Genomic DNA, 896,316 nt, shown 5'->3' on the forward strand with positions numbered 1-896,316 from the left:
AACAGTTTACTTCAAGGTCACTGTGCAAATCCATCTGTCTTGCAGGATCCCAGGTGGCCCTGGCAGTACAGCGCTATGCTGGATGACAGGGGTAATGTGATGTGACCGTGTTGAGAGGAACCAATGAGATGCATCGATGGGTAGCAGTGACAGCCCCACCTTTGCTCCTGGGACTGATACACTGTTGAGCTACAAATGGACCAGGTGGTCTCAGCTCACTGGGACACCCCTTTCCATCACTGAAGGACATTGGATTGAAAGAATCTCTCACCATGTGGCAAAACACTCATATATAGTGTGAAAAAAGCTGTATTCATATCTTTCTATTAGTATAAAGCATTTTGATGTCCCTCCCTTTGAAAATGAGTCAACATGCTCTATAAAAGGCTCTATCAAACTGTGTAGACTTCTAAACACCGAATAGCCCTTTTCTACATACTGTGAGTTATGTGCTGTCTACCTAATTGTATCATGTGGTTTCTGAGAATTTAGGATAACATTTTATTCATTTCTGTGTCTGAAAATGTTCTCACCTTAGTAAGAACTCAATTTTGTTGAATAATTAGGATTCCACCACATCATTGAGCATTTCCATGGTTTTAGATCAAATTCTCCTGCTGTTTTTAAACCTTCTTGGCTCACTTCAAACTTCTGAACTCCTTCCACCTTTCCCCTATGTTTTGGGCAAATAATTTCATCTTTAATTTTGTTAAAAACGTCTGTTTGGGACACATCACCGAAGCTCCTAGTTCCCTATATCTGCTCTCAAAGGACTTTTCATTAAAGTTATATTGGCATATGATCAACTATTTAAAGTGTAGGACTTGAGGTGTTTGGCCTGTGTGGACACCTAGAAAAGCATCACCACGAGCAAAAAAAGTGACGGTATCCATCACTCCCAGAAGTCCCCATGTGGCCCTTTGTGATGTGTAACTCCAATTCTTACCCCCGGCATCTGCCACAGGCAATGATTGAGCTGCTTTCTGCAGCTAAATACTAGTTTACTTTTCTTAAAATTTTATATAAATGGAATTATGCAGAACATGTTCTTTGGAGGGAAGAGTCTGGCTTTGACTCAACACAGTTATTTTTAGATTTATCTCTATTGTTGCGTGTATTAACAATCCATTTATTTTTATTGGTGTGCACTAGTCCACTATATACATCTGCTGCAGTGTGTTTAACCTTTCAGCTGGTGAGGAATATTAGGGCTGTTTTCAGTTTTGATGATTATGAAAAAGCTACCATGAATGCTTATAGAGAAGTAAAAGTAGGGATAGACATCTTAATTCCTCCTGGGTAATATCTAGTCATTGAGTGGTTGGATAATATTGTAAGCATATATTTAGCTTTAAAATCCAAAACAAAACCTGCTCAATTTCTTCCAAAGTGATTGTATCAAATTAAATTCCCACTAGAAGTGTGTGGAAGTTCTGTCTCTCCTTGTCAACACTGAAGGTGGTTGGTCTTTTCCATCTTATCCATGTGAACAGTAGGAAGGTTGCATCTCATTTTGGTTTAAGTTTGCATCACTAAGGATTAATGGTGTTGAGCAGTTTTATTGTCATGTATCTCTTTTTTGGAGACGTATTTGTTCAAACATTACACCTGGTGTGTGTGGGTGGGGGGTGTTTTCATCTTATTGAGTTTGAGAGATTTCTTTACATATTATGGAGAAAACCTCTCATCAGATTTATGATTTGTAAATATTTTCTCCTAGTCTGTGGCTTGTTTTTTATCTCTTCGTAAACTTAAAAGAAATTTTTTAAAAAAATTTACAAAGTTCAATTACTCTTTGTTTTATTTTATACACTACATTTTTGGTGTCATATCCAGGAAATCTTTGGCCAATATAAGATCAGAAAGATTGTCTCCTGTGTTTTCTTATAGATGTTTTATAATACTAACTTTTATATTAAGGTATGTGATCCATTTTCAGTTGATTTTGTGTGTGATTATATATATATGTGTATATATATAGCCATATATATATGACTTGAGTGTTCTTTGTGGGAAATTTTTAACTAAAATATCTGTTTAATAGATATGGGACAATTTAGATCATACATTTTTTCTTGGATAGGCTTTGATTAGTTTGTTTCAAGGAATGTGTCCATTTTTCTAAGTTGTCAAAATTATTGACGTAAGTTTTCATGTCATTTTATTGTTCTTTAGTATTGGTAGAATCTGTAGTTATGTTTCCTCTTTCACTTCTGATATTGGTCATCTCTTTGGTCCTTATCAAAATGTCTAGAGGCTTGTTGATTATACTATTTTCAAAGAACAAGCTTTTGATTCCAATGATTATTTTCAAATGATGATTTATCTTTTCTATTTCATTTATCTTAACTCTTTAGCATTTCCTTTCTTCTACTTACTTTGGTTTAATTTGCTTTTTTTTTTTTTTCCTCCTGGTTTCTTGAGGGAGAACCTGAAGTCATTGATTTCTTATTTTTCTTTATATTTCTAATGTAGGTGTTTTAGTGCCACAAATTTCCAGCCCCAAGGATGTGTTTTAGTGGCACCTAACATAAATTATTACAGTGTTTTAATTTTTATTTAGCCAAAAATAATGTCTAATTTTCTTTTGATTTCTTCTTTGACCTGGTATTATTTAGATCTGTTATATATTTACAAATATTTGGGGATTTTTCAGAGATCCTTTTGTTATTGATTTCTAATTTCATTGTATTGGGATAGAATAATGTATTGTGTATGATTTGAATCCTTTAAAATCATTGAAGACTATTTTCTGTCCCTGAAAATCATCTCTTTTGTTAAATATTCAACGTGCAATTGAAAATAATGTATATTTTACTATTTTTGCACGTAGTTTCCATAAACGACAATGAGTTCAACTATTCCATTTTGGGAGTTCCCGTGTGGCTCAGCGAAACAAATCTGGCTAGTATCCATGAGGACTCAGGTTCGATCCCTGGCCTCGCTCAGTGGGTTAAGGATCTGGCATTGTTGTGAGCTGTGGTGTAGGTCACGGACATGGCTTGGATCTGGCATTGTTGTGGCTGTGGTGTAGGTCACGGACATGGCTTGGATCTGGCGTTGTTGTGGCTGTGGCATAGGCTAGCAGCTACAGCTCCGATTCAATCCCCTAGCCTGGGAACCTCCATATGCTGTGGGTGCGGCCATAAAAAGACAATAAATAAGTAAATAAGTAAATAAATAAATAAAGATTCAGATCCTCATCAGTTCTGAAAATATTGTCTGTCCTGTGACAGGAGATTCTTAAAAAAAAAAAAAAAAACAGCTATTTTATTTTGTGTATTTTTGTTCATTTCTATGTACTCGCTCTAACGATTATTGAGAGGGGAATACCGAACTCGCTTGAACATAACTGTGAATTTCTCTAATAAGATAGAAAGTAGCACAACCTTATATTGATCATATTATGATGATCAATATAAATTAAATAATTGTCCTCTTAAAAGTAGACATATTGATACTGACAAAGGACATGTCTTTGAATAATATACGTATTTGTAAAAAGACCAAGCCACCCAGCACTCCTAGGTTTTGGCAAAGAGAATATCTAGATGTGCCATGAAGACAAAATGAAAACCAGTCATTGGAACATTCTCAGAAATTTTCAATAGCTGTTAAACCACCTGTTCAATTATATATACATATATTATAAATATACACATGTTCAATAATATATGTAATATAAATATATGTGACACATATGTTTGTGTACGTACGTGTGTGTGTATACACATATATATACATATATAAAATCAAGAAGTTTTTACTAAAAACAAAGTATTTGGCGAAATAGTCAATTTGACCAATCGAGCGACTTCTCTCTTCTAGTAATCCTCCCTTCAGTAAATGACAGCCCCTTAGTGGTGACGGACGCGACAGTCCCCCACACCCTCTAACTGTGACGCGTCACCGAGCCCTGTGCGCTTTACCTTTGGAACGTGTATCTCTCAAGCTCATCCCCTTCTCCCATCCCGCCAGTGCCCCGCTGGCAGTTACCACCTTCCGCCTCCTGGTGAATCTCACAGACTCTCGAGTCCTCCTCTGCCGGCTTTAAGGCGTCTCCCTCTTTGCAGTGAGGGACTAGGTGAGGGGGGCATAAAGCAACAAGCCAAACACCTTTGATTCGGCCACACCACCGCCCCTGTAGTGAACCTCTCCAGTTTCTCAGTGGACGTAGGTGGACAGGAGAAAGGCTATAAGCCTATGGAGACTATATGGCCAGGCCCTGGTTTGATTCTGCCTTTATCCCCCCTCATCCGTAGCCTAGAATATTCTCTTCTTTGTTCAGAGTTGACGTCTACATATCTTTCATATCTCACCCCCAAATCATTTTTAGCTTTATAAACCATTAAAAAATAATGGAGCCTATGTTAAACTTTTTTTTTCTTTTACTAATATGTCCGAGGATGGCTTCCCTTCTAATATTGCCTTTGTCACATCTCCAGGTTTTGATATACACGGTGCTCATTGGCCATTCATTTCTAATGGTTTATGATGTGTTTGAATTTCTTCTTCAACTCTGAGTTATATGAGGGAATTTACATTTTCTCATGAATAAATATATGTTCATTCTTTCTTTCTCTCTCTCTCTTTCTTTCTTTCTCCCTCTCTCTCTCTCTTTCTTTCTTTCTCCCTCTCTCTCTCTTTCTTTCTTTCTTTCTCTCTCTTTTTCATTTTATGGCTCAGGCATGTAGAAGTTCCCTGGACCAGGGATTGAAACAGAGCTGCAGGTGCAGCAGTGCTGGATCCATTAACCCACTGTGTTCAGTACGGGATCGAACCTGCACCTCTGCAGCAACCTAAGACACTGCAGTCAGAGTCTTAACCCACTGCGCCACAGCGGGAACTCCTTAATTTCTGAATTTATTGCCTTGTGGCTGTTGATAGTGCTATCCTAATTACTTTCTAAATAGCTTTTTCCAATTTACATTGCTACAGTCATACATGACATGTTTCTCCATTTGTGGGCAGGCAAATGGGGAGTAGGTAGACCGATGGCCTTATGTCTACAGTAGGAAAGCCTATTTTGTAGTTTTAAGTAAGTTTTCCGCTCTTAAGGCATGAAAACCGTTTCTCATTGTATTTAGGTATACTAATTTGTGTTATTACTAAAGTTGAATATTTCAACGTGTTTGCTAAATATACATTGTATTGCTTTTGTAAACTCTGTACTCATATCCCTGTACATTTGTCCACTGGAGGCTTGTATTGTTTCATGCATTAATGCTTGAGCTTTTTGTAGAATAAAGCTCATAACCCTTGGGAAATTATTTACTGAAAATACCAGCACATGTTTGCCTTTATAATTTAAGTTACTTTTTTTTTTTTGTAAAATGCACTTAACATTTTATATATTCAAGGTTGTCCATTTTCCCTTTTTGATTTTCTCTGTTCTAGCATTTAAAAAGCCAAACTTTCCCCCAGAGATTTGGTAAATGTTCAACACTCTTTTGTTTTTCTATGAGTTTTGTTTAAATGTTTACCTCTGATTGTTGAAGGGTCTACTTTGTTGCAAGTGGGGCAGTGAGAGCCCAGAGTAATTTTACTTCCTGTAAATAGCTCGTTATGCTTTCCGGGACTTCCCTTGGAACATCTGTCATTTGCTCTGCCATGTTGAATTATTTTCTGTGGAAGAGCTGCTGCCTATATTACTTCATAATTCTCTCTCTCTTAAAGAAGGATCACCTTCTTTACAACCTCATCTTCTTAAAAGATCGCAGAACTCATCAGAAAATGCCAAACGTGGAGTTCCCGTCGTGGCGCAGTGGAAACAAATCCAACGAGGAACCACCAGGTTGCATGTTTGATCCCTGGTCTTGCTCAGTGCGTTAAGGATCTGGTGTTACCATGAGCTGTGGTGTAGGTCGCAGATGTGGCTCGGATTTGGTGTTGCTGTGGGTCTGCCGTAGGCTGGCAGCTGTAACTGGGTGGATTACAGACCAAGAGTCCATGCAAACACCCATCTGGCGTTGCTGCAGCCGTGGTGTAGGTTGCAGCTCCAAACTTGGATTCCATCTCTGGAATCCATCTCCGGGACCTTCCATATGTCCTTGGGGTGACGTCAAGAGAAAAAAAGGCATAACTAATAAATTCCAGTCTCTCTTAGTGTATCAGGAAGAATAAGAGGAAGGGAGTTTCTTTTCAGCCAAAGCATCAAGGACATTCTCTGGCAAATGCAAAACCCCTACAACTCTATTTGGGTGTGAAGCACAGACTGATGTTAAAAAACACGTGTAGAAAAATCTGTCCTCTTCCAGGGTGATGCATAAGGACTTTCATGTATTTTATGAGAGCTGGAGTTCTTTAAGACTGCTTTAACTCTCGGAGGCTGCACAAATTAAGAAAAGTTGGGCTGAGTAAAGCTCATAGTGGAAGCAATTAAATGTTTTCTGGAGGCAGAGAAAGTGTACAAAATCAAGCAACTTTTGTGCGGGCTCTTAAAGAGTGAGTAGGCATGTTGCAACAGAAGAAAGGCTGGGGAAAAAATGTAATTGTAATGTATACATGTAAGGATAACCTGACCCCCTTGCTGTACAGTGGGAAAATTAAAAAAAAAAAAAAAAAGAGTGAGTAGGGATTTTAAGGCAGGGATAGGGAAAGATTTTTGAATTAGGGAAAGAAGTGAATACGAAAGTGTAAAATGGGAATGGTGTGGAGTGTTTATAGAATATCACCAAATTCAGCATGGTTGTCACTTATGATTCATGGGATCCCAAGCCAAGAGCCCAAAGTTTATCTTCTAAGGTGAAAGGAACCAACAATGTCTTTTCCAGTGGGCTTTATCTTTTTTTTTTTTTTTTTTTTTTTTTGCCATGCCCACACCATGCAGAAATTCCTAAACTAGGGATTGAACCTGCACCACAGCAGTGACCCAAGCCATAGCAGTGACAATGTCAGGTCCTTAACTGCTAGGCTACCAGGGAACTCCCCTACCAGGCTTTAGAGTCAACCATATTTATTAAATGCCCACTTTGCGCTGGACACTGTTTTAAGAAATTTATATCAATTAACCCATGGAATCCTTACAACAATCTTATAGGATAGGTGCTGGTATTAGCTCTGTGTCTTTACAGTTGAGAAGACTCAGGTACCGAATGTTAAATAATCCGCCTCATTCCAAGTTTCACAGGATTAAGGGGCAGAAACAAGATTTGGCCCCTGAGTGTCTGGAGCCAGGACCATATGACCTTAATGCCGTCTCTTTCCTCCTCGCCAGTGTCAGTGTCGCTCTGGCTTTACCTGATTTGGGGAAGAAGAGCCGGATGGGCACAGAGGGGAGGATGAAGGCAGTTGCTGTGCCTCTAAATGGATCGGAATTGAAGCGACAGGGAACATAGCCTTTGTACACTCAGATTTCAGAGCCCATCAATCAGGGAGCCTGGAAGGAGAGCAAATGGCCAAAAGCTCATTCCTTCCAGATAGTCCATTTTCTGTTCTTGTCTTTCCTATAAGTCCTCCTGGTGTGCTTCTGGAAAAATCATTCCTGCAGTGGTAAATAGTATTTTGTCTATGAGGGCTGGGGCATTTCCTTTCTGTCATCTCAGATTTCTGTCACGTCCAGTGTTATTTTGATCTATAAGGACAGGTCAGGTTTGAAAATGTGAACTCTAGAAAAATGATGGTTTGCAACCTGCTGTTTTGCCTAATTTATGGAAAAGAGCCAGACAGGGAGGCTGTGGGGAGAGATGCGCAGTTCCACCCAAACACGAACATCTGCTTTGCAGACCCAGCTCTGCGGACTGGTGCCGGTGGTGGACTCATTGTTTCCGCTTAGTGTCTAGCTCAGCGATTTCTAAGTTATTACAGTTTCTTGTATTTTACTCCCTAGGTTCCCAACCTTGCACAGCACTTTCAGACGTCTTCCCAAAATCTTATTCACATTTGCTACCTCTAACCAGACATTGCCCTGCACATGTCTCCTTATTTGAGGGTTTTTATTGTTTTTTGCAGGTGGACCCCGAGTTGAAACCCAGAGCTGACCAACCACCCCACAGGAAAATCCTACTGGCTATTTGCTATGCACAGACCATGAGGTTTTCACATTTTTAAGGATTGAGAAAAAAATTAAAAAAAACATGAACTTTATGACATATGAAAATTATGTGGAGTTCCCGTTGTGGCTCATTGAGTTAAGAATCTGACATAGAGTATCCTGGAAGAGGCAGGTTCAATCCCTGGCCTCACTCAGGTTAAGGATCTGGTGTTGCCACAAAGCAAGCTGTGGCTTGGGTCTTTTGTGGCTGGGGCTGTGGTATAGGCCTCAGCTGCAGCTCTGATTCGACTCCTACCCCAGGAACTTCCATGTGCCATGGGTGTGTCCCTAAGGCAACAAACAAACAAATTATGTAAAAATTCAAATATCAGTATCGATAAAGAAAGTTTTGCGGGAGAGTGACCACATACTTTTATTTCTATATCGTCACCTGCTGCTTCAGGCTGCAACCGTGGAGTTGAGCAATTGTGACAGAGACCACACAGCACCTCATGCCTAAAATGTTTGCCATCTGATGCTTTCCAGGGAAAATACAATTGCCCACCCTTTGTCTGAATCACTGCATTGCCTCTCAAGATACCCAGTTCCAGAGAGGACACACGTCAGGTGCTCGGGAAATTGGGCGGCACCTTCTGTGTTGCAGGCATAGATGTCTCATCGCCATTCTCAACCCCACCAAGACCATCCCTCCCTCTTTCCAGAACTGTCCCTGGCTCACTGTCCCTAACTCGTAGTGGACTGCGTATCATGCAAATGGCCCTGGGATACCCTGATCTCCTAGATACTCTCCATTTCTGGTCCCCACCTGACCCAAGGCATCCACTGCCCTCGTGCAGCTGGATGGAGGCTGGAAGGAAGCCTCTAGAACCTGTTTGCTTTCTGTCTGTCCCTGCTTTTGCTTCCCATTCCAGCAACATAACCCTGGCAATGCCTGTCCAACAAGGCCGGGTCAGTTTCTTCCCATAGCAGCATGTGATGCCAAAACGCACACACAGATCCAGCTGCCTACTTCATCATGTCTCTTCGGATACGTGAGTACCAGCTGCCCTCGTCACGTCTTTCAAAGTCCAGGACCGGGCTCTGTAGAGAGCCTCCTGGGAGTATAGATACCAGCATCTGCTCAGCAGCGTCACCTCCTGGAAGGCCTGGGTTTCCGCTCCCCTGAGTCCCCTCCTAACATCTAAATCCATCAATTCCAGAATATTCTCTGTGCCTCCAGCCCAGTGGTGGGAGTAGCTTCGTGAAGTTCTGACCTCTGTGATACCTTCGTGCTTTTCCCCTTTTGTTTCAATTTTTAGATGTTTAGTTAAGGATTCTTTATATCATATTTTCTCTGTTTAAGAATTTGGTGGGCTTCCTATCTCCTCACTGGATCCTGAATGATACAAGCATTGGGCAATAGAGTCAGTTTATCTGCACCAAAGTCTGTATCAGCTCGCTGTCCCAGGCGTACAGAGGCCTACTTCACTGTCCATTTATCTAAGTTTTTGCTGTTGTCGTTGTGGTCATTTCGATGGATCCTCCTGTGCCCTCAGCCACTAAGCCTCCGTGTGTATCTGGGAACCCACGTCCTGGTTTCTCCTTTCCATTGACTCTGGTCCAGATCCTGGCACACATTCTGGGAGAACTTCCTCTTCGCAGGTTGCATAGGAGAAATGTAAATTTGGTGTCTGCCTTCAGGGAAATTGCATGGAGGCAGGCGAAGCAATACTATTATTTTCTTGTCTTTTCTTTGCCCTCCTTGTCCGAGGCCCCTTTTTGGAATCAGCACTTGAGGGTTCCCATGACAGTGAGGACTGTGGAGATGGGGCCAAGGACATCGCCTACGGTAAGCCATGACTCCGAGGAGGTCTGGCGTGGTGCTTCGTTTAAAAGGCTCAGAGCAGTAGCCCGAGCGACTCCCACTTCTTTCTGCAGACTGGACGCGCAGCTAACTCTTGTTCTCACCGCCGCTGTGTAACCTCAGGATTGCCCTTTGCTCCTCTAGTCTTTTATCACTTATTAACAAATCCCATATATAAAAGTATTTCTATTAAAATTGCTCATGTGATTTCTGCTTGTTGGCCTGGTTCCCGGTGGTCCAACTGGGCATAGGAACTGGGGCTCCTGAATCTGAGTTCTGTACTTTCTCCCTAATTGTTGGGAAAGGTTCTCTGGTGCATGCTTTCTTCACCTGCCTCCCTGCAATTTCCCTGAAGGCAGACACCAAATTTACATTTCTCCTCTGTGCCGCATAGCATTGGGCAAGTGTTCTTTGATGGATTTAACAAAAGAAAAAGTGACAGGGTTCCAGAAATGTGCTACATTAATTAACTGCTCTGAACAGGTGCCAGGCTCCCCTGGTGTGCACATAGGCGCGTGTGTGTTGTGTCTATGTGATGGATGAGCACACATGTGTGTGATGTGTCGGTGATGTGTGTGTGTGGGGGGGAGGGGTGTGTGCGACGGCACCTGCACTGAGTTGAGCATCAAAGAGCAGAGGACAGAAGCCCCTTTAATTTGGGGGTCCTGCAATTTCTGTTTTTATAATTCACTTGCACTTCTCTAGGTTCACAGTAAAATATTGGCCCAAATGGGCAGTAGGAATAGAGAATACATTTTCTAAATGTATAATTGAAGTGAGCCATATTGTTTCCTGAGACTAATGGGATGCAGAGGTGATTCAGAACAGCGGATGATTGCGGTGTGTGCAGAGGGAGGGTAAGCTTGCAAGTGGAAAATGAAGGCGAGCAGGGTTGTGGCAGGTGCAGCCAACGTAGGGTGAATAATGAAACAATAGACCATGTAATTGGATGATGCACCGTTCCTGCTGCTGTGGATGATGGCTGCAGGCCCAGCAATGCACCCAGCTGCACCTGCCTGCCCTGCAAGAACGGGCAGTAGGCAGCCTGCTGGAATTTTAGGGATACGGAAAACTTTTCTTCTTTCCCAATACCTGTAAGAGTCTCTTCCTTGAAAGGTTTGTCTTATAATCTTTCTATTTTGGATTTAAAATATTACAAAGGAGAGGGTTACCTCCTGATTCGAAAGACCCATGGAGGGTAAATGAGTAAGTTTCTTCAGATTTATTTTTTAGCATAAGACACAACATGAACAACTGAAGCTAAAAAAAAAAAACAAAAAACAAAAAACAAAAAAACAGACTCGTTTGCAAAGCGTTCAGGGTTTGCCTAGGACCCGAGAATGGACATGCAGGTGGATTTCAGGAATCAGCTGGAATCAGGAACTTGAATCTATCCAAATCTTCCTGTTTCTTCTTTTCTCCTCTTTTCCTCTCTTTGCAAATTCTTTGTTCTCTCTTTTGAACAGCTTCCTCCAAGTTTCAAATCAATTGTGGGTAATCATGGCTGTCACCAATACCTGAGTTTTCCGCTTTACAACTCTGGGCACCCGAGCAATGAATCTGGCTCAGTTTTGATTTCAAAATTATGGAGTAAAGGAAACTAGATGACCTGATTGGGTCACCTATACATCCCTGGGTACATCAAAAGTCCCCAGGTTGGTGTCACGCCAGACTGACAGCAGGCTCTGCGGGAACCATGTGGCTGACGGTGTGGGGACAGTTGCAAGAAAAAGGAAGGTCCTGGAAAGATAAAACATTAGCTGTCCACTGAAGTGAGATATGCACAGTATATGCTGTGAACAACAATTTAGAAAATGTGCCCCTGGGTTATTGTGCCCTGATCATTGGTAATCAGTAAGTCATTCAACAAACAATTATGGAGTACCTTCACCATGCTAAACACTGGCTGGATGTGAAGACTTACAAGGCGGAAGCTGTGCCCTCAAAAAACTTGTGACTCGGCGGGGGTGGGGGGTGGGGGGGGAGTGTAAGCCTAACACTAATTTTTTTTAATTGGGAAAGTCTTCATATTTTGTCTTATTTTTTAGTTTTTTTTTTTTTTTTTAATTTTTATGAGAGTATAGCTGACTTACCTAACACACTTAACGAGACTTAGCTTTAGAAGTCTGAGTTATTTCATCTCTCACATAGGTGTGGTGATAATGTCATCCTCTGCCTGTCTTTTGGGGTTTTAATGTGTCATTTCTTAATCCTTATGGTTTTTAAGAATATTTTATCTGATACCAATAAGTATATCTAATCCTTTGGGATAGAACATGATAGCAGATAGTATGAGAAAAAAATATACATATACAGGCATGACTGGGTCACTATGCTGCACAATAGAAATTGGCAAAACACTGCCAATCAACTATACTTTAATAAAAAAATCAAAAATCTCATATAGAATTGCAACCCCTTAGAGATTTGAGGGAATGAATTTTATTTGACGAATGAAAAAACAAAACCAAAAACGCTCCATCTGACTTTCCCTGCTTCGTGCATATCTTTCTTGCCTCCAATTACTTAGAACATAACTTTATAGAGGTGATATCAGTTTAGAGGAGTTTCCAAGTTTGGAGCTACCGGGCTTGCACGCGCTATGACAGGCATCGTGGAGAGCATGGCAGTAGAGGTGTTACAGTCAGACCTGGCGCAGGTAGCTGTTCACATACGGGCATTTCTGGGGGGTGTAAACAAGTCAATATGGAGACTAGAGAGACTGGGTTTTAGGGCTATTCAGGGTCTGGGAACAGATGGTCAAAGGCAATCAGGACAGGAGAGAATGAATCAGAGCTCCCGAAAAATCCAGAAGTACACACCTGCGAGGCAGAAAGGGAGCCAAGCTGGAGAGTGGAGAGGGTGGAAGAAAGAAGCTTTGCTACTTCAAGGACCTGGAAGGAAATCTGCCAGAAGGTTGGGTGCACCTTCCACTGTCTTTTATTTCTGCCTCTTTCAGGTTTGAATAACTCCAGGCTTTCTGACCAGTGGCAAAAACAAAAACAAAAACAAAAAACCTCTATTTTGGAACTTGTCCATGCAGAGCTGCTTTTAAGAAGAGGTCAGAAAAAATAGAAAAATTAGTTGCTGGAATGGGATGTAACTGTTGAGGTTTTATTCATTGCGAAGCCAACAATTCCAGAATGTGGAAGGGAGCTGCTCGATAAAGCAGAGTCAAGCACACGATCTGTGGCTCATTGCAAGGACTGCATCCTTCACTTACTCTCTCCACAATTAAAGAATTTTTCCATTTGACACGTAACGTTGAATGCCGAGCACGTGTGAGAGCCCTTGCTAGGTGCTGTGGCTATACTGTTAAACAGGACAGTCGTGAATTCTGTACAGTAAGGATTTATGGGCTACTAGATGGTATTGAAACAAGTTCCTCAACTACCCAAAAGACATAGTATGCAACAACATCAAGTTCAATGATGCTATGATTGGGGAAAGCAAAGCGGTTTGTGTGAGAGGTTTACTAAACACATTGTGTGGTAGACAGACATTGGGGGGACCACCCCCCCATGACCTCACTGCTGTGGCCCTGGTGGCTGCTGTCACGCAAGTTCACACTGGCGCAAGAACTTGCACATGCTGGGAAGAAAAAAAAGAAAAAAAAAAAAAAAAGATGAGGCGCCATGCTTGTGCTTAAGCTGTTATACAAGACTCATCTGTTAACTGACTCTCTCCAGAGTCCTGTTCTCCTTTGTCCTAAGTCCTGCAACTCTAAGGAAATGGGTTCTGCCAACAAAGGAGACTGGACTCAGGTCCTTCTCCAGTGGAACCTCAGATGAGATGCCAGCCCTAGATAATAGCTTGAGAGGCTCAAAGCAGAGGACATAACTGTCCTGAGTGGAGCCTTGACCCTCAGAAACCATGCAATTAGACGACTTCTTTTAAGCTGCAAAATGTGTAATAACCTGTTAAGCATCCCTAGAAAACAGACACATAAAATTACGTCGAATGTCTAACTCTGTGCCAAGCACTGCACATGAGACCAGGAAGCAGGGATACAGAATCCAAGAATCTCCACCCACCACCCCCAGCCATGCTGGTGGTTTGTAAATGCAAGGCTTGTAAATGCAAGGACGAACCATGTGAGACGTGTCCGTGGCATTGGAGGTAACTCAGAGAAGTGAGCTCCCAGCGCTGCTTTGTGGGGTTCAGGTACATGCACCCTGTAGCAAACAGGTGTGCTGAATCTTGGTGCGTGAGAAGATGGCCATTTGCCTTCACCTCCAGGACCAGGAAGGCATTGAGCAGATGGCAGGGCATTCGCAAAGGGCAGGTCAAAGGCTGTGCATCCCATTGGAACTTCTGTGCCACGTTAGGGCCAAAAGAAACCCTAGAGATCTCGGCAAAGACAGAAAGAAACACACAGCCTCTGTTTACGGAACGATGCTGTGTATTAAAATCAGATAGAACTACTTGATTATTCTCCATCCCCATCGTCTCTCCCCCTTCGCTGAGTTACACACCTTTTGCCAATTTATGGCAGTGCCGACAGAGTTATTATCGAGCTAAAATTACCACCACCCACAACGGGAATTTCTGCTGTTATAAAACAAAAGCAAACGCCAAAGCCGGAGGAGAAAGAGCCTGTAGGAGAGGAGGCCTTTTGCATCTCTTTTCCGGCAATGTTCTTTTTATGCTAATACCTCATCGTTTCCTACCTTAATGACGCCATTAAATGCCATGAGAGTATTTGCAAGAGAAATTGGTACCTGGAGATGAAGATGTAAAGTTACGAAGTGTGTTTTGAGGAACAGAGAAGATTTCTCGGTAAAGGAGTTAATGTTCCGAAGAAAGCTTTGTTTATCCGACAGACTTTATGACTCTACTGTTTTCTTCACTCAGCACCTTAATTCTCAGCCACCATAAGGCTGTCCAGATGTTTAAAATAAAAAGCCCATTTGGGTATTATCAGAGATTACTGGGAAGAGATAGACAGACATGATGTTTCGCCATGCAACATAAATTCTCCGCGTATGTGCCATCCAACACTCTCTATCCTCACCCCGCTGAAAGACTGAACTAATCAATCATAAAAACGAGACGCAAGGCCCCAAACACAATTTACCTCCAGCCAGCTGCCATCGCAGAGGTGGAAATAACGGATGTGAACAGTGCCCGTGCCCAGGGCCCGTCCCTCTGCCTACCTCTGAGAATCTGTTCTGTCCCCGACCTTCCTCTTCAGACTTGGCACCAGTCTCATTAGACGTATATTCTGTTGGAAGCCACCTTGTCAATTTGTCAATCCCCTGCCAGCTGCCTTTTCTCGTCCCTGCCCCTTGATTGATTTCATTCCTGCTGCCTGCCATGCCTGGCCCGTTTAGCTCTGCCAAGGAACTTTCAACTCCTCTTCCAAGGTCTTTCTTGAGACCTCATGCGTCTTGATGCCCTCTATCGAACCCTGCTAACCAAAGCCACTCTCTCTCCCATCCTCTTGTTCATTAGCCTGTGTCACCTCGAAGGCCCTTATCATGCTCTTCCTCGAAGGTGGGCAGCACGACCCAACGGCTCTACGAGATTAAACGCCTTGAGAACAAGAAGCTTATGTTTGATTCTCTGTAGTTCTACTGACAGCAGCCATTCTGGATTCATCTACCTAGCTCAGTGAGTGCCCTGGTGTCCATGCAAATATTTGCTGTATCAACACACGTACAGATTGCTTGTGTTATTGTCATCATCACTGCGATTCTAAGAGGCTCAAGGCCATTGGTTTTGCTTTCTCAACAAGGAGAATGGGACCTGTATATGGGAAGTGTTTTCCGCCAGGTCACAGGCAGGGACTTGAGCCTAAGGTGTGACTCCATCAACACGGCACCATCAGACCTGCCAGGCCAGGCACGTGAGGGGTGATGAGAAACAGTTATGAAATGAATGAGAATGCAAAGCAGGCATGAATGAACACTCACATGGAAATTTATTTACTCTCCTCTAGGGCAGTACAGCTCACCATCAATTATTCTGACTTTCTGTTTTCTGTTTTTTGTTTTTTAAATCACCGGGCCTTTTTTTTGTTGTTGTTGTTGATACGTGAGTGGCCTGCTGACCATACCCCTTGGCTGGGTTCTGGCTCTACTGTAACCTTGAACAAGCCCCCTAACTCGTTCTTGCTAATCAAGAAGATAAGGGCATCGTTCACATGCTTACTTGATGATGAATACACATTGGTGCCACTTGTAATGGCCAGAGAGGAAAGGTCAAGAGAGGAAAACTAAGGAAAGGAAGAGAGTCTCGACCTTCACTGGAGAGGGTCCTTACTAGTTCTCAGAGCAGAACAGAGGGGCTGATTGTCCATTTCAGTGACTCTGCCCTCCAGAAAGACTGGTCAAGACATACGCTCCCCTTGACCCCTGATTAACCTGCTCCTGAAGCTGGATTACTCACCCGTCCGTCATTTACTGAACATGCCCAGTGAAACAGAGCTCTGTTCTGACACACAAGAAGGAATGGTTCTAGAAAGAAAGAAACGCAATTTCAAAACAGGGTTCTAGCCCAGGTCTGCCATTAGTTCTGTGCCTTTTTAATGCCTGAGCCACTATATAGGTAACCAGGCAGTGACGGCCGTCCTTTCAACACGCATCGTCTATGTGTGTGTATTCCTGGGAATTTTGCTACTGCTTCTTCTTTACAAACAGATGGCCCATAATGAGGATGCTCCTTGTCCCTTACCTGTAATTTCTAATTATACAGCAGAAATACAAATCTAGCTTTAATTCAATTAAGTGGTAATGAGGTGAGGAAATAATGCGTTAATGTATTACTGCAGTTTGGGTTGGTAAGCAATGGACGATAATATTTGTGTTCCATTCCATTCTGTGTGGGTATTTTCAAACTCTTTTCAAAATACACTGGCTGTAATAGCCTATTAGAAGTGGAAGAAAATAGTCAGCGAAAGACAAATATATACATCTTAGAGAGACCTCAGTTTGCTGTAATGATTACTTTTTGAGCCCCTATTAAGTGCAAGACACCAAAGGATACTGTATAGTCCTCACATCTTCAAGTCCGCTTGCCACGTTGTATCCGTGGGTATCACGCAGCCTGTATCCTCACTTCCGTGAGCCTGCCTTGCAACCCCCATGATTGGCATTTCCACTCGTGTCGTAATGACGTTCTTCCCACTACACCTTAAATTCTGCTGTCGGATAGCATAACTGTTACCCGAATTTCAAACCCATGTCTCCCTCCGGAACATAATCGTCTGTCCTTGCAACTCCCTCCTTTACCCACAGCACCTGTAAAGAGACGTCTGCGCCCATCCTGTCTTACATTCCCTGCTCCTAGTCTCTTGTCCTTCCCTCCCCAACCCAGAGCCCCGGGCCGTTCACCTGAAACTGTTGTTTCCCATGGGCTCTCGTCACTTCCTTAGCGTCAATCTCTGGCATCGCTGCCCAGTAAAATTCCAAACACAGAACAGAACACTTTTTATTTTGCCTGTTTGCATCTAAACGGTTGCCAAAGAAAATAATGAAATTCGGGATATTGTGTAACTGGGTCACCTTGCTGTACAGTAGAAAAAAAATAACGTATTGGGGAAATAAAAAAAAAAAAAGTCATACGCAGCCATCCTCTGCCTCCTCTACCCTCCAATGGCTTCTTTTTATGATTTTGTTGTTAAAAGCGATTTTTCTCTGGCCTAAGAAACCATACATTACTCCTTGATTGGCATCTAATCTATTCCTTAAACAACATTTTCTCCATTACCTGCTTTGTTTATTTCCCTCCAAACTTTTATTTTACTTTATTTTATTTTATTGGCTGTGTCCATGGCATGTGGAAGTTCTTGGACCAGGGATTGAACCCTTGCCATAGCAGTGACTGGAGCCACAACAATGACAATGCCAGATCCTTAACCCACTGAGCCAAGAGAAGCCCTGGTTATTGTAGTTTAATTTGATATCATTATCTTACTCATTTTAGAAAAAGTATTACTGCCATCCCTCTATAATAAACCTCATTGGCTTATTCTTAATATTAGACCATTCCTTACAGTGTTTTAAGTCTCAGCTCACATGCTTCATCCAGAGAGAGGATTCCTTTTTTTTCTTTTTCTTTTTCTTTTTTTTTGGCCATGCCCATGGCATGTGGAAGTTCCCCAGGCCAGGGATCAAACATGCATCATGGCAGCAATCAGAGCCACAGCAATGATCATGCTGGATCCCTTACTCACTGAGCCTCCAGGGAACTTCCCTGGCGGAACTTAGAGTACCCTATTTAAAGTACCTCTCGGAGTTCCCATTGTGGCTCAGCGGAAACGAATCTCATTAGCATCCATGAGGATGCAGGTTTGATCCCTGGCCTCGCTCAGCGGGTTAAGGATCTGGCCTTGCTGTGTGCTGTGTTGTAGGTTATAGCCTTGGCTCATGTCTTATGTTGCTGTGGCTGTGATGTAGGCCAGCAGCGGTAGCTCCAATTCAACCCCTAGCCTGGAAACCTCCATGTGCCGCAGGTTTGGCCCTAAAAAGACCCCCCCCCCCAAAAAAATGAAAGTACTTCTCACAGTGATGTTCTGTGCCTGAGTCTCCTTTTGTGTTTTCTTTTTTTCCTTATATCTGTTCTATGGTATTTATCTCCTTATCTGCTTAGGTTTCCTAACCTAGCAGAGTGTAAACTTCTGAAATAATAGGAAAAGAAGGTATTTCTTTGTTTAGGACAGTGCCTGGCACAAGGTAGAATTTTGAGGTACATTTGCTCAATGAATAAGAGAGGAAAAGGGGAGGAGAGGGAGAAAAAGAAGAATGAGGAGGAGGATGAAGAGGGAGAGGGAGGAAGGGGAGGGGTGGAAGGGGAGGGAAGGAGGAAAGGAGGGGAGGGGAAGGAGGAAGGTCTTTAGCTACTAGATAAAGACTCTGGAGAAAGACAAAATGACATTTCTAGGACCAACAACAGATTAATGGTTTTTACTCCGTTGATGTTTCAGATAGAGGGACTTGACTGCTGGAGATGAGAAATCTTCAAGTAACTTGTATTTGCCAGCCCAGCTCGTATAGGAGAATGGGAGCTTCCCTGATTGAAGTGAGATTATGCTCACAGACCCCTCCTCTTGCCCACGGTCGCTCCCACTCATGACATATAACAAGGAGGGGCGAAGTCCAGCCTGGCTCTGAAAGCATCCATCCTTCTCCACCAAGGATGGATGCGGTCAAAGCCACTGTCTGGATGCCCGGTCTTTCAGAATCCCTGCCCTCTTAAGGTCGAGTTCATGAAGTGGCCCTCTCCTGTTCTGCCACCTGCCTTTCCTCACATGATCTAAGTGCCAACTTTCTTACTTTTCTATTTTCAGCCAACATGAGGCAACACTGTCACAAAAGCCAGGGCTTCACGTGTTCGTGCATTTGGTACACAAACCCAGCAGTGTTCTAGACCCTGGGATATAGATCGGTCCAGGCAGCAGGCTCCCTAACCTCGTGTTGCCCCCATCTCTAGACGTCTTCACCCTGGTGGAGGGCCTTGGGGATGTCCTCTTTCTATATAACATTGGGCTTTCCAAAAAAATCCAAGTAGGCAGCTCATGCCTTATGAAGCTAGCTTATTAGCTATTAGTCTCGCCATATGTCAAGACAGAAGGATTGTTTATACAGGATTGCTATTGAGTTCCCTGTCACTGGAATAAATCACTATTGACCTTTCCACTTTTAAGAGCTTAATGAACTTAGGAATGGAAATTACCCACAGGAGTAACAACTGTAACCTTGGCTTCTATAATTAAAACACGTTGTCATTAATGTTCGCTCTTTGACATGCCAGGGGTCACTGCTATTAATACGGGTGAATCAAACCAGGCTAGAAAAACGGACAGAAAATCTAAATGGCCTCAATTCAAAGCCAAACAAAAGATTCTAAATGAAAATTCTACGTAGATGGAAGTGCAAAAAGACAGAGTGGCATGGAATCACAATGGACTTGCAGACTGTGAACTAACATGGGTTATACGATGACTGCTTTCTAAGCACTAGGCACAGTATATCCTGTATACAGAATCTACTTTGATCATTATTTGTATCTGTGAGTCATTATCTCTACTTTAGAGACGAGGACACTGGAGTCCTTACTGTGGTGCCACGGGATTGGCAGCATCGCTAGAGCACTGGGATGCAGGTTCAACACCTGGCCCTGGATCCGCCATTGCTGCTGCTGCAGGTGTAGGTCTCAACTGTGTCTCGGATCTGATCCCTGGCCTGGGAACTCCATATGCTGCAGGGTGGCAAAAAAAACCCCAAAACAAACAACAACAACAAAACAAAGGGGAAACTGAGTTCAGAAGGAAAAAACAATGTGCTAAAGTAATTTATTCATTTAACAGTACTTTGTCCTTTACTGAGGCACTACAATAGTCTAGGAGTCCAAGATATAGAAATACCTAAGACAGACTTCCTGGCTTGTCATTCTAAACCAATAACACATGACTTTTTCAGTGGTATAGTTTGGACTTTTCCTAATTGCATTGAGCCAACAAAGCCTTTATCTTTGAAATAGGAAAACTGGAGTTTCCCGATTCAGTGACTTGGGTACCTATGACCTTGAAAGGGATGTTAGGAGTTTCTTTGCACTGAGCCCCTTAAGTTGTCTGCACTATGAAGAAGTTAGGTTTTGTAATTTCTTGGGCATCTTCTAGGGAATCACCAGACCACCTGACCAGGAGGTTCTGGTGAAGGGTTAGTGTGTAACATGGGGGACTCTTCTGGTTTCAGATGACACCTCACTGGCTGTAGGAAGACCAGAGAGTCATCACAAATTCGAACATGTCATGACGGTAAAGCTGAAACCATCAAAGTGAGATGCGGAACCTATGTGCTCAGTGTGTGAGCTGTTTTGATCCCCCGTTGGGAAAGACTAAGGAACTACATGCTCTTGAGATTTACTGTCTGAGAGCTGGCTTCCATCACAGTCCCAGATTGCTGCTGAAACCTACCTTCCCAATCCAAATCCCAAGATCAGATCTTAGTGCATCAATTTGGTCCCTAAATCAATCAATATGCCCATGGTGGATAAAGGCACGGATTGGTGAACCTATGTCACATGTTCTGCCCCTGGAGCCACAGTCAACTTAACCAGAATCATGTGGATCCGAAAATGGAAGTCACTGGCATTTGGGACTGGGAAAGTCAGAACTGATTCGAAATTGTAACCAAATCACATGTAATCAAATACGAACGCTATTTGTAATCTATACATATACATATATATATATATTTTTTTTCTTTCTTTTTGGCTGCCACGTGGCATATGGAGTTCCTGGGCCAGGGATACAAACAAGCCACAGTTACAATCTATGCCACAGCTTCAGCCATGTCAGACCCTTTAACCCACGGTCCCAGGCCGGGGATCGAACCTCTTTCCTGGCACTACAGAGACCCCACCGATCCTGTTGCACCACAGTGAGAACTTTGCTATCTGTAATCTATAAATATTATCAATATTGTTTATGGCCAGTTTTTTTGTTATTATCTCTGTTGATAATAATATTTTCCATTGTGATTTTTCATCATACAAATTACTAAGCAGATACCTACGGAAGTTCAGTGACTTGCTTCTGCTTGCATAGCCAGTTTGTTTATATTATCATTTTTTCCAGGGTATTAAAAACATTTCTGTGCACCTGCCACATGCCAGGGATTATGTGGATTAGGCCGTGTGCGAGTCCATTAAACTCCTTTCGTATTCTCCTTGAGCTAAAGTCCACCAATGATATTACTCCTTTCATATGCTCCTTGAGCTAAAGTCCACCAATGATATTACTCCTTTCATATTCTCCTTGAGCTAAAGTCCACCAATGATATTACTCCTTTCATATTCTCCTTGAGCTAAAGTCCACCAATGATATTATCTGCTTTTAAATTTCGAGGGAAGGTTGGGATCTGGTTTCTTTTTTTCTTTTTTCTTTTTTGTCTTTTGGCCTTTTCTAGGGCCATACCCGTGGCATATGGAGGTTCCCAGGCTAGGGGGCTAATCGGAGCTGTAGCCACCGGCCCACGCCAGAGTCACACCAACTCGGGATCTGAGCGGCATCTGCAACCTACACCACAGCTCACGGCAACGCCGGATCGTTAACCCACTGAGCAAGGGCAGGGACCGAACCCGCAACCTCATGGTTCCTAGTCGGGTTCGTTAACCACTGCGCCACGACAGGAACTCAGGGATCTGGTTCCTAACATGATATATGTCTTAGTAGGCAGGTAGGCAGCTTTGTCCTCTTGAAATACGGAGAGCGTCCCCCTCTCTATCCATTCGGGGTATTTGGAATCTTGAGAACGACTTTATTACACTTGGTTGAACTCAGCTGTTCTCTACCCACTTATTTCTTCTGGCTTCTTTTGTGCTTTATAACATCATACGCCAAAATATTGTTCCTATGCAACCTTTCGTCCTCATAAAAACAGGTAGGGTGTCGACTCATAAAACATATGCAAAATGACCCTAATTTCATCCTATAATTTTGCTTTTGAATTGAGGGAACACAGAAACATTTCATAGCATAAAAATAAGATTTTTAGAAGTTTTTATATCCAGGTACCTATGGATTTAAGACCATGTCCGTATATGAAATGAATCAGAAAAATCCTGGAGACTGATACTAACTTTAGCAATGTAAGAATCATAGAAGAAATGACTTCAATTCCCATAAATAACACTCATTCCTAGTATGTGTTTCAAATTACACCACTTGCATCAAAAATATATTTTAGCATTTTATGATATATAAGAAAGCATCCTAAAATGTATCAGTTTATAAGAGGCATTTAATTTGTGCAAATCAGTTTAGGAACTGGGGCTAGGTGCACCTGGTATATTGTGTACTGGCCTAGCCCGGCATTGGTCACTGGCCTGTAATCATCGGGTGGCTAAATCGGGTCAGTTTGGTCCAAGACTGCCTGATGTCCCTCTCTGGTGGGTGGTGTAGGCTGTTGGCTGAGGCATCTCTGTCCTCTTCCACACGGCCTCTGCCTCTCCAGCAGGATGGCTCAGATGTATTCACATGGCAGCCTCAGGGCAACAAAGAAGCAAGCAGAGAGGCAGCCAGGACTATGGAGGCCTAGGCTGGGAACTCCGGCCAGGGCCTTTCTGCTGCAATTCACAAATTACAAGGCCAGAACAGATTCAAATACGTGAAGAAATAGAACCCACTTCTTTGAAAAATTTTTAAAATTAAATTATAGTTGATTTACAGTGTTGTGTGAATTTCTACTGTACAGCATAGTGACCCAGTCATATACATGCATACACACATTCCTATATATATATATATACACATTCTTTTTCTCATCCTATCTTCCATCTGTCCCAAGAGATTGGATAGAGTTCCCTGTGCTGTGCAGTAGGACCGCATTGCTTATCTATTCTAAATGGAATAGAACCCACCTCCTGACTAGAGAAGACACAAGGTCACATCCCCAAAGTGAGGGCGTATTGAAACACAAGGAATTTGGGCTCGATTTTTTTGCAGTCTACCAGAGTTTGGCCTATGGTTGCAAAATACTCGCATTTTCCCACAATCGATTTGAGTTTATCTCAATGGCCGGGCTTTCAAAACTGTTGTCCCAGTTAGATCAAATCCAGGCTTAAAATCCACTAATTCATCATCCGCATTAGATCTGGATGAGGCCGGGGTGTCTCTTCTTTGGAATAAGGTTGAAAGACACCTTCTTCCCGAAAGGAAAGGTGTCCCGCTCCCCGTCTCCAACAGACCCGCCCTCTGGTGGGCCTTCTTGGGATGCAGGTACCTGTTAAGTTAAATACAAAGGGTGGGGCCACCCCAATATATGATCATGCTGAGGGATGACATACAAGCATTCTGGAGTTCCTGTTGTGGCCTATCAGCAAGGAACCCCAAGAGCGCCCATGAGGACCTGGGTTCGATCCCTGGCCTTGCTCAGTGGGTTAAAGGATCCAGCGTTGCCATGTGGTGTTGGTCGCAGACGCAGCTCGGATCACATGTTCCTGTGGCTGTGGCTCCAATTCGACCCCTAGGCCAGGGAACTTTCATACGCTGTTGGTGTGGCCCTAAAAAGAAAGAGAGAGAGAGAGAGAGAAAGGAAGGAAGGAAGGAAGGAAGAAATACAAGCATTCCTACTGAAACAGGGAGTAATAAGATCTCAGCAACTGCAAGGCCATAGCAATGCTGAAGTCCAAGCTGGCCCACGTCATCCTATCTCCATACTCTGAGGCCAGGGAAATATTCCTGACTGGGGCCCAGTTTCCCTCCTACAGATTTGTTGAGTAGATGTTTAGTACATTGTTATTCTTGACTCCTGGCTCTGCTCTCTGGGCTCCGAGCGCTGCCTTCTGGGCAATTGGCTCCTTCCTCTGTTTCTTGCCTTCTTTTTCTTTTTCTTTTTTTTTTTTTTGGGTCTTTTTGTCAATTTTAAGGCTGCACACGAAGCATATGGAGGTTCCCAGGCTAAGGGTTGAATCAGAGCTGTAGCTGCCAGCCTATACCACAGCCACAGCAACGTGGGATCCGAGCCATGTCTGTGACCTACACCACAGCTCACAGCAATGCCAGATCCTTATCCCACTGAGTGAGGCCAGAGATTGAACCCTCAGCCTCATGGTTCCTAGTCAGATTCGTTTCCACTACACCACGATGGGAACTCCCTGTTTTTTGCCTTCTTATGCAGAGGAAACATCCCATTTTGCAGCAGAAAAGTTCCTCAGCCTGCTTCCTGCCCATAAACAGCTGACAACCCCAAAGTCTCTTTTCATTTCTAACTCTCTCAGTCCCTTTAATACCAGCTACCAGTGTTTTCGCCTATTAAACTCTCTTTTAAAATACTGTGGATTTCCTCTCTACAATATCAAATTATTCTTTCCCCTCTGGGTTTTGGATTTGTTTTAGATCAGGGACTCTTTATCCTCTCCCTTTTGGAATTCTAGCCTATGCCTGACCCACCATCATATTTTGGAAGCAGAGAACTTGTTTTGTTATTTTACAGCTCTACAGATGGGGAGGAATTTTGCCCATGGATGGGTTACTCTGCAAGCTGTTCCATCTCTAGCCAACTTTGATGTGGGCAGGGATTCACTTGAGGGACTATTTAATCAGAACGCCACGAACAGTGCCTTGCTAGAGGTATATTAGGGTGCCAGAGTCTCATTTATATACCTTATTTAAATGATTAAGATGACGAGATTTGGAACCTTTTGAGTTGATGGTATTTAGATGAGATTTCAGATTTAGCATTGATGCTAGAATATCTTAGGAGTTTGGGTGATGTTGGCATGGAGGAGCTGCGTGGTGCATGTGGGATTGATATGAATTTTAGGGGGCCAGATGGTGAACTCTAGTAGGTTGATGCGCGTCCTTGAAAAATTCATGTTCGCCAGAAACTTCAGAATGTGAACTTATTTAGAAACAGGATCTTTACAGATGTGATGAGTTAGGATGAAGTCATCCTGGATTCTAGTGTTTCCAGAATTCTAGTCAATTCAATGGCTAGTGTTCTTATAAGAAGAAGGACCCTCAGAGATACAAACAGAGGAAAGAAGCCCATTTGAAAATGGAGGCAGAGACTGAAATGAGGTGCCTCCAAGCTGGGGAACACCAAGGATTGCCAGGAACTATCAGAAGCTAGGAAGTGGCCTGGAAGGATTCGCTTCCAGGACCTTTGGAGGGAGAAAATCTCTGCTAAAACCTCACTTTTGGATTCCTAGACTCCAGATCTGTAAGAGAATTTTTAAAAAATTGTTTTATGCCACAAAGTTTGTAGTAATTTGTCATGGCAACCCTAGGAGACCCATGCAGGGGTACTGCCATCACAGCTCTAATGAGGATGCTGAGCCTCTGACTGCAATGACAGTGCCTTTCCCCTTGCCGTGTATCCATCCAAACTCTAGCTTTGCTTGGTCTTAGCTGCCAGCCACACCTAGGAATGATGGCTTCCACCTTGCCTGTTCTCCTCTCTTCCCACCATTTATCTGCAGTTGGAAAGGCATCTTTTTCTGTTTCCTAACTCTCTCTGAACTTACCTCTGGCAAGGCCCTTACCATGTGTTCTCCTTAATGATTCCCTCAAGTGAATTCCTGCCCACAGCACAGTTGGCTAGAGACACAGCATCCAGCAGAGCAATGAAGTTCACGGTCTTTGCAGCCAGACAAGTCAAGGCATGCAGCTTGTGTGCCATGTGACTTGGACAAATTCTCATCTTGTAGGTCTATCACCTCTCCCTCATCCTTTCTTTTTTTCTTTTTTTTGCTCTTTTTGGCTTTTTTTTGGGGGTCACACCCGTGGCATATGGAGGTTCCCAGGCTAGGGGTCCAATGGGAACCATAGCAGACAGCCTACGCCACAGCCACAGCAATGCGGGATCTGAGCCGCATCTGTGACCTACAGCACAGCTCACAGCAGTGCCAGATCGCCAACCCACTGACCGAGGCCATCACCCTCATGGATGCTAGTCAGGTTCGCTAACCACAGAACCACGGCAGGAAGTCCTAAAATTGGTTTTATTTTTATAAATAAAATTTTTAAATGGAAAGTGGTATTGCTGGGCTTATGTTTTATACAAATCACTCAGATGATATTTTGAGGAATAGAATGAAGATGATAGAAGAGGCTTCAAATACTCAGATAAGGAATAGCGAGGGGCTCAGACAGTGAATTGGGGTGAATGAGACAAACAGCAGGTACATATTTAATTTTTAATCACTCTCTAAGCAACATGAACAACATTTAACATTCCAAAATAAATTTCACCCTAAAATTGCAATTGTGATCAGAAAAGGGTCCTTGTACAGGGTCACTGATCTACCATCTCTCACATGCCCAGTTTGGGTGAGAAGGACAATGTCGCAATGATGACACCTAGGAGTTAGGGTTGCAGTGGTAGATTCCAAGAAATGTGTGTTGACTAGTAAGTGTTTAAGAGTCTGGGCTCCAGGATGAGACATACCTCGTTCTACCTCCTAGCACTCCAACCTCAGGAACTACCCTTAACTTTTTCATGACATCACCATCGAGTGAAGGTAATAACAGCATCTACCTGACAGCCCTCTTGTGAGGGTGAAATAATTTACCATATGTAAAGCATTTAGCACAATGCCCGGCAGATGGTAGATAGTCCATAAATGTTAGTGATTTTTATAATAAATGGAAGAATTGGTGAATTAATAATTCTGCCAAGGGCTAGAGACATGTAGCAAGGTGTCCCTGTTGTAGAAAATTTTGAGACAAATTAGAAGAGTTGAGGCGAGTGAAATGAGGTCAGTCTTGCCCAGAATGGGTGTGTGGTATCTGAGCAGGGGTTAGTCAAGGCCTGTCGGTGATGTCGGAAATGAACATGACCGCTCACTTCCATCTAGGAAGTGGCTCCATCGCCAGTGGAGAGGTGAACATCACTTGATTTTGAAGCTGAAACACCAAAGGCAGCGTGTCTGTAGTTTTGTTGATTGCTGGGTTTTTCCTTTGAAAAGAAAAGTTGGCTAAAGGAATTATCTGAGACAAAACCTTTTCTCCATTATCTGATCTTTTTTGGGACTGTACCTGTGGCATGCGGACGTTTCCGAGGCAGGGATTGAACCTGCACCACAGCAGTGACAATGCCGGATCCTTAACTTGCTGAGCACGCACAGACTTAGAGCCCCATCTGCTCTGCTTGGTCTCCCTTTCCGTTTGCACTGCAGGTAATCCAGAGCAGCATTTTCTGATCTGCTGGGAGACAAGGTCCCCACCCTTCTCCTCACTCCACTCCTGCCCCACAGGCTGTCTGCTCTCCCCCCGTGACAGGCAGTTGTGCTGTAGCATTGCCATTTTAACTCATGGATGCCAGAGACATTTATTTCCCTGTCTTCGCATGATGCATTGCATGTTAACACATGGTACAAACGCACCACATTCCTTTCCTTTGATAAGATTTGACTGATAAATAGATAGATGCTGGAGTTCCTTTCGTGGCTCAGTGGTTAACGAACCCGACTAGGAACCATGAGGTTGCAGGTTCGATCCCTGGCCTTGAACAATGGGTTAAGGATCTGGCGTTGCTGTGGTGTAGGTTGCAGATTCGGCTCGGATCCCGTGTTGCTGTGGCTCTGGTGTAGGCCAGTGGCTACAGCTCCGATTTGACCCCTAGCCTGGGAACCTCCATATGCTGCCGGAGTGGCCCTAGAAAAAGGCGAAAAGACAATAATAATAATAATAATAATAATAATAATAATAATAATAATAATAAAATAGTTGCTGTGGGTGGTCCCTTTGCAGTACAGCAGGTTAAAAATCCGGTGTTTGGAGTTCCCGTCATAGCGCAGTGGTTAACGAATCTGACTAGGAACCATGAGGTTGCAGGTTTGATCCCTGGCCTTGCTCAATGAGTTAACGATCTGGCGTTGCCGTGAGCTGTGGCATAGGTTGCAGACGCAGCTCGGATCTTGCGTTGCTGTGGCTCTGGCGTAGGCCGGTGACTGCAGCTCTGATGCAACCCCTAGTCTGGGAACCTCCATATGCCGCGGGAGTGGCCCTAGAAAAGGCAAAAAGGCAAAAAAAAAAAAAAAAAATCCGGTTTTGTCACTGCTGTGGATTGGGTCACTGCTGTGGCTTGAGTCACTGCTGTGGCTCAGGTTGGATTCCTGGTCCTGGAACATTCATATGCTGCAGGCACGGAAAAATAAACAAAATAAATGTTTTGCATTGCTAAGAACTCTGGATCTACTACAATCATGGGATAGCGGATTTTTAATGTTTGCTCTTTTTTGATAATGTAATTACTTTTATGATAAAACATATTGAAAAATTCATAAAATTATCTTGTGCAAAATTATTTTATTTAACTTTTTTCAGGAGTGCTGTTTTAGTTGATCCATTTACTCAGCAAACTTGTGTTGAATACTCTAGAGAATTGATAAGGTAAATAAGTGAGCGCCACCCCAAAACCCTGCCTGGCATTTCGTAGGTGCTAATGAACACTTGTTGAATGACTGATGGAGTGAATTAAGTAATGGTTGATGACTCCTCTTTTTTTTCTCCTTCCTTCCTTCCTTCTTTTCTTCCTTCCTTCCTTCTTTTCTTCCTTCCTTCCTTCCTTCCTTTCTTTCTTTCTTTCTTTCTTTCTTTCTTTCTTTCTTTCTTTCTTTCTTTCTTTCTTTCTTTCTTTCTTTCTTTCTTTCTCTTCTTTGGCTGGCCCGAGACATATGGAGTCCCCTGGCCAGGAATCAGATGCAAGCCTCAGTTGTGACCTATGCTGCAGCTGCAGCAATGTCAGATCCTTAACCCACTGTGCCAACCAGGGAGGGAACCTGCAACCTGACATTCCAGAGATGCCGCCAATCCCATTGTGCCATAGTAGGAACTCTGATGCCGCCTCTTTTTTTAAAAAAAAAAAATTTATTAGAGTGTAATTGATTTTCAGTGTTGTGTCAATTTCTGCTGTACAGCATAGTGACACAGTCGTGTATATATACATATATGGCTTTTCCTCATACTGTCTTCCATCATGTTCTGCTTCCAAGAGACTGGATACAGTTCCCTGTGCTGTACAGTAGGACCTCATTGCTTATCCATTCTAAATGCAATAGTTTGCATCTACTAACCACAGACTCCCTGTCCATCCCACCCCCTCCCCGTCCCCCTTGGCAACCCCAAGTCTGTTCTCCATGTCTGTGAATCTGTTTCTGTTCTGTAGACAGGACCATTTGTGCCGTATTTTATGTTCCACATATAAGTGATATCATGTGGTATTTGTCTTTCTCTGTCTGACTTACTTCACTTAGTATGAGAGTCTGTAGTTGCAGCCACATCGCTCCTCTTTGGATGCTCAAGTCCAGTGGAATAAAACGGCGTCTGACGCCTGATTAATGAGAGAGCTGGGGGAGAGTCTACAGCTCCTGAGAATTGCCTCACTTTCTTTCCACACCATTATACTGCCTGCTCATGCAAATAGAAGCAAGTAAAGAGTCTATAAATATTATTTATCAGAGCTATGAAACAATGGGAGGGCTTTTGTAGCAGATGGGTATTTTGGTGCAGATATTTCAAACAGACCTCTGGTGGGATTGGAATCAGCGATGCTGAGAGAGGCACAGTAAAAACAAACACGTGACATCGATCAATGAGGCAACTTTCCTGAGAATCCGGATACCAAATACAAGCCATCCTCGCAGAGAGAGGACCTAAGTTTTCCAAAAGCACGCATGGCAGAGGGAGGGGCACTGGGCAGTGTCTGGGCAGAGCAGGGACTTGGGACCATATTCCCTGGGGTCACATCTCAGATCTGCTATTTGCTAATAATAAACCTTGGGGAATTGTGTTCCCCTTTAGGAGTCCGGTCTGGTGCCTGTCACTGTGCTGGTCACTGCAGCACTTGGTGCTTTGAGCAGCACTTCCCCTGGTGTGGTACAGCTTTCCTTCTCACTGCTGCCTTCATCCATCCTGAACAGACTTGGGAAACTGGTAAATGAAATAGCTCATTCCAGGGGTGAGGAATTCGGCTCCACTGAATTATCTGAAATAGGAATAAGGGAGGTCTGACTGACCACGCAGGGGGACCTGGCTGGGGTCTCCGGTGGAGCTTCTTCCGCAGAGCTGGGACCAGGACTGCCGCAGCTCCCAGCTCACACTTCCACTGCCAGGAAGAGATAGACTGCACTGTCTCAGCTCCACTTAAAAAACTCCCAGGGAGAGATTCAGAGTGACCTGCTTTGATTGACACCTGCCTCGGCTGCATGCCAGGCTCCCCTGGCCCGCCCTCCCGCTGGTGTCCCAGACCCATCGCTGGCACTGCGGGTGAGGGAGGGGTTTTTGAAGGCCCATCAAAGGAAGCACTCGCTAGACTCCGAGAAGCAGCGTTGCTGGCTCATAAGGCAATGCTGTTCACAGAACAAGGGAATAGAGTGGAGCTGACAAACCAGGAAGTGCCTACAGGAGCACGTATTTCTTCAATAAATCATAAATGAATGAATCAGTTATACGAAGGATGAATATATTCTAATACTGACAATCCGCCTTCTTTCAAACTCGAGCGGTGCTCATCACTCATATGTGAGTCTCGGCAAATAATGTCTTCTCTGGACTCTGCTTTCCTCCTCTAGAAACTATGGAGGGAAAGTGATATCTTACTTTTACTGTGAGGATTCCACGAGGGAGTGAGTGCCGATGGTGGGCCAGGGTCAGATCGGATACAGTCCGTGTTAGATTCCCTTTCTCTTTCTAGCTGTTCTCCCACCTTCTCTCCCTGAACGAATGATCATTTATGCCTCACAACCACCCTGTGATTTACGGAAAGCACATGGTCACCACTTAACTGATTCATGCCACTCAGACATGGAAAGAGCCTCGTGGATGTATTCATTCAGCCATTCGGGTATTTAAGAGGTATCCACTGAGTGCTGCTGGATGTATGAAGATCAGTCAGACAGGGTTCTTGCCGCAGAGGGACTAGGAGAGGCAAAGTCTACACAGACCCTCCTCCTCCTCCTAATCGCATGCTCTTTCTGGGCTCCATCCTTCTCCTCAATTGCTTGGGTTGGTGATAAACCCAAGAGACCTCCCCCCTCTTGTGGGCTGGCCAAACAATTCAAAGAAGTCAACAAAAGTAAGCCTTAACATAGAAACAATAAATATACCATTTTAACAGAAGTTACCAGAACTACACAGAATTCTCTCTCATTAATTACAGTACTGTAGGTTTTTAACGCTTTAGAAAAATGACAAAAGAAGACCATTTCAAACGATGAGACTGACTGAGACAGAATGAACATAAGTGTAATTAAAGGACGCCAAAGACCTGCAGTTTATTGCATAAAGTTTCTAGTGATTTGACATCCTTATACTCTACAACTAGACATCAATCTCATTCCAAGTTCACTTACAAGGGGCCACATCTTTAGCTCAAAGCTGGTTGAAGCCCATTCGTTTCCACAGAGTAAATAAGATGACTTTTATGTTCCAAATTCTTGAGAAAGAAGGGGAAGCCTCTCTCTTTGAACATCTGCTTCCCTTCCATAAATTATCCGCCCTGCTCTCAGACCCAGTGTGATCAGGTAACCAGCTGTGGTCTTCTGCAATAATTCATTACCGCTAAAGAGTTTCTGGAGATGGTGGGATTTGCATGTGGACGTTGCCTGTGAGACAGGAAGAACCCGCTTGATTAATGCTGGTTCCTTTCCCAGTTCGGAGGGGTAGATGGCATCGAGGGCCTTCAGTCTGTGCTCCACTCCAGAGTGTGGGCTGGAGACACCACACCTGGGAGAGGGTGACACTAACACACTTTGCGTCCCTGTAATATGACAGTCACTGTGCAAAACATACTTTATTGGAGAGTCTCCTTTACTCCTCACGAGGGCCTTGGGAGGAGGTGAGAGAGGGATTGTTGTTTCTCTCACCAAGGAGGATGGATATATTAATACAATTTTGCGAAAGCAAACACAAGCAATGTTTTGTGGTACGGCTGGGAAGAACCAGGCGTCTGGATCCCACAGGGAGCTGCTTCGGACCCTTTTCCTTCAGCCCTTTCATTGCACTCTAATCATTGCCCTTGCGGAGAGGTCTGCTAAATTCAATAAATTATATTTGAAATTCTTACCCCAAGGAAAAAAAATACAAAAACAGGAGTTCTCATTGTGGCTCAGCAGGTCAAGGACCCAGTGTCATCTCCATGAGGATTCAGGTTCCATCCCTGGCTTCACTCAGTGAGGTAAGAATCCCGAGTTGCCGAAAGCTGTGGTGTAGGTTGCAGATGTGGCTCGGTTCCAGTGTGGCTGTGGCTGTGGCGCAGGCCTCAGCTGCAGCTCCTATCAAACACCTAGCTCGGGAACTTCCATATGACACAGGTGTGGTTGTAAAAAGAAAGAAAGAAACAAAACTCTCCCAAAACCACAAGGAAACGTTTAGAAGTAAAAGATATGCCTGTTACCTGATTGTGATGATGGTTTCACAGATGTATACATATGTCCAAACTCACAAATCATATATATTAAATGTGTGAGATTTTTTTTTATGTAAGCTATACTCTGTCAAATGACAAAACTAAAATTATTTAGTAATTGGATTGATGTCTATTACCCAAAGAAAAGCAATCCATGGATTGGGAGAGTGTAACACCTCACAATACCCAGAGTGGAGCCCCATTCCCAAACGATTTGGGGTAAGAGAAAGTTTTAAAGAGCTCTGGAAGAAAATCATGATGGGAAAAATGTGGTAAGCAGCTAATCCCTACATTGAACGAGGCTTAGATGTACTTTTAATAACGCTTGAAGAATATGCAGAGCTTACTTATGAAACTCAAAATATCTGCATTATCCTTGTACCATCAATCCCCCACCACACCATCTTCAGCAAGATGAGGTTGCAGAGATCCCAATAAATCAATACCGTTTTGAATAATTTTTTTTAGATACAATATATTTTTGACAGCCCCTGTCCTTTCTTTTAACAGCCTTTCAGATTCGTTATGGAGAAAAATCCCTCTTGGCTGCTGCTATTGTTGAGACCCTTTAATTGTTAATTCAACTTTTTTCATTCATTCGTTCAATATTTATAGGATTCTGTATGGATGGGATGTCTCTTAACTCCTTGTACAAAGGAAGCCAGAATCTGACTCTGGACATCTTCAGACCCTAGGAAAACACAAATGACAGGACAGGAGCTGGGGCTCAAGGACGTCAGAGGGCAAGACCTTGTGGTGGCAGGGCATGTGACATGATTGTTTGGGTTTTCTTAAGGTTTCCTCCTTGCAGGGAGATGATGTAACTGTGAGATGGTCCTGGAGAGTCTGATTCATAATGAATGAGAAATCCCATTTGCTGTCATATCATTTTCCTTTCACCTCAGCCAGCTACCTTGTCTTTAAATATCTTGGGCCTTATTTGGGGGAAAAGGAAGAAATTCAACATCATGGGTAGAAGGCATGCGTTCTTTCCTATAGCATTTCTACCTATTTTATTTAGTTAAGCCAACCCAAGAAGGTAGAAACCCTAGGAAATAACGTGTGGGCACTCTGGCCCTTTCTCAGTATTTGTCCAGGAGGTCCTAGCCAAAGATGATAAACAGTGCATCTTTATTAGGCAAATAACAGTGTTCTTTTCTCTCTTAAAAACTATACTCATGGAGTTCCCGTCGTGGCACAGTGGTTAACGAATCCGACTAGGAACCATGAGGTTGCGGGTTCGATCCCTGCCCTTGCTCAGTGGGTTAACGATCCGGCGTTGCCGTGAGCTGTGGTGTAGGTTGCAGACGCGGCTTGGAGCCCACGTTGCTGTGGCTCTGGCGTAGGCCGGTGGCTACAGCTCCGATTCAACCCCTAGCCTGGGAACCTCCATATGCTGCGGGAGCGGCCCAAGAAATAGCAACAATAACAACAACAACAACAAAAAAGACAAAAAGACAAAAAAACAAAACAAAACAAAACAAAAAAACAAACAAACAAAAAAAACTATACTCATGCACTTTCATCATGGGCCCAGGAAAACAAAGAGAATATAAGCTTGACAAGGGCAGGCCCTGCTGTTTTATTCACACCGAATTCTCAGTGGCGACAACACTCTCTGGAACATGGCAGGTGTTCAGTTCCATTTCTGCAGAGCCTGGGGGATGGGATCCTTGTCTCTTGTTCTGTGTTCCCTTTTATATCCCACTGACTACACGGCTTTGGCCTTCACTTCTAGCTCCTCCTGGCTCTTGAAATTTCAGGTAGGTTCCCCACTCGTCTCAGCTGAGCCAAACACAACGGGCCCAGGCTCTGCTTCCTTTGCTAACGCTCAGGTCTAATGCTTAGATGGTCCTGGAAGCTCTGCGGTGTTCGGGTTTCTCATCCATCAGGGGGATTGTTCTGAGTAGCTGGTGAATAATATGTCAGCCTTTCACCTGATATATACGTTGTGGCCTGAGAGTCAAAACCCCAGCTGGATACAGGAAATAGGGAGCTGACTAGGCCACAAGTCTGCCCAGGCCAAGGGGCTTGGCGTCTGGCAGGCCACTGTCACGATGAGAAAGCAAAATGGTTTTGTGATGAGCCCAGGTTTTGAGAAGACCCAGACCCATAATGTGTTTGTATTTCCAGCACTTCTGGTTAAGTTGCAGAGGAGTGAGTCATAACCAAGTTCCAAGAGACGGCAGGGCTGGTGGCCACAGACAACTGCATGTGGGAGACACAGAGTGGATTTTCCCTGAGATCTTCTAAATGTCGAGGTGAGAAAGGAAGGTGGCAGTTACGAATGTGGGGGCCGTTTCTGAGAAATAAAGATCAAAATGAGGCGTAAAGCCAAAACGTCTTCCCCTGCCCCACCCCCGAGATAGAATAGATGGTGCAACTGAGTTTTGCAGCAAAAAAGTGAGGGTAATGGAGAAATGAAGGTCTTTTCCCGCTCAGATTTTCCCCGTGAAACCCACAAATGTACATGATACACCGTTTCAAATTTTTTAGACCTAAAACTTTATGATAATTTTCACTCTTTTGTGTGCCTACTCTACAGAAGTATGTGTATGTCTATTATTTCTGGGCCTCTTTCCTTATTTAATAATAATCATTTCAAAGAAGGAAACCAGTGCTCAGAAACGAAAACTGGAGAGCATTGCCTTACCTTAATTTAACATATAATTTCTGTGCTGATTAAAATAATATATTAGAAGAGATGCCTGTGAGCCACTGTAGATAATACACCTGAACCAACGTTAGCGGGGAAACAGGAACAGTGCAGTGAGTGCCATTGTGTTAATTGTGCAGGTTGTGGGCTCCCTGAAGGCCGTGGAGGGTGAACATGACAACTCAGCTAGGATAAACTTCTTGTCTGCAATGTCCATAATTATGGTTAAGTTCCCTTACATTTTTTGTGCGCTGGACAGTGGATTGGAAGGAAAAAGCGGTGTTCCTTCCTCTTTCCCTCTTCCTTTCACCACTAAGATCATGAGCTTGGAGTTCCTGCTGTGGCTCAGTGGGTTAAGAACCTGACACAGTGTCCTTGAGGATGCAGATTCAATCCCTGGCCTGGCTCAGTGGGTTAAGGATCCGGCATTGCCGTGAGCTGTGGTGTAGGTTGCACACGCATCTCGGATCTGGCGTTGCTGTGGCTCTGGCGTAGGCCGGCGGCTACAGCTGCGATTTGACCTCTTGCTTGGGAACCTCCATATGCTGCAGCAATGGCCCAAGAAATGGCAAAAAGACAAAAAAAAAAAAAAAGATATAATTATCTTGCCTTGATAGTAACGGTAATGAAAACTAATGGTTATGAGGCTCTGGTCAGCAGAATACTCCTGGGTTATTTATGAGGACGGCTGCCACATGCGAGCAATTATGAGCACCATACACTGTACTAGGCTGTTTATATACAGAACCTCTCGTCTTCACAACCACTCTGTAGAGTATCCACCCCAAGGCTCCTTTTGTACATAAAACATTGAGGGTCAAAAAGGTCTGACTCTTGGGCACAAAATTTTGCTGGTGACACGCGTAGGATGTGAAACCAGCATCCTGTGCCACCGCCTTTCTCATCTGCAGCATCTGGATCCACGATTAACAGGGTCCCATCTAATTCTGACAACGACGGGAGCAGTGAGACTTGACCAAGCTTTGTACACGCAGGGTCACCGAGATCTAGAAAGATTAAGAAGCTTATTTAAGAGTCCAGAGGCAGGCACGAGAAAAGAACCTTTAATTGCCGTGAATGGATTTCTGGCAATTTTTAAGTTGCCATTAATGATGCCTAGACATTCTCCCAAGATGAATTCTGGGTGGTCCGAATTCAGCCTGAGGGAGGCGCATAACCTCTGTGATGAGACCCCTGACCTGGGATGGTCTCATGATTGCTCTGGACATGGTGACATTCTTTAAACTCGCACTATTTTAAACCATAGAATTGACGATTTTCTTGCCAGGTGACACAGGACAAAAGCAGCTGCAGGCTCTTCAAGTACCTGCTGCATCCGGTTCCCCTCTATGAAGTTCCAACCATGCTTAATTTTCTTTCTTTTTTTTTCTTTTTTGGCCATGCCTGAGGCATGTGGAAATTCCGGGGTCAGGAATCTGAACATACAACACAGTAGCAGCGACCCAAGCCTCTGCAGTGACAACGCTGGGTCCTTAACCTGCTGCACCGCAAGGGAAGTTCCACCCCCCCAACCATGCTTGATTTTCAAAAGAGCATCACATCAGGCTCCAAGATTTTTGTTTGGTAAAAGTCAGCTCTTTCCAAGCCCTTTTCCAAATAGCAGATGATGGGATGTCCTTTAAGGCAATGGTGCCAATCAGAGGACTGCATGCCATTTTGCAAGATATGATGGGAGTCAGCAAAATCTGATTTTCAGGTCCATTTTCTTCCTTCGTGAGCCAGTGACCTCCCGAACCCCAGATACAAGGAGTGGTGGTGTGGGAATGTTCATAGGACCTCTCTTCCAGGGCAGCTGAGGGGCACATGTTAGACAATGTGAAATTCCTTCCATGCGAATGGGTGTCCTCATTTTCTTCAGTTTTCGTTAAAGTTACTTTGTAGAATGTTCTCATTGTTCTTTGTTTGGTTTGTTTTTAAGAGATCCTTGGAGGCTTTGAATTTAATTCACATTGTTGACATTTCTTTCCCGCCAGGCTGAGTGAAGGGTGAAGGTCACCGCCGGGTCCACACCGAGAGGAAATTCAAATCCTTGAGTGGGGCTGGCCTCACCGTCCTCCATGTGGACACCCCGCCCTGTGCTGGGCCACACCTGTGTCCCGCGAGGGGGAGGAAGCCGCCCAGGCGACCCTCAGGTTTCTGACTCTGCTCAGACCACCAACTGCACAAAGGTCTGATTCTCTGAGTTGGGAACACAGAGGAAGAATGTGTTTGTGGAAAAAAAGTTTCTGGGGCCTATGGAATGTCTACCCCTGCTAAACAGGACTGACCCATCAAGACGCAGCTCTCCAGGAAGGCCCCTCTGCCCTGGGTACCCTCCAACCCCAGGCTACACGATGCACCCTGTGTACTGCTCTCAGACCGTTGTGACCGACATAAATGGTTAGACTTCCCATGATATACTCAAGCAGCGTGTTTTAGAATTTGCTTCTCTGAATCTTTTTCATCAAGGACAGAGTGATTTTAATCTATGCCCAGCACCTGCTACAAGACCTGACATATAATAAGCACATAATAAAGGTTGGTTGAATGCATAAAATAAATAACCAACCCATTGCTTGTGTCTTTTTGATATCGTGTGGTTTTTTTAAAACTTTCTTCAAATTAATGTCTGGTTTACAATGTTGTGCCAGTGTGTGCTGTCCCTGGCTTCTGTCTTCAAGGCCACTGTGTTTATACATGTAACACCATCTCTAAATATGCCATTACTTTCTGTGAGGCTCCACCTACTGTGGTTAAATCCACAGTCAAAAATCCTATCTCAGTTGCAGATATGGGGGCAGGGGCTTTGGCAGTGCATGTTTGGTGAATCAGAGCAAAGGGCCCTGAGACAGCTGTGGGTGCCTCTCACACCTTAATTTGGCAACTGCCACCTGCTCATCTTCTGCTCCTCCATCCTCTCGGCACAGAGCAGACACGCAGCCTCCTTTCCCCACCTCATCGCTAAAGCCAAATTGACAGCCTGAGCATCCCTGAGCTCCCGGCTGTATTTTTCCAGCGGTGTTTTTCTGTCTCTATCTTCATTTTATGATTTCTCACCTTGAGGGAAAAACAGAAAGAGCTATTTTTTTTCCCCTCTGCCCTGCAGGGAGTGGAGCATATTCTGAACAGTATGAAATGATCTTGCCAGGGGCTGAAGTCATTCTCAGATTCTCACCATCTATCTGTGTATTCAGAGGAATGGACAGGTTAAGCATTTCTTTTTCTGTCGGTAGAATACTGTCTTATTTTGGTTCAGTGGGAGAAGGAAAAAAAGAAAAGAAGAGAAAGTGTCAGCAATGAGGAAGGTTTATGACCAAGATCATTTTTGCATCCATTCAAAACACGGACACCTGCTTTTTCTCGACCAGAGACATGCATAGTTGAAGAATTCCTTTGACCTCCTCCACACTTTTTCTCTGATAATAGCAGCTTGCCTTTGCATAATCCTTTTCATTTGGCACAGTGGTGCTGCCTCCATGATCTCATCTTATTCTTTAAAGAGCCTAGTACAACTTGTAGGATAAAAGTTATCTCCAATGTTAACACCTGAGGAAGCCGAAGCTGGAAGATGGTGCACACTCACGCTTGGCCACAGACTCACGGCCAAGGGACCACCACCTGGACGGAGACCCTCCTTTCACCCAAACCCTCCCCTCTGCTGTTTCTTCCCACACTGTCTGACCTTTTGAAGTGCCAGCTAACATAGACTGTATGTGTTGGTGTTGTTTATTTGATTATAATTAAGAGAACATAGACTTATCCAAGTCAGGTTTCTATTTCTTGATTTTAAAGTTTGCTTTTTTTTTTCTTCCGTAGTGTTTAAATCGTCTTTCTTAAATGGCCGTCAAGTGGACTGTTTCATGCTTGATAGGAAGTATGAGGATTAGTCTTCAGGATCAAGAACCCTAATCACTTGTTCCTCATTATCTCCAATGGGCCATGCGTACAGCTGACTCTGAAACCCGACTTTCACCGAGTGCCTTCTCACTAGTCAAGGCCAGGCATACCTTCGAAATGCTTTTACAGCGTACCTACCCTACGTTAAGCTTACATATACAAGTCTGTAAGAATATGATGCACCATTTTTCTAGGGATACAGCAGCGGCATCGCTTGGGTAGCCCTTTCTGTATGTCTGCACATGTATAAGCTCACAGTCTTGCAATTACCCTATGCAGTACTATGATTCTTCCCACTTGGCAGATGGGAACTCTGAGGCATAGGAAAGTGAAATGACCTGCCCAAGTTCACACAGCAAAGTGGCAGAGCTAGCTGTCATACCCCGGTGGGCTTGTTCAGCCTGCGATTATGTGTTATGATAGACTGCCTCTCCTAGAATGCTGCTAAGGCATAGTGCAGATTTGGGGACTTAAGAACAGTAGTTTCTTGGGATTAAGGACCACCTGAGTCCTGAAGGGTAAGTACAAATCATCAAGACAAATACTTGGTGAGGCACTGCAGGTACAAGGAGCTGATGCAATTACACCTGACCTCTGCTCAGAGAAGCCTTAAAAAGTGGAGTCCAAAAGCCCACAGTATGTCCAAACTCCCTCGAAACAATGATAGTTTTTTTTCCCCAAATCATCATCATTAGCATCCTCATCGGTTTCATTAACACCATTAATTAAAAATGCACCCTGCACTTGACCCGGACACTCCCTATTTCAGAATCACTTCTTCAGCAATAAACACATGGGTCTCTAATAGCTGTGCTTTTGGAAGAACCAAACTCCCCACATTGAAGAATGTCTTTCAAAATGAGAATAAGCATATGATAGAAACCCACACCAAGAAAGTAATTGTAATCAAGAAAGCTGCTTAATCAATGGAATTTTACCAAAAAGGGGGGAGGGGGGAGGAAACACAGACTCTTAAAAAATGGGGAAAAGACCAAGAAAAATTATTTGTCAGTGTGGATTCAGCACCAGACAGGGGCTTGCTGCTGTCTCCTGACCCCAGCAAGATAATCTTTGCAAGAACCCAACTCCATTTTCTGGCCCTGAACTCAGGCTCTTCACCAAGCAACCTTATGATGCTAATGTAGTTTTATGCATAGACAAGCCCCACAGGGCAGAATGCAACATCAGTGGGCCCACAGGGGCCCGCAGCCGTTCTTATTTTTCAGTTTAAACATTAAATAGGCATTGGATTTCTCCATCTGCCCCAAGCACATTGGGTCACTGTAGGTCAGGTCTCTTGAGACTGATCACCTTTGCAATCTCTTCAAAACAGAGGTCCAGTACCCCAAGAGGCAGAGGGAACACTACAGAAGCAGTAGGATTTAGCTGAAGTGGTTTTGAAAGAGAAGGTTCCCTAAAGACATCTGACAATGTCTGTGGTCATTTTGGGTTGTCACTAGTAGGGAGCTATTACCGGCAGCTCGTGGATAGAGGCCAGAAATGATATTAAGCATCCTGCCGTGCGCAGGACACACGCCTTACCCCATCCAAGAATCATCTGGTCTGAACTGTTAATAATGCCAAGGTTTAGAATGTCTGTGCTACAACAATGGCAACCTCGGGTCCTGGTATGAGAAACTCGGGGCCATTTTCTCTGATTTCACTTAAAAAAATTATTGGTGTATGGTTGACTTAAAATGTTGTATTAATTTCAGGTGTACAGCAAAATGAATCATATTTATCTCCACCCATCCATTCTTTTTTCCCCCATATAGCTTATTACAAACTATTGAATAGATTTCCCTGGGCTACACAGTAGGTTCTTCTTAACCACCTGTTTCACACAGTAGGACGTATGTGTTGTGTGTGATGCCCACCCTCCCAGTTCCTCCCTCTGACCTCCATCGTTTCCCTTATGGTAACTATAAGATTTCTTTGGGGATCTGTGAGTTTATTTCTGTTTTATAAAAATTTATTTTGTGTCATTTTTATTAGATGCCATATTTAAGTGATATCCTGTGATATTTGTCTGTCTTTGCCTGACTTACTTCACTCAGTGTGATAATCTCTAGGTCTAACCATGTTGCTGCAAATGACATTATTTCATTCTTTTTTATGGCTGAGTAATATTCCATTGTATATATGTACCACATCTTTATCTGTTCTTTTGTTGGTGGGCACATCTTGGGCACACCTAAGGTTGCTTCCACGTCTTGGCTATTGCAAATAGTGCGGCAGTGAACATCGGGGCAGATGTATGTTTTCCAGCTACAGTTTCCTCCAGATATATGCCCAGGAGTGGGATTTCCAGATGACACGGTATTTCCATTTTTTTTTTTTTTTTGTCTTTTTGCTATTTCTTTGGGCCGCTCTGTGGCATATGGAGGTTCCCAGGCTAGGGGTCTAATCGGAGCCGTAGCCCCCGGCCTACGCCAGAGCCACAGCAACGCGGGATCCGAGCCGCGTCTGCAACCTACACCACAGCTCACGGCAACGCCGGATCGTTAACCCACTGAGCAAGGGCAGGGACCGAACCCGCAACCTCATGGTTCCTAGTCGGATTCGTTAACCACTGCACCACTACGGGAACTCCCCCATTTTTGTTTTTTTAAGGAACCTCCATACTGTCCTCCACAGTGGTTGTATTGATTTACATTCCCACCAACAGTGCAGGAGGGTTCCCTTTTCTCCACACCCTCTCCAACATTTATTGTTTGTAGACTTGCTGGTGTGAGGGGATACCATTTCTCCAATAATTAGTGATGTTGAGTATCTTTTCATTTTTTTTTCACCATCTCTCTGTCTTCTTTGAAAAACTGTCTATTTAGGTCTTCTGTCCATTTTTTGATTAGGTTCTATTTTTCTGATATAAAACTGCATGAGATGTTTGTATATTTTGGACGTTAATCTTTTGTTGGTTGCTTCATTTGCAAAGATTTTCTCCCATTCTGCAGGTTGTATTTCTGTGTGTGTGTGTGTGTGTGTGTGTGTGTGTGGCTTACTTTGAAAATTTAATAAAAACAAAAGCTCTTCTATATTCTGCTTTGTCAATTTATTTTATCCTTACTGGCATCTTGTGTATGGGAAATGCTTGCCAGCTCAATTTCTCAGATGTATCAACCAGGGTTTAGATGCCATGATGCTTGTTAAAATTTCTTGTATAAATTACTAATCGCGTTTCGGATTAGAACCCCATTTTTAGCTCCCTCATCTCTTTTGTTTTGCAGTCTGGCACATTCAGATAATATCCCTTGACTTTATGCTCTAGAGTTATATCTGAATGAGCTATTTGGTTTTGGTGACTGAACTGATTAAACAGATTATTATTTGTAAAACAGGTCAAATGTTTACTGTCAATGCAGCACATCACAAAGAAAAACTGAAAATAAAAGAAGGGAAACAATTCACTTTACGTCTGAGAATATACTACAGTTTATGTGAGCTGAAGTCCCTTTTGCGTCTAATTTGATACTTACCTTTTGGTGCAAAAATGTTAGTCTCCCAGCTCAGCAATGCTACAGCTGAAAAATCTGAACCATCTGCTGAAATGTTCCCCTGTTTTTATCTTTACCTCTGATTTATTTAATGTGAAAGAGGCAATCCTGCCATTAGGAAGGAGGGTGAGTGAACACCTCTGGAAATATCAGATACACAAATCACAGGCAGAACGTGGAATTGTCTCTATGCAAATCACAGGTGTCTTACCAGCCTTGTGGGTCTGAAGTATAGAGTCTCCGTTCTTCTTGAATCCTGCCATTCACAGAGTTGAAACCTTTTGGAATAATTGTCAGTGCCAGGACTAAAACAAGAGTTCTTTCTACCATATAGATATACCTACAGATCATTAGAGATGGAATGGTTTTGAAGGATTATCGGACATACGGAAATTTCAATGACCGATCCAGATTCCTCTCAGAAGGAAGGAATGGGCTCACAGTAAAAGGTTAGTGAAAGCCATGCCTGCTGCAGGAAGAAAGTATAGTCCCGAAGTGATGCTCAAGCAGGAAACAGAAAGAAGAGTGGCACCATCAGGGATGTGATCTCAGAGCGGGTGTCCGGGATTCCTGGGGTTTGGGGAGGCAGAGGGTGGTACCCAGGAGGTCAAGGTCAGGTTCAGAAAAGACTTTGGTGTAAACATAAGCAATGTAGAAAGGGTGTAAAGAGGCAAATACGTCAGAGTTTTGGGAAATGGGAGTGTAGAGAGATGGACCAAGGCCTCAAGTGATGCACCCACGGTGTCACTGGGTGTGCTTTCTATGGCGCCCAGTGTGAGTGTCGGCTCTGAAGGCAGAGGAGAGATTCCTGGAGTTACAGCAGGAAATTACAGCACTTTCAAGGAGCTGTAATGTGCCAAACAGCCAGACAGGTGGGAAATTTTGTCACTTAACTTTATGAATAGGCTTCAGTTCCTTAGCAAAGAAGAATAAGAACACAGAGTTAAGTTAGTTTCTCTTTCTTTTTAATAATTTTTGTCTTGGGGATAAAATGTACTGACTCTTGATACGTTTGCAATAATGATCATCCTTTTATCTGTTGTTGATGAAGTACAAGGGATAAAGTTAAGCAGGAAATATTGGGAAGAAAATGCGTTTTTCCAATTGCATTAAACATTGTTGGAGATCATCCCTTCTGTCTCTCTTCTTTACAATGTACATGCTAATTATTTGACGCACATCAGTTCATCCAGCAGCTTAGAATCCCTGGGGAATAATATGCAGAAGTCCTTAGAACAGGTCCATTGCATAACAGGTTCCCAATATACTTAGTGACTTTCTTTCCATCCTCTCTCCCTGAGGAAGTCAAAATCACATGTGCAAAATGGTACCAAAGACAAGGGGATTACAGCTACGGTCATGGTAATCGAACGGCTTTCTTGTTAAATGTTCCTTCTTCAAGCCCATGGACATCTACAGGGAGACTCTGGATACAGTGTAACATTCTATTTGAGACTCCTCTGGGTAAAGGCTCCCAGGATGAAGTCCAGCCAGAAACTGTCGCATTAACATATCTGGCACCACGTGCAAATATCTATAGCTTCCTTGTGTTGGACCCCAAAGGGAATTTCTATTAGTAGAATGAGCTATCTTGAGGGCGACAATTTTTTTTAGTGTCATTAGGGTAAATGAGGAGGTAATGGAAGTGCAGATTACAGCAACTTCAATAATTTATTTCACACTCCCCCCAACAGGGCAGCTTTTACAAACAGCCAGCGTCCTTAATTGAAATGTAAATGAATGGTAAATTATGAAAAATGCATTATGAAAAGTAAAACATGGCCCAGATAAGAGATCCGAAATAAAAGGTTTTATGAAGTTGAGAAGATGAGCCTGAAATGTTAATTGCTTGGCAGGGAAGAGCTCACGCCGTCTGGGCGTGGGGCGGGAGTAAAGAGAGAAAAGTCAGGGACAAAAGCCGGTGGCTTTTGTCCATGTCCTCCGGTCCACTACGCTGGAAGACGTTTGTGCAGATAGAGCCCTGCCAATTCCCTCTCTCGGAGAGATAATTGAAGGAAAAGAAAAGAAAGAAGAATCAAAGGAAAAGGATGACCTTGGAGGAGTTGGTGAGGACGTTGCTAAGGCTGCCAGGACACGGGGTCCTCTTTTGATTATCAATCCGTTGGATGGATAAAACAATTCAGACTTCGACAGAGAGCAGTAGCCAGTAGCACACTTGCAAATTTACCTGGCCCATGTTTTTCCCTTCTTTGTAGACTCTAGACCGTGTCTCTGCCCAAACGTAAGTCAGGAAGGATGGAGTTCACAGTATTTAAAAGACGGTATGACATCACATCACAGAAGTGACATCCGACTTCCACCTCATTCCTTCCCACGACAAGGGTTCCACACGGGGAAAGGGAGCACGCTGGGTTCTGTGTTGGACAGGGTGTCCTGCCGTGTCTTTGGAATCCCATGATTTACAGCTGCTTCGTGAGGGATAACGGTGTGCTTTGATAAGCAAGTATATTAGCTTCTTTCCTACCAACTTCATGACTTAAAGCAACAAAACTGCATGATCTTACAATTCTGAAGGTCGTTCATCCAAAATCAGTCTGAGTGAACTAAAGTCGAGGTGTCAGCAGGACAGATTTCTCCTGAAGGCTTTGGAAGAGACTCGGCTTCCTTGCCTTTTTCACCTTCTGGAGGCTCCCTGTTTTGTGAGTCCTTCTTCAAACTACCCCAATCCACTTCCCCCATCACCTCTTCTCCTCTCTGCCCGATCCACCTGTTTCTCCCTGACAAGGACCCTTCTGACTACCCCGTGGTCTGCAGGATAACTCAGGATAGTCTGCAATCTCAACATTCTTTTTCATTCTTTTTTTTTTTTTTTTTTTTTTTTTCATTTTTGGGCCACACTTGCAGCATATGGAAGTTCCCCGGCTAGGGATAGAAATGGAGCTGCACCTGCCAGGCTAGCCACAGCCACAGCAACGGAGGATCCTGGCCATGTCTGCCACCTATACCACAGCTCATGGCAACACCGGATACTTAACCCACTGAGCAAGGCCAGGAATTGAACCCGAATTCTCCTGGATACTGGTCAGGTTCGTTACAGCTGAGCCACAATGGGAACTCCTGCAGTCTCGACATTCTTAATCACATCTGTGAAGTCCCTTATGTCACATAAACTAACGTATTCACCGCTCCCGGGGGTTGGGACATGAACATCATTGGGTGTCTTTACTCCACCCACCCTGGGAAGCTATTCAGATATTACTCATACATGGGGCTGATTTTTAGGGAGATGCTGAAATACCTGTTTATCTCAAACAATTGGCTGAGGCAGAATAAAAGGAAAGGGCACGCAATTATGCAAATACACAACCACTCCTGGTTTCTCTCAGCTCAGGGACAAGGAGCAGATTCTAAAGTTTGTTCTTGTCTGAGTCACTTAAATGCGGAGTATCCAAAGCAGATATCTGCGAAGTTATTACAAATATATACCAGGAAATGAAAAGATGAGTCAGAATGGTCCCTACCTTCAAGATGCTTGATGTCATGTGATTAAATCAATGCCTTCAGTGTCCCACGACAAGTGCTAATGAAGAAGTATCAGTGTAAAGGAGAATAGGGCCCAGATCACCTGGGTCCACCATGGAAGGGTTGGTGGGAGACAGAGAAAGATGCGTAGAGCAACGGATATTTCAATGTAGTGAAAATGTCAGTCTGTCAGCCGGCAATAAAAGGGAGGGTGTTAGGTTTGCCGAGGGAGGAATGAAACAGGCCAAGTTGGTGAGGCAAGAGAAATTTTTGAAGGCATCCGAAGTAGATGTGCTGAGCTCAAGACAGCGCCAGCGCCAACTGATAGGAGATGTTAGGCTTATGGAGGATCTGTGGCAGGAGTTAATGGTGGGACCTTGTGTCAGGAACAATGAAGAAGGAGGAGGAGGCGGCCAGGGGAGGGGCGGGGAGTCGAGCCCATGACAGAGGGCATCTGATCATCTTTGTAGGTGGCCAATCTATGCAGGCAGTTATTTTCGGCAGGCCACTGTTTCTTGCTGACCAACTTGAGCCTCCACATTCTGGGAAAGGATATAAATCTTGCACCGACCATGCCCTTATCCTTAGCAGATCTCTGGGGTGAACAGCCACTTTGGGAGACGGGGGGGTGGGGGCTGGCTGTCACCATCCTCCTGGGAACTTATCAGAAGGATGTTAAGAAACATGTACTGTCTACTCTCCAAACTTCTTTCTGAATGTTTTAAAGGCTGCACATTGCATATGGCCTTGGTTGTACATTCCACCTGAGTAAGAAACGGGCGATACTTCCTGTTACTGTGTTACCCTTGTTGGTAGGAAGTCCAAGCCATTCGGAGCACCACCCCTCCCCCTCAACCAGAGGTCCCTTGGCCTCTCATCGTGAAAGACAACTCCAGCTAAAAGTGTTCGGTGTTCTTAGCTTCATTCTCTTTCCCACTCTGCTTACCCTCATCCTCAGACAGACGCCTCTTGCTTTTAAAAGTCAGATGTGACCCTGTGATTTAGGGTTCCTAGTCTCTGCAAAGGTGGAGACCAGAGAGAAGGAACTGAGCCAGCTGCTCTTCCTTTGAGAGGTCTGGATGAGTCCACCGGAGACCCGGTGGCATGTGGCCAATAACTCAGTCTTCCCCGGCCCGTGAGGCAGTGTGTGTGGATATTTATATATGTACCCTGCACTCGTGAATGTGTGAACTGGAGGCGGTTCCTACAGTGGAGGGTTCTTAATAACAAGGTCTGCCTAGCAGGAACTGTTTAACATTCTCCCACGCCTTGAAAAATACACATTTTTATAAAATGAAAACCATAATAAATATTTTGCATTTTAAAAAATTAACCTACAGAGGAAAATTAATGGAGAAAGCTGTTTGCCTTGTACTTTTTCTGCAACCGTTGCTGCTAGTTGCATGCATCTCTTGTTCCACTCTTGCCCGTGGCACACTCATCAATTAGGTTGTATTTGTATTTCTCTCCTCTACCCCCAGAAACACGCCTGTTGATTTTTTTTTTTTTTCCCTTCTCCTCTGGCGACTGTGAGGTGAATCCTTTCTTGCGTGATCAGGTTGCGGATAGATTTGTAAGGGTGTTTGCTGCATACAGTGTAAGCATTGTGACCGCCAATAAACTTCAAATGGTTTCTACCGAAAAAAAAAAATAAAAGAACGAAAGAGAGAAACGGGTGATGTTCATTAAACAAAGTGTCCAAGGAAACAACCATGGCTTGTCTGCGTTCTCCCACGTGTTTGTTATGTGTGTCCCACGTGGTCCGGATAGAGCATCTCGCTTGCTTCAAAGCTCTTTATTAATGCAGAAACAAATGCTAATGTTCTTACATTCTAACCCTGGAGTTCTTACATGCTCACATGTTTGGAGGCTGGATTTTTTTCACTTGATTTCTACTGAAGTTGTTGCCATAGACAAAATGCTCTGTGATCATAACAGTTGTGATAATTTGGGAGGCAGGTGATTGCTGTCTGAGTGCGGAATTTGTTACTTACTGACCATATGATACGGCATGTCTCACCTCTGCATGTATGATTTCCTTGCTGTGAAATGGAATTATTTTGAGGAAAACAGTGCTGTCCTGGGAAATACTGATTTTCACAGACAATGAACTATAAAACCTCCAGCTAATGTTGGTTTTCTTTTATTATTTTCATTGTTGTTTTTTGTTGTTATAGTAGGTACGTGCATTTGAAATTAAAAACAGAACGAAACAGGAGTTCCCGCCGTGGTGCAGTGGAGATGAATACAACTAGGAACCATGAGGATACAGGTTCAATCCCTGGCCCTGCTCAATGGGTTAAGGATCTGGCATTGCCATGAACTGTGGTGCAGGTCAAATACACGGCTTGGATCCTGTGTTGGTGTGGCTGTGGCTGTGGCATAGGCTGGTAGCTGTAGCCTTGATTCAACCCCTGGCCTGGGAACCTCCATGTGCTGAAGGTATGGCCCTAAAAAAAAACACAAAAACATGCAAATGGTGATCTGGAGTGGGGGATACTGCACGTAAGAGCTAAGGAAAGGTCACTTTTCTTGAGCGAATGGATGATGGTTATGGTGCATGCAGTGTGTGTGTGTATGTGTGTGTGTGTGAAGGGTGGAAAGAGAAGTGGGTTAGGGAGGCGGGCGTAAAAGACAGCCATTATATCATCTTCCTAAATCCTTGTAGAATAGGAGGTTTTCTTTCTGTCTTTCATCTTCTTGTTGTTCTTTTTTTTTTTTTTTTTTTTTTTTTGGCCATATTCACGGCATGTGGAAGTTCCTGGGCCAGGGATCAAACCCATGCCAGAGCTGCACAGCAGTGACAATGCTGGATCCTTAACCTGTTGAGCCATGAGGAAACTCCAGAATAGAGTAAATGTTTTCTCTCCTTTTTTCTTTTTTGCTTTTCTTAGAGCCGCACCAGCAACATATGGAGGTTCCCAGGCTAGGGGTCTAATCGGAGCTATAGCTGCCAGCCTACACCACAGCCACAGAAACGCCAGATCTGAGCCATGTCTGACCCACACCACAGCTCATGGCAACGCGGGATCCTTAACCCACTGAATGAGGCCAGGGATCAAACCCACAACCTCATTGTTTATAGTCGGAGTTGTTTCTGCTGAGCCACAACAGGAACTCCAGGCTAAGTGTTTTCAAATTGAGAAATAAAACATTGCCTTCCGTGTCAGTAAACAAATATCTTAATTATCAGTCAGCCACTCCCAAGGGTGAGCCCTGAGGAAACTCAGGCTGTGAAAAGGTGCATATCAATGGAGGAATTTGAATGAGCCCAGAGCTTGCAACTTCCCATACAGAGAAAAGCACTCATTTCCTTAACTTCAGATACCGGGTTTTCTGTTATTAAAAGTAATTTTTGTTCTGACTACCTGCCCATGGTTGTAAAACTCCTGTATATCCCAGCTCCCCCATCGCTTCTCAGAGTGGTTCTCTCAGGGCTACTTGAGATGCTGCCTCCCGGGCTTAAGTCCTCATTTTGCCCCAATGAAACTTAACTCTTCACTTTCAGGTTGTGCGTATATGTATATATTTCTTTTTTGGTCTTTTTAGGGCCACACCTGCGGCATATGGAGGTTTCCAGGGGTCGAATCACAGTTGTAGCCGCCGGCCTACACCACAGCCACAGCAATGTGGGATCTGAGCCGTGTCTGTGGCCTACACCATAGCTCATGCCAACACTGGACCCTTAATCCACCGAGCGAGGCCAGGGATTGAACCCACGTCTTCATGGATGCTAGCTGGGTTCATTAACCCTGAGCCACGACAGGAACTCCAGCGCATATTTTTTTAAGTTGACAAAATGCTTTGTACATTTCTGCTCTGACTTTAGCCCCTGTTAATACATTTGGGGGATTGAGTTTATCTATAGCACTTGTGGAATGACTCATCCTTTTATTGTAGAATTGTTTCGGTGAGTGGTCGTGATAATGCGTACGAAGCACTCAGCCCTGAACTGCCATCACAGACCGTATCGTGGATGCATATGACCTGTCAATTTCCTATTCCGGAGTAACAGACCATCCCCAAAACACAGTAACTTTAAACAACTATTTCCGCTGCCCATGACTGTAGGGGCAGTTATGTGGGCTGGGATCTCCTGAGTGATTCTTCTGCTCACCTGGCCTGTGGTCACCCCTCTAGCTGCGTCCCCTGCTGGCTCAACTTAATGGTGTAAGGTGACCTCACTTCAACCTCTGTCATTTGGTGCTGGCCGTCACCTGACCTTTCTGCCATCACCAAGCTCATTCGGTCAAGCTAAATTATTGAACGAAGGAAGCAAGAGAGTTGAGTGGAAGTTGGAAGGAATTCCCCAGGCTTAGGGAACCCCACAATGTCACTTCTTGCACAGGTGTCACCTGGCTGTTATCACATGATGTAGACGAGCCAATGGCCAATCCCCCTACCCAGGAGGCAATCCTGGAATTGGCCTGCGGAGAAGAGGAGGGAAAAAAAATTTGATAATATGTGTGGAGCACTTACTGTATGTCAGACTCGGTTCTAATATTGACATGCCTTATCTCAGTTAATTCTCAGAACACCTGTGGGAAGAAGGTATTATCATGTTTTCTTTTTTAAATTTAATTTTATTGAAGTATAATTGGTTTACAATGTTGTAAGGGTTTCAGGTTTACAGCAAAGTGAATCAGTCCTACACATAAATATATCCATTCTTTTTTTCCCATGTAGGTCATTACAAACAATTGAGCAGGATTTCCTGTGCTATAGAGCAGGTTCTCATGAGTCATCTGCTGTACACGATAGCGTGGATTCTTCCCTCCCTGCAGTGGTTTTACCTGCGGTAACCATAAGATTGGTTTTGAAATCCATGAGTTTGTTTATGGGTTTTGTTTGTCTTTTTAGGGACGCATATGGAAGTTTCCAGGCTAGGGTCCAGTCGGAACTGTAGCTGCAGGTCTATGCCACAGCCACAGCCACAGCCATAGCATGGCTGGATCCGAGCTGCATTTGCGACCTGTACCACAGCTTGTGGCAATGCCAGATCCTTAACCCACTGAGCAAGGCCAGGGATTGAACCCGCATCCTTATAGATAGTAGTTGGGGTCTTAACTCATTGAGCCACAACAGGAACTCCTGTTTCTGAAATAAGTTCCTTCGAATCATTTACATTAGATTCCACATCTAAGTGATATCATAAGATATTTGTCCCTGTCCGACTGACTTCATTTAGTACGATAACCTCCGTGTCCATCCATATTGCTGCAAATGGCATCACTTCATTCTTGTTCTGGCTGAATGGTATTCCATTGCGTATATGTACCACAGATGAAGAAACCAAGGCACAAAGAAATGAAAGTATCTCTCCTGAGGTCACACATCCTGTAGATGAAAGGGCTGGGGTTTGATTCCAAGTCCTCGGACTTCAGAGTCATATCTTAAACTATTTTACGAGGATGATAAGGATTCAGCAGAGAGTTTGGGATGCAGCAGCAGGTCCCCCCAGTTCTGTAAGAGGGGGCAGCCTGTTCAGACTGGCCGGGGTCAAGAGGCAGGGCTTGGAGGGGTGGCAAATGGGAAAATGCTTGGAGAGAGAGATGGAAATAGAGATCCTGGCTCGACCTGGAAGGACCATAGATACTGCATGTACTGCATGGAGGAGTTTGCTTTTATGCCTCAGCCATAAAAAAAAAAAAAGGGCAGAGAAAGGAAAGATCTGTGTTCAGCCATCGTGGTGATTATTCCATGTCTGAGTATTTGCCCTCCAGCATCGTAATTACAACATCCTGTGCCTTGAGGGTGACTGGACCAGGCAACGCTTTGGTCCACTGCTGTTACCTGTAATCTTTTGAGATTTCACTGTGTTCTACATTGATCAAGTCAGGTTACTTGAAGTCACCTTTTTGCAGCAACAACAATCTCCTTATCGAAAGCCTGCTCACGCCTTGCATTATCTCATTCACAGATAGCTTTTCTTTGAGCAAATATTTCAAAATCAGAAATTTAACAATTGGAAAAACGTCATGGGTCATGAGTTGGAAATGGTATTGAAACATCCATCAGGTATCTGAATATATTCCTCTCTCAGGTGAAGGAGAAAGAAAGAAAGAAAGAAAGAAAGAAAGAAAGAAAGAAAGAAAGGAAGGAAGGAAGAAAGAAAGAAGGAAAGAAAGAAAGAAGGAAAGAAAGAAAGAAAGGAAGAAAGAAAGAACGGAAGAAAGAAAGAACGGAAAGAAAGAAAGAAGGAAGGAAGGAAGGAAGGAAAAGAAAGAAAGAAAGAAAAGGAAAGAAAGAAAGAAAAGGAAAGAGAGAAGGAAAGAAGGAAAGAAGGAAAGAAAGAAAGAAAGAAAGAAAGGAAAGAAAGAAAAAAAGAATGAAAAGAAAGAAAAAGAAAAGAAAGAAAGAAGGAAGGAAAAGTCAAGAAACTAATAAAAAAATTGGTGATGACTCTGAGCAGGCGGGAGCCCAGCTGGGATTTGACCTATTTTAAGCATTTGAAAGTCAATAGAAGAATAGCCTCCTTAGGCCAAAGTGTGCAATTTCCCAGAGAAAGAAAAGACATACTAGGGTAAAAATTACCCACCAAGTATTTGGTAGTGCAAGGCTGTCCTAGTTTGAAAATATTGAATGCCGACGTCATTTTAAATATATCTGTACTCAAGTTTTTCAGAACTGTAGCCTGATCGATGGAATGGCCCCTTTTTGGACTTTCAGAGCTATAGGAACTCTACTTCAATGTCAGTTTCCTTCCCTGACATGGGGCTCTAAATTCAAAGCGCATGCGAGAATTAGAGGAAATTCTGTACCCCAAAGCGCTCAGAGGTGGCTCAGCTTGATGATGATCCAAGTTGGAACAACACTTTGGGACAAACTGTCTATGTTTTGCAAGCTCCTCCGTTGAGTCAGAAAGTTATGAAGCAATAGTTGTCCCTGGCAAAGGATGAACAGAGGGCAGAGGAAGACAGGAGCAGCATCCATGATGTAGTGGGTGGCTTCCTTACGCCGTAGAGAGGATGTCTGATCAGAGAAGGCTTGAGCTTTGGCGCTGGCAAGGGTCTAGAAAGTAAGGCTCTATCCAGCTTGCTCCCTGGATGTGCAATCTGCACACAGTGTGGAGATTACACGCAGAGGGTGGGGGAGACTGAGCTGCATCTGCTCAGCCCCAGGTGGGAGGCACAGCCAAGCACTGAAAAGTGAGGTGTGTGGGGATGAGGCTAGAGTGGATGAGGAATGAGAACATGGCATCTACGAGCCAACACCAGGGCTGGAGGAAAGGAGTCAGAAGAAACACATACCGAGGGGACTGAAAATGTGTTTCACGGCCACTAACCACCACGCCTGCTTCTGTTTTAAAAAATATCCCAGGGAGTGTCTGTCATGGCTCAGCGGAAATGAATCTGACTCGTATCCATGAGGACACAGGTCCCATCCCTGGCCTCGCAAATGGGCCAGGGATCTGGCTCAGGATCCAGGGTTGCCATGAGCTGTAGGTGGCAGACATGGCTCAGATCTGGCGTTGCTGTGGCTGTGGTGTAGGACGGCAGCTTCAGCTCTGATTCATCCGTAGCCTGGGAACCTCCATGTACCACAGTTGCGGCCTTAGAAAAGACAATAAATAAATAAAAAAATATCCTGCCATTTGCTATTTGAATACATTTTCCCCACATCTTCACCAGTAATCTCTCCTATATTAGGCTATGTGTATTAGACATATACGTAAGCTCACGTTGCGCTCCTTGAGTTTTTACTTCTTTTTCGTATTTCCTATCCTGTACGTCTCTCTATCTCTCTCTCTATTCTATTATGTATATACATATATCTACATATGGTCTATAATATATTTATTAATGTGTCAATGTAGATCTTTCTCATATGTTGTTTATAATATATACTAATTCTATAAAATATGCTAATAATATATACTACTACAAATACACAATACTATAATACATAGATTTATATATATTATTTAGCCTATTTTATATGGTCTTATATACAAATATAATTACATACATATAGCTGTACATATACACACATATATAAAGCATAATATTTGGGGGATTTCTCCAATTTTAAATTCCAGCTCATTATTTTTTTCTTACTTTTGACTGCCACACCTGTGGCATATGGAAGTTCCTCGGCCAGGGTGGAATTGGAGCTGCAGCTGCAGCCTACACCACAGCCACGGCAACACTGGATACTTAACTGAGTGAGGCCAGGGATTGAACCCACATCCTCACAGAGACAATGTCAGGTCCTTAACCCACTGAGCCACAATAGGAACTCCTTATTATTTTGTTTTTCTTGAACTCAGTTTAATATTCTGTCAGTTCTCACTTGATATTACACTGACTTACTTCAGCGGCTTCTTTTTTCATTCCAACATTTTCATTTGGTTCTTATTTATGGATTTATTTATCTGCTATGTTTTCTGTCATTTACTTAATATGGTTTTCTTCAAAAAATTACTCAATGCCTATCTCTTTCAGAGTTATGTGTGTACTTATTACTATTTTTATTTTTTTTTATTTTTTTGTCTTTTTGCCTTTTCTTGTGCCGCTCCCGTGGCATATGGAGGTTCCCAGGCTAGGGGTCTAATCAGAGGTGTAGCTGCCAGCCTATGCCACACCACAGCAACACAGGATCCGAGCCACATCTGTGACCTACACCACAGCTCACGGCAATGCTGGATCCTTGACCCACTGAGCAAGGCCAGGGATCGAACTCACAACCTCATGGTTCCTAGTCAGATTCATTAACCACTGAGCCACGATGGAACTCCTGTACTTATTAGATTTGCTTTGCAAGTTCCATCGCCAATGTGAGGTCTTTCCATGTAGTTCATATGCTTTGATTATTATTATTATTATTATTATTATTATTATTATTATTACTGGTAACTGCCTGGGAGTTCCTTTTTTCCACCAGGCTTTCCTTCTTTCGAGTGCTTTTGCACTGACACCATTTGACCTGCTGCGCAGTCCTGCATTTTGCATTGGGGGCGGGGGGCGTGTCTTTGGGGTGTTTGTTGGTGTGCTTTGGGGACTGCTATTCTGCTCAGATACGTTTCAAATGAAGTTCTTGTTTGCAGGATCACTTCCCTTTAGTTCCTGTGACACAAAACCAGGGACATTCTGACAAAATTGTTTCAGATCCAGTTCACCAAAGTAAACATAGTCCCAGATCCTCACTTCCAGTGGAGCTGCCCCCGGCTCCTTCCCACTGCGGTCATGTTTGGGTCCTTCTCCTTCACAGGCTTGAAGCCTTGATCCCACTGTGAGTGTCCAGCCTCGCGTGTCTGAAGGCTGCAGGGCTTCACGGCTCCCCCACGGCTCACCTCTGGGTTCCTCTTTGCTGTCAACCCACACAGATGCTTCTCTGGCTTCTGAGAGGTGCTACTGATCTTTAATTAAAGAGGAAAACATGGCATAATTTTGCAAATGAAACACAGAGGGGAGGATTATAGATTTTATCATCTTGACTGGACTAGACTAAAGTCTTTCCTTTTTGTCTTTGTGGGGCTGCACCTGCAGCATGTGCAAGTTCCCAGGCGAGGGGTCGAATCAGAGCTGCAGCTGCCGGCCTACACCCCAGTCACAGCAACGCCAGATTCGAGCCGAGTCTGTGAACGACACTGCGGCTCACCAGCAACGCTGGATCCTTAACCCAATGACCAAGGCCACAGATGGAATCCATATCCTCATGGATACTAGTCGGGTTTGTTACTGTTGAGCCACAGCGGGAACTCCTAGACCAGAAGTCTGTATTCCATTTTATGCTTCCTTGTTGAGATTGCTTATCTCCACCAGATCTCTCTAGCTTGGCCATTTTTGGCCTCTCTCCCACACACCACACACTGCGTTCACACTATGCTCCCAGGGTGCTTGCTCCATCCCTTCCCCTAGTTCTGGACGCTCTTCTTCCTCACTGTCTATTGCTACTCTAGCACTAAGGCTTAGCGCTATGTTAAACCCTGATTCCAGAAAGCACTTCCTGGACTAACTCCCTTCTCACCGATGAAGTTAGGTGTTTTCCCCAAACCCTTGTTTCCTAGCTTTATCCACACAGCACTGAGGATTTTAACATCTGTGGCTCCTCTAACGCATTGTGCCATGAGCTCATTGAAGGTACAGCTACCTGACGGATCTCTTTTCCCTCTTGGGTGAGTAGAGAGGAGAAAGAAGCAGAAATCAGGAGTTCCTGCTGTGGCTCAGCGGGTTAAGAACCTGACTAGTATCCATGAGGATGCTGGTCCTACCCCTGGCCTCGCTCAGTGGGTTAGGGATCTGGCATTGCTGCAAGCTGTGGCAGAGGTTGCAGATGTGGCTCAGATCTGGTGTTGCTGTGGCTGTGGTGTAGCCAGGAAACTACAGCTCCAATTCGACCCCTAGCCTGGGAATTTCCACATGCTGTAGGTGGGGCTAGAAAAAGAAGCCGCAGCAGAAGTCAGGTTGATAGAAATGATTGATCTTGTGCCAGGTTGGTAAAGCTCCCTCCTATGCATCCCTCCCACACAAACATCTGACTCTGTCTGTCTCAGTGGTGACAACTTGCTCCGGCACAAGGGAGCCTGTAGCATCAGGGAAGGGCAATGAGATCTGGTGTGGGACAGGTCACTTTGCCTTGCTCACTTCCGAGAAAGGAGTGCTTGACTGAAGACAACCCTGTAACTACTGAGGGACCTGCAACTATTCCATTAAGTTAGAACAATCACAGGAAGCCCCCTTCTCCACCCCCGACCCCACCCCAATGGGAAGAGACAGAAAGACAGAGCTTGTATGGAATACAGTTCACCATCTATTAACCATGAGCCCCATTCAAACCACAGAGACTCTGGTCTTAGAGCAGGAGGAGGCCCTCACCTGGGTGGGGTTAACCCTTGATTGGTGGATCCAGGAGGAGGCAGAAGGGCGGGACCTAGAGAGCTGAAAAGCAGTCAACTGAGTGTCTAGGGACTGTTGCCCTCTCCCAAGCAGCATGGACCTGTTCCATATTTTAACACGTCCTATACCAGTGAACACAGTATGGTACCCACCCTAGCTATCAAGCTAAAGTCCAAATATTTATTTCTTCCCAAAGACATGTCCTAAAGTTTCTCTTTTTCCCCGGTTCCAGAGGAGTTATGGCATTTAACACAAAGATTGATGATTTTGTGTTTCCATTCTGAGAACAGCAAACTTTCATTTGGCACATTCCGGGGACAGAAGTGGTGACATGGATTTAAATCCAAGAAACCTTGAATCGTTCCTTCTCTTTACTCCCCCTAGAGTGAAAAGAGATCCATCAGGTAGCCCTACCTTCAATGAACTCATGGCGCAGTGCCTTAGAGGGGCCACAGATGTTAGCATCCCAAAATCCTGCTTTTAGATGCAGGAATTCCTGGGCCCAGAGCACTGATGCCAGGCAGGGCGCATGTGCTGAGGACTTATGAGGAAGACAGTGAGCCTAATTAGGCTAATGCTTTTTTCTTCATTTTCTCTAAACAGAAAGACAAATAAGGGTTCTGGGCATCTTTAATGCAGATTAAATGACTGCAGACAGTCTTTACTTTGCTTGGAGGTTGAGACTTTCTGGCGTGAGGTGCACAAAGCAACACCACACATACACATACTCATGCTTCGGGGGCCATTGTTTCATTGCACAGGACTGGTCCATGGCCAGATCCCCAGTTGTTACTGAGTAAGCCGAGGATGACTTTGTACGAAGTGGTCCACAGACACATCCCCAGCTGCTACTGAGTAAGACAAGGATGACAATGTCCAGTGTGGTCCAGAGGCAGATCCCCAGCTGCTACTGAGTAAGACAAGGATGCTGATGTCTGATGTGCCTCATCCCTGAAATCCTCTCCTCATGAAAATATCTATGTGATGCATCAGTGCATATCCACAGGTGGTTTTCTTTACATGCATCTGGTCATGCTTGTCTTCAAATGTGTTCCTCTCATAAGGCCACCAAACTAAAGCAAGAGACCTTCCATCTTCCGTTCCGCTTTGGCAGCCACCAGTCTCTGCATCAATTCTGCCTTCTTGCATGGACATCACTTATCTTTGTCATTTTCTCTGCAGTAATTATTATGATTTGTCACCTCAAAAAAAAAGCTATTAATGTCAGTCTGTAGCAAAAAAAAAAATTAAATAGAAACATTTCAAAGAAATGTCACAACTGATTATAGTTCTAATTGTGCTTGTTCCCAAGTTAAGTACGATACTGCATATTACTGGGTAGAAACAAACCATAAATTATTGTATTTATGGCATGCACTGCAGCACAGAATTGCATGCCAAATTCTTATGACAGGCATAAAAGAATTATTCAGAAATACTTCTCTGTTTGGTGCCCAATTTAGTCATAATTTATAGCTGTCTGAATTTCCACACCTGCTGCACATTCCCTTAGGTCCTCAAGTTTTACTGATTCCCCAGTGGTGGAATTTGAAGAACACCTTTTTTTTTTTTTTTTTTTTTAACCTGTGATTCCTTTGCTCTGTCCTTCATTACAAGAATTGAGAAATCTAGAAATTCAGCCCTTGCCAAGACTTGACTATGGCTGGACCAAAACGCATCCTGTTTTCTTGGATTCTGGCAGGTCGCGGAGGGATCTGGTCTGACAGCCACCTTCCTCCATCTATTATGATGAAGGATGACTTAAAGAAAACACTAATATGGAGGAGAAATTAGGGATTTCATTTGTACCTAGGCTGGCTTACAACCAACCTTACAGCCATAGATTTAGTTAAAAGACAAGGAACACAGTTGTTTGGGTGTTTGTTTTCTCATTCAAATATGGTAATACTTATGAGTATATGAAATCCTTTTTCTATAATTTTGGCTACTACTTTCTATAATTTGTATCTACTCTGTTAAAACTTTTTTTCTAGTACTTCTAATATCATCATTGAAATTCAAGGAGCTGATTACATTTTAAGGAGGGGAAAACCCAGTAAGTTTATGAAATTTTCCCAAGGGCCCGTGGATAATGAGAAAAAAACTAACCTCAAGTGCGCACGCCATGTCAGGCCCGCTCTAAGCATCCACGGTTTAGGGATCTTGGCCTCAACCTCTGAGACAATTATTATTTTCCCCCTATTTATGAACAACATAGGAAAGTAATGTGATTTATCACAAATCTCACAGCTATGAGGCCTCACCTCTGGCAGTTGTCTCTTAAAACCTTTTATTCATCTTTTGGAGTTCCCGCTGTGGCACAGAAGGTTAAGAATCTGACTGCAGCAGCTCAGGTTGCTGTGGAGGTGCTGGTTTCATCCCTCACCCAGGGCAGCAGGTTAAAGGATCCAGGGTAGGTTGCAGCTGGAGCTCAGATTCAATTCCTGGCCTGGGAGCGTCCATGTGCCATAGGTGTGGCTATAAAATTAAAAAAAATAAAAACTTGTTATGAATCGTTAATATTTTTGCCTGGGTTGGAAAATACAACACACAGAGAACACTACTTCGTCCTGCATGGCTGTAAGGCTGACTGTGTTTAATGCCAGAGCTCTGATTTTCCTTCGAGAGGCCACCGCCGGGGCCTTGTGATGCAGTCCTAGCTGGCATGCCAGCCAAGGCACCCCATCCGGCCACAGGGCCTGGGACGAGGACCCAAGCTGAGACAGTGAGGGTGTCCTTGAACTTTGCATCTTGAGTTGGGCAACGCACAGACGGAACATGACTGCAGTGAATGCCTCCTAGCTATGGTGACATGAATAAAAACTCCATGACCTCTCTGGCAAGATTTTCAGCAATGCTGTCTTTTAACCAAGATGAAGCCCGTCACTGTGGGTTCTGTGTCTGCTTTGACGCAGAATCTTTGTATGTAGCAGAAGCTACACAGTGCAAGTTGCAGGCACAGCCCCTGATTGGACCAGCAGTGCTGATGTCCTTTCTCTTGGAACAGCTGTTCTTGGGAAGTTTGAGCTCAGAACCCAGATGCCATGGTTTGAGGAGCTCAAGCAGATCCACTGATGCTCAAGTACCAAAGTCAGCCCTTCGTATCCATGGGCTGCATCCCCAGATTGAACTGAGAGAGGTCAGTTAGGACTGTATTTACTGCAAGAAAAAAATCCAAGTAAAAGAAAAAAATCCAAGTAAGAACCACGAGGTGGTGGGTTCAATCCCTGGCCTTGCTCAGTGGATTAAGATCCGGCGTTGCCATGAGCTGTGGTGTAGGTTACAGACACAGCTCAGATCCCACGTTGCTGTGGCTCTGGCATGGCTGCAGCTCCGATTAGACCCCTAGCCTGGGAATCTCCATGTGCCACAGAAGCAGCCCTAGAAAAGGCAAAAAGACAAAAAATAAATAAATAAATAAAATAAAATAAAAGCCCTTCCTTTAAAAAAAAAATTCAAAAAAAAAAAATTCTTTCTTTTAGCCACAGATGATCACGTGCCAGTAGAGAGGTGCCAAAAGCATGACTGTTCAGTTTTCTGGAATAATTGGAAGAAACAGAACTCATTATCTTCTTGGTTCAAAAATGAAATCGTTTCTCCTACTCTGCCTTTCTAGGCAGCAAAAGACTGGGGAGAATCAAAAGAAAATAAAAAAAAAATAACGTTGACAGGCTAGAGATCACCTCAGGTGTGCAAGTGTGGTTGTAAATGCTTTCATTAAGACTTCAGAAAAAATACGGAATTTTAAAAAATTTATTTAATTTACATTTTAAATTAGTACTCTTTTTTATGGTGAGGGATTGAAGCCCACCCGCAGCTGTGGCAATGCTGGATCCTTTAACCCACTGCGTGGGGTTGGAGATCAAACCTGCACCCCCGCAGGAACCTGAGCTGCTGCAGTTAGATTCTTAACCCACCGCACCACAGCGGGAACTCTAAAAAATATAGAAAATTTTAACAGTCCCCCTGTAGAATATAAAAAAGCCTTCTAACAAAGTTAAGGGTATTTTTCTATAGTATGCTGATTCTGAGTTAAAGCCAAGGAGAGGACTGTCTCAGATCTGTGTGTGGGACTCTTTTCTAATAGACTAACTCTCAATAAAATGCCTTACGAACACATAATGTGCATCAGATATTGATTTAGGTATTCTTACTGTCGATGTTGTTGTTTTATCAGAAATACTGCCTGAACAAAAATGGACAGAAATAGCCAAAATGGACTATGAAAAATAGACCTCAGGCATCTACGGGCAGGGCCCAGGCCGAGCACGATGCAAACACAGGCTACTTCTGGTGGCAAATGGATGGATAACTCAGATGAGGGACCAAGAGCCACTGAGAACAATCAACCCTGGGAGCAGGGCTGGTCTGCAATCAAAACTGGCAACATGAGCCCAAGGGGCTTTCAGACTCACTGTAGCCTAGTGAGCACTGTGCGCCTTTCATCCTTTTCACAGGAAGGTCTATGGAATTAATTCTCCCCCCGAATTATGTCTGACTTACATGGAGAAAATGATTTGTGTCTTTAGTTCACGGTTTGTCAGATGAAGGTAAACTGTATGCAAGATGCTGATTCAAAGAATCGCTCCCAGGGAAATCTCTACGTCTGGATCCGATCTAGAGGACAAGACTCTGCCTTTGAGCTGAGGCTGTAAACGGGGTGAGCTGAGCTCCTGGCTTCCTTGGGGGAGGGCCAGGCACCGTTTGCAGGCGGGAGATCTGTGAATTGCTTTCAAGATTGCACTGTCTCAGTGTGGCCCCAGCAATGCCTCCCAGCCCACTTACTCCTCTGCTGTGCGGCCACAGGGCCGGGCCAGTTCCCTGCCCCAGACGAGGGCGACCTCTCCACGCTGTTGAGTCTGGCACTATGAGTTATTTGGCGGGCAGAATTCTGTGGAAATACTCTGCCCGTGTTCATCATTTCACCCAGGAACTTCTACTTCCTTTCTCATGGAATGTTCACTCTTGGGACGTGACCGCTCCACCAGGTTTGGGTTGAGAGAGATCTCGCTGGGCTTGGAGAAGCCCAAGCCACATTAAGAGGCCACACATAGACACTTTATTATTATTATTAGAGCATAGTTGATTTCCAGTGTTGGGTCGATTTCTGCTGTACAGGAGAGTGACCCAGTCACCCCTACATGTACCTTCATTTCCTCATACTATCTGCCATCACGCTCTACCCTAAGAGACTGGATACAGTTAGTTCCCTGTGCTGGACAGTAGGACCGCATTGCTTATCCATTCAAAATGTAATCGTTTGCATCTATTAACCCCAAACTTCCAGTCCATCCCACTCCCCACCCCCCACCCCTGGGAACCCCAGGTTTATTCTCTATGTCTGTGAGTCTGTTTCTGCTCCGCAGATAGGACCATCTGTGCCATATTTTAAATTCCACCTGTAAGTGATATTATATGGTATTTGTCTTTCTCTTTCTGACTTACTTTACTTAGCATGAGAATCTCTAGTTGCACCCATGTTGCTGCAGACTAGACACGGTTTGATGGCTCTATCTGAGCTCTCCATAACCCACATCCATCATGAGTCACTAGAAGGAGTCATCTTGGACATCATCCTAGTTCAAGCCCTCAGGAGACTCATCCCACAGCTATGATGGAGCTGTAACCACATGACAGCATCCTAGTGATTCTGAACCCAGTCACCAGCTGAGCCCAGCCAACTCAGGACCTTATGAGAAAAAATAACCTGCTGTTTATGCTGGTCAGTTTGGGGGGCAGTTTGTCACACAGCAATAGGTATCTGAAGAGTCTCTCTCATTCCATCACAGTGATGACTAATGAACTAACAGTGCAAAACCCCAGCATGATACTTGGGACAAGCAAGCAATTAATAAATGCTCTTTCTTCCCTTTTCAATTCAGATAAAGTTGAAATAAAACTGAGAATGATGTTGGAAGAACCTGAAATTATTCACACCTCTCTCTTAATATCTAGCTCCTGCTTGCGATCAAGTGCAAATTCACCCATTCTTGAGATAAAACCGAAAACTGGCATATCATTCTCCAGCCTTCCTTCAGCACGTAGTGCCACGTGATTCTCCGATTCAGTTGTCAGATCACCATCACCTGTGACTGGCTCCTTAGTGAGATTTGCAGAGAACACACTCTCAGGGCAGCTTTCAGGATTCATGGTGAATGTCATAGTCAAGGGCCAATGAAACACTGAAACAAAAAGAGATGCCCTTTACAGCCTAAATGCAACGTTCAGTCCTGTGACACATTGAAATGAATTCAGACGTTTGGATCGGGTGCTCACTTTCTGGTTATAAGCAGAGTTTATGTATAGAACATAAAGTCTACCTAACCCTTTGTGACAGTTCAATGCACATTTCCAATGGGACCATCTGCCTCCATGTGGAAAATTCCAAATGCCCAGCCGCGTAGCAGAAACACATCTTCAAGATCCCAACATTCAACACACAGTCAGTTTGCCATCCATAAAGTGAGCAGGATAGCGTATTTTAAGTGCTAAAAAAAATAGTCCAAAGAATAGGATTCCCTTCAATTTGTAGCTCTTTCTTTGTCAAGCTCAGAAAAAAAGCCCGGTCACTGTACACTTACATGCTAAAGCTTAAGCTTATTTGGATCAGGTTCTATGTATAAGAGACTCCTCAGTACTCCCCCCAAAAAACCTAAGTGTCCCCTCCCTCACCTTCCCTGCAGTGGCGTCTGAAGTTACTACATTATAGGAACCTTTCAGAGAAAATACTAAGTATCCTGCAGACAGAACATCACCTGGATGTCTGCATGCTCGCCAGCAAATGGTGCCACAAGGGGGCAGCAGAGGGCCGTGTTCCTGAGCCGGAGCAGCCTGTCAGGGCCAGTCCCTGAGTCCCCCTCCTCACCTGTCTGAGCCCCTCTGGGCATCTGACTGGAGAAATTACTAGTGTGGAAAGCCTGGAATTTCTTGTTTCTATTTCCACTCAGTTCCTTTTCTAAGGGGTTTATCAGTTTTACTTGTGGGTTGCCGCCTTCATTCACTGCAGCCTTCATCAGACACGTGTTCTCTCTTTTCTGGGCACAGTTAACGGTGGCTGCTGTCGAGTTTCTGAAACGTGCAAGCAGTGAGGGTGTTGGAGTGTTTACTGCATTCCTTCACTGGGAGAAAGAGCTCAGGCCGTGCCTTTAATCAGCAGGCACTCACGAAGGCCCTGGTGATGCGGCGGTGACCAGGCAAACAGAGGACCCATCCGGAGGGTGCCTCTGTTCTAGGATAAAGGGGAAACAATAGGTAAGTACCGTTAAGTATGCAATCTGTCACGTGGTGACTTGCTCTCCGGACGAGGAGTAAAGAAAGCTGAGCCAGGCAGAGGGGAGGAAGAGCAGAACTGCTATGCTTATCACTGAAAAGATAACTTTAGGAGGTGATCTCCATAATCAGCTGTCATCCATAGACGTGGACGATGCAGACTTGCCAACCCTCAAATCACAGAGTGGCCATGGGATGCTCCCTAAACCAGAGGACAGTATGCGAGTGGGTGGGTGGTACACACCGAGAATGGGGACTTGACCTTGAAACAAAGAGAAGGAATTAGCTATACAGGAAATGAAGTGGGGGTGGGGGTCCGAGCCAAGACAGTAGCAGGTGGAATGGCAGGGAGGGGGGATGGCAGGGAGGCGGGGTTTGGGGGGGGGAGGCTGATGCCTCTTTGGAGCTGTGAGCAGTGGCTGTGGTCTGCTGAGGAGCAGAGGAGCCACTCAGGGAGAGGCAGCCGTTGCTTTCCCTGCCCGCAGGCACTGTGCCGGGTGATTTACACACATTAACGCCTCGAAAGCTCATCCCGGCTCAATAAAGCAGCTATTGATACCCTCATTTTCAGGCAGTTTGACCTTTAGCCCATACACAATAAAAGCAAAAACTAATTTCTGTACACAAGCCTCCTTCATAGGAAAATATATTTGTGTGCTTGGGTGTGTTTGCAGGGGCATCCTGTCTGTCCAAAGCGACTCATGGTGCCCAGCTGGTGGTTCCCCATGCGGCCTGACTGATAGTCCCCAGATGTTATGTTAAGGGCTGGTTCCACCTGGTATTGATGGCTTAGTTCAGGCTGTGGCTCTTTTTTGCTGATTCCCATCCAGGCCTGCTTGGTACCACTGCACGCTGCTCCCTGATGTCTCTGGGCTCGCTCCCACCTTGCCTGTGCCCGATCTTCAAAGCAGCCTCTGATGCGGTGACTGCAAAGAGAATTTTAAGCAAGAGCAGCACCGGTCTTCTGGAGCAGGGGATGGGGAGGGTACCTTCCTGGGAATCACAAGAAGTCAGCCCATGGGACCAGTGGTGGGGGAAGGGGAGCATCCTGCAGCCGAGAGGAAACAGGCCATTGTGTGGGAGAAGCTGCGTTAGAACACACTGCAAGAGATTTATTGATTCTTGATCCATTTATTTATTCACATGTGTGCTCATCTATCAAGTGTTATTTGTCTTAGGCCCGGGGACCTGAGAAAAAGGGATGCCTTTTGTTCAATATCTCAGAGTCTACCAGGAAAACAGAAGGGTAAACAGACAGTCATATCTGCTTGGAACATTTTTAGCAACATTTAACATTTCTGTAAAATTTGACTAGCAAGCTTGACAAACTTAACATCTTTATGTCTCAATTTGCTAAACCACAGTATGGGAGGAATAACAGTGGTTGTCTCAAAGATTTAGCATGAATATTAAGATAATACAAAAGAAGCACTGGAGGAACATTAGCTACAATAATTATTGTTATTCGCATAGTTTGTTGACACGCTCATATACATGGCAAAGTTTAGGATCGCAGAAGATATGAAATACAGTGACTTCCTGATAACCATCTCCTCTAAGTATGGAGGAAGGAACAGAGACTCGGGGAAGGATACAAAGAAAAATGTACCTGCAACATTTATTTATTAAATGTATTTATTAAAGAAGTTCTGGAGCAAATGAGACAGAATGTTCACATCTGTTCATTTGACATGATTGCACAAAGGTGTTTATTACATCACAATATCTTTACCCTTTTGTATGTTTGACACTTTTAATTAAAAAATACAAAGGAGTTCCCAGTGGTGGCTCAGTGGTTAACGAACCCAACTAGCATCCGTGAGGATGCAGGTTCCATCCCTGGCCTCACTCAGTGGGTTAAGGATCTGGCGTTTCTGTGAGTTGTGGTGCAGGTCACAGATGCGCCTGGATTCTGCATTGCTATGGCTGTGGTAGCTACAGCTCAGACTCAACCCCTAGCCTCGGAACCTCCATATGCTGGGGGTGCGGCCATTAAAAGACAAAACAAAACAAAAACCTTCCAAAACAGTGAGAATAAGGTGTTGCAAATGAAGTAATGCTTGCCTGGGTCAGCTTGGGTTAAAAAGGGGTTTAGGATTCCAGAGCTAGGTTCAGGCAGGAAATGCCCTTCCATGTATCTGCAGACATAGGGAATCTAGGGTCTAGAGGAGGACTAGAAAAGAGACCACAGTTTTTTCACACTTACTCCATGCCAAGCACTGTGCTAGATTCTCTTTCGCTGGAACTCCCTTATGGGAAATGTAGTGACCGAGCAGAAATGTGCCTGACAAAACCAACCACAAACCACAGAGTAAACTAGTGATGTCGAGTGCCAGAAACTGTTCCCCGGAGGTCATGGGGCAAAGTCTAGAGGCACTTTTCGTTGCCACCACGGGGGAAAAGCACACTCTTGGCATCTAGTGAGCAGAGGCCAGGGAAGCTATTCCGTACCGTCAACACAAAGGGCGGCCCCACAACAAAGAATGATCCAGCCGTAAAAGTCAGTGGTACCGAGGCTGAGAAACCCTGACCTGAGCTCCACGCAGTCAAGAAATAAGACACCTGGAACTCTGGGACGGACCCGCGTTCTCTCTCCGGACACAGCCTTTCCTTCCCGCCCCCCACCCCAACCCCGCGCCTGTCCTGACCTTTACAACAACCCCGTTCTTACCCTTCTTCCTATTTTCCCACCCGAGTAGCATCCGTAGACTTCAGAACCTTACCCAGGCGCTTCTGCGACCAGCCGTACGGTCTGTCCTCCCGCCTCACTGGCCGCATCCGCAAAGTGGGGGTCCGGTCCCTCCTGCGTTCGCAGACCCCCCGCGGTATCACGAGTCGGGGTCCGCGCAGTGACACGAGCGGCGGGCGCCTCCGAGTCGTCCTGGGCGTTCGCTGTTATTTACAGACACCACCAAGAACCGCCCGGCTCTCCGGGCAGCCGGTCTTGACTGCATGTGAGCGCGGGCTGAACGGACCTCTGCCGGGGCATCCGTCTGCCGGGGCACCTTCACAGAGGGGGTGGAAGGCTCGGCTTCCACAGGACCCACTGCGGGGGGGGGCGGGGGCGGCCTGTCCGTCCAGTGAGCCAGGGCAGCCCCTGTGGTCGTCATTCTCTCGCCTCTTCCGGGACAGACGGGGGCCTTTAGACTCGGGAGATGTTCCGCAGGAAGAGAGTGTGGAACCAATTGGCATTAGCCTGAAAGAGGCTCGCCACTGTGTGAAGCTCTGGACTCCAGGCGCTTCCTCCGTGGCGCTGTCAGCCTCCTGGTTGCCTGCCTTAGCCCCGGCATTGTGCTACCTGTCTCTTGAAGGCTGCTGAGACACCCAGAACGCCGTGGCTCCATCCTTCGAACCAGGATTCCTGATGTCACTGCCTCCTGCAGGGTCTGCCACTGGCAGGACCGCGTGGGGCTTCTCTCAGCCCTCCCAGGGTACCAACTCCATTCGAATGAAAAGCAGGCTCTGTTGAAAGGGGATGGGCGGGACCTGGTCACTGCGTGGGGATGCCTCCCCTTAGTGAGTGAGTTAGGGGACCAGCCTTTTCACCGCTTTCACTCTCCCTGAGACGGTGAATCTCCTCTGCCCCCATCTGCCACACCCCTCACCCCCTCAAGGGTTCCCCCACTGCTCAGGTGTAGGCTCTACGGTAACCTGTTGGGGCAATAGAACTCCGGGCATGTAAAGGATGCTATGTGCTCCTCTCCCCCGTTCAAAAGACAGGTGCTAGTTCTCCCTGCTGCCGGAATGTCGCCCGCCCATAGCACACGACAGAGCTGGTCCCTGGGATCCCCGGAGCCTCAATAAGCAGCCTCGCCCAATGTTCTGTCCCTTTCCAGAGGCTGCCCACACCAAGAGTAGGCTGTTGTGTGTACCTGAAACCTCTCCCCTTGCCTCGGCTCAGGGCAGCTCTAAAGGGCTGCTCTGGCAGCAGAATTCCAAGGGAATCCACTGTGGTCTTTGTCGCCACATGAACGTCTGCTTCCCTCTGTTCATCCCTTCGAGTTAGGGCTCCCAAGAACACCCCACAATTAGCTTCCCTCATGTGGACACGGCCACTCAGGGAGCTCTCAGGAGTTTGGTCCAAAGAAGCAGACAGGAACACGGGTTTTGGGAATTGGTCCCCCTCTGTGGCTGGCAATGCAGATCCTGTTGCCCATGGATTAAGGAAGCCCCAGGGGTTAGGGACATTTGCCACAGCTTCCACCGTGGTGACCTGGGCGGGGGTGACCTGGGCAGCAGGTGCGATAGCTCAGGCTTTGGGGAGATTCGTGGGATGCGATGACTACAGGATTATAGAATTGAACAAATAAATGTGTGCGGCTCAAGGCAAAAGACAATCAAGGGCTGAGGATGATTAATCACTGGTTGAAAGCCAAGTGTGAAAGTCAGAAGGGCTCCTTGGAAAAATATAGGGGTGCTGTCACCAACTCCAAGCCAGATGGCAGAAAAGTAAGAGTCCAGACTTAATCGAAGGGTGTTGCTGTCTTCCAAAGGCAGTTCAGTTATCCATTTCAACAGGTCAGCTGGCTCACAGCCCCAGCCCTAAGCGACAATGAGAAGGACTCGGAGACTTGGGTTTAGGACATTCGGATCAACACCCTAGACAAATCTGAATCCATAGATTTCCTTGAGCCTTCTTGTCCTGGAGACACAGCACTGCCCTTGCTTAAAAAGCAAGCTCTTCCTTCTTGAGGTGATGCAAAAGCCCTGACTTAAGGACAGCATGCGCCTCTCAGAATAGAACTCCGCCTCCTTCCTGGAGTCGGGAGCAAAGTGATAGTTGAGTCATAACACAACCCACCCAGGAAAGCGCTGTGCCCAGTAGTAGGTGACAGAGATGAAGCCCCAGAGGAGCTGCAAGACAGAACCAGCCTGTTCTGGCAGGATCTGGGAGAGCACCCGTGAGACTGGCCCCTGGGTGTGCCAGATGGAGGTGGAGAAGAACGTAGGGTTTGGGAAGAGAGAGGTTAGAGCTTTGGGGGTATACTCTTCACAGCACAGCAGCCTCCTTAACTACAAGGAACCAGGGAGTGACTATGAAGCCATGTCAAGGCTACCACAGCAAAGACGCATCTTGAACTCCTAGCATGGTACCACACCTGACGACACCGACCAGCCACCTGGCAGCAAGCTGATTACATTGAAACCCATCCATTCTCAAAGGTGTGCTGATTGCAGGCTCTGGGAAGCAGACACTCAGCCAGAGTTGGGAGGGCAACAGGTTTCTTGCGTAACAATGGGAGGAAAAGGGGCAGGAGCAGGTGGGGGATGGAGAGCCATCAGACTGTGATGAAGAGCCTGCTGCTGGGAGGGCTGGCTGCTGCCAGCTTTCAGCGGAGTTCTTCCTTCCTCTGCCGAAGGGCACTGCCTCTGTGGGTTATGCCTTCTTCAGAGAGCTTGCATCCATGCCTCATCACTCAGCAGCACAAATCCCAGTCCCCTTTGCTCAACTGGGATGATTTTGAAGAGGGGTCCCATCTCCTGGGCTCCCCATGGGCTCTGCTGGGGTTTTTGGGGGGAGTGACTCTCACTTCAAATTTTCCTTTCAGGCAACCTTGTTTTCTTGGGTCCTTGACGGGTGTTGATCCTGAGATCATTTCCCAATTTTCCTCCTGCGCATTAATCTCCAGTGCAGAGAATCTGACCTCGATGTGGTTAAGCACAGACTGTAGACCAGCCAACCTGTGTCCAAGTTCAGCTCTACTGCTGATTAACTGCATGCCTTTGGGCAAATTCTTTAACCTCCAGATGTCTCCTTTTCCTCATCTGCAACGTGGAGATGAGAATATCTACTGTGTCAGGTTACATGGAAATTAAATAAGGTGGAAGTGAAGAAGTTAGAACCCTGTGCAACTGTGCATTATTACCTTGCTGGTAGCAGTGTTGTTACGACTGTAGAGGGTTTTGTTAAGAATGGAGCTAATGCAAATCAGACTGGGTTTGACTTCAGGTTTTGCTATGTATGAACTTTGTGATCTGGGCTTTGTCCTTACTTTGTCTCAATTGCCTCTACTATGCAATGGACCTAGTGCTTGTAGAATCGACTTGTGGTGACAATTCATTGAGTAGCTTTGGCAGAAAAACAAAATCACTTTGTCGAATCCATACTAAGTCCTCCATGAGTACTGGTTATGAATAGAAAAATAATAAAAACGAAAACATGCAAAGCAGTATCTATCAGGAGGTTTAGATCTCATTGACTTCCCTAACAACCTTATTTGAGAAATAATTTCTCCCCAACTTTTAGGGTTGCCTAGATGAGATTTCAGCCCAGGCAGTCTCAAACTGGTCACATTGTTGGTGCTAGAATATCCCACTTGTAGGAATTCTCCTCTGAGCAATGCCCCCTCCCCTCGCCCTCCCCAGCACATACTGGCGTAGGTTTTTCCATCTTTCTGGTGCTTCCGTAACCCTTCGTGCTGCCCATATCAGAAATCTTTTCACTCTCCATTTTCACTGAGTGTTTATCCAGTTGTTTTTCTGAGGTCAGGGGCTCTGTCTTACTTACTGTTGGGTCCCCAGTTGGGGGTCCAGCCCTTAGCACAGAGTCCACATCCTACCAAACGTGTCAACTTACTGTGATTTCAATGAAATTACATCTTATCAACCATGTGTAGACTTTATTCATCTTTTGTGTGCACTTTGAGGTCCTCTTTCAAGTGCCCTGTTGAGCTGTCTTCTTGGCTGGAGGACTATGCAAGATAGCACCTCCTCCCGTTATTAGCTGTTAAGATTCCTAACACAGCCGTTAAGAGGTTGGGATCACTGTCCAGCCCCTCCTGCATCTAACACCAATCTCAGAAGCTTGTCCTTTGAACCCTGGAGACAGACTTTCTCCAGTGCACCATCCAGAAGGGTTTCCATAGCAACCACTGCCACTTCAAGGGTGCCAGAATGTTCCCCTCCTACATCTGACTTTCTCCCTCCCTGTGTGCCATTCAGGTGACACCAAGCAGTTGGAATGAGCCTCAGGTCACCTTACCAAATGTTTCACAGCTGGCAGGAGCAGGTGCACCTATTAAATAAATTACTCAAGCTGGTGCATAATCTTCCTGCAACTCCAGAGAGAAGCCTGCTTTCATCAGCCCTTCTGTCCATGAGGAATCTCTGCTCTTAATCAGAAGGCTCCTTGTCTGGGGACACTGTACATGAGGGAGCTTCACAAACATGAGCCCGCAGAGTGAATATATATGTTGCTTAGTTCTGTGCCTTCTATACCCAATTCAACAGTGCATTTTCAATGCAAAGTAGAGCAACAGAAGCTATAGCATCACCTTCTCATTTTCAAAGATTGCCATTTTAAGGTAGAGCTTCCTCTCATGGTCTGTTGCAAGTGGAAGGGTCACTTGTTACCACTTTTTTTTCTTTCTAGGGACGAGCCTGCAGCATATGGAAGTTCTCAGGGTAGGAGCTGAATTAGAGCTGCAGCTGAGGCCTACGCCATAGCCACATCTTCAACCTACATGGATCTCGGGGCACTGAGCCAGCCAGGGATCGAACCCAAATTGTCATGGATACTGGTCAGTTTTTCAACTGCTGAGCCACAATAGGAACTCCATTAAGACCTGTTTTTTAATATACGTATCCTTCTATCCTGAAATTACATGTTTAGAGACACAATATCCCCCATACTATACTATCCAGCACCAGAGAGCCCCCAAACTAATGACTTAACTACATAACAGGTTATTATTACTTGTGCATCTGTGAGTTTCAGGGGCTGTTCATCTGGAGTTGGCTGGTCTCACTCTGTGTCTTTCATTTGCATGAGTTACATATGCCCCTCTGTGAAGCCTGGCTGGCCAGCATCCTGGGTGTGGACGTGGGCTGGCTGTAAACTGATGTAGGATGGCCTCAGCTAGTCTCCTCACCTTCCACAGCCTTCTAGAAGCCCTGTTCTCAGGGCAATGGCCAGGGTCCAAACAGGGAGGAAAGAAGTGTGTGCAAAAAGCACTTTCTCAAGCTTCTGCTTCCTCCAGTTTTGCTCTAAGTCACATGGTCGGTTTCCAAGTCATGTGACAGGCAGTACCCAAAAACATGAGTGCAAAAAAGTAAGAGAGTTGAGAGCCATTCATGTCAATTTCTAGCACTGAGATAACTGTCCTATGGTGCGAGAGGTATGTTGGATACCAGTTATTGGAAATTTTTAGTCTTCCTTTTTGGTTCAGGATGCAGTGAGATTTTGTTTTATTTTGTTTCATTCCATGCATGCTTGAGAATAGCGTGTGATCCCAGATGCTTCACACAGGTTCTATGTGCCCATGAAATTAGGCTTCTTTCGTGTATGACTCAAATCTCATACATTGTCATTAACTTTTTTTTACTTGATATAGTAGCTATTTGAGAGATGCATGCTGAACTTTCTTGCTATGACGGGGATTTCGTGATCTTGTCAATTTCTATTCTATATATTATACATATATTTTTGATAAGATAACTTACTGTGTTTTTCAACTTTATCGAAGTGTAATTGATATCAATGTTGCAAGATATTTAAAGTTTATATCATGGTGATTTTATATATGTATACACTGTGGAAAAGCCCCCTCCATCTAATTCACTAGCTTATCTACCTATATTTTTCTTTCTCTTTTTTTATGACCTCATCTGAGGCATCTAGAAGTTCCCAGGCTAGGGGCTGACTCTGAGCTGCAGCTGCCGGCCTTCACCATAGCCACAGCAATGGGGGATCCAAGCCATGTCTGCAACCCACACTGAAGCTTGTGGAAACACCAGATCCTTAACCCACTGAGTGAGGCCAGGGATCCAACCTACATCCTCACAGAGAATGCGATGGGTTCTTAACCTGCTGAGCCACAACGGGAACTCCACCATCTATATTTTGAGACTACTTTATCAGTACAGATTGGAATTGTATTTAACCATCCAAATTTATATAAAATGTTTCGGTTTTAAGGTCTTCATTATGTAACATTTAAATACAAAGCCAGCTTGATTCTGGTTATTATTTTTGTGGTGCATCTTTTTCCATATTTTTACATTTGTTGTTTCTGGGTTGTATCTCTTGCAAATAAAACAAAACTGTGGTTATTTTTTAATCCTATATTAAAATATTTCCCATAAAGTGGTTGGTCTGTTTGCATTATTTAGGGTATTTGGACTTATTTATAATTTTTACACTGTTTTGTTCAGCTTGTCTGGTCCTTTGCTTTTATTAGCATTGTTTTGAACTAAATATTTTTGACTTGTTTTCCCATTTAATTTATTGATTTTATTTTGTTCGTTTTACTGGTTTTTAAGTTAAACATTTCATTTATGTTCTTTTTTTTAATGCTGCAGGCTAGGGGTCTAATCGGAGCTGTAGCTGCCGGCCTACATCACAGCCACAGCAACTTGGGATCTGAGCTGTGTCTGCGACCCACACCACAGCTCATGGCAACCCCAGCTCCTTAACCCTTTGAGCAAGGCCAGGGATCGAACCCACAACCTCATGGTTCCTAATTGGATTCCTTTCCACTGTGCCACGATGGGAACTCCCGTTTATGTTCTTTCAGATCTTGTCATTGAATTTTTACACTGCAGAGTCTTACTCTTCCAAACAAGAGAAGATTTTATAATTCTCTTGATTTACACCTGAGAATTATTCAACATTTTATTAAAATCTTTTAAACCACAAATTCAATAATTGTAATAGTATTATTACAATTATTTAGACAATGTCTATTTATACTCAGATTAGGAAACTTTTTGTTGTTTATCTATCCTTCGTGTGTCTCAGATTTTTCTTTTGTCATTTTTATTTTTCCAAAATAAATATATGTTTCTGGGTGTTTTGTTTGTTTTGTTTTACTATTGAAAATTTACTCCTGGTCTAGTTAGCATTCTTTTATTTATTTATTTATTTATTTAATTTTAGGGCTGCACCTGTAGCATATGGAAGGTCCTGGGATAAGGGTCGAATCAGAGCTGCAGCTGCTTGTCTACACCACAGCCACGGTAATGCTGGATCCAAGCTGAATCTGCAGCCGACACCACAGCTTGCAGCCTTGCTGGATCCTTAACCCACTGAGTGAAGCCAGGAATCGAACACACATCCTCACGGACACTGTGTTGGGTTCTTAGTCTGCTGAGCAATGGGAACCCCTATTTACCATTCTTTAATAAATGATCTGTCTTTTCTCCTTGGCTACCTGTAACATTGTCCATTTTTTAATGGTGTTCTATTTATGAGAGTGTGTCTGATGTTGAATATCCTTTTATTTATTCTACTTGGCTTGCCTTGTGTTTCTTATATTTGAGGATTCGTATTTTGCACAGGTCTAAAAAACACTAGGAATTATACCTTTTAAATGTGCCATCTTGTCTGTTTTCTCTCCTTTCTGCTTCTAGGATGCTGATCAGATATAATCTTAGATGAGATACTCATCTTCTCTCCTCAGGGCCTTTTAATGCTTTTATTAAAATTGTTTGTATCTGTTCATATCATAATTCAATCTTCTTGAGAACTTCTTCAGGTCCTTTTTCTATGCACGGCTGCTGGCTTCTGCTGTGTTTGCTGGGTGTGGGGCACTGGCTCAGCCAGCCGAGGTTCCAGTCACCTTCTGGCTAGAAAACGTATAGTAGCAAAAGGCTTTGTTTCAATTATTTGGTTGAAAGTAGCGTCCTACATGATTTTGCATCATGGGTGAAAACAGGAAGTGAAATCGGGCCCTGGGTGTTGCCACTGGCTGAGCAGGATTGGGCCAACATGAGGATAGCTTGTCACATTCTGCTGTCCTTTCTCCAGCTTCCTGGGTGTTGACAAGCAATGGGAGTGGTGGTGACCATGGCTGTGATGGTGGCAGTTGCTTTTTGCTCAAAACAGTAGAAAAATTATGAATAGGTTGAAAACTCCAAAAAGTAAGTCCAAACACCCTAAATAATGGAATAGACCAAGCGTTTTATTTGAAACATATGATTTTATTATTCATTTATTTTTAGGCCATTTTTAGAGGTTTCCAGGCTAGGGTTCCAACCGGCGCTGTCCTGCCGGCCTACACCACAGCCACAGCAACATGGGATCCGAGCCAATTCTGTGACCTACACCACAGCTCATGGCAACGCCAGATCTTTAACCCATTGAGCGAGGCCAGGGATTGAACCTGTGTCGTCATGGATGCTAGTCAGATTCATTTCCACTGAGCCACGACGGGAACTCCTAGTTGAAATATTTTAAATAGGATTGAAAAATAACCACAGTTGTGTTTTGTTTGCAAGGGATACAACCAGATTTGATGAATTACTCTATGCTTTCTCTCTGCTTTGCCCTTATTTTTTCCAAAGATGCAAAAATGACTCAATATAGTATCCTTTTTTTCTTTCCTTCCCAATCTCTGTTGCAGGAAGGGGGGACCCTTTTGAGGGCCCAAGAGTGGGCTCTTGTCTAACACTCGGAAATAAATTATCGCAGGAGACCCACATGCTGACAAAGCAAAACACAATTTATCGGGAAGAGCAGCCGCGTAAGGGGACCCAGGAGAACTGCTCTGCCACATGGCGCACGGCCTCAGGTTTTATGGGAATGGGGTTAGTTTCTGGGTTTCCTCTGGCCAGTTGTCTTGCTCAGCCCATACTTGGTCTGGCTCAGGGTCCTCGGTGGCTCGTGCATCTCAACCAGTGGATTCCAGCACCAAGGATTCTGAAAGCTGGTTTTCTCCTCCCTCCTGTTGGATGCTCGTAAATTCTGTTAGTCTTGAGGGCAGCACCACAGTCCTTATCAGGGCCTCCTGCTCAAGCTGCTATTGTCCTGCCTGCCCAAGGTGGGCAGTTGCAGTCAATGGTGCCCTGGCATATTCATATTTGCTTTTGAATGTTCAGCATCCTTATTTTGAAAGTCCAATTAAGGGTAAGGCACCAGTAATAACTTACTTTGAGGGGAAGGGGCTTCAGAAGGGTGCCTCTCCTGCCCCCCCCCCAACCAGGAAATTGCTCACACCTACAACCAGCCCTTGTTCAACAAACATGTTAGATTTGAATTGTGCTCCCAGAGTCCCCTTAAACTCAGCTGAGTACAGGACACACTTCGGTAAGATGGCTTCATGTTTAATTATGTAGAAATACTTATTAAGATAATAAAGTATCGCATTTGTTACAAATCCTAATTTCAGTTTAGTATTCATAATTTAGAGAAGAGTAAATACTATAAATACTTAGACTTCGCTCTCACTAAAAATTCTTTTTTTTCCTTGTCTTTTTTTTTTAGGGCCACACCCACGTGGCATATGGAGGTTCCCAGGCTTGGGGTCAGATCAGAGCTATAGCTGCCGGCCTATGCCACAGCCACAGCAATGTGGGATCTGAGCCACCTCTGTGACCTACACCCACAGCTCATGGCAACACCAGATCCTTAACCAACTGAGCGAGGCCAGGATCGAACCTGAGTCCTCATGGATGCTAGTGAGATTCATTTTCACTAAGCCATGATGAGAAGTCTCTCGCTAAAAATTCTAATTCTAATCGAATTCCAGTTTTCTCTAAATGAAGTCTACTCTGAATCTCTTAACTTGGAGGTAGAGTGTTCTAGCCCATCAAGCCATGAAAATCAAGGGCTTGAGAAATTAAAGTGACTTTACTGGACTGCCTATTATGTGTTAAGGTAAATTCTCAATCTAGAAAATAAAGCTATGTGTCCCAGGATAACCTAGAGAGCAGGTAATTTTTTCTCCATTTCTACTCATGGAAATAGGGTGGGAAGATCAGCAAATTGTTTCTGAGGTCTTGGGTGCAAACCGCACCCCCCCTTTTTTTTTGCCATGCAAAATCTCTGCCTTAAATCTAGGTCCCTCCACCTCTGTCTTCATCTCTGGTAGCTCATTTTATTGGTCCTATTCATATAATTTTCATTCATTAGAACAAAGGTACAGCTGGTTTGAAGGGAATATTTTTTGAGACAGTAGCTTGCCTATAAATTCATTTGCTTCACAATAATTAATTTGAACAAACTCCAAAAATATGCTTTAGTAACTTCTCAGATCCCAATTAGGGCCACATAAACGGCCTCCATTTGTGGCAGAACCAATCTGATTAGAGGTCTTGTTTGGTGCGCTACAAGCATGCAAAATATGCACCCCGAGGGGCCCCAAGCAAAATCCAAATCTTCAGATTTATTTAACCACAAACGCATATTTATAAATTGCAACCGACTTTCCTAATTAATTTTGCATCATGCTAATGATTTTTCTTTGTAACAAGCCATTACATCAGGAGGGATCCCAGCCAGATCTAGAGCCGTGTGCAGTCACCGTTAGTGTACAGAGAAATGGAAGAAAGCAACTTTCAGGGGCGGGTTCCTAAGAGGTAATTACTGATTTCACCAAATGTCTAGTGAAGTAGCGCAGTCAGTAGCATTGGTTAGTAAGGCCCACTCCACTGCTTTTACAGCTAGACTTACTTGCAAGTGAAGTGTTTTCTGCTAAAGAAAATGATAATTGCAAAGTCTGTGTCAAGGTTATGATAGGGACGGAGTGGGCACAGGTAGTTTTAGAGGCTCATAGATACAGAGGGAAATTGAGTGGACTTTGGGAGATCTCTGTACGTTAATAAATTGCTCAAGGGAGCCGTCAGAACCAGGCAGCCTAGTGGAAGTGCAAGAATGGCCTCAGGTCATTGGGTGGGTGGGGGATGGGATGAGGTCTGCATTCAGATTCAGACCAAGGGTAAGCTTTTGAGGACCCTCCTTCTGCTGATTTGAATACCCACCTTACCAAATACTAAGGAGGAGCTGCTACTCCCAGAAAGGAAGAGGCAGGCTTTTCCAACCCCCACCTCCCTCGGATGATAAAACTGTAGCCCACCCGGATCCTCTGGGCAGAGGTTCCTTGCCTGCCCACTTGCATCTCTCACACGGATCCTATCCTAATAAATCTATTCTTGCCTATCACTTTGTCCCTCGCTGAATTCCTTCTGCGTGGAGACATGATGACCCTGAACCTCAGTGAATCCAGACACTGGGTGAGGGATTCTAATCTAAAACCAAGGGTTTATGTCCCAATCTGGGTTTAGGCTGGGTTGGAGTCCTGGCACATGGGTTCAAGTCCCAACCTGTGTTCTGCCTGGGTTCAGGCCATTAATACAGTCCGTTTCAGCTGGACATTAAAGATTATGAAAAGGCTCCCAATTTTGAGAAAGAGAAGGGGTGAGGACAGATCATCAGGCAAATATAAGGACAGGACATGGACAGAACACTGGACCTGGATCTTAGAGCACTTGTTCCTAAGAGGAGTGGTTTTGAGTTGTCCAACTGGAAGTATTGATATCAGTCCAATTTTTTAAAAAATGGGATGGGACTGGCATGAAAGAGTAGACTATGCCAGATGGAAGAAGTGATGTTTAGTGTAGGAAAACTAGAGCAGAGTCGCTAAAGGTAGTTGAGTCAGGCTGTAATGGTACTAAAGAGAATACCGCTAGAGATGGGAAGAGAATCCGCTTAGACTCTACGAGCACCTACTTGGAAGTAAGTAAGTGATACCCAGAGCGTCTCTGACGGAAAATCTCCGAACTTCTTCGCCCACCCGTAGCTAAGACAGCGAAGCCGTCCCTGGTGGTCGAGTGGTTAGGAGTCGGCGCTCTCTCATAGTTAAGACGGCGAAAAAGGTCTGGAGCTCACACAGGAAAGCTGAAGTTTGGGACCGTGATTCCTCATAGGTGGTGTAGGGTATTCTATCAATAACATTTTTTGTTGTTTTATTGTTCTACAAAAAAAAAAAAAAAAAAAAAGAGAGAGAGAGCGAGAGAGAGAGAGATGGGATTGATCTCCAACTAGAAAAAAATCTTGGCTGGTTAGTGAAAATTAAAGATTTTGGGCTCCAGCGACGTGTTCAAAGACTTCTCTACTCAAATGTCAGCACCTGGGAGGAGGCTGCGGAACCAGAAACTTTTGGACTGTTTCTCAAGAGGATGTTTGCAGGGCAGACTCTAACTGAGGATTCAGATTAGGTCAGGCTGGCAAATGGATAGACGGGGGTCAGAGTCCCCCAAACTGTCTGCTCAGCCAGACCCGGTCTGCTCAAGAGGGCTCTAAACTGAGGCTAAGGGGGAAGTGGGAAGAAAACAAGAAACAAACCAGCACTTGGTGTGTACACTTGTTCATATTTCCCTGGGGCCATGCTTTAGTAACCCGCTTCACTTTGCGAAACAAAGGGCAGTGTTTCAAGCCCAAGCGGATGCCTCACAGTCCCCCAGGGCAGGGATGTTGCAGCGGTCTGGTCCTGAAGGGAGATAAGGTTCCCAGGAGTCTTTTCTCACAGATCAGCAGCTCCTCCACCACCGCGAGCTGGTCAGCACAGCCTCAAGAAGCTGTCAGTCCTCGACTGCCCCTGTCTATCCACCCAACAGAGCAGCCGGACTGGCTGAAGCCTTTCAGTCCTGATTGCTGCTTGGTTGGAGTAGGAGCCCATTCCTGGCCATCAGGTGTGTGTTGGGGAGGCGGGGGGAGAATGCATGAGCACCATCAGCTTTTCCCTGTGGCCCCTTTGACGGCAGCCACTGGCCCCGGGACTGAAGCAGAGGGAGCACCTCCCCAGAATCTGACGAAGTTCCAGTTGAGACTCTTGGATGAAAATGTGTGGAATGAAAACGTGACTCATTGGAAAGTGAAGACAGCTTAAGACCTCTTTTACAAAGAAGAGTAACTAATTAACTGCTTAGTGGAGGAGGCTTTCAATAGGGCTTAAAAGGGAACCTCCACTGGCAAGCACTCGTTACCTTCCTTAGCTTACACAAGCGGACCAAGTACTCTGCTTCAGCACTCGAACGGGCACCCAGCTCCACCGCAGGTGAGGACATTGGCTCTTCAACTGTCAGAGTAGCAAGCTCACTCTGTAACATTGTCTGACACGTAGGAGCGACGCAACACTCAAGGGTTATTAGCAAGGAAAGTGAAGTGATGGCGCTGATGGCACCAGTGATGCCAACGCTGGCAAAGTTAATCACGCCCTACGTTTCTCCCCCACCACCAATACTGCATTAATCTCTGTAAAGGCAGTTACCACTTTGTATGTATTAGAACTGTCCATTTTTCTGGATCTTTACAAAGCAGAGTGTCTGGGCTACAGAGCCTTAGCCAACTTTCTGTCCCCAGTCTCTTCGCGTTATTAATTCTTTAATAGGATGTACGAATGGCCCAGATCAGCTTGAAAGAAAAAAAAAATGATGCTTCAACAACTGGAATAATTATGTAGTACGAGAATAAAAAAATTTAAAGGTAAACCCTGAGTTCCATATTGGATAACAATTATATGAACAGTTTGGCAATATAAAACCCATATTGTATCTGCTTCTATCGACAGAAATGCACGGAGTGTAATTGCACAGATTCCCCCCCACCACCCCTTTAGAGATTATTTGACTCTATCAATCTTATTTCCAGCTCAGTTATGAAACCAATAAGCCACACATACCATATATCCAAAAACAAATTTGGTCTTCTGAATATTAATTAATATTGTTTCAAAGAGACGGCCGCTGTTTATCATTGATTTAAATTAAATATTGAGAAGGAAATTAAAGAGATTTTTATTTCATTTATGCAGCAGCAACATTACAATTTATACAAATGAAGGCATAATTAAACAGTCTGCCATTAAATTACAATCTGCATCTCATGTAAGCAAACATATTAAAATTGAAAATGCTTGTCATGAATATAAAACCAACTTCCCTGAATAAGAATTATTCCAAATGTATGACACACATTTAAGCAACTGTTTTGTTTATTTTCCAAAAAGGTTTGGGTTTTTTTAAATATGCCCAGATTTATAGGTTGCATCACATTTAAGATATATAGTTGATAATGACAATTCTAATACTACTAATAATAGCTAATGCTGTGGTAATCCCTGGAAATCACTTAACTTACATCAATTAATTTAATAACCTAATTTACTAGAAGGGCATCAATACTACCTTTTTTGAAGAATGTCTGATGGAGCTGGTGTCTTCGGGAATATGTCTGAATCTTAAAGTGGCTGGTGTGTTTTTTGTTTGTTTGTTTCTTGCTTTATAGGGCCACACCCGCAGCATATGGAATTTCCCTGGCTAGGGGTTGAATTGGAGCTGTAGCCCCTGGCCTACACCACAGCCACTGCCAAGCAAGATCCAAGCCAAGTCTGTGAGCTACACCACAGTTCACAGCAATGCCGGATCCTTAACCCACTGAGCGAGGTCAGGGATCGAACCCACATCCTCATGGACACTAGTTGGGCTCGTTAGAATTGAGTTGCGAAGGGAACTTCCACGGCTGGTGTATTTTTCACTAGTTTATCCAGTGGCCTTACTTTATCTTGCGTGTGTTTGAAAGTCATCCATTCAGATGGGCGAAGAGGCCCTACTGCACAGCACAGGAAATTACATCCAGTCCCTTGGGATAGACCCCGATGGAAGATAAGAAATAGAATATGGAGTTCCCGTCATGGCGAGGTGGTTGATGAATCCGACAAGGAACCATGAGGTTTTGGGTTCGATCCCTGGCCTTGCTCAGAGGGTTAAGGATCCGGTGTTGCCATGAGCTGTGGTATAGGTTGCAGACTCGGCTCAGATTCCACGTTGCTGTGGCTCTGGCGTAGGCCGGTGGCTACAACTCTGATTAGACTCCTAGGCTGGGAACCTACATATGCCGTGGGAGCGGCCCTAGAAAAGACAAAAAAAAAAAAAAAAAGAAAAGAAACAAATAGAATAAATATGTATATAACTGGTCACTTCGCTGTACAGCAGAAATTGGCACAACAATGTAAATCAACTATACTTTTTTAAAAAAGTCACCCATTAGAAATTCAAACTCAAACGCAAAACCAACTGTCTGCTGCCTCCCTCTAGCCCCCTGTTTGAAACAATCTCCCCTTCCTGTTGGTTCTGCCACTTTTCCATCCCTTGCGTTGCGCCCCTGTTCCTGGTCTTGTTGTCTATGGCTCTTTCCCTGTCCTCCGTCATTTTCTGTCTGGATTACTGCTAAAGCGTCCTAGCTGCTTTTTCTGCCTCTTATCTTACCCCTAATGTATCCCATACTCTCCTGCAAGATTGATCATTCAGAATTTTTCTAAGTATCACCACAATCCTGGTTTTAAACTCTTTAATGATTCTCCATAGCCTGCAAACTAGAGACCGGATTACTTAGGGCACGATTTATAGACACCATGTCAGCTGGTGGTCCCCTCCAAACCCACATGCAGACCCTCTGTCTGAGGGTCAGCTGACCCACAACAGTGGGTATTTAGTTTGTGCAGAGTCAGCCTCCATCGCTGTGTATTTTACTGCAACTCACTTCCTCTGGAACATTTTTGCATCCCTACACAGTGCTGACAATCATATCATACTTACAAGATTTTTCGAGATTAAAAGTGATATTGTGCTCCATACATAAAAGGCACCCAACAACCCCTGTCCCCTTTCTCACCCTTGTATCTGACCCAGCCACGCGTCTTGCCCATAGCTGGTGTTCATTGTATTTGCAGGTCTGATATTGACATAATCACGACCTCCATATCCTTCTGGAGGCAATCACCATAAATTAGCTTTGATTCTCAAAATAGCTAAATGTCAACAGCACGTTAATTCTATTTTTTTCTCCTCTAATTACCTCTTAACTTCCTCCTGTTTTGAGGGCACATTGCTCTGTTTTTCTCCTCCTCGGACTACTGGATAATCGGCGGCATTTCCCAAAGCTGGCTCCTGGTCCTCCCTCTCATCCCGTTCCTGCTCTTCCTCTTCTGTTTCCATCTGAGAAGTAAGTCACTCCTGACCTTGCAGGTCCTCAAATACCACCTCTGACCCCGAGCAGGGGTCCCCCCTCTAAGGCATGATGTCAGCCGCATCCTTCTGTACACGCGGCTGTTTCACTTTACAAGCACCTGTGCAGAGCCTCAGCTGGCCAGGCACTGAGCGGAGGACTCTGCATGAAGGGATGTGTAGTGAGATTTTTTGAAACCTGGATGATCTGGCCGTGCCCGGAGACTTTGCCCCTGCTACTAACTCCTTCACGTACAGCGTCATGAATCATATGAATGATTCTGGACTCTGCTCTTTTCTCCTTTAAGAATGATTTAATTCCCCAAGACCCAGCTGAAAGGTCCGTTGTGTTGGATGCCACTGTGGCGGAATAAACCACCCCTCCTGGGTGTCCCACTGCATGGATTGGACACACTTGACGCTGAGCTGTATCCATGCTCACCCAGCACAGTACAGCTCCGTAACTCATAAGCTCCTTAATGGTGCTTTCAAGGATGATTTGTGGTTCCATTGTCTCATCAGAGCAGCTCACAGGGTATAACCTCCGACTTGAAGGGCCACTACATTCATTTCTCTGCTGTCCTGACAATGGACATGAAGAGCTTCCAAAGGGGCTTCAAGGACCTCAGAAACTCCCTGCTGGAGAGATACCTTCTGCATCCGTCTGCTTTGGAAAAAAAAAAAAATCAATCAACTGGTTGGACTTCTTCAGCAACTCTTTTATGAGAAAATGCTGTGCTCTCTTCTGGAGGCAAGTGTGTCAGAGTCAGGAAGAAGAGACTAGACCGGGACAGAACTCCCTTGGGGCATAACACAAGTTTCAGAAGTCATCCTGGGAAATTCCTGCATGATTTTCGCTGGCATTATATTAGGTTTATTTCTGTATATTCTGGATCTATCTAGTAAATCGAATAAAATGATTAGAAAAATATAACTAAATTCTGGTGTGCTTGGGTGAACAAGAATGGCAGTTCTCTTGGGGTAATTTCTGTGCTCAGGTTCATGGTCAGGAAATTCATAATGATGGAATTGAAGGAGCATCCATTCACACAGCACCCCTGACAAAAAGTGGGGAACAGAGACAGGAGTGCAAGTCTTGGGGAAGGGACAGCCTTGAAGAAGCAGGGCTGTCCAAATAGCAGCTAGCAGAAGCATGAGCAAAGGAATTGAGCCTGGAAGGACAGGGGCACTAGAAGATGCACTGTCACTGTCATTTGTCAAGAGCCTTCAACAGGCCAGGAGTTTTAAGTCCACTGTCTTATCTAGCCTCTACAGGAAAATTCTACACAGGAAGTAGTATTATCCCAAGTGATAAAAACAAAATGGCAAAACTGAAGTTCAAAAGAGATCCAGTGACCTGGCCAAGGTCATACAACACATGCCCTTGAACTAGGATCTGTCTGATTCCAGCATCCAAAAATATGCACTCCACCGGGAGGAGCTGGACTTCTCAGTTAAGAAGTAGCCTTATTTTGGAAATTCTTTCTGGGTTTTTAATATCATCTCGTGATGTGATCTACGATTCTAAGATTCCAGGCCAGCCCTTGACTTGACTGCGGCTTTGCGATACAAGATTCTTCTCTGCATCTTTTCAGCTTCTTTTTCTTCCCAATAATCTCAGAGCCCTCCAGGGCAGAGCCCCGGTCCAGGACCGACCTCTACATGCAGAAACCCATCCTATTCTCTGAATGTCTTCCCTTGGTCTCATCAGACTCTGCCATTGTCTTTTGACACCTGCTCTATGAAGACTGTATCTTCTCCAGCTAATGTGGCCACTTTCTTTTATGAAACCATTTCGTACTTTCTTCAATCTCATGGTGAACTTTCTTGGTTTGCTCCCACAGAAGCTTCTGTAGCGACTTAGGCAAATCTTGATCATCTGCCCAGGCATCCAGCCTCCCGCCTCCTCAAAACGGAACCCAAGCCATCTCTGCAGACCAGGCCCTGAATCCCCCTCACATCCCTCCTCATGCTGTTCGAGGCTCCCTCTCCCAGGAGTTTGGACCATTGGTCTCAAACCCAAAAGCTGCTGGTGGTGAACTGTTGACACAGATGTCTGCACAAACGTGCATGCGCTCCTCGCAGAAGGAAGCCACGTTCCTATGCTCCACACCTCCCCATTGTGTGGGTGCAGAAAGGTTTGCTCTTTCAAATGAAGATGAATTATTTAGTTTAAATTTGTACCTTGTCCACATTTGAAACAAGTATGAGAGACAACTTAAACTCAAAAAGACATACAAAATCCCTTACAACAAGAATATAAAATCTAAAACAATATAAGAGACTGGGAATAAATAAGTCAAATCCCCTGGTAGGTAGTTTTATATAGTTTCCATCTTTCAAAGCTTTAAATTTAATTCTGAATTTTCTGAAAGCCGAGGCAGCAAAGAGAAAATGGCACTTCATGTAATTCTCACTCTTAGGAGTTACTGTGTTTCCCGTCTTATCCTCTCTTTCCCATCAGCATTAGATCATAGTGTTGTGATAGAAAATGACCCCTGCACACCTGTTTTTCCCTGGTAGCTCTTGCAGGGCTGGGTTATACTTGTCTTTACTCGTTCAGGTGTGGCCTCTGTAAATATGGTCTTACTGGGTTCCAGAGCCAATCCTGATTACTTCTGAATTGCAAATGATGAAGGTCAACCAAAATTAGTTACTTAATGGTAATGACCTTGAGCCATTCAAGGTGAAGCTGCATGAGGACTTAGCAGAGACCCTCTGGAGCTTCACTTTCCAGTATGGGAGCTCAGATTTAAATCTAAATTAATTTGAATTTCAAATCCAACTCCTCAGTTGCACTAGCCACACTTCAACGATTCAGTAGACACATGTGATGCCATAGGCTGTGTTTGACAGCAGAGATATGAAACAATCTTATTGTCACAACAAATTCTATTGAACTGTGATGGAGGGCTTCAAGCATCAAATTACACTACCTGGAATGAAAGCCTTTCAGGGCAACAGTATATGTAAAACTCTATACCTTAGGTTAGATATTGTTTGTGCTCTTTTTATTTAGGTGCGGACAGCCAAACAAGGCAAGGCTCCATATGCAGGAGATGACAAGTTGGGATGTGCCCCTAAACTGGGGACAAAGAACTAAAAACACAGACAGTAAATTTTCTAGATGTTGCTGTCCATATCATCTCTGTTGTTACAGTTCAGCTCCACTGTTGTAGTACAAATATGGCCGTGGACAACACAAAAACAGCTCTGTTGCTTTGCTTCTGAGAATGAAATTTGAATTCCATGTAATTGTTATGTACCGCAAAATATATTCTCTTGATGTTTTTTCAACCCCTTAAAAAGGTAGCAAGCAGGAGCTCTCCTTGTGGCTTCATGGTAAGGAACCCGACTAGCATCCACGAGGACGTGGGTTTGATCCCTGGTCCCCTTCAGTGGGTTAAGGATCTGGTGTGGCTGTGACCTGTGTCACAGGTCTCAGACATGGCTCGGATCTGGTGTTGCTGTGGCTGTGGCTATGCTGTAGGCCAGCAGCTGTAGCTCCGATTCGACCCCTAGCCTGGGAACTTCCATATGTCGTGGGTGGGGCCCTAAAAATATAAGACGATAAAAATGTAGTAAGCATAGTCTGCCCACCCCTTCCTAAGGGCTCTCCCAGATTTGGAATAGCTGAAAAAAGAAGACCCTCTGACCAGTCCGCTCCAATTTCTGCCATCCAGCCTGCTAGCAGTAGGTTGCTGCCGTCACGTAAGTATTCATGCAAAGACTGCCATTGTCTTGCTCCACTGCCGCCCCCCCCCCACTGTCCTGGAAGTCCGCATAGCTTGGTGATGACCAGCAGAGACCCATTTATGAATACGCGCTTCGCTACTTACCATGCCGTTTCCAGAAACTTAAGAGAGTGCTTCACACTTCAGCTTTGTTGCTGCTGTTCTTGCTATTTTAAGTGGCAAAATATGGCAACATCCCATACCTCCCAGAGTTATTTGAAGGGTTAAATGACAAAATTTTGGTAAAACCCTTTGGGAAAATATATGTCAACTGTGTATTCTAAAGAGAAGACTTTGCTGCACACATTCATAGCACACAGGCATTAGATGACAAATGGTTGAAGTGGCATCACAGTTTGCACAGGTAATGATGTGAGAGCAAAGAGGTTGGACAGAACAAATCAGTTCTATCAAAGCCAGTACCGCTTAGAATTTTACTCCGAAGGCAAACATTTCTTCCCAAATGGAACAATCTTGAGGGTTATGCCAACTGCTAAATGTCACATAATACCAGGAAACTCGACTCATGAAGGAAGAGAAATTAGGTATTTGATTGGAATAGCGTTTCCTCCAATTTGCAGGAAACCATGATTAGTTTCCTGCAAATGAGGCTTTAATTGGATCCACTTCGAACTGATGAGCAGATCGTGGAAATGTATATTGTGTTTCTCAGGTGGACTTGGTCACACTTGGATAAATAGTCGAGGTTAGATTATGGTCCAGCTGTGAGCAGGTACTGAAAACATCGCAAGTAGAGGCTCTGGAGGGAACGATGCTACTGTTTCCTAATTTGAGAGTAAAAGCCCCTCAGATCATCCAAATTATAAAAGACATGACTTCAGCTGTTCTTTCTTTATTCATCACTTTATGGACAATATGGACTAAAAGGGTCAGCTCCCGTTTTCAATACATTATTTTCTTTGAGGCATGAAAATAAAGACTAAGTCACACCATAGCATTCATCAGAATGGCATATAAGAAATTCACAAAAAACATTCAATTCTGAAGAAAAATGTCCAGTTCAATAAACATTATGTGTTGAAAAAGTGTGATAGTGTGACAGTAGGCACAAAGCCTCAATGTATGCCTAAAGGTGGTCTGGCTCTCACTGCCATGAGCAGGTTGTTTCCTGGTTCAGGCTGCACGGGCTGGAGTAGGAGGCTGCTTACGTCAAGTTACAGGTCCTGGCACTGTTCCAGGCGCCTCCACAAGAAGGCAGGTGCACGGCTTTCTCTCTTCACAAAGGCGCAGTGTATATACCTAGCCTTTTTCTCATTGTGGAGAAAAGAGGGAAGGAGGAGGAGAAGGGGAGGAGGAAGGAGGGGGAGAGGAGGGGGAGGGGCAGCAGGAGGTGGTGGGGAGCAGAAGAAGAAAAGAGAGAGAGAAAAAGGAGAAGGAAGAGGAGGAGGAAGGTAAGAAAGGAGAAGAGAAGAAGGCAAAGAAAACAGAACACTTTGTGAGCAGCAGGTAGAAGGGAAGTATTAGAAAGCAGGAAGAGGAGTTCCCGTTGTGGCTCAGTGGTTAACGAATCCAACTAGGAACCATGAGGTTGTGGGTTTGATCCCTGGCCTCACTCAGTGGGTTAAGGATCTGGTGTTGCTGTGAACTGCCACAGGTGCGGCTCAGATCCAGCCTTGCTGGAGCCCTGGCTCTGGTTAGACCCTTAGCCTGGGAACCCCCATACCCCATGGGTGTGGCCCTAGAAAAGACCAAAAAAAAAAAAAAGGCAGAAAGACAGAAACAAAGGTCTAGAAGAATTCAACTCTAAAGTCAGAGAGAGCTGAAAATATCCTTGGCAATTGTTCACAAAGGGCAATTTTTTCTTCTAAAGGGCCAGAGAGTAAATCTGTTTTGTTTCGTTTTGTTTTGAGGATCACGTGGCCTCTAAAACAATTGCATGACTCTGCACCAGACACTGTGCAAAGAAAAAGGTGTGACTGCACGCCTATTAAATTTATTTACAAAAACAGGCAGCCTGTCTGCAGGTTGTCGCTTACTGACCCCTACATTCTAATCCACTCTTACTAACCCCCCAGCCGAGCAACCTGGCAAATCTTCAGCCAGGTTTTTGGTAATTTCACATATATTATCCCACTTAATTCCCATAAACAGCCCTGGGACAAAAGACCCTATTTTTCTCATTTCGAATGAAAAAATAGAGACTCAGGGACATTAAGCTTGAACAAGCTCCCTCAGAAGAGGGACTGGGTCTGAGTGAAGCTTTCGTCCCTTTCAGGCACCACGCTGTTTCTCAATTTTCTGAACCAGGGACCAGGGACTCAATTTCAACAGTGGACGAAATGGGAGTCTCAGGGACGTTAGGCGCCTTACTCAGAGGTTGTCAGGAAACCCATGCCAGTTTGGGGGCTACGACACAAGTGTCCTGCATCCCATGACAGTTCTTTGTCCCAAATATAAATGGACACCCTGCTGAAGCCTTAGGCATGCCCCAGTGTCCATGCGGCAGCCTGGACACACACAGTTCCCAGACAGCCTGGTTTACTGAATGTGCCTGGTTTTGGATTTTTTTTTTTTGGTCTTTTTAGGGCCTCACTCTCGGCATATGGAATTTCCCAGCTAGGGGTGGAATTGGAGCTACGGCTGCCAGCCTACATCACAACCACAGTTCCTTGGTATCTGAGCCACATCTGTGACCTACACCGCAGCTCATGGCAATGCTGGATCCTTAACCCACTGAACGAGGCCAGGGAGTGAACCTGAGTCCTCATGGATACTAGTTGGGTTTGTAACTGCTGAGCCATGATGGGAACTCCAAAATGTGAAGTTTTAATCTAACTTTTCTTCATCTAAAAAAAGCACATTTTCCCTGTGCAGTCGAAATGAAATGATTGCCTTGAATATTGTGAGAAACTGGCCGAGTGCCAGAGAGAATAATGTAATTCTAATTTACTGGGTTTTCAAGTTTTCTAGTATAGATCACTGGAGGCGGGTAGATGCTATATTTTTCTTTTCTTTTCGAGCATGAATGGAATATTTGCAACCTGAGATGACAGTTTTAGCAATCTGAGATGAGCTCATCTCCAAATAAACCTAATTTTCGGTATCATCCAACAGTCACAATCCATTCGTTCTGACCATTAAAACAAATGCCAAAAAACAATGAGCTGCACAGTTCAGGGACGTGCGACATCACTGATGCGATCAGAAGGGGGCACTACCACCCAGCAACTGTGAGGATTCAGGGCTCGGGAAGGGAGTCAGACACGGTAAATGCATTCAGGCAGAGGACATTCAGAGCAAACTGAGAAATGGACAACATTTCAATTGCAGCCTTGTCTTGCGTCTCATCCCATTTCATCCCATCCCATCCCATCCCACCCCACCCCATTTCTTCAGTTAAGTTCAGCATTGTTCCAGAATAGATACGGCGATGAGTGACAAAGAACACAGCAAGAAGATACGTTTGCTTTGATGTCAGACTTTGATTTATTCCCAGCTTGGCCACATATAAGGTATATAACCCTAAGGCATGGATTTAATCTCCTTGAACTTGAATATCTTCGTCTGTGAAACGGGGAAAAAGTGATTCTTAAGTCCTGACTTTAACACAGGCATGTATGTATAAGATTGTTGCCTTGTAGCCAACATTCTTTTTTTTTTTTTTTTTTTTCGTATTTTTAGGGCTGCACCTGAGGCATTTGGGGGCTCCCAGGTTAGGGGTCAAATCTGAGCTGTAGCTGCTGGCCTATACCACAGCCACGGCAACTCGGGATCCAAGCCTCCTCTGCAACCTACACTGAAGCTTGCCACAACGCCAGATCCTTAACCCACTAAGCGAGGCCAGGGATCAAACCCTCATCCTCATGGATACTAGTCAGGTTTATTAACCACTGAGCCATGATGGGAACTCCCAACGTTCTTAATTACTTCACTGCTCTCACTCTCAAGAAACAGGCTATGAATGAGACACCTTCACAGACTTAACTAACAGAGAGAGAGAAAGAGATACAGATGAACATTCAAACAAAGTAAAACTGTGGGAGTAGAAGAGAAGGGTTGCTGTTCCCCCTCACCCCACCCCCCTTGGATAATTAGGGAAAACGTCACATAGAAAATAACATTGTTACTGGGAACAAAAAGCACGAGTAGGACCTGAATGATTAAGGAAACAGTGGGGGACATTTGAGAAGACAGAAGATTGTGTGGCTGTGACGGCAGTAGCTTAAGAGATTGAGTTTTTCAAATTAACCCAATATATACTAATGCATCCGTATGTGGGATGGGTTGGGTCTGGGAGCTAGTGATGAGCAAGACAGACAAGGATCTTCCTTCACAGAGTTTACGTCCTAGCAGAGCAACAGACAATAAGCAGGTGCATTAAAAGCAAAGATTGTTTCAGGTAGCAATAAATAGCTTGTAGACAAAAGGTATGAATGAAATGGGAGTGGGTTGCTTATTTAGATCAGGGAGATGACAGGGGCCTTGAGCTGAGACTCAAAGGGGAGGAAGTAAGCATGTGGGGAGCTAGCAGAGGAGAGCCCTAGGTGGAATGTAGTGCTTTTTAGGCTCAGGTAGGCTGTGATGATGGATAAGCAGAAGGATGCTCGGTGTATTTGGGAGGGTAGAGAACAGACCTGAGGCAGAGTTGCGGGTAAGAGCTTGGTTCCATGGGTCCACTTAGGGCCACAGCAAGGAGTTTGGGTTTTATTTCTAGTGTAGCAGAGACCTGTGGCTGCTTTGCAATAGTATGTCATTTAATGCACAGCCCTTTGCCTCAAAGAAAGTATATAACTTGCCTTGACTTCTAATTGGTAAACAGTTCTCAGAGATTTCTGAGACACTCTTCCTGGGATGATAATCCTCAAATTTGGCTTGCATAAAATGTTCCATTTTTTTCTTAGATCGACTAATTAATTTTTCATTGACAAAAGCAGCTCCTTGATGTAGATAAATCATAGTGCTGGTATCTTTTATGGGTATAAATTAAAGAAATTCCTCTATTATAGATCAAATACCTGTCTTTTCTAAAGCTCGAAGAGTGGTGAGCTCATGGTCTCTGGATATAAATGCTCCCTGTATCTTTTAAGGCGAACTCAGGCAAGATTATTAGCCTTTTGGACTCAGTATTTGATCTGTAAATCAAGGTTAGCAGTGTCTGTTGGGGGGAATTTAAAGGATGGAATCAACTAACTCATGTAAAGCTCTAGGCAGAGTGAAACTGAGCAGGACCCTGGGGGCCCTCTGGAGTACAAATCCTTTCTGTGCCCCATTTCTTCTTTGTAGCAAATAGGCTTCCTTCAGCCTGCAGCCATTCTTGAGTTCCACAGGGCAGAGTCAAACATTTGCTGATAAGGGAAAGAAGGGAATGCAGCAGCAAAGAAGGATCAGTCAAAACAATAGTGCTGCCATGGGGCAAGTTCCTGGCTCCTCTTCAGGGAAGATACATAACAATGTATCTCTGAGTTCTTCTGCAGGAACTAAGACCCCCCACTCAGGTGGGGGTAATTTCAGGCTGAGCTCAAGGTCCTGGGACGCCTCCCTGTTTCCTTTCCAACTAATCAGAAGAAAGTCTGAACACATTGGAAGATAACACTTGGACACTTGACTCCCTCCCCACATGACTGACTGTCACTAGCCCTTTAATAACTTTCATGGTTGAGCAGACTCTTCAGAGTTGGTTCTTGGACATGAGTCCACCTTCTCCCCAGGTTGCTGGCCTCTTGAATAAAGCAAGCTTTCCTTTCCAACCGACACACGTCTCTCAAGTATTTGCTTTCCAGAGATGAGCAGCCAAATCTGAGTTTGGAGAAAAGAGTCAGGGATAAAATAATTCTCAGTTCCTTGGATCTGGCTCCTTAAGGATCAATTCAAGTACCCCTTGTTTCTCCACTAAATAGTTCTCCAGTATGAATAGTTTTGTTCTTTTTCTCCTCTGACTTGCCATCAGTCTGATGGTTTGCACTATGCGGTTATAAGTCATCTTAATTTCTTTGAACTTAATTGTTCATGCAGAAAGAAATTCAAGCAGCCCAGGTCAGAAGACTTGCTAGGCTGGCCCAGGGTATCTTGAACTGTATTTTTAGAACGCTTTTTAAAGCACTGGTTTTGGAGTTGATTTGTTACACAGTGAAAGCTCACCAATAAGGCAGGATGCCACATGTTCACAAGAAGAGGAGCACGGCTGTTGCAGCCTTGATGGAAGTTCAGGAAAGCCTTCAAGGAGCTTTGTGCCAAAGGATTTTTAAACCAGGAGTCCAATGACCAGATTTTTCTGTTTCTAGGAAGATCACGCCCTGCCCATTTGACTAGCAGATGGCTAGGGGAAGTTCCTTATCAGAGGGACCAGCTCCTGCAGAGGTAAAGGGCAGAAACTGAGTATTTAATGTGACTCAGTGCAGTGAGCAGAAGGAAAGTGTGGATTTGAGATGCTTGGGAAGCAGGCTGATCTCATCTGATAACCCTTTCTTAAGTTCAAACATTTTGCTCTCTCCCCTAATGTTTCTGAGGCTGGAGGTAAGAGGGCTCCAGGATAGACATTTACAACCAGCTCCTGCTTCTGCTTCAAGATAGAAACAACAACAGGCACAAGGTAGGTAATTGGAATTTGCCTTCTGTGGACAATTTAAGCAAAAGTAATGGTAGGGGCAGAGGGGGGCTGAGCCCTGCTTGGTCAAAAGATCAAGGGGTCACATAATTCCTATCTTTGGGGCTGGGGAGACCCCAAACTCCACATGTGCAGAAAGATCCCTCTGGGTCAGAAAGGGTGGGGGCTCCAAGCCGTATGAAGTCCTGATAACCATCCCATAACTCTTTGCTCTTAGATCCATCTTGGCCAAAAGATGCCCACGCGTATCCGAGAGAGCCCTGGGTCCATTCAGGTGTGAGAAATAAAACAAGATAATTGGCTAAAGGAAAACAAAGACCCAGAAGAACTGTCCCACATAAGTGGTTAAATTCGCCTCTCTGGGGCTCTCCTCATTCAGAGCAACGCCCACACACTCACACTTTCATCTAAGGTGTATTATCACTGCTTTGCTTCTGCCTTAGATAGACCGACTACTTCTCTCTGTGCTCTCCCCCATGTTGTGCTGTGCTGCTAATGATAAACTATGTACCTGTTTTTACAGTCTTGGCCTCCTTGGAAGATTCTTGATTTCCACAGGGAGCAAAAATCAGGGCAATTCTGCGCTTAGCCTCTAGCTAATCTAATGGTTAGGATTCCTAGTTTTCACCCAGGCTGCCCTGGTTCCATTGCTGAGCAGAGGCTTAAGATCTTGCTTCAAGCCATCACTCAGTGCTGTCTCTCTGAAACCATTCCTACAGAACTCTGTTCTCCCACAGCATGAACTTCAGCCTTTTGTGCACTTTGGTGAGCCTGGGCAGGTCATCCCCGCACCCCCCACCCCCGCCCCGCCCTGCTACCACGTGGAGGAGTAGACAGAACAGGAAAAGCACCTCCTTACAGACCCTTATCATCTCACACTGGCTGCATTTCTTGAAACTCCATAAATGTCTTACAACATAAGTCAAAGTGAACTTAAAGGGAGTTACATTGTCTTCGATTATGTTTTCATCTTCTGTCTCTTGTGGGAGAAAAAGGATCTCCCAGCACAAGTCCCGAGTTTGGGTGTTTCTCAGGGTCTTTGATTCTGATGCTGAGACATCCCCCACTTCTGTGAAATAAGTGCCCCATGGCTCTTTCTCCCTATTATTATTATTTTTTTCCTTCTAATCCTCAAATTTAAGTTTCAGTGTCTGCAGTGTTTGAGGTCATGAAATTCTGCATTTGAAGATGGCCAGCTCTCAGATATTTGGCCAGGGAGACACAAGTACTTCTTTCAATTCTGAGACTCAGCACTCCAGAAAATTAGACATGAATTCAATACACAAAAATAACTGTGCAGGGAAAATGGTTCTATGACTCCATCTCTAGACAGAGCTGGGCCTCCATGTGAAGTGTTTTTAAAAAAAAATTTTTTTTTAAATCTGATCGAGTCAGCCAGCCACAGTTCTCAATTCTCTCTTTCCAAAACTGTCATTTTCAATCAAGGGCAAGAGCTGGCCATGAAATTAAGAAATGCTAAGGAGAGTGAGGAGCTGGAGGGAAGAAGGGAGATATTTCAGAATTAAAATGTCTGGCATGAACTCCGTTGAAGTTAACAGTGTATTGGCCTAATTGCCTGAAAAATAGGTAAGTCATCTCCCTTTTATCCCTTAGGAGATGTGTCTGTGTGTTGCCTGTGTGTCTGTGGGTGGAGAAAGAGGGTAAGGCAGAGGAGGAGGTGGAGGGAGAGGAGATTGCAAAAGAATGTGTGATGGGGTGGTGGGAGGGATGATTTTTATCTCAGGTAAAGGAGAAGCTTTGCCTTCCAATCTCAAGCCTTTCATTTCATGGTATTGCCCAGCTGTGTGATCTTATGCCAAGTTGACTTTTTTGGTCCTCGCTTCAATTTTTCTAAGGAGGGATAATTCCTGCAAGTTCTCTCTGCCCTACTGAGTGATTGATATCCCTACCTTAAGTAGAATAACTTGTGCTTTGTTTATGTCAGGGATATTTCAGGTTCTTGATGCATTTTCGTTGACTGGTGTCATAAATATGAAATGTAAAGGGATTGAGCACTTCGGTTAAAATTGTTTGACTTTGTTACAATCACATGCTCAAATATTTAAGTGCTTTTTTTGAAATTTAAATTTTATTGGAATATAGTTTATTTACAATGTTGTGTTAGCTTTAGGTGTATAGCAAAATGAATCAGTTATACATATATCCATTCTTTTTCAGATTATTTTTCCAAAAAGGTTCTTGCAAATATTAAGTAGAGTTTTCTGTGTAATACAGTAGGTCCTTGTTACTTACTGATTTTATATATAGTAGTATGTAAATGTCATTCCCAATCTCCCAATTTCTCCCCTTCCCACTTCCTCTTTAGTAATCCTAAATTTGTTTTGAAATCTCTGAGTATGTTTCTGTTGTGTGAATAAGTTCTTTTGTATCATTTTTATTAGATTCCACATATTAGTGATCTCATGTAATATTTGTCTTTCTCTCCTGTCTTACTTCACTCAGTATGAAAATTTCTAGGTCCATCCATGTTGCTGCAAATGGCATTATTGTGCTCTTCTTTATGGCCAAGTAATATTCCACTGTATATATGAAGCACATCTTCTTTATCCATTCATCTGTCAATGGTCATCTAGGTTGCTTCTAAATTTTTTGCAACTTTTGAGCAGGAGGACAGAAGGCATTGGGCTGTGATGCTACTGGATAAATAATAAGCACACATTAATATATCAATACTCTGGCAAGGCAGACAGCACCCTTTAGAAACATGTTACAGATGGTTACTCTGCATAGCCTGTACAGTGTTCTGTTAAGAAAGTGAGCAACAATTAGAAGTTATTCAAATGTATATTTTATGAAATCAGGCTATCTTGTATTGAATATATTGCATACAAAATTACTTTATACGTTAGATAATGTGAGTATTTCTGTCCTTTATTTACTCTACATACAAAATACATTTTACTTTGTGGTATAAAGAATTCTGCTGCAGCTGTAGCATAGATGGTAACTGCAGCTTGGATTTTTTTCCCTGGCCCAGGAACTTCCATGTGCTGTGCAACAAGAAGAGAGAGAGAGAGAGAGAAAGAAGGAATTCCTAAGTCACACCTGATAAGTTCCTATTATATAGGGAAAGTAAAAATTTTTTTTCTCTCTCTCTCTCTCTTTTTTTTTGCTATGTCCACTGCATTTGGCATTTCCTGGGCCAGGGATCTAACCCACACCACAGCAGTTAGTATGCCAGGTTCTTAACCTGCTGCACCACCAGGGAACTCCTCAGTTTTCTTTTTTCAATTAAATTGAAACTAATAATGTTACAGGATGCGGAGCAAGTAATCCCTGGAGAGTCTGTCCTAGTCCCACCTCTTAGTTGAAAACTTTAAAATTCCAATCATGTTTCTGTTTGTGACCTTATTATTGTCTGACTTGAATTGTAAGTTTGGAAATAGTCATGTCCCCACAATTTGAAGTAAAATATATAGGATTTCAAGATAGGAACATTGGAACTATTTTTAGTTAACTTCTTTTAGTTATTTCATGTTGGTCCTTTTAGCAAGAGGAGGAGAAAGGAAGAGTGATAAAGGCTGGAAACTTAAAACTGGGCAGAAAGTCTGTTAAGCACAGGATACGAGTTTCTGCCCAGCTCAGATGTACCATACAGTCTTGGGCACATCCTCAAGTTCTTGCTGGATCCAAATTTCCAGAACATGAAATATGGTTCTGGAACAGATGCTCTCTGTGCTCCTTTCTGATTCTGATAGCCCCGGATCCAAAGTAGAGGTGCCCAGATGCTACTGAAAAATGAACATACGGATGAATTTCTGACCTGCTGGCTCATGAGCTGCCTCCTTCGTTTCCAGGCAGAACGAGCTCGTTATCCCGGACTTCACAGATGTCCCAGGGCTTCATTAGGCAAACTGTTTGGATCACAATTTCTTAAAAGGTTTTCAAAATATTTTGCTTTGTCTGTCCTTTGATTCCTGTGCCCTTCTGTTTTCAGGGATGGAAGGGTAAAATCGAGAAGAAGAACGAAAAAAGGAAATTACCATCACCACTTTTAAGGAAATAATACTACCTTATGTAGTGTTCTTTAGAGAGTCTTATAAAGTTATTAAGTTCAGATAAAGAAGCATTTAGGATTGTCTGCTTGGTGACCAGCTCAATGCCAGGAGGTGGGGTGACAAAAGTTGATAACATGAGTTCAATCTGCCGTGGAAGAGGGGCACTCACTGCAAATGGTAGTCTATTAAGTAATTACGTTAATAGATGTAATTGTTAAGTGATTTTCAAGTGTTAATAGGAAGGAAAACAAAGTTCTATGGGTCTCCCAAATCTTCTGGTTTGGGGGTTAATATATCTGCTCAAAGAATCTCCCGTGGTTGCCTTGTTGATCTGATGAGGTCATATGTAAAGAAGGGCTGGGCAAATGTCTTAATGGCTACAATCTCAATTTTTCAATTTTCACCAAATGTGAACTCCGTGAAGGCTCTTCCAAAGGACTCTTCCAAAGCCTTGCCCTGAAGTTTAAGTTTACTCATCTTTCTAATAATGTTACCCAGGGGCCCCTTATTCTAAAAGCATCAATAAGTGTTATCAAAATGCTCAATCAAGGCACTCAGACTGCAAGCATCAGAAAAAGATGTCCTGAAAACTTTGAACCTATATAATAAGTAATGGCAGACATGTATGTTATGGGCTTTAGCACAGATAGGGTTCTACCTTTTTTTTTTAAATTTTTATGGCTATACCTATGACATATGGAGGTTCTTGGGCCAGTAATCAAATCAGAGCTGCAGCTGCAGCCTATACCACAGCCCCGACAAAACCGGGTTGTTTTTGTTTTTTGTTTTTGTTTTTTGCTTTTTAGGTCTGCATATGGAAGTTCCCAGGCGAGGGGTCAAATAGGAACTGCAGCTGCCAACCTATACCACAACCACAGCAACACAGGATCTGAGCTGCATCTGCGACCTACACCACAGTTCACAGCAACAACTCCTTAACCCTTAGAGTGAGGCCAGGGATTGAACCTGTGTCCTCATGGATACTAGACAGGTTCATTACTTCTGAGCCACAATGGGAACTCCCTGAGACGCATCTTTGACCTATGTTGCAGCTTGTAGCAGTGCCAGATCCCTTAAGCCACTGAGTGAGGCAGGGAAACCTGCATCTTCGTGGACACTGCAATGCCAGATCCCTTAACCCACTGAGCCACAGTGGGAGCTCGGAGTTCGCCTTTTCACAGTGATGGTCAGTGACAAAATTTTCAGAGCCGCTCCCAAGGGAGGATTCATTAAAACTAACTCTCATCCAGGATGGGAAACATATGAGGCTGGGTATTCTCTGAACTCGTTACCTTTTCTCTGTTACCCAACTTCGAACCTCCCTACCCAAACCTCTCCCTTCCCCCGTAGCCTTTGTTAGATGCCTATATTGTGTCAGGCACGAATCCAAGTTAGAAAATTGTCCCAAGGACCAAAGGGGCCTCCTGGGGCACCAAGCATACGGAGAGCTCATGCTTCGAGTGACCAAAGTCAGGAGACTGCAGGGATCCTTCAGTCACACGTGGTGGGAAATCGAGGCAGAAACCCAGACGAACTGAACGGAGAAGAGGACAGGTAGAAGCCCAAGGGCACAAAGTCATTGTACCTCATTCCTTTTGCACAGGTCACCTGATGTGTAGAGCACCAAAGAGGAACTCTAAAGTGAAGCTTCTGAAAGACCCGTTTCCACACCCCCCCCCCCGCCGCCCCCCTGGCTGCATCTCTCCTGATTGGATTGGAGGCTTGGTCGGGTAGATGGCTGTCAGTCAAGTCAGCTTGGGAGAGCTGGTGAGAACAAAGCCAGGGGGATGCTTGAGCTCAAGGCATCAGGCCGGAGGTCATGGGCGTCTGAGTCAATGAGTCGTGCGTCCTGCTGACTGGCTCCTCCTCCCATGAGGCGTGTAGCGATGTAGACCTTGAGTTGAATTTGGGCTCAGTGGATTTTCTACTGAGAATTATTTGCCAAAAGATACCTGTATAAGCTTCCACTTTTTTTAAATCTCTAAATCTAAGACAAGTGCCTTGACGGAACCTGGGTTTCCCAGAAAGCAGAACTTGAAACAGAGGCTCATGTCTACTTTATTTGGGGGGCGGGGGTAACTCCAGGAGGAAATTTCTGACAGAGGAAGAGCCAAAGCAAAGATGCGTTACGGAGTTGAGTTACCCAGAGCTTACTGTCCTCCAGGCCCCGTGGTAGAGTCTGAGAATGCAGGGATAAGTAAGTCACAAGTTAACAAACGAGCCTGAGTTCTTCTCCTTGACCCCACACAACTACTTTAAGAGTCTTAAGAAAAGCATCACAGGACCTCCACCGAAGAGATGAGATGGGAAGGCATCTGCTTATTCATTACTCTATCAGTCTGTCGGCTCAGGTGTTATAACAATACCATAAACTGTACGGCTTAAACAATGGGCGTTTATTTCTCACAGTTCTGGAGGCTGTGAAGTCCAAAACCAAGGTACCCACTGATTTAATTCCTGAAATGATCCTCCTGCCTGGCTTGCAGATGACTTTCTTCTTGCAAGCCTTCCCACTTGCAGGTCATGGGAGGGAGAGGGGAAAGAGAGAAAATCTTTTGTCTCTTTTTCCAAGGACACTAATTTTATCATGAGCTCCCCCCCAACCTTATCCAAACATAATTACCTCTAAAGGTCTCATCCCCAAATACCACCACCACATTGGCTGTTAGGATTTCAATTTCAATAAATGAACTTTGGCAGGGGTGGAGAGGAGAGGGGTACAAACATTCCGTACATAACTGTTCCTGTTATCCTTGCTCAGAGTTCACTTCTGAGCATGTTAACTACCCTGCAGGTCCAGCTTGCATGTGGATAAACTGCCGGTGGATTCCTGTGATGTTCTTTGCTATCAAGTCACCAGAGAAGCCCCAGGAGGTAAGTAAGACTGCAAGGATCTGAGGTGAGGCGCTAGCTCGACACACCTTGCAGTACAGGTGGCTGCAGTGGTGGCTGGAATAAGGCACAGGTGTGGCTGATAGACTCTGAAATATCAAATAAAATGTATTCAATGCCCACACAGATTCTTAGGTTAATTCTGAGTATTAATGTTCAAAAACAAAGGTACAAAGAATCTCCCAGGGCTAAGTAAGTGTGAGCTCCCTTTGAAACTGAAAATACCTCTGACTCAAACCCAGCCTAAACCCAGATTAGTCCTTGAACTCACTTTTTAAAAATTAGAACCACTCACCTGGTGTCTGGATTTACTGAGGCTCTTTGTGTCTCAGCCCAGAAAGAACTCAGAGAGAGATAAAGTAATAGGCAAGAAATAGATTTATTACAATAGGATGCTTGTGAGAGATACAAGCCAGCAGGTGAGGAGGCTCGGCCCTGAGGATTAGGTGGGCTACACTTTTATAATCCAAGGAAAGTGGGGAGGGGGAAACGTCGAAACAAAGCCATCTTCCTCCTCATTCTTCGAGTAGGCATCAGGCTCACAGCACCAGCTCTTCCTGAGTATACAGTAAGAGAGTATTTGATGCTGTGAGATCAAGCTAGGACCAGCATGATGCTTACTCACATCAGCAGAAGGGTGGTAACAGATGCTAAAGTATGTTGAACCAGCGCAGGTTTCCATATAATGAGGGTCTCCTACTTTGGAATGTCCTCTTTCCCTTAAGTTCCTGCCCTTGGTCCTAAGGATCATTATTGTGCTGAACGTGAACACCAGGCTTGTTTTATTTTTCACTTAATGCCCTGAAGCATAGCTCCTTCTTTTATTTACGGTTTTATAGTTAAGCAAGCCTGTTTCATTCCAATATGTGCTGATGGCTTTCTGGAGCAATTATGAACTTATAGCGATCTCCCAAAGTTCCCTAGGGTTCCCTCTCTATCTATGGTTCCCTACTGGGACTTCAACCTGTGTAACCATCCTACTCCGTCCCTATCACTTTCTCCACCCTCTCTTTTCTCTGCAAATACTTCTTACAATTAAGGTCAAAATCCATTGGAAGAACAGCACCTAGAACTAATCACTAGCTATTGACAGATTATGGAGCCAAGGGTTCCACATAATGACAAGACCTGTGCAGTTCCTCCTTCTGTAACATGTGCTCTTAATAGCTGAGACATTTGTTGTGTTTTAATAATTTTCCAATAGCTGTCACCTTAGGAGCCTATATTAAAGCCATATCACAGCGGGCTCATCCCCATCAACTGCTCTACCTCAGTGAAAATGCCTTTAACCCAATTAGACTGTGCAAGTTGATTTGTTCAATGCAAATCACTGGGGCTTAACTGAATTCAATTGGATACAGATCAATAGAAATCAATTCCAAGAGATTAGCCCCCACATTCATCAATATGATTAAAGTGAATCTAGAGAAGATTTACCCAAAGCGCTGTCATGTTTCTAAAATGTCCTGCAAATGACTATGGTATTAGGTTGTTGGTGAGAGTTTTGAAAGTTATGTCACTACTGGAGATGGGAGATACACATAAAAAATAAATAAGGACAATACCATGTATATTTAATGAACAAACCAATGGTTCATCTTCCCAATTCCCAGAAAAAAGGGGAATATTGAGCTCATCTTTGAAGGTAAGAGTGATGCTGAATTATGTCGGGTGATTTCCTTATAGATTCCGAGAAGGCTGGGGTGTGGTTGCACCTGATGGTGTATTGATGTCTGTACTGTCTGTGACCCTCACATCTAACCTCTACCAGGGGACAATATCGATAACCAGTCTCTATGCTTCTGCTTCTGTCTTTAGCTGTCACGGGGTGCTTTTTTTTTGTTTTTGTTTTTGTTTTTTTTTGTTTTTTGTCTTTTTGCCTTTTCTTGAGCCGCTCCTGCGGCATATGGAGGTTCTCAGGCTAGGGGTCCAATCGGAGCTGTAGCCACTAGCCTGCGCCAGAGCCACAGCAACGCGGGATCCAAGCTGCGTCTGCAACCTACACCACAGCTCACGGCAACGCCGGATTGTTAACCCACTGAGCAAGGGCAGGGACCGAACCCGCAACCTCATGGTTCCTAGTTGGATTCATTAACCACCGCGCCACGACGGGAACTCCTCGTCTCGGGGTCTTTTTCACAACACCATCGTGATGCATAATTGTATGGAATGCAGACAATGCACCAAAGAGATAGAGCTGATCATCGGATCACATTTCAGGAAATTCGGATTTGGGCCCATCTCCCACTCACACCTATATCGTTTTTGTTGGGGTCTGGGAGCTGATATCACATTTAGTGATATCACATTCTTAGGTCATTGGCATTTCCAGCTTTCAATGCTGCGGCATTGACTTTCCAATGGAACTCCAAACCTTCACAACGTGCACTTTTAGTCTAGTATTCTGATAGTTTGCAGTTGAAAGCATCCTACCTGACTTACTTCAAAGACCTGTTGGGGACATAAGAAGCATTTCAAATGGAAATTGGACATCCAGGGTGTAGAGGAATGGAAGAATTCATGGGTCGTGAAAAACTGCTTAAGGCTCGCGGGTGGGTGTTAAAATCATGCTTGGAAGTGGCCTATTTTTCAATTTGGAGAGGTGAGACTTTTGAAAGATCTTCCTCATTAACTCATTTGTTCACTCATTGAAAGGATTCAAGATACAGTGAAATATTAGGCCTGATCTAGACAAGGTAGAATGGACTGAAATTAGTTTCCCTCTAACATACATTTTTTACCCTAATTTAGCTATCTAGAGCTCCACAAAATGAATAGCCTTGGCTAAAATTGTTCCGATGCTTGAAGGCAAATCCCATTTCTTCTCTTATAGATGCAGCGCCTGCAGGTTAACCCCGCTGCTCAGGTGACATTTCCACCCTCCTTATCACAGTCATCACTCTCCCCAGATGTACACGCAGCGAGTAGCTCCACATCCAAGCAGGTCATGAAGAAAAGAGACTAGAAACCCATCCCTTCTTGGGACACGGCTTACATTAATCAGATTACCTTCGAACATCAGCCCAGGGATTTTCGTTTGGAACAGAGAAGGCAATTGGAATGTTCATTATTTTCAGATATTGGCAGGACCTGCCATAGGGAAGTAGAGAAAATATTTAACTAGAAGTTGAAAAACATATTCCAAAAAATTGTCTTTATTATAAAAGGGGACCTTGGGAAAGCCACATAATCCCTCTGGATCTCTGTGTACTGGAGATACTAATAATAAATGATTTTTTTCAGTTACAGGTGAAGCTTAAAATAGACATTTCGTGCTTTAGAAAGTGATGTGTACTGCATGCACGTGGAACCAGTGCCACATCAGTGACCTGAGCCACAGTGGTGACAGTGCCAGATCCTTAACCCATTGAGCCATCAGGGAGCTCTTAAAGTTAATATTTTCTTGTTACTTTTGAGACTCCGGAGTACTAGAAAGAAAACATAAAAAATATTATTGAGGAATAGTTGTTAGGTCCATGTATCATTGAATTCTATTAAATCCAAAGCTGCCCACTGACTCCTCTATATCACTAAGAAATGAGCATCTGGAGTTCCCGTCGTAGCTCAGCGGTAATGAACCTGAGTAGTGCCCATGAGGACATGGGTTCACTGGCCTTGCACAGTGGGTTGGGGATCCGGCATTGCTCTAAGTTGTGGTGTAGTCACAGAATTAGCTTGGGTCTGGTGCTGCTGTGGCTGTGGTGTAGGCTGATGGTTGCAGCTCCCATTCGACCCCTAGCCTGGGAACCTCCATATGCCACAGGTGCAGCCTCAAAAAGACAAAAAGACAAAAAGAAGGGAGCACTTCACCACAGTAAATTTTATATTGGTCAATATTTTACAATGTATGTTGTCAAGTTGGTTTCGTACTGACGTTTCCTTCTATTATGTGAAAAAAAGTGGATAAGGATGAAGTTAAATTAGAGAATTTGGTTTTCAAAATATAAGTTGACTATGTCGGGAAGGTAACACGGGGATTTGCAAATGTGTTAAACCCAAAATGTCGATACCGATAAAAAAGTTGATATCCAGAAAAAGGGGAGTTCTGGCCCCAAGGACTCCACGTGCTTAATGTGTTTGGTTTAGAAGAAAAGGGAGAGAAGTCGTGAGCAGGAGGGGTGAGGATGGCTTTTTAGTATAAACAGAAGACATCTGGGCTGACTTGAATAAGACCCAAGAAGGAGAAAGTGCTACGGGAGCTGCAATATCCCAGAAATGGCCTGCGCAGTGCAGATAAGAGGAGAAATATCAATAGCATACACGTGCGTGTCCAAGCTCCTTTTGCATGCCCAGAAAGAGCACACGTGGGTACAGAGAATATGCTGGGGAATTAGATACTGTGGGGTGTGTTTACAGAGGTGTGGCTGGTGATGACATGATGCATCAGCAAGAAGAGGGCTGTTTCTGGGACGTCCGAAGTTGGTGGGCACTGCGTGTTTTAGATATCCTGTATGCGTGATCCCCTCATCACGACAGGCCAGGGTGGCTAGTAGAGACCTAGCACACTTACACTCAGCGAGGGAGGTGGTTCTAAATAACGAATCATGACTTCCCTGGTTGACCCCTCTGTTTTTTTTTTCTTTTTCTTAATGGCTGCACCTGCTGCACATAGAAGTTCGACAAGGGTCTGAATCCAAGCTGCGGCTGCAACGTACATTACAGCTGCGACAACACCAGACCCTTTGAACCCCCATGTGCCAGGCCAGGGGTTGAACCCTCACCTCTGCAGTGACCCAAACAGCTGCAGTCAGATTTTTTTTTTTTTTTTTTTTTTTTTTTTGTCTTTTTGCCTTTTCTAGGGCTGCTCCTGCGGCATATGGAGGTTCCCAGGCTAGGGGTCTAATTGGAGCTGTAGCCACTGGCCTACGCCAGAGCCACAGCAACGCAGGATCCGAGCCACGTCTGCAACCTACACCACAGCTCATGGCAATGCCGGATCCTGAACCCACTGAGAGGGGCCAGGGATTGAACCTGCAAACTCATGGTTCCTAGTCAGATTCATTAACCACTGCGCCCTGACAGGAACTCCTGCAATCAGATTCTTAACCCACTGTGCTCCAGTGGGAACCCCCAAGTTGACCCTTTTTAATCCTCTGCTGGTGAGACAGTGAAATGTGGTGTCTAAAGGCATGGTTTGTCTTCTAGCGCCATTTATTAGATGCTCATTGCGTTGGGAAAGTTACTTGATTACTCTGGACTTCTGTTTCCTCATCGGTAAAATGGGAATTCCATTAACAAGACTGATGTGGCTTAAAAGAGTATATCAAGTGTTTAGCTCAGAACTGGGCACAAGGTAAGCACTCAGAATGTTAGCCGAATAAATAAAAAACACAGTAATAACGTCAACAATAATGGCACTCATACTAATGACACTGAAACCTAGGCAGTGTCATCCCCTCTGAGTTTTATCCAAACAAAAAATACTTTCTGCTCATCTCTTTGTAAACTTGTGCAACAGCAAAAGATGAGCATTTGCAGATGGTTTTAGAGTTTACAGAGCCTTCTGCAGACAGTTCACTTACCAGAGTAACTTAGGTGCTGTTATTCATTTCCAAACTTTAGAAATGAAGTCACCAAGGCCAAGAGAAGGGAAATGACTTGCTTAAGGATACATAGACAGCAAACCACTGAGTGAAGGATTCTTATTTGATGCGCCTTTCTCCCCAGTAAAGGACTAAATATATAGGGGTATGTGATATAGTCGGAAAATAAATATAGAAATAAGTTCCAATATAGATCTATAAAGATTATTTGTAGATACTGCCTATCTCTATGGTCCACTTTGGATGGCTTTGTACTTTCAGATATCCGGCGCCCACAAGCTTTCTCCCTGAATTTCTCCCTGGCACCCTCAATCATAGAATATAGAAAGTGAATTCTATGAAGGACTTTAAATAAGATTTAATGCAATCCATTTACAGATGGAAAAAAAATTGGAAGACTTTCTCAAGGTCACTTAGCAAGACACTGACTTCTTTTCTCAGAGACAACTGTTTTTCTTCGTATTTTTGTGACTGTCTCATGCTTCTCCCATCAAAATCGATCTGTCCTGATTTTAACTGTATCCTACCCAGTTTGTAGAGGGGAACCAAAATTTAGAAATAATATATATTTCTTTTTGCTCAAGAAAGCAAGCCGTGACATCCCTATAACCGAACAACACTAACACCTCATATCGCTCAGAATTTAACTCATAAATATTAACCACTGTACTGCCATCTCCCATTTCTGCTTATAAACTAATAAGAGCAGAAGGTAAGTTGAAGCTATTTGAGCTTAATGTTGTATTTGTGCCCTCGTTTGTTTATTCATTTTATAAACATTATCAAGTGCCTACTCTGTGCACAGCCTCATTCTTAGTAATATGAATACACAGTAAACAAGTCAGATAGAATTGCTATTCTCATCAATCGTACCTGTGGAGGGAGAAGGAAATACATATATAAACAATAATTTTAAAACACACCAAATTCTAGGAAGGAAATAGAGAGGCATGCCTATGCGTGTATGTGTATTTATATCAGTCACTTTATACAAAGAAAGCATCTGTGTAAAGGTGAAATCTGAGTTGATGTTTGAATCTTGAGAAAGGTGGCCACTTGATGGGCCAGAGCAAAAGAACCTCAGGCCTCGGAACAACCATCACAATGTCCCTGATGCAGGAAATACCTTGGGATGTTCAAGAAGGAGAAAGGAAACCAGGGTGTCTGGACCAAGAGGAAGTTGAAGCATGCTTAGAGCTGAAGTCAGAAGTGTGGTCGTCACGGATCAGTCACGTGGGGCTTTGCAGGCAGGATAGGAGTTTAGATTTTATTCTGAGTATTTCAAAAACCATTGGAGAGATTTGATCAACAAGTTACCAAGACACACATTTTGTTTATTAAAGATCACTCTAGAGGATGAGGAATTATTAGGGCTAGAAGAAGAAAAATCAATTGGGAGACCACCACTGACCTTCATGTGGACATGGTGATAGTTTGACCACAGCAGCAGCAGTGGTGACAGAAGAGAACAGAATCGACGTATATTTAGATTTAGAACCTTTAGAACCTTCCAATGGGATGGATCTTGAGGAAGAGGGAAATGGAAGGATTGAGGGTTAGTCTTAGGTTTCCTGTTTAAGCAATTGGCGGAAAAATGAGTCGCTTTACCAGGATAAGAAAGATATGAGGGGGTTCCCGTTGTGGCACAGTGGTAACGAACCCGACTAGTTACCTGTGAGGATTCAGTTTCAATCCCTGGCCCTGCTCAATGGGTTAAGGATCCAGCATTGCCCTGAGTTGTGTGTGCAGGTCATAGACTCGCACACACAGCTCAGATCCCGAGTTGCTGTGGCTGTGGTGTAGGCAGGCAGTTGCAGCCCCAGTTTGACCCCTTGGCCAGGGAACTTCTGTATTCTGCAGGTGCAGCCCTAAGAAAAAGCCCAGGGGATAGAGTAGAGAGTAGGGTAGTAGGTCTAGGATAGAATAAAGGGCTGAAAGAAAACAAAAAAATTAGTGGAGCAGAGGAAATGAAAGCTAGATTGGCATGAGCTGAGTAGTGCATGCATAAATAGGTCTTGACTATAAACAAACTCCTGAGAAATTCTGCTATGTTGCTTATGCTATTCTAGCAATGAATTAGAAATTGATAGTTTTGGATTAAGAGGGCAGCTATCAGAGGGAAGGTCTTGAGTAGGTCCCTGGGGCTAGAACACACAGTGCTCAAACAAAAGTAAGTTGAGTAGCCTTAGATGAAAGCTACATATATATATATATATATATATATATATATATATATATATATATATAGATGTAGGTATATCATATATGTGCTTATTTATCTTTATTTCTGCTTTTATTTTTTATTTTATTTATTTATTTTTTGGCCTGTTTAGGGCTGCACCTGTGGCATATGCAGGTTCCCAGGCTAGGGGTGGAATCAGAGCTGCAGCTGCCAGCCTACACCACAGCCACAGCAACACCAGATCCAAGCCACCTCTTCAGCCTACACCACAGCTCATGGCAACGCTAGATCCTTAACCCACTGAGCGAGGCCAGGAATTGAACCTGCATCTTTGTGGATACTAGTCAGATTCGTTTCCACTGATCCGCAACGGGAACTCCCTATTTCTGCTTTTAGAGTACATAATTTCTACTGTTCTTTCTTTAAATTCAGTTGGATTTTTTCCTGTTGTCACCAACCTGTTTGTTATTCCAACCAACTGAATTTCAGACACTATATTTAATAGCTCTATTAATTTGCTTCTTCTCACTAATTTCCATGTGGTTTAAGACTTACAATTTGTTTATCCATCATAACCATTTTTTTTCTTTGTCCTTAAACATGTCATTGAGTTAATATCCTTGTCTAATCATCCCCTCTTAGTGGGCTTTTAATGACCAATACCCAGAATATATACATAGCTTTTACGTTAATGGAAAAATAATAATTCAAAATGAAAATAATAAAATAACTGCTAAAATAGGAGCAGATAATTTATAGACATATAGATGGCAGATGCTTGATATAATGTAAAATGAACTACTAGAAATTGAGTATGTACAAATTAAAACAATGGTCAGATGCCGTTGACAGACACCATGGATAACCCATAAAGTGGGGAACTTAAATGAAAACAAAATGAAAATAATCACCTTTTTGGTGGGGAAGTCTGTTCACTTGCACATGACTATAGGAACACAAGCTTCAGAAATGCTTCTGGAAAACAATGTGGCAGCCTTTTTTGAATTCAAAGTACGCTCCCCTTTTGATCCATAAATTCCTTTTTATAATAGCTCTCCTGACAACCCTGCAAACATTTCTCTCTCACCTCTCCTTTTCTCTCCCCCTTACTCTCATTGGGAGAAGAGAGTTGAGAAAATACACACAAAAAAGCTTGAAGTATTTCTAGTTTTGTTTTGGTTTTGTTTTGTTTTTTTCCGAAGGGGAAAAATAATCCTGGTGAAAATGGTGATTGTGCTGTCCACGTTGTAATTCACCTTCCGAATGAAAGGATGATGAATCCAGGTCTTCCTGGCCGTCTTATGTTTATTTCCATTTGTCGTAGGTGTGGCTGAACAACCGTAAAAGATGGTGTCAGCTCTTCCTCTAAAGAATTTTATACGGCCCACTGCCTTCCTCCGATCTGTCGCTGGCATACATAATGCGACCTATTAAACTAATTAGTTGTGCTCCTTTGGTACAATTAATAAGCAATAACCATACTGCTGTTTGAGGAGGCTGAAATTTTAATGTCCTCTTGTTATCTGCCTCACTTGAATGCAGAGAAACGGAATGGTTCCACCGAGCCATAAAGTAGCCAGGTCCCTTTTTAGTTTTATTGTTATTGCCAGTGCTAGCCTACTTTGGACTGTGGTGTGAAACCATTTCAGATAATTGAGATAGCTATAGGCACCCGGTAAGAAATAGATATGACATGCACGTGAGCACTAGGCGATTGCATTTTTCGCCCGTGTCTTCACAATTAGGATGGGAAATTTAGGGTAAGGAATTGTCCTTAGTTCAAACTTTTTCTGGCTATTTAAAGATCATTCACGACCCAGAAGGCCCCTAAAGTTTTGTTTTGGTATTTGTTATAGTCCACAGGTAAGCCGAGGGCACCTGCCAGAAAGTTAGTCCTCTGTGGTCTGGGAAGGAAAAGAAGATGTAATTACTCAGTTTTGACTTGTTCTTCATGTCCTTTCTCATTAGCCACTATTTGCTGGGCCCTCCTCATAGACCGGGGGCCATAGTCTTGGCCTTCTTGCGGCTTTCAGACAGAATCATGGAGTTCCAGAGTTGGCGTTGATACTGAAGCATGTCCAGGGCAACTCCCCATCGGCTGGTTGCTTTGCATAACCAACAACCTCACTGAAAAGATTTTCAGCCTGGGGAGGTCCTGCTGTGGTGCCACAGGATGGGCAGCCTCTCTGGACGCAGCTTCTATCCCCAGCCCAGCACAGTGGGTTAGGGATCCCACGTTGCCCCCGCCATAGGTCGTCGCTGCAGTTCAAACCTGATCCCTGGCCCAGAAGCTCCGTATGCAGTGGGGTAGCCAAAAGGAAAAAAAAAAAAAAAAAGTAAGAAGGATTTTCAGCCTGGAATTGGACTTTTCGAGTATGGAAGAATGCCTTATCTCTACATCAGTTCAACCTAATTTTTGTACAAATTGTATCCCTCAAAAAATATTTTATGAACTATGCCATGCTTTATTTCAGCATACAGTTTTCTTTGGGACATTATGAGAATTATGATGGTTCTTTCACAGGAAAATGTTCAGTTATTTTACCAATATGACTTTCCACCTGCCTGTCCATTCTTCTCTTTCTTATGCAATATGATTTAGACTTACTTTTTAAGACTCATACTAGTTAAGTCCATATGTTCTCCTGGGATCTATGTGAATTCTGGAGTCTAATGTCTAACATGGAATTGACTTGGGAGTTTCCGCTATAGCACATCGGGTTAAGGATTCAGCATTGTCTCAGTGGTAACTTGGGTTGCTGTGGAGGCACAGGTTCGATCCCTGGCCTGGTGCAGTGTGTTAAGGATTGGGCATTGCTGCAGCTGTGGCTTAGGCTGCAGCTGTGGCTTAGGTTGCACCTGTGGCTTAGGTTGCACCTGTGGCTTAGGTTGCAGCTGTGGCTAGGATTCATCTCTGGCCCTGGAACTTCCAGTTAAAAAAAAAAAAATGGGATTGACTTGCTTTAGCAGGATCTTATCAGTAGAGAGAGAGGGACTACCATCTCATTTATTCTAGATTTCTTTAAATAATGTTAACCTATTTCATGTTAGAATCGAAGGAAAAAAATTATACGAATGACCAGGGAACTAGTTTTGCAAAGGAACTGCCTCCACTCTGCCATGAGGTGATCCGCACAGATTTCCACTGTTGCTGAGAACAGAGAGAGAGAGAACTTTGAGGGGCTCGGAATGGCTTCTCTGAAGAAGTCAGTTTCCTGGGCCTTGGCGATACCCATGGGTAGATGACAGAGAGATCGGTTAGTGGATAGGAAACTTTTGAAAATGTCTGATGCTTAAGATAGGGGGAGAGAAGCCCCTTTGAATTATTCCAAAAGTGAAATAATCAGACCAGAGGGTGCTGATCCGCCTGGGTTACTGTTGGTTTGAAGACTGGGCCCTGCACATGGACAGCAGGGAGAGACGGAAGAAAGAGGCAGCCACTCCAGACTGGGGGGGTGGCTGGTTGAATAAGCAAAGAACTTGCCTAGGAAGCTTGTCTTGGTCCAAAAGACAAACAGATCTCCGCACCCACCCACCAGCATCGTCAGAGTTTATAGAGAGGCCTTAACCAGGGTGAGGCATGTGGCTGTCCCGAGAGTCTTAATAACACCTGGCTTCCAAGGCTGTGTCTTTGGAACAGCTCCCTCTGTGGGAACGAGGGGCAGAGCATATGTTTGAAGGACAGAGGAGAAGATGAGGAGCCTCCAACAGCCTGGGTCCAGCTCAGCTTGTGGTCACTTTCTCTCCGTGACCTTCTACAGCCATTCTAGGAACCCCATTTGTCCCGCAGCAAATCACAGCCTACAGGGATGGAAATGGGTAGATATCCAGTTGATAGGCAGAACCAGAGTAGATTGTGTTTAGTTAGCCATTGCTCTTTTCTTTTGGCAACACTGAGTTGAGAGTAATTCATTCCCTCCAGTGAGAATTCAAAAGGGTTTCCCTGAAAATGAAACAGTACCTATAAAAAAAATCGATATAATATATCGTGTGCTTATATTTTGCTGGAATGGTGCATGCTGTATCTTATTCCCTGCACGGAATCTGGTGGATAGGTATTTTTACTATGCCTGGTTTATAGATAAGGAAATCAGGAAGTCAGCGGGGCCGCGTAACTTGCCAGGGTCCCATAAATAGCAAAAGGCATAGCAAAGAAGGAACGCAGTTTGGCTCAAGAGCCCTCAGTCACGGCAACAAAACAGGAATCCTGTGTTTCTTGCAGCCAATCAATGACGAGTGGTTTATGTGGCTGCCATTAGCATTCAATTTACCTGAAATTAGTTTTGACACTGAATTATGGCTCTAGGCCGATGGGGGGGGTTGGTTTCTGTCAACAAAAACCAAAATTCCTCCAGAGGTGGATAGCTCGCTTTGCTGTTGACTTGCTGCACTGAAGTGTGTTTTAGAGCCTCGCTCTGTGGCGTCCTTTGCATATTCAGAGTATTCACATCCCAGAGGAGCTTGTTAGAAATGCAGAGGCTTAGGCTCACCTCAGAGGTACTGAATCAGAAGCTGTGCTCTGAAAAGATCCCTGGTATTTTGTCTGTTAAATTTCAGAAAGGCTGCTATGAAGGGCATAGAGGAGGCATGGTTTACATGGATATAAAGGGACAGAAAGTACAACCATCGCCCCAGCCTAACCATCTTGAGGCTCGATAATAAGCCAAGACATCAGCAGACATGGTGTTGGAGGTTTAATGTATTTTACCAAAAAAATTGCTAAGTTTGTGATGCTACCACAGAAACCGCTACGATTAACGACAACAGTTACCTTTATTATCTGATGATTATGCACCTGTCTACACAATGGGCTAGGATTTAGAGACGGAATACCCATACTTGCTGCCATCAAGGTTTTCATGGTGGCAGGCCAGTCCACGGGATGATAACTCTTAGTTTCTTATTTGTTCCAAAGACACAGAATGAATGTGATGGGAACAGAGAGAAGCGACACCCACTTCTACCCTCGGGCCTCAGGCATGGCCTCATAGATGTATCCTTTGAACTTGCAGTTGAAGGTGGAAGGGACATGGTGATGACGGCTCCTACTTACCAGTATTCACTGGCCTCCCTCCCTTTCCTGTCCTCCTTCTTTCTTTCCTGTCTTCCTCCCTCCCTTTCTACCTTTCTGGCCAGTTGCTGTTCTTCCTCGTGGCAACTTTTATGATGACCTGTCATCTGCATTCAGTAATGTTTTGGGCAAGGTTCTAGCGTAGATATCCATATGGAAAGGAAGCCCAAACGCATAATCTTTGATTTTATTCAGTTTCTACCCCAGTAGAGGTGATGGTTAATGAGATCTAAGAAGAACAATGGATAGATAATAATGAACCGTTGTGATAGGAGGAAACAAATAATGGGTCATAAGAGAGAATAGCATGGGTGCTTTTGTTCTGTGTAGCCTGCAGAAAATTCTGGGCCAGGGATCAAACCCATGCTGCAGCTGTAACCAGAGCCACAGCAGTGGTGATGCCCAGTCTTTAACCTGCCGAACCATGCGGGAACTCCCATGGGTGCCTATTTTTATAGGAAAGTTGGCATGAACAATATTTAAAGGAGAAAAGAAGACGGAAGGCGGCCAGACACATAAAGAGTAGAGGAGAGTATACCCTGAGCAAAGAGAGTCACATACCAGTGTGTGCAGTGGCCCCTGCGTTCTCTCTCCTGAGACCCTGCCTGCCTGCTCTGTCGAGTACACGTGGGTCCTCTAGGATTTGCCCCTCCGGTTTGAAATACCGTTGCCCCCTTGGGGTCTTGACACAAGAATACTGGGGTTGCCTGATTCAGGAGCCTGGTCTGCTCCAGTCTGCAGCCAGAGGGAGGACTCTCCCTCTACATATGTTGGTGACCAGAGAGCTGGCTCCATCCCCTCGCTGCACACCCGGCCTGGAACTCCTCGGCCTCACTCTTCGCCTCCCCTGCATGTACCTTGTCATGAAACAGAATCCTGTTGCCCATGACAGCCAAGCCTTACTTCCCCGGGGAGCTGCTTACGTACAGGATTGACTTCCAAAAGGATTATCCAAATATGTTCCTGCTGGCCTACTATGTGCCTGACTCGATGAGCCCTAGGGCTACAGGCAAGAGCGCATCAGACCAGGTTTCTTTCTTTCTTTTCTTTCTTTCTTCCTTCCTTTCTCCCTCCCTTTCTTTCTTTCTTTCTTTCTCTCTCTTTTTTCTGTTTTTTTTTTTTTTTTTTCCTTTGTATGGCCAAGTGTTTGGCATATGGAAGTTCCCAGGCTAGTGGTTGAATCAGAGTTGCAGCGGCCGGCCTGCACCACAGCTGCAGAAATGCAGGCTCCGAGCCACACCTGTGACCTCCGCCACAGCTTGAAACAACACCAGATCCTCAACTCATGGAGTGAGACCAGAAATCAAACTTGCATCCTCACGGAGACTATGCTGGGTCCTTAACCTACGGAGCCACAACAAGAACTCCAGACCAGTTTTCTATGTGTAGAAAGTTACCCTATTTATAGACATAAATCTGACAACACAGAGGTCACGTTGTGGGAAATGTGTTCAGATGCATAGATTGGGGCCAGACAATGTCAGGGATTTCTGCCAGGATAAGGGGTCTGGATCCTTGGGGAGGGGCGATGCAGTCCAAGACCACTTACTTGATTTCCAAGAGAATGTTTATTCTGATTTTGCATTACTAACGCAAGGTTTGGGGGTGCAATGAAATTATGCTTCTATCAGCCCCTCTCACCATGCTCAATGAACGATTATAAAATCATGCTGCGGATATTATGCACCCTGGTTTTTTGCAGTGACTTACCTTATCAGAGTTTGCATGAGCATTACCTCAGCTGATGCTCCTGTCACCCTGGGATGCACATATGGTGGGAATGACTATACCCAAGAAACTGATGAGGTCACTGATGACAGAGGACATCACAGAATGTGGGAAGTCACAGTAATTGCTTTTCACAGGGATGACAAATAAGTAGATCTTGGGCTGCCACATGTCTCCTGCATCCATCTCTTCTCCATGCCACTGGCAGACGTCACTAATTCATCATGGCTTTTCTCTGCTGAGCCCAGACGTCACATCCAAGTTTTATAAATAACCCTCAGGCAGGACCATGGCCAGTACCTGAATGGAATTTGGTGTATACATCAAAACGTATCTGCTCTCTATCGCTGGCTTGTTAAGTGATTGCTATTATGAGGGTGCCTTATATATACCATGTTATTTAAATCTTTCAACTGTTAAAAAGTGAAAAGTAGAGTCCCCATTATAGCGCAGCAGAAACAAATCCAACTAGTATCCATGAGGATGCTGGTTGGACCCCTGGCCTCGCTCAGTAGGTTGGGAATCCGGTGTTGGGGTGAGCTGTGGTGTAGGTTACAGATGCGGTGGCTCGGATCCCATGTTGCTGTGGCTGTGGTGTAGGCCAGCAGTCGTAGCTCCGATTTGCCCCCTAGCCTGGGCACTTCCATATGTCGCAGGTGCAGCCCTGAAAAGCAAAAAAAAAAAAAAAAAAAAAAGTGAAAAGTGACCAGACCCATATTCTTGTCATTGCTCCTTGAAGTTAATGTCCTTTTCTGAAGCGTAGCAAGAATGAGGCTAAAACATAGGTATTGTCTCACTCCGAAATGTGTATTGTCAACAATTTTACAGAATACAAACTTCAGCTAACATGGAAAGACATACTCAAATTTATAATCCTCACCAGAATTTGAAAAGAAATATTAAGAAGAAAATAAAGATACTGTGTTCAGTACCAGATATATCTCATTGCTGCTGAAATTAATATGCTCTCTCAATTTGCGTGATTCTTAGGACACTAAGAACACTGTTCATGGGCCTGAGGATTTTTAGATGAGGGGCTGGATGCTTGTCCAAGTCGAGGTTCAGCCAATTTCAGATGATGAGCAGGAATCCGCATAAACGCCAGTACAGCCCAATGAGATGCGCTGTCTTGAAAATGCTCAGAGGTGTCGTCAAGGGAATATGAACACCCGCTTCCCAGAACCATAGCAGAGGTATTGCCATTGAAATCTGCTTCTCGTGGACACAGCCCAGGATGCACAGTGGTGTAGCTCTAGTCTCGTCTCTGTCTCTAGGATTGTGAAGTTCAAGGGCAAAAGCTACTGGGAACTGTACGCTAACTCTACACCAGACAGTGTGCCACTCCTTGCGTGCAAGAGCATCCGGGATGTGACCCATCTCTGAAGGACAAAGATGGACCGGTTGAAAAGAACACACTAGTAGGAAGCTCAGAAAGCACAGATTTCTTAGGCTTGAATCGGCCTTCCAGTGTCAGATGCCCTGCAGTTACATATGCAGAGCGACAGAGACAGACTAACCCAAGGTTTCTGAAAGCAGAGCTTCCTGCCTTTCAGGGAAGAGAGCTTTTGTTTTTGTTTTCCTGCTGGCAGGGGAATTGTGAAATAGTGTCTTTTCTTTGTACAGAGTATTAGAAAAAACATTCACAACTTTTATTTTCTTCACGGAACCTGTTAGTGTAAAAAGAACAAAGATTCACCTCTACCAGGCCCGTCTCTTATCTCATCGAATCCCTTTGAAAACAGCCCCCCGTTCCCACTGCCCTGTTCCCGCAGAGCTCACAGCCATCGTAACCACGTCAGAAGATGCTTCACCACCTTCTTATGAAAAATGCCCTGTTGTGTTTTCCAATTATCATGCACGCAAGCTTATTAACATTCATAACGAATCTAACTTTCCATTTATGTTCATGATTATTGATTATCTTATTACTGGCTGCTTTCTTCGCTGCTGTATAACTTTCATGAGGGCGGGGGGTATCTATCTTTGTTTATCTTTGGTTCCTAAGTACCTAGTAGTCTTGGTTACTTGAACAAATAATTGTGAAAAACAATGCACCGTTTTACAGCTAAGGAAATAGGTTTGATACAATTATACAACATTCTACCCATCATAGAATTCATAAATGGCAGAGACTGATTTAGAACCTATGGTTTACATGATTCTAAAAGCCCACGTCTTTACCCCAACTCTTACATAATTGTGTGCTCCTTCACTTATAAGAAGGGCGGCCACCTCCGTCAGGACTTGTGTGCCGACACTACCTGGCGTGTGTAACTACAGCTGACATCTGGGTCCTTTCTCTTAGCTCATGAGCTACAGAGAATGTTTCTCCTTCTTTCTTTTTTTAGGGCCACACCTGCAACATATGGAAGTTCCCAGGCTAGGGGTCGAATCGGAGCTGTAGCTGCTGACCTACACCACAGCCACAGTGACACAGGATCTGAGCCTCGTCTTCGACCGGCACCGCAGCTCAGGGCAACACTGGATCTTTAACCCACTGAGCAAGGCCAGGGATTGAACCTGCATCCTCATGGATGCTAGTCAGATTTGTTAACCACTGAGTCACAATGGGAACTCCACGTTTCTCTTTCCAGCGAGGTGTGAACCTGATTTTCCCAGCGAGGCAGTGAGACTGGGACCACGAGACTGACTTACGTCCAGTGGAAAGTATAAACAGTGTCCTCCACGTCCGGCCAAGCCCCTCCGCCATGCCTGCTACCCTCGCATTCTCCTTGTGGGGCTGGAAGCACATGGCTCTCGGGCGGCAATGACAGCAGGTGGAAGGTCATCAGATTCCTTTGTCACCAGTCAGAGCACGTCTTCCTCTGACTGTCTGTGTGCAACAGAGTGGGGCGGGGGAGACGAGCTGTCAAATACGGCCTGGGTAGCACAGAGTCTGTCACGTGATAAGTACTTACTGAGCTTTAGCCAATTACAAAAATTATGAAAGCACAGTTGATTTGCAATGTTCTGTCAATTTCTGCTGTACACCAAAGTGACCCAGTCACATATACATATATACACACACACACACATATATATTCTTTTTCTCATGCTATCTCCCATCATGCTCTACATCAAGAGATTAAATACAGTTCCCTGAGCTGTACAGTAGGACCCCATGGCTTATCCATTCTAAACGTAAGAGTTTTCAGGAGTTCCCACTGTGGAAATGAATCCGACTAGTATCCATGAGGATGCAGGATCAGTCCCTGGCCTCGCTCAGTGGGTTGAGGATCTGGTGGTGCTGTGAGCTGTGGTGTAGGTCGCACATGCGGCTGGGATATAGCATCACTGTGGCTGTGGTGTAGGCCAGCAGCTGTAGCTCCGATTCAACCCTAGCCATATGCCATGGGTACGGCCCTAACAAGAAAAATAAAATCTAAATGTAATAGTTTGCAAATATTAACAAAACTTCTGCAATGTCTTGGGTGCCTTATTTGCAGACTAGAGAAGCACATAGCGACCTTGCCCAGCCGTGATGTTTAATCCAACAAGGTGCAAATATGACAACACAGGTGAAGCCTTGGACAGAGACTGGCGTAAAGCAGGGGACCAAAGCCTCGTAGCTACTCCGTGGATCTTCCTGTAGACCAAGAAACAGAGCCTGGCATCAAAACTAGCTTCCATTTTCTCACATAATGATACTATGGTGAGTCCCTAAGTAATTATATTTATCTCTTCCTGAGGCCACGTGGACAGATTTCAGATCCATTCAAAGCCAGCATAGCTTTTCAAACTAGATGTCACCCCGTGAAGGCAAATGAGGGCAGGTGCTAACACGTCACCAATTATCTCTCTGCGTTCCTTTGGTTTTTCCCCGAAGATGGAGCCATGAGTCGCCTGGAGATGATGTTTTCTTTTTAGAAATGTTCATACTTGGTCCCCACTTCTTTTTCAGGGAGTTACTAATTAGACAGAATGTTAATAAAGTGCTTACCGTTTCTGCACTTAAACATGAAAGAGGAAACCGCATTTCTGAAGCTTCCTTGAATGTCGTAGGGAGTGCCACTCACATTGGTTAGATCCGCCTGTCTTTCTACCACAGGTATTCAGTGGTCTTCAGGAAAGGCATATACGTATTTCTCACTGACATTGAAACATCTTAAGAAATACCGGCGAGCAGCCACCCACGGACTCTCAGATTTCAGGACACTCTCCCTCAACTTGCCCAAGGCTTCCTTTACATTTATTCATTTCTCTGCAGTTCATCCCAGCAAGTATTAATTAGGTTCTCACTGCTCAGTAGTGTGTCTTTGGAAGAGGATGTGGTTCAAGGTCAGACAAAGCTCCCATCAAACCCCCTGTGCTCTAACTATGACTGGGAAACTGCTTGCAGGGATGTGCTCCGATGCTTGTGCACTTCTCTAGAGTTCGTAGCAGTTCCTGACATTCGGCATCCTCAAGTCATCATAACAAATTTTATAAATGCTTTTATTTATTTATTTATTTTGTCTTTTCTAGGGCCGCACCCATGGCATATGGAGGTTCCCAGGCTAGGGGTCTAATCGGAGCTGTAGCCACCAGCCTACGCCACAGCCACAGCAACTCAGGATCCGAGCCACGGCTTCGACCTACACCACAGCTCAGGGCAACAACAGATCCTTAACCCACTGAGCGAGGCCAGGAATCGAACCTGCAACCTTATGGTTCCTAGTCGGATTCGTTAACCACTGAGCCACACGGGAACTCCTAAATGCTTTTAGCTTATATCTATCAATATTCTTATTTCTCAAACTCACAGGTGAAGCTTCCTGAATTATGCTTTGAGTTTTTTCTTCTTTCCATTTTCCATCTCCAACCATCACTTTCAATCCCCTGTAACTCACTTTCCAATTACTTTCCATCTTTTCTTTATAATTTAAGTTTATGTTTCTTATAATTTAAGTTAAAATTAAGTTTCGTAATAGAGAGATTTTTCCTGGGATCCTCCTTAACGTGTCTCTAAGATAAATACACACACAAGCACATACATGCAAATACCTCTAAACACATACACTCATCTATGCAAGCATATATATACATGTAAATACACGTGTGTGCACACACACACGTACATATACACATAAAAACATACATGCCTTCATTGGAATCCATAGTTTGGCTTGCTGCTTTGTATGACTTTATTAATTCGTTTGTTCAATATTTACTAAAGATGTGTTATGTAAGCCATTGGAAACAGCAGCGATCCATAAGAACGGCAGATTCTGTCCTCAGAGAACCTTGAGAAGAACAGGGGATTGCTATTAAGCAAAGATTTATTCAATGGATTAATTAGCTAATATTGCGGTAAGTACTACTAGCAGTTAGAAATTAGGTTACCAGTGGCGTCGTAAACTAACCTGAATGATGGTGTTCCTGTAGTGGCCTAGCGGTTAACGAACCCGACTAGTATCCACGAGACGCGGGTTCGATCCCTGGCCTCGCTCAGTGGGTTAAGGATCTGTGAGCTGTGGTGTAGGTCGCAGACTCGACTCAGATCTTGAGTTGCTGTGGCTGTGGTGTAGGCCGGTGGCTACAGCTCTGATTGGACCCCTAGCCTGGGAACCTCCATATGCCACGGGTGGGGCCCTAAAAAGACTGAGTAAATAAATCAACTAACAAACTAACCTGAATGACCTGGGAATGGGACTTAGCTTTAGATCTAAAGGATGTCAGGGTGCCTAGGAGTGTGTTTCCTGGAAGACCGTGCTCAAAGCTGCCGAGGTGTGAAGGCCTGTTAGGTGGGATCTGTACACGGGAGGGGGAAGACCAGGTGGAGGCTGTAAACAGCCTCACCATCAAGATCCCACCCAGGCTCCAGACACGGTCTCAGCTGCCCAAACCAACAGGAGCCAGACTCCAGCACAGATGAAGTCCCCCGGACCAAGATAATTTAAGGAGCTGTTAAACCTCAAAATAAACAGAGCCAAAGGGACTGTTACAGTTCTCACTTAAGGACTGAAATCCTCCTTCTCTGCTTCCCAAGCCCCCTTCCCCCTTCTCCTTGAGACGACGTGACCCTATCACACAAAACCCTAACTATAAAAAAGCCCTTGCCCCCAATAGCAGGGAGCCTGAGTTCTCTCTGCTCAGTGCTCCTGCCCGCCCTGCTGGTCGATAAACCTGCCTGCAATCTCACTGCTCCAGTCTCTGTTGTTTTAGACTCTGCTGTTCTAACAGAGCCCCTAAAAGAGGATGCTGAAAACAGAAGGCCCCCAACTCTATACTTGTGTGTCCACAGCATGGGGAGTACAGTCAAGGAAATAATATGAAACCAGCCTAGAATTATGGAAAAGGCCAAGAGTAAGGAAATCCCAGGAGACATGCAATATTTCAAATTTTGTTTTAAGATAATGGGGACGTAGTGACATTTTTAGAAAGGCTTTTGGCACAGTGGTATTGGAGACTGCAGTCTGTGAATGGATTGTGTTGGAGGAGTGGGAGAAGGGGTGAGGGGAGAGATACCAGCCCGGAGATCAGGAGACACCTTATCAAAGCCGTTTCCTTGGGAAGACCTACAAGTCAGAGCTAAAGAATAATTGAGAGTCTTGGCAATGGGTACACTAGAAAGGCTAAGGGGGAGGGTAGTTCAAAGAAGGATAACCTTGGGTTTTCTGGCATTAGAAACTTGCTAACAGTGGTACTACTTACAGAGATAATGAACTTGAGACAAATGAGAGGGCGGGGAGAGAGCAAGAGTCTGTGATTTCATTGTTCTGAGTTTGAGGTCTTGGGGTCTTATTGAAGATTCTGTATGGTGAGGGTAGTTATATAGAACCATAGCTTAGAAGAAAAATTTGAATCTGAAAGGGGCAAAACACTGCTGAAAAAATTGAAGGAGGAACTGAAAGTCATACTAGCAATCTGCAGGAGACATTCGTAATGCTTCCAATATTTCTTATATGCATGGAAGACTAGCTTTCTCATCCCCTTTCATTACGGTGGTTCCGTGTGAACAGTTCCTGGCACTTGGTTGCATCAGGAAGTGATGTGTGTGCTTCTAGGTGGTGCTTGATTTTCCACACTCCTTTCTCTTGCAGCAGCAATCCCCCAAGGATGCGTGGGATGGAAGTGACAGCCGCTTGAAGCATCCCTTCTCACAGAGTCACCGCCTGCAGAAAACTTGACCATGAGTTGACTGGACCTGCAGCAGATAAGGGAGCACAAGAAATGCATTTCTGTGCAGATCCGGATACACTAGGATTCGACGTTGTGTGTTATTATGCTATAGAACGTAATAACCTCTTGTGACCTTTGCAACAACTGGAGTTAAGCCTCCAGATATTAGGGACTTCAGAAATAAGCAGAGACCCAAGCTGCCCTGGTAAGGGAAGGTTGTGGCATTGGCACAAGACCTGTCTTGGGCAGAATCCAATGGAATAAGAGGTGCTTCAAACTTGATCAGAAGGGAAGAAGGCATGGAGCTGGTTTGAAAGGACTGAAATATGCTGAGCACAGCTGAAATTCCCCTCGGGATTCCCAGGGCTTGTCTGTTTTCCACAGAGGGTGTTGCTAAGGATGATGATGTTTAGAAATTGTTCTTAGGCAACCAAATGTTTGAAGTGGCAGGATCCTTGAGAAACTGGGTCTCGTCACCAGCAGGAGAATAATAACTTCTGAGTAAGAGAATAACTTCAAAGGAAAGGGCGCTCCCGTGAAAACACCTCATGGAGATAATTAGTATAAAGTTATAGAGAGACTTAAGTTAGGTTTTCAGAGCAGCTCTCCCATTTTTAACTTCTTTTTAAAGTTTTTTGGTCCCACTTGTACATATGTCATGATACCCAACACCCTGGGAATTTTGCCCTGAATTTCTTTCTATGTTCGTAAACTGGTGGACTTCTTTATGCAGAACATTCTACACGATGACCTATTGAGTACTTTCCTTTAAAAGCTAAAAGACATCAAGCCCTAAGTAAATGGCCTGTCCTTCCTTTTTCCTAGACCCTATTCTATTCTCTTTCTTACAAAGGAATATCCCTTGCTGTTGGAGTCCTGTCCATCAGTGAGTTTTATACTCTGAGTTGCCATGTAAATCATACTAAAATTTCGCAGCACAGAACCCTTTCAGCCACACATCGACACTGTATTCTAGGGACTTTTGCTGAAGTTCATGTTTCTCTTTTGGTGACCAGGATCACACAGAGAACTTTTAGCCTCATTAGCCACCTCTCTCTGAGCCCAGATGGAAATAAACCTTAGGAGATCCTATACCCACTCCCAGCACATTTTTAGCTCTTTAGAGGCTTCCCGAGTTTTCCACCCTTCCTAGGTCATTCCTGAGCTAAGGTTTAGTTAAGTCCTTTTTTCTTTCTGCTTTTCCCTCCCTCCCTCCGTGCCTTTCTTCTTTCCCTTCTTCCTTTCTCTGCAAACAGTTTTCTGAGGGGCTGTCACACACCTGCCACTATTATAGACAGTAGACATCTGGCAGTAAAAAGGTGAATTCATTGTTACCATAGATGACACATTCTCATGAAGCAACCAGAGACGTGCACGCAAGGATGCTGAAGCAGAGTAAAATCAGTCGGTCACAGAAGGTTCCCTTTGAGGAGGTGACATCAAGCTGGAAGCTGGGTGTCAAGAAGGATGGAGCCACGCAAGGATCTGAAGAAATCAGATTTATCTTCCTTTACAGAAGAAAAGAGGAAAGTGGTAGAAGTCTTTGCTAATTCACTTTTGTATTCAGAAGTAATTTTATCTCTGCTAACCAATGCCAAGTTTAGGAGCAGAGGAAGAAGAAGGAATAATAATGAAAGAGTGGCCTTGAAGTGGCAAAAGTCTGCTCTTTCTGAAGTTGTCACAGCAAAGGAAGAGACTGAATAAGAGGCAAGTGGTTACCAAGAATTATCAATTCATGGCAAGGAGCCTAGTGATCTATCTATATAGGCTTACCTAGTGGCAATGTAGCCAATTTTTACTGTAGTATTTACTTGCAAACTAAGCCATAAGGGGAAGACCTGAATAATTTGATATGATTTCAGTGATAGTTAATATAATTTGCCCCAAAATGTATTAAATAAAAATATAATCTTTTGAAAGTGTAAAATTGGTTATTTGGTATTCTCTCTATTCTACTTCAATCAATTTTCAATTTTTTCCCTTTTATGGAAAACCTTTTAGAACTGCAGGCATGTATTTACATAACACATGCAAAGAAATCTTGAAAAACAGCTGCAAAGGGAAAATCATAACAAAGATTCAATAAGGTTAAAATTTCCTATGGAAAGTGTTAAGTAGAAGTGGGAAAAACAAGTTGAACCAGAAATTAACAAAGGCATCCAGGTGTCCTTGAGTACAGAAAAATGATACTCACTAACTTGATGGGGAAAATTGGACTCAGGGAACTTAGGTAAAAGTGAGACACTGTCATAAGAAAGAAAGTCTCTTTTTCGGAATTCTGTGTTGGAATATGCCATAGAGCTAAAAAAGAGGCCTTAATATCAGAACTAAAAATAATAATAAGAGTAAAAGTAATAACCATAAAGAATAAAAGTCAATGGCTAATGGGCTTTTGTTTTCTAAATGTGTATTCACATTTTAATATAATTCAACAAATATTTGATGGGCTAATACTAAGTTCTGGAGTATTTCTCTCTCTCTCTCTATATATATATATATATACATATATATATATATTTCTCTCTCTCTATATATATATATATATATTTATAGCTCACTTAATCTTTACAGTGATCCGAAAGGGTTGGCACATTATCACCACCATTTAAAGATGAGGAAGCCAAGTTAGAGGGAAGTTAATTGGTTGAAAAGAATTAGTCTTACCCCAAGATCAACAGTCAGTAAGAGAAAAGGCATTTGGCCAATGGGAAATCTCTCATGCAAGCATTTTCAGAAGGATATAGAAGATTACACACACAAGGTGTGTGGTCCCAAGAGTCCAAAGAAATGGGACCTTCACTCTGGTCCAGAAAATTCAGAGAAGCTTCATGGAGGAGATGGAACTCAGAATTGACCTTCAAGGATAGAGTGGGATTTATTAGACAGAGGGAGATTGTTGTAGTTTGCTGTTCCCCAGGGGTGCAAGTGCTCATAGAACATTCCAGAGCTCATGGCACAACTCAGGCCCAATGGAGAGTTATCTAGAATGAGAAGAAGCACTCTTGCACATTAAAGCCCAATGACCATTGAGCGAGGTTTCTGTGCTGCTTAGGTCTTAAGCATGTCTTGAGTATAACAGGGAAATTAAGCACAGTGGCCACCATATACAGTACAAATTGTGTGCGTGTGTTTGTATATAATCGTATCTACACCATTTGTAATACACAGGTACACATGTATATGTAATACTAATACATTGTATAATACTATATATGCAACATACATAATAGATATATGATTTAAGCATCTTTTATACATGAAAATATTTCACACTAAAATTATATGTATGTATACTTATATCCTTATAGGTTGATATAAACATAATAAGAGAGTATTATTCTTCCTGGTATAATCAAGGGAACTGAAATTGCTGGGGGAAAGCATTTTGGAGGAAGGATACCCTGTCCCCTGAAATTTCTTATTTGGGGAAGCTTCTCCCTCATAACACACAGAAAATGACATCTGCTTCTTGAGTAACTGATGATTTTGTTTGATTTTGGCATGTTTATATATTTTTCATCTTTCTACAATGAAAACTGTCATTGATGAAATAAATACGGAAATGCTTTTGTGTAAGAAATACATTGTATGATAGCACACAACTTAAAAGGGTTCCGTGCACATGTATCTAACATGTGGAACATCCACCCATTTCTCTGAGAGGAGATCCCCCTTGCTAGGTCCTTGCGCTCCTGGGGACACAGAGGGAGTGGATAAGACACTAAAATTCAACTACCCAGAGCCTGCAAAGGAACCTGGTCCTGCCCTTCCGAGTCCTTCCCAGGGAACAGAGAATCAATCCTTCAGGCCCCGCCATCCGCGGTGGGTGGGGTAGGTTTTCCTCCCTGGGTGACTCCACAGCTGCCCTTGCTGTGACAATCTGATAACCTTCTTTCTCTTCAAGGGCAGAGGCGTGGGGACATGCAGGATCAGATAGGAGAAAATGGATCCTGACAGGGCACTTTCAGGTTTTCACAAGGCAGGTCTTCGTTGCAGCCCGATGTTTCATCGGGGTTTATAATCTTCCCATTATGAGAAAATCAAAAGGGGTCATTTGGTGAGGTTTTATCTTCCTCGTCTTCTGAGGAGCCCTTATGAAACATTTATGAGTTTTCTGACAGTATCAAACCACACTTTCTCCGCAGTTCTGTCTTCCCAAGCTGTGTCTTTCAGAGATGCAGCGAGCATGCGCAGTGCTGCCTCTGAAGGTTAACCCATTCACGGTGACGGTCTCCCTTTCTGCAAATACCCCGACGGTGATACGCCCAACTCCCCGAAATAACTAGTGCTAAGTTAGTCAAATGGAGTGGCTTAATTTTGGATAGGAATTTTCTATGGCGACTGCCTATTTTGAAATGAACCCCAAATCTGATGAGACAGCATGCAATCACCGGGGTATAAACTGACTTCTAAGTTAATTCTGTTCCCTGTTCCCTGTAGGTTCTAAGCCAGGATTCAACTCTTCCTGGTCCCAGCTTCTTCCTTTTTATATGCAAGGCAAAATGAAAGCGGAGAGATCCTATGCTGAGATATGGAAATAAAATATTAGCAAGTATTTAATAAATACTTGAGCTACTTAAAAATGAAAAAAGTTATCAATATTAGTGACTTCATTTTCCAAACATTTATTATTTATCACACATCAGGCCCCTGGCATCCTCAGGGCTGCAATTATAAAGATGTATATGCTGTGGAGTTCCCAACATGGCTCAGTGGTTAACGAATCTGACTAGGAACCATGAGGTTGTGGGTTCGATCCCTGGCCTTGCTCAGTGGGTTAAAGAATCAGGCGTTGCCGTGAGCTGTGGTGTAGGTCGCAGATGTGGGCTCGGATCCCGCGTTGCTGTGGCTCTAGCATAGGCCAGTGGCTACAGCTCCAATTCAACCCCTAACCCAGGAACTTCCATATGCTGTGGGAGTAGCCCAAGCAATGGCAAAAAGACAAAAAAAAAAAAAAAAAAAAAGGGCAAAAAGACAAAAAAAAAAAAAAAAAGCATAAAGATGTATATGGTGACAGATACTTAAGTTCTCATATAGGAATCATAGGAATAATGTATTAAATACAAAAATAAGTCAGAGGCATACAAGTCAATAGAAAACTATTAGCAAACTGCTCAAGAGGGGAGAAAAATGATTCAAAAATGAATTGAGCATCTACTCTGTGCCAATAAATTAAATTATTATTTCATTCATGTAGACCTTTGGTCCAATGGATCTTGTTATTTCCATTTTACAGATGAAAAAAGCCTATGCTTAGAAACAATCTGCCGGAAATGTCAAAATCCATAAGTGTGTGAATAGAATTTAAATAATTTATACACAACTCCAACCCTGTTCTTTTCCCAACACCCTATACTTCTTGGTTGTGTTATCTGCTTTATATAACATGATACCATTAAAAAAACAAAAACAAAAACAAATCTCTGCCTACACACACACACACAGCTTCCATTAATATAAATAAAATATAGATAGAACATCTTACTAAAAATTACCAGCTAAAAAATGAAAACGAATGTGCTCAATTCAGTTTATATCCAGCTCCAGAATCAAATGAAGAATCAATCAAGTGGGGTCTTAATATACGAAAATGATTTTCTCTAAAATTCATTTAATTACTTTTAATTACAAAATGCCTTGTATTTTGATTTACAATTTTGTGTGGGGTTTTCCTTTTTTTTTAAAAAAAAATTGTTCCATACTCACATTAAAGTGTGGGCTTTTAAAATCATTTCAAAAGATTTTATACTTCCTATGTCTTTAAGATGAGAGATATATAAAATTGAAGCGGTTAGATTTCCGAACAATATGTTGTTACTATAAGCAACTATGAAGGCTTGATGTAAGCATTATAAAGCAACATAATAGCAATTTAACAGTGCTGAAGTTTAAAATAGGGGGTGAATCTCAAAAGAATAACTCTCTCGTAGCAGACTATCTTTTCTAAGGAATTCGCCCTCCTATAGGTTTTCATAAACTTATCACTGCCCATCCATAGTTAAGGCTACATCCTGCATTTTAACCTAGTTGGACATTTGCGAATGACTGCCAAAACAGTAAGTCAAAAGGAGCCATGTAGGATGTCCAAAATTAGGTATAAATATGCTGTATACGTCTCTGTACATTTTTTGCAAGGACCCCTGTCTTAAAACCCAGCCCTCATACTGTGAGAAATCTCCAGAAGCCCTTTGAGAAGTATGTACAGAGAGGAACCAACGCCTCGAGCCACATTCTCAGTTGGGCTCCCAGAAAATGGCCAGCACCAAATTGCTCAGTTTTGTGCATGTACCATCTTGAAAATGAAGTCTTCATTTGCCAGTGATGCTGGAGCTGATGCTTGGTGGGGCAGAGATGAGGTTCTCCCATAAGAACCTGCCTAAATTGCAGATCTGTCGGCAATCTAAATAGTCCCTGGTGCTTTAAGCCAGTAACTTTTGAGGTGGATTGCTATATAACAATAGATAGCTGATTTGCATCCTAAGAGAAGTGCATTGCTGACACTATATGCAGCTGTAAGATGACCGTGTTGCTGTTGTCATTCACTATTGACTCATTATATGATAATCAGGCTTTCAGCAAGGACGAGGCTTATTTCAGGTGAAACTCCAGATTCTAGCACTGTGTTCAATTAGTCCGTTCAGAGACTGGCATACATCCCCCCCTGCCCAATTATATGTTGAGAAAAGTGAGCTCTGGAAAAGATGGTCAGTATTAAGGAATAAAGGATTCAGGAATTCCCGTCGTGGCACAGTGGTTAATGAATCCGACTAGGAACCATGAGGTTTCGGGTTCGATCCCTGCCCTTGCTCAGTGGGTTAACGATCCGGCGTTGCCGTGAGCTTTGGAGTAGGTCGCAGACTCGGCTCGGATTCTGCGTTGCTGTGGCTCTGGTGTAGGCTGGCAGCTACAGCTCCAATTAGACCCCTAGCCTGGGAACCTTCATATGCCGCGGCAGCGGCCCAAGAATGGCAAAAAGACAAAAAAAAAAAAAAAAAAAAAAAAAAGGAATAAAGGATTCAGTGGTCTTCTCGACTTATGAAGGACTTGGAAATCAAAATAATATATATATAAAAAAACCCACATACCATCTAATAGTAAACTCTATGAGAAGTCCAGCCAGGCAGGGCTTTCTTTCACCGAAATGTAATTCTGTTGAATATTTTTAAAAATTTGATCGATCAATAGTGTTTCTCTCATAACACGTTTAGAGCCATTTTTGAGGCAGAGTTGATGCTAAAAACTGCACTTATTGGGGTGGGAGGATGCACTGGGGTTGTGGGTTGGAATCCTATAAAACTGGATTGTAATGATCATTGTACAACCATAAATGTAATAAATTCATTGAGTAATTAAAAAAACTGCACTTATTTAAATTGCACAGTTCAGCAAGTTTTATTAATTGCATATACCTGTAAGAGCATCACTGAAGCAAACTAATGGACATGCCTGTCACCCCCAGAATATGGCCCTTGGCATTTTGTAACTCCTCTTTCCCAGATCTTGCCAGGTCCTCTTCCACATACAACCACTGATCTGCTTCTGTCATTATTGTAAAAAAATGAAGCTGACGGACATCAGGATCCTCGCATAGGATGCCCTGAACCATAAATTATCCTTATGATGGTCTTGTCCAAAATATTTAACTAAATATAATCATATGGCGACATTCAAATGAAATCCAGATTGTAGGAAATTCTCGCATGGAATTCTCTCCACTTCCTCTTTTTTTAAGCTAATGAGATTAAAAGTCAGTAAAGCAAAAGCAGTCCTATTTAATGCATAGAGAGGACTAAAGGAACACGTGAGACAATGAGAAGGTTGTAAGCAATGGGTCAAAAGTGATCATGTGACTTAACCAAGTTCTCCTCTAGAGAAGCAGTGAGGGACAATGGGAAATACAAAAGTCATCTTTCTGTGCCTACAAATTACTCATATTCTGTTGATGAATTTCCATCCAACTAACACCCCCATGGATCCAGGTTGCTTCACAACCAGTCTGCTTAAATCAGGGATGCACCTGCATGCTGAAAGTCTGGAGGCAGGGAAGTTGAAATCCAGAAGCATCCTTTACCACGGCCAATGGCAACCTTGGATATTGGGCAAATGGAAAAGCTTCTGACAGTTGCTTTTTCCAGAGTCTTCAATTATACTTGAGATGTCGCTGTAAAAACTGGCATTTGAGCAATAACAAGTCTTCGCAATTCTCTCTTTGGGACTGTAGATTCATGAATTATGCATGCCTATGCAGATTTTTCACCTGTGACAGGTGTAGTATGGGCAATTTCCCTAACATATTAAGAAAACCAGCCGTAACACCAGTAACGGATATAAATGAGACGTTCCCGTCAGTTTATTTAACTATTTCACATCACCATGTGGAGGGCGAATATCACAGCGTGAAACTCAATTATTGGTGGGAATCCTACAGCTAGCAGCCCCTGATGATGGAATTCTTAGAGAAAAGATGGACAGCTTGTGGCTTGTTTACAGCTTCATTTATTTATTTTTTGCTGCTGAACCACACCACCTGAGTCGTGGCACATCCCAGCTGAAAAACCAGCTGGCGAGCGCCACAGAATATTTCCCTGAGAGATGAGACAGATGTCAAAAAAAAGGGGAGAAAAAATTATCAGGCACCATACCCTCCCTGGATGCAGCTGCAGGTTGAAATGTTTTGCTTTCAGGCATCCGGGTAGCACAATTCCCCGTGCTGAGGTCCCCTTTTTCTCTATCATCACTTTAACTGGCAACATTTTCACGGACTTATATTTAAGGAAATCAGTTACTGCTTTTAGTACCTCATGTGAATGATGCAGGCGAAAGAGTAAGAAAACCTTTTCAAGGAGTTCCCATTGTGGCTCAGTGGTAACAAACCCAACTAGTATCCACAAGGATATGGGCCGGATCCCCGGCCTCGCTTAGTGGGTTAAGGATCTGGCATTGCCATGAGCTGTGGTGTAGGTCACAGATGCAGCTTGGATCCTGCATGGCTGTGGGTGTGGCTTTAGGGTAGGCAGGCAGCAGCAGCTCAGATGCGACCCCTAGCCTGGGAACTTCCATACACCTTGGGTGTGGCCCTAAAAAGGGGGAAAGAAAGAAGAAAGAAAGAAAGAAAGAAAGAGAAAGGGAGAGAAAAGAAGGAAGGAAGGGAGAAATAAAGAGAGAGAAAGAAAGAACGAATGAACGAACAAAAGACAAAGAAAAAAATCTTTTCGAAGTGAATGACCTCTAGGTCAGTGAGCGGATGCTCTGGACTGGGAAACTAGAGATTCCAGGACTTGCCCTGACTTTGGAACTGACTAGCTCAACCCCCTCCTATCTTCCTGTAAAGCAATACGACTTCCTGGGCAAGTCACATGACCTCTCTCAAGACAAGCTCCTCACTTTTTTTTTTTTCCTAAGAGAGAACTGGCCTATGCTGAGAGGCAAGGTACAGAAATGAACTTATAATTCAGCTTCGGATAAGATAATAAAATAAGACACATATACAGAGTTTGCTATGTACCAAGTGCCATTCTAAGTGCTTTTTGAATATTGAATCACATAATCCTCTTAACGCTATAAAAATGTAAGAGTCTCATTTTACTTATGGGGAATCTGAGAAACCAGCTGGAAATGAGTTCCTTAAGTTACAAGGCAAATCCAGCGTCAAAGCTGGGGTATGATCCCAGATCAGATGGGGCAATCTCCAAAACAAATAGAAAAAATACTCAGAATGTTTGAACAGCATATTCCTAAAAACTGGATGAAAGAAGACCAAGTCAGAGTATGTTGCTAGAGTCTGCTTTTTTTTTTAAGAAAAAAAAAATATTTTTAAGGCCACGTCTTCAGCATATGCAAGTTCCTGGGCTAGGTGTCCAATTGGAGCTGCAGCTGCTGGCATATGCCACAGCCACAACAACGCCAGATCCAAGCTGCATCTGTAACCTACGCTTGCAACAGCTTGCAACAACGCCTGATCCTTAACCCACTGAGTGAGGCCAGGGATCAAACCCACATCCTCACAGTGACTAGGTTGGGTTCTTAACCTACTGAGCCACAGTGGGAACTCCTAGATTCTGCCTTATTCTGCGAGAGAGCTGTTTTGGATGGAGCTAAATGTCTATGAACCGTCTGAGATGACCGGGAGAGGGCGATCCACAGGCAGGTCTGGTGTCAGTGCAACATCTCCCCTGTATGAATTGATTACCTTAAGTCTGGAGCCAACTGTCTTACACTCCTCTAGTAGAACATGCCCCACACTTAATGGGCTACACTTGCACAGAGAGGCAGTGCACGCGCAGCTAAGAACACAGCCTCTAGCTGGGTCCAGCTCCCAGCTCTTCTCTTTCTAGGTGTGTGACTGTGCAAATCAATTAACTTCATTCTAACTTAGCTTCTGCAACTCCAAATGGTGGTGATAACGTGCCAACCCTTTGGGATCATTGTAAAGCTTAAACAATTTATACACACACACACATACACACCGAGCAGTCCTCCAAATATCTGTGGCCAGCTCCTCTGTCTCCCACCTGCCTTCTACTTTTCCAAGTTGAATAGCTCCAGGTGCAACATCTGTGTTTCTAGATTGTTCAATATACCGTTCATCTCCTCTGGACCTGGTCCAGGTGGCCAACGGCTCTCTTAAAATTTAGCAACCAGAACGGAGCAATTCGTTAAATGAACATTTATCCACGCCCCTTATTTTTGCTAGCTGCCCTGTGTGATGGAGTGATGGATAAACCTTACTCATTCCCTTTACGGATGAGATAAAGTTTGGGCGACTTTGGCTGTGAGAATGAAAGAACAGGGGGAAAAAATGACATTACCACTTTAACCTCTGAGAAGGAAAATCAATTGTTTTACTTTCCCTCAACTACTTCCTTCCATGGTCAAAAAGTATAAGTTCTGTCTGGATATCAGCCAATAGGGAGAAATAGAGATAGAATCTGCTATACACTTTTTGTTGCACATAGATGCATATTGAGGCCATATCTACATGAATTCAAGTTGTTGGGAATCTTGGCTGGGCTTTCTACTATTTTTGCTCTGACCACAACTAATTGCAGGAGAAGCCTTATCCTTTCAAGTCGCCAAATCTTCGCTTTGGGTCATTCTCCTCTTGGTCAATCTCATAACCAGCAGAGGCAAAGCACCGTGTTGCCCTACAGTATCTCTGCACACCAAGACCAACTCACGCCCCCCTCCCCATACTTTCTCTTCTCTTCTGCTGTTGTGTATCTGTCTGTTCAAACACCCAGGGGTCCAGCTGCTTGATTCAGTTCTTAATCGGTCTTATCCCATTGAAAGGAAGTCACGCTGGGGGAAAAGTGGTGAAAATGAGATTGTGTGAAAGACCAAAAGGGGACTATTTTTAAATTCCAATAAGAAATGTTTAAAGAGGAATATTAGTGATCCATCAAGAAATGGATATAATTTAAACCCCTTGGGTTAATTTCCATCAACAATTTTTTTTGTGAGTTTAAAAACAGCATCACTGTAATTCAGCTCTCAGAGAAAGTCTGTAATAGACTCTATTTATGAAAGGGGCTGAGTCCTAAACCAAAGGTAGCTGTGAGATCCCACAGTGTCCATGAAGAATTACCTTTCACAGATGTACCTGCGGCACCCCTGGATCACAAACACTGTAATTAGAGCTACCAAGATAGTTGTATAGAGGTGGTGTTTTTAATTCGAAAAAGAAACTTTTATTTCCTTTAAGAAACAACCACCTGTATGATATCAAATAAAACCAATACCTACTTTTAAGCTTCTTTGCCTTTTGTTTCTTGGCTGGGACCATCAGGGGATTGCGTGCAGGTTTCTGGTTGGAAGGGCTGCAGCCATGGCTTGCATCTCCTGGTGAGGACCAGAGGCTCACAGCTCAGGGTCCAAACAGGGAGGATGCTGTGATGCTAACACCTGGATGTGCTCTGGGTGGGCCTGAGTGTAAGTCCTGAAGACGCCTGTCAGCACTGGGTTTCAGGATCCTCATGAAGAATGTGTGTGGATACTGAACCTTGGCGCCTCTAAGGTGAAGAAGGCTTCTCTAAGGTCTCGTGCCAACTCTTAACATTGTTATCTTGCAGCTGAGGGTGACTGGAGTCAGTACGTTTAAGTAGCGTTTTGATAAAAAAACTGACCCCTCAGCCACGCCCCCACTCAGACTTCACTCCCGAGAGCTGCCCCCCCCCCCGGGGGGGGCGGGGTTCAGCTTCCTGAAAGTCTGGCGCCTTACAAGTTGAAGGGACACTCCAAGGGCTGAGGAAGTGTTCCCCCAATTCTCTCAAGAGCAAAAACATCTGCCCCATCAGAGCAGGCCTCCTGTCACCTTCATTCCGTCACTAACTTCTCCCCGTCACACCACACACGCCCCTTTCGCTGAGGTGAGGACACTCCCAGGCTCTGAGCTCTGCGTATAAGGGCTCTTTCCTTTCCTCCCCTTCTCCGGAGTCTTTATTACACCCATTTGCTCTTTGTTAAGGGGGAGTCTTAGTCATTGTCCTCGTGCTCCGTCATTGCCCTTGCCCGAAAGAATAAAAAAGAATCACTTGTCCACTGCCCCCTCAGATATCAAGATTTTTTACTGCAGGCTATTATCTCACATTATTATCAGAAACCTTGGCACAGAAAAGAATTTGCATGTGAAGACCCGTGTAACGGATGGCCAGTAACTTATCATTTCTGACTCTATTTGAGATTTCACTCTCTTTTTTCCCCTTGGTTAGTCTATTTAAGGGATCTCAAAGAAACATCTGTACTCCCAAGTTCACTGCAGCATCATTCACAATGGCCAAGACATGGGAACAACCTAAATGTCCATCAAAAAAATGACACGATAATATATATTTATATACATACACACACACATATATATACACATGCAATAGGTTATTATTCTGCCTTAAGAAGGAAAACTCACCATTTGTGACAAACTAGATGAACCTGGAGAATATTATGCTGAATGAAATAAGCCACACTTAGAAGGACAACTACTTTTGTGATACCCTTTATATGAGGAATTTACAATAGTCAAACTCACAGAAGCAGAGTATCATTCGATAGTTGCCATGGTGGGGGGGGATGGAGAGATGTTATTCAAAGGGTATAGAATTTCATTTAGGTGAGATGAATAAGTCCTAGAAATCTACTGTACAGCACAGAGCCTTTCGTTCTTAATACTGTACTGGGTACTTAGAAATTTGCTTCGAGTTTGGCTCTCATGCTAAGTGACTTACACACGCAGATAATAATAATAGATGAAAAAGATGAGAAGAAACTTTTCGAGGTGATGGATGTGTTTATGACCTTGACTGTGGTGATCCATTTGTGGCTTTATACTTATCTCCAAATTCATCAAGTCATATGCATTAAACATGAATGGCTTTCTGTGTGTCAATCACACCTCAATTAAATGATTTTAAAAATTAATAAAATATCTTTATACATCCTGGGGAAAATTGTATTAAGAAGTTCTTTGGAATACTAGAGCACTCCAAATGGCTCAGTTCTGTTCTCCAGTTTTAGTACATTAAAAATGCTAGTAACATCCAGGGGCATATATGTCTTGGGCACTAATTGTGCTATTAAGGCAAAAGTGACTAGATCTACTTTAAGGTTGAATTATTGGAATTAAAGAATTCATTAAAATCTCTGCATAAGCCCTATTGGGAGATAAAACACACTGTCTTTGCAGTTAGCTCTGTTCAAATCATTCACTGGAGAGGTAAAGGAATATTACCTATTTTATGATTTCTGCTGTAAACATCACCCTTGAGTGAAATAAATGGTTTCTTTAGCTCTTTTTGTTCTGAATGTGTCTCTATATGTCTGTCTTTCTCTCTCTGGAGGCTAGTGACAAACCCTAGTTTATTTCCTTTGTGGTTAATCTACAGGTTCTTCCTAAACCTAGCTGTGAAAAAGCTGCAGGTTCATTTATTAACCAGACCTCTGAATGCACTTATTCTATGTCCGACCTGGGCTAGAAGTGAGAAGCACCTGGAAATCACTCTCTCATAGTCCAGAGAGATGACACATTACAAAACAAGAGAGAATGAGTGAGGATGCCACGATAGAGAGAAAATGAAGTTGAGGAAGGAAGCTAGAGAAGTCTGTGTAAATAGTACAGTCATGGACAGAGACTGGGGACATTGGAAGAGAGGGTATTTGGGCTGTTTGGGACCTACTGAAGTTCAGGACAGGAAACATCACGTTGACTGTGTCTGTTAGAACGTTGTGTACTTGGGTCTGGAGTCTGCAGTGCCTGCAAAGATGGAGATAATCTTTCCACGGTGTGTCCAATTAGCAGCTCTGAACCTCCGTCTCTCTTGTTCACCATTATTCAGATGCAGGGACATGAGAAAAGTGGAGGCAGAGAGGGATTTCTCATGTGCTAAGCTTGTGACTTTATACCATATCTTATTGTAACCTTCTCATTAGTTTCTGTTATACCCTTTATTCAACAAGAGGAAAATGAAGTTCAGAAAATGAGAGGCTCTTCTCTTGCCTGGGCTTACCCTGCAGTCTGGCAATCCCCACATTCACCTCTTCAATTACACTGAGCAGAGACCATGATGTCTTTCCAGGGAGCTGGCTGATGCCTGGCATTCAGGTGATTTTCATCTTTGGTGGCACTGCAAATATCTTAGAGATATTTGACATTACAGCACCTTGTCTTGCATGCAAAAAGGGGCTCCTATACTGGCTAAATGGATAGATGCGTAGATAAATCAGCGGTAAAAAGATTGACATAAAATCACCATGTCTACGGAAACCTCTCCAGTGTGAATTTGACCACATCACATTTCCCCACTGATGTCAATGTAAGAGTGGGCACCAAGTATTTTAAATGGCTCTTTAAACTCTTCTTAATCTGGTCCATATGTCTTTCCAGCTTTCCTTTCCCCAATTCCCGCTTATTGGCTATGACTCAGTTATCCACTTCTCCCACCGTTGCCTTTACTGAGTGGTATTTGTTCATTGCTTTGTCTGAAATAGTGTCCCCTCACTTAGGATCTAATTCTCATTCTACCTTCTTGCACTGGGACTCTATGAGAAACCATTTAGAATATTCGTCAGAAAGATCTACGCGAGACTAAGTGGAGGAGGCGTTTGTTGAATCCCATGCCTCCCCCACCCCCAATTCATCACTAACACTCCGGGGGGAATGATCCCCTCATCTTTCCTCAAGCTGCTCCCTCTTGCAGCAAAGAGGCTACAGGTCAGAGCCCCAGAGGCACCGTCAGTCGGATGCCAAGTTTGTCAGACGACACTTAGGGACCTCTGGCTGATACCACGATCACCGGATCAGCAAAGAGGGACACGAGACCAGTGGGATAGAAAAGATTCCCAGCACCCCCCATCAGTGCCACGCACGTTCTGTTCCAGCGGAATCACTGAAGGGAATGAACATCACCGCTTGAGTCAAAGTCTCAAGCTTGGATCACAATTTGGGGAAATAGCAGAAAAGGTGTGGGAAATGGGAAGATTTGTTTTTCTTGTAATGAGGAGAGAAAAGGGTCTGACTGAATACTATTTTCTGTTATAATTTCCACTTTCTGCAGGAGGGTCCTGTACTTTTCCTTTCAAGAAGGTGGATAATCCATAAGGGAGAGGGCACAATATCCCACATGAGGTCTCAGGAATTGGGATACCCAAGGTATCGATTTATTCAGCCACTTCCTAACTCAGGACCTTGGTCTGACCCCCGTCCCCTCTGAGCCACTTTTGTAAAAAGTAAGACTTTTATAGACTCTGCCCTACTGAAGTAAAAAAAAAAAAAAAAGTCTGGTGACATGGTCATAAAATTGAAGAGAAACTGCACAAACCACCCCTGCTCCCCTTCATGCTCGACATGAAATTCTATAATCTTATTCAGACCCTAATCCACTTTACAAATGAGTCTGGCAAAATGCCTCTGAGCTCCTTAATGCAGTCCCTTTCAAGAGGAAAAACATTTTCACACATTAAAACAGGAAACGCAAATGAGTCCTTCTCTCCCTGGTGACCAGACTGTTTATTCAGTAAACATTTTCTCCCCAGCAGTCCTTTCGAGAGTCCCTGCTGTGAGTTATCACTCGACATCTTATTACAGGAAGCCTGAGCAGCTATGACTCTGGACTAATGGGGTTGTAGCCAATCTATTTTGAGGATGGATTCATTAGATGCTAATTGCACAAAGAGTGTCCAACTTAATTCCCACCTCTTCTGTTTGTATATTCCTTGGCCCTAGACAGTAATAGCAAAAATCCATCTATCTCCATGGTAACAAAGGAAGCCATAAAGAACCAATAGAGCTTGACCATGCCAGGGAGAGAGAATCCGTAGGTGGATAATAATTGCATTTTAAGCAGGGTGTCAGCTTTCAGAATAGGAGCTTTGTGCTCAGACCAAGAAAAGATCTGCAGGGTCCCTAGACATTCACCCCGGGTTTGGTAGCCACTTGATAATAGCCTGGGGCGGAAAAGCAAGCATTCGGTAATGATACATCAGAACCAGGTGCTGAAATACAAGAGGTTTCAGAAAAAGGAATAAGCAGCAGTTTGGGCATCATTCACTCGGTTAGGATATCCTTATATATTGCCTATTACTACCAAGTATAATCCCCTACACCCGGAGGGTAAAATAAGTAAGCAGCAGATATGTGTGGTTCCCGTTCTCGTGAGGCTCGCATTGTTTCAGAGGGTGATGGGATTCAAAGGAATCTATTAACGGTATTTTAGAGCACATAATATTTGACTCAATAATTTATCCTGCGAGGAGCTTTTTAGGTAGATAGATACAGAGACATGTATTTTATAATGCTGTTCGCTAAAGGTTTACGAAAGCAGAAGCCATGTTATTTATCTCAATTATGATAGCTTCTCTTCTAGCTCGTGAGAAGCAGACACGAAGCCTTATTCGAAGAGAAGGGGGAACAGAGGTCAGGGAAGTTGCTATCATTTTGTCTGTCCTACAGCAGCAAAGCAGATGGTGCTTAAGAACTTTAAAAACTTCTGCTTTGCTTACCCTCTTGGAAAATTCCACCAGTTAACAACAGCGAAGTGGGAGGTGCCCCAGAATTTGAGTGAAACCTGATTCAAGGTTCATAACTGGTCCACATCTGCCTGTAACAAATCCAGAGAAGAGCGACTTTTCCCTCTCTTCCATGTTCCAGATCATGCACGTGTGTCTCACTGGCAAATCCTAATAAGAAGCCAGAGGAGGAAAAATATTCTGCGAAATGTAATTTGTGATGCAAAGGAACTTAAAAGGGAGTTCTGGTGACGCTGAGTTGACAACAGCAAATGCAGTGTAGAGGTTTATCACAGACTTTTTTATTATATGGAAAATGGAAAACTATCCAAAGTTTCCCTGAAAGGTGGACTGAATAAATGATTTTGGATATATAAAAGCATAGTCATTAAAATGAGAAGAGAGATGTGGTATGTACGTGTGAGTTTGTGTGTGTGATCTTCAAGATATACGGTTATTTTAGCTGAGAAGCAGACCTCTTGACAAGGATTTGGATGTGAGGGACGTGTCTGTAGATGATCTAAAGAATCTAAAGAAGCCTTAATAGTGGCGTTGAGAAATGAGACAGGAAACAGAGAAGGAAGGTAATTAAAAATGTGCCATTAAGTGAGTTACTGCTACTGTAGGGTGGTGGGGCTGAGAGCCCCAGGGATTGCGAGAAAACAGCGTAGAACTTGTATTAGGCTCTCCCGCCTAAGGATGCTTTTCATTCTTCCTCACCATGGGCTATTCAGGTAATAGCGTCACTGCCAAGTCCCTGCTCCACTCTGCATGGTCTGCCAATCTGTTAGCATTCAGCAAATATTTGTTTTAGGTAACCAAGATTTGTGTAAGGCTGTGTCACCACAGAAATCTTACTGATCTAGAGCAGGGAGTGAATTAATTTGACAAATCTGATTTCAAAAAAACAGGCGCTTTCTTTGGAATACATAACATAAGGCCAAAATTTGAATGAATCAAGTGAAGATTATTTTTAATATATGCCCATTTCTATTTTGGATGATAAATTCCCTTGACTTTTGTGGGATTTGGTTAAAAAAAGTATATGTTCCTTTATCCTTTTTTTCTTTTCAAATTATTTTCTAATTGGAACTATATTTGCAGGGGAATTCCAGGTATATATAATTCATTTATTTGGGTTCCAGCCATTCGTTATAAGCAGGAGGCTTCAAGTTTAAGGAGAAATCCTAAAATCCCTGTGTAATAGGCAATATAAGGGAATAGTCTCTGTACAACTGTGCAGGAAAACTGTCTTTCCTATTTCCGACTTTCCACTAATTAGGTTTGAGATGTTGGGGAATTCATATTCGTTTTCCAGTTTTGATATTTTTAATTGTGTAATTGAATGGGCAGAACAGAGCTGTGGGTTTTACTCTGCAGTTCGCTGGTGACTGGGTCACAGCCGATTGCAAAGAAGAGATGGGGAAAGGGAAATTGAACTGAGGGACAAAAGTTTGGGAAACTTCGCTCGATTCAACCAGATAAAAACCCACTTTTAATATATTTTTATTTTGAGGCTAGAGTTACTTTGTGAATGAGAGGCTCCCCAGCTAAAAACATATTTAAAGTCCATTAGCCTAAACAATCGTAAACATTCTTTCCTCTGCACTAAAATTTTCACAGACCCAAGAAAAGATACATTAAAGATTATGAGTCTGAAGGTGAAAATTACTTTTTTGCTCCTTCATTTTAATTTCAGCTTAAATTTCATTTGGGGTAAATGGGAGAGCTTTATCCTTACAGCAATCTATCTCTCCCATTCCATCTTTTGTTTTAGGTTTGGGATATACCTTCCTCCAGTTTATTATGTCAACTGCATGCTCCAGATTTGATGCAGACATATTATTGTTTTAGAAAAGTCTGTAAGCAATTACAGTCTACAATTTATGCCATACCTTAGATGGTAATAACTGTGATTCATTTTAGAAATGGCTGTTCTAGTCGAATCATTAAAATTCCATAACGAACTACTATTTGCAACCAGTAAAGTGAAACGGTGCATATTTTTAATTTTTTTTTTTTCAAATAGTGAAACTTGTTCTGTTAGCTCTTTGTTTTGTAGAAAGCATTAGGCCTCTTGGTGATAGGTTCCAAGAGAGACTAGTTTCTCTATGGTGGTAGCTTAAGCACATGAAGGTTAATGACAATTAATGACTGGGAGATAACTTTCTTAGGGCAAACATTCTCATTGAAGACATAATGGATGTACAAAAACATATACTATTATTTAAAAGTAGTTGACTGAAAATGATGATACCAAGAAGCTTTCATCAAGTGGAAGGAGTGCAGGGAAGAGTCCTCATTTGCTAACAGAAATAGAAACCACATATGTATGGAGTGAATTGAGGACGCAACCTGCAGACCAAATTCATCTCCTCCACAGTAAGATTTTCCATCTAACCTTGGAAGAGCAATGAATGTTTCCAGGCCACAGGTCTCCCATCTCTAAACCGGGATTGTCTTGTATTCCATGAAACACTTCAAGATTTAGAAGAATGACCATGCAATGAGGCAGTATGATATTAATTAAAAATAGTGTTCACTTAAAAAGTCAACAATGAATCAAACCATAGCATGTCCAGGTAGTGTCAAAAATCTTTTCAATACGTGCCCATAGCTTTAGCATAAAACCTACATGTTTACTTGATAAGTGTAGCTTCCTGTATAGCTAGAGGGACTTGAGAAAGGGAAAGTTTGTGTTAGGATACAGGACTTTTTAAGAATCATATGCAATCTTTTACATTTTTGTCAATAGGATAGCTACCAAAATGAAATCGTAACTGGTCTTAATTTGCATTCTCTGATTTTGAGGGAGAGTGAAGCATTTTTTTATGTTCACCAGCTGTTTCTTTCTGTCCTTGTACTCCTCTGCTCTTAAATTGTCCAGTTTTCTTGTTGATATTAATTACCTAAATATGATAACTGTTTCCTGTGTCCTTTTGCTATGTGCTGCATATATATGTGGATATAAGTTTCTCTTAACTGCTTACAGAATTGTTTGTTTTTACGGAAGTCTTTAATAAAATCTATTAATCTATTAAAAAAAAGAATCATAGGCAAAAGAAATAAATCTCTTATATTCCGTAATTTCCAGTTTTATCTGATTACTGGGAAAAAATCATGCTCTGTGTGAAGATTTTCTGTAAGGAATAAAGTTTCTAGATAATAGACACTAACTTTCATGGTATAGGTGCTCAATAAATAGTAGTTGTTTATGGTATAATGACAAGGTTTAGTTTCAGAAACTTGAGCACTAGCGTTCCCATTGTGGTGCAGTGGAAAAGAATCTGACTAGCATCCATGAGGACGCAGGTTGGATCCCTGGCCTCGCTCAGTGGGTTAACCAAACTGTAGCCACTGGCCACTGTGCTCTTCTTTGACCTAGTGCTGTAGTCAGGGGAGCAGAGAGAACTCTTTATATCTTAGAGGCTATGGGTACTGGTTTGTATTTACCCTCAAAAAGGAAGTTGGCATGGATGAAGCCACTGGGCGAATGGACATGAGCCACATGTATTTCTGAGGTGTCTACTAAGCCTGTTCATCAATGAACAATCTACATCTAGGTAGTTCCGAATCCCAGTGTTTCTTACAGTACAATCCCCATCCCTAAAACTTGCTGTGACTCGTCTTCAGCAAAGGCAGATAGGGGTTTCCCTTATCCCTTTGCACACAGCATCGGTGGGTTGGGGATAGAAGCCGAGTGTGTCAATGGGGACCGCAGATCCCTGGCCCTGTGAGTCTAGTCCTAGTTTTGTTCTTCATCAGGGCTTTGAGGTCATTTCATCTTCCTAACTCTTAGTTTCCACATATAGAGAGTGAGAAGTCTCCAACATAGGGTCTTTCCAACTCTATTTTCTTTAAATATATCTATAGGTCTGTTGTCTGAAGCACAGAAACATATTAGAGCTTTTCAGTAACATGTATTTTTCTGACATTATCCTTTTTCCTATTGAGACAAATATTTTCTCTCTTTTTTCCTAAAGTAAGCTCAATATCTGAATTACTATGAAGCCACTATCAATTACTATTATTTCCTGGGAAAGGCTTTTGATTTTCTCTCTAAACTCCTAGCTCTTGTAGGGGATAAATCCACCAGCTTCCTCTTCAGACTTAATTAATTCATGCTTTGTGGGTTTGCTTCTTTTCCTCTCTTTGTTCTACCAGCTCTTAAAATGGTCTTTGAAATGCTCAGGGTTTCAGGGTTTATCCTGGTTCTCACAATTCTCACTGAATTCAGACTCATGTGCATAGGCTTGTTAGATGTCTCGTTTCTACTCTAAATGGGTACCTGGAAATTTAAGCCCAGAGAGCACAGTCTATAGTTACACGTCGATTGGATACTTATTTTCATTAGAGAGAAGTTATAAAGGTATTAGAGAATCTAAGCTCCACTGTAGCAGGCATTGAGCCATGTTTCTTTTTACAGACACTTTAATTCCACATTTGTGTCCTGATAAAAATATTTGTGAAATGAGGGGGTGGGGGGAGGGAGAGAGAGAAATGGGGGCAGGTGGTATTACCTGGATGGTGATTATTGGTATATTCTTTCTTTACTTCCACCAAATTTTAAAGTTACACAGCAAAGACTGTTCCTAATGTATTCATAACTAGAGCCTAGCAGGGTCAAGTACATAGGTGATACTCAACAAAGAAATATTGAAGAAAAAAGGTGGTGCCACACTTTTGCAGATGCTGAGATACAAATATGGTGCTTTTCATTGGTCAAATAGTAAACTGCCATTTACTAGGCATTGTCTATATAGCTCATCACTATCTTCATAAGAAGAGATAGCCTTTGATTTTTAGTAGCTGAAAAATCCACTAGAGAGAGCCTCTGTTTATTTTTTAATTAATTAATTGCCTTTTTAGGGCCAAATTTGTGGCATATGGAAGTTCCCAGGCTAGGGGTTGAATTGGAGCTACAGCTGCTGGCCTGTGCCACAGCCACAGCAACGCCAGATCTGAACTGTGTCTGTGACCTACCTCACTGCAACGCCGGATCCTTTAGCACACCGAGTGGGGCCCGGGATCGAACCCTCATCTTCATGGATACTAGTTGGTTTGGTTACCGCTGAGCTTGCAACAGGAACTCCCAGATCCTCTGTTTAAATCACAGTTCTTTGAAATTGATTTTGCCATGTGATGCGTCCCTCTCCTCTGTCACATGCTGGTGTCACAATACAGATGTGAGTGCTTCCCCATTCCCACTTGCTAAGTGGCTGGTGAGCTAATAACTGTCCTGGCACATCATGGAGAGTGTCCCCTATGGGGTGACTAAACTGTTCCTTTGGAGCATGGGACACAGTTGCAGGCACTGCTTTCCCTTTATCATCCTCATCCTTATCATCACAACAGGATAGTGATGGCTACCAAGTTTCAAATGTTTACTTTGTTTCAGGTTCTGATGGAATAGCTTCCTCTCACACAGACCAGTGTGTTTTAGTATCTGCCATTATGTTTCAGATAGAAACGACAACAAAAACTGAAGGCAACAAGGGGATACCAAGTATCTTGCTTCAGGTCACAGCCTAGCAAGAGAAGAACTGAATTGAGAACCCATGGATCTTGACCTTGAAATGATCTGTGGGCTGCCCTGGGATGGGTGCAGAGATACTTCCCATTGAGTGAATATTTACTGTATGCCTGGCCTTGCTCTGCCTGTTATCTTTTAATTTAATCCTGGTAAGAAGCTCTGTGACACAAGCTTTTTTACTGCCATTTACAAATGAGGAAGCAGAGGTACATGGAAGGTACTCGGATGGTGATGCCACAGCCACACAACTGATTAGCCGAGGAACCGGGTTCCTGACCCAGGACAGGGTGTATCTTCCTCATCAAAACCAATCACACCGTGTAGCTTAGAGTGGCTCCCTACTCTGCCCTGCTTGCATGAGTCATTACATCTAATTCCGTAAGACCCCTATGTCACAACTCTTGGCTATTCCTGTTTTACAGAGGAGTAAAGTGAAGGCACAGAGATGTGAAGAAGCTCACGCAAGGCGCCAGAATTAACAAGCGGTGGAGGAGTTCTCTGGTGCTGCCGTGGCTTGAGGATCCAGCACTGTTGCTGCAGCAGCTTGAGTCACTGCTGTGGTGCGGGTTCCATCCCTGGCCTGGGAACTTCCGCATTCGGCGGGCAGACCCCACCCCCCCAAAAAGGGGCGGAGCTTGGCTGTGAACCTAAGTGAAACACCTCCAGGAACCAAGCTAGTAGTAACCAAGTTTAAAGATGCTAAACCATCTCTTAGATCTGGGGGCAAGAAGAGAGGACGGTGCCCGGGAGAGGGGATGGATCTGCTAAGGATAAGCACCCCTGTGAGGTGGTTACATGCTGCCTTAGGGTGCTCCGCCAGAGTCACCATCTAAAACAGCTTGTGCCCTCAAGCCACACTCTTGGAGCACGTCTTAAAGGGTCCTCAGCTGGCTGCTCCAGGAAAGCTCACACCGCAATAGCCAGACTGCTGGTCCCAGCACCTCCTATGCCCATTCTGTCCCCATGAATCCCTATTAGACTTTGGTCCTTCCCTGAAGAAAGGTCCCCCCAACAGCCCCTGTAGGTGTTTTGTCTCCTGCAGGGGTCTGTCAACTAGTAGCCTCTCCATTTACAATATTTTTTCTTTCTTCCTCCCTTCGTTCCTTCCTTCTTTCCTTCCTTTCTCCCTCTTTCTCATTCTCTCTCTTTCTCTTAACCCCTCTTAGAAGATAAAGAGGGTCTTGTTCTCAGAAACATATTAAATAGATAATGATGCCTCCTCTTAGTTTTCTTTCCTTCCTACCGACTGTCTTAATTGCAAATGGCTTCTTGCTAGCATGGAGAAACACACACACGCACACCCACATGCACGAGCATGCAAGCACACACACATATACACATACGCAGATGGCTTTTATTTGCAAAAAGTATTTATATTGCATTAAATCATTTCTCTCTCCCTCAAAGCCATCATATGATATCAAAAATATTATCTCTGTTTCCTTCACGGAATCTGAGATTCAGGGTAGCTGATGGCAATTTTCTTAGCGATGCTATGATGCGGATCACCGGTGGCTCATTTGAGCTCAGTAGCTGGAACTTCCTCTGCAGGTTCAGTGTCCTTCACGCTGTACCAAGTCACCTGGTGAATAATTCCAGGACAACAGAGGCACAAAAGAAGTGCACCCTTTCATGCTGCCAGTGTCCACACAGCACCTACTCTGTAACTCACTATATCTATAATTATTTATAGCTAGGAAATCAGAATATTTTAAACCAAGATCTAGAAAACTGCTTTACTTCTTGTGGAAACTGCTTCTGTATTTAAAACTTACCAAATTTAAATGGTAAGGATTTTTATTTCTTGTATTTCAATCAAAAGGATTTATGATAATAGGCACATATATATTCAAATCAAACTCTATTCTCCTTATAAAGTTGGGAAATATTTTAATAAGGCATGAAGGGTAAACTTAACCACAACAGAGTGGAGAATTAATTCGCTAGTAACCATGTCAATTTTACCAACATGCATATTTGATTGAGGATAAGAAATGCCTTTCACAGGGAGACACGTATACTCTATAGATCTCTAGTTGAATTATAATTAACACTATAAAATGTGGCAGGCTGAAAAATTTGGCATAATAAAACATGATAGCAGAGCTGACTTCCTTGATATCAAAGACAGAGTGTGAAGGAGCCAATGAGAGCAAGAGGAAATCTTATTTTATGGAAACTTCTCAAAGTGTGTCTGTATTAACTGCACTTTATATTGGAGGAGTCAAATCTCATTTTTAGATCATCTGCTGAGTTGCTGTTTTGAGTGTCTCCTAAAATGGAAACTTTTAAGGTACAACAAAAAAAAGGGACACTAGCATAAAATTCAAGAATAAAATGTAGTGTTTCAAATAAATCCAAGTCTTGACTGCTTATGTGAATTACATTCCTCTGTGCTTCTCTGAAATGATCGGTATTTACACAGGCAGGGGTGAGGTGGTAGGAGGTGGTAACTCTTGACAGAACTAGACTTCCTAGCCTGACAAATATCACCAGATATGCATTTTTATAGATAATTTGCAACTTGTGGCAGCAAACATTGCTTTGAGTGCCTTCTTCCAATGTGTGTGTTTTGTTTTCCTATGGTTCCTTTGTTTGTTTGTTTTGTCTTTTTAGGGCCACACCCGTGGCATATGGAGGTACTCAGGCTAGGGGTCCAGTCAGAGCTACAGCTGCCTGCCTATGCCACAGCCACAGCAACACAGGATCTGAATCATGTCTGCGACCTACACCACAGCTCACAGCAATGCCAGATCCCTAACCCACTAAGCAAGGCCAGGGATTGAACCTGAATCCTCATGGGTGCTAGTCGGATTCATTTCTGCTGTGGCATGATGGGAACTCCCATGTTTCACTATATGTTTTTTGGGTTTTTTTCCCCTCCCAAGAGCATGTAGACTGAACTAAATGTTCTGAAGGCTGTTTGAATTTGTACCACCTGAATGCCCTGCCTTGGATGATAATGGAGTTTTTCTCAGAGAGAATTGGGTACCCTTCTGAGATCTACTGGTAAGGCTGCAGTTTATGTGGATGGATGCACACAGCTGTCTTCGGGTGACCTCCATCAGCTTGCCTTTTTAACGCCTCTTTCTGACGGCCATCATCAGGAAGACTGTCTTGCTTTTCAGTGTGACAGGTGTTCGCTCATCGGACACAGTCTCTCATTCCTTCTGGACCACAATGCCCCTAAGAACGAGCCTCTTCTCAAACAACAAACTTTCCCCTTGTGCAATGAGATGGTGTCTCTTAATGTTATCACAGGCTAGTTCTTTTTCTTAGGCATGTAAAGAAGCCAGTCCTTGGGTAGAACTGCATTCCTTGGTGAGTATGCGGGCTATCTGGCCTTTACATGGATGATGTAAGAGAGATATGCAAAGTGGGAGGTGGACGCAGGAAGGTGTTTTATATCAGATTTTTTTTCCCTTTACATTCTGTGTTAATATGCATGCTTCTGTTTATTCTTATTAATAATAATAATAATTGCCCCCCTTTCTCTATTGATTTTGGAGTGATTTTATTTAAAAGTTGATAAAATACAAGTCCACAATTTAAATAAATTATTCTTATTGGACACATTATCATTTATTATATATATACGTTTAAAAATATAAAATATTTAGGTGGCTTTTCAAATGAACAAAGCCCATTTGTTCCTTTTATTATTATTATTTTTGTTTTGTTTTGTTTTTTAAGGCTGTACCCGCAGCATATGGAGGTTCCCAGGCAAGGGGTCAAATCGGAGCCACAGTTGCCGGCCTACGCCACAGCCACTGCAACGCTGGATCCGTGTCTCATCTGTGACCTATAGCACAGCTCATGGCAACACTGGATCCTTAACCCACTGAGTGGGGCCGGGGATCCAACCCAAATCCTCATGGATACAAGTTGGTTTTGTTACCACTGAGCCACAATGGGAACTCCTGTTTGTTATTTTAGGTTTTACAATTTCAACAAGATACACTACAAAATTAAATTTACAGATGTTTTCACATTGTTCTAAATGTCCCCGATTTTAGCCTTCTGTCACTATCTGTGGCTTTATCAAGCTTGGAATAGGTATCGTTGAAAGGGTGTAGCATTAGTTGCTCTCCCAAAATATACCCTTCCCTGAATTGGTTTTTTTCCTCTTTCTCTCTTTCTCCTCATCCTCCCACTCTTTGCCCCCTCCCCTCCCCTTCTCCCCCTCCTCCTTCTTCCTTCTCTTCTTTTCTCTTTCTCCTCTTCCTCCTTCTCCCCCCACCTCCCCCATGGCATACTAAATAGAAGTGAAGGTAAGCTTTAGACTCTTTTACATCTCTCTCTCTCTTTTTTTAAATTAGGATATGGATCTTCAAAACATTTATTCTCTTCCTTGGTAGAGTAAACAATAACCCAGACTCTACTTTCACATGTCTAAGGGATACAGAATCAGCTTCTAATTAGAGCAGCCAATTTAATGTTTGCACAAATCTAAAAACCCTTTTATATATATATATCATATTATTTTGACCTATCTCAGATCATACAATATAGAGGAAATGCAGGCTCAGATTTTCTTCATGGTTTACAAAATAATGAACATTAAAAGGCAATAGCGCACAATAATTTGATGACTTCTGATGAATTTTTAATCTTTCCAGTTGAAAACCAAGGAGGCTAACATTTTTTTCTTTTACATGTAAGCTTTTTTCTTTCCTTAATGGTTGCATACATTCCAGAGTCCATTACTCCAATCAATTACTCAATCTGTTATTCCTTTTGTCCTGCTTACCAAGTAACAGCAAGCAATGATTATGTCAAATCTGGCTTCTCTTTGCCTGTTTGCTTGACAGCTATAAACATCTGTCTTTTGAAGTGTGTAGCTAGCTGGGAAGGGATGCATGAGTTAGGTTGCAAAATTTGATAGTAAAAATAAAAACTCCATTTGTCAATGTGCTGTCATTGTTACTGGGTCCATTCCCCCAGCAATGGCTGCAAGTTTGGGTGCTGACTGATCTATATGTGCTTTTCGTTTATGTAAATGCAGAAGAGAACAATGCCTTTTAAAAGTTCTAAAATATTCAGCACATTCTTTCAGTTTCTACATTCTCAGTGCTGGAGGTCTTCTTTCCTCTGAAATAGTAGCAGAAGAAACGTGACACTTCTATTTCACTTATAATGAACTATGCAAGCTTTCCCCTTTGCACTAAGGTGATGTTGGCTGCTGCCTTTGCAAGTCTGATGCAGCGGCCCTCATGGTGGTGATGCTGCTCCTGGGTTAATCCCAATGGAGTCTGGTAACTATATAGGTAACTGTATAGGTACCAGCACAGGAGTGGCTCCAGGATTCCCTATACAAATGGGGTTAAAGGCAAGACTTTAGTGTAAGCAAGCGGGTTAGGATTATGGGTATAGGGAGACTTGTACTGAAACCGTGTTTGAATAAGCACCTGTCTTTACCAAGAGTGCCACAGTTTAATAATTTTGTATAATTTTTATGTAAAACTGAGAACACGTGGATTTTGATTAAGAACACTAAGTGTTGTGATATCAGGGGATGGAGAGGGTCATATATCTATACACAAAGAATCATGAACCACACCTTCTGTTGAGGCTGCCACAACTGGTCTCCAGATTGGATCGTGCTGTATCACCAGGTATCCAGGTAACCTATTCACCATTTCTTCTATCACTATTTGGCTGTCTGTGTCTGTCATGTCATGGATACATGTCAATTTGATCTCTCTTCAAGAAAAAAGTGCCATTTCTTCTTCCATTCAAGATAATACAACAGAAAATCAATTTACCTGACCACCTATATATAAGCATGGGATGGGAAGACAAGAAACTAATCAAGTCATCTCTATGATGGCCCCCAGCTTATTGCCTGGAGAGGATCCAGAGCACAGAATGGGGAGGGAAAATGCACGAAGAGCTTGGCAAGCTGCATGTTTAAGAAGGCAGGGCTGAGTATCAGAGAGTGAAGGACTAAACAGACAGAAAGAACCAGAGTTCTGACACCTGCATAAAATATCCTTCGAGCCTTTAACTGAATATGAACACTGTGTGAGTTAATGATCAGAGGGCAGTGAAAGAACTACCGGAAAGGATTGGAGAGGAAAAAAATCTTAGGCTCAAACAATTCTGGACATAGTATTCCCCACTGGTTAGATTGGAAAAACTCTTAATTCACGGAATTTGAAGAAACAGACTTCAAAGAGTGTTGTTTTAGAGACGGCACAAAATTAGCCCTAGACTCGATGAAGTTCTTGTCCTAATTAATGAAGCTAAAAAGCAAGTAACAAAAATATTTGTACTAAATTATCTGAGATCATAACAAAGTTCAAGAATATTTATAGATGTACAAAAATATCCAACACATAACAAGGTAAAATTTGCAATGTTTGGTATCCAACAAAATTATCATTTATGCACACACAAAAAACCCAGGAAAATGTGGGCCTTAGTGAGTAGAGTATCAGTCGAGACCAACCCAGAAATGACTAGTAGATAAGGACTAGTAGATAACTGTCTTTGTATTTGACGTGTTCTCAAGGTAGAAGGAATATTGAACATGTTAAGTAGAGATATAGGAAATATATTAAATGCCTAAATCGGACCTACTAGATGTGAAAAATACAATAGCTAAATTGAAAGGTACATTGGCCAGGAAGAGTTGATTAGATTAGCAAAAATAGGGTTGACTCTCAAAATAACTGTGCTGAGTAAAAGAAGCCAGACCATAATACATACATACTTGTAAGAAAATACCTAGAAAATGCAAACTAATTTGCATTTGGTACTAGAAAGCTGATCACCCATAGTTTTCAGGGAGGGGGTGGCTGTGAGAGCAGATAGCAGGATTTTAAGGAGCCACAAAGAAGATTTGGGGTGTGCTGTGTATGTTCACGGTCTTATTGCTGTGACTGATTTGTGAGTACATACGTATGCCAAAATATCATATGGTATATTTTAAACTTTTGCAATATATTGTGAATATTCCTGTTAAGAATCTAAAATATTATGAAACAAATAGACTGTGTATAAAGTATATAGGAGTAAATAGTAAGGAAATGTTGCATGTGAAAACATATGAGATGCAGCTAAATTGAAATTATGAGGCAAATGTATGACATTAAATGCCTATTCAGCAAAGAGAAAAGGCTTGCATATTATTAATATGTAGCCATTTCAATTAAAAAAATTGAGAGGCCATTCCCACAGTGGCGCAGCAGAAACAAATCCAACTAAGAACCATGAAGCTGTGGGTTCGATCCCTGGCCTCACTCAGTGGGTTAAGGATCTGGCGTGAGCTGTGGTGTAGGTCGCAGATGTGGCTCAGATTCTGTGTTGCTGTGGCTGTGGTGTAGGTCGGCAGCTGTAGCTCCCATTCGACCCCTAGCCTGGGAACTTCCATATGCCGCAGGTGCGACCCTAAAAAGCAAAAAAAGAAAAGAAAAAAGAGAGGAATAATTTCAGATAGAATACAAAACAGGAAAAATAATAAAGCTAAGAACAGAAGCTACTGACATATAAGCTCAAGGTGTAAAAAGAAAATAAAGTCAAAGTTATATTTTTTAAAAGGATTAAAGAAATAGGTCTCTGTTAAAACTGATCAGGGAAAACTAATCGAGCACAAATAAACATGATGAGAAACATAGAACTTGGCATGAGTGCAGATCAGCAGAAATAGAAAAGATGGATAAATATTGTGAAAAGATTTCTGCCAGTAGATTTGAAACTTTTGGTGAATTTAACAATTAGAAATTATAGCTCATTGATGAGTATACCAAAATTCTAAAGAATGAACTATAAATTATACTTCTGTAATTATACTATAATTATTGTTCACTTAAGATAGCAAACAAAAATCTTAGCATAGCAGATTATTTTACAGGTAATTCTCTTAAATATTCAATGACATAAAAAAGCCATTTAAAAAAATGACACTCATTTATATTATGAAGCTGGTATTATCTCTATACCCCAAATAGTCAAAGATATATTTTTTCCTTAAATCTTTGTAGCATTTTGTAGGATGTTTTACTCATTGCATAATTTACTGTCTGGGAACTGGTAGAATATGTCAGATAAGTATCTTAAAGTTCAACCCCTTTAAACAGATGGGTCACATTACTTTATCTCCCCCAATTTTTCCTTCCCAAAGCTCAACAACCCTCTGTCAAAATTATTTGTGTCAAGCCAAATTGTAATATACATAGAAAAGTAAGGCAGTAGTGTTCTCACTGATTAGAGTCGTTTTCTCTTAACATAATTCTTCAAAAGTTAAAATTGCAGAGATTCAATGGTGTAACTAGGAAATCAAGCTTATATCAAATATAAGGGGAAATACTTCTCTCTCTCTCTCCTCTAGGACAAATTCTTCCTCTAATGCCTCCCTCTCTGCCTCTATATCCTGCAGGTTTGGCTCTCTGGATTTCCTGCCTCAAGCAAGTTCTATCTCCATCAAGTCCAATTATAAGACATCTCATAAACAGGGTTTGTGTCCTAGAAGATCAAAGATGGCACTTCTTCTCATCTAAACCTATCTCCTTGGAACAAAATATCAGGTGCTCTGTGTGTGTGTGATCATTGGGTGTCAGTCTTTTTATTTTTGGTCCAGTGTCTAATTTTCTCAGAATGATTATTTTCCTTATAAAGTCCTGCATCGACTCCTCCCTACTCTCCCAGGAAGAGAGGAAGAGATATCTATGCTAACAGACAAATGTCTACTGAATATAGGAAACAATAGCAATATGTATCTTTCAGGAAATGACAGTCCTAAATTGGGGGAAGAAGTATCATGTGAATATGTCAACAACGATGATGCTTATTTTTATTTTGTTTCAATGTGCACTGGTCACCAATATTACCCATAAGATTATTACACATCCATATGTTTTGTATTATTTTAGCTATCTCTGTACATTTGTACACTTGTAAACCCCAGAATCCCATTATTAGCTGCATGCAGTATGTGGAAGGAATGTAGGAAAGGCTGCAGAAGACGCATCTGTCCAGAGTAACGAGTATCTATAAAGAACTACATTTCTGCCATCAGTGGATACCACTCCCTAAGAGATTTATGTGATATCTGAATCCTGTTAGAATTGTCAACCCTACAAACACTTCAGTTCATCAGAGAGTATCTTTGCTAGATGAATTCCCTCTGGGCAACTCTCTCATGATCAATGGCTTTGTTATCCAACAGACCTAACAGGTGCTTAATGGATCCCTTGCGTGTGGCGTTGTTTAGGTCTCATTTATTGCAACGTTGATCCAGGAGTTTCTTACTCCTGCTAGTCCCAGGAGTTTGGAACATCTGTCTTTTGCCATCTCCTGACTTTTAATGTCTTTTTGTACAATTTATTGCTACAAGTAGCCTGGTTTTTATGAGAAAGGTAAGTGCATGTATATACATATGCATGCCTTGTATTAAAATATTTATTAATCTTAATGGGTGATGCTATACACTCTCCATCCAAGAAACAGACCATTAGTAACACATTTGTTTTGAGCAAAAATCAGTCTCATTGTAGTATTCATTCTTTCATGCATATGTTCATATTATTATAGCTATGCATTTACCCTGAGGTAGGTCCTGTACAATGACTCTAAACGGACTCCGACCTGTCCTCATGGAACGTAGTATCTTGAGTTAAGTACTGTAATTACCTGTTTTTATGTCTGACATTTTGAGCCCATAGGCTTCATGGAAAATTGTATCTTCTGACAAGCTTGCAAAGAGTGTTTTTAAACACTGCCTTTTCTACTTCATTTATGGGGACTATTAAAGAAACCTGTCACTTATCCCCATTTGACAGCTGGTTATCTACCTGTCCATCTGTCGGTCTGTTTAATCTGTCTGAACGGACCCTGAGTCAAGGACTAGGATGCAGGTAGTTTGTTTGGGAGATAATTTCAGGAAGGACAAAGAGGAAGTAGGGAAGTGAGAAGGGGGAAGAGAAAAACCCATAAAGAGTGCATCTGTCAGTAGCTTTACCATTGTGAACAACTGGAACTCAAATCCACGATGGTCGTTCTGAGAAACATTAGCTTTTTCCCACCAATATCTGGAGAGGCTGAGGTCATTTATCACTGACTCCCACCCCCTTGCTGGTGAACATCGATCCCAGCAGTGTTAGCCCCCCTGTAGTTGGCAGGGCAGAAAAAACTTGTGTGTCCAGAGCAAGCCCTGGAACAACAAAGGCAGGGACAGACACATTTCCCTTTGCAGGCAATGACCTACCAGAACTACAGAATGAAACTCACAGGTAGTCACAAGAGTATGGATTGAAACAGACATTCGTGATAGACTATCTATATATTTTTACGTCTAATGAAGATCCCTGGTCATCTCTGCAGGTGGGAGGTGCTGATGGCAAAGAGGGAAGTGGTGGTGTAATATGTACTAGGTCACAGAGGAATTTGTAGGCAGTCAAGGACTAGAAATGAGAAATAATGAGTTTTGGTTTAAGCTCTGTCTATAGGAGAGCAATTCTTCTATTTTGTTACAATTTTTTTCTGCTCCTTCCCTTCCCCTCCCCCCTCCTCCCCCTCCTCCCCCCTCCTCTGTTATTGAAAACTACTGCTTTCTTACTATTACACAACTACTAAGACTTCTTGCTCCTATTTGCCCCTCTACCTACAATATCCCCATTCCAATACGAACTCACATATAGAATACATAGCCAGGCAGTGTTTTATAAACTGAATGGTAATAAGAGGGAACTGGGGAAATTTGAATGGAAATTGGAAATAGTAGGCAGAACTGAATTCACTATAAAAAAAGAAAAAAATAGTTAAACTCCTTCCATCCTTCTATGATTCTAATGGCTATTTGTCTCAAATGCACTCACATTAACCCCAAATTCCCACTAGACATATGGACCCTGTGAAGATTCAAAATGACCCTCTGAGAGAGCAACTGACTCTGCACCCCCATTAGATCAATGATCTGGAAAGGCAAAGGTCTGTGGTTTTGACATTTGATTGATAAGAATAATATGCTTGGTGTTTCCAACTGTGCTGATATGTTGATATTTGACTTTTTCAGAAAAAAAAATACAAAGGATTTTTTTTTTCTTAAAGGGAAAACCAACCAGTTGTTTTCTGATCTGTTAAAAAGAAATGCCAGTATTTCCCATTTTACCACCAGATACTTTATAAAGATCTGGGTTATGTATTGACCCAAAAAATCTCAATTTGGATGCAGCATGTGGCCGCTCAATGAAGTCTAACATTTTACACAATTTTCCACCTGGACTCACCAGAAAATACAAACCTCAATTTGATCTAAATGCCAAATACTCCTTTATGTCAGATTAATTTATTTCCAAACTTCCATAAGATGGTTAGGCTACCAAGTCCCTCTGCCTTAAGTTCCCATCCCAGCCCCCAGCCCCATGAAATCCTCATGCCAATAAGGGTTCCAGCATCGAGCTGCAATTCTTCATGAGGACAAAGGTGGGAACACGTGACTAAGAGGAAGGAGTGTCCTGCAGGAAAGCCAATGACACCATCTTCCCAGCCTCCTGTTCTTACCTGCCCTACAGTTCTCATTGTTGAGGTCACTTACATTGCCCATGATGGGAGCCGTGCGAACTCAATCTCTTCAGGGTTTCCTTTGCAGGGAGATCTGGGGGGCTGGGTGGTCTGGCCACAGGTTATGTGCCCAACGCAATAAATACTCACAGTCCACTTGATTATGTTGAAAGCTAGGTGTTTGTACCTGGTCAGCTCTGTTTAGTAGTCTTCATATCAACTGGACTGAAACTTTCATGAGGACAGCAATGCGACTCTCATTTATAACTCTAGATATTATGCTTAGTGCATGCCTGGCATATAAAGCTACACAACACATATTATGAAATAAATGAACAGCACAGCTAATTTGTTCCTTTAAGAGCAATGCTCTGATGAACCTCCACCTGCATCACCCAGTTCTCTCCCACTGCCTCTGAATTTCTGCCTTTGAACACTCACCCAAGGCTTGCCTCCAACAATTTTCTGGTCCCTTCAGGTGATCCCGAAGCTGGGAATCCTATGTATTGTTCTGGCTCCTTGCAACATATGCTGTAAGACACTTTGATGACACAGTATCTGTCCCCTGAGACCACGTGTTTCCCTGAGGTGATTTAACTCTTAGCTCTTGGGGTTTGCTGTTTCACTACCTACAGCTCCTCCTGTCATCAGCTATTTAACTCGACTTTACTTTTATCCTCTCACTATCCCCTTGAACCTCCAAAATAACCCTGAATGCTGTATCTTATTCCCTTTTTGCGCTTTGAAGAAATTGAGGGTCACAGGGCTGACATTGTTCACACACAATTAGCAAGAGGAAAGATAGAATTTTTATCCCTTTCTTTCAACATATTTCCAAAGCCATTCAATCAAAAATATTCTATCCTAATTCTCCTATAATAATTACACTGTTTCCCTATCTTGGGAAAAAGTTTGAAGTCATAGGACAAATTATGTGAGCATCATTTTATCGCCCTTTTAAAATTAAGCAGTTCTTTTAAAATTTAAGATAATGCATAAATTAACATGTAATTGTAAACTATAAGACAGAGAGATTCTATGTGCATTTTACCCAGTTTTAGGCCATGGAAACATCTCGCAAAACTACAGCACAATGTACTAAACTTGATAGAGTCAAGATACAGGACATTTCCATCACCACAAGGATTGCTCATGGTAAACTTACAGCTAATCCCCCTTCCATCACCCCCTCTGCTATCCTCAACGCTTAGTCAACCCTAATCTCTTGCTTATTGCTTATCGCTGTAACTTTATCATTTTAACAATGTTATAAAAATGGAATTGGATAGTATGTAACGTGAATTTTTTCCTACTCAAATGTGTCTGGAGATTCATCCAAAGGTTATATATATTAATGGTGTGTTTCTTTTTATTACTGAGTAGATCCCCTAGTGTGGACAGACCACAGCTTGATGAGCCTTTCACCCATTGAAGGACATCTGGGTTGTGTCAAGTCTGAGCTTTTACAAATAAATCTACTATAAACATTTATTTACATTTATGGACAGATGTGTGTGTGACCATAGGCTTTCATTTCTCTATGGTAAATGTGCAGGAATAGAATTGCTAGGTCAATGGTAATTGCACATTTATCTGTTGCAAGAAACTGGCACACTGTTTTCTAGAGTATCTGTATCATTTTACATGCTCGCTAAGGACATATTAGTGAGTGATCTCTTTTTGCCACCTCATTGTGATAATTTTGTGCTGTCACTATTTTTATTTTAGTCTTTCTGATACATTTGTAGCAATATCTAATTGGGCTTTTAATATGCATTTTCTTAATGTCTAACGATGCCAAACATCTTCTCATAGCTCATTTGCCATCTGTAAACTCTCTTTTGTTGACACTTCGTTTTATATATTTCATCTATTTTTCCAACTGGATTGTCGGTTCTTTACTTTGGTGTTGCCAGAGTTCTTTATTTATGTTAGACAGTATAATGTATAGTTTGCAAATATTTTCTACCAATCTATAAGTCATCTGCTTAATAGTCTTTAGGAGAGCAACAGTTTTTACTTTTTATGAGGTCTAATATATCAAGATTTTATATTATGGGTCACAGTTTTGGTGCCAAGCCGAGGAATTTTTGCCTAGTTCTAGATCGCTAAGATTTGTTCCCTATTGTTTTCCTTATAATCCTTTAAAGGTTTTACTCTTTACATTTAAATCTGTGATTCATTTTGTGTTAAATAACTTGTGAAGTTTAGGTCAAGACCTTTTTTTTAATCCAATGCCTTCAGCACCATTTGCTAAGAAGACTATTTTTCCCTTCATGAATTTCCTTTTTTACACTTTTGAAAAAGTCAGTTATGTGTATTTGTCTGAGTCTGAATCGGGTTCTGTCTTCTGCACCGTTGCTCTATGTGTATACCCACCTACCAGTTCCACACCTTGATTATTAGCTGTGTAATAAATTTCAAAAACTGGTAGGCTCTTCCCTCCATAATTTTCTACTTTTTCAAAATCCTTACAGCTATCCTAGTGTGTCTTCCCATGTAAATTTTAGAGTAATCTTATCTATATCCATAGATAATCTTGCTTGTGGTTCAATAAGCAAGGTGTTAAACCCATATATTAATTTGAGAGAAATTGAAATATTTGCAATGTGGTCTTGTCCAATCCATTAACATTATATTTCTCTCCTTGGCTTTATATCTTCATTGATTTCTTTCATTAGTGTTATGTAGCTTTTAGCATACAAGTCCTGAATATGTGCTTTTAAAGTTTACACCTAAGTATTTTGATTTTTAATGATTATTTAAATAGTATTATGTCGTTAATGTTGGTGTCCAAGTGTTCATTGCTAGTATACACAAATATATTGGTTTTTGTATGTTAATTCTGCATCTTGTGATCTTACTTATTTATTTATTTATTTATTTATTTATTTATTTTTTGTCTTTTGTCTTTTTGCCATTTCTAAGGCCGCTCCCTCGGCATATGGAGGTTCCCAGGCTAGGGGTCGAATCGGAGCTGTAGCCTCCAGCCTACGCCAGAGCCACAGCAACGAGGGATCCGAGCCGCGTCTGCAACCTACACCACAGCTCACGGCAACGCCGGATCGTTAACCCACTGAGCAAGGGCAGGGACCGAACCCGCAACCTCATGGTTCCTAGTCGGATTCGTTAACCACTGCGCCACAACGGGAACTCCAGATCTTACTGAATTCACATTTTACTTCTAAAAGTTATTGTCTATGTTTTTTGGTATTTTCTATGACATACCATGCCATCTGCAAACAGAAACATGTTTATTGCTTTCTTTCTCATCTGTTGGCCTTTGATTTCCCTTTCTTGTCTCATTATCCTGGCTAGGTCTTCATTATTATGTTGAATAAGAGCAGAGAGAACAAACATCTTTGCCTTGATTATAGTCTTAGGAGAAAAACATTAACTCTTTCGTTCTACTTTTAAATGTCGTACTATCTGGAGGTTTTTACAGATGTTCTTTCTCAAGTTAAGGAAATGTCCCACCATTTCTAGTTTTCTGAGAGTTATCTAGGATTGGTATTCGTTTGTGCCAGATGATTTTTCTCGAGCAATTGATTTATTATTTGAAGATTTTATTGATTTTTAGACATTAAATTCATCTTGAATTATGGACTTAACCACAGTGTTCATGTTATATACTGCTCTTTGCATGCTGACTCCAGGTACGAATACTTTATTAAGGATGTTTACTTCTATATACATAAGCAATATTGTAGTTTGTTCGGTCTTCATTTGGCTCTGATATCAGGGTGATATAGCTTCATAAACCTAAGCCATGTCCTCTCCTTTTCTATGCTCTGGAAAAGTTTTTGTAGAACTGGTGCTAATTCTTCACTGAACATTTGGTAGAATTGCGAAAATTCTGGTCCTTGGGACTACCTTTTTCGAAGTTTTTAAATGATAAATTGAGTTACATTAATAAGTATAGTTATTAAATTTGGTATTTCATATTGGGTGAGTGTAGATATTTGTGTTTTACCAGAACTTATCTATGCTAGAAAATTTCCCACCGTTTCTGTGTGCAGTTATGTGTGTATTCCTTTACCCTTTTAATCTTTGCAGAATCTGTAACAATATACCCTGCTTTATTTCTGATATTGGTAATTTGCATGCTCTCTCTTTTTTGCTATGTCAGTCTATAAACTGGATACAAGTTTACCAATTTCCTTTATCTTTTCAAAGACCCAGATTTATTAAAAAATTAATAGATTAAAATTAATCTATTGTTTTTCTGTTTAAAATTTCACTGAATTATCCTCTTATCTTTATTATGTTCTTCCCTGAATGGTTTCGTGTTCATGTTGTTTTACTTTTTTCTAGAATTTTGCTGTGTGAGTTTAACTGATTAATTTCAGATTTCTTTTATTTTCTAATGTAAGCATTTATTATCAGATTTCCTCTTGGCACTGTTTAACTGTGTCCCACAAATCTTTGCTATTTGTATTTTCATTTAATTCAATATATTCCTTGAATTTTTTCTTAAGGCATCCTTTCTGTTCCATTCGTGATTTGAGAGTTTGTTGTTCAGTTTCCTCTGTTTTTTTTTTTTTTTTTTTTCTTTTTAGGGCTACACTTGTGGCAAATGGAAGTTCCCAGGCTAGGGGTGGAATCAGAGCTATAGCCACTGGCCTACACCACAGCCACAGCAACACCAGATCTGAGCTGTGTCTGTGACCTACACCACAGGTCATGGAAACACCAGATCCTTAACTCACTGAGCAAGGCCAGGGATCCAACCCGCATCCTCATGGATACTAGTCAGGTTCATTACAGCTGAGCCACAATGGGAACTCCTTCTTGCATTGCCTTTTAGTAATATAATTGGGCCATCTATAGATGGTGATAGTTTTAATGACCATACTTCAATACAACTTAAAAATAAAATCACCCTCAGAGATAAGAGACTAATATCAACCTAAAAAATAAATATGATAAACTATTGAAATTAAAACTCTTGGGAGTTCTCTTGTGCTGCAGCAGCTTAAGGATCCGGCATTGTCACTCTAGTGGCTTTGGTTGCTGTCATGGCATGTGTTCCATCCCTGGCTGGGGAACTTCCATATGCTGCAGGTGCAGCCAAAGAAGATAATAAAAAATTAAAAATCTTAGGGTATAATATATGGCATATAGTAAGTCAGTTATTACTATAGATAACCCCAGCTTTATAAATATGAACTGTGTGAATAGGAGTTGAGTTGGCATCTCAGCATGAGCACAGAGAGACTAGCTTGATGAAAATAGAAGGTGTGGTTGGAGAACAAGAAATGATACATATTCATGGGTAAAGCTGAGCCACGGAAGATTACTTTAGCTTCAGATGGGAAGACAAGAGGGGCTGAAAGATTTGAATTGCAATAGTATGACAAAGAATGTATTTTTCAAAGATTAATCTTGCCCAGAGTGTGTGTGGAAAATGCATCAGAGGCTGAGAACGCTCTCTGACTTTCTAAGCCAATCAGAACCTACAGAGTTGACATGCATATCTCCTTGATTCATCTTTCATAAGAGCTCCTGAATAGATCAGTTTTTATAAAATCAAGCTAAATTTTCAAACAGCATAGCTGGATTTAAGGATTCTTTGTTCATTGCAAATAGTCCCAGCAATGAGAAGATTAATTTTCAACAACTCAGTACGTATGGTTGTAATGTGTTCCCTGAAATACAATTTTATATCATGCCACTGGAGGGGAACAGATTGAACTCAGTTCTTTCATTCTCTCCCTTATTATTGAAATATTGAAGCACAACAAAGACACCTTTTCTCCCTAATTGCTTGTTCTCTAGCTGCTGGCATACTGTTGATTCTCAAAATTTCAAATATTGATGTTGAAGTGACAATATGTATTTCTGTGCCACAAGCAAGTGTCAGAAATAAAGAAATTGCAAGGGAAAGCACATGATAAATCAAGAAATCTCCTACCACTGCACTTCCTTACCAGGAACAAACATTGGTCAAGAAAAGAGAAATAGAAATGCTCGACTCTTTGAAGGGAGAATGGAAGGTTCGATATGGGATCATCTATCATGTCTGGAAAGCAGCGCCTTCTGGGTGGCGGTGGGAGAGACTGCCACCTTGCCTGTGTATAAAGCCTGAGATCAGCAGAACCTTCCCCTGTAATCTATTTTGTAATGCCTAAGAAGAAATTGCCATAGATGAAAAAGAAATAGGAAGAACTGCCTGCTTTTGTTCTCCAATCAATATTTCCCAACGGTTTGCATGTTGTCCTGTCACAACTGAGGAATGTCTGTAAACACTGATAAATTAAAAGGAAAGGAAGAATCAAAGACAGAAAGGGAGAATGAATAAGAGTGTAACATATCTTTTATTATTCTGTGCTAATCCCCTCTAGGCTATTAGTCCTGGACTAATGCTTCATTGATACTTTCTTAAACCAATATGTTTGGTCTTTATAAGTAATATCATATTTTTCTATATCCTATCAAACTTCTACATCCATAATCACACTCAAAGGACAGTCAGCGGTGCTGAAATAAGTATTACTATGGATTGAATGTGGACATGGCCAATGAGCTCCAAGAAATATTCATCCAAAATAAAATCACAGGGACAGTCATTTGCAAAATGGTTCATTGGACCGCAACCTTGTGATTCAAAATCCAATGTATTTCTTCTACTTGTATCACTTTGGGAAATCAGCTGTCTGAAATAGAAGGGCATCTATGATCACAGTGTGCTGATAAATAATCCAGGTGGGATGATGGGATGGTTAATTTCTTTGTCAACTTGACTGGGCACATGGAAAGTGCCAGTCAAAGGGGTACCCAGAAAGCTGGGGGAACATTATTTCTGGGTGTGTCAGTGCAGACATTTCTAGGAAAAACTAGCATTCGAATCAACAGACTGAGCGAAGAAGAGCCACTCTCACCAACGTGGGTGGATATCATCCAGTCCTTTGAGGGCCTGAGTGAATCAAAAGGCAGAGGAAGGATGAAATATCTCTCTATCCTTGAGCTGAGGCATCCATCCATCTTTCCTGTCCTGGGCTTCTTGTGCCTCAGGGATGTACACCTGTGTCCTTCCTGCTTCTCCAGCCTCTTACCTCAGACTGAGTGACATCTTACTGGTTCTCCAGCTCACAGATGGCAGACTGCAAGACTTTTTGGCCATAGCACAAAAGCCAATTCCTATATATATCCCGTTATATAGGTGAGAGAGAGATCAGTGTATATACTACCGGGTTTCGTTTCTTTGGAGAACCCTGATGAATACAGATAATTTTCCAATTCCATGCCATTGATAAACTCTCATTCTCTTTTCCTTTCTCCTTCCAGTACCCCAACCCACTGTTTTGAGTATTTCTATCAACCATTTCAAAATTAAGTGTGTTATAACAGTAATAGTAATTATTATTATTTATATTTTTCTATACTGGGCTCTGGTTTAGGCATCAAACTGGTTTCTATCTATCTGATGTGGTCCCATCAGTTCTCAATACTTTCCGTACTTTCTGGCACAAGAGGTCCTAGGGTTGCCTTCTGCTTTTCCAGCTGTGGATTTAATATTGTTTCTTTATCCATGGAGTCTTCATCCCTTTTCCTGGGAAATGTTCTGTGGACATCAAGACCTGCCGTGTAGACATATTCCTTCTGGATTGTCCTAGGAGCTCCAAATCAAATCCAAACTATTGTATTCTTCCTCAGACCATTCTCTCCCACATCTGTGTATCTTTTTCTTTCAGAATTAGAGCCCTGCTGTGAGAGCATCGACGGACTAATTTTCTCTAACATGTAGTTTCACTGCACAGACACCACTGTCAACTATCATACTTAGGTTCTATTCAAGACTTTTCACAGTTCAAAAATATTCTCTGGGAGCTCCCGTTGTGGCTTAGTGGGTTAAGAACCTGACTAGTATCCACGAGGACGCAAGTTCGATCCATGGCCTCAGTCAGTGGGTGAAAGATCCACGTTGCCATGAGCTGTGGTGCAGGTCACAGACATGTCTTAGATCCCATGTTGCTGTGGCTGTGGCAGAAGCCCGCAGCTGCAGCTCCAATTCGAGCCCTGGCCTGAGAATGTCCATATGCCGCAGGTGCAGCCCTAAAAAGAAAAAAAAATTCTATGGATTACAATTCAGAAAAGGGGTAGCTACAGGCTAGGAATCAGCACAATTTATCTGTAAAGGCAAGATAGTAAATAATTTAGGTTTCGTTGTCACCTCAGGTCTCTATCATGTATTTTCCTTTGTTTTTTTACATATTTTAAAAAACCCATTACGAATATTATATATATGTACATATACATACGTGTGTGTATATATACATACACACCTGTATTATATACACACACATGCATGTATTTATACATATACAAACACATATGTGTATGTGTATACACATTATATATATTTTTGTGTATACACAAGGCAGATTTAATTAACTAGACCATAACAGCAGCCTTATTCTAAGCCACTGAAATAACATCACTGCTTCTTCGTTCTTTCTGCTGTATTTTAAGTGTTAAGAGTGGTTTTTATTAAACCACATATTTGATGCTGTCAAGCATGGATCTGAAACAATTTGGAAGAGGAGGTAGTTAGGAGATGAGTGAACCTGTCTTCATATAATATAGCTATGAACTTGGATGAGCACTGAGGCCATGGACTTGAGGCCACTGTCTCCACCTTCAATCTGTGCAAGGAGCAGCTGGCCTCATATTCTTAGCAGTTCCTCCCATTAGGACTGAGTGTACTTTCCCAGCCCTTGAAAGCACCTTTAGACAGGTGACTCATTTGGGCCAAGAGAACATTAAATGAAGGCAACCGGAAGCTGACAAGGCCGTACAGCTCATCACGCTTTCTCCCTTGGCAATTTGAACCTTCAGATTATCATTTGACTGAAGCGCCATCTGCCCTTTGAGAGGAGAAGAGGCCACTAGAGAGGCGCCTGGCCACTCAACTTAGATCCAGGCCATGGGAGTGAGAACATGCTAGATGATCCTGCCCCAGTCAAGCTCTCCCAACGCCAACCGGGAAAACTGCTCACACGCCCCATAGAAACACAATGATGTAATAGTTTTAATTACTATTATCACTTCATAGTTCTAAGTCACCAGGTTTTGGAGGCCTTTTGCTGTACAGTAGGATGGCTTTTAATTGTGTGAACCGGTTAGGGTTGATCTACATTTTACAGAATTCTCTTTCCTCTGTGTTTCCGGTTAGGATGGGCCACAAGGGAGATTCTTGCAAGATTTGGACGGCGGAAGAAAGGCATTAGCGGTTTTATAACTGATATACATCGTCCCCTCATTGGCACGCAGCAGCCTCTGGGCCTGCATTTACTCTACGTCCCCTGGAGTCTCCAAATAACCATTCCAGCTTCATCGGGGTCCCAGGGTGAGCACGGGGTGGGGGGGGGTCCTGCAGTCTGGATCCGAGCCGGAGTGATCTACATCAAAATCAAGCCATCTGCTAATCTTCATATCTGCAGGCAAGACATCGATGCCTACTGTGGTTTGCCCCTGAGATTCCATTTGTTTGTTACCCAGAGATGGCTGCCTAATTCAATAGTGTAGGGTGATGGAGTACTTAGTATTAAGAATGTGACCTGTTTCCTCGTGGCTGTCCTTCCAAAAACCCTGGAGAGGAGAGGTTGTTACATTTTACAGATGAGGGGACGAAAGCAGAGATGTTTAAGGGACTTGCTGAGTTCACACAGCAAGAGAGCCTAGATTCCAGCCCCTCAAGGTCAGAAAAGGTGAGACTGAAAATGCGGTTCAAATCTGGGAAACGCTGTTCTTTTAATCATCTTTCAAAGTGTGGATTTCCTCTTAGAAGCCCGCAAGGCACTGAAGACGTTTTTACCCAGTGAAGGCCATACTCGGATTTTGCTCCGATGACCCTCTAACCTCTGTGTCGAGCATGGACTTGAAGGAAGAAAGAAGGTTTGCAGATAGAAAGAAGAGATTGTCGGACTTGGGCTTGACCTGGGGAGACGGAAATGGGAATGACCGAAAGTAGATATTTAAAGAGGATCATGAAGGATTAACAATTCAATGGAGGAGAATTCAAAGAGTCTCAGGTTTCTGAAGAACGGGGTGCTGAGAAGGGGCACCCGGGAAAGTGGTGGTCGGGCAGAAGTGGACCATTTGAAGTACGTGTGAACAATGTCTAGGCGGACAGCCGATCCAGTGCCTTGATGGTTCAGGGTGAGGTCTGAGCTACAGACGCCAGGTTGTGATCAGAATAGAAATCTTGGGAGTGAATGAGATGGTCTGGGGAGAACATAGGAACACCTAGGACAGGGTCTGAACTTATCCGAGATCAGAAGATGGGCCCAGGAAATGCTGCCAGGAGGTCGGGTGGAAACCAGGAGGACGGGGTCCTGGAGAAGCTGAAACACAACTTCCCAAGAGGAGACAATCACAGTTTTCTAAGACTTTTCTAATTTCTTTTTTTGGTCTTTTTTTAGGGCCACACCTGTGGCATATGGAAGTTCCCAGGCTGGGGGTCAAATCGGAGCTGTGGCTGCCAGCGACATGACAGCCACAGCAGCGCCAGATCCGAGCCTATGACCTACGCCACAGCTCACGGCAACACCGGATCCTTAACCCACTGAGCAAGGCCAGGGATTGAACCCACATCCTCATGCGTGCTGGTCGGGTTCGTTGCCGCTACGCCACAACGAGAACTCCCTCATGCTGCTGAAATTTTAAGCCTATGTGAGGCTGAAGGGCGTCCACTTTCCCATCCTGGAAACCGAGTTGTTGACACGGATGCTCTTCATCCTCTGGCTCACAAAGCTGTCCTTACACTATGTGCTCCATCCATCCTAAATGAAGAAAATGCCCTAATGTGCTCTTCTCCGTCTTCGTCTGGGCAGAGCTGGCTTCATGTATATACAGTCCCTACAGCAGCAGTAGAGCCTCCCTCAGAAGAAAGGCAGGGTCGGTTTAATGTTCTGCTCTCACCATCTTAACATTTGGAATAATGGTGTCCTTGAACTTGTAAGTGAAGTTGGAAGGGACCCTGGGGCATGCAGGTGAGCAGAGGAGACATGTGATATGCAGGTCCCCTATTTCTTGCTGCCCCATCTGCATATAGCATTCTTTTTTTTTCTTTTTAGGGCTGCACCTGCAGCAAATGGAAGTTCCCAGACTAGTTCCCAGGCTGCATCTCGAATCAGAGCTGTAGCTGTGGCTTATGCCACAGAGATGTCAGGTCCAAGCCACATCTGTGACCTAAGCTGCTGTTTGCGGCAATGCTGGATCCTTAACCCACTGAGCGCAGCCAGGGATCAAACCCACATCCTCATGGATACTAGTTGGATTCTTAACCCACTGAGCCTGAGTGGGAACTCCCACCTTGATGTCTCACGGACACAGAGTTCTGGCAGACAGAATGCATAAGGATTCAGCAAGACTCAAAAAGTGTGCCATGTAAGTATTCTCACCACTAAGCGGGAGCGCCAACCGCCCTGAGAGACTGAAAATGAAGTAGAAGGAAAAGGAAAGGTCAGGTCCCTACAATTTCTCTTCCTTTCCATCCTTCTTTCCTCACCAGTAAACTCAAGGACCGATGATTGGTACAATGTCGATGCTTCAAAAAGTGAAACAAAAACGACATTAGTTTTGTTCAACCTCTCCCCAGGTCTGGTAAAAATGAAAGAACACATCCATGTGCAAACCACGAAATTAATGTCAGTGATGTTACCTAGCAGTTGAATGCTTTTATATCCGCAGTGAAACCTGGTATTGTGCAATATAAAGGTGAATGAATAAATTCATACTAATAATTTAGAATTTCAGTTTTTCTCTCCATAGAATGACATCAAACAGCAAATAAAAAACACTGTGCCACATGAGGAGAAAACCCCAGAAGACAAAACTTTTTGAACAAGGGGACCTTGATTTGCATGTTGCCCTGAAAATTATGCAGGGGGCCCTGCCTCTGGGTTTATGTATAAAAGGATTCTGCGCATATTTCAAGTTTCAGCTAAAACTTCACTTCTTCAAAGAAGCCTTTCTTAGACATTCAAACCTGTTTTGTTTTCTCTCCCTCTATGGTCCCTGCCATGCTATGTGCGTTCTTTTCCGTGTAGTCATTTCTGATTTATACGTCTCTGCTCTTTCTAGACTATAAACACCTCAAAAGCAAAGGTGCTATTTTCTGTACTCTTACATCCCAGAAACAGTGTATGTAGCTCATTTTTTAAAAAATACAAAGTGAATTTAACACGATATATTTACAACAAAGAAGTGCCAGATTTAATTTTCATTAAAAAACAAAACAAAACAACCCTCAGAGAAATGTGGGTGGTTTGGAGAGTTTGTGTGGAATTTGGAAAGATGCAAACAACAGTGCAATTAGTTGGAGGCTGACTCAGAAGCAACATGCATGCTGCTCAGTGTTGACTTTATCCTATTTCAAGGGAGATTTTAAGTGAGGATGTTTTTTCCTTATCCAACAAATGTTTTAGAGGGTCTGCTGTATGCTAAGTTTTGGCACTGGTGCTTGGGATGCACCAAAATCCCTGTCCTTGAGGTGCTTAAAGTTTATTGATTGGCATGAAATTTTCAGCTATGTATTTTAGGAAAGCCATGTATAAATATATCAGGAGGTCTCACCCTAATACGGCTATATTGTTGCTTTGAGATTTCCTTCAGGGATCTCATCTTCTTTTTTGGAAACATTAGAATCTAGTGGTAATCAGCTTTTGTTCTAACCCTGAAAGTCTCAAAACTTACCTAAGAATGAAAATCTCTTGTCACAAAATTAATGACTTACAACTAAGTCATTGTTGCCTTAAGTCACATTTGCCTTTCTCATTGATTTTTTTTTGCTTTTGAGGGCCGTACCTGCAGCATATGGTGTTCCCAGGCTAGGGGTCGAATTGGAGCTACAGCTGCCAGCCTACACCACAGCCACAACAATGCCAGATCCGAGCCAAGTCTATGACCTACACCCCAGCTCACAGCAATGCTGGATACTTAACCCACTGAGGGAGGCCAGGGATTGAACCCACATCCTCATGGGTCCTTGTTGGATTCGTTACTACTGAGCCACGATGGGAACCCCCTCTCTTTGAATTTTTAAACATCTAACCTTATGTGAATTCTTGAAAGATCAGGCTACCCTGTGATTTGGTCTCCAAGCACAACTCAAAATGTAGAGTTTGTCATGTTCTAGCTCAAGATGGAAGATAATATAAGAAAAATAATGTGTGTGTGTGAGAGAGAGAGACTGGGTCACTTTGCTGTACAGCCGAAATTGGCACAACATTGTAAATCAACTATACTTTAATAAAAAATTAATTTAATGGAAAAAAATATGGATTGTCAAGGGTTGGGGGGTGGAGAAATGCAAGATTTTGAAAGAGAATGATTTTATTTGCAGAGGAACCTAAAATGGAGGAAGAATTTAGAATAAGGAGAGTTTGACACACAGACCCCTGCCCCTTTACAGGAGGGTTCAGTCCTCTCCATAATTCTGTTCAACTATCTTGGTTTTTTAGCTCCCACACCATCAGCCTAGAGGTGATAGGTAAAATCACAAAAGGATCTCGGCTGTTCAACAGAAAGCAGACATTCCAAAGAAAAGAAAAGAAAAAAAATCGGACAAGGGTTAGAACAGGAGGAAAACTATATCTGAAAGAGAAACCAGAGGAGGTTAAAAAAAAAAAAAAAAAAGGCCAGAGTGTTCTCAGTGACAAGTGAGAGAATGCACGCATATCCAGGGGTTACAGAGGAGATAGAAGCTGATCCCAGTTTGGCTGCATTTTTGAAATGTAATTCTTTTTCTTAAGTGAAGAAATATCTTAAACTAGGGCTTCTCAAAACTTCTTGTGATCAGATCACCTGAAGAGCTTTTTAAAGGGTGTGGTTATAAGACCAGGAAACCCCCCCCCTTTTTTTACAAATCCCCAGGATTTTGATGCACAGCCATCAATAATGTTTTATTATTCTATTTTTTTGCATAAATATGATTTAAAGGAGCAATGGAATAGTGCCATCCACTCCTTGGGCACCTCAGAGTGGGCACAGAACACAAAAAATTACACCAAAATCTAGCAAGAAGAATGGATTTCCTCATTAAGCCACATCACTACCGAGAAAAAAAACAAAAACAAAAACAAAACAAAACAAAACAAAACAAAAACCCTGAGAAGTGCAGAACAAAATAGAACTAGTCAATAAAAAAACATGTTTTCATAACTGCCTAAATAGTGATTTTTCAGCACAGTCTTCAGAGCATCATAGAGGAGGAAATAGGGCAGCCAACTGAATTATGTAAAATGAGAGTAATGAATAATTGTTTTGTATTGTTCTGCTTTTTACGAGTTTATTAGCTGAGCGCTTCTCCCCTCTCAGATGACAGGCTGCAATTCCACATAGGATTCATTTGTTTGCTAACCTGACAGTGGGATGTTTGCCATCTCAGGGCGTGCTCTGCATGACGTGGGATTAGGCAGGGCAGAAACTAGCTTTTGCAGAAGCAGGCAGTGTTTTCCATGTGCAGCATAAAAGCCAGGGTTCGAGATGGAAAGAAGAGCTACGGTGAATGGTCAATTTCCTGCCATCTTTGATGACTCTGGAATCCTGTCCTTCAATCAACTCACTCTCCTGACTTGTCAGGGTGGCACTTGTCACTATATCCAGGCTACCTCCCTGGAGCTTCTGCTTGCACCACAGGAAACCAAATGTCAACACATCCACACCCGAAGGAGTGGACTTTCCCCCAGATCTCTTCTTGTCTTCACCATCCTACAGAGTAGAGTCTGTAGAATCACAAGCCAGCATCATCTTAGCTATTTTAATCTACACCCACCCCGTTTATTCCTCCTTCTTCGTCTTTTCTCTTACTGCTGTTCTTTCCCCAGCTGGCTCTTCTTTTGTACATGGCTGTTTGCTTAAATTATAAGACCCTTTGGTCTGAAGTCCTTTTCTTTAATTTCTCTCTACTCAACATACACATGTCCCTGTGGAGAAAATGGAGAAACAAAACTCGGATCAGATTCTTCTACGGTTCAAAAAATGACTTGGGAGTTGCTACCAGGTTGAAACTCAAGACTTGATTTCAAAGCTCCTTGGAGCCACCGTTGCCTTCTTTACTGATCACGGGGACCTGGGAAGTTGAATACAATGATGACAAACTCAAGTTCTAGAGTCAGTGGGTATGGATCCCTATCCTGGAATCTGCCGTTTAAGCTTTTGCTGGAATTTGGTGTTCCATGCTTTTCTCATCTGCAATATGAGGATGAGGAAAATGAGGAAGAGTCGTAACCACGAGGTTCTGGCTGGTAGTAGCAATACCTGTAAGGACTTAGACCAACGCTTAGTTAACAAGAAGCCCTCAGTGTTGGGGAGCATTATTTTTGCTTTTTAACTCTCCCCTTGAGTTCATCTTCATATTCTTGAATGTCCCTTCCTTACTCATATTTTTACGCATCTCCATATGTTTTTTGCCTTGTCAAGAAGCCCAACTTGTCCTCCATGCTAGTCTCAGCTTCATGACATTTCCCGGAAAGCCTTCTGCGGTTTATACCACACCACACCAACCATTTGTTTTAGGGGTCTCATCTCAGAGTTCTGTTTCAGCAGCCCCGTGTCTTGCTATATAATAACCATTGTTGTAACAGTTGACTTATTCTCGTCTGTCTTACATACATTCTCCAAGGACATCTTCCCTTAGTACCCTCCCAGCTTAATGCATGGTGCATGCTCAGGGTGTTTGTAAAAGAAATGAAAAAATAAAGAAATTGCCACTGTGAAGATCATAAAACTGAATTAAGTGGGGGACGCTTCGCCACATCAAAGGGATCATTGAACCATATGGAGGAATGGCAAATGTTTTATCTCTCTCCGCTAGCTAACTAAGGGGTCGAGAGTCTAATTGAGGTAATGAAGGCTCTATGAGATTTAATCTAGGGAGGGAAAAGACTCAACTTAGATGGAGAAATGAAGCAGAAGAGGAGGAGTGGTTAGCGCAGAGACATAGCCCTGAAGAGCTGCCTCCCAGAGCCATGATTAAGCCCAAATCCTTTTTCACTGAATCTCTATCTCTGTCTCTCTGTAGGGATCCACTCTTTGGGTGTGTGTGTTTGCACACATGCATATGTGCACACATACAAATATATGCATGTGCGTGCATACATATGCACTGTGTACATATAAACTGGTTCTGCTTCTCTGATGCAGACTTTTTCTTCTGTTGGCTCCTTTTTTTTTTTTTTTTTAATTTTCCCACTGTACAGCAATGGGGTCAGGTTATCCTTACATGTATACATTACAATTACATTTTTCCCCCACCATTTGTTCTGTTGCAACATGAGTATCTAGACAAAGTTCTCAATGCTATTCAGCAGGATCTCCTTGTAAATCTATTCTAAGTTGTGTCTGATAAGCCCAAGCTCCCAATCCCTCCCACTCCCTCCCCCTCCCATCAGGCAGCCACAAGTCTCTTCTCCAAGTCCATGATTTTCTTTTCTGAGGAGATGTTCATTTGTGCTGGATATTAGATTCCAGTTATAAGTGATATCATATGGTATTTGTCTTTGTCTTTCTGGCTCATTTCACTCAGTATGAGATTCTCTAGTTCCATCCATGTTGCTGCAAATGGCATCATTTCATTCTTTTTTATGGCTGAGTAGTATTCCATTGTGTATATATACCACCTCTTCCGAATCCAATCATCTGTCGATGGACATTTAGGTTGTTTCCATGTCCTGGCTATTGTTTCTGTTGGCTTCTTTAAGCTGTGTCTTCTGCACAGACTAAAATGTCTTCAATGCCTTAGTTGCTGTGTAGCCACACTTTGGTCATCCCAGTCTCCTCTGTGCCCAGGACCTTCTACATATTCTCACGCACATTCCTTTCAGTAGAATAATGGAAACAACAACAAAAGTAGCAACAACGACAAAAATTAGAAATCTTACTTTGCTTCATTCACAGGGACCAAACAGTGAGTTTTCATTGTTCTAAAAATATTAAGTATCTGGAAACTCAATAACTTGTAAGAAACTGCATGGCTTTGTCTTATTTCTGCTAACTAGAAATGCCTCTCCTTCTGGTGATTTTAGAAAGTCATGTTCTTATAACTTTCATCTGATGATTTTGCTGCTCCTTTCTGGAACACAAGAAAATAAGTCTAAGCCATTGTTTGCATATTAATCCTTTGGGAATCTCAAGGTAGTCATCGTGGCCCCACGAATCAAAGATTCTCCAAGTACTTAAACTTTCTGAACCCTTATTGAGTACTTGAGAGTGGTCCCAAGACTTTCCTCCCAACAAAAGAAATTGTGTTCCCCCTTCTAGGATACGAAGCCTGAAACAATCTCAAGTCTTTTTGGACGCATCGCTTAGAGAATAGAGTTTTGGCATCCTGTAGATTCATAATGCATTTTTGTATAGCCTTGAGGCATATATTCAAAGTGAAGTACTTAGTATCTCTGACATTACAGTTTATCTGTGGTGTGCTTTGAAATTAAGTTAGGAAAGCGGTACGATCGTGTGAACTCCCAGATTGGACATAAAGAAGCGTGACAGTTAGTTGGAGAAGCTCTAGGTTGATTTGTGGCACTCTTGTTGAGCGGCTTAGTTGTGATTATAAATAATAAACTCCCTAAACATAATGAAGTAGTAACTGACAATGGAAAATCAATAATGCATGAAAACATCCCTGTAATTTACTGATATTTAAGCCATCGCCACACTGTAGGGTTCAAAGCTGGTTGGAAAACCACTTTAAAGGGCCACAAATTGAGTGCTTATATGATAACATTGTGGAGGATGAGGGCATTAACTGACTTCACATTCACGGCTTAATAATTACCAAGATGACTCGATTCCCAATGGGATAGAGAGTTCACAGACACAGGTCGGCTAATTTATAGCATGGCCTTTGAATTGCAGCAGCGTTCTTTTTTAAATAGTGCCTTTGTTTATGGGAAATAATCAGTAAAGCAGTCACCTTGGCCTTGGCCATGGCTATTCTAAGAGAAACTCTCACATGTCATCTCCTTGAACGTGTGGTTTACAGGGAATAGAGCATAGGCTCTGTAAGGTGGTAGCTGATACATGGTGCCCAAGAGACAATAGAACTGCAGCTGAGATGGGGGGTGGAATGAGATTGTACAAAATGATTAAAAACAGTACAACCTTTTAGGAGGGTTTGGGATATCGTGGAGAATGAAAAAACCTTTGTAGGGAGGTCATCGGTGAGATAAAGAAACAGATGTTGATAAGGTTCTTTGAGGCCACCACTACAAATGTTTAAATTCCTTAATCCTTTCCTCCAAACCATACCACTAAGAGCTGAGCTAGAGACAACCAACTGTTTTGGAGTCAATGAAGAGGACTGAGATTGGCCAGCTGGATTACTCGGAATGGGTGTGTGCTGGTGCAAAGCCCTAGGGGAGGGGGCCAGTGCTGGGACCAGAGTTAACGTGGGCTCTGCTGCCACATTAAGGTGAGACATTTCTAGGATTCTGAAGTTTCAGTATTTAATCCTGAACTTCCAGGTCATTCTTTAGCTATATCTTTCAAGGCAGGAAGACAAATACATTTCCTGGTCATTGTGCTAGTTTCATTTATGAATTTTCCATGTTTAGATAAATGGTAATGGGGCTGCCATGTGTACCTCTGCCATAAGTACAAGTCTGTGAGCCCCCCTCCCTAGGTATTAACAGTCATTTTGTCTCTGTCAGAGTAAGGTTAATTCTCTTTCTTTTCCTTTCCTTCCTTCTTTCCTTCCATTTCTAAAGCTCCATTTTTCTTAACCTCCAAAACTTTTTGTTTATTGCATCCGTGGTTAGACAACAGCAGCAAATATTTTAAAACATTATGCAATAGTCAACAGATAAGAGACAACATAAATTCGAAGATAGGCATGCCAATGAGAGACTCCAAGAATATTTGGCTCAAAGACACGTAGAAAAAACAAACACACTGATAACATTTTAAAAAGCAATACTAAGACCACAGGTGGTAAGCGTCGGCTTTGAGAAAAAGTCACTCTTCAATGCATGGTGATTTTCCACTTAAAACCGAAAATACAAATCCCACAGCAACGAGGGACACGGAAAAAACGAATTAAATCAATATATACAAAAATATTGCTTGTGAAGTCTGATTAGAGAGCGTTTTCAAGGTTTCTTCTTAAATAAATGTGATTGACAGGGTAGCGTTCACAACAATAATGAGTAAAAGAAAGTAACGAGAGGTCAGGGATCTATTAATGCTGGGATGATGCTAAGGGAATAGAAAATATAATAGCTTCAATTCACTTATCCCAGCACCACGTTTTATCTCATCTCATCTTTTCTCTTTCAGCCAAATGAATTTCTCCAATAAAAGTGCTCTAAGAAATTTACAGGGGCATGAAGTTAGATATGAAAGAGTTTTCTCTTTTCTTAAAACTGCTGTCTTCCTCGTGATTCGGGTGGGGGAGATGGAGTTTGAAGCGAACCAGGAGAACTTTTGGAGGATGGTCCATGAGGCAGCACAGGGGAAGGTTCCTACATCAATGAGCTCGATCACCGGACGTGAATGAGCTAGAATTTGCCGAGAGTTTAGCACATTCTCCTGGAAGAATGGCATCCAGTAACATGGCGTTGAAGCATCTCGACTTCCTTATCTTAGCAGGCAGAGAGGGCTCAGTCCGTTTTCCACTTTCGAGGTTTTGTACATTCAGATGCTGCTCAACTCTCACCACTTTGTCCTCCTTAGTCCAGGTTCTTCCTTATCCTGTACGTTGGTTTAAAACTCTAAAGTGATTCCTTCCTGTCCTGGTTAGTGTTTGTGTTCAGTTTCCCAGATCCTATCAGACAATTTTAAACTCAGTCTCGTTAAGACATCTCTTCATCATTAGACCCTGCACTGGTTTCTCACCATTCTTTCTGGGTTTAACCGCAGCGCCCCTTGAGCAGCTCCAATAACAAAGGGAGCTCCTTGAAGCCTGGGGAGGGTTATGCACCTGGGCTTCTGCCTGGAAGACACCCTGAACCCTTTGCTCTGGATACTATGCTCATTTTCCTTGCAGAGCAGGCTCCCTGCAGACGTGACATCCTCTGCGTGGGACCTCACTCCCTGCCTGCACTCAGGTGCCATGAACCCCTTTGATGGCACACATACTGATGGCACACATGTCCTTCAACCCAGTTTGGGACATTCCATTTATGTTACCAAGTGAATTCCACAACAGCAGCAGTTTTGGTGGAAATGACCCTCCGTTGCCTTTCAGTGTGCTTGCTAGGCTCCTGGTCAAGGCTTAGACACTCACATCTGTCGCCCGCTATGAAGGCTATGGACTTGGGGATATTAACTTTATACTCTGCCACCTTGCTCAACTAGAGTTCTCCAGTTTGTCTTGCATTGCCTTTTCTTTTCTTTCTTTTCTTTTTGTCTTTTGAGGGCTGCACCCACAGCATATGGAAGTTCCCAGGCTAGGGGTCAAATTGGAACAGCAGCTGCTGGCCTACATCACAGCCACAGCAATTCAGGATTCAAGCCATGCCTGCAACCTAATCACCACAGCCCATGGTGATGCTGGATCCTCACTGAGTGAGGCCAGGGATTGAACCCACATTCTCATGGATACTAGTCAGGTTCCTTACCACTGAGCCATTGCCTTCTAGTAATATAATTGTTGCATTTACATATTGTGATAGTTTTAATGACCCTTTTAGAAATAAATTGCATTAATTGTTTTCTTTAGTGCAATAGTAAATAGTAGTGGTGCAGTGGACTTCTTGTCTTCTAATTAAAGGATGCGCTTCCAGGGTTTCCATGTTAACTATTATGTTTGTGTTTGGTCCCAGAAAAACCTAGTTCTTGGAAAAGCTTTTCAATGACTCCACCCTATATACTCTGAAGAATTTCATCTTTGCTGGTCCCCAAGATTTGAGGAAGTCTCTAAAAAGAAACCTGCGGAACCAACTGCCACAATCTCCTGCATAATGTCCTGAAGATTGTAGAAAACTAAGACCAATTGGGCTTCCCTCCTCGACTCAGATGTGCATTTTTGCTCATTTCTAACTCAACTTCCCTTCCTACCTTTCAGACCAATAAAACCTTAAATTTATTAAAATACCTGAGACTATGGCTTTTGTATGTGTTTTCTGTTTTATTTATGGGCAATTCATTTCTCCGTGGCCAACTCATTTTTAGATCATGTTTACACCTAAAGGACAATTATGAAATTGAGGACTTGTCATGAAAATGCCACCAGAAAGTTCTAGCAAAGTTCTGACCATCTGAGAAACAATTTACTTTATGAATCCTTAGACGGACTCCTGGAAATTCTCTCCAAGGCATCAAAGGCCTGTGGGGCAGAGACCCAAGGTGCCTCTGCTTGGCTCACATGAAATGGCTTGCAGATTCCTGAGGAGATTTTTGTCCCAGGAATTGTTTTAAGTTGACTGAAAGAAAGAAGACCTGGGTTTAATCACTTCTCCGCCCTCTCTTAGGTGAGTTGTAGAAGGCAAAATGGTGATACTCCCATTTAAATGGAGCTTTTCCTCTCTAAGAGGACAACACATCCTTTTTATCTCACACCCTTAGCATGAAGATCAGAAGACATCAGCGAGAATTTGAACTTTGAAGATTCACAGCTCTGTACAAATTCAAGTCTTCGTCTCCACCGTGAGGCCCAACAGGAGAAGGATTACATTACCCCGAATTATGTTCTTCTGTAATGTCTATCTCATGCCACCTCATCTTGTTTCCCAATCTGCCCTCCATGTTGTCATTAGATTGTCCTTCTACAAATGAAAATATGATTCCATTATTCCTCTATTAAAAATCTTTATTGAACCCTCAATGCTTGCCTGATGAAACCCAAGCTCATTTACAAAGCCAACCTCAAAGTCATTTTTCAGGTCCTGGTTCTGCCCGCATCCATATCACCACTCTTCCTTGGATCATGCAACAGCTCTCCTCTTCTGTGCTTTTGCAAATCCTGATTCCTTTCTGGATCCCCCATCCATCCTGGAGGCATTACCAGTGTTTTCCAATAACGAATCACCCCCTCCCTTTCCCTCTTTCTCCTCTCCCTCCTCCTCCCTCTCTCTTTATGGCCACACCCATGGGACACAGAAGTTCCTGGGCCATGGATTGAATCCATGCCACCGCAGTGACAATGCCAGGTCCTTAACCCATTGAGCCACCAGGGAACATCCACCCTGCCTTCTGTTGACCCACTACCAAACTACAATCTCTAGCCTTTTGTTTCCACATATGTCCCTGGAAGAAGTTTGGGCAACTTGATTCCTATAGAACTGAGGGGTGTCACTGCCAGGACCACTTATCTAAAGTGGTCCCTCTAAAACCTTTAGAACCACTTACCAGGATTCAGGGGAACAGGCAAAGGACTCCAAGAGGAGATGGCCGGAGGAACCTGGTTCCTAGGTTATGCACAAAGCTTATCCCAAGCTTCCAACTGAGGTACAGGTCCAGTGGAACGTGGAAGCAAAGTGGGCAAGAAATAAGCCTTAATTGCACTAAGCTTCTGAAATTGGCAAGTATTTATTAGAGAAGCTAGAATTACTTATCTGAACAGTGCCTCCTACTCTCTTCCGTCAGACAAGGTCTACATAGGGTCTTCCCTAGAAAACTTTCCAGCATCCTTCCAGAGCGAGAATCTGCCTTCTCTAGCATCCTTCATATTCACAGAACAGCTGCATCCTTTCCTACAACGATCCTTTTAAAAGACATCTTTAAAGATGTTCTATAACTCCCCTGAGGGCAGAAATTGTATCTTTGTACATTTACAGCAATATCACGTAGAAACTACAAGATTTTCAATTAATGTTCAATAGATAAGCAAAGGAGTGAAATGAATCCAAGGCATTTATTAAAATTTATAAATACAAAGGTGGTATGTAATAGCATACCCATCAAAAGCTGGCACAACGGCATATTCTTAAATCTGTTCCTTAAGTCACAGGCCATGTTGTTCATCATTTTCTGAGGAGCAAGCCTTATAGCCTTACTATGAATAATTTCTATTGTAAATATCCTACTTCAGTGACATTCCTTTGCCAGTGTTTCAGTCAGAGATAAAATTCCCTTGCCATTGAATGGGTTTATAACTCCACTGTATCTACTAAATTGAGGAAACCACGGGACTGGATTACTTCTGATCACTTTTCTAAAAGATAAACTACTCTAAGAAGAGCAATTTGGGAACCTCCATGTTCTTTTGTTTACGTGAGTAAATTCTAATTTCAAAATCGTTGCTGTTTTATGATAGTGATGGGCTTTGTCAATTGTTCTTGGTTCTCAGAGACACACAAAGGAAGAGTTTGTTTTGATAGATGCCTCAACTGTTATAGAAAGACCCACAGCACCAGATGGACTCAGAGCATCATTGCAGTGTTTACAGTTGTGTAATCATACTTATAGCTACAAAAAGGAGGGCGTCAATCACTCCCCCAAGTTTTCTTATGTCTACCTTTAAAAATATAGGATGACATTCAAAGAGGAAAGAGGGTAAATGAGTGAAGCTTGTTACAACTAGATGTCAAAACTTAGGGAAATAAAGTGAATAGTTTAAAATTTATTATCGTCTGAACTTCTTACCCTGAATACTAAATAGCCACATTCTTACTTGGTCCTGGGGAAAGACATGAGGCAGGGAAAGTAAGCAGTCTACTAACATTTGGACTGCAATAGAATTCATATTACCCATGATCTTTTGCACAACTGTGTTATAGTAATTATTCCTCAAGGAGGAAAAAAAAAAGAGACTAATGTAAACATTTACCAAGATGAAAATGTGGTACAAATTTGCTTTGCTCAGCTACAAAGGCAGAATTGCAATTTCCTTTTTTATTCCATAGACCTATATGAGTGACATAAATTAATGTGTGGCTTCTTAATAGGGCAAAGTCATCTTGTAGGTAACAGTGGGGTTAGATTTTACCATCCTCAAAGTTGCCTTTATATGTTATTGAAGCCTAGTATCAAATGGAAAATAATATTCATGCATTAACATTCAGGAGACATCGAGTTGGTCTTTGTATTTCACTGTCACTCCATCAGTGTTGATGACATCTTATGGTTTTCATATAATTTGCACACATAGCTATGATATGAGTGTGTTTCATCATTATGACTAACCTATTAATTATTATCATATAGAATATATCCTCAAAAAAGAAACTGATACATTTAGAGAAATTTTTCAATGTCACATGACTAGTCATCATCATATCTGGGTTTCTTTTTTGGGGGGATTGGGGGTGGTAACTGCACTTGCAGCCTATGGAAGTTCCTGGGCCAGGAGTCAAGGCCACACCACAGCAACAACCCAGGCCGCTGCAGGGACAATGCCAGATCCTTAACCTCCTGCTCCACAGGAGATCTTCCTAGCTGGGTTTCAAAATCATTTTTCTTCAAACATTGTATTTTTTTTAATGACAGTTACATAGCATTTTTTTAACAAAGAGCTAAACCAATGAAAAACCATTTTTATCACAAAATTTCCTCATTCTAAATTATTCACAATAACCAAATCATATTGCTTGTTTGGTAAAGTCTACTTATAACTTTCCCCCCCTAGGTTGTAAAGTATCTCACTCAATGCCTATCAAGCACTGCAAACTGTAATCCTGATGTTACAGGTACATAATTACTATAGGGAGTTTCTAGGAATTTCCCTTTTAGAATAAATCAGTTTCTAACCCTCTGTTAGTTTGTGATTTAGCTCTTTCTCCTGCATATTTTAAGTGTGTGAGAGATCTTGCAAATATATCTGAACTGGCCAATATGGTGTCTAATTTACTTGCATCATTAAGGTGATTTTAGATAAACCCCTTGACTTCAGGATTCTGTAGGCAATGTTTCTGCTATATTAGCTGAGTTCCCAATAGGAGGTATGTGGATTGAAGCCAGAGCTGGAGAAGGGGTCAGTTGTGGAAGAGGGAGAGGGAGGGAGAATTGGGGAAAAGGGCAAAAGAGCAAAAGAGCAAAAGGACAGATCCTCAAATCCCAAGTGACTGCAGCGTTCCGAGGAACATGCTAGACAAATCCTGCCCTTTATCATATGAGACTTTGCATTACATATGCATTCTGCTCTGCCTGTGCTGGGTCCCATAGATGTTAGAAGCCCTCCTTTTGCCAACCATAGAGGCAACTTTAAGCAGCTTCCACCTGGCTCCATCCTTGACTCCGTCTTGGTGCAGGTAATGTCCTAAAAATTGAGGGCTAGCTTAGAAACATCTTGTTACACCAGCATCATAGAATTTATAAAGACTGTAATTCCAAACTAAAATAAACAAATAAATAAATAAATTTAAAAGACCCACTTCTCCAAACCAGATGCCCAGAATCTTCAAACTCTATTCTTCAGCCTGGAAGTGGTGTGGCCAAATGCGTCCTTGCCCTGAAATCACTGAACTTCTCTCTTCCTTGGAGGACCAGGTTGAAGCCCTAGTAGACAGCCCTCAATTCTTCATGAAGGCCCATCGTGTTACAGGAATATACAGGGGTATGCATATTATTGTGGGTTTGTGTGTACAAGTTTGAGCAGACATTGAGTATTTATACGTACAGATACAAATGACTCCATATGTTATGTGTCTAGGTGAATGTGTGTGCGAATATTTATTAGAGAAAACCAGTGGTGCCAAATCTTTTTCCCTCTCTTGGATATTGAGCTTCTGGAGAAGCTTCTACCATGGTGACAGGCAGAGTAGTACTCAAAACATATCTCAAAGCTGAACATCTGTGACTAAGATTTACATGGACCAGAACTCTTTCCCCCTGGAAGAGCATTTTAACAGACTGTTAAAATATATAATGTGTGGTAACCATCTGAGTTAAGCAACAGCAAGGCAGAGGTAATATTACTAAGAAATATTAGACCCATCAGCTCCCAAATCATAGCCCTCATAGTCTTGGGGAATTTCTTCCCCTGATACCCCTTATGGTTTCGGCTTGTATTGATTCCTATTAAATGAAAGATTCAGGCATTAACAGGATGAATTCCAAGAATTCATAAGATTTTGGTTATCAAAAGGTGAAAAGCAGTCTAAGATAATTAGAGTGAGTAGGTCAGGGCCCATTTAATAGGAGAGGGGCTCTTCACTGCCAAGATCTTCTTTTAAATTGCCATCATCTCTCGTCAGCATTGATTCCATGACTATCAAATCGGTCCCTTCTCGCACTACCTGGATCCCCTCCAGGTTAGTCTCCATTGTGTGGTGAAAGTGACCTTAAACTATGCAAATCTGCATATTGTACTCCCTTCAAAGTCTCTCCATCACTTTTAAGAAGGAAATTTTGCTCCTTGTCTTCATACAAAAGCCCTTGGATCCAATTCAGAGCACTTCCTTTTTGAAAGGAGTTTGCCAAACAGAACTGCATCTAGAGGACAGTGATAAGGTGCATAGAATCCTGACGGGAAAGATGTCATGAAGAACTGAGGGACTAGAAATTGGGTGAAAGTCACAGAATCTGAAGAATAGTTGTGTGTATACGTAAAACTGAATCACTTTGCTGTACAGCAGACATCATCACAACATTGCAAATCAATCATATTTCAATAAAACTTGAAAAAATGAAAAAATATGGCACACATGAACTTATGTATGAAACATAAATGACTGACAGACATAGAGAACAGACCTGCGGTTGCCAAGGGTGGGAGTCAGGGGGAAGGTGCAGGAAGCATGACTGGGAGTTTGGGACTTAGCAGATACAAATTATTATTATATCTAGGATGGATAGACAGCAAGAAACCATAATGGAAAGTTCTAGAATGGATAGACAGCAAGAAACCATAATGGAAAGTTCTAGAAATGACGTTTTCAGCACGGTGTGAAAGATTGTGCTAGAACCATGATACAGCTACTTGGAGTCAGGCAGAAAGGACATATTAGTGCTCAAAAAAATTTCATAAACTTGGAATTATCTCCTTTCCTGAATGATTCATTTTTTAAAATTCTCTACTGGGCAGCATGCAATCGTATAAAACACTGTATTTTGTCTAGAGCACCAGGGTGGTTGTCTTCTTTTTATCCCCCCACCTCCTTTATGCAAAGACTCCCAAAGGGTCCCAAAGACTCTCCTCAGTGTCCACTGCCTACCCCCTCCTCGACCCTTCTCGACCAGTTTCTTTACCCCTAGCTTTCTGTTAAACTGCTTTTATTAGGAACACCCATGACAACTGTTCGGCAAAACCTAGTAGAAATTTGAAGTTCTCATTTGAATTGAATTCTGGAAGGCATTCTACGCAAATAATTACCTTTTTATTTCTTTTTTGGCTGTGCCCGCGACATGCGAAAGTTCCCGGGTCAGGGATTGAACCTGAGCCACAGCTGTAACCAGAGCCATGGCAGTGACAATGCCAGGTCTTAATCCTCACCTTTTTTTTTTTTTTTTAAATGAGACATTGTGTTCATTAGTCTGGGGTGCTCTCAATATTTTCTCCTACTTCTCGAATAATTTATTCTCCTTGACATTTGCTAATTCTTTTCCCTGTCTCAAGCTCTCAATATATTTTCAATCTAGAATTTTAAGCCAGGTTGTATTATTACATATGGATTTTTTAAAATTATGATATAAGCAAACAAGCAAAAATGGGCGGAGGAAGAGCTACATCATTCGAGACAATGAAAGTTAACACACAGTATAGAAGCAAAACTAATTAATTCCCAGAATCATATTTTTTAAAAAACCTTAATTATAACTGCAAAGTCAGTCCCAAGGCCACCCAGTCTAACAGGTTAGAAGATTCAGAAATCACATAAATAGAACTTTAAAATATTTGACAGTTCAGACTGGAGGGGAAGCAGATGGAAGAGATGTTTAACAAATTTATAGAGGACGCAGAAAGACTTAGATGTCAAATAAATCTAAGATCCCAAAAGTAAAGTGATTATTATTTTCAGAGATAATGCAATAGTTGTACAAGAAGAGAAATTTAACCATGATATACCACTTTACTCAGCAGAAAAAAGTTTTATAGTCAGAATACTGAAATCAGCAAGCATGTATTTAAAGCTGTTGAAACATATATTTTGGGGTATTGGGGTATATGAGAGGCAGCATAAATGAGCAAAGATTCTAATGTGATGGATAAACTGATGGAAAAAAAAATAAAGTCAGTGTAAGCAAAATGAAACTAAAAAGTAGGGGAGGGGTTTGCCTCTGGGAGGAGAAGAATAAAAGTGGGCAAAAGGCACTGTTTCTTGAATCTGTTGTGTTATCAGCCTTTAGCATAAATTACTGGTTTGTTATTGCATGTGATATTTTGACAATAAATATAATTAATGGTTAAGCTGAAGAAATCCAGATAATTTCCATCCCAAGTCAACCCAGTAATTTCCCTTCCCTCTGAACCCCACAGGGTCTCCTCTTCATCTTTAAGTATTGGGGTACCTCCCTGGCAAAAGGCACGGTCAGCCCCAAAGCTTATGCAACGGAGCACTAACAGAAGAAGAGGGGCCTGATCTCGGTGTATTACTCCCATCACATTTGTCACCAGAGTTGTGTTCCCAGGTCTGGAAAGCCTAGAGAGCAGGACTTTCTTGAGGTGCCTCGCCTTTGCTCTTGATACAGATGCATTTTTTTCTGAGAGGGTTGGTGTAGGTAGCATTGCTGTGATCACGATCCAGACTTTCTCTGCTTCAGAGGAGAAAGGAAATGGGGAGTGCTTTAAAAAAATAAGCATCTAGACACCACAGGTCCCATTTTTGATCTTAAAATTTTGTGTGTGTGTGTGTCTTTTAAGCGCTGCACCTGCAGTATATGGAAGCTCCCAGACTGGGGGTTGAATCAGAGCTGTAGCCACTGGCCTATAGCACAGCCACAGCAACGCCAGATCCGAGCCTTGTCTGCAGCCTACACCACAGCTCACGGCAATGCCAGGTCCTTTAACCCACTGAGCGAGGCCAGGGATCAAACTCACGTCCTCATGGATACTAGTCAGGTTCATTTCTGTGGAGCCATGACGGGAACTCGCCCCCCAATTTTTTACTTTAGAGAATGGGAGCAGTAATTCACTGCAGTTTTAAACTCTGCACTCTATCACACTGATAATTTATGACTGCTTCAATAAATGAACCAGTGAATAAAGTAAACCACAAATGCCTGAATGATTATTTTCCCACCATAGGAGGAAAATAAGACTTTCATAGTTAATTCAGGTGGACTCCAAAAACAATGAGGCAGCAGATTTTTCTCCAATCATTTTTTGATGCCAAAGATATGACTAAGCAGAAAAGTAAATAATCCATTCAGAATCTAAATTATTCCTGAACAGGATGGAGGTTTTCAACTAATTTAGTTTCTAAGTGAAGCTGCCATCTGAAATTTCATCAGTGTGGAGAAAATCTAATAGGTCAACCATCGCCTTCTCACATTCATAGATGCAACAAGGTAATCTATTCTGCCCATCACCCCATGCGTTTTGTGCAGTCAGTCTCTGCCGTTCTTGATGAGAAATTACAGATCCTTCTTTCAGAGGCAGAGAGCTTGTGAACCGCTGAATTGTCAACGTGAAATGTCCCAGTTTGATGGGACATTCGGGAGGCGAGTTTGGGTTTTAGTTTTGTTTTACTTAATTTCATTAAAAGCATTAAGTCTTTCACACAAGAGGAAGGAAACTATGAGTAATGAAGAAGTCCTGGGCTTGGAATTCTGAGATGTGTTTTCCGGTATGGTGGGTTCACTACTTGACATTTTTCAGTTTCTCTTTTCAATCCATAAAAAGATGAGAATAATTGTGAAGAATAGTTGTGAGATTTGGTGAGGTGCAAAATTACCGGATTATTAACTCCATAAATATGTTAAGGTACTAGTCACTGACATAACGTGCAGGTGTCTTGGTGCTCTTAAGGGGCTGGGGTGGGGAGGGCAATGCCTGGAACCCTAGAGAACAGGTCCCAAGGTCAGGTTAGTGAGGACTAGTTGGGAACAAGCAATGACACAGAGATGGCTCTTTCCAGGAGTATCGTATCAGAAAAGAACTATTACCGTATTTACTCTAGTCTGTGATTCAGAATCCCCAGACACCGAAGGAACGTGTTCTGATTTACAAGGAGGACAGCAGGAGGAGGGAGGGACGAAGGAGGGAGAAAGGGACTTGAATGGAGTAAGGAGGCCAGCAGTCTCAATTTAATCTATCTTCATGTGTAAGTGAGTCTGGAAGGGAACCATGCTACTTGATATTGTGAGGGTCAGTTTTCAACCCTGTATTTACCTTGGCTAAGTATGGCACCTAGCCCACCGTCTTCCCGGGGGCAGACGGAATACATCCACTGAGGTTTGTTCTAGAGTCTCCCAAATCCCTGGGTCCTAGATCTTTGGGCAGAAATGTGCCAGAGCTTTCTTCCACTCTTGAAAATTTCTTCACCTGGGGTCTCTGCCTTTGCATCTGCCTGCCACCTTGACATATAGGAATGGCCATCAGGTGGCTCCCTAACAATATATTTGCATTTTGAGCTGGTCTCCAAAGCTCTATTCAAATCACTGATTATTGGAAGGGATCTTGGGCAGGGTGAAGAAGGCTTCATACATGGAGCCTCCGGGAGCTGAATGAGATGGGAAGGACATCCCCAGACAGGGCTTCCAAGCACGGGGTCAGAGCTTGAGCAAAGTAAAGAGTGCATCTGCCTAGCAGGACCCAGTGGGCTCTGGGGAGTCATGAGAGTGTATGGTCTGGGAGAGGGTACTGGGGCAAGAGCAGGGCAAGAGAAGGTCCCCATGAAGGGGTGGCCCACTCTGGGGCATGAAAGCCCAGGGTGAGCCTTCTTTTTCACATGGAAAGTCCCAGTGCAAGATGCCAGAGACCAAGCGGGCTGAGGAGGCTTCTGTTTGAGGATGTTGTGGCCCAAAAGGGGGCCGTTGGTCTGAGTGTTGTAACAGAGTAGGGGTGAGAAAGAGTCAAAGAGTCCTGGTCACATTGGTCGATTTATCCATCAAAATAAATAATGACTATAATAGATAATCACCCACTGAATAAAATAGGAAGCTCTGAGTCCATACCGATGCCAATAAGTAAGTGAATAAAATCGCCTGCTTGATGAAGAAAGAGGTTTGGACATAGTAGTACATTCATACACAAAATATTTATTAACAAAAACATGAAAACAGGTTACCATGCAATGAAGAAGCCTGCCAGACATCACATTCATCAAGTGATCAGTGAGAAACTCTTGTCACCGGGCAACTTGAAATCACACACCATGTGACGGGATGCACTGAGTAGGACTGCAGTGACATTCCTGTTACAAGCTGCAGAAACTGAAGCGAGGCATGAAAAAGTCCCACACACGAGTGGAGGAGAACTCTTCCAAAAAAATGACCCAGGATTTTCAGAAATGCCAAAGGAATCAAGGGAAGACTAGAAACTTCCAGCCTGAAGGGAGCCAGAACATGGTAAGACAACGCAATGCTATGCACTGTGAAAATTAATAGGGAAACTTCATTAAAGTGAAGTCAGGATGCCAGAATCGGGAGCTCTCAAGTCAATACAGGTTGGCAGCTCTGGCAGGAAGTGACACTGCTCTACTACCCCTTGGAGGAGGAAGGAAATGTCCCTTCGCCTGGCAACAGCTCAGCCAATGAGAGGCCGCCACAACTCAGCCCGTGGAAAAACCGCTCTATTTCTAATTCTCAGTTTCCTCCAATGGACTTTTTATTTGTAACAGCTCCTCCCAGCTTTCCCTTCTCTTCTAGAGAGAGTTTGCTTTCTGTTATGGAAACTGCATGGCCCAAAGTGCGCTCTTTAGTGTTCTGGAAGAAACCCATTTTTTGCAGATAACTGCTTCTTTGTTTTAGGTTAACAATGTGATTCTGAACTAGGAACTTCTACTTTAGAGAACATTGTTGAGAGGATCGGCAAAACTTTAATAGGGTCTGAAGATTGAACGTGTCAGTTATGTATAATGGTCAGTGTTGCTTTCCTGATTTTGATTGTTGTGCTGTGTGTATGTAGGAGAATATCCTTATTTATGAGAAACGCACGCTAAAGAATTTGGAGTCACATAGTATCAGGTTTAAGAAAAAGAGCATTATTTGTGTACACTCGCAACCCTTTTGTAAGTTTGAACTTTCTTCCAAACCTAAAACTACATTAAAAGTATACAATTTTGGAGTTCCTGTTGTGGCTCAGCAGTTAATGAACCTGACTAGCATCCGTGAGGATGCGGGTTCGACCCCTGGCCTCGCTCAGTGGGTTGAGGATCCTGCGTTGCTGTGGCTGTGGTACTTGTAGGCTGGCAGCTGTAGCTCCGATTCAACTCTTAGCCTCGAAGCTCCATATGCCAAGGGTATGGCCCTAAAAGACAAAAAAAAAAAAAAGTACAATTTTGTTTTCATATAATTAGTATTTTGTATTGTGACATTAGTAGACAATTCTGAATATTTTTAAAGTACATTTTGAGGAATTCCCATCTTGGCGCAGGGGAAACGAATCTGACTAGAAACCATGAGGTTGTGGGTTCAATCCCTGGCCTCAGTGGGTTAAGGATCTGGCGTTGCCATGAACTGTGGTGTAGGTCACAGACGTGGCTCAGATCCTGTGTTGCTGTGGCTGTGGTGTAGACCAGCAGCTGTAGCTCCAATTAGACCCCTAGCCTGGGAACCTCTGTATGCTGCAGGTGTGGCCCTAAAAAGCAAAATAAAATAAAAATAAAAAAATAAAAAATAAAAGTACATTTTGAAAATACACATTTTAACTTTACATTTTAAATTATTCCATTTAATTTTAAATGAAAATATATTCAAATCTATATTATTATAATATAATCACTTTTTATTTTTTGACCCATAGGTAATTAATAATGAGGACAAGTTTGGATCCTGATAAAAATAGAACTACCCAAGTCTTTTGAGATAAGGAAAATTAATGCTTAAAATATAAAATCCTCAGAGAATTCTCATTAAATTTTTAAGAAATTCAGAACAGTGAAAATGAGCAGACTTCTGTTAAGTATGAGACATTTAAATCCAACCACAGGATATTACAGATTCCTAATGAAGATTTAATTACTGATTAAAACCAGGACATGGTAAAAGAGAATAATTCAAATCATGAGTCTGGCTTTCCCATTATAAAATGAAGAAATTTATACTCAGATTATATTAAAAAATTAAACAACATGAATTTTGTGATTTTAATAGATTATGGTCCTGGAAAATGGCCACCATGTTTTTCTACCAGTGTGAGAAATTTTCTAGAATAAATATAATGCCGTTCTGATTTAAATTAGTGATAGAAATTTTTCATTTGTCAACTATTCCAAAAATTCTAGTATTTAATTTTATAAAAAAGGGTTTTTTTTTCAAATGTAAAAAGTAATTGGTCTTTATAGACGGAAGATAACACATTTTTATGGGTTTCACAATAAATCTTTAAGATTGACTTTCATTAATGCAGATTTTGTGATCGTAGATATTTGGGTGAAATAAAACTTCCATAAAATTGCTAGAATAGAAAAAGAAAAAGAAATAGCAAACAATAATATTTTCAAGCAAGGCAAATAAACACTGATGCAGAACATTGAATAATTCAAAGAATGATAGTCTTTAAAGCATAATGAGGCTTTGCGTGGCACTGACAGTCCAATATTTATAGAAAACAATACAGTTTTATAGAAAACAATACAGGTTCAGCAGAATTGATTTTGAAATCTAATGTCAAAATGGCCAAAAACGTAAGATTCAGGCCAGGAAGAGGAGGAAGGGAGGAAGGAAGGAAGGAAAGAAGGAAGAAGAGAGAGAAAAAGAGAAATGAGGAAAGAAACAATGATTCCTATCTAAAATGGAAAATTTAAAATAGTGTTAATAATTTAGTGGGCATTAATATGAGACAAGGACATATCAAATTTTTAAAGGAAATATATTTCAGTTGAAGCATAGTTGGTAAAAGAAAAGGAATACAAGTCAGAATTTTGGCTAACATTACAGAGCATTGGCTGTGCCTTGCAGCATTGCATAATTTAAGTTTTTTTTTTTATCGGAAGGCGTCGTCCTGACTGTGCTGGTGGTGATAATAGTCTTTGAAACAGTTTGACGATTAGACATGATATTTTTGGATCTCTCTAAACATTTTGGGAAAAAACATCTATCTCAGGATTTTTTTTTTCCCTAGACAAGCATTCGAGCAGTGAGAATGGCAACTAAACGTTGCTAAAGCAATTCGATTTAGCATAGATGAGAAATGAGAGTGAGTAGAAGAATTAAAGCTGACCCATGGAAGATCTGAGAGTAGGACTGTGGTTCTGGAAGGAGCCAGGTGCATCTGGACTGGACCAGCCAGGGAAGAAGACCGCCTGGCCTCAAAGGGAAGGCAAGGAAAATAGATGCCATTGGGGCCCCCTGAGAAGGAGAGGACACCACCTGGAGGGTTTCCAGCAGAGAACTGAGGTGGTCTATTTGTATTTCAAAGGATTCCTGTGCAGACCAAAGCTGGGTACTGAGCACAGGGAGTACAGGACATAAAAGCCTTCAGAGTCCACTCTGGACCTTCCTCCTCTTTCTCCTCCTCCTCCTCCTCGTAGGTGGCACTGCTAGTTGATCACAAAAAGGAATAATCCGGTTACCTTCTTCCTCCAAATTCATGTGACGTCTTCCTTATTTCTTCCTATTCCTTTAACTTTGCGTTATTTTTCTGTCTCTCCCTCCCTGCTGCTCCCTCCTCTCTGCCTTCTCCATACCCACTTCCTTTCCGGTCCCTAGGCCTCTCTTTCTCTCCGGTCCCCTCCCACCCCCAAGAACAGCATAGCAAAATGAGGCAGTGCGCCCAAATAATGGGTCATGTTTGGTACGAAATTGCTTTACCCCACACGCAGCCCGCCCATGATGTGTGATGAATCAACAGCATAGGACTGCTGGAAGACAGCAGCTCCTGCCAAAATATTCTTCAATGTAGCTGAAACAGAAACAAACAAACAGAAGTCCACAATGCACATTTGCATGATAAAGAGCTATGTTGGAGTGAGATTAAAAAAAAAAAATACATCTACTAAAGAATGTCATTTTGAGACTCCCAGTTAACCAAACTCCAGTCTAATGATAAAGAAGGAGACACTTGGGATTAAATGCCACGTGGGATCCTTTTGACAGAGGCCTCCCCTGCTGCTGGCTGGTGGAATTCCTTCATCAGCTTGGAGCACCCCTGATGTCCTGGGGAGACTTCCTTATGGGAGGGCATTCCATTAATCAGGGCAGGGAACAAAGACTGGCGTTTCTAACTATGGCACCAGGACAGGCTCTTTCCACAAATAAAATTCTTGAGCTCATTTTAGGAGATGAATTTTTAATGAAGACCAGCTGTGCAGAGTGTTAGCATGGGGCAAGGGCACTGCAATGGGTCTTCATTCAAGAGGATTTCAATTTTAAAAGAAAGACAGACAGAAAGAAAGAAAGACATGTTTTAAAAGTAATCTTTTGTCACCAAAGGTTTCACCCATGCCATTCTGGAGCCGTTTGAAAGGGTGATGTTACGGGTTGAAGTGTGTTCTCTGCCTCCCACCCCACCCCCCACCCCCAAAATGTGTTTAAGTCCTAACTGTCTTGGTTTGTGTGCAGTCATAGCAGGGGTGACAAAAAGAAAACATTACTGAGATAAGAGATGCTGCTGGCGCAATGGGACAACTTCCCGATGATCATTGAGAGCCAAACCGAGCATGCACGGTCCTGCCTGTTTTTATAGCCCAGGGAGAGGCGGGATCTCTCGGCACACTAGCTGACCACTGATTGGTTGGGGGAAGAGGGGTCTTAAGATAAACTCCGTTGGGGATGTACGAGGCTCCTATGGGGCAGGGTGAGGAGTAGGCCCTATACCTTTCCTAGTAGGGGGTAGGAAGGAGGAGCCAGGTTGCTCAAGGAGGGGAGAGGGCATTACATTGAGGTGGGTGGGGTGATAAGGTCTGGCCATCCTTGTCTTGGCCAGAGGCTTTGAGTTCTGTCTCCATGGACAGGCCTTGCAGTCCCACACTAACCCCTGGTACCCAGGAATGTGCCCTGACTTGGAAATCAGGCCCTTGCTGGTGTGATCAAGTTAAGAAAGGTCATAAGAGATTAGAGTGAAGCCTGACACAATGACTGCTGTCCTTCGAAGAGGGAGATTTGGTGACAGGAAATACAGACACAGGGGGACGTCCATGCGAAGGTGGGGACAGAGATTGGACTAGGCACCTACAAGTCAAGGAGTGAGAAAAGACTGCCAGCAAACCGCAGAAGGTAGAAGACCAGCGCTGAGAAAATTCTCTCTCAGAACCTCCAGCAGTAACCAGCCTGGCTGACGCCCTCATTTCAGACTTTGGGCTTCTAGACTTGTGAGCAAATAAATTCTGCTGTTTTAAGTCCCCGGATTTGTGGTCTTTCATCATGGCAGCCCTAGGGAACTAATACAGATGGGCCATGAGAATTAAAATATTGCCACAGGTGTGGCCCTAAAAAGACAAAAGACAGGAAACTTATCCCACTAGGAACCATGAGGTTGCGGGTTCGATCCCTGGCCTCGCTCAGTGGGTTAAGGATCTGGCGTTGCCGTGAGCTGTGGTGTAGGTTGCAGACATGGCTGGGATCTGGCGTTGCTATGACTCTGGCGGCAGCAACAGCTCCAATTGGACCCCTAGCCTGGGAACCTCCATATGCTGCGGATGCGGCCCTAAAAAGCCAAAAGACAAAAAAAAAAAAATAAAAATGCCTGCCATATCAGTAAACACAGGATGTCACAGTCATCAGAGATGGCAGCTACTACCTCTGAGGGTGAGCCAGTGAGCCCTGAGGGGACTCAGGAAGAAAACGAAGAATACCTGCCATCTAGCAGCCATCAGATGGCAGCCACGCTCAAGGGTGAGCCCTGAGGAAACTCAGGCTGTGAAAACACAAGATATTGGCCCAAATAGCTGAGATGTGTGTCAAAGAAATGATTTCAGTGAGCCCAGAGCTTGCATCTTTCCATACGTAGAAAAGCCCTGGAGTTTTGTTTAGTTTTTCCATTTGACCATGTCCATGGCATGTGGAAGTTTCTGGTCCAAGGATCGAACCCACACCACAGCAGCAGGCCAACTGCTGCAGTGACAGGGTTGGATGCCCCAGCATACTGTGCCACAAGAGAATGCCCTAACTCCCCGTTATTGGTCATTTTGCTTCCTATCTTCCAGGAGAGTGTAGGCCTCATGAGTTCAGGAATCACACTTACCCTGTCATCATTACATCTCTGGAACCTAACTTAGCTCCTGTTGCATACACAATGCTCAATATTCATGAAACGTCCTCAATCTACCTTCCCAACAAATTCCCACATCACTTCCCACTTGCCAACACTCTATTCTTTCTTTCTTTTTTTTTTTTTTTCCATCTTTTGTCTTTTTTAGGGCCGCACCCATGGCATATGGAGGTTCCCAGGCTAGGGGTAGAATTGGAGCTGTAGCCGCTGGCCTACACCACAGCCACAGCAATGCAGAATCTGAGCCACATCTGCGACCTACACCACAGCTCACGGCAACACCAGATCCTTAACCCACTGAGCGAGGCCAGGGATTGAACCAGCAACCTCATGGTTCCTAGTCAGATTCGTTTCTGCTGCGCCACGACGGGAACTCCTGTTCTTCTAAGATGGGATTTTCTTACCAATTCCTGAACATACCATTCCCATTTGTTCCATGCTGTTCCTTTTGCAAAGGAATTCTTTTCCCTCTCTGTCTGATAAAATCCTGCTCTTTCATCTCTATCCCATCCTCTGACCCCAGAGTTAATCAGTCCCAGTCCTGCAGCCCCATGAGATCCTGTATATCCCTCCATCATGCCATTTATCCATGGCATCAATATTTCCCATTTATATATCTGTCTTTCTCTCTTTGCATTATTCTCTGAGACAAGGCATGAATTACTGTGTAGAATTCAGTATAAGAATAGTGTTTAAAGACTATTTGTTAGGATTGTACCATCTTTGGAAAAAGAAAGGATAAGAGGGAAGTTAATTGTCAAAATCAGAAGCTCTAACAGAATCTGACATAGAAGATGTCCAATAAATATTTAGTGAATGAAGAGATGCATGCGTAAATACCGAAAATCTTTACTTATGGAATGTATGTCAGTCAGAATCCTGTCAAGAAATAGATGCCACCCTCCATCAAGTTCATTAAGAGATGTTTAATAACCGGGTCACTGACAAAGGTCTGGACAAGATTGGAGAAAACCAACATGAGTTAATAAAATCCTTTGGGAAAATAACACGGGGACCTCTTATTGCTCCTAGAAAAGGCCAGTGCGAAGTCACATGAATCTATAAAATGGAAAAGCCTGACAGCAGCCCGTGTTCAGACAAGAAGACACAGCCAAACCAAGGAAGGCTCCTTAAGAATAAGTTTCCAGCCCTCTCTGCTCACACCTTGTTTGGATTTGTTGTTTTTGAATTTCCCTAGGAGTTAATGGGCAAGAGAGCCCAGAAATGCATTCCTAAAGTTGTTCATGAAACAGGAGGGTCTGGAAGGGCAGGTGGAAAATAATACAGAGCAGTGTGAAACGTACCCACACTAGTTTGAAAAGGGTGGTCAGTACCTCTTGCTATTTCCATTTTAGAGGGGGGACAACTAAGACACAGAGAACCAAATCCCCTGGCTCAACGTTGCATGATCAGTAAATTGCAGAGCTGGTCCTTCTGACTCCAGACGTACACACAGAAAATTCTTAGTGTGCATCAGTCTCTGCTTTCTCTTGGTGGTTATTTTAACTGTTGTTACTATTTTTTTCTTAAATGTCTATTCCGCAAGATCGGATAGTTGAACCAAGTTGCAGGGGATGTAATGGCTAGACCCACGTTTCTAACAAATTAATTGTGAATAAGACAACTAGAGGTGCGTTAATGACCAGCGTAGCAAACTGGAGGTGCTGGACCAAATACATACAAAAGCACAGCCATCGAAATCAGGAAAACGAGGTGGAGGGAGTGCGATGGACTGGGAATCTGGTTAATAGAGGCGAACTTTTGCCTTTGGAATGGATAAGCAATGAGATCCTGCTGCATAGCACTGGGAACTCTATTTAGTCACTTATGAAGGAGCGTGATGGAAGATAATGTGAGAAAAAGAATGTATATATGTATGTGTGACTGGGTCATCTTGCTGTACAGTAGAAAACTGACAGAACACCGTAAACCACTATAATGGAAAAAATAAAAGTCATGAAAAAAAAACAGGAAAATGAATAACTTGATACTGCTGTTATACGACTATCTAACTATGACCCAAATTAGATTTCATTGGTCATCCCAGTAATGTCTTTCATAAATGTTTTGTATATGTCTATTTTTTCTAAACATTTGAAGAGAATTTGAAAGCTGCGCCCCTTTATTCCTAAATACTTATTTCTATGCATTCTTTAAGAACAAGAACTTCCTCTTACTTAACCAACGTACAATGATCAAAATCAGAAAATTGAGTATGGACACAGTATTATGATTCATTTTAATTTCATCAGGTGACCCAACAGGCTTTTTTAGCTGTGTTTTCTGGTCCAGGATCCAATCCAGGACCACACGATGTGTTTAGATGTCAATTCCACATAGTCTCCTTTAATCTGAAACCATCGCTACCCTTTATCTTTCCGTTCTTGACCTTGATTTTTTTTTAAGGGGGGTAATGGGGTAAAAGTACAGGGCAGTGGTTTTGTAGAAGGTCCTTCTGTTTTAGTTTATCTAACATTTCCTTATGTAGATGTGGGTTAAACAGTACCGGATAGAATATAATTGACTGGTGGTGGGTGTCTCCCCTTCCAGAGCCGCTGTAGTGTAGATATCTCCCCACACTGGTGATGTAGCTTTGGTCAGCTGCTTAAGGCAACATTAGTAAGCTCTCTCCGATATAAAGGTACTGTTGCCGCAACTCGGCCTTTGTTCACCTGTGCCAAATAGAAACGCGGATTCAAAGTTTGGGGTAAAGTCAAAAGGAGTAGTTTTATTGTTTTGCCAGCTCCAGTTAGACCCCTGGTCTGGGAACTTCCATAGGCTTTCGGTGCAGCCCTAAAACGCAAAAAAAAATCCTGCAATTATTGAGATATACTATGTCAGGTTTCCTTCCCCTATTTATACACATTAGACAGATAGTAGCTATACAGGAATCCAGTTCACAGTATCAACTTTCTGTCCTCCAATCCATCCTCTTCATGGACAAAAATGTTATTTAGAACAAGCTTATTACTGGGCATGCAGTTTATAAAATATCCCTGAGAGGCTTTTGGAGATTTGTCATGCAGAGAGACTTCCCCAGCTGGGGAAGGAGCAGAGGACTTGAGTCACAAGAGGCAGAGGTGTCCATGGAATAGGAACTTAGTATCTTCCAGAAGCATCTGGTAAGGAGGTGAACATGTTTTAAAATATTGCAACAAATGGATTATAAATAACTATAATACAAAAGTAACACTAACCTTTAAGATTAAAGTTATTTTGAAACAAAACAAAATAAAAGGTCATATTTGCTATTGGCTGCTTGTGAATGCCCCTGAAGTGTCTGCAAGAAATACCAGGAAAGTGCTTTGTGGATTACCTCACACATGTTTTTTCTTTTTCTTTTTCTTTTTTGGCCATGCCTGAACCATGCAGACGTTTCTGGGCCAGGGGTCAAACCTGCACCACAGCTTTGACCCGAGCCACAGCAGCAACAATGTTGGATCCTTAACCCACTGAGCTACAAGGGAGCTCCTCCCTACACACCCATAAATTAAAAACAATATTTAATCCTCACTTTTCAATCTTTCTCCAAGGCTTTTTTTTTTTTTTTTTTTTGGCATTTAACTTTTTTTTTTTTTCTTTTCTTGCAGTATATGGAAGTTCCTGAGAGCTGCAGCCAAGGCTTACACCACAGCCACAGTATCACCGGATCTGAGCCACATCTGCAAACCAGCAACTTGTGGCAACACCAGATCCTTAACCCACTGAGTGAGGTCAGGGATCGAACCCCCATCCTCGCCAAGACAACAAACACAGAAGCACCACATGCGTATGTTCTTGGTGTCAAAAGCTATTTTTTTGAGTAGTGATACGTGCAAGATTAAAAAATTTAGAGTCACGAGAAGAGTGATGTATGATGGTTGGAGGGTGAGTCGCGTGGTTCCAGAGGGTCTCTGAGGAGGTGACAATTAAGTCAGGATTTCAAGGTAAGAAGCCCCTTGTATATCTGGGGAAAGACCAGTCCTGCCAGCGGGCATGAGGAGTAACAAGCTGGGGATGAACCAGGAGCAGATAGCAGAAGGCTAGTGGAGCCAAAAAGAGTGAGGCAAGAGTAACGGGTAGAAGGGGAGTCAGAGAGGCTGTGGGCTATGTTGTGAATGCCCAGAAGACATTATAAATACAGGGGCCACACTAGTAAAATCATAATAATGATTCATTTAGTACACATTTTATTTAAATATGATATGATTCCACTCAGAGACGTTAGGTGAATACTCACATAGTAGCTATGTCCCTTGAACTCCAAACTGGTGCTGTGCCCTTAGAGGGTACCACCCCTCTGGAGGTTAGCTGACATTGGTCAAAGCTACAGAGACATTGGTGAAAAAAGCATCCTTCAGTCTGAGTGTTTTGGCTCTGAGACCCTTCTAGCGTAAACACATTTATGTGCCTTTGAATAAAAGCCATTTATCGGAGTTCCCGTCGTGGTGCAGTGGTTAACGAATCTGACTAAGAACCATGAGGTTGCGGGTTCGATCCCTGCCCTTGCTCAGTGGGTTAAGGATCCGGCGTTGCCGTGAGCTGTGGTGTAGGTCGTGGATGCGGCTCGGATCCCTCATTGCTGTGGCTCTGGTGTAGGCCGGTGGCTACAGCTCTGATTAGACCCCAAGCCTGGGAATCTCCATATGCCAAGGGAGCAGCCCCAGAAAAGGAAAAAAAAAAAAAAAGAAGAAAAAAGCCATTTATCATCTCAGCTCACCGAATGGAGCTTGTTTTCCTCTTATAAGACTTTAGGAAGATAGTCATAGGCACTTTTACGGTAAAGGCCAAAGTTGGAATGGTGGTCAGATCTACTGATCACGCTCTTGCTGGAGAGAATTCACTTGTGGCTTTGGACTGGTTGAATTGTGATCCAAGGCATTCATCTCCAGGGAGCAGGCTCATGACGCCTCCTGTCACGGGCCTAAGCAGGCAGACGGAGAAGGCTCAGGACAGAACTCCAGGCTCTGGCAGCAGATGTACCAAGGTTGTCCTCTTGCCCTTTTAAACATCACTGGGATGTACAGAGACTTGCTCATCTCCACAGTGTCCAAGGCCCTGCTGCAGCATGGATGTAGGCTTTACACTAATAGAGAGCTAGAAACTTCTAGAATAGTAGTAGATGCCACACCATCCAATTCCCATCTCTTTCCTGTAACAGAGGATGAGATAGAGATCTAAAGAGATAAAAAGTCTTGCCCAGAGCTGTATACACATACTAGTAGACTTGACACCGAGGCATGCATTTCCACAACTGAAGACCAGAGCCTGCTGAAGCCAGCTCTTTGAAACAAAGGGAGAATATTTCAAAGTTTCATTTTTAAATAAATCATAGAATATATGCTTTTTAAAACACATAGTATTTAGGAGAAAAGGGCAATTTAGAAGTAGCATAAGACATGATATTAAATTTGTAAAATATAATAAAATATATTATATAAAATATAATATATAAAAATGTAATATAATAATAATAGTAAAACTCCCATATGCCTAGATAAACAACAGAATGATAGAGCCCAGGAAATTATCAGTAGTTATTTCTGTTCTTTACCTATAAAGGAAGTTTGTTCCCTTCTTTGTACTTTTCTAATTTTCCCTAAGTTTCTAAAATATATATGTAATATTATTTGTCAGTAGGGAAACAAGACCAACTAAAATTAATAAAAAGTTTCTGTTAAAAAAAGCTAACAGAGAACTGATGTTGTCTTTTCATACTCGCTTGCTATTTTTTTCTCACGTAGCAAAATAAAAACACAAGAACTTTCATATCTCTGCTCATTATTTTCAAAATGTAATGCAACACAGTACAAGCTATTTCCCCAGGAGCATCTTCTATTATGCACTAACGTTTTGAATGAAAGCATTTCAAATCATTATTTTTTGCCCCCAAACTGTTGCATTATATTCTCTATTTTTTTTCAACATTCTAGGAGATAAATGACTTTCTAACTTCTTGTGAATTTATATTATCTTTTGTATGTATTCAGCTGATGGTCAGCAGTATTCTTATCAACTCTCAACAATCATTGAATTACTGAATGATGATGGATATATAACAGAGATCCTGGAATAAAGTAGGTGCTCAATACATATTCTTGAAGAGGAAGAAGGAAGGAGGGTAGGAAGGAAGAAAGCGAGGCAGGGAAAGAAGAAGAATAAATGATGAAATAAATGTTCGATAACATGAAATATTAACAAGAGATGCTGGAAGCAAAACCACCCAAAAAACAACAGACTTGTTTTTCATGAGACTTGAGTTCAAGCCGTAGCTCTGGCATGAAATCAACACAATAATTGGAAAGTCATTTAGTCTTTTAAGTCTGTTTTGTATTTGGAGTGTGGATAATAATATTAACAATAAGTTTATAGATATGCTATGATTATTATATAAGATAAACCTTGAAAATGCTGTTTTTTTAATATATTATGATATATTAGTATTATAAAACTCATTTATACAAATTCCATTTTTGGTATTTTTTTAGCTCAATGCCTGGCCTGATGTCTACTTGAGGAAGAGGCAGTCTTTTCCCACCCCGAGTTCCCCTGGATTATAACAATGCAGCCCACCTGATCCTGGGAGCAGAGCCACCTCTCCTGCCCATTTGCATCTGTCACAAGTGTCCTGTCTTAATGAATCTATTTCTCACCAATCACTTTGTCTCTCGCTGAATTCCTTCTGTGCTGAGGCACAAAGAACCTGAACCTCAGTAAGTCCAGACACAGGGTGAGTGATTCTAATTTAAAAACCATGGGTTCGAGTCCCCACCTGGGTTCTGTCTGGATTCAAGCCATAGTGCTGTCGGTTTCAGTATCCTTAGGTGTAAACTCAATAAATGTACCCCTACTGTGTGACTGGGGGCGTGACAAAAACTAGAAATATAATATGTGACCAAAGTTTTAAAACCAAAGAATACTAAAGTCCAGATCTCCTGGCTAGCGTTTCAGTGTTATCTCCTCGCTGCTTCAGGGTCTGAGATCTACATTCTTAAGGAGACCTTCTTGTCATGTAAATATTTAGTAGAGTCTGCGTATCAGATTCAAATATACACTTTTTATTTTCAACATGGTCCTCATTAACTGCACTTCATATTAATTTCAAGTCAGAAAAAATCAAAAGATGCTATTCATTTAGGTTTCTTTTCTGTAGGTCATAGTGCACAGTGCAAGGCAACACTGGCGATCTGGTATTCTGCTAATGCAGATATACACCTTTATTAAATTAATGAGTTTCCCTACAATCTACAAAGTCTTGGCCAGATTTGTTTATTTGCTCATGTTCTGCGTGTGTTGATTAGCTTTTATGGGGTGTGAGCATGAGAACTTCTTTCCAAAGCACGTTGATGGAGTGCTTAACCTGTTCCAGGTTCAATGCTAGGGTTTAGGGACACAAAAATGAGAAGGATGGTGTTTAACAGCATTCAGTCCACAGAGGTAATTAATGAGAAAATAAACGGGGGGGATAGAGTGGTATAACTACAGTTGCAGAAGAATTTATACAACAGAAGACAGTAAGGAGCAGCATGTATTAGGCACCATGCCTGAAGATACCCAGTGGGAGTTTGTTCATCTTTGGTGGAGAGGTGGTATTTTCGAAGTTCAGTCTTGCAGGATATAAAGAGGAGATATAATGATGGGAAAGTCATTCTAGAGGCAAAGACAATCTTGAGCCTAAGCTCAGAGGTGAGGGACTAGGGAGAATCCAATGGTTCCTTATGCCAGGCAAATATTAGCCCTAAGTGGTAGAAATATCTGGAGACCAGACCCAGAAAATTCTTGTTCTATGAAGAAAAGACTGGATTTCCTTCCAAGGTAAAGACAAATGTTGAAGGATTTTAACCAGGGATTGGACCATTTAATATGTTTGTTAACACCATGGATATAGCAAAATTTTCAGTTGCATAGGTTTTTCCAGTTATACGTTAAGCTTTTATTTCCCCCCCATGTCAAGACGTCCGAAAGTCTTTTTATAAATACCAGCAAGAGGGCATTGTAAATCAATAATGAGAATTAACATTAAATGAACTCTTCAATTTATGTAAATGAAGCCTCCTCGCCTTCAGGCATAACTGAAAGATTTCTACAAAGTTCTGCCTCCAAAATGATCACGGGCCATCCATCAGTCAATAAGGAGTAGCTGAGAGAATTTATTTCAGAACATGTTGCAGGAGCAGACAGGGAAAGTCACACCTGCAGGGATAAGTTGGCTGAGAATATACAAGGAAAACATTTAAAATATGCATTTTCATTCTGGAAAAGATAGTTGTGGAAAAATGTCTCCTTTAGAGATGGCACACAGCCCTTGGTCAACCAGATTATAAAACAACATCCTCCAAAGGTTTCCTACTTACTCTTCCCCTTCACCTCTGCTTCATGAATTCTTGCTGCTCCTGTATCTCTCTAGCCAATGGCCAGGATAATCATCCCACTTTTTCTTACAGTTAATGGTATAAGCATATTTTGGAGTTCCTGTCATGGCTCAGTGGTTAACGACTCCAACTAGGAACCACAAGGTTGGGGTTCGATCCCTGGCCTTGCTCAATGGGTTAAGGATCCAGTATTGCCGTGAGCTGTGGTGTAGGTCGAAGACGCGGCTCAGATCTGATGTTGCTGTGGCTCTGGTGTGGGCCAGAGGCTATAGCTCCAATTAGACCCCTAGCCTGGGAACCTCCATATGCCGAGGGTGGGGCCCTAGAAAAGGCAAAAAGACAAAAAAAATGATATAAGCATATATAGGTACCTCTCATGAAATATTTTCACATATTAGGGACTTAGAAATATTTAATGCTTTAGAATTCATCAAAGGTACACCTTTTTGAAAAAAACAGAATATCATATTCTTTTCCCCTATTTTTTAATTATCACTCAGAGTCACATTAAACAAGCCCCAGGTTCACGGGACTAAACTGGTTCAGGTGCAGCCCTCTTTGATGTTGTCACTCTCCCAAACTTCCTCCCTTTTCAAAATGGATACATTGTTTTGCTACTTATTATACAATTCTATGCAATCATAGATATATATGATTTTCATAAATAAGAAAATGAACACCCTTATATCGAGCATTCAAACCCAGATCTAGACTATATCTAATAACTTTAACTTTTAAGCTACATCTATATCCCATGTCATAACTCCTCACAAATTTACATGAGGTCATCAATTCAATTCAATTTAGTATTAATTTACTTAGTACTTTCACTGGGCCATCCATTCCATTATTTATTAATTTAACACATTTATAGAACACCTACTGTATGCTGGAAACCCAAAGGCAAAATCAAGCTTGGGTGCGACTTACATTTCACTAGAATTCTAATAATGGAAAACCACTGAACAAATAACTATTAGAGAGAAACTTGTAGTCCCTCTTCTAGTACAGTTTATACTCCAAGCACTTCTGAATTCTGGTTAATACCCCTTGCTTATTATTTTAAAAACATAATCCTTTCTCCATCACCACCTTTTTTTTTTTTTTTATTCAAACCTCATAACTTACAGTGATATTATTATTTGGGATCTGAGTGTGCTTGATTTCTGAACCACTACTAATGAGTTGAGTTTTTTTGGTTGCTTTTTTTTTTTTAACTTGGGCAAGTGAAGTCATCTCTTCGAGTCTTGTTTTTGTTTGAAATAATTCCTGCTTGCCAACTTTGGAAGAATATATTGTTCCATGAGTTATACTAAAATAGCTGTGAATGTCCCTTGAAAAATGTGACCCTGCCAACTATGAGCATTATATAATACTATCTATCACATGTAATTCCATACAGACTCTTTTTTTTTTTTTTTTTTAGGGCTGCACCCGCAGCGTATGGAAGTTCCCAGACTAAGGGTCAAATTGGAGCTGCAGCTGCTGGCCTGTGCCAGCCACAGCAACACCAGATCCTTACTTAACACAATGATTGGGGCCAGGGATCAAACCCACATCCTCATGGATACTAGTCGGGTTCATTACCACTGGGCCACAACGGGAACAGACTCTTGTCCTCTCTCATTCACTGATCATCCCATGAAGGTGACCTGCGTTTCCGACAGGTGTCTCCCTGGGGTTCTATCTTCTGTTCTCTGCTGGAATGCTCTGTCTTGCCTCCACCTCCAGAAGTGCCATTCAGTCTGCATACACTAGCTGAGAAGCCAGCCTTCTCACTCCTCTGCCCAGTAGGCCATTGAATCCTCACAGGAACCCCGGTAACTTACAGATAAGAATCCTGAGGCAGAGAGATGAAGTAACTAATACAAGGTCACCTGGCTAACACTAGCATAAGAACCTGACCTTCAGTCTATTTCAAGAAAGAGCATGCATGATGGGTAATGGAGCCGCCAGTAACTAGGCTGAAGTGACCTTAAGACAAAGCTGCTAGGAATTCTGTGGACATCAGGACAGATCTGAGAGTTCCAGCTGAAATCCAGTCCAGTCTAAGTGAAATCAGATCAGATGAAGAAGGATACGATAGAGATAATGCTGTGTATTTGCTCTAAAACCATGATTCTAGCAGTAGGAGCATTCATGATGTCATGAATATCTACTGACAGGCTGTGAGATCCTTCTATGCAAAAAAATCCAAAACTGGGCGCCTCCTCTGTGTCCCTTATAAACAGAAAACACACCATTCCAGCAACTAATATTTTACCAAGTTTATGGCCAATTTTTTTTTAGCAACTTTCCAAAATTAGTTTTAAAGGTGACTGATTTTTAGTATTTTTAAAACTAAAATGACTGCATAACTAGAATTTCCTGAAGACTCTAATTTAGGATGCTAACGAAAAAAAAAATGTGGTTGCCATGCAACGCTCTTGTGAGCAACACTGCAAACTTCCTACTGTGCATGCATAATCAGAGATAATTGGGATTCTCATAATTTTGTTCTGACGTATGTCATCTGTACTGTCTTGGGCTGGTCCAGCATTTTGATTACTGCTATTTTGGTAGTCATTAATACCTAGGGTGGATGACGGTTAGTTTTAATTTTGCTGATCATTTTGTTCTGGTATAATTACTGTGTTTTTAAGGCTCTCAGTCCTATTTGCTATTTTCCATGTCTTTATCATCATTGAATTCCTTCCCTCCCCCCGCCCCCCCAACATCAAAATTGGAAAATAGAGGAGACCTATTTCTTTTTTTTGTTTGTTTGGTTTTTTTTTTTTTTTTTTTTTTTTTTTTTTTTTGTCTTTTTGCTATTTCTTTGGGCTGCTTCCGCGGTATATGGAGGTTCCCAGGCTAGGGGTCTAATCGGAGCCGTAGCCCCCGGCCTACGCCAGAGCCACAGCAACGCAGGATCCGAGCCGCGTCTGCAACCTACACCACAGCTCACGGCAATGCCGGATCGTTAACCCACTGAGCAAGGGCAGGGACCGAACCTGCGACCTCATGGTTCCTAGTCGGATTCGTTAACCACTGCGCCACGACAGGAACTCTGGAGAACTATTTCTTTGGGCTGATTTGCTTGTTGATTGTTGGTGCCAAGACGAGGCAGTTTCTCTTTCTCCTTATTTGTAATGGTGCCTATACCTTGGGGCTTTGGGGAGGATTACGCCTTGTCGGGATTATGGCACCTGACCTGGAAGACACACTCCATTTACATATTCTTCTGCTCTCTGGCCCTGAACTATTGATGGAAAATGACTCTTCACCTCTGCAAAGAGTGTAAACACTTAAAATGGCTTTATTCCAGTATCTCCAGTCACCTGAACGTTGAAGGGATCACAGATAAAAGAGTTCTCTTCTTTCTTTGGATGCCTAGTTGCAACTCTTTGAGGAAAGAAACACCCCACTCCCCCAACCGTCAGCTATTGCTGTTTTCGTTTCTAAAAGGAAATCAATTTGTGTAAACAAGCCGAGTGGAAACACTTCCAGAGTTCCTGCTGCTTGTTAGGCCCACTACACTTTTTATATGCAACTTAAAAAATTTATTTGTTTTTCTTTTTTTGGCCACTCCCAGGCACATGGATTTCCTGGGCCAGGGATCAGATCCAAACTGCAGCCCAGACCTAGGCTGAAGGTGCTGCAATGTGTATCCTTAACCCACTGTGCTGGGCCAGGGATCGAACCTGCAACCCAGCACGGCAGAGACACCGCCGATCCCACTGTGCCACAGTGGGAACTCTAGGCACTATACTTAAAAAATCTTTTTGGCGTTCCCTTCATGGCTCAGCAGCTAACGAACCCAACTAGGATCCATGAGGTTGCGGGTCTGATCGCTGGCCTTGCTCAATGGGTTAAGGATCTGGGGTTGTCGTGAACTGTGGTGTAGGTCACAGATGCGGCTCAGATCCCGCATTGCTGTGGCTGTGGTGTAGCCTGGCAGCTGCAGCTCTGATCCGACCCCTAGCCTGGGAACCTCCATATGCCGCAAGTGTGGCCTTCAAATAGAAAAAAAGAAAAAGAAAAAAACTGTTTTAATGTATTTATTTTTTCATTTGGCCCTTATAACCACCCAATGAAATAACTGTTACAACTCAGAAAAATGAGGCCACAATAAGTGTGTGTCAAAGTTTTTAATTCAGGTTTTTAATTCAGACACTGTCTGGCTCATGATCTTTCTTTGCACAGTGACAGGAATCAACAGACCAGCAACATCACTGTCCACCCTTCCCCATTCATCATCGCCACACGTACGGGCACCAGCTTGTGCAGGGCCCATTTAAAAACTCATTTCAACCGAGGAGAAGCATAATGGGTATGGAAGAGGTCAATTCAGGCGAACAGATGAGGCAAGCATTGCCTGTGATATTTTAAGATGCTAATTAATCACCCTTAATATCGCAACCATCTAAATACTGCAGGCATTTGCGCTCCATCTTTATCTAATTCTGATTACTTCTCATAAAGAGATTCATTTCGAAATGACCGTTTCCTTAATGTAGTGGAAATACGTTTTCCATTTTCTGTCTGCAGCCAACACCTCCCCAGTGAGGCTGAGATTTCACTGAGTGAGTCACTGAATGGGGTGACCAAGATAAATGGAAGGGACAAAAAGGTTCCCTCAGCTTCCCGTTACTTGTGCTTGAATTATTGGAATTAGTCATGAGATACCTGTGCATGCAAAAGATGAGAAGGTGGAAACCGGCCCCAGACCAAGAGGAAACGAAGCAAAGTGTAAATGGAAGGGGCAGTGGTTTGAAAGCTCCCTCTGTGTCGGTACATTTCACCGAGGTCCCAAAGGCAGCACTTAGAGGTTCCCGCCTCCAGTTCAGTCTGCTCATTGAGCAGTGCTTTCCCCCAAATCTGTTCTTGTTGGAGCCCCACGAGTCATTCCATTCTCAGTTCAAGAGGCCACCTCCTCCAGGAAGCCCACTCAGATGCTCAGCGTGAGGTGGGCTCCTGGCCTTTTGGAAACAATGCACGTGCAATGCATTGCTCTGTTTGGGGGTGTCTGTGCAGGCTTCTCCTCTCCTGGTAGTGTTTGTCAGCACTACCATCATCCTTCCCACGACGGAGCCATAAGGATAGAAAGCGCGGGTTCTTCACCTTTGTCCTCCTGCGTCCAGCAGTGTAATGCTGTTCTCTTAAGGACGGCTGAAATGACCTATTCTGACGGGTGTCACCCTGTCGGCCATTCTACACCAGCCGGCAGATCTCAGGGTGTTCAGTCCGCCTCAAAATCAAGCCAAGAAGCCATCACACAAAACCCAGTAAGAACAACAACAAAAAAGCCAGGTGTGATTAAAAAACCTTCTCTAGGTTTCCAGGGCAACAGAGGCACATGCCAATCCAGCAGCTGCTAGGCAGGGGCCAGCAAACGGTTTCTGCAAAGGGTCAGAGAGTTAAAATGTTTGCCTTTGTAAGCGCTGTGGTTTCTGTTGCCACTGCTCTAACATGTCAGGGGCCGTGAGAGGAGCTGGATTCTAATAAAACTTTATTCACCAAAGCAAGGAGTTGGCTGCCTTTTCCCTGCAGGCTATAACTTCAGCACACCTGTTTTTTAGCCCAATGGGTTTAATCCTTTGGGGTCCACGGAGCTTTCTGCTCCAGTAAAATCTTAGGTCTTTGCCATCACATTCACGTAATTATTGCTACATGCAGTGAAGCATCATTTTATGGGCCTCAAGTTGTCCATCTGCAAACCACAGTTTCTCTAGTTTCTTCTGCCTGTGCAGCTCTGTTCCCTTACTCTGTGGGTATAAAGAAGGCCATTTCTGAAACATCTTTCCTAACCCACTGAGCCACAGTGGGAACTCCTCGAACAAAGTACTCTCAATTCTTTCCTTAATGTTCCTTTGACCATAACGCCTCCCCGTCAGGACGGGATAGCAAAGAAGGATGAGAAGGAAGAAGAGACAGCATTGCTTGAAATAGCAAGGGTGAGCTTAAAACGGAATCCTTCCTGAGGGTGGGGACTGGGTTTTATTCAACCCTGTCATCTCAGGTTTGCACATGACGACTTTTTAAAAAAATGAATGTGGGAATGAATGAAGGAAAAGAATGACAATTCCTCTGCACAAGGAAAAAATACAGAAGCAAAACAATGAACATGACACTGCCCCCCCCAAAAAAAAGAAAAGAGAAAAGAAGAATTCACTCTCCCTAACTAAATGGACTCAGATCTTCATCCTTTGCCATGTTCATGTGATCTATGAAATGAAAGGATTTGGGAGCATCTCAGCCAGTGATTGCAGGCTGTCAACATCCCAGCAGGACCTGGTTCCACATCCCAAATCAGTGGCCCCTTCTTCTTCTCCAGGAAACGGCATGAGCGGTGCTCAGGTGCTCAAACCCTCCCCTCGGCACAGTCCTCACCTAGGCTGTTTATGGATCTTGCCATCAAGCATCAGCAGATGCAGCTACTCAGAGAAAAAGCTTGCTCATCGATGTCTCTGCTGAAATGAGGCTCATCTAATGAGCCTGACAGGAGAAGAGAAAATAATATGCAGGTACTGGAATAAACGACGAGAAGTCAGTTCCTGGAGAAAAAAGAATAATGTGTATAAACATTTAAGGGGCAGGTGCCTTTCTTCTCCGACTCTAATAGCAGATAACCTTGGTGGAGAGAACAGCTCTCTGCAAATTGTCTAGTCTGTCCCCGGCAAGCACTGATTCGAGGCTGGAACGAACTAGATAGAAGAAGGGGGCTATTCGGTGACCTCCTTATTGAAGCCTTTTCTCCATTTGCCCTGTCTTCTTTCCCTCTCGAGTCCTGTGTGTGTTTCCTGCTCATGCCTTTCATGTTGGTCACCCACGCCCAGCCCCAGCCTCAGACAGTAGGGTCTCCAGCTGGCTCTGTTCTCTCCTCTTCCCGCCTCTTCTCCTCCGGTGACCCCACTACCTGAGATGCTCAAATACATCTTTGTGGCTAAACTACTCTTCCTCCTGAGCCCCAGTCATCTCTGTGAAAAACAGGGGTGAGGGTGGGTGCCAAGGTTGGGAACCCAGCGGCAATGTGCCCCAAGGAGAAGCCAGAAGGGCTTTAGCTAAAGAATGTTAAGTGACATCAAAACCACAGGGCTGGAGAATAAGATGAAGAAGACGGAACATGGTGCCAGGCAGCACAGGGAAGGGCTCAGAGGGAAGACACGGGTCAAGGGCGGATGTCATTCTCGCTTTTCCAAAAGTTACCTTCCCTTCATCGATGCAAATGCTGTGCCTATTATGCACCTGTACCTGCGTCTTGTTTAACAGATAACGAGCTTCCCGGAACTGGAGCATTATTAATCATGTCTCATCCAAGTGTCCAGTTTGATGCTGAATGCACACAGGATTGATACACGAACTTTTTAAAACAAATAGACATTATCAGGCACACACAAAGAAAATCATAGAGCTTGAAAAATATCCCAATTCTCTATTTTCTTAGGTGCTCTGATGCCACTTTATGTATTAAGCCCTTTGGTCAACAATACCAGGGAGTTCCCACGGTGAGACTGTGGGTTAATGATCAGGCTTATCACTGAGGAGGCGCCGGTTCAACCCCTGGCCTGGCACAGTGGGTTAATGATCTGGCACTGCTGCAGCTGTGGCGTGGGTCACAGATGTGGCTTAGATTCAATCCCTGGCCCAGGAACTTCCATATGTCGAGGGTGTGGCTGCAAAAGAAAGGAGGGGAGGAGGGAATGGAGGGAGGAAGGAAGGAAGGAAGGAAATAATAAAATTTAAGAGTTCTCTTGAGGTGCAAGTGGGTTAAGGATCCGGTGGCATCACTGTTGTGGCACAGATTCAACCCCTGGCCCAAGAAATTCCACCTGCTGGGGGTTTAAGGAAAAAAAAAATATAATAGCATTCTAGAGGAGAACTCAGTTAGCCATCAGCCTTAGTTATTGTCAACAAACAACCCTCAGAATCCAAGGTCCCAGGGCTTTGTGCTAAGCCACGGCTTGAATGCCACTCTGAAAGGCATTCAACAGAGAAGCACTTCTAAACCCATATGCCCCTCCCATGTCATATTGGGAATCACATTAAAGCATTTTAGCTAGTTCGTATTTCTTGAACACTATTTATTACATCGAAAGCCTATTTCTAGAGTTTCAGATTCCATTTTTAAAGTCAATGATTTTACCATTGACAATTTATTTCTAACACTCATTATGCTAACTAGCAAAACATCTGGTGCTGACCAGAGTTACAGACAACTGAAATCCCTAGTTGCCATCTGTGGAGGGTATATTTCTGATTAAGCCAGGAGAAGACTTCTGCAGTTAGCTTGAACTATCACATACATGATATCAAACTTCGTGATAAAGGATTCTAAAGAAAATCGTTGATGTTTTAACACCTCTAATCCCATCTCTCTTGGAACTCTCTATCTGGGCAGCTGACAAAAACAATCTCTACTTGGTGGTCACAAATTTAATCCTCAAAGATTTTAAATTAAAAGGTTCTAGACGTGCTCCTTAAGGTGAAGAATAGCAACCTAGACCTTTAGACGTGTAATATACCAAGTTTTCTTTTCTAGAGCAGTGATGGGAGCAGAAGATGCTGAAGGCTCTGGACCTCATTCCAAAGTGGCTGAGGAGTCGGGGGGATTTCTACACCACCAAGCGATTAGGGGGTCCTCCGATTCAACTCAATGCTGACACTGTCTACTGTCGAGATCAACAGATCCTAAAGCTTAAGGGCTTAGTCCTACAAAACTCTTCCTACCGCCTTCAGACACCAATCACAAGTCCAGGTCGTCACCTGAGCTTCGGATAGACCTGCCGTAGATCCGAGGGGCACTGTAAACTCACCTATGTTTGTATGCAGGTGCATTCATATGGAAATACCAACTTTTGAGAAGATAGACCAACTTTACAGTAGCAGTAGACATCCCAAGCTTCCTCCTCACCTCCTCCTTCCTCCTAATTCCTTTTTCCTGCCATGGGGATCCCTGAGGAACTTCCACGGCATCTTAGAGCTCTTGAGAATCCAGTTAAACACTTATAAGTTAAAGTCAGTTTTATCAAAAAGATAGTAAAATTGGTTGAAAACAAGATGAACCTACCGCACTGTCCCTAAGTCCTCCAGCCCAGTGAGTGCCTTCCCAACAAGAGCAGAGAAGAACAATGCTGATAATCAATCATCAGCTCTGCTGACAGTGTTTGACCACCGACTGTGTATGCTCCATACTGGGCTAAAATTTTAACATATATTATTTCATTTAATCCTTACTGCAGGCTCATAAGAAAGACTGTTAAGATTTCTAGCATAGAGATGAGAAAACCAGCTTGGAACGGATAAGCAAGTTGCTGGAGTTTCCAAAGCTTGGAAGGGCAGAGCTAGGGCGGCCTGGGAGCAGAGCACGTGGTTGTACATAAAATGTGCCGCTGGAGTCAAGTTGATGACTCATCTTCTTAATGATCTGCTGTTCAAGAACAAGACTTTGCCTCTTCATCCTCCCAATCCCTCACCGCCCCCAGTCCCCGAGGAATTACTCAACAAAAGTAAACCGTTCTAAGGGAGATAGCTGGGCTGGGAATTCATACAAAGATGCTTAGCCTTGGCTGTGTGACCTTAGGGAAGGTACACAAGCTCTCTGAATTTCAGGTCTTCATTTCTTATGCAGGAAAATACTTCCCCTGCTCTGGATTGTTAAGCGGGATGGCGTGTTCCAGATGTCCAGCTCATCACAGCCCATGTTAGCGGGGGGGGGGGGGTCCCCTGATCCTCTGCCTCTCGGCCTGGACCCCTCTCCCCAGGCTCAGCCCATTAAAATGTGCTCAGCGAGCAGCTCATCTCATCCGGAGGCTGCCAGCTCAAATCAGATCACACACCGCACGACACTGTCTCCATCGCCACCTGTGCTTTGCAGAAATCACATTCCGTTCAATTAAGTTAAGTGGACTCTGAAGTGGGGAGTCACATGCTCCTGCCATTTGCCTGATTTGTGGGGGGCGGTGGGGGGAGGATGTTCATTCTGGCCTGCCAGCGTCCTGGTGTGAGGGCATAAACTGGATGCTCTTTCAGAGAGGAGACCTTTGCAGCTCTCCTGCAGTCTTGACATTTCAGTCCTCTAAGCCCCTCGAGGCACCAGCTCTGATTATAAACTTTTGGAAAATTGGGATAATGAAAGCCTCCCCCTATGGCGACACTGCGGGGACCTGGGTGGGGGGGGGGTCTGCAGAAGGACCACTGCGCTCAGGTCTTCCTTTGAAATTGTCTGTCAGCACCCAGGGCAGTCTGTGTTACATATCTCACCCCACTTCTGAAAAAATTCACAGCAGCACACAAGGACGAGGTCCTTTTCGTCATGTGGGCAGAGCCTCCCTGTGGATTCGAGGGTTCCCCATAGCATCTTCTCACTGGAAAATCTGAAAGCATCTGAAAAAAATACGGATGTGGATACATGTCTAATCGAGTCACTCCGTTGTACAGCAGACATGACCACAACTCTGTAAATCACCACGACTTGAATGAAACTTTGAATATGGGCGGGGGGGAGAAAGAAAATCTGAGATTGTCACGATTCTCTGAGGGGAGCAATGTTTCTCTCACAAAACGAGCATGGCAGTTGTAAATCCTTAGCTTGGAATAAGGTGAAAGTCAAATCATGGCGTGTGTGTGCAATTGCTTTGCAAATCAGGGAGTGTGGCACGTGTGTGCGCCTTTTTCCTTTAAAATGTCGGATTTGCATCCATAAAGGGTATTGGCTTTGCACAGTTGCTGTAACAGATTGTCAGAAACTTCGTGGCTTAAGACAACAAAACCATACTATTTTTCAGTTCTGGAGGTCAAGGGTCTGAAACAAGTCTGGTCAGGCGACAGTCACCCTGTGTGCAGACGCCTCCCAAGAAGTCCACCTTGCCGTCAGCCTCATGCATCCTTGAGCTCAGCAGCCTCTGAAGGCTCCAGCTCCCACACAGTCCATGGGCCCCAGTTTTAGAAAACATTTGACCTAATTATTGAGAGACACGATTTGTTCTCGCAAGAATTCCCACACGAATTGCGCATGCTTTTGAGTGGATAGTTACCCTTGAGGTAAACCTTAGAAATTTCCCAAATCTGCAGAAGAGAAATGTCTACTGACTCATTAAGATCCTGAATGTCGCAGCACTACCAGGACATCTGTGACCATTGTCATTCCACCCCCTTTGTTTCACACACAGGGGGAGCCCAGAGGGCAGGGGCTGGTGACTGAGCCAGGGTCCCTCGGGGGTTTGCAACGTGTGCAGGCAGATCCACCCTCCAGCTTCCTTGGCATCTTTTCAGAGGTTCCCCTGTGACAAACGATGCCATTTCTTCCACCTGACAAGAATAACAACCTTTTATGTCAGGGCTGCTCCCTTCCTCAGACTGGAAGTTTTCCAGAAACGGTGGTCAGGAGGCCCTTTTAACAGGAGCAGGACATTCGCAGAAATGCCAAGTGCTGACTTGTCTGCTCTCAGAACCTGAAGCAGCACCTTCCAAATGTCAGTAGCTCAGGGAAAGACGATACCCAACAGTATAAATCCAGTACCCACCTCCCTTTAATGGGGGTTGTGGAAAACCATCTCAGTGAAAATGGGAGGTCAAGCTTATTTTCTTTAGTTTTAAACCCCTGTTTGCCAGAGACACTTGCCCGTATTTATCCCAGTCTGGATCTTCTAGGGGCTGGTTCCACTCTGAGCCATTACCAGTTGCTGCTCTGGGAAACTTAACAGTAGTTTTCTGGATACCGTGGCTGATGCTGGTTCATAGTTTTAGGAGCTACCCCAGGAAACCCTAACTTTTAGACTTGATAATAAGGCATGGTTTCTCCAGGTCAGGCTCCCAAGACTCTAAGACGTGGACATATGACTTAAAAGGGGACAAAGAAAGAGATATGACATCAGGGCTGGGTCTGTGTCCCACTGCTTCATTTGCTGGCTGTGTCATCTGATGAGAAGTTCTGTCTTTCCTCTCTGAGCAATTCATGAAGAAGTGGTGACACATCTACCTCCAAGAGTTTGGTGCATCTATGTGACTGTCTGGGGCACCTTCGGCAGCCATGAAGTGCTTCCTAGCTGTGAGACTGGCATTCCTCTATTGCGTCCTGCGTCCCTCTGAAGGAGGACAAGGTCCCCGGGCAAGTCCCTGTGGCTGATCAGATTGAGTTGTCAGAGCCTCTGTGCCTTGCCTCACGGTGGAAGCATTTTGCCCACGAAGCCCCATACATGGGAAGATCTATATAATTAGAAGGATTTAAAAGTCACCACTTACATGTCACCACTTTTAAGAGTCTTCCAGAAATGTGGGTGCCAGGTTGTGGGAAAACTACCATCGGAGACCTGGGGGTTCCGAACCGGTGCTGCCCATCACTTCAGTAGATGGTCCTCAAATTGCATGGAGATGCCTTACGTAAAATACATTCCAAGGGTCCAGGTAAACATGACTTCAGGGGAACATATTCAACCCCCTACAGCTACTTTCTCTTAAATATCGGTAGAGTCACATAGCGGCAGTTTGTGGGGTTTAGAGAGAAAAAGACAGACTAGAGTTTAAGCTCCACATGATGCTCGGCCCATCCATATCTCTGCATCTTCTGAAGGCAGTAAGTGGGCAGTAACTTTTTGCTTTTGCTTTTGTTTTTATTTCTACCAGATTCAATAAATAGGGTTAAATAAAAAGTCAGTTTTGTAAATATCAGCGGGTGTTTTACCTGGAAGACCCACGTGTGATGCCGAGAGACTAAATAATGACTATCAGCTGGAAGATACACACACACATACACACACATGACAGAAGAGTTGTGCGTTTTTGTTGGTGGTTTTTTTGGCCACACCTGCAGCATGTGGAAGTTCCCTTGCCACTGCAGTGACAACGCCAGATCCTTTACCTGCTGTGCCACCAGGGAACTCCTATGAATTTAAGTTTTATTGAGCATCTTAACTAAGGACTATAGCCTGGGAGACAATAGCTCCATAACACTGAGTAAATTGCTCCACAGCGGTGGGGAGATGCCAGCATATGTGTAATTTTGGGCTGAGAACTAAGCACAGTCAAGCACACATCTTGGTAAAAGACTACAGCTCATCACAAAGGTCAGCTATCTTTTTGCTCATGATTTTCCTGTTTGTCTATGTTTGGGAAGATGCAAGCATCTGGGTTCATTAACATTCCTCCCGAGATATATATTTACCTATGTAAGACTCTGTCCAAAGCACAAAACATCCTGCTAGCATCTTAGTTTCTTCTTCAGCAAGTGCGTGGGGTTAATCCTTGCAGAACCAGGTGATGGGGATTCCTCACTCATCTCTCTTCTTTGTTTACAATGACTAAGACCCAACGGCAGTATTTTTCACGTTACCTTGAAACAGACATGTATCATGCATGCAAAAGCTTATGCAATGTGCACGAGTTTTTGATTAGTTTAAGATTAAACAAACAGACAATGACCATCTACTACTTACGGTCTTTCTTTATTTCTTCCCTTTTTTTAATTTCTTTTTTTTTTGTATTGTGCCAAATAGTTTCCACATGTGTATCAGAGACTGAGACTCCTGCAGGGCACTTTAGGTTGGGACCAAAAACAAGCTGCTAAATGTTCTTTAAAACACATAACCTTGAATCTTAGTTTTTGTAAGACAAAATAAGAAGGTTGAGTTCTAGGGTTTTTTTTTTGTTTGTTTTTTTTTTTTGCTTTTTTAGACCCACACCCTCGGCATATGGAGGTTTCCAGGCTAGGGGTTGAATCGGAGCTGCAGCTGCTGGCCTACACCACAGCCACAGCAACCTAGGATCTGAGCCACATCTGTGACCTACACCTCAGCTCATGGCAATGCCAGATCCTTAACCTGCTGGGCGAGGCAGGGATAGAAACTGCGTCCTCGTGGATGCTAGTCAAATTTTTTAACTGCTGAGTCACGATGGGATCCCCTGTGTGTATTTTTTTTAATGGCTGCACGCACAGCATATGGAAGTTCCTGGGCCAGGGATTAAATCTGAGCTGCAGCGTGACCTACACAGCAGCTGTGGGAATGTCAGATCCTTTAACCAACTACACTTGTCTGGGGATTGAAACCACGCCTCCACAGAGATCTAAGCTGCTGTAGTTAGATTCTTAACCCACTACACCACAGCAGGAACTCCCTAAATTTTTTTTTTAAAGAAAAAAATTTATCTGATTTGGGATCTTTGCTCTCTTTCCCAAAACAGGTTAGAATAAAATATTAAAAGTATTTTTTTTCCACATGGAAATCAAATAAAGTGATTTTAAAATTACAAATAATGGAAACCAATTTACTAAGTGCAATAATCAAATCCCCAGGGTGTGTCTCCTTCATCAGAACTCAGAGAACAATATGCAATGCTCCTTAATAAAGCACTGTTTCTTTCACTCATTAGCTGCATGACTTTGGGAAATTTACTTAATCTTTCTGAACTGCTTTCTTGAACTGTCATGTCTAGGCATTGTTAAAACCTCACAGGGAACTTTGCAAAGGTAGAATAAGGTTTCAGGAGTTCCCTCTGTGGCTCAGTGGTTAACTAACCCGACTAGGATCCATGAGGATGCAGGTTCGATCGCTGGCCTCGCTCAGTGGGTTAAGGATCCGGCATTGCTGTGAGCTGTGGTGTAGGCTGCAGACGCAGCTCGGATCCCAAGTTGCTGTGGCTATAGTGTAGGTTGGCGGCTGTAGCTCTGACTGGACCAGACCTCTAGCAGGTGTAGCCCTGAAAAAAAAAAAAAAAAGAGAATAAGGTTACACATGTGAACACACTCAGAGCTATGCCAAAGGTGGCGTGTGCCACAGTCTGATAACCCCTGACACTAAGTGCATCTACTTGAAGTCCGTCCCAGAAATGCAGGAAAATGATCTTCTTCTAGATCCCAAAGCCTCCTTCACCTCTGACAGTGATGTTGGCTGGGAGCGAGACTGTGGGGAGTTACAGGGTAGGTCTGATGCATGATGCAAATAGTCAAGAAATTAATTCTAAGAGACAAAATGGCAAACCTTGAGGGGCTTCTAAGTGGTGTATGTATATATATTTTCTCGTGAAATCCTCACACCAAGGCTAAGAAAGAATTCTGATTTGTATCCACCTCTTGGCCATGGGAACTGGGCACAGTGAGGTTGAGCAGTTGTAGAGATGGTAAGACAAGTTATTAAACCTCTTTGTCTATTGTGTTATCTTGAAAACATAATAATAATGATTGTTCTTTCATAAGGTTGCTTTTAGGATTGAATGAGAGGACACAAGCGTGGCATCTGGCACTGTGTCTGGTGCACGGTAAACCGCTCACCAAACCTTGACTGCTTATTATCTCCATGTTCACAGAGCCGAATGCAGAATTTTTAAAAGGTAGTGATTGTTCATTAAATAGGAGTCCAAAAGATATAACACAGAACAAGTGAAGAGCGATTTCCGGGAGCAGGTGGTTTACACAGAAAGCTGACTCTGCTTTTAGTTTTTCTATAATGAAAGCCCAGCTCCTTTATTTCCAAGTTGTTTCGAGCTGATGTGACACAGCGTGGTCAGTGGATAAATTATTCAGCCTTTGGAAAGAAAAACTCGCTAATCTGTTCTCCCTGCTATGGATCAGATATGTTTTTCCTCTTAAAAACATCTCGGTGCCAGAAAAGATTCTTGTCCCTCTGCCCAACAAGGACCATGCCTCTCTGACATGTTATTAGCAATCTGACTTGTCACAGCCTAGAGAAAACACCCACTTCTCCCAGAGGCCTGCCCGGATCCACACTGGCCGTGCTCTCTCTGCTCTCATTCCTCCCTTCATTCACCTAATACTTATTGCAACTCCATTTTGTGCCAGGCACTGTGCCAGGTATGCAGATAAAACGGCAAACAAAACCAGACATAATCTTTGCTCTCATGGAATTTTTGGTGTATTTGCAGATGGAGATTTTAATAAAGTCATCTCTCAAATAAATAAAAACTCACATCTGTACAAAGTGCCCATAAGAAGGAATGGATAAATAATAGGGAGAAAAGCTGTGTCCAGGAGCTTGGCATGGGGTCGGCTTACAGAGGAACGGTGGTGGAGCTGAAGTTTGAAGCAGGAGGAACAGCAGACCGGTACAGATATAAACGTGTGGGTGTGTAGACAACATAGCAGTATATGCAGGCGGTGTGCACCAAGAGCGGTGTGTTTTTAGAGCTTTTAGCCTGGGAAAGAGCATGCCAAAAGGAGGCCGTGACGTAAGAGAGGGAGGCGGGGCCATGCAGAGCACGTGGTCTGGTCCAGTCCTATCCAGTCTTCGCCGGGGATGGGCTCACATACTCCCGCTTCCAGAACAGTGCCGGCCTGTAGCATCTCTGAAGATATATACAAATGTTCTCTGGCTTTGCGCTCTCGAATTTGCCAGCTCGGACCATGTTTGGCTGGTCTACCAAAGAACTGAGCTTTTCATTTCATTTTAATGGATTCAACTATAGCAAGACCCATGGGGCTAGTGACTGTCCCCTGGATCCCCGAGTCTAGAGTCCCCGCCCCATAGACATACTAGAGAGTAAACACTGCGTGATCTCTCCCTGGTCTAACGTTTTACCATCCAGAGAGCCAAAACCTGTGACTCTCCAATTGAAAACTGATCTGATATCTGTTGGGAAGAAAAAGAGGAGAGAAAAGTACAGAAAAGTAGGAGTTCCCATCCTGGCGCAGCAGAAACGAATCTGAGTAGGAACCAGGAGGTTGCCCGTTCGATCCCTGGCCTTGCTTAGTGAGTTAAGGATCCAGTGTTGCCATGAACTGTGGTGTAGGTCACAGATGCAGCTCAGATCTGGTATGGCTGTGGCTGTGGTGTAGGCCGGTGGCTACAGCTCCGATTAGACCCCTAGCCTGGGAACCTCCATATGCCGTGGGTGTGGCCCTAAAAAGACAAAAACAAAAACAAAAAAAACCCCACAGAAAAATAGGTTGTGAGAGGAAAAAAAATCACCCTAATCTAGAATTTTCCAATTCTTATACTGTTGATAATACAAACGCTTATCTTAGTGACATAGAATTGCAACCCCTAAGCCTTCTATTACTAGTCCTAATATAGATTAAATGTTTACTGAGGGCTTTTATTTCTTTTTAAAAACATTTTTAAATTATAGTTGATTTGCAGCATTACTGAGGGTTTTTTACACACCAGTCATTGTTCCAAACACTGAACCATGTACCAGCCTGTGTTATCTGTACAATGTGCTGTGAGATAGGTATGATTTTTACCTCCTTGGTTTGTTTTTGGTCTTTTTAGGTCTGCACCTGCGGCATATGGAGATTCCAAAGCTAGAGGTTGGATCGGAGCTATAGCTGCTGGCCTACACCACAGCCACAGCAATGCCAGATCCAAGCCGTAACTGCGACCTCACCACAGCTCATGGCAATGATGGATCCTTAACCCGCTGAGCAAGGCCAGGGATCGAACCTGCGTCTTCATGGATGCTTGTCAGATTTGTTTCCGCTGAGTCAGGATGGGAACTCTAGCCATGACGGGAATGCCTATCTATTTTCAGAGAAGTAAAACAGGCACAGAAGCCCTAGTCTCTATCCAGGGTTGGTGTCTGTGGTGTGTCACTGACAACTGTTCGTTCATCAGCTGGAACATGTTTGAGACAAAAATCTCCCTGCCTTCTGGGGTCCCCCATTCCATTTTGTTGTTGTTGTTGTTGTTATTTCTTGGGCCGCTCCCACGGCATATGGAGATTCCCAGGCTAGGGGTTGAATCGGAGCTGTAGCCACCGGCCTACGCCAGAGCCACAGCAATGCAGGATCCGAGCCACGTCTGCAACCTACACCATAGCTCACGGCAACGCCGGATCGTTAACCCACTGAGCAAGAGCAGGGACCGAACCCGCAACCTTGTGGTTCCTAGTCGGATTCGTTAATCACTGCGCCACGACGGGAACTCCTTTTTTTTCTTTTTAAGGCCACACCCGCTGCACATGGAAGTTCCCAGGTTCGGGGTTGAATTGGAGCTGCAGCTGAGGCCTATGGCACAGCCACAGCAACACCAGATCTGAGCCGTATCTGTGACCTACGCTGCCGCTTGCTGCTGTGCCAGAGTCTTAACTGACTGAGTGAATCCAGCATCCTCACTGACGCTATGTCAGGTTCTTAACACCCTGAGTCACAACAGGAATTCCAATTCATTCCATTTTTGAGTGTCCCTGAAGGGTTCCTGATTTGCGGCAAAATACATCTCCTTCTGATTGCATCCATGGTCCAGACACTTGCCCTTGATGCAAAGTGGAACAAATTTAAATCCAAGTGGAAAAGCACCCTGTGGCTTGTACAGGAGAAAAGCCGGTTTCCACAGAATTGTCACGAGGGTTTGTGACGGGCTCCACGTGGTCTTCTAGACATAAATACCATATTCAGTCCCCCTAGAGGAGGCCAGCAGACGGACGACTTCAGGCAAGGGAAAGGGAGGCGCATGCACCGCCTCATCAGAATTCCCAGTTCCTCGGCTTCCTTAAATGTCACGTTCTCTGAGCTTTTCCTTTGACACCCCACCTCCGGGCAGAATTAATCACCGCCTTGGCGACATTCTCTTAGCCACTCAGCTGCCCCTCACACTCTATTTTATTCAGCACTGTGCCTCTGGCACCTAGAAGTGTGTGTGGCTCAGAGCGAGGTCTATTTGTTGAACGAGGGAGTAAGGAGCAATGGAGCTATTGTGTAAATACTCGTTTATACATCAGTCTCTCACGCAAGAGTATGAACAGCTTAATCCAGGGCTGTGCTGCATGGCTGCCGGGTCGTATCTTTGAACTGGACTCAGAGTTTATGTCATTTGTCCAACGCAGTCACTGCATCTTGGTGTAGACATGACAGGGAAATCTAGTTCGAAAAACTCTATTCTGCCTCTGCTCTACTGCATCCTCAAACCTATCCATGTATTATCTTGCCTCTCTGGCTAGTATACATTTGGTTCTAGTCATTTTCTGTGTTTTGGGTGGGGAAGGTGTGATAGATGGATATTTCAATTTCTTTTCTGTTTTATCATTTACACAAAGGGATTTACTTGTTCCTAGAAATATACAAAGTGAGAGTAACGACAACTGATACATAGGCTGATTTAGAACTCAACACCTCTTGTTAGAAGAGGGGCCGGGACAGAGTGGGCTCAGAAGGAAGGGAAGAAAGGGAGGGAGGGCGAGAGAGATAAGGGAACATTGTACTTGAAAGATGATAGGGTTTGATGCCAGGAAGATCTGGCTTCTCACATTGTGTGAGGTTGCAAAGTAACTTCAGTCTCTGCATCTCCTTTTCTGCATCTGTACAGGGAGGACAACAAAACCCATTTGCAAGAGTCGTTTTGAGAAGAATCCATAATCAAGAATGACGTAACTCTATCTACAGAAGCACGTGGCAAGGGGTAGTGGGCTCCCCTTCACTCTGTACTTTGTTCTGGGAAGGGGTTCCACTTGGGCTGAGTGTTAGATCATGTCTATAACGTGATGGGAGCCCACAGTGCAATAAATCTGATTGTCGATTTGCCCAAATCTGATTGCTACTTGCCCAAGTCTCCAGGATAAAGTAGTTATAAATTATTACTCCAGGCTCTCTGTTGGCTGGATTCAACCTGATAGGTAGAGATGAATCATCATGATGATTTTTATTCTTTAAAGACAATCTGTAATGGAAAAGAATCTTAAAAAAGGATGCACGCACACACACACACACACACACACACATAACTGAATTGCTTCGCTGTACGCCCAAAACTAACCACAACATCGTACATCAACTATATTTCAATAAAAACTGAAAAAAAACCCATAAGTAATACATGTTCTTCGTAGAAATGTGGCCAAAAAAAAAAAAAAAAAGGTAAGAATGGCAAACTAGACACCAACAATAATCCCATCATTCAAAGAAAGCCAGTCTTCGACTGTACTCTCTTCAAACGTGTTTCCCTTGTGTCTTCTTCTCCCTAAACCTATTCATTCTGTATGACCCATTACGTGTATGGAATCTAAGCTCCTTGAAGACAGAGCTCTTCACAGAGAGCTGTGCCGTTCGCGTTTCTGTTTCTGATTCCTACCGTCATGTCTGGCACATAAAGCAGCTTCTCAGAATACCTTCATTGGCGTAATGGCTATTTACATAATCGGGATTGCACTTTCCATAAATACACATCTTACATTTTCACTTGAGCATTTTTACCCAGTGCTAAACATCTTTGGACCTTTAGGTGCATAAAGCTAAACCTTTGGCCATACCATGATTTATTCAATTAATTCCTAATGTGGAGAAAAGTAAACATTTCTCATCTTTTCGAAAATTTTAATAATATTGCCATAAATATCTTCATAAATAAATAAAAGGGATCATTGAATGACAGTGTTCGGAATATTAGGAGAACACAAAACTCATATTTAACTATTTCATCAAGAGAGACTCTTCATACAGGTGCATCTAAGTTTCTTTGGGGGCAGTTGATGTATACAGTGAAACTGCCGTCTAGAAAGATTTAATATTTTTTACTTCTACCTCCGGCACATGACAGGGCTCATCTCGGCCTTTGCTTGTTACCAACACAGATTTTCATTTTTGCGAGTTTGCACTTGGCACATGGAACCATATTGTTATGTTCATAAGAAGTGTATAGTAAACCCAATTTTCTTTTTTCTTTTTCTTTTTCAGTTGCACCAGGGGCATACAGAAGTTCCCAGGCCAGCGGTGGAATCTGAGCTGCATCTGTGACAGCTGTGGCAATGCAAGATCCTTAACCTGATGTGGTGTAGTGGAAACTCCCTAATTTTCTTTTTATTAAAATTAGTCAGTAGCGTCAAGATGCTTTGTGAAGAGGCAAGTCTGTCAGCATCCACAGTTTACCTGTGTCTCTAGAGGAAACACCAACACAATTGGAAATAAACAATCAATCAAATAGTTCTGGCTTGAAGTCATGGTCGAGCATGCTGGCTCTGAGGAGCAGAGACTATTACGGTGCATAACACAGTAGATCCTCAAAGGGCATGGGTTTGAACTCTGCAGGTCCATTTAAAGGAAGATGTCTTTTCAACAAATGCGTCCAAAGGGTTTGGAGTTGGTTGACTCCACATGTGGAACCACAGATACAGAGAAACAGAAGACACGGAGGGGCCAACTGTAAGTTCTATGCACATCTTCAACTGTGAGAAGGACTGGGGACCTTACCCTTCACGGTGCCCAAGGATCAGCTGTATTTATAACTGCAGAGTGACAACCACAATAAGTCTAGGTAACATTCACTACCTCACACAATTACAATGCTGTGGGGAGGCAAGATGCTCTTGGGACCTCAATTCCTTCATCTGACAAGTCAAACACTTCGCAAGGGAAAACAACCAAATTTCATTTGTGTTATATACTCATGTATCGCCAGCCCACAGAACAGTTTTTAACATGCAGTCAATACTAAGTAAATGTCTGTTGAATTACTTGATTTAAGAAACCCTAGGTGCTACGATTCATCTTATTTATCTTATGGTTAAACTGAGGCTTATACTTGATGGTGAGTGCATTAATAAGAGTTGATTCGGGCTGTAATTCTTGGGTGGTACTGCTCAATAAACAATGCACCTGGTAAGATAAATACAACGAAGAATGTCTGAGAAAGTCTTCGTGGAAACTGAGCCTTGAAGCATGGGGGTGTTTAACTAGATAGCAGCGATTTTAAAAAATGGACTCATAAACATCTGCTCAATTTTTGCACATTCAGCACAAGCCATGCTAACTTCACGCATCGCCCAGCCAACTACACACACTGAGAGGTGCAGCTTTAAATAATAGGGCTCGACGTTTGGATTTATGAAGCCAGTGTTCAGTGGAATCGAGCAGAATGCTTAAGCACACAATTTCCCAGATCCACTTTTGCATTTTGAATTTTGTCGTATTCCTATTCCTGTTTTGTCAATAAAGTTTCTCAAATGAATGCACTTTTATTTCCCCAGGTTACTACTCTATAACATTAAATACAACTTGTGCCAGAACTAATCTTTGCAGAGCTTAATCTCAGCTGCTGGGGCTTTTAATTATTCCACTTGCCATTTTATTTCGCTGAGCTTACATGGTGGAAAAGGGGGGGGGACTGATAAACAGTAAAGTGAAGCCTACATCCACTTCACATACATATGCTTTGCACTAGCTCATGTCGACATGTGCACGAGACTCACAGTCTCATTAATCTGTGTGTCCAAATTAATGAGGGTCTGGTGCTAACCTTAATTCTTTCTTGGGTTAGGAAATTGGTAGAAACCTAATTAAGTATGACTGAGAAAATCCCGTAATCTTAATCCTTCATAAAACATCTCTCAGCAATTTGATCTGTTCCACATCATTCACAGGTCCAAAATATCTCTACTCGAAACACATTTCTTTCCCTCCCTGGAAATACCTACTCTTGGAAGCATCCTTTTTAGATAACTTGCCCTTCCAGGTCCTGGAATGAGCTGTCAACATCCTCCATGGCTTCCTCCTGTCACTCGGGTGATTATCAGTGACCTGAACTGGGTGATTCAATTCACTGATTAGACTGGAAATTTTGATTTTTCCTCCCTTGGGGATTATAGAATTGAGATATTATAATAATTCCAATGACTCATAGGTTCCAGACTAGGTAAAAAGATTCATGAAATTCAGGGCTTCAAGCAAAAGTGGAGTTGCCAAGATGGAATATACGCAAAAGAAGAGGAAGTACCCTGTATGCAAAAAAAAATTATATATAGCATATATTATTTGTGAATTTTGAGCCCTGCATGTACCAAATATGCTTTTCTGAAACATTTCTTTGTTTAACAGTGTGGAGAATGGCTTAAAAAATAACACAAGACGGGAGCTGGGAGATCTGATAGGAGGTGGAGGGATGGAGGGAATGATTCTATTTGCAGGTTTGCTGGGAAGGTAGACAGAGGTTCTTTTGCTGGTAGAATCTCTCAGGCTGGTGAGGATGTGACAGCATGGCCTGGAGACCGTAGAGGAAACGTTCTAGGGTGTAGGTGGTCAAGGTGTAACCAGACGGCAGAACTGGAAACAGCCAATGTGAAGAACAGTTGGGACGACGGGAGAACCCTGCCAGGACTTTTTGGTATTGTCGACGTGCAGCCAACGTGGAATCTGCTACAGCCATCTCTCAGGGCCAACATGAAGACATGGACTTCCCCAGCAGACTTGACCGAGTGAGTTCTAGAAGGACAGGAAGGAGTTTGCCATGTGAAGAAAGAAAACACATTCCAGAGAGAGGACTCCGCGTCAGGCTCACAGTGGAGAGGCTTGCCTCGGCCGAGTGTAGGAGGTACATGTCAGATACAAGAATCCGGAGCCGATTCCAAGCTTCTCTCTGCCTGCTTAGAACCATGGATGTTTTTGGCAGACAACGGAGGTGGAGAGGGCTTTAAACGTTGGTCTCATGATTCCTTATCCCTTCACCTTGCATTCATTTATTCTATAAATACGTATCGAATCACAGATAGTCTTTTAGGGATGATGATAACATTTAGAAAGAAAAACATAATAATTCTAATTATTATTAATAGCTAACACTTATGGAGGGCCTGTAAAGTGCTAGATCCTGGGGCAAGTCTCTTTTCAAAAGTAACCCCAAGATGCAAGAAGCAATGTTGATAGCATCCTTTTAAACAGGAAAACAGAGGTTAACCAGATTAGTTAGTGAACGGACCTGAAGTCACATCGCTGTAGAAGGAGGATCCAGCATTTGATCACTAGGCGATCTTGGGTCAGAACCTGAAATCTCAGTGCCCTGGTTTTTTGGAAGAGGACCCGAGGAAGAGACTACAGGCAGGGAAAGAGTTCTGCTAGGAATAGTTCTCTTTGACTGGTATACATGGTTTTCACCTAAAAATGGCTCAATTCTCTCAACGGAAAAATCGACACTCTTTTACACACATCTCTCTCCACAAGCCTGCAGAACTGATGGACAGCTGTGTATAAAACGCTTTCGCATCACCTGTGTTTTCATAAAGCTCATTAAATTAAGACTTCCAAAAAGTGGATATCCAATAGATACACTGAGATTGTACTTGCGATTTACAAGGGTTAGGAAGGCTGGTTCAAAACCTTGTTATATGTGGGTTCTTATAACTGGAGCTAATAAAATCGACATAAATCAAGGGTAATAGGTATTCTCTAGTGGGTACTTTCAAGAATTCAATTAATGCTTAAGCAATCTTTGTAGTCATTTACAAAACGCTTTGAAGATGAAAACCATTCTAACTTTTAAGTTGCAATGCGTTTGAGATGGGAAGATCAATTTCTTATGGAGACTTCAAGATGCATTAAAAATGAAAAGGTGGTATAATCATTATTTAAATTTATTCAAATTAGATTAATTAGATGACTTGTTTTATTTCAAGACTTTATTATATTGTATTTTATTTTTTTGCATCTGGGCATTTAAGCTTACTGAAATACAAGTTAAATATTCCTTTAATTATCCCTTCTTCTCTCTCTTATGCTTTCTCTCTCTGTGTTTATGTATGAATATATACATATATATACATATAAAATATGGATGTCAAGGAAATTTTATTGTTGTATAAAGTTTTCTTGTATATTTGATTCCTGTGTATTTTATATATATTCTACTGTCTATTCTTTATCTCAGTTGACCCCAGTTTACATTTCTATTAGGAATCACTTTTTCAACAAGATTTCTTGCATTTCTGTGGGCGGTTATTTTACCCTAATGTTCACTACCCTTTTATTCAAAATATTATCTACGTGGTAATATCCCCAGTATTCAAGCCCAGCCACAGCCCTCAGTGATGTCTTACACACAGCGCAGATGCTGGCTAGTTTTGTGTTGATATGCTGCACTGAAATTAACTGAAGTGACCTGGTGGTAAAATAGTTAAGCTCATAGATGTCAAAACTGTAATTAAAATTCCCGTTTTCTGGCTTTAAATTCTCTCCTGTGAAGCAATGTTAAGTGTCCTACTCAGAGGACATCTTTAGCTCCCAAGCAAATATTTATGTATTTGCGGGTCTGGTGAATGTCTTTTGTGCGAAGCGGCATACAGTTACTTTTTCTCACGTAGGTTACATTCTAAGCCCAGCCAAATTCACTATGGTATATTTATTGGACAGGAGAGAATACTATATTTTGAGAATGCTTTTCAAAACTGAATAATAAAAATTAGAGAGGCAGCTGCTCAAAACTTACCGATGACTCAGTAAATTTACATTCTCAATTTCAAGTAACACTTGTGCTACCCACCTGTCAAAGAATGATGATTTTTGCAGCTCAAAGCAGTTTCTCCTTCCTAATAATTAGGGACTGTGTGTATTAAATATGAATCTTTAATTTTTTTTAGGACTTAACTTTACATTCTACTGTAAATGCATTTTTTTCAAATAAAATGTTAGTTGATAAATTTCCTTTTGGGATTAGATTCTCTAGTTTAATTATTACTCTTCCAAGATCTTGGATATGTAACTTAATCTCTCTAAGCTATTGGCTCCTTTTTTTTATTATTATAGCATAATACTCCTAAAGTCCTTAAAGCCCTACTAATTTTATGGGGATTATCAGAAGATAAATATTAATAACAATACAATACTCTGATTTAGCTTTATAGTTCACAGGTCACTTTTACTTTCCTTATCTCATTTGATGGAAGTGTTTTTTTGTTTGTTGTTGTTGTTGTTTTTTTTTTTTTGTCTTTTTGCCTTTTCTAGGGCAGCTTCCCGTGGCATATGGAAGTTCCCAGGCTAGGGGTCGAATCAGAGCTGTAGCCACCAACCTACTCCAGAGCCACAGCCATGTGGGATCCAAGCCACGTCTGCGACCTACACCACACCTCATGGCTACACCGGATCCTTAACCCACTGAGTAAGGCCAGGGATGGAACCCGCAACCTCATGGTTCCTAGTCGGATTCGTTAACCACTGCACCATGATGGGAACTCCGGAAGGGTTTTTTTTTTTTTTTTTTTTTGGACTCTCATTTTTCCTGGGTTGTAATTTAGACTCCTTTAGAAATTCTGTAAATAAAATTATAATTATTTACTGCCAATATTTGAGAGACGGGGTAAAAATATACTATATGAATATAAAACATGAATCGATAAAGAAAACAGAGATACAAAATTAATTATACCAAATAGACCACTGACTCATCAACTAGGTCTGCCCCCAATTGAAATGCCGTATGGAAACACAGTCAAAACTTGCCAGTAATCAACGAACGTCAAAATTATAGCAATGTGCCTTTCATAACTGACAAGTCATCTAGTTTAAAGATGTGATGGCGCTATCAGTGAGAGTGTGATGACATGTCGGATAAATGTCCTGAATCAGCGAAAGAATGACTGACCCCAGAAAAAGTGCTGATAGGACTCTAACCCGTGATACAATAAGTTCGGTAAGAAAATCCGAGATATGAAATAAAATACGTACATGATAATCGTGGAAATGGCCCCACATGTAATCTTTGTTTCTTCCAGTTTAACCTGAGGCAGTGAAATGAGGCAGTGAGTGTATTAACACACACCGGAGGGAAACCAAGTTTTTCCCCTCTCTCCTCTTAGTGTTGTTTCCAGCTGGGTTTGAGAATTGAACTGACATATCACAGATTAGCAGGAGAAAAGCATGCAAATTTACATATGCTGTGCATGACACAGTGAAACCCGCAGGCTTTTCTATTACGTTGAACAAAGAAAGGTAATTGTGGAAAAGCAACTCAACTATGTGGGGAGGCTAAATAAAGATATGAGTTATTTCAACAAGGTTTTTTGTATGGAATATCTTCATCTCAAATTCTCATTGTTTTTTCCCTTTTATTGCTGCACCCATGGCATACGGAAGTTCCCAGACTAGGGGTCAAATCTGAGCTACAGCTGCCAGCCACAGCCACAGCAATGCGGGATCCGAGCCCACTGAGCGAGGCCAGGGATCGAACCTGCCTCCTCATGGATACTAGTCGGATCTGTTTCCATTGTGCCACAAGAGGAACTCCAGTATGCCAGGTTTTTAGCATGCTGGCCTTTGGTGGGAACCCCTCAACTTCTCCTTCTTGGTGACAGCGTCCCTTTCTTTTCGGAATAGGGAGGGAACCGGTTACCTGAGTGTTTGTATCTCCTTTTCAGGAAGAAAAGTGTAGACTGGGATGTCCTACCTGCATCTGCTGTTTTTCAAGTGCCTTTGGTTCAAAATAACCCATATACGGTAGTGGTATATCTTGAGATGGCAGGTTCTGCCCCCCTAATGCTTACTATTGCATTAACTGTAGATAGCAAATAGGGAACAAGGCAAAATTACAGTATTATGTGAATTGATATGATGCATTATGCTAGGAAAATATTATAAAAAATGGTAATATATCCTGGTAGTTACAAATGACACATACCATATGTTTACATGCTATTTGTATAAAAATGATAAGGGAATACTACGAACAACGCTATTCCTCCAAATTTGATAAATTAGATGAAATGGACTAATACGTTGAGAGAACATATCAAAACCTTCACAAAAAGGAAAACATACCCTACATTCACTTATACCATTTACATTAAATAATTTTAAAATCTTCCAAAAAAGAAAAACATCCAGCTCATGTGGTTTCTTTTTTTCTTTTTCTTCCTTCCTTCCTTTCTTTCTTTTTCTTCATTTCTTCATTTCTTTCTTTCTTTCTTTCTTTCTTTCTTTCTTTCTTTCTTTCTTTCTTTCTTTCTTTCTTTCTTTCTTTCTTTCTTCCTCTCTCTCTCTCTCTCTCTCTCTCTCTCTCCTTCCTTCCTTCCTTCCTTTCCTTCCCTCCCTCCCTCCCTCCCTCCCTTCCTACTTTCTTTTTCTTTTTGTCTTATCCGGGCCACATTCTCGGCATATGGAGGTTCCAAGGCTAGGGATCAAATCAGAGCTGTAGCTGCCGGCCTGCCCCACAGCCACGGCAATGCTGGATCTGAGCCACATCCGTAACCTACACCACAGCTCATGGCAATGCCAGATCCTTAACCCACGGAGCGAGGCCAGGGATTTAACCCTCATCCACATGGATGCTAGTCGGGTTTGTTAACCGCTGAGCCACGATGGGAACTCCAAGTGCATATGGTTTCACCGATGAATTCCATCACATATTTAAGGAGAAAAATACCAAGTATCCACAATCTATTTCATAAAATAGAGACAGAAGGAATACTTCTTAATTTAATTATCTGAATACTAAGTACTACAACTAGATAAGAGCATTACAAGGGAAGAAACCTAGAGACTAAAATCACTCATAGACATAAGCAAAAAAAAAAAAAATCATCGACAAAATAATAGAAACGTTAATCCAACAACTTATACAACTAATTATACACCACAACCAAGTAGGATTCATCTCATTCATGCAAGATTAGTTATACATTTGAAAATCTACCATTGCAGTCCATCATGTCAACATGTTATGGAAGAAAAATCACGTGATTATATCAACTGATGCTGGAAAATCATTTGACAAAATCCACCAGTCATCCATGATAAATTTATTCAGCATAACAGTAATATAGGGAAACTTCCCCATTTTTTTTTCCTTGTCTTTTTAGGGCCACATCCATGGCATATGGAAGTTCCCAGGCTAGGCATCAAATTGGAGCTGTAGCCATTGGCCTACACCAAAGCTCCAGCAATGTCAGATCCAAGCCACGTCTGCAACCTACACCACAGCTCACAGCAATGCTGGATCTTTAACCCAATGAGTGAGGCCAGGGGTTGAACTCGTGCCTTCATGGATACTAGTCAGGTTTGTTAACCACTGAGCCATGATGGGAACTCCTACAAAAATTTCTGAATAATACTAATAAATACGTATTGTAAGGTTACAGAATACAAGGTTGATTAAAAAAGCCAATTGGTTTCCCACACAACCAGCAATGAGAAACTTGAGTTTGAATTTTTTTAAAGTGATAGCGTCAACAGGATGAAAGCATATTAGCACATGGGACAAATCCACATAATATACAAAAAGCCTATATGCAGAAAACCATGGAGCACTTCTAAAAGAAATCAAAGATCTTAATAAATGGAGAGATGCTCCATATTCATGGACTGTAAAACTCAGTATTCTTAGAGTGTAAATTCCTCCCGAAGTCATCTATAGATTCAATGCAATCCCAATAAAATCCAAGCAAGTTACTTTTTTATATATCAAAAATGGTTCTTAGATTTATATAGAGAGAGGCAAAATTCCTAGAAGAGCCAACACACTGCTGATGGGGAAGAACTAAGTTTTAGGACTAACGCAATCTTACTTCAAGAATTATTACAAATCTACAGTATTCTCCACAATGTAGTATTGGTGAAATAATAAACACAGAGATCAATGGAACAAACAGAGAACTCAGAAATACTCATACTGAGTTTTAGCAACGCCAAGAATCTAAATATAGTCCACTGAAATTTAACAAAGACACAAAGGCAATTCAATGGAAGAATGGCCTTTTCAGTAAAGCTGTTGGCGAGTTCCCGTCTATCTCAGTGAGTTAAGGATCCGGCATTGTCAGTGGCTCTGGTTATTGGGTTTGATCCCTGGCCTGGGAATTTCTTCATGTCATGGGTGCAGCCAAAAATAAACAAATAAAGATGTTGGAACAATTGAACATCCAAATGAAAGTGGCAAAAGTAAAATAAAATAAGCCTGGACCGAGACCTTGCACCTTATATAAAAATCAACTCGAATGCATCACAGACCTAAATGTAAAATGCACAATTATAATATTTCTAAAAGAAAATGTGAAAGAAAATCCAACTGCCTTAAATTTGATGAAGAGTTTTTAGATAGGATATATGTATATTCTCTATACATATATTGATCTGCTTTGTGAAAGGCACTGTCAAGAAAAGAAGACAAGGCACAGACTTGGAAAAACATTTTTAAAACCGTGTATCTGATAAAACCTTGTATGCAATAGAGTGACTCTTAAATCTATATAAGAAAATGCTTCTTTAAAAATTTTTAAATGGGGATAAAATAGACACCTCACGTAAAAAGACATATACAAATGGCATATAAGTATGTAGATAGGTATTCAATAGTTTGGTCAATAGGGAAATACAAATTAAAAAAAAGAGATACTTATATATTCCCATTATAATGACTGAAAATAAACCTGACAGTATCAATTGCTGACATGGATGTGGTATAAGAGGAAATCTCATTCATTGCTGTTGAAAATGCAAAAAGTAGGAGAGCTATTTTGAAAGGAAGTCTGGTAGTTTCTTACAAAACCAAACATCATATGATTGACTAGTTTTACCTCGAGGTATTTATCGGAGTATTGAAAAATCTGTCCACAAAAACACATACAGGTGATGATTTCTAGAATTTTTTTTCTCATGGTTTTCCAAACCTGGAAGTCACCAAAATGACTTTCAGTAGTTCAATATATGTGTCTTCACGCATATGCAATGATTTTTAAATGCATATTTTAAGTGAAAAACCCCATCCGAAGAGGCGGCATACTGTGTGATTCCATTTCTACGCTGTTTGGAAATAAGGAAAACCATAGCGACAGTATAAACATTGTTTGCCAGGTGTTCATGGGGTGAGAGGAACAGAGTGCAGGGGACAGTCGAGGCAGCAAGTTATTCTACATGATACAGTAACGGGGAACGCCTGACACTCTGTGTTGTCAAAACCCAGAGAAGGATGCAGCACAAAGGGTACACCTTAATGTATGCAAATCTACATATCATTTAGGAGGGCTGGGGGCTCCAGGGCAGGTGACATCCTTTAGCAAAAGATTCTAACGCTACTTGTTTCTACAAACTTGTGAAACAACATCGCTGAAATGGGGAGGGGAGTACATATAATTAATTTGAAAGAGAGTCAGGTCTATGAGATTAAAGGTAAATGGAATTCTATTTAATCACGGCACTCATAATTAATAGAGTTGTTCCCCATTGGGGTAAATTCTGAAACCACGGTCCGTGACGACTTGAATTAAACACTTGGGTAAATGATGAGGATGCAGGTTCCATCCCTGACCTGCCTGGCTCAGTGGGTTAAGGATCCAGCATTGCCATGAGCTGGGGTGTAGGTCACAGACACGGCTCAGATCTGGTGTTGCTCTGGCTGTGGCGTAGGCCAGCAGCTACAACTCTGATTTGATCCCTAGCCTGGGAACCTCCATATGCCACAGGGGTGGCCCTAAAAAGACAAAATAAATAAATAAACACTTGCCTAAGTGAATGGCAGGAGATGGAGCCAGGTATCATTGTTGCTATGGGAGGTTACAATCCAGGAGAGGGGGGTTAAAATAACCCATGTTTTAGTGGATTCTGCTTGGAGACATCAGTAGGAGCTCATGGTTGGTTTAAACAGACACTACAGATATAGAAATAGTTACAGGTGTATGTACAAACAGGGTGACTATACACTACTCACATTTATTTCATAGTACTACAGGTTAAGAAGGCTCAAAAACCAAAAAACCCCAGGAGCAATGAGCCTACCTAGCACTCAGATCTTGTTTTTAACACAGTACTCCACTGAAAGAAACCAAAGTTTCACAGAAAAATGCCTGATTGGAGAATTTGGGCAGGGTACATACAAAATTATAAAGGAGCATGCTGTAGGGAAGAAAAGTAAGAATGATACAAAATACTGGTGGGTTGACTTTGAAAGGACACGGTGTATCTGGCACAGACTCTGTCTAACAATAAAAACTGAGGCCTTGTAGCAAGTAGGGTGCAAAGACATGTTCCTCGTTGCCCCGGACAACTGCAATTAGCAAGAACTCTTCTCACGTCTTCAGACACAAAACATGGTCCAATGTCCATTCAAAAGGGAGTAAACTTAGGCACTGGAAATGCCAGCACTTTTGGAGAGAATTTTTACAATTAATCAAAAAGAGCTCTCCCTTGCGGAATTTCCAGAAAGACGGCATGAAGTAATGGGCATCAAGCATACGGTCGTGTGAAATATGTGTCTTAAACAGCCCATCTGGGTTTTTCAGGAAGGGTCCTTTCTAGGGATCGGACAGATCACATTTCGTTCCAAAAAGATGTCATCGCTGAGCACAGGACAAGGCTGCTGTTTGTCCATGTGCACAGTGATGTTCTTTAATTTCCTAGGGCTTCCACACCCGGCGACCACAAATCGGACGCCTTACGCAACACAATGGTTTTTTTCTCACCGTTGTGGAGGCAAGAAGTCCAAGGTCAAGATGGACCAGCTGGTTTGGTTTATCCTGGGACCTTTCTCTTTGGCTTGCGGATAATCCCAGCCTTTCCTTTGTGTGTTCATACCTCTGGTATCCCCTGGGGGTGTTCAAATCTCCCCCTTGTATAAGCACTGAATTAGGGCTCACCCTAGTGGCCTCGTTTTAATTTAATCACCTTGTAAGGTTCCCATTTCCAAACACAGTCCCATTTTGAGCATCAGGCATAAGCCATCTACATATGAATTTGCAGGAGACACAATTCAGTCTGTAACAATGCTAGATTTAATAACTAAGACAATAGAAATGTTCTAAATATTCTACACAGGGAAAATGATCAAATCATTATATGATAACCACAAATTGAATATAACACAGCCGTAATACGTATCCATAATAATAAATTGTTTTTATGACGACTGTGGTTCAATGGCATTGTAATATTCTATTCAATATAGCCACCAGCTGGAATTTAACCAAGTTTAATAGCCTAGGAAATGCTCTGGCCAACATTCCCTTAAGTGACAATAAAGCAGTATGCAAACTTGGGTATAGAGAGGCCTGACTCTGTAAACAGAAGTACAGAAAGAAGGGTGCTTAACTAAGAATAATAGTTAATTATTCAGCATAATTGCTTTTATTTCTTTTCAAATGTATGCATCTTGCAGCTTTTCTGTAATGAGTTTGTATTATTTTTATAATAGTGAAATTATGTTAGGCCTTTAAACAATATAATAAAATTCATTAATTAAAATAAGCATGGAAATTGCCGAGACAACCTGGTTACATGCAGAGGCTCCTCAGGGTCAGCCATGGTCTCCGCAGCCACCACGGGCTGACGAAAACAGGGAGAAGATAATTGCATTTTCGGCCCGCAGTCCTGCAGTGATTTTTTTCTCTTTCTCTTTTATGGCTGTTTTCTTTGCCGAGGAATGGAGGCTGGATGCCAGTGCAGAAGATGATGCTAGGAACCCCCCATTCTTATTGTCCATAAAAGCAGTGATAAAATAGAGCATATATCTAGGAAAAATCAGCTTTTTTGCACAGTCATCCCTCCATATCTGACAGCGTTGGTTCCAAGATCTCCTTTGGGTACCAACATTCGCAGATGCTTGAGTGCCTCCTGGAAAGCTTCTGCACCCTTCTGCGTATCCTCCAGCATGCTTTAAATCATCTCTGCATTATCATACCTTACCCAATGCAAATGCTATGAAAATAGTCGGCCGTGGCAGATTTAAGTTTTGCTTTTTAGAACTTTCTGGATTTTTTTCAAAAGTATTTTTGATCCCCAGATGTTTGAATCAACAGATGTGGACCAGTGGATACAGAACTCATGAGTAGATTCAGAGAGGCTACTCTTGTTTGGAAATGAAGGAGAGCCCTGCAGCCACCCAAGGAACCTATTTTATTTTATTTTATCCTATTTTATTTATGTTACTTTTTACAGGAGTACCTGCAGCAGATGGAAGTTCCCAGGCTAGGGGTCCAATAGGAGCTACAGCTGCTGGCTCACACCACAGCCACAGCAGCATCAGATCAGAGCAGCATCTGGGACCTCTGTTGCAGCTCATGGCAATGCTGGATCCTTAACCCACCAAGCGAGGCCAGGGATCAAACACACACCCTCACAGACACTATGGAACTGGAACTCCAGAACCCCTATTTTATGCAGTCATCAAAACTGCATGGTACTGGCACAAAGACAGAAATATAGATCAGTGGAACAGGATAGAAAGCCCAGAATTAAACCCATGCACTTACAGCCAACTATCTATGACAAAGGAGGCAAGACTATACAATGGAGAAAGCACAGCTTGTTCAATAAGTGGTGCTGGGAAAAGTGGACAGCCACATGGAAAAGAATGAAATTAGAACACTCCCTAACACCATACACAAAAGTGAACTCCAAATGGATTAAAGACCTAGATATAAGACGAGACACTGGAGTTCCCATCATGGCGCAGTGGTTAACGAATCCGACTAGGAACAATGAGGTTGCGGGTTCGGTCCCTGCCCTTGCTCAGTGGGTTAACGATCCGGCGTTGCCGTGAGTTGTGGTGTGGGTTGCAGACGCGGCTCGGATCCAGCGTTGCTGTGGCTCTGGTGTAGGCCGGTGGCTGCAGCTCCGATTGGACCCCTAGCCTGGGAACCTCCATATGCCGCGGGAGTGGCCCAAGAAATAGCAAAAAAGACAAAAAAAAAAAAAAAAAAAAAAAAAAAAGACCAGACACTATCAAACTCCTAGAGGAAAACATAGGCCAAACACTCTCTGACATAAATGACAGCAACATCTTCTCAGATCCACCTATCAGAGTATTGACAATAAAAAGAAAAATAAATAAATGGGACCTACTCAAACTTCAAAGTTTCTGCACAGCAAAGGAAACCCTAAACAACACAAAAAGACAACCCACAGAATGGGAGAAAATCTTTGCAAGTGAATCGACTGACAAGGGATTAATCTCCAAAATTTATAAACACCTTCTGCAGCTCCATACCAAAAAAACAAACAACCCCATCCAAAAATGGGCAGAAGATCTAAACAGACATGAAGACATACAGATGGCCGAGAAACACATAAAAAGATCTTCAGCGTCACTCATTATTAGAGAAATGCAAATCAAACCACGATGAGGTACCACCTTACACCAGCCAGAATGGCCATCATCCAAAAGTGTACAAACAATAAGTGCTGGAGAGGGTGTGGAGAAAAAGGAAGCCTAGTACACTGTTGGGGGGATTGTAAATTGGTGCAACCACTGTGGAAAGCAGTATGGAGATTCCTCAGAAAACTAAACATAGAACTGCCATTGGATCCAGCAATCCCATTCCTGGGCATCCATCCAGAGAAAACCATGACTCACAAAGACCCATGGACTCCGATGTTCACGGCAGCACTATCTGCAAGAGCCAAGACATGGAAACAACCTAAATGTCCATCGACAGAGGAGTGGATCCAGAAGATGTGGTACATGTACACAATGGAGTATTACTCAGCCATTAAAATGAACGAAATACCAGCATTTTTTGCAACATGGATGAACCTAGAAACTATCATGCTAAGTGAAGTCAGCCATACAATGAGACACCAACATCCAATGCTTTCACTGACATGTGGAATCTGAGAAAAGGACAGACGAAACTTCTTTGTAGAACAGATGCTGATTCACAGACATTGAAAAACTTATGGTCTCCGGAGGAGACAGTTTGGGGGGGGTGGGGGGATGTGCCTGGGCTGTGGGATGGAAATCCTGTGAAATCAGATTGTTATGATCATTATACAACTATGGATGTGATAAATTCATTTGAGTAATAAAAAAAAAAATAGATACATAAAAAAAAAAAAAGCTGCTTCTTGGTAACAACAGTGATTTTGTGGCGCTTTAACCTACACCTGCCCTGTCTTCTACAATTAAGTGAAGCAACAGCCAGGAAGCTACCCTGCGTTCTGGCACTGGAGGCAGGAGAAGGGCCCTCATTCACAGAGAATTGGGAGGAAGGATTTGTTCTGACCTGCCCAGCGGCCCCTTGTTTAATTGGCTCAAATGGACTGTCACTATGTGGAACAATATGAAACTAGCTGAGCCGTGTGGGCCCTCGTAGTGAAAGGGGATGTGTGCAGACTGCTGTCCTGGCCGTTTTGCCCAAGGGGACAGAGAACTGTGGGTGCGACAACTGCTGAGCCCAGAAACCTGGGAGGGAAGGTTTGGGATGAGACCTCTGGGAGGCTTTTGAACCATTCCAAAACATTCCAGGGATCTAGAAGGCCTCACACCCATTCAGGGAAGACCTAAGAAGACCCGAGGCTCCTCCGTGGGAAAGGGAAGCCAAGGACCTAGGGGGTTAACGAGAGGATGGGACCTCAGGTTGACCCGAGAACTGGACCTGGGCAACAAAAGGCCCCTTGGCCCCTCCCTGCTCCCTGGAATGTGTGCTCCCCCCACAGTTCCCACGCAGAAGCTCTTCTCAAGGATGCGGCCTGGAGACAGCGTGTGTGGTTGAGACCATCTGGGTGTGCACCTGGCAGAACTTCATGAAGGCCTCTCTATAAACTTCGAAGATCCCACTGGACAGGGGTGGAGATCGACTTGTCCCGTGGCCCAAGATGAGCCTGGTAGACACGTTTCTCACTCCTTCAGCCGCTCTGGAGTGGCTGCCTCTTTCTTCCTTCTCTCCTGCCCTCTGTGCCCTGTGCCCAGCTTGTGAACCAACAATTCATCCCTGGAGAAATGGGTCTTGGAAAAGAGGCATCTGTGGGGGGAACCTTGGGGTGGCCGCTGGAAACTGTGAGAATGAGTATAAACAACATGCTTGTGAAATTCCAGAAGGAGAGGTGAAAAAGAAAGGGATAAGAATATTTGAGGAAAAAATGGCTAAAAATGTCCCATAGTAGGTGAAACCATCACTCCTCATATACAGCAAGCTGAACAAATCCCAAGCAGGATAAACTCAAAGTGGTCCATGCCAAAGCAAGTCATAATTAAACTGCCGAGTGCAAAGACAAAGACCTTTCAGAGCAACAAGACAGCATCAGCTCATAAGGGAGAAGGAGTCCTTAAAAAGATGAATAAGTAACTTCTCATTAGAAACCAGGGAGCCCAGAAGGCAGCTGGATGACGTTACTGAAATTTCTGAAAGAAAAATAGCTGGCAACCAAAGAATTCTGTATCTGGGCAAAACAATCCTTCAAGCCCCAAAGAGCAAGACATTCTCAGACAAAAAGAGATTTTTGTTGTCACCAGATGTGTCTTAGAACAAATGCTAAAGGGGGGTTTAAAGGCTGGGAAGAAAGGGCCTAGGCAGAAACTCAAATCTACATTAAAAACAAAAGCAAAACGGAAAAACAAAGAACGCCGAAATTACAATTTTGTTTGTAGTTTTTTTTTTTTTTTTTTTTCACATTTTTCGGGCCACACCCATGGCACATGGAAGTTCCCAGGCTAGGGGTCCAATTGTAGCTATAGCTGCTGGCCTACACCACAGCCACAGCAACACCAGATCTGAGCCAAATCTTCAACCCATACCACGGCTCACAGCAGCACCGGATCCTTAACCCACTGAGCAAGGCCAGGGATCGAACCTGTGTCCTCATGGATGCTAGTCAGATTCATTTCCACTGAGCCACGACGGGAACTCCTTGTTTGTAATTTTACTTTCTTTCTTTTCTCAGAACTCAGGATTTCAAATCTTGTGCTCACTTTTGATTCATTACAGGTTCCAAATATTATGAATTCTCTTGTAAATCCTAAATAGCCCTTCTGTCAAGTGATTTTAAAGATTCATTTCCTTTACACATTTTTGACGGTCTTGTTTCTCATGAGTTTGCTCTAACTAGGGTGAATCCAAGAGTCTCATTTGCAAAGTATTACGGTATCGTTAACTCAAGGATAATGCTAGGTCCTTGGGTAGTTTCAGTTTTCTCAGAATATTTAGGAATGATTCCAACGATCTTATTTATGGATATAATGCAGACAAATAAATATTGTAGGTGAATATTTAATCCTTGGGACGTTCTAATCCCTGTTATTCCAATGCAAAAAATGAGCAAACTAATACTTGAGAAATTCCCATTTAAAGAACGGTATTGACAGGCAGGATCATAGGCTGAGAAAGATTAATACGTGTTTGGGGAACAATCTCTCAGGGGGAAGAGTTGAAGAGACTGATAATGTTTATCTTAGAAAAGAAGAGATTAAAACAGTGCTTTTCAAAAGTGCACTTAAATGACCCAAAGCCTTTGATTTGGGGACCATTAAAATCCTAAATCACAAAGTTGATAAGAGGAAAAGTTACTGTGGTTGAAACAAGGTCAGAAGCCTTAAGGCCAGAAGCCAGTCCCTGGCGCTTAATTTTCAGCTCTTCTAACTCGGGATCCTTCCTGGGATTATAGAAAAGCACTTTGCTAAGAGAGTTTTAGATACTATACTGTAAGATACTATAAATTCCATTGTAAGGGACAAATAAAAACAAATTACATTAACTAAACGAGAGCTCCCAGACTGTTTTTTAAAGTATAACTGGATTATAATAGAACACATGGCGCAGTGTGTGATAATTACTTTAATAATAATTAATGATTTCTACCAGTTATTGGGTTATTATCATGGTTATGAGATAGGACTTAGAAAACCTGGATCCTAACTCTCCCACTTACTCATTGCATGACCTTGGGGGAAAACAACTTCAACTATGATGCAGTTTCCTCGTGTATAAATTAGGGATATCATGTAGCTTTCTCATTAGTTTTTTATGTCAAGTGATTCAATAATTTTACATCTGTGGTGCATTTCGAAAATGCGTGGCACCTACATAGTACGAGTTATGTCTTTGATGTAGACATGGAATAAGTAAACAAATCAATACACAAACTAATCAATCTACAAGTAAAAATTTATAAAAGAGGTTATTGTTTAAAGTTAATTATTTGTAAATTGAAGTCTTAGTGATTTAGTGATGAAGGAAGGTTTGTTTAAACCATCCCTGTTATAGCTAAAGAAATAAAATTTAACATCGCATCTGGCAATGATTTGTGACATTCTTTATCAATACCCTGATAGTCATCTCAATTCACTTCAGAACAAACAGATAGAAATTTTATCTTACATGATTCTGAGGTTTAAGTTCTGGGGAATATTTTGCTCAGATGAACCGCCAGAATTAGAGTCCTAAAATATCTGAATATCTTTCTAATAAACAATTCAAAGATCTGCTGTTGCGATCAGCTGGATCTGAGTGGAGAGGAATCAGCAAAATAGCAAAATTATCAGTGTTAAGTTCAAACCAGAAGATGTTCCCAAGTCTATGACAGCGGTCAGATAAATCACTTAAATTATGCAAGAACCTGGTGAGATTAATAGGACAAGAACTGAATTTAGAATGGAGGCATCTTGATTACTTTTCTTCTCTCCTTGTTGCCCTGATGGGAACCAACCACGTGTGTGTGTGTGTGTGTGAGGGACCAGGCAGACCTTTTCCAGGCAGCCTTCCCAAAGTGAACTTCATCCTAACACGACAGGGAGTTTGCAGTGGATTTGACACGATCCACTGCTATTTCATAACTTCCTCTTTGACATCATAACAGGATGTTAATCCAGTTAAAAGATCCCACTATTCCCAGAGGCGCCCTTTCTGTCTTACAGGTGGTTCTGAAAAGTTTATCTAAACAAAGCTCCCCTATCATAGGACTTCTCTGCTTACGCCGTCCTTCCACTGGAACTTACTAATATAAAAGAGAGTGAAAATACTAGGTATTTTATTTTCTTAGTAATTTTTTTTTCCTTTGCTAAGTGGCCTCACCATAGGAATCTCAGATTGCAGAACTCCCAGATAGGAAAGTCTACTTCCTTCCATCTGTGGATGAAAAAGCACAAAGTCCTTTTGCTTGGCTTCTAAGACGCCGCTGCTTCTGCGTGTTAGGACAAACTGTCCATCTGGCTGTAACAGTAGTGCTGTTAGAACCTCACTTCAAACAGATGGAATCTCGGATTAATAAGTTGAAAGGACCAGCTGATGTGTTGGCTCGAGAGTATTTTTTTTTTTTTACCAAATATAAACTGTAAAGAGTTGGAAATAAGTGTGGCAATATTTCTGACCCAATTATTATCACCTTAGAGGACCTAAATGCTATCAGGCAATTTAAAACAAACAAGAGAGAAACTTTGATTCTACATCAAAGGTCAGCAAATTTGGAAGGAATAAGACAATTGTCCTGACTTCTTTTTAAGAGTCTATGGTAGGAATAAAAATATTCAAGGTACTGAATAGTATGAACAAAACAATAATCACTGTGCCTATAGAGACTGTAACCATGAGAATGGAAGAAGAGAAAGTGGTTGTGTTGTTTGGTTAAGTGACGAAGTCATATATTCATTCACTCAGCAAATGGTTATTGGGTGTTTAAGTCTGCAAATGTTCCTCGGCCTCTTTTTCCACACTCATTACCTGCCATGGGTATTTGCATGTCCAGTGCTCTAACTGCATGGAATTAATTACAGTCTCTAGAAATCACTATGCCTTTTTATGTGTCTAAATAGTCAGGTATGTATTAGTTTGGAATACATATTTTTCTACCTAGGATTTTCTGAATCATTTTTTAAGGACTTTGTTCAAATTTTACATCTGTGATTATCACCTAAGACTGCATCAGTTGTACCTCTTACAATGTTCCTAAACTGATAACTTTGTTAATTAATTAATTTATTTATTTTTCTTGTTATGGCTGCACCTGCTGCACAGGCATATGGAAGTTCCTAGGTTAGGGATCGAATCAGAGCTGCAGCTGTGGTCTACATCACAGCCACAGCAACACCAGATCTGAGCCTCATCTGTGAAATACACTGCAGCCTATGGCAACACTGGATCTTTAACCCACTGAGGGAGGCCAGGGATCAAACCACATTCTCACAGACACTACGTCAGCCTCTTAACCCAATAAGGCACGGCAGGAATTCCTGATGACTTTGTAAATGCAACTATGCTTGAGAACTGAAGAGGAAAGCCACACATGTGACCTCAATGCCAACCACCTTCTCACACAGACATTTGAAGGAGAGAAAAGAATTGGTGGTGGAAAAGGTAATTCTGGAGGGGGGAAAAAAACCAGGAAATAGAAAATTCAAATTCAAAATTCAAATCAGAATCCTCCATGGCTTGGGGGACGATACTGCACACATAATTGAAAACCCTGGCCTGCTCCACAGCACAGGAGGCCAACACTTCCAGAAAATCAGAGCCGAGTTAAGAGGAATGGATGGGCTAGGGACTGGGGAAGGGGAGCGGCAGAAGGCAGCGCTCAGTTCGAAGCATTTGAGCTAATAAAATCTCTTCCCACCTACAGCACAGGCGGGTGATTCACAGCCCGTCTACCTTTCAAGCCCATTAATGCCCCATTTAGAATATCCGGGAGATGGATTACTATACTAACTACTTTGCACACGGGATTTACAGTCGAATATTTCTTCCTCCAATAAATCACGCTATTAATATCGATTGTGGTGCCCTGTATGCATCTCAAAGTTTAATGTGGATTTTATATATATATATATAAACGTAAAATAAACAACGACTGTTTCATGGAAGGGTTTGAAGAGGAAGGAGCTTGTCGAGAAAACAAATCTAGGGATGTGTTCTCGACTACATGCGAGGCCAGGGTTAGGCAGTGAGGGATGAGCGTGGGTCCCCGCGCTGCTGATTGGGACCAGTTTATTGGATGCTATACAAGTGCTACACTGCCTTAAATCAATAGTTTGCAAGACAGCAGAAGGTTGGGCGTAATAAGTCATCATCTTAATGAAATAGAGATTATCCCCAAACTATTAAACAAGCCGTAGGTGTCAGGAAAATTGTTCACTTTTCAGGGCTAAACAAAACCATCTATTCCAGAGGAGGGAAATCAATAGGTGTCTGTGGCCTGCTTTGTAGCCTGAATATATACATAAATGGACAGTTAAAATGACTTGCTGACACCTGATTGGGTTTTACTACCTTCACTGTTCCTTAGTTTTTGAAAAATAATCTTATAAGGAGCGTGCCGAAGTAAGGAATAGAGCAGATCCACATCCTCCGACAAATCTTCATTTTTCTCCCCTTTTCTCTCTCGTCTTCCTCTTTGCTGACACCCAGGAGCATCTATTAACTGTTAACAGATAATGGATACTGACCTGGGTGATCCGTGTGGGTAAATTTAGGTAATATTTCAAACAATATTGAGAGGAGTTCCCCAATGGCCTCATGGGTTAAGATCCAGCATTGTCACTGCTGTGGCTTGGGTTCAATGCCCAGCCCAGGAACTTCCACCTGCTGCTGGCATGTTTGACCTTCAAACGGAGCTTTAGGAAACTAGCCCTTCCTTCAATCAGACAGCACGATTGGGAAGGTGACATCATGCCATTCGGGCGAGATACACGTAATTCTTAGACACTTGGCATCATTGTTCCTCTCAACAGCCCATGATAATAATAATTTTCTACCAATCCGCAGCAAATCTTCTAAAGTATGAACTCAAAACACATTTATCTTTCCTGGCAAGCTGTTGCTCTTTTTCTTTTTTCTTTTATTAAGTAATTTGCTTCAGTCCTTTTTTGTTTGTTTGTTTTGGCCACACCCTAGGAGCAACAACACTGGATCCTTAAACTGCTGAGCCACCAGGGAGCTCCAGCTCGTTTCTGTCTTTACCTTGACTATCGGAATACTCCAGAATAAAGTGAATGTTTTTCAGTCACTTCCTCTGTTTTGGAGTTTTTGAATAATTGATTTCCTTGTTTCTTAAATCATTGGATGACAGATTTCAGCTTTCTTTTTTTTTTTAATTCGAAAAATTCATGTGTTTTTTGTTTTGTTTTGTTTTTGCTTTTTAGGCCTGCACCCGTGGCATTTGAAGGTTCCCAGGCTAGGGACTGAATCGGAGCTACAGTTGCTGGCCTACACCACAGCTCACCGTAATGCTGGATCCTTAACCCACTGAGTGAAGCCAGGAATGGAACCCACAACCTCATGGTTTCTGGTCAGATTCGCTTCTGTTGCGCCATGATGGGAAATCTGATTCATGTGATTTTTAATGCTGGCTGCTCCAGATCCCTTTCTGCATGGCGATGTGATGTGTACAAAAAGAAAGTTGATGAATGAACTGCCGGTGTTTATTATTTATCAATGCCTTTGTCCACATACATGTTGCCTAGAATTGTTAGAAATAAAGGGTATGTATCCAGTGTCCCTAGGATTTTGTTTCTTTGAAATTACTCCTCGATAATTTTTTTTTTTTTTTGGTGGTGATAGTATTTCACTTCTTATGGGCTATAAATTATTTGTACGATCTTATTTTAATAAAGGATTAATATAAAATTTAAGGTTTTCTTTGGGGTGTTAATTGACTACATCAAAAATGTACACAGTGTGTTGAACAGCAAACCAAGCTCACAGCCCCCACCAGTCTGACACCATGAGCCATTATAGCAACTATTATGGGGGCCTGGGCTTTGGCTACGGAGGCTTTGACGGCTGGGCTTTGGTAATGGCTTTGGATATGGCAGTTTCCAAAGACTTGGCTATGGCTGTGGCCATGGAGGCTATGGATATGGTTCTGGTTATGGTTCTGGTTATGGAAACTTTGGATATGGCTACAATTGCTGCCCATCCTTCTGTGGAAGATATGGATTTTCCAGCTTCTAGTGAATTCTATCCTAGCAGCCCAACATTTGAGGCCATATAAGGATTTTCTGGTTAAAATAGCTATACCAAACAAGATTACCCAGGATCAAACCAAGATCAAAAGTATTTAAAAATCTAAATTTTAGGAACTTTTATTATTTCATAATTGTCTACTTCTGATCTCTTAATGTCTCTTTTTTAAAAAATAATGATTTTTATTTTTTCCATTATAGCTTGTTTACAGTGTTCTGTCAATTTTCTTTATTTGTGTTTTCCATAATTGTGGAATTTCTCTATTGCTTCTGCAATAAAGTTTTCTAAGTTAAAAAACAAAAATGTACACAGTGGAGACACTTCCTATTGCTTGGTCTTCCTTCCCAACGAAGCCTGCCTCAGTATTTAAGAGTACAAAATTCCTGGCGAAACCTCACTTTGGAGAAGATGCCTGTTAAATTCTGTTCAAGAGTTTAGTGATCAGTTACTAATGTTAGAGGATTTAGCTTCAGAAATCACTTTTCAAAGTTATGACTTTCTTTCTGTTAAATGCTAACCAAGGTACCAAACACCTGTCTTCATGTTCACTCTATCTTTAACAGTCATTCTTTCTTTCTTTGCTTATAGTTTTTGGTACTCATTTCTTTCCTTATTTTCTTCTTCTAACAAAAGTATAAACTAACAAAAATAATAAAATTGATTTTGACTGTTAATATATTGCTTTCAAATAAAAAATGTATATTATTGGTTAAAAAAAAAAAAAAAGAAAGTGCACGTGTTGATTCACAGCCCATGAATGGTGATGTGGTTTTGACATGGCTTTAATGTGTGCAAAGAGTTCATAGTCTGGCAGGGTGATCTCAGGCAAGCTGCTCCACCCCACTACCCATTCCCAGGGACAAGCAGTAATTATTACCATGCTGGGAGGACTGAGTAATGCAATGACACCCAGTAGGCTGTCAGCAAGGGAGACTCCCTTTCCTCTTTAATAATTCCACTCATACCAAAGTATTTAATGATTCTAACCAAGGTAAGAGCTGACAGGACTTAAATTTTATTTCTACCACATGGTATTGGTAAACATAGAGGAATAAAATGCTAATGGAAATCGCCTCTAATTTCTCAAGGCTGCTAAATTAAGCTGAAAATAGCACAGCACCAGTATCCTTCACAGCCGTCTTCTGATGTTCAGCTGATTCTCCTTTCCTGAAATACCTCCCATCCCAGCTTCTGTACTTCAGCCTCACACTTAGAGTTCTGGGCCCAGCTGGCACACCAAGGAGTTAGAGGAGGAAGGATAAAATTATTAGCATTTAACCTACAGTGAACATCCCAGTTTCCTCGGAGAACAGACACCCAGGACGATAAATGTAGGAGATACTTTGGCACTTAAAAAACAAAAAACAAAATAGTCAAAAATAAATCCTTTGAGGCCCAATCAGTTTAGAAAATGAACTAAATAGAGATTCAAGGAGGGCCTTTTTCCTTCTTTTCTGGGCAAGTTTTCATTAAAATCCTTATTACTGGGTGCCCTATTTTAAGAATATTGCCTGCATTTCTGTAAGCAGAAACGCCTTGTTCTAACATCCCCGAGTCAGTCTAAGGAAATGTTAAAACACGGAATGTCGATATGTGGTTTCCAGATAATGAGTTTGTCTCCTGTCTTTGTGCACAGAATTCATTATATCTGGAATAATTTTTTCCTTTCATTTTCCTTGTGAACTCCCATTTGTCCTTCAAATCCCAGCTCACCTGTCCCCTCTCCTGAGAAATCACCCAGACCCCTTCTGCACTTACAAGCCAACGCTTCTTTGTTCAGTGTTATCATTATATCTACATTCTTTTTTTTTTTTAATGGCTGTACCCATGGCATATGGGAATTCTCAGGCCAGGGATTGAATCCAATCTGCAGCGGCAACCTACTCCCCAACTGTGGCAATGCTAGATCCTTTAACCCACCATGCCAGGCCAGGCATTGAACCTGCACGTCTACAGCGCCTGAACTGCTTCAGTCAGATTCTTAACCCACTGTGCCACAGCAGGAACCCTATGTTATATTCTAAATCATCCTCTGCCAAGCAAGGTGCGAGTATCTTACTTATACGGTGTCATTTAATCTTCATAAGAATGAATGCGTTATTACCTCCGAGGGGCAGGTATTGAAACCCACAGGACTTATTTGCCTGAGCTTATATGCACACCTAGCAGATATCAGCTCCCAAAGTAGAATCCAGATACACCTGGCCCCAGGCATGGGCCTCTAACCTACCCTACCTCACTCCCTTTTCTCAGAATTCCTTTCCCAACCTTGATGGGAGCAGACATATTACTCAAACCTATTACAATCCATGGCATTTTGACCGAAACAAAGAAACCATCACATCAGATGATGTAAGAACCCCCTGATGTAGATCACGGGATTTGCGGAAAGACAGGTCTGCATTCAAACTCTCTCATCACTTTGTGTCCTTGGCAAATTCAGTTAAACACTGAGCTGCGATGTCTTCACACGGAAAACAGGGAAACAAAATCACTTCACCCACACACGTTTACCTTATGATTCTGGGAGAGTTCATTGAGATAATAATACACAGTGATTTATAAAGTACCTGCACGGCAGGGTCAATGTCTGAGAGCCATAAAGATGACGGTGGTGGTTCTGAGTGTCATCGTGAGTATAAGAGATGTCAAAATGAGAAAGGAGTGACTCAGGAAATCTGAGTCCAGTAAACTGGTCTGAGCACAGGCAGGTGCCTCTCCTTAAATGGCCTGCCCCCTAACATCCATATTAATGTGTTCGTTCATTCAGCAAATATTTATTAAGCGGCACCATATGCCAGGCACTATTTTAGGGCTGGTTTAGTCATCTTTAAGGTTTGGGTTTAACTTTTACTTTTTTTTAAGGCAAGCATTTCCTGCCCTTTCTTTCTAAAAGAGGGTTCAACTCAATGTCCCAGTTTGCCTCCTTCATATGCGCGTATGATGCATTTTTTCCTCTCTGTTTACTTCTTTACGTCTAGCTCCACCAGGGACAACGGGAGTCAGGACTTAGGTGGTGCTCCGCTCACTGGAGGTATCCAGACTAAAGAGGGGTGGGCACGAACTGGAGGATCAAAGGGCTGTCACGCAGAAGGCGGCAGAATAACGAAGCCAAACAAGAAGATGCACGCCAATAAAATGGTAAACGGTCCAGAGACAAAAGCAAGACAGTGCAGTTTAAGAGCAAACGGAGGCGAAAGCTGAAACTAGATCAAGAAAATGCCCCTTCCGTCCAATGCCTAAGGAAATGAGCAAAAGAGAGTCAAAAAACAGTGAGATTATTTAGAAACAAAAATTAGACAAGGAAAGGGACGAGGAGGATTTGTGGCTAAGGAGTAGACACAATGTGGAGAAGAATCACCTCATTGCGATAAAATGCCCCACTCCTTTAATGTGCCCCCCTACAGCTTGTTTACACTCGTAGAGAACTGCCACCAGGATGGCGTCCGACTGGTTACTTTTGAAGCTGTGAGTTTTTCGGTGATTGATTGATTGATTGATTTTGGCCACACTCACTGCATGTGGGAGATTCCAGGCCAAGGACAGAACCCGAGCTACAGTAGCGACCCAAACGGCTGCAGTGCCAACGCCAGATCCTAAACCTAACCCGCTGAGCCACCAGGGAACTCCCTGCAGTGATTTATTTTTTATTTTCATCTTTTCTATAGACTGAAATATTTTAATAGCCATGCGTCATTTTTATGAAACAATAAAGTCTTTTTTCTTTGAAATGAAACGAGATGATGACTAGATTCCAGCAGTGATTCCTTCTGGGAGATGCGGATAAGGATTATTGTTACACTCTTTGCTGTAATTTTATGTATATGTTCCAACCGAAACTGAAATTTTTTTCAATCAAAAAACGAAGAGCAAATGCTGAATAAATGCTGAATTACCTGGAGCAATCTTACAAAATCGTTCCTGTGGTCCTCTTACGTTTCTATGCCGGCACAGCAGGACAGCCTAGGGGGATGAGGAGGTCAAGTTTGAAGGATTGGGGCAAAGTTATAAAGCTCCTTTGTTGATTCCTTCTTGGATTTACGACATGGCCTTATGAATGTATTTGTTTATAGGTCTGTTCTGCGGGCATATGAGACCCCCAGGACAGGAAATTCATCTTATTTCTTCACTTTGTCTCGAGCCTGATGGGCTTATTAATGGTTTCTTGAAAGAAAGTGCATTTCCTCAGCGCCAGCCTTCTGGGAAGTCTTAGCCATGCCATGTAACTTCGCTTTGTTCCTCTTGATAAAACAATCTCTGTTATTTTCCCCATCAGCCACATGACGAAGACTGCCCTGCTCCAAGAATCATGTTTTCAGATGGCAGAAATCCTTAGCTACCTCAACTCAGGTGAGATACTTGGGTTTCCTCCAACTAGAAACCAGGCTTCAGAATCTCATCACGTGCTCCATTTAATTACTTGCCAGTTCACCCTGCTGAGTTTCTCATGATGCTCATGGGGCCCCCGAGAAAGCAGAGAGAATGGTCTGAAATGTTCTGGTATTTTAATGGGGTTGGGGGTGGTGAGTGTTAGATATAATTTAATCTATAGGAACTAATAGCTTCTGAAATAACGATGCCTCTTGACTATCAACTTGAAAGCTACTCAGAGTAATTGAACACATATTCCAACGCACAGAAGTGTTGCTTACTTTTGTGTTCTTGATTTAAAGACTGGAGCGGTTGGTCGGCTTACACATTAAGAACACCAGTGGGCGGCACACAATTATGCCTTAATTCAGTTATCACTTAAAAAAAAAGGTTAAATGCACGTAAGCTGAAAATTAACATGCACCCTGCTACAAGTAGATGCACTTATATTAACATTACATATGTCTTAATGTGTTACCATTTATATCCATATCCATCCATAAATATATATATAACCATATCAAATACTTTAATTTTAAAAAGTGAGAAAGGTATGAATGAAAATTGCCGTATGAACAAATTGCATCGGGGATTCACAGACAAAAGAACGCTACCTCGGGGACCATTCGGTAATAAATGGCTTGAACCAGACTCTGTGGGGTAAATGCAGGCTCCGCCACCATTTTGCTCCAGACACAGAGACAGTTTTATCCTTCCTCTGCTTATTTTTTTAACATAAAATGCTCTTCTCCAGCGACCACAGACAGCAGCCTCACTGCCACTTCTGTACAGCACAGAGCATTGCATGTAGCTCTGTTTAGTCCCCTTTGCGTTTCCTCCCCAGGGTTGCATGCCTATTGCCCGTAAGAAATTGCTCAGAACAATGCTTTCAACCCAGCCTGCTGACTCCAGGAAGTTCCAACCAAATGAGACAGAGTATTAACTCAGGTAGTCAGTACAGGAGCCTGGGCTCTGATAGGATACATTCTTTGATAAGGCTATTGATTAACAATTGTGGCTTAAGGGCTCCAGGGAGTAACATCCCCAGAGGCCTTGTGTTCTGATGAGAAATGCGCCTTCCCCACAGGCTTTGTTTACTATAGGAAATGTGCCTTTCCCCACTCCTCAACTGACAGAAAAGACGTGATCTAAGGAAAGAGAAGGACAAAGAAACCCCATAAAACCTACTGGACATTTCCAACCCTAAAGCCCCTATTGGACAAGGACTGATACAGGTAACCGGGCAAGGCCAATGGGAGAAAACCACATCTTTCTGGACCCCACGTTGGTACCCTCCCATCTTTAAGAGATAAAAATCCCTACAGGACAATAGAGAGGGGGGCTCTTCTCCCCCCTCCCAGCAGCCCTGGGAGCTATTTGCTTTCCTTTAATGAAGATTTTGCTTGCTTGCTGCCTGTGTGTTTGTGGAGTTCATTCTTTGACTGCTGTGAACAAGAACCTGATTCCAGTATCATTTTTCCAGTATCACAAGGATCACAGGAATGATGATTGTGTTTGCTTTGTCTTGTGTGTTTGTTTTTTTTTTCCAAAAAATGTTTCTTGAGTTCTTCCTGTGTCCCCATGACTGGACTATAAGAAGCACTCAATAAACATGAGCTACTATGTTATTTGCAAGGGTACCTTGAGAGGATTGCAACATCCCGCTAAACAATAGTCTTTTGAGTGTGTTGTTACATGGATCCCATCCTGCTTGGATTCTATCATCATCTAAGGGTTATTGTTTTGTGACTGTTCTAAAATAGACACTATTCAGATTAATAAAATCCCTTTAAGATTATTTATATACACATTATTATTTTATATACACTGTCCCACATTTATAAGTTTTTGTTTAATAAGTATCCTAAATTTTGGTCTGGTATATTCTCTTGTTTTCTGATTTTTTTTTTTCCCTCAATTATCCTACTAGAAGGATTCCTGCACACAACTGCTAAAGGGATGAGAACATTTTAATGTAGCAAAACCCCACTTATACAAATAGTTGGCAAAAGGTCTGCCACTGCTTAGATGTGATCTGACAGGGTCCTTGGAAACTTGGCTTCCTCCTGGCAATAATTAAACCAGAAGAGAATACTGGTTATCACAAGACTGAATACGTATGAGGATTTTCAGAAAAGGAATATTAACTATGTACTGGCCAGTGTTATTTTTGTTGCCCAGCATCTAGTACCCTGCGCTTTAATCTCCTTTACAGTTTTATTCTTCGGAAATTAAGGTTTATTAAATGTGGGCTTCCTCTGATCTATGGATGTTGGATATGAAGGAAAACACAAAGAGATGTTCTTGGTGACAAGTGACAAAACCCCCCAAAGCCTAGATCCACAAAACCTCTTTCTAAGGCTTATGGGGAAATAGTTTATTCTCGAACTCCTTAAGCCTCAAGAAGAATCTAAATAAGAGCATACACAATATTTTCTTGATTGGTACCTACTACTTTATTGCAGGGTAGATACTGGTTCATTGTGAGGGTGATGGGCTGGGGGCTGGCTGCCCTGGGAGTTTACTGTCACACGTTTGCATTGGAAGAAAGTAGTAATTTTATATTTTTATATCCCTTTGTCAAAATCTTTCCCCTGTAACTAATTTTGTTCTAATGAAGCAATCAAAGGGAAGCCATAATAAAAATGTTTAGAAATATTTGTGTCTGTTGTCCACTGATCTAATTCTTTTTTACAGTACATATAAGGTTTTCAAAAGACATGGCAGAGAGAGAGAGAGAAATGGAGAAGGGGAGAGAGAGAGAGAAAGAGAGAGAGAGGAAGCTTTCAGAATCTCCTGTGTTGTTGAATAGCCATGTGACACACTCAAATTAACGCTGGATAAATTTATGAACAAAAAGATGTCTTTAAAACAATAAAGAGTGTGACTTTTGATGATGGGTTAAGTGGACTCCAATTCACAGAAAGCCCATAGAATAAATATGAGAGGTGTATTTTGTGTGCAGTCACGAAGGCTTACTCAAGCTCTGATTAGAGTTTGTAGGGTCGAAGCCCTGCCTGATTTGGAATTGTCTTTTGGGCTTTGACTTGCAGGTGTCTCATTGTGTTTGACCCACTGGTGGAACAGGGTTGGGCTGAGGGGCCTACTTAGGTACCCTGTAGTTTTTAGCTCCTACATCAGACAAAACACCACATCGTCATCATGAGAGGCACAGCCTCTCCTTGCAGGTGGGTCATTACTCAGAAACCTGCAAAAGCTGCTCCTCCAGCAAATGTGGTAAGTGGGAGGGGGAGAATCAGGGGGCACTTAATGGCTGCTCTTCCTTTGGTTCAATCTCCAAACAGACATTTGTACCCAAAACTGGTCAACAAATGAACACTCAACAACCAACCAAAAAAAACCTGGTGGTTCTTGCTAGGTTCGTCCCTGGAAGAACAAGACTTAGCTCTAGGCTCTTGCCCGGCTTCTGGAGAGACATGACTAAGTCTTTCCTGAAATCATGAGACCCAATCTTAAAGACCACCTACTCCCCAGGAGAGTGTCTAAACTTCCGTTCATATCCAACTAACAATTCTCCCAAACGGATTGGTCTGTTCCTTTTTCACCCTCTTTACGAAGTTTGTTGAAAGTACACAGATTGGTCTGTTCCTTTTCACCCTATTTACATAAGAAATGGCCAATCGGCTTCGGCACAGAGACCCCCTTTCTTGGCTTTGAGCACCACATATAACCTCCCGCCTCAAACGGCTGTGAGCACCCTGAGTGCCCCTTAGAAGGAAGGAGATTTGAATGGAACTGAAGTGGCACAAACAGGGGACAGACTGTTTAGGGACAGTCACGAGTGTCAGGGTTCAGGGCCACTGGGAAGCCCTCTTCAAAGACAAACTCTTCCCTTTGAAGCCATGAGGCCAGACTTCCCCCCCACCACCAGTGCCCACATATAACCTCCCTCCTCCAAGGGCTGACTGCTGACGTGCCCTTGTGAGCCAGCCCGGCAGTGCACCTGCTAATAAAGTCTTTTATGCCTGAACTCGGGTCTCGTCCTTTCAGCCGACCTTACAGTACTGAGGCCTCTGAACTCCCCCCTCCCCCACCCCCGACCCCAGTGGGGATCAGAGGCCCAAGGCCACGTGTGGCTGTGCCCAGCACGGTGGACTGAGCCACATCTGGTTCTGACCCAGGAGCCGGGGAGGGAGATGGTAAAGGGCTCAGGAAGCGAGTGGAACGAACAGAAGGCTGAGCCTTTGATGGCAGCTAAGGGGCCGTATTCTTTATGTAATAATATTCTGGTCTGTTAAATTTAATAAATCTCCTTTTGATATAGCTCCAGGCACTCATGGTGGTGAGAAAGTCTAGCCTCATGGCTTTGAAGGGAAGAGTTTATCTTTGAAGAGGGCTTCCCAGTGGCCCTGAACGCTGACACTCGTGACTGTCCCTAAACAGTCTGTCCCCTGTTTGTGCCACTTCAGTTCCATTCAAATCTCCTTCCTTCTAAGGGGCACTCAGGGTGCTCGTCCGCAGTTTGGAATGCGAATAAGTGTGTTTCTGCACTGGAAGAGATTTCTGTTTATTCATAATAGATTTATTGCTCATCTATCATTTGACAGGTATTCTGCGGGACCCTGGGGACTTAATATTAAGAGGAGGGGGAAGGCTCTGTTCTCAAGAAATGTGTGGTCTAAAAGGCAGTTCATGAAATTAGAAAAAAAAAAGAATGGAATGACCTATCATCATACTATGTGTTATAAAATTATTGTGTTATCACACAATTTAAAATGGTTTAACTTTTCTAAGGTAGCAACTTTCTTTCTTTTTTCTTTTTCCTTTTTTGGCCACCCCACAGCATGTGGAGTTCCCAGGCCAGGAATCAGATCTGAGCCTCAGTCATGACCTGTTGGCTCTGGCACCACTGGATCCTTTAACCCACTGTGCTGAGCGGGAGGGGAGGGGGGAATCGAACCTGTAGAGATGCCGTCAATCCTGTTTTGCCACAGTGGGAACTCCCTAAGTTAACAACTTTCAATGTGGTTAAGCAGCCCTCTCATGGCAGCATCAACTCAGTATTTAGTCTGAGATCTCTCTCCCTCTCTCTATATCTAATAGACAAAAAAATTTTATGTACCAAGCAGCATGAAAGGTACCATGACAGCATAAGACACTAATTCCTGTTTTCAGGAAGATGCAGTGGGATGAGACCTCTGATGGACATAGGAATGCTTTTTGCTAGGACCCCGTGACAAGAGCACTCCAGGCACAGTAAGGGTGGGAAGGAGGGCTTCCTGGAGGAGGGGAAGGTACACACAGGTACACACAGCCGTCAGGAAGTGAGGAGAGTAGGCAAATCAGCAGCACTGTCAGCAACTGCGACTCCTTTGCCTGTGGTGAAGGGCAGAGACCCCGCTGGGGACGGGACACATTTACATTCAGCAGAAACAAAAACACTGCCGGTCACCTCAGGCCAGAAGCCACCCACGTGTGACTTGATTTAGAGTTTGTCACCTGGAGAAGAAGGCAGAAAGGTGTCATGCTGGGAGAACCAGAACCGAGGCAAGACCCTTGAGGACGTCCCCATAATTTTGCCAACTTTGTATTTTCTAAATGGCTACTCGATGCTTCGTTAACAGCAGAGGATCAATACACATTTACTGAATTGGGGGAAAAAGAGGCAGGCCTGAAAGGTGAGAAGGAGCTGAGAGGGGCGCAGAAGAGCTAAGTCTGGTAGAAAACCCGGCCTTGTCTCCAAGACATTCCCTTTTTTAGCTTAAAATCTGGCCAAGTAGTCTCCTTGGTTTCCTTCCTATTGGTCCTGATGGAGACTTCATTTAAAGAGGGCATCACAGACAGGTATTGATGGCATTCCTGCTGTGGCCCTCTGGGGTCAGCACTGGGATGAAGGTTCAATCCCCAGCCCAGCACAGTGGGTTGAGGATTCTGTGTCGCCACATCTGTGGCGTAGGTCGAAACTGCGACTTGGGTTTGATCCCCGGGCCAGAGCTCCACATGCCTCCGGGCACCACCCCCCCCAAAGACAGATGCTGAGGTTCGGTTTATTCTACACACACTTTGGTCCCTGCTGGCTGTCTAGAATCCTATCCGTGAACCTAAAGTCAGCCTGGACACACCGATTTATAGATGCCTGTATCCTGCGGAAGACAAAGGCTCAGATGTGAGACCACCTACTCTGAAGGAGACACGGCAAAACGGTGCTGCCCTAGGGCACGGATTCTGGGGGATGCCTTTGGCACCTGCTTCCCCTTCAAACTTTCTTTTGCATAAACATTTGAGTTCTTTAAGACTCTGTTAAGTTTTGCTACTGTGAAAGCATCGAAAAACATACATTCTGCCACTTTCTCACCAAGACCCATTTCCTCAGGAGGCCCGAGTCCCGCAGCTCCAAATAAAGGCATTGATTTAAGGCAGGAAATGCCACACCATCCACCAAAGACAACACATTGGAGGCCTCTCTGTTTCGAGACAGCACTAATCTGGTTCCGGAAATGACTCATTTCCCGCCCCGCCCCCCAGCTCTGTCTTTCCCAGTCATTCTAGTTTCCACCTGCTTCCAGGGACATATTTTGTCTACAAGAAAACCAGGTGCTTTGCCATTGGAGCTTCCTTAGTGATTCCCTCTTCCGCCCTCATCTTCTAAATCTGCACATCTCTACTGCTCTTAGGTGCCTCTGTGCCTGAGAGAGCCAGGGACCATGGTTAGCCACGACCTCACCCTTAACCAGTTTGGAGTTGCCATCAAAATTCCTAATAGTATGTGAAAAGAACACGCTCAGAAGGAATGAGTCCCTTCCCCCCGCCCTTCCTTCCTGGGGTAAGCATTTGACAATCACTTACTCGGAAGATTATACTCTGATGAGTGAGACTGACCACCAATGAACTTCCAGGATTCATTTGGTTCACTGATGGAAAACCCAGGAAAATAATACTCGGCTGATTTCACCGTATTTCACGGCTGATGAAATGATGAGATTAGGCCTCCCGCGCTGTTCAGTAGGTGCTCCGTAATTTTCAAAGAATGTGTCATAGATAGGACAGACCAAGCACCTTTCCTAGCAGGCTGTGTGCAAGGATCACGGGACATCACCGGCCTGACAGAAGAGCAGGATACCTGACTTTACTTCCTCTAAGCTCATAGACCGATAGTGAATGCAGGGGCTTCACTCTTGGTGGGGGAATGAGCCATGGGAAATGAACAAGAGAAAGAACAAGACTATAAGTCTGTTTAAAAACACAGCAAGCACACCACCATGTGTTCCATGGGGGGGAAATGGGGGAAGTGCCCAAGTTGATGTGACTGTGCTTGAGCCGTCTCTCCAGGGTAGAGGTGAATAATGACAAGCTGGGTTGGGTATCAACCAGAAAAGATACAGGAGAGGGAGAGTTGAGAGCTTCAGGAAGAACATCCCAGGTTTGTTATGAAAGTGAGTCTGAGCATCATGGTTAAGGCAACAGAGCCAAGGAGGCATAAGAGGTGAGATGGAGTTACACCTGACAACTCTCCTTCTCTCTTAATGTTTATCATGAAAGAGTTTGCAGGATGATGGAGAAATGGTCCAAGTACTGGGAAGGAGAACAGGTGAAACATATATCCCTTGTCCTGGATACTAACCTCCAATACATCTGTCATGGATATAACTGTAGCATAGCATTAGGAGGGGACCACACGTCCTTGCCTCTAGGCTCAGGAATCTCTGGTGCCCCTGCCTTTCACCTGGAGCTGCATCCGGTGACACTGGGTAAATGGCAGCTATTTAAGGGAAGGTGCCCTGTGTGTCTCTGGCAGAAACTGGCCTCAGAACATCCTCAGGCTCATCCCTTTTAGGATCTGGAGACACATTAGTTAGCATCCAATGGAGAAAGAGCATGAGTCTCCTTGGCCCTGAGGAAGACTAAGGACAGCTACTGGTGAACAGCCACAAACCTTTGTTCCCTTGGAGGTATTTAACCTTTTCCAGTCTCCCGTGAGACTGTCATCTTCACGGCCATCTCCTTTGCAATTTGCTACTTGCCTGGAGAAGGGCCGGAAGTCATTTTCTCATACCTGGGCTGTCTTTCCATCTCTTCCTGCCCTCATAATAACGATAGCTGCCTTTTTTGGGTTAATATATTGGATATACATTGCTTCTAAGGATATCATTCTTTTTTGCCACCCTGTGGCATATGGAATTTCTGGTTCAGGTGTCAGAGCCAAGTAACAGACACAGGAACAGTTAATAATGGGTTGAGTACCTTTCCTATATCTTCCTGCTCTTTACAAAACCATCTCACCCCCTTGCTTAAGTGCGAATTTTTCTATCTTCAGAGGATGCAGCAGCTCTCAGCAGTGGAAGTGCTTGTTCTTACATCGCTCTTACCTTATGGACAGGTATACCCATATTGTTATGATTCTTGCTCTTACCTCCTAGAACCGCCTGCCCCAGGTTCCTGGGGGTCATACAATCCAGCCTCGCCCTCTGCCGTCCGCCTTTGTGTTACTGTGATCGGACCACCGACGCCTCTAATTCTGGCTCAGAATCTTCCTCCCCTAAAACCCCAGGTTTATTCAGTCAGTAGCACTTTCTTCCCTCAGGAACGCAGTGTCAGCAGATTCTCAGACCTAAGAAGCCACAGCCTGATGCTGTTTTAATAGAGCAAGAAATAGAAAACGTAATTAAGGAGAGTACAGATATCACATCCGATTTACTAAGTAGCCTGAGCCTTGTACGGACTGTCCTGACTACCAATAAGATGCCTTATGAGCCATGTAACACCGGTATCAAAGAGCAGAAATCTGAAAATTAGGGGAGCAGGTAAAAATGCGATATACCTTTAAACTATAATTCCTAGAACATTACGTGGGCTACAGAAACCATAGTTCATTACACTGAGATAAGCGATAAAGAACTCAGAATGTTTATTGCATACTGAAGTATGTATCTCTAAATTTTTCCTTTTTTTCTGTGAATTTCAGTGGCTGATAGACTTTAACAGAAATACATGAAATATTGGGTTATGTCACTCTGCCATGCTTACCATTGGTTTATAGCAGTGAATCCTGCTTGTGGAAGGCAAGGCAATTATTATGGAAATCAGAGTTGCTTACAGGACAGACAGTAGGATTCCTCTTTCCCAAGCCTACCAAAGTTAGGCACAAGGACAGGACTAGAGTCAGTCAGTACAATGAATAGAACTTATACGCACCACCTCAACAATGAGAGCAGCACCATTACGGTGGCGAAGAGGATGCCTTGGTTAAGGGAACAGATTCTCCTCTGGAGAAGCTGATGACAGTCACTCCCTACCTGAATAACCTTGGGCAGGTTATTTAAATTCTCCATGTTTCAGTTTCTTCCTTTTGAAACCCAGAAGAAAGCCCACTTAGAAGAACACATTCCCTAGTCCGTGTTAACGCTCTCTGGTAAAATGAAGGCATTCGAGGCCGTGTGTGATAATAGGAACAGAGAGGGTCTCAGAGCCTGATCAACATGTGGGACTTGCCAGTGAGGTCACATATGTGTGGACACAAAAGTTCAGATAATCCCAACACTTAGCAGTGACTGCGTTTCTCAATGGGAGGTTTCTGGTGCTAAGCCTGCTTCCCACAGTTCAGTAGCAACACCTGCCTGTAGGATGAGATCTCCAGGCTCCTCTCAGAGCTTTCTTCAGTTATTTTTGGAACCACTCAAAGGATCATGAGTTCCACAAGCCAGGCTGGCAGCTGCACTCACCTCCCAGCCCCAGCCATCACCCCACTTCTTTCCTGCCCTGACTCCCATCATCCCTGTTCCCCACTTATAAGTTGTTTGGACAAGACTCAGAGGTTGTGGCCCATCAGAATAGGGCTGTGGCCTGAGCAGGTGAAGGGGGTGTTCAGAATGCCTTTGTTAGTTCCTACTCTTTGTGACAAAATTGTACTTAGTAATGATTGTTATTATTGGTATTGTTCTTGAGTTTTGAACAATTAAAAAAGACACTGACATTCTACATAAACTTAGTGATGAGACCCTCTTCATTGAAAAACAACCAACCAAACAAACAAATAAAACAAAGCAACCCTTTTTTGGTCCTAGTTTTAAAAACCACTTCAGTTATTACTGAGTTCAAAGTACACACACACACACACACACACACACACACACACACACACACTCAACGTGTGTACACACATAAATACTTGCTTCCAATTAACACATTCTTTTTTAAAACCATTCTTTTTAATGGAAGTATCATTAAGTTACAATGCAGTGTTAGTTTCAAGTGTACAGCAAAGTGATTCAGTTTATAAATATGCATAAATATTCTTTTTCAGATACACTGTGTTCTTGGATGGGAAGAATCAATATTGCTAAAACGACCATACTGCTCAAGGCAGTCTACAGGTTCAGTGAAATCTCTATCAAATTCCCAATGCCATTTTTCATAGAACTAGAACAAAAACAAAATTAAATTTGTATGGAAACAGAAAAGACCCTGAATAACCAAAAAAATCTTGAGAAAGAAGAACGGAGCTGGAGGACTCCCTGACTTCTGACTATACTACAAAGCCACAGTAATGAAAACTGATGGTACAGGAGCAAAAACAGACATACAGATCAATGAAACAGGCTAGATAGCCCAGAAATGAGCACATTCTTATTACTCATCTTTTAAATAAAGACTGCATTCCACATACAGTTCAGTTATTAGGATTCTCAATTATAGAATCAGACCCTGACACTCACAGGGACTCAGCCACACAGGGTTGTTTCAAGAGTAACCTTACGAAAGTCCAAAATTGTGGAGCATGCTTTTAGCAAACCACAGCTAAAGATTCAAAAGATAGCATGAAGATTATAAAGACATGGTGATACTAACTGGCAGACTCATGCTTGATCAGCTTCATTGTTATTTTTTCTACAATTTCTGCAGACAGGGAGCCCCGTCATGGTCCACCCTCTGGTCAGACCACTCCCACCACTGCCCTGCCCCCAGAACAACTTTCCTTCCTAAGGAAAGTCTCTGTTTGCATTCTTTACTGATGGATGGTCAAACACTCTCTCTTCTCAATGCCTCAATTGATGCCCTGGGCCCCAACACAACATGGCAAGTCCCCAGATATTCTGGAAGTTTCTCTCGAATATCTGCAACAACTTCTGACTTTCATCGTCTGGACTGTGCTGTCCAGGTTGGCAGGAAATGGCAGAAAACTGAGGCTGCACTGGCCCATACTCCTTCCTTTCAACTCCTGGATGCTCCCTGCTCTGAAGTTTCTGCTGTTACAATCACAGATACCAGTTTCCTTGCACAGGAGTGGAGATGAGTGCTGATATACATGTGTGGATGTATGGTGGGTGTGGTGGTGAGAAGGAGGTGGAGGGAGGGTGACAAGTCAGAAGCAGCCTGCGAACCCAAGTTGTGTCAATGAGCTCCTAAGAAATCGCCCTTATGCTGCATCACCTATGCCCATAAAGCTGAGAGAAATCTATAAAATGCATACGCGTAAACAGATATGTATAGGGATGTGCACACATACATAAAAGCTTAGTGGTTTTCTCTCTCTCCAAACATCTGGGCATATAAAAAAGGATGAGACACACACACACACACACACACACACACACAAGAGCTTGATGAGGGCTTTATTGTCAAATCAGAGTGGCTGTTGGAACTGTGATAAGAATGTCGCCTTGCCACCCAGATAGAAGTGGTGACCTTCTCCTTTCTCATTCTCCCCCCACTGCCTAACTTTCTCTGGCTGCTATTCAGCCTCAGAATTTCCAAGTTCTAGGCATAATCAACTGAATTTTTAGAGTCTTCAAAGAAAAGCCTTCTGGACAAAATTTTTCATTAACTTATTTTTAGCCAGAGAGAAACAGGTGATAACCTTTAAAAATAAGTAAATGGAATGGCTGGTATAGAAAAGAAACACAAGGGAAATGAATTAGCTATTTTCATTTTCTACCATTTCCCTGAAAGTTTAACATTTTTTTCTGTGATTTTTTTTTTTTTTTTTGGTCTTGTTAGACATCAAGAAAGGACATGGTACCATAAGTGCAGAAAGGGAATCGAGTTTCTCATTAAACTTGGGCACCTGAGATAAACTCTTGGGGGTTCTCAGGAGACGAGAAGATTGTGGCAGAGACACATGTTAAAAGACTAATAGTTTGAACCACAGTTCAAAATATATCTTAGTGGAGACATTTTAATTAAATTCCTGAATATAACAATATTGAGAGCTAATATGTGCTATGCCTTTTAAAAACTCAGACTTGTACCCATCCACAGGGATCTTTTTGTCTAGGAAAGTGGTCAAATGGGATGGGACCGACTGTAGTTGGTGTCTTTATTGTGCAAGGATATTTGCATAATGGTTTTACTGCTTGCTACCATCCCACGATGGTGATGTTGAGTCCCTGTTTTGTCGTCAATTACATTCAGAAATGTGAGGAGATAAGGTCTCAACCACCCAGCTTCTTGATCGTTACACACGAGTCAGTGAGCCATAAAAAGATAACAGATACATGGGTGTGGTCTTTCTGAGGAAAGGAAAATAAGATTTTCCTGGAGTTCCCGTCGTGGCGCAGTGGTTAACGAATCCGACTAGGAACCATGAGGTTGCGGGTTCGATCCCTGCCCTTGCTCAGTGGGTTAACGATCCGGCGTTGCCGTGAGCTGTGGTGTAGGTTGCAGACGCGGCTCGGATCCCGCGTTGCTGTGGCTCTGGCGTAGGCCGGTGGCTACAGCTCCGATTCGACCCCTAGCCTGGGAACCTCCATATGCCGCGGGAGTGGCCCAAGAAATAGCAACAACAACATCAACAACAAAAAGACAAAAGACAAAAAGACAAAAAAAAAAAAAAAAAAAGATTTTCCTGTGGTGGGGGCGGCAGGATTAAAAAAAAAAAGCTTCAGAGTTCCCAGCATGGCTCAGTGGTTAACAAATCTGACTAGGAACCATGAGGTTGCTGGTTTGATCCCTGGCCTTGCTCAGTGGGTTAAGGATCTGGCGTTGCTGTGAGCTGTGGTGTAGATTGCAGCTGTGGCTCAGATCCCGCGTTGCTGTGGCTCTGGCGTAGGCCGCCGGCTACAGCTCTGATTCTACCCCTAGCCTGGGAACCTCCATATACCGCGGGGGCCCAAAAAATGGCAGAAAGACAAAAAAAAAAAAAAAAGCTTCATGGAAAATTTGGTTATTTAGACAATTCAAATGATATACAGTGGTTCAAACTGGGAGTTTTCTAACTGGGAGGGGGGTTTTCTAGTGAAGAAAATCATGAGACAAGCAGGGAGGAAATGAACATGGCACCTGTAGGAGGAATGATGTGAAACAGAGATGGGTTTGAGCAGGTGATGGTGCATGAAGGGGGAGAGGAAGAACAAAGAATGGAGAGGTTGGTCAGGCAAAGACTAGTTAGTCAAGCCAACAGCAAACCCAAACCACAGGAGTGTGTGAGCTAAGCAGTGGTGTGACCAGTACTTGCTTGGAAGATCAATCTGCCATCCATGCACAAGACACTCTGAAGGAGGAAGTCCTTTAAACAGCTCCTTGGGAAATACAATGGAGATGGTACATTTAGAACATTCTGGAAACAGAAGGCTTGGGTTGCATTCTATCTTTAGGAAGAAAGAACGGGTGTTGATTGAGCCTATGTCACATTCCGGGTTATTTCATGATTTTTATGATCCTCCCAAACCCTTCAAAATCCCAGGAGAAGGTAAGACGCCTGGGAAATACTGCCCTCCTGTTGGTTGAGGACAAAAACGAAATAATTTGGTGAAGACACAACATCAGCTACCACAAAAGAGGAGTCAAAGGTGACACTGAAGTTTCAAACTGGAGAGTTGGGAGGTGGCCAAGACCAAGACCAGCACTGAGTGATATCTGAGCTTCCCCGCCCTTCCTGAGCACGTGGGCAAAATGAACTCACCAGGCCCTCAATGCAAAACAGACCATTGCAAATGGGGCGAATGTTCGTTAAAACACAGAAGCCAAGGTAACTGGAGAGTCAAGCCTCGTAACTGCTGAGCTCATTCATGGCTGTAAACGAATGTACCACTGGCCTCCACAGGAACTTTAAATCAAACCTTGTATGAAAACACTGAGTTTTAATACACTGGTGAATATTTCATTATAAGGATCAGAATGGCCTTATTGAAAATGATGCAGCCTATTTAGAAGCCTGGATTCTAGAGTCAAATATAGCTTTTATTTAGCTAGAATATAGCTATTTTCTTTAAAATAGTCTAGAATATAAACATTGCAAGAATATATATATATATCATATATATATATATATATATATAATATATATATATATATATATATATATACACACACAGGTATGTATGTATAATGGAGTTTCTTTGCTGTACAGCATAAATTGGCAAAACCTTGTAAATCAACCATACTTTAATTAAAAAATAAATACACAAAAATATAACTTTTCCTAAATTATTTTTAAAAGGAAAAAATATATATACATATATATATATATATATATATATATCTGAGTCACTTTGCTGTAGAGCAGAAATTGACACAACTTTGTAAATCAGCTATACTTAAAAAAAAAAAAAATATACAAAATTATAGCTTTTCCTTCTAGCCCTACGTTTAAGGAATTGACAACTATTAAGCCTGTGCTTAATTGTTTGGATGCTGCATATGCTAAAAAAAAAAAAATAGGTATCAAAGAAATATCAGACAGTTTTGTTTAAATTAGGAAAAGAGTTAAATAAATTTCCTGAGGAAACAAAGATCATACAGGGTGAAGCCAAGTTTCAATATCGAATCACAGGGATGTGTGAGCATTCTGGCCTTGGCTCCTATAAGTGAACTATTACGGTAATTACTGAAGTCTAAATCTAATTTCAAAAGAAGGGGAATAACACATTTTTTAAGCTATGACATAATTACATTATGTAACTATTGCCGAGGGCTAAATTAATAAAACTAGAAAATGCTGTTAAAATTTTAAAACCAGAAAACAACACTTTGATTTTCTTTCTTTCTTTCTTTTTTTTTTTTTTTTTTTAACTAACTTCACTTATTTCCAGATAACTTTAGCTTTCAGGTATTCAGTTTGTAAACTAAGTTCTCAATAAATTCTGTCAGGATCTGGGAGCTGCTGTTGTGGCTCAGTGATAATGAACCTGACTTGTATCCATGAGGATACAGTTTTGGTCCCTGGCCTCGCTCAGTGGGTTAAGGATCCGGCGTTGCCATGAGCGGTGGTGTGGGTCGCAGACACGGCTCAGATCCCGTGCTGCTGTGGCTCTGGCGTAGGTCTGCAGCTACAGCTCTGATTCGACCCCTAGCCTGGGAACTTCCATATGCTGCAGATGTGGCCCAAAATAAAATAAAATAAATACCGTCACGATTCTTTACTCCCTCATAGCAGAGTACTGTACATCCACACCCTGCCACTGCTTGGGAGAGGGTGGAAAATGCTTCTTACCCTTTTTTTTGGAAGAGGGGGGCTCCCTTGGCCAGTGGTAATTCCAGACTTGAGGAAGGCAAACTGAGGCTTAAATATGCCTGTGTAGTGACACCAACCTCTTTGTCCCCCTGTCCTTTCCATGAAAAGATCATGTCACATTTGGCCTTTAGTCCCAGCAGAATGAGACGAAGAGGCCCTTCTTGGACCCACTTCACAGCCTGGAGCCATGTTTAAGAAAAAGCAGCCTCAGTGAGAGACCAAAATAAAAGCTTTTGGAGGGGGGGTGATGGTCATTTCTTAGCAATATTAACCAGACCAGCAACCTGAACGGCCCTGGGGTCTTTCTGCCCCTCAAAGAGCTTTGACCTATAGGATAGGATTTTTTGGTCCGCATCTACCTCTGCTCTTTCTTCCTTTCTTTTTTCTTTTTTCTTTTTTTTTTTTTTTTTTGCGATTTCTTGGGCCGCTCCCACTGCACATGGAGGTTCCCGGGCTAGCGGTCGAATCAGAGCTGCAGCCGCCAGCCTATGCCAGAGCCACAGCAATGTGGGATCCAAGCCGCATCTGTGACCTGCACCACATCTCACAGCAACGCCAGATCCTTAACCCACTGAGCAAGGCCAGGGATCGAACCTGCAACCTCATGGTTCCTAGTCGGATTCATTAACCACTGAGCCACGATGGAAACTCCTGCTCTTTCTTTCTTTTATAAATACCGAGGCCGCACCTACATGGTGTCACCAGCTCTATGAGGGGTGGTGGACGCAGGGATCACTAAGAAGCTTGATTTTTGTTTCTCTAGAATCTCAGTCCCGAAGAGCCTTTACATCAGCACATCTGCGCCAGGCAAGGTTGTCCTGCTCTCGGCTTCCCACACCAACCCCATTCACCGTGACCGCTCGGCCACGTGGTTTTCAAACTTGGCCTTGAGAAGACTGCTTATCACAGCGTGACGCCTCGGAGCGCCTTTAACTAAGGGAGGATGAGAGCAGTTCCTGGTAAAGCACTGGGCACCCACTTCAGCGCAGCCTCCAACACACCTGGAAAACCAGAGCACAGGCCTCACGCTTGGCTCAGCTCTGAGTGTGAACTCGCGTGACGGCAGTTGAGCAGAACAGGGCATGGGAACAGCCGGACTGGATCACAGAAGAGCTGAAGAACTGGACTGATGTTGACATCGTCACTCCCCGCTACGTCAAGTCGAAGAAACAGCAAATATGTTTTCTTGGGGAACTGTTGAATCAGCATCTCTGTGCTTCCACCTGAGCTGATGTGTGTCAAGTGCTCCCTGGCTCCTTCCTCCCACTCTGCTCTCCCGGAGCAGAGGGCACTTGCATTTCATAGCCCTGCCTCACCTCCTACGCAGCAAGGAACCAGCATGTCATTAAGTCTCTAAGTCCAGGCAGTCACATCCATGTGGTTTATTTCAAGCATTTAAGACTCCATCTCTCCCCATGTATATTTATATGCAATAATGCCCTGACAACGACCATGTTAAAGCTTGAAGTAGAAGTTCGGTGTTTTATTTGTTTGTTTGTTTTGCTTTTTAGGGCTGCACCTGTGACATATGGAAGTTCCCAGGCTAGGGGTCGAATCAGAGGTGCAGGTGCCAATCTATACCACAGCCACAGGAACGTGAGATCTAGAGCCACTTCTACAACCTACATCACGGCTCACGGCAATGCCGGATCCTTAACCCACTGAGGGAGGCCAGGGATCCACCTGCCTCCTCATGGATCCTAGTCAGCTTCCTTACCACTGAGCCACGACGGGAACTCCCAAGATGGTTCACACATAAGTGTATGGGTGCAAAAGTTCCTGTAAATCCATCCCCCCCAAAAAAGTTTTCATTTTAACTTCTTCTGAAGTTGGTTTTCTTTCCAAAGCATTGCATGATGCATAAGACGAACAGGAAATGAGTAAGTAAGAAAGTCAGTGAATAAATAAGTGTTTTCGAAGACAATATTTATAAAGTAAGACATTAATACCAAAATACACTGGAACGAATATTAGCTATGTTGCTTCTCTTTCCCATTCTGCCCTCAAACCACAAACTAAATTACACTGTGCTCTTTAATCTCTGGCATTGTCCAAATTGAAGGAAGCAATTGGAAAGCCTCATACATAATTTATTAGAGGTTCCCTGTGTAGTGTGTTTGCCCTAATTCAATAACATCTCACTATTATAATTTGACTTTTAATATATTATGGTTATTTATTAAAATTTTAATTAGTCTCAGAATTGCTTTTAGCAGACTCTAGAATCCATTTTAATAAGCGAACTGGACAGAATGAGCTGTTTTAAGTCTCTTGCGTCTTAGTGCAAGTTTTTAGAACTGCGGTCAAGTACGCAAGTTTTGTACCCACGCAGGACCCTGTGAAGTCTTCCCAGAATGGACCCCACTCACGCCCTTCACCTGCCTTTTTATCTACAGAAAACCTTTAGTCAAGGGATCAATTTGATCGGGGAAGCGAGAAAACACGGAGAGAAAGGGAAACAGTCAAGCAGGACAGAATAATGATAGTTTAGCCCTTCAGCAGCCTCGAGGGCCTTTAGTGAGTGCTTCTTCACAGCCTGCACATGATCTTGAGTCACATCCCTGGAGCTGTTTTGCAGGCAGGTGCTGAAGCCCCCACCAGGTGGCAGAACTTAACTGCATGCTGCCCTTGAGCACATGGACCCCAGGCCAGTTGGCACCAGAAGGTTGATGACGCTGACTCCAAATACCTAGCCAGGAACCCATGAGGAAAATCTCCACCAGCCGACCACACCCTGCTCCTCAAACACCGTGACTCCTCACTGCTACCTCCGAATGGGGAGCAGAGTCCTGGAGGCACGAGCCTGCTGTGTCCCCTCGGTGCCTGGCAATTAAAGCTACGTCTCTGTTTCCTCCAGCTCTGAGTTTTAGGTCGGCAGCATCGGTATAGAAACACAGCTGATATTTTGGTAACGGTATGAATGCGTGCGCGCGTGCACACACACCCACACACACACACACACCCCACACACACTTTCTCCCATGGCCAAAGCGGGAATGGAGCCTATTGTCCAGAGGAGAGGTAGACTGCTGCTAAATGCGTGGAAAGCTTGCATGTTAAAATTCTGTTCCAGAATAATTATATGCACCCTATGAAATGCTCAGACCTTCTTTGAACACATTGATATTATTGGAGAAAAAATATTTTCATTACTTTTCTTTTTTTTCCTCCACAAGGAAGTTTGAATTTCACAGCAGGAAGCAAGACAAGGATGGAGCTTTGTTTTCAGAAACATGTACTATCAACAAATAGGATAATTCAAACGCATATTATTATAATGCACACTAGAAGCCCTGCTTTATACATTCAACTTTTTCCTTTCCTACTTTAGACATCAATGGTGCCAGTACATCGACCACAGCGTGTTCATAAAAAGCCAACTTAGTCCCTAGCACACAGAAGGAAGCTGTCACACCTTTCCCGAAGGACTCTAGGAAGCGTTTACTGCACTGGGAATTTTTTTAAAAAATGCATTTATATGTTTTGTTTCCAAAGGTGTATTCCTTTAACTCCTTTTTTTTTTTTTTTTTTTTGTCTTTTGTCTTTTTAGGGCCGCACCCACAGCATATGGAGGTTCCCAGGCTAGGGGTCGAATCAGAGCTGTAGCTGCTGGCCTACACCACAGCCACAGCAGTGAGGGATCCAAGCCAAGTCTGCGACCTACACCACAGCTCACAGCAAAGCCGGATCCTTAACCCACTAAGCAAGGCCAGGGATCAAACCCACATCCTCAAGGATGCCAATGGTGTTGTTTCCACTGAGCCACGATGGAAATTCCATATTCCTTTAACTCTTATCTTCAAAAACATAGTGTCACTTGCCTTTGTTTATGAAATGAAATTCTTTTTTTTTCTTTATAGGGCCTCACCCGTGGCACATGGAGGTTCCCAGGCTAGGGGTCCAATCGGAGCTGTTGTTGCTGGCCTCCACCAGAGCCACAGCAATGCCAGATCCGAGCCACATCTGCGACCTACACCACAGGTCACAGCAACACAAGATCCTTAACCCACTGAGCTAGGCCAGGGATTGAACCCGAAACCTCATGGTTCCTAGTCAGATTCGTTTATGCTGCGCCACGACGGGAACTCCATGTTTATGAAATGACATTCAAATTCCTTTCAGACATAACCTGGCTTCTGTTTTCTCTCCAACCACCTTTTATGCGCCCTTGTTAATTCTGTAACCTCATGAATCAACTCCTCATTCCACCTTGCAGGCTTTTTAGCTCTCCTCAGATTGCGATGCTTCCCCCAAAGTTCTCCTCTCTTGTGGCTAGAATTCAAGGAAAAGCATCCCCCTTTTCAGAGCTTTTGCAGGCCTCTTGGCAGAATCAAGCAACTTGACATCTGTGTGGCTGCAGCTCCGTACATACCTTTTCCCTGTGGCAGCCGTTTCCGTAGTCTCATGTCCATTCGGTGTAAGGATCAATGCCTCATCAGACACCGAGCTTCCTGAGATTTGCAGACGTGTGCATTCGTACCAGCAACACCTGACACAGGTATTTTACAAAGCAATTATTTGAGATATATACATATATATGATTGTTTTATATAGATATATAACTGAATCATATTGCTACACACCTGAAACATTGTAAATCAATGATAATTTTTTTTTAAATTAAGCATTTTGAAATCTATCCAAAGAAATGAAAACGTACAATTTCTTTCAGAGTTTTGTGCTAATTTAAATATAGGGAAAAATACCATCTCCCTAAAGACATGCTATATGGTAGATGCTCAAGAAGTGTATTGAATAAACAATTCGATAAATTTATGAATGAATGGATCAGAAAATAAGAAATTAATGAGAAAAAAATGGGCCCCCATGTATTCCTTAGAAATGGCATTAGGGACACCAATAATACTCATAACAGATTTCGAACAGTGACAATAGAAGAAAATAAAACATTAAAAAAAAAGAAATGGGATTGCTTTCAAAATGACAACCATTTGGCCCTAAAGTAGAGGTCTAGGGAGTTCCCGTCGTGGCGCAGCAGAAACGAATCCGACTAGGAACCACGAGGTTGTGGGTTTGATCCCTGGCCTGGCTCGGTGGGTTAAGGATCCGGAGTTGCCGTGAGCTGTGGTGTAGGTCGCAGACATGGCTTGGATCCCATATTGCTGTGGCTGTGGTGTAGGCTGGCAGCAACAGCTCCGACTGGACCCCTAGCCTGGGAACCTCCATATGCTGTGGGTGTGGCCCTATAAAGACAAATACAAAAAATAGAATAAAGTAAAGCAGAGGTCTAGGTGCACAAAACAGAAAACAGACTGCCTGGGAAAACATCAAAGATAGGCTAGATTTGCTTTGTAATTCGAATAAAGGAGTGATGACGTTTTCATGGTCCAGTAATAAAACGTGATGGCTGCTCCCATCAGCAAAAAAGACAAAACGGACACACTCACATTCAGGGAAAAAGCTCTCAGCTCAGAGACCAAAACTATTTTATTTTATTTTATTTTTTCTTTTTGCCTTTTCCAGGGCCACTCCTGCGGCATATGGAAGTTCCCAGGCTAGGGGTCTAATCGTGGCCTACGCCAGAGCCACAGCAACGCCAGATCAGAGCCACGTCTGCGGCCTACACCACAGCTCACGGCATCACCGGATCCTTAACCCACTAAGCAAAGCCAGGGATCGAACCTGCAACCTCATGGTTCCTAGTTGGATTCATTAACCACTGAGCCGGGACAGGAACTCCAAACCAAAACTCTTTTAGACACAACTAAGTGAGTAGTTCCTGTTGTAGCTCAGTGGCAACAAACCCGACTAGTATCTATGAGGATGTGGGTTCCATCCCTGGCCTCATTCAGTGGGTTAAGGATCCTGCATTGCTGTGGCTGTGGTATAGGTTGGCAGCTACAGTGCCAATTCAAACCCTAGCCTGGGAACTTCCATATGTTGCAGGTGCAGCCCTGAAAAAACAAACAAAAAATAATTATACAAAAAAATAACCCATTAAAAATATTGAACTGAAAAATACAGAACCTGAAATAAAAACCCCTTAGATGGGCTCAATTACAGAACTGAGATAACAGAGGAAAAAGTCAATTAACCTGAAGATAGACTAACAGGCATTATCCATTCTAAGTAACAGGGAAAAATATTTGGGGAAAAATAACAGGACCTAGAGGCCTGTGGGAAATTTTCAAAATGTCTAACATACATGCAATTGGGGTCACAGAAGTCGAAGGAATATACATTGGTATAGGCCAACATTTGAAAAAATACGTAGCTGAGAAATCTCCAAATTTTCCAAAAGATTTAAATGTATAGTTAAAAAAAAAAAAAAAACTCAGTAAATTTCAAACGCAATAAACTCAAAGTTAGCCATGCTTAGACCGTCATGTTAAGCTGCTAAAAATTAAAAACAAGAAAAAAATCTTGAAATCATCCAGAGCAAGTGACATATAACAGAGAGGAGACTGAATTGCAGGATTGTGAATTTCTCATCAGAAAACACAAAGATCAAAAGAGAGTGGAAAAAAATTTTCCAATTACTCAACATAAGTGACATCACACTAAAATTCTCTATCAACTTGAGCAAAAATATTCTTCCAGAAAGACAGTGAGAAAAGACAGTCTCTGATAAAGGAAAACTGAAAAAGCTGTGTCACCTATAGACATTTTCAAAAACAAATTCTAGAAGTTCTTCAAGCTGAAGCGAAATAACCAGAGGGTCACAGGGATCTTGGGAAAGAAAGAACAGGTCTTCCCGTTTTTTTTGTTTTTTTTGGTCTTTTTGCCTTTTCTAGGGCCACTCCCGCGGCATATGGAGGTTCCCAGGCTAGGGGTCGAATCGGAGCTGTAGCCACCGGCCTACACCACAGCCACAGCAAGGCAGGATCCAAGCCGCATCTGCGACCTACACCACAGCTCATGGCAATGCTGGATCCTTAACCCACTGAGCGAGGCCAGGGATTGAACCCGCAACTTCATGGTTCCCAGTCAGATTCATTAACCACTGCGCCACAACGGGAACTCCAGGTTTTCCTTTTTTGATAAACATCTGGGAAATGGAAACGACTCCACATCCCTCTGGTGTTCTTTAAAATTCACATGCATCTTAAATAGCAGAACATGTTCTAGTGGTGTTTTCAGTGCCTGTAGATACAATGCATGTGACAAAGAGAATACAGAAATAAATGTTTGTGAGGGGGTTAGAAAGACCCCATCGTCTCGAGGGTTCCACACTGCAATCCTGTTTCTAATCAGACTGCGTGAGACTGAACCCATATCCCATAATCCCTGGAACAATCCCTGGAGTGAGAAAGAGACAACCAAAATGCCTGTAGAAAAATTAAAACGGGACACATAAAATGATTCAAATAATCCAATACAAGGAAAATAATGGGGAATGACAAATCAAAAACAGAGAGCAAAGTGAAGACAAATGATAAAATGGCAGGCTAAAATCCAACCGTATGGATAATTCAATTATATTTTAGTTGTCTACATATTCTAAATAAGAGGCAGAGACAGAGTGGAAAAGAAACAAACAGACAAGACCCTAATATAAGCTGCCTACAAGGGGCGTTTTGATCACAAGGACACAGATGGGTTGAAAGAAAACAGACAACAGAAGATGATCAGAACAGAAAGCATGGCTGGGTTCCTGAGATATCTGGGTTCCTAGATAACAGACATTGAGAAAGTGTTCTGCAGAGATAATGAGGAATAGATTATAAGGATGAAGGGACAAATTATCAGGAATTCATAGCATTTACAATTGTCTATGCCTCTAGTTAAAAAACAAACAAACAAAAAAAACCCCTCGAGTTATATAAAGCAAAATTGACAAAATTAAAGGGGAAAAAGAGAAGATTCCACAATCATCAGAGCCAATTGTGTTATCACTCCATCAGCAACGGATGTAACAAGGATAAAAAAAACAATCAGTGGTGACATATAATATCCGAGGAACCCTCCTTCCTCCTCCTAGCACTGGGAACCATGTCTCATCACTTATGGTGGAGAGCGGTACTGCGAGAAAAAGTTTGTATACATGTAGGTGTCACCCGGTCACCTTGCTGTGCAGTGGGAAATTGACAGAACGCTGTAAACCAGCTATAATGGAAAAAATAAAAATCATTATAAAAAAAGAAAAATAGACAAAAATAAAACATCCTAATACAATAATTAAAACTGATTCATAAAAATAAATAAATAAACTTCCACATTGCCAAATCTAAAAAAAAAAAAAAAAACAGAAAAAAAATTGAGGAAACCTAGCAAACGCTTTGAGGTACTTTAAAGCAAAGGATGGCCGCCTGCCAACCATGCAAAATACACACCCCCTTGAGGTGCACAAGATACAGTCACCAAAATGGTGCCATGATGGACCATATGACAAGTTTTAAAATTTTTAAAACCAACACTTTTCAAAATTCATGCAAAATATACTCTTTGATAAAAATGAAGTTAATTTAGAAATCAGTAATAAGATATCTAGAAAATCCCCAAATAGCTGGAAGTGAAGCAACATACTTCTAAATAATTCATTGATTGAAAATAAAATCACCAGAGAAACTAGAAAATGCCTTGAACTAAAGGACAACAGAGTTGAAAGGAAGAAAACTTAGATTTAAGAATGCTTAGATTAGAAAATAGGAAGATAAAATCAATGCTGGAAGAATCCATTCGAGTAAAAGAACAAAAACACCCTGAAGGAGAAGAAAATAAGTAATGAATCTTAAAAACATCAGTGAAATAGAAAGCAAAGGAAATAAAGTTAATAATACCTTAAAATATGAAGAAAGTTGCTAAACTAAACTGATTACAAAAAGGGAGCAATCATCTGTGTCAACAGTGTTTATGGCAAGTTTTATGAACAGCAAAAGGATAAAATGATACAACAGCAATCGTTCTACTGTCACATTTGCTAATGAGATCACATGGACACATGTCTTGAAATATACAGCTTACCAAATATGACATAAGAAGAAACAAAAACTTGAAGTCTTATTGAAAGAGTTGAATCTGTCAGTAAAACTCTCCCAAGAAGACAGTTCCAGCCCAATTTAACTGGTCGGATAAATACTATCAAATAACAAAGGGCAGATAATATAGAAAGAGAATTTATATATATATATATATATATATGTATAACCGGACTATATGTTTTAAAATGTTTTATAAATTTAAACAGCTATAATGGCTCCCAGATTAAAATATATTTACGATACAGCCTTATTATTGTTATTATTTGCCTTTTTAGGGCTGCACCGAAGCATATGGAGGTTCCCAGGCTAGGAATCCAATCAGAGCCCTAAGTGGTATCTGTTTTAAAACCATCCTAAAATCCTTCAAAGCATGGTGTATCTTGTGTTTCTCAGTGAACACTTAGACTTGAATAATTTCTAATAGCGATATACGTACTAAAAATGGCTCATTTAAACTAATACATGAATACTCTTGATATTGATTATTTTCACCAAAATTCTATCTTTCAATATTTAACTGAGATAAACATCAAGCTTATATATGAACATATGAATAAATCAGAGGCTTAAAACCAAATTCCATCCAGACCCTAAATCATAATTTTGCTAGGGTTTCCTGGTACTCCCACCATAGTATGCAGGTAGAGCTGCTGTATCTTTGTTGAAAATACCAGACAAATAATGCATTTAAATACGACTGAGACTGATAGCACTTATGACTTGAACTTAGCCAGAACCCAGACTGAGACTTAAACCCAGTTTTAAATTAGAATCACTCACTCTGTGTCTGGACTCACTGAGGTTCAGGCTCTTCATGTCTTTGTGCAGAATTGTGAAGAATTCAGTGAGAGACAAAGCGACAGGCAAGAAATAGATTTATTAAGATAAGACAGGATGCTTGTAAGCGATGCAAGCAGGCAGGCAAGGGGGCTTTACCCCCAGGATCAGGTGGGTTAGTTTTAGCCTCCAAGGGGGGTGGGGGGGGGGGAAGACTGCCTCTTCCTCTTTCCTGGAGTAGTTCCTCCTCCTTGGATCCAGTAAGAGAGTATTTGACCTTATAAGGTCAAACCAGGACTGTCATGGTGTTTTCAAATCAGAAGGGTGGTCCTTAAACACCAGCCTTGGTCTGAACTTGAATGCAGGTTTCACGCCACAGTCCCCCACGCAATGTCCTGAGGCACATCTCCAGCCTTCACTAGTCAAGCAAGCCTGCCTGGTTCTGACGGCTTTCTTGAGCAGGTATCAACTTGCCGGGATCTCCCAGAGTCCCCTAGGTTTCCCTCTCTATCTGTGGTCCCTGAGTGGGACTCCTGCAACTACCTGTGTAACTAGCCTAGTCCGTCCCTATCAGAACCGGTGACGGTGCGCGATGGAGGTTTTCATCTTTGGGTCTATGCTGATGCTCTTCCCTCCAGCTGAGGAGCCCTCTTTCTTAAATCACAAGTAGACCCCCAAATCTCATATTCCAGGTTTGCTTTCTCTGGTTTCTTTTTTTGTTTCCTGGCATTTTTGTTGTTTCTGCAAGGAGCTTGCTGCTTTTCTGGCACAGGGCAGACATAAAGAAAATATGAAATGAATCTGAAATGTAAAACAAGAACCCCTTTCAGACACTATGAAAGGATGACTGGAGAGCTGAGTTCTCTGGCCATTTCAGCATGTTTCTTGAAAATCAAGGCCCCATTCTATCCCTTAATATACTCTTCTAAACCAGATTTTCATAATATATTTGCAAAGCACCTTTAATGTCAAATGAAGCCCTAAACTCAACTTCATTAACATAAAAATGCCAGTTCTTCTGTTGTCAGGAAATCCAATTACTTATGAGAAAGGGGTTTAGATGAAAATTACAAAACCAACAACTGTTAGGGAAAGAAGGCCAGCGTTTTCTATAATCTCACCGGGCTTCTGAAAAGTCTGTATGAACACGGAACCAGGGAACCAGAAGTGAAAAGGCTTTGCAAAGCTTAGACCACATTCAGTCTTCTCTCTAATTCAATTTTTTGGCTTTCAAGAATAGCATCAGAGGGAGATGATTCCTAATTGTATTTTCTTTTTGATTAATTTGTCAGACTTGGAGGAAATGAGAGAAATTAAGAAGCACCCAGATGAAAGATCCGTAACAGAAGAAGAGGCTGTTTGAGAGCGTTGATTTGTCAGAAGGATTTCAGTGACCAGAGCACAAGGTTTTAAGGAAAGAAGGAAAGTGGACCACGTGAGGCAGCTCCTGGGGCAGCCTACCTACCCAGATGCCAAATCCTCACATACCTCCCCAAGGAAACGGAAAGAAAAGAACAGCCACTTCAAGGTGGCTTTGTTAGGGAAACAGAATTAAATGCCTTGAGGTAGGCAGTGCTGCAGTACGCAGTCCGCGGACCGCCAGGGACTTTCCAAAGGCAATTTTTGCCTTTAAACATTACTCCGTGTGTTAGAAAGTGTGTCAGGTTAAGATCGGGGATCTGCATGTGCTAGCTTTTTGAGCTCAGGCAGCTTATTCAATTACTCCACACCTCAGTTTTCTGGTCTGAAAACCAGAGATGACCGATCTTAGCTCTGAGGCTGTCCTGAATTAAATGAGACTGTGAATGAAATGTCTGGGATGCCATGAGGAGCAGAGCCAAAACTCGGTCCCCTGCTCCTTTCTCGCTCTTTCTAATTTCTTCCCCAGAGGCAGAGAAGGAGTTGAGTCACAATCACTGTAAAAGGTTCAATGCAGAGAATGACACCCAGGCAGCTTTTCCTTTACGGTAGATCTCATTCTGTGAGTCTGAGAACCACCCCTTTTCTTTCTGAATGGGCTCGTTATCCTAGCCTTCCCTTTTCCCACTGTGCTGGCCTGATGGTCTCAAAGCTCAAGGAACCAATGGCTCCCCTGGTCTGACTTTGCTTTTTGAAATTATCCACAGAGAACCCTTAGCCTTAATTTCGCCATCTGCTAGAGAACATTTCAGAGGCCTGGTCCAGGAGAAACACAGACCTACCTAAGAAAATAGACAAGCTGGTTAGTGAAAGTCTTGGGTGGAAATAATTTCCCCAACTTTGTCCCAGCAGCTGGTTCTAGAAAAAAAGGAACTGTTCGTTTTCCAGAGTTTTCTAAAACTAGCTTTATAATTAAATCACCTCAAGATACCGGCATCCTATAATTTGGGGGGCTCTGGAGTTGGAACTCTGCGATCAAATTTTAAAGATTAAAAATTTTAAAGTCGCAATCTAGAATTTAGCAGGCTCGAGGTCTAGGTTGCAGCTCTTATTTCTATATCTGACAAAGCTTTGAATATTTTCATTAATTCTCTAGAATCTACATATTACACCGGACTGGCCAGAGACCCCTCTGGGCTTCCTGGCACATCTCTTCTCCGTCCATCCGAGAATCAAAAAGTAATAACCCCTCATAATTCCACTGACAACATACTGAGTTGAATATCTATACACTCTTTTAAAAATACATACCAGTTATTTATTCCTTTACCGAAGCCAATTCTGATTTAAAATATAGCATCAGGGGATACATGCCTGATCCTGAAATAACTAGGGTTTTACTTGCACAAAGGCAACACCTAGTTTACTGTTATCTACCTCTGTGCCCTCCATTTAAAAAAGTCACAAATCTCGGATAACTTCTTCCTGGAAGTCCGCCTGGATTAACTAGGAACATTTCTCACACACATGAACTCTCAATGAAAAATCTTCCTTTAACAAAGCCATGATGTCATAATTCCATAAATTTTTGGAGTGCACGCTTCTCCTATCGAATAGTCTCCTTCCCACTGCATGTTTCCAGATGGTAAGATCCTAACCGCAGCCTAAATAAGGTGGACTGTGTACAATTTAAGAAAGCAACCACTAGGTGGCGGTGTTGTCATGCATTCGGGGGCAGGGGCAGCTCACACTCGCCAAAACCCCATTTGTTAGGGCAAAATCAATAAAGCCTTTCCAAACTGGTGCATTAGTTTTTGTCTAAGCAAGTGAATTGATCTGTAATGCCTACTCTCACACAGACGACATATTTTCATAAGGGATATGAAAAACAAAAATACCTGTCCTCTTCAACAAAACAGAGGGATTTTCCCAAGGGAAATAATCCCCCCCCCGCCCCCCAAATATCAGCAGTTTATTTTGAAGCAGAATTTTAAGCTATTTTTGTCACATGTGGCATATGACATCAATCTCTTGGCCTTTACATTGTCATTAGCTTTCTTTATTATTTAAAGAGGCTCTTGGCCGCGTCTGTGTTCCAGTCTGTATGTGAAGGTGAGGAGTCTGCTGTGCAGTCCTGCTTAAGGGACACAGGAATCTGAGACAGGGCCCCTGTGAGGAGTTATCTGTAGGCCCTGCAGGCAGGTTTTAGGAGCTGCCGCTGCACATCTTTTTGCCTCCAGCGCCCTGCCCCAGGGACTAGGAAGTCCCGAGGTGCAGGGAAGCTTCCTGCTGAGGAGCCGAGGTGGTACAAACGGTGGGGCCCCCTGGAATCTGCCCTGAGGAAGAGGATGCTTGACTTTCACTGTGAGCTGCATCATCAGATGCCAATACAGTGCAAACCGCAGGTGAAATTACATTTTTTTCTAATTGCTACTTTCTAATGAAAGTAAAATATGAATTAATGTCAATAATGCATTCCTGTGACCCAGTGTATCTAACACGTTATCAAGCCAGCATGCAATCAACATAACAGAGGTCCTAATGGGACAGTTTATATTCTTTGTCTTTGCGCTCAGTCTCAGACAGGAGTTTGTCTTGCACACTTTGAGCACATTTCCGTCTGGATGCTGTATTTTCGCAGGGATTATGTGATCTGTATTTAGAGTTCATTAAAATTGCAGTTGCCAAAGTAGATCCACCGGCCCAGGTTGTTGCCAACATAATGCAATGTTTTCCAATAACAGGATGAGGATCAGATTTTTGTTTAATTTAATTTAAATTAATTACAAGAAAATAAAACTAAAAATTCAGTTCTGGAGAGGTGCATGCTGTTTATCAAGGGCTCCATGACGATAAGAGACTAGAGGCTGTTGTACTCAAAATGTAAGGCATTTGCTGCATGAGAATATTCTCTAAGGATTTTTTTTTAATGATTTTTGTTTTTCCCGTTATAGCTGGTTTACAGTGTTCTGTCAATTTTCTACTTACAGCAAAGTGACCCAGTCACACACACATATATACATTCTTTTTCTCACATTATCCTCCATCGTGCTCCATCATAAGTGACTAAATATAGTTCCCTCTGCTGTACAGCAGGATCTCATTGCTTATCCATTCCAAAGGCAATAGTTTGCATCTATTAACCTCTGATTCCCAGGGCTTCCCACTCCCTCCTCTTCCCCCTTGGCAACCGCAAGTCTATTCTCCACGTCCATGAGTTTCTTTTCTGTGGAAAGGTTTATTTGCACAATCTCTATGGATTCTACTATAAAAACAGGAGACATTCATTCCATCACCTGCTGAGGGATTTGCTGAATTGAGAACAACTGTATCCTTGATGTAACTCATCTCCTTATCATGACTGGATATCTTTGGAAAGCAGACACCTTACATTTATGATTTTTTTTTGAATCTAACACAAAAACAATTGTATCCCGCTGCAGAAATTTGATAAATATGTGTAGATTTAAAGTGAATAATGAATCTCTTTGGAGACATCATGTATTCTGCGAAAATGAATGAAATTCATTAATTTTTATTAGGATGTTCCTGGCATTTGTCAAAGATGCCTACTTGTTGATTGGTATTGAGCTGAACTCTCCCTAAGACCCCTAAAGTCTCATTTTTAATGAAGTTCACAGAGGTGACCGTACTCGGTTCATCTGGCTGAGAGACATAACAAAAAAAGAAAGGAAACCTGCATTTTATTACATTTATATTCTTCCCCTGACAATTATCGAACTTTGCAAATCTCAACCTCATTACCTTTGGCAAGGAGCCACCTGTCTTCAGGAAAGAGTACTAAAAATTAATGATGGTGAATTGCTGGGGAAAAAAAAGTGGTGGAAAGAAGACATATGGTTAATGATGACATATTATTGCTGGAAAATGCAGGCGTTTGCACAAGTGCTGGCGACAGGAGTTGGCCAGGGGATGCTGCCAGCTCAAGGGGCAAAGTCAGGAACCTCAGAGGTCCTCCTGGAGCTGCTTTGTGAAACTGCTCTTCCTGGATGATCCTATCTGATGCAAACCCTTCCTTCCGGCCTGGGGAGGTTCAGCATGTAATGGGACCCTGTCTCCGAGAGGGCTTTCTCTTTTCAACTGAATCTAGCTGTGTCCGAGTTTAGCACCGACATATGGCACATGTGCACGTGCACACACCCGGCTCTCCATCTTGGTGCTGAGATGGCTGATTTATGAAATTCCCTGCCCAGAATAACGAAACAGTTCTTACTGTAGTCAGGAAATAATGAAATCCGAAGGAAAGGCATTTTCTCTTTTCCAGCCCAGGAAGGGCGCCTGTTTCAATGTTCATTAAAGAATGTCCCTCAGCGGGCTGTATTCAGATGCTTTGTTTTTGGGACTGGATAGAGGGCGCTTGGAGTTTATGGGGAGCAAAGACCATGGCAGACATAGAGTTTAGCTCATTGTGAGGAAAGACGATGGGATTTTTGAGAACACCCAGGCCCACGTTACCTTGTTTGTCTTGAGTCTCCATGAACCTTAAGGGAGAGACTTCCTCGTGATCCTTTAACTTGATGGGATTTCACGTATCCAAACCAAATAAGAGGTGAGATCAATTAAATTATCTTTAATAGTCTAAAAAAAAAGATGAATAAAATTAAAGTGGGATTAGGGAAATAGATTGCAGAAACAGCCCTGATCCGGCCCAAATCCACAGCCAATCGTATCTACAAAGCTCCTTAAAGCAGATGCAGAAGGCGGAAAGAATAACTCATCTATTAAAGGACATTTGCTTGTTAGCCGGGCTTGGCAAGCATTAGTGAAACGAAGATTTGAGTCTCAAAGCTGACCACGCTCTTTTTTAGAATCTTTTTGGAACCAGGTCAGCTCAAACCCAGGATGTATGGGTGGAAGAAGAAACACACACACACACACACATCTATGCGTGGAGCATTTAATACACAGCAACTCCTTCCTTTGGAAAAATGGGTCGATCGGGTGTTGAGACAGGACACATCCCTTCCCATGCATTTCTACCCAGCTGATGAATGCAAGGAAACCACGTCTATCTGACTCACCCCCAGACTGCCAAGATTTAGAATGGGAAGGAGAATCATCAAGGCCTCAGCAACCTGCCGGCCTGTGACCCCAGTCTCAGCTGCCGTCCTGAGAGGGAAGGGGTGGAAGAGCGTGGTGGAACACTTCGATCCCGCCTATTGTCCGTCTGGCCCCTAGGGGTCGCTCTTCCTCCCTCGTTGTTCCAGCTCAATCAACCCCCCATCTGTTTTCTCTTTCAGGCTGAGCAGTGCTGAGATGGACTGCACACGTTACTACTCTGTGATAAGTAGCAAAGTTCCCAGATGAGGAAGAGGACCCAAGATGTTTGCGTTTTACACAAAATGCAAAGCGATATGGCCAAGTTCTATCTAAAATCAACGTTTCCACTCATCCTGGCTACGGCCATGGAATTCCTGCGTGACCCTTCATAAAACAGGTGGCCTCCTTTGCTGCCTCCCTGATGAAGAATGACTTTCTTCCCCAGCGTCCTTGTTTTAGCTAAATGACAGGCCATTTTGTGGCCTCACTTGCTCTAGAGTCACTTATGAGTCTGCCTTCCTGCCTCGCCTGGTGTGGAACTTCTGAACTAGGAGGAGACATAAGCTGTGTCTTTTCCTACAGCAGCGTGATGCGGAGAAACAGAGAAATACACACAACTTAAACACACACGTAGAACACGATGCTTCAAACGCTCACAGGACACTGTAACTTAGTAGATATGTAACTTTGAGTTCATTTTATCTGTCTTTGTAATGGAAGTAAACATCATATCAACTTCATATATATATATATTTTTTAAGGGCCATACGTGTAGCATATGGAAGTTCCCAGAGGAGGGGTCGATTCGGAGCCACAGCTGCCAGCCTACACCACAGCCACAGCAACGCAGGATCAGAGCCACATCTGTTACCTACACTGCAGCTCACAGCTATGCCAGAACTTTAACTCACTGAGTGAGGCCAGGGATCGAGCCCGCATCCTCATGGATTCTAGTCAGGTTCTTAACCCACTGAGCCACAAGAGGAACTTTCAGCTTCATCATTCTTGAAAATGGCTGAATGAACCTCAACCTCCCCGGACGTAAAAAATAGTAAGGTATAATTTAATATACATTATCATGCAGTGCACTTTAAATATATATAATTATCTCTTCACATTTTATCACAATAAAAATGTTTACAATAGCAAATTATTACTCGTGTTTGTTAATTGACTGTACTACTGAATGAACAATTCGTGGGAATGTCCAAAACTACCCATAAACACTACGCAGGTGTATATGTATTTTTTTAATTTTTGAGATAATTTAGAGTCACACACAGTTGGAACAGATGACCTAGAGAGATCCACTGTGTATACTCTTTATCTAGCTTCTCCACTTGCAAAATCTATGTCGTAATTTTAAGAACCAAAGAATCCCCTGTTCTATCTTGATAGTAGGGGCTCAAGCCCAGTGAAATTCAAAGTGAAATGGCAAGAACTAGGATTCAGGGTGAAAATCCTGGCTCTGGCATCTTTATAACTGCCCCTCATCAAGTGAGCAAAGCAACTTCCAGAAAAAAATAAGGACAAGCATGCTCCTGAGACCATCTTGCTTCTCTCTGTCACCTGCACACTCTCCCTGTACCATCTAAGCCACCTTGTGGTTCATATCAAAGTCTTGGGTTGACCTGTTACCCCAGCCGCTCCAGGAAGAGACTGTTTTCTGCTCTAAGGAATGTGACAGTGTCATTCCGTCGGCAGTGGCAAAGCAAAGCTATTCTCCATCCCTAAGGGAAGTCCAATTCCACAGTCACAGCTGGAAAGCTGGGCACAGCTTGGGGACGAGTTCTCGTCAGCTCACACCCTTCCTGCCAGCACCTTACCCAGGATAAGGCCCCATGAACGAAAGAATGATGGCAGCAGGGGGACACGGCTATGCAAGCTGACACGTCAGATAACACACTGCGGTTCTGGTTTAGGTTTGGTTTAATCAAGCAAAAGGCTGTTTGGAGTGGCTGGAGTGGCCAAAAGAACTCCATTCTCCAAAGCACCACGTGGGCCTTCGTTCCTGGACCTCCGTCCCTCTTCTCAGTGCCACGCGAAGGCTGTCCTCTGCCTGGAAAAGTACACTGAGCGCGTCCACCCTGGTGGAAAGCCTTTCTCCAAGGTGTTTTCTCCACCCCCGACCCTCCCTTGAGCTTCCAGACACCCTGCACGTAGGCACTTAGGCCTCATGATATTGTTGTCATTTGCGCATGGATTTCCCCCTCTATTGAGCCAGCAGCTCTTTAAGGACAGGCACTGTCTATTTTACAAGTTTTTGTCTTCAGAACTTAGTGCTATTCAGCACATAGTACAGGATCAGTGAATGTTCCATTGATCCAAGGAAACAAAATGATGAAATTCTTATTCTACTTCCTTTTTTTTAGGGCCACACCCATGGCATATGGAGGTTCCCAGGCTGGGGGTGTAGCTGCCAGTCCATGCCACAGCCACAGCAATGCAGGATCCAAGCCACGTCTGTGACCTACACTGCAGCTCAAGGCATCGCCAGATCCTTAACCCACGGAGCGAGGCCAGGGATCGAACCCGCAACCTTATGGTTCCTAGTTGGGTTCATTTCCACTGTGCCATGGAGGGAACTTTATACTTTCTTTTCAAATTAGGCAATATTGTCTCCAATTCTCGATGGAATATGTGGTGAATTTCCAAAAGGGAACATTTAAATTAATGCAATTAAATTCACAACTTAGGACAGTCATGCCTCTTGCTAGTCTTAGGAAACCAGAAAGAGTCATTTGCTAAGAGTGACATTTCTACCCTGAATGGTACATTTGATGAGACTAAGTGTCTGCAGTTGGCAGGGAGGGATGTATATCATGCTGGATGTGGCTGACTTCACACGGCTTTTCCTCATTTGCAGACTCCTGACGTTTGGGCTGACACCACGTGTCGGGTCAGTGGATGTTGCCATGAAAATTGAGAAAAAAGCTGAAAAAGAGATGCTTGTTACTTCTCTATACATCATTACTTCCTCTTTAAATATTTGGGTTCATTTACTAGCTCATCTCTTTCATTTTGACACAATCTTTAATTTCTGCACGTCGACGTCCAGCTCCAGCTCCGGGCTTGTTTTACTTATTTCATTACAAGGTGGGCAAGTGGTAACTCTTACTTTTTCCAAGGAGCTCCATGTATCTTATTACAGAACGCATTGGACTAGGGTTGGGGGGGGGGTGTCTCCTTTTCTAGATAAAATTTCACGGAGGCTTAGGAAAGGATCTTAATATAGATCTTCCAGCTCCAAATACAGAGCTCAGCTGTGTGTATCCAAAGCTGCTTCATACGTCTACAAGTTCAAGTAAGTGGGAGTGTGTGCCAGCATTTCAACCTCATTCTGGGAAGTATGGGCGGTGGGGGGAAAAGGAGGAAATAAAAGGCAATGACTTTTTGGAGGCAGAGTCCCCCTCCCATTAATTTGTGATAGAAGCTGCTTATCGAGCAAAATCTCCAGAATGCCCAAAAGGCTCTGGGAGCTTCACGCTCCATTTAAGATATCATTGAAAGAAAGCGAGAGTGACAAGTATGGCATTGGGGACCCTTTGGGAGCAATTTATACGGCTAAAAGATAGGGTCAGCTTTCTTCATCTGATGTCGCTTTTTGCTTCCTTTCCCCTCAAGGTACGATGACAAACATGAAAAGCACTGGAGTATAGGAGACCCATATTTTACACCTCTTCTGCACAGTATGGTGGCCACTATTTGTATGTGATGGCTCACAACAAAATGTAAAGCAATTAAAACTAACTAAAATGAAAAATTCTGTTTCTCAGCTGCTCTACCCCCATTTTAGGGGCTCAGGAGAGAAATTTTTTTTTTTGGTCTTTCTGCCATTTTCTTGGGCCGCTCCCACGGCATATGGAGGTTCCCAGGCTAGGGGTCGAATCGGAGCTGTAGCCACCGGCCTACGCCAGAGCCACAGCAATGCGGGATCCGAGCCGCGTCTGCAACCTACACCACAGGTCACGGCAATGCTGGATCCTTAACCCACTGAGCAAGGCCAGGGATCGAACCTGCAACCTCATGGTTCCTAGTCGGATTTGTTAGACACTGAGCTACGACGGGAACTCCGGGAGAGAAATGTTTTACATGAATGTTCCCATCGTCACAAAAACGTTCTATGGGGCAGGGCTGTTCCAGATCCCAAACCTTTAGTTATGATCTGTAAAATCCTGGGCAAGGTACATGCTAAGCATTTAACTTTACATTTGTAAAATCCCTTCTTTCTTTCCTCCCCCCGCCCCATACTTTTGTAATAAATTCTCATTAGATTTGGAGATTCTGAGGATATAAATCCATTTTATTTAGACTGTTGTCATCCGTGGCCCATGTAGGCACGAAATGCACTAGCTGCCCTATATGTGCTTGTGACAAGAATACACTAATGTATGGACATGTTTGTGTTCTGATTAGTGCTGCCTTTCCAGTAGCATTTATCCAGCCAGTGCTCTTCATTTACTAGGAATACTATTCAACTGCTAAGCAAAGGGACCAAAAAGATATTCTATTCCTAAAGCTTAACCATGCATTTGGCTTACCCATTTATCATTTGATTTTATCTCCTTCAAGAAGTTTACAGAAGATGATAGCATCGTGTTAGGACACTGGCCCAGAAATAACCAGCGGATGAAGTCCCAGAACTCACAGTCAGGTCAGCCCCGTCCCCTCTGCCTCTTCTTCTAAAAAGAGCACACCCCTTGGAAGGACCAAGCACGACACACTCTTATTTAGAATTACAACTGCTTATTCGCAGTGTTTAAACATTTACAGACTGCTGCTGTTTCTGGAAATAAAGGGGCCCTTGACCTTAGGGACACCACGTTATCCTCAGGTTCTTCAAATCTTCCTCATGGTCCCCTTTCAAGTTTTCTCTCATAGGTTCATCTTCCACTGATCCAAACTCACAGGTAGGAACTCCTCAGAGGAGTTTCTTTCCTTCTCATTGAATGAGCCTTTTCCACGTGGTATCTTTTAAGATACATGAAGGCACAGAGATTGCTCAGCAAAAGATAAGCTAAAACACACCTTGGGCCAGAGACATCAGGTTGTGGTCACTCTAGAATCTTCCTTTAAGGGAAGCTGGAAATTATTCGATGCCATGATCCTGGTCTCACAAGTTTCATCAGCTGCTTCTTTTAATTTTTGACAAGCTCCAGCAGACACACGGTTCATCTAAACAATCCTCTCTCTTAGCCCAGATCATAGAGACAGACAACGCTAAAACACGAGAGACTTCAACCAATATGTATGGTACTCGACCACACCCCCTTTCTCCTGTCCAGAGGGACAGACACAAGGGCAGGACGGCAAAGTGACTCATTCAAAGTCCCATCACTATTGAGTGGAAGAGCCAGGGCTGTTTGGTTTTGTTCTTCTCTTGGTAGTATTTTATCTTCATGAGTAAGCTTAGGGGATGGAAATGAGGAACTCTGATGACCAGTTGAAGAGTTTGAGAAATGGCAATAAATCATCCAGCAATACTTTTGATCCAGCAAGTCACACAGTGACCTGCCACTCTGCCCACTGGCCAAAGTGATTTGTAAGACTCTAGGCTTTTGTTTTATCTTTGTCAAAACTCAGCCAGTGGTGTAGGCCAGTGGCTACAGCTCTGATTCAACCCCTAGCCTGGGAACCTCCATATGCCATGGGTGCGGCCCTAAAAAGACAAAAGCAAACAAGCTACCCCGCCCCCGCAAAACACCTCAGCCAGTTTTCGTCCCTGGTAAATGTGGCAATGACCGCTATCCCATAGTCGATAAGCCCCATGAACCTCCCTTTAATAGCCATCGTCTCCAGCAGACTCTACCATCACACAAGGGTGAGCAGGTCTGTTGTACTCAGTCCCACATCCTGAGGAACTGGCTCTAGTGAACCAAACCCTATCTGTTGATCTTTGCTGAGACAATGGATTCACACTGATGTGTGTATTTCAAAACCAAATGTCCAACATCAGACTTTCAGGCCAGAATAAATCCAACGACCATGACTCAGCCACTGATAACTAAGCATTTTCACATTTCAGAGCCGGAAGCCCACGTGGTGCTCTACTGATGGAATCTGACCTCTTACCACCCACTCTGTTCTCCCAGGAACCATGTGCATCGCATTTTTGACTTCCTCACTCCAGGACACCCCTGAGCAGAAGGAACTTTTCCTGGGTGACGCACGGCACACTCTTTCAGAAGCGGATTTGCATTTCTGCCTTTTCTCATTGAATTACGTACCTCTGTCTTCTTTCATCTCTGGCTGGATTACTAATGCAAACGGACCAAAGCTTGGCCAAGAGGTCAGATTCTGGCACTAATATGTGGACTGGGTCCCTTCTGGAATTCCCTTGGTCCATCAAGGAAGCAAATTCAAATGAATATCAATTAGATTCAGGGGAAAGGCTGTGCCTTTTATCCCCTTCTCTGTTCTTCCCTAACTTATTCCAGTTTTTATGTGACAATGCAGATCGCTACCTTGGACCATCTTTGTTTGTTCGGCCTGAAATATTTCTGCATGTTACTACCTGGAGTTGAGGTAAAATCAGAGGCTTCCATTTCCCCACTGTTCTCGAAGCTTCTTAAATAACATCTTTGCTTTGATTACTGTCCCTTCTGATCTCCTTCCCACCTTGTAACCAATAAAATATTTTAAAAATGTGAATCAGATTACACCATTCCTCTGCCTAAGGACCCTTCAGTAAATTCGCATTGCACTCATAATGAAGTTCAAACAGGCCATCCTTCTGAATGAGGACCCACGTAAGTACATCAGCCTTCTCCTCAATTCCATCTTATCCTCCCCTCCTGGTGCTGCTTTCACGCACGGCTCTTTGCATTGCAGGTGTTTACAGAGCCTTCTTCTTTGGGTGTTCAATATTTATCTAAAGTAGATCTCCTAATTATCACGCATCAGGACACTCTGTCTATTTCATAATTTTTTTTCTTTTCCCAATGTATATCTATTCAGTTCACGCGCTTATTGATTATTGGTGTTTTGACCTTTGCCCTACAACAGGTAAACGCCAGACTGGCATCTGGTCATTTTGACTTCTTCTCCATCATCACCTTCACGTCTTGCACAGAGAAGGCATTGGATACTGAATAAAGCATTATTTGGGTAATGCTATTACAAGCTTTTTTGTACTATGAGGAATTGTGTCTATTATCTACCGGATGACTTCACATCCAACACCGAGTGTTTTCTATTAGGTAATCAACACATCTTTGATATAAATGAATCGGTATGAGATCTGTGACGTCATTAGGATGGTTTTATCACCAGGGAGTTCAAGGATGCCTAAATCCTTCTCTGCCAATCACCTGCTTTTCTCTAGGGGCTTTCAAAACAGATGCACATATAAGCCACAATAGAAAAGAAAACATGTAACTAGCTGCTTCTTGGCTGTATTCATACCATCTCAGGCAAAATTTGGTGACCTGGACCAGAACACCAAGTCTGAGAAAGTAGCCACTCCTCTAATCTTATTCTACTCATCTAAGCATTAGAAAAAATGTGCCATCTGGAGGGTCAGGGGAATGAGAAAAGGGAGGGAGCAGATGACAGGGAGGGGCAGAGATGTGCTCCCCCTTTTCTGTGGTGGCCCTGACATAGTTGGGAGAAGAGACAAACCGTGTCCAAACTCAGGACCTTAAATGCCTGCGACCCGCTCCACTCTAACGCAATTCGGGGGGCACAGTATTCTTTTCTCAGTAGTAACAAGGAAGGGAAGTGAAAGTAAGAAATATTAAGAACCTCTGCCCCCCTATAATCTGCTCTTTCAGTGGTCCCTGCTGGCATGGACACTTATACTTTCGGGTAAAGACGTTAGTGACAGTTAGGTTGGGGGACAGGATGTGTCGGATAAGGAGGTCCTCCCTGATCACGTGACGTTTGAATGGACACCTCACTGAAGTGCTGGAGGAAACTATGTGGACATTGGACCAAGTCTTCTTGCAGGCAGAAGGAGGCTCAAGAGCAATGGCCTTGAGGTGGAGGTTGCTAGATTGTTCCAGGAGGAGCGGGAAGGCCAGTGTTGCCAGAGAAGAGAGAATGAGGCAAAGCAGTAGGAGGAGTTTCCATAATAAGCAAACAACAGATTACGTAAGAATGTAGAGAGTTAGAAGGTGTTGAGTTTTATTTGAATGAGATAAGAAACTCTAAATCATGTGGACAAGAAGAATAATTGACTTAATCATCCTTTTTGATAAAATATAAAAGAAGATGAGACTAGGAGGCAGGTTAAATGAGTAGACAGAGTGAACTCGGTCAGTAAAGGGAGGACCAGGGCTTGAATCCAGGTCCTCCTGAAAAGCAAACTACTATTCCAGTGCCTTTCATAGACTGGAGTAGCTTGAACAGAGGCAGAATGTAGGAAGTGCAATGAGAAAGGAAGAGGTCAGGTCTGGCAAAGCAGAGGAGTCACTGGACACAACAGAGCTATAATGTTGTGTTTGTGGTTTTAAGATTTTAACTGGGTGGCTGTCCTACCCCTTAGAAGGTAAATAGATGTCAGAGGTCCCCAAACGGCCATTTTTTTGGGAGAATGGTAAAGAGGCAGTTACTGACTGCATTTACCCTCTGACTCCATGCAGGCTTGAAATGGACCATTTTCACTGCCCCTGGCTGATTTCTGTCCTGCACTGCATGGGACAAAGGACAATCAGGACCACTTACTTTGCCAGTCGGGTTGCAAGACTGCTAGTCATGTCCAAAATATTTGTCTTTGTTGTGAATAGCTATTGCATAGCTTCACTAGCTGAAGATTTGATTTTATTTTACAGGCTTGAGAATACAAAATAAATAAGAAGACTAAAAGCCACCACGTCGGATACATCTTTCAAGGATTCTGCCAAGATCTGTCAACCTGTGCCTCTAAATAACTGGTGACAAATGTTGTGTTGACATATTTCTCCTTTTCCCAGTGAATAATTAACAGCAAATGTCAGGGAAGGCTGGCGAAATAATTTCAAACAAATAAAAACCCACTTCCAACTCATTTCAAGTATCCATAGCCCTCTCCCCTGTAGATACACTTACAAAACAAAGCAAACTATCTGCAAAATTATCAGAAAATGGGGGTGCCTTCTAGGTTTGGTGGGATTTTTTTCCCCTCTTATTATTGTTATAGTGACAATACAAAGAGAGTTAATGTGTGAAAAGGCAGCTGAAGACACCAGGAAAGGAGTCTGTTAATCCTACAGAGGCAGTGTTGTATGAAATAAGAGATCCTCTTACACTAAATAAACGCAGGTTCAAATCTTGGTACCAACCATTGTTGTTTGGTGACCTTAAGGTCCAGAATGTAGGTCTTAGTTTTCCAAGTTGTTAACCCCCTAGTTTGCAAGGCTGTCGGAAGTCTGAGTATACGTGTGCTCCCCTTGTGTGGGTCAGGTCAAGTTTGGGATATACTGACACTTAGATTCTCCAGGAGTAAATGAATAGATTGATGAGTGGAGATGCTTGTACCTCCCATAATACCTTGCACACATAGACACCCACAGATGGTGCTTCTTCCACTTTCTTTTGCATGGAACACCTCATCTTTGACAGATATTATCACGTATATTTTCCCCATGTTGTGGGGAGAGCAGTGGCGTGTTGAGGTAGGAATAACAGGTGAATGAAACTTTCTGGGAGTGTTCTTTCCCTATCAAGTTGAAACTTTAGAATCTCCCACAAAGGGTGCTTTGTTTATTAAATTCTATTGTAGTTAGACTACTATGTGACCTGGCTAAAAGTAAGTATTCAATCATGTAAATTACACTTGAATTATCTGAGATTCATGGGTTTTTTTTCCAGGATCATCAAATTTAGAGTTTGTTCCTTCTAATACTGAAAAAGAAAAGCTCTTCTCTCTAAGTACAACCAAGTACTTTTCACAGCAGAAAAATTGTAAAAATATATCTCACCTTGGTGGAGATTCATTAATTAGCTTTACATCTACTCTTAAATTATATAGTGCAGCCAAATTTCAGATCAAAAGAACATTAGCAATAAAGACTGAAATGGAAATTATTATGCTTACTTCCTGACTCTATGATCCCTAAAACTCTATGACTATTCCTTGCCCTATAAGATTTAAAAAAATTTTTTTAATTAAAAAGATGATTTTAAGGTTTATTTCCATAGCTGCCTTCCTGATGACAATAGAATAATTTTGCAGCCGGATAAAATATCATATATTTTAGAGTGGTACTTATCAGTATATTTGTCTGTCTGTTCATTTTTTAAAATGAATAAACAACCATAAGCAAATGAGACCAGACATAACCATTTTCACCTGCTATCATGAAAATATCATCTGAAAGTATTTTCAATTTTCATTTGCAATTTTGTTTTCTTTTAACCTACCTCAAACTTTAAAGTTCCTTTACCGGTTTTACCTCTCAAAAGTAGAAGACAGCCAGCTATAGCATTTCTGAATGGCCCTCAAAGATAAGAACAGTTCTTATACATTCAAATGGGTAAAAAAAAAAAAAAAAAAAAAAAGCCAGACAGAGAAAGATAAATATTATACGATATCACTTACCACCCCCCCCAAAAAAAAGCTAAAACAATCTTATTTCCAAGACAGAGACTCACAGACATAGAAAACAAACTTAAGGTTACTCACGGGGAAAGGAGGATGGAGGAAGGAGAAATTAAGAGGTTAGGATTAATATATATTCACCATATATATAAAATAGAAAACCAACAAGGCCCTACTGTAGAGCACAGGGAGTGCGACTCAAGAGTCTGTGAGAACCTCTAACGGAAGAGAATCTGAAGCAGAATGTACAAAACCGAATCCCCGTGCTGGACCTCTGAAACCAACACAGTACTGTATTTACACTACAATTTGAATGTATAGAATTTTCACCTATCACAGTAAAAAATTTTAAATCAAAAGAAGAGCAAATTTTTGTGATGGGTAAAAATTATACAAAATTCAAATTTCCGTGTCCCAACATAAGGTCAGGCTCATTTGTTTACACAGGATCTAATCTGTTTTCACACTGCAGTGGTAATGTCAACTCGTCGTGGCAGAGGTTGTACAGCCCACAGAGTCTGAAATATTTGTTATCTGGCCCTTAACAGAAAACGTTGGCGCTGCGATGTATTAAAAGGCTTCCATATATTCAAACATAAAGTTTGAACCAGGTTGGCAGCTGAGGCCCAGAGAATTTGAGCCTTGTCTAAAGGCACATCGCTACTCAGAGGGGTAATGTGCTGCACTGGAAAGATCTTCTCGTCGGGGGATTTGGTGAATAAAGATGTGAAGAAGTGATGATATCATTATATTAAAAATGCTCTATAAATTGCATGGGGAATTGATGAAAATTCAAACTTGCTAACTACGAATTTATCTGTGAATGTCTAGAGACTGCTGTGCTTGGCAAAAGAATTCCTTCCCAATTTAAATCAAATTTGTTTTCTTCTTTGTGGATTAAACATTTATGAGCTACATTTATTGGCTCCTGAATAGGATTTTCATCTGCTGATACAAATAATTTGTTGGCCAAGGGCTCCATCTGATTGATGCGCGGTCCTCTTCCCTCAGAATCCAAATCTTCGGGCTTATTGTGTCTGCTTTTCCTTTCGTGACATTCAGAAAGTTCAATCTCAAACAAGTGGGGGTGCTCAGGACAAAAGAGTAGCTTCATATTCAAAAATCTGATGAAGTTTACAAAACTCTGACCTAAAATAGGACAGTCAGGTGAATTTTGATCCGGTCACTCAGATTATTTTTTTTAATTAAAAGTATGATTTTTTTTGGATACAATTCAACTCTGGTACATTTGAAGGCACTAATTTTCTTAGTGATTTCTCCAGCAAGAACAAGGAAAATGGGTGTTCTGTTCTTTCCCTTTCGGACATAAAGGCTCAGAAAAATAAAAAGCCTATCTCCAGAACTCAGTTGGTTTTGCCATATCATTACAGGATCAGATAAGACTAGCAGTGAGTATGGGAGAGGCTAATTATGGGCAAAGTGACAGAGCTGATAATCTGATATATGCAGACACCTTGGCTTCTTATTCTTAAGACTGATTTAGAGGGACTCCAGCCTGTGCTTCCATCCTGCAGGTTTTGACTCTCTCTCTCGCCTCTTGGTTCTGTTTCTCTCAAGAACCCTAATATGGATTCTTAACTCTTAAAGAATAAAGAACTTCTCTCCCAAACGCTATAACATTATTTGGTTGAAAGCTGTGCCTGGAGTGTAAATAAATGCTTGGAGGAGACAAGTATCTGCAGAACTTAAAGGAAGAATAGCAGCATCGTTAAGTTGAAAGAGTCCCAGCCTTCCATTCAGGGACCACTTCTTTGCCCTTCAGTTGGCATTGAGAATTTCAGGCTTAATCATAGAAGAAGCCATGTAATAGGCACGTCTAATGGCCAGCTGGGAAGGAGTGAAAGCGGGGGAGTTCATACTTTGGTTAGCGGTGTCTGGAGAATGTCCATATTTCTTAATGGTTGGGACTGGTATCTTATTTAGTGTTTCCAAAATTATAGTGACACAGCGAAGGAGAATTCTATGAGATTACACAGTATTCTGTAACACACTTGACAGAAGATAAAAGTAGATGAAAGATAAACACATTCCTCTACACAAAGCATTCTGTGGTTGTAATGCCAATAGATTCAAGATTCATGACACGGGGAGTCAGGAGAAAGAGCTCTGCAAGGAAGTGTGCCAAGGACGTCTAGGCAGAGATGGCCAGTATTATTTCTATTTACAGTAGGCTGTTCGTGAGACCATGAGGCTGAGTCTCAAAGATAGGGCCGACCAAATGGACTGTAGCAACTGAAGACAAGTGACTGGTGAGGCAGGTGTCTCCAGTGGGTATGATCTGCTGAGTGAGGGCTCTGAAGGCAGGAGTGGTTGGGTTGAGACATTAGTTGCAGTGAGGCCCACGAGCTCTCCTTGGTTCTCCACGAGGAGGTGGTTTACATTAATATAGGACCCAGTCAACACACTAGGACTGTTGTCCTGGGATGGCCAGTCCCCTAGGCAGCGGTGGCGGGAGGCACTGCATGATATCAGACCTCCAGTCATGGAGACACTGGGATGCGGGACAGAACTTGTGACTCGGCGGAGAATTAGACTCCCATTTGTGATTCAAAGGACAGACAAAATCCCGAAGTCGAGGACAGATCTGGGGTTACAGGAGAGCATGTGGCCTTCTATGACCTTACCACAAGCTCCTATGGTCTGAGATAGGCAGCATAATGCCAGGTTTTACACTCCTTTACGGCCAGGATTGGTTTGAAAGGCTTAGAGACCAGGCAAGAACGAGTCTTGATGAATGAAGACCTTCACTCCAGGCAGTTCTGTTGGACTCTGGCTGACTGAGGCCAGTTGCAGGAGTAGAGACCAGACAGCCTAGAGAATCATGTACTCTGGGACAGCAGCATCTTCAACAGAAATGTGAGTCATTCATGTGTTGAGTATGGATAGAGGTGTAACATGCCTCAGATTTTATTATCATCAACTGATACTGTACTCTGAGATGGAGATATATATATATATATATATATATATTTCTCGTTCGTTCTGTAAAGCTAGATGAACAAGAACACAGCCTGGAGAATCGTAATCCTTGGTGACGTCAGTTCAACTCTTCTGGATGAAAACTACTACTACTAATAAAACTTAAAATTTAGGTTCCATTTGGTCAGTGCTATTTGGTTGTGGCTGTCATTTTGTTTCTTTGATTAAATGATTTATCAAGTCCTAATTAGGCAATATCATCTCTATTATCCATCTATGTCTACATATATTTATATATACATATGGTTTAGCCTCATGTACAGAAGAAAGATTCAGGGTGAAGACAATGTTATATTTCCTCCATAGAAGAGTCACACTTTCTTTCTTTTCCCAACGAGACTAAAGAAATGGCCAGGGATTGAGCTGGATCAAGACTGAATCATAGGCGTTCCCGTGATGGCTCAGCGGTAACAAATCTGACTAGTATCCATGAGGATGCGGGTTAATCCAATCCCTGGCCTCTCTCAGTGGGTTAAGGATCCGGTGTGGCTGTGAGCTGTGATATAAGTTGCAGATGCGACTCAGATCTAGCATTGCTGTGGTGTCGGCAAGCAGCTGTAGCTCCGATTCAACGGCTAGCCTGGAAACTTCCAAACGCTGCGGGTACAGCCCTAAAAAAAAAAAAAAAAAAAAAAAAAAAGATTGCATCACAGTTTTAGGTGGTCTCTATGCTCCTTTAGTTTGCCCCCTTTTTAGCCTAGCCCCCTCTTCAAGGACCACGCTGTGGCCTTTGTTGGAGAGTTTGGTCTGCCTCTATCCTAAATCCTGAAAATTACGTACTGTAGAGAATATGAAGCCATCTTTTCATCCCTCTGCCCTGTGCAGGCTCACATTCTGACAAAGTGCTGGAGGGTAGGATGGGCACAGGCTTATTTGGAGGCAGGCCAGTCCCACCAGCAGGACTTTGTCCTTGGTCCCCTTATGATCTCAAGCTATTCCCAGGCCAGCCCCCATCTGCGGCACAGCTGCAGAACCTCCTTTAGCTCCAGCTGGCCATGGCAGCAGGTGCAGCCAGCAGTACCTGCACTGGGAGATCTTTTCCATATAGAGTCCTCCACCTCTGGAGGACCATGGTCAGACTCAGAGCCTGTCCCCAAGAAAGAACATAGCCGGGGGAGGGGAGGTATCAGCTTCAAGAAGGGCTCTTCCTACTCTGGAATGTCAGTTCATAGAGCTCTGTTTCCACAAACATCCAAGAGTTGTAAACAGTACATCTCACAAGGTCTCTGTATTTCTGTATACGTATCTCTAGTTCTTGCGCTGCAAGTAACGCATCTCACTTAGTAAGGAAGGTGGGAAGACAAGGAATTGAATTCCCACGCCTGCACTTACCAGCACTGAGTGAAATTCAGGACAAGGCACTTCTCTCTGAGAGTCAGTCTGCTCGTTTACAAAACAGGGCTGATATTGCATTAAAGGTGTGACCTCCACCTAGAGTGTACAGAATAACAGTATAACATAATGTTACTTCCAAACCTACAAGTTTTCCTTTTTTCCCCACACGATTTTTGACCTTTGGTTATTAATTCACAGTGCCCTACTTTTAGGTTTGTTTTCTTTGGTAAGGAATTCTATTTGTGTCACCTGCTACATGGCGATGAAAGATTGTGAGCTTCTGGGCATGATATTCAGAGTGCGTGAAATATGAAATCACACCGAGAAGCGATATTGTGGAACACAGCACCAACCAACAGAGACTTGGCACCTGCAAACCCAACAGCAGCTTATAGATCATCCAAGGGGAAGTCAAGGTCAAAACAAGCCCAAGAGAGCATCATGAGTCATTCCTCGAACAACACAACCCCTGTGTCATTGAGTAGATTGATGTTCGGGCATAGTTTACAGGGAGGGGTTGAGTTTAAAGGGGAGAGAAATGAGGAAGGCAGTGAAAGAAAGAGAGTGGCAAACCATGAAAAGCAGGAACAGCCAAGTTACCAGGAGAGGACAGGCTGGAGAGAGCAGAGGTCAGACACGAAGCAACAAAAGATGTCTAAGGAAAGAGGCCAAGACAAAGGAGTGACCCACATGGTCAGAAGACTATGGGTGAGAAAGAGAAACTGACAAATGGAGACAGAAGGAAGGACAGAGTGAGGGCAGAGGAGAGGCACAGGGAGGCAGCTAGAAACAAGGAAAGAGAAAAGGAGAAGGACCAGGCACGAGGGACCAGGCGAGAGCCAGGAGTCACCAGACCACAGGGAAAGCGCTGCCAAGGGAGCAAGAGGACAGGAAACAGGAAAAGTTTTCAGTGACAGGAGGAGACACATGTAAGCCACACAGAGATACAGAGGGAATGGTGATACCACAGGAGAGAAAGGCAGTGAGAGAAAGCATGGAAGAAATAGGAAATGCGATTAACCTTAATATTTAATTTAATTTAATTAAACCATAGCAAGGTGCTAGACACCTGCACACGTGGGCTTCCATAATTCACCAAAACAGCATGCAAGGCATCCATTATTTTCTACACTTTATGAAGATGTAAAATATTGTCCCAAGTCATGTAGCTGGTGGTTAAGTTGGAGATCCATCCCAGGTCTGTGTGTCTAAAGATCACAGTCTTTATTGCTGTTTTCTTCTACTCTGCCAAGCACAGAGACAGGCATGTGCAGAAAGTGAAAAAGTGGCAGCTGTTAAAAGAGAGTGAAAGACAGATAGAGATGGAGGGGGCTCTGATGGAGGGTCGAGGATCCTAGGCTCACTTTGTCAAGACGGCAACTTGTCTTTCCCTAAAACACACAGAAATCACCAAGCTGATTTGCCCAGCGTGGGAATGTCTCCAAAGCAAGTCACAGCCTCTGGGTGTTAAGTCCCCTTGACCAGGGAGGTGGACACCTGACTGACTCAAGCTGGTTTAGAGAGTGTCTGTTTTCCAGCTGTCGCTTGGTGTCGGGTTGAATCAGCATCCTTTCCTGCAGGCAGCCTGGCTCCCTAGGCTGCCCCCTAGGGAGGGCCAAGCTGTTTGTCTCAGGGACATGCCTGAATCCACAAAAATCAAGGGACATGTTACAAGACAGCACTGGAGCAAGGGCGGGTTAAGTGCACAGACACATACGAAGGTACTCAGAGCCAAGGCGGTTTTGAAGACGTGCTGAATTCAGGACAGCGGTGTGACGAGACCTGCTCGTCAACCCATTTCCCAAAGTCAGCGGCGCCGCAGATTTAAGAAAGAAGAGACAAAGAAATAGAGTGGGGGTCAGGGGGCTCCCGCCTTCGAGAGGCAACAGCCACCGTCTGAGCCAAGTCATGACTTTTATTTGCTATTTCCTCCTTCCCTGTAGTTCCGGATCCCATGTGGCATCTACAATATTACTGATCGAGGCTACAGATACGCCAGGCACAGACCCTTTGTGTTCAAAGATGCTACAAATGATTAACCCCCCAGGAAGATTATTCTGTTTCTGCTGGAGGCTCTTACGCCCTTTCCTCCAGCTCCCTTAGGGTTCTGGTCATGAGAACGAGAACGTCAATGGCTTTCCATCGACAACATCTGGAGTATGTGGCCACTTGCTTTCAAGCAGCCCCTTATCCGATGTACATTTCCCGTCTCACTCCCTGTCCCCCAGGGGTCTGGGAAAGTCATATATTTTCAAGCCTAGATTGGCGTCATTCTTCAAGCGCCATCTAGTTTCTTTGATTCCCTGTGGCCTGTATGCATGCATATCTGGCAAGCCTCCAACCGCGATGTTGGAAAGGGATCCAGATGAGGCGAGAGGGACAGGAACGGTCAGAGAGATGCGGCCTCTCCCACCCTCCCTGCCCCTGTGCTGCTGCCCTGGCTGCGGTCATCTCCGCCGCATGGCAGTCCTCACCTAGTGGTCGCCAGGGCTGCATCCAGCCCTCCTCTCTTCCGTCTCTCGTGGCTCTCCTGCATCCATCCCCTGAAGAGCGGTCTGCCCATTCTGTTCTGTGACTCATTTGCTTCCCACTTGCTACCTTGACCGTAAAGGCATTTCACAATTTGCCTTAAAGAAAAACATTATATTCTTATCTCATATATTTTCCTTTGAAACACTTTAAGCTCTACTTGTGTTTTCATTTTCAGCAGTCCATGAAGATGCCTTCTGATAGCCGACTTGAAGGACGGGAGGGATTTGCTGCAGCATTGAATTGTCTGCCACTGGGCTTTAACAGTGAACTTGAGCGAGTGTTAGACTTACCTGCAGGCTGGACCCAGGTAAAGGCTCAGGGTAGTAAACTCTACCTGGCCGATATGAAGTCACAAACCCTCTAGGAGCAAGAAAGCCCAAGCATATCCAGGCCTGCTCTGTGGGTGCTTGGGTAGGTCTGGTCAAAGACTTTACCTGCCTGCAGGCATGGGATAGGGCACCTGGTCTCAGGGCCTGAGCTACTGTGTGAAAAGAATGTAAAGTACTTTCCAGGGCCATTGATAATTAGATGTCACATTCCTGCTGGTGTAATGCACATAATCAGAAAGAAGGACCAATCCCAGGTCACCTTCTAGACTTACCTCCCTCCCTCCCTTCCTTCCTTTCTTTCTTTTTTTTTTTTTTTTTTTTCCCGTCTTTTTAGGGCCACAGCTGCTGCATATGAAAGGTCTTAGGCTAGGGGTTGAATCAGAGCTGTAGCTGCTGGCCTACACCACAGCCACAGCAATGCGGGATCCAAGCTGCATTTGTGACACACACCGGATCCTTAACCCACTGAGAGAGGCCAGGGATCGAACCCACATCCTCATGGATACTGGTCGGGTTTTCTACCACTGAGCCACAAAGGGAACTCCTACCTCTGTTTCTTAGTGTCTGTGGATCCTTGGGAAAAACACTTGAATTCTTAAATCTGGAAAAAAAAGTTTTAATGTTAAGCTAGAATAAATAATTCAAAATTTATTGAACACTTAAATAAGACTAGCATCATTTTGTCATCCTAGAGCACTTTCCTATACTGAGAGTTCAGAAAGACCCCCCCACAATCTAATTAATGTTGCCACTAACTTGTTGGAATGCCATGGAATAAGAATGCTTATCTCCTTTAGGACTCGGTTACTCTCAACTGGACCAAACTGGTTGCAGACTGGTAGCCCATCTTTAATATATCTTTATTCTATTTTGTCTTGTCAATACAGTGTGTGTGTGTGTGTGTGTGTGTGTGTGTGTGTGTGTTGGCATTCAAATCTCAAATATTGTCAAAGTAAGCCGTTCATTAAAATTATTTTTGAAATATGTATTTTTGACAAGTTAGGGGATCTGGTAACAGTGGGTGTAAGTTTTTCAGGGAAAACCTCCTTGTGGATGCTACTAACTGTTTTCCAGCATTTTCGAGGTTACAACATGCCTTCTTCAGCATTTCCACTCATTTAAATTATCTGCTTAGCCCCCAAGGCGTCTGAATTTCTAGCACCTGAGATAATTTGTAAGATTCATTTTGCCTTTAAGATGCTGCAGATCTAGGGAGTTCCGTCGTGGCGCAGTGGTTAACGAATCCGACTAGGAACCATGAGGTTGCGGGTTCGGTCCCTGCCCTTGCTCAGTGGGTTAACGGTCCAGCGTTGCCGTGAGCTGTGGTGTAGGTAGCAGATGCGGCTCGGATCCCGCGTTGCTGTGGCTCTGGCGTAGGCCAGTGGCTAAAGCTCCGATTCGACCCCTAGCCTGGGAGCCTCCATATGCCGCGGGAGCGGCCCAAGAAATGGCAAAAAGACAAAAAAAAAAGATGCTGAAGATCTAAAGCATAAAACGTGACCTCTACTCTCCAGAACATATTTTTTAATCAATCAAGAAAATGATTGGGAAAAGAAAGAAACCAAGGACCTTGGGTGGTGTTTTCATGATTACCCACCAATTATTTTTCCTCTCCTGTGTATCTGGTGATAAAGAAGGCCTGCAGAGACTCCCTGACATTAATTCTACTGTTCATGTTAATATGACAGGTATGTAAAACTGCCACTACGAAATCGTTACAAGGGGTTTCTTCATCACAGCCCAAGCTGAGAGGTCTGCTAATTGTTAATGCTAATAAAAGTAGCTGCTATTACTTGGCTTTTAAAATATAATTACATGACAGGAATTCTCTGCTTCATTTTCCTCACACAGCCCATGTAATCACCATATAACAAAATTAGCAATGGATAAGGCTCAATGGAAGGCAAACTTAGCCACTCAGGAGATGGGAAGCGCCCCAAATTACTTTTTTTTTAAAAAAAAAAATTGCAACTTTTTTGGTGGAACCACAAAGAAATTAAAGCACAACCAGGGGGATCTTTTTTCTCTTTTTCTTTTTAAGGCCATACCCGTGGCATATGGAAGTTCCCAAGCTAGGGAACCAGATCCAAACTGCAGCTGTGACCTGTGCCGCAGTTCACAGCAACGCCAGATCCTTAACCCACTGAGTGAGTCCAGGGATCAAACCCACATCCTCAGAGACACTATGTCGGGTTCTTAACCTGCTAAGCCATAATGGGAACTCCTAAATTAATTTTTCATTGAGGTATAGTTGATTTAGAATGCTGAGTTAATTTCTGTTGTACAGCAAAGCGACTCAGTTACACACACACACACACACACACACACACACACACACACACACACACACTGTTTTATATTCTTTTCCATTATGGTTTATCCCAGGACCTGAGGGATCTTTGTCAAGTGTAAGTCAGATCAGGGAACTCCATCGCTCAAGCCCCCCACAGGGTTCCTATCCAGGACAATGTCACCAAGACCCCATCCTAACCCTTGCCTCATCTCACTTTGCTCCAGCTACTCTGTCCTCTTTTTATTTTTTTCTTGAAGCTTCCAGGCACACTTGCAATGCAAGATTTTTTTTTTTTAATTTTCACTTTCTCTTTCCCCCCCGTAGACACCCTCCTGCTACAATTGTATACACAGGTCTCTTCCTCGCCTCCGTCTGCTCTGAGCTCCATCTTCTCAAGGGGTCTTTCCCAGCCCAGCCCAGGAGAACTGAGACCCTGCCCTGCATTCCTTCCTACATCCTTGTCTGCTCTTGCCGCCCCAGCGCTGACCACTAGCTGACACACTGGGCGTCCGTCACACCCCACCATTTGTTTAGAATCTATCTTCACCTACTAACGTGTTCACATACCTTGACAACAGGTGTTTGTGGGCGATATGCTTAATGATAAAATAAGAAGAGTGCCTGGTATATAATAAGTAATCAGTAAATATGGGTGGAAGAAGAGTGAATATTGAATAATCATATATTTATCTAATTTCAAAAAAAGCTATTTGAGGGCGTTCCCTGGGAGTCTAGTGGTTAGATTTGGCGCTTTCACCACTGCAGCCCAGGTTCAACCCCTGATCTGGGAAACGAGATCCTACATCATGGCCAACAACAACAACAACAACGAAAACGAAGTGGTGTTAAAAAGTAATTCATGGAGTTCCTGTCGTGGCGCAGTGGTTAACGAATCCGACTGGGAATCATGAGGTTGCAGGTTCGATCCCTGCCCTTGCTCAGTGGGTTAAGGATCCGGCGTTGCCGTGAGCTGTGGTGTAGGTCGCAGACGCGGCTTGGATCCCGCATTGCTGTGGCTCCGGCCTAGGCCGGTGGCTACGGCTCCGATTAGACCCCTAGCCTGGGAATCTCCATATGCTGTGGGAGCAGCCTAAGAAATAGCAAAAAGACAAAAAAAAAAAAGTAATTCATGCATGTAACTTGATGGTGAGGGGTAAACTTGAAAGGAGAGAAATGTAACAGACAACTGAGATTATTTGGTTACTGGATTTGATCTGGAACTTAAGAGCAAAACCATCTTAAAGAAATTCCTTTACAATTCAAATTATGTTAAGCCTAATGCTTCATATAGACAAGCTATGGGCCACTCAGAGCACCTTGGAGGCCCCATGCGATCTGCTGGCCAAACCCAGATGTACACGCGACTTCTGTTTCTCCACTGGCCGCCCCGATGTCCTGAAAGGACACTGTGTGCCGGTCAGTCCCCATTTATCTCTTTCTCCCCAGTGTGTGCTTGGCTTCTTTGCCTGCCGAGCGCCGTGGATGGCACGGCCTGGGCCCCCTTCCCAGGTGACATCCGGGATGCTCCTTCAAATAGGCTCGTCTATGGGGGCCCTAGAAGGTGGGGGGAGGGGGCCTGAGGGACTTACTCTTCCCTGCTCTGGGGCGTTCCTGTGCCTGGCTGCCCCTCGCTGTCTAAGGAGTGCACTGGGAAGCTCATTTCAGGGCTCAGTGCCCACCCAGCCCAGCCTGCAGCCACACCTGTCCTTATCCTCGTCATTTGAGTGCCAAGGGTGGAAATGGTTTCCTCCGGCAGCATCTCTGTATCACCCGCTCACGCCCCCCACCCACCCACACCTCTTACGGAGCCCCTCCATTTAAATATCTCTCCAAAAATCCCACAAGTGTGTCTCCTTGTGTCTGTCTGTCCTTCCGCCTGCTTCCTGTCTGATCTGACACTTTCTCACGGATGCAGAGTCAAACCGGGCATGAACTCTGCCACGGGCCCACACTGCCACCCACAAATCATTTCTCTTTCCCAACACTGAAGGTAGCCCTGGGAGTTCCTGTAGTGGTTCAGTGGTAATGAACCCAGCTCGTATCCATGAGGACGCGGGTTCAACTCCTGCTCGCTCAGTGGATTAAGGATCTGGTGTTGCCGCAGACATGTCAGATCCCGCACTGCTGTGGCTACAGCTTTGATTCGACCCCTAGCCTGAGAACCTGCATATGCAGTGGGTGCAGCCCTAAAAAGACAAAAAAAAAAAAAAAAAAAACAAAAGGAAGGAAAAAAGAAGGTAGCCCTTTATTTATCTAAAATATGTCTCGAGTGCCTATTGCGTGTGTGGGAGGCAAGAGGGAAACCTCACCAGCAACCGCATTATTTCTAGGGTGGACAGAAACAGCAACTGACAGACATCACACAGCATCACAAGTGCACGGGTATAAGCAGCACAGTAAAGGAGAGTGACGCTTTCTATGAGGTCCATCCCAGAAGAAGGTGTTTGATTTGCTGCATCCTGGAGCATATGCTGAAAGACGGCCTTGGTTCCAGCAGGTGCCCTGGGTACCCGCAACAGCTTGTGTGCTAAGAAACAACAGAAAAGTCTTGGGAATTTCCTCAGATGTTGTCAGGATGATGCTCAGCTTTTCCAGGAGCCCAAGAAAGGAGGAAAAAGCTAGTCTTCATTGTCCCAACTTTAGCAGGAGTTTAGCATGGAAGGAAGCTACTACAGTTTTGTATTCCTTTCATCACGATTCACCTATCCACCATGAGTTTAATAATATCTGTAAATTCATCCCTTTTGTTAAATTTATGACAGGTTTATAAAAATAAGGAATAGGTAGGTGTGCTTATTTTTTAAAAAAAAACAAAACAAAACGATAATGCAGACTCAGCACTTCTACCTTGGGGAGGAGAGAATGGCTCTGAGCAGTGGAACAAGGAGATCCATTAGCACGCTACTGCCCGTGTAAGGCGGGGAGTCTTTGGTCCAGGGAATTGCTCTTTTTGCTTTCCTGAGTCTGAGTTGGTGTTCTGTCACTTGTTACCAAATAGCTGTGAAAAATCCAGCTGCGTAAGATTTTTTGTCCTCACTGTCTGGGATAACAACAATTCCCAACGATTTTTCAACTATCATTATTGTTAGGGTGCAAATGAAAAGCAAAGTTTATTAACATGTTTGTGAAACATAAAATCCTATATGGCCACTGCATATAATTCTCACTGGTGTTAGTTATGGCTTGGAAGTGGCTGACTCATCATATACGGAGTTTCCATGTTTTTTTTGGGGTTTGGTTTTTTCATTTGTTAGTTTGGCTTTTTGCTGCGCCTGGGGCATGCAGGAATTCCCTGACCAGGGATTGAACCCATGCCACAGCAGTGACAATGTCGAGTCCTTCACTGCTAGGCCACCAGGGAACTCCTCTCTGTTGATTTAAATAAATAGGTCCTCTGTTGACATTTTCCTGCACTACTTACCAGATGTAAGGCCTTGTGGAAAGGGAGGAAAGGGACCCATCGTTTTCCTTATTCTTTCCGCTGTAATCCTGATGCTTATGAAACAAGGTGCATGTCATTTGGCTTCAAAATCAGAAAAAGAAATTGCCTGTTCAGGATGACATGCCCTTGAAACCATGGTTCTTGGCACTGCTTGAATAAGATTACCAATTATTCATATTTGAATCATATAATAATAATATAATCTATGGAACTAACAAAGATGAATACGTTACCAAGGCTATTCTCTTGCGGTAGGTCTTGGGTGGGTGCTGTGTATCGGTATTTTTAAGCCTCTGTCTCTAACATTCTGACTTCTTCAGCAAGTGTTTCCGAGCTGTTTACTACATGTCTGACCCTGTCAGATGATGAGGGTAATGATGAACAAGACAGACAAACTTCTGTCCTTCCACAGCATAGAATGCCCTGGGTAGAGCCGCAAAATCTTCCTCTAAACATTCCCGCTGCACATCCTTCTCCCTGACCCATGGGTTCACTGGGACTCTGTCACTTTAAATCCCGTCCATGGCTCAGACCCCTGGGTGATATTCAGTTTGGCTAGCTAAAGTGATGCCGTTGGTCCTACTGCGTTTGTTATGCATGAAGTCTTTTAGAAAACTGAGCATTTTGTCATTGAGAATTTGAGGTAATAGACATTTTAGATTGTTTTAGAAAAACATAGCCCAGATCCAACAAAGGACTTTTCCCCTTCCCTGGGATTACATAGGCGTGGGACATACATAAATAAGTCTTGTGTGTTTTAATAGTTGATACTTTTCAACAGAGACTTGATAGGATGCTTGTACATTTTAATAGGAGAACCCAGAGAATCAATATCTGTGATCAAAGCACAGATATCTTTTATGTGAGAGGCCATGTAGGGCTGAAATTTCACCCCTGAGGGTGACTCACTAAAAGTTGTGACTTGGGGCGGGGGCGGGGGGGAAACACAGGACAAGTCAACGGATGAAACTTATCAACCCTCGGGTCCATGCAGTGAAAGAGACAAAGGCAGGGAACACACACACACACACACACATTAACGCCATTCTCATTGTGTTTCTTTCTACAAGAAAGACAAAGCCTTTGCCTGACCCATTCTGTGTGCTACACAGAACACTTATCTTTGTGCCCAAGAGAGATGGTGGAAAGATGCAGGGGTGATCAGGGACCTCTAAATTTTAGTCCTGACCCACAGCTACACAAAACATCCCTGAAAAATTCATGTCTTCAGTTTTCTCTGATGGAGAGAAAGGGTTTACGGGACACTCTCCAGCTCCGACATCCTGATTCCATCTGCTGCGTTGGCAAATTAATCATTGTCTCATCCATCAATTATTTACATAAAATCTTTTCAGATCAATACTTCTATAAATAAAAATCACCCAATTCTCCTATCTAAGCCACGGGCAAAACTGGGCAATGTTTCTACCCCCCCACCCCCACCTCAGGAGAGGTTCCTATTAAGCTGTTGCTGACAAGGCATGAATTGTTAATACCCCAGCAATGTTTACCTTGAAGAGGTTCAGTCTTCTCCTCTTGTTAGCTGTGTAACTTTGATGTCTGGAGTTCTGGTTTCAGATACAGTCAAGGAGGGTGTTGCATTTTATTTTTTGTGGATTAAATAGGTATTAAGTAATTAATATATACAAAACCAATCATCTTTACTAACTTATTTTTTTCTTTCCCAGTTTCCCACTTTAAGTTCTTCAAACGAGATTTTTAAGTGTTAGAAATTATGTCTCAATGGAAGAACCATTTAGGAAGATTCACTTAGCCAATGTTGCTTTATTGTAATGATCAATTATTTCATGTTAGCTGCCTGAGTATGCCTTGGAATTTTGGAATACTGATTACTTTTTATACCATGTTTGGTGTGTGATTACAGAATCAAATATTCTCTAGATGGAAAGGATTCTACTGGTTTGAAAATGATTCATGCTTTTTCTCCTCTTGGAAATGTGGCTCCTTTTAACTGCCATCAGCAAAGAAGCAATAAACAGATCATTATACTGATGATGTCATAATGGATTATGGAAAAGCATTAATTTTCATAACATCATTATTAATTATAGACAGCATTGAAATTCAGTGGGGCTGACTTGGTCTTATTAAATGAAGCAAATGCTTTGAAATATTAATTAATAAAATCAATCTCAATAAATTGGTGATAGGAAAATTTATTGTTTAAAAATTTTTAAGGAGGCCAAGTAAAGAAAGTTTTGTAGTTCAAGACGATGTCATTAATATAATTTAGCGCTTCCATTTTATATCACATTAGCCCTTGGAAAATCACTAAAGAATCCAAGGGAAGCCCTTTCATTTTCTTCCGTTTCAATTCTTATCATTAAAATGAAGATGACATGGCCTGTCTCGTACCTTAGTGTGTGGCTTAAATGATCACTAATGGAAAAGCATCTCTACATAATAAAATACCTTACCTCTGTGAAGAATTACTTATTATTCCTACAGACAAGGCAGGTTTGGCTGCGGGTGGTGGGGGGTACATCCTTCACTTCATTTCTGAAATAGATACACAGAAGATGACAAAGAGTCAACAGTCATCAAATAATTCTGTGTGTCAGGTACATTGTTAAACACCTTACGTAGCTTATTTTGTGTAATTCTCACAATAAACAGTTGAAGGAAGATAAAAATGCTCATTTCACCAATGAGAAAACAAAGAGGATTAAGGTGGCTAAGTTCCTTGCTCAAGGTCACAAGGTCGTGAGTGACGGCACCAGATCTCCTTTACTCCAGAGTCCATGACCTTAATCAAAAGGCTGTTCTCAAAACAGACAGACAGACCAATGGAACAGAATAGAGAACCCAGAAATAAACCCAGACACCTAGGGTCAATTAATCTTTGACAAGGGAGGCAAGAACATACAATGGGAACAAGAAAGTCTATTCAGCAAGCATTGCTGGGAAACCTGGACAGCTGCATGCAAAGCAATGAAACTAGAACACACCCTCACACCATGCACAAAAATAAACTCCAAATGGCTGAAAGACTTAAATATACGACAGGACACCATCAAACTCCTAGAAGAGAACATAGGCAAAACACTCTCTGACATCAACATCATGAATATTTTCTCAGGTCAGTCTCCCAAAGCAATAGAAATTAGAGCAAAAATAAACCCATGGGACCTAATCCAACTGAAAAGCTTTTGCACAGCAAAGGAAACCCAAAAGAAAACAAAAAGACAACTTACAGAATGGGAGAAAATAGTTTCAAATGATGCAACGGACAAGGGCTTAATTTCTAGGATATACAAGCAACTTATACAACTCAACAGCAAAAAAGCCAATCAATCAATGGAAAAATGGGCAAAAGACCTAAATAGACTGTTCTCCAAGGAAGATATACAGATGGCCAACAAACACATGAAAAAATGCTCAACATCCCTGATTATTAGAGAAATGCAAATCAAAACTATCATGAGGTACCACCTCACACCAATCAGAATGGCCATCACTAATAAGTCCACAAATAAGTGCTGGAGGGGTTGTGGAGAAAAGGGAACCCTCCTGCACTGCTGGTGGGAATGTAAACTGGTACAGCCACTATGGAGAACAGTTTGGAGATACCTTAGAAATCTATACATAGAACTTCCAAATGACCCCACAATCCCACTCTTGGGCATATATCTGGACAAAACATTCTTTGAAAAAGACACATGCACCCGCATGTTCATTGTAGCACTATTCACAATAGCCAAGACATGGAAACAACCTAAATGTCCATCGACAGACGATTGGATTCGGAAGATGTGGTATATATACACAATGGAATACTACTCAGCCATAAAAAAAGATGACATCATGCCATTTGCAGCAACATGGATGGAACTAGAGAATCTCACACTGAGTGAAATGAGCCAGAAAGACAAAGACAAATACCATATGATATCACTTATAACTGGAATCTAATATCCAGCACAAATGAACATTTCCACAGAAAAGAAAATCATGGACTTGGAGAATAGACTTGTGGCCGCCTGAGGGGAGAGGGAGGGAGTGGGAGGGATCGGGAGTTTGGGGTTATCAGATACAACTTAGAACAGATTTACAAGGAGTCTGCTGAGTAGCATTGAGAACTATGTCTAGATACTTATATCGTAACAGAACAAAGGGTGGAAAAAAATGTATACATGTAAGTGTATCTTGGCCCCCATGCTGTACAGCAGAAAAATAAATAAATAAACAAATAAGATGTTAGAAATTAAGGAATGTAAACACCTGATAAAGCATAAAAGCAAAAAAAAAAAAAAAAAAAAAAAAAAAAAAAAGGAAAGGCTGTTCTCAGAGTTCCCTTTGTGGCTCAGCAGAAACAGTCCGACTAGGAACCATGAGGTTGCGGGTTCGATCCCTGGCCTCGTTCAGTGGGTTAGGGAGGATCCAGTGTTGCCGTGAGCTGTGGTGTAGGCTGTCAGCAACAGCTCCAATCAGACCCCTAGCCTGGGAACCTCCACATGCCGCAGGTGTGGCCCTAAAAAGACAAAAGACAAAAAGAAAAAAAAGCTGTTCTCTCTCAGAGACCATCTAGGCACGAATTTTCATTATCACCATTTCTGGCTGACCAGTAAGCAGGCTTTCTGTAACTATTTCATTTGTATCAACGTGTGAGAAAGGAATCAATGAAGAAACTAAGACTGGAGGAATAATTTAGAGGGATGTAACTGGCCTGACACGTGTCAAAGGGAATTTTATATGAGAAGACTTTACATGGGCAGAGTCTCCAACTGATTGAATGCTAGTTTTGATATCATCACTGTGCAAGTACCTAAAATTCAACTTCCAACAAAATGTAGGGGTGTCCTTAGGAGCATATGGCATTTTATCTGACCAAGTAATTGAGGTTCATCCTTATTTTTTTAAAGAGATAGAGCTGAAAAACAAATAGAAGTAAATTTCAATGATGTGTGCTCCTGAGTGGCCATAACACAACGTGTACGTGTCTGCTGTGACCTTTCCTAGCTTGAATGTTACTTAGCTTATTTTCATGTCTTAATCTTGATGCCACCGTTTTCAAGAATTGGGATCATCACGCATTTTAGGAGTTAGAGTTAAGACACTGTCCTTACCCTTGAGGCCAGGTAGCTGTATGACTACAGGTGAATTACTTTATCTTTTTAAACATCAGTTTTCTCCTAATAAGATGGGACTGAAAGTAAAGTCAAAGTATAGGTTCCTTGGGAAGATTAAAAAAAAGAGATGGAATTTAATGTCTGGCCTGCAGAAGAAACTCCGGACATAGAGACTGAGATATGCCTATCTGTATGTTTGCAACCAGCACCTAGCTTGATGTGCGAAAACGTTCATTTTGAATTAACTAATTGCTTAAGTAATAGGCTGATGGTGCCTGGGACGATCCATGGATAAAACCACTTCCTATGAAATAGCAAATGTGCTATTGATAATAAGGGAGAGACTAGACACCCACCTGGAAGGTATGTAACAAAATATTCTTACACCAGATGATACCTGGTGAAAGTATAGATTCCATCTTGCCAAAACCTTAGTGTCTGTGATTCCATGAGCTGCAAATTAAATTCAGCATCATTTGAAATGCTTTGAGAAAGGCGATTCCGTTTGTCTTGGAAGTAATCAAACAGTGTAATATTGATATAATTTGCACATTAGCGAGAGGTTTATTTATAAACTCTGGCATATGCATGTAGAAATTTACGTTTTCATGTCCACTGCTTAAAGGATTGTGTTAGGAGCTATTTCTCAATCTCTTACTTTGCTAAGAAGATGGTTGTGAAACTAATATTCTCTGCTTAATTATTGATGCTGCATTGATTTGTTTTCTCACAGACCGTATCACAAAAGTCCGTTCAGAAAAGCAAGCAGCAAAGTTGCAGATAAAACTTACAGTTTTAACTCAAGAGGGAAAAAAAATGTAGCTGGATCTCATTAATCTTTCAAATTTAATTTCCTTTCCTTTAAATGGGAGGATATAAGGAATGGATTACCATTTTAGCACAACAATATAAATATTGAGAGTGTTAATAGCATCTTTTATTTAAAACTTGCCATGTGCTAAGCAAAGGACTAAAAATTTTTATACACTCTATAATAATTCATCCAATACATCCCTAAGGTAGGTTTGAGTATGCTTGTTTTACAGGTGAGGACAACAATGGATAACCATCTTCTTCAAGTTTCTATTTTTTTTTCTAAAAAAATGACAGAGTAGAGCTTGGTGAGACGCCAGTGCCTTTCTCTTTCCATTGTTACTTGTGGTTTAAATCATGATTTTTTTTCCCCACACATGATTTCCTGAATATTAACCCTGCTCTCTCCTTTACATGTCTACTGTGGTTAGATTAGTATTTTCCATGACCCTGGGTCCCAGCCTCCCAGAGGATATCTTCAGGCTTTACATAAGCAAAAGCAGAAAGAATGCGTATTTATTAAATGGAACACACAAGGACATACAAGTAAATTGGGGAAATCAGCTCAAAAGCCAGGGAGAGGGTCAGGATGCTAAAACAGAAGCCTAGTGTTCAAGTTCTCCCGTCTACAACAGAGCTGTCTAGTCCTCGACCGAAATCCATCCCTTCTTTCTCCATCATTGGATCTTGGCAAGGCCTGGCTGGACCTCATTCTATGTTCATCATTGTAGTTCTGTGTAGCCCGGTACCTAGTATCCATTCATTGGAGTATCAGCAGAAATGGTGAGTGCTGCTTAGGGACTGAATTTTAACAGTAAGGATGCTTCCTCCATGATCTCGCTCACCTCCCACCTGCGGATGCAATGAGTACGACTGAGTCTCTAGGAGAGTGAACTGGGCTCTAGGATTATCTTCTCTCTTTTTCAACATCTATGTTCCAGTCCTTCTGTGACTTTGTGAGTCTTCCTTTTTTTTTTTTTTTCCCTCCCTTCTGGGTTGTGCTTTGTGACCCCCCCCTTTACATAAATGCCATGAAGCACCCAATATTGAATACCTTTCTAGAATTTGTAGTGATATGGACTAGTTGCATCATCATTTAGGTCATCTCACAGTAGTAAAGCAGAAGCTATCCGTATCCTGACCCCAGGGATTGATAAATTGGTCCGGTTACTGGCAAGGGGAAATGCAGGTCTTGGATGGGGTAAATATTACTGATTGGCTGACTGTGAGAGAGGGAGGTCAACCCGGATGACCTCTGTGGACTCGGTGTAATGACAAGGGTCTTTGTGAGTGAGCGGCAGCCGCATCAGTCAGAAATATGAAGATGCTGCACTCCTGGCTTTGAAGATGGACAACGGGACCAAGAGCCAGGAGTAGAAGCAACTTCCAAAAGCTGGAAAGGTTAGAGAAAGTGATTCTCCCCCAGAGGCTGCAGAGGGTCAGTGCCCTGTTGATACCTCGACACCAGCCCAGGGAAACCCATTTCAGGCTCCGGCCACCAGAACTGTAAGATAATCTATTTGCGTTGCTCAAGGCACTCATTTTTAGTAATTTCAAGAGGAATGTGTTACATCAGCAGATGTGGGTCCTGTTTTTCTTATGGGGAGTGCCCCTCCCCGCAGGCTGGGGGTAGCCCTCTGAGCTACAGCCCAAAGGGTTGGGGGTGGGGGCAGGAGATCAGGCCCAGAATTGCTGGGGCTTGGAGGCCCCAGCAACCACATGGGTCCTCTCTCCTCCCCTGGCCCTGGGCTGGACACTCTTTTTGCTCGCAGGTTTAAATACACCTAGCCTGGTGCCCTCATCCCAGCCCCAGGTGCTTCTCCTCCACCTTGTCCCCACATCAACACTATAACAGCCTGTAAACCTGGGCCTCCCCCGTCCTCTTCCCCCCACCTAAGGCCATTCAGTTTTATTAATCAACATAGATTCAGTTCACAAACGGTCTAAATAAGACCTTTCACAATGGCTCTGTATGATTCTAGATCAAAATGCAGATGACAAGAATTCAGAAGCAGTCTTGTTCTTCTGATATAATGATCTGAGAATTAGGACGTCTATGGTTAACAAAATAGAAATTAATTATCTAGTGAAGGTGCATATACATTAATTTTATAAACTTTTAGGGAAAGGTTACCTACGCTTTTCTTGAATATCTGTGACAATGTCTTTATTTCAAACATGTCAACCAACATTCATGACTTCTTTTGCCTTTATGATAAGATATCTGGAAGTTAATGAAGTTGCTTCCAGTGTCCTTCATGGCGTGGCCCAAATTAGATCCTCAATGTGAGCAAGCCTGAGTTACAAAGTCCAACACGTCCCTTAGAACTAGTCACAGAAAATCAGGGCAGATATGTTTTAAAGTGAAACGTTACCCAGCTGCCCAAGCACAGCTTGTGCCAAATGATGTAGAAAAACTGAGTAGTCACAGTTTTTCTGGGTAGCAGCTTCACCAGGCACGTGCAACCCAAATTAAACAAGAGCCCTTGAAGTGAACCTTGTCATGTGCAATCAAAGTTTATCCAAAGCTTCTGGCCAAATGCTCTGATAAATACCACCGGACAGGTCTGGGACAGTTTGGGAAGGACGTGTCCACTGGACAAAGAGAAAGTCAGCGATGGGGCTCATCTTGGTCTTTTCATTAATACATCCACTGAGGTCACCAGTGCTGCCGAATGAGAAAGGGAAGCAGATGTGCACAATAGATGGTGTTGGAGAGAAACCCAGATATATCAGAACAGCCTTTGCCTTTTTACAGACATCATTAAAAGAGACACGTCCTCCTCACTCAACTTTTTGGCTCTTGTATTCTTTCCTCCCTAAAAATAATGTAGAAGTGGCTTACATTTTATTATTGTTATTAATATTACATGGAACGGTTATTGCAGTGCTAATAAAAAGGAATATGTCGTGCTTATAATCTCTCTTTTTAAGAGAAGAATAAGCCTCTCCTGAAAGTCCAGAGTAAAGCATTTGCATCTTCATTTTATGAGTATAATTAGCACATTTGTCAGTGCCGGCACCAATGATCATCAACATAATAATAACCCCTTATGTTTATCTAGCCATGTACAATTTACCCAGCGTTTTCCCATCCTGTATGATCTATATCCACCTGCTCTCTGGATTTTGTTAATGCTTCTTATGGGAAAGCGGGCAGAGAGGGATGGTTCCACTTTTTTGCTTTAAAGATTCAGATAGGGGCATCACTAGGTCTTAGGTTAGCCCCTAGTTTCCTAGTCTACTAGGTAGGCAAAGACACGTGAAGGACATTTCTCTGAAAAAAATGTTTGATTCTGGGAGTTCCCGTGGTGGTTCGGCGGCAGCGAATCTGACGAGCATCCATGAGGACTCAAGTTCGATCCCTGGCCTTGCTCAGTGGGTACAGGATCTGGTGCTGCCGTGAGCTGTGGTGTAGGTCACAGACACAGCTCGGATCTGACATTGCTGTGGCTGTGGCGCAGGCTGGCAGCTGTAGCTTCGATTGGACCTGTAGCCTGGGACCCTCCAAAGGCCGTGGGTGTGACCCCAAAAAGACAACAACAACCCAAGTTTCATTGAGGATGCTGTTCTACTCTCTAGGGACGTCTCCTGCCGGTGTCCCTTCTCTTCCCAATGGAGTTGTTCACGACTAGTAAGTCTTTGGTATGACTTCAAAGAAAGTCCAAGTGCCAGCCAGACTCTCCTTCCATATTTAAACCAAAAATGGATATAATTCCTTCATGTAAGTGCCTCTTACATCAGCTATCTCCACACAGAGGGAGACTTTCTAGAGACATGCTTCATTCCTATTACAGTATGATTTTAATAACTGGGGATTTGAGGGACCCTGAGAGGTCCCTGGAGTCATTGTCTTATAGCGTATAGACTATTTTGTAAGCAGAAATTAGTAGGAAGAGCATGGCACTGCAGAGACAGTCTTGGATTTACCTTTGGACAAGGAAATTGAATGCATATAATTTCCTTGGGCAGTATGGATAAGAAGGAGTTAATGATACCACTTTAATACCTGGTTGTGCAGGAGTTCCCATTGTGGCACAGTGGGTTAAGAATCTGACTGCAGTCGCTCGAGTTGCTGCCGAGGTGCGGGTTCGATCCCCAGCCCAGTGCAGTGGGCTAAAGGATCCAGCAGTGTCACAGCTGCATCATAGGTCGGCAGCTGCTGCTCAGATTCAACCCCTGGCCCAGGAACTTCCATATGCTGTGGGTGCAGTCATAAAATTTAAAAAATAATCCGGTTATGAAGAGTTAAATTCAATAATTTCATTTAAGCACGTATCAGAGTGAAGTTTAATTAAATATGTCTACCCTAGGATGGTTATTTTAATTTCATTGTCCCTCAAATAACAAACCAATTATCTCCAACAGGACCGTGTGGTCAAGTGTGTGAAGACAAATGGCCACTGGCCTCTACACTCTGAGTGTCCTTGTCCTTGGTTCTGTCTTGCTTGGTTTTGGAGCTGCTTTGTCTTTCTGGGAGCACTGCCACCTCCTTTAGGCAGCTAGTGTTGTCTGAATTCATCTCTCTTAGGTCATTTCTCACTAGCAGTGTATTCTCATCTCAGGACCAAATCGAGTGGGTATCTCAGATGTGAGAGGTACTGCTGGGCTAACACATGGCCCAACAGGGCAGCATAGTTCTGGCAACAATCATGACGGGCAATTAAAAAAAAAAAAAAAGTTAAAATCTAATATAAAGACATCGCTTGGAAGCCAGAATTCTCCTGATGAAGAGCAAGGTATGAGCCAGCACCCTAACTTCCAAAAAAAATCCAAGAAACTGGGGGTTCCCTGGTGGCTCAGCAGGTTAAGCATCCGGCATTGTCACGTAGCATGGGTTTGATCCCTGGCCCAGGAATTTTAGCATGCTGCAGGCATGGCAGAAAATTAACAAACGAATGACTTGAGCTCTGACTTAGCCAGTCTTTGTTGCTGCTGAGACTGGTAACTCGATCTATTGTGAATGACACGGACTTCTATTTCCCCTACCCGGCCTTATCTTCTTTCTAGATGGGAAGCTGTTAATCTTTGTCTTCTTTGGTTTTTTGTTTGTTCGGTTTTTGCTTTTTAGAGCCTCACCTGTAGCATATGGAAGTTCCCCCAGGCTAGGGGTCGAATCGGAGCTGCTGTTGCCGGCCTACACCACAGCCACAGCAATGCCAGATCCAAGCTGCATTTGCGACCTACACCACAGCTCATGGCAATGCTGGATCCTTAACCCACTGAGCAAGCAAGGCGAGGGATGGGACCCGCATCTTCATGAATACTAGTCGGGGTGGTAATCCACGGACCCACAAGGGGAACTCCTCATCTTGTTTGTTTTGAGCTTCTCTCCCCTTCAGTTCAGTGTCTGATGCCTTGTGAGTATTCATTATGTATTTGTACCTTTGAATTTGAATAGAACTGAAAACCAGGACAAGAGAGAGACAGAGAGATATTAACCCAAAGAGAGGCCTGGTTGACACCCTGAAGCATTAAAACCATATCATATTACGAATCCAACATCAGTCAAGCTTTCCCTTGCCTTCTTCCTCCATTTATAGATTAGCAGTATATGTTTATTAGCAATAGCTATCTTTTATTAAGCACCCATGCCAAATACTTTAACCAAAACCACTTTCATCTAATCTTTAGTGTGATATACCTTATTTTTTTTTTCTTTTATGGCTGCACTTGCGACACATGGAAGTTCCCAGGCTAGGGGTCGAATTGGAGCTGCAGCTGCCACCTTACACCACAGCTCACGGCAACGCCAGATCCTTAACCCACAGAATGAGGCCAGGGATCTAACCCATATTCTCACAGAGACTCTGTTGATTCTTAACTTGCTGAGCCTTAAGGAGAACGCAATGCCATAATATCTCAAGGAAGGTGTTACTGTCTCTGTGCCTTTAGATCAGGAAATTGAAGGTAGTAGAAGATAACTAACCCACTGTCACTCAGCCGATATGAGTAATTTGATTCCAAAGCCCACGGGCTCTTCTTGGTCATGCAAATGGGTTGTGTATCCAGATGGAATGGATTTCCTGGCACTCGTTTCTGGGTCTCACTGTTAGAAGGATCCTTCATCTTCCAGCTCATCTCCCAGCTCCAGTGCCCACTTGATTTTTCTAACAATTAAAACTATAAAAAAAAAAAAATACAGAAGAAGAAGAAGAGGAATCAGCAGTTTGAACACAGCCAGGAGTTCACTTCACTGCTTATAAACCTTAATTAAACCTAATTTGTAAATCTTAATTGAACCACATGTACAAGCATTAATGAAGCAGTATAATAACATTGCTCTCCCAATAAAACAACACACTAATACTAAATACTTATAGGCCTGGAAAATGCACTCACGTGGGCCTCATCAAAGCCTAATGGGGAGGCAGATAAACAATTAATCTCATTAATTGCAATCAAAGGACAAAAAGTACAAACCAGTTGCCTAGAGGAATCAACTTTGCCAGATTTCCTCGCAAACAGAAACGGTGCTAATGAAATGACAGTGTGAAGACGGGAACATCTGAGGAATTTTAAAACTCAGCTGGAATGTCAAGAGAAGGACATTCCAACGGGGGAAAACCAAGGCCTTCTCCTGCAGGAAGGAGTTAGTCCTTCACGATGCCTCTCAGATTCATTCACTCATTTTTTTTTTTTTCCGACAAATGTATGCTTGACGCTCACGTGAGTAATCACTAGCAATCCATAGGTGCGTCAGATCATTACGTTTGACACCTGAAACGTACACAGTTTTATCTCCATAAAGCTAGAAACGTTTAGTTTAGTTCAGCGACTTTTTTTTTTTTTTGTCTTTTTGCTATTTCTTTGGGCCGCTCCCTCGGCATATGGAGGTTCCCAGGCTAGGGGTCCAATCGGAGCTGTAACCACTGGCCTACGCCAGAGCCACAGCAACGCGGGATCTGAGCCACGTCTGCAACCTACACCACAGCTCACGGCAACGCTGGATCGTCAACCCACTGAGCAAGGGCAGGGACCGAACCCGCAACCTCATGGTTCCTAGTCGGATTCGTTAACCACTGCGCCACGACGGGAACTCCAGAAACGTTTAGTTTAAAAGCCACCCACTCCATAAGCTGCGGGTTGCTCTTGAAAATGAGGACTTAGCCTTCATTGAGACACATTTCTTGATTGAAAAAACAGACTCACAAGGAAGATCTAAGCACTATCTTGTGTCAGACATTCCCATAAGCATCTCATTCGATATTTTGTATTTGTTAGTTTCGAGTCCGGGTCCGGTGTCACTGGTCACATCTTACAGATAAAAACACTTGGAGGTTCAGTAATTTGCTCCACGTCATGTATTTAGTGAATGAATAGACAAGTGAGGCTGTAGAGACTCCTCTATCACCCAAGGTCATGCATAGTACACAGTCTGTCTGGAGCTCTTTTGGGTAAACGGACTTTATGCACGTATTCGTCTATCCCCCCTTCTTCTCCCAAGCTTCCGAGGCTGTACTGCAGGAAATCACTGCTCAGCTTTGATGACATTTACGAGCTGGAAGGGAGACACCCCCAGACACCTGCAATTGTTCCAGGCACCTCATGGATGTTCTTTCTTCTCAGTGCCTTCTTCATCTATTGCCACAAGACAACTGCAAACTTCCATATTCTGCTGCCATTTCCCCAGCATCCTTCTGGTCTACCCTGTATCTTTAGTCTAAAAGTGGTCCCACAATCCTGAAACTGGAGCATAACTTCTCCCATTCGGGGTCCACAGTGACTTGAATCTTGCCTGGTCACATTAGTGGATAGTGAGTGGATAAATAAAATTTAAGTATAGTTTAAATAGGTCCACTGTCTTTCTGCTCCAGATATGCATTCGGATCACCTTTCTTTCTGCATTTCTATCACCATATTTAATTTAATTTAATTTGGTTTAATTATTTAGTTTTTGCTTTTTAGGCAAATGGACGTTCCCAGGCTAGGGGTCAAATTGAAGCTGCAGCTGCTGGCCTACACCACAGCCACAGCAACATGGGATCCAAACTGGGTCTGCAACCTATACCACAGCTGACAGCAATGTTAGATTCTTAACCCACTGAATAAGGCCTGTGATCGAACCTGCATCTTCATGGATACTAGTTTGGTTCGTAATGTGCTGAGTCATAACGGGAACTCCCTCTATCGCTGTATTTTAATACTATGCTTCTTAACTATGAAATCCTTCAGACTAGGGGCTGAGTCTCACTTATTCTCATATGTCCCACCGCCTAACAGGGTAAGGGGCCAACAGTAGATAATCGCTGTGTTGTTGTGGTGGTTGTCGACGGGATAAATGAGTTTCCCTTTCCTTTTTCCCTGGGACATATGTGAAGTCCTTCAACAAGAGAACTTCTTTTGACTGCTGGGATTCATAGTCCAGACTCCCTTAGATAGGGGTTCACCTAGAATCTCCAGCTAAAATCTCCAGCTACTGACTGGGCCAGGCACTACTTAACTGCTCCCCGGACGCAGGTTCACTAATAACTGCATTAAGTAGGGCAACCCAAACAGGTTTTGGCCTTAACAACATCATCTACTTTGCAAAAGAGAATTTTTTTTTTGCTTTGCCTTACTGGATTGTTGTGAGTTGAACAAATAAAAAGTGTTAAAGGGTAATATATATTGTAAAATAACTCTACGAATGACAATGCATAGAAATGTCTTCCCTATGCCCTTCCAATGCTACTTGAGAGAAGCATCTTTTGTTCCCTACCTCTGTTTGCCTTTGACCCATGACACAAAGCTTGATAGGAAACAATAAGATAGACTCATTGTATCCTTTTCCTAGGGACTTTAAAATATAGTTTACATCTTTTGTCATTTTTCCATGATCTGATAGTATAAAATTAAAGACGCCTTTTGGTTATTAAACTCACTCTTGAGCTGTAACAATCCTATCTCAACATTGTATAATATTGAAGGCAGAACATTAGATTTTATAATATTCATTCATCTCCCAGGAGTGCATTTCCTTTGTCCTAGATTTTATTAAGTATTGTATCTTAAAAAATAAAGACAGATGGCTTGAACAAATGGGTGGAGGAGGCAAAAGTGAAAAAACACCATAAATCTGAGCTGGCTCATGGCAAGACAAAGCCATGTACAGATCCAGCTGAGTTTGGAGAAACCAGACACAGGGGAGAGGGCGAAGAAGCCTGTAGGTAGTGATGAGAACCATGCAATAGATGTGCCAAGCAAAAGAATCATGTCCCTGAGACAGCTTCCAATGTATAATTAGAAAATAAATGAAGAATCAGAGGAGCCAAGCTAATTCATGAAGCTGCCATATTGAATGTTGATCATGCATCAACCCTTGCTTTGGTCCAATAGATTTTTTTTTGTACTCTCTTTCTTTAATTTTTGTCACTTCACATTATCATCCTCAACTTAGAGATGAGGCAGTTGTCCCCCTGAGATGTTAATCAACCTTCCGAATGTATACACAAAGTCAAAGATTCTGGTTCCATCTGTTTGACTCTAGTCTGAGTCCTTAACCACAGCTCAGAGAGGCTCAGAGAGTGATATTTTCTATGATGGACTACTGGTTCAAAGGATCCACGGTTATTAATTCTAAACCAGGACACGAAAGAGCCAGAATTTGAGAGTAGTGTCCAATCTGCAATGTGTGTCTTATTTTCCCTTTGACAGTGGCCAGATAATCAGAGTTGCTACTCCCACCCCTGGCTCTGGACAGCCGCTTCTGACTATGACTCTATACTCCACACCAGAGGCTGGAACATAGTTTTGCAAGAAGCCAGATTAGTCAATGGTTTAGGCTTTGGGGACCCCAAAGTCACCACATGAAAGGTGCCATGGACAAAAGGTAAATAAATGAAGGTGATTTTATTCCAACACAAATTTATTTGTAAAAACAGGCAGCAGGCTGGATTTGGCCTGTGCAGCTTGGTGTAGAAATCTTTCAAGGTGCTGCTTTTCTAAACAATTTTGGCTCTACTGAGAGCTACTGTGGACCATTAGTGATAGGCATCTGAATTAGGTATGACTCATAACAGAGGTTCTCAGAAAATATTTCAGTCCTTCCACACCTTATGCACTTATTTTGCATTTTACTTTATTAAAAGAAAAAGTGCCAGGAGGAGTTCCCGTTGTAGCTCAGCATTAACGACCCCGACTAGTGTCCATAAGGACGCAGGTCTGAAACTTGGCCTTGCTCAGTGGGTTAAGGATCCAGTGTTCAGGGAGCTGTGGTGTAGGCTGTGGACTGGGCTTGGATCCTATGTCGCTGAGGCTGTAGTGTAGGCCTGTAGCCGCAGCTTCGATTTGCCCTCTAGTCTGGGAACGTCCATGTGCCACAGGTGTGGCCCTACAAAGCGAAACAAAAAAGAAAACCAAAAAAGTGGATCATAATTTCTTGCAAGAATCCTGAATTAAATGAAGCAACAATAATAAAAGGAGATGATCTTGGCTCTGGATGTGTCCCTAGAATACCTGACATAGGACCTGCTGTCCAGCATAGGGACCTCTACTCACTGTTCTGTGATAATCTATACGGGAAATGAAATTGAAAGACAAATAACAGCTTTTATTTTTAGGTTTACTTGCAGGAGTCCTCTAAGTATAAAACAATGAATAAATGGCACACTGTATTCCTCTCTTTACCTAGGTTACCTGGAAACCCAGAGCTAAATGTCATACTCTAAATTACTGTGTTTATTCATCTTAGGTATTAGATGTATCAGTCTCTCTCCCTCTTTAAAAAAAATTACTATTATTTTTTCACCACACCCATGGCATGCAGAAATTCCTGGGCCAGGGTTCAAACCCTCACCACAGCACTGACCTGAGCCACAGCAGTTACAACACCAGATCCTTAACCTGCTGAGCCACCAGGGAACAAACACCCTCTCGCTCTCTTAAAGTTTATTTTCTTTCTTTCTTTCCCAAACTTTCTCTTTATCATATATATATATATGTGATATCTATAGATATATAAATGTATATATGTATATAACCATATATACATATCTAACCAAATATATGTAGCTACTTTTACTTTTTTATTGTAAATAATATATATATATAATAACAACCCTCTCTCTCTCACACACACACACAACTGTTGCTATTTTTTGTAGCAACCATTTTGATATTTTATTTTTTAAATATTGGCCTAAATGTGACGATTTTAATTTAAAAATTAGTCTAGATGCTTTGCGAAAACACTTTGTAAAAAGTGTTTATAGCAGATAACAACTAAACTATCCTGCATGGTTCTTTTATTTCACACCAGTACTTCTGTTCTCACGACATCACCTCCAAAGAGAGATATGGCACATCAGAAACATATAGCGTGCTCACTCAGCTTCAATTTCAAATCAACAGTAAGTAGTATTTTATCATACGTACATCCTCTGCATTTACTTAGGTCATATTTACACTAAACATACATACGTTTTTAATTCAAATACAAATTTAACTGAATATCATACATTTAATCTGGCAACTCTACCCATGAAACAATCCTAAACTGGAAGCAATGAAAGTGAGAGAGCTTGAAAACGGAAGGGGGCTTTTCAAGATCCTCTGAAAACAAATGAATCCCTCTCCTGCCCTCTGTTGTCAAGAGCTCCAGTTCTTGACGATTTTATTGAAAGAATGAGTTCCTTTTTAGGACACCCACGGTATCGTGATTAAGGAATTTCTTATTTACCACTTTTCTCTACCCTTTTGCCGTGATCTTAATCCTGTGGAATCTGCAGGTACAAAATTATTTTTCTCTGAGAGGGTGTCTGGGGTCTAAGGTTTGATTAGAATTTTTTTTTTTTTTTTGAGAAGAAAACCACTACCAAAGCTGCAGCCTTGTAGGCTGGCATGACTCGCCGATTAGTCTCACCGCATTTGGTCTTGATCTCCAGAACCTTCACGGGAAAGCACTTAATATGCAACCTTCCTATTTCCTTCTCGGTTCATTAATTTGAACCATAATCTTATCCATTTCAGCACTGAGCTTTTACCATGCACTGTCTAGATGTGCTGTTCAGCCAATAAATCCAATGAAGTCATTTTCCAAAGTGGAAAGATTTCTCCCACGGAACAGTCTTGCAGCTAAGAGGTGACTGTTGCTGCCAAAGTTAAAGAGGGACAGAAACATGGAAACTTGTTTCTAGCTTCCTAAAGAATCTTTGATGGAAGCGAAGAGAGACTCGTTTTGGGGTGTCTTGTTTCTTACGGGAGATTTGGATTTTGAGGAATAAGACTCATTCCACACACACCCACCCCACTTAGTATATTGACAACCAATGGCCTTGTGCTTCCAATGAACGCTTTTCAATTTGGAAGGAAACTGCACGACCATCATCTCATCAGAACAATACATTGTTCTAAGCATCAGAACAATACATTGGTTAATGCTATTCTCAATGACCCTCCATGGACTGAGATGAAGTTGGCTGTGGAAGCTGGTTAGTTGTCCTGCCCTCCCCCCTGGGTGTAACAACTATGCACCGGCTGTTTGTGTCACCTTCAAACTCACAAATAAAAGAATGCTGCTGAGGATCCCTAATACTTTCCTTATTCTACTTCAAGTACATACTCGTGTGACTCTGCCCCAGTAGATATTCTGAGAGACAGGATCATTGTGAATCTAACTTCTTTCCCCACTGCCTTCTCCTGGCCTGAGTTTACTGAGGTCTGAGCTGACCTGGCAAATGTCTAGGGTAGGCAGGGGGGTCATAGCCTACATTTCCTATAAAGTACAAAACCGATAGCCAGAAAAAAACAATTCTGGAAGTCAAGTTCGGGTAAAATCTTTCATTAAAAGTTTGAAAATAAATTGTCAAAGTGAAGAGGCTGGGCAGAAAGAAAATTCTGGGAGGATCCAGAAAAAAAAAAAAAAAAAAGAAAGCCAAGAACCCAGGACCAGAGAGAGGTGGAAGTGTGGCATAAAGCGCTGAAACCTCATGCATGAGCATGGAATTTCCGGTCAAGGAGAACAGGTGCAGGACTATTGTCTGCCTCTTTTGGCTCTGTTTCCTTGGAAAGAGCGTTATGTCCAATCCCAACAGTTCTTACTTAACCACCTGATGACTCTATAATATTTTAAATGTGTTTCCCTTCACACCAAACCAATAGGGTAGATACTGTTTAGAGCAGTTTGCAAATAGAGATACTAAGTTTCTAGTTCTAGGTCAAAGAGTCACTGAGTGGCCAATACAGTACGCAAAATCAGACATCTGACGCCAGAACTCAGCTTCTTAACATCCCTCTAGACGAACTGGTGGAAAATAACCAATAATAGATTATAAAAGTAGTTATTGGTGTTAAATTATTATTTCCCTTCTTTAGAGGTTACAATCGGTATTTTTAAAACCCCTTCCATTTTCTCATCATATTCATGTTTTCCATTATACACTTGAGCATATGTGGCATATTTATAATAGCCATTTTCTACAAATTTCATCTGCATTCTGGGCTCTGTTTTCCTAATTCTTTTACTGTCTAGTAACTTTTAATTGGATGCATAGGCATTGCATATTTTATATTGTGAAGCATTCTGCTGCATTCCTTTAAAGAGTATTGGATTTTTACTGACAAGAAGTTGTTACTTGTGGGTTTACTTGATCTTTCTGAATTTTGCTTTTAGGCTGTTTTGGGGAAGATCAAGATTGACCTTCATTCTAGAGCTATTTGAGCTGCACTTATAAGGTCACTCCCGGCTCTCTGTTGACACCCCCATGTATCAATATGATCTTTCTACTCTTTCTTCTAGCTGGAAGAGATTCCAAGACTTTCCAGTCTTGCTTAAGCAATGGGAATTGTTCATCATACAGCTCCTGTGTTCCATGTAAATTATATAATCAAGCACTCAATTATTGGCCTCTGGTAACTGTTCTCGGAAAATTGTTCTTGTTTTGCTTTATAAGGTTCCTCTGTAATATGCACATATCGGTGTTCAGCCAAAGATGGAAGGATCTTTGTGGGTTCCAATAGGTTTTCATTGTCCTGGCTCCTCAAGTTTTTAATCTCTTCAGCGCAGCAAGACAGCTAGATTTTATGTAAGCAGTCCCATCTATGTCAGAGTTCGTAGGTTATTTCCTGGGGCAGAAAGCTTGAGTTCTCCTTGCTTGTTTCTTTTTTTTTTTTTTTTTCAGAAATTGAAATCTTGTGCTGTCTGTTTTCCCAATATCTGAATATATTTGTTTCTTGTATTTTACTGCCCTATTTTCTGGTTGTGTTTCACAGGAGTGTCATTCTTATTCCTTATTGGCAGAAGCAGAAATCCACTAATATTATAAATTTCTCAGGAAGTGGTACACTTACAGAGTGTTAAGTCCTTGCGTGGCATCTGGTTGAAGTCCTCACCCAGTCTGAAGATGTTGAAGCACACAAGGAAGACTTCTTGGAAGAGGTGGGGCTTGAGCTGGTTCCCCAAAGCCTGATGTGTTTTCAAATATTAACATTTCTTTAGTTTAATTAGCATGCTAAATTTAAAGAGAGCGCAAATGAGTGATTGAAATTGCTTGAGTTAATGAAGCCTTAATAATAACCCTAATTCAGTTTATTCGGCATCTATCACTCATAGATGAATAGCTAATGCCTTTTCTAATAAAACAGTCATAATAAAATAAAGGAAGCCATAAAATATATGATTTTTATTCTTTTAATCACATACTTTCTAAGTGAGGACACTAAATCCATTAGATTAGCTCTACAAAATGCTTTAATTCTTTCTCTTCTTTTTCAAATTCAAAATTGAATTTACTCAGTACCACAACAAGAACCATTAAATGCTGCTTTCCTATCCTGCTAGCAGCTAAATAAAAACAGATTCCAATTCCAACTCTACATACTGCCTTCTGGAAAGCGATTCTCCTTATAGGTGGAGAAAACTGACTGCATGCTCTAGATTTTGATTCCCTTCACCCAAACATCTTTCTTTTTCAGGAGCTCTCTGGGTCTACTGCCTTCATCTCTGAGTTCTGCAGAGCAGACACTTGATAACTTGTGCCCATGAATGGATACAGATGGTTGTGCCCTCAGGACTCCTCACAGTAGCTAAGACATGTCACCGTTCCAAAAAGAAAAGCTGAGAGTGAACAAAACATCATAATATCACAGAAAATACAAATGTTGCTAAACACATTCCGTGTCCCCAATAGTAGCTTTCCCATCCCACCATAGCTCAGTATCTGTTAGTGTTTGGAGTTTCTAAGCTGCTCACATCCTCCTACCTCAGGTTCGTGCCTTGCTTTCTTAATTCCAAGACTGTCCCAACATGGTGTCTGTAGATGCGCCTGGGCTCAGCCACCTGAAAATGACACCTCAGAAGCCTGGCCTTTTGGAATTGAGACACAAGGAGGGAAGGGAATTAAACTGATGGATCACCTCTAACACATATAATGTGCCAGACATGGAAGGGAAATACAGTGTCCCCTTTGGTCCTTAAATTCTGAGGAGCTGTTCTCATTTCATTTTTGATTAGTGGGGTCAAGAGAGTTGCCTAAAGTCACACAGTGAGTGAATGGCAGGCTGGATCTCAGTTTCATCTGCTTCACACACACACTTTCCTAGGCACACGCTCTGCCCAGTGTGCAGGCATTAAACCATTTCTTCCCAAAGTCACTCCTACTCATCACTCATTTCTGCCAGAAGGAACATGCCTGTGCCTTGACTTTCTTGTTCAAATCCATTGGGATCCTACCATGGATTACCCATGAGGCTACATGCCTCGAGGAGCATGGTGATAAATCCAAGCTCAGCACTTCAAAATATCACAGACTATAGGAAATGGGGAAAAGGAAATTATTTCCTGGTAGTGTGTGAGATGTGCTTCCGTAAAAGAAGTGTCAGATATGATGGGAGCAAAAAGGAGAGAAATTTAACCCAGCCTGACTTTTGGATGCGACAGTGGAAGTGGAGAGGCAGATCTCTGTGGAATGTACATTGGAGTCATTCCCTGAATTAAAAAATAGAGCTTTCCAGACAGGTGGGAATGGGAGGTTCTCAGAACAAGACCGATCCATCATAGAGGAGAGATCAGTCCTCTATCTGACCTCTTCTCTATGAGAGATCAACAATGGCTGATTCAGAAACCGTGGTGTATTTTATTGGAGTTCAGTCATTATCCCAGAGTTATCAAGGGGTGGGTTAGCAGTGGAAAGGAGGTTAAGTCTGGGAGAGGATAGGGCTGGTGTGCCTTTTTACTCTTCTTTAGGTCATATGCCATCTGACACATTCCCCATCTTCCTCTTCAATTGGTCACCTGTCATCTCCAGAATGATGTGAGTACCAAACATTCACTCCTTTGCCCACATTTCCACTGTGTTTTATAGCTGCCTCTGTGTCTGCCTTTATCCTCCAGACCAACTGGTGTGCCTTGTCCTCCAGCCCCTCTAGACTGTGAGCTACGTAGGAAAGGGAGAGTCCAGTTCTATTTACCTCTTAGTCTCAGAACCTAGAGAAATCCAAGTGCTAGGCATGGTGTGTCAATAGACACTGCCTCAATGCACCATTAAATGAATTTTCCACATGCCACGAGGAAATACAGTCATGCATTTCAATTTTTCCTCTAGAGCCTTGCAATCGGCTAATATATTTCCAGCAGTTAACATACTTTTCCTACCTCACCTTTTCACCCAATCTGCTCCTTCAGGTAGTATTCCTAGGACATTTGTTGCTTGCTGAATTTGTGTTTAACCAAATCCAGTTTTTCTATGGTCTGCCTGGGTCTCTAACCCCTCAAAGTCCATTTGTATTATGTCTCTATTCACTCTGTTGCTTTCTACATCTTCCAATTTAGTATAATTTGTGAATTTCATTAACATGCTATTTACTCTCACTTTGAAATCTCATGTACTCTACCTCCTTTCTTGTAGCTTATCACCAAGAGTAAAGTAGATGTCTCCTAAATTAAATGCGCCAGTGGTATTTAATTTGGAAGGGTTATGAATATAAAGGGAGAAAAATAAGAGAAGAGGATTGAATAGATTCTGAGGGAAAAAAAACCCTCAGCGATGCTTACAAAGAGTTATTCTTCAAAGAAAAACATGTTCAAGAAAAACAGATAAAGCATATGTGCATTCAAGGTGTGAAATAATTGGAAAATAGCCATTTAGAGGAAAACGGGAGAAGTGTTAATAGATAATGCAGAATTTACACTAACGATAAAACATAACGAATATATTAGAACACTAGAGTGTTGAACCTAACAGCCAACTCTGGAGATTATGAAATGTTTCCTTCTCTTTTTTATAGACAGGCGAACAAGCCCTGAGGGACTTGGTCAAGGGCACACCCCAAATGGTTACAGAGCAAATTCTAGAAGCCAGGTTTTCTGTTTCCTAATTTGCTACTCTTTCTTCTAAAGCATCATTCTTTTACATATGTAAGCCCTCAGGGCTTATACATGATCGACACATAAATCATTTTGATTTGTACAATATACTCGTTAAAATAGGCATGGTGGTCATCATTTTCCTTATTTGACACATTTTAAAACATCTAAGGCTCAGAGAGACAGTGAGGCTTCTAGTTAGTGGACAGGTCAGATCTGAGGCTCTTTTTTCTTATTCCAAAATTGGCATTCTTGCCAATAGACCAAACTGGCCCTGACATAAAAGGAATATACCATTTGAAAGGGACAGAACAATTAACTAGCTTATCTTCAGTCCAAAACCTAAAGAAACATGATGACTGCTGGGATGACCAAAAAATGAGTTGTAGAAATTTGCCAACAGATACAGCCTGGAGGGTAAAAAGCTTTCACCCTGAATTCAGATAACTCGGAGTTCTAATCTAGCTTTGGCGTTCCCTGTCCACGCTGTGTTATGGACAAGATCAACCACGCATCATCACCATAGACACTGTAAATGTGTCACTTGGGCAGGACTACTTGTGATGATTGTATTTGGTGGAGACCTCAAAATATAATTGACCTATTTCCCCATGGGCATCTGCGTGGCAGAATGGGTACCAGGAAGCACTGCCCTGCCTCCTACTGGTGTCCTCTCACATTTCTATGTAAGCATCCAATTCTGGGAACCAGAACACCAGGTCAATGGCATCGACACGTGGATGGGAATTTCTAGACTAGCTATTGAAATAGCTGATGGAGAATGAGACTGTCAGAGTAGGTGGGGGGAATAAGACGGGTGCTTCAGCAATGATTAAAATAGGCAGTTTTGAAATACTTTTCAGTTTACTTTGGATGTCAGCACTATTTGATTTTTCTCAGCACTTTATAAAAATGTGAATTCTATGCAACCTTGATGGTGCTCGTGTTTAGAAAAAAAATGTGCACTATTTCTATAGATAGGATGGCAATTAAAGCAAAAAGCATGTGTTTTCATATTGTGTCTTCATATACGAAAATGGATAAACTCTGACTTGAAACCCCCCCTCCCACATACTCATATTGCTCATCACGTCTTATTTATTTACATAAGAATTTAGGCAGAAATATTTGAAGACGTCAGCCCTTGATTTGCTTTAGAAGAGTACAATGAGATTCCTGTCCAGTCTCCTGCTGCTCTTGTCAGCCGTATTACCCTGAACTGGTCACTTGATTTTTCTGAATCCATTTTCTCAACTTTAAAGGAAAGAAATAACAATTACTTGAATCTAACAGAGGGTTGCTTTAAGTACTGATATAATTTGAGAATGTAAAAATAGTTTTAGAAAGCCTGAGAGGTTCTCAAGGTGCCCGAAGACAGGAGTTTCCCAAACGTCAGTTAGATTAAGGCAAGAAAAACTATCTCAGGGGTCTGGTTTTTTGGGCAGAAGATAGCCAAGCAATGCTTATATTCAAAATGAGGTTGTTGGTAACATTACTTTCCCCTGGGGTTTTACGGGTTAACCAGACTTCAAGCCAGTAACCTCAGAGGGGTAGTAGGGTTTGGTCACACCACAAGAGGATAGGCAAGAACGGATGTATTTCAGGACCCAAACGATGCATCTCCAAGAGGAAACTGGAGTACAGATATGGAGCCAGAGCTAAGGAATCCCCATGGTGGAACTTCAGGGGAGACCAGCGTCCCTAAGCACAAGGGTACACTGGATGCGACCTACACACAAAGAAGCCCTGGCTAACCCACATGGAAGGGAAGGTGAGATGAGTCACATGAGCCCATCTGATCACAAAGTTGAAATCAGATGAGCTGCAGAAGGTACAGGCTGCAGACTTATCCTAAGAGGATGTACAAAAGTAATTTGGAGAGATGAGCTACTGATCAAAGTGAAAAAAGAATCAAATAATTGTCACGGAGCCACAGAAACAGAAGATCTGATGAACAATAACCACAGGAGCAGGAGGGCACATGCGGGTTAGCTGAGCATGGGTGGAGGTGAGGGCACCCAAGCCCAGGACACGCCCCCTTTGTGGGGGCTGGCAGTTCAGGAAAAGGGCAAGTGGAAGACAGAATAATGCCCCTCCCCCAAAGATGCCCATCTGGATGGGTGGAACCTATGAGTATGGCAATACCCTTACCTTACAAAGGGACTTTGCAGATGTGATTAAGTTAACAGTCTTGAGATGAGGATGTTATCCTGGATTATCTCGGATTAGGTCTAAAGTAACCACGAGGGTCCTTGAAGAGGAGGCAGAAGGGTTAGTGTCGGAGAAGACCATATGATGATGGAAGCGGAGGCTGGAGTGATGGGCAAGAAGCCAAGGACTGGGGAATCTTCTAGAAGCTGGACAACTCAAAGAACAGAATCTGCCCTAGAGCCTCCAGAAGGAATGCACTTCTGGTAAAACCCTGATTTTACTCCTGTAGATATGTGTCAGTCTTCTGACCCCCAGATCTGTAAGACAATGCATGTGTATACTATTAAGCTCGTGATAATTTCTTAGAGCAGCAACAGGAGACTAACACAGGCAGATCAGCCCAGTTTGGAGACTGGTTCAGGGACTAAGAATGCTCCAGAGGTACTTAGCAGGTTTGAGGAGAAGCAGGAGAAGCTTAATGGGGAGGAGAGAATTAGGACATGCAAGAATAATTTTTAATAAGTAGAGGGTTGCCTTTCATCTTTTGGCAATCTAACATTAAGCTTGTAAATTCAATTTCCATGTAACATCACTGTTTGCAAAAGCCTGGGAAATGACATTTCTTTTCTGCTTTGGGAGAAATATGGATAGAAGTTAAATGACCAGCCTTGCAAAACATGTATTTAAGGCTTAGAAGAATGAGGACAATAAAAGACAAACTAAATTTTAGTCTACCTAATTTAAGTATCTCTAATTCAACAGCATGACTATTTCATCTTAATGGCACTATCTAGTGTAGTATTGTCATTCTCTTGCCAAAAATTGATTAGATGAGCTCTTTGTAAAAATTATGATGACTGGGAAAATATGGGCAAGTTTAATTTCATCAGTTCAGAAAATATGATCTCTTTTCCTAATGGAGTGTAACATTAAAAAAAAAAAAAGGGAAACGGAGAGCTAAGTTAGTTGCAGTAATTAGGGAGCTGGCCAAGAAACTAGAGTTATGGTTACTTAAGATACATTTCCATGGAAGTCTGATCAAAGGAAGCCTCAACTCTATAGAGCTGCAGAAGAGATATAGTGTATTAAGACGTAAGCGCAAAATAGACAAAGAACATTTTACTACAGCTTTGGCATTTTTAAAATTAATTACAGATTCAATGTTGTCAGGAGAAACTCAAACCGAGTGCTAAACTGAAACAGAGTTTTTATTTTTTATTGATTTTTTTTAATGTTCAGTGACTCTTTTATTTTTAGTGAATGAATTGGTGAAAGATTCTTTGGCATCTAGCTACTTTAGTTTACTCAATTTTTCAACATTTAATTGAAATCCATCAGAGAGTCTAGAATATATGAAAGACTTCATGAAGCCGTGGAGAACTATTAACTTTTCATTTCCCCATAATGAATATCTGGTAAGGTGATTAAAGGGCAGAATGAGAAGAACAGAGTTATAGTAAGATTTTGAAGAAGAATTTCATTTTCTTGATAAAGTCTTAAAAATTTAATAAATTTGATAAAACAGGTAAAATTTGCCTTGAGAATAGTCTTTCAAAGAATAGGAAAATGGGAAAGATTTGAGAAGCATGAGTATAAATCCAGGAGTAGAAAGAAGATGTTATTTCAAAGCTCAAGTTCTGAAGTCTTACTCTTTGACTCTCTGAAACAGAATCATCTCCTTCCATTTTTCAGCACTAACACATCATGAAAGGTCACTTAAATTTTTGAGTTTTCTTTATTTTGAAATCATGTCACGTAATTTTTTGCATTTGCTTCTAGAGTGCACTTAAAATATTAAGGCATATTACCCACTATAGGTCTCATACCCAGGGATGACACAAGAAATGACTGCCGACTTTCTTATGACTGTGTGGTATATACAACCAATGTGTGTGATCCAGAAGCTTGTTATCTCATATTCCTTACTTGGTTAATTAAGAACCAGATAGTAAAGGATGGGGCACATATATAGTCAAGAGAGAAGAGAAGACAGAAGTGGCCACAGGGAGAAATGGTGTTTTATGCTGTAATTAGTCAAAACCACATTCTGGTTATCAATACTGCTGATTGCAATTTCATCCATGTATAGTCATTTTAAATTACCAAAACTTGCACATTCTGCATACTGTTGAATTTCCCTAAAACTCTTCAAAGCAGGTGTAGATAATATTATACTCTCATTTATACACATGAATTGTCTCCCTCTCAGAATATTAAATGACTTTCCCAGCTAATACATGACCTATTCTTTCTCTCTCCCCTTTTTTAAAGTTGTAGCTATTATTACTGATTCATTTCTGTAGTATGCATGAAAATAAACATATAAAGCTTTTGGAAGGAAACTCAGGACAATATCTTTGCAATGTTAGAGTAGGTAAAGATTTTTAGATGGGGTATAGAATGCAATAAACATAAAATAACCAAGGATAAATTAGACCACATAAAAATTAATATTGTCAAACCCATCAAACGAGATCATTAGGAAAAGAACTACCAAGTCAGAGACTGAGAAATTATTCACAATACATATATTTGACAAAGGACTTGTATCCACAACGTATAAAGAACTTTCACAATTCTTCAATAGAAAAACAGACAACTGGAGTTCCTGACGGTTAACGAACCCAACTAGCACCCATGAGGATGCAGGTTCGATCCCTGGCCTCGCTTAGTGGTTTAAGGATCTGGCATTGCTGTGAGCTGTGGTGTAGGTTGCAGACATGGCTCAGATCCTGCATTGCTGTGGTTGTGGTGTAGGCCTACAGCTACAGCTCTGATTGGACCCCTAGCCTGGGAACTTCTATATGTTGCGGGTGTGGCCCTAAAAAGACAAAAAAAAAAAAAAAAAAAAAAAAACCAACAACCCACTAAAAGTGAAAAGTATTTGAAGAGTCAGTTTATACTTAAGTGAAGCAAATGGACACCAAATATATGAGAAGATGTTCAACTTCACTAGTCACTGGAAATGCAAATTAAAGCCATAATGAGGTACAGCTACACACCCATTAGAATGGATAAACTTTAAAAAAATTAGAAATTAAAAAAATTAAATTAAAAAAACAGTACAAAGTGTTGGGGAAAATGTGGAAAAACATGCATTGCTGGAGGGAATGCAAAATGATATAATTTTGGATAATCGTTTGGCATTTTCTTTTAAAGGTAAGCATTTACCAACCACACAAACCAGCAGTTTCACTCCTAGGTACTGTACACATCATAAATAAAAATACATATCTACACAAGACTTGTATATGGATTTCCATGGCTACTTCACATACATTAACCAAAACCTGGAATATGCACAGATGTCATTAAGAAGTTATATAAATAAAGGGGGGAGTGCCTATGCAATAATAAAATTACCACAATGTACATTTAAAGTATCTTATAATTGTATATGTCGATTTTATCTCAATTAAGCTGAAAAAATAAGTGGGGTATGTCTATACAATAGAATATTATTTGCCAATAAAATAAAGGAGCTACTGATAGACCTGCAACATGGATGAGGCTCAAAGAGATAATTATGAGCAAATGGCACATATAAAAATAGTGCATCTTCAGAGTTCCTGTCATGGTACAGCGGAAACAAATCTACTACGAACCATGAGGTTGCAGGTTCGATCCCTGGCCTTGCTCAGTGGGTTAAGGATCCGGCATTGCCGTGAGCTGTGGTGTAGGTCACAGACACGGCTCAGATCTGGCGTTGCTATGGCTCTTGCGCAGGCCAGCAGCTATTAGACCCCCTGGCCTGGGAACCTCCATATGCCATGGGAGCGGCCCCAAAAAGACAAAAAGAAAAATAGTGCATCTTCGATGATTACATTTATATGAAAATCTAGAGAATTAAAATCTCTTCTCCAGTGAGAGAATGTAAATCAACCTGGAGTTGGGGCTGGGGTGAAAATGGACACCAGGTAAACTTACTGAGTGATAAGAAGGTTCTGTATCTTGGTGGCAGTTACTGTATCCATTTTTCAAGACTCAGGTGCACTTACAATATGTGTGGTTTGTTGTATATAAATTACACATCAATAAAGTTGATTTACAAAAATGTACGGCATTGCACTATGGTTCTCTAAAACAGAATAAAACTATACATTGTATTTTAGAATCTTGCAGTACTTGTCTGTTAAGGTACAACAAATAACCCCCAAACTAGTGGCTAAAAAGCATTGATCATCTCATGCAGTTTTTCTGGACCAGAAACCGGAGAGTAGCATAGCTGATTGGTGTCAGCATCAAGGTCTCAGGAGGTGGCTGTTCAGTGGTTGGCTAGGGCTCTAATCACCTGAAGACTGCACTGGAGCAGAAGGACCCACTTCCTAGGCGGCTCACTTAATGTACCTGGAAATGCTGTCATTAGGACTGGTCATTTGCATGACATATATCCATATACATATTTATAATAATGAATATCAAGATATATGTATAAATATATAGCTGTACATATATATTGCGCATGCATGTATATTCGTGTTATATGCTTGCTTAATAACAGCTTAGTTCTAGTGGCAAATCTGGATCCATGTATATGCATATGTTTATATGCATCAAGAATTTCAAAGTAAACAACTTGCTGTTTAAGAAGTATTAATTAGAATACCTGAAAAATAACACTTTATTTTGCCAGTTACTTGTGAGGAGTTCCCCAGCTAAAACTGGGCATCAGAAATATCTTAGTTCCTCAGGCAAACAGCAGACAAATGCTATAATCAGAAAAAGGAAATGCCATCCTCATTAACTGCTGTGGGAATCCTTCGCTCTCCTCAACACCTTTCCTTCTGAGACAGCTTCGTCATTGCTCGTCACATGCTGCCGATGGAACGAACGACACTGTCTCTTGCCAGCATGTGAATGCCTTTGTAAGATGCTGCAGTGCTGTCTGCCATGTCCCACAGCTGTCTGTGCTTAAGTGAGCGGATTATGGTACAGGGGTCTGCTGGCATCTGCAGGGGATCGGTTTCAGGACACCCCCTACCCTGCCCCCTACCCTAACCCCTCGACCTGTGAGTATCAAAATCTGAGGCTGCTCAAGTCCCTTATATAAAATGGAGTGGTACGGGGGCCCTCTGTATCCGCAGTCCCCCATCTGTGGATTCAACCAACCAACCCTGGATGTGGAACTGACAGATACAGAGGGCTGCCTGTACACAGACGTTCCTGCCTAAAAGATTGGGTAGAGAACCTACCCCGGAAATGACCACTCCATCTCTGCGTTAGGCTTCAATCTTTCCAAGATTTTCATCCTGTGGTCTTAACATCCTAAGAACCTTAACCCCCTCAGATGCTTTATAGCGGAAGTTCAGTTCAGCTCCTTTGTCCCCTATCTTGTTTAAGGCCTGGCGCGATCAGAGCTTTTACTATTCAGGCTCTAATGTATGGAGACGTCTTTTCACAACCAATCAATACAATTTCTAATCCAGTTACTAATCTCCCGCACCCCTAACTGATCTCCAAAATGCTCTCCACTGAGCTGACTTTCCCTTTGATCAATTAAGCACACAATCAGCTCGCATCAGTGGTATCGGCAGAGCAGGGAGAAGACGCGTAGATCAGGTGACCTTAATATCAGCATCAGCTTAGCCAGACAACGTTTTTACATTCAGTGGGTTATTCAAATTCCAGAGCCTTCGGTTCTTTTGGCAAAATGACAGCAGAACCAAACCAACCACTTATACGTTGGTTAACTTTTAAAACTAGGCCTGGAACAAACCACCCCGGAATGCCAAGGGACGATGATCTGTGTGTGCATATGTGTAAATACACATGTATACATACATATAGATTCTGTATATATGTCACATACATACTGTACATATGTATATATGCATGTATATCATATATACATAGTATATGTGTATGTCTATATATATGCATATATCTTGGAAAATACATTTTCTTGGCCTCCTCCAAACAGAGGTTTGGTTTGGATTCTTCTAATTAAAAGCAGTTCAGGGAGCGCCGCTGTGGCACAGTCCCTGCAGCATTGCTGGTTTGATCGCAGGCCTGGCCTATTGGGTTACGGATCCCTGGCTCAGGAACTTCCCTACAATGCGGGTATGGCTGAAAAATCAATCAATAAATAAATAAATAAATAAATAAATAAATGTCTTAAAAATTACAAAATAAAAGCAGTTTGGTGAGATGAGAGTGGTAGAAGGAAAGCCAAGCCATCACTCTCTGGCAGCAGCAACGTGAAGACACTGGCAGCCAGTGGCCCTGGCTTCCCAGCTTCCAGATGTGCTTCTGAGAACTGGCGTGTTGTGTCCGGGACTCTGAGTGCACTGGGTCCTGCAACTGATGCATTTCCTCATCAATGAATAGGTGTCTCCAGGCCAGCAGAGGCGTCCCTGAACTCTGCTTCTCCAACTCCTCTGTCGATGGAATATCTCACTGCTCCAAAAATAGAGCTTTTTCTTGCTGAACCCAGACTAATAAAATGATGGATATGCGTATTTCAACCACACGCCATTGTGTCCTGTGTTACAGACCTAATCTGTGGATCAGCACAGACGTGCGTTAAGATGCAGTTTTGCGTCAACAGCTCCAGCTGGGAAATCTCAATCAGTCACAATGACGCCAAGTGGCACCAGCTAACGTGATGTGCATCACATATTACATTTGCTATGTAAATTATAAATTGGCATTTCTAAATCCCAATTCATGTTTAATAGTAAGTATTAGAAGGTATATTCTTGGGGTTCCCATTGCAGCTCAGTGGGAACTTATCCATGAGGACACAGGCTCAATCCCCGGCCTCGCTCAGTGGGTTAAGGATCCAGCATTGCCATGAGCTGCGGTGTAGGTCACAGATGTGGCTCGGATCCCACATTCCTGTGGCTGCAGGTAGGCGGTCAGCTGAAGCTCTGATTCAACCTCTAGCTGGAAACCTCCATATGCTGTGGGTGTGACCCTAAAAAGAAAAAAAAAGTACATAAAAAAGAAGGTATCTACTTGGAGGGGACACTGAGAACACCTTCTCTGCACACGTGGTGAGGACACAGGCAAAGGGGGGTTGAGTCCATACTGGAGGTGATCCTGTCCAGTCATTCCCGTGGGAAGCGGGCAGGCTGAGGAGGGAAGATGATGCCTTTCTCAGGCTTCTTCCTTGATCCTCCTCCTGGAGGAAGAATGACCTCTCACTCGGGGAGAGGAGATGAGCTCTCAGTGTGGAGGTGTGGCCAGTGTGGGTGTCCACTTACGGCTGGCCGTCTGGTTTTTCCCTCTTCCACCATCACCATCTATTTGAGTCTCCCCTCTGTGTCTCTCTCTGTCTCTTTTTGTCTCTTGCCATGAAACTCAAGCTCCACAGGGCAGTTTAGCTCTTCAGGATCTGGAACTGTGACTGTCCCATAGTTAGTGCCCAATAACTGCTTGAAAAAATAAGTAAGGAAAACTCTTTTGAGTAATTGTTTCTTAGCTCATCAATGCATTAAAATTCGAAACCATGCTGAACTTCAGAGATCTCTGCTTACTACACCAGTTGTAGAAACACTATGGTTGAAGATACATTAAAACCATTCTAGGGACTTCCTGCTGTGGTTCAGTGGGTTAAGAGTCTGACTGCAGTGGCTTGGGTCTCTGAGGAGGTGCGGGTCTGATCCCTGGTGCAGCACAGTAGGTAAAAGGATGTGGCATTGCCACAGCTGCGATGTGGGTTGTAGCCAAGGCTAGGATTCAATCCCTGGCCCAGAGATTTCTATATGCTGTGGGTTCGGACACACACACACACACACACACAAATCCACGGTAATAGGGAGGAAATGGAAAGAAAGTGGACTGATTTCACACTGCTCACTTGATCAGTAAATGCTGAAAGGAGAGCAGCTCTGTTCTTCTGCACAAAACGTCGACATCCCTGGGTCTTCCGACACCCCAGGCGTCTCTGCAGGGACCCTTTAACCTTCCCCAGAGTCACAGCAAGCATGTTCTACACCAGTGAAATTTCATAGAGAACACTGTGCGGTCCTCCACGGGGTAGTTTTAAGAAGAGGGGGACATTTTCTGCATGTCACAAGGAGTCTTCATTACGACATGTGCTCAACAGCAAAAGAAAAAAGAAGCATTTAAAGCAGACGAATGTGGATCCAGACCGTGCTTGCCATCAGCCCGGCGCATCATGCATTTGCTCTGCCACACTTGTTTGTTTTCTGTCCAGGGCGATCACCACGTTTTCGTCACAGTAGGAGGCCCAGTGAAGACCGTGACGACCCCTTCAGGGGATTCCCTCCCAAGATACCAGAGACGACGCCTCCCTCAGCCACTTCCGCCAAGCCAGACCCCGAACTCTTGATTGGAAGCCCTTTTAAATACCACAAGGACGGCTATGGCTGCAGTACGGGGAAAATCTGCCAAGCTGAGTGTTTCAAAGAATCAAATATTTAATGAGCAAGTCACAGTTTCTGAAAACCTTTCATAATAGATGAAGTTAAGCCTGTCTCTCAAGAGTGATGGAGTGATAATAAAGTTACCACGTGGCTGGTTTAGGCTGTCTGTGGGTCTGGATTCACCGACCATTGGCTTCTCTATAATCCTTGAATCTCAAGTGAGTCCTGCTTTGGGTTTAACTAAGTATAAAATAAGGAGAAATAATCCTTGACATTCAGATTTTATAAAACTCAAATTCTAAAGCCTAAAGGCTTTGAAAAGACATTTAAAAACAGATTTGAATTGAAGAAATGAATCTCCTGCCTTTTGGCCTCTTGGCAAGGAGGATCATCCTTCAACTAATTAGCAGAAGAAATGAGCCTGCCCTTTAACCTACTTACTTTTGAAATTAATCATCCCAAGTCTACCTGTTTTAATTAAGTGTATTTAAGGTTCACACAAAGGGATTTAATTAGACTTAGATACAGTTCCAAGCGGGGACTCCCAGAGAGGGTACCTGTGCCTTAACAAAGCACACCGTCACGGAGCAGGCTTGACTTCGTGACCCCTGGAAACACAAGCTCTGTGCTTTCCTTTAAAATGTAGAAGTCTGGATGTGTTCAACCTAAAAGTGTTCCTTTGCTTGCGTTTTGCCATTTAATCATTTTGAAAATGATGTATATGAGTGGATTCAGCCTAGAATCACGGGATGGTGTAATGAGAAAGGACCTTCAATGTCACCTAGTCCAACTCCTTTGTTTTTCCAATAAAAACACAGAAATTTTAAGAGAGTAAATACCTTGCTCGAGCAGGAGATAAATTGCATGGTGACAGAGTTTAGAACGAAATCCCGCTCTCTATACTCCAGAATCAATGCCTATTTAAACCACATCACATTTCAGTATTTTGAGTCCATGTACGCATTCGATAATTTTTGGCTGTTAAAAATTATCTATTCATTATTATGTGTTAATCATTTCCTCTTAATATCACTAACAATACTCTTGTAAATGAAGCCACCTTATTTTTTAAAAACCACACAGTGCTTCAGAAGTGTTTGGGCCAAATGCATGGACATCAACTTTGACGCTTTTTTCTTTTACACTTCAAATGTGTGATGCTGATTAGCTTCTTTTTTTGAATGATTTAGGAGAAGTAGAACACCTGCTACGACCATCAACAAACAGCAAAGTTGTTTGTGCCTTTAAGGCCAAGGCACGCAAAAATTATAAAAGACACTAACTTGGGAGAAGGCATGGAAGCCAAGGGTTATCAAATTTGAAGACGACACACCATTTCAGGATAAAAATCCAATTTCTCATAATTCCAGATGCTCCTCTGGGTATACACAGAAACACAGTTCATATCGACATAGAGAAATAGCTCAAAGTCCCACTGAATTTCATAAGCCAGTTGGAGAGCTACTTGGAGCTCCTTGTGGCAAGTGCTAAGATTTTCTTAACGCATTTCTGAGGGACAGCAACATGACCAGCTTGTACAGGGAAGGTAGACACCAGCGCATGTGGAGGGGTCTTTCCTGTCTTGGCTTTTACTAAAGGCTAGTGGCTCATTTTGTTCTTTTGAAGGCATTTTCTACACTCATAATCAAATAATCATTTGAATATTCAATTCTTTCATTTACTCACCTAATATTTATTGAGCATTTATGTGTCAAGCACTTCTCTTTGTTGTGAGTATATAGATATGAACAAGCGAAATATCTCCATATATATATATGTGTGTATATATACATATGTGTATATATACATGTGTGTGTGTGTGTGTATATATATACATATATATATATATATATATATATATATATATATATATATATATATATATATATATATATATGGAGTTCCCATTGTGGCTCAGCGGAGACAAATCTGACTAATATCCATGAGTATGGGGGTTTGATCTCTGGCCTTGTTCAGTGGGTTAAGGATCCAGGATTGCCGTGAGCTGTAGTGTAGTTCGCAGACGTGGTTCAGAACCCACATTGCTGTGGCTGTGGTGTAGACAGGCAGCTGTAGCTCTGCTTCAATCCCTAGCCTGGGAACTTCCATATGCCGTGGGTTCAGCCCTAAAAAGCCAAAAAAAAAAAAAAAAAGTTAGATCATAAATAAGGGAGTTCCCTGGTGCCCTAGTGGTTAGGACTCTGCCCCTTCACTGCTACAGCCTGGGTTCGCTCCCTGGTCTGGGAACTGAGATCCCATATCAGGCCACTGCACTGTGCAGCCAAAACAAAAGAAGTGAGGGAGTTCCCATCGTGGCTTAGAAGTAATGAACCCAACTAGTGTCCAGAGGCCATCCCTGACCTTGCTCAGTGAGTTAAAGGATCCAGGGGTGCCAGGAGTTGTGGTGTAGGTCGAAGATTTGGCTTGGATCTGGCATTGCTGTGGTTGTGGTGTGGGCTGGCAGCTGTAGCTGCGATTCAACCCCTAGCTTGGGAACTTCCATATGCTGCACTTGCAGGCCTAAAAAGAAAAAAAAAACCCAAAGAAGTTAGATCATAAATAATAAATGATAACACAATCTAAGCTCAATAAGTGATAAAATATAAGGTCAACATAAGCTTAACAAATAATAAGCGATAACGTCATCTAAGCTCAATAAGAAGACAGAAGTGACAAAACACTATTTCCCATGGGAAAGCCAAGGGATTTCTTTGGAGATGCTGTCTGAACAGAGGCCCAGATGAAGACAAGGAAAGTAACATGGAGATATCTGGGAAAAAAGAAAGATTCAGGCAGAAGGAGCATCAAATACAAAAAGCATGAGAGGGTCTCTGCTTGGCTAGATTATACGAATGATCATACCTGGTAACAGAAATAACTATCACCTCGAGTGGTTACTATCAGCCAGACACTGTTTTAAGCACCTTTCATACATTAACACATTTAAAAATCACAACGACCCAATGACATGGATATTTTCATTATTTTCCTCATTTGACAGATGTTAAAACTGACATGTAGAGAGAGAAGATTAATGATTTTCTCAAGGCCAGATAGGTAGAAAACATTTGTTCAGTAAATTAAAGCACAGTCAGATGAGGCATTACCAAAACTGTAAGTTTATGTAAACACGGCTTGAGTTATCTGGACTGCAGAAAATGCAGGGGATGAGTTAGAAGAAGGTGAAATGAGAGGCTGAGAATCAATTTAAAGAATCTCTGCAGCAACCCTGGCGAGAAACAGTGTGGGACTGAACCAAAGAAGCAGCGTTAGGAAATGAGAGGAGCGGGAGACTCTGAGCCATGCTCGTGAACCTGCGAGAACTGACAACTTGTTGGACATGGCTGATACGGGTTATGATAAAGAAAGAGTTCTTTAAAAGTTTGGGCAGATTGAAATAAAGCCATTTCCCTTCTGATTCTTCGCAAATTTGAAATGTTGGGCATTTCAGTAAAGGTTGAGCCGCAGACGTTCAGTTTTAGAGGGAATAATGCCAGTCTTGCCACCCTACATCCTTATTCAAAGATGAAGAGATAGAGGCCCAGACAGTCAGAGCGGTTGACAGTCAAGTAACAGAAGGGGGAGATTTAACACTAGAACGTGGGTCTCCTTTCGCGGTCTGGACAGAACGCGGGCGTCTGCGTCATCGCCCAGGTCCGGGTGCTCCAGATCTTTGCTGACGTCTTCTCCTCCCTCGATGCCCTGAAGTTCATTTGAATGTCCTGATAAAGTCATGCTGAGAAAGTTCGTTCACTCACTCTACAAACATTGACCGTTATCAACAACAGGGCAGGCCTTGCGCTGGGTCCTTAGATGGTCCTGGATGGCACTACCGCGACAACTGGCATTGAGTACCTATTGCATACCAAGCATTGTTCCAACGCCTATCTTCCCAGGAGGTGAGTTTTTATACCTGCATCCAAGTGCAAGTCAGTTTTACACCGAAGTCCATGTTCTTTCCACCAGGCAGGGAATATGAGGCTGAAAACCACCTTTGGGTTCTTTTTTCAGTAATTACCTGCTCCCCTGTTTCTCCTGCCTCTCCCCCATCTTATGCATTATAAGTGGCATTAGGTTTCTCTGTGCCACACGTCCTTCTCTTTTCCTTCCAGAGAAGAGGATTTTTTTTTTAATCCGTGTACCAGTGCAAATAATGAGTTCTTGGAAGCACAGTTGCTGGTAGGCACTTGGGGAGTGACCAGCATCCTGCAATAAAAGATGCCTTGTCCGTGAGCATCGCTGAGGGAGTGGCACAGACGGTGGCTCGTTCGCTCTTGCTGCTGGTTATTTATTTACAGAGGAGAGCTGGCCACCCTGCGTTCCGCAGAACCAAGGCCTTTTCAGTGACTAAAGCAGATTTTTATGGAAATTTCTAATCTTGCTGGAATTGAGGCAGGCCTTCACCACGCCATCTCCCACTCTCTAATTCATCATCAGGTTTTGATGAGGTAACTTTCTTGCCACCAGGGCAAGCTAACCCTCGGGAGGTTTTCCTGGGAAGGAGTTGGGGGAAAAGATTAAATGCTAACAGTTTCAACAAAGTCTATGCAAAAAACCCTTTAACCACCTCCATAAGTGGGGTCCGCTGTTATTTTGGAATGGGCCTGTAAATGATGACGCTAAGTCTATTTTTATAAGATCCTGCATCACCCTAACTACCTCCACAGTAAACTTGTCAGATGTCAACAATATGGGGGCTAGAATCTAGTTCCCAGGTTTATTAACTGCTGTGCCCTGTGGCATTTTCCCAGAATGACTGTATAACACGGAGCCAGAGGCCGCTTTTACTTCTAACATAAATACAAGAACAACCTTAATAAAACAGATGAATTACACTGCAGTGTAAATTAGACTGTTCTAGTGGACTCCGGCGGCGAACGCAGTGAGAGAGTAACCCATGTGATGAGGTTTTTACTACGCCAAAGACAGTGACTGTAAATCATGAAAGGCTGCCAATTTTTATTTTATTTTATTTTGCTTCGTTTTATCGGTTTTCTCATTCGCATCTCTCACCTCTGGAGGGAGCAGTGGATTTGCCCAGGGACCGGGGCGGCTTAGTCATTTGCCGTCCTGGGTCAGCCTTTCCAGGGCTGTGCTCAGAATGACAACACAAATGCAGAGAAAGTTCACAAAATCTGACTGGCCCCTGTGTTCTACCAAAAATTTTAAGCCCTTGCGTGTTGGGCCTGAACCTAATTTCTTCTGAGGCCTCAGATATGGGGTTTGAATTATTTATGTGTAGACGGTGTGTTCCTTAGATGTGAGATGTTATCGTGTGAACAGGTGTTTTGGAATCCCTTTACAGCTTTTGTCTGGGTGTGTGTTTGAAAGAAGGAGGCTGAGCAAAGGGAAGGCAAGCGAACCCCGTCATCAAAGGGGTCAGAGGTGTGTTTTCAAAGGCGGCTTCGGGGACTAGAAGTGGTAGGTGGGGGTGAGGGGTTGAGAAGGAACAGCCAGGGAGAAGTCACCCCCAGAAATGCAATTTTGTGGAGAGAATCATTTCTAAATTCTTCTCCAGAGTACTCAAACTAGAGGATAAAAGGGACAATCCAAGGGTAAGTGGAAGGACTTAGAGGGGACACAGTAAACTTCAGAAGGAAAGCTTTGGTAGACTTTCCTCACTAGAACAGAAACAAGAAAAGGAATTCAGCAATTTTTTTTTTTTTTTTTTTTAATAGCCGCACCTGCAGCATATGGAAGTTCCCAGGCTCGGGGTAGAATCGGAGCTGCAGCTGCCAGTGTATGCCACAGCCACAGCAACACCAGATCTGAGCCACATCTGAGACCTACACCATAGCTCATAGCAATGCCGGAACTTTAACCCACTGAGCGAGGCCAGGGATCAAACCCGCATCCTCACAGAGACAGCGCTGGGTCCTTAACCCGCTGAGCCACAATAGAAACGCCAGATTTTTCTAAGAAAGCTGTGGGTCCACCAGGGAGAAAACAAGTCCTGTGAGAAAGAATCAGAGACCACTCGAATCTTGACTCCATGCACAGCCTTGGGCCCAGAGGCAGGGCTTTTGAGCAGAACATGCCTGGCCTTGGTATCGTTCCAGCCTCCAGGGTGTTCGTAGGATGAGCACAGTGAGGAAATACAAGTAAGCTGGCTTACTCAAAAGTAAAGGGTACAGGAGTTCCCGTTGTGGCTCAGTGATTAATGAATCAGACTAGGCACCATGAGGTTGTGGGTTCAATCCCTGGCCTCGCTCAGTGGGTTAAGGATCTAGTGTTGCCATGAGTTGTGGTGTGGGTCGCAGACACAGCTTGGATCCCATGTTGCTGTGGCTCTGGTGTAGGCGGGTGGCTACAGCTCCGACTGGACCCCTAGCCTGGGAACCTCCATGTGCCGCGGGTGCGGCCCTAGAAAAGGCAAAAAGACAACATAAATAAATAAATAAAAATAGTAAAATAAAAAAAAATTTTTTTAAAGTAAAGGGTACGACGTGGCCTTGGTGGCCTTTCCCTTAGAACAAAACACAAAACCAAGAGGACCTTGGCCTTCCCGCATCAGGCTGCTGTCAGGCAGATGCCTCGAGAAATGGCTTATTTGTATGGGAAACATTCATGGAAATAGCAATTACCCATCTGTATGGAAACCATCCACGTTTATACACCTTCCTCATCAGACTACAATCTTCTTTGGACTAGAACCATATGCCGGATTGACCTCTGGGTCATACGGAGCGTGTGCTCAGGAAATGGACACTGATTTTTTTTTGCGGGAAGGGAGAACCAGGAAGAGGACATGGACTGTCAAGCATCCCGGGGCTGGACTACCAGGAAATGTTATTTCTGCAGGCTGAATGTATTCAGAGCAGGGCAGAAGGACAGGGAATTGATTTTGCCAGTTGCCCTTTGCAAAAATGAGGACGGCCAGGCGCTTGGACAGGCACAGGGTAACTGTGGGTGTGTCCCACAGGTCACTGTGGGAGACAATTAGACAAGGGAAGCTGATGAGCTTCGCAGGCCACATGCTGTGGGCAACTTGCAGTGGGCTCCGTGGACGGGGGCCCACTGTTGCATATCACGCCGAACACTGGGAAGGAAAGAGGGATGGCCGGGTTCCAGAGGAAGCCAGGGATCAAATATAGGCAATAAGCTGGATGAGCCCACCAACATCTGTGTCACAATCAGAGTCCCAGCCCTGCAGGGCAAAGTGGGTGATATCTAAACAGTCTTCTCTTCATCTGGGTAGGAAGACTCAGCCAGAGGCCAAGGTCAGACATGCTAATGGCAGAGCCAGGGTTGCAGATCAAGTTTCCTGATTTTTTTTCCCCCTTTCTTCCTTCCTTCCTTTCCTTCTTTCTTCCTTCCTCCCTTCCCTTCCCTTCCTTTTCTTTTTGTCTTTTTAGGGCCGCACCTGCAGCATATGGAAGTTCCCAGGCTAGGGGTCAAATCTGAGCTGTAGCTGCCGGCCTGCACCACAGCCACAGCAATGCAGGATCTGAGCCGTAGCTGCAACCTACATCACAGCTCATGACAACGCCAGATCTTTAACCCACTGAGCAAGGCTGGGGATCAAACCTGCAACCTCATGGATACTAGTTGGATTTGTTACCGCTGCGCCATGACCCAGATGAAGAGAAGACTCCTGATTATATCTTAATTCATTCAGTTCTTCATTTGTTTTTATCCTTATGTAAAACCTGAGTGCTACTCACTATTGTGTATGGAGTGGATGGTCAATGGAGACCTGCCGTACAGCACAAGGAACCCTACCCCGTATTCTGCAATAATGGGAAAAGAATCTGAGAAGGAATGGATATGTGTATATGTTTAACCAGTTCTCTTGTTGCCACAGAAATGACCACACTGTAAATCAACTAAATGTCAATAAATGAAAATTTAAAAAGTGAAAAAAAAGGCTTGGGTGCTACCAAATGAACTACAAATGCAAGTGATACGGTCCGCTGTCTGTCTCATGTTCCGTCAACTGTTTTCAACAGACATAAAACATTCCAATAAAAACGTGAGTCCCTAGATTGTTTGATACATATTGATTGAGCTTCAACTTGGCTTCAAGCTCAGAGCTTCTTGCTGAGACTACCACTGTGCCCAGTCCTCCTGCCCCCAATCTGTCCATAAACACACTTGCTCATGGATGTAGTGAAAAGAGGTGTGATGACGTGCGGATGAAGGGAAATTCAAGTGCCATGCTAATGTCTCCATCACCCAAGTGGAGTAAGACTTGTGGGCTTCGGGGGTGTGCTAATGCGGTAAAAACTGAACGGAAGGGGAAAAGGCACTGCTTTGTTATTCTAGATGAGATCTTAACTCACTCTGCCGTTGCCTCATACGAAGCAGCCTGGTTGAAGAAGCTCACCTTCAAGATCAAAAGACAACTGGCAAGTTAGGAACAGGAATTGTGGGTACCAAGGACGAAGATGCTGACAAAGACCAAAGTTTAAATAAAACATGTTCGGTGGAGATGAATCAATACCTGATTTGTTAAGGAGAAGTAAAAGTACAAAAAGGCTTGTACGACAGAGCATAAAAAAGTGAGAAATCAATTCCACTTAATTCAGAATGCTTGAAGAGTCACCTATGCCATTATGTATGAATAATGCAGAAACAGAAATTTATGGCAGACACATATTGTTTGGTTTGGATTTACTGCTGGCCCTCATTTGACCTAAATCCTGTAAAGAATGATATTCAACTAATTGAAATAACATTTTTCAAGCAAGACAATGCCTCCAGGGTATTCCTAACATGAACCTGAAATAGAATTGAGAAGATGAAGTATCAGATAAGATGTATTTAAATAGAGCAATGTTATAGCAAGTTAACTCTGACGAGTGAGGTCCTTTTGTCTGTCCCTTGTCACAGGTTAGAAAGGAACTGGAGGCAAAGGAGCCCTGTAGGTGCTCGTGGCTGCTTTTCTTCCCGCTCCTGTCAATCATGCTTAAGCAAAATCTGTTTTTATTTTCTGGTGCTTATGGGCTAGCCCAGTGGACACTGTCAAAAAGCAGGAAACGTCACCCAAGGAAGGACACAATAAATCAGTGATGAAAGGAGTACCGCTACCCTGCACATAGAGCACGAGGAAAACAAGTGAGTGCTGCTCATTGGCACAAATTTAGAAACGAAGCATGAGATTTAAGAGGCAAAGGGACTTACTCAAAGTCGTTCAGCCAGCCAGTATAGACTTTTAACCCCGATGTCTGACCCATCCTTATTTAGTTAAAATTCTCTCCAGCATACTGACATTCTACGGTTTGGTGGCGGTTGTCACTTGTACCACTAACACTGGGTCATCTACTACGAGCAGCTGCACCACAATGTTTTCTATATTATGTCAAAACCTGAGACCTCAGTTGGTTAGACTGTCACATAGGAAGGAAGTGAGATGAAGATGGCTACAGGGGCATACGTCACAGGGTACACAGCTGAGCGAAAGGTCAAGTGCCCTCCAAGAAGTGAACTTGCATACAAATCACCTGCACATTGTGCAACAATGCAGGTTCTGATGCAATAGGCCTGGGAGAGGACCTAACAATCTGCATTTCTGTTTGCTTTTTAGGACCACACCCATGGCATATGGAAATTCCCAGGCTAGGGGGCGACCGGGAGCTATAGCTGCTAGCTTACGCCACAGCCACAGCGATGTGGGATCTGAGCCGCGTTGGCCCTCCCAAGTTGACACACAAAATTAACTCTCAGAGTAGCCTGCTTTTGATGATAATAAACTGGAGAGATCATGTGCAGCTGGCTAAATGAGAGCTCTGAAGAGCTGATTTCTCAATTCAAATCCACCTAGTGTTGGATACATTAACTTTGCATGGACAGGACTTTGTTGATCCCATATCTTGCTGGGTTTTCCCAGAGAGCAGTAGAAATTCCAAAATTCTTGTGGTATATCAGTATCCCTTTCTTTGATCTTATTTTGGAAGAACAGGCCAGAGAAGTATCCTTCGTGATTTGGCAAACACCCACCTCCCCAGCCTGATACACCCATCTTTCAACACCAAGCTCTGCCCTGCCCTTCATAATCAGACCACATGGGATCAACAGGAACTAGCTTTCGAGAGTTTTGTTGCATTTTTTCCTTTCAGTCTGCCGGAGTACAAAAAAAATTGATTTTTTTTTTTTTTGTTATGGCCACACCCACAGCCTATGGAAGTTGCTGGGCCAGGGATCAAACCTATGCCTTCACAGAGACCTGAGGCACTAGAGTCGGATTCTTAACCCACTGTACCACAGTGGGAACTCCTAAGAATTTATTATTGATTCATTGAATGGAGAGTTTTTATCTCTTTGAAGTCAGTTAATCCAGTATCAGTTTCCATCATAAGAGCTAGATTGCTTGGTGGCTTTTCATAAATGATATCACGTGGAGGAGAGCACACAAACAGGTAAGAGATGACTCAGTTACATTTGATCTAAGAGAATTCTTGCAGTCGTAGGTGGCAGGGTTTGATACTAAAGTGAAAAGTGGTAGGACTTGATGACAAACACACCTTAGTCTTAATCCTGCGTCTACTGTGTTTTAAGTGTGTCACCTGAATGAAGTTACCTATCCGCTTGAACTATAAACCTCATCTATAATGTGGGAATAATAAAACTGACCCCGAAGGGTTATTTTAAGTCTTGAAGATTAAAGCCCCACCCCAATGTCTGCACGTAATAGGCATTCAATAAATTGTAGCTCTCGCTTTATTTACTGCTGTCGGGTGCTATACCGAGGAAGGTGAGGGTGAAGGTGGAATCGAGGCTTGACACTCTGACTCTCAGCCGGCTTGTAAATGTCCCGTCACATCAGATGTCATTTAAGGACGTGCTCTGGATCCAGGTCTAGATTTTGAAATCTTCCTTGTGACTGGACATTGCCCTGGTTTATATCACAGAAGTGCACACCCAATTTCCCACAATAAATTACATTGAACTTTTGTCTCTGTCTAGCATTAAAATTTTAAAGTGCACATTCTGGTTTGGACAATCATTTCTTTAACAGTGGTTGGGTTCCCTTTGCTGAGAGCCGGGGATGACCAAAGGAGGGTGGATGGAGAATCTGACTTGGTGTGTGTTCAACTGTTTGCACTATCGTTCCTCCTAAGGAGACGTTTGGACATTGTTTTCCGTACCCAGCCCTCCCCTGTGAAATTTTAATACCACACATTACACTGTATCTCAGGCAATGCACTGTGTGTATGTATCTGTTCTTACATGTTAAAAGGGAGAGATTTCTTGGCCCCCACCCCAGGACCAATATTTGCTTTCTTGGTGGTGATATTGCTCTTGTTTAGAAGGTATGATCAAAGCGTGTACTCGCCGGGTCTGTAGGGAGAGAAGAGGCTATTCACTGGAACCAGGGGTATCAGCAGGGCTATACATGGGAGCCAGGGATGAGGAATCCATTGCAGAGGGTGGCAGCCTTTCCCTCCCAGAAACCTCTGTATTCAGAAAGTCATTTCGTTCACGAAGAATTCAAGGAGAAGAGGAGCTAGATGGGACGCCATTTCCTCAGACAAAGTAGCAGGAAGAGATGTCAGGCCTGTGCTGTTAAATAGGAACAGAGCCTGCTCTCCCTGGGGTGTCTGTATCCCTGAAGTCCACACACAGTGAACAAGGCGAAGTCAGGTGGAATGGGCTGCCCCCATGTTTCCCTGATCTGCAGAAAGAGCCTGAAGCGGAGACACACATCACTCGCTAGTACGGTGTCATTATGAGACCTGCTTAAGTGTGGAGGTGTGTGGGAGCCACGGGGTTTAGTGACGGTCGTTGGGGTAAAAGTGGAGTCAATGGATGAGGTGGAGCTGGAGGCAGGATAGGGGAAGATCATGTGCCAAGGCGAAGGAGACGTCCTATGGTTTAGAAGGTCTGCAATAGAAGGGATCCCAGGGCAAGAGTCAGAATGGCTGTGATACACCCAGTGGCCAGGAAGATGGTGGGAACATCCTTATCCTTGGGGCGGCGTGAGAGCATGGCCGGGAGCTACGTCAGCATATGGCTCTGTGACATGACTATGTTCTCTTGGCTGTATCTTGCAGCACAGATGGAAATAAGGCAAGGATGACGATGGGGGAGGGCTAGCAAATAGAGAAGGAAGTGCGACGAGTCCAACCAAGAGAAGACCACGGGCGTCTGGGGAGAGAAGATGGTTACTTAGACCAAGGGGCTTTCATGACGGAGAAGAAAATATGGGCAATATTGAGGACGTAAACTTGATAAAATTGCTTTAGCACCTGGAAGAAACATGAGAAGGGGGAGTGCCATGGTATCTGTTTGCTTGACTGGATGGATGGAGGTGCCATCCTTCTTTAGACATGGGAGAGGGCCAAGTTTGGGGTGAAGGATTTTGAGTTTAATCTTAGACATCCTGAGTTTCAGATGACTTTGGAGCAATTAACAGAGATGTCATGAGGAAACTGGTGACACAGGCTGGAAGTGCAGGAAAGGGATCTTGATTGGAATTAAAAATGTGGCTTTTACCTGTGGCACAGATGCTAATTGACGTCACGCTCAAAACAGAACCTCGGATAGAATTGCCCCAATAAATATCAAGCAGCAAGAGAAGGCTGTGACTGAGGCAAACATAGAAGCGGCCTAGGAACCAGCAGGAAAATCTAAAAGCTGGGGCATGCTGGCAGGAAGGGAATGAAATTATTTCTAGCAGAGGAAGTGATCAATGGTGTCGAGTTCTGCTTAGGTCCCCAAAACACGAGGATGGAACAGTTCCCGTTGAATATAATGACACATCAGCCACCATCTGCTGGTAACTTTGTTCCCAAACCAAGAGGCAGAGTTTATATGAATGATGGGAAGAATGTCTTTGGGAGTCAGAATGGGAGAGAAGTGCCGGGGTACCCAGGTACAGGCAACTCTTTAAAATAACCTTGACCCCACTGGAGGTTTATGTGGCATGGAAAAAGCCTTTACAGGTGTTTGTTTTTAAAGTGGGGAGATTTAAGCATGTTCAAGGCAGAGGGAGAGGTGGAGAAGAAGGTCAAGGGCTAAATATCACAGAGCAAAGAGAATGGCAACACTGTCTCTGTGAAGGCTGACAGGGGAGGAACTCCAGACCCTAGGTAGAAGCTGCCCCCGTCCCACCTGTGATGGAGAAGACAGCTCCTCTGTCTAGGAGGGCAAGATAGAAGGGCAGGAAGCAGGACACAGAGGTAGGAGTTGCAAATATTCCCAGAAATTGAGAAGGTAGTCTGCTCTTTCGGAAATTAAATTTCAGCCCCAAGAAAGATGCGGCATCTGAAACCTTGGCTGGCCTCAGCACCAGCCTGAAGGAAGCTCCAACTCCATCATTTGCTATGACACGTCCATGCCCAGAAGCTCTACCAGGGACTAGTGACACCATCACCCAAGAAACTCGCTAGCCCTCATGGCTACCCAAAGCTTCCGAATGAGTATTGTGATAATGCCGGGTGGCAGTTTAGGGAAAGAAAAGATGCTCCAGTGAACGAGTTAAGTAGCTTGCAAATGAAAGTATAATTACACCAAACTTTAAAAAATGGATTTATACATCATTATCCTCCAGCTAAACTGTTCAGTGATCCATCTGCCAGAGCAGGGTGTTCAACTGATTACCTCTGCAACAATTTTGTAAAGAATCGTCCCTTTCATGGGGCACGGAGCATCATCTATTCATTAACTCCTGGAGGCTGTATCATGTGGTTGGTTTGGCTTCAGACAGATCCAGGTTCAAACTTGAGGCTGTCACTCACTATATGATCACTGGCAAATATCTAACTTTTTAAAAAAATTGTGTCTTTATTTTTACTTGCAGCATATGGAAATACCTGGGCTAAAGGTCAAATCAGAGCTGCAGCTGAAGCCTACACCACAGCCATGGCAACGCCAGATCTGAGCTGCATCTGCACTTACACTGCAGCTTATGGCAATGTCATATCCTTAACCCACTCAGTGAGGCCAGGGATTGAACCCACATCCTCACTGAACACTATGCTGGGTTCTTAACCTGCTGAACCACAATAGGAACTCCTAGATGTCTTTTTTTAATAATAAACATATAGAGCTCACTTAGATCGTGGCACATAGTAGGTGCTTACTAAAGATAAGGTCATCTTAGAAGGTATTTGTTTCAGAGACTGATAACTGCCTAAATAGCTGCTATTCTTTTTTTCTTTTTTTTTTTTTTTTGCAACACCGGATCCTTAATTCATGAGGGAGGCATAGAAACTTCATCCTCATGGATACTAGTCGGGCCTGTTACTGCTGAGCCATGACGGGAACTCCTCTAACTTCTTTCTTACTGACGGATTCATAATTTTATCCACAATGGTAATGTGCCAAGTTAAAAATCACAATTCCTGCCATGCAGTTGGGTGTGTGCATGGGATATAAGAGCAAACCTGATTTGGGGACAACCTGAAGTTTCCTTCAAAGCCACTGGGGAATCAGCTCCCAACTTCTGCTCTTATTTCTCCTTTCTGCGACATGGAAGTGGTGACCAGATTTCTAGCAGTCATTCAGAAAGTCATGCTGGAAAATGAAGAAATGACCTCCAGCCTTGAAGTCGTCGTTAGACCGCCAAGCCCCCAACTACGGTCCATGTGGTCTTAGGTCCCTCAACGTGAGGTTTTCCGATACAAAACCAAGACTATCGTTTCATCACTACACCAAACCAAACACGCCCAATTTCACTGAATTTCTCAACCTAAACTGAAAAAAATCTTTGCCTGCCTCTGTGCCTTTGGATGGGTCAGTCTTGATGCCAGAATTCCCATTCATGGAGTTCCCTGATGGCCTTGTGGTTAAGGATCTGGCCTTGTCACTATCATGGCTCAGGTTTGATCCCTGGCCTGAGAACTTCCACACGCCTCAGGCTCAGCTAAAAGAAAAGAAAAGAATTTAAAAGAATACCCATTCATACTGTTCCCACTCTCCACGAAGAGGAAAATTCTTACGTAACTTTCCAAATATAGATCATTGGTCCCAACCTCTGTGAAGCTCTTCCTTACCCTGCCCCCCCCCCCAAGCTACTAGTCACATCCTCCTTGGTATCTCTGTATTTATAGGAGAATTTACTATAACCCTACATCATAAAAATCAACTAACCTTTAAACACCTCCAAGGCTCAAGGAAAAATGTATGTGTGTGCATTGAGTGTTTGTTCCGGTAAAGGGCCTATGTTAAATCTCATACACACATCTATCTATCTATCTATATAAAGACACTCATATACATATGCATATAAACATATAATTTAGTATGTATTTATGAGCACGGAAGTATAAGGGTGCATAAATAAAACATGTATACGTGTGTGAACATGTATAAAATCTAGGGTCGTAAACAGATGCTTGGTTAACATTTGTTGAATGAATACACAATTCTCTTGAGGCTATAAACTTGTTAAAAGGAGCTACTATTTTTTCTTTCCTCAGTTAGAAAATTTAATTCTATAGGGATCTATGTGCATCTTAAATTAAATCTATAATTTAAGATCCATGTGGAGAGTCTGATGGCATGATGTAGCAATGGTGAAATGACTCAGTTTGGTTCTTGCCTATAAAATACGGGCTAGGGAGGCTTATCACCATAACAAGAATCATGATGGAATGGTTGAATGGATGATACTTTACTACCCGTCCAGTAGGAATAGAATATTCTCGCATCTAGTGAATAATTACATCGTCATAATCTCCGTAGAGGTAAGTATGCTTATCTTCTTTGATCAGAAGATGAAACTGAAGTTCCATGTTCAGTGAGTAGAACACATGTGGGCCCAGAATCAACAGTAAGGCTCACACACCAAGTTCACACACCTTCCCCAACACCATGATGCAAAAACGATGGCGTACAGGTGCTGGGCTAAAGAACGCCAATGTGAAGGTCACCCTCACCTTTCAAGAAGAAGTGTCCAGATTCCATCGGCTGCCAGATCTGACGTGCTCATCCTCATCGCATCCAGTGGTTGTGTGTTGTAGTTCTAAAACCTGACATCCCTCTAAGAATAAGACGTGCCTTGGAGTTCCTGTCATGGCTCAGTGGTTAGCGAATCCGACTAGGAACCATGAGTTTTCGGGTTTGACTCCTGGCCTTGCTCAGTGGCTTAAGGATCTGGCGTTGGCTGTGAGCTGTGGTGTAGGTTGTGGATGCAGCTCGGATCCCACGTTGCTATGGCTCTGGCATAGGCCGGTGGCTACAGCTCCGATTCAACCCCTAGCCTGGGAACCTCCATATGCCTCAGGAGTGGCCCAAGAAATGGCAAAAAAAAAAAAAAAAGGAATAAGACGTGCCAAAATAGCACAACTGCACAGCGAACCTCAGGATAGCTCTTTATTGCTGTGTCCAGGTGAAAGGGAGGTGACCTCACACAGCAAGAAAATCCCAGCACAGGTATGCAGCCGGTTGGCACTCAGAAAACTGTAGGCTTCACATGCAAATCTGAGGCTGTCCAATGCAAAGTATTTTAATACACCTGAGCAAATAATTCACCCAGGTAGGAGTTTCCAGGATTCCTCTTCTGACTATCACAGTGGCAGTGACCAGACGTGGAGGACTGATTCAAGGCACCGTGGAGGAGACGAGGGAGCCCAAGCTCTCTTGACTTGACTTAGAAGAGCATGTGGCAAAGGAGGGGTGCTCCACGTAGCTCTCGGAAAGTTTTAACACGTAGCAGCCCACGTCTACACCATGGCATTTTCCCAGGGTGCCATCCTTCCGCGACCTTCTGCTGACTCCCTCTCATACCTCTGGGTTTGTCCCTGCCACTTAAATAGCACACCTGGAGTTTCATTCGGTGACTTACCTACTTCTACCCCTCTCTACTGTTTAAAATCTGCCACCATGCATTTGGCTAATTTATCTGGGGAAATCTTTAACAATGCATATCCTTTGAGGCTTGATTTTCCTTTCTTCTGTACTTCTAACACTCTGTTTTTGTTACTATTAGATAACCCATCAGAGCATGGGGCTAAAGCATGAGTTCTGAAGTCTGTCTGATGGGCTTTTTGCAACCTGTGGAGAACCACCAGTGAAATGAATAGTATGCATGCCTGCTGATTCCTGCAAAGGATAAACAGTCTCTTGGGAGGGAGAGCGAATGGCCTCTGTCATTGCGGGTTGGGTGAGATGGTGTTTAGGTCATAACCACACCTGACTTTTTAAAACAGTTTTCTCCACGTAAATCTCCAGTTGCTATTTTATTTGGTACAATATGATATTAATCAATGGTACAAACGGGTATGAAGTTCAACAACATTTGAAAACGTGGCTGTGTTTCCGTGTGCCATTCAACCAGGGAATTCAATGGCTTAGAAACTGTAGAGATTATGATTTTACAATCCCTTGCACATCCGTCTGGTTTAGGTATTATCACTATTATCGTTCTTCTTATTGTTCTATCCATGTAAAAATCGCTACCAGGTGTGGGTGAGCACACATGCTCTTTTTTGTCTCCTAGCAACAAATATGAGAGAGGACAGTTCCTCCATCTAGGAGAATGATTGGTGGTACCTCGTGCTGAACAGTGTGATCTGAAGTCCCAGCTCTTCTCCTAACAGCTGTAAACCTGACCTACATTTGCCAATGAAGCCGTCATGTGCCACTTTCTCATGGGCCCGTGGTATCGTAAGAAACAGCTAGAAAGCATATCTTGGGTAGACACCTTTAATGCTACCTACTGATACAAGGGGCTGGAGTTGCATATTTATTCTAAAATCAGATCCAGGACCCTATGGCAGCATAAGAGAAACCAACTGACTGAACAAAATCACTGCTTACTGAAACCTGGAAATAACGCTGTTATTTGAGTTAGGAGTAGTTGGTTAACCAATTACTCACAAAAAGCGGAAGTATTTGGTAACCATATTTGGTAAAGAGGTAAAGAAAGCAAGTAAATTCTCATGCAGGGGAAGTTATTTAGCATTTGCCAGACATTTTTAAAGATCTGTCTTTCAGACCCTGGTCTATTCAGTGGGTGCAGAGATGGATAAAATCGAAACGAAATCTTTTTTCTCATGGACTTCTTGTCTAGTGGAGAAGGCAGACTGCATTCAAATAAATGGAAAATACATATAGTGATGAATAGGGATCTCTGCACCATTGTTTTTTCTCCTTGACATTATATGGTACACATGGCCAATGCCTGGATCTGATTTTTCTGCAAACTGATCCTTTCAACAGTGCAATGGGTGGAACATAGAAGGTGCTATTTATACATTTTGTTGAGTGAGAAATGAATGCATGAATGAACGGCTGTTTCTAGATAGTACCCTGAGAATAGACCTCTCTGGACAGCCTAATAGCTACCTCTTCCTAGCTACCTCTTCCCATTTAGGACAGAATCCAGAATCTTTTTATGTATTTGCTTTTACTTGAATGAGCCAGTTATTTAGCAAAACAATATTAGATGTTTTGTGAAAAAACTACAATTCAAGGGACTCTAGGGAAAAACAAGAAAATCCATATGCAGTAAGTGAGGGGAAGGCTAGGAGCACAGGCTAGAGAAAGGTCACATGACCATTCTGGGAGGCAGTTCCCTTGTCCCCTCACCTGCATAGGTTGCATGTGTTTTGGGGCGATTTGGGGGCAACATTTCATACCTTCATGGTTCTTCATTCTCACATGTCCTTCAGCTCTAAGAGAATTCCGGAATTGGGGCATTTCTCCATAAGCAGTTTTGCTTCCTCTTTGGATTATTCATTTGCTCCCTGGGGCAATCATAGAAATTTAGCCTTTATTCACTTTGAAAATAAAAAATATAAACAAATATTTATAGTATACCTTTAAGGTGCTAGCCTAATAAACTCCGTTATGGAGCAACGGAAGTAAAAATGGATAAAGGAAAACAGATTTATCAGTCAGGGAATCAGGGATGGGAATATACAGAATATATGGAGCAGGATTTCCACTTATTGTAATGCCATAGCTCTGCTTTATCACATGCCAGATCACGTTTTAGTGGTTAAAAATGACCAATAGTGAATTTTATTTTTTACTTTTTTTATTTTTTGCTTTTTAGGGCAACACCTATGGCATATGGAAGTTCCCAGGCTAGGGATGGAATTGGAGCTACAGCTGCCAGCCTATGCTACAGTCACAGCAATGCCAGATCTGAGCTGCATCTGTGACCTACACAGAGGCTTGCGGCAATGCTGGATCCATAACCCACTGAGAGATGCCAGGGATACGAGGTGGATTTTTAACCCAGCTGAGCCAGAATGGGAACTCCCTGTGGTGAATTTTAAAAATCAATTGGTATGATTTGCTGCAAGTGGATGAGTGAATTATTTATTTATTTATTTATTTGCACTTGAACTCATGCAATCCCTCAGGAGTGAGAGACGAAACTTTTTGACTCAAAACTACATACACGATATAGGTTTCTCCCATTATCAAACGGCAGAGCATTCCCATGAAACTGTTTGGAAGGTGAAATGGTGTGGAGTGAAGAGGCATTTACCTTAGGACACATCTTGCTAATGGAAGCACAGAAGAAAAGGAGATAAAACACAGATGCTCACAGACACAGTTCAAAGGTTTGGCGGCTTGATCCTGAGTGCCCGGGAAGGAGCCTGGCGGGGTGGCTCTCCCAGCTCAGGGTGCTCTCTGCCTCTATAAAGGCCCCTGGCAACAAGTGCTTTCCACCTGGTATCTTTTCTTTGTAAAAGTGAAAAACCCCTTTGGATTCCTTTCAATTAGCAAACACAAGTACTGACGTAGGTCTTTCATAAGAGAGAAGTGGCTTAAAGTTAACTTTTGAAAAGTGGGAGACGCCTATACGGTAGGTAGTCATTTAATATATTGACAATATTTAAGACCCTTTTCATCTAGGAAAGATAGATACAAAGTAGACAAAAGTTAATATTTATGATGTTTTAGGATTATAGGTTTTCAAAGAGAGGCTCCTTTCAAGTTATGGAATTTGTGATGTTAGCAAGAAGATACCAGCAGAGGGGCAAGGATGCACAGAAATACAAAGGTGAAAAGAGAAGGATATGCAGAAACTAGGGGCTGGTACCTCCATGGATGAAAGGGAAGGGAAGACGGGTGGATGATACTCTGAAAGCACATTCCTGTGAACTTAGTGGCTGTGACTGGGAAGCTGAGGGAACAGGCGCGGCTAAGCTGTCTAAGGCTTCTTGTTGGGATGACAGCCATCCTAGGGACCATCATGGGAGGACAGCTTACTCTGTAGGTCATGGAGAGTGAGACATCCCTAGAGGACACCCACTTGTTGACGTATTGTGAACTAGCAAGAATTTGCTGGAAATCAGTAGAAAATTGGAACAGGACCACACCGACTTGTCTTGGGCAACTGGGTGGTATTTGGGAGGCGATAAAATCTTTCTGAACAAATAAAAGTAAATGGGGCTGAAAGAGAAGGCAATAGGGGCAGACATATTTTTCAAAGACTTTGTTGTTGTCAGTAAGAAGCCATACAAAATATCAATTAAAATAGAGTTGAGTGTTTTTGTAAACTAAACCCAAGAACCAGGTGGAAGTCACTGGAACGGTAGAGATAAGGAATACTGTGAAACCCTAAGTGATCAAACCAGTATGTGTTCAAAGCTTAAAAGTTACAAGTATCGGTCAAGTAATTCATGTAGACAGTCACAGGTTTCTGTCTTTACACTATAAATGGGCTTAGGCAGGCAGGTTAGAAGCTGTTCACACATGAACCTCTCAGCTGGACAGCCATCTCTCCTAATGTAATTCTTAGTGTTGCTAATTTTACCACTATTATTAAGCACCTTGTGTCTGTCAGGTGGTTTTCCTAAGCTAATGGATCTAAGTGTCTTCAGACTATCACATATGTGTTATTTTTTCCAGTTGAGAGAGTAGCAAAATGAGATTCACCAACTTAGACGACATATCAAAATTTATGTGGCCGGAATAGGGAAAGGCCAACATGAGACGACAAGTCTACTCATCCTAGTTGATAGTCTTTGACTATCAGCTTTCACAAGATACCTGTGAGAGAGACAGATGGGAAAAGTGGGTGGTGGGTGAAGATGTGGCAGAAAGAGAGCAGAGGAATTGAGGGCAATGACACATGGCTTTTCATCGTTTCACGAAGCAGAAATCTACATGATGTCTATAATCTATAGCTCCAAAGTCAAATTATGAAAAGGCATAACTCCTTTGTCATTAAGCACGCATCATCATCTTATCCCTCTGAACAGATGTCCTTTTTATTAAGAGCACACAGGCCAAGGGATTATAGAAATGACACTGCTTCAGGAATGATGTCGGCAGGTATTTTCTGCAGCAGGGCCTGTGATATACACATAGACGTCTGGACCTGGCAACAGTAATTTTCAAACAACGTGACATGGGGGGCTTTGAACTTTCTGCTTTTGTGAAATATCATTGCCCTCAAAGTCAATATTAGGTAATGATAGGTTAGTCTCTTCGCATTTTTTTTTTTTCTTGGCAGGGCTAAAATACATACTCTCAGGCTGAAGTCCAGGCATAAGCCTGTTTTGTTTGTTTGTTTTCTGAGAGCAGTTGCACGTTTAATCACTGGCAATGCTGTCTACTGCCAGAGTGGGGTCTAGTTATGCTACTGTGCCTGGTGGCTTTATTTAACACGGCATCATATTAGCTGTAAAAGGTAGTCAATAGAATAGATCGATATTTATGGTGTAACTTATAGGATAGATATACACACAAAACAGAAAATCTTTAAGCAGAGGACTGGGTACTAGGTGTCTAAGAAGAATAGATTCCTACTAAAATGTACCTTTGAGATTTGATCATCTCTCAGAAAGCAGCGCTAAGCATATTTGAAAAGTATTTCACCTGTACAACTATGCAAATCGAGACCCATTTTCATGTAAATGTAGTCTTAGAAGATTCTGTATTTGTCCTAGAAATTTGTGGTCTCCAAAGGTATGATTTTTCTACCTAAATCACTCTAGGATTTAGCCTTAAATTTGTTTAATTCCAAAGGCTGTGCTATTTCCATTTTCTCCTACCACGGGCAGTATGAAACCAGCCATTACTTACTATCCTGTTGAATTAAAAAGTTGGCTCATTTATATATATTCTTTGTAGGGAGAGCTTTTGGCGAAAGTTAATTAACACCGTGCCCAACATCCATGGGGACAGTTCTCTAAAGGTAATTACATAGGGGAAGAAAGAAAGGGAAAACAAAGCTGTGCCAGTGAAAGGTCACATTCATTTTTACATTTATTTTTTCATGGACTGCAGCAACAAGCACAATATCTGGAGACCATGAATAGATTTTCCAGGGAGAAACTGCCACGGGTAAAATGCTTCCTAGGATCAGATAAAGGGAAGCATTTTTGATTGGCTAGTGGGCTTGAAGATTGAGTGTAATCTATAGACAAATTTAACAAGGCAAGACTAATTTAGAGATAAGGAAATGCCTGTTTATCAACAACCAAAAATGTATTTTAGAGGGCAGGGGTGCTTTATAGACACTAAATGAGCTACATAGAAAATGTAAAGTTGAGAAATGTTCAATGACCTTTCCAATATCAGCAGGCACTCATTTGAAGGGGTTGAAGGAGGCAGAAAAATCCACTTTCTCTGCTCTAATCTTTTCCCATTAAAACACCTACCCTTGGGCACTAGATGAAGACGGCTCACCCCAGCCATACTGACAGATTTAGGAATGCCTTCTTACTTGATGTTACACTTCTGAAAAGATTGCCAGCTTATTGTTATTATTATATTTATATGTGCAGATATAATGATATAATTATTACATTATCTTATCCCATAATTAATGCAAACATCAACCTTTATAGTTTCTCAAGGTAAAATATCTGCCCTGAGGGGCCAGGCTACCCTTGAACCCGTGGATGACCGAGATGCTGCAAACTCCCATTTCTTATCTCAAATATCAGGAGCTAGAGTTCCCATTGTTGCTCAGCGGTTAATGAACCCGACTAGTATCCACGAGGATGTGGGTTCGATCCCTGGCCTCGCTCAGTGGGTTAAGGATCTGGCGTTCCTGCGAGTTGCAGTGTAGGCCAGTGGCTATAGCTCTGATTTGACCCCTACCCTGGGAACCTCCATATGTTGTGGCTGAAACCCTAAAATTAAAAAAAAAAAAAGTATTAAGAAAATATATCTGGAACTACTTCTGGATGAGAGTCGGCTAGTGAGGGTGTCATGGAGGAGACAGGAAAATGAATGATGCTGGAGGGCCTGCAGTGTATCCAGAAACAGGCTGCTAGAAACTACACACCTCATACTGTAGACGTTGTTTTAGCAGAATTCACACGGGCCTTGTAGTCTTCAAGGCCTGTTTTCAGAGTCAAATTCCAATTGTGTGAACTTTTACAGTCTCACTGATTTCTTTTAGCATCAGTTTTTCATCTATCAGATAATTATAAGTGATATCTGAGTCACAGAGTAGACATGATTGTATTACATGTGAGCTGCCTCACATTACATGCAAGCATGCTATCTATGTAAGCATATGTAAGATTCCTAGTGTCTGTGTGATAGCACACATGTCCTGAGAGTTCCCATTGTGGCACAATGGGTTAAGAACCAGACCGCAGTAGCTCTGGTTGCTGCCAAGGCGTGGGTTTGATCCTTGGCCTGGTGCAGGGGGTTAAAGGGTCCAGTGTTGCTGCAGCTAGGGTGCAGTTTGCAGCTGCAGCTCGGATTCAATCCCTGGTCCCCAGGTACTTCCATATGCCATGGTGTGGCTATAAAAAGAAAAAAAAATAGCAACACTTAACTGCGTGCTTTGTTGTTATTGTTATTATTATTACTGTCTTTTTAGGGCCGCACCTGTGGCATATGGAGATTCCCAGGCTAGGAGTCAAATTGGAGCTGTAGCTGCTGGCCTACATTGCGGCTCAATGGCAACACCGGATCCTTAACCCACTAAGCAAGGCCAGGGATCGAATCTGCATCCTCGTGGTTCCTAGTCGGATTCGTTAACCACTGAGCCACGACGGGAACACCTTTGTTGTTATTATTATCTTGGCTGCTTAGCTCTCTAAAACAGTTTCCAAAAAAAAAGTACCTACCACAAAGGTTCTTATCAGAATTAAGTGAGTTATAATGTGTAAAGCCCTTGACACAGAGTCTGGTAGGCAGTAAGTACTATTTAAGTGTTAGTGCTTATTAATATTATACTACAATAATTAATATAGCATTTTAACTCCTATGTCATGTAGGTGTATTATATTCAGTTCAGAGAGCAGAGAAATACCTCCTAAGGATCTGAAACAATAAATAACTAGTGACTAACGAGGCAGACCCTTTAACAGCCCTGATCTCTACATTTCCGGGGGGAAAAACAGAGATTAGGAGAGCGTGACATAAACATGGACCCACCATGGGCAGCCTATAAGGTGGTTTTCAACCCGCCCCCCTTCTGGTAACCCTTGTAATCCTGACTTACTCAAATGAATAGAATATGGTTGAACCAATGAAATGTTATTTCTGAGACTGGGTTATAAAAAGACAGTGGCTTCTGTCTTGGGTGCACGCCCTTTCTGCAGAACCGCTCCCTCTGAGGGAAGAAAGCTGCCGTGTCTTGGTGATGCTCAAATAGCCTGTGGAGAGGACTATGTGGCAAGAAACCGGAACCCTTGTTCTAACAGCCCGGGAAGCGCCAGGTCTTGCCCAAACCACATGCATCAGCTTTGAGGGGAACCCTCAGGCCCCAACCAAATCTTGATGGGACTATGCCTCCAGCTGGCAGCTTGATGGCAACTTCATGAAAGACCCTGAATTGGCATCACTCTGGTAAAAATGTTCTGCCGCAGATGGCATGGCTTCGCTTTAAAAGCATAGAGGTTTATTTTATGAATAACCTCTTGGGGTCCTCCAGACAATGCACAGGCATCTTTTTCCACCAAGAGATATCATAGAGTCTGCAGGGCCATGGGACTCAGACGGCAGAGCTTATACCTGCTGCCAGGACTTTGACCACTCTCACCCCGCCTGAAGTTTCTAGGCTTTCCCCTTCCAAACCATTCAGAGAAGGGGTCTGAGCAGTATTCCCAGAATCCCTTCCTGCCTAGAAACCCATGTGGTCTGCCAGGCATTGCGTTTTCTTCTTCATGGTGAAAACTATGAAACACAGTGATGGGAGCTCTACGTTGGATGACTGGCTATCACTGGAGTGCTATAACTTCACAGGTGCAATAGGTCTGAGAATCTTTGTAGCGTTTCTCTCCCATTCTTGGGAGTGTACGTGTCTGATCAAGAGCTCCAGCACACTTGCCATTTCTTGCGCATCTGGCTCTATTAACATGAGGCCTTTGATGTACTGGACACATGTGATGTTTGGCACATGTGGAGATGGCCCAGGTTTCTTGAGTGTGTATTATGGCAGAGGATGTGAGAGGTAACCTCCTCAGGGCCAGGCCACATCTGTACACCATCGCTGGCTCCATAGAGATAGGAACGACTTCTGAGCCTCCTTCATTATAGGGGTGGGAAAGCTTATTTTTGAGGTCACTGTCTGCATACCGTGTAGCTGATTTGAGATCGCACGACCTAGCCAAGATACCGTATTGGCACGGAAGCTATCCTTGAACGTTCTTGTGTGAATGTGCATTAATCCCTGCAATCCTGCGGCATCTTTCTGTTTGCTTGTTTGCTCATTAAATGGGAATATAATAAAGACCGTGACCCCTTCACTCTGGGTTTTAAGGGAAGCGCTAATTTCCACCATTTCCGCTATGATGCAATGTTTTTATTTACTTACGGACTATCTCGACCAACGTAGGGCAGTGTCGGACAGCCCCTTAGTGTCTCCCAGTGCCATACTTCTCATCTATCCAAGGCCAAGGGAAGGATGTTAGGGTTCTGCCAGCTATCGGGCGTGTCCCTTCCAGTGCGTTGTTCATTCAGAGACAAGGAGGATTATCCCTAGCCTGTCCCAAGTGAGCCATCCCCTAGCAGCATTCTGCTGCTTAGCTGGCCTGTGACACCCCCGTTCTCACAGGGGCCCCGAAGGAACTGTGGGTGTCCAGGGATGAGTGTCAGCAAGGACCCTGACTGCCCCACACAGGGGCAGACTAATTTCTCCCGCGTGTACACTTACGAGAGCAAATGACTAGCGATCCCTCTGGGAGAGGGTTGGAGAAAGTCTACCATCTTGTCATGAGGAAGCCTGTCTGTCAAACGGCCCTGACCACCTCCTCATAGGCGCCTGACAAAGTGAGGCTCCTTAGAGGAGACACAGAGCAAGAACGGGTGACTAATTCAGGCCACGTCTTTTAGCACTGGAGAGGTTGGGCTCAAGTGCTGAAGCTGCCAGCATGTGACTGCATAATGTTGAGTCTGAGTTCGCCTTGTTTGTTAATTGACAGCTATCCTTGCCTCGTCGACTGGAACTGTGGATTAGAATGATGACATGTAACCAGCGCAAGACTCGGTAAAGAGCAAGCATCTTGTGAATGGTGGTTTACTACTGTTGCCGAGATTTTTACCTCTTGTAACCTGACCCCTTAATGAATTCAATGGCAATGGAGAGACAGGTGTAGAGATGGAATACCTGGGTCCAGCCTCAGACTTAGAAGACAGGTCTTTACTCCAGATTCAGCCACATGTGCCTTTTTTATTTCCCTGGTATCATTTGCTTCTCAAATATGATTTTTTCTAATATTTAAAAAAGAGTTATTCATTTCCACAATCCCTTTCAGGTCTCGGCTTTGATTTTCTATCATCCGCAAAATAAGGATAATAAAGTGAATCTCACTGGATTATGAGGAATCAAATAAGGTCACGAATGGGAAAATATTTTATAAACTGTAAAGGTTATGAGACTTTATCATGAATAATAACAACAAACAGGATCCTGATACAGTCCTTTAAAAGCTAAACCCAAGGCTTAGTTCAGCAATAAATACAAATCACACTTGCACCTAAAGACCCTTATTCTCTGGTGGTTTCGCATGTCAGCCTCTCACTAGGATAACCATTACCATCGTTCCTGCCATGAGTGCACCAGCCTTATTTCTCAGGATAGCAGGTCATGCAGATTCTGGACCCATCTCTCACGCTATGGGTGACGGCTGTTGGTAAACAAGCACATCATTTTTGTTGGCCCCTGTTTTCTATTTATACAATGAATGACTGTAAGGGCTCTTTCCAGCTTTTATTTCACAATAGGCTAGAGTTGAGTTTTCTTGGGTGGAAGGAATACATACGTTTATGTGACAAGAGAGAACTATGCCATCAGGTCCACCTATCTTTAAGAACATCTTGGATAATTCTATCGAAAATTCAGGTTGTTGTTACAATGACCTGGTATTTATTGTTATGCTATTATCTTGCCTCTATATGCTATAGGATTGATACAGCACAAATCTCTTAGTGTTCACTGCAACCTTCTGTGGTCGGTATTCTGTTTTTCCCAGTTAATGGATGAGTAATTCAACTGCGGAGAAATCAATCAGCTTGACTAATTTTATACCAGTCTTATATTACAGAGCTAGGAGCTAAACCCAATATTCTAACTTACCAGGTTCCTAATTTTCTAAGTCAACCCACTAAACATATTCATTTGACAAATTAAGTTATACAAAGTATTATGTTGGTTTACATGCACCGCAAGCTCAAATGTCTGCAGAGGCCAGACAGGTGACCCACATAAGTAAGATCTCCAAGGAGCTGTCCCCTGGAGCTGCCAAGGGCAACCACTGTCCTTCTCCACAAACAGCTTCCAAGGGGGACCTAGGCTTCATTTTTCCCAGATTTTTCAATTGTACCAAGAAACCAACATACTAGATCATTTTTAAAGTAAAATCTCCAATTTCAAAATGTTGGGACCAAATTTTAAAAAACAAGCACTGAATGTCCCCAGACAAAACACAGCCAGTGACTGCAGGATGTCAACTGACAAAACTCTGATGTTGAAACGTGTCTTCGTCATTACAATCAGGGTCATGTTTTACCTGCCTGTGTGGAGCCATGGGGCATGTCCATGAAACTATTAAATGGCACAAACACAAGTGGTGGGATACGACGGCAGAAAAACCTTTTCATTTGTGCTTCTTATTATTCCTTTACACATGCGCATGGGTTTCATTTTTCCACTTCTCCCGGATGAAGTTCTGGCCAGTTCTATGACTTCTCCAGTCACTTTTTAAAAAATAAACAAACAAAATAAATATGTGGCACTCCGAATATACTTTGCAGCTGAGACGTTTCCTAAAGAGCCCTCTCTCACACAGCTCTGCCTCCAGCTGGAAGGTGAGCTGAGATGGTGGGTGTGGTACAGTCCTCTTACCCTCTTTGTCCAGAGCTGCTTCTTCCTCTTGGTCACCCTAGTGTCTGACCCTGTGGTAGGTGGGCTCTTGGTCTCGTGGTCCCAGAAAGACGCCTATGTTCTAACTCCCAGAGTCTGTGAGTGTGTTAAGCTACCTGGCAAAGGAGAATTAAAGTTGCTAAGCACCAAACCTTCAAGTAGGGAGATTATCTTGAACAATCTGGGCGAGCCCAGTGTAAGTGGAACCGGGAGGCAGGAGAGGCAGAACTGGAAAGATAAGAGACTGAGAATGATTGGATCAGGCTTTGCTGGCTTTTCTGATGGCAAAGGGGAGCGGGACGAGGGACACGGATGGCCTCTATCAGCAGGAAAAGACAAGAAAACAGATTCTGCCCTGAAACATCCAGGAGGAACCCTGCCTTGCCGCTGCTTTGTCTCAGCTCCGTGATGCCCATTTCAGCCAGGCCACCTCTGGAACTGTAAGATGACAAGGTCACGTGGTTTTAAGCCATGAAGTCCCAGACGGTCTGTTACAGCAGGAGTAGGCTATTATAGGGACTCCTCCAGAGGGAAAGTCGGGAGACAAAAATTGGGGACCTGAGTGTTCTCTGCCTGGCTCAAATGTTTAAGGTTGAATCCCCAGGGAACAGCATCGCCTGGAGGCCTATTCCCTGTGGCTTTCCTGACTTGAGAAAACCAATCCTATTCCCACTGGCTGATTTTCACTCTCTCCACATCCCTAGGTGTGCAGGCTTCCTCTCTGGCTTCCCCAGCTGAACTCCCCATTTCCTTCCTGGGGGGCTTCTTGATAAACCTCCTCTGGAGCATGCTGTCCATGTGGAGAATAATCATGTTGCCCTTCAGCCTCAAAAATGTGGTCTGGAGTTCCCACAGTGGCTCCCCAGGTTAAGGACCCAACCTTGTCTCCATGAGGATTCAGGTCTGATTCCCGGCCTCACTCAGTGGTGTAAGGATCTGGCGTTGCCACCAACTGCAATGTAGGTTGCAGATGCAGTGCAGTTCCTGCATTGCTGTGGCTGTGGTGTGGGCTTCAGCTGCAGCTCCAATTCAGTCCCTGGCCCGGGAACGAACATAGGCCCCAGGTGCGGCTGTAAAAAAAAAAAAGAAAAAAAAAATGTGGCGGTAGACGTTCTTCCTAAAGGCCGCCCTTTCTCATGCTGCTCCATTCAGCTGCTCACCTGTTCCTTCTTTCCAGGGACACTCTGACATCAGCGCTCCCTGGCTGGGCCTGCGGTGGGCACACAGTAGGTCTTTAATTTGACCTGGGAAGAAGACGGCACCTCTTCTGTGGTGAGTGGGCAGCACTCAAAGAACAGCTCTCCCCAAGGCTAATTCCCTTTTTTTTTTTTTTTTTTGTCTTTTTGCCTTTTCTAGGGCCGCTCCCAAGGCATATGGAGGTTCCCAGGCTAGGGGTCTAATCAGAGCTGTAGCCACCGGCCTACACCACAACCACAGCAATGTGGGATCTGAACCGCATCTGCAACCTACATCACAGCTCACGGCAACGCCGGATCCTTAACCCACTGAGCAAGGCCAGGGATCAAACCCACAACCTCATGGTTCCTCGTCGGATTCGTCAACCACTGAGCCACAATGGGAACTCCCCAAGGCTAATTCTTAAACCATACCCAGGAGCCAATTTCCATCACTTCGGCACTCTCACTGGGGGAGGATCATTGAAGAGCATCTCACCTGTTCTCAGGAACATCATTTAAAAAAGAAAATTGCATTTGTCTAGCACATCATTTGGGGACTTGCTGCAGACAAAATTTTCATATTGAACATCGTGTGACAAGCCAAGGCGACGATTTCTGCCTCTGAATCAGTTAATTTTGAGGAAAGAAAAAAAGCAAGCATGAAAGAAAAAAAAAAAACCTCTCTCACCTAAACAGTCTAGATAAAGAGTGTGTTTTCCATTAGTTTTTCTATGTAATTGCTTCGTTGCTGCGGTTGTTCTTGATAGCATGTTTGTGATAATTGAGGACATAAACTCTTGGGCAACCTTCCCCGGCTGGGTTGGTTGCATTTTCCTCTGACTTCCTATAATATTTTATTTACGGTTCACTTGAAGGGGATTCTAAACAAAAGATTGTGAAATGCCTGAATTATAAATAGGCACTCAACAAGTCACTCTAAGTTAAAAAATTAAAATGCTCTAAGTGGGTTGTTACGGAAAGCTACAACTTTTTAAATTTTGTGTACATTAAGAACCAGCTGCAGATCTTGTTAAAATGCAGACCTCTGGGCCTTGCCACTCACAAGGTCTGGTTTTGTAAGTTCTCTGGTCCAGGAATCTTCGTGGACCCTGAAGAATTGAGGCCTGACATCCCTAATTGCTCTGTTGGGAGCTACTGATTTTATTGGGGTGGCTATTATGATTAGAACGCCTTTTACATCAAATGTATGCTAACCTCCTTAAGTGTCACATGTTGATAAATACTTTTTTTTTCTTTTTAAGGCTGCACCCATGGCATATGGAAACTCCCGTGTGAAGGGTCAAATCTGGGCTGCAGCTGCTGGCGTATACCATAGCCACAGAAACACCAGACCTGAGCTGCATCTATAACCTACACCATAGCCCATGGCAACACCAGATCCTTCACCCACTGCATACTAGTTGGATACATCCTCATGGATACTAGTTGGGTTCTTAACCCACTGAGCCACACAGGAACTCTGATAAATAATACTTTTCATATGTTATTTAAACTAATTTACAAAACAAGCCTGTGAGCAACACTCTTACCACTTAGAAACTGAAGAAATTAAAGCCCAGAGAGGTTAAGAGAAATTTCTTGGGAAAGTCAGGTTTAATGCATTGACTTGCAATTGGACTCAAGTTTACAGACAAAAAGCACATGTTCTCACAGTGAAGGAAACTCGCAAGAGATAAAGAAGGCCTGGCATCACAATTATCCAAAATGAGAAGAGCCTAAAATCATAGGGTTTTTTGGGGGGAGGTGGGGACTTATTATAAAGGATTTTTTGGGTGTATGGGAAAAGAAAAAAGGCAGATAGACGGACATATAGGTTGATCATTAAGACTGTACAGCAGTCTTCCCTATCCCAAAATAACTTTATTTTTAAAAGATTTTGTTTTAAAAGATGCAATAAAGGAAATTCGTAACTTATCATTTTTCTGAATTTTATCCTCAAATTACACCTACTTTTTAGGTAATCATGACTTTGTGGCCGCAGCAAACCGGGGTTCCCTTCATTCTATGGAAGCCATGGGCAACATGCAACACGGGTCCCCCCCAAATAAAGACTCACCCTTAAAACACATTAACCACCCAACCACAGGAATGGAAAGCTCAGGGGGAATATTTCCAGGAAAGATAAGAAAAATCACCCATCCCTAGAGTGCCCTTCTCCTCTGTCCTTGATGAGTCTGTACCACTTCATTCATAAGCACACGGAGCTAGATTTTATGAGACATTTTAGTGCTTGGGTCGTTGCAGATTGATAGCCATCAATTATCAGTGAAAAAAATTATAGATTATTCACACCATCTAGAGAATCGATGAAGCATACCAAGATGAAGAGGAAACATTTTGCTGGATGGTTTTGTTTCCTAAATGGGGAAATGCAGGCAGCACTGTTACACAAGAGCTGGGGTGAATGTGGAATGCGAAAGAATACATAAACATTACAACAGTTGCATACCGAGATTCTGCTAGATGACGTCAAGGCCAGGAAACCCCAGTCTCGGTGTCATCTGCCTTCCTACCACACCTCCTTCTGTGAAAATGAACAACGTGGAGTGAAACATAAAGCTGTCGTGAAAAGTGTGTTTTAGGTTCAACACACAGACAAGAGCTACCTGTGCCCTAGAGAACCTGCCTGACCTCCAGCTGAGTCTGGCCCGAAATTCTGAAAATGCCCAAGGACCAAGTCCCAGAACGACCACATGGCCCGCTTTGACTGGGCTGTCACCGTTTACGGACATCTTCATTCTGGCTTAATTTTTATTTTATTTTGATTTATTTATTTTATGGCTGCATCCACAGCATATGGAACTTCCTGTGCCATGGACTGCATCTGAGCCACAGCTGTGATCTACACCACAGCTGCAACAATGCTGGATCCTTTAACCCACTGCGCTGGGTGGGACTGAACCAGCACCTCCATAGCCACCCAAGCTGCTGCAGTCAGATTCTTAATCTGCTGCACCACAGTTGGAACACCTGGCTTACTTTTAAATAGCTTCCCTTTTCCCTCTAAAAAATGTTTTGGTTTGGAAGATAGCTTACACAGTCACCCTACCAGATTCTCATGTGAAAAGCAAAGAAAAAAATTAAACTGGTCTGGTCCTGAGATTTCCACAAACATAGAATCAGGAGGTCAGCTTGGGAGAGCTCACATGAGCTTATGGCTTGTTGACACCTGCTCAGAACCCAGTACCAATTACCTTGCTGGTATGGAACCAACTTAGTAGCCCCTCATTTGGGGAAAGAACAAAATGGTAGCAGGTAGGTCCTCCTATTATGGATCCTCATCAACATCTCAAGAGAGCCTAGAAGTGCCTGACATGGGCTTAGGGAATCAGCCTTCGAAGCGCGGGGCGGTACCCGACACATTTTTCCTTCTATGCTACGACTCAGCCACAGTGATAACTTCTGTCGCTAAAAGCTCCAAAATCATCAGGTATTTTATCAATGTCTTTACCACTGCCATTTCCCCAATGTCTATGCCAAGGCTGATTACCGCTTATTGGAAGGCTCTGAGATTTACATTCCAGGAGGTATGGGATTTAGAGTAGCGGTAGTATGTTCCAGAACTTTCCAAGCCACGAAAATTTTCTTCCATTGCCGTTAAAGCCTTGAACTCTATCTGCAGATCAAGGTTGTTATCTTTGACATGCCTTGAAATTTTAGAGGAAGGACACTTTCAGTTTTTATTTTTAGTTCTAATGTCGGCCTCTTTCTCAAGGATTCATAATTTGAGACCTGCTTTAGGAAACCCCTGATCTTTCAGCTCATTTGCAAATATACTCAGGAAGGGCTGAAACTAGCTGTGAACTCATCGCACACTCTGTACTGGGGAATCAGTAGTGACCGAGACAGATGTGGACTCTATCCGTGAAAAGCTGAGTGTGGGATGCTTAAGGCCATGTAATGGGGAAAAGGGGAAACGCAGACCCGAGGGACTAGGAGTTGGGAATTGAAGCCCTCCATCCGACCCAGCTTTACAGCCCAGATGAGTCGCTCCAGCGCTGGATACAGCAGAGGGTTCACTGCACATTGAGCAGCCCAACAGATGAGCAATTCCGTGACGTTGGCAGCTGTCTCTGCTGTTTATATTCTCAACCATCAATGGACATACTTGGTGTAAGAAGCTTCGAGGCAGATATATATATATTTTTTTATTTGGATTTTTTATGGATAATTCTGCCTTGTGGGATGGTTCCAATTTAATTGGGGAAATACACAAATTCTGAATCAGGTTGTAAAAAAAGAACTAAACAGAAATCTCAAGGTAATAGAGTTGGGGGCCAGGAGGAGGCATTCTCAGGTTCTGCAAAGATGGCAGAGCTCAGAAGAAGGACTTCTCTTCTTTCCTGGAGGGACTCAGCCAGTGGAAACAACCAAGGCATCTTTGTGTATCATCGCCCTCCTATCTCCTTCGTCCTCTCTATAAAAGCATTCTCGGAGCTCCCTTGTGGCTCAGGAGGTTAAGGATCCAGTGTTAAGACTGCTGTGGCTCTGGTTACAGCTGTGTTGAGGGTGTGATCCCTGCTTAGGAACTTCCACATGCCATGGGTGTGACCAAAAACACAATCAAAATGAAAATAAAGGCCTTCTCCTTCCCTTGCCGCCTTGAGGGGGATTTCCACGTAACTTGCCAGGGCTGCGGACCCTGAATTTCAATTCTCTGCTATTCTCAAAGAAACTTGCAGCATAAATATTTAGCAGCTTATTTGCTTCAAGTTAACAAGCTCTAATTATTATTATTTTTTAATTTTGCCAATATGGTAGGCAATGAAAATTACTAATTTTTCAAATGTAGGCTATGTTTACTTTCACTAGTTAAATTGAGAACTTTTTACTACTTTTATTATAAGCTTTTGTGGCATGAAATTTTAATTGTGCGTGCACGCGTGTGTGTGAGGGTTTCTTCTTTGCTCATTTTATTATTGGGATATTGCTTTTCTGATTTATTAAACCCTTTAAGAATATCAACTCTATATCTTTCCTTGAAAATATATTTTTCTTAATCTGCTGTTGGTTTTAAATATTTTAGTATGTCCTTTTATGTGTACCAATTTTGTAGTTTTATTGTATCATCCGATGTATATTTTTCTTTATGATTTCTCCCCATGGTATTATTCTTAGAGAGGCATTTCCCATCTTGTGGTTAAGATTATTTATTTTCCTCACAGTGCTTTTAAAATTTTAGTGGTAATATTTTACACTTGAAATTACATTAGTAGATACTCGAATTAAATACCTGATGTTTTCCAAATAATCTACCACTTTCCCTAGCATTGCTTTTTGATAAATCATCCCATTTCTCAGATTTGGCATGCCATCCTTTATCATAGAAGCCCTTACAAAATAAACACACACACACACACACACAGACACACACGCACAGACACACACACACACTTTGAGGTGTTTCTGCATTTTTTATTTTGTCCCTCTGTTATATCCCATTTTGAAGCAAGCCTATTCCTCCTGTACACACTTAGGCTTTTGCTATTTGTGCGAGTCTTTAAAGTTGTGTCACTGTTGCCTGTTGACTGTTTGTTTTGCAAGTAGTGTGACTTTGGAAGATGACTTAAAAAACACGGGGCTGCTGAGAGAACAGTGCTTCTTCTAGTGGGGTTTGCTGACTGCTTACCAAGTTAGTTTCGGGGAAAATGGAGAAGTGGATTGTCGAGGAGATACTGCCTAGTGAGAAATGATGGAAAGTCATACCTGGTGGATGGAGGTGAGAGGGAGGAGAAAGAGTAAGTGAGTCTGGGGTTCTACCTTCTGCCTCCTCATGACATCAGTCAAGTTGAAGAACCAGATGCCAGGAACACGCTGGGGCAGAATGGACTGGGCAGGCTTGCCTTTTGACGGGACACCAAGATACATAAATTAGCCATAGTCCATCTTCTCCTGATGCCACGAAGCTGTCACTTTCTGGAATTATCATCATTATTAAAATCATAATGGTTTTAATGACAGTGGCATCCATACTGGCACTTAGAAAATAAAGTGTGATGGTGACAGACTGGGAGGCTTGGAAGGACCTTAGAAAAATGCTCCAGGAAACTGGAGGATGTCCTGGTTACTTAAGGAACTCTGAGTCAGCCACATGACTCATTCCATTCATTTGCTTAGCATCAGAGACATTATTTGCACTGACACCAGTCAGAGCTCCATGGCTCTGAAACAGCCTGACCTCAGCCCCAGCACTCTGCTTTCTGGAGAGGCAAATAGGCCCAAGCTCCCATAAGTCCAGTTACAGGCACCTTTCAACAAATTGCAAAAATAACATATATAGAGACCAGAAAACTCTAAGTATGATGTGATTTAGCTAATTGAAGAAGAGTTCAAACTAGTTTTCCTCTGTTATTCATAGTAAGTGAACGAGCTGAGTGTCTGGCAAGACTTCAGGCACTTTCTGATTTTCCTGTTACTGCCAATGTTTGTGGAGAATAAACATTCATCAGGACAGCAGCATTCTTGGCTCAAATACGCAAAACTACTACCAGATTCCTAAGTCAGTTATTATGCAAAATAGCCTCTTAAATAATCAGGTCTCCCTTGTGTGAGGGCCACATGGAATGCTATAGAAGGCACAAACGAGGTTCAAAATATTAAAGAAAATACTATCTTCTCCTGCATGCTTGGGGATTTGAACTTGGGTTTTGGGTACTCAGGTTTTAGGAAATGGAATGGCGAGCCTTCTTCACCAGGTGAGAGTTGATTCAGACCTGAATTAAGGCAATCCCAAAGGAGAATCAGAATAAATGATCACAGAATCAGAAGCTATAACCAATATGGTGTATGGATGGAAAGAGAGACCACTGGGAGGCAGTATTGCACAGCAAAACAAGCACAGGCTCACCATCATTCAGACATCATCGGGTAAAGAGATGAGCTCTGCCAACTCCTCGCTGTGTGACTTTGAATAACTCACTTACCCTCTCTCAGTCACAATTTCAGTCATCTGAAATTCCAGCCTCAACGCGCTCTCATGGAGAGCTGAATGCTTCATGCATAGTTTTGTGCATTTAACAAATACGACTTCTGCACTTTTATGTTCATTTAATTTCCTTGATTCCCATGGCAACCCAGAGGTTTTATATCACCACCTCATCACTTTGATCTGAAACAACAAATCAATCCATCTCTTTTCTCTCTTGTCTCAGATTCATTCTGCATACCATATTTAGAATTATCATCTTAAACTACTAATTACTATTCCCATATACAACATCCTTGTACTATAATTTGTGGTAGCTAATTACTTCTTATGGAATTAAATGCCTTCGCTGTTCTCTATTGGGGGTGGGGGATGCTGGCTCTGTAAATATAGTAGATGCTGGATTTCAGCAGATGTGCTCGGGTACCATAACTCAAGGGCAGAGCTGACACCATTACTCCCTCACCCCTGGGCCATCCAGGGAGATGATGTGCACTGAGACTGGGAGGCAGGCAGAGAGATGAGCTATTCAGGCTGATCCCCAGAAGGCAACCTTTTAACTAGGACATAATATCATCCTGAATGACCTCAGACCACAGATGCTCGGGTTTTATCCTTTTCATTCGGAGAAACACACACACATCCTTGCATAAGCGAATACGTTTGCACACCATGAGGAACGTCTGTCTCCTCACATGCTAGGGTGCAGACAGCACCCAGATGGGCCAAGGACTCTCTAGTTGAGAGGGTGCTTCAACGTGTGAATCCCCACTTGGACACCTTGAGTTATCATCAGGGCACCGAGGACATCTCCCTTGAGCTAAACGCCAGGTTTCTGAACACCTCCCACTCGGAGCTCCTTTCCCGTAACGCCCTTGACTTCCTCTCTCTCACTGACAAAGAGCCAGTGTCACTTCTGTGATCACAGTTCCTCACTCTTGCCTTTTATGTTGTACTTAGCATACTGATTTTCTTCTTTTTCTCTTTTTGTCCTTTTTGGTGCCACTCACACCGCATATGGAAGTTCCTGGGCCAGGGGTCGAATCAGAGCTGCAGCTGCCGCCCTGCACCACAGCGAGGCTGGATCTGAGCCTTGTCTTCGACCTACACCACAGCTCACGGCAACACCGGATCCTTAACCCACTGAGCGAGGCCAGGGATCAAACCTGCATCCTCATGGATACTAGTCAGGTTCATAAGCTGAAACCTGCTGAACCACAACGGGAACTCCTTAGCATACTGATTTGGAAATAACTTTTCCCACCAATTATGGAGCTCATTGGGATAAAAATGGAATTTATTTTATTTTAGCATTGTCAGTGCTTATCACTGTTCGGGTAGAATGGTGGCCATTTGAATAGATGCTTTTGGCACGTGGGCCTGAGTTTAGAGAAAAGTGACCTCCTGACAGTCCTAGAATGGTTAAATTTTCTCCATTCCCTTTGTATGTTGTTTCCTCCCTTCCCCACTTCTAAAGGCCAGTGTGTCTCACGTCTAAGTCCGCAGTCCCCGAAGCTCTCTCTATTTCCTTTTTCTAGGGTCTCTGTCCAGGGCATGTCTGCTGTAGACTGAATCTCTGTGTCCTCTCAAAAGTCATAGGTTGAAATCTAACCCTCAGGTGATGGAATGTAAAGATGGGGCCTTTGGGAGGTGACTGGGTCATGAAGATGGGGCCCCAGAGAATGGGATGAGTGCCCTTGGAAAGAGATGGCAGAGCTCCCTTGCCCCTCCACCAGCTGAGAACACAGGGAGAAGATAGCCATCTATGAGCCAGAAGGGGTTCACCAGACACAGAATCTCAGATTTCCTGCTTCCAGAATGGTGAGACATAAACTTCTATCATTCCAGCCACCTGGTCTTTGACGTCTTCATGACGGCAGCCCAAACACCAAGGCACCGTCTTTAAATACCACGTACTGTTGATCACTCCAGGTTTTACTGGCTGTCCCGTCGAGGGTCCAACCAAATGTGGACTAAAGGGAACTCTTTCTGTTCTTTACCTCAAACTGGCCTATTTCCCCGTCTTCCGCACCTCAGGCCAAAAATCCTGTGGTGACCTGTGTCCAGTTTCGATCTCTGAACGATTTTCGACTGCTCCGTGTTTACAAAATTTTCCGTATGTGATGAGGCTTTATTTCCACCTCTTCCCCTGTGACCTCTTTCGTCATCTTGCCTCTGGCCACTGAAACCACTCCCTGCCTGCCTGCGGGCTTTGGATCTTGCCTTCCTGGTATTGATTTCCCACGCAGCGGCCAGAGTGGTGTGTTAAAAACCTAAGGCAGAGTAACGCTCGCTCGTCAGTATAAAACTGTTCAGTAGCTTCTCCTAACAGAAGAGTAAATCTATACGGGCTTCCAAGAGTCCACATGGCGTGGTCCTTTGCATCTGGCCTTTGTATCTTTCTACCTTGTTCTTCCTAATTCAATATTCAGGATTAGCCTCCTTTCTCCCTTCCTTCCGTTCCTTCCCTCTCTCTTTCAGCTTCAATAAAATATAATCAATATACTAATAATTGCATATATTTAATATTTATGTCTTGATAAGTTTGGATAGATGTATACATTTGTGATACAATCACCACAACCAAGATAGCAAACATATCCATCCATTGCATTTAAAAAATTTCCTTGTGTTCTTGTGTGTGTGTGCGTGTGTTTTGGTAAGAATGCTTAACAAGAGCGCTGTCCAATCAATCTAGATTAAAGTGCATGATACCCTATTGATAGCTACATGTATGTTGTACAGTAGATCTTAGAACTTACTCATTTTGCTTAACAGAAACTTTCTACTCATCAGCCCTCACTCCTCTCAGTCCCTGGAAACCACTATTCTAGTCTCTGCTTCCAAGGGTTGGACTAATTTTTAAACATTAAATCAACTTGAATTTATTGAATACTTATCTTTTCAAGGCAACTTACTAAATACCAGTAGACATGCGGGGGGGGAGAGATATATGAACAAAGGGTGGGGGGAAAAATGTAATTGTAATGTATACATGTAAGGATAACCTGACCCCCTTGTTGTACAGTGGGAAAATAAGAAAATTATAAAAAAAGATATATGTATATATATTTATATATTTTAGTGTTAAATGTTTTAGAGAAAAGAAGACTGGACAAGTTTTATGAATATAAGAGTTCTTTTGGAACTACATGGAGAAGTAACTAAATTGATGGAGAAGAGAGATTGCATAACTAGACTGTAGGCTCATAAATTTTTTTGTTTGTTTCTTTATAGTTTATTTTTCCAATAAATTTTTCTGGCAAGTGAGAATAACGCTTATTTACTTGGGGATATGTATAAACACTGATTTTATTCTTTCTTAGAAATATTTCTTTTTTTTTCACTTTTTAAAATTGGGATATAGTTGCTTTTCAGTGTTGTGTTAGTTTCAGGTGTACAGCGAAGTGATTCAGTTATACCTACATATATTCATTCTTTTTCAGATTCTTTTCCTATACCGGTAATTACAGAATATTGAGTAGAGTTCTCTGGGCTATACAGCAGGTCCCTGATGGTAAGTTGGGCTATTTTAGATACTTCACTTAGCTGGAATCGTAAAGTATTTATTTTTCTTCCTTTTCTCTTTATTGAACACTCTATGCGCTTTCTGATTTCACAGTTGTTTCCCATGATGCCCCGTCTTTTTTACAATATTCTTCCTGGACACTGGAACATCGCTATACCCTTGTCATCCTGCCTGTATTGTTCAAATGTTACTTCTTCACTGAGATTTCTCTTATTAATCCATCCTCTCACTACACAACCAGTAACTATCAGATGACCTTATTATACTTTTATTATAAATGTTAATTTCCACCTTAAATCACTGATTGATTGATCAATCGATTGATGATTAGTGTCTTTTCCGTGCCTCTGGCATCTAGACTGCGTATCAGTGTCTAGAATGCTGTGTGTTCCAGCAGAAGAGACTCACTCAACACTGTTTAATGAATAAGTGACTCTGAACAGGATCATACACCTCTTGCAGCCAGGCCACCCCGCGTTATAGACAGTCGAATAGTCATCCTGCATAGTCATCCTAGAAAGGGGTTTGGGATCCCATCGCTGTGGTACTGCGCTTTTCTATTCCCACCAGGTTTCTCTAGGTTTATTATTCTCCCTAATAATTCCTCATAACATGCTGCACTTAGGAAACAGAGATAACAGCAGTGCAGCCTATTTATTACATTCCTGAGAGTAATTTTTAGAGCTCTAAAATGTTACGTACGAATTTCATAGGAAAGCGAGAGCAGGATAGCCCAAACTAAGGTTTGGTCTCAGTATTTTGTGGTATTACTAGGATAGAATTGGTCATTGATTTTCCTCTTTCTACTCTACCCACCAACCCCCACACATTTTGCTGCTTTTCTTTCTTGGGCTGTATTTCCCCCCTCAAATTTTCTTTTATCTTTTGAAGCCAAATGTGTACACGCCATATGCTTTTCAGAATGGAGGCAGCTGTCTCCCAAATTGTTTGTCTTTGTATGAATATTGCATTGTTATTAAAAGTGCTCATTCATTTCCTAATCCTTAGATCAGTGATTTCTTTGGGAAGCTCTAAGCGAATGTAAATATTTGGAAACATTTTAAGTTGTTGGCACTGTTTCCATCTACCTTCTTTAGGATTGCACATAACATCACTGCAAACTCGTGACAGACTGGAAATGAAATTGTTGTTATTTAGAGAGCTTTTCTTAAAACATCCACTCTAGGCTTTATCCTGATCCATTCAGTCTAATTGGGACTGTGTGTGTATGTTATGTCTATGTATGTGGTTTTATTTTGTTTGTTTTTGTTTGTTTGTTTTGGGGAAAGGAGATGCAGTTTTATGCTAAAAGTCAGTGAGATACACTTAATTTTCTTTACATTTGTTTTTGAAAAATACGTTGAATTTCTTGTACCTATACTTAAAATTGAATGGGAGCTTAACAAGTCTGTTAAAATTGAAATAGAAAAGGGGAGAAAAAGGCAGAAAAAATATGGTGATAAAAATAAGGTTTCAAAAAAAATCTCTGGAGAAGTTGAAATTTGTCGTAACGAATACCGAATTTGTATTTTTTTTAAAATTTTTATTGTTGTTGGCCATGCCCACGGCATGTGGAAGCTCCCAGGCTAGGGATAGAACCCGTCCTGTATCTGTAACCAGAGCTACAGTGGTGATAACGTTGGATCCTTAACCCACTGAGTTAGGAGCCACCTCTGAAACCTGAATTTTAAAATTCTATACTTCATATCACCTAAATGTAGAGAAGCACCCAGTTCATTTTCCTACTAATTTTTCTTCTTTTAAGCTTCGTCATCATTCCTACCATTGCAAATTGGCAAGAGAAATAGAAAGAAGAAAACATGATGCTAATTATTACTAAAATTACAGTTAATGATTTGGAAGCTGTTGAGATCTTTTAACTTATGCAAAATAATGAGGGTTTCAACTCTGAATTGCTTACAGGCTCTGTGCTGGGCTCTGGAGGACTCCGTGGAAGACCGTGCAGAATCCCTCCTCTGAAGATGCTTCCAGTTCCACGGGGGACACAGACAGTAAACGGACAATGCCAACACAGTTTGGTAAGTGCTACAAAATGGAACTTGCTGGGTGCGAACAAATATTTAGGACAAGCCAGGGAGGGCGATGGTGGATGTAGTTTCCTTGGAGGCAATGACATGAAGTTGAAAATTGAAGAATAAATGGGATCTAACTGGGGGAAGAGACAGGATGTAGCAGAATGTGAAGATATGACCAAAAGGAGCCCTGTGTGCAAACGTCCAAGGAAAGAAGCTACGTAGGAGGAAGTAAAAGAGCAGACTGACAAGGAGTGGCTGGATTGCCAAGTGTGAAACAGGTTACCCAATATGAAAACGTCTCGGGAGTCACTTTAAACAGTGGGGATTCTCCGTCTCTGAGAGCCATAGGAAACCCCTGAGGGTTTTGAAGCAAAGGGTGACACAGGCGTTTTATGAGAGTCCCTTTGCCTTTCCAATTTCTAGGGTATTTATTTATTTATTTGCTTACTTACTTAATGGCCGCAACCACAGCATATATAAGTTTCAGACCAGGGATTAGCTCTGAGCCACAGCTATGACCTACGCAGCTGCTGTGTCAATGCCGGATTCTGGTCTGTGCTAGGCCGGGGATCGAACCCGTGTCTCCTCAGTGGCCTGAGACGCTGCAGTCAGATTTTTAACCCACTGTGCCATGGTGGGATCTCCCAATTCTAGGTCTTGACACTTAAAGTCAAGGGTCCTGAAAATATGACACAGAAGGCAATGGTTAGAAAAGCCCACAGCTCTTCCGAGCCTGGGAGGATGGTGATATGGTTAAAACAAACTTGTAGGCAGATGGCCTGGGAACAAATCTGCCTGGGTGAGCTGCTTCTGTAAGCCCCAGTGTCTCCATTTTTAAAATCAGGTGTTTCATAAAATTCCAGGACTGTCAGGTCTGCTGTCACTTGTACAACTCCAGGGGTTTCATCTACATCACAACCTCTATGACTGAGGTGATCGAAGGATTAAGTGGGTTGGGATATGTAATGGGATCAGATCAGAGCATTGCCCACAGGGAGTGACAGGTAAGTGCTAACTTTTTTAAAAAAATTATTATTTTTTTCTACTGTACAGCATGGTGACCCAGTTACACGTACATGTACACATTCTATTTTCGCACATTCTCATGCTCCATCATAAGTGACTAGACTTAGTTTCCTGTGCTACACAGCAGGATCTCATGGCTCATCCATTCCAAAGGCAATAGTTTGTATCTATTAACCCCAAGTTCCCCATCCACCCCACTCCCTGCCCCTCCCTCTTGGCAACCACAAGTCTATTCTCCAAGTCCATGATTTTCTTTAACGTACTGGCCTCCAATCACCATCACTTTGATGACCACAGCCTCAGGCCCACCCCTGACATTGCCATAAGGCCAGGACCAGAGTGCCACTAGAGGTCTCAGCCCAGAACTTCTCTTTGATGCCTGACACCATCCTATCTGAGGAGGAGTCTTATAAGCACGCTTACTGACAAGCTATCCTGTCTACCCCACACAGGCTCCACCCATAGCACTTGAGCATTTGAAAGCAAACACACTTCGCTACCCTTCAAGCTAAAAAATACATATATCTACGGGGTCATCTGTCTTTTGAAGAAAACCTTTCTAAAAGGTGACTCACCCAGGCCTAGAAGCAGACAGGTAGCTGTTGAAGATTCAAAGGAAGAAGTGAGTCCTCGGTGTGTATGGCCATACATCCCATGGCTCCTCGGACTTCCAGTGCCGTGGGATATGGCACAGCTACTGAAGGACGCAGAGGGGCCATGTAGTGCATGGAGGCTCCAAGGAGGACCCCAAATGCCAGGAATGCAAGTACCTCGGATGGCCACCTTTGAGGAATATGACCTTCCTAATTCCTTCTAGGTTCTTATACTCTGATGGTCTTCAGACAGACAGAGGCGAATTGAAATTTCACCACCACCATGAACAGGAAGGAGACCCCTGGGAGGTACAAAGAGCATTTGTCACCAAGACTCTACCCCTTATCCCCCAAGTTAACCCCCTTGGAGTGCTTCATAGCTCTATTTCACCGCCAATATGGAGGCAGGAAGAGATGTGAAAATGCAGTATCTGGGGTTCCCTTCCTGGCTCAGTGGTAACAAACCCAACTAGTATCTATAAGGATGCAGGTTCAATCCATGGCCTTGCTCAGTGGGTTAAGGATCTGGCGTTGTTGTGAGCTGTGGTGTATGTTGACTGCCAGCTCTAGCTTCAATTCACCCCCTAGCTCAGGAACTTCCATATGCCATGGGTGTGGCCCTAAAAAAAGAAAAAAAAAGAAAAGAAAAAGACAAAAGTGCAACATCTTACATTCATGTAATATCTTATTTCTAATTTTGATAAAACTCTCATGGAGTGTGTGCAGGTAACTAGGCTTACACAGAACTAGAACCCACATGGGCTTTGGAGCCAGAACGATTTCATTAAAAAAGATACATGTACCCCTATGTCCACTGCAGCACTATTCATGACAGCCAAGACATGGAAACAACCTAAACGTCCAATGACAGATGAATGGATTAAGAAGATGTGGTACATCACTCAGCCATAAAAAAGAACAAAATTATGCCATTTGCAGCAACATGGATGGAACTAGAGACTCTCTTACTAAGTGAAGTAAGTCAGAAAGAGAAAGACAAATACCATATGATATCGCTTATATCTGGAATCTAACATACGGCACAAATGAACCCATCTACAGAAAAGAAACAGACTTATGGACATGGAGAACAGACCTGTGGTTGCCAAGGGGGAGGGGAGGGGGTGGGATGGACCGGGAGTTTGGGGTTGGTAGATGCAAAGTATTGCCTTTGGAATGGATAAGCAGTGAGATCCTGCTGTACAGCACAGGGAACTATATCTAGTTCCTTGTGATGGAACATGATGGAGGATAATGACTGGGTCACTTTGCCGTACAGCAGAAATTGACAGAACACTGTAAATTAGTTATAACAAAAAAATCTAAAAATAAAAATTACTAAATCTCCGTTCTCCCACTTATTACCTGAGGGACGTTTGTGTCTGAGTCTCATTTTCTTTATCTGTGATAACTGAATACAATACCTATCTTTTAACACTTGTGAGAACATATACAGAACATATACAGTCATCAGTCTCACACTGAAAGGAGATTCTTACCGCTGCCATACTTTTCTTAGCAGTGGATGAGAAAGTAATTTGGAGACCTACATTATTTAACCCAGAGTGGTAATTCTTTACATGTGGCCCTCGGACCAGACGCCCTTGTCCATCCACATTGGGTTGCTCAGAGTCCCTTAAATATCCTTATCATTGCTTTTGGTCCTTACCCTTCAGCCATCCGTTCTCGCAGGCTCCCAAGTAGCCAGTCACCCTTCATCCTCACGCCTGCTCCTTCTGGGCTGACAGAGACTTCTTCTTGTGCAGGGTACCATGTTCTTTAGAGGAGATGTACCCAGGCCTGCAGAATCTTTAAGTCAATAACAACAGCTCCATCTCCACTTCCTGTATTTGATTTTAAAGTGGGCGTGTGCACATGTCCAACCAGTAGACACGAACGACCTCCATCAACGTCCTCCTTCATCTTTAAAGGGAATGAAGGTAGTGACTTTACTCCCTGGGCACTTAGACGTATTTGAGCAGTGACATGAGGCTTGGAATCACTGCAGCGCCCAGTAAATGAGGGAGGAAGGACTCAAGGTCAAAAGCCAAGACTTCTTGATTTTAATCCAAATAGGAAGTGCTCAAACTCTGGATTTTTTGTTGTGATAAAAATCAAAACCAACCAACACACACACAAAAATCTCTTCCCAATAAATCATTTAGGTTGCAACCAGCACATCCTTCCCTTTGATCATGTTCTTGTCTCTCATCGAAAAATCCCCTGCTTCTTTCCTAGTTGCTAGGCTTAGCTTAATTATGTTCTTGGTTGTTTTTGTTGCATTTTTTAATTTTTTTGTCTTGGTTTCCATTACTGACAGCTGCCATCCACGCTCCATGTAATGAATGAGTCCCATCTTGACATTCCATTTGGCAATAATTATACAGCCTCCATGGCGAGACTCCGGATGAGAAGCCATTTCCCATGCTAAACTGTAGGATCTCAATATCAGAAGCTATTCTTATTCAGCCTGTTAGCAGTGGAGCCTAGTAGAGAATGTGGTTTGTGGTGTAGGCCCGTCCCCAAACTCCAAAACAAAATTCAACCAGAGTGGACCAGAGGCATACAGAAGGAAACCTTGACATTTAATCTAACTTCACTGGGAAGAACATGGCCTCTCTTGCACTAAAGAGCAAAAATCAAAGTCACAATCAATGAACATTCTGCAGCCCTGGGTACATCTCCTCAGACAAAACATTTACTCAATGTATTTGAGGGTCTAGTTAAGCCAACTTGTTGAAGCAATGATTGGTGAATACTGTGATTTTAGATGTTTAAAGAAATCTTTCCCTTTTTATTGTCCCACCAATTTACTCAACATTTGAGATTCTTCAGTGACTCAGTCCCTCTTCTAAGTCCAGGGGTAACCAGAATAAAAGACAGGGAATTGGAAATTAATCAAGCAGAAAATGTAATTAAAATGCACTTGCCACAATGGAGCTAGGTACAAGTTCATAATAGCAGCAGAGAGGAAAAAAAAATCAGAGCCTTTAAATTATAAATAGATGGAATAAGAAAAAAAGCATTTTTTCCTAAACATTTAATTGCCCAGGGGAAGCCTGACTCTTTAGATTATAATATCACAGTCAAGGAAACATAGCCAAAGCAAGGCTCTTCCTGGTGTCAGTGTACCCCCAAAGTATAGGCAACCCTAAAAAACCTTATGAGAGCCTTCCTATCTCAAAACCAAGAATGGGGCGAAACATTCTAAGAGGTGAACTTCCCTCCATCCAATGCAGAATCTTCTCATGACACTCAGATTTAGGATGTAAGAGCCTTGTAATTCTAATAGAAAACACCCACATAAATGACCCTTTTAGCAAAGGTTTCAGTGTTTTCTCTCTCTCTCTCTTTTTTCTTTTTTTGGGCCACACGTGTGACACATGGAAGTTTCCGGGACAGGGATGAATCCAAGCTGCAGCTGTGACCTACACCATAGCTGTGGCAATGCCAGATCTGGATCTTTAGTCCACCCCACGGGGCTAGGGATTGAGCCTGAGCCGCTCTGAGACAACACTGGATCCTTAAGCTGCTGCACCAGAGGGGAAACGCCTCAGTGTTCTCTTTGCAAAGTGTTCAGCTTCCTCATTCTCCTCTTTCTTATTTAAGGATGAGGGAATTGAGAGATTGTTCCATGGTCACATAGCCTTCACTGTTCTGTGTTCCTGTTTCAGCAAGAAATCCAAGAAGTAATTTGCATACTGCCTACATAATCTACTCCTGGGAAATACACTATTGATGTTTTGTTTAAAATTCTGTTTTTTCTGCCCTCTTGTATAGTCTCTCCAATGCATCAGAAGTCTGAATCGGAATTATCAAAGTGACAGCCTATAATAGAGGTTCTAGAAATAGACTTTGTTTTATACTTTTCACTTAATTTTTTTTTCTTTTGCCAGTGAAGCCCCAGTGATTTGTAATTCTGGTGATGCAATAGGGTGAGGTTATCTGCACTCTACTGCTTGGAAAGCAGTGCTACAGGTGTCTCAAAACACACCTGAACTGAGGTCTTAGGCTCTTTAAAACCTGTCAGGAGAATATCCTATGGATCTCTAGGAGAAACTGTGCCATAGAAATGTTAAAAATAAATTAAAAATAAGATAGTATATGCAACATCTCATGGTTTGAGAATTTTTTTATCACTTTTTAAAGTTTTACGCAAGTGTAGTCATTTACAATGTTGTGATAATTTCTGCTGTACAACAGTAATTTAATTATACATATACACACATTCTTTTTCAGATTCTCCTCCCATATAGATGATCACAGAATACTGGGTAGAGGTCCCTGTGCTATATAGCAGGTCTCTGTTGGCCAATCATTCCATATACCACAGTGTGCATACATCAATCCCAAATCCCCAGTCCATTCCCCCGCCCCCTCACCAACCTGTCCCCTTTGGTAACCATAAGTTTGTTTTCAAAGCCTGTGAGTTTGTTTCTGTTCTTCAAATAAATTCATTTGCATCCCTTTTTAGATTCCATATATAACTGATATCATACGATGTTTGTCTTTCACTGTCTGACTTAACTTCACGTAGTATGATCATTTCTAGGTCCATCCATGTTGCAATGAATGGCGTTATTTCATTGTTAGGGCTGAGTAATATTCCACTGTATATATGTACCACATCTTCTTCATCCATTCCTCTGTTGATGGACATTTAGGCTGCTTCTATATCTTGGCTACAGTAAGTAGTGCTGCAATGAACACTGGGGGAAAGTATCTTTTTGATTTATGGTTTATTGATGTAACATTTTTAATTCTGAAGATTTCAAAATAAAGAAATTTTAGAATAAAAGAATAGGTAGAATTGTCCTCTGATGTAATCAAAGTTATCTTCAGATCAATATGACAACTTGTGTATCTATGAATGAAAAGAGTTTACTCTAACTTGAGATTTTGATAAGTATGGATAAGATGCAAAAATTCTGACCACCTCCCTGTCAAACAGTGAGCACTTTTTTTCTCTTATATTTTTCTCAAGTGGCTATTAGTGAAAACTACTGCCAAGTGAATTATCCTAATGGTCAGCGAGAGTCTAATGAACAGCTATGTCACAGAGTCTCATACTAGGTATCAATAAACTGCTGCTACACACAGCTGTCCTAATGTTTGCAAAGGGCAAATCCAAGATATGGAGTTAGGCTGACTCCAGAGCCCACCTATAAAATGTAAATTAAATGTATCTAGTGCTACTTACTACGGTCCAGTGAAGTAGAGTTTGGGAAGAGAAAGAAATCTGTATTTCTAGCATCATCTATGTTTCAGACACATATATTATTACCAAACACATACGATGCATCACATGCTATGATGATTATAACATGAGTGCATCTCCATCCCTGTCCTCAAAGGTCACCCGATGGGTAAGAGATACATAAGCATATAATTACATCCAAGACCATGAAATTGTCCTCTGACCCCCCTGACCCACCTCCACCCTCCTCTTTCCCCCAGTTGCTTTCAAGAACAGAGTAGTGATGAGTCAGGAATGGTCCTCCTGTGAATGGCACACCTGGTCTCTGCTTCATTTTACAAGCTCAAGCACTTCCTTTAAACTCTCAGTCCACTGCGCTCATGTACAAAGCAGAAACAATCTCACTGACCTCACCTCCCAGGGCTGGAGTGAGGCTTGGTTAGTCTGCAGATTGTTTTAGAAGTGTTAGAGAACGAGGGTTTTGAAGACTGTGTCCTGGTGTAACAAAGAGACGCAAAACCAGGAAGAAGAACAAACCCTTCTTTGGAGTCCTTGCCTAAAGGGTTGGAGCCAAAGAGATAAAAACACAGTGATAAGGAAGAGAACCAAGTCTAAGCCAGAGCAAAGAAATTACATCATCACTTCTGGGGTGAGTGAGGAGACTTTGGGGGTGTTGATCCAAAGAATGAAAGCAAGACTTAAAGGAGAGGGAGGCTCTTGAGGAGGAAGGACCCACCGAGCCTGGTGCCAAAATCACTGGGATTCAAAGCCTCCTGGATTCAGAGAGCTTCTGGCATTACAGCTTATCCCAGATCCTCACTGGAGGAGGAGGAGGAGTGGGAGGAGGAGGGGGGAGGAGGGAAAGGAGGGGGGAGAAGGAGGGGGAGGGAGGAGAGGAGGACCATTTCAGGCAAATGGAGGCATCCAAAGGCTTAGGAAAAGTAGGGTGAGAGGCATAAGCACATAGTTGAGGACCAAGTAAACCGTCCAGGCACCTGAGTGACGAGCGCATCCACGGGAGGCTGCAAGGGTGGGGGTGGGGAAGGAGTGCTGACTTGGAAAAAAGCACAACCCAAACGCTGAGAGTTAAGTTTCATTTGGGGCAAAATGCGGACATAAGCCCGGAGGCAGCATCTCAAGTAGCCCTGAGAAAACTGCTCCGATGAGGTGAGTGTGGAGCTGGGATATATGAGTTTTTGCAACAAAGGGCAGGTGGTAGGAAGAAAAGAACGCTGGCCATAACAGAGAACCAGACATCTCAAGTTAAGGAATTTAGTGCTTTTCTAAAAGGTTTTACAGTGAATACTCAGAAAATCAAAGACCTCTCTGGAGGATCAGAAAGCAAATTGCATTTTTTTTTTTTTTTTTTTTTGTCTTTTTGCCATTTCTTGGGCTGCTCCCGCAGCATATGGAGGTTCCCAGGCCAGGGGTTGAATCGGAGCTGCAGCTGCCAGCCTACGCCAGAGCCACAGCAACGCGGGATCCTAGCCGTGTCTGCGACCTACACCACAGCTCACGGCAACGCCGGATCCTTAACCCACTGAGCAAGGCCAGAGATCGAACCTGCAACCTCATGGTTCCTAGTCGGATTCGTGAACCACTGCGCCACGACGGGAACTCCTGCATATTTTTCTTTTATTTTCTTTTTTCTTTTAATGGCTGTGCCTACAGTATGTGGAAGTTCCTGGGCTAGGGGTCAAATCAGAGCTGCAGCGGCAGGCCCACACCACAGCCACAGCCAAGGCAACACTGGATCTGAGCCGCATCTGCGACTTACACTGTAGCTGGCAGCGACGCCAGATCCTTAACCCGCTGAGCAAGGCCAGGGGTAGAATCTGCATCCTCACAGAGACAATGTCAGGTTCTTAACCTGCTGAGACTCAATGGCACTCCTCATATTTTTAATACTATAGGAAAACTACAGAAGAGTGAGGCTCATGAAATGAGAGTAACTTTCTGAACTTTTAAACCTTAGAAACACTACATATATTTCAAAATAAGCAGTGGACCAGTCTGCAGATCACATCCCGGCCAAGTCACTAGAAGATGCAGGAGAACAAGCAGAGGCTAACATTCTGCGGACAAGTCTGTCAGGAAGATCAAAATGGTCACATACTATTTCAAAACTGGCTACGTGTCGTCCAGAAATGCACACGAGGCATGAAGAGACATGTGTCAGAATGTACCAAAACCTCAGACATTAGGGGACAGAACTCATGAAAGAATCATACACAACAAGACATCACTTTAGAAAGGAAGAGCTGGACACAAAGAAAAGAAACAACACATAATACTTGAGACTTACAATAGTGAAAAAGTAGAAAATGCTTTGAAATGGATAGTAAGGAAGGGCCTGTTGTAACTCAGCGGAGACAGACCCTTGGGTTAAGGAGCCGGTGTTGCGGTGAGCTGTGGGGTAGGTCACAGATACGGCTTGGATCTGGTAACTACAACTCGGATTCGACCCTTAACCTGGGAGCATCCATGTGCCATAGGGGAGGCCTACAGACACACACGTGCGCACACACACACAGTGCTTTAAAAAAAATGGTCAAACATCAATCATCTCAATTTCTACCTTAAAAAACTTAGAGAGAAGAGCAAATTAAACCCCAACCAAGCAGAAGACATGCAATAATACCGATGAGGACACAGACCCTGCGATCACACTCCCTGGCCTTGGACCGCAGCTCTCCCTTCACTGGCTTTATAACTATGGGGACTTATTTGAAGTGTCAGTGCCTCAGTTTCCTCATCAGGGAAACGGGAATTTCCCCTAATGTTTCCAGGTAAGCTGATGTATATAAACCACGCAGAACGTTGGCACAGAGATAGCTCTTTACTCTCTGTTTGTGGCTGACCTTTTTGTTAATCTTGAATTTACAAATATTGGTAGGTATTTGGAGGGGTCCTAAAAGCCAGTTGGAGTCACTGAAATACTTTAAGCAAAGACGTTGTGCAGGGTGATATTGTCATTTCAGGAATAAAATAATCACTCTAGAAGCAGTGTGGAGACGAGCAAGATGAATTATGAAGAAGGGTTAAGAGTCTTCAGTCGTTGCCCAGGACTGAAAGAAGGCTGGCATCAAAACCACACCCTTGGGAGAGGGCTTGTAGCGGGGAGGACAGCTCTGAGAGATGTTTCAGAGGGAGAACCGGCAGGCCGCGGCGCCTGATTTAGTGGGGAGATTGTCAGAGAAACGCTGCCCTAGGAAGCAGTAAATATTCTGCAAAGAATGAACACGCCTACAAGACAATTCTTTATTGCGGCAAACATGGCTCTGGAGTAACAGCTTTGTAAATCACCATCGTGAGTTTCCGTAGGAACTTGAAGACTCAGAACACGAAGGCTAAACCTCAGTGATCCCTGATGGAAGCAACAGAAATCCGGGTAAAGAAGAGATGAGGGATGTGGCTCAGCGGTTGGCCGAGGAACACGCAGAAACAGAAGAGGGGAAGAGCGGGTGTTCCCACAGCCACGTGACTTGTGCACGGCTCAGCCACACACGCGCGCAGAGCTCACCGGAACGCGGAGCCGGGGTAAAACCCACTGCCCTGATGCCGTTCTTGCTGTCCCTCCCGATCTGCCCCTTTTCTCTCCCTCTGCCCTTTCGCTCATCGCCTCTCCGTCCTCTCCTTCTGTTCTTCCTCAAACATCTGGTAAACACCACAAGACAGCAGACACCCATGTGCAAGTGTTTCTGAAGTTGTTTCAGACCAGAGGCTGTCCTCGGTTCAGTCATCGAAGTGACTGTAAATGAAGACCATTCGGGCCTGAATGGCACGTGCCAGGGTCACAGGTCAAGGACACGGATCACAAGCCCATCATCATCTTCCAGCTCAGTTGCCAAGCATCCACTTTGGGTACCAGGAGTCTGATGGTCCTCCCCTATTCAGCTCATGAGTCACTCTTTCACGAACGCAAACGCCTGGGAGACGGCCTGGGAGTGAGAAGTCCTTTCCCACGTCCTCTGGCTTGTTAGTCGTCTTTGCCAAGAGTGCACATTGGCCGTGTCACCTGATCCACTGCCGGGCACTGTCAGCTCTGACATTCCCATCTTCAGACCCTCAGCAGCTATCCATCATGCCAGGATGCCCCCAGACCAGCAAGCTCTACTCCTCTTCCAGACAGCGGGGGTCAGGGGCATCCGTTTCTCATCACTGTGTGTCTCATACGCAACTTCCTCAGTGGACTTCTGGAGGCTGGAATGAGACTCCTCTCCCCTGGACAGACAGGCAGAGCTGTGAACACAGCAGGCCAGGTTCTGCGATGGCCCAGGACGGCCTGATGATGGATCCTTGAGAACTGCCCCTTGAGCTTACTTATTTTCCTTTTTAGAAATTCCCAGGCTGGGGGTGGAATTGGAGCTATTGCTGCTGGACGACACCTCAGCCGCAGCAACATCGGATCCAAGCTGCATCTGTGACCTACGCCACAGCTCACAGCAACACCGGATCCTTAATCCACTGAGCGAGGCCAGGGATCGAACCTGAATCCTCATGGATACTAGTTGGGTTCATCACCACTGAGCCACGACAGGAACTCCAAATTAATTTACTTTAAATGAAACGTTTAATGCTATAAATGTCCTTCTAAGCACTACTTTAGCTATTTTCAACAAAGTTTGCTTTCTTATATTTTCACTTTGTTCAATTTTTTCCACTTTGTTCAATTACAAATAGCTCCTAATTCCCAATGTGACTTCTTCGACTCGCATTATTTTTAAGTGTAATGTTTAATTTCCAAACTTAGGATTTTTTCAGATCTTTTTCTGTTGTTTCATTCCATTAGGATCAAAGAACACACTTTGATTTCAAGTATTTTAAATGTTCACAATGTGTTCCATGGCTCTCGGTATGTTTTTTGTTTTTTGTTTTTTTTTTTTTTTGGCGACATGGAAAAATTCCTGGACCAGGGATCGAACCTGTGCCGCATGAGCCATCATAGCAGCCAGAGCCACAGCAGTGACAACTAGATCCTTAACCCCCTGTGCCCCAGGGAGCTCCCCAACATCTCTGCCAGTTGCAGACGTGAGCATTATCAGTGCCCACATGTAATTTTGGGTACCTGTCCTTTGTTCCTCTCAGTTCTATGCATCATGTTTAAGGAAGCGCTGCTTTTAGGGTCATATACCTTTAGGATTTTTTTTTCTTTGCTTTGCTTATTTGCCCATTTATCATTATGCTATTATTATTGTGAACGTCCTTGCTTGTCCTGGTAATATTACTGCTTGAAGAGTCTAGCTTTCTTTCTTTCTTTCTTTCTTTTTTTTTTTTTTTTGTCTTTTTAGCTATTTCTTGGGCTGCTCCCGTGGCATATGGAGGTTCCCAGGCTAGGGGTCGAATCGGAGCTGTAGCCAACGGCCTACGCCAGAGCCACAGCAACGCGGGATCCGAGCCGCGTCTGTGACCTACACCGCAGCTCACGGCAACGCCGGATCGTTAACCCACTGAGCAAGGGCTGGGACCGAACCCGCAACCTCATGGTTCCTAGTCGGATTTGTTAACCACTGCGCCACGATGGGAACTCCTAGCTTTCTTTTGATTATTGCTCGCATGATATATAAATTTTCATTCATTTCATTTTTAATCTATGTTTCACTTACATTAAAAAAGAAATAGTCTGTTCATCAGAAAACTTAAAGTGAAAAGATAGGGCACAAACTGGAATATAATACAAGAGAACATAAATTTATAACAAATATGTATATGTGTATATCCTCAATATATATAGGCTGGTGTAGCTTTGGTTCCATTTGTAATGACCCTCTGCTGGAGTAAGGCAAACTCTAGCATAACACAGCAATATACTCTGAAGCTTTATGATTTATGATTCCTCCAAGCTTTCAAATATGAATTTAATAATAATAATAAAGTAACGGCGATAACTGAAAATAATAATGCTGATATTGGCTAAATTTCCGTAAATATACAAAATGTTAGTAATATTTATTTACCTATGTAAACCTTCATAAGAATCTTCTGAGTTATTTCTTTCATTAACCACGTTTCAGAGCTAATGATAGGCAAACTTCACGTCTGGATTCTGGTGACACTCTGAATGGGCTTGGAGGTGAGTGCTCGCCACAGCCTCCAGAAAAGAGATGAGCCATTCAACATCCTGTTTTTGGCTTTGCAGGACTCCAGGTAGAGTCCAGTTCAACCAATGCCAACTTTCCACCTACAGAGCTGAGATTTCGTGAATGGATGTAGCTTTACGCTGCTAAGCTGGTGGTAATTTGCTACCCACCAAGAGAAAACTAATATACGGTTCAAACAGAAAGACTACATAACTTCCCAGTTCAGTCTGACTCAAAAACCTTTATATCCTACCAATGTTCTAAGGCAAAAAATACATTTTCCTATTTTGCCAGAGATTTATACTCCTCTACATAACAAATTCCCTCTTTCCGTCATCATTTATAGTTCACTGCATTCTCTGAAGCATCTAGCGCCACACCAGCACGTAGCTGGAATTCAAGAAAGAAAAAGTCTCATTAAACTGATTTGAATTCTTAACTCTGATGCATTTCATACCCCCCTCAGATCTTAGCTGGAAAAGATTTTAATGAAGCTTGCATAAATCAGAGTAGCATTATATGGTCTAATAGTTAACTAATCCTTAATTGTGTGATACTTTGAAATTTAATGACCATTACAGAGAATTCCATCAGGATTAAAATGAACCAGGGAGGATCATGATAGAAGGCATTAGAAAAAGGCACATTACTGATGCCAAAAGTGGCATTTTTGTTGTTACCTTCCTTTGGGAGATTTTGCAGTGAAATTAAAATTGGGTCTATTGTTCAATTGTTCTGATATTTTCTTTTCCTATTGTTTGCTGGCTTGAATTGTCATTTGTTGATGAATGGAACAATAGGTATAAATCAATCAAGATTTTTCTATATTCAAGGACAACAGGTCTAGAAAATAAAGGACAAGGAAAGAGATATAACCTGATTTGGTCTCCTGACAAAATGGCCTTTAAAACATGTAAAACAACAACACTCAATACCTAACAGAGTTTAATCATTTTACTTCACAATATACATCACAATATACATTGCTTGAAAGTTCATAGAAACCCTTCAAAATCTTAATCGGATCCATCAATCTTTTATTGAGTCTTTCCAATGGACCAAGTACCGGTGTTTCGCACATTATCTAATTATTATCTAATTTCCTCTTTTCAATATTTCTATAGAGCACCAGAGTCAGTATTTTTTTTCCCAATTTACAAATGAGAAAACAGATACTCAAAACGTTCATGCAACTTTCTCAAATGCCAAAGACTTATCTGTAATGTATTACAGAACAGTGACATTAAGCCAGATGTCAAGTGATATTTCAATGACTATTCTATGATATCAATGTAGACAGCATAAAAAAGTCAGAGTTGGGAAAAAATTACTATGCTCAAATAAGTTATCTTTACTTGTTGAGTAGCCATATTTACAAACTCCAACTAGGAGCATACAACAGAATGAGGGGACAGAATATTTGAAATCTCAATGACCCAGCATGTATGAGGCCTATAGCTCATTATACACATATGCATAGCTACTACAGTTGATGAAAATGGACACCTTTATCATTCAGAGAGTTGGACAGGTCAAAGCAACTCATACGGATGCTCTGACATACACAGTATTTGCTTAAAACTAGACACACTGGCCCTTGAGCTGGGAACCTGAGCACCGCCCAGCTTAGCGAGTTGTTTTACTAAGTATGCAGTGAAAGGTCATTTCTATAAGGGTCAGGATGATCAACATGAGTTCCGATAACACAGTCCAACTGGCACTGTGTTTTCTGAGGCCGAGGCAGGGACACACAACAAGCCTGCATAGGTTTTTTTGTTGTTGATTTTTTTTTTTTAATCTTTTGGGGCCATACCTGCAGCATATGGAAGTTCTCAGGCTAGAGGTTGAATTGGAGCTATAGCTGCTAGCACACACCACAGCCACAGCCACAGCAACACCAGATCCAAGCTGCGTCTGCAACCTACACCATAACTCATGGCAACACCAGATCCTTAACCCACTGAGCAAGGCCAGGGATCAAACCTGCCTTCTCATGGATACTAGTCATATTCATTTCCGCTGAGCCGTAATGGGAACTCCTAAAACCAAATCTTACCTGTAGCCTGTAAACAAGTTCATGGGACTCAGATGAGATCAGACTGTGCCTGCTAAACTAGAAAGAAAACATGCATTGTTGTAGGTCACTGAGATTGTGTTTCTGCTTCTGTTATACTGTATATAAATTATATACACACACTACCTTCTGATACTTATTTTAAAGTTTTTAGCCCTTGTGCTTTTCTTGACTCGGCCTCTTTCCATGTAGAAAACATTTTTGCACAGATCTGGCCTCTGGAATCAATGCTATTTACCATAGTGTTGTTTCTGAGGTCTGAATTTGGTTCCGGGGCTCAGACTTTTGAGTATTTAAGACTCCATGTTTCTTTTTTTTTTTTTTTTTTTCTTTTTGCCTTTTTGGCTTTTCTAGGACTGCTCTCACGGCATATGGAGGTTCCCAGGCTGGGGGTCCAATCGGAGCTGTAGCCACCGGTCTACGCCAGAGCCACAGCAACGCAGGATCTGAGCCGCATCTTCGACCTACACCACAGATCATGGCAATGCCGGATCCTTTACCCACTGAGCAAGGCCAGGGATCGAACCCTCAACCTCATGGTTCCTAGTCGGATTCGCTAACCACTGAGCCACGATGGGAAGTCCTAAGTCTCCAGGTTTCATCAGTGAACCAGTCTGTCCATAGGCTTTGAGGGTCACCTACACAGCCTCTGATTAGAATGCTCCACCTTGGAGTTCACTCACAGTGCAGCAGGTTAAGGATCTGGCCTTGTCACTGCTGTGGCCCAGGTTTGATTCCTGGCCCAGGAACTTCCACATGCACATGCCACAGCCATGGTGGAAAAAAAAAAAAAAAAAAAAGCTCCACCCTATTTTCCATTTTCTGAAACAAAGACTCAAACTTGCATTCAGGCTGGGGCTACTTTGGCTGCCCTGCAAAATGGCGAGCAAAGGGGAGACCTTGGACTCCGATGCCCATCAGTGTGAATTCAGTGAGGCCCCCCTGGATGCTCGAGGTGACAGTCAGACTCGTAGTCTTCTCCGTCCAGACAAAGATACTGCTGGGAAAGGGAGAAACCAGGGTCACCGAAGCCCTAAAATGCTAACTGGGAAGGTGTGAGGCAGAGATCATGACCCATGACCTTCTCTTCCACAGCACAGATTCACTGCTCCTCTTTAGCTCCAGGGGTCAGCATCAAGGTCATGGCCAGCCCCAATTCCTTCTCTTGGAATTATGCATTTGGGATTCTTCCATGTTGTTTCGTGTAACGATGGATTGTTATCATTCGCTGCCCAGTGGTGTACCACTGTATGGATATACCACCATCTACTTACTAATGATTTATATTTGGTTTTTTTTCCAGCATCAGTGCTTATGAGTAAAGCTGCTAGAAACATTGGCATGTGGATTTTTTAACTTAAGTTCATTTGTTTTATATTTCTCTTAATAGTTTTGAAGTTCAGTGAAGTTATGTAACTCCTACTTCAATGAAAACCCTCCAAATCGGTACCCTGCACCTCATCATCACCAGCTGTTGCATACTGAGTTCCAGACTCTTCATCTTCTAACCAGTACCCCCACACCCCCATCACCCTCTATCCTATTACATGGTCATGGGTGGGGAAGGGTAAGAGGCTACATTAGGAAGGAGATGTGATGAGCAGGGAGGCTTGAAAACTGTCCTAATTTAGGGTCTAAAGCATTGCATCCAGTCAGAACAGGACACTACTCCAGTGGCACATGGTGGTTCAGGTGACTAATCAGGTTTGCGGAGACTCACCAGCCACAGGAGCTCCCTCTCATCTTACACTCCCACAGGCCCATAGGGTTCAAGGCCAAATGGGGCGATGTGGCCTGGAAGCTGGAACGACAGGTCTCAAGGGAAAATCCTAGCGGGTTCCCCTCCATTCTCTTCTGTGGTTTGTTACAGGTACCACTGTTGCTACAATGTCACAGGTGTTAGACAATGAATAAATGAATGCGTGAATAAGCAGATGCATAAATGCATAGATGGTAATTGGTATTGTGAAATCATAGAAAAATATTATATATACACACACACATATATACATATATATATACACACACATATGTACACACACATATGTGTACATGTACAGGGTTCCTGGCACAGAGTTCCTAAAACTCAGAATTTTCTGGATAATAGGAATGCCTTTTGTTATAGTGAGGTGCTTCTTGGTGGGCTACTGGGTTAGTGTCAGAACTGAACTGAATTGTAAGACATGCAGCTGGTGTTGCAGAGAAAGGCTTAGTGTGGGGAATAAACCCACTCACCCGGTGTCAGAAGTGTAACACTGGGAGAAGTGTAACAATGTGAGAATAAAGGAAATAATTAGGTTTTTTTTCTTTGCAGGCATGTTGAAATAAAATCCATCAGATGTGTTTTCTGCAGGAATCTCAGAGCCTTTCAGACATATTATAAGTATTCAAATGAAGGTTAAAACACACAGGTTCTTCGACAGGGTCATTGATCCCATCTTTTGATACAGATGTTGCATACTGGAAACCAGGGGTACAGATACAAGATACACAGTGGCCGCAATCAGAACTGAGCTTAAATCGAAACTAAGACACTCTTTCTTTAGCTTTGCTCCCCATTGTCTAAAGTTTTAAAATATTAGTTTATTTAATTTTAGCAATAGTAGCAAGTGTATGTAATGCATTGTGTCTCAGTTTTTACAAAAATGTTCATATTTCTCCTGCTCTTCTCTATCCCTCAAACACACTAATCACTCTTGTTTCCTTTCAACTAATATTTTCTCCTTCAGTCCACAAGCAAATCTCATTATTGAATGCTAATTTTTAAACCTGTAGATAAACTATTCTTTGATGAATCTGTCCCCATAATTATTTGCAGGATAATCTTTCATTTAAATAGTAGCAAATTATTAGCAGTTTCTTTTGCATACCCACACACTATTCATGGACAATTCTCTGTGGCTGTGTGCTTAGAACAAGTTTTAAAGTAAATAAAGCTGGCTTCTGAGATGACAAATTTGCTGTTGAAATACTTCCATTTTCTATCCACCAGCTGTCCTCTCTGAGAGGCAAAATATAATGAATCCCAGGAAGGGGATTACACAGTACCACCTATTCCATTTGGATATTTAATTTCTAAACTTGAGCGCAGGCAGTTGTAAGCTTAAATGTTATATCATGGAGCTTTTGATTAGAATGTTTTTTGTTATTCATTTTAGCCTGCGGAGGTTTTAAATGAATTTAAATGTATTTCTATTTTAATGTTTTAAAAAACTGAACAGCCAAAGTGATAGCAACTACTATGTTCCTTCTAAGCAGTTTCTGGAAAGAAAAAATGGTTATTTGAGTTCAAGGCGTGCTCTAGTGAGCAAGCAACAAAAGAAAATCACTGTTGGCAACTAACACGGCACCCATTCATTTTGTTGTCAACAAAACCCTTCGGAACTTGTACCATGTGTACGTTACTGTGTGGTGTGTGTAGGCGCATGAAGTCTGCGTGTATTTCTGACATGAAGTCCAGCATGGACTTGGGGCTTACTCATTGGAAGTCTTTTCCCAAAGTCTATCTTGGGCCAAGATCTGGGGTAAAGGAGGCCACAGGAGCCGAGGTGCTGGTGGAGATGAGGTCCTGCCAACAGTGAGTGCTGAGTGCTTAGAGGAGAGAGTCTGGGTCATCAGCTCTACCGGATTCCAACCAGCAGCAGAACCAAGTGGATTAAGACGCTGCCAACCTGCTCAGAGAAGAGCACGGCTCTAGAACTGCTTTGCAGCAAGTGGGAACTGAGCATTTTTCTTCTTCTATATTGAGCACAACAGTACTTGGGTTTTCATGACTACCGAAAAGAATAGCATTTTCAAAAGCAGACCTGTGTCGAAGATCCGTCACCATCATTACCCTTTCGGGTGGCTTGCTCAAGGCCTCTCATGCCAGCAGTCCTGTGACCCACCGTAAATACTGTCAGCTTCCTCACATCTCTTCTTACTTGTCCCCTTGCTCGGTCTGACTCCCAGGGCTCAGCACTCAAATCATTCAAATGTGGGCCACTCCACCCACTTGCCCTCTTCCTCCTTCCTCACAAAATCCCAATCCTAGATGAAGGAAACCTCCGTGTGCTCAGACCAGCATGGCCGAACATCCCTGAAGAAAACCGCACCGCCCAGAAGACTGGTTGTGCTCCACCTTTGTGATTTCATGCTTCTGACAGACTCTCTGGGCTGCGCAGAATACACATCACCCTACTCTCATCATCTCGCTCTCCTTCTCTCTGAGATGGGTATCTCACACCTCCTCTTTGCTCCCGAAACTTCCCACTGCAAGTCCCCTCTTCACTCTCAGCAACTGATCTCACTCTATGCTTAGAAAACCAAAGAAAAACACCTCATTTCTGGTGCAGCTGGAGAATGTCTTTAAGGCTAAGTTGCAGGTGTGGTTATTAGAGTTCTCCAGAGGCAACTTTGTCCACGTCAAAATGTGACCTACAGGAGTTCCTGTCATGGCTCAGTGGTTAACGAATCCGACTAGGAACCATGAGGTTGCAGGTTCGATCCCTGGCCTTGCTCAGTGTTAAGGATCTGGTGTTGCTGTGGCTGCGGTGTAGGCCAGCGGCCACAGCTCCTACTGGACCCCTAGCTTGGGAACTTGCATATGCCACGGGTGTGGCCCTAGAAAAAGACAAAAAGACAAAAAGACCAAAAGAAAAAAAAAAAAAAAAAAAAGATGTGACCTACAATCCTAATTGGGCTGCTGGCTGGGCCAATTATCAACCCCCCCCCTTTTTTTTTCCCTCTTACATTTTTGTGTCTTAATCCCGGATGCAGGCAGAAGCCCATGAATCTTGGGATGTAAGAACACACAAGGGGATAACACATAAAGGGAATTCTGAAACTTTTAAAGCAGAATTTACAGGAGCTGGCATTCCAAGGAGATGCCTGGGGAGAGTGAAAACAGTACTGTGGTGACCAAAGAATCACTCCCTGAGTTTTGTCTCTTGAGCTAGAGGTGATGCGTTTTAATAAATAACAATAATAAGTTTTAATAAATAGTAGTAATCGTAAGTTTTAAGTCATATGTACATACTTGCCATATGTACATGGAACAGAAACATGAAAAATGCGTCTGCAGAGTATCTCAGGAAATTCTCTCATTTACGTTTAAGATATTTTATTAACTATATCTTTAACTGATATACTGTACATTTTGTAATGTTTACAGTACTAGTTTATTTATTTTTATTCATTATTTTTAGAGCTGCACCTGTGGCATATGGAGATTTCCAGGCTAGAGGTTGAATCGGAGCTGTAGCTGCTGACCTACACCAAAGCTCACAGCAACGCTGGATCCCCAACCCACTGAGCAAGGCCAGGGGTCCAACCTGCGTCCTCATGGATGTCAGATTCGTTTCCACTGAGCCATGGCAGGGATTCCTGTAGGACCAGTTTAAAACAACTGAATTGCAAATGTTTAATTGCTTGTGTGGAAGTTTAGGAAAATATAATGTCCATCTTCCCTCTTAAACTTTGACTCAATAAAAATAGAAAATGTTCATTTATTCATTTTTTAAAAATGAAGCATTTTTGAATCTCTTACACTATTCTTTGTCTTTAATTCTAGGCTTTTAAGTTATAATCAAAACAGATAAAATTATTGTCCTCAAAGAGTTCCCTGAGGATCTGATATTGTTACTGCTATGGCTTGGGTCACTGCTGTGGCTCAGGTTCGATCCCTGCCCTGGTAACTTCCACATGCCATGGGCGCAGCCAAAAAGAAAACTTCTTGTCCTCAAACAGCTTACGTTCTATGGAAAGGGATATATAATAAACTTATCTCTCTATATACTGGCAGATGAATTGATGTGTACATATTGTGATATATAAAGAAAAATAAAACACTAAAAAGTGTCAGGGGTGGGTAACTATTTTATATAGAAATGTCAGCAAAGGCCTTATCCAATAAGCCACATTTGATCACAGACCAAAGGAAAGAAAAGAGCAGACCCAGAAGATACAAGGTCAAGGTCAAGGCCATGGTGACGTGAAGTCAGAGTGCAGGGAGCATGCTGAGTGCACCTGAGGCCAGCAAGAGTGGCACAGAGGGAGTGAGGAGGCGAGCCAAGGAGACCTGAGGACAGAGGTGGCGGATCACATGGGATTTTGTGGACAATGACAAAGACATTCGCACAGATGAGGACATGTGAGAAAATTCACAGACGGCAAGTGACATGATCAGATTTAACACTTAACTGGATTTCTACATGGCTGCTGTATTGAGTATGAACTGGGGGAGGGATGGGCAAGAGCGGAAATGGAGAGACCAGCTGGGAGGCTGATGCAATAATGAATTAAAGGTGAGGAAGACAGGGCAGGGACAGGGGGGTGACAGTGGAGCAAATAAGAAGTAGTCAAGTTCTGGATATATTCCAACTTATTTCAAAGGTAGAAACATTAGAATGCGAGGATGTGCTGAATGTGGGCGATAAGAGAAGGCCAACCTATGGGTGCCTGGATGTGTAATTAACAGCGTGGGGAAGATGGAAAGAGCAGACTGGGATGGAGAAAGAAGGAGTTTGTTTTTTGATGTGCTGTCTAGATGTCTAATAGGTGGTTGGATAATAGGTCAAGTAAGTAGTGAGATTAATAAGTCTAGATATCTTTGGGGGCCCATAAACTGGAGATGCTGAGTTGGTGGTTGGAGGTTGAGCTTAAAATTGGGAATACCATTTGGACCATAGATATAAATTTGGGAGTTCTCAGAATTCATAAGATATTAAAATTTTAAGAATAAATGATTTTAATGATAGTTTCTAAAAAAGAGAAGAATGGATGAAATCTCTAAGGAGTAAGTAAAGGACTTCAGAGCAAGTTCAGCACTGGAGCAGGAAAGAGAACAGGTAGATAAATATGGTGATGGAATTGTGGTTTCGTTTTCTCAATATAGCAAGTAGAAGCTTATTACAGAACAGTGAAAACTGGAGGGCTTAGGGGAGAGAATAAACTGTAAGACAACCATCTATGAAAGTGGAAGATTTAACGAGCTGATGAAAAAAAACAGGATTGACACCAGCATCAACAGCCTAGTTCAGTTTAGACTTTATAGAACTGACATGAAACCACAAGCTTGATTCCATTTTTCTTCAACCGTGTTCAGGTTTACAGGTGCTGATACAGAGTAAAGACTTTACTTTCACCAGAGTATTGCTTTCATTTTGTGCATTCAGGGGGAAGAGAGGACAGCATATTGAACCTTGATTTAAAAGAATGAAAATGATGGACACTAAATGGAACTACATGCCAAAGGTCATGAGCATTGGGAGAAGCCATAATAAGATAATGCCATATAAGTTTCTGCAGAAAGAAAGAAGGGTTGGAATCCGATACCAGAAGAAATAAGTTGGAATAATAGGAGGTGCTGGTTAGAAGATGGAGAGTCTGGAACTCAGTATGCAACAGCTGGTGATGATGAGGTATAGAGTACCAATTTGGAGGGTTTTCATTGAAGTAAGAGTTACATAACTTCACTGAACTTCAAAACTATTAAGAGAAATATAAAACAAATGAACTTAAGTTAAAAAATCCACATGCCAATGTTTCTAGCAGCTTTACTCATAAGCACTGATGCTGGAAAACAAACAAATATAAATCATAGTAAGTAGATGGTGGTATATCCATACAATGGTACACCACTGGGGAATGAATAACAAACTATCATTACACAGAACGACATGGAAGAATCTCAAATGCATAACTCCAAGAGAAGGAAACCAATATTTACATACTCTATCATTCCTTTAAATGTGGAATTGTGGAAAAGGAAAAAAAAATCACAGGGGTAGAAAAGCAATTAGCAGTGCCAGGGCTGGAAGGTGAATGGAGAGAGGACATAGGAAAGGACGACACTCTGGGGTGATGGAAATGTTCTCAACACTGCTGCTGGTGGTGACCACAGATCCCACTGAATTTGTCAAAATTTATTGGATTTACACTCACTGTGTGTAAATCATACCTTAATTCATCTCATAAAATCACAGGAAGTATAGTTTGCGGATATTACACTAACCCAGAATTATAATACATATGTACCATTAGGAAAAGTTACAATGAGTCAGATGCTAAAATCTTGAAGGAATGAAGACCTGGGGGTTTGGAAATGATTTAAACCAATAATGTTAGCAAGATATTGTGTGAATCCAGGACTTCCAAATCTGGGGAACTTTAGGGTAGAGTTATATAAAATAAATTTAAATTGAGGCTTTGGAAACAGTGGCAAGAAGGAAAGCTCCTTGAGCTGCATGAGGGGTGAGGATATGTCAATAGCTGTGGTTTTGAAATTTCTGCAGAAGAAGAGTTCTCCAGGGTGAGCCAGATGCCAGTTAGAGTAAGAACAGTAACAATCTCATCTAAGGGATGAGATTGAGAATATAAGAGAATTTACTGGCGACTAATAGAGTGGAAGTATTTAGGATGTTGGTTGAATGGATGTAAGGTCAGTTGAAAAGTTTATAGAGTGAGAATCCAAGGGACACAGGCGTGTTGACCTTATGGCAGCAAGTGACTTTGACATCAGTGAACCACGGCAGGACTGTTACTGCGACTCTGAGCATCGGTGGGGAGGCAGGCGTAGGGGTCCTGCAGGAGAACCCAGAGCTCTGCAGGCCCCTCTGCTCCTGTGCTGACAATGCCGGTGGTGCAGAAAAAGGGACATCTTCCCAAGGTCACATGGGTGTTTCTGGTTAATGTACTGTCAGTGCCTAATTCTTTGGTTTCTAACATTGGAAATTCACTTACTAAATACTGTTGAATGGATGGATAAAGGAAATAATAAGTTAGACATCAAGGAATCCTTTGTCTAATCACACTTTTCCACATACAGTCCTGATTTTTAGAATTCAATCCTATGTATGACAACAATCTTTCAATAAAGTACAAGTGTAAATCTCCCTGCTCATTTAGTAGTTTCATTCGTATTCATTCAGCTCAGTAAGCTGAAGGCCTACTAAGTGGCTGCTGATGGACTGGGCTTGAAAGAACTCACAGGAGCCGAGATCCCTTCTCTTGGATAGAGAATAGGAGGTTCCTTATTCCTTCTTATTACGGTAGATGAATACACGCTCCAGGAGAGTGAAGTGTGCACTGCATATTCAAGCCAGCGGAACCCCTTGATCTGGGAGCTTGTTTACACCTTCCAATTTCTCTCGCTGATAGAGTGCTTTCAGAAAGAGAGGCAGTGCCAATGCAGGAAGCCAAGGGCAGACATCCCGGTGTCCATGATCAAGGGAACTTGACCAAATAATTAGTTCCAGTCCCTATCACGGCAACCTCGGGCTAGCTGGATCTCAGCGTTGTGAGCAACGACAGGTCCAGGCATCCTCAGCTAATTTAGGCTGCAGGAGCTCTTTCACCGTCAGTATTACAGCCATTCTCTCTGACATTTATTTGTTTTGCTTCTCCCAAGGATTCTCTCTCTTGCCATGATTGTATCCACCACATTTCCTGGCTGTGCAGCCCTTCAAAAATTAAACACTGATAAATGTTTTAAGGATGCAAAGGAAAGCTGTTAGGAGCTGACATGAAATTTTCTCTTGTTTCCTTAAAGCTTGTTTGCTAGGGAATGAAGAGCTACAATTTACTTTAACGTGATCATGGGTTTTCACACCAACAGTGAATGCACAATTACTCTTGACTCTGGGAATGAGTTTGAAAAGAGAGACACAAAAAGGCAATCAACTGGGTGTCTTTGGCAGACAAAAGGAGAGCGATTCAGGAAGGACCAGAGGGCAGAGGGAATGGCTGCAGGAAAACACCCTCTACAGGATATGCCTGCAAGGCAGCTGAACCTTCTCTCTGGGCCTTCTTATTAAATAGTTCATCAGTGCTCAAATGTTCAATCACCCTGTTTGCCCTAATGTTAGAGCTCTGCCATCTCAGTCAGGGTTTGGTAAGGTATGAATCATGATATTAGTTGCCTGGAGTGTAAGCTGAAAAGAAGAACAAACCGGATTTTTTTCAGAGATGAGAAATAATAGGCATATTGCGATCTCAGGCAACTCTTTTAGCTTTGAGAAGCCTCAGGTATCTTCCTGGAAAGTTCAGAGATGCTCATCTCTAAAAGTCATTGTATGATCAATTGAAATGAAACAAAATAAAATTAAATAGCATCACATAATACAAGTATTGGGGGGGGGTGCCAGAGTAGTGTTAATATAAAGAGTTCCTGCTTTAACACAGGGCAGAGCAAAGTTTGAATGTGCACTGTCGCTTACTAGTTGTGTGGCTTTCCTCAGGCCTCTTAACCTCACTGAACGAGAGTTTCCTCCTATTGACTTAATTATTCCTATTTTGCAAAGTTGTTCTCAACATGTGGGAAAGAGATAAAATGCTTGGACATGGATTTTGTCTAAAGAACTGCTTTCTAAAGTTTCTTGATGGTAAAAATCACTGGAAGCATTTGATATAATAGTAGGTTCTCATGTCTTCCTTTATGCAGAGTCTGATGTAGCAATTTAGGGTGGAATCTAGAGGTTGGAAACACTAGGTTAGAAGGATTTGCGGAGTTCCCACTGGGGCTCAGCAGAAAAGAACCCAACTAGTAGCCATGAGGATGCAGGTTCTATCCCTGGCCCCACTTAGTGGGTTAAGGATCTGGTATTGCCATGAGCTGTGGTGTAGGTTGCAGATACGGCTTGGATCACACATTTCTGTGGCTGTGGTGTAGGCCAGCAGCTGCAGCTCCAATTCTACCCCTAGCCTGGGAACCTCCATATGCCGCCAGCGCAGCTCAAAAAAGACAATAAAGGGGGTGGGGTTGGGAAAGATTTCTGGAGAACATGAGATTTTAGCTGGTTTTGGAAAGTTGGTGGGACTTTGGAGACACAATTTATATGGAGGCTTTTTAAAGTAGAGGGAACGACAGGGCGTAGTCACAGAGATGGAAGTGTCCAGGGCACACTGAAAGGCCGGTGTGGTTAGAATGCAAACTGAAACAAGAAGGAATGGGCCTAAGAGTGGACCATTGTGCACCTGGCATAAAAATGTGAACAGATCCAGTTCTTACCTGGGTAAAAACCAGAAAAGAGATAGCCTTTACTGGGACCACTGCATCTGCTAAACTTCCCCAGAATTTGTTAGGCGATTTAGATGAGGGATAAACTCATTTTATCACATAGACAGACTCACATTTCTGTACATGCATTCATTCTCCACACTTTCTTAGATGAAAACCCACGAGACCGGGCGGTGTTGCCATTAGCGGGTCATGAACAGGAACAACTATTTTGCTGTTTGGATCAACACCACTCCAACTACCTCCCTAAAAGTCCGACCAGCACACAGCACAACTTACATGGTTTATGCTTTTCTCTAAATACATCACACTTCTCTGCTCCCTGGAGCATCACTGTCAGCCTTCAGTAAAAGGTACACGAATGTATTTCGTTGGTGATTTACCTACAGGGATTCATCCCTGCCTTCTTGTTTAACTTCCACATTGAATTTAAATGTTTTATATTTATTTTCCACCAGTAATCATAAGCCTGAGGTCAATGAATGAATCTTGGGTAAAAGAATAAATGAGCTGGACTCATTCCAGAACCTAATTCATTTCCTGTAAGGAAGTCGGTAGCCTAGGGAATTGACAGTTTCACACCAATAGGATATTTTTTTTTTACTGCATAGACCTTCTTTCTATTAAAATTAATTTGAGACCAAGAGTAACTATCAGGGCACTTTTTGTTGTCACGGGTCCCACTCCAACACAGAAATTCTTTAGAAAGCATCCTGGTATAGAGTGTTGAGTTATAACAAGAGATACCATCAGCCAGTAGATTTTAATATCTCCTAACTGGTTTTCCTGTCTTTAAATTGTTTTTTCTCACCCCCTCCCTTTTTTTAAAAAAATAGACTTTTTATTTTCTAGAGAAATTTTATGTTCACAGTAAAACTGTGCAGAAGGCAGTGAGGTTTCCCCTACATGAGCATAGCCTTCCCCAATGTCAATATCCCCACCAGAGTACTGATCGGTCAATACCGACCAGTCACAAGCACTCACAGTCCTTAGCTTACATTAGAGTTCATTCTGGGTGTTGGGCATTCTAGGGCTTTGGACACACACATCATGCATAATGATGTGTCTCCATCATTCTAATACTATACAGGGCGTTCTTGCAGCCCTGAAATCTCTGCTTTGCCTCTTCATCTTCCCATCCCTTCTAAACCCTGGCAACTGCTGGTCTCTTTACTGGCTCCACACCTTTGCCTTTTCATAGGGTTGGAGACACATGGGATGTATCCTTTTCAAATTGGGTTGCTCTCACTTATTAATATCATTTAAGTGTCCTCCGTGTCTTTTTTGACTTGATAGCTCCTTTCCTTTTAGCACTGAATAATATCCCATTAAACTGATGTTTCTGAAAGAGTGATTTTATTTTAATTTTGTCTTTTTAGGGCCACGCCCACAGCATATGGAGTTTCCCAGCTAGGGGTCTAACTGGAGCTGTATCCACCGGCCTATGTCACAGCCAAAGCCACACCAGATCAGAGCCATGTCTGCGACCTACACCGCAGCTCATGGCAACGCCAGATCCTTAACCCACTGAGTAAAGCCAGGGATCGAACCCGCAACCTCATGGTTCCTAGTCAGATTCGTTTCTGCTGCGCCATGATGGGAACTCTTAAATAGTGATTTTAGATAGATATACTAACATAGAATTAAATAAATATTGACTTATGTGTAAGTTATTTCTAAGTTGTATTTTTAAATATTTCTGATTACACCAAAGTAAAATCTTCAGCAAGTAAGACTGCTACTGGCTTCCATTTTCCTACAGTGAAGTAAAGTTTCATTTTAACATAAAACATGCATAAGCAAAAACAAAAAAGAGTCCATGCAAATTAACAGTATAAATATAAGAGTAGAAGTTCACATAAATTTGATAACTCTTGAGGTTCATCTGACTGCAGCAAAATTATAAAGGTCATCTCATAATAACAGGGGTTTAGGAAACTCTACAGCAAGAATAACTTTTAAAATCCCACTGTGATTGTTCTACACTCTTCTTAAAGCCTTTCATTGCAACCTCATCTTAGAATGCCTACCAGACCTTCCATTTCCGTCATCTTTTCCATTAAATCCACCAGCAAAACACCTCTGAAATCTGATTCAGTTTCTACTACCAGCCTAATCCAAGTCGCCATCATCTTCTACCTAAACATCGGCAAGAGTCTTCCAAACTCACTCTCTTCCTCTGTTCTTCCTACACCCCCAACCCAATCCAAGTAGCCAGAGTGGTCTCTCTGAATTTTCAGTAGCATCAGCTCACCTAAATTATAAGGTGATGGTCACTTGTGAGCTCGTGGTGATCTTTCGGCTCTGAAAATCTTCTGATTACTGAGAAGAAAGGAATTGAACTAAGCATCAAAGAAAAAAAAAAAGTGCATATGTTGTCTAGGCTCTCAATGTGGGCTTCCCTGATGTTTCCTCTGGATTAATTTGAGGTTCTATATTTTTGGAAAGAACAACACAGAAGTGATGTGTTTTTCTCAGTGTTCCCCCAGCTAGCACAGGTCCACAGGCGAAGAGACTTTAAATCTGCCACAAGCTGCAAATGGAAAAGCACGATGCCAAATGCCAGCCCACATTGGTCTAATAAGCTACGATTCCACTGTGACAAGAGCTCCTATTACACACCCACATTATCTCACGTCTGCCCTGCCTGAGGGTGTGAAGCCGCAGACTGTTTCCAACATCCAAGTAAAAAAGAGTGTATATACCTGTATAATGAATCACCTTGCCGTACAGCAGCAATTAACACAACACTGTATATCAACTGTACTTCAATTAAGAAAAATCCTGCTGGAGTTCCCTTTGTGGCTCAGTGGAAACGAATCCGACTAGGAACCATGAGGTTGTGGGTTTGATCCCTGGCCTTGCTCAGTGGGTTAAGAATCCAATGCTGCTGTGAGCTGTAGTGTAGGTTGCAGACACAGCCCGGATCCTGTGTTGCTATGTAGACCGGCAGCTGTAGCTCCGATTCGACCCCTAGCCTGGGAACCTCCATATGCCATGGATGGGTCGCTAAAAAAAAAAGCAAAAAAGAAAGAAGAAAGAAAAGATAGATGCTGGCAGAGTCCAAGGTGAGATGCATATTCCTCTGACTGGCTGTGTGACCCTCGGGAAAGTGATATGAACACCCCCCTCCCTCTCTTCTTCCTCCCTCCCTGCTTCCTTCCTTCCTTCCTCCCTCCCTGCTTCCTCCCTCCCTCTGCATCACTCTCTCTCTCTCCATGGGCATAGATTAATATACTCTAACTGGCCTGTCTTAATCAGTACAAGTGGTCACACTTGGGAAGGCACGTGGTCACTTAAGGCATGTGCAGTAAGCACGTGTTTCGCCTGATGTTGCCCTCCTGTCCTCCGAGGCCGCTGTGACGGCAGGGCAGCGGCCAAGAGGAGAGGACGCAGGAGGCTGACGTTTGAGTGTGCTCTTGGTCTTCCTGGGGAAGAGTGTAGACACTCTGCTTTCATTCATTGAAATGGCTCACGTTCAGATCATCACTCATGTTGCTACTTGTGAAAAAAATCAATGACCAGTTCTCTGCTTTCCTGTTTCTAGACCCCTCAGCAGTGTTTGGTGAGCCAATCTCTTCATCCTTCTTGAAACTCTATTTGATTGTTTTACTTTATTCCATACTCCCTGGTTTTGTCCCAACCTCCTGTCAATTCCTCAGTTAGTATCTTTTCCTGGATCTTCCTCTTTTTTTCCCAAATGACCTAAATTCTAGGAAATCTCTGTGCTGTACTGTCCACTTTTTTTTTTTAAACTTCTTTACCTCGGGATCCTCTAGGTGATTCTATACATTTCCTTGGTTTTAGGTTGAAGACTCAAATCTCCTTTCTCCACTGCAGAATTCTCGCTTGAGATCCAGAGGTATATACCCAACGCCTTCTCCAAACCTCTGCTTGGATTAATAATAAGAACCTCAAACTTTCCTTTTAAATTGAAGCATGTTGACTTACAAAATTATATTAAGAACCTCAAACTTAATATGTTAAATTAAAACACTGATTCTCTTCTCTGCATTTAATCTACTGCCTACAGATTTTCTCAGCTCAATAAATGTCACCATCAGTGTGCAGTTTCCTCGCATTCAATTAATCACGAAGTCTCCAAAATACATTCCAACTCTCGGCAGTTGACATAATTTCCACGACCAAAAACCAAGTCCAGAACACATCCATGTCTTGGCCGTGGGATCCCAAGAGCCTCCAAGCTCCTCTCTCCCATCCTGGTCTTGTTTTCCCGCACAGGTGGCCTGAGGGACTTTTCAAAATGATGGACCGCATGATAACACTTGCCTAAAATGGCTTTAAAATCCTCCATGGAGGACATTAGCTTCTGCCTCATCTCCTACTGCAGCCCTTTCTAAGCTGTCCTGGGCTATCATGGCTTTCATCTCGTGCCTCAGGTAGCGCAAACCTTCCTACCTAAAGAGCGCTGCACTGGCTGTTACTTTTTCCTCATGATGCTCTTTTCTCTGTGTTTGCATGGATATCACCTCATTATTCAAATCAGACTCCTCCGCAGAGGGTCTTTCCAGCTTTGGTAAAATAGTACCCCCTTCCTCCAACTTAGAATTTATACATTGGTGCCTTAAATCATTTTCCTTTGCCCATCTTTCTTTCCTGTTCATCCTGCTTCCTTTCCTTCCTTCCTTTATACTCCATTTTTCTTCTTTTTTTTCGTTCCCCCCCCTCCACGAAAGCTCCACAGGAGTGGAACCCTCTGGAGGTTGGTCCTTTCAGCTGCTATGTTAGTCCAGGGCACCCATAACGCAAGTGCCGTGACAGAGTAGAGGCCTAGATCTTTTTAGGGGACATACCTGTGTAAGGAAGTACAGAGACTACTGGAGAAGACCAGGAAACTCCCAGATGGTGATAAAAGCATGGCTCCCAGTGACCAAGAGAAGAAGAGAGAAGCATCCTAGACTTCTGGGTCATTCAGAGAAGGTCCAGCAGAGCCATCACATCCTTGAGCCAAAGTCAGCTGACAAAGGGAGTCAGTTGACTCCCAGAAAGGAGTCTGCCTCACCATCCACACCCCACACCTCATAGGTGGGATGCAGTCATGAGAAATGTGGCCTGAGTGCCAACACAGTGACTGATTCCAGAGCACAGCAGCAGGGGCCCTCCCTCAGTTAGATCCCCTTCAGGGGAAATCTGCCAGGTGCATTGTCTGGAGGCCAATGTAACCGCCTTTTATTCAAGAATGCAGCCAGTTTTTGACATACAGTTGATGCTCAATAAATGGTCTTTTTTTTTTTCCCCCCCAAGAGAGAGTTAGGAGAATATAACTCAGGGATAAGCAGGACCTTGCTCTCAAGCATATCACCATCTAAAGATAGAAATGGGCACAAAAGCATTGCATTTAGGAGTTCCCCTTGTGGCTCAGTGGGTTAAGAACCTGACATAGTATCTGTGAGGATGTGGGTTCAATCCCTGGCCTTGCTCAGTGGGTTAAGGATCCAGATTTGCTACAACAGCTCTGATTCTACCCTTGGCCTGGGCACTTCCATATGTGGCAGGTGCAGCTTTAAAAAAATATGCACTGCATTCAGAAAGAAGAAAAGAGAAGGTTAACTCCTCCTAGGGAGGGCCTGAAAATGACTGTGACAACCTAGAGAAGCCAAAACACATCAAAAAAGAGTACATGTAGGAGTTTCATGGGTAGTTTTACTCTGGGTGGAAGAGATTTGGTTGGACAATATTGATATAAGCTGTGTCCTAACACTCTGTCTATTAGCCTCAGGCATGATAGTCTAAGGAGGGGATATCCATGTACTTTTTAAATGTATCAAGATGTTGGAGTTTCCACTACAGCAAAAGTGGGTTAAGAATTGTACTGAAGCAGCTTGGGTCACTGTTGAGGTACGGGTTTGATCCGTGGCCTGATACAGAGGGTTAAGGATCTTACGTTGCTGCAGCTGTGGCATAGGACCCTGGCCTGGGGACTTCCATAGCCACACATACAGCTGAAAAAAGAGAAAAAAATGTGTCAAGATGTTAAAAAGAGATACCTGATAATGTTGAATTTGTGAGAGTATATAATTGCACATATAGGAATGAGCCGGTTACCAATAGCTTTCAGATAATTTTAAGGAAACATGATAGATAAGATGCCATCAAAAGCTTGTTAAGTAAGAAGTCAAAAGCACATGCCCCCAACATCTGAGAAGGCCTCAGGAGTAATAATAGCCAAAAACCAGTACCTTCTGGATGGCTACAATGAATAGGATGAGCTCAAAATTATAAAAGAATCAAGGAAATCTTATATCACATTTTAACTAGAATTCTGGTTTCTTTTTTGGCTGCACCCATGGCACGCAGAAGTTCCTGAGCTAGGGATTGATCCTGTGCCACAGCAGCGACCCGAGCCACAGCAGTGACAATGCCACCCACTAGGCTACCAGGAACTTGTAGAATTCCATCTTTCAAGCACGTAATATAATTTATGGAATAGCATGCATAGCAAAGAGGTTAAAAAAAAAAAAAGAAAGAAAGAAAAAAGCAACTCCTTAGTCTATTCACAGTAGAGTATCTTACTGGTAACTTTGTTTTTCCCTAAAGTGATCAGGTGTATCTTAGGGCCAGTTTGCCAAGATGGCACTTTCTCTTTCTAAGTGAAAAGTTTCCAGCCCTTTACTCAAAAGGGTGCTGCCCACCCATGGAGATCACCAGAATTGTCCCCACTCTGCACAATTCTGTCTTAAGGGGCAGTAAGCTGCCCTTTCATTAGGTTTGTTATCACTGCAAATTAGGGTCACCCGTGAGTGCACCCGACTATATTTACTCCACGGCAAATATTATTTAACCCCGTCTTCCCTTCTTTGTGACCTTCTGTTCAGTGATTTAATAGGAAAAAATGCCAGAGACTTATTTTTGTCTTTGGAATGAAGGAATTACGGGGCCCTGGGGAATAGCCGGCTATAGGGATTAATATTTTCTGGGCTCTCAGCCTGTTTACATCACGGATCAGAAGAAAACTAACTCAGATGGAAACGGTTATAAAAATCAATCATTCCCAAAGGTTGAAATATCCAAAGCTTAATAATTGCCTCCGCCATTATTCACAGAATATACCAAAGCTTGCTTCTGCATAAATCAGTTTGGTCGCGTGGGTGCCAGTTCTTGGGAAGGAAGAGGCAGATATATTTTAAGAAATGACAGTATGGTCGCTTAAATGAATAGAGAACAGGAAGGAACTCGCAGAGTATTAGAAGCGAGTGAGGGGTACCATGAAGGTGTTCATTCATTCCGTAAATATCCAACTCTTCCTACCACGGCCCGGGCACAAAGTCCCCAAAGGGAAAGATGACCAACTGCCTCAGCCAACACACTTGGACTTGGGGGGCCACGCTCCAGGCCACACCATCAACGAGGGCTGAAAAACAAGCCCTTGCATTGCAATGACTCCTGCATTAATAAGGTACAAGTGTGGGAGGGCTTATGATGCTTGCAGGCATATAAAAAAATTATTTCATTTGGGCAAGAGGCTCCTTGGCTGCTTCTGAAAACCACTTCACAAACATCTGTATTAATAACAACAATACATACAGGTTCCTCCGATGCCGACCCAGCCTCTGCACACTGAGTTCACGTTCGGTTTCTCACTCGAGTTCCACAACAGCTTATGGGGTGTCCCACCCATGTCACCACCTCCTAACCCTGGGTCTGCCTACAGCTTTCCATCCAGGAACTTGTCCCTCTGTCCAAGGGCTTTCTCCAGCTGCAGGTCCTGGGTTAGCCTGCTTGTGGGGGGAGAGGCAGAAAGACTAGAAGTTCCGGGTACTTAACATCCCCCAGAGCAGCCTTCAGTCCGTTGACAGCTGGGGTTTGGTAGATAAATAACCCAGTGTTATTTTCACCTCTGTGGAGGGACAAAACGCAAGGGCTCCCATGCAGCTTCCCACTGAATGCCAGTCACCTGTTTATTAATGTACCCTCTCCTGGCTTTGCTCACTTCCTCGTCTGCCCTCCACCCCGCCCTCCATCAAGGATCCAGAGATTCCCTCCCAGAGAAACTGCCCATAATGACAAGCAGGACTTAACACTATTTTGGGGGGAGCCTGACATGAGATATTCAGTATATAGGCAAGTAGCACTACGTTCATGTCAGACGTGAAACACAGACACAGAGCAATGAAGCAAACTGTTAATAGAGGCAGGCGCAGAATTCAAAACTGTGATCTTCCGAGAAAGAAATAATTGTCATAATCCTGTAACACATACACTCTGGAAGGTCCAACTCTTAAGGCCCTCTCACTGCGAGGTATAGTCAAATGTTGTTTAAAAATGTGGGATCACGTGATCAGAGCACCATGAGACATCTGTAGGTTTGATCGGATCGTGTTCATTGAAGCCTGGGAGTCCAGGCACAGCCCCTCCTAGACAAGGCTTCCCTCTGCCCAAGGTGCTGATCGTATCAAGAAGATGCAACTCGTGGGAGGAACAGGGACCGGAGAGTGAGGTCCTGTTTCTTTGATAACCTTTGTCGTGTACAGACAGCAATGTCCTCGGCAGTACCGCCTTCTCTTCAGCTGAGCAAAGACATTAAGAAAGCGCTTCTCTGCCCACCCGCCAGGTAGTTACGGAGCATTAACTCTGCGGCAGGAGCCAGCCAGATGGATTCGGTAGGGCTGGGGGTGGAAGATGGGGAAGGCTGGTCTGCGTCGGTCAGCGGGTAGCCTGCTGTGGTCCCTGGGGTGGCCCCAAGGTGCGGGTCACCCGAAGCGGGCGTGGCCTTGCTCTGACCTCAGAGGGTGGCTGTGCAAGCGAAGGACTGACGACGGAAGGGCCCTCAGGGCAGGCCCGGTCCCCATCACGCCTCGGGGAGTGGTCACCCTGTGCAAGGGCCTCAGGGCTCTGGAATTTCTCCAGCCTTCTCCGTCTCTAAGCGTGTTGGAGCACATCATCCCTCATCACACTTGAAACACACACGTGACTGTGCACACGCTCACACACACATACACACGTGACTGTGTGAGGTGAGGGGTGTATTAGTGAACTGATTTATGGTGACAGTTGCACAATGTATATGAACTCATCTTGTACACGTTCAATATGTACCGTATTTTGTCCGTTATACGCCATGAAACTGGAAGGAAAAAAACCAACACCCACTGGAAAGAACACGGAGCAGTTCTGAGAGCAGAGTCCACCGAGGTGGATGCCGCGCATGAGCCAGACTTGGGCCAGGTCCCCAGCACGTGTAAGTAACACCATGTGGTTCACGCTTGTTGCCAAGGTCCCTTGAGGGTTGAGAGGCTGGTGCCCTGCAGTGACCTTGGCGGGGGGCGGGGGAGGAGGGAAAGAGGTGAGGTCGGGAGCAGGCTCTGTCACAGGGTAGAAGCTGCTTTGAAAGTTAGTCTGGGAACAGCCCCAGAGGGTTTGCTCTCCGTTTTGTTACCGCCATGGCCATCCAGAAGGTGGCTTTTCAAATCAGAGCCATAGCTCGAGTTCGAACTGGATTCCAGGCCCATAAAACTTGTTCAATTGGTGATATTAGGAAAGGATAGCAAAAAAAAAAAAAACACACACCAGATACTATAAGACGTTAAAAATAAGATCAGCAGGTGGAGCACCTTAAGGTTATGGGAGCAGTACCCTCTGGTTTCTTGTAGGCTTCGTGTTTTTGCCTGTAACTTCAACAGTTTAAGGCCAGCTTACCCAAATGTTAAACCCTGGTGTTATGTATTAGCTATCTGTTGTCGTGTAATAAATTAGACCAGATGCTGGTGGCATAAAACACTGGTACCCATTCATCATCCCACATACTTCCTGTGGGTCAGGAGAAAAGCCAGAAGAGGTAGCAGTGAATTTTCCTTCTGTACATTTTTATCCGTTTTGAGTTCTGACTGCGTGACTTATTTAGTATTCAACATTAGCCACGTCATTTTCTTTAAACAGGAGAAATCGATCACAACCCCTTCCCACCTCAGCCTCCCTGATGGTACGGCTGATTTTAACCGCTAACACTTCCAGCCCATAGATGCTGCTCTCAATACCTCACATCAGGTTAAGTCATTCAATTGTCTTCTCCTTGTGAGGTCAGCCTGCATTATTGCTTTTCCTTTAAATGTGAGACGACTGCGTCACAGAGGAATCAAGGAAGGAATTTAGCCAGGATTCTACATTCAGAGAAGTAACAAGCAGATTTGAACCCAGGCTTTCTGGTCCCAAATCTCACACCCAAACCTTTATTCTAAACTTCCAAAGCAAATGGATGCTGCAGACATAAGCCCTTGTTACATTTCGGAGTTTAAAGGGGAGAATTCCCTGTGGTTGAAACGGCTCTCCCAGGAAGGCGCTCAGCCAGAGATGGATCCTGCCTGGATTATCCTGCTCACCCGGCTTTGCTTTGGGAATGATTTTCTAGTTTACAGCAACTTGGTGGGATTTTCATGGGGTGGAGGGAGTGCAATAAAACTGAGCATGGTCTCTTTTTTCGATATTTATTTATTTAGGGAGAGTATGCTGTCCCTGAAAGGTGTTCGTCTTAATCCATTGTCATTTCCAATCAATTTATGATGCAGGGGGTGAGCTGTGGACGGTTAAATCAATGCCAATTATGACTGAGTGCCTGTGTGGAGGTTCAATTGTCCAGAATGCTGTACCGTCCTCAATTTATGGCCTCGTTGCTAGAGAAAATCTGAAATTCTCTTTCAACGCCGTCGCCCTTAATTATAATCTTTCAGAGGCGTTAGAGATAATGGCACCCGTGTCTTTCACACTAAATTGCTGAGTACAAGACAACTCCGCTTGCTTTCACGGGCCCCAGGAAAATAAGCGCCTGGCAGCATTCTCTCAAGGGTCCCCGCTGCACAGATAGCTTGTTTAGAGAAAGGATGTGCCTCACGTGCTGGGGCAAGGATCACAGTGCCCGCGATGATGGGAGAAGGAGGAGGAAACGCCTGTGGCTCCTCCACCCCCCACTACACAGGTATGCACGCAGAGTGATGGCAAAGAAGGTTCTTCGGGTTCTTTGGGGTTCTTATTTTGTTTATTTCTCAGGTCAGTCTCCCAAAGCAACAGAAATAAAAGCAAAAATAAACCAATGGGATCTAATTAAACTGACAAGCTTTTGCACAGCAAAGGAAGCCAAAAAGAAAACAAAAAGACAACTTACAGAATGGGAGAAAACAGTTTCAAGCGATACAAGTGACAAGGGCTTAATCTCTAGAATATACAAGCAACTGATACAGCTCAACAGCAAAAAAGCCAACCACCCAATGGAAAAATGGGCAAAAGACCTAAACAGGCATTTCTCCAAGGAAGCTATACAGATGGTCAACAAGCACACGAAAAACTTTCAACATCCCTGATTATTAGAGAAATGCAAATCAAAACTACCATGAGGTACCACCTCACACCAGTCAGAATGGCCAACATTAATAAGTCCACAAATAACAAGTGCTGGAGGAGGTGTGGAGAAAAGGGAACCCTCTTGCACTGTTGGGAATGTAAATTGATAAAACCACTATGGAGAACCGTATGGGGGTACCTTAGAAAACTATACATAGAACTACCATATGACCCAGCAATCCCACTCTTGGTCATATATCTGGACAAAACTTTCCTTAAAAAAGACACATGCACTTGCATGTTCATTGCAGCACTATTCACAATAGCCAGGACATGGAAACAACCCAAATGTCCATTGACAGATGATTGGGTTAGGAAGAGGTGGTATATATACACAATGGAATACTACTCAACCATAAAAAAGAATGACATAAGGCCATTTGCAGCAACATGGATGGAACTAGAGACTCTCATACTGAGTGAAGTGAGTCAGAAAGAGAAAGATAAATACCATATGATATCACTCATATCTGGTATCTAATGTACAGCACAAATGAACCTTTCCACAGAAAAGAAAATCATGGACTTGGAGAATAGACTTGTGGTTGCCAAGGGGGAGGGGGAGGGAGTGGGAGAGATTGGGAGCTTGGGGTTAATGGATACTTTTGGAATGGACTAACAATGAGATCCTGCTGTGTAGCACTGAGAACTATGTCTAGATACTTACAGTGCAGCACGACAATGGGAGAAAAAATTATGTATACATGTATGTATAACTGGGTCCTTATGCTGTACAGTGGAAAAAAAAAGTATGCTGGGGAAAATAACATTAAAAAATTATCTATCAAAAAAATTAAAACCTTAGATACATAACAAAAAAAAAAAAAAAAGAAAGAAAAGAAGAGACACTCAGACTTTTCTTAAGACTGTTTTGGTCATAGGTGCCCTGAATTATTTTTGTGCACATATATTTTTGGTTTGTTTTGCTTTGCGTTTTTTTGTTTGGACTTGTTTTCTAGTGTTTTAGCACAAGAGCGGGGGAAAAAATGCTATAGGGAAGAGGTTTACATTCTCCGGAAGATGACCTCTTGTGTCTAACATGCCCTGTCTTGGAGTTCCCTGGTAGCCTAGGGCTTAGGGAGCCGGTAACATCACTGCTGTGGGCATGGGTTTGATCCCTGGCCTGGGAACTTCTGTGTGCTGCAGGCACAGCCTAAATAAATAAATAAATAAATAAACCCCTGTCTTCCGGCAACCTCATCCCCTGCCCCAAGCCCCACTGGGCCGATCCCTACCTACTGCTCTTTTAAGAAAAAAAACGAGGTCCTTGCCTCACCCACAGGGCCTCCCCAGGAGTCCTCCCATCCTGAGAAACCTCTTCATGACACGGCTGGGCCTCCTGTTTGCTTGCTCCTAAGATCCTCGGCCCAACCTCCCAAAGCGTTTAGGAAAAGGAGCTCATGTCTCTGCGGGAGGCATGGTGAGGCGGAGCTTTATTTTCCCGGGAGGTGAGATCGCAAGAGAAGAGGGTCCAGGGGTGAGAAGAGAAAAGAGATGGAGGAAGAGGAGCTTTGCTGTCTCTGAGCCAAATCGAAGATCTGGTGGAGGAACTGGTGGTGAGAAAGGACTGATGACCACAAGACTGTCTTAAAAATTAACCTAGGCTGGGCTCTCATCATCCTGTTTCCTGTCTTATGTGTCTGTCTGATGACTTTGCTTTATGGTTCCTGATGGGCCCTCCCAGCGGCACCTTCCATCATAGACAGGAAGTCTGTGCTGTGCTTTTTTCAGAGAAACACACTGGAGGCCTGGGTTTGGTTCTCTGCCTTTTCTTTTTTTTTTTTGGCTGTGCCCACAGCAGGTGGGAGTCCTCAGGCCAGGGATCAAACCCAAGCCGCAGCAGTGACCTAAGCCATGGCAGTGACAACACCAGATCCTTCACCCAATGTGCCACAAGGGAACTCCAGTTCTCTGTCTTTGTGATGAGGGACAGAGACGGCAGAAGTCACCCGTGATCCTGGAGGCGGGACATGGGGGTTGGCATCTTTGCACACGTCCCACAAACTCAAAGAGGCCCTTGAAGGCTGAGAGTCTGAGAAGGAAGAAATGTTATTCGCAGGTCAATGGCTATGCCAATCTCAGCTGATAATCTCGGTTCTGCAAGCAGTGGTGGCATAAAACCTGAATGTGGCTTTGACATTAGTCAGCCCAATGCTTTGTCTCCTTCAAAACGTTCTTCTTACTAAATGTGTGACTTTGACTATATTGCACAGCTGTCTCGGGCTCTGTCTGATCACCTGCACGGGGGCATATTAAAATCTCACTCTCAGAGCCGTGTGATGATGGATTGTGAGAGATGTGTGGGTGGGAAGTAGCTGTCAGGGATATTTTTTATTTGTCCAAAGTGTGAAGGAAAGAACACAATTGTTAGAGAACTTAGAATCCCTTTCCACATCCCAATACCCTGACTATGCTTTGAAAAGTTACCCTCGAAGCATGTTTTCAACTGCATGAATCCTTTTACTATGAGTCATGTTCAGAGTACACCTCGCCCAGCGTGGGGAGCCACGGTTCTGATATCATAAGCTGTTCTTAATTCCTCTGCAGGGAGAAAACCCCATGCATAAATGATGGGACGAAAGAAAGGCTGACTTCGAAATAATGGGGAAAAGCACACCATCCTAGACGCTAAAGAAGAAAAGGGGAGGGCGTGCTTAAGACAAGGGCCATGAAAAAGGTGGAATTTAAATTTCCTGTGAGTTTTTCAAATTCTCTGTGATTTGCGACATGTGGGGCCTGGCACGACCCATCCTCTTGTTTTATTAAAAAGCAGAGGGTTTTTTCATATATATATATATTTATATATATATTTCAGTTGAGTTGTGGATCATTTTTTAGTTTTCTGAAGAAATTGAAAAAAGCAGAGGGTTTTTTCATATATATATATTTATATATATATTTCAGTTGAGTTGTGGATCATTTTTTAGTTTTCTGAAGAAACTGAAATCCCCGTGGGGATTAAAAACCACTACTAAGGGCTAAACCATAGGTCCCCCCCGCCCCCGCCCCCTGCTCACATGCTGCCTCCAAAAATCACATGCTGAAGTCCAAACCCCAGGACCTCCCAGTATGACTGGTCTCTACCGTAGTCACTAAATTAAAATGAAGTCTTCAGGGAAACTGGGACACAGACATAAGGTGACGTGGAGATACTGGGAAGCCGGCATCTACAAGCTAAAGTGGGAGGCCTGGGACAGACCCTTCCCTCATCACCCTCGGAAGAGGCCCCCCACACCTTGACCTCAGACGTCCAGCCTCCAGAACCGGGAGAAAATCAGTTTCTATTACTCCAGCCCCCCTGTGATGCTTTGTAGGGCGTTCCTATCGCACTAACACAGTCATGAAACAGCGCAAACATAATCCTTTTCAGCCCTTTCTAATTCCACTAAACTTATGCAGAGATAAAAACCCACAGACAGCTTGTTACCCCTCAGAGTCCTGATTCCCCCCTTTGTAAACGGAGTCAGTGGCACTAAATAAGTTCCCCAATATTTGCGAAATTTCATTACATGGCACTACTTGCCAGGAGGCAAATTTATTAAATTCGTTCATGGAAATTTGTGGAATGAACCTGATACCTGAATGGTATAAACTTTTTGAATTGCCTCCTTGTCTGCCAGAGAAGCATCTGCTTGTGTGCAAGAGCACAGACATGGCATACCATAGATTCAAGAGGTTTGGTCGACATGAGAACCAAGGTTTTGGAGTTATCCTTCCCCAGGAAACCCTGCTCCCTCCTCTAATTAGCTGTGCAACTTGGTTAGGTGACATAATATTGCTAATCATGTTTCTTCATCTGTAAAGTGGCAACAACGAAACTGCCATTTCCAACCATTACGAGGGTCAACGAAAGTACCTTATATGAGTATCTCACCAATGTCTGCCACTGACAAGACTTAAATGGCCTCTGGGTTTCTCTTCTTTTCCTTTCCTTTCTTCTCCTTTTTTTCTTTTTTGTCTTTTTAGGGCTGTACAGGCATCACATGGAGGTTCCCAGGCTAGGGGTCAAATCGGAGCTGTTGCCGCTGGCCTACACCACAGCCACAGCAACACCAGATCTGGGCCACATCTGTGACTTACACTGCAGCTCACGGCAACACCAGATCCTTAACCCACTGATCGAGGCCAGGGATCGAACCTGCATCCTCATGGATCCTAGTCAGATTCATTTCTGCTGAGCCACGATGGGAACTCCAGCTTCTAGGTTTCTTTGCTGCCACTTGGAACAGCACTGTCGGTCCTGGAAGAGGGTGCAGGGTAGAGTCCTTCTCGGCAGGTATTTGTCTGGGCTTGGAGTTCATTCACTCCTTTAAGCTCATGCTTACTATGAAGTTACTATGCTCTGTGTTAGAACATAGCTGTTGAATGTCCCCAATGACCTGTTCGTAGCCCTCGCTCCAAAGAGCTTGGAAAGTCCAAAGGATCCTAGAATCCGTGTCACGGTACAATGAGGAAAGGGGGGGGGGATGTGCTTGCTGATCTGACTCTGAAGCCATCATGTGAGTAAATTCACGTCATTCGCCAAGTTTGACCTTCTTTGATGCCATCGGCCCGAAACATTTTGCGGTAGACTGTTCTGTGATTTTAAATAAACGTTTTACAGCACAGAAAGGTATTCATTGTGAACACTGTTGAATGGTTATCTAAGAACAAGAGATTCGATTCATAAATTTTCAGCTCTAAAATTAAAGATGCTTCTTGAGTGGATAAGAAGAGAAGAGAGAACTTAAATAGAATCCTTAATCCATGTGCTGAGTCATTAATTCTAATAGAAGATGCCTCTTTCGATTAGGCAAGGCATTTTTTAGACAACCCAGGCAGTGTCACCTGAAAGCTTTTAGAATCCAGCAGTAGGCAACTAGCAGGTATTCTATTTCGCATGTTTCTTTGGGGCTTGCAGGTGACAGAGTGTGAGGAACCACACACTCTGATAGATGCAGTCACGATTTTGGTCGTTCACCTGTTCATTCCATCCGCTTGATCATTTTCTCCATTCAGATATCCATTTTTTTCCCTCTTCTTTGAAAAGCTATCTTCCAATGGTATACTAAGTTGTGGTTTATAAAAGGCATAAGTACTCAAGAAGCCCACATTATCGATAAATACAAAATGAAAAAAAAAAAACAGTGAAAGCTGGACTAATACATGGATCCTTCCTAAATGCGGATGCGATGGGAAGATTCACACAGGACCTGGGCTCTGACAGGTGGTAAAGGATCCTCAGTCTTAAAGAAAAGATGTGGCATGCATGTAGGGTCACTTATTTCAAAGACAGCAGGGATACAAAATATACTTGTTAATAATTGAATTAAGGAGAAACAGTCTTTGGGGCTTTGGGGATGACAGAGAAGAAGATGTCACCATTCTTACCCTCAGGGGGCTCACAATCCTGGGAGCTGTGTCCACATACGTGCTGAGCGCCCGCTCTGTCATGACCAACTTACACCAGAATGCTTTGTAAAGGGCATTTCCTACATGTCAAGTGTTACAAATGAAGCCTTTTGTTTAGCCCTTGTTTTCTGAATTGGCACTCTAAACCCTATTTGCCAGAACTCTTTAAATTTTATTTTTAATTTCAGAACAATTTTAGATTTACAAATAATCATGGAGCAAATACAAAAAGCTCCCCCATATTCTGCACAGTTTCCCCATTCCTAACGTGTGACATGAGAATAGTACATCTGTTGCAATGAATAAAGATTGAGATTAATAGTACATTGTTATTCTTATCCAAAGTCTGTTGTTGTTGGTTTTTTTTCCAGATTTCCTTAGTTTTTTACCTAATGTCCATTTTCTGCTCCAGGATTCCATTCAAGACGTTAAATTATGTTTAGCTCCTACGTCTTCTTAGGCTCCTCTTTTCAATACCTGATTTTCACATTTTCTTTTGATGAACGTGACAGTTTTGAGGACTACTGGTCAACTACTTTGTAGACTGTCCCCTCCCTGGAACTGGTCTCACGTTTTCCTCATGAGGAGTTATGGGCTTGGCAGAGGAAGACCACAGAGGTAAAATGTCCTTTTCATCACATGAAATGAACGGTATATATTACCAAAGTGGCCACTGTCATTGATGTTGACCTGGTCCCTTGGCCGGGGTTGTTTTCATCAGGTTTCGCTTCTCTCCCTTTCGAACTGTACTTTTGGGAGGAGATCACGCTGCCCAGCCCCCGGGGAGGGAGTCAGGGGTTATGATTTACCTCCTTGAGGGGAAATTATCCACACCAATTACTTGGACTTCCGCTTGGGAGAGTTGTCTCTGCTCCACTAACTGCTGGGAACTCTTTCATTCTGCTTTTTTGTCCCTTTCACAGGAGTTAGCATAAATAGCAGTATGAACGCGACTTTTTTTTTTTTTATTTTTTAGCACTTACTTTCTGGCAGGATAAGATGCACCCCTAAGTATTTTTATTCTTTTTCTATAGATGTGAAAATTGAGGCTCTGAGAGATTTCGTGATACGACAAAATATCTCTTAGTGAAGAATGTTTCTAACTCATGCCTGTGTGGCTCCAGAATTACCATGTTTTAACATTACAATATCCTACATGTGAAAGACTATGGGATAAGGTTTTTGACCTAAGACCATTTAAAAAGAATGAGACAAAAATTTTGATTTCTGAAGACTTATGATGTATTCAGCTGTATATGTTTGAAGGTAATAAAATGTAAGGTACCATGTTCCTGGACAGCAAGCAGTTTATTCGTGCAGCTCATATGGCTGAGCACCTACCCTTGTCCACAAGCTCTGATGAAGCTGTGGTGGGGGGGACTCTAAGGGTGAGTGGAGAAAGTCAAGGAGTTTGCTGTCCTGAGAGGAAAGATTAGGGTCATGTGACACCAACTGGGCCACTGCACGAAGATTTTAGGGTTACAAATACACTTAGCTCCTGGGGAGATCTGAAGTCTGAAATTGCAGTCACTGGGCTAAAATTACAGCTTCATCAGGACAGTTCCTTCAGGAGGTGCTAAAGCGTTATTCATCTCCTTGCCTTTTCTAATTTCTAGAAGCCACCTGGCTTCCTTGGCTTAAGGCTCCTTCCCTCACCTAAGTGAAAATTCCCAGGCCAGGGATCTAACCTATGCCACAGCGTCGACCTGAACCACAGCTGTGACAACGCAGTGTCCTTAACCTGCTGAGCTACCAGGGAACTCTTGGATATGTCTTTAGTTGTCACAAGTAAAGGTGCTACTAGAATTCAGTGGGTGAAGACCAGGATGCTGCTAAACATCCTACAATGCACGGGACGTCCCAGCACAACAAAGAATTGTTGAGCTCCGAAGCTAAATAGTTGAAAGGATGAGAAACACTGATTTAGAAAAACAGGTAGTGGCAGGAAAAGAGATTAACATAAGGCCATAACTGCTATGATGGTAATATGTATAATTTGCAGAGGGAGTACATCCTTTGATTGCTCTGAATAGTGATATGCAAGATGAGATATAAAGGATGCAGAGGCTCCTAATTAAACTAACTGTGGGAGAATCTTACAAAGACACGAGGATGGGTGTGTGAATTCATCCTGGAATGACATGGTGTGTCCTGTGAATCTTCAAGAGCTTGAGTACTGCTCCGTAGAAAGTAAGTGATGGGTGAAAAGCGTACATTTTGGGAAATGTAGTTTTAGATCAAGTGTTCGCTGGACCACGGACACTGTGCTGGGGCAACAGGAAACCTGAGGGTTTAATAAATACGGTGATTTTAAGGTAGAAGTTAGATCAATGCTTACAGCTATTTCTCCTTTCTTAATGAAAAAGACACATCAAACATTCTGAATGTATCAACAACATTATTTTTATCGACAGGTCCCCAGATCTTGGAATCTTCCAGAAGATCCTAAAGACGATCTAAGCTAAGTCCCTCAGGCTTATATTTTCTAGTTTTCTGACCTATTTCAGAATACAAGACCCCTTCATAGCCTTACATCTGTTGTTCATACAACACACTTGTAAGCTCTGCAGACGTGAGACTATTTTACAGGTAAAACAAAACAAAACAAAACCACGAACTGATTTATTGCAGTTTGTTATGTCATCATCCTCTAGCTGCTACCGAGGCGTCACTTTCACACAGTGGTTATGAATTATTGTCCACACAGTCAGAATGAGTTTCAGAAATTTTAGTGAAAACAGCTCCTGATGAGGAATGCAGAAAAAGAGGAGGCGCCAGAGTCCACAGAGGGACTTCTTCTTCAAGTCTTCAAGTTTCTACATGGCTCCTGACTTTCCTGTAGTGTTGAGCAAGCAGTATGTAATCTCTTTTACAAGTGAGTTGCTTAAAACAATATGGTTTTTATTTCCACGCAGTATTTGTCATTGTGGAGACTCGATGCAATAATATCTCTTTAAATCTATTTATGCAAAGCTTATTGAGTGCTGGAAGGTACCAAGCAGTACTTTTCACGTTGAGAATTTTAAAATGAACAAAAGCTGGTCCAGGCCTTTGAGAGGTCACAATTTAACTGGGGAGACATACTTGAAGATAAATAGTTTTGAAGTCCTATCCATCACCGTGACTCTAAAGATGCTGGGCGTGGTGCTGCGGGGACATAAAGGAGGCCACACGCATGATCGGTCAAACTTCCTGGAGGAGGGAGGCTGAGCTGAGCCCTCAAGATGTGAAGATATTGCAGGAAGGGGGACTCCTTCTAGGGCCCAAGGTAGGGCTCCTGTCCAACCCTCGGAAATGAACTGTCCGAGGAGACACACGTGCTGACAGAGCAAAAGACTATTGGGAAGGGGCGCCCGGGGAAGAGCAGCAGGGTAAGGGGACCCAGGAGAACTGCTCTGCCACTTGGCTCGCAGCCTCTGGTTTTCTGGGATTGGGGCTGGTTTCCAGGTTGTTTCTGGCCAATCTTTTTGCTCAGTTTATATTGGTCTGACTCAGGGTCTCTCCTGGTAGCACCTGCATCTTGGCCAAGACAGATTCAGCGCCAAGGATCCTGGGGGGTTGGTGGTCTCTTCCCTCCTAGCAGCTCCCCCCACGTTCTCCTGGGTAGTCTTTGGGGCAGCCTGTTCCTTATCAGGGCCTCCTGTTCTGAGACAACCCATGCAAGTGGCTACTTATTATCATGCCTGGTCAAGGTGCGCCCGTGGGGTTTGGCCAACAGCTCCCGAGCAAAACCATGCATTATTCACAGATGACAGGGAATTCGGATCAGTGAGGAAATAAGAAACCCGCTCTTTTAGGGAAAGGATGTAGACACTACTCTAGTCTGCTAGGCCTGCAGGAACAAAGTACCACGGACCGACGTAAACAACAGAAAGTTCATTTCCTCGAGATTCTGCAGGCTGGAAGTCTAAGGTCAAGTGCTGGAAAATTCGGCCTTTGGTCAGAGGACGCTTCCCAGCTTCCAGATGACCACATTCTTGCTGTGACCTTGCATATCCTCTCTTCCATGCACACATGGACACAGAGAGTTCCCAGTGTCCCTTCCTCTTCTTCTTAGGACACCAATCTTATTGGGTTAAGGACCCACCTTTCTGACCTCGTTTAACCTTCATTTCCTCCCTAAAGACACTATCTCCTTGGTAGAGTCACACCAGGTGTTAGGTTCCAACATAGGAAATTTGAAAGGGGACACGATTCAATTCATAACTGCCACTTAGGTTTAGGAAATGGAACAAAACGTGGAGCCTGAATAACCCGAAGGCTCAGCTACTGTAGAGTTTTGCAAAGAATCACAGGAGAGTTGAGTAAAAATGAGTTGTCACGGGTTGGAAGTGCAGTGGGTCGGCTGTGAAATTTCTGGGGGAGCTGTGCCCACAGCCTCTGAGCAGGGCAGAAAGCCCGAGGATTCTGCTGTAGTTCATCAAAATTCCACGACGAAACGGGAGCCCAAACAAATCAGGAGATGCTCATACATCCCGCAGGGCAACAGATGATGCCCCAGGCACAGCATGCATGAAACAGACTCTGGGAGAGAAAAAAAATGAGTACCAACAACATTTTAATTACCCTTCCTTACGCTTCGTGCTATAAATGTCTCCTGCTGCGATGGTGTGCTGGTAATGGGTTATAAGACTTCTGTCCTCTGAGGAAAGCACTCCGAATATGCCTTGATTTTTTAGAACAAAGACTGTGTCTTGAAGATGGTATAACCGTCCTTGAATTTAGTCAGTTTTCTACTTTTCAGGCCAAAACTTTTAAACATGAAATTAGGTAACAGCCTTTTCAAAAACCTTTAATAATTGTACATGCCTGACGAGGTGCAGTGAGTGGTGGAACTGGAGCACAGTATTACTGGAGACAGAAATATTAAATACAGTTTGGCGACCGCCTCTGACCATGATTCTCTGGAATTTGCTTAAGCGCTTTGAGCCTCAATCCTTTCACCTGTGAAATGGGAACAGCAGTGTCCAGTTTACAAATCTGGGCTGGCAATCCCAGGAGCCTGTGTTGTAGGGGAGCAAAACTGCTACCCCCAAATGTCTCTCTGCTACACAGATTATCTCCAGCAGAAAATAATCAAGGCCCAAAAGACTCAGGAAGACACTTTTGTCTTCTCCTTAACTGCCTGAAACAATTTAGATGGAGGGTCTGTTGGGGAAGGGAGCAGTCTATCACTGAGATAGCTGCGAAAGATCTGAGCAAGGTGGCGGGGGCGGGGGCGGGGGGGAACGAGCCAGGGCCTACAGATCCGTGTCCCCTCTGTGTCCCACTGTCTCTGTCTGCCCAGCATTTGCTTTCTGCAGTCTCAAATCGCAGTCCCCAACAGCCTCTTTTGTCCTTAGTTGAGGATGGCATTTCACATGAGGATTTCAGCCATTCTCAAGTTATTCACTTTTCCCAGCTCCCTCCCAGGCGCACAGGTTATTAACCTTCCGTTTGATTTTCCCCTGTTAATCTAGCACATGTCAACTGCATTCTTAGACCAGCCAGAAGGACCTGGAAGGGTAGAGGATATCTTCTTCCTCTCGGACAGCATACATCAAGTCCTTGGCCAAGCTCTAGCCACATCTATAGCAAGAGCCCTAAAATGTCCTTCAGAGAGAAACGCGACGGTCTTTGAATTTGGCCAAGGTGAAGAGGAACGAGGATTCTGAGGCTCAGGACAGAATTCTCTGCTGGGAGAAGTACAGGCTTGGATCAGGCACCAATTTCAATCTTAAATCCTTTCTTACTGGAGATGCAATTTGGCATTTTTCTTAATCTCGCTAAGCTTTAACCTAACGTGAATCATGAATTTTCTTCACATGAGCATACAAATATAGTCTTCTCTGGTTAATATGAGAATGAGTGGATCGATCTATCTATCTCTCTCTCTCTCTATCTATCTATCTATCTATCTATCATCTAGAACTAAGATGGAGTAACTTCAAGAAATGGTAGTTTCTTTACTCTCTTTTATGTGCAGCTCAGCCAAGATAGAAGACATACCAGAACTTTGGGGTGATCGATCTAGAATCCCATTCCTTTCACCAGCTCTTGGTCTGCTTTGCACCAGGGCCAGGAACCATAATGAACCTGAACCTACAGGTGAGGCCCCATTGATACACACAACTGGGGAATCTAGGAAAGTCCACGGTAGGTTGGGGGCAGACAGTTGCCATTTTCTCTATGAATAAAGGTTTGCATTCCTTGGAAGAATGCTTACATGTGTGCTGTTTCACATTTCTGTGGACAGGAAGCCAAAATAAAAGTTTCAAGCTCAAGAACCGGCCTTTGGCCAACATGACACAGATTGCAAGGGGCCCAGGGTACCTGCGTCAAGAATGCCTGCCAGCCCTGACATATTGTCTGACTGTGAAAGGCATTCATCCAATCGACCACCAATCCAGCTGTAATTAAAACCCAGCACAGTTTATAAGAGGAATCATTTCATTTGACTGACCACTGAGATACAAGAAAATGATTTATAGAGATTGTTTGAGAAGACTTAACCTCTAAAGAAACACTCGTACTATATTTTCTAAGAGAAAACCGGCATAGTCATTTTTTCCCTATATTGTTATGTCTATCTAAAGATAGATAGATAGATAGATCCATCTCCATGGACTTAGATTTATTGATCAATTTTATTAACTAAATCTCTCTGCATCTTAGTAGGAAAATTGGAATAATCTCTAAGGATAATGAGACATCAAGTTGAAATAAGGTTCACCTAGGCCAACTCTTAAGTCTCATCGTAAATTCCACATATTCCCTCAGGTGGGACATCCTGGAGGCCCCAATTCTGCTAAAAACAACCTTAAATATCCAAGAGTATGCGTGAAACTGTGATGACTTTCAAATAAAATGCCAAATAGAGAGAAAGAGGGAAGGGAGAAGAGAGGAGAGAGACAAAGATAGAGACAGAGTTTTCAGCAATCTCCATTTTGCAACAGATCTTCAAATGTCAATGTTTCACCCCAAATAAAATCTCTTCCAAGTCCCAGAATTGAGGTTCATCAGAAAAGAGAACACAGACACGTTAGGGATTCTGAGGAAAAAAAAAATACCGTAAAGACCAAGACACCAAGGAAGAAAGACCTGCGTCAGAGACAGGGACACAGGCAGAATTTTAGTTCCAGAGACTGAACCACCAATAGCGGAGAGAAAGGGAGAGGCATGTCAGATTCAGAGGTGTACAGGGAGGGCTGGCAGCAAAGAGGCTGAGCAGAGAGGAAGCCTCTGGAAATCCTGCTGTTATGACCAGTGCACCAGGTCCTGAGTTTTGGAAGGGGTCTGCTTTAAATCTCACCCCTATTTACTCCATTGTGTCAGGAAAGGGTTAGATGGTTTTAACAACGTGGTATACCTGCAGAGCCTGCGTCACTGGCAAAGCAGCACAATGAAACCAAGACAGGACCTGTTTCCAGTTAGGTCGGACTCCTCACCATTTTTTTTCCAGCAAAGCATGTGCTGCCATCCCCCTGTATCTTTCCATATGCTGTTATTTCAACCCAGAAGGCTTTTTTTCCCCTTCTCAGCGTAAAACTGACTTCTTTTCAACTCTACTATGAATCCCCTTTTTGAGCTGTCCCTTGACAGAATGAATAGCCTTCTGCTCGTGGTCTCCTGGCACCTTGTACCTTCCAGTGACCACTGATCTTGTCTTAGTATATCCCAGGATGACTTGAGTTTTCTGAAACAGTCTTTGAGCTGACCAAAGATACTTAGCATGGTTGCAAATATATAACAAATAATTGAAAGACATTTGCGTGTTTTATGGCCTTATAGGGAAGTATGGCATCGAGAGTCTGAAATTGTTTGGAAGTTCAAAAATTTAGTAGCATAGCAGCATCTCAGCAGGAGGCAGGATCTAAGGTTACTGCTAGTCATGAAGAACAGGTATCTTATGGAATGATTTTACAGCTTTTCTCTGTAAGGGAAGATGTGAGAATTTGAGTTCATCAAATTTTTTCAAAAAAATGTCTACCTGAAGGTGGGGTTCGGCCAGTTTTCCCAGCGCACAGAATGTCTCATTCCCAGTCTCCGCCCTGAATTCCTTTCAGGCTGTGCTGAAGGTCACAACCGCAGTGGCTCTAATTCTTAATTCTTGTTGAACCAGATGGCGACTGGCATTCTTTAGTTGGCACAGGTGATGTGATTCATTTCCCTTTTTGCCAGAGAGATAGCGAAAAGAATGGCCAGAGTTAACCCCCTCCTGACTACAAAGCTCTGGGGGCCCATCTGGGTGGCGGAGTGCTAATCACAGACCATGAGAGAGGCTGGGGGCTGAATCAGATGTTTTGCCCCATTTCCTCAAACTTATCAATGAGAATGGAATCTAGCATTTGCTGTAGTCAGATCCTCTTTATTGATAGGTGAGGAAAAGAGAGAGGAGGGAAAGAGTAGGAGCGAGAGAGACAGAGACAGAGAGACAGAGAGAGACAGAGAGAGTCAGAAATTAGTGGTTCCTCTTGCTTGCAAATACCATTAGCTTTTAGCTTTCTTGATGGGATAATCACTGGCGTGTCCAGCTAGGTGAGTAGAGAGCCACCCTTTTATTCTTGCCTGAAGGGAAATTGGATTTTCTACACAAGTATAGTCGCAAGCTTAAAAAAAAATAAATAAATAAGGAAAGAAACTCTGAATACAGCTCTCTGTCAAAAGAGAAGAGCCGGGCCCCCCACATCAATTGCATTCTATGAACTCGGGCGTTTCCTCCCTCCCTGGGCTTTAGTGGTGGTCCATCCAGGTCAGGCTGTTCATCACGTCACACTGAGCCCCTTGAGAGGCCACCCCTGACCCTTTGGTTGTCTGCGTTTAATTTCCTGGGCCAGAGGGGAGCAGACAAGGATTCCAGTCCTGAGCGCCTCTGCCAGAGAACAGGGTTCAGGACGTGAGGTGCATCAGAAGGTACACTGACCTGGAGAGGCCTGAAGCAGCGGAACAGAAAACGGAAGTACGCATCGCGTTCCCAAAGGAAAAGCGGAAGTTGGAGCTAAGGGAGATCCCCTTCCTGGAACTTCTAGAGCGAATGATGGGGTAGAAGAAACCAAGAAAAGTCAAGGTCTCTTCAGGCTGAAGGGTCTGCATGCCTAGCTGACGGAAGGCTGATCGCAGGCCTCTGGGACAGCCCACCCAGCATCTTCAACAGAGGGACAAATGCGCAGAATCCCGCAAATCATACTGGGAACATCCTGAGCTGGGAATCCGAAGCCCATTGTCTTGGCCTGTACTCACCACGGAGACATCAACACACACGTCTCTGCCTGTGGAGCCTGAACATTAATTCAGGGTGAGTGATTATGGGCACATTCAACAATTATTTTGACACTACATCCTGTGCTCTTTATTCCACAAGCACAGCAGGCTATTGAAATGTGTATGTGAAGGTCAGGCAACAGGCTGTCCGTCTGTGTGTATGTGCGCCTCTGAGTGTGCGTGTTCTCTGTGTGTGCGTCTGTGTGTGTGTAAGAGCGTGTACGCTTGAGTACATATGCCCTCTAATGCTTTCAACCTGTGAGCTCTCCATATTTGATGCATTAATTTCCGTCTTGATTGGACGCTAAAGTGAGCTACTTAAATAAATAGCAGGAAACAAAGCATGCATTTGTCTTTTAAGCATCCATTCATCATTTCTCTTGGCTTTCTAAGAGATGTCAGCTAGGCATTGAATAAAAGATTTATTGTAACATGGATCAGTTAATCGGGCTTTTCCCTTAACTAACCGTAGATAGACAGGCTTGGGAGTTGAATCATTACACAAACACATACACACATACACACCCAGGCACACACCGAGCTACATTCATACATTAACATATCTGAATATAAATATAAGTCCATACATAGACTTATGTCTATTTATCAAATATTCATGGAGCGGTTGTCAGGCATGAGGCATTATTTACAGACGCACATGTACAGAAGCTGACAGGTTATAAATGGCAAGTTTTAAACATGAAGGAATGTAAATCAAACATTCATACCAAGGGTGTAAGTGTTCTACAATACACATATTAAAACATTCTCTGACATCGCAAAGCCGACCATAAGAAACATTTCCAAATCAAGGGTGACCGATTTGGGGGTAATCTGCATTTTATACAATTGAGGCCACTCAGATTCCCTCTTGGCATGTTTCTTAATTTCCTAGCAGGTGGGCAGTGCTGGGCACACATGGGTGGACACCCCTGTGAGGGCTCCCAGTCTACTGAGGGACCATTGAGCCTTGGCACTGACCTCATCGATGCTTGTGACATAGACCGTAGGCTGGAGTATCTGGAAGGCACCCTACAGAACACGACAATACGACTATTCTTAACTCTTCAGCTCAGCTTCAGCAAAGTGACTTCATCTACGGAAAGTGACTCTAGTCTGAGTGGAACAGAAATTACCCTTCTCCCAGGTCTTCTGGGGCCCAGTCCTCTTACGCTGTCTATTCCTCACCCACCCTGGGAACTCGAGGCCCTGAAAGCTTTCGCCATGTGCTTCCCAGAGCTGTAAACATTCTGGAAGGTGACCCTGTAGGTACCTCGCTATCTGTGTTGGGGTTCAGTTATACCTGGAACAGCTCCACTTTTATCCATGTTGCTCAAAGATGCCTGTTTTTTTTTGTTCTTTGTTTTTAAAAGACAGAGCTCTGCTGTTTGCCAAAATATATCTTCAAAACCTAGAGTCTGAAGAAGGAGGAAAAGATGAGGTGAGAGTTCACACTACCTCCGACTCCTTTTCTGGGCTCCTTGCCCCCACAGGTGGACCAGAATAGAGCCCCACTCTTCTTGTTGTCAGTTCCTGTACTTTTACTTAAAACTTCAAATACACATACCCACCATGTGCCTGGAGTCAGGATGGAAACAATAAGCAAAACATCACATTTGATTCCCTGCAAGGACTTCAGAGGGTAGAGGGAATGGACTTTTTTAGACACTCAGGCAGGAAGACATAATGCAATCTTGGACAATAGCAAATGAAAAATTACAAATCTGGGGCAATTCCTAAGAGGACTGCAGGCGAAAGCAGCAAGGACTCATGAAGCTAGAAATGTGTTTAAATTCAGGAACAGACACTAATCCATACCATGGATTTAGTTTCATCACCTATAAACTAGGAGACAGTAGACAGAGAAGTAGCACTTGGGTTAGAAGCCAACAAAAACACTAATTCAAAAGGACACACGCACTCAATGTTCACAGCACTATTATTTATAATTGCCAAGATAAAGAAGTAACCTAAGTGTCCATTCACAGAAGAATGGATAAAGAAGCTGTAGTATATAGTTATATAATGGAATACTATGCAGCCAGCAACATGGATAGACTTGGAAGGTATTATGCTGAATAGAGTAAGTCAGAGAAAAACAGATAAAATGTATGATAACACATATGTGGAAATGAAAAATACAACAAACTAGTGAATATAACAAAAAGAATCCCAGATTCATGGATATAGAGTAGTTGCCAGTGGGGAGAGGGAAGGAGAATGGGCAGCTCAGTACACTAACAGATTAGGGTCTATTCCAGAGATTAATAGTTACAAACTACTATGTATAAAATAAGCTATAAGGATGGATGGTACTACAAGGGGAAACAGAGCCAATATTTTATAATAACTATAAACTGAATAAAACCTTTAAAATTGGGAATCATTATATTGTACACCTGTAATATGTATAATATTGTACAATACCTATACTTCATTAACAAATAAAAAAATAAAAAAATGATTTTTAAAAAGATACAGCTGGACCACTCTAAAGGTATGTTTCTCTGGGATTGTCTTTTTAACCTCTGGAGTTTCTTTGGGCATGAAATGTCTGTAAAATGGTCTTTGTGAGGTTCAATCTCACTAAGGGGAGGCCAAGCAGAATTTCTCTGAATGTGATCTGAATGATTTGATTTTGATTCGACCAGAATCACCTGAGCACCCATGCCAATAAATGTGATGGTATCATTGCCTGGCCGGAGATTCAGAGTATGTTTTTAATAGACACAGAACCTCTGATAAAAATTCAGAACTGCAAAGTTTGTGTTTTTCCTTATCATTTGAAGTCCATTATGAAAAATGAAATACTCTGATCCTGAATAACATCAATATCTAGTTCTGAAGTGTCCACATACTGTTATGCTAAAATTGAATTACTTAAGTCCTTTTAGGGTTTTAAAATTTCCATCAAAGTCACCCTTGAGGAATTTCAGGAGGGCTGCTAAAGACCCTCCATTCTCTTCTCAACTGCTCCTGCTGCCCTTGACCCTGGCTTTCCTCTATGGAGCTCATTATGTAGGTTGGGAACCTTTAACATTTCTTTAATTTTCTCTAATGGCCCCATGAAATGGTCCATCTCTGGTTTCACCCTGAATTCCAAGTTCAAAGTTAAGCAAGAGTTCAGTGAGTTGGGAGGCTTGTTGCTTCCTGGAGGAAGGGGGCTGAAAATAAGAGCAATTGCCTGGAGCCTTGAAACCCTCTACGGGATGTGTTTGTTTTTATTGAACAAAGAAGAAATTTTCAATAAAATGTATGCTGGCCCAGGGGAGTTCTGTGTATTTCCCTCTTCTCCCACTGCTTCCTACCTAGGCTGTTGGACTAGACTTTAAGCATCTGCTCTGCACAATTTATCGCCCAAACATTCCCAAGGCTCTCCACAGGCCACAGCACTCATGCCCATCACCTAGTCCGAGCAACCAAAGGCTTCCACTCTGTGCTCCTTACTCATCTTTCAAATCTGATTTTATCTTATTCTTTCATATTAATTTTGTTGTTGTTGTTCTTGCACATATATATTATAGTTGATTTACAATGTGTTGTCAATTTCTGCTGTACAGCAAAGTGACTTAGTCATATATATATATATTCTTTTTCTCTCATTATCCTCCATCATATTAACTCTTTACTGAGGTAAGAGTGGGTCTTGTCAGTTCTTCCAAATACACTGTGTACCTTGCTACCACTGGGCCTTTGCTTATACTTTTTCATGAGACTGAAATAAATACATACATACACATAACACAAACATATGTATTTGGGTTATCATCTTATTTCAGATATAATTTAATCTTATATGTTTACTAAGATTGTTTCTACATTTTTGAAGTTTCAATGATCTCTTGTTATCTCTCTCGCTCTCATGAAAGTTATTGTCTGTGCTTTTCATTTGATACAAATTTCTTTTTTCAGTTTGACATTTATCATTATTACTACTCATGACCTTTGCCTAGATTCCAGGGCAAGTTACATGGTCTAAAAAACTTTGGGTTTTTTTTTTTATTACTCAAATGAATTTATCACATCTGTTGTATAATGATCATCATAATCTGATTTCATAGGATTTCCATCCCACAACCCAAGCACATCCCCCCACCCCCCAAACTGTCTCCTCCAGAGACCATATGTTTTTCAATGTCTGTGAGTCAGCATCTGTTCTGCAAAGAAGTTCCGTCTGTCCTTTTTTCAGATTCCACATGTCAGTGAAAGCATTTGATGTTGGTGTCTCATTGTATGGCTGACTTCACTTAGCATGATAATTTCTAGGTCCATCCATGTTGCTAAAAATCCCGGTATTTCGTTCATTTTAATGGCTAATATTCCATTTTGTATATGTACCACATCTTCTTGATCCACTCCTCTGTCAATGGACATTTAGGTTGTTTCCATGTCTTGGCTATTGCAAATAGTGCTGCAATGAACATTGGAGTACATGTGTCTTTGCGAGTTATGGTTTTCTCCAGATAGATGCCCAGGAGTGGGACTGCTGGATCAAATGGCAGTTCTATTTTTAGTTTTCTGAGGAATCTCCATACTGTTTTCCACAGTGGTTGCACCAGTTTACAATCCCACCAATAGTGTACTAGTGTTCCTTTTTCTCCACACCCTCTCCAGCACTTATATTTGTAGACTCTTTGATGATATCTTTAAACTTTGGAATTAAGATTTCTTGGGAGTTGGGTTGTTTAAAGTAGGTTATCATTATAGAGAAAAATATTATGATTTGAATACAGGACACTTCATGAGAGTTAAGGTTATATCAGGGAGAGGCAGAGAAATGATTGCTGCTGGTAGAGTTTCAGATGCCGCAAACACTCAATGAGGTGGCTCTGCAGAGAACTTTTTTTTAGCAAATAACTTGGATAGGAGAACAGAGCTTCTGGAACAGAGCTCAACATGACATCAAGCTTGCAGACATTCGATGAGAAAGGAATATCCCGCTTCCTTCTATTGACCTTGAACAAAAGTGAAATAAACTATTTGGACTCTCACAGACTGAACCTGTGGACATCCTAGTTTGAAAGAAGAAATTCATTCAAATACCAATTGAAAATACACACCCTCGTCCAAAGGGGTCGAACATATGAACTGAGACTGAATGGTTGCGAATCAGATGTTCCTGCTAAAAATTAGATCATTCAAGCCAGGGGACACCAGCAGTGTCACTTATGCCAGATGGCACTCATGCTTCCTTCCTGTCACGCTCCCTATCTGACTAAACTCTCAGCAGAGGAAAAGAGAAGCCCTTGAATTTTTCCATCACTGTCTTCATAACCTAGGGAAATATAATTTATATTTGTCTTTTTCTTATTATCTTTATCTGTTGATTGTGTGAATCCTTACTCACATGACAGCCTCAGGACTGTGAAGTTCATACAAGATCAAGACTACGGCCATAGTTGGTGAATATTAAGATGCTACCCCACCATGGGGGTATCATACTCTGTGGAGATGTTTTTACAGACAGTACTATCTCCATTGCCATGCTCATCAATCACAGACTGCCTCAGGGGTAGTAGGTTCTTTCAAACGGAACCCAGATAAGCTTCAATTCAGGACTGAGTCATTTGTGCAAATCTTCATTAGCTGGGGATGCTCTTCCATGCACGCAGAAAAATATCTCCTTGTCTTGCTTAGGAGAGTACCTGCCACATGGAAAGGCACCCAGAATTTCACTTGAGCAAAGACTTATTCTCCTCACCAGCCAAAAAGCCTGATGGCAGATAGATACTGGTAGAGATTCTATGATTTAACAAAACCAGGACCTTTGTATCTGGTACCTTCTGGGGCTTTCTGCCACACATATGATTTCTTCTTCATGTCTCAGCCATAATGTTTATGCAAAAGCAGAATGAAGATGGGTTGATCTAGCCTTCAGATATCCAATGGTGAATTTCTACTCTGTCTCTTTTCCCTAATTTGTGCCCAAGAGGACCCTACCTGGGGAAGGAGGATGTGTCCACCTCTGCCTCTAAAGTGGAAGCGAGAGAAGCAAAGAGGGTTTGAAGAGGCACTGGGTGGGACAGACACTGGTACTGGGCACAGGGTCCTCCTTGAGCCAACGAGATCCTGGGCCCGGTCTTGAGGCCTGAGATAAACAAAGTCTAGGCTCAGCTATGAAAGACTTATGGGAGGATGTGGGGGGGGGGAGCCAGAAAAGAAAAGAAAGGAAAAGAGAAGGAGAAATGAAGGAAGAATAGGAGGAGGCGGAGGCGGAGGAGAAGCATTTGTTGCCAGGAGCCGGGCTAAATGATCACTGTGTACTAACACTAAAAAATCTTGCAACTTAACCATCGGCACACTTTACCATCCACATCGACCCTTCTCTGGGCCTGCTTCCAAGGCTATTTTTCCTCGTTTAGCTGAAATTATTCTCTGTGCTTTCCCACCTCTCCTCATACATATATATTGTCTTTCTGCAGAGAATTATCGGTGACCCTTTCTTAGAGAAATTCTACTTAAAAGTTAGAGGGTATTTCCATATTGGAATCTACTAAATTTTATTATCCAACATCCATGATATACAAGAGAGGGGAAGTTGGAAGGAAGGAAGGGGAAGGGATGGAAGGAAGAGAAAGAAAGGGAGAAAAGGAAAAGAAGATGGCAATATCAACAAAAACTCAACCAAGTCATGCACTCGCCAGTGACCCAATGACGAAGGCAGTGCTGTCTGTATGCAGATGGAGCAGTTTCTGAATTGTCCTCTGTGGCTGCAGTAGATGGAAGAAAAGTCTGTTTCTGATGTAACCCGCACGTGGCGGGGGAAACAGAGATGCCTAGAGGATGCTGATGCTTTGGAAAGAAAATTCAACTGAGTGTGGGAAGAAAGTCAAGAGAAGTGTTTCAAATCCTCCTCTCTCTTCTTTACCGAGGTGGGGGGTGGGAGGTGTGGGTAATCTTGCCAGAAATGGAGATAAGGAAATGATATCTTCATTCGAGCCTGTGCTCTGCGGTCTCTATGTATTGGTTATTAATTAAACATCCAAGCAAGCAGATGCTGCCCCTGGAACCTCTTCTGCTGGGTGAGGATCTAGAGGGAAAAGGACAGGCCTGACCATCAGGAGCCCTGGCCTCGAGGTCTGTTTTTTTTCTGGGTATCTATTGGGGAATTATTTTCTCCTTCTGTGCCTTGGTTTTCTCATCTGTAAAAGGAGGCATGGGAGCAGACAGCCTCTCCTGTCCTGGGAATTCTATTTGCTATGATTTTGGTAGAGCAGTGACCCTCTGAGGCTCCCACCCCTGACCCTTGTCCAGCCAGTTACTCCTCTCTGGGATACATCAGTGGCAGAAGACCTGTGGATGCAGAGATCCTCAACTGGCCTGGGGAGAAGGTTTTCGAGGCCGAGGAAAAAGATGCAGTTCATGAAAGGACAGAAAGGGAAGCACTAAGTATTAGGAGCAAGAGTGTCCTGGAGAGGTCATGCGCTTTCAGCTGTTCGCCCCAAAGGGAGACGGTAGGCCACCTAGAAAGAACAGAGGCCTCCCCGTGAGAGGTCATGGATTTGAACCCCTTCCCCTCACCTGCCATATATGCAAAGTCAACATGCCTGATGCTCTGTAAACGGAAATAAATGAATAAACAGAATGTGATGCATACGTACAAAGTGATATTATTCAGTTTTAAAAAGGAGGGTAAGGCGATCTCTGTAGCAACTTCTCAACCCTATGGTTGTAGAGTCATGGACAATATGTAAAGGAATGATCGTGGCAGTGTCCTGCTAAAACTTTATCTATGGATGTGACATTTAAATTTCAGATAGTTTTCACAGGTCATGGAACATTCTTTTTTCTTTTTTTTTTTTTTTTGTGTGTGTGTGTGTCTTTCTAGGGCCACACCCATGGCATATGGAAGTTCCCAGATTAAGGGTCAAATCGTAGGTACAGCTGCCAGCCTACACCACAGCCACGGCAACACGGGATCTGAGCAGTGTCACCCACACCATGGCTCATGGTAATGCCAAATCCTAACCCAGTGAGCGAGGCCAAGGATTGAACCCTCGTCCTCGTGGACACTAGTCAGGTTTGTTACCACTCAGCTACACTGGAACTCCCGGCATTTTCAATCATTTCAAAAAAAAAAAACCACCCTTAGCTCTCATATCATACAAAAACGGACAGTGGGCCAAATTAGGTCCATGGGCCAAAGGAGCAAAGGATCTGAAGTCATTCAAAAACTGGGTTCAAGTTTTGGTTGCGCTGCACGTACAGTATGTGACCTTAACAAAAGGGACTTTATTTCCCAACTTCAAGGTGTTTTATTAGCAAATACACGTGCAGAGCCGATTAGGGAATTAGAACACAGAAAGGACCTAGAAGTGACAGCCACCCGGTATTTTCACATAGAAAATGACTATCTCCCCTTCTTCCATTTTCCTCCCTCCATAGTGATGTATAAAACTAGGATAAGAATATTAACTGATTTCAATTTTGCCTTAAGGATTAAATGAAATTCCTTTCAACTTTCTAAAATACAGTGTGGAATGCAAGATTTTAAAACAATATTAATATTTACTGACTGCTTACATATGACAGTACTTACTGCATATTCTATTGTGCTAGGTACAGACACTATACTAAGATTTCAACCTGAATAAATTCACTGACTCCTCACACCATCCTTACCAGGGAAGACTAATGAATCCAGCTGATGGGTTGAAAACTGAGATCTAAGAGGTCGGGACTCGTCCAGGGCTAGGAGTTGGTAGGCACTGCAGCCAGATTTCAAACCCAGGAAATCTGACTTGGGGACTATTGTCTTTAATCACTTTTTCTTTTCCTTTTCTTCTTCTTCTTTTTTTAAAAACCTGAACTCAGATAGACATCGATTTGATGTCTGGGTCTGCTGGAAAACAGTATGTACACTTATCATGACTATTTAATCTTTCAGACCCTCCTTCCTAACATGCACGGGGAGCAATTATTGACTGTATCTATTGCACAGGATCAGACACAGAGTCAAATGTGATCCTGTCAAGTTGTGCTTCCAGCTCTGACCACGCTAATCCATGAATGCAGCTCATCTGTGTGCATGCACAGCTCCAAGCCAGTTCCATGACTGGGAGAGGGAGAGATGATAAAAATACTGAGTGCGGTGATGTGACTCAGTCGATACCGCTCACGGCCCCGGAACTGTACATCTCTTAGCTTTGCAAGACCCGCCACTGAATGTATTTAGTTCAAGCAACCGACCGATAAGAACAAAAATGGTTACAGACTCATTACTTGAAGAATTTTGAAAATGATCTGCATTGCTATTTGTGGATACGGAACACACATATTCAAAGAGGAAGTTAGGCGAATTCCCAGCTACATAGAGCAAATGACTGTGTGAGAAACAGCCAGCTAATCACATATTCAACGTCTTTTATTTTTGAAATCACACCGTTTAGCCACTTCACTTGAGGACTATCTGTAAAGTTGGTTCTTGCAAGCCTCGACGCTGGCTGACATAAGTACTAGGATAGAGCTAAAATGGCTCCCATCCCCATGCTAAGCCTCCAAAAATAATTGGCTTCTTAGAGTGGACAATTTCATTCCTCCTTTTGTTTATAACAGACATCTCTAGGAGGGTAAAGTGGATGCTCAGCTGGCTTTAGTTCCAACGTTGTTTTCTTACACGTTAATGGGGAGAGAGACTGTGCAGGCTTAGTGACCCTGAATGGATTTGGATTTAATGAAAAAAAATCTGTGTCCTTTTGTATTCCTGCACATATATTTTGTACTTCTTTACTTTTAATGCATGCTCTGCTCCAAGACGTTTGGTCCTGCAAGAGGACATCCTCATCATCAATAAAAGGGGAATTAATTGTTGGGCCAAGGTACACTCTTCAGGAGAACAAAGAGACCTGATTTCATTCTCAATTACTGTGATAAGGTCATCACCGTTATTATTTAAGACACCAAATTCCTCCCACTTCTAACTATTCCAAGTCCAACAATGACAGTTTTATAAGCAACTCAAGTTATGTGTCTGATCTAGACTCTAAGAAGATACTAGTTATGAACCGATATACATATATATGTATGTATAAATTTTTGAAAGATGCAAGGACCATGGTTTCTCTTCATCCGAGGCCTCAGGAGACTCTCACTGGCTATTCAGTGGTGGGTTTTCAAGCCTCCATAATAATATGTTTCCATGTAGTGGGTTTTCAAGCCTCCATAATAATATGTTTCCATGTAGTACAGGACAAGGCAACACAGTTAGTCACCTATTGTCATTAACCTCTGTGGTCTGCATGCTTTTCTCCAAGCGAAGGACTAGCTGGAGACCATAAAATCCCTTGTATTACAAGGACTGAGTCCTGGGATTCGTCAGCACGAATGATCAAAGTAATTTATTCTGACAAGGAAAGTACACGCTTTCCACATGCAGATGACCCAGACAGGGGGGATGTAGCAATGAAATTGAAACTACAGATACATGGTATTTATGGATTAGGCCCCGATTTCTTCCTTTTTTATGTCTTTGTTTTTCCCCATCTTCTTCCTTTGCTCCCTCCCTCTCCTCCTCCCTGATGTCAAACTTTGTAACAGACACCAGAATGTCAAGACGATTTAAACTTGCTGGTTACTTGGTAGTTACTGGATTCATTTTTTCTAACCATTAGAGCGATTCATGCTTGTAGCAACCAGCCACAGAGTTAAAATGACAAATTATCTCTTTATTCACAAAATTTATTTTAAAAAGAATTTTCCCCCCTTATAGAGAGTTATGTGTTAATCGTTGAGCATCTGAACAAACCGTGCACGTAGAAGCCACTATGGAGATAGAGTGATAGAGCATAGTTGAAATTCTCATCTCACCAGGTCATAGATGTAAGGATATGTATGTACCCTGTACATAAAGATATGAATACATACTTTTTAAAACTCTCAGTTAAGCTTTGTTTTTTCAGTTGTAAAAACGGAGTTATAAACCCATCGTATGGGGTTTAACTAATGTTAAGTTGATTAAGCAAACAACTAAAGCTTAGCAGAAATTTTGAAATTATTTTTGTCCTGCTCATTTTTCAATTTCCTGATCCCATTCCTGGGCTAAGAACTGAGCTCAGTGTTTAATTGCTGTCCAGGAAAGCAAGCGAAATTAATCATGAAACTCATTAGTTAGAAACAAACAATGTATTCAAACTCATGGATTTTAGTCAAGGAGGTTTTTATAAATATTTGCTATGAAACAAAAGAATGTACTGTTGAGTCAATAATGAACTATGGCCAGTTCTGCTATCATGACACATTTGCATACCTCAAAAGCACCACATTATACAGAATTGTGCAATAAACACCATAGGACTTACAGGGAAAATGTGGTTGGGGGCACAGGACTTGTAAACTTTGTCACAAAAACAATAAAAAGTGACATAAAATAATAAAAAGATAAAGATCTAATAAAAATGGAAACATAGTTTTCCACATGATGTGGCTAAAAACACTCCATAAATATTATTTTTAAAAATATGGCATTTTACTTTTTAAAAAAAACTTGGAGATTACTTACAGTTTGGCGCTTCAAAAGGGTTCTGTCTTGTGAGTTACTCTGAAGCAGTGGAAGAGGGTTACCTGAAATGAGAGAGAAAACTGTAACTCCAGTTGGGGTGGGTGTGGTTCATACTAGTTGGTGAAATGATCATAGGTGTTTGAAACACGTGCATTTTATGTATTTCTATGGGGCTAGGTTCAGGCGACGTTCCTTTATAAATTGCATTTCATCAATGAAGAAATGGGTGTTATGCTTAGATTGTCTCCTAATATAGCAGTAGTGTTGGAACAAATTCTAGTTTTCACAAGAGTAGGGCTGAAATGACTGTAAGTCTCATGTAAAATATTAATAATGAAGTTATAGGTTTGGAGATATAAAAAGAACCGTATTGTTAGAATGACTTTGTAATTTACTTTCCAAACTCTACATTGAAGGGTAGAGTTTATTATTATTATCATTATTGCTTTCTAGGGCCACACCTGCAGCATATGGAGGTTCCCAGGCTAGGGGTCCAATCAGAGCTACAGCTGAGAGCCTGCACCACAGCCACAGACACAGCAACATCAGATCCGAGCCAACTCTGTGACCTACACCACCGCTCATGGTAACCCAGGGTCCTTAACCCACTGAGGCAATGGATCCTAGCTGGATTTGTTTCCGGTGCACCATGGCAGGAACTCCAGGGGCTTTATTATTAAATAGCAATGAGATAGCAGTAGAAGCCAGAACTATCCTTGGTAAATTGGAACTTACGGTCACCAAACCCTCTGGTATAAGAAAGGAGACATTTTCCTAAATGCAAACCATTTCCTTGAGAAAATAACTGCAAAGTTACTTATTCTACAAACTCTCAACACAATACCCTATATATTGGAAATTTTAGGAAATATTTCCTCAGATAATACTATTTATAATGCACAATGCACCTTTCTGATATTCTCCCTCATTAAAATAAAAGCTCCATGAGGTTAGGAAACAACACTTGTGTTACAGGATGCAGAGCACACAACTGAGCCTGGGGTCTTTTCGACAGTGAAAACTGTTGAATGATGAATGAGTTAATCAACCTATCAGTTGCTAAAAGTAAAATATACTGATATTTTACCTGGCTGGTTTTATACTAGGCAAATTGAGAGAGAAGGGACCGTGCTAAGGTTATCTGGCATAAGCTCTTCAAATTGTTTTATCCACGGTAGCCTGAGCAATACTAAGCCAGGCTGTAGGATAGGAGACATAAGGTAACCCTCAGTGGCTTCAGCAAATCCCTCTAACAAATACTTTGAAAAAAAAATTTACAGCCAGAAGAGCTAACATACTGTTAAAGGAGAAGAACAAAGGTGGAGAACTGATGCTGCCTCCTTCAAGGCTGAACACTGATGACAGCAAATGCTGGTGAGCATGTGGAGCCACGGGAACGCGCATTCATTGCTGGTGAGAAGGCAGAATGGTACAAGCACTCTCAAGACAGTTGGGCAGTTTCTTACAAAACTAAGCTAAACATGCTTACATCATACCATTTAGAAAATCATGCTTTCTTGGTATTTAGTCAAATAAGTTGAAAACTTATGCCCACACAACAATCTGTACACGGATAGTCGAAACAGTTTTATGTTAATTGCCAAAGCTTGGAAGTAACCTGGATGTCCTCCAGGGAAATGGATAAAACTGTGGTATGTCCAGACAATGGAACACTATACAGTACTAAAAACAAATGAACTATCAGGCCATGAAAAGACATCTGGGACCCTTACACACGTATCAATAAGTTGGGGGATGGAGGGATGCACTGGGGGTGTGGGATGGAAATACTATAAAACTGGATTGTGATGATCACTGTACAACTATAAATGTAATAAATTCATTGAGTAATTCAAAAAAGAAATAAAAAAAATCAGATGAGATAATGCACAGAAATGCGTTAAGCACCTCACCATGCATAAATGTAAGATAAATATTCATTTAATAAATATTCATTTTATAAATATTCATTTGATAAATCAATTGTTTTCCAAAAATGTAAATAAAAATAAATGTATAAGTAAAAAATAAAATAAAATAAGCTGATATGAAAAGACTACACACTATATGATTCCAACTGTATGACATTCTGGAAAAGGCAAAACTATGGAGAAAGTAAAAAGAGCGGTGAGTGCCAAGGTTTAGGAGGCCAGGGGAGCATGAATAGGTGGCACACAGGGGATGTTTAGGGCAGTGAAAATACTCTGAATATTATCAAAATCATGACTACATGTTGTTTTACATTTGCCCAAACCCACAAATTGTTCAACACCAAGAGTAAACCTTAATGTAAACTAAGAACTTTAAATGATTATGATGTTCTTATGGGTTCATCAACCGCAACAAATACATGACTCTGGTGGGAGAGGTTGGTAATGGGGGAGGTTGTGCGTATCAGGGCAATAGAGGGGGTATTTCTGTACTTTCCGCTCACTTTTTTTGTGAACTTAAAACTTCCTCAGGAAAAAAAATAGTCTTAATAAAAAATTAACATGGTTGAGTAAATCCTGGACTCGTTCATCACCCAGAATCACCCTTCTATAGACGGCCTTGAGCTGGATGGGAGGAAGATGCAGACAACGAGTTCCCACAGTTGTTTGCAGACTAAACTAGAGATGTGGGCTTGCGGTGTTATCAGGATCCGTTTCGTCACGGTGATGATATTTTATCTCCAAGCTGGAGCCGCTAAGGAGAAACCCAGGGATCTTAATTTTCATCACGTGGAAAATGTACACAATGTTGAGCATTTTCAAGCATTTAAAACACTATATTTTCTCATTTAAGCCGATAAACAGTGCACTACGAATTATGATCCCCTTTAATAGGTACAGAAATAGGCTCAGGTAAATTTAAAATATATATATTTTAAAATTTCATATATACATTATATAAAAATATCTGTTTGAATTATGTATAGATTCATTTACATAATCTATTGATTTGTACCTATAGATTAATATATAAATGTAATTATGTACATATATAACTTAATGTGTATATACCCCCACAAAGCCAGTAATTAGAAGAGGTTAGGCCTCAAATCCAATCTCCTGACTTGCTATTGCAGGCATTCACTACTCAGTCATTCCTTTTCCAAAAAATTTCTTGAGGCAACTTACAACCAGAGACCTAGGTAGGTAAAAGGATGTCGCAGAGATCACAATAAGGTCAGGAAGGTTATTATCTGACGGTGGAGTCCAAGTTTCTGCGGAGGATTCAGGAAGCCGGGGAATCTGCCTCCTAGTTTCTGCTCCTGCTGGCACCGTTCTTCCTTCCGTCCATCCGCCAGGCTCCTGGCTGTCCCCCAAACACATTCTGCCTGCAATTCCTTTCCTCCAGGTTCCTGCGAGGCCTTTCAGAACAATCCAGTTTCAGGTCAAATACCCTGTCTACGGAGGAGCTCCCTGGCACCTGTCCCCACGAGAGATCAGGCTCCACGCTGTTTCTCCCTGACGCCTTCATTATCCTTCAAAATACTTAGCGTTTCTCAGCATTATTATTCAATGTGTCTATCCATCAACTAACAATTTAAGGATGTGCAATCTGTTGCTTCTGTCTAGAAGAACACATTCTGACGTCTGATCTTTAAACTTAGAGATGGGTTTCTGGGTCCCCAAAGAGTCAGGACCTCCCTGTGGGACCTGCTCAGAAAGGAAGCAGTCTTGCTTCAAAGGTACCCCCCCCCCCAAGCTTCACTCAGAGGAGTTGGCAATGCCACGCCCATGCGCTGCAATCCGAATAGCGTCTGCGCTGTGTTGGCACCGTGCTGCCGAGGCAGGGGGAGAGGTTGGTTGGGGACATGGTATTTTGGAGAACACTTGGACTTGGGAGCCTTACAAATGTGACGTCATCCCTGACATTTCTATAAGACAGCCCCCATCTCACTCCCCACGCACTGTTTATACAGACAAGGGACCCTCAGAATTGGAGAGAGAGCAGCCTTCGTATAAGAAAGCCGGAATTCAAAACCAGATCTGTGTGACTCCACACTCTTTAAACAGCTTGGCGATTAATTACAAGCGAACACCTGTGTAATCACCACTCAGGTGAAGACACAGGCTACAGCCCGCACCTGTAAGGATTTCCTTTCCAAGATCACCTCCGCCTTCCCTATTCAAAGGGAACCGACGCTTCCGAGGAGCGTCTCACTTACTTTCTATACAGTTGTATCGCCTTAGCATGTAACCCCAAACATTATGATTTTCATTTCCTGTTCGAGAACTCGCTCTACATGGAGTTATAACATAGGAGTGCTTATGTGCATGACTTCTTTTGCTCCATAATGTGCTTTGAAATTTAGCCAGAAACTTTTGAGATGGCTGAATTCATTCCTCTCCATGGCCGCATACAATTTCTTTGGGTACCTGTGCTAAAATGTGTAAGCCATTCTACTGATCCAGGCTACCAGTGGATACTTACTGCTGTTTACAATATGCAGCTATTGCAGTTATTTTGACCACAAAGACTCCTGTGCATGCATTCTAGTGTTGCTATTTATGGGTATCTGTTGAGTATACACCTAATAGCAGGTTCCAGGACTTTCCTTATGCATGTCTTCTGATGGTACACGTCACCCCACTGATTTCCAGAGCAGCTGAACCACTGTGCAAGCGTTCCCATGTCTCCACATCACACGCATATTTCTATTTTTGGTGTTTTTTTGAATTGTGTTTAAAAATTATTTTACTACCTTTATGTATTCAACATACTGCTATTATATAACATAAAAATTCTTTTTTTTTGGTCTTTTTGTCTTTTTAGGGCGGCACCCACAGCATATGGAAGTTCCCAGGCTAGGGGTCCAATCGGAGCTGTAGCCACTGGCCTACACCGGAGCCACAGCAACGCAGGATCTGAGCCTCGTCTGCGACCTACACCACAGCTCACGGCAATGCCAGATCCTTAACCCATTGAGCGAGGCCAGGAACCGAACCCAGGTCCTCATGGATGTTAGCTGGGTTCGATAACTGCTGACCCACGATGGGAACTCCCAATATAGAAACTTAAGTCTCTTGTATTTTAGCATTTTAATTTATAATACATCTGGAAAATAATTTAACTTGCAGGGTGATATAGAAACTTTTTGTCCCATTTTGATAACCAACTTGTCCACTGTTTTAATTGAAAAACAGTATTTCTTTCTCTCTCTCTCTCTTTTTCTTTTTTTTTTTTTTTTTTGCTTTTTAGGGCCACACTGTGGCATATAGAAGTTCCTAGGCTAGGGTCGAACGGGAGTTACAGCTGCCAGGCTATGCCACAGCCACAGCAATGCGAGATCTGAGTCTGTGATCTGTACCACAGCTCACAGCAATGCTGGATGCTTAACCCACTGAGAAAGGCCAGAGATTGAACCCACATCCTCATGCATCCTAATCGGGTTCGTGACAGCTGAGCCACAAAGAGAACTCCCTTGAAAAACAATATTTCTTGCCTAATTGTTCTCAAACGACACCTTTGCCATAAATCAAGTGCCCAACTATGCCTGATTTTCTTCTTGAGTACTTTCTGTAATTGCAATAGTCTATTTGTTTTCATTGCATGGATAACACACTATTTCCATCATGGCTTTATACTAAGTGTTGATATCCTGGAGAGCAAATCTCCCCAGCGTTCTTTTTCAAACATTATTTTTAGTATTCTTGAGCCTTATTTTCCCCACATAAGTTTTAGAATACTTTTTTTTTCTTTTTCTTTTTTTGGCCACCCTGCAGCATATGGAGTCCCTGGGGCAGGGGTCAGATCCAATCCATAGTTGTGACTTAAGCTGCAGTTGCCACAAGGCCAGCTCCTCAACCTGCGGCACCAAGCTAGGAATCGAACTCGTGTCCTACCACTCCCAAGACACTGTCCATCCCATGCCACAGCAGGAACTCCTAGGAGAGTCATTTTAAATTTCAATTTCTATGGGGAGGGAGTGGGATGGATTGGGAATCTGGGGTTAATAAATACAAACTATTGCCTTTGGAATGGATAAGCAATAAGATCTGGCTGCATAGCACTGGGAACTATATCTAGTCACTTATGATGGGGCATGATGGAGAATAATGTGAGAAAAAGAATGCATATATGTATGTGTGACCGGGTCACTTTCTACTGCTGCATAGTAGAGAATTGACAGAACACTGTAAACCAGCCATAATGGAAAAAATGAAAAATCATTTAAAAAATAAAATAAAATAAATAAATAAATTTCAATTTCTAACTGCTTGGTACTGGTATACAAAAATCAATGTATTTCTGTACAGAATGCAGAGTACAATGTACAGAAATGCATTGATTTTTGTATAATGTATTATATACAATAATCTTGTAATATTGACTTAATAATTATAAAAATTATGTGTAAACCCATTTGGAATTTCTATGTACACAATTCTTTCATCTGAGACAAGTATTCTTTTTTCACCCCTATAAAACTTTTACATTTTTTTTTCTGCCCTTGCTGTTATCCAGCATAAATTTAGATGGATATTGTGATAAGGGACATGTTTGTCTCATTCCCAGTTTCAGAAAGAAAAGTCTCCCACTTTTGACATCAAGGGAGATGTTTGCTTAATTTTTGAAGTAAGAAATATTCACTTTTTGGTTTATTAAGATTGTTTATTATAAATGGTTGCTGAATTTTTATCTAAGGTGCATTCTGAATCTATTAATATAATTGTTTGATTTTATCTTTTATTGTACAATGTGATAAAACTAATTATCAATTGTTAAACCAACTCTGCATACCCAGAATAAATTCAATTGTAATTGATGTAACTTGATAGATGATAGACAGATAGATACGCAAACAGACATATAGATAGGAAGAGGGAGAGAGGCAGGGAGAAAAAGAGAAAGAGAGTGTGTGTGCTTTGCCTCTGATTTCAAGGAAGATGGGCCTGTAATATTCCTTAAGCTGCCTTCAGGTTTTGTTTTTAGCATCATACGGGCTTCATAAACTGAATACTTGTCTCAGATGAAAGAATTGTGTACACAGAAATTCCAAATGGGTTTACACATAATTTTTTATAATCATTAAGTCAATATTACAAGATTATTGTATATAATACATTATACAAAAATCAATGCATTTCTGTACATTGTACTCTGCATTCTGTACAGAAATACATTGATTTTTGTATACCAGTACCAAGTAGTTAGTTTGGGAGTTTTTCCTCTTTTATTCTCTGAGTTTGTGCAAACCTTCCTGAAATCACTGTTTAATCATACATATGTGATTTGTTGTTGCTGCTGTTTGCTTCTTTGCTTTCTAACGATAGCGGCTACACACTACGGAAAGAAATATGCCTAGACTTTTCAGAGATTATTAGATACTGGCTCTGACTCTATGGCATTCAAAGCAGTGAAGCTATGTGGTTATCAGGTGATGAATGGAGTTTGGTCTAAGTCCTTCTGGTAGTGGGTCCAATGCAGCTGAAGACCCAGCCAACAAGCTGCAATTGCCACCCCCCCCCCCATGGGCTTCCTGACTTGCTGAGTCAAGGCAATTCTGCAAAAAGAGACAAGTGGAAGTTCTGGGGATTTGCTCTCCCGAAGATAGAAAATGGAAACCAACACTGCATCCCTGAGGAAATTACGACCACCATCAAAGCCTGGGAAAAGGCAGGGCTATTTATTTGTTACACCCGCATTTAACTCTAACCTATACGCAAGGCAGATGAGTCTTAGCGGACGGCTGTAAATTGCTATACTTTTAATAGCCGGTGACATCAATTTTAGTGGCTGTTCCAGATGTTGTATATTTGCTGGAAGGAGATAACACAGCCTCTGGCACCTGGTCTGCAGTGGCTGATTCTGAAAATGCATTCTCCTCTATGTCAATTTTTAAATCTACCAAAAAGAGTAATTTGCACTTGTTAGAAGACGAGGCCACTTTTACCATCTTATCCAGGTTTATGCTACCAGTTATCTTGCTTCTTTTCATAAATGCCTGTAGGAATCTTGACAACCGTGACTTTCCGTGAAACATTCCACTGGCATTCATTGAATCATCAGGCTCACTAGACATGATGAATAAAAACGACTAGGAAATATAGATGCCTTAGTGAGATGTATGCAATCTTCAGAGAGATGATAAACCACAAGAAAATTCAGTGACCCACATCTCAGTAAAGATCTTTGAAGTCCAGTTGGCATTCAAATTAAAGGAGTTTGAGATTAAAATATATACACGACTACACGTAAAATAGATAAGCAACAAGGACTTACTATAAGCACAGGAACTATATTCAATACCTTATAATAAACTATAATGGAAGAGAACATATAAATATATACATTTTCTGACTTGCTAATATATTCTGAATTTCTGACCACAGAACATCAATGGCCACATGATCTGATCTGCCCTTCCTTAGCTGAGCGCCATCAAGTTAGAGAATGCTGAGCAGTAATTTTTCATCATCTGTGTATAAGAGATCACAGTCAATCCAGTCTTGATGTCAGAAGCAAGTTGCATGGGTGCATGACCAGTTGGCTCACCATCTTACCCATACTTATCCTACTGCGTTGCTTTCTTTCAATGTAATATTCAATATGCATTTGTGACACAGGGAAAGCTCTTTATGACCAGCTGACTAAGAAAAAAAAATGAATAAACAAAACAGAAACATTTTCCTCAGGTCTACTTTACAGATGGCTCTAAGAGCACCCATCACAAGAGGGATACCAGTCTTGGAGATCCAAGCAGGAGCGTTCTTGAAAAACCAGCATGATGGAAAATGCTCAAGGGGGCAGAGGCAGACCTTTGAGCAGCCTATTATCGTCACTTTGTTGGACTTAAAAGTTGGTCAGAGGGAGTTGCCGTCGTGGCTCAGTGGTTAACGAATCCAACGAGGAACCATGAGGTTGCAGGTGTGATCCCTGGCCTTGCTCAGTGGGTTAAGGATCTGGCATTGCCAGGAGCTGCAGTATAGGTCACAGATGCGGCTCAGATCCAACGCTGCTGTGACTGTGGCGTAGGTCAGCAGCTGCAGCTCTCAATCGACCCTTGGCCCAGGAACTTCTATATGCCATAGGTGTGGCCCTAAAACACAAAAAAGTAGGGTAAATGAAAGTGTAATTGTGAGTGTGTTGTGTATATCTAAAAATTACTGGTTCTTTTTTTGTGATCATGGGACTTTCTAAGACTGAAATCCATTCTGAAAAATTTTTGTGCAGAAAATGATGCTAAGGGCAGTGATGACAAAACATCATATAATACTGAAGGAATGAAAAAAAAAATGAAGTCTTCTTTTAAATTCTGATCAGCAGTACCGGGAAGCATTATTTAGACAAGCGAGATGAGCAGGGATTATTTCCTAAACTCAGAATCTGTGGTTCAGATCTTTTAATAAACCACAGCAACTTCATTTTCACTGGATAGAGTCCGTCTCCTCCCTAAACCTGCGGAATGGGAGAGAAGTCCATCCTCAGGTCAGAGCTTCCTCTGTTCCACAATCTGGCATCTTCCTGCATCATCACGGACCTGTTTACTGTACTTATCAGATATCAAAGATTCTTCCCTCATTTTTGTAGTGGTTATCTCACACAAAATAGTACCTCTAATATAAATTTGTAATCACCCATTACATTAGTCTATCAAGTATATATAACTAAGATTCTCAAAATGTAATTACATCTTTTACATTTTTAAAATCAATAACAAATTTGAAAGTTTTCTTATATAGGTGTAATTAATGTACTGAGCTTTTAACCTATACTGAACACAAAGTGCCACATGCCTAAGATCTGAGAATTCCCATTTAGGAGCAGTAAGAGGATGTGACTGTAGACACGCGGGAAGGGAACCACTGTGATTTACTTATCAAATAATTACCCTCATTTACGTGAAGCAAATGCATTAAATCCCTCTCACCCCACAAAATGTGGACTATTTCTCTTCACAGTGTTCAGATGAAAAAGCCAAACCTAGAAAAAGTGAATTGATTTTATCCTAAACACCAAGTTTGTACACTGTAAGGACTGTGAAAGCTTTTTATCAGTGACTATATATTCCTGGTAATTTGAATACTGTCTGGAATATGGCACAGGGGTTTTTTAAAAAGATATGTGGGATGAATTTCTGAAAAATAAAAAGGATTGTATAAAAACATAAGCCCACCTGTCTCCAGCATTTCTGCCTTTCTATTATACTGAAAAGACTTATGTGATCAACAAAAGTAATAGTAAGTATGAAAGCTTGACTTTTAGAAGAATTCTCAATTTGTTTCAAACTAAAATTTCTTTTCTGAGACAGACTCTCACTCTAAGTCATAGGATTAGAATATCTAGGTCAATAGCACGTCGGGATCTCCTGGTTGTTGGATCTCACTCATTTTCCCAGTAATGGTAGTGAAACCTCTGTATTGTTCTTTGAGTTTCAGTGATGCTCACAATCTGACAGCAGTTCAAAAAAAAAAAAAAAAAAAAAGGAAAGGAAAAGCTTGTCAGGCTTGGACTAAAATCTTTGAAGCTACTCAGAGCCACCTCATTCTTTGCTAAATTCCTATCCCTGAATTTGTTTTCATGTCATAGTGCAGACTCTTGAATTGGCATTTTTAATTTGGCTGTTTGAAAGGGTTTAAGGCAGAGGTTGGCAAGTTACCGCCACCTGTTTTATGAGTGCATTTTTATTGGAATATTGCTTTTCATTTATTTATGGATTGTTTATGGTTGCTTTTGGGCCCCAAGAGCAGACTGGAGTAGTTCCAGTGGAGACTGTATGGCCACAAAGCCTAAAATATTTACTATTTGATCCTTCAAAGGAAAAGTTTGCCAACTTCTGTTTTAAAGTGTATAGGCTCTCTCAGAAGTGCTAGAGAACCAGCTGCCTGAGAATGAATTCCCAAACTTCCCAGAGCAAACTAGAAACACAGACATGGATCACGTGGAGGGAAAACAGCCTCTCATTCCATCTGCTTGGCTTGCACAGTGGGCCTCTGAACTGGAACCGTAGAACGCAAGTGTGGAAAAGCTGGTTTGCGCACTACTAGAGGACATGAATACCTCCCTTAGCGTTGTAGACTTTGCATTCTGTGGAAATGCTCTAAGAATTTCCATGATCTCATCAGTGCTTCAGTAATATCTATCCAGAGATAAATGTGCAATTCAGCTGTGTTAGGGTGATCAAATTCTTTTAATCATTTTTTTGTTGTTGTTGTTTAAAAAGTAGAGTAAATTCTGAGTCGTCACAAGGAAATTTTTTTTTTAATTTAAAAAAACATTCGTGTCTATGATATTGGATGTTTACTAAATTTAGTGTGGTGATCATATCATGATGTATATAAGTCAAAACATTATGCTGTACACGTTAAACTTACACAGTGCTACATGTCCATTATATTTCAGTAAATCTATAAGGAAAAGATTTAAGAATAAAAAATAGGTAGCATCTGTTAACACTCTACTATGGGATAGGTACTGCAGCAACGGACGGAGTTACCACGCCCACTAGTCCACATCTGCTACTGGATGGAGCAAAATCTATCAAAACTCTTAATGCCAGCATTTCATTCACTACCATTATCCTCACGCACCTGAACCAGCAGGAGGCATGGCTGATTGTGACTTTGCAGATTCAAGTGCTCAGTTGGGTGGGCTGTCCCATATCTGGATGGACCGTGGAGGAACTTGATGAGGGGAGAGAACCAGCTCATCTTAGCTCTCAACCTATCTCCTCATCAATTATCAATATGGTAGGCTGATTTTCTGGCTGCTGAGTGTTTTCCAAGTGTTATTTCTCATTTGTTTCAGAACTTGGGCCGAGAAAAGGTTCACTATTCACTGTGTACCTTCAAACACCCCAGCAAAAAGAAGACCCCAAAATATCCAAACCATAGCTCTGATGGGGAGAAAGGGCAGAGTCAAGCAAGCAGCACCTGTTTTAAGGTGACATTAGGAGGGTATGATTTCTCTCTGCATTGCTGTTTATTGCAGGATAATTTCCAAATATCATTTAGTCATAGGTTTTTAACATTTTTCAAAGCCAAATGCCAAAAAAAAATTCTGTATTGCAAAAAAGAGGTTCTGATTGCAAAATGAGTGCCAATTTAAGATTAATCAACGACAGCTTTTCCTTCATCACCTCCAGTTGGGTACAACACGATGGCAACCTTAGTAATAAAGACCTGGTTCCTGCTTAGGCGCTTATTAATTTCCAGTTGCAGTCAGAAGTCCATCCCAGTAAGATGAAGGCAGAGTTTTTTTCTGACTTACTCTTGGACTTGAGAAACCTTGACATTGGCCTTTTGAATGCCAGAAGGGACGTGAACATCATTCTATATTTAACTAGTGCTCATGTTGTCTGGTGTAAAAATCCAATACGCCTTTCTTTTGAAACAGAAGTTATTTACAGTGAGTTTTTTTTTTTTTCCTCAAGGGGACACATTTACAGGTACTATGTCAATAATTCTGGGGAGAAAACACGGTGATTATATCTGGAAAAAATGTCAAAAGATGAAATTGAATCATATTGTGAGTTTGGGGTTTTTTCCCTACTCTAGGGGTAAAACAGCTTTATTGAGAAAATTGCTACCTGCAGAAGGAATATCCTTCCACAATTCGGTTGTTGTAAGACACATATGGAACGGTGTACATGAAAAAAAAAGGTGTGCATAAAATATAAAAGAATTTGCAAATACAATACCAATATAAATTACCACTCTTATTGGAGAATATGCACGCCATAGAGGTAAAAGGAAAAACAGACCTAAATAAGCTCATTAAGTTAAATTCCAATGTCTGGTTACATCCATACATACTTGTGTATATATCTAGATATGGATGGATGTGATACAGGCACATGTACACAGATGCGTCTAAAGACGGCTCTTTGCCCTGTTCATTTAAGTTGACTAGTATGGGGGAGACGCCTTGTAGGCACAGATCTATGGTCCTACAACTCTCAGAGATGTTAAAGCCATCTAGTCCTTCCTAGTCAGACACTCAGTCGTCTCCGTGACCTGCCCTACAGGTAGTCATTTAGACCAGATTATCACACACCAGGAACAGGGTTCCTGCAATGGACAGAGAATATCGGTTTGACCTTGAAGAGTCCCGAATGGAAGAGAGCTCGCAGGCGGCACGAGTCACAGAGAAGACACTAAGTACCACATGTACTGAATGCCCACTTTAACTGGTCCCAATGCCCCCCCAGCAGAAAAGGGAGATAGTTACTTCCATGCCCTGCCGTTTTCAGCTCTCCTCTGCCGTTGTGATCACTAGGCCGGATAGTAACGGCAGGAGTGCGCTGTGCACGGGGGCCTTTCATCGCTAACCTGAAAGCATCTGTCCCATCTGGGAGGCCAAGCTGTGATCTAGTACAGCTATAAACTTCCCGCCATTGTAGCGCAGCCCATTCATGCGGATAATTTTAAACTTCAGTGTCTGGAGGTTGGGTGTATTGACAATAAAAAGTATCCAGATGACTGACTACATTATAAAGAAAAAAGAAAGTATCTGTCCTAAAATGAATCCTCTATTATCGTTGTTCTCTCAGAGCATAGTGAACTATCTCAGATCACCGTCTTGGCCTTTGAGTCTTTCCCAGGTTCCATGACCATTTGATCACAGACTCCGTATTTCAAATAATAGGAAGGGGGGAAGCTGATCAAGACCACGAAGAACTACCTACGATGACCAGGTGTCTGTGTTTGCAACACAAGGAAATATCTAATGGAAGTGGTCTGTGTCATTTCTTATCCAGGACCAGTTTTGACTATACAGACAAGGATTCTTAAAAGCAGAGTGCAGAAAAGACAGCCCGGTTCCAGGTCCAAAGGATGGCACTCTTAAAATATTCTAACATTATCTTTTAAGAACCCAATCCAATTCCACAGCTTTACATCTTACAACAAACTGGATTTAGATTTGACAAGACACTGCCGGAGCATTTTAGGAGTGATACCATTTGGAAGTGGACTTTTCTGCTTTCCCCTTTTGAGAATCTGTGGCCAACTGGTAAAAATTGGTAGTGGATTAACTCGTGTCACAGACCTCTTTCATTAGATATTGCCTTGTAGCTGAAACACATTTACTATAAAGCTACAGCCATCCAAACAGTGTGGTACTAGCATAACGATACACATCTAGATTATTGAAATACAATTGAGTTTCCATAAATATATACATACGGCTACGGCCAAAGAATTTTTAGCAAGGGTATCAAGACAGTTCAGTTGGATTTCATCAAAATTAAATGTTTTTCCATCAGACTAAATTATCAAGAAAGGGAAAAAAAAAAACAATCTACAAAATGGGAGAGAGTACTTTCAAATGACATATTTGATAAGGGCCAATTACCCAGGGAAAAAACTCTTAAGCCTCAACAACAAAAAGGCAATGCAATTAAAATAGCTAAAGCCTTGAATAGATATTTTTCCAAAGATAAATAAAGGGCCTAAAAGAGCCTGAAAACATTCTTGATGCCATTAGGAATTAAGGAAATGAAATTAAGAACACATGCAAGTGTCAATTAAATTAAAAACATATTAAAGGTGATACTGCTTCATACCTACCAGGATGACAATGATAAAATAAGCCGAAAACAAATGTAGGTGGGTGTGCAGAAAACCTGGAACTCTGATAACGTGCTGGTAGGAATGTGAAATGGTCTAGCCTCTGCGGAAAGCAGTTTGGCTCAGATTTCTAGCCATAGAATTACTATCTAACTCAGCAACTCCACTCCTAGGCATGCACCCAAAAGGACAAAAGCAAAAGTTGAAATAAATATTATTCATTTATATTCACAGCAATAATATTCATAATCGCCGAAGTGTGTCAATAACTCAAATTTCTATCAACAAATGAATGGAAACTCAGAATATATATCCATACACTAGAATATTACTCAGCCGTAAAAATGAATAAATATGTAATACTTCCTGTGCGGATGAACCATGAAAACATTATGCTAAGTGAAAGAAACAAGACACTAAAAGTTACATGTTTTATGATTCCTTTTTTATAAAGTATTCAGAATAATTAAATCGATGGAGAACAAAAGAAGATTAGTAATTGTCATGAGCCAAGGGAGAGGGGAATGGACAGTGACTGACGGATATGAGGGTCCATTTTTGGGGTTATAGAAATATGTCGGAACTCTATAGAGGCGGTGTTCGAATCACAGTGTTAGTGTAGTTCATGTTACTGAAGAGATGATTTTAGGGAGTTCCCGTCGTGGCTCAGCGGAAAACGAATCTGACTAGCAACCATGAGGACGCAGGTTCGATCCCTGGCCTTGCTCAGATGGTTAAGAATCTGATGCTGCTGTGAGCTATGGTGTATGTAGGTCACAGACCCGGCTCAGCGCTGGCATTGCTGTGACTGTGGCATTGGCCAGTTGGCTACAGCTCCAATTCGACCCCTAGCCTGGGAACTTTCTTATGCCGTGGGTGCAGCCCTAAAAAAAAAAGACAAAAAAAAAGAAAAAAAAAAAAAAGAGTAGATTTTTTAAATGGCTAATAAATGTTATGCAGATTTCATCTCCATAAAAATAAATAGATCAATTGTAATGTAGCAGGATGGAGGACAATGTGAGAAAGAATGTATATATGTATGTGTGACTGGGTCACTTTGCTGTACGGAAGAAAATAGAACACTATAAATCAACTGTAATGAAAAAAATTTTTAAAAATAGATATATATTTCCTTTCATATTAAAAAAAAAGTTGGCTTTAATGTCCTAGCTCATTTGGGGTTCAAAGCAGAAATTTCTTATATTGAGTTCTTGCATTTTATATATATATATATATATATATATATATATATATATGTGTGTGTGTGTGTGTGTGCTTTTCATTATATCTAAATGCAATAAATATTCAGAAACTAATGCTGTCATAAGTCTGTTTACCCAGGACAGTGCCAACATAATAATTATTAAAGACATCACCCGTTCACTCTCAAAATCGTCCTTATCTGAACAACATATTATACCATCAGCCTACCATTGATAAAATAAGGCTGAAAGTGTTCTCCAAAATATTGCCGTCTGCAGTATCTGATAAAAGGTCATGGGAAATGGCTCTGCAAAGTGTTGATTCCAAGCTGTGGTATTATTTTCACATGTCCTTACATTTCAAAAAGAATTTCGGAGTCATTCTAATTTATTGCTTTGATGTCATTAAATGCTAGATGGATTTCTCTGCTTGAAAACCGCCATGTCAGAGAATTCTCCTTTCTGGCTCAGTCCCTTCTCTCCGCTGATACTTCCGACTCTCGGTGTGCTCTGAGCTGGAGCTGAATTCAGTTTCCCTTTATCGTTCCCATGTTGGTCCTGGTTCTACATCTTGAGGGAAGTAATATTAATGATATTTTACACATGAACTGGTTTCTATTTACCAAGCCCTGGGGTAGAGGGTTTAGAGGTAGAAACTATGCAATCTTCATATCAAGAGTATGAGATTGGCCAAGAGCTCCCTGGTGGCCAAGTGGTTAAGGGATCTGCTGTTATTACTGCCACGGTGAAGTTCCCTGGCCTGGGAACTTCTGCATGCCAAAGGCACAGCCAAAAAAGGAAAAAAAGAGAGAGAGAGAGAGAGTGGTACTGTAATTATCCCCATTACAGATGGGAAAACTGGACTCAGTGTGATTAAGCAGTAAGAGAAAGAGCTTGTCTCCAACCTCAGCCAACTGGCCTGCACAGTCCATGATCAGAACCACTAGCTGGACTGATTATTTTCAAACCCCTCCATCCAAGTATATTCAGTCTTTCTGAAGACAAGTCTTGTGTTTCATACCTACAATCTTTTCTTTCCAGCTCCTTCTCTACTTCCTCCTGTTCTTTCTTTCTTATCTCATCCTACCTAATGACCTTAGGCAGTGCAGCTTTCCTATCTCCTTCCATTAGCCCTGTAAGCAGTTCAACGTGCTCTCATGCAGAGAAAAGTGGGTTAGGAGACATGGATCTGATTCTTCTGGCTCTGCCTACATTTATGGGACTCATTAATCATGCAATTCAATATGATCCTGTTTCGTTCTCTGGTAGATTTTTAAGAAGAGTTTATGGGCTTGTTGGAAAGTATTCTAATCTCATTTCTAGCTCTAGCCACTACGTGGCTTAGGCATTTACTTCTCACCCCTAAGGGTCAGTGTTCTCACCGTGAAGTAAGTGCAGAGTCTCAGTGATGAGCATTTAGGCAGTCATCACCCATCCTAGCCTTCCCAAAGCCTGACAGTAGTTGCCACTGTCTTTTGAGTTTTCTTCCCTATGCAATTCTACGTACAAGAGCTCAAGGATGTGAGAGCCGAGAAGCCTGAAGGTGTTTGATCTGGATTCAGACCCTCTCTTACCTTTCTAAGGTAAAGGAGACAGGCATCTTAAGAAGAAATACAGAGGTTTGCATTTTTGTCTTTTTGAGCTTTTCTATCATGGCCAACCTTAGGCAGTTTGTCTTGGCTGCTTCTTTCCTTGGGATCTTTTATTGGTTACAAAGACAAAATAAAATACCAGGGAGGCCAGCACAGACACGAATGTGTCTTCCCAAAGCCTCTTCCTAGATGCTTAACTGGGAATGAGTCACATAACTTTTCTAAGACTCAGAAATATCCTTGGAATAATCGTGGTTGGTAATGAGCTGCTCTGTGATTTAAAGTAAAAACTGGGTGCAATGCACAAACAGGTGGAAATCTCAGCAGAGAACTGAAAATTACATATAAAAAAAGAATCAAATGGAAACTGCAAAAGATAACAATAATGAAGTGTTCTGTCCTTACGGGCTTATTTTGAGGATTCTATGAGAAAATGGGCTTGGTAGAGTGCTTTAAACTATAAAGAGTTACATAAATAATAATATTAACATCACAATAACCCTTATGTGGTGCTTTGCAGGGTAAGAGGTGTTGAGAAGGCAAAGAACAAGCCTTCCCAGCAGTAAGCAGAGGAAAGAACACGGGTGGCTGACTGTGAATCAGGCCACGTCATCCTGTAGCTGCATTATCCCTAGAAGGTAAGATCTGTGAAAACCAAGGAGCCAGTCGGACCTCGAAGCCAAGGCAAAGCCGGTGGTTCTCGCCCCAGGGAGGCCTGGCCAGTGACTGCCTCGCTGAAGGCAGGTGGAAATATCAAAACAGTCATTGTTATTGTAATGAGCTTTCATGTTTAACAGCTCCAAGCATGAAGGAGAGCTGGCTTTTCAGAGCTATCCATCCAACAATATGGTTCAGCACCCAGAGGTAACTCAAAGCCATGGCCTTGGATTGAACTGGGCACAGTGTGTGTGTGTGTGTGTGTGAGTATGGGGGGGGGGGGTTCAACCAGAATGGATAGGCTCACCAAACCTTCGCCGAATACATGTCTACTTCCCAATGCCTGGAGTCCTTCTCCAAGGGCATCAGAGGTCACTGGTCTTAGTCGTAATAAAACAGTAATAATAAAGGCAATAACGGTAAGAAAAACAGAAAGCATATATGTGTCTCAGGCACTCGGCTAGGTTTTCCACACTTATTATTTCTAATCCCGAAAGCACAACTATGGTTTCATTATGCTCGGGTTATACGTTAAAAATTGTTACCATGGGAAAAGCATCTGAAACAGGGTGGATGTGTGCATATGCACAACTGACTCATTTGGTCGTGTGGCAGAAAGCATCACACACGGTAAGTCAACTAGACTGCCATAAAACTCTAAAAAATGAAGACAAAATGTTATCACTTACAGTTTGCAAAGCATATTCTTACAATTTACATCACTGTTTTTTGGGGGGAAAAAATCTATGTTTGATGGAGTAATCTCTATGTCCTCCAATTGAGCAAACAACCTCAGAGAGTAGAGGTCAGAGAATGCAGACAGTCAGGAGAGGCAGAGGCAGAAAGTTGCTTTTCTCCAGCCACAGCAGCCTTTTTACTTTTCTTTTTTTCTTAAAGTGCTGCATATTCTGAATTTTTTAAAATTCTGTATCATTTTCTTTATAATAGCATAGTTTCTCTTTTTAAGTAACACACTGGCAATCCCGTCTGGAGCAGATGCTCTGAGATCCGCTTCCTAATGATGAGGGCTGCCCCTCCCCCCAGGCTGCTCTGCAGGTAACTGCTCCCCCAGAGTCCAGGTTCCAAGCATGCACTCAGCCTCCTGCACTGACTGCCTGCCAAAGGCCAGGGCTACTGGGAGAGCCGGTATCCTTCGTGAACCTCTCTCCCCTCTTAAAAAATAAAAAAATACCATGGCATGTTTTTGCTTTGTTTGTTTTCTCCTTCGCGGACTGTATTGCTTGCACAGCCTAACAAGCTTAGACGTAGAAGAAACACAGAAACACGAGCAGAGGCCCAGAACCGTGTGGATGTCCTTTATTGCTCTTCCTGGGCTCCTGGCCTCAAAACTTGGTGGTAACGGCAAGCCCCATGGAACTCACGTTCCGCTCTCCAGATCCAAGGAGGGTTCGCCAGCACCCTCTTCCCCCCCGAGAGTGGAGGACATGCTATTCCTTCCATACTTGAAAACACATTTTTTTCTCTAATTAAGATTGAAAAGATAATTTATCTCACATCAGCTCAAGGCAAGCTTATTTATCAAACACTGCATCTGCAGGATGACACATGAAGAGGCATTAATAACTCACATGGTGTCACAGCTCCCGTGGCAGGAGGGGCTGGCTTTCAGTAAAACCGCAGTGACAAGACACCATAATGATCACAGCACAGGGAGACTGCGAGGGAGCTACGGAAACAGAAGTCCCCTTTGTTGCAGGCGGGTTGCCTTCTTCCCTGGGGTCTCTGCAGAAGGCGTGACCGCCTCAGACACCTCTCCGCCCAAACGGGAAGCTTCCATCAGCCATTCAACAAACACGTACTGAACACAGGTTTATTCTGAGGTTCTTAGAAACAGACTGGTGCTGTGGGTGTCACACACGTTTCCCGTTATACTTCCCGGGAAACGTGCCCGGGAGATGTGTGCCCGGGAGCTCTGGTGACCTGTGGGGAATGGGGCGACATCACAGAAATAGAGAGACTGGCTCTTGCGATTGGTGGCCACTCTTGGCTTGTTCTCTGCTCAGAAACGCCTTTATCAAACTCCCCCAGAACCTGCAATCGGGGTAATTAATCTTTCTCTCTTCTCAGCATAGAGTCCCACTGGCAGGCTTTAACAGCATTTTAATAATTGAAGCTTTTTCATAATTATCAGGAGTAAATCACTACATTTTAGGCAAAACATCTCGCATTAGACATTGTTGGGAGCTGGAAAGAGGCTGGATATATGGGGAAATAATGGCAGGAAAGACTGGTACTCAGCTATGGAGCAGCCACGGCACTGATGAGCTCATTTCCCCCAAAGGCCTACTCCAGTAATTAACACGTATGGAGGTCAGAGAAGCTTAGTGCTACAATATTTTAATATCTGCACAGCGTTCATCTTCCTCCCCTACGCACCGCCAGCAAAGAACTCTGCTATCTCAAGGCACAGTAGCCTTAAGGCCAGGTTTCAGCCCAAACACTCCCTAACACATTCCTCAACTTTCGAGCTATCTGTTTCAGAATAAATTGCTTTTGTTTTTGTTGTTTTGCTTTTTAGGGCTGTACTGTGGCATATGGAGGTTCCCAGGCTAGGGGTCGAATCAGAGCTACAGCTGCTGGCCTACACCACAGCCACAGCAATGCCAGATCTGAGCTGTCTCTGCAACCTACACCACAGTTGACGGCAACGCCAGATTCTTAACCCACTGAGCGAAGCCAGGGATCAAACCCACATCCTCATGGATACTAGTCAGATTCGTTTCCATTGTGCCACAGCGGGAACGCCTCGAAATAAATTTACAGACCCTCGCCCTCTGCTTCTTTTTTTGTGTGACTCTCTGAAACTTCCTGGTTTACACATCTCGGTTGTCTGCAATCTTCCAAAACACAGTGCCTTTGTGAATTTTAGACGGTCAAGGGGATGATGGATTCTCTCGAATAAAGAGGGCAGCTCTAAACAACTAGGGTGTGTCTAATCAACTCCTGAAAGTTCACTTTCTATGCTGGTTTCACCAGTGGAGTCCACTGGCTTCTTGAGAGCAGTGGAGTATTTTCCTGCAATTTATATTTGTGATTGCCTTTCCAATAGGACCCTGGGACTAGAAGATGACCACGGCTGCGGGAGAGAGACCTGGAATCCAGGCACAGTGACTGTCCTTGGGCGCATCCTGCTTTACAGGCGGCACATAATCGTTCACTCCCTGGATGCTCTCGGCGCGCCCGAGCCACCTCTAATCTCATATCTGACCACATCCAGGGAATCTGAGCAAGCTGCTTTTGCCCTGGTTGGGAGGGCTCGAAACACCGAGCCCTGGGCCTTCTGAACTCAGATCCTGGCACCTCTAATTTTATTGTCCCTTCAGTATATAGTATCGCATTTAAGAGATCGAGAATAATGGTGAACAGTCTAAGATTCTTCATTACCTGCTAACCAAGGCTGAGCTAGTGTGTTCCCCATTCCCTGCACACTACATAGTTCTCCTGCCATAAAAACTATCACGCTGTCGTCATTGTTGACTTAATTATACATCTTCTTTGAAAGATCATAGCTTCCCTGTGAGCAGGGACCATGCCTTCCTTGTCTCCTAGAGCTTACAAACGACTTCAGGCAAACACGCAAACAAAATAAAAAATGTAAAATGATGACAGGGCTAAGAAGAAAACACAGTGGGGGAGGGACCGTGGGAGTGCTAAGGGAGGCAGAAGTTTTTTTTTTTTTTTGACTGTGCCCACAGAATGCAGAACTTCCCAGGCCAGGGGTTGAACCTGTGACAGCAACAGATCCTTAACCTGCTGAGGCATCAAGAAACTCCAAGGTAGATATTTTAAGCTGGATGGTTAAAGGAAGCCTGGCTGAGAATGTGGTCAAAGCTCCTAGAAGGGGAGGGGCAAAGGCAAGGGCACCTGTGAGAAGAAGGCGCAGAGCAAAGGCTTTGAAGCAGGGGCTGGAAGGTGAGGGCCGAGGGGAGTCAGGACACACTGGGATGGGGGGGGCAGGCGGCTGCCAGAGACACCACTGGGAGCTCCGCAGGTCACCCCTCACAGGGGCCCAGGCTCTAATTCCCGAGGGAGTGGAAGCCATGGGGATGCGGACAGACGAAAATCATAACTTAATGTAAGTGGTGCCCAGATATTTGGTTAAACATCTTTCTGGGTGTGTCTGCAGGGGTGTTTCTGGATGATATTAGCACGTGAGTTGGCAGAATGAGTGAAGCCAACTGCCCGCCCGCCCCAGTGCTCTTGGGCAGCTTCTGCTCTGTTTAGAGGGACCTGAACAGGACAGTAAGGTGGAGAAGGGAGAACTTGCTCCCTGCTGACTTCCTGACCCTTCCCGGTCCTCAGCCTGGGCCTTACACCAGCAGTGCTGCTGGTTCTCAGGCTGGAGGCTCACCTGGAACCACACCACCGGCTCCCCAGGGTCTCCAGCCAGCAGATCACACGAGACCGCTCTGCCTCCAGAATCCTTCGAGCCAGGCCTCACAGTAAAGCTCTCGATACATGAGTTCTGTTTCCCCGGAGAACCCTGGCTACCACATCTGACTAGTGATTTAGAGGATCCCGCCGGCTATTCCGCTGAGAACAGATGAGAATTACAGCCTTGACAAAATATACAATCCTGGAGTTCCTGTTGTGGTGCAGTGGAAATGAACCCGACTGGTATCCATGAGGATTCAGGTTCAATCCCTGGCCTCGCTCAGTGGGTGAAGGATCCAGCGTTGCCGTGAGCTGCGGTGTCGGTCACAGACGTGGTTTGGATCCTGCATTGCTGTGGCTGTGGTGTAGACCGGCAGCTGTAGCTCCAACTTGACCCCTAGGCTGAGAAGTTCCATATGCCATGGGTGTGGCTCTAAAAAAAGCCACAAAACAAAAGAAACAAAGAAAAAAATAAAAACAATCCTGCCGAGAAATGTCTTTAATGTGATCGGGAAGATCGCCTAATATTTTTTGAATGAATGAATCTGAAAAACTAGTTCAAGCTGGTAATAGTTTATTGTTCTCCCCTTCCTCTCTAGAAAACACTGTAATTTGGAAAAACATAAGCCTTTAGTCATAGGAAGAATCTAGTGGGAGAGAAGGCTTTCCTAGGAACTTCTGACCATTGCCCCCTAAAAATCACATTCTCATATTTCTATTTAATATTCTAATGAATATTTTAAATGAAACTTTACATGAATTATTCCTAAGATATTTCCTGTTTACTCTTCCCCTTAACTTTTACTTATATAGAAATCATTCTAAATATTTTTATCTATAAAATAGGGATATAAAGGCTCCAACTCTTCAGTTAGATGAGATGAAGTAAGAAAAAAAAAAAAAGCCAACACAAATATTAGCATGTAGGAGGTACTCCCAAACATTTGGAGTTTTGTTTGTCTGTTTGTTTGTCTTAAGTAGGATTCAAAATGTATTCTGGTAGAGCTAAATCAATGTCTATGCTTAAACAACAACCATAACACAACAACAAAACCCCAACTTCCTATACATTAAAATATTATATTCAAAATATCTTCAGTCTTTTGTCACCTCCATCATTGGAAATGGGATAAAAAGGAGCTCACGGTAAACCCAAAGCTTTAAAAAAGGCTCACAATCTCCACAAGGTAGATGAATCATAAAATGTCCCTTCTGTGGGACATGGGGAGGGAATTAATATAAACAGGAGAAATGTATTATTGGTTTTCTTTATCAAAAGCCCTATGACCATTTTCACCCCGAACAACATACTTTTTTTAATTTACATTTTTGAAACCGGGTGGATTTTTCTCTTTCCCTGAGTTGAAATATAAGCAATGAAGGCAGAAACAAATGAATAGTGTCAATATTTCATCTCTAAGAATTTCAGGTGTTATATCAGGTTTTCTTACTCCTCTTTAGAAATTTTGAGGTTATTTAGTTATGTGACATTTTATGACTTTTTTCTTCCTTTTACTGTACACAGTGAATAATATTCTTCAGGATGTCGCTCAAATGCCACCTCCATGATTCAAAGGACCACAGAATTACACCAGTAGAGAGGGCCTGTGTGGTTTACTACCTATGCAATCACTTTTCCCCCCAGGTTTCTGCTGTGGTTTGGAAGCAGATTTATGTCTGAAATAATATTGTGTTTGTTTTCAGGCTTTCAGTTTCTCTCTGCTACTGCTGTCCTTTCACAGGTACCCTGGGAGTACTCTCCGAGCAGAAACAATAATGCAGAGAAACCTAGAGAAAGATACCTTTTCTTGATTCCTGGTCAGATATATTGATCCCAATGGTTAGATAAGCTTGAGAGGAGGGAAAGGAAGAGAGGAAGGAGGGGGAAGAGCGCTCCAGGGGGAAGAAAAGATGGCAGAAGAAGAAGGGCAGAGACTCAGCACCAAGCTCTTTGGTCCCAGTGATCCAAACCTAGGGATGGCAAGAGGTCTGGCGTCCTGGGCACTTGTCCGCCTTGCGAAGAGAACCTGAGAATGTGGTCATCTTTTATGGTGATGGGGACATGATGGGATAGCTCAGACCCTTGATTAGGATTGAACTATGAGAGGTCTGCTATCCTCCTGGCTCCTGGTGGCCTGGAGCACATGGTAATAAGCCTTCAGAGCTAGCTACGACTCACTATGGAAGCATCTTCTAGTCCAGGTGTCACCCGAAGGTGCAGATGTAAGCAGATGATATAACCTTGATGACTGCATCACCCCAGGCTTTCATATGTTTTAGTATCATTTAGAAGGTGTGGTTTTCATTTCCGTCCTTAAGCTTTAATTTCCAGAATGTCACATTAACATAAATGCCTTTTAAATCCAAAAATGTCAGTTGGGTGTTATACATGTATTTCCCCACCATGCCTAGTAGTCACGAATAGACTGTAGCACTCAACTTTCGAGTTTCCGACTGTACATGTGCATTGTGATTATCCCACCTGAGAAGCAAAGCAAAACCGGAGAAAGAAAAGCAAATGTTTCCGGGCCAAGAATATCTCTTTGTGGATATCCCGCAACTGGCTTTACTGGGATGTTTTTCTCCCATAAGAATCTTTCTGCTGTGCCAGGATAATTGGGAGCTTCCAGGGTGCTGGTTTGTTAGGCACTGTCAATAGTACGTATGTCTGTAGGTTATAAGATGAGTCCCTTCTCTACCAATCATTGAATGACTCTAGGTGAGCAGATATGGTCAAATGACACTCAGCATCCACTCTCCCATCTTTCTCTGTGATTATCTGTACCACAAAACCTGAAAAGCAAAAATCAACATGTCTTGGCTCAATGGCAGGGAGGCTTCTGGATGCAAATTTGGTTCTGCCAATTACATGCACATAAGTGATTTAGCAGAGAGGGGCAAAGGGGAGGCTCCCTTCTGGTCAATCAAGTTAGGACCATGTGGCGCCAAGACACAGTGGTAGGTATGGCAATGACAGCTGTGTTGGCACTTTCTGATTTCCCAGTCCCTGTAGTGGAGAGAACTCTAGCCTTGGGGCTGTTGCAAGTCCTTTTGTCCTGTTCCTCCAATCCTCTCAAGATTCCATAAGCACTAAATTCTTTGTATTAATTCACACTATGTTTATAATATTTACCGTGGTGTGTTTCCTGCAGTGAGCCAAACTGCTAGAGCAAGTCTTTCTCTGAGACCTCAGTTAATTTATCTCTTTAGTGAGACTAATGAAATGATTAAATGCAGGGACCTGGAACAAATTATCCCTTGAGTTTCATATTATTTTTGTTTAAAAGCCAGGTTGGAAAAATCAAAACCTATAGATAAATGATCCTTCAGTATGTAATCCAAATACTGTCAAATTAGAAGTGAAATGTATCATAAAAATATTCAATTAAATACTACCTATTTTTTAACATCTGTTATATTCCAAGCAGTATACTGGGTGGTGATTATACACTAATGAGCCAGACAAGTTCATTGCCTTCAAGGAGCTCGCTTTCTACCAGGAGAGGCAGACGCACAATCAGGCAGTCTCAGAACTATGACATGAGGGGTTCCATGATGACAGGCACAGCACACAATGAAGCAAAGGTGATCAGGACTAACCCCACTTGGGAAATGAGACTTCACAGAGGGCTCAGAGGGGGTGACATCTGGTTAGAGCCTTGAGCGACCAGACAAACCTTAGGGGTGTGTCAGTTGGTGTCCTCACTGGCTGACTGCTTGAAAGTTACCACCTCCCCCTGGAGTGCTGAAGTGCTCTGTGCATTGCCAGCCTCCCTTGCAGCTAGTTCTTGGCTATCTGACACAAGCCTGGCACAGGAAGAGAGGATGCATCTGAGGATGAGTTCTGGGGAACGTTTTCCTCCTAATAAAAACAGCAATGCAGGGCAATTAACCTTGTCATCTCCTCCAAAGCTTAGATACTGTCGACTGAGATTGGGATGCCTGGGGCTGTGGGCAACCACCTTTTGACCATGATGGGGAAGAAAAAGATTTCAAAGAGATTAACCTACAGTATGGTGTCATCCCTGCCCTGATGAATTCACGTATCCTGAAACTTCAGAAACCCTGACATGTGAGATAAAATGTACTATTACATAAACCATGTTAATTCATGTATTTGATTTCTTAAATAAAAAAAGGTATATAATACCATGTGATGGATGTGGGGGGAAAAAAAGGTATGTGTTCTAGGATGGGGATTTATATTTGCAGGAGACAGGAGACAAAGAAGGCTGTTAGCACACGAGACAAGTTAGAAATTCACTGGGAACTGACCATAAGGAGAAAGTAATGACTAAAAAAACCCAGAAAACAAAAAACCTAGGGTTGTAAGATTTGCTGGATCATAATCATCTATACAAGCTTTCCGAGAAGTATGATTCTGTCTCCATAGTGAATGCATTTTTTTTTAAGAAAGTGCCTTGATGTCTTTATACATGGTTGAGATGGTTTTGAGCAGACTGGATGGACACCTGGTTGAAAAAGTCTTTTTAATCTTAGAAGTGAGGCGTGTAGTTATTAAATTCTACCTTCTGACTACAGTGTAGATAGTTATTGAGAAGGGAGCACAAGTGTAGTCCTGCACTGTCCACTGCGACGATGGCAGCTGTTATTCACGTGGGGCCGCTGGGCACTTCAATGTGTCTACTCTGCTGAATTGATGTGCTCTAAATGTAAAACGCACACCAGATCCCAAAGACTTGGTACAAAACTGTAAATTATCTCATGAATACTATTATATTGCTTAGAAGTTGAAGTCATGTTTTGGGTATGTTGAGACAAATAAAACATTATTTAAATTTATTTAAATAATAGGTACTACAAAAAATATAAGTACTACAAATTTTAAAATAATCTTCACGGCTTGCATTCCACTCCTATTGGGCAGAGCTGCTGGGGGCAATGATATATGCTAGGAAACTATTCAATTATCTAGCGGAGACATGGCAGTAAAATAAAGTGAGGTGTTACATGGAAAGAGAAGTTGAATGGATATTACAGAGTTAAGTGAATTAAATGTGGAGGGTTAAGAAAAGACAGAATCTAGAGTAACATTTCTTTCTTCAATTGGACACTTAGTTTCCATAGAATACTATGTATTAAGTAGTATAGCTATGGGAATGATGAACCTTAAATATAGTGACCTTGAAAAAAAGAACGAATGTGTGTACAGGTATAACCGAATCACTAAGCTGTACAGCAGAAGTTATCACAACACTGTAAATCAACTGGACTTCAATTAAACTTTTAAAAATGAAAAAAAATCTAGTGACTTAAAATGTAAGCTTGTTTTTTTGTTTTTGTTTTCATTGCAGTGAGAAGGATCAAGGTTGGCTTTCCACTTGGTGATTCAGGGACCAGTTCACTCCATCTTGGGGGTCCTCTATCCCCAGGGGACTCTGGATCCTCTGATTCATCGACATTTGATGGACAGAGAGTTATGCAGTTTTTAATCATAATTTTTAATAAGCTAGGAATGGAAGCAGCGTATATCACTCTGTGTATGTTTCACCAGCCAGAAAACTTACATGTCTGTACCCAACTGCAACTGAGTCGTGTGCTCCGGAAGAAAGAAAAATGGAACTGATAAATAATGAGACTATCTGTTCATACAGGACACGGGATCAAGTATGTAATGATTTCTACACAAAGACAGGTGACACCTTTCCATGATGGTGAGATGGAGGGGTCCGTACGTGGACAAGTCTATGAGGTGTTCAGGGTGCACAATTAAATTTCAGGAGGGCGTTCTGGCTGGCCATATAGCGGCATCAACTCCAGGGCCATCATCAAGACACGAGGGTGTGTAAGCTGACTGCGTCAAAGCCGTCTGAGGAACGGAGGCTGTGGCTTGGAAGGGAGAGGGACTTCGTGCTGCTCGTTGCTCTGGGGAGGACAGACTCTATGCCATTCAGAAGAGCACCTATGTCTCAGTAAGCGCATCCATATCCTACATTTGTGGGACTACTGCCATGGTTTTTCTGGGAAGCTGCTCTGCCCTTGTATATCAAGAAGGAAAGGCAGATGCTTGGTTCAGCCCAGTGGTGGGGACATACGTGTGAGAAAGAAGCTTTACCTACCGTGTTTCTTAGGGTGGGAGAACGTGGCAACAAACAGCAGTCCCAGAGGTGGTGGAAGGGACTCCTCATTTTGATTTTCTGTTGACCTTTCTGTGCAGATGCTTTTGGCATCAGTTGCCTCATTTTTTCCTTTAAACCTCTGGACTGCTCATAATTGTAACCCGTGCTTTACGATTTCATTTTCTCACTCCCCTCCATCTACACCTAAGCCTCTAAAGTCTGACTTTCATCCCCTTGTCTCTACTGAAAATACTCAAAAATGACTCAGCGTTTACTGGCAAGGCTAGAAGGAGGATGGGGTGAGGGAGGCTCTTGCCTCAGGTGCAAGGTTTAACAGGTAAAGGAGGCCAAAAACTCAGCAGTCCAGACAAAATGAGTTTTAATGTAATATTTTAAAAAAATTTCTACATATCCCCAAATAGAGACCTCCTCTCACACTCTATTTCAATTAGTGGTAAAAAAAAAAAAAAAATTCCCTTTCATTCCCTGTGTTTAATCAGTCAGCAACTACTGGTATATCATTTCTGTGTATTTCTTAAATCCATATCCTTCTCTCTATTTTTACGAATGTTGACCTTATAAGGATATCATCTTTCCTCCTTGTCGCTACGCACCTCCCCTCCCCTTCCTCTTCCTGTATGTTCCCAGGGAGACACACAGACAGGATTCATAGATGTGTCTATCTATTCAACCCTATATGTACACACAAACATATGTGTTACCATGTGTGCACAATTTCTGTGGACCTAATGTGTATGTATCCAAATATGACATGGGTTTTTACAGGAGCATGTACCCCAAACTCATATGTCAAACCTAATGCCCCAAGTGGCGGTACTAGGTGGTAGGGATTTTAGAAAGTTCTCACGAGGGTGGAGCCCTCATGGATGGAATTCTACAAGGGCCCCCAGAGAGCTCTGTCTTTCCTTCCACCAAGTGAGGATACAGTGAGAACATTTCATCCATGAACCTGAAAGTGGGCCCTCACCAGATATTAAATCTGTTGGACTTGACCTCGGACCTCCAGCCTCCATAACTGTGAGAAATAAATTTCTGCCTCTGTTGTTTGTAAGCTGCTCCATCTCTGGTATTGTGTTGTAGTCCCAAAGGACTAAGATCGTTATGCTCAGGCTCACATGTGAATAAATTAAGATGGTGATGGAGAACAGAGAAAAGCATTACGTATAATTTGGAACTGTGACTATCCCTACGGAAAGTAATATAAGGACCATCTCTCAAGGCAGGGCTCCCAGAGGACTAAAAAAGCTGTGTTGGAACAACTCAGCATCTTGGTCTGAGCTAAGGTCCAACAGCTGGAAAGAATGGTCCAGTTTCTAGTAATTCCATCACCAGTCAAAGCAGTTTGACTTAGTTTCTACTGAGTGCACGGGAAACTAAGTTACTCCAAGATGAAGTGTCTTTCTAGAACATTGGCCCCTCTGACATTTCTGAAAGGCGCTCAACCATTTGCTTATCTTTTCCAGGAGACTGAATGCTGCTCAGGCCCTTCCTGCCACCTGTGGACATCCGTCCTGCCATCAAGCAAAGGGTGCGAGGGGACAGGAAGGCGTCCTATGCAATTTCCCTTTCTCCTCTCTCTCCCCTTCTGTCCTCAGACTACATAGCTGCCCAAGAGAAAGCACCTTTTCTTCTAAAGTATTTCTTTGCTTCTGCTTTGCCTTTCAGAGATTTCCCAATAACTCCAGTGTAACCTGTCTCAGGGCATCCTAGAAATTCCACGAAGACTTTGCTCCTTGGGCTTTCTCAACAAGGGATTGGGGGAGACACTTTGGAGTTTCTGAACTGAGTTCACGTCACTAACATACTTACAGCATTTTTTTTTTTTTCTGTAACAAAGACCACGGTGGGAAAAACGAGGCAACACATTATAAGAATTAAGAGGCAGGAGGCTGATGTATTGGTCTGTTTTTCTTGCATTAAAATAGAAATAGGTTCTCACCAAAATACCTTCCTTGTGTGTGTATTTATTATAAAAACCCAGAGGGGGGTTTGATGGCTCCATTTACAATACCTATGCCAGGCAGGTATTTTTTCTTCCTTTCTATTTTTTTTTTCTCTTCTATTGACAAGAGAGTTTGGGGAGAAGGTGCTTTTTAGTCATTACTTTCCTTGAGCAGGCAAGATTGCCCTAAGAAAAGAAATCCTGTGAATATAACAAATCAGGTTTCATACTGGGTTTGTGACAGTCCGGGCGGGAGGGACAGAGAGCAGAATTGCGTCAGGCTTGACATAGTCTCTGATGGATGTTCTTGCCTTGAAAAATCAGACCAGTCAGGGAAGCTGAGTGTGATGCAGGGGGTCCAAGTGGACACACCATTAGGGACAGAGCTTCGGGATGCACTAAGTTCCTACAGAGCCTTCTCCACCTGGCACACCCCTCCTCCTAACAACCTCCTCCTTGCCCCTGACACTTTATACAGGTTCCTAACTTGGCCCTCAAGCATTCCTGCCCCAAACATGTGTCCCCAGAAGTGAATCCCTACTTTTCTTTGCCCAAACAATTCCCAACTGTGTTTTGAAATCCTGCCTTTACCACCAATTCTGGAAACACAGCTTGGCCCTGGAGTTGGGTTTGGATGCTTGTCTTCCATGTTTTTGGTACTTTTCCCACCCCTGGCCATCAGCTGGCAGAGTGCAGTGGCTGGAAGACTTCTCCGTCCCTCAGCCTGGCCAGGTTGTAGAAGCACAGCTCAGCAACACACCCAGGAAATTTGTCTCCGATATCCCCTCTATCATCCCCACGCTTCATTTAGTGTGCTCCCTATCTCAGTGAACAACTACCCACGTCCCCTCATTGCTCCATAGGCCAAAGTGCTGAGTAAAGCCCTTTCCTTGGGATTTTCTTCTCCTCTGTGATGAGTCTCAATCCGGCAATTCTCCACTTTCTGTCCACTGGAAAGTGGCTTCCTAAGGAAGCCAGGTCTCGGGAACCTCAGAGCCTACTGTGTGTCTACTTCTCTCTCGGCTTTTGATTCCTGATAGAATGCACTGGACACTCCTTTAATTACCGGTCCTTCTTCCAACCCTTTCAGTGTCTCCCCATCATATCTTTATCACCACCCCCGTTAGAGCCACCAGTAAATTCTGCTTCCTCTCCAGTTCTATTTCTAATCATGTTACTCCTGTTCCTCAACGCCTTTCCTTTTTACTTAGGAATCAGGGCAACTGTCTTTAAAAATGCAAACGTTATTATGGTTGACAATAAATATCTAATACGTTTCAGGTAATAGCTTTAGTATCAGAAAGACCTTTCATGGAGAATGCATATGTCTGTGTGAAGTACCTCCAGTATTTATAGGCAAATCTGCAAATGCCACAAATTAGGTTCACGTGGTCTTCCCATTTAATTTTTGCAACAATGTCAGAAAAGAGAGAGGGGTGGGAAGCATGTCCACAGTGTACAGACTCCGATATCCCCTCTATCTCCGATAGAGGAAGTGAAGGTCCGGAAGTCGGTGCCCATGATGGGGTCAGAATGCAGTTAATTCAAGTCATGTGTTCTTTCCCCAAAGCCATGGTCTTCTCCCCAGGGAAGGCATTTCCAACCTAATTTCCTAGTGGATGTGGCACGTGCCATCAGTGTGCTGGTACAGTTGAAATAGCATGAACAGATGCCCTTCGCTTGTTTTTCAGGATAAGCTCACAATTAGAAACTTGAACACGGAAAAGAGGTTCCTTGGGGATAATTTTCAGAAGTGCACTTGCTATATAGCACAGCGAAGTTGACGATAACCTTGCATGGAAATTGCCAGCTTCCTTAAGCCCCTGATTTCTATGCCAGACCAGGCACTTGCAAAAAGGCAGTGTTGGTTTTGTAAATGTTACAACAGAGGGCAATCCGACAGCTCTTGGTGGTGGTTTCTCGTAATCAATCCCTTTTCCATCACTCTATCATTTTCCATTCATTACTAAGAAAAGCCCCAAAAGAAGATAGAACAATCTGTGGTCCAGGACTTGTACTTAGTGCAAATCTCACAACAATCCTAAGGGGTCACTAGGACAGCAGAGTGTCAGAGTGAAGCTCAGAGAGGTTAAGAACCGGCTCAAGGTCACTCAGCTGGGCGGAGTCAGGGGTCTGACTTCCTGTAGCGCTATTTATACTCCACGATACCACTTCCCTGAGGAATGATGAATATACGACACTCAACGCCAGTCCTTCCTTCCATCCCAGTTCCTTTTCTCATGTTGCTGCCCCTAAACACTCTCCTCTGGGGCCAGGAGAGCCCTAAATCCACCAACCAGCCAAACCAGCCTTTTCATCAAAAGAACAAGACTTGATTCCACCAAAACACCTTCCCAGTAACATTTATCCAAGACTTCATTTATCCCTCACATATTATAATAATCACATAATTTTTTTGACTCAGTTTGATTGCATTTATTTTCTTTCAAAATTTAGGAGGCCTTGGTTAGAAGGAAATAGAAGATAATAAAGAAGAAAAATTGATGTTTCCCAGCTTCAGTTGGGGTGGCCAAGAAAACTTAGAGAAAAGAGCAAGAAAGTCAGCAGCCAGGATCCTCACTCCCTCCCTTTCGCTCCTCTGCTTTCCTGGGTGTTCTATAGGAGAATTGCCACCCTGACCTGGTGACCGAGTGCTGTGTCCAGCCTGGTATGGGGACAAGAGCACAGACAGGGTGACTGCAGGCATCCAATGGAAGCCGTTTGCTGGATGCCTGGCAGGACTCCAACGTGGGCAGGTAAATCAGGTTCCTGCACACTCCAGGGAGGGACGGGAAGGTGCCAGAAGGCAGACAGCTGGCTGAGGCCCTAGGTCAACATAAAGAGGCTGCTGTTTATAGAAAGACAAAGGCAAACACCATATGATATCACTTATAACTGGAATCTAATATCCAGCACAAATGAACATCTCCTCAGAAAAGAAAATCATGGACTTGGAGAAGAGACTTGTGGCTGCCTGATGGGAGGGGGAGGGAGTGGGAGGGATCGGGAGCTTGGACTTATCAGACACAACTTAGAATAGATTTACAAGGAGATCCTGCTGAGTAGCATTGAGAACTATGTCTAGATACTCATGTTGCAACAGAAGAAAGGGTGGGGGAAAAACTGTAACTGTAATGTATACATGTAAGGATAACCTGACCCCCATGCTGTACAGTGGGAAAATAAAAAAAAAAAAGAAAAGAAAAGAGGCTGCCGTTTAAAGAAATTTGAAGACCAGCAAATGGCTAGTGCCATGGACTCCAGTCCTGGGTATTAAAGCATCACTGCAAAGGGCCAAGAGAACCCCTCATCTACCACCAGCCCAGGAAGAAGATCAGCCTGGCTGTTTACAGCAGAGGACAGCCAGGTCCAAGGGCAGCATCATGGATGAGAAGTCTTCCTCCCAGATCCATTCAACTTGGCACAGCACCTTCCGGAAGGGGGTGGAGACGCGGATGGAGGTGGAATTTCGAGAGGCCATCACTAAAGTTATGCTTAAATGATTAACTTGGATAGATCTTATCAAAGTGGACATCTGAGTCTTTCTTTACTACTTCTAAGGATAAAGCTTTCAAAGAAAATTAGGTTAAAGAAAAAAATAAACTGAGTTTATTTGCACATTTGGGTGTATTGTGAGTAAATGTATGGCCGAACACTGTTTAGCTTGGAAATGTTCTGAATGATTTATGTGCTAATGGCAGCCCTATGTTTTTGCTCCAGCCCTGATCTGAAAGACATAAAAGCTCGGAGAACAGGAGCCTTTCCCTGAGGGTTGAGAGGCCAGATGGGATTAACCGTGTTTTAGACACAACATGGACCTTGGACTGTGTCTGTCTCCCCATAAAGGCTCAGACATTAGGCAGAGGCTGATAACCCAGATTATTGACAGACGCTACTTCCTATGGGATTAGAGGACCAAGCCAGCCGTGCACAGAGGGCTCCCCTCTTGCCATGCACCGGCGCTGGTGAACTTCCATATGCTGCAGATGCAGCCCTAAAAAAACAAAAAGAGGAAGAGGAGAGGAGAGAAGAGAAGAAGAGAAGAGAAGAGAAAAGAAAAAAGAAAAGAAAAAAATGCTCCTTCCTTTCAGGAACGTATATGCAGCATATGGAAGTTCCCAGTCTAAGGATCAAATCAGAACTGTAGCTGCCACCCTACACCACGGCCACAGCAAGGCAGGATCCGAGCTGCATCTGGGACCTACAGCACAGCTCATGGCAATGCCATATCCTTAACCCACTGAACAAGGCCAGGGATCCAGGGATTGAACCCATATCCTCATGGATACCAGTCGGGTTCGTTACTGCTGAGTCGTGATGGGAGCTACAGGGGCATTTCTTATTCGTTTCTATATCCCTAACTGAAGACTACGCAAATTGCAGAAAACACATTCGATCTTGAATTTCCTGGTTAATTAAGGCAAAAGAGAAACAACAATAATATTGTATTGTAATAATAGAGATATTTCCTGAATCCTAAACATGTGTCAGAATTCCTGAAAGCCCTATAAGGTTTGTTCTAGTGTTACAACTCTTCTCCACATTTGGAAGCTGAGCCTTTGAGGGTTGTGTAATATAACCCACATAAAAGAACTAGTGCACATGATAGAACCAGGATTAAATCAGGGATTCACATATCAGGAACAGTACCTGACACAATGAATCAACTGTAACACTGCCGTCTTAAGGAAGGCCTACCCTCTGGATGAAACTATGGCTTCCAACATGAGAAAAAGATACAAAGCAAAAATTCCACATAGAGCAACAGGTAAACAGAAGCCTCAAAGAATCACCTTTGTCCTAAATGAAAAATTTTCCTGGCGTGTCCCACTATAGGCATTCAGGGTGAGATCTTTTTCTTTTATTTCAATTATCAGTCTGGAGGATTCTTTTTTGTCTGCCTGCTTGATCAGTGGCAGTTCTTTGCTGGAAATTTACAGTGATGTCAGTTTGTTTAAATTGATGATGGGGGAACAGTAGATGGATCTCAAGTTCCCAGACAATATACGATGACCTAAATTAACTGTCACCTGATTCTGCATTATGGATGAGAACCCAGTGTGACCTGGAGATGTGGCTAATAGGAGATGGGCCAAAGTCTGTCTCAGACAGTTGGCAGCCGGTGACCTATACGTCTAACTGTTGAAGAACTGGAAGGTCTTCCCTGTGATGCTGAACTCTCAGGTTGAGATTAGCAGAGTTTCTTCCAATGGCAGCATTTCCCCCTCTTCTCCCCAAATTCCCACTCGGTCCCATTTCTGTATGTCCCAATGTGATTGTTCCAATTCTCACTCCATTGTCGTCCCAGCCTCCCAGCTGCAACGTGTGCTCACCTGTCTCCTTGGCTGCACTTTCCTGCTTGGAGCTGAGGCTCTGGACGCTGTTCTGTCTCTTTGCTTTTATCTTTGCACTGATTTTAAAGTCTAGGCTTTCAATCCTTCATAAACTTTAAAAGGACTTGTGCTCAAGTCCTATGGAAACCAATTAAATAAAAATCTCTAGAGGTAGAGCCTGACTCTTTTTTTTTCTCTTTCTTTTTTTTTTTAGCTTTTTAGAGCTACACCTGCGGCATGTGGAGGTTCCCAGGCTAGGGGTCTAATCAGAGCTTCAGCTGCCGGCCTACACCACAGCCACAGCAACTAGGAATCTAAGCTGCATCACGACCTACACTACAGTTCACGGCAACACTGGATCCTTGACCCACTGAGCGAAGCCAGGGATCGAACCTGCAACCTCAGGTTCCTAGTCGGATTCATTTCCGATGTGTCATGACGGGAACTCCTAGAGCCTGACTCTCGATATTTTGTGTCAGTCTCCTCAGGGGGCTCAGTGATACAGCCTAGGTAACTTCATTCATTCCCACTTTTCCAAATTCCTAATCTAAACTGATAACTCTTATATTCCTCTTTCTAGTCTTTTTTTTTTTTTTTTTTTTTTGGTCTTTTTGCCATTTCTTGGGCTGCTCTCACGGCATATGGAGGTTCCCAGGCTAGGGGTCTAATCAGAGCTGCAGCTGCCCGCCTACACCAGAGCCACAGCAACACGGGATCTGAGCCGCGTCTGCAACCCACACCACAGCTCACAGCAACGCCGGATCCTTAACCCACTGAGCAAGGCCAGAGATCGAACCCACAACCTCATGGTTCCTAGTCGGATTCGTTAACCACTGCACCATGACGGGAACTCCTCTAGTCTTTTTTTTTTTTTTTTTTTTTTTTTCTGAGATCTAGTTACATACATCCAATGACTTACTTGAAGTTTTCAACTCTATGTCCAATAGGCATGTAAAACCCAATATGTCAAAACCTAAGAGTTTACTCTATCTTCCAACCCAAATAAGGCATCAAAGCCAGGAAAGTCTAAGGCTCTTGCCTTCAGGCTGTACCTTTAAATAAGCTGACTGCACCTTAGTCTCTTCAGTAAGATGATTATAGTGTATCTACCTGATAATGGGGAGACTACGGTAATGCAGGCCAGGTTCTCAGCATAAAGCACAGCCTGCCTGGGCCTCACAAGAGAATACAAATATCTGTCATCTTCAGCCCTACATCCCCAGTGATCAGCACCTGGTCCGGCCCATTTTAAGAACTCATGTCTACAGGGCCGTGATTACGAAGTCAGCAAAGACATATGTTCTTACTATATCTTTGTGTTGAAAGGAAAACACACTGAAATGGCTCTTTCCTTTTAATAAGTGTCTAATTAGCAGTCAGATCATCTAGTCAAAACAGGCAAGAAGGATGACACCACTTGTTGTTTAAAACACAGGCCCTCTTTCTACTGTGAGCAGTCTCTTGAACACGCTTAATCTTCTGAAATGAGTCTTTGTTTGCACAGATGAGATTAAAAATTAGACTTTTTTTTAAAAGAAGCTTGGCATCAAACCTAAGCAATCATCTGGATACTATGAATGTCCCGAGTATGTCTTTCTTTGTTTAGGACACTATATTATGTATGTGGAATCCCAGTTCAAGGATTTATCTAAATTGGCTGTGTTATACGAGATGACAGCAAAGGGATTTGTTCAAAATTAGCTGATGTCTTCAGAGGCAGAGCAAATTACTCACAACTCCCAGGAAATCACTTGCTATGATCTCCTCCAGTACTTGCACTGTAGCTGTCAGAGTCTGCTATAGAGCTAGAAAACGGAACAGAGGGCCACGATTTGAATTGGTCACCCCATCCCCACCCCCAGTCTCCTGAAAGTTGAGGGAGGAAGCAGCTGTAGTCTGAGATAATTGCACCTCTTCTTGTCTGATAGTGATCAACACTTAATGTTTTCCTCCTTGGGGGCACTGACACTCCCCCCCCACCGCCACAGTGTGGTACCACTTGGTTGAGCAGGCCTATCCCTTCTCCTAGGACTCTTGTTAACCACTATGCTCAGCTTTTCTCATCATAGCTGCCTGGACTATGTCTGACCCAAGATACAAAACCTCTTAGCCTTTGCTAACCATGTGCCACTGGAAGATTCTTCCGCTCTCCATTGGTCTAGGTTTTCAGAATAAGTTTTCAACATTTGAACCAAACGGAGAGTGAGTGCATTTATAAGCATGAAAATATGTGACATTTCAGGATGGATATCTTAAAAGGAATCATCAGACCAATTCATCATCTTGTCAATGTAACTGATATATCTAAAATGACTTGTGCTCTGAGTCTTGAAGCATCCAGTTCAGAAAAAGGGATGATAAAAAAAAAAGTATGAATTCTTTCTTTTTCTTCACTTCTGTTAATGGCAAAATCATTTTACCATTTTCCTTTGGCTTTTCAAGCTCAATGTTTTCAAAAAATTTTTTGTCTTTTAGTTAGCAGACATCATTTTTTAGAAATTTTCAGTTTACAGAAAAACTGAGCAAACTGTACCTTTGTCATTTACAATTCCCTATAAAGAATTTCCTCTATTATCAACGTCTTGCATTAGTATGCTACACTTACTGTAATTAGTTGAGTGATGCTGATACATAATCATTAACTTAATTACATAGTGTACACTCAGGTTCACACTGTGTTGCAAAGTTCAGTAGGTTTTAACAAATGTATAATGGTATGTATCCTCCATCACAGTATCATACGGAATAGTTTCCCAGCCTTAAAATCCTCTGTGCCCCACCTCTTGATCTCTCTCTTCCTCTCCCTAAACCACTGGTCTCTTTCCTGTCTCTATAGTTGTATCTTTTCCAGAACGTCAGATAATTGAAATCATATTGTATGTGATTGGCTTCTTTTACTTAGTAATACGCATTTAGGCTTTCCTAATATCCTTCTGTGCCATGATGGCTCATTTTTAAAATCACTGAATAATATCCTGCTGTATGGATGTACCATTGTTTATATATTTATTCCTTTACTGAAGGGCATTTTTGGTTGTTTCCAGTTTCTAGTGATTGTGAATAAAGCTGCTATAGTATTTGTATACAGCTACTTGTATGCACATATTAAGTTTAGCTTTGTAAGAAACTGTCAGACCTTCTCTCCAAGTGGCTGTACCCTTTTGCCTTTCTATCAGCAATTACTGAAAGTTCCTGCTGCTCCACATCTTCCAGCATATGGTTTTGTTAGTTTTTTGGATTTTAACCATTTAAATAGATATATAATGATGTCTCATTGTTGTTTTAATTTGAAGTTTCCTATTGTGAAATAATGTTGAACACCTTTTCATATGCTTATTTGCCATCTATGCATTTTATCAAAATCTCTGTTCAAATATTTTGACCATTTTTAAATTGGGTTAATTTCTTATTTTTGAGTATGAAGTGTTCTTTCTATATTTCAGGGTTTTTTAATTTAAATTTTAATATTTTTCTAGGACTGTACCCAGAGCATATGGAAGTTCCCAGGCTAGGGGCTGAATTGGAGCTGCAGCTGCCAGCCTACACCACAGCCACAGCAATGCCAGGTCCAAGCCACATATGTGACCCACATTGTAGCTCATGGCAATGCTGGATCCTTAACCCACTGAGAGGGGCCAGGGATCGAACCTGCATCCCCATGAATACTAGTCAGGTTTGTTCCCGTTTGGGAACCTCTTTTTTTAAAAAAAATACTTTGGATATAAGTCCTTTATCAAACATGTGTTTTGTGAATATATTCTTCCAGCCTGTGGTTTGTCATTTCATTAGTTAACAGTATCTTTTGAAAATCAGAAGTTGTTTTTAATTTTAACAAAGCCCTACTAATCTTTTTTCTTTTCTTTTCTTGGGATACTGTATTTTTGGTGTTGTGTCTAAAAACTCATCTCTATGCCCAAGGTCATCTATATTTTCTCCTATGTCATATTCTAGGAGTTGTATAATTTTTGCACTTTGATCTATGATCCATTTTAAGTTCAATTTTTGTGACAGGTTTAAAGTCAATGTCTAGATTTTTCTTCTGTAAATTGATGTCCAATTATTCCAACAACATTTATTGAAAAGACTATCTTTTCTCTACTAAATTGTCTTTTGAAATTATACCTTACTTCTTTGATATTCTGTTCTCCCCCCATCCCCTACCTCCTCTTTTTTTAATTAAAAAAATTTTTTTTATAGTTCAGTTTGGGAAGTTTACACTGACCTGTATTCAAGCTCATTGATTCTTCCTGAGTGGTGTCCAAGGCATTCTTCATATACATTATAGGGTTTCTGATTTCTAGCATTTCCTCTAGATCCTGTCTTAGAGCTTCCATCTCTTCTTTCACTACCTATCTGTTCCTGCATGCTGTATACCTTTTCCTTTATGGTTCTTAGCACTTTAGTCATAGTTATTTTAAATTCCCCATCTGATAATCCTCAAAATGCATGCATATTTGAGTCTGATTCTATTTCTTGTATTACTCATTGTTTCCTCAAACTTGTTTTGTTTTGTTTTGTTTTTTTCTGCCTTTTAGCACCTTGGGATATTTTATTGAAAGCCAAACACACTGTATTGGGTAACAGAAACTGAGATAATAATTAGTTTTTTAGCATAAGTTTTATGTTAATCTGACTAGCAGTTGGGCTATACTTAATGTTTCCTGTAGCTATAGATGTCAGAAGTATCAGTTTCCTCTAGTTCCCTTATGTTTTTGCTTTTGTTTGCTTTTCTTTTTTTCTTTATTTTCTTTCAGTCTCTTTCTCCAAGACAGAAGGGACTTTTCTTTAATTTTTACCATAAATACCTGGTAGGGCTTCTGCAGGTGAAAACCTATGAAAGTGTGGGGACCCCTCTAAGAGTGGGGCCCCAGGGATTTTAACTCTCAAATTAGGTTCACATTCTGATTCAGAATTCATCAAAATTGCCACATGCATATTCCTACCAGTTAGTGACTTCAGGGGCTTCTGATCTTGGTTATTATTCTCTGTATCCATCTGTATCTCCAGATTCAAGGTGATGGTCCATCTTGTAATTCTAGTTACAGAATTGGATCAAAGAAAAATAACTTTTTCAGCTTATTTTCTCTTGTTGTAAGAATAGGAGTTTTGACTCCAAGCTTTACCTGTAGAAGCTGAAACCAGAAGGACTTCCTGGAGTCATTTCATTCTTCCCTCAACTCCATCTTTTGCCTTTCAACCTAGCTCATTTGGTTACTCAGTATTTATTGTGCTGCTGTTACAGGTACAGGCACTTACTGTCCTGAGACTCACCAGCAAGGAAGTCAGGCAAGGTCTGCATTTGCATGGAAGCTAAGTTCTGGTCGAATGACTAAAGGAAGAAAAAGTAAACAGCCTCTTCAGATAGCAATAGTATTCATAAAAGAACAGAATAATATTCTTCCTGGCGATGGGAGGAACCAGAAACACTTTGGGGAGAGTGATCCAAGAAGTAATTTAGATGCTGTAATTAACTGAGAACTAAAAATTGAAAACGAAAACCCTGGAAATAATGGGATGTTCTATGGAAAGAGACTTCAAGCAAGAATGAATCCTAAATACATGCGCTCTTAGGATGAAAAGTGTTTAAATATTTTTTAAAAACATAGGAAACACCCTATGCCTGAACTATATTGAGTACAGTGAGGTCGCCCATGACATATCTGGGGAGAGGACAGACAGGGTCAAGACCAGGGCAAGCCTTGCAGGTTGCTGCACTACTTTAAATCTTATTCTAAGTCCTCTGAAATGCCATTGGAGTAAACTGACATTTAATAATCTATGTTTCTCTTCATGTCTGCAGAGAATGGATATTTTAAAGTGTGGATATGAGGAGAATAACAAGAGATAGTTGTGGCAGTTGAGGTGAGTGATAACAGTGGCTTGGATCTGGGTTGTCACCATGGAAAAAGAGGGAAGCAGATGGAGAGGGTTAATCTGTCACATCCTTGAAGAGAGAAGATTCAGAACCCAGCTTTCAAAGGAGTGGAGGTGAGGCAGGGTATAGTGGATTAAGACAAACTCGAAGGTTTCTGTTGGGGTTTATTAAATATTGGTCAGATTCTGGGATTCTGGGATTTACTTTTAAGGGAGAAACAAAAGGATCTGGTGAAGAGTTGAATGTGTGTGGGGGGCATTGGACACAGAGAAGAGGGGAATGACTGGAGTCCAGATGCTTCAACTGAAGCAAGTTATGTGTGACTTCTCCCATCTTCTTTTTGAAATGAAAATGTTGATAACAATTTGCCAATTTCTTTATCCTCTGTACTTGGAAACCTGGACGGCATGAAATAAAGTCGGAGTGGAGAATGAGACTGATTTGGCGAGAAGACTCACCCCTATTTAGAACTCAAAACAATCACTTCTGTGCTGGAGCTTGGAAATGTTTTGTGAACGTTTTGAGCAGTAAGAATTCACTGCTTATAGAGCAGAGCTCTTTCTGTAGGAACTCTGGCTTGCCGATTGATGAGAAGTCAACAACTCTGTAGGCATCCTAGAGAAATTCAAAATCATTTATCTGTAAATCTGAGTGCTGCTGTTTTCTGCCAAAATGTCAAATAATAAACTATTAAGATGCTTTCCACATTAATATATTTAAGGATACTAACATATATAAAAAACATAGACTCTAGAAAGTGACCTTTGATTACACAGTAATCTAACTCATAATCTCTCTTCTAGGAAGCCACAGAAACGTCTCTGTTCTTACCACCATACATGGAAAATTGCAGTGTATACATCTGTCGCCCACTACAAAAGTGGTTCTGAGTGTCTGGAGAAGCAGCCCATGGTCTTGAGTATTCAGTGTGCGTTTTGAATCTGATTGCTGAAATACATGCATACACACATAAGCATACAATTAAGTGCACGCTTGCATGATAGACCACCATCAGGTTCCTGGACACGACATATGGAACTCTGACGGGTCATCTGAAACACTGCAGGACCAGGCTGCTATGTTTCAATCTAATCTACACTAGGTTAAAATATGACTTGTGGGGGTATCAGTTTGCATCTGTGCTTAGGAAAGCTGGCTTTGGGATAGGATTCAACTTCTCTAGGGAAGAACTATGATAGCTTTAGCTTTTCTATAGCCAGTGGTCCTAGAGAAGGGTAAAGAGTCTCTGAGGTCTGCTAGAAGAAGAAATGCAATACATGGAAGAAAACTTGGCCGAAAATACTGACGTCTCACTTAACAGCAAAAAGCTATGGTTGAATCCCTCATATAGCACAGACTCTAAAGTCCTACTCTGTTCCATCTTCCTCCTTGGTAATCCTGAAAGGATCTGGTTATACATTTAGGTATTCTTAGTGACAGGATATTCAGATTTTGAGTGTGTTTGCTATCCAAAGAATTTTTACTAGAGCATGCATAATTTGAACCATGCTCTTGTGTAATATAATGGGGAAAATAGACAGGAAAAGAGTGAACTAGGACCTCTGGAGTGAAATAAGTGCTGACTAGGAAGCCTGTTAGATTCTTGAGGAGCAGGAGATGATTAATTCTCAGTAGGGAATCAAAGTGTAGCTCCGTTGAGTCCATTTGCTCCCAGGGTGAAACTCTTACCACTGTCTCTGGTATCAGTAAGGCGAGGATAAGCTTAGGCTATTGTAACAAACCATCCCTGTCTCAGTGGCTTAATGTGAAGGTCTCCCCAGTACGCCTCAGATGAACTCTGCTGTAGGCTGGACAACTATGCAGCTATCTTCTGCATGGGGACTCGGCAAATCAGCCTGCTTTATTTAGCCCTTTGATGTCTCACTCTCAAAGGTGCCCGAGCTTCTTGCCTTAAGGGAAGGCAGAGAATTCGGGGGAATCATGTGCTGAAAGGTCAGAGGTCACACACATTTTATTGCACAGAATCAGTCACTTGTTCTCATCAAGGTGAAGGGAAGCTGGAAGTGGCTGCTGTGGGCTCAGGTACAGAAAAGTGACACAGGAAGGGATGAACCCACAGCACTGTCCTTGCCACATTTCTTTCATTGTTTTTCTAGACATACCACACCTCTGAGATTCCTTGAGGATGCCCAGGGCTCACAGTGCTCTTCACCTGCTCCGCTCTGAGAATTCTTGGAAGATGCTTGTCATGGGTTATCTTGTCCCCTGAAAAGCTTGACCGCCTTTAAGACACCTGTTCCAAGTCTATTCTCCCGAAACCCTCTCTTGCCCGCTTGGAAAAGCTGGTTGTTCCCTCGTCGGTAACCCTCCAGCATCTTATACGTGATCTAGTGGACCATGTAACATGTAGTATTTGTATTATTTCTTTCTGCCTCCTGTGTCTTTCTTACTAGTTTGTGTCTTTGCAGGTGTGTAGGTGGAGATTTTTTTGTTCTATCCTGCTTAGTTGTTTTCCCTGATTTTTTTTTTATTCTGCACTTGCAGAATATCTCAACATCATATTGCTTAATCAAGGATTGTTTGGTAAGTTGAATTTTTATCTGAAACTTAAAGAATGAGGACATATTTTGTTTTTTGTTTTGTTTTGTTTTGTTTTTGGCCACACCAGCAGAATGCTGAAGTTCCTGGGCCTGGGATGGAACCCACACCACAGCAGTGACCTGAGCCACAGCAGCGACAATGCTGGATCCTTAACCTGCTGGGCTACCAGGGAACTCTAATCATGTTTTAATGTTTCAAAAATCTATTCATCTTTTTCTTTTGGAAGAGTTCAACTGGGTCATAATTACCATCACCCCACACGTATCTGAAGTGCCTAATCCTCTATATAGAACAAGAAAACATTTATGGTCATTTTTCCACTTGACCAATATCTCACACTAACAGTTATTAATGGGAGTGAGATAGAGAAACTCAATTAGGATAAGGAGATGGTATCTCCAGCGAGAGAAACATCAAGAATAACTAAATTGGGGGAAACTTTCGTTCTCATGTCTAAGTTATAAAGAGCTTCACTCAATATATTTTTTCCTATTCTTAGCTTGAGAAATTACACTTAATTTCAATACCTAATTTAGTTTCATTTCTAATTTTCATTAAAATGCTGCAGATTCTCTTCCTCTATTCATGCTACTAGTAAGTCTGGACCCAAAATTATCCCCACCAGCACGTACTTGCTGCCAGACATTCTTTTCAACTATTTAAACAGATATTTTATAACAAATCATTTAATAGAAATATATGATTTACGTAGGCAGAACATAGTGTTTCATTAAAATAAATTAGAAAAGTTTAGACCTGAGTTCAAACCAGAGTAATTACTTTGTCATTACTTTGCCTATAGTCCTTTCATTTCCAATTGTATATTGATTGGTTAATTCTCTGTTCCATTTTCTTTGAAGAAATTTATAATGGTCCATAAAACAGACTTTGCCTCTCTTTCGCATGTGTGTTCTATATCTTTCACTTGAATACCATACCAGAACCATTCTGAAAGCGAAAAAGAGCTCTCCTAAAAATTATACCATGATGAGAGGCATACACAGAAATGTCCCAAGCATGGTGAGGCAGCAGAGATCCAAGCCTGCTACTTGGGACTTTGTATTTTTGTACGTTTATTTTCTTGTTGTTTCTCTAAGTCAAGCATCTGGACCAAGCATTATAGTGAGAACCCCTATCTTGTATAGTGTGCAGTCAAAAACCATTTGCTGCCTTTTTCTTCACTTTTTTGGGGTGAGGGTAAGGGGAGGTTTTTTTCTTTTTACCAGCTCGGTTCAAGCCAAACAACTCTGGATAAAAGGTATTCCTCAAAAAGCATTAATAAGAGGGTGATTGCAGGGTTCTGAAAAACAGTTAAGGTAAGAAGGTGTCACGGACTCAGGCTTGTGAAGTCAGATTCTCTCTTAAAGAATTGTGGCTCAACAATAAAATGAGCTACTGCGCTGGATGGTAGAGAAGCCTTAGAAATGGACAACTTTTACCCAAAGTTGAGAGCCAAGACCCTTTGCGTCTATGACTCAGTACTTGAACACTGAAGGTAACCTGAACTATGATTCTCTCTCGAGCCCCTTCCAGCACCGCGTGGAATCCGCACAGGACACGCAGGTAGAAGGAGACATGGGCTCAAAACACAACCCGCCACTTTCTCTCTAGCTATGGCTAGACAATGGACTTCATTTCTTGTCCTTTCTCCTGAGCGGGAGTAATCGTCTAACCCCATTCAGCTTATAGATATAGAGTGGGAATTCCTAGTAAGAGCAGCAACCTGTAAAATAAAACTAATAATGTTCTCATTCCTTGGGAGCTTACTAAAAGTCTGTTCTGTGCTAGGAACTTTGCATATGCTAACTCATTCGGTCCTTACCGCAACGTTGTAAAGTAGGGAGCATTTATTTTTAGATTTATGAGGGAACTCATTCTCAAAAAGTGAATCTAGATTTTCCAAATCTACCTAGAAATGAAGTGGTCGAAGCAGAAATTAAATCCAATTTTTTTTTTTTTAGGGCTTCAAAGTCCATGTTCTGCCTGTGGATGGGAGAGAATTTAACAATTAAAAAGTTATTATTAGGAACTATATCTAGTCACTTACGATAGAGCATGAGGGAGGATAATGTGAGAAAAAGAATTATGTATATGCATGTATATGTGTGTGTGTGTGTGTGTGTGTGTGTGTGACTGGGTTTCTTAGCTGTACTATAGAAAATTGACAGAATGCTATAAACCAGCTATAATGGAAAAAATAAAAATCATTTAAAAAAATAAATAAAATCTCATGTCTTGACAGAAAAAAAGGCATTACATGGATTATCACCAAAGTGATTGTGTTGTTGTATTTATCGTTGTTCCTTCCCAGCGATCTGAGGATCCTGCTCCTTTCACGACTAGCAAATGTCTGGGACAGTGATCACCCTTAGATGTCCCTTGTGCCGCTAAGGAGGGGCCACTGCTCTGCAATATGCAAATAAATGTAACTGTTTCATTATTGTTAGAGAGGCATTCTCTGTGTTAAATTACAATCCGATAAACAGAAGCTCAGAGTTTGTGATACACCTGAGGCTTCAGGCTCTGTGAGTGATGGAGGTGCGTGAAAACCCAGCTCGAGTTTCTTCAATTTAGCATCATCCTTAATACATAAGGGGCACTTCTTAAATCCTAAATTTTCCATTTGCCGATTTAAAAGAAGTTGGACTCAGCGTGACTGGAAGAGTTAGAGAGGACAGACACATATATTTCTCAAGGCCCACAAATAAAGACAAACATTTTGGGATGCAGAAGTGCACATATTCTTTCAAGAGTTGAAAAAGTATGACAGAAACAAAGTGGTGACGCAGAGAAGGCCCAGTAATGCAGATTTAGGTCATATCGGTCACCGAGTAGGCGACAGATTGTGCAATACTGTGGCAGCGAGCGAGGATAAGTCTAGTTCCTCACCCACTGAAGCAGATGTGTGTAGACAGGCCCATAAGTAAAAGCATCACGGCCAAGGGCAGCGTGGGGATGACAGGCGCTCTGTCAATGACCCTCTGCCCACCTAACACTGCTTCTCTGACTGTTCTCTACCTGTTCCTAACAGCCCAGGACTCCTCCCCTTAGGAAGCAGGGTGAAGACTGCCGGTAGCTGGAAAGGACAAAAGGTCTTACATCCTCTAGAGGCGCGCGTCTCTTATGATACCCACAGGTTCGGCCTTAACTTACTACAAGGAAAATAAAGGTCTATGGGATTTCTCTGTATCATGTATCCTCGTCTTTCAGCTTGTGCTGCTGGGTCCTATCTCTGAATATGTTAGCCTCGCCTTTGCTCTATCGGTAGCTCCCGGCATGTCCTGTGATAACTCAGTTCATCTCCTTCCTATTCATCGTGTGCGCTGATGCCAGGACAGGACTGGACATAGTCACTGCTTTATCTCCAGGGCTGAACAGAGTGCCCAGTGTGCTCAAGTAAATCAATTCATTTCTCTGTGGCTCCTGATAACTCACCTTCTGGAATTATCTCCCTCTCCCATAAATGCCTGACATTGCTGCAGATTCATTTTATTGATACTGAAGCTAATCACGCCTATCAGGGAACATCCAGAGAAGCAGAACCAATACAGCACGCAAGCGCACACACTTATTTGTTAGCAGGATTTGGATTTATGCATTTGTGGAGCTGGTTAAAAGCCTCTGCGGGAGTTTTCCCGCAGCTCGAAGTCCACAGGCACACAGGTAGGGAGGAAATACGATGAGCAGGCTAGGACCCTGTGGGCATAAACGGGACCCCACATGGATTAGCTGAGAGCTCTGCCTGTGAGCAGAGGTCTAGTGAAGTCAGAGCTGGCAGTGAGAGCCAGCCTTCTCGGTGACCCTGATGACACTGAGCCGCTGTCACCTTCTGCAAGTGCCCAACTTCAGAGCACTCCAAGAGCAGAACCCAGATGGAAATCTGGGCTTTCCTGCCTGATTTCAAAGATGGTATTTCCAGAGCCCATAACACACTACTTTAGAAATGACCACACGACATCACTGCAGCTTTTTTACTTTCTGCAGCTCTTATGCCACAGATCCTCTCAACAAATCATTAGAGCCAACCTGACCTTTCGGTGAACAACTTATCCCATTTGTCCCAAGTCTTCAGATTTACGACATTTATTTAAAATGAAATTTCCTTATATCTTGGCTCAGTGCAGAATTTTCTCTGTCCTTGAGTTGATGCGCTCTGGGCGAAATCATTTACCTAATCCTAACCACAGCAGTTTTCAATTCCTAACTGGAGCATCCCTTCCATGTCATTACCTTATCTTGGCATCATGCCTTTCTGAAGTACAACTTCAGCATCCGCGTTCCTAATATAACTTGTCTGGCAAGTACCTCATTGTTGTATCAATCTGAACTAAAGATGGCTGATATTTAAGATCACATTCTTGGTTAGCAAACAAAGCAGAAAGTTCTGCATAAGCATCTCCTCCGTACGTTTCCTTGCACCCTGTGGTTTCCCACGCCACTTGCTGGATCACGTGATACTCAAAACGCCAGCAGACATGTGCTCTTCTGAGAGCTCACAGGTGCGATTTTAGAACTAAGAAGACATTTCTGTCTGCATTGGGACTTTGAAGGTGAGCTCTGAAAATTATGTCACTGCTGATTTCTTCAACCTTCAGGCAAGAGACCAGGGCACTTCAACAAAGGAAAGCAAAGGTGGCCTCAATCTTATTAACCTGATGCTTCCACACCCCAGAAGCAGCCTCCTGGCCTGGCTTCCAGGGAGGCCCCAGCAGCTTTGGCAGGCATGAGAAAAATCCTTAACAAAGGGTGACTTGTGGCACCGCCTTCCCGGATTGTAGATGTCCAGACTGGGTTAAGCCTTTCCTGGTTTCTGAGTAGCTGTTCTAAGTGCACAGGGCTCTGGGATGTAGTCCGGGGAGGGGGCCACTTTGCAAGGTCTGTCCAATGGGACAGGCTAGTGTGGTATGGATGAGAACTTCCCAAATTTGATCCATGCACAGTCTTTATGACACTGCTTTAATTACATTTTTCTTATTTATTTGCATCTTAGTTAAAGGGTTTTATCAAAAAAATTATCCACTATAATTGGAAAATCAGCATGATCCGCCATAAAGGACTTAATTGCAATATCATAATAAAGAAAACATTTTTATAGAATACATTTTTGATATAGTTGAAATAATATCAACCATGTTTGCAACTGCTTTGTATGTATTATTTTTTAACTGACTGCTTTGTTGAGATCGAATTCACAGACCCACAATTCCAACATAGAAAGAGCTTAGAACACATCACTCTTATTTTGACCAAAAAAACCCCCAAAACCTGAAAACGTGATGTTGAACAACTTTTCTTGGATTTATCAGAGAATGGAAGTTGCCGACAAAATGCCGTTCCACAAGCTGTAGAGACACGTCAATCCAGAGTCACCGTCAAGAGCTACTAACCTGAGGCAGAGGCTGCTGGAGCCATAAGCCATTAGAAACGCTGAAATGGAAATTTAAAAAAAAAAAAAAAATTGCTGGAGGCTGAGTTTAGCCCAGTGTGAGAATGAGAAACTCTTGGGAGCTGCTTTGGGTTGGACACCACGCTTAGATGCGTTTTAGCAGCAGGAACCCTGCCAGGCTGTCCTGGCGAAGGAGATGCCCGAGAGATTCCCTGTGACTCTAGGCAGAGGAGGGCAACACCGCCTTTGTAAAAACCTGCACCCAGGCCTCTTCCCCAGGGCAAAAGTCCTTCCCAGGGACTTTTCCCACAAGGACAAAGGGCATTCCTCTTACCCCCTCCCCTCTAGAGTTCCTGTCTCAGGCAAGGGGAGGATGGGGGGCACCTAGGAAGCACTTGCTAGGGTCCCAGCGCATGGTGTGGATGCAGGTCTGCTAGAACAAAACATTAATCAGAACGTGCTGTCCCCGCACCTTAGCACTGCACTGGCGGGGCCTCAGGACACTGGCAGGCTAACAGCAGAAGGAGAGGCCAGGCTCTCTCAGGAGCCACACGACAGGGAATCCAGCACCAACAAGGAAGATGAAAAGGAGAACTCTAGAAGAAGCTGATGCCTCTGACCCTTCAATTACAACAAAAATTAAGTCCAGTGCAACCCCGAGCCAGAATAACGTAAAGCCTCTCATGGAAGCCTGTACACATTGGTTCCAACTCTCCAAGGAAAGGGGATCACATGAAATCATACAAAACGCTTGAGTAAAACCAGAGGAATTAGGGGGAAAAATGGGGAGGGGAAAAGAAGAAGTTCAATAAATATAAAACAGTCATAAACATGGTTGATGTGAACTCAACTCTTGGAACCAATAGTCATTGTAGTTTAAAATCGTACCAAGTAAAACCAGAGTGACTAAAACAGAGAAACAAGGACTCAAGTCTATTTTGTCTGTAAGAAACCCACTTTAAATATAAACAGATCAATTCAACGTAGAGAGAGGAATCCAAATTTATCATACTAAGACTAATCAAAGGAAATCTCTAAAAACTACAATGATCTCAGATAAAACAGACTTCAGAACAGGGAAAGTGATAAAAAGTAGAGAGGTCATATAGTGAAAATGGAGGCAGTTTTCCAAAAAGAAAAAATAATCTCATTAAGCATGGGGAGGGGTCTTTCCCACCCACCAGCCACTGTGGTAACACAAAGGGCTTTAACTCACAAAACATTTTCACATATACACAGTTATTTCATTGTCTACCAACATAACCTCCTGGAAAGATGTCTCCGTAGAGGCTCCACACGTTAAAACACCAGAGTCAAGTCCTCACGCTAGGATTCCTATTTCCAAGTCCTCCTCTTCCTACTCCTGCAACTTGCTTCCTTTACTCCATCCTTTTCAGACGAGACGGACACGCCCCGTCTGCTCCTCCGTCCACACAGCAGCAACAACGTCACCATCAGCATCACATCAGTCTGGGTTTGGTCTTACCGCTCAGCCCACGTTACTTGGGAGAAAACTGCACGAGCCATGTTTTTACATGTTTTCTTTCCATGGAGTATTAATAAAGTTGTATGTTGTTCTTTTTCCATAAGATCTATTTCTTCAGTTAGTTTTGTCCAGGACCATAAGAAATATAGGAAGACATAGCATTAAAGGAATCTGCTATTTTTAAGGTCCCTTTCTTCTAAGGAAAAACTGCAATAAGCCCCAGATGAATAAGCAGAACCAGACATAAAATTCCTGCTGTCAATCAGAAAAAAAATGGAACTTGGGCTTCTTCATATCTTCAGAAGTTTTCATTTCCTTCTAAGAAATGGTGTTAATGTCTGGTCATGTGACAGATAAATGCGATGAATACCGTAATTATCAATGCTAACATGAAACCACTGGAGGTCTTTAAAATCAGAATAAACTTCAAATTATCTTCACGGTACCACTTGGGGTTTTAAAGAACGTTATATAAATTACGCATTTGCAAAGGTAAGAAGAAAAGGCATCGTCACATCCTTATTCATGCTCACTTCTTCAGGGCCTGCAATGTGCCAGAAACCGTGCTAAGCACAGAGGGGCTGGGCTGTAGGCTTAGTAGGCTTTAGAAAGTTAGCTCTTAATCCCCCTGGTTATTCACTGTCAGGCTGTGTGATGCAAAGACAGGTCTGCACTTATTCCACAACAATAACTGGCCTTGACTTGACATCAACTTTAGTCAAAGCTCTTTGGCAATGTATTGTTTCATTAAGTCTTTAAAACAACCAGTCACAGGAAGACATTACAATAACAGTTTAAGCAACTTCCTTCAAATCACAGAGCACAAAAAGGACATTTTCAGTCTGTTTGATTTGTTTTGTTTCTCAAAACGTTGGAGCAAATCATCTTTAATGTTGTGCTGCTCCGAAACGGACTAAAGCAATGCCGCCGACTCTGCCTCACACAAACCACCAAGGCCAAAGCCAAAAGGTGGCCCCATTGTTTCAGCCCAGCTCTGCAGCTGCCCACCCACCGGCCCCCCTTATGGACGGGCCTCCTCAACAGCTTGACGATAGGCTCTACGCCCAGCTGGCCAAGTGGCCAGCATCTTGAACTTCGAGTGGTGTGTTGTGTAGCTCCATAAAGGGGAACTCAGTGACGATAACTTTGAGGAATCTAGTGCAATAGACTCAATGGCCATAAGTGAACGTAACACCTATTAGGCATTGATTATATTCAAGGCACCGTATATGGTGCTTTATGTCATTATGTGGAATCCTTACCTACAGCCCACAGCCCAAGCCAAGGGACATGTATGAGCATTTCAGCAAGTTGAGACTATTTTTAGAGTGATGTTCTTCCCACTTATTCTGACGCAGACTGGTGCACTTCAGTTCAATTCTGACACTAACTATGCAAAGTTAGCTTCAGACTCCGCAGATTTAAGGGCATGATTCCCAATAAGACTGTCTCAACTTGAGAAGCAAGCCACAGATGGGATTCCCCAGGCCACTGGCATTTCTGGCCAGTCTGACATAAATCTAGGAGGCTCCTATAATGCCTCTCAAGCTCAATAATTTTCTAGAATGACTCCCCAAATTCAGAAAAGTAATCATTTTGATTGCCTCATTATAAAGGAAACAAATCAGAAGCAGTCAAATGAAGAGAGGCACAGGGTGAGTCTGGGCAGTTCCCGATGGCAGAACTTTTGTGTTCACCCCTGGTGGAATCAGGGCACAGTGTTGTCCTGGCTCATCAGTTTCCAGCAACCAGGAAATTCCACTGAGCCTCCATGTGCAGAGGTTTTACTGGGGTTTCACTAAGCACGATTCACTGAATTATCTGTTACGCAATTTAACTTAGCCTCCATGGAGGTTGGACCAGCTCAAGTCCCCACCCGCTAATGACATGGCTAGCCTTTCTGGTGACAGCTCTCTGTGTCCCTATGGCTCATACATAAGGGAACTCCTATTGTTCAGGAACTTCCACATGTTTAGTCTCCCTCCCAGAAATCAGGGACGAGATCAATGAAAACAGACATATGTTCTTCCCTCCAGCAGCCCAGCCCCCTTTAAAACACTTAAGAGTTTACTGAGACTCTTATAATCACTCTGCAAGGCAGACAGAATCTATCTCATTAATTCATGTCAAGAAGCTGATTCTGTTCATTTCCTTTCTGTTTGGACGCTTCTTTCCAAGGAGTGGTGTGTGAGTGGTGAGGGAGGGAGATGAATCAGAAAGGGGAAAGGAAGCTTTTGTCCCCAGAGCCATCAGGCTTTGACCCAAATCAACTCCCTGGGACCCCCTTGTCTGCCCTAACCCTGGTAACCAGCCTGCAGCCTAGGGGTCCAGAAGTAGCACATGCAGAAAGCAGATTTCTAAAGGGTTATGGACATGCAACGTGTCCACCAGTTTCTTTGGCAGGTACCTTGGCATGGATGACAGACACAATATGTAAACATCTGACATTAGCGACGGGCAAAGCCCTTGAACTCATTACCCTTGGGCATCTCAGACCCTGTTCCCTGGCACACGCTTTGAGCATAACAATAAGTTACTCCTGCTACTAGGTAATTCTACCAAGTCTTCACCATGTGGCAATCACTAAGGGTGTCTCATCAATTAATTTAATCCTCCCAACTATGCTGTAAGGAAGGTACTATGTCTATCCTCAGGTTGTATAATGGATCCACTAGGAAGTTTAGCATCTTTTCAGAGTTTGAACATTAGTGAATGTTGGAGTGGGGACTAAAATGTGTCTGACTCTGAGGCTTTCTCCTGACCAAGAGATGGCCCTTGATCTGAGCCTATGACCGGATGGGCTCTGAGACCATGATCTGATGGCCTCTATAGATGTCCTGGGCTGTACTCTAATTTAAATTAGACCTGACTGCGAGTTCCTTGAAGGTGGGTGAGTGAGAATCTCACCTAACATGTTTTCATATTAGTTCATAAATGTATTCATTCATTGAATATATATCGTTGGGTATTATTCTAGGTAGGAGGGATACAATGATGAATAAACAGAGACACATTATACATTATACAGTGGAAATGCTTACTGAATTTCCAGGTGGCCAGCGTAAGGCTGGGGCAGAGCTCAGAAGACAGGCTGCACAGGGTGAAGAGAAATGAAGGAAGGGAAGGGAAATAGACCACAGGCGGGATCTCGACTGTGATATGGAACTTCGGGGTTTTTTCTTCCAACTATCATAAGAAGCCACTGATGTTACTGGACAAGGATTTGGCAAGATCAAATCTCTCTAGTAAAGAATCACTCTGGATACCCTGCAGATTGAAAGGACACTGGGGCAGGGGGAGCCCTTTGCTGGTTAACGCAGTGGTCCAGGTGCAGATGACAGGGACCAGGACACTGTGGTTTTGATGAAAGTGATAAAAGGGCTTGACTCTGGCACATACACAACTGAGAAGGAAGTGGCATGACTGGTTGATGAGTGGGATGCAGGGCGTAGGAGACAGAAAGAAGTCAAGAAACCACTGGCCTGAGCAACTGAATGACTGATGGACACCACCTCGCATTGATGGAGGTGTTAAGAATGCACTGGACTGTCCAGAGTCCACGGCATAGGCATCTGGAAGGATAATAATAAAGCGGTTTCAGACACTGAAGAACCGACCTTACCACTCAGTCACAATTCACAGGCTCCTCGACCTTAGAAAAGTGACATGCCATGGCTGAGCCCTGAAATAGGAACCAGAATAATGAAGACAATTGTGCCTTCTTCACAGGACCTGCGTGTGACTTCCTGGGAGTTACAAGAAAATAAGAGCAACCTAACCAGGAAGAGAGTAAGGTCTGGCCTTGAGTCAATATCCTTTCTATTGAAGGGACACCATCATGAGCAAATGGTATAAAAGGCAGCCCAGCGCCCACTGCAAACGCCTAAGGGTCACACTGGGCTCTGAGCCTGCGTGATGCCTGGGAGGAGAGCTGTGCTTTGGTGTCACCAAGAGGAACTGACTTAGGACAGTGACTTTGAACGGCACCAAAGGAAGGCTGGTGAAATGAATTATTGAATAAGTCGTCCAAATTGAGACTGTCTCCCGGCTCCTGGCGGGGGGTGGGCACCGCCCTTCTGGACATTTTCCGTGAGATGCCCCATGTGGGGTCCGCAGTGTCTCCGTAAGAATTATCCAGTCTTAGGCGGCTGAGATATCTGGGCCCATCTCGGCAGAGTGAAGCAACCGCGTGTGAAAACACTCTGCTGTAATAATAGCAACAGCCTTTTCTTAGTGAACAAGAGGATCATGCCAGAAACCGCTGAGCTTCATTATCTAAAAATTCTCTAGAGGACCCTGGAGACAGTTTTTATGCTTCCCGATTTCTAGGAGGTAATCCCAGGCTCAAGGAGACTAAGCGCGTTTGCCCCGGGTCACAGGACCCCCGGCTGTGGAAGATGGGGGTCTGACCGACCCGTCTGGCATCCCAGCCCTGCCCTCTCACTTCATGCAGCCGCATCCACCTCGCGCACGTGGCGGATTTTTATCATCACCCCGCGTGCCCCCCACTTCCCCGTCTGCTCCACCTTATCATCGCTCCCCTAATCATCCCTCCGGAAACCACGCTGCTCGGCTTAATGAAACCCAGGCCACTGTGACAGGAGCCAAACCCAGAGGGGCCCTCGGGATGGGACGAGGCCCAGATCACCCCAGCGGAGGATGCGAAACCAGCCCTGCTCATTAATCACATGGTGTCAGCCATTCCACAGCCGCACATGCTTCTCAGCCGGATGAATTCCAAACACAGTTATCTCCACCAAGAGCAATTAGAGAGTGGAGCCTTTAATATTAGGGAAGCAAGTCAATGTCAGGGGCGAGCAGTCTGAGTGCCTTTGTTCCTCCTCTGCCCTTGGACGGCAAGGGGCGGCCCAGCCTCCCACCGAGCGCTCTGGAGGATCCGGGTTTATTTCTCCGGAGGTTCTGTACCCTGCCTCTGCAGTTGGCCTGCCGCCAGGTACACTAATCTGATTTCTCAGGCAAACTAATCCCATTTCTCCCTCAGGTGCAAACTTCCAGTCTCTAATCATTCCCCTTTTTGCACCTTTAATTAACAAGCTGCTGTGATCAGGCAATCAAACCTTTTAAGCCCACATTATTATTACATTTTTAAATATCTGATGAAAGAACTTATACAGTAAAGTGTTAGCATCCTTCTCCTTCTGCCAAGTCTGAGCTTTGTTAAGTCGGTGGGTGGGGAAGCAACTCTGATTTGGAAGGGATACACACCTTTTTCCTGAATTTTTTTTTTTAAATAATTCTGATTTCTTATCAGTTTCAGTCTTCCGGTTCCAATAACTCACTTTCTAAATGGCACAGAATAAAAAAACCCTGGAGTTTTAAGTCCCAGGAACATCAACCGCACAAATATTTTAGGAGCGCTTTGCCCTTTGCAAAGCTTTCTCACCTTATCTACTCAACGTCTGGCTGCTGCCTCTCTCTCCAAGTGCATCTCTGCATCCCCACCTTGCTCTCTGTGCCTCAGCCTGGCCCCGCGGTCCCGCTTCCAGTCCTTGAATGAGCCACGCCCCCTCCACCACAGGACTGACCACCCCCGCCTCAGAGAAGGCCCCTCTGCCCCTCCCCTGCTTTTCTCCCCATCCTGCTGTTCAGGCCCCCCACCCCCACTCTCCATATTTTAGTTCACATTTCACGTCCCCTGGGAAGTCCTTCCTGACTTCATCCAAGTCAGGAGCCTTTGCTCTCCACGATTTCTTGAGCCTGAGGTTTCCTGCCAAAGCTATCAGCTCAACCGCGGTCGCCCAGGCTGTGTTATTTACGCCAAACGCTCGGTGCCGTGGTCTCATGAAGGCGTTGCCCCCGCTAGAGGCTCACCTCTGAAGAAGGTGCCTCGGTGGTTCTTTACAATCTTATTCCCAGTGACTAGCACCGTGCTCTGCACATTGCAGCTGCTCACGCTTTACCACTGAAAACATTTACTGCTGTTTTATAGGAACCCCCTGATGCGCATGTGCAGATTCAGAAACCAAGGCTCCGAAAGGTAATGCAACTCACGAGAGAGCTTCGGTAGTGAGTGGGTACTCGGCACTGCCACCAAACACACATTCTCGTTTTTTTATTTCCATACCATGACGGTACCCGAGGTCACACACACACACACCCCACCCCTCCAGCGGTGAGGATGGAGGGTGAGGACGGTCTGATGACCTCACCCTGCGTCTGAAGAGGAAAGGCGGAAACCCGGGCCTGTGCTGCACACGCCGCGAACTGGATGATTGCAGGGAAACGCTTGAGGAGCCTCTCTTGGCTCCAACGTTCTGGAACACGAGACGGATGTGCCAGGCAGTATGCCATTGTCTCTAGGCAGCAAACCCTGTCTCTTCTCCTCCACTTTAGGGCGCCGGACCACGACTGGGCCAACAGGATTTCTGCGGAGAAAACTGACTCCATTTATCATCTGCATCGGGAGGGCTGGAGGAAGGCCGGGAGGCTGCGGGAAGCAGGGCTGTACCGCATCACGTTTACCATCTAGATCTGCTTTTGCCTCCTGTGTTTACGAGCTTCGCGGAAGCGATGGTTGTTGGCCCAGAAACTAGCAGTCTATTCCAGGGTGCAGTGCTTCCAACACTCACAGAACCAACCTCACCTCCTGCCCCTGGAGACGTGGGCCCTGAGCCAGTGCGCCCCCAGCCCCCGTGGCGTCCAGTGCCAGCCCTGCAGGGCTCTCTTCTGCATGTCTCAGTGCCAATTGCGCCAGCCTTCTCTCTAAACCACTATGTCCTTCTAGGCCTTCAAAACCTGGTTAGCAATTATTATATTACCTTTTCTCTTTTAAAATAACTGGCATGTTTTCTATCTACTAACTGGACACTGACTAATAATCCATCACATATGGAAAAAAATAACAAAGAATGTGTATATGTATATGTGTGTACATACATGAGTCATGTATTCATACGTGTGTATGCCAAACTGAATCACTTTGCTGTACAGCAGAAACTGGCACAACATTATAAATCAACTCACTTTAATAAAAAACACTTTAAAATACAGCTTTAAAATATAATTTAGAGAACAAATAAAGTGAACCCCTAGCGGTTTCTAGGTTAAAAATAATAAAAAATAACATCTATCACACAAAGTTCCTGTGACAATTAAATAATACTATCTGGAAAAACTATTTCCTAACTATATCAAAGGTAATATAGCTATTAATTTTTATCTTGTTTAAGAAGATATAGCCATTGCCTCTGACCCCCCCAGAGAGAAGAAACACAACCGTTTTGGAATGCTACTGGGAGGCATAGTTTGTCCCAGCATAAAAAGAAAAACTGTAATGGTTATAGTTATTTCATAAATGAGGATGATTCATTATGAAGTCATGATTTTTGCATCAGTGAAAAAATTCAAGCTAAGCCTGGTTATAACTTCTACATATATTGTACGAGAATATATACATATTGATATTTATATACGTGTGTTCAGTTCAATCAACATTTAAAAAATACATACTGTATGTGTATGACCTTGCAATACACTTAAAATAGTGAATATAGCATGCTTGATGCCATGAGAAGCTTACATTTTAGGGGTGGAGGCAGGACCTAATGCTAGTGACACACAGTGACATGGGCTAGGGGACATGTGGAGATAAAAGCACATTGTTATGAGACCATGTCGAGGAGGCAACTAACCCAAGAGATGTGCAGAGGCTGCCCAACAGGAGTGGCACCTTCAGGGCGCTGAGGATAAATGACAAAGGGTGGGTGTGCGCGTGGTCTGGGGGGAGGTGGGTGGAGCCAGGAGAGGAAAGGGGCAGAGAGAGAGGAGTCTCAACGAGACCTGGAGAGGACTCTGGTCTGGACTCCGCGTGTTTATTTTCCTCTTTCTGGCGAGCACAGCTGGATGCCAAATGCCTCCTGGCTAAGCTCGCCCAGGTTGTGGCGATGAGAATCCTGTGGGCAGCGGAGGTGGATCTGCACTTACGGGTGGAAAAGGAGCATTCTGTCTATGGCAGCTTTGTCCTCTTACGAAAGGAATTAGGAAAGAATTATCTAATCAGATACTCTAAGGCATAAAAAATTGTCTGATAGAGTCCCAATTTTGGGGGAAAAAGAAAAAAAGGGTTTCTACGATTATTCCAAAACGATAAACGAGGGACCTGAAGTGTATAGCGGCTCTGGATTGCCTTAGGGTGGACAGATGTGAAGGGAAGCAGCCCCTCCAATCCTTTCACAACTCCACTCTGTTGGAATTAGGTGCTTAGTTTTGAAAACATTTTTAATTATTTTGTAAAGCTTTCGAACTTTCCATTCAATGCAGGGTCTTAGTGTTTCTTATCTTGTTTCTGTTACTATGAATTCATTTTATGTCCTATTGTACTAAAGAGCCCAGGGGCATTTCAGATTTGGGAAAAGCGGCTTGGCTATCACTTGCACTAATCACCAGCAGCACATCTAGAGAGTTGAAAGGAAAATGAAACAATCACACTTCAGAACCCCTGGCGGTCGGCAGGCTTTTGCCGGTGAGGCTGGGAGGAAGCTTTTTCAACAGCAGAATAAGGTGCCTGACGGAATATGTGAGACATAGCCCAGCCATTTCTGGAACAACAGAAATGCCAAATCATTCCGTTTTCAGCATTATTTAAATGTCCACGTAAATATGTACCCAACTGACCTTCGATCCATCCTTTGGAGAGTATCCACCTCCGAATCCTACCTGTTTTTCGTCCTTTCCCTCTTTCGATGATTACTTTAAGAATGACAATGATCTGAAAAGTGGTAACGACTCACCTACGTGGGTCGTGCGTCAGAGCAAACCGTACCAGACAACCATGTCACAGATCTAGGTGGTCTAGGTAGGTATCCTTTGCTATTTTCAAACATCTTAAAATGTATCCACTGGAGACAAACAGATACTTTGTTTTTGATCCTTGCTATCGGAGGGCTCAGTAACAGATTGCTGTCAGCATCGTCCACATTCAGTGTCACAGAGCAATGTTCCAATGGACAGGTGGAGATCACGGCGACCCTGAGCTGGTAATACCCACATGTAAAGGCACTTGGAGGGTGTGTGGTTCTCGTGTAAGGACCAGACTCCAGCCACAGGCGGGGGCTGGCGTGGCAAGAGGGAAAATTCTGATGTTAGAGAGAACAGAGTGAAAGGTTTAGAAGTAGGTGGTGACAAGGAGGAAAGCCAAGTACGTTGAATGGGGCGTGGAATTACTCGTGTCATCAGTAACATTAAATGCTCTTTCTTGGAACGGAACACTTTAAAATCCTCACACCTTTCACTGGGACTTATCTTAGAAATTGGGGCAGGATGTGTCTCAGTGCAGGATCATGTCGTTCCCCCTCCAATGAGAAGAAGTACACAGAGGCAGGAAGCCAAGACATGAATGGACACACTCGAAATGTGGATGGAGGGTGAGGTTAAATGGGGAGGTAATTATTGTTCAGCAAGGAAAGGTCCAATAAATAAATCCAGTCAAATTTGTGACGTCCCTAGACCCTCAGACACAAATATAAACACATGCATATATGGCTATACATACAGAACATATGCATACAAACATGCCCACAACCATTTGCGTGTATATGGACACACACATAAAAATGCACGTATACCCCTAGTCACACGTATGCACATGTACATACATATGCACATATACGCAGATATACTCACATCCTATGCACATGCATACAGGCACCCACATGTGCTTGCATCTTTAAGTCAGAGATGGTTTGACAAATCAAATAATGTTTGACTAACTCTGTATAGTTTACAAGTGTTCTCAGAACCATTATCTCATTTACACAGACAAGCTGGATTGGCTCCCTCGGAGCCGAAGCCACCGAATCCTCTTTCGCAGTTTGTGGAATACCTGGTATGAGGTTAGCCAAGCAGACCAGTGCCCGGGGCACTTTCCATTACAAGGTTTAAGCAGTCAGAGTAATTTCCTGGGGTGATTAGGAGAACAAAACCGGGCACCAGACAAAGAACTGGATCATTCCAGAAAAGCCAGAAATGTCACTTGTCCAAGGGATATTATCTGGAAATAGAGGTTATGAGAGAGACAAACAAATAACAGGAGAAAGGAACAGGTCAAAAGGCAGACGGAGGAAAGATGGTTCTCGCCCCATTCTGTCCTGAAGGCCACCCACCACCTGAACGGCTCAGTCGATGCTGCAAAGCGTGTGTGAAACCCATGTGGTTAAAGGCCCGGGGTCCGGCAGGTACTGTACATATCATCATATGTGTTTATCTTAAGCAGGAATGAGGTTTGACCTCTCCAGTTTCATGTTGGAATCAGCTTTATGAGTCGAAGGTGACACACACAATTACAAATACCTCTAATTTTAAGCCAATTTCTGTTAGAATTTGAGGCTCAAGAAACGTTGCTTTAAGTGAAAAGTGGTGGATGGCCTCACTTTTAAGTCAGGTTAAATTACCGCAAGGTGCTCTCATTGAAGCTGTAGGAAGAGGAAGATGTATGGTTCTTAGAAATAGCCATAGCTCATTAACTATTGAAACTTATATTACTGGCAAAATGCACACTGTACATCATCAGACTGAAATAAATACTCTTCTTAGGCACTAGATTGGATACATAATTTATCAGGAAAAATGAGTCATTTGGAAGAAAAAGGCGTCACCTCTCAGCGGACACCTCCACTTCATTAGCTGGAGGCAGTACAAGCTGAGAGACGTACAAGCTGAGACGGGACAGCCAGTGGGAGGGAAGCCAGTTCAAAAATTTACCACTTTTAACAAACGAGGAAACTCAGTTCTAAAAAGTTCAGGTAATCTACCAAAGGTAACCCATAAGGTGCATAGCATCTGTCAGACTAGAGTCAAATTATTCTACGTCTAAGCCAACCCACAATGAACATATTGGCATTTTTTTTTTTAATTCAGGGTAATTCACTTAGTTAAATCTTATAAAAATTAATGGTAGAAAATATTCTCATCAGTCATTTAAACATAGATCAAGCTTTACTGGAGACTGAAATATAATAATGGTCGAATATGTATCCTGTGGGAGGTCGCGTTATTTTTACTGGTGATAAATCTCCTCCTTTCCCCCCAGCTACTCCCCTTCAAAGCCTCAGCCAAGGACATTTTTGACATTTTCTATCTTCAGACATCGTTTGCACCCAGGCTGCACTGGCCAGATGGACACCAGGAAGTTCATCTCTCAGAGACTCTCCTCTTCTTGATAAAAGGGAGTTTCTTTCCCACCTTCTTTAAAGGATTGTTGCAAACGGCAAACAAGAAGATGAGAAAACACATGGCAGTTTTCAGCAGCAAGTGTCTTTAGCTTTAAAAACTTGCTCTAATACACATTTACTACAAATAGATGGGAGCAAAGGGACTGGGGGAACGGAGACTGTGTTTCACTGCTGAATTGAAGTTAGACATGATGGTGGCCTAAGAGCGGGAACTCAAAGAAACGAGTCAATGAAAGACACAGGCATGCGTGCTAGAGACATGTGTAACCTAGTGGACATTTGAATTTAAAAAAATAGCAAGAACTTCAAGATGATCTCTAGACTTCTTGGTTAGATCAGAGAAAGAGAACAAGTTAGAGGAAAAAAGTTGAGGTTGGTTTTAATCATTTTTGGTTTCTGTGCCAAGAAGAGACAAAGATGCCGCTAAGATATCTCAGTCCAAATATCCAGGAAGTTGAAAGAATGTGTTGGTGACTTTTGCTACCAGCCTAGTGATAAGAGGTAACAGCCTATGGATGATGGATGACAACAGAAACTATTGGGGTCCTGATGATTTGGGGGTGTCTACTCTGCTCATCAAAGTTCTTAAACATCTCCCCTGCACAGCAGTGGTTCCCAAAAGCCTTGTGTGTAGGGTGAGCCCCCACGCCTGGCCAGGACCTACTGGATAGCCGGTGAGCAAGGTGGGCAGCTGACCCACCCACGCTGCCCGAGTCTCTTCCCCTGAGAGTGACACGCAGATCCAGAGGGATACAGACTCCCTGTGTGGCTGAATGTGTAACAAAGATAAACCAAGGAACTGTGAATGACAATTTCCTCTGTATGAAGTGCCATCTGTGAATGAGGACAAATCATATGTAAAAAGAGAAACAGAGAAAAGAAATGGAGAGAGAATGATACAGGATTAGACTTCCAACAGGAATCTAATTCCTGGTTCCAGGTCCTTCCTGAGCACTAGCTGATTTTCTGCCTTGAATTCTGTCTTGAATGATGCATTCTCCTAAGTCTGCCCTCAGCCTTATTATTGGTCCTTCTCTCCCTCCGTCCCCCAGCCTTTCCCTTCCCTCCCCCACCCTTGCCTTCCCTTTGCTTTTCTCATTCAGGAAGTTGAAGTGTCTCACATTCCTTTGCAACCAGAGAAAGAATGAAAATGACCATCCAGAAGGTGTGTGTCTGGTGAGGAGGAAGGTGGGAGTCTCAAGGGCACGCCAACATCAAGGGCCAAGAAGAGACAAAGATGCCGCCAAGAAGACTGGACAGATGAGAAGAGTCCCAGTAAACAGTACTGTGTTACATACTTGGAAATGTGCTAACAGGGGGTATCAAGTATTCTTACCACAGAATCACAATAATAATAATAATAATAATAATAATAATATCAGGAGCTGGATATGTTTACGGCACTGACTGTGGTGATGGTTTCATGGGTGTTTTCTTACGCCCAAACACATCGAGCCGTATCCATTAAATATATACAGTTTTCATATGTCAAAAAAAAATGAGGGAAGGAAATAGGTGAATTAGAAGAAAACCAAGAGGAGAGGAAGATCTTCCACTCTGTCACCTGCCACAAAGGCCAGGAAGCCCGTCTCTGCCTCCACCACCTCTCACCATGCCAATTTTCCCAGTGAGACTTTAGTCAAAATGTCTCACTTAAAGCAGTACATGGATGCAAAATAAAGAAAATAATGATGCAGGAGAAAACCAAGTACCACAAAACTGGTCTGAAAAGCATTCCCTTAATAAATACTTACAGAGAGTTTTACCTTGGGCGCATATCTAAGACTGGGGCCACTGAACAGCGAGAGGACGCCAGGAGACTTTTTGGTTTTTGTTTTGCTCTGTTTACTGCTTGGTACTTGTTGTTAAAGACTTATTAAATCTAGCAGAGCAAAGTCAGATGGGGCATATTAAAATAAGAATGTTGCATCAGTATACGCAAAATAAGAGCCCAGAAAAAGTTAATGCTAACAAAAGATGAAGGCTCTCTTCCCACAAGTGCCACTTAAATGTCTTGAAGTTACTGGACAGTAAAAAAAGGAAGATCTTTCAAGGCTGCGTGAACAGACGTCATAAAAATCAGAGAGGATAAACATTTCTTGGCAATGTGTGTTACGTCTAGAGTCTTGAGTGCTGGAACAGAAGCTGTGTAAAAAGAGATGAAACAGATATTTGGGGGTCTTTCGCAGGGATTTGAATAGTGCGCTACGATGCCTGGAGTTTATTCTTGAGTCAGAATGGAGAGGAGGCGTTTCCTCTCTCAACTTGGGCTGGAAGTGCTTCTTCCCATCCGAGTTTGCATTCAACCTTTGGCAGCCAAATCACGACGTATTCCCGAGAGTCTTGCCCTTTAAATAGGACTACGTTCTGTCTGTGGGGTCCTCAGCCCTGGAACAAGGCCAGACCCCTCCATGGCACTTCTCTCATGTTTCCTCAGCACCTACCCCGGGGCCGGCCCTGTGCTGGGCGTTAGGGATTTAGCACTGAGTATGAAAATGACTGTCACCTCAGGTGGTCTCACAGAGAAGGCAGCCCTGGGCACAAATAAACCCACCAAGGGTTTGCCACCTGTGAAGGAAGCTTGTCAGTCATCTTCCCAGGGAGAAGGAGAAACGAGACTGCTGGGAGGATCGGAACAGGAGCACAAGGGTGGGTGCTCGAGCGATGAGCCCCTTACCAGGTAAGTGCTGGAGAGGAAAGCACCTTAGTGGATCCAGTGCCAGAATCACATACACGAGTAAGGGGGGGGGCAGTCAATGTTTCTTAAGTCACGGAGAAGGCTCGTCTGGAGGCTAGACGGGAGGTGCTGCAATTCGCACAGACAAGCTGTGTTGGGATCTCCTCTGAAGCCCACACGCTGGCTCTGCCTCTGAGTCTCCAGTTCTCTAAAACACACATTCCTCTGAGTCTGGCATCTGGCAGGCCCTTATTGCGACATCTTTATAATTAGGTGCCAGGAAAAACTGTAGGTAGATGTCTTCCTTCCCGATAATCAGAATTATTTAGCTTGCTGTGTCTTACTCTTTGCCATGGTAACCAGGGAGTCTAGAGACTAAACTGGTACTGGAATAGTCCTTTTGGTTAGTGTATTTCATTGTTCCGGCTTCCTATGGTTCTGATTTCTGTTTATCCTTGCTTATTTGTTTTGTATATCACAGGAGAGCATGCCAGCTATTCTTCCTGTCTCCAGCGCACACACACACACACACACACACTCTCTCTCTCTCTCTCCCTGACACCTCCCCTCAGGATGCCTTATTAAACCCAACAGAATTTGAGAGAAATGACAGAAACTGGGGGTTCCATACACACCTCTGAATACTCACTACAAAAATGGGTCCTTATACCAGGTTCCTAAATCACGGCATTGTACTAGGACCAGAGGCACATGGCTAACAAGAGAAGTCATTGCCAGCTCAGCATGTACAGCTGACCAGACCAGTGAAGATGTGGAAACGGGAATGCGGGCAAAGGGAGGGATGAAATGCTGCAGACGCACACGAGATGGGGAAAGGAACTGGCTGTTTTCAAGACAAAGAGTCTGTGACTGTGCTGGTTGTTCTAGAACTGCTCTTTCACACAAAGTCCACCTCGGCCAATTAGGTAAATACTAACAACTTTGTTTTACATACAACAACACTAAGAGTTTAGGTAAATGGTCTCAGCTAGAAACTGGGTGCGAGATAGAGAGACAACACTCCGATGTGAATTTCTTGACTCAGGTTATGATTCATTTTACTTGCATCTTTGTAGTTGATCAGACTCTGAGGAAGAAGAGATCACCAATTTTTTTTTTTTTTTCTGGATGAAATGTGGGGTTTAGACTGCAGCCACTGGCTTATTGAGAGTCTTTGACCTTAGCCAAGTTATGCAGTTTTATTCACGATTTCCTTCTGTCTACCATGGAAGAAATGACCAGAGGTTTTTTGGGAGGATGAATGTGGTAATACATGCAAAATGTTGAGTATTGCATTTAATGCATAAAGAGTACTCGGTAAATAATCCTTTAAACGATAATTTATGGGAAAAAAGTAAACTCAATGAGCAAAGGAAGATAAGTTATGAGAAAAAAAAATAATACTGGAAGAACTGCAAGAAATATATGGCAATTTTCCTAGAAACACCTTCAGAAGATACACCAAAAACTCTGAGGAAGTGACATGCACTGTGAATAGGTTCTGTCATTCTTGTTTCCAAGTTAAGCTAAATAACAAGTCAAAATTACGGCCAAGAGAAGAGAGGTTATTTGGCAAATATTAGGGCAGAGATTTGATTTTAGGAAGAGGTTGACTTTTAGGGAGACTGACCTTTTTAAACTATCTTCCTTATTGGACTCCCTGACTCTAATCTTTCCAACCATTAATTTTTGGCTCCAGACTGAAAGAGGAAGCATCTTCTGAAATCATAAGTTATTCCAGTACCTTCATTAGAAATATCATTGGTTCCCTATTAGTTACCAGCAAAAAGCCCAACCAGTTTATCATTCATCCAAGACCATTCAAAATGTGGGATCAATGTATTTTCTTTGACACAGAAGATTTTTTATTTTATTTATATTTTTCATTATTAGTATTACTAAAGTATAGTTGATTTACAATGTTTCAAGTTCTGTTGTACAACAAAGTGACCCAATCACACACATTTCCCTGCGCTGTAAGTAGGATCGCATTGCCCATCCACTCCAGATGGAGCGGTTTGCATCCCCAGAAACCCCTAGAATGCCTGTCCCTCCCAGTCCCTCCCCTTTCTCCCTACCCTGGAACCCCAAGTCTGCTCTTCCTGGCCATGATCTGTTTCTGGTTTTTGTTTGTTGTTTGTTATTTTTAGATAGGGTCATCGGTTCCATATTTTAGATTCCACAAATAAGTGATATCATATGGTATTTGTCTTTCTCTTTCTCGCTTACCTCACTTAGTGTGAGAGTCCCTAGCTCCAACCATGTTGCTGGAAATGGCATTATTTTGTTGGCTGAGTAATATTCCATTGTATATGTGTACTACGTCTTCTTAATCCATTCACCTGTCAATGGACATTTAGGTTGTTTCCATGTCTTGGGTATTTTTCCAATCTTGTTTTATCACACTCTTTCTCATGGGCCACGACCACCAGACACCCAGAAGTTAGCTGGCATTTTCTGAATTTCAGGCACATGCCTCAAGGCTGTCACACGTACAGTAGGCAAGTAACAGATGGCCAGTAAGTGAGAACACGTTCTTGTACTTTGAAACACTTGACATTGGCCAATGCCGTCTCCCAGACATCAGCAGTTAAGTCCTACTCTCTGCTGTCATCACTCCTCTGTGCAGCCTTGCTGGGGCACCCAGCACAAGAGGCAGTTTGGACAGTGAGGAAGAGCTGCTGACTCTGCTCCCAGGTGTGCTGCAGGGCTTTCTACCATGGACCACAGAGATACAGGAGGCTAATTCTTTACATGCCCCTTATCTCCTGTTGACTACCATAGCCTTCTGATACGTTTTTTTCCGGCCACCTCTTGGCATGTGGGGTTTCCAGGCCAAGGATCAGATCAGAGCGGTAGCTGCAACCTACGCTGCAGCTGCAGAAATTCTGGATCCTTTATCCCAGTGTGTCTGGCTGGAGACTGAACCTGAGACCTGGCAAGGATGCTGCTGATCCCTTTGCTCCACAGCAGGAAGTCCATAGTCTTCGAATACATTTTTTAAGCATAAAGAAAAATGCTTACTTTCATTCATAGCCAAGAAATGTATTTTAGAATAGAGACACTATTTTCCTCTTATTAATTAGCAAAAAAGTTTAAATAATAAGATAACAATTATTTTTTTTGTATTAAAGTATAGTTGATTTACAATATTCCTTCGATTTCTGCTGCTTAGCACAGCGACCCAGCCACTCACACATGTTTTTAATGCACATTTTCTATTGTAAGACAAGGCTAACTTAAAGGATAACACCGAGAATTGTTGAGTTAAATTAAAATAGAGAATTTATGATTTGAACTAGAAAGCAATGGAAAACATATTTCAGTCCAATCCTTTCTTCCTCCAGCATATGAAAAGAAGAAAAAATGAAAGAAAACAACTTAAATAAAGTAAAACAAAACTGAGTCCTTGAGAGATTAAATAACTTTTGCCAAGATTATTAATTAAGTTTTATAAACAAAGTTTTTGACTCAAAACAATTTTTTTTTTGTCTTTTTGCCATTTCTTGAGCGACTCCCACAGCATATGGAGGTTCCCAGGCTAGGGGTCCAATCGGAGCTGTAGCCACCAGCCTATACCACAGCCACAGCAATGCTGGATCTGAGGGATCTGAGCCGCGTCTGCGACCTACACCACAGCTCACGGCAATGCTGGATCCCTAACCCATGAGCAAGGCCAGGGATCGCACCTGCAATCTCATGATTCCTAGTCAGATTCATTAACCACTGAGCTACCACGGAACTCCTCAAAACAGTTTCTTCAATGATGCTCCACAGCACAACTGGGACCTGTCCCCTAACAAATCACGTTTAACTTAGATATTTGAAGGTTGGCAAAAATGTCTTTAGCACTGGCTTCTCTCCCTTTTTCCCACCTCTTGTGTCTGCATTCCTCGCCCATCTCCTGACTCTCAAAGCCCACAGTGGCTCTGGTTGTCTTTAAAAACAAAACAATAAACAGGAAAATTCATATGTATGACTGAACCACTTGGTTGTACAGGAAAAGTCAACACAATACTGTAATCAACTCTACTTCAACAACATTTTTAAAAATAAAAAAAGGAGAATTTAGCATGTCTTATATATATATATAGGCTAGGCATGATCCAAAGACTTTCATTTATGGCAGGCTTTGTCTGCTGGTTGGCTGGCTAGCTGGTTTGGTCAGTAGGCATGTCTGAGACGGGTCATTCCCTCAGTGCGGCAGGTTCAGCAAGGTGGTATCACCCTCCAGTGACAGAGATGAAATGGATATTGAAATAGTCAAGGTCTCAAAGCATCTGGGGACTGTTACTGCACTCATCCTTGCCTCATTCACTCAACAGATATCCTTGGAGCCTCTCAAACCTGCACAGGAGTATGCATTTGTTCTGAGGATGTTCCAACGGAGTAAGTGAAGGCGAGACACACAAAGACTCAACCGTAAGGTCTCCTGGGAAGATGAGCTGGAGATTCATAGGGAGGGCCTGCCACTGAGGGGAAGAGACGGGCGTCAAGGCATTGACATTCATCGTCCCCCCAGATCCTCGATCCTCACAAGACCCTGCTGCTCCCCTAAGTCCCTCAGCCTGTCCCCATCATCCACAGGATGGGTAAGCAGTGGGAATCAATACTTCAAAGGCTGAGTGTAAAAGGTTGGGCTGGTAGATGCAAACGATTCCATTTCAAATGGATAAGCAGTGAGGTCCTGCTGCCTACACACAGGGAACTATATCCAGTCCCTTGGGACAGGCCATAATGGAAGATAGCATGAGAAAAAGAAGGTATTTATATTTATATTTATGTGTGACTGGGTCACTCTGCTGTACAGCAGGTGTTGACGCAACACTGTATGTCAACTATCCCCTAAAAAAAGGAATTTTTTTAAAAAGTACTTATAAAATCATTTTTGAAAAAAAAAAAAAAAGGTTGTCTGCTTTCACAGCAGATAGTTTTCAGCTGACGCCTGCTTCCTCCTATGTGTTTTCGCTCTGTCTTCCCAGACAATAGCAGTGCGTTTGTAAATTACTGTTCTTCTAATAACAAATCATAACGGGATATTCTTCTCTCTCCGGAATATCGGCTCCTTTCACAATGTTTAATGCCACACATCAGGGATTTAATCTGTGTCCTTCTCAGAGCATGTCAAATGCAACTAAATTATAATGTCCTCACAACACAGTGTATTGGATTTCAAGATAAAGCAGATTATGGTAAATATTAATCTTTTCAAATTGATAGAATGAAATATTAAACTATTTCAAACAAGAATTTTAATGTGGAAATTAAAACTTTGTTAATATTTCTAGCATTCGAGCATAGAGAAGCCAGGTGACAGGGTGATTATTCAAAGGTTACAGCTTATCTCGTCGAGCTGCTGATACGTTAAATTGTTCGTCTTTTCTTCAGAATTATGTAGAAAGAGCATTTCTCCAAGTGGAACAAGAAAAGCCAATTGATCAACGGAGACAGATGACGCCGGTTTATAAGTCTTCGTGTTTTTATTTTTTTCAAATGGAGTTCTCACCATCTTTGATCTGTGACGCTTGCAGATTTGTAATTGCTCAATCTATGACTTTAGGAAAAAAGAGGTTACTAATTAAATTAATGCTACTTGTCAGTAGTTTATCATGGTCACCGCAGTTTCTAATGTAAAAATGTAACTTCAAGTATGCATATGCATAGAAAATTCAAGGGGGAACAGTGAATACAATGTCCAGAAAAATCAGGATACATGCTATGGTATCATGCAAAATATCAAGGGATTAAATGGAGAAAAATAACCACTGGATCATAAGATTAATGTTCTTGCTCTGCCACCTCCATGCTCTGTCAACCTTAGATAAGTCAGTTTCATACAAAATGAGGACAAAGATACTTTCTGATCTACCTCAAGGGGTTGTTATAAAAATCAGATAATATACCATGAAAGATTGCATCAGCTAAAAAATAATAAAATCTAGGAGAATATCAGATACCAGATATTCTTTGTGGAAAGACTGCTTACAAATCAAAATGTCTGTGGGGATTTTTTTAGATGGGGTATTTTTAAAAATTTTGTTTTCTGGCTGCAAGCTTATGTATTTTATCACCAGAAGAGTAATAGAACATTTCATTTAGGTTTTCTATTTAAAATTCAGAGTCATCCTTTCAAAGTGAGTCCATTTTTACACAAATGCACTTGCATTGGTTTTAATTAAAATTAGGTTTTGTATTTGTCTCTGCACTGAGTGAATAATTATTTTTAATTAAAAAATCAAGAAATGCAATGTATTTTAAATGTGTGTTGCCTCGCCCAGATTTGGCTAGTATGTTGATGCTTAATTAATGCAGATAATAATTTTAGTAGGCCCTAAACAACTTATTAAAGGAAATAATTATTTACAGTGTGCCTGTTTTGTACCAGGCTTGCCTTTGTTTTTTGTGCTTCATGGAGGCTCAGGATTGAACACCAGGAAGTACCTGCCCACAGAATGTTCGGTAACAGACTTGATTCATATTTATTATATTTCTGATAAAATATATGCATGAAATTTAAAAAAATAAAATAACATTAAAAAGGAAATACAGAGATGAGAAATTGCTGGAAATGAGAATAATTAAATGGATGCATATAAATGTGTATGTGTGGGTACATGTATGTTTGTGTGTGTTTGATAGCTGCATAGAGATAACCTGTAACACTGGAGGTAAAGAAAAAGATACATACTTTCCTCAGTCTCTGACCCTAACCTAAGTCACAGAATTCATACCATAGCAAACAGGGAGCTTCCTGTCCATTGCTCAGTCTCTGCCACTTGACAGCCCACCTTCTCCACTAGTCCAAAGGATTTATCTCTTGTTAAGTGAGTGTCTTGCACTAGAGAGGAGTGGAGTAGGGCCATGTAGATTAGTGACTTTGCATTGCTTTTTCTGCCCATGATTAGGATGGGTGTGCTCCCTAAAGGAAAAACCTAGTAGGTGAGAACTGGAGAAGAATCACTCCATGGCTTTCTGTATTCCATCAGCTCCTATTGACAAGAAGGAGAGACTAAGGTTAGAAGTCCATGTGCGTTAAGCAGAGTTATCCTGGAGGAATACTTGATAAGCACAGGTGTTCTGGCAAAGGCCAAGGCTGAGGTTGCTCTTCTTCAAAACCACGTGTGACATTCCATCAGTGTCCAAGAAAACCATGACTGAAAGAAAGGATGATAAATAAATGGACTAGAAATCACCTTATTTTCTTGTCATGACCAGTACATCAATCAATCCTGCAGATAGGAACTTCAAAATATGCCCTAAATTCTGCTGTTTATCATTAGCTACCAACCTACCACCCTAAGAGGTAGCTACAATCATCTGTCTTATTTATTTCCTAATGTTTGTTCTAAACTTGCTCCTTGTTAACCTAAAATGAATACTGAGATGGCCAAGAGCAAAGAGTTTCATATGAGGTCTTAAGAACTGCAATTTGGGGGACACTGATTTGGATAAAATTGATGTCCCAGGGGGAAAAAAAAGAGTCAGGGAAAAGGCAAAGCCAAGAGGCTGTACTCTGACACAAGAAAGGAAATATCTGCCCTTAAGGGATAGCTGTCTTAAGTTGTTTTAGGGTATGGATCTGATAAGTAGATAGGTTATCACAAGTTATTGTAGAATAAAATCCAATAAGTATCCTGAGCCTTCTGCAGATGTTCTGGATGCCTTCACAGCAAGTAGTCATAAGGTCAGATTCCACCAAGGCTGAGACTATACATACATCACACTTCCTCAGTGGCCTCCCGCTCCATTTCCAAGAGCTCTCTTAGCAATAACGAGTCCATTTTTATTTCACATTTCCCCCTTTTGATAAATATCTTTCTTTGGAAAGCATTGGTGTGCAATCATTTGGTTATTTGGCATTGGCATAGACTTCCTCCATGCTGAAAAGGCTCATTTCCAGAGAGCCATGTCCCACAGAGGAAGGAAAGAGGTCCCTCATGCTGCCAATCCCATTTTTTTCCTACAGAAATGTTTAGTGGTTATGCTTTTATTATTGTGATCAGTATCTGAAATAATTTTGATTTATTTTTGTTTCCCCTAAGACAGAGGTATATAGAGATTCATAGCTATTATGTCCCCCTTTTTTCTTCCATTAAATTACTCATTGACAAAAAGAACTAAAATAAATGTTTTAACTCTAATAATAATGGTGCTGAGAAATACCGACTTCTTTATATTTGGTCAGTCCATCTGCTGACAGGATGGTTAATGTCACCTGGAAAACACACAGCACAGATGATAGCAGTGGCATGCCTAAGTGCATAATGAGGATAAGCTCTAGAATGAAGTTCAACACCAGAGAGTCAATCCCCCAGGCCCTAGGTTTCTTGCTGGGGAAGGGTAAGAATGAGGTAGATAGCAGATCTTTAGCAAAAGTTTATCATCTTTAGACTAAATGAATAAAATTTTGCAAGAAAAATAAGACAGCCTGATAATAAGAATCTAGTTTTATTACTTGGTTTTTCTGGAGTTCATCACCAAATTTAGTTAATCTATATTACGCTATTGTTTCATGAACATACATTGAAACTGCAGAAAGTAAAAGTAAGGGAGGTAGAAAATGGGAAAATAGTCCAAAGGCATTCAACTTAATTTTATTTTGAAGTCTCTATACAGCTTCTAGAATTTATTTTCTTCTGTAGTATATCTTCTGCTTTTTTTAGGAGAAATACATTCATGCAGATTTCCTCCACAATCGTTTGGTCTTATTCAAACTCAACCCTTTAATCTTTCAATATTGAGACTTCAAGTTTGTTATCAACAGGCTTACTAACACAGATTCAGCAAGAAGACTTCATCCATACTTTAGAGTGACTTGATTCAGAATTGCAGGAATGCTTCTTCTGAGAATACTTGAATAGTAGACAAGAATGATGATGTTGGTAAAACAACGGCTTTCTTTTATTGAAATATTACAATGCGTGAAAACTGTACTAATAAGAATTTAAGCCACAGTCATTAAGACAGTGTGGTACTGGTACCAAAACAGACATATAGAGCAATGGAACAGAATAGAGAACCCAGAAATAAACCCTGACACCTATGGTCAATTAATCTTTGACAAGGGAGGCAAGAACATAAAATGGGAAAAAGACAGTCTTTTCAGCAAGTATTGCTGTGAAACCTGGACAGCTGCATACAAATCAATGAAACTAGAACACACCCTCACACCATGCACAAAAGTAAACTCAAAATAGCTTAAAGTCTTAAATATAAGACAAGACACCATCAAACTCCTGGAAGAGAACATAGGCAAAACATTCTCTCACATCAACCTTATGAATATTTTCTCAAGCCAGTCTCCCAAAGCAACAGAAATAAGAGCAAAAATAAACCAAAGGGACCTAATCAAACTGACAAGCTTTTGCACAGCAAAGGAAACTATAAAAAAAATAAAAAGACAACTTACAGAATGGGAGAAAATAGTTTCAAATGATGCAACTGATAAGGGCCTAATTTCTAGAATATACAAGCAACTGATACAACTCAACAGCAAAAAAGCCAACAACCCAATGGAAAAATGGGCAAAAGACCTGAATAGACATTTATCCAAGGAAGATGTACAGATAGCCAACATGCACATGAAAAAATGTTCAACATCCCTGATTATTAGAGAAATGCAAATCAAAACTACCATGAAATACCACCTCACACCAGTCAGAATGGCCATCATTAATAAGTCCACAAATAAAAAATGCTGGAGAGGGTGTGGAGAAAATGGAAGCCTCCTGCACTGTTGGTGGGAGTGTAAGCTGGTACAACCACCATGGAGATAAGTATGGAGATACCTTAGAAATCTATACACAGAACTACCATATGATCCAGCAATCCCACTCTTGGGCATATATCCAGACAAAACTTTCCTTAAAAAACACATGTACCCACATGTTCATTTCAGCTCTATTCACAATAGCCAAGACATGGAAACAACCCAAATGTCCATCGACTGATGATTGGATTAGGAAGATGTGGTGTATATACACAATGGAATACTACTCAGCCATAAAATAGAATGACATAATACCATTTGCAGCAACATGGATGGAACTAGAGACTCTCATACTAAGTGAAATAAGTCAGAAAGAGAAAGACAAACACTGTATGATATCACTTATAACTGGAATCTAATATAAGGCACAAACAAACCTTTCCACAGAAAAGAAAATCATGGACTTGGAGAACAGACTTGTGGTTGCCAAGGGGGAGGGGGAGGGAGTGGGAGAGATTGGGAGCTTGGGGTTAATGGATGCTTTTGGAATGGACTAACAATGAGATCCTGCTGTGTAGCACTGGGAACTAAGTCTAGTCACTTATGATGGAGCATGAGAATATGAGAAAATAGAATGTGTACATGTATGTATAACTGGGTCACCATACTGTACAGTAGAAAAAAAATTGAATTGGGGAAATAACTATTTAAAAAAATAATAACAAAAAATTTTTTTAAATTTAAACAAGAATTTATGTTTCTATTTATTCTTCCAAACAGACCTTGGAGATATGCCCCCTTCCTATTTTTTCAGAGCAAAATACATTGGTTTAGGTAAATCACTACTTTATATAACCAAACACGGACAGAGTAAGATTTGACCTGGGGCCAGTCTGAGAGCAAAGCTTTCTAGTACTACTCTGCTGTTGCTGCTGCTACTGCTGACAACTCTAGCAACAGACCAGAGAAAGTAGAGAGGAGACCAGAAGGGTAGGGGGGAAAAGAGGGAGGAGCTGAGGGTGAGGAAGAGGAAAGAGAAACTGTCATGACTCAGGTCTTTCTCACTTACAGTCATCTATCTGCGGATGCTCCAGTCCTTTAATGGTGGTGCACAGATTGGTGGGTTGGCTCCTCAAATATGGAATCCAAGTGTACAGAGGGTTGACTGCATTTTCTTACTGACTCTTTTGCATTCTCTGAAATAGGCAAGACTTGTCAGGTGTTGGGCACTACAGGGGAGAAACGTAAGTGGATGGACAGGAAGGACATAGATAAGACAGTACTCTGAAGGATGGTGTCCCTCTAGTAAGGGCTACAGGGAGGGTTACTGAATGCCCAAACCATTGGAGGACGGTGGTCCCAGAAATACTGAGTGTGTGTGGACATCGGGTTGGGGAGAGTGAAAACCATCCTGCTCAACTAACTAAGCGGACGTCTCCCATACCTGTTATGGGTCACCCTGAGAGCATGCCAAATGGTTGAATCAGCTCCCAGTGCAGGTGTCGCTGTGCATAGAAATACTCAAGAGGGCTACCTGATGAGATAGATGATCAAGGCTGTTTACAGAACTAGAAAGATGCCAGATTGAGAGTGCTGTGTGTTGGATACAGCATTTATATATTCAACACGGAACTCTGCACAATGGCGCCATGCTGGGGCAATGCCTAACAAACAATAAACTCTGGAAAAGATTTAATCTCCTTGCCTCTCAGCCAAGTATCTTACATACAAAGGGACAAATCAATGCACATGGGCAAATGGGAGAAAACGTGATCACAGTTCCCAGAGACAGAGAAGTCATTCAGCACAGAAAGGTTTGAAGTCCTCAAGGAAAAGCTTCTAAGAAATACTGCCCCTGCTTTGGCAATCTTGGGCTCAGGTTGCACTGACTGTCGGCGGAAAAAGATATAGGAAGAACTATCAGGGGCTGTGAGTCAAGTAGTGCCACCATCAGTCATTTAATCAACTCTGGACCATCGGCTTTCCAATAAGCCTTGGAGCAAACTGGGGAAACACACAGGCTCATTTTGGAATGAATAGATTCCTCTCGCATTGCCTTGGACAAAGCACAGTGGGAGGGAATCTGGAGTGCTCCCAGTTAGGACACCTGGCTCCAGTTCCAGCACCAGCCGGCTCTCTGACCTTGAACCTCTCAAATTACACGCACTCCTATTCTTCCCTGAGGAAACCACACGGAAGAAAATTAACATCATGGAACTTAAAACACGGACACTGCTTAGAGCTCACTGTCGTCAATCTGAACGGAAAACAAACCAAAGAAAATAAAGGAAATGAATGTTTGCAAAGTTCCCTCCATCAGCTCCAGAGGTATGCTGGAAGGTTGGTACCTTTTTGGTGTTTAATCCTCAGAATACAATGAGAGGTATGTTCTTGCTTGAATCTTGCAGAAAAGGGACCAGAAGCTCAGGTCATTTATGAATAAGTCTTCCTGGTTAGAACCATCAGATTCTAGGAGTTCCCGTCCTGACACAGTGGTTAACGAATCTGACTAGGAACCATGAGGTGGCGGGTTCGATCCCTGGCCTGGCTCAGTGGGTTAAGGATCCGGCATTGCCGTGAGCTGTGGTGTAGGTTGCAGATGCGGCTTGGATCCCGCATTGCTGTAGCTCTGGCGTAGGCCGGTGGCGAGAGCTCCAATTTGACCCCTAGCCTGGGAACTTCCATGTGCCATGGGAGCGGCCCTGAAATAGCAAAAAAAAAAAAAAAAAAAAAAGCTATCAGATTCCAAGTCAGATCTCACAGAAACTAAAAACCCACAGCATTGGTCTATATACTTGAAGGGCTGACAGGGTGATCCTGAAAATGGTGAAATTCATAGACAGAAAAGGAACCATGGAGAAAGCACTACACTTAGAGTCAGAGATATGGTTTTGAACCCAGATGTCATTCACTAAAAAAAAAGAAAAAGAAAAAGAAAAAAAATTGAGTAATGTACACAACTTCTCTGAAACTATAGTCTCATGAAAAAAAAAAAAACAGAGATAATAGCAATTCTCCTAAATTGTGAGAATCCCACACCCAAAATTAATTATAATGTTCTATAAAAGTGAAACTGAAATGTGCAAATAGCAGTTACTTTTAATATAAAAATAAACATTGACATAATAATAGATCAATATTTTTATGCTTCTTTTGGATTAATGATCATGCTACAGTTAACATCTATTCTGAAGTCTTATTTTCATCCTATTCAAGTGGAGATGGAGAATCAAAATTTTAATTTTTTGAACTAAGGTGTTAACACAAGGCCCAATGAATGCTAGTAAATATTTGTTGAATGTATGACAAACGTCAGGAAAAAAAACTTGCAGAGACCAGAGAGAGGCCTAAACATAATTTTTTAAGGGATCCTCATAGGCTTCATGGAGGAAGGTCAACATTCAGTTACAGGAAGAAAGAAGACCAGCAAGCAAGGAAGGTTTGATGACATCTGGGTCACGCTGGTTTCTGAGGACACTGTGACTCCTGCCTGAACAGGGCTTACTATGGAATTCTTGGCTTAGCTTTGAGAGCACTGGACCCATTCCACATGTCTGGGCATGTTGGTCTGGATTACACAAGCCTTGTAAGCTTCAGCAAGAGATTTTTAATAGCAGGGAAATCGTGAGAGGGCAGTTTCCAGCTGGGTGCAAAATGGGGACAGGTGTGACCTGGACTCTGCCCAAGTTAGTACCAGACCTGCAGAAGGAAGCCGAAGAAAATTACAGAGAGAAGGCCACATGCTCACTCTTAGGGAATCTGCAGAATCAAGAGGTCCACTGAATCTTGTCCTAATCAAACATTTTTCCCTACAAATAATAAACTTATAATAGCCTTAGTTAATTCAGACACTTTCCCTTCCCCTACTTATCCTCCAACCATCTGTCCATTCGTTTGTGCATTGATTAATTCATTTATCAACTGGGTATATTTTGAGCTTGTTGGGTTAAGCGCTGGAAATAAAACGATGGGGAACAAGCACAGAAAAAGAGAGAAAGAAAGAAAGAAAGAAAGAAAGAAAGAAAGAAAGAAAGAAAGAAAGAAAGAAAGAAAGAAGGAAAGAAAGAAAAAGGGACAGAAAGAAAGAGAGAGAGAGAAAGGAAGGAAGGAAGGAAGGAAGGAAGGAAGGAAGGAAGGAAGGAAGAAAGAAAGAAAGAAAGAAAGAAAGAAAGAAAGAAAGAAAGAAAGAAAGAAAGAAAGGAAAGAATTATGTACCTTCTTTCCCGTCCTCCGAAGTGGCTGTTTTTTCTGTATTCAACTAAATGTTCTGTAGATGTTGTCCAATTTAATTCTTACAACAAACCTGAGCAGATTAAGCTTTTGAATTCAGATTGGGATTTTCTAAAGCAGGTCACTTTGAAATCTAATGATGTTCTTAAGGACAAACTAGTCTTAATGGAGTGTTAAATACGACAAAAGTCTCTGTTTCTATTGCCATGTCTCTGGTCTAGTCTCAGTCCTCTTTTGCCCACAGCACGTAGATGCACACATTAATCTTACTGTTTTAGGCAGCAGAGTGAGTGCAAGGACTATGTAAATAATAGCTCATGAGGAGACACCTTTGATACCCTACACTGTTCCTCCTAAATCACAGAAGGCTCTCCTCACTTCTCTTATTCAATCAATCAACACTTAGAGATGATGATTTTATGCCAGATTCTGTTGGGCCCTGAAGAGATGGATAGAATGACTACGGTTTGTGAAGTTATTTAGCTTACTATTTATTCTAAAAGACACACATATAATACTTAATTATAACATTTTATTAATCTTAAGTGTGCAAAGAACTGTGGCACCAAACATGGTATGAGGAAATATTTTGTGATTTTTCAGGTATCTTTCAGATTCTAAATCTTGACTCTATCACATTTATTTAATACAACTCCTCTACTTTGGGCTTTGATTCTCAATTATTTTTCCAAAATTGGGACTAAATTCTTGAATTGTCCTATCTTGGAAAATTTCTAGTAGAATACCCTGGGCCTAGCCTTCTGGATCAGCCTCTTCTGGAGCCAATTTGATCATAAAAATTCTAGTCTCTCTCTCAGATCCTGAGATGGGAAGGCTTCAGAACTCAGAGTCACCGAATCTGAGAGACTAGAAATTTTATGGTCAAATTGGTCCGACCGAACATAGTCTGGATCCTTAGACTTCCAGAGATCACAAAAATAGAAGAAAGTAATTTGTATCACTTAAGACAGTTTGAAAAACAATGATAATAACAACTCACTGACATACTGCTTTCTCTTTGCCTGCCATTATCACAAGCTCTTTACCTGTTTTTCTCACTTAAGCTTTACACCAACTTTATGAAAGAGACACTATCAAAACACTGTTCATTTCATGAATAAACAGAGGCCAGCGATGACAAAGACCTGTCAAAGGTCACACCGCCATAGAGTAAGAATTAAAAGCAAGATTTCAAGAGTAAAAATAAACCCATGGGACCTAATCAAACTGAAAAGCTTTTGCACAGCAAAGGAAACCAAAAAGAAAACAAAAAGACAACTTAAAGAATGGGATAAAATAGTTTCAAATGATGCAACCGACAAGGGCTTAATCTCTAGACTATATAAGCAACGTATACAACCCAACAGCAAAAAAGCCAGTCAATCAATGGAAAAATGGGCAAAAGACCTGAATAGACATTTCTCCAAGGAAGATATACAGATGGCCAACAAACACATGAGATCAACATCGCTAATCATAAGAGAAATGCAAATCAAAACTACCAGTCAGAATGGCCAACATTAATAAGTCCACAAATAACAAGTGCTGGAGGGGCTGTGGAGAAAAGGGAACCCTCTTGCACTGTTGGTGGGAGTGTAAGCTGGCACAACCACCATGGAGATAAGTATGGAGATACCTTAGAAACCTATACATAGAACTTCCAAATGACCCCACAATCCCACTCTTGGGCATATATCTGGACAAAACCCTACTTAAAAGAGACACATGCACCTGCATGTTCATTGCAGCACTATTCACAATAGCCAAGACATGGAAACAACCCAAATGTCCATCAACAGATGATTGGATTCGGAAGATGTGGTATATATACACAATGGAACACTACTCAGCCATAAAAAAGGATGACATAATGCCATTTGCAGCAACATGGATGGAACTAGAGAATCTCATACTGAGTGAAATGAGCCAGAAAGACAAAGACAAATACCATATGATATCACTTATAACTGGAATCTAATATCCAGCACAAATGAACATCTCCACAGAAAAGAAAATCATGGACTTGGAAACAGACTTGTGGCTGCCTGATGGGAAAGGGAGGGAGTGGGAGGGATTGGGAGCTTGGGCTTATCAGACACAACTTAGAATAGATTGACAAGGAGATCCTGCTGAGTAGCATTGAGAACTATGTCTAGATACTCATGTCGTAACAGAAGAAAGGGTGGGGAAAAAAATGTAATGTATACATGTAAAGATAACTTGATCCCTTTGCTGTACAGTGGGAAAATAAAATTAAATTAAATTAAAAAAAAGATTTCAGATTTCAGATCCCATAATTTAATTTTATGCTATTTGCCTTACCAAATTTATTCTGAACCAGTGACTCAAATGTATAATTATTACATTTTTTGGCATGAAGTTATATCAACATGGTTTAGTAGTACACTTATTCATGCAAAGCTGAAGTTGAAGTCACTGGTAGGAATATCTATGTTTTGTTACATTCAGAGAAGAGTCTTCTTCTGTTTTCTAAATGATAGGGCTCTTAAGAACCTGGTGGTAGAAATTTGAGAAGAAATAACCATTTTCATTTTTTTGAGGTTAGACACTGAAGCTTAGACAATTTATGTAAACTGCCCAGAAGCTCCTGGAAATCCAGAACCCAGTCTGTTTTTCAGATTTCCATTCCACATACTAAGGTGATGATTCTTCCTTAAAACAAAATGGGAATGTTGATTTAAGGGAGACCTAATTTTAAAAAACCATCATTTAATTTGAGGGAAGGATCAGATTTTTAATTATGAAAGGTTTCACGAAAGGAGTAGTTGAAATGGATTAAAATTCTGTAATCTTTTATCATACTTAAGGACTTGCAGAATTTCTAGTCTCAAGGAACATTATTTTACTGGAGGAACTTGCCAGGACCCTTAGAAAATGGTCATTATTCCACAAAAACTTATTCTATGCACCTAACAACTGAACCCCAAAATACATGAAACAAAACTGATAGAATTCAGGGGAGGGGGATACACAATCCAACACTAAGGGTTGAATATTTCAATACCCTGCTGTTCAGTGAAAGATAGAACAAATAGGCAAATGACTGATAAGGAAATAAAAGACAGAGCAAGCCAACTAAACCCCACTGGAGCTTAGTCCTTTGTGGGGTGCTACAAACCTTGGAGAAGTCTCTGCAAGGACCAGATTCTGGACTCCTATCTGTTCTTCCAGACTAAGAGAAGTGCCTCCTGGTCCTTACTGGTGCCCAAGGCTGAGAACACGTCTCGCCTGATAGAGTCCCTGTTCTGTCAGGCAACCAGACCACCAGCATGGAGGGCAAAAGAGAGTCAACTTGGGGGGAAACTCACAGACACACGGATTAGCTGAGTTCCTTGGAGCTCTACTCCTGGAGAAGGTTATAAAATTGTGGTTTGGGTAAGAAAACAGAGGAAGTTGCCAACAATGAATTGAAACCCAGTGATCATTTATCAAAGAGCCTGTGGTTGGAGTCTGCATACAGGTAAAACAATAACAGACACTGGGGGTAGGGTAAAGTTAATCTGTATTCAGAGCATTTGATTAAACAGAAATTGAAGAAAAATAACACTGCAAGTCTTATTAGTTACAGCCAAATTTGTGTGCATGGTGACAGTTAATTTTGCAGTGGGGTTTTTTGTTTGGTTGTTTTTTTTTAGAAGACACTTTAATAAATGAATGAGAGAAATTCTTACAGCAAGGAAAAAGGGGTTCTGTCATGTTTTAAAGAAGACTGGAACTCTGCGTGGGAAAGGTGGGAGAAATTTTCACAAAGTAGCCCATGATTCTGAGTGTATTCTAATGTTTTTTGGGGGTTTTTTGGCCAAAAATAATGAAATAAGAGGCCAAAAATAGATTAGTTTTATGAGCATGGGTGACCTGCAATGACAGTAAAATGAACTTTCTGAGAATCCTTTCATTCAGTAATTCCTTTCATTTAACAAATAGTTACTGAGCATTTTTTTTCCCCCTTGGTACCACATTCTCCATTATGGTTACAGAAATGAACAATATGCAAACTAATTTTCCCCTTGGGCCCCACCAGCCCATCTTCCACTTTGCAGACGGGGTGAACTTTTAAAGGACATAAATCCTCCATGTTTAAAACATAATCCGAGCCCCTTACTGGGACTTGAAAAGCCTGGATTGGTCCAAGGCTTCTGCTCCTGGCTTTGCACAAGGAGCACTGTGTCTCTTTGAAGACAGCGTCACTTCCGCAGATCCTCAGGCCACCCTCCAGATGACTCGCCTGGACATCAGAGACCAGGGGTCCACCAGACTCTGCCTACTTCTATTCCCTTTCTAGGACCGCTCGCCTTCTGAATTTATCGTGTTTAATTTTCATTTTGAAAAAAATGCATTTTGTCTCCCCCTGATGAAATGTAAACTCGACATATCTGACTTCTCAATTTCCCATTGGAAACTTGCCTATTTTTCCCCCACTCATTCATCTGTTCATCCAGCCGTCCATCTATCTACCCATCTGCCTGTCCATTCCTCCTGTCTACACACTCATTATTCATTGTTTTTATTAATTTATTCCACGAGCACTTCCTGCATACATTATGTGCCCTAGATGCTGATCTAAGCTGTGAAGTATCAGAAAGGAAATGCATGAAAGTACCCCAAAATAGTTCACACTCTCTCAGAGAGACAGATCAGTGGAAAGTGGAAAAACAGCAATAACTCTCCCTCAGGAAGAATGACCTCAAGACTCCAAGACCATTGTTGTTCAAAGACTCTCAGATAAAGCATTGCAAGTTTGGGGAGCAAAGAGAAGAGAGAAGAAGCTAACGAAAGAACTGCGGCATAAAGGCGATCCAGCAAAGCAAACTGCACACTGTGTCCAGGCCTGGCAGAAAGCAAAGGGCACAGGCCTCCCTACTTCCTGGCTCAACGTCACCAGGAAAGACAGGGAATTGCTCTGAATCTCAGTTTCCTCATCTGTAACATGGAAACAATACTCTCTATCCAACCACAACATTATGCTGATTAAATAAAATAAAAATGCATATTGATTTCCTCCGCCAGTGTTGAAAATCAGTGGACAGGAGTCAATATTGTTCTCTGAGTAAGCCCGGACCATGTCTGAAATATACCTGTTATTTGATTCGGCCTATTGCATCTCTATGAAAATGTGACAAGTCACATTCTTGTGATTTTTTTTGCAAAGGGACAGAGTCTACATTTTAGCACACATGGGTTACAGCACCACCAACCTAGCACTGGTTAAAAAAAAAAAAAAATCAATGGCTTTCTGTGGCTAGTGGTTCACGTCATGTTAGATTACATTCATATGTGCATACCTTTCCTTCTCAGATCTAATACTTCAACTTATTAATCAAGTCGCAGGGAGCCACACACTAGAAGCCCTGTGTTCAATAACACACTTTGTATCTTGCCAACCTGGTAACGCACGACCTGTAACTGAAGGCTGAAACACTTCAGCTCCTTCTCTAATAAGCAGGGGACGCTGCCTCCCCAAACCCATTTCTGACAACTCCGGCAGAGTTGATTAAATCTCCTCCTCCTTCCTGTCCAAGAAATGCAAGATGCTCCAGCTGAAGAGATGTTGATTACGATGATGTCGGACAATTAATTATGCGCCGTGATAACCTCTGACCTGTGCAAGTTCTTTCTATTTTAATCAGTCGAGACTCCAAATTAGCAGATAATTACATTCTTGTGTTTTAATCAAGCCGTGGGCAGCAGGGAAAAATGCTGAAGTATGACTCACGAAGAGAATTCATTTTCAGGTGAATTTTTTTAAACGCAGGTTTGAAAAGGATAATTATTTCAATTATTTTACTTCTGTTACCTGGAGTTCTCTTCGAACAGGAGTTTTTGTGTTAGAGAACAATTTCTGAGGTAGGACATGTATTTGGGTATAAAACTACCAAATGGGAATCAGAGAGCAGGAAGTGTAGATTGTGTGTGCAGCCTGATTGATAGAAAACTATAAGATCTTATATTTACATTAAATGCACATGCTCAAAGGAGCCATTACTACTCTGTTGAAGCAAAACTATAAGAGTGAATGACTTCAGAAGTTCCGAATTAATATCCTGGCATAATATTGATAGATACACACAAAAAGCCTGGAATAGATACGTTGTTTACTGTTATTGAGTAAAGGCTGAGTAAAACAGTAATTAATGGTAAAATTTGAGACAGAAAGCTCACTTTGAAAATATTTAAGTAACCTATATCTGCTTTATGGAGTAGTATGCACTCATTTTAAAAAGACCAATAACATAATTTATCAGAACACAAAAGTTTCTGAATTACCTAATCGAAAATAAAGTAAAAGCCATGATCAAGATAATGAGGAGTTCCCATCACGGCTCAGTGTTAATGAACCTGACCAGGAACCATGAGGACGCAGGTTCAATCTCTGGCCTCGCTCAGTGGGTTAAGGATCAGGCATTGCCATCCTGCGTTGCTGTGGCTGTGGTGTAGGCTGGCAATTGTAGCTCTGAATCGACCCCTAGCCTAGGAATTTCCATATGCCACGGGTGCGGCCCTAAAAAGACAAAAATCAAAAACAAAAAGCACAAAAGGTAATGACTGATGGGAAAAGTGTGCAAAGTCTTTGTGTTGTGAGATTACAGATGTATTACTTTCCTTTTGTTTTTGTTCACCACCAAAGTAATGTATGCTTCTCATGGAATTCATTTTAAAATAATAATTTTAGAAACAATTGAATTTACTGCTTTTTAAGGAAGACCTACATGTAAGTGTTTTGGTTAAGAGAGAAACCCTAGTGCCTAGACACTAGCATAAGTTTCATGTCATAAGCCAAACCTGATGGACTGAGAGCCAGTGAAGTTTCTGAAGCTTTGTATTGAGAAGAAATGTGAGTGCCTGTCCAGGCAGGACAGAAAAGAATGACAGGCAAACTTTTCATGTCTACCACACACAGGAGAGGACCCCTGCCTTCTGTGTGGTATTTGCTGACCCTGACAGTGGTCAAAGGTGATGTGATCTGGAGCCACAGATGCCTGCTTAGCCTCTTCACTAACTAGGTGGCCAGCATTTCTCAAAGTCAAAATATCTGTCACTGGCATCACCTAGGAGCCTGCTGCAAATGCTCAGTCTCAGGTTTCACCCCAGGAATATAAATCAGAACCAGCATTGTAATAAGACCTCCAGGTGATTCACAGGCATGTCCATGGTTAAACGGATCTGCTCTAGCAGTTCATCATCTGTAAAAGGGACTCGAAGCATCAAACCCCCAGTGTGAGTTTCAGAAATAAATGTGCTAATGCAACCTGAATGCATATTATGATGCCTGGTATATTAAACAATAATAACAACACATATTATATTATCACATTTCTCTACCATTTTCTGATACCTCAGCTACTGTGTAAATACATGGTTTGGGGAATTTACCAAAGCCATAAAGGTTCACGGGTATTTGCATTCTCAACTCCGAGGAGAACAAACGCAACCTCCTAAAACATTTATATTAACATCAAATTCCATACAGTGAACACTGATGAGCCCCAAATCTGGAAGAACTCAGAGTCATTAAGCGAAAGATGCAATCATGTTAGATTGATGAAGGAAGTCTAGGGACTTAAATATTTTCAATCATTTTGATAAGAGCTGAAATAAAAAGTTCACCCACAGAAAACCCAACTCTGCAGAGTCCCAATTCCCTAAACATTCTAGTAAATTTAAGTTCTTATTCAAATGTGCAGGCTTCTCCCCACCCCCTGCAGCCATTTCAATCCCACCTTCTCCTTTTGTTCTCAGGCAAAGTCATTTAAACTGTAGAATTTGGGGCAATGTTTTAATCAGGGCTCTAACAGAGAGAAACAACCCAGGGCAAAAATTAAAAAAAAAAAAAAGGTAGCGTCAGTTATAACAATACATGTTTATGCATGTTCTTCTTAGTTTCATTCGCACTTACTTCACACATATTATTTCAATTTTTAAAAATATATACTAATCATCTAAGGTAGAAAGAAACACATTTTCCTTTTTTTTTTATTTTTTAAGAGGCGCTATCTTAGGGTAAAGGAGCAGAGGAAACTTAGGAAAACAGACATATCATCTTAGTGCCTAAAGGAACCTTACAGCTGCTGTAGCCAGGGAATACCAACTGGTTGGGATCAAAATATGCAAGGGGTCTTTAAGTCCTTTGCTTCTTTTATTTATTCCATTCATCTGTTTCTTCCTTCATGTAGGAGTTCCTGCATGTACTCTCTTTTGCACTGCAAAAACCAAAGTGGGATTTGACAGATACTTGCTGCCAAAATACTTGCAGATATTGTCACGCGAGTGTGTGTTGGGGCAGAGGAGGAGGTCCCGGCAGCCCGAGGTACTGTTGGTGCAGGATGCACCGTGCATTTCCTCCGACTTTACTTGACTCCCTAACTTCCGTTAAGCAAATGCACAAAGCAAATGTCTCTCCTGAGACCCAGAGGATTTTAAAGGAAAGGATCCCTCTATACAGACAAAATATTGCCTATTGAAATGGGAAGTCAAGTGGGGGGGGGTGAGTTAACCAATAGATCCCTATGCAACCTCATCAGTGATTTCGTATAAAGAAGGGATTGCCAAGTATCAGATTGAAGTAGCTAAAAGTATCCTTGGAAGAGAAAACTTCTGCATAAGGGCAGCATGAAGATGATGATTTTACAGAAGATCGCGTAGAGCTTCCTGTGATACACATCACTTCAATAGAAAATAAAAATTAAATATAAATACATTTAAAAAAACAAACCTACTACAAAAGATAATTATTTTAGTCTTTGGGAAGTTAACTGAAGCTCCGAGAGCATTCCCTCTCTTCTTTAACACCTCACACAAAACCATCTCCTCACTCATCTGGGGTCATCTACTTTCATTCCCTCTCCGTGTTGTTTTATGCAAGCGTCACCTTCCCCTCTGCAGTCAGAGTGGGATGACCTAATGCACTGGAGCAGGCAGGGGGCGGGGGCTGCTGCAGAGAGATGTATTGCTGTCCTGCAGTAACGTCCTGGCTGAATGCACACCGTTAGGTAGGTAGACAGCCACACATTTTGGTTGACAGAGGGGACTGTGACCCGTGTGACAGGGATTAATGGGCATCTATTCTTGGCATCATACTTTCCTGAGCCTGAGGTCACCTTAGTTGTTTGGAGATACTCCCAGATTCCCCTCCCTGCCCTTGACAAACCATCGATTCGCCCTCACTGTGCTTCCTTTGAAGCGCACAGTCTGAGGGAGGATGGAGCTGTGATAAATACGGAGTTGCTGCCTTCTAAAGCAGGAGACATCATGGCTCGTGGTAAATACGAGTTAAAGTCTTTATTGGGAAAGCTGGTGTGTTTGTACTACAGGATGCAAAACTTGCTCTCTCTGAGCACTGGTTTTCTTTTCCGTAAAGAGAGAGGATTGAAATAATCACTCATGTGAATAAATGTATTTCTAATCAAGCTCAAGAGCCTCTAAGTGACATCTGCATTACATTCCAGAAGGTGTTTTGATTCGATTGTGGCTTGTTTTTGCTGTTGTTTCTCAGGTACTGAATAAGGACTTTAAGATTCTCTATGGCAAATTAAAAAGTTTATTTCTGCTTTTCTAAAGATAATCCCACATTAGCAATAATCTATGGGAATTACCGAGTTATACCTTAAGTCCTCAGGTCCTACAGATGCTTTGATGCCATGATTTCCTATTTGTGCTTCTGTTTCAGGACTGGAAGTCCCTCTTATAAATCCCATTCTTGCCTTTGGTGACTTTAAAATGTGGCAATAAATAATTGATGGTTATATCATCCAGGACACTTTCTGTTACAAATAGGAGATCTGATCAAAAATATCTTATATGAAGCAAAATATTATTTATTTGTTCCCATTATTGAGAGTGACTAAGTACACTTAGTTTCAGGCATGATGGATACGGGTGTTCAAATGATGTTATGTGGCTATGATTCCCTTTTTCTGTCTTTGCTATGGATTGAATCATGCCCTTTCAAAATTCACATATTAAAGCCCTAACCCCCGCTATGACTGGATTTGCAGTTCAAGAGGGAATTAAGGTTAAATGAGCTCATAAGGCTTGGGTCCTAATTGCTAAAATTGGTGTTCTTCTAAGAAGAGGAAGAGAAGTTTCTCATTCTCTCTACATGCACACTTGCCAAGGAAGGGCCATTTGAGATCACAACGGGGAAGCAGCTGTCTACAAGCCAGGAAGAGGGCTCCCCGACCAGAACCTGACCATGCTGGCACCCTGATTTCGACTCCCAGCCTCCAGAAGTAGACACGAATTAATTTCTGCTGCTTATGCCATACAGGCTATGGTATTTTTTTTTTTTTTAATGGCAGCCTGCGCTAACACAGCATTTCATTTTGTGTTTACTCCTTGTAATAGGTTAAAGACAGCTACAAATCATTAGCTACTACTCCTACTGAGAGCTGGAATATAGTTTCCACCCTCCTGAGCCTGAACTTGCCTTGGTGACTTGTTAGGCTAATAAAATATAAAAGAAGTCATGTTCTGGAACTTTCCAAGCTGGAGCATAAGAAGCTACATAATTTGGTTCCCAGTTTCTCCAGGAATCCTCACTGTGGGGGAACAAAGTAGACATCCTGTCTTCGAGAAGATCACATGGATTTAGAGGGGCAGACAAGGGAGAAAACTAGGTCAGATACAGTGAGCATGTGTCAGGTATTAAGAGGTCATGAATTAATAATGGTAAGGTCTAACATTTAGTGAGGTTCAATGTGCGTCATTAAGTGACTTACACAGACCTTTGTTAAAAAAAAAATCACAGAGATTTAAAAATAAATATCCTTGCTTAAAATCTATGAGATAAAAACTATTATTGTGGCCAGTTCAAAGATAGGGACACTGAGCTTCAAAGTTAAACAGCTTAACTGAGATCATTAAGCTCTCAAATGGCCAAAAATAAAATCTGGCTGACCCAGGAGTCCTTGCTCTCAACCTCCATGTCATTCTTCTTTGTTCTTTCCTTGATGCAGGCTTTGTTGGTCCACCATGGCTCACCGCATCCAACTTGGAACCTAGTCTTATCTCAGTCCATCTGAACGGGCACTTCATTGCTGCCACCACCACGTGCCATGTGCCATCATGTAAGGCAAATACGCATGGTCTAATACAGCAATACCATCTAATACCATCTGTTATCTACTACAACACGTCTACTGTGTTTTGTTTGCTACACTGGACACTTTAAAACCATTATTTCATCTTATCAGTGATTCTCACGGAGCAGAGGAGAAGGCTGAATCTCAGGAGAATACTGACTGGGGGACATCACTTGTCCCTTAGAGCTGTGGTTCTGAAACACCTCCTTCGCTTAATCTCAGAGCCGTCTCCTCTTTCATCACTGCATGGAGTTGCTCAAGTGTCAGCAAACTGTCGACCAGCTAGAGCCTTCCTTCCTACGACTGCTCTGCAAGTTTGGACAGAAGTTCCCTCAAAGTGGGGGATTGTTTCACTTGTCCAGTTCATCAAAGATCTGCCATCATTCATATCACGTGTTGAGCTACCCGTGCCCTGACCTTTAGTCCCATCAGTTAAATGGAGCTGGGAATTTTCAGCTGAAGGGGAATGGGAAGATAGAAGGCAGAAAGAAGGGGAATTTAATGTCTGCTCGCTTCACTGCTCTAGCCCAGATTGGACAGATATATCAGGATTTATTATCACAACCTTCCTCTGCTCTGATAATCTGAAAGCTTATGAGCTGGAAAGTAGGTTGAGAGAGTAGATTACATACAGAAAATAACTGTAAAGCCACACTAGAAAATCTCTATTTCTATAGTCCTGTCTTTCCTTGGGACCAGCTTGACCAAGATGGTGAATGAACAGACTGGTCTCCCAATGGTACTTGGACTCTACAAACAACAAATCTATAGCGTATAGTGGACATTTACCTTCCTGGAGGGATGGATCGGCCATGATGCAGGCAATTTGTGCAGGGAAGGCAAAGGAGAATATCTTTGGAGTCAGACACCTGGGTTAAAGATAAAGCTCTGAAAGTTTTAAACTATGAGAGCTGAGAAAATGGGTCAACTTTTCTCAACCTCAATTTCCTTTCTATAAAATCGAGATGTACAGACCTGCTTCATAAGGTAACTTCATAGGGAACGTCAAATATTAACAGAGACAAGGCATATAAATTATCCCATACCATGCATGATTTTTATGTTGTCCACCTGAACAGTGGTTACTGTAGTTTGTTAGTGTGGGATTGTTTTTGTTGAAACCCTCAAGTGAGTTTGAAATTGTATTTTTCTACTCAAAATTACATAAACAAATAAGCTAATAAGATAGTTCACTGACATAATATGTAAAATAGAAACGTTTTCTTAGCTGTTCTAAAGTCTAGAATATTTGCCAAAAATTCAGTAGTTTATTTAGAAACATGTATTGGTAAATAGTACGTAAATATTTTTATGTTTTACATAGGTAGTATATCCCTGTACTCATTAAATCATTCTTTATTCATATATTAGATTCTGGTATTTAATAGGCAATCTAGGCACACAGAAATATATAAAAAGCTTCTAGATTTACAGCTAAAGCTATGAGTTTTTGGATTTATAGTTGATTCCAAATCCTGACTCATTGTTTAGTAGTTTTGTGTCAAAAGTACATTTGATGTAAATAAAAGGCCATGGAATTTATAATAAAACTGATGTAGAATTTTAAATTGATTGACTTCTGGTTCTTGGTTTCCTCATCTATAAAACTAAGAAAAAATATAACCATGCACTTATACTGATACATAAAATACAACAGGCTCTATAGAATCCTTATCAGTTCTGACCTTATTAATAAAATGTTCCAATAAACAGTAGCCATTATTTGATCATCGAACCCCAATGACACTGAGATATAATGCCTTAATTACTGTATAAGACTATATAGAGAGTATATTCTGAAACTTCAGTGCTTCTATTAGCTGTACCTGGGAGGACAGGGGACTCATTCTTTCACATGAAAGCAGAAAAAAGGCACAGGTATTTGTAGTCTGTATACAACTGTATCTCTTCTCTGTGTTGTTCAAGTCCCTTTTAGATCTGCGCCCCATCCACCTTCGCAATTACCTTCACGTGTCTGCATGTTCCCTAAACTCTAGTCACTCCATTAGTTTAGCCTTTTAAAAACACACATGCCTCTCTTACCACTGGAGCTGCAAACATTCATTTATCTTCCTGAAATGCCCGCGACTCCTTGTATGACCTGAAAACCACCTCCTGATTCTAAGTCTCAGCAACTTCTTCCCTGTGAAGCCTTTTTGGCCTCACTCCTCCTGAGCAGAATTGGTCCGTGCCTTTGTGTGACCCCTGGGTCTTCCACAGTCAGCCTCCAAGGCTTCTACTCTCATTCCTTTGCAATCATGGTTTTAAATATTTCTCCCCAGCCAGCCCGTAAGCGCCCCCAAAGCTGAAACTGTATTCTACTGATCTTGGAATCTTCAGAGTAGCAGGCTGCCCAACACTGAAGAGATGTTCTTCTTGATAATTAAATGAAAGATGATATATTTTAATATATGTATCTCCCTTCTGGGACTCCTAATTAAACATTTCATAATTGCCAAAATGAGAGTTTTAAAATTTGACAGTGCCAATTGGTAACGCAAAATCAAGCTAGCCCCCTTCTATCTTTCGCTTCATCAGGAGCAATTAAGATGAAGCACTCAGACTTTGCTGGAAATAAAAACTGAAGTTGATGATAAACACTATGAAGGGTAGGCAGATCCTCTCTTTTCCATATTAAACAAGGACTGCACATTTCAGGGACCAAATCGCCATGGTGCTAAAAAATCAGCCCCATTCGTACTACTGCCTGACAAGCCAGGTCTGTGTTCGTGACTAACTCTAAACTGTGCTGTTAGCCCAAAGTCCAGAAGAGCAGGACAACTTCCTTACCTGCTTTTTATTTTTTCTGATTGAGATGAGAACACTACATTTGTCTAACCATAATCACCCTTTCCTTGATAAATAATGTCGGGAGTTTGATGAAAGCCTTCTCTTTTTGAAGACCCATGAACGAATGTGCAAAGTAGTATTTCATGAGGATGCTGGAGGGGGGAGAAGGGAGAAGAAAATATTTAATAATATTGAGGAACTGGATCAATAACTTCCTAGTATGTTTGAAACTGAAGGGGAGGAACAGGATAGGCCAGATTTGTTAATTTCTGACACCTATCAATCATGCGGATATTCCCCGCAGGCTTTGAGCTGGGCGATAGTTACCAAACGACTAGGACAGCATCCCTCTCCTTAGAAAGCTCACAGTCTAATGGGCAAGGCGGACACAGCCTGAAACTGAAAATGCAGAGTGGGAAGATGAAAGGAAGAACAGTGTGCTAGAAAAACAAGAAGGTTAATTTGCCTAATTAAACAGCAAGTTGAGATTCAAACCCATGACTGTCTGACTGATTGGCGTCAAGAGTGAAAACTAGCATTCATCAGGCTGCTTGAAAATTCTCATTTGATGCCAAATCATATGCTATGTTGTCTCTCATTATTTTTATAACAATTTCTCATATTTTTTTTTCTTCTTGAACAAAGTATTATCAAATCTGTTAAAAAGAGCATAGAATCCACCATGAACGCAATCTAATGGACAAAAATTAGAGAGCCACCTTTCTGAAGCGGTAATGATTCAAAACCCAGATGCTGTGGCAAGATAATTCATTCTTCTAGGAAGAAAACTGAACCACTGAACACAGAGGAGTTTTTTGTCAGGGCTGCAGAATACATATACAGATAAAACCTTGACCTTAGACAGACTGTCAGGGTTAGAGATGGGAGAGCTTGATCAGAGAGACGCAATTAGTGCCAAAGAGAACCTGCAACTGTCACTTTCTTAAAATGAGATGATAAGACGGGAAGAATGGAATCTGTCCTGCAGTGCTTTCCATTTACCAAAGTGAGTCTTTAACTACCTGCTGGCTTTCACTTTCAAACTCTGAATTTCTAGGACTGAGAAAATAATGTTTCATTATCTCCCTAGTAAGGTTTTCCCTGTCCCTACCCCTCTCCCCGACCCCGGAGTGGTATATTGGAATTGCTCTGTCGAGAACCATCTTTTTCTGTTAGAAGTTACACTTCGATTTCATAGTATTCAGGAAGGGGTGATTATTCATTTGGATAGCAATACAACATAAAGAAGAAGGTAGAGCCATTGAACACACACACACACACACACACACACACACACACACACACACTCTTTCTCTCTCTCTCTCTCACACACACACACACACACACACACAAATTGGAGTTTAAAATCAACAGTGTTCAGGACCAAATAAGTTTCTGATTACATTTGTGGAGTACCAAAGCTATGCCATCAGAAAGACTGAAAAGCAACTGAAATTAGGAGTTTTGTATACAGCTAAAAACTCAAACGAAGGGGAGAAAAAGATGACGAGAAAAAAACAACAACAACAACAACAAAAACAACTGAGCAGCACTTGTTTTTCACCCATTGGAAAGCCTAGTTCCTCTGCTTCACTTGACCCTGACTCTCTCTGATCCCCAACACAACCTGGCGTTTCCCCAGTGCTCTCCTTTCCACATCCCTCGCCCTCACTCAGGCAAGAGTTTCTCCCCATCCGGCAGGTCCAGACCACTTCTCTCCACCTTTAAATATAGCCCCAGTGTCAGTGCCCTGAGCTTCCTGCCAGAATGCATGCTCCTCTTAGCGTCTTTCCTACATCTGGAAAGAACTGTAGGGCAGAATCCATATCTTTGGGTTCCAAGAAACTGAACTCAGACAGAACTTCCCAGGGATCAAAGAGGCTATATGAAGCAGATGTGTCAGCTGTGAAGAGTTGAAAATAAAAGAAGTATTGCTTTTGGCATTAATTTAGGGAAGAAAACAACAAAAAAAAAGCTTGCAAGCATGCAAAGCACAAATGCTCAGCCACGTATTTAGCTGCACTGGGCTGGTGAATGCATGTCACAGGAGCAGTTCTTTCTCTGGGACATTTGCCAGAAGGGGTATTTCTCAGCATTTTTAAAGTGATAGGTTGGCCTGTTGATAAGAGGGTGATGCAAAGTTATTAGAAGCAGACTGAAGTAAGATTTTAAATAAGCTTAACCAAGCACTCCGTACAGACCCTAACCCCTCTGGTCCCAATCTATCTTCACTCTCCAGGGGTGATGGACTGAGGCTAAAAACCTGATTAACATCTGAGGATAGCCATGGAAAAATATTTTTAAAACTAAACTACTTGTTCTTTCACCCCACCCCAAAGCCAACTCCCCCGCCCACCTTAAAGCATGGCCTTAGGATCCTTGGTGCCTTCAGTGCATAGTTGTGTGATAGCGGCAAATTCTGTAGCCATCTATGCATCATCCTTGACATGTCGAAGGGAAGCAATTGCTGTCCATATCAGCCAAACCGGGCCAATCAATTTGATCTGAAGATGCTTCTATAGACCAAGAGTTTACGGTATCAAGGTACCAAGGTCTAATCTTAGGAGAATCACAAGTAGATCATTTTTATACAGAAAATTAGAGAAAAATGAGTACCTACATTGCAAGTATAAAAAACAGGTATCCATGAATTTCCTATAACCATTTAAGATGACAAAATAAATCACAAGACCATCTTCTAGGTGACAAATGATTTTATGTTCACTGAATCCAACTGATATTTTTTGGAAAAGATGTTTTTGCTTCCAATATCCTTTTCCCTGGGATTGGTCATCAAGGACGAGGCTACACAGGGAGGGAAGAGGACTGGAGAGAAGATGTGCAAAGGGATTTTGCACAGTTTAGAGATGAATACAGTTCTCTCTTCATCACAGGTTGATCATGAAGCTGGAGGGCCGAGAATAAGCGAAGTCATTTGATTTAAACCAATTACAGGTCACATTTGGACCTGATAAATTGTTATAGGATTGTATCTTAAAGGGGAAAAAAAGAAAAGGGAAAAGAACAATATCTCAAAAACAGTACTGTTTCCTGACTCTTTTACTAGCACCACAAAGACAAAAACACCCACCAATAAGGGATTGGTTAAGAATGCACTGTTTTGACTGGATGAAAAATTATGTGGCTAAGAGAATTGTAATTTTGATGATTATGGAACATATTGCTTGTGGCTCTTATGATACTTTGGATATATGAACTCTTCATGGGGTGAGGACACTTTGAGAACAAGCAGTCGTTGAAATGTAATTTTTAAAATTTTAACTTCTGCAGCTATAAGGCTGGAATGAGGGTGAAAGTAACCAATCCACAGTACCCAGAATGCTAGCTGCTTCTCTATCAGTAAACAAATGGAAAACAACTTAGCACATGCCTACATATGGAAGCATCTCAATAAATATTTGTTTTCACTGAGAAATATAAATTAGTAACTACCATGAGTGGGAAAAAAAAAAGGAAAAACAAGCTATACATGATGTTCCCTCAAGGCAAAACAAAAATTAAAATTAAAAAGGTGAAATTTTATTGACATCAGAACTAAAATGAGAATAAGTAATAGGTTTTACTAAGGGAAAAAACAGATAACCAACTGTGACTAATATCTGTAGTAACCAGATAGATCAGACTTACAGGTCACCTCTGAATTAGCTTACCACCTTTCATTCATTTATTCATTCATTGCTAATCTTTCGCAATCAAAAAATTTCTTTATACAGCATAATCATGAGATAAAGAGTGCTTATCTTCGCTGTATTCTTCTTATATAATAGCCACAGTAAAATTCATTGTCCATGTTCTCTGAAATACATCAAGGTAGCTATTTTTCTTCTCTTTGTGCAAAATGTATAAAATGAAGCTTAGCACAATCGTTATTTAGTCCACCTGTATTACTGAGGCCTCATCCTGCGTAAGGCTGTGAGCAGAGCCTGGGGACCCCAGGATAAAATACACAGACTCCCTGTCCTTATAACACTGACTAATGTAATTGCTGTATGTTCACTCGATTGGCAGATGCAATCAAGTGAACATACAACAGTGGCCATGGGCTGAGGGCTCAGGAGTCTGAACGTGGAGCTTCATCCACAAACACCTTGGTGACGAGGGAGGAGTATTTTCTCCAGAAAAATATATCCAATTTCCAACCTCTAGTGAGAAGCATTACTGAATCCTTGATTATAGGTACTGTGATTTCACTAGTCAGAACACTCCAAATAGGGCCTATGACATTTCCCAATTAACAGATCAGCAGTAATCAGCAGCTAATTATCCCCCTGACGACAGCGGACTCCCCCTCAAGGTGAGGGTGCACCGTGTGCAGGAGGAGTTGGAACAGCACAGGCATCTGAGCCCAACGGGACCAGAGACCATAAGACGGCAAATGTGCTGGTGGCAGAGGAGCAGGCAGCGATGGCGTGGGGGCCCAGAAGGGCAGAGGGTTCCAATGAGGAATGCGGGATAGAATCACAGAATTCGAGTCAGACTGAGTGTTGGAGATGGTAAGAGTCCAGCCTTCTCACTGGAGGAAACTGAGGCCAGGAAATACGGGTACCTACACCTAGCCTGAACCAAGCCCTCGGACAATTTAGAATCCTCAGAGGACTGAGGTTATTGACAGAAATCTTCCTCGACTCATGAAGGAGTTATGTTCCAAGAATACCATCCTAAGTTGAAAACAGTGGAAGCTGAAAATGCATTTAATACACCTAAGCTACTGAATAGCATGGCTTAGCCTAGCCTGCCTTAAAGGTGCTCAGAAAGCTAACATTAGCTTGTAGTTGGGCAAAAGCATCCAACACAAAGCCTATGTTATAATAAAGTGTTGAACATCCCACATAATTTATTGAGTATTTTACTGAAAGTGAAAAACAGAATGGTTGTCTGGGTCCAGATCGGTTGTTTACCCGGGTCATCTAGTTGCTGACGGGGCTGGTCTCCAGCCTCAGAGTGTCTGACCACATTTTGCTAGCTTGGGAAGGATCAAAATTCAAAATCTGAAGTACAATTTCTACTGAATGTGTATGGTTTTCACACCATAGTAAAGTTGAAAAATCCTAAGTGAAACCATCCTGGGTCAGGGACCATCTGAACTGGACCCCAGCTTCACCACTCGCTAGCTGTGCGGTCCCAGGCAGATTAGAAAGTTTCCTTTGCGAGTTCCCATTGTGGCTCAGTGGCAACGAACCCGACTAGGATCCATGGGGATGTGGGTTTGATCCCCGGCCTTGCTCAGTGGGTTAAGGATCTGGCGGTGGCACGAACTGTGGTGTAAGTCGCAGAGGCAGCTTCGATTCCACGTTGCTGTGGCTGTGGTGCAGGTCAGCAGCTGTGGCTCCGATTGGACCCCTAGCCTGGGAACTTCCATATGCCAGAGGTGCAATCCTAAAAAGCAAAATAACAAATATAAATAAATAGTTTCCTTTGTACCAAATTCCTTATCTATAAAATTTTTTGAAATGTAAATATCTCACAGAGCTGCTGTAATATGGCATGATTAAATAAATATGAGGCCCTTGGAACCACGCCTGGAGAATTTCAAGTGTTACCATTGACTACATGTTAATTGCCTTGGTTATTATTATTACCACTGATTTATACCACTACAGCTACCGTTACTGCTTTGTGCATCATGCCTGCTTTCAAGTGTACGGTGCCTTCATGCCTTCAATACCTATTTACCAAATACCTCCCGTGTGCAAGCTAAAGGATGTAGGTTTTCCTTCTGGGGATCTTCCTGCCTCCTGGCGAAACACAAACAAAAGTAAAATCCGGTTTCCTACACAAAGCACAGTGTTACTTGCAAAAGTATTTACAGAACGGAAAAGAGTACAGAAAGCTGGTATCTAATGCATGCTGGGGGAGGGGAGGCCCAGGGAGGTTGGTTTAGAAGCACATCATGTGCGAGCTGCCCGAGATTACAGAAACATTGAGTAGCAATGCCGGACGGTGATTGCAGAAAGGCTAATTTCAGGATCCCTTCTCGTGAGCCTCTCGGTCTGTGATGAACTGACTTTACTGGAATTAAAAAATAAGTACATCATGATGAGCACCAGGATGGGGATTAGGAATCAACTCATCTTAATGTGTCTCTTCATTAATGCCAGAATTTAATTCCCACCAAAGAGAATGTTTTCGTCGACCTTATGCTGAATCAGATTATAATTCATGAAATGCAGGCTCGTTTAAAATGAAGTCATTAACAAATTGTTTGCCAAATGTTAAAGGAACGTATAGACACTTGAAATTCCTTAATCAACCTTTGGGAGTGTAGCATCATAAGATCATGCAAATTAATTGAATCAAAGTAAGTGAGAAAATTAGAGAGACGGACCCTCTGCCTCCTTGTCGTTTAGATTTATATATAACATCCGTTTATATAGAAATGGCTATATGCCAGGAGTTCACATAGCTTTCTGGGTTAGTTGATTCTGAAAGTCCAGTGGCCACTGCTTACTATTTCTTCTTATATTACTTCTCGTATCTGCAACAGAAAGTTACCAGACTGTGAAGAAAAGTATTTTGATTCCTTGAGTTTAGATTCAGCTATCCAGTGTTTACTGAGCCTCTATTACCTGCTGACACTAACAATACCAGAGACTCTTCCACGCATGGCTTCATTCCAGTCACGTAACAACCCTGCAATGGTATTAATGGTATTGATTTACTTTAAATGTATCCATTGCTGGCTGACTTACTACGGACTGGTTGCCTCATGTTCTGGATACAAGGGTCTCTTTGTCTCTCTGCCTCTGTCTCTCATCTCATTTCTCTCTATGCCTCTATTTCTCCTCTTTCACTTAGTTTTATTTCTTTTTTGGCCACCCTGCAGCATGGAGTTCTTGGGCCAGGGATCAGACTTGAGCCCTAGTTGTGACCTAAGCCACAGCTGCAGCAACAGTGGATTCTCAATCCACCGTGCCGGGCTGGGGATGGAACCTGCATCCTAGCACTCCCAAGACACCACCGATCCTGTTGCACCACAGCAGGAACTCCCACTTAGTTTTATTTCTTAACCAAATTAATCTTTGAAGTCTGCCCCAAGTATCTACCTTACCATGAAATAAATCCAGAAGAAATCAGAATGAGAGATGGAAAGAGATGGAGGTTGAATCCTGAAAATTTTGACTGAATATTTGTACCTGGTTGTCCAGTCCTGGCCGTTATGAATATCCATGGCCTTGGGATGCTATGTTTTTTCTAGCTAGAAGAATTCAGCTGGAGTTGCCTAAATCAGTTTCCCCCCTGCGGTTTGCATCCTGGTTCTGTGCTAGGAATCCAGGAAACACATCAGTGACATGGATAGTGGAGGGGAGGCTGGACATGTCAGAGGTGGAAGGATTGAGCTACACCTTAAAGAAAAGTCAGAGAGGAGCATCCATCCATCACCTCCAAACTCTCCTACCTGCCCCCCCCAAATGCCATTAGCTCCAAATCCCACCCCTGGCCAGCCTTCCTCCCACTGGATGCCTTGTCATATCTTCTAGTCTCTGACTTTTAACCAGAGATTATTTACACTAATCAAAAGAGCTCTGAGAGCCTTGACTAGAGGATGCCTCTTCTCAGTCTCTTAGAACGAAACAGGTGAATTCTTTCCTAGGAAAACTGGTAAGAAAGTAGAAAAGAATCGTAGTTCTAGACCCTGTTCTTAAATTTGACCATAAATCTCTATTTAGAACAAGTTATGGATTTATTTTTCTTTTCTTTTCTTTTTTTGTTTTGTTTTGTTTTTTAGGGCCACACTCATGACATATCAAAGTTCCCAGGCTAGGGGTCAACTTGCAACTACAGCTGCCGGCCTACACCATAGCCACAACAGCACAGGATCTGAGCTGCGTCTGTGACCTACACCACAGCTCACGGCAACAATGGATCCTTGACCCACTGAGCAAGGCCAGGAGTGGAACCTGCATCCTCATAGATAATAGCCGGGTTTGTTTTCCCTGTCCTGGATTTATTTTTCTTATTTAGAGAATTTGCTTGTGTATTTTTTAATGAAACCTGGTGAGCTATACACTTGCTTTTGTAGTCATTGGAAAATATTTTTCAAAGATATAACATGATTTATTGAATAACAGTAAATAAAGACAGTCTTTGCTACCATTAAAATTCTATATTACTTTCCTTATATCTCCTCAGTAATAACATCCCCTCTTTTCCATCATGTTACATATGTAGAACTCTCCTGATATGCGAGGCTTTTTGCTGCCTACGTCACCAGATAATAACTCAGTGCAGGACTTTCGCTCTAGTCATATTTGAGTAATTTGTTCCAGGAATAGAGCACAGGACTCATGTTCTAGGCATAGGGCGCAGGACTCATCCTCCCTGTGCTGATTGACTAGGCTGCTTTCTTTGAAAGAAGCCCTCGCAGAGAAGACCGCCGCAAAGTGACTTCAAGGGTGTGACATCCTGAAAGAAGGCCCTCCGAGGGCTGTGGCATTTGTGATGCAATGAAATGGTTGCTGACACACTTAGGAATCTTTTCGGGAAGCCCTGCCGTGGGTTCATTTCATTCGGTGATGCTGCCTGTCAAGCCCCTTGGACAGCTGCATGGTAAGAACACAAGGTCCTCTGCTTGGGGATCGCGGTGATACAGGGGACGGAACACGGAAGGGGTGTCCTCTGCAGTCGCTTGATGGTAGGAAGACTTGGAGCTGATGTGGGCATTGCAGTCAGTGACCAGAGTCCTTTCCTTCAGGTCAGGATCCAGCCTGGCCTCAGGTTTAGCGAGGTGTTAGGATGAGCCTTTTGAGTGTAACGGATTCAGTCAGTCAAGTGCTCTGAAACCCTTGGCAACAGAACCAAACTCAGCTGGCTCAGAAAGGGCGGCTGTGGACCAAAGCCCGTCACCCTGATGACAAGCCCGGGGGTGAACAGATAGCCATGTTTTGATAATTTTCTGGCAGTATACATGATCATTTTTGCAAATGACTTTCACATATATTATCCTACTTTTTCCGCAAAAGAACTCTAAGACAAATGGGTTCGATTATTACCATTTTATAAAGTCCACCCAGATTGAGAAAGATTGAACAGCTTGCCCGAGGCTGAGTCGCTATAGCCATTGATTAACGGCGGCTTGAACTTAGTGAGAGTGCTTCTGTCCACACTGATGTAGATTTGCCAAAAACAGGTCAAAAGCACTGACTGAGAGAGGCTCACTGAAACCAGACATCAAATGCTACTTTTCAATTGTTTCCCTTTTAATTTTGATATTAAGAAAAACATTACTAGGAGAATTTTCTGGATCACTTGAATGATGAGTATGAGAGACGCCACATTTTGACCAACTTTGAGTTTCTGTGTCCAGGCTCATAGGAAATCAACATTACTCAATGTGACTGATTCTTCTTTTCGGTAGTGTGTCTTAAACTGGGAATCCATGAGGTGATGAATAGCACTCTATCTGCTCCTCTGAATTCAGTTCATATCAATCTGTCTCCAATCATAACAAATGCGCAAGGTTTTAGGAGAAGTGCTATGCAAACAAGAGATGGTCAGACCTCTACATGTCCTCAGAGGTCACCTTCATAATCCGAGGGCAGGAGGGCCATACACTAGGACAAGAATTCAGGCAAGACTCTCACTTCCACGGCAGAAGGTCTAACCAGCCTCTCGTCATACGTCTTCTAAAGAATTTGACCCTCTCTAAAGTCAGTGACATAGGTTACATTTACAAAAATATTAACCATCGTTGCTGGCACACAGGCAGTGAGACTAAAAGACTACATATCATAAGACTGCATTTATATGAAATTCTAGAAGAAGCAAACTAATCTGTAGTGATAGAAAGCAGGTAAGGGGGTTGTCTGTTTATGAAAGGACACAGGGAGGAGGCTAGGAGAGAAAACAAAGAGACAAAAAGAAATTTTGGGGGGTGATGGGATTGGTCACAGTCTTGACTGTGATAATGTTTTCAAAGTTTAAACGTATGTCCAAATGTATCCAGTTGTACATTTTCAATATAATATGTGTGTTTACTGTGTGTAAATTATACACAAATAAAATTATTTAAAAAAGAAATTACTGATAATTATTTTTGAACTTTGTTGCATATTATAGACAAGAAATTTAAGTTCTAGTCCATTATATCTGCATTAAATACATTAGAGAAGAATTAGAAAATTATATGTCCCTCATCTGGTCCCTTGAATTCAGGTTGTAATTATTGGAGGCTATGTTGCAAAACCTACCAAGTCTTTCCTGTCTTTCATGCTGGGTTTTTCTCTGCAGAAGTCTGCAAGACTAAACTTTTTGCTTTGGACTTTTTCACTTGTGTGTAATGTCTTTCTTTTTCCATATTTTTCCCAATTTAAATGGCAAATATCTCTTTATTCATGTATAGAGTTAAATATTTCTTACATGCCAATTGTATTTCGATTTAAAAATATTCCTATCTACAACTTATATTGTATATGTTTACATTCTATTGTATATTTAGTTGTATATATTATATAGTATTTGCTCAAATAGACCATATCTTTGCTTATAATGTTATATGTGACTTTGATCAACAAGAAAATGTGTTTATGGAAAAATAGTCAAATTCTATCAGAAAGATTTTTTTAAGAGACAGGAGTCATCCAAATGATGCCTTCAAGCTTTCAAAATTCAAAAATGATAAAGTAATATCTAATTAAAAATTTAATGAATAATAAAGCTGTGGTGATAACTTCAAACTACGAAGCGAAAATAATATAGCAAATTATGACATACAAACTTGATGGACTTTTATGCAACCATTAAAGTGATAATTATGAAGGCTATAAAGCAAAATGAAATGATTATAATAAAATAGTGAGTGACAAAGGCAGAATGCAAAATCGTATCTATGCTATAATTAGGTTTTGCACAGTATCTGTTTATGGAGTTCTTAACTCGGTGTCAAACAGGGTCCTAGGCCCTGGGGTTACAGAGATAAATAAAGGACTGTTCATAGCTCTAGGCACTCAGTCCAGCTGGAGGGACTGACATGAAGTAAATGAGGACAATAACCTGTAAGACCTGCTATAATCCTTCCAGAGCGAGTGCAGAAGCAGGTCAGAAGGGGGAGCAATAAAACCCATGCAATGAACTAGGAAAACTCCCCAGAGAAACAGACATCTGTATATGTCCGCTCACAGGAGAGAAGCAGTATCTGGAGAAAAATCCCCTTGGTATTTCAGAGAAACAAAAAGAGGTCCAATAAACCATCTCCTTAACAGTAGCAACCACGAGGCACATCCCAGATGGCCTGGTTCTATTTAAACTGCTCTAACTCGCACTTATCTGCATCCCAAACCTGCAAGTCTGTTGGGAGAGACCTCATGACACCCGTGCCCATCAGGAGATCTCCTCTTGTGACCTCCTGATGCCCGAAAATTGCTGGGTTCTTAGGGGTCACTTCTGATACTCCGCCGTGATTTATTATTTCAGCATCTCAAACTCGGCCTGCCCGCAGTATCCTTCCTATGCAATGCTGTCAACATTGGCCTCTCACGACTGTGACTACCTATCCTGATTTACCCAGGGCATTATAGCTGCGGAAAGAAACATAAGATCTAGAGATTTTTACAGCAAAAGTCTCACTGAATCATCTCCCACGGGCTAGATCTCGCCTGCTGAAAATTTTGGCACAATATGCAAATTAAAAATGGTCTTTGCCTCTACGCAGAATTGCAAAAAATCAAAAGAACAATATTTCCTGAGAATAACTGCATATAATCATACTATGTGTCCATAAATAAAGTTGTATTAGAACAAATTTAGGCTTATTCTTTTAAAATTTTCACTGAGATACAATTGATATATAACATGGCATAAGTTTAAGGTGTGCAGTATGTCAGTTTGGTACATTTATGTATTGCAGTATGATGACTGCCTTCGCATTAGCAAATGCCTCTATCACGTTACTTAGCTATTATTTCTTTTTGTGATGAGAACAAGAAAGGTTTAGTCACTTAGCAACTTTGAAGTTTATAATACAATATTGTTGTCTATATAGGCCCCCAGACCTTCTCTGCTGGTCACAAATTTGTAACCTTAAACAACATTGTGTATAGCATCTGGCTGCCTTTGTGTTGCAGGGGCAGAAGTCAGTAGTTGTGGCAAAGACCATAATTGCAAAGCCTAAAACATCTGGCCTTTACAGGAAAATTCGCTGATCCCTGGAAGAGAGAACAGTCGAAACAGTGGTTTTCCCACTTATTGTATGTATAACTATTTTTTTTTTCTGGTAATGCTTTATTTTCAATGAACTCTTTAACAGCAATAAGATTTACAAAAAATATCAAGTACTTTGTTTCTGTTTCTCAATGAAATTGATGATGAATATGAAACTTCAACAAAATATTTGATGGTATTTACCTTCCACCACGGGGATGAACAGTAACACAACTGACCACATGAAAATTAAACAAACAAAACAACAACAATGACAACAAAAACAAACATCGATCTGCTTCAATATCTTCTTAAAATGTAAGAAATAATTTTAACAAGTCTGTTCCTTAAGATGACAGTTTCACCTACATTATTGTTTTTACTCCTCACAGCATGGAGCAGGGCTTTTACTTCAGATTAAATGCTTACTGTTCTAAATTAAGTCGTTTATTTTTTATTCCAAGATTTTTTTTGTGCAATACGAGACGTAAAAAAATAATCGTTAATGTGTTGGTTCCATTAGCAGTGGAAAATCTTTGCAGACAGTTAAATGATGGTTCTAAATTGGTATCATTAGATGCCTCAAATGTGATATCAGTTGTTTCCAATACTGGTTCTATATTTTACTTTATTTTTTTTATATCCAACACATGAAGTCAAAGTAAATCTTTTGGAAGTTCATTATGCTAAGACTGAACATAAATATGGCATTGGGTGTGCTGCGAATTCAATCTAAATTTTAAAAAGGAAGATACAAATCACTTGTTTTGTGGTGAAAATATAAAAATGACGTTGGTGGAGCACATTGTGTGGTAAAAGCAATGTTCTTACTGAACTAAGAAATCAACAGAGCTGATATGTATTTGAAATTGACTGTGTTGCACCATCAAATAAGTCCTTGAATAGTGCATAATCATGATGACACAGAAGAGGCTTCAATACATCCACCAATGGAATTAAGTCAAATTTGTCAAAGTTTACAAACATATTTCTAAGTACACCCCTTAAATGAAGGTACTACAATACGTTTGCAAACTGGTGGTCTTAGTTACAAAAAAGACTTGAGGATGACAACCCACGTTCCTTCTTATTATTATCAAATAGCAATCATCTTTCTAAAACGGTTGATGCTCTGGACTACTTGGAGCAATTTGTGTAGAATCGGTATGATTTCTTCCCTAACTATTGCTGGAGAAGGTCATCAAGAGAATGTGACCACTTGTTGGCCCCAAAGTAAGACCCAGGCAATCAGAGACTCCTAACCCTTTCCTGCGTCCTTGGAACTTATACTCTGCCTGCTGTGTGCCAGGGCACAGGAAGCTGTTTGCAGGGACGCAGCTGGGAGAGGTCATCTGGATGGTGTAAGTGACTAAACCCCAGGAAGGCCTCTGCATAAACGTTTAAGGTTCTAGCGGGTGGGTGTGAAGAGATACTACCAGCAAAAGCAAGCCCTGTGTGCAAGTTCCCTGCTTATTCATCCTGACCCTACCACCCTGATGTGATCTGCCCCTTCCTTCTGCCTCTCCTTGGTTTCAGTCTATGGGGCTGATTTCAGATTTCACCCATGAAGCTCCAGAGTCTGCCAACCACTAAATGCATGGTGCCATTTGCCAGAAAAGCCATCTGGACCTTTCACTGTTGGAAAGGTGTCAACTATAAATGCAGCATCTTTAATAAATATAACACTCGTCAAATTATTTAGTTCCTCCACAGTGAGATTTGGCAGTATCTGTCTTTCAAGAAATTTGTCCATTTTATAAGTTGCTACATCATGCGCATAACATTTCCATAATATTTCTCATTAGACACTGAATGTCTAGAGTTCTTTATTATTGTTCTCTCATTACTAAGATTGGTAACATGGGTCTTATCTCCTTGTATATTTCTTGCTAAGTCTGGCTGATGATGTATTGATGATTTATCGATTTGATCTTTTCCGAAAACCAACTGATTTCATGGATTTTCTCTATTTTTTTTCAGTTTTATGGATTTTTGTTCTGATCTTTATTATATCCTTTCTCCTGCTTGTTTTTTTTTTTTTTTCAATTCAAAACTTAATTTTGTTAAGGTGGAAGCTTAAATGATTGATACGAAAACGTATATCTTTCCTAATGTAAGAATTTAATGTTTTGAAATCTCTTTACACAGTACATTATCTACAGACCACAAATTTTGATGTTACACTTTGATTTTTTAAATTCGAAATATATTCTCATTTCCTTAATCACTCCATCTTTGTCTCATCAGTCTATTTAGAAGCGTAGTCTTCAGTTTTCAAAGATGTGGTGTTTTTGCCAGAAATATTTTGTTATTTAATTTTAGTATTCAGTTATTTTGAAACATACAGTAAATGATTCCAATTTAATTAAAAGAGTTGAGGTTAGCCTCACTGCCCAGAATATGTCCTACTTTGTTGAATATTTCAAATGTACCTGGAAATAACTATATTCTGGTGTTGCTGGATACAGTGTCCTCTGAATGATAATTAGGATAAGTTTGTTGGGAGTTCTTCATATAGCCTATATCTTCACTGATTTTCTGTGTACTTTTTCTGTACACTACAGAGAGAGGAGAGCCAAAAGCCCAACTATAATGATGGCTTTCTTCTTGAAGTTCTAGCAGTTTTTGCTTCATATTTTTTGAATCCTTGTTGGATTATTTATGTCTACAGTTATTTATTTATTCTTTCATTTTAGCCATTACTATGTGTCAAGTGTTAGTTTAGAACATTTGGGTTACTGGATAAAATAAAGGAGGCTCAGTTAAATTTTCATTGCAGATAAGCAGCAAATAAGTTTTATTATACATGGGTCTCATGCAACATTTGACACATACCTTCAGTGGCTTGAATAATGGTCCCCAGAAGATATGTCTAAGTCCTAGCCCCCAGAACTTGTGAAGGTCGCCTTATTTGGAAAAAAGTCCTTTGCAGACGTGAAACTAAGGATCTTGAAATGAGATCATTTTAGATTTAGGGTGGGCTCTAAATCCAACGCCAATGTATCCTTATTTTTTTGAAAGGGAGAGAAAGGTGATGTGAAGATGAAGGCAGAGGTCAGGTGATGCAGCTCCACAGCAAGGGATGGCAGCAACCATCAGAGTCAGAGAGGGGCACAGAGGAGACGCTCCAGCAGAGACACCCGTAAGACCAACCCTGCTGACACGTGGACTTCATAGTCCCATGAACTGTGACAGAAAGGTATGTTTTAAGCTACTCAGTTTAACTGGTAGTGGTAATTGCTTATAGCAGCCCTAGGAAACCAATACAATGCAGATATGAAAGTATTATTTGTTGTTTATATAAAATTAAAACTTAACTGGACATTTTGTAGTTACATTTGTTAAACCTGGCAACCTTGCTTTAGATGAACTATTTCATTCAATTCTCTCCCAAACCATGAGAACTAGGTATTATTTGTTCTGCGTTACATTAAGAAACTGAACTTTAGGATATTCTAAAACTTGCCTAATAAGCAGACTGTTGAGAAACAACTGAATCCAAAATCACACCTGGGATTTTCTAATTCATGATCTTAATTAATCTACTATACTGTATTCTATAATGTCAAAGGTGAACTTTATAACAGGAAGTGAGAAAACATAGACACAAACCTATAATATAGTACTGCTCCAGGGAGTGTATTTGGACAGTGGAGGGTCGGTGGGAGAGAGAGAAAGAGAGCGAGAGTGCACACATAAGAATAGTTGAAGGTATACAGAACAGAAACAACACAATGTATATTATTACTGCTGGAATCAGAAGGGAGCCAACGTCTGTAGCAAAACTTAGAATACAGGTAGTAGCTGCTCTCGGGAGTAGAAAGTGCAGATACTAAATAAACACAGGGATGAAAATGCGTACCATGGAGTCAGAGAAACTCAAGATAAACAATATGAGGAGAACAGAGCAGCACCGCCTGCAGGAAGATGCATGTATCCTCATCACGTTCATTACCACCACTTCTTTAGCAATATGTTTTCGTGTCTGGACGTCCAGCAAAGTCAAGGTTCTTTCCAGCCCAGAGCTGCAGCGATTTATGTTGTGAGCCTGGCTCAGTCTCCTTTCCCTGGTGCTCTTCCCTTTCCAGGTACTGGGAGGGCTATGCTAGAACGCCCCTGATGTCCCTTCCAATGCTAATAGGTCACGATCTACTAGATGGTAAATAATCCTGAAAACAGCCATAGGCAGTGAAAAATAGCCACTTCAGCCTAAAATGAACTTGTCGATAATGTTGATGCTGAAAACACTCAAGTTTAGAAGCAATGGAAGTTTTCCCCTTGATTTAGTGGTGTACTTTAAGACAATTTTTCAACTGTTCTCAACTTCTAAAAAAGTTGACGCTCAGCAGTTTTGGAGATACATATGCAGTGAGCAATCATATTGCTTTTAAATATTTAACTGAAAAACAACTCTAAGAAATCCACTCTGATTTCACTCAAATTCTTACCGAGAGTGATTCAGGTATCAGGCTAAAACCAACTCCTACACAGAATAGCAAAACAGTTATTTTCAGAGAGCAATGGGTAGGTAAAAATAAAAGTTAAAGAAACACCTGGCAAATACATAAACAGGGTGTTCTGGTAAAACTTTTCTTGTATAACATGAATCTTTTTGTGTAAATATTAACAAAATGGGTCAGAGAGGAGTTCCCGTCGTGGCTCAGTGGTAATGAACCTGATTAGTATCCATGAGGATGCAGGTTCAATCCCTGGCCTCTCTCAGTAGGTTAAGGGTCTGGTGTTACCGTGAGCTGTGGTGTAGGTCACAGATGCAGCTCGGCTGGCAGCCGCATCTCCGATTTGACCCCTAGCCTGGGAACCTCCACATGCCGCAGGTTTGGCCCTAAAAAGACATTAAAAAAAATGGGGCAGAGAGGAAGATTGTTATCCTCTGAGCATAAAATTCTCTTGGAACAAAATCCAGACTGATTTGACACAGAGAGCATATTTTTTGAAATTATATATTTCAGTATGGTATGACACTTTGTGAAAGAGATAAAACACCTATTTTTTTTTTTTTGTCTTTTTTTGTCTTTTTTAGGGCTGCACCTGTGGCATATGGAGATTCCCAGGTTAGGGTTAAACTGCAACTGTACCCGCCAGCCTACGCCTCAGCCACAGCAACGCTGGATCTAAGCTGCGTCTGTGACCTACACCCCACCTCATGGCAACACCGGATTCTTAACCTGCTGAGCGAGGCCAGGGATTGAACATGAGTCCTCATGGATGCTAGTCGGGTTCACTAACCGTGGAGCCATGATGGGAACTCCAGCACCTGCCTTTTTTAAGGAAGATATGTAAACAGAAAATTAATACTTGGCAGGACACCTAACAGAAGGAATCAGTAGAAGCACTGGACAATATTACTTTTGGTGGCAGGGTCATGGCTTTGTGTTTACCAGGCCATTTGATTTCTAATTTAGATACCCAACAAGACCACAGCTTCTAATCTTCTTGAGTAAGAGTTAAGCCCATTCCAGCTACTGAATGTAAGGGAGGGGGGTTTCTACTTCCAGGCCTGCCTCCTAAATTGGGGCACGGTTTTCCCTCCTCTTTCCCCCCGCCTTTGTCCACACAGCTGGCTGCAGGAGGTTTGGAGTGGGCACAGCCACATGTCCGAATGGGCCTTGATACCACCACCTGTGCAGAGCTACAAAGGAGATTATGCCCAGGCAAACACATCTGCATCAGATTCTGCTTACGTGAGAATAAATCTTTGTCACGCTGAAACAAGCCAGTAAGATTTCAGTATCACTTGTTGTAGCAGCTAGCCTTGTTTTCACTCGACAAATGGATTCCAGGGGTCTGTCAATAGGTAACATAACTGAAAAATGCTTACACATAATAGCCAAAAAAAAAAACAAGTGAAAAAGGACATTGTGGAAATTAAGTCCCAGCCCTGTTCACTATCTGGGTTTTTTATTCTCCCTTTCTCAGGGTTTGACATGCTCGGTGCTGACTTTGCAAAAGTGTCTGCCCCAGGGTCTTCACATTCAATTGTTAATTTTAAACTCTCTATTCATCTCTTGCTCTTATTTGGAATTGTCATTGATTGGAAGTAGTTTTTCTTAATTGAATTGGTTGTCGGTGAGAATTTTGTTTCTTATCCTTTATTTTAAAGGCAGGCCAGAGAATCAGGTTTCTTGACTTACGATCTTGTTTGTATCCTGCCGCTGTGTGGTTTGCAAATGATGGTTTGTATTTATTCTCTAAATTTATTAAAGAGATTCTCAAACCATTTTAAACAGTTTGACAACAATTATCCAAAATATTTTTCTAGGTATATAATTCTAATAATGGCTTTAGGTTGCTTTTTTTTTTTAAATTGGAGTATAGTTGATTTACAATGGTGTGTTCATTTCAGGTGAACAGCAAAGTGATTCAGTTTGCATATAGATATAGCCACTCCTTTTCAGATTCTTTTCCCATATAGGTTATTACAGAGTATTGAGAAGATTTCCCTGTGCTGTACAGCAGGTCCTCGTTGGTTATCAATGGTTAAGTTTTCTATGTGAAATATCTAACCCCTTCAATTCATTGTTCAGCAAATACTTACTAATGTGCCTTTGATTACTAGGGATCTAGCTGTAAAGAAGGGAAGAGCTTGGCATATGTAGTTAAAGTAAGGCATTTACTATACAAGAAATCTGTGTTTGTTTCCATGGGATTGAAAGAGATGGTGATAGGGAGAAGGAGAAAGGCAAAAACATGTGTATATTCTTCTGAGATCACGAACAGGAAGGAGCAATAAGTAATCTTAGGGTGACTGAGTCTCATTATGTCAAAATCTTAAGGAGGCGTGTGTTGCAGTAACTCCTAGTTTGCTTTCCCATCATTTTTGCCTCATTTGGACTCTGCTCTGGTTTCTGTTTGGATGGAGTTTCTGGGAGGCTTGAAGAGCTCAGAGGTGGGTGTCTGGGTATCTTCTGACACGGCTCACTTTCTCCGCCAACGACGATGCCCTTCTGCAACTCCTCACCTGTCGGGCAGGTTTTCCTCCTGAGCCCCGTCCTCACTGGGGTTCTAGGACTCTGTCCCTGCCCTTGATCCTCCCATAACAAGTAGGAACAAGTTCCTGCTCTGTCCCTCTCGGGGCCTGTGCATCTGCTGGGTGAATATTTGATCGTTGCCACTGTTTTCTCCTCCTTCCTCTTACCCCACAGCTCTGGGCAAAGATAGAAAGAAGACAGCAGAATATGTGGCGGCTGCAGAATCTGCCAAGCTGTCTTGAACACGAAGGTGAGTGACTAGCGGTGAGTCAGTGACAGTATCACTGAGACCCAGAAGGAAGTACAAATAAGTTTCATAAGCCTGGACTGCAGGGTATCTAAGTGAGGGTACCTCACACTTGCACGGTGTGATGAATAGTCCAGGAAAGTATTCTAGTAACATCATCTCTTCTGATCCGTGTCAGATGTTTTGCGAATTATGAAGCAGATTCTAATAACCCGACAGATAAAATCGATTAGATAATCGATTATCTAATAATCGACAGATAAAAAGCTGACACTTTTTGAGGTTGATGCTTTTTAAAGTCTGTTTGCTAATATGAGCAGAGTCAGAACCAAAACAAAATTTAGACACTTTTTTCCTAAGAGTGTTCATCTTTCAATTCAAAATTAATTTTTAAATTCACTTAAGAAACATTTTCTCAATTTAATGTAAAAAATAAATAAATAAATAAACAAACAGTTTTAAGCAATTTTAAAAATCTTTATAACAAACTTTGCCTAATTGTTGTTGGTGGATAAAATTAAAATTGACAACTTTTTCAATATATGAAAATCAATGTTAAATTAATTTTGATTTCACATGCATATAGAAAGTCTAAATTACAGATGTGTGTGTGTGTGTGTGTGTGTGTGACTATATTTAATTAGGAACACTCGTAAGCATTTACAAATGTATTTTGGGAAGAATGTATTAATTCACTTCTAAATAACTATCAACCAGAACTAGAAAAAAGCAAGATTTTGGTACATTTGCTTTTTAAATCTCTTATTTTATTCACTTATTTTATAGTCTGTTGTATTATAGAAAACAGATACTATGTGATTTTACTCATTTGTATTTTATCAAAAGCCTCCAAAATTTCTAAACATTTTCTTATATAACACTTAAGAAATGAACAGTGATAATGTGCTATTATCTAATATCCAGGCTATATTCAAATTTTTCCAATCATTTTGTTCTTTTTTATGGTTGAGTAGTATTCCATTGTGTGTGTGTGTGTGTGTGTGTGTGTGTGTGTGTGTGTGTGTGTATACCATATCTTCCTAATCCAATCTTCTGTCGATGGACATTTGGGTTGCTTCCATGTCTTGGCTATTGCGAATAGTGCTGCAATGAACATGCGGGTGCATGTGTTTTTTCAAGGAAAGTTTTGTCCAGATATAGGCCCAAGGGTGGGATTGCTGGGTTATATGGTAGTTCTACATATAGTTTTGTAAGGTACCTCCATACTGTTCTTGGTAGTGGTTGTACCAGCTGCTGGGAACTATGTCTGGTCACTTACGATGGAACATGATAATGTGAGAAAAAAGAATGCATACATGTATGTGTAACTGGGTCACCATGCATACAGTAGAAAATTGCCAGAACACTGTAAACCAGCTATAACGAAAAAAATAAAAATCATTATATAAGAAAAAAAATTCCCAATTATCTAAAATATGTATTTTAACACAGATAGGATTCAAACAAGTTCTACTTATTATATTTTTTAAAATAAATATTGCTTCTTTCATTATCAGCCAACCCCTCTCCCAAATCTTCATATATTTATTTTTAATCACTGAATTGCTTTTAGGAAAACGCAGATCTTATCTAATGTACTGTACTATATTGGTATGTTTGCTATTTCAAACTGATGTTTAACTTAGCCCTCGGTTCTATTTTTCTTGTAAAAAAGAAAATTTGTGCTAAATTGTTGATTTGATTCAAGGTTAACTTTTTTGGCAAGAATACTTCATGTGGCATGCTCTATATAAATAGCAGTCACAGTCCTTTACTAACCACTATTCATCAGTGGGCTCAGGATCTCAAAGCATGACTGACAGATTAAAAAGATATGTTTTGCAGGGGCAGTGGGGGGTGGTTTGCTGTTGCTGTGCCCATGGTATGCGGAAATTCACTCATGGGCCAGGGATGGAACTTGCACCACAGCGACAACCTGAGCTACAGCAGTGACAATGCTGGATCCTTAACCTCTAGGCCGCCAAGGAACTCCCAAGATATGTGTTTTTTAAATTAACTTGGAGAATAGACTTGTGGTTGCCAAGGGGGAGGGGGAGGGAGTGGGGTGGTTGGGGAGCTTGGGGTTAATAGATACAAACTATTGCCTTTGGAATGGATGAGCCATGAGATCCTGCTGTGTAGCACTGGGAACTAAGTCTAGTCAGTTATGATGGAGCATGAGAATGTGAGAAAATAGAATGTGTACATGTATGTGTAACTGGGTCACTATGTTGTACAGTAGAAAAAAATTGTATTGGGAAAATAACTATTAAAAAATAATAACAATTAAAAAATCAAATTAAATTAAAAATTAAAAAAATAAATAAAATGAACATTTCATGTAGTGCTTTCATCCTCTGATACCTATTGTCTGGAAGGCACGATGGCCATCAGGGGATGTTTCTAAGTCTCTAATTCCTTCTTTTTTATTATCTGTAATTGTAGATGAAGAACTAACCCTCATCAACTGGAATTATTTCATTGAAATGCATTTATCAAGGAAAGTAGGATAAATGTTTAATGTTTTCCCTTTAATTGTCAATTTTCTGAATAAGGAGTCTTTTAAATATCTGCCATGGTAAGTATATAGAGCGAAATGTGACTTGCTAATATCTTTTAAAGATTTTTGTATATGTGTGAAGGATATTGGTCTATGATTATGTGTGTGTATAATTTCTCTGCCAGCTTTTGGTAGAAGGCTTATACTTGCTCATAAAACAAGATGCAAAGTGCTCTTGCCTCTATTATATGCTATAAAAGTTCGTGTATATTTTTTAAACTTAGCATTTGAAAGTACCTACTGTGAAATCATGGACCTGGAGGTTTTGGGGTGGGATGGTTTTTAACAAAAAAAAAATCAGTTTCCAAAATTTAGCATTTTTTTTTTTAAAGAGCTGTACCCATGGCATATGGAAATTCCCAGGCTAGGAGTTGAATCAGAGCTGCATCTGCTGGCCTACACCACAGCCACAGCAACACAGGATCCAAGCTACATCTGTGACTTATACCACAGCTCAAGACAACGCTGGATCCTTAACCGTGGGAGTAAGGCCAGGGATAGAACCTGTGTCTTCAAGGACGCTAGTCAGGTTTGTTACCACTGAGTCATGATGGGAACTCAAGAATTTAGCATTGTTAAATTTCTTCATTATTGAAGTTCTTTCTGCTCCTATCATTATTATTATTATTATTGTCTTTTTAGTGCTGCACCCACAGCATATGGAGGTTCCCAGGTTAGGGGTCCAATCGGAGCTGTCGCTGCCCGCCTATGCCACAGCCACAGCAACACCAGCCTATGCCACAGCCACAGCAATGCCAGATTCAAGCCACGTCTGCGACCTGCACCACAGCTCACAGCAATGCCAGATTTTAATCCACTGAGCAAGGCCAGGGATCGAACCTGCGTCCTCATGGATGATAGATTCGTTTCTGCTGAGCCATGACAGGAACTCCTGCTCCTATCATTATTAATTCCTTTCTTCCACTTAATTTGTGTTTACTTTGCTCATCTTTATCTAAACTCTTGAAGAAGAATTTTAGGTCATTGCTTTTATACAGTTTGTTTTTCATAATATTGCCATTAAAAGCCATATTTTTCCCACTGAGTACTGAATTTTAAACACTTTAAATTTTCCATTGTGACTTCTTCGTTGATCCATGGTTTATTTATAAACATGTTAAACTGACAAATATTGGGGGTTGGGAAGGAGACTTCTGTATTTTCCTTTAAATTTTGTTTTTGCCAGTTCAATATTGTTTTAAAAATTTACCAGTGCTCCTTTTGGCTACAACTCTTTACATTTGTAGTGGTTTTCCAGGGGAACACACTATCAGAGCTAGTATTTAAGCATTACACGTAAAATATTAGAGCCATGCAATGAAGAGACTGGTTTACCCCCCTCCCTCTCCTTTATACTAATGTTGTCATATAAATTATACTGATGCACAATAGAAATCCACAAGACAATGGCTATTCTTTTGTTTTCAACTTTGTATGTATTTTTAAAACTGAGGGAAAAAAATAGGCCTTTTCTATATACCCACTCATCTCCTCTTTCTGAGACTCTGGATTCCTTCTGACAATCTGAGATGCCCCCTGGTTTCATCTTTCCTCAGCCTGAAAAAAACCTTCCTTAGCACTTCGAACCATGTAGGTTTGCAGGTAGCAAACCCTCTGTTTGTCACTTATCGGTAATGTCTTTATTATTGTCTTTATTATTATTATTTGCTTTTTTGGCCTTCTCCTCGGCATATGGAAGTTCCTACACCAGAGGTCGAAGTTGGAGCTTAACCTCTGTCACAGCCGCAATGCCAGATCCTTAACCCACTGCCCTGGCCAGGAATTGAACCCACGCCTCCACAAGAGACAGGCTGGACCATTAACCCACTGCGCCACAGCAGGAACTCCTATCTTGTCTTTCACATCAACACAACATTTTTTCATTGAGAGAATTTTCTTTGCTGTTTTAGATCTGTGCTTTCAGACTCTTCGAGTCTCCTTGGGGTGAATGAGAAGTTGGCAAACTTCGATGTCACTGTTTTTCTGTGTGAGAAGATTCACTTTTCTCTTGATTCTTTTAAAATTTAACTCTGGTTTCTAACAATATGACTATGTTATTCTAGCTGTGAATTTAACTTCTTGAAGGATCACTAATCTTGACTCTTTATTTTACAATTTGGGGGAAATTTGGGAGCATTAGTTCTTCAAAAATATTGTTCCTGGAGCTCCTTCTGTGGCACAGCAGGTTAAGAATCCAGTGCTGTCTCTGCAGCAGCTTGGGTCACATTTGATCCAGTGCAGTGGGTTAAAGGATCTAGTGTAGGTCACATTTGATCCCTTTCCTGGGAACTTCCATATGCCATGGGTTCAGCCAAAAAATATATACATTTTTTTTCTCATCCATTCTCACCTCCCCTCTTTCTGGGGCTCCAAAAAGCTATATGAAAAGTCTGTTACATAACAAGACTTTTCAAAAATGTTATATTTATTCCAAGTTCTTCCAATTGCATAACTGATCTATATTCAAATTTGCTGATTCTTCCTTCTTTCATTTTCAATCTATTGGTATTAGTGTATGCTTTAGAAGTATTTTTTATAGATGTATTTTTAAAATCTCAGATACTGCATTTTATTTTTGAAAATCTCATTTAGTTATTTTTAGAGTTTTTATTTTTCTGCTATTTATCACCATAATCATAGTTTAGCATATTTATAATCTGCTAATTCCATCATCTGAGTCATTTCAGGGTTGATCTTTATCTTTCATTCTCTTGATCTTATTTTTTTATCTTGTCACATGTCTGTGTCATGTTGTTTTTGTTTATATATATATATAATAATAATTTGGAAAAATTTAAATTGTACCCTGGACTTTGTGAATGATACATGTTCTGGAGATTTCCTTAGTTTCCTTCAACAATATTACTTTTTGGGTTTTTTGTGTGTGTTTATTTCTTTAGCAGACAGTTAATTAGGCTAAACTCAAATTCCAATGTTGCTGCTGCTAGCAGTCACTGAAATATTTATTTTAACTTTAACTGGGATTCTTAGAGTCTGCCAGATACATGAGTTGTGCAAGAGTCAGCAAAAGACTTGGGCAGAGATTGTGTGCAGAATTTGGATCATCATCTCTCACTTCTGCCACACTTCTACATGCTTTCTGGCTGTGTAGTTGACTAGAACCCTGCCCTCTCGTGTTACAAAAAGAAAGACTTCAAATTTCTTTCCAAGTTCTGGAGATCCCTCATGCCCCCAACAGACTTCTGTCAGTCCAATAGTTACAAACATACCTGCCCTTCTTTCCAAGTTAAGGGCTGCCTCTAGTTTCTGCTTACTTGCGTCACTCCCCAGTGAATTATTCTTCATTATTTTAGTTATTATTAGTTGTTATTTTCTGTTTCAAGAGTGTATAGTTATCTGCAGTATAATTAATCCACTAAAAGATGTTCCACTGTTACCAGATGTGAAACTTGCCTCTCAGTGTGGCTTTCATCTCCATTTTTCTTAATATTAGAAAAACAAAAAAATAAACCAGCTCTTTATGTTCAACAGGAAATTCATTTATTCTTCGGTGAATTATCTATTCCTATATTGTTCATTTCTCTGCATGATAGCTGGTCTTCTTTTTCATTTTAGGAGCTATTTACTGATTAGTGAGGCAGTCCTGAATTTGTTAAACTTATTTTTCTTTATACTTGTTTCAGAATTTTGAGTCACAGGCATTTAACAAATATAAATTTAATGAATTTATATTTGTTAATGGGTAAATAAATTGATCCAATATATAGTATAAATTTTTCAGTTAGTGGAGATACCTTGGTTTCATAGGACAGTGTAGATGTTTAGAGTTAGCAGACATCTGTAATCCTTACAACAAAATTCAGCACAAGTTATTGCTGAACTGAAATGCTAGCTTTCTAGCCAAATATAACAGCATTACCATATCCTAGAATTAATGACATGATAGTAAATTAAAATTGACTTTGCACTTGTCCATGAATACACTGCTTAGCATTTTCTTTTTTTTTGGTATGTGTTTGCATCTCATTTTCTGATTTCTTAGAGTGGGATCTTGGAGGGAAAAAACTAATTAACGTCCAGAATAACAAGTCCACAATATGAAACAAAATATACCTTTAGTAATAATTTACCAGTTGAGACGCTGTCCTTTCTTCTAGATTTGTTTTCATAATTATGCTTTCATCATTTCTAATGAGCTGTCAATTACATATGCAAATTAAGTGGAGCAGAAATTAAAGAATTTCTATATTAGTATCATAACAACTGTGTTTTGATTTTATGCGATGGATATGATTCATGCAAACTACTAACAAGGGTCTTATATCTGGGGTTGTTCTTTATTTTTATCAATCATGTATATCAGCTTCAAGTGATATTTATAAATATAATTTAAAATCTTATATTGAAATTTGGAAACTGCCCAATTTTGTCTTTTATAAGGCCATACAACTGCAGCCATAAACAGGCTGCTAAGCATCCTAAAACATGGTGTTCTGGTTACTGTTCATAAGCTGAGGGTTGAACATCTGTCCTCTCCCCATTGCTAGTATGTAACAACTATAGTACTGTGGGCTTCTTTGACTGTAACTGTTCCACCTCATTCTTCAGCCCATGACTAGCCTTCCACATTGATGAAGTGATTTTCCTGCCACCTCTCTTGCAAGCTAGTCCTGACCCAAGCTAGTTAAAGCACACTTTAGACGGAGCTTTCAACTCACTGTAGATCTGTTGAAAGGATGGACGCATGTAATTCAGTCTATTTACTTCATTTTATAGGTTAAAAAAAAATAGAACTAATCTTGTGAATGGAGCTCATTGAGATCAAACAGCTAATGTGGGACCTGCTTCCAGCTGTCTTTCCTTGTAATTCAGGATACTTATATAGTAAGTTTTGCCTCTTACGTTTTATTAGAGTTGATTACAAAAAAGGTATACCCTGGCTTTTAAGCTTATTTACATCCTCCAGGAGCTTAGCCTATGAATGAAAAAATAAAATAAAAGACTCAGAAAAATAACTGCAACGAATTGTTGAATACATTTCTTAAAGCAATGGTTTCTACCTATGCGCGAAGGGAAACATTGAATTTAATTTTTCTCAGCTATATCACAAAACTTGACAAATGTGTAAACTTAATCTTCTTTTTGTCTAAAAGTAGGCAATTTTAATGTTGTGGGAAACAAAATCATTTGACTTATGGAGGTGACCTTGTTTTTAAGTGCTGTGTGGTAAGAGGTTTAGCGTAAAGTCTAACCAGAGCCCAAGAAAGATTTGTGTTATGAAAGGGAGGAAGCGCTATCACTACGGAGGCAGTAAAGAGGTCTGCTGGAAGAGCCCAGCCACATTTTGCAGTTAACAATCAGACAGGGTGTGCATAACTGTGCATGAGAGAACTGTAGATACTTGGAGACATTTTTGTTCTTAGGTAGTAACTACATTTTTTACAACTTTCTTGAGATACCGTAGGCACATATAAAATCATATATATTCAAAGTGTAAAACTTGATGTCTTGATATAGGTACACATGGTGAAAAGAGCAGCACAATCTAGCTAAATGACATATTTGACACCTCCACGTAGTTACCAGTTGTGTGTGGGGTGGTTGTGGGTAGGTAGGAGGGGGTAAGCAGAGTCAGTTTAAAATCTATTCCCTTAAATAAATTTCACAGATACAACACAGCAGTGTTAGGTACAGTCATCAGGCTGTACATTAGATCTCCAGAACTAATTCATCGTGAATAACTGAAACTTCCTACCCTTTGACCAACACCTACCTCCTCCGTGCCTTCTGCTCTGCCACTGTCCCTGGCAACCACCCCTCTACTCTCAGAGGCCACGAGTTTGGCTCTTTTAGATTTCACATATAAATGGGGTCATGCGGTATTTGTTTTTCTTCGTGTGGTCCATTTCACTTAACACAAAGTCCTCTAGTTTCACCCATGTTTCTACAAATGACAGGATTTCCTCCTTTTTTAAGGATGGATTGCACATGTATGTGTATATATATTATATATATATATAATATATATATATATAATATATATGTATAATGTTCCTTATTCATTCACATGTTGGTGGGCATTCAATTTTTTTTCCGTATCTCGGCTATTATGAATAATGCCACAGTTAACACAGGAAGGCTGATATCTTTTCAAGATGCATATTTTAATTTCCTTTGGCTACATACCCACAAGCAGCTTTGCTGGATCATGTGTAATTTTGCTTTTAAATTTTTGAGGAACCCTCCTTACTGTTTTCCATAATGGCTACACCACTTCACATCCCACAACAGTGTTTGAAAGTTCCCTTTTCACTACAGCCGCGTCGATACTTGTTATCATTTGTCTTTTGATAATACTCGTTCTAATATCTCATTGCAGTTTTAATTTTTATTTCACCGATGATAATATTTTTGCACATGGACTTTTCATGTACTTGTTGCACATTTCAATGTCTACTTTAGAGAAATGCCTATTCAGACCCTTTGCTAATTTTTAATGAGATTTTCTCTACTATGTTGTATGAGTTCCTTACGTATTTTTCATATTAATGTGTATAACATTTGCCAGTATTTCCTTCCATCGCATAAGATGCTTTTTTACTCTGTTCATTTTTTTTTTTTTTTTTTTTTTTTTTTGCTGTGCAGAAGCCTTTTTAATTTAATGCAGGTCTCCTTGTTTATTTTTTTGTTGCCTGTACTTTTGATGTCATCAGAAAAAAAATCATTGTCAAGATCACTGTCAAGAAGCTTTGGCTCTATGTTTTATTATAGACATTTTACAGTTTCAGGTCTTACATTTAAATATTTAATCAATTTTTGAGTTCATTTTCGTGTGTGATATGAGTCCAGTTTAATTATTCCATATGTACTAAACAATTTTCCCAAAAGTATTTAGTAAAAACACAAAAAATCCTAAAACTACTATTTCCCCACTTTGTGTTTTTAGAATCCTTGTCAAAAATCCATTCTGTCAATATGTGTGTTTATTTCCGGAACCGAGACTGTTTGATTGGTCTGTGTGGCTGTTGTATTCCAGTACTGTACTTCTGATTACTATATTTTTGTAATATATTTTGAAATCAGGAAGATCATTACATTTAGCTTTATTTGTTTTTTAAATTGAAATATAGTTGATTTTACAATATTGTGTTAATTTCTGCTATACAACAAAGTAATTCAGTATATATATATTCTTTATATATATTATATATATATAATTGTATATATATATATAATTTCTGCTGTACAGCAAAGTGATTTCAGTGTGTGGTGCCACTTTGCTGTGTGAATACTTAAAATATGTGTGTATGTGTATATACTCTTTGTAAGTATTCTTTTCCACTATGGTTTATCTTAGAATATTGGATATAGCTCCCTGTTCTTTAGTTTTATTCATCTTACCCAAGTGTGCTTTGGCTATTTGGGGTATTTTGTGGTTCCATGTAATAATGTTAGCATTTCTTTTTTTTTTTTTTTGGTTTTTAGGGCCGTGCCCATGGTATATGGAAGTTCCCAGGCTAGGGGCTGAACTGGAGCTACAGATGCTGGCCTACAGCACAGCCACAGCAATGTGGGATCTGAGCTGCATCTGCAAACTACACCACAGCTCACAGCAGTGCCAGATCCTTAACCTACTGAGCAAGGCCAGGGATGAAACCCAGGTCCTCATGGATACACGTTGGGGTTGTTACCACTGAGCCACAATGGGAACTCCAGGATTTTTTTTTTCTATTTCAATAAATAATGTCATCGAGCTTCTGATAGCGATGATACTGAATTTGCAGAATATAGGTAGTATAGTTAGTTTAATAACATTAATTCTTTCAATCTATGAAATCAGGATAGTTTTCAGTAAATGTCTTTAACCTCTTTGTTAATTTTTTTCAAAGTATTTTTTTGTTGCTATTTTAAATGGGATTGGTTTCTTAATTTCATTTTTGGATAAATCATTGCTAGTGTATAGAAATTCCACTGGATGACTAGAGCAGAAATAAAATAAATAGAGAATAGAAAAACAATAGAAAAAAATCACAAAAGTAATAGTTTTTTGAAAGGTAATCATTATTGACAAAACCCTAGCTAGACTAAGGAAAAAGAGAGAGAAGATTCAAAGTAATAAAATCAGAAGTGAAAGAGACATTATAACAACTACCTCAGAAACAGAAATTATCATAAGGGACTATTATGAACAATTATATACCAACAAATTGGATAATCTAGAAGAAATGCATAAATTCCTAGAAACACACAACCTACCAACAGTGAATCAAGAATAGAAAGCCTGAGCATAACAAATAAGGACATGGGTCGTAATCAAAATCCATCCAGAGAAAACTTAAGACCAGCTGGCTTCACAAGTGAATCCTACCAAACATTCAAAGAAGAATTAATACCAAGTACACCTTAAATCCTTCCAAAAGATGGAAGCGGGAACACTTCTAAAGCCATTTTATGAAGCCAGCATCACCCAGATAACAAAGCCAAGCCAAAATTCCACAAGAAAAAACTATAAAGCCTATATCCATAAAAAAACTATAGGTCAATATCCATAATGAACATAGATGAAAAAGTTTTCAATAAAATGCTGGCTAGCCAAATTCAATTACACATATAAGGATCATACACCATAAGTGAGTGAGATTAACCCAGGGATATAAGTTTGGTTCAACATACACAACATTAGCAGATTAAAGATAAAAACTACCTGATCATCTCAGCAGCAGCACAAAATTCATGTGAGAAAGCCCAGTATCAAGTCATGATTAAGAACGTTCAGAGTTCCCATCGTGGCGCAGTGGTTAACGAACCCACCTAGCATCCATAAGGATGCAGGTTCCATCCCTGGCCTTGCTCAGTGGGTTAAGGATCCAGCATTGCCTTGAGCTGGGGTGTAGGTCGCACATGGGGCTCAGATCCAGTATTGCTGTGGCTGTGGAGCAGGCCAGCAGCTACAGCTCCGATTGGACCCCTAGCCTGGGAACCTCCATATGCTGCGGGTGCAGCCCTACAAAAGACAAAACAAAACAAAAAACTCTCAATAAAATAAGTGTATAAGAAACTTACTTCAACACAGTAGAGGTCATATATGAAAAGCCCACAGTTAAAACCATAATTATTGGTTTAATAATAAAGTAATTATTAAATATTATTTATTAATAAAATTAATATTAATATTATAAAATAATAATAAAAAATAAAAACAAACAGAGAACGCTCATTCCAGATTTGGCAGAGGAAGCATGCACACTCTCATCACTTTATTTTGACACTGTACTGGAAGTTTTAGCCGCACCAATAACATAGGAAAAAGAAATATAAGGCATGCAAATATGAAAAGAAGCAATAAAATTACTCTGTTTACAGAAGACTTCATCATAGAAGAAAACCCTAGAGATTCAGCAAAAAACCGTTAGAATATATGAATTTAGTAATTGCATTTTAAATATTGCTAACTTGATTCCCCTAGTTACTTCAAAACCACTACCCCAAATTTTATAATCTTAAATGTGTGCCATTCATCAAGTTTGAGTGAATCAAAGACATAGACTATATAATAGCAGGTGCGAGTGGAATAGTGTCTTTGATTAGATGTCATACCTGGGAGTTTGGACTTTGGGAGTTTTCTTGATGACAATTGAAATTTTCACAGATTTAGAATAGGTAAGTCAGCTGGATGTTGGTGTCTAGGTTTTCCATCACTTTGAAGTAGAAATTACCTCCTTTGTTCCATTATATTCCTTTTGTTCCTTTATCAAAGTTGACTATACTGACTATATGTTCGTGGGTCTACTTCTGGGCTTTCTGTTTCTGTTCCATTAATCTATTTGTCTGTTCTTTCACCAACACCAGACTGTCTTAATTACTATATTTTTCTAGCAAATCTTTACACCGGGTACTATCAGGCCTGTCTTTATTTTTCTTCTCGAATATTTTGCTGGCTATTTGGTGTCTTTTGCTTCTATATAAACTTCAAAGTCAATTTGCTAATATCCACAAAATAACTTCCTGGGATTTTGAGTAGCATAACACTGAATGTGCAGATCAGGATGGGGAGAAATGACATCTTGAGGAGTTCCCATGGTGGCACAGTGGTTAATGAATCTGACTAGGAACCATGAGGTTGCGGGTTCGATTCCTGCCCTTGCTCAGTGGGTTAAGGATCCGGCGTTGCCGTGAGCTGTGGTGTAGGTTGCAGACGCGGCTCGGATCCCGCGTTGCTGTGGCTCTGGCGTAGGCCGGGGGCTACAGCTCCGATTCGACCCCTAGCCTGGGAACCTCCGTATGCCGTGGGAGTGGCCCAAGAAATAGCAAAAAGACCAAAAAAAAAAAAAAAAAGAAATGACATCTTGACAATCTTAAGTCTTCCTACCCATAAACATGCATTGTATCTCCATTAATTTAGTTTTTATTCAATTTTCTTTATCATAGTTTTATAGTTTTCCTCATATAGATCTTACGCATATTTTGTTAGATTTATACCCAAGCATTTCACTTTGTGGGATGTTAATATACATGGTATTTTGGCTTCAATTTCAAATTTTACTTGTTCATTACTGTTACATAGGAAAACTACTGACTTTTTAAAATTAACTTTGTATTTGTGATAACTGCTCATTAGTTCCAGGATTATTTTTCCTAAGGACAGCTGCCTTAAACAACACAAGGATTACTCCAAGTATAACTTAGAGTCGGCTCTCTGTATTCATGGTTCCTCCACATCTTCAGATTCAGCCAACCACAGACTTTGTAGTGTTGTAGTATTTACTATGGGAAAATATCTGCATATATGTGGACGTGCACAGTTCAAACTCATCTTGTTTAAATCAACAGCATTTCAAAGTTTCTACATAGACGATCATGTCACCTATACACAAAGGCAGTCTTATTTATTTCTTCCCAATCTGTATATCTCTATTTTTCATGTCATATTGCATTCACTAGATCTTCCACTACAGTGTTAAAAGGGAAAGGTTAGAGTGGCACGCTTGGTTTGTTCCTCACCTTAGTAGGAAAACTTTGAGTTTCACACCATTAAATGTGATGTCAGCGTCAGTTTTTCGTAGATATGCTTTATCAAGTGGAGAAACTTCTTCTCTATCATGGTTGGATTTTGATGCTATCTAAAAACATAGTTAATTGAATATTTTTAAGGGGTGTAGGATAGGATTGGTTTAAAAAGACATATATGAGTCTGGTTTGTGATACACTGATGTTATAATTATAATGTCTTCGATATATAATGAAGTTGTCTAACACAGTGCTGAGTTGGTTAATGTGGAGTTCAACAGACAACATAGGGCTAAGTATAGAAATCTAATAGTTTCCTTTAACAATAATAGTTCCTGTGTTTCCCAGGCTTGCCTGGAGAGAAGCTTGTTAAAAAGGGCTTGCCTTACTTTTTAGGTTAAAACTCACAGAATCTTTAAATCCTACCCACTCTAGACAAGTCTAAATAGATTTCAATAGAGTATTACTTGCAGGAGTCTACATATAAACGAGATAATTTCTGTAAGTAATCTTTCATTAGAAATAAAAAAACATAATTTACAATTTACAGAAATGTTCACTTTCTTAAAACATTGATGGCTTTTTTTTTTTTTTTTTTTTTGCTAGGGAAATAGGGCTTGGGAATGATGAATCATCGTAATTTGAAAACTGGCAATTTAATTTGGACAAGCACATTTCCTTCCAACCATTGTTGTATAAATGATGTGCTTGTTTAATAAATAGTGTCCTAATTGTCAATTTAAAAAAAGACAGCAGGAGACATAAGGAAGGGTGACTAGAGCATAGTGTAAACAAGAAAATAAGACATTTTAGAAATATTTAAAAGCAACAAATCAATCTGATAATTAGAAACCTTGGCTACTAAATCGTAAAATCAAAGAAACAAACAAGAAGTCATTCAACACAACAACTGGATATTTTTATGAATTATAATAGCTTATGTGTAACCTTCTCTGAACAAAGGCAATAATTTTCTTCTTTTTGATAAACAACATTGGAACAAAGAGAAGATTCTCTTAAGGATGGTGATTGAGACTCAGAGTCAGAGAACAAAGAAAAAAAGCAAAACATTAAATAATTGGCCTCCATCTGTTTGTGTAAACGAGGAAAGAGAGTGGGTATGTGCCCAAGGAAATGTTGCCCAGGATGACTAAGAGAAGACAGAATGAAATAGAGAAATCTAAAAAGACAGTGGAGGCTTTGGAGGAAATGATAGCAGATTTTTTTTTAAAGACTTTAATTCAAAGTAGAGAACAAAGCTGCTATTTCTCACAATCTCAGCTGAGGCCAGAATTACAGCTAACCTCATCCTTTTCAGGTACAGAACGTTCTAATGGAACTGCTGTTCCGGCCTAAGCCAAGAGTCTGAGCTGAAAGCCCTCACCTTAATTCACTGCAGTCTTGGCTATGACTAGGGAAACTTTATGGATATGCATCTTGTTGTTTCATTTCTTTATTTTTTATTCTTTTTTATTCAGTATATGAAAAAAAAAATCAAGGACATTCTTCCTCACCTCACAGTCTTGAAACTCACTCTAAGTCACCATTTTTAAAGTGTCAAAAAAAGGCCAAATAACATAAAAAACTTTCTGAATTAAAAGCATAATAGAATTTTCTAAGATAGAGAATAATCTAATGTGACTAAGCATGAGTGATAGCTGTTTATGAAAGTTAAACAGGAATGAGTGTGGAAATTATGTTACATAAGAAAGAGGCAAACTTGGGAGAATAGGTAACTGTGAAAACTTACATATATATTATATATGTTATACACACACACATGCGTTTGTGCACGTGCACATACACAAACTCTGTCCCTGCCCTCAGGGAGTTCACCCTGTTGAAGGAAGGAGACAAAAGTGGATGACTGGGGTGCCAAATACTTACCACAGTGGTGAGTAACAGTGATCAATACACCAGAAACCAGTCCCAGGGAGTGTTAAGCAAAGAGCAGAGCAGGCCCTGAGGAATGAATGCGCGGGGCTGGGGGACAGGATAGGGGTACGGTACATCCACAACAGACTCGCCATGATGCACAAGGGTGATACCTATTTAGAATCTACGGAAGAAAGAAAGCAAAGGGAAAAGCTAGTCAAATATGGACTGGACTGGACTGGGGACGGTGATGGACACTGGGAGATAATGAAGTGGATGAAGAATCAGGTGGAGTAACTTGGTGGGAATACGTAACATTTTTGTTATTTCTCTTTTTTTTTTTTTTTGTCTTTAGCCTAGCTGGATTTTATTTAATTTGGTGTCCTTCAACCACCAAATTGATATGAGACAAAGGTAACAGTAAAAATAACATAAAATATGGTGGATGCTAATATGCCAGTGCTATTGTTAATGCCTTGCATCTAACTTACTTTGATTATCACTCCTCCATGAGACAATGGTACTCCTTTATTTCCATCTTATAAATGGACTGTCACAAGATTTCCACCCTTATTTGCCCTGTCTTCATTGACTGGTCATAGTCTTCCACTGGCCTATGTTATTGAGTACAAGAGGATTAAGAGAGACTCAATAAATCCCCTAGATTCTAGACACAACTGATATTCTTTGGTAATCAAAGTCAATAGTATGGACCTATATTTTTTTCTCAGTAACCCAAGAACGCAAGTGACCATAGGACATTCTCAGCTTTTATCCAAGTGACTTGCAACCTATCAAGCTCAAGTTGTGAAAAATGGATGCAAACATTGTAGAAGAAGAGTTATTTTAGGTAACAGTGAAAGAGATCATTCATTCAGATGCTTGCTTCTGGGTCCATGTGTTTTGACTAAGAGGGAAATGGAACCATGTACTGGCCTGTTCTGCATCCTGAAAGATGCGTGCCAACTTCACTGTTGGTCCTGTCACAGGTACTCAGAGAGTACTTCTAGCAAGCCGGCTTTTTCCAGGTGATAGGATGTGTGATCAGACCAGTGGATCCTACGGGCATAAGTGCACCGTCAAACTCTGATGTAAAATTATCACCTTACCAAGAAGTCACACTGAGTGGAAGAACATTAGTGTGAATGAGGCTTTCCTTTAGTAGTGGTGATGGCAAAAGATTTGAGGGCAAGAAAGACTAAGCTATGTCCAGAATCAGTATCTATTTCTGTGAGCTGTCACTCTGTGATAGGAGGAGGTCCAAGGTAACTCAGGTGTCTCCAGGTGGCTGCTTCATCCACCCATGGTGCTTTCTCAGGGGCTGAGCTCTACCCTCTGCTCTTTGTGACTTGGATACTAACTAGTAGCTAAATTGTAGAGTCCATGTAGAGCATTCCCAGCTCTGAGGTCATTTTATACACAGGCTCGCCACAGCAAGTACCAGAGTGTACCTGGGGCAAGAGGCTGACTGGCATTTACAGATTGTGTCACTGCTTCCACCTGCTTATACAGATCTCTGCAGGGGAGCTGAGCTTTCACATGGGGCATGCATGTTATGCACCCATCTCTATTCCGGGAGGGGCATACATGTAGCTTTGCATCTATGTTCCAATTTCATTCTTTACAAGTTCCTGATCACCCATGGCATCTTTCACACTAAGCAGAGTGGGCAGTTTGACACTCTGCTAGAGGTCCTGCCCCTCACTGAGAAGATATCACTCAACACACTTTCTGGGCCACCCCTGAGTGTGATGTGCAGACTATATTTTCCAAACATGGAAATATGCGTGCATGTAGAATTACTCTTCTTTATTCTCAGATTCCATATTTGTTCATTTGTCTACTTGCTAAAATTATGTTGCCCCAGATTCAACAGTCCTGGTGTTTTTACAGTCATTTAAAAATATACATAAAGTGGCAAAAAAAATATTGAGTATCCAGCATTCACATTCCCAGATGAGGTCGAACAAGGCATGCTATATCTTCTTGTTTCAGCCCTCAGGCTGTAAACAAGCATCTTTTTTTGTGATCTATGAGGTGCTATGTTTTCCACATTTTTGTGCTTTTTCTCGGTAATTTTGCTGTTATAAATGGGCCCCAAGTGAAGTGCTGTCTAGTGTTCCTGAGCAAAAGTAGGCTGTTATGTACTTTATTGGGGATGGGGCACTTTTAAAAAAGCTTCATTCAGTTTTGAGTTACAGTATCTCACTGGCTATGAGTTCAATTTTAGTGGCTCAACAGTACATGTTAAAAGTCCTCTTTAACCAGAAACATGTGTAGAACAGTGTTATGTGTTCATCATTTGATGGACACACAAGACCAGAGTCTGACAGGAAACTATTTTTCTCCTAGGAGCAGTGGTTCAGCATCTGCTAATTCAGTGGCTGAGGCAGCTGTATAGGACATAACTACTGCAAACAATGAGAACTGACTCTATGTGTCTGCATATGTGTATGTTACATATATTTCTTCATGTTCTTCAATTATTCCTGAAATGGAACTGACACTATTACAATCAAGAGGCAAGGTGTCTGTTTCCTTCTTTTAAAGCTGGATGGGGGCTTGTAACTTGCCCGATGAGAAGAGAAAGTGCTGGAAATGATGCCCTACAGCATCTGGGGTCGTGGCCTCAAATGAATACAGTTTCTACCCTCTTTCTTTGGAGCCCTGCTTTGTCACATGAGACATCCATGAGGGAGGAACCATGAGAAAGTGATAACGCTTAAGGGATCTTGTCTGTTTCAGTGCCCAGATGTTGAGGCAACAGCCAGTGTCAGTCACTAGACATGCAATGACCAAGTCACCCTATGATCCCGGCCCCCTCCTGAAACAACAGAGAAACTCTGAAGGAGAACTGCCCAGCTGAAATCTGTTAACTGCCAGAACTGCAGGAGATAACAGTAACAACAAAAGTGGTTGCTTTAAGCTACTATGGTTGAAGTAACCTGCAAACATGCATCGTCATTGGAACAGACTATACTGCAATAAAAAGGAAAAAAAGAAAAGGAAAAAAAAAAAGAATCGATGCAGTTGCTGGTCACTTTTAGCGGGTATCAAATGAATCTAAATGCCCATCTTTAAGAAAGACTTCTGAGGGGTCCAGGGTGGGGGGCTGAAGGAGGGCAGAGCTACAGTAAGATTAGGGCCCGTGGGAGTGTAAGCCCTCTGCTTCTGCAGGTTGTGATTTTCAGATCTGCTCAGACCCGAGGGCAAGCAAGCCCTCTCCATGCATGGATGGAATGCTATTGTGTATACCCGACCTTACGGTTTTTCAATAAGATTAATGTCAGTTCATTCTGGGGAGCTCTTGGTGCTCCCTGGTCAGGCATTCCATCTCCTCCACCTTGTAACATGCCAGGAGCTCCTCCTCAAAGGAAGGCGACTGTCTGCAGAGCCTAAATAGATTTTAATCCCAAGCAACAGGAGTGTAGACTACGGCTGCTGCTTTAGGCTCACTGGAGGCACTGTAGAGCATCCCTGTCTGATACATCACTTAAAAGCACCATGGAATCTACTGCATCCTAAGGCCCCTCTGTCAGGGCAGCTGCATCAAATAATGAACCTGTATCACAGCCCTCAAAACCCCAGACTTACAGATAATTCCATGGAAAACAGTATGGTGGTTCTTCCAAAAATTAAAACTAGGCTTATCCTATATCCAGGAGATCCACTTTTGGATACAAACAGAAAAGAATTGAAAGGAGGGAATTAAAGAGATATTTGTACACTGATGTTCGTAGTCACCTTATTCACAACAGCCGGAAAACAGAAGCAACCCAAGCGCCTTTGACTGATGAGTGGATTTAAAAATGTGATATACATGTAATGAAATATTACTCATTCTTAGCAAGGAAGGACATTTGGACATACGCTACAACATGGATGATCTTATGCTAAAAAGAGCACATCAAATTGCTATAATCCTGAAATAACAATGCAGAGGTATTGCTATCCTTGCCAACTGAAACTGGACTGCTTCCAATTGAACATATTAATTGGGAGTGAGAAACCAATTATTTGATCAATTAGTAGCTGCATATCTGTTGCCAGAGCTGTTTGATTTGTTTGCATAAAAAGGCCAAATCTGGAACATACCCTGCAATTAATGCTAACACCTAAAAAAGCTTGCTATGATCCATCGTCCCTCAATATCAGTTGTGACTTTTAACTCAATATGTTAAGGAATCGAGGTAGATATGCTGCCAGTTGTTAGGTACTTTCACTCCAGCTGCAATAAAGGAACTAGAGCTATAACCACAGAATGGGTTGCTGGGTTCTCTCTATCTGCTGTGCGATTGACTCACAAGCTCTCTGAGCCTAAGGCCCTTTGGATTGTGATGGACTCGTGTGGAGCTGAGTATACCCCTTCTCCATTACACCGCGACCTTCTTAAATGGCTCTAAGTACTGTGGTGGAAAAGCTTGGAGGAAGACTCACAGTACACAAATGTACAGACAACTGCTAGGAACATACATCTTCAAATATCACTAGCATTCTCTTCATTCAAGGCCTTGTGACTTTGTTAGCTGTAGGAATTACATTCCAGGCCGTAAAGTCTCACCTTAGTTTCTCAGATCAGGTGTCGGCTCATCAGACTTGTGGTTGTATGGATCAAGTAACCTCTTAGCGGGCTGTACATCTATGCTATTCCTTTGGATACAGGGTCACTTAGTCACTATTACAGATTGTGAAGAGTCACAACACTGACGGTTCCTCCATCCTTGAAGTCATCCATGATAATGTGACAATCTTATGTCTGGCGGCTAAGAGCCACAGGCAGCTGTCCCCTGCTACTAGGAGACCCTGGTCTCGCTGAAATCTAAGAGCTCGGTTCCCTTTAGGAATGCCCCCCTGTCATTTCCAGCTTTGGAGATGCTGGTGATTTCCCTACTATAAAAATTTTAAATATGTCAAAGAAGAGACCTTCCTGTGGGTCTTCCTCGGGGTGTACTTAGGATGTGACCGAGTTTAATCACAGACTAGGTCCCAACCAGGGGTCACACCAATGTTCGCTTCAGGTGACTTCTTCCTCCACAGCAGGCCAGGAAAGTTCTGGGTGTCCCCCTTTTAGATGACACACCACCACTCCATCCAGAGCCCTATGAAGCCACCAAACAATTTATTATGCATGCTTCCTGTCCCTCAAGCAAACACATCGCATTCTGCATTTGGTTGAGCACACCTATATCAACAAAAATACTATCTCATATAATCTTAGATTGTCTTTTTTGATTAGGCTCTATTCCTGTGCATGTTTCCCAATTTTTTTTTTCCTTTTCTTTCTTCTTTTTAGGGCTGCACCTATAGCATATGGAAGTTACCAGGCTACAGTGCGAATTAGAGCTGTAGCTGCCGGCCTACTCCACAGCCACAGCAACACAGGATTCAAGACGAATCTGTGACCTACACCACAGCTCATGGCAATGCTGGATCCTTAACCCACTGACTGAGGCCAGGGATTGAACTCGAATCATCATGGGTACTAGTTGGGCTCATTTCCACTGAGCCACAATGGGAACTCCCTTTTTTAGGGCCAATTTCTTGATGATAAAAATTCACAAGCTTTTATAATTCCTGTATATTTTCCATCCACGTGGTGTGAACCTTGCTTGTTTGGACATACGGAATATTGGAATTTTGCTTGCATTATGAATCTGAAAGAAACAAAAGTAGACTGAGTCGAAGTAGAATCTTAAGGAGGGGGAGTTCCCGTGGTGGCGCAGTGGTTAACGAATCCGACTAGGAACCATGAGGTTGCGGGTTCGGTCCCTGCCCTTGCTCAGTGGCTTAACGATCCGGCGTTGCCGTGAGCTGTGGTGTAGGTTGCAGACGCGGCTCGGATCCTGCGTTGCTGTGGCTCTGGCATAGGCTGGTGGCTACGGCTCCGATTCAACCCCTAGCCTGGGAACCTCCATATGCCGCGGGAGCGGCCCAAGAAATAGCTACAACAACAACAACAAAAAACAACAACAACAACAACAAAAAAAAGACAAAAGACAAAAAAAAAAAAAAAAAAAAAAGAATCTTAAGGAGAGGAGGCATTCCTTTATGAAGCACCTTCCAGGTGAAGCCTCTGCAAATTTTTTTTTAAAGGAATGTCTAGTTTACTAAAATTGGGAAGAGGGACCTCATTCTTCTACAAAGGGTATTAAGAGTTATTCCACTTGAACAATTTCATTTGAACTACACGGGGGTCCCCTGTTTCCTGTTAGAATCCTGCCTGATGAAGTGGTTAATACTAAGGACAGGGACCCTCAGCATCATATCTTCATATTCATTGAATGCACAGAAGATCTCCTTAGAGGCGAGATGGGCTTCTGAAAACCTATGACACAAGTAGTCTCATTATTACACGGATATTTTCAGACATGGGGAAAGATGGGATTCTGTTTGGGGGTCAAAGCTTGGACAGGTGTCATCGTTGCTTGGACCGGGGTGGAGGTGGTGAGAATTCATGAGATTATGGACACACCGCCACACGAGATATAACAAGACTTGAAGATGGAGTGAATACGTACACTGGGAAAGACAAATAAAAAGCAGATATAGGGAACTCTGTGGCAAAAGCAGGATTGAGAAAACAAGTGTAATTTGGACATGACGATTTTGAGACACCACTGACCATCACAGTGTAGAGAACAAGGAGGCAGTCAGATACATAAATACAGAGTCCAGACCAGAGCTTAATCTGGAGACATAATTCACATTAGCATTATTATTAAGTAATGATGATTGCTAAATAACCAATATGGTGCTCAGGTGATAAAAGGAATTCTCTAAACATGGGGTTCCTGTTTTTATGGTCTTAAAGAAAGTCTGAGATGGTCTATACCCATATACCCCTTCTATTAGTGGACAGGGACATAGAGCAAAGTGAAGAAGATTTTAAAGAGAATAAAACCCACAAGTGTGAAATATACAGCCAATAAAATAAATATTGCAGTAGATACAATTCTGAGTATAAGGCAAACCACAGGGGGCTCCATTTCTTCTGGATAAAGTTAGGTTTATGCATCACCTGAAGAATTCTCTGTAGCCTCTGACAATACCTCACTGAGCATATAATTGCCAGAAAGGTGGGAAGGAATTAAGCACTGTAAGTAATATCCTTTGTAATGTCTCAGAGAAAGGTTAAGGAAATTTCATTTGCTATGGGGAGATGGAAATAAATTAGTTGAAGTCACCATGGAAAATCAGGCAGGCAGGAACAGATAGTGATAATATTCAGAGGAATAAATATGAGATTGTTTAAAAATAGACATTTTAATTCACAGAATAATAAATGTGAGAACAATTTTAAACGGAGAACTAATGCAAAAAGCATCAAGATTTTTCAGCTTAAGGTAGAAAGCATTGGCTGTCTTTATAAGACAAGAGAGTTGTTACATTTTTTAATTTTTATTTACTCACAAATGCTAATGAGCAGGAAACAAATCAAAGGAAGCCTTGAACCCAGAAATCCCTTTAACATTCTCAGAAGCCTGACAGCAGAGACGAAAAAAAAGTTTGAAATTGGATGCCCTAAAGTCTTTTTTGGAATTTGACTCTTACTAGTCATAAGGGTTGAAACACTTATTCAAGACTCCCTAACTTTGCATTTCTTCTTTTAAGGAGATTGGGTTCTAATATAATAATATTAACATATTTTTTTTGTCCATTGGATATGAACCTGGTGTGCCAGCTGGTCAGAAAGAATGATGGTGAGATGGACATCAGGGATTGTTTGCAGTGTAATCTGGTGGGTGGGAATGGGGATAAAAGAAGTTGAAGTCACACCTTCTCAGGACTTAGAACTACAGGGACTCACGGGTTTCAGAGATAAATGCATGATGAACGGGAAGTTCAGGTGAAATACAATGAGTTTCCCACTTCTGTCCTGACGTGGAGATATGGATTGGGGAAGATGATGGGGGCGGCACTGGTGGGAAGTGACCTCTGCATGGTGCTCTGCCCTCAGCCCCACTAAGCCCACCTGCCCAACTTTACGTATCCAAGTGACACTCTGTGTTAGGGAGGGTGAATGTGGGTACAAGACAAGCCCACTTCCAACCAGCAGTTGGGGTTAGGGTTAGGGTTACTCTAATTCTGGACTTTACTATAAATTCTGGACTTCACTGTAAAGTCCTAGAATTAGAGTTGATCTTGGTTTGAGATTAATTTAGCAGATCAAAAAAATGCATTTAAGAATATGATTTTTTTTTCCCTTCTCTTCCTGCTGCTTCTCATGAAGTCGGCCTCATCCTAAGGTTGACACATCACTACGGGCAGCTGGGAGCTGCCAACAGTGGACCCAGATCTGCCGCTCGAGCTGGGGGTGCAGCTGCTACCCCTTGGGAGAGAGTCCCCTAGAGACTGTGTGATCTGCAGCAGAGGAATGGAGAATGGGACTCTGCAAAGCAGCCACAGACACGCACACGCCCTTAAGCTAGAGAGCTAGTGTCTGAACTCCAAAGCAGGAATGTGAAAGTCACAATTACAGAGAGCTTTTAGAACAGAGGTCATCTACTCTCAGAGGCACCTGTAACCCCATCACCATATTACAAAGTCATTAACAAATGGAAACACTCCTTTAACTCCTTGTCTTACCTCTAGTCCCAACTATAAGCTAACTTGTACATTTTATTCTCTTTTCTCTCCTTGGTGAGGACAGAATCCATACACAGGATGTACCATAGAGTAGGCACTGCTTCTGAAGCCTTGACATATGTTAACCTTTCCATCATCTCAACAAAATGATGATGTAGCTTCTGTGATTAACTCCACTTTGTGGATGAAGGAAGTGGCACTGCATGCAGCTAAGATGAGCAGCACAGAGATAGATGCTTGGCAACTGGCTACAGACTCTGTGGGTTTTAAGCTCCAACAATGCCCTTAAGTTTTAATCTAATTTAGGGCTATAGAGACACTGTCAGCTCAACTACTGAATAGGGATTAACATTCGGCCCATTCTACTTCACACAGCATTTTTGTGGATACAAGAAGATAATATTTTGGAAGTAATCTGGAAACTATGAGACCTCAAACAGTTATAAAGTATACTTTGTCTTTTTTTGGGGGGGGGCTTTTTAGGGCCATACCAGCGGCATATGGAAGTTCATGGGCTAGGGGTTGAATCAGAGCTACAGATGCCGGTCCACAGCACAGCCACAGCCACAGCAATGTGGGATCTGAGCCACGTGTGTGATCTACACCATAGCTCACAGCAACGCTGGATCCTTAACCCACTGAGCAAGGCCAGGGATCGAACCCGCATCCTCATGGATCCTAGTCATGTTTGTTTAACCACTGAGCCATGAAGGGAACTCCTAAAATATACTTCTAACAATGTAAAACTTCACAGGGGGTGAAATTCTTTCCCTGAGATTATCAAGATGTTGATGCATAATAGATGCTGGAAGGATACAGTCTAGGGTTATTAACCCAGCAGCAGAGACCTGCCATAGCCATCAACGTTCAGATGGTGGAGCTAGAGAGCCTTTAGAAGCCATTTAGTTAGATCCCTCATTTTTTACATTGAGACTGACCCAAAGTCGTCTTGCCTGTGGGACATAGAACCCTCCATGTAAAGTAGTCCCCGCCTGCCCTACTCATTCTTATCTTGAGTGAATCAGTCCAGGACCTGCACAGACCCCCAGGAATAGCATCGTCATTGTGTCTAGAGCTTAGAATGTCTGGATGCCATCAGAGGCTCCTCACATGACCCAAAGAAGTATTTGTACGTAAGAAGTGTGTGTGTTTTCCAATGAGTACATTGTCATTTTTAGCAGATCAGCAGGCAGCCTATTGCTCTCTTTTTGGATGAGTTGAGATCAGCTACTCCAGGAAGGTGATAGCAAGGTTTAGTTTTACAAATATGTTTCTATAATTTACTAGCTGGGTGACCTTGAACAAGTCTCTGAACCCCGATGCCCTGAGACACTGGTGGCCTAGGTAGAACATGTCAGATTTTAGGTTGTTGTTGAATTAATGAACAAGGGGGTAAGGGCATGGACTCCATATAAGTCAGCCTCACCACAGCAGTGCCACATGGCCAAGCTCAGCACAAAGCACATAACACCACCCTCACAGTTCCAAAGATTCTGGGCCAGGTGGGGTTTCTCTGTTCTACGGTTAGTCATTCTTCTGGATCAAGAAAGACAGCCAGGACAGATGCGATGGCAGAACCCCAGAAGAATGAGTCTAATATATGAGAAACGTTTAAGTATCTGCTTATATCATGTGGTTGATATCCCATTTAAAGCAGCTTACATAGCCGAGCCCCAAATCAAAGGATAAAGAAGTAGGTTCCACCTGCTATGAGGCCACTTATAAGTGCTGTGTGGAACCTGAATTGGGAGGTAGGTATGAATGGGCTGAACTGGGTTCCCCCAAAATCTCTATGTTGAAGCCCTACCCCATGATATGACTGTGTTTGGAGACAGGACCACTGAGGAGGTCATCGAGGCTAAGTAAAGCCATAAGGGCGGAGCCCTGTTCCTGCAAGGTTACGTCCTGATAAACAGCAGAAGTGCACCAGGAGGGCGCTCATGCCAAGGAGACGGTGCCGTGTGGACACAGTGAGAAGGTGGGGTCTGCTCCCCAAGGAAGGTGATCTGACAGCACCTTGGTCTTGGCCCTCAGCCTCCAGGCGTGTGGGCAAATCCATCTCCATGAATCCCCCAGTCTGTGGTATTTCCCTATGGCACCCTAAAAGACTAACGCGGGGGCTGTGTCCTGCTCTCATGGAGACAGGAGGGGGAGGAGGGAGTGTTTGTTCAATAGTCTATTTCACTATGCATACACACTTTGTCTTCCAAACCCACTTTGAGTCTGACAGAGGTCGAATTTAGAGAACCCTGCCCCCTGCTTGAGAGTGCAGTCAGTAGGTGTTTAAACAAGGACTTTTTAAGTCCTTCATTCTTACTGTATAACCTTTCTCCTCAGTGGAATGCTGCCTGGTCGCATCCATCCAGCAGAAGAACAAGAGGTGTGTGTGGATGAAGGCCCACGCCTCCCAGAGCCCTGCTGGTAAAGCACAGAGAGTGAGACCATGTCCAATGACCCAGTGACGTGCGAGCAGGACAAGCTGGATTGCGGGGGGTAACGTGTATCTCGGGATACACTGGCGAAACCCCAGAGGAAGCTTCTATTCCATTACTCAGAAGCAGGGCAAGAAGAGCATATGCCCAGGAGGTTCGCGTGAACGTGGATGAGATAATGTATGAGTAAAGAAATGGGCCCAAGAAGCGTGCACTATCACACTGAACAAGGACAGTCTTTACTGTTATTTTGTTACAATGTTCAGCCGGACAGAGCAAATGGCACAACTCCTTTGTTTTTAAGACTTATGAATAAAAAGGGGAATTAGTCTTGCTCATCACAGAATCATGGTGTGTGTGTGTGTGTGTGTGTGCATGCATGTGTGTGCACGTATCTGTCGGTGACCTTAATTATCTCTGCTATGATCATAGAAGAATTAAATATATGGTTTAACTCTCAGGAGCAAGCTGATTTCCAAAGACTTTGAGTTAAATTCCCATCAAGATCTACCTTCCTGGAGTTCCCGTCGTGGCGCAGTGGTCAACGAATCCGACTAGGAACCATGAGGTTGCGGGTTCGGTCCCTGCCCTTGCTCAGTGGGTTAACGATCCGGCGTTGCCGTGAGCTGTGGTGTAGGTTGCAGACGCGGCTCGGATCCCGCATTGCTGTGGCTCTGGCGTAGGCCGGTGGCGACAGCTCCGATTCAACCCCTAGCCTGGGAACCTCCATATGCCACGGAAGCGGCCCAAGAAATAGCAACAACAACAACAAAAGACAAAAAAAGACAAAAAAAAAAAAATCTACCTTCCAGAATTGTCCTGTCTATTAATACAGTAACAGCTGACTGCCCTGTCAACCTCCTCCACACACACGCCAACACAAGCACACAGCAACACACACTGCACACACAGACCTCCCCAACAAGCATATCATCAGCCACACTAGCACACCTGCGTGCACACATAATTTCTCTTTTTCTTTACTCACATGATATCATCCTGTGCATCTCATTTCACCCATTACGTTCTGGGATTTGATGACTCCCCTTATCAGCCTGCATCTATTATATTTAATGGTTACTTTTATGAGTTAACCTGAGTGGGTTATGGGATGCCCAGATACTTGGTTAAACATTAGTTCTGGGGATGTAAACGAGGGCCTTTGGGATGAGGCCGACATCTGAACCAGTGGTGGGCTGAGTGAAGTAGATGGCCCTCCCCAAAGTGACTATGAATAGAACCAAAAGGTAGAGGAAGAAAGGATTTTCCCTTTCTCTTCTTGACCACAGGAGCCTGGGCGTCAGTCTTCCTCTGCCCAAAGCAGTCCTGGTTCTCAGACCTGCAGACTAGGGCTGGAATCTACACCACTGGCTCTCTGGCTCTCAAGACTTCAAACTACAACAGTGACCCTCCTAGTTCTGCAGCCTGGGAAGAGCAGGTGGTGTAACTTCTCAGCCTCTCTCAGCCTCTGCCATGTATGAGCCACTACCCTATGAGAGATCTCCGTACAGATAAAGACTACTGGTTCTATTTCTCTGGAGACCTCTGGCTAACATCCCGTATGGATCCACTTTCAATTTCCATATGCTTTCGTGCCCCTAGTTTTAGGGCAGATTCTTGAGGCATCAACATGGTGAACTTCTGCCATCATTCTCTCTGGACCTACTAAACTATACTATGCACCACTGGCACATAATAGACACTCAGTAAAAACTTTCAATTAAAATGTGTTAAGTAGTAAAGGAATATACTCTAATTTACATACAGAATATTGCATTTTATTAAGAATTTATAATAGTTTATAACATCTAGATCTTACATCTGTAAAATAAAAAATTCTGAAATCTTCTGACTACAAAAGTAACAGGCATTTATTATATGGATTGAAAATAGTGCTAATGAATGTAAAAATATTTTAAAATAAAATCCAAAATCCTGTTTAGAATACGTCTCTGTTAGTATTTAATGACTACCCTTCTAGTATATAATTTATAATTTCATATTATACAGAACTGAGATCACACGACACATTTTATCCTCCGATTTTCAATTAATATTATATCTTGAATATTTTCCCATCATTAAAAATTTTGTCAAATATGTTTATGCCTGCATGCATAAATCAATAATAAAATGATTTAAGTGTGTTAATGTAATCAGGCCATGATACGATTAAAGTGAATACATTAACAGAATCCTTTCCCCCATAAGGATACTTCCTTTAAGCCAAAGCGGTTTATTACCAAAATCACTGTGTACTTAGTTCGTAAGCTGAAGTCAGATGTCCACAGAGGCTAACGTCTTCCTCACAAAGACTAATGAACTGGTATACTTAATACCCTCGCACAATACTGGACAGCAGATATGTGCTGGATGATATAAATTTCATCCTGTAAAGGTTAAGCTGCTGTAATATTCACTTACTACATTAATAGGCTCTGTGGATGAAAATAAAGACGCTAGCGTAAGACAAGTTGTCTGCCCTTGGGTATGAACAAGCTGTTGAAGGACCAGCTGTATTCACGTGAAATAGTTGTAGAATCATCCTAGAGCGCGAGACCAGAAACGCGAGACCAGAAACGCGAGACCAGAAACGCACAGGGTAGACGGTCAGTAGCGGTGGAACAGGAGGTGGAGAGTCCATCTGGATGGATGCAGCCCAAAAGAGATCCTGGAGAAGCTGGCCTTGGCTCTGGTTCCTGAACAGTGGAGGGTGATGGGGCCTAATGTTTACTCAGTGCCCGTTAGAACTAGTTCTCATCTCCAGCCACCTTTGGCATCCTTCTAGAACGGGGAGTGGCCTTCCCATGCGTGCACTGTCTGACGCCACAGCGATCCTCTTTAACTGGCTCTGTTAATGGGGTGAGTTGAAGGAAAGGGGGACATCGCGGCAGGGAATGGAATAATCAAAAGCCATGATAAACACGGGTCTGTGAGTGAGGGTGAGCAGTCCACAAGCCAAGGGTGTCAGGAGTGGGCTGAAAGCACGACTGCGATAAGGTTAAATGGACACAGTGGGTTACACAGTGGGAGATGCTAAATATAAAAAGAAATCAATCACCCAGGAGGATACCTTCAGACACTGATTTCCCAACTGGTCCCTTAACTGCCTGACTCCAATTTTGTATTTGGTTGACTTAAAACTGCTTAGTAGAGTTCCTGTCATGGCTCAGTGGTTAACGAATCTGACTAGGAACCATGAGGTTGTGGGTTTGATCCCTGGCCTCACTCATTGGGCTAAGGATCCGGCATTGCCGTGAGCTGTGGTGTAGGTCACAGACGCAGCTCGGGTCCTGCGTTGCTATGGCTCTGGTGTAGGCCGACAGCTACAGCTCCGATTGGACCCCTAGCCTGGGAACCTCCATATGCCACAGGAGCGGCCCTAGAAAAGGCAAAACAAACAAACAAACAACTGCTTAGAGAGAGAAGTTAGAAAAATCTCTATTATTTTGGAAATAACCTAGCAGGTGTGTGTGCATGTGTTCATGTGCGTACTTTGCACACTTGTATGCATGCACGCATGTGTGTATGAAATCATCAGATCTCATCTTCTTTATCATAATGAAAATATAATCGATTTTTAATGACAGTGAACTGAAGGCCCTTTTACGCTCATTAATAGTGATGATTTTCATGTTCTATGATGATGATTAGATATTAAAAGACCTCACCCTAGCCCTCGGAGTGCTTAGAGCCTGGTGGGAGAGACAAATTACAACAGGTGTTATGAAGGCGTGGTGTAGGGTGTCATGAAGAGAGACAGAATGGTGGCTGATCTGGTCACGCAGTTCTGGACAGTCTTCCACTAGGATAAGCGGACTGATGTGAGATCTTTAGGAATAATGGTAACCTGTGGCAAAGAAGGAAGGAAGGAACACTCAGGCAGAGGATTCCTGTTAGAGTCTTTCTAATTTGACACATCAAGGCTCATTTTAGAAAGAGGAAAGAAAAAAAACAGGATGGGTGAAGTGTGGAGAAGAAGAGAAAACATCAAGACACAGGCTATCGAAGGGTCAGGAGGGCTGGATCCTGCCCGGCTTGCGAGTCAAGGTAAGAATTTGGTCTGTACTCTAAGAAAAACGAGGCGCCGTGGAGTTTTCAGCAGAACCTTGATATGATCAAATCTGAGTTAAAGGAAAGGGTGAGGATGAAGACTAAGAGAAGCAATGAGATGCCAGATGTCATTTAGTCAATGACTGGGCAAAGCGGAGCAAGTCAAGGAATGCCAGCCACAAGTGGCGCTAAGGACATTGCCATCATGCTAAAAAAAGATCCAGGTTTTGCACAACAGTATAGGAGAAATGAGAAGGAATGCAACTTCCATGTCACAACCTACAGGACATCACAGCGATTTAAACCAATGAAGGCAGTACAGGATGATAGATGAGAGACCGAAGTAATTAGATAAGATCAGAGGTACCAGAGCCCATCCATCCAAGTCAAGCTCAGGTCCTGACACTTACCAAGGGTGACGGGTACAGCCAGTTATCGAATTGCCACGGTCCTTACCTTCTGCTTTCGTAAAATGTGAATAAGCATAATTCCCATTGTGGAGAGTCTGGAGAAGGATTATATGATGTGATGTTGGTAAAGCAATTAGCATGGAGCATGTAATCTCCCAAGAACGTTAAATGGGCCTGTTTTTTACAGAATTCCCAGCATTGTTGCTATTGCCATGCTATTCTTAGAATTATCTTAATCACCACTGTTTGAAGAGCTTTAATAGACATACTCTTTGGTATAGTCAAGGATTAACAGGACCCGTTGTCTTGATTGATGTGGGAAGTGGTAAGGGTAAGGGAAGAATTTTGAGAAGATAAGAGATTTGGGGTTGAGTCCACCTGGAATTCTACATAGCACCTAGTAGTTTGGGTAGGAATCTGCTATAGCTAATATTTGCTGAGCTTTAGAAATAATTTGCAATGAATCCTTAAAACAAGCATATGAGATGGGTATGACAGTGATCCCCTTTTTATGGGTGAGGAAACTGAGGCGTAGAGGGATCAAGTAATTGACTGAGGACTATTTGGTTAGTAAGTACAGAAGCTGGAACTTGAACCCCAAGTATCTCTGGCTCCAGAATAAGCAATGAATGCTTAACCACAAGGTGACATTGCCTCTGTTGTGCTACAGAGGGCGGAGGAGAAGATGACTTGAATTACACTGCTACTGGATGAATTTCTGAGTCCTGCATGGGGTGGTGTGGGTTAAATCACACACACAAAAAGGCTATTTCCTGAAACACATTCCCTGGGAAACTCATGGAAAGGGATATGGCATAAAAGCAGTATTATCATTTTTTTTTCTTTTTTCAAGGTTTCAGCATAAAAGATGTGTCCTGGATTCCACATATCGTGGAGTTTCATGTACCATTCAATCATCAGGGCGAGCAAATGAAAGTGGTATTTACAGATGGATCGTGTCTGCAATCAGCCTTGAACTTCCTGTGTCCAATTGAAGAAATGATTTTCTTTGGTAATGCAACATTTGATGCAGATGGATAGCCAAATTATTCCACAGTGCCCGAACACTCCCCAGCTAAACGAGGAAGACTTGAGTCAATTTGATTTGTGCGGAGAACTGCTATTGCTCAAACTAGCCAACCATCACTAATGTTTTTGTATGAAGCTGATGAGTTCAGAGGTCTCTGGGATGAGCAGCGGCTGTGGAATCAGAAGAGACGTGCTACGAGTGTCCTTCAAGGCCAACTCAACAGCATCCCCCTGCTTCCCTGACTACTGGGAGCAGAATAAATGACTAGGAAACACTTGGTGTATAATTTGTGCATTTTGGCACCATCAGAGCATCATATTAGACTTGGAACCTTCGCGGGTAACACCAATTTGTGGATGCTGCTGATGAGAGTCATTTTAAGACATTTCCCTACCCAAAGGCCCTGAATCCAAGTGAGAAATTGTTTCATATGCAACCAGGACATTACAGCTGGCTGTAGCTCTACTGTGGTTGCTCCCAATTTCCTGCTTGTTCAACCTCCATCTCCTGATGACCGGCTTGCTCCCTCTTCCACCCGAAAGTGGCATGTCCAACTCCCCAGTTTCCCCTCTGCCTGCTCCCCTGCCAAGGCCACTGCAAGTCAATTAATCCTTTCAGTGACATAACCACGCCTGCCTCTATCCCTCCCAGACCCACCTACATTGTCTCCTTTCGGCAGGCAGGCATCCCTGCTTCCTCCCGACTCACTAACGCAGGTCCCTGGGAGAAGGGTCAAGGGTGTGGGTGTAGCAAAATGGGGCTGCTTATTTAGAGTTGTTACCAATTTACCAAATATGCTGGAGTCATCTCCCAGGGGCCCTTTGGGATACAGCCTGGGGCACGCTGAGGATTTAACAAGAAGGAATGGGGTTAGAGTTGGGTGGATGGATGGCCCAGCCATACCCCTACTCAGGATTTCCCGACCCCTCCAGGCCCGGCTGCTGGGGCCCTGTGCTGAGACTCTCTCTCGCTCAGCGATGCTCTTTTCTCTCATGGTCCTGCTGTCTCTCCTGACAACCTGCTATTCATTGGTCCCCCTGACCCTATATGGTCACCCAGGTCTCTTTAACTCTGAACATCCATGACCAAGATTCATTTTCTTTCCCAAGCTTCTCCTCCTAGAAACCATGGAAATAAAGGGGTACAGCCAGTCCCACTGGATCCGAGTAAGGAGACTTGGAGGCCAAAAAAAAAAAAAAAAAAAAAAGTGGGAGTACAAATTTCTCTTTCAAGATGGGAGGAGAGGTCTGACCTCCAATTTTACTGCCCAAGAACCACAGTTTATATGAAATACAGTCGCAGTGGCTTCACCCCAAGAAAAGGAACAGAGACAGAACATAAATTAAATCCACACATCAGCATCTCCAAATCTCACCTCCAAACCTCACAGACCTTAATACATCTTAATCTGTTTGTTTTACATCTTTATTTACTTGAACCCCTGTTTCTCTACCCACCAACTAGACTCTAAGTGCCTTGGGCTCGGTGGCAATATTCTATTTATATTTGTATTATCTTCTATGTCACAAAGGTCACTTGAGGGACACTATTTCTACCCTGTGCCTCGCTATGTAACACTGAGCGCATCATTACTTTAGCATTTGACAAAACAAATTATAAAGGGCATAAGGTATTGAATTATTCATCACTGAAAGAGAAGCAAACTGAGGCACAGAGACCATTCCCTACCCCAAAGTCAAAGCCACCATAAATGCATAATTCTGTCCACAAAAAAAAAAAAAAAAAACTATAGCAAATGACTACCCAGGGAAAGCTATCTGTAGTCCATGCGTCCATTTATCTGTCCATCCACCATCTACGCATCCATTCCTCCATTTATCTATTTGTTTGTCTATTTGTTTTTTTAAAAAAACCGCACCTGCAGCACATGGAAGTTCCCAGGCTAGGGGCTGAATCAGCGCTATGGCTGCTGGCCTACACCACAGCCACAGCAATGCCGGATCCAAGCAGCATCTGCAACCTGTATCACAGCTCACAGCAATGCCAGATCCTTAACCCACTGAGCAAGGTCAGGGATCCTCGTGGAGACAACACTGTGTCCTTAACCCACTGAGCCACAGTGGGAACTCCATTCATGCATTTACGTATCACCAACACGCTCTGTGTTCATCATGTACCAGGCAATGTGCTAGTCACCGAAGACAAGCTGTGAACAAAAAAGATGCCGATCTGTATCCTCAAAGAGCCTTCAGTGCGGTGGGAAAGCAGACAGTCATCAAATAATCAAAACACACATTCAACGGATGCAACACGAGCTGGGTGCGCGGTACAAACGCTCATTAACCACGTGCTCCCTGAAGACCTGTCAGGCCCTGTCTGGTACCTGAGGACGCATCACTCTACTCTCGAGGCTTGTGCCCCCGCCGCCAGCCACCTATGGGGTTCCGCTCACCTTGTTCCCTGGGCCAACACCGTCATCAGCCAGGGGCAGTGGGAGGGTCCTCGGCATAGCACCAGAACCAAGCACGGGCTTCTCTGTGCTGCTCTGTTGGTTTTGATGCTGAGAAGGGACTGGGGTTCCTCTCCAAGTCCCTAAACTCTTTTTTTTTTTCTTTCCTGTGCCTGGAAAAAAAGTGGAAAAAAAGAGCAGGATTAGAACTCTCCTGAAGACGTGGTGGGATAGAAAGAAGGTGCCCTCCCTCATGGGATGCTCAAAATGCGGGCATGTTCACTAAATACTAATTTGTGTGCTGAACCGAGGGGGCGTCCATCAAAATCCAAAGCAGAAATATCAGCGAACATGAATGGACTGCTCACACCTGCTCAGCTGCCCTTGTCAAGTTTTACGAAGCTCACAGCTGATTGTAGAATATTGTCCACATTGTAGCCCGGCTACTTAAATGCTCTCTATATTTGCCATGCCGCAAGTTTTAAGTAAATAAATAAAAGTTTAAAAAGATAACAAAAATTTCATAAAGGGACTGTCGCTCACCCTTTATCCATACGTCTCCTAAGGCTGTGACATAGTTTAAACACACAACCCCCCCAAAAAAAGCCCACATACACATATGCACACAAATGCACACACAATGGGAATTTAAGATTTTTAAAGAAGAAAAATGCATAACTATTAATAGCATCCAAGATTTTGGGAAAAATGCAATAATCTCGTCTCCTTCATGAGGGGATGTTTGTTACCGTTTACTCTTGGGACCAGGGAAGGGAAGGGATAAGGTAGGAGTATGGGATTCAAAGATACACATCACTCTACATAAAACAGGTAAACAACAAGGATTTACCATAGAGCTTAGGGAACTATATTTAATATATGGCTTATAGTGGAAAGTTAGAAAAACATGTATGTATAATCTAATCACGCTGCTGAGCACCTGAAACTAATACAATACTGTAAGTCAACCACACTTCAATTAAAAAAAAAAAAAAAATCTTGAGGTCAAATGGATCTGTGCTTCACGATCCCATGACCTTGGGACGTGACCTGTTTGTGGGTGTGTGTCTCAGCTCTCTCATTTTTCAAGTTAGGATAAAAATCCCCAAATTTTAAATATTTGATGACACCTTCCAAGATAGTGTCAAGCGGTGTGCAGGGTACGTTTGAGGACTGCAGAAAGGTTGCTCTCTACCACAGATCTGTGTTGTTCAGGAAGATAATGATACTGAAAGCATTCTGACAGCTCCGAGAACTTAAGCCGATTAATTTGTCTTTTCACTATGACTTTTAAAGAAGCAAATATGATTTTAAAATGTGAACTCCGAATGCATGTGCCTTGATCTGATTATATAAAGACTCATCTCTTTTAAAGGTGTTGGGATCCGAAAGATGATTTCATTATTTACTCCGTATGACACTATTCTGAAGTCTGCAGATAAAGGCATGGGGAAGCAACCCAGTGTGAACAGACAACAAATATCTCAGATATTTTTTTTTTTTTTAATGAGGCGGTGTGGCATAGCTGGAAAAAAAGCTGGATTGGGGGTCAGAAAACTGGATTAAAATTCTGGCTTTTCTACATCCTTTAGGCACTTTGCACAGTATTTCTGAATCTCGAATCTCTTTGGTTAAAAAGAGGGTCAAATCTCTGTGCTTAGTATGTGCCAAAGCAGAAACTAAAGGTGGAGGGTCTGATCCACAGTCACAGTGCAGTTCACTGAGCTCACACTAAGACTTACGTCAGCAATCCGTAGTAAGTAAATTCTTACCACTGCAACTTTCTCTATGTATAACTGGATATATATCCGTTTCCTGAGATAAAATTGGTTTGGACAAGTTTTCTGAACATTTGTAACGTGTGTTTCAGTTATAAGATAAAAGATACTAAAATGATGGCAGAAAGGCATACAGGGAAAACACAACTAGACCATACCTCTGAATTAATGAAGCATATCTTCCAATATTAAATTAAATTAGTGGGTTGAAAGCAACTATACTGGTTCACTTTTCTAACTTTTAAAGCATTCAGTCTTTTTTTCTTTCTTTCTTCCTTTTTTTTTAGAGCCGCACCCATGGCATATGGAAGTTCCCAGGCTAGGGGTTGAAATGGAGCTACAGCTGCCAACCTACACCACAGCCACAGCAACTCGGGATCCAGGTGTATGCAACCTACACACACCACAGCTCATGACAACGCCAGATCCTTAATCCACTGAGCGAGGCTGGGGATTGAACCCACGTCCTCTTGGATACTAGTTGGGTTTGTTACCGCTGAGACACAATGGGAACTCCCAACTGCTCCCTTTTAAAATAAGGAAGAATACACTGTATACATAGTATTTATCATCTCCATCATATTTCCATCCATTACAGCACTTCTTGTTATATTGTTTGTATGTTTTCTCTTCTGGAAAGTGAGCGATTTTGACAGAGCAGTGGTGTCCTGTATTTCAGTCTTGGACATGAGGTAACTGCTGGGGTCACACAGATGGAACTGCTCCAGATGTACATTCACCCACCATGTGGTCTTTGGCAAGTTACTTACTGAAGCTATCTCTATTTTCTTGACCTGCAAGAAGGGAGGCAGATTATTTGCATTGAGCTTATAGGGTTGTTGCAGAGACTGGGTGAATTTTAGACACTTAGAAACTAGCCTGGCCCAAGGCAAGCAAATCAATGAGTTGGCGATGATGTCATCTCAAGATGCTCAGTAAATGGCGGGTACGCAATGAATGCTGAACGGCTGAATGAGGCAAATGAATGAATGTACAAATGAAAGTGTGACAAATGCGCAGTACCGGGGGACTGAAGGAAATCCAGATTTCAAACCTGAGATAATTTTATGCCCACGTCATCCCATGTGGGGCCTCCCCAGTTCAGGTTTTAGAATATGGGTTCACTCGGATATCGTCCACCTTTGATCTCTAAGGATTCTGAGATGATTAAGAGGGCCCTTTGTTTGAATTCATGCTATTTCTAAAAAACACACAGTGTCTAAGCACCTGTCTTTATCAATAGGATGACTGGGTTTTAGGCCAGATACTCATAGGGAAAATTATGCTGAAAAACAAATATTTCCATGAAAGTGATTCTGCAAACTCATACCGAGTGTTTCTTTTGTTCTTCTCTGAGGGCACTTTGATACACACACACACACACACACAGAGAGAGAGAGAGAGAGAGAGAGAGAGAGGGTGCTTCCCCCCAGTATAATTTCTTGGATCTTCCAACTTCATAAATGCTCTTGTTACTTATGGCAGCAACACAGTGGACAGGCACACAGCTGTGGGAAGAGGATGCAGCTCCATACAAACTGCTCCGAGCCCATGTGCAATGGCCCCCGCTCAGACTCACTAAATGATTCATCAGCAGGTACTGGACTCCCTCAGCCAAGGCTGGACAGACAGGGCAAGTCCTGTGCAAATGCTGAAAACTGTGATTCTATGTGAAGAAAAGGCAAAGAAGCAAGTCTGAACCCTCTTTCAATGACTGGAATTTGCCAAGCAAAGAGTCTAATGGTGACTCTTCGCAGCAACCTCCTCCACTCCACTCCTGGGATGCAGATGCTTTCTTTACTCGTGTCCTGCTTCCCAAAGAGGAGGAGCCATAGCAACGGGCTTTGTCAAGTAGTGAGTACCTTCCTCTGATGGAACTCCTGACACTGAAAGAAAAAGAAGGAAAGGGAAAGCAAAGCAAAGCAACATGGAGGTGCTGGTGTTCAAGCTCAAGTTCTCTAGGGATGAAGGTGGTCTTTCGACTGCAGGAGAGGATGGATATAAGCAATGCTAATCCCCCTTTCACTTGGTTCCTGAATTTAGTTGAAGTAAGTCTGGCATAACTACAATGTCAGTAACATTCTCCCAGGGAAGGAAAGGGTGCGATAACATAAGTCAACATTACATAAATTAGTTTATCATAGTCCATCTATGTTTGGGTGGACTGCATTAGCTGCAGTGCAAAACTGAAGAAAATTTAGACACTTGGCATAATCAACTTCAGAGTTTGGAAAATGCCTCTGGTGGTTTTACAGATTATGCTTAGGGAAAGCTGGAGGCAAGGAATACAAGGAGAGTACTGCTGGGATTGTCCAGAAACAACTGGATGATTAAGATGACAGCCACGTTTGGGCATAGATGTGGCAAATATTTAACAGTTACAAGAATAAAAATGTACAGGACTTAGTCATTTATTTGGCATGGAAATTAAGAGAGTTGGAGGTGGAGACCAGGAGCAAACTATAAATTATTCTTTCTACATCCCTCCTTTTCTTCCTTCTTTAATCTTTCCAGACAGTTACAAAAAAAAAAAAAAATCCTGTATACAGACACTCTGTGCGGCAGACTGCAGTATCCAAAGATGACCTAGACAATATATTGCATCCCAGATGGTCTTCCAACAACGCGATGTTGACTCTTTTCTATTCCGGGACGAGATCTGTATCACCTCCCCTTGAATTCGGGCACGGAATCATCTTCGCATCCAAATTTTCATGAAGATTATGTGATGGGAGTGCCTCTGTGTCGCTTGTGAGATCAGGTCATAAAAGTCGATACAGCCTGTGCCTGACTCATTTGCTCCCTGGGTGACAGCCCTTGAAATTCAGCCACCGCATTGTGAGGAAGATCAAACCGCAGGGGGAGGCCGAGTGCGGGTGTGATTCCATCGCAGGTCTCAACTAACAGCACCTACTGGCAGCCCCGTGTGAGTGAATGAGCCACCACATGATTCTGGAGAAAGTGGTGAGAAACGAAGAGCCGAAATATTCTCACCAAGCCCTGCCTCATTTACAGACCTCTGAGTAAAATACATAGTGTCATTATGTTAAGCCACTAATTTTGGAGGAAATAAATACCTTAGCATTACGGAAACATCTTACTACATGATGAGACGGCAATGCATATTGAATAACACTAATTCTTCCTTCCCAACAAGATGTTCTCATAAATTAGGCACATAAACACCTGATATTAATGCGATTGATACAAAGGATATGTTTGAGGTCAGACGGAGGTAGAACAGAGACTTCCTTAGTGATGAATGCCTATTTCAAACGCTCATTGCTTACCGGCGAGCACATGCAGAATTTTGGCACATGCCACATTCGTGTTTTGGATGCTACGGCTTGAGGAATCTGCACTATGAGCTGGTGAAAATGACCCCGTCTAACAAGGGGTCAGCCATTCTTAGCTGTCTCAACAAAAGAGAAAGTAAAGGTGTCCCCCCCATGTTCATAAACTGTTTGTTCGAAATTAAGATTTAAGGTTGCACCTCGTAGTAAGTGGACAACTGAAATAAACGGCTGTGGATTTTCCTTGGTGCCTGATGTTCTATTGACAGCGGACTCTAAAAATCCATCCTTGCTCCTACGGACGGGGAAAGTGTACACTGTATTCGGCCACGCTGATGGGAGCAGGTGAACTCTGCGTGACAGCCCCCCGCGAGTCCTATAGAAGCCACAAACAAACTTCGACATACGATCAGGTTTTCTGGGGTCAGGTGCCGTAAGCATGGATGTAACTTTGCCCCTGGGGCATTTATTAGCCTTCGAGTTCCCTGTCTTGGCTGTAGTTTGGGTGACATGTTAGACAGCAAACACGTGTGTCACGGTGGCGATCTAGGGCTCTGTTTCCACGAGTGTGTGGATTTCCTGTCAGCGTGATTAACATTTTGTTTGAAAAATAATAAATTCTTTGGTTTAAGAAGCAGATGGTAAAAGGACTGGCATCGTTGCGATGAATGAGCCCCTAACAGGGGTACTTCTCGGTCTGGAGTGGAAGAGAGCTTGGCTATTACAATCTGAACTTAGTCTCTCAATAGCCTGAGAGAACTTACAAGAGGATAATAGTACAACTGAGCAGAAAAAATTCAAGGGTCTCAGAGTAGATAAACAGACTTGATCTGATAGTCAATAATCCAGGATTACAAGTAGTTTTGTTGAGTGGTTCAAGGCAAAGACTTTGTGTCAGAGGACACTGGATTCGAGTTCATGCTTAGTCATTTATTTGTTAGTAAGTTATTTGATCTTTAAAAGTCTCATTTAAAAGCAATGGCAAGAGTTCCTGTGTGGCTCGGTAGGGTTAAGGACCCAGCATTGTCACTGCAGTGGCTTGGGTCGCCACTGTGGCACAAGTTCAATCTCTGGCCTGGGAACTTCTGCATGGTATGGGTGTGGCCCCATAAAACCTAATAAACAAACAAAAAATAAAAGCAATGGCATGATAACATTATGACAATGTGGTTAACAGTTATATACTATCGGGGATGCTGGGAGCTGGGTGTGACATGACACGCAGATGTGAAGTCAGATGAAGGGCTTACATGGGAGACAGAGATTTAGGAGTAATGATTGTATAAGATGGAACTAGAAGCATGTGATTGGGGGAGTGAAAGATCCAGAAATTAAAACAGAAGATGCTTCATATATCTCTGTGTCAGTATCACACCACACACCCTGTAAGAGCGAAGTGGAGCAGAAGAGGAAGAAGTGTTTAATACATAGGAAGCTACAAACAAAAGGAGCAAGAACTACATAAAATTAAAAAGAGGGTTTCACACAGAATCTTGAAATGCAGCGAGTGGATAACACCTTATTTTTTAGCAGCCCGTTCTGCAGTATTCCATTCCGTATTTGCAGTGTGTCTGGGGACCTCTGCATTGTAAGCGGAATATTTAGCCTGGCTAATAACAACCATAAAGCAAGCAATTAATCCTTAATATATTGGAAAGGCACGGCTTCCCCATAGGTAGATATTTCCTTAGATGAGTGGGAGAACAGTTAATCTTTATTGTAAGTCACCAGCATGTTGGAATAATTTATCTTGGAATGGATTCTTGCAGCTCCTGCTGTTTTCTTCCTTCTATCCAGTAACTGTCACGCTGTGTGACTAGGCGGATCTATTCTGGCTTGAGGAAGGACCCAGTTTGAAAGAGAGTAGGGGTCCATTTCCAAGGAGAGGCGTTTCCTAACAAAGCCCTGCCGGGGGGCGGTGGGGGGTGGATTTCTACCGCTGCATCCTCCTGGAAAAATCTCCAAGATGCCACCCCATTCAGCTCTTGTTCAGAAGGCAATCTTCTTTGTGCTATTAGAGATATTCTAATCAGCATGCCTAATTACAAGGCTCTGTGAATCGCTTTGGAAGAAAAAAAATTTTTTTGGGAAATCTTCCTACAACAAAGGCAAAAAGAGAGAGACACACTGACAATCACTTCCCACGCTAGGGGGTGATAAACCTACGGGCTGCACTGGGACACACTGACTCCAGATTTCAATTCCCCCAGCGCTGAGATGAATGTTCAAAATCGGGTGCCTTCAGATTTCTCATTGTATTCTTTTCCCACGAAGATAGCCAGTTGGAAGGGAAAATAAATTTTAGTAAAATATGGACTCTATTAACTAAATTGGCTTGTAGCCTGGGATCTGCCTCTCACTGAGATGATGGTCGTTTAGGGTCTCTTGACCTCTCTCTTGAAGAGAGGGTTACTCGTTCAGCGGTTGCCGGCGTTACTACTACAGGGGTCCCTTTGTCTTATTCTTCCGGAAATGTAGGGTTCATGATAACTTCCATAACACCCTTGAGTGAGTTCAGTGTGTGAGAGGCAACACAGCCTAGGGGTCACATGGCGGCTTCAGTGTCCTTTGATCTAACCCGCACAAACAAGGTCGTCTGCCCAGGGAGCTCGGACTCCGGCGTGGAGTCCCTGCTCTGCCTCATGCTGCCTGTGTGATCCCTGTGCCTCGGTTTCCTTAACTGTAAAATGGGGGTGAAAGCAGTGGTGCCTTCCTCATATCTCCCGAGGCCTAACCAGAAGGATGTTAGCTGAGCAACGTCAGAACTGCATCCGGCACATGACTGCATGTAAGTGTTTGTCAAATAAAAAGGAGCCTTGGTCTCCACAAGCCCCTGATAACAGCATGACCTTCAGTTGGGCACTGCTGCCCAAGTCTCTGGGCAGAGTTTATGTTCAAAGCACTTGGGGCATTGATCTCCACCTCTCTCAGCTTCGAGTCCCCACAGACCCTGCGGGCTGCCAGCCTTGACCTGCTGCTGCAACACATGTGAAAAAGGGCACGGTGTGGCCCAAGGGACCTTCTCCAGAATTGTCTTATTTGACCCCTTTTACTTCTCAGAGAAGAGCCATGGACCTGTCGCCTCTTCTGTTACGGAGACGAGCCCTTCCGTCCAGTCCAGCATCCCTCCTGCCTCCCTCTTCATTCCTCACTCGGGTCTCAACCTCCCTTCCCCTCCCTGGGAGCCCAACGCCACTACTCACCTGAGGGCTGAAGATACTCCTGCATCTGTATATCCTGACCCTTCCCCCCAACTCCTCTTCAAAACCATCCCCTTCCTCCTCAAAAGGCCTTTTCCTGTGGACGCCATGAATGAAAGCCTGTTTGCCATCAATTCCCCGTTCCCCGAGGGCAAGTGACAGAGGCGAGTCCAATTTGGATCCATTCAGGATTCATTCCTTCAACAAATAGTTACTAAACTCGAAGAAAGGTGCTGGGGGAAATAAGTGAGTATACAAATATGCATTATTTTCTCCCACGTTCATATAAATGGGACAAAATTAAGCACATAATTTCCATATGATTTTCTTTCATCATTTTACGTCTTAATATTTCCAAATTAGTCCTTTAAAGGCTTAGGATGGTTTTAAAACACATCTGTCCCTGTACTATACGCCTGTGATCAAGAGGTGGGTCCAGGAGTTCCCACTATGGTGCAGTAGGTTAAGAACCTGACAGCAGCGGCTTGAGTTGCTGCAGAGGCAAGGGTTCGATCTCCGGCCCGGTGCAGTGGGTTAAAGGATCCAGTGTTGCAATACCTGTGGTCACAGCTGTGGCTAGGATTCAATCACTGGCTGGGGAACTTCCCTATGCCATGGGTGTGTGTGGCCCTTAAAAAAAAAAAAAAAAAAAAGAGGTGAGTTCAGTTACTCTCCAGGGAAATACGGGTAAAGATTTAGAGACTCAACAAACAAGCTAAAAACAAGAAGGTGGAAGTGACACTGCGTCACTCCTGAGGTTGGGTCTTAACAGTTTCACAAGATCTTAGAAGGTCACCCAGCTTTTACCGCCATTCCCTGGGATGCTTGCTTCAAAAAGGCCAACCTGGTGCTGTGAGGAAGTCGAGGAGAGGCCGTTCACAGGTGTGCTTGCTGAGGGCCCTAGCGAAGCACCGAGCAGACGGCCAGCGTTCTGGGAGGATTCCGAGCCACCCTTCCAGACACCCATGCGATGTCACGGAGAGCAGAAAGGAGCTGTCTGTCCCGACTGCTGATGGGTGAGCCAAATAAAGGACTGCTGCGGCTCTGACCACTGTGTTACGTGGTGCTTTGCTGCGCAGCAGGGAAGCAGGGAACCAGAACACCCACGATACCACATTATACATCACTCCCTCCGTGAGCTACAGTCCAGATCTCCCCTTTCAGGATCCAAGGTCCGTCGCCAATAGTCCATCCCTAAATTAGCTTAAATATTTTCACTTGCAGGTTTCATGTGCTTTTGGGTCAGTGGAGGTTTCTCTGTACTGATAGTGGTAAAGGTCTCAAAAGGTCACATGGATTCCAACCAGCATCCACGGGGCTGCTCTGCTTCCCAATATAGCTTCAAGTAATGCGTCCCCTGAAAGCCTTTGGCAGGTACCTTCCTTCTGTTATGTAAGGACAAGAATACTGCACTTAAGAGTCAAGAGAACTTTCTGTGTATCGCCCCTACCATGCCTTCTGGGTTTATTATTTCTCGGCCTCTATTTCTCAATTTCTAAAATGGTATTAAGCTAATCTCCACTAAAAGGTACTTGGAGAGTTTCTACGAAAATGATTTCAAAGGTAAAAAGTACTACACATAGACTTTAGATATTGCTATTATTGTTAAAGACATATATCGTAATGGCATGTCAGCAATATCAAGGGAATATTTTAGGGCAATAATGACTAAATTTATTAGAGATTCCAAGGGGTTCACTGTGCTTTTAAGTCCTAATCCAAGTAATACATGTACAGGTGCAGAACAACTGATGAAAATAAAGTTTAGCTGTATTAATATGCTTGCACATTTTACGTGTGCTCTTGAAAATAGATTTCTATTTTCATTTGGAAACAGGTGTTTGGAATATATTTTGAAATGAGCTGAACAATGCTTATTCATGAGGAATTTTGCATCTTGTGACAGCTGAAGTTAATATTGACCACACTGAATTTTCATACCAGGCCTGGTATTTGAAAGCTGCAGTGATTCTAAAGGTGTCAGTAATTTAGTTATTATCATTAGCACAAGACTCTATGGGACGTTTTAATTGCAGATCATAATGACAGAACATTTATAACACTGTTCATTAATACATTATTTAATGCAAACCTATGAAAAATATAATTGCTGTTAAATGAAGTGTACCAGATAACATTCCAAGAGATTCAATTTGTAATAAAAATAGAGTTGCTTAGTGTTTGAGGATACAGAGTAGTCTTGGGGAATGTGAGGTATAGGAGGATTTTTTTAAAGTATGAAAATCACTTTGAAACCTGGTAGTTTGAGATATTTGCATCAGAAAAAATAATATCTAGCAATTTGGTATGGCAGAGTTTTGCAAATATAGATTTTGAAGGACAATTCTTCCACCATGAAATAGCGATATGCAGTTGGGCAGATTATTTAACCTGCTTGAGCCAAAGTTCCCTCAGCTCCAAAGCTGAGTAATTATGTAGTACCCATCTGTGACAGAGAATGACAGCCGTTCACATTAAGTCCTCTGCCTCTGTAGTGGTCTCTAATGGCTTTTCGATCCTGGAGTAGTGAACAACTGCCACGTCTTGGGGTCTTAAGACAGCGAAGGTGTACTTCCTGCTAAAGCTTGGCATCCACTGATGAATGGCTGGGTCTTTGCTCCCCAGCCAGCATCACACTCACTCTGCAACCAAGGCCAACAAGGAATCTTAATCCAGAATATTGATCGTTGTTATGGCAGAGAGAAGGAGAGGAAAGTACATATTACTTTTGGTCTCGTTTCACTGGGCCAAACAAGTCATGAGGTCCAAGATCACTGGGGCAGACAAGTGCATTTACGACTAAATATTTTAGAGCATCCCTTTTGACTCCAATATCCCCCTTCTGCTTCACAGACGGAATCCTATTTCTTAGGATGTAAAGAGACTCCACTAAAATGAAGGGTTCTCGCACTGCTAAAGGTAGCCACCTATTTCTGGTCTGTTATTGGAGAGGAGCTGCACTGTTATTGCCTCATAGCCTAGTTTAACTTTTGTTCTCATGGAAAGACCTACCAACAGCATCCATGCTTCCTTTTGGAATAATTTTACTTTGCCTTCATGATGAGCCATTCAAACAGGCTATTCCGTCCTCCCCATGGGGAAAGGTAAACGAGTAAACGAGTCTATAGAAATCAAATTCTCTCTTCTTAGACTCAAAGTTTTATTTGAAGTTAAGTGCCAATGAACAATAAAAATCACTGGAAATTTTGTGTTCATCAATATGGCAGACTAACCAATAGTGTCAACCATCCCTATAAAAGCCCTCAATTTCTGGACAAATATCAAGTTATTTTGAATGCAGAGAGGTGACTGCAAGCGGGTAAAAAGAAGCTCTGATGAAAACAATTAAGTGGCCAGCAGAGCATGGAGCATTACAGTGGATACTAAAGCAGCTCTGAGGGAATGAAGAGATGTGAGGCACTAGGTCAGTCACAACTAGCTCTTCCTGGGTTCTAACTCACATACTGGATTCAGTCAAAGTCTTGGGCTGGTCAAACCAGGAGCTCAGACTACAGCACTGGACCAGAGTATCAATTAAAAATAGTTTGGAGATATTCCACCCCCTTTCCTCGGGCAGCAACAAGGAGTGTGGGCAGGTGTAAAGAAGGGCCCTTCAGTGTAGCTAAAACAATTCTAAAAAGGAAGCAAGACTTACTTCCCTGTTTCAAACCTATGACAAAACTACAGTAATCTAGACTGACATCAGAATGGAGAACCTTTCATCTTCACTCTCATTCTTCATATTCCATTAGTTTTCAGTAAAGAAATCAAGAGCATTTAATAGGGGAAGTAGAATGTTTTAATGAACAGCACTTGGGTAAATGGATACCCATACACAGATTAATTTGGACTTCTTTCTCATACTATATACAAATTTAACTCAAAATGAAACCAGATCTAAAGATTTAAAACTCTTAGGAGAAGGCATAGGAGTAAACCTTTGTGACCTTATGTTAGGCAATAATTTCTAAAATATGAAACCCAAACACAAGCAATTCAAACAAGAAGGAGAAAAAACAAGAAGAAGAAGGGGGGGAGAGGAGGAGGAGAGAGAAAATAGAAGGTAAGTGAAAGAAAGAAAGAAGGAAAAGGAGGAAGAGGGAAGCAGTCGAAATTCACAAACTATAGAAGAAAACACTAGTAAATAATATATCGAAAGTAAAAATATGGGATGGTTTGGGCCTTTGAGATCAGCAGATGAAAACTGTCATTTATATATACATTTATCCCATTTTTGTCTTAGAATCTATTTTCGGTATACTAGCCAGGGGTGTCCTTTCCTTTCAAAGGTCCAGTGAGATCATATCACTCCTGGGTTCCAAATCATGAGGTGGATCCTGATCCCATTCAGATGAATAGCGAGGTCCTTGAGATGGTTAACAAGATACCACGGAACCTCCCTGTTATTCTCTTACTCCTTCCTAACTACTCTGTCCCCCTCACCACCACACTGGCCTCCTTGCTTCCTGAAAAACTAACAAAAATACAAGCACAGTCTCAGTTCGGTTCATCTGCTCTTCCCAGTGTCTTGCAGGCTTTTCTCCTGGATCCCTAAATGTGTCCTCCTACGCCCCTGTGAAGTCAGCAGGTCTTTGCGTGCATGCCACTCCTTCTTCCCTTAAGAGTCAGTTTAAACCTGCAGCCCCCCCTTTCCCTCTGGCACCTTGTATTGCGTTGTTTGGCACTGATTTTCTCCATCACCATGGAGCAGAATACCGTGTCCTGGTTACCAGTCCCAAGAGAGGACTCCAAACCCCTCTGTCCCTTGCATATTGCTATCAGAGTCACCATGGAGAGCACAACACAGTCAAGCCCTGGATGGAACGATGCCCTGCCTACTCAAGACAGAGACCCAGCAAAACCAGTCTCCATAGTGGGCGTCGGTCCCCCACGGCGAGGTTGTACAGGTGCCACATGACACACACACATTTTTAAGCAGAGAAAAGAGTGCTCATTTTCCTGTAACAAGGAAAGCTACCCCCACCAAGGTGATAAGCCCTGGCACAGGCTGTGCTCTTTATCTCTTGGTTGGAAAGTGTTTCAGGTCCAGGGCTGAGAGAGGATCAGAGATAGCACAAGGCTGCCTTTTCCTATGATGAACGTATCATATTCTAAAACAAAATGATTATTTATTTATGTTGCTGTATGTGTTTTTACACCAAAGCCTAAGTTTTTATAAGGTCACACACTGTTATCTCCTTTGTTTACTATTATTTCTGAAAAATATTGAAGAGCTATTGGCTTGTGGTACATGCTCAGTATTTTTCTGAATGGACCTGAATTTCCAAGTGTTAATAAGAATATAGACAAATAGAAACTCAATTACATTGTTAATTGGTATATCAGTTGTAACAGGAGCTTTATAGAGAAATTTGGCAAAGTTTGGTAAAACTGCAGTCAGTATTCTCAACAACTTAGCAATTCTCTTCTAGAGGGAAAATTATGACAAAGTAACACTGTTACCGGAAAAAAATAGATATGACATCTTTTTTTCAATAGGGAATTATATAAATAAATTGATTTATTCAATGAAATACTATGGACATACTAAAATGAGATCAGGAAAAACCTACATGTATAAAAATTTAAAAATCATATTAGATGAAAAAAGCTAGTTGGATACCTATACATATGGTATGGTTACATTTATATGAATGTAAAAATATAAACTATAAATCCATTATTGGTATCTTATTAATAGTAATATATAATAAAAGACAAAGCATGAATGGACATGCTGTGGACCAACTTCAGGACAGAGTAACCTTAGGAAATACAGCAGGATGAGGATTTAGCAGTGTCTACAATATTTTTAGAAATATATATTTGAAGAGAAAAAGGTCAAACTATTAAAGTTTATTAAATTTGGTAAGTATGTGAATACTTATTATTTTGTATATTTTTTGTGAGCTTGGAATACTTTGTAATGCAAACAGCAACAACATGAAACATGACGCAGACCACTGAGTCCCAAAGGCAGTAACCCAATAGTACAAGTTTGTGGTTTTCTGTTCCTCCTCCCAGATCCCAGTTGTACATTTCCAGCTGATCTGTCTGAGTCTGGTTCTTAAGTTTTGCCTTTGAATTACTTTTAAGTGCTTTCTCTATTTTTTAAAATAGTTTGCTGCATTTGGTAAGATTGGGTTTTTATTGCATGTAACTCAAAATCAACTATAGTAACTTTAACACCTGAACATGTATACAGGGACATTTGCGGGAAATCTAGGAAAACAAAGAACAGTCAAGATTGCTGTTCAGTTCAGTTGAGCAGTAAAGCGTTGATGCCTCCTCCAACCCTTATTAGCTGTGCGATACTGGGAAACACATTTTCTGCCTCTGCATACCAGAGTTTCACCAGTAAAAAATGAAGATAGTTCACGCTTTATGTGGTTGAAATATTAAAATCAGCCAATGTTTAAAGAAACTTACACCTGCAAAACATTTAATTAATTAATTTAACTTTAAAGGGAAAATAATGGTTAATCTCCAACTATTTAATTTATAAAGTTTGGTACGTTGAAAAGAGCAGGTATTAATCTCTACACTCCACTGGGGAGACAGGTGACATAGACTTAGCTCCCTGGAGACAGGGTTATTGCAGAAGACATAGGTTCAAGTTTTATTCTTGATCCATCTCTGCTAGGGTCTCTGCACCAGGTTTCCTTGATTGTCTGTGGAATGGTCCTTGACATTTATAAAAAAGCTCTGGGAGAGAAGTGCCAAGGCGGCCAATGTGTGCCAGACCACCTCTGAAGAGTTAATGAACTTACTGGTCCCTGGGGTGTTGGAGGGGGTGTTAAGTGGGGAGTCTAAACAGAATTAAACTGCTCTCCTCAAAACTGTCAAGGACACTCATCAGTAAGAACAAGAGGTTTGAGACAGGGAAGCTTGACCTTTCAGCTTTTGTCTTTTACAAACTTAACCTATATTTAAAGAAGACTTGTCCTAACAGGGAAATACCAGACTCAGAGTGAGAAAACATGTTTTTCAGTCTTGAAACTTTCAAATTCAGCTCTCCAACTCAAAGATACTTGTTATGCTCATTTCTTCTGTAAAAGGCAGGGGGCAGTCATTAACTTATAAGGTTGAAAAAATGGGTCTAAGAAAAAATGGAGGTGAAAGAAGTTAAAGAGGGATACAGTTTCCCACAAATAAATTAATATTCCATTGTGAATTTGGATGAATAGAAATCACGAAGTTTTGAATATGAAGAATGGGGTGGGGGGCTCTACGAGAAGAGAGCTAAAGAAGCTGGTTTTCTGTCTGGAGATATCCTCTGGACCACAAAGCAAGCAGAATACCGAGGAGAGCACAATGGCCCCTTCAAACTGAAAAGACAGAGACTGAAACACAGGGAGGAAGAGGTGATGGCAAAGTACCAGAGAGGAGTGAGCTACCCAGAGAAGGAGCTGCCAGTAAGGGAAGAGTGTTCTACTCCGACTCACTTGATGAACATCAAGCTTTACATGGGTAGGGATCTGGATGCCAAATGATTCCAGGAGACTGAAGGGCTGGGAGACATACGAATTCCAACCAGCCAGAGAAGAAGTCTTTGTTGAGTATCAACATGCTCAGTAGGGTCCCCAGAAGGGTCATTCCTGACTGACTAAGCTAAAGGAGACCCAGAGTGAAACTATACAAAAGCCACTCTACCAAAGCTGAAAACAGTCTCAAAACAATTGAGCTGATCCACAAATAACCTGCCTGCCTGTCAAAACAAAGTCCAGCACAGTACAAAGAAATACAACAAACTACATCATGAAAAAAAATACAGAAATCCAAATGGCTGTAATCAAAACAAATTGCATGACATGAAAAGAAGTGGAAAAAATGACCCATATGTAGAAAAAAAAATCAGTTAGCAGAAATAGACTCAAAGAGGACAGAGTCAAAGATGACAGAGATGATAGATAATAGAAACGGGGTTTAAAATGACTATTATAGATAATCTGATTAGATTTAATTTTATTATGCAAAAGTAAATAAACATATAAAGAAGCCTAGTCAAAAAATATAAAGAGAACAAAGTAGAGCTTCTAGTTTTGAAAAATAGGTATCTAATTTAAAAAGTAACTTAAAAAAATTAAAACAACAACAAAAAAAAAGTGATTAGATGGGATTATCTGCAGATTAGATCCTGCAGAAGAAAACGTCAATAAACCTGAAGTCATAACAACAGAAATTATCCAAATGAAAGAATCAAAGTATGAAATATTCTATTGTATGTATAACAGGGATACCATAAAGAAAGAAGAGAGGTGAGAGGAAAACATTTTGAAGAAATAAGGCAGAAAGATTCATGAAAACTACACACCTACAGATCCAAGAAGCTCAATCAATATTAAGAGGGATTAAAAAAAAAGCAAACCAACCCATGTTAATCATAACTGAATTGCTAAAAAACAATGTAAGGGGATCTTTGAAATGGGTTAAGGAAAAATGGGCTTGCTGAAGCAAATTGCCATGCTGTGAACGTCCCAGGGAGAGGAACATATGGCAGGAAACTGCTGTCTCCAGGACACTCAGACCACCTCCAGTCAACAGCCAGGAAGAAGCCTGAGGAATCCACCTTGCAGCTGAAAGAAAACGAATACTGCCTTCACCCTGAGCGACCTGGGAAGGAGACTCTTCCAGTCTCTCCCCATCAAGTTTCCAGATGAAAATCTGATTTTTTAGGACAACTTGACAGTAGCCCAATAGACCCTGAAGGTAAGCTTTGCCAAGACTCCTGACACAGGAAAACTATGAGATAATAAACAGGTGTTATTTTAAAATTTTTATGAAGGTATAGTTGATTTACAATGCTGTGGAAATTTCTGCTATAAAGCAAAGTGACCCAATCATTCATAAAATAAATAAATATATATATATTTATATTTATACACACACACACACATTCCCTTCTTATATTATGTTCCATCATGGTCTATTCCAAGAGAAACTGGATATAAATGGGCATTATTTTAAGCTACTAAGTGTGTTATAATTTGCTACATCATACAGAAATCTAATATCCCTGATACTTGATACACGAAATGAATGGTTAGAATATAGGAAAACAATTGTTTTTTCTTTCTATAAAGACTGAATTTCAAGTTTTATTTTTCTTAGTAGTTTTTAAAGAAAGTCACTTTGAGATATAAACTTGTTCACTGATATTTTTGTCTATGCAGTATCCATTCTTCTTTTGTTGGGATAGGAATTACAACTTGTAATGGTTATACAGACTTCAGGCGAACATAACATACAAGTTTCTCTGCTCACACTCTTTTCTCCTAATATACCTCTGAAATGTTAGGTATCATTGTTGTTGTCTCTATTAAGGCAATATCTGAGGAAAGAGTTGGGTACTAATTTTTCTAGTCCATAATCACCAGCCCACCCTAAACTGATCTCCTTTTACATTCAAGCAGAAGTGTATTTTATAAGAAGGAGGCATATCTTTGGTTGCCCTGCGGAAACTTAAATGGCTAAATCCTCTTGTGATGTTTCTCTCTGCACATAATGAGATTATTAAGCAGCCTAGGCAGTCTCTAACCGAGAAAAAAAAAAAAATCCTAAATGATAAGCCTAAACTTTGTGTTGCTCATTTTGAGTAAGTCATCTCTAATTCATACTGAATGAACAGATTCATAATGAGTTCCTACTCTGGGTCACTTACTCCGTTATTAGTGGCACAATGATAACCAAAATACCACCTCAGTCCTCAGGGTGCTTGTAAACAATTTGAAGTTAAAAAAAAAAAAAAAAAAAGTATACAGAAATAGAACACTCTCTTGAGAAACATCAAATCATAGGAGAATGACGATTACCTGTTAAATCAATCGGATGAAAACTCAATTGTTGAGTCAGCCCTTTGTATCTAAAACCCTCCAGGGAGTTTTTCAACCCCATGCGAATTGCATGACACACGGCCTTGGTCAAGGCCATCAAGGCTTCAAGATTTGAGGTAACCTTCCCAAGATCACAGAGCTTCTAAGGCACAGACTCAAAGGATTCTCAGGTTTGCCAGCCATCGAATCAATGATTTCGCACTGAATCATGGAACTATGACTCTACTCCATGAGAAAGTGGTCATCGGATTACATGAAGCTTTCAGGCCCTGTGCAGGTTTTTTTCAGGTAATTGTGTCTGCTGCACATCAAGTTTACTTTGAAGAGATCGATTCAATATTCACAAATCACAGCATTCTCCTTTCAGACCCTTCCATGGGAGACCCCAGACACTTCTCCAACAAAGCTGGGTTATTTGAAATTAGCAGAGAATTGAAATTTGGGCTTGGGAACCACGGTGAGCCCATGGCAACCCCTCGCAGAGCGAGGGAGGTCAGTGTTTTAGAGAGGAAAAAGAAGCTGGGCGGGCTACAGTGAACCAAGAGTCCATGGCTCTTCCCTGGCTCAGACTTGCCTGGGAAGAAGAGGCATCTTTCTTCTTCCAGTTGGGCTCTGCGGCTTTCACAGGGTGTGAGAGCTCCCCCTTCTGGTCTCCCAACTCTGTGTATGGAGGTTTCTGTTCATTCATTTTTTTTTTTTTTTTTTTGAACAATTCTCACTAGCTATTTTTTTCTCCCATATTATAACAAACCACATTCCTACACTTTTATGTGTTGCATGCATTTTCTTGTTAATCAGAAATTATTCCTCTCATCTTATGACCAAGAAGTTTTTCTTTTACGACCTCAGGTCAACAGTTGTCTTTATCAAATCTTTCTCATCCTCCCAGGCTGTATTAGTTGCCACCACCTTCCTGGTTTCACAGAACTTTTTATTTATGTCTAGTGTGCATTAATTTCATTATATGGGACCTGCTGTCTTTACGAATGGATTGAGATCCTTCTGAGACATGACCAACTTCAACTTCCTTGCACATCTAGCCAGGCTTCACACAGTGTGTGCTACACAACTATTTTATGAAATGCAGCTGCAGAATTGATATATATATATATTTTAGGCCCACACCGCAACATATGAAAGTTCCCAGTCTAGGGGTCAAATCGGAGCTACAGCTGCCAGCCTACACCACAGCCCCAGAAACACAGGATCTGAGCCACATCTGCGACCTACACCACAGCTCATGGCAATGCCAGATCCTTAACCCACTGAGCAAGGCCAGAGATCGAACCCACGTCCTCATGAATACTAGTTGGGTTTGTTATCCCTGAGCTACAACGGGAACTCCAAGACACATATTTTGAGAGTTAAAGGCCCTAGACTTGGTATCTGCTCATTTCCTGCCCTTCCACACCAGGTGAGTTAATTTATCCTCAATAATTTTTTCAACATTATTGTTGAATACTGATTTTCTTCTATTTATTATCCGTATAAACTTGGTTAGAATAGTTAAGCTGTCTAGGATCTGGTTTCCCCAACTGCACAGTAAAAATAACACCACTTACACAAAATGCTTATATGGGTATGTAATAAACTCCTTCAGGTTATGACATGTTTAATAAATGCCAGTTGTTTTATTAGGGCAGTGGATGTGTTCCTGACTGGTGTCTCCAGAAGAGCCTACAGAGAGTAGTTCAGATTTCCAGGGAAAAATCCTCTCTAGATAATAAATGACAAATAGAGAAAAAGGGGGGTGGCCTCTCAGACAAAAGACCTGGTTTATTTCCTGCTGAACCGAGTCTTTATGACATGATCTTAAACTAATCGGATAACTGAAAGATATAAAGAAAATAAAGTCTAATTTGTGTCCTTGAACAAGTTTTAAGTGGATAAAACACATCAAAAGAAAAAGCTTATCTCTTTTGAAGTATGCTTTAATAAATATCAATATTATTAAAAGGGTTAAATTTACTACTTATTTTTACCCCCAAATCATTTGATTCTTAAACAAATAACTCTCTCTTTAAAACAGCTCATTATTTATGCAGGGAAAAAAGCATGCGACTATCCCCTTATGACTCTTTCAAAGAAATCATTGATTTTTTTCCAATTGGCTAATTGATTTTAAGCAATTAGTCAGTGCAAGTAACATGTAACTAGTTAATTAGCTTACTATCCAATGCTTCTCTATGCTGCTCTCTGGAGAGTCATTAGAAAGTGAATTTACAATCTTCGATGCATTACAATAGTGACAGTAGAAGAAAGCCAAGGAATTTATATTTTGAAAAAAATAAAAATGTACAAGCGAGAGGTTCAGAAAAATAGATTCTAAATGCTGGTTCTTTAGGAATAATTTGTTTTGGCTTAACATTTTTATTACACAGTATAGAGGGAAGATACATATAAATAACTAAAAATATTCATAATCTTACCACGTATAACCATTATTAATAATCCCATGCATTTTGCTCTAGAACTCACACAAAAAGCACACACACACACACACACTCTCTTCCATAATAAAAATGTATTAACCCACACAGCGAATTTATGTCGAATGTCCACTGTGCATCCAATACCATGCTTCGGAAGACAAGTATCTATGATATATGATCTCTTGAAAAAGAATGGGCTTGTTCCCATTGTGGTGCAGTGGAAATGAATCTGACTAGTATCCATGAGGATGCGGGTTTGATCCCTGGCCTCACTCGGTGGGTCAGGGATCCGGTGTTCCCATGAGCTGTGAGCTGTGGTGTAGGTCGCAGATGCGGCTCAGATCCTGCATTGCTTTGTCTGTGGGGTAGGCTGGCAGCTGTACCTCTGATTCGGTCCTTAGCCTGGAAACTTTCATATGCTGTGGATGCAGCCCTTAAAAAGAGAAAACAAAAAGAAAAATAATGAAAAATAAACATTAATCAAAGAATTATCCAACTAGAGGCATAACTACAAAGAGATAAGCAATCTGTAAGAAATCCATCCATTATTCTGAGAGGGTTTACCAATGAAATATGACTCAAGATATAAAGAAAACTTCCCAGAGAAAGTGGTATTTTGAACTGGTATCTGAACAAAAGGCTTAATCTATGCTAAGAATGAAGGAGCAAAGACAGTTACAGCAAGGTTATGAAGCCATGGACAAGCCCCGGAGTCCTTCTGTTTTGAAGTAAAAGGCTTTTCCTTCCGTCTCCCAGGCCTCCCCTCGGTCTCCAAAGGCTGACTCAAGAGTTCATGATTAGGAAATATTGTTATAGCTAAAAACTAGTTAAAATAGTCTCCATAATGTTATGTCCTGCCTTGGCCCACTAACTGAACTCTAACTGGCTTTTCACAAATGACTGCTTTCTTGCTTAACTGCTTTCTTTTACAAATGTGTCCTTTTTTAGAGTTATGTTTCACCTAGCGTTTTATTTTGTAATTGAAACACCCCCTCACACCCCTTCCAGAGAAAAGGTCAAGAAGCGATAACCCTGAAGACCCCAGAAACCATCACTGGACTGCCTGCCGCCTGACTTGATGACCCTGAAACGGTCTATGGATGGAGAATAACTTAGACACCTTCATCCATAACCCTGCCTTCCGAGCTAAACCTAAGAAACCCCTTGCTCTCCCCTCTCGAGTCAGGTCACAGTTTTGAGGCATTAGTTGTGGCCTCCTTTGCCTAGCAAAGCAATAAAGCTGTTCTTTCTGCCCAAATCTCTGTCCCTGAGACTTAACTGGTGCTAGTGTACAGAAGCTGTGTTTTCAGCTACGGTTAGAAGATGCAGCCAGAGTTGTAAGCAGGAATCAGACCCCGTAGGCTCTTGTAGACATGTAAAGACACTTGGCCTGCATCAGAAAACCAATGGGAGTCACTGGTGGTTTGTTTGTTTGTTTGTCTGTTTGCATATCAGGAGAGAGACATTCAGCTCTACCTGGTTTTCCTGTGGGAAATATATTGAAGGTAAAATCAAGAATGGAGAAGGGTAACCAAACTATCACAGTTGAGGAGACGCAGCACAGCAGAGTATCTTTAGGGCAAAAGGAGTTGAGGACTAAGTAATTAGATGCATTGCAAAGACCACAAATAAAATCAGTAGGTCCTGGTGTACGAAGAACATGAGGAGAAAGGAAGAGGACCCCTGGGTCACCCCAGTGACGATATTTAGCGATGGGAAATACTGGCTAAGGATTAGCACAGAGAAGGGTTGCGGGAACATCAGTCAGCTTGGATACCTTGAGTCATACTGATGTGAAATGGTCAAGGAATGGAAATGGATCTGGAACTCAGAAAGCAGTTGGGGGCAGTCATACAACATAAGGTGTCATCTGAAAAAAAAAAAATGAGTTTCGAAAATGTTAGTGTTTGGTGGGATGGCCTGGGAGAGAGGAAAAAGCCGGAGAGACACTCATAGGATAATGGACAAGCGATACGAGGAGACACTCACAAGAGGATGAGATCAAACGGCTAAGGAGAATATTAGGAGATATTCATCTCCACTGGAGGTGAAAATTAGAAACGAAAACATTAGTGAAATACCTCTTTAGATCTATCCTGCTGCCAAAAATTAAAAGTCAAGCTATAACTAAGTGTTGGCAAAGGTACAGGGAAGCAGAAATCTTCATGGAAATGAGCAGATGAAGGCTTCCTACCTGTCAATCAAGAACCATCTAGGGAAACTGAGTGTGCACATGTTCCCTAAACCCAAATTCCACCCTTGTATATACATTCTTGAGAAATTTCCACTGGCCCATTAGAGGGCACTTGTCACAAAAATGCAGCATTGCTTTTGATAACGAAACACTTTTGAGAACCTACCTGTTCGTGACTAAGGGACATAAAAATAAAATGCAGTATTATACATAGCAGCTAGAAACAAAAACTAGATGGGCATTTAGCCATATAGATAAGTCTTTTTTTTTTTTTTTTTTTTTTTTTTTTTGGTCTTTTTGCTATTTCTTTGGGCCGCACCTGTGGCATATGGAGATTCCCAGGCTAGGGGTCAAATTGGAGCTGTAGCCACTGGCCTACGCCACAGCCACAGCAACGCAGGATCCAAGGCGCATCTGCAGCCTACACCACAGCTCACGGCAACAACACTGGATCCTTAACGCACTGAGCAAGGGCAGGGACCGAACCCGAAACCTCATGGTTCCTAGTCGGATTCGTTAACCACTGCTCCATGATGGGAACTCCGAGTCTTAAAAATAGGTGTACAGTAAAACTGGTGCTGTGACAAAGGATAAAGAGTTAAAATACTTTAAAAGTCAAGCAGTGAACAAAAATGAAGTTATAAAATGTGCTCACTAACTCTGGTAACGCGGAGTTCCCACTGTGGTGCAGCAGAAACAAATCTGACTAGCATCCATGAGGGTGCATGTTTGATCCCTGGCCTCCCTCAGTGGGTTGGGGATCCAGCACTGCCGTGAGCTGTGGTGTAGGTCATGGACACGGCTTGGATCCGGTGTTGCTGTGGCTGTGACTGTGGTGTAGGCTGGCAGCTGCATCTCTGATTCGACCCCAAGCCTGGGAACTTCCATATGCTGTGAGTGTGGCCCTAAAAAGCAAAAACATAAAAAAATCTGGTAATACATTTGTCACCTTATTGTTCACCTTCCTGGAAGCTGTTTCAATAAAAGGAGTGGATCAGAAGTCAGATTACAGAAAGTTACAGAACAAATAAACATGAGGGAATGAACTCGGAAGACTGCTCTTCCAAGGGGTCGGTTCACGGAGGATGATGCAAAGTCAGAAGAGGTTGTTGCTATTCTTCTGATACAGGTGTAGGTGGAAATGTCTAAGGGAAGGGCCTTGGTGAGAAGCAGAGTGGCACAGAGTTGCCATACCGGAACATCTGCTGTGACGGGAGCAGGAAGCGCCCTCAGGAGTCTCCCGTGTCGTTGAATCCGTGTCCATCCACACCCTGGTCATGCCAGCTTTTCCGCTGCCAATCTTCCATTTGTTTCAACAAGTATAGGAAAGGAGGTTATGCCTTCGTTCCAATAAAGTTATGGGCTCACATTCCACTCCTACCACTCATTAGAATCACAGCCTTGAGAAACCCATTTAACACCGACTTACATTAGCTTTCTCACGTATAAAATACGACTGATGTCTTATGGCACCCTGTCCATGGGGTGCTTGAAAGAAGCCAGCTGATAAATACTAGGAGACATGGCATATAGTATACACTCCCTAAAATTTAGTTCTATTACAGAGTGTTCAACCAAAGAAGCATCTGTTCTAACAACCCTGGAAGAAAATCTCCTCGAGTTTAAAACTAAAGCTCCTATTGCAAGTAAAAACTTTATAGGAAATTAATAAAGATTTTTCAAAGGTAATTTTGATAATACACAACTTTTGAGTTAGTGCCTTCAGAACTTTATCGTGACTTAATATACGACTTAATATTTAACCCGCCAGATTCTGACGAATAAATGATAAGCAGAGACGTTAGTGAATAAACATTTCTGGATAAGTTTTTTTCCATGTACCACTCAACCAGAAGCTGCTTTTGCTCACTGTACTTGGAAAACATGATCTATAGCACAATGTCCTGTCTTGAAACAGTTACTAATTCAACAACTATGATTAATATCATGAAATAGATTATACAATATCCAAAAGCTCCTTCTGATATACCCACGCAAAGCACACACATGTGGTGTGTTTTAGGAAGTAGCAGTGATACAAAGTTGCAAGTATTCTGGCTTGCAGAAGTTGCATTTTCTCATATTCAAGTTTTTATCTATCGTGCCCAGTTTATTTCCTCTTGGCAAAAGCAGAAATAGAATGCAGACTCAAGTTGTGACCGTCAGATATGCACATGAGTGACTTTGAGACTTGAGGGAAAGAGGGGGTTGATTCTGATAAAGGGCACTTATGGGTGAGGAGACATGGAAAGGGCCTTGAAAGATGAGAAAGGATTAGATAAATGAAACGAAGAATCAAGGCCTTGCTTGTCACTCTTTTTACAGTGTCGTGTTCTTTGTGTGAAACTGTTCTGCCTCTTCATCTTGGAACAATGACTGTTTCCATGTGATACACTCAGAAGGGGAATTTCTTGATAACACGTAGCCATGCGTAACGAAAGAGGAAACTGGCCCTGCATCAGAGGAACACTGGCGATGAGGAAAGAGGGCGGACAGATGCTTCAGGGTTCAGAACTTTGCCTGTTGGTCATGACAGTACAGATACAAGCCCAACAGTCCCTACATAATCGAGAGTATTTCCAGGGTTAAGCTATCAATAAAAATTGCCTAAAACAAAGACGCATCTTGAGAACTACTAAACTTTGGAACAAGAGGTGGACACTTGGAGGAGCTGGCGTTACGGCACATGGGGATAAATTACGGAAGACCTCCGACACGCTGCTCAGTCTACACTGCTGACTTTACTTCCAGGTTCACAGGCTCAGAGAAACTCTGGTATAGTGAGTCCTCCATTTATCAAGCAGAAAGCACATATCCCAGATGCATAAAGAATGACTCATTATGCTGTTACTATTTAGAATTCATCCCATGGTTGGAAACTCCTATTATAATGAATGATGAAACCAAAATAAATAATTACTTCCCAGCTACTCTTGGCAAGATATGTTGGGCCAAGTACATTTTGGAATCCAATACCCTGATTTTATTACTTATTAATTTGAGAAAGTCATTCGTTGTGATGGTTTTTCCTAAAATTAGTGTTATTTAATATGCCTACTCTGGATGATTTTATTGTTGCTTTTTATACTAGCTTTGAAAAGGGCTGAACTCCTGAACTGCAGGCATCATTTATGGCCTCATGAAAGTAAAGATGTGTAAGCATGACAGTGTCTGCTATGGGTCTTGTATCTAAATAATTGAATGTGTGACTTTTTTTGTTGTTCATCTCCTTCTCTGTCAATGAAATGTAAGATCGGTGAAGGCAAAAACCACATTTGTTTCTTTGCTCATAATTATGCCTCGAAAGCTAGAGCAGTTTCTGGAGTAAAAGCATTTTTTTAAGTCAAAAAGGAAATAAAAGGCAGAAACCAAATATTTTACAAAGCTTTGAATTTCTGAGGGGATGGAGACAACAGGGATGGGTGGGTGGGGATTCTCAAAATAAAATGTTCTTCTTAGGTTAAGGGTGGAGCTATGAAGGGGAGGGGGCCAACTACCTTTAAGAGCTACTAAGTAAATTTTAAGCATAATATTGTCTTGCCACGACCCCTGCCATGCAAACAATAATGCAATAAAATAAACACGATAGGACTCATAGTTGATGTACAATTCGTGTTGTTTTATAACTTTGATTAAGCACTCTATCAGTCTAGGTAACACTGTTCAATGGCTTATGTCATAGAAGTTTCTTACTTCTGTTCACAATTCTACACTGATAGTTTTCTGGTTGGTAGGTTGCTTTCTCTCCATGGTGACGCAGGGACCCTGGTCCTTCCATCCTGTGACTCTGTCATTCTAGGGCCTTAATGTCCATCCAGCAAACAGGTGGGGGTGAGAGAAGAACCCCGCCTACTTCATAGAGTCACGTGCCCATGACTTAGGTGCATGTGTTTTCAACGAGAATGCGTACATGGCTTCCCTGCCTCCTATGACTACAAGGAGAAGAGAAAAATGTCTTTCTTGTTAAGATAACCACCTTCTAAAGGCAGTTTTACGGTATGGAATGGGGAGCACGGCCCTTTAATTAGCAGCTACCTTCCTTTGCCACAGAATATCATAGTGTTCAAAGCAAGAGTCCTGGTCCCTTATACACATTATCTCCTTTAACCCTAAAAGCAAGGAGGGGACTGGCAAATAAAGTTGTAAAGGAATATACAGATACATGTGGAGAAAAAGAGAGGTGTCAAACCACCTCAGTTTCAAAGTTCCAAGTTCCCGTACTTTTCCACTGTACAAAATCCTCCTCTTGCAGACGTTTTAAAGAAAACACTCAAGCTCTACATAAAGCACTGAGCACAGTACCAGGAACATGACAAATAGGTAAATACGTGTCATCTGTTATTTCATCATTGCACATAATCCACATTAAATGACTTTCTTCTCTAGGTTGTCAGCTGCTGGAGCTCTGGGTCTATGTCTCAGTTGCCTTTTCAACTTCAATATACACCATGGGCTTCTTGTGGCAGAGCTTACCACATGTCTACTAAAATCTGTTTTTTATTTCCCCTTTTCTTTGGGGTGTGCGCGCACGCACGCACACACACACACACACACACACACACACAGAGCCACAGAGCTATATTTGCATTTTCCAGCTTCATTTGCAGTTATGTCAAGCCCTGTGACTAAACCCTCTCCAGTGATATATGAACGGAAATTATCCGTGCCACTTGCAGGCCTGGCTCATAAAAACACTTTCAACCAGAGTCCAGCTGACTGTAGTGGTGATTCGTGGTGATCTGGGAAGCCACTCGGTGTGGACAGCAGAGGAGTTGTTGACTGTTCTGTGAATGTGAGGGGTTGAGTCCTTCCCTGGACTGTAAAACGAGAACTAAATCAAATCCTTATTCTCCAAGCATCTGAACTTTGGGTTTATTTGTTACTGCTGCATGGCCTATACTGATACAGTTGTGACCATGGAGATGCTACAGGGCCTAATGGCTGAACACACGGGCTCTGGAAAGACACATAAGACCTCCCTTATTTGCCCAAGGTTAACCTCCCATAAGCAACAGAGCTGAGAATTAAACCCAGGTCTACTTGTTTCTGGATCTGTCCCCTGTTCTTTGTACAGCACTGGTCAGTCTCCCACGCCCTTACTTTTTTTACACTATGGTGGCTTCCCACAGGACACCTTCTGTGCCCTTTGGAATTACCATGGAGAAAAACATGACTCCGTCACTAACTTAGGCTGTGGTTATGGATGGAAACAACGATTAGTCTGGCTGGTCTTCACACTGAAATTCTCACTCCAAACTCCTTCAAAGACTGAGATGTAGGCAGCTGGGAGACTACGTCCCTTCCATTTTATTTACAATAGCAGAATTTCACTCCCATTGAGAAAGTTGGAGGGCGTGTGGCTAAGATTTATAGCTTTTGTTAAGCAAGTGCATAAACAGCAATTTTGCTAATAAATTGAAGGAGGATACTAGTTTAAAGACTATTGGTCACCTTGGAACAAGCGGTGTTTCTCTGATTTAAGCTAACGGCTAAATTGCTAACTCACCATGGACACGTTCTTTCACTAGGTAAATTGGAAGACAAATGTAGCTTAATTCTATTTGATTCAACATACATTTATTTAGGGTTCGTTATGTGAAAATATATGGGAAAGAGAACTGAATAAGAAATGATTTCCACCCGGGGGAACATACATTTCCGAGGTATTAAAAGTTCACTTTAAAGCACATACAGCTTACATTATCTGGGGAGTTTACAAGAGGAATACATTACATCACTGGGTGGGCTGGAGCGGTCGGCTACACTGAGATACACGAGTAAGGGGCAGCGCCACATCACATTCAATTATGATGAAGATAAACATAATTTCAGATGGAAGAGACAACAAGAGCAAAGGCATGATGAAGGGAGAAGAGAAGGAGGACTTTTCCGGAAAAGACAAATAAGTTTGATCAGCTCAAGAATGGGGCATGTGAAAGCATAGTAGGGAGCCAAGAGGACTTTCAAAGATTATGGTTGGAAATATAAATATAAATAAATAAGGTCCACGTAGTCCACTGTGCACTATTTTAAACTGCGCTTGGGGGAGTTCCCGTCGTGGCGCAGTGGTTAACGAATCCGACTAGGAACCATGAGGTTGCGGGTTCGATCCCTGCCCTTGCTCAGTGGGTTAACGATCCGGCGTTGCTGTGAGCTGTGGTGTAGGTTGCAGACGCGGCTCGGATCCATTGCTGTGGCTCTAGTGTAGGCCGGTGGCTACAGCTCTGATTCAACCCCTAGCCAGGGAACCTCCATATGCCGTGGGAGCGGCCCAAGAAATAGCAACAATAATAACAACAACAACAACAAAAGACAAAAGACAAAAAAGACAAAAAAATAAAAATAAAAAAAAAAAATAAACTGCACTTGGGAAGTCTGAGGGGCCCACTGAGTGTCCTGAGGATGAGTCAATGTACACGGAGCACTTATATCACATGGACTATTTATTTTATGTCTTTTTTTTTTTTTTTTTAGGGCTGCACCCATGGCATATAGAAGTTCCCAGGCTTGGGGTCAAGTCAGATCTATAGCTGCTGGCCTACACTGCCGCCACAGCAACGCCACGTCAGAGCCGCATCTGCAACCTACATCACAGCTCACAGCAAAATGCCAGATCCTTAACTCAATGAGCAAGGCCAGGGATAGAACCTGCCTTCTCATGGATACTAGTTGGGTTCGTTACCACTGAGCCACGACGGGAACTCCCAAGGACTATTTATTTTACAAGGGATTTATACACAAGGGATTTCTCTGTATCATTTCCTATAACTGCACATCATATAATCTACAATTATTTCAGTTATTAAAAGTTACCAGGTTTGGAGTTCCCATTGTGGCTCAGAAGAGGACACAATTTTGATCCCTGGCCTTGCTCAGTGCGTTAAATATCTGTATTGCTGGGAGCTGTGGTGTACGCTGCAGACTCGGCTCCAATCCTGCATTTCTGTGGCTGAGGTGTAGGCCAGAAGCTACAGCTCTGATTCGACCCCTAGCCTGGGAACCTCCATATGATTCAGGTGCAGCCCTAAAATGCAAAAAAAAAAAAGTTATCAGGTTTATTATCTGTCTTTTAAGTTATGATAAGCAGTAATTTTACCAAAACTTTACTACTGAATAACACGTACTCCTTTTCTTCTACTCTTTGATAACTGTGTCCTTAACAGTCCCTTCCCATTCCTTCAGACAACGTTACACTGTGTGTGCGTGTGTGTGTGTGTGTATTTGTGTGTGTGTGGTGGTGTTGTCATGGCAGCATCCCACTGGTCAACAAAACTCAAGGTCTGCCAGCCACCACCATCTCAATCATTACTGCCTGCGAAGAAAACTCAAGCAGCAGCTCCTCAAACTTGCCCCATGGTGGCTTATGTCCCTTAGGGTAGCATTTTGAGTCATGGGACACCACCTAAGTCCAAGGAGACAGCAAAGTCTCAAGCTATTTTGTGCCTGAAAAAGGAGAAGTGAAAATATTTGGTAAACAGCTCATTCACTACCACGAATAAAATGTTTTTCACTGCATGATTGTCTTATGATTTGGACAACCTGACTGGACTCCTGTCTTGTTTAATTTGCCAGCCAGAATTTCAGGATGCCAAGCTGTAGTAACTAAGCACGTGAGAAATGCAGAGAACTGTAATAGGGAGTGAAGTAAGGAAGAGTCCAGATAAGAAGGCTGAGCAAGACGAGCTCTGATCCACAACAGAAGGATAGTTAGGAGAAAGGACAAAAATTGATGCAAAGGAATTTTTGGCAGTATAAGTGATGGATCTAATGGCAAAATATAAAATTGGGCAGTGGCTGGGTTCTGATAATCATAGTATCAGAAGTATTAATAAAGTATTCATTTGGGAGTGCCCATTGTGGCTCAGTGGGGACGAATACATGTGTCCCTGTGCCTTTGTCCTCACTGGACTGCATTTTCCCTGTGAGTAGGGAGGGTGTCAGCCCGATCTTCCCCCCTTGCAGGGATGGGCTGCCTTTGGGGGGTGGACGCCCCTGTCACAGAAGCTGAAGCAAATGGCTCATCTTACTGGTAATGGAAGATCATGAAGCTAAGCCCTGCCCTACGTTTTCTTGTAGATTTCTTGGTGTCTACAGCTGTCGGCATCTTCATCCAGCCTTCCGGGTCCCCATCTGTCATCCTTTCCCCAGCTTTGTCATTAAATGTATTCATTAAACATACAAACAGGACAGTTAGAGAACACTGTACATAGAAGTAAGATAATATTTCTTGTTCAGATGCATCCAAGTTAAGACAGAAACAGGAAATCACTTTTATGTGACAGATTTAGAGTGTAATATCCCCTTTTTCTAAAAAATATTTCCATGCAGAACAAACTTCTTGTCTATAGATGGAATCCTACTGTTATATTTTCTATGGAAATAAAATTAATGGCTTATAAAAATCTCAGTAAGTGGACAGGAAATGGTGGGGAATGCACGGAGGAATTCTCTTTGAATGCATGTGGAGTAAATATGATGGGATAGGGTTCGAGGTTCAGACTGGGGATGGTTGGGTGGGGCTCACGCTGGGTCTGTCACCCGGAATAGCTGAGGGCAGATTTAACTTCGAGTCAAAAAGGGAGCCCAGTCAAGCCCAGATGGGCCCCAGGAACTCATGGGAAGCTGCAACAAGCAAGCATGGCATGAATGCATGGCCATCAGGGCTCCTGCCCCCCGGAGCTGGCTCTGTGTCTTTGGGTGTTTCTGGTAGGGGAGGATGCAAGCCAGCTTTAAAGGCAAAGAATTAAGTTGAAGATAAACCAGGAGGCTGTGTTTAAAAAATTTTTTAAGCAACAATGATAATATCGAGGTGGGGGAAAAAATGTATACATGTAAGAATAACTTGATCCCTGTGCTGTACAGAGGGAAAAAATTAAAAAAATAAAATAAAAATAAAAAATAAAATTAAAAAAAAACCCAATGATAATATTGAGCTCCTACTCTATTTGAAGAATTGTGTTAGAGCCTGAGATCCCAAAAGGTGGAGTGCCTTGCCAAGTCTAGAGTCAGGGGGCAGGAGGAGGCTAGTCACTCACTCAGAACAAGTTACAGATACGTTCTCCAAGGGCAGACGAGGTGCATGCAGGGCCTGCATCCTAAGAGTGCGAGAAGGCAGAAAAGGGCCTTGTGGAGAGTTCCGGGCCACGGAAACCAGACGCCTTGTGGAGAGCTTCTGGGTGCCATGGAAACCAGACGCCAGGTAGCAGCCTTGCCCCGTTCTTTCCACAGCCAGCCTTCTCTTAGGCCGAAGAGGCAAAAATGATCCAAGACATGTTTGATCAGATATGAAAACCGTGCAGAAGTTTCCCCATCGAGGATGGACAGACACCTTGCTGAGCCGCTTTTTCAAATAACCTCTCATATTAAAACACATTATTTCAGAACAATTCTCTTCAGCCAAATGGATAATAAATAAACAGTTATAATCTGGATAGCTAGGGTGTATGAAGATACTTGTATTAAATGGTACAAAATACGATAAAATGTAATGTTATTAAAAGCTCATGATTTTTTAATAAATGAAAAACAGAATCTAAATTACCTGTATGTAGTGTTCACAACTCTAACAAATAACAAATAATAAAACAAAATTCACATGGTAAAAGACATAAATAAAACATTCAAAAGTCAATAGCAGAGAGCCACACTGTCCAATAGGACTTTCTGTGATGGAAAAGCTCTTCTAAGACAATAGCTATGGACCACATATGGCTAATTTAAATCAGATTTTACATGTAATTTAATTTTTGGATTTTATGGAACATGTCCATTGGCTACAATATTGAACAGCACAGGTATGGAATTTTTTTTAGAATATGTTTAAGAATGTAAGATTTTTTTTCCCCCGCACCAATTATGTGCAGAAGACACTGGAGAAGACAGATCCACTCATCAGTATAATGGGACTAAGAACAGAACCAACGTTACTGATCTTCCACGAAGGGTCAATGAAAAATGCATGAAACCACAATCACTTAGGACATGCTTAGCAAATAGGACTCATTTCATAAATGACAGCAGGTACACTTCTGTAGTTAGGAGTATCATCCTTCTCCAAAGGTAAACACCATGTCCCCCAACGTGGAAGCGTGCCGGCCCCCAAGAGTGTTTGCGAAATGGCTTGTCCTTTGCAAAACGGTAATGTTTGGATTTGGTTTTTTCCATCTTAATACAGCCCTACATCAACTTCAACGTACCTGGGATAGAAGGCAGAGACTGAACATAAAATAAGAACATCCCCTCTCAAGGCTACAAAGGAATCAGACATGGTTGGCCAGACGCATTAGTAATCACCCTTGCTGTAGAGATGCAGAGAGGGCAATACAAGATCACGTGCTTTCTCTCACGGGAACAGGAACACGCTGCTTCAACAAAAGTTGAAGAAAGAAGTAATACAGCAAAGAAAGAGGAAATATATCATCAAATCCCTCCAACTGTTGACCCGTGCGCCCCCTCTTTTCACTTTGCCTAAATCCCACCCCACAGCGGGCTCTTCTCCCCTCCCGGTCCCTCCCGGTCCCTCCCACCCTCTCAGGAAGGGTCAGGTATTCATGATCCTCCGCGCAAGTCAGGTACCTCGGCGCAATTAGAGGCCTCTTACCAAAGAAAGGGGGAGAGAATAACAGCAAAATCCTGACCTAGCAAAGCCGTGGAACAGTCAAACAGCTGTGTCGTCTGCAGTCCTCATCTGATGTTTTATTAATGTGTCAAGCGCATTTTAATTTACAGAATCCTTTATGGTACATGTGCCCCAAGGCCATTTAAGAAAGGGCACAGTTTTCAAAGTCTACGGAGTAGATAAATAAGCAAATATTGTCTCAGACAACATCTCAAATGCACTAGTTATAGATATTAATTACTGCATGGGGATTTTACAGATACAACCCAAGCAAAGGGGATTGCTTCAAGGACAGAAATGATCAAACTGGCAAGTGCTGAGAATAAAATCGGGAAGCACTGGGGAACTTAATTAACCTGCAGCGAGTGAAACATTTGGAAATTTCAAAATAATGCGAGATCCTATCTCAGTTTGGGTTCAACCAGAAACAAACTCTGAGACAGGACTTTGATGGTCAATAGCTTATTGGAGAGTCTATGCCAAGAATGACCAGTAGGACACGGAGATAAGGAAATAGAGATGGCCAATGAAATTTGCAGAATTATCCAGTAGCCTCTAGGGGTAACTGAGGCTGGATGGTTCTGGGAAATGCTGGAGACACTGTAGATTGATTCTTCTCAATTCAGGGGTCAGGATGCTGGCGTGTCTATCTATTCATTATTCTCCATCTGCTCTTAGAGGAAGGCTACACCTTTCAAAGGCGTTAATCCTCTGTTCCTTACTGCTCACCTTGAACCTAAACCCACCGTGCTCCCTAATCAGGATTAAACAACACAAAGCAAAACAAACGACTGCACCCAAGCAGAAAGACGTAGGAGTTTGCAGCAAGTGTCTTTCACCTCGTGGAGGTGGACAGTGAGGGGTGGGAGGGAAACACCAAGAGCATCGGCTTCTGTCACCACAGACCCTTTTGGAAAAAAGGTAAGCACTTTAGGTACTTGTCACTGATTACTTCTGACTGTAGAAAGTACACACATTCTGGAATCAGAGAAATCTGAACTTGAATTCTCTGTTTATGCCTTTAAACAGGTGACCTTAGATCATTTGTGTAACAGCCTATGCATCCTTTTTTCATAGGCAAAGTGGGATAACAAACCCCCTATATAGTAACAGACTAATGTTGAGAAGCACATGAGATAATATTTGGAAAACTAATCAATATATTATATGGATACACCAAATACATAATGCACTGAAAAGTACATAACACCTAATAAATAAATAGAAGTTGCTGAGTATGATTATATTGATACAAATTCATTTCCTACATCCATGGAAAGAGACAAGTCTCAAAAATGTCAAAAATAATAGTCAGAGCCATGGAAGCCTCAGGACCTGGTTGTCTTCTTCAAAGCAGCCTGGCATCACCACCTGATTAAGGGAGGCGGAGAACACGTAACCTGTGAGGAGACTGTGTTCAAGGGATCTGCACGCTGAGCCTCACGCTCCAATTTGGCCGCATAATTGCTCCTGGAGAGCGCCCTCTGGATTCACACCTCTTTCAAGCCTCCACAGCCCACCACCCTTCTTCCTCCAAACCCAGCCCTCCTGAGGCCTGGGAACTTCGCAAACACAGGAGCAAACTTCAGGGCACTGACCCAGGCCCAGGCTCCATCTGCTCGTCCACGTGATTTATATTTCATCCACAACTTATGCAAAAGTCATTTGAAAGAACAGTGCTGTCTCTGTGTGTGTGTGTGTGTGTGTGTGTGTGTGTGTGTGTGTGGTGGTGGTGGTGGTGGTGCTGGTGTTTTTTCCTTCCTCCTAAGAGTCCTGGGGAGTTCAAAAAGAATGATGAAATGAAATTTAAGTGGGTCACTGCCTCTAGTCAGCGAAATTCTCCAGAATAGAGATCTGGTATTTTGCAGAATTAAAAGAGAAAGTCAGCATGCCTATGGCCTTCAGTTACCAGGATGCTGGGGTGGAAAAGGAAAGATAATTGAAAGTGACAAAACAAACAAACAAAAACAGCTGAAATAAGAAGCCGTGAGAATTTTTCAGGTTCTGACTTATTCCACCTCCAAAGGATGAGCATCAAGTCCAGCCCCATTGTCCCTTATTTTGACTATGAATGGAGATTTCAGGATGAGAAACCAAATGCACACAGATCTGGAGAGTTTAAAGAGGACGTTAAAAAAAAATAAAAAGAATTTCCATGATACACCTCAAAACAAGTCACCCAGGAGGGGGCTAAGATGTCAGGAGAACTTGAGTCATGGAGAAGGACCCTTTATATCTGCCAGCCTAGACACTGAGAATCATAAGCCTATTTCGCATTTGTTTGGTGCATTTTACAAAAGGTTTGTCACATACGGTCTTGTTTGGTCCTTAGAGCACCACTATGTCACAGATGGAAACGGGGGCCTCCACAGCACTTGGTAAACATGGAAGGAAAATCCGCCTTTTGTCACTTCCTATGCGCAGTCCTAGGGATCTTTAACACAAGGTCTCCAGCTTAATCTCTCAGTAACCTTTTCATCTCCTCATTTACAGGTGGAAAAAAAAAATAGGGCAAGATCAACGAAACTGTGCAAATGACATTATCTTCTGTCTCTTGCTGAAGCATGTGCACATCACTCCTGCTCGGTTTATCACACTTTATTGTTGGCCAACAGGATACGTCAGCCTCTACGATGCTGAAAGCCCTTCGGAGCCAGATCCTCTTCACCTTTGCTTAACCATCATCTAAACACATTAGTTCTCCACCTGGTTGCAGTATGTAGTCAACATTTAAAATTCCACTGGGTGCAGTGAGTGGGCTATTTAAATTAAAATGTTTCGAGGTGGGACACTGTGTTTTTTCAAGTTTCCAAAATGACTCTAATGCAGAGCCAGGATTGGAACCACTGACCCAGGACATATAAAATGTTCAGCTACATAAACTTCGTCTTAGTCTTAGTTTTGATCTACCTATAAAATTTGTAAAATAATACCTTTGTGAAAGGGAAATGTGAAGAATTAAATGCAATGGTGAATATAACATTACTTAGCTCACTGTTTGGCATGGTGCAAATAATAAATAGTAGGTATTCTCTTGATGCATGGTATCCATGTTATGTAATTATTTGACAATTGAATAGTTGAACATAGATAAGTTATTTTCTAAAATGTAACATATCAGTGCCAGATTTTGGGTCATATTAAAAATCTCATTACTTTGTAGCATTAGTTTCACTATGAATATGCCAATAAATACAATGTTTTCCTCAAAACTTCTCCATCCTGAGCTCCTTTACTTGTTTTTAGATTGATCAAGGGCTTCAGTGCAAATGGCATCAAGACTGACTCCAGGATAAAGGTGCTCCCAGCACAGCTCTCAGTGGGCATGAAGCCCCTCCCCCATGCTGCTCCTCTTGAGAATCAGCAAGGCAGGACCACTGGTCATAGACGTGGCCAAAATTCCTGGTTGAATTTGAAAGTGTTAAAGGGTACTCTACAGATGGAATTTGAAAGGGGGAAAGTGTGACAAACCATCTGGTTTACTGTAGATAAATTCTGCTTTTCAAAGAGGTCAGAAGTGAAAGTAGCAGGATTGGGGGGAAGGGCTGGGACAGCTAAGCATCAGGCCTTGTCTCTGAATCTCAGTTCATTCCCTAACATATAAACTGGGCAGGATAACATCCGTCCCCCTAGCTTTGTTGTGAAAACCGAGGAAGAAATCATTATGCGGATCTGGTTTGGAATCTATCAATCTTTGGGCAAACAGGGAAGGCTCATCTCATGTGCTACCAGAGCATATGCTCTACTGAAAATAAAAATCACAAAATGAGGGGAGTGCCTACGGAAGCTCTTTAGAGGCGATCTAGTCTAGGCACGCTCATAATCACCTTGACCAAGGTCACAGTATGCACTCTGTCTCTCAGTCTGCAAGCTCATTTACCGCTCACACTGCCTAGCCTACAGATGTGCAATGATCTAAGGGATTTCCCGCAAAGCCTCTCACTTTCACTTGTGATTGACTTAAATAGATAAACAAGGCCCATTTTCCAGGAGTGACTCTGCACTAAGTCACACTTAATGTGATTCCATTTGGGTGGCCACTAACTTTGATTGTACTCCTTTAGCCCAAAAGAACATTTCAGGCTCCTAGGTAATTATAAACCAGTCACACTTCCTCAAATCCATGATTAACTTATTCAAATATATAACAAGTGATTATATTCTAAGAGCAATTCAGCTAATTACATTGCATTAAAAAAATGAGAAATAAATTAATTCTAAAAGCAAAGTATATACTCAAGTCTTCTATGTAACAGCTTGGGCATAAATATTTAATGCATATAAGATCTTTGATGGGGAGTATTGGGCAAACATTCATTTGGGAAAGAAATCACAAATTATGTGATAATTGCTTTTGTGGAACTTGGTTCAAGAATTAGAGGAAATTAAACTTGGGTTTTAGGATTGAGGATATTCTCAGACCTACTGGACTTAAAAATTTCATTCATTTCTCCGAAATCTTAATGTATGTTATTATATTTTTCCCCACATGTTATCTTTTCTACTTTACATTGAAAAACAAAAAGGCTATTAGGTAATACACTGACATCTGAGCAAGAAGGGATGGGTTCAAACATACACTTTTCACATTTTCCAAGTATGACTTTGAACAAGCAGTTTGTTCTCTGAATGCCAATTTCCCTTGACTATAAATGTAATTGATTTGGGATCCGTTTATTTATTCTAAAGTGATATTTTAAGGCACCTATTATGTAGCAGCCCGTGTGATAGGAACTAAAATTTAGTAAAAAAAAAAAAAAAAAAAAAAAAAAAAAAAAAAAAAAAGATGAACGTAGCTCTGGTTTCTGTGTAGTTATTCTAGTAAGACAATTTTATTTTTAAGAAAATATATCTACAGATTACAAGTCACAAATGTATTAAAGTCTGAATGTGGAAAATGAATAAGAAGTTTAACAAGTTATAAAGGCACTCAAGTTATAAAAATAAGGCAATTCATTCCATCTAGAGAGATCAGGGGAGACGTATCTAAGTTGAATCCAGAAGGAAAAATTGTTAACTGCCATGAAGTTAGAAGATGGGGTTAGGGAAGGTAGTTTTCTAGGCAGAGAGAAAAAAAAAAAAAATAGAGCATTGATCCCTTTTTCTGTCAATGAGTTATTCTGAGTCTCAAAATAAAACATTCAAAATGATCAGAAAACTCTGAATTGTTGTGCCCACTGATGCAGAGTCCTCTCTAAGGAAGACAAGCCTTTAGGCAGTCATGGGTGTGGCTGGGGGATTAAGACTGATAACGACATAAGTGACCCCTTAGCATTTGTTACTTGGGTTGGCATAGCTGGAGGAAGAGGTCATACTGAATCTAATCAGAAACCCAACTGAGATCTCAAGGCCACTGGCACTTTAGCTTTTGTTGACCTATTTAATCTTTCCCAATTCTTGCTTCAGAATTTTAAGAGCAATTTGACTTTTTTTTAAAAATTTTTTTCTGCTTGTTAATAATTTTTATTATTATTATTTTTTTAATAGTTATTTCCCCAATACATTTTTTTCCTCCTGTACAGCATGGTGACCCAGTTACACATACATGTACGCATTCTATTTTTGCAGTCACGTTGCCTCAATTCTCTCCCTATCTTAGGGGAGGACTGTGAAGAAGCATAGTAATAAGCCATTGCCACCTATGCAGTTTTTCAAGGGGTCTGCCTCCACCCTCTCTGTAAGGTGGTTCAAGTCCAGTGGTGCAGTGGGGCGCGAACCTCACTAGCCTTCACACTGCCTCCACGGCATTTACTTTGCTGCTTGTTTTGTTTGCCTGCTTGTTTGTTTCTTAGCTCCAACAATCCTACTCCTACTTCAGTCTAAACTAAGCTTATCTTAATGCTCAATCACGGCAATGTTAAACTCTAACCGCCCAGTAGTATGGTTGGCAATAGCTACGCACTGAAGACTCCTTCAGCCGAGACGATGGGGTTTCCTCTAAACTTTACACCTTGAGGTCTCCAGAGCCACTCAAATCAGGAGAAGCTCAAATATTACATATTATTATACATATTTTTTCAATCCATGTGGCTTTTCCTACAATGTTAAGTTACCTAAAAGTCGCTCAGCTAACAGGTAACAAAGATGAAATTCCCACTCCATGGCCTTTTCTCAGGATCAAAATAAAGAGAAATTGAAAAGCAAATGAGAGTGTGGGAATGATGGATTTATAGGAAGACAGACAAGGCCAAGGTTCTCCAGCCACTCTATGAATGAGGACAGTGTTCCATCCTGCAATGTATCCACGGGTCTTTGCCCAGTTAGTCCATCTCTTTAACGTAACTGGCAAAAGTGTAGTTATATTATCAATTGTACCTCATTTACCTAAAGATCGTCCCTTTTAATATGCACAAAGCTGTGCAATCTCTTCACATCAAAGAATTGTCACACAATCTATACATGGTGGGAGATTTTTTCAAAATAATCCAAATGACATACATTTCTCTGCTGGCCCATAAATTGATTTTTTTTTTTTTTTTTTTTGTCTAACTGAAAACACTCATACTAACCTAAAAGCCCACAGAAATCACTGATTTAATTTATTCATTCATTTGTTTTAAAATTTATCTGCTTTCTTTCCATTCATGCTCTGTAGACATTTACCTAGTATATATTATTTGACAGATAATGTATTAAGCCATAAACAGAAAAAGGAAAGGGGAAGATAAAAATATTAGCCAAACAAAATTTTTAAAAGCAATTCCCCTTCTAAGTAGATACTTTCATGTTAACAAAAATGGAACATATAGCATTTTAGTAATAAGAAGTTCAGTCTCCGTTTCAGAAGGGGAAGTGTTAGGAGCTCTCATTTTTCCACTGCAGAGATTCTCCCTAGAGAATTCTTCAATATTCAGAACGGTTTGGTAATTCGCTGGACAATGAGCCTTTTTTCTGGTCTGTGAGTTTATCTACTCCTGGGGGTCCTGAAGTGAAGACAGACTTATGATACTCTTATTTTTTCTTCCTAGATGGAATCTCTCTGTATCATGCTACTTTATAACAAAGAGAATTCCTTACTTGAGATTTCCCCAAAGCAACTAAAACTGCATGTCTTGGTTTGGTTGGGACTGAGGAGCTTCTCAGAATGTGAGACTTTCTGTTTTAAAACTGGGAGGGTCCTGGGCAAATCTGGATAAGCTGGTCACCCTCAATTGTAGAGCAAATTTTCAGGGGGGCAGTGGGCAGGGAGCAGCCCAGAGTTCCAACCACAGCAAGTTTTCCGAGTAGCTGAGGCTTTCCCCTTAAAGTAGGGAAAAGCTGTTTTAAAATGTTAAACTTTTAAGTGCGCACCATTCCATTCTTTCCTAAAGAGGTAACAATGGAACATTTTTCTTTTTAATTTAGCAAGCTGAACAGTAAGAGATGGCTCTACTGTCCCCTGAGTCGGGAATTGTCCCTAAACTTACTGAAGTCCTCCACATTTTGAGCTACCACCATTTGTCATCATTTTGCTGTCCAGTTTCCTAGTTGCATCGTGTCCTCCTGTTTCTCCCTATAATATCTGAACTTCTTTTAAGAAGGGTCTTTGTCTCAGTCATCTCTCTACTACTCATGAGCCAATTACCCCCTAAGAGAGAGAAAAGGACTTCCTTTCCAAGCACAGCTCAGAAAAGGCACAATTGCACAAATGATGGGACAATTTGCCTTCTGCCCAGTGTCTGTCAGATTGCAGAAAATCTCTCTTTAGTAACTCATCAATGGTTGACCATTAAGCAATAATTTAATGATAAGCATCGTGTATTTTACTTGTCAAAACACTCACCACAGTTTGGGCTTTTTTTTTTTTTTTTAATAATTGTTAGTTTAACTTACAGTTTGTCTAGAATATATAGATAGAAGGTATAGATGCAAGGATAGGATTATTTATCCAAGTTTAGCTACATTCCCAGTGCTACATAAACTTATCAAAGCATCTAGTACATACCATTGTTGAATTACTAAAAATGTTAGTAAGGACAGCTAACATTTGTTGAGCATATCATCTGACCACATGTTAAGAATTTTACTTATATTCCTTCATTGCATTTGACCTTGATCTTTACAGCTACTAAATATTAACTATTAATCATATTAAATTGTGCTTTGGAATGAGTACTGAGATGGTATTCTATTCTGTTATCCTGTGATTTCAATATCTATTTTTCTACAAATATAGGTGATTATTATAAGGATAGAGTAGGGCACAAAGATACAATTTCTTTTTTAATTTTTTTGGGGGAATGAATAATTATGCAAAGTGATTGTATGCCTTTAAATTTAATTCCCTTGGGGTTTTTGTTTTTTATTTTTATTTAGCTGCAGCATGCAGCAGCTTGATGTGGGATCTCAGTTCTTGGACCAGGGGTTACACCTGGGCCACAGTGGTGAAAGCGCCTAATCCGAATCACGAGACCACCAGAGAACTCCCACAAGGATACAATTTCGAAACTCACTCTCACATGGTTCTTGGCAGGACTCAGGTCCTACTAGCTATGGAATGGAAAATCAATACCTGTCACATGGCACTCTCCACAGGGCCATGCACAACTCGGGAGTTGGCTTCCCCCAGAACGAGGACTCAGAGAGAGAGAGGCGGAAAGAGGATACGGAAGATGGAAGCCACAGCTTCCTGGGAACCTAGGCTCTGCTGCTTCTGCTGGGCTATTTATTAGAAGTGAGCCAATATGTTCAGCCCACATCCAGGAGAGGGGACTACATGGGAAAAAATCCCTGGAGATCAGGATCATTGGAGTCATCCTTGAGGCTGCCTGCCACAAAGAAGTAAAAAGGATTTTATTCTCAGTAAATTAAAGCAAAAATCAACTGGGACTGGGGAGGAAGCATGCAACACAGACCGGGACAAATGACTTTAGTTCTACTACACATGCATCATGTAACCACAACGAAGGAGGAAGGAAAGAAAGAGGGTAACTGAGGGTGTAGTGGGAAATAATTGTTTCACTGAAAACTACAAGAGCAAAGAGCAAAAGAACTTTTCATAAACACAGTAACTTTGTTTCTCACAAGGGTACAGATTAGTGATTCTGAAACTACATTACAAACATACAAGGAATGAACAAATAAGAAATTTTAAACAATGGCGATCCAGGTTTTATGCTGTCAGATTAAGAAGTTACAAATAAACAAGAGAAAGTAGATTGAACCCTGCGGTATTAGATTAGAGTGAGGGACAGTGAAAACTCGGGTTTATTTTGATAAATGGATAGACAGATTCCTACCTACATACAGAATTAATTATAGACGTGTATGTGCACAGGCGAATACACATCTGTGCATCTCCTGGCTTGTGCTACCATAACCAAGTGATCAAGGTTGTACCACCGGTGATAAGTCATGTTGATAGCATATGCCCACCTCTACCTTCAGGTATGAAGTGAGGAGAAGAGCACCCTATCTCTAGCGTTCTTTCTCCAAATCCATAACCCCAGAAAAACCATGCAAAAACAACAGAAAAAAAAAAAAAAAAAAGACATCCTACAAAGTAGTTGACCAAACACTTTACAGCTTACCTAGGAAGAGTCATGAAGAGCAAGGAAAACTGAGAAGCTGCCAAAGATTGGAAGACCTAAGGGATCACAACAACTAAACGCACGGTAGGGTCCTGGATCAGAAAAAGGACATTACTGGAAACTGATAAACACCCCCAAAATGTCTGTAGTTTAGGTAACTGTGTTGTATTATGCTTATTTTTGTAACTGTGATAAATATTCTGTGGTTGGATAGAGGATAATGAGTACAGGGGAATTAGCTATAGTATTTTTACAACTCCTTTTTAAATCTAAAATGATCTCAAAACAAAAAGTTTAAAAAAAAAAAATTGAAGAGAGAGAAGCTCCCTTCCTAGGTAAGCTGGTTTTTCTTCAGCCCCTGGGGCCATTTGTCTATATTGAGCTCAGATGGAGAATCTGGCTTAGACCATAGTGGGTGAGTCCAATGGAGGAAAAGGGTTGGCAGCTATGCAGGGTTACTGAAAGAGACTGGGCACTAGAGGAGCCTTTAATGCAAATCTAAATTTCCCCCATAGGATAATCAGAGCCCTTTAGTGATGCAGGAAGCTGAGGAACTGAGCCAGGGAGGCCGAGTGCTTAGAAGAGGGAGGGGGCCTGCAATAAACAAACTAATCTCTCTCTCAAGATATCTGCAAGATTTTGGAACTGTGGGCAACCAGCTAAAGAATTAGGGTTAAAATCACCAGGACTTTCAGGGCTCGGGATGCAGAAACCAGCAAGACCCTTAAACAAAAGTCCAGGAAGGTATCATCTGTAATAATTGAACAAGATTCAAAAATCTGGTTACAAAATGCAAAACCATTCCAGCCTATCTCAATCCAGAGATCAGCCTCTGCTCCTATCTACCCAAAAGAAATAAGAAAAACTCTAGATGGTGAACATTTCAGTGGGTCCTTTGTGACTCTTTTATGTACTTATCTGGCACATTATAAAAATATAATGAAAACATTAGCTATAGGAGGAGGCAAAGCAGATGGATGACAATGAAGAGAAAAAGAAACAACCGAAGTGAACCCACAGATAGTGCAGACATTGGAATTCTTAGACAAGCTTTTAAAAATAACTTGGATGATGTGAAAGAAAGCAGTGGGAAAGAAGGCAAAGTGGGTGAAAAGAACATTTCAATGGAAAAGTGAAACAATCTAAAAAATCAAATAGATATTCCAAATCAGTAAATTATGCAATATCTGAAGCTAAGAATTTATTGAATGGGTTTGTCGGCAGATCAGCCACAACAGAAGTAAGGTATACTGAACCTGAAGACAGATCAGGAGAAACTATTCAACTGAAACACAAAGAGGGGGGAAAAATCCTAAAACCTAAAATAACAGCTCAGGGAGAGAGTCATTTAGGTCATACCTATGATCTAATATATTGACCCTGAAGAAGGAGAGGACGGAGCTATAGGGATGGGAGCTATATATGAAGAAATAATAGCTACAATAACTTATGAAAGGTATGAACTTACACACTCGAGAGGTTTAGTGCATAATCACAGACCTAAACTAGGTACCCTATTTTCTTGCCCCTGGTATTTTTGGATGTCGAGTATAGAGTGTTTATGGGGGCGCTGACACTTACTAATGTACAACTTGAAAGTAACAGTTAATCCCATGGGGTCACCCTGGACCAATGGGGCTTCCAGTATTGGATAAACAGTAAGATATGCACCTAATCTCAATCAGCTTAAATGGAATAGAAAGATCAATTGTGAATACAAGTGTATAATTAAGGGTTGAGAAGAATAATTCCCAACAGATAGATACAGGAGATAAGTTACTTTTAGCAAGAGTACCTCCAGTTAGATGAAAGGGGAGTAGACGGATATACATAGCTTTTCATGGACTTTTGAAGAACGGCTACAATTTATTAAAGGAGAAGTTGAGCATCTGATGGGATGGCTTAGTTCACGCGGAATAACTAAGTGAACTCTATTAGCCTTTTCTTCGTAATTGCCACCGCTTTCTTTCTGCTGCCGCAGTAATTGTGAGGGGGGAAAGATAATGATGAATATGTCACAGTTTCAGTTATCAATTAATTTGAAGATTAGTGGATAATATGAGAATTATCTGATAGTCCTCAGAAATAAATATAAACATATTAAAGCCTTTAGTTCACACAGCAACTCAAATTTCTAAGGGAGGTTATGCATCTACTAAAGCTTGATGATAACCTCTCTCGCCCAAGATCATGGAGACAAGACTTGGAAGAGGTGAAATAGTTCAAGTCAGCCTTCTTCACTGGTTGTGTGTTGTTTACGAAACACATATAACCAGAAGGTAAGGTAGAAAGGGAGGGTGTCACAGGAAAGATACAAATGGGAATTTCAGAAGAAGGAAAGACCTTCACTAGAAGGTCCAGGTCATCAGGAGTCCTGTGTAAATGGGTACACTATGCAGTGCCGCCTGCCGTGTTCATACATAAGATGTGCAGATACTGGTTCTCAGAAAGTCATCTACAGAGACAGGGACACTTCCTGCCTCCTCCAAACTTTTGGACACAGACTTGCACTTTGCAAATTAAATAGGAAACATTGCACTGATACCCTTGAGTATTTGAAGATTTTTGCCCATGTGTTATAAGGCCATGAATTCTCCCTAAGGAGGACAACTGCAAATAATTTTTAAATGGAGAGAAAAACTTAAGATCCAAATAACTAGGGGGAAAACTAACCACATCAACAGCTGGGGCTTGGCAGTTTTTAATAAGGCTGAGTTGTGATTAAGTTATAATTATGATATAAAATATTATGCAAAACTGTAAGGAACGAATGTGAGATGTGTTTATTGGATTAGACAGTGCAAATGATAACTACTAGTAATAAAAGGACAGTCATTTCATATTCTGGGGTAGTGTATTCATCAGCCTGTTATTTATTAGCCAACACATTGGAATGCAATTCCCCCAATTTAAAGAGTAAGATGATTTTTAAAAAAGGTTTATGAATAATTATATGTTTCTGTCACAGGTAAACAGCATCAGCTTCTCAGAAAAAAGCCAAGAGGCTTTTGGAATCACCCAAATCTGAATTCAAATCTTACTATGTTAAATAGAAATCCTCTCAACTATAAAATGAAGGGCACAATTCCTACCCTGGTTTCTAGGGGGGTCAGAGATCACACATGAGGTATAAGTGAAACATTTTAAGAGCATCTCTCTGTCAAGGGGGTGGATAAGGCTCTTTGATCTGTGTTCCTGAGAAAACGGTCACGAGGTTGCTGGCCATCCTTGGAGCCCATCCTTGTGTGAAGCGTCTCTCCTTCTGAACTGGGAGCTGCTCGAGGAGAGGGGGTACAATCGATTTCACATTCCCCAGCCCTGGCAGCCAGCATAGAACAGGTGTTCAAAAGGTTTACTAGTAAGGCTGCTGAATGCAAAGCCAACGGCACCTAAGTATGTGTCTATGAATCTGTCATCTACATCAGACTAATAGAAACTGTAATGTCAAAAATAACATGACTTTAGGTGGAGTCAAAATTATCAAAGGGCTAAAGATAAATCCAAGGAAAATATGTGAGATTACTACATCAGAAAGTACAAGTACATATATATATGAGAGACTCAATGTTATAAAGACATCAATTTTCCCAAGTTGATCTATACTGTCAATAAATCACAATCAACACCTCAGTTTGTGTGTTTGTGTGTGTGTCCATGCATGCATGTCAAAACTGACAAACTCATCTAGAGTTTACATGAAAATGGGAAGGATAAAGAATAATCAAGATGATCCTGAAGACAAAAAAAAAATGCCAGGACTCCTACTACCAAATGTCATTCCATGTCACAAAGCAATAGCAACTAAGATGGTGCAGTGTCAGTATCAGAATAAAAATACATCGGAGTTCCCATGGCAGCTCAGTCAGTGGTAATGAATCTGACTAGTATCCAGAAGGATGTGTGTTAGATCCTGTGGGTTAAGCATCCAGCATTGCTGTGAGCTGTGGTGTAGGTCACCGATGCAGCTCAGATCCTGCATTGTTGTGGCTGTGGTGTAGGCTGGCAGCTGCAGCTCCAATTCGACTCCTAGCCTGGGAACTTCCATAAACTGCAGATGTGGCCTTAAAAGGCCCCAAAAAAGGAAGAAAAAGAATAAAAATATATCCATGAGACAAAATAAGAGAGTTCAGAAACAAACCCACATGTATACATGGTCAACTGACTTTGGAGCAGGGTGAAACACCGTCCAGTGGAGCAAGGCAGTCTTTTCATTAGATGGAGCTAGGTCAATGCGACTCGTAGGAAAGGCAAATGAGGAATTCGAAGGAGAACATCTTCATGGCCATGGAGTAAGCAATTTTTTTTAACAAACTGGCCACAATAAGTACAAACCAAAAAAAAAAAGGGCAAAAAAAAAACCAATAAATGAAACTCTATTAAAAATAGAGGCTAAAATACAGCCTGAAATTGGAACAAGAAGGGGCAATGGAGACACCTGCAAACTGTGGCACAACAACGTGCTCCCCAGCCTCAAAGCAAGCACATGACAGAGCTCGGAATGAATGGGAGCTCCTAAACATCTGGTGGGTTCATCAAGGTTGGCATATTTAACATACATACCCACAAAATACAAATTCACAGGTATAAGAATATAGAAGAACGTGTCTTAGGCATAGGAGTGATGGGGGCTTGGTAGGGGTATCATTGTCTTGGATTCTGCAGCCATAGTGATGGGGCTTAAACATTTTCTCAGAAAATTATTAGCTGTAGTCCGTGGAAAAGTCACTCACTTTGCATTTCTGAGCAAGAAGAGAGCTGCAATGACAGCACGTACCTCACAAGGAAGTAGTCTATGGCACATGCTGGACATTTGAAAAACACTGCTAGCTGTGAGCTCTTAGGGGATACGCTTCACCAAACTGCACAGTTTCGCAACATACACATTTCTTTAATGTATCCACTTCATATCATCATATGGTACATGCATGTATACATGCACATATACAATGCATTACATATGCATGTGTTCATGTATGTATTATTAGCTTTTTTTCTATAAGAGATTTAACGATTGCAGGTATGCCTTCTAACACAAACCCTCTACCTCTGCCCATAAATGTGTAGAAGCAAATTTATCTTTGTGTCTACATAAACGACTAGGGCTTTATGCGACCACCTTTAAGCAGACTGTTCAATTCGCGATTATCTGAGATTCCTAGAAGGAAGAGGAAGAAATCTGAGGGTTTAGTGAGCACCTGCTGTGTCTCACCTATTTTACATGCATTTGCTCATTTAATCTTTCCAAGAATCTGTTGAAAGATATACTATTATGAAAATTATAACCAGGATGAAAATTGAGGATAAAAATTATTTAGTGACATCACAGAGCCCCTAAGTGGTAGAACCAGGAGTCCATCTGAATTACTATGCATTTTTTAATGCCCCATATTGTCTCCCAGACCTGTGTTTTGTGCTGGTCTCATCCTGTCAACAGACAATGTTGTGGTTTGACCAATCCTTAGGATTCTTATTATGACTGCAAGACACCATTCAGCAATTACCATCAGGAAACTGAAAAAATAAAGGTTTATTACTTACAAGATGTAGGAATTATACAGCACAGCTTGGGTGTATACGGAGGGAGAGTATGTGTGAGCCTGGGGTTCTGCTCTCATTGGGGTCTAGGGTGGGGTCTTAGGGTTGTAAAAGGACTCCCTCTTCATCGGTGAATTTAAACAAAAGAGCAGGAATTTAAAGAGTGAGAAGAGAAAACAGGAACAAAAACAAATAAGTGGCCCAAATAAGTAGGCCAGTCATTTCAATGAACCGAGATCTATAAAATGACGGAGCCTCAGTGGGGGGAGGTGGCCTGGCCCTCAGTCTGGTCCTGGGGTTGGCAGTGTGTTTATTTGAGACAGTCCTCTTTGAAACGGATGCCTTCTTGATACATATCCTCTGAGATCAAAGCTTGAGTCATGCACTTGCATTGCAAAAAACAAAACACAAGAAAACAAGAATCCGGGATTATCCTATACTCTTCAAGAGCTTTGTGTGTTATAGATGCCACAAGATCCACATACTAGTGGGTTTGGTAGGAGATAAAAGGGATGTAAATGCCATAAAGAGATATGCTTAAAAGATTCTGGCAGATTAGGTAAAAATGGAGGCATTCCCGGTTGTGGCTTAGTAGTAACAAACTCGACTAGTATCCGTGGGGACGTGAGTTTGATCCCCAGTCCCACTCAGTGGGTTAAGGATCCAGCATTGCCGTGAGCTGCAGTGTAAGTCGCAGACACGGGCTCATATCTAGCATTGCTGTGGCTATAGCACAGGCAGCAACCACAGCTCTTATATGACCCTTAGCCTGGGAACTTCCATATGTCACAGGTGTAGCCCTTTAATAAATAGATAAATAAAGATGGAAATATTTTGTAGTTATGAGTGTCAATAAAATTTTCAAATTTTGGCTATTTTTGAACTAGACATTGTAAATTATTTGTGTTCTGTTTGTCTAGCTTTTAATTCTAATCCCATTTGGGGACCACACTGCCCTTATATTCTACATATTCCTCTGGATCTAATGTGGCTTTTTTTTCCCTGTGACTACAGCATGTGGAAGTTTCTGGGTACCTGTGCCACAGCAGCAACCTGAGCCCAAGCCAGTGCAGTGATAATACTGGATCCTTAACCTGCTGTGCCACCAGGGAACTCCTAAAGTGGAAATTTTACATAGTCATCAGTGATTAGAGAGCTTTTACCCTACTGCCAAATTAATACTTCTTTGGTGTGTGTGTGTCTTCTTAGGGCCACACCTGCAGCATATGGAAGTTCCCAGGCTAAGGGTTGAATTGGAGCTGTAGCTGCTAGTCTACACCACAGCCACAGCAACATGGGATCCAAGCTTCGTCTGCATCCTTAACCCAATGAGTGAGGCTGGGATCGATCTCGCATCCTCATGGATACTAGTTGGGTTCATTATCACTGAGCCATGACAGCAACTCCCAAATTAATACTTTTTTAAATAAAATAAATACACAAAAATAAAAAGAATAGCTTTTAAAAGAATCCACAGTCCAAGCAGAAAATTCTATTTAGCCAGCATGTCTTGATTTCTAAAATATATATGCCTTAATCTGTCTGCTTACTTTTGAAAGCAGGCTGGTCTGAAAATGTACCTGGACTTGAGCAAGTATAGTGAGACACACAGAGATGGAAATGACTGCCAACAAGGAAGACGTTTTCAGGTACCCAGAGTCCCCTGGCACAGGAAACCTGGCCCTCCACGCAGACCACACAGGAAGCACCAAGCCCAGATCCTTCAACTGCAAGGGAACTCCTGGGGTTCGGAGTCTTAATGGCAGTTTTCCAGGAAAAGGAACAGGCAAAGCCAGGTAAGCAAGCAGTACAAACTTTTGATGGACAGTTTGAATAAGTTCCCTGGTGGCCCTATACTAGCCCTGAAGTGATTAGAGTGGGGGAGAGTGTCCTGGAATGTATTATAAGTCATATAAAATGAGACCCGTGGGAGACAATGAACTCTGGAGTGGATGATTTGCATGGTAAGGGTGGTTTAGTCCTTCGGGACCACTATAGCAAAGTACAGCAGACTGGGCGGCTTGTAAACTGCTTGTTTTCGCTCATAGTCCTGGAGCCTGGCAAGTCCAAGAGGAAGGCCCTGGCAGATATGGCACATGGAGAGGACCAGCTTCCTGGTTCATAGACGGCTGACTCCTCAACCATGTCCTCAGACAGCAGAGGAGCTGGGAGATTTCTGGGGTCTCTTCTACAAAGGCACTCGTCTGATTCCTGAGCATCTGCTCTCAGGACCTATTCACCTCCCTACGGCATCACCTCCAAATGCCATCTCACTGGGGGTTAGGTTTCAACATACGCGTTTTGGGGGGAATGCAATGTTCAGTCTATAACAAAGGACATACAGGAAGGCAAGTTGTTTATCTCCAGGAATGAGTTAAACCTTGGAAAGGCAGTTCTTTTCCAGGTCTGCAAAGCCCCAAACGCCAGAGCATCAAGAATGCAGAAAATAAGGAACTATAGTAAATACAGAGCTTCATATACTTGTTTAGTATTTACTCAGAGAAAGCCTGAGAAAACCCTACGGGTGAGTCTCTACAGAATAATATCTGCGTAGGTGTCAGGAAACAGCGTTAAAACACGCAGAGGAATAAAGCCGCAGTACCATACATGCTCTGGATAGCTTTTGTTTCAGGTTATCTTCCCTTGGAACGTGCCAGCCACTCGCTGAAAACAGCATTATTGAGATCTGCAGTTAGTGTACACTCCCTTCCGTTCATTCATCTTTCCTGATAGTTCCATGACCATATGTTTTTTGGGGGATTCTTTTTAATTAGTGACAGATGGATCAAGAAGCTCTGGAGCCTACATCAGACTCCATGCCCTTACAGTGCTTTCAAAACGGCAAACAATGCATGCCGAATAACAATTTAAGCGACGTTAACTTCCCCTAAACAGTGCCAGACACTGTTTATTCCTGGGTTGCGTGCCAGGTCTGAGGCTGGGCGTGGAGCTCCCAGAAGAGAATCACCTCAAGTTCCCTGAGATCTCTGCAGCCCCCTTTTCCCTTTTGACACCCAGCTTCTCCAAGAGCATGAATACAAGCCTGACCAGGCAGTGCACGCGTGGTGTTTTTAAGTGTGCAGAGGCACTCTGCATCAGAGAAGCGACAGGAGTTCTAGAACATGATATTTCAGCCAAGAGAATGAGGAATACTTTAATCCTCCCTTGGCCCAGTCACAACTCCTGTCCTGGAAAACATAGGAAAAAGGGCAACGGGCATGAACAGGACAGCATCACTTCCCTGTTAGCACTCTGCTCACCTTGGGACACCGTTTGACACCATCTCCTGATGTCCTTTCGAGGGTATGAAATTGTATATCTCAGGACAGCTCTCCCAAGGCAACGAATTCTTTCCAATCCAATTTTATGCCCTGATCCCTTGACCAAGCACTTCCAGGTTCCAGTCCATATAAACTGTATCCTCCCCATTCAAGATGGGTGGACCAAGGTGGGTCTTAGCAAGTGGACTGGTCCCTGGTGTGAGATGCTGTCTGCACTCCCCCAGCCGACAGTGAAAGGGTCCTCCCTGCCAGTAGGAGAGGCATCAAACTCTGATCAAACACTGAACTTAACCTCATCGCTTCCTTTCTCAAATCCATTTCCGCAGTGACTGTGCAAGTTGAGTTCTCTGGGGGCCAACCCTGAGAAATAGTTTGGTGTGCAAGACATTAATTGGGGGTCATCAACTGAATGAAAGAGGCAGCAAGTGAGACGGGGCAGAGGAAGCCACACTGTGATACCAGCTGGCTTGTTTGCTTTGGCCGGCGTGTAGGCAGCTCTCCTGTGAGAACAGCTCATCCGATCCAAGGCATTACTTTTCCCAGTCCCTGGATTTGAAACTCCCCGAAAGGAGATGACCACATGCCATTCAAGGTGGCTCAAAGCAGCTGAGCTGGAGCCTGAAGGAGGATGCAGGTTGTCTGCTAATTCCACGCTCCACGTCTGGGAACCAACTCCTCCCTTGATGGGGGACCCAGGTGATGTAGGTCTTGAGCAAGACATGTATGTGTGGCCCAAACATCAAAATCAGGACATCCGCAGAGACAGCATTCTGATATCTTCAATGCAGTCTTTATCAAAACTTCACCAATTGTTCAATTAATTCTCTTAATAGCCTTCTTGCCCTGGTCTAATTTCCAAGCCAGGATTGCACATTACACTAAATTGTTATGTCTTTTTATTCCCTTTTAAATTGGCAATCGTTTCAGTTTTTCTCTGTCTTTCATGATACTGAAAAGAAAACGCGGATGGAAGTCCACTGATTTGTAGACTACTCCTTAGTTTGCTCAATGTCACCTTATGATTCAAGTATGTGTTTTTACAATAAATGCTATATAAATGATTTTATGTCTCTGTTAACTCTTTCTACATATATATTGTCCTTACATGTCTTAACACACGTATTTTTTTTTCCCTTAAGACAAAGCAGAAAGGCATTATTTTCTCACTGTATGCATAAGGAGATGGAGATACAGAGAGATTAAATAATCTAATGGTCCATGGAACTTTAGCTATTCCACAGCTAATCTTCTCTACAAAACTTTCCACTTCAGAAAACTATGGCACAGAAAGTTAAGGATCTGGTGTTGTCACTGCCGTGATTTAGGTTGCTGCTGAGGCTCAGGTTCAATCCCTGGCCTGGGAATGCTCACATGCCAAAGGAGCCACCGAAAGAAAAAAGAAAACTATGCCTATGAGTTATCTTCACTATCTTGTCCATCAGAAGCCAGGGATTTGGCTAAAAATACATATGTGCAAAATGTACCTTAAACTTCTCATCAAATTTCAGATTCCTTGTTTTTAGCAAACCTCACACCCCGATTCTGGTGTACAAAAATTCTGAGGCTTAGGAACATGGGCAACTGTGTCAGCAGCTGACAGGATAAATTTCCTTTGGTTTCCAGCGAAGCACCTTCACACACCATCACGGGCCATCTGGCAATCACACGTCTACAAGCCTGGCTGCTTCCTTCATTTCCAAACTTATCTCTACTGCCAGACTGGAAATTTCAAGGGAGCAGAAATCGTGCTCCAATTGTGGCTTTGGTTCTCTGAGCCTGTTTCTTACCTGGCTAACTAAGGTTAAGGACACCTACAGTGTTTTGAATAATGAGCTGGAGACGGGCAATCGACAGGCAAATGAGAAAGCCAAGCAATTCTGGTGTGCTTTTGTAAAATGCTTTCTCCGGTTAAGGTTTGTATTTTACTCAGAGTTTGCAAAACGCTGCTCCTGGCCACCGACTGCCACGTTTGCATGCAACCTGGAGTCCTGCTGACCGGTGTCCCTGAGCCCACACATGCCTCCACCTTTTGTGCCTAGTTGCATCCATATCAAGCCACAGCTGCAGAACTACACAGAATTATTTCATTTTTCTTCATTGAATTCACAGTCTTTCTCTTAGAGAACTGGGTGATTCCTCCCTCACCTGCTTCTGAACGAAGATGTGAGAAATGCCTTGGCATCTGCCTTAGTCTCTTCTGGGGCTGTTATAAAAAAAAAAAAAAAAATACCATAGACTGGGTGGCTTAAACCACACAAAATCTTTCTTACAGTTTAGGAAGCTGGCAAGTCCAACATCAAGGTGCCTGCAGATTCAGTGTGCTGTAAGAGCCCATTTCCTGATTCATAGACGCTGGCTCTGCACTGGGTTCTCACTCACATGGTAGAAGGGGCTGGGAGCTTTCTGGGGTCTCTGGTAAGCCCACCAGTCCTATGCATGAAGCCTCTGTCTTTAAGACCTAACCAACTCCCAAACACAGAGCCTTCGAACATCACTGAATTCAGGTTAGATTTCCACGTATGACGGAGGGAGGGGGTATTGGTATTCGGTCTATAGCATTTGCATCTTTGGGGAAAAAGTAGTGTTAGATACAGAGAGATTTAGCATTTACTCTGAATTCCAAATTCCATCATAAATTCCCTAAGGGGAAAAATAGTCAAAATGCTATTTTCTCAGCGCACAAAGTTTACGGTGTACCCCACAACCCCCAACAGAGCCGTAAGCTTACCTCACAGCATGCCTGTCATTGACGCTGATTTTAATTTTCCGTATAAATATCACGGGTTGGGTGGCATTTCCTTTTGTATTTATCTGATGTTAAGCCTTCACTCAAAGTAATTCAGCGCCTACTTCCTAGGTATTTCTCTATACAATGGACTCTGCTTTCCAAAGAAAATTTAACCCCATCCCCATTGTATCTATTTTTTAAAATATTTGGTGGATTCTGTTAGGCAATAGGGGGACGGGGTGAGTATCAGTGCCCTAACCCTCGAGTTGCCACAGGCTTCACCAAAGAGATACTTTGGACTGTATTTGAGGAGAATCAGAACACGGGCCTAAGGGACAGGACGCTGCTTTCAGGGGCTTTCTTTGAGGCTCACCAAGTGGATGATCTACAGCTTTGCTTCTGAACTTCAAAGAGAAAAAAAAAAGGCTAAATAAATAAATAAATAAATAAATAAGGCATTGAGCCACCTCGTCTGTTTCAAATTAGATATAACATGATCGGTTTGTCACCAAGCAGAACCCTACAGGGCCTGCCCAGGAGAGACCTCTTAGTGTCCTCCACCTGCCTCTCGTCTGTAGAAAAACTTTAGCCTCCTCGGCTATAGTAAGAGTTCCAGCGTTCCAAGTTCCAAGTTCCAAGTTCCAAGTTCCAAAAACCACACTGAATCAGAGAAGCAAGAAAATGCAGAAACAAAAGGAAACAGTTGAGCCAGACAAGATAATAACCGTTCAGCTAGTCAACAAAGTCAAAGATCATTGAGAACTATGTCTAGATACTTACATCGCAACAGAACAATGGGAGGAAAGAGAAGGTGTACATGTATGTGTAACATGTATGTGTAACATGTATGTGTAACATGTATGTGTAACATGTATGTGTAACTTGGTCCCCATGCTCTACAGCGGGGGAAAAAAAAAGTCAGACCTTTAGTTCCTCTTCCAGGGTGACAGCTTATGTCCTGAGCCACCACATCCTTGAGCTTTTCGGCAGATACTGAAACCACAAGAAGTTACCTGAAGACCCAGGGAACCAGACGGTTGGTGCTGTCATCTCCCGATGATCTTACCACCAGCCAACCAGAGAAGGTTCACAAGCTAACCAAACACCTCACAACAAGCAACCCTCTCCCCTCACGCTGTCCTCAAAGGCCTTCCCCTGAAGCGCGCTGGGGAGCTGGGGTCCTCTGAGCAGTAACCCCTCAGACGCCTCGCTTGGCCCTGCTGAAAACACTGCACTGGCCTTCCCCAAGACCCAGGGTCTGTGGATTGGCTGTACTGCACACGGAGGACTGGGCCCATGTCTGACGGCTAACAATTTTCATCATAAATATAATTCATTTAATGGTATTGATTCAGCTTTGTTTCTTTAATATTAAAACATGGACATTGTAGACAAGTATTTTTAATTAAATATTCTTCTGCTTTCTAGAGCTAAGAATCCTAAGTATTTGGGTCAGTTTCTATTTTTTAACCGTGTGAGACACAGGTATGAGATATATGTATATATTTGTATATTTCAAACTATTATTCCCTTATATACATTGTTTTGTGTTTCAAAATATTCACTTATCTTATAGTACATATATTTTATTATGACCTTAAAAATTCTTTACAAATCTTTTCTATTTTTATCTATTTATTTTTTGGCCGCACCTGAGGCATTTTGGAAGTTCCTGGGCCAAGGATCAAACCCGAGCCATGGCAGCTCCAGTAAAAATGCTGGATCCTTAATCTACTGCACCACAAGAGAACTGATAGAAATCTTTTTTTAGTGTCTTCATTACATGGTTATAGTATAACTTATACTGTCATTCTTTACTCTTGGATGTGGAAGTTTTGGGGGGGGGTTAATAATGATTTTTATTTTTTCCATTATAGCTGGTTTACAGTGTTTGGATGTGGAAGTTTTATATTAAGTTTATAAATAAAGCTATAATAATTTTCATGCATTTCTGATTATTTTTCTCCATATTTTATAAACAATTTTCCCACTTAAATAATACCTTAAATATGCTCAAAGGATTTAAATTAAAATTCCATTAAAATATGATTTTACTTATTTATTTATTGCTTTTCAGGGCCACAACTGTGGCATATGGAGGTTCCCAGGCCAGGAGTCTAATCAGAGCTACAGCTGCCGACCCAAACCACAGCCACAGCAATGCTGGATCCTCAACCCACTGAGCAAGGTGAGGGATTGAACCTGCATCCTCATGGATACTAGTCGGGCCCATTACTGCTGAACACAATGGGAACTCCAAAATATGATTGTTTAAACATCAAAAAAGGAAAGAAGGACGAGAAGGAAGCAAGGCAGGTTGAGCTTGTATCTCTGTTTGCGGGAGGTACAGCTAGCAGCCTGGAGCAGCTTAAGGCTGGAGTAGATCTGCAAAGCCAGCTGAGGGGACTCAGTTTCCAGAAGAGACTCAAGAAGAGAAGAGAATCAAGAAGAGCTCACAAGGTCCATCAGGACCCGAATCCAAAGAAGATAAGAAAAGCTCCTCGATTGCCCTAAACCCTAGGAATGAATGTTCACGAAGCACTACCATTCTTGAGACTGAGTTCTTTCACGTAGAATCCCTCTAAGGTAAAGTTTATTCATCAGTATAATGAGGTTAATATGCAGAAACATAGACGTATGGTTTGTTGGGAAAATTAAAATTTGATCAACATTTAAATACTCAGCACAATCTCGGAACATCCTAAATCTTCCACAATTGTCAGTTTAATCCAGCTAAATTGTTATTTATTTTCTACAACTAATACATTTCCCCACAATTCTTATCAATTTGTAATGCATTTTTTTATACGAAATAAAACTTTAATTTATCTTTTTACCTCCTTAACTGGCCTTTAAGTTTGATTAGGGAAGGAACTAAGTGTATTTTATTTACGAATGGTTTCTTAATACATTGTTGCTGAATTGAAATTAAATAAAAATCTTTTGGATTCTCTTACCCTTTCAATGATTTCAGTATAATTGGCTTAAACACCAGAGCATCTCAGGGCCTGAGAAAAACTGGAGCTTCTCCACAATTTCTCCCAATTTTCAGGTCTCAAACATGCACATGTCGTCTCTGCTCTGTAGGCTGCCTCTGTTTGCCGAACCGCAAAGCTGAACCTCTTCAAATCCACTCACGTCAACAAGCTCACCAGAATATGAACTTTCAGGAGCATCTCTCAACCCTTATCACTTTGCCTCCAGCCACCCCTCTTCACTTTCCCTCCTCTCAGGAATAAAGTGCCTTTCTTCTCTATGAGGTTAGTCAGACAGTGAGACACCAAGGCCATGTGCTATCATTTACATGTGGAATCTAAAAAAAGGATACAATGAACTTCTTTGCAGAACAGATACTGACTCACAGACTTTGAAAAACCTATGGTTTCCAAAGGAGACAGGCTGGGGGGTGGAGAGGGATGGTCTGGGGGTTTGGGATGGAAATGCTGTACAACTAAAAATGTAATAAAATTCATTGAGTTTAAAAAAAGTGTTGTCTGCTTTTCTGGAGTTTGCTTTGATGCCTAGGGGTCATAGTGTGCATTTTAAATTTTAAAGATCATTCCTTCTGCAAGATGAGAGAAGTGGAGGAAGAGAGGAGTGGTCAGGAAGGCCTTCTGTTCAGGGAGAGTAGCAAGGGCACTGTGGTGAAAGATCTCCAGGACAACCACAGCAGTACAGTTGGTCAGGGAGCGCATTTGGGCAGAACTTCTCATTCACAATATTTCTGGGCAAATTTGAAGCCAGTTACCTTCTAGATTCATTGGTGTAATCACTCAACACTTCAATTATATCAGAGAAATAAAAGCCCATGAGAAAGACTTGATGGATATTTGTGAAATAAAATCTATAGACCCTCTATGTCTGATCCTGAAGAAAGGATTTCAACATGACCAGCTCCTAGGGAATAATCCGTGGGGCAATAGCTAAGTAATTATTCACATATTTCCTTTGCCTTAGTACTAGTAAGTTTGGGAAATAGAAAATATAAATATTGTTGCCTTTGTGGATTTATTGCTCTTTAAGCCTTGTGTCTAATAAAGTATGTTCTTGCAGCATGGCCATAGCACAGGCCTGGAAATTTGCCACCACTTTCCAGTTAATTAATGCTTTGGTCATTTAAGTTGGTGTGGCTCAAGACAGATGCTCCATAAATGTTAGGTGAATGAACAAATATGAATGGATGACTGTGGTGAATGCTGTTTCATCATAACTCTATTTGCTATAATAATATTTGAGCTATGAAGTTGCAATCAATACAAACTCCTATGGGCACCATATATAGATCTCTTCTCTTCTTGAATTAATATGTTATAAAGCAGGGGCTAGGAAGTTTTATTTATAGAGGCCACTAATCACAGGGAAAAAAACCCACTGGAGTGAAATGACAAAGCAACTTCTTACAGTTTTTAAAGAGAAATATGAAGTTTCCTACTCTCCTATTCTTTAAAAAATAATATAATTCAACAGTTTAGTAGGCACCTATTGATCATGTGCTGCAAGCATGGAACTGTGCATTTCAGAGCTGTAAGAACCAATGAGAATAAAGCAGACATACTGATGGTGGAAATTCAACCTTGGTCTAATACTCGTGTGTGTGTGTGTGTATATATATTATACACACACATATATATGTATATACGTGAGTGTGTGTGTGTGTGTGTATGCATATAATAGATGAAGGGATTAATGGATTAATGACCAGGTAAGAACATTCTTAATAGTTTGATAATTTGTACTTACATAAAGGAAAAATGGTTTAAATTATCAACAAAACGTAGTCTAATTTTATAATTTTCTGCATCTTCACACATGGTCTTAAATTTCCAGTGTATCTTTGTTTTTCTCCTGCCAGACTAAGATCTTCTCCATGAGGAGTGCTGTCTGGTTTGGTTTATTTTCTCAGCCACTCATCACATGGATGCAGCAAAAACACAACCTGGTGAATATCTGATGAATGAGGAAAAAATGCAACTTCACACTTAGACACCTACTCATTGATAATACTATGTGCATGTGTGTGTGTGTGTGTGTGTGTATAGTATTTATGTGTGTGTTTATGTCTAGTCAACTCAATACTTTTAGTAAAAACATAATATGTATATGTATGTGTAACTGAGTCACTTTGCTGTGCAGCAGTTGTCAGAACACTGTAAAACCAACTATAACGGATACAATAAAAATCATTAAAAAAAAACCCTTAAAACACACACAAAAAAAACCAAAAAACAATGTACTTTTCATCATCTCAATAAATAAATAAAAACATAACAGTGAGTCCCCTACTATTATGTTCAGAAGAGCAAGGTACTAAGATGTTAAGTTTGGACATGAAGTAGTAAGTCAAAAACCCTAGACTTTCTACTTAATTCTATTCTCCACAATTCCACCTGAAGAGACTTCCTAAAAGCTAAAGTCAATGTATGTGGAACTGCCCAGTTTCCACCATAAGGGTTTTTGTCATTCCACACTCTTTCCCATGTTGTCCAAATAGTATGAGTTTTAAAAGGCATATCTTACCAACGTCAAGAGTATGGCTGTATTCTCTGTGACATCACTTTTAATTTCCCTAAGTAGTAAATTTAAGCATCATTTAATTTTTCCCATATTTTCATTTCAAAATATGACATACATACAGAAAAGATAAAAACAAAAGTTGTGTCACTGAATGAGTCATCATAAACTGCACACTATGCACACACCACCCAGATGGAGAAGGAGCACCTAGCTATTGCCCTGAATCATCTCTCAGTATCTTTTCTTGATCACATGCTTTCTCCTCTGGTACAGATCTACATGTACCTCTCGGTCAACACGGATATAGTTAGATATTTAAAATTAAACATTATATATAAAAATAAACCCACATATATACACAGAGAAGTATGTGTTAAATCAGGGTGCTAGTTATTTACATATACGTGAATAAAAACTGAGTTATATATTATATCTAATAAATATAAGTGCCACATATAGACTTTAGTTTTTACTCTTTTAACTTTACACAAATGGAATTTAGTAGTGTTCTTTTAAACCTTGCTTCTTTTACTCAACCTTATGTTTGTAAGATTTGTCCACATTCTTCATTTAACAGCACTTGGTTCGCTTATGCCACTGTGTAATACTCCACTGTATGAAGAAACAGTTTATCAGTGCTGCTGGTAATGGATATCTGGGTTGTTTCCAGTTGGAGGTTGCTACATATAATGCTTCTATATGTACTGGTGCCTATGGGGGACAGTCATATTGAGTATCTCAAAGTGGAAACAATTAGTTACAGGCTGTGAAAGCTTTGTACTCAGTAGATAATGCCAAACTTTTTTCTCAAGTGACCGTATGAAATCACATTCCTATCAGCATTGTAGGAGAGCTTCTGTCACTACACATTCTCACCAATACACGGTAGTATAAGACTGCTTAATTTTTGCCAATCTGCTAAGAATAGTGTTGTCTCATTATAATTCAATTTGGAGTTTTCTGATTAATGATGAAGCTGAACAGCTTTTCATGTGTATAGCTTATGTAGTTGGACTTTCTTTTCATCAAGTGTCTACTAAAGATATTTGCCCATTTTTCTACTGGCTTTTCTGTCTTCTTACTAATTTGAAGGAATAATTTACATGTTCATAAAACTAGACCTTTGTCATAAAAAAAATCATATACTATCTAATCCAGTTGCTTTTCTTTAAAGGACCATCACGGTATTTTTGATACACAGAAGATACAGGTTAAGCTGCTGTTTCAGTTCCATTTACTACAAAGACTCTTCTTCCCCTCATTTCTCTGTGGTGACAGCAGGGCTGCAAACACGTACAAGGTAAATTTACTTAGAGGTTCTCCATCTCCCAGTCCTCTGCTTATTTCTACCTACGCAAAACTGCACTGTCCTAATTAATATAATTTCATGAGTCTTGAGGACTTTTAATTTTTATTCAATAGTGTCTTTGCTATTCTTTTCCAATTGTATTTCTATGTTGGCTTTGAACAACATTTGGGGGAAAAAAATGTTTACATATCACCTACTGTGTGAGAGCAGCTATTACAGGCACGTAATCTACATCATGTAAAAAAAAAAAAAAAAAAAAAAAAAAACAAAAAACAGACAGAACATTCTAACATATGTGGGGAAGATAGGCCACAACAGTAATAATAAGAAATAAGGTCTATTATGAGGAATACTAGCAGGTAAAGAGAGTTACAAAAATTATAAATCAGAGTATGTGGGGTCCAGATGATGTGGTGGAGGGATTTGAAAGACAAATAGGGTAGTCATAGGAGGCTTCCAGTCAATTTATCTGATTCTTGAAAACTTTGATAATACTTTAGTAAAAAGAGAACTGACATTTGTGTACCAAGAGAAAAGATATTTTAACATAACTGCATCAGCAAAATTAAAAATTGGGCTTTTGGAGTTCCTGTTGTGACGCAGTGAACTTGACTAGTATCCATGAGGACACAGGTCTGATCTCTGGCCTCGTTCAGTGGGTTAAGGCTGTGGTGTTGCCGTGAGCTGTGGTGAAGGTCAGACACAGCTTGGGTCCCATGTTGCTATAGCTGTGGTGTAGGCTGGCAGCTATAGCTCCAATTCAACCCTTAGCCTAGGAACTTCCATATGCCACAGATAAGGCCCTAAAAAGCAAAAAATAAACAAAAAGAAACAAAAATTGGGCTTATTTTTTATTTGGGTTTTTTTATGATTATCAATTAAATATTAGAATTTTCACTGTGGGGTCTTAATTTTTAATGACATTTTAGTTTTTAAAATTTTGTTTTCTAATTATGGCTGGGTGTTTGGAAATATACTCAATTTTTAATTATCTATTATAATAACAAATATGTAGGTTGAAAAAAAATCAGTATAAGATATTCACATGATCAGTGAATGATTTCTTTGTAGTAAATTCTGATACTACCCATTCATTTATTCATGCTCTACTGTGTTGTCTGGGATCTTCTCCAGCGTGTTAAAAGTTAGTGGTCAGAGCACATGACCTCATCTTTTTCCTAAAGCCTAATGGAAAGTCTTTGACCTTTCACATTTACATGTAATGATGTATTGATTTTTTCAACTCAATGAATTTTATTACATTTGTTGTTGTACAACAACCATCACAATCCAATTTGACAGCATGTCCATCCCAAACCCCCAGTCCATGCCCACCATCCCCCAACCTGTCTCCTTAGGAAACCATACGTTTTTCAAAGTCTGTGAGTCAGCATCTGTTCTGCAAAGAAGTTCATTGTATCCTTTTTTTAGATTCCACATTTAAGTGATAGCATATGACGCTGGTTTCTCACTGTCTAACTTCACCTAGCCTGATAATTTCTAGGTCCATCCATGTTGCTAGAAATGCCATTGTTTCATTCCTTTTTATCACTGAATAATATTCCACTGCCTACAAGCACCACATCTTCTTTATGCACTCCTGGACATTTAGGTTGCTACCATGTCTTGGCTACTGTATATGGTGCTGCAATAAACACTGGATTACATGTATATTTTCGAGTCATGGTTATCTCTGGATAGACAGATGTCCAGGAGTGGAACTGCTGGCTCAAATGGTAATTCTATTTTTAGTTTTTGATGGATCTCCATACTGTTTCCATAGTGGCTGCACCAATTTACATTCCCACCAACAGGGTAATAGTTTTCCTTTTTCTCCACACCCTCTCCAGCATTTATTGTTTGTAGACTTTTTGATGATGGCCATTCTTGCTGGTATTGGTTTTTTTAAGATTAATCATCCTCTGTATTAGTCAAGCTTCTTCAGAGATACAAAAGAAATAATAAACACATATTCACTAAAATCTATATATTATACTGTATATTACTTCTATACATTAAAACTCTATAGACAGAGAGAGAGAGAGAAAGAGAGTGAGAGAGTGAGATTTTTTTTTTTAATCTGGCTTACATGATTGGTGGGGGCTGGGGGGGGTCTACAGGGCAAGTCAGCAGGTTGAAGACCTAGGGAAAAGTTGACGTTGCAGTTCAAGTTCAAAGGCAGCCTGCCAGTCTACAGGTAGAATTTTCTCCATAGAAGAATCTCAATCTCATTCTCTTAAGGCATTCACCTGATTGAATAAGGCCCACCCATACTACGGAGGATAATCTGCTTTATTCACACTACTAACAGAAACGTTAATCACAGTCCCAGAAATTCCTTCAGAGCAACATCTGGGCTGGTATCACACAGTCATCTAGGCACAATGGCCTAGCCGAGATGACACACGAAATCAATTTATTCACTATTCCTTTACTCTTAGTTTACTAATGATTTTTAATACAAATGGATGTTGAACGTTCTTAAATGCTTTCTCTGTACCTATTGAGAAAAAAACTTTTTTTTGTACTATTAATTGGAATATGTGGTAAATTGTGTGCATAGACTTTTCTAATGCTAAATCAAACTCAGATTCCAGGTACATCCACACTGTAATGAAATCAGGAGATCAGGAGATGGATGCAGAGACAGGCTTGCCAACATGTTCTTTTGGACTTCTGCCTCTAAGTTAATGAGTAACTTTGGCCTGTAAATTTTCATTTTTGTCTGGTTCTTAAGGGTTTGGGTATAAACATAATGCACAGCACTTGTAAAACTGGATGAGAAATGTTCTCATTTTTCTATTGTCTAGAACTACTTCTATGCACTTAGAGTTATTTCTTAAAAGTTTGGGAGAACTGCCCGACGCAGCTGTGCATGACTGTGCTGTTCTGCAGGGAAGGTTTTTACCGGCTCATTCGGTCACTGCAATGGTTATCACACGGTCGAGGCTTTACATTACTTCTTGATTCAGAATGTTTTAATTTTATAATATTTTTGTTTCCAAAACTTTCCACTTCATATAAGTTTTCTAATTTATTGGCTAAGGGTTTTTTAATGATATCATTAAAATATCTTAATTGGGTCTGTGACATCTGTAGTCATGATAAATTGGAGATGACTAAATTAAACGTTACTGCTTCCCTCGGTGGGTACCCAATGGGTTGAAAAGAGGACAGAGAGTAAATGTTCGACCTAAGGGAGTCTGTGGCCATGAAATTAATTCTATCAGGGTTGTGTCCTGACCATTTCAGTGTCTTCTGGGGAAGAAAAGCTGAACTTTCCCCCAACAAACTACTGCTCTTCTCTTCCAGAGGAACTTTCTCGTTGACCAGGAGCTTACTGGATGAGCTCAGCGGGTTTAAAGAACATTTGGGAAACTGGAATGGATGAAGCAATTACTTCCTCTGAAACTTATTTCAAAGGCAGCTATAACATCTTCTTCTAACACTTCCCTCTTTAGGGATTATATTATGAGACATTCTTGAAATTTTCTTTGCGGGTGAGAGCCAAAGACAGACATTCGTTGAGCCGTGTTTTTCTCCTGTGAGGATGAGTAGTCCATTCGCTTTTGAATTTCACTCAAAGCCTCAGAATTTCACATAAGGCAGACTTCTTTTCTGTGTCTCTGAACCTGTTTCATATATTAAGCATGAAGGAGCCAGAGTGTGCATCCTGCTTCTAGAAATAATACCGTGGGCTCATCAGATCACTGATGAGAACAATATCCTCAAGAACAAGAGCTTCTGACAGTGTGGGAGTTTTGTCTCCCTTGTTCTCGGCTGTGTAAGATGCATCTAAATAGTTGCAGGCACAGACTAGACAATAAAGAAATATTTTCTGAAGAATGATCGAATGGATAAATATGCTGCAAACATAGATTTACCATGTATTGATTGGTCTGAAGATGTGGAGTTGGGGAGAGCTGTAGGGAGACTATTTTGGTCTTAATTTTTAATTTTTTTATTAAAGTATAGTTGATTCATAATGTGCCAATTTCTGCTGTACAGCAAAGTGACCCAAACATACACATATATGTATGTGAATATATACATACACACACATACTCCCTTTATATATATACACACGCACACACACACACACACACACACACTCCCTTTCTTATATTACTTTCCACCATGTTCTATCCCAAGATATTGGATAGAGTTCCCTGTGCTGTACAGTAGGAACTCGTTGCTTATCCACTCTCAATGTAATAGTGTGCCTCTACCAACCCCCAAATCCCTGTCCATCCCATTCCCTCCCCACCCCATCCCACCTTGGCATATTTTGTATTTTAATTATGAGATATCATATTTTATATCTTAGATGTAAATCTTATTTTCTGATTCAGACTTTATAATAAAACAGATGAGTTTTTAGTTACTATCATTCTCAAATATATATATTTCTCCAATGACTCAAAATGTATAGAGAATAAATTGATTGATTAATTTGTATCTTCACATACTAACAGAAAGTCCTAGGCTAGGCAGGAAAGTCATCAAAAAGGAGATTCATCCATTAGGCCAGAATATGTGGTATGTGTGAGATACAGGGCAGTAAACAAATGCTAATGTGATAAAAAAAAAATAATCTTTCTCAAACACATCAGCATTCTTCCTGATATGGTAACAGATACCCAGAGATATTAGTGTCACCATTGATTAAGGTAAAGGAGCTATTTGGGATAAGATTTGGGACAAGAAATTACTAAAGCTAACTTCTGCTTTATCTTATGCGAGTTTTTGTAGGACTTTTTTTTTCATGTGGACATCTTCTTTGTGGGTTATAAAAAACGGTGACCCAGAAGGGTGTCACACTGCTCTCAAGAAATGAAACCCATAACAAATCCGACTAGGAACCATGAGGTTGCGGGTTCGACCCCTGGCCTTGCTCAGTGGGTTAAGGATCCGGCGTTGCCGTGAGCTGTGGTATAGGTCGCAGATGCGGCTCAGATCCCGCCTTGCTGTGGCTGTGGTGTAGGGGGGTGGCTACAGCTCTGATTAGACCCCTAGCCTGGGAACCTCCATATGCCACAGGTGCGGCCCTCAAAATACTAAATAAATAAATAAATAAATAAATAAATAAATAAATAAATAAAAGATTGCCTACCCTCCAGAGGGAAATGTGAACGTTAAAAGTAACAGCATGTGAATGCTGAGCCCGCAAAGACAGAACTTGATAGATGCAATTGCTTCTGGGCTGAACTCATGCGAATTCTAACCCGGTGTTTGCACCTGGTCATTGCTACTTACAATAAGGACTAAAAGTTGGAGCCCTGAGAGGGAGGGAAGAGGTAGGATGAGTCTGAGAACAAATCATTTATATTTTACCCTTGGAGACAGAATTTTTCCGTGTCATCCCTTTACCACCTCCATCAACCAGAACCACCTTTGGGGTGATTAAAGATGAACACCGCTTAATTTTGTTTGTACCCCTCAAGGTTCCTGCATTCAGGAAAGCCTTCAGTATGATGGGAGCACAGAATAAGATGGGAACACAGAAGAGATGAAGTAAAAGACAGAGACTTGCCTCCTACATCATACACAGAGGAAGCTCTTTATCACACAAGAAGTGGAGAGTCAAGGGATTTTTAAAGTGAGGGAATGCAAAATTATATTTTCACGTCATTCAAAATTAAGCAGATGCATAGTTAATATTTTTGTGCAGTCACAGTAGGGCAATAATGCACTTAAGCTACAAAGACAAGAAGAAGCGCAAATGCATAGAGACACTGATGGTCAAGGAAGGGCCTTGAGTCCATGCTTACGTCCTGCCTTTGTATTATTTTTAGTTATAGAAAGCGGGGCTCATTTGCTCAGTTAAACATACAGACCTGTATTGAATTCCACCAGGCAGCAGTTTCTCTTCTTGGCAGTGCAAATTGGAAAATTGAATTTTCCTCTGCCTTCTAACTCGACTCAAAATTTATTTGTATTTAGACCCTTTATATAATTATTACTATCATCATTATTTAGCAGCTTTTGCTGAATCTATTAATGAGAAATGGATATGCTCATGTGGGTGCAGGGCGAGGTCTATTAGGGATGATTACTGCTAGAAGTCTGGGGTAGCAGCAGACAGTAAAGCTGGGGTTGCACCAGGGTCAAGCTTAAAGCTCTCGGCAGCCAGGGCGGGGAGTGGGGCTGGGAGAGAACCATGCAGGAGGAGAAGGAAAAGCAGATCAGGGCCTGGAAAAGCAGAGCGCTCAACCCTGGCATTTTATCCAAGTAGCTATATGATTTCAGAAGAAAAAAATTCTGAAATATCACAACTGCAAGATAAACATTTGGAACAATAAAAGCCTATTTCTTGACAGTTTCTCCAGCCGGGATCCTCATAAATTTAATGGAACAGAAGGGGATTTTGACAATAGTGAAATGTCCCCAGCACACAACACTCTTTCCAATTGTACCTTCTGGGCCACTCAGGACCAGGTTTGCCACTTCAGTATGCCAACCTGTAGCACTTCAGAATCCCTAAACTTGTGGAATCAAAAGACACTGCAGAAGCCTTTCAGTTTGGTGGATTAAAATGTGTAAGGAGAGACCAAATTTCCCTTTCTCCTTTCCAGTTATAACTTTCTGTGTTACATGCTTCTACATCCTTTACAGGTATTAATTTATGTCTCTTAATAAATGCAAGCAGTAAATTGAGGGACACAGGAGAGCACAGAATAAGAGTCTGAAAATATGACAACAGAACATGTGAAAGTGGATATCTTTTCCTTTGGCTGAATATAGAAAGATAATTTAAATAAAGTATTATGTTTTAGAGATATCTCTTGGTTAAAATCAGGGCTTTTTTTTTGTTGTTGTTGTTAAAGGCTACACCTGCAGCATATGGAAGTTTCTGGGCCAGGGTGTTCAATCAGAGCTGCAGTTGGAGGCCTGCGCCACAGCCACAGCAACCGCCAGATCTAAGTGCAACCTGCACTGCAGCTCGCAGCAATGCCAGATACTTAGCCCACTGAGCAAGGCCAGGGATCAAACCTGCATCCTCATGGACACTGTGTCCGATTCTTAACCCACTGAATGACAATGGGAACTCTTCAGGGCTCTTTTTTATCTGAGTTTCTAACTTGGTACCTGCATGTCCTTCAGAGAATTTCTTGCTTAATTCTGTTTTTACTTTTATATTCACCGTAATATCTTATTATCCTTTAAAATCTAGAACACACAACAACAAAATCATAGAGCCTCTAAATTAGTGGATGTTGTAGACATAAATTATTTCCTTTTTTTTCACTAGTGAGGGGATTAATAAAAATGCTGCTAAAAACAAGTAGGCTGAGGAGTTCCCACTGTAGTGCAGCAGGTTAAGGATCTGGTGGTGTCTGGACAGTGGTGTAGGTCACGGCTGTAGCTCAGATTCACTCCCTGGCCTGAGAACTTCCATAGGCTATGGATGTGGCCAAACAAACAAATAAACAAACAAACAAACAAAAAAGACAAGTGGGCTGAGTGGTGCAAAGTTATCCTTATTGAACTGGTAACAGAAAGAGGGTGGAATTCCTCATTAATAGAGTGAGCCCATGAGAACTCGTATAACTTATTAAGCACAATACATCCCAAGAAGAAATAAGCCTGGCACTCTGCTTAGCTACTTGCATAAGTACAGATGCGATAGAAAATTTCCCCAGGAACAGTAAATGACTTTCCCAGGCAGAGCAGCATCAGAGGCAAAAGAGAAATAGCAGAGTGTGAAGGAAAAAGATTTGGAAATTTTGTTTTCTTAATTTATTTTCCTTTTAGAAGTTACTTAAATACCCTTTGAAAGTGTATGCTATAAACACATTATTGTTTATTTATTGCACACATTTATGATAATGTTAACAGAAGATGAAAATGGGCATATCTTGTATTCCACAGTAAACATTCATTCCTTATTGTGCATTTTAATATTCTTATAAAGTCTGCAAGTGAAAAACGCTGCTTCAAGTGCTGTTACAGACTGATGTCTAGTCTATGCCCACATTACCTGAACATCTCAGATGAGCTCTGATGCAGGATGAAGGAAACCAGGTAAACAGACTTCTCACCACACGCATTTTAACAAGGCTGATTCCTTCCCGGGATGTATTGTATACATCCAAAACAGAGAGGAGCAGAGACAAAAGGATGGGTCCTTGGTTGAACGAGGATTTTTTTCAGGGTCTTCAGTCAGCCATGAGACTATAAAACAATAGCTACTCGCTTGTTTTTATATCTTGGCCTTATGCCAAAACAGTGAATCTAACAGAACCCCAAAGCCCCCCATGCAGAATGGTGTTAGTAGTTTTATTCGTAACTAAGAACTAGGCTGAAGAAATATGAGGTAATGGTGTTTGCTGAAGTCCACCAATAAAATCTCAAAAGCTTATTTTTTTTTTCCTGCAGAGAACCTGATATTCTATTTGTATTTATAAGATTCATAGGGAAAAGAGGGAAAGTGAGGACAATCTGACAGAAAAATGCTAAAATGATTTTACTGGCATATCACAGAATGTTTAATGCTTCCTAAATCAACCGAGGGAGAATCAGAACAAAAAAAAAATCACAGTAATAAGCAGCATATTAGATTTGTTTTTTCCCAAAAAGCAGGGAAGGAGGTCTGTTAGAGACATTCAGTTATAAAGCTTTTTAATTTCTCCCATGGCCACCTTCTTGACTTGTCATGATTTTTTTTTTTCCTTGCTACATAAGAAAAAATAAACTTTTAACTTACTAGCATGAGTTGTATGTTTACCTTTATATTGTGAAATTATAGTTTTAAATGCAAACATAAGAGTGGCTAACTTACATATGAAAGCATTAAATGACACAGCTTATATGTTGTAGCTCCCACATGCAGTACATTTCATTTGCAGCAAGGCAAAGTAAATGCTGCATAAAAGAAGCACAACTGTTTATATTGGATTTGATATGTACACATTCTACTGATTCCCTGTACCTGTGGTTTCCTGATTAGTAAGGAAAACATAAAAAGAAAAAGAACCATGGATTGGCTTTTCTTTTTAAATTACCCTTTCAGCTTAAGTGATTGGCTACTTCAGAGAAGTCACATGAGGATGAAAGAATACTGTCCCTTGGTCACTCAACCTTTTGAGAACATCACTGGCCTTCTTTCTGCAACTTTGGGTTTGAATGGCAAGTGTGGCTTCTTGGAGTTGGCATGGCCCCAGACAATCAGAGGAGTAAAACACGTACTTTGTATTCCAAGTCCTGCTTAACTCCACCAAGCCACGGGCCCTGGATTCTGTGCACAGAGGGCATCGCGGGCACCATCCTGAAAGGGGGAGCAAGATGTGTGACCCACTGCCCTTGAAGGAGGACAGAATTCACCCCCTAAAAGTATGCCTCCGTGGCATAAGGATTCTCTTGAGCTGATTATTTTAAGAAAAAGGAAACACAGCCTAGAAGTTACCCTTTTGTAGGGAAATTTACATGGATAAGGGAAATTTCCATCTGTCAGGGCATCTCCCTCTCATTATCAGTGACAAAATCTCTAGAAATTCTTGCAGTGGAGAACACAACTGACTTAACCCCTCATGACAACCTTTTTACTGCGCTTTGCCTGGTAACTTTCCAACCTGCTTCCCTCGGCAATGTGCTCCTGTCTTTAGCCAGAGACAGTATTTAGGCTGATGGTTTGGGCCATTCTGGAGAGTTACTCAGTTTTCCTGGGATTCTCCGCTGTGTAAAGGAATTAGACATGACTAAACTTTTGTTTTCCTCCTGCTAATCTGTCTTTTATTCCAGGAGGTTCATAGCCAAGAACTTAGAAGGAAGAAAGAACATTACCCTTTCTCCCTACATCCTACTAGACCTCACACAGAAAACACAAGTTCAAAGATAAAATCATCAATGCTTTCAACAGAGCCATAAGCCAAACATTAAACCCATCAAGGACACCTCTGAGCACGGGGCCCCGTGTAGCTGCCTGGGTTTCATGGGTTTCTCAGGCCCACAAAACCAGAACTGGTTCTACATGATGACAACAGAAGGACGCCAAGTCCTGTATCAGGGGCCCGTTTCCCTAAACCACACCCTGCTCTCGAACAGGAGGCTGAAGAAATCCATGGCATGGTCTAGTGTTTTGGAGGGAAGCTTTGTCTCTAGGAAGGAGCATAGAAACAACTTAAGCGGCAGGCACTGATTTCCTGCCCGGCACCTCCAAGTTCCCTGGGCTGTGTGCCAATTTGCACTAGAGCCCCCAAATGACCCAGGGCCACTGCTCCAGTCTCTGCCGTGATTAGTGATGGCTTCTCTCTGCTCTGCTATGTTAAACAGGACACTTGCCTTGTTCCCCTTGTTTGTTTTCCATTTCTAAGTAATTGGTATTTAAGTAGCTACTTAAACTCCTCTCTGTTGAGTATTGACAGGAATTGGCAAAGCTTACTCAGGAAGTCATCATTTTGCTAAATTTTCACAAAAGCTTTGCTCAGTTGAACACAGATCTTGCTTAACCTTTTTGAATGTTTATTTGTTTTCAGATTTTTCAGTACAAAGTTAATTTGAGATGGTTTAGATGATAATATACAATTAAATTCACTTTATTTCCATTCAATTAAAAAATACAAAAGAGTGAGGACCTACACATACTAAATTGTCTTAGATTTCTAAGACTTGATTTTCTTCTGTATATAATGAGGATATATTGCACATTTCATGCAATTATGATGATGATTACAATTCAAGCTATGAAAGCCCCTAATGCAATTCTGGACTCAGGGTCGATATTCACCTGCAAGGTGTATGCACAGACCACGGCTGTGGGGGGGGGGAACACGGAACTCACTGAGTCAACAACTCTCCCTGTAAGTTGTTCCCGGTATGGTGAGTGAGAGATGGGAGGTCAGTGGTAAATTCGGGCACGTAGGCTGAATAAATCCAACTTAAGAAGAAGGTACTGCTACTGAAAGTAGCTAAGGCTCATCGATCTTATATTTATATAAAAGACTCCTGTAGGGAGCAAAATTTGCCATCCGAAAATGTCTCAATGGCATGCAATTATTTGTCAAGCTGAAAACAAGGCCCAAAAGACTCAAGAAGAAACTCTGACCTTCTTCCTAACTGCCTAAATGAATTTCAGTACAAGCCTTACTTCCAGTCTAGCTCTATCAGCAGTGAGATCTACAAAGACCATGGACTAGGTGGGGGAAATGCTTAGAAACCAGAATCCACTCTGTGTCCCCCTGTCCCTGTATTACCCAGCAAACATTTGTTTACCAAATTCCATCTCCATGCGAACTGTCTTCCTCCCCCTCCAAGTCCCAAACACCCATTTCCCCAGACCTTCTTTTTCCTTCAGCTGAAGATGCTGCGTAAGGTGAGGGCATCAGCCACACTGGGAGTTTTTCTGAGTTTTCCTGGCCTCTCCCATGCCCAGGAAACTTGTGTTTGATTTTCCCCTGTTGGTCTCTCTCTTGTCAGTTCGATCCTTAGACACCAGAAGAACCTAGGGGAGTGGGGGGAGACGACTTCCTCTGTGACCCCCCTTAACGCCCGGCACTGTGCTGGGTAATGAGGACACACGAGGGACCTGGAGAAACACAATTCCTGCCCTCAGTCACTATCAGCCTATTATTCCGAGGGTCCTTTTCATCTACAGACCTGACAGAATAATATGGGCCTTCAGGTTTTCTGTGCTGTTCAAATGAATTCCCGTGCAAGAACTCTGTAAAGTGATTTCTCCTCAAATGCTCAATGATAACATGCTATGTGCCAGCCATTGTGTCAGAGGCTGAAGAAGCAAAGCTAAATTAAATCCACGTCCTTTTGAGAACTCTAGGACGGGAAGGAGTAGAAATGAAAATAAATAATTTCTATAGAACGAAATAAACAAAAGTCAAATGCTTTGGGGGATTATATAGAAGAAAGTTGAGTGTTGTTTAAAGGGGGTTGTATCACAAAATATTTGACAGAGATTTCTGGTATTAGAATACACTTTGAAGGCAGGTTTGCCTGGAGATTAAAGGCAGGAGAATTATTATAGATAGGGAAAGCTTTATGAAGAACGCGTGTGTGTGTGTGTGTGTGTGTGTGTGTGTGTGTGCGCGCGCAAAAGGTCCTGGATAGAGTGGTAGAGTTAAAGAGAAAATGTTTCTCTCCTTTTTTGACTATTTTTAAATTGCATTTATCGGGGGTCTCATCAATTTTAGGGCAAATCTTTAAAAAATAATATCAATGGGCAGAAGGCTGAATTATGCAAGTAACTAACTCCTTATAAAACAGGTTTGATCTCTATTCTCTTGACAACTATTTATGGAGCACCTAAGATGCCAGACGCTTTATTAAGTGTTGGAATACAGAGATAATAAAATATTATCTTTGATCAGTCCACTGTCCAGTGGCATAAAATAAATGATTAATATGGAGCATTATAGTTGGTAATAATTTTTCAACTAGAAGAGACAAAAATTCGGTTATGAAGGAGAGAGAGAGAGATAGGGATTCACAGGTTTACATTAAAGGGCAGGGACGAGGATGCTTTCAGAGAAAACTGGATCCAGGTCTTGGAAAAAAATGGGAATCTCTTTTAGTATCCAGACTATGCTTCTCTTTAAGGGTGTGTTCATTCTTTCCAACTGCATTAGAGCAAGATTACAGGAGCTAAAACCAATACCTCTATCAATCTCCCAATGGAGAGCCCAAGGGGATGTTACTGATTAGCTGAGTCTGTGTGTGCATGGGTCAGAGGTCAACCACTGTCCGGGGGAGAAGCTTTCTCCCAGCTCTATGGCCTGTGCACAGAGACGCCCAGGTGAGCCAGAGAATCTCCCATTCCAAGGGGCTCAGCACAGGCCCTACTGGAGCACAGGGCAAGGGAGTGGTTTATGGGGGCTTTTGAATTGAGCTTTAAGACAATGTAAGATTTAGCCATGGGAGGGCGGTGGTGCAGGGGAGATAGGAATTAGGAAGAGATAATGGACTGTACAGAAGCATGTTAAAGGATGCAACTAATAAAATAAGTACCAGCAATGGACCATCGACCAGAAATTTTTTTAACAAATGAAAAAAGCATGGCCCTGGATCAGATGAGTAACACCATGATAAAGCGTACTAGTACAGTACTATCGTGTCTCTCCCAAACAGATGCAGGGTGAAGACAGTATTATTAATGATATGGTTTATTATGCTCATCATTTGAATTATGTCTAAGTTCAAAGAATATTACTTAATAAATTCTTCTCGTTTTAATTATGTTTAATGGCAAAGCCTTGATCTTCAATAACAAAACTAATGACAAAAGAAAGTTTATTAAAATGAATAATGGTGCGTTTTAGGTCTTTTCTGGATAGGATAACAAAACTCCATTAGGAAAAAAAGTGCCTGGAACTACACTGTGCTGGACGACACCAGCACAGGCATTCAGGCTGGATCCCTTTCTCGTCTTCTAATCTAGTGACTCTCAACCATTTTCCAGGTTCAGCTCAAATGCTACCTACTCTGTGACCTTTTTTTAAAAAAAAATATCTTCTCACCCTTCCTCTAGTTCTCAGAATAGATGGCTTTACTTATCTCATACTTCCAAAGTAGGTACTTAATACAGTGGGTTCCAGTTCCTGATTTGATGTATTTTATCATTAGGTCAGATCTCTCTGGACACTCAAGCCAGGCTTACTCATTAAGGGCAGAACCTGGAATATATTTATTCCTTACTTATATTTTTGCAATAGTTTGATGAATGAACCAACAATGAATACATTTTGTTAGGACCGCAATTTTTTATTATATATATATTTCCCATTCAGATAGGTTCAACTTCCCCAACTCCTACTGCTAACGTTTCCACTGCAGATATTATGCAGAGGGGGGTTTGGACAGACAAAAATGAGAAATAATTTTGTATCCCCTGATCTGGAACAAACAGTTTAAAAACATCTACATTAGAAGGTTGTTTTGAGAATCCTATTAGATAACTTATTTTAAAATAACTCTTTAATGATAAACATTAATTATAGTTTTACAAAGTCTTTGTCAACATCAGTAACTGGATTGCTTGTGAGTCATTTTGTCCATGACTTTCATTTTTATTTTTAGCCACTGATCTTATCTATTGCCAATCTATTAATTTTTCTTAACTTTTCTTTTTAGGGCCACACCTGCAGCATATGGAGGTTCTAGGGCTAGGGGCTGAATCAGACCTACAGCTGCAGGCCTAAGTCATGGCCACAGAAACACTGGATCCAAGCTGCACCTGCGACCTATGCTGCCCTGGATCCTTAACCCACTGAGCAAGGCCGGGGATTGAACCCACATCCTCATGGAGACTGTGTCAGGTTCTTAACCTGCTAAGCCACAATGGAAACTACTTTTTAGCTAATGTTAATCATTATGTAAGGAAAAAAGAAAGAAAGGAAGTTCCCTTGCAGTGCAGTGGGTTAGGAATCCCAAATTTCCACAGCTATGGCGCAGGTCGCAACCGTGCCTTAGTTTTGATCCCTGGCCCAGGAACTTCTACATGCTGTGGGTGTAGCCACAAAAAAAAAAAAAAAAAGGAAAGAGGTGGGGATAACAAAATCATCAATGAGCACCCATGCTTTCCAACACTGGGCAGACAGGAGGGAGGAGCTGGCACCTTCATCGGCTTGGGGGTTGAACTAGCAGAAGCCGATCTGCAGTTCTGGTCAAACTGTCCACCTCTGGTCTGTCCCTAACCCTGGAGGATAACCTTCTAAATCTTTAAAGTAAAAGAGTCACTAGGGTCTCCCCCTCGAGGGCGGGAGGGAAAGTCTGGAAGGGGAACTCAACCCTGTGCACCAGCTCTCAGGCTTAGGATGCTGTCCCACCAGCGCAGAGCCGCTGCAGAGTTTTCTGCTCCTTCCGGTCCTAAAACAGCCGCCCTCGCTGGTGAAGCCTGGACGCTCAGTGTCCTGCCTCCTCTACTGCCAGCATCAGCAAACACACCTAGCGAGGAGGAACTCTGTCCAAAATTTTGGCTCACTTAGCCAGTCGCTGCTTACATGGCTCTCCACTAACTTCAAATGTATGACTTTTATAGTCAACCCAGTTTTTCTAGTTTGTACTCATCTGGAACTTTTTTTTTTTTTTAAATGTTGCAAACTACCCCACCTGCAATGGGAAGCTTTCAGGTGATGTTTTATAAAGTAAGTTTTTGTGAATATTTATGAATTTTGGTGAAGAGTGGTGGTGTGTAGGTTAAAAAGAAACCACAAGATATCAGACCCCCACATTAGAGGATGTGTAGGTATGGTTGCCAAATGGGTCTCAGCCTGACATTAAAACAAGCTCAGGGGTCATTTAAATTGTCTCTGCTCCTCTGTTTGCAGGAAATCTAACCAATCAACTTTCAGGACAATAGCTTGCCAATGACAGATGTTTAATAAATACTGAATATATCAGTATAGGAGAATCTGTTCTAAAAACTTAAAAAATATGGTACTTTAGCAATAGTTACACTATTAAATATTCACTGAATATTTAAAATTTGATTTAGATAAAACATAAATTTGGACAATTTAGAATAAGTTAGATTTTAGATGAAAAATTTGTATTTTTCTCCTCACTTTAATCTATTTCTTTTTCAATCTCAAGTTTACATCTATAAATATGAAAGAATGCATCCTATAGTCACCGCACCTAGGTGTGCGTTGTATTTTCTGTAGCTCACTTGGACAAGCTAAAATTAGAAGTGCCAATGACCTCAAAACTCATTCTTTATCTCTTCTTTTTAGAGTGGACATTTCCGATCTCAGATTCTGACACGTATACCACAAAAATACAAACCCTCTAATTTATTTGATTTCCAGTTTTCAAAATATATTACTTTTTAAATGTTATAATACTTAATGGAAGGCTTTTACAAAGTTGAAACAAGTTTAAACACAAAATTTAAAAAATCACTTATTCACAAAGAGGTGTCCACGAATTACAAATGAGTACAGTTTCTTGTGTTCTTTGTTCCTATAAAGTATTTTACAGATGTAATTTAAGGGGTTTTTATTAAATGGCTGCTAGGTAAGCACCGAGACATATTAGCAAACAAAACCAACACAAATCCCGGTCTATGTGAAGCTTACATTCTAGGTGGGGAGAGATACCATCAACTCTTTGTACATGTAAAGTATCCTGAGTCCCCTTGTATCCTGCTTTTCAGTCACACGTCCCAGATCACGTGATCACAGGTCCCTGCTAACACAAACGAATGGCTGTAAAACATTCAGGCCTTCGAGTTATATCATGATTAACCTTGGCAGCCCTGGACTTGGGAAACTGAATGCTAATAACCAGGGACCTGAAAAGATTATCTGGACTAGTCCTTCTCACCAGTCACTGGTGGGTGAAAACAGACTGTATTGCCGGCTGCCTGCCAGCCCCTTCAGAACGTGTGATTCAGCTCCCCTCTTACTTGCTCTTCTCATAAACTGCCTCGCTTCTTCCTCATTTCTGAAGTGTGAGATAGATAATTTAGACGGTCTAATGATCTGAAGGTTTACTACTGTAGGGAAAAGAAGTCAGGCCCAATCCCTTTGTTTGTCCAGCTAAAGAGATCAGATCATACATTACTTTTCAAGGTTAGGTAAGTTTCAGAGACAGGGCTTAGGGATCTTCTGTCTCGGAGTTGGCATCGAGAGGTCAGCTCCATAAACTCCTAGGGGTCTGTCTTCATATCATAAGTCGAGATCTCAGGGAGAAAACCTACCTGGAGGGAGGGAAGAGGAGGATATTTAACACAGGCAGAGCTTCTAATGGCCATTCCTTCAGGAGGACTTTACCACCAAGAACGCCTGACACGTAAGAGCATCGCATCACTGAATTCACAGCTGATGAATGAATGAGTGAATCACAGTGATCTGGCTAGCCAAAAAGAAAGAAAGAAAAGGAAAGAAGGAAAGGAAGGAAGGAAGGAAGGGGAAGGGAAGGAAGGAAGGAAGGAAGGAAGGAAGGGGAAGGGAAGGGAAGGAAGGAAGGAAGGAAAGAAAGAGAAAGAAAGAAAGAAAGAAAGAAAGAAAGAAAGAAAGAAAGAAAGAAAGAAAGAAAGAAAGAAAGAAAAGGAAGGAAAGGAAGGAAGGAAGGGGAAGGGAAGGAAGGAAGGAAGGAAGGAAGAAAAGAAAAGAAGGAAAGGAAGGAAGGAAGGAAGGAAGGAAAGAAAGAAAGAAAGAAAGAAAGAAAGAAAGAAAGAAAGAAAGAAAGAAAGGAAGGAAAGAATGAAAGGAAAAGAAGAAAGAAAGAAAGAGAGCGAGTAAGGAAAGAAAACTCTCCAGAGCCATTTATAAGTTCTGACACTGTAGTGCCAGAATAATGGCCCCTAAGATGCCTGCCTCCTAGTCTGGAACCTGTGCATAGGTCCCCTTACAGGGCCAAAGGGACTTGGCATATGTGATGGGATGAAGGATTTTAAGGAAGAGAGCTTATCCTGGATTGTCAGGTGGGCACGCTGTAGTGACAAAGGTTTTTATAAGAGGGAGGCAGCGACATCAGATCCAGAGAAGGAGGTGGGAGGATGGAGGCAGAGGGTCAGAGCAATGCGGGGCCACTGTGATGCTCTTTATAAGCCTCCTTTCAATTCAGGATAGAAGGCAAATGGACTTTTGCAAGCTACCAAACCTCTCTCCAGCTTCTTTTCCTTCGTACATATATATGATAGTAGTATTTACTACAGAGGTAATCTTGAGAATTAAATCAGGCTAAGGACATAACTTTTCAAAAGTACCTCCCTCATGGTAAATGCTCAACAAATACCAGTTATTTTTAACATGAAGATAGGAAACAATTTAATCACCTTAAAAGGATGCCCATGATAACTCTCATATCCTTAAAGACAGGTTAGAGCAGTGCTACCATCCCAGCCTATGAAGAAAAAGGTAGAGCTGTTTCCCGACAGGTGCAAAGTGAAGAAATGAACCTCTGTAAAAGGTCACCCTGCTTTGAACCGCTCTTTCCTCTGCTGCTTCTAGCACAAGCCCCTCTAGCACACACGCAGCCTGAGTGGCCTCCTCGTCCCTCAAGTGGGCTCCACCACTCCCAGGGGCTGGGTCGTCACGCTTCCGCAGTGTTTGGTGGATGTCAGCCACCTTTCATCTCTGCTTCCCCTCTCCAGAGTCCTCAGGTCCTTCCCTGTGCCTCTTCCGTCTCCTTCCCCAGTCACATGATTTCTTCCCAAACATTCTCTCCCCAAACCACACTAATTACCACCTTTAGGGAAGAGATGTGAGGGGTTGTTGGCGTGGCCTTCCGAAAGTGAGCGTCTGGGTTCCCCGGCTGGGGTGGCCAGGGCAGAGGCAGGGTGGGGCGTGGAATCTATCACAAGGCAATCCTGCAGAGCTGGGGCACGACTTCGACACATGGCATATGAGAAACTCTTAGCACATGGCCTAGCATAGAGCAAGCGCTCAATGAATAATAGATATTGCTATTTTTTGTTTTATTACTACCTGCTGCCACCATTACAACCCTTAGAGCAGTCTGTCTGCATGGCTAGACTGTGAGAGAAGGAACTGCATCTCATTTATCTTTGGATCTGCCCAGCACTCTGCACAGGGCCTGAGAGGTGCTCAATAGATGTTTGCTAAATGTGCAGCCTCAAGCCAACTCCCTCTGGGCACGTCTCAAAGATCAACTTTGCACAACAGGCCCACCTCCGCCTACAGGGCAACAACCGGGAGGAGCACAACAGCCTGGGTGCAGCAGGCTGTTAATGACCTGTCTCCGAGGAAATACTGCCCAGCACTACAGTGATTCACCACCAAAAGGTGCGTTTTATGGTCTCATTTTTCTTCTGTGATATTTTGTGCCACGTTAAATTTTATCCCTAGCAATTGAGATTCTAAATCCAACCTTAAAGGCAGAAGACCAGGGAGGGGCTATCGTTACAGGGGTATTGAGAGCAATAACTGCATTCAGCAGTGAAACTACCATTCTGCTTCCATGTTAACACTGGGTAATTAACTGTGAGAAAGCGTCTTCCTTGCCCCAGGTGAAACAGTTAAGTTTGGAGTGGCAATGCTGGGCTGGAGAGAAGACTGGATAAATGTGCCTCCAGCCCCTTTACCTGTCGCACCAGCGAGTGTCACATCTGTGGAAAAGCCAGAACTCCTTCTTAGAGGAGCTGGAAGAGGGATGTACTCCCTTCCTGAGTCATTCCTTCAATTATCTGATCCATGTCTGGACGCACACCCACAAATTAAATCCATCTCCTACCATGACCTGCCTCTCCAAGCCTTTATCCTGAGTCATCCGAAACGCACCAGGCATACTCAGCAAACACTGTACCCTTGTCCCTTCCGCTCTGACTGGAGACCCGGATCACCCCTCAGGATTCCGTGTTTCCTTTAGCCTTGACCTTGGAGTAGGACAGGTAATGTATTCCCTACTACTGTCAATTCCAGAACATTCTCTCGCCCCTCAAAAAAGACTCTGAAGTTACAAATCATTTCACTCGCTATCTGTCCCAGCCACTTATGCATCTGTTGCAAATACTACAGCTACGTGGATATCGAAGGCATAGTTTCAATTCCTTGGACATTTAGCCCCTGCCATAAGGTCCCCCTCTCCAAATCTGCTCTTGTTAATAATTCACAGTGACCTCAGGAACCCAATTATTTTAATACCTCGGCACCACATTAAGGTTCCCAGTGTCCCAGCCCTCCTGCTTTTCAGGTTACATTAAGGTTCCCAGTGTCCCAGCCCTCCTGCTTTTCAGGTTTGTCTGAAACAGGTGATCTTGAAGACACCTTTATCCCAGCGCCCTACTGAGTTTCCACTGTCCTTCACCTCCCTGCGTCCTAAGTTTACCTGGTAGCAGACCTTGAATTTCACGGCCCTTCATTACAATCACACTTTTTCATACAATTTGCACTCCCCGTCCCTTTCCCTTTATCGGACTAAGGTAGGTTGATTTTTGACCCTGGTCAAGTCCAGCGCTGCCTCTTCAAGACCTTCACCTGTCCAGCTGAGTGTGGCTAATGTCAACGGAAACCACGGCCGGAGAGAAGTTCAAGGGAAAAAACAGTAGCAGCATGACTACTGCAATAGAGGAAAAGAGGCCTCAGCATAAAACTGGGCTCAGCTACAAATACAAGAACAAGTGAGGATTTACTGCCAAGGATCAGGCCAAGGGGGTCAGAGGATGGAAATTTTAAGAGAAGACCTCAAGGGTAGGGGGATGCTTGCTAAATCAACCAAAAAGGAGTCTTTCTGAAGGCAGACCAAGTGCTAAGGTATCACCTATGGGAGGGTGGGCCTGAAGAATCTGATCAGATATTGATCAGCTATTAAGGGCGACAATCCTTGCCAAGTGACTTCTTAGGATTCTTGCTAAAACTGGGCTAGGCCAGCCTGAGGATAAGGCAGTGGAGAAGGAGTTTAGTCAAAAAGAAGGCTTAGAGAAACACGACTGAAGTTTGATCAAGGAGAGAGTTTATCGCCAGAAAAACTCAAAGTCTTGCTGAGTGGACTAAAATTACGGTAAGGACCACTAAGTCAATTAAGATGGAAGATAAAGAAAGCAGAGAGGCAAACCCAATGCAGTGTGAGAAGGAACTGTTAGCAATCACTTATATTGTCCTATTATGTGCCAGGCACTTATTCTGAGTGATTTATATGCATTCATTTTTAAAAATTAATATATTCGCTTTGTAAATGAAGAAACTCAGACAAAGACCTACCCTCTGACAACCGAGGGATGAATCAAGAGGAGAGGGGGGTTCAGGCAAAGCACAAATTCAAAAGGAAGCCTTGGTTCTCCCTTTTGAACATAGAGGAGCAAAGAGCCCCACTCTTGCCCCTTCTCCTTAGAGCATTTACTTCAGAAAACATGTAATTGCAGATTCTTTCTCCGTCTCTTTGAAACGTCTGTAAATCGTTTCAAAAGCTAAAAAAACCTCTTCTCTGAGTTACAACCCAAGAATGTAATTCTCAAGGACCTGGGGGCTATGTCTTCGAAATGTAATCATCAAGGCAAATAACAAGTCCCATCCCCCAGTCCCCGGAGAGGGTAGGAGCCTAACATCCAATTTCCATGGAGCCTCGCTCCACGTTGCAAATTTACTCTCCTCATAAAGATATGAGAAGTGCATGTTTCTTTGGATACAGCCAATTAGCTGACACAGACTGTTATTTCAACTGCCAAATGAAGTTAGAGGGAACTACGGTGACCAATGGTATGATCAAGGCCTCTTACTCAAGAGCAGTTCTTAGTTTCCTTGAGAACATGTATGGATCCTCATGATGGGATGTATCTGCTTGGCTAGAGAAAAGGATGGCATTTCTTTCTCTCTTTGCAATCTCTTAGAAGATTACATTCTGGCATCATGCTTTTTTAATCATAAAATGGTTTTCTTTCTCTCTGACTTTGGTGTGCAGAGGTTTTTCTGTTTTTTGTTGTTTTTTGGTTGGGAATTTTTTTAAATTATATTTCCCCAACAAGTGCAAGAACGGGACAGGTGAGGATAAATGAGATTCATGGAGAACACTGGACTCCAATTCTATATTTTATACCCTGAGTTACCCCTGAGAAATACAAGAAATTAGGGCAATATAACTTTGACTTTTACTTTATATATTTACCAGTTAGGTGATTTCTTTGCAATGAGAATATGTTTTCATTGCACATTTTAGAACACAGCCTTAAAAGCCAGAAGTTGCTGCTGCCAAATGCAGCATATTCAGAGTCCTCATAAAGGACCCCATGGACTGGTGATTGTACATTTCTCTTCTCTTTTCCATATTTGAAAATCTGTACTTCCTGTCCTTACATACGTACAAACTTTGCTGTTACAACAAATTACCACAAATTTGATGACTCAAAGCAACAGAAATTCATTATTCTCAGTTCTGGACTCAGAGGTATAAAACCTGTTGGCAGGGCTATTAACTTCCAAGGGAGACTCCAAGTCGTTGCTTTCCCCAGCTTTCAGATGTTGCTTGCATTCCCTGGCTCATGGTCCCTTCCTCCAGGTTCAAAGTCAACAGAGTGGCATCTGCAAATCTCTCTCTCTAGTCTATCTCTCTCCTTTCTCTCATCGTTTGCAGGAAGTATGGAAGAAAGACAGTGACTTAATTTGCTCGAGTTTCTGTAACAAAAACACCATAAGCTGAGAGACTTGAACAACAAATGTGGATTTCTCACAATTCGGAAGGCCGGCTGGTCCAAGATCAAGGTACCAGAAGACTCAGTGTCTAGCAAAGGTTCATGTCCTAGTTCATTTGTGCCTGTCTTCTCCCTGTAACCTCACTTGTTAGAAGGACAGAAGACATCAGAGTGATCCCTCTGAGAGAACATCAGCCCCACCTCGAGGACTCCGCCCTCATGACCTTACCACTTCCCACAGGAGGCCTTGCTTGCAGATACCATCACAGAGGGATGAGAGCTCAACATGAATTTTGAGTGAACACCAACACTCAGTCCATAGAGATGGTCTACGTGGAGGGGGTGGAGAGACTGAAGCCATTCTATTTAGCTCATAATTTTATCTTCAAAAATTTATCCCGTTCACCATCTGTTGTCGTTGTCATTGTTGTTTTCCAGCCCAGGGATGACGGGAAGAGCCTTCAGCTGGGGCTTGGGCCCATCCTGGAGGAGTAAGTACAGTTTCAAGCCCGCTTCCTATGGGAGTTTACAGAAGACTGGAATCCAGCACTCAGACATGAACATGTTAAACTTCTCTCCTGCTGAGTCAACCAGGCGCCGCCCTGGCTCCGCCGCTAACACTTCATAATAGTTATGTGCTCAATAAATGTCCACCCAGAATATGGATTTCATGAAAATGCAACACTACAGCCACCCCAAGGGTTTATGATCCATAATTCATTTTGGAAAATGGCTTGATTCACTTGGAGTAGTAAAATCTGAGAACTTCATGGCTCATAATAATGTCAGAGGGAGCGATCCCCATGCCAACAGTGCCGAGAATTAAAGCTGTACTGTCTCAACACGGCATCAGCCCCGTGCCCACACAAATCAGGTGGGCCCACCCCTGAATACCCTGAGGAGGAACGATGGAGACCAATTCATCTTTTATCTTCTGCAAACCGGCTAGGTGTTGACACAGGCATTTCATAGGAAAGAAGTTTACCAGAAGAGGTAGATCCTAGTCTTAACACTCAGGTTTTAACTTTGGGACCTTGTCTGGCCTCAACCAATGTTAAAGCCCCAGTTTTCGACACTTTCATGTCACCTGCGACAAGCCGTTCTTCCTTAACAAGAGGTTCTCATATTTCCCAGAATAAGTGTCTGCTGTCTCTCCAAGCATTTACACAACGGTCATCCCTGCCTAAAAGAGGCCCATGTATTCTTCAAAGCCCAGTTTAATGCGATTTCCTCCAGGAATTCTAACGCCATTGTAATTATTTGTCCCTTGAGAGCAGGGGCTGTTTATTAAGCTCGCTGGCCTTAGGAGCCGCTCATCTATGTTTGTCTGTCTGTTGGGTTTATTTAACATGTTCTAACTGTTAAGCACATAGGTAATATAATGTCACAGAAGTTAGACTTTTATCCACCTATGCCATGTGACAGATTCAAAAGAAGAAACAAGAACAATTAAGAGACTTGTGGGAGGGGTATAACCAGACTATCTCCGTCTTTTGGGGAGAATACAGGTCTCCTCCACTATCCAAAAGTAGAGGGTTCCTAGGAAACCTTTCTTGAGCCAAAACGGCATAAAGTGAAGAAGCAATCGCCTTACGACAGATCTTGCCAACTGATAGCAAAATCAAAGGAGATAAAGCACAGAGCCTCACAGACTTGGTTCAAGCGGTGGTGGTTTGATGCCGAGATGCTGAGTGTAGTTTCCCAAGAAGGAGCGTGGCTGGGCCACTCCCATTGCCGGGGGCGGGGCGGGGGGGGGGGCGCCTCTCTAAGGGAAGCTGCAAAACAAATGCTCAACATGACCTGTGCTTTTTGCCTTTTGTCATAAAAACAAAATTCTCTCTCGGTTTCTTTTGGTTAGCAAATGCAGGTACTAATGCAGGTGTTTCATAAAAGCGACATGGTGTAAGCAAACTTTCAAAAAGGGGGTGCCTGTGTCTGACTCCCAGGCAAGTATTTATCCCTATGATGCTACGCTGCATTGCATCCTTTCAAAAAGATAAAGTGTGCTAATGCTGCTAAGTGCTCATCATTGTGCTTGGCACATTTTAAGGCATCCAAAAGATGACATTTATTGTTTGCATGTTGTATTGCTGTCTCCACCGCTACTTACATCTGCTTTCCACTACAAAGTAAACATTATTATCCTTAATTTACGTATGAGGCGAGCGAGGCTTATGGTTTTTAAAATCCTCACAAAGATCATCCTGTTACCTAGGCAGTGTTCAAACCTCGTTAACTTTGAATGGTTTTTATTTGAATGCCCTTTCTTCATCCACCCCAGCTCACGCACTGCCTTGTGAGTCAGAGGAGGGTTAGGGTGGCCTGTGTAATCCATGAGGAGACTTAAGGTCCCACGTTCTAAGACACCATCATCTTCCCAGTAGAGGAAGAGGGCCCATGGGTCACAGGGCAGTGTCTGTCTCCAGGGCACTGCACGTTTCTGAAGAAGCCCTGCGGCAGAGCCCGCTGTTGATCTGGTTCTGGTTGTGATCAGTCTAATTGTTCATGAAATGATTCATCACAGAAATAACGACAATTTACTGGGATGAAAACATTCGTAAAGCGAAACAAAACATCAAGCTTCAGCAACCACAGTTCCCAAGGCTGCATCTCGGGGTGCTCCTGCCGAGCCCTGGGAAGGGATGAAAGCTGAGGCTCACCATTTGGTCAGAGATTTTCCACACAATGGGAGAGGAATCAGATGGGCTTTTCAAACAAATATTTAGTGAGCACCTGCTAAGGAAAGCATATGGAACACATGATGGATGACACAAGGGATATAACACAAATCCCCTTGCCCTCCAAGACCCGGAACCCCTGGAACTCTCACACATTGCTGGAGGGAGTGTAATTTGTTACACTTACTTTGGGAAATTGGTAGTAACTCTAAATCTTAGCATGCAGCTACCCTCTGGCTGAGCAATTGCATTCTTATTTATATTCCAAGGAGCGATGAATGCCCAAGTGCACCAAGGACACAAACAAGAATGTCCACAGCAGCTTTATTTATAAGAGCCAAAAGTAGGGGGAAAATCCATCAACAGTAAACTGGGTGAATAAATGGAGATCTATCCACACAGTGAAATATCTAGAAATTAAAAAAAGAACAAACTCCTTATTGCTATATATATCAATATCGATAAATCTCTCAGACTTAATATGGAGGAAAAAGAAGACAAAGGCACACATTTTATGAGTCCACGTCCATGAACTACAAGGAAAGGCAGTATGAAATTGGGATAGTAATTACCTTCCTGGAGTGAAGTGTTAACTAGGAAGATAACAAAAGGTCCTTCAGAGGTGCTCTAAATTTTCTGCGTCTTGGTCCAGCTGTGACATCGGTGGTCGTCAAACCTCATATACATATAAATGCACATACAAATATGTAGATAGATTGAACTCTACCCTTGATATGCGTGCCCTTTTCTGTATGTATATTTCACCTTATTTAAAAAAGAGAAAAAACCCAAATATCAAAGAAAACACACCTGGATCTTATATTGGCTAAAAAATGGAAAACACTGAGTTACAGTTATCCTCTCACCTATTTTATGCATTACAAATTTTATGAAAACAAATTATGTGTATAACCATGATACTTTTTTTTTTTTTTCTGATCAACTACTCTTTATTTCATTTATTCATTCCTTCAGCTGCACTGATAAAGGCTTACACCATATATAATTAAAGAGGAGATACAACTCAAACACCACCCTATGGTGACAACTGGAAGACAAACTAAGCCATTACAGTTCAAAAGTGCTCAAAAGCTCAAAACACAGTGAAACAATAACTCATGCTCTTAACTCTGAGGAGGAAAATACTGATGCTCAGAGACATGCTGTGATTTAATGAGTCTAGCAAAACCGGAAATGGAAGCTCATCATCTCACAATCAAGTGAGTATTCTTCTTTGGAAGTTACCGCCACTCGACTTTCTTGACCCAAGAGTCCCTCATTCTGAGAGGCAGCATGAAGAATAGCAATGTTGGGGCTGGAGGGAGCTTTTGGACCTGGAGGCATGGTGTCTGTGTTTCCGTCCTGGAATAAACACTTATTGCAAGGCTGTGCCCTATAGCCACTCTGAGCTCCACATTCTACAACTGTAGGATGAGAACAAAGATGCTTGCAAAATGCTTCCCAAACATAAAGGTAGTATCTCAAACAGCGTAGTGACTGCCATGACTTTTACCAGTTGCTCCCAACTATTTCCCAGCTTTGTTTTCTGTCTATGCGCATTAATTATTGGTTGAGGGCCCAGTGGAGAGCGGATATGTTTCCAGATGCTAGGGATTGGGAAGAGTGCAAGACAGAGCGATGTTCTAGAGGAAGATAGGCCATAAATACATAAACATGCAAGAAAATAATATAATTCTAGAAAGGATCAAGTGACAGGAAAAAAATACAGGAGGCATGACAGGGAGTGGAGGGTGGCTGACTCTTCCTTAGGCTGGATTGATGGTGAAGGCATGTCTAAGAAAGTAGCATTTGAGCTGAGCTCTTTCTTGTGTGGACATCTGTTGAGCCTCACCTTGCATTCTCTTAGCCTCCTTATTCTAGCTACAGCTTTAGCCATCAGTTCCAAAAGAACTGTAAACGGATGATTCATTGTCTCTGCTACCCCTTGTCTCTCCTGCATTCTACTCAAGGCTTTTCTGAAGTCGCCTGTAGAATACCTGCAGGAAACCATTAGACCTTACAGATATATGAACCTGCAGAAATGAGAGAAAATTAATACATCATGGGGAACCCTTGCCCAGTGACAGATGGCATCCAGAAGACAAATTCTCCTTCCTTCCACCTTTTGATGAGCAATCGTAAAGACTCATTCCACATAGCTCTTCAAAAGACACAGGGCCCAAATTATCAATAGCAGAAATCAGCTTAATAATGCTCTTGTTTCTTCCCTGTTCACACTTACCATCTGCTAACCCTATTCCCTGATAATACGTCCCAGGCTAAGTTCTCCTCAATGCCAGCTAGTGTTTCTGAGAAAAGCAAAGGATAAGACAGACCCAAATGTTAAGAAAGAATCAACCAGAATTCCCATTGTGGTGCAATGGAAATGAATCTGACTAGTATCCGTGAGGACGCGGGTTCAATCCAGGGCCTCACTCAGTGGGTTGGGGATCCGGCGTTGCCATGAGCTGTGGCGTAGGTTGCAGACGTGGCTTGGATTCCACATTGCTGTGGCTGTCATGTATACCCATAGCCTGGGAACTTCCATATGCCACAGGTGCAGCCCGAAAAAAACAAAAAACAATAATAATGAGAGAGAAAGAAAGAAAGAAAGAAAGAACCATATGATGAAGAAGAGAGTATTCTAGGCAGAGGAAACAGCGAGTAAAAACTCCTTGAGTGCTACTCTCACCACTACAACCTCAAAGTTCAAGAGCTTCCACAACCACGGCTAGAAAAGAATAATGTATTCAATGGCATGAAAGAACCACAGGGGCCATTTGTGCTATAAGAGTCTGACAGCCAAATTCAGGGGGTTGGACCTTATTCTAAGTGTAATGGAAAAGTCTTGTAAAGTCAAGAAGAGGAGTGATCAGATTTACACTGTGAAATTCAGATTTCTGGATGGAGAAACAGGTGTAGGGAGAAAGTCATGGAAGCAGGAAGTCTAGTTTGCAGGCTCTGGCAGGGGACAGTTCTCCAGGTCAAGACTTGATTATGACACCAACTCTGGAACAGGGCGAGAGGGAGATAAAGAGAAACTCTCTGGGTTCAAACACAGTTAAGAGATAAATCAACCAATTCCAATTAAGATACTGATTTAAACAAACTATATTGTATTGCATATATGTCTATAGCTATCTAGCTATATCTATCTTATCTGAATCTATCTCTATAGAGATAATATACACAATAAAGGCACATCTGTAGACCTATATACACAAACACATAAATACATGTATGTATATATAAATGTCTGTATATGCCATTTATGAACAATATTAATGCTGAGTGAATCCATGACAATATTGAAAATGATTACTCATTGTTTTCAAAGTGTTAAAATGGTACTATAATTATGTTTTACAAGAAAGGTCCTTATCTTTTAGAGAGGCAAACTGAAATTTCTATAAATGGAATGATGTGAGAGCTGGAATTGTGTTCAAAATCAAGCATGAGGGAGGGAGATGGGTTGGGTATAGACGGAACAGCATTGGCCATAACATGATCATTGCTGAAGTTGGGCGATGGATATATCAAGACTTTTTAAGATTCCATCTAATTTGGTGTCTATTTCAAATGCTCCATAATGAAAATAAGGGAAGGTGCGTGTGTGTGTGTTAGAGAGAGAAGAGAGAGAGAGAGAGTGCATGTTAAAAAGGTGGTGTGGTCTGGCGGGGCTGGGACTATTGGGTGGTTCCTGAGGTGCGGGTAAGCCGTGGTTGGATTCTAGGGTATTTCTGAGGCAGAGTGAACAGGACTTGCTGATGGACGTCTAAGTCCCTGAGACTGGGGGACACTGGCTTTATTCTGTAGTCAGTGCTGAGCTGCCGGAGGTTTTTTGATCCAGAGGCTTCTATGATCAGCCTTGCTTTGGGACCCTGACAGCACAGGATTAAAGCCAAGAAGAGGTCTGGCACTTTTTCAGTGTGGGATGGGACCTCTGAGAGGTACGATGCTTTTATTTCAAGTGTGTTTTGATCCCAGCAGGCCTGGAGCGTGTCCACCTCCACATTCAGCAGTGCCAACCTGTCCCGTCTGTGATCGGCAGTCAGGCACAGAATAAGGAATCCACCTTCTTGAAAGGATTAATGTGCTAAAATTAACATCAGCTAGAAAGCCATGATCCATCCAGGCATTAAACAAAAGCACACTCTGCATGCCTGCATTTCCACTTAAGACCCAGTGTAATCTGCTTTTCACGTTCACTTACCCTGCAAAATATATAAAATGTCCCAGACTTCAAAACACTTCCCTAAGGAGTATCGCGTACCAGCTTTTCCGTATTTGCCTATTTTGGGAGCAACCTGGGCTGTGCTCTGAATAGAAATTCTCAATTCTTCGAAGCCAGACATTTATTTCATTTTCCTGTTTAATTTCTTACTGCTTTCATCCATGACAGACTACTTATATCTTCCGGAACAGACAATTTAGATGATGGCTTCAAAAGCCCACCTTACAGAAATCTATCTGCATCGCTTCGCTCGCAAGAAATTTTTGTTCTGAGGTCCCCCTCTTGAACCCGCCAAGTAGGAAATGTCTTCCTCCAAGAAAATTACCCTCAATCCCCAGGATCATCTCCTCTCTCACTGTGGAGTTATATATACCACAGCCATGTGTGCCTCTGAATTAGCTCTTTGGATAACCTTCGGTGAAATACAGCTTTAGGCACACTTGTCTCTCTCTACTGCCAGGTTGTAAAAATCTTTAGGACAAGCAATTAAACACACTAGTTAGAAGTGTGCTCTCTAGATGAGACAGTTATAGGTTTAAAATTCAGCTCCGCCACTTACCATCGGTGCAACCTTTCGAAAGATATTATCTTACTCATTTCCAACATGGAAATAATAGCACTTTCTCATAGGTCATATGCTACAAAGTGTGTGAGACTGTTAACATGGAATCTGGCAGGTGGTAAGTTACCAATAAATGTTAACTACTTGTTAACATGGAATCTGGCAGGTGGTAAGTTACCAATAAATGTTAACTACAATTATTACTATTATTTTCATCAGCTCACGTCACATTGTCACACACAGGTGCCCTGGTACAAGCGGAAATACATTAGTTAAAATAACCAAGAGCTACTTTAAATTTTAGTGGGAATAAAAATCACAGGGAATCTCGATAATACGCAGATCCCTAAATTTCTCACAACCATCCAGCCGCTGGCTATGACACCAGCACTCAGGCCACACACACTGAGCAGTAAGAATCTAGATCTTCAGCATCCTAGAGAATCATTTTAAACACAAAGTAACTACGGAGGGTGGCCTTATAATTTTTATTATATGCAGGCACTATGTGTGTAATAACAGGCTTGTCAATTCTGAAGATAGCCTTCATTTATCCAATTAACTTCAGGCCACAGAAGAGCTAATAGAGAAGTTAGGGGTTATTTCTCTGGCATAATGGGAGGGAAGAGGCAGTGAAATCCAGGAAAGGTCATATGGATTTTAAGAAAAATGAGCTGAGAATGCACATCACAGGGCTAGCTGTGTTCTCTTGGGTCACTTATCACCTTCTAGAGCCTGTCTTTTCTAATCTGTGATTAGTAATGCCTTTGAGGTGGTTCAGTGAGATGATGTTTCTGAAAGGTACTAGCACGGATCCTGAAAGTGGGGCTCAAGTAACAAATGTCGGCTTCCACCCTACCCCCTTACTTACCCTGTCTACGTCTGCCTGGACAATGTCAGGAATTTGCTCGCAGCCCCAAATGCCTTCAATTACAGAAGGCAGTTCACAAAGTGGGACACAGGTAATGCGCAGAGGAAGACCGCTAACCGCATCAGTACGTTCGCCAGGTGCTGGCCACGCGCCGGGGCTGAAGGCACAACCTCTAGCCGCGCCCTCCAGTCGCCTTGTGCACCGTCGGCCTCTCATTCCCGCATCCCAGCTAGACCAGAGGTGTAGCGCCTGGGAGCAGCCCCTCTAGAAGGCCTAGGACGACCAGAGTTGTCTACATTCTCTCTTCTCTAGTTTCCGATTCCAGTGGGACCCGCGTGAAAGAGGCAGAGAAAATGGATGTTTCCTAACGTGCAATACTTTCTATCTTGTGGCTCATACAACCACGCCGTTTCCTACTGTTTGAGTTTTTTAAATTTAGGTGATTATAACATCAAGCATTTGTGGATGTACTGTAAAAAAGCAGAATGTGGAAAATGAAAACTACCCATAATCCAAACACTTAATCACAGGGAAGTGTGTGTGCGCGTGCGCGCGTGTGTGTGTGTGTGTGTGTGTGCGCGCCTATACATGTGTATACATGTACGTGTGTTCTCCCAGTGTAAGAATACAGCTTCAAGTCTTGATTATTTACATATTTCATAGAGAAAAATCTGTTGTCATGTTAAAATTGTGGACTTTGAAGTCAAGCAGATCTGAGTTAGTGTCCCTGTTTCACTACTTCCTGCCTATGCAACTTTGAGAAAGTTACTTAATATAATGAAACCATAATTGTAAACAATTAAAAAGTATATAAATCAATGTCTATAGGTAATTACCCATATACAATTTAAGTAAATACTAAATATTGTTATTTTATTAACTATTCTTCTATGAATATATCCCCATATTACTGATAATACTTTACAAATAGAGTTTTTATTGGGTATTGGTATATAATCACTTCTGAGGAGGTAAATGGCAAAAAGCTCAGCAAAAATAGTTGTAGAGTAAGTGAATGTACAATGATTTACTTAATCATCAATATGTAAAAAGTGTTTTGCCAGTTTTGTAGCTCAAAATATTTCATTATTTTAAATTCTACTCAGGAATACTTTTCATGCTTTTTTTTTTTTTTTTTTGTCTTTTTCTTTTTCTTTTGGTTGTCTACTCATGACCTTTGTTCATTTCTCTCAAAGCGTTAATATTTTACCACAATGTAAATGTTTTTCATATTATTGTTTGCAATTTCTTGCAAATATTTACCATTTTATCATCATCATCATCTTTTTTACACTCATTTCTTGTTAGAGTCTATAGGGTACAGGACAGAAACAAATCTACAATAAAAGTATTAACCACTTTTCATTTAAACTCATCCTACTTGGTTAAGTCTTACATATCTAGAATCTATCTTTTCTTCAGGTAAAGTTCTTCCTCTAAATATCAGTGGCTTCTCCTGCAAAAGGCCCTGGTGGAACTTCCAGACATGTCTATAAAGGACAGTTTTTTCCCTGCCTTGGAGAAGAGGCTACATTCTACATTGTTCAGAAGGAGGCTGGGTAGAGGCATGCCTGGACCAAAATAACACTCCACAGGACAATCACTTTATTATTAATGAATTTCCCATTAATTATAGTTATCCCGCAATGCTAATATTTAGGTCAAGAGTCTTCTATATCATCCCTTAAATCAAACAAAATACATGATTTCCATGAGGAATAATCATATTTATTCAATTTTTTTTTCTTGAAGTATAGTTGCTTTATAATGTTGTGATAGTTTCTGGTGTACAGCAAAGTGATTAAAATATATATAAATATATATATATATATATATATACTTTTTCCTATTCTTTTTCATTACACATTTATATTTTTAATTCATGTATATGAGTAGCATCCTGCCAAAACAAATCCTAAGTCAATCATTTCAATTCAGTGCAATGATGACGCCTTGGTAGGTTTCTACATAGCAAAGGCAAAAGCTACAAGCCACGGCTGGAGGCCTATTTTCTTTCCAATCAATGATGACGCTTTTTTTTTTCTTTCTAATGCTTCAGATTGATGCAAATTCATCAAGAAGTTGTTAAGAAAAGGGAAAAAAAAAAAAAGAGAGAATTACAAACACAGAGCAGGAAATTGCTATGACAACAGAAGAAACAAACAGAGTAGATTGGGCCAAATCAGAAGTCCACAATAAATACAAAAGAAAAATTATATGTCATGGTGGACGTAAAACAAAGTAAGAACTCAAAAGAAGTAAATGCCTCAGTGAATCTTTTACTTCTCCCTTTCGTGATTCATTCCCTCTGAAGGGGAGCCCACCCAGTGGTGGATTTGAATAAAACCCGGCTTTTCCCCTGCTGACACTCCCTCAAGTTTCCAAGTGAGTGCCCTCTGGAAGGTCTGTTAACCAAATGTCCAGCACCATTTTTCCGAAGTTATGTTCCACCTTGTGGATGCCCACTGAGTCTGGGCACACACTGATTTTGTGATGCTGAATCAGAACTATAGCCCTGACAAAGCCCTGCCTTTGGAATTTGAGCATCTGGAATTTAGGTCTGATCACATTACTAACTTGTAATCTTCAGCTTTTTAAATGGTCATTTCCTGACTGTTACAGGCTAGGACGAACACTTTCCTCTTCTGGGTGACTTTACAAGGACCAAATAATGTATGATAGCATTCTAATTTTTTAAATTATAAACTTCTTTATGGGTTTTATGATCAATATTAAAATTATATATATATTACATATAATATATATATTATAATTGTCTGGATTCCATTGTATTTAATTCAATTTAACTGTAACTACTGAACCATCAAACAAACTAAGCATGTAGGCTGTTCAGTTTAGATTACAATCTCCAAGCCATACATCCTGAATCCCATAGTGTCTGTCAGAGCACCTGCCTCTGTAAATGTTCAGTCAATGTTTGCTGAAAGAATATCTGAGTCTATGAGTCTTTTGCAGGGCCTGATAGAGAAAGATACCTGCTTATAAATAAATACAAATATTCAACTAGTTTATGAGCCATTCTTTATTTTTCCCAGACCTAGAAATTTATTCCCCTTAGCACTTACAACTAAAATGTTATCTGATGATAATTAATAATCTAAAACAGAATTCTAACCGACCCTTTATGTAGCCGAACTAACACATCTGCAATGGAAAAAAATAGCCAAGAAGGAATGAAAATTATTGTTTCAGTGCTCTTACACAAAATTCCCAATGATCAAACCAAATCGGTAAAAAACAAAACAAAACAAAAAAAAACCTTATATTTATCTAGAAATCTGGATCTTAAGGGGGAAAATTTTGTTAACTTGGGAGTGTTATGAATATATAGAAATTAATAAAGATTCTTACTTGGTTTAGAATTAGTCTTAAACAATAGCTCAGATTGATAAAAATAGGCCACATTTCTTTTTGTTTTAAAATAGCCTAGGAAACTGAACAACAGGCATATTGTTTTGTTTCAAAAATAGAATAAAAGTGAGGTTGAGAGGGAAAAAAAAAAAAAACATTTGGACTCTGCATATATAAAAGAAATAAAAATTTCCCTAAGGAAATTTAATTAAGCTATACAGGATAAGATGAAAAGGAAGGAAAATAAGGAAGCATCATAGAGCATAGCCCCTGTGTCATCATTAATAACAAGGAAACATCGTCTCAAATCCCTATCCTTAGTCAACTAGTCAGATGAGGAATATCAAAGAATAGATGAGAAGGTAATATTAGCATTTATGGGATGCTTTTACACTGGCTTTGTAATATACTAATTTATACCTACATTTCCAAAACAAGAATATAGAAAACAAAGGCTTACATGTGTCATATTAGAAAACTCAGTTTTCATTGCCATATGCCACAGCTATTTAACAAAAAAAAAAGTTGTATAACAAAGAGGTTAGGAACGTTTAAAATTCCTTGATGGATACAAGGAATATTTATCCCTCCTGCTCTCTTTAAAGGACTCTGGGGAAATGAACAGAATCATCACCAGATAAAACTCTTCCATGCAAATCAGAAATTCTTCTCCTGTTGAAAAATCACCCTTCTGACCCTAAATTAAAGTTTCAAAACTTCTTATTCTAAACACAAATTTCATAATTTATAATTTTTAATTTTTAATGGTCAGTGACAATATTTTGTGGAGATACTCATAATGTTTCTTATATGGGAAATTCATTCAACCAACACTTCCCTCTAAATTATGTGTTTTGCCATTCTTCAAGGTGTATTGCCACCCAGACAGAATGAAATATGGATAAAGAGCTCTTTCTTCCTTTTGCCATATTCAACTGGAGCACTGAGGGTTCATCTATTATAATTCTTTATACTGAATGGCATCATTTGCTTAAACCAATCACTGACACATAAAAATGCTCATCAGATGATTTCTGTGTAAGTGGTTGAAATAAAAAAAAAAGTTTGAAACGCAGTACTGAGGAGTTATAACTCAGTATTTTTAAGTTTTGACGTCCAGCTGTCACATCATAGTGGAGTAGAAACTTTTTCACTCTCACGTACAAGGTATTTTTATCAAAAAATACACATTAACCGAACATAAGTTTCAATATCAGTGTTCTGATTTGTCATGCTGTAGGTCTATGGGTTTTGTAAAAATCATTTTTGTCTAACTGCACCACTCTTTGTGTCACTTTTTGGTTGGAGGTGGTGCTTTTGTCACCAGTCATTACATTTCGTCTACAAATCCCTGGTCATGAGAAGAAGTGTTTGACATAGTGTAGGTATTACATAAAATCTATGAAGTTGAATTAAGATAGCATTTTTGGTAATCTTTCAGAGAGTCTTTATCTAACAGAAATGTTACATGCAGAAGGGAATTTCTCTAGATCACCACTGAAGATGTTTGAAGCATAAATATTTTATGACCACCGCTATGGATTCTTCATTAACAACATGTGTGATTCCACAGGAAATACTCCTTGGCCTCTGTTTCTCTATCAGTAAATGAGGAGAATTAAATGTGATAACAGTGAAGTGCTTTCTTCCTTTAAAATGTGATGGTCTTCAGAACAAGGCGGAAACACCTAGGATGGGAGAGACTGCTAGATCTGGAGAGCAGCTAGACTGATAATGAAGGAACAATGTGCTTTATTAAAACTGCCTCCTTGGAGTTCCTGTCGTGGCGCAGTGGCTAACGAATCCGACTAGGAACCATGAGGTAGTGGGTTCGATCCCTGCCCTTGCTCAGTGGGTTAAGGAGCCGGCATTGCCGTGAGCTGTGGTGTAGGTCGCAGGTTCGGCTCAGATCTGGTGTTGCTGTGGCTCTGGCGTAGGCCGGCGGCTATAGCTCCAATTAGACCCCTAGCCTGGGAACCTCCATATGCTGCGGGAGCAGCCCTAGAAAAGGCAAAAAGACCAAAAATTAAATAAAATAAAATAAAATAAAATAAAACTGCCTCCTTAACAAGGCAGAGCTAGGGAGCATACAGGTGTGACATACTGGACATCCTTTCGAAACAGACTCTGTGCAGCCCCCAGAGCTGCTCCAAGCTAAGTTCTACTCTGAGCTGTAGCCTCAATTCCCACAGCCTTCTCCTTGCACCCACAGGGCAACACAAGAAAAGCACAGAGCTGTAGCAGGCTTCATCATCAGCCCTATTGTTGTCCTCAGCTAACCCTCTGGATTCACCATACATCCGTTCAGGGACCCTCTCCTTTGCTATTTACTTGTGGATAGTCACAGAACTAGGTTTCGAGCAGGTGACTTGTAGGGAGAGGCTTCAGAGCCGGTTCGCTGGTTATCAAGCCACTGTGGTAGAAAAAACTGGAGGACTGGATTATGGGCTCCAGATCTAAGTTTTTATGTTAGATCATAAATATACTAGAAGTATGACTTGGGACAAGGCACTTCCTCTCTGCACATCTACTGATCCTTCCACTGAGGACAAAAAGATATCAGGGAGTATCCCTTACAGACAAAAAAGATAATGGATGCAAAATCCCTTTGTACAATCTAGACTTGAGTTCTTATTACCTTATACACACATTCCTACACACAGACACACAATACAGACACACACACACGTACTCATAAGAGACTTGTCCTTTTTTCCATCTTTCCCGCCTGCTCTGGTACATACACTACGTGCCTCAGAATAGAATACTCAGTAGAGTAGGCTTTCTTCTCCACTCTCAGCTGTTCCTTACTCTGACGACCAGACGCGAACTTTCCTGAGGCATGGTGCCAGGCATGGCACCGCCTCTACCTCCTTCAGCACCTCCCTGCAAACATGCTCCCTCATTGCCGGTGCCTGAAATGCCTTCTACTCCTCCAGCTTCTAGAGATCCAATTGGGGCCTTGTTTAACTATCTGTCTCAGAGGTATTCCTTTTTCCTTGATGTTTTTTCAGGCTTTATGGGGTATGATGGACATAAAATATAAGGTATATAAAGTGTACAGCATGATTTGATACACATATTCATTGTGAAAGGATCACCCCCCCCATCAATTTAATTAAATGAACACATCCATCACCTCACATACTTATGGTTTATTTTTCACTTTGTTTTTGGTGAGAATCTTTAAGTTTTCCTCTGTGAGCAAATTTCAATTATAAAACACGATGTTGTCAATGGCAGCACTGCTCCTAAGTCACCTTCTATCTCAGTGTTCTACTTTGCCTCTATTCTCTAGAACTTATTTCCTTTGGCACCGCATAAGTTGCTCAATTATTTGTCAAACTGCAATATATTCAATGAGGAGTGACAATTTTTAGGAAAATGTGTGAAACACTCTGAAAAAAAAGAAAGAGAAACTAGTTATGTACCTTGCCCTTGACCCTGCCCTGTGAATTACAGACTGATTAAGCAGATTAAGACATGGAGTAAACAATAAAATTCCAGGCTAACACTAAAAATAATGTCACTTTTATTGGCATGTAATTATTGCTGAATGCTCAGGAAAGAGACTCTCACAGAAAAGATGAGGGAGGCAGGACAGGACTTGTAAATCTGCTGTTTCCAAACGCAGCTACTCAGATCTCCTTTCTACACTCTCTTCCTTGACCCACTGTTTTTTAGCTTCCCGGGAAATACCCTAGGTCCTCAGAGAGCACACCATGCCCACCGTTCATAAGTGCAAACTGCATTCCCAGAACGGCATCCTAAACCACTTGCTCAGGTATACCTATCTCACTGTTGGCTATACTTTCCCACCAGCTTGACTGCCCTCCAGGCCTTTCTGTTTGCACATGTTCAAAACCCAATTCATTTTACAGTCCCCCACTTACACTTCTTTGTTGTTATCTATTTTGATCTTTTGCCCCATTAATACATGTGGGTCGCATTGGACTTCTCCTCTATCTAACCCCAATTATAATCAATCAGTAAGTCCTATTACTATTTTTTCTATTTAATATAATTCCTCCTTATCTCATCTACCTGTATTACCATGATTTTACTTGGGGAGTCTCATTGCACTTAACCCTTGAACAGCATGGATCTGAACGGCATGGGTACACTTACATGAGGATTTTTTCCAATAAATACTACAGCGCTACACTATCCACAGTTGGGTGAATCCACGGGTGCATAACTGTGGGTACAAAGGGCCTGCTACAAGGTTATGGGGAGATTTTCTACTATGCAGGGTCACCACTCCTAACCCCCACATTATTTGAGGGTCCAGCTATACTTCCCTGGGATTATGCAACACCCCATAACTTTTTCCCCTGCTCAGCTCTCACCATTCTTTTTTTTTTTTTTCTTTTGTCTTTTTAAGGCTGCACGTGGCATTTGGAGGTTCCCAAGCTAGGGGTCGAATCAGAGATGTAGCCACTAGCCTACACCAGAGTCACAGCAATGCCAGATCTGAGCCGCATCTTTGACCTACACCACAGCTCACGGCAACACCGGATCCTAGACTCCCTGAGGGAGGCCAGGGATCGAACCTGCATCTTCATGGATGCTAGTAAGATTTGTTTCCACTGAGCCATAGTGGGAACTCCTCACCATTCTTGAATGCATCTGCCATACTTATGGAAGAGGGCTTTGGCTAACTGCAAAGCTGACCACACAATTCAAATGTTTACTACTTTCAATGGCTCCGTTACTTTGAGAATCAAGCTCATCAGCACAGCACAATGTTTGCACTGTTTCCGCTCTGGTCAGTCCCCAGCAAAATATGTGGCGTTTCTAAAGCTCTAGCATCTTCACATTATGAGAGTATTGAAATCCTCAGTGGATTTATGCTGTTCCTTTTCTCATTCTACTTAATGGACATGAAAATCTTCAATGTGCAACCTCAGAGTTCTTACAAAAGTCTGACCTCATCTCCAAGCAATGTTCAGCACTCCGACCATATCATTTACATATGTATTTGGAAGTGAGAAATTAATATGAATTTTAATGGAAATTAATACAATTTTTAATTTTGTATCTGTTTTCATCAACTAATCTAGTCTATGGCAGCGAAGCTCCTTACTCAATTTTGATTCTGTGGCACCAGATACACGCCTAGAACTTAGTGGAGGCTGAAAAGATTTGTCGGCTGCTGATGTTGAATGGCTAAATGAATACCAAAGATGAGAGCTCCAGAGCAAAGTCAAATATGAACAAAGGCAGAAACAGGTTATTTCAGGTACGCTAAAGGAAATTGTCTCATCAGATCTTTGAGACTGAGAGAAAATGATTATGTCATGTTTATCTTGATCATTGATAGCATACCCACAGATTTTAATTTCTTCTGACATTTTAAAATACCAACATATTATTTTAGTACAAGACCGAAGCTGAAATTTGGAGCAATTCCCAAGAATATGCTATTCATTACCTTTCATTATCAAGTCAACAGTTAAGTAACTCAACATCATGTTACTTTTAGTAATGTGGAACCATACCCTTATTTTGAGCCAAATTAAATTATTCCATATGTAAATGTATTAGAAATGCCCCCATGTTTAAACAGAATGGAAAATCAAAAGGACGACAACAAAATAACGTAACTAAGTAGACTTTAACAATAGTCCGGCTAATGTATCTCAATTCACAGCACCGTGTGTAAAGAGGACTCTTACACATTAAAGAGAAAGCAGTGCTTGAGGCCAACAGGTTACGTTTTTTTGCAGTTAATTTACTCTGCTAATTAAGTTTATTCTTCTAAACTGATAGCAATTTAATAAGACTGCAAACTCCACTGAATTATTTGTCTTTGTAACTCTGACATCTCACTAAAAATCCCTGGTTCAGAGCCCTCAGGTGAAATATTACTTTTCTGAGCCTACTGAATATTTGCCATAATTGAAAGGTAGAAAATGCACAATGCAGAGGTTCTCAGTTTGTCTCTCCTGATATGCCTGCTACTTGATGCAAACATATAACCTGACACTTTCTATCATGACTTTTGCACTTACATTAAATAAAGAAAATTTCTCCCATACATTCCTTTATAGGAAAAAATAATAAACAATATTTTTTTCCTCATATACAGGTAATGAAGCGGAGTGACGTGGAGAGAAGTCAATCAGAGGAAGGGAGGCAGGAATGGTAACTGGTTATTTGTACAAATGCATGATGGCTGCATATTTACAGACAGGGCCCAATGAAGGTGTGTTAAAGAGCTAATAATATTGGTGGTAAAAGTAATTAATCATGGGGATAATTATTTGAAACAAGAGAAACAAGTAATAACCATCTGAATATAAATAATAATAGCTTCCATTACTGTACAAAGAGCCATGCCAGGAACTTTATGTACGTTATCTAATTCATTCCATTGCTGTAACACTTAATTCTATTACTTTCATATTAGTATTTTTTTTCTTTTTTTTTTTTTTTTTTTTTGTCTTTTTGCTATTTCTTGGGCCGCTCCTGCAGCATATGGAGTTTTCCCAGGCTAGGGGTCTAATCGTAGCTGTAGCCGCCAGCCTATGCCAGAGCCACAGCAACGTGGGATCCGAGCCGCGTCTGCAACCTACACCACAGCTCACGGCAATGCCGGATCGTTAACCCACTGAGCAAGGGCAGGGATCGAACCCTCAACCTCATGGTTCCTAGTCGGATTCGTTAACCACTGCGCCATGACGGGAACTCCAGTATTTTTTTCATTTATATCCACTTCATCGTTAGGATTTTAACTCAAGAGTGCAAGATAACTTTCCAATTTAGCCTGTATCTAGACCCATGGAATGATAAAAAATAACGCTGCTTCTTTGTTTCTAACTTAATGTTACACAAATGGCTTTAAGGTTCATTACTTTGTTTAACTCGCAACAAAATTACCAAAAAAAATTGTTGTTGGACTAGGACATAGGGAGTCCAACTCTGGAGACTCAGAGATGTTAAATATCTTATAATCACACAAAAACAGAGAGGTTAGAACCAGATTTCCTAACTCCATGTTTGCTGCTGATTCCATAACCTGAGAGGTGGAGGGGTCGGGAACCTAAAGGCACATACAGTGGTGTTGTATGTAAAATGTAACGAGAGAATCAGCTAAGCAAGGTGACACAAATTTGCAGTCAGATTTTCAGCACAGGCATGTTGTTGGATGTGTTTTTTTTTTTTGTCATAATTAATTTTTTAAGAAAAGAGAGAGATGATCAAGATAGCAAAGTAGGAAGAACATACCTCCTCCCACGAATAAACCAAAATTACAACTATTTGCAGGACAACTTGAATAAGAATAACTTGAAGACTAGCCGAAAATATTTTCCGGAACTAAAGACGTAAAGAAGAAACCACAGGAAAGGTAGGAGGGGTGGCGATGCAACATAGTCAGGACCCACAATTCCAGATAACCCACAAATGGGAAGGCTATCACAATCAGAGAGGAGAGAGGGGTTCTAGTCCCACATCAGGCTTCACAATGTAGAAGTCCTGCACCAAGACGTTGAGCCCCCACACCACCAGACTTTGAAAACCAGTGGGATTTATGTTAGGGAGATCTCTGGGGAGGTAGTAAACAGAGACTCTGCTCTTAGAGAGTATGCACAAAAACCTCACATGCTCCAAGTCCCAGCACAGAGGCAGCGGTTTTAACAGAGTCTTGGTCTGACTCACCTTCTAATCTTGGAGAGTCTCACGGAGAGGCAGGAGGCAGCTAGGACTTTCCCTGAGGATGAAGACCCTGGAGGCGGCCATTGCTGGGAGCTTGTTCTACTGCAATAACATTGGCACTGGTAAGTGACATTTTGGAATCCTCTCTCTGGACTGTTACTGTGGGGGAAATGGAACCATCCACCAGTGGTCCAATACTAGCCCTGAGCCACTGTGGACCACAGAGATAGCCATCCAGAGACTAGAGCCCAACCACCAATAGGCCCAGGAACCAGATAAAAAAGAAAAATAAATCCAAACTGGAAAAGAAGAGCTAAAATCACCACTGTTTGCAGATAACAACATACCATGTATAGAAAATCCTGAAGATACTACAAAGAAATGTAGATCTTATCAATGAATTCAGTAAAGTTTCCATACAAAATTAAAATACAGAAATTGCTTGCAATTTTATATACTAATAACTATAAGGAAGAGAATTTTTTTTAAAATCCCCTTTATAATTACATCAAAAATAATAAAATACCTAGAAGTAAATCTAATCAAAGAGGTAAAGGATTTGCACTCTGAAAATAATAAAATACCTAGAAATAAATCTAATCAAAGAGATAAAGGATTTGCACTCTGAAAACTATAATACATTGATGAACGCAACTGAAAATTACACAACCAAGTTGAAAGACATACCATGATCATGGACAGGCAATATTAATATTGTTAAAATTACCATACTATCCAAGGGAATCTACAGATTTCATGCAATCCCTATCAAAACACCAACAACATTTTTTCACAGAATTAGAACAAATAATTCAAAAATTTGTATGGAAGTACAAAAGACCTCTGATACATAAAACAATCTTGCAAAAGGTGAATAAAGCTGGAAGTATCACACCCCTTGATTTTAAACTGTACTACAAATCTACATTAATCAAAATGGTATTGTACTGGCACAAAAACAGTCACATAGATCAATGGAATAGAATCGAGAGGCCAGAAATAAACCCATGTTAACGTGGTGAATTAATCTATGACAAAGGAGGCAAGAATACACAATAAGGGAAAGATAGTCTCTTCCATAAATGGAGTTGGGAAATTGGACAGCTACCTGCAAAAGAATCAAGCTGGACTATTTCTGCACACCATATACAATAATAAATACTCAAAACGAATTAAAGACTTAAATGTAAGACCTAAAACCATAAAATTCTAGAAGAAAACATAGGCGGGATGTTCTCTGACATTGGTTTTAGCAATGTTTTTTGGATCTGTCTCCTTAGACAAGAGAAACAAAAGCAAAACAACCCAAAATGCTTTTGCACAGTGAAGGAAACACCACAAAATAAAAAAGTCTTACTGAATGTTAGAAAATATTTGAAAATGGCAACCAATAAAGGCTTACTCTCTAAAATAGATCAAGAACTCATACAATTCAACATTAGAAAACAACTTAAAATATGGGCAGAGGAATGGAAAAGACATTTTTACAAAGACATATCGATGGCCAGGAGACATGTGAAAAGATGCTCAATATCACTAATCATCAGGGAAATGTAAATCAAAACTGGAATGAGATACCATCTCACACCTGCCAGAGTGACTATCATCAAAAGACAACAACAACGTTGGTGAGGATGTGTAGTTAAGGGAAAACCTGTGCACTGCTGGAGCAACTGTAAACTGGTACAGTTACTAAGGAAAGGGTATACCTTTTCCTCAAAAAATTAAAAGCTGAACTACCAAATGATTCAGAAAATTCACTCCTAGGTATTTACCTAAAGAAACAAAAACGCTAATTTAAAAAGATAGGTGCACACTAGTGCTCATTAGCATTATTTACAATAGCTGAGATATGGAAGCAACCTAAGTGTCCACTGATAGATAGAAGATGTGATTTATGTATACAAGGGACTATTACTGAGCCATTAAAAAATAAAATATTGCCATATGTGACAACATGGATGGACCTAGAGGGTATTATGCCAGATTCAATCAGCTAGAGAGTAACATAAATACTGTATGATCTCCTATGTGGAATCTAAAACAAACAAACAAAAACAGACTCAGACTCATAGATACAGTGGTTGTCAGAAGGAAGGGGAGCATGGAAATGAGTGAAAGGGGTTAAGAGATACAAACCTTCAGTTATTAAATAAATAACCCATGGGATGTAATAGCACAAAGAATACGGTCGGTGTTACTGCTGTAACTTTATAAGGGGACAGATGGTTATTTGATGTATTGTGATTATTTCATAACATATGCAAAGCATCGTCACTATGCAGTACACCTGAAACTAACAAATATTACACACCAACTGTATTTTCAATAAACACATAAAAAGAGAGATATCCATGTGCTGTAAATACCCTTGAATTTCCACACCAAAATTTTTTTAATGCAAATAACATTAGAAGAGAGCTTTACAGATCTGAATCATCTATTTTCTCACAGGGCAACCATCACCATCAGATGAATAATTGCTGCCCACTTTAGAATGAGATGTGACCTTCAGTTATTAGAATCTCACATAGAGAAAAACAACTATGTGTGTTACCTACCTGGGCCTTATACAAATTCAATTTGGTGACATCAACCTAAAGCCTGCTGAACCCTCTCATGGGAACAATGCCTCTGGGATAATGAAAAACTAATCTATGCATACACTGAAAACAACTTCAGTGATTCCTTCCTTGAACATACACGAGGAATGGCTCCCCAGTGTGATGCGAGTTTCTCCATTACTGACTGATTTTCTTTAATAGTACGTGATCTCCCGCATTCCCACATCTGCTTATAAACATGATGTTCCAACCGTTTTTTCCATCCCTCATTTCTGCTCAAAAACGTAGCTATTTCTTCTCCATTTCTCAGGACTGGTTGACTGTCACTATTTCATCACCCATTTGGTTTTAACCTCCCATGAGGCAGAGTCTATGACAAAGACTTTTGTGTGTGTAGTTTATGCGGAAGCTGATCCCAGAGAGCAGGAGCCTACTGACAAGGGGGAAAAGACAGGTAAGAATATGCAAAAGAGATGGCCAGAGCTATTATAAGAGAGGCTTGTTCTCAGCAGTATCTTCTGAGCTACAATTAGGATTTTTTCTTCAAATCGTCCAGAAAAGGAGAAGGAGAGACATTTATTTAGTGTCTTCTATGACCCACTGGTGAGGACTGCATTAAGTCCTCGGTATGTTTCGGCTACTTATGCCACGAGTATCAGCACCAATGCCCAATGCTGTGATGGCAAAGGAAGTGAGCCACAGGTGTGAGGCATGGGCTCCAGGCTGACCCGTGTGAGTGCCACGTGGCTCAAAGCCTGCACAGAACCACTTGCTGCAGCCATCGAGAGGCCAAATGAGGATGGGAGATGGTGCGTAAGAGGTGGAGTCCAACTTCACTTTACTCGTGTGTGCCCGATTTTAAGTCTAGTATATCACTGGCTCATCAGATGGAGACTGCAGAAAATCTGTAAAATTGACGTACTAGAGGCAGGTTAATGAAATAAGCTAGTCTCCACTGATAAAGGCTATGATTAAATTTCACTATCTCCCTATTGCAAACTACTACATATTTCCTTCTCCTTTGGCCAGAACTTCAGTTTCTCTGGGCTACTTGCCTGATGGGTGACCCATCTGTGATGAGTCGAAAACCGTGGCTGCCTTGCTCTTGCTGGTCACAACTGCAGCATTGTCATTCGCCGCTGTCAGCAAAGAACACCTCTTGGCTGCAGACATATCCCTCTGTCAGAACGGGTAGCAGCACCCCTCATAGCAATTTTTTTTTTTCTTTTTAGGGCTGCACCTGAGGCATATGGACGTTCCTGGGCCACAGGTTGAACTGGAGTTGCAGCTGCCTACACCACAGCCACAGCAACACTGGATCTGAGCCCCATCTATAACCACACTGCAGCTTGTGGAACTGCCAGATTTTTAATCCACTGAGTGAGGGCAGGGATTGAACCCTCATCCTCATGGATACTACTCAGGTCCTTAACCCGCTGAGTCACAACAGGAACTCCAACAATTATTTTCAATTACCTATTTCAGTGTAACGCTCTCTTTATCAGTTGTTTCAGAGGTATGAGGAGCCCAAAATGACTTCACACCATTGCGTAGCTACAAATTTAGAGGAACTCTTGTGTTCCCACATGGAAACTTACCCACGAGGAACAAGAATTTCTAAATCCACAGAGCCTAAGATTGTGGGGAAGACTACCAGATTTCAGTTACCACTGAAAGTGTGGAAAGAGAAGGCTTTTGCTATCTGGGCCCATTTGGTACCCACTGATCTATTCCGTCTGTTAGGGAGGTGGCACTCTCCATCAGCTACCCATTTACTGTACAAACTCCATCCTGTAGGACAGATACCACCCCTGCCAGAGGTCATTCCAAGGCTGATATTTAGTGACATCTTTTGAAAATCATTCACCATTATTAAACAGAAGTTAATTTTTATTTAACCACAGTTTTTCCTGTGACTGCAGGAGGCACGAATATCTTTCCCTGAAAGCTACCTTTACATGGTACGTAAGAGATCCCGATTTACAAGTGCACGAAGATGACACATGCCTTCATGAGCCTCTCCTTTTCTTTATAAAGGCTTCCAGGGCAGCCTACCCAAGCTGCACAGCACCAAAAAGCCTAACGATTATCATCGCTCTGGGGAGATCAAAGGATAGAGTGACCACATAACTCAATTCTTCTCCCTCCTCCTGAAACACATCCTAATTCTGCCACAAAGGGGTTTTAGTAATTGTGATGCTGATAGGTGCAAGTGAGGTCATCACTACCCCACCTGTTTAAGCCATCAGATCCTGATTGTGATTGATCAACTTGCTGTGTCCCCCAGGGGATCTGCTCTCTAGGTCTACTCCAAGGGTAGCCCCAGCCCAGATTCTTTGAGTCAGCAGAGCCTGAGTCAACTTACTTATACATGCAGTTGATTTGTGAGTAGATTCCACGAAGCAGGAGTGAGGTGCTCTTTCCCATGGGAAGGGCAATTTCTGTTTCTGACTCCCTTTGTTTGGGGGTTGCCCCAGGGTGTGTTCACTCTCCAGCACTTCCAGCTGTCTGTTCACATGTAGCTGAGTAGATTCTGCCTCCTTCCCAAGTAATGGTGTCAGAGACATCTCAGGTAGAGAGTTGGAGAAACACACTGTGAACTTGAAGTAAGAAACTTCCTGTAAGAGGTGAGCCCACCCAGCAAGGTGCTTGTGTGTCACAGCCACAGCCCAGCTAGAGCCAGACTGGAGGCCAAGGCACCGTGAGTGGGTTCAAAAGAGGAAGCAGATATCCATTCGGTGAGATGTCTTTCTCTGTGAGTTGCCATAGTACTCTGCACATACGCTGATCACCAGCAAATTTCTGCTGGCTGGACCCTGAGTTCTTGAGGTCAAACACTGGATCTTATTTTATTTTGTGTTCTTGGTATGTCTTGGCACACACTAAACACATCATGTATATCTTCTGAAGGTGTAAAGATTTTTAAAAATTGCACATGAGAAAGCATTTTTATAGCAGTTTGCTATTGTCCAATTTTTTTCTCTTGCATCATGTATTTTATTGTTCTAGTCTTCCAATGGATCACATTTTATTAGACCCATTTTAGAAATGTGGAAAGATTTGAAAGATCTCCAAGATCATTAAACAGGATTTGATTCAATCCTTCTGAGATTACCTAAGTAAGTTGTAAGTAAATGAATGGTTCCTGGAAATAGCAAAAATGATCTTAAATCAAGCAAATTAAGTAAAAATTACAAGAGAGTGAATGCTTTTTGCAGACCAAGCTTGGGGAAGAAGCTGCAATTTTAATGTACAGTAAAGTTTTTCAGACAAGAGAGTACTGAGGAATGGAATCCAGAGTATTATGAGAAAACTTTCTTTTTCAATGATGTTCAAAACCCATATCAGATGTTAAAACTCTGTTCCCTCCAGGCTCAGGGAACAATGGTAACAATACATCCTCTGCTTGACCCCAAATTCCAGTTGCCATAACAACTTGAGAGAGTTCTATAAATGAAGATGTGTTTATTGTACAATTTTGCATTAAGAAAAAAAGAGATATATACCCTAATATACATTTTTCCTCAGTGTGCCATCTGTAATGTTGAATTTTTTAAAGATTTCTTTAATTAGCCTACATGTAAATACACTTGCTTTGAAGTATATTGGTGCTAATTGCACTTCAATTTGAGATGATTTTCTGGTTTTCTAATGATAAAGAAAGGGCTTATATAGCTATCCCGGCCAAGTGTAGTGAGAATATTTCTGCCTGGAGTGAGCTGGCTAATAACCTCAATTCGCTCATCATTGTCACAGTAAAGACTTAGCAGAGGGAAGAATCTTTAACAAAGGCAGCAGAGCCAAGGACAGAAAGCTATAAAATCCCACAGGGTCAAAACCCACAGGAAAAGACATGCTCCTGATCAGAGGAACCAAAGACAAAAGAGGCAATGCCTTTTTGTTGTTGCTGTTCCTTTAGGATAAACAAGAAAGACTGAGCGAGTCTGTCTGAGACAATGCCCTTCTGAATGCTTGAACCACCCATAAACATCCCTTTAGTGTAGCCTGGTCCAAGCAGTTGCTCCAGTAATTACCCATGTAAGACAATGCTTATCAATAACTTATAAAAGATTTGGGTTTCCCCCTGTCAGGAAGGGGTTCTGCTATTTTTGCCCTGGTGCCACCATCAGTTATCACAGCTGCAGAGTACTCCACACCTTACAAAGTAACCGCACACATATTGCCTCCTTTGATTTTCAAAACGGCCCCTGTTTGCAACCAAGGGAACGGCATAGGAAATGGGAAAAAGTCGCAGGGACTGAGCAGAGGAAATAAATTCGATCTTCATCTCAGCTGTGTTTTAACTGTGGACCTTCGACCTATACCTGCCTGGGTCTTAGTAGCTTAATAGGTAAAGTCAAATGATGAAATGTGGCTCTAAGTTTATTAAAGATGGATATATTTCATATGCTGAAACAGGCTCTAGATGTCAAGTTTTATTTTTAGTTTAGAATTTTATAGTTTGTTCAGACTTCCTTGATCAGGAAATGAAGTCTCCTGGCCACTGTCACATTGGGTTTAAATTAGGGCATATTCATTTTCTAAAAATCAGTTTATAATGTTTGTAGCAAAAAAAAAAGAGTGATTATATACAATTTACTCTTGGAAAAAATATGTAATCAGGTGTGTGGTTTGCACAGGACATATAAGTATGGGGTATTTCAGAGAAATTTTAGTGAGAATTCGTAAGTGGCACGAAGTTTCTGCAGAATTTTAGAAGTTTAAGCATATGGTGTTGAGGAACAGATCCAACCTCAAGTGAGATGAGCACCTTGATTTGATGTAAACAACTACTAACAAATCTAATGTTAAAAAGAGAAATGGCAATAACTGAACAGAGTCAAAAAATGCACGACTGAATTCAAAAGAAAGAAGTCCTAGATGCCAGGAATCAAATAAGATGTAACTCAGTCATAAAACAAGAACGAAATAATGCCATTTGCAGCAACATGGATGGACCTAGAGATTATCATACTAAGTGAAGTTAGGCAGTGAAAGACAAACATCATATCACTTATACAGTGGAATCTAAAAAAAGGATACAAATGACCTTGTTTGCAGAACAGAAATAGACTTATAGACTTTGAAAACAAACTTCTGGTTATCAAAGGGGACTGAGAGGGGTTGGGGAGAAAGTGACTGGGGGTTTGGGATTGGCACATGCACACTGTGGTATATGGAATGACTGGCCAGCGGGGACCTGCTGTTCGGCACAGGGAACTCTACCCAATATTCTGTGATGATCTATGTGGGGAAAGAACATGAAAAAGAATGGATGTGTGTATATGTATGACTGAATCATTTTGTTGTACAGTAAAAATCATCACAACATTGTTAGGTCAAGTATACTTCAATAAAACTTACAGAAACAAAAGAAAATAAAAAGGACAAACAGAAAAAAAGGATATAAAAAAGATATAAAAGACATTAATAGACAAATGATGACACTGCAACAATCTATGGAAATAGTAAATAAAGATCCAGACCTCAGGGATGGGGCTTTGGGATTTTAACGCCTTTAGGAGGGAACGAGCCCCAGCTTTTAGACAAATGAAGTCAGTCACAGCATCAGGCTTGCACCACAACTAGGTAGCGTTTTAAATATAACTTCACGACGCTAAGTAAAGTGTGATAACACCACATGCAGCAACGAAAACTGATCTAGTACCTGTGAAAGCCTTAAGAGACTTGAAAAAACAAAGGATGGCCTTGTTTTGAAAAATCTATTCACAAAGGCAGGCCCACAGAATGCTTACACATAAAATAATCTCTGCTGAAAACCAGTATATGATTACAACTGCAAGCAATTTTAAGATACTGTATCTATAAAATGCTAAAGATTACAGAAATTCAACAAACAGGAGAATTAGCACTTTGGAATTTAAAATCACAAAAAAATGACAAGAAATTAACATCCTTGAAATCATTAGAAAGGAATACAGAACATATGGCAAAAACAAACTCTATAAAATTTATTTTAAGAAAAATAAAAAAACTTTTCCAGTTAAAAAACAGGTTTAACATGAAAGAGTAAGTGTCAAAATGCCATGACCCTTTTCAACAGCAATCCTAGAAGATGGAAGTCATTTGAGTCATGTCTCAAAAACTCAGGAGAAAACATATACCCAGCAGAAACCTATATAGTCTTTCAAAATATTAACCAGGTGGAAAAATGAAGAAAAGACATGTAGGGTTACAAGGACTTACTCCTCATCGTACAACTCAGTCATGTTTAGGGCAGACATTACGCCGAGATGGGTGAAGAAACTAAGAAAGGGAAATCATGAGATTTAAAGAATAAGGATCAAGGACCAGCGGAGGAAAGGAATTCCTGGGCGGGGGCGGGGGGGGGGGGAATGCTGCAGAATGGCAGAGCCGGAGGGCAGGTCAGAGGGGTCCGCAGAGTAACTGCCAAGGAATAAGCAGGTGCTGTTAGACTCCATCAGGTAAACAACCAGTGAGAAGAGTCTGAAAGCTCTGCCCCAGAATTTGATCAAGATTATTAATCATGACGTTTAAAAGAAATGATGAAAACAAACAAGCAAAAAGCAGCAACTGCAGGAAAACATTTTAAAATTGTATAACAAAAAAAATAAAATAAAAATAAAATTGTATAACAAAGAAATTACCTAAGAATGAAATAGCATGGCTTGTGGCACAGCCTTCTGTGATAATACTGTAAATATATACTGTAAATATATACTGTAAATATTCTTTAATGCTATTCCTGTAGCAACTCTATGAAATAAGAACTATAATTACTCCCATCAGTGAGTGAAGCTCAGATTTAAGCTTTCATTCCTGCCTCTTACTCAAAAAGGCATGGTTTTCTTTCAAACTCTATCTTCTAGGTTAAGTTGTTGTTACTTTTGACACCAAAGTCCTCCCACTCCTAGAAACTATATTCACAGACCAGAGGATAAATTCTCATCTTTCAGAAATTTATAGTGGTTTCCCCTTTCTGATTTTTGCCCCTCTGCTAGTCTCAAAGATACTCTCCAAGTACCACCGTACTGTTTTCACTCCATTTAAGGGCTCAACTCCCAGATGCTGAGCAGCACTAAACTGCCCATCTCTGCTGCCCTCCACCCTTCCCCACCACATTTTCTACTTGTTCTCAGATCATTATTTAGAACCTGTAGGGTCCACCTTAGCAGGATTCAGACAGGGTATATTTTCACTGCAGGAGAGCTGTAAATATGCCCACACAGGCATCACCAAACTGAGCCTTTATTTATTTAAAATTTTGAAATGCTGTTCATCATGAATTCCTTTGGATTAACTTTGATGTTGATCTTCATTGCTGAGATGCTAGCACGCCTTGAAATTTACACCTGCGCTGAAAGTCTCAGCCTCCTTCTGGGCCCACCCTGACATCATCTTTAATCAGATCTTTACTAGGGTAAAGGTACTGGATTAAAATATGCACATTTAACATTCCTGTTTAAAGGGAAAAGTGGATTATACTATATAAGTCAAATTCCCATTATCACTTGCACTACCAGAAACCAAATTTCTAAAGAAGTCTCCTTGTGATCTCAGGTTAAGAGAAGTGGAGAAAGCAGAGCAGGAGAGGGAGGGGCAAAACGAGGTGTGTCTGCTGAACACCACCAGACAGTCAGAGACACTAGGTGGGACTAGGGATTCAGGTGAGCCAAGCTCCATTTGGGCTGCTGTCAGCACTGGGCACAAAATCATCCAGTCCAGATGTTTGATGTGACCAGTGTGGGGTCACTGCTGAGCTCCTCAGTATCATGCAAGGAATATATTCAGTAAATCCCTTGTCAAAATTCAAAAGAAGATAAAAGACTCCAGTGGGCATTTTCAAATATGTTAAAGGTTGTCATTTTAAAAGAGTAGAATAGTTCAGCATAGCTCAGGGGATCTGTGAGGTCCAGCAAGTAAATTTTGTTCAGGATAAACACGATATTTAAAACACTGAAGCTATTCAGTGAGGATGACATCCATGGACTTGTGTGTTCCTTGAAGCTAAAGGAGTTAAATTAGCATCACAATGGATCTGCCTAAGGAGTCAGAGATGAGATTTATTGAGAAATTAATACAGAAAAATGATAGGTAATGAAACAAAATAATACAGGAAAGGAAGTCTCCAATCTAGCTCTCAAGAATCAAGAGCAGCTCCGCTATTTGGTATGATGTTCTCTTGAGCAAGTTGTTTTAGAGCAATTCAAAAACGTAATCTTTAACAGATAACAATAACTTCTAAATCACTGGAACATTGTAAGGATTAAGGAATGGCAAGTAAAGTTGCTAGTAAATTTTCTGACACATCTATACATATATGCATTTAACACATACCATGTATCTATATGTACACACACCTATATTACTTTTTATTAAGCGACTATTACTTGCCTGGTTTTATAGATACATTTTCTCTTGTCTTCCCTCACAACTCTATTAAACTCCCATTTCAAGTGAGGAGCTAGCACACTGGAGGTCAGAAAAATTTTGCTCAAATTAACACTATCGGAAGTGGTAGAACCCAAATATACACACAGATACACCTGTCTCCAAATATTATACTTTTTCAATTCCAGCACCAAACCATTGAGTCTGTATGCCTAAGAGACTGAAAAATAACAAGGAACACAGAAAGACAACATTTCACAAATGTCTTTGATATGAGAGACTATATATAGACATATAACAAGTTAATATTAAGCAATCTTGTTAGAGATACATCTCTGACAGGGTAATTTTGTGTTCCATTTTTTTTCTTTTTTTTTAATACAATGATATTTATTTTTTCCATTATAGCTGGTTTACAGTGTTCTGTCAATTTTCTACTGTACAGCATGGTGACCCACTTACACATACCTGTATACATTCTTTTTTCTCACATTATCATGCTCTGTCCTAAGTGACTAGACATAGTTCCCAGTGCTACACAGCAGGATCTCATTGCTATCCACTCCAAAGGCAACAGTCTGCATCTATTAACCCCAAGCTCCCCATCCATCCCACTCCCTCCCCCTCCTCCTTGGCAACCACAAGTGTATTCTTCAAGTCCATGATTTTCTTTTCTGTGGAAGTGTTCCATTTTTTAAAATTGGGAAGTGACATATATATAAGGGAAATGCCCAAGCCTTAAGTATAGAGATTGGTGACTTTCAAAAACCATATACGGTTGTTTAACCTACACCACTATCAAAAAATAGAATGTGTTCCTTATCCCCAAATTCCTTCCTGCTCCTTCACATATATTTTCCACCTTGATCCCAGAGACAACCACTCTTCTGATTTTATATCACCACCTATTTTATTGAACTACTTCAGAAATGTACAATCTATTATAAATTTTGCATCTGGCTTCTTTCATTCAGCATAATGATGTTAAAATTCACTTATACCATAAATGTGTAGTCACATTCCTTTTCATGGTGTATAGTCCTTAACTGTACAAGTATACAACGAGTTAATTCTTTTGTTGGCCATTTGAGTTGTTTCCATTTATAGGCTATTATAAACAACGCTACTGAGATGATGGTTAAACATATCTTGCTGTAGACACGGCTAAGAGTGTATCTGTTCACAGTTATGCTAGATATTTAACTTTATGAGAAACGGCTAACAATTTTTCCAAGTGGTTATATCATTTCACACATCTTACAAAAAAAAAAAAAAGTATAAGGAGTCTAGTTGTGCCACACCTTGCCAACACTTAGTGTTGTCAGATATGAGTATGGTCATTCTAGTAAAGAGTGTGGCAGGATCACAAGGCAGTTTCACTTTGCATTTCCCTGATGATAGGAATATCAAGCACTTTTCCTTTTTTTTTTTTTTTTTTTGGTTAAAGGTATATCTTTCTTTGTGAAATGCTTACTTAAATATTTTACTCATTTTAGATAATTTTCTGTTTTCTTCAGTAAGATAGTTTTATCTTTTACTCTTGGTTTATGATCCAATAGCATTAGTTTTCTTAAAACGTTTGATATAAAATCACAACGGATACAGCAGAAATACAAAAAACCATAAGAGAATACTATGAACAACTATATGGCAACACGTTTGACAATCTGGAAGAAATGGACAATTTTCTAGAATCTTACAGCCTGCCAAAACTGAATCAAGTAGAAACAGACCAACTGGACAGACCAATCACTAGAAATGAAATTGAAGAGGTCATAAAATCACTCCCTACAAATAAAAGTCCAGGACCAGATGGCTTCACAGGTGAATTCTATCAAACATATAAAGAGGAATTGGTGCCCATCCTCCTTAAACTCTTTCGAAAGGTTGAAGAAGAAGGAATACTCCCAAAGACATTCTATGAGGCCACCATCACCCTCATTCCAAAACCAGACAGAGATACCACCAAAAAAGAAAACTATCGCCCAATATCATTGATGAATATAGATGCAAAAATTCTCAACAAAATCTTAGCCAACCGAATCCAACAACATACCAAAAAAATTATACACCATGACCAGGTTGGGTTCATCCCAGGTTCACAAGGATGGTTCAACATACGCAAATCAATCAGCATCATACACCACATTAACAAAAAAAAAGTCAAAAATCATATGATCATCTCAATAGACGCAGAAAAAGCATTTGACAAAGTTCAACATCCATTCATGATCAAGACCCTCGCCAAAGTGGGTATAGAGGGAACATTCCTGAATATCATCAAAGCCATTTATGATAAACCCACAGCAAATATAATCCTCAATGGGGAAAAACTGAAAGCCTTCTCACTCAAATCTGGAACAAGACAGGGATGCCCACTCTCACCACTGCTCTTCAACATAGTTTTGGAAGTCTTAGCCACAGCAATTAGACAAACAAAAGAAATCAAAGGCATCCATATAGGAAGAGAAGAGATCAAACTGTCACTGTATGCAGATGACATGATACTATACCTAGAAAACCCTAAGGACTCAACCCCAAAACTACTTGAACTGATTAATAAATTCAGCAAAGTGGCAGGATATAAGATTAACATTCAGAAGTCAGTTGCATTTCTGTATACCAGCAATGAAACATTAGAAAAGGAATACAAAAATACGATACCTTTTAAAATTGTACCTCACAAAATCAAATACCTCGGAATACACCTGACCAAAGAGGTAAAGGACCTATATGCCGAGAACTATAAAACTTTAATCAAAGAAATCAAAGAAGATGTAAAGAAATGGAAAGACATTCCATGTTCCTGGATTGGAAAAATCAATATTGTGAAAATGGCCATACTACCCAAAGCAATCTACAGATTCAATGCAATCCCTATCAAATTACCCATGACATTTTTCACAGAACTAGAACAAACAATCCAAACATTTATATGGAACCACAAAAGACCCAGAATCGCCAAAGCAATCCTGAGAAACAAAAACCAAACAGGAGGCATAACTCTCCCAGACTTCAAGAAATACCACAAAGCCACAGTCGTCAAAACAGTGTGGTACTGGTACCAAAACAGACAGACAGACCAATGGAACAGAATAGAGAATCCGGAAATTAACCCTGACACCTATGGTCAATTAATCTTTGACAAGGGAAGCAAGAACATAAAATGGGAAAAGGAAAGTCTATTCAGCAAGCATTGCTGGGAAACCTGGACAGCAACATGCAAAGCAATGAAACTAGAACACACCCTCACACCATGCACAAAAATAAACTCCAAATGGCTGAAAGACTTAAATATACGACAGGACACCATCTAACTCCTAGAAGAAAACATAGGCAAAACACTCTCTGACATCAACATCATGAATATTTTCTCAGGTCAGTCTCCCAAAGCAATAGAAATTAGAGCAAAAATAAACCCATGGGACCTCATCAAACTGAAAAGCTTTTGCACAGCAAAGGAAACCAAAAAGAAAACAAAAAGACAACTTACAGAATGGGAGAAAATAGTTTCAAATGATGCAACTGACAAGGGCTTAATCTCTAGAATATACAAGCAACTTATACAACTCAACAGCAAAAAAACCAATCAACCAATGGAAAAATGGGCAAAAGACCTGAATAGACATTTCTCCAAAGAAGATATACAGATGGCCAACAAACACATGAAAAAATGCTCAACATCGCTGATTATAAGAGAAATGCAAATCAAAACTACCATGAGATACCACCTCACACCAGTCAGAATGGCCATCATTAATAAATCCACAAATAACAAGTGCTGGAGGGGCTGTGGAGAAAAGGGAACCCTCCTGCACTGCTGGTGGGAGTGTAAACTGGTACAGCCACTATGGAGAACAGTTTGGAGATACCTTAGAAATCTATACATAGAACTTCCATATGACCCTGCAATCCCACTCTTGGGCATCTATCTGGACAAAGCTCTACTTAAAAGAGACACTTGCACCCGCATGTTCATTGCAGCACTATTCACAATAGCCAGGACATGGAAACAATCCAAATGTCCATCGACAGATGATTGGATTCGGAAGAGGTGGTATATATACACAATGGAATACTACTCAGCCATAAAAAAGAATGACATAATGCCATTTGCAGCAACATGGATGGAACTAGAAAATCTCATACTGAGTGAAATGAGCCAGAAAGACAAAGGCAAATACCATATGATATCACTTATAACTGGAATCTAATATCCAGCACAAATGAACATCTCCTCAGAAAAGAAAATCATGGACTTGGAGAAGAGACTTGTGGCTGCCTGATGGGAGGGGGAGGGAGTGGGAGGGATCGGGAGCTTGGGCTTATCAGACACAACTTAGAATAGATTTACAACGAGATCCTGCTGAATAGCATTGAGAACTATGTCTAGATACTCATGTTGCAACAGAAGAAATGGTGGGGGAAAAAACTGTAATTGTAATGTATACATGTAAGGATAACCTGACCCCCTTGCTGTACAGTGGGAAAAAAAAAAAAAAAAAAGTATATTTTTTTTTCTTTTTTCTAATATGACATCCAAATGTTCCAGTACCATCTGTAAGAAAGGCTTTATTTTCCTCTTGCGTTGCTCAGGTGTTTTGTTGCTGTTGCTGTTTTTTGAAAAAAAATCATGTGGTGATGTAAGTGTGGACTATTTCTGTCCTAGAGCAGAAAATCAAATAGGATGTGGAACTCACTTACGTCCTTCCTGTTAAGGATCATAGCTTTACATCATCCAGCAAGGGTTACTGATAGTTCAAAACTACAACAACTTCCTATCAGAAAAGGACAGTTTCAGAAGGCAGAAAATCGGCAAGGGCATAGCTGAAGTAAGCTGCATATAATTGACAGCTATAGACTCCTTCTCCAACAACAGCATCATACACATTTTTCTCAAGCTTGTATGGAACATTCATCAAGATAAACCACATTCTGGGCCATTAAGAAAATAACATGTTAAAGAAGAGAAATACTACAATTGTGTGTGTTCTCAGATTGCAATTAATTAAACTAGAAATCACTAACAGAAAGAAAGCAGAAAAATCCCAAAATACTTGGAGATTAAATAGCAGATTTCTAAATAATACATGGGCCAAAGAGAAATCTCAAGAGAAATTAGAAAGTACTTTCAACTAAATTATAATGAAAATGCAATATATCAAAACTTGTGGGATGCAGCTAAAGCAGTGCTTAGAGGAAAATTTAAAGAGCTGAGTGAATATATTAGAAAAAGAACAGCTCTCAAATCAATATTCTAAGTTTTCACTTTAGGAAACATAAAAAAAGAAGAAGAGCAGATTAAAGCCAAAGTAAGCAGAATAAAATAAATAACAAAAATTAGAGAAAAAAAATCAATGAACTGAAAACAGGAAATCAATAAAGTTAAGAAAACAAAAAACTGGGTTCTTTAATTTTTCTTTTTATTGATAAGCCCCTGGCCAGACTAATTTAAAAAAAAAAAAAAAGTGAGAAGACAAACATTAACTAATATTAGCCGTGAAAGAGGGAACATCACTATAGATCCATGAAGATCAAAAGGCCAATAAAAGAATAGTATGGGAGTTTCCTCTGTGGCACAGTGGGTTAAGGATCCAGCATTGCTGCAGCTGTGGTGCAGGCTGCAGCTGCAGCTCCAATTAGATACCTGGCCCAAGGACTTCCATATGCCACAAGTGTGGCAAAAAAAAAAAAAAAAAAAAGAACAGTAGGAACATCTCTATGCTCACACATTTGATAATCTAGATGAAACAAACTAATTTCTTGAAAAAAAACCCACAATCTGCAAAAACTACACAAAACAGCATTTGAACAGAATTATATCTATTAAAGAAGCTGAATCATTAATTAATAACCTTCCAAAACAGAAAGATTCAGGTCCAAGTGGGTCACCGGTACATTTCCTGGGAGGACCTGTACATCTTAAGATGATGAGACTGTTAGTTACACAATTATTAGGATGTCAGTAATTGTACCCCATAGCCATAGACAATATATGAGCTGCTGAAGCCACTTAAGCGTAGTTGGCTATGTCCTGTTCATGGCCAGTCTGGATGTTCACACAGCACTTGCCATCCACCCCACCTCACATAATATAAGGAAGTGCCCTACGTGGGCTGTGAGTCAGGAAGCCCTGGCTTTCGCTCTGGACTCTACTATTTATCTTAGGAGTTACCTTGGGTAAAGTATCTAAACTTCAGGAGCTTCAGTCTCCTTATCCACAAAAATGGAAGAACAGTGCCTAAACAGGGTGTTTTGATATTCCCACAGTTCCAACAAGCAATGTACCAGCACCATCTGGCTATGCTGCAATTCAGCTCAATTCTGACACCATCTACCCAGAAAGAGCATCGGTTTCCAAAGGTTGTGGGGTCAGTCCTACAAGACTGCCCCCCCATCCCCACCCCAACTCTTCAGATGCCAGTAGCAAGCCCAGGCTAACTGTGCTTCTGCCCAACAAGCTACAGATCACGGGTTTCCACAACACCTTCCCTGAATTTGATTAATTTACTAACGTGACTCACAGAATGGAGAGAAGCATTTTACTTACGAGCTCACCCGTGTATAATCAAAGGACATAACTCAGGAACAGCCAGATGGAAGGGATGCACTGGGCTAGGCATGAGGAAAGGGAGGAGCTGCTGTGCCCACTCTCCAACACCTCTCTGTGTTCACCAACAACCCAGAAACTTTCTGAACCCATCCCTTTGGGTTTTTACAGAGCTTTCCTTATATAGGCATGACTGATTAAATCACTGGTTATTGGACATTGAACTCAATTTCCAACCCCTCTCCCCTTGGGGGTTGGGGGAGGAGACGACTGAAAGTGACAACTCTCTAATCCAAAGATTGGTTCTCCAGTCAACCAGCCAGGCCCCCATTCTTAGATTACCAAAGGGCTAGCCAAGGTCACCTCATTAACCTAACAGAAGACGCATCTATTGCTCTTATCACAGGAAATTCCAATAGTTTTAGGAGCTGCAAGGCAGGAACCATGGACAAAGGTCAAATACATATTTCTCAGACACACTCCTGCAGTGCTTCATTTACTAGGTTCTTAGGAGTTAAATAAAATATCAAAACTGTTTCAAGCCAAGTGCCTGACCAATACATATTTGGTAAGGATTTGATACTTTTTACCGTATTTCCTTTTAAGGGAAGAGATCACTGGTCCTGTCAATCAGGATAGTAACCATCTGGAGGAACCATGTACCCAATACAATTAGATAAAGCAGAACCCTCGGTGGCAGTGGAAAAGGTGATGTTGAGGGCTGGGAGATCTACCCTAAGACCCTTCCTTGATACAGAGGGTTCTGCAGGTGTGCAGAAACAAAGGCTGTATTTTCTGCCACTTGATATTTTTCCTTCTCTTGAGTTTGGCCTAGGAAACAAAAGGTTGAATTAAAAAGCTGGAGGGAAAAAAAAAGTTTCTAAAGTTTGACACATTGCATTACAGGAAGAAAATCTTTCACATTTATCAAATTGTCTCATTGGGATAATTTTAGCTTCCTAGGATGAATCAGCTGGCACAAGAAATACACCACCAGCTGCATTGTTTTCTTCATTGATGCGCATCATAAAGTGGCAAAGAAGCCACCTGTCTGATTGCTCAGTTCATTTGCCCTTGACTTGAGGAGAAAAAAAAAAAAAAAAAAGAGTAATGCAGAAAAGGAAGTGAGCTCTGCAGAAGCTATTAAAATAATGACCATCAATTGTCCAGGCTTCTGAGCCAAGTGGTTTAAAACAAAACAAAACAAAACAAAAAACTCATCTCATCTCAACATAAAATGGGATCTCTATTTGTACGTTTGGAATTTGATGAGCTTAGGGATTTTTTTTTTAATATATATTAGTTCTTCAAAAGTCACCCAGATGCAAATATGCTCTTTAATTTTTAATAGAAAATATTCAAAGAGAATAAATCTCAGAGAGACCAGGGAAACCATGCTTGCTTATGTTTCTACTATATCTTCAGTACCTACAACAATAACCAAAATGTTTTAAGTGCCCGCTAATAATTATTGGTGAAATAAATGAGGCAAACGGTTTCTCTTCTCCAGCAAACTTATAATATTATAAAGAGTGACTCTTTAATACCTGTTCATCTAAAATAATAATACAACCAATTATTTTACCCAGCAAAATGGGTTTATTTGGGATCAGCAAAGAACTGTGCTTATGGTGAACCACATGCAAATTATGTAAAACAAAGCAGAGAAAATTCTTTTGCCAAGGCCCTGGGGAAGTTGTGAGGGGCTCTTAGAAACAAGAGGTCCTTTGGAGGAACTGAGAATGTGAAGTATTTCTTTTCATTGGCTGAATTCTGAGAGTCTCTCATCGTTGAGCTGCTGCTGGGCAAGGAGAGAAATGTTCCTGTCCCCACTGGTGGCAGCAAAGCAGAGTCACTTCCCACTGGACGTGCGAAGTCCTTTTCTCCCTGTGGGAATCTGAGCAGATGTTGAGCAGTACCTGTGTAAGAGCACCTTCTTCTGGCCCCTGACTCTGTTGTAGTGAGGTTTCCCTTTCTGCATACTCCAATATTAAGACACAAACCACTAGATTTTAGAAGGAAAACCATACTGCTCAATCCAAGATCAGAGAGAATGGAGCTGGCAATGTCATATACTGCTCTGGTGTATGAGAGCAATGTATGAAATTTTGTCACACACAACTGTTATGGTTCCAGGTATAAAAACTTTGTATTTTACGTAGATCTAGCATAAGCTTTAAAAGTCAACAAGGGAAAGTGATTAAAATATGGAATATAATACAACTATTAAAATGATGTGGCCATGGAGTTCCTGTTGTGGTTCAGTGGTTAACGAGCCCGACTAGGATCCATGAGGACAAGGGTTTGATCCCTGGCCTCGCTCAGCAGGTTAAGGATCTGGTGTCACCATGAGCTGTGGTGTAGGTCACAGACGCGGCTCAGATCCCCCATTGCTGTGGCTGTGGCGTAGGCCAGTGGCTACAGCTCCGACTGGACCACTAGCCTGGGAATGTCCATGTGCCACAGGTGCGGCCCTCAAAAAAAAAAGGTTGGGGCCATAATCTGTCCTCTTCTTAAATTTTGAAAGTTCATATCTTAGATGAGAAACAGTAAGCCAAGCCTCTGGTTTTCTCATTAACTAATACAGACGAAAGGGGCATGGGTATGTTCCCAGGGAAAAGCTGCTGTCACATCACTGAAGGAATTCCGAGAACCAAGACAGGGAAATCCGGACAGTAAAGTGAGGGCTGATTAAGTGGGAAATATGCCCCCGGAGGGGAAGCAGGCAGACAGGTGAGCAGCAGTCTTCCGTGTCTTTGGCACACTGGTTAGGAGGGCATGGAAATGAAGAGGAGGAAGAGCACTGGGACAAGCGGCTCGGGGGGTCATGTTCTCTGATTTACATCCCAGCTCCACCTTCCCGAAGGGAGGAGGGCCTTTTGGCTTGATTAGCAGTATCATGGCATCAGTGCATCATGGGAACTTCTTTATCTGCAAGGTTAATTTTATGTAATGAGGGCATAGTGAGCAATAGGTTATATTCAGACACTAGAGGTTCATGACTTTTCCCACCTTTCTTTGCTTCCAGGGCCCTTACTCAAAAGTGCGGGTTCCTGTCAGGCTGGAGGTTCTGCTTTTCTTTGTCTGTCCAGGGATTCCCACCCCCCTCCCCCTGTTTACAAGAGGAGTGGTTTCCTGCCACCTGGCCCATGCCCCCTTTCTCTGCACATACCTGGCTATCTGCTAGCTGTCACAGCTGGGTGGTAAATATCAGCCATGATCTCAATTGCCTTACTGGGCAAGTCTGAACTGGGGTATTATTCCAAATTTCAGGTCACAAAAGGTGAAACTAGGTGTCTGAATGAGGGTGGGGCTGATCCCTGGGTGGAAAAAAAATGTAAAATCAATATACTGCCAAAAAGCATGCATGGAGGAACAGAGTTGGACAGGTCCTCAATAAGATGATCAGGGCAGAGATGAGAAAGTCCTATGTCAGGTGGAGGGTAGCAAAGAGAGACCAATTACATAACCAGATTCCTTGTTGCGTTTCTAAGGAGGAGAGCGGTGTGGAAAATAGGTCAATATGCTTATCTGGGAATATTTTTTGAGTGCCCAGCAATTGTCAAGGGGAATATGTCACTAAGGTATACTTGTAACTGAGCAGGGCTCTGGGGGGCTCCTGGGCACAAAAGCCTTTCTCTGTCCCACATTTCTTGTTCTTAGAGTATGGAACTAATTCAGCCACCATAGACTTCCCTGAGTTCCAAGGGGCAAGTTCAGACAGCTGCTGATCAGGGAAGGAAGGGGACACAAAGACAAGGGAGGAACCATCAAGAAACAGCAGTACAGGGGCAGGATCCTGGTTCCCTCTCAAGGGATACACATAATGATGTAGGCATCTAATACACCTTAGAGAAAAGTTATATCCCATATGCTTCTTTTAGAAATAAGAACTTTAAAATTGAACAGCCTAGCATCCTTCCTTGTCCTTCTCCCTGGCTTAACTCACCCTAAACACAATCACCCATAAGCTAATGATGAGGCACCCTGAGCACAATTGCCTGTGGGTTAAAGATGATTAGGACATGATGTTTTTCAGGAACTTTCCTAGGTTGTTCTAATCTCTGGTCAATATGCCGTTTTTGCCAGTACTGTTATTCTAGGCAATAATCCAGAAGACCGCCACCAGGATCATGCTGCAATCTCCTGAGTTCAGCTTTAATGACTAAGACTCCCCCAAAGAAAGAAGAACATATGTTTGTCCCAATCCTGATTCCTATCTGAAAACATCTTTTTCTCCTTTTTACTATAAGACTCCCCACAGTTTTTCCCAAGGGAGGGCATAGTCTTTAAGGCACTAGCCTGCTGTGTCCTCCTTGGCCTGGCAAAGCAATAAAAGCTCTTTCTCCTTCACTTGAAACTCTGTCTCTCCATTCTAGTCTGCACTGGTGGACACAAGCAACATGCTGAGAAGAGAGCTTCAACAGAAGGAACAGAAGAAAGCTCTTTTTCCTTCCTGCCCCATTCCCTTCCCTTTTCATATGTATTTGTCAAGTTAGGCACAACTTGGGGGACTGTGTTTGCACTCATAGAAAAGAAAAGAAACTGACATGCTTGCCCACCTTACACAGTTTCGTTCTCCTCTGTATAACAGGCATGTGACTACTACCCCAAAGTAGGGCTTCAAGGGAAGACATGAGTGGAAGTGTTAAAGGGACAATCCACAACGCAAGCTGATGAGAAAGGAAAGAAAATTGGGTTCAACTGGGTAACAGCTTGGAGGAAAGCTTTTCTTCTTATAGGAAAAAAATCCCTGCAAGATTATTCTGACATTCGATTTCCAAATACACAGAGAATGACACCACTGATTTTGTGGATTCAGGTTTTTTTTTTTAACATTGTTAACAATTTTATTTTATTTTATTTTTTGGCATGTGTATGTATTGTACTTAATTGGAGGGTAAATGTCTCATGGATCAGAATCATGCCTTGCACTAAAAATCTGTCGCATAGTGTATCCAACCAACTAAAATTTTAAACATGTTGATAATGATGATGACATAAGGATTGTGATAATCTGAACTTTATATGTATTTTTTCATTTACTTCTGATAATATGTTAAGAAACGCTTATTATTTGTCATGGAGAAAAAATAAAAAACTATTTTAACATTGTAATAGTACCTTATTTCACTGGTAATTTCCACTTTAGAGATTGGTTTTGTGTTGACAGCAGTGTCATGATAATTATATGAATACCCTTACATTAGTAAGTAAGGAGAGCCCATCTAATGGGGCAGGAAGAGAGAGAATCCAGGACGGTGGACTTCTGCAATTTACATGATAAACCTGTCAAGGTTCTGGCAGTCACTTTATGACATGACATCAGTGAATAAGAAACAAACTCTCACCCATATAGACAGGAATATGGACATTAGACATAATTGGGTTAGAGGAGTTATATTTCCAGTGCAACACTTGAGAGCTTTGTAGAAAAGCCCTATCTGGAAGCCTATTTCTATGGATGAAGCCAAGGTCATAAGGTCGAGGACAGGATAAATGCTGAATGCTGTAACCCTGTAGGCTCAGTGATGCTCCCTCATGGGTATATGAGATGCATGGAGGTGGCAAGAGAGCCTGATTCTTGGTCCAAGATACCAGTGGTCTGGTTCAGTTACTGGGCAAATACAATCCTAGGGGTGAAGAACATCAAATAATTCATCCAAGAGAGAACAAGATAAGCGAATGGTGAACAATCTTATGTGATTAATTACATGCTGACTTGGTACCAAGAAACTACAGATGTAAGGGATGTCAACTAAAAATGTTAACCATCTTAGAGAAGATGTTGTCTTCCACTCTCTTTTTCTTTTCATCCATCCATAAAATTATTCCACTTTTACCAAACCCTAATTTGAGAAACTCTCCTAACCAAAGAATGAAATATGAAGGTCTTTTTTTTTTTGTATTAAACATGGATGTCCTGTTCCAAAATCAATGGCCATGTCAACTTATTTCACCCCTTGCAATTTATAGCAACAGCAACTCTGTCAGTTATATTAGAAATAACGCAGTACAACAAAAGGGGACAAACAGAACAGGCACTGTTATAGAAGGGCTATAGAGTATGCTATGAGTGTTGTAGCATGGACCGTTTGCAGAACTGACTTTCACATTCCCGTTTATTCATAAAATGCATGCTATCTAGGTCAGATAGGCTCTATCTATGGGGGAACTAATCTCTTCCAATAGCTAATGGATGTAACGGCTGAGAAAGTCCTCAATAACTCTTCTTCCGAGACACAGTTTTGGAGATACAATCTTGCAGCTCATTACAATGCCAGGTACCGGAGGACTGTGGTTTTGGGTGATTGGAGATGTTTACGGGCCACTGCTTGGTCATCTTCTCTAATGGTTAACACTCCTGCCTCTTAATGTCTCAGCAGTTATTTTTTTATGACCTGCTTGGATAATATTCTAATTGCTAATGCTCATTACCCCAGGGCAACATTGCTGATTTTTCCTTCCTTGCTAGGAGATCAAGCTAACTGGTTGGTGAAAGACAGGGGAAAGCTGAAGCCTAAGAAGGCAACAGGACTTGGCACTAGTGAAAGGCAACAGGACTTGGCACTAGTAAAAGATCTCTTTTATATAACGGTTACAGGACCTTGGCAGGAGGCTTGCCTTGCGGGGGCATTTTTTTTAGTCTGAAGGTGGGTGACAATCCCTCTTCCTCCTACCTTATGGTACCATCTGTGACCCGTCCTTTTCCTGGTCTTGTACATGGCATGATCGCAATCATATTCATGCCCTGGCTGGCATAAATACTTCATCCGTACCACACTTCTTCAGAAATAAATCATTTGGTCTTCCTGAGACCATGGCTTTGTTTCTGGCCCCTTGGTCTTGGTGGCTTGCATGAACACTACTAGTTCTCACGCAATTTACCTTCTCTCTTGGCTATACAATAGTCTCTCTCTCCCCAAACTCCCCACATTTGGGCAAACCCATCAACTCAGATGTCAGTCACACAATTACAAATCCAAAACCACTCCTTCCACCCCTCCTTCCATACCCCAAATGGAGGTGGATTTGATCATGGTAACAGTTAAACAAGGCAATGGTAATAACTTTCCCCCCAAGCACTCCAGGGGAAAAGGCAAGGCCACCTCACAGAAGTGAGAGGGAGAGAGAGAGTGTGTGCGTGTGTGTGTCTTTTTTTCCCAATTTAAAATATGCCTATCGATTAGAGAGTTATTGCCCACCCACTGTGTTTTAGAAATAATTTAGGCGTAAGAGAAACAATAATTATAGCAGGCAAAGTCTTTGCTTTCATGGAGTTTATATTCTTATAGAAGATACTCATTCAATTAATGAATACATAACATGTTAGGAGGTGGTAAGTGCTCTGTGGAAAGGAAAAAAGAGAAGCAGGACTGAGAGTGCAGAGGAGGGTCAGGGAGACGGCCGCTCTATTACAAAGAGAGTCAAGAAAAGGTCACAAAGACATGGCAGAATTCACAGGATGCTGAAGGAAGCAAAGGACCAAGCCATACAGATTTCTGTGGAATGTTTGGAACCATGATTTATTCATTTCTATGTTCCCAGTGCCTAGCATATCGCCTGCAAGGAGCAATTCAATAAATGTTTGATGAATGCATCTTAACTCCTAATCATTCTTCATAGCATAATATTTAATATTCTGATCCCAAAGATTAGATTGATTTTAGTTCCATCAGGACAAAGAGAGAACAAAAAGCCCCCAATCTCTCTTCATACCTTATACATGATATACATTCTGGGCTTAACCTGACCTTCAGTTACAGAAACAAAGTCACCATCACTAACCAATGACTCTCTCTGACGATATCAATCAAAGAGTCTCTAAATACGCATGACTCGGTTTTAATTGTCTTCTATGCTGTCTGCCTGTGTGCTTTGTGGCATGTAGGAAGCAGCTACTAAAGTGATCATATTACACCGCCTCCAGGAGCTACCAATCATACAATGCACCCATTACAGAGTAAGTAATAAATATCGTCGCAATTTTGTAGTGGTTAAATAAATCTGCCTAGATAATATTTTTCTAAGACGTTCTGAGCCTTCATATCAAGTATGTGGAAATCCACCTGCCCTAAAATCGCTCTTTATTGGATGAACAGGCAATCTGAACTATTATGTAAATGTGACCTTCTGGGAAGTGGAGGAATAAAAAAAAGATACCATCAGCTGTCCAAGAGTATTTTGCCTACACTTCTTTTTTGAATAAAGAAGCAAATCTGAGCTATTGAGCTCCAACATGATAATCAAAATCATCATTTTCATTGTGTGGGATAGTATTTACACAAAATATATTCTTCTATCATTTCATTTCCATTCTTTTTGTATCTTTATATTTTAGGCGTCTTTTCTAAAAGACATACAATTGAATTTCATTTTTGAGGTTTTTGTTCTTGTGCTATCTAACTTGGCAATCTTTGTATTTTTAAATGGAACATTTAATCCTCTTAGATTTAAAATGATTACATATATATTTCAATTTGTCAGCTTCTTTTATGCTTCCTATTTGTCTTATGTGTTCCATGATTTCTTCTTCTCTTTTCTCCTTTGTATTGACTTTTTCTCTATCCTGCCACTTTTCTCTTTAATAGTATTTGTTGTATACTCTATTTTGAGCATTTGAGCGCTAAGAAATCACGATGTGCATAATTTAGTACAATTATACTCTCCCCAAACCACATAAACATCAGAACATTTTTCATACCCCTTAGACTTACACTATCTGATTTATTTATTTTATAACCACAACTATTTTCATTTTATATCATAATTTTGTTGTCATGGATGGTCTGTGGGCATCTTTTCTCATTTCCATCCCCTCTCTGCCTCCCTTATTTGAACTGGAGCTGGAAGCCTTAAACCACATTTTCCAGCTCATTGATCAGGAAGGTTTTTGTTTAAACTCCACCTTTGGAAGGCACTCACACAGCTTTGGAAGGCAGACAAGAGGCAGACATCATCACTGTGCTGGCAGAGTGATAGATCTAGCTGTGAGGAGGGCAGGTACGTGGTTTTTGGCAGATGCAAAACATGAGGTTGTGAGAGCAGTTTTCAGGCAACTTCTTACCAATCACCCCTCCGTGTGTACTGTGCCGTTGAGGAACCTGGCAGTGGTGTCTTTCAATTTCCGCCATTTATGACTTCCTAATCTCTGAAAAGCAGCTCTCCAACGTTCACTAACCCAGTCTTTTAAAAGTTTTTATAAGCCTCTATTTCTATTGATTTAAATTATGTCCTCTTTGAAACACCTCGAGTGCTTTCTCTTTTCCAAGATGCTTCGCCACATGGACTATTTAGTACAGAAATCTGTTCTATGAAACAGAATTTCCATACTTTCTTATATGGGGATCTGTGATAAGATATTTGTCTTAGTTAAATATGAAATATTACACTCACATCAATAGGTAATAGAATACTGGTATCCATGAGCAGGAGGGTAACTTAAATTGTCACCTTTAATTACTTGGGATGAAATACACCTACTGTAGAGAAGCCTCTGGGATACCTGACTATTGTTGAAATATAACACAATGAAAAAAGGGGGTCGATAAAGTCTATGGAGTGGATTCTAACCCAGATCACACTAGAGGGTTTCCAGAAAGTAAAGACCAACCCGACATCTTTCCTCAAGGCATAGTTAGAGACCCAGAGAGCTTCTGTGAACGTCCTAATAGACTCTCCTCACAGTGTCCGTGTTTCCTGGAGCTGGACCTTGTGATACTTGATGTTTTCCTAGAGCGAATGCTGAACAATGCAAATGCGGAACAGTCAAAAAGCAGTTTGCCTGGGTTGTGAGTTCAGGAGACCAGTGGGGGAAGGGGGAAGTGAGACAGGGAAGGAGAAGTAGCCAGAAAAGAGTGTGTTACCAAGAAAGTCGCTGCTGCGGGCCCCTGGAGCTTTAACTTGCTGAGAAATTCTGGGAGTGAGTACGGATGCCCCATGCAAGGTTACCCTCCCGCTCTAATGGTCAGGAGTGTTCACCAAGCAACATCAGTCAGTCATCGGCTGACCATCACCAGGGGGTTCAGGAGGTTTCCTTCTCCACATTTATGGCAGAAATAGAGTGGATTCCTGCCAGTGGAGAAAGTTCTGGCAAAAGGATGCAGCTGCTGTTAGGTGCAAGACCTTAATTAGCATCCTAGTGTTCTATCTCAAAGGAATTTGGGCAGGACATGTACAGAGTCTGCTCCCTGCAGGGTTCAGAATTAAAATGAAAGTTTCTTTTGTGGATTTTAGGGCATTAACTGGAAAAAGAGGACATTGAAAATTCTGGAGGTGGTTTATATGGATTTCAATGGCTCTGAGTACCCCAAAGCCGCAAATCTCATTACCAACTTTTAATGCTTGGAGGCACCTTGTACGAGGCTGATAATCACTCTCTTCAGACACACCTACACCTTCTTGGCCTCTGGACCTATAACCAGACTTACATTCTTCAAACCCTCCATGGCACAAAAACCTTGATCATTGAATTTTCTCCACATATTTACTTTCTTTGTTCTTCATTCCTTCCTGCAAGCTAATTTCTCATCTGAAATTTCCTCCCCAAATATTTCCTTTAGAATTCCATTTAGCTAATAAAGAAAAAAAAACCAAATACTATCAAGGAGATTTTTTTAAATCTAAAAATACTTTTATTTTGCTCTCATTTATAAAATATACTGTCTCTGTAATTTATTTCATTCAATTGAAAATATCATTTTTATTCTAATATTCTTTTGAAACATTAGCTAAGATTTTACTGGGCAAGTTTTATGGGCAAACTGTATTTTCCTCTCTCTCCCTCTACCCTCTTAAAGATGGTCTTTCTGTCTTTCTGTGTTCCGGAATTTCCCTGTGATGGTCTCAATTGTGAAGAGTTATTGATTTACATGCCTATTTATTTATATATTTATTCCTCACAGGGTTCCTTACGCTTTTTTATTGTTTAATTTTTTTGTGTTTGAAACCACCCTCTAAAGCTTTATTTGTTTATTTTTTAATTAAATTTACAGTTGATGTACACTATGTTAGTTGCAGGTGTACAGCATAATGACTGGACATTTAAATACATTATGAAATGATCACCACGAAAAGTCTCGTAACCATCTGTCCCCATACAAAGTTATTTTAGTAGTATTCGTTCTGGCTTTTTAAGACTGTTTTCTAAAAGTTTTTTACTATGGTGTCGATTTTTTTTTTTTGATACTCTTAAGTATTTTTAAACGGTTTAAAGCAGGTATGTGTACGTGTGTGTGTGTGTGTGTGCGCACGCGCGTGTGCATGCACATGTGTCGTCAGTACCTTTTGGGTTTTTTCAGGAGAAGAGTTAGTCCAAAGATTTTTTCCACTGTTACCAGAAGGGGAACTCCTATCTCACTGTCTCGGTAACTGGTAAATTAAAACTATGTTGCTCTCCCCAGGCATATTAATTTGCTACTGTAACAAATTACCACAAATTTAGTGACAAAAATAAATACAAAGTTATCATCACACAGTTTTGGAGGTCCAAATGCCAAATGAGTTTTATGAGCTAAAACTGAGGTGTTGACAGAACAAGTTCTTTCTGGAGGCTCTAGGGAAGAATCCACAGCTTGCCTTCTCACCTTCAATAGTTTGCTCCCTTCGTTGGCTTATAGCTGCATCATTCTGGCTGCATCATTCCAACCTCTGCTCCCACTGTCACATCTCCTTCTCTGCCCTTGATTCTCCTGCCTTGCTCTTATAAAGACCCTTATGATGACACTGGACCCACCCAGATGGTACAGGATAATCTTCCCATCTCAAGATGTTTAAGTTAATCACATCTGCAAAGCCTCTTTTGCCACGTGTGGTCACATATTGATAGACTAACATGTCGACAGGGATTAAGATGTGAACATGTTTGCCAGGTCATTAGTCCATGTGTCACAAGACCTAGTTTCAGAAAAGAATAAAAATGCCTATTCAACCATTTGTTCATTTGACCACTATTTATTGGATGCCTGCTGCTGTCATGACAGTGAAACCCCAGTATTATCAAGCCTCCATTCCCATTTCCAAATTTTAAAAGTAGTAAACAAACAAATACATATATTATTCACACAGTAACACTCTAATTTATTATTACTGCCATGTTTTAAACTTAGGTGCTCTCCCTAATTCTTCACCTTCAAAAACTACACTTTACCTTGAGGGTTTAATGAACTCAAAAGTACCTTAGGAGTTCCCCTGGTAGTGTAGCAGGTTACAGAGCTGGCATTGTCACTGTTGTGGCTTGACTCACTGCTATCGGGTAGCTCTGATCTGGGAACTTTCACATGCTGTGGACACGGCCAAAAAAAAAAAAGTGCCTTAAAACTTCAGAACAGCTCTGATATCACCTTTTTCCTTCTAGATTTATTCTCCATCCAACTAAGTCACTACTGCTGTTTGTTTTGTACTCAAGTGATACTGCTTATACCTCTATTATGACACATACTTAACTTTTCTTGTGTTAAAATGTATGTCTATTACCTTTTTCTTGAATAAGCAAATGAAGGAAAAAGAGAGGGAGATGCCATAAGAAAGCACATGTTTTTTTGGCTACAAGTCATTGTTTTAATACACATAGAGAAATCTGGTATAAATACCACTCTTGATTCTGAAGAAAAGAGTTATCCTGTTTCAGAGGCTGATTGGTTTTCTGATCCTGTAAAGTCTGCTTAAACTCTGATCCTCAATTTTCTCCTCTGAAAGCTAAATAATACTATCCATATATACCATTTAGAGTGATGGATGTAAGTTACACTGGTATAAAAACAAAGTCATAGACCAATGCAACAGAATAGAGATCTCAGAAATAAAGCCACACATGTACGTTCAACCAATGTTTGACTAGGGCTCCAGAATGCACAACAGGAAAAGGACAAATGGCATTAGGAAAATTGGCTATCCACATGCAAGATGGAAACAGGAGTTCCTGAGGTGGCACAGTAGGTTAAGAATCTGACTGCAGCAGCTTGGGTTGCTTCAGAGGTGTGGGTTTGAGCCTTGACCGGCGCAGTGAGTTAAAGGTTCTGCAGTTGATCAGATTCAATCCCTGACCCAGGAACTTCCATATGCTGTGGATGCAGCCATACCACAACAAACCCCCAAAAAGGATGAAAATAGACTCAAAAGGACACAAAATCGGGAGTGCCAAAAGCAGGTTCCACCTTTTTGATGTGGGGTGGTTAGCGTTTCTTGCCTTAAAGAAACTAACAAACAACTAAAAACCTGTTGTTCATAGGGAAACAACAGAGCACCAATGTGAGAAAAGCACAGCAACCAACAGAAAGGATTGGAACCCAGAACTCCACAACGATGTATGCAGAGGTCTTGTATCCTCCACCCCTAATTCCTGCTACAAAACCAGGAGGGCAAGACGAGGGAGGAAGAATTAAAGAGCCCTCTGAGAGCCACCTCCAGCCCCTTACAAGGCCTGTCTTCAAGGAGAGGAAGGAGGAGGGCTGTGAAGTGCATATGAATAGGAAATGCTGAAAGAACAGCACTGTTGCAAAAAAAAAAAAAAAAAAAAAAGAATGAGAGAGTATATTAATAAGTGAAATTGATTAATCATGGTGGGAAAAGCTGAGCTATTATTAATAGATGCACCCATCTAAATAATCTACCAAGGAAAAGAATATTCACAGAAGTAGTTATGGAGACATGAAACTGTTCATGTTTATGCCTCCCAAAGGTTAAGCGATCACAATATATCAGTTACGGTGTTTTGTGAATGAGTTACGAGTTTAATGTGGCTGAACTGACTTGGGTGGGACTGGAGAGCTGGGCGGTGTGCCAGGCGTTTGGGTAATGCTATGACAGGTCTCTGGATGTACCTTCTGAAACTCGCTGCAAAGGTCTGTGCCTGCGGTGAGTTTTGTACTCGGTCCTGACTTGCAAGCAAGATAACCCCAGGACTGAGAATCAAGTTGGATTATTTTATGTGTCAGGATCTGAACAAATGGGAAAATAATGATCCTTGGTTCCAGACAGCAATTTTGTGTTTTAATGATTCTAATACAAAATGTTCTGATGCTGAAGCTCATTCAGTTATACATTTGTTAAAACATGCAGCACTGGGACTGGTGTACAAATTATGGCCATTTTAACAAAGTCTGCAGCCAGGAAAAAGAAGACTAGGATGACAATACCTTTTTAAAAAAATAATTTCATGTATAATAAATTACAGTAAAGAGGAAAATAACATACTATTTATATCGAATTTTAAGGAGGAAGGAGATTCTAAGTAAATTTCTTAAATAAATGAAGTGTATCTTTTCAGTTATATGTTAGGAAGAGTGTCTTTTTTTTTTTTTTGGCTTTTTTATTTTTAGGGCCACACCTGCAGCATACAGAAGTTCCCGGGCTAGGGGTCAAATCGGAGCCACAGCTACTGACCTACACCACAGCCACAGCAACACAGGATTTAAGCCGTACCTGCGACCTACACGACAGCTCATGGCAATGCTGGATCCTTAACCCACTGAGCAAGGCCAGAGATCAAACCCATGTCCTCACGGATACTAGTCGGGTTTGTTACTGCTGAGCCACAACGGGAACTCCTAGAAAGAGTGCCTTGAAAGAAATCCTTTCAAAGTGACTGTGGCTGCCACCTCTGTCCCACATTAAGCTAAATATACTACTAATAACACAATCTTTCTTAATCACTCAGGAGTATTTTGATATATTAAGAATTTCTCCCTAAGCCAAAAACTTTGTTTTTGAGGTTCTTCTTTCCTTTGTCTTTTTCAGAGTCGGTTTACAAGCCACCGTCTTTGCAATTCTTCTTTTCTTTGTCTTTTTGAGTCGGTTTGCAAGCCACCGTCTTTGCCTCCCAAACTCCCATATTACTACTGCCAACAGGTGTCTGTCTACAGTTTGATATCAGAAGGGAAAGTGTTATAGGAAGCTGCTAATGTTTATAGAAAAAAATGATGACAATCCCTGTTAATATCTGCCTCTTTAACTTAATATTCAATTTCCCACGTACATTGTTTGATGAAGGAAGGATTAGGGACTTTGGGGAACTGTCTCCAACCCAACTTTTCAGCCTGTTGTGCGATCCCCAGAATGCTGTCCGTGTCCAGCCACATTATGGCCTTTGCCATTTCATCATGGGTCCCCCACTTCTTCTGAGTGTAAGGTTCATCTCCACCTTCCCTGCATTTCCGTATTCTCTTCTTCATTCCTGTGCGTGTCACAGAAAGGAGACGCCTGCTCACAGCATCTTGAGGCTATAAGGTCCTGAGAATCCTCCACAATGGATTATGGTCAACCACACACACCGGCTTCCCATCCCAACGCCTGGGCCCGCCTGGAGAACAGGGATTCAGTCCACTTACATTTCTGTTTCCGGTGCTTCACACAGCGTGAGCGGAGGCTGTACTAAAGCACTGCTGGTGGAAGCGCATCACAGAGGAGTGGTTTTTTTATCTGGATGCTGTTCCCACTCACTGTCAGCTCCACCCACTTGAACAGAGACAGTCTTGTTTTCACTCACTTACTCTTGAATCCAACCAACATGTAGCCAGCGTAACTGTTATTATTATGTTACTATGTTCTGGCATAATTCTTGTTGTCCCGTCTCGACTGACAGTTTCAGTAAATAGGATGGGACAGGGGTGGGAACCCGGAGGATTCATGGCAGAGGGTGGGGGACAATCAAGGGAAGATTTCGGGGAACCCACCCGCAGAAGCAAAGAGACAGCATGAAGGAGTCTTCCAGCTTTTTCCTCTCTCTTTTTTATATTTTGAGGATCACCTAACATGAGACGGCAGGAAGCAGAAGACTGTACTCCAGCAAGGCCAGTTTCCGTCCAGCCTCTCCAACACTGGAGCCTTTCCTTTTTCCCAGATCAGGCAGCCACATCATGGTTCTCATGGATCTGAAGGTCTCTTCCCTCACAGAAACATTAAAAGTTGTATTTTATGATCAAATTGATATGGGGGCTAATGTTATCCAGGCTAGATCACATTCATATTATTCTTCTGACTTCTAAAGATATTAAAGCATTTTCTCGGCTCCTCACAGCACTGCACCACGGCGTCTGATGCAAAGTACACACACCTCAGGGTCTCCTGCTCTAGTGTATTCTTCCTGCTGAAATGCTTTTCTCTTTCTTTTCCTAATTCCTATTGAGCCTTCAGACCTTGGCTGAAATTTAAATGCTTAAACACTTTTCTGGACCTCTGCCAAGCATCCCTTCCAACAACTTCCCAAGCAAAATAAAAATCCTTGGTCCCATTATTCTCTCCTTTAGAAAGTACCCACCCCCTCATGTGCAGTAATTTACAATTACTTATCTACGTTATTGATTATTTAATTAAAGGTCAGCTCTCTTGGAAGGCAGGAGATACACCTGGTCTCCGGGATATAGGCATGTCTTTGTTGCATTCTCAAAGCTTTTTTAGGGGCGTGTAAGGTTGCAGATATTTTTTTCTTCATAAGATAAACACTTCACCTTTCCTCTGAGAAGAAAGACCCCTCTATGTTGTTCTAAATACAACAACGTCCATATGCAATAGTCTGAGCCAAAAAACATCCATAGGCTGGAATTACCTTGTGGCGTGCTGCGTTAAGGATCTGACGGTGTCACTACAATACCTCAGGTCTCTGCTGTGGCAAGGGTTCTTTTGGTTATGGTCATTTTGATTTAATTTACAAGATGGAAATCACACAGCTGCATAAGGTGCGTAGAAGGACAGCAATCACTGGACTGTGCTCCCATCAGGAAGATGGGGGAGAGAGCCCCAAGACCTTCTGTCCTGGGAGTGCGGGGCGCTGGCCGCACGGTGCTCTTGAGTAAAGACGGCTCTTTTTCACGGTAACAAGTGGAACGGCATTGTGCAAACTATAAAGAATTGAAAAAGCAGCAGCTGTCATTATTACCCTCGTCGATATGTATCAAGATCTGTGGACTGTATCATGTTTTCTCTGTGTTTGTAGGGGTCTCTGCAGTGTGCCAGTCTGACTCTGCCCTTTGAGGCTGATGCTGCTCCTCCCGGATCAATGGGCACTGAAGCTCCTGGAAAGACCACCGGTTTAGCCCTGCAGTCATCTGTCGCCTCTTTCAATTACTGAAGCAGTGCATGAAGAGCGGGCACCCTCGGCACGACGCCATCAGAAAGAAGAAGGAGAACGAGATGGAAAAGAGCAATAAATCTTGAAAACAATCTTTTCCAATGGATTCAATCTGGCATTTGAGCGAAAACGGGAGTACTATTGGGGAATGAACAAACAGCAGCACGGCTGACAATTCAAGGGAAAGTAAATTAGACGCTACACTGCAAGGGGGTGGAGAATTGGTTCCTAAGTCTCCACATCCTGACAGAGATAAATCCATTAATAGATCACAGGCAGAATGTTTGCTAAGAGCAAGAATAATCTGTCCACAGCAAAATCTCAAAAACTAGAAATCTGGAGAAAAGGGGGCTTTGGCTGTAACATTGGTAACATCGCTTTCTTCTTTTAGAGAGAAAGAAGCAAAGAGTGTTTCTTAAACACACACACAACCGAAGGACAACTGTTTTTCTGTTCATGGCACATAGATTAAAATATTTCACTGAGGCAACCATTTCAAATGCTAGTGTTTTTGTTACCTAGAAGATTGGAGACTTTCCTCCTAATGCTAAAGCACTAGTCGGCTTGAATCTAAAACGACCCCGTGTTTTATTTATGTACAGCCTTTTAGAATTCTGAACCCATACAACTAGGAGGGCTTATTTTTTTGTTTATTTTTCATCGAGCCCACGGCACGGGGAGGCCACAGCAGTGAAAACACCAGACACTTAAACCCACTGCACCGCAAGACGACTCCGAGGGGGACTTCTATCCTTTTCACTCCGTTGACGCTCCCTCGGGTCACGAAGGTTATATGAGTGCTCCTGCTTATTCATTCATCAATTCATCTACTTTTTACTGAGACACAATCATTGCATGAGACCACACAGTGGTTAACCACGGAAACAAAGCCTGTGTCTTTGTGGAGCCTCTATTCCAGTTCAGGGAGGCAGCTAGTTTATATCCAGACTGACAAATGAGTTCAGGGGAGGAAGGAAATGGAACAACATGATGAGGCTGAGGGCTTGCATCAACCTACGAGCAGGATGACAGAGGAAGGTCACTGGAGGAGGGGATACTTCAGTGGAGGCCTGAGTAGGGCACAGGAAAGCAGGGCAGCAACATCCGGGGGGGAGAGGGAAAGAACATGAAATGGGCAGAAGGAAAAACAGGTGTAAAGCATCAGAGAAACTCTCTTGAGGCAACAAGGACAAAGCAAGGCTGGGGAGGGTCAGCGCGGTGTCTGGTGGGGCAGCGGAATGCCGTGGGCTAGGGTACAGTCAGGGAATCTGGCTTTGGGGGGGCTGCGCACTCCCACCGCTAAAGCCAGCCCTCCTTATCTTTGCCCTACACTGTTCACCAGTGCTTTCCCAACTGCTATTCCACTTGACAGCATCATGACCTGGGCAGGGGCGTCACCCCGACTCTGCTGCGGGGACACTGTGGGTGCCAACTGTGCGCTGTGCTTAGGGGTAGCACTGCTTCTTAGTCTGTGTCAAGTGCCCGGTGGTTTGCCGGGTCTCCCACACCATAATGCTATTAAATCCTTTCAGCGGGTGTGAAGGTGCTCTTTCCAGGGTCAGGAATGGCCCTGCCCCACCACCCCCAGTGGCGAACTGCTTCACCGATTTGTACCTTCTTTGCTGACATCCCTCCTGATCCGCAGCATCCTCACCCCATCTCCCACAACAGCCTTTTAGAGAGCGTGGATCACTGTGTGGTTCTGCAATCTCTGAGCTCCTTGTCGGCCTCTCACTGGACTACAGACTCGGTGCAGTGGCTGTCTTTTTATTTTCAGTGGCTAGTGCAGTGTCTGTCTATTACATTATTTGTGAACAGACAACAAAAGAAGTGTTTTACAAAAGCCAGGGATTTTTTTTTTTTCCAATTTCACTTGCTTTAAAACCATTTTCTCATCCCAATTTTGTCTTACATTTCCAGAGGGCCCTTCTCCATTAGGTCCTTAAATTGCTATTCTAAGACACTAATGTTTGCTAAGGTGTTAATAGTTTCTAATGACTGCGCACAAAATCCCAGCAAGGTAACACAGTTGCATGTTAAGCAGCGGCTTCACAGAGAAACTGCCTTAACCCAAGGTGACCTAGACTGCAGGCTCTGGGGAAGACGGTGTGAGAGCATCACTAGTTATTACTTGCCTAATTTCCTTTGGACTAAAAATAGACCTACCACTCATTCAATCACATGTTTATTGATCATATACAAAGGGCAAGGCAGTGGGTTAGGTGCTAGAGTCAGGGCTAAACAGGAAAGACATAGCATTTCCCCAAAATGATGTCAACTAGTCGCATAATTACAAAAGCATGTTTTACTGCCTTCGAGAAAGCAGTAAGCCCAAAGTGTGTGATGGAACACAGAAGGGTCAGGTCTTTCCACCTTAAAGGACTAGGAAAGACTTACCAGAGAATGATTACACTTAAACTTGGCCGAATACCTGTCCGTGGGTGGTCCATAAATGTCCAAAGAGCTTTTGTTGGAAGTTCTAAAAGATAAATATTAAATATGAATATGTGTACTGCTATTGGGGGGTAGAGAACTAATACCTTAAAATAAACAGATTTAAATTGGTCCAAATCCTACAGTTATTTTCAGGGTTGTTATGAGGGTTAAGTATGTACCACTGCCAAACAATAAATTCCAAAAATGTGGTAGCTGGTTTTGTTAATTTTGATCTTAGAGATAAAGGTAACTGGACAGAGAGGGATGCTATGATTTATTTAAAAGAACAAGGTATTTAGAAAATATCTCAGAGAGAGGCTTAAGATGGTGGAATAGAAGGACTGGAGCTCAACTTCTATCCTAAAAACAGCAAAATTTACAACCACATGCTGAGCAATCCCCACCCAAGTGGACCGAAAACCTTAAAAAAGATACCCTACTCCAGAATAAAAAGAGGAGGTCACATCAAGAGGTAGGAGGGGTGATTTCGTGATATAAACAACCCCATACCTCCTGGGTGGGAAGCTCCACAGACTGAAAACTAACCGGTTCACAGAGAGACTCACCTACAGGAGTGAGAGTTCTGAGCCCCACATCAAACCCTCATGTGCGGGGATCCTGCACTGGGAGAAAGAGCCGCTGAGCATCTGGCATTGAAGGCCAGTGGGGCTTGTGTGCAGGAGCTCCACGGGACTGGGGGAAATGGAGACCCCATTCTTAAAAGGCACACACAGACTTTCACGTACACTGGATCCCAGGGCAAAGCAAAGTCTCCATAGGAATCTGGGTCAAACCTGACCACAGTTCTTAGAGGACATCGTGGGAAAACAGGGGTGAACGTGTGGCTTGTTGTGGGGGAAGGACATTGGAAGCAAAGCTCTCGGGAATATTCAGCAGCTGCATTTCTCTGGAGGTGGCCATTTTGGGAAAATCTGGCCCCACCTGTCAGTCAGCTGCTGAGAAGCCCCAGGGCAAACAACAACCCAGGTGGGATCACAGCCCCAATCCTCAGTAAACAGGCTACCTAAAGACCCCTCAGGCACACAGCTGCCTCTAATCCCATCCAGAGACTAAGCCCCACCCACCAGAGGGATTAGAATCGGCTCCACCTTCCAGGGGGCAGGCATCAGCCCCTCCCATCAGAAAGCCTACAGCAAGCCCCCATACTGACTTTAGCCACAAGGGGGGCAGACACCAGAAGAGAGGCTACAGCCCTATTATCTGTAAAAAGGTCACCACACCAAAAACCTATAAAAATGAAAAGACAGAGAACTATAACTCAGATGAGGGAGAAAGGAAAAACCCCAGAAAATCAGCTAAGCCATGAGGAGATTCTTAGCCTCCAGGAAAAAGACTTTAGACTGTTGATGCTGAAGATGATGCAAGACATTAGAAATAAACTGGAGGCAAAGGTGGATAACTTACAGGAAACACTGAGCAAAGAGATACAAGATATAAAACTTAACAAGAAGAGATGCAAAATACAATAACTGAAATAAAAAATTCACTAGAAGCAGCTAACAGCAGAATACAGGAGGCAGAAGAACGAATAAGTGAAGTGGATGACAGATTAGTAGAAATTATGGATGTGGAAGAGAAAAGAGAAAAAAGACTGAAGACAAATGAAGAGAGTCTCAAAGAACTCTGGGACAATGTTAAACGCACCAACATCTGTATTATAGGGGTGCCAGAAGGAGAAGAGAGAGAGAAGGGGACAGAAAAAATATTCCAAGAGATAATAGCCGAAAACTTGCCTCACATGGGAAAGGAACCACTCACTCAAATCCAGGAAGCACAAAGAGTACCATATAAAATAAACCCAAGGAGGAATACACTGAGACACATATTAATCAAACTGACCAAAATTAAAGACAAAATCTTGAAAGCAATTAGGGAAAAGAAACAAGTAACATACAAGGGAACCCCAATAAGGTTATCAGCAGATTTTTCAGCAGAAACTCTGCAGGCCAGAAAGGAATGGCATGACATACCTAACGTGATGAAAGGAAAAAACCTCCAACCAAGATTACTTTACCCAGCAAGGCTCTCATTCAGATTTGAAGGAGAACTCAAAACCTTCACAGATTAAGCAAAAGTTGAGAGAATTCAGCAACACTAAACCAGCCTTACAACAAATACTGAAGGAACTTCTCTAGGCAGAAAAGAAAAGACAGCAACAGGAAACAAAACTTCCACAAATGACAAGGCTCACCAGTAAAGGTATATATACAGTAAAGATATGAAATCATCCATGCACGATTATACCACCAAAATCAGAAATCATGAGAGGAGGTGGGTAAAAATGCAGAACACTGGAGATGAACCTGCAATTAAGAGAACAACAACTTAAAATAATCTCGTATACATATAGGCTCTTATATCAAAACTTCAGAATAACTGCAAACCAAAAATCTACAATTGATACACAAACAAGGAATCTCTGGAGAAGAAATATATCTCATAGTAAATAAGTGCATAATCCACCACGAAGGGGGTCATTTGACATCATTCTTGGAATGCTGAAGTCTTACATCTGATTCTGATTTCCTCTCCATCAAAGAATTTATGATAATTATAATTAAATAATGCAACTGTACAATTAAATAATATAGTTCTACAATTGATTATTAATAACCATTTCTCTCCATGGTACAATATAAAGTCTATAATGTCTTGCTTATCACGTCACCTAGAATGGTGTAATGCCTTTATTGAAGAATCAATGAGATGTAACAAATTGTGAGGACATATTTATATAGTTACACTGTTTTTTAACCAATTTATGCATTTTATATTTTACTTATTTTCAGAGGGTGTATTATTTTTGTTATTCTTACCAGTTAGGTTATTCTTTTTATTACGCTATATAAAATATTTAATGGTAAAAAAATAAAAATAATTTGTTAATAAATATAAGAAAAAAAAAAGAAAATATCTCATGCAGGGTCATCAAAGAACCCCAGTCCTACCCATTTTTAAGGCATTTCTTGCAGAGGACCAGGGAAACCCAAGGGTGAACTATTGGAAAGCAAAGGCATGTCTAGTAACGCACCTGGAGAGAAGGATGCTATGCTGAGAAACAGGATACTACATCAAAGGGAGGAGTGTGAGGAGATTTAAACAAAGGAGGGTTATGATAGTATTTGCACTTACAAAGGTCATTCAGGCTATGAGACAGAGGATGTGCGAAGGGGTGACAGGAACTGAGACAGGATCTCAGGCAGGCAGCTATGGCAGCTATCCAGACAGGAGGTCGTGAGTACCTGTTAAGGGAACTGCACTTGGCATTGAGAGAAAAGAATGAGTGGTAAGTTGGGGAAAAAACAGGTGAACAGTTGGATTTGGACAAGTTGGATTATATAAATCAAGTTGCGGAAAAGGGCTGCGTTGGCCTAAACTCTTAGAACAGAAATGCTGAAAAAGACCGAATTTTAGAAATAAAAGCACAGCAACAGTGTCCCGGGAACAAGCTTTCCAGGAAAAATTATTCAGATACAAAGAATATATAGCACACAATTTTACAACAATAAAATCTAAAATAATATATATTATAATTTCCAGACTCCTATAACTTTGACATGTTTGCTATTTCTTGCAATGCAAGTTTTTTAAATAATTTTATTGCCAATGACGGTGTTACAAAACAAAATTCATAAATAAATGTTTGTTTCCTATTCACTTGGGTAGATAAGTTGCTCTCATCATTGACGAAAAGAATGACATGAATGTTGGTTAATGTTTTCATTTCTATTACGCAAAATGAGAGTGAAACATCAAAGGGAGATGTCATAATTTCACTTGTTCAATGATGCAAGCAACTTCTTTGCTGAAAAAGAGTTGTCTCATACCAGATAAATTTTTCCTAAATATTCTGTGCTATTCACAATGTAATGGTTACAAACATGGCACATTTTTAAATGTGATGGACATTCTCCACATTTTTATCCAGCACTTTCTTAAGTCCAGACAACAATAAAACAATAAATCAAGCTCTGATTTATACCATTTTCTAATTTCTGTGGTATAAGTACTCCCACCATAGCATATTTCAAACTGCCAACATCAATAACCTCGCTGAATACAGAGGTGGTGCAACATTCACCAGCATATAGAATTTTCACCATGCAGGTACTCAACAGTAAAATATTTAGGAAGTGGTAAGTTTCTATGTTGATCTCTGTTTTTAACATAATATATTAAATTTCATATAACTGTAAGTACATATAACAATTTTTAATAATGCCTATGTTTAACAACCAATTTGCAAAATTTCAGGAAATTTAGCAATTGATTGTCATGAGCCAATAAGACAGCTCCAGCATATCACCCAATGAAAGACAGATCAATGCTGAGCTATCAAGAAGTAGTATGAAATCTTCAGGTAAAGATGGATTTGAGGCTGTATTATGAATGTTAATTTTCTTTTCTTTCTTTTCTTTTTCTTTTCTTTTTTTTTTTTTTTTTTTTTTTTGTCTTTTTGCTATTTCTTGAGCCGCTCCTGCAGCATATGGAGGTTCCCAGGCTAGGGGTCTAATCGGAGCTGTAGCTGCCAACCTACGCCAGAGCCACAGCAATGCAGGATCCGAGCCGCGTCTGTGACCTACACCATAGCTCACAGCAATGCCGGATTGTTAACCCACTGAGCAAGGGCAGGGATCGAACCCACAACCTCATGGTTCCTAGTCGGATTCATTAACCACTGCGCCACGACGGGAACTCCACGAATGTTAATTTTCATTCTGTGTGTATGTGTGCCCATGTATGTGGATGTTTGCTGGGGGACGGGTAAGTTCTTAAAAACATAAAGATTTTTACTGAACTAATTGAATGCTCTTCTTTGGTCATTTTAATCTATGATGCTTGCACTGCTTTCCTGACTCAAGCAGTTCCAGGTCTTGAGCATCTGCCAGGGGTGATCCTTCACATATGAGATAGGCTACTCTGCTGTACAACAGAAATTGAAGGAACATTGTAAACCAAGTACACTTTAATAAAAAAAAATTAAAAATTCTTAGCGCCAAGACATAGATTGTGTTATCTCACAAGTTGCACAAACTTAGGGGCGCTCTATGTGCTTTTCTGCTCATTTTCATCATGAATAGGACTGACTCTCCCTTGAACTTCAAAATTTGGGCATCTGTCAATGCTGGAAAAACCGTGTTATTTTTTTTTTTAAACTAGTTTATTCCTTCTATCAAGTAAATTAGCTTCCCTAAGAAGATAAATGTTGAAGACTAAATTGGAGTAAACTCTTATTTCTGATTTCAAATACAGAAGTAAATGATTCTCAAGGTCAAAAGGAAGGTCATTTCTTTCTTCATGGATATTGCAGGCACCTTGATCCAATTCTATCCCAGAAGCCCATCCCTGTGCACTCGGGCTGCCCCAGAGCCAAGAGCTCCCCTGGGGAGGAAAGAGCCACCGAGGAGCGCTGAATGACCGGGACAGTCTTCCAGGGCTCCTGTGTGCCTCTTGACAGGCAGGTGTAAAAATCTCCCCAGGGACTAGTAAGACAATAAAACCTCAGAATTGAAAGGCTGCTCAGCTCTAAGAGTGTCTGATCCCACTTTCTCGTTTCACACATGGGGCTACCCAGATTCCTGGATGTGAACTAGCATTTTCAGAGATGAAGCTGGAGAGTTTATACAGCTGGAACCCAGGCATCTGCACCTCCGCCCAGACACACATTTTTTTAATCACGAGGAGACCGTAGGAGATTGCACTGTGCATGATTTAGACGGTGCTGTCAAGTCTAAATATCATGGTGTTTTAGCAGAAGGGAGAAATAGTAAAAATAATTAGTGCATATATTAATATAAGCTTGGTACTGCAGCAGGGACTAAGACTCTCCTACTGATAATTATGAGTATAAACTAGGACTCTAATAGAAGGATTACTTGGAGGAGAGAATGCTGAAATAGGCTTTGAATGATGGGTGGAGAATCCTTACTCTCAAGCAGAGTACCTGCAATCCACACTAGTCACATCTTAACACAGAGTGGTACAGAGAAATGCATGGGAGAATGGCTCTCGATTATAATACTCGGTATTACCCTCATGCAATCATTTGATTCCTCCCATTTTTTAAAATCCAATTTACAGAACAAAAAAATTAAGGTTTAGAGAGATTAATAGATTTGGGAAAAATCATTCCTTTATTATATAAAGATATTGAGATATAGAGCTATAGGTACAGGTATATTTCAAGATTTTATAAAATTAATTAGAGTGCTCATTCTACTATGAAAAGGCAATTCTGAATGGTGAAAAAAATACTGATGAATAGGTCTGTTTATTGAAGTATAATTTGTGGTGAATGCATACATAAGTCTTAAGTTTACAGTTTGATGAGTTTTCCAAAATGCATACACCTATATAATTAAAATCCCCAATTAGATTTAGATAAATTTCAATTCAGAAGGACTTTGAAGGTTCTTCCAAGTCAAATCTCAAACCCTCTCCACCCTGTAGTATCTTACATGTATGCTATTTATGTGATTGATTACTTTGATTTGTTTTTGAAAGTTATACCATGTCAGGATGGACATTTAGTCTTCACGTATTATTCTTTCTCATATACTGCTGAATTTGATTTACTAGTATTTTGTTTAGAATATACGAACAATTTTCTTGAGTGATATTGGATTATAATTCTATTTTCTTGCAATGTTTTGTCTGTCTTTGGTATTATGGATATATTAGTCTCACAGAATGAGTTGGACGTCTTTCTTCATCCTCTATTTTTTTAAGTGAAATTTATATTATTTCTTTGATACTTGGTAATAGAATTCATCAATAAAGACATTTCCATGTGGGTGTTTTCCTCTGGAGAAGCTTCTTTTCACATTTCATATTTCTTTGCATTTGTGGTATTTCTTTGTATTTTTGGAGTCCTGTGTTTTCAAAAGAATTTGTCTATTCCATCTAAGGTGTTGAATTTATTGGCAGAAACTTGGTCCTAATATGCCTTTACTGTTTCATTTAATGCCCTTTAGATCTGCAGAAAATTTTCCACTGTCCTTCTTGATACTGCTAATATGATTTCTATTGATCAATCTCTCTAGAGGTATATATACATATACATATATATATATATACACACACACAAATATATATATATATTTGATGTATTCCACTTTCTTTTTATTGTTTTATTATCTAATTTTTATTATTTCTGTCTAAACATTTTGTGTTTCTTTGTCATTATTTCTTAACTTCTTAAAATTAAGTTGAAAATGTATACAATTTATTTAACCAGAACTGGAAACTATGTCTAGTCACTTACAATGGAGCATGATAATGTGAGAAAAAAGAATGTATACATGTATGTGTAACTGGGTCATCATGCTGTACAGTAGAAGAAAATAATATATTGGGGAAATAAAAAAAAACCATTTAACCTCTTCTTTATTTTCTACTACAGCTACTTAAAGTTATAAAATCCTCTTCTAAGCACTTCTTAAGCTGTATTGCACACAGTTTGCTGTTCTGCGTCTTAATAGTCACTCAGTTAAAAATATTTTCTAATTTCTTCTTTGTCCTATAAATTATTGGAAAGTATGTTGTACAGCATTTTGAGGAATTTTCCAGATACCATTTTGTTATTGATTTTTACTTTAATTCTTTTAAATTAAAAAATTCAATCAGAGGGCATACACACTGTGTAGTTTCAATTCTTTGACATATATTGAGGATTGTCTTATAGACTAATATATGGTATATCTTGTTTATTGTTCCATGTGAACTCGAAAATGATTTGCATTTTTCAGTTGTGGTACATAAGATTACATAAATCTCAACTTTGTTAATAATTCTGTTCAAATGCTTTGAACTCATTGATTTTGTTAACTACTCCTTAAAAGTTAAAATCTCCAACTATTATTATAAATTTTTCTACTTATTTAGTTCTGTCAATTAAATTTTAGTGAATTTATCCAGCTTTATTGAGACACAACTGACATATAACATTGTGTTAGTTTAAGATGTACAATGCGATGACTTGACACACATACACGTTGCAAAATGTTCGCCACATAAGGTTAGTCCCCACCTCTGTCACCTCACATAATGGCTCTTTAGTTATTATTACAGTACTTCCTGCATTACTAAACCCTGTTATTGCCCAAGGACCCTTGAGGATTGCTTTGTCTTCTTGATTAATTGCTTGTTATCACAGGAGATGGCTATTATAAAATACCGTCTTTGTCTCAGGGAACACTTTATGCTGAAATTTATTTTGTCAAGAATGAACATAATATATTAACACAGCCTTAAGTTTTCTACTTCATGTAGTTTCTACCCCTTTAGTGTAATCTATAACTCTTTATATTTAAACCACAGAGCTTGTAAAAAGCAAAGAGGAGGGTTTTTTGTTTTGTTTTGTCTAGTCTAAGAGCCTCTACTTTTCAACTGGAATGTTTAGTTCATTTATATTTAATGTATATGTGTACATGGTTGGTTGAAGTCTATCATACTGTTATTTGTAGTAATTTGCTCAATTTGTTTTTTCCTCCCCTCTCCTGCCCTATTTGGAAGAATAAAGTGAGCATTTGTTTATTTTGTATTCCTTTTAGTCTCCCCCTTCCTGTGTGTGAGAGTGCGTTTAGTGACTCTTGATTTTATAATTTCCTATACGTACTGGACATTATGTGGATTGCAACAGGCATTCTTGGTTTATACCATCTGCCATTAATTGATATGCTTATTGATATAAGGACTTTAGGTAAGCATATATTCATTTACATACTTCTAGTTCCCATATATTTATGCTTATAAATATATAAATATAGATAACAAATTATAATTACTTCCTTTTTGTCTTAAATAATCAATTGTCTTTTAGAAAAACTGATAGAGAGTAAATATAATTTCACACATATTTTCCATTTCAAAGCTCTTCATTCCATTGCATACAAGGTTTTATTTGTCATCATTTCCTTTCAGTCTAAAGAACTTGTTAGATTCTGAGATAATAAAAACTAAAGGGAAAACAAAAATCTTCCCTTCTCAATTTCTACATTATCGTTCAGTCTCAAGGCTTATTAGGAAACCTAAAGATGAAACTAACTGCAATTTTACTTGTAAAAATCAATTAGATCATTCTCAGCCACTTCCACACAAACTGATTGAGTATTGTGCTAGCACTGGCATAAACAGTCATCAAAACCAGACTCGTGACTGGAAAAGCTGAAACTATGACCAACTGCTTATCAAAACAAGAGCATGAAAGAACATAAATTCATGTATTTTTAAGACTACGCTTACATTTTACAAAAACGGTTACTAATTTTTTAATCCTTAATGTGTGCCTGCCCATACTAAATACGCTAAGAGTTTTCTTTGTATCTTGCAAGATAAACATGATTTCCTTCACTTTTTTTTCCTTTTTTTTGGCTGCCCCATGGCATATGGAGCTCTTGGGCTAGGGACTGAATCCGAGCTGGATTTGGGACTTATGCCACAGCAGCAGCAACGTGGGGATCCTTAGCTCACTGCCCACTGCGCCCACTGCACTGGGAATCAAACCTGAGTCCCTGCCCCTGAAGAGACATGCTAGATCCTGTTGCACCACAGCAGGAACTCCTGCTGAGGAGGGTCAAAGAATTCAACTAACTCCCTCCCAACTCTTACAGCTGGAAAAGGTCATTCCAGAACCTGAATACAAGAAATGAGCCAAAGTCAATTCATTTTATTGTGTCTACAAAATACTGGCAAGAAGTTTCTTCAGTAGAAAGTTTACTGAGAAAATCATTTTGTAATTGAGATGTGATTCAATGTGCTAATGATTTAGAATTAAAAGACCAGGATTTAAATGACCTCAGGCAAGTCATTTAGTTTTCTGAGTCAGAGTTTCCTTGGAGTTACTGAGAATATCAAGTGGCTAGAACGGCACGGGTGTTCTATAGAGTATTTATTAAAAATAAATACAATTATAAGTAAATGTAATCTATCTACTGTTGATAATTATGTAAATATAAGAATCCAATTCGAAGGACGGCAGATAGAGAACATACTTTCAGTGATCATTCCTATAGCTCGTTACTAGAATGACAGCAGATAAAGATACGTTGGGACTATTACTTTTAAACAAAAACTTTTTTTTTTTTTTTTTTGTCTTTTTGCTATTTCTTGGGCCGCTCCCGCGGCATGTGGAGATTCCCAGGCTAGGGGCCCAATCGGAGCTGTAGCCACCGGCCTACGCCAGAGCCACAGCAACGCGGGATCCGAGCCGAGTCTGCGACCTACACCACAGCTCACGGCAACGCCGGATCGTTAACCCACTGAGCAAGGGCAGGGACCAAACCCGCAACCTCTTGGTTCCTAGTCGGATTCGTTAACCACTGCACCACGACGGGAACTCCAAACAAAAACTTTTTAAAAAATCTTATTTATTTGAAGTAGGATCTGATAAATTACTAAGACAAGGTATCTTTTGCAACCTATTTTAATGCAAAAATCTTAATCACTATGTAAGTTGCTGTTGTTAAAAATTTGGTTTCTTAGAGTAAGTGACTCATCTGCAGTGATATTCACTGCATATAATAATTTGTTCACAGTATAGCTCCTGATTCTATAAAATGCAGAGAGATTCAACAGTTTCTTAAATGTGATTAGATTTTTCTTAAAGAATCAAAGTGGTTTTAATCAAATATAAAATAAGAGACATTAGAAATCAGAAACAAGACAGCTTTGGAGCAGAATGAGTGGTAATTAAGAGAATGATACTTGAAGTCACTGAAAAATTTATCTAATTCTTGACTCCAACACATGATGGCAAATGAGAAGACATCTGTTTGCCTCAGTTTCTTGATCTGTGAAATTAAGATAATGGTAGTACCTAGGTCACAGCCTTGCTATAGTAATTAAGGGAGATAGGGCATGTATTGCATTATCAATGACATAAGCTGTAAGATTATAGATGCAGTAAATTAGCAATAACAATGAGAGGTAGTGTATTTTTACTCAACTGCTTTCATTCAAGGCTCAGGTCTGCCACATACTAACTGTGTGGCCTTGGGCGAGTTATTTAATAGCTCTGTGTTTTCTCATCTGTAAAACAGAGCTATCAATACTAGTTGCAACCTAGGTGTGATGGGATGTTTAAATGAGATAATAAAGCTGACACTACTTAAAATCTACAGTGCATGGGAAAATATTCTAATCCTTTGCGGGGTCCTGTTGTGTGTGAGAGGCAGCACACCTGGGCCTATCTCTCCCAGGTCCATGGTGGAGATCTGTCCCCCAGCGATTAGCGAAGGCAAGTGGCTTAGCCTTTCTGCACATCAGTTTCCACATGAAAAGGGGATGAAAATAACATCTAACAGATGACACCCAGATTCCAGCTCTGAAAGGCTGCTCTTCATTCTCCTTTCTTGAACTCTGAACTACATCATTCATAATCACTGTGACTTTTAGCAAAAAACTTAACTTTTCTTTTTTGTCTTTTTAGGGCCATACCTGTGAAATATGGAGGTTCCCAGGCTAGGGGTGCAGTTGGAGCTGCAGCTGCCAGCCTACACCACAGCCACAGAAACACCAGATCTGAACTGCATCTGGGACCTACACCACAGCTCAAGGCAACGCCGGATCCTTAACCCACTGAGCAGGGCCAGGGATCGAACCTGCAACCTCGTGGTTCTTAGTCGGATTCATTTCTGCTGTGCCACGATGAGAACTCCAAGACACTTAACCTTTCTGACACCTGGCTTCTCATCTAGGAATTGAGGATGTTGCTGAAAAGCCATCTATTTAGGTGACCTGCGCTGTGACGGGCAGCTCAGGACAGTGACTGTTCTCTCACTCCTACAAATAACTGTTTTCCAGGGTTTCAGGCCTCAATGTCCCAGCAGTCTCTGAATTGCACTGCTAAATTAAGGCATCACTTCTCAACCTGCCTCATTTGCTCTGGAGAAATTCCCAGGACAGACTCAAAAACAGGACATCCAGCTGTTCTCCCATGAGGCAAACAGCCCAAACCTAGTATTTCTACCAGCATGAGTCCCCCTGTGGGGTCACCACACGTCCCACCTCACTGAGGGCTTAGGGGTTGTGTGTGACAACCACCTCTCTCTGCTTTATTTCTAAGAAGGTGTTGTGCTATTCCAGATCTCCTCCAAGCTGCGGGGCCCAGCAGAGAAGCTGAACACTGGCCATTCAAGCCTGCTCCGGAATCCTGGGTTGTAAGGGGCTTGCTCTGGTGCATCCAGAATTAGGAGAACCCCTGGCCTTAGCAGGTAGGCTGTGCTCTGAATTTTTACCAACTGGGGCCAGGGAGCAGACAGAAACACTATGTTTAGACTTTTTCCATTCTTTTTTATGCACAGTCGCAGGGAGCCTTTGAAAGATACAGCATCGGCCCTACTTTTCAAAGGAAAAACAGGTGACAAGTTTAGGTGATAAGGCCCACGTCCTGTAGCTGGTAGGAGGACTGACTGACAGACAGAAAGGCATTTCCAAACTATTAATGAATAATCATCGATAAATAGAATGAGCAATAATATTAGAGAAAATGACTCTATTAACCATCTTTCCATTTTCTCCACAGAAAATTCTATTATAAAATCACTATTAAATGAAGACACAATCTGAAGCAGGCAACTAAAATAATGAGAAATGTTACTGTAGGATTTTGTCAGGCAGTTAATTAATACAAATATTATGTTATTTTTTATGAATGTTGTGATACTAGCTTCTAATTCATTATTTTTGAGTGATTCTTAATCACTCTAATTATTCAATTTTACAGCTTCTTTTTTATTTATAATTTATAACTTTTCTTTACACAAGGCTCCCCCAAACTTTCAGCACCTAAAACCTTCTACCGACTACTGTATAGAGGGCTCTGACATATCATTTTTCTTAGCAGAGGATGCGCCAACAAGATATGCCACGCATCTCGCTCCCTATCTGCTAAGTACACTCATACAGAAACAACAACGTCTGGTAAGCATCTTTTCAGAAAGTGAAGTAAAGAAGGGGCATTCACACCCATCTTTAAGGCAGAGGGATTAATCACGAGTTGTCGGCTGTCGCGGGTGAAGACTGACCAAGACATTTGGAATATGTGTCCCCTCGTCTCGTTTTCCATTAGATAATTGGTAATAGTTTGTCTGGGCAATGGCGGCAGATCAGCTTTTAGTGTCTTTCCATCCATCCTCTGCTTCCCACAGCTGCCCCGATCTTCCTTCCAACATATTCTTGACATCTTGCCGAGGGCTCTAGCGGCCCCTATGGGACCTTCGCTCTTTGTGCGGGGCACACAAAGGCACAAGTCCAGAAAGAGCCACACAGGCACATGGCTTAACAAGCACATAGAAACTCCCCCTGCCCCTTTTTAAAAAGTGCCAGACTTGGGACACAGGGTTTGGACATTTCGGTCTCAACCGCCCCTTCGTCATGGTGTCTCATGCATTTATCCCCCTGAAGAGGCGTTAGAGACCCACCTGGCCCAGCTTGTGGGTGGATGCCAAGCTCCTCAGCATATGACATGAGGCCTGGAACCACCCGCCCCTCTCTTTTATACCCTGAAGTCTGGTTGAACAATGTTCCCTGCTGGTTTTGATTACACTTTGGTTTCTCCATGTTTCTTTGTGACGGCTCGTGTCAAAGACTGTATCTCCAGATCCCCGAGACCTTATGACTCATTTCTAACCAACCTGGAGATTCAGGGTGAGCCTCTCACTCTCCAAGAATCCTCTATTGTCCCTGTGTCTGCAGGGGACATCCTTGTCTATATCCCAGGGGCGCAATTGACCCAGCCTTGCCATTCTTAACATGCCCTCTCAGAACTGAGGGGTGAGCAACTTATCACACCGGCGACCAGATACAAGGCCAGTGATTTTGTAACAGAAAGCACTGACCTCAGTTTCTTCGAATCACCGATGTAACTTCATCGGTACCGTTATTGCTCTCGTCCTCATCACTGCGATTCACTGCGGATGGATAAAGTGACTTCCCCACTCACCTAGGGCGAGATCATGAGCACGTTTGCTCACCAACCGCAGACTCTTCCCACAGTGGCTCCAAACACCACTCCATAATTTATCTAGACTTTAAGTATAGTATCGTTAATGGATAGGAGTAATTTTGGTGCTTTTTAATACCGCAACTCTCCAGAGAGCAGTAAAGTTATCCGAGAGCATTAAATATGCAGACCCTGTTTAATTTAACAGTAAGTTCAGAGCTAATTTCAACGTGGAGCTGCAGGGATGAGCGCCTTGTGAACTTTGGGTGCACCGTGGTTATTCTGTCACGTCGTGGGACTCCTTGAGGCCCACTGATTTCCGCACGAAAGGAGAGGGTGAACCTTGTGCTGCTCGTAGAGGGTAAGGCCTTTTTGTGGGCCCTCATCACCCATCACTGTGGTCTTGGGCATGTTAGAGGGACATGGAGCTGGGCACTGCTAAACACGGGCCAGGTGCCCGGGCTATCCACTTCGCCTAAAGATTTGGGGGAGGCAGATGCTATCAAAATGAATACCAGGAGCTCCCGTCGTGGCTCAGTGGTTAGCGAACCCCACTAGCATCCATGAGGACATGGGTTTGATCCCTGGCCTCGCTCAGTGGTTAAGGATGCAGCGTTGCTGTGGGCTGTGGTGTAGGTCACAGACACAACTCAGATCCAGCATTGCTGTGGCTGTGGCGTAGGCCGGCAGCTATAGCTCCGACTGGACCCCTGGCCTGGGAACCTCCGTATTTCATGGGGGTGGCCCTAAAAAGACAAAAAGCACCCCCCCCAAAAAAATAAATAAATACCAATGTATCATTAGCTACAAAACTCACATTTTAGAGATGAAACATCAGCTTCCAAAGAAATTTTCAGTGTATATCAGGCTGCTTTGTACGGGGTCACCAGACTCCCGAAATTTTCAGTGTATATCAGGCTGCTTTGTACGGGTCACCAGACTCCTGAGTGCTCTTTTCTCCACCTCTGCGGAGGCGTCACTTCCGGGGAAAATACCGAGTAGGGAAGCCTCATTGCCTAAAATTCCAATTTCCCGTTATGGATGCAAAAACTTTCAAGATCTGCCCTCTGACCACTTCCCCAGGCTCAACTATTGCCACATTTCTTCATCCATGATGCTGGCCTGGTCTGTGGGACTTCTAGGAAGCACTCATAAACCAGATACCCGTAAACCAGATATCATGCAGGCCCATCCTTAAAACAATCTGGCCACGTGCACAGGTGCCTTTTCATGACAACACCCCCAGTCTCACCCTGCCTGCTCCTGGCAGCATAACCCTGTCTGCATACAGCTATGACGAATTGGCTCGGTCGTGAAAATATCCACCTCCCAAAAATCTGCATCTTAGTATTTGAAACTGAACTTTCATCTGATTAGGTTTTTCTATTTTCAGACCTATTGTACTACAGCCTTGTCAAATGACTTCAGAGTCTCTGAAACAATTTCCAACGTTCCCTGAATTTGGGCTTTTCGCTTCCCTGTCCTTCACTTCCTTGAATCTGCGGGAAATGTCTCCCCAGTCCATCCTTTCCCACCAGACAGGTACTCCCACTCGTCAGTGCAAGATTCCACAACAACACCTGTGCCCTCCGTGACCTCAGAACCTAAGCGGGATGTCACAGTAGATCCATGTGGCCTCTCAACGTGGCTCCTTCCCTGTCACCCAGCAGACAACGCGTTCTGAGAGAACGGAGAGAGATATTATTCTCCTCCGTGTCTTCAGGACTAGGACGCTGTTAAACACAGACGCCTGCACACATCAGCTTAGGAAAGGAAGGAAGACTCAGTGCTTGGGTAACGTAAGAGTTTCAAAAATAAGTACCGAACCGAAGGTAGATCAGATCATCACAGCTGTAAATGTAGGGTGTACCTTTGTTTATTTGTTGCTCCTGCTGAAACACATTTCAATTATCTCCCTCTTAGGCCCAGGACAGTCTAAATCTTCACAAAATACACCCTTGACAGGGCTGTTAATCCACCCACTCCAAGAGCTGGCTCCCTTCTGCCTCAACTACCCACAGGGCTGACAGTGGAGTTTTACGCTTTGACGAGCATCCAATCCTTGTCATCTTAGCTCTCCCCAGATGCCCCCCAGTCTTTACCTAGATTGCCTCATCTGCTGGAAATGCCCTAGTCCTTCTCTCCGCAAGGCTTAGGGCTCCTCATTCACAGAGGTTCCCGAGTCCAGACCCTACGCTCTGGGAAGTGCTCCCTGACTCTCCCTTTCCTCCTGCCCTGCTCCACTGAGTGTCCATACAGTGCTCTGCGCAGCCTTTTGCTGCAGCACTTATCATGCCATCATAATGAATTTACTTTCCTGAAACCTCCCCCAGTATACTAGTCATAAGCACAAAGAGTAAATGGGGATGCATTAATTTTTAATGTTGTTTTAATCAGCTTCATTAAAATGCAATTAATATGCCGTAAGATTCCCCAATTTTAGTGCACACTTTTACGAGTTTTTACAAATGTATGTAATAGTTTAGCCACCACCATAGTCGTCATATAGGACATTTCCACTACCCCTAAAAGTTCTTGGCAAATAATGATTTTTTTTCTATAATGTTGCCTTTTCTAGAACTTCATATACATGGAATCTTACAGTAAATGTTTGTGCCTGGCTTCTTTTATTTAGCATAATGCTTGTGAGATTCATCCATGCTATAGATATATCAGGAGTGTGTCCCCTTCTATGACTAAGTATTCAATCGTGTGGATGTGTCACAATTTGGTTACCCAGTTAGTTACCAGCTAACCAATGGTGATTCAGATTTTGCCTAACATCTTTGGCAATGGTGAGTAAAGCTGCTATGGTCATTTGGGGACAAGTCTTTGTGTGAGCACGTGACGGAACACCTAGAAGCAGGGTTTTGGAGTCATATATATTTAACTTTACCGGAAACTATCAACTATTTTCCAAAGAGGTGTGCCATTCTGCATCCCCACCTGCAATATACTAGAGGTCCAATTAATCAGCCTCCTCCACAACACTGGAACTCAGAATCTTGTTCAGCTTTAGCCATCTTGAATGTGCTACACTACCTCATTGTGGTTTTAATGTGATTTTCCTCATGAAGAGTGACAGCATGTTTTTTTTGTTTTTTTTTTTGTTTTTTTGTCTTTTTGCCTTTTCTAGGGCTGCTCCCACGGCATATGGAGGTTCCCAGGCTAGGGGTCTAATTGGAGCTGTAGCCACCGGCCTACGCCAGAGCCACAGCAACGTGGGATCCGAGCCACGTCTGCGACCTACACCACAGCTCACGGCAATGCCAGATCCTTAACCCACTGATTGAGGCCAGGGATCAAACCCGCAACCTCATGGTTCCTAGTCGGATTCGTTAACCACTGCGCCACGACGGGAACTCCGACAACATGTATTTTTATTTGCATATATACTACTTGCATGTTTTCTTTGGCGAAATGAATATACAAATATTTTGTCCAATTTTTTTTTCAACTAGAATTTTTGTCTTATTGAGTTGTTAGAGTTTATTATGTATTCTGGATACAAGTACTTTATCACATAAATGTTTTACAAATACTTTCTGTCAATCATTCTCTTTGTTTTTTTTCCGTAGAATTTCTCCTAGACCAAACATTTTTAATTCTGACAAAGTTAGCAGTGGCTGCATTATTTTTGTTATGGTTTGTTTCTTTCCCCGGGACTTAGAGAATTGGTTGGTAGATAGCAGATGTGTAATAAATGATCCAAATACTTTGCAAACTAAACATGCTGAAAAAGCTTCTCTATTTAGCCCCATCAGTGCTCATAACTGAATAAGCTATTGCAATGCTTTTCTAAAAGTTGGACCACGGTGGGTGTCTTTCTATGGGAATACACTTTAAATTTTCTTCAACGGACAGAATTCATGTCCCTATAAGATTCTATGGTTTTGTAACATAAATAAAATATTGGCCAAGACAATTTTGGCCTTGAAAGATATCAAAACAGGTGTTGAGAGCTACTGCCTGCAGCCTGCAGAACAGCTTAAATGTGCTCTCAGGAGTCACTGCATTCTAAACAAAATCCATTTCCAGTGATTCTTTCACAATGAATTAGCACCAAATAGTACTTCCTAATAGGTGAGTAGGATGACAAAATTACAAATACTCAGCATGGCCTGCGAGGTCCTGCGGGCTCAACCCTGTCTACTTCCTCGATGCCATCAGGTGCTGTCGTCAGCCTCACCCTTCCGCAGCCATACCGGCTTTCTCTCAATTTATCCAAGGAGCCACACTCTCAGATACCTGGGTTTGTACTTATCCTTGGAAAGATCCGACTACTTCCTCCTACTTCTAATTATGATTCATCCTTCAGATCTCAGTCCACATAGCACTGACTCAAAGTAAACTTTTCACATGAAACCCCTTCCCATTTAAATTCAATCTTTCTTGCATATTTTCTCATCCTGTATTCAAATCCCCTCCCAGTATTTATAAAGTGTGCAATTATAGACGTTTACAGGTTGAAGTCACAGAAAATGTGGGGAACATGTCTGTTTACTTACTCGCATCTCCAGATGTATCATATCACATATTGATCAGAACATCTGAAGACCAGGTTAAGCCTCACAACCACCACACATAATCCAGTGGGAGCGTACTGGCTGGCACCGAACCACGTTTTTCATGTACACTTCTTAAAGGGGGGTTTGAATTCCACTTTCAAAGTGAAGTCCAGAAATGAAGTGGCTCCATGCTTGACAATTATGGTGAGTCTACAAGATAGATACTGGGAAGTACAAGTTATGGAGGCTCAAGGATATGTCTTAAGATGTGTCGATAATACATAGTTGCTCCTGCATCTACTCTGTCTAACTCTAACTAGAAGGTACCTTCTAATCCCAAAACGATCAAGTTGACATTCCAAAGTGAAACCATGAAGACTGTCATGGCATATCTATCTATCTATATATATATATATCCAGTTCCCTTTTCCTTTCACTCTCTCTCTGCATTTTCCCAGATCTGGTATCTGGTATGGGATGGGCACTCATACAGGAACGTGCAATGAGCAATGTGGAGATTCAGGTGAGTGGTGTTTAAGAATAGGACACATCAATCAGAATCTTTCCAGTATGGAATGTCAATTTGTACAATTTACAACCGTTTCTTTTCTCCCTTTTGACTACTGATTTGACTTAACCCTTTACAAAAGGATTATAATCCCTGACATGATATAATTTTATTGAAATCAAATCTCTAGCTGATATCAATAATGATGATGATAACGCACAGTCATTAAATTGCAATGTGATGGATGATGATAATTACTTTAACTGGATGATCCCATTACATCACTACCATCCACCATGAGTAGGCACTTTCCTTTTTACTGTCGGGTAAGACAGATGTTCAGGATCAGACAACTGTGTTGGCGTTTCCATCTGAGTCTGTCTGACTCCATAACCCATGCTCTTAGTCTCTAGGTTTCAGTTTCCCAGAAGGCATTCTGTCCAAAGCCGTTACTTTTATCTTATGGGGAAAGGGAGTGAAAGGTGAAGAGTCTGTGGCTTAGCAGTGGCAGAACTAGAATTAGTGCCTCGTTTCCTGAGTCCCACTGTCTTTCAACTACTTCTTTTCAATGTGCTTTATATCATGAAAGTCAGAATTTCAGGGTTTCTTAAAAACTAGCAGTCACTGTTATTTAACTCTTAACATTGTGCTAATTATGGGCCAATCCTCTAAACCCTTTATGTGGTTAACCATTTAATCTCCACAAGGACCTATAATAGGTACTCTAATCCCCCCACTTCACGGGTGGAAATCCGAGGCACCGATTGATTAGGCAACCTGTGTGAGAGCACATAACTAGCGAGTACTAGTGGATGGCAGATTTGTGGTTGAATCCTGGCAGTCTGGCTATACACTGTGCACTCTGGACCATTCAGGTGGGATGCTTGTCTTTTAACTACAGCGAACAGGTTGCAGAGCAGAGCTGTCACTTTCGCACAGTAGGAGGAGGAGGAAGACAGGTCTGCCCAAATGTTTGTTTGCTTTCCCCCATGAATTTGCCACATTTAAAATACTTCCCTTAGAGTTATTCAAATTCTGAAGTTGAGTAATTTTTTGATTTGAAGGACAAAAAAGAAAATTGCTTTTAGATTGAAGCTTATTCCTGCTACATGCTAGTACTGATGGCCTTCAGAAACCGGCTTGGTGAATCCGTTTCTAAAGCAGCAAAGTTCCGAAATCGCCTCCATCTCAGTGTTTACTTGGAGGATGAAGGGAAAATTTTAAAAATGGATGTGTCAGTAACAATACTTGAAACAAAAACATATTGCTATGAAAGAAAATGTCATTTTATGATATAATTAGAGTCACTTAGCAGCATCATGACCAACATCAGTTTGTGTAAGACACTAAGTACCCCCCCAAAGTACAGCACGGTCTAGGATGGATGTTATACCAGTATAATCACTTGAACAGCCATTAAATACTTTTATATTTGGGATTCATTCTTTCAGTAAATATTTTTGAGGCCTAATGTATAAAATGCTCACTTCCCTAGACCAATTTATGATCATCTAACTAACTGAGAACACAAATTATGACACTGAAATAAAAATGGAAGAGGAATTGAAGAGCTGAATATTCTTCTTCAGAGAGAAGGCCTTGTCCTTATGTTCTGAGCACAATATAGAACACATGGTAGACGCTCCATGGCTATTTCTCAATTTAATAGAATAGATGTTCATCCAAGACACAGAGCTTTTCTCCATGCGTTTATTATTGGACCATTTCACTAGGGCTGGAGAGGAAATGGGGCATTTATTTTAATACTGTGTCCCAATTCCTAGAGACAAATTTGTGTTCAATTAACACTGAAATCAAATTTCACTGTGTGTGCCTCATGCTCCTCACGCTGATGGGACTATTGGATGCGCCTTGGATTAGACACGAATGATGCCATTCTGTACTTGACCAAGTTATTAGAGAGCCAAAGAGCCGTTCTCTGGGAAGTTCCCATTGTGGTTCAGTGGGTTAAGAACCCGACTAGCATCCATGAGGATGAGGGTTTGATCCCTGGCCTCGATCAGTGGGTTAAGGATCTGGCATTGCCGTGAGCTATGGCTTTGGTTGCAGATGCAGCTCAGATCCTGCATTGCTGTGGCTGTGGTGTAGGCCAGCAGCTGCAGCTTCGATTAAATCCTTAGCCTGGGAACTTCCTGAAATAGGACCAAGGTGTTTACGTTTCAGGGAGATAAACTCTGGTTCAAGTTACGAATGGATTCTGTCAAAGCATCATGGGAATGGAGTTAGCTGTTGAGACAGGAGTCTCCATGAGCTTAGGATTTTTGCTGTCACTCTGTGATGTATTTTCCCACTTGTTCACTTTCTCCCCTCCTACTTTCCTCTCCTTCACAAGCATTTTTCCAACACCCAATGTGTCCTGGGCATTAAAAATGTCTCTGAGAATACAGGCAAGAATACATCCACATTTCTTAAGAAGTCTCAGTCTAGTGGTAGATACAGACTCATAGATAGTAATAACGGAATACGGCAAATGGAAAAATAGACATACAGAGGTATTCAAGGACACATAAGAGAACTAATTCAGCCATGGGGAAGCTAGAAAATACTTCGCGGAGAAGATAAAGTCAAAGCTGAGACTAAAGGGATGACTGAGAATCATCAAGGTAAGGAAGAGGGAGCAGAGGGATGTGGGCACCCTGAGAAGAAATGGACCGTGTGAAAACAGCCCCACAGGATCGGTGGTGGTTCGTGAGACACAGGGGGAAGCAGGTGGAATCAGCATAAAGGGTTAGAAGGAGAGAGTTGCTTCTCTGTGCATGTAGGAATTTGTCTTTGCTGATTAGGGTCACATTCCTTGTTAGTGTCCTGGGCTTCTCTTCAGGACTTTTCCCATTGAGAATTAAATTACACTCCCTTGTTAAGAAGGATACGGATATTCTCAGGAGACAGAAAAGGACAGGAGGTGAGGGGGAAAAAATCCTCTTCCAAAATGAAAACACACAATGGATAGAAAACATTCCCAAATTATTGATCATTTGTGCCAATTTTGTCAGGCAAAGGACGAGGCTCTTCATACCTCTGGAGCATCAGAAAGTGCCTTGCAATGTAGCTTCACAAACTGCAAAGTGACTTGGATATTCCACCAGACCGGGCAGCGTGGAAAAGCCAACAAAAGGAATAAGAGCAGAGGCAGGTAGACTTTCTGTACCTGACCTTGCCTCATTTGTTTACCTTTTCTGAGGCTTTCTTTATTCATAGATAAAATAAGAATTACATTACCCAATTCCTCAGATCAGAAGAAAATTCACCATGTTGTAAGTATAGGTCTACCCAAAGAAGGGAAAGTAGAATTATAAAATATTAGAGGTGAAATTTCCTTAAAGATCATTTCATTGCTCTTAAAGCATTTGTTCATTCATTCAGTTTTAACTCATTCATTCAGTTTTGACTCATTCGTTCCTTTAATAAATATAAGCGGTCTCCTACTAGGAGCTGGGCACTGCCATGGACTCACCCTTCCTGCAGAGAAGGTCACAGTGCAGTGGGGACAGGGGCACAGAGTCCAGTGGGTTCTGTAAGAGAACAAGGCATGGTATAGAAAGGAGTGAGTGGGAGCCTGTGTTTTCAGGTCCACTGGCAGGCTTGGAACAGGGGGGTTAGGGCGAGCATTAGCTTCTAGGCAACAGAGTACTTGCCAACACATCCAGTAATGAGGACTCAGGGCGTGAGAAAGCCTGATGGTGCGTGTTCAACAAGACACTGAGAGGAGGAAAAGAGAGGAGAGGCTGGAGCAGCAGCATCTTCCTTCCTCCTACAGCCCTGCTCTTCTCCATTCTCTTCCCCAGTACTTGGTTTTTCTCCCATCCTGGCCCCAGATATGCTTAATCTAGTGGCAGTGCCAGTGCAGTAAAACCGAAAGATTCTGGAGTTCCCGTCGTGGCGCAGTGGTTAACAAATCCGACTAGGAACCATGAGGTTGCGGGTTCGGTCCCTGCCCTTGCTCAGTGGGTTGACGATCCGTCGTTGCCGTGAGCTGTGGTGTAGGTTGCAGACGCGGCTCGGATCCCGCGTTGCTGTGGCTCTGGCGTAGGCCCGTGGCTACAGCTCCGATTCAACCCCTAGCCTGGGAACCTCCATATGCCGCGGGAGCGGCCCAAGAAATAGCAACAACAACAACAGAAGATAAAAAAAAAAAAAAAAAAGAAAGATTCTGGGTGAAGGGTAATGATTCTTGAGTTCCTGTCCTTGATCTGACCTTGCCTCATTATTGTCATCCATTTTTCTGGATCCTGGCTGTTTTCACTCATTAGGCTTTTTAAAAAAAATTGTTCAGTGATCATTCTTTATCTTAAATTCCATTCAAATAAACTCACAAATGAATGAAATGACAAAAAGAGCTCTGATTGTGGTTATTCTAGGCCATGTAAATACATGCATTATTAGGTAAAGCATTCATTGATAATATTGTTTTTGTGGCTGGGTCAATTTAATTACCCATATGTTCCTGGGGAAATATGAATTTTAAAGACAAAAATGTCTGTGAGTTGCAACTGTGTGCCAGAGGATATGATAAATGTATTATATCAGCCTTTCATTTCATTTTCACAATAAATCTCTGAGGTGGATATGAATAGATGGAGACAATAAAGACTAGAAATCCTCAAAATTCTCCCAAGGTTAACAGAATTAGTAAAGAATTGGGAGGGGATTTAAAACTTCAGCTAAATAACTCCAAAAATCTATTCTTTTGTTTCCCCTAAAAGGTACATTAAAATAAAACTGTAATTGTGAATTGACTGGTTTCAAAACAATCACCATGGGAGAAAGAAAAGGCAATAACCATGGGCAGAGGGCCGGCAAGGTCTGGCTACCTAAAGACGTCTTTTTTTTTTTTGTCTTTTGTCTTCTTAGGGCCTCACCCACGGCACATGGAGGTTCCCAGGTTAGGGGTTCAATCGGAGCTACAGCTGCCTGCCTACATCAAAGCAACGCCAGATCTGAGCCACATCTGTGACCTACAGCACAGCACATGGTAATGCCAGATCCTTAACCCACTGAGCGAGGCCAGGGATCGAACCCGCATCCTCACGGATGCTAGTTGGGTTCGTTAACTGCTGAACCATGACGGGAACTCCTTAAAGGTGTCTTTTTAAACTTAACATCTCACCTGGAAAAATAAACAGTAACACATATTCTATGAGACCCCAAATTTTCATAAAGAGTCAGATGGCAGAAAGAGATGAGCCTCAGAGTCAGTAATTGTCACAAGCCGTGTGAAACAGTGTATCTCTCAATTAGCCACCATTCAGGACAATAAAAGTACGTGCCAGTCCAAGTCACAACTCAGTTCTTAGCAGCTTTTAAAAAGTAGATTCTTACATGGGAAAAGGAAAGCTCAAAAGAGAATTAGCTGAGCAGAGGGCGTTCTAATTAGTGTGCTGTGTCTCCCTCCCAGTCGTCATGTTAATCACCTTCTGAAACTGACTCAGAGCCGCCACGACGACAATTTCTTCCTGGGAAACAGTCACCTCTACACACTTGGGTCTCGCAGATATTTTGGTATTCCTCGATTATTTTTCCTATTAGTATTCTCACATGGAAATGTTAATCCCTTTGAGGATATCAGGGGAGGTCAGCAGTTGTAGGCGTATGGCTTAAAGGACATGTTGCATGATGTCTCACGTACGGGATCGCTGATTTTGAGGGTGGAGAGCTCACTATTTCAACTTCTCTTCCTCCGTAGATGAAAAAATAAAAGAGGTTGTTTCACTCATAATGCCAGATCTCACAGTGACTAGTGAAACTTGATCTTAGAGCATCTGCACACTGGTGTGTGGGTCTGCACACCTGGGTACTTGTTTGAATGTGTGGGTGTGTCTGTGTGTGTGTCTGTGTGCTGGGGGTTCACCCACAGAACCCCAGGCCCTCTGCTAGAACCATGATCATGTGAAACTATACTTACAGAAGCACATGCAGAGGTGTTGAATGAGAGTGAGATGTGGTTCACATTCTGGAGAACCAGAATAACAGTCATAGAACAAAACACACTTTGCACTGAGTCTCATAGAATATGATGGCCGTTTAGTGCCGAGAAGGCAGTGAGCATCTCTGATAGAACGTCTCTGCAAAGGGAGAAAGATTTGACAAGGCTGGATTGATTTGGACGACCAGAGCCCTAGACACTCATCAGGAAGTTGTGCTTAGCAGCCCATGACACGGTGAACTCGGAACATGTTGTGGGAAGGGAAGAAGTGGGGACGTAGGGTCCTGAGAAGGAGGCAAGGGAATACGGGAGAAAGGGAGAAAAGAAAATTGGGGGTATGACATACGAAGTTCAATTCTATCAGCATTTCCAAGGAGCACGCTCATGTTTTCCTAGAATTAGTGAAAATGTTGATCTTTGCCTGGTTTTGTGAAAGACATTGATAAAGAATTGCAATGGGAGTTCCCGTCGTGGCGCAGTGGTTAATGAATCCGACTAGGAACCATGAGGTTGCGGGTTCGGTCCCTGCCCTTGCTCAGTGGGTTAACGATCCGGCGTTGCCGTGAGCTGTGGTGTAGGTTGCAGACGCGGCTCGGATCCCGCGTTGCTGTGGCTCTGGCATAGGCCGGTGGCTACAGCTCCGATTCGACCCCTAGCCTGGGAACCTCCACATGCCATGGAAGTGGCCCAAAGAAATAGCAAAAAGACAAAAAAAAAAAAAAAAAAAAAAAAAAAGAAAAGAAAAGAAAAAGAATTGCAATGGATGAGGGGGACCTAAACTCTTCTTCCAAAATAAAATCCACATGCCTTAGTTGGGCCTTCCAGGCCACGTGGTTCACGCTCTTCTTCTAGATGCAGCTCTCACACCTACTTTCCTGCTCCAGTTCATCACCTAACTGAACTGGTGGCTCTTACGGAACAGCCATAGCCTCAGATTGCTGTTTTCATGCACTTACAGCTGCCTAGTGTGCTCTTACCCAAATTCCTTCTTCTTTGCCCAACTAAATTCCACCAAGAGTAAATCCAGGTGTCACCCACTGGGGTTGGATGGAGATTATCTTATTTAGAAAAACTATGTACATTCTTCCAGTAAGCTCTTAACAGCCCCTAGTATCGTCTTTACCCTGCTCCTGCCTCCGTATCCAAGACCAAGCTCTTCTTTAAGATCATTGACCATAGTCAACTCATCTTCCTGTCACCAGCCTCTTGCATAATATCACCAGGTGTGTGCTCAGCAAATGTTTGCTAGTGAGAAAGTGAAGGAGTGCTAAATGAAGCTCTGAAGACAGGGCCGCTCCTTGTAAAGATCTGATAGCATCAAATTATGAATGGAAACATAGACATACATTAGAAATTAAATTAATAAAACAAGCTACAGGAGGACACTGACTTCTTAAGTGACTTGCAAGTTTTACTTTTCTCATGTCATTTACTAGTGAATGATATTTGAATGTCAACCTCTTCGGTTAAAAGATTCTTACGGAAAAAGACCTTATTTTCTTCATCATTGTATTCCTCATAGGTACAGAGCAATACTTTCTTAGTAAACAGGAGGAGGTAGGGAGACTGACATATCATTATTTGAGTATAAACTACATATCAGATATTTCAAATTACTTGCCTGATCGGATCATAACAAGTAGCTGCAACTTCTTCATGCTATATTTGAGGAAGTTAAGATTCAGAGAGAATAGTCTTTTCTAAAGTGTGGTAGATTAAACAGAGTCTTTCCATCCTTTCCAGCTCTTTCCATTCAGAAGTGTAACCTATTTTCCCACTCTCTGAAACTGGACTGAGTCTGTGACTTGCTTTGTCCCACAGAAGCAGCAGAAGTGCTGGCATATTAAGCTTACTTACAGCCTTGATGCCAGCTCAGATAGCCAGGTGTGTGCATGAGTTTACCTGGGGTTTCCAGTCTGAGCTGCCAGACATCTGTCTCATGAGTGACCCCAGACAAGGTCAGAAGGAGAACACTTCATCTGAGCTCAGCCCTAATGGCTGCTCCAAAGAACCGAGAACAAATAAACTGTTGGTTTAACATCACCACATTCTGTGGCATTTTATTTGTATGCAACAAGAGATAGTTAAAGAGCTAGTAATTAGCAGAAGTAATATTGCTCTCCATTACCACAAGCTCCTTTACAATAACTGTATTAAGTTCCATTGAATTTGTTCTACCTCTATGTATTTTTCCATGTCTACTATAGTTAGATTTAGAGGAGGTTGTCTATTACTTCTAATGCAATAATAATTTCTTGTCATTATTATTATTATTGTTGCCACTTAGTTCAACATATCCATTCTATTACAGTAAAAGCTCCTTTGTGACAAGGATGGCGTCCAACTTATTCATTGATGGGTCATTAAATTCAACTATGTCTGACACGTCTCATATATGTGGGGTGTTTTTTGGATTATGAGTTAAATTAATTATATCTATAATATGGTGAAGGCTTTGAAAGATTTTGATATGGGAAAGAAAAATACATGATTGAACCATGGTCTTTGAAAATGTATTATGGAGGCAGCTATGTAAAGGATGGTTTAACCTGGGGCAGAGGGATGAGGGCAGGTATGAGTCTACAGTAAATATGCCTTCAGTAATAACACCGATATTGAATCCCAGTGCTTCTGAGGATATGGAACACTCAGGTTGTATAATATGTCTCAGAGAATTAAGAGTTTGATTCTTTCTAATCCGAGACTCAATAGCTGCAGCAATAACAACGAAAGAATCAAATGCTTATCAACACTGAAAAAAAGGTTCTTTAGATTCACAAAATAATGTATCTCCTTCCCCCATTACTGAGCCAAGAGCAACTCCTGAAAGGACTCATATCTGAACAAGACCCAACACCAGGACCTCCCAGGTAATAGATTAAAACAGTGCACTGGTAAAAGGTCTCAGTGCTGTGCCAGTTCACTTCATGCTCTTAGGACACAACTGATTAGTAAACGATAGATTCACAGGCTAATTACATTTTTTACAATATGCACTAAAGGAGTTGTTTATTTTTGTTTTTGTTTTGGAGGACCAGGAATTGCATGTGGGAAAAATACTTTCACATTTGTTCACTTGATGTTTCCAGGAAACTCATTTTGATGATTTCCTGTTCTAGCAGGGGATTTATGCTGAAACTGGACTTCATTTTATTTCCCTAATACCCATATTCTCTAAGGCAACTTCATCCCTTGCTGTTCTCTGTTTGAAATTTTCTTCTTTCTCATTTTCTCATGATCGGCACATCTCATTATTAACGTTTAGGCAAAATTATGACCACTTCAGAGAGTCTTTCTCAAGCATTCTTCTTCAACCCCCAAACATGCCCTAATCATTTCCAAATTAACTTCTTTTCTTTTCCACGTAGTTGGTGACACATATTTACCTTAATTCTTTATCTTTTAACTTGTTCGTTTTTTTTGTTTGTTTGTTTTTTTGTTTTTTTGTTTTTTTTTTTTTCATGACACTACCAGACTCTTACTGGATAGAGCCATCTTTCTCCAGTGTTTACCATTGTATTTTAGGTAGAAGAATAGAGATTGACTGCATTAGGGTGTTCAATAAATATTTGATGTATGAATAAACAAGTGAGAAAATGGGGGGTTAGAGAGGTCAGTTCACATAGTTAATAATTTGTAGATCTGAGACACAAACCAGGGCTTTCTAATTCAAAGTCTCACTGTATCATGTCTGACTTCTACTAAACTGTACTGTTAGCTGATTGTGCTATTAGGAGAACAGATTATCTTATACAGTGGAAATATACATAAGTGTTTACCAAAAAATGCCTAAGTCTTTCTTTTTTCATACCTTTGACCGCCTTCACCCATTCATTTTGCCCACCCCCAACTTCCACCTCTGGCAACTACCAATCTGTTCTCTGTTTCAAGTGAGCTTTTTTTTAAGATTCCACATAATATAAGTGAGCTCATAAAATGTTTGCCTTTCTCTGAATTACTTATTTCACTTAGCACATTGTTTTCAAGTTCTACCCATATTGTCACAAATTGCAGGATTTCTTTCTTTATGGTTGAATAATAGTCATACATTTATTTTGTTATCCATTCACCTATGGATGGATATTTAAATTGTTTCTATGTCTTGGCTACTGAAAACAATACTCCAGTGAACACAGAGGTACAGATAATCTCTTCAAATCATAATTTTGCTACATTTGAATATACATCCAGAAGTAGAATTGCTGGATTTTACAGTAGTTCTAGTTTTAATTGTTTGAGGAACATCCACACTGTTTTCCACAGTGACTGCACGGATTTGACATATTCTTACCAATAGTGCACAAAGTTTCTCTTTTCTTCACATCCTCGCCAGCGCTTTTTATCTTCTGTCTTCTTTTTTTTAATGGCTGCACCCAAAGCATATGGAAATTCCCAGGCCAGGGATTGAATCTGAGCCACACCTGTGACCTGTGCTGGAGCTGCAGCAATGCTGGATCCTTTCAACCCACTGTGCTGGGTAGGGGATTGAACCCACACCTCCGCAGGGACCAGAGCTGCCGAAGTGGGATTCTTAACCCACCGCACCACAGTGGGAACTCCTCTCTTATCTTCTTGATGAAAGTCATTCTAACAGGGGCGAAGTGATATCTCAGTAGATTTAGATTTGCATTTCCCTGATGATTAGTTATGCTGAGTACTTTTCATGTACCTATTGGCTATTTGGAAAAATTTCTATTAAGTTCCTTTGCCCATGTTTTAATCAGATTGTGGGTCTTTCTGTTATGAGTTGTGTGCAATTTTTACATATTTTGGATATATATTTATATACATTTATGTGTCTATATTTATCAATAATATAGATAAATTATAGACAATTATATTTATATATGCATTTTCTATATGTTTATATTTTTACAAACATATCTAACATGTAAATAAATACACATTTATAAAAAATGCATAAATCATCTTAACACTTTGATGATCAGGTTTGGGGCTCAGGTCACAACTTCAACCACTCACTTTCCCAAGACTTTGTTTTTGTGATTTTAAACAAAGGATCCATCAGAATGCACTTCTGAATTATGGAGTGGAGAATGGTGAAAAATGGGAATCTTAAAATAAAATGAGAGTCACTGTTTTGCAATTCAGGATCTCTGTCTTTGTCACTGCCTCTGACTTGCCTTTTTCACAGCTCCCATTTCCTGTCACCCAATTTTGAGTTCTGAGTGTTCTGTGTTCTGTGATTTTTTTTAAAATATCTCTGTGATGGATGAAAGTCCATGCAGTGAAGCATGCTGTCAGACTCGAGCCATTTGTCACCAAACGTTGGCACTCGTCTCTGCCAAGTTGCTGGGTCTGAGTCATGTCTTTGCTTCTGACAAAATGTCAGTGTTATTTGTCACCATCTAATATTCACGCCACATTTTTTGCCATGGGTCAGAACCACTGGATAGATGGCAGTCCTCATTGATTCTCTCACATTCTTCCCCAGGACAACCCTCTCAGCTTGGCTCCCCCCACCAAGTAATCGTCTGGTCTTTATTATAAGTGAATGTTCAGCATATAAGAGCTGATGACAAGGTTTGACTCACCCAATGTTACTTTCAAGAAATCATTAGTCTACCTCTTTCCCAATATTGTTTCTAACCACAAAGCCCTAATTTATATGTCACTCCATTATACTCTTATGACACATCTTCCCAGTTTAAGAATGTGAGATACATTTCTTCAAGAATTCAGAATTGACTGGGAAATACAGAATAAAGAGTCAGTCCAACAAAGGATTTCTATGGGAGACTGAGGTCAACCTTCCAGGAAAAATCTCACCCAAAAGAAAGAAAGGACTTGCTGAATGACAATTGGTCCAAAGAAGTGATTTTGAGTACTGTCTATTGTGAATGGATATAAGCGTCCTTAGTTCCCGAGAGAAACACTATGATGCTTAGGATTTTGCTTTTGAAATACTCTGGGGGTGGATGGCAGAAGTGGGAAAGATAAAGCAACACTGACGAAACAGTGCTGACTGCTGCTCCTGTGTGAGGGACATGTGGAGCTTCACTGCGTCCTCGTCTCTATTTTCTCTTTGGGTCATTAGCGCTCTGGATAGTTAAGGTCAGGAACCAGGCAGATGAATCAAAGTACATGTGGGGAAAGCAAAGGGGTTTAAGGACTTATCCAAGAAGCAGAAACCTTCCTTCAGAAATAGAACAAAGCTAGACACAGTGTAAGGATAAGCAGAAAGAACAGGGCACAGGTGCACTGAAAACATCGGGAGGCATTCCGATGACTGACTGGGCTCCCTCCCTCTTCTGCTGTTGTTCTGCACATCTCATCTTCAGGATGTGAACCACTGTCTCGTGTACAAGTATCATTTCACTGAGATGCTTTCCTAGTTCATTCTTCTCTCCCCATGCATCAGCAGTGTCCATATTGCTGATCATGGTTCTCGGCACATTGTAGGTAAACGATAACCTATTGAGCTTATTAAATAATATTCCCATCTAGATATGAGCTCAATCCACCTGCAGCCAAATAGGGCCTGAGGGTGGGGTGAGGGTGGGGTGGGGCGAGGGATGCGTAAAAGGAAATGGTTGGTTAGGCTTTCCTGACTCTGATCAGGTTGTCGGCAAGAAGGTGCAAACAGGCATCAGGAGATTTTTCAAGAGGGCCAATGACTTTGCAGGGCACTGTCTAGGGATGTTGTTGACATACTCATTCCTTCATTTGTAGCACGAACATTCATACGTCTCTACTGTGTATTGAGTACTGTCCTAATTTGGGGTAAATAAGAGACAGCAAAATAGAGACAGTGCTTGTATTTTCAGTTTCACACAAATGGCACATAAATGGTGACGGGACCATTACAGTACATGGTCCAGCTCTGCCAACTCATAACAATCTGTGACTTGGGTTTTAGCATTTACCTTAGGTTCCAGCTTTCTGTACATTCTGTTATTTCTGGAAATTATAAAAATACCTACTTCAAAAGGGTATTGCTGTTGTTGTTGTTGTTCCTATTAACACATTTCAAGGACTCACTTTGTGCCTGACTCTCAGAGTGATGATCAGCCACGGTCTTCTCCTCTTACTCCTTTCATACATCTTACAGCCCTTACCTGTGTCTGTGTTCCTATCAATCTCCAGGGCAGGGGCCACAACTGACTTACGTGCCCACAGCTGTGTTTATGCCTGATGAAACACACTGGATACTCAGAATGTGCTCTAAGAATTCTAGAGAGCTCAGCATCCTAAAAATGCAAAAACTCATTTCAGAGCAACTGAGAAATAAAGCCAAAAGAAGTTAATTGCTTGATATTATGGACTGCTGATTAAACCATCGGGTGGGGGGGGGTCGGGGATGTGACGACCTATGGCCCACACTGGGGCAAAACTGCAAAGGACAAACAGTGTCTCTTTTCATATTTGATTTCAAAATTGCCACCCCAAATGCAAGTCATTATCTCTCCATTAAACCCAGCAGTGAGACTCATTCTTTCAGCCATTGTGCATGAGTTGAGTTAATTTGAACCAGAATGTACTGACACCAACATCAGAGTTGAAGATCGAAATTGAGCAAATCCCCAGTAGCATACTTAGCTTCACAATATCACTCTTTCTTTTCATTTTGAATATTCACACATTCCACCGCCTATCCAACACATACTAATATAATCAGCAAACTCAATAGAAATTTTAACACCATTAATTTGTTCTTCTCTATTCCACATAAACTGAGTAAATCTTTGTAAGCATGTAATGAATGTATAGTTTAAGTCCAAGAGGGAAAAATCATAAAGAGATAAACTCATGAAGTATATGAAAAGGGGAAGAAATATGTGGGAGCTCTTGTCCAGCTCACCTGCTAATGTCTTCTTCAAGTTTACTTAACCTCCCTGCACCTCAGTGTTCCCATTCTTCAAATGAACTGAAGGTCACCCATAATTGCCTCTTCGTGAGAGAGTCCAGTTAAGCACAAAACATGGGCTTCAGAATTTGGCAACCTGGAGAACATCACCTGAAGAGGCTAAGAATCAGGTGGTTCTAAATCTTCAGGTGGAAACAAATTTTTGTTTCTCTCAACAGTCTTAAAATAAGAAAAGAAATTTATCTGGGTGTTTTACTCTCATAGGGATGCCGAAAAAAATGTATACTTAAGCTTACAGTTTTGAAAGTTATTTTCCATAAAACCAGAATAGTTTTTACATTTTTATTTCTTCATAAACATCACTGGAGGAAAACATCCTATTTTTAATTCTGTTTTCCACCTCTTTCTCCTTTTCTTGATTCCTTTTTAAATTCTTCTTCCTAGGAGTTCCCATTGTGACTCAGTGGTCAATGAATCCAACTAGGGTTGCGGGTTCGATCCCTGGCCTCACTCAGTGGGTTAAGGATCCTGTGCTGCCATGAGTCAAAGATGCGGCTCGGATCCCACGTTGCTGTGGCTGTGGTGTAGGCCGGCAGCTACAGCTCCGATTAGACCCCTAGGCTGGGAACCTCCATATGCCACAGGTGCGGCTCTAGAAAAGACAAAAAAGAAAAAAAAAATAAATAAATTCTTCCTTTTTCTCTCTCTTCCCCTTGCCCTCTCTCCCTCCCTTCCTGATATTTGCATATTCAATTTCCGTGATAGTTTTGCCAACTTTGCAGTGTAAGTGAAAATGCCTTCTCACAACGCCTGACACGAATTAAACAAAGCAAGTAAACACCTGTAACGTCAATGCCTGGCATACGTTGCTTCTTTAGTATGTCTTCATTTTTTTCTTGCTTTTTTTTAAAAAAATTCTTCCTTTTCTTCTTTTTCTCAGTCCCTTCTTCCTTTCCTTTCTCTGCTCTTTCCTCACTACGTCATCCTTATTTTTGTGCTCTCCTCGTTGTCTTTTTCTGATTTTCTTTGTGGACAGAATCTATTCTAATACAGCTCACCAACTAATTACTGCTCAGTCATCAGGAGGAAGTGTGTAATCAGCACCAAGCTTTGAGGGAACATGGGTATAATTGTTATTTTTCAATATTATGCCTCTCTTAGATTGTTGTACTAAGAATTTATTACATGTTGAGCATATATACAAGAATGTCTATAAAATGTGTAATGTGTAAAGAAGGGTACAGAATGCACCCCCAAAATGTGGGAAACGGAATATCACCTCTAGATCTCACGTTTGGTCTTCCCCATTTTCATCTGTCTCATCTGCTAGAATTTTATTGATATTTTCTATTTTTTATAGTATTGATCACGTGATCAAAATTCTTCCTTAGTCGTTCATGGTTAGAATTCTATATAGAAGGACCATCAATATGTTTTCGTCCACAACTGACTATTTTCATTCAACAATTTGTTCATGAGAATTTCCCATGATACTGCATGCTGTTTGGTCATTCTTTTTTACTTCCATGCAGCATTTCATTTGCATGACTGCATGCTTACCCACAATTTATTTAAGCACCTACTCTTCTTGGAAACTTTCTTTAGGAATTCCTACAGGAGCTCGGCAGGTTACAAACACAGCTAGCATCCATGAGGATGCGGGTTCAATCCCTGGCCCCGCTCCGTGGGTTAAGGATCTGGTGTTGCCCTGAGCTTCATTGTAGTTCGCAGACATGACTCGGATTTGGCGTTGCTGTGCCTGTGGCGTAGGCTGACAGCTACAGCTCCAATTTGACCCCTAGCCTGGGAACTTCCATGTGCCATGGGTGGGTGTGGACCTAAAACAAAGAGACAAACAAACGAACAAAAACGTTCTTTAAACTATTTTGTTGTATGTGAACAAACTTAAACATGTTTCCTGGAATATCCCAGCAAGAATTTCTCTACATTTTTCCAGAGATGGAATTGCTGTTTTTAGGATGTATATTTTCTTTTCTTTTCTTTTTGTCTTTTGTCTTTTTAGGGCCAAACCTGTGGCACACGGAGGTTCCCAGGCTAGGGGTCTAATTAGAGCTGTAGCTGCTGGCCTACCCCACAGCCACAATAATATGAGAATTGGAGCTGCTTCTGCAACCTACACCACAGCTCAAGACAACGCCAGATGCTTAACCCACTGAGCAAGGCCAGGGATCGAACCTGCATCCTGATGGATGCCAGTCAGATTCATTTCTGCTGAGCCAAGACAGGAAATCCCTTGGTTGTACGTTTTCTATGTTATTAGATCATACAGATACCGTTTGTAGAATTTTTAAGCCAATTTTCACTCCTATCAGCACTATATGTTTTCCTGCTCTATACCCTATCAATCACTTGAAATTACAGGTTTTTTCCAACCAGAGAGGTGGGAAATTATATCTCATTGCAGTTCAAGGATTACTAACAAGGCTGATCCTTTTTTCTCCTACATTTATTGCTACTTCTTTCTATTTAAAAGGTCTGCTCAATTTTGAAAATTTTGTTGTCTTTCAAATTGGAGCAATTCTTTATGTATCCTGGATATTATTCCTTTTCTATACTATTTGTTTTTTTATTTTTTACCTTTATTGATTTTTTTTATTAAAGTATAGTTGATCTACAGCGTTGTGCCAGTTTCTGCTATACAGCAAAGTGACTCAGTTATACATACGTACTCATTCTTTTTTAATATTATTTCCCATCATATTCTATTCCAAGAGACTCAGCATAGTTCCCTGTGCTCTACAGTAGGACCTCATTGCTCATCCATTCTAAATGTAATAGTTTTCATCTACCACCCAAACTCCCCGCCCATCCCACTCCCTCCCACCTCTATTCTATTTGTAACAAGTATCTTCTCACAGTTTATGTTTTTCCTCATTAGACTTCACCCAAATGCCCTTGCAATTTTCAAGATTCTCCGTCTCTTAGAATGCTTCCTTACAGCTGATGAGGTCTGAAGCCTTTTGGTTTTCTCTAAGCCTTAAAGCCAAGCAGTGGCATAATCATAGCTGATATGCAATTTTCCTTCATACTGTCCTTTCAGGACCCTCTGCCTGACATTAGGCTGTATAAATTGGTTTAGCAATCTAACTCCTAAGAACGAAAAATCAGAAGTAAAACAATAGTAAAAATAACAAAGTATGAAGGAAGGCTGGAGAGTAAGGCTTTGGGAAGTGCTGATAATTTCCATCTTACGTGGGGAGCCTCAGCAATTGGGAGCAACTGCCCAGAGCACTGGAGAGTTTATGAAGGACCTGTGGTCACACCCTGAAGGAAAGACCACTAGGCAGCTATGGACACCTGCCTTGGGCATTGGGTGAGAGCAAGGACGTGTACACGGCACTTTATAATCCAGATGATTAGAAACGTGGGCTAGGAAAAAAATGTGAAAAGATTTGGAAAGGTCTCTTTAAATAATATTGATATTCTTTGTCTAATGCTTTCTTTCAGCAAATATTTATTGAGCACCTACTGCATTCTAGTTGCTGGGGATAAAGCAGTAGAAAAATAAATAAAATAAAAAAGCAAAATGCCCTATCCTTACCCAGTCTAGTGAGGAGAAGAGAGGCAGGGAGAGAGAGTAAATTATTTAGTATGGTAGAAAGCAATAAACACTATGGTAAAAAATTAATCAGACAAGGGTGATAGGGAGTAGGAGAAAGCGTGGTTGAAAATGAGAGGGTGCGTGTAGATGGCAAACAGATGGTTTAGATGAATACAAATTATAAAACCGGCTAGTGTGGTTCGGGAACCCACGCTGGTTTAGTTTACAGAAAAGGACAATTCTCTTTTCCCAAATTATTAAGAAAATTCATTGCTGAAGATAATTTACGTTAATTTTCTTAGGGGGGCATAGGGAGAAACCAGCGTTTCTAGAGATGATGTGCTAGTTGATGCCTAGAGGTTGTTTCGACTGATCCATTCCACCAGTTCCTAAGTACCCGAGTCCCTCCCTTGTGCTTGTTACACCATCGTAAAGAGCAAAGATGTTCTCATGGAGTACACAAACTGTCGTCGTCACCATAGTGAATTAAGATTAGTTTTAGTATCATCTCTTTGCAAATCAGAAATGACAGGCCCCAAAGTGTTTAACTACCTCTCCCCAGCTCATGCAGATACTAAACTAAGGATTTAAAATTCATATTATTGCTAGCTTGTATCCAAAACCCATTCAAATATGCTACATCACACTAGATTTGTGAGCCCTCAACATCTGGTGTTACAAAGACCTATGTGTCTGTATCCCAGCTAAAACAAAAATGAGAAATAAAACATGCTTTTTAAAAAATCCAAGTGTTTGCTAGATGTCTGTTTCTATTATGTGAGACATATAGTTGAATACTTGAATCCTTTTTTAAAAACTTCAATTGACTTCTTTATTGCAGCATGGGATATAATAGTTAGAAGGCATCTTAGACAAAATCTCTTTTACAGGACTTGCATAGCTTTCCTAAGATCACATAAGTAGGAAGCAGCAAAACTAGAAGTTAAAACATCTTAAGATGGCATAAAACTATATATACTCTTTTCATGACATGATACTGTCCCTCTAGCAATTCTTTAAATTTACATATGAAGTTACTATAAAGCTATACTTGGAAAATAAATCTACATTTCATATTTATTCTCAATGGGCACAAAGTCTCAGTTTTGCAGGGTGAATACATTCTAGAAATCTGCTGTACAACACTTAAATACTTTTGTGCAGAATGCATGCAAACATCCACCCAAGAAAAATCCGGAAGACGTACAATGGAGACTGCCCGGGAAATCTGTTTTGGTCTTCAGAGTGACTTACAAGTAAGATATTCAACTTTCTTATGTCTGTTAAGCCTCTCTGGGAAGTGAGTCGTCTGGAATTGGAATTTCTCTTGTCTGGCTTCATGGCATTTAGGAGATATATCTGAGTTCTCTGAATGCTGATGCCAATCAACTTGCATTTGATGAGGAGTTTCTAAGTCTAGGTCAAAGGTACAACATTTCAAAAGAAAAAAAGCCTCTCCCTTCTTATGGCTTCAGCAGACTCTGCTGTTCTCAGCGAGAAACAGATGGAGGGACGACACTGGTAAACAGAACGGTGGTTTAATGGGAAGTTTTATTACCTTTGGTGGCTATCAGCATCTCCATAGGAGCCCTTCCTCACCTCCCACAAATCCCCCCGTGAGGATCCCACACAAGCCTTATCAAATTTTGTAGCTTTGGGATGGGATGAATAAAAATGACCTAGAATCGGTTCTGACAAACCAGATGGAGTTTTATTGAGAACCATCAATTTCTTCTAATAAGATCTATATATTTCCCAGCATATGCCATTTGATTGATTGTGGCTTTGCAACCTTTTTCGGTAATTTTCCTGTCCCTGTGTGGCTCGGTGACTATGTGGTCTTGCTTTGTCATTTAAAGGTCAGCATATTCAATATGTATCCAATTTGTGTTCATTTACTTCAGCTCCATAAATACTCCTTTGTTCATCTGTACAGGAGCCATATTTCTCTTAGGAAGGATTTTCAGTTCTAAAAACAACAAACTTATTGGCTGCTACATAGAAACTATAACAAGATGTGTGTGACTTGAATAGGCTGACTTAGGCTACACTCTGATTGTTACCATGTATGAGATTTCCAACGACTGGGACTCACAGACACTCCCAGAGTGACGTATAGCCACGGAGGCAACATACCTTTTAAGGGAAGAAGGAGAAGGAAGTGAGAGAACATCATTTGCATGTCTGTTAAAAAAATGACGTTGGATGAGACAATGTGATAGAAAAGAAGTGACCAGAAGTAGAAAGTACATACGAGGTCCAATTCTCATGAAGCCTCTAGAGATGCAGAAGAAATGATAAATTAAGAAACAGCATAAAATATGACCCACAGTACATTAAAACATAGCATAAAATGAAAACTTCCAATTGTAGGTTCCATGCGATCATTTATATATTACAAGTATAATTCATATTATATTACATATAACGTGCGTATGTACTTAACACGCACAATTACTATGGGAAACAAGGGGAGACATCTTGCTGGACAGAGAGAACAGGGCACTTCAACTCGGAAAACCACTCTAGGTTCAAATCCTTACCCTGTTACTCTTTCCTATGACTTTGGAAAGTGACTGACATCACGATGCCTCTTCTAAGTTATAAATCCCTTTGGAAAACACGGGTGATTCTCGTATTTATTCGAACTGTCACAATGATAAACAGAAATAAAGAGGGAAAGACACCTAGTAGAGTGGACAGTGCTTTTAAAAGTTAGTTCCACGTCTTGTTTTTGCAAGGAGCACTGCTGCGTCTGAGTTGTGGGGAGAAGAACAGAAAAGCAAAGAGGCACTCTGCCCCGAGGGTCTGCACAGTCCAAAAGGCAAAGTCAGTCACACACATGTGCCTTATGTGTGTGATTCTGTGAGAGTGTGTGTCTGTGAAAAGTTCCATGTGCTACAAAGAGGTGAAGACAAAGAATTATAGGAATTTATAAGAAAGAAAGAATCACAGGTGAAAAGAAAAACATAATTTGGTTCAGAGTTATTAAATTTCAAATTCTGAGTCATCCTAGGTTCGACCTTATTCTGTGCAATTGTTCCTCCATTTTAGGTCTAATGAGTCCATGATTTATAAGGAGGTGTTTCTATGTTTCCTAAAACTGGAGCCTAATTCCTCACACTGAGCTTGTCCACTGTTTTCATCTTGTCTGCCTAAACCCTAAACTTGACACTTTCCATCCATTCTGCACAAATGGCTAGAGATCTGAGTTACTCACTTGCCTAATACTACTACTGCCACTAATAATGATTAAGAAGAACTGAAGGAGGGAATGGCAGAACGGAAAAAAATTTTAAAAGCCTACAAATATGTCCCCATACAAGTAAGATGGTAAGCGCAATTGAATTAGGAATCACAGTGAGTTATATGACCTGTTGCAGTGATTGCATTAAGCAAGCGCATTATTTCAATAATAAAATAAACTCATTGAAACAGATTATTTTCTAAGGTAATTATTTAACTAATTTAAAAGTGGCAGGAGGATAGATGTTCCAATCTTTGCATTTTATTATCTCTTCACTGTATTCAGCCAGAAGAACACTATCTTTGGCGACTGCACTTCTTTATATTTATAGAGAAGTCTCACTTGTTTTCCCAAAGTTAAGCTCTAACATATGTGTCCTTATTTCATTTTTATACAAAGATCTCATTCTGAAGGCTTCCTATCAAAATTTCTTCTTTGGGTTGGTCTTTCCAACAAAGATCCAATCACCTGCCGTAGCTCTCAGAGCAGCTTGTGCACAGCCATGCATGCCCCTCACTGGTCCGGTATCACTGGTAGAATGTGAGATGAGTGGGGAGGGCTGCACTGTCTGGCTCGCTGCTGGATGTGCTGTAGCAAACCCAGTGTGCAGCCCACCATCAGTGTTTATGAATAGAAAATGACGGGAAGGGACAAGGCTATTGCTCTTACCTGCATTTTGCAGTTCAGGGCAATCTACTCCATTGCAGTTAGGAGTCAATCCAATTCTCTCATTTAGTGAATAACAGGTGTTGGTGTTAAACATATCCAGTCATTGACGTCGTGAAAGCCAGACTTGCTGCATCCTTGGACATGTTGATTAGCCTGCCCAGAGTTCAGCTTCGTCTCGATTTCATATGATGACTAAGAATATGCACTCTGATCCACACCAATTGTGTCCATAACCCAATTCGCCACTGACTAGCTGTGTGATCTTAGACAAGTCACTTAATCTTTCTGTGTCTCAGTTTTTCATTTGTCAACTGTGGATAGGAAGAGTGCCTACTTACAGGGTCACTGAGAGAATTAAATGAGCTAATATTACACAAAATACTATAACAGAAGTATAATATAGTTAAGTTCTTATTGTTGCTGTTATTCATGTCATTGTTTACATTTTTATCATTACTATTTAAACAAGATATTACCCTATATCAGATATTATATAATAAAATGAGATACTATACAAGCAAAATGCATAGCACAGTACCTGGTACCAATTACAGCAGACTTTATTACTTTTAGTAGTATTAGCAGTATTAGCAGCAGCATTATCATGTACCCTTATTATTTCTAGTTGATCAGCAAATATTTATAGAAATATTAAAAGTCGACACTGATTGTTCACTTGCTCACCACTCTACATGCATTAAATTCCCAGGTGTAAAGAAGGAGAAGCATCCAAGATAAGGGACCCTGAAGCCCATTAATCGGGTCTCCATCTCATTTGTGCCACTTGCTCATTACAGAACTTTGATGAGTCCTGTGCCTATCTCTGGACAGATAGAATAGGACCTACCTCAAAGGTTTTTTGGGGAATAGGAGAGCTACAAAGAAAAAGACAGAACACCTCCAGGATTTAGTAAGCATTCAATAAATGTAAGGCAGTAGGATTCTTTTATTCTCACGACAACCTTAAATATTTTATACTAATATCTCCATTATAGAGCCATTTAAGCTGATCTAAGGAGGGTAAATAACTTTCCCAAGTTTAAACGCAATTCCGTGTCAGAGTTTGACTTTGATCCAAGTCAGTCTGATTCCAGAGCTTGTGTTCTTGGTCAATATATGATGAAGTCCCTACCCTTTTCCCCCAGAGACAGGTGGGGTTTTCAAATGCATTGAGGGGATTATGCCTGCCATGCTGCTTGGTCCTGGCCATCTCCATATGCTGTTGCCCTGTCTGCCCCAACTTTTCTAGGGTGAGTCTGTAGTTATAATGGTCTTATAACATGTGCTTTTCACAATAAGCTCTTTTATAGGTGATTTCTTTGTAAATATTTCCAGATAATTATGAAATCATATTTTGTCAGAAAATAGGTAGTGATTTACTTTTTAATCTTGACAATATAGCTGTTACTGTGGCCCCACCTTCACTAATATCCCTCTCTTTCCTCCCCAACCTATCACCCAATGCAAGGTAATTGTTCATGTAGTCCTTATCGATTCATCCAACCATGTTTTGATGGCATATCAGACACTGTTATATAAGCTGGAGGTACAAAGACATGAGTAAGATTCAGTCATGCTCCCTTGGAGAGACCCCAACTAGTCTGGCTCAGTTTTAAATGTAGGATGCTGCCAGTCTTCGCTTACGCCACTACCATTCCTAAGTTCAGTATTACACGGGACACACCTTTCTACTAGTGGTTTGGAGCTAGTAAAGTTCTTGGGATTTGAGTACAGAGTGCCTGGGAAACACAACATCCTATATTGCTTTTCTCAGGATTAGGCATCTACCAACTGCCCCAGTCCCAGAACTTGTAGCAGATTCACATGCCTGTTCTTCTTCTTTGACTCTGGTTTCTATTCCACGTTCCAGTGGACTCGAGAGTTGGTACTGCTCCACAAATTCATTGTTTAAAATCTGGATTCGCCTTCCCTAGGTTCCAGGAGCCCTTGATATCTAAAGTCTTGCCAAGACTACTAGTTTTATCCTGGTGAATAATCTTCTACACTGGATCCTATATTCCATGGAAAAGTTTGAGTGTCTGCCATTGTCTTTGGCCTGGGTGTGATATGATTACCCTCCCCTTCCAAACTATATAATTTTACTGTACACTGCTGTGTTCTGAGGATTCGTCATTAGAACTGGTTAATTTCTTACTGATTCTACTATTATCAAGACCTAGACCCCCTCCACACTCCCTAACCCAGCTCTGAATACTCTGCATATCAGGAAATGCACATTAATAAATAATGGCCTTAGGAAAGCTCTGGAGAATAAAAGAGACTTCACTTCAGATATCCCACTGAGAAAGGTACATGAACTCAGATCAGGAATTCTTTACATAGATATCACTTATCCCTTTCGTTTTCCCATTTTTCTTTACATTTCCATCTTTTAGCCTAAATCATTGCTATCCTCCACTGATGACAGATCCCAGTTTGTGCGAAAAAGAGGAAAAAAAAGATAACTATGGAATGCTTTTCTGCGGGCTGTGTGAATGTCGCCTTCTCTGAGTGTGGCTGGAGAGCCCCTCTTTTCCTGCTAACATCACGCAGCGATGCTTCTCTCCAATGGTCATAAACAAAACACCAACAGATGCGAGGAACAAGTGAATATCAAGGAGGCGGTCACCATAGCAACAATAACCATGGAAAGTCCTCTAACCACCCACCCCCTGCACCAGCATCTACTCAAAAATTCAGAGCATTCAGCTCACAGAAATACAGGGGAGAAAAAGCCAAGAGAACTTCAATGCAGTGAGTAGAAATAAGCTCATAGTTGAAAAATTGGAACTCTCGTCAAAGGTTTCACTTCTCTGCCCATGCCCAGGGCTTGCTCAAGGCAGAATTATAAAAGGAAATATTATTCGTTTTGCCTACAGGACAGACAGTGCAGTCATTCATCTGATATCTGGGAGGGGCGGTCTGCAGCTTGCATTGGGGGGATTACTTGTCACATGTCTAGCTGTCCAAGTCAAAATGGTGTAACTCATTCTCCCTTGGATATAAAACATACATTTCTAATACAACCCACATGGAACAGATATTCCCTTTTGTGAAAGTCTAGTTCTTCTTAGATTCACTTATCAAAATGCCAGACAACCGGTCCTGAGTCTTTGAAGTTCAATTTCATCCATGAAGCCTTCTCCAGCCAATACAGTTCACAGCTATTTCTTGACATATGAAGACAAAACCCCTGGGTTTGTCTCCAATTTGGATATTTAAAGCTGGGTGACATTGAACTTAACTTCTCACATGAAAAAATTTTGCAAATAAAATATTAAAAAAATAAAATGATGTAATATAGGTAAATTAAATGACATGGAGCTGCAAATCTGATGATTATTATTATTAGTCTTTTTTAGGGCTGCACCTGCGGCATATGGAAGTTTGCAGGCTAAGGGTCCAAATAGAGCTATAGGTGCCAGCCTATAGCACAGCCACAGCAACGTCAGATCTGAGCCGTGTCTGCAACCTACACCACAGCTCATGGCAACACTGGATCCTTAACCCATTGAGGCCAGGGATCGAACCCATGTCCTCATGGATACTAGTCAGATTCATTACCACTGAGCCACGATGGTAACCCTTGTATTATTATTTTTAACGCTAATATTATTTCTCCTTTCTCTCACTTGCTATCTCCATACCATTTTTATGGAACAATGTCAACTGGCATGTTGTAAAATCTCACTACCTTATAATCTATAAATAAGTAAAGAAGATGGGCTGTAGAATACCAAGGTGGAGTGAATCATTCGACATATATTAAAACAAAAGAACAATACACACGCACTTCTTGTCTCCATCATAAATCAACTTAAGTTTTAACTTCTTTCACTCATGCTGTGTCTTCCCCATAATTAAAGACTCTATTGAGATATTTCAGATAACCAATGAATTAGTTCACCAAAAAAATCCATGAGACATTTTTTTCAGGATTATTAAAGCTGAAAGAACACATAATCACAAATAAGCATTGTCTAAGTGAACTAAGAGATGAAGGAAACTACCTTTTTTATTTGGGCTAATGCCTACTCATTCCTCAAAATTCTCTTAGCTGTCACATCTGCCAGAAACCTCCTGCCCCTCCCCAGACATGGGGCGGGGGGGGGGGGTTCAGCCTTTTGACCCTTCTTTGCTGACATTACACTATTACTTATAACATTCTTAAAGTACTCTCTCTACTTGTTGCCTGTGTCTCCTCCATTACTCTGTTATCTAACGTCTCGTGCATTGCTGTGTTCATAATACAGCACAGTGTCATGGCCAATGTCATTACTTGTTGCATGAGTAAATTAGTGCATGGCTGAATGAGTGAATCAATGAATGAATAAAAGAATGAATCAGTCAAATTAAATGAACATCACATATATATAAGCATCTGGACAATAATTTCTTCAAATTATTCAGAAAGTAACTATTTGAGATTTGCAATAATCTTTTTTATTTTTTAATTTATTTTTTATTGAAGTATAGTTAACATACACTATTATGTTATTTTAGGTATACTCCATAATAATTTGACAATTGAATACATCATGCAATTATCTCCATGCTAAGTATAGTCCCCCTTAAAAGCTATTACAATGTTATTGACCATATTCCTTGCACTGTATATTACATCCTTGTGACTAATATATTATGGAACTGAAGGTTTATACCTCTTAATTCTTTATATCTATCTCTACCTACTCTCCTCACACCCTTCTCTCCTTGCAACCACCTGTTTGTTCTCTGTATCTCAGTTTGTTTTCATTTGGTCTGTTTGTTTTGTTTTTTTATATTCTGAATATAAGTGAAATCATGCAGTGTTTGTCTTGGACTTATTTCACGTAAAGTAATAATCTAGATCTGTCCATGTTGTCACAAATGACTAATTTCACTTTTCATAAGTAATATTCTATTGTATATATACAGCACTGATTTCTTCAGTGACCTATTGATTGTTTAGTAGCATATTGTTTAGTTTCCATGTGTCATTGTTTTTGGCAGATTTTTTTAGTGTTGATTTCTAATTTCATTTTATTGTGGTCAGAAAAGATGATTGATAGAATTCAATCTTTTTAAATGTAATGAAACTCATTTTGCTGATGACTTTGGATGGAGATATGTATACACAAACATACACACATATGTACATCTGGTCAAATGTGTGATTTAAGGCAAATGTTTCCTTGCTGATATTCTAGCTGGATGATGTATCCATTGATATAAGTACAGCGTTTGAATCATCTAATATTACTGTGCTACTGACAATCTCTCCTTTCATGTTTGGTAATTTTTACTTTTGCATCTGGGTGTTCTTATGATGGTGGCGGCATATATATTTGCAACTTTACATCTTCTCACTGGATTGATCTCTTTTTACTATGTAATGCCCTTTTTAATTTCTTATTAACAGTTTTTGTTTGAAAGCCTATTTTATTTCATGTATGTATTGCTATCCCAGCTTTCTTTTTATTTCCATTTTCATGGAAAACCTTTTTCCACTCCTTTCATTCCAGTTTGTGTCTTTAGAATTGATGGGAATCTCTGTTTTTGTTTTTTTCATTCAGCGACTTTCTGTCTTTTGATTGGAACATTTAATCCATTTACATTTCAAGTAATTATTGATAGGTTTGCACTTATTGTCATTTTGTAATTGTTTCCTGTCTGTCTTGTAGTTCTTTTTTTGTTCCTTCTTCTTTCACTGTTATTTGATTACTCCATTGTTATGTATGTTCGGAGTTCTTTCTCTCTTATTTGCATATATCTATTGTAGGTTTCATACATAAATATGTGAGTGTGTGTGTGTAATTTTAAGTTGATAATCTCTTAAGTTTGAAAACATTCTAACAACCCTATATTTGCTTTGTGTTTTGTGTGTCTGTTAACTACTTACTGTGACTATAGATGGTTTTAGAATCGTTTTTGTTTGTCTTCAGTTCATTCTCATAGATAGCAGACATGTAAAAAGTTGTAATTTTGCTGTGCTCAAGGGATAAAGTGAGCCCAGGGTCTTTCTACTCTGCCATCTTGGCCATACCATCTATAATAATCTCAATTGTATGAAGGCACATGCTACTTAATTATCTCTTATATTTTTGCAAGTTTTATTTAAATTAATTTACCAAAAAAAACCCTAATGTCATATACATTACCCCATTTTATAGTTATAAAAATCAATTCATGTATGTCTTTGTAGACTTTTAGCTAAGTGATTCTCAATCAATGGCTGTCACACTTTGCTTTTTGCATATATCAAATGAATCTAAGGTAAAATATATAATAGTTCATTGCAAAGCCACAGAAGCTATTAGTTAATGCAGTCTGGCACACAGTAGCTTCAGAACATTGATTTTGAACACAGAGAAATAGATATATAATCTTATACTTTTTATTTATTTATAATTTTTTATTTTATGCTTTTTTTTTTTTTTTTTTTTTTTTTTTTTTGCTTAAGGCATATGGACATTGCCAGGCTAGGGGCTGAACTGGAGCTGCAACTGCCGGCCTATGCCACAGTCACAGCAACACAGAATCCAAGCCACATCTGTAACCTATACCACAGCTCACAGCAATGCTGGATCCTTAACCCACTGAACAAGGCCAGAGATGGAACCTGCGTCCTCATGGATACTGGTTGTGTTTGTAACCCACTGAGCCACAATGTGAACTCCATATCCTTAAAATTTTTAAATGAGGAAAAGTTTGGGAACTAACCTAATTCATAACTACCTTTAAGGAAGAGATAGCCAGATCCAAAAAGTAAAACTATTTTGTATCAGTGGCAAAATCTGGTGTGTGAATTTATTTCCTAATCCAAGGATCATTGCCCTTTCAATTAATTTATGAAGGGATTATACCTATAAAATTTCAAATTATTTACTTTCTCTTGTAAATGTAACTGCAAGCCAAAGACCACAAGAAGAGTCATGATATATTCCTCTTGTACCCTACAGATTGTTTTTGGTTAATCCACTAGTAATTCATATAAAGCTTTGGACTTCTGAAGAAGTTGGCTGATCCTGGGGAAAGCTTGTAGATGACAAGTTTAATGCTGTTTTTAAAATGATATAATTCCCAAGATGACCCAGTGATTTAATTAAGTTATATTTTAAAATATAGAGGTAAGAGTTGGAACCAGTGATGTCCACTTATTTTTAATTAAATTTCTGAAAGCTATGGGCCTCGATCGCTAAATGGGCTGTTATCTGCAATTCAGGGGTCTTAAATAAGGGGCTTTTAGTATCTAATTTTATATTAATAGAATAAAGCTTGAAAATTTTTCCACAGCAGCAATTGCATAAGTATATATTTTATCTGGCATTAAAAAGACATTATTGATGCAGAACTCTCTATTAAGGAGAAAGGACTACTTTTAGATGAGAAGCAGTCCAGAGGCACCACCACATTTGTCATCTAAACATATTTAGTTGCATAACATAATAGAATATGAATTATATTAATGTAGTAAGACTGGGAAACACAAGTTAAAAAAAAAGCAACTATTGAAAATTTTGGTTGGTGCAATTTGAGTTAACATTTATATTAAACTGGAGAAGTTAAGAAAGGGCCAAAGAGGAGTTCCCGTCGTGGCACAGTGGTTAACGAATCCGACTAGGAACCATGAGGTTGCGGGTTCGGTCCCTGCCCTTGCTCAGTGGGTTAACGATCCGGCGTTGCCGTGAGCTGTGGTGTAGGTTGCAGACACGGCTCGGATCCCGCGTTGCTGTGGCTCTGGCGTAGGCCGGTGGCTACAGCTCCGATTCAACCCCTAGCCTGGGAACCTCCATATGCCGCGGAAGCGGCCCAAGAAATAGCAACAACAACAACAACAAAAGACAAAAAGACCAAAAAAAAAAAAAAAAAAAGAAAGAAAGGGCCAAAGAGTAGAGCAGAACCTAAGGTGCATTTCCTCAACAAGCAATAAGTGCTCACTTACTATGCCCCGGGTAATGTACCAGGCACTGACAGTAAAACACAGACATAGATTAGTCCCATTTTTCGAACTAGTGCAGGAGATTTGCAGTGATAAGACTATACTATACGTAGGTTGTCAAAGCAGGGGGCTTGGCCATAGGAACTACTCAATGGTTTCATTAAGGCACCACTAGAACAAATAAACTCCAGTTGTTCTTTTCTCTGTTTGTGTCACTCCTCTCATAACTGAAATTCTCTGGAATGTAAGGGGTAGGAGTTTCCAAAAATGACCCTGGTACTTACTCTGGACTGCTTGAGGTCACTTCCACCCTCTCAGCCAGAACACTGGGCTCAGGCACTGCTTGAGGTCACTTCCACCCTCTCAGCCAGAACACTGGGCTCAGGCAGTCTCTCTTAGCACAGGTGTCTCCCTCACCGCCCGCACCACTGTGTAAAATCCCACTGGTCTCAAGACTTTCAGATACTGGGCATCAGGCATCCATGGGCAATTCCTACAGCAAGACTGTTGAGCTTCCCATGCTTTGGGCGTGCCTTTACTGATAAAGGTCACGTTTGCTTGTAAGTGGTACTGGTGTACTGTGGGGAGTTAGGGGTCATTGCCCTTGAAAGAAAGAATGTTCAGCAGATCACCCTGGTCCAAGCACACCTTCCAGAGCAATGGGGACCAGACTTGTTTTCTTTTTCACTTGTCTGACCCTTGTCACAGATGTAGCCCCAACAACTCTGTTCCTTAACTTGCTGAATGTTAGTTGCATTTGAATGTGTACCTTAAAGAATTAATAGGGTTTCTTTCGTCTAGGTAATTGGTTACACTTCATGCGTTGAGTTTATAATGAAATTATAGGATATTCAAAACCCAGAGCAAAGACCAAAAGGTTGACTCAAAATTTCACTATACTAATGCAATCTTTGTTTATCCATTTACCTTTTGGTTACATGGCTATTATTACAGTATACAGTCTGATTTTTCCCCTATTGTCTTTAATGGGGCTATTTAAACAAACAAGGGCTTTGCTTTATAGTTTTATGAACTTGGAAAGGTTATAGAACTTCCTTATGCCTCAGGATTCAGGTGTATGGTGTTGATCTTTGAGTGAGTGTGTAGCTGTGTGTTCATATGCCTCCTGGTTGTGGGTGAAAGGTTGAACTAAGTGACTTACTGGCATTCTTTTCAGTTCTAAGTTTTATGATAACTGATGATTGATGAACTTGCCTCTTAGCTTTATAGTACATTGAAGTAGCATTTTACATAAGCTCTACATATGTGGGAATATTATAGAAAGGAATAACTATCTTTATTTCTCAGTAATATTGGTTAGAAAGAGGAGGATGGGAAAGAAATGAAGAAAGGAAGTAGAGAAAACTACCTGAGGCCACAAGTGCATGAGACAGCAATATACTATTCTGCATAGACTATGGTTCAATTCAGCAAAAAATCAATTGTCTGAATGACAGTTATGGTCATTTGTTCAATGACTAATGTATTTATTTTATCAAATTGTTGATTTGTCAAACATTCATTAATGCTAAATATGTATATAGTTTATAAGAAATTATTATTTATTCCAGTGATTTAGGCAACTTTGAATTGGTTCTGTTTGGAAAAAGTTTGTTTGGATGCACCACGGCATAGGTAAGTTCCCGCACCGGGGATTGAACCCATGCCATAGCAGCAACCAGGCCGGGGCAGTGACAACGCCAGATCCTTAACCTGCTGCACCACAAGGGAACTCTCTTTCTTTCTTCCTTCCCTTCTTTCTTTTTTTAACAAATTTTTAATATTTATAAAGGTATATTTAATCAGTAACCAAAAAAGCAGGATGACAACAGAATCTTATATCTGAAATACTTTCATCATGAATATGATGTTTGGAAAGAACTAAAAATATATGGCAGATTAACATTTTAACTACTAAATAGCTAAGAATCCAGTATTAAACTTGATGCAGAATTGAGTAGTCATTGATGAATCAATAGTAAAAATCGCCCAAAATTTAGCAATATTTAACATTTAAAGAATTTGGGAGCATTCAAAGATTGACACAATCCTGTCACCAAAGAATAACTAAAATGTAAAAATCTGAATGGTAAACTGACAAAATTAAGTTGAATCTGACTTCTATGAAACTGGTAGAAGCCTACTAAAAAGAGGTGAATTTCAAAGGAAAAGAATATATGTAAAAAATAATTGAAAGTATCCTAAATACTCCAAAGACTAATAAAATTCTGAAATTCTAGGATCTAAGAAGGAACAACTGAGATACATCAATTTGGCAGCCATTTATTGAACAATCTGGTATGTGACATAACACACTGCAATCTGGCAGGAAGGAAGCATGTCCAGAATGAACTGCTCTGATGGCATCATGCGTGGGCCAGGTGTTAATCACAAAGACATAATTGCAATGGTAGGATTTAAAGTATCTCAAAAATCACAAACATAAAGCAAGAAACGATAGCGATGTCATAATTTTCCAAATCTAATCTTAATAAACTAACATCAACTTTATAGATCAGCTGTTTCTTTCTTTTCTTTCTTTTTTTTTTTTTTTTTTAGGGCCACACCTGCAGCATATGGAAGTTCCCAGGCTACAGGTCAAACTGGAGCTGCAACTGCTTGCCTTCACTACAGCCACAGCCACACAGGATCCGGGCCACATACTTGACCTACATCACAGCTCAAGTCAATGCCAGATCCTTAACCCACTCAGCCAGGCCAGGGCTTGAACCAATGTTCTCATGGATACTAGTCAGGTTCGTTATCACTGAGTCACAATGGGAACCCCTATATATCATTTTTTTAAAACTCTTTGAAAGTATTGACGCAACTATAAGTTTTTAAAGGATTCAAAATGAATTGATATGAACTTAAAAACTGCATATTAAATGCTAACTTTTGGGTTCTGGTAATGAAATACTATTTTTTCAATATTAGTGCACTCATAAAAAGATAATCATTTTATGGCCCTTTAACTTCTGCTAATTGAATATTTTTAAAATATTTCAATATAAACAAAATGAAATTTACTCAACTAAATCTGTGCAAAACTTCTGAGTTAGCAAATCGTTCTCATATAATGTTTATTATTTTAATTTTTATAATATGTTTGTAATTCCCACATTTACAGAAAGTTGGTCACTTGGGATTTGGTCATCAATGAAATGTTCTTTAGATGGACGAATTATCAGATTTTTCTTTTTGAAGAAATAGTCCACTTCCTTATAAAACTCCTTATCGATAGAATGAGCATAAGACAAGACTACATCATGGCCCAATAGTTACAATAGGAGTTCCCGTCGTGGCGCAGTGGTTAACGAATCCGACTAGGAACCATGAGGTTGCGGGTTCGGTCCCTGCGCTTGCTCAGTGGGTTAACGATCTGGCGTTGCCGTGAGCTGTGGTGTAGGTTGCAGACGCGGCTCAGATCCTGCGTTGCTGTGGCTCTGGCGTAGGCCGGTGGCTACAGCTCCGATTAGACCCCTAGCCTGGGAACCTCCATATGCCGCGGAAGCAGCCCAAAGAAATAGCAAAAAGACAAAAAAAAAAAAAAAAAAAAATAGTTACAATAATTTCATCCTCTCCACAATTGGCAACATGAGGTTTCCTAAGAAGTAGAAGTCAGCAGGATTTGCGAGGGGCTGACGTCCAAAGCCAAGAGAGACCGAGGATGAAATCGACACTAATGTATACTGGGCCATGGAAAATAGACAACAGATTTCAGTAACTGTCCAAGAAAGGGAGTCAGAAACTATCAAACAAAACCCCCGGATTCAGAGTCTTTTATAGACCTACCTCATTCTATCAAACTTTGCTTTATCAGATTTGGCAGATAACGCATTTTGCACACAGGGAAGGTTTGTGGCAACCCTGTGTGGAGCAAATCTACTGAAGTCACTTTTTCGACAGCCATTGCTCACTTTGCGTCTCCGTGCCACATTTCGGTAATTCTCTCAGTATTTCAAACGTTTCATGATCACTGTGTCTGGTGTGGTGACCTGTGAGCGCCAGTGTTACTACTACCATTCGCTGAAGGCTTGGCTGCTGGCCATAGTTTTCAGCAATAAACTATTTTTTAAATGAAGGCATGTACATTTTTTTACACATAATGCTATTTCACACTTAATAGACTACAGTACAGTGCAAACATAACTTTTATGTGCACTAGGAAACCAAATAATTTGTGTGACTCACTTCATTGCAATATTTGCTGTATTGTGGCGGTCTGCAACCGAAACCACAGTCTCTCTGAGGAATGTTGTATATGATTTCTTAAGTCTGTACAGCTTCCCCGGGTTTGCCATATTTTAACAAATACTGCACTTTCCCCATTTCATCCTTTAATAGTAGTAAATAAAAGACTTCAAAAGCTCGTGCTATACAGGAGACAAAGGGCTATAAGGGCTATATTTTATTTCTATAGAAACCGAAGAGGCCAAGAACAGGGTCTTAAATGTAGTAGGTATATTTTAAAAAGCCATTCATTTAGTTAATGTCCACATGAATTAACTGTGTGCAACCCAAATGAGTGAATGATCAAATAAATACTTGACTTCCTATAAGACGGGTAGAGGGACAGAGAAAGATACCATAACCTACTTGGAAGCCATATTCTGGACTACAGAAACCCCAAAGGGTAAGCACTTTCATTCAGAGGCAAAAAGAAGAGAAGACTACACCTACGAGGAGGGAAGAAAGGCAGTGGAGACAGTCTGGGTTACAAAACCAGCCCCCAGTGAATCCTAGAGTACTCCCAACAAAACCCTGAAAAATGGAGACTCAAATTCCTCAAGAATCAGATGGGACCACAGATAAAAGTATCCTTTTCAACTAGGGAGCTCTGGAAAATTGATTCTCGATTTCAAAAGTAAAGCAAGTTTTATTTGATTCAAAGGCATCTTCAGAGGGCAAGAAAAGTTTAATGTGTATACAGTGTGTTTGAAAGACTTTTCTAGGGTCCAAGAAACTCTCCTTTGGGTACCATAGGCTGGTTTATTATCCATTATCTATAACACAAAAATAATGAAAGTGGTACAATTCTCTGTTCAGAAAGCCCATGGGAATACCAGGTTTTGACAGCCATGATATATCTCAGTTAGTTTTTCCTGTATAAAACCATCACAAATCACAGAGTAGACAGGGTGTTGGTTAAAGAGGCTACACATTGAGATGATGAAGTTATTCATTTATCTTCCCTGAAAGAACTCAGACGGCACTATGGTTGATAACATAAATCTTACCCTCTACAAGATAAGGATCCTCTCCACTAATGTCTCTTAGCAATTTGATTAAAATTGTCTTTGTTTTCCAGGACTTCATAGTGATCTCACTTTTCTGATTAGTCACTGAAACATTCAACCCAGTTTGTGGTGCTAAAATCTGGAGGATGATTCGATCTGAATAAAAGGAAGAATTAAAAATGCCCTTGAAAAGGGGGGGGGGGGGTTGGTGATTAAAATAGGTAAAAGCATAAACAATTTAAGTTCACTTGGAATTCATGTTACTGTTTCTCGTACTTCATTCAAGTGAAATATCATTTCTTCAGAAACTATTTTTCTATGCACAGATACTCTGATTGATTTGAGAGCTTAGTGTTAGCTGCAAAAAAGTCAAACCATGCAGAGTGAGGAGAAAGGCAGTCTGCACAGTCAGATTGATATCATCATCGAAGTTTAAAAAGGTAATTATGGGACAGACCATCAAAATATTGGAAAATAAAGCAACAATATAAATATTCTTGAGTATAGATATAGGAAGAGAAAATGCAAAAAGCCAACTTAGTGAAAAGCTCAGTGACCTTAGTGAAGGGATGAGGGAAGGAAGGAAGGGAAGAAGGGGGGTGGGAGGGAGGGAGGAGGGAGACGGGGAGAAGGTAGAAATTGAAGGAATGAAAAAAACGAGAGGGAGGAAAAGAAACTACCTCCCTAACCTTCACTACATGCCAAGAATGTTCTAGGCAATGACTTATCCATTACCTAGTTTAATCTTCACAGAAAGGGGTTTTGTTCATTTCTTTAACCTCTGATTTACATTCAAGAGAGCTGTTTTCTGTTTCTTTGAAAGAAAAACAAATAAACAAAACAAAAAAAACCTCAGAGAGAAAATAAGTGAAAAGACACATCCAAAGTCTACATATGCGAAAATCACTTCCTCCCATTCAAAATCTCCTGTCCCTTGTCTCTTTCTGTCCCTTCTACGTTCATTCCTGAAGAAGAGACTAACCCGCATGTGCAGGTGGCTCCGATATGAATATCTGTCTTTCCTCTGGAGACACATCCTCCACTAAACACTGGATTTTTAGCTCTTCCTCCTGAACACTTTTCCGGGTCACCCCGTCCTCGGGGCACCAACTGTCACTGCCATACAGTTTAGGGAGGACACTCTCCCCTTCGAGACTAAACACCACGCGACTCTCTCCACTGTCTGCGATTTCCACCCTCCCCAACCCTTCAGGCTAGGTCAGAAGATAGGGGCCTTCTTCCTTCCATCTGGGACTCTGGCCATCACTTCCCCATTCGCATCTCCTTCGACAATTCTAATCCCTCCCTCTTAAATCCCACTCGGCAGGGAAACCAACAAAAATAAAAGCAAAGGACATTACAATTTCATCCCAAGATCTCAACGGCTAATTCAGTCATGCCACTGAGACATAGTTCTTTTCCTAGATGGGAAGGTTGATTAGATATTTCCTTAGCACATTCAGGGGTCTTAGTAAAAGTTCTCACACCACGCCATCCATTGGAAGTCAGTCTCAAATTCCAGGGTCCAGACCAGATATAACGTCATGTCACGGAACCAAGATAAATTTTGCTCCCTCTAAAGATAAAATGGTGAGGCAGAGGCAGGTAACTGCAATGATCATTTCCCTTCAAGAAGGGGAAGAGGAGTTCCCATTGTGGCTCAGTGGTTAATGGATCAGACTAGGAACCATGAGGTTTTGGATTCCATCCCTGGCCTTGCTCAGTGGGTTAAGGATCCGGCATTGCCATGAGCTGTGGTGTAGGTCACAGACGCGGCTCAGATCCCGTGTTGCTGTGGCTCTGGTGTAGGCCGGCGGCTGCAGCTCCAATTGGACCCCTAGCCTGGGAACCTCCCTATGCCGAGGGTGTGGCCCTAGAAAAGGCAAGAAAAAGAAAAAGAAAAAGAAAGGGAAGAATGGGGCACAGCAGACCACCATCTGCAGAAAATGCACAGTCTGTTTCGGCGAATGCTATAAAGCTCCCTATTTCAGGCGTGGGGAATTATGTGACTGGGCCTTAACTGTGCTTCCTGAGTGTCCTTCTGGTGTGTTCCTCAAGACCCGGGACTCCACCTTCTGAAGGTCCTTCCTTCTCCGTCCTCCTCCACATTCACTTGGGAAGGAGACACTGGAAACTTGCTATGGAGCCAAAATTTCAGCCCGATTCCTCCTTGCAAAAAGCTGAAGACCAGGAGTTCTTTCCAAAACTGACCAGTCCCGTTCCTTTTTAACTGAGACTTATGGCACTTTCACTTGTACAATCCTCTCAAAATTTTTGTGAGCTTCCTATGAATTTGCTCAGACACTTACTCTTAGACCCTTAAACACTCCGTTAAACAGATGTCACACCCAGGACGTGTCTCTTTATCTAGACTGATTGACTTCTGTTTTTTTTTTTTTTTTTTTTTTTTTGTCTTTTTGTCTTTTGTTGTTGTTGTTGTTGCTATCTCTTGGGCCGCCCCCGCGGCATATGGAGGTTCCCAGGCTAGGGGTTGAATCGGAGCTGCAGCCACTGGCCTACGCCAGAGCCACAGCAACGCGGGATCCGAGCCGTGTCTGCGACCTACACCACAGCTCACGGCAACGTCGGATCGTTAATCCACTGAGCAAGGGCAGGGACCGAACCCGAAACCTCATGGTTCCTAGTCAGATTCGTTAACCACTGCGCCACGACGGGAACTCCGACTTCTGTTTTGAAAATGTCTTGCTCATTGGAAGCATGCCCCTGAGATTCCTGGAGGTTCTTTTGTCTAGAAGAGAGAATTGACTACATACTATTTTAATTCATTCAGGAGCCTTAATAAAGAGCCTACAGCAGAGCGCCAACCTTGCTTTGACTTTTATGTCAAATCAATGTCTTTCTGGTACTGCCCTGTGTTTTATATTTTACCATCATAAGAGGCCAGAAATGATAATCAGTTTTAATTGTTACAATCTGTAATTTTTTTTTCACCAAATACAGACACTTTAAATTCCATTTGCAAATGTGCCAGTTTTTAATGTAAGTTTCTCTCCTTCTTGTAGTTCCTTATCATGTAAACTCCAGGCAACTTGATGACTCAACATTGTGCTTGGAAATCTTGTTGCTCAAATCCAAAAATCTATTTGGGTTAGTGGTTCTAATCACTGCAGATGCTTTTATCAAATGTCCTATATTACATGACATGGATTGAAATTTTTCTTTCTTTTTTTTCCACACCCATGGCATGTGGCCAGGGATCAAACCCACACAACAGGAACAACCCCAGCCACAATCTGACAATGCCAGATCCTTAACCCAGTGTGCCACAGAGAACTCCTGATCGACATTTTTCTACTCCTACAATTTTCAAGCTATCTTCTAAATATCCATAAATAATTTTCTCATCTTTTCTTGTTCTTGTACTAACAGTTTCTTTGCTATTTTTCTAGCCTCTACCCACTATCCAATCTCAAAGCTAAAGACAGTTTTTTTGTTTTGTTTTGTTAGATCACTCCTATTTTAGTACTGATTTTATATCTGTGAGCTATTTTCTATGTAGCCAAACATACCAAAACAATATCTATTTAATATTTCTCTTGAACCCATAAGCTGGTTGTGTGTGCTGCTGATTAGGCCCCAATCAGCTGACTTCAGAATGGCCCACTCATGCTTCTTATCAACTCACTGTTCATCTGGGGGTTGACTATTCTAGGGTGGCTTTGGATTATACAACACAGCTTTCCTCCACATTTATATTAATTACCCTTTTCTATGTAACAAAGCACCCTAGAACGCATTAGCTTAAAACAGCATCCATCTTCCATTATCCTGATTGTGGATCAGCAATATAGGCTATGCCCAGCCAATCTGATTTGAGGTACCCAGGGGTTCAACTAGGACCAAAGAGTCTAAGATGGCCTCATTCACACATCTTGCAGTTGGTGCTGGCTGTAATGATTCTCTCTCTCTCTCTCTCTCCCCAAATACCTTCTCAACATCAGAGGGGCTAGTTTGGGCTATTTGAGAGGTGAGACACTGCATTCATTGCAAGAAGGTGAGACTGAACGCTCTCAGGTCTTCTTGAGGTCTAGGTTTAGAAGGCACACGAGTACCTTTCTACTGTGTTCCAGCAGTGAAAGCAAGTCACAAGGTCAGTCCACATTCAAGGGATGGTGAAACACACTCTGTCTTTTGATGGGAGGAACAACCAAAAATGTATAACCATTTGGAATTTTCTAGGACATGCCTTGCAATCCCTCCTGAAGCATGGCACTTGCAGAGATGCAAAAGAGAGCAAATCCAGTGAAACAAGAATGAAAATAGCAATGCACTCCACATGTTTCAAGACTCTGCTTATGTCCCCTTGGCTAACTAACCCTAGAATGCATTAGCTTAAAACAGCAAGTGACCCAGCCAAGTGGGCCAGCAGAATCTTGTGACCCAGCAGAATCTTGTGTCAGGATAGAGGGGAGAACACTATAAGCTCACAGGAAAAACCACAGAAATATAAGGAGGCTATTAATTGGAACAATTACCACAACCTATCCAGAAGAGCTAGTGACTGACAGTAATAAAAATTAGACACAGTCTCAACTTTACTACAAAGCTGGCATCATAGATTTAGCTTAACTAAGTAATTTAAGAACTTTCACCGTAAGAATAGTCTCTTCAGTTTAAAACACTCTTCACAGTTGGAAGAATTTAAACTATAGTTTTCCAAGAGAAAGTTGTACAGAATCAAATCCCAATTCTGTAATAACTGTTTGATCTCAGGCATATTAATTTAACTCTCCCAAGACTCCGTGTTCTCATCTATAAGAAGTTGTATCAATACTGACCTCAATAATGTTTAAATTAAATAATGATGGATCATGAGGTCAAACATTTTAATATCTTTTGTTTCACTGTTCTGTCCCAAAACCTGGAGGATTCTTAAAGCGCTGTTATTCCCATGACATCGAGATAATTCTTCTCTAATTACCCTTCAACTATATTGTTCTACATGTATCTCATTAAGTGTTCCAGCCTTTCCTCAAGGCTTCCCTCTGTCTCTCTCTCGAAAGAATGGCGTCTCTTGTTCTGCTCATTCATCTTATAAGGGAAACATCTTCATCAAAGACTTTCTGAACCATTTCCCCGAGCCGAATCCATATTTTATGTTTCAGCAGTTTCCAGAGATTTCCAGTACAACTCCCCTTAAACTTCACAGTGTTTATTTATTCGTAACTTGCTTCCCTATCTGGACCCTGAACTTCACTAGGGTAGACGTTGAGAGTCTCCGTGTAACCACTTTTTTTGAAGAGTTAAAACTTGGGACTGTTCCATTACCAAATTATTTTATTTCCTATCACTACCCTCGACCACGTTCTTTAGAATTTCCCATTCCTGTCTCATAGCATTGCAGTCCAGCCCAAAGCTTTTGGATGGTTTTCAGTAATTAATCAAATTCACTTGAGTTTTACCCTTTTCGGGTTCCTAGATTCAATTCCAATTCCAGTGTATGTGAATGAGTGTGTTGGATGGTTCCCCAAGCCAACAAACAAGTCTCAAGACACCAGCTGAGTGTCCTTCCATTCAAATTCATTCTGACACTGCCTACCAAAGAGAGCATCAGATCGCACAGGTTAAGGGTCCAGTCCTACAAGACCATCCCACAACCCTACTTCAGATGCTGGCTGCAAGGCTAGGTTGTTCCTTGTGCTTCTGCCTCACCAGCTCTAGACTGGAAATGTCAACTAGTGGAACCTATCGGGGGGGGGGGGGTGGTGGTGGTGGGAGGGACTGACTCTTCCAATCCTTTAATCATATGGTTGGTTCTCTTGGCAACCAGCCTTCATCCTTAGATGCCTTACAAAAGTTACCTCCTTATTAGAACAAAAGGCAGCTTTATCACTTTTTTTTTTTTTTTGGCCTTTTAGGGCCACACTCATGGCATATGGAGGTTCCCAGGATAGAGGGTCAATCGGAGCTACAGCTGTCGGCCTGCGACAGAGCCATGGCAACACGGAAGTTGAGCCGTGTCTGTGACCTACACCACAGCTCATGGCAACGCCAGATCCTTAACCCACTGAGCAAGACCAGGGATCAAACCCGTGTCCTCATGGATGCTGGCCGGGTTCATTAACCACTGAGCCATGATGGGAACTCCAGCTTTATCGTTTTTAACACTTAGGGAGTCCCAAGTGTTTTAGGAGCTGAGAGCCAGGAGCTTTTGGCCTTGCGAAAGACCAAATATATAAATGTATTTCTTTTTGTCAATGGTTGTTCAGTAGTTAGTTGTGATTTTGGTGTTTTCGTGAGAGGAGATGAGCTCAAGTCCTCCAAGTCTGCCATCTTGTCTCCAGCTCTGAGGCCGGGAAGACCAAGATCAAGGTGCTGGCAGATTCAGTGTCTGATGAGGGCCGGTTTCCTGGTTCTTAGCTATCTTCTTGCCATGTTCTCACCAAGTATATAGGTTTCTTACAAGTTACAACATTGCAACCCCTGCCTGACCCCCTGGTCCCTTCCTCCCTGTGCAGAGGTTGTTTGGAGGGCAGTCAGCCCCTTCTCTTCTCTTTGGCTCCTGCTTCCTCCAATATGGGAGAGAACAGGACACATTGTCTGAAAGTGATTTTCTTGTGTAGAGAAGACACAATCATCAAACAAGGAGGAAAAAGCCAGGAACCCCACCCCAGCAAAGGACTGCCTTCTGCCCCACACGATCTTGACAACAAGGGATTTCTAGGCAAACGGAAGTGTCAACGTGGTGAACTGTAGCCAGATTAGGGAACACACACTAAGCCTTGGAGGTAACATGATTCTCATATTCATATGAGAGTCACAGTTCATCTGAGGCTGTTTTAAGGCAACGGTTCCCAACTCTGCCCGCACACCGGGATCACCTAGGGAATATCACAAAGCACCTCGGATAACTCTGACTTGATTCATCTGTGGTGCAGCCTGTGGATGAGAATATTTAAAATCTCCTCATTTTACTATAGTGTGGAGCCCTGGCAAGAACCACTGTGAAGGATGCAATGCCTTGCTTCGCTTCTCTTTTGACTTCCCTCGCCCTCTGAGCCAGTGGTAGGGAAACAGACACCATCCTCTCCCACGTCCCCTTACACGTCCACCCTCAATCTAACTGTCAACCCCCAAGCGACTCCTTGCTCACCGAAAGGAGCAGTGCACTGTAGCTGCTTCTACGACTTGTGAGTTTGAGAAACAGCTTTTCTTGGTTGACTTAAATTCTGAATCTCTGTACGTCCCACCGTGGGGGTTTACACAGAGAATGGGCTTAATAAACATTTATGGAACTGAAACAAAATGTGGACACAGTTGCTGCTTTTATTTTATTAGCACTATTCACACTGGAGAAAAAAAAATTGCCATGATCGTGTATGTGTATAGTGCTTTATAATTTACAAAGCTTTTTTCAATGTCAGTGTTTCCTCTGATCTTGATATCATTCTATGTGTGGGTTTCAGTCTTCCTTTTAAAACCTAAGGGGGAACTGAGGAGAAATGTGTAATGATTAGCCACCCCAGGGTTCAGAGTTAGAAGGCGTAAAACAGAAACCTGAACCCTGATCTTTGACTTCCAATTACATATACCTCTCAGGAGGCTGAGCCATTAATTTCAGTAGTTTCTACGAATGCTAGCATATTTTTTTTTTAACCAAACCTCCATAAAAGCTCCACAGGGAAATATGATAAATAATATAAGGAGAACTCACTTCCTTTGGTGAGATTATGTCACATCTCACAAGTAGAAAAAGCAGGAACCAATATCTAACAAAGAGAAATAATAAGTTAAAAAAAGACAATTATATCATAACAACCCACAAGGTGTTACAATCAAGCAAGTATGGTTAATAAAAGCCCTTTGCAAATGTAACTTATTGTCTCATTAGAAAAGCCCAAAGGAAGAAAGAGGAAATTAATCCAAAATTAGATGTTAATTAGAAATGCATGATGAACTGCATCTTGCAAATATATAGATATTAAAAAGAAAATGTAGATGCTACACAAGATATTAAGGAAGATATATGCCTTTTATTATATTTGGGGAAAGGAAGAGAAGATGACGCATTAATTATAACTCTATGAAGAGTTCATCTTCAATGAAACTCAAATAGGCACAATGCAAAAGTTTATCCAAACCATTTCTGTTCAATAGTCCAAGAAGAGACGAGCTTTCTCAAAAATGTGAAGTAATAAGGTATGTGGGCCTTACAGTTAATATTTTTAAATGGGGCTGGGGAGCCAGATTTATACCTGTACTTTATCTGCCAAGCTTAAAACGGGGTGAAGGACAATGAACCCCCTTACTGAGCTCTCACAGGTCACCCCTTGAACCCCAGGGCCAGGTATCAGACAACGCAGGGAAATCCTTACGCTCCAAAGCCCAGTGACATTTACTCCCAACGAGTCGGTCTAATCCTGCTTAGCCTGCCTTGATCACTCTTTGCTGCAGAAACAAAATAAAGGCTCTTATCTGCATTTACCAGTCTCTTCTTTGCTTTCTGATTGATGGCGGGAACACCCCAGCATGGGAGGCTATGTTTCCTGTTTCTAGAAATCTGTAAGTGAAAAAACTTCTTACTGCGTGACAGTCACTTCTGTGTCTGAGTGTCTTACTTTGCCTGATTAAAGCAAAACCCGGGCACATTCTAAAACAACTGGATGACGATGAGAAAACCAAAATTTCTTTTTAAAGTACTAAAAATGTTAACTCAGAACATATGTTATTATTCATTCAGAAAAGGGTTATACGTGTATAGTAATTATATTCTGAAGAAAAACTGTGGATGACTTAACATGTAGCCTTGGCCCTCTCACAGGCTGTGGGCTTTTATCAAGTCACATTGCTCTGTCTCCACAATTCTGATAAAGCATGACCCAAAGCACGTGAACATGAAACATCATTCAACAGTCATTCCACAGAGCACACCATCCACACAGAAGATGCTGGAAGATACTTCCCCTCTCACTTTTGCAATTCTGGACCTCAACCCCTGATGGTCACACCACCTGGAATAATCCTTTCCCATCTCACTGAAGCTACTAACTCCATGTATTCTTCATATGCAGTGTGGCTGGACTACTCACTTCCATGTGAGATGCCCTTTTTATATCTTCTCTTAATGCATGGGATTCGCCCGTCATTGTTTTAACTATGGCTGTTACCATTTCCTCCATAAGCAACATATTTTTCAGAAACATTATTAGAATAAAATTAAAAGCACTTTATTTCCTTTCTGCTCTCTCCTTAAAATTCGCTCATCTAGGAGAGCTTTTTTCTTGGTTTCAGTGAAAAAAATAACTTTATGACTCCTGTACTCATTCTCAGATAACTGCCTTAAATTCACTTGAAATCATAAAACACTCTCATTCTAGTCAACAGAATGACCAAGTCTTTGTAAGAAGCAAAACTCTAGGCTGGTTTTAAACATCGCTATTCTCCATCTCCCAGCCCTTGGTCTCGTGGTCTAAGAGCCTTGCGCTGTGCAGCTGACAGCGGGATGTGGAGAGTGTCTCTCTTCCTTCTCATACTCCCTCTCCCTCTCTGCTCTAACTGATGCTTGTGAAGTTGTGAAGCATGGGCAAAGAGAAGGAGGGAGAGCAAATTCACTTTCTGGGGAAATGGGAGGCTCTTGCTCCTGGGCCATTGCTGTAAACTGCTCTCTTGCAAATCTCTCCAGAGCCCATAGGAAATGGACACTCACCTTTCGCTTCTTTGAGCTACTCGGTAGTTCTGTTGAACAGGACACAGATGACCCTGCTGGATCTCTAATGCACAGCTTTTTGTTTGTTTGTTTTTAGGGCCACACCCATGGCATCAGGAGGTTCCCAGGCTAGGGGTCTAATTGGAGCTGTAGCCGCTGGCCTACACCACAGCCACAGCAACACGGGATCTGAGCCACGTCTGCGACCTACACCACAGCTCACAGCAATACCAGATCCTCAACCTACTGAGCAAGGCCAGGGATCGAAGCTGCAACCTCATGGTTCTTAGTTGGATTCACTAACCACTGAGCCACGACGGGAACTCCTAATGCATAGTTCTTGGTGAATCGTTCCGAATCTCATAAGGAACACACTCTGGGAATGAAGGTGGGTCTCCAGATGGGTACAACTCTGCTGGCTGATCCATCAAGGGTTCCTCTCCTCTGCTGAGGAAATCCTAAGTAGTAGATGCATCTCATGCACTAATCTCCCAAATGCAGAGACCAATTTTTCTCTCTCTACAAAGTCCTCTTGAGCACTCAGGCCTCCCTACAAGGTGGGAATTGGGGCCCTTGATTGGCTCAATCCCCTTCCAAAGCCCTCTATTTTAACTGCACTTTGCCTGTTTATTCCATGTAACTCTCCAGAGGCACTGGTCATACTCCACAGCTTTCCTAATCATGAAAGGGACTGGGGTGTCTAATATATTAACACGTACTTTGTGAATGTCTGCTAGGAATTTTTTTGAATTCATTAAGTAACTAAACATTTTTGTTTATTAACAACTCATTAAAACTTGATAACTATCCAAGCAAAAACAAATAAGCATAAAAGTGGCTTACTCACAAAGTGTCAAAGTCAGCTGCTTCAACTTTTGCTTCTCTAAAAATCTACAATGGTTTTTAGGGGTAAACAGTGTATATTGCAAATATCTCACTTCAGCTCAGTTGTCAAAGTATCAGAAAGATCACTACGAACATTAGATCAAAGAACATTAAAAGGTAAATCAACAAAATACACAAAAGACTAACCCACACTTAAAAATTCAGTCTTGCAAGTGAGCACATTAATTATTTCTTTTAAGGAGGGTCTTGTTTTTTGGAAGAACAGCTTATGTCAGTACAGATATTATTGGTTAGTGAAGGAGCAGATCCTACAAACCTGTCTGAAATCTGTCTGGAAACTATACTGGCAACATAAATAGGCTCCTATCTTTAGTTTCATAATTCTATTTCTCAGAATCCAACCCAAAGAATTCAGTAAAAGCGTTTTTGAAAACAAAGATTGATGTATAAGTATCTCGATTGTCGTCTAATGCATAATAGATAAGATTGAAAAACAAGGAAATGTTTACATATTATGCTGAACACAATGAAATATAATATACATTAGAAAATGTTGACCCTACCAGCACTAAAATCCTGCTCCTACAACTCCTAATTTATGCTTTATTTAGTGTGTCCCTGGATGCATGTTTATGTGAAGTGGGATGGGGGGTTGATTACAGAAGGAGCCACTGATGGAGCCTGTCCGGATACTCCACACCGGGGTTTTCTCCTTATTGTGCTGTGTTGTATAGCCATGTGTTGTGTATATTATGCTGCACTATATTCCATAGTTATTACCGTGTTCTATAGGTCAGGTATGAGACTTATGCTCTACATTAAGGAATCACATATCAATTAAGAGGCAGAAACCAGCCTACCCCTTAAGTTCCAATCTCTATGTAAATCTACCCATGTTGTTATTCTCTGAGTGGTAGAATCCAATGAATGCTTGCTGACTCCCACTGTGCTACAGGATGTAAGTAAGAAATGAAGAGATAAAACATGGTCTCTGCTTGGAGCGAAGACATGTGACCCATGACTGCAGTGGAGTGAAGGAAAGAAAATACTGACTACCTGCAAGAAGGAAGAAGAATGTGTCAAAGAAAGAAGCCATAAAATATGTATGTTCTTCCCTTTCAGGGCTCTGTATTTTAGGTGAGTGGTTGAATGCTTCGAGCTTGTGATTTTTAAACTGGAAGAATACCAGCCTCATTAGATGTTATGATGATTAGCAGTAGTCCTTCCTATAATTAAACCAGCACCAAGCCTGATCATAAGAGGACAGCAAGTGTAAGTAGTTTCCCTCTTTGCCCTGGACTACAGATATATCTACCAATTCCTGGACCCACAAGACAGCTAAAGAATGTGAAATGGGGGGGGGGGGGGGGAAGGTCAAAATGAAGCACATCAGTCAAAGAAAACAGCAGAAAGAATTACAAGATATTATTCCAGAGCCAATTTAGTCTCCATTCATTTGACAGATTGACACCTTGTAAATATGTCACTGGTTGTAACTGGGCTGTCAGAACCACAACGTGGCCTCACACAAATGCCTGCTCTAATAGGCTTACCTGCTGGCACTTTCCTTCTGCACAGACATGTGCTGGCTTTACAGCCAATGCTCCAGTGTGCCCTCGTGGATACTGGGGGAGCCTGCACAGTCAGTCCAGCAGAAGAGTTCTGTTTCTCAGATTTACTCTGTACTGATTTTCCTGATCCTTCACTAGGCTGGATATTGAGCTTTCACGTTAATGCTGAAAACGCCATATTTATATTTCATAAAAGCCCCTTTTACTTCCTGGGTGAGATGCCAATGACATCAGCTATCTGTGTCTTCTTTCATTCTCACTTCAATTATGATAACATAGAAAGGTATAAAGATGGGAATAAAGGTATTTGTCTGTGTGTATGTGTGTGTGTGTGTGTGTGTGTGTGTGTGTGTGTGTGTGTGATCTGTATTTACATCTTGGGAATGTTAACAAAGCAGTAAAAAACCATTACGATTTCTAAACTAAATGAGTGATGCCAGTGCCGGACAGGAAACTTTAACATTCCAACCCGTTATCTTTCCTGAGAAAGGACAAGATGCCAGAGGGGTAAGGGGAAGTGCCCCTGACAAAGGATTCTACAACTATCCTCGCTGAGAGGAAAAGGGGGAGGTAAAATACTGGGGAGGACAAATGAACTCCTGCCTGCCCAGGGCAGGGTCCCAGGGCCATGCCTGGTATGTGAGGGGAGGTGCAGAAGGAGAGGAGGGAAGTGGGGTGAGGTTAAGGGACAACACACAGCAAACAAGGAAAGTGAGCGCTCAGAAGAAGGCAGACTTTTCTTGGGCACAGATGACTGGACTTCACTAAAAGCAGCAAAGGAAAAGCAGATGCAAATTGCATCGCAGAGAATGTCTGTGGTTCCAAGTACCTCTCAACTTTCAGATGCTGATGCAACGCTAAACATCTATTTCACATTAACATTATGTCTGTTCAATCCAGCCATAAAGAGAACAGCGCCGAATCCTGTATTAAAAGCTGGAGAAACCTATTCAAATGGGTTTAGACTAAATACCAAACTTGGAAAATAAAGAAAAAATCACCAAACCTAAGAAAATATACTTCTTTAGAACGGCAGTTCTATGGAAGAGAAGGTCTTTGAAAATGCAAAGTAAGTTTTTATTCCCCTGAAGATTAAAATATACACAGAAATCGGTTTTACAAGCTAAGTGGAGTTCTCAATAGAAATGAAGAGGACATTGTTTCAATGAAAAAATAGAAAGTAGTTATTCAAATAATTTCTTAATCAGGAAAGGCATGTAAGCTTCACAACCAGCTGAAATATAGCTAATTTTAAGATCGTAGCTGATAAAAAAAATATATTGCACAGCTGAAACCTGGAAAAAACTTAACCAAAACAAGCAGTCAAACGTCCAGATTTTTTTCCCCAACGTAAAAGTAAAAACTGTTAAAGAACCGAAAAGGCTATGAGAGAGAATACGCGTTATTAATAAAAGAAGTAGGGATGCCATAAAGATAACAGTAAACAAAACAGGAACACTGATTGAAACTCCCTGAATAAAACTTTACCAGGTTTTGAGAGAGTAACTGGTACCAGACGTTATCTTCCTCTATAAACAACTATAAAACGGGGGGGAAATATGAGGCCACAGTTTCTAGGCACTGTGAGAAAACTGATTTCTTAAGTGTAGGTCCAGCCCTCCCTCTACCTAGGGGGACTTCTCCTTATTGTGACACAGTCCGCTTTTACCCAAGAGAGGCAGGAGAGCTTCCCCTAGCTGAGGAGGCAGATCTGTAGTGGCTGGAATTTGCAAAGCAGAACACTTGGGACAAGAACACCCAGAGAAGCTGTAGGGCAGAGGGCAGAGAGAGACGCTAAGGCTCAAGCAGCTCTGGAAGATGCTTAGGTTCTGACCCACATTGAGTGCAGGACTTCGTCAACGCTGACTGCCACCCTAACCATCCAACAGAGATGTTGGAAATTCCATGCCTCCAAAGTCAGGGCAAGACCCTAAAGCAAGGCTTTCTCTAGGCACATCCGAAAAAAGCTGACAACTGAGCCATGAGAAGATCCGAAGGAAAGACAATAGGAAGGTAAAGCCGCATGAGGTGGACAGCTTGGGAAATACCTTGGGCTTCCAAAGATCTGCCCTAACAAAACGGCCAACGAAACCTTCACAAGTTTGAGGTGATCATTCAATAACTGAACTGCCCCCAAGAACAAAATATCAGCACCTGTAGAGGATAATAAAAATCTGGAATATCTATAGTGTATCAATCATTATATCCTATATACAATCAAATACTACTGAGCAGCCAACGGACAGTGAAAGTAGAGTCTCTACTAGAAAAAGCAAGGAGTAGGGAACAATCCTGCAATATCAAGGTGTTGAATTTGGTGTAGACTCTGAATACGCTCAAAGGAGTAAAGAAGATTTTACTTATATTCGTTACGTGTGTCTGTGTAATAAATTAGAACTCAGAAGCTAAAAAAACCATTACAGAGCAGTAATTTGGGCACAGCTGAACTCATTCCTCTGCCTCAGGGCACCCTGCAAAATTGCAAACTATTGGCCAGGCTCAAGTGGGGAAAGATATTCCTCCAAGATAAATATGTTTTGGCTGCATTCAGTTCCTTGTGGGCTGTGGGGCTGGGTTCCCTGCCGGCCGCCCTCAGGTCCTGGCTGTGTGGACCCTCCATCCTGGCAGCATCAGAGCCAGCAAGTGAGAGCGTCTGCTAACAAGGTGAGAATTGTCTTCTGTAACCTCATCTCAGAAACGGCATTCTATAACCTTTGCTGCATCTCGTCTATTAGGAACAAGTCATAAAGCGAGCCCACACTCAGAGGAAGGGCACTATAGCAAGCGTATGAATGGTGAACAACCAAAGATGAGCATGTTTAGAGACCAGCTCAGAAGTCCGTACATAACATTAGCCATTACAGAATGCAAATTAAAATCACAGGGCGATACCAGTTTGCAACCACCGAACGGCTAAAATTAAAAAGACTGTAAACACCAAATGTTGATGGGCTCGTGGAGCAGCTGTAATTCTCATACATCGCTGGTGGGCGTGGGAAATGGTACACCACTTTAGCAAAACAGTTCAGCAGTTTCTCATAAAGTCAAGCAAACATTTATATTATAACCCAGTACGTGAACTTCATGTGCTTACCTAGGATAACTGGATAAGCATGTCCACACAAAACTTGTACACAGATAGGTAGAGCGGTTTTATTCATAATATTAGAAATTGAAAACAATCCAATGCCCGTTAGTAAGTAAAAGGATTGAAAGAATAGAACACTGCTAGCCAGTAAAAAGAACAAAGTATTGATACACACGGCAGCATAGGTAAGGTGCAAAAGCAGAATGATGAGTGAAAGAAGCCAGATAGGAGAATATATATTTGATGATTCCATATGTGTGACATTGAATAACAGGTAAAATTAAGCTTTAGTGAAGGAGTTAGATTTTTGTACAATTTGACTAGAAGGAAGAATAAGGTGAGTCTTTGGAGGGACAAAAATGTTCCATAATTTAACTACAGTGGTGTTAAATGGGTATTTATATTTGTCAAACTCAAAAAACTGTACACAACTACATGGATTATTTTTAATTAAAGTTTAAAAATTTTATCACCATAAAATTAAAAGGCTATGGTTATGAAGACCTAAAACTGAAAGAGTAAATATATATCAAACAAGCATAAATAAAATGAACACAATCTCAGATATGGATAACCTGACCCCCTTGCTGTACAGTGGGAAAATTAAAAAAAATATTTAAAAAAATCTCAGATATGATTATGTAAAATATTTGAATTAAAAAATAATATTCTCCTAGAAATGATATACAGGTTAAGAATGGGAAGGAAGAAAAGAAGCAAAGAGCTTGGCTTTGTGCCACACCCACAGCATGTTCTGGGGCCAGGGATGGAACTCACGTCACAGCAGTGATCCTGGCCACTGTAGTGACAGCACCAGATCCTTAACCTGCTGAGCCACCAGAAAACTCCAGTGCCAGCATATTTTTAAACAGTCAACAACAGAAGGGACCAAGATACCAACTAGCAATGTGTGAGTCCCCTAAATATGTCCTTAGACAAGCGGCCACAGATGTGCCAATGAAATATTTTCAGCAAAACAGGGCTGTAGAAGCATACCACTATGTCTGCAGCATGTGTCCTTAACCGCAGGCATGAGTAGAAGGTGAAACACACGACAGCGTCCTTGAGAAGTGCACACATCCACATGCTGTTCCCCAAGAGGAACATGTGTGCAGTCGACACATGGATATTTGGGTGTTTATGTATGTGCATATGTGTGCGTGTGTATTTGTATATGCACATACATATTCCAGTCACTGAGATGTTAAACTCTTCAAGAAAGTGGAAGTAACTTATAAAAGCAGTATATGGGGTTAGGAGATGCAAATTACTGCCTTTGGAATGGAAAAGCAATGAGATCCGCTGTATAGCCCTGGGAACTATGTCTAGTCACTTATGACGGAGCATGATGGAGGATAACATGAGGAAAAGAATATGTACATGTACGTGTGACTGGGTCACCTTGCTGTACAGCAGAAAATTGACAAAACACTGTAAACCAGGCATAACGGAAAAAATAAAAATCATTTAAAATTTAAGAAAAATAAAAAAATACAAATAAAAGCAGTATAAAATGTGTAATGAAGTGATTTTACATAAATGTACTTGTATATGAATATGTAACATATATATATTCATGCTAATATAGAAAATTATTTTAAAATATAATTGTAATTGTAATAAAATAAAAATATTTTATTAATCCAACAGCTATAAAGCTTAATAATTTAAAGGAAAAGAAAACATGAAAGGAAAATTCATGACAGAAAATTTTTGATAAATTCATCATGCTACTGAAAATGAACTTTTTCTTTCGTTCTGAGACTGATAATCAGAAACCAGTCAATCAAATATATTAGAAAATTTAAAGTGGATGTCAGTCAAATTAATAAAATGGTATATTTTATTTCTCAGTCAATAGGTTCAAAGCAAATGACACAAACAGTGAAGCAAAACCAATGGATTATAAAAATAACAACAACAAAACAAAGTATCTAAAAAATATTTTAAAGGAGGAAAACTAATAATGAGAGTTATGGAAACAACTATAAATGATTCACCTAATAAAAAAGACTTTTATGCCAAAACAAAATTCAAATATATACATTTTTGTAAACACCCCAGATAAAATATAATTTCAAAACATAATAAAGAACAAATATATACTATGATTGTGTATATAACATATGCAGAATTTTATTGACATAAAAATAAAATTTAAAATAAAAATATGGACAATTAGAACTTTAACAGGTTGAGAAGATTTATAAGCTACCATGAACACATAACTGCCCTAAACTGCAAAAGAGTGTTGTAAAGTTTAAATATTTTAATTATATCAAAAATTTTAGAAAGTCATAGTTGTCATATGAGATTTTTAACTCTCTTTCATTCTAAATAGAAATTTAGAATTAAGAATACTTAATTTGGAGTTCCTGTTGTGGCTCAGCAGAAACAAATCTGACTAGTTACCATGAGGATGCAGGTTCAATCCCTGGCCTCGCTCAGTGGGTTAAGGATCCGGTGTTGCTGTGAGCTGTGGTGTAGGTCGCAGACACTGGCTCTGATCTGCCATTGCTATGGCTGTGGTGTAGGCTAGCAGCTACAGTTCCAATTGGACCCCTAGCCTGGGAACTTCCATAGGCCGTGGGTGCAGCCCTAAAAAGATCAAAAAAAAAAAAAAAGAAAGAAAGAAAAGAAAAGAAATACTTAATTCTAAAAATACTATATTCAGAAAAGTATACAGCTACAGTTAGAAGGTAGTATCTGTGCTGCTATTCTTGGTAGTCAAAACATAATAAAAATATACAAAATCACAGCATGGTCCTATAAAAGTTATAATTTAACATATAAAATGTATTTAAGGAAAAACATGTAAGGCTTACTTATAACATTAAAAATTAAAATGAAGTTAAAATACGTGGTAAAGAAAGTAACATTTTGAAAACTTGTTTAGCTTAGTAAGTGAAACACAGCAGCTGTTATGAGTTTTTGTGCTTTTACATTATTACCAGTGAACACTGATAATGTTTTTCTGTGTCATGTTGCCCTTCATATTTTTGAATTATCTTTAATATTCTTTGTCCATTTTATATAATTATTAATTTATAAGAATTACTATAGATAGTTCTTAGATGTTTATATTTGAAATAAGCGTTCACTAAGGACTTTACCAATCTCATATTAAAGTAGCCAGAAATATTTGTAAATGGAAAAATAAAGCAATATCATCATAAATCAATTATACCAGAAGCTGAAAGGGATTTTGGCATTGCATATAAAGACACTTTATGATTTTTATGCAGATGTATTGATAGCTCCCTTTATCTTAGGAAACATTAGAAACATAGACTCAGATAGTATTTAATCAACAGAAATATCACTATGCAATTTTTAACATTATGGAAAATGCCTGTGATAGAATGTTAACAAAAAAAATGCGAGATGAAATAATAATTACAAAATATGAGCTCCAGTCAGTAAATTAAAAAAAAAAAAGTTTTAGAAGAAATGCTGAAAATGAAATAGTTCCCTTCATCATCTCAATGATCCGATCATAGTTGACTCTTTTTCTGCTTTTGTCAGATTTTGGTGATTTTTTTTTTTCTAGCTTTTTAGCTCCGCACCCGCGGCGTATGTAAGTTCCCAGGCTAGGGGTCAAATTGGAGCTACATCTGCTGGCCTACACCACAGCCACAGCAACAAAGGATCTGAGCCATGTCTGTGACCTATACCACAGCTCACAGCAACGCTGGATCCCTGACTCACTAGGAAAGGCCAGGGATCAAACCCACATCCTCATGGATCCTAGTCGGATTCGTTTCTGCTGCGCCACAACGGGAACTCCAGATTTTGGTAACTTTTTTTTTTTTTTTTTTTTTTTATCTTTTGTCTTTTTTAGGGCTGCACCTGAGGCATATGGAGGTTCCCAGGCTAGGGGTCTAATCAGAGCTGTAGCCACTGGCCTACGCCCGAGCCACAGCAACGCCAAATCCGAGCTGCATCTGTGACCTACCACACAGCTCACGGCAATACCGGATCCTCAACCTACTGAGCGAGGCCAGGGATTGAACCCGAAACCTCATGGTTCCTAGTCGGATTCGTTTCTGCTGCGCCACAATGGGAACTCCAGATTTTGGTAACTTTTATATGCCCTACATATAAACTATATATTGACACACAACTATGTTATAAGGGAAAATTGTGAAAACTTACCGCAAAGTATTTGGCATGTTAAAAAACCCCAATACTTAAGATGCTTCTTAAATGCTAACACAGATCTGTTATGTTAGGAACTTAAATAGAGCAAGAAGAGAAGTTCCTGAGTGAAGATCCTGGGACAAGAGTGGCTTTGGCTGCACATGATAACCTCTGAGACTGGGGGAACATGCTAGTCTAGTACCTCTTCAGACGCAGAGTGATTATGAGTTATTACCTCCTTGGGGAGGAGAAATGGAACACAGCCTTCAGAGTGCTACTTAATTACCAGATTTCCCGATAACTATCTGGTTATCATGGTGAAACGTGTGTGTGTTCAATAAACTCCGCTGTGCACTCCATCCAGTGTGGAGACTGAGTGGAAGAGCTTTTCTACTCAATGGATCTTGTCCTGATGACAAGCTAACTCATAGTCAGGGTTTGGGTACCATGTGAGCAGGGTCCCTTAAAGAATGTTGCCTTGGGATGGCTCACTTCTTCCCAGGCTTGGTACACATCACATCACTCCTATTCAAAAGCCACAAAGGCTTTGCTGGTCTAGCACAGCATCCTTTTGGTATTCTTTCCCCCCCAAGCTGTTCTGTTAGATCCCTCCCTCCCCACTTCTGCACAAAACTCGTTATGTTTAGAACCTTCAGATTTCCCACCATTTCCTAAAACACCCCAAATCTTCCCTTTATATTCTTCTGCTTACTTCTCCCATCAAAACTTCCTTTAAAAAAAAGTTAAACAGGGACGGATTCAACTCCCATTTTCTCCATGTATACCTCTCAAATTCTTTCCAGCTGCATTTAATATTTCCTTTCAGTGTGCTCCTGTATAACTTTACTTTTATCACAGCAGTAACCACAAGGAGTTTTATACGAGGATTCGTTTTAGGTAAGCACTTTTTTGTTGCTAACTATAAGCTGTTGGAGAAAAGAAGCTCTCTCATTAATCTCTGCATTGCTTGCAATGCCTAATCTAATGCCTTGAACACCAAAAATGCTCAATAATGACTTTTTAGATTTCAGGTTGAAAAAAAAACTGTAAAAATATTCCATTCAGGCATTTTTATATTTACTTCAATAAACATCTGTTGTGTCCAATTATATGTCAAACTCTGCTTTAGATATAAAAGAGATAAATAAGGAGAGAAGCTACTTTTAAGGAGCTTAATAACTAGGTATCATTTTGTATGAAAGCAGAAACAGAAGCCTCTTTACTGATTAATAGGCAAAAATATTTCTATAGTTGTAGAAGGTTTGGGGGCGACATGGATCCTGGTTGCCAAAGATGTAATTAAACTTGACCATGCCTGAACTTTAGAAATAGTCTAGAAGATCTGTCTTTGAATGGTTCACCTTGAAGGTCTCTTTGAGCTCTTTGTCCTCCAGTCATAAAAAAAATACATATGTATATATAGATAGACACACACACACACACACAAAGAGAGAGAGAATAAGAGAGAGTCCCCTGTCTTGTGAACAGGGTGTTACAAAGAAGGTCAGAAGGGAAGAAATCAATAGAATTTTGTCATCTCTAAACCAGAAGGGATTATTTCTCAGACTATCTCCCATGTGTATAAGCGTGTACATTCTGTTAGATTGTATCATTTGTGACAAGGGCATTTGTTGAACAGACACGCGGGTTAGATGTAAGCCAATGGAAAGAAAAGGAAAGGAAAACACACCATCAATTATTAAGCGTCATTTCTTGGGAACAGTGTTAGACACGCTCACATTGTAGGTTTTTATCAATACCATTCCCCAAAGAAGCTACAGCTCAGAGAAATAAACTAACTTGAGCATGGTCACGAATTTTAAATCATTGGACAACGATTAATTCTCAGAGAACCTATTTTTTTTGTTTTAGGAAGAGCTTCCCAACAGCTCTTCCTCCTCTACTCTCCTCCCATTCTTCTCTCTAATGTCTTAGGAACTAACTACTAATGAGAATCACTGCAGTACTTGGGGTTGTTATTCTATATTAAAATACATGAAAATATTTTTTCACCCTTCTCAGGGAAGCTGGAACTCTGCACCTGACACTCCTACCATTTCCTGAGCACAGAAAGACATGCACACGCAGAGGGAACGCGCTTAGCATGGTCTTTTCCTGCCAGCAGGAGACAGGCCTCCCCCCCTGGTCTTCCACAGAGAGCACAGGAGCTCCAAGGTCTAGCACTGGTGAGACCTTCACATTCAACTGACTGCATCCACAGCAACCACAACACGCTCTCCTCGCAAACCTTTACGGCAACCCGGTGACTTGGGGCTTCTCATTTATCAGCTATTCATCTTCCAATTCAGGGACCCGCGTCTCGGAGTAACTAGTAAGCTTGAGCTATACTGTTTTTTAACTATTATTCACTGTGTATCTTGTATCTAGTGAGCTGCCATAAATTACCATTTATTACAGGAAGCAGATGGAAAATGGGCAAGTGTTTGAAAATTCTCACCATGTGATTTTAAACTATGATTTAATCATACATTTGGGGTGTCAAGGATTATTTAGTTCATGTCTTTCACATTTAAATGAAGGAACTGAAAGTAATCGTTTATTCCATTCATTCAATTAGTCAACTAATATGAATACTGATACAAATAACATTAATGGCTGACATTTATTTATTTAGTGTTCATAGTGTGTCAGGCACTAGTCTGAGAATTTCATATGCATTAACTTGTTGAAAGATTTATTGAACACCTATTAGGTACTTATATACTGGGGATAAAGTAGCTAATATAGAGACGATTCCATCTTCACAGAACTGACATTTTAGTGGAAGAAACAGACAGATAACGAACATGCAAGCAAAGAACAAGATCGTGGGCATTTCTCCAAGCGTAGTGCCAGAAGGAAACAGAACCATAACTTAGAGATTAACTGAGGTTGGCTATTTTAACTAGGGTTGTCAATACAGTCCTCTCTTAGCTGTCATGTAAAATGACTCAGCCCTGTGCAGACAGAACTGTGAATATGCAGACCTGAGATAAATTGTTACGAGATGGGTCGTTCACCCACACTTCCAGGGTTATATGTTTGAGTTTTAGTCCAGATTTAATGGAGAAATAGTGAAGAGTTTTAAGCAGACAAATGCAATGATGTAATTTAAATTTTGAATGAACACTCTTATTGCTTTGCGGAAAATGGTCTGGGGAGAAAAAAGCTTGAAATCCACAGAAGCCAATTAGAAGGCTATGTGATGTTCCAGGCTAAGGATAACTGTGCCTTGGGCCAGGGTAAAAGCTACAGAGAGAAAAACAAGTCATGGATTGATTACATTCTGAAACTCAGTTAATGGCTTCGGAAATAAAATGTGTAAGGGCTATGAGGAGGAAAAGAAATATTAAGATGATTTTTGCTTGAGTAACTGAATAGTTTATGACGAAACTTACACAAAAGGGTAAAGACCAGGGGAGAATCAGGTATAATAAATGGGCGATCAAGAGCTCTCTGTCTCTTTTTTTTTTTTCTTTTTAGGGCCACACCTGTGGCATAAGGAAGTTCCCAGGCTAGGGGTTGAATAGAAGCTACAGCTGCCAGCCTACACCACAGCCACAGTAATGCAGGATCTGAGCCACATCTGCAACCTACACCACAGCTGACAGCAACACCAGATCCTTAACCCATTGAGCGAGGCCAGGGACTGAAACCCCATCCTCACGGATATGAGCTAGGTTTGTAACCTGCTGAGCCATAACAGGAACTCCCAAGAGCTCTCTTTTGAATATATTCACTCTTTAACAATGTAAGTAGAAACACCAAACAAACAAACAAAAAATTGAGACCTATGGGATGGGGGCTCAGAAAAGAGTATGAAGCTTAAACTAAAAGTCTGAAATCATTAATGCATAGACAACATCAAGACCACAGGGCTCACCTCACTATGGAGAACAGTATGGAGGTTCCTTAAAAAACTAAAAACAGAATACCATATGATCCAGCAAGGCCAATCTTGGGCATCTACCCAGAGAAAACCATAATTTGAAAAGATACGTGCACCCCAATGTTCACTGCAGCATTATTTACACTAGCCAAGACACGGAAGCAACCTAAATGTCCACTGACAGAGGAATGAATACAGAAGATGTGTTACATATATACAATGGAATATTACTCAGCCATAAAAAATATGAAATAATGCCATTTGCAGCAACATTGATGGACCTAGAAATTATCATACTAAGTGAAGTAAGTCAGACAGAGAAAGACAAATATCATATGAGATCACTAATATGTGGACATAAGAAGAGATGATACAAAAGAACTTATAAAACAGAAACAGACTCAAAGATTTTGAAACCAACTTTATGGTTGTCAAAAGGGAATTGCGGGGGAGGAGGGATAAATTAGGGGTTGGGACTGACATATACACATTACTGTATATAAAAGAGATAGGTAATAAGAACCTAATGTATGGTAACCTACTCAACATTGTGGAATAATCTATAGGGAAAAAGAACCCAAAAAAGAATGGATATAGGAGTTCCCGTCGTGGCGCAGTGGTTAACGAATCCGATTAGGAACCATGAGGTTGTAGGTTCGATCCCTGGCCTTGCTCAGAGGGTTAAGGATCCGGCATTGCCGTGAGCTGTGGTGTAGGTCGCAGATGCGGCTCGGATCCCGCGTTGCTGTGGCTCTGGTGCAGGCCAGCGGCTACAGCTCCAATTAGACCCCTAGCCTGGGAACCTCCATATGTCACGGGAGTGGCCCTAGAAAAGGCAAAAAGGCAAAAAAAAAAAAGAAAAAAAAGAAAAGAATGCATATAGGCACATGTATAACTGAGTGACTTTGCTATACACCTGAAACTAACACAACTTTCTAAGTCAACTATACTCCAATAAAATTTTATTTAAAAAAAAAAAAAAAAAAAAAAAAAAAAAAACAGCACGGGATTGATGAAATCACCTAAGAAAATAGTATAACACAGGAGGAAAGTTGGGTGGGATCCAGGACTCATCATTCAGAAATTGAGAGATTTGTGCTATTGAGTGAGAGAGGATTTCAATAAAATAACATAAAGTAGTACCTTCTTGAAAAGGAAACAGAGGACTAAACTAGTCTAGTCACTTATGATGGAGCATAATAATGTGCAAAAATAGAGTGTGCACATGTATATGTAACTGGGTCACCATGCTGTACAGTAGAAAAAAAAATTGTATTGGGGAAATAACTATTAAAAAAATAATAATAAAGTTCGCCAAATATCACAGAAACTACAATAAAAGGATAAAATGTATTGTATATAAATTATACCTCAACAAATCTGTCTACAAAAACATCATCTGTGCAGTTTTCAGGTGGTGTGTGAATCTGAAAGATGCTTCCTGAAGTCCAACGTGATGGGGCAGAAGAAGTAGCTTTCTTGATCTCTTTTCCCCCATGTCTACACTCCAACCTGGGTTTATGGGGTGTCCCATTCCACTAATAGGAGGGGAGGGAAGGTGTCTATGGTTTCTCCATCATGCCTTCTTCCCTTATATATATCAAACTTTAATCTTCCAGACTTTTACAAAGGCAGAACCTCTCAAAGAGGAGACAGCCTAGGTCTCTGAGGGTGCAAAGGACAAGAGAGGGAAGAAACGGTTGGAGCGAGGAGGAAAGAAATGAAAAGTGATTTAGTTAATTATAAGTTTGCTTATTAATTAAGTACACTTATTTTCCCTCTCCCCTAAAATAAACATTACTTAATATCATAACCAAAATTACATTAAAGAAGTGTTATCCTTTGAAGATAATATCCTTGGAAGACATTTACAATGGAAAACAACACAGAAGATAAGAAGTAGACACTTCTGTACAAGACAGCTATAAAGAAACTGGAATTCCTCATCCAGAAAAACTATCAACTAATACAAAGGCTAAAATTAAAAGGGATCCCCCAATTCACTGGCTTTTCACCTATTGTTAGGAATCACTACAGGTTTATCTTCCACCAAAATAAGAGATTAAAAGAAGAAAGAGGAAGGTGTGGGATTCTGCAGAGGTTCTAAGACAAATAGAAGCAAAAGGATTTTCTGCAAACCAGATTTTTAAAAAAATGCAGAAGAGATACGAGGCAATTACTAACTCTAGAAAAAAAAACAAAAACAAAAAGTTTTACAGAAAGAGCATGTAAGTATAAAACATACATGCCTATGCTGAGTAGCATAATTATATAATTACAATAAAAACACAAAGAAATAGTAGCATAAGCTTGCTGATTAAAAATAAAGCAGGAAATACAAGCCCTAAATACTGAAAGTGGCTCCTCTTTGAAACAAAATTTGAGGATGAAGTGGAGGGGGCTGTGGACTGTTATTTTATTTCCCATCATTCTGTACATTGTATTTGGAAACTATGCGTATTTAGTGCATGGTATTTAAAAAAATGATTTAAAAACAGTATGGGTAAATACATCAATGAAGGAGCTAGAGTTTCCTAACCCTTCACCACCATGCAGTGCCTGCCAATTTATTTCTCCACTTCTCCTTTTAAGCGTTCTTTAAGGCAGGGACATGTCATATTGACCTTTTGGTGCCTGCATAACATGCACAAAACTAACAGAGCATGTGCTCAGATGCTTCTCTTTGTTTCTAAGCAAAAAACCATATAAAAGAATGAATAGCTTGTGGCTACTGTGAATTCACAAAATAGCAATGAATACATAAAAACCAGGCCAGTAATTGAGGCAACAGAGTGACTGACTCGAATCTTCTCACTAAATTATAGCTTTCAGCATCTCCTAGGCTGAGGGCATAAGGCTTCACATCCAGATCTTTTTAAATTCACAAGGGTCCACCTCTCTGTCAAAAAACAAATACTCTCTTGATGTTTTCTCTGTAAGTGTTGACGAACTTCAGAAATCATCCACAAATTACCCGCCTCCCTTTGTCCCCTGTAATTTCATTAATGGAACCCTTACACCTGGTGATAGTTCAGCCTTTATTATTCGCAGCTCTCATTCCTGGCCTTCTACCTATAGATTGATTAGGAGTTAGTTCAGCAGTATTGCAATTCTAAGATTCCCTTTTAATAAAATTTTATTTTAAAATGATTTAGACTTACACGCAGTTGTAATAGACAGAGAGCCCATGTACCTTTCACATGTCTCACAATAGCACCTTGCATGATGATAGCACAATAACAACCCAGAAGGGGACACGGATATAATCCACTGACCTTATGCGGTGTCACAATTTTACCTGTACCCATCTGTGTGTCTGTAGATTCCTTTTCCTGACAGCATCTTGTTTCTTTCCATGAAAACATGTCCATTTGTGCCATACGTGTCCCCGCGTGAAGGTCTCACCAGGCCAGTGGCCTTGGGACCATTTTCTCATCCAAGCGTCTATATTTAAGCAAAATGTGGTTGAATCGTGGCTCTGTCCCGGACACTTGGCTCTGAATTACTTATTTTCCTTCATGGTATCATCCCCAACAGCCATATAAAAGTTAGAATTACTATTACTTTGCCAATGAGAATGCTGAAATTGGACAAAGTATATGTAGGACTTGCACAGAGCCATGTGTTATTAAGTGGCACAGGGAGTATTTACAGTTGTTTAAAAACAAGACCTCAGGCTCCAAGTGGAGTCACAGCTCAGCCCCATGTCACCAAACCAAGACTTAGCTTAATTACAGTTCTGGATTCCCCAGAAATGAAATCTTCAACCAGTCAGTTGGCAATTACCTTATTAGCACTAGTAGGTAATCTGTCTGTGAGACCCCTGCTATTCCCTAAAGCAAAGTAACCTCATCATAACCAATCTACTTTTTTGCCTAACATAGCTTCTTGTTGCAGGTCCCTTCTGCCTGTAAAAGTCTGTCATTTCCTACCGCTCCTCGGAGCTCTTTTCTATCCGCTATATTGGATGCTGCCCAATTAGAACTGATTTTTGCTCAAATAAATTCTTTGAATGTTTGATATGCTTTAGTTTAACCTTTGTCTTTTTTTAAATTTAATTTTTTATTTTAGGGCCACACCTACGGCATATGGAGGTTCCCAGGCTAGGGTTCCAATTGGAGCTGCAGCTGCTGGCCTACACCACAGCCACAGCAACACCAGATCCAAGCCACGTCTTCGACCTACACCACAGCTCATGGCAACCCTGGGTCCTTAACCCATTGAGCGAGGCCAGGGATTGGACCTGCATCCTCACGGATGCTAGTCAGATTCGCTTCCACTGAGCCACAAAGGGAACGCCTATTTTAACTTTTAACACATTTTATCTCAAAGGTCAAAATTTTTTCTGCAGTGTGAGGAAAATGTTTAATGGTTATTTCAGTTATTTCCTTTTTAATAATGCATTGTGAATGGACTGTATATTGTTAATTTTCATCCATTACACATCCCCCAGCCTCTCCCCACATACCTTTCCATCAAGGCTGAGTAAACTCCCTTTGACAGACATTTTAAACTCCACTAGGTATCTCAAAAAACTTGAAGTATGACCTTCAAAGGAACTGAAGCTCGTCTCTGGTGTATCATGGTTTTTTATTTATGACTTTTACTAGCCTAAAAAAAGAAATCCTGATATAAAAATAAGCACTTACGGTCACCGAAACCCTCCTCTTGTGATGAGCTATAAAAATATGCCCATTTCAAACACACCCTGAAATAGTAACAGAATCAGCAAGTAGTTCAATTCCAAGAATTCCAAGGATGTTTTTCCACTTTCATTAAAATGCACGGCAATGAAGAAATTATGTGAATATTATTTAAACCTTTACAAGAAAACTCGTTGAAATTGATAGTTATAAGTGTGTACAATACAAATTCAGGGTGATTACATGATGCTTATCACCTGCTTATCTGTCTCTTAAGAAACCATACAATCTGATTCCAAACAGCGAAATCTCTTTGCATGCCTGACCTTGATGAGCTTGACGCTGAGTGTGGTGCCAGGGCTTTTTAAATGAAGATTTTATTATCAGAAGGCAACAAGTGATGACTTGCTATTTTCTAATATTTACCTATCAGGACAACAGCAGAATATTTATACCTACGTGTAGCCTACTTTGGTTCCAGGTATCAAGTTTGTAACTTCAGGGTAACAACAACTACAATACCAACAACAATATTTTTTAGTGTTTGGTACATGCAAGGCAATATTATAAGCACTTTTCTTGGAATTAATTCAACAAATTATACACTTAAAAACAAAAAAACTGATGCAATTGTAGTGTTCTTTAAGGGAAACTTGGGATCAAAGTCTAGCTTGTCAATCCTAAGGGGTGATGACTTGATTTCTGCATAATCCCCACATGTAAGTTCTTCACTCCAGCCTCTAGATGGGGCTCAAGGCCTCTTCACGTCAAGGGATGTAGAAGCTGGATGTGAGTCAGTAACGGTGTCTAGATAACGGATGATGTTCTGCTGTGGGCCATCCCATTGCAAAGGGTGCCTGCTGAGACGAATGAAGGCTGTCGTTCATCCTGTACACCGAACGTTCTCTCTGTTTACCCGCTTTTGTCCCAACTACTAGACTCAAGCATGATCAAGGTAAGGCTCTAAGAGATTGGAACGAGAAAATCCGAAGGTACTTTTTCTCTGTGCCATGTAAAAAAGCCTTTGGCGTCTAATTTGGTCCAGCGTAACTAACAACATATGAGATAGAGCTGCAATTCCGGTCATCAAATATATGGCTCATTCTCCTGTCCACACATAAAACACACTCGCCCATCCTCCATTCACCAAAAGAGGTAATAAGATAAATGTATAATAAGACACCTACATTTATGACATCAAGCCTCCCTCTCACAAGGCAATCTTTCTATCAGGTGTGATCGTCCTTGCATTTGGAAGACCTGAAAACTAAAGGGGCCAGTTATCTCCATCACGAAACCCCAATGTGAGGTAAGGGACTAAGAGCAGGATAACAATCCCATCTGGAAGGAGAGGTGCGAGAAACATAGACCAGACGTTACTCTGTAGAAATTTTCATGTCCCTCCCACCTGCTTTAGACGTAGGGAAATACACCTTTCTCAGTAACTTAGTATCTCTTTTTAGTCTTTTATCATCAATGCATTCGAATTGCATCAATTCCATTTGGCGATTATCACATACACAGAGACACACAATCCTTTTGAGACCTAATCTTGACATCTATTATATTTATTTGCCTACTCATTTCACTACTTGCCTTTAACTTTCTGTTCAACTACGCATATATTCCTGAGCCCATCGGCTTGCACGGGAAAGTCACTCCTTTTAGATCTTCGCCCTGAGCTATTCTGCCCAATTAAAAAGATCTACTGGGTGCCGTGATATTTTTATTTTATTTTTAAACTTAAAATAATTAAAGTATAGGTGATTCACAATACTGTGTTAATTCCTGGGTACTATAATATTAATTGAGTCTTCACAGTCCCATGGGGGTATGGGTTCCAGTTTGAACAGCAGATTTATTGAGATTATGAGTGGAATCATAAAATTAACAGTTTTGAGTATTCTCCTAAGAGTAATACAGCTGATGAATGAAAGGGAGAACAGACTCGCAGAAAGAAAGCCAGTTCAGAGAAGGTCTCCATTCCTTCAGCAAATATGAGTGGTATATATCCACTATATTTCAGTTATTATTCTAGAGTTTGGTGATTTAAAAAAAATGTTAACAAAAAAGACAATAATTTCTGCCATCTTGGAGCTTATGTTAGTGAAAGAATGAAGCACTAGTTAGGTGGCCAATTTGAAGGCGTTTCTCTGGCCCGGGCAACAGCAGACACTCCAAGACCAGGGAGTTTCTTCTCCTCCTTCAGGGCTTCCAGCATCCCGTGATCCTGGGTGAGCATCACCTCCTTCGGGCTGCTGGGTTCCTTTGTCTGATCCTCTGTCCCAGTGTAGAATAAGATTCATTAGGATAGGGTCCTCCAGATTCCTCTACATTGGATGAAATTCTCCCAAAAGCTCAGCTTCCTCACAGTCTCTTTGACATGACTCCATCTCAGAATGTCAGAAGATTCCAATTTCCTCAATAATCAGAAAGGAGACCTTTGATGAAATGACTGTGAACTTTATGAATTGTAGGTAAACTTTTAATGGGCTGCTCTTATTTCAATCACAGTGTCTTTCACATTTGATCATTCTGTGTTCTTTCTCCTTTTCAAAATAGAATGTGGTCTTTCTGGATATTCAAAATGCTCAAAGATAAATTACAATGATCCTCAAGGGAAAAGAAAAAATGACAAGGGGGAGCAGGTGGAGAGATGGTTACAATTATGCAATTTTAACACGTTTTATAAACTGATATAAAGAATTCCCTATAGGGTTTATTGCAAAGTAACAGCCTTTTTCTTCTTTTTATGAGACTATTAAAAGTTAGGTATGCCATGACTTTTAAAGTGCTCTGTGATGATAACTCTTAAGGAAACTTTCTAGAATCCTAAGGCTACTGATTGACACTGCTAGAAGATGCTATGTTCTAGGATCAAAATCTGTAACATTCTGGATAACATCAGTTTGATATGTGCTGGAACAAAATCTAAGGATGACACTGGCTAATTATTGGAAAACTTTTATTAGTTCCTCTTCAGAAGCCCAAGCCACCAAGAGGACCATCCTCTCTTGAGGAGAGAACATCCGTGTCTTTGGCAGAGAGAACGAAGTCGCTCCAGAGACCAGGGCCTCGGCTGCTTGGAAGTGAGAGTGGCTGATGACGGGAGTGTAAGAGACGTCAGCAAGTCTAATGGAGAAATAGCATTGCCTTGAGGAGGACCGGGTGTCACGGTTTATACCGCCATTCAGTCTGCAATAACCAGAACTGTTGACCAAGTTTGCTGATCATGCTGAGCGGCAGGGCGCGAGGCTTCCATCCTGCTGAGGCAAACCAGAGCAGGAGAAGCCTGGTCCCAGACCTGCCAGCAAGAGCAGCAGACTCTGGATTGCACGTGGATGTGGACCCTGAGCAAACAGCAACAGTGGCAGCATCTAGACTGGATAGAGCTTCAGAGGGTAGGGTAGAGGGCAGGTCTCCTGGTAGCCCTGTTCTCAAGTGAAGCTGAAGGAGCTATTTCTGAAGGCTGAATCTAGAATCAGTTTTTTTTTTTTTTTAAACCCTAGAAATAACTTTGTAAACCATTTAATACCCCATAATAAATCCCTTTAAGCTTTAAATAGCCAGGGCAGATTCCCTCTCCGCAAATCATATTGTTAAAATCACCACTATTCTCATTAGAAACTAGTACAAGTACCATGAATAATTTCATTTTCTACAATTCTAAGTATCACTTGAACACTCACATTTTTGACCACAGATACTGTTAGTTGTTTCCTTGAAGTGAGAGGCTCATTCCATTCATTTTCCAGAAAATGTCTGCCTAACACACAAGTCTGATAGTCATCACTTCCTATTCCAAGAAGAAAACTAAAACAAAAGAAAAAAACCCCAACCAGCCGATGTAGCTCCTAATGCAAACCACCTCACAAGCATTTGTTTCTGGAGACATCCATCAGATTTCAGAGGTGTTTCACGCACACTCTCTGTTGTGTCACCCAGACTATCGAAAAGCTATATATTCATGACTTGGGATTTAATTGAATTAATGTTTTTATTGCTACTGCTTCATCAAATATAATGACTGCTAGGACCTTTTGGTGTCTTGATTCATGCTGAGGCGCCAGTTGTTTTACCATCATTGCTCTTGTGTGATCATAATTGCAAATGTCAACACAGCGAAAAGTAATTAACATCTTAATAGTGTTATGAAAGGAGTTTTCACCTAAGGGACGCCCTGAAAGAACGCTGGGGACATTCAGAGGTCCACAGACCATGCCTGGGGAATGGCTAGTCTACTTCTACGTCAGGCTGAGCCCACACTCGGGACTGTGTACAACAATTCCGGCAATTTTCGGTAGAACCCAGACAATGCCAATATTTGTTTATGATGCACAGCTGCACTGACTACTTGCCATAAAAAATACCTTTATTTATTTTCAGTCTTGTAATATCTGAATTTGCCCCACTGTGTAGAGGATCCCTAGAACTAACTGTTGAACAAGAAGCCCTTACAAAAGCAGATGTAGTTAATTCACAAAGGTAGACTGTATGTAACTGGAGGAGCTATTACCAAGGGCTTTTTCTAATAGATATATTTTATATAAAAATTGCCCCATTATAATTTTGAGTATCATTATTAAACAGATATTTTTGTTCTTATGCGTGTTATTTTATCTTAAAATTACACAGGAAAAGTGGAACCCAAATGATTACAACTCCAATAGCAAGAAGAGGCAACAATTAAAACAGAAAACTGTATAAAGCACTGTTTTCCCTAAAATCATGAGTCCTGCCTCACGTCAGCCATAGATTGGCTCCCATCTGGCTATTTATCACGGGTCTACGGGAACTTTCTTCTAAAGATAAGGAGGCCTTGCATTTTCTCATCCCATTGATAGCATTAGAGAAAAGATATTTTTAAAGAGTATATTTTAAGGAGTTCCTGTCTTCATGGCGCAGAGGAAACAAAGCCAACTAGGAACCATGACGTTGCAGGTTCAACCCCTGACCTCGCTCAGTGGGTTAAGGATCCGGCGTTGCCGTGAGCTGTGGTGTAGGTCGCAGACACGGCTCAGATCTGATATTGCTGTGCCTGTGGTGTAGGCTGGCAGCTGTAGTTCCAATTGGGCCCATAGCTGGGGAACCTCCATATGCCTCCGGTGCAGCTCTAAAAAAAAAAAAAAAAAAAAAAAAAAAAAAAAAAAAAAAAAGAGTATGTTTTAAGACTAGAGTTAAAATCAAAAAATCCCAGTCCATTGAGTCCAGAATTTTGTGTCCTTTTCTTCCAATCTTAGTTATATTTTTTTTCCTTTTCTCAGTCAGGATGAAAGAGGCCTGGAGTTGTCTACATAAATGGATTTTTTTCCATTAATAGATTTTTCTTCTCAGTTTGGCACATAAAGAAGCTAAGATGCTTAGACACGAAATGACTTTCACAATCAAGATGATACCTTTAGTATGGGTTAGGGTTGATCTTAAGTTTCTAATATCTTTTATTTATTTATTAAAGTATAATTGATTTACAATGCTGTGCCAATTTCTTCAAAGCAACTCGGTTTATATACAGACATTGCTTTTTAATATTCTTTTCCATCCAAGCCCAGGAGATTGGATACAGTCCCCTGGGCTATATAGTAGGACCTTGTTGTTTATCATTCTAAAGATAACAGTTTGCTTCTGCAACCTTCAATACATTTTTACAAATTTTATTTCTGTATCTTTTAAAATGGCTGGAAAAAGAAACGAGTGAATGAACAAATAAATGAATGTGTATATACAGTCTGGTTACTTTTTTGTATAACTCAAACTGCTGCATTTTTTTTTCTAATGCACAGGCAAACTATTTCAGGCCAAATATCGTCTTTATTCCATTTCAGTCTTTTGACATCTGATTTTCTTCACCCTCAGTGGAAGGGTCACTCAAATTTTACTCCCCAACCATCATTGAAAGAGCAAATGCTGTTAATTCTTCAAGTCAAATTGAGTTTAACTAGAGGAGCAGTTACAAAAGGCTTTTTGTAATTGCTGTGTTTTACATAAAAGCAGCAATTCCTCCATTCATGGGCTTTTAACATAAAAGGAACTGCATTTGTATGGAGACTACAATTTGCCTGGCAATTTTTTTTTTCACAATTGGCGTCCTTCATCTTCTAGAAACAGAGGAGGGCTTTACTCAAGCTACTTTAAGTCACAGAGGAGGTCCAAAGCAGCCTTTAGGAAGACAACAGCGCTGGAAGTGTTTATGTCTTCCTTTATGTGCGCTGTCTAAACTAAAATGTTTTCCCAGGGGTACTGTTATAAACAGATTTTAAGTCATAGAAGGTGAGCTATCAAAATGTAGACACTGGAGTTTAATTGTACATATTTATTCTCTAAATTCCATGCTAGGCTGCAACAGCAATTTATTTATTTTTTATTTTTATTTTATTTTATTTTATTTTCCCACTGTACAGCAAGGGGATCAAGTTATCCTTACATGTATACATTACAACAACAGCAATTTAATTATTTAATCTCTATCAAGAACTTTTGTCTGATGTACATATTCTTTCCTCAACGGAAAATGTGTGCACAGCTCTTTATTTTTCTTATCCTGGAAAACATACCGTGAGAGCTCTCAAGGACAGCAAAACACAGTGCCTACAGAATAAGAATGAAAACTAATCACTGACCTTTACCTCTTAGTTGTACGGAATGGCATTTCTGTGCTTCCGAATTAATTCCTGCACTTGTTTATTGAGCATGTGATGCCATCAGAATGAGTCACTTGACTCTGATGAGAGCTTAGGACTTTTACCAAGAAAGGGGGATGCCATTCCCACAAGCTGAAAACACTGTTTTACAGATCAGGAGACTGAGAGTCACACAGGTTAGGTAACATTTTCAAGTCTTCCTAGTGCTGTGATGGGCTTGCTGGGCAGGTCACAAACCCAGGAAAAAAGGAAGGGGCTGCTGTCAAGAACGTGGGAAAGGAGAGTTGAGTTTCTGCAGGTAATTGAGGGAAGATAAAGTTTCAAAGCAAGTTAAAACAGAACAGAAGATGAATGAGCCTAAGTGCTAAACGGAGGAGGGACATTGTGCTGAAGATCCGCAGAGCACTCCTGGGAGTTGGAGCCTGGAGGGACAAGGCATTCAGCATCACAGCAGCCTCTCTCTGGCAGCTGAGGGGAGGCTGGCCCAGGGGCAGCACAGACCAGAGGCGGAGAGAGCAGCTGGGATGACACTTACAATTCTGCTACCTTGTCATTTATCCTGAGGGGTAAATTACTTTGAATCATCATCATAAACATCGGTGTGAGTCTTGGCAATGACATTCCAATCAATTGTGATTAAAGACAGCGCTGCTATTCTGGATTCCCGGGACATTTTCTCTCAATCTCTCAAACTTACGTTCTTCCAGAAGACACCGTAAGCACAGCAGTTTAGACATTCTCTGGGCAGAGAATAAAACACACAAATGATGAAATAATAGGAAAGAAGCATTCGAGGATGGCTCCAGGGGCAGAATGAGGATATATCACTTTGTTGACATCAGTATATTTTAGAGAAAGATACCATGATGTGTAGACAGCAACAATGGCAAAATCAATTAATTCTCTTTCGAATCTAAAGAACATGCGATATTATGCAGCCGTTTTGCAGAAAACAGATTTCGAAGGGTCCCTCTTCAAATGGGGTACTGTGTCATCGGCCTGGCCGCATTAGAGATGCAGCTCTAACAATGGACTTGGGCTTCTCACCCTCATCTGCTGGTGCCTTCGGGCCCTTTCTCAGCTTTGCATTTCCTGCTCCCAGTTGATTCCTAATAGTGAGTCGCTCAGGTGTTGAACTTCACATTAGCACTTCTCTGTGAAACACAGACTGGCGACATGAACAGCTCTCTTGACTTTATCAGACCTGCCCCCCCACCCTTTTTAGGCTTTAAACAAGCCGACTTTGCATGAGGCTACCTTCTCAGGGTTACACACTCACTGTCACACTCTTCCAGCCTCTCTATGTCATTGTCACTTTGTGTGAGTCTATCACCTGCTTCTGATTTCTTCCTTTGGTTCTCTGTATAGACAGTCTGGTTACCAGAGCCTGCTCCTTTACAACCAGCCTGCTTTAAATGAAACCAACCAGTGATTTTGAGCAACTTTATTTTGCAGTGAGAAAAAAAAGTTTATGTATGTCATCTCAACAGATGCTTCTAATAATCCCATAAAAAGGTATTATTATAAGCTTATGTAAATAAGGAACATGTGACTCTGAGAAGTAAGGCATCTCATTTTAAGAGGGTATAAACACCTGATAAAGAAAGGATTCAGGGGAAAAGACAGGGTTCAAGTCTTCGAGTGTCTGCTTGGGCAGCTGTGAGACCTGGAGTAACTCTCCTTCCTTGAGACTCATTTATTCATATAATAGCGATGATGACGCCTAGGAATCTTGAAACTGTTAAGTTCCGGGGTACCAAGTCATCACTGCTTCTTCTATGTTAGGTTTCATCTCCGGATATGAGTTTAGGTCATGAGCTGCCCCTCTATCCTTTGTCCTAAGAAGGTATTAGTGGATTTAAATTTTCAAAGCTATTGTAGAAGACGTAAGAGGCAAGACAAGATCAGAAACTATCACATTATACAAGAATTTTTTTTCACATATTAGGGTTTGCTTTGAGGCCACTGAGGGAACCGATGATTAACGACAGGTAAGCCTTCATGCCTCATTCTCTTTTCTTAATTCAAAGCAACCAAACAACCAAATAAACAAAATTTTAATAGAAATAAGAGAGATTTGAGATAGAGAGACAGAGGGGAAGGCCATGTGGAGGTGGGGCAGACACAGTGATGCTGCCAAGCCAAGGCACTCCTAGAGCCACTAGAAGCTGAAAGGCACAAAGAAGCTTTCTCCTGCAGAAACTCCAGCGAATGTGTAGCCCTGCTGATGCCGATTTTAGATTTAAAGCCTCCAGAGCCATTGGAGAATAAATGCTTACTATTTCAAGCCCCTTAGTTGATGGCAATTTGTTGTGGCAGGTATAGGAAAATAATACATGGAATTAGAAACATAGGCCCGGAATCCAGCAGAGAAATTAGAGCTGGAGATACGACTTTCATGTCATCACTGAATAGAGAATCCTGAAAAGTGTAATACCGGACAGACTTACACAGGGAAAAATATGGAGAAGAGAAGAGATGAGAGCAACGGATTGAGCTCTGAGGGAATAGAATGTTTTAAGAAGTGAAGAAAATGAGAAGGACCCAGACAAAGATACTGAAGATGAGTAAGAGAAAGTAGAAGAACCCAAAGGGAAGAGGATCCTTGAAACTACATGAAGTAAGACCTTCAAAGAGGAAAGGCCCTGCAATGGGTCAAATGCTGCTAAGTGTCAAAGTAATATGAGGGCTAGGAATTTAATACTGGATTTGGCAAGTAGCAGTATCAGATAACATAAATAATGATAGTTTCAAATACAAAGACCCAGCTGGCTTAGGCTCAAGAGAGATTATGGATTAATGTTATGAAACTGCAAAGACAGAGAATATACCTGAAAGTTTTCTCAGAAAATAGAAGCAGAAAAATCATGTAAACAGTTTATGCCATGTTTCATGCTACCATTGCACAATTTCTCTGCACTTACTTAACAAGAAATGTCCTAAATGTGTCTATATTTTCAGTAATAAAGGGGGAAAAAAGCTCAAACTTTTATCTACTATTAAGTAAGAGGACGTAAATAGATGAGACAGGAAAGTAAACCATTAACTGTCCTGTGATGTGCAGTCTGAAGAGTATGGAATATAGCGTACAAGTGTTGGCGTTTACAGATTCAAGAGGACGAAGTCCAGTTCACATTTTCAAGAGATGTTTATGTACACCTGGGGTCAGGAGGGATGTTTACGTACACGTGGAGTCTTGCACAGGGTGAGTAAACACGGACAGTTTTCTTCAGTGTGCGAATGTCACAGATGCTCAAAAGGTCAAGTCCACTATCTTACTTTACAACAATTATCGTACCACCTATTGGACATGATGTAGTCTTTAAATTAAAACAAGATCAAAAACAAAACAAAAATTTCAGTTTTAAATGGAACCCAGACATCTAAGGAGGTGAGAGATGTGAACCAAGCTACTCAGCATCTCTCTTAATTTGTCAAGTGTAAAGGATATCCATCTGAAGAGGTGGCGAGTGTTACCACTGCCTTAAACAGAGTGTCTGATTCGGAGCAGGGAAAATAGCTTTGTGTAAACGGATCTGAAGACAAAGGACGTGATTCCAACCCTACCCTTACCTCTTACCACCCATGAGACTGAGATACAAGCATACAAATTCTTCGAACTGCTGTCTCATTTGAACAGGAAGATAACTATCAACCTCAAGTGGCTGCTGTGAACAAGCTGAAGAACATAATGAATTCGAAACATGTAACATACATTACGTCATAAATGTTAGCTCTCATCATTCAAAAATCAGTTACTTTATTGACTGCTGTTCTCATTCCTGCCTTCAAGGAGCTCACAGTCCAGAGGCAAAGAATTTTGTAAAAACTAAGCAAGTATGTGGCCGAACAGCCTAAGGAGTCTAATGGAAGGGGTTCAGCGTTCAAGCAGGCACGAAGCTCAACCGGCTGCAGTGCTCCGTCGAGTGCTCCATTAACTTCGCAACATATCTGGAACTGCAATAAGTTTGCGCAAGAGCAGAGAATGATTTATGGAGTCAAGCTCTGCTGCTCCTACAGGACTTCATTTGCATGAGAAAAGCACAATTTGAGCCTTCAGTATGTAATTTTCAGAGAACTGCTGTCCTTGAGCCTTACTCTTAGTTTGTTTTCACTTAGGAAGAAATTAGTCATTTTTGAAATACATATCGTAATCATGTGACCACCGACAGGAGGGGAAGGTTGGAGAAAACAATTTCTGGCCCTGAATCCCTTTCTGTTTGGCAAGATTGAGTTGCTGGTGGCATTTAAATAGGTGTGTCTGAATAAGGGTCTTCCACACAAACTCCATTTGTTCAGTAAATTCCTGTGGCCTAACTGAACAGTCTACGATTCGAAAGGTTAAACCAGAGAGGGCGCTGCATGCAGGTGGCCCAATGATCGCCCTCGGAGTTGCGTGGAAGGGCACTGAATGGGCACTTCTGACCCAGACGATCTCCTTGGGGTAGTGACAGTACCCGAATCCCCACTTTATTACCGTGTCCCCACTGCCCTTAGTCCATCCTCACCTCGTTCAATCCATTCTTATGCTACGTGGGACAATATTACTGATTTCCCTATAATCCTTGAGTGGTTACTCATCGGCCTCAAGATACTGAACATACAAGGTCCTCCATCACCCATCTTCTCATAGCTCCCCAGCATTTTCATTTTTATTCTCATCCTGGTTAAAAGGAAGTGCTTGTAGCTCCCCACAGATACAGTGTGGAGCGTATCAGTGCCTCTGCTTCAGCTGCTCCCCTCCAAGGTCATTTTCCTCCTCCTGGTTTGACTTCCCCCTGGTTAGGCAGGTGCCACCTCCTGCATGTGGCCTTTTCCTGATCTGGGCTTTTAAGTTTCTCCAGGTGCCTCGATTTCTGCTCTCAAGCATTCTGTTCTCATGGATGACTCCACAGCTAAGCCAGTCATTCGCAACATTTGGCGAGTCACAAATACTGTGTATCTGTTGAGATTTACAGAGGTTCATTCTCCCCAGAAAAGCAACTTTGCATAGATACATGCTGCCTCCAGCTTCAGTGTGTCCTGGGATTCTCCTCAGACTTATCTCTGGATGTATTTTGGGGAACTCCTCCCTCTGGATCATGCATGCTTAGGGTCAGGTACTGCGATTCTGGGATAGCACATCTCTGAACCTGAAAATATGTGCTCAAGTGAATCAAGTAATAAGCGCAGCAACAATGACTAAGGACCTCGTACATGCCCGTCACTGGATGCCAAGGAGTCAGAGCCAGCATACTTAGATACATAACTCTGTCCTTTGGCTCTACTGAGATATTTTTTCATGACTACAGTGGAATATGAAGGTGTACACTGACAGCTTTGGGCTGTGGAGTGGGAGTGGCAGTCAAGTCCTTAATTAGGCCCTCTTATGTTATGGGCTCACCATAAGTGATCTTGTAAATCAGCATGGTTCAATTCTTGCTTTATGTCAATTTACGTCATTTAAATTCTTAATTTGCATTTTAACCGTAAATGTTCTCAAATAATTTCCAAACTTAAATAGTTTCCAAACTTTCATATAAACAAATACAAAATATAAGTGCCTTCCACTACCTCCAACACACTAAACAAACAACAAAATGCTTAAATGTGGCTTGATCTCTAAATCGTTAGGTAAGGTCAAAATCAAAGATCTGTTGGCGTTCCCCTCATGGCTCAGTGGTTAACAAACTTGACTGGTATCCATGAGAACGCAGGTTTGACCCCTGGCCTTGCTCAGTGGGTTAGGGTCTTCAGGTCTTCTGCCCATTTTTCAACTGGGTTGTTTGTTTTTTGTTGTTAAATGAGTTGTTTGTATATTTTGGAGACTAAGCCCTTGTCGGCTGCATCATTTCAAACTATTCTTTGTGCCATAATTACTGTCTGATAACAGCAATAACAAAAAAGGAATGAGCAGAAAATAGCCTGTCAGTGACGCTGCATAGCACAGCAAGTGCTAATGCTTCTATGTGAGGCAGGAATATTACACTGTCCATCCAAAAATTTTCAAGTTGCCTGCCTCCCTTAATCCTATACTTTCAAGAATGCCCAACACTCTCATGCCCCACATGATTGCTGTAACATAGTTAGCCACAGTTACTCAACAGTTTATGAGATCAAGATAGGAGAGAAAAAATATTAGAGAAAGTATCTATAGCAAAGATGAGTCTTTTTGTTGTTGTTCTTGTGTTTGTTTTTTTTTTTTTTTTGCTTTTTAGGGCCACACCTGTGGCATATGGAGGTTCCCAGGCTCGGGGTCAAATCGGAGCTGTAGCTGCCGGGCTACGCTATAGCCAGAGCAATGCCACATCCTTAACCCACTGAGCGAGGCCAGGGATCGAACCCGCATCCTCATGGTTCCCAGTCAGATTCGTTTCCACTGTGCCACAACGGGAACTCCAAAAGATAAGCCAATTTTTAAAACTTTCCTTTTAAAAATTATATTTCCTAAATGGAGAGATGATTTTATTAAACCATCCCACAGACCCTTCTTATTGGTTTCTGGTCTGTTCTAATTCTTGATTTCTGTCTTGGTTTCTGATCTATAGAAATTATTTACAGCTGTTTCTATGGCTGCTAATTCTTCAGTTGCCTCATAAATACTTTGCCTAAATGTTTCTTTATTATTTCTTTATCTAGTTTTGTTTTCCTACCCTAATTAGACTCCTAAGACCAAACTATTTAATACTGATTTGTTACGTCCTCCTGAGAATCAAATTGGACAAAGACGAATCAACACTGTCAAAGCAAAAATTGCACTGGATAAAGTTAAAGAGTCAAGGAAGATTTTATTCAAGGCTATTTCAGGAGAAGAGAGAGATCAGAACTAGGTCTGAACTCAAATCTGCTGAAACAAAGGGTGGGAGTGTTTTTATGGGCTATAGTGAGCTAGCAAAAAAGTACTAGAGAAATTTAGGAGGAAGGTGAATCGGTGGGATCTGTTAAACATATTGAGTTATTTCCTTATTTTGCAGATATTTTTATCTGTGATTAGAGCATCTGTGTTTGCTAATTGGCACCCACCAAAGTTTGGCTGCTACCCTCCAGCAGAGACTATGGGATAGGGGTAATATCTTCTTTGATGATTACACTTCAAAAGGATGGCTCCCAGGTCCTTGAAAAAGACCTTCCTGATTTGTAAAACTGGCAAGAGGCTTTTTAGCAATGAGATCCTGCTGTGCAGCACTGGGAACTATGTCTAGTCACCTATGATGGAGCATGACAATGTGCGAAAATAGAATGTATGCATGTATGTGTAACTGGGTCACCATGCTGGACAGTAGGAAAAAAAATGTATTGGGGAAATAACTATTAAAAAAAAAAGATTTACCTATATCTCAAGGGGCCAGAAAAGAATTTACATTGCAAGTATTTTAAAGAAAATACTTCAGAAAACAGAAGTCAGTGCCTCAAATCAAGAAGAAGCCTGTCTAAAGTTTAATCAAACTTAGGGAAATGTTAAGACATTCGTAAACAGGAAACTGTGTAAAGTAGGATCTCCCATTCCTCTGCAAGGTTCTATGTGTTTGTTTTTGTTTTTCTTCCCAATTATTCTACTGCTTATCTCCTTTAGTTATTAGTAGATCGTACACTTAAAAACAAACACACATTTAGTGATAAAATCCATTTTGAAAATGTAATATTGAATACAAAATTAAATAAATTTATTTTGGGGAGACTTCTCGAGTCTCACTTAGGCTGATGTGCATTATGAATTTTACATAGAAGATTCTATTGTTCAGTGTTAACAGTGGATTATTTTTAATAGAAATATCTTCAGGTTTAATTTTACATAGAGTTAAATATGGGAACAGTTATTCCAGAATATACTATCTTCTAAATTAAGCTTTGCTAAGTTACTTCATTTCTCTGTCAGGACAAGAGAGAAGAAGTACTAGAGAAAGTACAATGAATTTTCAAATTTCATTTTTTGGAAACTTTGTTTGCTAATACAGTAATCATTTGATTAAGTCAGGCCTGCCTGCATTTGACATGAATCCTGTAATAACTTTTCTATACAAAATATAAAACATCAAAACTAAAAGTGCATAAATAATCAAAGAAACATGTCTTCTTATTTTTCAACTTTTCAGCAGGCATTAATCAAGCTGAGGTAATGCCCCCCTATTTCTGACTTTTTCAGAGTTTATACCAAGAGTTAAATGTTGGATTTTGTTAAATGCTTTCTCTACATCAATTGATGGGAATATAATACCATGAAGGTGATGTCTACTTTTTAGGTTGTGGTTTAAGTGATTTTCAGAGCCTTTATAATGCTATTTTGGCCTTTAAAAAAAAAAATCGTGTCCCTCCAGGCGTTCTATTAGTTCCTAATGGTTCCAGGCTTGGATCCTGGTTCCAAATCCTGTTCTGAACCACTCTACATACCTCCCCTTAGTGCAGAGAGACATGGAAGTGTGGGAAGCCCATCTGGAAATCAGGCACAGCTTGGGTTTCTATTCTGGTCGCTAATTCTCTGACTGACTTATGCAAGTTGTCATGTCTTCTCTAGGTGGCATTTTTCACATGAAGTTAAAAATATAGCTTCTACTATTAGATAGACCTGAGTTTAAATCCTATCTCTATGACTGTGGGCAAAGTTCTTAATCTTTCTGATATTCTTTGCCTTTCAAGTATATCCTCCTTAAGAAATATTTTATGTATTAGGTAAGATCACGCTTGAAAAGTGTTTTGTTCATCACTTGGAACACAGAAAATATACAATATAGTATATTCTTTATTTACTTCAAAGTACAATAAAGGAATTACAAGTGAACAATTTGTCTTGGAGATTTTATGAAACAAATATATATATACATATGTATATACACACACATACATATATATATAATATTTAAAAAGCCATATTTAAATCACTTCCAAGATCTTTATCATTGCAAAGATTTATAAAATACATAGAGTTGCAACTTGTCAGTAAATTTGTCAGGAGAAGTCACCGTAATTACCTTACAGTGATGTTATTTTAATTTAAAAAGCATTTAGTGAGGATCTAATATGGGTTATATATTTGAAAAAAAGTAAATATAACTATGAATCTGGAGAAAATTCTATTCTTACTAAAGCAAAGTCTGCAACACAAATTCTCTCTGGAGCTACTAGCATGCCTGGTACAACTTTCTGTGATGACGAAAATATGTTATATCTACTGTGCTGCCCATACATAGTCTCTAGCCACGTGTAGCTACTGATCACGTGAAATGCAGCTACTACAACAGGGCAACTGATTCTTCATTTTATGTAGTTAATTTACATAACAGGTCTGGGGAAGAAGTGTACAATAAGCATGTGACCTTATAATTTAAGAAGACAAAGCAAGGAGCAGGCAAAAAGGCAGAATAGTGGAATCTACTTTCTTTTCTGTGATTGTGTATGTGCTAAAATGATTTCTGAAAAGGTATGTACAGCCTCACATTTTCAGTTTAAATTATAAAAACTTTTATATTGGGTTAAAGTACTTGCAAAGGACATATGAAATATTGGCATTTTAAAATTAAATTGCTATCTTATTTTAAAAGGAGCCAAATGAAAGCTAAATACCAAAATCCATTTAGAGCAACTAATAAAGTTCCTTTTAATAGTCTTGAATATTATTATAACATTCATTTTCTCCTAAAATGTACAGTTCTACTTAAATTCTGTCTCAGAACGTCATTGTAATGAATATTTTGTAGTTCAAGTATTTCATCAATCAGTCAATACCCACAGTTCTCTGCAACATTTAAAAATTTTTGTTGATCATACCCTTAATGCTAACAAAATTTTTTTAAATGATTGATTGATTTATCATTATCATTATGAGAATTAACAGCATATCAATGAAACAAATGCACTCGCCTGTTCACTGCAGCGTTATGAACAATCGTCAAGATTTGAAAACAACCTAAGTGTCCATTACCACATAAATGGATAAAGAAGATCTGGACGGACAGGGCGTCTGGGGTTAAGAGATGTAGACTCTTGCATCTGGAGGCGATAAGCAATGAGATCCTGCAGTAGAGCACCAGGCACTGTATCTACTCACTTATGAGGGCGCAGGATGGAGGATAATGTGATAAAAAGAATGTGTGTGTGTGTGTGTGACTGGGTCACTTTGCTGCACAGTAGAAATTGACAGAACACTGTAAACCAACCATAACAGAAAAAATAGAAATCATTTTTAAAAGATGTGAGAGATATATATATGTTTGTACATACCCCCACACACACACAATTTAATATTTTTCATCCATGAGAAAGACAGACATTCTGTCATCTGCAACAACACGGACGGACTCTGAATGTGTTATGCTAAGTGAGACAGTTAAAAGAACAAAGTCAGGTAGTCAGTACTACGTGATTGAATGATATATCACTTATATGTGCAATCTAAAAAGGCCACACCAGGAGTTCCCGTTGTGGCGCAGCGGAAATGTATCCCACTAGGAACCATGAGGTTGCAGGTTCAATCCCTGGCCTTGCTCAGCGGGTTAAGGATCCGGTGTTACTCTGACCTGTGGTGTAGGTCGCAGACGCAGCTCGGATCTGGCGTTGCTGTGGCTGTGGCGGTAGGCTGGCAGCAACAGCTCCGATTAGACCCTGAACCTGGGAACCTCCACATGCCGCAGGTGTGGCCCTAAAAGGACAAAAGACAAAAAAAAAAAAAAAAAATGCAGACATTAAAAAAAAATACAACAAAATAAAAAGGTCACATCAAAACAAAAACAAAAACAGAACAGAAGGGGGGTTACCAGGGCCTGGGGGGTCGGGGAAAAGGGGAGGAGACGGATGAGGTCTGAGTCTAACAGACAGCATGGTGCTTATACTTAAATGCTGTTTTATAATCTTGAAAGTCACCAGGAAAGTAGATCTTAAATGTTCTCACCACAAAAACAGAAATGGTAATTATCGGAGGTGATGGAGATGTAGCTAACGCTGCAGTGGTAATCTTGCAATACATCAGTAGCTCATGTCAACACTCGGTTCACCTTATATTCAGCACAGTATTATATGTCAATTATCCCTCAATAAAGCTGGAGATTAAAAAAAATTGCATCAAATGTGCTCAAATCATCCAGCCAGTAAGCTACAGGACCAAGCTGACAACACAGTCTTTGTTCAAAGACTGTATCTCAACGATGCGATATGCCCTGGTGGTATCTATGCCCCAGGATGATACCCTCTATTAAGTGTCTGGGTAGGGGAGGGATGGGCACTTGTGCAAAGTGGAAGGACACTGTGAAGGGCCCGTGGGGAAGGCAAGTCTCCTCCACAGGCCGTTCCCAGGCAGATCAGGATTAAGAAAGAGGAAATTAGGACGATCTTGTAATCAACCCCTTTAAAACTATGACGCTATCCACTGCCACGCAACAGGTGCCCCTGCTCTGTGCAGATGCCCAGATGCGGCTCTGGAGCAGCTGGCTGTCTGGTGTGACGGGCACATAATGTACAAGCAACAAGAACTGGAGGCCTGGTTATGACTGTGCCACACACGTGATCACACACAGCCTTTACCAAAATCATACATCACTCACACGTGTATGCATATGTGCGTTCAACAGGTTTTGTGTTCACGTGTGTGCCGGGCACCCAGCTAAACCAGCAGTTCTTAACCTTGAAGGTGAATCAAAATTACAAACGGAGATTTTACAAAATCAAATTACTGAATCAGACCCTCAGAGGTTTCTATTTATATATCCTAAATTTATAAAGAAAAACGGACCATGCAGACAGGAAGAGCAAAGTATACAGAAAAGGGCACGGGAAGACAGTTCAGAGCCAGTCGTGCGTAGGAGGCTCTCACAAGCGAGACGAGAGAGAACGAGGGAGACGGGAGACGGCAGACGGGAGACAGCCTCTCAGCAAAGAGGCCTGCCAGCACCAGGACGGTACCTCCGAGCATAGGCTCTGCTCCACCTCCAGGCTGAAACTTTCTGCCCCATCCTGTCTGTCCAGCCACTTCAGGACCTCACTTAGGACACGGGGAGTGGCAGAGTGGGAAGAGACTGGTTTATTTAATGAAAAGAGGTAAATAAGCACTTTTCACTTTCATAAGGTGGCCGGCCACTCTGTACAGTTCAACTGAATCTCAGCAAGATTGCTCCTGCCCCAAATTGCTTAGATACAGTTATATTTATCATGTATTATCACATTCTAAATTACTTTTCTATTTCATCTGCCTTTGTCCTTAATCGTCAGGTGCCTCATCCCAGTCAGTGACAATCTCAAGGAAGATTTTCTGTCGCATGTGTGTAGGTATTAAACTGAGATTCTCTTAAGGTCTTTGGCAGATGCATGGATTCATTTATTTTTCCATCACTCACTCATTCAATACACTCCTCCTGTGACCCTGAGCTGGATGACACACTAAGCTGGGAGTCCAGGAACAAAGAAAAGAGGATACACACCCCCTAGGTAGGCAAAACCCCTTCTGTTACGAGAAATCTGGGGTTTAGGGTGGTGTGACGTTACCGACGTTACATAGCTCAGTGGTGGCTAAACAATGATAAACATATTTTACATGTCTCTTTACCACATATTTATGTTAGGGGCTGTGGATGCTTATCATGAGGAAGTAGACACCGATGAGAGAGATCCAGGGATGTGCCCGCAGCTCCTGGGACGATGAGTTGCCAGATTTCTATCAGAGAATGATCGCGCCTTTCTGTTGCTTGACAACCATGCACAGCTTTTGCAAAGTATGCAGGGCACAGTTTGGATTACTCGCTTCCTAAGGAATCCTGTGACAGTTACATCCTAACCTTCTCCCGTCGGCTCTTCTCTCATTCTACCTCGCCTGGACCTGTGTTTCCGGAATTAGAAATTTCAGGCATTTCTGATGAACCAGGCACTGCTCTGTTACACACTTTTGTAAACACTGTTCCACTCACCTTGAGTCCCATACTTGCTGCACTACCTACCATGTGGGGAAGCCCGACATCCTTCAAATTCGCTCCAGTGCTCTTCTCTGAAGCGTCTCTGGAGTAACTTCCGAGAGAGTCAGACTCTGCTCTCTAGGTATACACACCCCTTCAATACTGGGGAACACTGTGCTGTGCCCCACTCACTTCAACTTTCACTATTCTTCCTATTTCCTGGGCTAGTCAAAGAAGAGAAATTCTCCATTTTCTTCATCTCTTTACTAGTTATTAGTTTATAAGCTAACATCATAAATAACCCCCCCCATATTTTTTGTGTCTAAAAAAACCCATCGGAATAGAAGTTTATTTGTTTTCATATTAAAATACCATGAAGGTGAACAACAGATCACCAGGGTGGGGAAACCCCTGACAGCAGGCTGATGGGGTACTTTCCTGTTTGTTGCATGGCTTCTGAGGTCACCCTGGGGGTTGTTCCCCTCAAAACCAGCTGCTACAGATAAGAGCATGGAGGAAGGTGCATGAAGGTTTTAGAAACAGGTCCCATTACTACTGTTCAACTTTCAGGGCTAGAATTTGGTCATGAAGACACTCCTGAATGCAGGAGAAATGGGGCTATATAGTCCAGTCATGTGGCCAGAAGAACAAATGGATTTTTGTCCAAAGCTGTCAATCTCCGTTACAGTGCACACTCGTGTTCACCAAACATTCCTTTGCACCTGCCTTCCTAAACACAGAACACTGCATCGTCCTTCCATAAAGGAGATGGCCCAACATTCATCCCAGGTACCTTCCCCAACTAATAGCTCAGGGCTTCTGGGTAGAGAGCTCATCTTCTCTGTTAGGGCTAGATGTGGTTCACCGTGCTCGAGAAAAGTAGAAACTACAGAAACTACGAAGGTAGGCGCACTTCACTCTCCAGGCCCAAGCGTTCATGCACAAACGTACACACACTCTCACACACACACATTAAAATAAAAACAGGAAAGTCCACTTTTTAAATGTCCGTTAAAAATACAACAACTACATATACCAGACAAAAGTAAGTGTTTTATATTTGATGTGAGGTGTTTATCAGTTTTCCCCTGGATGAGTTAAATTCGTAGAGTCAGAACATGAGGTCTAGCTGTCCTTCTCTTCCATACGGTAATTGTCTTCCCATCGCCAGTGTGCAGCAGGCTTTGATTTAGACACAGGATCTGAGCTCCCGGCCTCTGCTCCTCGTCGACTCCTGTGCATTAGCTCTTTCCCTTCCCTGTAATCATCCTCCCCCATCTCTGCTGGTTCCTTCTTGCCATTCAGTTCTCTAAACGTAAATGTCATCTTCTCTGGGCACCCAATCCAAGGTCATCCAGCATTAGCTATACACCACATCAAATTTACTTTCAAAGAATGTATCAACATTGAAATGATCTTCTTCATGTATTTGTTTGTTGTCTGTCTCCTTGCAGCTGAGGCCTGCTCCGGGGCAGCAAGGCTGTGTCTATCTTATTCACTGCGTTTACGCCCATCACCTGGAAGGGGACCTGATGTATATGTGTCACTCCGTAAATGTTTCTTTAATTAATCAGTTAAGCAATAAATAAGTCAATCCTCTATGTTTAGCCTCAGTAGTTTCATTCTGGCTTCATTCACATAAACATTCAAACAGTCCATCAACACACTGTAAAGTCTAAAAGCGTATGTTTTCAAAAGCAGTACAGAGGAGTGGTTCAGGGATGCACTTTACTGCCAGTTATCCATGGGTTATATTGCCAGCTGTCACTTACTATGATTGGCCACAGGACAGTTATTTCATCTTGCTAATGTTCCTTATTTGTAAAAGTGGAATCATTAAAAAAATATTATCCACAATAGGTTGTTACATGAAATAAATGGTATAATACATATGAAATACATAGTTGCTCAATAAAGGTTAGCTTTGATACTATTCATATTTTAAATTTCAGGATCTCTTCATCTCTAGGCTCTTTTTTTACAGAAAACATGAATGGTAGAATCTGAGAACAGTAGGGTAGCTGGTCAAGGCATGGGCCAGCCATTAACGCACCAGGAACTTTAGTGTCCACTAGTCTTTCCTAGTGAGGTCAGCGGCTGTCCATGAAGACCTGCACTTGTAATGACTTTGGGGATGCTTTCATCCCCAGGAGGCAGGCAGCTGCTCCTCTAACTCTGGGTACTATAGATGCCTTTAGATTATAAATAGAGGGTGTTCTGTCTCATTAATTATGGGTTTAATAATCACTTCCTATTGAAGTAACAGACAACTAATTGTGCTAATAAGTTTAAATTGGATGTGTGCTTATGAGCTTCAGTGTTTTACTATTGGCATGGTTTCAAGCTGCAATTTAGCTACTAGGGAGAAGGAAACCAGCTGGTTTTGTTTTTGTTTGTTTTTCTGTTTTCCCTCTTTTCAATTTGGTAGTGGCCAGCAGCCTGTTAGACCTAGCTCTGAACCTTGACCTACTCCAAAGACTATGGTCTCAGGCAAGTAACAACTCCTCTTTGAGACTCGCTTTCTCTAACTTTCAAGTGGAAGTGAGTGGTAACACTAGCAAATGTTTTGAGTTTACTATCTGCTAGGCATTGTCCTAAGCACTCTACATGCATTTACTTTTTATTTAAACCATGTTAACAGTTCTATTAAATAGGTTAATATCATTACCCCACGTCATAGACGAGAAAATGGAATTACACAGAGGATAACTGACTGCATAGCAAGGAAAACGTAACGTCAGCACTCAAACATAGGCTGTCTGGCTGTGACTTCTGTGTCCTTGACCATCATGACACAGCGTCTCTGAAACGAACCATCCACTGAAAGGAGACATGAATCCCTGAACCTCAGATTTACACTTCTCTATTCTACCAACTTAGGTACCCTTCTTAGAAGACAATTACAAGGCTTTAAGTGAGAAGTCATAGGTGAAAAAAACTTGAGGAGTGCCTTCAGCACATTTTTGTTTCCTTCCCCTGCTTGCCCTGCAGGTGAAGCGACAGACTGGGAAAGCAGGGCACACTTAGAAGCATTCGATCCCAGCCCAACACCTCAGCTAGAGTGCCATAATGAATTCGGACAGCCCTCTAACACATCGGAGAGACGCACTAGAGCACTTATCTATTCCATGCTTATGGAATGATACCATCTTTTTTAGCGGCCCCCCACCTTGGTGCGTCAGGGTAGAGGATGGGGAACCTGTCCTCATGCCATGGAGATAAAGGGCATGTGGCATCAAAGTCGAGCTGCACACACTGTGTGACCTGCGGGCCTTTGTTTGAAAAGACCTTGTCCACATCTCTTGCCTCACTGGAACCAGGATAATCTGATACAAGGGTCATGGGATCACAGTAGCTGTGACATATCATGTGGGCACTTTCTACAAAGCTTACACTTGGTACCTCTGATGTAGAACCCACTCTTCCTCTGGTGTCTGTTCATAACAAATAACCCAGGGGGAACCTTCCAGTATATTCCGTGACTCTCACTTCTGGGACACTCTGTATCAAGCGTATAGCAATCTGTTAAGTTTTCACCTCTACTGTCCCCCCACAAAATGGAAATGTCCAAAAGATCCAAATTTTAGGGAATAAGGAGAATGAACTGAGGAATGCGGTGAGAGGATTTCGGCTCTGTCGTGGGGCAATTTCTTTTTTCTTTTTTCTTTTTTCTTTTTTTTTTTTTTTTTTTTTTTGTCTTTTTGCCTTTTCTAGGACCGCTCCCGTGGCATATGGAGGTTCCCAGGCTAGGGGTCTAATCGGAGCTGTAGCCACCGGCCTACACCGGAGCCACAGCAACTCCAGATCTGAGCTGTGTCTGCAACCTACACAGCTCACAGCAATGCTGGATCCTTAACCCACTGAGCAAGGCCAGGGATCGAACCTGCAACCTCATGGCTCCTAGTCAGATTCGTTAACCACTGCGCCAAGGTGGGAACTCCTGTCATGGGGCAATTTCTTAAGAGCAGATTGTCAGCAAGTTCCCTGAGAGTTATCACTGGGAGGACCCATCGAGACAGAAGCCACCTGGAAGATGCTGGTTTACACGAGGAAGGCATAACCCAGTGATTTTCCTATCATGTAAGCTGATGGTGTACTATCAAGGTCCCAACATTCCTACATGGAATTAAAAAGATGGAGCAATGTGACTCAATTTCCCTCTCTCTCGCCTTCTCCCTCCCTCTCTCTTTCACTCCCCTTCCCTACCTCTCTCTAGCTTCTTATCACAGGCAGATGGAAGTCACACATGTCATAGTCTTCCCAAACTCCTACGGATCCTACTCTTTAAAACTAAACCCCTCTATCTCCACTGACCACTTACTTCAGAACTTTATCTCTCAGTCACATATTATCAAGCAATTAAAAATAAGGATATGCCCATATGATCAGAATCATCAGGAAGAACGCTGCCCTACCACACAGTACCCCATGGAGGCCAGCACAGAGGAGTCTGGACCAAAAAAGGGAGACTCCGCAACAGATGAGCCTCAAGGGGCATGGTTCATGCTGTAGTTCATGGCTGCCCCAAACCAAGAGATGGTTTTCTCTCCACTGGCAGCCTTGGATTCTTATATCCTTTGAAAGTCATTCAGATATCAATGGGGTGAACAAGTTGAAACCTCTCAACTGGGGCCAAAATAAAAGAGGAATGGAGCTAATAGACTCTTGTTTTTCTTTACGGCTCATAAAGCAATGCCCAAGGGACTGCCAGAGAAGAAACAGAGATGTCTTCCTTAACCTAATAGTCTCCAAAAGTATTTAATAAAGAAAAACTTTAATTATTAAAAACATGCAACTACTGATACCTTCACCAAATGCAGAGAAAACAGTCATGCAGAAGTCTCTGAAAAACCTCTCGGGAAATACTGTCCTAATTTAATATCTTCATTTGATAGATGAGGGATCTGAGAATCCCGAATTTTGGATGTCCTCAAATGATTTAGCCTAAGACCTAAACTCGGAACTTGTGAACAACAGGCTAGTATGGGTTTCAATTACACAAGGTTGCCTCCCTAGGCAGCATTTAATCATCTTCGCATTTGTCTTGTATGGGGTAAGACAAATCCCAAACAAAGCAGGTTTTGATCAAGAGAGTATTCACGGGACCATGAGGGCACTGCATTCTGAAGGGCAGATGGTCAGGCATGAGCCACCATTGAGGAGCAAAGCAGGCAGGGGCTAAAACAAACCTCTAGGCACATATAACATACACCACATATTTGGTTAACTGCTTTCTACATGCTATTTCAGATAATCTACAAATCAAGTCCGTAAGTACATTTACTAGCCCGAATTTACACGCAAGGATACTAAATTTCCAATAGGGTAAATTATATTATCATTTCTCCCCATAGTAAAGTTGTGAGTCTGTTTTGGTTTTGTTTGTTTTTGCTTTTTAGGGCTGCACCTGCAGCATACAGAGGTTCCCAGCCTAGGGGTCAAATCAGAGCTGTAGCTGCCGGCCTATGTCACAGCCACAGCAATGCTAGATCCAAGGCACATCTGTGACCTACAGCACAGCTCATGGCAATACAGATCCTTAACCCACTGCGGGAGGCCAGGGATCAAACCTGCATCCTCATGGATGCTAGTTGGGTTTGTTAACCGCTGAGCCACAATGAGAACTCCTAAATCTGGTTTTCAACCTTGCGACTATACAGAGACTCTGTAGGTGGAAAGATTGAATCAGTCTGCGTTTGAATCTTAATATGTGTTATGGAAGCCCCTATTGGAGAAGAGAAAAAGTAGAAGTTCTTTAGAAGTTGATTTTTCTATCCTTTTTTGTTTGTTTCTGAGGTGTTTTTGTTTTTTTTTTTGTTTTGTTTTGTTTTTTGTTTTTTTTTTCCTTAATAAACTTTCCTCTCCAGTTCTCTTATCTGGACCCCTGCACATTGCTGACAGATGTTTCAGTCTCAGTTCTCAGAGGAGACATCAATATCCTTACTGTTGTGAAGAAGCAACACAAGGCAGGTTCGTGCATGTCACTTCAGCTACATGAAGATGTGAGTGTGGCAGGAGCACAGCTGTCTCATGCAACGGCATCACCGGCATCACCGCCAGGGAGAAAATGCGATGCGAGCCTGTGGGCTCTTTCGGAATCTGCAAAACGCCCGGGGATGCCAATGTGTCGACCTTCTGCTTTACTCAGCACTCTGCAGCAGGGAGCCCTGAGCTCTCACACCAAGACACAGAGATGCTGTTGGGAAGTGCAGGCAGCCGTGCATATGACTTATTTCGGGAGACAAGGAGAGCCCCTGCCTGCCTTTTCTGATGTTGTCTTGTTGGAAGTGCTCACTTCAGTTCTGAAGATATGTTTTTGCTGAGCATCTTATGAGAATGTCTTCCATTCACTTACACCACGCTCCAGTTACACGACACTACTTGTGGATGCTGACGGGCTATTCAATAGCACATCTTTGGGCCATTCCATCCTGTCTTTTCTGCCTGGTGGACTCGTACATGCAGTGCAAGCTTTTTCAGAGTCAGTGGCCACCCTGAGTTGGTCTCTTCATTGCCCGAGTTCCCAAAGAGGAACTTGTAGAGCTCTCGTACCACTGCCTGGGTTCACAGGAAGTTCTGGTTGGCAGAGGGCAACTTGGTGCATGCTTTTTGTCCTGGTAGAGTTATTTATAATGACCCACATACACACTCAAAAGTACATAGGATGATAAATTACACGATGCCCCTCCTCTCATCCTGCTGTGGATATTGGTTTATTCCCGTCCCTAGATTGTGAGCCTCTGGTAGGTCATGAATCACATTCCGTACGTCACAGTAACATGCCCTGTGGCTACCATAGCGTTGGAGTCAATAACCATTTCATCTGTGGAGTGGATGAATACAAGTACTTCCCAGGTTATCCAGGTCCGTCTTAATCCACATTTCCTGTTCTTTACAAGATGCTACGCTGGAAATGAGACTAATTCGTGCAGAGACACTGGCTGTCATCTCCTTCTTCCTTTAATGCCCATTTGCAGTGTGACCTTACTAAGAGGCTTTCTTGATTCTCTGCTCAGAATCCCCACCTCCCTCATCCAAGATACCCCAGCACCCCGTGTGTGTGACAGACCAAATCACGCTTTGTGGCACATGTGGTGACCTGTCCTTCCATCCTTGTCTGAAATTTTCTTGAAGGCAAATAATACTGTTTTACTCCTCGGGGCACACAATGCCACAAATACATCCACTACCAATACAGTGCCAATGGTGGTTTCAGGCTTGCTCTATGTAAGGTGCGGTGCCAGGCACTTCACATGAATTATCGCATTTAATCGTCACGACAACCCTGTGCAAGGTTAATACAATTTTAACCAATTTTACAGCCAAGGAAATGGTGATTCAACAAGTTAAATAAGGAGTTCCCGTCGTGGCGCAGTGGTTAACGAATCCGACTAGGAACCATGAGGTTGCGGGTTCGGTCCCTGCCCTTGCTCAGTGGGTTAACGATCCGGCGTTGCCGTGAGCTGTGGTGTAGGTTGCAGACGCGGCTCGGATCCCGCGTTGCTGTGGCTCTGGCGTAGGCCGGTGGCTACAGCTCCGATTAGACCCCTAGCCTGGGAACCTCCATATGCCGAGGGAGCGGCCCAAGAAATAGCAAAAAGACAAAAAAAAAAAAAAAAAAAAAAGTTAAATAATTTATCCAAGGTCATAAGTGGAAGATTTAAGATCCAAACTTAGGTATCTCTAATGCTAGATCATATTTTATATACACATATATATACCTGATGAGAAGCCTTGATTTCTTCATGTATATCATACTTTTCTACAGCCACATCTATATCTTTATCTCACTAGATATTTTTTCTCCTTGAAATCTAAGTCCTGCTTTAGATGTCTTGCGGAAAAAAAAAAAAAAAAAAAAAGTGAAAATATACAGAGCTATTTCCTTTCTTCTCCTAACTGACATTTCTGAAAGAGAGGCATCTGGACAGAATTGGCAGCTGTTTCTTGGCATGTAATTTCTTCACTGGTCTCTATAGAGATACTCATTATCCCTTGATCCAAACAAAAGAAGAACCTGGTATCAAATTTTGCCTTGCCTTAGCCCTAGTGGAAGGAATTTAATTCTTGGCTTATTCCATAAAATCCACCAACACAACTTTCAATACTTTAAGCCAGAAACATTGCTAAAGAAATTGCTCACCACGGGTGCCTGGTCCATGTGGGAAGTGAGGTTCTGAATCCACTTATGAGCTGTGTTTCACATCTTATTCTATTAATGATGCTGCCTAACTGCAAAGAACTGCTCAGTGCATAGTCCCAATAGGCATCTGTTAACTTCGGCCACACACTGAACACTTGACAGTTCACAGGTTTTGTGCATTATCTCCAATGATTCTGATAAAATATGCAGGGTAGGGATTAATGAGCCTGTTTTTCAGAAAAGAAAATTTAAGCTAAGAAAGGCAAATGAAGCAATCATAAACTAATAAAGAGCAGAGGAGTCTTTAACTTTCCTCTTCTAACTCCAATTCTATTTTTCTTTTAACTCCTTTTACTTTGTAATGCTCAGTTCCAGAACTCTATCTGAAAGTGAGGCCATTTTGCAACCAGATTATGAAATATACTGAAAAACTTAAATTCATGAGCCATTTATTTAAAAGATATGTTATAGGTGCATACTAAAATATCTCCAGAGACCAGCCCATACCTGGAATAAGGGAAAAGTGCAGAGGTCAACAACTCTGCTGTGAAGGCCATCAGTATCTGTACAGGACAAGCCAGCAAAAAGCAGGAGAAGCAGGACTGAGGAGCCAGCATGTAAAGTGTTTTCAAATACAGGACAGTCTCATATTCAACCAGAATCCCTCAAACTTTTTTTTTTTTTTTTTTTTTTTGTCTTTTTGTCTTTTTGTTATTTCTTGGGCCGCTCCCTCGGCATATGGAGGTTCCCAGGCTAGGGGTCAGATCGGAGCTGTAGCCACTGGCCTACGCCAGAGCTACAGCAACGTGGGATCCGAGCCGCGTCTGCAACCTACACCACAGCTCAAGGCAACGCCGGATCGTTAACCCACTGAGCAAGGGCAGGGACCGAACCCGCAACCTCATGGTTCCTAGTCGGATTCGTTAACCACTGCGCCACGACAGGAACTCCCCTCAAACTTTTAAAATAAGTTTTCTACAAAAATAAAGTCCTGGAGTCAAACGCATTCTGTAAAATATGATATCTATATTGTGTTCATGAAAATTCTAAGTGTAATCAAAACATGACCTCTGTAAAGTTTTTCACTTAAAAAACTTCATTTTAAAATGGTTACCTTGGCTATAGAGTTTAGTATCAAAGAGTTTAAAACGGGATTTTTCAATTCATTTGATACGTATTACTACTGTGGGTGTACAGTTTAAGACAACTCACCTAAGATAGTATACCAGTTACTGAAGGACACTGAAGAGTTTATATTTCTCTTCATATTATTTTAAGTTTCCCTTAAATTCAATTGACAGAATCTGGAGTAGTAAATCTAGGACCTATAAACGCAAAGTTATAGAGAGAACAACAAAAGAGTTCTTTCTGGTATACAAGCCGGCAGGGTAAATGAAAGGTTTTCTATGAACCCCTGACAGGCACTTTCCACTTGACTGTACTGTTTGTTGCCACCGCACGCTGAAACCAAGGTAAATCCACACAGGGTAAGGCAGTAAGAGTCTTCTTTGCAGTGGAGATACCTAGACCACAAGTCTAGATACCCGAAGCATCACTTTAGGTTTCACACTTCCACGGGTCTGATGGTTCTGAGATGCGCCCGCAGTTCTCTAACAATCCCACCCAAAAGGGGGAAGGAAGCCCACTTTCCTGCCCTGGGAAGTGTTCCAACAGAGCACAGAACACGTAGCAGTGCACAGCTGAGTGTCCGTATGCTGTATTTACTGATTCTGACGAAACAGAGACTTAGAGACGCTCTTCCAATGAACAGAATGTGGCTGACCCCGGTGGCAAAGCTGTCAGCAGCGGCAAAGGCACAGTATGCGGTTTACAGCATTCCTCAGTGGAGAAATCACAATGCAGATTCCTGGGTTCTGAAGGCAGGCCATTGCATCACAGCAAGAAAACGCTCCCCCTTTTAGAAACAGTGTTCGGTGTGTTACTGGAACCTGGTAAAGATGGAGCATTTGATCCCGGGACAAGGGATCAAAGACAGGGCAGATCTTTTCTCCTCGGGGCTTAAATGAAAATCGATCGACTTCTAGGTGCTCTTTCCTTATGAATCTCCAAATGTCAGCTTCGCAGGGTATTCTTACTGGATCAATTCAACTTTTCAAGAAAAGTATCTCCGATGTCATTCTTGAGGAGGCACGTGAAATTGCTAAACTGAATGCTGGCTGTGAAGAGTGGGTCTGACCAAGTGGGGTCTGAGCAGCCTGCATAAAGAGTCACAACCACGTGTTTCAAAGCCATCTCATATTCTATGGGCCTTGGTTTTCCTCTGGAGTTTTGTCAGGGAAACTGCTTCATATTTTAAGAGAATACCCTAAGGGGTCTCCATGTTATAACTTCCTCTCCAGCTTTAATTTTTTGAAATCTGCTGTAATAATTTGTATGTGTTTACCTCCTCTGATATTACTTTGGACCTTATAAGATAACTACTTTTTAAAAAAATGAATTTTACTATAATTTTATAAGGGTGCCCAAGGGGGGAGGGCAAATGCCTGTTGTTAATCAAGCACTTTAAATTATAAGTCTAAAAAATGTTTATTTATGTTGAATTGCCTAATACTTGGCAGTGATACCCTGTACATCAACCTTTAAAATCCACAGGTTAAAAACAAACATGAAAAAGACGAGATGGCGGATCAATTTTCTGAACTCCCTTTTCTCTAACAAGCCAAGTATATGTTTTTTGGTAATTTTCGATGTCGGTCTTTGCTGAGCATCCAGTGCGTACCACTTTATTAACTGCCTCCTGATGCTGTAGCTCACCCTTGTACCACATATAGGTATAAAGTTTCAGTTATGTAAGATGAGCAATTTCTAGCCACTTGTCTTTATACAGCTGATAACATCTGCTTATCGGCTACTTTACTTCATTCTAAAGGTGTTTCCCCTTTTTAAAGTTATATTTCTGTTAGATGAGTACTGATTAGCGAATTCAATACATATGTATTGCAGACTCTACACTTTGCTGTTTGTGGGTGACAAGGACGTGAGTAAGAAACAGCTATGTCCAAGAGTTTCTGTGTGGCTCAATGGGTTAAGAATCTGACTAGTATCCATGAGGATGGGGCCTGGCCTTGCTCAGCAGGTTAAAGGATACAGCGTTGCCTTAATCTGGGGTGTAAGTCACAGGCACAGCTGGATCTGGTGTTGCTATGGCTTTGGCATAGGATGGCAGCTGCAGCTCCGATTTGACCCTTAGCCTGGGAACTTCTACATGCTGCAGGGGGGCCCAAGAAAGAAAAAGAAGAAGAAAAAAAACAGCCATGTCCTTAAAATTTTACATTTTGGTGGTAGGAAAGACATGTAAACAAATAATTACAGTATAACCATAATTGTAACAATTATATTAGTTGCAATAGTGACTCTTAACAGATACCTATTACACAAATCCAGATCAGGTATCTAATCCTTTCTAAAAGAAATGGGGACCTCCCCTCCCCTTAGGGCACAGAGTTATAAGGTACATTAATACCTTTAAATGGCCCACGTGTACCTGCAATGAGGCTACTGAAGAAACCTGAAACAGCAGGAAGCGCAGCCACCAGAGGCAGGTCAATATGGATGTGAGGCTTACACTCCCACTTAGCAAAATCAAAGTGTGGAATAGATGCCACTTTGATTTCCTAGTCTTTGTTTCACTCATCAGTACAGTGGTGGCATGAGTATCTCTGTTTCAACACTGCAATGAGTACCAGATGCAGCAACCCAACAGAACTGGCTAGCTCTAGACTTTGTGTCCAGGCTGTAGCTGCTAGGGAACTGGGGAGCAGGAGTTTATTTCCCAACAATATGGCACCTGATGTGAAATTTTACAGGGGAAGGAAAACTGCATTCAGAAAATCCAACAATGAATCTATCTACTAGAAATATTATTATCATTAAGATTTTTGCATTTCTCAGAAATGGAGTCTACTTCAGCCCTTTCTGAGAGGTTGCAAGGGTGGAGTTCTAATGCAGATACAGTTGACTCTAGAGCGAGCCTTCTTAACCACTGCACTTTCTCTCCCCCCGAGTAATCTATTCCCTGACAGTGGCAGCAGGGAATGATCATTTTGTTCAATGAGAATTGCTGTCCAAATGCAATGTTTTCTTGCTCCTAACACATTTTTAGATACACTCTTTACAGCCACTTAGAACAGTATATCATAGCCCTTAGGGGTACAGACACTAAGAGTGATGCCTGAGTTTAAATCCTAGCTCTGTCATTTATTAGCTGTGTGATTTTTGGACAAGTTATTCAATTCTATGTGTTTCAATTCTTCATATCTATAACCTGGGACATGATAACAGAGCCCACTTCACGTGATTGCTGGGAAGATTAAATGAGTTAATACATGCCAAGTGCTAAATGCAACCTATGTGTAAGACGTCATTACTCTCAGGGTTAGGGTTTGAAGTGCTGGGCAATCACAGGCAGGACTAAGACACCCAGAAGCAATGTCTAGAGAAGAGACAGCTCTTGTGCCCAGTGCAGGAGGAGAAACAGAGAACACAGGCAAAGGGTACTCCTGCTAAATGAAGATGTGAGATGAATTCCTGTTCCAGCCTCACTCCAGATGAGAAACTTCCTCCTGGGTCTAACCGTTTCTAAGAGCCATTGCTTTCTCTAAAGTGAGATCAAACAAATAAGAAAGATAATTGCTCCTCACTGAATTTCTCTAAGGTTAGTAGATCATTTTCTTTTGTGATTCTAGTGAATAAAGACACATGCATATACATAATTTAGCTTCAGTTCCCAGCAGTGGCAGAAACAAGGCTATTTTATGATAAAACTCTGAAATGACTTAATTTGAAGGGGAACTGTACCATTTTATTCTCTTTTCAGCTTGGACAGTTGGTGTATGCAAGTACATAAATATATTGAGGAAGCAAAAACAGAGTCTGCTCGCTAAACATGAGTTACTTCCAAATTTCAGTTAGCCTATGATATTCCTTAGACAAATCATGACCATACTGCCTAGAGAAATGGCGGGGGGGTAATGAAACAATTCTGAAGACCTCAACTGTGGTCTATATTCAGTCACTAGGCAGAGCTGAGAATTTGGACAAGTCTCAGGAGAGTCTCAAACTCTCAAGAGTTTGGACAAGAGGTAGAACCTCTCTCGTTAGCAGCGGCCTCATCTATTCAGAGAGTCGATGTAAATGACCTCAAACTCCTTTGCATAGTCAACCTAACTATTTCTCTGTGAGGTACTTCTTACTGGTGTTTTTTATATTATTTATTTATTTGTTTGCCACACCCACGGCATGTGGAAGTTCTCAGGCTGGTTCTCAAACCCTCACCACAGCAGCAACCCAAGCCACTGCAGTGACAACGCCAGACCTTTAACCCGCTGTGCCGCACGAGAACACCTAAGAGTCTAAGTTTTACAGCCGCTCTGCAAGGCAGATGTGATTATTACCATCTTGGACAGATGAAAAAGCCAGGAAAAGAAAAGTTAACTTTGCTAATTCACAAACCTCACACGCTGCAGAACTAGGATTCAAATGCCAGATCCTTAACCCGCTGCCACAAGAGAACTCCTGGTTGTTGCTTTTTGTTTGTTCGTTTATTTTAAACCAAGAGTTTGTAATAGTCTTCTCAGCTCTTTTTTCCTTTGGAGAACTGCACCAACTCTTCATTGCCCTCTCTAGGACTCGCAATTGATTGGCTCCTCAGCTCCACCAGAGGGGTGGACACATAATCCAAATAAGTCAGAATATGAATTTTTTCTGGCCACATAGCCTCAGCTGGACCAATCACACGCATCCCTGGAAATTCTGATGACACTATGAAAACAAACCATTATTTTTCTGCTTTTCTGAATTTTTATTTTAAGAATACTACTCCTTAGACCTTCCTGTGGCCTCATTGGCCACAGATTTGGAAAGATCTTGCCTAAGAATAAAGATACAACCTTCAAACTGCACCGTCTGAACACGTGGATTAAGCCATGCCTGAAGCAATTTGTGACTTCTGTTTCAATTGCACAAGCTAATATTTTTGCCAATTTCCTGTTAAATTTGTTTAACTTGACTCTCTGATACTTGCAGCCAAAAGCTTCCTGGCTAACACAGTTGAGTAACAGACAGAATGTACCTTTGAGAGCTGAAATTTAGCCGACAACACCATTAATGCACCAACGACGCACAGTATATTGGACAAAGCATTCATCTATAGTGAGGTTTGGCTTCTGTATTTACAAAATGATTGCCTAGATCTCTCTGAATTGTTTAAAAAATGGTGACTCTACATGTTATTAGATTTCCATTATTTGGGGTTTATACCTTATCTTATTTATGGAACTGTAAGTTTTTAAAGACATGAGTTTTTTTTTCCAACTTTTGATTTCCATAATGCCTATTGTCTAGCAGAGGGGGTATGTAAAAATGAATCAAAACACTGAACATCAGCCTATGTTATAGTTTTAGGATTTTTTTCTAGGCTCTATTATAACTCAGACAGTTGTCATTAAAATCATTTCACATTTTCCTCTTTTTTCCTGAGTATTTCATGGCCAGCGACCATGCTGACAGTTGCTCTTCATCGTGGTGCCAAACATTCCTGCAACAGATGTGTGTTATTTGGCCAAAATTTACTGTCGGTACCAAAAACATCATATAATAATCTCCATATCCCTCCCATCCAAATCTTCAAGGTAGTCAATTAATTTAAAAAAATTCAAGTTACCAGCCCTCCTACCTGATGAACATCCTGGAGAAAATGGAGCCTCCCAGAATTCCTAGGTAAGCCACCGGGAATGATGGAGAAGTATCAAGTGCCTCACATTCTCCCCGCTCTTCAAACCTGAAAAAACATTGAGTGCATCGGTAGGGGTAGGCTGCCACTTAGTGTGACTTTTCCTAAACTTTCACAGAATCAGAGCCATACATGTCACTCACTGACATGTTCTTGACTATCATCAACATCCAAGAGGCCAGTCAGCAATTAGATGAAGCCGTTTACAGCAGCAGGTGGCCAGGGAAGAAAGAGTCAAACTCCCACATGCGGTTGCCCTGGGTTCGGAAAATAAGCAGCGCAATTGCCTCTTGAGCACTTACCTGTATTTAGCCCTTGAAACCAAGCAGGGCAGCATGTGCCTGAGAGCTGGAGAAGCCCAGAGAACAAGCAGACATGAGAGGGTGCCGGGACTGCAGAGAGGAACAGCCGGGATGTGGAATGGTTGGAGCTTGTACTGGGTTTCATTACAGAACTAGCCACCCCAGCTACTGCTGCTAAACATTCTTAAGCTGAGTAAATCAATAACAAAGCAGTGAACATCCGATTGCTGTTGGATTCCTGCTGGTGGTTCTCAAACTCTACCCCTCTGAAAGACTGCATCATAAGCCCTTGAGGCAAGAATATGTGCTGTGAGATATGGCTAAAGGAAGAGTAGTCACTCTAGCAGATGTTGGAGATAGCACGGCGGATTTCAGGCTTCCCCTCCCCATGTCAACAAAGGAATCTAAACAGATCAGCCTTTGAGGTTTCTCGTCAGACTTAACTAGGATGAAAAAGAAAGGGATGGTGCAGATAAATGAATGTCGCTCTTCTAGATCAGGTCAGGGACCAACGGGTAACATACTTTCTGATCATGACAGTGTAAAAGCAAAAGGAGAGGTGTCAAAAACACCCATTAAGGGAGCTTTATACGTCCAAGAACACAGGAAGATGTGTACGCTGCGGAGGAAAAGCTCAATGGAATGATGCTGAAAGACCGCAATAACTGAGAAGTTGGGTAGGGGTAGCGCTCAAGGCTCACGAGCTGAGGGATCTGTTCCCTCTCCAGGCAGATGGAAGAGCATTTGCCCACCTCCCTTGGTTGGGTGTAGCCCCCCCAAATTTTTCTGAAGTCTCTGTATGGTTGCATCTGAGACACGTGTTACTGATCCATGTCTTTTTCCTTCATTGGACCATGTTAAACCACCTCCATCCCTCTTATTTCTGGGAAAGTTTATGGATCATCACCCTTTTCTGAAATGAACTAAAACCACAGAATTTTGTTTAGGTGATATTTTTGGTTTTTCTACCCTCTTTCTGCTGCTTCTTTTTTTTAATCCTACATTAGCCATTGATGAAGAAATATATCCTTACCATGTAGCAGTAAGAAGCCCCTCTCCTTAAGAAGCTTGGAATTTGGTGAAAAAAATAAGAATATGGAACCCTAACTGCAAAGCATTAAGGTACAGTGCTTAAGCTCCCAGGCTTTAGAATCAGAGTAACCAGGTTGGCTCATGCTCCTGCAGATTAATGTCTCGGTGAGTTTCAAATACTTACTGATAAAAAATAAAAAAGTAAGACATCGGTAAAACCCAAAAGAGAATAATTTTATTTGCTGTTATTCCTCCCCTTTAACCACCTGCACACATTTACCAGAAGACAATTCTTAAAGACAGAAATTCTGTGCTACCCGTTTCTGTGTATTCGGTACAGGGAACAACATCTAGCTCATGGGTGATACTCAGTAAGTATTTGTTATTAGATTCATGGAAAACAAATAAGAACAAACTGTGCTCATGGGTGATATTCAGTAAGTATTTGTTATTAGATTCATGGAAAACAAATAAGAACAAACTGTGGATGATGTGTTTTCTAAAAATCCTGACTTCCAGTGCAGAGGCAGCCTGAAGGTGTGGCTGTCTCAATTAATTTTAAATCAAAATTAATTTTGGAAGAAGTACAGGGATGCACTGAAAATAGTACGCTCTAAGTAAAGAAGTCTCCACTCGGCCTAGATTTGACGAGTTGGGAATGAAACGTGAAAAAGATCAAGCATTTTCAATCCTCAGTCAAAGGATGCCAAAATCCATCTCTGAAGCAGGTTTTAATCACAGTCAAATTTCTCCTCAAAATACATTAAGACTATATAAGCCTCTGGGCCCCATTCAATTGAGCAGGAACTCAATTTTTTTTTTTTTTTTGCCTTTTCGCAATTTCTTGGGCCGCTCCCGCGGCATATGGAGGTTCCCAGGCTAGGGGTCTAATCGGAGCTGTAGCTGCCAGTCTACACCAGAGCCACAGCAATGGCGGATCGTTAACCCACTGAGCAAGGGCAGGGATCGAACCCGCAACCTCATGGTTCCTAGTCGGATTCGTTAACCACTGTACCACGATGGGAACTCCCGAGCAGGAACTCTTTCTGTCTCTTCTGAGTTTTTTCTCAGTTATCATGATCATCCAGTTATTAAGGCAACAGATCATACTTAAGTATGTTCTTGACAAGATCTTACTAATTCCATGTAAAATTGGGAAATGATTATTTGAAAAGAACAAGCACACAAACTTTACTGAGACAGAAATAAAGACCTTCTACTTTGTAGAACACCCAAAAATGATGTGCCCTGATAAAATCAAAGCTTTTCTTCTCCTATTTTTCCATTTGACATTTTGCTCTCCCATGAAATGAATGTGAAAGCTCATGAAATGAATATGAATACAGCAGGTCAGGGTGCTTTATCAACCACGACTATAAATAGTGCTCTTTCTTCTTAGAAGAAAAGGAGGGCTTCGAATTAGGTTCAGACTTTGATTCCATTTCATAATAGTTCTAAGGATTAGTTCTGTTTTCTTGTCTTTAAATACTACATACTTTTCAATGCTATTTTCAAGATTTATGACAACCAGAGCGAGCTTTCCCATGAAGCTAGTATGGTTTAAATGCCAGGATTCCTCACTTGCAGGAACCCGTTCTAAAGTTCTGGGAGGGGTTCTAACAACTTGTTAATGTGGTATTTATTATTATTGTTATTATTACTTGCAAAATTTGGTAAAGAAGTCTTAACTTCAGTTTTGTTTAAAGCCACTGTTTCTGTGCCCACTGGTTTCCTTACCTAACACTCCTTTGGAGTCAGTTTGTATTGGAGTCAGTTGGTATTGGAGTGGCTGGAGGTATTTGGGGATCCAGGTAAGGGGAAGCTGAGTATAGCTTGGTGGAATTGTTTTTGGTGGTATGCAGTTACTTTGTGCCAAGGACGTTATTACTAGCATCCTGGAGAAGGAATGACTTCCAGGAATACTCCTGCCGCACTACCTGTAAACTCCTTGACACCATGGTATGGAGCCAGGCGTTCCATCACAATATAAATGTGTCCCACAGGGCCTCGTACTGAAAATAGATTCTCTAGCCTGGTATGATGAACAACTGCATGCACAACACAGCTCTCAGGTAGATAATTAATTAAAATATGTTATTTCAATAGAGAGATGTTTTGTGGTATTTCTCATGTCATGTTTGATATCGGTCATTCAACTATCTGTACCTTTCTGGGATTCCAAGTCTCCTTCTAAATAAACATCCACTTTTGATCTAATATTTACTTGTTGTACTCTGTTCTTTTTCTTAGTGAAGGGTATCCAATCTGTGAAAATGAAAACTTCAGATCCCCAAGCAGAGATCCTTCTGTGCATGTATCTTAGAACCTAGATCCAAGCAGGGTTCTTGTTACAGAGCAGCGCCATGGTGAACTGTGCCAAGGATGGTGATGAGAAGAAGGATGATGAACATCAGCAAGGAAGCACTGCTACTCACATAGCAATGCAACTGTCAGAGACAATGATTTCAGATGCAGCACAATTCGCTGCTCTCACTGCTCTTTTCGGCATACCCAAACCACCAAAGCTTGAGTCTTCCGCTTCGCCACTGATGTCTTCCTCATTCTCAAATATTTTCCTTGCCTTACAGGGTCTGTGGCAGACACTCTTGATTTTCTAATCCAACACCCATTTAGCACCCCCTGACAGGTTCCCCCATAGAGATGGATAATATATTACCATGAGCTAAGGAGGCGTTTCCTAAACTCCCTTGAAGCTAAAGGTAATTCCATGTGGCACACCTCTCCAATGAGTCATAAGCATAAGGTCACAGGGATGCATTGGGGAAAGTGGTTCTTTTCCAATAAGAGTGACATTTTTCTGGTGTCAGTCCTTCCTCTCTTATTCCTGCCTCGCTACACCTGAGGCATAACATGAGATTTTGAAAAGTCAAGACAATCACAAGACTGCTGACATCATTGAAGTGCAGTTAAAAAAAAAAAATCAGAATTTGCATCTTTTCAGCTTCTCATTACATGAAAAATGTAAACTGTGATCTACTCATCCACAGTTGTTTCTTGGTCCCTTACGGATAAAAATCACTCTTGAAAGAGTTTATCTTCCAATTTGGGTTCGTTCACATTCCATCCTTTCTACTTAGAAGACATCAACTCTTCACACATTTCAAGGTCCAGTTAAATACAACTTCTTTCATCAAACATTTCTCTGTGCCTTAAATTGACATTAACCTTTCTCTAATCTCTTTTGTCATACCCCTCTGCAATTTCACTTCTGAATGTTTGTTTACATGTACATACAGTTATTTGCATGCCTGTTTCTTGTACATGTAAGACTGCCATTATTTTTGGCATCCTTTAGAGTAGGGGTCAGCAAATATTTGATATAAAGGGCCAGGGAATAATATTTTAGGACTGAAGACCATTTGGTACCTGTAGCAACCACTCCGTATGCCATTGCAGCAAACTGAAAGCAATCATAGACAATATGTAAATGGATGGGGATGGCTAAGTCCCTATAAAACTTTATTTAAAAAGCAGATTCAGCCCATGGACCATAATTTGCCAATCTCTGTAACAGAGCTTCTATAATATCCCCTTGAACATTCTGGGCGAAAAAAATCATTGAATGAATGAAAAAAAATGTATGAATGAACTACGACAGACAATTCCTTTTTTATTTTTCTCAAGTTTATGCCACCTACTAATCCTGGAATAAGTAAGCATCAGGCAATGATAGGCAGTATTGTGAATTATTTCATTTCCCAAAAAGTGGGGTAAAAACCATTTGAGGATCACAAGATAAAACTAGGTGGTAGGAAACTTACCATTAAATAGTGTAATTCACAGTTTTAATGAAGGTCTCAGTTTAGTGCTAATTTATCTTAAACACTATAATTTTCCTGTTCAAAAAGAAATAAACCCCTGCAGACAAGCCTTTAAGCAAAGTATATTAACATCAGTACTATTTGGCATCTATATTTAAAGTTCTTATTATAAATATATCAACCCACTAAATATATTACGTATACATTTCTTATATATACATTATATATATATTTTAAAAAAACATTTAATTCAAGAGCCATGAAAAAATACGGAAGAAACTTCAATGCATAGTACTAACTGAAAGAAGGCCATCTAGACAGGTTATAGATTGTATGATTCCAACCATATGACAATCTGGAAATGGCGAAATTATGGAGACAGTAAAAAATTCTGATAGGTGGTGCCATGGCTTGGGGTGAGGGTATAAATAGGCCAAGCAAAGGTGATTTTTAGGGCAGTGTAACTACTCTGTATGATAATATAATGGTGGATACAAGTCATTACACATTTATCAGCCCTTAGAGCGAACCGTCACATAAGCTATGGACTTTGGGTGAGTGCGATGTGTTAATGTAGGCTCGTCAACTATAACAAACTTTGGTGGGGAATGCGGATCTTGAGGGAGTTTATGCACGTGTGGGAGCAGGGGGCATATGGAAAGTCTCTATAACTTCCTTTCAACTGTGTTGTGAATCTAAAGTTGCCCCCCAAAGTCTTATACACATTAAGCACCTAGTATGTAGCAGGTGATAGAAACAACAGGGGAAGGTAGGCAAGGTTCTTGTCTGCAGCTGCTTCAGATCAGAAGGGAGACTGACAGTTAAATACAACGGTGGAAAACTAGATGATGTTATGATCAGAGTGTTAATGGGAACCTTTGGAATGCTGTAGCCAGCCACGCCAATTCGAAAACAGAATTAATGGTCTTACTTTTTAAAATCATAATTAAGTGGCATGCAGGCCAAGTAAAAAATTCTAAAGGTGACTTGTGAATGACCGAAGTTAGAGAAATGCTGTGGCTTAGGGTGGACTGGATACTTTCTAATCAAAATAACCCACTTCGAATCACGGCTTTGCCATCAACAAGCTCTATGGCTTGAAGAAAATCGTATGATTGCCTAAAGCTAAATCCTGTCTTCTGCAGAAAAGATCTTAGAGGGTCAATTTACATAGTGCATGTAAAAGTTCTTTGTAAATCACTATACAATTTTCAGTTATTAATGACAAATCTAGTTCATTCTGAACCTGAGAAGCTTTCAGCAGGTTTTTCTAAATCATTTATATTTCATTGCAGCTAGTGGCTCAGACAAAAACAATCAAGTATTTTATTAAACATGAAGATATCAATATTCTGTTTCAGAATCAATGTGCAGACATACTTGACTACCTATTAGTTTAATGAAAAATGCAGGCATTAGTAACTCATTTTGGTTGTAAAATTAGTTATTTAACATATAACCACATTTTAATTTGTAACATGTTTATCAAAATGTAGTGCCTTGTCAAGAATTGCCTTCTTTTAGGAAATTTATTGCTCAGTTTTACTCTAGCCTTGTAATATTAGCAATAAATCCAAGAGTAGTATTATAGCTTTTTTCAATTGATTAAACTAAAATCATGGACACAAATTAAACGTTAGTGATTACATTTCATTGCTGATCTATAATACATAATTTATATAAGATACATTTTAAGTGGTCAGAGCACTCAGAATAGTCACAGAGAATTCATCCAAAATATAACTCAAAATATGATTTCTTATTTAAACTCTAGATAGTTTCTGAAATATCACCAAAAGTACATAAAAAGCTTTATAAGCCAAATGATCTTCCTAAGAACAAAATTAATTGTATTAATGGTGTCTGGCACCTGGTAGGAATTCAATAACTGGTAACAGTCCTGCATTAGTTTCCTACTAAGGCTGTAAGAAAGTGCAACAAACTGAGGGGCTTAAAGCAACACACACTGATTCGCTTAGCTTTCCAGAGGTGCAATATACAAAATGAGTCTCAGCTAAAACCAAGGTGTGGACAGAACTACATTCTTTCAGGAGGCTTAGGAGGAAAATCTCTTCTTTGACATTTTTCAGCTTCTGGAGGATGCCTACATTCCTTGGAGAGTCATGGGCCCTCCCATCTTTAAACCAGCAGAAAACGCCCTCAAGTCTCGGACCTCTGCTTCCATCATCACATCTTCTGCTCTCACTTCGACCCTCTTTCATTCTTCTCATTTCGGACCTTTGTGATAACAACAGGCCCACGCACAACCGGAATAACATACGCAACTCATGACCTTCAACGCTGCCACGGCTCCACCGTCCTCCCTGCCCTCCCTATGTCCCAGTGGGGAGCACACAGATGTCTTTGGTGAGGAAGGTGGTCATTAGTCTATCTATCACAAACGTCTGCAAGATCAGGATTGAATTATTAAAGTTTTCGTTATTGCAATCCACTACTTCTCTTTCTGGATGAGGACAGTTTTATAACTTCAAATACTGTCACACATATTTTCTGTCCCATCCAAAAAGATGAGTGTGTACTAACAACAGCCAGCCTTTATAGAGCACTGCTTTGAGTTATTTCCATTCATCATGTCACTTAATCCAAGAAACGGAAAAGATGCCAGATGGAATTATTGATATCTAGAAATTATAGGATGCAGGGAGAGGTTTTTATTCAAGAAGAAAACTCAAAGATAAAGTATTGCCATCTACAAGTCAACAAAGATCTACCTTAATTTATTGATAAGAAGTTTGAAATTAAAATAGAAATCTTATTTAAAATTATTCTTATGGGCTAATAATGTACACTTTAAAAGTACTAAAAAAGTTCCACAGAATATTACTTATACTGTTAATGTACTTTGTAAAACACTTACTCTTTTGTACTACAAGATAAAAAAGTGTATACTTAGTCTGCAAGAACACATATATTTGTTCTACAAAGTACACGTTTTTTCTATCAATTCTTATTTATTCTGTGCAGCATCCGTGTGAGTTAAGCCTGACAGATATTATGATCCCTTTTCTGGAAGAGTATCTGAAGTCCGTGGTGCTAAGAGATTAGTCAAAAGTTGTACAGGGAGCAAAGGTTGGATATAACTCAGACATAAATCTTCATACTCTAACCCTGTTAAGTTTTCTCCCCATGGACAGAAAATATTACTATATTCACTTAGATTGGATTATCTGTTAATCCAAAACAACTTGGCGCCAAAGGAAAAAAAAAAAAAAAAGGTAAAGAATTAAAGGAATGAGGAGTTCCTGTCTTGGCTCAGGGGAAAGGAATCTGACTAGTATCCACAAGGATGCAGGTTCGATCCCTGGCCTCACTCAGTGGGTTAAGGATCCAGCACTGCTGTGAGTTGTGGTGTAGGTCGCAGATGAGGCTCGGATCTGGTGTTGCTGTGGCTGTGGTGTAGGCCGGCAGCTACAGCTCCGATTTGACCCCTAGCCTGGGAAACTCCATAACCCGTGGGTGTGGCCCTAGAAAGACCAAAAAGAAAAAGAAAAAAGAATTAAGGGAATGAGAAGGATCAACAGCAGAGGTCAGGGCAAAGGTAGGACTATGTTAAAATGACACCTGTGACGAAATAGTCATGTCACTGTGGTTAGAACCTAAGGACCAAAGGTCCCTAATGTGAAACACCTCCCTTGCCTCTTCTAGTGTAATTAATCTAACTCCAAAAACTATATTTGAATGTTGATTTAATGAAACTGTTGTTAGAAATTATAAAAGAGACTTTGGGTTTTGAGTTAGGTCCTAAGGCAGAGTATTAGGAAGACTTTTATTAAATTTTTCAGTGGAAGCAGAAATAAAAAGACTATCACTCTCTTTCCCCACTTCTAGCACAGTGTCTTAATCAATTATATGCGAAGTCAACAAGCATCCATGATCTCTTGACAATTTTCCAACCACCTCAACACCATCTTAAGATGTAGCCCTTCCATCATAAGCACCCGCAGCCTCTTCTCCTGTGCTTTGCTCGTGATCGTTTTACTTTCTCCAATTAGCTCTCTAATCCTCGGGCTGGAAGAATAACAATAGGAAATTCCCTACAATGGGCGTTTAAAACGTGTACGCAAGGGCTCACTTCTGGGAGGAGGCTGTGCCCTTGGCTCTTGTGTTCCACTACATGGTGCCCAGCCTTCTCAATTTCCTGCCTCTCACCTCCATCTTCAGAACATGTTCTATGTCGTGAGATAGCGAATGATACTCTCTTAGGATTTCTGCTTGTATCAGCATGAAAGGCTTTTTCTATTCTTTGTAACCACAATTATGGGGCCAAATATTATATAACAAAATTAATAATAAATGCATTGTAAGAAGGGGTAGGATCAAAATTTCAAAGTCTTAGCTAAGCCATTTGCTTACTATTCATCCTTAATGACATTATTTAAATAAGGTAGCAGTCACTGCAATCACGGAGGTTTACTAGGTCACGCCATTGTCCACAGAGGTTGAGTGGGCTTCAGGCCATCTGATGCAGCATCTTAGAGAATATAGGTAAGGACCTTGTCTCCTTCTCTGTTTAGGACTATCTTCATTCCAAGTGTGGCTTTCCTAGCAACAGAACGCCAGCAGCAAATGAGACTGTGTTCAGAGCCAGCAAAAGAAAGTGTGTTTTTGCTATAGCACTGAAAGCAATAGCACTGAAAGCAAGAGTTCTAATATTTACTTTGAGGTGACCGGGCCACTCACAAATCAACCCCTATAAATAACAATAATGCTGGCTACATTTTAATGAGCACTTACTATATGTCAGGCATTATTTTAAACACAACTGAGATTTCATTTATTCTTCTCTATAAATATACAGACATGCCTATAATTATCCCTATTTCATAAATAAAGAAAATGCAGCATAGGGTTATTTAAAATGCTGTTATTTCAGCTGTGAAGGAGCTCAGCTCTGACCCAGGCAGCAGATTAACTCTGGATAAATTTTATTTAACCTTGTGCTAACATTTTCTGCTGAGCCAATTATTTAAATATTAAAGTGCTGTGTATGTCACTTTAAGGCAATCAAAGACCCCTTTCCAGAAAGCATGGCCCGTATGTAGGAGGAATGCTCAACTGAATGAAAAGACTGCTAATAGGAAAACAAGGCCACTAGTCATAGAAGAATTTTCGATTATCCGATTTCCCAAATATGCTCTGTGACTTCACTTTGTAGCTTCAGAGAGGCCGCCATGTAAAAGAGGAATAATTCAGGTCAACTTATAAGGCTTAAAGGGACCACACACAGACTTTCAGGTAAGGAAGTTCCATTTTCTAAACACAGAATGAAGTTCTAGTAAAATGTGCACCTCAAACTGACCACAGATGAAGCAACATGGTGTTTATTGCCTAGTTCAACAAAAACGATCTTCCCAGAGAGATGGCTACAGTACCTGGCTTGAGTTTAAAAGGAATGAAATGCAAAGAGGGGAGCCAGGTTAAATAAAAAACTCATCTGAGTTTTACTGCAAAGGAGAGCAGAGAAAAGAAGCAAGGGTTGAGATGAAACAAGTTATTTTTTACTTGTTCTATTTTGCCTAAGGTGGGAGACATGTCAGCTTATTTATCTTCTGGCGCATGTGGGTTAAGAAGAAGGTACATTCATAAATCTGGTGGAGAACTCAGTTTCTGAAAAAAATCAAATACAAATAAATCAGGGTCATTGACAGAGTGGGTGGAAAGGAAGGGCCTTTGGAAGTCGCCGACTGCAGCAGAAAATAGCCCGGGTAAATAGAAGATGATAGGACAGTGCTCAGGGCCCGTGTGAAACCTGCCAACTGAAACTCAATGAGATACCATCAAACCCCGGGTGCACCTCTTTCCTTCAGCCAAGCTGAGCATGAGGGAAAACGTACGTCTCAAGACGGATGTCGAACTTGTTTTTCTGGGGACAAAGGTGCAAGCAGGTGTCAGCGATTGCGAGGAAAGGTGATGCTGATGGCCTGCACTAGTCCGGCACGGCGAGAGCTCAGGACAGCGTGAGGGCCAGTGGGAGGGTGGCCCAAGCGGGGGTTCTGGGCCCGGGGGATCCTCGACATTCTGAGAACCACGGGTGGCAGGGCAGCCTCGTGGCTTCGCACAGGTTACACGGTTACCCTTTCGTTTGGTTGGTGTTTTACATGGTCCTCTCAAAGTTGTCCCAAATCCCTCTCCTGCCCCTTTTAAGGTGAACATATGATTTAAGTATTCCGTCTGCTCTAGTAGGTCTGGGAACCCCAGTTCAATGAAAGAATGTGGCACAAACTAAAGCACACAGAGAGTATACAACAATTACCCCCAGATCAGCTGGCACCACTGGCATGCCCACGCAGTAAATGAAAGTGGTAGTTCAGTGCTTCAGGCAAGACTGTGTGAGTGTGTGTGCATGTGCATGTGAGAGAGAGAAAGACGGAGAGAGGATACATTTTCTTAATGGAAAAGCCTTCACATTAAGTCACTCTCCTTTTTAATCACAGCAGTTCAATGAAACAGACCACAGGAACAAGCAGTTTGTTCCAGGTTTTCAAGATTCCATGCAGACTCTATTTTCAATAATTCACTTTTTTTCCCAGGTGTGCTGGACATTTATTGGAGCTTAATCATTTTCTCTCTTTTATAAAATTAATTTTCTAATACATTTATGGTAGAAATGAGGCTGTGAGAAAGAAGTGGTCATTACTCCCTGTCAGAACAAAAGAGGTGTTTTTTAAAGATGCATGATTGCAAAGAAGTTGGAACCAGGCATTTGCTACCATAGACAGTTTATTCTAGTAACTATTTATCTTAAGAGAGAAATAATTATAAGTAAAATTTAATATTTTTAACACCTATTTTTTTCCAGTTACTGTTCTAGACCCTGGTGATAAGAAACAGTGGGTAAAGAAAGGTGAGTAAGAATTAGCCCTGCTTTACAAAGCAGTAATAACTGACAGAACGACAGTTATTTAACAACGAATATCAATAACCATCTTGCTTTTACGATGACAACGGTAGATAAGACTTTGGATTATGACCATTGTTATTGCTGCTCTTTCGGTGTACCTTGACAGACGAAAGGACTCGGTGGTGGAATTCTGAGGAACATCGATTGGGATGCAGTTATATCCATAAGAGAGAAAACAAAAGACGATATAAGCTCTCCCCTTCCATGCACACGTAGGATTGTGGTTTTTGCAACCTTTGTGGTTGGGATGAGAAAAGGGAAGAGTTAATTGATCTTAAATAAGCTTCACTATTATACTCCTAGATATTCACCATGGTTTTTTTTCCTGTGCCGCACATAAAAAGATTTTATTATATATTCCTTGGAATCACACACAACAACATTGATGCAGGAATATACTCTGTAATTATAATATTCAAGGTATCAAAATGTAAGCTTGAGAGTAGACAGCCTTGTCTGTTTTGTTTGTTCACTGCTGTATTCCCAGCATCTGTAGCGTATCTCCAGACTAATAAACTTGGTCAAGGACATTCTCAAGCTATAACACTAAGACCTGCATCCAGACTCTACAGACAATCTAAAGAATAGTCCAACACCTTAATTTAAATTGGTATCTTTCTTTGCAGCACCTCTTCTCACAAGCTTTACAAGGTGGGATTGCATTCTTCTAACACCTGAGCCTAGCAGGAGTCTGTTAATCAGTTGGGTATCAAATGGCAGCTGACAGGGTGAATGCCGTAAAATAATTACATAATCTCATACAGACCTGGTCAGAGGAGTAATCTTAGAGTGGGGATACCTTTACATGGAGCGATAGAGTCACAGTCATATCTCCTTTTGAAGGCTATCAGAGAAATCCTCTAAGAGTAATGGAAGGACATTTTGTTTCTGTCTTGGATGATAGCTTCATGGACCTTTAGCTGCAATATACATCTACTCAGGAAAGACCATAAAGTTACATATGTGGCCTTTAAAATATGACAGAGCAGGTTTTCTGCTAAATTTCTTCACTTTCCCTAATTTTCTCAATGGATAATTCAAGCAAAAACAAACAAAAACAATGGCTAGAAAAGATTTAATTCTCACTGGCATGTGCCACTTAATTATAATGCTCTCATTGCTGGCACACCTGAGCAGAATCCTGGAGCACTAATTTCGTAGACAGTTAGCTCCCCAGCAGCCCCAGCTAGAGTCTTCAGACCTTAGGCAGGTATGCCAATTACAATAAAACACTTTTAAAATAAGCACGGTCGAGAGTGTTAAGCTGCTTAATGTGTCATGTTAAGACTGCCTTGTCCTTTATTCTTAAAAATTCAGAAATACAGCTTACAGGAAACAAACTGCTCAGATGTAGGACGTATATGCTGAGCTATTTCTCCATATGGAGTCTCAGGAATATAATGGGGAAGAGACGATAGCAAAGGCACCATTTAAATGGATTCATAGCCCACATGCTGGATTCTCATAAATACGGAACCACATCAGTTCCTCTTGTTAGTTCAAGAATCCCTGGATGATTCTAGTTTTGTTAGAAGAGAAAATAATTAGAAGAAAGGGAAAGGGTTTGGGATAAAATAGCCACCATTTATTGAGGCTTACACATGTGCTGGGATTAAGGATTACAGATAAACTAGGACCATCCAATTTCACAACGACTCTGCATGGTACTGTTTCCTCAAATATTTTAAGTCAAATGAAGAATCTGTGGTTAAATTATTTTATTATCTCAAACATATATCAATATTTTAAATCAATAACCATTCTGTGTTTTTTCAATGACAAACTGTGTTTAAAAGCTTGTAGTTTTGAAAAAGAGATGTTGGATTTGAGGACACAAAGACTCACAGTTGGGAGACCAGTTATTTGGGTACTGAACAAGTGTGGGGAAGACTGGTGAAAGATTCAACTAGAGTTAACTAGAGAAGGGAAAAGAAGAGATTATGCATGATGGGAATTTCCAAGGAGAAGCTAATATCTGGATACTTGTAGGATACCTGAGATGAAGAAGCCGTGGGGGTGAACGGTTAAATGATGATGTCTTCGGTTGACAGCTGAACCCGCAAGAACCATACTTGAGAGGAAGCGAGTGAAGTCCTCGTTTGGGGTTTACAGAGTTTGAGATGCTGATAAGGTAGCTAAATTCGACACTGTCTCCCAAAGTCATCCCCACTGACGGCAGAAAACATCATCTAGAGCCGTTCAATCCCAAAGCTTAGCCTTCAGAGCACAAACCCCCGTTCTGGGAGCCAGTCCTTGTATCTGACAGCCAGCTCAGTTACTCTGCTCAAAGATATTTAATGTCTTTTGAATTAAGCCAACCTTGATTCAACCTTAAACTTCAGAGCCAAGGTAAGGTCGACAACATGGCCAAGTTTTCCAGTAGAATCCTGTCCAGGCCGCCACCTCCAGCTTGTTTTGCAGCTTTGTTTCTCACCACTCTGATTCCCTGCTTCCCTCTCAGAGTGGCCAGCTTCTGCCATGTTGGCTGGTTGTGTGTGTCTTTCCTTAAACACATCAACCAGAGTGGGTTTAGCCTTCTTCCCTCCATTCCTCTTTTATCACATTATCTCCGAAGTGTTCTTCAGGTCTTGGGTTCACTAAGTTTTGTGGGAGCGTGGATTAGCAGCCTAAACTTGGTTAGCTACTTCCCTCCTTAATATCCCCAAGAGTGCACTACAATTTTAGTATTTACCACATCTGAATCCTGTGTGTTCAGCTGTGGTTCCATAACGGCAGAGAAAAATGTATGTTTTGTTTTCCTTTGAATTCCCAATGTTTAACAAAATGTCTAACACTTAATATGTGTTCATCAATTATTTGATGAATGATAAAAATAAGAGTAAGCCCATAGACCAAATTTATTTATGATCTCAGATATAAAAATTAATAATGGGATATTATAAAAAACACATCTAGCAGTACAGTAAAAGAATTATTCAACATAACAAAGGAAAATATATAAATATTAACGCCTACCCTAAGTTTAAAAGCCGTATAAATTATGTATGTAGTAAGAAGGTAGGTGTATCTAAGAATGATAGTTATTACAGAAGTTAACAGGATTAAAGAGTGAAATGTTAAAGCCTCTGATTACTGTGAAAAATCAAGAAAGTGTGTACTATCAGCACTTTACTCAACTTTGTCTTGGAAGGCCTAGAAAATGCCAGGAGATAAAAAACCAAAATATGTAATATGAATATTATAAAAGAAGGAACAGATGTATCTTCATTTGCATTTGTTATGATTGTATATGTAGAAAGTTCAAGAACCTTAATAAAAACAATTTTTTTTTTTTTTGTCTTTTTGTTGTTGTTTGTTGTTGTTGTTGTTGCTATCTCTTGGGCCGCTTCCGCGGCATATGGAGGTTCCCAGGCTAGGGGTTGAATCGGAGCTGTAGCCACTGGCCTACGCCAGAGCCACAGCAACGCGGGATCCGAGCCGCGACTGCGACCTACACCACAGCTCACGGCAACGCCGGATCGTTAACCCACTGAGCAAGGGCAGGGACCGAACCCGCGACCTCATGGTTCCTAGTCGGATTCGTTAACCACTGCGCCACGACAGGAACTCCAATAAAAACAATTTTTATCAAGAGATAATTTGGTGAGATAAACAGCTATAAAAATTTGAAAATATATCCAAAAACAATCTAACTTTTATTTATAAACATACTAAACATATGTCCTGTCCTAGTGTGTTAAGAGAGCCACTCCACATGATTTGAACGTGGGGTGCAATTTCAGGGCTGGAGGAGATGACATTAAACAAATCAGTACTCTGAATATCACTGACTGGGTGCTGACTCTGAGTCAGGCACATTGCTGACTGCTTTATAACTATTGGTTTATGCAATCAGCATTTTTGACAGGAATTATCTACCTTTTCAAATTAAGATATGAAGCCCTAAAATGTTTAAGTAACCCAACCACAGTCATGTAACCTGTCAGGCAGAGAAGAGGATGCAGAGCTGACCCCTTGAACCGAACGCCTGTTGTAATGAAGCGAGGTCCTGTCCTCAGAGACACGCTGGGGAGGGAAACACAGCGGCTTCGGAGGCTGCCAGGTTCCCAGGGTTTAGTGCCAGGTTCCCAGCCTGGATGGGGGCCAGCTGGGTTCCAATTATTTCCACTAGACATACAGCTCACCCAGCGGGCCTCCCCTGGGGCTCCATCATCAGGGCAGTGGGGAGAAGACAGTGTCTTGCAGAGGCATGTTAAGCAAACCAATGTTCTGGCTAGGCCTGTGGTCCCCGAAACAGACAAGCAACCTCAGGAGCTGCCTGCCTCCTGGGGAAAAAGGGCAGTGATACAAAGAACAGCCACATATTTTTCCCGTTGGTCTTATTTTTTGGCTTGTTTTCTTTTTTCCCCGAAGCTCCTTTTATCCGAGGAAATACCCTAAGCAGTCCGCGTGCTGGGGTTCACCTGCTCTAGGCTGGTCAAAGTCCAGGCTTTGCTGCAGGGTCAGATCAGCAGCACAGAGCTTCCTCACTCTGGAACATGAGAAATGCACTTCACGTTTTTCTCAAGGAAGAAAGGCTAAGGGGCAGGGATCTGGAGACAACTCTGTGGGCGAACATTCCGTGAGTAAAAGCAAGTCACTCGGATAAGCCCAAAATCATGAGAGGAGAACATACCTCCACTTGGAGGCACCTTGAGGTCACTCAACAGCACAAAGGATTCAAGAACTGAGCAGAGTAATCTGATCTACGGCTCCTGACTCACACGGAAGAGGAAAGGACAGGCCGCTCTGGTTCTGCCCCTCCCCCCATTCAGCCACTTCCATTTTACCCACCAGCTATTTTCCAGGGTCTACATGCGACCCCTCTGATGACCTGCTTTGTTTTCATTGCCATTGTTTTGCAAATTTAAAGAAATCTATATCAAAAAGGAGCTTTGCACGGCAACTCTACCTAATAATGCTGTGTGACATATGTGAAAGTTGCTAAGAGAGTAAATCTTAACAGTTCCCATCAGCAAGAAAAAAAAAAACCTGTAATGACGCATGGCGATGGGTATTGGCTAGACTTACAGTGGTGATCATGTCATAATATATACAAGTATCAAATCGTTATGTTGTACACTTGAAACCAAAACAATATTGTACGTCAATTCCACCTGAGCGGAGAATCTTTTACAAGCCTTTGTCTCACGATCTCAAATGAAAAGACGTTTCACTCACCATTAATTCAAGATCATTATACAAATAAATTATTTGTTTTATATTATTGCAAGATATTGTGGCTACCAGAAGGGCTGAATGCCTCTCACTTAAATATATTGTTAGCAAGTGCTACAAGAGGATAACATAAATCTTTCTCCTTGAAGTCATCAGGAGAACTTAAAAGAAATGAATGATTCTGCTACTGTCATGATCTCTTTAATGCTCGTCTCGGCATCAAGGCCTGTCCTGATAGAACCACCTCATGTGTCAAATTTGGGAAACAGTGTCCTAGTAAAATCCCTGATTTGCCGTTATACACACAGGGAAAATGCCACTCACACGCTGAGAGACAAGGCCACATTCCCACAAACAACACCAGAGACAAAACTAAAGCATCATCCTTGTCCCAAGATCCCCAAACACAGCCGATTGTGGCAGACTGCCTCAAAGCACTTCAGGGATGAGTTAACGCTGCTTAACGAGGCAAGATTTAGAAAGAAAAGGAGAAACATGACTAGAGTTGATATGGGGGACGTCGGTGAGAGCAGGGTTTTGTTTCTGGCTCTGGCACGGATTCATCGTTCATCCTTGAGTAGCTCGATTAATCTTCCTGCGTCTCTTGGTCCCATTTGTAAACGAGAGGTAATGAATGGGTCTTACAGAAATGATAGGAGGGATTAATAATAAGGTACTGCGTGTACAGTGCTCTGAGCTCATCAAGGAAACAGCTCTGTGTATAAATGCAGCATGTTGCCATAATCAGGAAGGCAACGGATAGGGAGAAGTGAAAAAAGGAAGAAGGGAGAGAGCAAAAAGAAGAGGGGTAAAAATAAAGCAAGTGAAATAAAATGAAACAGCAACGGAATTGAGAAAGATGGTAGAGGAAAGAAGGAAAAGAAAAAATAGCTATAATGACGGAAAGATACACTCAGAAAAAGTGAGACAAAATTCACGGAATCTGGGGGTCTTGGCTCTAATTATCAGCTGGCAGGAAACACGTAGATAAGAACATAAAACAGGACAAAAACATGACAGAGATGACTTCGGTGGTGGGTTAAGCAGATTTTGTTTCCATCAGCTCCACAGCTGTGGGAAAGTCATCTTACGGCCTCTAGTTTCCTCCTCTGTAAGAGGTTGATGGTGGAAAGTTTTAAGATATCTTTCAGGGAGACTGTATGAGTCTCAGACGTTAAGAAAAGCTGAAATGAGAATACAGTAAAAAGAACATTAGGAGGAAAAGTAAGGAAGACAAATTGCCAGACATGAAGAAGTCATTTTACTTTCTCCAGATCATAAATCAGAATTCTAACCACTTGCAGGAAAGGGGGAGCAAAAAGCACCTTTTTGAACCCTAAAGAAAACCAGCCTCTGTCAATTTACTGTTCTCAAACTCTCTGTCAAATAAGACAGGTAAAAATATCAGCTCTCTTTTCCCCCTCCTCTTTCTCTTCTAGCTACATAATTTTTTTTTTTTTTTTTTTTTTTTTTTTTTTTTTTTTGTCTTTTTGCCTTTTCTAGGGCCGCTCTTGTGGCATATGGAGGTTCCCAGGATAGGGGTCCAATCGAAGCTATAGCCACCGGCCTACACCACAGCCACAGCAACTCGGGATCCTTAACCCACTAAGCAAGGCCAGGGATCGAACCCGCAACCTCATGGTTCCTAGTCGGATTCATTAACCACTGTGCCACGAAGGGAACTCCTAGCTATATAATTTTTTTTAAAAATCTTTTTAAAACATTTATTTTTAAGGAAAAGATTTCAGTAGCAGCAAACTGATGTACTAGGAATCTATGGGTGAAAAAGGAAGAAAACATAAAAAAGAAAGAAACAAAGGAGGAAGACAGAAAGGAAGAGGAAAGAGGAGGAAAGGACTCACTTGGATGTGGCTCATGAAGATAATGTTTTCCTTTTTTTTTTTTTTTTTTTTTTTTTTGTCTTTTGTCTTTGTTGTTATTGTTGCTATTTCTTGGGCCGCTCCCGCGGCATATGGAGGTTCCCAGGCTAGGGGTCTAAGCAGAGCTGTAGCCACTGGCCTACGCCAGAGCCACAGCAACGCGGGATCCGAGCCTCGTCTGCAACCTACACCACAGCTCACGGCAACGCCGGATCGTTAACCCACTGAGTAAGGGCAGGGACTGAACCCGCAACCTCATGGTTCCTAGTCGGATTCGTTAACCACTGCGCCACGACGGGAACTCCAGATAATGTTTTCTTTTGAGAAATGGTACAGGCATGTTTGGCCTTGGCTGGAAGAAAATTCTCTCAAAAAGGAATGAACCTAAGTAAAGACAGTTAAAGAAACAGATGTTACCATTTACCCCAGTTTTCAGGACTGGATTTCTTATTCTCCTTCACTCGCAAAGTTTGCACCACTTCATGGAACTATGCAGGGCTTCTCCCTCTTTTCTAGAGAAGAGGACTGCTTTTCACCCTGTGCACTGACCTGTCCACCAGTTCCAGTGTAAATCTGGAGTTGTCCTTGTAGCTGAAGTCCTTCTCCCGTCACAAGCCTACAGGGAAGCCCAGATCTCTCCTGGTTACCTACTAACCTGGTACTGGTGCCTGCTTCCTGCCAAGCCATCAGGAAACACCTGCCCTTACATCCCCCATCCTCTTCAAGTTTGTGTGCCCACCACTTGTACCTTGGCTATGTGGCATCAAACTCCTCAATCCCCATCCCAATTCAAATGACAGTGGACCCTGGAATGACACCAGTTTGAACTGAGCAGGACCACTGCAGGCAGATTTTTTCTGATACTGTAGTGCTTCATGATCTGCAATTGGTTGAATCTGTGGATGCAGAACCACAGGGAGAAACATGTACACGAAAGGGCCAGCTAGAAGTGACCCTCAGATTCTCCACTCCAAACACCCCTAATTCTTAGGTGAACACCCCTAATCCTTACAGTGTTGTTCAAGGGTCAACTGACGTGTGATTACACATCATCTATCTTTCTATACGTCAGCCATCATGTTCTTCCTGCCAAACTGCTTGAAGAGCTCACTCTGTAACTGGAAGAACTGTGGCTCACGCATGGAGCTACACTATCCCTCAACAGAGGACCAGGCGTTCAACAGCAAGGGTGCAGTAAGCTGGCATCCTCCAGCAGCAGAACCCCTGGAGACCCGGCAATGTCTGACCAAGGCCAAGACATCAGGATGGATGGAGAAGGGAGGGTTCGCTGACTTGGGGTCACTCCCTTAGGATATCTCACTCAACACACGAATAAGGATTCCAGGGCTTAGTAGAAACTACCTGTTAAAACTGTCCCTTGAAGTCTGGGCAAGTGACAGCCCATGCTGAGCAAAGTTGAAATCCCTGAATTTCTAAAGCAGATGGTTCAGGAAGGGATTAAATGGCTGAGAAAATTGAGAATTCTTCGGTGTATGTTAAATGTCGACAGAGGACACATCAAATGACCTCCACACACCCTTCCACGGTGAGGAAACTCAGAACACTCGACCAGTGCTGCTGAGAAAGGCCCTAGAGTCATAGAGAATTGCAACAGTAGCCTCCCCCTGCAGGCCAGAGCTAACGGTTGGGACGGGTAGTCACAGAGCTGGGTTCATTGCTAGAAATGAGGATGACGGCACCAGGAAGCAATAGAGGTCAGGTGGAAGCAATAGAGGTCAGGTGGAAGCAAAAGAGGTCAGGTGGAAGGCCGGAGTGGCAGCCAAGTGGGCTCAGTCTACAGGGCATCACAGACATGATTAGCAATATACGGCACCTTTAGGAACAAAACAGAGGCAAAGCAGACAGACAGACAATGAGGGAGCTGCTTCTTATAGATACTAATAGTTTGTTTAAAATAACAGAAAAGCAAGAGGCCAAAGTTACCCTCATAAAAAGTAAAGATCTACTGCCCAAATCCAAGACCTGAAAAGATAAAAATAGACAATCAACAAACTCAAAATTTGTTCACTGAAAAATCTAACAATTTGGCTGCACCCTGTCAAGACTAAGCAGAAAAAAAGGGGGGGGGGAGTATCAATATCAGGAATGAAAAATGATGTATCAATACAGATCCTGCACATATTAAATGTATTAAGCATATTATTTAATCATAATTTCACAGCAGTAAGTTGGAGTTTAAATAAAGATACATCTTAACTACTTGTCCCCAAATAAAATCACTCCAGTCCCTATTGCTGTCAGGAATAAATATTTCCAAACTTCTAAAAAAGAAATAAATCCAATCTTACATAAACCATTCAAGAGAAATGGAACAGAAGCAAATCTGCTTTACGATGCAACATAACACTGATGCCAAAATATGATGACATCACAACGTAGAAACCTCTAGGCCTATCTTTTTATGACGACAGATGATATATTCTTTAATAAAGCATTAGCATGCTGAATTCAGAGATATACAAACAATATACCTACTAAAACACGAGATGCATTTATTCTAGTAATTAAGCTTGGTTACCGTAGGGAATCATCAAGGTAATTTCCCACACTACATAAAAGTAAGGAGAAAAATTATTTGATACGCTCAATACAAATACAAGAAATCTATGCTAAAATGCAACATCCATTCTCGGCAGTATCATCTGACCGGATATCCTTATGATTTCCCTAGTGAACAGTTACTGAGTTACAAGTTTGTTTACTGAAACTACAGAAACAGAAGTCACCACAATCAAGGCGTTGAAAATGCTCCTCTGTGTTTGTTCATCTGTGGTGGTGTTTATTCAATTGGAGATGTCAGAGTGGACCTGCTGTCCACAGCCACCACCATCTGTCCTATGGCTGTTTCACTCAGTTTCCCAAGCCCTTTATCCCAGGAGAATATCCAATGCCAGGATCTGGATTGTTCCAGTAAGCCTTTGCCTAAGGTAATTAAAAAGATCATTTCCAATATTGGAGCATATTGCTTATTTTTATAATCTGTAACTTAGATATTGTATCTGTCTCCTATTCCCACCACCTTTCCACACCAGAGAACACAAGAGTGATTTTTTTATATCTTTAGTGGTTTGGAAGCAAACAATGACATTATTTAGAAAGTGAATTTTTGTTCTGTATAGGAATTTCCGGCCTCAGAGAATTGATAATCTAGCTTCTGAATCACTTCATTTTAATTGTGGGCTACTCCTTAGAGGTCTTCTAGTGAAACCTTCTTACTTTATACAGGAGGAAATTGAAGTTAGGTGATATTATCAAGCAAGATTAATTAAGCCTGGAGAAAGGACTTAGGAAATCTGGGCTTCTTCTAATGATGTTTTTTCTATGCAACAGATGATCTTCTCTATTTCTCACTGAATTAGCAGAAAAGGTAGTTATAACATAAATCACACCTTTAAAACCTCAAATAAAATAAAAGTAACTTTATACACAGGAAACATTTTCAGACTTCTATTTGCTTAGTATTTAATAATTCCATAATTAATGGATACAAAATAATTGCCTCCAGTTAAAAGGTGGAATAATTAAAGTGTTCTCTAGGGATTAAAAAAAAAAATCAAGTTGGAGATAGGCGATATAGGATGTATGAAATGTGGATATCCCAAAGGAAAAACAGTCCTACAGGATGAAAGAAGATGAATGGTCTTCCTGACTGAGACTGTATTTTGACACAATTATCCACCACAGGGTTAAAATAAGGGCACCAATGAAAAGATTCATGGGAATATCATATTTTCCTTCACCTATTCAAAAAACATGTCTTGGCAAAAGCAGAGGAAGAGCACAAGCAAATACATATTGGAATGAAAAAGAATGAAAAGTTCAGCAAATATCAAATAACTGGAGTCTGGAAGCAGCCTATAATGGAGCTAGACTTAAGGAAGCTGGGGTGCCCTTGGAGATCTGATAGAGCAGGTTTCTGTGGCAGTCATTACGCTAGTTCTCTTCTGAACACATACTAGGATTGCATTTTCTGGCTCTATAAGATTATAGCGGACCAATACCAGTGAACAGAAGTGACATTTGAGTATTCCTGGCCAGAGTATTTGATTTCTGGTTTGAGAACCTTCAGAACTCTCTTTCGTTCTGTTAACCAAAACACTGAGGAGTGTGGCTATTCTGTTAGCCACACTGACTACGTAAGTCTATTAAGGGAAGATTCCCTGGTGACCCATGATGAAAAGACATCAGCGAAAAACAAAACTTTGCTGTTTCCAAGTTTTGATTTGGGGAGTGATTATTACCAAGTGGAACCTCAGCTGCCTGTTATAATCTCATAAGGGGTGTTAGAATTTGGGTCTATATATTGTCCAAGGACGAGTTTAGTTATCCCTGAACCATGACATGGCCTGCATGGTTATGAACTGCTTAGGTACCTCTTCAGGAAAAAAAACGTGTCGTCATAGCAACAGGCTGCATCTATCAGCTGCTTCAAGAGATTGTTTTAGCTGCAGATAAACACCTCACGCATGCTCACCTCTCTGTGACCGGGTTTATACACTTGCATATTCCAGGCTCATTCTAGACACGTGTGCTGAGCCAGTTCTGTTGCAGCACTGCAGTGGGGAGGCAGGGTTATATCCTAGCTGGACTTCTCCCACTTCCCAAATCACTTCCCTCCTCTTCCTTCAACAGCTGGATACCAAAGTGAACAATGGACATCTCCAGAAATGAGCAGTGACCAGGCCAGTGCCAACTCCCCTTGGAGCACAGGAGACCTTAGACCCCTTAGAACTGTGGCCGTCCTGGGTGGCTCAAGAGCCCTGTAGGGCTTGGAAATCAAGTGGCATCTTGAAGCCTGGCAGATCTGAGCAAGCTTGGGGGGACAACGTCAATTCTCATTCCTTGGAGAAAAGACCATCCCGGAAGGCAGCTGAGCGCCGTTGCAGAGATCAGGCCTGGTTCTGGCCGGGCCCGGCCGGCCCAGGATGCGCCTGGTCCGGACAAGAGCGTCCACGGGAGCGGCCCTCAGGAGGCTGGGGAGCCCCGGGCCCAGGTCCTCGGGGGCCCAGGTCCTCGGGGGCCAGGTCCTCAAAGGCCCAGGTCCTCGGGGGCCCGGGGCCGGCCGGGGGGAAGAGCGTGCCTGCAGGCCGGGGCTTCCCTTCCCCGACGCCGCCACCGAGCGGCCCGAACCTCCCCGAGGGAGGCGGCGGGCGGCCGGGCGGGAAGGCCCCGAGGTGGCGGGCAAGGCCGGTTCGGCCCGGGTCCCGGGGACGGACCACCCGGAAGGGGATGAGCGGCGGCCCGAACGCGGCGGAGCGGGTCGGGCCGGGACAACTCACCTCCGAGCGGCGGCGCCTCCCAGTCGGCACGGAGCTTCCGGCGCGTCTCCCGGGGCGGCCGGGGCGGCCGGGGCGGGCGGCTCCGGAGCCCGAGGTGCTTCCGGCGGGGGGCGCGGGGCGGCCGGGGTGAAGGGCGCCCCAGGAGACGTGGCGGCGGCGGCGGGACCCGCTCCAGCAGGACGGCCTCGGCGCGCGTCCCCTCCGCGTGTCCTGGGCCCGGGGACCAGGCGCAGAGCGGCCGGGAAGACGTGCACGCGGCGCCCCGGAGACCCGGCCGCTGAGGGGCTGCGGGAGGCGCGAGGGTCGTGGACCCGTCGGAGGGGCTGTGTCCCGCGACGGAGGAGGCCCAGGAGCCCCAGAACTTGCCAGGTGAACCCCAGAAGGTTCTGGGAGAACGGGGGCCGGCTGGTGGCCGACCTGCGCAGCGTGGAGCAGTCGTTCTGGCACCTCCCCGGGCGGCTGGAGAGGCCGAGGCCGGAGGTGACGCAGGGCGCGGCGGGATGAGGGCTCCCCAAGGCTCCCGGCTCCACGGCAGAGGAAGGCCTGTGCCCAGAGCGGGTGGCCCCGGAGACCCCCAGGAGGCCTTGGGGGAGGGCAGGAGAACCCGGGGCAAGAGGCTGCAGAGGACGGTGAACTGACCAGAATCTGTGCGCGGAATCACCGCCTTTCCGAGATGGAGCAGGTGTGCCCCCGAGGCCCTGACCCTGCTTCTGCTCCTTCCTGTGTGTGACCCTGTCTCTGCTAGAAGGTTTCATCTGCCTTCTTCTCTTCACCTCCAAGGACTTTAAATCCGACTGTCTTGAAAAGAAGATTTAAAAGGTTGTACTTAAAAAACAAAAGCCAAACTACTTCATACATGTGCTACATGATTAACGTTGCCTCTGAGAGAACAAAGGCAGGGAGACCACAGGCAAAAAGATGGGGTGTCGCAGTTGCATCCTTCGTCACGTGACTGACAGTGAGGACCCATCGGGGTGGTGGGTGGAGCGGCATCCTGTCACTACAGGTGCTGTGGTGATCCGGTTGCTCAAACTGCCTGGTAATGAATTGGGATCTTGTATCTGTGGGAGCAGATGTGCCACTTGATACAGTGTTTTGGCCGCTGGAGAATTAATGGGAGAAGTAGTGGCGGGGAAAATAGAAGACGGATGCTCTGAGACTGAGTTGATGATCCAGAAGACAAAAAAAGTAACAAACCAGAGAGAGGGAGAGGCTGAAAGCCACGTGTGAAAGCCATAGGGTCTCATCTTCTGCCTAGACGTTTGGACAAAGACAAGTACAAGAATTTAATTATGAGATGGCCAAGTGCCAAAGAATGTTTCATTACCAATTGAGGCCTGAGATCAGGAGCCAGAATGAGAAGGAGTGAAACTCTTAACATTTGAGATGGGGACATATGGATGCTGTGTCTTTAGGGTCTTGAATTCCCAGATGCATCTATGAATCGTCTGAAGTGGCCCACCATGTCCTCTGAACAGTGAGTATCCCTTTCCTTTTTAAAGGTGATTAAGTACAACCCTCTATCCAGGAGCTTCCCCCACTTTCCCCACAGGATGCCAAGTCTCTACCTGGTCTTAAATCACTGAATAATCCAGCCAGGAGCATATTAGGTCTGATAATAGAAGAGGACTGTGTGCCCAAGGAGATGTGAGACTTGGCCAGCATGCATTGACAACAGCTGGGCATATGGACCCTGAGGGGCGTTGTTGCTGGGGACTAGGAAGCAGTATTGGATAATGGAGAGGTCTTTTAAATTTTAGAGCATTCTTCCAAGGTAGAAGTTAGTGCTCTGGCAAAGGCCCTAGGAGATGGTTCAAACTTAATGCTAGGCTTGTTCCTAGAAGCATTTGTGATGACTCATGTTACCTGACATTTAAATATCTGGATTGCCAGGGCAGACAGTAGAAAAAGGATGTAAAAGTCCCGAGGAGATGGTCACGCCCTACCTGCAGTGTCCTGTGTCATTGGACAGGTGGCAAGGATATAAAGTGCCCAGCCTTTTTGGCTCAATATGGGTCATGTTTGTTGAACCATTTTGTTCCTAAGCTTCTCATGAGGTTGCACAGTGCTGTTGCTAAAACCTCATAGAACCTCAGCTTTTCTCTATCCTGCTTCCTTCTTATCCCTTCCGTGTGAATTGATCCCAGTCGCACTCACCATAAGCTGGGGGCCTCCATTTTAAGCGTGTGCTTCCTGCGGAAGCCAGTTTGTGACGTGTGATTCCATGAGTCTGGAGACATCTGTGGGCAGGTGGGTCGCTGAACACCACCACCTGCCAGTTTCCGTACCAACATTCATTTTATTGAGTCATCATTATCTCCATCTTACCAATGAAAATATTGTTTCAGATTAAATGAGTTGTCCAAGATTGACTAATAAGTTACCCAGTTAAGCCTCATTTTTCCATTGTAGCTTTTTTCCTGCCACATTGTTCTCTGTATAATGGTTTCTTCAAAAGAGTTCTTCAGAAACTTACTGGTTATACCAAGTTTTAATAAGATAAGGGTTAAGAGAATAAGGTTTAGGGTTACCCATTCTTCTCAAACTGCATTGAAGCCACCTTTATCCATTTTTACACTCTTTCAAATAAGATTTTGTCCAAAAGAGATGCTGCTGCTACCAAAAAACAAAAAAAGGAAAAGGAAATCATTGCCCTGTTATGACAGAGTTCAATCATTAAGCTTAGCAGAAACTTGTGAATTGAAAGTGAACTCTCTTGAAGATTTTACACACACACCCCCCTACCCCACTATGACTGTTAGGACTCTTAGAATTTGAAATCACAAAGTGGTGTTTCCTAACATCTTTCTTTATCTGTTCTTTATAAAGTTAATTTTATTGTTAATTTTTCCGTGGTTAGTTTTACCAAAGTTATTGTATCATAAGATCTTGATAATTACTGTGTGTGTATTAAAATCACTAACTTTACTGTAAAGTTTATGGGTATAAACATACTGTGAGAAAACAAGTAAATTTGAAATTCAGAAGGCCTTAGGATATAAATATTAAACTGGAATATAAAACATCTCATATTATTTCAGTTTTGGGGGTACATTTAAGGCCAATGTTGCAATGATAATTATGCCTGTAAAAGATTTATAGAATGTCTGCACATCAATTATTTTGTGAAGAATGATAATCACCTTAAAATTATATTTAAGACTCAAAATAGTACAAATTTTATTTTCAGTTAAATTTATTTCCACTTTAAACTTTTAAGATATTTAATTTTATACATCACTGAATATGTTTTTATATGTTATTCAGTATTTTAATGTCATAGCCGAAAATAAAATCAACTAGAACAGAACAAAACAATAAAACTTAGAGAGATAGGTCAACTCAGTGACCACGGAGAACAATAAAAACATTTGAGCAACCAGATGCCCACGTGAACAAAGTTTATTTTCTTCACAAAATAGAATAGTCAGTCTTTAGTGTATAACTGAAGGGTTTTGTTCATGGGAAAGTTCCATTTTCAATGTTTCAAAAATAAAATTCAGAGAGTTCCCATTGTGGCTCAGCGGTAATGAACCTGACTAGTAACCATGAGAATATGGGTTCAATCCCTGGCCTCGCTCAGCTGGTAGAGTATCCGGCATTGCCGTGAGCTGTGGTGTAGGTCATACATGTGGGTCGGATCCTGTGTTGCTGTGGCTGTGGTGTAGGCTGGCAGCTGCAGCTCCAACTCGCCCCCTAGCCTGGGAACCTCCATAGGCTGCATGTGCGGCCTTAAAAATACACAATTCATTTATCTTTATATATTTGGAAGCGCTTCTTTTGAAAAAACTTTCTGTATCATAGAAAAAGATACTATGAAGTCCAGAAAACTTCACCTTCAGCAAACCTCAGGACTTCATGCCTCTGGATCAGAAATCCAGATATTTAAGAAAGATAATCTTTAAGGTTCAACCTGAGGGAGGTATCAACCTCCAGAAACTGACCAGCAAGATCATATTCCAGGTACAGACAGTAGGCATCCCAGTATGTGAGCAGAGTTGAGAGGATGCTCTGTGAAGAAAGGGAGTTCATGTGCTTTTGGAACATGTAAGAGATGTGCTCTGGGCAAGAAGGAAAAAGATATGGAGAGAGAGAGAGAGATCTCAGGCATTTCTCCTCTAGGACAGAGGCTAGATCGTGAACTTACCCTGTGGCCATTACTTCTCTTTTATGTCTCTCTTGCTAACTATTGCAATACCATCCTAATGTTCCCAGGATCCACTCTTAATAGTGTTCAGTTCATTCTCAAAAACAGAGGCAGAATGACATTTTTTTAATGCAAACACAATTATGACATTTATTTCCTTAAAACCTTTCAAAAGCTCCCCACCACTCTCTGGAGTTATGACTGCAACCCTTGGTTTGGCCTGTTGAGCGGTGTGGGCTTTTCCAGCCTCATCTGCTTGTAAACATTCCTCCTTGCTCACTCTGCTTTATCAGGATGACTCTGCTCAGCTTTTACAAGCTGACCAGGAAATTCCCTCTGCATCTCTTTCTGAATTTATAAACTCCTATTCATCTTCATGTCTCACTCAACTCTTCAATTCTTCTGGGAGGCCTTCCATGATACCCAAAGACCGGATCTGATTCCTGATATGCACTGTCAACTTTTGATTTTTTTTTTTAATTATAAGATATATTTTATTATCACAAAGATTTTTTTTTTCTTTTTAGAATTGCACACGCAATATATGGAAGTTCCCCGGCTCGGGGCTGAATTGGAGCTTCAGCCTCTGTCACAACCACAACAGCGAAGGATCTGAGCCATGTCTGTGACCTACACCGCAGTTCATGGCAACGGCAGATACTTTACCAGCTGAGCGAGGCTGGGAATCAAACCCACATCCTCATAATTACTGGTCAGGTTTGTTACCACTGAGCCACAATGGGAACTCCTACAAAGTTTTGTTGCCCAATTAATGTCATACTCTACCAGTAAACTGTATGCTCTGTGAAGGCAGACTATATGTCTATTTTATTTCCTTTCTGGTTTTACATCAAGCACTGCAAACCTCAATAAATGTTTGGGTGATTGTGTGAATGATTCTTACTGGATATATGTTGGGTCCAGTCCAATCCTGGTTCATATAGAACTGTTAGGTTAATCTAATTATAATCTTATTTCTGTTCCCAGGAATAGAGTTCAAAGTAGAGGTTTCCCAAAATAAACTAAAACAAAACAAAAACCCCAAAACTAAAGTTGGGGGAGGAACGCTTGACCCAAGGGACAATCCAGAGCCACGTCTTGTATGAATCTGATGCTAGATCATAATGGTCTGTGCATAGGGTACCACATGGAATGGAGGCGCCGTACCTACAGTTCCTTGAGAACACAGCCCTGACTCTGTGAATGTGAACCAGTAAAATACTAGTGACCTTTAGTGCTGCTTCCCACCTTCTTTGGGCCAAATTTGAAATAAAAAGTCAAGGCAGAGATGGGAGGAAGAAGAAGACACTAAGCGGAAGAGGGAGGCTTAGATGGAGTTCCCTTCCTGGCTCAGCAGTCAACGAACCCAGCGAGTGTCCATGGGGACGCAGGTTCAATCCCTGGCCTGGCTTAGTGGGTTAAGGATCTGGCATTGCCATGAGCTGTCCTGTAGGTCTCAGAAGCGACTTGGATCTGGTATTGCTGTGGCTGTTGTGTAGACCAGCAGCTGTAGCTCCGATTTGACCCCTAGCCTGGAAACTTACATATGCCACATAGCCCTAAAACAAAAAGAGGAAGGGTTAGCTATTCCACCATATTCTGATCCAGATGGATGTAGTGCCACAGCTAACAGTGGAGAAAAGGTAGAATAAATTTCTTTTTTACTTGCCTGCAGGTCCTTGAGGAGTCATATGCTTATATTTTAAATATAAATTCAAGCTGCATGGTTATAATTACATTTTGTCAGCTGGATTTATAGTTAAGATAATCAGACTGCAATTAAATTAAGGGGGTGTCCAGTGGCCATTTATTTTGTTATAAATTGGTATTTTCTTTGGGAGCCCCAAACCACAAATGGAGTTTCAGGGACTCTACCAGGCTAACAGTGGTACATGTTGCTGTACCAATAGGAGGGTAATAGCCCTAGGTATAGAAAGGATTCCTTTGGGTAAAGTATTTGTGCTTATACATACTTCACGATATTCATATTCTTAATACATTAGATGGATAATACTTCAAAATGAAAACAAGTTCTGTGTTAATATTTATTTTCATCACCATTATCACTGCCGTTATCACTCTCTGTGTGTATATATATGTGTCAGAATGTACTACCATTTAATAGTTTGGGGCCTTTAAAAGGTTGTCTTGATGAGGGAAAGATAAGCCTGATTTAAAGATTTGGGAGAGGAGTTCCTGTCGTGGCGCAGTGGTTAACGAATCCGACTAGGAACCATGAGGTTGCAGGTTCGATCCCTGCCCTTGCTCAGTGGGTTAACGATCCGGCGTTGCCGTGAGCTGTGGTGTAGGTTGCAGACGAGGCTCGGATCCTGCGTTGCTGTGGCTCTGGCGTAGGCTGGTGTCAACAGCTCCAATTAGACCCCTAGCCTGGGAACCTCCATATGCCGCAGGAGCGGCCCAACAAATGGCAAAAGACAAAAAAAAATAAATAAAAAAAAATAAAGATTTGGGAGAACTTTCCTGTCTCTCCTGCCAGAGTCATAGGTGCAGGCAATTCGACATATCAAGCCACATCCCAAATGTAACAGTCCTGAGATGATGAGTGTAGGATTTGAACCAGTCCCAATTTAAATATACCCTCCTACAGTTAGAGAAGAAAAAAATGAATTTCAAACAGTTCTCAGGGGTGTTAGTTAGAATTTTCTAAATGGTCTCTTTCTGAGAAGAAAATACGAAGATGTTGTTATAACTCTAAGAACAGCAGTCAGTCACCAATGGTTTTATGCATCTTTATTTTTTTCCCATAAGGGAGGGAAGAAGGTCATTAATTATAGGTGGGTGATAGGGAGGCTTTAAGGAGATAATGAGGCACTCGAAGTGAGTCTCCTGGAATGAATCTCCCTGTAGTATTTGCACTTGGTCCTCTTGAGTCCCCGAAAAGGAGCTTACACTCTCTCTCCACCCCATCGACAAGAAAATGTACCCATGATCCTTCATTAAGTGGAGGAGCCGGGATTCAAAACGAGTCCTCGCATCCTCAGCCTCTATTTCAAGAACAATGTTTTCTATTGCCAGAGATAGTAAATATTAGAAATTACACGTGTTAGCCCAGTAACCAGGCAGGGGATTTAAACAAAAGGGATAAAGAAAAGTGATTGCAACCACACGAATGAGGTGAGAAAGGGACAGGTTTGGACCCAAACCAGTGGGGTGGAGACTGCCCAGGATAGACTGAGAAGGCTCCACCCTCAGGAGTCTCAATGCACAAAGGCGCCAATGCTGGTTAGTTATGTTGCAATTAGAGGAGCCACATGTGACTTCAGAGAGTGGGAAGAAAAGAGCAAAGAGTGGCAGAGGGACATGGGAGGAGTTTGGAAGAGGTTGTGATTGGGGTATGACACAGCATGAAATCAGAAGACATCAGCCTGAGTAATTTTGAAAGTCAAGAGGTGGACTTGAGAAAAATAAGGAAGTAGTTCCTAGAGGTCCAGTGCTGAGAACTCCTTAGGGACCACAGAACTAAGCCCCCCTTACGCTTGTATTGTATTTCTTCACCTGTTCAGTTAACTCATGAGTGGAAACTCCATTGCAAGAAGGCAGGCAAAACGAGTCTATGCCTCTCAAGAGATTGAAATGAATGAAACTTGCAGTTACCAGTCCTTACAGCAGTGCTAAGGACATTTGTAAACTCAGGCTGGTATTTTTAATGCCCCAATTAAAACTTATCATGTTTCTTCTCTCAAATTAGTTCTAATTGATATGTGGAACTGATTTATTGAGATTTTAGAAAATCTTGGCACTAAGCTAAGTGTTTTTACAGAAATCATTCTTGCCTTCATTTATTCGTCTGCAAACTTGATTGCCTCCAATACTGTAGACATTGTAAATGATTTCAAGGATGCCAGGAGTGGCCAGGTGTTTTTTCCTTGATGTTTTTGCTCCCGTTGCTCTTCTATGAGGACCATTTATCTTCTCTCTCAGATAAGCACATGCATCCTTGTCTTTCAAGATTCAGTTCAAACATCACTATGTGATGATGTGATTGGATCTTTCTAATGTACTATAACTACATAAGGGCAATATCCTTGTCTGATTTACTTTCTATTCCCAACACTTAAGTGATCTGAAGCCAAGTTACTGTAAAGAAATATGCTTGAATGACATATGAGATGAATATATAAATGATAAGAGAGGTAGCTGCTGTGTAGGTGGTTTATTACTAGCATGGAGAGCAGATGATTCCATCCTACTATGGTGTGAGCACAAACTGGTAAGAAAGAACAAAGAAATAAGAACAAATTCATGGAATGCAGTGCAAGGGGCACGTGCCTCAAATAGAGTGGTGGGAGAAAACGTCCCAGGTGATGTTATTTTGGCCTTGAGGTGTGATAGAAAATCAGCAGTTAACTGGGGAAATGGGAATGAAAGAATACTGAGCAGAGGAATAGCTTTTAAAGGTATTCCTTGCTAACGTATTGGGTACTCTGGGACTTCTGTGACTCTAAGTCTGTTTTGGTTTTTTGGTTTGGTTGTTTCTTCATGTTATTGCTTTACCTTACCTCCAAATCAGATATCCTTAGGTTAAAAGAAAAATAGCTACCTTCATTGAGAGAGAGCCTCGACTATATACCGCATAGAACATATGCATATAGAGATTACATAGATAAATAACCGACAGATGGAAGATGATTAAATAAACGGATATGCAAATGATAGTTCAGATAGATAGACACGTACATACATTCTAGATTCATGGAAAGACAATTCATTTTAATTCGTGGGCCAATTTACATTTAGTTGTCATAGGCTCAGAAAGGATGAGGTCTTTGACCAGACTCCTGCAGTTGGTAATGTGATTTCCCTGAAGGTTTATGTCTTTGTATTATTTACGACGAATCTTGGAAACAGATGTACTTATATATGTAGAACACATTTTAAAATCCAAATCAAATTCATACTCTGAAAAATACATTTTATTAAAATCTGCCAAATGTGACAGCTTATAAAAATAAATAACTTTATTTCGGCTTCAACCATCCTTTACCTGTATCATTAAAAACCATGAGGTTGTATTATAATATTTCTTAGATATTATAATAAACTTTCAAATTACTTGTTATTGAGGCTCAAAGAGTAAATATTTGCTAACATCCAGCTGTACAGAAGTCATGTAAATGCCACACAGCTTCTTTAACCTCGAACATGTTGTGGACGCAAAAAAAAAAAAATGAGGCAACGAGAGGACATTTTTATCAGCCTAGATCAAGATGTACAATAATCAACAAGAAACCTATTTTGGCCACGCAGTGCGCCTAAATCCACAGACTTTTATGCATCTCTTTAGAGCTTTGGAAAATGGGAAGAGTAAATCAACACCCAGTAAGAGTGATGTGAATGATGAGAACAATAAAGAAGAGCATTTAACGAGAACACCGTGTCCCTCAGAGGAAAAGCAGGATGGAAATACTGACTCCAGTTTTGATTAGGCTACAATTTCTGGCTTTAAGATTAACAGTTTGAAGAAAATGATCTATAATTAGAGTTTTCAGAAATATGCAATTAAAACAATGGCACTAGATAAAAAGACAAAGTCTCCTAATAGGAAAGATTCAACTATGCATTTAGAAGGAATGATTCTAGAGGATGAGTAAAAGTCAAGAAAAATATTTAAGGAGATGTGCTATAGTAGAACAAACTGATGGTCTCTTGACCTTACCAGGCAGTATTGAACTTACCAAGTAGCATAAATTAAAGATTAAGAAATCACATCTACCTCTATGGCCATTGCCCTTCACTGGAAAATAGATTTCCTCATATTTAGGTTTATTGTCATGTGGTAACTCAATTTCTCTGGGGAAAATAGTTGAAGAAAATGCAAAGGAAAAATTCTCTTTTTCTTACATACTGGGTAGCTCAATGGAAAATGATCAAGTTTCCAAGCTGTAATGAGTTCCTGACTTGGTAATGAATCACAATTATGTAAAGTTATAACTGGGATTTGAGCCCAGGGGTAGGAGTTAAAGAAGAATTATAATCCATAGTCTACTCTGTGATTTGTGGAATTCATTTTATTTTTTTTTTTTTTTTTGCTTTCAGTAACGTTATTCATAATAGTCCAGACACAGAATAACTCAGATGTCCATCACCAGGAGGAGGCAGTCAACTCTGATAAAGATGTATATTGGGGTATTATTAAAGTCACTCAGTCATTTGCTGGTTGAGCAGAGATACAAATGTGGGTTTATTTACTCCCCTTCTTCTCTTTCCTCAGGCCCACGGGTAATTTTTCCAAGTATCATCTAAATCTCTATATACCATTTAGTCAAGACAGCCCTGTGACTAAGACGTGGGTGCTCCAAGACTTTCTTTTATAAAACATTTCCTTCCCTCAAGGAGAGGTTCTCACCATTTTATGCACAATAGCCTCCAAGTACCTGCCACCTTGCATCTGGTTCATGAAATTTGGATCCATCTGTTGCCAGAACTGGTGGAGGAAACAGCCTTGCTCTCAGCAGGAGAGGAGCTGAGCATTCAGGTGCTCTGGTGTTCCTGGACCCTGGTTTGACCTAAGTACTCCCCCCCCCCTTTTTTTTTTGGTGCATTGTAAATGGTGTTTTTTAAATTTTCACGTACTAAGTCTTCATTGGTAATATGTGAGAATGGAATCTACTTTTGTTAAATTAACCTTGAGTGGAGTTCCCGTCGTGGCGCCGTGGTTAACGAATCCGACTGGGAACCATGAGGTTGCGGGTTCAGTCCCTGCCCTTGCTCAGTGGGTAAATGATCCGGCGGTGCCGTGAGCTGTGGTGTAGGTTGCAGACGCAGCTCAGATGCCGCGTTGCTGTGGCTCTGGCGTAGGCCAGTGGCTACAGCTCCGATTAGACCCCTAGCCTGGGAACCTCTGTATGCCGTGGAAGCAGCTCAAAGAAATAGCAAAAAAAAAAAAAAAAAAAAGACAAAAAAAATAAACTAAAATTAACCTTGAGTCTTGTGACCTTGCATTGTTGTTGTTCTTCTTGTTACTGACTCTGGGATTTTCTATATAGACAATCCTATCGTCTGTGAAGAAGTTTTATTTCTTTCTTCCCAATGTGTATTCCTTTTATTTCCTTCTACTGTCCGATAGCATTAGCCAGGATGTCATGATATTAAATAGGAGTGGTGAGAAGGAGCATCCTTGCCTGGATCCCAATATTAGGGGAAACGTATCTAATCTCTCACCATTAAGAATGAGGTTACGTTCGTTCATCTAACCGGCCCCTGTACAGAAAAGGCAAGGAGAGACTAAAGACACAGGCAGACCACTCCAAGCTGGGAAGGGGCAGGTTACAGGGCCAGGGACCTTACTTACCAGGCTTGTCTTGGGTGACCACAAGGTGAGTAGATCTCTGCACTCACCCACCAGAATCTTAAAAGTTTATGTAGAGGCCTTAACTGGGCCATCCTCATATACCATCCAGATTGTCCCAACAACACGCTGCTCTCTCAAGACTGTGCCCTTAAAAATGGCTCCCACTGTGGGAACAGTGGGCAGGGTCCTTCTGAGGACGGGGAAGAGGGTGAGGGACCTCCAGTTGCCTGGGTCCAGCTATTAGATCCACCAGTGGTCACATCCTCCTAGTGGCCTCTTCCAATAGTCAGCAATTGTTTTTTGTATATGTTCTTATCAAAGCGAAGAATTTTCTATTTCTAGCCTGTGAGAGTTTTTTTATGACCAGGCATGATTTTTCTTGTTGATATGATGTATTACATTCCTTGATTTTTAAATTTTGAACTATTTTTGCACACCTAGAACAGATCCTGGGTAGTCATAGTACAAAATTCTTGTCATACATTGTTGAATTCAACTTGCTGTTGTTTGCTGAGGATCTTTCATCTATGTTCACGCCTAATATTGGTCTAACATTTCATTTCTTGTATTGTCTTTATCTAGTTGTAGTATTATAGAATCTTGGCTTCATAGAATAAGCAAGGAAGTCTTCACACTGCTTCTGTTTTCTAGAAGAGATCATGAAGAATTGGAATCATTTCTTTTTGAACCTTTTTAGAGTCATCTGCATTTTAACAATATTATAAATGTCTTCCCAGAGTGAAATTTCCAAAAGTGCGTGGTATTCTTATCACCGGTGATACAGGAAAAGGACCCGCTGCCTCTGTGAGCCTGAGTTATGGGCCCAGTGGTGGCCCTGGGGCTTAGTTTCAGCAGGTGTAGCTGTTGGGATGATAAGCTGGACATGGAGTAGAGGAAAGCAGCAGTCAGCAGAGAGCCATCAGGCACATCTGTGTCTTTCAGTACCTATGCCTGATCTTTCCAACCTTGGAGAATGAGGTCTGCTTCACTTTCTTCCAAAACTTGAGTACATTCCCTTTTGGCCAATTCTGAACTAGACTTCTACTATGTCTACAGTTCTAGAGGGAGAATCAGGGAAACATGGTTCCCAGTCTTAGACAAGTTGGCATCCACTTCCTCCAGCCCATGAAGTGAAATAACTTGCCAAAGTTTTTTTATTTAACCTTCCACATTTCTCTTAGTTTATCCCGAATGACAAGGTTTTCCCTCTGTGTTTATGATCCTACCATCCACTCACTCCAGAAGGAGGAGGGCTGTGGTTATGGATTGAGATCAGTACAGTCCTGGAAGTTCCCGCTATGGCACAGTGGGTTAAGAATCCAACTACGGCCATGTGGGTAGCTGTGGAGGTGTGGGTTCAGTCCCTGGCCCTGTGCAGCAGTAGGTTAAAAGGGTCCAGCATTGCCACAGCTATGGCTTGGGTTGCAGCTGTGGCCTAGATCAGTCCCTGTCCTGGGAACTTCCACATGCTGCGGGCGTGGCCATAAAAAAAAAAAAAAAAATCAGTGCAATATTTGTCCAGGTGCTAGCAGGTATAAGTGTGTTGGGGTATAAATGTCATTTCACGATGAATATTGTATTTACTTTTCCTCTCTTGTGGCACTTTGTCGTATTTGTTGGTAATACTTAATATCCATGTATGTACCTTAAGGAGTTTCTCTTGGAAGATTTAAGGGAAAATAAATGTTTTCTTTACCTTGTTGCACTTTTTAGATTTGACCCCCGCCCTTTTTTCTTTTTTCTTTTTTTTCTTTTGCTTTTTTTTTAGGGCCGCACAAGCAGCATATGGAGGTTCCCAGGCCAGGAGTTGAATTGGAGCTGTAGCTGCCAGCCTACGCCACAGCCACAGCAACACAGGATCCAAGCTACGTCTGCGACCTACACCACAGCTCACCGGATCCTTAACCCACTGAGCAAGGCCAGGGATTGAACCTGTGTCCTCATGGATGCTAGTCAGATTCGTTTCCACTGAGCCACAGCAGGAACTCCCCTGTTTTTTCCGTAATCACATGAATGATAAGAACGGTAGGACAAATTAAATTTTGAACTTGGGGGAATTCCAAATTTGTACTAACTTATTTCTGTCTAATCTGCTCAAAGCTATTGGCAGCTCGAAAGAGGAGATAGAGTGGATTTTTTAACGTTGCACAAGAGGTGGTCAAAATATCAAACCGCCACCTCAAGTTCAAAAAGACATATTGGGCCACTTTTTGTAGAGATGGAATGTTTAAAAGGAATACATGTCACAGCATATAGCAGAAAGGTCCTTCCCCTCTCTCTTTGTAGCAGTCAGAGTGATGGGGCCAGGGAATGAGTCCGTAACAGAAGAGGCTGGACATTTTTGCTTTGAACTCCCATATTCTCCCCACTCCCACCTTCACCCCAGGCCGCAGGGCAGCTGTCCAGGCCTGATAAGATCTCAGAAGGCAAACAACTTTCTCTCTTTCCTGCACTTCTGTTATCTGATGAGAGTGTGTATGTATTTTCTTTCATTGGAGTGAAAAGTCGACACTGCCTGAACCGGGTTGTAAGAAACCTGCAGAGCAAGACTTCAGTTGCTTGTGTTCCAGGCCACTCATGCTCATCAAGCTTGGACCACAGAGTCAGCTTCACCTCTTAGCACTCTCAAGGGAGTTGGGGTCACAGACTTATAAATAACAACCATTAACACAGCACGTCTTTTTTGCTTACCTACCCCTTTTCTTCATGGGATGAATTTGGAAAGAATCCTGGTATGTTTATGGTCCTTTAACACAGTTTTCATCACTAGTTTTGTTAGGGTCCTACATAGTCTTATGAGGCCAATTGCTATGGTAGTAAAAAGTATGTTATTTTGTTTTGTTTTTTCCCCAAGAAGCTTTACAGAGCTTCTTGGCACAAGCTCTGTAAAGAACTTGCAGGAGTAGTGCATTAGCATCAGAAGAAAGTTTTCCCACTTTAGAAATGAGAAACCTGAGTCTGCAAGAGAAAATTCCTTCTCTCTTTCCCCACAACCATGAGGTGGTTAAACTAGGACTCAAATGCAGGTCTCTCCATAGGAACTCTGAGCTTTCAGATTTCCAGTAACGCCTCCTATACTTTAATTGATATCTCAGGAACCTCTAATTTCTCCATCCAGAGTGGAGTCCTCTAAGAAAACTCTTATTCACAAAGTGGGTATTTTAATATGATTTTGGATTTTCATCTAGTCATAGTTATCATACCTGATTTTTTTTGTATCGGAATGTATGACCTAAGCAAATCTATTCTGTAAACTGAAATACGGTTTAAACAAAAAACCCAGGCATTTCTAGCCACATGTTTTTCCTCTTTTAGGGTAGTAAAGACCCAAAAGTTGAGTATCTGGGGATTTTAGGGAATACTGTAACATTTAAGCCTTGTTTTTAAAGCAAGGCTGAAAATCTCTTCTCCATGTTTCACTTTTAGAAACTTTTTGGCATTTTAGAGGCATTTTCTAACTTTATTTGGAATCCACACAGGGCGCCAAACCTCAAAGACATGTAAGGATGAAAGGTTGAGTGCTTTGATTTGAATTATAATTTTTGGTGACATAGCACCTTTCATCTGAGAATTCAAAGCCATCCTCAAGGAAATACATTCATTATTCCAACACCCCTTTGAGACTACTGGAACCTCCTTAGAGCTGGAGAAGCAGAAACGTAAATGGGGAAAGAGAAATACGGAAGGTGTATTTTAAAAGCAGAGGAACGATCCCACCAGGTACTCCACCCTTCCATTCTGCTCTTCTGCAATTGGGACTCCCTCTGCCTAGACTGAGATGGGTATTAACGAAAGGCTTATTTCTCCAGGAAGGCTCAGTTTCTGCACTTGCCAGACTCTGTTAGGGAAGGATTCTAGAAGAGATCTGAGGAGAGAGGGTGGGAGAAAAGAGCCAGATTTAGTAGTAAAGAAACGACACAGTGATTTATCAGAAAACAGGAAATATATTAGCAACAAGGAAATATCTTTTCAGTGAACCCAACCCCTCATATGCAGCGTTCAAGTGAAATCTATTAATTCTATGTGAGCCCCGTCATGGGTACGCTTTGGTCCATCCCCATTTTCAATGAGCGTCTTGTGCCCTGACTCTTCCCGCAGCTTCTGATTTGGTTTTCCTGCTTCTGTCTCTCTCCTCTCCCACTGAAGAGGTTTTCTGAATGTCTTTTTACCTAAAATCATCATTTTTTTACAATAAAAATGATTTTGCTGCACTATGTTGAAAGTACATTGTAGACATCATGGTATTTCATTCCTAAATAACATACATCTCCTGTAAATAAGAACATTCTCCTATATACCTACCGTGCGGTTGTCACAGCTGAGAAAATGAACAGTAATTCTATGTATCTACTACGCATTCCTTATCCAGGTATCCTCAATTGCTCACCCAGTGTCTTCTTTCTCCGGATTTGTTGAGGTGTAGTTGGTGTACAAAAAAACCTGTGCCTAATTAATGTATGCAATTCGGTGAGGTTGGACGTATGCCTGCCATCTTGTTTATCATCACCAGTCATTTCTTAAGCTCTTTGCGGAGCCAGAAGGTGGCAGACACCTTTGCTTGGGAGAGAGACACCCTAACTTAAGCTGCCTCAACATAGCTTTTGGTCCACATGGGTTGACTTTCCTTCACCCTGCTCCCCATCTCCACTTAAGCGTGTGTTATCACTTGCTACAAACACTGCTTTGTGGGTTCCTATCACAGGAAACTTCTCCTTCTTCAGACTTTCAGCAGAAGCTTTTGCCCCCCCTGTAGTTTTGTGGTCATCGTTTCCTCAACCTACTATGTTGTTTTCTTCTTTTCCAGTCTTCCTCTGGCAAATCACTGTTTAGACTTAATGCCATTTACTCACAGGTCGTCTCGTTAGATCAGAAGACTAGGTCACTGGTGGGTGGGTGTGCACCTGTGTGTTTCTGTCATTTACATTAGATGCATGATGGCCTTGCCTATTACGTTTATTGAGGAGGAAAAAACTTCCTTCATTCTCCTAGGCTCTGTTTGAAAATTAAAGACCAATTAACCTGAAAAAAGCACACACATTTATTTAATATAAATTTTACCTGATACAGGAGCTGCATAAGAAAATGAAGACACCCTCCACCTCCACCCACCCCTCCTCTCCCCCGCTGCCCCCGCCCCCCCCCCCCGCTGCCCTGCAATAAACCTGACTATTTTTTGCACTAGGTTTGATGAAGAGTAGACAGCGGTGGAAAAATATGGTGAGTGTAAGAATATGAATTAAGGATGGGAAACCAAGAGAAACTTAGCAAGGCCTGTTTGTTTGGATTCTTCTAGTGTACCTTTGTCTTTGGAGACAAGGATGCTCATTTTCCCCAGCTATAGGGAGGAGACCTGTCCAAGGAGGGTTCATGACCTGCTACAGGGCGCGGGGGGAAGGTCAGAGTGAAAGGCAGAATGCCCCTGCCCTTTTCTCATACTATTTCAGCTCAAAACATTTGGTGTGCCAAGGTGCCATATTTGAGGCAGTGTGTTCTGAACCCTGTCGGCGTCTGTTGTCCTTTAGGGCAACACCATGCTTCATTCTCCTTTGTATCCTCTGGAGGGATCTCGGTGCTGCAAAGAATAGGACTAGAATCAGCATTCCTACGGCTAACATGAATTTACAAATGTGATTACTCAATAAATATATTTAAATGTCTTCTTTTGAGAAGCACACAACCCAATACCCTGGGCTTCTGTAGCAGAGACTGTGTCCAGTCCTATCTCAAAATTCAGAGCTCCCCTGTGCAGCCGCGGCTTCCTTCTGCACGTCTCTGCAGCTCTCCGCTGGGTGTCTTTCTCGGTTCAGAACGAGACTAAACTTTAGACAGTGTTTAAAGTCACCATGCCTGGAAGATGGAGTTCCCGTCATGGTGCAGTGGTTAATGAATCCGACTAGGAACCACAAGGTTGTGGGTTCAATCCCTGGCCTTGCTCAGTGGGTTAAGGATCTGGCGTTGCCGTGAGCTGTGGTGTAGGTTGCAGATGTGACTTGGATCCCACGTTCCTGTGGCTGTGGTGTAGGCTAGTGGTTGCAGCTCCGATAGACCCCTAGTCTGGGAACCTCCATATGCTGCGGGTGTGGCCCTAGAAAAGGCAAAAAGACCAAAAAAATAAAAATAAAAATAATCCAGCCTCCTCTCCCTAGAGTGGGAAAAATGCTGAAGAACATTTCATGCCATCTCCCAGCGGCTGGTAAAAGGATGGAGCCAGTTTCCCAAAGCAGTGACCTGCTTGCTACTCCACTCTTTACTAACTTACATCCCTTCTCTGTCTCACTCCCTGCTTCCCTTCCAGTCCTTAAACCTAATAACCACTTCCCCTGAAAGCCTTATTTGAGGACCCGCTTCTGAAGAACCCTCCCTAAGACAACTTGGTATTTTTAGCCCACATAGTCTTCACTGTGGACTGATAAATAGCAATTATGCTGACCTGACTTTCCAGGATCTTTCTCACAGAGTCCAGTAGGAACGTGTCATGATGCCCTACAGCAGGGAGTCTGTTTTGCATTCTTACTCCAAGCAGGAAATTACTGTTCTGATCAAGAGGATTTTAAAATATATCTGGTATTGCCATAATGTGCGAATGTCATCCAGAAAATGACCCAGGGATCCAAGCGAGTAAAGAAAAGATAGAGCAAGCAGCTGCTCAGATTAAAGAGAGCTGCACAGTGTCTCTCCGAAGGTGTTTCTGGACTTCATAGGGAAAGCAGGTAGCTAGAACTGCAGAACAAATTGGAGAGAAGTGAAGCATCAGCAGGAGTCAGTAAAGGATGTTCTCTGCACGAGGTCTTCCATTAACATTAAGAGTCAGGGTTCTGAGGCAAAGCCACAAGGACTTGAGCCCCGGAAACCTGAGGACAAGCCACACCGACTTTCATCTGGGAAGAGGCACACAGGCACTCAAAGATAAATTCAAGAGCAGGCATACCCCAGAGCCTGACGCAGTATCTGGCCGAGAGGTGGTATGTGGTAAATGCAAGAAGGGACTGATGTTCATGTGCCACCAGGACGGCGTGTCTCCGTTTAGGCTCTGCTCACCGACGACTAACACTTACTGGTCAAAATGCAAGCTAAGTGGCACCTGCAACGGAATCATAAGGAAAAAAAAAAAAAGAAGGTGTTTATAATGCAGATTACTGAACCTCATGCAGAATTACTGAATCTGAATTTCTCAGCAGTGGCCTTGACAAAGTAATGGCTTAATCTTTACAGAAAATGAATATCTAATATTTACTGAGTGTGCATTAATTGTTGGGCACTGCTCTAATCCCTTTACGTGTAATTATTTTAAAATCCATAAAACCTCTCTGAAGTAAATAGTAATATTAATCCCATTTTACCAGTGAGGGGCCTGATGCAAGGAGAAGTTAGAGAGCTTTTCCAGGGTTATGCACTTAGTGGTGAAAAAGCTGGCATTTGAACCCGAAATGCCAGCTTCTGTAATACTTGTTCTAAACCAAAATATGACATGGCCTCTCCCTAAAAATTACTCATTGCAGTATCTGGTTCATTTATGTCCCAGGGGGGCTAGGAGGGAACTTGGGATACACCTGTTAAAATGCACACGTAAGGGAGAGGCATTCCATGAGACACAGACCGTTGCTGACTCTGTGGTGAGATGTATGTATCAGGACATGAGAAGCAAAAGCCAAATGAAAGGGCAAGGTCTGCATATGATAGTGATGGTGGTCTGTAGGCTGTGCTGTAACCTCCTGTCGCATTTGTTTTTATGACCGTAAAAGACACTTTTCTCTCTTGTTTGCTACCTCTTGGTCTCTTGTATGGCCTTGAAAACCATGTAGGGCAGGTCCCACTACCATGCCACAGATACGAAAACTGAGTCTCAGCGCAATTACGTGAGCTCCTCCGGCTACACAGCTACTATGCAGAGGATCCAGAATTTAAATTCGGCTTTGATATCTGGTTGTTTACCCACTGTGGGGTAAAAGGAAGAAGTGAGTGAGTCAGAGAGTGGGAAAGGAATGTGAAAACATCTGCACTCAATCCAAATTCGGTGTTGCATGTCTATCACCAGCAAAAAGGAAGCTTGTCCATGGGCCCTTAGAGATGCTTGAAAACTGCAAGATGGATACATGACAGATCTTTTGAATTATTTAGCTGATCCCTATAGCACTGACTGAACTTTGCCTGTGGTTTATTTAGTTTACCAATAGCCGTGGTGGTGTAACCCACACTTTAGGATCTGAGGACGACGTTGTCAGAGCTGAAATGTTTAAGCATGTAGGCATCATGCTTTGGTACACAGTCTTCATTTTTAAATTCAGGCTAAGAGAGGCTTGGCATTCTCACATTTAGCACTTACTAAATACACTGATTAAACGCAGTAAATGAATTTTAACCTTTCACAAAAAGACGAAGGAAAACCAGCCTGTGTCACGTCAGAGTGTCCTGGTGTGTTCTCCTCCGTGCTTTTACAAAGTGTAACATCCCCTCTTCCTCGTTCATCACCCATCCACACGCTCATCTCGGCTTATACACCCTTCTGGTTCCCGAACTTACCGTCTGTGTTCCTCACTCTGTGTCTGCTCCTCCGATTTCTCCAAGGAAGAGTCTCGCTCCTCCTCTACCTGTCAGTCTCGGCACGTCCTTCAGCCTTTCCTTTGAAAGGCCTACCTCTCCTGCCTTCTCTCCCTCTCCGTGGACAGGTTCCACAGAGAATCCGAATCAGCTTCCAGACCACAAGGGTTGAATTCTCTGCGAGAGTGAAACCGTATTTTACGGATCCCTGTCCATGCTTCCCTCCCATCAGTACGGTTCTGCCCTTCTTGTTTCATCCCGTGCTCTCCGAGGGCAGGGGCGGAAGCTCACTCATTCCCCCGAGAGCCCAAGTGTGGCTGCTGGGTGACAGGTGCTCAGGTTCTGACTGCCTAGCACTCACGGAATAACGACACTGTGTTTTCACCCTCCTCTTTAATGGAACCATTTGAGCCATGGTAATGAGGAGTTAGAAGTAGCTGTCAGTTCCCCTCTTCATTGACAAGTATCAGGCTGATATATGATTTCCTCAGAGGATATTGGCCAAATGTGACTAATATGCAACAAATTGCTCTCGCACAGACCTTGTCTCAGTTTCCATTGTGAATTCCAAAATGCATTTGCAGGTGGCTCTGCCAACCCTGGAAGATGTGCGCATGCATAAACCGCACAAACTCATGCCTCATTGCTGATTCCAGAGAGGCAGCCCAAAGCCCTTAGTCACATTCTCTGAATCTCCAATTTCTGCCCCCATTCCTGCTGCCTCAGCTTGCTTGGTGTACCTCTTCCCTTCAGACTCCCATGCTGGGTGTCCCTGGCCTCCAAGAGGAGCTATAAAACATACTTTGCTCTTAGAATCATGTTTTCAGAAGGAGTAGGTAAGAAGTGAGTGCTGGCCACTAAAAACTGGAGTTGTACAGTTGTGAGGATACTGGGTCTTGTCTTTTTACAGTACCTTTTACAGCACAAAGTGGTGTCACATTCTCCCATGTCTGTAAGCACCGGTACAGTAAAGTGAGCAAGGGAAGCCAGCTGGCGTAAGACAGGAGGGAATGTGTGGGTACCGGCTGACTAGGGGGGATGTCCATTCGGATGCTGTCCCCCCCATTCAATTTGTAAACACCGTGTGGGCCAAACCACACGTGTTAACTATCAAGTGCATTCTCTGGATCATCATTTTGTAGCCTTACAATATTCCATAAACTTTAAAATCAGAAAGAAAAGATAATATAGGACATAGTATAAAGTCTTCCAAATAGGTTAAAAAGAAGGGTTTATATAAATAAATGAATTCAGATCCATAGTCATTCCCCAAAAGAAAACAGATGAACAGGACAATATAACAAATAAGCATAAGTGCAAATTCTGTCATTTTTTTCCTACTGCTTTTGCTGTTAATTTTATTTCTATGAATTAAAAAGGAAAATGCATAAAATGCATTTAAGATCTGGAAAACTATTAGAAAGCAAGCCACTGGGTTTAAAACAACAGAACCGTTGGCTTGAACGTCCCATTTAAGCCTCTCTGAAGCCCAGCCATCTTTTCCTCCTCAGCAGTAACTACTGTCCTGAGATTTGTGTTTATCATGTGCTTTCTTTGTATTCACAAGCTATATCTTGTTTGGGTTTGAATGTTTTTAAACTTTTCGTAAATGACGACACACCCATGTGCTGTTTTACAACATTCTTAGTTTGCTTAACTTATACTCCTGATAATCGTCCATGCTTTTAGAGTGCCTGTATTCATCCTTTTTTATTGCTTTATAGGCCACTATTTATCCATCACCTTGCACTACTGAGAAAAGTGCAGCTTAAAGCATCTCGTACATGGCTTATGGAGCATTTTTGTGAGAGTTTCTCTATGGCTTCCTAGGAGGGGAATGGTGGGGTCACAGGTATATTGGGCCCCTCCTTGTACAAGGCTGTGCAGACTCTCAGTCTCACCTGTAATTCAGAAATAGCTCTGATAAAGTCTCTTGAAAGTTGACTTGCTTTGTTTTGATAACACTGCATCTTGAAGATGCATCATGCATCCCTCCTTTCCTGCCCCTGGGTCTTCTGAAGACTCAGTGGGAGATACCTGCAGGACCCTGCTAGACACTAACTGTGTCTTCCTGTGTGGATGTCCTCAGTCTTAGGCCAGTGCACCCACCTGGAATACACAACTCTGGCTCCACCAGACAAGGGTGCACTGCTTCCAGAAGAAGCCTTTGTACCAATTTACGCTTAGCAGCAGTGCTAGGATGCTCTGCCCTTGACAAAACATAATCCTGCCAGATCCTGTGCTTTTGAATTTCACCAGCCTGGGGCCTGTGGCATGGTGCCTCAGTGGGTTTCATCACCACGCCTCGACACCAGTGAGGTTGGTCGTCTTTTCACACAGCTGGTTGCTACTCCTGTGTACACAAGTGCACTTCCTACGTGAAAGGTCTGTTGGAGGTGTTTGTCTGTTAATCTCCTTGGTTGAATTTTACTAATGGAATTAAAGCCATTGTTTATAAATTTTAAGCACATATTTTTCAGATTTGTATTTTACAAAACTGTACTCTGATGGTTTGCACCCGTTTTCTCCTTTGCTGTTTTTGATGAGCAAATGTATTTGGTTTATTGTCATGAAGATTACGAATATTTTCCTTTCCTTTTAAAATAATCTCAGAAGTTTTTAAATCTCAGAAGTTTTTAAAGTGATATGTTGTAGTTGTAGTTGAAGTTTCAGTATTTTTAAATTTATTTCATAATTGATTCTTTGGTGGGTGGGTTATTTCATATATATATATTTGTGTGTGTGTGGGGGGGGGGTCTTTTTGCCTTTCCTAGGGCCGCTCCCACGGTATATGGAGATTCCCAGGCTAGAGGTCAAATCGGAGCTGCAGCCAACGGCCTACTCCAGAGCCACAGCAACATGGGATCTGAGCCATGTCTGCGACCTACACCACAGCTCACAGCAACACTGGATCCTTAACCCACTGAGCAAGGGCAGGGATCGAACCTGCAACCTTGTGGTTCCTAATCAGATTCCTTAACTACTGCACCACGACGGGAACTCCAATTTCATATATATTTTTAAACTTATTTGTGTGTTATGGATTTTTACCAAAATTACATGTTCTCAGAAAATGTATTCTGTAAGTTACCAGTTATTTCACATTTTTGAGATTACCTAAATGGCTAATATGTGGTCCCTTTTTGCTAATGAACTTCATGTTCTTAAAAAGAATGTGTATTATGCAATTGTTAGATGTTTTATATATGGTCATTGGATATAGGGTTCTCAGATAAAATATGGGATGTCAGGTTAAATCTGAATTTTAAGTACACTTTTTTTTTTTTTTTTTTTGTCTTTTCTAGGGCTGCTCCCTCGGCACATGGAGGTTCCCAGGCTAGGGGTCCAATCAGAGCTGTAGCTGCCGGCCTACAGCCACAGCCACAGCAACTGTGGGATCTGAGCTGCATCCATCTGCAACCTACACCGCAGCTCACTGCAACGCCAGATCCCCAACCCACTGAGCAAGGTCAGGGATCGAACCCGCAACCTCATGGTTCCTAGTCGGATTCATCAACCACTGAGCCACGACGGGAACTCCATAAGTGCACATATTTTTGTGTTCCAAAATATTTGATGGTTTTCTGAATCCAAATTTAGGGAGGCATTTCTTTTTTTTTCTCTTGCTCAATCTGGCAGCCCTGCTTAGATCAATCGTATTAATTTTGTTGTTTTAATCTTCCATACTATTTTTGTCTCCTTATTAATCTGTTAGTGAGAGAAGAATGTTAAAACTTTCCCTGTGATTTTGGACTTTTCAAAGTCCTCTTGTATTTATGTCAAGTCTCCTTTTACACCATTTGAAACTATATCATTGCATACATACAAATGTGTGCATTTTATATGTTTCACATAAATTTAGTTTATTTCTTAAATTATTTATTGATCCCCTTGAGATCTATCTAGTAATGATTTTTGCCTTGTATTCTATTTTTCTTAATGTCAGAATAACTACAAAAGCCTTTTATTTGTTTATGTTTCATTCATTCATGTATGCATGTAGTTATTAGGCACCTATTATATGCTATATACCTGCCAAATAAGAAAATGAGAATTACAAATATGAAATATGTCCCTCATCTCACAAAGTTTGCATTCTGTTGGCACAAAACAAATTAGTAAACTGTATGCTGCATCATAGGACGACATATGCCATAAAGAAAAATCATCCGAGAAGAGAGATAGGGAGAGCCAAGGTTGGCCTCACAAAAATATGAAGATTGAACTCAGAGATGAGCTGTTTCCTTAGTTTGTGTTAGCGGTTCATGGAACCAAGCAACAAGAACTTCATGAACTTGGTTCTGATGATCTCAAGGAAGACATATGCGCCAAGGCTGTCAGTATGGAGGGGCTGAACAGGTACCTGCTGTAATGATGTGGAATTCTGGGCCTCATCTTCCCTTTCACTACTGACAGCTGAAGACTAGGTAATAGGCAGGCCTTTGCAGACCACAGAAATGCCTAGATTCTTCTTAATTCCTGGCCTTGGAGGCAAAGAGTGACATGGATGCCTACATAAATAGAGAGGGTGATAGAAGCAGACCACCACAAAACCTGTGGCGGTGAACATTCCTTCATCTGTCTCTCATCTTTACCGTGTGCTCCTTGCTTTTTAAATATTTATTCAACACTTACAGAGATGAGCAATGTTTAGCACTCTGAAAATGTTTCTTTTAAAAAAAAAATTAATTTGAACCTCTCTGTAAAAAAAAAAAGTACTGCAAATTTTTAAAAGTTCAAACAGTCTAGGCATCCCCATTGTGGTGCAGCGGAAACAAACCCAACTAGGAACCGTGAGGTTGCGGGTTCGATCCCTGGCCTCACTCAGTGGGTTAAGGATCCAGCGTTGCTGCTGTGGTGTAGGTCTCAGATGCGGCTCGGATCCCACATTGCTGTGGCTGTGGTATAGGCCGCCAGCTATAGCTCTGATTAGACCCCTAGCCTGGGAACCTCCATTACCGTGGGTATGGCCCTAAAAAGGCAAAAAGACAAAAAAAAAAAAAAAAAAGTTCAAACAGTATAAAAGATAACTTAACACATTCTTATAGCTTGAGAACTAAAATAATGGCATGCATGTCCAGAAATACAATGTCGGAGTTCCCGTCGTGGCGCAGTGGTTAACGAATCCGACTAGGAACCATGAGGTTGCGGGTTCGGTCCCTGCCCTTGCTCAGTGGGTTAACGATCCGGCGTTGCCGTGAGCTGTGGTGTAGGTTGCAGATGCGGCTCGGATCCCGCGTTGCTGTGGTTCTGGCGTAGGCCGGTGGCTACAGCTCCGATTCAACCCCTAGCCTGGGAACCTCCATATGCCGCGGGAGCGGCCCAAGAAATAGCAACAACAACAACAACAAAACAACAACAAAAAAGACAAAAGACAAAAAAAAAAAAAAAACAAAAACAGAAATACAATGTCGCCAAAGTGTTAGGAGTCCTCACTGGGCCTCACTGCAAGACCTTCAAAGGGTCTGACCCAGTCCCAACACTACACCTGTCATGTGCCATATTTTGTTTGTTTGACTCCACGTTGACAGCACATGTTGCATGTTGTGTAGCACGTCTTTATTTCCCAAGGTCACAAAGACGTTGTCTTAGAGTCACACCAAAAAAAGGGGGCTATACCAGGAGCAAATCTGAGTTTGAGGAGTTCCAAAGACTGACCTTCCCCCACTGCCATCAAGACACTGGTCCCATCTGACAGCACAGCCCCCCAAACACAAAAACTTCCACCCAACAAAAATGTATACACTGGAAATATGGAGTGGTCATTATTAGAGCTGTGCAGTGTATAGAGTGTGAATGCATCATTTGTCATTTCTTACTAATGAGCTAGATCCAGCCTTGGCTGAGCACGAGGAATAAACAAGTACTTGAGAGCGGTCCGCTTAGCAGAATGGAACGAATTCCACAGCCTCGGGCCCTGAGGAGTGTTCAGTAAATTATCTTTGCCCATGAACTAAATGGCACCCCTTAAAGAGTTCATTCACCTCACACGGATGAGCAGTTTACATCAGATAACAGATTCTTCACCTCCACGATCCCGCCTGCTGCTGTTACCTCAAAGATTTGTCACTGTCCTCTCGCTCACATGTCTGGATCAGGCTGGGGAATTGGACGGCTTGGAAAGCATAGAGAGTTTGGCCTTCGCCAGTCTTGCGGATATGAATGTGCATATGGTGAAGTCTTTGTGGGATGGAGAAAAAGAGGGTTTAGAAAAAGATGGGGGAATGTGAAGGACACATATTCTTATTCCATGTTGCCTATTCAGCTCACTGAAAAAAACAAACAAAACACATTTATAATTAGTGTATTGATAGTAGTAAGCTAACCTTAGGGACATTTATTGGACATTTATTTTTAGTGTCTTGTACTTTGTATTTTAAGTACCTGCATACAATAAGGTGCTTTAAAAAGATTTAAAGCACTCTATATTTATATGTCAAATGCGCACACATACACACAAATACATATATGTTCATTTGTTTAATTTTCAGTGAACAGATGGTAGATACCATTAGCCACATTTCACATACGTAGAAACTGCAGTTTAGAGAAGTTAATCATGCTTGAATTTACACAGATTGGTAAGTGGTGGAAAAGGACTTGAACTCACATTGATCTGAAGTACATGCTCTTAAATGCTGTGCCAGGGCATTGAGTTTAGTACTTAGTAGACTAAGGTAAGAAATGGGGTAGATTAAAAAGTTCAGGAAATGTAAGTTGGTTGGATGCTTGGAAAATACATTGCAGGTTATGAAATTCAAGAATAACATTAAAATAAGAGCACATGTCACTAAACCCTTTCAGCACATGAGAAACGGGATACAAGTTGAACTGGTCATAGATCAACTTAAAATGAAAGGAAATGAACACTAAAACAGTTTATGTCCTGGCATAGCACTATTCTTGGCCAGTTTCACCATAGCAGTGTAAGTGTGTGTGTGTGGATGTGTGTGCAACAGCACTTGATGAGTTATTTGGGGTTTGATTTTCACAATAAAACCAGCAAGGTAGAAATTATATTCCCTAATTTACATGAGAGTAAACTGAGGCAGACAAAAATCCAAAACATTGGGAGTTCCCATCATGGCTCAGCGGTTAGCGGACCCAACTAGCATCCATGAGGACTCAGATACGACCTTTGGCCTCGCTCAGTGGGTTAAGGATCCGGCGTTACCGTGAGCTGTGGTGTAGGTCGCAGATGCAGCTCTGATGCTGCATTGCTGTGACTGTGGTG

General features: G+C 41.8%; 1 protein-coding gene across 1 annotated transcript; it reads right to left on the bottom strand.

Annotated features, from left to right (window-relative positions):
* Nucleotides 1-221,618: 221,618 nt before the first annotated feature.
* Nucleotides 221,619-869,840, bottom strand: LOC146403653 (uncharacterized). The gene is made up of 14 exons (XM_085024286.1): nt 869,086-869,840; nt 844,633-844,737; nt 751,527-751,584; nt 589,452-589,621; nt 443,010-443,071; nt 315,865-316,058; nt 304,266-306,552; nt 298,846-298,898; nt 297,911-298,063; nt 295,434-295,532; nt 279,998-280,120; nt 268,816-268,932; nt 257,406-257,624; nt 221,619-224,510 (listed from the first exon to the last, which is right to left on the bottom strand). The coding sequence occupies exons 1-4, from the start codon at nt 869,838-869,840 to the stop codon at nt 589,592-589,594; spliced, it is 948 nt and encodes a 315-aa protein (XP_084880412.1). The 3' UTR covers nt 221,619-224,510; nt 257,406-257,624; nt 268,816-268,932; nt 279,998-280,120; nt 295,434-295,532; nt 297,911-298,063; nt 298,846-298,898; nt 304,266-306,552; nt 315,865-316,058; nt 443,010-443,071; nt 589,452-589,591.
* Nucleotides 869,841-896,316: the final 26,476 nt, after the last annotated feature.

This window comes from Sus scrofa, chromosome 4 (genome assembly GCF_054392235.1).
Source record: "Sus scrofa isolate SSC_HxYL_T2T_F1_AM1 chromosome 4, Sscrofa_HxYL_maternal_Yorkshire_Landrace_v2.0, whole genome shotgun sequence".
Classification (NCBI taxonomy): Eukaryota; Metazoa; Chordata; class Mammalia; order Artiodactyla; family Suidae; genus Sus; species Sus scrofa.

Excerpts from the sequence above, each read along its gene's own strand:
- LOC146403653 (XM_085024286.1), bottom strand. The coding sequence starts at position 869,840 with ATGAAACCTTCTAGCAGAGACAGGGTCACACACAGGAAGGAGCAGAAG. Across the intron at positions 844,738-869,085 it reads GGAGGCGCCGCCGCTCGGAG|GTTTGAAGAGCGGGGAGAAT; the intron begins GTGAGTTGTCCC and ends ATGTTTTTTCAG. Across the intron at positions 589,622-751,526 it reads TGACCTTCTCTGCAGGAAGG|GCACAGGAAAGAAAAAAAAA; the intron begins GTGAGTCCATGG and ends CTTTTTTTCCAG.